At 46.5% G+C, this 1,073,821-nt stretch overlaps 15 protein-coding genes, 4 long non-coding RNA genes, 1 other non-coding gene and 2 pseudogenes across 39 annotated transcripts; 6 read left to right on the top strand and 16 right to left on the bottom strand.

Moving 5' to 3' along the window:
• Positions 1 to 15,124: 15,124 nt before the first annotated feature.
• Positions 15,125 to 26,384, bottom strand: HERPUD1 (homocysteine inducible ER protein with ubiquitin like domain 1). Of its 4 annotated transcripts, none has more exons than XM_002711534.5 (8): positions 25,557 to 26,384; positions 22,137 to 22,214; positions 21,976 to 22,050; positions 20,990 to 21,120; positions 18,237 to 18,359; positions 17,347 to 17,697; positions 16,974 to 17,079; positions 15,125 to 15,894 (listed from the first exon to the last, which is right to left on the bottom strand). In XM_002711534.5, exons 1-8 carry the CDS (start codon positions 25,983 to 25,985, stop codon positions 15,730 to 15,732), a joined length of 1,458 nt encoding a protein of 485 aa, XP_002711580.5. In that variant the 5' UTR covers positions 25,986 to 26,384; the 3' UTR covers positions 15,125 to 15,729. The 4 variants fall into 4 exon arrangements, with proteins under 4 accessions (XP_002711580.5, XP_008255543.4, XP_069918046.1 ...); XM_008257321.4 differs by having other exon boundaries at positions 21,976 to 22,047; XM_070061945.1 differs by lacking the exon at positions 15,125 to 15,894 and adding an exon at positions 16,390 to 16,475 and having other exon boundaries at positions 16,937 to 17,079.
• Positions 26,385 to 43,193: 16,809 nt separating this feature from the next.
• SLC12A3 (solute carrier family 12 member 3) lies at positions 43,194 to 77,117 on the bottom strand. Of its 2 annotated transcripts, XM_051846612.2 has the most exons (27): positions 76,788 to 77,117; positions 75,360 to 75,500; positions 74,226 to 74,301; positions 73,470 to 73,565; positions 73,091 to 73,230; positions 72,599 to 72,709; positions 71,611 to 71,722; positions 71,327 to 71,457; positions 67,276 to 67,360; positions 66,286 to 66,440; positions 65,919 to 66,026; positions 65,442 to 65,565; positions 64,066 to 64,167; positions 62,808 to 62,963; positions 62,179 to 62,278; positions 61,058 to 61,169; positions 60,618 to 60,758; positions 59,387 to 59,493; positions 58,130 to 58,212; positions 56,716 to 56,793; positions 56,153 to 56,254; positions 54,830 to 54,941; positions 52,517 to 52,603; positions 51,788 to 51,923; positions 50,348 to 50,415; positions 50,026 to 50,158; positions 43,261 to 43,335 (listed from the first exon to the last, which is right to left on the bottom strand). In XM_051846612.2, the coding sequence occupies exons 1-26, from the start codon at positions 77,067 to 77,069 to the stop codon at positions 50,053 to 50,055; spliced, it is 3,051 nt and encodes a 1,016-aa protein (XP_051702572.2). In that variant the 5' UTR covers positions 77,070 to 77,117; the 3' UTR covers positions 43,261 to 43,335; positions 50,026 to 50,052.
• A 5,528-nt stretch (positions 77,118 to 82,645) lies between these two features.
• MIR138-2 (microRNA mir-138-2) lies at positions 82,646 to 82,713 on the bottom strand. The gene has a single exon (NR_162532.1). It is a non-coding gene; the product is annotated as a microRNA mir-138-2 (primary transcript).
• Positions 82,714 to 93,739: 11,026 nt separating this feature from the next.
• NUP93 (nucleoporin 93) lies at positions 93,740 to 214,577 on the bottom strand. Of its 2 annotated transcripts, XM_008257320.4 has the most exons (22): positions 214,437 to 214,577; positions 195,002 to 195,194; positions 180,782 to 180,899; positions 137,519 to 137,581; positions 130,588 to 130,716; positions 116,400 to 116,474; positions 113,475 to 113,564; positions 111,459 to 111,598; positions 108,370 to 108,502; positions 106,550 to 106,707; positions 104,404 to 104,569; positions 104,071 to 104,164; positions 103,194 to 103,385; positions 102,386 to 102,512; positions 102,197 to 102,269; positions 101,887 to 101,931; positions 100,249 to 100,365; positions 99,399 to 99,517; positions 98,480 to 98,597; positions 97,963 to 98,046; positions 95,975 to 96,103; positions 93,740 to 94,005 (listed from the first exon to the last, which is right to left on the bottom strand). In XM_008257320.4, exons 2-22 carry the CDS (start codon positions 195,178 to 195,180, stop codon positions 93,895 to 93,897), a joined length of 2,460 nt encoding a protein of 819 aa, XP_008255542.1. In that variant the 5' UTR covers positions 195,181 to 195,194; positions 214,437 to 214,577; the 3' UTR covers positions 93,740 to 93,894. The 2 variants fall into 2 exon arrangements, with proteins under 2 accessions (XP_008255542.1, XP_008255540.1); XM_008257318.4 differs by lacking the exons at positions 180,782 to 180,899; positions 195,002 to 195,194; positions 214,437 to 214,577 and adding an exon at positions 153,495 to 153,843.
• Positions 214,578 to 236,111: 21,534 nt separating this feature from the next.
• On the bottom strand, positions 236,112 to 237,033 carry LOC100356284 (probable rRNA-processing protein EBP2 pseudogene; annotated as a pseudogene).
• A 9,299-nt stretch (positions 237,034 to 246,332) lies between these two features.
• On the bottom strand, positions 246,333 to 248,022 carry LOC100343802 (metallothionein-1A). Its single transcript, XM_008257316.4, has 3 exons — positions 247,722 to 248,022; positions 247,188 to 247,253; positions 246,333 to 246,564 (listed from the first exon to the last, which is right to left on the bottom strand). Exons 1-3 carry the CDS (start codon positions 247,747 to 247,749, stop codon positions 246,473 to 246,475), a joined length of 186 nt encoding a protein of 61 aa, XP_008255538.1. The 5' UTR covers positions 247,750 to 248,022; the 3' UTR covers positions 246,333 to 246,472.
• A 5,889-nt stretch (positions 248,023 to 253,911) lies between these two features.
• LOC100343557 (metallothionein-2E) lies at positions 253,912 to 255,432 on the bottom strand. Its single transcript, XM_008257317.4, has 3 exons — positions 255,202 to 255,432; positions 254,622 to 254,687; positions 253,912 to 254,138 (listed from the first exon to the last, which is right to left on the bottom strand). Exons 1-3 carry the CDS (start codon positions 255,227 to 255,229, stop codon positions 254,047 to 254,049), a joined length of 186 nt encoding a protein of 61 aa, XP_008255539.2. The 5' UTR covers positions 255,230 to 255,432; the 3' UTR covers positions 253,912 to 254,046.
• Positions 255,433 to 275,316: 19,884 nt separating this feature from the next.
• LOC100343299 (Metallothionein-2A) lies at positions 275,317 to 276,239 on the bottom strand. The gene is made up of 3 exons (XM_017342233.3): positions 275,987 to 276,239; positions 275,683 to 275,748; positions 275,317 to 275,537 (listed from the first exon to the last, which is right to left on the bottom strand). Exons 1-3 carry the CDS (start codon positions 276,015 to 276,017, stop codon positions 275,446 to 275,448), a joined length of 189 nt encoding a protein of 62 aa, XP_017197722.1. The 5' UTR covers positions 276,018 to 276,239; the 3' UTR covers positions 275,317 to 275,445.
• A 13,707-nt stretch (positions 276,240 to 289,946) lies between these two features.
• On the bottom strand, positions 289,947 to 291,304 carry MT3 (metallothionein 3). The gene is given in 3 exon segments (NM_001082220.2): positions 289,947 to 290,180; positions 290,974 to 291,039; positions 291,227 to 291,304. Coding segments are annotated over 3 exon segments (201 nt in total). The 5' UTR covers positions 291,258 to 291,304; the 3' UTR covers positions 289,947 to 290,076.
• A 17,547-nt stretch (positions 291,305 to 308,851) lies between these two features.
• MT4 (metallothionein 4) lies at positions 308,852 to 310,897 on the bottom strand. Its single transcript, XM_051846787.2, has 3 exons — positions 310,747 to 310,897; positions 309,619 to 309,684; positions 308,852 to 309,107 (listed from the first exon to the last, which is right to left on the bottom strand). Exons 1-3 carry the CDS (start codon positions 310,775 to 310,777, stop codon positions 309,016 to 309,018), a joined length of 189 nt encoding a protein of 62 aa, XP_051702747.1. The 5' UTR covers positions 310,778 to 310,897; the 3' UTR covers positions 308,852 to 309,015.
• Positions 310,898 to 330,221: 19,324 nt separating this feature from the next.
• On the top strand, positions 330,222 to 331,589 carry LOC127491392 (uncharacterized). The gene is made up of 3 exons (XR_007920062.2): positions 330,222 to 330,593; positions 331,014 to 331,220; positions 331,307 to 331,589. It is a non-coding gene; the product is annotated as an uncharacterized lncRNA (long non-coding RNA).
• A 12,412-nt stretch (positions 331,590 to 344,001) lies between these two features.
• On the top strand, positions 344,002 to 372,506 carry BBS2 (Bardet-Biedl syndrome 2). Its single transcript, XM_002711528.5, has 17 exons — positions 344,002 to 344,343; positions 351,213 to 351,440; positions 354,513 to 354,638; positions 354,901 to 354,963; positions 355,704 to 355,781; positions 359,670 to 359,774; positions 359,858 to 359,944; positions 363,690 to 363,825; positions 364,677 to 364,816; positions 365,652 to 365,796; positions 365,879 to 366,050; positions 366,961 to 367,090; positions 368,254 to 368,385; positions 368,846 to 368,983; positions 369,605 to 369,717; positions 371,216 to 371,364; positions 372,012 to 372,506. Exons 1-17 carry the CDS (start codon positions 344,227 to 344,229, stop codon positions 372,116 to 372,118), a joined length of 2,166 nt encoding a protein of 721 aa, XP_002711574.2. The 5' UTR covers positions 344,002 to 344,226; the 3' UTR covers positions 372,119 to 372,506.
• Positions 365,944 to 368,216, bottom strand: LOC138846393 (uncharacterized). The gene is made up of 2 exons (XR_011383871.1): positions 366,662 to 368,216; positions 365,944 to 366,317 (listed from the first exon to the last, which is right to left on the bottom strand). It is a non-coding gene; the product is annotated as an uncharacterized lncRNA (long non-coding RNA).
• Positions 372,507 to 372,641: 135 nt separating the features above from the next.
• LOC138846392 (uncharacterized) lies at positions 372,642 to 375,885 on the bottom strand. Its single transcript, XR_011383870.1, has 2 exons — positions 375,526 to 375,885; positions 372,642 to 375,052 (listed from the first exon to the last, which is right to left on the bottom strand). It is a non-coding gene; the product is annotated as an uncharacterized lncRNA (long non-coding RNA).
• A 1,128-nt stretch (positions 375,886 to 377,013) lies between these two features.
• OGFOD1 (2-oxoglutarate and iron dependent oxygenase domain containing 1) lies at positions 377,014 to 402,727 on the bottom strand. The gene is made up of 13 exons (XM_051846784.2): positions 402,441 to 402,727; positions 400,972 to 401,117; positions 397,441 to 397,487; positions 393,655 to 393,755; positions 389,410 to 389,526; positions 388,712 to 388,803; positions 388,392 to 388,520; positions 387,978 to 388,091; positions 385,502 to 385,581; positions 384,581 to 384,891; positions 379,936 to 380,058; positions 379,338 to 379,396; positions 377,014 to 378,499 (listed from the first exon to the last, which is right to left on the bottom strand). Exons 1-13 carry the CDS (start codon positions 402,592 to 402,594, stop codon positions 378,338 to 378,340), a joined length of 1,635 nt encoding a protein of 544 aa, XP_051702744.2. The 5' UTR covers positions 402,595 to 402,727; the 3' UTR covers positions 377,014 to 378,337.
• Positions 402,728 to 402,819: 92 nt separating this feature from the next.
• On the top strand, positions 402,820 to 424,300 carry NUDT21 (nudix hydrolase 21). Of its 3 annotated transcripts, none has more exons than XM_002711527.5 (7): positions 402,820 to 403,124; positions 406,844 to 407,044; positions 407,862 to 407,925; positions 414,063 to 414,152; positions 420,325 to 420,400; positions 421,322 to 421,436; positions 423,976 to 424,300. In XM_002711527.5, the coding sequence occupies exons 1-7, from the start codon at positions 403,009 to 403,011 to the stop codon at positions 423,995 to 423,997; spliced, it is 684 nt and encodes a 227-aa protein (XP_002711573.1). In that variant the 5' UTR covers positions 402,820 to 403,008; the 3' UTR covers positions 423,998 to 424,300. The 3 variants fall into 3 exon arrangements, with proteins under 3 accessions (XP_002711573.1, XP_051702746.1, XP_069918045.1); XM_070061944.1 differs by having other exon boundaries at positions 402,878 to 404,495; positions 404,880 to 407,044; XM_051846786.2 differs by lacking the exon at positions 421,322 to 421,436.
• A 6,697-nt stretch (positions 424,301 to 430,997) lies between these two features.
• On the top strand, positions 430,998 to 475,254 carry AMFR (autocrine motility factor receptor). Of its 2 annotated transcripts, none has more exons than XM_002711526.5 (14): positions 430,998 to 431,463; positions 438,857 to 438,949; positions 444,577 to 444,741; positions 445,932 to 446,084; positions 449,624 to 449,664; positions 449,845 to 449,977; positions 451,898 to 452,031; positions 453,130 to 453,240; positions 458,361 to 458,551; positions 461,210 to 461,313; positions 465,632 to 465,766; positions 468,072 to 468,155; positions 472,838 to 473,022; positions 473,739 to 475,254. In XM_002711526.5, the coding sequence occupies exons 1-14, from the start codon at positions 431,209 to 431,211 to the stop codon at positions 473,884 to 473,886; spliced, it is 1,932 nt and encodes a 643-aa protein (XP_002711572.2). In that variant the 5' UTR covers positions 430,998 to 431,208; the 3' UTR covers positions 473,887 to 475,254. The 2 variants fall into 2 exon arrangements, with proteins under 2 accessions (XP_002711572.2, XP_051702743.2); XM_051846783.2 differs by lacking the exon at positions 430,998 to 431,463 and adding an exon at positions 438,641 to 438,662.
• A 2,587-nt stretch (positions 475,255 to 477,841) lies between these two features.
• GNAO1 (G protein subunit alpha o1) lies at positions 477,842 to 656,157 on the bottom strand. 4 transcript variants are annotated; one of them, XM_008257311.4, is made up of 9 exons: positions 655,264 to 656,141; positions 655,006 to 655,048; positions 562,853 to 562,994; positions 503,596 to 503,756; positions 497,145 to 497,273; positions 495,443 to 495,572; positions 482,638 to 482,791; positions 479,704 to 479,919; positions 477,842 to 478,978 (listed from the first exon to the last, which is right to left on the bottom strand). In XM_008257311.4, the coding sequence occupies exons 1-8, from the start codon at positions 655,379 to 655,381 to the stop codon at positions 479,732 to 479,734; spliced, it is 1,065 nt and encodes a 354-aa protein (XP_008255533.3). In that variant the 5' UTR covers positions 655,382 to 656,141; the 3' UTR covers positions 477,842 to 478,978; positions 479,704 to 479,731. The 4 variants fall into 4 exon arrangements, with proteins under 4 accessions (XP_008255533.3, XP_069918043.1, XP_051703118.1 ...); XM_051847158.2 differs by lacking the exons at positions 477,842 to 478,978; positions 479,704 to 479,919; positions 482,638 to 482,791 and adding exons at positions 485,561 to 489,456; positions 491,557 to 491,710 and having other exon boundaries at positions 655,264 to 656,157; XM_070061942.1 differs by lacking the exons at positions 562,853 to 562,994; positions 655,006 to 655,048; positions 655,264 to 656,141 and adding an exon at positions 507,009 to 507,573.
• On the bottom strand, positions 518,460 to 543,471 carry LOC138846391 (uncharacterized). The gene is made up of 2 exons (XR_011383869.1): positions 527,035 to 543,471; positions 518,460 to 526,548 (listed from the first exon to the last, which is right to left on the bottom strand). It is a non-coding gene; the product is annotated as an uncharacterized lncRNA (long non-coding RNA).
• Positions 653,111 to 1,025,746, top strand: CES5A (carboxylesterase 5A). 9 transcript variants are annotated; one of them, XM_070061935.1, is made up of 16 exons: positions 653,111 to 655,079; positions 657,935 to 658,039; positions 830,417 to 830,565; positions 943,061 to 943,125; positions 996,079 to 996,283; positions 998,374 to 998,512; positions 1,003,458 to 1,003,591; positions 1,006,200 to 1,006,353; positions 1,008,570 to 1,008,674; positions 1,010,841 to 1,010,945; positions 1,012,717 to 1,012,857; positions 1,016,645 to 1,016,713; positions 1,019,133 to 1,019,280; positions 1,022,154 to 1,022,303; positions 1,025,053 to 1,025,125; positions 1,025,230 to 1,025,746. In XM_070061935.1, the coding sequence occupies exons 5-16, from the start codon at positions 996,159 to 996,161 to the stop codon at positions 1,025,459 to 1,025,461; spliced, it is 1,575 nt and encodes a 524-aa protein (XP_069918036.1). In that variant the 5' UTR covers positions 653,111 to 655,079; positions 657,935 to 658,039; positions 830,417 to 830,565; positions 943,061 to 943,125; positions 996,079 to 996,158; the 3' UTR covers positions 1,025,462 to 1,025,746. The 9 variants fall into 9 exon arrangements, with proteins under 9 accessions (XP_069918036.1, XP_069918035.1, XP_069918038.1 ...); XM_070061934.1 differs by lacking the exon at positions 653,111 to 655,079 and adding an exon at positions 656,377 to 656,539; XM_070061937.1 differs by lacking the exons at positions 653,111 to 655,079; positions 830,417 to 830,565 and adding an exon at positions 656,377 to 656,539.
• LOC127491355 (chromatin target of PRMT1 protein pseudogene) lies at positions 747,510 to 748,226 on the bottom strand (annotated as a pseudogene).
• Positions 1,025,747 to 1,037,300: 11,554 nt separating the features above from the next.
• On the top strand, positions 1,037,301 to 1,072,872 carry LOC100341773 (liver carboxylesterase 1). The gene is made up of 14 exons (XM_017342231.3): positions 1,037,301 to 1,037,397; positions 1,039,486 to 1,039,690; positions 1,042,691 to 1,042,829; positions 1,045,763 to 1,045,896; positions 1,048,529 to 1,048,682; positions 1,050,522 to 1,050,626; positions 1,055,846 to 1,055,950; positions 1,059,603 to 1,059,641; positions 1,063,255 to 1,063,395; positions 1,066,323 to 1,066,403; positions 1,066,619 to 1,066,766; positions 1,069,987 to 1,070,118; positions 1,071,306 to 1,071,378; positions 1,071,657 to 1,072,872. Exons 1-14 carry the CDS (start codon positions 1,037,343 to 1,037,345, stop codon positions 1,071,820 to 1,071,822), a joined length of 1,677 nt encoding a protein of 558 aa, XP_017197720.3. The 5' UTR covers positions 1,037,301 to 1,037,342; the 3' UTR covers positions 1,071,823 to 1,072,872.
• Positions 1,072,873 to 1,073,821: the final 949 nt, after the last annotated feature.

The raw sequence follows: 1,073,821 nt of genomic DNA, 5'->3' as shown, positions 1-1,073,821 counted from the left end.
TTAGGAAAAGGGGGGAGGCTTTGGTGGGCTTTCAAGAGCCCTGATATCCTGTCCAAGGCATTCTGTGGAGATTCTCGCCCACTTCCCTCCCTGGGAGTCTCCACCTGCCTTGTCCACCCAAGCCTCCCCTGGGGGCACATCCCAGGCTCCTGTGCCAGCGCCCCTGCAAATTTGTTTTTTTAAAAAAGATTTATTTAGGCTGGTGCCACTGCTCACTAGGCTAATCCTCCGCCTGCAGCGCCGGTACTCCAGGTTCTAGTCCCGGTTGGGGTGCCGGTTCTGTCCTGGTTGCTCCTCTTCCAGTCCAGCTCTCTGCTGTGGCCCAGGAGGGAAGTGGAGGATGGCCCAAGTGCTTGGGCCCTGTACCCTCATGGGAGACCAGGAGGCAGCACCTGGCTCCTGGCTTTGGATCAGCGCAGCTCACCGGCCGTGGCAGCCATTTGGGGGGTGAACCAACAGAAAGAAGACCTTTCCCTCTGTCTCTCTCTCTCTCACTAACTCTGCCTGTCAAAAAAAAAAAAAGATTAAAAAATTTACTTATTTATTTGAAAGGCAGAGTTACGCAGAGAGAGGAGAGGTGGAAAGAGAGAGGTCTTCCATCTGCTGGTTCACTCCCAAATCGGCCACAATGGCCAGAGCTGCACCGATCCAAAGCCAGGAGCTAGGAGCTTCTTCCAGGTCTTCCCACATGGGTGCAGGGACCCAAGGACTTGGGCCTTCTTCCACTGCTTTCCCAGGCCATAGCAGGAGCTGGATTGGAAGTGGAGCAGCAGGGATTTGAACTGGTGCCTATACTGGATGCCAGCACTGCAGGCTGCGGCTTTACCCGCTATTCCAAAGTACCAACCCTGCAAGTTTTCTTAATTGTTACAGTTGCCAGGAGCCGGAATTTCCTGGGTGCCTGGACCATTCTGCCAGCCTGGGAGCTGGTGACAGGTGCACACCAAAGGAGGAGACAGACTCACCGGGCATGTCATAGGGGCCCCAGGGACACTTGGAGGGCTTAACGTGCCTCCTTAAACCCAATCCCAAGTGCACACAGAGAGACAGGAGCTGGGTTGGCTATGAGCATGACTCCCAGGCTAATCCAATGCCTACTGGCACTGGCATCTCATATGAATTCCGGTTTCAGTCCCATCTGCTCCACTTCTGATACAGCTCTCTGCTATTGCAGTAGAAGATGGCCAAGTCCTTGGGCCCCTGCACCCACGTGGGAAGACCTGGAGGAAGCTCCTGGCTCCGGGCTTTGGATTGGTGCAGCTCCGGCCGTTCTGGCCAATTGGGGAGTGAACCGGAGGATGGAAGACCTCTCTCTCTCTCTCTCTCTCTCTCTCTCTCTCCCCCCCTCTCCTTTCTCTCTGCTTCTCAAATAAATAAAAATAAATAAAATTTTTTTTAAAAGGAGCACCTGCACAGTGATGCATATTGCCCATCTAAGGCTGACCTCTGCGGCATGGGGCTGGGCAAGTCTTTGGTTCCCCATCACATTCACTCAATCCATGGATACTTAACCAAGCACCTACCAAGCGCCAGGCTGCCCCTCCTCTCCCAGGCCCAGTGCCGGGGCTCATTTGCAATGATCTCACCCCCTTCCTCCCAGGACCAGCAGTCTGGTTTGTGTTGCTATAGCAACACCAAAGCGGAATCCTTTGTCAAGAGGTTGATTTGTCTCATGACTCTGGTGGCTCCTGGCTGGGTCACAGCGTGGCAGAGAGACAGGGAACTGGCCACGTGCAGCAGGGACCAAGCCCACGGAGTGACCGTGCTTCATAACAGCCAGCTCTTGAGAGAACTCATTCCCGAGACCGGTATCAATCCTTCCCAAGGCCACTCCCCGCAACCCAATGATCTTGGCCTTGACCCCAGTCTTAAAGTTCCCACCACCACGCTGGGGACCAAGTTTCCAGCACGGGACCCCTTCCCACTTCCCAACCATAGAACCCACTGTTCATTGAGCTCTGGCCAGGACTCTTCCAGGCCATCAGCACCCCGGGCCAGACTCACGGCTGTGCGTTGTATGCTCGCATTATAGGTGCTTCGTAGCACGTAGTAGTTGCATGGCAGATGCTTGCTGGATGGAGTAGGCAATGCCAGGCACTGTGTCAAGCTCTTCTCATGACCTCCCCCTAAGCAGCTACTGCCTCTGATCTCTGCTTCTCAGCAAGGGGTCTGGGCTGAGATGAGCCACTCTCTGAGATGAGCAGCTATCTCTGGGTGACACAGGTGATGGGCATCAGGGCCAGCCTTAAACTCTGCAGTGACCTATATGGCATTATAAATAGCAGCCCCAGCCCTCTTTTCCGAAGAGCAGCCCATCAGACCAGAAGGATTACAAACATGGCGTTAGCACTAAAGACAGGAGTCGCACAGCTGTCCTATCCTTCGCCCTGGCTGTGGCCCTGGCAAGCGCCCAGCGGCCATCCACAGTCACATTCCCTTTAGCACAGGATTTCACAGGTCCCTGAACCCAGGCAGAGCGGGCTGGGGCCCTGGGCTGGGAGTCAGCTAGGGTGGGCCCTCGCTGGTCACACGCTCTCTCGGAGTCTGTTTCCCCCTGTTGACCCCTGCCCTCTGCATCCACAGAGAGGAAGGGGGTGGACCCATAAAGACTCCTATATACGCATACAGACTTTGCTGAATGTGCACAAAACAGCTCTGAGTGCCCACCAAGCCTTGGAGGACCTTGGCAGCCTCCTGGAGGACCTGGGGCTCTGGGGAAAGGGCCGGGGCCTTCTGTGGCTTTGGAATGCTGAGTCGTGGGCTGTGTGATCTTTCCCAAAGGTACAGCATAGAGAAGGTTATCCACCACTGGAGTCCCAGTGCCTCTGCGGCAGCCGTGAGCAAATGGCCAACGAGCCCCTGGGGAGGGAGGCAGGGCGCAGGAGTGCAGCAGGAGGCAGGTGGGGTGGGCTCCCTGAGCCCTCTCTCCGAGTGACCCCAGCCCTGGGCTTGTTCCTGCTCGGAGCCCAAAATGGCTCCTGGGCCCCCAGTCCCAAGGGTTCAGACCCACAGTCACCACGGGCGCCCCTCGGCTGCATGAGCTCCTGCCCACCGGCCTCGCCAGGGAGCAGGCTGCAGGAGAGCCACTTAGCCCTGGCCGGCCCGGCGCCCCCAGCTGCCTGGAGAGTTTTGCTGACTATGCAGAAAACACCTCTGCGGGTTCACGGGGACTTCCTGCTGGCCATTGTCCTGCTGGTCATTGTTTGTGTTCCTTTCATGGGGCTTGGAGGGCAGTGACCGAGGGTGCCCCTGGCTAGGGTACTAGCGGTCACCGGTCACCACTGTGCAGAGGGGAGGGAGGCAGGCCCTGGCTCCTGGGGCAGCCCGGGAGCCAGCACCTGGCACCTGAGGTGGGAGAGGCCTGAGGGAGATTGAATTGAAAAATCAGCAAAGCAATCAAACCCAAAGCCCAAGCCAGAAGAGCTCATTAGCACCCTGTGTCATGGACTCTTACAAACTTCATCATCGTCATCATTTTCAAAAGAATTCTCTCCTTTAGCCCTTTTCCTTTTGGTGGAATTAAAGTTACCACTTCATTTAAAATTCACCATTCACTGTGGTGCAGTGAGTTAATGCCCTGGCCTGAAGCGCCAGCATCCCATATAGGCACCCGTTTGAGACCTGGCTGCTCCCGTCCAGCTCTCTGCTATGGCCTGGGGAAGCAGTAGAAGATGGCCCAAGTCCTTGAGTCCCTGCACCTGCATGGGAGACCTGGAAGAAGCTCCTGGCTTCAGATCAGCGCAGCTCTGGCCATTGTAGCCAACTGGGGAGTAAACCAGTGGATGGAAACCTATCTCTCTCTCTTTCTCTCTCTCTCTGCCTCTCCTTCTCTCTATATATAACTCTGGCTTTCAAATAAATAAATAAATCTTTAAAAAAAAATTCACCATTTTAAAGCGTGTGACTCGGTGGTGTTTAGTACATTCAGGATGTTGTGCAACCATCCACCTAGTTCCAGAACATTCCTGCCACCTTGAAAAGAAACCCTGGACCCAATACCACTTGATCCCTTCCCACCTTCCCACGCCCCAGCCCCGTGCCTCACTGCCTGTCAGCTTCCTGTCTTGAGGATTCTGGTTTCTGGGCCTCTCACACCGGTGGAGTCAGGTGAAGCATGGGCTTCCGTGCCTGGCTTCTTGCACCAGCTCCGTTCCTTTGCCGGGCTGAATAATTTTCCACGGAGCGGCGGCGTCCGCCTCTTGGGCTCCTTCCTCCATCCGTGGTCCCTGTCTCATTTCATCTGCACCCTCCCTGTACCGGCACAGCCCCTGCTTCTCAGACCAAACAGAGAGGCAGCACCTTCCAGGTCACACACCGAGGCACAGCCAGGACTTGAACTCCACGTTGGCAGTTCTGTGCCTCGATCCCAGCCTCCGAGGGTAACAAAGTCGGAGGACAAGGACCTTGGAACACAGCAGCCCCTCTGTCACATGGGAGACGTGGCGCCCTGGTAAGGGAAGGGACAGGGCTGGGCCACAGGATAACCTGGCACACACCCCCTCCTCCACATCGCTTTATTTAATGAACTAATTAATTAACTTGAGAGGCGGGGGAGGGGAGGGCACTGTCATCCACTGCTTCACTCCCCTAATGCCAGCGACGGCTGAAGCCTGGAGCTAGGAACTCAGGGTGAGTCTCCACGTGGGTGGCAGGATCCGCACCACCCCAGGGTCCCGGGGGGAGTGAGCGTGGGGCTGGGACCGGACCATGGTGCCGTAACCTGGGCCTGACTGCCCCGTACCTGATAGGGTGTCTTTCAGGTGGCGCCCGTGGCGCTTTGGCACCGCCCCTTCCAGGTGTGCTCGGTTCTCGTTTGTGAAGTTTTAAGGATAAGATGGGAGACAACTCAGGACACCTGCCCCTTGCTGTGACAGGTTCAGGCCACTCCTCAAACCAGAGCCGGGACTAGGGAGAGCGAGAGCGCTCACCTGCCGCACGGAGTTTAAGGGATGCCAGGAAAACTCAGAGGTCAATGAAATATTTGTAAAAATAAAAATGAAGGGGGCGGGCATTTGGCGCAGTGGTTAAGATGCTGCTTGGGACTCCCGCCGCTGGTATCTGAGTGCCTAGGGTTCAAGTCCGGAATCTGCTTCTGATTCCAGCTTCCTGGAAGGCAGCAGGTGGTGGGTCAAGTCCTTGGGCCCCTGCCACCCACAGCGGAGGCCCAGGTGGAGTTCCAGGCTCCTGGCTTCAGCCTGGCTCAGTTCCTGCTCTTGTGGGCATTTGGAGGTGAACCATCAGACAGGAGACACCAGTCCCCACTCCCTGCCTTTTAAGAGTGTAACATTTAGTAAACAGGCAGACACAGATGTATGCACACAGACGCTCCTAGCAGCATTGTTCACGGCAGCCAGAAGGCAGGAACGGCCAGAGAGTCCATCAGCAAAAGAGTGGATAGACACAGTGTGGACAGACTCGGCGCGGGGCGTGGGGCATGGGGCATGGGGCGTGGGGCGTGGGGCGGGATTGGTCCTCAAAGGAAGGACACTCTGAAGCCCACCACCTGCCGGGAGACCTTGAGGACTTCTGCTGGGTGATGTCAGCTATGTGGACCCCCACTCACCTGTGGTCCAGATTCGAGAGGTGGGAGATGGAATGGGGGCGGCCAGAGCTGGCACGGGGAGGGGACCGCCGTCTTGGGGACAGAGTTTTGTTAGGCACAGCCACATGGATGTACTTAACGCCACAAAACTGCACACTTGAAAACGGCTGCCCGTAGGTCTGTGCCTAAGACGGAGCTCCTGGCTCCTAGCTTCAGGTCAGCGAAGCTCCAGCTGCTCTGGCCATTCGAGGGTTGAACCAGTGGATGGAAGACCTTTCTCTCTGTCTCTCCCTCTCTCTATCTGTAATTCTACCTCTCAAACAAATAAATAAATCTTTTAAAAAAAGAAAAGGAAAGGGAGTGAGACCAGAACACGTGGGGAGCGTATGCACAATGCACACGCGTGTGCTCCCAGTCCCTGGCCATGTACGGCCCGGGGCTTCCTTCAGACTCTGCCAGCGAGTGGGCCATTGCCACAGGTGGCCCCTGACCTTGGCCCACAGTGATGAGCCAGGACGAAGCTCTTGCCTCTCACCTCCCACCCCCACCGTCTGTGGAGTGATGTCATTAGCACAGAGAGCAGATGACTGCTGGCCTCAGGGCCCACGAGAGGCAGGATGAGGGGCAGCCAGCTGGATGGCACACGGAGACCTCACCCTGGCCTGGCACTGAGGGCCGAGGGAGGCCCCAGCATCACAGGGGCAGATCAGTGACCTGAGCTTGCGGCGCTCCAAGGGGCAGCTGCACGCCGGGGGAGGAGGGCAGAGGGGCCTGGTTAAACTTTCAGGACTTTGCACGTTAGTTCTTAAATGTAGCGGCTGTTAGAAATGAACACGAATGAATCACCGTGGGACAAGCTGCACGCAAAGTGAAGTTGACATGGAGACTCACCGCCTCTGCCTTCCATCTCTCCAGCTGGCTGTTTCAGATGCTCTTGAGGTTGCAACCCCCCGCACCACAGCACCGGCCCCCTCCCTTGCCACTTCTAACAGCACCTCTTCTGGGAAGCTTTCTCTAATTCTCGGCCCAGACTTCTAAAACTGTCTCACTTCTGTCTATATTTATACAGTTGATCTTGTATTTTAGTCTGCCTTTCCCTGCCTCTTTGAAAAATCTTTTCTTTCATTATACTTTTAAAAATCTATTACAAGGGGCCGGTGCTGTGGCACAGCAGGTTAAGCCACAGCCTGCAGCTCCAGCATCCCATATGGACACCGGTTTAGGTCCCGGCTGCTCCACTTCTGATCCAGCTCCCTGCTAATGCGCTTGGGAAAGCAGCAGAAGATGGCCTAGAAGATGGCCCAAATGCTTAGGCCCCTGCACCCATGTGGGAGACCTGGAGGAGGTCCCTGGCTCCTGACTTTGGCCTGGCCTAGCCCGGTTATTGTGGCCATCTGGGGAATGAACCAGCGGATGGAAAATGTCTCTCCTTCTCTCTGTAACTTTGCCTTTCAAATAAATAAATAAATAAATCTTTTTAAAAATTTATTACGGATATAATTCACGCTCAGCAGAGAAAAGAATTCAGTCAAGCAAAGAAAAAATTCATAATCCAGTGATCCCGCCCACCTCTCTCATGATGACTGCTGTTCCCACCTTGGTTTGTGGCCCTTTAAACACTTGACCTAGCGGCTGGTATGTGGTGCAGCAGGTTAAGCCCCGCTTGCTACGCCGGCATCCCATATGAGCCACGGGTTCAAGTCCAGGCTGCTCTGCTTCCAGCCAGCTCCCTGCTAAAGCACCTGGGAAAGCAGCAGAAGATGGCCCAAGTCCTTGGGCCCCTGCACTCATGTGGGAGACCTGGTTAGCCTGGCCCAACCCTGGCCATTGTGGTCACTTGGGGAATGAACCCATGGATGTATGTGTCTCTCCTCTCTCTGTAACTCTCATTTTCAAATAAATAAATAAATAAATAATTTTTTAAAAAAGAAGCATTTTCATAAAAAAAAAAAACGAAACAGCACTTTGCTCCTCTGTGATGGAGACTATGTTTAATTAATTAGTTAATTAGAAAGGCTGTGTTAAAGAAACAGAGAGAGAGAGAGAGATCTTCCATCCACCAGTTTACTCTCCAATTGGCCACAGTAGCTGGGGCTGGCCTAAGCTGAAGCCAGGAGCCAGGAACCCCATCCAGGTTCCCCATGTGAGTGCAGGGGCCCAAGCACTTGGGTCATCATCTGCTGCCTTCCCTGGTGTATTAACAGGGAGCTGGATCATAAGTGGAGCAGCCGGAACTCGAACTGGTACCCATATGGAATGCCGGCATCACAGGTGGTGGCTTAACCTGCTGTGCCACAGCCCAGGGCCCTGAGACTACTTTTAAGTGGGGTCATATTTACAAATCTTTTCTGAGTAGATACTGTACACAGCTTCCTTGGCTGTGTGACTTGGGTGAGAGCCTCAGTGTATCCAACTGTAAATGCAGGAGCCGTGCCCACTCCCAGTGTGGCTGTGAGAATTACAGAAGCACCGCTCCTGCCCAAAGTCACCGCCTTAGCCACATCCTCTTCAGGTTGGGAGGAAGCCGCTGCCCATGCCTGCCATCTGTAGCCATGAGGAATGGTCCTCCAAGGCCGGCAGTGGAGGGTGTGGCCCGTCTCGCAGAGGCGAGTTCCTGGCACACAGTGGGACTTCGGTGAGGGTGTGTGCATAGGAGGAGTGCCAGCAGGTGTTCAACCAGCCCTGCTCCCACCGCTGGGCTGGTCCTGGGCTGCTGCTCCCCTGTCGCTCCCCCTCTTCGTGGAGGAACGACACTAAGCCCTGCCTAGGCTTCATATCCGAGTCACGGCACCATTATGTCGCTCCCCCTCTTCATGGAGGAACGACACAGGACCCTGCGCTGTTCTTTTGTCTGCTCGGCCCTCCCCGGGTTTGCTGCTGGTTCTTCCCGGGTTGGCTACCGTCCCTTCCACCTCCGTGGAAGGGCGGTTCCCCCTGCCACGTTCCCCACTTCCACGGGGGAGCAGCACACCGCCGGCCGGCTCTCTCGGGGGCTGCACAGGTGTTCCCCTTAGATGTTCCTGGTGCATGTTGTCTCTCTCCTCCTTTATAGTCCTCTTCCACCAATCCCAACTCTGCTACCCACATGCCGAGTACGCTGCTCTCCTCCAATCAGGAGCAGGTCCCACAGTTTATTGGTTGAACTGGAGGCAGCTGTGTAGAAGCTGTTTCCCTTCTCAGCGCCATATTGTGGGAGAGCAGATGCATAGAATAAGTCTTAATTCCAGTAACTTAGTCTAGTCCGAGTTGCTCCCAGTTGCTCCCCACACTCCCCGTCTGTGCTGGTCGGAGGCAGGTGGTGGTCCTGGATGTGGGGACACCTGAGGCCCTGGGATGCCTGCCTTGGGGACCCCCAAGGACTCACTCTCTTTGATGGGGGGATGATCCTGGGGGACTGGCAGTGTTCAGAACAGACCTAGAGCTTCCCATCCAGGTCCCTACTAATGCACCTTGAAAAACAGCAGAAGATGGCCCAAGTATTTGGGCCCCTGCCACCCACGTGGGAGACCAGGATGGGGTTCCTGGCTCCTGGCTTCAGTCTGGCCCAGCGCAGGCCTTTGTGACCATCTGGGGAAGTGAATCAGCACTTGGAAGTGAGCTCTCGCTCTCTCCTCTCTCCATCTCTCTGTAATTCTTCCTTTCAAATAAATGAAAATTAAATCATTAAAAAAGTTAAAAATAAAGTGGCTTGCCTTTTCACTCAACTGTACTTAAAAAGGGACTCTTACATCATCCCTTTGAATGGAAAAATGCATTTATCTAATACATTTAAAAATATCACGTTTGCTAAAACACAGCTCTTCCATCTGGCTTGGTCTGGCACTGCCATCTCTGGGTGGTCTTTGGAAAACCCACAGTTATTTCCTGGTGACCAATGTGGGCGGCTGAGCCGGTTTCACGTCCCAGGCGTCTTTGTCATAGACGAGGGGGCAGGAGCTTGGTGACGTAACTTCCCCAGGGCCCACGCCTCCACCGCCCTTCCCTGCTGCAGACCTTCTGGGTTTTGGGGACCAACTGCCCCCCACCCCGCCCCCAGACAAACCCAGCGGGAGGGTTGCCATCAGAACAAAACCGGGGGCCTGCCTGCCTCCAGCACCACCACAAGGTGGCGCCTTCCCAGACAGCCCGGACCAGAGCCTCCCCTGCTGGGTATACCACAGAGGGGTTTGTGTAAGGTGCTCACAATAAAATCAGAGACGCATTTCTCATTTCTGAAGCCAGCTGCGTGGTTGTAGCCAGTATTCGTAACCACCCTTTTCCACTGCCTAATCCGTATTCCTCTCGCCCTCAGCACACATCTCAGGTGGGGTCCTCAGGTGGGTCTTTACCTGGTGGCATGACCCAAACCTTCATTGCCAATGCCATTGGGCCACTGTGGTTGAGTCACAGGGCACTGTGGTACAGACAAACACCCAGGGGACCACTGTATTCCAGACACCTCGCCCCTGCCTGCATCGTGGTGGGTACCCGGCTTCCTCCTTCGACAGCCGGGGCAGTCCCGCCAGCCTCCCTCCTTTGCCTGTTCATTCCAAGCACCAGGAGCTCAAAGCAGCCAGGAGGCAGTCTCCACCTCCAGCCAGGGGGAATTACTGCTGTGTCTTTTGCTGCAAGTGTTCCTCCTTGTTGTGGGGTGAGCTTGTGTCTCCCTACCCTGTTCGTGCCCACCCAGAACCCCAGAATTGGCCTTACTGGGGAGTTAGGTCCTTGCATGTAAATCAAATAAGAAAGCCATGTGAAGGCAGAGACCCAGAAGGCGAGGGAAGAGGGTCCAGGGCAGATGGAGGTGTAGACTGCAGTGACGCAGCTCCGAACCAAGGAGCATCCAGGATGGCTGCCAAGCGCCGCGAGCTGGGGATGGGGCACAGGCAGACGCTGCCATGGAGCCCCCAGGAGGCCACCCTGCCAACACCTTGAGTTCAGATCTCCAGCCTCCAGAACTGGGGGAGAATCAGTCGCTGCTGTTTGAAGCCACCCCATTTGTGGAACTGTCTTATGGAAGTCTGGGAAAAAGAATACACTCCACTGTGAGCACAGACCTCTGGACCGGCAGAGCTAGTGGGTCCCTAGGGGTAGTGGTGAGGGGCACCGCTCCCATTTCACCCCTTGGTTCCTGGACCTGTGAGTCCCGGGAGAGGCAGAACATGGATGACCAGGATGACGTAGAGTGTGCGCAGAGCCCCAGGCCTGCAAGGTCTGTGCTTGGTGAGCACTGGCCCTGTCTTCAGGGGGCTGCTCCACGGTGCCGCCGAGCCGGCTGCCTCAGGATAACAGGTCTGTTAGGTTCTCTGGGCTTCCAGAACCCATGATCGCGAACGAGGTGGCTGATACAACACACGTCTGCTTTCCCCCAGTTCTGGGGCTTGGGAGTTACAGATCCAAGCATCACTCGTTCTCCTTCTAGGACAGAAGAACGCGTGTTGGCTCTGTGGCTTCTCACGGCTGCTGGCGGTCCTGGCAGTGCTCGGCCTGTGGCAGTACAACCCCCGTCTCTGCTCTGTCTTCCCACTGTGTGTGTGTCTGTGTCCAAATTTTCCTCGTTTTGCAGGCCAGTATGACCTCATCTTAACTTGATTATATCTGCAAACACTGTTTCCAAATAAGGTCATGCTCCTGGATTTCAGGGGAATGTAAATTTTGGTAGACACTGTTCAACCTGGTACAACGGGAACCATGATAAACCAGCAGACACTATATTCAAGGGCCCGCTGCCACGCTTCACTTGCTGTGAATAAGCTCCCTGGCTAGAAGCGATGCTGTGTGCGATACCATGATGACGGACAAGGTGTGTTGTTGATGGACAAGGTGTGATACTGCAAGCAGGGAAGGCCAATCCACGTCAAGCGTCCATCACAACAAAAACAAAGCCCTTCTCCTCCTATGATGGAGACAGTCTGGTGTAATAAACCTTCCACCAAGCGGCTGGCTGACCTCCCTCAGATTTGAGTGGTGCCAGGTCAGGGATCAGCCTCGGTCTCAGCTCCTCGTACACGGGGCACTCAGCAGTGGCTGCAGCCGAGGTGGCTTCGGTGAGTGGATGTCCAAGGTGCTGGGCCCAGGCATCACCTGTCTGCTGCCAGGCAGGAGTGGCTGGGCAAAGAGCCTGTCTGGTATCCACCCAACACGGTCATCCTCTTCCCTTGCTTCTTTATTTATTTATTTATTTTTTGGACAGGCAGAGTGGACAGTGAGAGAGAGAGAGACAAAGGTCTTCCTTTACCATTGGTTCACCCTCCAATGGCTGCCGTGGTGCACTGCACTGATCCAAAGGCAGGAGCCAGGTGCTTCTCCTGGTCTCCCATGCGGGTGCAGGGCCCAAGCACTTGGGCCATCCTCCACTGCACTCCCGGGCCACAGCAGAGAGCTGGCCTGGAAGAGGAGCAACCAGGACAGAATCCAGTGCCCCAACGGGGACTAGAACCCGGTGTGCCAGTGCCACAGGCAGAGGATTAGCCTATTGAGCCGCGGCGCCGGCCCTTCCCTTGCTTCTTAAAATCTCCTTCTGCTGCCACTTTAGCAGGCATTCACATGGGACCTAAATGTCTTCATGTCCTTTGCCTGTTCAGAGAAGTCTGTTTATACACCTCTTTCCCAGCCTCCAATTTTCTTTTTCTTTTTTAATTAATTTATTTATTTGAAAGAGTTACACAGAGCGAGAAGGAGAGGCAGAGAGAGAGGTCTTCCATCCGCTGGTTCACTCCCCAATTGGATGCAACAGCCGGAGCTGGGCCAATCTGAAGCCTGGAGCCAGGAGCTTCTGCCAGGTCTCCCACACGGGTGCAGGGGCCCAAGGACTTGGGCCATCTTCTACTGCTTCCCCAGGCCATAGCAGAGAGCTGTATTGGAAGTGGAGCAGCCGGGTCTCGAACTGGCACCCATATGTGATGCCGGCACTTCAGGCCAGGGCATTAACCCACTGTGCCACAGCACTGGCCCCCCAGCCTCCAATTTTCTAATCATGCTCCTTCCAAGTCCCTGACTGCCCAGCCAGGCCACACACAGCCATGATTCAGCATCCACTTGCACCTCTGGCTATTTCTCCGTCCAGCCATGGTGGACAGCCACATGCACCTCTCAGAGTTCTGCTAGCCCAGAAAGGAGCTGCAGCTGTCCACTCTTGGGTGATGCCTGCATGTCACGCAGAACCATCGGAGAACCAGACCCGAGTCTTCTCCTCCCCTGTCAACCGTGCGGGACATTCTCCATGAGGCCTTGGGTGCAGCCTGGGAAAGGGGAGGTGGTGGAGCGGGGTGGGGACCATGGGCATCTGCGGTATTTTTTCATGTGACTTGGTCTTCATAGCCCACTGGGGCCCTATCCCATCTACGCCGCTTCATCTGATGACAGCGCTGCTGTGCCTACCCAACTTTACGACCAGCTCACGATGGGCACTTCAGGTCACATACTTATACTTGTTTTTAGTAAAGCAATTAGAGATGGACACACACACACACACACAGGGGGAGAGAGATATCTTCCATTCACTGGTTCACTCCTGAGAGACAGAGGGAGGAGAGAGACAGGTCGGTCCTCCATCTGCTGGTTCACTCCCCAGATGGCTGCAGCAGCCAGGGCTGGGTCAGACCAGTCAGGAGCCAGGAGCTTCAACAGGGCCTCCCACGTAGGTGCAGGCTCCCAAGCACTGGGGCCACCCTCAGCTGCTTTCCAGGAGCATTAGCAGGGATCTGGATGGGAAGTGGAGTAGCTGGGACTTGAATCGGTGCCCATATGGGATTCCAGCCCTGCAGGCAGTGGGCAGGCAGCAGCTTAGCCCACTATGCCACAAGTCGGCCCCGATTCTTTCTAAGTTGAAAGGCCTAAAGCCTTAGAGCAGAGTGATTTTCCTGAGGAGGTAGAAATTAAGCCTGGGACTGCAGTAGCCACTCCTGCCCAGCTGCCCCACGATTTCACACCTGCCTAGTTAACCCCTATGATGTGACATCAGTGTTTCTTGCTCTGTTTTCTCTGGCAGAACTGTGACTGAAACAGATTTTGGTGCCAAGAATGGTTCTTGGAGGAACAGAACTTAAGGGACCGTTTTCATGTAGCCACACTGGTTCCTCCGCAGTCGTCCATGGCACGATGTGGGAATAGCAATATACACAATATCACTATTAGCTGCCCCTAATCAAGCCTTTATAAAGGACACAGTTCAGGGTGGCACATATTTGACACCTTAGGACACTGAAGTCAAACTAAGGCATTTGGAACCGGGTGGCACTGTTTGGGGCCTGCAGAATAGTTTAGGGACAAGGCTCGGCTCCTTTAGAACCATGAGGTGGGAACCACCAGCCACCCCTCGCCATGGTGACGGCCTCACCTCTGAAGAGCGAGTCTTTTCCACCCCAAACTTTAGGAACTCTTCCTGATTGCTTTCATAACCCACTCAGACCTCACTCTCAAACACGCTGAGAATCAGCTGTGGGCAGGAGCTCCCGCTGGGACCCCCCCCTTCCGGTTCCCTATTGTTTCACACCCATTTCCTGGCCTGCTACACTGAACTCCAGTCCCAGGCCATTCTGTCATGAAGCAAGTCTGCCTTTACAATCTGCCAGTCACGCTGACTGCTGACGGTGGTTGGTCTGCAGGCATGCAAGTGTTGGAAGCCTTTGCAATTTAACTCCTGGCGTCATCACCATTGCTAGCTTTTGTAAGCGCAACCATATGTAAAACACCGTCTACCCAGTGTCTTGATATAAAATTGCCAAAGGGATGTTTATTTAATGTAAAGGAAAGGTTAATTGGAATAATCACAACTATGACACAGAAGGCCAATTCACTTTCTGAAAAAGAACACTGACCAAGCCTTTGCTATTCTCTCATAGTATTACTCGTCTGAAAATATACTAAACTTTGCGTCTCAGGGTCAATGTTGTAGTGCAACAGGTTAAGCCGCCACCTGCTACACCAGCATCCCACAGCGCCGGTTTGCGTCCTAGCCACTCCTCTTCTGATTCAGCTCCCTGCTAATGTGCCTGGGAAAGCAGTGGAAGATGGCCTGAATACTTGGGCCCCTGTTACCCTTGTCGAAGACCAGTATGGAGTTCTAGGTTCTGGCTTCATCCTGGTCTAGCCCTAGCCATTGTGTCCACTTAGGAAGTGAAACAGCAGATGAAAGATCTCTCTCTCTGTGTAACCCTGGCTTTCAAATAAATGAATCTTAAAAAAAAAAAAAAAAAAAAAAAAAAAAGCATGTACAGTGAGGATTTAAAAAAATGTCAAAATTCATACTTAAAGGAAAGAAAAAAAATCATTCAGATCAGCTCGGTTTACAAAATCGTGATATTTGAGTGTAAAACTCCTGTAGAATTGCCAAGGTGGAAGAAACTAAATACCAAGGATTTTAAATTTGGGGAATTTAACTTCCATGTGTTTCTATACAAGCCAGTAATGCTTAAATCTGCAAACGGGGACAAACATAGGTATATTCTTGGTAAATTAAACTTTCATGACCTCACTTTGTCATCCTTCAATGGCACAAACAGCCCTTTTACAAAGAGCACTGAGGCCGCCTTTTAAATCAGCAAGTCCAGTCTGACCACCCGGTGACAACAGACACAAAGCAAGGGGCCAGGACACCATGAGTCTCTGCCAGGATCATTCATAGTAAAACTTTATTGAACAGAAAACCCAGCAAAGGTTTCCACCTCTGCAAAGTTCCCCCTGGTTTAAAGTAAAGCACTGCATTTTAAAAAGCAATTATACATAAGTCTTTCCTAGAAAAGTCCTGCTAAAACATGTCTAGCAATTTCACTGATTAGATAAAGTAGTACACTTAGTGTAATTTAAACATTCCAACAGGAATCAAATCGTACCAGCAGAACCATTTCTGCATCTATGACGTCTATGTACAAACACACATGCAGACACACACATCTGGAAAAGTTCCTCAGGCACAAACATGCAACACCTAATGCCTTCTACTTACAATGCCTATCAAACTACATACAGTGTATATTAAAGCTCTTCAGAACACAGACACGGAAAACCCTGGACATTCTTTGTTCATCCATTTCCACCAGGGCTTCACGCCTTACTCTCTGCTTTTGCTTGATCACAAAAGCGTATCATCAGCCTGTGGGGTTGGGGAGCTCTGTGCCACTGTCCTGTCCGGGTGAGGAGACCCAGCTGGAGTCAGATGATCCAGTCCATGCCTGTCAAAGCCTCCAGCAGGGAGGGTGCAAACAGCATCAGTTTGCTATGGCTGGGGGGCCCTCCGGAAGAAGAGAGGCAAAGAAAGTCTTGAAGACGAGCCAGGCTGTGCTCACGAAGGAAGGGCTGGTCTGCTCGTCGCCGAGCACGCCCCTGCCTGGAGGGGCGTGGTTGGGGTCTTCACTTTCAGCATCGGCGCCTTCCTACAGGTAACGACACAGAAGGGAAAGCAATTAGGGCTCTGAGGACTACCGGACAGCGCTAGGCAAGAGTGGGCAGAAATCCCTGCACCCGAGGCCCAGCAGCCAGGCAGGCGGGACGCAGGGAAGGGCTTCCTCACACTCCCACAGCACACCTGTGCTGGCAGAAAGTGTCCGCCCAGAGTAACCTGGTAATCTAGACATGAACTAGTTCTTAAATGTGAATAATCTTATTTTGGCTGTCTTGTAAGAAGTCAGAAATGGAAACCCACAGTTCCAAAAACACACTAAGGAGACAATCTGTATTATGAAAATATCCTTGGGGCCGGCACCGTGGCTGATCCTTCACCTGTGGCGCCAGCATCCCATAAGCACACTGGTTCTAGTACCAGCTGCTCCTCTTCCAGTCCAGCTCTCTGCTGTGGCCTGGGAAAGCAGTAGAGGATGGCCCAAGTGCTTGGGCCCCTGCACCCACACAGGAGACCCGGGAAGAATCACCTGGCTCCTGGCTTCAGATCAGTGCAGCTCCGGCCATTGCAGCCATTTGGGGAATGAACCAACGGAAGGAACACCTTTCTCTCTACCTCTCAAATAAATAAAATCTTGAAAAAAAAAAAAAGAAAGAAAGAAAGAAAGAAAGAAAGAAAGAAAGAAAGAAAATATCCTTAAGGATCCTGCATGAATCCACCTTGCAGAAATTCTACTTCTGCGGACTTATTATGCTATTTTCCAGGGAACCTAGTGACAGGCTGCTTCTCCAGCTCCCACTTAGAATACCTAGCTAGCATCAGCTTCACAGGTGCAACACATTGTGACAGACCACTGAACACTCAGATTATGGGTTTAAAAATCATTTACATATGCAAAAATGCCAACTGCCACATGACAGAAATAGCTGGATTTATGACACCTTCAATGTTTTAAAAACAGCTGCTGTTCTAAGAATAATTTAAAAAAAAAAAGAAAGAAAGAAAGAAAGAAATGTTTAGTCTAATGAAAGCCACAGGCTGGACTCCCAGTGTGTGAGGACTTGAGCCTGGCACACTGCGCCCGGCTCACTTGGGCCCCAGCAGACTCCATACCTGTAAGTTGTTGTTGGGGTCCTGGTTCACGGCCTCCTGAGGAAGATCATTGGGGGGGAAGTTCTGAACCGGCCTTTGTCTAAATGGAAACCACCCAACATGATGCCTGCAAAGGAAGCACATCAAAGGCGGCCTTAGCTTCACAGTGAGATTTACTCTAGAACCTCCGGGCCCCTCCTCTAGCCACAGTGGCAGCCTGTGTGGCAGCCCACAGCCAGGCACTGAAAGTCCCAGAATGACACGCCATTTTAACACATTTCCTTTGACTACAGGAGAGACTGCTCAGAAAAGAGCGAAATCTATACTTGATCTGAGTCACAATATAGTGCAATTTGTAGTAAAAGAGGGAAAAGGCAAAAGAAACTCTGCTTACAGGTACATGACAACGGTGGCCCCCATGACCATGAGGAATCTGCTCAGGGAGGAGTAGAAGTAGAGGATACTGAGAAAAACGGAAAATGTAGCTGCAGAATAGGTCCAATCCAACCAGTCTCGGTTTATCTCATCATCCTCTTCCACAATAGGGCCACCTTGTGCATTCATTCGCAAATTTTGATTGGCTCCAGGATTAACCACCACTTGAGGAGCTGCATTCTGATTGGCTGGCTGGTTTTCAGCCGGAAACTGGTTGTGAATAGGAGCTGGAGCAGGTGCAGAAACCACAGGTATCTCTTGTGCACTTGGTGGTGGGACAAAGGCCCCTGACGCAGCACTGGCAGCCAAACTAAAATAAAAATAACAGAAGCAGATACTGTTGAGAGCAAAGCACTGTGAAGACTGTGGTTCTTACAGCCTTATTTATAAAGTGGTCTTTTTACTACTAAGAACTATACATAGGTACAGGCATGCTTGAGTTTTCTTTAACTTAGTGAAGAAATTCTAACACTCCTTATCCATAAATGTATTTTCTAAGAGAAACTACATGGTAAATTTCACGTGGAATTAAACATGAAGGCCACTACAAAATTAGGGTGTAGCAGCAAATTGAGTTTCACAAAACTTTAAAGATATCACCAATTGGAAAGACCTTTCTAAATGATGTCATTCGCAATGTATCACACAAACAGCCTGCATCAGTTCACAGACGCGGCAGCAGCTGTCAATCACAGTCCATCCCACCCACAGAACCAGACGGAGCAGGGCTCTGCAGAAACAGATGAAAAGCCACTCCTCCCTTCATTCTGAACTTCACAGGTATCATGCATGGGGTCACCCACAATCCCCAGAGTCACGACCACATGCAGTCTAGTGGGAAGGACTCACTATTGCATGTAGTACTGCCGGGCGTAGATCTGCTGGAACCAGGACAGCTGCAACCACCCATATGTCGTGTAGCCAGAGAAACCAGGCCCCAGGCCTTGGAACGCCTGCTGGACAGCTTCAGGCCTGAATGCAGATTTAAAACAAAACCAAAAAACAACTCACTGGTTGAATATGAATAAATGAAAACTAAGTTTATTCCCAGGAATTCCAATCAGACAGCCAAATGAACGGGCTTCCTGGTGGCCATGTGGCAGATGGCTGTGTTAATGCAACACAGAGAGTGCCGAGGGGCAGAGCCCTCTACAGGTTCTAGAGCCCCCAGGAAAACCAGCTCCCTCGCCCAGCACTAGGCGCCCATCATGTCACCAACAGGGGGCGGCTGCTCGTCTTGTGCACGGAAGTACCAACAAGCTGACCCTTCTCTGGCAAGGTAGAGCCCCACTCACTGGCTGAGTCTCACTGCAGATCTAAACCCACTGTGCACCCTTCAGAGAGCAGCTCAAAAGCCACATTTCTCCCAAAGTCTTTCCGGAAGTACTTCTGTCTTCCTGGGAGATGTGTCCTGGGGCAGTTTCCTGTGCAGGGGACATCACTTGTGCTTGCTTACTGACCACCTAGCAGCCTGCCCAGGTCACTGGATCCCCAGTAACCATGTGGGGAAGGACTGCACTCCCATTTTACAGAAGGGAGCCCAAGCACAGCTCAGAGAATACAAGGGATTTTCACAAGGTCGCTGAGCTAGTAGCAGGCCTGGATTTGAGACTTATTTTGTTTGACGTCAAACTCATGCTTTTCCAATCGTGTAACACAGCTCCAGCTGCTTAGGGCAGGGGAGGTGGGACTCTCTTCTTTGGCCTTGTGCTTCCTACACAGTGAACTCCCTCCCTTTCACAAACTGAAACTATAACAGAATTGCAGGAAAATCAGGAGCATGTTACGTGTTCATTCCTGCTGGTCAACTTGTATCTGTAAGCAAAGGTATATGCACTGCCTATTCAATAAACATATTTTAAATGAAATCAACAAGTCTAAATATGGTAAAATTCAAGCAATCAGATAAGCTTCAATTCTCATGCTAAACAGCCAGAATGAGAGAGGCCACTTTAAATCGTCTATCCAACAAGGTATCCAGTTTATATGCTGACAGTCTTTTACTGAACCCCATATCCAGAGAATTTCTAAAACAGAAGGTCTTAGTTTGACACTTTTTGATCATTAAAAAAGTTCTAATGCATGAAAATTAGATGAGGTCCTTTTCAAAATTTTGTAAGATCTAATCATGATGGCATTGCAAATATGTAAGGAAACTAAATGGTTCTTTTTATAGATAACAAGGTTTATTTAAGAATAATCTTTTATGTATGCTGAACTTACATACATATAAAACTCAACTAACGCCAGCAATTTTTCTTTTCTCCTGCTAAATTTTTTTAAGGTGAACAACATTCATGCATTTCACATATACAGATTTAGGGATACAGTGATACTTCCCACCCAACTAAATGTTTCGTACAGCTATTTACTGAAGTATATAGGGACAGAATGACAGGATGTCCAGGAATTACTTCTAATGCATGAAGAAAAAAAGGGAAAGGAGCAACACTGGGGCCTGGGTGATGGTTATGTGGGGTCCTTATGTAATTCCCTCTACTTTTGTATATTCCAAATTCTCATTAAGAAAAAAAAGCCATGGGGACAGCACTGTGGCGCAGTGGGTTAACGCCCTGGCCTGAAGCGCCAGCATCCCATATGGGCACTGGTTCGAGACCGCCTGCTCCACTTTTAATCCAGCTCTCTGCTATGGCCTGGGGAAGCAGTAGAAGATGGCCCAAGTCCTCGGGCCCCTGTACCCACGTGGGAGACCTGGAGGAAGCTCCTGGCTTTGGATAGGCACAGCTCTGGCCGTTGCAGCCAATTGGAGAGTGAACAAATGGATGGAAGACCTCTCTCTCTCTCTCTGCCTCTCCTCTCTCTGTGCAACTCTGACTTTCAAAAAAATAAATAAATCTTAAAGGAAAAAAAGTCCGATTCCTCAAACATCTGCCTTTATCAAAAACTGAGGATAAAAACTACTAGGAAGAGGAGGTGGGAGAACTAGAGAATTAAAGAATTTTAACTTGTAGTCAACAATATTATTTTTCCCACAGGTACTTTATGAGGTATTCCAACAGCTGTCAAATCTAAACCTCAGAGCGGCCAGTCACTTCTGATCTCTGCTCTACAGCAAAGCTCTAATTGTTCTAAAAATATGGGGGCCGACAATGATAAGACCGTCACCCGTGTGGGAGGCCAGGGTGGAGTTCCAGGCTCCTGGCCAGTCCTGACCACTGCAGCCACTTGGGGAATGAGCCAGCAGATGGAAGATCTCTCTTCCTCTCTCTCTCTGTGCCTTTCAAATAAATAAATCTTTTAAAAAATAGTAATAACCTCTTTTCTAAGCATCCTGGCAGGACGCTTCTCAGCGCCTTCACCGTTGCCCTCGTTGTTACGATACACAAAGCGCAGGGCTCTCAGCAAGCAGCCGCACAGTGTTCTATCCCAAGGGCAACACCAGGAAACACACCCATGACGGCGAGGAAAATGCCTACGCTCTCTGGACAGGCATGTCCTGCCTTTTCAGATGTTCCCTAAATGGCTGTGTACAAAGAAAAGCTAAATAAGGTATCTTTAAAATGAAATCCTCTGCAAGGCCAAATTTTGTTCTCTGACCACACAGGTGCAAACACATCTTATTCTTCAATGAGAACACTCACCTGGAGATGTTCTCCCAGCTGGAGGGAGAAAGGTTCCGAAGAACTTCCCTTTGCCTTAGGCCATCACTTGCGGAATCCCCAGGATGCTGGCCCTGATTAGGACCAGGGGGCTGCTCTGTGGACTCAGCAACCTGCGTAAGTAAGGTGCTGGTCAGAACAAAGGCCGTGATGCAACCATCCTGCAATCACTCTGCTGTGAATGGCCCCGCCCCCACCTCTAAACCAGACAAAATTAAACAGGCAATGTCATGTAAAAAATATTCCGAAATTCATTCAACCCAATTTTAAATACATGGATCCTTAAAAATCCATACTTTCTTTCCCCAGAGTAATTACACTGCAGTTTCACTAAAGCCTTCCAATGAGGTTATCACTGCTGAGAAAACTTCCTGATGAGTTAGTAAGTTCAGCATCATAAGATGTAACTTAAGACACTAAATTTGACTAGGATTTATAAATACAATGCAGCCAGAAAATGAAAGGAAAGAGAATTTCCTATACTCTATTCATAAATTTTAAAAATAGTTGTAATACAAACTTAAGAGTACATGATTAGAATATCGATACTGTATATTCCGATAAACATTGTGAAATGAAAAACAAACACTTCTATCAAATAAAAATAAATCTTCACAGATCACGTGACAAAGACTGTGGCCTTTTTCTATCCAAATAAATAGTCACAATGAGAATTTCCAAAGGAAATATACTCAGATTTTTATTCTTTATAGTACTAACGATTCCCTAGAAGAAACTTGTGGGCACAATTTTTACCACCTTCATTTCAAGTGCCTTGCTGATTCAGTGATCTGGACACACAGTACCCAGAGGTCGGGTCACACTCCTGACTCCCACACTTCCACCTCGGCTCTGGCCCACTCTCCAGCACATGCTCTAAAATCTCTCTTAAAAGTGTTCTCCAAGTTCCTGCATTTCTCCCTTCAGAGTTGAAAACAAATTGTTGCAATCAGAGAAAGCCGACCTACCTTTGTGCTGGCTTCAGGCATTTTTGAAGGACTCTTCACGTTGCACACCAGGTGCAAAACATGCCGTTTCTCCTGCTAAAAATCATGAGGAGGTACTTTAGGACTGCGCTCAGGCTGCTGGCGCCTAAAAGCATTCCAAAGTTACAGTGTAAGGGACGCACCTTTGGAAGCAAGTCCCTGAGACACTGGTGATCCAGCAACAGCTTCCCAGAATAAATCAACCTCTGGTCCTCTGGACGCTGAGCGTGGAGAGAAAAGGGGTCAGAGGTCAGCATTTAGCTCCTGCACCGCTCCAGCACAGAGTCAACTGTTTCATACCATGACCCCAGTGTGCACACTTCCCCCAGCCTCACAGGAAAACACCTTGCAAAGGCCCCACATTCACAACTTTTATTCAGAAAGTGCTTAAATTTAAACTGATCTCAAATATGCAAATAAATTTAGGATGACAAATTATCTGCAGCCCACGAAACCCAAGGCAGCACACTTGACATCCTACCTACCAGGGAAATGGGTTTGCACCACGAAAACCAGAAATTTTATTTGGGGCTCCTATAGCAACTAACTTCAAAACTAGGCTTGGTCTCAGAGAGAACTCAGAGTACTCCCAAGGTCAGCCTTCGTCAAAACCACCTACCATCGCCCCAACACAACAGGAAGCAATGCTAAGCACAAGCCCCTCACAGAAGATTTCTCCATTACAGAGATGCTGTGTGGGTAACATGACATACCACACCTTGTGGGACCTCCTGCCCCTACTTTAGGGGGCAAAGTCTGAGAAACTGGCCCAGGTCACCACTGCTAAAGAGTCAACGGTCCAACCCTCTCTTCTCTACGCCAGTGAATCTACAGCTGTGGGGACTCCACACGCTTCATACACCTCACTTTAAAAAAAATTTTTTTTTTTTGACAGGCAGAGTGGACAGTGAGAGAGAGAGACAGAGAGAAAGGTCTTCCTTTGCCGTTGGTTCACCCTCCAATGGCCGCCGCGGCCTGCTCATCGCACTGATCCGAAGGCAGGAGCCAGGTGCTTCTCCTGGTCTCCCATGGGGTGCAGGGGCCAAGGACTTGGGCCATCCTCCACTGCACTCCCTGGCCACAGCAGAGAGCTGGCCTGGAAGAGGGGCAACCGGGACAGAATCCGGCACCCCAACCGGGACTAGAACCTGGTGTGCTGGCACCGCAAGGCGGAGGATTAGCCTATTGAGCCGCGGCGCCAGTCTAAAATTTTTAACTCCATTTAAATTATACTTAAAAACAATGGCCTCAAATAACACAGCAGTCAGTACACTGGAGGTCTCCAACTCCTCCACCTACTCTTGCCAGAATAATGCAAGATTTTGAATGAAGCTGTTCTTGTTCAAAAGCCTAGAATTATAAAGCAAGCTGCTTAAAATCACACCGGAAAAAATAGCACCTTCTTATCTACGTGCATCAGGACTTCTTTTAACAAAGAAATCTGATGGACGCTGTGTTCATCATTGTTCTGGCTGATGTCAGAGGCAAATGCTATATATGTGCATTTGTAAACTACTACTGTATTATGTGGAGCCTTGCATTTTATTTAAGAGTTCAACCGTGGCGCCAGCGCTGTGGCATAGTGAGTAAAGCCACCACCTGCAGTGCTGGCATCCCATATGGGCGCCGGTTTGAGTCCCAGCTTCTCCACATCCGATCCAGTTCTCTGCTATGGGAAAGCAGCAGAAGATGGCCCAAGTCTTTGGGCCCCTGCACCTGTGTGGGAGACTCAGAAGGGCTCCTGGCTCCAGATCAGCGCAGCTCCGGCCGTTACGGCCAATTCAGGAGTGAACCAGCGGTGGAAGACCTCTCTCTCTTTCTCTACCTCTTCTTCTCTCTGTGTAACTCTTTTTTTTTTTTTTTTAATGTATTTATTTGAAAGAGTTCAACCACTAGAGAAGATGTCAAAACTACAGCTGCTTGTGGATTTGAATTGTTCCCCACCCCTTTTTCGAGGCCTGAATCAACAAAAAAGAAAAAGAACTGACTTAAGGGGCCTGTGACACTGGCATCCCATATGAGCACTGGTTCCAGTCCCAGCTGCTCCACTTCCCATCCAGCTCCCTGCTAAAGCACCTAGAAAAAGCAGTGGAAGATGGCCCAAGTGCTTGAGCCCCCGACACCCAGGGGAGACCCGGATGAAGCTCCTGGCTTTGGCCTGGCCCAGCCCAGGCTGTGGGGGCCAACTGGGGAGTGAAGCAGCAGATGGAAGATCTTTGTTTCTTCCCCCTTCTCTCTATAACTTTTTCAAACAGTATTAAAAAAATAAAATAAAAGCTAACAAAAAAGTTAAATGTTAACTATTCTAAAGTCGGAAGTCTCACATTATACCATTTTATACTACAGAAAACAAATGCTGAGCATGCTCCAGCAGTAATTTGTAAATACCAATGTGTTCACATGACAGATCTTTCTGAGGTCGTCACACTCAGGGGAGTGATGCTCCGCACCTGCCCCTCGCCTATCTGTGCACCTCGAGGCCACCTCATTTCCTGGAAGCAGCTCCCAAGAAATTGGAGAGGCAAGCGGTGAATTGCAAAGGCCACGGGAACGGGAGGTGACGGGATACACAGGCCAAAAAACCACAGGTCCGAGGGGCAGTCCACGTCCACGTTCCCAACCAGGAAGGAAAAGGCGCCGAGGACACGCGCGCTCCCACGGGTCGGCCCTCCTCCTGCCCCACGGAGGATCACAGGGTGGTGGGCAGCGAGCAACCCGGCCGACGCTTACGCAACATCCGAGTGCAAAGTAAATACAGGAAGGTCCGGCTCGCGGCGGCCTCGCGTCACGTGGCGGGGCGCGAGGGCGGCGCTAAGGGCGATGTTGACAGATGCGTCAACCAAAACAAAGCAAGGAGAGCTCCCCAAACGGGGTGGGGTGGGGGGGCCCGGGTCTGAAAACCAGCCTCGGGCCGACTCCTCCCGCCTGGCTCCCGGCTCCATCGCCCAGTGCCCGCGGCTCCTCCCTGCGCCACCAGCGGGGAGCCCCGCGCGACGGGGAGGAGCCGCGGGCCAGCGGGCGGAAGGTGGGCAGCGAGGGAAGAGCCACGTCCTCTTCTGGGCGTGGGACCTCAAGCGCACGGCGCCCGGGCGCTGCCCGGGTCTCTGGGTAGGGCCCCGGGCTGGCACCTGCACGGTCCCCTCCCCGCTAAGACGCCGCGCGCAGCACGGATTCCTGCTTGGATGCCGAGGGCGCAGGCCTGGTTAGGAACACTTAGTCGCCTGGGTCTTTTGGGGCAAAGGACGGACTGGAGGGTGACGTAGCTCAGCCAAGGTCAAACTGCTGTTTTCGGCGGCCTGGCTCGGGTGGGGGGAGCCAGGCCTGGGGAGGTGGGTTTGGGGACGTGGGGGAGGCGGAGTGAGTGACAAGCCAGCAGCCCGTCAGAAAGGCGGGGTGAAGACGGCCCAGACCCTGTGGGTGACAGCTCCCGGGCAAGGAGAGGGGCGCCCGCGGCGGGAGGGGACCTCGGCCCTGGGGGAAGTGCCCAGGAGGGGACCCGCCGTCGTGGGGGGAGCTGCCGCACGGAGGGACTCCCGGAAAGGGGGAGGCGGGGCCCCTCTTACCGGGCGCTCGGGGTAGACGCGACTCAGGTGGGCCTTGAGGTGGCCGACGCTCCAGCTGCGGTCTCCGCTCAGCTCCAAGTCGCGGTGGCGCTGGTTGGGGCTCTTCACCAGCAGCGTGACGGGCTCGGGCTCCGGCTCGGGCTCCATGGCGGCGGAGCTGTAGGCTCGGCGGCGCTCCCAGATGCCAGGTAGGCGGCGGCGCACCGGCAAGATCCGCAACGACTGTTCAACTCTCTGGGCCGCGCGCCCCCGCCTCAGGCGCCTTTTATAGGCGGCCCGCGCCCGGGCTCTGCGGACAGACTCTTCTGTGGCTGTCGCCCATTGGCTGAGACGGGGGTCACTGCCCAACGTGGCCCAATCGGCGTCCGGATCCGGGGGGCAGCGGGGCGGGCCAAACCCGCGGGCACGGCTGATGCAACCAGCGGCCATTGCGTCACCCGGAGTCGCGGCTGCAGCCCTGGAGCCTGGGTTCGGCGGCCATGTTGGGGTGCGCTGCGCCCGGATGGAGGCTCGGCCCTGAGGAGACAAGGGGCTCCCCAGCTCGGGCTGCTTAAGGTCCCTGAGGACTGGAGTGAGGCGGGGGCAGCACAAGCCTGGCCAACTCCCAGTTTGGCAGTGTCTGCAAATTGTTTCCTCATAAAGCAACACCCCCGCCCTTTTCACCCCCAAGCACCAAGTCCCACTTCCCCTTTCCCTTCTCCTGGGGGCCCCCAGCAGCCTGTGCTGCGGGGGCCTGGGCCCACAGAACTGCTGATGAACCCGTTTCGGAGAACACCTGGCTGCCCAGGAGAAACAGAGCCCACGCTTCCTTGGGTTGAGAACATGGGGGCATCCGGGCATCTTGCAAATTTGCCTCTGGCCCTGAACTTGCCTGTTCCACCCGTGAAGACCATTGCCCTTATTGTGACAGCTGACACTGGGAGAAGAGTCGCTTTATGGGATACTCAGCACATGTTTTACATTGGGGCTGAGAGGGGAACAGGTTCCTAGAACGTGACCACAGAGGCCTCCCGTTTGTCTGTGGAGGAGGAAAAAATTCTTGGAAAACAAGACTGATATTGCCGTGGCCCTATCCCTGCCCCAGTCCTATTGGGATTTCTGTTTTTCCAGATGTGTAGGAGCCTGCAGGGCTGGAGAGTAGTGGGAAGAGCCTTCAGCTGGGGGGTAGGGGACATATTGGCCAGCTGGGGCTGCTCCAACAAAGTACTACAAAATGGGTGGCCTACACGACGGCGATTTTTTGTCTCCCAGTTCTGGGAGCTGCAAACTTGAAATCGAGGTGGTAGGCAGTGTCGGAACCTTCTTTCTTTCTTTTTTTTCTTTTTTTTGGACAGGCAGAGTGGACAGTGAGAGAGGGAGAGAGAAAGAGAAAGGTCTTCCTGTACTGTTGGTTCACCCTCCAATGGCGCACTGCGCTGATCCGAAGCCAGGAGCCAGGTGCTTCCTCCTGGTCTCCCATGGGGTGCAGGGCCCAAGCACTTGGGCCACCCTCCACTGCCCTCTCGGGCCACAGCAGAGAGCTGGCCTGGAAGAGGAGCAACTGGGACAGAATCCGATGCCCCTACTGGGACTAGAACCCGGGGTGCCAGCACCGCAGGCGGAGGATTAGCCTATTGAGCCGAGGCGCCGGCCCGGAGCCTTCTGATGTCTGAGAGAACCTGCTCCGGGCTGCTCTCCAGCCTCTGGAGTTTGCTGGCTGGCAGGCCTTGGCATTCCTTGCCTGGTGGGTGCCTCGTCCCCATCGCTGGCTTCCTGTTTGTTCACATCGGATCCTCCTGTGTTGTGTGTGTGCGTTTCATGCCCTCTTCCCTCACTGTGTGTCTGTTCAAATTTCCCCTTTTCATGAGGACACCAGTCACCACTCTGGTGACGTCATCTTAATTTGATCATCAACAGAGACCCTATTTCCAGCGCATAGGCACTGGGGGTCAGAATGTCAGCACTGTTTTGGAGGAAATGGTTTGTCCCCTATCTGTGGGCCTCTGCCCTTGCGTAGGAGACCTGGATGGTGTTCCTGGCTGCTGGCTTCTGCCCGGCGCAGCCCTGGGCATTGCAGCCATTTATGGAGTGAACCAGCTCTGCCTCTGTGTCCTCCCTCCCACTCCTTCTCCCCTCTCCCTCTCTAGCTCTGCTCTTAAGATGAGTAAAATAGATCTTTACAAAAATTATTATTATTTTTAAGCATCTATTTATTTGTTTGAAAGTCAGAATTAAAGAGAGAGAGAGAGAGAGAGTTCTTCCACGTGCTGGTTCACTCCCCAGATGGCCACAACGGCCAGGAGTCAGGAGGCTCTTCCAGGTCTCCTGTGTGTGTAGCAGGGGCACAAATACCCGGACCAACTTCCGCTGCTTTCCCAAGGGCATTAGCAGGAAACTAGATAAGAAGTGGAGCAGCTGGGACACAGATGGGCACCCATATGAGATGCCGGCATTGCTGGCAGCAGCTCTACCCACTATACCATAGTACTGGCCCCACCATCTTAAAATTCTTAACCCGTTTTACACACAAACCCTCTATTTTCATTTTGTACCAGGCCCCACAAATTATGTAGCTTTCCATCCCTTGAGAAGGGCGAGAATTACTGAGTATGACCTGGAAGTCTTGTTATTACCTGGAAGCTACCTAATGGGGCAAAACCAGACAAAATAAGCAGAGGCCTTGGAGGAGGCAGCCAGGCAGAAGATAATAGCTTCATTGGGAAATTAAGTGTGCATGTTATCGAGGTCTCCCCTAGCCTGGAGTGACAAGCCTCTGGGCCCTCCAATGCTCATCCATTCGCACTCAGTTGCAAGAAAGTAAAGGCACTGCCTTCAGTGCCAGCATCCCATATGGACACCGGTTCTAGTCCCAGCTGCTCCTCTTCCGATCCAGCTCTCTGCTATGGACTGGGAAAGCAATAGAAGATGGTCCAAGTCCTTGGGACCCTGCACCCGCGTGAGAGACCTGGAAGAAGCTCCTGGTGCCTGGCTTCAGATTGCCCAGCTCCGGCCATTGTGGATAGACGACCTCTCTCTGTGTCTCTCCTTTCTGTCTATAACTCTGCCTTACAACTAAATTCTAAAAATTAAAAAAAAAAAAGAAAGTAAAAGGCTATGTTTTTCTCTAGGGACAAGAGTACCCAATTCCCCAAGAGTTCCTCTTGAGCTGTTGCTCCCTGAGGTAACTTGTTTAAAGGACTTTGTGATTCTATTTCTAGCACAGTTAGGAAAACATTAAATGCAAGTCAACAAAGGTGCCAGGAGTAGGAGATAAGCCCGTATGCCTGTGCTGCAGCAGCCCTGCAGGTGTCCTGGAGGTGAGAACAGAAAGACCATCTGAGGGACTTGGGATTTCACACCCAGGGATCAGGAGAGGTGAGGAAATCCGAGGAAACTTGATGGAGGAGGTGGGGTTTGAGCTGAAGTCTGGTCTGGGATTTGAATAAAATAATCACAGCAGCAATTACTGAGAAAGCCCAATGGGATTCCAGGAACTTTGTCTATGGAGTCTACGGAGTCGCTAAGGGCAGGTGAAACTGTGTGTTTAAGCTGTTTTTTTTTTTTTTTTTTTTTTTTTTTTACAGGCAGAGTGGACAGTGAGAGAGAGAGACAGAGAGAGAAAGGTCTTCCTTTGCCGCTGGTTCACCCTCCAATGGCCGCCGCTGCAGCCGGCGCACCGCGCTGATCCTGGCAGGAGCCAGGAGCCAGGTGCTTTTCCTGGTCTCCCATGGGGTGCAGGGCCCAAGCACCTGGGCCATCCTCCACTGCACTCCCTGGCCATAGCAGAGAGCTGGCCTGGAAGAGGGGCAACCGGGACAGAATCCGGCGCCCCAACCGGGACTAGAACCCGGTGTGCCGGCGCCGCAAGGTGGAGGATTAGCCTATTGAGCCACGGCGCCGGCTGTTTAAGCTGTTTTTAAACCCAACTTTTGTCACTTACCAGCTGTGTGACCATAGGCAAGTTACTTAACCTCTGTGTACCTCATTTTTCTCCTCTGTAAAATAAGAACTATAAGCAGAACGTATCTGTTTCATAGAGCCACTTAAAGGGTGTAAGCCTTACAGGGTGGCACATTGCTAAAGCTTTTGGAACAGACCCAGATATTTAGTAAGTGCTTTATAAATGTTAGCCATTGACATTTAGAGAGCTGCCATCAGTCTGTTCTGGTTTCCTGAACCTGGCTCTACAACGGAGTCACTCAAGGAACTCCTTATTTCAAAGTGCAGACTCCTGTAACTGAACAGCCGGGTGAGGACATGGGGCAGTGGGAACTTGCCCCTGACTGGTAGGAGTTCAGATGGTACCCTCTATGGGGCTTGGTCTGGGGTTTCTCATAGAGTGAAACACACCCTACTTATAACCTGGCCACGGCGCTGGCAGGGATTTGCCCCAAAGAAAAGAAAACATACGTGTGTATGAACTTGCACAAGAAGGCTCCTGGCAGCTGTATTCCGGACAGCAGCAAGCACTGGGAATGGCCCACATGTCCATCCACAAGAAGTTGGCTACCAAATCATCGTATTCCCGCAGAATGGCATACTGCTCAGCGACAAAAAGAAAGGAACTGGGCGTGCATCAGCAACAGGCTCACTCTCAGAGCCATGTTGAGCACAAGAATGAGACAAGGCAAGTTTGCCTGTGTTTTATGATTCTAATCATATGAAATGCTAGCATGAGAGAAATGGATGCTCCTCTGGCACTGCTCATCCAGTGACAGAAGACAGAGGAGTGTTGCCTGGGGGTGTGGTGGCCCCAGCTGGCCTGGGAGGGGAGTGGCAGTGGTGGGCTGAAGCTGGCTCCCACTGGTTCACAGAAACGGATTCTGAGTCTCTCCCCAGGTCCACTGTCATTGATATCACATTGAGAGCTTGCACTTGGCCGTGGGGAGGATTTACTCCTGGGAGACCACCAAACACTACAAATTACAGCTTTTTTTGTGCCTGGGGAGCCAGTGTTAAACTTTTTTCAGCATACCATTGGGCCTGAAGGCTACTCCTGGGGTGTTGGAATGTTCTGTGTCCTCACAGGGCTGTGGGTGACGCAGGCAGAGGTTATTTATCAAAACTGATCAAGGTGTACACTGCTTTACCTGGCAGTACATTGCACCTCGATTTGAAAGTGTGTGGGGGCAGAGGGGAGGGAGGATGGACACTGGTGTTCCATTTGAGACCCAACAGTGCAGCCTGATGTGTCCATTTGGGTACTGGTTTAAGGGCTAGGTTTGGGAACCACTGTTCAAATTTGATCATAACTACAAGGCTTATTTTAAAATAAAAACAAGGTCAATGTCAGTGAAACTAGAAGGAGCCTTGGGAGCAGCTCAGGAAAGACTTTGAATGTTGACCCTTGGAAGCCTGGGCCTTGTTTTGTGTGTAATGGAAGTTTGGGGGAACTAGAAGGGACATGAACAGGATTAGACTGGAGGAGAGACTTGGGGCCAGGAAACCCTGACTGATGGTTTCAAGAGGAAATGTAGGTCAACACTAGGATGGGGCCCCAGGACTTGGGCCATCTTCCACTGCTTTCCCAGGCACAATAGCAGGGAGATGGATTGGAAGTGGAGCTTCTGGGACTCAAACCAGTGCCCGTGTGGGATGCCGGCATCGCAGGTGGCAGCTTTATCCACTATGCCACAATGCCGGCTCCTATTAGGATTTTCATCTAGAGAATCTGAGGCACAGAGAGTTTAACTTGCAGAAGAACTAGTAACTCTTGTTGAAATTATTGTTTCATTAACAGGTACTGAGATGTAATTTACATGCAGTAAAATACGAAGATGTTCAGTGTGTAAGTTCGAAGAGTTGGCAAGTGTACTCATTCGCCTGTGTAACCCACACTTCCACCAAGATACAGAGTATCCCCTCCCCCCCAAGCAGTTCTCTACTGCCTCTTCCTAGTGAAACCCCTTTGGCCCATCCCTCCCGGTCCCAGGCCTTGCTGATCTGCTCTCTGATACTTCGGTTTGATTGTGTATGAGGGAGTCATTCAGTCTGTGTTCCTCTGTGTCTCCAAAGATACACCTGCAAGAAGGTCAGGCAAAGAAAGACCATGAGCTGAGAGACTTTCAGGAACTGGAAATAAAGAGTCTGTGGCACTTTGTGACTTGACCATAACATGATATATATTATGACTTGACGCATAATGATGTGACATCCCTGCTGTGACCATTCTGAAAGTGAGAATGGGACAAAGACACCAGCCTCATCTTATTTTTCAGCCAGGCCTTCAGACTCTGGGAGGGGCCTCTGCCAAACAGGTGTTAGCAAAAGGTGATTGACAGTACCCGTGTTTTATCTGAAACAAGCCTGTGGCTAGAGCCCTGCTGAACTTCTGTGTTTTGTCTTGGAGCTCCTATTTTTATTAGATTTCTAAAGCTCCCCCAAATAATTCCAACTCCCAGGGCTGGCACTGTGGTGCAGTGGGTTAAAGCCCTGGCCTGCAGTGCCAGCATCCCACATGGGCACCGGTTCTAGTCCCAGCTGCTTCACTTTTGATCCAGCTGTCTGCTATGGACTGAGAAAGCAGTAGAAGATGGCCCAAGTCCTTGGGCCTGTGCACCTACATGGGAGACTGGGAAGAAGCTCCTGGCTCCTGGCTTCAGATCCGCGCAGCTCCAGCCATTGCAGCCATCTGGGGAGTGAACCAGTGGACGGAAGACCTCTCTCTCTGTCTCTACCTCTCTCTGTAACTCTGTCTTTCAAATAAATAAAATAAGTCTTTAAAAAAATAATTCCAACTCCCGCCAGAAACGTCGCCTTCTGAGGTCATTTCTGATGTCTTGATTTGGCCATGTACTTTAGCCATCTTCTCCAGCGCAGGAAGTGGGCATCCTGCTCTGCATCACCAGGCCCATCCCCCTACAGTGCCTGCCCACGCTAAGCCAGAAGCACTTTCTTCCCTTACCAGAAGCAGCCCCGAGGCAAATCCTGCCTTACTCTCTGTCCAGTGATAAGGAAGTGTTTCGGCTTAATAAACAAAGGAGGAATCTCCGCTGGCTGTGGTTCTCAGCCTTTGAGGACTTGTGACAACCACTTCCCTATTATTTTATGATCATGCTACTTGTCTCTTAAAAGTGCTTGCTACATACACTTTTTTAAAGATTGATTTATTTATTTGAAAGGCAGAGTTAGAGAGAGTGGGAGAGGGAGAGGGAGAAGGAGATAGAGAAGTCTTCCATCAACTGGTTCACTCCCCAGATGGCTGACAGCTGCACTTATCTGAAGCCAGGGGCCAAGAGCTTCCTCTGATCTCCCGCGAGGGTACAGAGACACAAAGACTTGGGCCATCTTCTACTGCTTTCTCAGGCCATAGCAGAGAGCTTGGATCAAAAGTGGAGCAGCTGGGACTTGAACCAATACCCACATGGGATGCCGGCATTGTAGGCGGTGATTTTACCTGCTAGGACACATCACTGGTCCCCATACATTTTTTTAAAAATAGAAGAAAATTTAAACTGTTTTTTAAAAAAGACTTATTTATTTTTATTTATTTATTTGAAAGTCAGAGTTACACAGAGGAAAGGCAGAGAGAGAAAGGTCTTCCAAGTAAATAAATAAATAAAAACAAAAATAAATAAATAATTTTTAAAAAATTTATTTGACAAGTAGAGTTATAGACAGTGAGAGAGAGAGACAGAAAGGTCTTCCTTCTGTTGGTTCACTCCCGTTGGTTCACTCCCCAAATGGTCGCAATGGCCGGAGCTGCGATGATCTGAAGCCAGGAGCCAGGAGCCAGGGAGCTTTTTCGGGTGTACCATGCGGGTGCGTGGGCCCAAGGACTTGGGCCATCTTCCACTGCTTTCCCAGGCCACAGTAGAGAGCTGGATTGGAAGTGGAGCAGCCAGGTCTGGAACCAGCACCCATATGGGATGCCAGCACTTTACGTCAGGGCATTAACCCGCTGCGCCACAGCGCTGGCCCTTGAATTTTTTTTTTTTTTTTTTTTGACAGCAGAGTGGACAGTGAGAGAGAGAGACAGAGAGAAAGGTCTTCCTTTTTCCGTTGGTTCACTCCCCAAATGGCCACTACGGCCGGCACACTGCGCCGATCCGAAGCCAGGAGCCAGGCACTTCCTCCTGGTCTCCCATGCGGGTGCAGGGCCCAAGCACTTGGGCCATCCTCCACTGCACTCCCGGGCCACAGCAGAGAGCTGGCCTGGAAGAGGAGCAGCCGGGACAGAATCCGGCGCCCCAACCGGGACTAGAACCCTGGGTGCCAGCACTGCAGGCAATGGATTAGCCAAGTGAGCTGCGGCGCTGGCCTACCTGAACAGGTTTTTGAGAATCCCTGAGTGTGTCTCGAATGGGAGATATCAAGCTGCATGGTGCATGTTTAAACTCAGTCCCTACAAAGTTTAAACGTGGACCCAGTGTTGTTTGATAAGTCAAACAAAATTATCATATGACCAAGCAATTCCACACCTGGGTATAGATCAAAAGAACTGAAAACAGGAGTTTAGACAAAAGCTGGTGCACTAGTATTGCCTGCGGTGTTATTCACAAGAGCCCTCAAAGTGGAAACAACTCAAGCGTCCATCCACTGGCGAATGGATGAGCGACATGTGCCGGACCCACACCGCGCCATATGTTCAGCCATCCAGGGAAACGAATCACTGATCCCTGTGACCACGTGGATGATCCTGAGGCCACTGTGCTAAGTGAAAGCAGCCAGACACAAAAGGCCACATACACGACCTATTTGAAGCTTCCAGAATAGGCAAGCCCACACTGATGGAAAACAGATTAGTGCTGGGCTGGGACTGCTTAATGGATCCAAGGTTTCCTTTCGGGGTGGTGAAAATGTTTAGGACTGGTAGTGGTGGTGGTTGCACAGCATGGAGAGGACACTAATTCCAGTGAGCCACAGGCTTTTAAACAGAATTATGAATTTCATGTGATGACTCTCAGCACGATGGAAACAAAACAGGCGACTCGGCCTGCTCCGTGCTGTTGGAAGCTATTCCCCACCCTTTCCTCCAGTGCAGGGAGGCACCCCGATATCATAGCTGTCTATCATAGTTGTCTATCGTAGTTGTCTCCATGCAACAGGATCCTTGCTGATTTCCTCCAAAACAGACGTAAACCCTGGCCAGGGTGGCTGGGTGGCACCTACGGGACTTGTTCACCTGTCACACAGTGAATGTTTGCCTTCTCTCTGGGTCTCCCTGGATCCTGCTCCAGAGTTATGGCTCTCCCCAACCGCCTGGATCTGGTTCCAGGGCAAACAAGAGACAGGTGGACACTTCCCTCCAGGACTGCACCCAGAGTAAAGGTCACGACTGAACTCCGAGGCCTCAGGTAACCTCAGAAGCCCACATTCTTTTCCCCATCGCAGCTTCCTGGCCAGACCTCATCTAAATATTCTACTGCAGTCCAGCGTTTAACTTAAAAAATTATTTATTTTTGTTTTTATTTATATTTACTTTAAAAGACTTATTTATTTATTTATTTGAAATGCAGAGTTATAGAAAGAGGGAGAGACAGAAAGAGAGGTCTTCCATCCATTGGTTCACACCCAAAATGGCCACAACGGCCAGAGCTGGGCCAGCCTGAAGCCAGGAACCAGAAGCCAGGAGCTTCCTCAGGGTCTCCTACATGGGTGCTGGGGCCCAAGCACTTGGGCCAACCTCCTAATAATAGCTGCTTTCACAGGCTATTAGCAGAGAGCTGGATCAGAAATGGAGCAGCTGGGACATGAACCTGTGCCCAAATGGGATGCCGGCACTGCAGGTGGAGGCTTAACCTACTACGCCACAGCACTGGCCCCCTAAAATTTTATTTTAAATTGCATGTGCCTTTTTCATGCTCACAGAACGCTTCTTGTCTCCTAGGTGGAATTTTGAGGGTGTCTGAGTTTTTCCTTCTTTCCCCAGCCCCAGCAACTCCCCTACCTCACCACAGACTGCTTTCAGACTTGATTTGGCACCGCAGCAAAGCTGCACACGACTACGGAAATGGCTACGAGGGCAGCGTGCTGGTGACAATGCCCAAACTTAGCAGTTCTCCTCCAGGAATGCATTTCTGCTTGCTCAGCCCTCCCATATTCCCTGCCCTTTTCCTCTGCCTTTTCTAGCCTGTGCAAGCCTGTCCGCTCCTTCCTCCGGTTCTCTTATCTCTGAGCTGATCAGGTCGGCCTGTCCTGCCCCAAGCTTACGTCCATCTCTGGGTGTGTAGGAACGAGCCCTGGAGTCCGGTTCTTTGTGACCCCAAGGCTGCCTCCCAAAACCTCGCTGAGTGCCTACCTGGCTCCCAGCTGTCTTTCTCCCCTTGCCCTGCCGGCTCTGGCTCGCGGCTCACACTCACTCTCACATGCTCAGCTCCGCTTACCGCCATCTCCGCCATCTTTTCCCCACTCAGCTCCCACTGCCCACTGCCATGACCTCATCATTATTCATTCATCCATTCACTCAGCAATCATTTATCATTGCCTGTGAGCCGTCTTCATAAAATTCATGGAAATTGCGTATTAGGAAAAAAGCACATGAATTTCAAAATTTTTTCTTTCGCCAAAAGAAATGTATGTTTTCATCCCATTTTCCCTGAACTTGTTGAAGTGCCCTGGTACTCGGAGCCAAGCCCTGTGCCGGGTCGCAGGCTGTGAGGACGAGTCAGACGTGGTCGGCCTCGGGGCTGGTGTGCAGTCACTCAGCTTCTGCAGCAGCTAAGATGTCACGTACCCCTGCACCCGCTGGTCCACAGCCACCCACTTGTGTACCCTGCAGCTGCCCTGGGCTCTCCTTTGGGATGTCTGAGTCTCCCCACCACCCAACAATTAAGAGGTTCACCCCCACACCACCTTCATGGAGCTCATGGCCACGGGGTGGACTGCTTAGGGTTTGACAGTGCTCAACACCATTAACTCCCCCAGAACGTTCGGCTGTGAAATGTGTGTACACACTGGTCACAACCGCCCCTGCTCGTCCCCATCTCCCTGCTGCCCACGCCCGTGCACATTCTTCCCCGCATGCTACCAGTCCTGCGAGTCTTCTCAATACCTACAGCTCATTTCTGCTTCTGCAGGCAGCTGTGCAGCTTGTGGCCATTCCACATACTTTTTTTTTTTTTCGACAGGCAGAGTGGACAGTGAGAAAGAGAGAGACAGAGAGAAAGGTCTTCCTTTGCCATTGGTTCACCCTCCAATGGCCACCGCGGCCGGCGCACCGCGCTGATCCCAAGGCAGGAGCCAGGTGCTTCTCCTGGTCTCCCATGCGGGTGCAGGGCCCAAGGACCTGGGCCATCCTCCACTGCACTCCCTGGCCAAGCAGAGAGCTGGCCTGGAAGAGGGGCAACCGGGACAGAATCCGGCGCCCCGACCAGGACTAGAACCCGGTGTGCCGGCGCTGCAAGGCGGATGATTAGCCTAGTGAGCCGCGGCGCCGGACTCCACATACTCTTGAAGGGGAGAGAGAGAGAGAGAGAGAGAGCGAGCTGCTAACTGCTGATTCACTCCCCAGATGTCCACAATGGTTAAGCCTGTGCCAGGTTGAAACCAGGAGCCAGGAATTCAATCCTGGTCTCCTTCATGGGTGGCAGGAACCTAAATACTTGCGCCATTACCTGCTGCCTCCTCGGGTGTGCATTAGCAGGGAGCTGGATTGGAAGCGGAGCCAGGACTCAAACCGAGGCACTTGGATGTGGGATACAGGCATACCAGGCAACGTCTGATGTCCACCTCAGACTTCCACATAGTTTTGCCACCCTCTTTGAATCCGTCATGCCTTGCGCTTCCATTCTTCTTGCTTGGCTGGTCCCGTCTCTGAGAACCTGTCCCCTGCCTCCTTCTCCTTTGCTTCCTGACCTGGTGCTTGGGAGTCCCCCCACCCCGACATGGCCCAGGGATATTAATTTCACTCCCGACTCTTGTCTTGCACCCAGACAAGCATTCTAAGTGCAGACACATATAAGGTGCAAAAAGTGATAACAAATTTATCTAAAAAGTGAGAAAGTGAACACAAATACACTCATGAGTGTGGGTTGCCCCATGCCTGTCATGAGTGGGCAGTGGGCCCAAGATTGCCCAAGAGGAGGAGGGGTGGGAGAAGAGAGAGAAAGGGCACCTGTGCGGCACCTCCAGCCCTGGTCTTCAGTAGAAGAGAGAGCCCAGTTGTTGGCGTCTCTTAGGAAGTAGGCAGTGGTGCCCCTCCAGGCACGAAGCAACCCCAGAATTATACGGCACCTCCGCAGTTCTATGTGGAGCTCGACATGGCATCCCTAGTCCTTGGGTCCCAGATGAAGGAGGTGCATGCTGGGAATGGGGACATTTTGATTGACAAGTAGGAGGCTTGCGGCCTGCAGCTTGACAGACTAAACTAGCAACTGCCTATCCCACACCACCACCAGCAAGGGTCACGAGAGCAAGCGTCCTGAGATTTCGGTGCCCATGGGCGACCCGACCTCACCTGTGCCTTTCCTGCTGCTTGGCAAAAGTTTCCCCACAGCTTGGTGGTCCAGCACCATTTCCTCTCCCTCGAGTCACCTTCCCACCCCTCTGATACTCTTCCCCGTGCATCTGAAGGCGCTCCTTTCTGACCTGTAAATACGCTCTTCTCTGCCGCTCACCTCCACCTGGGAACAGAGACGTTCCTTGCTCGGTGAATATGCAGCCGATCCCCCTACCCTTGCAGTAGAGGGAGCCGTGTGACTCCTTTGGCTCATGGGCTTTGGGAAGCACATCCCTCTGGGCTGGCTTGCTCCTTCTGCTCTCTCCCCTTCTCCTAGAAGCTGGAAGTTAAGCCTGAGGGGGTAGCCTCGCAGATGGGGTAGTTTTTGTGCGGTGAAGAGAAGAGCTAAGGCCATCACAGGCATATTTGTAAAAGGCCTGTAAGCCACTAACATTTAGAGGCTCAGTGCCATCTGGGTTTCCCTCCACTTGAAAGGTGAGAGAGAGGGAAGGGGGAGGGAGAGAGACAAAGACAGAGAGAGAGAGAGGTTGATTCCATCTGCTGGTTCACTCTCCAGGTGGCCGCAATGGCCAGTAATGAGCCAGGCAGAAGCCAGGAGCCAGAAGCTTCTTCTGGGTCTCCCATATGGGTGCAGGGGCCCAAGCACTTGGGCCATCTTCTGCTTCTTTCCCAGGTGCATTAGCAGGGAGCTGGATCAAAGTGGAGCAGCCAGGAGATGAGCCATTGCCAGTATGGGATGCTGGCGAGGCAGGCATCGGCTTAACCTGCTAAAGCAGTGCCGGCTCCTGACGCTCCTTAAGGCTGTTTCCTGAATGCCCCTTCTTCCTCCTGGCCCTGAATAGAGCCCCTCCCATTCCCTGTACTTCCCGTCTCCATGCCACCTAAGCTATGGCTTGGAAATCCCTGAGCACGAGGGTGACTCCCAAGCCTATTCATGGTCACTGTTCTGAAAGGGCTTCGGGCTAATAACGGAACATGCTGAGCTGTTCCCAAGCTCCAGACCCACACTTCCGGACACCTCGCACTTAGAGTACTGTGGGGCAGGAAGGTGGAAATCAGCCTGTGTGTGTGAGGGGCCTAAGGAACATGAAGCACCTGGGAAAGGAATGTAGCAGAGCCTCCAGCATCTCTGGGTTTCACAGGACAAAGTGCAGCCTGTACCCCGTAACCTTACAGGTGGTCCCAGCCTTTCCCCCAAGAAAAGCACCCCGGGAGAATCTTCTCTGTCCAGAGCCAAGAGGGCTAACCGGTCTGGTTGGGTAATAAAACCTTGGGAGGAGCTGTACCTATTTCACACCAGGAAACCCTTTGTCCAGGAGAAGGGGGTAGGGGGAAGGAGGGGCAGCGGGGAGACCTGGACCCCGTTCCCTTATAGGCCCGGCCTGGGTACAGACTGTGAGCTCCGCTCTGAGTTCTCAGCTCCCAGGTTTTGTTATGAGGTGCCCACCTGGCCTGTCGGGTGTATTCTTTCCTGTAAACTTTGTAAGCTTGCTCGCCGCAGTCTGAGCGACCGGGCCCTGTGAGATCCCATCCGGAGAGGCACCATCCACCCGATCCCACTCCACCTTGGGGCCTTGCTTGCCGCTCCTCTGCGCCTCCTGCTTGAATTCTTTCTTGCGCCAGGACAAGAACCTCTGGGCGGCCATCTCCACTAACAGCAGCAAACCCGGACCTCCAGTGGCTCTCTTTCCTTCCAGGGTGGGCCTGGGACCCTGTCTGTTGTGTTACAGTTTCTCTGTGCTCCTCACTGCGGGCTCAACTTCTGGGCCCCTAATTCCACTCATCCAACCTTCCAGGCAATTCCCAGCTCTGGAAGATTCTGCTCCTTCCCCCTCTCCTTGGCATTTCCCCTCTCGGGCGCTGAGCTTTGCTCCCTGGGGCTGAAGCTCTGCACAGCCCCTTCCCCGGGGCCCCGCCTTTTCTCTTCCAGCCTCCGCCATGTCCTGTCCAGCCATGCATCCTAAAGTGTGGGTCTGCCCCTGCAGCGCCGGTGAATTGGTTGGGAGCCACTCAGCCTAATGGCCTTCGTGTCACAGCTTTGCCAGTCTCATCTTCCCATGGATGTGTCCCTCATACTCCAGGAACACTGGTTTGCTTCTTGTCCTCCACGTTCACGAAGGCAACTGCAACTCAGCCCCAACTCTGGCCCCTGCAGTTCGTGCCACTGGAAGGCCTTCTCCCAGGCCCCGCTCTCACTTCCGTCTTCCTGTTGACTTCAACCAACGTGTCAAGCCCAGTTCAGCTGCCATCTTCCCTATAGAGACTTTCCCATCATTTTGGCCTGTGGCCTGTGTGTTTGCTCCCTCTTTGCAACTGTCTTAGGAATTAGAATGAAAAACACTTGTCCCTTCTTGCCCCGGTCTTTTCTGTCCCTAGGACGGTCTGCTCCGTGGCCTCCCAGCCAGGTGTCTCTTCCCCAGGTATTTTTAGAAACAGAGTTTGTTATGGTTCAGTGTTGGTTCCCTTTCAGGAAGCGGGTGCTGGGTTGTCCCTTGCTGCAGGTGGGGGATTACCAGCGAAGCCACTGGCCGGGCTTTCCTGGCCCTATTTCCGGGAACACTCTTGAAGTTAGCAGCAATTTTTTTTTTTTGTGGCATCTTGAGCTATACACAGTCACAAGCGAAACCTGACTGCTTCGCATGTGCTCGGGGGCCTCCCAGCCAGGTGGTTCTTCCAGCGAATCTCATTCTGTAAAACCCACCACACTCCAGAGGCCAGGCAGGTGCCTGGTAGGGAACTGAGTCCTAACTGGGACTCTCCATGGGCTGAGGAGGCCCACAACTTTCTGCCCGGGTGCACGGAGCGCCGTAAACCCTCCGGCAAGAAATGGGCGGTCCTGTGCTTCTTTCAAAGCCGTGACAGGTCTGGACAGGAACTGAGGGAGAACATGAAATCTGGAGGCTGGAGTGCCGAGGGGAGATGGGGGAGGGGGGGTTGGGGGTTGGAGATCCCAGGGAGAGGGGTGAAGAGCCCCTGTTGGAGTGGCCAGTGTGCCTGGAGGCTGGGCCTGATGACCACCTCTCTGGGGGCAGGTTTCCATGCTTCAGGAATGTGGGTGCAGCACGGATGGAAATCTCATACCTGCCCCTTGCCCAGGAGGCCAAATGATAACCCAGAGAGGCTTCAAGGTCCCCTCATCCAAAGGCTCACACAGCAGGGCAGTGGGAAGTGGTGGACAGGGAGGGGTTGGGGGGTAACTGAAGAATGTGTGCCCTTCCCCCAAGGTCCCCTTCCCCTGCTGCATCCGCACCTGTGGGCAATCAGGCTGTGCCACCCACAGTCATTAGTCGGCCAAATGGCAGGTGACACCTATTCTGGCCCATGCTTAAAAAATATTTATTTGGGGGTCAACACTGTGGCGCAGTGGGTTAACGCCCTGGCCTGAAGCACCAGCATCCCATATGGGTGCTGGTTCTAGTCCCGGCTGCTTCTCTTCTGATCCAGCTCTCTGCTATGGCCTGGGAAAGCAGGAGAAGATGGCCCAAGTCCTTGGGCCCCTGCACCTGCGTGGGAGATCTGGAAGAAGCTCCTGGCTCCTGGCTTCAGATCAGCACAGCTCCGGCTGTTGCGGCCACCTGGGGAGGAAACTCTGTCTTTCAAATAAATTTTTAAAAATGTATTCGTTTGTTTCTGTTTATTGAGTTTGACAAGCAGGAGGGAGGGTGCAGCCATCACTGGCTAACTCTCCAGCTGGTGCTGGGCCAGTCCATAGTCCAGAGCTGGGAGCTCCACACAGGGTTCCCACATGGGACTCAATGGTTGAGCCCCCACCTGCTGCCGCCCAGGTGCACATTAGGAGAGGAGTGAGGACTTGAACCCAGGCACCCGACACAGGATGCTGGTGACCGGAGTGGTGTCTGAACCACCAGGCCAGATGCCTGCTTCTCTCATTTCACAGACTGAGGCCCAGAGAGGTCAAAGGGCACATCTGAGGCCACACAGCCAATGTGTGGGTGCAGTAGAGACTCAAAGATGGCACAGGAAGCTGGTGCTGTCACCAAACAACTCCGCCCTAGACTGCTGGGTTATGTCTAGGGGCGAATGCCCTTTCCATCCGCCTTCCTGCTGGCGTGTCGTGCCCTTCACATGCATTGCACTCTTGCGTGCTAGATGGAAGGGGGCAAACTCCCTGGGCAGGTGCAGCTCCTTGCCCTGCCCGCCTCTTCCCCTGCTTCTCTCCCGCTCCAACCCATCCCACGTGCACTCCCCCAACCTGCCCCTGCCACTGGCTCTCTTCCCCTCCCCATCCTTCCACCCAGCCCGGAGCCACGATGGGACCCACTCGGATCCTCTGCCATCTTCCAGCCCTCTCTGGCTCCCCGGTTCTGACACTGTTGTCCTTCATCCTTAACCTGGAGTTCAGCTCCTGCCACCAGGCTCCTTAGGTCCTGCCCGTCCTTGGCCACTCCTTCATGACCCTCCCGCTGTGCTTGTCTGTTCCCTTTCCTGGCTTGCCAGGTGCCCGGAAGTGACCTTTTCCGCAGTCAGCTGGCCTCCCTGGGTGTGGACAAATGCAAGGCACAGAGAAAAGTCCGGACTGCATTTTCCCCGTGCCTTCGTGGGGCCAAAAATTATTTCAGTGGATTGCAACGAGCATTCAAAAGAGTAAAAGACATAGAATCAAAAACATTTGCATTAAGGGGCATCGGCAATGCCAGGACAAGTACTGTCTGTGACACTTCGGCTTCCGTTGTCCCAAGTCTCCGTGTAAAGCGTATTTCTTATGGTGGGCTGCAGCCAAGAAAGTGTGAAAGTGAGAGGAGGGAGGGAAGGGTACAGGGATCTGAAATATGGTGGAGGCCCAACTGGCCCTGAGCCCTGGAGCTCCTACAAGCCCTGCGGGCGGGGCTCCCACCCTCCCCACTGTGGAGGGAAGGGGCGTGGCTCGGGAACCCACGGCAGGGACGGTCTGTAGAAGCTTCCAAGACTCACCCCCAGCACCCTCAAGCCTGCTACAAATCAAAGGCTGAAAGCTTAATCAGTAGTAATCAAGAGGAAACGTTTAAAAGGGCTATGATCCTCCAGAAAATTTTCCATGCAATTCCACCTGTGACTTCTCCAGCCCATAGAGCGAAGCCCAGAGGACCCATGGCAGGGGGGTGGCGCCAAAGCTGGGAAATCCACCGTCTTCAGTTGGACCATCGGATGCCACCGCTGAGCATGGCCAGATATGAGCCTCATGCCCGTGGCCTGGAGCCGGGTGAGCTGCCACGCGTCCCGCCAGCCTCAGCTTTGGGCAGGGACAGCCGCACCCAGAGTCACTGGCAGTAGAAGGTGAGCACGTTCTCCTGGTTGCCTCGGATCAGGATGACAGGGGGTCTGAGGTCCTGGGACAGGGTCTCCAGCCAGGCCATGTACAGGGTGCTCGGGCACTTCCCCTTCCTGCCTATGGGCAGGGTGCTGCGGGAGAAGAGGATTCGTTACCCAGGGACCTCCTGTACAGCCCAGCCGAGGCCCAGTTTCTGAGCAGCGGGTCTGTTTATTGCCCCCCACCCCCACCCCCACCCCGAAAGGATGCCCTTCCTGCTTTCCTTCAAAGCGTTACTCAAAATGCACCTGCAGCCAGGAGGATTGTGAACAAAGCCATCACCTGCAAGGCCTACAAGATCTGGTCCCCACCAGGCCCACAACCCCACCTGGTACCATGCTTGGCCTTACACACATCCCTACAGTTACAATGGTTTCCTTTCCAGTCCTTAAAAAGGGGGGCCAAGCTTACCTCAGCCTCAGGGCCTTTGCGAGTGATGCTCTCACCTCCTGGAAGGCAGTGCCCCCAGCTCATTGCCTGGTTGGCTCACTCAGGTCTCAAGCTGCCTAAATTCATCTTCTTCCGTGATGGCTCTCCCCCGAAGCAGGCCACCTGTGTCTGTCCTCACACCACCCAGCAGAGCTCTCTGCAATCTCACAGGCATCTTCAATGTATCTGTGATCCGTCTCCCCCACTGGCAGGTGCACTTGGCCCATGAGTGGTCTGTCTCGTCCCTCCCCCACCACCCGGCTTTGTCCTGTGCCTGCAACAGCTTCCAGTACGATTGGGCTCAGTGTAATCTAAGTGAGTGATCCCCCTCCCCCACCGGCCACATTAGGCCGGGCTTCCTTCTCCACGTTGTGGCCTGGACAACGTGCTGTGTTCACATGATCCAGCTGAGTGTCCTTGGCCTGCCTCCCACTCTGTGTGCACGGCGCTGGGAGCAGGGCTCCACCGCGGCCTTGGGAGGGCCCCTTGTCCTAATTGTGCAATGCTGTGCGAAGAACAAGCTGCCCTGGGAACGCTGTCTTCCTAGGGATTTCAGGAAGGAACTTTTCCTACCATCTCGAGAATTCCAAAAATGTACCGGGTTGGTTGCAGCTGCCGGCCCTTGGCTCCCAGGAAGGGCAGCATCTCTCGGGCCCAGCTGGCGCTGTGTGAAGTTGAAGCCCCAGCATCTAACACAGAAGTGCACTTGACAGTTGATTTGTTTCCCCAAAGGGCGGCCACAGCTGTGATTTCATCAAAACCTCAAAGCAGCCCTGGGGAATGGGCGGGGCCAGCAGCTCCACCCTCCTTCCCAGCCTGGGGAGCCCAGGGCTGGGGTCAGAGAAGCTGCCCCGGGGGTCCTGGCTTTGGCAAAGTCCCTCACCGCCTGGTGCCCCTCAGAGGTGAGCGAGCTCTAAAGCAGACCACCCAGGACACAGCGCCATGGAGGGGGGGCGGGGCACACTGCAAGCCCAGCAGGAGGTGAGCAAGCCTGGGCAGAGCCTGGACTCCAGCCACGCAGGGATCCTCTGCTCCCTGCCACCGCCCCCGCCCTCTGGGAAGGGTCATCGGATCCCTACACAGCTGCCTCTCCCGAAAGTCCATCCAGCCGCTGGCTTTCCTGTACACAGCAAGGTCCTGAGGACCGAGGGGGCGGGAGAACCAAGGCCTCTTGTTAGGCCTCTGTCCTGGCACCAGTGCATCCAAGGGAAAGGGAAGAGGGAATATTGAAACCAAACTCCTGATTCATCGTCACGCCAGAGGGTGAGAATGCCTTGCAGGGATTACGAAGGGACTTTAAAAGTTCCACGCAGGGGCCAGTGCCATGGCTTAGTGGATAAAGCCACCACCGGCAGTGCTGGCATCCCATGTGGGTGCCGGTTTGAGTCCTGGCTGCTCCATTTCCAATCCAGCTCTCTGCTATGGCCCGGGAAAGCAGTGGGAGATGACCCAAGTGCTTGGGCCCCTGCACCCACGTGGGAGACACGAGGAGGCTCCTGTCTCGCGTCTTCAGATCAGTGTAGCTCTGGCCGCTGCAGCCATTTGGGGAGTGAACCAGTGCATGGAAGACCTCTCTTTCTCTCTGCCTCTCTGTAACTCTGCCTTTCAAATAAATAATCTTTTTTAAAAAATAAGTTTTATGCAAAGTTCACATTATCTTTTCATTCATGTTTCTGTGAATTTAAAATTTAAAAAAAAATTTATTTGCAATTTATCTGAAAGGCAGAAGGAGACTGCTGGTTCACTCTCATATTTGCAAAAGCCAGGGCTGGACCAGGCCAAAGCCAGGAGAACAGAACTCAACCCAGGTCCTCTGAAGCGGGTGACAAGGACCCAAATACAAGTCAGCTGCTGCTCCCCAGGGTGAGTATTAGCAGGAAGCCCGAAAGCTGCATGGGGACTCGAACCCAGGTTCCGATATGGAACGCAGGCATTGCAAGCAGCATCTCAATTGCTGGGCCAAATTCTCGCTCCTCTGTGAACTTTGTGAGGACCCCTGCACCCCATTATTTTCTGGGACTGGATACAGAGACTTCAAAGGTCACCTGGGGAGCAGGTGTCTGCCTGGTCGGGGACCCGGGGACACCTGTCACCACCCATGCGGTGTGTACTTGCTCGCTTCAGCGTGATGTTCCCTCCTGCGCCCAGAGCCGACCAGGGCACAGCTGCCAATCATTGACGCGCCCTAATCCTGCTCGCAGGATGTGCATGACTGAGGTGCTAATCTTTAGGACTGAAGCCACTCCAGAACAATGGCATTTTTTGCTCAGAATTGGGTCTCTTAGCCACAAAGAAAGGCAGCCTTAGAGCGAACCAGTGCCTGCGTTGGGAGCACGGTCCCAGGCTTGGGAGCCCAACCCCACCTGCCATCTCGGAGATCCTGGGCAAGTTGTTTAACTCCACAGAGGCTGTTCCTTCATCCCTAAAATGGTTAAAATACAGTTCTGAAAATTAACAATATCCGATGCCTCAAGTACCATAGAGGCCCAGGCTATGAAGTGCAATGTTGATGACAGTCACTTGGCTTTGAGACAGGACTCTCCTAAAAAAAAAAAAAAAAAAAAAAAAAAAAAAAAAAAAAAAAAAAAAAAGGTTGGGCCAGCGTTGAGATGCAGTGGGCAAAGCCGCCGCCTACAGCACAGCATCCCATAGGAGCACTGGTTTGAGTCCCGGCTGCTCTGCTTCCCATGCAGCTCCCTGCTGATGCACTTGGGAAGGCAGCAGAGGATGGCCCAAGGACCTGGGTCCCTGCCACCCACCTGGGAGACCAGGATGAAGTTCCAGACTCCTGGCTTTGGCCTGGCCCAGCCCAGGCTGTTGTGGCCATTTGGGGAATGAACCAGTGGATGAAAGATCTTTCCTTCTCTGCCTTTCAAATCAATTTTTAAAAAGATGGCCAGCGCCGTGGCTCACTAGGCTAATCCTCTGCCTGTGGCGCCAGCACCCCAGGTTCTAGTCCCGGTTGGGGCGCCGGATTCTGTCCCGGTTGCTCCTCTTCCAGTCCAGCTCTCTGCTGTGGCCCGGGAGTGCAGTGTAGGATGGCCCAAGTTCTTGGGCCCTGCACCCACATGGGAGACCAGGAGGAAGCGCCTGGCTCCTGGCTTCGGATCGGCGCAGCGTTCCGGCCGTAGCGGCCATTTGGGGGGTGAAGCAACAGAAGGAAGACCTTTCTCTCTGTCTCTCTGTCTAACTCTGCCTGTCAAAAAAAAGGGGGGGGCAGAGAGAAGGAGGAGGGAGAGGAGAAGGAGAAAAGAGGTGTCTGATCCAGCAGGAAGGTTGTCAGGCCGGCCAGAGACTGCTGGGCTGTGTGCACAGCCCATCTCACACACGGCAGTGATAGTCACGGTAGTCGCCAAACAGCCATGTGCTACTCAAGCCGGCTCTAGCAAACGGCCCCAGAGGCTAGCCAGAGTGATCCTATCCTTTGACGGATGCTGGGAGGCTGTTTGCTCTCCCCAGCTCCCAGGGAGTGCAGGTTCCTGGGCGCCACTGCGGTCCAGGATCTAGAAGGAACTGAGGAATCCGAATTTTCCCCTGGTTCTGATGAGGCTGACCCCCCAGTGAGCTTTCAGAAACCCTGGCCGAGCCTCCAAGTTGGAGATGAACGGTGCAAAGAGGTGACTGCTCCGTGCTCCCAGGGGTGGGGGGGTCCCTTTGGGCAGCAGCTGCGGCTGCCGATGTTGGGCGGGGCGGGCACAGGCATCTGCTCCCATGTGCTCTTTTATTTGTATCAGCTAATCCCACAGGGGCGGTGGGCAGGAGGAGGGAGCTGGAAGGGACAGGTGTGAGCAGATGGTCACCTCCTGGGATCACATTCCTCACTTTCAGGACAAGGATCACAGCGTGAGAGAGGGTCTTAGAAATGATTCCTCTGAACTCCCTTGTTACACTTAGAGACACCGAGGCGGCAGACAGGAGCCGACTTCCCCTCCCACAGAGGACTAAATGTCAGATGTATTGCAACGCAGCTTCCCCGGGCGGAGCCGGCCCTCCTGAGGCTTGGGGTTGGCACATCCGTGCACCCTGGGTGGCACCCACACCATGGACTCCGCCCAAGGAAAAGTCTGTGGAGCCATCCAGGCTGAAGCCGTTGCCACTGTCATGGACTCTGACCCAGACCCGCCCTGGGTGAGCCTGGTCTTGCAAACATTCTCTGCGAGGTGCTGGCCAGACAGTATGGAAGCCTTGCATGGAAGCCCAGCCCCTTTCTTTATCTTGGTTCTCAATAGGCTTCCCTTGTAGGAAAAAACCTTCCCTCCCCCCAGCCCCTGGGAGCGTGGTTGTGCACAGCCAGCGTCCTGGGTGTGCAGCCAGTGCACGGCCTGCACCTCTGGGCTCCCGAGGGCTCTGTGCTTGGCTTTCTGCTCTGCTGTCACCAGGCCGACTCTGCTTCTCTTCAATGCCTTAAGTCCCACAGGAAAGTGTTGCAAGCGAGAGCTCCACCCAGCTGGGAATGAAATCGCTGGCTGAGAAGGGCTGCGAGCCCCTCGTCCTGCTGGGGACGCGCACGCTGGCCTCGGTGGCCTCTGGGGCCTGGGCAGAGCTCAGTGCCAGGGAGGGATGAGCAATGGCCAGCGTCGGGCCCCTGTGCTGTGACGCCATCTGCTGGCCAGAACCATGTCCACGAGACGGGGTGTTAGGGATCATTAAGAATTCTGTCCGTCCCCCCCCCCCCCCCCCCGCTGGTGCATACAAAGTGGCTGGATGGGACCAAAAGTTAGTAGGACTGCTACTGCGGAGTACTTGGGTCCCCCCAAGTCCCAGGGTGACATCTGTACCCCCAGGTGGTGGCATCAGGAGGTGGCGTCCTAGGGTGATTAGGTCCTGAGGGTGGAGCCCTCAGAATGGAATTCGTGCTTTTACACTGGAGGCCCCAGAATGTCCCCCGGCAGGCACCTCCCACCACAGAAAGGCCCCGGGGGAGGCCCAGGAAGCTGGCCCTACCCAGACACGGAAACTTCCCAGCCTCCAGAACTGAGCTCGACAGCTGTCTGGTGTCTGGTGGCTGCCCAGGGAGCGCCGCCCAGAAGGCTTCCGCTGATTCTCCAGCCCTGACGCAGGGCCTGGGGCACGGTTTGAGCATCAGCTAAGCACACCTGTTGCCGACGGCACTCTGCGCCTTGGCGGACACAGATACGTTACCGCCGTCTCGGCAGCGTGGAGCAACCACGGCCGAGTCCTCTGAATGCTCGTGGGGTCTGCAGGCCTCCCACGCTCTGGCTGGCTGCTTAGCTCCTGCCGCGGGCAGTAGCCAGGAAGCTGGAAATCAGCCAGGGGCGGGGTGGGGGTGGGGGTGGGGGGCTGAGGAAAACAAGGCCCAGGCGGGAAGGAAGGCAGCAGCGTGGGAAGCCGCCCAGGATTTCACAGTACAAAGTCCTGCCTGTACCCCAGTGACTTACAGCTGGTCCCAGCCTGCCCCACAGGGAGGCTCCCCATGAGAGTCCTCCCTGCTCCGCACCAAGTGGGTTCTTTAGCCTGATAGCGCTGGGCGGTAAAACCTTCACAGCCTTCCCTGAGGCCGGCACCCTGCCCGGAGCCCAGCTGACAGCGATGAGCAGGGAAACCGGGGGGGTGGGGGTGGGGGGGGGTGGGGGGTGGGGGGGTGGGGGGGTGGGGGTGGGGGGTTACCTAATGCACGCTCAGCAAACCCTCTGTCCTGGAGAGGAGGGAGGAGGAGGAGGAGAAACAGCAGGAAGAACTGGTCTCTTCCCTTATAAGCCCCAAGCTGAATACAGACCCAGGCTTGGCTCTCAGCTCTTTCCTGCACCGCCCGCCTGCTGCCAGGTGTGGTCTCTGCATCAGCCCTGGGAACCTTGCTTTCCCAGTCTGACTGAGTAGGCAAACTCTGAGATCCCATCTGGAGAGGCGCCGGCTGTTCTGACGGATGCCCCGCCCCTTACACCTCGATACCTTGCTTCCCGCCCCGTCTCTGTCTCAGTCTCAAACCTGAATTCTTTCTTGTGCAAAGAATCTGTTCCTCTGATCTCCACTAGCACATCCTCTCTCCAGACCACCTGCTGGCATTCTTAGCACCTGTTGACAGTCCTAGGCCCTGGAAGCTGTGCAGCCTGTCCTGGCTCGGGGGTACGGACAAACAGGTCCAGCAGGTCCTCCGCTGTCCTGTGGAATTCCCAGTTACCAGTCTCTCCCTCTGCACTGCCGACTCCAGGAGCTTGGATGGCCGTATTCTCCTTCCTACTGGCCTCAGAGAGAGCAGGGCCAGCCGAGACCCTCTCTGGACCACCGTCACCTTCCACCTCATCCTCCACTCACTCAGCCCTGGCTCACACACACCACCGGCAGCTCCGGACTGGACACAGGTTCAGTAGGACCAGGGGCTGGGGCAGGCCTACTATTTCAGGAGGAGATGGCCGATGGCCTCAGAGGGCGGGGCGTTCCCCAAACAATCTGGAATCAATTTCCTTCTGGAATGAGCTGGAACCACCCCCTTTGCCAAGCAGAGTTAGGCAGGAACAGGTGGCAAACCTGGGAAAAGCAGTGAGGAGAGGCGGCCAGTGATGCCCTGGACATGGGAGGCCCCAGACCCCTGCCAGCTGGCGCCCAGGCCAGGGGCGTGGGGCGGATGCAGACCTGGCCGTGTGCTGAGAATCCACCCAGCCAGGGCCCCTCATCAGAGCTGGCCTGCCAGCCGGCCCTCTACCGCGTTCTACTCACATGACAACCAGAGCGGCATCCCGGGAGTAATCCAGCAGAATCTCATTCAGCCTCACCTGCCGAAGGGACTGGGGCGGGGAAGGCAGGCGGTCACTGCCACGGCCCCGGGGAGCAGCCAACCCCCGCCTCTGTTTCCCCCTCATTAGTTTAGATTCTCCTGCTTCCAGGGAGGAAAGGGACCCCAGAGTGATTGCACACCAAGCGCGCCTCCTGCAGGAGGCCTTCCGTGGTTTCCCCTTGCCTGACTTTATTATCACGCCAGGAGTGACAGCGGGATGGGAGAGCCCCTCCTGGGTTCAAATCACAGCCTAGGGATTTCCTGGCAGAGAGAGCGCCTCAGCAGGTGTTGGTGCTCCCCTGAACATCCTGTCTTCATCTATACAATGGGTGTGACAATGACCTTGCAGGGGTCTCTGGGGAGGCTCAAATGAGATCCCCTATGCAGAGCAGTGTGGAGACACGGTGGGGGGGGGGGCAGGACATTGTCCTCCTGCGTAATAGACGACGGACAGCTTCTCTTGGACCCTACACTCCAGCGTTTGCCAAAAAGCCAGGTGGTTTCACAAGCTCTTTGGGACAGGATCCCAGGGCACCAGATGAGGGAGTTCCCCAAAGCCTGCATGGGGCCGGCTTGGGGCACGCTTCTTCTAACCACAAGGCCTGTCTCCAGATGGTTCAGAAACGATGCTGGCCGCTTCGCTTTAGAGTGGAGAGTTCCTGGCTGTGGAGCTGTGCTGTACTGTGCAGGGAGCTGGGCAGCACCCAGGCCTCTGCCGGTGACATAGCAGCCCCTAGGCTGACAGTAGTCAGCCAAATAGTCCCCATCCCGGGGGTGGGGGCAGCAAAATCGCCCCCAGTGGAGAACACTCAGGGAACAGACTGACCCCAGCCCGGCCCCAGCTGGTCCAGCATTCACCAAGCCCTAAAAGGCCACAGCAGCTGGTTTTTAGAAGTCCCCACCCCCTCTCTCAGCCCTCAGCAGAGTCCTGAAGGTGATGCCTAAGAAGGAGGTGGCCTTGGCCTTGGGCTGCATCTGTAGGGTAAGGGGGGAGGTCAGCTGGCATGGCTGGCCCAAGGGACAAATCTGACTCTTACACTGATCCCAGGAGTGCCTCCCACCAGGCATAGAGGAACAGGGGAGGAGGAGGGAAGGACTGGGGGCAGCCCCCGCTTTCTGTCAGGGCCACCCCAAACCAGCAGAAGGACACGTGTCCCCTGCCAAGGCTGGACGGCAGGGAGCTCCACAGCCAGGTGTCCCTTGGCCCAGGCGTCTGTGGCTTGAGGACGCCTCAGGGGCTGGCAGGGCACAGCAGGTTCCAGGTCGAGGGGAGAGAGGGTTTCGGAAGCTTAGGACACGAGGACTCATGGCCCTGGGGGTCTGGGGCCGCACCGTGACCCCCAGCGCCCCTGCCCCCAGCAGGCTCCTTCCCGCTCCTGCACCTTGATTCTGTTCTTGTTGATCTCCTCATCTGAGATCTTCCAGGGGCAGTCCCGCCTCATCTCGGCCACGGTGGCCTCGTCCTTGAAGCCGTCATTGAGGCGGAAAGGCGCGATCATGTCCTCAAACCTCTTGGTGCTAGGGACAAGAGAGGGCGGGAGGCTGGGCAGGAGGCTGGGCGGGAGGGCCCCGTGTCTGGGGGAACCAGGTCCCTGCAGGGAGTTGGAGGTGGGGCACACGGCTCAGGCTGTAAGCCGTCTGCCATTGTCATTACACTGCGGTGGCGTCCGTGTGGGGTTCAGCCTGACCATTAGATCTGGCATCCATGCAGACGTCCACGAGGCGCTCCAACGACCGAGCTGGATGGCCCCACTACCCTCTCCACTCAGCAGCTCTTTTCTGAAGCCCAACTCCTGCCAACAGTGAGCCAATTACATTACGTTCCCCATCCTCACAGGGCTCGTGGTCTTTGGTAGAAGCAGTAATCGTGAAGCAGAAGTTTGACAAAGGTACAAGTGGGGCTGGGGAGGGCCATTCTGGGACCTGAAGGAAGTTCATCCTTGCAAAGCCAGCTGGGCGCAGGGCAGGGGGCACAGGAGCCATGGGACTGGATATGCAAAGGCCCTGAGGCAGAGCCTGGCGGGTGGGCCTATGTGAAGAGCAGCAAAGGAGACACTGCAGGGCACACAGCTGGCTTTTTGGTACCCAGAATGCCCACACAGAACACTCACTGCTCAGCCCGGGGCTTCTGGTTGATGTCAGGAAGCACATGAACTTCGTGGAATCCCAGTCGAAATTTGCTCAGCAGAGAAACCATCCTGGAGGCCACAAAGATTTTTTTTTTTTAAATACACTCATTCATTCAACCAGTTTCACTGAGCACCTGCCATCTACAGCAGCCAGCAAGACAGATCAAACCTTGCCCTCACCAAGCCGACATCCTAACTCGGAGGTAGAGGAAGACAAGACTCGGCTCCCGGGATGGCCCAGGCTGCACTAGGGCCGCTCACACCGGAATGCATCTCCACACCTGCTGGGCTCTCCCGGCATGCCGGCTGGGGCCTGGGACTCTGCATTTCTAGCCAACTCCCAGCGCACACAGTGCTGCTGGTTCACGGCCCACACTCTGAGCAGGAAGGGAAGGGGGACTGAACAGCGGAAATGATAAGAGTGGTCACAGAAACGGAGGTAACACGAGAACTGCAAACAGAACCGGCAGGAGCCAGCCCTGAGTGTGGCTTGGACTTTGTATCCATCAAGGAGAAGCCTAGCTGTGATGTGAGGCAGTCAGGGAAGCCTTCACAGAGGAGGTGGCACTCTGGCTGGCTGGTGCACGCGGGTAAGATCGTTAGAGGGCAAAGGGGCAGGAGAGCACCCGCGTTGGAATCACTCAAGGAGCCTTGAGAAACTGCAGCTGCCTGGGCCCTGGCCCAGCCATTGAGTCAGAAGCTCCAGACCGGGCATGGGTGGGTGACCACCTCCAGATGATTCCGGGGCGCCTGCCTGGGAAGGAATCCAAGTGAGCAGGGTAGGGGGTCAGGGGTAGCTGGACAGGGCAGGGGAGGGAGGCAGCAGGGGCAGACAAGGCTGCGTGGCCAGGCAGAGGGCCAGCAGGTGCCACTGCTGGTTCTTCCACTGGGGCCGTGGAGTTTTGAAAGCAAAGCTGCAAGCAGGGGCTGGCTGGCTTGGGGCAGGCAGCTGCAGAGAGCAGACATGGCAGCGTGTTCGTAACCTTCACATTGAAGGCCACTGTTACTGAACGGCGCCCCGGCCTTGAGCTGAGCTAACCCCACTGACCCAGCTGCCACCCAGAGTGGGACGGGACGCTGGGACTGGGATGCCACCTTCGTGGTCTGGGGACGTGTGGGAGCTTCCGAGGTCATAGGCTGCTTTCCCCACACAACACTGTCTTTGGCCTTGCTCCAAAGGGGTCTATAGATGAAAAAGTTCTTAGCAGGGTGGGAGAAGCAAGATATGGGATGGCTGGGTTTCCCTGAACTTGTGAGGCAGTGGCCCGAGCAGGGCGTCCAGGTACACATGGAGCTGCAATCTCAGCACAGGATGAGGGTGGCGGAGGCCAGGGGTCCCTCCCGTCCTAACCTGGGTGTCATGGCCAAGGTCACTGCCAGAGCACTAGACACTGGGCAGGGACTCCTGTCTTCAGCTACGGATTGCATGACGGGGAGCAAACCTCCCCATCGACCTGCACCTTCCTGTGGCCTCCAGCTGCACCTGCAACCTCCCCTGACCTCGCCCAACTCCACCTGCCCAGCTCCTGCCTCCTGCACACCTGCGTGCCACCTGCCTACTGTTTACTCTCTCTCCTGTTTCAATTAGCTCCCATTCTGGCTTAGAGATATTTTGAAAGGAAGTTTTATATCACAATTTAAAACACAATTTATATCACAATTGAAAAAAGCCAGCATCTCTTGCCAGAAAGAGGAGACCATTAAAAACCCTTGTGGATAAACTAGCGTCTCTTAATTCCGGCCAGGTGTCGCTGCCCGCCAGCCCCTGCGCCCAGGCCTGCTTGGCAGGGTGGGAGTTAGCTCTGGCTACAGCAGAAGCACAGGCCAGGCCCGAAGCCATCAGCCCCAGCAGGGAAGGAGAAGGAACAGCCACTTATCTCCAAAGGCTACCGTGCTGCTGCCTGCCCTGTTTCTAGTCTACATCCCACACCTCGGGGACACTCCTAGGAGGATTTGAATCTGCACATCATTTCTGGGGCTGGGGAGGCCCACTCCAGGCTTTGTTTCACACCGGTTTCTCCTTGGAGAGATTTGCCGTTTGAAAACTTACCAGCCCTGCCCATCATAGCAAAGACCAAGGTGCCTGTGTCTTATCAGAGGGGGCTGGGAAGCCACAACACTGTCTGCGATGGAGAGGAAATTGCTCTGCCCAGAGCCCTGTCCAGCTCCGCCTGGCCTGGACAGACCCGGCCCTGGGCCTTGGGACGGGTGCCCCAGAGATGGTGGTCAGGAGTTGGTGGGGAGACAGCAGGGAGCAGCCTGGGGTGGGGCACCAGGGCCGCCCTCCCCACTTACGCCTTTCTCTCCTGGTCCATCCTGTTGATCTGGCCCCCGACAAACACGCGGATCTTGCACCTGCTCCACCTCTTCTTGCGGCCGAGAAGGTAGGGGATGAGGAGGGTGAGGCCTGGTAGAGAGGATCCCCGGGAGCCAAGAGAAGGCCACTCTCAGGATAGAGCACTGTGGCGGCTCTCACCCCATGCTGCTGCTAGCAAACCCCTTCCCTGGTCTGGACCTCAGTTGGCCCACCTGCACAATGGGCACACCCAACTAAACCCCAGGGGCCCGTGGTGCTGCTTGGGACAGAGTTCATGGCCTGCGTGATGTTCTTTAAAAGTTGAATGACTTGGTGGGGGGGGGGGATTGCACATGGAAATCTAGGCTATGGACAGGTCTCCAAACTTGAAAATTTGACCAGTGGAGGTGACAGCCCTATTGTCTTCCCAGACGACACCAAGGACCAGCTGTGACCATCACCATGGACTCTCCCATGCCTCGGTTTCCTTAATTGTAGAGAGGGGTTGGTAATAATGATCCCTGCCTGGGGACTACATTAGGTTAGCCCATGTACAGCACGGGGTGGCTGGGGTCCGCAGAGTGAGTGTCCAGCTTTTGTCAGCTGTCACTGAGAGAGCGTGGCGTCATCCCTAGGTATCCAAGGGGAACTGGATCCAAGACCGCCCCATGGATTCCAAGATCCAAGGATGCGTAAGCAGCTTATATAAAATCAAGTATTTCCATATACCCTTCCCACATCCTCCCATGGACTTTAAATAATCTCTAGGTTACGCATAACACCCAGTATGATGACAACGCCGTGGGAATAGTTGTTACACCGTAGGGCATAATAGCAAGCAAAAAGGCAGACGCATGTTCCACACAGATGAAAATGTCCCCCCCAGTACTCTCAACCTGCAGCTGGTGGCGTGCAAGGGTACAGCAGCCACAGACACATAGGGTGTACCGCGTTCTCTGGGGCTAAGATCTTGCACTACGGCTCTAAAACAGGCAGGCGCATTTTCAGAACAGGAGAGGGGTGTCCCTTTGTGAGTGAAGACTATGCCCCAGCCCGTCTACCCCACTGACGTCACGTGCCTGTGGCCCATGAAGATTCTGTCTTACGTTCACCCCAGCTCCTTCCTTAAGTTTCCCCATTGTATAGCAGAGAAGCTGGAGGCCAGGAACAGGGCCCAGCCAGGCTGGCCCCGGGGTCCTCGTCCCTCTGTGCTGGACTCTGGGTCCCACTGGAGGCCTTGACCCAAGGCTGTCAGGGAGAACTGGCCGAGAGACGCGGAGGTGCAGAGCGGTGGTGGCCACGGGGAGTGCGGGGACCCTGACCTCCGTCGTCGAAGAGCCAGTAGATGTCGATGGTCTTCTTGCCCTGCTCCAGCTGGAAGACAGTGCTAGCCTGCTCCTCCCGCGCCAGCGTCTCAGGCTCCGCTGCGGGACAGGGGCAGGTCAGAGCAGAACAGGGCACAGGCGAATGCCTCAGCCGCCTGCCAACAGGCCTGCGGCCCCGGGAGGTGGGCAGGCGTCCATCACCCGGGGTGTGCACCTGCGTCTGGGCAGGCCTGGCCGGAGCACTGTGCAGGCTGTTTCTGAAGCTGACCATGAGATTCTCAGGCCAGGCCTGGGGCCTGAAGCACTCCAGCGCGCCCTCTGTGCTCTCAGCTTCTCCCTTCCAGGATTTGGGTGGGCACTGGGGGGAGGGGAGGGGAGTCCCAGTACCTCCTGGGGCAGTGCATTGGCAGAAGCACATAGTCTGTGTGTGCTCTTGCACCTGCTATGGGTTCCCTCCTCCTGGGGCTCCAGTGAAAACTGCCTGCCCTTGACCAGGCCCCCAGGGGGCCTGCCATGAGCTGTCTCCCAGGGGAGAGTGCCCAAGTCTCAGAGTGGCTGACCTGCGCCAGAGACGGCTGGCCTGGCCCCACCGGTGCTGGCTGCCTTGCCGTCCTCCGCTGGGTCGAATGTGGGGTTAACTGCAACAGAGGGGGACAGCCCTGCTCAAGGCTCTCCTCCCCGGGGACATTTCAGGGTCCCCAACACAAGCAGGAAAGTCCTGCCCCTCACCCGGTCCCTGCCTTCCGCCCTGGCTCTGCACTCTCCACCACATCAGGCTTCCTCCTGCTCCTTCACAGGTCAAGCTCATGCCCACCTCAGGGCTGTGGCTGGAGGAGCAGGCTCCTGAGCTGAGAGCCCCCTTCCTCCCAGCCCTGCCCCTCACAGCAAAAGAGGGGCCCCTGGTGACCTTGGCACCCTGCCCATGCCACCGGGGCTTCCTCAGGAGTCTGCTTGTTGAGCATCTTCAAGGGCAGACAGATTTAGGGTCCCTGCTGTACCCCGAGAGCCTGCAGCAGCGTCAGTCTGAGCTCAGTGACTGCGCTGCAAAGTGGCTGCGTGCAGGTGACTGACAGCGGCTGGGGGCGAGGCCAGACCCAGCCCTGTCTGCAAAACCCCCAGTGCCTCCTTCCTGCCACTTCTAGCGCCGCTCTCCGCTTGTTTCCATGTCTTTCATCTCTTCCAAACCTCAGAGCCTCAGGACTTCCGAATGTAAAACACAGCCCGCCCGTGCCCCAGCACTGCTCTTTGAGCCCCAGTGCCAAGTCTCTGTGGCCTTCAGCCAGGCAGGCTCCTCTGCTCTCTGTTTCTCTCTGCATGACCTGCTTCATGCAACCTGGTTATGAAAGCACTGAGCGTGAGTCGGGGTGGGGGGGACTCTGAGTTCCACTCCTGGGTCTGCCCCCAGGCCCCACCGGCCCCACCGGAAGCTGGTCACTCCCCCTTTCTGGGCCTTGCTTTCTGCATTTGGAAACCTGCTGGGCTCTGAGGAACCATCAAGGGCTGGCTTTCTAGAAATCTGCCACTGTGGCTTCCTTACTAATTGTTCCCTCTTCTCTCCACGTAAAAAAAGCAAAAGGTTCTAGAACTTTCTGAGGTCTGTTCCAGTTGTTGGTTTACATTTTACTTATTCATCTAAGAGACAGAAAGACAGACACAGACAGGGCTCCCGCCTGTTGGTTCACACCCCAAATGCCTGCAACAACGGGGCTAGGCCAGGTTGAAGCTAAAGCCAAGCACTCCATCCAGGTCTCCCACGTGGTAGCAGGAACCCAGGCACTTGAGCCCTCCCACTGCCTCCAGGGTCTCCATTAGCAGGAAACCGTACTCAGGCGCTGGGGCAGGAAACGGACCCAGACACCCCGATATGAGACGCAGGCATCCTAACGGGCATCTTAACCAGTCGGCCAAACGGGCGCCCTCTTTCTGTTTTTGCTGGGGGCTCTGAGCAGGCGCGGCGCGTCCTTGCGTACTCACTGTGCGCCTGCATCACCTCCGAGACGTTGAGCCCCTCCCGCATCCGCAGGACACACACGCCGTAGCTGAGGTCAAAGGCATCGCTGCAGAGAGGGGAGGGGGGCTCAGGCTTCTCTCGGCCCGGCCCCCCCAGGCAGGCGACCTGGCTCCAGGAGACCAGACACCCGGAGTCGGTCCTTCCTCCTCCCCTCCCTTCCTCAGGGCCTCAGTTTCCCCATCGGTAGAATGTGTGGGCAGAACGGGAGAGCCCCCAGGATCCCTGGAGCTCTGCAGCCTGTGGCCCCGTGGAGCCCGCAGGCCTTCTCCTGCTACACTCAGGCAATCCTCCAAGGTCACTGTCCCCACTCCACAGGTGCAACTGCTGACTGCTGGGGAGTCACTTGCCAGTGACCCTCCACGCGAGGGCAGGACCGCCTAGGATCAGGATGATCCAGCTGAGATTACAAACCAGAGGTCAGGCATGCGCACAGACGTGGCCTCGCCCCTGCAGTAAACTGTCTACACGGGATGCCTACAAGGTCTCTGGAAAGTGTGCCCTGCCTGGCCCGCCATCTGGGTTTGCTCCAGCAGCTTAAGCAGTGTCCTCACCAGTCATGGGGACTGGGACGGGCAGGTGCCTGTCTTGGAATGTGTTGGTAGGGGAGTGGGAGTGAGAGGAGCGTGGGGATGAGCAGACGGCAGCCGAGGCAGCAGACACGGGTGCTCCCCACCTGCGGCTGGGCAGCAGCAGCAGATCTGGAGGTGGGCTCCAGCGCCCCTGCCCCCAGCCTCGGGTGCCCTAACCAGACTGCACACTGCCTCCCTGGGCAGCCTCAACGCAGAAAGGCAGCACCTCCTGCCTGGCATTCCTGGCACCGTGTCCCACAAGAGCTGAAGGTGACCAGGTCGGGAGTCATCCTGGGGTCACTGTCCTGCCCCAGAGGCTTCCGAAGCTCCCAGGGCCCTCAGCGTCCTTACCCTCAAAGTCTACGTTTTCAGCGACAGAGCAGGTGACCCTGAGCCCACATTTCTGTCTGGGCACAATCGGCCCAGCCAAGCAGCTGTGCCCTCCCCAGCAGGCCACACTCCCCACTGCTCCCTGCTGGCCCACTTCACCCTTGGGGTGGCTTGCCTAAGCCCTGCCGCCTGTGGTGTCCATGACACCCCCAACCTGCTTCTTCCCCAGCTTTGAGCAAGTGAGCGCAGCTCCCCAGGCACAGGAAGGGTCCAAGGCCCAAATCAGCAGAATGCAGGTCCCCCCGCCCCACCCTCACTCACTGCAGGATGCCGATGTAGTCTTCCACCGTGGCCGGGTGAGCCGCCTGCCAGTTCTTCTTGAATCCGACCACCAGGATGTTGGGCTTCATTCTCCCGAGCCCTGAGGCCTGCAGGGTTGGGGTGATGTGGGGGATTAGCGGGGCTCCCTCCTGAGGCAGCCAGGGCCCTCCCAGCCCCAGCTGTGCCCCGGGTCATGCCACAGGGGCTCAGGAGTGAATCCCCCACCCTCACTCCCATTTAGGGCCATCTCTGCCTGGACACATCTGCGAGAGAGGAGGGCCAAGGCTTGGGACGTCCCATTCATTGTGGATTATCCCAGCTCCTGCTTGTCTAACAAATTATTTCTCATAACAAGAACCTTGACCTTGGCTGTCAAGCCTAGAGTTTGCCTGGGTCATTGAATCCATTCATCTTTCCTATTTCTCTCTCTTTTGAATGTTTAAAATTTTTAACAGGTTTGAGGTGAAATTTACATAACCAAATTGATGGCTTTAAAGTGGCATTCACAATACCCTCCCCTGTATTTTTATAACCCCAAAAAGAGAAACCCCTATGCTTTTTTTAAATTGGGGAAAATATTCAAAGTATCGAAAAGCACTGTCATTTGTTGGCTCAGGAATGAACACTGTTATTTTATTCCCACATCTCATTTTACACGAGCATAGAGAACAGTGAAGTGAATTTCCCAGCAGAACATTCTAGATCTGGATCTGAGCGGTGGTGTTTACGTATACAAACTTAACGTGTGTCAATTATGTCTTTAAAAAATTAAAGCAGGGTGGGTTTTTGGCACAGCAGTTAAGACTCCGGGGCACTCACATTCCATGAGTACCTGCTCTGAGTCCCGGCTCCACTTCTGAGTCCAGCTTCCTGCTAGTGTGCACCCTGGGAGGTGGCAGGTGATGGCTCAAGTGCTTGGCTCCCTGGCACCCACATGGGGGAGTCTGGGACAGAGTTTCTGTCTCCCAGTTTGGCCTGGCCCAGCCCTGGCTGTTGAGAGCATTTAAGGGGTGAACCAAGGGTGGGAGATCTCTCTGTCCTTCTGTCTGACTCGATCTCTCTCTCTCTTTGACTTTCAGATGAATAACATGCATTGTAAAAAATTCTTTGTTAAGAAAATCAAAGCTCGGCAGTTGCGGGGGCCCAGCATCAGCGCACCCAGAGACACAACACAGGCGCGTCTTCCACGCAGGCCCAGCTGTGCTGAGCAGCGAGCCGTCCCAGACAGCACCTGCATGAGGCTCTGCACGCCGCTGCGCAGGTCCTCGGCGGCGACGTCCGAGTAGAAGGCCTTGATCTTCCTCTTGTTCAACCACTTGGTGTGACCACTGGTGATGAGCCGCAGCTCTGGCATCCTCTGCTTGCGTGGGCCCTGTGGGTGATGTCATGAGGGGCTGCCTCCGCCCCCCAGCCTACATCAGCCCCTCTCCTGCCCTGGAGGCTGCCCCAAGGGCTCCACGGCACCCAGACCTTGCCTCCCAGGTTCCTTTACAGAGCTGGGGTGACAGGACCTGGGGAGGGGGTGGGCATGGGGATACAGAGACAGGCAGCAGGCGACAGGCACATTGGGGAAGAAGCCTGAGAGGGCCTGGAAAGGGGAGAGACTGGGGAGCAGAGGAGCCCATGGAGCTCTGCTTGCTGCACCCCCACCCCTAGCCCGGGGGCACTCACGATGAGCACGTGGCCACAGATCATGAGGCTAAGGTTCTGGGTGAAGGTGCCCACGAAGTCCACCAGGGCCGGGCGGAAGTTCGGGGGCCCTGTGAGCACCAGGCACTGGGGGCTGAAGAGGGGAAGGGAGAGGAGCAGGAGCCATCAGGAGAGCCCCACCCCCACCCCAGGATCTGGATGTCCCAGGGTGCCCCAGGGCTTCCACCGCCTCCCAGGTCTCCCCTGAGCCACGGGTGGCCTCAAACAAGGCTCTGCAGGCTTGGGGTTGTTTGGCTGTGACTCCAGGGTGACTTCCGGGGCCTCTGCAGCAATTTTGATGGCCATCTCCCACCAAGGGGCATCCCTTGTCCTTTCTGCTCAGACCACCGGTGCTCTTGCCCAGGCCAGTCGCCTGCAAACTCACCATGTAACCTGAGCAGGGGATCGAGCCTCTGCATGGGGAGGCAGCAGAGGGTCATGGCCAAGGGCCTCTGCAGAGTGCAGCAGCCATTCACCGGCTGTATGACCAGGCTCTGCACTCTCGGGGCCTCGCTGTCCCTGTCTGTGACCAGGTCAGTATCATCGCGAGCCTGGGGGTGGGGGTTACCAGGAGGCCGTGCAGGGCACGATGCGAGGTACCTGGCTCACGGTAAGTGTGACAAACCCAAGGGGACTCAAAAACGTTTGTGGGAAAGTAGAAAACAAGCTTATTTTGGCTCGAAGGCAAAGAAAAAGTCACGCCCAGCTTTGTCATAGAACACGGTTTCCAGGAACTTTTTGAAGTCCCCGCAGAGAGCCTGCAGGGGACACGGCCGGGAGTGGCAGGTGCGTGATCACCCTTGTCAAGGAGCAGAGCTGCTATTGAAGAGGGCCTGAGGAGCCGGGTAACCCCCAGCCTTCTGGGATGGCCGTGCTGGAAATTCCAAGTCACCCCATGGTAGTGCACGTCCTGCTGCGGATGCTGAGGGACAGCGGTCCCTCCACTGGCTCAGCACCCCCCCACTCAGGCCTGCGGGCCGAATGGCTCTCCCCCACCTCTGGCCCGTCCCCGAGTGGGGCCAGGCCCACCCTGGCTCTGCCTAGGTCAGGCGGCAGGTTGAGGCCTGGGGTCTCGGGGGCGGTGCCCCAGAAGCTCTGCTCACCGGTAGTTCTTGATGTGGTCCTCCACCTCATTGAGGCCCACGGCGTAGCTCAGGGCCAGGTTGTAGGAGCCAGCCTGCACTGAGGAGCCCCAGTTAACCTCTGGGGGAGGGAGGGTGAGAGGAAGGTGTGAAACGGCCAGGAGAAGCCAGCCACATGGAGGAAGGGGGTGGGGAGGACTGTCAGCCTTCTTCAGCCCTGGACACCTGTGGGAGTGGGCGCACCTGGCAGGTAGACACCTGTGGGAGCGGGCGCACCTGGCAGGTGGACACCAGTGGGAGCGATGTCCAGGAACCCTGCTTGCTGCACGGAGACCCCTGCCCCATGTCCAAGCTTCGTCCTTTCAAACAGCCACCGCTTGGTCACCCCCCGAGCCCTGGGTGAGCACACCAGCAGGTGACCACTCATGGGAGGCTGGCCCTGGGGAAGGGGCTTGTGCAGCCCTGGGGGCACCCTGGCCAGAGAACTGTTTGGTCCCGGGAGCTGGGGTGGCCGAGCAGCACAGGTGTGGGCTCTGCACAGGTGGGTCTCTTGGGCTGCTCGCCCGGTGGGGAGGCACGGATGAGAGGGAGCCATGGCGGGCGCAGAGCTGGCGCATGGCAACCTCCAGGAGGGAGAGGTGGGCACCCACCTGGCTTCTTGTAGATCACGTAGAGCAGGAGGAAGAGGATGACGCCGATGGCGATGAGGGCCGCCCACCAGGTGAGGAGGAACATGATGACGACAGAGACCACTGCCCCAAACAGCGCCGACCACTTGCTGTAGTATCGGAAGGAGGGTCTCCACCCTGGGCGGGGGGCACAGGTCAGTGGGGATGCCCCCTACCTCTGGAGATGCCTCCTGCCAGAGTTGCTGGCCTGGGGCTGGGCGACAGTGTCCCCGGTGCCCAGACCTGGGTCCAGCCTGTGCCCCCCAGCCGTGGGCATAAAGGGCCCCATCCACTCTGCCTCTTGGGACTGGTCCTCCGGGGAGGACCACATGCCCCCCCCCCCGGGCTGGCATTTCACCATATGCACAGGCTACACCACACAGCAAAGGCTCAGCTCTGGCCAGGCAGGGCCACAGGATGTCTAAGATGGAGGGAAAGGGACACTCTGCCCCAGCCCACACCATCGGCCAACCCAGGCTGCCACCAGCCACAGCCGCCTTGTGGCACCACGCACACCGTGGCCTAAGTAAAGCCTGGCCTGGTAACGGGCCCACTGGCCATTGGGAGCTCATTGGTGCCTTGTTGGGCAGAAGCTCAGTTACTTCCTCACGTTTTATCGCAGTGTGGCGAATGCAGTTAATACCAGAACCTTGCACATTTCCAAATCGCCAAAGGTCCTCACCACAAAGAACGTTAAGTATCCGAGGCGACAGAGATGTTAACTGCTTTCTAACCATTCCACCTTGTATGCATAAATTATATCACCTTTTACTCCACAAATGTATACAACCAGAAATCATCAGTCTAGCATTTATAAGGACTCTTTGCTGCCAGAAGAGTTTCATCATAAACATACAAATCTATGAAATCTATGAGCAACGCCCCCTAGAGCTATGCAGTGTGCAGCCTGCAGCACTGTGTGAGACAGCCCCATCTGGGATTTGGGGCAATTCTCTTCCCTCTCTGGGGAATCAGACTCCTGATTGGTGAGAGAAGAGACTAGAAAACCCTCTGCAGACTGTAGATGCCGATCGACTCCCCGCACCGTGCCCACGGGGCACGCAGCACACGGCACAGCCGCTGTTATTACTGTCTCCCGGTGGATGTTCTCTGTAATGGGGGTCAGGTTGAGAGGTGGCCTGGAGCTGCCCACCTCCGCCCCTGCCTTCCATCCCACCCCATCCCCCCAGGACGCCCGCCCCTAGGAGCCGTCTCCGTGCAGGGTGATGGGCGCACTTACCGGGGGAGTTGGTGATGGAGGCGTGGAAGCAGCTGAAGTTGATGAGGGCATAGGAGCACAGGAAGAAGTTGGAGATGATGGGGGCGATGGTATTGAGCTCGGCTTCAGGGACCCAGGGAAAGAGAGGGCAGCCTGTGGGACAACTCCCCGGCACCTTCTCCCACAAGGTGGGGGGCCCCAGACAGGCCGCCAAGGCTCAGTTAGTCTCAACCTTCTCATCTGTGAACTGGGCCCATCATTTTTTGAAGCACAAAAGGATGCTGTCTTGTAAACTGTGAGCTGCTGGCTTTTAGAAGGGTGGAGGGCAAGGTGCGAGTGGACCCCATGGAGCTAGGGAAGGCCCAGGGCAGGGGCTGTCACACGTTTGTTTAAAAAAAATTATTTATTTATTTATTTATTTGAAAGGCAGAGTGACAGAGAGAAAACCTTTCATCCGCTGGTTCACTCCCCCAAATACCCACAAACAGCCAGGGCTGGGCCAGGATGAAGCAGGGAGCCTGGAACTCCATCCGGGTCTCCCAGGTGGGCGGGAAGGACACCAGTACTTCAACCACCATCTGCTGCCTTCCGTGAGCATAGCAGGGGGCTGGATGGGCAGTGGCAGAGCCACATTACGCAGGCGCTATGGCGCAGCGGGTGGAGCTGCCACTCAGTGTGCCCGCGTCCCACACGAGAGGGCCCTGCTTGGGCCCTGGGTCCTCTGCTTCTGACCGGCTTCCTGCTAACGCACACCCTGGAAGGAGGTGGCAATGGCTCAGGTATTCCATCCCTGCCCGCCGTGTGGGAGACCAGATGGAGTTTTGCGCTCCTGGCCCAGGCCTGGCCCAAGCCTGGCCGTTGTGGGCATTTGGGGAGTGAATCGAGTCACAGATAGAAAATGTCTCTCTGTCTCTCTGCCTTTCAAATAAAATGAAAATAAACAAACAGGAATTTTAGAAAGGCAATCTGTTAACTGGGCTTTCTCCTAAGGCACACCCCCCCCCCCCCCTTAAGCCCAAGAGGTCTAGAAATGCAAGGTCCCAGAGGCTAAGCTGCTCTCACGGAGACACCCGCCAGGACGCCCACCCTGCTCTCGAAGAGCCGTCAGTCTGTGCTCCAAAGGAGTCCTGGGGTTCATTTCGACCTGGGAGTGGGGGCGGAGGGGAGCCCCGCTGAGTCACCTGGGGGCCAAACCAGGGAAAGCAAGTGACGTCCCTTCCCCCTTCCACTTGCCTGGCAGGGCTGGCGCCCCGGGGGAAGGGGCGGGGCCTTCCAGGTGGGGCCACGCCCCTCAGGAGTTACCCCGAGGCCTGGCTGGTGCGGGGCCTGAGGGGAGGGGGAGGGGGTGGAGCCAGGGCGAAAGGAGCGGAACCCGCCGTCTCCCCGCAGCCTCTTACCGATGATGATGAAGGCCACGGCGATGGCGTAGGCCAGCAGGTAGCCGCGCACGGGCTCGTTGTTCTTGCCGTAGCCCTTGCCGAAGAAGCCGATCAGCGGGTACAGCTGGTCCTCGCACAGGCACTGGGGGCACAGACGCCGCGCTCACCCCGGCAGCCGCTGGCCGCGGTGCTGCCCCGTCCCGCCCCGCCCCGCCCCGGGATCCCCGGGCTGCCGCGGCCTCCGCAGGGCGCGCACCCCATCTGGCTCCCGATTTCTGTTTCTGTGAGGTCCGTGCTCTCCCCACAGCCCGAGGGAGACGGAATGGGGACAAACAAGAGGGGTGAACCGCATGGGGGGAAACTTGACAAGAGCAGACAGGCTGCAGGAGGCGAGGCCCGGAGCCTGGCGGGAAACGCGGTCACAGGACACCTCCGAGGATTCGCCACAGTCCCCGGGGACCCACCACCCCCGCGCAGCCCCTCCGCGGGCCCCACCTGGAAGACTTTGGCTGCGGAGACGAGGCAGGCCAGGGCAGAGGAGAGGGTGGCCCCGAAGATGCCAGCCGTGATCAGGGGTGCGAAGCCGGACACCATGCTCATGGTCTGCAGGGACGGGGTTCAGGGGCACGCACAGTGGGGGGCTGAGCTGGCAGCGCTGCCTGTGGCGCCCTGGTCCCTGTTGCGGGCAGGAGCTGGGTCCCTGAGCCCTCATCTGAGCTCAGACCCTCGCCTGGGGATACCAGCGCCCACCCCCAGATGGGCAAGATGCAGGAGTGGCACCTGCGCTCTGACCCGCTCTCCTGCAAGCCTGGGGCCCAGCCCCCCAGCTACATCGGCACAGGCCTGGCCCGAGGCCCTGTACCTGGTAGTAGTTGATGAGGCCGTAGCGGCAGCTGTGGCGTTGGGCACACTCAGTGAAGTTCCAGCCGTAGCCGCAAGCCAGGCCCTCGCAGGCACCCAAGCCAGGGGTCACCGTGTCGTTCAGGTTCCCAGATGCATCGCGTACCACACAGGCGCCTGAGGGGAGGGAGGAGGGGGTGGGGAGGACTCCTTGTGTCCTCCCTCTGCCCACCCAGCAGCGCCAGCCACGTCCTAGGAGGGCGAGGCACTGCGGGAGGCTCAGCTCCCCTCATCTTGATACAGCGAGGCTGATACTAGCCCCGCGCCATCCTGTTGTCGGCCCAGCTTACAGAGGCACAGGGACCCGCCCAAGGTCACAGTGTCCTTAGAGACCTGGGCCTCCAGACCTGAGTGGAGGGAGCGGGGCCAAGTTTCTCAGCCATCCTGGAACAGCGCGCCTCCAAGGGAGCACGTGTACCTGGCAGGCTCAGTGCAGAGCAGGCACTAACCGTGCAGTCTCTCTGAGCCCCCACTTTGAGGGCCTTGACAATGCCTGGGTTGAATGTGATAAGGGCTGTGGAGGACTGGGCAGAGGTAAGGCAGGGGCTAGCATCGTCGTCCTCACCCCCATCAACATTATCATTGTCATCATCACCACCATTACCGTCATCACCGTCTTTCCTGTGGTGCAGCTGTGATCTGTTTGGCAAGATCCTCATATCTCTGAATCTGGAAACTCAAGGTCTGAAGGACCGGAGAAGCCTGGTCTGGCTCCCTGCTCCCACCAACCACAAACTGCCCCCCTCCATGGAGATGCTCAGGCCATGGCCAAGGTGACCGAGAGGCTCAGAGCTCCACTTGCAGGAGTCGCCATGTCCTGCCAGCCAGCTCTCCCTGGGAGAGTCAAACCTTCCCCTTCCGGCTCCAGCCAGTGGTCAGAGCCCCTTGGACACTGCAAAGGGGGGAGGGGCTGGTTCCAGTCCCTCCTTGAGCAGTGGGGCTGACTACTCACCGATGGTGGCCGAGATGGCCAGGTAGGAGACTGTGGTCCAGAAGATGGCCATGAGTGTCCCCTTGGGGATGGCCACAGCAGGGTCCTGTGGAGTGAAGGATGAGGGGGAGTGGCCATTGGGAAGCCTCTGGGATTCCTTCCAGACTCCCGAACTTTGTAGAAGCTGAGGGGGGGACAGCACTCCTGACCTTGGCCCCTCAGAGTCCCCTCCAGTACGGAGAGGGAGGACATAGAAGAGGACAGACACGAGATCACAGGGCCAAGACCCCATCCGGAGCCCGAGGTGGGGGAGAACACCCCACTCCCCACACCTGGCCGCTGCAGGCACTTGGAGGGGAGGGGAGGGTGGGGACAGGATGGCAGGGTGCGGGGCCAGCCTGCTTAGCGGCAGCTCCAGGTGGCCCTCTGGGCCGTGCTCCCAGCCCCAGCCCCCATCTGTAAGCGGGGTGACACAAAACAACTGCCAGGGATGTTGGGGCCAGGAGTTGATCCAGGCTGCTGGACCCAGACCCAGCTCACCGCCAGCCCGCACGACGTGGGAAACGTTAGCCCTCAGCGATTTGTCTGTCCCACAGCAGCACACACACAGGAGCGGAGGACGAGCCTCCACCTCCGTCCTTCCAATCCGCGAGAGGACGCTGTTGCTTTCCTAACCGCAATACAAACCTTCACGCACACACGCCACGTGGTCCCCTCCCTGGGCTCTTTCTCAAACATCATCTCCCCACTTGGCTGGTGGGGAGACTGAGGCAGTGCGCCGTGAGGAGGACCTGGCTCTCGTCCTGACCTCAACCAGGTCCACAGCCCCTGGGCTACGGGCCTTGATCCTGGTGTCGCCACGCAGGCTGGGATTTTTACAGCAAGTTCAAGACCCGATCCTCTCCCCCAGCACAGACCCAAAACCGGAACAGAAGGCCACGCCTTCCATAGAACTCGGTCTGTAAATCGCCCCAGCTTTCCCCGGGCTGTTCTGCCCACAACCCAGGCTTCAGGTGGAACCACAGATTAGAGACAAGGCCGGGAGTGGGGCAGCCAGGGGAGGTGCCATGGAGGGCAGGCCAGAGAGAGGTGGGGCAGGGACACCTGGCTGGAGGGAGGCTGGAGTCTGGGGGCCCTGAGGTCTGCCAGGGCCTCTGCTTTGGGGGCCCTGCAGCCATGACTCTGCCAGCCCTGCCCCGTGTGCCAGGATGGCTTCACTGGGTTGTGCTCACGGAGTCCCTGGCCCCAAGGCCAACAGACCAGGCCAGCCTCCCACCCTACCCCCAGCGGGTTGAAGAGGACTTGCATCGGCTCAGATGCTCCAAATGGATTTTTTTTTTTTTTTGACAGGCAGAGTGGACAGTGAGAGAGAGAGACAGAGAGAAAGGTCTTCCTTTGCTGTTGGTTCACCCTCCAATGGCCGCTGCGGCCGGCACACCGTGCTAATCCGAAACCAGGAACCAGGTGCTTCTCCTGGTCTCCCATGAGGGTGCAGGGCCCAAGGACTTGGGCCATCCTCCACTGCACTCCCGAGTCATAGCAGAGAGCTGGACTGGAAGAGGAGCAACCGGGACAGAATCCGGTGCCCTGACCGGGACTAGAACCCGGGGTGCCGGCGCCGCAGACGGAGGATTAGCCTAGTGAGCCGCAGCGCCGGCCCCAAATGGATCTTATTTGGAAATAGGGTCTCTGCAGATGTCATTAGCGACGACGGCATCAGGGTGGGCCTTAGAGGTAACAACAGGTGTCCTTATGGGAACCAGGACTCTCGGAGAGACAGAGAGGGAAGAAGGCCACAGGAGGACAGAGGCCCAGACTTCAGGCAGGGACGCCACTATGGGGAGCCACCGGAAGCTGCCTTCTCCCCGGCTCCTGCCAACATGGTGGGCTTCTGGCCTCCAGGGCTGTGAAGAAGGAATTTCTGCTGTTTTAAGTCGCCAGTCGGCGGAGATTTCTGACAGCAGCCACAGGAACCAGAAACACCAGCCCTCGACCTCCATCCTGACACCCACACCTTGGTCTGGCTCTCAGAGGCCGGCTCACACGGCAGGTGTACCGCGGTCCACATGCCAGCCCTTCTCTTCCTAGCTCTGTGCCCTGAGAGAAGCCCCTTAACGTCTCTGAGCCTGTCTCCCCATCTGTGCCAGCAGTAAGCACCCATTAGCAGGAGTTAATAGGGGCTGGAAGAGGGCCCTGCACATGGACACAGTTGGATGACAAAGTGGCTATGCTGCAGCTGAGGGCTCTTGGTTGTGGAAACCGGCCCAGGGCTGGCCTCGGCCTCTGAGTCTCTCTGAGCTTGGCCTCCTTCTCTGTGTCATGTAAACATGACCAGGATCACAACAAACTCAGCACTTCCGGTGTGCCGGGCGCTGTTCTAAGCACTTTACATGAACTGAGCTCCTTGAATCCTCACCAGCACCCTGCACAGCCTGGGCTGTATTGCCCCATTTTACAGATAGAGCACCTGAGGCCCAGGGTCTGGAAGTGAGGGCTCCACGATTGGGAGCCGCTCCGCTGCCGAGGACACGGTTCCACTGGATGGGCCAAGGACCACGTCCAAGAGCCAAGGTCCCAGGCCTGAGTGTGCTTAGGACAGAGCAAAAGTGCCCGCTTTACCCAGTTCTGAGATGGCTGCCTGGCCCTGGTGCCTGCACACTGGGCCCATTGGCAGTGGAGGAAGCTTGAGGAAGCATTGGATTCCCGGGTATCGCTCTCGCCTGGGGCTCAGAGGGGAGCTGGGGTGTCTGAGCACAGCCCCAGCCCCTGCAGAAACCCCGGGGGCAGTCACACCAGGCCCCAGCCAGCCCCTCCCTGGGGACATCTGGAGTGGACCAACGCTCCAGTCCCCAGGCCAGACAGAGCCAGGCCAGCATCAAAACCATGTCCTATGCACAATTCTCCATTCATGTAAGAAAAGGCAGCAAGAAGCTCCTTCCGAAGGGGCCTGGAGGTGGGGGGGAGGGTCGGCCGTGATTCCCAGCCCAGTCCTGGGTTCCTTGCCCCACCCCTCACCCCTGATTCTCCCGCCTGTCAAAGCCCAGCTCCTCCTCCGGCGCTGTGGCTCACTTGGTTAATCCTCCGCCTGCGGCACCGACATCCCATATGGGCAGCCGGGTTCTAGTCCCGGCTGCTCCTCTTTCAGTCCAGCTCTCTGCTGTGGCCCAGGAGTGCAGTGGAGGATGGCCCAAGTGCTTGGGTGCTTGCACCCGCATGGGAGACCAGGAGGAAGCACCTGGCTCCCGGCTTCGGATCGGCGCAGCGCCGGCCATGGCGGCTATTTAGGGGGTGAACCAACGGAAGGAAGACCTTTCTGTCCCTCTCTCTCACTATCTATAGCTCTACCTGTCAAAAAAAAAAAAAAAAAAAAAAAAAAAAAAAAAAAAAAAAAGCCCAGCTCCAGCCCCAGTGCTACCTAAAGTCTCTGTGGAGCCTCTGTGGCCACCAGTCTGTCCTCTTCCCCTGGTGCAGCACCGCGTGCGTCTGCTCATTTCAGCACTGCTCAGTCCCCAAGCAGGGACGGAGCCCCTAGTACGTCACACGCTAAGCCGGGCACAGAGCTTAGAGCCAGAAGGATGTCCAGTGGCTCTGGGAGAGATGCTGGGGGTAGTGTCTGGAGGGGGAACACCACGTCTGGAGGGAAAGAAGCGAGCGTGGGGAGTCCCAAGCACAGCACAGGGACCGGGCAGCACATACTAAGCACAGCTCCAGGGATCCCTGGACGGGCAGACTGCAGCCTGCCACCGTGGAGGCGGTGAGAACCCCAGGGCAGAGGTGGGTGTGACAGGGCTGAGTTCTGGAAAGGCCCAGCTGGGCCAGTCTCCCCTGGAGGCTGAGTCCCAGCACTGGAGGGAGGACCAGCCCAGCGCAGGGTGCCCCTGGAGCCTGGGGCTTGGCCGGCATTAGTCAACGGGCTTGGGGCACCTGGGTTTGGATCGCACTGCATTGGGCTGAATTGGACTGGACTGGAGTCTGGAAGCTCTGCCCCGGTCCCAGTCCCAGCCAGACCCTGCGAGGACAGGGAGCCAAATTCTGCTCACGGGACACAGGAGAGGGCGGGGACTCTGCTCACCTTGAGGTCCCCAGAGATGTTGGCCCCGGCCAGGATGCCCGTGGCCGAGGGGAAGAAGATGGAGAACATTCCGAAGAAGCTGCCATCGACGCCCCGCCAATCGGGAACCAAGTTCTGGACGAAAATGTCCCCTGGAACAGCAAGGCCTGAGTCGGGGCCACCTGGAGGCTGGGCCTTCCCCACCCCCCGGCTGCTCCCCGGCAGCCCCCGGCCAGGGCAGTGCGGGGTCCCACCCTCCTGAGGCACACACAGTCTGTCCCTGTCCCAGAGACACGGCCACCTACCCCGGTAGCTGAAGAAGCCTTTGGAGGCCTTGTCCTCCGAGGGGGGGATCAGCGTCCCCACCAAGTAGTTGGTGAAGGAGACCATGATGACCAGGAAGAAGAGCACCTGGGCCTGCGAGGGAAGACCCCAGGGTCAGGCTCGTGCCTCCTCTGCTGGGAGTCCCCCTCCCCCACTCCCACCCCACAGAAGAGCTGGCACTGGCCCCTCATTCTGTTAATTCACTCGCTCACTCTTGTATTCATTCATCACCCATGAAGGCAGCTGGCTCATTCAAGGATCAACAGATACGGAAGTGAACTAAGGCCTTTTTCTCTTTTAGAGATTTATTTCAGATCAGAGTTACAGAGAGAGAGAGAGATCTTCCATCTGCTGATTCACTCCCCAAATGGCCAAAACAGTCAGGGCCAGGTCAGGCTGAAGCCAGGAGCCAGGAACTCAGTCCTGGTCTCCCAGGTGGGTGGCAGGGGCCCAAGTACACCTGCCATCTTCTACTGCCTTCCCAGGTGAACTAGCAGGAAGCTGGCCTGAAAGTGGAGCAGCCGGGACTCGGATAGCGCTCTGGCTTAACCCACTGTGCCACAGAGCTGGCCCCAGTACCCAACTTCTGCCTTCAGGCTGGAAACATGGCTCAAAGAAAGTTTGCACTTCCCAGACTCCCTTGCAGCTAAGCGTGGCTGTGAGATGGAGCTCAGTTCAGTGGACATGAGCCAGAGGGACCTGTGCAACTTCCACGGCCTTCCACTCCACCCTCCCATGGACATGGTGGTGGTAGCCTTCGTGGGCCAGGCGGAGAAGGGCCACACCCTGGGATGGAGGGGCCATGGGTACCCAACCCCCGGAGCCCACTGCTCAGGCAGACCTGCGCCTGGACTGCTGGGTGCGAGAGAAACGAAGTTCCACAGGCTCCCTTTGTCACAGCAGCAGGACCTCGGGCCTGGCTGGCTCATGGAAGCTTCTCCCCACGAGCCCCCTCCCCCTGCCCCCTACCTTGGATTCCCACTCCATGCCGGCCAGGGAGATGGCCAGCAGCACGGTGACGGTGACCACGCCGATGATGCGGATGTCATTAATGGGGTCCACGATGGGTGTGCCGTACTCCTGGCGGGGAAACAGGCCAGGCTGGGTGCCCCCTGGGAGCTGGGTGCCCCCTGGGAGCCCCCGCCCCCGCAGACCCCACCCTCGGAACACCTAAGGTCTGGAGTGCCCTCTGGTGGGAAACCGCACACTCCAGTGCCTTCCCTACTTTCGGGTCCCCCCGTAGAGCGGCTGCACAGGCCCGGACCCTGGCCCTAAAGGCCACGTGCACCCCTGAAGGGGCTTGTGGGACCTGGCTTTATTTGATGAGATTGTCACTGTCATTCACAGAAATCAGACGTCCCTGATGCAAGGGGTCAGGCAGGAGGGCCCTACCAGATGGGGCAGAAAGGACAGGGAGGGCTGCCCAGGCTCGCTCTGCCCGGGGCCCAGCCCCCGCCTCACCTGGAGCAGGTCCCGCACAGTCTCTGCAAAGCCCACTGTGTGCATGGCCACGCCCACAGCATTGGCAAAGGAGAAAATGAGGCCAATGGAGCCCCCCAGCTCGGGGCCCAAACTCCGGGAGATGAGGAAGTAGGTGCCACCTGCCAGGGCCAGAGCCGTGAGAGCAGAGGGGTCAGCTGGAGGCGGCGGGCTTGGGGCAGGGAGAGGCTGAGGATCGGGAGGTAACCGAAGCCGCTGAGGTGTGGAAGGCAGCTGGGGCCCTCACCCGGAGCCACAGGAGCAGCCAGGTGTCCCATAGGGCAGGGGGTGGTCCAGAGACCCAGTCCCAGGGTGAAGCCCGGGTGCCTACAGGAGGAACACACTGGAGGGCGGGGCCTACCTGACTTGACCTTGCCATTGGTGGAGATGGCCGAGATGGACAGGCCGGTGATGGACGTCACCAGGACCGAGAGCAGGATGATGACCCAGGTCAGCACTGTGAGGGATGGGACGTGAGCACCCCCGGCCTCAGCCAGGCATGTCCCCACTGAGGGGCCACACGAGGGGCTGGAGTCTGCCTGCTAATTCACCGTATGCCGGAAGCCATTTCCCTTCCCCATGCCTCACTTTTCTCATCTGAAAAATGGGTCTCTGTCCAGGCGCTCAGGAGCCAGCAGGTAAAGAATTGAGGGTGAGGGTTAAAAAGGAAAGTGCGCTCCTTTCGTAATCCAGAATGAAGCAATAGCCCCCGCTGAGCATCCTGGGTTCCGAACGCTGAGCTGTGCTCGCCTGCACCCTGGAAACCCAACCATGGTGGCGCCTCTTATCTTCCTGATGAGAAATCCGAGGCCCAGAGAGGTTAGGAAACATGCCCAGGGCACATAGCATGGAACAGAGCTGGCATCTGAACCCGTGTCTGGCCAGAGCACTGCTTCCTGGCTCACGAAATTGGCTCCAAGAAGCAAAGTGGCTTTCTTGGGGCAACACGCCCAGCACCTGACCGCCGTCTGCGAGGCCCGAGGTCGCACCAGGGAGGAGTGGGCCTGGCCTGTGGTCTGCAGCCCCACTTCAGGCCTGCTCCTGAGGGTCTCGGGGGCGGGGAACCGGGACTCAGCGTGCCTCCCTGCCTCTGCCCTGCCCCAGGCGGGGCACTTACCAATGCCCGCCTGGGCCGTGATCCAGGGCAGCCGCAGGTAGAGGATCACACCCCAGATGTTGAGCATGCACCGGATCTGCGGGGACAGGGGCGTCAGAGGCGACCCGAAGGCCGACAAAGCCCATCCCTGGGCAGGGCATGGCGGTGGGCACCACAGCCTAAGGGATACCTTTGCTTTGTGGTATCCACGTCTGCAGGCTCTGATCTCTGGCTCTGTTGGGGCAGGGGAGTGAGGGGCACCCAGGGACCCACTTGGACCCTCACACCCTTCAAGTCCAGGGGATCGGTGCAAGTGCAATCACTGCTTGGCTCTTCCAAGCCCAGGGTCCAGCCCCAGCCGTGACCCCAGTGAGTGGCCAGCTGTTGGCCCGGGGCCCGGCATTTAGAGGGAGCTCGGCTGAGCCGGTGCCCCACACACAAGCAGAAATCGGAGCTCCAGTGGCTGGAACCTCCGTGTCCAGATTTAAGGCCAAGCTGGAGGCGGAGGGAGGGGCTGCTGTGGTCTTCGGCCCCAGCTGAGGTTAGAGGGACGGGCATGTGGGTATTTCCAAGGCACTCCCTGGGATGCTAAATGGACCATGCCAGGCCCTGGGCCACCTGCCCCAGAGCAGCACTGGAGGTTTCTTCTACATCCCATGTGGTCCCCTCCATAAACTCCCATCACGGCTCCCAAAGCCAAGGCCACTTGACTCTGCTGTCCCGGCACTTGCTGGTTCTCTTCCCTACAGCAAACCCTTCCTTCCCTTCCATCAGGAAGAGGAAAACACCGCTTGCAGATTCGGGTGTTTCGTGCTGCCCCCTGGTGTCTGTGGAGAGAAGCACAGTTTCCTGGACTGTGCCTCTATTAACTCGTGGAATGCTCCTTTCACAGACGAGGAAACTGAGGCACACAGAGGTTAAGTCACTTTCCCAAGGCCACACAACGAGTGAATGGCCAAGCAGACATCTGCCCTGTGCTGGGTCTCAGGTTAAGGGATAAAAATTAGGGTCAGGAAGTGCAAAGCAGAGAAAATCTGAGGTTGCTGGGCAGAAGGGGAAACTGAGGCCTGTGTTGGACTGTGACCCTGCCCTGGGCAGCTTGCCAGAGTGAGAACTGAGTGCAGGGTCTCCCCCACCCTCCCGTGCCCCACTCACCATCACCCCCTTGACCCAGCCGAAGCGCACCGGCTCCCCAGGCTTCTCGCCGCCTGCGCCCGCCTCGTCCTCCACCAGCCCGTCAGTCATCTCGTGGCTGGGCCGGCTGTCGAGGGCCAGCACGTGCAGGGGGCTGCCTTCCTGTGGGAGCCCGGCCGGGGACCACGAGTCAGCCACGCAGGCAGGCAGGCAGGGCTGCGCAGCCAGCCGGAGATCCGCATCCAGCCCCTGCCTGCGTCACCGCGCACCACAGACCACAGCCCCGGACTCCTTGCCTCGCTAGCTATGGAGTTGCATGGGGATTTTATTTTTATTTTTTAAAAGGCTTATTTATTTATTTGAAAGTCAGAATTGGGGGAGGGGAGAGGTGGAGGGTGAGAGGGAGAGGGAGAGGGAGAGGGAGAGAGAGAGAGAGAGAGAGAGAGAGAGAGAGAGAGAGATGTTCCACCCGTTGGTTTGCTCCCCACATGGCCCGCAATGGCCAGGGCTGGGCCAGCCTGAAGCCAAGAGCCTGGAACTCCACCTGGACTTATAAAAAGCTCCATATTGGCAAGGGATGAGACACCATGGGAACAGGGGTCTGGCTGTCCCCTGGCCCCCAGGGCCATGGCCTTGGCGCTGACCAGGCAGCTGCGGTCTGAGACAGGGGTGTGGGGTAGGGTGAGTACCAGCCTGGAGAAGTGAAGCAGCTTGTTCAAGGCCACACAGGGGGTCCCTGGCAAGGCCCCTGCTCCGGGGCGTCGGGGCGTCGCTGAGTTCGTGTGCAGAGCGCCTGCAGCCCTCCCCAGGGGCTTTCTCCCTGGCACCCCCATCTCAGCAGCCCTGGATGGCCTTGCGGGGGCCACAGTGAAGGTTTGCTCGGGGATGGGGAGGAGTCATGTGCCTTTTCTGTGTCTCAGCCCCAGACCCAAGAACGATGGTACCCAGTTGTCAGGTGGGAAAACCGAGGCGGGACACAGGCGATGAGTCTAGCTCCCAGCTCTCCACCTTTCACCATCCAACCTCCCAGGCAGCAAACTCAGAGAGCCTGCACCCCGGGGTTGACCTCACGGCCCCCTTGTCTCTGTCTCCATCACAGTGTGTGTTGTGTGTGTGTGTGTGTGTGGTGTGGTGTATGTGTGTGTGATGTGTGTGTGTGGTGTGTATGTACATGTGTGGTGTGTGTATACACGTGTGGTTGTGTGTATGTGTGCATGCCTTCACTGACGGGCAACTCATCACCTCTCCCGGCAGCCCATGCTCCTTGTGGGCTACCAGTCCCTGGGCGGCAAACACCACAGCACCAGCCCAGAGCCCCGCAGCTGCTGCTCCCACTTCTCCCTGGGAACAGCTCGCCCGTGGGGAAGCGCCTTGTCCACCTCCACAGTGGCGCAGAGAGGCCGGGGAGCTGGGTGGAGGTCGCGTGGCAGGGAGGTGGGTGGCGCTCACCTTGAGGAAGGAGTGCAGGTCGGCCAAGGTGGGCCGGAGTTTTCGGGGCTCCCCGGGCAGGGTGCTGTTGGCATAGTGCTCGTAGGCGGGCACCACGTCGATGGTGTTGTAGCCAAAGGTGCGCATGTAGAGGCTGCTGCCCAGGGTCACGTGGCTGGCGTGGCTGCCGTCGTAGGCGGCCGAGGGCGGGGGCTCGTCGCCCACCAGCAACGTGCTGATGGTGAAGCGCCCACTGCACAGAGCCGGGTCCCCGGGGGTCTCCGACGCAGGCAGCTCTGCCATGGTGGCTCTGGGTGTCAAGGGAGGGGGCCAGGGCCAGCCAGGACGCCCGGGGTGGCTTTATAGGCTGGGCCCGCAGCAGGGAGGTTGGCCCAAACCGCCCATGGCTGGTGAGCAGGGTCCCCAGATAGGCTGGGGGGGAGAGCACGTGCCTGCTGCTGCCCTGCCCACCAGCGGATCATTGAGAGAGAGATGGAGGGGGGAGGGGGGGAGTGGGATGGAGGGAGGGAGGGAAGGAGCTGGGAGAGGAGAGAGAGACAGAGAGAGACAGAGAGAGACAGAGAGACAGAGAGGACCTGGGTCCCGGGACAGGCTTTTTCCTGTCCCAGAGGAGCCCCTTCTGAGTGATCCCCAGCTGGGACCCAGGCGGGACCCAGGCGGGAGCGGCCAGCAGGGAGGGCCCCAAGGAAGGCGAAGGGGGACACTAGAGATGTCTGGTGGCCTGAGGACCTCCCGGGGTCCCCACCCTGAGCAGGGTCCCCCCGCATGCCTCGTTTGTTTACTTAGAAGTTCCGAACACGTCGGTGTAAAGTGAGCCTCCCCCACCTCTGCCTCCCCGCGTCTCCCGCTGTCTCCTGGAGACGGCTCAGTGCCCGCAAGCCGCCCCATCCACAGCTCGGCCGCTCCTGGCTGTGACCCGTGGCCACCAGCGGGCTGGCAAGTCCCTGGGGCTGTGGCGGGGCAAGTAGCCATGGCCCTGGGCTCTGCCTGCAGGGCTGCAGGGTTCTAGACCCAGGGTCCCGGCTCTCCCCCTCCCCAGCAGCTCGCACAGATGGTGGTCCCACCCCGCGCCGGGCCAGTGCCCACTTGCCGGTGCCCTGCGGCCCTGCCGTGGGTGCTCAGGGGCACGGGGAGCGGCACCCCAGCTGCCCCGGGCCCCCAGGCCGCTGCAGGGAGCAGTGGTTGAGGGGCAAGTTGTGAGCGATGAAAGCAGGGGCGAGGGTCTGGGGGATGAGCGAGTGAGTGGGCGGCCGCTCCGGGCACCCCTTCAGTGAAGGCCACACACACAGCACACGCACCAGATACACCCCGGACACGCCACACACGTACACACACACCACACACATACACACACACCACATACGTACACATGCCAGTCACACAGCACACACACCACACACATACACACACCGGACATGCCACACACTTACACACACACCACACACATACACACACACCACACACGTACACACACACCACACACGTACACATGCCAGACATTCACACAGCACACACAGCACACACATACACACACCAGACACGCCACACACGTACACACACACCACACACATACACACACACCACACACGTACACATGGCAGACATTCACACAGCACACACACCACACACATACACACACCGGACATGCCACACACACACCACACATGTACATACACACCACACATGTACACATACCAAGCATGCCATACACCACATAGCACACATGCCACACACCTCACACATACACCACACACATACACACACACCACACACGTACACATGGCAGACATTCACACAGCACACACACCACACACATACACACACCGGACATACCACACACACACCACACACACACCACACACATACACACCACACATATACACACACCACACATACATACACACACCACACACATACACACATCAGACACACCACACACCCCCCACACACTCCCCACACACCACACACACATTACACACACCCCACACCATACCCCACACACACCACAGACACATTACACACATCACATACATATACACACACACCACACACATACACACATCAGACACGCCACACCCCACACACACCAGACACACCAGACACATTACACACACATCACACACACATACACACACACCACACACACGCACTACACACCCCACACACCCCACACACACCACACACACACTACACCCCCCACACACACACTACACACCCCACACACTACACACACCACACACACACACCACACACACACACAATACACACCCCACACACCCCACACACACACCACACACCACACACTACACCCCCCCACACACACTACACACCCCACACACCCCACACACACACCACACCCCACACTACACACCCCACACCCCCCCACACACACTACACACCCCACACACTCCACACACCACACACACACCACACACACTACACACCCCACACACACACTATACACCCCACACACCACACACACACACACTACACACACACCCCCACACACACACTACACACCCCACACACCACACACACACACCACACACAGCACACACACACAGCACACACACACATACACATTACACACCACACACACACACATGCTGCTGCGAGGGCTCTCAGCCTCAGTCCCCATGGCGATGGTTTCATCCCGGCCACCTCTTCTCCAAGGGCAGCCATGGAGGACACCAGATGTGAGGGGCCACCCCAGCCCCAGCGCGCCCCTGGGCCATCTGAAGCATCCAGTCTCCACCTAAGCCCACGTCTCCCACCGCCCAGTCCTGCCTCTTCCCTTCTGCCCACAGGTGCTGACCCCAAGAGGCTCCCTAAGGCACATCAGCCCCTCGGACTCTGCTTCCGGGTGTGGGATGGCCTGGTGCTGACCTGTCACTCTGCTGACTTTTCCAAAATCTTTCAGCCACTTATCAAACCTTTCCCGACCACCACCACACTGGGTAGAGCAGGAGCCAGGGCCACAGACGGTGGCACTTGCGCTCACACTGAGTGAGGGGAGGTGAACGTGGAACCATCACCCTGCTGTGGTGAGGATGCGCAGATAGCCAAGGAAGGCTTCCTGGAGGAGGGGACCTCTGCTCCTTCTGGAAGCCAGGGATAGACAGAGGCCAGAAAGCCACTGCCAGCTCTGGGCATGTGAGCAGGGCGTATGCTGGGGTTTCCAATGTCCCATCACCCTCGGAGGGGGGGGACATGGAGGGACACATTTCCTCTCTCTCCCTCACCCTGCCTCTCAGGCTCAGGACTCGGGGCTCACCGGGTCACCAGAGGACCTCAAGGCTCTGTAAGCTCCCCCAGGGAGCCAGCACAGGTTTCGGGAACACTGCCTGCCCCCTGCTCCCTGTCTGGAGGGTCCCGGTCCTGGGGACGGGTAGAAGAGGGTGGGCGGGAACGCCCTCTGTGTCACTGCGGCGAGTTCTGTTGGGAGGAGGGGCCCGGAGCCCCACACAACCACGGACACGCTTTCACACCTCAGTGTCACCCACTTTCTAGAATGGAAGCCCAGAGGCGCAGGGGCAATCCCAGGCAAGGGCAGGAGCCAGAGCAGGTGCTCCGGGGACGCTGAGGCTGGACACGGGACAACGCGAGGCGCCGCTCCACAGGGGCCCCTCCCCCCGCCCGGATTGGACGTCACGAGGGGAGCTGAGGAGAACCAGACCTCCGTGGCCACCCCAAAAGGTCGTGATCCCTGTGAACGGTTTTTGGCCAACTTGATTTACCATGTGCAATTAGCTTTGTACAAGAGACCCCTCAGGGCTCTTCATGACGGGGGAGGGGGGCCATGCCGGGCGCCCCACAGGGTGCCGACCCCGGCCCTGGCCCACTCTCCACCTTCCGGGCAGGCTCCCCGCTGCCGTGCTTGCTCATTCCCTCCGCAGATCTTATCGCTCCGCCTGGCAAATGGCCACCCCAACACCTTCCTACTGCGTGGCCCCGGGCGGCCGTGGAAAATTCCTGATTAAGATCTGATGAAAGGAGGGGGCCGGAAGGGGCCAGTGCTGGCTTCCCGCAGCCTGGGGGCTGGGGGTAGAGTTGGGGCTCAGGATGTGCTGCGTGACCTTGGCAGTCACTTCCTCCTCTCCCTGAGCCCCACCCGTGCCTGCCTGTGTCGGCCCTCCGGGTGTGGCGCGGGGTGCTGGAGGGGCCCGTCACACCCTTGTCCGGGGCGCAAACCCCCAGGAAGGAGCTTCTCGCGTTTGGGTGGAGTCTGATGCCTTGAGAAAGGCTCACAGCGGTGCTCTTCTTGATGGGGGCATGGTGCTGGGTCACACAGAGTCCCTGCCTTCTGGGAGTGCCCCAAGCTAAGCCCTCGGGGTGGGCATGGCCTCCGGGAGTCTCAGTTCTGCAGAGACTGGGCAAGCTCAGCAGCGGAGGCAGCAAAGCCGAGAAGACACTCCGGGCGGAGGTCCGGGGTGGGTGGGGTGAGGGGGCAGCTCTTGCATACCCAAGGGGGGGCCCCTGGCTCTCAGGAGCAGGGACAACAGGGGCAGCACAGGAACCCAGAGAGACCCGGGGGCCTGGTTTTCCCCAGGAGTGGAAACCCAGACGCAGGGGTGGTCATGGAGGGGCCGGGAGGGGCTGTCTGCCATCGAGGCTAGTCCGTCTGCATTCATTGTGGGCCCCTCCCGTGGGCCCAGCGCTGCACCTGGCGCAGATGTCCTTGTGACAGACCAGCAGGGGGTCGGGCATCTGGCCAGCACCAGAGGAGCAGGGAGGGGGGATGGGTGGGAAAGGATGGGGGTGCGAAGGAAGGTGCTGAAAAGGCCGTGGTCAAGTGCAAGGGCAGGGGTGGGTGGGGCTGGATGCTGTGGCATGGGGGCAGGAGGGAAGAAATTGTGGGAGATGAGGCTGAAAGGGGTCTGTTTTCTCAGTCCACCACATTTATTGAGCGCCTACTGCATGCCACGGAGGCACCGCAGGGAACACGAGCAGGGCCCTGCCCTCCTGGAGCTCACATTCTAGCGGGAGAGACAGAGCGTACGTAACCGAGCACTAGTCAGGACACGCCGAGGCCTTCAAGAACACAAGGCTTCCCCTAGGCCGGGCATCGGGCCTCCTACAGTGAGGAAATGGAGCTGAGCACCAACCACGAGAAGCAGCCGCCACGTGTGAGCAGCTGTGGGTCGTGGGTTCCAGACAGAGGGGAGCGGATGTGCAGTGGCCCTGTGACAGGAGTGTGGCTTGGGCTTCAAGACCAGCACAGGGGCCCCTTTGGCTGGAGCAGAGGGACCGAAGAGAAGGGGTTCAGGACAAGGAGAGGGAACCGGCTCCCAGGCCGGGATGAGAAGCTCTTTGTTCTATCATGGGACAGGGAGATTCCTGTTTTTTTTTTTTTTTCAAGGATTTCCTGGCCATAGAGGCAAGGGTCAGGCAGGACCACTCGGAGGCCACCCCGGGGTGCTGGTGGCGGCAGGCTGGTGGGAAGGGCAGCCCGTGGATCCGTGTGGGACAGGGGTTCGGAGGAAGGAGGGGGCAGGGAGGATTCTGGGGGGGTACGGCGGCCAGGTTTATGAGCAGGGAACCCTGAAGGAAGGGCCTTGAATGCCGCACCTTGACGGGGACCAGCAGGAAGGCTGGTGGGTGCAGTGGATGAGGCAGAGAGAAGTGAGGGGGCCGGGCGAGGGGCAGGAACAGACGACCACCTCAGCTCTGAGCATCACATGGGCGCCCGTCACAGATGCCTGTTCCAAGCCCCGGCCCCGGGGGCAGAGGGCCGAGGGCAGGAGATCGGGAGGAGTGGGCCCCGAGGACCTCTCCCAGGCCCACTCGCCAGCCCGCCGCCCGCGCGTGGTGTGGCGCCGCTCCCGCGAGGCTCGCCTGGAGAGGATGGGTATGATGCAACCCTGGTGTCGTGAAATAGCCGGGTAAGAGGATGCGCTGCTCGTCGGCCTGATTCACAACACCAGCTGCAGCAACCATACCAGACAACGCCGGCGCCTCCTCTGCGCTGGGCTCCTCCGCTTCCGAGACCGGGACGCGCCCCTGCAAGCAGCTTCGCGCCCTCCGGCCAGCCTGCCCCGGGGCCGGGGGCTGCGAGACAGACGGAGGCTGGGTCCCTGCCCGCGACGGGCTCACAGGCTTGATGAGAGCGAGGGAGAGGGGAGCAGACACAGGGGGATCAGAGCCGCAGTGGGGTCCCAGGCACCCAGGAGGCCTGGGAAGCCAGGGACTGGGCTGCAACCTCTCCAGCGAAAAACCCCGAGACACTGGGCCTTGTGGAGCTCACAGGCCTGTCCATCCCCATCCCGGCCCGCCCACAGGGACCCAGAATTCACTGCGATGCTCCTGGCTGCTAATGTAAACAGGGAAGCAGGCCATGGTGAGTTCAGCCATTTGCATGGAGGAAGGAAGCACTCCTGTGTTTTTCTTCTTGCACAGATTTTTTTTAACCTATTTAGCTGACATCCATCCCACAAATCATAAGATTTTACTAACGTATTAGATTTCCCCCGTGGCTGTTTTGGAGGATACACAGGACAAAGCATGACACCGTGGGTACCGACAATGGCCACAACCCAAGACACAAAGGCCTGAATCTCTGGTTAAGATGCTGCCTGGGTTCAGGGAGGGGCTGACTTCCTCTGACTGGCACAATGGGGGAGCCGGGTATGTGAAGTAGCAGTTAAAGCAAATAAAGCCAAAAAGATGAGCATTATTGAAGATGGAGAGCCCCCAGTGTTAGCTTGGAGCTTCCTGGCAGTCAAGGCAAAAAGTGCAGTAGTCACCCTCTGATTCAGAGTGGGGTTTCCTTTTTTTCCCTCTTTCTCTTCTCATAAAGAAAACCAATCTCCATCAACCCTTCGGCCCTCCACCCAGGCTCAGGAGACTTCCCACGTGGGGCGGTCTGAGCTCAGTCCTGCTGCCTCCACACACACCAAGGCAGGACAGTGTCAGGACACCTGTTCCTCCACCTGATGGCTCTCCCGAGAGTCTGAGGAGTCGAACCCATGTTCCCTCTCCCCCAGCCTTTCAATTCCAATACTCTTAGCTCTCCCAGCTTTCTTGGAGACCCCTGGTATTATCTTGAAAGCAGCAGGGACCGCATGGTTCCTCTGCCCAAGTCCAGATCACACGGGTGCGTTTCTAGCCAGAACACTCTCTAATGGACCCTTTTTGGAGCCTTGGGAGTCCCTGGCCTGCTCCTGCGGCAGGGACCAGAGGGCCTGGAATCTCAGAGCTGCTCTCCGAGGCCCCCAGGCTGGGCCCAGTCCACAGGGAGCGGAAAGGGTGCGGGCCTAAGGCAGCCTGGCGGCCTGCTCTCCTCATCTGTCACATGTGGACAGTTCTACCCAGTTAGTGGGGGCTTGATGGCCAAGAGAGGGGACTTGGGGAGGAAGCATTTTGGACAATAGTGCTCTGAAAAAAAAAAATATATATATATATATATGCCTTAAACACCAACTCTTCGGCTGCCGGAAAGGAAAGCTAAGGCAGAGCCAAGTCTCCCTTGTCTAGTTTAAGGCAGTGCCTTCTGGTAAGGGCAGCTGCTAAAACTCGACTATTTAAAACCTTTTAACACTTGATTTATTTGAGAGGCAGAGAGAGTGAGCAAGCCAGCAGCTGGTTCATTCCCTAACTGCCTGCAGCAGCCAAGGCCGGGCTGAGAGCGAGGCTGGGAGCTGGGAACTGTATTCAGGCTTCCCATGTGGGTGGGGGACTCCACAATTTGAGCCATCGCTGCTGCCTCCCGGGGTCTGCATGGGGAGGAAGCCGGAGTCGGGAATCTAACCCAGGCACTCCGGCGTGGGACGTGGGCGTCCTAACTGCTGGGCTAATCGCCTGCTCCATAAGAACTATTAAAAAACATTTTTTTAAAAAGCTAGGAGCTGGGAGGAAGTGGTGCTCAGGCCACAAAGTGGAAACCCGGAGAGAGCTGGCTTTCGTTGTTTGCAGCCATCACAGAAGCTGTGCGTAGAAGCATAAAACGCTCAATCTTAGAAGCTCTGAGCCCAGGCCTCTCCCACATCCCCTGGTTAGCCCCAGATACTTGAAGCAAACGGTTGATCTCCTTAACAACCAAAGCAGAATCTCCAGGCTCTGGCCCAGCAGCCCAGGGTTCAATGGCCAGGTGACACTCATTCCCGCTGCGGAGGGGAGATGGGGAGGCTCCCGGAGAGGGGTCTCCGCTCCAGGCGGCTTCCACAGGGTGCCTTCAAGCTCCAGCTGGGTGCGGGCCCCACAGGGTAAGGAACCCGGCAGCAGGGAGTTGGAGAGGCCGCGTGAGGAGCAGTTCAGGGCCTCGCCCGCAAGGGCTTGCAGTCTGCAGCATGCGGTGCACATATTTGCCATCGGTGGGCATGGGCGGGTGGACACTAAGAAAGTGCATCTTTGATCAGAGGTCAGGGGTTCAACGAGGGTTGTCAGGTGCGGGTTCACTTGTGGTCGCCTGGAAAATGTGGCCCCAAGACCCCTCCCCCAAAACAAGGATGCTCTACATCTGATGCCATCTCTGCTGACCAAGCACCCAACAGGAACGACCTTGTCGGACAGCTGGCCTTGGCCTTGGCGGGGACGTGGTGGACCAGCTGCCCCCATGTGCCTAGGTGGTTTTGTTCTGCCCAGGTAGTGTTCACCTTCTTACTCCGTCCCTCTCAGCCATCTCAGGAACATCCGTGTTGGGGAGGGGGTGGGCTTCCACATTCAGAGAGGCCCACACGTCTACCCCATCCCTGCTTTCGGACAGAGCGAGGATTCCTGACCGTGGCAGGGCATCGGGATCATGTGGGGGTTGAGGCTTTTAAAAACCATGAATCGGTGCCTAGGTCCTCCCAGGCCAATTAAGACAGAATCCCTGGGGGCAGGGGCTTCGCTGGTTTTAAGAGTCCCAGCGGCTCTAAGATGTTGCCTGTGGAGCTGGACTCTGAGCAGGAGGGAAGCAGATGTGCTGCCTTGGCCTGTGCAGCCCAGGAACACAGCTACAGCTGTATCACTTTTAAAATGCTCCTTCGTGACCGGCGCCGCGGCTCACTAGGCTAATCCTCTGCCTGTGGCGCTGGTACCCGGGGTTCTGCTCCCGGTTGGGGCGCCGGATTCTGTCCCGGTTGCTCCTCTTTCAGTCCAGCTCTCTGCTGTGGCCCAGGAAGGCAGTGGAGGATGGCCCAAGTGCTTGGGCCCTGCACCCGCATGGGAGACCAGAAGCACCTGGCTCCTGGCTTCGGATTGGTGCAGCGCGCCGGCTGTAGCGGTCATTTTGGGGGTGAACCAATGGAAGGAAGACCTTTCTCTCTGTCTCTCTCACTGTCTAACTCTACCTGTCAAAAAAAAAATGCTCCTTTGTGTTGGGGAAGGCCTCTTGGCTAGGTGACTGAACACATCGGCCAGCCACCACCCTTCAGGCTGCATCCATTGCCCCCAGGTGACAAGGGGAGTCTGAGCCCAGTAACACCACCCCTGAATCCCCTCTGCCTCATGGGCCACACTCCCCCACCAGCTGCCCCAACCCCCACATACTCACCCCTTGAACAAGGTGCACGCTGAGTTAGGCTTCTGCTTGGCAGGGGAAGGGCTGGACAGGAGGCCTGGGACACCTGGCAGGCCTCTGGACTCACCTGGGTCGTGCAGTGTCTCCTGCTTCAAGGTTGAAGAAGGATTAAGAGAGCCACACACTCCGCTGAGGTGGGAGACACAGGCCAGCTGGGACCCGCCAAAGGGACCTGGGCTTGCTGCATCCCACACATGGCTCTCCCATCTCTGCAACTTGGTCTGGATCCCAGTCACTTGTAGGTGGCCCCTATACCTTGAGACACTGAACTTCCTCTTTCTGTGCCCCTTTCTTGTGGCATTTCTCAAGGCCTCCTCCTTTATTACCTGTGTGTGTGTGTGTGTGTGTGTGTGCATGTTCAGGTACGCCTGCTTCTCTCTTCCCCTGATCGCACGTAGGCCTCAGTAGGCAGGGCTCCGCACTACTGCAGGCTCAGAAATCAGGCCCAGCTCCTAGTCCCCAGGCCCCTGGTGGGCTGAGGGGCTGAGTGAGCCTGGAGGGAGAGACCCATTTCATTGGAAGAGGCCCCTTCCTGTCACTCACCCTAGCTACCTGTCCGCTGCCATTCACTCACTACAGGGTCTGGCACATGGTTAAGTCCTCACACAGTTGTCAGCGCATTCTCCATTTAGCAGCCACTGGGTAGACAGGAACGGCAAGTTAAACACAATGGATCACTGTCTCCTGATAGCAAATTTCTGGCTTATCAACTTTGGCCTAATTTTGTCTCTTGTAAAAAAAAAGGAACTAAAATGAAACTGCCCTCCCTAAGGTGGGAAAGCTGACTCCATCTGCACCCATGGGAGACCTGCTGTGACGGCAGAAGCCCGAGAGATGCAGAGGACCCGCCTCTTGTCCTAGAGCCTTCTCTTACGGAGGCTGGGGCAGGCGGCCCAAATGAACCTATACTGATTGAGGGCCCACTGTGTGACTGCCAGTAATAGACACGGGATTTACAGAAATGCACCTGAGCTTCCCAACAGCCCGGCATCCCCGCTTTCTCCAAGAGCAAACTGGTGCGGCAGCCCAAGGACTTGCCCCCCGCCCACGATGCCTGCGGACTGCACAAGGGACTCGGGCCCACTTCTCCCACGGCTGGCTCGGACTTGCACCTGCCGTGCAGGGCTGGGTCTTGACAGTCTTCCATTTTGGGGCCATTTCTCCATGATTCCTCACTTTCCCCCTGCCCACCCTCCCGTGGTCGTGGAGCTCCTTACTTTCAGAATTGAGTTTTCCAAGTGGTTTCTGAAAAGCCTTCCTGGGCAAGTTGGAGCTTTTGCACGCTAAGGCTGCCGTTGGCCACTAGAGGGCCACATTGCAAATGTCTGATTTTGAGGAAACAAAGCATCCTTTCTGCTTTAAGTTTACCCAAAATTCCACGCCAGCTTGTCTGTCAGGCTGGTCCGGAGGGTCAGTGGGGGCCCTGCTTGGGCAGAGACATTTAGGGTCACTCAGGGGAAGGCGTTCCCAGCAGCCTCCCAGGTGAAAACGCCACTGCCCGGCTAGTGCGAAGCCTTTCCAGGGCTGGGGCCTCCCATGTGTCTAGGGCTGCTTGCTCCCTGGGGCTTCCACCTGGCCATTGGCAGGGACAGCTAAGGTGCGACTCACACTGGAACGGCCAGTGGCGCTACCTCTGCTTTCTTCTCCTGCCACCTGGGTCTGGGTGGCGCCTTCATGGTTTCAGCTGAGGTCTCAGGCTCGTCACCCCACTGAGCTCTAACTGCAGCTCTGGGAAAGCTTGACAAACGGGGCCACACCTAACCCCAGGAGCCCTCTCCATCTGCCCCCCACCCAGCTCAACAGTGTCCCCTCGACACTCACAGGTTTTCCCAGGAGGCCCCGCCCCACAAGGCGCTGTGCTCTCAGACACCACCAAACCCTGTGATGAGGTGAGGGGTTTTGCATGAAGCCCACGTCCCAGGGGATTCATCTGGAAATGGCCACCCAGAGGCCAAGCCAAGTTGAGGGCCCCCACACAAAGGAAATGGGTTGAAATTCTTCCAGGTGGACACAGCACGGGCCACTGGGCAGCCGAGGCCGCATCACTTCAGGGCTCCTCACTAGGACAAGGTCCCCGGGTGGAGAGAGATGAGTACCTTCCCCTGCTCCTCACCCTTTGCTTGTCCCCAAGCACAAGCCCATGTCCCAGGACCTAAAGATGCTTCTCCTGGTTAAAAAAGTAAACAAAACAAAACAAACAAACAAAACCCCACAGGCAGATCTTATCCAAGAGGGCAGGGACCATCTTTCCAATGGACAGGCCCAAGCCTCTCCCACCATCCAACTGAAACAGAGACCCCCTAAGCCTGCCTCCCCTTCCCCCAGGCCAGGAGCTGGCGCCCAACTCTTTTAAAATGTTTCCCACTGAGGTCCAAAATGAAGGGCTGCAGACATAACGCTCCCAGCCCTGGAGCGCCCGCCACTCGCCCAGTTTGTCACCGCAACACTTTGACCTTCCCAGCAGCCCTCTGGCCATACTCGGACCTTCCGCAGACCTCAGTGAGGGCACAGGTCCTGAGGCCGGGCGAGGAAGAGCAGGACTTTGGAGCTGGCACAGGAGCCCTGTACTTACAGAACCTCTGGGCACTCTGCAGACCCAGGGATCGGCTCATGCACCCAGAGGCCAGGAAGAGACTTCTGCTGCCTTCTGAGAGCCCTCCCGGCCGGGCCTCAGCTAAGAACATTCCCAGGGGAGGAGGCCCGAGAGGTTTCCGTTCCACTGAAGGGACTGGACAAAGGGAGCTGTGGCACTTTGGAAGAATGTTCCAGAAAAGGACTGGTTATAAACAGGGGTGGTGGTGAAGGAGCCGTCCTAGACAGAGCAAAGGCAGAAGTTACTGTGCATGAAGGAGCAGGCAGTGCACACACACACGCTGACTCCACCCGCTCCTCTCCCCACAAACCCCACCCTGGGGACAAGGTCCACAAAGCAGACACAAGAAAGGAAAATCATCTGCCAACTGAATGAAGCAGGGACTTCTCCCGGCCGCGTTCCTAACACAAGTCCGGGATCAGGTGAGAAAAAGCTGTCTCTGCTTCCTCCCCCTCGCTGTAATAAACACCCACATTTGAAATTCTTAATGGAAAAATACCCAGATGATAGCCACTGAGGTTAACGGGACCGTAATTACGCCACTCAGCCCACCTGGCTGGCTCTTCAAAACTGAATTCCAGTTCCTGCCTTCTCTCAAGTGACTTCGTAGCTCACTGTCATTTCCGCTGCCCAGGGAAGCGGGAAGAGCACAAGAAATTAGGGTGATCCGATCTAGCTGGCGAGCTCCTGGCAGCCTGTGCAGGTCTGAGGGCCTGCAGGCGGCAAGTGCCAGCAGAGACCAATTGGGAGAGGGCAGCTAGATCGCACCAGGACCAGGAAGGTCTTCCTAGTCTGTCTGAAACTCAAATTGAATTGAGTGTCCCTTGTTTTCATGTGCTAAATCTGGCCCAGATGGACTTATCTGCAGGACATGCATCCCTGGAGGCCAGCTGAGAGCCGGGGGCCAGGTCTGCAGTGGCCACAAAAAGGGGCCGTAGCAGCTAATGCAGCTCAGGCCAGAACCCTTGTCTGGGAGGATTGGCCTCCCACTCCCAGCTCAGACAGAAGTCAACGTCTGAGGCAAACTTTTCCATCCTCCCTGTCCCCTATGGGATGAAGAGCAGAGTCCACTTTGTTGGACTTAGGGTAACTCTGGGATGGGGATAGTGCTGGAATTACCTGGGATATCCCCAGCTACCCGGCCGGCCCATCACAGCAGGGCCTTCGTGCTCGTCTGAATTTAGCTACAGTGGAAACATAAATGCACGTACTGGGTTAGCCAGTCCCAGGAGCTACATTCTCAACGAGGCAAGAAGCCCAGATCACGGGCAACGTCTCTCCCTCCAGAACACTTTGGTTCACAGTTCTAAGCTTGTTTCCCACAACCTTTTCAGTTAGAGACCAACGGTAGGAAGACGGGTTTGCTTCCCGCATCCCTGCCCTGAGGATACTAAAAAGCATGAGGCTGTCAGAGGATGGGCTGGAGGTGCTGTGACTTCTGAATTCACCAGACTTAAGAATGGAAAACCTTTAGAACCCTGAAAACCACCTCATTTCCCTCCAGACAATTCTTAAGCTGCTTGCTGACTTCTCCTGGATACTCTTAAAATACAAGAGCATGGGGCCAGCACCGTGGCATAGAGAGTAAAGCTGCTGCCTGCAATGGTGGCATCCCATATGGGTGATGGTTCAAGCCCTGGCTGCTCCACTTCCGATCCAGCTCTCTGCTATGGCCTGGGAAAGCAGAAGATGGCCCAAGTCCTTGGGCCCCATGCACCCGCATGGGAGACCTGGAAGAAGCTCCTGGTTTCTGGCTTCAGATTGGCACAGCTCTGGCTGCTGTGGCCATCTGGGGAGTGAACAAGTGGATGGAAGCCCTCTCTCTTTCTGCCTGTGCCTCTCTGTAACTCTGCCTTTCAAATAAATAAGTATGTCTTTTTTTGGACAGGCAGAGTTAGACAGTGAGAGAGAGAGAGAGAGAGAGAGAGAGAGAGAGAGAGAGAGAGAGAAAGGTCTTCCTTTTTCCGTTGATTCACCCCCCAAGTAGCCGCTATGGCTGGTGTGTTGCGCCAATCTGAAGCCAGGAGCCAGGTGCTTCCTCCTGGTCTCCCATGCAGGTGCAGGGCCCAGGGATCTGGGCCATCCTCCACTGCAGTCCCGGGCCACAGCAGAGAGCTGAACTGGAAGAGGAGCAACCAGGGCAGAATGCGGCGCCCCCACTGGGACTAGAACCCGGGGTGCCGGCGCCGCAGGTGGAGGATTAGCCTAATGAGCCACGGCACCGGCTAATAAATATATCTTTAAAAAAAAAATGATAGAAGCCAAAGCTCTCTAAGGTGATTACAAAGTGACAACAGCCTGGTGCTAACCCAAGGCTGTATTCTCTACTTAGCACTCAGCTTGCCCACTGCACTTCATGAGTGGCACGGTGGAAAATGTGGTGGAGTAGACAAGGTCCTGAGACCTAATGAAAAAGAAAGCTTGTGGAGATCCAGTCTAATTGCTAAGTTTAATGGTAAGGGCTTTGGTCTGCAGCCTACACTCCAACAGCAGGCAAGGGTGAAAGTTCAAAGAGAGAACGTCCAGTTAAACACACACACACAAAATCAGCAAATACTGGGCACCGCAGGAAGCTCTAATTTTTTTTTTTTTTTTCATGAAGTAACCTAAACTCTAGGATTTAAATGATGCATCACACCTCCCTGATGAGATTGTAAGTTCTCAGAGGGCAGGAGCTGGTTCTACTCTCTGGCCCCAGCCGGGAGCAGACTCTGCCTGTCCTTTGCTCACAAAACCAAAGGGCTTGCTTCAGGACAGCTCACTAGTTCTGCTTCAGTTTTCCCTTTGAGGTTCAACAGCCACAGTTGATAGAAAGAGAGAGAAAGAGAGAGATAGAGACAGAGAGAGAGAAAGAGAGGGAGAGAGAAAGAGAGAGGAAGAGGAAGAGGAAGAGGAAAGGAAAGATCGATCAAAGGAACAGAACCAGAAGTCCACTCTCCAGGCCTCTGAAAAGGATCCAGCTCCTAGGAGGACTATCCTCCGAGTGCCTCGAGGAGCTCCCTGAGGGCCACTATGAGCCAGGCACCAACTCTGCCAGCTTTAAGATGCCCTTGATTTCACATTACAAAGATTGGAATCTTATCCCTGGCAGACAAGAGAGACTCCCAGTGCCACCTTGGTTTCTCTGGGTAAACAGTGAAACCCCAGAAAAACTTCTAGGGGAAGGCCTTATTCTCTGATGACTTATGAAGCCAATAACCTCTCACAGAATCGTGATTTCTGGCCACAAACCACCGACAGTTTCCTTGCAAACCCAGCCTGTTTCTCCTGTGCTCTGCACTACCCAGCAGGCTCACGTGACCACACAGTCAGCCCGAAGGACAAGCAGTGGGATCTGCTCCAGGCCTCGCCCTTCTAAGTGCATGATGCAAGGGAAGACAAATTTATGATGCGTTCTCAGGGGATGATAAACTGAAGTGAGCCAGGAGCAAATACGCATTTGAGCTTCTTTCATTTATGGCATCATTATATTTCTATCTGCAAGTAATAGCTTATCTTAAAAACACAAAACACTAGGGCATACTTCATGAAAAGTCCACAGACTGCTTTTACAGCACTGTTCACAAGTCACTTGATTTGCTGAAATCACATACAAGCAGGGCACAGCACAACTTGCTCAGTCAAGTGCCGTGCAGAGCTCATCTCCTGGGATTCGCCAGGGAAGCTCAGTGGAAGGTGGTTCTTCAGGGTGACAGGATTTGGCCAGAGGGCAAGCGACAGCCCAGCTGGCCCTCAGGCTTGCCAGCACTCAGGCAAGCCAACCCCCAGCAGCAGATGGTTCCATCAGCTACAGATCAGCCCTCTCCCAAAAGAAAAGCTGGCAATTACTTTCACAACTGCAGGGTGGTGAGGGGGACCACACCCTGTGTTGAGATCTCTTCTTAGGAGCAAGAGCACCTCTGGGGACTCTTCGGGGATCTTAACGCCCTCCTGAGCGAGAACTCACTTCAGGACCAGGCCATCAGGCCAGCAGAGCGGACCGCTGCTATGTCTCATGGACCCAGCTGCCCCATTCAGGGACAAATGCTTGTCCTCATTTCCTCTCTCTTTTAGTCCAGGGCTTTGGAACTGGTGGTGAGAGAAACAGAACCAGTGCCGGTGACACTGCTGCCGGGGACAGATACTCACACTGTTGGTGCCACATGATGTCTGGATTCTACACTGGACACTCCGAAAGGAACCCATGAGCTTGCCTGGCCAATCATCTTCAGGAGAGGGGATGTCCACGCAAGAGGCACTGACCACCAGACAAGGGAAAAGCTGTTGATAAGAGGGGCACACACAAGCCCGGGTGGGGGACTCTCAGTAAAGCAGCTACAGGGGAGTACCGCGGGAGGCCTGGCCTCCTCAAGCGTGAGTGCAGGCACCTGCGACCTTCTTTCCTAAGTAGTTCACTCTGGGCTCACGTCCTTCTCGCCACACTGGTGGACTTCAATAGAACAGCAAGCTAATGCATCCTGGATCGAGAGCAGATGGCGTGGGGAACGGTCTTAGACCACCACGCTCCGAGGCAGCCAGAGAAGAGGGAGGCCACAGAGTGCTTGTTACCTTGCCCAGAAATTTGAAATCACCTAAGGCGGACGTTGGCTTTCACACCCAAACTTGAAAATGAAGTGTGGCTCTGCTCTGTGGAAGACCGTATCTAAATAAAAGTAACTGCCAAAGGCTTCGTGTCCTTGCTCACTGGGGTATGCTTTTAATCATTTAAGTCACAGACATCTACATATAGCCTCTCATTCTCTGGCCTAGGAACTAGTGATGGCATTTCCCCCCAGTACACAAATAAAAATTAAAACAAAATTTCAAAGCAAAAAAAAAAAAAAAGTAAACAATAAAAAAGAAAAGAATGTTGAAAAGAAATACAAATCAAAGAAATTTATTGGTATTGACAAAAATACACAATACAAAAAACGAAACAAACAAAACACAATGGAAACAAAGCCAGAAACCCCACCCAGCGGGCCCATGTGCCTGATGTACTGACAGTGCCATCCCCGACACCCCTACGCAGGGCACTAATTCATGAGGACCTCCATCTGCACCAGCCTCGCGTTGGTGTCCCCAGATGTCCGGTAGGGAATCATCCCGGCAAAGGTAATCAGGGCCCGGGCTTGACTTCGGAGTTGCTGAGAGAAAGGAGGAGGAAGAGAAGAAAGCTGGTTAGCTCGCGAGTTTGGGTACAATCCTGGGAACCACCACCATGCTCTTTCCTTTCCTGCCTGCGGTATCAGGAACAGATCGCTGGTGGGTGGATGCCAGTGCTGCCCTCCCCTGTCACATTCCTTCAGCATGCACTAGCAAAACTTGTCCACAGGGCCCCTGTTCCAGCAGGTGTCAAGGCCTAAGGTTTGCCAGGCAAGCTGCCTAACCACCGCACATCTGTCTAGCTCCTGACACAGCCCTAAGCTTCAGAGCTGCCTGCTCCAGTCCTCCCCTCACCTCTCTCTTCCTCCCTCTTTCCTTTAAACCACTTCTGGGGCAGGCAACTTTGACCCACCCCATCCCTACCGTTCAGAGAAAGAAGCAGAGTGGTGGGGGAGGAAGATAGGAGAAGGGCTTTACCCCTGATGTGTAAAATTAAGTGTCCAACAAAGACTGAAACACACAAGATGCCCCAGAGACAGTCCCTTCCAATGTGGAAAGGGCCTGTGGGCCACCAGCTCCTCTCAGTGGGACAGAATACCAGCAGTGGCCACCATTTCAATACTCACACCCACCAACAGCACTGCACTGGGTCCCTCTCATCATAAACAGACTCTCACTCTGAGGCAAGTGCAGTGAGCTCACCCCACCAACAACAGGTGTCCACCATGGGCAGGTAGCAGAGCATGGTCCCACATGCGTGGGCTTAAGGCCTCAGTGGGTGACTTCTGAGAACTGTCACCCCATTCCCAAAAGTGACTAGGGTGGCCTTCAGTTACTGCTACTCAACAGAGTTCAGTCAACAACCATGCCTGTGAGGGTCACAGTGGGCATAGCCCACAGACATCCTTGGAGGTAGACGACAGTATTTTGAGACTCCTTGACTGCCAGCATCAGGCCTGGGAGATAGACACTGTCCTGACAGTCTCATCAAAAAGTATGTGAAGGGGCCAGTGCTGTGGAGTAGTAGGTTAAGCCTCCACCTGTGGCGCCAGCACTCCAAATGGGTGCCTCCACTTCCAATCCAGCTCCCTACTAATGGGCCTGGGAAAACAACAGAAGATGGCCCAAGTGCCAGGGCCCCTGCAACCATGTGGGAGACCCAGAAGAAGCTCCTGGATCCTGGCTTTGGCTTGGTCCAGCTCTACCGTTGCGGCCACTTGGGGAATGAACCAGCAGATGGAAGACCTTTCTCTCTTGTCTCTCCTCTCAAATAAATAAATCTTTAAAAATATATATATGAAAAAGCTGAGGGAAAAGTAATTTTTAAAAATACCACCAGACTGACCAGCCTTCTGGTTTAACTGGGCCACATATCTTTGTGCTTTTGCTAAATCAATCAGATCGCATAAGTGGCTTGAGTCCCAGAGTTCTTATCGAGGTGTACTTAGCCTGAGCCATGTACACTGCTGGCAGCAGAAGGGGCGCAGGCTCAGGTATGGGACAGACCTGGCTCTCAGGCCTGGGCCCTCCACCTACCCTGCCGAGGGGCTCACAACCACAAGCTGCGCCCCAGCTTCACACCTGTTCCCTCAGCTGTAGGAAGTGGACAATTACGTTGCCCCAGCGACCTCTTAAGGGTGTTTGTGGGCCTCAGAGGAGAGCAGAAACAAGGGCTTGTATGATCCATGCACTGGTCACAAATAAAGTATGATTTTGATGAATGCAGAGACTCACAAAATCACCTCACAAAATATTTCTAAATTAGCAGGAAATCTTTGTGAAATCAACCACAAATCAGCGCTCTGTTTGATTTTTAAAAGGTATTTGCAGATGTAGCACTTATTTTTTAAGCATGCAAACAGCAGCAATCCCATTAACACTTTCCTTGGGAGAGCTGCCAGGTCACCAGGGACAGAGCAGTGTCAGGTCGTGGGGTCTCCTAAGAGCACAACAGATTCCACGCCAGGAAGGGGCTCGCAGCAGCATTCTTCACGCATGCTGGGGTCTTACAGAGTCACGGTCCTCGATGACTCGCTGGGGCCTGGATGCTGACGATGGACTGGTCCCCTTGAGCCTCTTAAACTGTGTGAACAAGATGTTCATGGTGGCGAGAAGCACTTCTGAAAGGTTGTGCCTGATCTGTACAGAAACAAACACATGGAGTCAGGAAAAAACCAACTCTCAGGGCCGGCTACACCTGAAGGGTGGGTGGCTGCTCCAGGAGGCCTGGTCACACCACACCCCACACCCGCCAGTGGAGAGCTACAAGGTCACCAAGAAGGAGCTGAGAGCTGATGGCACTGACATCAAGTGTCAGAGCAGCCCCCTGGCAACTTCCAATCCAGCTCCCTGCTAATGCACCTGGAAAAGCAGAGGATGATGGCCCCTACCACGCAAATGTGAGAGCTGGAGTTCCAAGTTCCTGGCTTGGCCTGGCTAAGCCTCAGCTGTTGCAGCCATCTGGGGAGTGAACCAGTGGGTGGAAGATCTCTGTCTCTCCCTAACCCTGACTTTCAAATAAATGAGTAAGTCTTGGGAAAAAAAAAAAAAAGAACTTGGGGTTGCATATCAGCAGGTGAGGGTATGCACCCTAGTTCTCCACAGTCCACAGCACCCACACAGCTTACACAGTCTCAGAACCACTGCTGTCTCCACTAGACCGGCACAGCCCTGCCAGAGTTCTGGGAAGCACCTGCAAAGACAGGCTTCGGTGCTCTACTTTATTGTCGCCCTCGAGGCAGTGAATGCTGCAATCAGGGGAAGGCAACATGGCTAAGGGCAGAGAGAACCTGCAGCAGGCGCGAAAGGGTCAGCGAGAAGCAAGATCTCGTGAACTACGTGTATCACAGTAGCCAGAGCCCCTCAAAGTTGGCCTTATCTCCTCCCCTCAAACAAAAACGAGCATTTACAAGGCATTTGCTTAAAGAGGAGCCACTAACGTGGAACTGCACTATTGACATCCCAGCACCAGACAGCCGTTTCAGGGTCTGGCATCTGTGGTTCTAGAGAGCTTTACACAACTGCACACAGGAATGCCCAGGGGAGTCCAGGCCACAGCCCAGTCCAGGGCACAGCCCAATCTTCGGCGGTAGGGCCTGGGCATGAAGAGTTCTTCAGTTCTCCTAGATTCCAGCGAGCAGCCCAGCTGAGCACCCCCAGGCTAGACAGAGGCAACATGCTTTTAAAAACTCTACAGTGGCTCCAGGGCCCACAGGCACAGTCACTGCACTGGCTTCTTCAGAAACAACACAGCTCAGGAGGGAAGGGATGGCAGTGGACCCATAACTACTGGAAGAAGATCAGAGTTCGGCACTGAACCACCCTCTAAGACAAGTGAATAACAAAAGACTTAAACCAGACTCCAGAGGATCTGGTTTAAACCAGAAACCCATTGTTCCCGAAGTAACTGTATATTCTGAAGCAGGAATTCAGACAATAGCCTGAAGGGGATGTAGACACTTGTGGAAAAACCAGGTCTGAAAACTGGACCTGCCTCTAAAAACCCAGTCTCATGTTACTTTTAATTTTTGTTTCTCATTTGCCATCCTGTATTCACCTTTTAATATATATATATTTTTAAATGTATTTATTTATTTGAAAGTCAGAGTTACACACAGAGAGAAAGAGAGGCAGAGAGAGAGAGGTTTTCCATCTGCTGGTTCACTCCCCAATTGGCCGCAACAGCCGGAGCTGCACCAATCCAAAGCCAGAAGTCAGGAGCTTCCTCCAGGTCTGCCCACATGGCTACAGGGGCCCAGGGACTTGGGCCATCTTCTACTGCTTTCCCAGGTCATAGCAGAGAGCTGGACCAGAAGTGGAGCAGCCGAGACTGGAACCGGCGCTCATATGGGATGCTGGCACTGCAGGCGCCGGCTTTACCCGCTACGCCGCAGCGCCGGCCTCAAGTAGAACTCTTTTAAAGCTATTATACATTAAGACTAAAAGGTCTCTGAAGAAGTGGGGAGAAATGAATCCCATCACTCAGGAAGAGAACTCACTTCATCACTGAAGTTTCTGAAGGCCGCCACTCTCTCTTCCACACTTTCCTGATTCAAGGGCACCAACTTCAGGCGATCAATTATCTGTTTAAAACAAACAACCCCAGCCACATATGTCATAGCTCTCTCAGTCATTTCATCTCCTACACAAACAGCACATAGCATGTTCAAAAAGTGCTTCTGAACAGAAAACTCTTCTCCCTCACACACAGACAGGCTTTGATGCCAACTTGCTAATTTGATTCTTATCCTCATTTTCTGGCATAATTCTAAAATTCACAGATTTAGACTTCTTTGAGAAACCTCTTGGTTTTCAGATTAAAGGAGAGAGGAACAGAAAGAAGAACAAAAAAGCAACAGAGAAAATCCCTTTAAGTTCCTAGGATCACACTTGTCCTTCTTCATTTAATACACGTATAAGTGACATTTCCTTTGTTTTAAATGTACTCCATGAAGCATTTTGAATTTTCAAGGGCAGACATTAGCCTGTACTTCAAACACCCCTCCTGAAACTTACATCAAAGGCTCTGTCAATATGACCACTGTGATACTCGTCAAAAAAGGTGATCAAATCCAACAGAAGGTAGAATGTGGAGTCCACAAATTTATTTGCACTTATTCCCTGAGCCCTGTATCTGAAAGACAAAAAATAAGTGGGCATGGGGACTGGTGTCTTAACGAACTTGCAACACGATTTAAAATGCATCAAGCCTCTGGACCTGAGGGGACCAAGGAGCAGGAAACAGTGTTCACTGGAAATGGCCATGCACTGATGGGAGATCTGGCACAGAACCATCAGCAAATACTGTTCACGCAGCACGGTTTCCTAGCCTTGACCATCATCCCAGCATCCATGCGTCCAGGAAGAGGAGCTCCTGATGCGCAAAACGCCTGGTGCCATCTCTGGGGAATGTCTGCTCCGTGGAGAGAAGCCATGCTCCTTTGTACGACCCCAAAGCTAGTTCCCAGCAGTGTCACCTTAGGAGGGGCAACTGTAGGGTACAAAAAGCAGGATCCTGGCCTGGGCCTGGGAGTTAAATCAGCAGAGTTTGAGAACTGAGTTGACTCAAGGGGAGGAGGTGGGTTCTGAGGAATGGCCCTGACTCTAATAAGAAAACCCCCATCCAGCCATCACTGGTGTTGTTCCTCAATGCTCTGAGATGGTCACAGTATGCACGACAGCCTTTAGAGCTCTGTAACGCCTGGAATTACGGCTAATGTGCACGTTAGAATGTCAGCATACCCCTTCACACCGCCCTCTGTGGTAAAAACATTAAAAGACTTCTGACAGTACCCAGTGTGGGTTCTGATGTGGGGACATGGCGCTCTCACAGCAGGACAGGAGGCACACAGCTAGAAGAGCTTCGGAGAGCTGCTTTCTATGACTTTTTGGGTGGGCACCCTCAGGGCCCCACGGCGCCAGCTCGCAGCCTTACCGCTCGGCAATGGAGAGGGCCATGTTCTTGAGCCTCTCCTTGTTGGACTGAGGTGCACTGATCTGGGGGACGACAGGGCTCAGCAGTTTGTTCATCAGCTCCAGCACCTTATCAGCGTTCTGTTCACGTTTTAAGATCAAAGAGATAACCAATGAAGGGAAAAACTACATAATCAAAACAAAACAGACAATTTTCGGAGGCAATGGAGGAAAATGTTCTACATCTGGGAGCTGGTTACATAGACAACATACCTATGCAAAACCCACTGAGCTGTACACCCTGAACACTGGCATATTTTTCTCTTAGTTATACCTCAGTCAAAATGTTTATATAAATTAAAAAATCATGATTGATAACCCTCTTTTTGCCTCCTCTTAGGTGAATGGGGTGAATGCGATCACATAATCGTGAGCAGCCATCGTGTGTTCTGAGGTGCTCACGTCACTCCCAGCCGCCCGAGAAGGCCCAGCTGAAGCACTACTCCCCAGCACGCTCTAGTCAGCAGAGTGTCTCGGAACTGCCCACAAGTCAGGCGCGATGGCATTTTTACTGCAGCTTCACCATCGGAATGTGAGGGATGCTTATTCAGAGGCTGAGTGAGACAACAATTCAATGCCTGCAGGACAACCTCTCAGTATGCTGCTTTTATTTGGCCAGAAATGCCTTATGGGCAAAAATAATTCTGTAAAATGGGAATTTCACCCTGGATCATTAAGTGCCTAACTGCTGGGAGAAAATGCCTCAACAGGGAGATTGCTACAGCAATGGCATTGCTGAAATATTTGTGTATTGAATGGCAAAAGGCCAACAGATCAATCAAGTGCAGAAGAAGGAAAAGGGCACATTTTACCTTGGCAAGGTCATAAAGCTTTGCTGCTTCTTCAAACAGTCCTTTATTTTCTGCCACGGAAGCAACTTTGTTGATAATAGGCTTTGTGTCACTAGTGAACTTATCTATGACTCCAGGCTGACAAGACAAATTACGGAGGGGGAGGAAGAGAGAGAAATGGATGCACAGAGCTATTATTTTAAGCACTGAGAAGTAACTGCGAGCCAAAAAATACTTTAACTGAAAACGCTTGCCCTGAGCAGTGCATGTTCATCAGTTAGACCTGGCTTTCCTGAGGATACAAGGTCCTCTTGGAACTACAAAAGGGACCAATGAAACCACACACAAAGAGCAGACTCGCTGGACACAGAGGAGTCAGAAATCTGACACCCATGCTTTCTAATTTTCAAAAACGACCCAGTAGATGAAATTATCAGTGATGTTAGGTTTGCCGAGGAGCAGGAACCAGAGAGAAAAACCCAGAGGCCTGGAGAAAATATCTGCAAGACTCAGGATTTGCTCTCTACAACAGACAGCAAAAGAACTCAGGGGAAAAACAAAATGCATGGCAATGGTATCAGGACATCCAAAAAAAACCCACAAAAATCCACTCCCTTACCACTCAACAGCAACCAAATGGTCAGAAGAGAAGGGAGGCCCTAGGAACCATGGGAGAGCAGAGGTGGACTGAGTGACATCCCTGACTCTCCATCAGTGCTGGACCAAGTCAGGCTGACCTGTCCTGGCCATTCTGGAGGCAGCTGGGAGATCAGGGAGGAGCAGAGGCTCTTGGGGCTGAAGGACGGGGTTCCGACTCCAGTCCCCTTCTTACTACCTGTGTGATCTGAGAGTAACCTCCCTGTCTCCATCTCTTCAAGTGGAAAACACAGATAATTACAGTTTCCTCCCTACTGGGTTATTGTGGCAATTAAATAAGGAGCTACATGCAAAGTCTTCAGCTCGGTGCCCGGCTACTGTCACCACCCAAGAAGCATGGGAGATGGCCCCTCTTCTGAGCCACACAGTAGGAGCAGTACTTCTTCTGGAGACCACTGGGCCAGCCACTCGTTTTTACAAATGAGAAGAGTGAGCAGCCAAGGGGGCAAGGGTTTCTCAAGGCCACAGGGAGAGTTGGGGTCAGTACTGGCTGCTGACAAGAGGATCTCTTCGCCTTCTCCTGTGACACCCAGTAAGCATCACAAGGCTCAGGAACTGGCTGAGGCTCCCTTACGGAGCCACATTCCCAGGGTCGGTATTGAGTTCTGGGCACTCAGAAATGGCCTTCCCAGGGAGACCAAGACCATTTCTGACTTCTCCATCTGGGCAGAGTAGGCATAATAATCAATTTCTTCTTCTTTTTTTTTCAAATCTTCTGACCCAAAGAATGGCAGAAATGTAACCTTCTCAGCCTGCAAAATGGCAGGCATGAACCAATGAGTAATCTGAACATAAAAAACTATGGAATTGCAGATTTATGTACATGTGTATAAAATCAAAGTCATCAAGTAGGTCTACAACTTTCATTCTCCATTTGTTTCTTAAATTACATAACTTCATTCAGCTTTGGAGCTTCAGTTTCCTGGCTCCTAAAACCCAACCCAACTATACTCTCTGCCCTGCCTGCAATGCGAGCTATCCCTCCTCTAACATCTGACTCACCTTCCGACTGCCATCATTCTCCAGTTTCCCAAGGATCATATCAAACTGGGGAGGGAAAACAAAGTTTATTCAATTTATTGGGTAAGGATATAAACATAACCAAGAATTCTCCAGAGACTACAGGGGAAGAAAACAGAGGGATGGGAGAAGCCTTACGTTAACTAAGAAACATGAGACTGAAATCAGTATTTTCATTGTTAGACACCAAGGAAACCTTCATAACCACCCCCACTCAGGCGGAACCACACTGAGGTAAATGAGCCTGCATTCCCATGAGACAGGCATGGGGAACCAGGGGCAGCTGACCTACCTCTCGGCTTTCTATCACCAGCTCGCTCACACAGCGCAGAAACATGTTTTCTCCTTGACTATCTTTCTCGTCCCTGTACAGGGATAACAGCAACTCAGTCTCGGGTATGGACTGGCGGTCTCTACCAGTCTTTCTCAGAATGGCAGAAATCAACACTGGCTGAAGTAAGTGGTCAAAAGCAAACTTCACCTGAGGAAGTAAAAGTACTGGAGGGCTTCCCTTGGGTCCGTGGACTCAAACTTCCGGGTGTAGAGCATAAGTAGCCGCACAAAGTTCAATCGCCGCATGCAGGGAGGGTCCCCAGGCTCATGGCTGACTGCGTCGTGGGGGAAAGAACGTGTCACAACCACACTGTCCCTCTGACCCATGCAACCCAACAATCATGGAAGCTAAATCCGTAGACCCAGCAGCATCTACTCCTGCAGCCTAGACAACGCTTGCCAGTGCCAGCTTTGCTCAATTCTCTCTACCACCCTGTCCTCAATTTCTCACCAAGGATGCAGCACAGGAAACAGACCTTTGTAGTAAATTTCCGGTCCACTGGTCTTAAAATGAAAAAAATAGTACAATTGACCAATATAGCATGTACTCCGAGAGGATTTCACTGTGCTAAGAAGGAATCCGAATGCATCCATTCATTGCTCTCTCACCACACGGCGGAATGTACAGAAGATGGCTGGCTGGGGTTGCTGGTGTCATAAGGCCAGAGCCCTAACGGGATCCAGAAGCGCCACTCTAAGGACTGCTTCTCCTGCATCACCCTCCGGACACGACGCTAGCACTTCGAGAGCACACCAGGGAGAATGACCGGGGTGGCAGGAGGTGGGGTAACACAAGAAACACAACACTAATCCTCCAGAAAGCTCAACTATTTGCAATGCTCAGAAATTACTGGTAGTGTCTGCCCAAATCCTATTGGTTACAGTTCTACGGCCACTGCCCCTGATGGGCGATGTTCTGTGATAACACCACCGCTAACCCAGCCAGGAATACTCACGGAGCTGAGCGCTCTGTCCCGAGGATTTTAAAAGCAGCTTCAGCTCAAATAGCACCAGTGCCACGTGGACGGCATGGCAGCGCAGCCGCTCCATGCGGAAGAGGAAGGCAATTGCTGCTTCGAACTGCGCTGTCAGGAACAGAACTTGGAAGTAGAGGAAGGGCTGCTGGTTCACCGTGAAGTGGGACTCGCCTGGGGGAAGAGATGAAGGGGACTCAGAAGCGTGCTGCCCACCTCGGGCTCTGGGCAGCAGTCCTGCGTGCCTCTAGGCCTTGCCTTTTGGGAAGGAAGCTCCTGCACAAGCCCGAGTTAACGAAGGGGCCCCGGACACAGAGAAGTCCATGGAAAATGTGACCTGGTTCTTCCACCCTAACCTCCCCACAAGATTGGCAAGTAAGAGCTGTGCTGTGAAACCCAAACTGCTTGCATCAGCTGAGAGAGAAACAGAGATAAGGACTTGAAAATGGACTAACAGGGACTATTCATGTCCTGTTTCCTGAGAAGAGTCATTCAGTAAGGGGAGAAGAGAAAACACGAAAGAAGCTTCCATTCACGTACAGTCACAGAAATCTGGACTGCTGACCACAAGTTAGAATCTCTTCTTTGCAAAATTTTTAAACAATGAGCAGAAAGAAGTATTTTTCTCTCCTTTATGCTCAGTTACTGGCAACACATACCAGGAAGCAACAGCTAAATCCTCTTTATGTCTCTTCCTGTGCAAACCTCCACTACAGAACACAATGGATCAGAGAACACAGTTCACTGTGCATAACCACGTACGCTGTAAGTCACACGCAGCTGTGTGGTGTTCTGCCTGAGACAGTTCAGAGAAGAAGGATTTTCCCCAGAGAAGAAGTAGGAGTGTCTAGGGTCTTACCATAGTCTTCCAACAGCTGCTTCTGGAACTGAGAGAGAGTGAGCCTGTCTTGCGGGGAACTGGTACCATCGTCATCGAAACACACTTGGTTCAACTAAATCCCCAGAAGAAACACACGCGTCAGTGCAAACTACATCCTGAGCCCTAAGTGCAGAGCTGCAGCTGCTCAGTGCTGAAGGCGGTGGTTATTAACTGGGGAACACAATAAAAAATGGCACCAGGAGACAGAATGCACCGCTCCATCACCCAGTCATACATTAGCAGGGAAATCTGCGTGGGGAGTGTGAGCAGAGGGAAGGGGGAAAGCCTGCTGGGCAGAGAAGTGGCACCTGCCTTCAGCCACAGGTAGTCCTCAGTTTTGTCTGCCACTTCACTCTGGTTGTCGGTGATGTCGCATCTGCCAATGATACAGTACACAGCTCGCTTGTAGGGATCCGTGTTGTTCCTGAGGGCTCTGCGGTAGTGAAGTCGGAGCTTGTTTTCCGTGGCTGGGGACAATCTGAAGAAATAAGGGAATAGGCGGACACAGTATAAACTCTCAAGGGCACATGAAAGCACTCTAGGTCCCAAGGACATAACAAAACTAGGAAGCCTTCCTTCATCCAAGGTACATACGCTGTCCCGGCCCTGCCCCTCAGAATCACTGCTCAATGTGACTTCTAAGCACCACCACCTGCATGCCTTTGCCTCTGGCCTTGCTCAGCTGTGGAGAGCTGCAGAAGCAGGTCAGAAATGTGAGACACTCCAGCTTCCAGCAGCCCTCAAGCAGGGTGGGCCAGGAGTCCTTCCCTTAACCACTGCAGCCGCTCCCTGGCCTCTAATGCATATGGGGCTGCCTCCCAGATGAACTACTTGCACGCAAATCCTTTTCCTGGGGGGTCCTTCTGGAGGAACCCTAAGATATTAAACTTGAAAATGACCAAGACAGGGGCTTGTAGTCTGACCTCTTGACATGGCATTTTCAACACAACCAAGAAAAGGACCCCTAGTGTTGCACAGATACACATGGAGTAGTCACCACTATTACTTCTACACATATATGTATTTATGAGAGTACTTCAAAAAGTTTATAAGGACTAGAATTAAATTGTAAGTTTATTTCAGTGTCAAAAATTTTGAAATACATGTATAGCAGCGGTCTTTTTTTAAAAAGTTCATGGAGGCTGGCGCTGTGGCTTACTAGGCTAATCCTCCACCTAGCGGTGCCAGCACACCGGGTTCTAGTCCTGGTCAGGGCGCCGGATTCTTTCCCGGTTGCCCTTCCTCCAGGCCAGCTCTCTGCTGTGGCCTGGGAAGGCAGTGGAGGATGGCCCAAGTGCTTGGGCCCTGCACCCCATGGGAGACCAGGAGAAGCACCTGGCTCCTGCCATCGGATCAGTGCGGTGCACCGGCCGCAGCGCACCAGCTGTGGCGGCCATTGGAGGGTGAACCAACGGCAAAAGGAAGACCTTTCTCTTTGTCTCTCTCTCTCACTATCCACTCTGCCTGTCAAAAAAAAAAAAAAAAAAAAAGTTCATGGAAAGGTTGGGCATTTGGCATAGTCATTAAGATGCCACTGGGGAAAACTATTCTATATCAGCGCGCCTGTGTTGGACTCCTGGCTCTGCTTCTGAGCCCAGCTTCCCGTTAATGCACACTCTGAGAGGCAGCAGGTGAGGGCTCAAGTAGTTGGGTCCCTGACACCTACATGAGAGACTCAGACTGAGCTCCAGGCTCCTGGCTCCAGCCTGGCCCAGCCCCAGCTGTTGTAGGCGTCTGGAGAATGAACCACTGGACAGAAGATACCTCTGTCTCTCAGATACAAAACTGAAAATGAGTAAGTAAAAAGAAAGTTCATGGAAATTATGTATTATGCAAAAAATATGAATCTCAAAAATATGTACACCAAAAGAACCATCTTCTAATCCCATTTTCCATGAACTTTTTGAAGTAGTCTCAAATACAAACTGGGTTTAAACAGGAATTTAAGTCCAATTATGTTAGCAAAGTCCAAAGAAAAACTCAACACAAGAGAACTTAAGGGAAAAAGCTCAGTAAATTAATCCAGTTATTATATTTCAAGATTATTAATTCCTAATTCTAGCCTTTGAATTATGAACTTTGTGACAACATATTTCCATACAGGGCTGTCCAGAAATAGCACTGAGTATTAAAAAGTGTAATTAAAAAATGCCCGATTTTATAAAGCGTCCTTGTCGAGCTTCAGATCTGCAGAATCAGTGAAATCCACTCCCAGCCCAGTGCTTCTCACTGTCACTGAACACTGCCCAGGCACAGCCACATGCATGTCCACACGTCAGCTGCAGCCTCTGCATGCTCACGCGCTATTCCTGAGAGCTCTACTTGCTTTCTAAACCTCGTTTTTGCCCTAGCAGAAGCGTACTAGGAGCATGTGCAGGGAAAAGAGAACAGCACCAGTGGAGGCCACCCCTCTAACTGCACACGGCTCCTTCTGGCTACGCCATCTCATTCACCGAACCTTCTGTCCTTGCTGTTCATGTACTCCTGGAACCAAGTTTTAAACTCTCCCAGCTGGTGCTGCGCTCGATTAACCACTTGTGAAGCGGCAAGCAGGTCTCCACAGCGCATGCAGTAATAAATTAGTGCCCACACAGGATGGCCTTCCACTTCGCCGTCCTGAAAGAGGAAAGACACATTCAAGAGAAATGAACAGAAGCTAACTGATTGTTTTTGACATACCAACACCCACTAAGCCCCTATCCCTGTACTAAGTCACCTAACCTTCACAACCCCACCAGGCAAGAACTGTTGACAGCCTCCTCCTCCTCTCTGTCCAAAGAAGCTGAGGCACAGGGAGGTTAGGTCATTTGTCCAAGGTAAGCTGGTAAGTGGCAGCGGCTCAGCTCTAAATACCTTACTTGCTGCACAGCCAGCCCTGTGGCTTCCCCAGGGAACCTCAGTGGTCTGCAGTGCCCAGGTGACATGTTCTGTGGTAACTGACAGACACGCACTCCCACAACCCCTACAAAGTCAGGGCTAAAGGTGTCCAGGAAGAGACTATCATATGGTAATACCTGAGTTTACATAATATTAACTACACCACGAGCCAACTGCGGACTCTGCCAGGCACCAGGGATCTGAAAGGCAGCTCTGTTCTACTCTCCTGTCTGCTCTGGTCATCTGCCTGTGCAGCAGACCTATGCATGCCTGTCTCTGTCTCTCCCCACTCCTATTCGGAATAGTGAACCACAGACATCCTTTCCTGGCCCTTGCTCTGTGGCAGACTCTTTCTAAAGCCCAAATTTATCATGTCACTTGCTCACCCAAACTCCTCTGAGCTGAGAAGTCTGAAGTGCTTAGCCTGGCATTCAAGGCCTTCATACTCCTGACACTGACACTCCAGATCCTCTTTCCAGCTCCCAGGTTTTTGTTCCTGGTGTTTTCCCCTCCTGAAATTCCCCTTTCCTAGACTGCAGTCTGGTGAACACTTATTTTTTAAAAGCAAGCGAGACTTGAGGCTGGCGCTGTGGCATAGTAGGTTAATCTTCTGCCTGCAGTGCCGGCATCCAATATGGACGCTGGTTCTAGTCCTGGCTGCTCCTCTTCCAGTCCAGCTCTCTGCTATGGCTTGGGAAAGCACTGGACGATGGCCCATGTGCTTGGGCCCCTGCACCCACGTGGGAGACTCAGAGGAAGCTCCTGGCTCCTGGCTTCGGATAGACCCAGCTCTGCCCATTGTGGCCATTTGGGGAGTGAACCAGCAGATCAAAGACCTTTCTCTTTGTCTCTTCCTCTGTCTTTAATTCTCTCAAATAAATAAATAAAAATCTTTTAAAAAAAAAAGCAAGACTCTCATCTGCTTTATGAAGCCAGCCTCCCTTTATCTAATTATCTTAGTCTCATACCTGGATAAGATAATTCCCTCAGCTGGATTGTGAGCTGGATTGTGAGCTGGGAAGAGGGTACACGCCCTAAAAATCATACCCAACTCCAATCTTGCAGCTGTTCTGGTAAAAATCTCAGAAGTCATCCCTGACTCTGCCTTCATAGCCCCATCCAAGGTCATCAGCAAGTCCTCACAGCTCAACTTGCCTGACACATTTAGAACTGGAGGATACCTTCCACCTCCCTGCTCCTTCACCGCGGGCTGAGCAGCCACCACCACTCATCTGGGCTCTTTACTACCACCAGCCCAAGAGGCATTCAGCTCCCCACCCCCCCTTCCTTGGTCTCTTTTCCATACGGCAGTTTCCCTATATATCCTGCCTTTAACTGAAAATGCAATCTGAGAGCAACTGCTCTGGGTATAACTGATATCACAGAGAATGGTGTCTATACCTGAAGTCCAGGCAAGGGAGCTGGAAGTTTAATGTTCAGGAAACTCCGAACCAACTGGTAAGTTCCAGGCACGCCACCCAACTGGGCCTGATGCAAATTTCCAAAGACAGTCACAAGGGTGTAATTCTTGTAACTGGAAAAACACAAAAAGGAAAACAAACAATGAGGAGGTTGAAAATATCTATTGCACACATCTATGTCCGCATCTGTGACGCTGGGCTCTGAACGCTACAGGGCAGGCCCTGGACTTAAACCTAACACAAAAGAGAAAGTTGCATATGCTTAATTAAACAAACTACACTGCTTAGTCAGTGGGCAGCAGATCAATGTAAAGACTTTGCCTCACTGTGGACACTCAAAAGAATCCCCAGAGGAGCACAATTCAAGTGCAGTAAGGGCTGATGTGCAGATGAACTGTTCCTGCTCAGAACCTAATGCTTGTTACACTTCTACATTTTGAAAAATTTCAAACCTGCAAAATTAAAAGGATAGTTTAACCAATACTTATATATTCCTTTACTGAGCTTCAACTGTTAGTAACATTTATGTGCACGTCTCTCTTTCTATCCACACAAGAAATGTGCTTATACTTTTTCTGAATCATTTGAAGATATGTTCTAGAAAGCAGGGGCTAACTCATCTGTAAATTCTTTATCATGTAGCTCATAGGAACTAGGATGTTCTCTTAAATAACTCCAAAATCACTGACATCAAGAAGTCTAACACTAAAACTGTCCTCTAAAATTTCTTAAAAAGGTCCTTTATAGTTTGTTATCTTTTAAAATCCAGGATCTAGTAAAGGAATTCACAACAATCATTTGGCACCCCTTTCATTTCCTTTAATGTAAGATAATTCTACCACTTTTTTTTGTCTTGCAAGATACTGATATCTTTTAAAATAACACACCCCTCTAACTGCACACACAGACCAGGCCAGTGCCGTGGCTCACTAGGCTAATCCTCCACCTGTGGCACTGGTACCCTGGGTTCTACTCCCGGCTGGGACGCCAGATTCTGTCCCGGTTGCTCCTCTTCCAGTCCAGCTCTCTGCTGTGGCCCAGGAAGGCAGTGGAGGATGGCCCAAGTCATTGGGCCCTGTACCCGCATGGGAGACCAGGAGGAAGCACCTGGCTCCTGGCTTCAGATCGGCATAGCACGCCGGCTGTAGCAGCCATTTGGGGGGTGAACCAAAGGAAGGAAGACCTTTCTCTCTGTCTCTCTCACTGTCTAACTCTGCCTGTAAAAAAAAAAAAAAATACAGACCAGGTGACAGGGAGAATGTCCCACAAGTAGGGTCATTTCCTCATGATCAGATTCAGGCTCCACTTTGTTGCTGATAGCCTTACACAGCTCATGCTGGTACTTCCCACTGAGACCCACAAAGAGAGGTGGCAAGTAAGCTGTTTCCTTCACGACTGGTAACACTAGATCTGATCCATTTGGTTAACAGCAGTTGTCTCTCATATTTCCCATTGTAATTTAGTATTATTCCTTTGTAAAGAATAAGTCATCTGCTGGGTAATTCTTGGGAAGTCATGTGAATATTCTGCTCCTTTCTTTAGCTTTTAGTTGGTTTTAGTTTCCACTGATGGTCTCTAACAACACAATTACTACACTGCTGGTTGTGAAATGATAATTTTCTCTTCATTTATTTGCAAGTATAGGTCTTAAAATCCTCTACAGAGTTCTTAAGTGCTTCCTATACAAGATAAAATGGACCAGGTTACAGATATCTAAATATGAAGACACTTCAAAAAAGTTCATGCAAAATGGAATTTAAAGTTTATCTGAGCTGGTGCTGTGGCACAGTAGGTTAATCATCTGCCTGCAGTGCTGGCATCCCATATGAGTGCTGGTTCATGTCCCAGCTGCTTTTTTTCTGATCCAGCTCTCTGCTAATGGTCTGGGAAAGTAGTGGAAGATGACCGAAGTGCTTGGGCCCCTGAACTTGCATGCGAGACCCAGAAGAATCTCCTGGCTCCTGATTGACTCAGCTCTGGCCATTGGGGCTACTTTGGGGGTGAACCAGCATATGGAAGACTGTCTGTCTCTCCCTCTGTCTGTAACTCTACCTCTCAAATAAATAAAATCTTAAGAAAAAAAAAACTGCTTAAAATTTCAGACTTTCCTTAACAAAGGAGCAGAGGCTGAGTGTAATATGCCTAATGGTATTCATTTAATGTAGCTATTAAATAATTAATGTAGTATTTAGTATAAAAACCCATTCTTTGCTGTACTGAGTCTGAATTACTTCAGTTACATCCAAGGAAATCTATGACTTCCTAATGAAGTATTATTTTGCTGACAAAGGGCAACCACACTCCAAGACTACTGCTGGCAGGTGCAGAGGCTCCGTGGCAAAGGGCTATAATTTAGTAAGTATGTTCAACTTGGCCTTGTTTTCCAGTCAGCAGGAACAGCCTTGGCACCCTGTCTCTGAAACAGAGCCTGTTGCATACTCAACAGCCCCTGCTGGTTCATTCAGTGGTAGAAGTATCCAAAGGGAGGGGTGAATTGCACTGGCCTGTTCGCAAAGGTGATAATAGTTAGGGCACCAGGGCATAGTCATAAACCCCTCAGCGACTAACTCCAATCAGTGAGGAGGTAGCAAAGAAACCCAGGACAAATCACAGGCACTGGTAGCTGGGAAGGGCCCTGCCCCACGGGGATTAAATGAATAAAGCTACAAGGCAAGTAAGGTTAAGGTTTGAACGTCGTAGTATCGCTAAGAATAAAAAGAAAACTGCTGAGAGAAAACACAAGAGCCTAAGGTAATAGCTAAACTATATTAGGAAATAGAATTATGATCTAAGGTATTATGGCCTACTACTCATCATTGAGGGGCAGAAGGGCAAAGAGAAATCTAACAGTGCTCCAACTACCATGACTTAACATTTGTGATTCTATTATCATCACAGAAACATGTCCTGGGAACACGGTTCTGAAAACAGGATTGACTTGTAGCCATCTTCAGTCTTGCTTAAATTATCCTAGCTACAGTGCACATGGCCTGGGACTACTTAGGAAGTGAGGAACGCTAGACTTCAGGGGACTTGAAAGCCAGTCCCACTGTGCAATTGCTGCCTTACCTCTGCTCAAGGTATCGCAAGGCCTGCCTGACAAACTCCATGCGCACTTCCACACTGCTGCGGCTCTTCAGGGTGTCCGTGGCTGGTGCCAACAACACATCTGTCATTTGTTTTACCATGGTCCACATGTCAGAAATGCTCTGTGGATGAAGGAGACTGTGCGTGACAATACTGCAGGGCTGGAAAAATTATCTGGCTCTTTGTGGCACTCAGACTTCAAAGGCAGGCAGGGCCAGGAGGGTGTGAATCCAGTGTCTTCTGTTGAGACCCCCAGGCTCAAGCTCAGCATCAGTGTGCCTCTGCCAGCCAGCTGCCACAGTTCTGTCCACAGATGAGCCCCCCGGCCCCTCCTTTAAGCTGTTTTCAGATCAGTTACTACTCTAAATCTGACGTAACCACCTAGATAATTAAGATCACATAAAAGTAACAAGAACACTGAATCTCAATGGGTTATTCCTTAAGAGACAGCGAATACATTTGTAATTGCCCAAGGCTCTAGGAATTTAAACTCAAGTGCTGCACTTCAGTCTTTACAAGGTTTTTTGAGTTTCCTAAGGCTCAAAATAAGAGTTAAACCTAAATAATGCAGGTTTTGTCCTCCTGGAGCCTTCCCAGTGGCCACCGCTCTTACCCCATTTTGTGAGCACCACAGTCTCCCATTTCCCTTCCCACTCACCCCCTTCAGAAGATGCCTCTCAGGGAAGGAGCTGGTGTTCTTTCCGCTGTGCTGCTACCACACAGCTGGGACTCCCTTATCCTACCCCCACCTGCCCTGAATCCTCCTGGCTATAAATCTCTCCTTATGTTCCCTGACACCCTAGCAATATTCGAAAGTAAGGAAGGTCGCACAATTGGAGAGAAGTAGCTTTATCCTTTTTCCAAAGCAAAAGACAAAGGCCTGTTATCATGGTCTTTCTCAAAAATCGAAACTGTAGACTATCCAGCTACCTATCCCTTGGTGGTGGGATGACTAGTGAATTCTTCCTTTCTTCTTTAGATCTGTTGGTATTTCCTTATATCTTATGTAAAAAAATCACATCAAAATTAGATGCCATTTGAAAAAAACAAAGATCTGTGTGTATCAGTGTTTGCTTCCAGAATACCCTTCTCTTTTCCTCCCTCCTGGTTCCACACCAACCCACCCACCCATTCATCCACTGCTTTTGTCCTCACCACCCCCCACTTCTCAGGGCAGATACATAGGGTTGAGCTGAGGAAAGAAAACAATTATCTGGGGAGGTGGGGGCCACAGAGAGGAATGCCAGCGAAGACTCCATCTGAGTCAAGTTCAAGGGGCTTGCAAGAATGAAACAAGCATCCTCTTTCCAATTCAGCTCTGTTAAAGAGATCACAGGTCTGTCTGAGGAGGGAAACAGGTGAGCAGGGAGCCAGAGCCTGAGAGGACTTCAAGTAAAAACACCCAGAGGGCCGGCGCCGCGGCTCACTAGGCTAATCCTCCGCCTAGCGGCGCCGGCACACCGGGTTCTAGTCCCGGTCGGGGTGCCAGATTCTGTCCCAGTTGCCCCTCTTCCAGGCCAGCCCTCTGCTGTGGCCAGGGAGTGCAGTGGAGGATGGCCCAGGTGCTTGGGCCCTGCACCCCATGGGAGACCAGGAAAAGCACCTGGCTCCTGGCTCCTGCCATCGGATCAGCGCGGTGCGCCGGCTGCAGCGCGCCGGCCGCGGCGGCCATTGGAGGGTGAACCAATGGCAAAGGAAGACCTTTCTCTCTGTCTCTCTCTCTCACTGTCCACTCTGCCTGTCAAAAAAAAAAAAAAAAAAAAAACACCCAGAGGACTGTGACCATTGATCCTGGCTAGGCCTTCTGCACCTACATTAAACAATCATCATCACCAAAACCACTCCACAATTACTGCAATGAAAACTCTGAAGAACAGTTAACATCTTATTCCACGGAATGGCAGATCCCCACAGGCACAGTTCAGCCCAGTCAGCAAGCTGCCAAGCCCACCCCAACGCTGGGCTCCACAACCCCACTGGCTTAGCTGGGCGTGCTACCTTATCATCCAGCTCTGCGACCGAAGCACACAGGTCTACAAGGTTAGGCTGCAGATGGCCATTTACAATCTTCTCATTATAGATATAAATCTGAAATGATGAAAAGCAAAAAGTCAGTGGCACAATTTCTATTCCAAGTTTTTGCAAAACTCCCTGGAGCAGTTCTGAAGCCAGCAAACAGTCAGGAGAAGCTTCCACCAAGCTTCTGTGGGCAACACACCAGTGCTGACTGCTATCCCGGCCTTCCAGATCCCTGAAGAATGGGAGCAGAATGGTCTCAGGGAAGGGCTGCAACATGCAGTTCTGTGGTGCTGTGTCCCAGCAGCAAGGAACACAGAGAAAGATGGAAGATGGGACAAAGGAAAGGCTCTACCTGCTACTAAGAAAAGCCGCTAAAATTCTGGCCAAAGAACTGAATGGCTCCAGGCCCAAAGCTCACAGACTGAAAGGGGAATGTCAGGTGGCATCCCCTGCTTCCCATGTGCCAGACCAGCAGTCGCTGCAGGGGCAGCATATCCATTTCTCACGGAAAGGGTCTCTGCTCTTTAGGTGGGATTTTCTGTTATTTTTCTTTTTACAATTTATTTGAAAGGCAGAGCTACACGGAGAGATGGAGAGACAGAGCTCTCCATTCACTGGTTTACTCCTCCAAATGGATACATTGGCCAGTGTTGAAGCAGGCTGAAGCCAAGAGTCTGGAACTCCACCTGGGTCTTCAACATCAGTGGCAGGGGCCCAATACTCAGGCCATTCTCTGCTGCTTTCCCAGGCACATTAGCAGGAAGATAAATCAGAAGTGGAGCAGCCAAGATTCCCACTAGTGCTCATCTGGGATGCCAGTGTCACAGGCAGTGGCTATATCTGCTGCTCTACAGCACCAGCAGAGGTAGAATTTTCTCAAGGAAAATGAATGGCATGATGTTATGGCATGGGAAAGCCACTGTTATTCTGGATTTTATTTTAGAAGAACTAAAATAACAATGTTTAAAAACTAGCAAGTTCTACTCCTGTGAAAGATTTTATTTTATACTTAAAGTTCCTGCTCTACCAAGGACTAAACAAGGCTGTGATATTAGGAAAGTCAACTTTAGTTCCCCCTACTTTAAATGAGAGACAACAATGTCCTTTGGCTTTCAGGGTTGTTATAAAGATCAAGTAACCGGGGCCAGCGCTGTGAAGCAGTGGGTTAAAGTGCCAGCCTGCAGCGCTGGCATCCCATATGGGCTCCAGTTTGAGTCACGGCTGCTCAACTTCTGATCCAGCTCTCTGCTATGGCCTGGGAAAGCAGTGGAAGACAGCCCAAATCCTTGGGTCCCTGCACCCCCATGGGAGACCCTAAAAAAGCTCCTGGCTCCTGGCTTTGGATCAGCTCAGCTCTGGCTGTTGCAGTCATCTGGGAGTGAACCAGCAGATGGAAGACCTCTCTCTCTCTCTGGCTCTACATTTCTCAAATAAATAAAATAAATCTTAAAAAAAAAAAAATCAAGTAACAGTTTTAAATTGAGGGGATGTTTATTCATTCAACAAACTTTTATTAGGAGTCTTTCCTCTGCAAAGTACCACGTTCAATATGGGACAGAAAGATTTCCTCTCCACAGGACAACTATGGAAACAGCTGTCCTGTGATGTATGTACATTAACAAGTGCTATAAAATGTTAGCTTAATGAAGCTTAGTCTTTCATATACAGAAGACACGCCTGAACTCCAGGTGGTAGCTTTGGCAATGGAGGGAATTGGCCATAATGAGGGTGAAATGTAAAGGATGGGTATGTGCAGGGGGAGTAAAAGAGAGATCTAAAAATTGAGCATAATGAAATAGAGGCCAGTAGTCATATATGAGAGATCTGGGAGGAGGGGAGCTGGTCTATGTAAAGTGGATGGAACTAGCCTCAGCTGCCTAGAGGCTGAGCAGCAGTGGCACATTGAAGGAGAGAGACTTTTTTTAAAAACTTAAATCTCTCTGATTGAGGGGTAAAAACAGGGATTTCTGACAATACGTAATCAGCCAACAGCATAATTCAGTTAACGCAGGGTTCCACTGGCTGATCAACAGCAGCTGAAAGCACAAGGTCTATTTCTCATTGTCCCTTGCTGCAGGTGGGAGAGTAGAAAGGGAAAAAGGGAGTACGGATACCACAAGTGGCATTGATATTTCCATCTCAGAGAATCATGGGAGCTGGTACTGGCTGAGCAGATGTCCCCTGGCTACCACTGGTACAAGATGACCTCAGGGTGATGGTTCAGCACAACTCTCTCAATTCAAGAAACAGGAATGGTTTCCCTTCTTGATACTGTGCATGTGGCAAATTACAGTGAAACACAGTCAGTTGGCACTGCTTTCCTCAAAGTCAATTCCAGGGATGCATACAGTGCTTACTGTCCTGTGGTTAGGTGCAGTCCAATAGAGGGCTTGGTTCCCACAAGGCATCTCATTGCACACCTATACTCCTGCATGGTCATGACCTACAGCCAGAAGCATGATCCTCACAACATCAGGAGCTTCTCTAAGACAATGATATTATTAAGCAGCATTGAGTATACTATGCTTTCCAAGGTAGAAAAACATTTAGAATACCGTCAGTCTACCAGGTAGATTCAGTTAAAACACAACTCCATTTGCTAGGCAATGCAGTTACTCAAGGCTTTATTGTAGCAACAGCTATTTGCCAAACCTGCAAAATGAGATGCCTTGGTCAGGGTAAAGGGCAGATTTCAATTCTTTCAGTCAAATCCAAGCCTTTCTATTACCCTATTTGATAGAATTCTCCAGTAGCCTAGATGGTAAAGTATTAACCAGTCATTTAAACAAAAACCCAACTAGTTTTCAGGGTTTGACTTTTACATGAGGCCTTTGTTCTTTTTCTCTCCCCTAGAGGCTCGCAGAGAATTTTCCAGGATTAAACCTTTTGTGAGAGCATGCTCACCTGCCGGGCATAGGCCATCTCGATGCTATCCAGAGAGCTTCGTCCAGGGGGTCCCACATCGCTGATGTAACTTGGCTGTAAATACATTCAGAATTGGTTAAAAATGGTAGTCATGAGAAGAAACAAAAATCACATAAACATATCCTCGTGTTTAACAGTTGTGAGAGGTCTGTTTCCTAGCTAAGACTTCAGAAAAATGACAATTTTAGGGGTTGCGATAAAATGCAACTCTGTTACACCATGAACGTATGAGAACAGAGCAAGAATGGGACTGGACTAACCAAAAAAATAAGAGAGAGCTGGATAAACCCTACAGAAATCTCAATAACTATTTCTCGAACCACATATCCTTCCAACATTTGGTTTCAATTCCAACCCCCTCCCATGTCTCTTTTCTCCCCATGTCTTCACACCAGCAACACCATCATTTTTATCAGTGGGCCACAGGTTTCCATCAATCATATCAAGCAGCTGACAGCAGAGAGTCTGTAGAACCATATCACCAGATGCAGACATTTCCATTCTAGAGTTCACACCAAGACAACTGCTGATTAATTTTCCATATCTGAAAATGTGAGGCCAGTCTATATGGGGTATTCATTCATTCAGTAAAAATCTGCTAAGCACCTGCATAGCTGTGTGTATGTCCATCCCCATAGGGATGAAAAGAAGCCAGTTGATAGAGTCTGTCCCCAAAAACCTTACCATCTATTAAAAAAAGTATAATGGGCCGGCACTGTGGCGTAGCAGGTAAAGCTGTCGGCTGCAGAGCCAGCATCCCATATGGGCGCGGGTTCGAGTCCCAGCTGCTCCACTTCCGATCCAGCTCTCTGCTATGGCCTGAGAAAGCAGTAGAAGATGGCCCAAGCCCTTGGGCCCCTGCATCCATGTGGGAGACCCAGAGGAAGCTCTTGGCTCCTGGCTTTGGATCGGCACAGCTCCGGCATTTGTGGCCAAATGGGGAGTGAACCAGCAGATGCAAGACCCCTCTCTCTCTGCCTCTCCTTCTCTCTCTGTGTAACTCTTTCAAAAATAAATAAATAAATCTTTTTTTTTTAAAGTATATTGGTCTCTGCTTTAGAAAGGCTCAACTTTAGCTCAGCTATTCCTTACTGTAAATAAATATGGATCAAATTTCTTCTACTGGCTTTACCCGCTATGCCACAGCGCCAGCCCCAAGATTTATTTATTTATTTGAAAGACTTGAGAGAGAGAGGGAATCTTTCACCCACTGGTTCATTCTCTAGATGGTCACAATGAGCCAGGACTAGGCCAAGCCAAAGCTAGGAGCCAGGGGCTTTACCAAGGTCTCCCATGTGGGTGGCAGGGGCCCAAGCACTTGGGCCATCTCCTGCTGCTTTCTCCAGGCCATTAACATGTAGCTGGATCAGAAGTGGAGCAAATGGGACATGAATCTGGTAGCCACATGAGATGTTGGACGGGCCCCAACTTTATCTAATTTTAACAAAAAGAATCCAGGGGCCGGTGCTGTGGCATAGTGGGCTAAGTCTCCACCTACATTGCTGGCATCCCATATGGGCACAGGTTCTAGTCTTGGCTGCTCCTCTTCCCATCCAGCTCTCTGCTATGGCTTGGGAAAGCAGAAGACGGCCCAAGTCCTTGGGCCCCTAAAACCCACGTGGGACACCTGGAAGAGGCTCCTGGCTTTGGATGGGCCCAGCTTTGCCTGTTGCAGCCATTTGGGGAGTGAACCAGCAGATGGAAGACTTTTCTCTTTGTCTCTCCTTTTCTCTGTCTGTACCTCTACTTCTCAAATAAATAAATAAAATCTTAAAACAAAATCCAAAGCTCTATTCTCTAAAATCTAAAGCAGAACAGTTTAAAGTAGGCTTACTAGGAGTGGGCATCTTACCAAATGGTAAAGATGACAGTTAGGATGCCCATATCCCACAAGGCAGTGCCTGGGTTTTATTCCTAGCTCCAGCTCCCTGCTAACACAGGGAGGCAGTGACAACAGCTCAAATAACTGGGTTCCTGCTACCCAAGAGACAGGTTGTGTTAAGCTCCTGGCTTAAGCTCCCCAGCTGCTGAGGGCAAATGGGGAGTGAACTAGTGGATGGGAGTTCTCTCTCTCTCTCTCTCTCTCTCTCTCTCTCTCTCTCTCTCTGATAGACAAAAACTAAAATAAGTAAAGGAAGTAAGCTTCCTGGGAAATCAATGGAAGACAGCAAACTCCCATTACTAGGAAAGCTGGTAAGAGGAATAATACTAAAATTAGCATGCGCTTGAAGCAGGGTAGAAGAGAGACACAAGCGGCACAAAGAAGAGTTTTAAATCTCGGTTCTAGAGAATGTACGTGGGACTGTCAAGCACACCTGGGTTCCAGGAAGGCCATTTCACTCTTTGGCTTTGGGGTCTGGAGCAAAGCACATTCACCCAGAACCTAGGGTTGCCACCAATCAATGAAAGGGTCATCTTATACAACCTCAACAGGTCCCCCTCAGCTCTGATCTCCAGAGCTCACTGGCATTAAATGATCTTAAACACTTTACTTGATCTTGGTAGATGCTACTGGGTGGCCAACCCCATGATCATTCCCAATCCTCTTACTTCTACTCCCTGCCACCTTTCAGGTTGCCATATAGAGCTAAATATACCCAGTGGTAGCCTGGTAAATGTTTAATAATCAGCTCGTGGGGAAGGGAACTTGATGTTTAGCAATTGCTGATTTCTGTGGTATAAATACTCCAACCACGGCAGATCTCAACTAATCCAGGATTAAAATTTTCTGAAAGTTTCACAGAAGGCCCTTGTGAGCTGACCACTATACACTATTGACCTAGTCTCTACTACAGCTAGAAATGGCCACGTGCCCTAGTTCTACCAAGGAGATGAACACACAAGTCTTCTGGTACATTTGGGAACAACTTCTGCTTTTCCTGCTAAAGCCTGGCATGGCCTTTCTGTTTTCCCAGTTTTTTCTACCTTAGATACAAATGCAATGTCTAGAGCTACAGCTGCCTTCAATAGCTAAAGTAAGTGGAAGAATGCTAGGGACGGTGGTGCACAAAGCCAGGAAGGGAATGGGCCTCAGATGGCACTGTGGAACAACACTCCCCACACTTCAGACTGAGGAAAACAAACCACTATTCAAGTCACTGAAGCTCCAGTTTTCTGTTGCTCATAGCAGAAAGCATTCCTACTGAACAGAGAGCAGTGGTTAGAAATCCCTGCTTACCAGCTTTGTGCCTGTGAGAGAAGAGAGACAGAGAGAAAAGTCTTCCTTTGCCGTTGGTTCACCCTCCAATGGCCACCACAGCCGGCGCACCGCGCTGATCTGATGGCAGGAGCCAGGTGCTTCTCCTGGTCTCCCATGGGGTGCAGGGCCCAAGCACTTGGGCCATCCTCCACTGCACTCCCTTGCCACAGCAGAGAGCTGGCCTGGAAGAGGGGCAACCGGGACAGAATCCGGCGCCCCGACCAGGACTAGAACCCGGTGTGCCGGCGCCGCAAGGTGGAGGATTAGCCTAGTGAGCCGCGGCGCCGGCCCAACTGCTTCTTTTAAATCTCAGTTTCTTTAGTGGTAAAATAGGGGGACTAATGGTACCCAACACACAGCTTTGAGATGATTAAATGGGGACAAAATAATGTTCACATCACAGTACAGTTTTGAGAAATAAGTAGACAGAGCTCAGCACAGTGCCAATAAATGCCAACTGTTATTACTTTACCAGCACAAAGTAAGCCACTGTAATGAATACAGAACAATCCTTTACAAAACAATGAATAGCTATGCACACTGCAGAAACAGGACCTAAAATATTTCACTTGGTGCAGCCTGGAAAATCTCATCTCATTTCCCCACGATGCACAAACACCCCCAGCACTTTCAGTGTTTTCTGTCACACTATGCTGAGGACTGTTCTGTAAGACAGCCACCTTTCTGGAACTCTGAAAGCTGCAGATCCCACGGTCTTTTTTAAAGAACACAGCACTGAGCCTGTTAATTCTGGCAACCTAGTTGGGGGGAATAAACTGGGAGACGAAAAGGAGACCAGTTCTAAGCACAACAGCAAAGACACAGCTGTTTGAGTTAAATACACGCAAACAGCCTTGAGAAATATTTTCCAGTACTAAAAACCTTATTTTTTAAACCATCCATTTAAAAGTAGTTGGTTTCAGACTTCAAATTTCCATTTAAATTAATTTTGCCTAATGCTCTTGTTTTCAAAAGTGCCTCTCCTTCAGCTGCCCTTGGCCAAGCTGCTACTCGGCCACATGGAAAGTCAATTATCCCGGGCCAGGATGTGTGCATGCACATTCCTGAGCAGAAGATTGGCCAATGTTCAGCTGGAAGTCCACAGCCAGAGCTGCCTGAGGGCTAGGAAAGTGGGTGCCTGGATGCTATGTGGGAATAATGTTCCAAACACCTCTGACCTCTGCGTTTCTCTGCATTGAGGCTTGATTGAGCCACAGTGGGGACAAAAGGAGCAGGCAATCAGAAAGCAGAAAGGCCAGATGCTCCCAGGAATCTGAAGCTACTTAAAGACAGCCTCTGGGAGCAAAGACCGAGAAGGGGCTTCTCAGAGTAGAGGGTGTTCCCAAAACAGTCATTCTGGGACAGGCAGGATACGGCTAGAGTACAGCAGGAGGAAGCTGCAAACCTTCATTAAAGAGCCTACTATGTACAAAATGTATCCCGGGATACACAAAACTCCTGTGGAGGGCACATTTCAATTAAGGGGAAAGGACTGTAACCAACACTCCTAGCAAAATAAGTGCAGAGTAAAAAGAAAGTATCATACTACAGATGGAAGAAAGTATAAACTTCTAAGCAAAATGTTTTGACTTTATACAAGCAAACCAGAACTAAAGTGATTGATTTATAAGAGCTGGCTATATAATATGGATATGAAAGCCCTGTAAGTACCAAGAAAAAAATACCAACTGGAGACTAGAAGACCTGGGTTCTAATTTCAACCCAACTAGAGAATGCATGATCGTGGATAAAATGAGAACATTTGGACCCTTCAGGTGATAGAACATTTTTAGAATTACTAAAAAATGACATGGACCTACCTGTATTAACATAGAAAAAGTTACAAAACCAATAGAACAGCAGCAACAAAATATAGTGCTAAATTGCAGAAACTAACATATGAAAGGACATCCTTTAAAGCTGGTGAGATAGACACACATGCAAATGTGTACATATGAACCTGAGAGGGAACTGCAAAGATGTGCACCACTGACAGAGCTCACGTTTCAGGAAGGGGTAGCAGGCAGAGAAAAGTGGGCAGTGTTTCTCCAAGTGGGTGAATATAAAAACTGTGGGGAGCAACCCGGACTAGACTAAGTTACTGGAATTAAGACTTATTCTATGCATCTGCTCTCCCACAATATGGCGCTGGGAGAGGAGAAAACAGCTTCTACACAGCTGCCTCCAGTTCAGCCAATAAACTGTAGGACTTGCTCCTGATTGGAGGAGAGCAGCGTACTCGGTGTGTGGGCAGCCGAGTTGGGATTGGCAGAGGAGGACTATAAAGGAGGAGAGAGACGGCATGCACCGGGAATATCTAAGGGGAACATCTATCTGAAGGAACACCTGTGCAGCCCCCGAGAGAGCCGGCCGGCGGTGTGCCGCTCCCCCGCGGAAGTGGGGAAAGTGGCAGGGGGAACCGCCCTTCCACGGAGGTGGAAGGGTCGGTAGCCAACCCGGGAAGAACCAGCAGCAAACCCGGGGAGGGCCGAGCAGATGAAAGAACAACGCAGGGTCCTGTGTCGTTCCTTCACGAAGAGGGGGAGCGACAAAAACTCCATCAGAACAGTCCATAAGATCAGAAAGTCATCATACACGATACCTCACCACAATACAATGAAAGGCCTATTGAGCAACAGAGCACCTTTTATGTTTGAAATCCCAAAATGTGAGCAGGTCCAGCCCTAGGAAACTGCCAGGCAGTCACACAATGAAGCTTAGAATCATCTAGATTGGTGTTTTCAAATTCAAACTCTGTCGGTCTCTATTTTAGTATATTTCATTAAATCTAACAGACCCTCTCCTATAAGACATAATGGTATTTCATGTGCTGCTAGGAAAGAAAAAAATGCTGTCAAACTATGACACACTACTGGATTTAAGACATGCCCTGATTTGAGAGATACTAAAATGTAGGGAAGACATGGGACTGGGAATTGATGGAATATGGTATTCTCAGTCATCAAAATTAGAGACTACACTCAAAATACATTGTTCACATACCACAGTGTGCAGTGGTACCATTATAATTCACAATTATTAGGCTATATAGCTTAGTTTCTCTAGTGAGCCTGTGGCTCACCAAGCTGAGTCATTTTCCAGATGATACACTAAAAGGACTGCTCAATACAAACATAGCCACTAGGCTGCACTAAGGTTGGATAAATTTACCTAATGGCTAACACACATCAAGGATTCCTCAAACTGTCCAAACTCCCTGTGCGGTCACGCAGGCTGCACAGCACCTGGGCATTCTTTCTCACACTGACCACATACAAGAAAGGGGCATGGGTTTCACAGCCACCAGTTCCTTCCTTGTTTCAAAGCGCATCATCTTTATTCAGGCAGTAACTTGAAAAGTTATTAGCAGTCTTTTAATTCCAACCTTACTTTACAAGTTAAACCTCTTTCTTCAATAATATCCTAAGGAAATTAATTTCCCAAATTGGCTTTATATTACTGAAGTATCATTTCCTTTATTAAAACTTGCCTGAAACAGATATTACCAGTGTCTTCTTGCTTTTCCGTTATTAGAAGGCTTCTGGGGGGGGAAATTAGCCTTTTTGCTTTAAAAATAAATAAATAAACCTATTCTTAAAACTAAGGTGCACAGGAAAGAATACTGTAAATATCAAATCATATTTCCTTAATTATTTCTCCCATTTATGACTGAGGTTTTTTTTTTTTAATTTTTTATATATATTTTTTGAAGGGCAGAGAAAGTGAAAGTTCCCTTCCACTGGTTCATTCCCCAAAGGCCCTCAATGGTTGGTACTGAGCCCAGCTGAAACAGGGCTGGGAACTCAATCCAAGTCTTCCACATGGGTTGCAAGAACCCAACTACTTGAGCCATCACTGCTGCTTCTTAGGGTCTGAATTAGAAGGAAACTAGAGTCAGGAATTGGAGCCAAGTATCAAACACAGGTATTCTGACTGGGGATGTGGGATCTGAAACACAAGGCTACACCTGAAATATATATAAATATACATTTATATAACATATATTTATTAAATATAAAAAATATGAATATATAAAATACTATAAATCAAGGAAAACACTTAAAAGAGATAGATCCATGTTAAAGTGGTTAAATACAACTTAGTAATATGGAGGAAACTTCAGAAGGTCACTGAAAATGAAATTAAAATTTATTTTGGTACAAAATTTCTGAGATCCATGTAGATCTTTTTTTTTTTTTTCTTTTTTTTTTTTTACAGGCAGAGTGGACAGTGAGAGAGACAGAGAGAAAGGTCTTCCTTTGCCATTGGTTCACCCTCCAATGGCCACCACGGCCGGCACACCGCGCTGATCCAATGGCAGGAGCCAGGTGCTTCTCCTGGTCTCCCATGGGGTGCAGGGCCCAAGCACCTGGGCCATCCTCCACTGCACTCCCTGGCCACAGCAGAGAGCTGGCCTGGAAGAGGGGCAACCAGGACAGAATCCGGCGCCCCGACCGGGACTAGAACCCGGTGTGCCGGCGCCGCAAGGTGGAGGATTAGCCTAGTGAGCCGCGGCGCCGGCCTTTTCTTTTCTTTCATGTAGATCTTTTTCATAACATGCATCTTGGAAGCCTGCTTGTTGCAGCGATACATGATTTCATCAACACATGACATTTTATAACTAGGAGACCTGGGCTCAAGACCCAAAGCCTGCTGAATTCCCAAACCTACTTTTGCCCTACACACTGTGTGGGCCGCTAGAAAAGAAGGTGGACAAAAAGCTTGCCAGTGGAGATAATCTCACCCTGCCGAAATTTAGAATAAAATTATAGGGTAAACACCTACAGAAGCATATACAGAAAAACACAGCCACTAGAGTGGTTAAATTAAAGACAGAAAACACCAGGTGTGGCAATGGAATTACCACATAATGCTAATTGGAGGGTATACTGATACACCAATTTGGAAAACTGTTTGGCAGTATCTACTAAAGTAGCTTACTCCCTGACCCAGCAATTCCCTCGTAGATATATCCAACAGAGATGCAAACATGGTCGCCAAGACACATACAAGAATGCTCACAATAATACTACCTATAAAAGCCAAGAAATGAACACTACCCGTATGTCCATCAACACTAGAAGGGATAAACCACTCGCAGTAATACTGTTCAACCATGAAAATGAACGGCTAACAACTACATGCAACAATACACAGAACGTTATGTTAAAGAAGCCAGGAACAAAAGTACATACTGTATGATTGTACTTACATAAAATTAGATTAAAGCAAAATTAATCTGTGATGTCAGAAGTCAAGACCGTGACTCCATCTTTGTTGGTTGTGGATAGTGGCCAGGAACTGGCATGAGGGACTACTGGAGTGCTGGTAATGTTCTGTTTCTTTGTCTAGGTGTGTTCTCCGCATGCTTATTCATTATATTCACTATTTGTGCATTTTTGGGTATACAGGTTATACTAAGGGAAAGAAAGCCCAAAACAAAGACAACAAAACCCACAAGGTTCCAGGAAATGGCAATTCTGGGGTAAAGGCCTGCAGAGACCTGTCTGCTTTACTTCCCAGATTTTACAGCAAAGCTTCCATTCCACCAGGTGTCACAATAGAGACTAACAAAAGCATTGGCAATTCCCTTCCGACAGGACTGAAGGTCAAGCAAGAAGAGTCTACTAAATAAGTCTATTTTTAAGAGAAGAACAATCAAGACAGAATATCTCATTAGTAATTTATAATTACTTCCAAATCCCAACACAGAACACAACCTATTAACACCATTTTAAAAAATGAAGTTCATCAAATTAGCTGGTCTAGTTATGCATCCAGATTTACAAAGAATTAAGAAAGAAAAATCTGGCTGGCTAAGGATATTCTACATTAATTCTCTTTTGCAAAGGCTGATTTGAGTCGGAAGTTTTTTTAAAATAGGTTTCTGCTAGGAATCTCATGTAACAATTTGAAGCTTTTTCTTTTTTTTTTGTATTGGGTCCATCTGTCTGTCCTTGTTCTTCTAGGCTATTTTTTATTTTTATATTTTTAAGATTTATTTATTTATTTGAAAGGCAGAGCTATGTAGAAACACAGAGAGATCTTCCATCTGATGGCCCACTTCCTAGATGGCCACTGGCTTTATCTGGGTCTTCCATGAGGGTGGGATGGGCCCAAGCATTTGGGACATCCTCTGCTGCTTTCCCAGGCACATTAACAGGAAGCTGGTTTGGAAGTGGAGCAGCTGGGACTCGAATCGGCACCTATATGGGATGCTGGCGCCACAGACAGCAGATTTACATGCTATGCCATGAGTGCTAGCCTGAGTCTGAAGACTTTCAATCTAAGAAATATATGATATGATCCCCAAAGGGCAATTTTCCCAAGACAGAAGACTATGATACGTATTTATTTAGAGGCTAGTTTAATAGGAAAACTGGTTTCTAAATTAGGAACTTACGTATAGATGCACAATTGTGAAGTCACTCTGCAGGCACAATAAACTGCCAAACTGCCCATTCTTGGCCTAAACTTCAATGGTGATCCAGAAGCCAGCAGTCCTGGATCTCACCAGCTTATTTACACATCTCCCTCTGAGTCAAGAATTCTACAAATATTGGTAGTGCTACCTAAAAATGTCTAACATTACCATTTCTGAGACATTAGAATTTCATTGATTGACTGATTCATTAGAGAGGGAGAGGAGTGAGAGAGAAAGCTCCCTCAACTACTGGTTCACTCCCCAAAAGCTGGCAACTGTCAGGGATGGGGCTGGCTGCACCCAGGAGCCAGGAACTCAATCTGGCTCTCATGTAGGCAGCAGGAATCCAATTACCTGAGCTATCACTGCTGCCTCCCAAGGTCTGCATTAGCAGGAAACTTCAGTCAGAAGCCTAAACCAGGTACTGAACCAGGCATTCCAATATGGGACGTGAGAATTTTCACCAACATCATGACCACTAGGGTTAAATACTCACCCCATGACTTTATAATTTCTAAGCACCTCCAAGTTACCTAAAATGACTTTTTAAGAAAACAGAATGGAATGGCCATTATGGGACAGCTGTTTTACATTATCACTAATCTGCCCTAATAATGCCATTTTACCACTGAAGACACTGAAGATCTGCAGGGTTAAATTAACTTAGACAAGGCAGAACTAGTCACTGCTGAAGCCATGATTTGAAGCCCAGAGCTGTCTCCTCCCTAACACAGGATGGTAAATGTGGGGCAAGCCATGGCTCCCCTGGGACAGGGGCAGACATCATTCATCAAAATAGTCTCCTGCTGATCCCAGTTGCAGCTTCAAAATCCCTCACAGGAGAGATGTCTGAAATACACTAAAAAGAAAACAAATAACAATAACAAAAAACATCAAGATGCCAAGCAGAGCAGCTAACTTTTGCTAACTTAAGCTAACTTTTGCGTAAGAAGGAGTGGGCTCATACACTTACACTTGCATAAAGAAACCCTGGAAATATAAACAACAAAGTAGTAATAATGATTACCTATGGGCAAGGCAAAGGGGAAGGGAATTGGTATTTGAGGTCTAGAGGCTTTAATTCTTTTTTTTTTTTTTTTTTTTTTTTGACAGGCAGAGTGGACAGTGAGAGAGAGAGAGACAGAGAGAAAGGTCTTCCTTTTGCCGTTGGTTCACCCTCCAATGGCCGGCGCACCGCGCTGATCCGATGGCAGGAGCCAGGAGCCAGGTGCTTTTCCTGGTCTCCCATGGGGTGCAGGGCCCAAGCACCTGGGCCATCCTCCACTGCACTCCCTGGCCACAACAGAGAGCTGGCCTGGAAGAGGGGCAACCGGGACAGAATCCGGCGCCCCAACCAGGACTAGAACCCGGTGTGCTGGCGCCACAAGGCGGAGGATTAGCCTAGTGAGCCGCGGCGCCGGCCTAGAGGCTTTAATTCTTAATTTATATACTTTCATTGCCTATATATCTTTTAATTAAAATTTTTAAAAAATATTTACTATTGGGGCCAGCAATGTGGCATAGTAGGTTAAACCTCCACTTGTGATGCCAGCATCCCATATGGGTGCGGGTTCCGGTCTCAGCTGCTCCACTTTGAATCCGGCTCCCTACTGATGAGCCTGGGAAAGCAGTAGAAGACGGCACAAGTCCTTGGGCCCCTGCACACATGTGGAAGACTTGAAGAAGCTCCAGACTCCTGGCTCCAGCCTGGCCCAGACCCACTTGTAGCAGCCATTTGGGAAGTGAACCAACGGATGGAAGATCTCTCTCTCTCTCTCTGTCTCTGTCTCTCCTCCTCTCTAATTCTGCCTTTCAAGTAAAAAAAAAAAAAAAAAAAAAGATGTATTTATTTATTTGAGAGGCAGGGCTACAGAGAGAGAGGGAGAGACAGAGAGATCTTCAATCTGCTGGTTCACTTCCCAAAATGGCCACAACAGCTGGGCTGGTCTGAAGCTAGGAGCCAAGAGCTTCTTCCAATCTCCCACATGGGTGCAGGGGCTCAAAGACTTGGACCATCCTCTTGCTTTCCCAGGCACATTAGCAGGGAGCTGGATTGAAGTGGAGCAGCCAGGACTCAAACTGGCACTCATATGGGATGCTGGTGCCACAGCTGCCAGCTTTACCTGCTACCCACAGCACCAGCCCCTTAAATTAAATTTTAAAAGAGTAGAAAACCCTCAACTTGGCACTACTACCAATCAAGAAACACTGGCAGTTATGATGAATGCTATTTAACACATGCATCCTAAATCCTCACTGCTTCAATATATCCCTAATACTTCAGTGAGTACAAAGTTAGCTAGAACTAAAAGTTTCATTCAACAAATATTTACTGAGCATCTACTATGTTTCAGGAAGCTCTTACAGGGACTAGAGATATAGGAATAAACAAAACAAAAATCCTTACTTTTATGGTGCTTTCTGAGAGGAATCGACAATACACAACATAAAATATATACTACGGTACATTAAGAGGAAGTACAAAAAATACAGCAAGAAAATGATATACAGTTAGTACTGAACAGGAAGGGATTGGTTTGGATTCCAGATATCAAGACTTTGGAAGACCTCATTGATATGGCATTGATGTGGCATCACTGAAGGAAAGGAGGAGGGAGAGAGCTATGCAGTTAATGCAGAAAGAGCATGCTAGGCACAAACATGAAGCATGGAGGATCTTAGGCAGGAACAAGCCAGGCTTGTGCCAAGAACCTGTAAGGAGCCTGCCTGCAGGGAACAGCAAAAGCAGTGGGGAGAGCAGGGTCAGACGAGCTTGGGGGGTATAAGACGTGGTCATGCAGGGACTTACCAATCATAGTGAAGACTTTGGCTTTCATTCTGATGAAGTAAGTGTCACTAGAAGGTTCTGAGTGGCAAAGTAACACAAATCTATCTTCCACCAATACCACACTGGCTAGTGTGTTGAGAAAAGACTATATGGAAGCACAGGGGCAAAAGGAAGGAGACCATTGTGGTTGGTGACCTAGACTGTTAGATGGCCCCATGTGGTATTCATGCCCTTCTATAATCCTCTCCCAGAGTACAAGCTGGATTTAGTGACTCACTTCTAGCCAACAGAAAGGATGGCATATTACTTCCTAAGATTACATTACACAAAGACTGTGGATTCTGTCTGGGGGGCTTCTTAGCTCTCCCTTGGGTCCCGTGCTCCTGCTCTAGGGGAAGCAAGCTATCGTGTTGTGAGCAGCTCAGTGGAGAGACCCATATGACAAGCCACTGATGTCTGTAGCCAAGAGCCAGGGGGGAACTAAGGCTTGAAAACAGTCACACAAATGACCTTGGGAATGGATCCTTGCTGAATCGAATCTCAAGATAAGTACAGCCTCAAGAGACCCTGAGCCAGAAATACTCGGGCAAGCAAAATGCTTATTTTCAGCCACAGCCACTAAGGGTTTTTTTTTGTTTGTTTGTTTTTGTTTTTTTTTTTTTTTTGACAGGCAGAGTGGACAGTGAGAGAGAGACAGAGAGAAAGGTCTTCCTTTGCCGTTGGTTCACCCTCCAATGGCCGCCGTGGCCGGCACACTGCGGCCGGCGCACTGCGCTGATCCGAAGGCAGGAGCCAGGTGCTTCTCCTGGTCTCCCATGGGGTGCAGGGCCCAAGCACTTGGGCCATCCTCCACTGCACTCCCGGGCCACAGCAGAGAGCTGGCCTGGAAGAGGGGCAACCGGGACAGAATCCGGCGCCCCAACCGGGACTAGAACCCGGTATGCCGGCGCCGCTAGGCGGAGGATTAGCCTATTGAGCCACGGCGCGGGCCAGCCCCTAAGGTTTAAAGTAACTTATTGCATAGCAATAGATCAATAAGTTAGGAGGCTAGCTCACTGATCTGAGCAAGAGATGATATTGTTTTGGACCACAGTTTTAGCAATGGAGGTGGTGTGAAGTGGTTGGTTGGATTCTAGATATATTTTAAGGTGGGATTAACTGGATTCACCAACATGTGAGAAAGAGTGGTTGTGAAATGGGTGAGGTGACAAAAATGAATCTGAGGTTTCTGATCTAAGTAAGTGAAAAACAGGAACTGCCATTTATAAAGATGGAAAACTGTGTGAGAATAGAAGAGCAGGGGGTTGCTGCTATTATGACTTCATTCTGGACATACTTAGCCTGACATGGCTAGGAGATATCCAAATTATAGTCAAGAAGGCACCTAGATGAAAGAGTGTGAGGTTCAGAGTCACAGATACGAATTTGAGAGTCTTTGGCATGTAGGTGACATCTAAAGCCAGAAGCTCAGATGAAACCAACATGACAGTGATTGAGAGAGAACAATAAACAGTCAAGAATGGAGCCCCACGACACCCTAACACTGAGAGGTCAGTGAGTCTGAGAAAGACTCAAAGGAGCCTGAGCCAAAGCAGCCATGCTGGAGAAAATTCAGGAAATGTGGCATTCAGGAAGCCAAGTGAAGGAAGTGTTTCAAGAGTGACTAAGAATGTGTCAAGAACATCACCAGTCAGGTAGACAAGCATTGCTTGACTTCATACTTTTATTAGCAGAGGTTTATTTTTTGGATTCGTACCTCACTTTCTTGAGTAAAGTCAAGGGCATCTTCTCCTGACGCGAGCAGGGTGTGCAGAATTCGCTGTTTCACTTGTTCCCACTCGACCAGCATTGACTCTCGATGGTATTCCTCAGCCATGCCAAAGGTCTGATGGAGAGGAGTGGAGCAGACAGCCATGACCAAAATGAAAAACAAAAAACACAGTTTTCTTTAAAGCCCAACAGAACTGCAAAGCAATCTACTTCAGAAATTATCCTTAAAGATTTTACTGACAGCTCTTTGCAAACTACCCTATTTCACTGATTCTAAGACACTGAAAAATACATTTTAATCATGTTCATATACACATAGCAAAATTTACTATCTTAAAAAGTTTTAACCATGATAAAATTCACATAACATAAAATTTATTATCTTAGCCATTTTTTAAAAGATTTATAGGGGTCAGTATTATGGCATAGCTGCCTGCAGTGTCGGCACCCCATATGGATGCCGGTTTGAGTCCCGGTTGTTCCATTTTTGACACAGCTCTCTACTATGGCCAAGAAAAGCAGTAGAAGGCCCAAATTCTTGGGCCCCTGCATCCATGTGTGGGAGACCCAGAAGAAGCTCCTGGTTTCAGATTGGCCATTTGGGGAGTGAACCAGTGGATGGAAGTCCTCTCTCTCTCTCTGCCTCTCTGAGACTCTGCCTTTCAAACACATATATCTTTTTTTAAATACATAAAAAGATGTATGTATTTATTTGAAAAGCAGAGTCTCAGAGAAAGAGTGAGAGACAGAGAGACAAAGAGATCTTCCATCTGCTGGTTCACTCCCCAATGGCCACAATGGTCAGGGCTGGGCCAGGCCAAATCCAGGAGCTTCATCCAGGTCTCCCACAAGGGTGCAGGAGTCCAAACACTTGGGCCATCTTCTGCTGCTTTCCAAGGCACATCAGCAGGGAGTTGGATCAGAAGTAGAACAGGGGCTGGGGCTGTGGTACAGTGGGTAAAGCCTCCACCTGCCATGCTGGCATCCCATATGGGTGCTGATTAGAGTCTCGGTTGCTCCACTTCCAATCCAGCTCTCTGCTATGGCCTAAGAAAGCAGAAGAAGATGGCCCAAGTCCTTGGGTCTCTGCACCCACGTAGGAGACCCAGAGGAAGCTCCTGGCTCCTGGCTTCAGATGGGCGCAGCTCCAGCCATTGCAGCCATCTGGGGAGTGAACCAGTGGATGAAAGACCTTTCTCTCTGCCTAAGCCTCTCTGTAACTCTGCTTTTCAAATAAAATAAAATAAATAAATCTTAAAAAAAAAAAAAGTGGGGCAGCTGGGACACAAACCCGTACCCACGTGAGATGCTTGCATCACAGGCAGCAGTTTAACCTGGTTCACCACAATGTGAACCCTATTAACCATTAAGATATTCAATGTTGCGGCTTTACATACATTCACACTGATGTGTAGCTATCACTACCATTCATCTTTTCATCTTGCAAAACTGAAACTCTGTACTCACTATTAACAATAACTTCCGATTTTCCTCCTTCCCTAGTCCCTGGCAGTCACCATTCTACTTTCTGTCTCTGAGGAACTTACTGTATTGGGTGCTTCACATAAGTAGAAGACTGAAGTATTTATATTTTTGTAACTGGCTTATTTCACTTAGCACAATCTCAAGTTTTACCTACGTTTAAGAGGTGTCACAATTTCCTTCCTTTCTAAGGATGAAAACAGCCCACTGTATGCCTATCCCATGTTTAGCTTATCTATTCATTTACGGATAGATACCTAGGTTGTTTCCAGCCCTTGGCCACTGTGAATAATGCTGCCATGAATAAGGGTGTACAAGTACCTCTTCAAGTCCCTGCTTTTAGTTTTCCTGGGTATATATTCATAGGCAGAACTGTTAGGAGTAAATGGTAATTCTGTTTTTAGTTTTTTTGAGGAACCTCCATAATGTTTCCATAGAGGCATACCATTTTACATTCCTACAAAGTGCACAAGGGTTCCAGTTTCTCTACATCCTCACCAACCCTTAACCATTTTCTGTTTATTTGTTCCGGGAGCAGCCAGTGAGGTAAGTATCTCACTGTGGTTCTGATTTCCATTTCCCTAATGACTGGTGATGTTGAGCATCTTTCCATGTGCTTAACTATTATTAGGGCAACATCTCTTAAGGACCCCTGAAATTAGGTTGTATATTACAACTGATAGCCTATCGTAGCAGCATTTTGCTTTTTATTACATAATATACTGACTGATTATAAAACCAATGGTATGTTAGTAAGCATTTAAGATAGGACAAAAGACTCTGCCAGTGATTTTATTCATTTTCTAAAAAAAAAAAAAACCAAAAAAACCCAAAAAAACCCAAAAATTAGTAATACCTTCATAGAACAAGCAAACCAGTAAAAGAAAGGCAGCCTTTGGGGAATACATTTACCAAAATCACTGAAACACTCTGCAAACTTCACTACTGTCTGTCTACTCTGCAGGCAGTTGCCAAAGCAAAGGCACTCAAAAAGAAAAGATAAAAGAGAAAGCAAGAGGTTGGAGGGAGAAAATAGGTAAGGATGGAAGAAGGAAAGGAGAAGGGGGGGCGGAGACAAAAAATAAACAAAAAACAACTCTGAGGAGGAAATTAACAACTCACAGAGAGAATAAACTATAACCATTCTCATTCTGTTCTTTAATTGGCAGACCAGGTTTCTCATCAGCTTAAGCCCACTTTTCAAAAAGCCATTTCGTTTACAATCAGACTGGCATCTAATTAAGTAGCACCAAGGGAGTGAATATTAGTAATGCTTTATTTTTGGCAATGCAGATAATTTATATCAATAATATCCATATATATGACCTTTGTGGAACTTATCCCCAAGGAAAAATCATATATACTCTTCCTACAAATGGGATGTTTGAGTTTGAAACAATATTTATTAAAATTTGAGTGCCGTAAACACACACACAATTAGGAAGAAGGTTGGCACTTTGGACCCTTTTCTAATATTAACTTTAAAGGCACAATCTTTCTGGTTTTGTCCTTCTCACTGAGAGTCAGGCAAAACAGATCATTCCAATTAGCCTGAGCTGAAAGGTATCTGGAGAAAAATTCCTTGCCTATTGTTTAGATGGAACATGGAAGCTATGCATTTTTAAGAGACATCTGATAGAACAGAAATGCAACCTGTTGTGGCTGGCATTGTGGCGCAATGGGTTAAGCACTGCCTGTGATACTGGAATCCCAGCCTACCACTGTGGCCACCTGGGGAGTGAACCAGCAGATGGAAGATCTCTGTCTCTTCCTCTCTCTCTGTAATTCTGCCTTCCAAACAAATGAAATAAATCTTAAAAAATAAATAAAACTACTCTTCACAAAAAAAAGTGGCATGCAGGGCTAGGGAAGAGATAATTTCCCCAGAAGTCATCCAGAAAAGTACACAAGTGAGCTACAATCTCTCCCCAAATCTCTTCCTACTTAGGCAAGAGCCTCAGCCAATTCCCAGAAGGGGAAATGGAGGGCCATGTGGCATCCGGAGCAGGGCAAGTAGGAACAGGGAGCTGGAGGAAGGCCGGTATCTTACACAGCTTTCTGAGCTTAAAACATGAAGTGAGGCACAGACTGCCACTAGGTGTGGCAGCGACCCAGGATGCCACAAGGGGTCACAGGAGGCTTTCTAAAGACAAGTCCTCTGGCTAATACAGACCAGCAGTGTAGTGAGGGCAACAGAAGACAGACAATATACCACCCACAGAAATTGTTAATGAGGACAGCTGGGGCAGACTCCCAGCATTAGGTAAGGGTCAGAATGACAACTGTGGGAATTAACCACCCCCTGTTAATTAGGCTTCCCACTTATGTGCCAAGAACTCCTGCTTAGTACTTGGAAGTACACTGAACACTGGCAGCTTTCTGGGCTCAAATCCTCAGATATCTGTGAAGAGTATGCCAGGCCACTCATTTAGAAACAGCAGTACAACCTGAATGAACAGCACTGTGGTTCCATTCATCATTAGTGTAATAAGGAGCTTTGAATAAAAATAAATGGCCAACATGAAAACTCTCCTCCCTTGACCATACTGCCCCTCCCCCAGCTCCTCCTAATTACATTGAAGATAATGGAACTTCAGATTTGTGGGTTAACCAGGGGTGGTATGCGGTGGCCCATCTGCTCTGTTCCAGCCTATTCAGGTCTGAAGCACTGGATGAGGTGCAGAGTGCTAGCTACAGGATCTGATAAGAAAGAATCAGGTGAAGGTGAGGATAGGGACTAGTGGGAACAAGAAGGAAAAGACTCCAGGGAAGAAAAAGGGATGAAAAGGGAAGGGTATGCAGAGATTTAAAAAGTAAAAGACAAAACAAACCACAGAAAATGACAAAGCAGTGGAGAAACTATTATAAATTAAATCTGAACCTTTCAAGATACTGTTATGCACAAAAAATATTTTCCTTTGAACGTGGCAAAGAAAGGAAGGCAGAGAGAGAACTGGGCAATTGAATTAAGAACAGGTGGGAAGCACTGGAACCCCATTTTTATAAAGGGAAGAGGGCAATATGCTTTGACTTCCCACCCGTTTATTACTGAGCTGTTGCTGGCTTTTAGAAACACTACATATGTTCTGATAATGTTGTTCTGTTTTTTGCTGGGATGCACCAAACGGGAAAAGATAGGACACATTTGTAGGTCTGTGGCTTGTTTTCTTGGCATTTCAGCAGGACATTGGCAAGTTATTCAAACATGAAATTGCAACAAAAATGCCAGGAAGCTGATGATTTTCAAATCATTGTTGTCTGAAAAAACAATTTTGTTCAGCAACAGTCTCCTGGTGTCCAGACAGGTCCTAGGTCTCCCCCTAGGCCAGCTTCAACACCAGAATATTTCCCTCACAAACACACATGCATGCATTTTGCACTATGGTATGTCACCTAAATGTTTTGGCTGGCTGCACATTTAGTCTCAGTATGGCAGAATGTTCAGAGACTGCCAATTCCAGAAACATATTCTTCGGGTAAATGGATTAATACGACGTGGTGGCATTCGACAATCCTAATTTATTTCATTGGTCCTTTGCAGTAGAAGAATCAATGTTGGTGAGAAACAAGTGTGAACAACAATAACAACAACAAAAAACCTTCAAATCTGAATCAAGTGAATTTCTCCCTTTCTAAGTACTACTACCAACAATGTAATTAATGTAATTTCAGGGACTTTTGATAATCAGACATTATCAGTCATATAAATGATCACTCTGGAACATTTCTTTGTAAATTAGAACCAGCAAGCCCTCCTGCCGCCCTGTCTCATATCAGTCCTATTGAGATTCACCTTCACAGAACATTTTAATAAAACACATTGAGAAGCAGCAATGTTTTTCACTTTATTATTTTTAAAACTATATAAATATATTACATTTGACAAAAGGCTTCAAAAAGTAAAAGGAAAACAGGTTTCCCTTCACCCCTCTCCCAAAACCACAGCTGGCAAACGGGCATGGATTCTGCCAGCACGCTTCCTGGGGAAAGCTGCACTTTAGAATCAACTCTATGATCCTGCAGGGGAAGCAGGACACACAGCAGACTCATAGAATGGCAAATGTCCAAAACAGCACTCCTGCCTCAGAATCAACCCTTGGGACATTCGGATCTGGCTAAAAGGTCCATGAGAGTCTCACAGGCATGGGAAGCCATGACACGGTGGCAAAAAACAATCTAAATGAAAGATCCTGGTGAACAAGACCCCAGCAGAAGGAACAGGCCATCAAGGAGGGAGGCGCCTTTCTCTGAAAGCAGGAAGGAACCTCCACTGTGATACGGCCTTGACTAAATGAGTTCAGAGTTGGTGAACTCAAGCGGCTTCCATAGCCTAGACAGCTCATAGCAAGAGTCTTGGGTGATTCCTGATGTCATAAATAAGAGTGCCAATTGTTAAGTCAACAACGGGAGTCACTGAGTACAGGCTCCCCACGTAGGATCTCTGTCCTTGTGTTTTACTATGAAACTTAAAAACAACACTACTAGTCGAACAATGCCCTATACCTTGTGTGGTTGTGTGAGTGCAGCCTGTTGAAATCCTTGCTTAGTGTATACTAAGGGGATCTTCTGTATACGAAGGTGATTGAAAAATGAAACTCAATGAAGAGCGGAATGGGAGAGGGAGTGGGAGAGGGGAGGGCTGCGGGAGGGAGGGAGGTTGGGGGGGGGGGAGCCACAACAATACAAAAGTTGTACTTTGTAAATCCACATTTATTAAATACAAAGAAAGAAAAAAAAAAAAGAATCAACTCTCCTTCACAGCTCATCTTGCTCCTCCCTTCCCAAAGACCTAGTGGTCTGAAACTCTCTTACCCTGAGGGATGTTCTGTTAAAATGCTCTGTCAGAAACAAAAGGGGAGAACTCATGTGTTAGTAAAGATCTTTGAGTATCTTGCAGGAATATTTATTGCAAAAAACATTTCTGCACATAAAACAGTGCTCGGAGTGACTTCTTCATCCTTTCAAACACTGGGCTAGTTTTTTTGGTTGGTTGGTTTTCTAACAGCTTGGAGAAATCATAATAGAAAGGGTGATACAGTCATATTTGATAAAAGGAAAAGAAATTGAGAGAAATTATCAGTGATCATAGCTGCTTTTCTGAACTGCTGATTAAACAGAAAGTAAAACACAACATTGCTTATACAATAACATCGAAACCAAAGAACTTTCTGACCCTTTCATGTTAAGATTAATTCAGTAATTAATTGTGTGGGCCAGTATCTCAGATGTACTACAGTCACTAAATACATGGAGCAGCACAAGTGCAGTATAGTCCTCAAAAAAGGTTTCTGCAGAACTCCCTCTGGTAAACTCACTGTTCTAAGTAAGAGACAGCTGGGCCTGGGACACACACTCCAGCTTCCAGAACGTGCATGCTTCTGGTATATGCTGCAGCCCTCAGAACTACAAACATTCACGTTTTGGTGCTTCCTTACCCTCTTCCGGGATTCCTCGATGGCAGACAACAAGGCATTGTCCTTCTCATTCTTCAGGAAGCCCTATGCAAGGAGGAAAAAAAACTTGTTAGAATCAATCCTTAAAAAATCAAAAATAGACTTTTTCGAAACATAATTACTACGGCCCTTCAATACAGACATACACTGGAATATTATTCAGGCATAAAAAGAAATCAAATACTAATACACACTAAAACATGGATAAAAAAATCAAAAATAAACTGTAGGACAATTTATTAAAATTAAATTTATTAAAGTACCATAAAGATATCTGCTATCTTGGGGTCTGTGCTATGGCATAGTGGGTTCAGGTGCCATCTGTAGCGCTGGCATCCCATATGGGCACTGGTTTGAGTCCCCATTCCTCCAGTTCCAATCCAGTTCCCTGCTAATGTGCCTGAGAAAGCAGCAGCAGATGACCCAAGTCCTTGGGCCCTAGCAACCCATGTGGGAGACCTGAAGGAAGCTCCTGAATAGTAGCTTTGGCCTGGCCCAGCCCTGGCCATCATGGCGTTTGGGAAGTAAACCAGCAGATGGAAGCTCGCTTGCTCGCTCTCTCTAACTCTGCCTTTCAATAAATAAATAAATCTTTAAGAAAGAGAGAGATATCTTTCATCTGCTGGTTCACTCCCCAAGTGGGGCATAGCCAGGGTTGGTCCAAGCCGAAGCCAAGAGCCCAGAACTCTATCCAGGTCTCCCATAAGGGTGACAGGGACCCAAGCACTTGGGCCATCTTTCACTGCCTTCATAGGCACATGAGCAGGAAGCTGGATCAGAAGTGGTATAGCTGGGACTTGAAACAGCACTCCAGTACAGGATGCTGGAGTTGAAAGCATCAGTTTAACCCTCTGAATCACAACGCCAGCCCTAAAATAGATGGTTTGTAAACAGATGTTTCATTCTGGGAACATATGATGATTCTTAGAGGGTAGTGTCCCCATGAAACAACAGCGCAGAGTTCCATGTCCCATACAAATGTACAGACAGTCAAGACTATCCTTCCTAATACCAAATTCCTAAGTGTCAGATACTGTTAATACAGCTTTGGCTACAGAGCCAATCACAGTTCTTCTAACTGTTCTTTGGTTTATATTTCTCTGCTGCTTCAATTAATTCTTCAATTTCTTCCTAACGCTGAAGAAGTCATCACCACCCACTTGACTGAGTGGTTTCACTTGTTTGTCAATGGTTAGGAAATCCTAAAAATCAATGATTCATACATTTTAGGGTTTTGCTATTTCACTCTCTATTTCAGGTCTGATGACATCCACTGCTTATTTAATATAAGAGCAATGAAGCCGGCGCCGTGGCTCAATAGGCTAATCCTCCACCTTGCGGCGCCGGCACACCGGGTTCTAGTCCCGGTTGGGGCGCCGGATTCTGTCCCGGTTGCCCCTCTTCCAGGCCAGCTCTCTGCTATGGCCAGGGAGTACAGTGGAGGATGGCCCAGGTGCTTGGCCCCTGCACCCCATGGGAGACCAGGAAAAGCACCTGGATCCTGGCTCCTGCCATCGGATCAGCGCGGTGCGCCGGCTGCAGCGGCGGCCATTGGAGGGTGAACCAACGGCAAAGGAAGACCTTTCTCTCTCTGTCTCTCTCTCTCACTGTCCCCTCTGCCTGTCAAAAATTAAAAAAAAAAAAAAAAAAAAAGAGCAATGAAGAAGAGACAGTCTCCAAGTCTAGTAAATGATGCACAGATTAAATGGTTGCAAAACACAACTGCACAATAACATGATGGCTGGGAGGACAAGCTTTGGGGTGTGACAATTTCCACGGTTTCAAAGTCTGGCATCTCCATTTACTAATGGCAGGACTTCAGCCAAGTCATTCAAACTCTCGGAGCCTCAGTCCACTCATGTGTAAAAATGAGATAATCAAGTTCTTGGCCCAGTACTTGATACACATAGCTCAGTTGTTAGAACTGATTAGATTTACGTCTGTCGGAAACACCGAAGAAAAAAGAGCCCAGGGTAACCTCCTTGTTGCTGTTCCTGGCTCTTATTTGCTTGAGTGGCAGTCTGGTGTGGGAGAGAAAGGGACACTACCCCAAAAACCATAGTTACAGAGTAGGCTTAATGCCAACACCTTGCCCTGCACACAAAGGTGAAGCTGCTTTTCCACAGCTTGGGAAGTGGGGGTGAAGTAGGAACAAGGAAGATGATCCATCAACTAATATGGAAGAATTCAAGTTACCGTACACATCAGACCCACCTATACTCTACAATGCAAGGCACATGCATATTGAACATATTGCTAGTGCATTTTAAAAAAAAGATTTATTTATTTTAAAGGCAGAGAGAGAGAGAGAGAGAGCGCGCAACTGACCTTATACTGGATGGTTTACTCCCATCCATAACACCAAGATGGCCCAACCTGAAGCCAGGAACTCCATCTAGGTCTTTAACATGGGTGGCAGGAGTCCAACTACTTGGGCCTTATCTGTTGCCTTCCCACACCCATCAGCAGGAATCTGGATTGGAAGTGGAACAACTGGTCCTTGAACCAGCAATCCAATATGAAATACCACAGTCACAAGTGGCAGTTTAATCCACTGCTTCATGATGCTGCCCCTCACTACTAATAATACGTTTATACATGTCTAAATTGATCCATTTTTTTTTTCAGAATCATGTTTTCCTTTTTTTTAAGGAACTTAGGAAAACACAACACAAAGTAGAATTAAGTAAAAGCTTTTAAATAATAAGCTAAATTAAAACATATTTGAATTTTCTTACATTTGAAATTTACTATGATGATTAGTTTTAGATCACTTACATTTTAGCGACTACAATGTTTTACAATACTTTGTTCAATGTTAGATATGAGATTGCTAATTCTTAAGTAGTATGGGCAGGATAAACTGAGGATATAAATTTGAATAAAACATCACAAATATTCATAGATTCCCCAGATCCTTTATGTATTGGCCCATGATTCCCCACACCTGCTGTCACACCCCAACTTTGACAGTGCACTGGAAATGGTCAGAGACAATGGCCAGAAGCCCACAGCGCCCTCATGAAGATTCCTCTCAGGCAGTCCCTGAGACAGCTCTGAGTGCACAACATGAAGACTGCTCCAAATGTCTATACTGATACTTAGGCTGAGGGTGTGAAAAGGCACTGGTTACTTGCCTAATAGTGTGAAGGCCTCAAATAACCTGGAGTACACAAAGCCAGGAACACTCGTGGTCCATTGGGAAGGTGCAGCTGGTCACAGCGTGCCTCCTCTGGCCGTCACAATGGCCAACAGTTTTGGTGGCCTCGTTTGTACTCTTTATGGCAAATGATTATGTCAAGTCAATAAACCTTAATTATGAATTCCCTTTCACAAGCGTTCTTCAAAGTCTAAAACTAAGGGCTTTAATGTCAGTTTATAAACAAAGCTATGCAACTGTTGTTAACAACTGGTGTTCCCTAACAAAGAGCAGGTGTAGCCTGTGCTCTCTCTACCACTATGGCTGTTGCTATGGGAAGCTTACTGCCTAAACAAGACACTTGAGAGTAGGAGTGGTCAATGTCTGACAAGGCCTAATCTAAATTCCATCCCACCCCTTCTCGTGGCTTCCTCTGCACTTCCTGTCAATGACCAGCATATCCCACCCTTTTAACTGTACCCCTCCACATATCTCTCTCCTACATACACAATTAAAACACAAAGGCAAAGCAATGATTAGACACATTTTTAAATAGCATTATGACATTCTGTAAGAAACACAGCCTCGAAATCTCTAAAAGGTGAAATTTCAAGTAGTGGTTAAGAAAGAAAAAATGACATTTTTGCTTTAGTGCATATTACTTTATTCTTTAAAATATTTACTATAGGGGCTGGTGCTGTGGTGTAGTGGGTTAAGCTGCCTCCTGCAATGCCAGCATCCCATATAGGCACCAGTTTGAGTCCCGACTGCTCTACTTCTGATCCAACTCCCTGCTAATGCGCCTGGGAAGGCAGCAGAGGATAGCCCAAATGCTTTTGCCACCGTTACCCACACGGGACACCCAGATTAAACTCCTGGCTTTGGCCTTGCTCAGCCCTGGCCAACTAGTGGCCATTCGGGGAGTGAACCAGCAGATGGAGATCTGTGTGTGTGTGTGTGTGTGTGTGTGTGTGTGTGTCTCCTCCTCTCTCTATAAATGCATTTCAAATAAAAAAAATTCTTTAAATAATTTTACTATAAAGCTACTTTTGAAAAAATCTAAATAAATTCCATGAAGCATTTGTGCATAAGAGTCAAATTTTAAATACTACCCACACAAGATCAAAAGACCATCAACTATATGTACCACAAAAGCTGGACTTTCAAATTAAACCCACAAAACATAGAGTTTGAATTTTAATTTTTGATACTTTACTCTTTTTTTAAAATGAAACATTAAAATAGGTTACATATTTTTATTTTTAAAAACAACACACTAGTGGGCTATCTTTTGAAAAGAATCTTAATACCAATTTGTGCAGTTAGAATTGTGCCGTGGCCTGTATGCCATCTAGTGGCAGTTAAGTTTCTTTCACAAAACAAACACCCCAAGGAAAAATAACAGCTCAATGAGAAGAGCGAGAGCGCTGGGCAGAAGCACACCTGCCTGGGCCCAGGTTTCCCACAGGTTTCCTTGACTTTTCTTTTTTCATGTGTATGCTTCTTTTCCTTCCAACTCCTCCTCCTCTGAGGCACCTCTCATGTCCGCACCCACGGGACATGCTTTTAGAGCTTATCAGAAAAAGAATTCTTTGGAGAGGAGGGTTGCGAAATGAGGGGAAAATTGCCCGACACTCTGAAGTCCCCTGGACACAGAGACAGCGCACTCAGAGATGCCAGTGTCTATGACCCTCAGCTCCCATCATAGGAGCTCACAGTCCCCCAAAAACTCTAGAAGGCTGACCCATTCAATAAACAACACTCCATAAACACCTTCCCTGCACGCCTGCTAGGTGAGGTGACCACTCCTTACTTCACCACCTGTATACAATGCCTCACTGCCACAGTCCTGGACACAGAGCCTCTTCTGATTATTTGAATGCGCTTTGATGTCTAATTTTCTCTAACACATCAGTTCCCACTCAGGAAGCAATTAAAGGTCAGACACCTCTCCAGGCAATTCAAAGACATGACCGCTAATCCTCTAACGATATGAAGAACAGACATGATCACCCCACTCTCCTTGGCCCCATTTTACAGGTAACATACATTTAACTCACTTGACCAAAGATTCTCAACCAAGAAGAGGCCAAGCAAAGGCTGAAATTTAGTTCTGATTCTCAGAACCAAGTGTTTCTGAGACATTTAGGGGGCAATAAACCTCTAAATTGAGAAAATAAAGAATTTCTTTTTCTAAAAGCATGGAGCCCAGGAGGGAAGCAAAATATTTCTTAACGATTGTTTTCTCCATCACATATAGTCCCATTTACAGATGACAAATTTAACGCAGTGCAGGCTGAACATCCCTTGTCTAAAATGTTTGGGACCAGAGGTGTTTCTGATTTTGGATTTTGGAACACATGTAGATTTCCTACGGGATATCTTGGGTATAGTATCCAAGTCTAAACATAAAGTTCGTTTGTTTCATATGCATGTTATACACACAGCCTGAGCTAATCTTATACAATATTTTCATGGACTGCATTCAACCATGACCTCTCACATGAGGTCAGGTATGGAATTTTCCACTTGTAGTGTCATGTCAGCACTCAAAGTTTTGGTTTGGGAGCATTTTAGATGTTGGATTTTTGGGTTAGGGATGCTCTCTACTAATAAAAGCTAACATTTAAATGGCAATTACTTTGTGCCAGGTGCAAGTGTGTTTTATTTATATATATATATATATATATATATCCAGTTCTAGCCCTCATTTTTAACCCCATGCTAAACTGTCTTTCGATACTACTCTGCTGCACTTCATTTAATTTTAAAAAGTGGTGGATGGGGCTGGTATTGTGGTGCAGAGGATAAAGCTGTTGCCTGCAATGATGGCATTCCATATGGGTGATGGTTCAAGTCTCGGCTGCTCCACTTCCAATCCCGCTCCCTATTAATGTGCCTGGGAAAAAAGCGGAGGATGGCCCAAGTGCTTGGGCCCTGGCACCCACGTGGGAGACCCAGAAGAAGCTCTTGGCTCCTGGTTTTGGTCCAGCCCAGCTCCAGCTGTTGCAGCCATTTGGGTAGTGAATCAGCAGATGGAAAATCTCTGTCTCCTCCCCTCTTTCTGTAATTCTGCATTTCAAACACATGAATTAATTTTAAGGGAAAAAAAGTACTGATTGATTTCATGCCCCAAATATAAGTTCTGATTATATTTTGAAAACCATTATTCTAAAAGAATGCCAAAACACTGATATTGGTTATCTCATTTCTCCCCTGTCTAAGGTATGGGGAAAAGCAATAAATATGCAAGCACAAAATACTCTTTATCTCACCTGATTTGCTGCAATCAGAGACAGCAGGGAGGGTGGAAGACAATATAAATGAGGAGTCAGAACATTTGGGTTCTAGGTCTTAGACCTGCTCATTATGAACCTGGTGATGCTAACATGGAACTCTGCAGCATTCTGGAGCTGGTAAAAAATAAAATAAAATACCCCAGAAACTATCTCATAAAGTTCACTCAACTCTTATTTTATTATTTTATTTTAAAAGATTTATTTAGGGCCAGCACCGTGGCACAGTAGGTTAATCCTCCACCTGCAGTGCCGGCATCCTTTATGGGTGCCAGTTTTAGTCCTGGCTGCTCTACTTCCAATCTAGCTCTCTGCTATGGCCTGGGAAAGCAGTAGAAGATGGCCCAAGTCCTTGGGGCCCTGCACCCACGTGGGAGACCAGGAAGAAGCTCCTGGCTCCTGGCTTTGGACTGGTGCAGCTCCAGCCGTGGCAGCCATTTGGGGAGTGAACCAACGGAAGGAAGACCTTTCTCTCTGTCTCTCTCCCTCTCACTATCTGTAACTCTCCCTCTCAAATAAAATAAATTAAAAAAAAAAAAAAGATTTATTTATTTGAAAGGCAGTCATAGAGAGGGGTACACACACACACACACACACAGATATCCTCCATACACTGTTTACTCTTCAGATGGCAGCAATGGCCAGGACTGGGCTAGGTTGGGCCAGGCTGAAGCCAGGAGCCGGGAGCTTCTTCCAGGTCTTCCACTTGGGTGGCAGGGGTCCAAAAACTTGAACCATCTTCCGCAGCTTTTCTCAGGCGATTAGCATGTAGCTGAATTGGAAGTGGAACAGTTGGGACACGGATTGGTGTCACTGGCAGTGGCTTTACCCACTAAGTCACAACGATAGCCCCAAAACTACCTTATTGTAAATTACCATGCAGATGCTGGGATTCAGAACACAGTGAAAGCTAATTCCTACTATAGAAGAAGATGTTTGCTTTTGAAAATGGTCAAATTCTTAGTTTATTTGCTTTCTAACATGAAAACAGCATGAAATGAGTCTCTGTTCACAGTTCTTTGCTTCCCATGTACAATAAGTGATCTGCTGTACAGCGAAGACCATCTAAAAGTTCTGCAAGTAAATAAATACATGAACTAAACAGAGTCAAGAATGGTCCCACTAAGCAACAGCCCTATTGTACATGGCTCTCAACACACAAGAGGGCACTTACTTACTGCATGTCTTTCTTCTTCAACAGACCAACCAGCAACCCACTTGTCAAAATTTAAAGTGAAGTACCTACAGTGGACTGAACATTTACTAGAAGGCATCTGACAAAAATACATGACAGGTGCTAGAAAAATCTTAAATCAGCTTTCACTGAATACAAACAATGTTCATAACAGGAAATCTGTTTTTGACACTCCAAATCAAAACGGTATTAACACAGTGTGAGCAGCAACAATAAGAATGGTTAGGGTGGTTGAAAAATACTGGCAAGACACTACCAATAACTACGGTGGCACAATGAGCAAAGTAAGAAGGAAAGAAAAATAAATGGATAAAAAACTAAACTTTAAAAAGAAAAAGATCAATAAAGGATCTGCTTGTCCCCAGATGAAACAAGAACTCCAGGAAGTACTTTGAATATTCACTGGGACTTTAATGAGTGCCACTGGAGAAGGGTCCACATCCTATAGAAACAGGAGTGTGAGTTGTACCCAGTATTGTACCTCAGCTCATTCTGAGTAAAATATCTACTCCCTTGACCTTTGCCAAACTTTCTTCTCCAATTTCTAAGCGTGTGAACTCTTCTGAAACCTTCTCTTTATTGAAATTTCAAGAAAGGTATAACTTCTACTTATGGAGAAAACACAAAAGGATGAAGGAAAGACACTGTTTTCACAGGTGATCCACAGACAGCCTGCCAACACTCAGAGAGCCTCCAGGCTTCTCTGATGGTGTAGACACTCTTCTCATTCGCTCCCTTTTGTGGTGCCTACACTGAGAATGCCTCAAGGACTTTTCCAAGAGCAAAGAGATGTTCATTACTGATAAAGCCCAGAAAATGAACAGAGAAATTTAAATTTTTTTCTCAAGAGTTGGAGAACTTCAATGGGACCTGAGCATGATTAATTATTAGATCACTGTGACTGCAACAAAGTAAGAATACACACAGTGTCAGTTTACAAGGCCTAAGAGACTGACTCTCCTTCTGCAAGTCCGCCCTTTATTCTTTACTCAGATAGTCACAGGAAGTCCCACTGCTGGTTTTCTACAAAATTTTAATACTTTAAATCATCTACTCACAGATCTCATACATAGCTTCAAAAATACCCTGGCAGACAGCATGCTTAGCAGGCAGAGCTGACATCCACCAATTGTGATATATTTTTAATGTTGTTGCAGGATGTCTTGCTGTGCATTTATGCAAAAGCCTCGCCGCTCTCATTCAGCAGGTGGCAGCAGACGCTGTGACAGTGGCGGTGGATTTCCACCATTTGCCTGTCAGCTGATCCATCAGCACTGCAGGCAGTGCTGGAGCCACAGGTGGCAGACCTTGGCGAAATAACATGGTGCAGTGTGGGCACCAGGCCATCTGTCAGGCGACTGGGTGTCATTTCAAACATGGTTTCTGCAACTGGGCTTTAAAAAGGGTTACACAATTATGTGATAGATTTCGGTCCATTAAGGCAAAATAAATTACTTGCTCCTATGATTCAAACTGGCTTTCAGGGTGGTATACAACTTCTCACAGGTTGAAGAAAACTCAATGTGCACAGAAAATTCTAAACCCAAGAATACATAGCACTAGGCAGTGCTCCTTCCTGCACCCAAAACAGGCCTTTCTGACGTCTGCCTCGCATGCTTGGTCTCTTCAAGGGTGTGTCAATACAGCTGTGATATCACCCTGTCCTTTCTCCTTCTGGGAAAGCCACAAGCATAAGTCAACATAACAGCCTTCAGCAGATCTCTGTCACCAATCCCTTGCTCCCCTGAAAAAGAAAAAGAAAAAAAAAAAAAAAAAGAAAGAGAAGGAGAAAGAGAGAGAGAGAGAGAAAGAAATTACCATGGAACAAAAACCAAAGTTCCAAGATTCAGCACTGAGTAAAGAAAGAAAACTCAAGGTAGAAGTCACCATTTTCCTGACGGGAAAGCTGTAGTGGGGAGAGAGGCAGGGGACTCACCATTACTGTGCAGGAGAGAGGGTACAGAGGAGCACTGCACACTTCCTTGTTAGCACAACGCAGGTGCATACCCACTAACTGTCTCTTCCTAATTCTACACCAAGGCATAGAACCAGGGGCTACTTAGCATACATAGTTCTTCTCCTGAACTAGAAGATGACCCTGGTTAAGGTATGCATCCCTGGGAGGGCCACTTAAAGCCAGCTCCACACCTTTTAGGGGCTTCACAGTGTTCTTGTTACTTGCTACCCCTCTCTCAGGCCATACCAGAAAGAAAAATAATTCATCCAGCTCAGTTATTGAAAGGTTCTGAAGACTTCCCACAGAGAGGATAATATAAAGGAGTAAAATAATAAATGATGGCATCTGGGTAGTAGTGTGGGAGGAAAAATTCTTTTCAGTTAGAAGCCCCTTTCCTCCCATGGTCACAAGAGGGCTGGGAGATGAACATAACTTGCTCAGTGCTATTATCTCACCACTCCCAGGAAACAAACAAACAAACAAACAAGCCAGAGCACACATGCTAGCAAAAAAGGCCATGATGCAGCAGGATGTGCCCCATGTGCCCCGATGCGGTTGCAGGGCCCCTGCTGGTCATCCTCTCTCTCCAGGATGGGGCAGGGAAGAGGGCAGGGCAGCCAGCCAACTGCTCTCAGACTGCTGAGGTGTCCCCAGGAGAAAAAGCAAGGACAATTCAGCATTTTATTTCCCGCCCCTACCTACCCCCCAAAAGCCCAGCTCACTTGCTAGAGCTAAACTCTGGAGACCCAAGAATGAGAAAACTTGCAATCTAGGTTTACAACTGGACCACTGACAGTGTGCCAAGTATATCTGATCTCCAGGAATAGCAAGCAGAGCCTTCTCCTCACCCAAAAGTACGAATAGATAAAGCAGTATTAATCGCACAGTCATTCTTAGGGGATGAAAAGATAAGAAGGTTTTATTAAGGAATGATAAAAATGTTTCTATGTGACTCTGGGGAACCAATTTCCATTGTGGAAATGGATTTGTCCATATCCAAAGAACTTTGGGTATGAAAACCGCATTGCAGTATAAAAAGGGAAGGCATCAATAATGACCTATCATGATCATGGCCATTATTCTCAAACCCCCCACCCCCAAAGAATCCACACAAGTATTCCTGTATTATTTAAGGACATGTCACACACATACACACACCCTCATTTTTGTCAGACCCACTGTCTTTTTCCCTTTGGAAAAAGGAAACAAAAGCAAGACTTAGGCGCTGAGAGGAAAAAGGACAGCAGAGGGCAGGTCTCAGAGCTGGTTAGGTATGAGCCGAGTGACTTTTGCCAGAATGATTTGGTTTCTACAGTACTTGCTTGGGATTAAGCCTTGAGTTCTACTTAGCAAGCACAAGGAGTGCTGTTAGGACACCGTTTGGGAGCCATATCCCCTATTCATTCCCTGCTGGTACACGGTGTCAGTCATTTCCCCTGCAGCTCTCCTGCTATGCAGCAGCGCTTATGCTGAGGGACCCGAGCACAACTATCACGGCTGTCACTGAAAAGGAAGCTCTGGCTTTGCTGCAGTTTCTTCTCACTCAACAAATATTTTTTCCAAAATCTGGAGAACACTAAAAGAGACCTTCCCTTTTATAACTTTACATTGTCCTCAATGGAATTTGTCAAACCACTCCTTTGCTAACAGTGGCTGTGATTTCAGACCTTCCCTAAAACCTTAATTAATTCTGGCAACATTTTGACTTTGCCCTGTCAGAGCTGAGGAATACCACACCACTCACCATTGTCACTTCAGGTATGGAAATCAAGAAGCATGGCTAAGCTGGAGTGGGAAATACAAGCAACAGAAAGAGAGAGGGCAAGACCATCTTTCAAATACAAACAGCCCCAAACTGACAAGAAGTGTAAACCTCTCAGCCAGCCCATTCTTAGTGGGGAAAGAGGGACAACCATGTGCTGTGGGCCCCTCTGCTGAGAGGACACGTCAGAATGCGCAGTTCCATCCCCATTCACAGGAGAATGAATGTCAACAACCTTGCCTGCCCATCCTGGGAGAAGAGCACTTCGCCCTTCACGCTGAGCCAACATGATACACCTAAAAGCTCAACTTGCAGATTCAACCTCATTTTTAAATGCTTGTTTTAAAAAATGACAAATTTGTGTGTATCATCTTCAACACGGGCCTAAGAAAAGCCCAATGACAGTTCAGTAAGTCATTTCTGCAAAGGCACATCTCTAAGCTAGGCTGCTGAGGCAAAGACAGACTCTGCTGAAAGCTCAGTTTATTAGATGCAAGTCACTGGCGAGTCCGCAAAGAGAGAAACGAAGTCAGATGCGGACAGAGACGCATTACAGCACAGATGAGGAGTCAGGTGGTCTGGATTTAGGACAAAACTGACCACCTTCCAGATGTATGACCTTGAGAAAGTTATTTAACTGCAGTGAACTCTGCATTACTTAACCATAAGATGAGCTGACTGTACTTCATAAATTCTAGAGCCAGCTCCAGAAATTCTAACTTCATAAGACGTGGGAATAAGTGAGAAATTGGGAGTATCTTTAGCATTATAACTATAGTTCAATTGCAAAATAATCCATACCTTGAGCCACAAAAGAATACAAGCTTTGTTTTGAAGGATGCTAACATATATATTTTATATACAGCATGACCACAACTCACAAAGAACTAGACTGAAAACCAGAGAGCAGTAACATTATTTTCAAAGGACTGCTAGTTTCACCTTGACATAAAGCAGTAGAATACTGTCCTTCAATTCCTAACAATACATCCTGTATCAGGAGTAAGTGTCCATACAAAGCAAAGAATCTTAGAAGTAGGAACACAAAATATCCACTTTAGTTTTATTTTAACCATATTTGTCATCAATCTCTTTTAAAAACAGCATTCAAAGCCAACTAGGTGAGTGCTAATTGCGTCTTCAGGAAAAAAAATCTCAAAATTTCTACCTTTTAATCTTAAAAAAGTAACTGTAAATCAGCAAGGCAGTGATACTAAAGATGTCTTCAAATTTGATTGAAAGGAAATAATTCGTGCGGTCCACCTCTTATCACAGGGTTCCTGTTGACGCCATTTTACTCCTTCCTCACTGCCATCTTAGTGCCATGGAATGTTTCCTAGAGGGCTGGCTCACATGCCGGCTTATCTATAGAACAATCAAAGGTTTGATATGAATTTTTTTGTAGTAAAAAATCCCAATTTCTGACACTTCAGAAGAGCCTCCAGACTGAAGTGATTCAGAACCCCCTGCAAGTATTGGGAAGGGGAGACCAGCAGCCAACTTGAGTAGATCACGGTGGGGCAAAGAAATAGGAACCAACTGGGTCTCTGCTACCTCCCAAGAGGACCTAAAAATGTACTCAGTAGACATCGAATTAAAAACTCAGCAAAAGGAAATGACACCAGAATCTTCAACCAAGTTGTATTTCGAAAATTTCAGTGGAAGGCTTTCTGACTCCTCACGCCATCCAACCAAACATTTTATGTGAGCAAAGCTGTAGTCAAAATGGAGTTCCAATATCCTGCCTTAAAACTGTTATTTCAAGGTGCAAGCAGTACAAAAATCAGGAGAAGAATCCCTTTGCATTCGACCACATATCTAAAACAATATATTGAATGCTGATGCCCTCACCCAAGATTAAAAATTATTTTAAGATCTAGGCTCTTAGGCTGCAAGCTAATATTATTAGTATCACAGATTTACGGAATCTTTCTAAGAATCCAACCAGAGCTTACAGCAACTGAATCCTCCGATGTCAATGAAAGGGCTGATGTGAAGAAATCATTCTCTCCCTAGCTCTAAATGTCTATTAATCAGAGAAAACAGCATTCAGTGACTAGGATGAACAGCAGCAGCTAGTGCAAGGAGACCTAGAAGAACAGCTGGCTTTATAAATCTGCTATCAAGTTAGAAGTATTCTCAGACACCCAATTCCGTGAAGATTCAACTCTTAACTACTAAAGCATTTTGAGCAAATTCTTCATGGTATAGTTTACTGTAAAATACACTTACTATAAATTCCTCAGGGGTTAAAAGACAGAAATTTGTCAGCCTTTAAAAGATAAGCACACAAATCAAAGTTAACATCTGCTTGTTTCTTCTTAATAACAGCAGAAAGGAACAAAGAAATAAGCCGAGTCAAATCCAACTAATTTTAAGAATCAAGATTTGTAAGCTAAAAACTACAAATAAGAGTTTTATACAAGTAGCTTTGAAGTCACAACTAATAATGAAGCAGAAAGCACTAAAAATTACCCCCATGAGTTAAAGTAAAAGCCTCAATCTGCTAATCTTTGAGGACAAAATCTTGTTTTGTCAAAACATTTTTTTCTAATGTATTTTAATCAATTATTATAGATCATTAACATGGACTCCCCCCCCCCTTAAAAAACAATAGCAACAAAATCACTAAAATCCAGCAATTCTTCTCAGGAATGGAAAACACTATTTTAACAAGACAGTGAAAAGAAGCCTGAACTCTTTTAAAATTAGCATATTCAGATTTCTTTTTTCTCTCAAGTGTCATTTTCATCTGTGACCAGTGATAAATTCATACTTCTCATTAACTTAAATTACTAATGAATAATTAATTAAAATTATTTGCTAAAATTACTCATATGACCATAATTCAAGTATATATATCATACTTGGTTTTTAGCTCACACATAAAAAAAATTCATCTGAGAACCTGTATTACACTTTTCATATTTGCAGCATTCTTTAAAAGTCTATCTTGCCCTTTCAACCACAGACAAATTGTCAACCTCTGGCCGCTATTATGAGAAATACTCACTGTAGACAAAAGGATTCCATTTTCTTCCTGGGAACATTCTCCACCCTCCTAGAGAACTCTTGTGTACAGTGTGCAAATTCATTTGCTGAGTTTTACAGCAACAAAGCTCCCGTGCCATAGGACCTCATGTAAATGAAATGGCCCTGCAGCTGCCTTCAGAATCCAGTTCACCTCAACCATGATACAGCTAATTGTTAAAAATGGAGGCTGAGACATTTTCCATACATTAAATTAAGGAGCCCTGATGAAGCGCTGGCATCCACCCACTTCAGACAAAGGAAAATAATTTGCAACTGTACCAAGGCACGGATAATTGAGTCATCTCCCAAACAGGGTCAGTGTAAGAGGTTTCCTCCATCTTTACTAAATGCAAACCACAGCTCATTGTCTCATCTCAGAAATCAATTCTTTGCAATGCTGCACTGGGTCAGAGTTTTAAAGGAATCTTAGTAGTGGGTAAATCCAGACTCCAATGTCAAGGGGAGCCAATCCTCACAGTTCTTCTCCCTTCCCTAAGCAGTTCTCCTCCATTTCCCACTTAACAGCTTCTCAAGCCTTCCTATTGTTAAGAGTGAAGAAAGTCCTACATCTCAGAAGGGAACTAAATCTCTCAACTAGGTGAGCAATTTCCAAGTCTGCTTCAGAAAAAAAAAGGTTCGTATCCTACAGGTCCCACAGTACAGACACATTCCTTGGGATAAAAATTAAACACACTAAACATACCTTTTCTTGTTGTTTTTAAGGGAAGACAACAAACAAGATGTTTTTAATGCCGAATTGAGAGCATTTTCTCAAGATTTATCATTTTGTCAGCCTCTAAAAAAAAGGCTTCCACGACTTAGGAAGTTTTCATTTCACTTAACAAATCACATTCTCCACACCAAAAAATGGAAATATACTTGAAAGACTCATCTCATACCCTTTTGAGGCTGAATTTAACAAATAAGTGAAGTATCTTAATTTAACTTACCAGCATTTGATAATACTTAAGAACCCACATCTTTGGTGCTACTGTTTAATTCTTCTATACTAAAACATTTCCTGTGAGATAACCCCAAATATCTCTAACAGTACTTTTCCCCTAATCACCAAAGATAAATGACTGAATTCCTTAGTAAGGCACCCCTCCCCACAGTCATTCACACACACACACACACACACACACACTCACCTACAATCTCAAAAAATCTGGTTTTAGTAGAGAAAAGGAATTCTATTTTCATATTTCACACAAGAATTCTATACTTCACATGTATCTCTTAAAAATCCTAAAGCCCACACTACTTGCTAATTAAAGATAAAAGCCTGCAAAAATCCTATATAATCAGTTATTTAAGTCTTGAAGCAAATATCTCTCTGCCCCACCCAACAGATTTTTTTTAAAGAAAAATATTAGAATGGCAAGGCACAAATCTGAACAATTCTTAGAAGAATCAAAGTACTTTTTCTATCAAAGGAGTTAACTGAACCAAATTTATCTGCAATTTTTAAACAAACCAAGACCTTGCCTCTCAGAGGTATGGAAACAACATGGTTTCACTCTATTTACCAGGGTGCATTATTCATCACTTTTTTATAAAACACAGGCAATCCTACCTGCAGCTCCCAAATTAAGGAGTTTCAGACCGGCTGATGCTGCAGCTCTTCCATACCTTCTGTGTGGGATGAGCTCTGTCAGAATCAGAGCTCAAGTTTTTCCCACCCCAAACTGCCTGAATTGCAGGGTGGGGGTGGGAGGAGGGAGAGGAGGACAGAAGGAAGAAAAGAGGAAGACAGAGAAAGAAGAAAAAGGAAAAGAACAAGCCTTTTCCAAGTGCTGTTATGACTGAAGCACTAAAGAGTCCAACTAGACAATGAGGTCGCAGAGTCCCCTTTAAAAGGGTGCACTGCAGCCCCCAGAACGGAGCACCACCATCCATGGTGCTCTACATAAATTCAGAGAAGTCAGCCATCAGTTTGAAAGCACAAACTGATGGGAGTAACAGTTTATAGGTTACCGAAGGGTATTTTATTGTTAACGGACTGTACCAAGTTAAGATTTAAGAGGGGGAGAGACAACATGTAGGCAAGGAATGCTATGATACTTCTTTTTCCCCTCGACCCAAGCCTCTGCAATTACTCTGATGTGAATTTTTGATGACTTCCGACATCTTGCATGGTTAATAATCGCTTCAGCTGTCATGTTTGGTTAATGTGGAAAATGCATTTGCTGCATTGTGATGCAGTGCTGTGGCCACAGATTGAGACACCAGTTGTGAAGCTGGTCCCTTAACTGAGCAGCAGGAATTTGCACATGCCACGATGCTAAAATAAATGATAGTTAAAAGATTTTCTACAGCAGCAGTCAGATTCTGCCATTTTAGTCTACAGAACATGTAGCTCCGATGTATGAAGCAGCTCAGATCATTGTGCCCTTGTCAACTGGACTGTCCTTCAAACAGAACAGTAAATTCACCATCTTAAATATCTTGCTTCTTAGTAGTTAAAAGATTCTGATACTGTTGAAAATAACTATTCAGATTAATTATAGCTTTGAACAGAACAGGGGTTTATTTGCATTTCAGGAATATACAGCCAATGAAACTGTCAGTGATACAGGAAAATGCAGACCTTTTATTAACATATGCTCGGCTCAACTGTCACTTCTTTGTACAACATTTAGGGGAAAATATATGATGTGTAAGTAATGAATATTCCCATTCTAACACAAAGTGCTCCTCAGAAAGAGATTTTTTCCCTCCATGTTTCAATGTATAACTTGAAAATTAAAGACTACATTACATACTAATATGTGTTTTTCATTGTCACAAAAGGAATTCAATGCAGCAAACAACTGTGCAATTACAGGAAAGCTGAGAAAAAAAGCAAAGATGAAATCGCACTAAGACCCAGGCACCAGATGATTAAAGTCAGGCCAGGCAGGTAGTGGGCCATCATTATGGTGCAGATTGCAAAAGAAAAATTGAGAGGAAAAAACATTCTGTCTTCTCAAACAAAAACCATAATCCCTAACTCTGCAAACCGTGGGTTGCAATACCAACACCTACACTGCAGAACCTTAAAGACACATGATATTTGCCAATTTCCGTTTTTTCCTTTTATAAATATGTACTATTTAGTATCTAGAATTTGCTTACTTAAGGTTGTTATTCATCTACCTTCATCATTTTTAAGAAGAATCAAGGTACAGACTTTGTTGCTTTAAAAGAAAAGCAACTAATATAATTATCTGCTATTTCTTACATCAGAACTTTTGCTAATAAATGCCCAGAGTCAAGATGCTCCAGACACCTCTACATCTCTGCCTTATAAAAACAAACAACCCAGCCGGTGCCACAGCTCACTAGGTTAGTCCTCCGCCTGCAGCGCTGGTACCCCGGGTTCTAGTCCCGGTTGGGGCGCTGGATTCTGTCCCGGTTGTTCCTCTTCCAGTCCAGCTCTCTGCTGTGGCCCAGGAAGGCAGTGGAGGATGGCCCAAGTGCTTGGCCCTGCACTCACATGGGAGACCAGGAGGAAGCACCTGGCTCCTGGCTCGGATCGGCGCAGTGCACTGGCTGTAGTGGCCATCTGGGGGGTGAACCAATGGAAGGAAGACCTTTCTCTCTGTCTCTCTCTCTCTCTCACTGTCTAACTCTGCCTGTCAAAAACAAACAAACAACCCAACCAAACTAAAAACAATGAACACAGAAAAAACATACTGATATCTGAACAGTGAAGAACGATGCAAGAACTCATGTCACTAACATAAAAATCAACCCATGATTTCCTTTGTTTTATTCATTGTGATAGTACCATGCATACTTTGGAGGTACATATGTTAACAAGTACCATGAAACTGAAGACCTTTCTAGTTTTGTTTCTTACCCTAACTTAAAATTAACTGCACCAACAGTGCTATTCAAAGCCATAATAGATGTCGCAGTAGTCATAGCTAACATTCAAGAATTCAAGTTTTTGTTCTAGACCCAAATACAAGGTACCACTAACAGCTCACAAAGTGCACCAGGAAGGTAGGGAAAGGAAAGCGTGTACTCGGGGTAGCTTTGAAATTAACCAGGCTCAGTTTATGCTCCAATTACTGAACAAAAGACAATCCTGGGGGATCTCTCTCTGAACCAGTACAAGAAGCAAACTCTTTTGTTTCTGATCAAATAAATAGTGTATTGGAGCACAGTGGATATGCAGCATAGAAGCCTCCACCTGGGGATGGAAAGGGCAAGAAAAAAAGAACCTAAAGACTCAAATGTGGTTAAAGTCAAACCATTTTACCAATGTAAAACCTATTCCTGAGGGAGACTTCTGAGGTTCACCACAGGGGAGTGGGAAAACCCTCTTTATTTACTTACAAAAAATAAAAGAGCTCCACTGAGTCACTGTGAAGACATTTTCCCTCTTTTGTGCTGCCAACAAGTAAATTTCCTTATGACAGAATAAAGCCTACTCCCCTCCCCCCTCCTACTTTTCCCTCAACCTAGGACTATTCCAAGGAAGCCAGAGGAGAGGGCTTGGAGCTGCAGTACATCGTGGCTGTGATGGATCTCAGAGCAGAGGGACTGAGCAGTGCTACTAGTCTGCCTTTAGACGTGGGATGCTGGAATATGCATGGGGAGGTAATAAAAACACTGGAAAGAAGCCACCTTACAAAGGAGGTTTTTCTCTACTTGTTCTGTCACTAACTGAACATGAGGGTACCCAATCCTAAGTGTCTGGTAGCCCACTGTTTAATTTTGTGTTTGGGCTTTTATATAGCACTAGGTACCAAAAATGAAAGCAGAGAAAATGGCCGAAAATTCATTCCGGCATTTACTAATATAAGGCATAAAAGCGGGCTTCCATACACAAACCCCAAGATTACAGAATAGAAAAAGGAAGTCATTGCAGTCACTGGTTCAGGTAGAACTGAGATAACTGCCAGGTAAAATCATATCCAAGTGAGCGATGGGAGATTCTCTGGAACACTGACCATATGGAGGTCTTCACCCCAGAAGCTCTGTGGTGGTCTCTGCTCTATCTCCTGCCAGGTTCACTGGGTTACTGGGAAGAACAAGTCATACTGCTGGTGGCTCAGTGCTTTTGAGAGTAAAGAATGAGAGGACACATGAGGCTGTGCCACTACTCCCCACAACCTTGAACCCCACAGCTTTCTGACACACAGCTGGGCCCTGGTCCCCTTCCCAGCCCACTCCCACCAACATCCTCCTGGCTCCTCTCTCACTGGGATTTGGCAGTCTGCCTCATGCAGTACATTTCCCCTTCCATAACATTCATTTCTACTGCCACACTCGTACCTCTTAGGCCAGCGGCTCTGCAAGTGTTTGGAGCTCTCTTCTGAGCAGCACCGTTTACCCTATCTCTCATGCTTCTGGGGCATTTGCACAGCGTTTCTTGCCGGATCCTTAGAAACTGAAACGAAACCTCAACTTTCTATCTAGTTAATCTTCCTAAATTCTCAGCCTCAACTAAAAGCACCAGTCCTCCTCCTTGCTCCACGCCTTGCATTATTTCTCAACATTCTTAAGCCCATGAGGCACCAAGTGTGGCAGCTGTTTTATTCCCTTTTCTCACCTTCCACCCTAGTTCTGTGGGACTGCTGCAGCTGCCTCTGAATAGCATCTCCGCAGGTATTTACTCTACCACTGGCCCAGCTTCTGTAAGCGTCATCATACCCTCCCTCTTTTCTTCCCAACATTCCCTGCTCCAAACTTGCAACAGCACCTGTCACTTAGACTCCACTACTTAGCAGCCACTCCTTCCACATCTGATCACCATCCCTGAAAGATTTTACTTCCTAGCATGTAACTTCTACTCCCCCCCCCCCCCAGATATCTGTTAAGGTTATTATAGTTAGTCTCATATCCTCTTCTTTCACTTCCTGCAAGCAAAACCCACTTCATCTTTCAAGGTCCACTTGGGTCCCATCTGTTCCAGGGGGTCTTCCCCCAACTACCCCGCCCCCAATTCAGTCATCATTACCCCTTTTGTCTCTTCTGAATTCCCACAGTATTTAGAATTGCCTGACACTCGGCCGGCACAGTGGCTCACTTGGATAATCCTTCGCCTGCGGTGCCAGCATCCCATATGGGCACTGGGTTCTAGTCCCAGTTGCTCCTCTTCCAGTCCAGCTCTCTGCTGTGGCCCAGGAAGGCAGTAGAGGATGGCCCAAGTGCTTGGGCCCCTGCACCCACGTGGGAGACCAGGAAGAGGCACCTGGCTCCTGGCTTCGGATCAGCACAGTGCCAGCCATAGCAGCCATTTGGGGAGTGAACCAACGGAAGGAAGACCTTTCTCTCTGTCTCTCTCTCTCTCACTGCCTATAACTCTACCTGTAAAAAAAAAAAAAAATGCCTGACACTCCTGACTTAGCCTGTCACTTTTCACTGTCTTAGACATGTTGATGTTGATTCTGCTGCAGTTAGTCTTTGCTCTCCAGGCAATGACGAGGAGTTTCCCCGAGGGCAGTATCTAGAATTTATATTATTCTAATTATCTTCAGTGTCTAGCACAGTGCTGTCCGTAATGGGCACTCAACAAAACCACTTCACTGATTTTCATTAGCATTCACCAGGCCCCACCCAGGTAAATGCAGGCAATTATTTGAAGGGGAGCTAAATAATACTTTTGCTTGTTGTTTGTTCTTTCACAGCTCTTTGGCTTCCTGAGATTAATTCTAACCTTAGATACTAAGACAGAAGCTTAGGTGGTTCTTGGTCAATATGCAGAGGCCCCAAACTCTTCTTTGTGACTAACCTTCCTTATCAACAATATCCAGTTCCCAAAGTCAGTCTCCTTCTCAAATGTATATAGAGCCAATAGTTTCAGGGAAAATGTGAAGATCTTAGCCCAAAGTCAGGGGGTGTGACATAGTCAGCTCATCTGTCCTTATATCACAACAGCTGAGAATGAAAAAGGAGGCTTCTCATTTATTGTGTGCATTTTATCTTGAACACTGTTTCAAGTGAGGAACACTAGAATTAGGTCAGTAAAAAAAAAAAAAAAAAAAAAAAAGAGATTTCTGCATGTCTTTATTAAACAGTGAAACAAATTAAGGCTCACTTTCTCTTGCTCTTACTCAGACTAGTCTGCCCAGAGGTCAAGAAGGAACAGGGAAAAGAAAGCTCTCCTTGACTCAAGAAGCCACCCCAGGGAGGCTTTGCTGTGACTACAAGCCAAAAAGGGTGGATGGAAAATCAATTCACCTGGTAAAAGGGACTCTACTTTACCTTAACATGTTTGCAACAAGCAGTTCCCCAGGAAAAGCAGTTATGAACATGAGCAGATCAAAATGGGGGGAGAGGAGGCGTGCGGAAGCATGCTCCTCAAATAGACCTCTGGGACGATTCACTGCAGGTAAGGTAGCCTCTCGGGCTGCAGAAACTCGGAATGAGGGTTCTCTTCCTGATAGCTAGTCTGTCTTTCTCTCATGCACGCATGCGCGTGCACGCACAAATACACACACACACTCCCAATATCTACTGAACCTTTGTACTGAAAAAGGACACAAATGACACTTTCAGCAAGAACTGTCAGAATATGTCAAGTAGTTCAACGACAATAAAAACCAATGAAATAATAAAGACCCATCAGATTCAGAACCATAAAACTTTAAGGGCATTTCCCATGTGGCACACAGACTAACAAAATAAAGTGCAGAGAAACTCAGCTTATGGTTGAGGTCAGACAGTGACTTTAGCGCCAGGATCTGGCTCTCTGGCTTCTGCACAGAGCTCTTTGCACAGCACTGTGCAACACCATCCTGTGAAAAACTGTCTGAATGTGTGCTGGAGCTCTGGATCTTAAGGAATGTTAAGTTAGTACACGGGGATGATGATGGTTGCAAACGAATGACTTCTGGCTTGCTAACTCTTGTTACTCATGTACTTTACACAACAGATGTATTTCTTGCCAGGTTTAGTGTAAATAGAATTCTTTTAAACAACGTATTTTAAATTCAGCAGGGACATTGTGATTTGAAGAACTACTAAATCATCCCAAAATTTCTTTTGTAAATCCAGATATTCAAAGTTTGGATTTTCTTATTAAAACAGTGTCCTTCATATTGCTACTGTTATCTTCACTGACATACACAAATTTTTTTTTTTTTTGTTTTCTTTCTTTTCTGTCTCTAATTTTAAAGGTAGAGAGGCAGAGAGTGACAGAGACAGATATCTCCTATCCACTGGTTCACTCCTCTAATGTCCATAATTGTTAGGGCTCGGCCAGGCTGAACCCAGGAGCCAAGAACTACATCTGGTCCCACCTGGGTGGCAGGGACCCAAGAACATGTGCCAACACCTGCTGCCTCCCAGGCGTATTAGCAGAGAGCTGGATCAGAAGAGGAGGCTGGACTTAGTCCCAGGCACTTCCACACACAATATGGGACGTGAGCTTCTCAAGTGGTGGCTTAAACCCGCTGTACCTAATACTCATCTCCCCAAAACAGTGTTTTGATTGCTCTGCTAAATGCCAGTCTAGAAATTTTTCCATGCAGGAAAACTGCAGGCAGGACTCTATTTTTTCTTTAATCCCTACTATAAAATTGAATACAGCATTCTTCAAAGTGATAAATAAAATCTGGCACCAAGAGGTAATAAAATTATATTCAAGGATACAAACCTTAAGAAGAAACTATAGAAAATAATCAAAGCGAACATTAAATGAGAAATAACAACACTCAGCCAAATTAGCTTACACAGAAAACACTGTGAAATAGAAAACACTGTGATGACCAGTGGGATGCTGGTCCTTCATGAAGGGAGAGGAGGGGAGAGGGGCCTCTGCTTTTCCTCCCCCATCACTTCAGGGCCGCACAAACAACCTCAACAGCCTTGGGTAGACACCAGGAATTTACAATGCCCTATAAAATACCATGTTAGGGGCCAGCGCTGTGGTGTAGCAGGTAAAGCCACTGCCTGCAGTGCCGGCATCCCATATGGGCACCGGTGAGAGTCCTGGTTGTTCCACTTCCCATCCAGCTCTCTGCTATGGCCTGGGAATGCAGTAGAAGATGGTCCTTGGGCCCCCACACCCACGTGGGAGACCCAGAAGAAACTCTTGACTTCTGGCTTCAGATTGGCGCAGCTCCGACCACTGTGGCCATCTGGGGCGTGAACCAGCAGATGGAAGACCTCTCTGTCTCTGCCTCTCTCTAACTCTGCCTTCCAAATAAATAAATAAATAAATCTTTAAAAAATAAAATACCATGTTAAGTTTTGGTTTTTATCCCTGTAACTGTGTTCTTCTCATCTCTAAAATAGGGACACAGGGATCTGCAATTCTAAAGGTTTTTTTTTTTCCTGGAAAAAATAGGCTGACTTAAAAATCTGCTCTCCCTACCAGTCTTCCAACAAGGACATGGTGGAAATGGTTTTAAAAACAATGATCCAGTTTGATTAACATACTTCTAAAAATATTTATTTAATTTGAGAGGCACAGAAGGAGAGAGACATCAAGGGAAAGAGACAATCAGGAGAGGGCTCCCATTTACTGGTTCACTACCCCAAGTGCCTGCAGCAGATGAGGCTGAGCCAGGCCAAAGCCAGGATCTGGGAATTCAGTTCCACATGGGTGATAGGGACCCAACTACCTGCGCCATTGCCTCTCAGGGTACACATTACCAGGAAGTTAGAGTCAGAGAAGAGCCAGAACCAGAACTCGAATACCATAAGCCGGCGTCCTAAGCAGTCTTTACCACTAGGGCAAATGCCTGCCTCTATTAACACACTTCTTAACACCAAGTCCTCCAGCAACTGTTGAAGAGACAAAAATGTTTCCAGTCCTACTGTACTTTGCCATCTCACAGCCTTAAGTCCATATTGCAACATTTCAAGTAACCAAATCTACCTTGCCCCCACCAACCCCAGTAAAACTAAAACCTACAATATAATAATAATAATGAGGACTACACTGTACCCATTCAGGATGTTCAACATATCACACATGGGAACCTATATGCTGTTCAGGGTTGAAATTCAGAAGTTCTAGAAATGTCTACCCAACTATTGACTGTCAACAGCCTTTTCTAGCTTCGGTGCTTCTGGGCAAACTTTCATTTAGAATTTAACTGGTGACATGTTCCTCATGTCTGGAAAAGTACCCACACAGTTCCCCAGTGGTAAGAGAGTCTCAATGGAAAGCATCCGGAAGTCGGAGTCAAAACAACTGGGTTCTAGGTAATGAAAGACAAGTCACTCACCTCATGGCTCAGTTTCCCACTATGTGAGATGGAAAACACTACCAGAGTAGTATGAAGTAATACCATGGCTATCCTCAACTGCCTATACCAATAAGATTATTCTTCAAAGCAAAGAGAAGCCATTTCACATGATTTCTAAAACAGACTGAAAATTTGTACATTTTAATATTTTTCAAACATGCAGACTGATTTAGACATTTCCAAGGAAATAGTTATTCTGCCTTTCTGCTTTCTCTCATGACATCTGCTGTCACTAGCAGTTAAAGAAAAGTAAAACCTAATGTCATTAACAGTAGACCCAAGATCCCCAGCACCCACTTAAAGAGGGAGGGCACTTAGAAAGAAAAGATACAAATGTAAAGGTATACAAAATGAGAATAAGAGGAGCTGGGGAGAAAGGCCGAAGAAATCAGGTTAATGAATAAAAACAGCAAGTCCATCTTTCATCTCTCCTGGCTCCTGCAGATGGCAGACAGTGTATTTTATCTGCTGAGACACCAGATTTAAGGCCTTCTTTTGGCATCGTCCATCCATGAATTATTAACATTTGCAGAAGCAATAGCACATCCGCTCACAGCAATCAGAGAGGATAATGATGATTAACCAAGATGGGATTATTAATCCCCCACTACTTCCTTTTCTTGTATCTCCCTCTCGTCTTCATTCTCCTCTGGGCTTTGACTCTTTGTCAGGCAGTGTACTCTGAGCTACTGTCCCACTATCACATTCAATACCTCCGTGGTGAAAAAAATTATCATTGACAAGTTATATGTCCTAAGTTTTTAAACATATCTAAGTTTATTTTAATTAATTTATTTATTTGAAAGGCAAAGTTACAGAGGAAGAGACACAGAAACAGAGATCTTCATCTGCTGGTTCACTCTCCAAATGGCCACAATGGCTGGGACTTGGCCAGCTTAGCTGCTTTCCTAGGTATGTTAGCAGGAAGCTGGGTAGGAAGCAGAATAGTCAGGACTCGAACTGAGGCCATATGGGATGCAGGTTTCACAGGAAGTGGCTTAACCTGCTACGCCACAACACCAGCCCCTACTATACGTTAAGTTTTAATCATTCATTTTATTGGCTACTATGTCCTTGATAAAGCAAAGAGAAAACAAAGGAGGCTACAAATGTATTAGGACTCAAACATTTATAAGATCAACTGCTTAGCAGGCTGGTGCTATAGCTGTCTGGTGATGTTCATCCACAGGTGGACAGACTGTGAGTCGGCACAGATGCCCAGAAAAGCAGGGTTTACCTACACTGGATCTAGCAGATCTCAAATTGGAGGGCTTGCAAGAGATGGGCAGGGCCCCATCCCTAGGGATTTGGATTCAGTCCTTCTGAGGTACAGTCTGAGACTTCACATTTCTCACAAATGCTGATGGTCTGGGCACACTTTAGACCACTGGACAAAAGATTTCTTCTCGCTGTCAATGGCAGAGATAAAGAGGAATGGAGAAGGAGAAAGGAGTGAGTCTGAGGCCCAAAGTTAATAAAATATAAAGAGGAGCTCTGTGGTTCCCGACTGTCTTCCCTCCCCTGTGGAGAACCCAGATACCTAGATGTCTGCAGGGCTCTGTAGTGCGTTTGCTGCTCCAAGACAGGTCTATTTCATAACACTGCCCACCCTCCAAAAGAGAGAGCAGGATAAACAATTAACAAATGGTGAAGAGTACATACATATAAGACTGGGACGCAGACTGATTTATGACGTCATTCCTAAACCAGGAAACTCTTTCTTTGGTCATTTTCTTCCCTATCTTCCCATCAACTAAGGACTTGGTAATGTAATCAATCCTCAAAAAACAACAGAAATGTAACTGTCAGTTTACTATGTTACTACAATAACAGAATACTCACATAGACCCTCAATACCAATCTGAACCAGACACTAAAAATCACAAGTAAAAAAAATAGCAGAAGTAGTTGGTGAGGGCCCAAAACAAGGAAATGCACTTCAGGGTACCAATTAAAAGAGCAAAACATAAGTAAGTTAGCTAGATGATAAATTAAGTTCCAGTTATTTGGGTTTTGCAGACACAGAAAATACAACAATGAAAGTATGTGCAGCAGTGGGGAACTGAGGAAGCCCATTGGCGGTGCCCAGCAAAGACCATCTCCCACCAAGCTAGTCTCCCCACTGGCCCACCTCAACCTCACACCCAGCAGGGCTTAATCCAGAGAGACAGCCTCGGTGGGTCCACACTGCCAAGCTTCACAAGCCAGTCTAGCAGCCATGACTTCACAGTTGACAGTTGATCAGAGAAAGGAATTAAACCCTACCCAACAATGTTCCCTATCCTTCCTCTGCCCAAGTATCTCTGAGGGATCAGGTACATTCCCCTTCACAATGATAGCTCTTGATCATATCAGGGGCTGAGGCAGCAGGTGAAAAAGAGAGGGAAGCAAAGGGCAGAAGGAAAGCCAGAATTAAAAAACTAAAGGAGAAAAGACAAGCAAAAAAAAGAAGAGAAAAGAGGGAAGGTGGGGACAAGGAAGAAAGGATTGATTTAGGGTAAAATAATAGACAAAAAAGTAGCAAAAACAAAACACAAAAACCTTTCCCCTAATCTGCTCTAAACCCTGACTTCTAGTACCTCAAGTTCCAAAACGTGGCATTTGTTCCAGTTTGCCACTCAGCATTTGTTTGGCAGCAATGACCAAAAAACAGCAGAAACCCAGCTGATGGCCTCCAGTGTCCCGGATCCCAAGAAGCCCAGGCCCCTTCACATAAAGAGAGACAGCAGTAAATTGTATCAGCAGCAATGACAAACATCTGCATCTCTGTTCCAGACACCTCAGATGGAAAAAGAGGTTTGTCATCACTCAGAGCAGAGAAGCCAATAAGGCCTAATCATTCTCTAAAGCAGCACTGTCAGCCCTACAATGGATTTACATACATAGAAAGGAATGGAGATGTCGCTCCAGAGAAAACAGGTAAGAAAAGGTCTGAGGGGTATAAAGCATTAAGAAACTCAAGGAGCAGTGAGAGAATATGGAATTCACCCAACCGGTTTACCACTTGATACCTTCCTCAGCAAGGGATGAAAATAAGAGAGGGCATGGTTTTAAGAATTATCTGGGTCCAACCTCCACCTCTGAAGAACTAATCAGTCTTAGTCTTAATTTCTTTCCCTTCTATGTAAATGAAGATGATGCTAACACAGGCCTCCACGCTGCAGCAGCCAGGAACAAGAGGGCGATAAACAAAGCTCACTGGAGAGTACTATGCACAGGATTATGATGATGCGCCCCTCGAGGCACACACAAAATTCCTGGCCTGTTACTTTCCCCTAAATCCTCCAAATTAGGACAAAGTCATAGAATTTCTCAATAGCCAGCCTTCCAAATGGTTTGAGGGGCGTAATGAAATAAGGTAATGAAATCTGAAATGTCTCAGGTCCCTTTCCACACATTAGGAATCTTCTCCATGGTAGAATCAAGGAAAAGTTGGCATCTACCTTTACAGGAATTGACCGAATCTGAGCAACAAGGGCCATTTTATAACCTACTCCTAATACGTGCTGCATGTACTACTCCTTCACTTCTCTGCTGAAACATCAATTTTCCTTGTCATTTCAAACAAGATGATCCAAAGTTTCAAATATACAGTGCAAACACAGCTCAACACTCCCCTAACGGTGGCTATCTAACAACTTGAAGGGCAGCATAGCAGTCAAATAACTCTACCAGGGAGCTACTTTTCAATTTTTTTTTTTAATGAAGTATGCCTTATTTTTATGATGAAGGGAGTACATACTCTCAAAATTTCAGATTTAATGTCTCTTTTGTCATCTCATTCTCTTAGCCTTAACTCTTTCAGTTAAGATGTGTCCATGCTTTGAAAGAGAATGAAAAAAAAAATTTTGTAACCAATAATTACTTTTCTCCAACTCTGAGCTACAACCCTGCTCTTTCTAGATTAGCTAGATTCTAATTTCAACTCCATGTAAGGAAGCTGGTACCAGGCAAATGCTGAGGGCCGCTTACACGAAGGAGTGCTGACCTGTGACCTGCTCTTACATCCCTACCACTACCCTTTTTCAGTTCCCTCCTTAGTCTTCTTCACAGTTCTGTTACGCTAGTCTGCATTTGTTTTTAAGAATCAGTTAAGGGCTGGCTTAGCAAGTAAAGCTGCACCTGCAGTGCTGGCATCCCATATGGGCTCCAGTTCCAGTCCCGGCTGCTCCACTTCCAATCCAGCTCTCTGCTATGGCCTGGGAATGCAGCAGAAGATGGCTCCAAGTCCTTGGGCCCCTGCACCTGCGTGGGAGACCCGGAAGAAGCTCCTGGCTCCTGGCTTTGGATCAGCGCAGCTCCAGCCATTGAAGCCAATTGGGGAGTGAACCAGTGGATGGAAGACCTCTCCTTCTGCCTCTCCTCTCTCTGTGTAATTTTCAAATAAATAAATCTTAAAAAAAAAAAAAAAAAAGAATCAGTTGGACCAAAGAACAGCCATTTGATGCTGTCAGGCATTAATGTTCCACTGAATGTCAGCTATTCACTTTTATGCTGTCTCCTAGAAGTCAGTACTTTTGCTGCAGAGAAATCCTTCCTGGATTCTGGAGTATATACACAAAGCCGAGGGCTTTGTCTATGTCTTAAAACCAAATACTTATAATACCCTTAGACAGGCAAATCATATTATGTGATACAAGATTTCAACATTCCGGCACACTGCCAGAGCTTAATGGCCAGTCAGACGCTAAGTAAGGAAATGGGTCTGCATTAAACCTACAAATAAGTCAACAATCAATAGTTCAGTATTACAGTAAAAATGATATGTCCTTTAAATTGCTTCTAGCATCATCCTTCTAACCCTAGCTCAGCTTCAAAAACAAAACAAAACAAAACAAAAGATGATCGAGCAAGAAGCTGAACACAACCTATTTTCACAAGCACAAAGCCTGAGCATTTCAAAACTAAAAACTGCTCCAGGATTTCACAGAAATCCTGTACCATGTACCTGTAGGGCAGCAAACCTGAAAAATAACAGGCTGAGCTTTACAGAGTGAATTAAACTGACAGCTCAGCAAGTAGAAAACTACGGCAAAAAAGCTAGCACCTAGAGATAAACGAATGAAACAGGTCTGGCCTTCCTGCAACACTCCATAGCAGCAGGCATTTGGATCTAGGTTTAGACAGATGCACCAGCTACTAAGCTTATGTCAATGTGAGTAATGCCTATTACATCCATTCAAAAGATTGCACATCTTCCTCCAGCACTGTGGGCTTTCTACTCTTTGTCCTCTAAATGAACAATCAATTATACTCTATTTTATGCTTCCACTAGCCTTGCTCCTTCAAATACATCCTGAAAATTCACTCCTTTACTATAGAAATCTTAGTTTACAAGTGAAAATAAAAACCCAGAGGAGGTAGACATTGGTGCACTGGTGCAGACACCCACCTGCATCCCCTACAGGATCGAGTGCTGGGGTTCATGTCTGGCCCTGCTACTGATTCTAGCTTTCTGCTAATGTATACCCTAGGAGGCAGTAGGCGATGGCTCTAATAGTTAGGTCTCCTGACACCCATATGGAAGACCAGATTAAGTTCCTGTCTCCACTTTTGTCCTCACCCAGCCCCAGATGTTGTAGGCATTTGGGTAGTAAACCAATAGATAGAAGATCTCTATCTGCCTTTTAAATGAACAAAATAAATAATACATTTAAAAATCTTAAGACTGAAGGGGCTAAGAACATAGTATTGAACTTAAACCAAGCAAAAGGTGTCCATGTCTGACATACCTATCCTCTGGTTCCTTCTCTCAGAAATAGGGTCAACAACAAGTACCTGCAGAAGGTTGCTGGGAAGATTGTATCAGGAAGCCAGAAAGTCCTTAGTATAGATAATGCCTTGGGCATCATAAGTGTTCAATAAACCTTAGCTTTGCTTCCCTGATGTTAGCTGAAATAAAATGGTTGATAGGAATGTAAACTTTTATTCAACTGTGTTTCACTGCACTTAAGCAGGAAACACTTAAACAAGAAAGGGAAGGAAGGAAAAAAAGAGAGGAGGAGAGGGAGAGAAAAACAAAACTATTTAACATTGCACTACTCAAAGTACAGTCACAGAAGTACTAGTTCACAAATGGTTTCTTCCTAGTGTGCAGCAGGTAACTGTTAAGAAGAGAGAATAAATATTTAGAAATCTTCAATGCAATCTGAGTCTATTGAACCTAATTTTAAAAATTAGGGCTTATTACTTAATGTCTTTTATTTCATTTTTAAAAAAAAATATTTATTTATTTATTAGAAAAGCAGAGTTGGGGACGGGGTGAGAGATCTTCCATCTGCCGGTTTACTCCCCAAAAGGCTGTAATGACCTGGCCTGGGCCAAGCTGAACTTAGAAGCCTAGAACTCCATTATGGTCTCCCACACGGGTGTCAGGAGCCCAAGCACTAAGGCCATCGTACATTGCTTTCTGAGGCATATTAGCAGGGAGCTGGATTGGAAGTGGAGCAGGTGGGACGTGAACCGGTGCTCATGTGAGAAGACAGCATTGCAGGCTGCAGCCTAACCTGCTGAACCTCAATGTCAGCCCCTTTTTATTTTTATTTTATTTTTAATGTGTTTTATAAAAAGTGTTCCTTAGTCTGAGATGAATTTGGGGGGGAAAACTGGTTTGAGGAGCACTGATTCATTAAAAGCACCTTCTGAACGAGTGATATTCACTACCAGATTGCATCAACACTAAAATACCTGGGGCAGTTTTGTACCTCATCATAAGAATCTAATTGTACTGTGACAGAAGAATCCAGCAGGCCCTGCTTATTTAGGAGACTGGTCCTGCTGAGACAGATTGATATACACTGTATCAGTGCATATCAGAGACCCTTACAGAAAAAGAGAGAATACTCCCAGAGACTAGCACACCAGTGTATTTTGGTACCATGAGCATATCAAGCATATCATAACCTTCCATACGTGTTTCTACCTGTCCCTAAGATAGCAACACACTTTATTTTTTTTTTCAAAGGAAAAGGAAGAATAAATTCCCATACATCCTTTTGCTCATGACATTCAAAGAAATAAACCAAATCAGGCAATAATAATACAAATCAGCCAGCAAATCCACACTCCCATTTACAATCTGCTGACCCATTACTCCCCTTTGTTTTGTAAATTAAACAAATAACCTAGTCTGTAGACGTATTTTATAAGAATTCTTTCAGAACACGCCCAGCCCTGCTCAGCAGATTCTGCTGCAGTGCCTCCAGGCTCGCGTTTTCTGAAGAGCACCGGCAGGATTCTGCTGATGGCATCTCAGCCTCACAGCCACTCCAGCAAGAAGCAGGGACTGGCCCGTCTGTCCTCCAGGATAATTAAAGTGGCACGTGCACCGCTGCTGATTTTGTGATTGCTGCAGCCAGCGGCTGTCAGAATCGAGCCTGCAGACCAGGCTGGCTGTCAGCAACAGCAACCTGGGCTTCGGGAACGCATTCAACCACTCCATATTAGAAGTGCAACATGGAAGCTGAGCATTTCTGAAACAGGAAAAAATGCTTTAAAACAAAGCAATATACACTAAGTACACGTCTTGTTTGGTAGAGGATACTGCTCTCTCTACCACCTAGCTTCTTTGCCTGGTCCACATGAAACAAAAACACACAAAAAAGGTAAAATCAAATCTGTAGTATCTGAGCCTTTTTCTCGGTTTCTTCAGAGAATGCGGTTTTGCAGTGGAGGCGCTCCTAACTGGGACCCCAAAGTTTTGTAAATGAGGAAGCCACACTGCAACCACCACCAATCGAAGGAGTCACATCAGGCTTCAGGCCTGAAACGCTTTGGATCAAACATTCCAAAACTGAAATAAGAGTTCACAATGTGCTGTGGCTAGCAGATCAAATTGGTGCATCAGGTCAAGGCTGCCAACTGAGAACGCCAGACTGGTTCACTGTGATGCATTCAAAACCCAGTGAGGCTTTAACCACCACTGAATTCACATCCACTCCAGTATCAAACAGTTCAACAGATAAAAACAGGTGTCCATTTTTGGCTCCTAAAATCAGGTAATTGAAAGATGCCAGACTCAAGGTGACAATATACATTCCTTACTCTCAGAGTGCTGGGGCACCAACAGGCATCGGCAGGTGAAGAGACAGCGAAGGAGGGAGGGGATGATTCCACTCCAGTTCAAAGGCACCGGAGCCTGGCCAAGATTTGAAGTGCTCTGTTTAAATGTCAGATAAATATTTTAGCCATGGGCTTGCTCCAAATTACTCTTACAGAACCATTCCAACTTCCTTCTTCTTCAAGTTGGTAACTGATATTCTTCTGCTCACTACAGGATAGAAGAAAGCTCTGAGAAGACAAAAAGCCTGCCATTTCCTGCTTGCTCAGAATGCATTCAGCATCCAGTTACTTGCTTGTTCTGAAAGCCCTGCATTCAGGAGCGAGTGTGAATGGATAAATAAAAGGGCTGAAATCCTATATCCCTGGCTCATATAAAAGCAGTTTTTCACATTTTCCACAGACCCATTTTTATTCCAAAGTTACCATTTTTAATTCCATTCAGAGAATACTTAAATGTAATTGCATACTTTGTCACCATACCACAATGCCTACCTTTTCCCTTATCACAAACAGGCAGAAAAATTAAATAATTTCCATCCTCACCGCAGTAATAAACATCAGGCTACCTAATTATAAACATAAAACAAGATGGCACATAGCTTGCCTGTCTGCACAGGCACGATTTTCTTTTTTATAGGTTTACTGGTTTTTACCAGCTCTGAGATTTATTCTGGTTCAGGGTTTAATGACAAGATTTATTATATTTATAATATATTTATATTTATTATTATATACTTATAATATTAAGAGGTGGTGATGTGGACACTGCTGTGTTCACACAGGGGAGAAAGCCTGGCACAACTATGGTCCCTGAACCAGAATAGGGCATAGTGGGATGTGCATTCTCTACATGCAGCTCAGCCACTACACCTCAATCTTGGCCTAAAATGTACCTGGTGTTCCAGGGAAGGACTTCTCTTTGACTCATAGACTCTGAACCCAGTGATAATCAGAATCATTTGCTAGTGAGTCTATGAGCATTAACTATAGGTTGTGTTAAGTCCAGGAGAGGTAGCTGTTATAAGCTGGGAAAGGGCAAAATTCAAATATTCATTAAAGTCCTCTACAAGCTCACCAGGAAGATTACCATGAACTTTCCACTGACTCTCTTAAGAGCAAGAATATAATAAAGGCGATCAATAAACACAAAGGCTTAACTAAATCTTCATACTATTAGATAACTTTCACACTATTAGATTCCATAGAATAATCTCTTACATTTTTATGTTATGTGAAAACATTTAGAAAGCAAAGTCTTGTTCCTGTGGAGTCCACAGTCCATCAATTCAAAATTTATGATTATTCAATTTAGGCTAGAGCACCACTTTGTGCAGAAGAGCCTGCTACAAAGAGCAGAAACAAGATGGAAGACAGGTATGCTCTGCCCACTTAAGCCATTTCTCAGAATTATTATGCAAATAGATGCAAATCTTATGAATGAACCTCATTTCTTCCTGAGATTTACTAAAGCAGCTCAGTAAGACCTCTTCTTAATACAGAAATTTAGCAGTTTCCATTTCTAGGAAAAGATGAAAATTGTAACTGAATTTCTCTAACTGCACTTTCTTTGAACTGACGAAGTGAGGAAAATTTTACTGTACTTCTTTCTCAATATTAATAATTTGCCAGTGGGGTGGGCATTTGGCTCAGCAGTTAAGATGCTGCTTGGGATACCCTCATCCCATACTGCAGTGCCTAAGTTCTAGTTCTAACTCCACTTCCGATCCCAGCTTCCTGCCAATGAGCAACCTGGGAGCAGCAGATGACAGAACAAGTACTTGGGTCCCTGCCACCCACATGCAAAACTTGGATTCAGTTCTGGGATCCTGGTTTTGGTTTGGCCCAGCTCTATTATGTTGTGAGCATTTAGGGGAGTGAAATCAGTGGATGGAATATCTCTATCTTTCTGTCTCTCTACTGTTCTACCTTTCAAAATAAATAGATTTAAAAAAAATAATAACTTGCTAATAATATTACTGAGGAGTTATTAGCACATTAAAAATTGCAGGCAAGTCTGATCCTCTTTCCAAAAACTGCCATGGGATTTCTGTAACCCATTCCCAGCTAACTACTTGCCAGTATCACAAACACACAATTAGTGAGCAACACAATCACTATTCCTCTTCACTGTTATTTATATCTCCACTTATGTAGCAATATTTCAATTCTGAAGATAGAAAATCAAGATAAACTATGAAAACAACAATTTTAGGAGATAAGGGCATCGCTGACTCATTTTCATACTTATTAAAGACATTTAGTTTCTTCTCACTATTTAACATAAATTAAGGGGCCAATACTGTGGCACAGCAGCAGACAATGGGTATGTGTGACAGTTCAAGACCTGGCTGCTCCACTTGTGATCCAGTTCTCTGCTAATGCATATGGGAAGGCAGCAGAAGATGGCCCAATTCTTGGGCCCCTGCTACCCACATGGGAAAACTAGATGAATTTCCTGGCTCCTGGCTTTGGCCTGGAGCAGCCCCAGTTGTTATAGCTATTTGGCATTTGCGGAGTGAACCAGTGGATGGAAGATTCTCTCTGTGTCTCCCTTTTTCTGTCATTTTGCCTTTAAAATAAAATCTAAAAGGAGAGAGAGAGAAAAAGAAAGAGAAACGAAGAGTGATTTGAGCATATACTACATTTCCAAGGACAGAAAAAGGAAGGGGGCCAGCGCTGTGGTATAGTGAGTTAAGCCTCTGCCTGTGGCACCAGCATCCCATATGGATGCCAGTTTGAGTCCCAGCTGTTCCACTTCCAATCCAGCTCCCTACTAATGTGCCTGTGAAAGCAGTGGAAGATGAACCAAGTACTTGGACCCACGTGGGAGACCCAGAGGAAGCTCCTGGCTACTGGCTTTGGATCAATTCAGCTTCGGCTGTTGTGGCCATCTGTATAGTGAACCTTCGGATGGAAGACCTGTCTCTCCCTCTCTCTGTCTATAACTCTGTTTCTTAAATAAGTAAAAATAAGTTAAAATTTAAAAAAAAAGAAAAAGGCAATAACAAATATTTTAATACAGATACAGTGTGGTAAACAAAGTAAGTTTTTAACAATTATCACTGCACCATAATTAAGCCTCACATGTGATGGATCAGTTTTGCTGACTCTAATTTTTTAGGATTATTTTATCCCCTGTTGAAGACTTATTTTTCTCTTATACAGGACAGATTTCCATCTGGAGATTTAGGCAGATTATGAAGACCTTCAAAATAGTTTCTCTCTGGTAGAGAAGGGGATGAAATTTCACTTATCTAAGATTAGAATTGGCTGCTAAGTCAAGTCCATCAACATAATCTACATTTCTATTTACTTTGTAAAGGAAACTCTTGTCTCTTCCTAAGCAGTAAATCTGACATACTATATTTGGAGGCTGTGGAGAAGTGATCCTAGAAGACTACAGAAGAGGTGACATCTATGGAAACCCTTAGAGCCTTAAACTGAAATTAGAGCTTGGATATTCCAGAGGTGCTACTCTAGGCTGTGGTGCGCAAAAGCCTAAAGACTAAGGCAAAGGACAACCTAGTTGGCTGATGCACAGAGTACACATATACAAGGCAACTCCTTTTACCTCAGCAAAGTGTCACAACTTAATTCAACCTACACTTACCTTAAAAACTACTTTAAAAAGCAGACTATCTGGGGCCAACATTGTAGCATAGTAGGTTAAGCCTCACCTCAGGCACAAGTATCCCATTTGGGCACCCATTCAAGTCCCAGCTGCTCCACTTTCAACTTCCTTGCTGATGACCTGGGAAAGCCCTGGAAGATGGACCAAGTGCTTGGGCCCCTGCACCGCTGTGGGAGACCCAGAGGAAGCTCTTAGCTCCTGGCTTCGGATTGGCCAAGCTCCAGCCACAGTGGCCGTTTGGGGAGTGAACCAGCGGATGGAAGATCTCTGTCTGTAACTCTGTAAATCTCTTAAAAAAAAAGGGGGGGGGGGGGAGGCAGACTATTTCTAGTTGAAAAATGTCTCTATAGAAATCTCTCGAATACACTACAGACTGTTAGCCTAGAAGAGAAAGTAACTACTATAGAAACCTAGAATCAGACATGGGGATTCAGTCTCACTTCCCAAAGACCTGAAAGTTTGTTGAGGACAAGGTCAGATAGTTGGTTGCAGCTTACATTCGCTGGAACATCTGGCAATAGATACTTTAGCCCTATATTCCATACTCTACAGGGCTATGAAAGGGAGTTGGATTTAAAGATGCTTCATTACTTACAGTCAGTTTTTAAAATATTTCTGGCACTACAAGGTGCAATAGATTGAAGTATATCTTCCAACAAAGGCATCTCTAAGTTCTAAAACCTAGTACTTGGCTTTTTAGCTTTTCTTTTCAATACTTCATTTTTTTTAAAAAAATTCTTTTATTTAGTTGAAAGGCAGAGTTACAGGGCGAGAGGGAGAGACAGGGAGAGAGTGAGATCTTCCATCTGCTGGTTCACTACCCAAGTGGCCAGGACCTAGCCAGGCCAAATCAAGAGTCTGAAACTCCATCTGGGTCTCCCACATGGGTGTAGGGGTCCAGGGAATTGGGCTATCTTCCATTGCTTCCCCAAGAGCCTTAGCAAGGAGCTGGATCAGAAGTGGAGCAGTTGAGATTCAAACTACTGCCCATATGGGATGCAGGCAGCTGCTTAACCCACTGAGCCACAAAGCCGACTCCACACCTGGTACTTGTAAATGTGATCTTACTTGAAAATAGGGGGGCCAGTGCTGCAGTGTAAAGGGTAAAGTCGCCACCTGCAATCAGTGCTGGCATCCCACATGGGCACTAGTTTGAATCCTGGCTGCTCCACTTCCGATCCAACTCTCTGCTATAGCCTGGGAAAGCAATAGAAGATGGCCCAGGTCCTTGGGCCCATGCACCCACGTGGGAGACCCGGAAGAAGCTCCTGGATCCTGGCTCCTGGCTTCAGATCAGCCCAGCTCTGGCAGTTGCAGCTATTTGGGGAGTGAACCAGTGGATGGAAGACTTCCTTCCTCCCTCCCTCCTTGCCTCTGTCTCTCTCTGTAACTCTGCCTTTCAAATAAATAAATAAATCTTAAAAAAAAAAAAGAAAGAAAGAAAGAAAGAAAAGAAATAGGGCCTTTACAAACTAATTAAGTGAAAGGATCTCCAAATGAGATCATCCTGAATTTAAGATGGGCCTTAAATCCATTATCTTTGTATGAAAAAGAACAGGCAGATTTGACATACACAAGGAAGAACCTGTGAACATGGAGGAACAGGTTGGAGTTATGCTGCCACAAGCCAAGAAATGCTAGAAGCCACCAAAAACTGGAAGAGGAAGGATTCTCCCCTAGAGCTGTGAAGAGAGTATGGTGCTGCCATAGTAGATTCCAGAACTATGAAAGAATAAATTTGTTTAGGCCACCAAATTTGCCGTAAGTTCCTGTAGCATCACTAAGAATACAATACAGTGACTTCAGCAATAACATTGCTTTGGTCTGATGCCATTTGGAAAAACTATAGCTTAATGCTGAGAAACTGCAGCTCCCATTTTTATGGCCTGCTCAGGCTATTTCTGCACAGCTTTCTTGAAAATACATGCAATCTAGTGAAAAAGCCCAGAATATAACTAAGCTATGTAAATGTGCTCTTTATTGTTACATAATACACTTCATCCATGGTACATTAGACCTGTTCAGATCACATTAAAACAGTGCTATCTGCCTCAGTCATTTTTCTCTCCAAAGTCAGAAGTGAGCAAGTATATCTCTGTGAGAAGACTTGTACTTCCAAGTACCACAAAGTCACTTAGAATAGATCAGTACAGTCATTTGAGCAGTCATTTGCCCTGTTAGGTTATTGCTCTTCATCTTTATTACACAAATTTGTAGGCCTTCTTTATGACCATTTCCAAAAAATAAAATCAATAAACATTAAAAAAATTTTACTAGTATCATCCATACATACATTTAAGTGGGTTTTTAAAATCTATTACTATTGCTGGGCACAGCAATTTTTTAAAAAGGCATTCTCAACGTATGCCAGCATCATTGATTATGACAAACAATAAACAGCAACAACAAAAATTCAAATTAACTTCAAGCTCCATTAGAAACAGAAGGAAATATAATCAATGTCTACCAAATGCAAGATGACAATCTATACATGGGAAAATGCCTTTGCAAGCTTAGAAGTAATGCAAACAATGGACAGTACAACATCCTGGACAATATCTATCAAACGATGCATCAGCAGTTCCTTTAATGAACAGTACTTTAAGGTTCTTATAAATTGACATAATAATTTCATGCTGACTGATACTTGGCACATGGTATTAGGGTACACACTTATCTCAAAAAAAAAGTGCAATGGTTGAAAAACAAAAGCTCATATACAAAAAGACCATCAGATTTATGGCATATGAATTCTATCTCCATAAAACTATTTAAATAAATGGGAAAAAAAGACCATCAGATAGTACATCTGGCTTTTCTACAAATAACTGAAAGAGTTCTTCTTGGATAACCAATATATTACAAAAAGAATAAAAATGAAGGCCACTCCATACTTTTTTTTTTTGGACAGGTAAAGTTAGAGAGAGAGAGACAGAGAAAAAGGTCTTCCTTCCATTGGTTCAATACCCAAATGGCCGCTACGGCCGGTGCGCTGCGCTGATCCAAAGCTAGGAGCCAGGTGCTTCCCCATGGTCTCCAATGTGGTTGCAGGGCCCAAGCAATTGGGGTATCCTCCACTTCCTTCCCGGGCCACAGCAGAGAGCTGGACTGGAAGAGAAGCAACCAGGACAGAATCTGGCGCCCCAACTGGGTCTAGAACCCGGGGTGCCAGCACCACAGGCAGAGGATTAGCCAAGTGAGCCGCAGCACCGGCTCGATTTTATTTCTTTATTTGAAAGGCAGAGAGAGGCAGAGTTACAGACAGAGAGAAAGGTCTTCTATCCTCTGGTTCACTCCCCAAATGGCCGCAATGGCCAGGCCTGGGCCAATTCGAAGCCAGAAGTCAGGTGCTTCCTCTGGTCTCCCTCGTGTGTGCAGAGGCCCAAGCACTTGGGCCATCTTCCACCGCTTTCCCAGGCCATAAGCAGAGAGCTGGTTTGGAAGACGAGCAACCAGCACATGAACTGGCGCCCATATGGGATGCTGGCGCTGCAGGCACAGGCTTAGCCTACTGCACCACAGTGTCGCACCCCCCCCCCTTTAAGATTTATTTATTTTACTATTTGAAAGGCTACATTACAGAGAAAGAGGAAGAGACAAATAGAATGATCTTCCATTCACTGGTTCATTTTCCTCAAATGGCCCTAACAAGACAGGGCTGGACCAGGCTTACTCAAGGAGCCTAGAGCTCTATCCAGGTCTCTTATGTGAGTAGCAGAGGTCCAAACACTTGGGCTATTGTCTGCTGCTTTCCCTAGTGCATTAGCAGGACGCTGGATTGGAAGTGGAGTGACCAAGACTCAAAATATGAGTCTTGGTCATATTTTGAGATGCCAGTGTCACAAGCAGTGGCTTAATCCAGCTGCTCCACTTTTTTTTTTTTTTTTTTTTTTGACAGGCAGAGTGGACAGTGAGAGAGAGAGTCAGAGAGAAAGGTCTTCCTTTTGTCGCTGGTTCACCCTCCAATGGCCGCCACGGCTGGTGCACTGCGGCCGGCGCACCGCGCTGATCCGATGGCAGGAGCCAGGTACTTCTCCTGGTCTCCCATGGGGTGCAGGGCCCAAGCACTTGGGCCATCCTCCACTGCATTCCCTGGCCACAGCAGGGAGCTGGCCTGGAAGAGGGGCAACCGGGACAGAATCCGGCGCCCCAACCGGACTAGAACCCGGGGTGCTGGCGCTGCAAGGCGGAGGATTAGCCTAGTGAGCCGCGGTGCCAGCCATGCTCCACTTCCAATCCAGCTCTCTGCTAATGTGCCTGGGAGAGCAGTGGAAGACAGCCCAAGTGCTTTAGCCCCTATACCCACATGGAAGACCCAGAGGAAGCGCTGGACTCCTGGCTTTAGCATGGCCCAGCCTCAGACATTGTGACCATTTGGGGAGTGAACCAGAAGATGGAAGATCCCTTTCTGTCTATCCTCCTCTAACTCTGCCTTTCAAGTAAAATAAAAAATAAAAATAAAAAAAAAAACTTTAAAAACTTATCTTTGATGTAACTGGACATGCATTGCTAGAAAATTATCTAATAGGGGTATTCAAAGAAGGATGTTTTTGCATTAAATAGAATGTTAGAAGGAATGATCATTATGAATCAATACATTTATAAATGTTGATATCTCAAGGTAAAAAATGGAATATCACATCAGTGGAAATGCATGAAGTACATTAACTGATGTTGCTGAGTTCTCCAATCAGGAATTCTTGTAAAAATGCCAGAAAAAAATTACAAAGCCATTAAGTTTTTCAAATAAAGAACCTCTTTGGTATTTTCAACATTAAAAGCACACAAACTTTTAACCAGTGCCATTTGTTTTCACACTATTAGATTAAGCATGCTCCCAAAATATATGGTGATTATTTAAATTAGTGGAGCTCCATCTCATCCCTGTTTTAAGTATTTATTTATAAAGTATCAAGCACACAATGGAAGATGTGGCTGAAACTTAGCAAAAAAAAAAAAAAGTTAAGCATGCATGCGATTTTAAGATTACATGGATGGGGCTGGCACTGTGGTGTAGTGAGCTAAGCCTCCTCCTACAGCACCAGCATCTCATATGTAAGTGCTGGTTCATGTCCCAGCTGCTCCTCTTCCGATCCAACTCTCTGCTATGACCTAGGAAAGCAGCAGCAGATGGCCCAAGAGCTTGGACCCCTGCGTCTGCGTGGGAGACCCAGAAGTTCCTGGCTCCTGGCTTCAGATATGCCCAGCTTTGGCCACTGTAGCCATTTGGGAGTGAACCTGTGGATGGAAGACCTCTCTCTCTCTGTCCCTCCCTGTCTGTAACTCTGCCTCTCAAATAAATAAATAAAATTTTAAAAAAACGGGGGGGGGGGGGGGGGAACCAGCACTATGGCATAGTGGGTAAGACCGCCGCCTGCAGTGCCCCAACTGCTCCATTTCTGATCAAGCGCTCTGCTATGGCCTGGGAAAGTAGCAGCAGATGGCCCAAGTGCTTGGGCCTCTGCACCCATGTGGGAGATCCAGAGGAAGCTCCTGGCTCCTGGCTCCTGGCTTCAGATCAGCCCAGTTCTTGGCCATTGCAGCCATGTGGGGAGTGAACCAGCAGATGGAATCTCTTTCTCTCTCTGCCTCTGCTTCTCTATAGCTCTGCCTTTCAAATAAATGAATAAATCTTTAAAAAAAATTACATGGAAATGAAAATGCATCTATAGAGGTTGGCACTGTGGCATAGTGGGTAAAGTCGCTGCCTGCAGTGACAGCATCCCATATGGGTACTGGTTCGAGTCCTGGATGCTCCACTTCCAATCCAGCTCTCGCTATGGCCTGGGAAAGTAGTAGAAGATGGCCCAAGTCCTTGGGCCCCTGCACCTGTGTGGGAGACCTGGAAGAAACTCCTGGCTCCTGGTTTTGGACAAGTGCAACTCCCGCCGTTGTGGGCAACTAGGGAATGAACCAGTGAATGGAAGACCTCTCTCTCTCTCTCTCTCTTTCTCTCTGCCTCTCCTTCTCTCTGTGTGTAACTATGACTTTCAAATAAATAAATAAGTCTTTAAAAAAAAAAGAAAATGCATCTATAAGTTGATACACAAATATGATTTAGCAATATAGCTACAAAAAAGCTAGTATATTCCATACTTTTAAAACATATCAATGACAGAAAAAGCTATGAATATCTATAGTTATTTTCTTAATTGGAATAAATGAGTAGAAATGTAGCAAATTAGATGGCCTGAAACAGTTCCTGCGAAGGGTAATGGGGTAGCAAATAACAACACAATTATTGCCTGTTTTTACTAGGATTTGCCTCTACAAGATCTGCATCTTTCATTTGGAAGGTAAATCAATGATAAAAATGGTGCCCGCCACTCTCCCTCCATTCTGACGCAAATGCAGTGTTCTAATTGCTCAAAACTAAATGGACCACAAGTTTTATCTTAACAATTTTATGTGAGCCTCTGATTAGATTAAAGTGGTTCTCAGTTGCTGGCAGCATGTTTGGTTAAATGAAGTGCTCTATTAGACCACTTTCTCACGCCACTAACGCAGCCAAACACTTCCTGGAAATCACTGAGTAATTTTCAGTAACTGGAACGTAAAGCTTTCCCCAGATCTTTGCCAACCAACACAAGCAAGATATAGAAAAAAAATGTCGAAGATGAATAGCAAAATTATTTTTGACCTAGTAAAGAAAGCAAGAGAAACTTTACAACTAATGTCTCTGTGTCTTGGATTAAGCCCAAGGAAGGAAGAGAAACCAGTTCTTGTAATTACAATAATCTAAAATGGAATGCCTTCTTAAATACAACCATGCAAAGCACTCAAAATAACCTAATGTTCCCCTACTACACTTCCCAAGCTGAGTCTCCCACTCTCTTAATATCTGAGCAAGACGAAAATTCATGAGGAAAATGAAACTAACAAGGACAACTGGGATTCCTAAATCAGCTATCAATGAAGGGCCAGGGCCTTCGGCCTGGGCTCCTGCCCAGGCTTCCGCCTGTACCTGAAAGCCCCTACCTGAATGTCTGTGTCCTTCACAGGTTCAAGAGGCTCAAAAGTCGTGGCCGCACTCAGACTCTCCAATCGCTGGGAGATGTGAGATATGTCAAGTCCCCGAGACCCAAGAAGAACTGACCTATATGAGAAAGAAGAGCAGGGAGACAAAAGTGAGGGGAAAAAGCAGCATTAGGACATCTAATATGCTGGTCAGTATTTTTTATTCAAAACTTTCTATTTGCTGTCCACTTTTATATGGGAACAAATATGGCACTGCATTTGGTAGTAGGAGAAATCCGAGTTCTTATCATGCCTTTACTAGAGTGGGGGCCTTGTCTAGGATAAAATGGTAATGATATCACAGGCTAGACTGACGCAAACACTTCCAAGAAAGCTATGAGGCAGATGCTATCATTCATCCCCATATCACAGACAGGGGAATGACAGCACCAAAAAGTGTCACTCAGGTCAACTAGTTATAGGTCAAAAACTCTTAACCATGCTATGCTTAAAGTTTCTGTAAAGACAGATACAGTAAACCACAACATTTTAGAAGTTTCAGGAATAACTCAGTCCAAACTTCATTCATTTATCCAGGAAACTGAAGGTCCAGGGTGAACACTGATTTACAAGGGCAATGAAACCAGAATTCAAGGTCAGTTCTCCATAATCTCTCTTCAAAGCCAAATGTCATGCCCAATACATGTTCAAGAACCTTCTCTGCTACTCACTCCAGTAATATAAAAGGCTGTTATCTGGCTGATAAATGTTTTTGAAGAAAAATGGGAATAAGTTTATTACCTCTCGTCTGGGGCAACAGAACATTGGCAGAGAAAAAAATAGATTTTTATTAATACCCAGAACATTCTCTCTAAGAAAAAACCTGGGAGAATTAGATTATCTTTTTAGATTGTTGGTTTTTTTTAATCGTGATTTAGTATCAAAAAATTCCACTGACAGTGTATGTTCACACTGCCTGGCTTAGAAGAAACTAGAGCATTAGGCAGCACATGTAACTCCAATACCCGTGGGTGTATTTTCAATCCTGAACAGACTTACAGAAGAGAAAGGATTTCCTGTATTCTATTCTAATAAATACAACAGCAGTAAGGAGTGTTCACCCAGAGGGTTTCTCCCTCCCATAGATATTTGTCTCCTTCAGGTCAACTATGATGCCAGCCTTGGGGTTACTATAACAGATAGAGACAGACCATCTTGCATCTCTTTTCTATCAACCATTAACAGCAGGGGCCAGCACTGTGGCGTTAGCGGGTAAAGCCGCCACCTGCAGTGGGGGCATCCCATATGGAAGCCGGTTCGAGACCCAGCTGCTCCACTTCCAATCCAGCTCCCTGCTATGGCCTGGGAATGCAGAAGAAGATGGCCCAAGTCCTTTGGCCCCTGCACCTGCGTGGGAGACCCGGAAGAAGCTCCTGGCTCCTGGCTTTGGATCGGTGCAGCTCCAGCCATTGTGGCCATCTAGGGAGTGAACCAGCGGATGGAAGACCTCGCTCTCTCTCTCACTCTCTCTCTCTGCCTCTCCTTCTCTCTCTGTGTGTAATTCTTTCAAGTAAATAAATACATCTTTAAAAAAAAAAACACACACACACTAACAGCAAATTGTCTAACACAATGGGTTTCAATCCTGGCTGCACATTAGAATCACCAATGCAGCTTTCTTCTCAATAATTCTGATTAGTCTCAAGTAAAGCCTGGGGCATGGGTGACAGTATAGTGCCCTCCCTCCTTCTCTCACAACAGCTAACACATTAATGAACACACTATGAAACTCACCATTTAATGTGCATGGTTCAGTGATTTTTGTGTATTCACAGAGGTGTAAAACTACCACCACAATCAATTTTAGGATATTTTCATCTGCCCAGAAAGAAACCCTTGGCCATGAGTAGTGATTCCCCATTTCATCTTGCCCCACCCCCCCACAACCTAGCAACCACTAATCTACTGTCTGTACATTAGCCTATTTTAGATATTGCATATAAATGGAATCACACGTTATACAGTGTTTTGTGACCGGTTTCTTTCATTTAGCATAATGCTTTCAAGTTCATCCATGTCTGACGATGTATTAATACTTCACTCCTTCTTATTGACAATAGTATTCCACTATATGGACAAAGCACATTTTATTTATCCATTCACCAGTTCATGAACTTTTGGGCTGTTTCAACTTTCTGGCTATTATATTTTCATCTCTTGAGTATATACGTAAGAGCAGAACTGCTGGATCATATGGTAACTCTACATTAAATATTTGAGAAACTGCTGTCTGTTTTCAAAAGCAGCTATACCCTTTAACATTCCCACCATTCCTAGCAAAGTACAAGGACTCCCCATTTTTTCCATGTCCTTGGCAATACTTGTTATCTTTTTAATTATAGCTATATTAGTGGAGCTCCTCTTTTTACATTATTGCAGAAGAAAATTTCAAATGCAAAGTTAAAATGGGCCTCCTTTGGAAGAAGCTCCTGGCTCCTGGCTTCAGATTGGCGCAGTTCCAGCCATTGCGGCCAATTGGGGAGTGAACCAGCGGATGGAAGACCTCTCTCTCTCTCTCCTTCTCTCCCCCTCTCTCTGCCTCTCCTCTCTCTGTGTAACTCTGACTTTCAAATAAATAAATAAATCTTTTTTAAAAAAATGGGTCTCCTTGTACCCATCAACCAGCTTCAGCAATTCCAATGTCATACCCTGCTTCATCTACACCCCTACCTATTTTCTTGTATCACCCATAGTGTTTTATTTTAAAGATTCATTTATTTGAAAGGCAGAACAACAGACAAGGAGGGACACACAGCTCCTCTGGTTCACACCCCAAATGGCCACAACAGCCAAGGATGAGCCAGGCCAAAGCCAGGAGACTGGACTTCCATCCAGGCCTCCATGTGGATGGCAGGAGGCAAAGGATTTGGGTCATCTTCCGCTGCTTTTTAGGCGCATTATCAGGGAGCTGGATCAGAAGCACAGCAGCTAGGACTCGAACCAGCGCTCGGATATGGGATGCCAGTGGTGCAGGCAGCAGTTTAATCCATGGCACCATAATGCCGGATCCCAACCCAGATTATTTAAAACATATCCAAGATATTCTAGGGCTGGTGCTGTGGCACAGCAGGTTAAGTCTCAGTCTGCAGTGCCAGGTCTGCAGCACTGGCATCCCTTATGGACATCGGTTCAAGTCCCAGTTGCTCTGCTTCCAATTCAGCTCCCTACTAATGTGCCTGGGAAAGCAGTGGAAGATGGGCCAAGTATATGGGCCACTATACTACCGTGGGAGACTCAGATGAAGTTCCTGGCTCCTGGCTTTGGCCTGGCCCAGCCCTGGCATTGTAGCCATCTGGGAAGTGAACTAATGGATGGAAGGATGTTTCTCCTTCTCTCTCTGTGACTCTGCCTTTCAAAAAAAATAAAAATAAATAAGCCTCTTTAAAAAAAAAAAGAGAGAGATTCCCAACTATTTCATAATTTTAAAATTTGTGTTTGAATGGGATCCAAATAACGTCTTTACTTGTGAACAACTGATATGCCTCATAAAGCTGTTTTAGTCCATAGGTTGCCCCTCTATCTTACTTTTTTTTCTTATCATTTTTTGTAAAGATTCTGGTTTGTCTTATAGAGCAGTGTTACTCAAACTTTAAATGTGCCTATGAATCACCCCCAGAAGCTTGTTAAAATGCAGATTCTGACTCACTTGTCTGGGATGGAGCCTGAGATTCCCCATTTCTGAAAAGCTCAGCTGCTGCTGCTGCTACTGCTGTTAATCCACAGACCACACTCAAAGTAGCAAGGATGAAACTTTCCACAGAACAGGTCCTATTGACTGAATGCCTATGATGTCATTTAACACATTCATGTATCCTGTGTTTTTTCTGTAAATCAAAAGTAAACTCTAACAACGCCCCATGACAGCAGAGTACCTAATCACCCCATGTCAACAGGAAGTAGCTCTAAAGACAGATCATAGTCCCTCTACCCTTCTTGGACTTTTGGGGCTAATGTAATCCCATACAACTCTTGTTTTATAAAAAACAAAAGGGGGGAATGTTAGTAAAACAGTGGAGTCTTATCTATGGCACGATCTACACCCGACACCATCCTAGGCTCTAGCCCCTGCAGCCATTGCTGGAAGCCAGGTGACCCCATGGCCCAACCACTGGTGTCAGCCCCACCCCCATCCTAATGATTCTCTGCTCCTACTTCCCTGCCCGCCCCCAACCCCAGCAAAGTTTTACGAGGGCATGTTCCTGAATATGTGGCTCTCTTTCTCTCTATCTCTTGATATCTCTCTCTCTCTCTCTCTCTCTTATGCTCTCCTTCTCCCTCTTTTCCTTTTTTGCCCCTTCCCTCCGGTCTGTTGGGTTTCCCCCGACAAACCCTTTCCCTTAAAAAAAAAAAATTAAACTTTAGGGGCTGGCACTATGATGTAGTGGGTTAGGCCACTACTTGTGCTACCAGCATCCCATATGGGTGCTGGAGTCCCAGTTGCTCCACTACAGATCCAGCTCCCTGCTGATGCACCTGAGAAAGCAACAGAAAATGGCCCAAGTACTCAGGCCCCTGCCAGTATTCCCTCCCAGATGGAGACCTGGATTCGGCATGGCATAGCCCTGGTTGTTGCAGCCATATGGATAGTGAACCAGCAGACAGAAGATCTCTCTTTCTCTCTGCCTTTCAAATAAATAAAATAACTTTTTTTAAATAAATACTAAATATCTGATTAATGTTAGCCTACTTCATGCTTTCAGCAAGAAAGAATTCTATTTGGAATGCCTGTAGACATTAACAGTCACTGCACAGACCTATATTAATTCCTTAGAGGTTGCAAAATGGTAGCATTCCATCTTTATCAGCTAGAATACTTCCATTCAGAGAAACTCCTTTCATCAGCTACATGACGACCTTGAATAATAAGATGATTTGTGGCCAGTGCTGTGGCGTAGTGGGTAAAGCCAATGTCTGCAGTGCCGGCATCCCATATGGGCGATGGTTCAGCCCCAGCTGTTCCTCTTCCGATCCAGCTCTCTGCTATGACCTAGAAAAGCAGTGGAAGATGGCCCAAGTCCTTGGGCCCCTGCACCCGCATGGGAGACCAGGAGGAGGCTCCTGGCTCCTGGCTTTGGATCAGCGCAGCTCCGGCAGTTGCAGCCATCTGGGGCATGAACCAGCGGATGGAAGACCTCTCTCTCTCTCTCTCTCTCTCTCTGCCTAATAATAAATAAATAAATATTTTTAAAAAATATGGTTCTCTAATATCCTCCAAAGGTGATGCTATAAACTCATGCATTGAAACCCATGTTTCAATCTACTGTAGTTATTATCCTTATTGATGCTCCAATCATCTCATCTGTTGCCAGCAGAACCTTCTGAGTTTGAGTTCTTCTGACCATGAGTCAACTAGACCTTAATAACTGCTTTGCTGTTTGTTATGAAGATAGTTCATGCTCATCTTACACAGTCCCCTCGCTTACTCCGTTTCCTGATTAATGCCAGCACCATCCCTGCATGGTGTGCCACATCTCCTTGTTTCTAGGGAATCTGTGAGTAAAAATTTCTTCTTTCATAATAGTCACTTCTTCGTCTGCATGCCTTACTATGTATGATTAAAACAAATCAGATAATTTAGTAACCCCACCTCTCAACTGCAGCTTTGCTTTCTGTGGTTTCAATTATCCAATGGTCAACTTAGGTCCAAAAATATTACATAGAAAATTCCAGAAAAAAAGCAATTTTTTTTCTGTTTTAAAGGTGGGGGGGGAGGGCTTCCATCCACTGGTTCACTCCCCAAATGGCCACAATGGCCAGAGTTGTGCCAATCCAAAGTCATGAACCAGGAGCAGCTTCCTGGTCTCCCACATGGGTGCAAGGACCCAAGGACTTGGGTCATCCTCCACTGCTTTCCCAGGCCATAGCAGAGAGCTGGATCAGAAGTAGAGCAGCCAGGACTCAAACTGGCACCCATATGGGATGCCAGTATTGCAGGGGTCAGTTTTACCCAGAGTGCTGGCCCCACAACTTATAAATCTTAAATAACTTGTATTATAGTACACTGCTATAATCATTCTATTTTATTATTAGTTATTGTTGTTAACCTTTCATTGTGCCTAATTTATAAATTAAACTTCACCACAGGTATATATGTATAGAAAAAAGCATGGTATATATAGAGTTTGGTACTAGCTGTAGTTTCACATATCTATTGGGGGTCTTGGAATATACTCCCCATGAATAAGTAGGGGCACTACATATTTTCCTTTTTTTATCAGCAAATATGTAAGTAGATATCAATATTTTAAAAGGTGGGTTTCTTTTTGTTTTGGTTTTTTGTTTGTTTTATGAAAAGCAGAGTGACAGAGAACTCTTGCAGCTCATGGTTTACTCCCCAAATGCCCACAACAGCTGGAGCTGGGTGAGGTCAAAGCGAGGAGCCAGGAACTCCCTCTAGGTTTCCCATGTGGGTTGCAGGGACCCAAGAACCTGAGTTATAATCTGCTACCCCCCAGGTGCACATTACCAGGAAGTTGGACTAGAAGCAGGACTTGAACCCAGGTACTCTGAGAAGGATGCACCTGTCCCAAGTGATGGCTTTACTGCTGAGCCACAACACCCAGCTCCCCACCCAGCCTTTTAAAAATAGCTTTATTGAGATGTAATTTGCATACTATATAATTCACCCTTTTAAAGGATATAATTTTTAGTACAGTCACAGAGTGGTACAACATTACTACAATCAATTTCAGAAATTTTTCCTCATCCCAACAAGAAAGTCCCTACCCATCAGCAGTCACATCCTGTGTCCCTCCATTCACTCATCCCCAGCCCTTAGCAACTCTATTAGATCTGCCTACTGCAGACAATGCACATAAAAAGAAACATACAATATGTAACCTTTTGTGCCTAGCTTCTTTCATTTAGTGTACTGTTAGGCATGGATGAGTACTTCATTCCTTTTATTGCCTCTGCATGGCTATGCCACATTTTATGTACCCATTCATCAGTTTATAGATTATTCGGGTTGTTTCCACTTTTCAGCTATTACAAGAAATACCTCCATAAATATTCATGTACAAGTTTTCGTATGGACAAATGTTTTATCTCTTGGGTAAATATCTAGGAAATGAAACTGTTGGATCATATGGTAACTATGTTTAATCTTCTAAAGAACTGTTGGACTGTTTTCCAAAGTGGCTGAACCACTTCAAATTCCTTCCAACAGTGTAAAAGGATTTTGATTTTTTCAATCTTGACAATATTTTCATAGCTATCCTAGTAGGTATGAAATGGAACCTTATCATGTTTCTGACTTGTATTCCTCTGAAAGCTAATGATGTTGAGTACATTCTCATTTGCTCATAAAGATTTTTTGCTCAATTTTTCATCAGGTTATTTACCTTATTGAGTCCTGAGAATTTTTTTTAGGTATTCTGAATACAAGTCTCTTAGCAGATATATAACTTACAAATATTTTCCCTATATGTAAGTTGTTTTTTATTTTCATTTTTATTTTTAATTTAAACGCAGAGAGAGAGAGAGAGAGAGAGAGAGAGAGAAGAAACAGAGAGGGATCTTCCATCCACTGGTTCACTCCCCAAATGTCTACAACAGCCAGGGTTGAGCAGGGAACACAATCCAGGTCTCTGATTTGGATGGCAGGGACCCAACTACTTGAGCCATTACCTGCTGCTTCCCAGAGTTCACATCAGCAGGAGTCAGGACTTACAAGCAGGAATTCTGATTTGGCATGCAGGCATCCCCAACTGCATCTTAACTGCCTGCCAAACACTTGCCCCTCATTTTTTTTTTTTTTTTTTTTTTTTTTGACAGGCAGAGTGGACAGTGAGAGAGACAGAGAGAAAGGTCTTCCTTTGCCGTTGGTTTACCCTCCAATGGCCGCCGCGGCCGGAGCGCTGCGGCTGGCGTACCGCACTGATCCGAAGACAGGAGCCAGGTGCTTCTCCTGGTCTCCCATGCGGGTGCAGGTCCCAAGTACTTGGGCATCCTCCACTGCACTCCCGGGCCACAGCAGAGAGCTGGCCTGGAAGAGGGGCAACCGGGACAGAATCCGGCGCCCCGACCGGGACTAGAACCCGATGTGCCGGCGCCACAGGCGGAGGATTAGCCTAGTGAGCCGCGGCGCAGGCCCCCTCATTTCTTGATAGTGTTCTTTAAACCACAAAAGTTTTTCATCTTGATGCAGTTCAAATGACCTATTTTGGATTCTCTCACTAGTGCTTTGGGTGTCACATCTAAGAAAATTCTAGCAAACCTAAGACCAAGAAGATTCATGCCTGTATTTTCTTCAGAGTTTTATATTTTCTCTCTTACATTTAGGCTTATATCCCATTTGGAGATAAATTTTGCTTATGGTTTAAGGTAGGTATCCAACTTCATTCTTTTGTATGTTGGCATTTAGTTGTCCCATTGTCTTCTGTTGAAAAGACTATTCTTGGGGCCGGCGCCATGGCGTAGTGGGTAAAGCCGCCGCCTGCAGTGGCTGGCAGCCCAAATGGGTGCCGATTCGAGTCCCACCTGCTCCACTTCCAATCCAGCTCCTCTATGGCCTGGGAAAGCAGCAGAAGATGGCCCAAGTCCTTGGGCCCCTACACCTATGTGGGAGACCCAGAAGAAGCCCTTGGCTCCTGGCTTTGGATTGGCTCAGCTCCAGCTGTTGCAGCCCATTAGGGAGTGAACCAGAGGGTGGAAGACCTCTTTCTCTCTCTCTCTCTCTCTCTCTGCCTCTGCCTCTGCCTCTGCCTCTCCTTCTCTCTCTGTGTAACTCTGACTTTCAAATAAATCTTTAAAAAAAAAAAAGAAAAGAAAAGAAAAGATTACTCATGGGGCTGGCACTGTGGCATAGCAGGTAAAGCTGCTGCCTGCAGTGCCAACTTCCCATATGAGCCCCAGTTTGATTTCTGGCTGCTCCACTTTGATCCAGCTCTCTGCTATGGCCTGGGAAACCAGCGGAGGATGGCCCAAGTTCTTGGGCCCCTGCACCTGCATGGGAGACCCGGAAGAAGCTCCTGGCTCCAGATCAACTCAGCTTCAGCAATGGCGGCCATTTGGGGAGTGAATCAGCAGATGGAAGACCTCTCTCTCTCTACCTCTGCCTCTCTGTAACTCTGCCTTTCAAATAAATAAACCTTTAATAAATAAATAAATAAATAAATAAAGTAAAAAAGACAAAACTACTCTTTCCTCATGGAATGATCTTAGCACCCTGTTTGGAAATCAATTATAAACATAATTCTATTTCATCCATCTATACATCTACTCTCAAGCCAGTATCCCACCATCTTGCTTGCTGTAGATTTATGGTAAGTTTTAAAATTGGAAGTGTGTATTTTCCAATTTTATTCACTTTTTAAAGATTGTTTTAGCTATTCTAGGTGCCCTGAATTTCCACATGGATTTTAAGCCTGCAAAATAGGCCAGTTGGGATTTTGATAGAGAGTATATTGAGTCTGTAGATCAATTTGGGGAGTATCATCATCCTAATATCGCGTCTTTGGATCTATGAACATGGGATGTCTTTCATCTGCCTTAATATTATACTCTTCCTCCACCTTGCATCTCTTTATGATAGCATGTACTCTCATTCCTTTGTACTACTGAAAAGCATTCCTTTATATAGACATACCACATTTATTCAACCAGTCCCTTACTAATGGATATTTGCTGTTTCCTATTTTTGCTATTACAATAATGCTGCAATGAATATCCTTAAACAGTCTTTTCACATTTTTGCTGGTACATCTTTGAAATAGATCCCTAGAAATGACACTGCTATGATTGCTAGTTTGCTAGCTATTCTCAAATTCTGTCCACCAGTGATATCTGAGAATGTTATCTACTGCCCAGGTGATTTTAATGTGTGCTAGTATCAGGAATTTCAAAATTTTCAAATCAGCTATTAAAGTCACCGTAAGAGCAAGGCCAACCAAGTGGGTGGTACCTGAAAGAACTGTACAATGCACTGCTACACTCTGCACATATAGAAACTCTGATAGGGGAGGGGGAGGGAGCAATGATGAAGGAGAGAGGGAATCTCAGGCAGGGATTACATAAATAAAAGCTGTACCAGAACTTCCAGTTTCCAGGGATGGGAAAATTTGAAAGTTCTCTGCCAACTTCCATAAGCCAGGCAGCTCCCACCTCAAGCTGAAAGCCAAATAGGCTGGACTCAAAAACTCTAGTCCCAGGACAGTAGGGGCACAAAGGCTGTTCCCAGTATATATGGGGAGCAAAAAAAGTTAGGAGGCCTGGATTCAAATATCACCTGTCATTTACAGGCTGAAATATCTCAGAGACATTCCTTTCTCAAGTTTCAGTTTTCTCAAGATTCTGTAAATACAGAGAATAATCCTTGTCTCTTTCAACTCTCAGGCTTTGGAGACCAGTCAAGAGAATGCGTATGGTAATCTTTTCAGAACTGAAAGGTACCATGCAAGTGTGGGGGGTTCTTACTAACCAAGCTGGATTTGAATTCTAGCTTGACCACTTACTATATGATCATCTTCAATCATAAAATGGAGGCCGGCGCCGCGGCTCACTAGGCTAATCCTCCACCTTGAGGCGCCGGCACACTGGGTTCTAGTCCCGGTCGGGGCGCCGGATTCTGTCCTGGTTGCCCCTCTTCCAGGCCAGCTCTCTGCTGTGGCCCGGGAAGACAGTGGAGGATGGCCCAAGTGCTTGGGCCCTGCACCCCATGGGAGACCAGGATAAGTACCTGGCTCCTGCCATCGGATCAGTGCGGTGCGCTGGCTGCGGTGCGCTGGCTGCAGCGCGCCAGCTGCGGCGGCCATTGGAGGGTGAACCAACGGCAAAGGAAGACCTTTCTCTCTGTCTCTCTCACTGTCCACTCTGCCTGTCAAAAAAAGGAAAAAAAAAGGAGACAATGCTTATCAAAGGATTATTTTTAAAATTGTGTAATGCATGTTAAATGCATGGTATAGTGTCTCATCAATATTAAGTTCTTAAAAGATAGCTTAGAAGATGTACATTTAGCCTAATGATTAAGACATTTACATCTCACATTGGTGCCAGGGTTCAATGCCTGACTCTGGCTTCCGACTCCAGCTTTCTGCCAATGCAGACCTTGGGAAGCAGTGGTGATGGCTCAAATAATTGGATTCCTGCCACCCACATGGGAGACCTGGCTTCTGCTGGGGTAGTTACAGGTATTTGGGGAGTGAATCAGGGGACTGGGAATACTCTTACTCACTCTGTTTCTCTTGGGGTGGGGTGGGGGGAACGACTCAGTAGTATTATCATAAATAAAGTTACAATTTGCTATATAACTCTGGGCAAATAAATGTTTGTACATAATCTTTTTGAGCATGAAGAAAAATGCAAACAAATAAGCAAATTAATAACACCAGTTACCTTGAAGAAAAAGTTATGGATAGACTTTTTTTTTTTTTTTTTTTTAATTTTTGACAGGCAGAGTGGACAGTGAGAGAGAGAAACAGAGAGAAAGGTCTTCCTTTGCCGTTGGTTCACCCTCCAATGGCCGCCATGGCCGGCGCACCGCGCTGATCCGATGGCAGGAGCCAGGTACTTATCCTGGTCTCCCATGGGGTGCAGGGCCCAAGCACTTGGGCCACCCTCCACTGCATTCCCGGGCCACAGCAGAGAGCTGGCCTGGAAGAGGGGCAACCGGGACAGAATCTGGCGCCCCAACCGGGACTAGAACCCGGTGTGCCGGCGCCGCAAGGTGGAGGATTAGCCTGTTGAGCCACGGCGCCGGCCTGGATAGACTGATTAATACCTCTTTCTTTGTACATCCCTAGGTTGTTTGGATTCAGAGTCTGAAAAAAATCCAGTGAATCATCTGTGATAGGAAAAGACGAGTACATACAACAAGGGTATCCAAGGTACTGATAATAACCTATAACTTAACTATATAATGTTATTATTTACACCAGTAGTACATACATTTTTTTCTGTTAGATGCAAACAGTAAATATTTAGACTTTTCAGCTTGCAACTACTCAGCTTCGCTACTGCAGCACAAATGCAACACCAATGATACATAAACAAATAAGCCAACCTATGTTCCAATAATACTTTGAGAAGAATGAATACAGCTCACAGGCCACAATCTGAAGACTCCTGAGTTACATCCTTATATATGTGATGTATACTTTCCATGTGTTAAAAAAAAAAACTGAACAACTTAAAAAGCTCAAACATGCACATAAGAAAGTATCAAATCCATCTCTAAAACAAAAAACTCAACACAATATAATTCAACTAATCAACAAATTCAGCACAAAATAATTTAATCTGAAATCAGAAATCTAAACTAAATTTTAAAGATGGAATTTTCTTTCACAACATATTTCACATAAGAAAATTTTTCCTGCTCACTTCTCTCTTCTACCCTCACCCTGTGTGTACTAAAATACTTGTATTACACTTTATGTTTCTGCATATCAAGAAGATGGAAAAACACAATCATCAGCCTTTGGTTTCTTTTTAAGCACCTGCCCCACCCTATACCCATTCTTTCAATGTTCCAACTTCTTCCTCCCTAAAATAATGAATTTAAAGTAGAAAGAGATGAGGCAGAATGGAAACTTACAAGAGAGAGAGCCTGGCTAATAATTATTACCAAGAAAACATTTTCCTTTTGGCTCTTAATAAGCTGTAAAGCTGATGCAATTAAATTATAACTACAGCAGCTCAGCTGGTATCGAAGGCCTTTCGCTCCAGCACATCCTTGCACACAAGCACGGAACCTGCATGCTAAAGATCAGTGGTAGCTGCAGGCAGCCAGGAGCAGGAGTCAAAGAGCTTGCAGGGAGGCCAAGGTTAGCACAACTGTCTGTAGGCCGGCTGAGGTGCTAGCAAACAGTGTGGAGCAGCTGCCTGCCTTTAGGTGTGAGGCCAGGTGGTTAAAAAACAAAAACACCTTGTCAAGGTCCCTCTGTCTTACATTTACTAATGCCAACAGAACCAAAACCAACACATATTTTTAAAAAACAACACTCTGGGGAGGCCTACACGAATTTCCACAACATCCTTGCTGACTCAACAATGCAACCAAAACATTCAGCTCTCAAGTGTAATTAGAAAAAGAATGTAATCCTTATATTCACTCCTGTGTACTTTATCAAGTACTTCAACAATGCCACGTCACTCTTTCTCAAGCTCAAAGAATGAATATTGAGGCAATGACTGACAATTTCTCACATCTCCTGCCCATCCCCACCAAAAGCACAAGTAGAAGCTCCCCTTCCAGGCTTCCATGGTCTCCCATTAGGACTACGGAAGCACGCACTCAGGAGTCAGCCTCGCTAGGGTTGAATACTGACTCACCACTCACCAGCTATGTGATCCGACAGATTTACTTGCCCTCTCTCAGTCTTTGTTGCTCAAATGTACTATGAGAATCAGAGTTCCAATGTTGGTAGTGAGGATTAAGCAAAATCTTAAGCCTAACCAAGTTTCTGACACCCAGTAAGAAACCAGTAAATCACATTTCTTATGGAAAGCAGTATTTTTAAAATTCTGCCCTCCCCTCTGAATTACACACTCCTGGAGGGCAAGGACTATGTCTAAATCACGTTATGGCCCCAGGGATGGTACAAGCCTGGTCCAGAGGGGACCCTAAACACACATCTATGGAATCAACAGCCCAATCTACACTGTGTGGCAGCTGTAGCTGCCAGCCCCATCAGTCAGCACTTCCCTTCGGGGAAGTCTCTCCGGGCTCACCCTCTTTCCTGTTCTACACTCAGCAAGGAGGCACTGTATTTCCAAGGCCTTTTAGAGGTAGCCTCTGGGGTCACTGATAATAAGCAAAAAGAATCACTCCCCATTTACTTAGACGCTTTCTCATCCCTGACTGCTCACCAATTTCTTCCAACTGCTCTTAAAAACTTGCTTATCACTGAGTGTACTCTGGCTTTGAGGGTGGCATTTATCTGTGTGGTTCACGTTTACTAACAGAAGATCCAACGGTGAACCCACGCAGGAACTACTCTGACCAGTTTCTGCAAGACAAGGCTGTTCTCTGCCAGTGATATGGGCAAACAGGCTGGAAAACCAGAAAGGCAGCAAGATAAAGTAAGGCTCCTGACCGGTTTACAGGCCCTCTCTGAGTGCCTAAGAATCTAGCTGGTGACTGTAATTCACAGACTATATCTGAATTCAAGGCAAGAAAGAAGAAACAGATGCTGCCCCCGAACCACCGAGTACCAACGCTGCCTCCCCACCAGTACTCACGCCTTGACATCTGCTGTCTCCTGGGATGTGCGTGTGAGGGTGCGGGAACGCAGGCGCTCGCCTGCCTGCTGGATCTCCTGTAGGTTCCGTTCCACATGAGGAAGCTCTGAGATGCCCTCAGTCTCAGCAGCAAGCTGTTCAGCCTGCTGAAGGAGCTCGCCGAACCCCTCAGTATCCATCGGAGATGCAGGTCCTAGATGGGGGAGGAAAATGGAGAGACCTAAATCAAGGAGAGATAGGTTTTAAATGCCAACTGAATCTGTTATAAGCTTAAGGAAACACTAAGACTTTTGTAAACAGACAAGGAGACAGCTCATCAACAAGCAGGAGTCATTCCTGAACACGGCCCAAGAACATGCCTGACAGAGAAAATGAGTCAGACTATGATAAAACAGATCATTTCTATGCATATTGACAGCCCCAAGATTGATTTCTGCCACCAGAACAAATGGAAAAACACGAAGCCATGGACTAGAATGCCTGCCGTCTTCCACAGATGCAAAGCGATAAGAAGATGGAAGCCACCGGGGCAGCTCCGGGAGGCTTAACGAACAATCACCATGCATCTCCTGCTCCTCCACCTGAAGCGGGCCAGGCAATGTATAAGGTCTCGTCTCATATGATCCTCATGGCAACTCCGTGAGGCTCCTGAGTAGGCAGAAGCAATGCCAGTCCACAGAACTGTGAAGTGCAGAGAATACTCTCTGCTGAGCTCTGGCCACGCAGAGACCAAGGGAACACAAGTCTCATAACCAACCCCATCCCCTCATACTCCTGCTCCTTCACCAACATAAAAGACAAGCTTTGCTCATTCCTGACGAGGTGTCAATCCACACATTCTTTAGCTTACAAGGTTACTATGCACAGAGATCCCTGGCCACTTGTTACACACATTCAGGACATCTATACCTACCACTTTTAGAAATCCCATTACTAATAATCACATGAGTAACAATAGAAGCTAGCTTCTAGAACATGAGAATTAGTAAGATCACCTGTTTTCCAATAAGGGCTCTAGAAGATTCCTACAAAGAGTGTTGACATTTAAGTTAGTACACATTTATGAATTTTATATAGCCTGGATCATCCTTGTATTAGGAGGATGTTTTATAACTCCTATTGCTATTTAAATCAGCAGATTAAAAGTATTACCATCATTAAAAATATTTATATCACCAAAAGTTTAAGAACAACAAAAAAAGGGGCCGACACTGTGGCAAAGCAGGTTAAGCTGCCTTCTGTAGTGCTGGCATCCCATATGGACACCGGTTCGAGTCCTGGCTGTTCCACTTTCAATTCAGCTCCCTACTAAGAAAGCATCGGAGAATGGCCCAAGTGCTTGGGCCCATGCAAGTGGGAGACCCAGATGAAGCTCCTGATCCTGGCTTTCACCTGGGCCAGCGCTGGTTGTTGCAGCCATTTGGGGAGTAAACCAGCAGATGGAAGATCTCTTGCCTCTCTTTCTGTCTCTCCCTCTCTCACTGTAACGCTCAAATAATTGAAAAAATCTTTTAAAAAATTATTTATTTAAAAAGGAACAACATTTGTTAAACAGTAGCTCTTATTGATTACATTCTTGTTTTAACTCCATGACTTCAATTGCACATGCAAAATCCCATTGGCCTAGAATTGTAGTTATAATGTTAATATAATACATAATTACATCTAAGCTACAAAGCACAGGTTAATGTTAAAAGGGCACTATTACTGGCATAAATCCACAGCAGGAGAATAAGAACTTTCTAAAATGAGCATTAAAGGACATTAACTTGAAAGGCAAGGGTACAAGGTTAAAACCAAAATAGCTCAGCTGGAGTAAACATGAAAGAAACACGTCGGCATTCTTTATGAAGTTCCAAGCTGACTAATCTTTAACAAAAAACTTGTGTACACAGTAACTCTTAAAGACCTAAAGTTTCCAGAAAATCGATGTAATGTTTTGTCCCAATGCAATCAGGCTGCACAGGTGATCTTTACTTAAGAGAAAATGGGGGCAGCAGACCAGTGAGGGATTCCTCAGCGCCTGCCACCTGCAGTCTATTCTCAACCCAGTACCAAGTACCCTGTTAAAGTCGGTAAGATCGCATCCCCCCTTACTTACACCTCTAATTCAAAATGGGGCCCCACTCCCTTACCTCAGCCCCACCCCTACTCCTTCCCTGGGCTCTGGCCACTCTGGGGCCTCCTTGCTGGTCCCCAGTGAGGATAAGACAAATACCAGCCTGAGGGCCTGTGTACTCCATTTCCTCTGCTGGGATGCTCTTCCCCCAGACGGGCTCACTGCTGATTCTCAGCTTCCGATCAACCTTTGCAGATGACCTAGAACAGCTGCCCCCACCCTCAGCCCTCTTCCATCTTCTTTAACATCCATCACCTCTGCTAGAATGTAAGCTGCACGAGGACAGTATTTTATTCACTGGTGTACCCCAAGGTCCTGCAACAGTGCCCGTATACAGCAGGTACTCATTTGTTGAATGAATAGGAGGGGTTTTATTCTTCCATTTAGAGAGTCTGTCCTTCCCAGAAGCTTCTGGCATCCCCCTGCCAAGTCGGCACCCACCGGCAAGAAGAGACCTGAGAAAAACATTCCCTTCCCACTACCAACTGATAGTTACAATTTCTGAGGGTGTACAGCATACGGCAATGACAGTATAAATGGCAGGAATTCAGATCATACTTGGTCCAGTCTAGTTCTAACCAAAGAATAGATACATAAAGAATTTTGCTATCTAACTTCAAGGTAGGAACAAAGAAAATAAATTTGTCTCATGTCTTCCTGGATACATTTGTTAATACCATATTTGGGGAAAAACAGGATTTATCCTGTACTATAACTCAATCAGTGGAAATTAACTTTACAAAAGTTTTTTGTCAGTTTCCAAATCTATACTCTGATGTAGTCATCATTCCATTCTCATTAAAATTTTTCAATTTATGGTTTATTTAATAAATGTAAGGATAATTTTTATTTCCTCTATAAAATAGCAATTTAGTCACACAGAAGTTAAACCACTAAAACAATTTTGACAGATAATACTGAAAACCTTACAAAAGCCTCACTAGCGTTGTCCAACTGAACTTAAATGATCTGGGAGGAAAAACTGAAATACAAACTTAGGAGTTAGGAAAATGTAGCCATGCAAAAACAGGAAACCAGTTGCAAGCTAGAGGAGCTACGGAGCAGGGAGCTAGGAAGAAGACACACAGAGAAGCCACAGAAGACAGCACCTGGAATAGTCAATGCAGCAAAACCAGGGCTGGACCAAAAAGGCCAGACCAACAGACTAAGAGCACTAGCGCTCCCCTGGATCAGCAACCACTGAGCTTCAGAAAGTGACTGACAGAGTGCTTTGACATTCACTGACAGGCGCTCCAGAGAGCATGGAAGGGTACCAGGGTCCTAAGAAACAAATTGCTCCCCCTGAGCACTCGGCAGATGTCCTCCTGAACCTCCACAGAACTCTCCAACTGCCTGGGCAACTGAGAGCCTTAGAATGAAGCATACTGGGGCCGGAGCAGCGGTGCAGCGGATTAAAGCCCTGGCCTGAGGCGCAAGCATCCCATATGGGTGCTGGTTCCAGTCCCAGCTGCTCCTCTTCCAATCTGGCTCTCTGTTATGGCCTGGGATGGCAGTGGAGGATGGCCCAAGTCCTTGGGCCCCTGCACCCACATGGGAGACCTGGAAGAAGCTCCTGGCTCCTGGCTTTGGATCAGCATAGCTCCGGCCTTTGCGGCCATCTGGGGAGTGAGCCAGCAGATGGAAGACCTCTCTCTGTCTCCACCTCTCCCTGTAACTCTTTCAAATAAAAAAAAATCTTAAAAATAAAAAAAAAATGAAGCATAGTTGGTCATCCTTTGTGGGAGGAGAAGCTGAGGGGATATGAGGGAAGCTTCTTATGGGGATGGCAATTTTTAGTTTATTTTTAATCTGAGTGCAGGTTAACAGTGTATTTACTTGGAGAAAATTCACCTATCTAGACTCATAATTTGTGTACTTTCTGGATTACGCATTATATTTCAATTTTAAAAGTCCCCTCAAATCAAAAGACAATGACCTATTATTTTTCAGAGGCTGTAGCAGACACCACACCATGCTAAAAATGAGGAATGCTCATAGTGGGAAGTTCCCACGACCCAGATCTTTTCATCACACCTAAAGGCTGCAAAGCTAACCAACTAAAGGAAAAAAGTAAAGCCCATAGCTTTAGAGACAGTTCCTACCTAGAGCTGAATTACGGGATGGCCACACTTCATTTCCATGTACTGTTCTGCACTCCTGTTACTCAGTATCCAAAAAACATACCCCTTCAGGGCATATCAATGTTCTTAAATGAGAAAAAAAAAATCCCCAAACTGCACAAAAGATAAAATGAACTAAATATAAATGCAGAGAAAAAATGTACCAAATGATTTCAGTTCACTTGCTATTAAAATGTGAGTCTTAATTATGAAAAATATGGCCATTTCCACATTTTCAATATAACTATGTTAAATAATTAATCAAGCCAGAAAAGTAGTAGATGCTTAAATATTCAAACTGTGGAGCACTTGCAAACCACTTTAAATTGGTATTGTCAAAGAGTGGCCCATTCAGGATTGGAGAAGGGGGGCAAAATCTTGCTCTCCTATAGTATTTACGTATATTATGTAAAATGTCCACCTATCTGTTTTCTCATACTAATTATTAGGTCATTAGTTCCCTTTTTAAAGCATCAGCCACAAGTAGAACAATTCCCATTTATCTGAGCTTCGTGGACTCTCAAACTGGACCATCACTGAGTTCTTTATTTTTTTTTTAAAGATTTTATTTTATTTGAAAGACAGAGTTACAGAGAGAGGCAGAGACAAAGACAGAGGTCTTCCATTCGCTGGCCTCTCCCCAAATGGCTGCAATGACTGGAGCTACACCGATCTGAAGCCAGGAGCCAGGAGCTTCTTCAGAAGAGGAGCAGCCAGGACTAGAACCAGCACCCATACGGGATTCTGGCCAGGGCTTTAACCCACTGCGCCACAGCGCCGGCCCCCATCACTGAGTTCTTTAAAGACCACTGGGTCACCCCAGAAATAGCCATCCCTCGGTAGTTCTCTGACGCCTATGTAACCTCCACAATATATTCCAGAAGATTAGAGCCTCTGGAGCCTCAATGCTGATAGGAAACAAAAGGAAACATGAAAGAGCTTCAGAGCCCTCCATCCCAGACCCATCACCCAAATGCCTGCCTAGTTTCTAGTCTCCTAGGGCATAGATTAGCAAATTTTTTCTGTAAAGGGGCAGATGGTGAATATTTAGGTTCTGTGGGCCAATTCCTATTGCAACTACTCAACTCTTGCCATTGTAACTTGAGAAGAGCCACAAGATAGCATGTAAAAAAATCCAGTAAAACTTTAATCATGGACACTAAAATTTGAATTTCATATAATTTCACGTCATGAAATATTCTTCTTTGTATCCCCACCCCCAACAATTTAAAGAAATAAAAAACATTCTTAGTTTATTTGACCCCACGGGGCCTAGCTTTTCAACCCTTGACTTCTATTTTCTGAGCTAAACCTGATAAATAAATCCTGGTTCAGTGCTTATCAGCTTTGTGCCCCTGGCAAAGCCATCCCAGACTACAGCCCAGCAAGGAAAACAGTTACAAAGCTGAAATGAGTCATACAATAGGCTTGTATCTATTCCCTTTCCATCTTTAGCTACTTTATTTGCAGAGTATATTTAGGAAGAAAACTGTTTTATAAACAATTAAATCTGTCCTGTAAATGTTCTTCTGACCCAAAACTCAAGATGGTAGAGGGACCCTGCTGCCCTTTTTCAGTATAATGCAACATATTAAATACACGTGAACTTCCCTTCTCCTTACCACTCTCAATTCAAACAGCCCAGTTACCCAAGAAGAACAAAGGGTTAAGACAGGAATGGATAACGGCAAGGTCTCTATCTTTTCTTCAGTGTTAACCACTACTAACCTGCAGAGGGAAATGACACCAACTACTACTTTCCCTGCAGAATTTTAAAGCAGACAGTTCCAGACTTATTATGGTCTGACTGATGATTTTCAACTTTACAATGATTCAAAAGCAATGTGCATTTAGTAGACGCTATACTTAAAATTTTGAATTCTGATTTTTTTTTTTTTTTTTGGAAAGTCAGAGTTGGGGCCTGGCACTATGGTGTAGTGGGTAAAGCCACCACCTGCAACACTGGCATCCCATACAGGTGGGTTCAAGTCCTGGCTACTCCTCTTCTGATCCAGCTCCCTGCTAATGTGCCTGGGAAAGCAGTAGTAGATGATGGCCCAAGTATTTGGGTTCCTGCACCCACCTGGGAGACCTGGAAGAAACTCTTGGTTCTTGGCTTCAGCCTGGCCCAGCCTTGGTTGTTGAGGCCATTTGGGGAGTGAACCCGTGGATGGAAGATCTCTCTGTCTCTCCCCTTCTCTCTAACTCTGACTTCCAAATAAATAAACAAATATTTTAAAAAAAAAAAAAGGAAGGAAAAGAAAAGAAAAGAAAAGAAAAGAAAAGAAAAGGAAAAGGAAAAGGAAAAGGAAAAGGAAAAGGAAAAGGAAAAGGGAAAGGAAAGGAAAGGAAAGGAAAGGAAAGGAAAGGAAAGGAAAGGAAAGGAAAAGAGCAACATACAGCAGGATATGCTCTTGAGAAGTTGGACAGTGGCAGGAGGCGGCTCACAGATCAAGTGACACTGAGTCTACAGTGTGCTATGCTTCTAAGCCAGGGAGCTCAGGAGTTTGAGTGTACTTAATGCTTTCTAAATTTACAATATTTTCAACGTATGATGGGTTTAATAGTGATGGAATCCCACTTGAAGTCAAGGAACATCTGTATAATCAAACACTTATGACCGACCACTCACAGAAGAACTCTAATTTTAATGCTTAACGAAAAAGCATCTCTTTCCACCACAAAGATCCTACGACCTAGAAAACACAGTTAGCACTGCTATATTTTTTTTGGCTGTTGTCAAAGGGGGAGATTTTATATACATGAAGAGAAGTAACTGATGTTATTTGCTATTTGTATCATTTTTCTTCAACATAAACAACTAGCAATTTTCTTCCCTTTTTCAGTTATTTTTAAATTTCAATGACAATAAACTAAAATATACATATATTTTAAACACAATAAGTAGATGACTGGACTTTGAAGCCAAATATCTGGTTCAGATCCATATATTCATTTACTAGCAGAAGGGAGATCAACCTATATTGGAGAAAAAAAAAAAAACAAATCTCTCCATGTCAATTTCTTCATCTAAAAAAGGTGCCAATCCCTGCCTACTTCAAGGGGCTAGTGATACACAGAAAGCATTTTATAAACTCTGGGTGGCCGGCACTGTGGCATAGCAGATAAAGCCACCACTTGAGATGCTGGTATCCCACAGGGGCACCGGTTCAAGTTCTGACTGCTCCACTTCTGATCCAGCTCCCTGCTAATGGCCTGGGAGGAGCTGTGGAAGATGGCCCAAGTGTTTGGGCCCCTGCCACCCATGTGGGAGAATTGGATGAAGCTCCTAGCTCCTGAGCCTGGCCCAGCTCTGGTAGTTGTGGCCATCTGGGGAGTGAACTAGTGGGTGGAAGAGCTCTCTCTTGATTTCTCTCTCTCCCTCTCTCTGTGATTCTTATTTTCCAATAAATAAATAAAAATCTTAAAAAAAAAAAAAAAACTCTGATTGGTATCATTGTAAAATACTACTTCAGCTTTTTTCCAAAGTTGCCCATCTGGCAATACTTCATCATTTAATTATAAACACCTGCTTCAAAAACTCATCCAGTAAATATCTGACATAAACTATGACTTGGGGTGAGCACCAGGAATAGCAGTCAAAAGGCTCCTGGGATTTCTACATCTCCTTTTGGAGTGCCTGATTCCATCTCAGGTCTGCTCCCAATTCCTCTTCTTACAAATCTGCACTCTAGGAAGGCAGCAGGTGATGGCTGTTACTTGGGCTCCTGCCACCCACAGGGATATTCTCTCTGATTGAATTCCTGGCTCCTGATTTTAGCCTCGCCCAGCCCATTGTTAGGTGTTTAGAGGAGTGAACTGGCAGGTAAGAGATCCCTCTATGTCACTGTGTGTGTGATTATGTGTGTGTGCCTTTCAAATTAAATAAATAAATTTATAACTTCCTTAATCATAACTCTGTACCATGCAGAAAGAACCTATGGAAGATAGTCACAGTTTTAAAATGTATGCTATTCTGCCCACTTCCAAATATAGTTTTTACTTATAAATCCAAACTTCCACAATGATGATGTAATTCAAAAGAAATTTTAACATTTAAACTAAAGCAGAAATCCTGTCCTCAAATCGTAATTAATCAAATTAATTAATCCTGTAACAGGATTAAAACACAAAAGAGTGTTCAACATTCAGCACCAAAGATTAATGAAGAAAACCTCACTTGAAGTAACAAAAGTTTAATACTGGTTCTGCTCTCCTCTTCTCTCCTGAATATATAAACTCTGCCTAGGTGGCAATTTCACTCCACTTTTTACTGCATCCACCAGCTGTCAATTACAACCACTATCAAAAAGAAAATTACAACTTGACAGATAGTATTGATTCAGACACCTCTGGAAGAAGGGAAAAGATGATAACAAATTTGTTGTCAGGTAATTCTTTACAGTCCTGTGAGACTAAATAAAAGAGAATTAGGCCTCAACATTACTCAGAAGGTAGAGTTCTAGAGAAAACAAAGAACTAAAATAAATTAGCCCAGACAGAAGATAAAGACCTGGGTGGTTTAGGAGCAGAACTGCTCTAGATGACTCAGTGTTTGCAAGGTCCCTGTCAGCTTCCCTGATATGTAAAATAATCAGGTGTGCTATTTCACCCTCGGTGAGCAAGGGAGTATCCTGGCATCACCTAGAAACATAAATTATCCACAAAGGGAACTTTCTGATAAACTGTTAGCTGTATGGTCTAGCAGGCCAGAGAAGGAAGAGCTATGGACTCCAGGCTGGCCCCACCCTACAGCAGCCCTCTGGTTCCAGGACTGGATCCTCTCTGGATCCCACTTTCATACTACTGAGAGAAGCGGGTTGCTCTGGCAACTTCTTAGCGCTGGCTCACCATGAAGAATCTATAAATGCATGAAATTTTCATCCCATATTACGCTACTTAATGCTTCCTTAGAAGGAATAGCCCCACTTCGTGGTTCCAGAAATTACCTGTACACAGAACCTTAGGAACAACACTGGCCCATCTTATAACCAGCACAAACAGCGACAGAGAAGCAAATCGGCTCTCAACGTCCTTTGGTTCTGGAGCTTCTCTCCAAACCAGCAGCTCTCAGGTGAGGTTGACTTTGACCCTCAGAGGACATTTAGCAATAACTGGAGACATATTTGGTTGTCAGAACATGGGGGAAGGAAGTACACACTACTGACATCTAGAGGTAGAGACCAAGGATACTGCTAAACATCCTGCAATGCACAGCACAGCCTACAACTAAGAATCATTTGACCCAAAACCTCAAAGGTGTTTTATTTATGAGAGAGACATCTCTTATGCTCTGATTCACTCCCCAAATGCCCACAGCGCTGGGGCTGGAATAGAGCTGGAGCCAGGAGCCAGGAGCACAACCCAGGCATCCCCAAGGGGATGTCAGGAACATGATTACTTGAGCCATAACCACTGTCCTCCAGGGTTTGCAGTGGTAGGAGCCAGGAGCCAGAGCCAGGAGCCGAATACAGGCACTTCAATGTGGGATGCAGGCATCTTAACTAGGCTGAACTCCTACTCCCTGTCCACTCTCAGGTTCTAACAAAAGTCTTTCCCCGCCTCCCCCAAATAATTTTAAGACCACTGTCTATACAGAATTATCTCATCTGAGATTTTTGTGGTAGTATAGTATACCTTGGCATACCACACAGAATGGAAAAGATAGAACAACACCTACAAGGAACAACATGGATAAATTCTGCAGTCATAATGAACTAAAGAAGCCAGATACAAAAAACAAAAAACAAACAAACAAAAAGACACACTGTGTGACTCTGTTTATACATAGATTTTAACAGGAAAAAACTAATGCATAGTGCTAGAAGTCAGAATACTGGTATCCTTGAAGGTGTGGAGGAAGTACTGAAGGAGAGGGAGCACAACAGAACTTTTCAGGACTGAACTGGACTGAATTGTGTCCCCCCCCAAAGGCCGTATGCTGAAATCCTAATCCTAACATTTGAAGATGGGGCCTTTGGGATAATTAGATTTAGATGGTGGGGACAGGGTCCTTTGAATAGGATTAGTGCCCTTGTAAGAAAAGAAACCAGAGAATGTGCTTCCCATCTTCCCAAACACACCACCTCTCTGGCCACCAGCTTTGGGTACACACCCTGAAGAAAGGCTATATGAGAACCAAGTGAGCAGCAAGATGGCAGCCCTCTGCAAGGGCAAGCCAAAAAGACAGCCCTCACCAGAACCCAACCATGCTGGCACCAAGGCGTCAGATCTCCAGCCTCTAAAACTGTGAGAAATGAATTTCTGTTGTTTAAACAACCCAATTGATGGTACTTTATAGTAGCCTGAGCTAAGACATCAGGGTAGTGGAAATAGTCTGTACCTCCATATGGACAGTGGTCATATGAGAGAATACATACATAAAAACCCATTGAGCTTGGCCGGCGCCACGGCTCACTAGGCTAATCCTCCGCCTGCGGTGCCGGCACCCTGGGTTCTAGTCCCGGTCGGGGCACCGGATTCTGTCCCGGTTGCTCCTCTTCCAGTCCAGCTCTCTGCTGTGGCCTGGGAAGGCAGTGGAGGATGGCCCAACTGCTTGGGCCCTGCACCTGCATGGGAGACCAGGAAGAAGCACCTGGATCCTGGATTCGGATCGGTGCGGCGCACCAGCCGCAGTACACAGACCATAATGGCCATTTGGGGGGTGAACCAATGGAAGGAAGACCTTTCTCTCTGTCTCTCTCTCTCTTTCACTAACTCTGCCTGTCCAAAAAAAAGAAAAAATCCACTGAGCTACACACATAAGGTTTGTTCACAGATAGTTTTTAGAAGGAATAGCAAGGAACAACACAAACATAGAAAGAAACTTAACAGCATTACCTCTACAGAGCAAAGCTGAGTGTTGGGAGACTTTTACTTTTCATTTTACTTCTTTATTTTTATTTTATTTGAAAGGCAGAGAGACAGATGGATAGAAATCACCTATCAGCTGGTTCACTCCCAAATGCCCACAATACTGAGGCCAGGAGACAGAAACCCAATCCAGGTCTCCCACGTGGGTGGCAGGGACCTAAGTACTTGAGCCATCACCTGCTGCCTTCCCAGGGTGCTCCTCAGCAGGAAGATGAAATTGGAAGCAGACCAGGATCTGAGCCTAGCACTCTGACATATGAAGCAGATGTCCCAAAGCAGTACCTTAACAGTTACACCAAACACCTGCACCTACTTTTCATTTTATACATATGTCATCTGAATCTGTTTCCATGAGAACATGTGGAATATATAATTATATCTTATGTAATTCTAATAATTTGCTCATTTTTAAACTGCTCAACATTCCTCATTTCAGACTGCTGTCTCAACTCCTCGATGACAATGACTGTAAAATCCACTCCCATTCCCCTGCACTCAAATTCCAGCCTGGAGTTTCCAAGTCTCGCCTGTGCATTTCCTCTCAAGCACATATCTGTCACATCCACACCTACTGTGTGTCAAAATGCACTTATCCACCGCCAACTACCACCACCACTACTGGCTGTCTCCCCATCTCCTCCACCTCCGCTCCCTGGCTTCCCTCTCTCAGGATATAGTCTAGCCTTCTCCTCTGCATCTGTGTGTGACTTCAGATCATTTACTTACAGGTGCACCCCCACTCTCCAGACACAGAAACCAAACACATGTAGAGACAGCTCTTGAGGGCAAGCAGGTAGGTATTCCTCTTTATTCCTATTGCTACTCTGTAACAAAAACTGAGGAAACAAAATATACAGTATAGATTCAGACAATACCCAACGATCCCTCACTCTCCAAAGTCACTATTCAAAATCTCTTTACATAAACAGATAACAAGGGATACTAACTGCAATGTCCTCTAATTGCTGCTTCCATCCTTCATAACACAGGGGCACACTTTCATTTCTTTAAGCCCAAGTCCTTGTTAGATGCTTGAACACGGTCTCTCTTTCTAGCCCTTCCCACCCCATGTTCCACTACTTTCTGAGACCACTTTAAGCTTTCTGACATCATTTTCCTACTGTTGTTCCTCCTCTAAAGTCCTCACTGGCTCCCACTCACAAGAATCCTGATGAGGCACTGCTTTTGACTCCCTAAAGCCTGTGCACAAGTCCCCTGTTCTGTGCCTACCATCCTTCTCCTGCTTGGCCCTTGCTCATTATTTTTCCCAAACTAGACCTACCCAACCCTCCAAGGCACCTGAGCTCTAGCCAGCTGGGTGACCTGGAGCAAGATAATTCCTTCCTTTCAGCTTCATCTGTAAAATAAAAAAAATAAAAATTACATGCCCCCCTTACCAGCCACATAGGAACTATTCAATAAGCACTAACTACTATTATTTTTCTTTTTTACTTGAGAGTCAGAGTTACACAAAGAGAGGAGAGGCAGAGAGAGAGGTCTTCCATTCGATGGTTCACTCCCCATTGGCCACAATGGCCAGAACTGCGCCGATCTGAAGCCAGGAGCCAGGAGCTTCTTCTGGGTCTCCCACGCGGGTGCAGGGGCCCAAGGACTTGGGCCATCTTCTACTGCTATCCCAGGCCAAGCTATTATTATTAACATCAGCTCAAGCCCTGCCTGCTGCAATGGTTTGGATATGGTTTGAGTGTGTTCCCTAAAAGGTCATGTGTTAGAAGCTTGGTCCTCAGTGTGCCAGTGTTAGGGTGATGGGAGCTTGTCACCTGCCCTTTCCCACTCTTAGTGTCTGATCTCGCCCTCTGGCAAGCACTCCCACCAAGCCACCATCCATCATGTGTTCCTCATCAAAGGAACCAATCTTTGGGGCTCTCTGATCTTGTACTTTCAGCTTCCAAAGCTGTGAGCTAAATAAAGCTATTTTCATTTATAAGTACCCAGCCTCAGTATGTCATTGTAGGAATGGAAAACAGATGAATACAAGGGCCAAATGGTTTTCCTCAACATCCATCCTACAGAAATTTCCCCTAAATTCCTTTCTACTCCATATATTTATTTGCTGACAATGGAAGAGTTCCTATCAGTGGCAACAGGAATAACAAAAGCCCTGTTTCTTAAGCTCTGGCTGTGCATGTGTCCCCACAGGGTGCATTAACCATCTGAGTTAACATAAACATCTGACCTAATGCCAGCCTCATGACAGTCCTCTAGGAGGCGAATCCACTCCTTTCCTGTCTTTCTCATGTAAGAAAATGGCACCTTCCTGCTCAGAGTTGCTCAGGCCTAAACTCAGCATTGTTCTTGACTTCTTTCCTACTCTCACATGTCTACACTAAATTTTATTCTTAAAACAAATATAGGGGCCGGCACTGTGGTATAGTGGGTAAAGCCATCACCTGCGGTGCTGGCATTCCATATGGGTGCCCATTCGGGTCCTGGCTGCTCCACTTCCGACCCAGCTCTCTGCTATGGCCTGGGATAGCAGTAGAAGATGGCCCAAGTCCTTGGGCCCCTGCATCTGTGTGGAAGATCTGGAAGAAGCTCCTGGCTCCTGGCTTCAGATCAGCGCAGCTCTGGCCGATGCGGCCGACTGGGAAGTGATTCTCTCTCTCTCTCTCTGCCTCTCCTCTCTCTGTGTAATGACTTTCAAATAAAGGAATAAATCTAATATATTTAATATTATATATTATATATGTTTAATCTATATATTTAATATATAATATTATATATTACATATTATATATACATTTTATATATATATATATATATATATATGAGTTACAACCACTTTTTGTTCTTCCATCATGATCACTCTAGTCCAAGCCACTCTCGTGCACCACTCTGAGTGATCCGGTCTCTGGCTGGTCTCTCTGTTCTTACCTTGTTCCCTACCACTCCCCAATCTGTTATCCACATAACAGAGAGCATCAGCCTTTCAAAAAGCTCAACCAAAGGCCATCATTGTGGCACAGTAAGTTAAGCTGTGACTTGCAATGCTGGCATCCCAGGTCTGAGTGCCAGCTACTTCACTTCTGATCCAGCTCCCTGCTAATGTGCCCTGGGAAAGCAGTGGAAGTTGGCCCAAGTTTTTGGACCCCTGCTACCCACGTGGGAGACCTGGATGAAGTTCCTGGCTCTTGGTTTTGGCCTGGCCCAGCCTTGGCCATTGTGACCATTTGCAGAGTGAGAGTTGATAGAAGATCTTTATGTCTCTCCTTTCAAATCTCTTTGTCTTTGCTTTTCAAACAAATAAAATAAAAATCAAAAGCTCAGCCCTCCAAGAGCTCCCACTCCACAGAATAAAACCCAAAGTCCCTTCCTTGTGCTGTGAAGCCTACAGGCTCAGTCCCCTGCCACAATCCCTTCTGCAATCACTCTTGCCTTGATCCTGCTAAAAACATGGCTGCCTCGGGGCTCTGGCGGTCAGTGATTCCTCTGCGGCTGCAGGAACCTTCCTCCCTGAACAGCTCATCCCCTTTCTTCACGCAGGTTTCTACTCAAAGGTCTCCCTTCTAAAGAAACTGTCCACTCTACCACATTTTCCTTTTCTTTTTTTTTTAATCTCCTTGATAGCATTTAGCAATACCTGGCATCATCTGGCTATCTGCTCACTTACTGTCTGTTTCGTAACAGGCGTAAGCTTCCTAAGCCTGGGAAGCTTGTTCTGTTTGCCCACAATCTCCACCTCCAGTTCACTGGACAACGGGTACCTCGCACAATGGAGAGACTCAATATTGTCGATTAAATGTAAGAAGCAAGGAAGATGGGACTATAACGCCAGTGGATCTTACAGACCAACATAAAAAGTTAGAAAATAAGGAGTCACTTGACATTTTTGGCAAGGTTGGAGAAGATTATTCTCTCAATCAGCAACTGCGTGTTGATGACGGAGTTACTGTTTGAGAGCACTCTTGGGGCAGTGGGGAAAAAAAAAACTGTAAACTACAAAGCACTTCAAGCTTTGAGCTATTCTGGGGAGAAGGAACACAGGTATTAATAGACAATAATATAAGTCAAATAAATAAGCTAAGAGGACTCTAACCTATGAAATAGAAGTGACTCCCATATCTCTATGTCTGACCCAACTCATTTCCCAGGCCAATATTTCCAACTCTCTACCTGCCATTTACATCTGTAAACTACCCACGATCCAAACCAAACTCATCACTTCTGTCTCAGACACAGCAGCCACCGCCACTGCTTTCTCCTCCTGGGTCCCACTCAATTAGCACCCCGCAAGTCAGCCAGAAACCACTTTCCAGTCACCTCAGGCTCTGCTTCCCCCTCCTGAACATCCAGCGAATCTCCAAGTCTGCCTCTCAAACCTTTCACAAATTTATACCCCATCTCGTGCCCTGCTCTAACCCTCCTGCTTTTTCCTGAGTACCTCAACAGTCTAGGCCTTCTCATTCCTCCAACCTACCCTCCCCACAGCCCAGGCAGTCTTTCTGAAATGCTCTCCTGGGGCAGGTGTTCAGGGCAGCATCACGACACCACTTGGAAGGCCTGCATCTTCCATTGTAGTGACTGAGCTGGAGTCCTGGCTCCACTCCTGCTTCCGGCTCACTGCTAGTGCACACCCTAGAAGGCGGCCAATGATGCCTAAAGTTCTTGTGTCCTGTCACCCACACAGGAGAGAGCAGGAATGAGTTCCAGGTTCCTGACTTTGATCTGGTCCATCCTCAGCTGTTGTGGGCATTTAGGGAGTGAAAACAGTGGATGGAAAAATCTCTCTGTGTCTCTGACTCTCCGTTTAAAATTAAAAATAAATAAATTTTCTAAAAAGACTGAAATGGTCCCCTGCATTAAGTCCATCAGGAATGCCTTCCAGTTCCCCCAGGACAAAGTGATCATGCTTTGACACAGCTATACTGGGTACCTACCAGCCACTGCCACCTGCTATGGTCTGAATGGGATATGGCTTCCAAACTCATGCAAGACTTTAGACTTACATGAGTGGTAAGGTAATGGTACAGGGGCTGGCTTTGTGGCACAGCAGGTAAAGACGCCTCCTGCAATGCTGGCATCCCATAATGGGTGCCGGTTCGAGTCCTGGCTACTCCACTTCCGATCCAGCTCCCTGCAAATGGCCTGGGAAAGTAGCCCAAGTGCTTGGGCTCCTGCACACACATGGGAAACCCAGATGAAGCTTCCGGCTCCTGGCTTCAGCCTGGCCCAGCTCTGATCGTTGTGGCCATTTGGGGAGTGGACCAGCAGATGGAAGACTGACCTCTCTGTCTCTCTCCTAGTCTGCCTTTCAAATAATTAAATCTTAAAAAGAAAAAAAAAAAAAGCTGATGGTACAAGGAGCACAGAAACTTAATCCAATTATGGTGATTGGAGGTGGGGCTTGGGTCACTGGGGGCATGCCCTCAGAAGGCGGCTGTCCCACAGGAGTGCTTAACAGCTGACTTGGGCCCAGCCTCCACTCTGCTACCTGGCTCGCCAAGTGATCCATGATCTGCCTGTGCTCCCTCTTGCCATGTGATGCTTGCACACCTCAGGACTCTGCCAGTAAGAACGCCACCACCAACTGACAAACCAGCGGGATGCCCAGCCTTGAACTGTGAGCACCTTCCTTCATAAAAGTAGCTTGCCTCAGGTATTTCATTGTAGCAACAAAACGATGACTAATAGTACACCACTCTTACCACCTTTGCCAACCGAACCCTAGCAATTCTATGTTCCCTGGGGGACCTCATGCTGTTTCCTTCCTTCATGCCAGAGGCACAGATCTCCATCCCCAGCTTGTCACACGGGGAATTCCTACATATACTAGCAAGTCAGCTGGCCCAGGCAGACCCACCCCAACTCCCTCCCACACCAATGGGAACCTTCTGTAGTGTTTCCTGTGATTATTTCTTCCGCTGTACCTCTCCCTCTCAAGATGGCAAATCCTGTAAGAAAGGTCCACAGACACTCAGCTCTGACTCATCAGCAGCCAAGTCTGGCACAGCACAGGTACCAGACATATGTTTGCAGAATTAAAGTGACCTATTCCCAGAGCACACCTTGGCCCTCTCACCTCCAGATCTTTGCTCTGACCCCTCCCCATCCCTGGCACATCTTTCCCTCTGCCTTACACACTTCAGTCCACTGAGAAGCAGGTTCAGGTGTTCAAGCTCACATCTCCGACTCTTCACACCTCAAGGTCTTTGCACTTGCGATTCCACTGCCAGGAAGACTCTTGAATATTCCCATGACTTGCTCTCTCATTTCAATCAGGTGTATGTTAAAATATCCCTGTCCTCCTTTTAAAAAACAATCCCGCTTCCAAGTCCCAGTCTTACTGATGGTGTCCTTCGTAAACATCAGCACGACGAGGGCCAGCCTGTCTCACTCACCACCGTATCCACCGTATCCATGAGCTTCTAACAGCGGCAGACGCACTCATTTATTTCACACATACAGAGCACCTGTGCCAGGTCTAGGTGCTGGAGATGCATCAGGGAACAAACTGGAGAAAAATCTCCTCACTGACATTGTAGAGGAAAAGGTAAACAATAGACAAGACGCATGATCCAAACGTAAGCACTAAGAACAACTAAGGCAGTGAAGGCAGTCAGTGGGGAAAGCTACACTAGTAACCCCTCGCAGAGACTTGCATGTGAGAGCAGGCCACGTGGAGACTGACCCACAGGCACAAAGGACCCTGACGCCAAAGCGTATCTGACATATGGAAGGGGAGGGAAACAGAAAACTGGAAAGTAACAGCATGAAGTTACACAAGGCCTGACAGCTCACTGTAAGGAGTCTGTTAGAGACATGGGGACCCCTCAGATAATTTTTTAAGTATAGGGGTGACCTGCTCTGATGATCTGTGTTGTAAAAGGATCCCTTTTAAAACCACCATAATGAAAACAGGGGCCAGAGCAGAAGAAGGGGGATCAAACAGGAAGCTCTTCGAGGTGAGAGGAGGTGGTGACAAGCACTGGGCGGGGAAAAGGAGTAGCCATGGGGCATGTGTTTGGTACAGGGGTTAGGATACCACCTGGGATGCCCACATTCCATACCGGAGTGCCTGATTTAAGTGCTGGTACCTCTGCCTTCCATCCAGCCTCCTGCCAATGCGCACCCTAGGAGGCAGCAGATTAGGCTCAAACAGTTGGGCCTGCCACCAACATGAGATCTGGTTGAGTTCTGGGTTTCTGGCTTTGGCCTGGCCCGGCCCTGGTTGTTGCAGGCATGGGGGGGGGGGGGGGGTACCAGTGTGTCTGGCTGTGTGTGTGTCTCTCTCTCTCTCTGCATTCCAATAAAATGAATGTAAATAAAATTTTTAAAAGAGAGAGAGAGCAATCAAGGATGAATCAAAGGACAGAAGAGGGGAAGATGGCAGAGAGAGGGGAGCTCACCCAGCCTTTCCTTGGCATGCAAATTTGAGTCCTTTATCATCCCTCTCAGTGGAAACAGAAAGAGGGCAGCTGGACAGAGGTCAGAGCAAGGCCGGGGCTAGAGACATAAATATGGGCTCTACCAGCCTAATATGTAGATATTTCAAGTTGGACAGGATCACCCTGCATGAAAAGTGAGAATTTCACACACGCAGATGCACAATGGAGAAAGACAGACAAGAAAGGGGGAGGGAAGGAAAAAGCTAGGATGCTGCAGGATGGATGCCCTCTCAGACCCTGCCCCACCCACCCCGGGCACCATACAAAAAGTAACCGTTGCTTGTGCTGCAAGACACCTCCGCCAAACAAGAAAAAACAGAGGGGCAAACGGCTCTATCAAGGGATCGTCCAAACTCTGACCAAGGACCAGAGGGGCCGCGGAGAGCCGCCCGAGAAAGGTCAGCCACTCCCGGTTCCAATCATTGGCATCCCCTCGGACGCCAGCACAGCAAACAAACTCAATGCTTGGAGAGGCTCACGGGGTCGTCTCTCAGGCCCCAAAAGCCCCTCCCCACGCCTCCCCGCCGCACCGTCGGAGAGTAGCGAGCAAGCCAGTAGGGAGCAGCTGTCAGGACCGCAGTCGGGCCGGGTGGCCCGGCGGGGCCGGGTGGGGGTGGCGCGGGGGCGTGGCGCCGCGGCAGAGCGCCGAGGTGGGGCCGGAAGGTCAGAGGCCAAGGCTCTGCACCCGCCGAGAGGGCACACAAAAGGCACTCCCGGGGCGCAGTCCCACGCTACACCTAGCGGGTGGCCCCACGAGCCGCTGTGTGGCGGGCGTCAGGCGTGCCGGCTGCCATGCGGAGAACGGGAAGTGTGAGCAGCATGGCTTCGGGCGTGCAGACGGGACTCCGCCCAGCTTCCAAGTCCCGGTTTCAAGGACAAACAGCGCGTCGGCGGGACGCGACCAGACACACGCTCACCTGGCCCCACAGCCGTGTCCACCGCTCGAGTCCGGGCTGGAGAACGCGGCCGCCGCTTCTCGCGCCGCTCGGCCGCGCTTCCTGATTGGCCGAGGCTGGCCGCTCCCAGAAGCCTCCGCGCGGCGGCCAAATGAACTTTATAGAAACCCGTGGGGACGGACAAGGACACAGGCGGGGCTGGGGGCGGGGCCTGCAGCCGAACCGTCCGTCACTCCGGGCACCCCGGAGGCCACCGCCTGCACCCTTCCAGCGTGCGGAGTCGACTCCTCGGGGAGAAAGCGATTCCGCAATTCCCTGTGCTGGGGACGCAGTGGCAACCACGATGGACAAGATCGCTGCCCTCATGAAGTTCCCAGGCTGGTGGTGGAGACAAAAATATAGTAATAAATAACTGCAGTGAGTCAAGAGGGCTATGGAGATGCTGTGAGAGAGAATGGTTGGGTGGCCGGGGTAGGTCTCTCGCTAAGGAGGTAACATCCGGGGCTCCGCTGTGACTCAGAGCGTCGAAAGCAGAGTGGGCAAGAGTGAAGGCTCCAGGGAAAACCAGCTTGGTGCTTGGAGAATAGACTGCGAGCTAGGTCAGAGGGGCGGGGGCACCACGCACAGAGAACAGGGCCGGACTTGGCAGGTCCTTACAGCCACAGTAAGAAAGTTGGGGTTTATTCTTCGTGCCAATGGAAAGCCGCAGAAGGGTTTGAGGCAGGGGTGTGGCTTGAGCTGGCTGACCTCTGTCAGAGAGCGCTCCAGCCGTCTAGGTGGAGAACGGGCGGAAGACCACAGCGGTGTGCGGCGTGTTCAGACGATGGGACCAGGCCACTCCTGCAGAACACGCGTGTGCGAACAGTGTGCCCAAAGTGGGTAAGGCCCAGACCTCCTGAGCCAGTGGGGAAACAAGCACATAAACAAATTGGCTTTCAACTTAAGGTGGCAAGGGCACGGCACAGCGATGCAGGGATGCTAGGGGAGCTTAAGCTGGTCTGGCAGGCTGGAAGTCAGAGAGGCCTTCCTGGAGGAAGTGACACATTCCCCAAGCCATAATGTTGCATAGTGTTCAGGCTAAGAAAAAACCAATGATCCAGAGGAAGGAGTAAGTAATGGCAGAGAGGAGAGACTCGGGGCTTTCTGCACCCTCTCTTCATCCCACCTCTTGTCTCTGATACAGATTCTCTCCATGGCCAAAAAGTGGGAGCTGTGCTTCGGACAGAGGGGAAAGTGCTGGGAGGTTTGCAGCCATGGGGTGACCTGAGCTGACTCTGCTTTGTAAAAGACCCCTCTGCCTCTCTGGTCAAACTCTAGACAGGCTTCTCTGAGGCCTCTTGTCAATTAGGCCCCAAACTTGGCCTATAAAGACTTGAACAAAACACCAGGCTTTTCTAACAGCTAAGGCAGAGTTAGAGAGGGAGTGAGAGAGAGAGAGAGGGAATGCTTCCATCCTCTGGTTCACTCCCCAAATGGTCACAATGCCAGGGCTGGGCCAGGCCAAAGCCAGGAGCCAGGAGCTTCATCCAGGTCTCCTATGTGGATGCAGGGCATATTAGCAGGGAGCTGGATTGGAAGTGGAGCAGCCAGGACACAAACTGGCACCCATATGGGATGCTGGCATCATGGGCAGTGGCTTAACCCACCATGCCACAGTGCCGGCTCCAAAGCTTTGTTTATTTTTAATAGCTCACAGCAGCATATTGTAGGTTCTCTGTAGATGATTGGTGCTGATTGACAATCTGTGTGAATGTGGCTTCACCCTGGAGCTATTACATGTGTATCTGATCCTGCTGTGGTCAGAGAGTAGTCACAAAAGTAATCGCATCTCAGGGCTGGCACTGTGGCACAGTGAGTTAAAGCCCTGACCTGAAGCGCCGGCATCCCATATGGGTGCTGGTTCTAGTCCTGGCTGCTTCTCTTCTGATCCAGCTCTCTGCTATGGCCTGGAAAGCAGTGGAAGATGGCCCAAGTCCTTGGGCCGCTGCACCTGTGTGGGAGACCCGGAGGAAGCTCCTGGCTCCTGGCTTTGGATCGGCACAGCTCAGGCCATTGTGGCCATTTGGGGAGTGAACCAGCAGATGGAAGACCTCACTCCCTGTCTCGACCTCTCTCTGTAACTCTGTCCTTCAAATTAATAAAATAAATATTTAAAAAAGTAATTGCATCTAAATAGTGTTTTATATTTTTATCTTGCTTTATGTAAAGAAAACATTGCAGTAACATACACAAGCACTCATTAAACATTGCCAGAAGAAAGATCACATTTACCTTCCAAAGCTGACTACTTCCATATTGTAAAACCCAGTAAACCTGGGACCTACAATGTGGCATAGCAGGTTAGGCCGCTGCCTACAACGCTGGCATCCCAGAGGGGCACTGGTTTGAGTCCCAGCCACTCCACTTTGATCCAGCTCCCTGTTGGTGTGCCCGGGAGGGCAGTGGAGGATGGCTAAGGTACTTGGTCCCCTGCTGCCCAAGTGGGAGACCTAGATGGAGTTCTTGGTTCTTGACTTCGGCGAGGCTCAGCCCCAGCTGTGGTGCCCATTTCAGGAGTGAACCAGCAGATGGAAGATCTCTCTCTCTCTCTCTCTCTCTCTCTCTCTCTCTGCCTCTCCCTCTCTGTAATTCTGCCTTTCAAATGAATAAATAAATCTTTCTAAAAAAAGTAATTCTGCCCTAGATACATGCCCAAGAGAAACTTGTAATACGTGAGCACTGGGACACAGGAGGAAGAAATTCCACAGATGTGTGGTCCATAGGAGCAAAAAGCTGGAAAGAAGCTAGGGATCCATTCGCAATGCAGCATGGGGCCAGCATGTGGTGCAGCAGGTCAAAAGCCCAGCATTCCCTATGGGCACCAGCTGGAGTCCCGGCTGCTCCACTTACCCTCCAGCTCCCTGGAAATGTGCCTGGGAAAGCAGTGGGAGATGGCCCGAGTCGTTGAGCCCTTGCTCCTATGTGGGAGACGCAGAAGAAGTTCCTGGCCCAGCCCCAGCCATTGCAGCCATTTAGGGAGTGAACCAGCAGCTAGAAGAGCTCTCTCTCCTTCCTTCTCCCCCACTCTCTCTGTATCTCTACCTTTCAAATAAATAAATATTTTTAAAAATACAACAGCAACAAGATAAACCAATTGTAGGATAGTGTGCAATGAAACATCACGCAGAAATAACGAGAGTGCTGCAGCTACAAACACAGCTAGGATGCATCTCGGACACATGGTGTTAAATGGGAAGCACAAGTACCCGAAGACTGTAGGAGCCCAAAAATCCTCAGAAAGTTTAAAAACTCAAGTGTATTGGTTGGTGTGTCATTACTATAACTGAGTACCTGAGGTAACTTACTTAGGAGACAAGGAGGTTTATTTGGAGGTTCCCAGTGCAAGGATGGGTGGGCCTTCCTGGCTGAGTTCTTTGGCGAGGCTGGAAGTGGACAGTGGCCGAGCAGTGTGGAGGAACCACCACGTGCAATCCAGGAATCCAGAGGGGCTGCCTTGCAAGCAGCAGCATCACGTGCTGCCCCACAGGCTGGCAATACAATTTTCATAAAAAGAAAGTTCTTGTAAACTACGCAATTAATGGAACAGAAACATCTCCAGAAATGTCCCTGATATAGACCTTGTCATCAGGAGAAAGGAATTCCTGTCTTTGTGGCATATGGACAAGCAGAGCGTTCAAGGAATGGCATTGGAAGTGAGTTCAGAATCCACAGAGGAAATGATTTGGACTCTATCTGGGCAAACGCTGGGAAGTTGAAGTTTGTTCCACCTCTGTGCAAAGGAAATAAAATGACGAAAGCATGTTTCAGGTTTTTCTGAGGATGGGAGTTGTGCATGGTGCCAGGAGAGGCACTGTCCCCACTTTGTCAGTTCCTTTCTCTCTCTCTCTCCATGTGTTTGCAGCATGATTGAAATTAGATAGTGTTTGGCCGGCGCCACGCCTCAATAGGCTAATCCTCCACTTAGCGGCGCCGGCACTCCAGGTTCTAGTCCCGGTCGGGGCGCCGGATTCTGTCCCAGTTGCCCCTCTTCCAGGCCAGCTCTCTGCTGTGGCCCAGGAAGGCAGTGGAGGATGGCCCAAGTACTTGGGCCCTGCACCCCATGGGAGACCAGGAGAAGCACCTGGCTCCTGCCTTCGGATCAGCGCAGTGCGCCGGCCGCAGTGTGCCGGCAGCGGCGGCCATTGGAGGGTGAACCAATGGCAAAAGGAAGACCTTTCTCTCTGTCTCTCTCTCTCACTATCCACTCTGCCTGTCCAAAAAAAAATTAGATAGTGCTTTACTTTTTCTCTCTTCATGGATATTTTTTCCTTATTATTGAAAAAGAATATTTGGCATATACAAAGTATTATATGTAATAATGAATGCTTGTCGACAACTACCCAACCCAAGCACTAGTCTTAGCTACTCTGCTTTGGATCCAGCTTCCTGCTAATGCACCTGGAAAGGCAGTGGAAGATGGCCTAAGTGCTTGAGTCCTTGCCACCCATGTGGGAGACCAGGACGGAGTTCCCAGCTTCTGGCTTCCATCTTGGCAAAACCTGACTGTTACAGCCATTTGGGGATTGAACCAGCAGATGGAAGACTTCCCTCTGTCTCTCTCTGTCTCTTCCTTCCTCTCTCTCTCTGTCACTCTGCCTTTCAAATAAATAAAGCTTTTTAAAATTTATTTACTTATTTGACGGACTGAGGGAGAGAGTGAGACAGAGAAAGCTCTCATCCTCTGACTCTTTCCTGAATTGCCCACAATGGCTGAGGTTGGGCAGGAAGCACAATTCAGGGCTCCCGTGTGGGTGGCAGGGACCCATGGACTTGAGCTATCACCTGCTACATCCCAGGCTGTGCATTGGCAGGAAACTGGAACCATGAAACCAGAAGCAGAGCAAGGACTAAACCTGGAACCTCCAATACGGGATGCAGGCATCACAAATGGCATCTTTTTAAAACATATTTATTTATTTATTTGAAAGGAAGAGAGTTACAGAGAGGCAGAGGCAGAGAGAAAGAGAGAGATCGATCTTCCATCCACTGGTTCATTCCCCAGATGGCTCCAAGGGCTGGAGCAGGGCCGATCTGAAGCCAGGAACCAGGAGCTTCTTCCAGGTCCCCCACACAGGTACAGTGGCCCAAGCACTTGAGCCATCTTCTACTGCTTTCCCAGGCCATAGCAGAGAGCTTGATTGGAAGTGGAGCAGCCGGGACTTGAACTGGTGCCCTTATGGGATGCTGGCACTGCAGGCTGCAGCTTTACCCACCACACCAAGCACCGGTCCCACAAATGGCTTCTTAACAGCCATGCCAAATGCATATTTTTCATTGTGGTTTTAATTTTTATTTCCTTGACAACGAATTGATGTTGAGAAAAAATATCCATATTTAAAAACTAACAAAATATTGTGGGACTATCATATATTGCTGAAGGGTTGTAAATAGGAACAATCACTTCAAAAAATGGGCAAAATATATGAAAGCCAAATACCCATGAACTCCACGATCCAGAAAATCACTGTCAGTCAATGTATCTATCTGTCTATCTATTCATCCATTCATAAAGGTATCTCTCTCCAGCATAAATGTATACATATTTTAACCAAAATCTGTGGACAAAAATGTTCCTAGCACCACTACTTGCACTAATCTGAAAGTGGAAACAACCCAAAAGTCCATTAGCAGAAGATAAATAATAAATAAATTATGCTGTGGGCCTTTGACAAAAAGAATGTGGCAACAAAAAGAATGAGCTACATCCACAGAATGACAAGCAAAAGAAGGCAGACACAAGAGTATAGTTCCATTTATAGAGAGTTCAAATCAGGCAAGACTAATCGATGGTGACAGATGTCCGAATCGTGGATCTGTGGAAGCGGGGAGCAACTGTTGACTGAGAAGGAGAAGGAAGGAACCTTCTGCGGGCTGCCAGTGTTCTGTTTCTTAGTCTGGACGCTGAGTACATGGGTGGGTTCACTTTTTAAAAATTCATTGGGCTGCACATTTAAGATTTGTGCACTTTACCACACATCTATTATTCATTATACTACAATAAAGTGTAGAAAAATGAAAATGTCCCCCACACTGTGGAATATTGAAGATTTTTTGCGACGACCCAGAATCCATTTCACTTCCCCTCCCTCAATTGCTTACAGCCTGAAACCTTGTTTTACTTCTGTATTCTCCCACAATGCCCAGCAGGTGGAACACAGAAGGAAAGCAAGACATAATTCCTAAATAACAGACAGGATCCAGCTCCACTGATCGCCCCCTGTCTTGAGCTGCAGCTGCCAGGGATGGTTTCTTAGTGGGTGGCAGAAAATCACATAAAGGCCGGCGCCGCGGCTCAATAGGCTAATCCTCCGCCTAGCGGCACCGGCAGACCGGGTTCTAGTCCCGGTCGGGGCGCCGGATTCTGTCCCGGTTGCCCCTCTTCCAGGCCAGCCCTCTGCTGTGGCCAGGGAGTGCAGTGGAGGATGGCCCAGGTGCTTGGGCCCTGCACCCCATGGGAGACCAGGAAAAGCACCTGGCTCCTGGCTCCTGCCATCGGATCAGCGTGGTGCGCCGGCCGCAGCGCGCCGGCCGCGGCGGCCATTGGAGGGTGAACCAACGGCAAAGGAAGACCTTTCTCTCTGTCTCTCTCTCTCACTGTCCACTCTGCCTGTCAAAAAAAAAAAAAAAAAAAAGAAAATCACATAAAGCTTTGTGATCTGTGGCTGAAGGATCAGCAATATTCTTCAGCAGTCATTGGAAGCTTAAAAGGGAAGCGTCTTACTTGGCCCTTCAGGTGGGTGTCATTTCAGCAGCACAGACGGTGACTTGTCTTTATCAAGGGTAGCAAATAGACTTTAAAAAAATCTTATTTATTTGAGAAGTAGAGTTACAGACAGAGAGAGGGAGAGAGAGCTCTTCCCTCTGCTGGCCCACTCCCCAGTTGGCTGCAATGACCAGAGCTGAGCTAATCAGAAGCCAGGAGCCAGGAGCTTCATCCGGGTCTCCCACGTGGGTGCAGGGACCCAAGGACTTGGGCCATCCTCTACTGCTTTTCCAGGCCATAGCAGAGAGGTGGATGGGAAGTGGAGCTGCCAGGATGTGAACATGGCATTGCAGGTGGAGGTTAAGCCCACTGTGCCACAGCGCAGGCCTGGCAAGCAGACTTCTTCTAGAACACCAGCCCCTGGCAATCCGTTTGCTCTGCTGGAAGCCCAGTGTTAAGGATCAAGTCAAGGCTCAGTAGAGGAGTGTGTGAGTCAGGAGGCTTGCGGTGTACATAGCCAAAAGCAGAGGGCCCAAGAAACAGGGAAATGGAGAAGCTAGCCTCATTAGAAGTCCGGCAGTAAGGTGAGCCTCAGATTGGTTGAGTCAGCAGCTCCCCAAGTGCTCAGGGATTTCCGTCTGTCTGCTCAGGTCTTTCTGTCTGTCTGTGGCCTCCATCTTGGAGAACTGGCCAAAGAAGGTAGACAGCTCCTACCCTGTAAAATGGATCACAATCTTCCGGTTCCTCCAGCACCCCTGACAGATGGATGTCACTCAAAGAAACTTTCTAGGAGCTGGTGCTGTGCTGCCCTGAGTTAAGCCGCCACCTGTAATATTGGAATCCCATATGGGCTCATGTCCTGCTCATGTCCTGGCTGCTCCACTTCGATCCAGTTCCCTACTTATAGTCTGGGAAAAGCAGCAGAGCATGGCCCACGTACTTGAGTCCCTGCCACCTAAGTGGGAGACCTGCAAGAAGCTTCTGGCTCCTGGCTTCGGACTGGCCCAGCTCTGGCCATTGTGGCCATTTGGGGAGTGAACAAGTGGATGGAGGACCTCTCTGTTTCTGTAACTTTGCATTTCAAATAAATAAAGTGAGACAAAAATTGAGATTGGAATGAATCCCACACTCATTAATCGGCTGTGGCTGACTGTCAGATGACATTGTGAAGGTGGTAGGTTTTTTAAACATCTGGTTGTTTTATTTGTTATTAAACATACTGACTATTAAGTGGGGAGAAACCATCCTACACATCCCTCCGTTGCGGCTGTTTAAAAACAGCTCTGCTGACATCTATCAACTTTGTTTATGTCAAATTGGGCAATTTGTCACCAATGCTGAATTTGCCAAAAGAAAAGTGGATTTGACTGACAAGGCCCCAGGGCGTCTCTCTCTTCTTTTTCAGCATTCCAGATGTTTAAAAAAAAAAAAAAGTTGGATCTTCACCCAGGAAAGCTCATCTGTGGGAAAAAAAAAGTGCCCAAGAAACTCAGGATATGGCTTTGGTTTTTGCAGACACTTTGTCTCCAGGAGACCCCTGACTTCCTGTTTGGTTCAAATTACCCTCCATTTTCTATCACTGCCTTTCAGTGCAGCCACCTGTTTCAAGGCCCATCTGCTAAGGGCTCTGTTGTGGTTGATTATTAAATGTATTTGCAGCTGGAGTTTCAAGGGAAAAAAAAGACACAAATTACAAAAGTGTCCCTAAGAGTAAAAGTGAAAAAACAGAAACAGACTTGTAGCTATTGCCACTCCTAGAAACTGCAGTGCTCAGTTCTTCTCTGCAAACCTAGGAAGAAATACCAGTGACCAACTATGGGAACTGGAGTGAACATGGGTGACTTTGGGGCTTCCCCATGTCATTCTCCCTTCTTCGGTGACTGTATTAGTTAGCTCGTCATCAGCATAACTAAAATACCCCAGAGAAGCTAGTTATGAAGAAAAATTTATTTTGGCTCATGGTTTTGGAGGTTCACAGGCCAAGATCAGGTGGCTCTGTTGGCTTGGTGTCTGATGGGGGCAGTGGAGGGCAGAGAATGTGCAAAGGGGAGATCCCATGATAAACCAGGAAGCAGAAGACAGTGAACCAGGAAGCAGAAGACAGGGAACACACTCAGCCTTCCTGTTGCTGTGTCTCTCTTTATAAAACCACCAGGAGTCCATCAGGGGAGGCCCCACGTCAGTCACTTAATCTAATCCAATACTTTCCAAAGATCCCACCACAGTCCGATTAAATCTCTACCCTTAATCCATTAACCATCAATGTGAATCCTCTTATCATTACCATAAGACTTTGGATCCAAGCCCCTAACACATGCTCCTTTGGGGGACACCCAAGCTAGTACCTACACTATAGCAGTGAGCTATACTTGAGAACAATCCTTCTAGCCCCTGGCAACGTTGGGGAAATTACCTCTTTCCCATTGTGCTTATTTTTAGAGGGGTGATGAATTATTAATCCATTTTCTGTTGCTAATAGCACAATACCCTCATTCTGGGTAAGTTACAAAGAACAAATGCAAGGATGAGGGGTCACATCTGGTGACAGTATTCTTGCTGGCAGAGTCCCAAGATGGCACAGGACATCATGTAGCAAGAGCCACAGCAGAGCCTAAACTTCTAAATCAGGACTGGCACCTCTGGCATTTGACCCAAAGTGTACGGTATCAGAAGTCTGCTCTTCAGTGAACACTGGAAGGTGTGAGGGGAGAGCTTTTGTCCCACATGGTCCTGACTTTTTAAGTCATCAATTTCTCCCATTTTGTTTTATTATATACTTAATAATTTATTTATTTGAGAGGCAGAGGCACACATAGAGAGTTCCTAGCTGCTGTTTCACTTTCCAAATGCCCACAAAGGCTCCTGACTAGGGCCTGAAGCTGGGGGTCAGGAACTCAATCCAGTTCCCTATGTGCATGGCAGGCAATCAAGTGATTGATTGATCACCACTGCCTCCCAGGGTTTGTACCAGCAGGAAACTAGAGTTAGAAGTCCAGAGCCAGGCATCAAACCCAGGGGATAGGGGGTGCAGGTGTCTTTAAAAGCATCTTTTTTTTTTTAAATGTTTATTTGAGAGGAAGAGTTACAGATATAGAGGGAGAAACAGAGAGAAAGGTCTTCCATTTGCTGGTTCACTCCCCAAATGGCTGCAATGGCTGGAGCAAGACCACTCTGAAGCCAGGAGCCAGGAGCTTCTTCTGTGTCTCTCATGCAGGTGCAGGGGCCCAAGGACTTGGACCGTCTTCCACTGTTTTCCCAGGCTATGGCAGAGAGCTGGATCGGAAGAGGAGAAGCTGGGACCCCAATCGAGGAGGCTTAGCCTACTACACCACAGTACTGGCACCCTAAGCAGCATCTTAACCACCAGGATAACAACTCTCCCTGCTTTAATGTTTGTTCTTTTTAATCCACCCTAGTAAGAACCAACTTTTCTACAGTAGTCCCCTCTCATCCACAGGGGATCTAGTCTAAGACCTCCAGTGGGTGCCTGAAACCATGGCTAGTAACCCCATAAAGTCGACCCCCTGCCTCAGAGTCAATCAACCACAGACCAAAAATATTCAGAAAAATAAAAAGAATTGCTTCTACCCTGAACATATACAGACTTCTGTTTCTTGACATCATTCGCTCAGCAAAACAGTATGATAACGGTTTCTAAGGCATGTATGTGGTGTCAGGTATCGAGAGTAATCTAGAGGTGACTAAAGCTTGTGGAAGGGCAGTCCTAGATTGGGTGCAAAGTCTATACCCTTCATTCCAGTCTGGCTGAAAAGCCCACGAGAGCATTTCAGGCATGGAATGCCAAGACACTGTGCAAAAAATGTCCTACATGTGAGATCTCAGTGGGTGAGACCCCAGTGGAAAGAAGTGGTCATCAAAGAATGAGGTACTTTTCTCTGAAGGGAGGAGAGAACTTCCACTTTACTTATGGCCTTGTCTAAATACTGACGGAGTTTGTGGACTCAACAGGCTTCCATTGTCTTGGCAGCTCATGTCAACAGCCTCGGGAATCACTGACATCATACCTAAGAGTGTTAATTGTTAAATTAACAACAGGGGTCATTATGCACTAACTTCCCATGCAGGACCTCTGTCCTCAGAGAGTTGTATTATAATTATGTCTAAGTGCTTGCGAAAGATGTATCATTCATTCTTGGGTGCTTCTTTAAAGACAATTAAGTTTCTAAAAAAAAAAAAAAAAAGAAGTGAAGTGAACTTCAAGATGCAATCACTTGAGGAAAAGTCTTTTGTATTGTTTTTTGATTTTTTGTTTTTTTTTTTTCCATGCAAAATGTTGAACTCTTTGCTTAGTATAAAGTTGCTCTTCTGTGTATAAAGTTAATCAAAAATGAATCTTAGTGGAGAATGGGACTGGGAGTGGGAGAGGGAGGAAGAGGAGGGTGGGTGGGAGGGCGGGTCTGGTGGGAAGAATCACTATACTCCTGATGTTGTACTTATGAAATGCATCAAGTCTGTATTACTTAAATAAAAGGTTTCTTTGGGGGGGGGATAAATTTAAAGACATTCTATGCCCATTCACGCAGGACTTGAGCATCCTTAGATTGTTGTGGTCTAATGGGCAGGTTGGAGGTCCTGGAACCCATCCTCCACGGAGACCCTGGGCCAGCTGGATGCCATGTTTGTCCCTATACACACATGTCTGTGATGAAGTTTACTTTCTAAAAAAAGATTGAAATCCTGTCATTTGCAGCAACATGATGGAATTGGAGGACATTATGTTAAGCGAAATAAGTCAGGCACAGAAAGACAAACACCATATGTTCTCTCTTCTGCATGGAAGCTAAAACATTGCTCTCAAGGAAGCAGAGAACAGGGTGGCAGTCACCAGCGCTCTGGGAAGGGTGGGTGTGGGCGTGGGAGGGAGAGAGGATGGCTGGGGCGGGGGGTGCAGTCAGACAGGAGGAATAACTTCCCATGTTCTATAGCACAGTAGGACAACTATGGTTGTCAACAACTGGTTGAATATTTTTATTGATTTGTATTAATTTATTTGAAAAGGGGAGAGAAAGAGAGGAAGAATGCTCCCATCTGCTAGTCATTCCCCAAGTGCCTGTGATAGCCAAAGGCAGGAGTTTGGATCCCAATCTAGCTCTCTCACGTGGGTGGCAGGGACCCAACTACTACTTGAGTCATCTCTGCTGCCTCCCAGGGTGGGCGTTAACAGGAAGCAGAGCCGGCACCTGAGCCCAAGCTCTCTGATGTGGGATGCAGAGATCCCATGGGACATCTTGACTGCTAGGCCAAATTCCTGCCCCAGTTGAGTATTTCACAGTAGCCATGGAGAGGATTTGAATTGTCCCAACAAAGAAGAGACGTCTGTCCGAGGGGGTAGATGTGCCGGCTGCCTGGTCTGCTCACTGCACATTGCTCATGTAGTGAAACATCACACTGGACCCCATAAACACGTATGACTGCTATGTGTCAATTTGTGAGAATTTAGTTTATAAAGTAGACACAATATGAGATTGACAATAGCAATATAAGAGAGCAATTATAATAATATACGACAATTAAAGTTATGACTAGTTTATTTCTGGAAGTTTCCACTTAATATTTTCAGACTATGGTTGACCACAGGTAACTGAAGCTGCAGAAGCAAAACCACAGCTAAGGAAGATTGTAATATTTGATTTTTCCTAAAATTAATTACTTCAAAAGAAAAAAACCGTCATTTCAAGGAAAGCCATGTATAGAATAAGTACTTAGTGTGTGCGAAGAATGAAAGAAATGTAATAATAATACCCTGAGAAAATGGGCCTGCGTTGTGGTGCAGTGGGTTAAGCCACCGCCCGCAATGCTGGCATCCTATATGGGCTTCAGGTCGAGTCCCGCTGCTCCACTTCTGATACAGTTCCTTGCTAATGTGCCTGGGAAGGCACCAGAGGATGGGCCACATGCTTGGACCCCTGAACCCACGTGGGAGATCTGGAGGAAGCTCCTGGCTAGTGGTTTTGGCCTTGCCATTTGGGGAGTGAAGCAGCAGATGGAAGATCTCTCTCTCTCTCTCTCTCTCCCCCCTCCCACTTTCTCTGTAATTCTACCTCCCAAATAAATAAAAAATAATAACCTGAGAAGAGCAGAAATAACTTCCACGTGGGTTTGACCAGACTTGATTTAGCCAGCTGGCTTATGAGACCTGCTAATGATAACACCTGTGAGCAAGCTATTGCATCTGATGTTGGCTACGAGGGCTCTTAGCTCCCCGCGGTTCTTTCCAGCAAGTCTAGAGCATGGAGTTTGTGCCCCCAGGGCTGCTCTCTACCAGAGAGCAGGGTTGGAATGACCATCTCTGTCTAGCGAATAATCTTAGCATCACCCTTTACTCCCAGGACTGTGTAATTAGAAGATGCTGAATTAATGTCATTTCTGGCTTCTGAAAGGCAGCGAACAATAGAGAATCCTATTATAGCAAAAGGAGAACTCGAGGGAAGGAGCTCCACGTGCCAGGCCCTTTATTTGTGCTGCTGGATCTAATCCTCCCAAGTCCTTCCAAGTAGCTCCATTTTTTTCAGAGAGGAAAGGAAGCTCTATTGAGGAAGTTGCCCAAGGTCGCGCAGCTAAGGACAAGATAGGCTTTTTTTTTTTTTAAGATTTATTTATATTTATCTGAAAGTCAGAGTTACAGAGAGAGAGAGAAAGAGAGAGAGAGAGAGGTCTTCCATCCGCTGGTTTACTCCCCAGTTGGCCGCAATGGCCAGAGTTGTGCTGATCCGAAGCCATGAGCCAGGAACTTCTTCTGGGTCTCCCATGTGGGTGCAGGGGGCCAAGGACTTGGGCCCTCTTCTACTGCTTTCCCAGGCCGTAGCAGAGAGCTGGATCAGAAGTGGAGCAGCTGGGACTCAAGCCGGTGCCCATTTGGGGTGCCAGCACTTCAGGCTAGGGTGTTAACCCACTGTGCCACAGCACCAACCCCATAAAATAGGCTTTTTAAAAGCTCAGCTTTTGGGTGGCATTGTGGCATAGTGGTTAAAGCTGCCACCGGCAGTACCGGCATCCCATGCAGGTGCTGGTTCGTGTCCCTTCTGCTCCACTTCAAATCCAGCTCTCGGCTAATGGCCTGGCAAAAGCAGCAGAAGATGGCCCAAGTGATGGGGCCCCTGAAACCCACATGGGAGACCCAGATGAAGCTCCTGGCTCCGGGCTGTGGCCAGGCCCAGCCCTAGTCATTGTGGCCATCTGGGGAGTGAACCAGAAGGTAGCAGATTTCTTTCTCTGTCTCCCCTCTCTCAACTCTTTCAAATAAATAAAACAATCTTTTTTTTAAAAAAAAGTTGTCTTTTTAAAATTTTTATTCATTTAGTTTCATTTTATTTGAAAGGCAGAGAGACAGAGAGAAGACTTGTTTACTCTCCAAATGCCTGCAACAGCCGGGGCTAGGCCTGACCAAAGCCAGGAGACTGGAACTCCATCTGGGTCACTTATGTGGGGGTCAAGGACTCACGCACTTGAGCCATCAGCTGCCACCTCCCAGAGTGTGCACAGGAGGGGAGGTGGATCAGCAGAGGGTAACTGGGAATCACACAAGGCACCTGGACATGGGATGCAGGCATCCCGGGTGATATCTTAGCCACCATGCCAAGTGCCTGTCCCCAACACAGGATTTGAACCAGGCCGGTCTACAGCCCCCACAACACCCTCCTTTGAGAACCAATACTGGGGAGTGAGAGGCTGCTGTTGAGAGAGGACTGAGCTGCACACGCCCAGCGGGGAGCAGGGTGAGACAAGGGAGGCACTGAGGTGTCACGGTTAAGGCAACGCTCACTCACAGGGTACATGCACGGCCAGCCTGAGAGGGGGCACCCCCTTCAGTATTGTGCCCGAAGCGAGTGGCTTATCTGGTCCTGGGCCCGACGCTGGCACCCTGCACTGTGATGGGGGCACAGGATGTACCTTTCCTCCCTGGGATGCTCCATCCCCGGGCCTCCCTGGACCATTGTGGGTCCCAGGCAAGCAGCCAGGGGCTCCTCCCTCTGCCTGTGGCTTGGCTAGACTCTGGCCAAGTCATTCAGCTCCCACCCACATCCGGCGGCGTCAGCAACCCCCATCCAACCTACCCTCCAGGACACAAGGAAGCTCTGTGGACAGGTGCAGACATACTCTACAAATCCCAGAGGCGACGGCAACGTTCCGAATTCCTAAACTTCTTTCCAGATGAGGTGTGACAGGGCGAGTTTCTGGGGCATGAATTAGCGATTTGCTTCTGAGGGGGGAGGTGGAAAGAGGGTCCTGGTCTATGCTCACAGACCAGTCTGGCTCGTGGAGGGCCGTGGTCAGTGGTGAGGGCAGCTGGGAGAGCCCCTCCACGGCCTGCCGACAGCAGCCGTCACCGACGGCACACAGGAGCACGGCCCCAGGAGCGGCCCTGAGCAGCAGGAAGCCTCGTGACTCACGACCAGGGCCAGCAATCACTGACTGTTTCGTGAGAGCTAAGACTTTCAGAGGCATTTATTCATTCATTACCCCCATTTTATAAATGAGAGACCGGAGACACCAGGGGATCGAGCCACTTGCCAAGCTCACGTGACCGGTGCTAGAGGAAGGATTTGAACCCAGACAGCCCCGTTCCAGGGCTGTGTCCTCACCCTCTGCGCTGGTCTCCCCCTTTCACTGCCCAGCCTGTCCCCACTTTCCTGAACTTTACACCAGTTGCCATAGCTGGATAGAGAGGGGCCTCAAAAATGACTGAGAAAAAAGCAAAGATATGATTGGTGTGGAACTTCTCAGAGGGTTTGTACTTCTCTCTCACACACACTACACCACACACACATACACACAAATGCACACTACACCACACACACTATACCACACACACAACACCACACACATGCACGCACACTACACCACACACACACACACACACACACGCACACGCATGCACACACACCCGCAGATCCAGCAAGGCCTTGGAATTGAGTGAAGGGGAGGGGTGGAGACTGTGGCCCCGCCCCTTAAAGGGAGCTGCCATTGCTGAGCCGGTTCGGGGTGCTGTGCGGGAGCAGCAGCTCTGTGCTCCTGGAGACCCAGACAAGGGTTGGATCCTCCTGGCCAGTGCTGCAGAGTCGTGAAGCCCAGGGCCGCAGACTGCACTGCCCGCTCCCCTCTCCCGGCTGTGTGTGTCACGGCCAGTGCCCGTCAGAAGGTCAGACCGGGATGTCCTGCCCCATCATCCTTGCAGGTGGAACCTGACTCTCCTGAGGCTGCCCTCCCACCCGGTGCATCCACCCTTCCCAGCCCTAACCCGGCCTCCTCAGCGTAGCCTTGGCTCTTTCAAACTGCGCCCCTCACAGACCCCGTTCCCCCCACCCAACCCCGTCTGCCAAGGCTCAGGACAGGCTCCCCTCTACTGCCTCTTTGTCTCTCGTCGCCTGTCTCCTGTTCTGTTGTTGATTTCTCTGTAAAATTCAACTGGGCCATCTGTGGCCCCATCCTTCCTCTTGTGCCCTGTCTCACTGCAGCCTCAGCCCGAGCTTGGGCCCTTGTGTGGTTTGCAGCCAGAGAGCGCAAGAAGAGAGATTCATTTCCTGCCTCTGCAGCTCCACAACTTCGGGTTTAATGCAAGAGCTCAGAAGAGCTCCCTTCCCCTCGCAGAGGCTGCTACGAAACCTCACGAAACCTCACTCCCGAAGGCGTGCCAGCAAGGATCGCACCAGCGCGCCTCCCCAGGGCTGTCAGTGTCCCCGGCTGCTTCCCCCAGGACGATGGGCAGGTTATCCCCTGCCCTGCACCCCTCCCTGCACCCAAGTCTGCCAGGGACTGCCAGGCAGGACAGAAGTGCGCCCACTGCCTCCAGGCAGGACTCACTGTGGTTTGAGCTGGCCTCCCTAGCCTGCCAGGTGGCTCAGCCCCAGGGCAGTGTTTGCCTCTCCCTCCTTAGGGAGGTCACACACACTTGATTCCCAGGCTCCTGCTGTGCACCTGAGAAACCGGATGTAAGACAAACCCCTGCCACGCTGAGCTGGGAGAGGGGGCGGCTGGATAGAAGTGGGCAGTGCTGGGCTCAGCAGGGAGCAGGGCTCAACCTCAAAACTGAACAGCAGGGGCCGGTGCTGTGGTGTAGCAGGCAAAGCAGCTGCCAGCAGGGCCGGCATCCCACATGGACGCCGGTTCAAGTCCCAGCTGCTCCACTTCCAATCCAGCTCTCTGCTAAGGCCTGGGAAAGCAGTTGAAATGGCCCAAATCCTCAGGCCCCTGCACCCATGTGGGAGACCTGGATGGAATTCTTGGCTCCTGGCTTCAGGCTGGCCCATTCCTGGTGATTGCAGTCATTTGGGGAGTGAACTAGTAATGAAAGGTCTCTCTCTCCCTCTCTCTTTCTCTGTGTAGCTCTGCCTTTCAAATAAATCATTTTAAAAATAAAAAGAAAATACACTATGTTGCTAAGAGGCAAAATAGGATAAAAACTAGTAACCAAAGTACATAAAGCAATAAGTCTGTGTGTGGATTCCAAAATTTTAAGAACTTGAAATGCACATTCCCATGAGCCCAGCAATTCCACTCCTGCTACACAAAGCGCACGGAAAAAAAAAAGGCCCTCAGCCTAAAAGCCACTCAGCAGGAAAATGGCTTTTTAATTTTCAAAAATTTTTATAAGATTTATTTTATTTATTTGGAAGGCAGAGTTACAGAGAGAGAGATGGAGAGACAGAGAGAGAGGTCATTTCCCCAAACGGCCACAAAGGCCAGGGTTGGACCAGGCCGAAGTCAGGAGCCAGGAACTTCATCCACGTCTCCCCCAGGCACTTAGGCCATCCTCTCGCTGCTTTCCCATGGGCATCAGCAGGGAGCAGGATCGGAAGTACAGCAGCCGGGTCTCAAACTGGCACCCATATAGGATGCCAGCATCCAAGGCTGTGGCTTTACCCACCACACCACAGCGCCGGCCTTGGGAAAATGGCTTTTAAGACTGTTTTAAGCTCCCAGAGCCATCACTGAATAAATGCTTGTTTTATGAGACCCACAGCCACAGTCAAGGTTCATTTTTTTAAAAATATTTATTTGAAAATATATATTCAGTCTTTAGGCAGCAGATCAAAAAGAAAGTTACTAGTTACCACTTAAGTGCAGGTACCTTTCTAAATGCCTTAGACACATTTGCAGAATTGTGCTTGTGTGAAGTAGGTGCTAGTTTTAAATCACTTTATAAAGAACAGACAAGTTAAGAAACTTCCCTAAACTCATGGGGCTAGAGGGTCCAGGGTGTGGACCCAGGCTGTGGTCAGTCTTGCTAGGATCAGACACTCGAAATATTATGTTCCTTCCCCACCACCAGTGAGAGTCTCTGTGAACACTGGCAAAACCACCAAACCTAACATTGTATTTTAAAAGATTTATCTATTATCTTTTTTGAAAGGCAGAGTGACAGAGAGAGAGAGACAGAAAGAGAGAGAGAGAGAGAGAGAGAGAGAGACTTTCCATCAAACTGATTCACTCCCCAGATGGCTACAACTGCAAGGGCTGGGCTAGGTCGAAGCCAGGAACTTCTTTCAGGAGCTGGATTGGAAATGGAGCAGCCAGGACCCCAACTAGTGCCCATATGGGATGCCGGCATTGCAGGCAGTGGCTTAATCTGCTATGCCACAACGGCAGCTCCCAGGCCTAACATTTCAAAAAATGTATTTGCTTATTTATTTTGAAAGACGGAGGAGAGGGGGAGAGAGAGAGAAAGAGAGAGAGAGAGAGAGAGAAACAGAGGCCTTCCATGCATTGGTTCACTCTCCAAATGCCCACAGCTGGGAGCCTGGAACTGGATCTAGGTCTCACATGGGCAGTAGGGACCCTGCTGACTCCTAGGGTACCCATTAGCAGGAAGCTGGAATCGGAGTGGAGCCAGGACTTGAACCTGGGCACTGTGGCATAGGATGTAGGCATCCCAAGCAGTGTCGTAACCGCTGCACCAAATGCCGCCCCCAGAGCTGACACGTCGGCGTGCAGCAGGCACTGCGTAGAGCAGTTGATGGATATGATCTCATTCGGTCCTCAGGGCCGCCTTCTGAGGAAGGGAGACACTCACTTCTGAAAGTGACAAAGGACACAAATGCAGCACAGAGGGCTGGAGTAGCCTGCCCAGGTCACAGGGCCAGGAGGTGGAGAGACAGGCTTCAGACCTCCGTCATCGGCTCCAGAATCCGCACTCTCAACCCCTTTGCCCCAAGCTGAGACATCGCGTGAGTTGCACATCCGCAGGAACAGTGCAGCTCAAACACGGGTTTAAGATCACGAACACGTATTTTGTCATATTTTCTACAGATGCCTACAAGGAAAAGTACTAACCTGTGAATGGTAGAATGCCAGCACGGAGCTGAATCTGCAATTCTGACGAGTAAGGGAAGGTCTGTGCACCTCCTTAGCACAGAGAACAGTCTGGAATGATATTTATTCCCCGGGTGAGGAGGTCATCAGCGAGGCCATGGCTGGAGGGAAGGACTGGCTGTCCAAGGGGAACAGAGATCCACCTGGGACGTTTTCATTTTTTTTAACCACGACTCTATATTCATATATTATGCATAATTTAAAAATAATAATACTCAAAATAGACTACATGGATACACACTAAAATGCCAGCAAGGATTATCTCTGGAAGGCGAGATGTTCTTAGTTCTTTTCTGTAATTTACAAACTTTCTGCCAACAGCATTTATGACCTCAGCAAGCACTGCTGGGGGAAGGAGGAAGGGAAAAGAAAGCAACGAAGAATGGCATGATTGTCCTGAGATCTGCACTCTCCCACCCCAGCCTGGTGGTGTCCCGCTCCCTTCCCCAGGCCCCCAGCACCTGCCTGCAGGGCCAGGCTGCTCCCACCCTGGCACTCTCTGAGTGAGACATCCGTAGGGACACAGCCTGTGTCAGTCCATGTTGATGATGTGCCCTTGTCCTGTTCTTGGCCATGAACTTCTGCAGGGCAGGTCCTGCAGATGGGCCTCTGTGCCTGCTCCAGCCCCCTCCCTCCACCCTGGCCCTGGCCCTGGCTCATGGGCCTCAGTAACTGGTGGGATTCACCCTGTTCCAAGTCCTTTGGAAGAGCAGAGGAGGGGTCCTTCCCATGCACCTTTCCCTCCCTCCTGACCCAGGACTCCCTCTGCCCCCGCCCCCAGCCCCCAGTGGTGCATTGCCAACCCCAGTTTCTTCGCAGTCACACTGAGCACCTGCTGTGTGCCAGGCACTGTTCTGGCCCCGGTGCCATGTGCAGTCAACAGCAATAGAGACAGGGCTTGACCCAGGCTTCAGGTGTCACATCCAACTCGACCCTTGGAGACTTGGCCCTCAGAACCTTAGCTCCCAGAGCCATCACTGAATAAATGCTTGTTTTATGAGACCCACAGCCACAGTCAAGGTTCATTTTTTTTTTTTAATATTTATTTGAAAATCAGAGTTACAGAAAGAAAGAGAAAAGACAAAGAGATCTTCCATCTGCTGGATCACTCCCCAAATGGCCTCAATGCTGGGGCTGGGCCAGGTGAAAGCCAGGAGCCAGGAGCTTCTTCGGGGTCTCCCATGCTGGTGCAGGGGCCCAAGCACTTGGGCCATTTTCTTCTGCTTTCTCAGATGCACTAGCAAGGAGCTTGATCAGATGTGGAGCAACCAGGATTCGAACCGGCACCTATATGGAATGCCGACACGGCAGAGGGCAGTTTAACCTGCGGGCCACAGGTTTATTTCTTGGCATCCGGTCCCAGTTTAACTACCCTGAAGGCCATGGCAGTTACTGCATGTTTGCCCTTTGCTGTTCTGATTTCCTCCGTGACTGAATAAACCCTTAAGGGGCCAAGCAGGGGAAATGTGGGTCGGATGAGATTATTACATTGCTTCATATGCCATGGCAAAGGGATCGGGCTTTTTTTTTTTTTTTTTACCATAAATATAAAGCATCTTTTATAATAATCATGGACATTTTTTGGATCACAGGAAATTTTATTATAATTCATCTAGCTATAAAGGGATTGATAGTGCTATAACTATTTCAAAGAGTGAGGTAGAAACGAGGAAGGGTTCAAGTTAAAGCTTCATCTATCATAAAAGAAAGGCAATTTAGACTAAATTATCATCAATAAATAGCAATACTTACAACATATATTATAAGCAATTTCAAAACCTTCTAGTCCTGAGTTGTTTTGTGGTTTTTTTTTTTTTTTTTTTTTTTTTTTTTTTTTTAAGATTTATTTATCTGAAAGGCAAAGTGACAGAGAAAGACCTTCCATCCACTGGTTCACTCCCCAAATGGCCACAACAGCCAGGTCTATGCCAGGCCAAATCCAGGAGCCAGGAACTCCATCCAGGTCTCCCACGTGGGTGGCAGGGGCCCAAGTACTTGGACCATTATCTGCGGCCTTCCCCACTGCATTAGCAGGAAGCTGGACCAGAAGCAGAGTGGCTGGAACTCGAACCGGCACTCCAATATGGGATCCTGACATGGCAAACAGCCCCCTTAACTCACTGCACCACAGTGCCAGCCTCCTGGTCCTGAGGCTTTAGTCAAGGGTATATGTGTCTTTAATAATTTTTCTTTAGTTTATTAAAGGTATTTTTTTTTTTTGACAGGCAGAGTAGACAGTGAGAGAGAGAGAGAGAGAGAGAGAAAGGTCTTCCTTTGCTGTTGGTTCACCCTCCAATGACCGCCGAGCCGGCGCGCTGCGGCCGGTGCACCACGCTGATCCGATGGCAGGAGCCAGGTACTTATCCTGGTCTCCCATGGGGTGCAGGGCCCAAGGACTTGGGCCATCCTCCACTGCACTCCCTGGCCACAGCAGAGAGCTGGCCTGGAAGAGGGGCAACCGGGACAGAATCCGGCGCCCCGACCGGGACTAGAGCCCGGTGTGCCGGCGCCGCAAGGCGGAGGATTAGCCTAGTGAGCCGCGGCGCTGGCCTATTAAAGGTATTTTTAACAAAAATAAAATAAAATGAACAGAAGGGACCCAGCTGGATCAAGAAAATAAGCCTTCACCCCTTTTTCTTGGTTCCCTGCACAGAAAGTGCTGCTTGGCGCGTTCTGCTCTTCATCTTGCGTGTTCTCCTTCCGGGTCTTTTATTTGACCCTTTCCTTCCAGGCCTCCTGAGGCCCTCGCGTGAGCTGTTTTGGCCCGGAAGCTGGATCCTCATCGTAGCTCTCACGAGTGTTCCACTTGGACCCTTTCTTCTTCCCACCAAAACCAAACTTCTGGTTTTTACGTCGTCGCTTAGCACTAGGCCCCTTCTTCATCTGCTGGCCTTTGGCTCCTGCCTGTGCGCCCTTGGCAGCAGGTGTCTGATCTCCTTCAAGGAAATCCAGCTTATCCAAGGAGCCTTTCTGATATTCCTTAGCGGCACTCATCCTATGTCCCTTCTCCCTCTCTTGAGGAACCTCTGTCTGTGCCTTCTTCCCGTATTTCCGAAGCGCTCGCAGTTGCCCAGCCTTTTCACACTCCTCCACGGTGGCCTGTGTAGTCTGCAGCTTCTGTCGAATCTTTTGCATCTGCTGATGAGACGTGGCCATTTCTGCAAAGGAGTCAGTGAGGCTCTTGGTGGAGGCGGGGTGACACTGCACGCACTGCAGCCTGGGCCTGGCCTCACCTCCCGCTGGAAGTCACCTTCCGGATTCACAGCTCCCTGGGCCTGGCTCTGAGGCACTGCCTGCGGTGCGCGGGCTTCCGGCACTGGGCACGGGGTCACGTCAAGCCTCTCCACCTACTCCAGGTGCCACTTGAAATCGGCCAAACGCTGTTTCAGGCCATTCACGTTGTTGACGGCCTTCTTCGGCCCGTCCAGCACAACATGGAGGCCTGGCTTCCAGAGCCCCTGGGATAACACATCCTGCAACTCCCGGTCTGTGACCAGGGACTCCAGAATCCAAGTCCAACCCTGAGAGTGGGGCTGGGGTATCCATCCTGCAGCGCGCACGCCTTACGCAGACCAAAGAAGCAGGGTGCCTGAGGCCCACGTGACCGGCTGAGGGCAACACGCATCCCTACTGCTGCTGCTGCTGCTGCCGCTCGGCGTCACACCAATAACCATGTACTTTTTTTTGGAAGGTTTTTTTCAAGTGCTATCCTATTTCCAAATAAAGTTGTTTTTTTAATTTAAAGATTTTATTTATTTATTTGAAAGGCAGAATGACAGAAAAGGAGGGAGAGACTGAGAGATCTTCCATCCTCTGGTTCACTTCCCAAATGGCCACACCAGCAGGAGTTGAGCCGGGCCAAAGCCAGGAGCCGAGAATTACATCTGCATCTCCTACGTGGGTGCAGAGGCCCAGGCACTTGGGCCACCTTCTGCTGCTGTCTCAGGCCATCAGCAAGGAGCTGGATCAGAAACGGAGCAGCGGGGACTGAAACTGATGCTCACACGGGATGCCGGCGCTCCAGGCGGCGGCTTTTACCCGCTGTGCCACAACACTGGCCCCAAACAGGGGGATCTTTAATTTGCACGTTTGCCCTGACTTACTAAATATGTATACACCCTGCCGTTCAATGTCTGCAAGAAGAAATTTTTCATTAAAAAAAAAAAAAATGTCTAGCTACGAGGGTGTTTGGTGCAGTGGTTAAGTTGTATCTCGGGAACTTGCATGCCGAATCGGAGTCCCAGCTCTGCTTCCAGTCCCCCTTCTTGCTAACATGCATTTGGGAGGCAGCAGCTGATGATGGCTCAAGAACTCGGGTCCCTGCCACCTGCGTGGGAGGCCTGGAGGGAGCTCCTGGCTCCTAGATTTGGCCTGGCCCAGCCCAGCTCTTGAAAGCATTTATAGAAATGGAAGACCTCTCTCTCTGTCCCTGTCTGTTTATCTTTCCGTCTCTCACGTTCTTTCTGCCTTTCAAATAAAATGAAAAAAAGTGAATAAAAAAACTTTAAATGCCGATCTTCACGAACTGTGCATTCTGATGGAGAAGGTAGACAAGGCATCAAATAAAAACATGGGAGGTCGGATACCAACGGGTGCCCAGGGTGAGTGCAGTGGAAGTGGACGGGTGGGTTTCTAAGGAGGGAGGGGCTGGGGGAGACCCGGGGAGGGAGGGAGTCCTGGCCGAGGAGCCCAGACCTAGGGGTGCACAGCTTCTGGGGCAGGACATGGTTGTGATCTTGAGGGTGAGCCAGAGGGCGTCGCGAGGGGCCTTCTGGGCCGCCGTAAGGATCTGATTCCTGCTCCAAGAGAAGAGGTTGGTGACAGAGGAGGACAGATTCTTTCAGGGTGCCTGGGGCTGCCGGCCGAGAACAGACCGACATTCTGCCCGCACCTGCCCGAGCGAGCTCCAAGCCGCTGGAAACTCGGCCGTTATTAGCACTCAGCACCCACAGGAACAGCCGCTGTGCACCTCGGCTTCTGCCCAGGTCGGAGCCCGGAATAACTTCTCTCTGGACCCAGATGGACAGGGAGCCGGCCTCAGCCTCAAGGCCCACCAGCCACGGTCACCATAGCGACAGCTCAGCCAGCCCCTGCCGCAGTTCCCCGACAGTCCACTGGAGGGCTCCACCTTAGGCTGACTGCGTTCATTGGTGTGTTTGTTGTGCTGAGACCGCTTTGGAAAACACTGCTTTACGACAAGAAGTCCTGGCCGGCGCCACGGCTCACTGGGCTAATGCGGCGCCGGCACTCCGGGTTCTGGTCCCGGTTGCTCCTCTTCCAGTCCAGCTCTCTGCTGTGGCCGGGGAAGGCGGTGGAGGATGGCCCAAGTGCTTGGGCCCTACGCCTGCATGGGAGACCAGGAGGAAGCACCTGGCTCCCGGCTTCAGATCAGCGCAGCGTTTGGAGGGTGAACCAAGGGAGGGAGGACCTTTCTCTCTGTCTCTCTCTCTCTCACTGTCTAGCTCTGCCTGTCAAAAAAAAAAAAAAAAAAAAAAAAAAAAAAAAAAAAAAAGTCCTGGGGCCAGCGCTGTGGCATAGTTAAGCCACCTCCTGCAGTGCCGGCACCCCATATGGGCTACCCCACTTCAATCCAACTCGCCGCTAATGCACCTGGGAAAGCAGCTGGGGATGGTCCAAGTCCTTTGGCCCCTGCACCCACACAGAAGGTCGGAATGAAGCTCCTGGCTCCTGGCTTTGGATCAGCCCAGTTCTGGCTGTCCCAGCCATTTGGGGAGTGAACTAGCGGATGGAAGATCTCTTTCTCAGTCTCTTCCCCCCCCATCTCTTTGTAACTCTGCCTTTCAAATAAATAAATAAATAAATAAATCTTTAAAAAGTCTCCAATTTGTCCCCAAGTATGTTACGAATTCCCTAAGTGTACTACAAAATTCTCAAAAATATTCGCATGAAACAAATTCAATGCACTTGATCATAAAGTATAAATGCATTCCCAAGCACCTGTCTGTTCACCTGTCACACCGTGTACAGACTCCTAGCTAACTAAGCACCGCAGATCTGTTTTCTAGCATCTGAGGAAAGCAAATTTTGAAGTGCTGGGTGATGGACAAAGATCGGGAACTAGTTCTCTTTGCTTGCAATGAAGAAAAATCACCACCAGGTGGCAACAAGCGTTCAGTATTATTTAATTAAGCTCTGGATTTGACCAGAGCTGCTGGGTTCAGTAACCACAGGTAACCTACGTTGCTTAATGCAGCTAGCTTCCAACCTGTCTAGGGATCCCCGCACGCCTTTAACCAGCATCTTGATTTTAAGAAAGTACTTACTTGATAAACTAAGTAATGAACGAAACCCGTTCTCAACTGGAGGTTTTGTTGCCTCCCAAGAGACACTTGGAAATGTATCTGGAAACATTTTTGGTTGTTGCAGCCATTGGAGTGCTGCTGGCATATAGTCGGTTGCCACAGTGCACAGGCAGCCTACAACAAAGAATTACCTGACTCCAAATGCCAAGGTAGCCAGCTTGAGTCCCAGCTGCTCTGCTTCCAACACGGCCCCCTGCTAATGCTCCTGCGAAGACAGTGGAAGATGGCCCGAGTGCTTGGGGCCCTGCCACCCACACAGGAGGCCTGGATGGAGTTCCAGGCTCCTGACTTCAGCCTGCAGCTCTGTGGGGGCTGAACTAGCAGATGGAAGCCCTCTATCTACCTCTATACCTTTCTGTAACTCTTCCTTTCAAATAAATAAAATATTAAAAAAAATGTTGGGGCCGGCACCATGACTCAGTAGGTTAATCCTCCACCTGGGGCGCTGGCATCCCACATGGGCTCTGGTTCTAGTCCTGACTGCCCCTCTTTGGATCCAGCTCTCTGCGGTGGCCTGGGAAAGCAGAAGAAGATGGCCCAAGTCCTTGGGTCCCTGCACCCATGTGGGAGACCCAGAAGAAGCACCAGGCTCCTGGCTTCGGATTGGCGCAGTTCCGGCCGTTGCGACCATCTGGAGAGTGAACCAACGGAAGGAAGACCTTTCTCTCTCTCTCTCCCTCTCACTGTCTGTAACTCTGCCTCTCAAATAAAATGTCAATGGTGTCAAGGTTGAGACATGCTGGATTAAACAAGAAGGAGTCAGAGATCACAGAGCAAGCGTTTGACCCAGTGGCTAAGGTGCCGCCTTCCATGTAGGAGGGCCTGGGTTTGAGTCTTGGCTCTGCTTCCAATCCCAGCTTCCTGTGATGCACACTGAGGGAGACAGCAGGTGAGGGCTCTAATACTTGGGTCCCTGCTAACCAAGTGGGAGATTCGGATTGAGTTCTGAGTTCCTGGCCTCAGCCTGGCTCAGCTCCAGCTGCTGTTGGCATCTGGGGAGTGACCCATCAGATGGGAGATCTCTCTCTCTCTTTCACTTTACTTCTCAAATTAATAACAATCCATTCCAGATGGATGAAGGATTTAAATGTCAGAAACAAACAAAACTTCAGAAAACATATTTTGGATAGTCTCAGTTATTCAACTATCTTTTAGACCTTGGAATAGCAAAATGTTTCTTTAAAAAATCCCACAAAAGAACTGATTATATAATAAAATTTGATCAACTAGACTGTTTTAAACGTAACCTTTCTTCTACCAAGAGACTCAAAGATTAAAATTCAAGAGTGCATACAGAATTCCCATGACTCAATAGGAATACAAACAACCCACCGAAACGTGGGCACCAATAGAGAGTGATGAAGCGCTGAAAAAGGGAAAGATCTTTCACAGTGATGGGGTGTGGCCAAGTGGCTCGGGACGCGGGCAAACATCTCCCAGGGGCCAAAGCCGGAGTAACATGAGCAACAACATGAAGTAGCACTGGATTATAACGCAAAGAGGAAAATGAGCATGTGTGGGTCCACCCGCCTATGAACACCTGCTGGAGTACACGGGGTGGAGGGAGGCGCTCTGGGATAGCAGCATTTCAACAGGTCCCCTGCATCCCTGTCCTCCCGCAGCCTGCCCTGGGGCCGGCGCTGGCGACTTCCTGCAGAGAAGCGCCTCCCAGTGGAGACACCTGGCCAGGTGGCCGAGGTCAACCCCAGCCACTGTGGTCACAGCCCTTCTCCCAGAAGCCCTCAGCCCCAGTCTCCCAGTGAGGAGGACGCTGGACAAATTCCCACAGGGGAGTATCCCATGGGACACGTGGCCAGCAGCCCTCAAAACCGTCCAGGGGCCTAAACAAGGAAGGCCCGGCAACTCTGTCACCGGTCTGAGAGGAGCCCGGGCCACGCGGTGAGCTGACGCGGTGGACTGCGGGAGATGGCGTGGGGCGAAACAGCGTCCCTGGGGCTCCTGATATAGACGGGTGCTTCCCGCAAAGAAAGCACGCGGCCCCGCGCCTGAGATGCTGCAAACTCAAGTCACAGCGAGACGCCATTCTGCACCCCTGCCTGGCAGAAACGCCAGGTGGCGATGGATCAGACGCTGCGTGGCAGCCCTGACAACCGCGGTGAAGACTGACTCGGGTGGCGCGAGCTGGAGCCCAGCGGAGGGTTTCGGGCTGACGGGAGAGACCAGGAGGGGCGGAGGGGGCCCTGGACTTGGTGGGAAGTGACAGGAGCTGGCTCGCCGCCCCCTCCCCTCTGCCGCCTTCATTCCCTCTATTTGTGTGCTTGATGTGTACTGTGTCGCAGGCCCGGCACAGTGGAAGCCGTTGGGAGCAAATACACGCAGAGCCCCAACCACAGGGCTCTCTTGCCCCTTAACTCTCTGTGGCTCCCTATCATTATTATTATTTTTTAAAGAGTTATTTATTTATTTATTTATTTGAGAGGCAGAGTTACAGAGAGAGACAGACAGACAGACAGAGACAGAGGTCTTCCATCCTCTGGTTCACTCCCCAGATGGCCACGACTGCTGGAAATGGGCTGATCCAAAGCCAGAAGCCAGAGTTTCTTCTAGGTCTCCCACGTGGGTGCACTTGGGACATCTTCCACTGCTTTCCCAGGCCATTAGCAGGGAGCTGGATCAGAAGTAGAGCAGCTGGGACATGAACCTGTGCCCATATGGGATTCCAGTGTTGCAGGCTGGGGCTTTTAACCCACTTCACCACAGCACCGGCCCCCCGGGGTGGGAGCACTTCTGACAGGCACACACTTTGAATTCCTGCCAGGAAAGTAAATTTTCCCAGACATGAGAGTACCAGGCGCCGCGGGCAGGAAACTTCTACCTGCCTGCACAGAACCTTGCCCATGGGCGTGCTCACAAGCCCAGGCAAGAAGGACGGGGCGACATCCGGTCCCCTGGGCCAGCTCCATCCTCAGAGGGGCAAGTCCAGGACTCGGCTGAGAACAGTCTTGGCCAAGTGGGTGGTCTCATGCTGCCGTGGGGAAGTCCCCAAGCCCTAGCAACACCTCCGGCCCGTGGGGGGGATGCCCGTCCAGACTCCGACCACAGCCATAAAGTTCAGCTGCAGGTCACGTGGAGAAGAGGAGAGTGGAGCAGGGCTGTGGGACTAGTCCTTCCCAGGGGACAGGAAGGAAGGAAGTGCCTGAGAGCTGGGACCCGGACCCCAGAGGCCTTGTCTTGAGGCCCGGAAAATCTGGCGGGGCCTCTACCCATGACGAGTGCCCCTTGAGACTCGTCCCAACCTGCAAGTCACAGTTCCTGAGCGCAGCATCCGGGCAGCCCAGGCTCCCTGGAGAGCAAGGGCCTGGCCCTCCAGCTTCTATAGCCACAGCCAGAGCCTGGGCTCCGCCCTCCTGCCAAGGCTGTGGCCAATGGGGGCGGGAGGATGGATGCCGGGTCGTCACATTTGATAAATGCCCACTCCCCACTCTGTCCTGAGTCCACCCCAGAGGGTCAGCCCCTGCCCTTGGTGAGGCATGGGCGCAGACTGGAGGCACAGGTGTTGGTTCTGGCCTGGTTTTGCTCAGGGCTGGGTTGGGGGGAGGACCCCCCTCTCCGCCCTGTCCCAAGAATGGAAAGGATGCATAGGGCAGGCCAGGGTGGCTGGGCTTGGGGCCCAGATCCTGCCCCTCAGCTCTGTGGGGTCCTGGCTGGGCTGCCCAGGCCTTGACGACCACACCAGCTTCCCCCTGTCTTGCTTGGCTTCCTCCCAGGAGGACGGAGCATGGCCAAGTCTGTCCAGGCAGAGGCAGCGGCTCAGAGCAGGGAGCACACCACAGGCCGCAGCCTCCTGCTCCCCTGTCAGAGCAGGGGCACCACACCTGCAGGGAAGGGAGAGGGGCCACTGTGGAGGGAGGGCCAGGAAGAAGCCGGGTGGGGGATTGCTGGGGGGAGGGCACCAGCATCCAGCCTTGCTCACTTTACAGCTTCACCTGGGGTAGAAGATGTTGGGTGGGGCCTCCAGCCAGCCAGGGGTGGCCACGGGGGTCACCCTTTGCAATGCACCCCATGGGGACACACAGGCTTGAGGCTCAGCTGCTGCTCCCCCCCCCACTCCCTCGTGGGACCTGCTCAGCCACACCTGCCCAACACTGCTCTGCCTCTTCCTGCTGGCCCCTCCCCTTGCTATTGCAGGCCTTCCAGCCCCGCCCCTCCAACACTGAGCCAAGCTCACCCTTCGATTAGCCAGCCTTTGCCGATGGGGACCCAGCCTGTTTGTGGGGTGTGCTGACCCAGCCAGGGAGAGAGTGGGAGCTGGGGGGACAGCATGCCGATGGGATCAGCCCTGGCAGGAGCCGGGAGAGGGAGGAGGTGCCAGGCTGTGTGACAACTGGAAGGTCGCGCCTGCTGCTGGGCCGCCCTCTGCTCCAGCTGCACCTCTGGGTCACCGTGGTGCCAGGCCGGGGCCTCCTCATCGCTCCCACTTGCCTCCAGCTGCCTCTGGAAGCAGCAAAAGCATCACCCCCAAATTCAGTGAGGGTGTGCACGGGATCCCCTGCAAAAGGCTCGGGTCTCATTTATGCACTACCTTCCCTCTCTGCGCCAGCACAATGACTTATACACAGTAGGGTATTCACCAAGCGCCCATCGACTTAGGTTCGGAGCACTGATGGTCAGACACGAGGCCTGGCCCAGAGGGACACGGCGCTCGCTGAGCCCTTGCTGTGTGCCAGGGACGGTGCTAGGTACATCCAATCTCCCTACGAGCCTGTGGCCGGGCACCATCATCATCCCCACTCACAGAAGAGACATGTATGAGGCCATGTAGCTCGCCCGAGATGCGCAGCTGTGGTTCTCGGCGGGCAGCCCGGCCGGCCCCAGAGCTGACACTGTTAGCCGCTTTGCCAGGCTGTTTCACAATGGGGAACTTGGCACCGACACCTCTGGAATTAAACAAGGCATGCCAGTAACAGCCACATCAAATTTCGTTAAAAGTTATGAGTTAATCCCTCCAACAGGCATCCCATGATGGTCACGCCCCACCCACCCCCAGGGGAAAGGGGGTAGAGAGGGGTGGAGGTGAACACACGGCTTGGCAGACAGAAAGCTGCAAGGTGAGTGATCCTGTTTGTCAGGCCTGGTAAGGACATCGGGTTCCCATGCCCCGAGAGGTTTAGCAGCTGCCGTCCCCGACACGGAGTTGGGAAAGAACCATGGCTGGGGACCAGGTCGCCAATGAACAGGGCAGTACCCGTGCCCTGAGGGGTCTGTGCCAGACTCTCTCAGCAGGAAACAGCAGCCCAGACGCTGGGGTGCGCCTCCCTGGTGTGAGCCCCCATCAGGCCCTGGGCCTGTCCTCGGGCCTAGGAGGGTCTCCACGAGGACACTTGTCATACGTGGGTAGTGAGCCCTGCCCGCCTCTCCCTCAGCAGCCTTGTAGGAGCTGGACTTCCGCTGGGCACCTCCCGGGCCCCCTCAGACACCAGACCTGTGGCCACACATCAGGGCGTTGCCTGGGCTGGAGAGCACGGAGGACCCCACAGGTTCCATGGGAGCTTCCCCAGGGCCCCTGGGCCCATTGTACACCTAAGAAGCCATGGAGGGTGCTGGGAAGGAGGCCTGGGGTGCTGGTCTGAGCTTGTTTAAACCCCACAAGTGATTGCACTGAGCAACCCGGTGGGGAGACTTTCTGATGAACGAGACACGTGGCCCCCGGCAAAGGGACCGGGAGCTGCTCCCACCCCCTGGGATCACGGCCACCCCTTCTTCCCATTTCCCGAATGCACCCAACTCTTCCCCAGGCCCAGGACCCTCCTGGAGGTCTCCATTTAAAGGGCTGCTCATCCAGGCTCACTCCACAGCCTTCTGTCATAGCACTGCTACTTTTTGTACAAAACTTCCCATTTCTTTTTTGAATATGTTTTAAAAATTTTTTATTTGAAAGGCAGAGAGCCAGAGACAAAGACGGATCTTCCATCCTCTAGGTCACTCCCCAAATGTCCTCCAGTAGCCATGGCTGGGCCAGGCTGAAGCCAGGAACTCAGAAGTCAGTCCAGGTCTCCCACTTGGGTAACAGGGTCCCAATTACTTGAGCCATCATGTGCTGCCTGCCAGGGTGCATGTTGGGAGGAAGCTGGATCAGAAGTAGAGAGCCCGGCACTTGGATATGGGACACAGGCATCCCAAATGGCATTTTAATCACAGCACCAAACGCCTATCCCAGGATCCTAGTCTTCAGTTATCTGTATCTGCCCTGCCCCCTGCGCCCATACCACTGAGAACCTTATACCTAACTGTGTAAACAGTGGGTACACCCTGGGCAGCTCTAAGTACAGGCAGACACTCAAAAACCAAGTGACATCTGTCAGCTGTCTCTGAGTGGCAGAGAGAATTCCCCACCACAGCCCACAAAGGACAGCCCAGGCTAGACCAGGCTGCAGCACACCTAGAACACCTTGTACCCGGACCCCCACTCCCAGTGTCACCTCCCCCACAACCTGACTTCTTCTACATCCCGACTAGAACCAAGTCCCATGTTCCCACACACCAAAGGCACCTGGAGCCACAGAAAGTCTGAATGGGTTTATTGTCATCCACATCTCTCATAGAAAAAGGAATGTAGCAAATGAGGCTCGTATGAAAAAAAAAAAAAATCCAGGTTTGTACACAGTGCACTATTTACATCCGGGAGCCGGGCTCTGCGGGCGTCAGGCGCAGCAGCTGCACTTGTCCGATGCCCCTTTGCAGATGCAGCCCTGGGCACACTTGGTGCAGCCGGCGGGGCAGCAGGAGCAGCAGCCTGGGAAGAGGAGAGAGAGAGGGAAGAGGTCAGAGCTGACTTGACTGGCCCCTCCCTGGCACAGGCTCGGCCCCCAGCCCGGCAGGAGCCCTAGTTCTAGCTGGCATGCCCGGTCAGCACACAGCTGGTGGATGCTTGGGTTGGGAGTCACACAGAGGGGCAGCAACAGGACCTCTGGGAGCAATGGAGCCACCAAACTGTCCAGGGATGTGAGGAGTTCCTCAGGATGAGACAGGGGTCTACCCCCTCCAAAGCAGCCCTGGGAGCCTACATAGGAAAAGGTCGACCCTGCAGCTCAGAAGCCACACGTGGTCCCCAAGGTCAAGTGCATCCAGTGCTTCAGACCTGGGTGGGTTGGAAGGCTCCATCAGGACACAGGAGACAAAGGTTCAAGTTCTGGCTCTGCCCCTGACAACAGTGGCTGTCCCCTCTGGGCCGTCTATCTTGGGAAGTTGGGACACACTCTTCTCCATGGCCTTTGGAGCTCTGACCCCAAATCAGGGGCTGAGGGGAAGCTGGGCACCGGCCAGTTCCTGCCTGCTCAGCCCCCGACTCCTTCACCTTCACTGGCCTTGGGTCCGCCCGCCCCCAGCCCGGTCTCCCAGGGAAAGCCCCACACTCACTCTTCTTGCAGGAGGTGCATTTGCATTCTTTGCATTTGCAGGAGCTGGCACAGGTGCAGGAGTTGCCTGGGAGGAGGAGAAAGGCCAGCAATGAGCGATGGGTGTGATGCAGATCAGACCCGAGAGTTCCTGTCCCGCTCAGGGAAAAGAAAGAGAAACCTCACTCTGTCCCCTCACTCCGGGAAGAGCACGGGTCCTCCTGGTCTTATCCCAGCCCAGTCCAGGAATACTGGGACCAGGGGCAAGGACCTTATGTCCTGAACTCAGAAAAGGCAAGGTTCTCTGCTTCCCAGCCAGCCGGGGTCCTCGGAGGCCTGCACGAAGCGCGGGGTCACAGCCACCAGCCCCCACCCCCTCGCCCCGACCTGCTGGATGACGTCAGGCGGGCCAGCCCGGAGCCCCGGGACCTCGGCTCTGGCGAAGAAACCAGAAGCCCCGGGAAGCTGGAACCGCTCTCAGCTCAGCGACCTGAACGTGGCCTCTTCCCCCCACCCAGGGCTATCGCATCCCAAGCCCACAGCCAGCGTCCCTTACCTGTGGCGCAGGAGCAGTTGGGGTCCATTTCGAGCGAGGTGAGGTCCGACGTTCAAAGTGAGAGGCGAAGACTCCGCAAGGCTCGTGGAAGGCGCGCTGGAGCCCAGGCGGCGCCGGCTCCTTTTAACTGCCGCGGGAGGGAGCCCGGGCGCAAAGGCGCCGCCCCGGCCCTTGCACCCGCCCCAGCTCTGGCGCACGGCCCGCAGTCCGTGCCGTGCTGAGCTCACCGCGCGGGCCGGGCGCACGACTCCCGGAGCGCCGCTCGGTGCGCACGGCGGGGGAGGCTCTTTGGCGCCGGATCGCTCGAGCGAGGCTGTGCGCCCGGCTGTATTGGACTTCCCTGTAGCCTTCCCGCCCCCTCTCCAATTCCCGGCACTTCCCCGTGCCCCCTCGCACCGTTGACCGCAGCTTCACCTTTCCCGGAGTGCGTGTGCAACCCCAGCCCTCTGCTCACGGCCCGGGATGGGGTGCTGGCCGTGGAGCGCAGCGAGGGAGTTGTGTGCAGAGGTCTGGCCATGAACATGACCCCTGCGTCCCCCGCTGTGCCTGTCCTTGTTCCCATGCCAGTCCTTGGCCCCGTTTCTCTCGTACACAGCAGGAAAGCAGATCCGGGGCTCTGCCTCCCTCCCCCCAATTCCCTGAGCCTGAGGGGTGGCTGGGCACATTTGTCTGGGTCCTCCTATCTGGAAGACTCTCCAGGGGCTCCCCTCAGCCTAGCCACCCCACCTACTCCAGGATGCCCCCAGGGGAAAGCTCATTTTAAAGTCTTGTCCTTAGGCAGTATACAGAGCCTGTGTTACCTTAAAAAGCAGAAAAGTGATGGTTTCTCTTTCAGGATCTTTAGCTATTATATAGCCTGTAGACCGTGCCAAGCTCTGTTTATCATCCTTTTCTTTCTTTCATTTTTTTTTAAAGATTTATTTATTTGAAAGTCAGAGTTACACGGAGAGAGAAGGAAAGGCAGAGAGAGGGAGAGAGAGAGAGAGAGAGGTCTTCTATCTGTTGGTCCATTCCCCAACTGGCTGCAACGGCTGGAGCTGCACTGATCCGAAGCCAGGAGCTTCTTCAGGGTCTCCCACGTGGGTGCAGGGGCCCAAGGACCTGGGCCATCTTCTACTGCTTTCCCAGGCCACAGCAGAGAGCTGGATTGGAAGTGGAGCAGCCAGGACTTGAACTGGCGCCCATATGGGATGCTGGCACTGCAGGCCAGGGCTTTAACCTGCCTCACCACAGCGCCAGCCCCTATCATCCTTTTCTGCGAATCTTCCCAGCAGTGCTTTTAAAAAAATTATTTATTTATTTGAAAGTCAGAGTTACAGAGAGAGAGAGAGAGGAGAGGAAGAGAGAGAGAGGAGAGGAAGAGAGAGAGAGGAGAGGCAGAGAGAGAGAGAGAGAGAGAGAGAGAGAGAGAGAGATCCTTCATCCAATGGCTCATTCTCCAATTGGCCCCAACAGCCTGAGCTGTGCTAATCCAAAGCCAGGAGCTTCCTCTGTTTCCCCCACACAGGTGCAGGGGCCCAAGGACTTGAGCCATCTCCTACTGTTTTCCCAGGCCATAGCAGAGAGCTGAATTGGAAGTGGAGCAGACAGGTTTTGAACCAGCGCCCATATGGGACGCCAGCACTTCAGACCAGGGCGTTAACCCTCTGCGCCACAATGCCAGCCCTCCCAGCAGTGCTTTTTATGAGCCCGTTTTACTAAGCGCACACCTACAACCTGAGTCATATGAGTAACTATCCGGTTGACATAGGGCTAGGAAGTGCTGTATCTGATCAGCTTTCCAAGGGCAAGCGGTCCATGAGAAAGCTTCCCTTTGGCCTAGGTATATCTTCAAAACCTCTCTACTGATTGAAATCTTGAAAGCAAAAACAAGATCAATTTCGGGGGCAGCAAACAAAAGAGATACGAAAGGGAGATACACACACACATAAATTGTATGGCTACAGGGTATGCCAAAAAAGTTCAAAGGAAAATGGAAATTAAGAGACCGGTTGATTTTGGTTCAAAAAATTTTGAAAACATTGCATATGAGAGGTTTTCTGAAAGTTTTTGGAACATGTGTGCTATGAAAATAACTATGCAAAGATTTAAAAAAAGATTTTGCACCAAAGCAAAGGTATCTTTAAAAATCTTTGTTTATATCACAGGGCCAGGCAGAGAGAAACTGGAGATGTTCCATCCACTAGTTTATTCCCCAAATGCACACCACCACTGGGGCTGAAGCCATAGCCAGGTGTCTCACGTGGGTGGTAGGGACCCAAGTATTTGACTTACCTCTGCTTCCCAGGGTGCACAGTAGCCTGGGACCAGAAGCAGAGCTGGGACTTGAACCCTGGCACTTTGATATGGGATGCAGGCATCCTAACAGCAGTAACAAATGCTCACCCTTAAACAGATCTTTTAATTCCATTTTCCACGAGTGTTTTGAAGTAACTGCATATGTGGAAGGGGAATGGATTCTCACTTTCAGTACTGGTTGAGTTGCTTTTCATATAAACATGCATAAAGTAATATAACTGGCTGGCGCCGTGGCTCACTAGGCTAATCCTCAGCCTTGCAGCACCGGCACACCGGGTTCTAGTCCAGGTCGGGGCGCCAGATTCTATCCCGGTTGCCCCTCTTCCAGGCCAGCTCTCTGCTGTGGCCAGGGAGTGCAGTGGAGGATGGCCCAGGTCCTTGGGCCCTGCACCCGCATGGGAGACCAGGAGAAGCACCTGGCTCCTAGCTTCGGATCAGTGCGGCGCCAGCCGCAGTGGCCATTGGAGGGTGAACCAACGGCAAAAGGAAGACCTTTCTCTCTGTCTCTCTCTCTCTCACTCTCCACTCTGCCTGTCAAAAAAAAAAAAAAAAAAAGTAATATAATGGCTTCAAAGGAAAATAGTAAGTGAAATAACGGTGCAGGTGGTAGCAGAAATGGAATTCATTCTATTGTATCAGTGACGAGAACACAGGCTCTTGTTCATGACTGAAGGGCTGATATCCTCCATGTGGATCCCCCAACCCCTTTTATTTAAAGAGACAGAAAGCACTTATATCTGCTCTCATTCATTTCCTACTTGCCTGCACCGGCCAGCAGACTGGGGCTGGGAACCAGGAACTCAGTCCAGGTCCCCCTACAGTGGTGGCAGGAACTCAACTACTAGACCCATCACCACTGCCTTGGTGCCTTCTGGAGCTGGAATCAAATCCACGCACTCTGGTGTGAGATGCAGGCGTCCTAACCACGAAGCCAAATGTCTGCCCCAACCCACTTTTTTTGTGGAAGAGTGGAGGACCTGCCTGGGTCACAGGTCACATACTCATGTGGTTGATATAGCCAGCGTAAGATACTCAGGGAGACCTGTCAGGCCTGGCTTATACATCTAGAGGTAGAAAAGTGGCCTCTACGGACTGGACAAATTGGAAAATTCAAAAGTGGAACATTGATTTTGAGCCCAAGTGATATCAAGAAAATAAATTCTTCAAGAGTAATGAAATAAAGTACTTAGATGAGAAGAGGGATGGCAGTTAGCCACTGTGCTGACCTGGACCCTTGCAAGACTTCTAGACTATTTTAGTTCATGTTTCAAAGACTGCTTTCTCCTACTAGGGGAAAAAAAGCCAAACAGAACTAACATTTCTAGTTGCTGAAGTGTCTGTTTTAAGGCGCTGAACAACTGGACCAAGCGCAGCAGGAGTGTGAAGTGAACCCACTGAGAAACATTGGAATATTCTCCAGCAAGTTTCACTTTCGTTTCTTGTTCATTGATGTTTGCTACATGTGATTGAAATAAGATTTTTCATAATGCTACTGTTTTGAAAATATTAGTAATTAGCATTAAATTGTCTTATAACATTTAAAAAAAGTGGCCTCTGTGCTATGAAAAAGAGAATAAAATAATAGCTGTTATTTTAGACCTCGCACTGCTTGCCAGACACCACTGGAGCTGCCTTCCATGGACTTGCTCGCTCCCACAAGCCAGGCCCTGATATTCTGCCCCTCGGACCCTGGAGGAGGCTGCAGAGTGAGTGTCTGCCCCGGCCCCGGGTGACATGGTCACGGGGTAGGTGAGAAGGATGCAGGAGACCCAGGCGAGCACAGCAGGCCTGGCTGCTTCGTCCCCAGGCAGTGCAGAAGGATGGGAAAGCAGCAGCTACTACCAGACGGCTCTCTCCACGGACCACACCACGTTCCCAGCGCCTTCCCTGCAGCAGGTCATCAGATGCTGTCAGGCAGGTGCCAGGATCATGCCCCTTTCACAGGTGACGAGGATGAGCCGCACAGAGGTTCTGTCACACTGCTGTAGGTGGCACAGGCTAGCTGTCAACACCATCGTGCCCTCGCCTACTGCTCCTGCCTCCATGTCACCTATGAGACAAGGTCACTGAAAGCTGGCACAGCGGCAGCACTGAGAAGGACCCGGAGTCGGCACTCGGCTCCCTCTGCTTAGCTCTGTGGCCTCTGGGGCCTCCGTTTCCCTTGTCTCCAGGTAACAGCACAGTCGGTCCCTCCCAGAGGACCCTTCCAGCTCTGAACAGAAATAGGCAGGGTGTAGCGCCCCTAACATCATCCTCCGCTCACTGTGGTCAGGGTGAGAGGCCAGCCGTAGTAGAAGCCCATTCAGAACTCTCTCGCTCTGTGGGACACTGGGCAGGTGGCTCAGCTACCGTGGTAGGCGGTACCATCACTGCAGCCCCATGCATCATCGCCGGTGCCACGGTCCTGAGGTTTGTCACTCTCGTCCACTATATTGTGAGAAGGTCAAGTGATCTGAAAGGTGGGAAAGGCTTCACGTCTGCACAGACGCCGGGCAGCATCTTAACTCAGAGGGCTCTGCAGGAGGCGCACACACTCCTGGCACTGGGTCAGCTGGGTTGCCATGGCAATCGCAGCATCCAACCCACAGCAATGCTTCCACACCTAACGGCCTTCTCCCAGGAACCTGTGGGATTTAACAGGATTCACTCTCCAAGAAAATCGGTGTGAGCAGGATGATCATCATTGCCACTGTTTATCAAGCCCCAGCCAGGAGCCGGGCCACTATCACATTTAATCCCTATAAATAGTTCTCTTTTTACAAATGAGGAAAGGACATTCAGAGAGGTCAAGTGACTTGCCCAGGCCACACAGCCAGTAAGTGGTGAACTGGGCCGTGTCCCAGGGCTGCCTGACATCAACCCATGCACTCGGTGCAGGCTGCCCTCCCTCACACAGGGAGCTCCTGACTTCAGGCCAGGAGACTCATCTTCTCCTTGACTACACATCAAATAGCAAGCCCTAACAAACAGCCAGGGGCACTAACTGTTAGCTCTAATTAGAAGGCACCAGGGCCTCACTTCTAATGAACACCACGCCCTTCCAACTGCAGAATCCACCATCCCTCTGGCATGGGCTCAAAGGGAGTCCTGCATGTGGTGCCAAGGTTCTCTCCATGTTGCCAGGACAGCCAGGCAACTTCCTCCAAACACCGCGCCACTTTGCTAGGTTGAAGTAGCCAAGGGCTGGCATTTGCAAGAGAGGCAGATCCAGCCCGACTCGGAGGAACTCCCAGCTGCAGACCCACAGCACAGCAGGGAGCCATCCAGGGTCAGCAACAGCCAACCAGTGGCAACTGGTTGGGTGGTCTGGGCCGGCGCTGCCCAGGGTGCGAGGTCCACACACTGAGGCTGGGCTCTGAACTCTTTCCAGTGTGCCATGTGCTTCATCGGTAGGCAGCAGCAATTCGCCTGTTCTTTCTCCGCATAGTTTTACAATTTTCCTGTTGAATCAAACAACCCCGCTGTTTTCCCTGATTTCATTGTGTTCATAATTAGTGTCATGTTATTTACCAAGACTTGGGCTTGCAATGGACAGGAAATAAAAATGGTTCCATTACCCCGGCATTCCAAAAGCCCAGGTGGGATTCAGCAAGTGGAGAGTTGGACTCCACCCCATCTCTCTTTCAAGCCTAAAATTGGAATTGAAATGGGTAGGGTAGTCAGAGAATAAAAATGAGGGATGGAGGAGTTTCTGTGGCACTAACCCTTGACCCGAACAGGGAGGCGCCATCTGCCCCTGACACACCCTAAGGCGCTGGGAGCTCAGAGAGGAGCCCTGGGCTGCCTGAAGGGGCCAACACTTCCTTCCAGAGCCCAGGGCTCCGCACAGCCAGGTCAGTTCTCCAACCCAGTCTCTCATTCCCAAACCACACAGAAAAAAACAGAGTCAGCATGAAGTCAACAACTTTTATTATCATTCACACATTTCACACAAGGAATGGAGCAAAGGGGTCGGACTGCATGGGGGAGAAAATCCAGGTTTGTACACATTGCGCTATTTACATCTGGGAGCTGGGCTCTGCGGGTGTCAGGCGCAGCAGCTGCACTTGTCCAATGCCCCTTTGCAGATGCAGCCCTGGGCACACTTGGTGCAGCCCGCAGGGCAGCAGGAGCAGCAGCCTGGGGAGAGGAGAGAGAGAGGGAAGAGGTCAGAGCTGACTTGACTGGCCCCTCCCCGCTCCCACAGCGGGTCTGGCACAGGCTCGGGCCCCCAGCTCTGCAGGATTCTTTGTTCAGGTTCACAAGCAATGGCATAAGACAAGCAGTGGAGGGTTTTCCCATCAGAGAATTGCCTGGCCCTACCTGAGCCCGGGGCAGGGCAGAAAGACTGGGGCTAAGGATGGAGGTAGACCAGTCTTGCAGAACGTCAGGGAGGAATGCCCCAAGTACTAGGTCTGTCTTGACTGGCTGTTGCAGTCTCTGGCCCTCAGTTTCTACATGCTAACAGAGGCTGGGAATCAACCATCTCTATACTCTATGACTGATCCTGAATCAGGTGCCGGGATGTAGGCAAGCTGCGCACTGCCCTGCTCCTGCCTGCTCTGCAGTCCATCCCCGCCTCTGCTGACCCCCCAAGATGCCCAGGGAAAGCCCCACACTCACTCTTCTTGCAGGAGGTGCATTTGCATTCTTTGCATTTGCAGGAGCTGGCACAGGCGCAGGAGTCACCTGGAGGGAGGAGGACGACAGGCAGTGAGCAATGGGTGTGATGCAGAAGAACCAGGAGTCGGTCAGCCGGCTCCCTGCTCAGGACACCGCAGCCAGGTAGCTCTGTGTCCCCATAGCTTGTCTCCCCATAGGCTGGGAGGGGCATGTTACCCTTCTGATTTTACACCCCCCCCAGAGCCTTCTGTTGACAGTCCTGATAGGCGATGTCCCTGTCACCTCCTAGCCCGGGCAGCACAAGTATTGCTTAGGGCACAAGGTGCTGGTCAGCAGTCCTCGACCTCCTGAGCTGGGGAGTTTCCACCTTACATCCTCCCGCTCTTGAAACGGGAGGCACTAGGATGATGGGAAAGTTCTAAAAGATGCTGAAGGCATTTGACCGGCAGAAAGCACCAGAATTGCAAAGTAAAGGAGTCCACTTCGGCCAGCACTCCCAGTGAGCCCTCTTCCCGCCCCAGAAACCTTTTCTCTGGCTGAGAAAAGGAGACCCTAAGCCTGGAAACCCTGCATCACTTACGGGTGGCGCAGGAGCAGTTGAGGTCCATTTCGAGCTCTGGTGAAGCTGGAGACGCGAAGTGAAAGGTGAAGAGTTAGCTGGGCGCTTGAGAGGCGCGTTGGTACCTAGGAGCCATCCCCAGCTCACTTTATAGTCGGAAGAGAGGGCCCGGGCGCAAAGGCCCCGCCCCGGCCCTTGCACCCGCCCCGGCCGGGGCGCACGGCCCGCCGCCCTGGACCCGGCTGTGCGCACTCCGGGCCGGGTGCAGGATTCCCGGAGCGCCGCTCTGCGCGCACCGCGGGGGCGGTGCCTTGGAGGCAGGCTGGCGTGGGTGAGACTGCGTGCCGGGCCCAACGCCCAGTGTTTCCCGCCGCCCTTCCCCGCTGTTGTGCTCCGAGGGCGCTCCGGGAATCCAGTCCATGCCGTACTCCTGCCCTCTCCCCCAGCCCTGCTGAGTGTTCCCAGCCTCGCGGTTCCCGAAACTCGTGTGCAGTCCCAGCCTCGCGCTCACGTCCCGTGATCGGCGCGAGCTGGGAGCAAGCACAGCGAGGGTGTTGTGTGCAGAGGGCTGGCGGTGGGTGTGACCTTCGCCTGCCCTGTGGCTCTCCCTGTCCCCACGTAGGTTCTGGGACACGTTTCTCTTGTGCACAGCGACATGGTGGACTCAGGGGTGTGCGGGCACATTTGCCCCAGTTCTTTTACTTAAGCGTCCTCGCTCCTCCCTTAGCCTAGGGCGCCCGCCGTCTGTAATGGAAAGGTTCCAAGGGAGGCTCCCAAGAGGGCGATCTTGTAGCTGTGCAGATCTAACACTGGACAAAAAGAGTGGTTGTTTTTCTTTTAGCATGCCCGTTACCGGAGGGCGGGCGCCCGCGGCTTAAGCGCCGCTTGTGACTCCGGTATTCCGGGGATCGAGGTCGGTGTCCTGGCTTCTTTTCTTCCCGCCCAGCTCCTTGCGAATGCGCACAGGAGAGCAGCAGAAGATGCTTGGGCCCCTGCCACCCACGTGGGAGACCCAGACGGAGTTTGGCTCCTGGCTTTGGAGACCAGGTTGCTGCCATTTGAGTAGTGAATCAGCAGAATATACGATTCTCTCTCTCTCTCTCTCTCTCTCTCTCTCTCTCTCTCTCTCTTCCTCCCTCCCTCCCTCCCTCCCTCCCTCTCTCATCTTCTCCCTTTCAAATAAATAAATGATAAACTATTTCCATTACATGGCATTAATCTACGCCACCCCCTGTTTTATCACTTTCCATCTTTGAACCTTCACAACCCCAAAGGGACATACTAGGTAGAAATTCTTAGAAACTGGACATCTACAGCAGGACTTTGAGCAGCTAGTCCAGGCACAGAGCTAGAAAGCAGCCCTGCTGCTCCTGAATCCGGTCTGTTTCACAGGCTAGAAGAAGGCCTCTCACCTCCCTCTGTCTGCACCACCTCCCTACCACTGGAACCTTTAAAAACAGGAGCAATCCTGGAGGCCTATCAGGAGCAACAAGAGTGACACAGAAGGGATAGATGCATTTGCTACTTTCTATATCTGGAATACCCAAACCCTAACCCTAACCCTAACCCTAGATGGATCCTTATGTGCAGTGGTGACAAAGAGTTTGCTTTTTGTGTGAAGGTCTTTAAGGAAATAGGAATCTTCACAAAAAAATTAAATAATAGTGCATTTTTAAAATTGACCACCAGGCTTGCTTTCTTTATTTTTAGTTATTTTTCTATTTCAAAGGCAGAGAGACACAGAGAGATAGAAATGGAGATGGAGACGGAGACAGAGATAGACAGAAAGAGATCTTCTGTCCACTAGTTCACTCCCCAAATGCCCACAACATGCAGGGCTGGGCCAGGCAGAAGCCAGAAGCCAGAAGCCTTGAACTCTATGTGACTTTCCCACATGGATAGCAGGAAGCTGGAATCAGAAGTGGAGCTGAGACTTGCACCCAGGTACTCTGATATGGGACGCAGGCATCCTGGGGCATCTTAACCAAATGCCTGTGCTAACGGCACGTTTTATAACAGAAGTGGCCGGCACCCCCGGAATCTGTCAGAACATGAACTGTCTTGCTCATCCCTTTATCATGCAACCTGGATCCCTGTGTAGAGGCTCCTGTCTGGGCCACAGATCACATACTCACCTGGTTGACAACAAGGACATCAGACACTCAGTGAAAACACCAGATCTGCCTTATTTCTCTGAAGTAAAAACATCTCCTATGCTATGAAGAAAGACAATAAAATAATATCAAAATATAATAGATCTCTTGGAACAATGCCAGCTGTCGCTCCCCGTCTTCGTGGAGGAACGACACTAAGCCCTGCGCTGTTCTTTCGTCTGCTCGGCCCTCCCCGGGTTTGCTGCTGGTTCTTCCCGGGTTGGCTACTATCCCTTCCACCTCCGTGGAAGGGCAGTTCCCCCTGGCCGCATTCCCCACTTCCGCAGGGGAGCGGCACACCGCCGGCCGGCTCTTCTCGGGGGCTGCACGGGTTCCCTTAGATGTTCCCCATAGATGTTCCTGGTGCATGCCGTCTCTCTCCTCCTTTATAGTCCTCCTCCGCCAATCCTAACTCGGCTGCCCACACGCCGAGTACGCTGCTCTCCTCCAATCAGGAGCAAGTCCTACAGTTTATTAGTTGAACTGGAGGCAGCTGTGCGGAAGCTGTTTACTTCTCTCCCAACGCCACATTGTGGGAGAGCAGATGCATAGAATAAGTCTTAATTCGAGTAACTTAGTCTAGTCCGGATTGCTCCCCACAGCCAGCGACAATGCCAGCATTCCATATGAGCACCGATTTGAGGCCCGGCTGCTCCACTTCCGATCCAGTTCCCTGCTAGTGTAGCCGGGAAGGCGGCAGAGGGTGTCTCGGGTGCTTGAGTCCCTGCCACCCTCGTGGGAGATAAGGATGGAGTTCCTGCCTCCCGGCTTTGGCCTCGCTCAGGCTCTGCCATTCCGGCCATTTAGGGAGTGACCAGTGGATGGAAGATCTCTCTGTGTGTCTCTTTTTGTAACTCTGCTTTTCAAACAATAAATAAATAAATCTTTAAAAGATATATAATAGATGCCTTATCACTTGACAGGAGCCAGTCTCAGTTCGTTACATCTATCAACACTCGTAGTCCTTAAGCAGACTCTATTATGATACCCCTTTTGTGGGAGGAGATGGAGCCAGGCATGACACTGCTAAGATTAGTGACTGCAGCGTCACGCCCTCACCCTTCACCCCACATCACCCTATCATGGGAAAGTCCTTGACCTTGAACAGGAAGAAGACCACTGAGCCAGCAGGCAGGTATCTCCGCAGAGCTCTGTGACCTCGTTGGGCTTCCGTGTGCCATCTCTCAAGTCAGGGACACAGTAGGACTAACAAACCAAGGGCCCTTCTGGCTCTGAACTGGGAGAGGCAGGGCTGGGCATCCAGCGATATCAGGATCTACAGCTGAGGTCAGCACAGGAGGACAGTTGTAGCGTAAGTTCATTCACACTTTCACTTCCAAGCTGTGTGTCACAGGCTGGTTGCTTAACTCCTCTGGAAGATGGCATCATCTCACCGCCCCATGCACATTCATTGTCTCACTGTTTCCTGTGAAGATCAAGTGTCAGGAAGTTGTGGGGAAGGCGTATTGTCAGTCCAAATGCTGGGGCAGCGTCTTGTGTTACAGGGTTTGGTCATGAGATCACCCACAGGCTCTTAGAACCAGATCAGCAGAGTCCTAATCCCCTCCCCAGCTTCCAATCCGTAGCAGTGTTTCCCACAGAGGGGCCTTTCCAAGGGGCTTGATGGGAGCTAACAGAACTCTGCCATGAAAAAGTCCATGTGAACCCAAAGCCACAACCACCACTGCTTATTCAGCCTTAGCCAGGAGCTGGGCCACTGCCACATTTACCCACGACCTAGAGACATAATCTCTGTTCTACAAATGAGGAACCGGAAGCTCAGAGAGGGTGAGTAAGCCGTCTTCATCACACAGCGTGAAGTGGTGAACTGTGCCGTGAACCAGGGCTGTGTGCCTGCCATAGCCATGCACTTGGCACTGCCTGCCTTCTGAAACCCTCTTTTTACACAGGGCACCTGCAGGCCAAAGTGGCTCTGACTCCTTGGCCTGAGACACCATCCTCTTTAACATCAAATATCAATTCCTTGACTATGTAAGCCGAGAAGCTACCTGCTGCTGTTAATTACCAGGCGCCTGTGGCTTCTGGCTTTGCTCCTTCCTGGCAGACCCACCGCACCCTTCACAACGCATCTGAAGAAACAAAGCACTTCATCTGGAACCAATATTTATCTACACGTTATCTTGCGGAGATAAGACTAGGTAATTCCCCTCACATCCCCCATCACCTGCTGGTTTGCGGTACAACAAGGGCTTGAATTTGAAGGACTGAGCTGATCGAGGCCTGACCATGGGGGGAACTTCCAAAGATTCAGAGGCAGATAACAACACGGGCCGCTCATGCATTGTGACCTGTCCATCACAAGAAACTAAGACACATGGTTCCTTGGGGGACCCCAGACCAGTGCTGCTCAGTGGGTGTGGTCCACACCCTGGAGCAGGTCTGCACACTTCGTTTGCCATGCACACCCTAGCACAAGTGTGTAGTGCTTTTGCAATTCCACATTTGCTACATCACGTTGTTCTTAATTTTACTGAAACGCGCCTGTGTAGTCTAAAGTTTTGTCGTAGGTAATGTATTGTATCTTATCAAAATGTAGTACTGTGACACGGAAATAAAAGCTGTTCCATTGCTGCTGGGTGTTTACACAGCAGACAGGGGTTGGGATTCCATCCTGAGCCTCTTAAAAGCCTAACATCTTGGGGCCGGAGCTGTGGCACCAGTTTGAGTCCCTGCTGCTCCTCTTCCGATCCAGCTCCTGCTAATGTGTCTGGGAAAGCAGCAGAGGATGGCCCAAGTACCTGGGCCCTTGCACCCATGTGGGAGACCCAGAACTTCCTGGCTCCTGGCTTCAGATGGGCCCCTTGTGGCCATTTGTGGCCATTTGGGGAGTGAACCAGCAGATGGAAGATCTCTGTCTCCCCCTCTCTCTAACTCTTTCAAATAAATAAATCTAAAAAAAAAAAAAAAAAGCCTAACATCCAACAGGGACTGGCATGTGGCAGGGCACCTGGAGGAAGAGAATGAGACTGAGAAATTTCTCTGCTATGAACATGTGAGTGAGAACCCAGGGGCACCTATGTCTGCCTGTCCCTGTCCCCTTCAAATCATTAGGAAACAGAAGCTCAGGCAGGTAATCTGGCCGGCCTCGGGCACTCAGTGTGAAGGGGGCTCAGGTGTGGCTCCAGCAGTCTGGTCCTTGGGCTCCCAGTCTAATCCCTACTCCTGCTGTTGGACATGGCTCCCCTTATGTCTAAGGCATACAAAGGAAATCAGAGGCAGAATAAAATTCACAACTTTTATTTTCATGTTACATGGCAGGGAAAAAGGAGTATGTAAAAAGGGTCAGGATTGTATGATCTTAAAAAAATAAAACAAACCAACAGGTTTGTGCCCCACACCCTGATCTGGGGCCATCAGGCACAGCAGCTACATGTTTCTGATGTCCTTAGCAGATGCAGCCCTGGGCACACTTGGCATAGCCAGAGGGGCAGCAGCAGCACTCTGGGGGAAAAGGGGAGAGGGAGAGATCAGAACTGACTGCACTGGCACCTCCCTGCCCCAAGAGCAGGCCTGGTAGAGGCTGCACCCAGCGCTGGGGACCCTGACTTCTGGTTGGCAGGCTGTGCCAGGAGACAGCTGGTGGGTCTTTGGGGTGGGGGTTTTCCTATGAAAAAGCTGTCCAGCCCTGCCTGAGCCAAGGTCAGGGCAAAAAGACCAGAGAGGCAGCGACAGGGCCTGGTGGCCACATAGGGAGGCTCTGGCACCATACATCAAGTGTGGACATTTCTCAAGTATCAGCTTGACTGGCTGGAGCATTCACTGGGCCTCAGTTTCCCCATCCTGGAAATGAGGTTGGCAACCAAGCATCTCAAAGCTCCTGCTGCTCTTGTGCTTAATCAGGTCGGGGTGGGGTAGGGGATGTGCACAGGCTGTCAGCTGCAGCACCCCTGCTCTGGCCCTGGGATGGCTTTTCCCCGCCCCTTGGCTAGTCGGCCGCTCCCCAGGGAAGGCCCCACAGTCACTCTTCCTGCAGGAAGTGAATCTGCCGTCATTGCATGTGCAGGTACAGGGGCAGGAGTCACCTGTGCTCTGAGGAGAAGACATTGAGCAAGGGGCGTGGCACAGGGGACCGTGCGGCGGGTCAGTGCCCTCCCTGCCCCGGCCAATGCTGCAGCCAGGGCAGAAGGCACTCACTCCACTCTGCCTCCCACCAAAGGCCACGGAGGGCTGCATGTCTTTAATCCCGAAGGGGCACGGTCCCCTGCAACGTTGGACACAGCACCGGGGCTGAGGGCTCAGCCTGGCGGCCCCCAACCACCTAGCTGACATGGACCGGGGCGGGGGGCTGGTTATGGGCCTGAACACCCTCAACTCTGACCTGGGAGGCACCGGGAGGGCGGAGGCAAGAGGAAAAGCACTAGAACTACCACCTAGGGGAGTCGGCTCAGCCGGAACTCTCTAAACCATCTCCCCTCCTACGGCCGCGAAACGGGGATCGTAAGGAGCAGAAGCATGACGTCCTTTATCAGCGGCACAGGAGCAGTTCGGGTGCATTTCGAACATAAGTGAGCCTAGAACCTAAACCGAGAGGCGAAGCGCTCCTCAGACTGCAGGACCGTGCGCCTGGTCACTTCAGAACGGCCAGGAAGGCCGGCTGCACACACCCCGCTCCGGCCCCGGCCCGACTGCACAGCCCCGCCCCCGGCCCCGCCCCGGCCGCACACGCCCCGCCCCGGCCCCGCCCCAGCTGCACACGCCCCGCCCCGGCCCCCTCGCTGCGCTCAGCCCCGCTGGGAGCGCTCGAGGGCCGAGCGCACAGCGTGCCGCGCGCAGCTCGAGGGGGCGGGGCTCTGCGCCCGGCCCGTACGTGCTGTCCCTGGCGCCCTTTCCAAATTCCAGCAAGGTTACGGGCCATCCCCGTCCGCGAGTGTTCCGGGAACCTCGTCCTGAAAGGCTTCCCCTCCCTGTCCTCGGCTTCGCCATTCCCGGCGTTCGTGTGCACCCCCAGCCTTGGGCTCGCGTTCCCGGACCTGAGCGAGCAGGGAGACTGCTGGTGTGACCTTTGCCTCCCCGTACCTGGCTGTCCCTGTCCCCTGCTCTGGGCCATGCTCCTCCCGGTGTGCCTCGTTCTCTTCCGTCTGTTCTCCACGCTGAGGGATGCATGGGCACATCTAGGACATTCCCCCGGGGCTCCCCGCGCCTTGGCTGGCCCCCTCGCTCAGAGATCCGTGTATCCTGCATTCACTAACAACCTTGGGATATTCACTTTCCGGAGGCAGGAGCTCACAAAACTTTCATTTTTGCACCCTAAAGGGAAGCACTGTTTCTGAGCCTGTTTGCTAATCGCACACCTACAACCCAAGTTCCAGTAACTTGCTCCGTGTGGTCACAGCAGGGCCTGCCCTTGCGGCCGGCGCCTGGGACGCTGCTCCTGGGCGTCTGCAAGGAGGGTAAGGCCCTTGAAGATGTAACTCTGTAACTCTACCCTTCAGATAAATATTTTTTTAAAAATAGGCAACGACAGGAAATTATGGGAAAGCAGACTTCAGACAGATCTTGAGGAACCCTCAAAGGTTCAGAGCCAAGTCATTTTCTGGTGTGATAATTATAAGATCTGTATCTGTGTCAATTTAGCTATTGATTTTTTTTTATATGTCCTGGGTTCCTGGTTCAGAAATCTCTCTCAGGCAGGCCATAGAAAGTAGCATTTCTCCTTCCCCAGGCTGACAGTGGCCTAAGTCACTCCCTGTGCTGCCTTGGCTGACGCTGGGTCACGAGAGCCCTATCGGAGAAGGGGGGAGTAGTGAGGAACCTGGACAGAGAGGCCTTGCTGCATGCGCCTTCCCGGTCTAGGAACCGGCTGCTCTGCAGTGATGTCTCCATGGAACCCAAAAGCACAGGGTGGAGGTGAGAGCCTCAGGGGGCAGAACACATGGAAGAGTCTGGAACTTGTGCGACAGGAGAGGGCAGCCAAGCTCCGCCCTTCTCCCACGCGGCCGGTGTTCTTTCCAACAGCCTTTGAATGATTGCAGCCCCACACCCGTAACTACCTTGTCCCTAAGTCCCGAGAGCCACTCCAGCAAGTGACTCAAGCAAGGAGGGGCTATGGGAACCCCAGCTTCTAGTTGATGGGGCAGAGGCACAGGTGAAACACCCTGGGGCTGTGGCGGGGAAGCTGGGAGGGAGGACAGGGCGGGGCCTGAGCCCTAACCTATGAGTGCTGACACCTGTTGCCAGGTAGCGCTACGTTCAGTGCTACAATTCAGGTGCTGTCCCCTGCTATAAAACTAATTGCTGCACGTATGCAAAATGTCCCTGCACATCCTGTGTCGCAGGTGGCCCGAGCTGAGTGTGCGGGAGGAGGAACTGAGTGGAATTTCTCCTTGGGTTCCTAAGGGTGCACTGCTCCCTGGGGCTGGGCTGCCTGCTGTTGTGAGTTTGTGATGAAGACCTTGATGAACTCAGGTGAAGTTTGCAAATCTTTAATTCTTAGCTTCCTCATTTATTTTTGAAACTTCCCTGTTGAGTCTTTGAAAATGGATTTTGTATGTTTTTCTTTGGTTCCATTACCTCTGTAGTTAAATTATTTTATTGACCAAAGTTTAGGCTTAGGATGGATAGGAAAACAGACTCCTCCTTCAGAAGTGAGAAACCCCTGATACGAATCAACAAAGTGAGGAGTGGGATTCCACCCCTGTGGTCACTTTCCTGCCAGAGACCTGATGAAGATCTGACATTGGGCAGGGGGTCAATGAGGGCCTGGCAAGTGTCTATGCCATCAACACGGGAGGACAGAGGTGGCCCCATCCCCACCCCAGCACACCACACACGAGGTCTGGCACAGAGGACCAAGCTCAGTGAGGCCACTTGCCTGCCTGGAGGCACTCTGTCAGTCCACAGCCCAGGGGTCTGCACGCCCAGTGCCCCCCTCCACCCAACTCCTTTTCCAACCTCACAAAGGAAACCAGAGTCAGAATCAAGTCAATGCATTTTATTAACAGTCATGTGTTTCACAGAAAAAGGGGCACAACAAGGGGGCATGGCTGCCAGCAGGGGGCTGGGCTTTCTCGATGGGATCAGCAGCCTGGGGGAGAAAGGGGACAGTGAGAATCAGCAGACCTAACAGGCACCTTCCCGCCCCGACGCAGGCCCTGCCACCAGCCCCACAGCACCCTAGATAGGACCGCAGGGCTCTGGTCTGAGACAGTGCATGAGACTTTTGAGTTATGTGTCCCAAAAGAGAAAGGCCACGCCGCCCACCTCAGCTAGATCAGGCAGAGATCCAGAGAGGGAATGACACAGACTCTGCTGGGAAGGGAGGCCCTTTCCCCTGCAGCAGGCGCTCGGAGTGCATTCTGGGCCCTGCTCCCCTGAGCCAAGGCCCAGCTCTCCAGAGAGGGCGCCACACGCCCCTCACTCGCAGCAAGTGCACTGGCACTCCTTGCATTTGCAGTCACCAGCACAGGTGCAGGAGTTACCACCTGCAGGGAAGAGAAAGTCCTCTGTCCCCATTGCTGGGCAGGCCCCACCCTGGGGCTCCTGTCCCACTCAGAGCAGGTGGAGCGTGGCTCCACCTTCTCCTCCCACCTGCTGGGAAGCTCATGCCCACCCTGTGTGGTTTCCCACAGGGAAGGAAGCTCCCAGCTCCAGCTCCAGTTCATGGATGGTGGCCTGGGGCTGGGATATTATGTCAGGGGCCCAGAAGCTGCAGTCACCCCATCTCTCCCCCAGCTCAGGAAATTCAAAGGCACAGAGTACTGCGCTGGGCCCAGCAGCCCTGGTGGTGGGGTGAGGAGATGAGCAGCAGGAGGCCTGGAGCCTCTCTCCTCCCACCTTGAAGTGGGAGCTGTTGGGGCATGGGAATGCCTAAGGCTGATTCGGAGTGTGGGCAGGGGGAAAGAATGAAAAGCAGTAAGGTGGTGCCTTCCAGTAGAACTCTGTGCGCTCCCTTCTGCATGCCCAGGGACAACTGTCCTGCAGCTGAGAGACGCACAGCCCGAGGCTCAGAAAGCCGGTCCCTTCCTGGGCGTAGGTGCATTCGGGGTCCATCTCGGGCGAGGTGAGGTCTGAGGTTCAAGGTGAGAGATCCAGAGACAGCTGGGCTGGTGGAAAGTGCCCTGGAGCCCGGGAGGCATCTGCTCCGTTAGTAGTAAGTGGAGGGGGCCCGGGTACAAATGCCCTTGTACCCACCACGCTCAGGCAGTGCTGCCTATGTCTCCTGACTGGGCCGTGCGCATTCTGTGGGCCAGGTGCTCCATGCTCACGGGGACGGCGGGCTGTGCACTGAGCGAGGCTGTGGCAAAGCTGACTAGGTTGTCTGCCGTCCCCGCCCCATGGAGTTCCAGAACTCATCCCAGGGTCCTGCTCCCCCTACCCCCCCCCCCCAGAATTTCAGTGTTGCTTTTTATTTTTAAAGATTTATTTTTATCTATTTGAAGAGGAAAGAGAGAGAGAGAAAGAAACGAGCTCTTCCACCCACCAGTTCCCTCCCCACATGGCCAAAACCGCCAGCGTGGTGCCAGACTGAAAGCAGGAGCCAGGAGTTCCTCCAGGTCTCCGGTGTGGGAGCCTGGGCCCATTGGCAGCGAGCGGGATCTGCAGACCTCACGTTAACTGTAAAAGAGAGAAGCGGTGGTTTTTCTTTCATTATTGCGGACTATTGATTGCACGACACTTAGTGGGAGCCAGGCCCTGTTTAATCTCTCGTTCTCTGAGCCCTCACAAGGATCCTAATAGGATGCCCTAATTGGACAAGTCCAAGGCAAGGGTCAAGCACTGTGCTCAAAGCCTGAGACCTGGGAGGCTGTGCAGTGGCTGAAAGCCGGGCGGCCTCCGTGTGGCTGCTGTGTCTTCCAGGGGGCTCTAGAACTCTCTGACAAGAGCAAGCTCCAGGCTCCACGCTGGGGAGGGGCCAAAGTGCCCTGTAAGTGTAGTCATTGAGGGGACTTGAAAATGTGTATGTAAATTGGGTAAAACATCAGTTTATTTTGGTGCAAGAAATTTTTGTAATCTCTGCATACAAGTGGTCTTCAAAAAGCTCATGGAGAATTAAAGAATTGCATGGATTAGAAATAATTTGGACCAACACAATTCATATTTTAATTCTGTGTTTTACATGAATGTGTATTTATGTAGACGAGTATATATGCACACACATACATTTCTGATGTTCTGGCTATCTTCTATGTCTGGAATAAGACCGATGTCTGTTTTCATTGGTGGTGAAAAGCATTCTATTCATATAAATGTATTTAAGAAGATATGAATTGTTTCAGCATTCAGTGTTAAGTCCTACATGGTGATGTGGTAGCAGACAGGGGAGTCAGTGTTCTGCGCTCATCAATGTGTCCCTGGTGTGGATCAGTTATGGGGGGAGAGTGAGTGACTCATTTAGACTACGGGGGACAAGGTCATGGATGGATGAAAACTACATAGGAGACGCAGCTGAGCACAGTAGGCCTGGCGGCTTAGTCTGTGTGTAAATAACTATCTCGCAGGCTCTGCAGAATGTAAAAGATGCAACAGCTGATACTACAGAGCTCTGACCACTGATCGAACTCCATTCTAAATTCCTTCCATGCAGTAAGTAGTTAAATCCACCAGCCTGATGCTATGATCATGCTCCCCTGCCAATTTTTCTTGAGAGCTATGAGAAGTGGATACACACACACGAATGCACACACAGATATACAAATTTCCCTTTTACATGTTCACTCCCCAAATTCAGGTAACAGGGAGGTGGGGCCCAAGCTGAAGACAGGAGCTGAGAACTCACTCCTGGCCTCCCCACAAGGCAGCACAGCCCCAGCGATGTGCGTTATCACCTGTTGCAGTCAGGGTGCGTGTTCGCAAGAAGCTGGAAACAAGAGGGCCGGGATTCGAATCCAGACACTCTGATGTGGGCTGTAGACGACCTTAGCGGTGTTCTGTAAACTGGGCCAAACTCTCACCTCATGCCCCTTTAAAGTTGAGGAGGCGGCTGCACAGAGCGGGTTTGTCACCCAGGCTTAAGTGAGTCAGATGGGTTTGCACAGGTACATGCTGACTGGAGCGTCACGCCCTCACTCCTGCCCCTCGGCCACCTGGAAGACACTGAACTCTGGCGGGGGCAGTAGTGGGACGAGGCCTGAGGGGGCCGTCAGCTCCCTCTGCACACTGGGGGACACCTCCGGCTCCAGTTCCCGTCAGTTAGCCAGGGGAGCATTTGGTGCCCCCCCCCCCCAGAGGCACCGCCAGCCTGAGCTGAGAGAGCCGGGATTGAGTGATGTCATTGCCTGCCAGCTGAGGTTAGGGTTAGAGCCCAGCAGTAGCAGGGTTCAGACTCTGACTCCTAGGCTGTGTGACCTGGGGCAGGTGGCTTAGTCACTCTGGGAGAGGACACAGTTATCACTCTCACTAGGCCATGTGGAAGTACAACTGATAGGGAAAACTGCAAAAGCTTTTGTGTTTGTCAGATGCCCTGGCATCGTCGTGGCATAGTCTTGTCACAGGGGGCTTCCTGTTGGAGGTCATCCCACTCCCATCCCCAGCTCCTGTCCCAGACAGGTCTTTGCCTAAGGGCTTGTGAGACAGGATCGTTTCTCTGAAAGTCCATGTAGAAAGTATGAGCCTCACCACCACTGTTAAGCCCTCTCTGGGAGCAGCCCACTCTCATTTAATCCCTAGGGAGAGGTAGGCTCTTTCCACAGAGCAGGAAATGAGGGTCAGGTCACACACAGTAAGTGGTGGGCTGGGCCGTGAACCAGGGCTGCCTGACACCAAACCCATGCGCTTGGCCCGGGCTGCCCTCTGAAGTCAGTCTTCACACTGGGACCAGGACCTGGCTAGAAGTGTGCTCCTGACTGTCTTCCCCTTGTAAATGACAGGGAGCAGAGCCGACGCCACGGCTCAACACACTAATCTTCCGCCTGCGGCGCTGGCACCCTGGATCCTAGTCCCAATCAGGGCGCCGGATTCTGTCCCGGTTGCCCCTCTTCCAGGCCAGCTCTCTGCTGTGGCCCGGGAGTGCAGTGGAGGATGGCCCAAGTGCTTGGGCCCTGCACCCCATGGGAGACCAGGAGAAGCACCTGGCTCCTGCCATCGGATCAGCGCTGTGCGCCGGCCGCAGCGCACCGGCAGTGGCGGCCATTGCGGGGTGAACCAACGGCTAAAGGAAGACCTTTTTGTCTGTCTCTCTCACTGTCCACTCTGCCTGTTAAAAAAAAAATGACCGGGAGCAGATCGCTAACCAACACCCGGGGGCTTCAATCCCCAGGCACCCTCACTGCAGAGGCCTCATTTCCCCCTGAAGGAGCAGATGCCAGTCCTCTGTCTGGAACCAGTGATCGCATGTCCACTGCCGCCTGCCAGGAAAATGCTGGGCAAGTCCCTCCAAATCCCCGCCGACTGTGGAGCAGCCGTCACATGAAATTGTGGGAAAGACAGATTTCAGTCTGACCTTGAGTGGAACCCTTACATACTCAGAGCTCAGCGGCTTTGGTTGTGTTGCGTTAAATACAGGAAGATTGATAGATCAACACACGTATTTGCTGGCTCTAAAGCTCTCCCTGAGGCAGGTAGTAGAAACTGACATTTTTTCTTCCCACTGTAGACAGAAGCCAGAGAGCCACTCCCCGTGCTGCCTCGTCTGATGCCAGGAGGGATGGGAACAGACAAGCCTGGCTGGGTTTCCCTCTCCTCTGAGCCATGGAGCTGTGCAGTGACTTCCCCCCACACACAAAAGGACTGGGTGGGGGGAGCCTCAGGAGAGCTGGAACGTGGAGAGTCCTGGAGGGCTGTGGGCCCGGAGAGGACAGTCAGGCTCTGCTCTTCTCCCATGCCTCACCTCTGCCCGCCTCACCTGTGCTGTTGATAACAGTCTTAGCACCATCTACACACGTACATAGGTGTGTCCTGATGCCCGAGAGCCGCTCCAACAACCGCATCAAACACCAGGAGGCGGGCATGGGAACCCTGATTTACAGCTGCACGGGAGGGGGTGTCAGAAGCACAGGTGAACAACCTGGGACTTGTGAGTGGCATTTAATTTGGGAGGGAGGCTGCCAGCATTGTGGCACAAAGGGTTAAGCCACTGCCTGTGATGCCAGTGTCCCATAGCAAAGTGCTAGTTCAAGTCCTGGCTACTCTGCTTCTGTTCCCGTTCCCTGCTAATGTGCCTGGGAAGGCAGGGAAGATGGTCCAAGAACTTAGGGCCTCTGCCACCCACATAGGAGACCCAGATGGAGCTCCTGGCTCCTGGCTACGGCTTGGCTCAGCCCTGGCCATTGTGTTCATTTGGAGAGTGAGCCAGTAGATGGAAGACCTTTCTCTCTTTCAAATAAATAAATAAATAAATCTTAAAATAAGACAGAAGAAGGAAGGAAGGAGGGAGGGAGTGAGGGAGTGAGGGGAGGAAGGAAGGAGGGAAGGAGGGAGGGAGGCAGGGAGGGAAGGAAGGAAGGAAGGAAGGAAGGAAGGAAGGAAGGAAGGAAGGAAGGAAGGAAGGAAGGAAGGAAGGAGAGAGGGGAGGAGGGAAGGATGGAAGGAGGAAGGGTTTTGGGATCTGAGTCCTAACCTGTGGGTGCCGACAAGTTCTCCCTGCATCAGAATTCAGTTGAAGTAGAGGAGACCCAGGTGGTGTTCATTGCTACAAAATCCATGGGCTGCTAGGCAGGCAGAACCCTAGGCATCCTGTGTCACTGCTGGCCTGTGCTGCGGTACAGGAGAAGCTGAGTCTGAGTGGGTCTCTCCTCCGCAGCTAGGGCTGCTCTACTCACTGGGGCTCGTGTCTCAGGTGTCAGGAGTCTGAGACGCAGCTCGCTGATGAACACAGGTGAACTGTGTCAACCTTCACTTTCCTGTGTCTTTAATTTATTGACACTTTCCTGGTGAGTCTTTGAAAAAGGATTTCTTATGGTGTTTTTCTTTGCTTTCATTATCTCCATGGTTAAGATTATTTTATTAACTAAAGTTTAAGCTTGTGATGATAGGAAAGAAAATCTGTTCCTTTAATGGCCTGAGAGCCCTGGTGTGAATCCGTAATGTGAGGAGTGGGACTCCACCTCTGTAGTCTGTAGTGCATTCTGGGCCCTGCTCCCCTGAGCCAAGGCCCAGCTCTCCAGAGAGGGCGCCACACGCCCCTCACTCGCAGCAGGTGCACTGGCACTCCTTGCATTTGCAGTCACCTGCACAGGTGCAGGAGTTACCACCTGCAGGGAAGACAAAGTCCTCTGTCCCCATCGCTGGGCAGGCCCCACCCTGGGACTCCTGTCCCACACAGAACAGGTGGAGCGTGGCTCCGCCTTCTCCTCCCACCTGCTGGGAAGCTCATGCCCACCCTGTGTGGTTTCCCACAGGGAAGGAAGCTCCTAGCTCCAGCTCCAGTTCATGGATGGTGGCCTGGGGCTGGGATATTATGTCAGGGGCCCAGAAGCTGCAGTCACCCCATCTCTCCCCCAGCTCAGGAAATTCAGAGGCACAGAGCACCGGGACTGGGCCCAGCAGCCCTGGCGGTGGGGTGAGGAGATGAGGAGCAGGAGGCCTGGAGCCTCCCTCCTCCCACCTTGAAGTGGGAGCCGCTGGGGCATGTGAATGCCTAAGGCTGATTCGGGGTGTGGGCAGGGGGTAAGAAGGAAAAATAACAGTGGGGTGAGCTTCCTCCGGTGAGCTTCTTTTGGCAAGCCCAGGGACAACTGTCCTGCTGCTGAGAAACGCAGAGCCCAGGGCCCAGAAAGCAGGTCCCTTAGCTGTGTTGCAAGTGCATAGGGGTCCATTTGTAGTGAGGTGAGGTCTGAGGTTCAAGGTGAGAGGCAAAAAGACAACTGGGCTGGGGGAAGGTGGCTTAGAACCCAGGAGGTGTCGGCTCCCTTTACAGTCAGTGGAGGAGGTGGGGGGGCGGGGGAGGGAGGGCGGTGGGGGGTGTGGGGGGAAGCCCCTTCCAGCCACCTTCCCACCCCTTGCCACCAGAGTTCCAGAACTCATCAGGGGATCCTGGCCTCCTCCAACCTCCGACTCCCCACCCCACTCCTCTACGCTGTCTTTAGCTTCCCCTTCCTGGAGTCCGGTGCAACCCCAGCCTGGGGCTCAGGTCCCTGCATGGCGTGAGCAGAGCACAGCTAGGAAGTCGTGTGCGGAGGACGGGGCCCCTGTGACTCCTCTGCCTCCCTCGCAGTGCCTGTCCAGGCTCCCAGTTCAGTCCTCCGGCCTCTGTCTTCCCGCACACAGCGTCCTGAGGCTGCTCCTCCAACCCGGCCTGACTGGATGAATGGGCTCATGTACATGGATTCTCTGTTAATGAAATTCTCCAGAGGCTCCTAAAACCTCGCTGTGTACCCTCCCCTGCGTGTATGTGTGTGCATGTGTGTGTGTGTCCGTGTTTATTTGAGAGGCACAGAAACACAGGGTGACGGAGGACATGGGCGCAGGAGGGGCTGTGTGACGGGCATGTGCTGATTGACTCTCCAAGTGCCTCTCTGGGTCCAGCCAAAGCTGGAAGCCCCAGAACTCGATCTAAGAGTCCCACGGGGGCGGCAGCGACCCAACTGCTTGAGCTATCCCTCCTGGATGCCCAGCTCCGTTATAACAGGAAACCGAAGTCGGGAGCTGGGACCAGCCCCCCTGGCACTGCTGTCTGGGAGGCTGGCGTCAGAATGCATGTCTCCAGTGACAGGCTGCACGTCTGCCCCCCGCAGGGCAGTTTTGCCAGTGCGAGTGCTCCCCCAGCATGGGTCACTTCTGTGGTTTGCGGACCTCTTCTGAGAAGCCAGGAGAGGTTGGAATTTCCCTTTCGATGTTCCTGGCTGTTGCAGGGCAGTTGGTCTCCAGGTGCCCTCTCATTTGGGCGCCCTCACAAGAATCTTTAAGGGAAATACTGTGGGGCCAGTGCTGTGGCGCAGTGGGTTAACGCCCTGGCCTAAAGCGCCAGCATCCCATATGGGCTCTGGTTTGAGACCCGGCTGCTCCACTTCCAATCCAGCTCTCTGCTATGGCCTGGGAAAACAGTAGAAGATGGCCCAAGTCCTTGGGCCCCTGCATCAGCGTGGGAGATCTGGAGGAATCTCCTGACTCCTGGCTTCGGATTGGTGCAGCTCTGGCCGTTGCAGCCCTCTGAGGAGCGAACCAGCAGATGGAAGACCTCTCTCTCTCTCTGCCTCTCCTCTCTCTGTGTAACTCTGACTTTCAAATAAATCTTTTTTTTTTTTTTTAAAGAAAGACTGTTATGAACCCATTTTCCCAAGGGGAGAGGTAAGGAGTAGTTTAAGTACGTTGCCCAGCGTTGTGGCCTGGCAAGTGGTGCCACTGGGTGTGAATCTACTCAGCTTCCTCCCTTGTGGAAGGAAAAGGTTAAGGATAAAGATTTCCTTTGGTCTAGGGCTGTCCTCAACACCACTGCATTACTGGAAATATATAAAGGCACCACCAGCTCTGAGCTGTGAGAGATAGGATTGAGTGACGTCACCATCTGGCAGCTGCAGTTAAGGCTAGAGCCCAGCTGTAGCGGGGGTTCAGACTCCGACTCCTAGGCCGTGTGACCTTGGCTTGTTAATCACTCTGGAAGAGGACACGATTTATCCACCCCCTGCCTATGCCATGTGAAGTTCAAATGATATGAAGAACTGCAAAGGCTTTTGTATCTGTCCATTGCTATGGCATCATCTTATCACAGAGGGCTTCCTGGAGGAGGTCGCCCCTACTGCCTCGGGTACATGATAAGCCAGGCCCCAGTGCCTTCCCTGCCTCATTCCACAGTCATTCTTCACAGAGAGGTCTTTCCCTAAGAGCCTGTGGGCCAGATTCTTTCTCCAAAAGTCTGTGTGAACAGAATGATCCTAATCACCGCTGATTTTGTGTTTTAAAGATTTATTTAATTATTTGGAAGTAAGGGTTACAGGGAGAGAGGGAGAAAGAGATCTTCCATCTGCTGGTTTTACTCCCCAAGCGGCCACAACAGCCAGGGCGGAGTCAAGCCGAAGCCAGGAACTTCACCACGTGGGAGGCAGGATCCCACATATTTGGGCCATCTGCTGCTGCTCTGCCCGGGCCATTAGCAGGGAGCTGGATCAGAAGTGGAGCAGTGGGGCCTTGGTGCCCCATGGGATGCCAGCCCTGCAGGCAGCGGCTTTACCCACTATGCCACAGCGCCTGTCCCTACCAGGATGAATAAGTGCTGGCCAGGAGAGAGGCCACTTCTCATTTAACCTCTGCATGCAGATGGGATCTTTCTACAAACCAGAAAAGGAGGCTCAGAGAGTTTGAGCGGCTTGCCCGGGTCACACAGCAAGTAGGTGCTGGACTGAGTTGTGTGCACCATGGCTGCTTGACATCCGCCCCGTGCCTCTGGCACAGACGCTTTCTGCACTGGAGGGTGAGTGTGGTCCTGACTTCTGGGCCAAGACATTTGTCTTCTTTGATTGAACATCAAATAACACCTCCCCAACAAATAACCAGGGACGCCCTAAGCAGTGCTGTTAATTACAAGGCACCCAGGGCGTCACTTCTTCCTCAGGAACACACCACGCCCTCCAGACTGCAGGATCCACCGTCAGCCCTGCACGAGCAGACGTGAGGCCTTTCATCTGGACCCAGTAACCACACATACACTTCATCTAGGAGAAGCCTGGGCGATTCCCTCCAAATCCCTGGCCATGTTGGTATTTTGAGACAGCAAAGGAATGGATTTTGAAAAAGGTCAGCTTTCACCTTGACCTTGGGGAGAGCTCCCAAAAATCCAGTGCCAAGCAGGGAGCTCTGAGGGCTCGGCGATTTTCCTGCCCATGGCTTTGGATAATCCAACTGCTGGCTTCCTGTGGGGTATGTGGGCCAGATAGGTGTGGGACCGAATTTCCAACCTGCAGTGTACACCCGAGCACTGATGTGCAGTGTTTATATTTCTTTTATTTTTCCTATCATTTTCTGTATCATGTGCTTATTGAAATTTTCCTGTCGAATCTAAAGAAATGAATTTTTTAAAAGATTTATTTATTTAATTGACAGGCAGAATTACAGAGAGGCAGAGACAGAGAGAGAGGTCTTCCATCTGCTGATTCACTCCCCAGATGGCTGCAATGACAGGAGCTGTGTATCGATCAGAAGCCAGAAGTCAGGAGCCAAGAGCCCTGCACCCACTTGGGTGCAGGGGCCCAAGGACTTGGGGGATCTTCCACTGCTTTCCCAGGCACATTAACAGGGAGCTGGATCGGAAGTGGAGCAGCTGGCACACAAACTGGCACCCATTTGGGATGCTGCTGATGCAGGCCGAGGCTTAACCTACTACACCACAGTTCCAGCCCCGGGGAAAAAAAAAGAATTTTGTATTGTTTTCCCTTGATTTTATTATCTCTGTGATCAAAATTATTTTATATACTTTTTTAGGTTTTAGGGTTGCAATGGAGAGAAAACAGAAAGTTTTCTTCACTGTCGAGTTTGAGAAGCCCCAGGCAAATTCAAACGACCAAGGAGTGGGCCCCACCCCCTGTAGTCACTTTCCAGTCCAAATCCAATAAGGAAATGAAGTTGGGCAGGAGAGTCAGAGGATGAAAATGAGGGACTGAGGAATTTCTGTGCCGGGCAGGTGCTGTGTGCAGCCTATTAAGCCACCGCTTGCAATGCTGGCATCCCCTATCTGAGCACTGGTTGGAGTCCAGGCTGTTGCATTTCCAAACCAGCTCCCTCCTAAGGCACCTGGGAAAGCCGTGGAAGATGGCCCAAGTCCTTAGGCCCCTGCATCCACATGGGGGACTTGGATGGAGTTCCTGGCTCCTGGCTTCCACCAGGTCCAGTCTCTCTACCTCTCTGCCATTTTACAAAGTTTCTGTACCATTAGCACTAGATTCTGCGTGTGTCCTCCCACCCCCACCTCACCCCAGCCTGCTGGTCTTGCTTTGTAGGGCAGACAAACTCAGTAAGGTGACCAACCTGAAGGCCAGCTAACGTTCAAGTCTTCAGCCCAGGTCTCTGCACTCAAAACCCAATTCCCACCACAGCCCAGAAGAGCACTAAGTCCCTTAGTTCCAACCAAGACATACAGAGGACACCAGAGTCAGAATAAAGTTAATGACTTTTATTGTCATTCACATATTTTATACCAAAAGGAATGTTGCAAACAGGTCAGGATTGCAGGTGGTGGGTTGTCCACGTTGGGCTATTTACATCCGGGAGCCGGGCTCTGGGGGCGTCAGGCGCAGCAGCTGCACTTGTCCGATGCCCCTTTGCAGATGCAGCCCTGGGCACACTTGGCGCAGCCCGGCGGGCAGCAGGAGCAGCAGCCTGGGGAAGGAGAGGAAGCAGCAGAGATGAGCGCTGGGGAAATGAGAACTTCAGGAGCACAGCTCCCCGAGCTCTGATGGTGCAGAAGACTAGGGACGGGGTGGGGGCAGTCGGGGGGGGGGGAGAGATGAGACGATCCACTTACTCTTCTTGCAGGAGGTGCATTTGCACGCCTTGCACGTGCAGGAGTTGGCGCAGGTGCAGGAGTCACCTGCAGAGAAAGGCAGAGGTGAGAGTGGTCCCGAAATCCTGGGTTCCCCAACCGAGTCGTGGGAAACTTGAGCAAGCCACTAACTCAGGTCTCCTCATTTGTACAAGGAGGTTTCGAGTAATCTAAAGTAGAAAGAGAACACCGAAACGCTAGGGGAAGGGGCGATTAGTACTCTGAGTGATTAGAAAAAGAGGCGTCAGAAATTGCTGCGTCCGCGGCGCCGGCCCAGGCCCCTTACCCGCGGCGGCGCAGGAGCAGTTGGGATCCATCGCGAGCCGAAGCGGTGGGCAGAGTCGGAAAGCAGCCGCTGAAGAGATCGCTAGGACCTGCAGGAGGCGTGGTGGAGAAGAGCGCGCTGTTCGCTGCTTTTATAGCGGCAAAGAGCCCGGCGAGTGCAAAAGCCCCTCCTGGGCCGGGCGCCGCCTGCACACGCCCCGCACTGAGTCACTCGCGGCCCCCGCGCCGTGCGCACCGGGCAGTGCACACGGGCCGCCCCTCGTGTGCCCCCCAGGCCGTCTTGTACCCAGGCGGGGTGCAGAGGAGGACACAGCAGAGCGGGGCCGTGCGCCAAACACCGATGCCCCCTGCCCTGGCCAGGTGCCCAGCTCCCCTGCTGGGTGACCTGTACCTGAACCCGAGTGTTTCCCAGCCGGTGAAAGGGGTTCTTAGGGATCTAGTTTGCACGAAAAATCTTTAGGAAGTGTGGCCAGGTTATAACAAATCCTTTGTACCTATCAAAGCTTAATTGGGTGGCATCATATTTAACAATGGGCGTTTACTTATGGTGTCTGCATTGTGTATTGACATAGCCATTGTACCTATTAACGACATAGCCACTGGATGTAACCAATATATGCTGTAATAAGCATGTTATGTACCAGATATCATTTAATCCTGTAACAAACAGATAAGGACTATCCATTATTAATTATTTTTTATTTTATTTATCTTATATATGTATTTTAAAAAGATTTATTTATTTATTTGAAAGTCAGAGTTACACAGAGGGAGGAGAGGCAGAGAGCGAGAGAGAGGTCTTCCATCCACTGTTTCACTCCCAAAATGCCGCAATAGCCGTAGCTGAGCCAATCCGAAGCCAGGAGCCAGGAGCCTTTTCCAGGTCTCCCATGCAGGTGCAGGGGCCCAAGGACTTGGGCCATCCTCCACTGCTTTCCCAGGCCACAGCAGAGAGCTGGATCAGAAGTGGAACAGCCAGGTCTTGAACTGGCGCCATATGGGATGCCAGTGCCCCAGGCCAGGGTGTTAACCCGCTGTGCTATAGCGCCGGCCCCTATTTTTAATTATTTAATTTCATAAAGGATGTCTTCTTTAAAAAAATTGTTTGTTCTAAAGGCAAAATGACAAAAAGAGGGAGACACACACACACACACACACAATCTGCCACTCACTGGTTCACTCCCTAAATAGCCACTACAGCAGGGCCAGGCCAGGATGAAGCCAGGCGCCTGGAACTCCATCAGGGTCTCCTACTTGGGTGGCAGGAGTGCCATCATCTGCTGCTTTCCCAGGCGCATGAGCAGAGAGCTGGATCGGAAGCGGAGCAGCCAGGACTTAAACTGGCACTCCAATGAGGGATGCTGGCATCAAGTGGCAGCCTAACCCTCTATGCCTTAATGCCAGCCCCCATTATTCATATTTTAAAGGAGACGGAATAGAGTCCAGAGATAACTTATCCAAGGCCACAGAGCTAGTAAGAGATTGAAATCAGAGGCCCCAGCAGATGGGAATGCCGTCTAAAGGTAGCCATCACCAGCCAGGGAGAAGAAAGATTAGAAAGACTCCAGGTGACATTCCTGGGGGCTGCCCCTCTGCTGAACGGGGAGAAAACACAGGACGGATGGAAGGTGACCTCAGGGAGGAAGAGACCCAGTCTGGAGTTTGGGAGCCGTGACCTTGGGCCTGAGAGTGAGGTGTTTGCCAGGCAGGGGGAGGAGGGAGGAGCCGGCTGGGAAACCGGCACTGTTCTGGAACATTTGAAAGAGAAAACCCCTCCGGAGGTTTCTTCCCCAGTGGATGGGGAGGGGAAGAGTCCAGGTGGTGTCCAGAGTTCTGGGGGGGGGGGCACATCCCGCTTCCTGGCCTGTGTGTGTAATACACTGAGCTCACCCTTGGAATGCCCAGTGTGTCATCCGAGGAGTCAGGACAGGCTTACCGGAAGCTTCCCGGTGGTGGGGGTCAGTGAAGTGGTGGGCAGGGGCAGCACTTCCTGTAAGACCCGGTGGAAAGGACTTCCTAGTCAGTGCCAGGGTCACTTCCTCCAGGGAGCCTGTCCTGACCCGGGAGGATGCCCATGGAACATCTAGTACACATTCCGTGCTGATCCTTCCCAGAACTCCCCATGGCTGTGACACGCATGAACTTGTGTGAGTTTTGGGCTCCTCCTTCCTTACTGCGGGGAGCGGTTGTCACCCTCCCCCGTTACACACAAACTGAGCCTCCAGCCCTCAGCACAGGGCCAAGTTTGCAGTCGGCACTTACTAAATATTTGTGCAATGAATTCATGAGCACTGCTCCCCTCTTCCCCAGCCCTCAACCTTGTGTTTGGGCTGATTACAAAATGAAAGTAAAAAACTGTGTCACCACCCTGAAATTTCTGTGCTCACTCAAGTTAGAAATGCCAAGTGGGGCGGGGAGGTGAACTGTCAGAAGGGCTCAGTTCTAGTGGTCACTGCAGCGTGCACTCGCCGAGTGTCCCCCGGGGCGGTTGGCTGAGTCCCCAGGCCTCTCCCAGCCTGTTTGTCCATCCGTCAAATGGAATTCAAGGGTCACGGTCAAGCGTTCTCTGAGTTTAGAGCCGAGATCTCCTGCGTCTGGCAGTGCGGTGGACTGGGAGCCGGAGGGGAAGCGTGAAGATTTTTGTCTGGTGGTTGTTGTGTAAGTGTGCAGCACGCCAGAGACCAAACCCCTGGCTGCTTTTTAAAAAATATTTTCATTTTCTTTTTTTTTTTTTTAAATTTTTTTTTAAATTTTTTTTTTTTTTTTTTTTTGGACAGGCAGAGTGGACAGAGAGAGAGACAGAGAGAGAAAGGTCTTCCTTTGCCGTTGGTTCACCCTCCAATGGCTGCCGCTGCAGCCGGCGCACCGCGCTGATCCGATGGCAGGAGCCAGGATCCAGGTGCTTTTCCTGGTCTCCCATGGGGTGCAGGGCCCAAGCACCTGGGCCATCCTCCACTGCACTCCCGGGCCACAGCAGAGGGCTGGCCTGGAAGAGGGGCAACCGGGACAGAATCCAGCGCCCCGACTGGGACTAGAACCCGGTGTGCCGGCGCCGCAAGGTGGAGGATTAGCCTATTGAGCCACGGCGCCGGCCTATTTTCATTTTCTAAAAAGATTTTTTTTAATTTACTTATTTGGAAGGCACAGTCAGAGAGAGAAACAGAGAGACAGAGGGAGACAGATATCGTTCATCCATTGGTTCACTCTTGAAAAGGCTACAACGGCTAGGGCTGGACAAGACTAAAGCCAGGAGGCAGGAGCTCCACGTGGATAGCAAGGGCTGAACTTGGGCCAGCTCCTGCTGCCTTCCCAGGTGCATTAGCAAGGAGTTGGATCTGAGGCAGAGCAGCCAGGACTCAAACCAGGGCTCCTCTATGGGAATCTGCCATTGCAAGCGGCGGCTTAACTTGCAGAACCACAACTCAGGCCCTGGATTTACCAAGGCTTGTATAGGATGCCGGCATCACAGGCGGTGGCTTAGCCCACTGTGCCACAATGCTGGCCCTCCCATTTTTTTTTTTCTAAAGAAAAACCTTTCTTGTAATTAGAGCTGGTCACAAGTGAAAAGACCCCCTGGGGAGATGGTTTCCTGTGAGCCACAGCTCTAGAGACCACCTGCTGGCATTGGGGGATAGGAAGCTGGTAGGTGCCACCTTCCCCAGGAAACCTGATCCGCGGTCCCCTGTGCCATCTGTCCAATCTCAGTTCTTTTTTGTTTTAAAGATTTTTTTATTTATTTGAAGGCAGAGTTACAAAGAGGCAGAGCCAGAAACAGAGAGAGGGAGAGAGAGAGAGAGAGAGAGAGGTTTTCCATCTGCTGGCTCACTTTCCAGATGGCTGCAACAGCCGGAGCTGTGCCTATCTGAAGCCAGGAGCCAGGAGCTCCTCCCACACGGATTCTTTCCCAGGCCATAGCAGAGAGCTGGATCAGAAGTGAAGCAGCCGGGACTCAAACCAGTGCTCACATGGGAGGCTGGCACTGCAGGCAACAGCTTTACCCACTACACCACAGCACCAGCTACTAATCTCAGTTCTTTCTTCTACCGACCCTGCCTTCATTATGGGTGTAGCATTATCTATTGCTGCCTGACCAGTTAGTTACCTGACAGCTTAGTTGAAGACAACACATGTACATTATCTCATTGTTTGTGTGGGTCGTGAGTCAGACGAGGCTTAGCTGGGCCCTTTTGCTCAGTTTGTCCCCCAGGATGCAAACAAGCGGTCAGCTCAAGGGCGGACAGGCGCCTGACTGATCTGCCTCCAGGCTCCCTTGCATGGCCATTGGCAGGATTTAGCTCCTTGTAGGCAATTGTCTTGAGATTCAGTTTCTCATAAGCTGTTGACTGCAGGCCTGCCATGGGCCTCCCCTAGACCATCTCAAGGCAGAGGCCAGAGGGAGCCAACAAAAGGGCAAAGGTCAGGCGTGTGCCACAGGGGGTACGTCACCACATGGGGTAAGCATGTCCCCCCATCATCTCATCTCAGAGTGCCTGGTTGGAGTCTCCGCTGCCTCCCTTCTGATCTGCTTTTCTGCTAATGCGCACAGACGATGGTTCAAGTACTTGGATCCGTGTCATCCACGAGGGAGACCCAATGAAGTTCCAGGATCCTGGTTTTGGCTAGGCCCAGCACTGTGGTTTTGGAGCTCTAGGGAGTGAACCAGTGGGTGGAAGAGATCTCTCTCTCTCTCTGCCTTTCAAATAAAAAGTGGAAATACATAAATTTAAAAAATACTTGTAAAAGAACATAAACAGGACAGAAACTACAGTCTTTTATTCCTTCGTTCTTTTTTGATTTTTATTTATTTATTTATTTATTTATTTATTTATTTTGACAGGCAGAGTGGATAGTGAGAGAGAGAGACAGAGAGAAAGGTCTTCCTTTTGCCGTTGGTTCACCCTCCAATGGCCGCCGCGGTGATCCGAAGCCAGGAGCCAGGTGCTTCTCCTGGTCTCCCATGGGGTGCAGGGCCCAAGCACTTGGACCATCCTCCACTGCACTCCCTGGCCACAGCAGAGAGCTGGCCTGGAAGAGGGGCAACCGGGACAGAATCCGGCGCCCTGACCGGGACTAGAACCCGGTGTGCCGGCACCGCAAGGCGGAGGATTAGCCTAGTGAGCCGCGGCGCTGGCCTCCTTCGTTCTTAATGATAATACTTCATTTATTTGAGAGGTTTCCAAGATTTGAGACTCTATTGCATGGTCCCCAGATGGGAAAAATAACAGCTCAGGGCAGAATGCATTCCTTTCCTCTGCCCTGCCACAGAGGGACTGGAACAGAACGGGGAATTTTCATCTTAAAACATAAGAAAGATTCCACTATTGCTAACCTACAGTTAACACGGATGAAGATTTTGATTCTAGAAGATTGTTTGTATATAGACGAAATCCTCTGGGTAAGTCTTCATTCTTCCAGTTCTCTTACGTTGTCCCACAAGGCAGACTTCCTCCCATCTTCATTCCATTATTGCGGTGCTATTAGGAGTTTTGTGGTGCTAATAGGAATTTTGAGGAGCTATTAGGAATTTAAGGGCTTGGTGCCCCAGGTGTAGAACTGCTGGACGTGAGATGATTGTTCACCAATAACCCAACACCAGTTCTACTTAGAGGAATCGTGTCGACTTCTTCTAGCCTGAATATGTGAATTCTTTCAAGTCAGGAAAGACCAGAAAAGGAAGCTGAAAGACTGTAACAGGCTCAGTAATATTGGAACACAGAGGAAGCAGCAGGTTGTCATTTGTTTTGCTGAATCTGATCAGCTTGCTATAATAGAACCTGAAATGATGGCTGATGGGAAAAAGAAAATACTTAGGACTTGCTGTAAGCTGTAGAGACTTATTTTCTTTATGAAAGTATTCTTATAAGAAAACATATATTTCTAAAAGGGCTTCCTGTGTCAAGTATTAATGCAATCAGAGCTGACACTTATAAACTGTTCTAATATCTCATGGTTTTGAAAGATGTATATAATGAGTTCTGGATCTATGAGCAATAAAACTGATGAAACAAAAGCAAAAGAAAATTCTTCTTTTTCCAAATTCTTTGAAAAGAAACTTTTCTTTTTAAAAACTTTCATTTGGCGGCACCGCGGCTCACTTGGCTAATCCTCTGCCTGCGGCACCGGCACACTGGGTTCTAGTGCCGGTTCTGTCCCGGTTGCTCCTCTTCCAGCCCAGCTCTTTGCTGTGACCCGGGAAGGCAGTGGAGGATGGCCCAAGTGCTTGGGCCCTGCACCTACATGGGAGACCAGGAAGAAGCACCTGGCTCCTGGCTTGGGATCAGCGCGATGCGCCGGCCATGGCGGCCATTTGGAGGGTGAACTAACAGAAGGAAGACCTTTCTCTCTGTCTCTCTCTCTAACTCTGCCTGTCAAAAACAAACAACACTTTCATTTATTTTTATTCACTTGAAAGGCATACAGAGAGACAGAGACACAGAGATCTTCCATTTATTAGTTCATTCCCCCAAATGCCCACAACAGCCAAGGCTGGGCCAAGCTAAAGCTGGGGACCATAACTCCATTTGGGTTTCCTACTTGAGTGCCAGGGACCCAACTATCCGACCCATCTCCTGCTGCCTCGTGTGGTGAGCACTAGCAGATATTTGGAACTGGGAGTGGAGCCAGGATTTGAACCCAGGCACTCTGATAAGGAACACAGGTGTCTTAACCCTAGCACCAAATACCTGCCCCCATCTTCAATTTTTAATTTTAATTTTTAGTTAATTTTTGACAGATTCAATAGGGTTTGCAGATAAAAATTCTAAGAATATGATGACGTTCCCTTCCTCCTTCTCTCCCTCCCACCCTCCATCCACCTTCCCTCCCTCCCTCCCTCCCTCCCTCCTTCCTTCCTTCCTTCCTTCCTTCCCTCCTTCCCTCCTTCCCTCCTTCCCTCCCTCCCTCCCTCCCTCCCTCCTTTTGTTTCCTTCTTTCTTTCTCTTCTGTCTGTCTTTCATTTTTGAGATAACATTTTAAATTTTCGTTATGGTCAAGGACCTTTTTTCAGTTGAGAAGTCACAGCCATGGTGCCGTGACCACAGGTGACACCTGTCGCTGGTGGGAGTCACTGGGCCAGCCCACACTCCAGGGGCACCAGGGCATCCCTGGGGCTGGGGACGACCAGCCTTCTGCAGAGCCTGCCTGGCGTGGGGGCGAAGCCCAAGCACGTCGTCTGTCTTCTTGCACGCGCTGCTCAACCATGTCTGGAATATTCTTTCTGCTCTTCTCTGCCCTTCACCTACTGGGTCTCAGTTTTGAGGCCATTTCTTCAGAAAGGCCTTCCTGAACCCCCAGACTGGCTGAGTCCTTTTGTCACCAGCGAATGCACTATGTCCCATTCTCTATAGCACATATTCCATCATGGTTACAGATGCACTGCAAGCCGCCAGCTCCGACCTCAGCCCCCAGCTCGGGCCAGGTGCACACAACCCTTCCGGCAGCCCTAAAGACGGGACTGTTATTGTCCACACTCCACAGAGGGGAGACACTGACACTCCTTGTAAAGGGCCAGACGGGGCGTGGAGCTCAGAGCCCATGTACTTAGCCCCTCGGTCCCACGGCCTTTCCCAGCAGCTGCTGCTGGTGGGGATTTGCTGAGTCCGTGTCTCCCTGCGGGGCCATGCCTACATCCATTGCACCTGCTTTCCTGGCCTGGGCAGGTGCTTGATAACACAGACGAATGGGGAAAACCGAATCCTGCGCACAGCCGGGGCGGAGCCTCCCTGAAGGGCCAGGCCTGCCTTTTGGGGAGTTGGCTTGGACAGCCTGGATTCAGGGAGACACTAAACCACCCCCCAGCCACACCCATCTGGCCTCAACTTCCCTTCTCTGTCTTACCTGTCCCCAAGTCCTGACCTCTGCCCTAGAACCAGACTGACATCTCACACCTTTCTCCAAACACACATTCCAAGTGTTTGCTCCCTCTTACAATCTCCCAAACCCAATTCAGATGCCTCCTCCTCCAAGAAGCCTTCCCTGAGCTGATGGAGTCTTTCTCTTCTGAAAGCCACCGACTCTGATCTGTACCTTCCCGCCCTCCCTGAGCCTTGGTCTCCCCTTCTGTTGAGCGAGGAGCGCCTGGGTACCGCGGTCTGTTAGCCTCCTCCTGTGCAGCAGCATCCGCTGGGAGGTTCTTGCCGCGGGCTCATCCTCCCTGCTGGTCTGTGAGCTCCTTGGAGAGCAGACACCACTTCTTTCCCTGCGCCTCCTGGCACCAGTACTTGGGCCACTGTACCTGTGTGGGAGACCTGGAAGAAGCTCCTGGTTCCTGGCTTCAGATCAGCCCAGCTCCAGTTGCGACCAATTGGGAAGTGAGTCAATGGAGGGAAGACCTCTCTCTCTTCCTCTGCCTCTCTGTAACTTCTTTCATAGCAGTTGCTAGACCTTGATCTAACAGGCAGATCTCCAAGACAGACTGCTGAGTGAAGAAAAGGTACGTCGTAGCGTTCACTCACAGAAAAGTAAAAGCCAGTGAAACAGGAATTGTAAAACTTGGACATGTCTTCTCTGTATCTGTCCCTGTATCTCTGTGGGGTTATACCTCTTCTACATAGTTAGCCTTATACTCTACGTACTGTGCCACAGCGTGAATCCTGTTCACTCAATGACAAGTTGCAGAGGTCTTTCCATTGCAGGCCCACAGCCTTACTGCACGCATTGAAAAGTGCTCGTCAGGATTTTGAAACGACTTCCCTGCTGAGGATATCCAACTTGTCTCAAGTCTTGTGCTCACACAGAGCCTGCTACACTGACCCTCCTGGGTTGAAGGTATGCGTATGCTAAACTCTGGTAACTGCTGTTAAAGTGCCCTCCAAGGTGCTGTACCGCTTTAGCAGGGCATGTTCCCCTGCCCTTCACTTTTAATTTAAAAACAACCACGATCTTGGGGCCAGCGCTGTGGCTTAATGGGTTAAGCAACCACCTGTGACACCATTATCCCATATATGGGCACCGGTTCATGTCCCAGCTGCTCCACTTCTGATCAAGCTCCCTCCCTGCCAATGGCCTGGAAAAGCAGCAGAGTCCAGTGCTTGGGCCCCTGCACCCACGTGGGAGACCATGAAGAAGCTCCTGGCTCCTGGCTTTGGCCTGGCACGGCCTAGGCTGTTGCAGCCATTTGGGGAGTAAACCAGTGGCTGAAAGACCTTTCTCTCTCTCTCTCTCTGCTTCTCCCTCTCTTTATGTAACTCTGCCTTTCAAATAAATAAATAGATCAATCTTTGAAAACAACACACTCTTTTACGCTTTTGCTGAATGGATGAGGAAATGTTTTAATTTTGCATTTCCTTGCTAGAAATGAGATTGACCATTATTTTGCTTGTTCTTTGGTCTTTCAAGTTTATTTTCCCATGCATTTCTTATTTATATCTTTTGTATAATTTTTGAGTTGTCCATTTCTTATTGATTTGTGGGAATTCATTTTGGGAATTTTTTTAAAATTTTTTTTGACAGGCAGAGTGGACAGTGAGAGAGAGAGAGAGACAGAGAGAAAGGTCTTCCTTTGCCGTTGGTTCACCCTCCAGTGGCCGCCGCGGCCGGTGTGCTGCGGCCGGCGCACCGCGCTGATCCAAAGCCAGGAGCCAGGTGCTTCTCCTGGTCTCCCATGGGGTGCAGGGCCCAAGCACTTGGGCCATCCTCCACTGCACTCCCTGGCCACAGCAGAGAGCTGGCCTGGAAGAGGGGCAACCGGGACAGAATCTGGCGCCCTGACCAGGACTAGAACCCTGTGTGCCGGCGCCGCAAGGCGGAGGATTAGCCTAGTGAGCCGCAGTGCTGGCCCATTTTGGGAAATTTTTACTGAGTTTCCTTTGATCTGAAAGGCAGAGAGAGAGAGAGAGAGAGAGAGAGAGAGAGAGGAATCTTCTATCTGCTGTTTCATTCCCCAAATGGCCACAACAGCCAGGGCTGGGCCAGGCCAAAGCCAGGAGCCAGAAACTCTGTCCAGGTCTCCCCTGTGGGTGGCAGGGACCCCAGGATGCGGGACATCACCTGCTACCTCCCAGGTGCGCATCAGCAGGAAGCTGGATCAGAAGCAGAGCTGGGACTGAAACCCGGCAGTGCAGTAAGGGTGTGGGTATTCCAGGTGGTCGTGCCACACGCCTGCCCCGGGGGTTGGGGCTGGGACCCAAGCCTGTGGTGGCTAGGAGATGTCCCAAGCAGCAACTCACCACTGTGCCAGACTCCTGCCTCGGAATTCTTATATTACAGACACTGACCCTATGTCATCTGTGTTGGGGTGGGTGAGTCCCCATAACAGAAATCATACAAGGGTCTTTGGACAACAGAAATTAATTTTCTCGCAGTTCTGGAGGCTGGAAGTCCATGAGGAGGTGCTGGAAGCTCAGTTTCTGGAGAGAGCTCCGCGCCTGGCTCGAGCCCAGGCTGCGTTCTTGTGAACTCCGTGGTCCCCTCTTGAGCACATATGGAAAGAGGGTGAGCGCTCTGGTGTTGCTTACAAGGAAACAAACCCCATCTTATCAGAACCCCACTCTTACGATCTCATTTAACCTTAATTAAGTCATCATAGGTCTCATCTCTGAATCACATTCAAGGTTAAGGCTTCGGCGGAACACAATTCAGTCCATAGCAAACACCTCTAGCAACTATTTTCAATTGGTATTTAGCTTTATTTTCTAAATTGTAGTAAAAGTCACATAACACAAAATTTGGCATCTTTTAAAAAATTTTACCATAAAAATTATACCTATTTATGAGATACCCTGTGATGTTTGATGGATGTGTACACTGTGGTGTCCAGTCAGGGTGAACATATCCATCTCCTGAAACACTGAACATTTGATTATGGGGAAAACATTCAAGAGCCATCTCCTGAGTTTTCTCTTTTTTTAGAGAGAAATACACAGTACATTTGTAGCTATGGTCGCCCTACTGAACAATAGAACCCCAGAACTTCCTACTCCTAACTATAACTTAGTACCTGATAATCAATGAATTTACCATCTTAACCACATCAGCAATGTTAATACACTCAGATTGCTGTGTGATCAGTCTCCAGAACTCTTTCCCCCTTGCAAAATGGAAACTCTTTTGCCATTACACAACTCCCTGCTTCCCCTCTGCCCCAGCCCTGGTAACCCCCATTCTAATCATTGTCTATCTCTATAAATATGACTACTCTAGGTACCTCGTATAAACAATCACATGGTGTTGGTCTTTTTTGACTGGTTTCTTTTACTTAGTAGAGTGTTCTCAAGTTTCACCCATGTTGCGTATGTCAACACATCATTGCTTTTAAAGGTAGACTAATATTCTATCATACATATAGCCCACCTGTTGTTTATCCACTCATCTGTCAATGGACACTTGGGTTGCTCCCACCTTTTGCCTATTGTGAATGCTGCTATAAACCTGAATATTCAAAAACCTCTTGGAGACCATGTTTTCAATTCTCTTGGGTATCCACTAGAAGTTGAATTGCTGGATGATATTTTCTTTCGAGGAACCAACATATTGTTGTCCACAGCAGCTGTACCATTTTACATTCCTACCAGAAATACACGAGAGCTCCAATTTTCCCATATCCTTGACAACACTCCCTACTTTCTGTCCTTTTGGTACCAGCCATTCTAATGGTTGTGAGGTTTTCTTTGGATGTTTATTAAATGCAAGGAGAATCTGAAATGAGAAAACTCACATGGTTAAGTTTAAGTTGAGTCAGACAGCTAGTGACTCGCGTACATTCTAGCTGTGTGACCTCACACAAATTACCCTAAACCCTGCTGCCAATCTGTAGAATGCCTATCATAGTCACACCAATCTCCTGGAGTTGTAGGTCTCAAGTTCAATGTGTACTTAAAAGGACAGAATACAGGCCGGCGCCGCGACTCACTAGGCTAATCCTCCGCCTTGCGGCGCCGGCACACCGGGTTCTAGTCCCGGTCGGGGCGCCGGATTCTGTCCCGGTTGTCCCTCTTCCAGGCCAGCTCTCTGCTGTGGCCAGGGAGTGTAGTGGAGGATGGCCCAAGTGCTTGGGCCCTGCACCCCATAGGAGACCAGGAGAAGCACCTGGCTCCTGGCTTCGGATCAGCGCGGTGCACCAGCTGCAGCGCGCCGGCCGCGGCGGCCATTGGAGGGTGAACCAACGGCAAAGGAAGACCTTTCTCTCTGTCTCTCTCTCTCACTGTCCACTCTGCCTGTCAAAAAAAAGAAAAGAAAAAAGAAAAAAAAAAAAGACAGAATACAAGGTAATCTCAGATATACCAATCTTTGATTTCCACCCCAAAGTACTACACATTTTCCTGTTTTCCATCTTCCAAGTTCCTTTCTAGCTTGGATTTTACTCCTCATCTTAAGTCCATTGGAGTTTACTTGTTGGGTCTGGCACTGTGGTGTAGCCGGTTAAGCCTCCACCTGAAGCACTGGTATCCCATATGGGCACCAGTTCGATTCCCGGCTGCTCCACTTCTAATTCAGCTCCCTGTAATGTGACTGGGACAGCAGTGGAAGACGGCTCAAGTGCTTGGGCCCTGCACCTGTGTGGGAGACCCAGAAGAAGCTCCTGGTTTCTGGTTTTGGCCTGGCCCAGCTCCAGCTGTTGCAGCCATCTGGGGAGTGAACTAGGGGATGGAGGATCTCTCTGTTTGCCCCCTCCCCCACCCCGTAACTCTGACTTTCAAGTAATAAATAAATCTTTAAAAATTATTTTTACATCATTTGTGAAGGGGTGGCCAACTGTTGTAACACCTTTTCTGACAAGTGTGTCTCCCCCGTTGATTTGATCATTTCTTCCAGCTCCACAGGGCCTGGGTTTTGGCGTCTCCCCTGTGCCCAGTGGAACTCTTCCTGTGCCTGTACCACCTCCCGGAGTTCTGGAGTAAGCAGTGCTAGCAGATTGGAGCAGGCCCCTTTTGTTGTCCGTTTCAAAAGTGGTTTGGCTTTCCTAACACTCCCTCTTCTAAATTCAGACTGTTAGCTTAAAAAAAACAAAAAAAACAAAAAAACAAAAAAAAAACGTGGTGAGCTTTTGAATGTCTTGAAAAGCTGACCTGGATGGAAGCTGACGTGTTTACAGCCTGCGTCCATCCTCTTCCTGGGAAACATTCTCCCGGGATTCTATTTCTCCCTTCTCAGCTGTCCCAGGTAGGTCCGAGAGCTCCCTTTCATCAGGAATTGGCCACAGCCACCGCGGATAAAGACTCTGATTACCCTACTTCCTCTTGAAGAAAGGGCTGGAGAGAAAGGGCCAAATGAGAAGATATGAAAAGCGGCTATTCAGGGAGGTGGCCTTGGAAACGCAGCCGGCGGTTTGCCAAGACAAGCCCTGGGCCCCTCCACTCTCCTCCCATGCTTCCCCAAAACGGGCAGCTTTGTAGGGACAATTAGAAAATTCCAGACATCACAAGCCCTTAGGGTTAGGGTCCGGTATTCAGTCCCCCTAACCCTACTGTCCAGATGAATAAAGTTAGGCTAGGAGATTGGGGAGCCCAACCTACACTGGGCCGGCCTCCCTTCCTCCCCCCCCCCCCCGAGATCTGAGCTTGATGTAGCAGGAGGATCAAGTGCTGTCTGCCAGTGGGGAGAATGTACTCTGTCCCCCGCCTCCACTGGAGCCCCAAGCAAGCCAGTGGCCAAGACTCAGGGTTTCGAGCAGACTCCCCATCCCTCCACATCCTTCCCCTCCTTAACAAGAGACCAGGGTTGGTGTCTGGTACAGCAGACACAGTGTGTGACACCCACAGCCCATATCAGAGAGCCTGGGTTTGAGTCCCTGGGCTGCTCCCCATTCCAGCTTCCTGCTACTGCAGCTCCTGGGAGGCAGCAGGTGCTTCAAGTAGTTGGGCCCCTGCCACCCAAGTGGGAGATGGATTGAGTTCCAGGCTCCCGCTATCGTGGGGGCATTTGGAGGGTGAACCAGCCAATGGGAGCTTACTCACTCTTTCTCTGTTTCTCTTTCCGCATTTCAGTATTAAAAATAAACAAAAAAGAAGAGACCAGTCCTTGGCTCATGTGGTTTACGGGATTTATTGTCACTTGCCAGGGGCCAGCAGGGCCGGGGGACACAGAGCCATGCCTCGCCACAGGCCGAGGGGGCATGGGCACTATTTCCCCACGCCCCTTGCCAGGGGCATGTCCTCACTGGCAGCAGCTGCACTTCTCAGCCTCAGCCCCCTCTCCACCTTTGCACACACAGTCCTTGGCGCATTTCTCACACTCCGCAGGGCAGCAAGAGCAGCAGCCTGCAGATAGAATGGGAGGTGCCCAGTCTGATACCCCCCATCTGTCCCCATCAAAGGGGAGGAGAAGGAGGGAGGGGGTTTCATGGCTAGGAGGGCGTCATCCTGGTTCTGCCAGGGGTAGAGGCTGCCCCCTTGTGTGCTCACCCAGGGTTTGACTCAGCATCTGGTGTGACAGCTGCATGCTGGGTTAGCAGGGGGTGAGGGGTAGCCTGGAACTAGCCCACAGCCCCTTTGGTGAGTGTCAGGGATGGTGAACTTGGGCTCAGCTGGGAGAGTGCTAGGCCTTCAGGAGAAAGTATCCTGGAGTAAACGGCCTTGAAAGGGAAACTTGGAGGGGGGCCCAGGACACTCAAGGGGAAGTGCCTAGCCTTAGAAAAGGAAAAACACAGTGCTCCTTTCACTTCCTGCCCTGTGTATGTTACACTGCTGCCTGATGGGGAGGTTTAGGGGAGGCCAAACTGAGAGGACCCCCCAGGGCTAAAGAGGAGAGAGGACCAAAAGTCCCGAACTGACTCCCAGCTTCACTGATGGCTCCCTGGAGGTTTTAAAGGGATGGGGTTGGGCCCCAGCTGCTGGCAATTTCCACAGACATCTCTCTCCATGCCTACTGTATCCATCTCTGGGCCTGGGGCTCAGTCATCTGCATTTTAAGCTCTGCCCAGGGGTGGGGTTGTGTCCCAGCGGGATCCCCAAGCAATGGGATAGGGGCTCTAGGGGGTCCCTGAGTTTTCTGGGTGGCAAGACTCGGCCGCGAGAGCAGCGGGGGGCTGGGGGGCAGGTTCCCCATACTCACTTTTCTTGCAAGAGGTGCATTTGCATCCCTGGCACTTGCAGGAGTCTTCGCAGGTGCAGGAACCACCTAGTGCAGGAGACAGTACCGGAAGGGTTAATGCTGCAAGACTCAGAGGAGGGGGCTGCGACGCGGGCGTGCGCAACCTTGGTGAGGACAGAAATCCGGAGACAAGGGGCCCCTCCCCCAAGCGTCCTTGAGCGAAGGCGTAGGGCGTGGGGTTCCTGGCGAGGAGAGGGGTGCGGTCGGGACTCACCGGTAGGGCAGGGGCAGCTCTCAGGGTCCATGGCGAGGCCCACAGCCGCTGGAGGCGCTGAGTTGGCTTCTCCAGGCAACTGGACGCACTGCGTGGCGGTGGCAGCAGGTGGAGAGGCTTTTATAGCCCCAGGCGGGGGCGCGCATGCCAAGCCCGCTGGGCGCCCGCCCTGCGCACTGCGGCAGCGGTGTCCCCTCCCGCCGCCGTGTGCGCGCGCCACCAGCCACCGCCCCGCCAAGGGGACCCCCGGGGACGCGCGCTGGCACCGGCTCTGCGCGGGGAGGGAGGCTGGGAGTTGTGCGTCCTTCCCAGCCCCTCCCTGTCTTTCTTTGCTGCATCATTCTTGGGGCGCAGGCGTTAGATGCGCCCACATCGGGTGCTGAGCTGCGGGCTGCAAGAGCGCTCAACTTTGAGCCTGGAGCTGCCTGGGTTCCCGAGCGGGATCCAGGTCTAGAAGTGGAAACTGGAGAGACTGGGACTGGGCCGGGAGGCGTGAGAGGGCTTCTTCCCCATCGCCCTGCGTGGCCCATCACACATCCAGGAAGGGGCATATCAAAATCAGGAGGGAGATGAGGTTTTTCTCCTTATAAAAGAGATCCTAGATAGAATGAGATTGGAAAGTGCTCACAGAGGGATGGGGATGTGAAACCGAAGGAAGTCTAGATTGTTTTTGAGAGCGCCCTGAGCAGCCATTATCTTCCACCTGCGCCCAGGCCGGCTCCAGCCCCCAGGCAGGAAGTCCCACAGTCAGGTCCCAGGGAGGATGCCGGGATAGGGGCTGCGGTGTGCCTCCTCTTTTGCTTGTCCAGGGCTCCTGCCAGGGTGGACTCACCCCTTGCCCGCCCCCTGCCCCCACCCCCATGGAAGTTCCTCCATAAGTTGTCCCAAAGCGCTCTGAACCCCTCACTCATCCCAACTTCTCCTGCCTTGTAAGAGACAACCCCCGGGGAACCTTATCTCCCCGTCTTTGGAGATGGTCCTGGGGCTGCCCCCTTCCCCACAGCTGGTCTGGTGAGCCTCCAGAGTTTGGTTTTGTTGAGAGAAGGTACTGGAGCCTCCCGGAGAGGCAGCACGCACAGCTGAGTCTCTGTTCTAAACCTGAGCCAGCAAAGGGTGGCCTCAGAGGAGGCGTTCATGGAGGGGTGGGCATTTGGTGCCCTGTGGGAGTCCGGCATTCCATGCTGGAGTGTCTGCCTGGCTTTGCGTCCTGGCTGTGCTCCAGCCTTCTGTGAGCGCAGACCTTGGAAGGCAGCAGGTGATGGCTTGGGTCCCTGCCATCCATGTGGGAGACACTGATTGAATTCTGGTCTCCTGGTTTTGGGGCTGGAGCAGGCATTTGGAGAGTGATCCAGGAGGTGGACAGACTCTTTCTCACTCTTTTTCAAAAGCAAATGAAGGTAAATACTAAAAGCTCATGAAGAATATGCTGATCTTTGAACTCCATTTAACTTTTTGAAGTACCGGTCACAGGCCAGAGTTGTGGGCAGTGAAAGAATTCACCAGAACATACCATGAACAGGTCTAGATTTAGTAAACACACTGCGAGGGAGCAGCAGGGAAGCAGACCAGGTGGGGGCTACAGGTGCTGTAACACCGGCCGGAATCTGAGGGGTGCAGCGGGGGTCCCTTCTTAGCTGGAGTTATGCTTGCTAGGGAGCAGACAGCAGGGCAGGTAAGTGATTTGCATCTGGGGCGGGGCTGGGGAGCTTACATCCCCTTTATTTTAGGGGACTCCACCCAATGACCACCCTCCACCATACCCTTGTACTTTTTTTTTTAAAGATGTATTTATTTATTTGAAAGTCAGAGTTACACAGAGAGAGGAGAGGCAGAGAAAGAGAGAGAGAGAGAGAGAGAGAGAGAGGGAGAGAGACAGGTCTTCTGTCTGATGGTTCACTCCCCAGATGGCTGCAACGGCCAGAGCTGCGCCGATCTGAAGCCAGGAGCCAGGAGTTTCTTTCAGGTCTCCCACTTGGGTGCAGGGGCCCAGGTATTTGGGCCATCTTCCACTGCTTTTCCAGGCCATAGTGAGAGCTGGATTGGAAGAGGAGCAGCCGGGACTAGAACCGGCGCCCATATGGGATGCCGGCACTTCAGGCCAGGGCATTAACCCACTGCGCCACAGCGCCAGCCCCCATACCCTTGTAGTTGATTGGAAACCTCTCTCTCCCAAAATATTAGCTACCCAGGGCCCTCCAAATGGCCTCACCCGAGGGCACAAGCGGGGTGGCTTTTCCAGGCCTTTCTTTGTAGGCCTGCCATGTGTTGATCTGTGAGTCTAGGTTTCAGCAAAATTGAAGAAAGAGGAAAAGTGAGGAGGAGGAGGAGGGTATAGAGGTGTCAGTGAAGAGATGGTATGGTCTCCTGTCTCCTGGGTTTGACTTGGACCCAAGTTGGATATCAGCAGTTGGAAGGATTTCAGATTTCTGAACTCAGCAACTCTCCCACCAGGTTTTGTTTGGGGTGTGTGTGTGTGTGTGTGTGTGTGTCTTTGTTTTTGCCATAGGACACGTTGACCCCATATTGCTCTGCCCTGGGCCTTGAATCCCAAGGCCAGTATTCTCGGGGCTTCTATCTGGGCTGCCCCCCTCACCCCGTGCGCCCCCTCGGGCTCTCAGATTCCCCTGGGATTGATGCCTCGGAGTGGATGGCAACTTCCTTCCTCCCCCAGGGTGGCCAGGATATTGAGGGGTCTGAAAACTCCACATCTTTCTGAGACACCCTGGCCTCACTGGTCAAATGGCTGGGCAGCCACCTTGTCCTCAGTTTCTGCCTCCAGGACCCCAGAGGAGCACTGGAGGTGGGGGTGTCACCCCAGGGAGTCCCCTTCACTCGCCTCAGTTCCCCTCACTGCTTGATAAATCTCACAGCCTGAGGGTTACAAGCCCTGTCTGCGCCCTTGTCTCTGGCTCTCCACCCACAGATGTTGGCACAGCTCTTGGGCTCATGTCTTTCTCTCCCCTAAGCCTTTGCTCCAACCTTGTTTTCATTGTGAAGCCCACTGTGGTCACCCTCATTAAACTGCAGCCCACACCCCAACACCCCAAAACTCTTGATCCCCCTTGCCTTGCTTTATCTCTCCTTTGTGAAAAACTAGCATTTACCACCTTCTAACAGACCACCTTCACATATTTGTTATGCTCAGGTGTGCACCGGAGGGCAGGCCATATTGTTTTTGCTCACTGATGTATCCATAACATATTTAAAGATTTATTTACTTATTTGAGAGGCAAAGTTAGAGGGAGAGAGACACACACAGACTGTAACTTGGGAGCCTAAAGAACACAATTTCTGAATGAATAAGTGACTCTGAAGTCTTGCTGCTGGGTTTACAGTGTGCAAATTACTTAACCTTTCTGTGCCTTGAGTCACTCAAGGATAAAATGGCACTAATAGCTCTTAGCTCATTGAATTGGCAGAGACTTAAAGGGGATGCTGGGAGCACGGGACCTCATTCTCGGTCTCAGCTCCGAGCTTCCTGAAATGCATTGGCCTCCCATTGATGCAGGACTGCAGGCGTCAGCTTGGACCAGCTGAGTCACAGATGTCAGTCCTCACCTGGAGCCCAACCCTGGTTCTTCCTGGCCAAAGGGAGTTCATAGACACTCTTATCTGTTCACTTAGATTGGCAGGACCGTGGGGATGGAGCTCATACAGGGTCACTCCCACTAAGGGCTGGAAAATGCCCGGATGACCTCAGGACAAAGCGAGGAGCACAGTAAGTCCCACGCCCTGGTTGAAGTTGGTCCAGTGCAGGGTTAAGACTGCTGCATTGTTCTCGAAGAATTTCCCAATGTAGTGTCCTGGAACTGAACAACTGGCTAGGGTTTTTGAAGGCTGAATGAACAATGGTATACAAAAAGGATTTGCAAATATGCTTATCCACAAGTAAAGCTACTTCTTGAAGAGATCTGGGTTTCTTAGCAGATTGAATGTTGCATGACTAGGTTTTCTTTTCTTTCTTTCTTTCTTTCTTTCTTTCTTTTTTTTTTTTTTTTTTTTTTTGACAGGCAGAGTGGACAGTGAGAGAGAGAGAGAGAGAGACAGAGAGAAAGGTCTTCCTTTGCCGTTGGTTTACCCTCCAATGGCCGCCACGGCTGGCACGCTGCGGCCGGCGCGCTGCGCTGATCTGAAGGCAGGAGCCAGGTGCTTCTCCTGGTCTCCCATGGGGTGCAGGGCCCAAGCACTTGGGCCATCCTCCACTGCACTCCCGGGCCACAGCAGAGAGCTGGCCTGGAAGAGGGGCAACCGGGACAGAATCCGGCGCCCCGACCGGGACTAGAACCTGGTGTGCCGGCGCCGCAAGGCGGAGGATTAGCCTAGTGAGCCGCGGCGCCGGCTTAGGTTTTCTTTTTTTTTAAAGATTTATTTACTTGAAAATCAGACGTACACAGAGAGAGAAGGAGAGGCAGAGAGAGAGAGAGAGAGAGGTCTTCCAGTTGCTGGTTCACTCCCCAGATGGCTGCAACGGCCAGATCTGCGCCGATCCAAAGCCAGGAGCCAGGAGCTTCCTCCAGGTCTCCCACTTGGGGGCAGGGGCCCAAGGACTTGGACCATCTTCTACTGCTTTCCCAGGCCATAGAAGAGAGCTAGATCAAAGTGGAGCAGCCGAGACTCGAACTGGTGCCCACATGGGATGCTGGCAAATGCAAGCGGCAGTTTTATCCGCTATGCCACAGCACCAGCCCCTAGGTTTTATTTTCTTTTAAAGATTTATCTACTTATTTGAGAGGCAAAGTTAGAGAGAGGGAGAGAGACACACACAGACAGATCTTCAGTCCACTGGTTCACTCCTCAAATGGCTGCAACAGCCAGGGGTAGGCCAAGTCGAAGCCAGGAGACAGGAGCTTCTTCCAGGTCTCCCATGTGGGTAGCAAGGGCCCAAGCACTTGGGCCATCCTCTGCTGCCTTCCCAGGTCATTAGCAGGGAGTTGGATTGGAAGTGCAGCAGCTGGGACACAAACCGGAATCCATATGGGGTGCTGGCGTCACAGGCAGCGGCTCAGTCCATTAAGCCACAGCACCAGCTCCAACATGACTAGTTTTGTCCACAGGGCAGCTGAAGCTGGAGCTGGGCAATGTTCCCGCTGTCATGGTCTAGGAGCTCTGTGACTCTTGTTCCAGCTCTGTCCTATAAGTGGCTTTGGGAACTTGAGGAAGCCTCTTCCCAGTCTGTGCCCCAGTTTTCATGTGGGCTGATCTGATGACTGCTAGTGGCTTCTATGGGTAACGTTTTCCACTTGCTGGGAGCTTGCCATTCACCAGGCACCATACTGGACACCATGCTAGTTCATCAGCTACTTCCGGGCACTGGTAGGGTAGGCATTGATAATCCTGCTTTGTAGATCAGGAAACAGGCTGAGAGAAATAAAGGGATTTGTTTTGGAGGCAGACCCAGGACTTGTATCTAAGTGCATTGCTACTTGGCCTGCAGTTCACCATGACTCCCAGTTATTAGGCCTGCTCTGAGCCTGGTTCCCGGATGGCTGATAATGCTTTGATACCCAAGGGAACTTCATGTAACTGAGGAATTTCCAGAGAATAATTTTTTAAAAATCCTTTGTTCTTTCTTCTCCCACAAGGCAGGCCCCTCTGTGACCTGCAGGAGCCCTGAGTCAACATGCAGCCTGGCCACAACCCCACCTCTGGAATCTGACCTCAAACTGCACTTCAAGGAGAGCTCCCATCTACAGGAAATGAAGTTTCTGAGCCTGGAGCCATCATTGTGAGCTGCAAATGCTGGACTCTGGGCATTTAAATTCTGCTCTTTTGTTCTCACTGAATTATTATTATTATTTTTTGAAGATTTATTTATCTATCTGAAACTCAGAGTTATACAGAGAAAGAGAGGCAGAGAGAGAGGTCTTCCAGCCACTGGTTCACTCCCCAGTTGACCGCAATGGCCAGAGCTGAGCCAATCTGAAGCCGGGAGCCAGGAACTTCCTCCGGGTCTCCCACGTGTGTGCAGGGGCCCAAGGACTTGGGCCACATTCTGCTGCTTTCCCAGGCCATAGCAGAGAGATGGATCGGAAGTGGAGCAGCTGGGACTCAAACCAGCACCCATGTGGGATGCTGGCACTGCAGGCTGCAGCTTTAATCACTATGCCACAGCGCCGGCCCCGCCACTGAATTATTATTGTAAAATCTTTTTATTTCCTTTTTTTCTCCCCACTATATTTGAAAGGCAGAGAAAAAGAGAGAGAGAGAGAGAGAGAGAGAGAAAGCGAGAGAGAGATCTTCCATCCATTGGTTTACTTCCCACATGCCTACAATAGCCAGGGCTGGGCTGAACCAAAACCTGGAACTCAGCGTAGGTCTCCCACTTTGGTGGGAGGTACTTGAGATACCACCAGCTACCTCCCAAGGTGTGTGTTAGCAGGAAGCTGGATCAGAAGCAGAGGAGCTGGGACTTGAACCCCAGCACTCAGGTATGGGATGTGGGCATTTCGAGCGGTGTCTTTACCACTGCGGCAAGTGCTCACCCCTGTCGCTGAATTACTGATGTTTCTGGGGTCTTGCTACCACTCCCCTCCCTGTTCCACCTTTGCACTGCTCACCCCAGGGTGAGACTCCCCTGAAAACTCACTCCTTATTTTAACAAACGAGGAGACTAGAGACAGCACAGGTCTTATCCAAAGCCACACAGCAAGGTCGTAAGGAAGCCAGGACTGGAATGTGTTGAACATCTTTGACTCCAAGTCTGATCCATTGCTTGATTCACCTTTCCAAAGCGAGATGATTTTCTAACATAATCTCAAATCACACAATCCCCAGGTTGTTCCTCTTTGACTTCTCCAGATGCCTTCAGCGCGTCTTCCCTGCTGGCCCAGCTCCCCTGTGATCACAGAGACGGCAGCAGAGTCAGAGAAAGGACAGGGGAGCGCGCCCCGGCGGGCTGCAGCGCCTAGCTCGGAACTCAACAACTTCGCTTTCTTTTCTCTCTAGTTATCTCCGTAATCACCTCTCCTTAATGCGAGTGATTCAGTGTCTCTCCTACAGTAATGACACATGACTTCCTCTTAAAATAAATTTTGGGATAATAATAGACTGGCTGATCTGTGATTACAACCGAAATTACACGGGTGGTTCTAGAGGACGTTGCCCTCGCCAGGCTGATGCGCTGAACGCTCAAATCCACCCTGGCTGCTGGTTCTGCCTCCACTGTAGCCAGGAACCTTTGTGTGGGCTGGAAAGGCACCAAGGGCGGTGAGGCCAGCCAGTGGGGCTGGGAGTCGGATGTAGGTAGAACGTCCTTCGAAAGCAGCTGTGGCTGGAAAGCTTGTCTCCAGACCAACTGGTATCTCCCCCACTAACAGCTTCTTGTGCTTCGTGTGTGACCTTGTGGCCTTAAATCACACCTGTGTGTGTGTGTGTGTGTGTGTGCAGTCTTTCACTCACAGCTGGCAGGGGAAGCGGCTGAGCCCTGGGGAGAGTCAGACTTGCTCCAAGAGCCCCGGCTATCCCGTGTGACCTTGCCGTTTTAAATCATGCCTTCAAGATAGTTGCGATCTTCCACCCAGAGCTAGCAGAGGAGGGGGCTGAGCCCCTAAGGAGACGGACAGTCTCCAGAGCCCCCTCCAATCTCCATAAGTCCCAAGTCAATTAACATACGTATGTGAAACCCCTTATCCAAGGGGAACCTCCACTAGGATAACCCAATGAACAGATAGTGATGCCTTAAAAACCTAGGACACTTCCTCAAAGCCAGTGTCCCGCTCAGACACTGCCTGGTCTCCTCTCAGATTAGACACTTTCTCTATTGTTTGCAAATCAAATAAAAGTTTCTGCCTCTTTGCAAGTTGTTTCCCAGCTTTTTTTTATTTTTAATTTTATTATTATTATTTTTTTATTTATTTGACAGGTAGAGCTATAGATAGTGAGAGACAGAAAGAAAGGTCTTCCTTCCGTTGGTTCACTCCCCAAATGGCCGCTACGGCTGGTGCTGCGCTGATCCGAAGCCAGGAGCCAGGAGCTTCTTCCTGGTCTCCCACGTGGGTACAGGGGCCCAAGCACTTGGGCCATCCTCCACTGCCTTCCTGGGCCACAGCAGAGAGCTGGACTGGAAGAGGAGCAACTGGGACTAGAACCCGGCGCCCATATGGGATGTCGGCGCCGCAGGTGGAGGATTAACCAAGTGAGCCATGGCGCCGGCCCCCCAGCCTTTTATTTCTATACTAAGCTGAGGAAATGAACCCACGAGACTCCGGCAACCGCCCTCCCCTTCATGACTGGTGACAGACAGTGTGCTTGTTAATCTGTCTTTCGTTACAGGAGTCTGTCCTGACAGTGAGCTTAGGAGGGGTAGGAGTGAAAATTCTGTTTCCTCCCCTTCTGAAGCCAGGTTGATCCCAGCAACCGCATCAATATCTTGGCTCCCAGGGCTGGCTCTTGGTCTAAGAACTGTAAACCAATGTGCTTCCTAAGCGACGAACCTCCTGGTGCACGGATGGAGGCCCCACCTCTCCTATCAGCGAGGGCTTAGAGTAGCACCAGCTACTATTTATTTATTTATTTGAAAGTCAGAGTTACACAGAAAGAGAAGGAAAGGCAGAAAAAGAGAGAAAGAGAGAGAGAGAGAGAAGTCTTCCATCTGCTGGTTCACTCCCCAAGTGCCCGCGATGGCTGGAGCTGCGCGGATTGGAAGCCAGGAGCCAGGAGCTTCTTCTGGGTCTCCCACGTGGGTGCAGGGCCCAAGGATTTGGGCCATCCTCTACTACTATCCCAGGCCATAGCAGAGAGCAGGATCGGAAGTGGAGCAGCCAGGACTAGAACCGGATCCCATATGGGATGCCAGCATGCAGGCGGCAGTTTACGCACTACACCACAGCACCGGCCCCTCCTAGATAGTTTTAACATCACCTACTCTGCCCTTTCCTTGTCTTCGAAAGTTAACTGGACAATTCTGGCCATCCATGCTTTCAGTGAAAAAATGCCTGGGTCTAACTTCCCACCTGGACCTGGTTCCTCTTCTCCTCTTCCTCCTTCCTTGTTATTGCAGTAAATTTGTGGACCGAGTGAAAACTAGGGGCTGGTGCTGTGGTGTAGCCATTGCCTGCAATGCCAGCAGTCCACATGGGTGCTGATTTGAGTCCCAGCTACTCCACTTCCAACCTGGCTCCCTGCTAATGCACCGGGAAAAGCAGATACTCCTAGCTCCTGTCTTCGGCCTGGCCTGTCCCTGGCCATTGTGGCCATTCTGGGGAGTGAACCAATGGGTGGAAATTATCCCTCTCTTTCCCTCTCTCTTTCTGCCTCTCCCTCTCTCTGTAGTTCTGCCTTTCAAATAAATAAAAATAAATCTTTAAAAAAAGTAAAAAAAGGACTACATGTGAAGAGTCTTCAAAATGTTCATGGAAAATGGAATCCAAAGATAGCTTTATTTTGGTGCAAAAATTTTAAATCCATGCTTAGTGCATATGTGTGCTTTCCATGAAGTTTTTTAAACAATTTTTTAATAATTTTTTTGAGAGGTATAGTTATAGACAGTGAGAAGGAGAAGGAAAGACAGAGGGAAAGGTCTTCCATCTGCTAGTTCACTCCTCAAATGGCTGCAAATGGCTGGAACTGGGCCGATCCGAAGCCAGGAGCCAAGAGCTTCTTCCAGGTCTTCCATTCGGGTGCAGGGCCTCAAGGACTTGGGCCATCTTCTACTGCTTTCCCAGGCCATAGCAGAGAGCTGGATCAGAAGAGGAACAGCCAGGATTAGAACCAGCGTTCATGGATTCTGGTGCCACAGGCAGAGGATTAAGCTACTGCACCACAGCGCCGGCCCCTCCATGAAGTTTTTGAAGGACCCTTTCAATATGTAATCTCAAATATAAAAGTGAGAGTTCAGGGTGAGTGCTCAGCCTGGACACTAAGACTGTGGTAAAGGTGCCCATGGCTCAGGTTGGAGTGCCTGGACTCGATCCTGGCTCCAGCTCCGGACTCTAACCTCCTGCTAGTGCAGACCCTGGAGACAACAGTGATGGCTCAAGTCAGTGGTTTCACGCCACCCTCATGGGAGACCTGGACTGCATTCCAAGTTCCCGACATCCACCTCACCCACTCCCAGCCCCAGCATCTGGGGACTGAACGAGGGGGTGGGAGCTGTTTCTCTCTGTGTCTCTGTCTCACTGCCTCTCAGATAAAAGCAGCCTATGGACACACACTGATTTCTAAGTGACTTTCTCTTGCTCATCAGTAGGTTATGAACATCTATCCACGACATCAATTCTAATCCTACAATTTTACATCAACAGATTCATCACATGATTTATTAAACCAATCCTCTACTTCAAGACATTTTTATCCTTTCTCAATCATCCCTACTATAAAGCTATGATAAATATTTGGTGGCATTTGTGTGTGTACACTCATAATTTTTTTTCTCCTTAGGATACAACATTCCTTGAAGTGGAATTTCTTTTTTTTTTTTAAGATTTATTTTATTTATTTGAAAGACAGAGTTACAGAGAGAGGTAGAGACAGAGAGGGAGGTCTTCCATCTGCTGGTTCACTCCCGAGATGGGCGCAACAGAACCAGGTCTCCCACTTGGATGCAGGAGCCCAAGGACTTGGGCCATCTTCTACTGCTTTCCCAGGCCATAGCAGAGAGCTGGATTGGAAGAGGAGCAGGAGGGACTCGAACCGGCACCCATATGGGATGCTGACGCTTCAGGCCAGAGCATTAACCCGCTGTGCCACACAGTGGAATTCCACAGTGGAATTTCTGACTCAAAGCATACCCACTTTTCCCCTTTTCAAATGAATCCCTTGATTTTGAAACCTTGATTTTGAAACGTGCTACTTCTGTGATTTGAGGAAATTCTGAAAAAACGAAGGACATTGTGCTGCACAACTCATCGTTTGGGAGTTTTACCATAGCCATTCCTGTGGCTTTGCGGTGTTAGCAGCTATAGCATATCTGTGATGAGCAAGGGCCCCAGCTGACCTGAACGTCTAGCATAGACTCTGTGCTGCTTCCACTCCTCCACAACTCTGACTTTTCTTTTTCCTTAGAATAGATGACTAGAAGTACAATTACAGGGTCAGACAGATAGAGGATTGTCAGTTTAGTTTTGAAACTTTACGCCCTTAGGGTCGTTGGACATTTGTTAAGTTTTTTTTTTTTGTTTTTTTTTTTTTTTTTGACAGGCAGAGTGGACAGTGATAGAGACAGACAGAAAGGTCTTCCAGGTGCTTCTCCTGGTCTCCCATGGGGTGCAGGGCCCAAGCACTTGGGCCATCCTCCACTGCACCCTGGGGCCACAGCAGAGAGCTGGCCTTGGAAGAGGGGCAACCGGGACAGAATCCGTTGCCCCGACCGGGACTAGAACCCGGTGTACCGGCGCCGCAAGGCGGAGGATTAGCCTAGTGAGCCACGGCCACGGCGCCGGCCTGTTAAGATCTTTAAAAGCTGTGGCCTTAAATTGGCCCCTAGAGAGCCTGCTCTGATTTCTCCTCTCAGCACCTGATTTCCAAGGCTCCCAAGTTCCCAGGCTCTTTCCGAGGCCCCAAGCCCAGACACACGGAGGTGGGAACTGTGCCCTCAACCCTGCGCAACTTCCCGGAGGTCATTCCCCAGCAGCTGCCTCTGAGCCTGCAGCGCCCCCTGCAGCCCGTGTGAGAATCTTTCCTCCCCAGCCGGCGCCCTGGGCTCCACCCTCGCCCCGCCACACCCTTCTCTGGCCTCTGCCCCAAGCATGGGCACCCTCTGTCACAGCCCCTCAGAAGCCATGATGGTCCCTTAGGCAGCTGAGGAACAAGTCCATGATCCTGACACGGCACTTCCCTGCTGCAGGCAGCCCAGCGCTGAGACAGCTCCTCTCCTTGACGGAAAGTCGGTTTCCTTGGCATTTTGCTCACAGTGTAAATGCTAGCCCCAGGGTCACGTGTGACCACTCAGCTTCCCTGCCTCCTTTACTCCAGCTCATCTTCCTTCACGGTCCCCAAACTCCTCCATCGGCTACTCCTGCCTGAGTTGGTAGGGGGTGGAGATAACAACGCCTATCTGGGCAGATGCTTGGTGCCGATGTCCACTTCCCATATGGGGGTATCTGGGTTCAAGTCCAGGCTCTGCTCCCCATTCCAGCTTCTTGCTAATGCACCCTCCGGGAGGCAGCAAGTGATGGCTCAAATACTTGGATCCCTGCCACCGTGTGGTAGATCACAATGGAGTTCCTGGCTCCTGGCTTCAGCCTAGCCCAGTCTTGGCTGTTGCAGACACTTGGGGAGTGAACCAGCTCTGTCTTTCAAATAAAATGGAAAAAAATTAAAATACAAATATCCTGCAAAGTCGTTGCAATGATTAAAAATAGGAACCAACTCTCTCTTTCTCTCTTCTCTCTGTGTAACTCTGACTTTCAAAAAAAATAAATACATCTTTTAAAAAAAGATAGGAACCAGTAAGAATCCTAGCTCAGACCTTTGGCTCACCATGGCGACCTAAGCACGTAGCTTTTCCTCTCCTTCCTCCGGAACATCCGTGGAAAGAAACTGAAGAAGGAGGAAGAGAAAAAGAACTAATGGAAGAGCTGTGTGGGTGTACGGGGCGGGCAGGGAGGGGGGCATGGCTGGGACCGGCCGCCGGAATGGGTCACATCACACGTGGGTGAACACGAGCAGCTCAGCTCCGCTGTGAGGGACTTGGCTGAGCTCAGGCTGCGAGAGCAGGAGAGGAAGAAGGGGCAGAAGCCGGCAGGGAGCGGTCGGTAGAGCTGCTCCGTGGCCACCAGGCAGGCTTCCGCACGCCCGCGTGGGCAGCTCCATCATTCCCCTAGGCTGAGGCAGCGGGATCATCTTTGAAGAAATGGCGTCACCCAGCTTAGGAAGGACCCACAGAGGACCGCCCTTCTTGCGCTGACCCCGAGGAGTGGCCAGACCTGCCTGCCAGTCAACAAGCCCCGCCCTCGCTACACCCACAGAGCCTTCATTCAAGAAACAAAGATAACATTTAACGTTAAAATTAAGACCCCTGGGGTTTATGCAGTGGAGCACTAGGTTAATCCTCTGCCTGGGCGCCGGCTTCCCATATGGGCGCCGGTTCTAGTCCCAGTTGCTCCTCTTCCAGTCCAGCTCTCTGATGTGGCCTGGGATAGCAGTGGAGGATGGCCCAAGTGCTTGGGCCCCTGTACCCGCATGGGAGACCTGGAAGAAGCTTCTGGCTTTAGATAGGCCCAGCTCCGGCAGTTGCAGCCATTTGGGGGACCTTTCTCTCTGTCTCTCCTTCTCAGTCTGTAACTGCCTCTCAAATAAATACTTTTATTTTATTTTATTTTTTTTTTAGAGAGAGAGAGAGAGAGAGAGGTCTTCCAGTTGCTGGTTCACTCCCCCGATTGCTGCAACAGCTGGAGCTGCGCTGATCCGAAGCCAGGAGCCAGGAGCCAGGAGCCTCTTCCGGGTCTCCTACGTGGGTGCAGGGGCCCAAGGACTTGAGCCATCTTCTACTGCTTTCCCAGGCCACAGCAGAATACAAATCTTAAAAAAAAAAAAAACTTATTACACTTTGTTAAATATCTTCATAAAAACAGCTGTGATTGTTCTAGAACACAATGTCCATCTAGTACAAAACTTAAAAGAGGAGCTCTCTATGTCTACCTCCTTACCTTTCTGTTTCAGTTCAGGTTGCCCTAGCAGACTCTGGGTGGCTTCAGCAATAGAAATTTCTTTCTGACAGTTCTGACGGTTGGCAAGTCTGAGATGAAGGCACCCACAGATCCTGTCTGGTGAGGGCCTGTTTGCGGAGGATCATTTTCTGGTTGAGTCTCCACCAGGCTGTGAGAGAGACAGAGCTGCCTCTTGTGTCTCTTCCTATAAAGCAGCTAATCCCATTCTTGAGGACTCCACCCTGGTGACCTAATTACCTCCCAAAGGCCCCAACTCCCTGGGGATTTAGGCTTCAGCATATGAATTTGAGTAGATGAAAATAAATAAACATTAAAAAACACAAGTTAGAGTCAGCATTGTGGTGCAGTGGGTTAAGCCATTGCCTGCCAAGCTGGCATCCCATATCAGAGCACTGGTTCATGTCCTGGCTGCTCTGCTTCCGATCGAGCTCCCTGCCAATGTGCTTGGACCCCTGCCACCTATGTGGGAGACCTGGAAATAAATCAATACATCTTTTAAAAAATATATGAGTTGGAAGGGCATACAAACACTCATCTATAGCATACACATCCCCACAGACAAATTTAAGAATAATGTAAATTTATATGAGTAATATGAATTGCTTAACATTACAAAATATTCTTCAGTTGCCTTGTGCAACTTCTGTAGTTAGCAAAAAATTATGAGATATAAATTGGAACACAATGAAAGGGGGGGGGGAAGGATGTGCTACACTAATGACACAACCCTGAGAATCTATCACATTCGTGTTTTTTTTGAAAGAAAGGATCTGATGAGTTAGTTAATTTGTATTTTCTTTCACTTCCACTCCTCCGATCTCCCCTGCACTTTGAAAACTGTGTCCATCTCTGACGCTGGCATCCGCACAGTCCGTGACGCCTCTTGGTCATCTAATATAATCACTTTGTGGGAGGCCAGAGGCCTGGGGATGGAGCCGTGTTTCCCTGGTGCCTGAACAGTGTCGGTAACAAGAGCCGACGGTTAGGATTGCTTGATCCCGATGCCAGACAAATACCAGGTCCTGCGTTACAGGGGCTCCAATGTCTTCTTCAATTAATTTACGCTCTGTGTGTCTGTGACACATGGGCTCTCTGAGGCATGACTCCCACGGCAGTGACCCTTCGCTCTTGGGTCTGGGGCAGTTACTGGCTTCCTCCTTCTCTTGGTCCTATCCGAATAACACAGGCAAGAGTTAGCCTCTGAGACAGGCAGACCTGAATTCAGGTCCCAGTCCTGTCCCCTAGAAGCCGCGTGATTTTTGGTCAAGACACTGAGACCCCAAGCCTGAGTTTCCCCATCTGTAAAGTGGGGGCACTTAGTGGGGTTATAGTACCGGAGCAGCCTTATCCTCCCCCAGTCTCACGAGCAGCCATCGGATGCAGGAATGGGTAAGAACGGAGCCTTCTCCAAGGGCTGGCCTGTGGGGCTGAGCTCAAAAGTAGGATTCCCTGAGTGCTTTTGGCACTGCAAATTTTCATAACTCACACCATCACTATCCCCACTTGGAAATCAGCTGGGCCGTCCCTGGAAGGTTTTCACCCTCAGCCTACAAGTTCTGCTTTAAACTCGGATCGCACTCCACAGCAGGTGGTTATAGAAGGTTCTAACCCTTTAGGGTGATGGTGCAGGCCTGGCCCTATCATCAGCAAAAATGGAGCACTCGCTGCTGTTCGTCCACTTCTCTCCCCACCCTGGCTGGTGCCACCCTGTGTAGTCACCAAGACTCCCATGTCCAACGCCTCCCCCATGTTCCCCACCCCTGGATATGGTTGTCCTTGGCCATCCTCAGGCCTAGGAGCACACAGACTGATGGCACAGTCCATGTTCAGGGAAGACAGACCCTGGAAAGAGGCCTAACCCCCTGGAACTGGGCTCTGGGCTCCCAGGTTCACAAAGCGTGAGACGTGGCATGTGGGGAGGCAAGCAGGTACGAATTACAAGTGGACACACACATTCCTGTGGACTCTTCAACCGCAGGGAGGAGGAGCAGGGGGCCCAGAGCAGGGCCCTCACTGTCCAACTCCGAGGTGGCCCTGACTGAGCAGAGTCTGGGAGAAAATGTGCATAAGCTGCTTGGTGCACATGAAGTGTTCCATACATCTGACTTACCTGTATTGCTGGTATCAGTATGAGAATCTGAGGGCTGATGCTCCCTTCCAAGGATGCGCTAGGCATCAGGGAGATTGTTCAGGTGCATCTGCCCTCCAGGCGTTTGGATGGGCTGCACTGGCCTCCCTACAGAAAGCGAGGCTGCGGTTGCAGCGAGAGTGGCCGGTCTGCTTGCTGGAGACACAGGGGACTGCTCAGCCCCCTGGAAGGTGTAGTGGCCAACCTCAGGTCCTTCCCAGGGTGCCCGAGAGCTGTGCAGTTACAGGGGGTGGCTTGGCAGGGGTCTGCTCAGGAGCTGAACAAACTGGAGCCTAAGAGCCGCTGTAGCCTTCCTAAAAACCCCGTTTATGGGCACCTACTATGTGCATGGCTGCGATGCTGCAGCTCCTCCCTGAATTTTACAGTGGAGGAAGCTTAGCCTCAAGAGGTTCAAATACCTGGCTGAGGTCACACAGCCAGAGAGAGGCGAAAGACCAAGCGCTTTCCTTGGTATGGTGATGCTGAGTCTAAAGTGCAAATTGTGCATGGAAGGGACACCCCAGCTGACGGAACAGTACTCAGCACACAGTTAATCCTACTCCTCCTCCTGCCAGCCAAGCCCAGCTCCCCGGGGCACCACGGAGCAGCCCTGTGACTTGGAGAAAGCCCCCTTCTCACCCACTCCTGTATCTGATGGTTGCTTAATAAAGACTGCTGGGCTGCTTGGCCCTTGGTGGGTCCAGGCTCGGGCCATTGGCTGCACGAATGAGCACCATCTCAGAGCCCGGGTCCGCCTTCTGCTCTGTTGAGAGCCGCCGTGTAAGAGGCAGAGACCAGGGACTTTGATCTTCTTGGTGTCTGTCTAGGAAGTTGTTTCATAGGATTCTGCACCTCTGTCCTGGTGCCTGTCTTCCTTGGTCACCTGGTCCTGAGAGTCGGCCCAGAAAACCAAACCAAGGCAGCTCACGCCCCTACGTCTTGGCCTTGGGGACTTCCTTTTGATCCACGCAGACTCTGCTCCTATCTGATTCGGTGCTCCCACCCATCAAACACAAGGAGGCATCAGACCAACACTATGCCAGAAAAACCTGGCAAAGATTGGGTTACCCACAAAGTAGACCCTGTACACCTAGTTTTTTGGATGGGGTTCCCAGGAAGCACTGATGGGGGATGCAGAAATTGAGGCCCAGAGGGAAGGAAGCCAGTTTATTTTTCTTTAAAAAGATTTATTTATTTATGTGAAAGTCAGAGTTACACAGAGACGGAGAGGCAGAGAGCGAGAGCGAGAGCATCTTCCATATGTTGGTTCACTCCCCAATTGGCCGCAACGGCTGGAACTGCTCTGATCTGAAGCCAAGAGCCAGAAGCCAGGAGTTTCTTCCAGGTCTTCCACATGGGTGCAAGGACCCAAGAGCTTGGGCCATCTTCTACTGCTTTCCAGGCCATAGCAGAGTGCTGGATCAGAAGTGGAGCAGCCAGGTCTCGAACCGGCGCCCATATGGGATGCCAGCACTGTAGGCGGCGGCTTTACCTGCTACACCACAGCGCCGGTCCCAGAAGCCAGTTTATTAATGAGCAAGTTGCACTTGCTGCAAATGCTGCTGCAGACCTCTGGGAGACAGCGGGCAGCAAGTCTCAGACTTGTCCCATCTGAAGGGTGAAGATGTTGGGGTATTTATCCTCTGATTCCCACTTGCTGCTGGCCAAGGGCTCTTCCTAGAGGTGTGTAGTCTCCAGTCCTCCCAGCCTGCCTTGTACATGGGTCAAGCTTGCTCGTGCAGCAGGAGAAAGCCTTGGGCAGAGCTGCAGCGTCCTGTAGGATGCAGCCACCTGCAGAAGGCATGTGGCTGGGTACCTGCAGGATCTGCAACAGAGCCAGCTCTTCTCCATCCTGCTGGGCTGGGGGAAAACAGTGCTCCGAGCCACCACTCAATCACCAGTGAAAACTTTATTGCTGTAAGCAATGGATGTCACCAACACCACTTGGGGGCAAACATATAAAAAGCACAACCTATGGTACAATCATTCCAACTTCTCAACTCCTGCACTGTACAGATGCTTCCCAGGCCTCTCTCCCAGCCTGGGAATGGGGCTCAGGCGCAGCAGCTGCACTTGTCTGAGCCCCCTTTGCAGATGCAGCCCCGGGCACACTTGGCACAGCCCGGGGGGCAGCAGGGACAGCAACCTGAAAAGGTCAGGAGACGGACACATCAGCTTTGGGTCAACACTCCCCTCCTGCCTTTGCCCTCACCACCACGACTAAGAGGAAGTAGGAAAAGAAGAGGGTGTGCACAAGGCCTCGATGCATTTTAGCAGAAAACCTGGCGAGGGGAAGCTGTGTCATGTTAGGCTGGAAGGGAACGTAGGGGACATCAAGAGTCCACCAGAGGCCCAGGGAAGGATGGGGGTTACCAAGGTCACTGGACAGTGGCAGATTAAAGACTAGAACTCAGGGCTGGTGACTCCAGGCCAGTGCTCCCTCCCCTTCTCCCCCGGGAAGGATAGAACCTCCCCTTCCTCTTCCAGACAACACAGACATCCTCCTCTCAGGAGCCCCGCCCCTGCTCTCTGCTGGGCTCTCATTCCAGATCTTCCCCAAAGGGAAACAGCACCCAGAACCCGCTCCCTCCCGCCGCGGCTGGGGAACTGGGGCTGGGGCGTCGGATCCTCCTCGCCCCGGCCGTCACCATACTCACTTTTCCGACATGTTTTACAGGAACAAGTTGTGCATTTGCAGTTGTCCCCACAGATGCAGATTCCTCCTGGAAGAGAGGACAGCGCCACCACAAGTGTGAGGGCCGAGATGGAGGGGGAACACCCAGCCCGCAACTGACCGCCCCAGCGACCCAGTGCAGGCACCGTCTTTGGGAGCAGCTGCACCAGCGTCACTCCGTCAGTCCTAGCTGGGAAGCTTATTAAACATGCAGCTCCTGGGCCCAGCCCTTGATGTAGTCTGCTTCGCAAGTCCGGGTGAGGGAAAGAAATCAGTATTGTGTGAAAGCCACCCAGAGGGCTGTGACGGCCATCAGGCTGGGGAGCAGGGGAATAGGCCGACTCCAGCAAATCCAAGGTCCCTCGGGCAGCTCTGGAAGCCTTTGAGCCCCCCCCCCCCCACCTTCCAAAGGCAAGAAGCACACTGGCAATGGGTAGGCAGAGAGGCAAGGGGCACATGCAGGCCCCAAGGGACAGCCAGAGCTAGTCTTCGTCTCGAGCAAACCATCTGTCCACACTTTTTTAAAAAAAGTTGTCCCAGCCACCATTTTAAGTTTCCAAATGCTGGAAGCCTCTGTCTTGTGTGCAAGTTTGCACACAGACACGAGGAGGCTTGTAAGGCTTCCGAGGTACCATTTCCCGAGGCTGCAAGGGCCCGGAGTGGCTTGGAACCTGTCGTCTGTCCTTCCAGCCAACACCCTTCCCTGGAATTAAGCGGTCGCAGACCAGAGCAGGGTAGGGGGCTGGGAGGGGGTCCATACACCTCTGACAACTCCCCTGCAAGTAGCCATTAGCAGCTTCTCAGCACCCTGGGATGAGGGCATGCGCATCCTCAGTTTCTAGGCAAGGACACTGTGGACCAGAAATAATCAAGTGTCGCAGAACGAGCAGCAGAGAGGGACCCAAACCCTCACCAAGAGCACTTTTCTACCCGCACTGCTGGCTGCTCCCAGGTGCCTGAGGCAGGAAGGGCCAAGTTATCAGGTTCCCCCCACCCCAGCCCTTCCCTGAGCCTGGATTCCAGCAAATTGGAAGTTTTGATGAGAGTCCTGCGGGCTCCCTGCAGGAAGCTGGTGCGAGGTCCCGGGGCTCTAGGGCGGCTGCTCCCTCACCAGACATGCAGGTGCATTCTCCGGGGTCCATGGTCCAAGTGCAAAGTGAGTGGTTCTGGTGGCTCTGGTGATGTCACGGCTGGAGCAGGGAGGCTGAGGCAGCAGCCACGGGAGGCTCCCTATTTATAGCCGTGTAGGTGTGGACTGTGGCTCACCCCACCTCTCCCTGGGGCCAGACGCCCTGCACACGGCCCAGCAAGACGCCGCGGGCTGGGGGTTGGGGAGAGCAGGCAGAAGGAGGGCAGGGGAGAGGCCAAGCAGTACAGTCATTGGGGTGCTTTTCACAAGGGGTGCAGGTGGCTGCTTGCAGCCCATCCTCCCACCTGCCAATGTCACTCACTGGGCTCAGATTGGCAGCTGCTTCCAGCCAGTCTCCAAGCGCTCGGCATTCTATTTATCTGTGATTCCTGGACCCTCCTTCACAGGGTTTGCCTCTACCCAGGCCCAGGGCCCTATCCCCTCTCCCGTGGTGGACTGTAAAAGCCCTTATCATGGGCAGGAGGGGGTCTCCATCCTCAGCTCCACCAAGAACCTCCCCTGGTTGCCCCTCTCCCCAGGGGTGAAAAGTTAGAAAATCCGGGGCGTGAGCCCACTTCTAGACCACTGAAGGAGAGGACTTGGGGGAGAATTAGCCACCCCCAGCCTCTATCCTAACCCCATTCTTTTATCTAAGCAGCCGACTGCTTCTCCGTCTTAGTGAAGTGCTCTGTGACGTAGCTTTGGGCTCTCCACCACGTGCTCCCACAACCCAAGCTGACATCTCCACTCCCACCCTCTCAAAGAAAGCCTGGGGATGCTGCTGCCGACACTTCCTCCGGGAAGCCACCTCTGATCTCCCTCTCTGTATTGGCACATTTCTCATGCCATTTGCTCCTTTCTCTTCTGCTGTGATTATTTGTGTCCCCGGTCCCAACTCCCTCGCCCCAATCTGGGGGCTCTCAATATCTGAAGCTTTTCCCTATCTGCTCAGTGCTCTGCAGTGTTTTCTGTGTTGAATGAGTGAAGGAGGGAAGGAGTCAGATGAACATTCGGGTGACTGGAGACCCGAGTGAGAGAGTGAGTCTGTGAGTGATCAAATGAAAGAACAGGTGATGGATGGACAAGAGCATGCGTCCCCTGTGCATGGCTATCCTGAGGACCCCTGCTGAAAAACGCAGTCACCATTCAGCAAGGCCTGGGCCTTGGGCCTGGGCCAGTGCAGACAGCTCCTTCCAGCTCCCAGCTTAGTGGGGTCTCCATCACTCACCCATAAGGACCTCCTGCGCCTCCGTCTGACCATGGAGCCACTCATCTGATTGGGAACTTCCAACAAAGAGAAAGGGATAAGCTCTCTGGTCGTCAGAAGGGTATTGTGGCAAGCACTGGGTAGCAATGATACAAAATGCTCCCTGCCCTAAGGGGGGTCCACAGCCCAAAAGGGGACATTCATGTGTGGGTCACCTTCTGAGGGCCAGGAGCGGTGCTGGCCGCTGGGAGTCAACAGTGAGCAGATACATAGCACGTGGTTGAGAAGACTGGGTGGCTGCTCTCAGGCTCAGGGGCCAGGTCCATCCTCCTGGGCCTGCACACCCAGCCCAGTCCCAGGCCGCCTTGTGTGGCGGCCCAGCTTCCCCCTACTTTTTGGATGTGTCCCATAGCAGCCATGAGGGTGCTGAGGGGCCTGGCCTAACCAGGTGAGCCCAGAGAAGGGAATGGAATTTTCCTTCATCCTCACCTAAGCCACCCATGCCAGCACTGCTTCTTCCTTGGATGATTAACAGTGAACTTGCTTAAGGCCCCAGTTGAATGATAATTTCAAAACCTAGTCTCTAACATGAATATATTTCCCAATTTCTGGGCCTTGGAGATAGGCACAATCCCGCCCGCGGGGAACTGCGCCCAGACTGGTCCAGCTCCCTTTTCTTTTTCAAAGACTGATTTATTACGAAAGGTAGAACAATATATAGGGAGAGGGAGAGATGGAGAGATAGAGATCTTCCATCCACATCCATGTGGGTAGCAGAGACCCAAGTACCTGGGCCATCTTCTGCTGCTTTCCCAGGCGTGTCAGCAGGGAGCTGGATCAGAAGCAGAGCAGGCGGGCTGCAAACAAGAGCTCTAATATGAGGTTCCGATATCATAAACAACTGATTTAAGTCACTGAGCCACAATGTTTTTTTAAAGTTATTTTATTTTTTATTTATTTTACGCTTATTTTTATGTTTTGAAGGAGTTCCCACAGGCCCATCTGGCCACTCCAGCCATCATCTGCATCTCCACTCTAGCAGGAAAACAAGAACACGCACACGGCACACCCCAAGGACCTGAACTGGCTGGCAGGTGGAGCTGAACCGCACACCGAGAAAGCAAGTACTTCTTTAGCCTTCTTGGGAGAGTCAGGGAGCTCTTCCAAAGTCTGGTGGAGAGGCAGGTGTGGGGTGCAGCTGCCAGGATGCATCCCCTGTCTGCGTCCCTGATTCAAATCCCAGCTCCTCTGCTTCCAATCCGGCTCCTGTTAATGCGCACTGGGAGCTAGCAGGCGATGACTGAAGCACCTGGCTCCCTGCCAGCCGCGTGGTGGCCCTAGATTGAGTTCTGGGCTCCTGGCTTTGGCCTGGCCCAGCTCTGGCTGTTGTGGGCATTTGGGGAATGAACCAGTGGAGGATAGAAGATGCTCATTCTCCCTCTCTCTCTCTTTCTCAAATAAAATGAATATATACATATATTTAGATTTTATGAAAATTCTGGATGCTCTCCGCAGGAAGAAGAGCACAGCATTTTCTGCACAAGCTTAGGGGGTTGTAGATCTCGGCGGGGCAAACGCTGGGGGGTCCCGAGTTCAGACGCCTCTGCCAGGAAGCCCTGCCACTTGGAGCGCCTCTTTCCTTATCACACAGCTGAGCTGTTTGTTTCTCAGTGGCCCATACATATGCACTGAGCACCTACTGAATGGCCGCATGCCGGGAAGAGGAGATGACCACTGCTATGGCCCCGAGTCTCACACATCTCCTCAAGGTCTGGTCTCTGCTTAACGCACGCGAACATTTAAGTGGTTTTCTCAGAACCACAAAACGGGTAGTCCTACAAGAGCACCTGGTGCTGCACCTCTCACCCAACATAGACCACGGGATTCGGCTCTCCCCCTGTCCCGTAAAGGTGAACACCCGCTACTGTCTGCACCTGCTACTGTCTGCACCTGCTACTGTCTGCACCTGCTACTCTCTGCCCAGCAGTTTCTATGAGAAAGAAGCTTCTGGAGCTCATGGCCTGGGAATGGGAGTTCAGCGATAGAGTGACTGCAGAGAAAGGTCCCTTGCCGTGACTCCACCCTCCAGCCTGTACTTTGCTTTTGAGACCCCCACGTCCCCATACAGGACCCCCTAGACACCTGGAACTTCCCAGAAGTCCGCTGGAGCCGTCGGTTTTACTACACTGGCTTATTAACCCGTTTCTCCAGGCCATAGGGTTCTCAGAGCGGAGGCTGTCAGGTGCTCCTCTCCACACCTCTGTGGCCAAGCACACTGCGTGCTGCCCCATAGCAGGTGATCCATAAACGCTTACGGGCCATTGATGATCTCCCGGAGTGCTACTCAGTTGTCTCCTTTGGCTCTTTTTTTGTTTGTTTGTTTTAAAGATTTATTTATTTGAAAGGCAGAACTACAGAGAGAGAGAGAGATTGAGAGACAGAGAGATCTTCCATCAGCTGGTTCACTTCTCAAACGGCTGCAACAGCCAGGGCTGGGCTAGGCTGAAGTCAGGAGCCAGGAACTTCTTCTGGGTCTCCCATGTGGATCAAAGGGACCCAGGGACTTGAGCCATCTTCCGCTGCTTTCCCAGGTGCATCAGCAGGGAGCTGGATTGGAGGCAGAACAGCTGGGACTTGAACCGGTGCCCATGTGGGGATGCCGGCAATGCAGGTGGAGGCTTAGCCTTCTACGTCACAGCACCAGGCCCTCTCCTTTGGCTCTTGTTGCAGAGATTTGGAGAGCCCTGTTGCTCTGAGCCGCCGAGCCTGAGCTCCGGAGCCGCACGCCCTGGGCCCTGCTCCCAGCTCTGCTCCCTCTGTTGCATGATCTGGGGCCCAGGGCTTGCCATCTCTGAGCCTCAGCTTCCTCGTCTGCAAGGTCTGGCTTATGCCAGTGATAACCCTGCAGAACTGTCGTGCGGAGAGAATGCACACCAAGCACTTTATTCAGACCCGGGCACAATGTTATCATTCATATTATGGTTATTCATAGTACCATCACTACCCGGGCCTAATGCAACTTGTCAGCTTGGTTCAGTCACCCACCGGCTTGTTCAAGCTCACGGAGCAACTGGTCCCGGGGTCCTGGGCAGGATGCACTCAGCAGCAGCAAACATGGTGGAATTTTGGTCCCTGGGCCCCCTCTCTGTAAGCTTAGCCTAATCCCTTTCGGATCCCAGGGCTGGGGGGCTGGAGGGCACTGTCCTCTCTGACTCTTCTTGCTGCAATTCCCTTCTGTTTGGAGACAAAACTGACCTTGTCCCCATAGGGCCTGCGTGTGGGGTATTCCTGGGTCATGAGACATTGGGGCAAAATCAGGGTAGACTGCCTGGCCACACTGGGAAGAGCCAGGGGCTGCTGCTCGCTGTCTAAATGTGGAAGCAGGAACCCAGGGAGACGGGGCCAACCCCTGGTCACGGAGCTCAGGTGGGCGGCAGGGCCACTTGAACTTGTCACCATGCGTTAGATCTGAAGCCCTCATGACAGAATTGTTTAGCAGCTTGCCGCCTTTGTGGCTTTATAAATTGTTTATTAATTAATTTTTATTAGAGAAAAGTTCAAAGGTGCAAAGAATAGGATTCATAGGATTCCAAACACCACTCTACTTATCACCCAGAATTAACAGATGTCAACATTGTCATGTTTGCTTCAGCTCTTTTAATTATGAGAAATTAAAAAAATTAACAGGCTCCTGGCTTTAAACACCACCTAGGCCAGTGACTCCCCACGTGCACTTCCAGCCTGGGCCCTGCTTGTGAACTCTGCTGTTTCCGGCTGCCACTCAACCTCTCCCCATGAATGTCAGACAACATCTCAAAGTCCCGTGGTCCCATCTGGGCTCCTGCTCCCGGCCTCACCTCCTGCCAGTGCCTCCTGCGGCTGGTCTGCCTCCACAGCTGCCACCTGAGTTAAGCCTCCATCACCCCCCCACCTGTGTCTCAGATGGGCCCTTGTCCTCTTTCCCTGCCGGTGACCCTCCATTTGCCACAATAACACTCAGAGTGATCCATTAAAATAGGAGTTGCTTCCTGTCACTCAGGAACTTCTAGGAGGTTCTGTCTCACTGAGTGAGCAGCAGTGCTCTGAGTCAGCCCCTGATCCCTCTCTGCCTTTTTTTTTTTTTTTTTTTTTTTTTTGACAGGCAGAGTGGACAGTGAGAGAGAGAGACAGAGAGAAAGGTCTTCCTTTTGCTGTTGGTTCACCCTCCAATGGCCGCCGGTGGCCGGCGCACGGCGCTAATCCGATGGCAGGAGCCAGGTACTTATCCTGGTCTCCCATGGGGTGCAGGGCCCAAGCACTTGGGCCATCCTCCACTGCACTCCCGGGCCACAGCAGAGAGCTGGCCTGGAAGAGGGGCAACCGGGACAGAATCCAGCGCCCCGACCGGGACTAGAACCCGGTGTGCCGGCGCTACAAGGCAGAGGATTAGCCTAGTGAGCCGCAGCGCCAGCCTGCCTCTGCCTCTTATTGCTCCCCCCAAGCTCACTGCATCCAGCTTGCCTGCCTCTTCACTACCTGAGCTCACCAGCAGGTGCATTTCAACCCCAGGGCCTCTGCATGTCTCTCAAAGATCTCTCCCCAGCAGTCGACTCAGCAAGTTCTGCCTCCTCCCTTACTTTTTTTGCTTTCTTTTTCCTCCTTGGTATTCATCACCACCAACCGTACTGAATATTTTGCTTGCTCAGCTTGCTTATTATCTGCCTCCTTATCTAAAATGTGAGCTCCGTGTGCACAGATCTGGATCTGTTTTGTTCCCTGTTGTATGCTCAGTATCTGGAAAAGCATCTGGCACATAGCATGCGGGCTGTGAATTAAGAAATTCAGTTCACGGGGCCAGCACTGTGGTGTAGTAGGCTAAGTCGCTGGCATCCCTTATGGGCACTGGTTTGTGTCCTGGCTTTTCCTCTTCCAATCTAGCTCCCTGTAATGGACTGGGAAAGCATTGGAAGATGGCCCTAGTGCTTGGGCCCCTCTGCACCCATGTAGGAGACCCAGAAGAAACTCCTGACTTCTGGCTTCAGATTGGCTCAGCTCCAGCCATTGTGGCCATTTGGGGAGTGAACCAGCAGATGGAAGACCCTTTCTCTCTCTCTCTCTCTCTCTCTTTCTCTCTCTCTCTCTCTCTCCTTCTCTCTGTGTGTAACTCTGACTTTCAAATAAATAAATAAATCTTAAAAACAATTTATCTCCCTTTTTTATCCCTCCCCAGTCCTTTCCTCCGCTAAGGAAGTTGATTACAAAGTCCGTGTGTCCACCCCATACCTGTTTTTACACTTTAAAAATGTATTAACTTCATTTCATTTGCAAGGCAGAGAGGCAGAGATCTTTCATCTGCTAGATCACTGCCCAAATGCCAACAGCAGCCAGGGCTGGGCCCCGCCGAAGTCAGGAGCTGGAAGCTTTATCGGGGTCTCCCATATGGGCAGCAGGGACTTAAGAGCTTGGGCTATTTCCCACTGCCTCCAAGGGTCCACATCAGCGGGAGCCGGAACTGAGATTCAAGCCAGGATTCAAACCCTGGCACTTCAATAAGAATGCAGGCAGCCCCAGTGGTATCTTGACTGTTGCACCAAATGCCTGCCCCTTGTTTTTATACTTTTTTGTGGGTGTGCAGACATAGATAATGTTTATATGGAATTGCTTTGTGTGTTTGCTTATTTATTTGTTTGAAAATCAGATTACACAGAAAGAGAAGGAGAGGCGGTGGAGGGGCCTTCCACCCACTGGTTCACTCCCTAGTTGACCACAGGGCCAGAGCTGGGCCAATCTGAAGCCAGGAGCCAGGAGCTTCTTCTGGGTTTCCCATGCGGGTGCTGGGGCCCAAGGACTTGGGCCATCTTCTACTGCTTTCCCAGGCCATAGCAGAGAGCTGGGTCGGAAGTAGAGCACCTGGACTCAAATCAGCGTCGATATGGGATGCCAACACTGCAGGCAGTGGCTTTACCCACTACGCCACAGCACCAGCGTCAGTTTTGTGTGTTTCTAAAAAGTATATAAGTGATACCATGACATACAAGTGTTGTTCTCTTACTGCTGCCTATGCCCACTGTTTTTTTCCCCCCCAAAGATTTTTTATTTGGAAGGCAGAGTTACAGAGACAGAGGGAGAGATAGAGATAGTTAGAGATAGAGTAGGAGAGGGAGAGGGAGAAGGACAGGGAGAGAGAGAGAGAGGAGCTTTCATCTGCTCATGTACTTCCCAAATGACCGCAACAGCCAGGGCTGGACCAGACTGAAGCCAGGAACCAGGAGCTTCACCCAGATCTCCCATGTGGGAGAAGAGGCCCAAGCACTTAGGCCATCTTCTGCTGCTTTTCCAGGCACAATAACAAGGAGCTGGATTGGAAGCAGAGTAGCCAGGACTCAAATCTGTGCCCAAAATAGATGCCAGCATCAACGTTGGCAGCTTAACCTGCTACGTCACAATGCCGGCCCCGTGTTTTTGAGATCTCTCCATGTTCATGCGTGGCTTCCCTATGACATCACATTGGACGGAAATAAGTGTGTCACGTGTTACTTACCCATCCCTCCACTGACAGATATTTAGGTTGCTTTCATGGTTTCTCTGTTATAAAAAGGTGTGGGAAACATCTCCATTCATACCGTGTAGATGAGTTCACGGAGTTCATTCATTCCTAGAAGGAGGACGGCTAGGCTGTGAGAGGCAATTGCTTCCCAAAGATCCTACGCCGATTTCCACTCCTAGCAACTTCTGAGAGTGCCCCTGCCCCACCGCCTCCTCTGATACTTCCCGATTCTGCCTTTGAAATGTTTGCCCAGCTGATAAGGGAGGAGAGCACTGGGATCTCCGTGAGGTGTAATTTGCATGTCTCGGCCGCCCAGTGTCGTCAGAAGGTGAGTTGGGGTCCAGTCTTCCTCGCACTGGTTGTACGTCTCGTCAGCTGTTCACACCCTAGCAAGAGAGAGCATTGTGAAGACTGGGAGCTGTGGTCCTTCAGACTTGTTTCCCACAGTGGTTCCTCCATCTGTTTGCTGTGCAGCCTCCGACAAGCTGTCTGATCTCTGTGAACTCACCTACAGGAAAGGCCTGCTCATGGAGTCACGGTCAAGATTAAGAGAAAAGTGATGGCTGGCGCCGGGGCTCACTAGGCTAATCCTCCGCCTAGCGGCGCCGGCACACTGGGTTCTAGTCCCGGTCGGGGCGCCGGATTCTGTCCCGGTTGCCCCTCTTCCAGGCCAGCTCTCTGCTGTGGCCAGGGAGTGCAGTGGAGGATGGCCCAAGTACTTGGGCCCTGCACCCCATGGGAGACCAGGAGAAGCACCTGGCTCCTGCCATCGGATCAGCGTGGTGCGCTGGCCGCAGAGCGCCGGCCGTGGCGACCATTGGAGGGTGAACCAACGGCAAAGGAAGACCTTTCTCTCTGTCTCTCTCTCTCTCACTGTCCACTCTGCCTGTCAAAAAAAAAAAAAAAAAAAAAAAAAGTGAGGATTGGGCGTTCACACCGAGAGCTCAAGGAATGACAGGTGATATTAAGGCGGACACTACTGAGGGTTCACGTGGGTAATTGAGTGGTCTCGTGTCAGATAAGCCTGGGGCTTAATCTCAGTGCTTTGATAAGTCATGTCACTGCTCCAGACATCTGCTTGTCTTATTTATTTCCTTATTCAAAAGGGGGGGGGGATAGATGCAGAGAGAGCCCATCACTAGCTCATTCCCCAAATGACTGCAGTGGCTGGGGCTGGGTGGGGGCTGGAGCAGGGAGCCAGGAATCTGGACTCAGAAGTGGAGACAGGACTCAAACTCAGACGCTCTGACGGGATGCAGGCATCCTAACCACTGTGCTGAACACCTGCCTGCCCCTTTGCCATCTTTGAAAGCGAGATGGCAGAAGTAGGAAGAGCAGGCAGCAGGTAGGAAGCTCAAGGGAATAGCAGGAAGGCGTGACCTTATTGGTCACAGATCTGGCCCCAGCCAGTCCCAGCAGGTGATGTAGGAAACCCCGGAAGCTCAGAGGGACTGGAGGCTGGCTGAGGGGAGCCAGGGCAGCGCCGCCCCCCTGCCCCCCACCCCACGCACCCTGTGCTCCTCCCCTGCTGGACATACCAGATGCTTCCTCTGCTGTCCTACTTCTGAAGATCTGGTCTTTATTTTATCATCAGTAAGAGGTTCTGTTGATCTTGACCTTGATCTTCACATTGCCTTTAACTACATTCTTTTTCTAGAGATGTTTTCCTTCAGCTAAGGCAACTCACAGTGCTTGTACATGCGTGTGTGTGTGTGTGTGTGTCCATGGGGGAGGGCAGAGCCAGTTGGGCACCTGGGGCAGACTGCGCACATCTCTAAGTGTTCATGTGTCTGTGTGCATTGTGTACATCCCTGTTTGAGTCTGTGCGTCTTTGGTTTGTGGATTACTATGTTAGTGTGTCACTGTATTTGTGATTTTGTGTGCCTGTGTGTGTGTGTGTGTGTGTGTGTATGAGACAGCTTCTGAGAGAGACAGAGACTGAAAGACTTGCACAAGCCAGGGCAGCCAAGCTGTTCTTGGAGTATTTTGAAGAAACCTTCTATCCCCAACCAACATATTTACAAAGACATCGCAAAAAACTCATGGAAGATGGAATTAAAAAAAGAAGTTAAGGGTGAGTGTTTGATGCAGCGGGTAAGTCACTTTTTGGGGCACCTGCATCCTATTTTGGAGTACCTGGGTTCAAGTCATGCCTCTGCTTCTGATGCCGCTTCCTGCCAGTGTGCAGCCTGGGAAGCAGGAGATGACCCAAGTACTTGGGTACCTGATGCCCACCTTGGAGGCCTGCTTTGAGTTCCTGGCTCCTGGCTTTGGCTTGGCCAAGCCCTGGTGATATGGGCATTTGGAGAGTGAAGTAGTAGTTGCAAGCTCATTCTCTGTCCATCTCTGTCTCTCTGTGTGTCTTTCTGTCTTTGAATTAAAATTGGAAAAAAAATTCCAATTTAAAAAAAGTTTATTCTGGTGCAAAAAATTTGAAATCCACTCACTGTTTTTTCATAATACACATTTTTTCAATGAACTTTTTGAAGACTCTACATACAACACCCAAGCACACTCAAAATGCTGTCCCTCCAGCCCCCAATTCCACCCACAGAGCCCCACAGCCGGTGTGTAACCAGCTGGGATGAGGTGGCTCCCAGCGCTGCAGATTGTAAAAATCAGGCCAAGGCTAATTAGGAGCCACCTTGCTCGGTGCCCAAACCACCTGTGCACTCTGCCAGCTTCACAGACTCTCCAGGGCCTCGCGGCTGACGCTTAATTACCTGGGACTTGGCTCCCCAGCCATAATTCAGTACCCACTGGGCAAGTGAAACTCGCTGCTTTGCACACGGCCGGCGGGGGGCGGAAGGAGGAGTGAGGCAAGACCCACAATTACCCTCACTCATCGCCCCCAGCAGCCAAGTGGCCGCTCCGGGTTGGCAGGTGGCCCGGACGAGGGCTCCATCTACCCTTTGCTCCTTCCTGTCTTTCTTTGGTTCTTTCTTTCCTTCCATCCTTCCGTAATCACTCAGCAAATATCCTTAGGGCCTGACAGGTGCCAGGTTTTGGGTGGGGCCTCTGGAGGGGTGCGTGTGCCCAGCACACTGTTTGGTCTTTTCCAGCCCACTTCCCAGCAGGGGCGATGGGCACATCCAGGGCTATCCAAAATGAGCCACTGGGGTTTCAGCGGGGGCCCTCAGGGCAGGGAAGCACTTGAGTGACCTTGGTGGTGAGCACAGCCTTAAAATTCGTGCCTCGGGGGCCTCTCTGGGATCACTTCACCTTAGCTCTTCAGCTCTCTGGGTGCAGCTGGTGTCTAGGGTCCTGGAGAACACTGGGCCCGCACTAGAGGGCTTTCAATTGTGCATGTTCAGAGTCCTGGGGGTTAGTGCAGGGGCTGGGGTAGGTGGGTAGGCGGGCTGCTAGGTCCCAGCTATCTCCGACTTTCCCTATTGAGATAAGTAGCTCCTTTCAAAAATCTGCTTTATCTGTGCTCCCTCCTACCCCCTCGTACCCATCCTGCTTTTATGGGGGAGAAGGGCGGCAGGCAAGAACCGGCTGGAAAACTGCTGAGCGCAAGCCCTGCCTAGCAGGGTTAGGGCACTTGCCCAAGACCGAGTAGGGAACCTGGGGCAGATGGGCACCACAAGCCCAAATGCATGGTGCTGGTGGCCTGATGCTGGTCCTTGTTTCCCTTCTTAGATGATCATTATTATTATTTTATTTTTGACTATTTTTTTGAATCAGCTAAGAACAGAGAATCAAATAAAGAATCTTCCAGCGTGATTGAACGTAAAGTCCTATTGATTTCAACATTGGAACCAAACCATCAAAGGGAGTGGAAAGACCTGTGGCGTCTTGCCGGCTCTCAGTCCTACCCCACCAGCCAGCTGGGGAAGCAGCTCCGTGAATTGAGGGTTTCTCGGGCTCAGGCGTGTAACCTGCTTTTACTGCACATGGATGTCTCTATAAAATGATTACATGGCCTTGTTTTACAGGTTTATAAACCTTATATAAATGACATCATCCTCTCCATCTTCTTAGATTTTTCTGCTCAGCATTTTGAAATTTGCCTGTGATTTTAACTGCCTGATGGTATTCTACTTTATGACTGTTTTGGTCATATTTTTCCCTGTTGATGGGCATTTAGCATTTTTCTGCATTTTCATTATGACGCACCTGCTGCAACGAATATCCATATATACATACTTCCATAGGTGCCATGAGTTGGAGTTTCTCCAGGGGGCTCTCCCGGAGGTGGGCTTGCTGGTAGGAAGGGAACATGGCTATTCTACCTCACTGAATAGTCCCAGAGTGCTCACTATAGAGGTTACACTCTCACAAGCAATGAACTCAAGGACCCATTTTTCCATGTCCTTGTCAACACTTATATTGTCAGACTTTTAAATATTTGCCAGTGAAACTCTGTGTTAGGTTTTGGGTTTGCCTTCTGGATGGAACCGGGGTGAAATGGCATTTCCTTGGTTGTTGGTTTGTTTTTCCCTGATTTCTACTGAGGCTGGCATACTGTCTACTGTAAGACTGGGGCCATTCATGTCCTCTCTTGGTGGTCCCGCGTCCCCTCTAACTTGTCCCCTCTGACTGCTCACTGGGAAACAACACTAACCAGTCCCACTTTCCCAGACGTACTGCATGTCTGTTTTCCCGCATTCCTGGTTTTGGATGACTTCCCTGTTTAGGAGGCTCAGCCATGACCTTGGGAGACTAAGAACATGAGCATCCTGATGTATCCCCAGGAAGGTCGTTCAAGGTGGGCTGAGGAGTGGAGCGGGCAGCCTGGAGCAGCGTCCCCGGCCTTCAAGGCCTCCCAAAGCAGTGACCAAACCCAAAGACAGGGCCAGGTCAGCCACGTTCATCCTAGGCTCCTGCACTTTATCCCCCACTCCTTGAGAGCCCTCTCTTCCTATTTGTGACTAATTCCCAGCAAGGCCTTCTGGGCATGCTCAGTAGTGCCTCTCAAGAATTCTCGAGGGCCCCCATTGTGCCACAGCAGGTGAAGCCTCTGCTTGTGGCACCGGCTGGTTCAGGTCCTGGCTGTTCCACTTCCGATCCAGCTCCCTGCTAATGCATCCCGGGAGGCAGCAAACGATGTTCAAGTGCTTGGGCCTCTGCCACCCACATGGGAGAGCAGGACAGAGTTCCTGGCTCCTGGATTTGGCCAGGCCCAGCCCTGGTTGTTGCAGGCATTTGAAGAATGAACCAGCAGATAAAAGATCTCTCTGTCTCTCTTCTCTGTCTCTCTCTCTCTCTCTCTCTCTGCCTTTCATGTAGATGAAAACAAATAAATAAACATCTTAAAAAATTATTGAGCAAGAAAATAATTCTTGAAATGAACATAATTCTAGAATGATGTTTCCCAAACCTTCTCCTCTTCCCAGCCCCATTTACAGATTGGGAGCCTGAGGCCCCAACAGGGGAAGTGCCAGGCCTATATCATTCTGCTCCCAGTGCGAATCAGCTGAGCGCGGTGGCGATTTCGGGAGGAAAACCTCCCGGTGCCTTTGAAACCTCTTGGGCAACTGTAGAGCATGGCCATGCGCAGAACCCCAGGCCTGGATTAAGCAACCGCCGAGGACCCCACACGGCGCCACACGCCTCACCCAGGGGTACAAAGCAGAAGGTTTTATGATGTAATTGGGGAGCTGAGACACCCAGAGAAGAAACCACCAGCCAGCGTCACAAGCTGTGAGCCTGGGCAGTGAGATCAGCGGAGTTGTGTCCATGCACGTGTCTCGCCTCTGTTCTCCGTCCTCCTCCTCCTCCTCCTGCTTCCTCCCCTCCCTTTTCTCTTTGCTCCTATATCTTCTCGCCTCTCCCTTTTTTCTTGCTTTTTCCTTTCTCTCTGTTTCAGGACGGGGCCTGGGAGCCAGCGCCTCTGCTTCCTGTGCACCTGCCCACTGGAATCTCGCACTCCCAGTTCACTCCCCTGCCGCGGGCCTCAGCTCCCCTGAGCTACACAGGTGTCTGGGTGACGCTCAGGTCCTTCCCAGCTCTGTTTCTGGGGCATCGCAGGAAGGAGAACACTACTTGGAGGGTGTCTGTCTCTCACATGTCCTGAGGAACGATGTACCCCCCAGTCAGTTTGCATCTGGGGCATCAGGATCAAGGCCTCTTTGGTGAGAACTCTCACTGTTAGTCGTCCACAGGCGTCTCTCGACGGTGCCTGTCCTGCGGCGATGGGGAGAGTGGATTCGGCAGCTCAGGCCCTGCAGCGCTTGCACTGGGTTCACCACACGTGGCCTCATCAGACGCCACGAGTCCAGCCATTCAGAAAGCCCAGGTCTGTGGGCTTGGGTTTGAACTTGGCAGAGTGACCAAGGCTCAGACCCACAGAGCCCTCACCCACCCATCAGGGATCCTTCTAATACCCTGGATCCATGGTGCCCTGGTGGTTTGTCAATTTCTCCAGTATACTTCGTCCCTGATTAATGCCAGAGAGAAGAAACAAAGACGACAGTTGGACGGTGGTGTAGAAGGAGCATAATTATTGCCTGTACTCACTTCCTGCGCTATAAAGAGGCTGATGACAGAGCGTGTTCTCCCCCCAGTGCCTGCGGGCTGGCTGACCTCACGTCTTCATGCCTGCCGGGTCTCGGAAGTCCAGTGTGAGGCCCCGGGGTGGAGGGGTGGCCACGACCAACCCCTGCTCGGCCTGGAAACCTGAATGTGCTAGAACTCCTGGGCCAGACACAGGGCTCAGAGAGCCCCGGTGGACCCCGATTTGTTTTGCCACTTCTTTGATTCCATCTCTCTCTCTCTGTGGCTTTGGGCAAGCCATTCTCTTGACCTCAGTTTCCCTGCCAATAAAATGGGGATAATAACACACCCCTCCAAGGCTGCCTGTTAAGAATAATTGGCCGGTTTTTGCAGGGCACTTTGAAGAAAATTGCTGTGAGGATGTCCTGTTGGATCTGGAATTTTCCTTGTGCATTTATCAAACAGACGAGGACAGACTAGGCCCTGACTCTGGCACTCCCAACCGAACCATTTTGCCCAGTTCAGTTGCAAGCGGAGAGGGGGAGGGGTGGTGATCACAGCCTGGACCTGCCTGGAATATTAAAGACACAGCCCTGCCTTTGATGGCTGCCTGCAACGCTTGTTAACTTTAATAGGAAGTGAGCAGAGGCGGGAAAGCAGAAAACAGGTCAAGGCCGGGGAGGATTCATGCCAACTAAATTGGGATCTCATGTGGCTTTGGAGTCTTTGGCTCCGTTCTGGAGTTACAGGACAGCTCTAAGATGTCAGCAGATGGGAAGCAGGGGGCCCAGGAAATCGTGGACCTGAGGTCTCACAGTTCGCAGCTTAGCCGGCAACAGATGGTCCCTGTCTCCATGTAGGGATCACCTCGGAGTCAAGCAGCTCCTGAGCTGGTGAATTCTGGGGGAAATGCTGAGTGAGGGTCTCGAGCTCCAGTGCACTCAGGGGTTAGGACGTCAACGTGTAAGACTGCAGTGGGTGATTGTGGGTAGCAGGGAGTGGTGGGGACTGTGGTAAATTGTCCAGGCTCCACCTGAATATCGGAATCTGAAAATAAGGGTCCAATATTTCCAGCTTTCTGATTTTAGATAAAAACAAAAACAAAAACAAAAACAAAAACAAAAACAAAACCAAGAATTTGGGTTTTGTGTAGGGGGTGGGGTTATTTCCACTTTTACACATTGATTAAAGTTGTTTATGTATTTTTAAATTTTATTTTTTATTTTATTTTAAAGATTTATTAATTTGAAAGGCAGAGCAACAGAAAGAGGAAGAGAGAGAGAGAGAGAGAGAGGAAAAGAGTACACATGCATGAGAGAGAGAGAGAGAGAGAGAGATCTGCCATCCGCTGTTTCACTCCCCAAATGGCTGCAATGGCTAGGACTGGGCCAGGCCAGAGCCAGGAGCACTTGGGCCACTTGGGTCACTGCCTTTCCAAGCACATTAGCAGGGAGCTGGATGGGAAACGGGACAGCTGGGGTTCAAACCAGTGCTCCAATATGGTAAGCAGGAGTTGCAAGCAGTGGCTTAACCCCTTGTGCCACAACACCAGCCCTCTCCATGGTTTTTAATCCTTTTTGGGTCATAAACCCTTAAAGAAGGTAAAGAAAGTTGTGAACAATTTCCTTAGGGAGAAGAGAGATGCTTATCTAGACAAAGATTTTGCGTGTAATGTCAGGTGGTTTGAGTACCTTCCCTGTGGAGTCCCCAAGAACCTTGGCTAGGCCTGATGCTAGAATTCTGTCTACAAGAGCCGTGACCATGGTCTCTGGCGGTCTCACTTCTACTCCTCCAGTACAGGAGCTCAGTACCTTGGAGCACAGACCATGCCACTTCTTCTCCAGTCCTTCCCACTGGCTGCTCTCTCCACCATCCCCAGCTTTCACTCGTAAGTCCCATAGTGCTGCCCTTCTAAGCTCTTGTTCCAGGAGGCCAGAAGCTAGAGGTGGCCAATGACAGGAGCAGGTTTTTGTGTTTTGAGAGCTAGAGAGCATGAGCCAGAGAGAGAGAGAGAGAGATCCCATCTACTGCAATGACTGGAGTCCGAAATACAGCCCAGGTCCCCCATGCGAGTGGCAGCTATCCCAACTAGTGGAGCCTTCGCTGCCAACTTCCAGGGTCTGCATTAGCAGGGAATTGAAGCCAGGTATCAAAAGCAGGTACTCTGTGCGGGCTGCAGGTGTCCTGGCTTAGCTTAACTGCAAGGTCACGCACCTGCCCCAGGGAGCAGCTCCTTGGCCAGCTCCTGGCAGTGCCTATCGTGCCACTTATTCATTTGACCAATCAGAGACCCCTCCACCCATGCAGTATGAAATGCCAAACCTGTGCATTTGCTTCTACTTCAGCTTCTGCATCCTAGCCCCGGAAGATGAACCATTTCAACGTGGGTCAGGCTCAGTTTGACCTTTGAATCTGTTTAGTCCAGCCCCCTTGCTCTGACTGGGACTGTGGGAACCTAGAGGACAGGACTGCTGTTTCCTATGACCCTTGTGCCATCACTCACTCACTGAACACCCAAGGACACTGACCATGCTGTTACAATTGGGCCTCAAGTCCACTTCCTATCAGCAGCCTCAGATCTGTCACTTTGGAATTTGAAGACTTTAAGCTTTTTTTTTCTCCAATATTTATTTTTAAGGCAGAGTTACAGAGAGAGAGAGAGAGAGAGAGAGAGAGAGAGAGAGAGAGAGAGAAAGAGATCTTCCATCCACTGGTTCACTCCCCAAATAGCTGGTCCGAAACCAGAATCCCGGAGCTTCTTCTGGGTCTCCCACGTGGGTGCAGGGGCCCAATGACTTGGGCCATCTTCCACTGCTTTCCCAGGCCATAGCAGGAGCTGGATCGGAAGTGGAGCAGCCGGGATTCGAACCGGCCCCCATATGGGATGCTGGAGTTATAGGCAGCAGCTTTATCCACAATGCTGCCACCTTCCCTTTTTTTTTTTTTTTAATATTTCTTTCTTTCTTTTGAAAGAGTTACAGGGAGAGAGGGAGAAGCAGAGATCTTCCAACAACTATTTCACTACCCAGATGGCTGCAATGCCTGGGTTAGGGCTGGGGCTGGGCGAGACCAAAGCCAGGAGCCTGGAACTCCATCTGGGTCTCTCATGTGGGTGGCAGAGACCCAAGTACTTGGCCCATCCTCCACTGCCTCCCCAGGCACATTAACAGGGAGCTGGATCAGAAGAGAAACAGCCAGGACTTGAACTGGGGCTCATATGGGATGCTGGTGATCCAGGAAGCAGCTTAACCCGCTGTGCCATGACGCTGGCCCAGCCTGGATCTCTTTTAAATGTTAGGGAAGGTCCTTTCATCTTCTGAGAGTCGGGGTTGGGTGGCCAGCATCCACGTCGGGACTTCATAGGTTTAAGTCAAGCCAAGCCTCCTTTTCTCCACGAGGAAGGGTCCTCCTCTCACAGCTCTGCCGTCTCACCAGCGCTTTGATCACCACAGTCATCTGTAGTCGGCTCCCAGGTTTGAATGCAAATGGTTTATGAGTCCTCCCCCTCCTTTGATCCACGGATTGCTGGGAAAGGCGAAGACCTGTGCCCTCACCCATGGACCTGATTAAATCCCCCAGGAAGGCTGGGACACTGGCATCCTCTCCCCAAACCCACAGGCAGACAGCGACGATGGCGTTGTCGCTGAAGGGGGCCACCGGGCCTGGCAGAGAATCCCTTGTGCTCATTCGTGTATTCAGTCTACAAATGTTTGCCAAGCTCCTAAGATGTTCCTGGCTGCATGCTGTGGGCCGCAGGTACAGGTGCAGCGATCAGCACAGCCAAGCAAAGCCTTGCCCTCCTGGAGTTCATGGTCTAACAGAGGAGAGAAGACAAACGTCCCAACCAGGACAACTTGCCATGTGTCACATGCGCCTACAGGTGTAGGTTGGGGAACCTAATTCAGACAAAGGAGACGTCCCTTCAGCTGAGACTTGAGAAGGGAAGAGTGTCGTCTAGAAAGAACTTGACATTTTTTTTTTAGATGTATTTGTTTATTTAAAAGCAAGAGTTACAGAGAGAGAATGAGAGAGAGAGAGAGATCTTCCACCTGCTGGTCACTCCTCAGATGGCTGCAAGGGCCAGGGCTGGGCCAGGCTGAAACAGGAGCCAGGAACTTCATCCGGGTCTCCCACATTGGTGGCAGGGGCCCACACACTTGGGCCATCTTCCACTGCTTACCCAGGCCATTAGCAGGGAGCTGGATCAGAAGTGGAGCAGCTGGGACACGAACCAGCGCCCAATATGGGCTGTCTCAGGCAGCAGCTTTACCCACTACAGTACAACGCTGGGCCCTGGCTTTTTTGAGAAACAGAGAGGCTGATAACTAAGAGGAAAGGAGTGCTTCGGGAGCTGTAAATCAAATGCCCACAGCAGTGAGCACATTTCACAAATGAGTGAAGTGAGCCAGTCAGAGATGAAAGGGAGCGGCGCCCGGCGGCGTGGAGGAAGCCCGCTGTGTGCAGAGGGCAGCTACCGCTCACCTCCAGCCGGTCCTGCGTTGCCGGGGCCTCTGTTTTTCAAGAGAATTCCCCAGTGTAGATGTTTATACAAAAACTCTGGTTAAAAAACAATGACAACAAAAACTAGGGACGGCGTTGTGGTGCAATAGGTTAAGTCGTGGCCTGTGATACCGACATCCCATATAGGAATGCCTGCTTCTGAACCAGCTACTCGCTCATGCACCTGGGAAAGCAGCGGAAGATGGGCTAAGTCTTTGAGGCCCAGCACCCACGTGGGAGATCTGGATGGAGTTCTTGGCTCTTTGCTCTGTCTGGCCCAGCCTTGTTTGTTGCAGCCATTTGGGGAATGAACCAGTGGATGAAAGATACCTCCCCTTCTCTTTCTCTCTCTCTCTCTCTCTCTCTCTGTCTCTCTCTCTTTCTATCAAATAAATAAATGAATCTTAAAAAAAAAATAGAACACTGAGATCTTCATAATGTACTAATGGCCAGGGCGCCCCTGCTTTGCAGCCCCTGAGCTGAGTGAACCCCCATAGTACCAAGGACTAGCGCAGTAGGGAGGGTCTCTTGGGAAGGCAAACGTAGGCCCAAGTGTCCTCGGCTTCCGGCTCTTGCACCGTGCAAGGAACCTTCCGGGCTGGTGTGTTCTCTTTGGGTCCCACACGCTTTTAACCGTGGGGCTGAGTTTCCTAATTGGCAGGTTGGAGCACTGAAGCCTTGGCGGCCGCCGGGGGCTACAGTGTGTGGGGTAATTAGGGTTTGAAAATGACTTTGAAGCCTCTCAAAGCACAGGTGCTGAAAGCACAGGGCGAAGCTGGGAGGGGATTTCAAAGGGCTTGCTCCTTAAAGTGCCACCGCTGGCTATGCCCTGTTCTCGTCCCTGGGCCTGGGGGCCTTAGCCTGAGGGCATGAACAGGGGCTACCCTCCACTGTGGGAATGCATCAGACAGCCATGCCCCTGCCCGCACCAGCCTGTCCTGTCTTTCCTCCCTCTGTCCCCTGTCCTTTCTCAGCTGGACTCTCAGCGAGCCCGTCTGTGGGCTGGTCACAGTGTCAACTGTAATGCTAGCTCCATGTGCAGCTTGCAGCCCAGCAAGGACAACAGACAGGGGTTTGGAGTTACCCGTGCAGCCTGCGTTACAAGATGGAGCTCGCAGACAAGCCCCCAGGGGTCAGGAGCCAGCCCCCTCGACCAGAGTAAGTGATGCTCAGTCTGCAACCTGGGAGTTGAGGAGTCAGCTAGATAGGAGGGATGGGGTGGGGGAGAATATTCCAGGTACAGGGAGCTTCGGGGATTACAGGGTGGTGAGATCGAGGGAACTGTGAGTGTGCGCAGACTTGAGAGATGTCCACACTCTTGAATGACCCCAGCGCCCAAAGCAGCATGGCAGGTTGGCAGTTAGGAGGCGAATAATGGCCAAATCAGAGACACAGGAGCCACAGCAAGGATTTGATTCTTTGTCTTCTCCTCCTTTTCCTCTTCTTTTGCACCTTGAGGACAGTAAGTTTCTGAGTTTCAACACAAAAGGAAAAGTTCGGGGGGGGGGGGTGCTAGGGGGTGACCTTGTGGCGCAGCAGATTAACCTGCCGCTCTATGACACCTGCATCCCACATCAGAGCACAGGCTCACGTCCCGGCTGCTCTGCTTCTGATCCAGCTCCCTGCTAATGCACCTGGGAAAGCAGCAGAAGATGGCCCAAGTATTTGGGCCCCTGCCACCTATAAAGGAGACCCGGGTGGAGGATCCTGGCTTCAGCCTGGTCCAGCCCTGGATGTTTCAGCCATTTGAAAAGTGAACCAGGGGCTGGCACTGTGGCGTAGCAGGTAAGGCCATTGCCTGCAGTGCCAGCATCCCTATGGGTGCCGGTTCAAGACCTGGGTGCTCCATGTCTGATCCCACCCTCTGCTAGGGCCTGGGAAAGCAGTGGAGGACAGCCCAGGTCCTTGGGCCCCTGCACCTGCATAGGAGACCCGGAAGAAGCTCCTGCCTCCTGGCTTCGGATCAGCACAGCTCTGGCCGTTGCAGCCAATTGGGGAGTGAACCAGCGGATTCTCTCTGCCTCTCCTTCTCTCTCTGTGTAACTCTGACTTTTGAATAAATAAATATTTAAAAAAAAGTGAACAAGCAGATGGAAAAAAAATCTCTCTATCGCTTTGTCAAATAAATAAATCAAATTTTTTTAAAAAGGGAAATGTTAAGACTTGACTGTACTTTTTTCAGAGCTCAGTAATTACTTCCTTGCATTCATCTCATAGAGGAAATCTGGTCAACACACACCTCTAATTCTGCTCTTCTGTGACCATCAAATCACTTTTGGAGCTTTTTTGAATCTTAAGACAGCAGCACCTCACCTGCAAAGTAGGTACTATTGTTAAGTCCGAATTTGGGGTAAGTACACTGGCTCTGAGAGGTCACTGCCCAAGGTCACCCAACCAGGAAGGTGCAGAGGAAGGATTTGAACCTGTCCATCTGGCAGCGAAGCCGAAGCACATTGCAGTGTGGTCAAGGTCACGGCTGACACCTGGGAGATGGCCTGTCCCAGACACAGCCCTAAGGAGAAAAATCCTCTATCTGTGCAGTGCTCCTTGAAGATGCTGGAGGGAAAGCAATTCCCACCTCTGAAATCGGTGTGTGCTCTGAGCTGGGCTGACATCCCACAGAGCGGGGCGGAGGGGCGAGCCCTGCTCTGCGTGTGTCTGCCTACTAATGAGGCAGGGATGCCCGCGTCCCCAGCAAGGGCCTGACCTCCGGGTTCTTCGGATGCCAGCTTTTGTCTGAGGCTTTTTCTCTTTGAGACAGCATTGAACTTGTTCTTGGAATGGCTGCAGAGTAAAAGGGCCTTCCAGGGCCTCTGTTGAATGAAGTGCTCTGTTCCCATGTAAGCTTTGAAAGATGTGAGGAGCAAACAAATGCGGAGTGACTGAGACATTCTGCCGGCGGCGTGGGTGTCCGGTCCACTGGCTAAGATGCCTGCATCCCACACTGCAGAGCCTGGGTTCAATACCTGCCTTTGGCTCCTGATGCCAGCAGACCCAGGAAGGCAGCAGCAATGGCTCAAGCAGTTGGGTTCCTGCCACCCACATGGAGATCTGGATTGAGTTCTCAGCTCCTGGTGATGGCTTGGCCCAGCCCCAGCCCTTGTGGGCATTTGGGGAGTGAACCAGCAAATGGGAGTTTGCTCTCTCCTGCTCCCCCAAAAAAGCTCTGCTTCTCAGGGTGAGCAAGCAGGCAGGTGGCAAAGTCCAAGTGTAGGCTGCCGTGGGACAGGGAGGCCTGGGCCTGGCCCATGTCACACACCCAAGCACCTGTGTTATCACCCTTGGGTTTATCAGCAGAAAACCAAAAGGAGACGCAAGTCATTGGATATGACAATCATACGGTGGTCTGAGTGCACCAGAAAAAACGTAGCCTTTTCTTTTCTTTTCTATTCTTTTCTTTGGTAAACATTTATTTACTTATTTATTTGAAAGGCAGAGTTACAGAGAGAGAGAGAGCTCCATCTTCCATCTACTGGTTCATTCCCCAATGGTTGCAATGGCCAGGGCTGTGCCAGACCAGAGCTAGGAGCCAGGAGCTTCTTTTTGGTCTCCCCTGTGGATGCAGGGGCCCAAGTACTTGGGCCATCTTCTGCTGCTTTTCCAGGTGCGTTAGCAGGGAGCTGGATCAGAACAGAGCAACTGGGACTTGAACCAGCATCCATATAGGATTCTGGCACCGAAGATGGAAGCTTAACCCACTGCACCACGGCCCCCACCTAGACAGCATCTCCTTTTCAGCACTCAGAAGGATGCAGAGAGGCCTCGGGCTGGGTTAGCACTGTGGGTCTCCCGAGCTGGGGGCTGGGTCTGTGGTAGGAAACTTAGACCATTCATGGAAGAGTAGGAAGAGACAATAACAACACAAATGATAAGATACTCATCTACACTTCACATCATAGGAACGCAAATGAAGACCAGACAGCACTTCAAATACCTGTGTGATTGACAGAGGCCCCCAGAGTCGGGAGGCTTTCCCAAAGCAACTCCGCTTGTGAGAAATGACCCACACGGTGCTGTGAGGGGAAGTGAGTGGCTTTCACTGCAACCTTTGCAAGAGATTTGAAAAGACCCAAACGTTCCTGACCATGGGAATGGGTTTACTGATTAGTGAGAGGCCAATGCAGTGGGATTCTAGGCTGTGCTGTAGGGCCCTGGAAGGAAGGCCCATGAAGGCCCAGTGTTAACCAAGGAAGCGGGGTGCAGACTGCTGCGCGTCAGGATGCCGCCACCACTTGTAGGGGGCAGAGCGGGGAGAGGCAAGCCCACCACACCTGTCTGTGTATGAACAGCGTGCACCTGCCAGGAGACACGAGCACCAGGTGGAGGTGGTGACTGCTGGCAGACCTGGGATGCGCAGGACCACTCAGCCAGGAGGGAGATTTACAGTCGATAACTTTTCTCACCATTTGCATTATATTTTAACCATACACTTATGCTACTTTTTCAAAAGAAAAGTAATGAAAAAAGAGGACCAAAAGAAAGATACTAAGAAGAGCAAAAGGAAACTTAATGACAATCCTTGGACTTAGAAGAAAGCACTAATCATATTTGACTTCTATTTTTCCCAATCCGTAAAATGCGGGCAGTTACTATCACCTATGTCGTCAAGTTGCTGTAAGGGGTAAATAAGTTAATATGCATGAAGCTGAGAGTGTTAGGTGCACAGGACAGCATCCCGCAAACGCCTTTCCCAAAGTGTGTTATGTGGGACTGAAAAGACTGCGATCCAACCTCATCCTCTCCTCATGCATACACACACTTAGCAGGGTTCTGAAATTCTACCATTCCTCACTCACTCTTTGGAGCTGACACATTATTCCTTAATAAAATGCGATTTTGTCATCTTTGAGTATCAGTCGAGCTCTCCCAAGTCACAGGCTTTGTGCAGGAGTGCTCCTATGTGGCTGTACAACATGAGGATGCTTTTCAAACCATATTAAACGAAAAAAGCAAAATATAAAGCCATGATTCTGTTAGGCTAATATGGAGGTACACAAAAATGGGGGAGCAGGAGGGATGTAGAGGAAGAGAGGACTTCCCTGATAACCCAGGACTCTCAGAACTGGTTTCAGAGCAGTCTCCTCTCATTGTAGATGCTGTCTTAGAAAATGTGTTTTCATATTATGGCAAAATATACAACACAAAAGTTTACTGATTTACTTATTATTATTATTATTTTTTTTTTTGGACAGGCAGAGTGGACAGTGAGAGAGAGAGACAGAGAGAAAGGTCTTCCTTTTTCTGTTGGTTCACCCCCCAATGGCTGCCGCGGCCGGTGTGCTGCGGCTGGTGCACCGCGTTGATCCAAAGCCAGGAGCCAGGTGCTTCCTCTGGTTTCCCATGCGGGTGCAGGGCCCAAGGACTTGGGCCATCCTCCACTGCACTCCCGCGCCACAGCAGAGAGCTGGACTGGAAGAGGAGCAACCGGGACAGAATCCAGCGCCCCGACCAGGACTAGAACCCAGGGTTCCGGCACCGCAGGCAGAGGATTAGCCTAGTGAGCCATGGTGCCGGCCTGATTTACTTATTTTGAAGTATCCAATTCAGTGGCATTAAGCCACAGAGGTGTGTAACCATCAACACGTTTTCCAGAATTTATTCATTATTCCCAAACAAACTATTCCCATCAAACAATGGTCCCCTGTTTCCTCCTCTCCCTAGATCTTGGAAGCTTCTATTCTACTTTCTGTCTTTCTGAATCTGAGTACTCTAGGTACCTCGGGTAAGTGCAGCCACACAGTTTTTATCCTTTCGTGGTTGATTTTTTTTTGTTTGTTTAGCATAATGTCTTCAAGGTTCATCTGTGTTCTAGCGTGTGTCAGAACTTCATTCCTGGGGCAGCTGTGTAGCTTGGTTGTGAGGGTGCTGGTTAGGATGCCTGCCTGCCTCCTCTATCAGACTGCTCGGGTTTGATGCCCAACTCTGGCTCCTGACTCCAGCTTCCTGCTAATGTGGACCCTAGGAAGTAGTGATGATGGCTCAAGTGATTGGGTTCCTGCCACCCACGTGGGAGACCTGGATTTAGTCCCTGGCTCCTGGCTTTGGCCTGACCCAGACTTAGCTGTTGACATTTGGGAAGTGAACCAATGAATGAGTGTGCCTTTCTCTCTCTCTCTCTCTCTCCCCGCCAAATGAATGAAAAATTTAAAAAGTTCTTCATTCTTTTTTGACCAAATACTATTCCATTGTATGGATATATCACATTTCATTTCTCCATTCATCTGATGATGGACTCTTGGGTTGCTACTACTTTTTGGAAAGGAGAGTAATGCGGTCGTGAGTACTGGTTCAGTATCTGTTTGAGTCTCCGTTTCCAGTTCTTTTGGGTATATGCCTAGAAGTATAACTGTGGATTGAGTGGTGATTGTGTTTAATTTTTTTTAAAGATTTATTTATTTGAAAGGCAGAGTTACAGAGGCAGAGAGAGAGGCTGAGGCAGAAAGAGAGAGGTCTTCTGGTTCACTCCCTAGGTGGCCGCAACCACTGGAGCTCAGCCACCAAAGCCAGGAGCCAGGAGCTTCTTCAGGGTCTCCCACAGGGATGCAGGGGCCCAAGCACTTGGATCATCTTCCACTGCTTTCCCAGGCCATATGCAGAGAGCTGATCAGAAGTAGAGCAGCCGGGACTCAAACTAGCTCCCATATGGGATGCTGGCACTGCAGGTGGTGGCTTTACCCGCTACACCACAGTGCCGGGCCCATCTGTTTAACTTTTTAAAAAAGATTAATTTATTTATTTGAAAGAATGAGTGATGAGAGAGAGAGAGAGAGCCCTTACATCTGCTGGTTCACTCCATAATGATTACAACATCCAGGGCTGACCAAGCCAAAGTCAGGAGCCAGGAAGCCAGGAACTCTATCCAGGTCTCCCATGTGAGTGGCAGGACCCCAAGTATTTGGACCATCTTTTGCTGCTTCCCCAGGTGCATTAGCAGGAAGCTGGATCAGAAGGTGAGCAGCTGGCACTCAAATTGGCACTCTGGCATCAGAGGTGGCTGCTTAACCCACTGCACCATGATAACCACCCCTATGTTTAATTTTTTGAGGATTTTCTCTAAAGTTTTCTACAGTGGCTGCAACACACTACAGCACCTCCTGTCCCACCCCACCCCGTCATCCCAGCAATGTATAAGGGTTCCAACTGCTTCACACCCTCAAGTATATATTTTATACCTTTTAATTTGGCATGTCAAAATATCACCAACTCAAATAATAAGTTAAGTTAAATATTTCAAGAAGGCACTGTGTTAAAGAGGCTAGGATGGGTTGCTGGAGGGAGAGAGATAACAATGATAAACCATAAAGCAACCCTGACACTCACAAGAGCACATGACTGGGAGTCAAGAGAGCTGAATGTTGTTCTTTTCCCCCCACTTTATTCAAAAGACAGAGAGACACAGCATCAGGGACAGAGATCTTCCATCCACTGGTTCTATCCCAAATGCTGCAACAGCCAAGCCTGAGCCAGGCCCAGAAGCCAGGAACCCAGAACTCAATCCAGGTCTCCCATGTGGGTGGAAAGGGCTCAACCAATTGATCCATCACTGCTGCCTTCCCATGGTGTGCATCAGAAGGAAGCTAGAGTGGAAAGTGGAGCCAGAACTGGAACCCAAGCACTCCATGGATGCCGGCGTCCCAAGTGCTGTCTTAATCGCCGTGCCAAATGCCCATCCCTGGATTTCAGTCTCGACTCTGCATGTGCTTGGCTGTATTGTCTTGTCTCTTTCCAGGACTCAGTTTCCCTGGGGGCCAATGAGAGTGTTGGATCAAGCGCTCCTGAGCTCCCTTCCTGCTTGTAAGAGAAATGTGGCCTGTGGCCCCCTCCAGGTGCATATTCTCTGTTTGCATCACCCACCTCTCTTGGCTGCTGGCTTCCAGTGGGCCCAGGCAAGGCAGGGTCTGAGGGGTGGGAGGGGAGAGAGGTCAAGGTCTTCATTGCCTGGCTTTCTCCTTGTATGCACCTCTGTGAATACAGCTCCAGCCAGACGTGCCCCTCACTGGGCTCCTGATGCCAAGGTTCCCTCCCTTGTGCTCTTAGGCCTACGGCTGTTGTGTTGGTTTGTCAGGACTCCCAGAACAAAGTCCCACAAACTACATGGCCTAAACCACAGAAGTTTATTCTCTTACAGTTCTGGAGGCTACAAGTCCAAGATCAAAGTGTTGGCAGCACTGGTGCCTTCCGAGGGCTGTGAGAAAGGATCTGCTCTGCGCCTCTCCCTCAGCTCCTGGTAGTTGCTGGCACTCTTGGGCATTCCTTGGCTTGTAGAAGCATCACCCAGCTCCCTGCTTTCATCTTCACATGGCCTCCTCCCTGTATGTGTCTGTGTCCAAATTTCCCCCTTTTACAAGGACACTAGTCATTCTGGATTCTGGATTAGATTACGATGCCCTAATGACCTTTTTACATTTGAGTATCTCTGCAAAGACACTATTTCCAAACATGCTCATATTCTGAGGTCTGGGGGTCATGACTTCAACATCTTTTTTTTTTGGAGGGGGGTGGGTAGGGAGCATACAGTTCGGTCCACTGCAGGTTTCACTGTGGCCTGCGTGTCTCACATTGGTTTCCCAAGTACTTCCCTTTTCTTGGTCTCTGCACTGTCCCAGGTGAGCCTGCTTCTGTGTCCCACAGCAGCTCATCTGGCCCTGGCACCTCTGCCCACTGGCTCTTATCTGCCTTCCAGAAAGGAGCTTTTTTCTTGGTCTTTTTTCCTTTCTGTCCTTGGCTTCCAAGTTCCATGGTGGCGCCAGACCCTTGCTCTCTGTGGACCACAGCTGTGGTCCTCTCCACCTTATACCTACAGGGCTTGAGACAGCTGTAGGGAAAGCAATTGTGTATGTGTGTGTGTTGAGGGGGTCATCATATGTCCACATCTCCTTTAGATTTCTGTTCCTTCCAGAACAGGCCTTGAGGAATGAAGGAATGACAAAATGGGCTCATGTTGGTAACAAAACTAGGGATCCCATCTCCTTGGGAACCCTTGAGGGGCCACTTGAGAGTATTCAACATAAAGGAGCCTTGTGGGGCAAGAGGGAAGAGTGATGAAGTTGACCTATTTCTACAGAGAGTGGCTCTCAAACGCGTTAAGAGATCTCTGAGAAGTGTGTTTAAATGTAATGGCCTGAGTGTGAATTGTGAACCAGGCAGTCACAGGAAGTATTCAAGCCTGGGCTGGATGGTGATTCTGGTTCCCAATCTGAAATGCTCTAAGTATAGAAATGCAACTTGGAATTTCCTTTAACTTTCTGGGTCCTCTGGAAATATATACAATGCTCAGATCCACAATGCTTTTTGCTACAGGAGTTGAGACCAATGTTTAATAATTCAAACCTTGAAGAGCAGGTGCCTCAGAGGTTGACTTTCCATCCAAACAGGTAGTTCCTAAAGCTGAGTCAAGCCTTAGCCAGCGTCTGATGCTGGCCACACCCAGGGATAGCTCCAGGGGGCCTATAAAGAGCACACTCCTTGGAAACTGGAACAAAATCCAGCTATTGGCTTTGATCTGAATCCGGGAGGGTGGGATGGGCCATAAGCCGGTTCCTCTGTTCCTTGGCTGTTGGGCTGGCCACATCCCGAAGTGGCAATTTCAAAACCATTGGAAGACTCTTCCTTGCCCTGGGAAACCAACTTGTCATTGTCAGCACCTTCTGGTCACACCTTTCCATCAATACCATGGACTCAGCAGGTGGAGATTAGAGTGGAAGGCATTTCTCATCGACCAGAACAAATGGATTAAGGCACGTAGATTTTCAGACTTAAAAAACTTCACAACTTATGTATGTTACATAAGTGTTTCAAAATCAGAAGCTTATACTAATGTTAGAGAAAGTGAGGAAGAGTAACTAAAAAATGAATCAAAATTTGTTTTCTTTGAATCAGTTGACAAAACTATGATCATTTTGGAATCTTGAGAAATCAATTCTTCTCTGTTTTCCTAAAGAGTATTCAAAAGTAATTCACTGAATAAGTCTTTGAATAACTGTGTGATGTACCTCATTACTTTACTGTGCTTCTAAAAAATTATGTGCTAGTCCTTAAATATGTGCAAATGGTAATCACTCTCCTATGGCTCCCTCTCTTCATTCTGGAAGTCTCTGACTCACTCATGTTGCCCAGACCTTTTTTTTTTTTTTTTTTTTTTTTGACAGGCAGAGTGGACAGTGAGAGAGAGAGACAGAGAGAAAGGTCTTCCTTTTTTGCCGTTGGTTCACCCTCCAATGGCTGCCGCGGCCGGTGCACTGCGGCCGGCACACCACGCTGATCCGATGGCAGGAGCCAGGTACTTCTCCCATGGGGTGCAGGGCCCAAGCACTTGGGCCATCCTCCACTGCACTCCCTGGCCACAGCAGAGAGCTGGCCTGGAAGAGGGGCAACCGGGACAGAATCCGGCGCCCCGACCAGGACTAGAACCCGGGGGCTGGCGCCTCAAGGCGGAGGATTAGCCTAGTGAGCCGCGGCGCCGGCCATGTTGCCCAGACTTTTAAGCATGGTTTTGCAGGTGTCACGTCACTTATCACAGAAGTGGTCAATGTGCAAAGTGAAGAACAAAAAAGGCACCACTTATTAATGCTCATTAATGTAAAACCATACAATCGATGTTGCAATTTTCAATGGGAGAAGTTATGTAGGTCAATCCAACAGGCTGGGATTGATAAAGCAGGGTGATTGGAAGACAGATAAGGTACAAGGTAGGCCTCCACAAGGACAGAAGGGTTGAGCTGACACCTGATTGACAGTTAGGAGCCAGGCTTGAAATACTGGCAGAGCATTCCTGGAGGAGAGAACTGTAAGGTGGCATTACCAGTCCTGTTAAGCAAGTTATTCAAGATATAACCACTGGTTTATTTGAGTAGACAATCATCCTTCACAAGATATTTAAGAGCACCCACTATGTGCCAGGAAATGTTGGTAATGCTCTGATTATGATGTAGCATATGAGCCACAAGTGACAGAAGATATTCCACTGAATAACAGTTCTGTTATATGGTGACACACACACATGCCTGCAGCAGGGGCAGGTGTCTGGCCTCAAGGTTGGGATGCCAGTTACAAGGTCCATATCCCACATCAGAATTCTTGGGTTTGTGTCCCATCTCTGCTCCCGATTCCAGCTTCCCGCTGATGTGAACCCTGGGAGGCAGCAGTGATTGCTCATACTTGGGTCCCTGGGAGACGAAGATGGAGTTCCCTACTCCTGCCTTCAGCCTGACCCAGCTTCAGCTGTAGCTGGCATTTGGGAATTGAACCCTGTTATCTAAATTTTGAGATGCCGGTTTGGGATACTTACAAAGCTGACTATCACCTAAGTACCGGAATTGTGACCATTCTTCCTCCTTTGCCAGCATGATGGTTTCATTGTCATGATTTCTTCATAGCACCTTTCATGCAGCTCCCTGATCCTCCTCGGTTCTTACCTTTGGATTCTAACCTTTAACCTTATTTTGAATAGTTGTAGATTCACACGACAGGGTCTTGGCTTAGCAGGAAGCTGGAATCAGGACCTGGAATTATATAGAACCTAGGAACTTCAATGTGAGACATGGGTATCTTAACTGCATTCTAACCACTAGGTCAAACACTCACCCCAGAAAGTTTTTCTTACACTTGCTTCTTCTCAATTGCTTTCAGCTCAAAACAGTCCTCATGCTAAAGTGGCACACAAGGTATGTCCAAAGGCTCATGGGAAAATGGAACTAACAGATAAACTTATGGTGTTACAAAATACTTTGAAACCCATGCATAATTTTGTCATGATGCACATTCTCCATGAATTTTCTGAGGCACCCTTATATTTAGGTGGAATATTCTGCTACCCTCAACAGGAGGAGAGTTTAATGAAGGGCAGGATTAAGAGCAACATGGGAGGGGTGATGAGGCATCTGGAGACTAGTGCAGGGGGCAGCTGTTGCCACCCCAGGCTTGAAGGAATGAGAGAAGGACAGTGGTGTTACCAGAGCTCAGGGGAAGCTGCTGTTGAAGTCAAGGAGCTTCCTTATGGAAGCTGGGCTCGTGGGTGATGGAACACGGCCACTGCCATAATTATACCCAGCAGGAGGCAGGAATCAATATTTGACCTCTCTCTCCTCCCATTGACTCCCTGGCAGCGCGAGGAACTCTGCCGAGGTCAGCCTCTGCAGGTCATGAGGTCAGGAGGGAGGAGGGGGAGCTTAGAAACAATTCCCGGACCCACAGCAATGAAGTTGAGACTCAGCAATGCGATTTTAACATGCACCTCAGTAATCTAGCTGCCAGTTTCTCTTCCTGATACCATTCACATACTTAACCTAGAAACATCTAGGGATCATCACGGAGCCTGGCCTCACCTGGGGATGTGGCAAGAGGCCTCAGGGGAGGGACGCATGATGGTTTGCAGGATATGGGGCCTCAGTGGCTGGGATGTGTGGTCTCTCCAGAAAATGACACTAGGAACACGGACAAGGGTATTGGTAGCAACCACAAGAGACTGAAGATTAAGAACGTCTACCCCTTTTCTGGACGCTGGGCCTCCCTGGTTCTGATGGGTCTCTGAGGTGGAGGCTGGGGTACTTGACCATGACTTTGACTTTTCCTGTACAATGACTGGAAAGAGGCTGTTTTTGCTTTCACACTGCTACGCAACTTGGAGCAGAAGATTCTCATTTGCTGATTTCTCACACATGCTAAGACAGGCTGCCAGAGAACGCCAACTGGACAGCCTCACCCTACAGCTACAGTGGATACATCGCTGAGCTGCTGGGAGTTCTAGAAAGGGAAGCTGAGGGTGGGATGCCCAGGAGGGCTGCCCCTGAAGAGAAGCCAGGGCAAACGTCCTCCCAAAGCCAGGCCCTGGGTGGCTTGCTTCGTGCCGGTGGTCTCTGGCCCTTGGTCCTCCATGGGTTGGGGAAGGGTCCTAAAAGCCTCTTTTTAATCCTTAAAGAATTGGAGGAAACCTAAGATTGCAGGTTCTGAGGCAATAGGATTGGGGAGAGGCTATGGATCTGGATCCCAGAAGTAACACACCGGCTACTTGCAGCCTCACTCTACTTTACTGTAAAATCATTATTTTTATTTTTACAAAAGCAAAACAATTTTCTCTAAAACGGCAAAATCTACAGTCACAAAGACACAGGCAGAAGTTCTTTTTCAGCTGGTGTTTCTGGCCTAGGCCACTGCTGCCAAGTGAGCCCTGCACCTGTGGGAGCATCTTGTCCTGGCACCACCTCCTCCCAGGCCTTGAATCCCAGTCCTCAGGTATGCGGACTTGCAATTTTTACACCTGGGCACCCTCTAGTGGGGCTGCTCTGCCAACTCAGGATAAGGAATGATGGAGCCTTTATTAAGTGGCAGGCATTGCTCTAAACACTTTATATCAATGCATCCAATTCTCAGAAGTACACTGTTAATACTTGTCTGATCCCGACAAGGACCCTGGTACTTTAGGAAATTCGCTGCAGGAGACAGTAAAGGTGTGGTGGTCAGGGGCTTAGGCTCTGGAGCCCAAACACCTGGGATTGCCAGCCTGGCTCTGCCACTGCCAGCTCCACAACTCTGGAATTATGCTAGGGAGCCTCCTATGACTCAGCGTCCTCTGCTGAAAAACGAGGTGACAGTGTCTCCCCTCAGGGTGGCTGAGGATGAAATGAGGTAGTGGGGGCAGAGAAGGTTCTCAGTAGATGGGAGCGTTAGGATTAAATATTGAGCTCAAATCTCTACCAGTGACAGCCGGGGGAGGAACCTGAACTCCGCTCTGCAGGCTGTGGCGGCTCAAGGGCTTACCTACCATGCAGTGCTGCCTCCCTAAAACTCACCAGCTCCCAAGCCCTCTTGCCCCCTCCCCAAGTCCTAGATCCTTGGGAGCTCCAGTTCCCACTGATGTGAAGATGACAAGTGTATCCTCTGAAGAGCCACTGATTATTCCAGACCCTTCTTTCATAACACACCTGTTGTTACTTTCCTCTTCTTGGCAACCTTCTCTTTGCCAGGCTTCCACAACACTATATTCTCCTGGTTCTGCTCCTCACATCATTCACGTCTAAATGTCTACTTCCAAAAGGCAGCCAGGGCAAGCCTTCAGGGCCTGAGCCTCCTCTGCGGAGCCTTCTCGCGGCTGGCTCCCCCACCTCCTTCAGGTCCCTGCCTCAATGTTATTTCTCAGCGAGGTCTCTTCCCTATCACTGATTAAAACCGCATTCCCTCCAATCACTATTCCGTCTTCCTTAATTTTCAGTTTAGTGCTTACCACCAAAGCCATACTACGTATCTTCCTGGTCTGGTCCTTGTTTCCCGACTAGTATCGGTTCCAGGAGCGCAGAAGTTTGCCATGAATCTCTAAAAGTGTATGTTGAATGGCTACTTTTCAACTTCGCATGTTTGCATTTTTAGGGAGTTTCACAATGGGCCCTGGATTAAACCTGAGCGTCTAAAGCATATTTTTTTCCTTAGAGGATTGGTATTTGAGTTCATCTGCCTTCGGGATGCGGCAGCAGTGTGCGGTGTCCATAACCGAGAGAAAACCAACTAAAGCCTAGGCAGCGCACGGACGCTCCATTGCGCAGCCGCATAGGAGCTGGGCGGGGCCTACGCAGCCGCAGAAGGGAATGCGCGGGACTACGCAGCCGTGGATGCCTGGGCGTGTCCGCGCAGCCGCAGAGAGCTGGCGGGACTGAAGCAAATCCTGTCGGTGCATCCCTCCAAAGGCATCAGAGGCCGGGCGGGTTTTGTCCTGGCGCCCCTCGGCGGGGCGGATGAGGCCAACGGTGCTGCTGCGGCGGCGGCTTCGGGCACAGCTCTCGTTCCTTGAGCCGTCGGCACCATGCTGCTGCCCGTGTTCACCCTGAAACTGCGCCACAAAATCAGCCCCCGCATGGTGGCCATAGGGCGCTACGACGGGACTCACCCGTGCCTGGCAGCCGCCACCCAAGCGGGCAAGGTAACCGCTCCCACCTGCACCGCCCCTGTCGTCCGCCCTGCACCCTTTCTGGAGGCAGCCCCAGCCCGGGTTGCCGGGCAACCATGGGCGGACGCCCTGTCGTGGTGCTCCACCCTGCCCGGGGTGATGGGGTCCTGCAGGAACAGCTTTGCTGAGCTGTTGATGTTGTCTTAGGGTCGGGCTCTTGGATAGGGTGGAGTCACTGCGCAGATAAGGAGCTTACAGAAGCAGTGTGGCCAGGCTTAGCCGGAATAGCAGGTCCCAGATTCGAGCCCGGGGCCTCTGCCTGCCTCTTGGGGTTCTGTGCACGCTCACCCAGTTATAGTGGGGAAGGAAAAGGAGTACAAGGACTCCGAAATGAATGGCATCCAGTTGCAGTTTGAGCCATTGTCGGTGGTCTTTGCCCATAACTTACAAGTGTGTGTTAGGTGCTTACTGCGTGCCAGGTACTGAGCGAGGTGTCTCAGACCTGTATTAAGCCTTCCACAGACTTCTACCGAACACCTCCATTATACTAGATACAGAGGATTCAGAATTAGGTTGGGGTCCCTACTTTGAGAAATCTTAAGTTCTAGAAGGACAACAAAGAAGGCGCATCAAGGCCCTGTGTACTGAAGGAGGCGTATCTAAATTGCGTGGAATACGGTGACACCTAGCGTAATAACTTCTAGCCGTACACAGCCTTATTATGTTAATTGTCTTTGCATCTTGTTAACAAGGCCATGGGCGGTAGCATAGCACAGGTGAGAGGCAGATCTTAGCTCCAGTTTTCACTAATTTCCTGACCTTGGGCAAGGTGTTTAATAACTGTACCTATCACAGCGTGAGGATTAAATAAGCTAATACATGCAAAGTGCTTGGCATATAAGAAGCGCTCACTAATTGTTGGCCGTTGTTTTCTTTTTGTGACCCCCACCCCACCCCCACCATCCCTTTGTGGATGAGGAATAGTTCAGAGAGGCTGAAAGCTGCGCCTGGGTCACTCTCCTGGAAAGTGGTGGAAATGAGATTAGCGCGTATGTTCTCTGAGCCCATGAAGGTTAAATAAGCTTAGCATTTGGGTAGTGATTGGTAGTTTTCAAGAAACTTCCACCTATGTTGTATGTTATTACTTCATTTGCTATGGCTTGGGATACTTAATAAGAAAAGATATGATTCGTTTTTATTAAGCAGTGCAATGGAGTAAAGTAGTTAGCACCAGGCCTGGACATGATAATGTTATTTTTAGGAAACACTGACAGATGCCAAAACAGGGATTCATATTGGTTCTGCCATTGGCTCACAGTAGCTATATAAATGGGCCGAAAATACCCATATTAACTCAGTCCCTAATTTGAGAGCTTGCTATATGCTGGGTCCTGGTCTTAGTGCTGCAAGTGTATTACTGAAAGTGACAGACATTTTGCCCCTTTGGAGCTTACGTTTGGGAGTGGAGCCAGGCAATTAATATAATGAATGTAAATAGTTCCATAAGAGAAAAGACAAAGTACAGTGATGGGGATATTAGGAACTTGCTACTTTAGGTTGATCAGATGGACCTCTGAAAAACAGCCATCAGTGGTTTCGAGGAAATGAAACTTATCTGCACATAAGTGGGTTAAGTGCCCTGCAGTCAAAGGAATCAGCAAGTGCAGAAGCCTAGAGCTGGAGACATGCTCCTGTGTTCCCAGCCCACAGAGAGGCTACTAGGGCTGGAAGGGAATGAGGGAGGCCAGGAGGTAGCTATAGGTCAAGTCATATGGGGCTCTGCAGGCCATGGTAAAGACCTTAGTTGTTTGGAGTTTTTTTTTTTTTATATATATATATAAATTATTTATTTTATTTGAAAGGCAGAAAGAAAGTCTGCTGGTTCACTCCCCAAATGCGCACAATAGCCAGGGAAGGGCCAGATTGAAGCCAGGAGCTGGAACTCATTGCAGGTCTTCCATGTGTGTGGCCAGGACCTGTGCCGTCACCTGCTGCCTCCCAGGGTGCACATCAGCAGGAAGCTAGAATTGAGAGAGGGACCGTGACTCAAGCTCAGGCGCTCCGGTGCGGGATGAGTGTGTCCCGAGAGGTGCCTCACCGCTTCACCAAACGCTTACCCCGAGGCCTTGATTTTTCCACTGAGTATGATAGGAAGGTAAAGTAAGTGATGAGATTTGGTTTGTTTTAGAGGAGTAACTGGCTGGTATGTGGAGGACACACGGCAGCAGGAGGCAGTTGGGTGAGTGTAGGAGTGAAAGTTGGGAAATTAGGGGGAGTTGCAGAGTGGGAGGATGGAACACTTTATTCTAGGGCTCTTTCTGAAGACTTAAAATAAAAAGCAATGTACTTTGTGTTTGTAATTTAGAAGTTTTGAAAAATTCTGATGTGGTTGTATTGAGACTTAAAATTTTTTTTAATTGAGGAAGGGACCTAAAATCTTTCCTGACCACTGCCCCCACTGTCTACCCACTGAAAATGGTTTTTAGAAGCTTTTTTAAAAATATATTTAATTTTTATTATTTGGAAAGCAGAGGCAGAGAGACATCTTAGTTCTGTTGGTTCACTTTCCAAATGCCCATGATAGTCAGGGGTGGGCCAGGTGGAAGCCAGGAGCTTGCAACTCAGTTTGAGTCTCCAGTGGCAGTGGCAGGGGCCCGAGTCCTTGAGCCATCATCTGCTACTTCCGAGGGAACACAGTGTTTGGAAGCTGAATCAGGACTGGAGCCAGGACTCAAACCCAGGCACACTGATATGGGTTGCTGGCATCCCAAGCGGCACTTTAACTTCTATGCCAGACGCCTGCCCTTAATTTCAGACTTTAAAAACAGATTGATAGGGGCCAGCACTGTGGCTTAGCAGGTAAAGTTACTCCCGTAAGGGAGTCCCTGGCTGCTCCACTTCTGATCCCTGCTGATGCATTTGGGAAATCAGTAGAAGGTGGTCCCCTTCACCCACATGGGAGACCTGAAAGAAGTTCCTGGCTCCTGGCTTTGGATTAGCCCAACTATGGCCGTTTGTGGAGCAAGCCAGTTGCTGGAAGATCTCTGCCTGTCTCTCGCTAACTCTGTCTTTCAAATAAATAAATAAATCTTAAGAAAATTGATAATCATTTGGAGCCAGTGCTGTGGCGCAGCGGGTTAAGGTCCCGGGCTGCAGTGCCGGCATCCCATATGGGTGCTGGTTGAGTCCCAGCTGCTCCTCTTCCGATCCAGCTCTCTGCTATGGCCTGGGAAAGCAGTAGAAGATGACCCAAGGACTTGGTTCCCTGCATCTGTGTGGGAGACCCTGGGAAGCTCCTGGCTCCTGGCTTAGATCAGCTCAGCTCTGGCCATTGCAGTCATTTGGGGATTGAATCAGCGGAATGGAAGACCTCTGTAACTCTTCCAAATAAATAAAATAAATCTTTTAAAAAATGATAATATTTTATGATCTTAGTAACTCATGAATGTATTTTTCTTTAAAAACAAGCATTCTAGGTAGGGTTAAAGCCAACTGTTTCACTCTGGGGCCTGACTCTCTAGAAACAGGACTGACTGAATTATTATATCTGGGACTCTTGTGAACATGGACCTGCCAATGGGCCTGGGGAAAAGGTTTCTATTTTCATATTATTTGAAAGGTGGAGACACAGAGAGAACTTCCATCTGCTGTTTGCTCCCCAAATGCCTGCAACAGCCAGGGCTGAGCCAGGCTGAAGCCAGGGACATGAAAGCATCCGTTGTGTAGGTGGCAGGGACACAGTACTTGGGCTGTCATCGCCTGCCTCCCCAGGTGTGCATTAGCAGGAGCCGGATTGCAGGTGGTATAGCATGTATCTAGGACCCACACCAGGCTCTGATATGGGCTATGGGCATTCCAGGTGGCGCTGATTTGAGAGGTAGGCATCCTAAGCTGCAGTTTAACCGCTGCACCAAATGCCTGCCCTTCGGAAGGGTCTTCTTGCAGTGTGAACGTGAGTGTTTTCCTCTGGGGACATGCTTTCTCTCACCGTGCAGCTGAGGGTCAGCAGAACAAATGACTGGGTGAACCTCAGCCAGTCCTTTGGAAAGAGTCTAGAAAATGGGCCCTGGGAGTGGTCCATTTTTCAAGCGAATGAGAATGCTATTTCCTTGCCAAAAAGGGACAGGTAGGAGTCCCATGGGACTGAATTTCTGTGTACCCAGAACAGCAGGAGGGGAACCCTGAGAAGTCTGATTCTTGATACTCCTTTTGCTTTTGGCAGAAATCTTTCCATTGCAGTAACAATGAACATGGTACCCATAACTTATTGCTTCTCTGGTTCTTTCTCAGCATGCCTAACTGGTAGAAGTTCCGAAACGTCTTCATTCAGAACTGTTACAAAACAAAGTGTGATATGGTGGCAGCTTCCAGAGCTTAGGGTCTGTGAGCACACCAAGCTTCATGTTTAGCCCCGTAGAGGTCTCAAGACCTTAGGAAAGGAATTTCAATCTCCTGACCTCATCTGGTAAAGCAGAAGTTAAGGAGTGAGGATGAAGTGCAGTTAATTATCAAAGCATGCTGTAAAGAGTCACACAAATGAGAACATGAAGGCAGTATTCCGTAGCTGCACATGTTTTCTATTTTTCTAGTCCATTCTTTGGAGAATCATTTTTTTATTAAATAGACTAGCTCGTGTAGGTAATTCTTTAATTGTTTGTATTATATCAAAGGGATGGAATACTCCTTTGAAAGTAGCAAACTTGGGGCTGGTGCTGTGGCGCAATAGGTTAATCCTCCACCTGTGGTTCCAGCATCCCATATGGGTGCCGGGATCTAGTCCCGGTTGCTCCTCTTCCAGTCCAGTTCTCTGCTGTGGCCCAGGAGGGCAGTGGAGGATGGTCCAGGTGCTTGGGCCCTGCACCCACGTGGGAAACCAGGAAAGAAGCTCCTGGCTTCGGATCGGCATAGCTCTGGCCATGACGGCCATTTGGGGAGTGAACCAATGGAAGGAAAACCTTTCTCTCTTTCTCTCTCTCTCTCACTGTCTGTAACTCTACCTGTCAAACAAACAAAAAAAGCAAACTTTATCATTAGAAGGGGCTTAAGGGATCTCTAGTCCAGTGTTTTCCTTTCTCTATATCTGTATATATGTATATCGTGTATGTTTATATATCTACATATATAGAGAGAGATAGAATAGATAAATATTTGCCTTCATGGAGCTTTTTTTAGACAATGAAAATTTCTCCAATAAAATTTTTAAAAATTATTTTAAAGGCAGAGAGAACAGAGCGAAAGAGAGAGAGAGAAAGATCTTCCATTCTTTAGTTCACTCCCCAAATGCCTACAGTGGCCAGGCCTGGGCTGGGTCAGGCCAAAGACAAACCCAGAACTCCATCCAGGTTTCCATGTGATGGAGTACATTTTTTACAGAAAATATATGTTTTCACACTATCAGAAAAATAAGAAGTTGAACCATTGTAAGTTAGAGTCTGTCAATACTGAATATATCTTGTTATACTGTGGCCATTTACTCATTCTGGTATATAAGGTTTGCCTCCCCCCCACTCCAATCCCAAACCCAGTTGCCCATCTTGAGACCAGCATCACCCTCCTTGAGAATGCATTTCCTGGCTCAAACCTTTTCACAGAGGAAGCCCAAGGAAGTTGAATTACTTATGCAAACAGTCATACGGCTATATTATGAAGATTCAGGTTGCTGAATTTATTATCTTTGGGCCAAGTATTTAATCCCCCACCTTACTAGTATAGACTTTAAAAAAGCCTGTATTAAAGCCTATATTTAAAAAACCCATGTAGGTTTGTGTGACTGAATTTAAGTTTATAAACAGATTTACTAACTACCACACTGTTAGAAAGGTTAGGAAGTGAATTTGTTAGGTTCTTGGATGAAAGATACTGAAGGAAGTATTAATATTTTTTTGAACACGTGCTAATCATTTTTTTTAATTTTTAAAGACTTGTTTAATTATTTAAAAGTTAGAGTTATAGAGGGAGAGAGAGACAAAGAGATCCTCCATCTGCTGGTTTACTCTCCAAATGGCCACAATGTCTGGAGCTGGGTGAATCTGAAGCTAGGAGCCAGGAGCCTCCTCCAGGTCTCTCATGCTGGAGCAGGGGCCCAAGCACTTGGACCATCCTCCACTGCTTTCCCAGGCCACAAAGTAGAGAGCTGGATCAGAAGAGGAGCAGCCAGGATGTGAACTGGTGCCTATATGGGGTGCTGGTGTTGTGGGCAGCAGCTTAACCCTCTATGCCACAATGCCGGCTCTGGCAGTGTTAATCCTGTTTATTTATTTTTTTTTTTAAAGATTTTTATTTATTTGAGAGGTAGAGTTACAGACAGTGAGAGGGCGAGACAGAGAGAAAGGTCTTCCTTCCATTGGTTCACCTCCCAGATGGCCGCAACAGCCAGAACTGCGCCAATCTGAAGCCGGGAGCCTCTTCCTGGTCTCCCACATGGGTGCAGGGGCCCAAGGACTTGGGCCATCTTCCACTGCTTTCCCAGGCCATGGCGAAGAGCTGGATTGGAAGAGGAGCAGCCGGGACTAGAACTGCCCCAATCTTGTTTTCTATAATCTTGGTGTCTAGCAATCACAGTGAAGCTGGTAGCAGCTCCCTGTAGTTTAGTCAGGGAAGTCTGGTTTGTAAAAGTGCTTGCACATCCTGCTGGGGGTAGTATATAGGTTGCCCTGGTAAGTGACAACTAGGTCTTGTTCATTACCTTGTTTTTACAAGGCTGAGAACCACTGGATTTCTTTAATTTGTAGCAGCTGAAAGTTGGCCATACCTAGAACTGTGTATGAGTGTTTGAAGTTTTATAGGTGATTAAAGTGACTTCTTGCTAGTGTTAATATCTGTTAATGAAATTCTTTTTGTTGTTAAAGTATGATGCTAATTTTACATATTTAAGGGAGTATAATTAACTATTTTTGTTTTAGGTTTTTATTCACAATCCTCATACCCGGAGCCAGCATTTCAGTGCGCCCAGGGTCTTCCAGAGCCCTCTGGAATCAGATGTTTCTCTTCTCAACATTAACCAGGCAGTGAGCTGCCTGACTGCAGGAGTATTGAACCCGGAGCTTGGCTATGATACTCTTTTAGTGGGGACGCAGACCAATCTTTTGGCTTATGATGTCTACAATAACTCAGATTTGTTCTACAGAGAGGCAAGTACAATCCTTTGTACCATAAAATTCCCATTACCTCATTAATGTCCACTTTTTTTTTTATGCTTGAAAGAGATCAGACAATGTTTTTGGTCTGTTTAATGTGACTTTTACAGTGTAACCAATATGGAGATTTTGCCATTTAAAGCTGCTTCATGTTCTTGGAACCTCTTTATTTGTTCATGGAGGGTCATTGGTGACCCCCCAGCCTATCTCTATGAGGTCCGTCCATGATACTGTCACCTGTCAAGATCTCCCACTGGGAATTCAGCCAAGAGCTGAGAAGCCAGCAGAGAGGTCTCCTGGTGACTGTGCATTGATGTTTAAAGTACAAGTTTGTAGGAGAAGCCCTTATTATAGCCTGCCATCTACAGGCTGCTGCAACCTTAATACCCAAGTAATTAATGGTCTTACAGAAAAGACAGAGAAACAAAAACAAAAAGTTACCCATAATTTCTTCATCCGGAAATAAGATTTAACTCTTAAATTTATTTATCTGGATTTTTTGCTAAATATATGAGTAAAATTATTTTACAAAATAAGATAATACCATATACATGTAGCCTTTTACTTTTTCTTTCTAATAACAGGATTATTATAATTAACATACCATGCAGTTTACCCACTTTTTAATAAGTATTTGATTTTTTAAAGTTTGTTTAAATTTATTTGAAAGACAGAATGACAAGGGGAGAGAGAGAGAAAGAGGGATAGAGAGAGAGAGAGAGATTCCATCTGCTGGTTCACTCCCCAACTGCCTGCAACAGTCAGAGCTGGGTCAGGCTGAAACCAGGAGCTTGGAATCCCACCTGGGTCTCTAACTTGGATGGCAGGGACTCAAGTAGTTGAGCTGCCATCTGCTGCCTGCCAGGGTGTGCATTAGCAGGAAGCTGGAAGGGAGGCAGAAGCAGGACTTGATCCTAGGCACTCTGATATGGAATGCCTGCCCTGAAGTTACCTATTTAAAGTATGCTATTCAGGGCCCAGCATTGTGGCACAGCAGGTTAAAGACCTGGCCTACAGCACCAGAATCCCATATGGGCGCCGGTTCGAGTCCTGGCTGCTCCACTTCTGATCCAACTCCCTGCTAATGGATCTGGGAAAGCAGTGGAAGATGGCCTGAGTCCTTGGGCCCCTGCACCCCTGTGGGAGACCTGGAAGAAGCTCCTGGCTCCTGGCTTTGGGTTGGCTCAGCTCCTGCCATTGCAGCCATTTGGGGAGTGAACCAGCGATGTAAGACCTCTCTTTCTCTTACCTCTCCTTCTAACTCTATCTTTCAAATAAATAAAATAAATCTTAAAAAAAATAAAGTATACAATTCAGTGGCTTTTAATTCATTTACAGTTGCGTAACATCACTACAGTCAATTTCAGACATCTTAATTATCCCAAAAAGAAGCTTCATGCCCATTTTAGGAGTCACTCTCATTTTCTTTTTTTTAAAGAGCTACAAGCTCTTCCTCTTCTTCTTTTCATCTAAATTTTTATTTATTTGAAGGGGAGAGAGATGGAATGGGAGAGAGCGAGAGGAGAGATCAGGCTCGAGAGATCTTTCATCTCCTGATTTACTTCTCAAATGCCTGCAACAGCTGGGGATGTGCCAGGCGAAAGCCAGCAGCCCAGAACTCAATCCAAGTCTCCCACGTGGTGTCAGGGACCCAACTACTTGAGTTGTCATCTGCTCTCCCCAGAGTGCACATTGGCAGGAAACGAATCAGAAGCAGATCCAGAACTTGAACCTGGGCACTTCCATGTGGAATATAGGCATCCTAACTGGCATTTTAACTGCTATACCAGGTGCCTGCCCCACACTCTCCTTTTCCTTAGCCTCCTAACCTTAGGCAGCCTGTAATCTACTTTCTGGCTCTATATGTTTGCCTATGATAAACATTTCATGAATAAGTAATCATATAATACCTTACATATTCTGTGACTTATTTTTTAGCATAGTATTTTGCAGGTTGATCCATGTTGTAGCATGTATCAGTACTTCATTCCTTTTTATGACTGAAAAATATTCCTTTGCATGTATATACCATATTTTACTTATCTATTCATGAGTTAATGGACATCCTGCTCCCTAGCTATTACATATAGCCTTTCCATTCCTTAATATATTGTAACTGAGTCTTATATGGAGTTACTGTATATTTATTTATCATTCTTATTTGTTCTGTGATATTTCATAGTTTGTTTCATCAATTCAGTATTATCAAACATTTATGTTTTTTCCACTCTTTCTCAATTATAGTTGATACAGTGATAATCTTTGCCCACTTCTCTGATTATTTCCTAAGAATAAATTTCTGGAAATACTAGTACATTTTGTTTACATTTTTTTATTGAGTTAAAATATACCTACTGTGAAATGCACAAACCTTAATTGTACAATTTGGTGAGTTTTGCTCTTGTAACCAACACCTCCAATAAGAATATAGAACATTTCTGTCACTTCAGAAAGTATTACTGTGCCCCATTCCAATAAATTCTTACTTCACACAGGGAATCACTGTTCTGACTTCTGTCAGCATACATTAGCTTGCTCTGTTCTTGATTTCATACAAATTCAGAATGTATTCTTTGTTGTATGTCTTCTTTCACTCAGTAGTATCTGAGGTATTTATTAATTCTGAATGGTAAAACCGTGAGGGTGTTTGTTTTATTGTTCTTTGTAATTCTTAGTAACTTTTAAATTTAAAAGAATAGTAGTAAGAGAACTGGGTAATAGTATTAAAAGCCTTTCCGTCCAAGATGGTGTCTGTAAATCACGAAGTTTGGGTGTTTACACCATGTCTTGATTTTTTGGAGAGTTTGCCTTCTAGAACCCTGAGGTCCTGAGCCTTGGATTGTCCTAACAGCTAGGTGCGAGGACAGAGCTGTGCGTTTACCCTGTGTCTGTGCTCCCTGTGGTGGGTGTTGGTGGATAGCCGTGGCTGCCTCTTGGGAGATCACGTGGCTTCACACAAATGATGGTAGAGGAATTTGGGTATCCAAATAAAGACATGGATATACTTGACCTCCAGTGTGCCCATAGGTCATTATACCTGAGATTGTGTGTCTTTTTTTCTTCTAGGTAACAGATGGGGCAAATGCAATTGTGCTGGGGACGTTGGGAGATATTTCCTCTCCTCTTGCAATCATTGGTGGAAATTGTGCTCTTCAGGGTTTTGATCATGAAGGAAATGATCTCTTTTGGACGGTATGGAGAAGAAAACATTCTGTTTGATACTTTTAAACATTTTTACTTGTAATGTTTTTCAGGTTTTTTTTTTTTTTTTGTTAACCACTGACTGTTGAATAATAACAAATGAAATAGTCTTGTAATTCTATACACTAAAAAAGAATATGAATAATTTGAATAGCATCCATTGGTGTATTGCAATCTTCTTCCTCATAAAGCTGATTGATTTGTATTAAGTGAAAAAAGATGGTATAGTAATGATTTTTGGTTTTATTTTCAGGTTACTGGAGACAATGTTCATTCCTTGGCCTTGTGTGACTTTGATGGTGATGGGAAGAAAGAGGTATGGAGAAAATACCTCTGGTGTGTTTAACTTAATACATTTTTCTATGAGAGTGGCAGTATGGAGAAAAATCTTCACTTGTCATGGCTCATTTTGGTGTCCTGGTGCCTGAGTGATGAGCTAACTGACTGACTGTCTTTCTCCACTCTTTTGTGCATTTACTCACTTGTATTTGTCTAATTCAAAAGTCGAGGCCATGATGTTTTGAAGACAGAAGAGAGAGCCGAACAGTTGATGGGAACTGAGTCATATTCAGTCTTAGACATTGCTCTGGCGCCATCTTAATTAAGTAGCTTCCAGTTTTGGCTAGCTTGTTCAGAAATGTTAAAGTTTCAGAGATTGGCTCTTGGCCTTTGAAATCATTCCTCCGGTCACTGTGGAAGTTGGCTTCTCGAGCAGCCAGAGGCTGGGAGGTGCTGTGCTGAGCGCTGCTTGCCCTGTCTTGTCCTTGGGTGTTTGAACCAGGAAGCATTTTCAGGTGCTCAGTGAAAAGCTGTGTTCTGGCCAGATGTGCACCCACAGGGCAGATGAAATCTGTAGCGGCCAGTTTTCTTTACTCACTGGATCTGTTGACCCTCCATTAGCGGGAACCTCTGAGCATCTGCGTACTGGGGCGCTGGAACTCTTGGGTGGCAGTAAGAGCATAAGCAGTACTCTGACAGTCTTTGGTTTCACTTAGGAAATTTTCCTGCATTCACTTACTAAACTAAATGTGGCTGATTTCTATTTTAACCCCGAAGCTTCTCGTTGGTTCTGAGGATTTTGACATCCGAGTTTTTAAAGAAGACGAGATTGTGGCAGAAATGACAGAAACAGAGGTAAGACATAACTGCTTCGGAATTGTGGTAGCCCTGGGGGCAGTGGGTCAACAACGTTCAATATTACATGAAATTAGAGTGCCAGGACATCTTCACACAACCCAGATGGCTTTAGGAATAAAACTGTGGTGGTCACCCAGAGCCACATGCTCAAGAGAAAGAAGCATTTAAAAACCCTGTATTAAGATATATTTTGAGGGACAGGCTTTTGCCCGAGTGGTTAAGATGCTGGCTTGGGATGTTGTATTCTGTGTTTTAGTGCCTGGGCTTGAGTCCCAGCTGCTCTCCCTGCTGATGTGCACTGTGGGGAGGCACCAGGTGATGGCTCAAGTAATTGGGTCTCTGCCACCCATGTGGAAGACTGGGATTGAGTTCCCGGCCCCTAGTTTCGGCCTCACCTAGCCCTGGCTGTTGTAAGCATTTGGGGAGTGGATCAGCAAATGGAAATTCTCTGTTTATCCATCTATGCCTCTCTCTCTCTGGCTTTTAATAAATGAAATAAATGAATAAATAAAAATAAAAAATAATAAAATGAAAACAGCATGAGAGGTAAAAGTAGAAAACATGAACCAACGGAAAAGGAAGACCTTTCTGTCTCTCTCTCACTGTCCACTCTGCCTGTCAAAAAAAAAAGATATATTTTAAAAAGACTGATTAGAGAAAAATTAAGTATAGTTGAATACATAATGATTAGTTAATCCATGTAATAATAATAATTATAATAATAATGGAAATCATTTATTATGTACCTATTATATAGCAGGTACTATTTTAAATGCTTTATATGAAGTAACTCATTGAATCCTTACAACTCTAATAGGAAGGTATTAATATTATTTCCAAAAATTAGAAAAGTTAAATGTTACATTGAGTTTTTGTATAAGTCCCCTCCCCTCCAAAAAAAAATCCTAGCTCAAGAATCACTGGCCTGGCCGGCGCCGCGGCTCACTAGGCTAATCCTCCGCCTTGCGGCGCTGGCACACCGGGTTCTAGTTCCGGTCGGGGCGCCAGATTCTGTCCCAGTTGCCCCTCTTCCAGGCCAGCTCTCTGCTATGGCCAGGGAGTGCAGTGGAGGATGGCTCAAGTGTTTGGGCTCTGCACCCGCATGGGAGACCAGGAGAAGCACCTGGCTCCTGGCTTCGGATCAGCGCGGTGTGCTGGCCGCGGCGGCCATTGGAGGGTGAACCAGCGGCAAAGGAAGACCTTTCTCTCTGTCTGTCTCTCTCACTGTCCACTCTGCCTGTCAAAAAAAAAAAAAAAGATAAAAAAAAAAATAAAAAGAATCACTGGCCTGTAGGTCCTACATTATTGTATCTCTTTCATTCTTTTTTTTTTTTTTAAGATTTATTTATTTATTATCTTAAAGGCAGAGTTACAGAGAGTCAGAGACACAGAGAGAGAGAGAGGTCTTCCATCCGCTAGTTCATTCCCCAAATGGGCGCAATGGCTGGAGCTGGGCCTATCCGAAGCCAGGAGCCAGGAGCTTCCTCTGGGTTTCCCACGTGGATGCAGGGGCCCAAGGACTTGGGTCATCTTCTGTTGCTTTCCCAGGCCACAGCAGAGAGCTGGATTGGAAGTAGAACAGCTGGGACTCGAACCAGCGCCCATATGGGATGCCAGCACTGCAAGTGGCAGCTTTACCAGATATGCCACAGCGCTGGACCCATCTCTTTCATTCTAATTTGTATTATACTTTTTCATTTGGTGGGACTTATTCAGCTTTTCTTGGATTTTTGTTTATTGTCAGCCCTGGATATGAGGAAAGAATGTTTTTGAGACGTTTTTCCTAAATCCTGGAAGAGGAGAAGAGAACATGTAGCAGAGCAGGGGTTTGAGGGGATCTGTTGGTTGTCTAGTCCACATCAAAAAGAAAGGAAAAGAAACAGGGAACTAAGGCAGCACAAATGGAGTGGGGGACCTGTAGCTAAATTTTTGAAATTACTGTCTTTATAACATTCTTTATTGCAGGACCGTTTTCCTGTCCCCTTAGTTTGGTATAGCTCCTAGCAGAGTCATAATTCTTGTGGCAGTTGAACAGTACTGCCTGGAGCTAGATAATTCTGAAATCCTACACAGCACTTTGTATTTAGAGTTAAATGAAGTGGGTGGTTTTGTAGAAAGGCTGTAGGTGTAAAGGAAATTACGTAACTGTTCTCTGCTTTATACAACTCATTTCTTAATACCTCTTGTATTAGGGTCAGAGTTAGAAAGTAGATCTTCAGGATCATAAATGTTATAAAGCTTTGTTTTTAACTTTAAAGGATAATTTTGCTCAGTATCTAAAAAGAGTTTTTTTATTTGACAGGTAGAGTTGTAGACAGTGAGAGAGAGACAAAGAGAAAGGTCTTCCTTCCGCTGGTTCACTCCCCAAATGGCCGCTACGGCTGGCGCTGTGCTGATCCGAAGCCAGGAGCCAGGTGCTTCTTCCTGGTTTCCCACGTGGGTGCAGGAGCTCAAGCACTTGGGCCATCTTCCACTGCCCTCCTGGCCATAGCAGAGAGCTAGACTGGAAGAAGAGCAACCAGGACTAGAACCTGGCGCCCATATGGGATGCTGGCGCCGCAGGTGGAGGATTAACCAAGTGAGCCACGGCGCCGGCCCCAGTATTTTAAAATTTTATCCTTTGGGGCATGTTCAGTCCCTGAACAGTTCTGTAAATATTTTGTATAATATATGCATTATGTATATTGTTTTATACCACACAGATCCATAAGCCTGGGTTTTCAGTTTTCACAGGCTTATGTTTCCTTTTTTACCTCTGGCAAACAATAAATTATGTCACAGAAAAATATGTACATGGAAAGTTAGATATTCAATTGTAGATTACAAATCTTTTAAAAATTTAGAACGTAGGGTATTATAAGTTAGGAAACTGGATCAGTCCTTAAAATCTTTTGTGAATAACATCTGTTATGTGTATTCTAGATCTTGTGTACTTGGCTTATTTCCCTCTTTACTTCAGTTTTACGGTGCTTAAAAAAATACTTTTCTGGGGTCGGCACTGTGGCGTAGCAGGTAAAGCCACTGCCTGCAGTGCTAGCATCCCATATCGGTGCCGGTTCGAGTCCCAGCTGTTCCACTTCCAATCCAGCTCTCTGCTGTAGCCTAGGAAAGTAGTAGAGGATGGCCCAAGTCCTTGGGCCCCTGCACATGTGCGGGGTTCCCAGACGAAGCTCCTGGCTCATGCTATTGTGGCCAACTGTGGAGTGAACCAGCCGATGGAAGACCTTTTTCTCTCTCTGCCTCTCCTTATCTCTCTGTTTAACTCCAACTTTCAAATAAATAAATCTTAAAAAAATAATTTTCTGAAACTTGCCACATAAACCTGATCTAAAACACCAAACTCCATGAGTTCATTTAAACCTGATTATACAACAGTGAAATAGATGACATGGATCTTGAGAAGAGGAGTGCATTCCCCTCTAATGGGTTGGGAGCACATTTAAATATAATTTTAAAAAACTTAATAATTTATTTGAAAGGCAGAGTGACAGCGAGGAGGGAGAGACAGAGAAGTATTGTCTATCTGCTGGTTTCCTCCCTAATTGGCTGCAAGGCCTGGGGCTGGTCCAGGCTAAAGCCAGGAGCCCAGAAATCCATCTGGGTCTTCCATGTGGGTGACAGGAACTCAGGTACGTGGGCCATCTCTTTCTGCCTTCTCAGGAGCATCAACAAGGAGCCAGATCAGAAGTGGAGAGCCAGGACTTGAACTGGCACTCTGATATGGGATGCCGGCATTATTAGTAGTGGCTTAACCTGCTGCACCACACTGCCAGCCCCTTGGATCTGATTTTAACACAGTTGTAGCAAGGCATGCAGTTTTATAACACCTTGCTTCACATGAAATCAAGCCTTTGTGGGAAGATGCATTTGTATTTTGTTTTTCAGATCATCACCTCTCTGTGCCCCATGTATGGCAGTCGGTTTGGTTATGCCCTTTCCAATGGCACAGTTGGAGTTTACGACAAAACAGCCCGGTACTGGAGAATTAAAGTTCGTATCATTCAGCCTCTGATACTGTAGTACTTGAGACTTATTGAGAGACTTCACTACTAATTATTGGAATTCTTTTTCAGTCCAAAAATCATGCCATGAGCATTCATGCTTTTGACCTTAACTCTGATGGAGTGTGTGAACTGATAACTGGTTGGTCTAACGGGAAGGTGAGTTTAAATAGCAGAGTTGGGGTATGATCCATAGCAGTAATGGTCTGACGTCTTGGCTGTGTGACTTGGAACTGTACCGTGGTGATACAAACCGAGTCCTTGGCTGTGTCTTCTAATTTAACCTCACAGTCTTCCCGCTGTGGTTTTCAGCCCTACAGAGTGACTGAGGATTCTTGCAGTTTGGTAACTGAAGGAGACTCTCCAGGGAGATCCATTCTGCAGCTCTTCCTTGAAGGAATGGGGATGCATTAAGCAGGTTGACTGCAAGCGTGGGCCAGTAACAAAAGGAATTTTAATAACTTAACAATGAACAGTGTGGATAGCTCTTTTCTAATAGATCTTTAAAACTGGAAATTAGTGGAAAGAATCATGTTAGTATATTGCTAACATCAAGCAGCTATAACTTCAAAATAAAATCCTCTTGCTTTTTTTTCTATTTATAACTTCAAATCACAATTTTCTAGTCATTTGGCAAGTCAGGATTGTCTTGTTAGAAACTGCCTCCGGAGCTGCCACGTCTCCATGGAGACCATTTGCCCTAGCTTTCTTGTCTGTAGGTGTTGAATTGCCTGAAGGGGATCAGCTGATTCCTGTCTTTCCTGCTTTGATTTTTCGTTACTTTTCCCCAGCACCTGTAGTCTTCCTGCAGCTTTCTTTAGAGCCCGAGTTACTTGAAGGACAATTAGGTTGGTTCCTGCTTCTCTGCTAAGTTTTGTCTTTGGTATAGGTATTCAGGTTATAAGGGAAGTCTGTGTACTTGCTTGTTAATGGATTTGAAAGTCCACAGATGGATGACTTAGTCCATTTGGGCTGTTAGAGCAAAATACTATAGGCAAAGTAGTTTATAAAATACCAGGTTTGTTTTACACTGGAGGCTGGAAAGCCCAGACTCAGTATCTGGTGAGAGCTCACTGTGCTCTCCCTGTAACTGCACGTGGCACGAGGGGCAAGGGATCCCTCAGGGGCCTCTTAAATGGGCTCTAATGCTGTTTACAGAGGCCCTGCCCTCCTTACTCAGTCACCTGCCCCCCAGTTCCACCGCATGCTACTATCACTTTAGGGGTTGGGATTTCTACATTATAAACTTTTGGAGAAAGCAAATATTGAGACCATAGCAGTGGACCATATTTTGGGGAAATATAAATCATTATGGTTGAGTCAAGAATTAGAAAAGTAGGAGACAAGAAATTATCAGAGGTTACCCCCAGGTATGACTCTGGACTTAGATTCTTTATATTAAATGCTTTCAAAACTTTGAAGAATTTCTGTTATATAATCTATTCTAGAGGGGAAAAATTCACAATCATTATGGAAGTGGAAAAACTGATTACTCTTAACAAATACACTAAAAGTGGGAAATACACAGATCCAGCTTGTGAATGTAGGTGTAGATACTAATAAGACCAGCCAGCAGGTGGCATTAAGGACATTTGTCTGATCTTGTGGCAAATGGATGGAGGTGGTTTTCAGTTTCTTTAGCTCCACCTCCGACAAGAAGTCCCACCTGGAGCACAGGAATTCTGGAGGCAGCAGGTCCAGAACCTGGACCAGACTTAGCTTGATGGCTTCCAGTCCTGTCTTCCCTATTGTCCACCTGGCATTGCAGCTGGGGGAAAATTCTGGCCGGAGATAAATTTGCATGGGAATTCCATTTCAGCCTTCCCAGAATAAAACAAACAAAAAAAGTGCCAGCCAGTTAGCTTTGTCTTCAGAAAGTCGTTGATTGACTTGAAAGGTCATCTGCCTCTCCTTCCAGCTAGACCTCCATGTTGGATCCGCAAAAGAGAGGAATGTCTACAGAAATACTAATCTGTAGTCGTGCTGCTTAATTAGCAGATGAGCCATCTTGTTTGTTAAATATTGTGGAAATGCAGTGTGGGAAGCTGTGAAGTAGCAAGGCTTAGCTAGGAAGCAGCAATGTGAGTTCAGCTTGAGTTAGAGAGTTATGCTGATACACCAAGAGCTTTGGTAAAGTACAGACCATTCACTACTTCACAGGGTTTAGCATTTGTAATTTTCAGGCTTTTATGATGCTATTGTTGAAAACATGGATACTTGAAAGTGATACACTCGCAAACAAGGAATAATCTGTGACTTGAATTATTTTTTGGTTTTAAAATTTGGCAAAGTTTGGCCTCAGAAGGGTGTTTATGAAAAGATAGAATTAGTGAGTAGCACTGTCTTTGAGGTGATTACTAGATTTTTCTGTAGTTATCCCTTTGTTGATGGATACCAGTGTCCTTCCTTGGAATAAAAATCATAATTTTAAATGATTGTCCTTCATAATTGTTTTTGAGATGCACTTGTTTCTGATCAGAACTAGCTACTGGGAAGAAGAAACTCAAAAGGTAGGAGAGCTTTCTAATGTATCTGAATAGTGTCTCTGTGGAAGAGGGTTGTTTTAAAAGGTTACATGGTGGAAAATTGGGCCAACTAGCCATTTTTCAAACTTTACATATGTGAAGGAGCTTCAAAACATTCGTGGACAAAGTGAAATTAAAAAATAATGAGGGGCAGGCATTTGGCTTAAGCTGTCAGTTAGGACACCCAGGCACCACCCTGGGGCACCTGAGTTTGGCTCCCAGCTCCAGCTTCTGATTCTAGCTTCCTGCTAACATAGGCCCTGACAGGCAGTGGTGATGGCTGACACAGCTGGCTCCTGCCATCCACAGGGGAGATCTGGATTGCGTTCTTGGCTCCTGACTTCAGTTCTGGCATTGAGAGCTTTTGGGGAGTGAATCAGGAAGTAGGGGAGTGTGCACTCAAGTGTGCTCCCTTTTGTCTTTCTCTGTCTCTCAAGTAAATCGAAATGTAAAAGATACTGTACATTTTTCCATGGACTCTTTGGCTCCCCCTTGAATGTATTTTTCACATTTGTATATAATAAAGACATTCATTCTTACATAGCGCTAACACACTGCGTACCTCCATGTGCTAGGCTCTGTCCTAAGTACATTCCGTGGGTTAACTCCTTTGGGCCTCTTTACAGCTCTGAAGTGTGCATACTTTCATTTGGCCCGTGTTCTGGCTGTCGATCCCCAGATGAGAAACTCAAGCACAGGACGATTAAGGAGCTTGCCCACGATCCCGTCACTGGTAGTGACAGAGCTGGGATACGAACGGGCATTTCGGCCGAGGAGCTCATGCCCCTTGCGTTATGCTGTATGAAGCGCTGTGTGAAGGCCACGTAAGACAGCTTCTGCTGAAAAAGAACAACGTGTCCTGGTTGAGGCCCCGCACAGTCTCCCAGTGGCCTTGAGTGTCTCCACAGGAGACACAGGGCTTCATGGAGTCTTTTTTTTTTTTTTTTTTTTTTTTTACAATTTATTTATTCATTTGAAAGAGTTAGAGGGAGAGAAAGAGAGAAGTCTTCCATCTGCTGGTTCACTCCCCATATGGTCGCAGTGTCCAGAACTGGGCTGGTGCAAAGCCAGGAGTTTCCTCTGCGTCTCCTTCATGGGTGCCCGGGCCCAAGCACTTGGGCCGTCTTCTACTGCTTTCCCAGGTCATAGCAGAGAGCTGGATTGGAAGTGCAGCAGCTAGGACTCCTGGCGCCCATGTAGGATGCCAGTGCCAAAGGCGGCGGCTTTGCCTGTTTCGCTGCAGCGCCTGGCCACCATGAAGTGTTCTTGAAAGCCGCAATATTAAATGACTTGTAAAGCTGAGTTTTATCTTAACATATTGAGATTTTTAAAAATAATTGTGGCACAAGCAACTTTTAAAGTTCTTGTTTCCTTCTTAGGTTGATGCTCGAAGCGACCGCACTGGAGAAGTCATCTTTAAAGATAACTTTCCTGCAGCCATTGCTGGTGTGGTAGAGGGAGATTACCGGATGGACGGCCAAGTGCAGCTGGTCTGCTGCTCAGTGGATGGGGAGAGTAAGTTAGGAAGAAAGCCAGTTTGGTTCGGTCCAAATGTGAGGCCGTCCCACTGTAAAGAACTGGTATTCAGATCTTCTTGTTCTGATAGACTCACTTAAATTAGACAAGAATTCAGTGTTTGGGATTTTATAAAAAATTATATTTACTTACTGAGTACCAGAGAGAGAAAGAAAGAGAGAGAGAAAACTGCCATTCTCTTGTTTACTCCCCCAAAGTCTGCCATGCTCAGGGCTGGGCCACACTGAACCCAGGAGCAGGGAACTTAATCCAAGTCTTCCATGTGGGTGGCAGGAACCCAATTACTTGAGCCATGACCTGCTGCTTCCCGGGGTGTGCATTAGCAGGAAGCTGGAATCGGGAGTGGAGCTGGGACTCAAACTCAGGCACTTTGATAGGGATACTGCCGTTGTAACTACTGGGCCAAACGCCTTTCTTCATTTTTAGTTTTTAGCAACAGGTACGGGGGGCTGGCACTGATGTAGTGGGCTAAGCCTCTGCCTGTGGCACCAGCATCCCATATGGGTGCTGGTTCAAGTCCTGGCTGTACCACTTCCGGTCCAGCTCTCTGCTACGGCCTGGGAAAACAGTAGAAGATGGTCCGAGTTCTTGAGTCCCTGCACCCACATGAGAGGCCCGGAAGAAGCTCCTGGCTCCTGGCTTTGGGTCTACTCAGCTCTGGCCATTGCAGCCAGCTGGGAAGTGAACCAGCGGATGGAAGACCTCTCTCTCTGCCTCTCTGTAACTCTGCCTTTCAATTAAAAAAAAAAAAAAGTAATTGATGACCTAAACATAGACCTGGCTGTGCATGGATGTTCCTCAGTGTCGTGAGTGCTTTTCCTTCTGCTCAGTCCGAGGCTACCTGCCGGGCACAGCTGAGATGAGGGGGAACCTCATGGACACCAGTGTAGAGCAGGACCTGATCCGAGAGCTGAGTCAGAAAAAGCAGCATTTGTTGCTGGAACTCCGCAACTATGAGGAAAATGCCAAGGTGGGTCCTGGCGTGAAGGGGAAATGGAGCCAGTGTGGGGCTGACGGTGAGTGGCGAATGTGGCTGAGGAGTGAGTGCATTGTGGGCTCCCCCTGCCCACTGGCAGAGGTGCCGGTGGCTTCAGCCTTTCGGTGACTGTCAGAAGTACGAGAGCATGTGTGTATCTTTTGATCTAGAAATACCACTTCCAGGCTGCTAAACTCTAGATAGTTGCATGAATGTTCGAAGATCCTTGTTGCAGCACTGTTTGTACTGATGAACAGCTGCAAGTAACTGCAGTATTCATCAGTGATGGGGTGCGTGTGCCAGGGTATATTAAGCAGCTCAGAAGAGTGAAGAGCATACACTGTGGCTGACAGGGTATCTGTGGTATTAGTAAGTGGAAGGAAAGCAAGGACAATACGTATACAGCATCTTTCAACTTTCTCAAAATCAAATAATGCAGAAATTGACAGTTCTGTTGTGTGTGCTTACGTCTGTGTGTGTATGTAGCTGGAAGATGAGCTGAGGTGTGGGACTTTAATTTGTCCTGTCCTATGTTATGGTATTTGAATTTGCCATACCAAGTAAAACTTCATTATTTTAAAAGAACAACACAAAAAATAGAAAAGACATCCTGGGGACAGTGGGCTCTAACCAGGGAAAGGGCCACGGGTGTTTGCCACAGGGCCAGGGAGAGCAGAGACACTGGGGAGGGAAGTGCTCAGAATTTTCAGGGTTACTGTAATAAGCTGATGGGGCATCTATGTTTTGAAGTTGATGTGCTGTATTATTTTACGGAAAATTCGTTTACTACTTGGGCGACTGAGCTGAATGTGGGCGGGGTGTTTTGCAGGCTGAATCGAGCAGTCCACTGAGTGAGGCCGACGGGCATCGGGGCATAATCCCAGCCAATACCAAACTCCACACTGCCCTCTCCGTCAACCTGGGGAATGAAAACCAAGCTGCTCACGTAGAACTGCGCGTTTCCACGTCCAATGGTACGACCGTGCAGCTGGCGTCTCGGGGCACCCACCCTTCCTGGAGTGGTTCTCCAACCGCTGTTCTCCCTCTTCCCTGCAGATACCATCATCCGAGCAGTGCTGATTTTTGCAGAGGGGATCTTTATAGGTGAAAGTCACGTGGTACACCCCAGCATTCACAACCTCTCCAGTTCCATCCGGGTTCCAATTACTCCTCCTAAAGATGTTCCTGTGGATCTGCACTTGAAAGCCTTCGTGGGTTACAGAAGCAGGTGACCCCTGACAAGCCACGCTTCATTCCCACACAGCACAGATCTTCTATTGTGCATGGCTTCCGTGAGCCCAAGAATCCATCTGGCGGTCTGTCTACCCGTCAGGTTGCCCGTTACCTTTTAATTCCCTAATTTAAAATCTTAAAAAAAAAAAAACAAGATGTAAGTTTAAGATAATTGTTTTGTTTTTAATCATATAAGATTAATTCATGATTTGTTACCTCTCAGCCTACTAAGAATATAAGGGTTATAGGGGCCAGGCTGTACCTTTGTTTTTTTTTTTTTTTTTTATTTTTTGACAGGCAGAGTGGACAGTAAGAGAGAGAGACAGAGAGAAAGGTCTTCCTTTGCCGTTGGTTCACCCTCCAATGGCCGCTGCGGCCAGCGCACTGATCCAATGGCAGGAGCCAGGTGCTTCTCCTGGTCTCCCATGGGGTGCAGGGCCTAAGGACTTGGGCCATCCTCCACTGCACCCCCAGGCCACAGCAGAGAGCTGGCCTGGAAGAGGGGCAACCGGGACAGAATCCGGCGCCCCAACCGGGACTAGAACCCGGTATAGCGGCACCACAAGGCAGAGGATTAGCCTAGTGAGCCACGGCGCCGGCCTGTACCTTTGTTTTATAGTCCTCACCTCAGCTAATGATAAACAGCTCTTGGATTAGTGGGAGTTAAAATCCTTTTCACGTACCTTGTAGTGTGTTTTAAACCCTCGCATGCATGTATATGTGTAGACTTGTGTTATCTGTAAGTTCCAGATCCAGTTATTGTAGCACCCCAGCCCTCAAGTGTTTTGAGGGTACTGTCCTCAGCATCAAGTGATGGCCTGGTAGACACTTTGTTTTCTGATTCTTGCGCTTTGAAACAACGTTCCATAAAACACAACCCTCTTGTGTTCTGTTGGATGCCGCAGCACCCAGTTCCACGTATTTGAATTGACCAGACAGCTCCCCCGATTCTCCATGTATGCGCTGACCAGCCCGGCCCCTGCCAGTGAGCCTGTCAGTTATGTGAACTTCATCATTGCAGAGCGGGCACACAGGGTGAGTGGCTTGCCTTTTTCTTTCAATAATGTAGCGCTTTGGAATCCTTTAGATGTTGTTTCATATGAAGGGGGAAATTGCATGAATGTCTTATGTTGGTAAATATGATATGGAAGAATTACATCACTTGGAGTTGGCTTCTAACCCTTCTGTAAACATATTGCTGGGATATTTTCTCTCACTTTGAAAGATACACACATTACATTATTTACCTGCTCAGCCCTTACTTACAGGTAAATTCTTAGCAGCTTTTAATTCTTCCCTTTCTTTTGTTCTGGTCTTGGTGTGGTTGTCCTGGCCTGGTGTTTCAAAGGGAATCTACATCAAGATGGAAAGACAGTGGGACTGGGAGTTGGAAGCATTTTGGGGTTCAAGTGCTACTTTCACTAACTAAATTCTTAGTGATCTTGGGGAACTCAAATTTCTTCAGCAGTTTGAGCCCCCTCCTTATCTGTAGGTGAGGATAGTGTGTCCACCTTGTAGGGAGCCCCGAGGATTAAGTGATTGGTGTGACAACACCTCATGAAGTTGGAAGGACTAATGCCAGTAGATTTTAACCTTGGCTGGGCTTCAGAATGCTTGGTGAGGCTTTTTAATCATGTAGATTCCTGGCCTGCAGAACCAGAAACTCTGCAGCTAGAGCCTGCCAAAGGCTTCACCAAGAACAGGCAGTTCTCAAGTTCTCATAACTGTGTTCTAAACCACTGTCCTGTGTTACAGTTACTAGCATTAAAACTTGTGGGGTGAATGCATCTTTGTCTCTGTGGTGTGTGTGCATGTATATTTCATTTAAAAATTATTTTTTAAGAATAGACTAGTTTGAAGCAGCCTATATTGTCCCAGGATGCATTCACCAAATAGCTGTCAAGTAAACAGAATTAGCATCAAACCTGACTCATTCATACATTGCGTGTAGGAGTATATCCACATAGAAAGTACTGTAACCCCTGCCTGCTGCGGGCCAGCCACAGTTATGAACGTGACACTTGAGGAAGGAAAGGGGATGGTAAGATTAGTGTTCCCCTGGTGGGGTGGGGTGAAGTGTAGCTCAGTCTTTTTTTTTTTTTTTTTTTTAACAAACCAGTAAAACTAGAAAGAACTCATCCTTCAAGAATGGCTGTACTGTAAGAATGGAAGTTGTCATCATTCTGTTCATTTTTAAGGTTGTTGTGTGGCTCAGCCAGAACTTCCTGCTACTAGAAGACACTGCCATTCAGAACGCTCCGTTTCAAGTGTGTTTCACATCCTTGCGGAATGACGGCCAGCTGTGTATAAAAGTAAAACCCAGTGGCGAGGTAACGTGGCATATCATGGGGCGTGGGCTTCTCATGTGGTTACCATTCAGAGCCAAGTGAGGTGCAGGACCAAAATCTCAAGGTCATAAAACCAAACGGTCCAGCTCAGTTAGTGTTACCATCATAGACACTAGGATGTCATCTAGAACCATGATTTTCTGTCCCCTTCACTCCTTTCCCTTCCCCCTTCCTTGTGTCATTTGGAAAAGATTAGGAATACAGAGGTGAACCAAAACACTTGGATTGAATGATTTTATAAGGCTGGGGAGCTGAACTTTTAGCCAGCTGCAGCACATAATTATATGGTTTATAATTTCCTGGAGGGCTAATATTACCTTATTCATCCCTGCATGTGAGCATATGATCAATAATTGTGTTGAATATTGGGGCATTCTAGTACTGTTTCAGCTAAGTTTGTCTAGCATCTGAGGATACTAAACTTCTGTTTTTTCCTGGATAGATCACTATAAATACTGATGATATTGATTTGGCTGGTGATGTCATCCAGTCGATGGCATCATTTTTTGCTATTGAAGACCTTCAGGTAGAAGCAGACTTTCCTGTCTACTTTGAGGAATTACGAAAGGTGTTGGTTAAGGTGAGGGTGTGGTGGTCTAACACTTGGAAATATTTCTCTTAGATTAATGAGACAACAGATATACATATGATAGTCAACTTTTAATAATTGCTGCAGAAGATTGAATTAGTATTAGAGAATTCGCTAGTTCAAGGCTTTCTTCTGTAGAAGTGTTTTAGGGGGATATGTACCTATTACCCTATCCCCTTTGGTTTAGGGAGATATTTAAAAAAAATTGTCACATTAGCATTTTCATCTACTAGCCCTTCATTTCATTCGTGCACCACTTTTGTCTGTTTTGTATAAGATGTTCCAAAAACCCAAATTGGGAATAACAAAGAAAGATGAGGAGGGATGTGAATGGCTCCAGCGTGTAACAACGCTGTCTCTGCAAAGCCCAAAGTGTTGATGCACAAGCTGCTTCAGTGCTACGGCACAGGAAGTGGGTATCCCTGCATGGAGCGTCACGACGGGGGAGTGTGTACGACAGTGGTTTTCCTGGGGAGGAGCTGTGCTAGTAGGAGGGAGCTAGGATGCTGGCAGTGAGCAGGGCACAGAACAGGGCCCGGATGTGGTAGACGGTGTCTTCTGTCTGTCTGGTTTCCCAGATGTTTTTGTTTCCCGACTGTTCATGGTCTCCAGGTGGACGAATATCATTCAGTGCATCAGAAGCTCAGTGCCGACATGGCTGATAATTCTAACCTGATCCGGAGTTTGCTGGTCCGAGCCGAGGACGCACGTCTGATGAGGGACATGTGAGTACCTTGGCTAGGGCAGGTGCAAGATTAAACACATCAGTAATGTGGAACAGCAACTCTAGGTGCTACTTGTAGGAGTGTAAATTGGTACAATGACTTTGGAAAATAACTTGGAATTATCATTAAAGTTGAAAATATGTATACCCTACGACCCAGTAATTCTCCTCCGGGTATACAAATTCAGCCTGAAGAAATTTGTGCACATACAAACCAGGATTCATTTAAAAAAGTTAGTAAAGGTGTTGTTTATGAGAATTCCAAAGTGAAAGTAATCCAAACCAGCATTAACTGTATAATGGATAAGTCATGCTAAGTTATAACAAATGCCAAATCAGCTTCTCAAGTAGCTGTAACATTTTGTTTTACCATCAGCAATGTATGAGAGTTTCAGTTGTGTCTTTGCCAGCATTTGTATTTTTAGTCATTTTCATTGTTGTATAGTAATCTCATTGTGGTTTTAGTTTATACCTTTGTTTTTAAAACCTTGATAAAGTATGAAGCTGAATCTGTTGTCAAAACATTTTCTTAAGAATAAGTCACTTTCATCTCGTGAATATTAATCTGAAATGTGAACGATACCCATACCCCCTAACACAGGGGGCTTGATGATTCTTAAATTCCTAAATCCAAAGAAGACACAGATTAATTACAAAGGAAGGCCATTTGCCTTTATTTAGAAGACATAGACTATTTTGATGAGAACTTCTCAATATTTTTAAAGTAAACATCAGCAGTTGCTTTTTTTTAAAATAAAAATATAATTAAGAATAGTCTTTTTTTTTTTTTTTTTGACAGGCAGAGTGGACAGTGAGAGAGTCAGAGAGAAAGGTCTTCCTTTTTCCGTGGTTCATCCCCCAATGGCCGCTGCGGCCGGCGCACCGTGCTGATCCGAAGCCAGGAGCCAGGTGCTTCTCCTGGTCTCCCATGTGGGTGCAGGGCCCAAGCACTTGGGCCATCCTCCACTACACTCCCGGGCCACAGCAGAGAGCTGGCCTGGAAGAGGGGCAACCGGGACAGAATCCAGCGCCCTGACCAGGACTAGAACCCGGTGTGCCGGCACCGCAGGCGGAGGATTAGCCTATTGAGCTGCGGTGCTGGTCCCCCCTTTTTTTTAAACTGTTTTTTATTTATAAGTCAGAATTAGATCTATTTTCCATCCGCTGGTTCTCTCCCCAAATGGCTGTGATGGCTGGGGCTGGGCCAGACCAAGGCCAGGAGCCAGGAATGTTTTCCAGGTCTCCCACGTGGGTGCAGGGGCCCAGGGTCATGGGCCATCCTCTGCTGCTTTCCCAGAGCTGGATCGAAGTGGAGCAGCTGGGACTCAAACCAGCGTACATATGAGATTGTGGTGTTGTAGACGGTGGCTTAACCCGCTGTGCTACAGCGCAGCGCCGGCCCTGTGCCATCCTTTTTAATGTGTCTAAGAAATCTGCAAGTTTTTCTTGTTTCTTAACATATTGATACAGTGATGTTAAATTGCTATTGATTGACACAGGAAAACAATGAAGAGGCGCTATATGGAACTCTATGACCTTAATAAAGACTTGCTAAATGAATATAAAATCCGCTGTAATAATCACACAGAGCTGTTAGGAAACCTTAAAGCAGTAAATCAAGCGATTCAGAGAGCAGGTCGTCTGCGAGGTGAGTCTCCTCTCATAGAACCTGTCTGTAATGTTTCGGGTGGGAGTCACTGAACATGGTGGTAAACGGTAGTTCCTAGCAAGGGCCTTCAGTACCCTGGAGCGGCCCCAGTCACCTGGCTGCATTTAGTCAGAGTATTGTTTGGCTTCCGTCCTCAGACTTCTCAGGGAAAGAAAACCTTTAGCTCCTTTTCCCAGATCTTGCTGCATCCTCTGAAGAAAACCTAGTAGAAAAAGCACAAAGGACCCCCGTAGGAAAGACAGATGGAAGATTATTGTTGGTATCCAACTTGAAAGTTTAGAAGTAGAATAGAATATACCAAAGGAAGCAGAAACCCAGTTCAGAATTTATACCCAAGTTTTACTGTTGAGTCCATGCTATCACCTCTCTTAGAAATAATCTTCCCAAGTGGGTATGAGCATTAATCCCTTCCTGTATAACCTTTGGTTTCTAGGTTTGAGATTGTTTTTGCGATAAATTCTTTTACCAAGTTAACTTTTTCAGGGAGTGGTAAAATAAATGAGTTAACTAAATTTGCGTATTTAACTATCCCGAGTTTTATGTTGTTTAAAAACTGGCCTCTAATTTATAATTTCAGTTTTAATAATCTTTTGGGTCATACTGACTCGAGATTTCTTTTCCTACAGTTGGAAAACCCAAGAACCAGGTGATCACTGCTTGTCGCGATGCAATTCGGAGCAACAACATCAATACACTGTTCAGAATCATGCGGGTGGGGACGGCTTCCTCCTAGGCAAGCAGAGAATGGGCACTGTGCTGTGCTGTGTGTGAAGACAGCTTCAGCGAGCTGTATAAACTGAGGACCAAGCGTTACTTAGGAACAATGGATTCACTTTCTATTTTTAAATCAGTAGTACTGTTGTGATATAAAACTAGATTTATATACAGAACAATACTTTTGAAATGTTAGGGCTTCACAGTCTAAATTTTTGTTTATGTAAAGTCAGTGTATAAATATCTTTTTCTTGAAATGAATTAAATTTGTAATTTTCAAATAGATCATCTGCTTTTTCATTAAAATTTAAAGGTGTCAGACTTTGTGTGGATGACTTGTAAAATCACCACCTATCAGAACTGCATAAGCTATTTGTATTTTGTGGAGTAAAACAAGAACGCGGCTATTCTGTGTGCGTGCCTTCTTTTTATTCACTGAGAAGTGAGTGTAAACAGCAGATTTATATGAAGGAGGAGCCAGCGTAGAGCGATGAGTCATTAGTTGGGCTAATGTTAGTTGCTGTAATAAATAGGCCTCAAAATTTGTGGCTCATTTCTCATTTATTACACAGAGATTTCTTGCTTTTCTCAACCCAAGTTCTCTAAATAAAGAAGCCCAAGGACGATTTCCTCCTTTTAAAAGCTGTGGTCTGGAAGTAGCCCACCATGATCTCGCTCACCTTTCACCGGGCACCACACCACACCTGCAGGGGAGGCCACGAGATGCTATCTGGCCGTGCCAACAGGCAGCAGTCTCTTCTCTGGGAGGTAGAATTCTGTGCCGAGGTGGATTTGAAAGCTGGCTTCATGACTGGCACTTTGCCCATCTTCTAAGGCTTCATAAGCAGTTGGGGGTACGGGGCCCTCCCCTTGAGGCTAGTATGAACTAACTTTCCAGGAGCTTCCATTCAGCTACTTAGGATTCCCCTCTCCTTTATCTGAAACGTAAGCTTTGTGAAGTCTGAATTTTTATGAGAATACGCCCTATATCTTTGTTTTGCATTTTCAATTTATAAGCTCACATCTGCTGTGTTATTTTCAATATTCTTTAAGTACTAAAGTTTTGTTCCTGCTTTAAAAGGAAGCTGAAGAGCAGAGATTAATTAATGGCAAAATTATTCAAGTCCCAGTGTTGAATCTTTTTTCCCTGTTAACCATATTCTAACTTAATCTTTTGAAATTAAAATCTTTAGTTGGTGCTGGTTTTAACTTGTTTGGCACCATTCTTTTTTTTTTTTTTAAGATTTATTTTATTTGAAAGAGTTACAGAGAGAGGTAGAGACAGAGAGCGAAGTCTTCCATCCACTGGTTCACTCCCCAGAAAGCCGCAATGGCCAGAGCTGAGCCGATCTGAAGCCGGGAGCCAGGAGCCTCCTCTGGGTCTCCCACGTGGGTGCAGGGGCCCAAGGACTTGGGCCATATTCTGCTGCTTTCCCAGGCCAGAGCAGAGAGCTGGATCGGAGGAGCAGCAGCTTGGGACTGGCGCCCATATGGGACACCAGCGCCTCCGGCCAGGGCTTTAACCTGCTGCGCCAAAGCGCCAGCCCTGGCACCATTCTTTTTTAGTAAATCTAATAGAATATTCTCATCAAAAAAGTCATTCTGTTGTCCTGCGGCCAGAAAACTTCCTGAGACCTAAAGATGGTCATGGCAGAGCTTAAAAGGGGTTGACCTGCAGCAAGGCATCTTTAACCAGTCCTCACTGATAAGCTCCCAATAGCTTCCTTTCACAGCAATGTGGTGTCAGCGTTTCAGATGAGGCCTCTGAGCTGGGGAAGGCAGAGTGTCCTGTACGGGCGGGGCCCACAGTAAGTGGGGGGATGAAGGAGGTTTCGGAACCAAGTAGTCATGGCCCTTCTGCTCCTTCAGACTGTTCCCAAGCCAGTCAGGACTGGATTACATGGAAACACGCATGGAGAGGGATTATCCGCTCTCTTAGAAGATACCGTGTTCAGTTTAGGGATGAGAAGAACCATTCTGATGTCGAGGAATGAGTTCGTAGGTTGCTTCTCTACTTTCTTGCCACATTTTTTTCTATCCTGGTATATGCAAGTGCCTTCTCCAGCCAGTCTTAGTTTACTGCTGGATTTTATTGAAGCTTGAAGTAAAGTGCTCTGCTTTCATTTAAAAGCAGATTTTTGTGGATTATGGCTGTTTAGGAGATTTTTAGTCATTTTGTGAGCATCTTTTAAAAATTCAGGCCTTGTAATTCAGTATGTTACCAAGAAGGTATAGTTTCTATTATTTCTCACCATGTCTGTCTCTCCAGTACATTGGGGCTCTGCTCCCATTTTGAGAACTCTCCTCTCTCCATGTGTTTTCCTTAGCCCTCATTACATCCTGTTTACAGAAACCCTAAGCTGTTCAGTTAGAGCAGGGCCTGCGCCTTCATCAGCTTCCTCCTCTCCAGGGCTGTCCCCGTGCCTCCAGTTTGGAAAGCATCCGCTCTCCGTGGGATTGTCTGTCCTCAGCACGCCTGGCAGCAGCTTCAGAAATCCAAGAACCAGGAACTTGACAACTATTACGCAACCCCAGGAGGGCTTTGCAGAAATGATTTTCGGCATTTACTAACGTTTTAAGTCTTGTAATTAGCAGTTACAAATCTGCCACTGCAGACTCCTGTGATCACAGAACTCAATTATCTCCAATTTCTCTTTGTGTGGTGCAGAACTCTGCCTTCCCTAAAGATGATGCCATGTGGACGGTCCCCAACACGTTCTTCAGTTCTCTGAGTGGACTGACAGCACCCGGGGGGAGCCTGTTCCAGTGGGGGTGTCCCATTCCCTGAAGGCTGCAGGCCTCCCTCCGGCATCACACCAGGTCATCTCTCGCAAGGGCCCTTTTACTGGAGTTTGTATTTTCTCATTCAGTTTTAGTAGTGGGAAGTAGAGAATGGAATTGAAGCTTCTTGCCTAGGAGAGGCAGCCCAAGCTATGATTTTCTTCAGTATTCTCTGAGGAAGAAACCACATCCAGTGGAGTTTCAGAGGCAATATATATATATATATAAAATATATACTATATTATATTTAAACTTTACTTGAGAGATTTCTCCATTGCCCTCAACAGCTGAGCAGGACCAAGCAGAAGTCAGGAACCAGAAACTTAATCTGGGTCTCCCACATGGGTGGCAGGGACCCAAGTACCTGAGCCCTCCCCTTCTGCCTCCCGGTGTGCATTAGCAGGAAGCTGGGACTGGAACACAGGCACTCGGACATGGGCTGTGGGTATCCCACATGGCCATCTTCACCACTGTGCTGAACACCCACCCCCAGAGGCAAGCCTTACAATGTAGACAAGCCGTGTTCAAAACAAGTCTTTTTCCTTCTAGGCTTCATTTTCCACATCCTTAAAAGGAGGGACTGAAATTATGGATTCTTCCTTAAACCTCTTATTCTTCTATTAGAGGGAATGCATATATACTTACAAATGAGCTTTAAAAACTTCCTAATTTCCATGACAGTCAACATCAACAGGCAGTCTCAGTGAGCGATGAGTCCCATGCGAGAGCCCGAAGCTCCAGGAAGGATGTTAAGCTGGGGACAAGGTGGAAGCCACAGGCGTGAGCTGGAGCCGGAGGCCACGCGGGAACTCGTCAGTTCTTGCTGCCTCAGACCTTGATGGTGCGGGCGTGCAGCAGACACTGAGCCCTTTCATCCGAGCAGCTGCAGGCCAAGGTGAGCAACCACATGCGAGCCACTGCACGCCTGCTTTGTTCTGCCCTCCAGATCTTGCGTAAGAATTTGTGGCTACCCTAACTGGAAACGCGGCAGTTCTGGGACAGTTCAGTCCAGCCAAGTTGGGAACATGACAAAGCGTCCAGTGGTTGGCAGGCGTGGCAGGACTTCAGCTGACTGTTAACTTTCTTTCACGTGTTGTTTTCGTTCCTCACAATAAGCATGTGCTGTTTATAGAATCCCATGCATTGTTTACATAACCTAGAAAAGACACAAAGCTATTCTCTCTGGGGGGTGGGGGAGGAATTAAGCTTCTTTTACTGAAGGGAGCTGTACAGGTTGGAGGCTCACTATTAAGAGCGGGGTGCCATAATCACGCAGGCGAGCATCACAGCTTTCTCCTGAGAGGCAAAACGAAGATATGCATGTTTTCATTCTTCTGCCACTTACATGTCCACACTGGCCGCAGGAGCCCAGAGCAAGGCTGACGTCCCACGGGCAAGCGGCTTCTCAGGCACTTGTGTCTTCCGTGCGGAAATGCAACCTGCAGATTTCATCAGCCAACTGACAGCAGCATCGGAGTTGGGTTCTTAGGGGTTCTCCTCCCCCAGACGCTGGATCCTTTTGTAGTGAGCACATTATAACCCTTGTGTAGTAGGCCAAGATTTGGACTTAGCTCTCTGGAACTAGGGATGATGGGTGGCCTTAAAGGGTGCTGACAGCAGTGAGTTTCAGACTGTTTTCCGAACGTGGTGCCTGCGTCCACTGACCCACCACCTTGCCCTGGGTCTGCCTGAGGTTCTGCCACTGTTTGAGGTTAAGGGTAACCTCACCCCTCTATCTCCCTCTTGAAGAGACATCAGGAAGCAACTGAGTAACAGTAGTGTTAGAGAGATGAGCTTCAATCTGCAGGTCTTTAGAGAAGGCAAGCCTTGAAATTAACCTTTGGTAACCAAGTATTTGCAATTCCATCTGAATGTCACCACACTGTGGTTAAAAAATTGTCTCCAAAATGGTATGCATGTAACACAGCCCATTACCATATGGGTGTGGGAAACAATATGAGAACTAGCTTGGGATGTTGTTACCTCGTTTAAAGGCTAGTGTTTGTTTTATAACTATCATTATATGTGTAACCTTTACAAGTATCCATAAAATGAACACACATGCTAAAACACTTTTTACTGACTGAGGTACATAATCCAAAACCATTTTTGAGATCATCAACTTAAAAGATGGAGGGTGAAACTCACTCTGTTTATTTAAATACAAACCTCAGGAGAAAAAAATTAGTATTCAGAGTTTTCTGAGATGAAAGAGAAGAGTGGTTAAGAAATTTAAAGGCCCAATGCTTTTCCAATTAACTAGTGAAACATACACTAAAGATTACTGCAGTAGCTAGAAAAATGTAGAAAGAGAAAGCAAACAGGGAGATAATATGCGGATGGGATGAGAACATTCATCCATCCCTGCATAGTCCCACAGACAGGTGGTCAGGATACAACTTCCCAGAAGAGTTCAGAGAAAAAAAACACAGCAGATGGACAGCCTCTTGGCATTGAGATGTGGCTTTTTAGCTTTTGCTCTTTTTCATTTAAAAAAGGCAAGCAGTTCTATAGCCGAGCCTACAATATTTAGGAAAATGAAAGCCACAGGTGAGGCAGGAATTAATTATACAGAAGCCACAGCTTCAGTATACAAAAGTCAGTGGGCACCTGGGGACTGTGCTCGGCTAAAAGCAGCGAGTCTTCTTTACCAAGCAGAGGCTTCTTGAGGCCATGGAGTATTAAGCCAGACCTCTTCCCAGGGAATAGTACTACACATCGTCTAAATCCACACTTCCTGTGAGGGTCACTGGGGAACACAGCCATAGGCAGTGTAATGACTTAAAAACCGTGTCAGAACCCTAAGGCCCAGCATGAACAGGATTTAAGTTTCTGTAATTTTCTAAACCAGAATTATGAAGAATAGAATCTGCAGTCATTGATGAGAAAAAAAATTAGTGGCCATAATGGATGAACCTTGAAGACCTTATACTAAGTGAAACACACCAATCACAAAAAGATACATACTGTATGATTCTAGTTATGAAGAAAAATGAGTACTCAAATTAATAGAAATAGCAGTGGTTGCAAGGGGCTGGGGTAGAAGAGAGCAGGGAGTTTCAGTTTGGCAAGATGGAAAAGTTCTGGACATGGGTGGTTATGACAACTGTACAACAGTGAATGTACTCAACACCACTGAACTACACATTTAGAAATGGCTAAATTTTATGTGATGCCTATCTTACCACAATAAAGAAAACAGAAAATACTGAAGTTAAATTAAAAAAGTCTAAGAAGTCAACAGAAGTCAATACTGGAAAACAACTTAATGTTAAAAAATATACATATATTTTTTAAATCAAGAGATAAGTACAGCTCCAAGCTCATGGTCTAGATTGACAATCATACGAATCTGTAAAAGGATACCAGTGTTGAGAATGCTGTCGGACAGAACACCATTCACTCCCAGCCCAGCTCTTTCAGATTTCCCAGTATGGGTTAGCTTCGTCTAGTTCTGTCATTCATAGTAGACAAATGCAAAGTCCCAGAAACCTGTTCTATTTGGGAAGGTTTTCTTTTGTTCTAGGCTTCGGTGGTTAATATGCTTGACAAACTTTAGAGTCTCTCTATCTCTGTAGACCAATGCCAAAGAATTGTTTTCTGGATTCACCGTTAGCAGCTGAAACAGGCAAACGTAATGACACATCAGAACACAATTCATTTCAACTCATCAACGATTCACCAGGGAACAGGTGGCTTCCATGTCAAGAACTTAACCTTGGGACGAGTCCTTTGGGAGATCCTTCACTAGAGGAAGAGCCTTTGGCTGGCTGGCAAGACGTTTTCCAATGACCCTATTCCAGCACATGCTCAGAAGGGTTTTACTTAATGTACTTTTATCTTACTAAACTGAAAGATTTGTGGGAATGCACCACCTGGCCCTTAACTAGGCATTTCTCAGTAACGTCAAATAAATGTTTGTTTGTTTATTTATTTTTTGACAGGCAGAGTGGACAGTGAGAGAGAGAGACAGAGAGAAAGGTCATCCTTCCGTTGGTTCACCCCCTAATGGCCGCTGCGGTTGGTGCACTGCGGCCGGCGCACCGCGCTGATCCGAAGCTAGGAGCCAGTTGCTTCTCCTGGTCTCCCACGTGGGTGCAGGGCCCAAGGACCTGGGCCATCCTCCACTGCACTCCCGGGCCACAGCAGAGAGCTGGACTGGAAGAGGAGCAAACGGGACAGAACCGGCGCCCTAACTGGGACTAGAACCCAGGGTGCCAGCACCGCAGGCAGAGGATTAACCTAGTGAGCCGTGGTGCTGGCCTCAAATAAATGTTTAGTGAGTTATCCTTTAACACCTTTAACCCAGAATGAATGTTTCTTGCTATAAATTAGAACCACTGCTAGCAGACCAATATGGACTGATGAGCTACAGACACTGGCAGATGATTATGAAAATTGGGTCTCTGAAGATTGAAAAGAACTTAGAATGAGAATTTGTATGAAAACCAACTGACCTCTTCATCTTCACCTTTGGCAATGTAGGAGGTAAAGCCACCAAACTCTGGCTCCCAGCCTTACAAGGGGAAAACAGACAGCATTCAGAAAACTCTCATTGCAAGATTTACATCATCACTTAACTCACCAATCCCATGGGTTTTAAAAGTGAGCCATCTGGGAGTTCAGCACTCACCAATCTGATCTGTGAACATGAACTACCACGGAGCTTATCATGGGCTTCCTTCCTCCCAAATACTTAATTTCCTAAGACAGCTATACTAGAAGGCAGGCTTATTCAATCAACTTTGAATAAGAAAGTTAAGCGAGAATTAAATGTACTCCAAAAGGACAAATACACGAAAGCAGTATTTCTAGGGGGAGGACTTGAGGGAAATAATGGTAGGGCCCGCCCCCTTTTCTTAGTCACAGATAAATTCTTGGAGTTGGAAGACAAATTCATGACCTGTGCCTTGAAAGAGCCCTTCCAACTTCGAGATCCTTGTGACCTGAGAGCCTGGCCAATGCAAATTACTTCTAAATTAGTTCAGCTTGAGGGGGTCACCAGAGGACTGCACCTTTTAAGGAAATGAAGCACTGCTTTCCTTTTTCTCTTACCTTCACAGCCGCAGTAGAGAAGCAAGTCCAGCGCAAATTCAGTCTGGCTGTTGTCATGGATTAAAGTGTAGTGACCAGTATTCCAATGCCTCAGTTCTCCTTGGCATGTGGGAACACTTGATTCTAAGGAAAAAACAACAGAAAGGTCAGAAAAAAATTTATTTTTCAATTTATTTATTTATTTGAAAGGCAGAGTGACAGAGAGACAGAGACCTTCCATCTGCTGGTTCACTCTGCAAATGGCTGCATCAGCCAAGTCTGGGCCAGGCTGAAGCCAAGAAAGAACTCCAGCCTGGTCTCCCATGTGGGTAGCAGGGGTGCAAGTACTTGGGCCATCCTCTGCTGCTTTCCCAAACATATTAGCAGAAAGCTGGACTGGAAGTGGAGTAGCTGGTACTCAAGTTGGCACTCTGGTATGAGATGCTGGTGTTGCAGGGGGAGCATCTGAACCCTTTGCACCACAGTGCCAACCCCGGGCTGGAAAAAATTTTTTTTTCCTTCAAGATTTATTTATTTATTTGAAGGCAGTTGTAGAGAGAGGGAGAGATCTTCCATCACTGGCACAACTCCCCAAATGGCCACATCGGCCAGGACTAGGCCAGGCTGAAGCCTAGAGCTTCATCAGGGTCTACCAATCTGGGTGCAGGGGCCCAAGGACTTGGGTCCTCTTCTACTGCTTTCCCAGGCACATTAGCAGGGAGTGGGATTGGAAGTGGAGCAGCCAGGACTTGAACTGGTGCCCAAATGGGATGCAGCACTGTAGGCAGTAGCTTAACCCGATGCACCACAGTGCCAGTCCCCAGAAAAATTTCTAAATAACCTTGATACAACTGCTAGATTGCAAAGGAATGGCAATTAGGAAATGATGGGAAACCACTGCCATACATTGTCAGCTGACTTGCTGCTCCATCAATCTGGCCTTATAAGAGATGGTCAGAAATGATCAGGTCTGACAATTTTGTTGGAAAATATCTGAATTTCTATAATTTTTCTATAATAAATTTCAAGCAGTAGATATTTATCTGCAAAAAAATATAAAACAAACAAATTAAAAGCTGAATTTTAAAAAATCTAATCTTAGGGTAGGAAAGAGACACCTTAGCATTTCACTACCCCTATGAAAGACAAGGACGGACCTGACAACTGAAAACTGGCTGAACGAGATTCATAAGCAAACCACTGCAACATGTAGGGCAGAAGGTAAGTATGTGTACACACAACATTTTCAACAGTAGATAAGAAAATGAGAAAACACCCGGAAGAAAAATATGCAGAGGTCATGACAGGTAATTCATTAAAGAAAATCAAAGGATCAATATACAGGGGAAAATGTACAACCGTGAATCTTAATCAATGAGAGACAAATGCTACTTTCACCTACAGAATAAATAAACTAAGAAAATACAATAAGTAGTTTGCCAGGAAGAAGGAAAACATCATGTACCGGGGGCTGGCATGTGGTGTAGGTTAAAACTCTGCCTGCAGCACTGGCATCCCACATGGGCGCTGGGTCAAGTCCCAGCTGCTCCATTTCTGATTCAGCTCCCTGCTTATGGCCTGGAAAAGCAGTGGAGGATGGGCAAGTGCTTGGGCCCCAGCACCCATGTGGGAGACCTGGAAGAAGCTCCTGGCTCCTGGTTTCCGATCAACCCATCTCCAGCTATTGTGGCCATTTGGGGAGTGAACCAGCTGATGGAAGACCTCTCTGTCTCTCTTTCTCTATTTATTAAAACTCTGTCTTTCAAGTAAATATGTAAGTAAATCTTTAAAAAAAAATCATGTACCAAAGCTATATCTAAAAAATACCAGTTTTTTTGGAAGGCAATTTAGTAATTGCCTTCAAATTCTGAGCAGTCTTTGATGTAGCACTTGTACTTCTAAGAAGCTAGTCCAAGGAACAAAGATAGTGAGAAACTGCAAACCATGTAAATCCCTTACACAGACAGGGCTGGTTAAGATAATTCTTGAAATACCTAGTAGTCATTAAACATTATACTACAGCTTACAAAAACTTTTCTCTGTAAAATATATTCTTAGAGCTTCTAAAAGTGCAATGTTGGAAAGCAGATACACACATGAAACTGTTTTGATTGGGTAAGGCAAGCGCATTGTGAGAGGGTTGTGCAGAGCTGTTACACTGCTATATAAAGGAAGTAAAATGACAAGATTTATGAAACATTAAGTGGATAAAAGTTACAAAACAATATATGTTTAAAAATCTCATTAAAATTGACCGGTGCCACGGCTCACTAGGCTAATCCTCCGCCTGAGGCGCTGGCACCCCGGGTTCTAGTCCCAGTTGGGGCGCCGGATTCTGTCCCGGTTGCTCCTCTTCCAGTCCAGCTCTCTGCTGTGGCCCGGGAGTGCAGTGGAGGATGGCCCAAGTGCTTGGGCTCTGCACCCGCATGGAAGACCAGGAAGAAACACCTGGCTGCTGGCTTTGCACCAGCGCGGTGCACCGGCCGCAGCGCGCTGGCCGTAGTGGCCATTAGGGGGGTGAACCAACGGAAAGGAAGACCTTTCTCTCTGTCTCTCTCTCACTGTCTAACTCTGCCTGTCAAGAAAAAAAAAAATCTCATTAAAAATGTGACACAGAGATATGTGTATAATACATAGCAAAAAGATCAAGGGATTATAAATGCTAAAGGTAGCTACCTGTAGGGAATTATTATTTTCCTTGTAGTTACTGAAATTGATGTATTTTTATTAATTAAAATCAACCTTAAAACAGCCAGGTCTATAGCGCGTCTGGTTATCTCACTAGACATATCGTAGCTACAACAACATTTGACACTAATATTATATGCTTAGCCATTTTATAGTTTTTATTAAACTGAAAAATCTTTATAGTGTTCTTCAAGATAGTAAACTTTGTAAACTGTGATCTTTTTCATGCAATTTTGTATTCTTCACTCTGTTTTGGCCTAGGGTCTTACATTCAATGGATGCTCACTAACAAGCAAGGCATTTTTTGGTACCCACATAGGTTTTTTTCCCAAGTTGCTCATTCCCATAAAATAAAAAACCAAAAAGGAAAAGAGGTGGACAGATACAGGATTTTTAAGTCCTTGATCTTTTAAAAGCCTACTGGTCTTCACTCCAATTCCATTTAGAGTCTAGGCACAGATGCCATTATCAATTATCAAGGAAAACTAATCTTTCAAAGGCTGACCTGTGTATCGAACAGCATAGACAAAGTGTTGGATTTTCCTAGTCTATTCCCAAGAACGAGTTATGTTGCGTCTGGTCAGCATCTTACAGCGCTGGCTTCGTTTCCACAGGAATCTACCCCTTGCCCTTGGTCTGCTACTCCACAGGCTCCTTCTCCAGGACCTCAAGTGGAAGCAGAGGACGCGAAACTGAGGAGAGGAGCAGGTGACAGGGTCTCTAGCCCACGGGCGGGTGCTGAGACACCACAGAGCATGTGCCACAGCTCAGCTGACAGTGCCAACTTTCTCAGAAGTGCTACCTCTTAACTTTCTTGTATTTTCTCTCTTCCCTCTTATTGCAGATAATAAAATTTCTTTACTTATAATAATTTCCTTCTGTTTGCTTGTCAAAATTTAGGCAATTTTCTTAGGCTGTTATTGGTACTTAGCAGAAATAAACTGCTAACCTTTCTCTCCTTTATGGCCTTGTGTTTTAGACAAATTTTAGCCAGGGCTAGCCATATTTGTCTCCAATATTTGTGCTTTTTTTTTTTTTTTTTTTTTTTTTTTTTTTTTTTGAGAGGCAGCGTTACAGATAGAGAGAGGGAGAGACAGACAGAAAGGTCTTCCATCCAATGGTTCGCTCCCCAAGTGGCCGCAACGGGCAGAGCTGGGCTGATCCGAAGCTAGGAGCTTCAACAGGGTCTACCAATGTGGGTCTAGGGTCCCAAGGACGTGGGCCATCTTTCACTGCTTTCTCAGGCTGTAGCAGAGAACTGATCCAGCTTCCTGCTAATGCACCTGGGAAAGCAGCAGAAGATGGCCCAACTGTTTGGGCCCCTGGACCCACATGGGAGACCTGGAAGAAGTTTCTGGCACCTGGCTTTAGATCAGCTTCAGCTCCAGCCATTGCAGCCATTTGGGGAGTAAACCAGAGGATGGAAGACCTTTCTCTCTGTCTCTCCCTGATGCTGCCTGCAACTTTGCCTCTCAAATAAATACATTAAAAAAAAAAAAAAAAAAAAAGGAAGCAGGGAGCTGGATTGGAAGAGGAGCAGCCAGGACTAGAACTGGAGCCCATATGGGATGCTGACACTGTAGGTGGAGGCTTAGCCCACTACGCCACAGCACCAGCCCCTACTTGTGCTACTCTTAGCCTAACAGGAGGTATCAGCTGTGCCTCCTCCCTAGAATGCTCTTCCCACGAATCCTCCCTGTCACTCAGATCTCAGCTGAAATGACAGCTCCTCAGAGAGGTTTTTCCAGATCATCCATCTGCTCAGCCATGCCTTTTTACACTTTATTTCAATGTTCTGTATGGCACTTAGCGTCATCTGATGTTTTCCTGTTGTTCATGTATACTGTGAACCCGTCCTCTCCTGCCCTTGTGTTTTGTTCTCCAGCTTAGTCTAACAGTAGTCACTCAAGAACCATTTGTCCAGCGAACATGTCACTCACCGGTGAGTGGTTAAGGAGGAATCCTAACAACAGCATACCTTTTTTTGCTTCCTTTTCCTCTGACTGTGATTCTATTTGGCCATCAGTCTGCTGGCTGTTGTTGCTGATGGCTGCCTCATTTTCAGGCTCAGAGGAGCTCTGGCTGGTCCCTTCTTCCGAGTTATTTGCAACAGAGGCTGCTTCTCCCTCCTTTTTGTCGTCAGTCTCATCTTCCTCTGAAGGGGCCAAGAAGTGAAGCTTCAGGCCTGTGAAGTTGGAGAGCAGCAAGAACATTGCCTCGGAGCGAAATAACTCCATGCAGAGCTTCAGGATATCAGGAAGTGTACTTTCATCAGCTTTCTCATAAAACCTGAAAGCAAGCAATGCTGACTTGTTCATCAAAGCCATAAATTACTCATGGAATACAAGCCGATCATGAGGGGCTGGCATTGTGGTGCAGTGGGTTGACTCGCTACCTACTATACCAGCATCCCACATGAGCACCAGTTCAAGTATTGGCCGCTGCATTTCTGATCCAGCTACCTCCTAATGTACCTGGGAAAGCAGTGGAAGATGGCCTGAGTGCTTGAGCCTCTGCCATCTACATGGGAGAGCTAGGTGGAGTTCCAGGTTCCTGGCTTTAGCCTGGCCCAGCCGTGGCTATTTTAGCCATTTGGGGAGTGAACCAGTGGATGGAAGATGTCTCTCCTTTCTCTGTAACTCTGCCTTTCAAGTAAGTAAAATAAATCTTAAAAAAAAAAAGAAAGAAAGCTGATCATAGTTTTGTATCTGTCTTGTGAAATTTTGGCATACCTTTCAAAAGCACAAGTTGTTACAAGAGTGAGATTTTGTTAGGGCCTGCTACTGGATGTCCTTGGGAACAAAACCTCATTAGGGCAAATGTCCTTTTACTGGAGATGAATCTTGGAGACAAAAAGGTATTGAACACAGAAGCGAATGTCTTGGACGCTAGGTTCTACCTTTTGTTAGGAGGACCTCGACTGCTCCATTTCACATCTTCTTTCTCTAAGGCCTCACAGACCTTTGCAAATTTCTCAGGCTGGACAATGGGAAAATAAAGAAGTAATTAGTAAATCTTAAGATCCCATACTGGTTTGGCAGATGTTAGCAGCTTGGTAGAGCATCAGTCTGGCTGACCCCTAAAAGGTCCAGTTGATTGTCATCCTTTTCACATGAGATCCCCTGCTCCTGCTGTGTGAAGCCAGGGCAAAGACTAGATAAATCAGCTTGCTTTAGCTAAGAGACCTAAGGGCCAGTTTGGTTCACTCCCTTAAGTAATACTACATCTCATGTCAAAACGCTAAACCTTCAAGTTCCTGTATTTACAAAATAGTCATAATTCTTTATAACTAAACTGTATTGGAGTCCATGTCATTATAATAAAAATTTTTGTGTAGCAATACAGGTTCTTAGGAGTGGGCATTTAGCCTAGCAGGACCACAGAATTGCTGGTTTTGATTCCTGATTTCAGCTGTTGACTGCAGCTTCCTGCTTACACAGCCCCTGGAGGCAATGGTGATGCCGCAATGATATTGCTCCTCCCACTCTTGTGGGACACTTGAGTTGTGTTTTTGGTCCCGGCTGTTGTGGACATTTGCGGAGTGAGCCAATGGATGGGAATTCTATTTATCACTCTCTGCTTCTCAAATAAATACAGTAAAGTAAAAATAGATTCTTAGGTTCAGTTTGATCCTTCATTTACTAAGCATTCTAAACCTGAGAAGTCACTACAAGAAGCTGGTGAATGTATTGAAATACTCCACAAGAGGCTTTACATTTATGTATTCCATGTAGTTCCACGTGGTTTCCTAAGGAGTCCTGTCAGCTGCAAATAAGTGAAAAAGGAAGGTTCCCATACCATGGAGGAAACTCAGTTAAACAGTGTTAAACAAGCTTATTTACTACATTTGTCAACTTCTATAATATGCTAATGTCAGCTACAAACATTCCAAGACAGTGAGATAATAGGTAGATTTCTCAACCCTTTTTCATGGAGGAACAGCTTTTGAGATCATGATTACCTGGGACCCAAGGTCAACTGATTCACCCTATCAGCATGTGTCACTTCATTTGGCCCCCAGAACAACTCTGCAAGGAAGGCAAGGAAGGTCTGATTGTATAATTAGATTCAGTGATTTGCTCAGGTTATTAAGACCACAGACAGGACATGAATAGAGACTGTCTGACTTCTGATTTCCTTCCGTGATAATAAGTTATCTCATCATTGTCAAATATTCATTAATAGTCTATTATTAAAAGCAAAAATGGGGCAAGGGTAGTGACAAAGTAGCATTCCATTTGGAGTGCTGGTTTGAGTTCTGGCTATTCTTCTGATACAGCTTCCTTCTCATGCATCCTGGGAGGCAGCAGATAACTCACGTGCTTGGACCCTTGGCACCCAAGTGGGAGACCCAGATGAAGTTGTAAGCTTCTGGCTTTGGTCTGGCCTACCCTAGCTGATAGGAATCGGGCTGGTAGATACAAAGTCTCTATTATTCTGCCTTTTAAATAAACATTAAAAGAAAAACAGTAGTAAGGAGTATTTGGTGCAATGGTTAAGTTGCTGCTTGGTTTGCCCACACCCCACATTAGAGTGCTGGGTTTGAGTCCTGGCTCCTCCACTTCTAATCTACCTTCCTGATAATACATGCCCTGAGAGGCAGCAGATGATGGCTCAAGTTTGGGTTCCTGCTACCCATGTAGGAGACTCATAGTGAGTTCTGGGTCCCTGGTTTCGGTCTTGACTATTTGAGGGAATTTGGGGAATAAACCACCAGATGGAAGATTTCTATCTTTGTGTTATTCAAATAAAATGAAGACAAATTAATAAAAATATTTTTAAGTATGGGCTAGCACTGTCGCATAGAAGGTTAAGCCTCCACCTGCAGTGTTGGCAGCCCATATGGGTGCTGGTTTGAATCCCGGCTGCCCCACTTCTGATCCAGCTCCCTGCTGATGAGCCTGAGAAAGCAGTGGCAGAGGGCCTGAGGACTTGAGGCCCTGTATCCATGTGGGAGACCCAGAAGAAGCTCCTGGTTCCTGGCTTCAGCCTGGGTCATTGCAGCCCTCCTTCCCTCTCTCTGCCTTTCAAATAAATAAATCTTAAAAAATTTTTTTAAGTAATAATAAGCACTACATTTATCAAATGAATAGAAAGATAACTATACATAATTCCCTTTTAGGGTGGAAGCTTCTACGTGTGTGTGTGTGTGTGTGTGTCTGTGTGTGTGTGTGTGTATGTGTGTACAGGTACTGGCGAGACTCTAAAGACTAATGGAATACCCAGGGGACTTTTACCTCACTAATCATACAACTGATAACCAGAGTTAGCTATTATCATTTCTATATTTTCAAAACAAAAGCTTTTGATGATGCCTCTTTACCCATTCAGGAAGCAAGACCGCCAAACAAGATGAACAGGAAATGCTGCCCTACCTTAAGAAACTCCTTCAGGAGAATTTCAGAACTTTCTTCAAACTCTTCTTGAATTTGAGCTTGGTAATCCATGTCCAGATAAGTAGGATTGATCCAATCATACAAAATTTCATGCTTACAAAGAATCAGATTTAAAAGATGTATTAACTTCCTATAGCTTTTGTTCTTACATCATTTCACAATAGTGAGATACATGCAAGTCTTCACTTTATAAGTTTTTCCTATCAAACATAAAGTACTAGAAAACTGCCTGGGAAAGACACTATCAAAAGTCTATCAAAGTCTATCCATGGCAAGTGGAAGGGGCAAGCTCAAAGTCCAGTTTCATCATTGGGAATAGCTAACTTTTAAAATGAGAAAAATGAATGATATGCTACAGCTCCTAAGATAAAGAATCCAAATAATTTTCCTTACATCTTGTGGGATGTGAGGGTTCCGAGGAATGAGGGGTTCAAAGTAGGTGGGAGGCCTGGTTAACGAAGGACCATGAAACCAGCCACTTATAGACAAGCGCGACTTCTCCTCAGAGAGGACTTCAGCCACCTGAAAGGACAAGGCCAGCAGGAAGGTCAGCAACACGGAATGAGGAGGTTGCCAACCAATGCGCACGGACTTCAGGATCCTCCATGCTGGGTATGGAAACAAGCCCCACAAGAAACTACCACATTTGGATTATGGGTGTCTCAAAACCACGATCTTTAGTACTCCATACATTTGTGGCTTACAGTCTTTACCTGGTGAAAGGATACTGGAGACACTTCAAAGAAAACCAGTTTGTTCCACGAAGGGACAAGAGACTTGACAATCTGCTTCGGCTGAAAGTGTTCTGCACCAGGAGAGAACACATCCGTAAATGTGGTTCATTGTCATTAACCACTTGCAGGCTGCTCATTTCACTCTTGACAATTCTCAAATTTCTGAGGGTACCAAGATGTACTCTTCAGACTCTACGAAACCACAAAATTCCATCTCTTTCATGCATACTTGCTTTTCTGCTAGGTGGTATCAGTTCTTTATATCATCCATCTATTATTGATGAGGGCCAGAGTGAGTGCTCAAAGTTTCCTGGAGATACCTTGTGGTGTCAGTCATTAAACAAAATCCTGACTTCTTGTCAAACAGACTGGTCCTGGCAGATGCTTAGTTACAGCTACCTTTGTAATGTGTTCCGCCTTTCCATGGTCAGCACTCAGAAGCAGGATCCTATCTCAAACTGATTTTAATTTATCACTGGGTAAGGACTATGTTAAGTACAACTTAACAAGGTGGCTGGTTGCCTAACTGACATTATTCCTCCTAAGGCAGCCACTATTACAAATAGCTTTCACTTCCTCAGAGGAGCACAGATATTATATAGGAGCATGGTGATATTAAATCAACTTGGTTCTAATTCAGAAGTGGTCACTGGGGGTGACGAGCATGACTGCCTTACCATCAGTGTTGTACAGGTCCAGGGTGCCCCCTAAGCTCCTGTCCCAAAGAGGTACGAGGTACAGAATGAAGGCAATCCGGCGTCCTTCCAGCTCATCATCATGGCATAATAGGGCATCTGCAATGGTTTAATGCACACCTTAGACCCCTGCACAGACAACAGCAGCTGCCACCCGATTCTGCATTTATTATTAGTTTATCTGATAGTCATATTAAATGTCATGTTAAAATGACACTTCTTTTTCCTTTTCTAAGTGAAAAAATAAAATTCAATAAAGAAATCTTAAAAACAGAAAAACACAAATATAAATAGCAGCTACTAACTATTTTTGCATGTAGTATCTTTCCTATATATGTGTATTTGCTTTGTAAAATATGGCATCCTACAGTGGCTCAGTGGTTGTTTGTGGCCTGTTTTGTTTAATTACACAGCAAATGTCTTTCCATATCAATACACACTTGACAGCATTTAAAAATATAAAACAATTTTATTTATGGGAGGGTGACAGAGGGAGAGAGACAGATACAGCATGCACTCCTATCCACTAATTCACTCCCCAAATGCCAACAATGGATGGGGCTGGGCTAGGGCTGGAGCCAGGAGCACAATCTAGGTCTCCCACGTGGGTGGCACTGCTGCCTCCCAGGGACTATACTGAAAGAAGTTGAAGTCAGGAGCCAGAGCCAAGACTCGAACCCAGGAACTTTGAAGTGGAATGCAGGCATCTTAACTGCTGGGCTAAATGTTTGCTCCCTTGACATCACTTTAAATGGTTGTACAGCTATTCTACTATATAGATTATGAATTTACCTCCCTCCCTTATTTAATCAATTTCCTATTTGTTAACTGGTTCTTTTTCTTGGCTATTATAAAGAACATTATAATGAATATTATGTATATAGATACTTTTATACTTGTTCCTATTAATTTTTTTTTAACTTAACCTTCTAGAAGCCATTAGGAGGGGCTGAGCATGGTAGCCATCCATGCAAGGTGAAAGGAGAGGGGAAGGCTACAGTGAACTGAGACCACTTAGACAGGGAGGGATTCCCCCTCCCCCAAATAAATGTATACATAGGGGATGATGCAGTCAGGTCTTTTCACTGTTGAAGAAGGGAATTACAAATATAGAAAAGGAGAAGTCTATCATTAATTCTGTGGTGGTCAACTGGAACTGAAGGAATCAATGTGAATCTAGTTTCCTGTATAGATATAGAGGTTTAAAAATATATGTAAGTTGGCCGGCGCCGTGGCTCAATAGGCTAATCCTCCGCCTTGCGGCGCTGGCACACTGGTTTCTAGTCCCGGTTGGGGCACTGGATTTTGTCCCGGTTGCCCCTCTTCCAGGCCAGCTCTCTGCTGTGGCCAGGGAGTGCAGTGGAGGTTGGCCCAAGTGCGGCGGCCATTGGAGGGTGAACCAACGGCAATGGAAGACCTTTCTCTCTGTCTCTCTCTCTCTCCCTGTCCACTCTGCCTGTAAAATATATATATATATATGTAAGTGTAAATATATATATATGTAAGTGTAAATATGTGTATGTATCCACATGTGCATGTAAAATGTAAATGCATACATACGTTTGCTACCTCTTTTCACTGCAAGGATATGGGAGCAGTGACCCCCTAATAGCAAACGCAGCTACAGTCCAGATAATGATTTTTTAAAAATTTTATCTGATTTTTTATTTATATGAAAGGCAAACTGACAGAATAGAAGAGAGAGAGAGGAACTCCATGCCAAGGATTTAAGCCAGCTGCTTTCCCAGGTGTATTATCAGGGAGCTGGACTAGAAGCAGAGTAGCTGGGACTTGAACTGGCAGTCTGACATGGGATGCTGGTGTTGCAAGCAGTGGGTTAGCTCCCAAATCTCATTTTTAAGTATCATTTATTTTCCACTAAAAAAAATCAGGATCCTTTGAAAAATGGCCCAACTCCAGGTCATTGAGAACCTGAACATGGAAAACACAATATAAACTTGGTATATCTTCCTTTACACAAAACAAAAAATGAAAGAATGATGGGGACATAACAAAAGCACACACAAATCAGAGGGGGTTTTCCTTGATTAAACTGGCAACAACATAAATACTGATATAGTGGTAATACCTGATAATAGCCATTTCATAAATAGTAAACCAAAAATTAATACAAATATAAATAAATGAATGAATGTATAATGGGTAGAAAGAAAGATTTTCTTTCCAGTGGAATGACAACTATAAAATCATCATTTGGCAATCTTCATAGTTATAATTTAGCCAGTGACATCACTGGATGCTAAAAGAAGTGAATCAAAATTTGGTGAGAAATGGACATTTACATAAAATATCTCCCCCAAAATACATAATAACTGATGGAGAAAATGAACAGTATAAAAACTGATGTCAGTCAACCCCTTAATCAAATGATCAAAGTTAATATCACTAATAATGGACACAGAGAACCCTTGTACCACCTAAAAGGATGCAATGAAAAGAACCCAGCATTGGGGCCGGAGTTGTGGTGCATCCCATAACATCGGTTCAAGTCCCAGCTGTTCCACTTCAGATCCAGCTCCCTGCTAAGGAACCTGGGAAAGCAACAGAAGATGGCCCAAGTACTTGGATCCCTGGCACCCATGTGGGAGACCTGGATAAATCTCTGGGCTCCTGGCTTCAGCTCCGGCCACTGCAGAGTAAATCAGTAGATGGAAGATCTTTCTTTCTCTCTCTCTGTCACTCTGCCTTTCAAATAAATAAATCTTAGGAAGGAAGGAAGGAAGGAAGGAAGGAACGAAGGAAGAAGGAAAAGAATACAGCATTAATTCTGTAATTATTCCTGCAGAGAACTGCATATCTTGAATCTAACAATGAGGAAACATCAGACAAACCCAGCCTGAGGCAGATTACATAGTATCTGTAAGTCCTTCAGAAGCAGCAAGATCATGAAAGGCTGGGAAAGACTGGGGAATTGCTACAGACTGAGAGGCCTCATAAGTAATAATAAATAAATGTAATGTTCTGGGTCCTTTTGCTTTTATAAAGGACTAAATAATGAAACTGGAATGGGGCTTGTGGATGCGATGGGAGTAACACATCAATGCTAGTTTCCTGACATAGATGGTTTGTAACTATCACGTGGGAGAATGTCCTTGTCACAGGAATTACTCAAGTACTCAGGGATCACACAACAGCACGACAGCAACTTAATCTCAAGTAAAAGAGGAAGAAAAATTTTTTTTTTTTTTTTGACAGGCAGAGTGGACAGTGAGAGAGAGAGACAGAGAGAAAGGTCTTCCTTTGCCGTTGGTTCACCCTCCAATGGCCGCCGCTGCAGCCGGCGCACCGCGCTGATCCGATGGCAGGAGCCAGGATCCAGGTGCTTTTCCTGGTCTCCCATGGGGTGCAGGGCCCAAGCACCTGGGCCATCCTCCACTGCACTCCCTGGCCATAGCAGAGAGCTGGCCTGGAAGAGGGGCAACCGGGACAGAATCCGGCGCCCCAACCGGGACTAGAACCCGGTGTGCCGGCGCCGCAAGGTGGAGGATTAGCCTATTGAGCCACGGCGCCGGCTAAGAGGAAGAAAATTACTTGGACTCTCTTGACACTTTTCTGTAATCTGAAATTACTTTAAATTAAAATATATATATATAGTTGAATAACATATATAACATAACTTTTCCATATGTATCACCAAGTTATCCTTTAAAATCAAAAACATACTTTCCCTTCTAAGTGAAAAATGATACTTGTTTTCAAAATGCCATTTATGCACTGCAAAAGAGAAGTGGAAGGATGTCACCAAACTGGTGACAAAGGACACCAATGAAGAGAAAAGGGGCAGGGAGGTAAAGGAGCTGAGGACAGTTCACACTGTGTGCTTCTCCAATGTTTGACTTTTCTCCTTTAAGAATGTTGTCACTTACTACTTTCAAAATAAAAGATCTGGAAAAATAGCATTGAGAACCATGATTCCCAAGAAAGGACTTCCTAAGAAAAGGAAGTCGAAGACAAGTTTCTAATATCACCCCTGAATTTCCTGATATTATATCAAAAGCTGGTATGTAGGTAAACTACAAGCATCTTGTCAACAGTTCTCAAAAAGAGCCTTCCAATATGTTGGGTATCTTTTGTATGTCTATATAAGGCAGATCCTTATTAGGGAAATCCTATGCTACACGGGGACATTCAGGCTAGTATTTTGGTACCATCTTTCCATCGGTGTTAGCGAAGCCTTTAAGTCTTACAGAGCCTTATGTTCCTTACCAGTGAATTCATATTTAGCACAGGACATGTCAATAGTTGGCTCCAGGTCAATCTTAGAAATGTCAGAAAGCCAGGCTCGGAAATCTTCAAACAGAAGTTTCCTAGAAACATAATGGAAGATAATTTGTTATGCCACAGCGTGGGCTCTATTTGGATCTATGCCATAGCAATTCTTTCCTGGAGGTCACACTTTATTCAAGAGATTTCGTCATTCTCAGATTTCATTCAAGAGATCCTGACAGATGTTGTCAGTTTAAACTTGGATAGTTTAAGACTGGTGGTCCCAGATGAATAAATGTAAATATCTACCTACTATAGCACAATTTTGCTTAGTATTTCCTTTTCTCAGTACTTTCTTCCCCTTAAACTTAAGGTATGCCCTCTGCCCCAGCAGTTTGATCTCTGTTCTAACAATTTACCATATCAGTGTTCCATTCCAAATTACTAATGTTTAGATATACATTTCAGCACTAAAATGGAAAGCTCAACTGTTTTTGTTTGCACAGTTCACTTTCAACAAAGAGTAGTTCCTTCCCACACTGACTGATCCTTTGCCATGAGAACAAACTGCTCCTATAAAAACCTGCAAAGCATTCAACAGAAACACACAGGGAGACCTGTCTGAGGAGGTAGGGGCAGCGTTGTTAATCCTTGGGTGATCTGCACATTGTTTCAGCTTAGCCATCTGGAGCAACCTTGTGCCGGGCTTCACCCTTCACCTGTACTGTCCTTATCTATTCCCAGAAATGTCCTTTCTCAATTAATTGGCAGTCTTCTATTCAGCATACCCTGCCTCTAAAGAATGTTTGGGACTAATCTGAAATTACTTTAAATGACTAATTATGCTCTAAAAACGGTAATCTTCAACCTGTAAGAAACTTGCCCTCCCCCCACCCCCCTTACCTAGAGACTGCCTTTTTGGCTCCAGCTGATGTATGCTCACTGTGTAATGATGCATGAACATTAACTGTCATGGAATTTAGAAATTCTGACGAGAATTTGATGACTTCTGGTCACTTCCCAAGTCATTCAAAGTTGTTGGACTTGTGTCTTCCAGGCCCAGGTCACTCCTATTCTTCCCTGAGTAAACCTGTTAATGTTTGCATACAGCCTGTTTCTCTTGGTTGACAAGACACCAGGTGGGTATCCTACAGTTTAATTCAGCTCTGACACTAGCTTCCAGGGCTAGCACAGGTTAGGCGCTCAGTCCCATAGGACTGCCCCTCCAACTTCTGACACCAATCACAAGTGCAGGCTGACATGTTTTCATTGGACTAGCTATAAATCAGAGGTTCCCACAACCCCTGCCTCCGATGTGATCATCTGCTAGACAGTTTACTTAGTAGATTATAACACAAGGATACAATTCAGGGATATTCACATGTAAAACATGCTTCAAGCAAAGTATTGGAATAGGGCCACGTTCATGCCACTTGCACTACCTTCCGGTACTCAGTACTTAGCAAATGTTATGGAGGCTTTAATACACAGGCATGATGGATTAAACTATTGGCCACTGGTGATTAATTTAACCAGCCATCAGCACCTCTTCCCTTGTGGAGGTGGAGGTTTCAGTGGTTTGGACTGAAGTTCTAGCCATCTAGCTAGCCATGGCTGGCTCCCCTAACAACCAGCACCTCCCTCATTCTTTGGGCTTTGCAAAATTCACCTCATGAATAGAAGCACAGTGTTATTACAAGGGATTTGTTTATGAATAACAAAAGACGCTCCATTCACCTTCATTGATTTCACTTGGGAAAATGCAGTGGTTTCAGAAGCTGTGTCAGGAAGGGAGACTAAGACCAAACATATTTATTTCTTATAAATCACAATATCACGAGCACTCATACTAGCACTACTATTTAATGAACAGCTGGGTGGCACTGTTGTAGAAGATTTCAATTACTTTATATTGCAGTAACAGTAAACTAACTGCACAAGAGCACGATCTTTCACAGACATTCTGATGCTAACAGGACAGCGATAAAAGGCAGTGAACAATTCTATTTAACAGCTTAACTGGCTTTCTGTAGCAATCTGAGTTCATAACTCACACTCAGCCAATCAACCATGAGAAGACTGTTAACTATGATGAATTAAAAACATTTTAAAATATTTACATTAGTTCACATTATGCACATGAATCTACTTAATATTTTATAAGTCATCCTAGAACCAAGCCCCTGTAAAGTGCCTTTGATGCAGAGCTGGATATCATCAGGTCCTGGTCTCTCTCAGTCTATTTCCTGTAAAGTTTCCTCGTCCTGCTTTTATGAATGGAAATCAACCTCTCACTGAAACGAGGGCATGGTACGGGTGGCCCTCCAGGGGCCTGAACACAAGACTCATGAGGTCACTGATCTCCCCGATGGACAACATCCTGACGTTCAGTCTTGACTTGAGGGGTTCCTTTTCCAGGAACCCCAGGTCCTGAGCAAGAAGTGACTACCATCTGGCTGACTGGGCCTACTGTCACCAATAAAATTCCCCAAAGGACATGACCAACCAGGGACCTGGACATGAACTGAGTGCACCTGTCAATCCTAACTTCAGTCTGTAAGTAGCTTTGCCGCTCACTCCTTGAGGAGTCTTGCAATAATGCAGTCACTGCCCAGCTCCTTGCTCTGAGCTTTGTCCCCCAGGGCAGTTGTTCACTCCTCTCTGCTACTACCCCAGTGTAATTGGCTTACTGTGCCCTGGGCTGGTGAACCCAGTTTTGAAGGTTCTACAGCAATTCCTCCAACCAACTTTGAGTGTGTTGTATGACAATCCTAGGGCAAACCACCTAACTATAATACCCAAGCATTTGGAAAATGCTTGTGTGTAATTTTTCGTCGTTATACACAACACTGTAACAATCCCATATGGAATGTTTGAGCATATCCTCAAGTACTTTATCAGAACTCTACAAGAAGACATTCATAGTTTTAGGGATTTTCATTTGTCTTTCAAAACTATCTAAGAAAGACTGCAGTAGTATATAAGCGATTTTAAAAGTTTATAAAAAACTTATGCATAGATTTCAAAAAACTTTTTGCATATAAATAAACTTATCTTTGAATACCAGTTATCCATGAACTTTCTGAAGTACCCTTGAGGTATCTATACTCTGTCAACATGAAGTTTTCATTTTTAATACTGGCTAATCCACCATGTAAAAGTGGTATCTCCATTTAAAAAAAGGTATTGCCGGTGTTAATCTGTGTTTCCTTGATTACTAACAAAGTTGAATGTTTTACCATTGAGAACTTCGGCCTTGGAAACAGACTTGGCTTTGAATCTTAGCTCCCTTAATTTTAGTGAGGTAAAAGAGATTATTTACTGAGTCTGTTTCTTCCTCTATAAAATGGGATAATAATGTTAACAAAGTTTACAGGACATAATATTTAAAGAATTTCCTGGGGGCCGGCGCCGTGGCTCACTAAGTTAATCCTCCACCTGCAGTGCCAGCATCCCATATGGGCACTGGTTCTAGTTCCAGCTGCTCTTCTTCCAATCCAGCTCTCTGCTATGGCCTGGGAAAGCAGTGGAAGATTGCCTAAGTGCTTGGGCCCCTACACCCGCATGGGAGACTGGGAAGAAGCTCCTGGCTTCAGATTGGTGCAGCTCTGGCTGTTGCGGCCGTTGGAGAGTGAACCAACAGAAGGGAGACCTTTTTCTCTGTCTCTCCCTCTCACTGTCTGTAACTCTACCTCTCAAATGAATAAAATAAATCTTTAAAAAAAATAAAGAACTTCCTTCTCTGCCTGGCACTTATTAGGCACCCAACAAATATGATAACTTTACCTTAAAGCAGAAATATGAGGCTCTCTTCTCTTCTTCAAATCATCAGACTTGACCATGAAAAAAGAAAAAGAGAATTTATTTTATGGAGAAAAAGAGAGTAGTTTACTGAGTGTTGTGGCAACATAGTGTTGTGGTTAGGAGTCTAGACTCTAAGGTCAGATGGCCGAGGCTTGATACAGGGCTCTTCCATCTGGAAGCTCTGTGTCGCAGGCAAGTTACTTGGGCTCTCTGTGCCTTATTCATTCTACAAAGACTTAAGTAGTTATTACAGAGAAGTTTATGTTTGCTTTCAGAAATAGACAATGAACTGAAAACAGATTAGCAGCATATAGAAGGTGATTAGCATGTAGGAAAAAAGCCACCAGAAGGGGGACAGGGAGTGTTTACAGTGGGGAGGAGTATGCAATTTTGTAAGTAGGGTGGCCAGAGTGGGCTTCAGAGAGGTGGTGCGAAGATCTGAAGGAGGCCAGGAAGTGTGCCAAGGGACTACCTGGGCAAAGAGCATTCTAGGCCCTCAGCATGAAACATGTCTGGCCTATTCAAGAAACCACAGGAAGAGTGAGTAGCAGAGTGTGAGCGGGTGGCAGCAGCATAAAATGAGGCCAGAGGTAATGGGGGCTATGGCCATTTTAAGTATGTTGGCTTGTATTCAAAGAAATGAGGAATCACTGGAAATTTTGAGTAAAGGTGAAATATGATTCATTTACATATTTTTATTGAGATAAAATGTATATAATAGAATATTTACCATTTTAGCCATTTGAGAGTGTGTAATTCAGATAATGATAGAAAATGTTGGGCAACCATCAACACTATCTAATTCTAGAACCTTTTATCACCTCCAAAAGAAACACTGCACCCTTAAGCAGTTACTTCCTATTCTCTACTTCCCCAACTTCTGGAAGCCACTGATCCACTTCCTGTAGTTGCCTAGTCTAGAACAGAACCTATAAATGCAATCATACAACATGTAGTCATCTTGTGTCTAGGTTTTTTTTTTTTTTTTAGATTTATTTATTTATTTGGCAGGGGCCCAAACACTTGGGCCATCCTCTGCTGCTTTCCCAGGGGATTAGCAGGGAGCTGGATCAGAAGAGAAGGAGCTAGGACATGAACCAGCACCCATAAGGGATGCTGGCATCATAGACAGTGGCTTTACCCACTATGCCACAATGCCAGCCCCCCATTCTTTATTATTTTTAATCACTTTTTACTATTTTGCCTTTTACTCATTTCACAGAAGTATTTTTATCTGCTATATTTCATTAAGTAAAAACCACTCTGATGTCTCAATTTTAGTAACCAGAGTTGCATATGGTATTAAATCAATAAGAAGCCTAGTGTTATCCAAGTCGGTACAATTCAAAGGCAGATAACTTTTGAATTTGCATATGCAACTTTACAATGGATAAAAGTTTAATTTTCTTTGTTCTGTCTCTTTAACTCTTTCATATAAGTAAATAAGTCTAAAAAAAGGGGCCAGTGTTGAGGCACAGGGAATAAAGCTACTGCCCACGATATCGGCAGCCTACATGGGTGTTGGTTTGTGTCTCTGCTGTTCTGCTTCTGATCCAGCTCCCTGCTAATGGCTGGGAAAAGGAGTAGAAGATGACCCAAGGGTTTGGGGCCTTGCCACCATATGGGAGACCTGGAACAAGCTCCTGGCCTTGTCCAGGCTCAGCCCTGGCTGTTGGGGCCATCTGGGGAGTGAACCAGCAAACAGAAGATCCCTTTCTCTGTAACTCTTTCAAATAAATATATGAATCTTGGAGTTAGTGCTGTGGCATAGAAGGTTAAGCCTTCGCCTCAGTGCCAGCAATCCATACAGGCACTGGTTTGAGTCCCAGATGCTTTACTTCTAATTCAACTTCCTGCTAATGCACCTGGGAAAGCAGAAGAAGATGGCATAAGTATTTGGCCCTGACACCCAGCTGGGAGACCTGGGAGAAGCTCCTGGCTTCAACCTGGCCCAGCCCAGGCCTTTATGGCCATTTGGGGAGTGAACCAGCAGATGGAAGATCTCTCTGTATCTCTGCCTTTCAAATATGTAAATTAAGAAAAATAAATGACTTTTTAAGAAATTTTTTTCTTAGATTTTCTGAATTATCAAGATTCATATAATTTATGTATGTAATCTGGTTAATTAAATCACATATACAGTGGGGCAGGGTTGTCACCCACCGACCAGACTATTAGCTCTGGTGTAACAGAACAAAACAAAGAGAAATTTGTTAGATATTCTCTCATTCCAGGTGAAATCGAAAGGAAAATGCAAAGAAAGCAATATGACTTTTTCATCTTTATTTTACTTTTTGGAATCTTAAGTGTTTATGTCCTTGAGTTTTTTTTTTTTGTTTTGTTTTGTTTTTTAAGATTTATCTGAAGCCAGGAGCTTCCTCTGGGTCTCCCATGTGGGTGCAGGGGCCCAAGGACTTGGGCCATCCTCTGCCGCTTTCCCAGGCACATTAGCAGGGAGCTGGATCAGAAGTGGAGCAGCTAGGACTTGAACTGGTGCCCATATGGGATGTTGGTACTGCAGGCCTGGGCTTTAACCAGCGGTGCCACAGAGCCAGCCCCATCCTTGAGGTTTTCTAAGGGCTTTCCAAGAGTGATGTATTTCATGGGCTGAAAAATATACCCCTAAACTGGGGAAACCAAAGATCTATATTTCTATACCGAGAACCTGCCATGTAGTAAAATCAGCCTTCATCCTGAAAGACTTTTCTGCCTAATTAAAATTTTCCACTAAAACAACAACAACAACAACAACAACAAAAAGAATGGATTTAATGGTGCAGACATATTGCAATGCAGAACCTACTGGAATCCAAACCACCTAAAACACAGACAGGAACTCAGGTTCTAAATGGCTGGGGCTGACACTGTGGCATGTGGGTTAAGCTGCTGCTTGCATGCTGGCATCTCATATCAGAATGCTGATTTGAGTCCTAGTGGCTCCACTTTCGAACAAGTTCCCTGCTAATGCACCCAGGAAAGCAGCGGATGATGGCCCAAGTGCTTAGGCCCAGCTACCTATGTGGAAGAACCAGAGTTCCTGGCTGTTGCAGCTATTTGTGAGGTAAACTGACAGATGGAAGATCTCCCTCTTTGTCTGATGCTCTGCCTTTTAAAGAAATAAGAAAACTTTAACACTTTTAAAAAGATTGTTATCTCTCAATGTATGCCTCTGTTCACCATACCACTCCCCAAAATGGACTTCACCCCCTTGCTTATAATGTACTTATTTATTAGCTTAATCTATTTCTTGACTATTTCTGTCATATCACTATCAACCTTATTATTTTAGAATTTAAAGTCTTACAGGAAAGAACTGTCAGTCTCTCATATAATAATTACAGCAATTAGCACATAGTTGATACTTGGTAAACTTCTGTTAAATGAAGAATGTTTTTAACAATGCCAACATGAGGACCTTCTAAGGCAAACTCAGTCTGAAATGTACATAAGTCTTTTATAGATAATAAGTTTCTGAGGGAGAAGAGCAAAAATTCAAGTTGAACACAAAAATACCTGTTGGAACTTATATAAATCATTATACTTCTCGTGGAAGTCCAAGTTCAAAAGTTCCTTCTGAAGCCTTTCCAAGAAGTCTTGGCTTTGGATGAAGTTTGGGATCACACAGTGAAGAAAGGGGTCCACATCCATGACAATGGCTTCTGTTGGAAGGAAAACACCATATATGGCTTTTTTAACACAGTAGAGGGAATACAAAAGACGATGGTCATGAAGTTTTGGGAACCTAACACCTAAATTCTAAGATTTAGAGGAAGAATCGCTAAGTTCAGCTTTTCTTTATCTACTCAATGCTATTTTTAAAAAAATATAATATTTAAAAATACTTGTCCTTAAGATAAGTACAGGTGATGTCGGCCAACCAAGGATTCTGTCCTTTTTCTGAGTTTCAATTACTTACTGAATTGAATGTATGTTAGATTTTTAATTCACTTCCCCCAATATTAAAATAGCAGTAGCTAATAAGAGTAGCAACACTGGCTGGCAGTTCCTCTTTAGCCCTGCTTTATTTTTCCTCCAGTTATTGTCAAGGAAGTCCTTACACAGGAGTCCTCCCCACCTCCCTCCCCCACCAGGTAAGGCATAACCTCCTCTAGTTCCTTAATTTCTATCCCAGCATTTTACCCACTGCCTCCGCCGGGCTGGACTGTGAATGGCCCCTTAATCACCACCACTCAGCTACTACAAGCCAGACCCACGTGGTTTAGGTGTATTATCTCATTTAATCTCAGCAACTCAGTAGGCGTTATCCCTATACCCATCTTCTAGACGAGGAAACTGAGACGCCTGAGCGTTCGGAGCTCGCACAAAACACTCAGCTATCACCATCCAGTGCAGCCAGGGCACCCCACACGCCTCTTCAAAGCACTTAACAAGGAAAACAGAAACCACGGTCAACTCTCCCAGGGAGCACGTGACAGTCAGCAGGGTTCTAGGCTCTAAGGCGACGTCTGAAGCTGAGACTGCAATCTTCCTTCCTGTGTATTTTCCTAGGTCAGGCAGCAAACCACGTTAAAATGGGTTAAGCGCAGGCGCCTGCTCTCTCGGCAGCCCCCCACAAATGCCCAGGCTGGAACCCCAAGGGGCCGCCGCGCTCACCCGGGCCACCCGAGCAGGTGTTGGAATGTTTACCGAAGAAGTAAGTGCCTGGTTTTACTAATTCCATTCGGCATCTCTCCGAGGTAAACGCGATTAGCCCCTTTTACATAAGAAGGAATTCAAGTTTAAAAAAGTTGAATCCATAATCGCCGACTCGCAGGCCCTCTACTTTCCCAAACTCTCCGGCCTACGTTTCCTCCTCTTTCGCGTTTCTAAATCCAAACTGAATCTAGAATGAAAAGGAGTGGCAGCCGAGGGAGGAGGGTCGGAGGCGGCCAAAGTTCTCCCGGTTCCTCGTGGCCCCGGCTGCCCAGGGCTTTGCTTCAGACCCCCCGCTCGGCGCCTCAGCCGTCATAACCCCCAGTTACCGTGACTGAACGGCGCCCTGCGACTCCAGGCTTCAGCCACCTGCTTTTTCAAGGTTTCCTCCGTGACAGCTTCCGAAAACTCCGCCATCACCTCCTTCTTTCCCTTTTTCCCCACGCGGCCCGGGCCGGGCTCAGCAGGCCGTTTCCCATTCATCTCCTAACAAGATACAGTCTCACGCCACACTGACCAAGCACCTACTTCCCCACGGCGACTACAATTCCCAGAATGCCTCAGTTCCCGTGTTCTCCAGCACTACCCATCGGGAAGAACCCAATCTAAAGGAGGCGGAACCTATCCCTGACTTACCAATGGGAGCGCTGTATATTGCGGCCATCTCACTAGCGATTGGCCCAGTAGCGCTTGGCCAGGCAGGCCTCCGCCTCTCAACTTCCTGCCGCCAGAGGCCCAGGATTCACTTCCGGCGTGCGTACGCCTCCTCTTGCGCTCTCATGTTAATGGCGGGCGGCGGCTACTGAGCGGGTCGCAGATAACCGCTGCCCGCACGGGGGGAAAAAATTTCCCTCACCTCCCGATTTCTGCTCACCACCAGAGTCAGAGGTTGCCAGCATGTCGGTGGTACCGCCCAATCGCTCGCAGACCGGCTGGCCCCGCGGGGTCAATCAGTTCGGCAACAAGTACATCCAGCAGACCAAGCCCCTCACCCTGGAGCGCACCATCAACCTGTAAGTGCGGCCTGGCCTTCGCGCGCAGCCTGGGCTCGCCCCGGTCAGTGCTGCTAAAGGCTCTTCTTCCGGCGCGCCCCGGGTCGGCGGGCCCCTAGCCCCGCGAGCCTTGCTCATCCCCACAGGTCCCTGGCGCGTCTTCCAGTCCCAAGGGGTTAGAACCTTGCTTGGAAGGATTTTTCACTTCTGGCAGGGAGACTTGTTCTCATCCGCTTATGGCCAGTTATTGGTAAAAGCAAAGTTCGCTTTAATTCCTTTCCTCACCTCTCCAGAGGTAACGAATTAAAAGTGTGCTTTTCCCCCCTTCCGGTCCAGTGTTTATGCTTGGTTCGCACCTAGGCTTTCGAGATCTAGCTCGGACCTTTAAGTGTCGTATGGTATTTCGGTGTGTGAATACACCACATTTCTAGTCATCTGCTCAGAGCTAGCTCACCTGCCCTATGCGTTCACATGCCTTCTCTGCCATAGCGTCCCAGACACCGAGGGCTCCAGCTTGGGAGTGTGGATGCCGTGTGTGGGTTTTTAGACCGTGAGAGAACCAGAGTTACGCCCCCGAGAACCCGTTGTGGGCTGTGCTTTATTTTTGAGCACTTCAGAGTCCTCAGAAGCAGTCTCGCTGTAGTAGGTCATTGGCGTTTGTGATCTTGATCAAGAAATTGGCATTGTGCTGAGAGAGAGTGAGGCAGCGTGGTGCTGACAGTGGTCAGGCAAGTGGCCAGTTCGAGCTGGTCAGTATTTATGTATAGGTACAAATTTTCAAAATACTTAGAGTGCAAGGATTTGCCAAGACTGATGTTTATGGGGGAAACACTTTAAATGTTTCTCTGTTTTATAGTCAAATAAATGAATTTCCCCCTCAAAAGCAAAAGCGAATTGGAATTAGATGGTTCTATCATTGTTTTATTTGGCTTGAGATGTAGATAATAGAAATGTGAGGTTTATAGAATTTGGAATTAGTTGATAGCTGTGTGCATACAAACTATCCTTGCAACTGTTACATTCAAGTACATACTAGTTAGTAATTTCGTTTCAGTTCCCTTATAAGAGTCCCAGGAAGTTGAGAAGACAAGTGTTCTTTAGAGTGGGAAAGCACAGCTTCTACGTTGCTTTCAGTGGTGATCAGAACTAGGATCCCACAGTTTTTCTGGATTTGCTTTGATTACCGGATCAGTTTGCATGAAGCCATTATGTAGAATTAACTTGGTGAGATGATGGTGCTTTCAATGAGATGTTTTACTCTTCACTTCATTAAAGTTGTGAGTTGATTTACAGTACTTTTGTTCTGTATAAATGCTGTATTCAGAAATAATCATTGTGTCGTGAACTTCAGTTCACCTGGGTGAGGCATTATATAGAAAACAAATCTCTCAAGCCGGCGCCGTGGCTCAATAGGCTAATCCTCCACCTTGCGGCGCCGGCACACCGGGTTCTAGTCCCGGTTGGGGCGCCGGATTCTGTCCCGGTTGCCCCTCTTCCAGGCCAGCTCTCTGCTATGGCCAGGGAGTGCAGTGGAGGATGGCCCAGGTGCTTGGGCCCTGCACCCCATGGGAGACCAGGAAAAGCACCTGGCTCCTGGCTCCTGCCAGGATCAGCGCGGTGCGCCGGCTGCAGCAGCGGCCATTGGAGGGTGAACCAACGGCAAAGGAAGACCTTTCTCTCTCTGTCTCTCTCTCACTATCCACTCTGCCTGTCAAAAAAAAAAAAAAAAAAAAAAAAAAAAAAAAAAAAAAAGAAAACAAATCTCTCTTCCCCTAGTATATCTTCATTTAGGAAACACTGCATGAACACCTACTTGATAACGAGTCCTGTGCATAGCACTGGGTATGTGAACATGAGGAAAGTCACGGTGTTAGGAGTCTGGGGTGGTAGATTTTCATCTCACAGCTGAAGATTCAAGCATTTCATCTTGATGGCATCTTACTGATGTGGGAGCTGGCTGTTGGACTAGGAGTATGTTATCACTGTCCTTATTAGTTCTTTCTGACTCCAGTTGTGAGAACTAAGTGAATAGACTTGCCTGGCAGATAATGCTAGATTTCATTTCACTTACAAGCGTGAGGTACCTGTGAGGTAACTGCTGCTGCTACCGAGGACTCTGTTAGATTCAGCCTTGGGTCTGCTGGGGAAGGTTCTTTATTTTCAACTTTTGTTTATTTGTTTCAAAGAGAGAGAGTGAGATTGATCTTCAATCCATTGGTTCACTCCTCAAGTGGCTGCAATAGCTAGGTCTGAGCCAGGAACTTCATTCTGTTCTCCGACATGGGTGGCAAAGGCCCAAGTACTTGGACCATCTTTCACTGGTTTCCTGGGCATATTAGCAGGAAGCTGGATAGGAAGTGGAGCAGGAATCACAAGTGGCAACCTAACCTGTGCCACAGTGCTGTCCCCTGCCCTCCACCCTGGAGTTCTCTTGAGTTGGCAACTTTGACTTATTTACCCTTCAAGAGGAGGTGAGTAGATTAGGTATGTGAGCAGACTAGGTATGTAGTGGTTGACTATTAATATCAAGGGCTCCCCCCCCGCCTCCGTTTGAAAAGCAGAGTTACACAGAGAGAGGAGAGGCAGAGACAGAGAGGTCTTCCATCTGCTGGTTCACTCCCCAGATGGCCACCACGGTCGGAGCTGCACTGATCTAAAGCCAGGAGCCATAGAGCTTCCTCTGGGTCTCCCACGAGGGTACAAAGACACAGTGACCTGGGCCATCCTCTACTGCTTTCCCAGGCCACAGCAGAGAGCTAGATCAGAAGTGGAGCAGCTGGGACTCAAACCGGTGGCCACATGGGATACGGGCACTGGAGACAGCAGCTTTATCCACTATGCCGCAGTGCTGGTCCCTATCAAGGGCTTTTAATAGAGAAGATAACCTTGCAAATAGCAAGTGTGGCCCAGGTGTTATTACTCAAGTTCACAATCAAAGGCTCATCATTAAGGGGTTATAAGTTGGTAAGTGTGATACAGTATAAATGTGGGATTTTTTGAAACTATCTTTAAGGAAGAATTTGATCTTTACTAGGTAGGGTGCAAACCCTTCAACAGAATGAACCATATTTTGAATTGATAAAAGACATTCAGATTAGATGTGGTGGGTAGATTTGGATGAGTAGAAGGGAAGAAAAAGGGTACTAAATAGAATAAAAGCAGGAGGCTAAAAGGCTTCTTAGTAGGTTTAGAGAGAGAAAAGAGTATAGGAAAGTTGGTTTGAAAAGGAAACGTTTGTGGCAGAAAAATCTTAGGCTGGTTTACTGGGAGAAACAAAATCACTGGGAAACATCAGTGGAAAGTGGGGGCTCAGCTTATAGAAAAAAAGATTAGCCGTTAGCGCCCATAAATAATAACACATGGCTAGGTTAGTAGTCAGAGGCACTCAAGGAGACATTAGTCAGTTTTTAATGTAGGTATAGCATCTAGGATCCAAAGCCAGAGCACTACTGATACCTAGATAACCACTTCTCTAAGCATTTAAGGCCGGTAAGGATGGTGTTGTCTATGCTGAGTTCAGGTCTCGGGTACCAGCTTCATCGAGCATTGGGTTGGCCTTTAATAGTTTAGAGAGAGGAAGAAAGGATTCTAATCTCCGCTGTCTCAGTACTGTTCATGTTACTTTGGACAAATCCTTATTTGAGTACATTAAATGCACTTTTGACCGTGGTTTCTTTGAATATGACTGGTGTCTTGTATGGTCTTCACTTCTTATGTTAGATGTTTGTCTTTGATCACAGTTATCCTCTTACCAATTATACTTTTGGTACAAAAGAGCCTCTCTATGAGAAGGACAGTTCTGTTGCAGCCAGATTTCAGCGCATGCGGGAAGAATTTGATAAAATTGGAATGAGGAGGACTGTAGAAGGGGTTCTGATTGTACACGAGCACCGGCTACCCCATGTGTTACTGCTACAACTGGGAACAACTTTCTTCAAATTGTAAGTGTTGCTGGAAGGTTGCTGTTTTATGCAGCTTTTGAATATAATTTTAGCCCTTAGTCATTTATTTCAACAAACATTGCTGTTAATAGAGTCTTTTGAAAGAGAAAATTATGAGTAATTTCTCTCCAGTGCAGTGCTCATTTATTTTTCCTAACTTAAAAGCTACTTGTTTCTGTGTATTGATGTTAATGATTGAGCTTGGTACAACTTACCCTTGGAATAGATTAGTCTAAACTCAATTTCTAGATGTAATTGTAGCACTAGTAGAGCAGTTGATATTATCTTAGGATGAATGTGTTTCATTTTCTTAAAATGATTTATGATTTATAGATAACAGTTTAGTTTTACTATTTAAGCTCTTAAGTCTTTCAGTAAACATTTGATCCATAGCTATTTGACTGGAATATACCAAAAAGGAAAGTCTCAAAAATTCAGATTGAAATTCTTGAAAATTGTCCCATTCTTCAGACCTAAAGAATGTGATCCAGTACTCTCTAGGCATTTCTACATCCCATTATCACCATAGTTCCAGAAGAGATTGGGATGAGCTGGTGCCAGCAGTTGCTTTCATGTTTATGCTATCTTATATATTTTGTTTAAAACTAAAGTTTGTGTACTGTTAGTATGGTGAATTAACATTACCAATTCAACTTTCAGGCATATTTTACCCTCTCCCTTTGACATTTGTTTTTGATGGTCTTACCTGACACTGAAATTTGTGTTGTTTAGTTACCTGATAGAATTATCATTGTGCTCTTTCTGTTATCTCCAAATTGTATTAAGTTGAAAGCTGAAATTTTTTACCTTTATACAGACCTGGTGGTGAACTTAACCCAGGAGAAGATGAAGTTGAAGGACTAAAACGCTTAATGACAGAGGTATTTTTCTATTTAACCACTTCCACAGTTTTATGGTCCATCTGAATGCCATCTGCTTAATAGATAATTTGACTTTTTATGGCTTGTGAAAAGAATAGAATTGAATATTTTTCAATAAATGCAAATTAAATATGAGTGGTAATATAATGTTTATTTTCTGCAGATTGAATTTATAATTAGTTAATCTTAATATTTTTAAGATTAAAATGTTGATGTAGCAGTAATGGTTTAAAAAAGCACATTTGATGTGCTAGATAAAGTTCTGAGTGCTTTATATACAATAACTCAGTCGTCACAACAGCCTGGAAAGTAGGTTTGATTAATCCCATTTTACAGATAAGGAAATGGGGCATGGACAGTTTTTCAGTAACCTCCTTGATGGTTATAAAGCTAGTGAGTCACAGAGCCAGAGATTTGAATGTAGGTGGTTTTGTTCCAAATTAGGCTTCTATGGAGTTTGACAAGAGAGTCTTATATACCTGTTTGCATTTTTGCATGTATTGTTAAGACTTTGTCCAAATAGTATCACTTTTAAAAAATCATTTAATTATCTGCTTCTGAAGATTTGGGGCCAAGTGCATGGATGCTGGAGGCTTTGAGATTGTAGAAAACATGTAACCCCTCATCCATTACAAAACTAATCCATACTTGATGCAAAAACCTTGGCAAACAAAAACAAAAGAGAAACAAACAAAACTAAAGTCACCTGTAATTCTGTTGATTTGTCTTATAAAATGCATTATAACTCAGCTGGCGCTGCGACTCAATAGGCTAATCCTCCGCCTGCGGCGCCGGCACACCGGGTTTTAGTCCTAGTCGGGGCGCTGGATTCTGTCCCAGTTGCTCCTCTTCTAGTCCAGCTCTCTGCTATGGCCCGGAAAGGCAGTGGAGGATGGCCCGAGTGCTTGGGCCCTGCACCTGCATGGGAGACCAGGAGAAGCACCTGGGTCCTGGCTTTGGATCAGCGCGGTGCGCCGGCTGCAGCAGCCACTGGGGGGTGAACCAACAGAAAAAGGAAGACCTTTCTGTCTCTCTCTCTCTCTCACTGTCCACTCTGCTTGTCAAAAAAAAAAAAAAAAAAAAAAGCATTATAACTCTTAAATACTATGCTGTGCTTGGACTTCATTTATGTAGTTTAGTTTGAACTTAGTTACCTCCACTTTTTTCTTTTCAAAATCTCACCAAAAAGGCAATAAAAGGAATATTTTTTAAAAGATACAATTGGGAGTGCTGGTATTGTGCCTTTCAAGTCCTGGCTGTTCCACTTCTGATCCAGCTCCCTGCTAAGGGCCTGGGAAAGCAGCAGAAGATGGCCTACACACTTGGCCCTTATACCCATGTGGGAGACCTGAATGAAGTTCCAGACTCCTGGCTTTGTCCTGGCCCAGACCATGCCATTATGGCCATCTGGGTCTTGAACCAGCGGATGGAGGACCCTCTCTCACTCCCTCCCAACTCTGACTTTCAAATAAATAAATAAATCTTTAAAGAAAAAAAAAGATATAAATTGGAATGAGGGAGGGAAAAATTTTAAAATAGCAAGATAAATACTGGGGGAATCTGGAAAGCAGATGAGTAAATCATAAGTGATTTAGCAGAAACCTTAGTCCAGAATCCAGCCCTGTGGGCACCAGGAAGGCTGAGGATTGAAGGAACTAGAAGCCCAGGGAAGTGGAGCATGTGTGGCTGAAAACTGGATTGTTTGGAGTCTGTATTTATATACCTAGGGTGCGTGTCCTTTTCTGTATAGTGAGGCAGACTGGCTAGGTATTGATTTGTGTAGCAATTAAATCACAAAACAGCCAGCAGTAAAGAGATTTTAGATGGGAAGAGTAATGCATGTTTCCATCTGAAAACTTGGCTGTAGATTGACGGAGTGTCAGCAGTTAGGGTTACATACCCCAGGCAGAAGGTTGGAAGTTTTTGTTGGAAGAGAAAGTGACCAGTCCAGGAAAAACTCCAGATGAAGTTATTTGAGAATGTCTTCCTATAGAAGTACCAAAGTCCTGTCACTCATGCACACGGAGGTGACCATTAAGCATCTTACTGCTTTCTCTTTAGTAGGGAGTGGATAACCAAGTATCACTGGGCTTTTGGACAAAGTTTAACAAGAAGTCAAAAAACAAAATAATTTGATAAAACAGAGAATTCCACAGTTGACCAAAGTATGGATAATCCTTGATGTGAGAAGATGTTACATCTGTGAAACAAAGACTTTTTAGCCAACAACCAAAGTAACTCATGAGTATTTAAAAAAAAAAAAAAAGCTTGTGGAAATGAACTCAATAGAGGATTAAAAATTTCAGGGCCAGCATTGTGGCAGAGCACGAGATCCACCCCTTGGCCATGTGGGCTGGTTTCAAATCCCTGCTACTCTGCTTTGGATCCAGTTTCCTGGTAATGTGCTTGGGAAGATAGTGTGAAACGACCATAATACCTGGTCCCCTGTTCCCTTGTGGGAGACCAGGATGGAATTTGGTCTGGCCCAACACTGGCTGTTGTAGCTATTTGGACAGTAAGCCAACTCTCTCCCTCGGCCTCTGTCACTCTGCTTTTCAAATGAATAAATTGTTTCTAAAAGGGGTAGGGTAGGATTTTATTCTACCAGAAAGTACAATGAAAAAGATAAAATTAATGGAGCATTCTAGAAGGATCAGTATAAACTCTAGATGAACAGAGGAAAAGGAGTAATTAGCAAAGCTTGATGTAACAACATTCTCAGAAGCCAAAGGCATGCTTTTTTTTTTTTTTTTTTTTTGGACAGGCAGAGTGGACAGTGAGAGAGAGACAGAGAGAAAGGTCTTCCTTTGCCGTTGGTTCACCCTCCAATGGCCGCCACCGCCGGCGTGCTGTGGCCGGCGCACCATGCTGATCCGAAAGCAGGAGCCAGGTGCTTCTCCTGGTCTCCCATGGGGTGCAGGGCCCAAGGGCTTGGGCCATCTTCCACTGCACTCCCTGGCCACAGCAGAGAGCTGGCCTGGAAGAGGGGCAACCGGGACAGAATCTGGCGCCCCGACCGGGACTAGAACCCGGTGTGCCGGCGCTGCAAGGCGGAGGATTAGCCTAGTGAGCTGCGGCGCCGGTCGCCAAAGGCGTTTTTTTGAAATTGAAAAGACTGACTGGCCTGCCCTTTTTTTTAAATTTTGACAGGCAGAGTTAGACAGTGAGAGAGAGAGACAGAGAGACAGGTCTTCCTTCCGTTGGTTCACCCCTCAGATGGACGCTACGGCCGGTGCACTATGCCAATCCGAAGCCAGGAGCCAGGTGCTTCCTCCTGGTCTCCCACGCGGGTGCAGGGGCCCAAGCACTTGGGCCATCCTCCACTGCCTTCCTGGGCAACAGCAGAGAGCTGGACTGGAAGAGGAGCAACCGGGACCAGAACCCAGTGCCCATATGGGATGTTGGCACCGCATGCGGAGGAGTAACCAAGCGAGCCAGGGCGCTGGCCCCTGGCCTGCCCTATATAATAGATCCACGTGAGGGCATATCATGAAATATTAGATCAGTGGGGATAAAGGGAGGATCCTTAAAGCTTCCAAAGCGGGGGGGAGGTGGGGGTGCTGGCAGGAAGACAGGTTAAATAGGAGCATCCAAGTCAGAAATACAGTGTCAGACTGCCTGGAAGTAACTGGCCGCTGAAAGTCTGTGGAGCATGCCTTCGTAATTCTAACGGAATATGATTTTCATGTTCGTCTTTTCTATCTAACTAAACTATAAATCTGTGATTAGTTATTTCCAAGCATCGTGTTCCCAAATCTGTATATATTAAATGCATGAAGTTGTATTCTTTAAGCAAAATAAAAAAGTTAATTTTCAGATACAAAGTTTGAAAAATTGTAATATATTTGGGACCTTTACTCAGGAAGCTAGTAGAATATTTACCACCAAAGTGAAGGAATAAACTAATACAAAAGATAAAAGGATTCAGAATTTTAGAGAGGAAATGGTGCCCCCATCATGGTATAGCAGGTAAAGCCTCTGCCTGTGATACTGGCATCCTGGATGGGTGCCAGTTTGAGTCCCTGCTGTTCCACTTCCAATCCAGTTCCCTGCTAATGAGCCTGGGAAAGCAGGTACTTGGGCTCCTGCCATCCAAGTGGGAGACCCAAAAGAAGCTCCTGGCTTCAGCCTGCCCAGCCCCAGATGTGGCCATTTGTGGAGTGAACCATTCGATGGAAGATCTCTCCTCTGTATCTACTTCTCTCCCTGTAACTCTGCCTTTCAAATAAATAAATAAATCTTTAAAAAATGTTAGCGATTCCTAACAATGTAGGAAAGAGACCAAGGGAAGTCCTAGGAGTCCAGCTGTGAAGCAGGATTGAGAGCATGTAGTAGATTGGAGCAGGACAGTAGAAAAATTTCTTAGGAAAAAAATGAAATTGATGAATTTGTGTTTGAATTGGAAGTATACGCTTTTGGAGAATGTAGAACTGAATTTAGTGATAGTAAATGAAATGAAGCAGTCATGAACTCTATAAAGAAATGGATAGTTGTGCAAATACAGAAATGTAATTATAGTTTACTAATCACTGTTGTAACTGATTTACCTAGCAACCTTATCTCAAACACTGAATAATGACTTAATCAAATATTGATAATGGGAGGATGGCAGAAGAAAAAGTTTTGGTAATTAAATTCTCGTCCATAACAGAGGGCAGTAATGGGAGTTTTTAGACTTTTAAAAATGAAAAGCAATCAAGAAATGATTGTAAAAGAATTTTTTAAAAATGTAACTTTACATTGACAGGTGACCTCAGGCAGGTGATCAATGTTAACATTAGTGGTAAGTCACTTTGATGGGATGGCAGGTACTCTTGATAGGGTGTGATGAGAATGGCACTTCACACCTGTGGTCTTCCTCCCCAAATCCATAACCTCAATGAAATTGAGGGACATTTTACAGCATATCTGCCCCGTAGTCCTCAGAACTGTCAAGATCGTAAAAAATAAGGCAAGTCTGAGAAACACAGTGTAGGGGAGCCTCGGGAGAAATGATGACTCAACCTAAGGTAGTACTTACTGAGACCCAGGGACTGAGAAAAAGGACAGAAGGATGTCTGAGTAAAGTGCGAGCTTCAGTTATAGTTCTGCGTCTGTGTAGGACGTGTGTCTGTGTCTGTGTCGTGCCGTGCCGTGCCAGTAAGGGTGTCAGCAGTCAGGGAAGCTGGCTGCAGTGTGTGGAAGGAATGTCTCTGTATCATCTTGTTTCTGTAAATCCAAAACTATTCTAAAATAAATGGTTTGTTTAAAACCAAAAAGAATAGTTTTAAAAGTGGAGGCAAATATCAAGGGGAAAACCAAGAGTTCTGAACATTGTAGCCAGTGGGAAGGGGCAGGTGAAGTGAGACAGGAGCTGCTCTTTCCATTGTGATCCTTGAACCATTTTTGATCAGTTTAAGTGGGTAGAGTTTAACTTTAATTAAAATAAGTTTAATGTTATGCTGCTGAACAAACTTATAAAAATTAAAATTTTTAGGGTTTTTTTTTTTGACAGGTAGAGTTATAGACAGTGAGAGAAAGAGACAGGTCTTCCTTCCGTTGGTTCACTCCCCAAATGGCCGCCACGGCCGGTGCTGTGCCGATCCAAAGCCAGGAGCCAGGAGCTTCCTCCTGGTCTCCTATGTGGGTGCAGAGGCCCAAGGACTTGGGCCATCCTCCACTGCCCTCCTGGGCCACAGCAGAGAGCTGGACTGGAAGAGGAGCAGCTGGGACTAGAACCTGGTGCCCATATGGGATGCCGGTGCCGCATGCGGAGGATTAACCAAGTGAGCCACGGTGCCAGGCACCAAAATTTTTTAGTTTTAAACATTTTTATGACAAGTAGGTGATTTTCAGTGCTATAGTTGATTCTAGGAAAACTGTTGGATGCTATTGGCTGATGTAGGTAGTTCTATGCATAGTCAGAGCCCAGCAACAGGGTTGTTGGTTCTATATAGTTATGTTGATACCAGATTACCAATTTTGAAAGAATAGTGTATGTCTTATATAGGGCGACATAGATAATAATAAACAGTATAATACAGAGAGGAAATAATATTAGCTGTGTGTCTGTATTAGGAGTGCTGCCAAAAATATTCTCTTCAACAGAGAGCTGTGTGTTTATCTGTAAATTGGCTATATTATTTCTTTTTTGACAGATACTAGGCCGCCAAGATGGAGTTCTGCAAGACTGGGTCATTGATGACTGCATTGGTAACTGGTGGAGACCAAATTTTGAACCTCCTCAGGTCAGTGTTCAGTTATATTTGCTAAGCATTTGGGGAAGTAGAAAGCTGACTTAATTCTAGCCATTTAAAAAAATTATCAAAGTAAATTGGCTTGAGGCCGGCGACGTGGCTCAATGGACTAATCCTCCGCCTAGCGGCGCCGGCACACCAGGTTCTAGTCCTGGTCAGGGCGCCGGATTCTGTCCCGGTTGCCCCTCTTCCAGGCCAGCTCTCTGCTGTGGCCCGGGAGGGCAGTGGAGGATGGCCCAAGTCCTTGGGCCCTGCACTCCATGGGAGACCAGGATAAGCACCTGGCTCCTGCCATTGGATCAGTGCAGTGCGCCGGCCATTGGAGGGTGAACCAACGACAAAAAGAAGACCTTTCTCTCTGTCTCTCTCTCTCACTGTCCACTCTGCCTGTCAAAAAAAAAAAAAAATAATCCTCCAAAAAAAAAAAGTAAATTGGCTTGAAATTTCCTTTTCTCCCTCCCTTAATTTAGATAAAAAATTACAATTGAGTATTTTTTCTTCCAAAGGAAACGTTTCAAAAATATGTAAGTAAATAGTGTTAAATGAGTTCCATTACATGTCATCTGCCTTTTTTTGTTTTTTAAGATTTATTTTATTTATTTGAAAGAGTGACACAGAGAGAGAAGGAGAGGTAGAGAGAGAGGTCTCCTATCCACTGGCTTTTTATTTTTCTTTTAATTGTTAAAGCATTAAAATTTTTATTTTTTAAAAACAGCTATTGAACATATTATGGAGTACAGTGTGACATTTCATTACATGTATACAGTGTGTATTGATCAAATCAGGGTAATCAACATTTCCCCCAGTTCATCATGACTTTTTGTTTAGAGCAATTTTGTGAATTTAATTAATTAATTTATTTGAAAGGCAGAACATGAGAGAGAGGGAGAGACAGAGAGCAAGAGAGATTCTGTCTGCTGGTTCACTTCCTAAATGGTTTCAGCAGCCAGGCTGGGCCAGGCTAAAGTCAGGACTCAGAAACTCCATCTGGAACTCTCACATGGGTGGCAGGGACTCAAGTATTTGGATCGTCATCTCATCATCTGCCGCCTTCCCAGGCACATCAGCAGGAGCTGGATTGGAAATGAAGGAGCTGGGACTTGAACTGGCCCTCTGATACAGGGTGCCCACATCAGAAGCAGTGGTTTAACTTGCTGAGTTGCAGTGCTGGCCCCTAGATCAATTTTGTATTTGCCTGCATTAGGATAGTCTCTCTCTCTTTCTCTCTCTCTCTCTCTCTCTTTTTTTTTTTTTTTTTTTTTAATTTATTTGAAAGCATTGCAGAGAGAGAGAGACAGAGATCTTCCATCTACTGATTCACTCCTCAAATGGCCGCAACGGCTGGAGCTGTGCTGACATGAAGCCAGGAGCCAGAAACTCTAACCAGTCTCCCACGTGGGTGCAGGGGTTCGAGACTTGGGCCATCCTCTGCTGCTTTTGCAGGCGCATCTGCAGAGAGCTGCATCAGAAGTGGAGTGGGCAGGACTTGAACTGGCTCCCGTGGGATGCTGGCACTGCAGACAGTGTTGTAACCCACTGCACCATCATGCTGGTCCCTAAGATAGTCTCTTAAGTCTCTTACATGTACAGGTTGGCTAGCTATCTCTCTTTTCTCCTTGTAATTTAAAGTCTTCCTTGCTTAATAGCATACCCTGTTGCCATTGAACATTTGACCTGTAAGTTCTGTAAATTGATAATTAAATTGAGCTTGGATTCAGGCTCATTTATGTGGGGACGATGGGGCAGGGTAAGCATGACTTGTCAGTGGTATTTATTGCTGCATAAAAATTACAGGTTGTGCATCCTTACCCCCAAATTCAAAATGCTCCAAATTCCATATTATGCCCCAAATGCTTCAGATTTTGTGAGCATTTGGAATTTGAGATTTTGAATTAGGAATGCTTAACTGGTGAAGTCTATTCAAGTATTCCAGATGCCAAAACACTCTGAAATCTGAAACCCTTTGGTCCCAGCATTTTGGATAAGGGATCCTCAATCTGTGCTTAAAATGTAGCCATCTAAAACAGGAGACATTTATAATCTCTTGGTTTCTCAGGATCAGGCATCTGGGAGCGGCTTAGCAGGTTGAGTATTGGCTCAGATGATAGGATAACAGCTGGGATGGTATCATCAGTCTGAACTGGGGCTAACAGATCGACCCTAAGCTCACATGCATCTTGGTTAGCAGACCTCTCAGTTCTTTCCGGGCTGGTGGACCGAAGCCTTCATATTTTGTTGGCTGTTGACCTGAGGCCTCCCTTGGTTCTTTTGCGTGAGAGCATCTTCAAAGGACACAGTCAGTCAGGTAGCGGGCTTCCTCCAGAGCATGTGATTCAAGAGATAGAAAACGAGGGTGCCCAAGTAGGAAGCTACAGTCTTCCAATCTCGTCTTGGCAGTGGTATCTCATCACTCCCGTATGCAGCTGGACACACCCTATTTGTTACTCTGAGGTGTGTAGTTTGTATAGGAAAGGATAGATGCTTTGCCCCCTTTAGTCACCAGCTTTCAGAAGAATGAGTTAATTCCTTAGTGTCCTCTAAAGACTAGACTTTATTCAAAAGAGAGAATAACACAGAAGACTTGGGTACAAAGTGTTTGGGAACTGATTCTGGGAAGCCCCAAAGTATGGGGAAAAGGAGACCAGAAACACCAGAAGTCAAAGAGACAGAGTGTGTTATTGGGCTTTTTAGAGCTGTGAGGAACCGTGTGCTGTGCAGTTCAGAGTGCATCTCAGAAAGATGGAAGGCGGGGACTCCTGTCCCTCATTAGATAGGGGTTGCCTTAACTCCGCTGCATTTCATGTTGAGTCTGAGCATGAGTTGAGAGGCCTTTCAGGCCTTGGAAAGGATTGCAGGCTGAAAAGTCTAGAGCAGGACAGTTCAAACACAGCTGCCTTGGAATATGAGGGGGGAGGAGGAGGTACTGTGCTGCAGGGCTCAAATGGCATGCATCAGTGATCTTTAAAGTGTCCGTGTGAATTCATGGAAGTTCATTGTAATGACTGATAATGTTACCAGTGCTCAAATTTTCCTTTTTGGCTAGTGAGTGCAACTTTAAAATTGGATACTGAATTCTTTTGGAAAATTGAAAGCCCAATGACTTTCTTTTCATGACAAGATGTTGCAGGTGAAGCAGTTCTGTGTTCTTCCTCCTGACTCCTTCGGCCAGCAGAGGGATAGGAAAACACAGAAGCAAGTGCTTACTACCTGAGAATTACCATGAGCATATGCTGTGTCATGGCTTTTAAGAAATATAGTTTCGGGGCTGGTGCTGTAGTGTATCGAGTAAAACCGACGCCTGTAGTGCTGGCATCCCATATGGGCGCCGGTTCATGTCCTGGCTGCTCCACTTCTGATCCAGCTCTCTGCTGTGGCCTGGGAAAGCAGTGGAAGATGGCCCAAGTATGTAGGTTCCTGCACCCACATGGGAGACCTGGAAGAAGCTCCTGGCTTTGGATTAGTGAAGCTCTGGCTGTTGCAGACATCTGGGGAGTGAACCAGTGGATGAAAGATCTCTCTCTTTGCCTCTGCCACTCTGAAACTCTGCCTTTCAAATAAAATAAATAAATAAGTAAATATTTTAAACCAAAAAAAGTATAGCTTCATAGGGAATTAGTGAGGTTCCTGTGTCAAAGATACATAAAAATTTTTTTCTACTCTTTTGGGTTTCTTCAGCATTATTTGATATAGTTGGAAAATTTTCAGCAATAATCCAGAAGTTTTCCAGGCTACTTCTCAAATTCCCTTATTCATATTCCCTGCTGTGAAGGAAACCAACTTCCCTTCCTGGTTCAGGAAGTATCAGAACATCAGGGTTTTATGTTTATTTCCTAATCCTAGAGTATTAGTTAGATGCCAGTGGGAAAAGGCTACTATGTGACCTCCCTATCTCAATATTTTGTATTGTATAGTCAGCTTAGACTATAAGACCAGGAGAAAAGCTTTAAAAAGGAATGGGTGGAGGTTGGCACTGTGGCGTAGCAGGTAAAAGCTGCCGCCTGCAGTGCCAGCATCCCATATGGGCGCTGGTTCGAGTCCCGGCTGCTCCAGGACTCTCCGATCCAGCTCTCTGCTATGGCCTGGGAAAACAGTAGAATATGGCCCAAGTTCTTGGGCCCCTGTACCTGGGTGGGAGACCCAGAGGAAGATCCTGGCTCCTGGCTTCAGCTCAGCTCAGCTCTGGCCATTGCAGCCAAGTGGGGAGTGAACCAGTGGATGGAAGACCCTCTCTCTGCCTCCTTCTCTCTCTGTGTAACTCTTTCAAGTAAATAAATCTTAAAAAAAAAAAAAAAAAAAAAAAGAATGGGTAGGGGCTGGCACAGTGGTGCAATAGTTCTGTTGTGTCGGCATCCCATATGGGCACTGGTTCTAGTTCAGGCTGCTCCTCTTCCAATCCAGCTCTCTGCTATGGCCTGGGAAAGCAGTGGAAGATGGACCAAGTCCTTGGGCCCCTGCGCTCACGTGTGAGATCCAGAAGAAACTCCTGGCTTCTGATTGGCCTAGCTCTGGCTGTTGCAGCCAGTTGGGGAGTGAACCAGCAGATGGAAGACCTCTCTGTCTCTCCCTCTCTCTGTCTATAACTCTGCCTCTCAAATAAAATCTTTATGGGTAGCCTCAAGTAGAAGAAAATTAGGGTATTGCCACTCAGTTTTGGTTTAGTCCTGGTTTGGGAACTCTCCCTGTATGTGAACCATAGGTTTCCTTTAGCCTGTGCTATTCAGACCACTTCTCATACTGCTACTAAGTGTACCGGAATTTTATGATAATGTAGGGTTTCCCAAAGCCTGAAACAATTGTCTCAATTCTCTGTACCCTAGGGATGGTTCTGGTATATAATTATCCTAACTGGAATACTGGTTAGGTGCCAGTGAGTAACAGTGGAAAATAACACAGGCTTTTATAATTAGATAAGGATTGACTAGATGCAGTTGAGTCTTGGCTTCCTACTTTGCTGAGGAATCTTCAGAAAGATACTAGCCTCTTTTAATACCCCGCTCTCTCCTTATATCTATTTCTAGTATTTAAAAATTCCCTTGCCTTAAAATTTGCAACTCTGAAAGGAAAATTAGATTCCTCAATTTATTATAGGGCGGATGTAGGAGAGGTTCTCATAACTTGCACATAGAATTTTTTAAAAAGGCTTATTTTAGATTTTTTTTTGTTCTCCTTGCCAAATTATTCAACCTTGGGTAGCAACTTCTCTAATTCTCTTCGTCTCTTTAAATTCTCTATAAAATATTTCCCCTGATTTCCAAGCAGTTTTGCTTTGCCTGCCTGGCAGAACTCCTCTTAGACTGCTCCTCTGGTGCTCTTAAAATACTTGGAGAGGAGAAGGGAAGGTTGTCGTAGGAAGGAGCAGAGAGCATCCTGTCAGCTACCTCACAGACTATATTTAAACTTATGGTGTGGTAAACATATCCCCATCAGGATTGTGGAGTGTTTAACTTACTAATGATGTTTAAAAAATAAACAATGACTTACTAAAAACACTAATTAAAATAACACTTTGTTGCGTTATAAACTTCACAGGCTATAATCCTGTGACTGCTTTTTTTTTTTAATGTGACAGAGAAACAGTTTCCAAACGCCTGCAGTAGCTGGGGCAGGGGCCAGGGCTGAAGCCAGGAGCCGGGCACTTGACCTACTTGACGTGTAGGTGTCAGGAGCTCAATCACGTGAGCCATCACGGCTGCCTTCCTGCATCTGCAGGGTGCTGAGTTAAGGAGCCAGTGGGTGTGGAATGAACTTAAGCACTCTGATACAATATGGGATGTAGGTGTCTTACTGCTAGGCCTAATGCCTGCTGCCACCCCCAAATCCTGTCCCCTGCCATAATTATGTATTTTGCCTTGAATAATTAACTGGTTCACTACTTATTATTTCACATGGCTTGAAAACATTTATGTTTAGTGCATCTGTTAGGTAGTAGGTCATGGTAATGGGAAGACTAGAAAGTTGTATACTTCTAGCAGTTTTGGGAAGTAAACAGCAAGCTGTGGGATATATGTTAAAATAAAATTGTATTTGGGATATGAGGAACTTGGTCTCAGAAGGGTTGATGGTTGAGCTTACTGTCTGAAATGGGAAAAGTTGATAACGAAAGGCATGGGGGTTTAAGGAATGGTGAGTCTTGAAAACTGATTATTCCCATTTGTTATTTTAGTATCCATATATTCCTGCACATATTACAAAGCCTAAGGAACATAAGAAGTTGTTTCTGGTTCAACTTCAAGAGAAAGGTAGGTTGTGTTTGAAATTACTTGTAGACTAATTTCAAGGTTACTTCTGTGTTTTAAACCACAAGCTTTGAATTTTTGGATTTATTGTAAAAACTAAAAGGACATTCTATGTTTATACAGAATTGCTTGCTTTCTCTTAGCTGTGCCAGTCCTGGTATGGAGGGAAATTAAAATTTAATCATGGCCTAAAATACCACTTCACATGTGAAATAAATTAGTGAAAAATTTAAGAAACTGATTTTTTTTTCATGCCATGTTTAGGACTGTTGCATGTTTTCACAGGTACTTATCCTGTTTCTTGTAATTTTTTTTAAAGATTTATTTATTTGAAAGAGTCACACAGAGAAGGAGAGGCAGAGAGAAAGAGAGAGAAAAAAAAGTCTTCCATCTGCCGGTTCACTCCCCGGTTGGCCGCAATGGCCAGAGCTGCGACAATCTGAAGCCAGGAGCTTCTTCTGGATCACTCACATGGGTGCAGGGGCCCAAGGACTGAACCTTCCTCTGCTGCTCTCTCAGGCCATAGCAGAGATCTATATCGAAAGTAGAACAGCCAGGATTCGAACCGGCACCCATATGGAATGCCGGCACTGCAGGCTTTACCCACCATGCCAGAACGCCAGCCCCCTCCTATAGTTTTATTATGGAATCCAAAATATAAACCCAGGGCTGTTCTCTTCTCTCCTTTCTTCCAGGGCCAACACTTAGAAGGTGCTAGTGGTAATAACATGGATCAGTTAGCTAACTAGTCAGTTTCATATGTCACTAAGAACACTAGCTTTACAGACAACCAAAATGTATTAATGAGAAGTATATTTCTTTACAACTTTTTTTTAGATCAAACTAATGATTAGCTTAAAATGAGACGGAGGTGGTGGTTGTATGTGAAATTGTAGAAAATGAACACTGTTTTGTTTGTTTTAGCCTTGTTTGCAGTCCCTAAAAATTACAAGCTGGTAGCTGCACCATTGTTTGAATTGTATGACAATGCACCAGGATATGGACCCATCATTTCTAGTCTCCCTCAGCTGTTGAGCAGGTATGGAAAGTTGAACATTTTGTGGTTCATCCATATAAGCTGTCAGATTGAAAATATTTTGAGCCACTTGAAAAGGGATACTTTGTGAATTTTGGTTCTTAAGGAAACTAAGATAAGCTAAGACTCTTGGGTCATGTGCAATACATAGATTAAATGTGACTGATTTAGAAGTATCCTCAGACTCTAAGCCATGGCTTGACATTCTATTATTTGTGTTACTGTTCTTCTACATCTGTTATTTTCTACAGTTAAGTTTGAAGTCTATTCAAAGAAGAGATGGTAACGTTATTCACAGCAGTGCGTAAAATATGAAGGGAGTTGTCTATATCAAAATGTGTAGAATTTTTTTTTAATATTTATTTATTTGAAAGGCAGAATTACAGAGATGTAGAGGCAGAGAGAGATCTTCCATCTGCTGTTTCACTTCCCAAATGGCCTCAACAGCTGGAGCTGGGCCAATCCAAAGCCAGGAGCCAGGAGCTTCTTCTGGGTCTCCCACATAGGTGCAGCGGCCCAAGCACTTGGGCCATCTTTCTTCCACTGCTTTCCCAGGCCATAGCAGGGAGCTAGATCAGAATTGGAGTAGCCAGGTCTCGAACAGGTGCCCATATGGGATGCTGGCACTGCAAGCTGTGGCTTTACCCTTTATGCCATGCCACCAGCCCCTAGAATTGAATGCCTTTGTATAATTTGGGCCTAAATTGGGGTGTCTGGGATAGGTCTTGGATTTTATATGGGATTTGAATTTTTAGGCAGATAGAATAATAAAAAATACATATTTTAAAAACTTTATATTTTGGGCTGGCTCCATGGCTCACTTGGCTAATCCTCTGCCTTTGGCGCCGGAATCCCATATGGGCGCCGGGTTCTAGTTCCAGTTGCTCCTCTTCCAGTCCAGCTCTCCGCTGTGGCCTGGGAAGGCAGTGGAAGATGGCCCAAGTGCTTGGGCCCCTGCACCCGCGTGGGAGACCAGGAAGAAGCACCTGGCTCCTGGCTTCGGATCGGCATACGCACTGGCTGTAGCGGCCATTTTGGGGGTGAACCAACGGAAGGAAAACCTTTCTCTCTGTCTCTCCCTCACTGTCTGTAACTCTACCTGTCAAATAAATAAATAAAAAATCTTTAAAAAAAAAGACTTTATTTTTTATTTATTTGAAAGGCAGAGTTGGAGAGAGAGGAGAGACAGGGAGATCTTCCATATGCTGGTTCACTTCCCAAATGGCTACAGTAGCTGGGATTGTGCCAGGCTGAACCCAGGAGCCTAGATCCTCTTCTGGGTCTCCCACATGGATCCAGGGTGCAAGCACTTGGGCCATCTTCTGCTGCTTTCTCAGGTGCATTAGCAGGGAGCAGGATTAGAAGTGGTGCATCTAGGACCTTAACTGGTGCCCATATGGGATACTGGTGTTGCAGGTGGTAGGTTAATTTGTTCTGCCACAATGTTGGCCCCAGAAACATTTTCTTAGAACATTGATTTGTATTCGTTGCCATCATTAGAGCCAACTGTGGGTAAGAATTGCAACCTAACACAGTGATTAAGAATGTAATTTCTGGGTTCAGTGTTTGAATTTGAATCCTTAAATACTTGTTGGTACTGTGACCTTGGACAGACTTATACTTGTTTCTTTATCTGTAAGTGGAGATTGTAGTGAGTTCATAAGATTGTGAGTTGAATAATGCATGTAAAGTACTTGGAACAGTGCCAGACATCTGCCAAGTACTTAATAAATGTTAGTTTAAAAGCCGTCCCAAGGGCTGGCACTGTGGTGTAGTGGGCTAAGCCTCTGTCTATAATGCCAGCATCCCATATGCTGGTTCTAGTCCCAGCTGCTCCTCTTCCCATCCAGCTCTTTGCTATGGCTTGGGAAAGCAGTAGAAAATGGCCCAAGTCCTGGGACCCTGCACCCGCATGGGAGAACCGGAGGAAGCTCCAGGCTCCTGGCTTCAGATTGGCCCAGCTCCTGCCATTGTAGCCATTTGGGGAGTAAACCAGCAAATCAAAGACCTTTCTCTCTGTCTCTTCCTCTTTCTGTGGCTCTTGCAAATAGATAAGTAAAATCTTTTAAAAAAAAATTCCAGTAATGATTTTGAGTTTCTGTGAAGACGTGGAGAATATGAAATTGGTCTTCTTACTTTGTCACTAATCTTTTGCTCCTCTGCTTAGACCTCTTAATAAGTTACACAAGTAAAGTATGGTATGTGAAAATAGGTCATATTATTGGTTTATTTGAGCATCTGCTTGTCAGCTGTTGTAACTTTGTAGTAATCAGAATTGAATCTAAAAAATTTTTCCTGCCTTTTTATCTGAACTTATCAATGGATAATGACTTACTCAAATTTGTGCTTTTAAAAAAATTTATTATAATATTCAGCGGCACTATTATTTACTGCAGTGGGTGAGACTGGTGAGAGAAACTTGTTTGTTGGTGTAGAAAATGTCTACATGGAAGGGAGGGTGGAAACATCCATTTTTCCTATCTAAGGTGGAAACAATGTTAATACTTTTTTTAATAAACATTTTGTTCTTTTTAAAATTCAGGTTCAATTTTATATACAACTGAATTATGCACAGTGGAAAAGTAAAAGAAGCCGTCTCTGTGAGCACAGCTGTACACGGTGTAGAAGAATAAATGTGGTAGAAGAGGTTTTTGGTTTTATCTTTTTCCCATTCCCTAAGTTGCCACTTAACTTTCTATTGTTTGAATAGTAAAGTTAATATGAAGAACTAGATAGTGGTGTAAACAAATGTGATAATGTTTATTTACTTTTGGTTCTACTCATTTTTTTTTGTACAACATTAAAGCAAATGAACTTCTTTCTATTTGTATTTTTTTTAATTTCTCATTAAACTTTAAAAAATGTTACAGGTGAGGATTGTTTTTTTTTTTCCCCCTCTCCAGAGACTGGTGAATATTAAGACACAGCGACAAATAAGTAATTTCAGGCAGTTAATTAAGTGTTATGGGACCCTTCCCCCATACCATTCTTGGATACATACTCTAAGACCAAGTTGTACTCTTTGTGATGACAATCTGTTACTTTTGGGAACTGAATTTGGATTGAGTTCAAGATCCAACTCATATAAATTTTACACTTTAATAAATTGTATTACAGGGAATTCTCAGGTTACCTTTTGAGTACATCTTAAAGTCATCTAGGCCTTAGTTCACAGACTTTAAACATATGGGAGACTACTAATATTGGCTAGGTCAGCAAAGTCATGGGAATTGATACAAAAAATGACCCTCCTGTTGCTCATTTAGAGTTTTAGAATGGGGTATTCTTTATGCTGCTGGGTAACTCTCAACAGTGTAATTCTCAGAACCATGGTAACAAAAAAATGCCCTGTGTGTATTGTGTTTAGGGACAGTGGAGAGGGTAGATTTTGTCAGCCTAAGAGAAGTATATCGTATTTTTAAAAACTTTTAAAACCTTGCCAAATTAGGATCAAATTTCGGAGAATATTAGAATTTTAAGGTAAAGGAGTTTGCTGTTTATGTTATTGCTTAACTGTCAAAGCTTATGTTGTATTACTGACTGCACTGTGGATGCAGTGTTTAAAAAAACTTTGCAAGCTGCAAAAACAGATTGATAGTTAAGTTTTTAGTAGATGAAAAAGAACTTATTAGTCCTTACATTTTTATGGTCTTGTTCACAGAGCTGTTCTCCTGAATGTTGGGTGATGTTACAGTACGTCATATGAGGGTGCTCAAAAAGTTGCGTGGAAAAATGAAATTAAAAGATGAGGTTACTTTGCAATACATTTTTGAGATCCATGCATAGTATTTTCATTTAATATACATGAACTTTTTGAAGACCTTTTGTATATTCTTCCATAATTATACTTGAGAAAATTAGGCCAAGAGTGGCTGAGCAATGATATTTTTAAGTATCCAGGTTTGTTTAGTTGGGGTCAGACCTTCACATGATTGTAACTAGTGACTGTAAATCTGCCCATGTGTAGTAGAAGTGAGCACCAGTCTCCATGACCAAAAATTGTCAGTGATTTTCTTTGAAAAAGCCCCAGTCTTTCTTTCAAGGGCTAACAGTCCTACCCCTTGGGTTTACATATTTCTAATTTAGAGTAGTTTTACTGGTAAACTCTGATTCCTGAATCCTTCAGTTAATCCTTCAGATGGAGAAGGTTGAGATGGGGGCAAGTTGATCAGCCCACCCTACTTGATTGCTCCTGCTACCCCAGTGAGAAGCTACAGCAATCACCCTTTAGATGTTAACTCTTGGAACCTGGCAAGGGTGGAGAGACATGGACTTTTTTTTTGGTGTGATTTATAAAGTGTTGTCAGTAAGGAGTGTTTCAGTCATCTTATTTAAGGCCACACATGTCCTTTGTAACTTAAGCTTTGACCTAGAAATTCTTTCATGGTCACTTCTTCCCAATATAAGTCGTGAGTCATTCATCCATATGTGGGGCTTAGGTGAGAAGAATCTTTTGAGGCTGACCGAACCTTAAATCTCATTTTGGGATGTAAGAAATCTGTCTTTGAATGCGGTATGTGAAATTAATAAAATTTTAAAACTTTTTGTCTTGTCAGTTACAAGTGGATCCTAATACTGTGTTTTACATTTCTTGATGGAAATAGAACTAGGGGGGTTCAAAACAGCTGTGTTCTTACATCGTTAGAAGAGAGAACAAGGGCCGTGTTTCACACTAAGCTCTTGATGGTAAATTCTTGTCACACTTCAAGAACTAACAGTCTTAAGTTGTGCATTCCAGTTATGCTGAATAGTTTTAAAATGAACCCTTGATTAACTGACCTGTATTTTTGAGTGCCTGCTATGCCCTAGGTTTGTCAACAAATGGAAGCCCTCTTTTGCATTCTATAGCTATAAGATTTGCCGGGTTCCTTTCCCTGAGTAACCCCAAGTAGTGCACATTCGATGTAAAACTTAATAGCACTGGGAGAGAAGCTGAAGAGTTTTACTAAATTGTTAGAAGTCATATTTAGGATAGACTTAGCCCTTTGGGGAAGAGTAAATTTTTTCCCCTAAAGGTGACACAGAACTTTATGATTTTTTTTAAAAAGGTAGATAAAGGGCATGATAATTCTGTATGTTCACTTGTACTATTAACAGCATATTTAAAGCTTTTTTTGCTTTTATCATTGTCTTAGTTTGTAACTAGCATTCGGTTGCTTCCGATATTTAAGGGCTCCATTAAGTTAGCATTGTATTTGGACAAAATGGAACCAAATCAGCTATCTGTTCTCCTACATGTTCAGTTAGAAGGAGAGGCAGAGGTCCTTCACATTTAGCAGTTAGCCAGCAGTCAGCCCACAATGCCCTTTCTAAAGTACCTGTTCTGTGTTGACTTATTCAGATTTAACGTTTTTCCTAGTTCAAGGTGTTTGGAACAGTGTGTGCTGATTGCTAAGTCTGCTGCTTCAGAGAGTTTGTAGGTTTCCATGTTGCATTGCTAAAGAAAGCTTAGTGGTGTTTATATATCATATACATTTGTAGCATATATATACCATTTTAGTTTTTAATTCCATTTTCTGTGAACTTTTTTTTTTGAGAGGCAGAGAGACACCAAGAGATAGAGCGCCTGTCTGCTGAGTCACTCCTCAAAACGCCTGCAAAAGCCAGGGAAGGAGGGGGTTGTGTAAAGCTGGGAGCCAGAACTCAACCCAAGTTTCAAGTGAGTGGCAGGACCCACTTATTTTACCATTGCTACTTCCCAGTGTCTGCTTCAGTAGGAAGCTGGCATTAGGAGATACAGCCCAGCTGCTTCTAGATGTAAGATGTAGGTATCTTTTTTCAAAGATTTATTTTATTTATTTGAAAGGCAGAGTTGGGGTTTGAGGGGGAGAGATGGAGCTTCCATTTGCTGGTTCACTCCCCGAGTGGCTGCAATGGTCAGGGCTGTGCCAGGCTGAAGCCAGGAGCTTCTTCGTGGGTACAGGGGCCTAGGAGTTGGACCATCTTCCAGTGCTGTCCTAGGTTGCATTAGCAGGGAGCTGGATCTGAAATGGAGCAGCTGAAACTCGTACCCACACCCATATGGGCTGCTGGTGTCGCAGGTGTAGCCTTTAGTTGCTATACTACAACGCCAGCTCCAAAGATGGTGCATATCAACAGGAATGAAACCTCTAGACAAAATGCCTTCCCCGGCTTAGTGGTATTTGACTATAGTGCAAGTCAGTTTCTGTAGCATACGATTTGGCTTTCCCTTATTTCATTCCCTTTGTTTTATGTCATTTATTTGGGCTGAACTGGACTCATTTCAAGCAGTATGCCTTTGTGTATGTGATGAGAAACATTACTGCATTTTGACTTTTGAGCCATAAAACACAACTTAATAGTAGCTCATGTTAAGCTTATTCTATGAAAAACTAAAACCTAGGTAAGTCTAAATTAAGCTAGTTTAGGTTATTTTGTATTTTAGTGATGGGATGTATCATAAGAATAGAGATATGCTGCTATGTTGAGAAAAACGTCAATGTATTTGAAAACAAACTTTGGGCTACTACATTCACGTGAGTGTACCAGCATCCTTTGTAGTTTGGATTGAGAACTCTGGTATTAAGTTTAAATAGGCAATGTGTAAAAGAAACAGAAGTCTTGGTTATATTTTTATATTTGTAAAGTAAAAGTTTGATTAAAATGGTCCCTGTTCTTCATTTTATTGTCATTTCAATAAAAATATTTAAACAAGAATGACTGTTGTGGGGTGGTCCTGAGTGTGGATGCTAAGGTTGATGTGCCAAGAGAAATCCTTGGTTCTTTCTTGGTGTCAGTAGTGGCCACTGGGGAAGAGCGTGGCACAGTTACTTGAGACTGGGCCACCCGTGCTACATTCCCCTGTGCTCCCCCATTGTGTGTTGGCTGTGTTCTTAGCTGATTCTGCTTTCTGCCATGTGAAGGGGTCACTGGATTTGGAACACGAAGACTGGGATTTAGAAGTTGCCACTCAGTATGTGTTCATGTCATTGGAGACTTCGCTTTGCTTGTCTACAAAGAGTATGATTCCTTTAGTTTTTTTTGTTTCAAACTTGCAGGGAAGTCAGTGTTTTGTTAAACATACCATCTTGCTGCCTCTGTAGTGCTATGTAATGCAATTTCAGTATCTTAAGTGAAGTTTACCCAAAGTACAGGGATATATGTGTAATACAGCCATAGCCTTTTCAACCATTACATCTGAATAAGTCAAATGAAATCTGATAAAACTATTGCAAGGATTTCCTGAAAATTATAGTGCCTGCATATTTTACAGCAGGCACCAAAAATCTATGAAAAGTAATTAGAAAGAAAAGCTAAAGCTTGAGAATATATGCATTAACTTAGTTTTTTCCTCTACAGACTTGAAGAGTTGGTTTCCCGCCCTCTGCTAGACTTAGTAGCTATGATTGTTTTGTCTGAAATGAAACATTTTCTTTCAATCAAACCAAATCGGTCACCATCCCCAAAAGATAATGAGCAGTTCATTCTGTCATTACCAGAGTGAAAGGCAATCAGTATGGGGGTGTGGAGGGTAGCTTTCCTCATGGACTCCTCTGATACTTTTCTTGTCCAAGCAGAACCAGCCTTCCCCGGGCACACCTCAGCATTCCTCCCTTCTGTCCCTTCTGTGTGCCCTACCTCCACCCTACCCCTGGGCCCTCCCACAGAGTAAGTTGTAGAATGGGATGTGTTGGTCCCTGACACAAGAAGTCCTGGAGAAGGATGTGCAGAGTATCTTGGAGTGGGGGAAAACAAAAGAAAAACTAGTTATTCTAGTAAAATACTTGGGCACAAAGCTTTACGTTCTATTACAATGCAGATAAAAATAACCTTATATAGTAGGGTTAATTTCACTTGTTCACATGTTAAATTTTTGGCAAGTGCAAGCTTCTAAGCGCTGAAGATCATTAAGGACAGGTGTGAATGGCCCCTTTCTAATAGCGGAGGGCCACTTTGGTATGTAATGTGAGCGTACTTCAAAACGTTTGGAAACGTGGAAGTAAGATGTTTATTTTGCTGCAAAAAAGTTTGAAACTCATGAATAGTGTTTTTATAATCTACACTTTCCACGAACTTTTTGAAGACTCCTATCACTGTTGGGGCTTGGATTGAATGTGGATTGCCAGCGTGGTTTAAAAATGACGGTGGCTACAGTGGTGACCTGCAAAGTGGAGCACTTCCTGGGAAATTATTATCCTTCCCAAATAGAGCTTTCCTTTATTTATTTTGCCAGTAAAGTTTAGCATGTTAGTGAAATGTCTGTGGATGGAAAGCCAAACTGAGTCCAGGCTATGTGTGAAAAAGCTTCGCCAGCAAAGGTGTAAACTCCTTGCACCCCTGTAGAGCCAGACTTGTTTCATGGAGACCTGGAACAAGGTGTTTGAAAAATTCCAAAGTGGGTGGGAACCTTGAGAATGTTTTTCCTAATGAACAGACTTTTAGAATACATGCAAGAAAAAGACCATAAAGCATAATTCAGTCCTCTAGAGAGTTCCTTAGATTTGACAGATATTTAACAGCATCCACTCTGGGCTGGGCACTACTTAAGGTAGTTTTTTCCTTTATACATTTGGAGGGGTAGTAAGCAGCTATAAAGACATATAAGTCACATATTAAGATGTAATTCACTGTTCAAGGTGTATACTGATTTTTAGTCTATTCAGAGTTGGCTTGCCATCATAATTTTAAAACATTACACCCCTTCAAAAAGAAATCATTACCCTTTGGCTATCAGCCTCCTATCAGGAAGCAACTATTAGCCTACTTTTGTGTCTATGCATTTTCCTATTCTGGACATTGCTATCAATGGAATCACAGTATTTGGACTTCAGTGTCACTGCTCTGATTTCGAATGCTTTCAAGATTTGTGCATATTGTAGCCTATATCAATTTTCATTTTCATCTTTGAATAATATTCCACTGTGTTGATTTCTCACATTTATCCATTCATTGTTTGATGGAGATTCCGGGTTCCCACATTTGGGTTACCGGGAGTATGGTGCTGTTATTTGTATGAGTTTTGTATGGATACAAGGTTTTCATTTCTCGGAATTGCTAGGTCAAATGGCCACTCTGATTTTTAACTTTGAGGAAGCGAGGAGACTTTTTTTCCAAAGTAGTTGCACCATGTCAGTATTCTCACTTGCACATTTTTATTTCCTGCCGAATCAGGTTGTTTCTAGAGTCTACTAGTAAACACTTAAGACTGTTTAACATTCCTTCTTTTGGGGGGATCTTTTACACCCCAAACACCACCTCCCTATTTGGACACCAGTTAAACTGCTAGGCCCACAGTGGTGCTCAGGGCTAACTACAGGGCAAGTGGCCGGTCCGCGGGCACTGTGGCCTGGCCAGGACTGCACGCCACTAGCGGCGGGCCTGAGCCTTGCCGGGGCTCCGGCTGGAGCAGATTCCCTCTGCGTCTGCCGGCCCGGCCCAGCGGGGCTGTCGGTGCAGGACGCGGGGAGCCAGTCCCCAGGGCCTGAAGCCCGGGCCTACCCCCACGAGGCGGCGGCGCGAGCGCTGGAGGCAGGGGGTGGGGGGACGAAGGCCGCGCCCCCGCGCCCGGCCCGCCCGCGTCCCGCTGGGGGCGGCGGCCCGCCCCGAGCCCGCCGAGGCTCTTCCGCGCCGGCAGGGGCAGCAGCGGGAGCGGCGCTGGGCGGAGCGGCGCCAGCAGCCAGGAGCGGCCCGGCCCGGCCCGGCGGTGGCAGCGGCAGCAGCGACGCCAGAGCCCGTGGGCGCCGTTTGTGAGGCTGCCACAGGCGCCTGGCCACAGCGCGGGGAGGCCTGGGGTCCGGAGGCCGCCGCTGCCGCCATGCCGCTGCTCTTCCTCGAGCGCTTCCCCTGGCCCAGCCTCCGCACCTACACGGGCCTCAGCGGCCTGGCCCTGCTCGGCACCATCGTCAGCGCCTACCGCGCCCTCAGCCAGCCCGAGGCCGGGCCCGGCGAGCAGGAGCCGCTAACGGCCTCGCTGCAGCCCAAGGCGCCCGCGCCCGCGGGGCCTGGCCCCGAGGGACCCCGGGCCCGCGACGTGGCCCAGTACCTGCTTTCGGACAGCCTCTTCGTGTGGGTAAGCGACGCTGCCCGGGCCCGCGGGGCAGGAGCGGCCTGGGGGTGGGGGTGGGGGCCGCCATGTCACCCATTATTCGTGGGGGGCGTGACGGCGCTTAGGGGTCCCCTGACTCCCGCGCCGCCGTGTGCGGGCCCGGGGGGTGGGTGGGGGGCGGGGCCGGGCGGCGGGGGGCTCCCTGGAAGGAGAAGGGTGAGGTTTGAGGGTTGGCCCGCGGGTGTGGAGGTGATGGGCTCCCCGGGGCAAGGCCGAGTTTGGGGGTTCGAGGAAGGGGGCTGGGGAGGCGGAGGGGCGGTGCTGAGAAGCATGGCTGGCCCGGGGAGGAGGACGGGGGGCCGAGGGCTGAGGTGCCGGCGTCCGGAAGGGGTGGAAGGAAACGCCGACTGGTAGGGTCGGGGTTTCTGAGGGGCCCTGAGGGGTACCCGGAGGCCTAGAAGGGCAGGTTCAAGGGGAGCCGGAGCCGGGCGCGCGGCTCCCCGCCCGCGTGCTGGGCGGTGCGGGGAAGTTGAAGCGCCGTTCCCTCCTCGCGTGGCGGTGCTCGAGCGGGAGGGCAGGGACGGGGAAGGGGGACGCCGAGCGCAGGGCGTGTTTGTGCATTCCCGTCGGGAGAGAGGCGCTCCTCAAAACTTTTTGTGCCTTTAGTGTTTTGCTTGTCCTCTTTGGGCGCTGTTTGATGTAACAAACCTCAGACAAACGGTGCTTCCTGTCCTGCTGCTCGTACCTGACGATTCGTGACGGTTTCCTTTGATGTCCGAAGGCAGCAAACATTCAGAGTGAAGAGGCACGCCGCTCATTCTCACTCAGAAGTTCTCTTTTTGGGGGCTCCATTTTAAAGCAAGGTTTCCAGTTCGTCTGCCCCTGCAAGATAAGCAGCATTTCAAGGTGTCCATGCTGGTTTCGGTTACGAGAACGATGACTTCAGACTGCTAGAGCAACAGTTCTGTTGTTTTGGCTAAAGAATTTTGCTTTCGCCTTGGTCTTGAATACCTCTTCTTGTAAACCCCACAGTAAGGAGGAAAGTTGCTCCAGGATTTAGTCTGTCGCTTGGATTTAGTATGGTGTCTTGAGTCTTGTTTGCCTCTGCAGATCTCTCATTTGGGGGAAAGAGTAGGCTGGAAACGAGGGAGAGATTAATATTCCAAGTTTGTAGAGTGATATGCAACTCATTGGTTCTAATTATTCCCACTGTGCTTCATCAGGAAGCAGTGGGATTTGTGAACTCTGGGGGCTGTGAATTAAGCAGAGTTTAATAGAAGGCAGTGAAGGGTGAAGTTCTGGGTGAAGCTCAGTCATACCGACCATAGAGGGAGAAGAGAACTCACATCTCTTAATTTCGAGCCTGGTTTTGCATTTGAGTTAGCAGGTAAACAGCTAAGCGATGTGAAGAGTGCTTTTGCCAGCTGTTAAGATTATGATGTAGTCTTTGATATATTTTTTCATTCTACGATATAAGTAAGCCTTTGAGAAGGAACCACCATTGTATTTAAACAACTGCAAGTATTGTTTAATGACTTTTCCCCCCAGAAGTTTCTTCTTACCATACCAGGGTTCAACTTTCAAGGTTAATATCTCTTCATAAAACATTACAGAAAGCCTTTTGCTTTTTCTGTGGAAATTATTTTTCCTAGAGGTATTAATTTATGCAGATTTGCCACTTTTTCCTCCCTCTGGGTAGTATTTCCAGTTCTCAGTGGATCCTCATTCTGATTTTCTCCCATCTTTCCTGTGGGATTTTCCTGTGTCCTTGTGTGCCTCCTTGCCTTCTCAACCCTTCACGTGTGCACTAGGAGTGCTCTCCATCGCTCATTGCCTGTCCCTGTGCAGCTGAGTGGAAGGTAGGGTCTCAGAAGCCTTCCCCATTGTTACCCAACAGATACCAGTATTGAGGAAACGTGGGCGGCTTTTGTCAGCAAGGATGCTCCTGGGCCCTGCTCATAGGCATTCAGATGAAATTTTTCTAAAACACAGCCAAGGCCAAGGAAGACAAAACAAAACCTGATCCTTCTGCCAGTTAGCAAATCCTGCTAGCTCTTATTTAGAATATTGCAACCTCTAAAACTTATTTTTTGTTGGAATACAAGTTAGAATAATATGGGCCTGAGCATTTCAGGAGGTTTTTGATTAACAAATTCAATTCAGAACCTTTCAGAAGGGCCCTTCTGGGTACTCTGGAGGGCATAGGTTTCCCCTACTGTCAAAATGCTACAAATAACAAGACAAAATTTCGTGATAATAGATGCATAAACAAAACATGATGGAGTTTGGAGGAAAGAGAAATTCTGCCTAGGAAAGACCTCAAGGAAAGTCTTTGAATGAAGGATGTTTGAATCCAGCCGTGGCAGATGGAAGGGCCTCCAGCAGTGGGGAGTGTTCAGGTGCAGACAACAGCATGTGAAGTTCAGCTGGCGTGGGGAGAACCGTGGCTGGCTTCTGCAGAGCAGGGCAATGAAATTAAAAATCCTTGGACTCTTCCTTCTGATGTAAAAGGGAGGTTGAAGGTGAAGGGGGGACCAGAGGTGACCAGAGATGGAGGAAGTGGTCCTGCTGTGAGAAGAAAGGGGGTGAGCAACCCCCTGGAGGGTTATTCTAACTCCACAGTGACTTAGGTCATCAAGCTTTGGTTTGTGTCAGTCTTTGATCATATGGTGAGAAAAATCATGTGGAGTTTCAGAACTGGACATATTATCAGATTCCAAACTTCAGGAAAGTTCATTTAAAAGGTGATGGGTATTCATCATATGAAAGTCAGAGTCCAAAGTCATAGCCATTGAGAAGTACGTATCTCTCCTCCCTGCTACCCGCTCCCTTCTACCAGAAATGGTCTTTACCAGTTTCTTATAGTTAGTGCTGGTGTTAAGTAGAAGACTAAGAAATACACAGATTGATCATTGGCACAGTTCACATCTACATGTTATACAAACATGTATGTCTACATACTCTTCCTTTTTCACACAGGACAGCATAGTAATCAGATTTCTGCACCTTGTTGTTTCTCAGTGATCTTAGAGTTATCTTGAACTTCTGTTATCTTAAAGTTCTTTTTTTTTTTTTTTTAAGAAACATTTTGTTTATTTGCGAGAGCACTCCCAACACTGGTTTATTACTCCCTGCATGCCGGCAGTGGCCCCAAGGTGGGGCTGAGGCCAGGTGCAGGCAGTTCAGTCCAGGTGTTCCACACAAGTGGCAGGAGCCCAATAACTTGAGCCATTACCACTGCCTCCTAGGGTATGCATTAGTAGGAATCCAGAGTCAGTAGCCAAAATCAAGACTCTCATATGGGACACAGACGTCGAACAGCTAAGCTACACACTTGCCCTTTGAAGTTATCTTGAATTGAAGTGATCTTGATTTTTCAGTTATTTGAAGGTTCCATGAAACTGCTGAGTTGGTTCTACTGACTTCATTTGTATTCCACTGAATAGATATTTTATAGTTTATTCAACTAAGTGTCCCTGATGGACATTTGTTTTTCATTTTTCTGCTGTTATAAACAGTGCTCCAGTGAATGCTTTATTTCCGCCTACAATGAAAATTAGCTGTATAGTGAAGGTAGTAATTTGACTTTTTCCTCTGTGAATACAGTGGTGGTTTAGATCAGACTTGCTGGAAGTGAGCTTTGATAGGATTGTTGAAGGTGAGGTTTGTCCTACAGTTCCTTGGCGCTGTCTGGGCTAACGTGTTTACTTGGAAGACTATTACTGATACTGAGAGGGATCTGCTTTGGACTTACTTTTATTTATTTATCTTTGGTTTAAAAAATCATGTCTTGTTTGAAAGGGGTGGAGGGGAGAGGGGGGGGGGGAAGAGGGAGCGGGAAAAGAGGGGAGAGAGAGAGGGAGAGAGATATTTCTAACCCACTGGTTCGTCCCCAGATGCCCCACAACACCTAGGGTCTGGGCCAAGCAGAGCCAGGAGCCCAGTCTGGGTTTCCCAGGTGTATGGCAGGGATCCATATACTTGAGCCATCATCTGCTGATTGCCAGGGTACACATTAGCAGGATGTTTGTTGGGTTGGAAACTCAGCTGGGATTTGAACTCATGCATTCTGATATGGGGTGTAGATGTCCAAGCAGCACCTTAACTACTGTACCAAATGCCTGCCCCTGGATTTGCTTTTAAATGAGTGAGGTTAAGATTGAGTTTCTCTCTGTATTTGCAATTTTTCAAGCCTTTGTCAACAGAGGTAGGGAAGTTATTGCATAGTTATTGGAATGACACAGTATTTGTGAAATTAGTACATTTTTCTTTTCTTTTCTTTTCTTTTCTTTTCTTTCTTTCTTTTTTTTTTTTTTTTTCTTTTGGACAGGCAGAGTGGACAGTGAGAGAGAGACAGAGAGAAAGGTCTTCCTTTGCCGTTGGTTCACCCTCCAATGGCCGCCTCGGCCGGCGTGCTGCAGCCGGCGCACCGCGCTGATCTGATGGCAGGAGCCAGGTGCTTCTCCTGGTCTCCCATGGGGTGCAGGGCCCAAGTACTTGGGCCATCCTCCACTGCACTCCCTGGCCACAGCAGAGAGCTGGCCTGGAAGAGGGGCAGCCGGGACAGAATCCGGCGCCCCGACCGGGACTAGAACCCGGTGTGCCGGCGCTGCAAGGCGGAGGATTAGCCTAGTGAGCCGTGGTGCCGGCTAGTACATTTTTCTACAAATAGAATCAATAGTAATCAACAGTTTTGAGATTTTTTTTTTTTTTTAAATTCATTGTTCACAATCTTGAAGTAAGTTTTAGTTGCTTCCAGCCCTTTGTAGCTTTGGCTTTCATAGAAAGTTCAGGAAAGGTTACCACTTTGTTTTTACATAAATTAACTTTTCTAGTATCAGTATATTTTCTCAAACCTTTTTTTTCCTTAGCCATGCTAATTGCTAAATGTTTATGGTAAGATAGGAAATGTTTATGGGTGATGGAATTAGGAGAGGTTTTCACTTTTTGGTAGGAAAATTAAAGGTATAAACTTCGCATGTTTTATTTTAGAACTTAAAAGCTTGTTTAAAAGTATTTAACTTAACAAAAACTATGTATTATTTATAATTTCTTTCTGACCCATGATTTGTGAGAATGCTGTTTTGGGTACAGTTGAGTGATCCTGCATTTTATTTCTTAGTTATTTGCCTAGCAACCCCTCTGGGTGTCTGTGGGCTCACTTGCCAGATTTTGTATCTTTCAGATTCTGAAAGGTCTTTGAGTTCAAGGTCCAGATCTCATTTTTGTAACCTCCCAGGTGCCTTGGGCAAATGCTAAATGTGTTGCATATATTTTAAAAATCTGTTTGCCATTGGAGGGTGAACCAACGGCAAAGGAAGACCTTTCTCTCTGTCTCTCTCTCTCTCACTGTCCACTCTGCCTGTCAAAAAAAAAAAAAAATCTATTTGCCTAGATGCAAAAATGGGAATAATTTTCTTTAGAACTTATGTCTTAATTAAGCTGAGGGCTGTTTGGTTGATTTAAAATATCCTGTTTGGCTGGGGGATGTGGCATGAGGGGTTGTGGTTTTGTCTCCTGACATTTCATTAACATGGCTGACGTGATTGGCAGGTTTAGAGTGCACTGAAGATGAGCCTTTTTGATACCTATTTCATCACCTTAAAAATTAGAATTCTCAGTTATCTGGAACTGATTGAATAAAGCGAGTCTCACATAAGATGTATAGGATGTTTTGGATAATTAGTTTGGGCTTTTTTTCCCTGTCATTTGAAAGCTTTAAGAAGCAAAACAGTTTCTTTTTTCAGCAGAATTATTTTTGTTTCAACCTTTTAAAAATGTATTGTATATTTTCTTATCCCGTTAGGTAGGCAGAGTAGAAGTAAACAAATTCATCTTTTTGTGTTGAATCAGGACTGCCCTTATGTGTTCTACGAAGGGGTGGATGGTATAAGTCACTAAGGGGAGCTTGAAGAGATCTTAGGGAGCTTGCTTTCTTCAATTCTTCTCTTTGGTCACTTTCTTTTTAAAAGTTATTTGCTTTGGGAAGAGGAATTGGTCAATTTCCTCTGAATCACAGTTTGAAGTAGCCTTGACATTGAGTTGGTTTTCATTTGCTTTCAATAAAAGTCATTTTGACTGTTGTGTATCAAGGTCCTTTGGGCCTTTTTGAGTCACTGGCGGTTTCCAGAATCATTTCTGCATCAGCAATATTACGTGATATGCCATGCGGACCGCTTGCTCAGGAGCAGCCTTCTCTCCTGTTTTTCTAAGTATTGAGATTCGTTTTTCAGGTGTGAGGATATTGGTCTTTCAAACACTTCAGTAAGGGAAGTTTTCCTACCAACTGTTAAGGAAAGTCTTGGTTTTGCATGGGTGTTCCAGGGTTACCTTTCATTTCTCAGCTCTTGTGGTTTTGTCCTTTTTCCTGTTTTCCCCAGAACCTTGCTGACACCAGGCATGGAGAATGTTTATTGTCTGGTTGGCAGATTGTCCCTTGGCAATACATGCTTATATATAATATAAATATAACACATACAATATAAGTGTTAGATGTTTTAAATGCTGTCTTAAATATTTATAAACATTATCTATATGTGTATACACACACACAGAAAATAGCAATTCTTCATGGTCTTGTGACTGTTTTTTGGACATCAACCTTTCCACCTGTACCTCTACCTCCTAATTGTTTGGCAGGGGAGGATGTTTGCATGTTAGATTCTACTGTTCATGATAACTTCAGTTCCTAAAATGATTTCTTCAAGGCTATCAGAATTTTTAAAAAATATTTATTTATTTGAAAGGCAGAGTTACAGAGAGAGAAGGAGAGGGAGGGAGGGAGGGAAGAAGGGAGAGAGAGAGAGAGAGAGAGAGAGAGAGAGAGAGAGAGAGAGAGAGAGAGAGAGGTCGGTCTTCCATTCTCTGGTTCACTCCCCAAATGGCCACAATGGCTGGGGCTGGGCTAGGCCAAAGCCAGGAGCCTGGAACTCCATTATGGTCTGCTACGTGGGTACAAGGGCCTCAGTACTCTGGCTGTCTTCTGCTGCTTTCCCAGGCACATTAGGGAGTAGAAGAGCTGACACTCAATCCAGCACCCACATGGGAGGCAGGTATCACAGGGAGCAGCTTAACCTGCTGTGCCACAGCGCTGGCCCCAAGGTTATCAGAATCTTAATGTAGGAGGTGATGTACCTGGAAAGTAGCTGCAGTTCAGTTAAGACTAAAAGGTAGAGTGGGCTTCTGGAGGGTACATACTGGGACAAGGAGCTGTGGATTAACTGGTAAGTTGGTGTTTTTCTCCCCATTCCGCGTTCCCGCCACCTCCAGTATGGAAGCGTGCCCCTTTGACTGTTACCTTGCACTGGTTGAAGGTCTCAGTCATTGGAAATGACGGCTGACTTCCTAGTAGGGGAGTTTTGGGGTGCTTTTGTTTTCCTGTGTGAGGAAATAAACTTCCTTCCTTTGATGTGTGCAGGTTCTGGTGAATACTGCTTGCTGTGTTTTGATGTTGGTGGCTAAACTCATCCAGTGCATTGTGTTTGGCCCTCTTCGAGTGAGTGAGAGACAGGTAAGTGCAGAGGGCAAGAACAGATTCTTGTGATCAGATTTTTTAAAAAAATCTCTGTTAGAGTTTCAAACTTAGAGACAAGCTCTGTGAATCCAGATTCAACAGTTGTTAATGTTTTGTCCCATTTGCTTTAGTATTCACTTTCTGTTTATATATACATCTTTGAAAGTAAGTTGTGGACATTATAAGCCCTTTCTGCTAAGTACTTCAGTGTACTATATTTCCCAAAAGCAAGAACATTTTCCTATATAACTACAGTGCAATGACCAAAATTTTCTGCTCTATAATACATATTCAGTGCAGCCAAGCTTCCCTCAATATTGTCATTTATAGCTACTTTTCCCATGATTTTTTAAAATTAATTTGAAAGGCAGAGTGACAGAGAGAGAGATCTTTCATCCCGTTTCACTTCTAGAAAGGCCACAAAAGCCAAGCCTGGGCTAGGCTGAAGCCAGGAGCCAGAAACCAGGAACTCCATTCTAGTCTCCCACGTGGGTGGCAGAGGCCCAGGTATTTGGACCATCACCTGCCACCTTCTAGGTGTGTTAGCAGGAAGCATGATTGGGATTGCAGAGTAACGAACCCAGACTGGCACTCCAGTATGGAGTGCTGGAATTGCAAGTGGCAGCTTAACCTGCTTTGCCACAATGCCAGCTCTCTCCCCATGACTTTTTAAAAATGTTCTTTTATTAATTAATTAATTTGAGAAACACACACAGAAACAGAGAGAGAGCTAATGTTCCCTGGATCACTCTCAAAATATGCGCAACAGCCAAGGCTGGACCAAGCCAAAGCTTGGAACTCAATCCAGGTCTCCCATGTAGGCGGCAGGAACCCAACTACTTGAGCCCAACTACTGCTGCTTCCCAGGGTCTGCTTTGCAGGAACTGGAATTCAGAGCTGAGCTAAGACTCAAATCCTGGCACTCTAATAGACGATGAATGTTTCCCAACCCAGTGCCTTAATGGCTAGGCCAGGATGTACTTTTTAAAGACACATGGATTTAAGTTTGAAGGGTCATAAATATCACACTTTACAATATGGGTTCTTTCCTAACGGAATTTGCTGAAACATTTTTCCCTGTGGAAGCATAAATGAAGATGCATTGTTCTACAAGTAAAACATTAGGTATCTTACTCTTATTTTAGGTGAGATTTCTTACATTTGAACATGGCTCTCAGAATGTGTATATGCGTAAAGGATGCTTTCAACAAAGAATTATGCCATAAGTATATTATGGATTGACACTTCCCCAAGGATGTTAGTGGGTAGAGTGTAGTGTGGTGTGTTTTAAAATAAGAATTTAGAACTGGCCTTCAAAACCACAAAACTGTGTTTTAATGAACCATAAGAACAAAACTGTATTTTACTTTATTTCCACCTAACAGTAAGACACAGTATTCTACTATGTTAAAAGTACAACAGTATCTGCTCTATGTTTTCAAAGCATAGTGTTTTAGTCTTATCTACCCTTTTCAACTCAAATACCCATTTAAAAATCGGCTTAGGCCCTGTTTAGAGCTGGGACTGTGGTTACTCTGTGGTTGAGCCCTTGAATGCTGTCATGAGCAGGACTATTTTGTTTTCCCAGAGGTTTTTTTTTTTTTTTTTTTTTTTTTTTTTTTTTTTTGTTAGTGAATATTCAGCACTTTCTCTAATATATCAACCTCAGAGGTCTCCCAGATGGGTTCAGTGGAACATAGAGTTCTTTTGCAGATACGAAAGCTCCTTTTTTTTTTTTTTTTTTTTTTAAAGGCAGAGACAGAGAAAGAGAACTCCTCTCCTTAGATGTTTGCAGCAGCCCCTGGCTGGACTAGGCTGAAGCCAGAAGCCAGTAACTCAATCTGTGTTTCCTGCTTAGGTGACAGGGACTCAACTGCTTGAGCCATCATCTGCCACCTCCCAAAGTGCCCATTAAGGGGAAGCTAGAATTGGGAGCTAGAGTGAAAATTTAAATCCAGGCGCTGTGGTCTGAGACGTGGGAGTCCCTAGTAGTGTTAACAGCTAGACCGAATGCTTGCCCCAAGAGCTCCTTTCATACTTCTTAAAATGTTCTTCTTTCTCTTCAAATTTTTGATTTGTGGGCCAGGAATTGGTCAGCCTAGAGGCAGACCATCTAATTGTGTGTGGATTGATCTAGTACCAGATCAATATATTTTATTTTCCCTAATATGTTAGCTATTAGGTTAAAGTGAACAGAAAAGGTAACCTTGGAGTTTTTCTGTGATTTTTACTTTATTTAGAGGTAATCATATTGGACTTACTTGTTACTCAACCCTACTTTGAGTTTTCTGGGTATAGATCATATTTTTTCATGCTGCTCTGTGTTGGCTTATATTATGATTCATGTTACAAGTAGCATTTGTTAAGAACCATTTAATTGAGAACTCTTTAGCATTGACATGGGTTTGCTTTGTAAGTTTAAGAAATAGAGTAATGCTAGAGGCAGACAGTGAATACCTGAAATGAAGCATATATTAAAACCTTAAATGGAGTTTTAGAATGAAGGTTTTTTAATTTGTTAAAACACTTGATCCCTACTATGGCACTTGTCTAAGCATTACATATATTAACCTATTTAACTTCCCCCCACGTTCTCCGAGATGCGTGCTTGTTTTATAACCCAACTTATAGATGGGGAAACCAGAGCACCAGAATGTTAAGTGACTTTCCCAGCGTCAGAGCAGCTGGGTGGTACAATCATGATTCAAAGCAATGGAGCAAAATGTTCTTAGTTCACCTTGTACTGTCCCCGCCCCTGGTCTAGGAACAGACATTCACCAAGAATTCCTGGTGGATTTTGTTGAAGAGTGATCAGAGCTAAGATCTACATTAGCTCTCTGTGCTCATTGCTACTGGTGTGCCATTGCCCTTTTGGTATGCAGAGTTAGGGAATACTCTGATTTTCCTTTCCAGTTCATTTTGTTCTCTATATACAGATTATACAGTCAGAGTATGGTGTGTGTGTTTAACTTCTCAAAGCAAGTATTTGAGCAGTCATGTTGTAGATCTATAGTATAGTCTCGATTATTTCAGATTTAAAAAAAATTCATTTATTTAGAAATCTTTTTTCTTCTGGTTCACTCTCCAGATACCCACAATAGCTGGGGCTGAGCCAGGCTGAAGTCAGGAACCCGGAATTCAATCCGGGTCTTCCACGTGCTGGCAAGGACCCAATACTTGAGTCATCTGCTGACTCCCGGGGTGCACATTAGTAGGAAACTGGAATCCGAGCGGAGTTGGAACTCTTAACTAGGCACTCTGACCTGCGTCATGGTGTCTTAAGTGCTATGTCAAATGCCTACCTCCATTTGCTTTTTTAAATTTATATAAGCCATCATTTAAAATTTTTATTTATTTATTTTACTTACTAGAGAGAGACAGAGACAGAGAAAGTTTGTGAGAGAGCTTCCGAATGCCTGCAAGAGCCAGGGCTGGGCCAGACCAAAGCTGTGGAGCCAGGAACTCAAATCCAGGCCTCCCGCAGGAGTGTCAAGGACCCAGTTATCTGAGATGTCACCTGCTGCTTTCAAAGGTGCAGATCAGCAAGGAACTGGGATCGGGAATGGAGCTGGATTTGAGCCCCGGCACTCCAGTGCAGAATGCAGGTGTCCCAGCTGGTGTCTCAACTTCTGGACCAGATGCCACCTGCAGTTACTTCTGTTTCATTTGGTGGTTTCAGTTTTAATTTTACTTTTTTGAATTTTTGAAATGTTCACATGATTCAAAAGTATATATAAAACTCTACTTAGAAATCATGCTTCCAGGAGCTGGTGTTGGGGTGTAGCGGGTAAAGCTGTCACCTGAGGCGCTGGCTTCCCATATGGGCACTGGTTCTTGTCCCATGTGTTCCACTTTTTTTTTTTTTTGCCAGGCAGAGTTAGAGAGAGAAAAAGGTCTTCCTTCCGTTGGTTCACTCCCCTAATGGCCGCTACGGCCGGCGCTGCGCCAATCCGAAGCCAGGAGCCGGGTACTTCCTCCCGGTCTCCCATGCGGGTGCAGGGGCCCAAGCACTTGGGCCATCCTCCACTGCCTTCCCGGGCCACAGCAGAGAGCTGGACTGGAAGAGGAGCAACCAGGACTAGTACCCGGCGCCCCATCCGGGACTAGAACCCGGGGTGGCCAGTGCCACAGGCGGAGGATTAGCCAAGTGAGCCACGGCGCCGGCCCCCCTGTGTTCCACTTTCAATCCAGTTCCCTGCTAATGTGCCTGGGAAAGCAGCAGAAGATGGCCCAAGTCCCTGGGCCCCTGCCACCCACCTATGAGACCTGGAAGAAGCTCCTGGTTTCTGGCTTCAGTCGGGCCCAGCACTGGCAGTTGGGGCCATCTAGGAATGAACCAATGGATGCAAGATCTCTGTCTCTGTTTCTTTGTCTCTCTGTAACTCTTTCAAATAAATATTTTAAATAAATAAATAAACCATGCTTCCATTTTTATATTCTACCTGGTTCCACCCACCCTCATAGACATCCTGATAATAGAATATATCTTGATATCTGGTAGAGATAGAATCTCTTTGCCGCCGCTGTTCCCCCAGGGTAGTAAAGATTTTTAAAACTGCAAGTGCACAGTTTAGAAAAGGAGTTCAGGGGCCGGCCCTGTGGCATAGTGAGTAAAGCCACTGCCTGCAGTGCTGGCATCCCATATGGGCACTGGCTCAAGACTCGGCTGCTCCACTTCTGATTCAGCTCTCTGCTATGGCCTGGGAAAGCAGTAGAAGATGGCCCAAGTCCTTGGGCCCCCACACCCGCATGGGAGACCCGGAAGAAGCTTCTGGCTTTGGATCGGCCCAGCTCCCACGTTGCAGCCATTTGGGGAGTGAACCAGCTCTGCAAGATCTTTCTCTCTCTCTCTGCCCCTGCCTCTGTGTAATTCCGCCTTTCAAATATATAAATAAATCTTTTAAAAAAGAGAGAGAGAAAAAGATTTCAGTGAGCAGTGCTCACACTGCCAAGTGTTTATCTTTGATTTGATAATGCTGAATAGAAAATCATACAGTAATTATATCTATTACATTGTTTTCTGAATGATGATCAGTGAAAGTCTCCCTCTCCATCTGTAGCCATTACAGTGGTATAGTGATATGTTCAGAGAATGTTCACTGATAATGGCAAGTTTCTCACAGTATGGTGAGGTGGAAGACAGTGTACAAAAATTGTGTATTTTGTATATAGTAGGCAAGAAAAATGCATACAGATGTTAAGGCATGATTTTTATGGTCATTTTTGTTTAAATAATGTTTTACAAAATAGAGTGTAATCTTTTCTATTAATTAAGAATCCAGAAAGCAGAAATATTAAACAATACTAATAGTTTTTAGCATTCTTTGTGTATGAAATATTAAGTGTTTGTAATTTGTTAATACATAAGGTACCAAGATCACTACCCCTTTAATGGCTAAAATTCCATAGCTGATCCAGGGTTAGGATCCAAAGTTTGCAGATTACTTCTGAGTGTCTCACTTGTCTTCAGAGGACTTCTTTTCTTCACTTCCTGTTTTCTTGTGGACAGTGTTAGAAGCTAAGCAGAGAATATTTCTTCCATAGAAGCTAGACTTTATTATGGTAACTTTCTTCAGTGGGTTAGGGCTGATGGTACTCACCTTTGTAAACATTTTTCTCTTTAGCACCTCAAGGACAAGTTTTGGAATTTTATTTTCTACAAGTTCATTTTCATTTTTGGTGTGCTGAATGTTCAGACAGTGGAAGAAGTGGTCATGTGGTGCCTCTGGTTTGCTGGACTTGTATTTCTGCATCTGATGGTTCAGCTCTGCAAGGACCGATTTGAATATGTGAGTTTTTAGTCAAGCTCTTTGCTTTACATATGCATTGCCAGGTTTGCATTGTGTAATGTGAATGAGCCACAGCAACATGGTCCCAGGGAGAGACTTCTGGATCAGGTCCCTGTTCCCTGTTCCTGTGGAACTTCCTGCCGCAGTGGAGGGCTGCAGAATCGGTCTGGGGAAGTTTCCTCCCTGCCCTGTGTGTTCCAGTGCAGCCACAGGGACTCCGTTCAAGCTGCTGTGGTTAGTGTGAGGAAACCTTGATATGTAAACTGAGTAACCTCTGCGCTGGTCCATTTCCATCCCCACTCCACCACCCACCCAGACCCTGCCCTTCACCCTGATTCTTAGAGGTCTTCTCTCTGAATAGGTCATCCTGTTTTCTGCCCCTGAGGCAGGGCTGCATTAGCTCTCCCAGCTTCTTTGTAAATCCTTTGTCTGGGAACAGATCTGCCTCTTGGCCTTAGGCCAGAGCTGTGCAGGGGAACCTTCCCTCCTCAGTGCTTCTGCACAGTCTCCTGGTAAATGGACACAAGAGCTCTGCCTGTCGGTTAAGCCCACCACAGGGCCTTGGTTTTCCATCGTTACCCAGTCTTCGTGGACCAGATGGCCCTTCACCTCTTTGTGAATTCATCTCGCTCTCAAAGGCTTTGTTTCCTTCACAGTTGAACCCCGTTCCTGGGCACAGACAGACAGACCTCCCAAACTGGTTTGTTATCTACACCAACTACCTCAGGAGTCAGAGCTGTAGGCTGCCTTTTCAGGCTGTTGCTTCTTCTAACATGATACTAGCATAGCATGTACTGGCAGTAAATCTGCACCTGATGACATTTCATTGTTGTCATTCCTGAGAGACGAGTAATATCCTGCAGCTGAATTTTGGGATGGAGGGGTAGAGCGAGATTGAGACAGAAATACCACAGAACATAGCAGTATCTTGAGTCCTGTTGACTATTAGAATCATATACTTTGAAAAATTGCTTCTAGAGGCATGTCATCCAAGAGGTAATAGGGTCCCTAGGAATACGAGATGAAAATATAATGTACATTGTAATATTTAGTAAATGATGAGGATCTCTTAAATACGAGCTCTAGATCGTATCTGGATCACTGGGGATTTTTAACCATGCGGTAATGGGGTGGTTTCCTGTGCTCACAGACCCTAAGAATGAGCAGCTTTCCCATCTTGTCCATTTCAGCTTTCCTTTTCTCCTACCACCCCGATGAGTAGCCATGGCCGAGTCCTGTCCCTGTTGATTGCTATGCTGCTTTCCTGCTGTGGGTTAGCTGTTGTCTGCTGTGTCACTGGCTACACCCATGGGATGCACACCTTGGCTTTCATGGCTGCAGAGGTAAGGTGCTGGACACAGGGTGTGCTCTGTGTATTTTCGAAGAAGCTAGAGGACTATGGACAGATTGTTTTCACCCATGAAGCGATGGGTGGTTATTTGGTCTTTCCCTTTAACAAGCATTTGTTGGGTGCCTTTTATTATGCTCGGTACTAATGCTGAATACTTTCATGTAATCCTTGCTACAACTTAATAAAGAATACTGATTTTCCCCAACATTTATGCAATACTTACTTTACGCCAGGCGTTATCTTTTTTAAAGATTTATTTATTTATTTATTTGAAAGAGTTACAGAGAGAGAGAGGAGAGGCAGAGAAAGAGGGAGAGAGAAGTCGAGGGAGAGAGAGAGAGAGAGATCTTCCATCTTCTGGTTCACTCCCCAGACAGCTGCAATGGCTGGAGCTGCACCAGGAGCCAGGAGCTTCTTCCAGGTCTCCCATGCAGGTGAAGGGGCCCAAGGACTTGGACCATCTTCTGATGCTTTCCCAGGCCATAGCAGAGAGCTGGATCAGAATGAAGCAGACGTGTCTTAAACCGGCGCCCATATGGGACGCCGGCACTGCAGGCGGCAGCTTTACCCGCTATGCCACAGTGCCAATCCCAAGAATAATTTGTTTAAAACGTTATACTGGCTTGTTTTCTTTGGATGTTTTATTATGTACTTATAAATGACACGTTTCCCTCTTTTGGTTCTCTTAACTTTTTTTTTTTTTTTTTTTTTTTTTTTTTAGATTTATTTATTTATTTGAAAGGCAGAGTTACAGAGAGGCAGAGGCAGACAGAGACAGGTCTTCCATCTGGTGGTTCACTCCCCAAATGGCCGCCATGGTTGGGGCTGGGCTGATTTGAAGCCAGGAGCCAGGAACTTCTTCCAGGTCTACTACATGAATGCAGGGGCCCAAGGACTTGGGCCGTCTTCCACTGCCTTATCGGGCAATAGCAGAGAGCTGGATAGGAAGTGGAGCAGCTGGGCCTTGAACTGGCGCCCCTGTGGGATGCTGGCACTGTAGGTGGCAGCTTTACCTGCTATGCCACAGTACTGGCCCCTCTCAACTTTCAATTACTATTTTGCCAACCTTTGAAAAGATGCACCTAAAAAGTCATTTAAACTATACCTATAGCACATACTATTGTACATACTTTTATTTTAGCTTGATACTGTTTAATCTCTTTATTATGTTACAGATCTGATCTTTTCAACTAAATTATATTCCTTATATTGCTATTCCTCATGAAATATTTTGTTTATAAGTAATCGCAAACATTAATGTAACCATTGTATTCTGGTAGACTATGAAAATTTTTCTTTTTTTAAATTAATTCATTTAATTTGAAGGGCAGTTAGGGGAGATACAGAGATCTTTCATCTGCTGGTTCACTCCCCCAGATGGCCACAGTGACCAGGGCTGGGCCAGACCATAGCCAGGAGCATGGAACTCCATCTGGGTTCTCCCAGGTGGGTGGCGGAGGCCCAAGCACTTGAGCTGTCCTCTGCATTAGCAAACAGGTAGATCAGAAGCTGAGCAGGTGGGAATAGAACCTGCATCCATATGAGATGCCAGCATCGTGGGCAACAGCTTAACCTGCTGTGCCGCAATGCCGGCCCCAAGAAAGTCTGTCTGTCTGTCTGTCTTTCTTTCTTTCTTTCTTTCTTTTTTTCCTTTCCTCTCCTTTCTTTCCTTTCTTTCCTTTTCTTTCCTTTTCTTTCCTTTTCTTTCTTTCTTTCTTCCTTTCTTCCTTCCTTTCTTCCTTTCTTCCTTTCTTTCTTCCTTCCTTTCTTTCTTTCTTTCTTCTGCAGAGTTAGAAAGTGAGAGACAGAGGCAGAGAGAAAGGTCTTCCTTCCGTTCGTTCACCCCCCAAATGGCTGCTATGGCCGCTGCGCAACGCTGATCTGAAGCCAGGAGCCAGGTGCTTCTGCCATCCTCCACTGCTTTTCCGGGCCACAGCAGAGAGCTGGACTAGAAGAGGAGCAACTGGGACAGAATCCGGTGCCCCAACCAGGACTAGAACCCGGGGTGCCAGCGCTGCAGGCGGAGGATTAGCCTAGTGAACCATGGCACTGGCCAGAAAGGTTTTTTTGTTGTTTTTTTTTTGACAGGCAGGGTGGACAGTGAGAGAGAGAGAGAGAGAAAGGTCTTCCATTTGCCGTTGGTTCACCCTCCAATGGCCGCCACGGCCGGCGCGCTACGGCCGGCGCGCTGCAGCCGGCACACCGCGCTGATCCGAAGGCAGGAGCCAGGTGCTTCTCCTGGTCTCCCATGGGGTGCAGGGCCCAAGGACCTGGGACATCCCCCACTGCACTCCCTGGCCACAGCAGAGAGCTGGTCTGGAAGAGGGGCAACCGGGACAGAATCCGGCGCCCCAACCAGGACTAGAACCCGGTGTGCCGGCGCCACAAGGCGGAGGATTAGCCTAGTGAGCCGCGGTGCCGGCCCAGAAAGTTTTTCTTAATATTGGTTTCTATGATAAAAACTTCCTAAGAGCCTTTTTTTGTTTGTTTGCTTTTGTTTTTTTGTTTGTTAATGTTCTTCATTCCATTTTCTGGTGGACAAAGGGAGAGAGCAGGTATTCTGATCTAGACAATAGTACCTGAACTATATATCCTTATGCATATATTTTTAAATTTTTATTTTATTTGAAAGACAGAGATCTTCCTTCTACTGGTTCACTCAGCAAATTCCCACAACAGCCAGGGCTAGGCCAGGCAGAAGCCAGTAGCCTGGAACTCAGTCTGAGTCTCACATGTGACTGGCAGGGCCCCAAACATTTGAGCCATCACTGCTGCCTCCCAGGGTACAGATTAACAGGAAGCTGGTTCAGAAGCGGAGAAGCCAGGACTTGAAGAGGCACTCTGTCACGGGATGTCAGCATTCCAAATGGCGACTTAACTGCTGCACCAAATAATAACTCGCTTAACTGTATTTTGAGTTAAGTAGTCAGAAACCCTTTTACATAGTTGGTTTTGGTTGTCTAATGCTATATAAATAGAAATGACTTTTTTAAGATTTTTTTTTTTTTATTTGACAGGTAGAGTTAGAGACAGGGACAGAGAGAAAGGTCTTCCTTCCGTTGGTTTACTCCCCAAATGGCCGCTATGGCTGGCGCTGCACTGATCCAAAGCCAGGATCCAGGTGTTTCCTACCGGTCTCCCATGTGGGTGAAGGGGCCAAAGCACTTGGGCCATCCTCCACTGTCCTCCTGGACCACAGCAGAGAGCTGGACTGGAAGAGGAGCAACTGGGACAGAATCCGGTGCCTGTATGGGATGCTGGTGCCGCAGGCGGAGGATTAAACCAAATGAGCTATGGCACTGGTCCCAGAAATGACTTTCAAACTACTAGACTGAACCGCGGGATTGTAGAAGACATCCCCTGGAGATGGACAGGTGGAATTAGTTGTTACCTCTTGATAGGAAAAGGCTCAGTAAAAGGTTGTGGATTATGAAATTATTCCATGAAAATATGAAGCGGAGGAAATAAAATGGTTGGTAAACTTGAACAATCTGCTTTTAAAATGAACTGAGAAATATTTGTCTCTTGCAGTCTCTTCTTGTGACGGTGAGGACTGCTCATGTGATTTTACGGTGAGTAGAAATCTGGGAGAAAAGTGACAGAGGTATAGTCAAACAGATGATTATTAGATGTAACAGGTATAAAATGTGTGAAAATGTGACTAAGCTCTCATGTGTTTAAACCAAATCCAGATGTAAGAGTAAATTGTTATGATCCCTTCTCTCCCTCTTTCTGTTGTCTCTGTGTTGCAGATATGTCATTCATCTCTGGGACCTCAACCACGAGGGGACCTGGGAAGGCAAGGGGACGTACGTGTATTACACAGATTTTGTCATGGAGCTCACACTCTTGTCCCTCGACCTCATGCACCACATTCACATGTTGGTGAGTTCCTCAGCGGGGCCCTCACAGGGTTAGGAACTCTGGTTTGCATGTCACAAAAGGAAACCTTCCAGATATGATGTGGGTGAACTCTCGGATTCTTTTATAAAAGTGGACGCAGCTGTGCTTGCTCCCCCCTTTTTGCCCCTGGGTGTAAAGCAGTGTGGTGGGGCTTTGGCTGCTGGCTTGCTCAGGAGGCATTTGCTCTCCTAGGAGACCTAGTGAACTCTGCTAACCACAACAACAGTGATTCTTGAGCAGGAGATTAACGGGTCTTCTCTCCCCATAACAGTTACTTTGTAGGTGGCAATGGGAATTCTTGTTACCAACTTCCTGGTTGCATAAAATTTCCATCTTTGTAATTAAAGATGAAGTCCTTAAACTTAATTCTTACTACTTTTGTTGTTTCCATTTTACTTTGATATGTCAGAAATTGCAGTGTTGTAAGTCTGCTTCCTTAGTTAGTACTTTTAAAATGGTGAGAGTCAACATGGTAGGTGAGCAATGTATTTTAATTATAAGCCTATCAAAATAGTATTTAGGGGTGGGCATTTGGTTCAGTGGTCAAGATGCTGCTTGTGGTGTCTCTGTCCTATAACTGAGTGCTTGGGTTTGCCAGCTTCCTGCTAATGATCCAGATCATGGTTCAAGTAGTTATGCCATCCACATGGGAAACCTGGATTGAATTCTGGGCTCCTGGATTCTGCCTGGTCAGCCAGTAGGATGGCAGATCTTTTTCTCTCTTTCTTGCTTTGCTTTTCAAATAAAATGAAAATAAATAAATATTTATAAGAATACCATTTAAAAACTGCTGGGTTAGACACAACACATTTTTAAGTTTTGACAGTAACTTTGAAAACATAACTTTTTAAAAAAGTATGTAATTCTTCCTACCACCCCTCCAAAAAAAAAGGAGAGAAAATGCTCAGAGATAATACATTGTGTATTTATTGCTGCTTTCTGTGTTCAGGTACATACGCATAAAGTGAGATTGTGTTTTGGACATAGTTTAGTGATTTTTTTAAAACTAAGATATTTAATATGAACATTTTCTGATGTGAGCAATAATTCTTCTAAACTATTTTAATACCTTCAGGATGAAAATTTCTTCATATAGATATATAATGATTTAATTAACTAAAACCCATAATGAGCTATTTAGATATATTTGCTATTTTGTATCTTTACATTTTTTAAGGATTTATTTATTTGAAAATTAGTTAGAGGGAGATAGAGATCTTCTGTCTGCTGGTTCACCCCCCTACCACATGACAGCAACGGCCAAGACTGGACCAGGCAGGAGTCAGAAGCTTCTTCTGGGTCTCCCACTGTGGGTGCAGGGGCCCAAACACTTGGGCCATCTTCTACTGATTTTCCCAGGCCATTATCAGGGAGCTGGATCAGAAGTGGAGGAGCAGCTGGGACACAAACCAGCACTCACATGGGATGCTGGTGTCATGGGTAATAGCATAACCTGCTATGCCCCAATGCTAGCTGCTATATAATTTTTTTTAAAAGATTTATTTTATTTATTTGAAAAACAGAGTTATGGAGGAAACTAGAGAGAGAGGTCTTCCATCTGCTGGTTCAGTCCCCAAATGGCTGCAATGGCTGGAGCTGAGCTGATTTGAAGCCAGGAGCCAGGAGCTTCCCTTGATAAAGCTTTTAATTTCAAATTACTTTTTTTTTTTTAAAGATTTTTAAAAATGTATTTGAAAGGCAGAGTTACAGAGAGAAAGAAAAATTGAGCTGCATGTGCACTGTTTAATGTGATGAGATAAAATGATACATTTACCTTCTGAAAGATTATTCCAGTTCATCTTTACCAACAATTGAGAGGTGCTGTGACACACAGTACTGCCATCACTGGCAAGTTCACATTCACTTTTGTTGTGTGTTTTATTCTCTTCCTCCCTGTTTAAGTTATTTGGCAACATCTGGTTGTCCATGGCCAGCCTGGTCATCTTCATGCAGCTGCGTTACCTGTTCCACGAGGTTCAGCGTCGAATTCGTCGGCACAAGAATTACCTGCGGGTCGTTGGAAACATGGAAGCCAGGTAAGTAAGCACATGGGGATGGGACCCAAGTTAACCCTTTTTTATTTTTAAAGATTTTATATATTTACCTGAGAGGTAGAGTTAGAGAGAGGGAGAGCAGAGAGAAAGGTCTTCCATCTGCTGGTTCACTCTCCAAATGGCCAAAATTGCTGGAGCTGGGCCGATCTGAAGATAGGATCCTGGAGCTTTTTCAGGGTCCCCTACACAGGTGCGGGGCCCCAAGTACCTGAGCCAGCTTCCACTGCTTTCCCAGGCCTCAGCAGAGAGCTGGGTTGGAAGAACAGCCAGGACACGAATTGGCACCCATATCGGATGTTGGTGCTGCAGAGGCATACCACATCATGCCACAGTGCTGGCCCCCAAGTTAACTCATTTTAGATCTTTGGTAATAACAAATACCAAATTCTATCAGAACCTACTTTTGTAAACTGTTAACAGAATGGTGAAGGGTATTAGTTCTGAAGTTAGACTGGTTATGAATCTCTACTTAGTTGCTGTGTGATTTGGGGCAGTGGATTAATTTCCTGTTCCCTATTGGGAAGATCCTGTGAGATAATAACCTGTACTTAGAGTTGTTGGGGTGTGCACTTAGTGCTGAGTACTAGGTTTTTATTTTTATGCCATTATTTTATCAACATCATTCTCAAATGGAGGCTTCCTTGAGCTTTTGCTTTTTATTTTGTGAAGGTGGGTCCCAGGTATTTTTGGTATATATGTGTTTATACGTGTGTGTGCACACTCATACCCATAAACACAAACCACACATTATTGAAGGAGGCTCCTGCTTGCCAGGCTGAAGGTAAACCAATCCTGAGGATGCACAGGTTTAGACCTCTGGGGTGTCATTCCTCTGGTTCGCCCAGAAGCATTCCCTAGAGTTGCCACTAACAGGAGCTGTTATTAAGGTAAAGCTGTTTTCTGTGTAAGTCTCGTGCTTGCTCTTTGATTGGGTAGAAAGAGAAACCAGGTTTTTTGTTTTTGATTATCAACATTATTTTTAACTGAGCGCAGTTTCTCTGAAACTTCAGTGTTCTAAAGGTGAGGTCTGCACAGTGTGATGTCTGGGTACGTGGAGTGAACATGGTTTGTTTCTTACAGGTTTGCAGTTGCAACTCCTGAGGAGTTGGCTGTCAACAATGACGACTGCGCCATCTGCTGGGACTCCATGCAGGCTGCCCGGAAACTGCCCTGTGGACACCTTTTCCACAAGTAGGAGCTTCTTGAAGGGCCATGTGGGACTGGTGGTGTATTCAGGGCATGTGGGTACTTTTGTGGCTGTGCTCAAGGCTAATCCTAGCAAAGGAATGGGGCTGTAAGCTGAGAGTGGCCTTGTTGTTGAAACTGTTACGGAAAACCTCAGGGAGTTCTTTATATTTTAGGCTTTTCTCTATGCCACAGGATTGTTCCTGCCTGTGGTTTGCCATATTAATTTCTAGGTGTGTTTGCTATCTTCATATTTGTTCTGTGTTCAAACTCTGAGCTATAGCAAATATGCTTGTGAAATTTAAAAGAAAGTATTTTGGGGAATTCTTGTTCTTAAACAACTTACTACCTAGCCCAGGAGAGAGAATATACGTAGTGTTGCATTTTGCACCTGCCCCAAAGCAGCATGGAAACATGTACTAGAGAATTGGGCTGAGATGGAGATTAGAGCAGAGCAGTGCAGAGGAGTGGAAACTGTTACCAAGAATGCCAAGACAGGCTCTACTGTTAATCTTCAAGATTCATGTAGGTAGTCTCTTAGAGCCTCTGTTTAAATCCTTCTGTATATAGATTTGATGTTTTGATACTGAAGGGCTTGAGGTGTCTTTTGCTTTTTGCATCTGTGGCCAATTTTACATATTGAGAAAGTTGATGTTTACATCTTTACTCTTTCTTATTTTATATTCCCAGGTAGTTTTTCTTCTCTCTCTCTCTCTCTCTTTTTTTTTTTTTTTTTTTTTTTTTTTTTTTTTTGGACAGGCAGAGTTAGAGAAAGAGAGACAGAGAGAAAGGTCTTCCTTCCATTCATTGGTTCACCTCCCAAATGGCCACTACAGCTGGCGCGATGTGCCGATCTGAAGCCAGGAGCTAGGCGCTTCCTCCTGGTCTCCCATGCGGGTGCAGGGCCCAAGCACTTGGGCCAAGCTCCACTGCCTTCCCAGGCCACAGCAGAGAGCTGGACTGGAAGAGGAGCATCTGGAACAGAATCTGGCACCCCAAATGGGACTAGAACCCAGGGTGGCCGGGGCTGCAGGCAGAGTATTAGCCTAGTGAGCCATGGCGCCGGCCATCTTCTCCTTTTTGATATTAGAAAGCCTTTGGAGCTGGAGCATCCCACTCCGCAAATTGATTTGTAGACTTTTATGTGCTGGAGGCTGTGTTGGACTCGGGAGAAAATGAAAATGAGAGGGTCTTTGTGTTTGTGGTGCTTATAGTCTAGTGAGAGAGACAGGCATGAACTAAGCTGGCCCATTGTGAGTGTGTAAGTACAAACTGAGATGTGTACTCTGAAGAAAAGGACGCTTTGAACACTTTGAAAAGCAATGACCTGAACAGACCTTGTCATGACTATTGAGGAACAGTTTTATTTTTCCTTTCCTTTCTTTTCTTTTTTTTTTTCTGAATACCATAATTAATCATTAATAAAGTCAATTGAAAAATAGATCTCGGGAAAAAATAAGAATGGGAATAAGAGATGGAGAAGGAAGTTCATATCTGTAAAGCTCTATAGTTCTGTGTACATGCCTACAGACTTACTTCTAAGTGTACAGTTTAAAAACTTCCCATGGGACCCCAAATCCCATTAAGCTGAGTGATAAAAATGCCATCTCAATTGTTAAAGTGACCAAATTAAGTATTAGTGATTATATAGAAAGGACTAAGTGTTAAATGAATTATATAAACATGATCTAGTGTCCACTAATAAGAATAGACAGAAATAAAAGGAGTGAAGGCTCCAGCATGGGAAGCAGTCCACACAGCAGACTCATAGAATGACAATCACTTTAAATAGCACTCTGACCTCAGAATCAGCCCTTAAGGCATTCTGGTCTGGCTGAAAAGCCCGTGAGAGCATATCAGACGTGGAAAGCCAAGACACTGCAGCAAAAAAAAAAAAAAAAAAAAAAAAAAAAAAAAGTCCTACATGGAGGATCTCTTTGAGTGAGACCCCAGTGGAAAGAAGGGGCCTTCAAAGAAGGAGGTACTTTTTTCTGAAGGGAGGAGAGAACTTCTACTTTGCCTTTGGCCTTGCTTAAATACTGATGGAGACTGTGGTCTTAGAAGGCTTCCATAGCCTGGGCAGCTCATGTCAAGAGCATCGAGTGGTCACTGACGGCATACATGAGTGCTAATTGTTAAATTAACAGCAGGAGTCACTGTGTGCTTACTCCCCATGCAGGACCTCTGTCCTAAATGAATTGTACTATAAGATTTAACTGTAAAACTTGTTCTCAAACAGTTTTTTATATTTAGTGTCTGCGTGTGTGAAAATAATTGAAATCTTTACTTAGTATAGAGTTGGTCTTCTGTGTGTAAGGTTAATTAAAAATGAATCTTAATGGAGAAAGGGACTGGGAATGGGAGAGGAAGGAGGAAGGGGAAGGGATTAGGGGTGGGAGGGCAGGTGTGGTGGGACTAATCAATATATTCCCTAAAGATATACTTGTGAAATTTATACTCATTAAATAAAAGGTTACCAGAAAAAAGGGTTTGTCACAAAGAAATTAATTGAAACTTGGAGAAAGTGACTTTTGATGAGTAGGAGTCAAGTCAGCAAAAGGAGGAACTAGACGGGAGAGTGTTTGAGACAGAGAGCATCTCTGTGGCAGGAGGGAATGTGGTGTGATGAGGGGCCTGGAAGAGAACCCCTGGGAGTGGCACTTGGAGTGAAAGAGAGATGTCTGCTGAGGAAGGAGAAGCAGGGTCCAGAGGACAAAGAAGGGTGAGAGCCTTTGGAGGCTTTTAAAAAGTGGGGTTTGGCTGGTGTGACTTGTGGCTTGAAAAGATCAGGGGAACAAGTTAGTAACTGCCCTGTGGGTCCATGGTGCTCTGAGAGCAGCTTGAATGACGGTGGTGGAAGTGGAGTTGGAAAGAAGTGGGCACACTTGAGGAAGATGAGAAGAATGTGGTACGTGGGCTGTGGCAAAGTGAAGAATAAGAGAGACGTTAGGAGTTCTGATTTCGTAGTTCATGCAAGTGGATATACAGTAGTGCTGTATGTAGAGGTCGGGAAGGGCAGAGAATCTGCACTTAGTTCTCAAAAAACCTTCAACTCTGTCAGAGTGCCTGGGGGCTAGTTAGGGAGAATGAGAGTGTATTTTAACCCAGAAAATAGCTTCAAGTGTATGATTAGATTAATTTTAGGGCTTGGTTTTATTGTTAAGGCAGAATTCAGATAACATGCAATTAACCATTTAAAGTATACAGTTGAGTACCTTTATTGTATTCACAGTGTTGTGCACTTACCACTTCTTTGCTTTCCAAGTGTTTTATTTCATCACCCCAGAGACCCACCCCATACTCACTGAGTAATCACCAATCCTTGTTCTCCTCTTCCTTCTTACCCTGCAACCTGCCTCTGTGGGTTTGTCCACTGTGGACAGTTCATATAAAAGGAGTCATATGATGTTGTACGCTTTTGGAACTGACTTCTTTCACTTAGCTACTGCACATGTCATACTGCATTTCTTTTTTGGTGGAATTTAACGAATTGTGTGATAGATACTTTCCTGTGATGACAGGACACTGGGTTGTTTGTTGAGAATAATGCTGCTGTGAACAAAATGTCAGCAGCTGTCTGTTGAGTGCCTATTTTTGTAAACACCTGGGAGTGGGGTTGCTGGGTCCTAGGGTTACTGTGTGGTAAACTGAGGAACCACCGTACTGCTTTCCACCCAGCTGCACCACTTCATCTACACTCCGTAGTAGTGGATGAGGGTTCCAGTTACTTCCCATTCGCACGAATACTTGGGATTTCCTGTCCCCCCCCCCCTTTTTTTTGGTTAAGATTTATTTATTTATTTGAAAGGCAGAGTTTACAGAGAGGGAGAGCGAGCAGGAGAGAGGGATCAATCTTCCTTCTGTTGGCTCACTCCCCTAATGGCTATGATGACCAGAACTGGGCCAGTCCAAAGCCAGGATCTTTTTCCGAGTCTCCCACATAGTTGGAAGGAGCCCAAGTACTTGAACCATCTTCCCCTGCTTTCCTAGGCGTGCTAGCAGGAAGCTAGATGTGAAGTGGAGCAGCTGGGACATGAACTGATGCCCATATGGGATGCCAGCATCGCAAACAGCGGCTTTACCAGCTACGCCTCAGAGCTGGCTCTGTTCTAACCATTTTTATGTTTACAGTTCAGTGGCATTAAAGTATGATCACACTGGGGTGCAACCTTCACCACCATGTGTCTCCAGGACTTTATATCTTCCCTCCTGAAATCATGGACCCATTCTGTAATAGGTCCTCATTCCATTCTTCCCATGGTCTTCAGCATCCATGGTTCTATATACTGTCTCCCAGCACTTTGGTTGCTGTAGGTAAATCTGTTGGTTCTGGGATTAGTTTACTCAGTGGTTAATTTGAGAGCTTTATTTTTAAAAATTTTTGGCTATAAATTTGGCTCTAAGCATCGATTTCTCTGTGTCCCAAGAGTTTTTTTCTGTTCTGTTTTTGTTTTAATTGTCTTGAAGTATTTTCTAATTTCCCATTGGTTTAAGAGTTAAGAATTAATTTTTCTAAAAGATTTTTTAATTTATTTGACAGAGTTACAGACAGTGTGAGAGGGAGAGACAGAGAGAGAAAGGTCTTCCTTCTGTTGGTTCATTCCCCAAGTGGCCACAATGGTCGGAGCTGTGCTGATCCGAAGCCAGGAGCTAGGTGCTTCCTCCTGGTCTCCCACGCGGGTGCAGGGGCTCAAGCACTTGGGCCATCCTACACTGCCCTCCCGGGCCACAGCGGAGAGCTGGACTGGAAGAGGAGCAACCAAGACTAGTACCTGGCGCCCCAACTAGGACTAGAACCTGGGATGCTGGCGCGGCAGGTGGAGGATTAGCCGAGTGAGCCATGGCGCTGGCCGAGCCATGCATTTTGAAATGGGGTTGTGACCTGGATCTGGGTAGATAACTGCAGATGGGGAAGAGTGTTCACACCAGAGTGTGCTGGGAATATCTGAGTGTTAAGAGTCAGGATGGCAGGAAGTAAAGTCTCAACACTTAACTGTCACTGGTGGCAAATAAAAAGTAAAATTGGAACACATTTGATACATTCAGAGTACTTTGGTGAATTGTCACAAAACCTGCTATGGAACAATTGAGAATGTTCATGTATCTTATTTTGGACTTTTTGTTAGTTCCTGTCTTCGTTCCTGGCTAGAACAAGATACCTCATGTCCAACATGCAGAATGTCTCTCAACATCGCTGACAGTAATCGTGTCAGGGAGGACCATCAAGCAGAGAACTTGGATGAGAATTTGGTTCCGGTAGCAGCTGCTGAAGGCAGACCTCGCTTAAACCAGCACAACCACTTCTTCCACTTCGATGGTTAGTTGGGTTTAACTTCAAAACTGTGCTCAAGAGGTTTTCTCCTCCAAGGGATGCTGTTTTCCTTATAAACACCCTGTCCAGACCAGTTTAATATTATATTTCTGTTTCATTGGAGGAGTACAGGATGAATGAGGAGATAGATACGTAGGTAGTTAGGTGGGTAGACGGAAGAACTGAGGGGTTACTCTGTGCCAGACATTTTGTTAAATTCGGTGTCAATATGGGAGAAGTAGGAGCAGGGAGGTACCTTCAAGGAGCATATTCAATCAGTTTAACAGTTAACCTTGGCTAATCATTTATTGCACTGCCGTAGTATCAAGCATATAAAAAACGATCATTGAGTAGCAGATGCAGAATCAGAGAGATGCTTTGTCCATAAAATATAAATATTCTGCCACCCAGTATTGGTGAAAGGAGTTGTAGTCAAAAGCATATTTAAAATTCTGATCCTTCCCTTTCCTTAATTAATTACATCGAGCTGTTACTGATTTTCATCAGTTTCAATACCACTGAATTCTGTGAGTTTATGATTCTAATTAACTACTGTGAAACAGGCTTCCCTGGAATTTTGTTGGGAGGAAGTGCCGATGAGATCTCTGATGGCGTTTCTGAAGGTGGAGTGTGGTAGGAATGGTAGCCTGCTGGTGGAGTCCCTGAGAGCACTGAGGGAGTAGGTGAAGTCTCCCAGGTAGTAGAAGAGAGACCGCCTGGCCAGCCGGGCCCAGGATGCTGGTGGTGTACAGGGACTGGTTTCTTGACTGTTAATTAAGGCCTCTACTAGGTTAAACTTCCGAAAAGTACTAATAGGTCTTGAAAGTAGAACCTAGCTATGCAGTGTTACTTTATGACTGATTATTGCTAAAAACTTAGTCAACTTTATTTCTCCCAATTAAGTACATGCAGTATACATTTTTAAAAAAATGGGTACATTTTGGTTGACAAGGTCTTTGAGATGGCCATTTGCTCACTTTTCTCTTTGCCTCAGTTCTCCTTTGTGAAGGAGTGAAAAATGTGCTTGCAACCAGCTTATTGGTGCCTTAGTCCAAAAGCCAATGTTGTTGAATGCTTTGACAATAATTTTGAATCATAAAACCAAGATATTTTTTATTTAATGTTTATTTATTTTAATTTACTTGAAGGTATAGTGACAGGGAGAGAGAGAGAGAGAAAGGTCTTTCATCTGCTGGTTCACTCCCCAAATGCCCACAGCAGCCAGGGCTGGGCCAAGCTGAAGCCAGGAACCTGGAACTTATTCTGGGTCTCCCATTTGGGTGGCAGGGGCCCAAGCATCTGAGCCATCATCTACTGCCTACCAGGATGCATTAGCAGGAACCTGGATGAGAAATGGAGTAGCCAGGACTCTAACCTGACACTCCAAAATGGGATATGGGTATCCCAAGCAGTGGCTAAATTCACTCTGCCAAATACCTGCCCCCAAGCCAAGGATTTTAAGTCATATTCTTTTATTTATTTATTTATTTATTTATTTTTTGACAGGCAGAGTGGACAGTGAGAGAGAGAGAAAGGTCTTCCTTTGTCGTTGATTCACCCTCCAATGGCCGCCTCGGCCGGCGCGCTGTGGCCGGCGCACTGCGCTGATCCGATGGCAGGAGCCAGGTACTTATCCTGGTCTCCCATGGGGTGCAGGGCCCAAGCACCTGGGCCATCCTCCACTGCACTCCCTGGCCACAGCAGAGAGCTGGCCTGGAAGAGGGGCAACCGGGACAGAATCCGGCGCCCCTACCGGGACTAGAACCCGGTGTGCCGGCGCCGCTAGGCGGAGGATTAACCTGTTGAGCCACAGCACCGGCCTTAAGTCATATTCTTAAGGAGAAAATACATCATAAAAATAATTGTGAAAAAGAATAATAGTTTCTGGATCATGAATGAAAGGAGCAGAAACTCATCTGTTGTGGCAGCTGTTGAGGCATGGAAGTCTAGGTGGAGAGTGAGTTGGGAGTTGAGTGGATCAAGAGCCCCTGCAAAGGAGGAACAAGTGATAAAATGGTCTCATACCCGACTCTCTGCATCCTGGCTATCGTAATTAAACTTGATCTTAGGCAAGTTAACATGGTTATCTAGTTACTGGTGTGAGCCAAAGACCATGGAGGCGAGGGCCATAATTTATTTTTTTTTTAAAGATTTATTTATTTATTTGAAAGTCAGAGTTAGAGGAGAGGAGGGGGGGGAGGTCTTCCATCTGCTGGTTCACTCCCCAGATGACTGCAATGGCCAGAGCTGTGCCGATCAGGAGCCAGGAGCTCCCTCCGGGTCTCCCATGTGGGTGCAGGGGCCCAATGATTTGGGCCGTCTTCTACTGCTTTCCCAGGCCACAGCAGAGAGCTAGATCAGAAGAGAAGCAGCCGGACTAGAACCGGCACCCATATGGGATGCTGATGCTTCAGGCCAGGGCTTTAACCCGCTGTGGCACAGCGCCGGAGGGCCATATTTCTAAGGATAAAATGAGGGCGATGGCAGAAGGTGCCATGTAGGGTGGCCTCTAATCCCTGTGAGACACGTGTGCCATGTGGGACACAAAAGGCCTGGCATAAAGCCAGCCCTCTGAATACTAGCTGCTGTTGGAGTGGCTGGCTCTGGATGTCATAGGAGAGTGTCAGGGCTCTAAAACATGTGCCCTCTTCTCTTTTGCTTTAGGGTCCCGGATTGCGAGCTGGTTGCCGAGTTTTTCCGTTGAAGTGATGCACACCACCAACATCCTTGGCATTACACAGGCAAGCAACTCGCAGCTTAATGCGATGGTAAGGACCCCTGACTGCTTTCAGAAGACGACTAGTGGTTCGGAGGGAATGAAGAGTGGCAGATGTGGGTAGTGTATGTGAACCCTGTTGGTTTTACTCTTCTTTGGCAGAATAGCAGGACATTCGAGGGTCTTTAAAAAATACACTGGGGCCCTTACATTTCTGTGTTTAAAATTTGGAACCAGTTCGGAAGCCAGCCTTTATTTTTCGTCTGTGGCAGGTAGTCTGACCTTTCCTGAGAACCACTAGGCTCATTCTGTTCTGCTCCAGGCTACTGGAGACTCTTAGCTTTTAGCCAAAATGTTTTTGGGGAATTACTGGCAGGAGTGAACCATGTACCTTTTATTAAAAATTACATGAGGCTTACCAGTTGTGGTTTTTGGTTCCTTGTCCCCGCTTTCCTCTCAAAAATATGAGTGTGGGTGTGCGTGTGTGTTTGCACGTGTGCATGTATGCGTACCTTGAGATTTTTAGGTATGTTTGTTGATTCAAGGATATTGTATTTTTCCAAAGGTTTGTGTGTGTTTGTTTTCACAATGATGGAGAAACTTGTTTCACCATTGTTGGAATCTAGAGTTTATTGTTGTAATAAATACAGAAGTCTGAAAATACAAACTGCCTTAATCCTACTTGAGCTGGGGCCTCTGGCCGACCTGGACTAACCTGGCTGATACTTCAGAAGCTCATTTCATTCATTTGTTCGTTAATTAACTTTGTTTATTGAGCAGATTTATGTGAAATTCTGTCCCTGAGCATAGCCCCTCAATGTCACAAGGTAGACAGGAGTCCTACTCTCTAGGAGGGCAGATTCTAGTTGGGGAGGCAGATTAAAATAAACACAAACAGGTGAAATAACAGCTGGTGGCGACAGGGACTCGGTGTGTAGGGTGTGTGGGTAAAGGCTAGTGTAGAGGAGGAATCGTTTCTTGATCACAAGCGTGATGTGCTGTGTAAAAGCACTGTGGTGAACAGGCCATTAGCAATGTGGGGCTGCACTGTCCAGGGAGGGGAAGCATCCTGCAGCCCCGTGATTGGGTCTCAGTCCTTGCTGAGCCTGTGCCCCTGGACTGCGAGTCTCCAGTGCTTCTGGGTCTCCTCTGGCGGGACAGGATGTCTTCTCCCACCCTGAAGCGACAGTTAGCTGGAGTGGGCTGTTGCTTCGCCCAGGTCAGAGAAGCTTGCTCACACCCTGGAAGAGTGGGTTTGATGAACTAGTTTTTCCTGGGGGCTGACTCTTGTTAAGCTGGAGGCTTGACGGGATTGTCCTCAGATGTGTACTGGAGGCACCTGGTGGAGCTCCTGGGCCGCTGTGAGTTTTTAACTTCCAGATTCGTCTACACTGTTCCTGTAGCCATTTGACAGTCACAACCCAAGTCTTCTCCAGGAGTCCGAAGGCTGTTCGGAATGAGGTGGGAATGGTCTCTGGAAAGCAGATCAGTGGTTCAGAACAAACAGAAAAGTTGACAGAAGGAAGAAGTCCTTGTGATGGGAGATGGGGCTGGGAGCTGCAGCAGGGGAGAGGGGTTTGCTGTTGGCGGGAGCGGGTGGATGTGGCTACAAGGCTCATCTTCTGAGGCTTGGCTTAAAAGGAGGGCACGTCTCTTAGTAGCCGTGAAGGGAAAAAACCAAAGGTGACTGACTAAAGAAAATGTGGCATGCACAGTCAGTGGAATATTACCCAGTCTTCAAGAGGGAACCCCTATCACAGGCTAAATCATGGTGAGCCTTGAGGACACTGCCTAGTGAAATGAGCCAGTCACGCAAAGACAAATGCTGCATGATTCCGTGCTTACGAGACACCTGACAAGACAAACAGAAAGTAGAATGGTGGCTGCCCAAGGCTAGGACCAGCCGGAAAGGGATAGTTGTTCTTTAGTGGATTCTTGATTTTGCAAGATGAAAAGGTTCTAAAGATCTCACAGCAGTGTGCATCTAGTTAATACACTTTGCCCTAAAGGTAGTTCAGATGTAAATCTTACTGGCTTTTGACCACCATAGAAAAGGAAACAACAGCAGAAGTCATGGCTCCTGCTTCCTCTGTGATGTCCCCAGCCTGGTCATCAGCAGAAAGTGAGAGTGGCTTCGCGGTGGCACAGGTGTCCTTGAAGTGCAGCAGTCAGCATGGCCGTTGCCGGCTCCTGGCAGCTTCTGTGTGTACTGTGGGTCAGGCAGCTGTCGCAGCTCTGCAGGTGGCCACCTCCTCCTTCAAGGATCAGACGTCCTGGGCATGCAACCTTTCTGGGAGCTGGTGTGTTTTGAGTTCTCTGGCAGGCCCTGTACTTCCTCCTGTACTGCAGTGATGTGGAGCAGACTATTTTTAACACAACTAATGTACTGGAACCGTGCTCTTTTTTTTAAGATCCACTATTTAAGTTACTGGAGTTTTTGGTAGAGAAGTGCTGGTCTGGTAAAATGAATCTTACACTTTTTTTTTTTTTTTTTTTTTTGAGAAACGGTGGAGAGGCTGTTTAAGAATAGAGAGAGGAAGTGATTTTACTTGACTGTGGTAGTGCTGATGCACTCTTCCCCAGGTAGCTTTGATTTGACCTGGGGGAAAAATTTTCAGCACAGGGACCCTGGGAGGTGGGGGTCCTGGGACCTTCTGGGCTCTGCTTGTCTAGCTGGTGCCCGTCCCAGGCAGCTCCCAGCAGAGCTCTGTGCCAGCTGCGTGACTGCACAGGCCGTGATGCGGAGACGCATTCCACCTCTTTGCGTTGTGTGAGGAGATGCTCCTTGGGAGCTAGCAGCCCAGTAGTTGACTTGTGTGTGTCTCACTTTCGTATTTCAATCATTGGGACTTTTCCACACATAAACCTGGAAGTAAGAAGTTGTAACATAAATATGTTTGTGAAAAACAGAGACCGTCTGGAGCTGCTTAGAAGGAAGTCTGAACAGTGGTATGCCCGATGCGACGCCTGCCCCCTTAGACACACGTCCGCCTCAGAGCTTGAAAGCTGCGGCTCCAGGGGAGGGAAGTGTTAGGGATTTGTATTCCTTACATCTTTGTTTTTTTTTTTTTTTTCTTCAGATTGAGACAGTTTGCATGCAGTAAAAATACACTCTCTAGAGTATCCAGTTCAACTCAGACATAATCAATATATCCCCCTCACCATAATCAACACCTAGAACAATTCCATTCCCCAGTCCCTCAAGTCCCATGGGGCCTTTTTTTGTTTTTTAAGATTTATTTATTTATTTATTTGAAAGTCAGAATTACACAGAGAAGGAGAGACAGGGAGAGAAGTCTTCCATCCGCTGGTTCACTCCTCAGTTGGCTGCAGTGGTTGGAGTTGTGCCAATCTGAACCCAGAAGCCAGGAGTTTCTTCCCATCTCTCACACAGGTGCAGGGGCCCAAGGACTTTGGCTATCTTCTGCTTTTCCAGGCCAGAGCAGAGAGCCGAATTGGAAGTGGAGCAGCTGGGACTCGAACCAGCACCCATATGGGATGCCAGCAATGCAGGCAGCAGCTTTACTGGCTTTACAGCGCCGGCCCCATGGGACCTCTTATTGGTCACCTCCTTTCCCCCAGCCCTAGCCCCTGGTAACCACTTATCTCAGAGTTTGCCTGTTCCAGGATGTTGTAGTCAGGCTTCTCTCACTTAATATTATGTATTTGAATTTTGTCCTTGTGTATATATTTCAAGTTTTTCCTTTTAAGAATTGTATCTTTAAGGAGAACACATTTGTTAGGTTTAGAATAGCTCGGGGTTCTGGCTTTTTGTACCCCCAGGGATGAGACAGAAAGGAGAAAGAACTGACCTCAGCAGAGACAGGTTGCTTTATTGAAGCAAAGAGGTGGTGACAGTCTCTGAAGAGACTGTGCGCAGGGCGCACATAAGGCTGGGTTTTTATCTGGTTGCCGAGGGAGCTTGGCGCTAGGGGCTCTCCAGAAGCCTTGGAGGCCTTTCGCTATCTGGTTCTCGTTTTGTAGGTGGAGAGAGGGAGAGACCACGAGCAGATCTCCCATGGTGGAGATCTTCTCTCCTCAGAGAAGGGACAACATGCCTTTTAACATTTATATACCCAGGGTAAAATGAATACTTTTCAAAACTAAAGTATCTACTTGATCCTACCTTGGGATGCAGCTGGCTTTCTGCATTCTGTTTGCTTTGGGATACATGCTGTCCCCAGCTGCCTGTTTGGCATCCTGGAAAAATACTGATGGGATTGTATTTGAAGGTGATCTGCAGAGCAGGGTGGCCTCCTCACCTGTGTTTGTGGCATTGTGCCACATCAGCCGCCCAAGGGCTGCCATGCATTCAGACCTCAGTGAGTAACCGTTGCGAGTGAGTGTTTCTGTGTTTGGTATTCCTACAGGCTCATCAGATTCAAGAGATGTTTCCCCAGGTGCCATACCACCTGGTGCTGCAGGACCTCCAGCTCACACGCTCCGTGGAAATAACGACCGACAACATTTTAGAAGGACGGATTCAAGTACCTTTTCCTACACAGGTGAAACTGGGGTTTCAAGCATAACAAATGGATTCTGTCTCCACAAGGCTTAATCCTCTCAATTAACCTTCTTAATTACTCAACTGATACCATTTGTGATTTGATGTAGAAAAACTCTCTGTCCCTAGTTTATAAATGAGGGCAGGCACACCAAAGATGAGGACAGAGGTATTTGACTTTTTGTACAGATGTAATCCCCAGATCAGCCTGCACCAGCTACTGTCACACAGGGGTTGAAGGTGTTTTTCTGTAAAGGGCAGATAGTAAATATTTTAGGCTTTGTCAGCCACACAGTCTGTTGCAACTAAAGCAGCCATGGCTAATATGTGGACGCTTCAGAAAGTTCATGGAAAAGCAAAATTAAAAGATCAGTTTGCTTGGGTGGAAAATATTTTGAAATCTGTTTAGCTTTTTCATAACATATTTTTCATGAACTTTTTGAAGATCCCAGGTGTGTGAATGAATGAGCAAGACTGTGTTTCAATAAACCTTTATTTGCAGAAACAGGAGGAGGGGTGCATTTGACAGCAGGGCTGCCATCCCAGGCCCCTGCTCTGGGAAGTGACGCCATCTGTGCCTGGTTGACTTTGCATGTTGGTGTGATCTTCCGTTAGGTACAGTTCACGTCGATCTGTGGCATTTTTGACTTCCTACTAAAAGTTTAGAACTCCTGGCCCATTCTGTACCTCTTTTAATTTTTAGAAATGTGTTCGAGATGCAGGGAGAGAGATCTTCCATCCATTAGTTCACTCCTCAAATGCCCTTAGTAGTTGGGATTAGGCCAGGTCAAACCTGGGAACTGGGAACTCAGTCTAGGAATCGACATGAGTGATGAGGATTCAGACTTAGTCCATTGCTGCTGCCCGCCAGGCTACACGTTAGCCAGAGCTGGAATCAGGACCCTGGCGGGACTCAAACCCAGGCGCTCTGACAGGCGGGGAAGCGTCCCAAGTGGTGTCTGAACTGCTAAGCCAAGTGTCTGCCTCCTGTCTTTTTGATGAATACGAGAGTTATTAGCATAGACAAGTTTTCCAGCAGGACTAAGGAATTCATATATACTATCAGGGATAATCTACCAGATATTTTGATTTCAGTATGCAAAAATATTAGGAAATCTCTTCACAAAACTAAAGGATTTGATAGTCTGAAGAGAGAAAGATGCAGCTCATGCTGTGGTGCAGCAGATTAAACTATGGCCTGCAGTGATGGCATCCCATATGGGTGCCATTTGAGTCCTGGCTGCTCCACTTGTGATCCAGCTCCCTGCTAATGCACCTGGGAAAGCAGTGGAAGGCGGTCCCAAGTCCCTGGGACCCTGTACCCACATGGGAGACCTGGAAGAAGCTCCTGGCTCTTGGTTCCTGGCTTCAGGCTGGACTAGCCCTGGTCTTTGCGGCTATTTTGGCAGTGAACCAGTGGATGGTAGATCTCTCTCTCTCCTGCTCCTCTCTCTGTAACCCTGCCTTTCAAATAAATAACATAAATCTTAGAAAGAGAAATAATATGCTCTTTGAAATCCCATGGGCTAAGGTAGGAGATACAGTTCCTGGGTCTCCGATATTTGACCTGGCTTTTGACTGTGAATTCCCTTGAAGCAGGCCCTGAGACAAGGATTTGACAGCAAGTAGTTGATTTGGAAGTGATCCCAGGAAACACTGGTATCAGGTGGGGATGTGAAATGGGGCAGGGAAGGCATTTGTTATCAAGCATGCTACTGCTTTGACTTAAGCTCCATCCCACGTGGCACCTCTGGGACCCAGTGGGAAACGTATTATCCCTCCCCCAAGGTGGTTCACTGGCCAACGGCTGCCTCTACCTCATGTGGCCAAACAAAGTCCTCAGGCAAAGAGAGATACGAGCCAGCAAATGTAGAGGTCGGGGGACCAAAAGGGACAGGGGCAGCTCCCCAGAGCATCAACAGTGTTGGTCATGACCTTAAACTGCCTAAAAGTGAGTGTGACAGCAAGACCTGTTTCACAGGATGTGAAGAAGGTAGATGAGCTGACTGCCACGGGTTTCCCAGGGGCCACGCACAAAGCTAAGTGGCCAGCAGTGTTGTCTGCTGCTGTTTCACTCTTTCTGAAAATCACTGTTGTTAACACAGAGCCAGTGGCTCACTCCCAGCTTGGAGGGCTGCTGGAGGCCGCAGGCTTCTTTGTCTTGCCTTTGATCTTGGTAGCATTTTAATTTCTTTGATGCTGTACCAAATTTGTAGTCTGTGCAGGGGACCGCAGTTCCCTCTGTCCTTGGGGTTTCCCTGTGCCTGTGAGTGACTGCACTGTGGGTGGTCCTGTGTTTCTTTCAGCGGTCAGACAGCGTGAGGCCTGCGTTGACCAGTCCTGTGGAAAGGCCAAGCAGTGACCAGGACGAGAACGAAGTTTCTCCTCAGGTAAGCGCTGCACACTGGGGAGAGAACACGGGGGTTGTGGAGGAGGAGTTTGGTGCTTGGCATTGATTGTCTTCAGTCCTGACGTTTGTGGGACGTGGATGGGAGTCCAGAAGACCAGGGGCTGGGGTTGTCTCCATAGTTCTATTGTTTGTTTAAATTTTTATTTATTAGAAACAAGTATCTCCTGTCCATTGGGTCACTCCTAGATGCTTCAACAGCCAGAGCTGGGCCAGACCAGAGCCAGGAACCTGGAACTCCCATTAGGGTCTCCCATGTGGGTGGCAGGGACCCAGGCACCTGTGCCTCCCAGGCTGTTCCTTGGCAGGAAGTTGGAATGGAGAGTGGAACCAGGACTTGAACCAGGCACTTTTGTATGGGGTACAGATTTCTCAAGTGGTGGCTTAACTTGCTGTGCCACATGACCATCCCTGTCTCCTTAAAGGCTAACTAACTAAGCTGTGCTCACGCTGTGGCCTGCAGCCAGCTCCCTGGTGCCCGCCCCCCTGTCCTGGAGAGAAAGGCCTTGCGCTCCCGTAGGCCAACTCTGCCACCATGAGCTCGAGTGGGCCACAGGGAGTGTGGAAGGAAGCTGGGCCCAGGACTCAGAGGGTGACTGGGCCCATCAAAACCTGGAAGGGGAAGCCTCTGAGCCAGCGCTCCAGGCCACTGAGTTACTCTCCTCTGTCCTCACTAATGAGGAGTTCAGGTGTTTCCATACCTTTAGCAAAACCAAGCCGTCCTGTGCTGGGTAAGGGTGGGTGCAGCCTGCCTGTCTCGGGAACCTGACCTGTCTGGACATCCGTTGTGGGTGACTTGCTTGGCTGCCCTGAAGCGAAAGCAGCTCCTGTGCCTTCTGCTGTGCCCCCAGCCCTGCACCCTGTGCTCTCGAGTGCCCCAGTTCCTGCCCCTTCTCTGAACTTCCTGTTTGCTTTATTGAGTGCCGTACTTTCAAATCCTGTTTTTAATAGGCCAAAAATAAAAGCAAGCAGTGCTGTGTGGATGTGTGTGTGTGTGTGTGTGTGTGATGTACAGGGCTTCCCGCAGGCGTGGCCTGCCTGCCCCTGTGGCCAGGGTGGCAGTGGCTGTCGTCAGTGGCAGGCAGGCTGCTTTCCCTGCTTGTGTTTTTCTCTGCAGAGAGGGAAAGGTAGAAGCTGTTAGTTTTTCAAGTCAGTTTCTGGTTTAAATTTTCATATCCAAATCCATAACTGGATTTGTATCATTTAAAAAGTTTGTGGCTTCTGAAGAGGGGTGCATTTCTTTTTTGTGTCTTAGCTGAGATATGGACACTGGACTGGCTTGGGGTTATCTGTGGATACAGAACGTTCTGTTTCTTTGTTGATCTCCAGCTCTTTGTCAGAGTTAATACAGAGATTTCGGAGTCTCTTTAATATAATGGAGGAAAGTGTTTACAAGGATGCTTGCTGTGAAAACATTTAAAGTCCTTGGATAACCATCACTGAGTAAAACCTCAGTGTAGCCCAGTGGTTGGGTCACCTTGGCTCCTCCTGCTGTTCAGCCTGCCGCACCCAGCTCAGGCCTTCAGGCAGGCCCAGCAGCCTCCACAGAGCCACTGGTCAGGGGTCTTTCTTCCGTCTCCCTCCCCAACCCACACACACATTAGCACACCCAGGTGAGGCTTGGGCCAGAGAGTTAGGATGGGGGTGACGTGACCCCAGTCTGTGCGTGTGTGTGTGCAGTGTGTGTAGATGTTACCTGTCTCCTTGCTCCACTTAGCTCCAGAAATCTCAGACTCCCTTTGAACTTGGGCTGGCTGTTTTTGACCACTGTACCTCCCCAGGGTGTCCCTCCCTCCTCCAGGAGGTCTTTTTGGGCAGAGTTATTTGCATCAACCTTAGACTGATGCCCTCCTGCAGGACACACCGTGTCTCCTCCCACCCGTAGACAAGGAACTTGCTCCATCGTAGCCCTGCCTCCCTCTTGTATGCTACAGCCAGTTTCTTTCTTTCAGGTTGCTCAGGTGATACGGCCCCTGGCCACGTATCCCTAGGCTGTAGATACAATTCCAGCTCTCCACATGCACTTTAAAAAAAAAATTGTATTATTGTTTAATTTATGTTTTAAGGAATACAAATTTCAGATGTACAACTTTAGGAATATAGTGATCCTTCCCAGCATACCTGCCCTGCCCCACTCCCTCCCTGCCTCCCTCTCCCCTTGCCAGTCCCATTCTCTGTTCAGATTCATTTTCAGGTAACTTTGTGCACAGAAGACCAACTCTATACTCAGATTTCAACAATTTGCACACACACACAAATTGTTTGAGAACTAGTTTTAGAGTTAACTCTCATGCGGCTCATTGAGGATAGAGGTGCTGCATGAGGAGTTAGTGCACAGTGACCCCTGTTGTTAATTTAACAGTCAACACTCTCATGTATGATGACAGTGACCACCCGAGGCTCTTTTTTTTTTTTTTTAAAGATTTATTATTTGAAAGTCAGAGTTAGAGAGAGAAGGAGAGGCAGAGAGAGAGAGCGCGGTCTTCCATCCACTGGTTCACTCCCTAATTGGCTTTAACGGCCGGAGCAGTGCCGATCCGAAGCCAGTAGCTTCTCTGAGTCTCCCACACGGGTGCAGGGGCCCAAGCGTTTGGGCCATCTTTTTTTTTTTTTTTTTTTTTGACAGGCAGAGTTAGAGAGAGAGAGAGGAGAGAAAGATCTTCCCTCCATTGGCTCACCCCCCAAATGGCCGCCACGGTTGGCGAGCTACACCAATCCAAAGCCAGGAGCCGGGTACCTCCTCCCAGTCTCCCATGCAGGTGCAGAGCCCAAGCACTCGGGCCATCCTCCACTGCCTTCCCAGGCCACAGCAGAGAGCTGGAATGGAAGAGGAGCAACCGGGACAGAATCCGGCGCCCCAACTGGGACTAGAACCAGGGTGCCAGCGCCGCAGGTGGAGGATTAGCCTAGAGAGCCGCGGCGCTGGCCATGCTTGAGCCATCTACTGCTTTCCCAGGCCACATCTGAGAGCTGGATCTGAAGTAGAGCAGCCGGGACTCAAACCAGCACCCATATGGGATGCTGGCACTGCAAGCGGCAGCTTTACCCACTGCGCCACAGTGCCGGCCTCACACCTGAGGCTCTTGACATGAGCCTAGGCTATGGAAGCCTTTTGAGTCCACAAACTCTGTCAGCATTTGGACAAGGCTGTCAGCAAAGCGGAAGTTCTCTCCTCCCTTCAGAGAAAAGTACATCCTTCTTTGATGGCCCCTTCTTTCCACTGGGGTCTCACTCACAGAGATCCTTCATGTAGGACATTTTTTTCCACAGTGTCTTGGTGTTCCATGCCTGAAGCTCTCTTAAAGCCTCTTCCCAGGCTTGGGTGAAGGCAAAAAGAGGTGAAAGTGGGTGACAGCGAATGTCACACACCAGGAGCTCTAAGTAAAGTCGCCTGCCTCTCGGCCGCTCCCCACAAAGCCCGATGAAGCCAGAGTGGGTAGTAAGCTGACCTGCCCCTGGGGGTGTGAGCGGCACAGCTGATTGGGCACCTGCTTAAGGGTGTGGAGCATCTAGGTGGTGTTGTCTCCCTCAGGGCTTTAGCCAAAACCAATAAAGCATCCTATTTTAAAGTCTTATTATGCAAGGAAACATGTGTTCTGTTTTTTAAAAAGATCCTTAGTATTTACCCTTTTTACCTGTTTTCAGAGACCAGTTGTGCAGTAGGGGCTGGCGTCATGGCAGAGTGGGTGAAGCTACCACATGCAGTGCCGGCGTCCCACGTGGGCACTTGTTCATGTCCCAGCTGCTCCGCTCCCAGTCCAGCTTCTTGCTTAACGGCCTAAGGAAAGAAGATGGCCCATGTGCTTGGGCCCCTGCCACCCACATAGGAGACCCAAATGGAGTTCTTGGCTCTTGGGTTTGACCTGGCCCAGCTGCAGCCATTGTGGCAGTCTGGGGAAAGAATCGGCAGTTGCTAGGTCTCACTGTCTCTCCCCTCTCTCTCTGTATCTCTAACTTTTAAATAAATAAGTCTAAAAACAAGCAAACAAACCAACAGCTTGTTTACATTTTTGAGCCAGCGCAGGCATTTGGCACAGCAGTTAATACACCTCTTGGGGGGCCGGCGTTGTAGCACTGTGGGATACCTGCATCCCATGTCAGAGTACCTGGGTTTGAGTCCTGGCTCCACTTTAATTCCAGCTTCCTGCACCCTGGTGGGCAGCAGGTGACAGCTCAGGTACTTGGGCCCCTGGCACCCAAGGGGGAGACCGGATTGAGTTCTGGGTTCCTGGCATTAGCCTGGCCAAGGCCCAGCTGTTGCAAATATTTGGGGAGTGAACCAGTAGATGGAGAATTTGTCTCTTTTCGTCTCTCTGCCTTTCAAATAAGTAAAAATAGAGAAAATTTTTAATGTGCTAATGTCCAGCCATATAAAAAATTTTTTTAGCATTTAGTAGAATTGAAAGAAAATTCCCAGAATGCAAAGCCGCAGTTAGTTTGGTTTTACCAAGAATACGTTCAGTTTGGAGATGCTGATGTGTTTCAGACTGGTCCTGAGTTACTTCCTGCACTAACACGGAAGGTCTCACGGGGTCGGGCTCTGCTAGGAGTGATCCCTGGGGCACGTACGGCAACCTGTCCCCCAGGAGCGCCGTGTGCTCAGGGTGTTCTGCCAGGTAGAGGGGGCCTGTGCCCACAGCTGCTTCTGGTTTCTCCCGTGTCCAGGCGGAACGCATGCCACTGGACCTCAGTCCCCGCCTGGAGGAGCCCGTGGACTTCAGCGAGTTGGAAGCAGAGCCCGGCGAGGTGGAGGACTTTGAGGCGCGGGGCAGCCGCTTCTCCAAGTCTGCTGACGAGAGACAGCGCATGCTGCTACAGCGCAAGGACGACCTCCTGCAGCAGGCTCGGAAGTGAGTGGCTTCCCCAGCCCCGGTGGGCATACATCCAGGTCTGAGACCTGTGGCGGGGTCATCAGCGTGTTAGGCCCACTTCCACTTTAACTAAAGATGCGACATCAGGCAACCGTTACATGGCGCTTAAAAACTCAGGCTTCAAGCCTCCCTCGGGAGGAGTCCGGCCCCGCTGAGCCCGACTGGTAACTTGTGGTGGGCTTCGGTGCCCCTGTGGGCATCTTCAGACGCACTCGCACGGACAGCGCTTGCGTGCCAGCGGGTCCTTTCATGAATAACTCTTCAAACGACTCTAAGGGGGAGCATTGTTAGAATCATTTGACAGACTTACAGCTGAAGAAGCTGAGGCTTAGAGAGGTTCACGCTGGCCTGGGCCTGACGGCTGGCTCCGGGGTCCTCCCTCTTGACCACTCTGCCTTGTAGCTAACATAGAGGTGAGCACAGAGCGCACATCTGGGGCCACACCTGCCCTGTGGCTGCGGCTGGAGCCGTGGGTGTCGAGGTTTATGTCAGTGGCTGGGTTTTGTGGCCTGAGCGTGGGGACTTGGGTGGGGTGGGCAGGGAGAGGGGAGAGGGGCGCGGAGCGGTCACTTGTCCCGCCCGCCCCAGTGCAGGGAACTCAGGCTCCACTCAGGGTCAGGGTCCGCGTCTTTTTCATGAAGTTGCCCGGGAGACGGGGAGCTGCGCGTGCTCCAGAGCGTCTCATCCCTCCGCAGGCGTTTCTTGAACAAAAGCTCCGAAGAGGACGCGGCCGCCGAGAGCTTGCTCCCGCCCGCGGGCCCGTCCCCCGACCCCGTGGCGCTGCGGCGGCGGATGCTGGCGGCCGCCGCCGAGCGCAGACTGCAGAAGCAGCAGACGTCCTAGCGCCGCCGCCCCTCCTCGGCCGCCGCCGCCGCCTGAGCCCCGCGCCCTGCGCCCAGCCGGAAGAGGCTGCCCAGTGCTGCTGCCGTGTGACGCCGCGGGCCCGACTCGTTGCCGCTGTACAGAGCATGTGGTCTTCTAGTGTGTGGACGGCTGACAGATTTAATTCTTCTCTGTAATACTTTCTATGTGATATTCTCTTCCCCTTAAAAGCACTGCACATTTTCACTGTAGGCGTTGACTTGTTGGGGTGGGGAGCGATCAGGAGGAAGTGGGCAGGCGCCCGCCAGCGGCAGATACTGCGTCCTTAGCGCCACATCTGGCAGGAGGCTGTGTGCTCTGGGAGGGCGCATCGCCAGCAGCGAGCAGAGGCACCGCCGAGCCTGGCTCCGCACCGCCGCCACCGCCGCCACCTGCTGTCACACCTGAGGAGGCAGAGGAGGTGTCAGAGGCCAGACTAGGGGGCTCCCGGACCCTCGGGGCCAGCAGGGCATCTTGGGAAAGGCCGTGGTCTGCTGCCCGGAGCAGAGGAGGGGCAAGCTTGGGGCTGCAGAGTGTGAGAAGGCGACGCCCTTCCCTCCCGCCACATCGGGACTGTGTGAGCCCCAGGTCACGGCTGGCTTTATTTCCGTTAACTCTGGTGCTCCTGCAGGTCCTGAGTGTACCCGTGTCCCCCGTCCCCTCCGCGTTCCCTGGCCCTGTGGACACGGGGAAGGGGGTGGCAGCCAGCTTTGGTTTATGGTTTTAACCCCTCGGTCAGGCCCATCGGGCAGTGCCAAAGCCTGTGGGTTTGGTCTTCGGAAAAGAGGTGGGCCGAGCCAGGTGGGGGAGTGGGGAGTGCACTGGGCAGGGCTTTAGGGAAGAACTGAGAGATAGATACCTTGTGTGTATCCCCGGCCGTGGCTGTCCGCCAGACCTAGGAAGCTAACAGGTTGAATCCACATGCCTTGGAGCAGACCCAGGTCCTGAGTCTTCAAATTCCTCACGCAGTTAACTTTTGGGATTTGAAACACGCAATCATAGGTTACATAGTTCAGTTTTATGTCCCATTGGATTAATTTTTTTTAATGTTTGAAACATAGTTTTATGGTAGTCCTTTTGGGAAGAATCCCAGTATTATCTAAAATTATTGGCAAAGTTAAATGTATTTTACATAACTGGAAGTTTTTAGAATGTTGACAAGTAATTGAAAAAAGGGTGGTAGACAAATATTTAGGCAGAAGTAATTTATTTCAATAAATCTTTGAAAAGCCTTACTTTGAAATGCTGTTAGTAAACCTCTGTGATTTTTAAAATTTGTTTTGTTTTGCTGAGAGCATAGCTATTTGTTTTCATTGTAAAACAATAATAATAATAAAAAGCAAACTTTTAGTGTGTTGTGTATCGCTGGGAGTTGAGGCAGCTGCTTTCAGGGGGGTGGACATTAACTCTGATTTTGTGGGGACCATTTTGGCTGGGGGGGTTTTGCTTTCTCCAGTATGTTGGAGAAGGCAGACAGGATTTTTCTTCTCCTCATACTAGTATTTCATTTAAAAAAAATTTATTTATTTGAGAGGCAGAGTTACAGGGAGAGACAGGTCTTCCATCTGCTGGTTTACTCCCCAAATGGCCACGGGCTGGGCTAGGTCAAAGCTGGAGCCAGCACTAGGCTAATCCTCTGCCTTGTGGCACCGGCACACCAGGTTCTAGTCCCGGTCGGGGTGCCGGATTCTGTCCCGGTTGCCCCTCTTCCAGGCCAGCTCTCTGCTGTGGCCAGGGAGTGCAGTGGAGGATGGCCCAAGTGCTTGGGCCCTGCACCCCATGGGAGACCAGGAGAAGCACCTGGCTCCTGCCTTTGGATCAGCGCGGTGCGCCGGCCGCGGTGGCCATTGGAGGGTGAACCAACAGCAAAGGAAGACCTTTCTCTCTGTCTGTCTCTCTCACTGTCCACTCTGCCTGTCAAAAAAAAAAAAAAAAAAAAGGCTGGAGCCAGGAGCTTCCTCCGGGTCTCCCACACGAGTGTGGGGGCTGAAACATTTGGGCCATCTTCCACTGCTTTCCCAGGCCATAGCAGAGAGCTGAATCAGAAGTGGAGCAGCTGGGACTCGAACCAGTGCCCATGTGGGATGCCGGCACTGCAGGAGTAGGCTTTGCCCACCACACCACAGCGCCGGCCCCACATTTATTTATTTATTTTCAAGGTAAGTATGGAGGAGGCGGCTACTTTGCTTTCTCCGAGTCTGTTTTACTTTGCAGGTTGCATACCCATTAGAGATGACACTAACTCCAGTTTCTCAGGTTTATGAAGTGGAAAGAGGAAATTGATAGAGGGCCTGGGATCACTGGACTATCACAGCGTGGCAGTGACCAGAGCAGGGAGAATGCTTTACTTAGCCTACAGTGACCGACAAGCCCCAAGTTCACCCCTAAATTGTGCATCTAGACAGTTAAAGATTCTAGCTGCTACCACCGGCCCCTGGCTTTTGTCATTTGGAGGCCCCTGGGATAGGTGCTGAGGGCAGAGAGTGGGTGGGCTTCCCGGCCCAGTCCCCCTTGGCCATCTCCGCTGCTGCAAGGGTGGGCAGCTTGCTTTTGTGCCCGATGTTGCCATGGAACACAGGCTGTACCGCTGGGCCGTGGCACGTGGGCTTTCTGTGCCCTTGCCCTGCCTGGCCGTGGGAGCGGCTGTTACTCCCTCTGACCTCTTGGGTTCTCAGCCACTTGCTTGAGTTTTGTGTTTTTAACAAATGTGGAGGCTTTTATGGGTCAGGGAGAATGATGGCCCACGTGGATGGCTTACTTGGTGTGTTCAGGCAGGCTCTTGGAGCTGTAGACTGCTCTCACTGCAGCCCGCAGACCATCTGCCCGGGAAAGGACGCGGGGTGTGCATGCAGAAGGGAGTCGGAAGCTTGCGGAGCTGGCCAAGAACGCCGCCCCTACAAGGCTGCGTCACTGCAGTCTCTGGGATACTCGGCTCCTGCTCTCAGCCTAGAAGTGAGTGGTTCTGGCCCCGGCTGCACTGTGGAGTGGAGTCCCGGGCGCTCTGTCCCCTCTCCGTGATCTAGTTTAGTTGGTCTTTTCCCTTCATCCGTTAAAAATGCTGACCTCCTTTTAAGAAAGATAAGAAGGCAAGAACTCTCGGTTTTATTGACAAAACTAATTTGAGAGTTGGGCGAGAGCCCAGTTTGGCTCCTCTTTAGGGAATTTGGACAGGCCACGGATGGCCAATGTCATGGTGCCCCTCATCCTCCCGGTGGGCCTTGGTTTGTCCCCCACGACCCCTGTTAGGAAGTCGACCTGGGGGCCGGAGAGGCACTGGTATCCTAGGTCAGCCCCCACCACCACTCCCCGATGAAAAGGCCACCGGAACTCGCCTCAGCAGTGATGGCCAGGACTGGCTGCAGACTCGTGTCCTCGCCCAGGGCTGGTTCTTCAGCGTTGCTTTCTGGGCAGATCACTGGCATGTGCGGGGTGTGGAGAGGATTCCGGTGGGCAGCCCCCTGGGAGACTGTCCCTCAAGATGGAACAGTGGGCTGCAGAGTGCAGCTACGTGGGAGCGAGAGGGTGAGACTGGCTGCCCAGAGACGGCTCAGACTCCGTGTGCCATCTGTCCTCGTCTGTCCTCACACTGGGCCTGCTCGGTGCAGCAGGAAGCAAAGCCAAAGGATCGCTTCCTGGCCGGCTCGCAGGTGTGGCCCCTGTGTGCACGGGGCCCAGGCAATGTGCTCCCATCCTCGGGATCGCCGTTTCCCACGGTGGCACCCCTGGGCCCAGATGCAGCGGGATCGGATCCTGTATTGGCAGGAGATTGGGGATGCCTGCCACGCCCCCCCCCCCCCCCATTCTGCCTTTCTCATCTTGAGCCCTGCTCTACCCAAGGTGAGGCGGAGCTGGGAGCCCCTGCCTGCCCCTCTCCCCCCCCCCCCCGGGGCAGCCCTCCCCCCTCAGCCCACCATGTGAAGGCAGAGGGGACACAGGGTACAGACAAACATTCTCTTTATTGAGCGACACAGGGGTTTCCATTGTCAGAGAAGTAGACTGGCAGTGTGGCAGATAATCACAGAAACCTCACCGGGCGGGAATAGAAAGGCTTAGAAAGACCCGTGGGCTGGTTGTTATTTTTTTTTTTCTTTTTTCCTTTTTTTTCAAGTTTTTTTTTCCTGTATTTTTAATTTTTGTGTGTGTTTTGTCTTCGTGCCTCCTCTTTATTTGAAATGGCTGTGACTGGTCTTCAGCAAAGATGGAGTCTTACAAGTGGAACTGTGAGAGGGGTGGGTCTGACAGGGGCTGCTCGGGGAGGTGGTGCTTCCGTGTAGACGCTACATTCCATCTTGGTTTTGTTTTTGTGTGTAAATTTATTTTTGGGGTTTTCTTTCCATCTGGTGGTCTTTAAAGATGATCTTTTTGTTCTTTGTTATCTGCAGCACAGACATGCCCACGTGAGAAAGCGGCCGCGGCTCACCGAGCCGAGGGGAGGGCAGGGGCAGGGGCAGGGGCTGGGGCTGGGGCAGGGGGCGGTCGCCGAGGGACAGCCGCGCCGAGGCCGATGGGCGCCCGTGCGGGACAGAAACGAAAACGAAGCCCCCGAGGGGCTCTGCGGGGAAGGGCGTTTCCCACAGGGCTGTCCTCTCCGTGCGCCACGCCACGGGGATGCTTTTTGGCAGCTACTGGCCAGTGAGAGCTGTGCTTTTTCTATCAGACCTGGAGCGGTGTGGGGCAGCGGGGCCTGCGGCCGGACGTGCGCGGGGGCGCCCCTCGGCGGGGGCGCGGGGACCCTGCCTCGAGGAGGGCCGGGGGTGGGGGGGCCGTGGGGGCAGATGTGGATGCTGATGTGAAACGACAAAGAAATTGGATGAAATGGTGAGTTTTCCTTTTCGTCTTTTTTTTTTTTTAACGCTACAAAGCACATGAGAAATGTTTTTTTCCTTTCAAATTCTAAATGTAAAGACTCAACTAAAACCGGATTCTACAGCATTCTACAGAAATACACAGCCGTCAGTCACTCTGGGGTCGGAGGTTAGACAGGGGCTTGGTACAGAAAGGCTGTGTCTTACAAAGGCCAAAAGGTCATGCTACCAGGAGGTCAACGTCAACAGCAAAGAGTCCGTGAAGCAGTCTGTGGAGAGAGAGACAAGGGGGCCCGTCTGACCGTGCTGTCCGTGAAGACCACCAACCAAAACGGCGGCCAGGCCGGGCCGGGCCGGGCCGGGGCGGCGCCGCGAGCATCCGGGGCCCGGCGACCCCCGACCCCCGACCCCCGACCCCGGCGCCGCGCACTGCAGGCCTGGCCCTCCCCTCGGCCCCGCACCCGCAGAGCGCGCGGACGAGGACGAGGCGGAGCGCCGCTCCCCCAGAGAGACGTGTCCTCGCGCTGCGCTGGGGCTGGGGACAGCGGGCGGGCGGAGAGGGTTTTGGAGTTCGCACAAGAGCCGGACAGAACGGACAGCACGCAGCCTGCGGTTTGGGGGAGGGGGCGGTGGCCCGCGGAGCCCCTTCCCCCCACCCCGCTCGGTCACGGAAGTGGGTGTTAGCGGGGAGCCCCCCACCCCGAGCCGCCCGCTGCAGGCTCCCGTCACGACGCGCGTGTGTGAGTGTGAGCGTGAGTGTGGCCCTGGAAGACCTCCAGGGGCTGGGGGAAGGTGGTCAGTTCTGTCCGCGGCTCTTTCTAGAACAAACTGAAAAGCTTTTGAATATATACTCGTCTATATATACATATATAAGGTTTTGTGTCGCCTCTGGAACGTTTATTTACCAACTTGCATTTGTCAGTGGGGGGTGTGTGTGCGTGTGAGTGTGTGTGAGTGCGCACGCAAGCGTTTCTGTGAGTGCTGGGATCATTACCAAATAGGTTGCTATACAGGACAAGAGGTCAGTACAAGCCGCAGCCCCGGAGGTTGTTGGCAATGATGATGTCGGTGACGGCGTCGAATACCACCTGGATATTATTCGTGTCCGTGGCACAAGTCATGTGACAGTAGATCTCTTTGTTGGGCGAGCGGTTTTTGCTTTCAAATTGTGCTTGGATGTAGGCAGCTGCATCTTCATAGGTATTGGGGCCTGAAACAAGACACAGAAGAACGGGTCGGGCCCTGGTGAGAGCTGAGGGCGGGGGGTCTGAGGACCGACGGGAGAGGGGTAGGCGGTGGCCTGTCCTGTCGGGGACAGTGCGGCTTGCTGGGCATTCGCTGTCCACCGTGTGGCCGCGTTCTCAGCGGAAGGGGCCGGCGTTGTGGCGCAGCAGGTTGGGCTGCTGCCTGTGACGCTGGCCTCCCCTGTGGGCACTGGTACACATTCTGGTTGCTCCAGTTCCCATCTGGCTCCCTGCTGGCGCCTGGGCCCCTGCCACCCACATGGAAGACCCAGACGAAGCTCCTGGCTCCTGGCTTCAGCCTAGCCCAGCCCTGGCCAGTATGGCCATCTGGGGAGTGAACTACCTGATGGGCGATTTCTCTCTCTCTCTTCCTGTCTTTAACTCTTTCAAATAAATAAATCTTAAAAAGACAAAGAAAGAAAGGAAAAGGAAAACTGCTGAAGTCCTAGCATTTGCCTGGTTTGCCTTCTCATTCCCTGGGCTTCCGCGAGCCATCTTCCCGGGAGCCTTGGAAGCCAGCGGCCACAGACCCTGCCTCTTGCTTTCTGGGTGAGTTAACTGAGGCGCCTCCCTGTGGTCCAGTCCAATCCTGCTGATTCTAAGGAACCAAGACAATAAAACCTCATGGGAAGCTGCCTGGCAGGGGGTGAGCACGCATGGGCCCCGGGCTCCTTCCTCAGTGCGTTCTTCCAACCACAGGGCACTTGCTGAGGTCGGCGGCATCTCTAAGCAGCCCCAGTTCTTGGGTGAGTGGCCGGGATGTGGAATGTTGGGGCTATTGGTGTGTATGATGCCATCTGGGCTCCCCACAGCCCCTGGCAGCTCTGTGGGTGGCCCGTCAGCTACAACCCGAAGCCTTGTGGCTCTGCACAGCTTTCATGGAAAGACCACAGGGCACGGGCTACGGCTGGAGCGCAGGACGGTGCACTGCCCGGAAGATGCCCCCTGGACCTCTGCACTGCCAGGACTTCGCCCAGGAATTAAATGATGCGAAGTGACTGCAGGGGTGGGGCCGCCCCTCCCCCACCCCGCCCAGCCCCGTGGGCCCAGGGACAGTGGCGCTTGGCCGCTGGAAGGCGCCTGCACGTCCCTTTCCTCTGCAGGAGGGTGAGGAGAGGGGTGCGACACCCCTGGTCACTGAGCCTTGGCCCAGCTGTCAGCGGCTGGACAGTGATGGAGGCAGACCCTATCTGGAGAGAGCCAAGGAAGAAGAGCGAGGTGCCCACAGGGACTCTAGCTGGATGGCCCTGCGCCCTGCCCCAGCCCTGCTGCGGCCACCGAGCCTCCTCCCCCACAGGCCTGCACCCCTGGCCACAGGCAAAGGTGACCCTGTGCCACCCATCATGCAGTCTGAATCAACCGGGACCCTCGGCAGGCCCTGGAGAGCTCCGACGTTCCGAGTCAGCAGGACGGGCCCTGGGGGCACCTGCTGGGAGCCTCTGGGGGCCTCACTGCTCGGGCCACGTCCCAGATCAGGCCTCGCTGCCACAGCTTTCAGGACTGGGGATTGGAAGGCCTTGGCTGAGGTGGGAAAGGGAAGCAGGGGCTGCCAAGGGGGTGGGGGGCTGCAGCCTGGCACTGCCTGCAGTAGGGGGTGGGGGGCTGCAGCCTGGCACCGCCTGCCGTGCCCTCCTGCACCTGCTGTGCCCTGCAGAGGGCGCCTCCTCCATGCCCAGGTCCCCCTTTCTAGGTCTCCACTGCGCCCAGCACTCACCTCTCAACTCCAGGCTACCCCGTGGGAGCAGAGGGCACAGGCCCCGGCCCCACTTCCCCCCTGCACGGTGGGATGGGCGGCATGGCATGCCAGGGAGGACAGGGCCTGGCTCTGTGAGGGACCTTCTTCACGGGACTCTTCCCAGCAGTGGAGAAGGCTTGTGCTGGAATCGGGTGTCTTCTGGTTGGGTTCAGGGATGTGTGTGGCCCTGGGACCTGAGCCCCTGCTCTAGTCTTGCTTGGGACAACGACGGGTTTCTGACTGAACCAACCTTACCTTCACCTGGAGGCAGGGCGGGGCACGACCCCTCCACTGCAGGGTGCTGGCCCTCTTCTCAGCATGCAAAGGGACCTCCACCCAGGGCCCCTAGAGCTCCCCAATGCCCAGAGGCTCAGGGCTGTGGCCTCCCGGAGTTCCGTCCCACAGCAGCTCTGATGGGGGAGGGCTGCTGGGCCAGGGCCAGGTTGTTGCACACAGAGGCGCAGTGTGCGCAGTGCATGCAGGCAGGTGGCAGAGCGGGCAGGTGTAGCCTGCACAGCAGCCCGGGCCCCACATGCCGGCCACGTCCCCACATTTTCCTCTGCATGCAGAGTGGTTCAATGACAGACTTGGGGGGAGGCAGTGGGAAGCCACTGGTGAGGTTTGGGGAGGTGCCCCTGCTGGGTCCCGGCACCTCTTGTAGAAGGTGACCAGGAAGAAAGAGAAAGGGACTCCTGGGGGCCTGTCCTGCCCATGGTCCCTGCCATGCCACTCCTGGGTAAATGGCTCAGGTGCAGCCACTGCCCACCCCACTCAGGGCCATGTCCTAGGAAGGGCTGCACCCTTGCCAGGCGCCTGCGCTGGCCCAGGCAGTGGTGGCCCAGCTCCTGAGGCCACAGGCTGTGGGATTCCAGTTTGCATCGTCTGGGGGAAACCCGGTTTTTTTTTTTTGGAGGGGCCCCCCACTGCACGGGGCCACCGTGACACCCACCTGTGTATTCAGGAAAGCAGATGGTCAAAGGTGACTTCTTGATCTTCTCGCCAAAGAGATCTTTCTTGTTGAGGAAGAGGATGATGGAGGTATCGATGAAGAACTTGTTGTTGCAGATGGAGTCGAAGAGCATGAGGGACTCGTGCATGCGGTTCTGCAGCCCCAGGCAGGGAGGAGAGAGAGCAAGACAGACAGCAGGGGGAGAGACACGGGGACAGGGAAAGAGAAGAAGAGAGTTAGGTTCGAGACAGAGGGACTGGGCTACTTGGCAGCTCAAGAGGGGCTCCTGTGCCCCGGGCTCCTCAAGAGGCTGATGGCCGGAGCCTGCCGTGCGGGACGCACCACGGAGCAACTTGTCCAAAGCAGGTCCGTGCCAGAGCCCCCAGCGTCTCGGGACCAACAGCAGAGGCCGAGCTAGGAACCGAGCGTGGCTTCCCAGGTGAGGCTGGGGACAGGGTGACCTGGCCTCTCCTTACTCAGCTGTGCAAGGGGCTCCTGGGCTGTGGTGTGTGTGTGTGTGTGTACAGGGGTGGTGCGTGCGAGTGCCTGTACATCCGTGCAGGGCATGGCAGTGGTGGCGCTGGACCGGAGCCAGACAGCTGAGCTGGGCTTCGGGCTCTTCCTGTCTGGACCCTTTCTCCTGGGCCCAGCTGGTGGGCTGGGGAGTGCCTGCGGCCTGAGGGAAGTCACGCCAGGCCTGCCAATATCCTCAGGGGCTACCACTCAGCGCTGACGCTCCTGCCTAAGGCCCTGGCCACACCTCCTCTGGCTTGGTCCAGCTCAGCTCTGTCTGACCCTGTGAGGGGTGTTAAGCCGGGCGCATGTGTGTGGAGCACGGTTTTGCACACAGAAGTTTGTTTAAATGCATGAATGCGATGGGCACCCCCAATGACGTCAAGTCCAAGGCGGACGGCCTTCTGCCCTGGACAAAGGCTGACTTGTGCTGCTCCGGGGGGCAAATGCATTCGCTTGCCATCTGTTCCTAGCTCCAGAAGGCCAGATTTCTCTGGGAACTCACTGCCTCAGGAGGTGGGAGAAGGGACGGACAGTCACTCTTATTTTCCCCAAGAACCCTGCCCTGGCTCTGGGCACCTGTCGGAAGCCCAGGCCCAGAGCTAGCCCAGGGTAAGAAGACGGAAACAAGTAGGGGAAGAGGGGAGGCCTGATGTGGACGTAACTGGGCCTTATTTCCTGGGAGACGTACTGGTTCCCCCAGGGACGAGCAGCCCGCAGGAGCTGAGTAAAATGCTGCTGAGGGTGCCACGCCCTCTCCTTCAGTCCTAAGGAAGACGATAAGGTGACCACTAGCTGGGCCAGCGCTGAGCCCGGCTCTTCACCTGGATGCTGTCACTTAACTCCACTGGCCCTGGGGAAACACCAAAGTGACCCCAAGAAGGACCCTAAAGAGCAGAGACTTGCACCTGCCTCTGGGTCAGATCCAGAACTTAGGCAGTGGGTTTCCCCAGGGAACGTCAGCAGCCTGTGGCCTCTCAACGACTCCACTGCTGCACCAGCCCCACACCCGGGTGCTCACTGGCTGCAGGCAGAGAGGGGAAGGGACAGTCTGAGTGCAGACTATGCTGCTGCTGCCCCCTCTGCCTGCGCAGCAAATGGCAGCCTTTAATTCCACGCAGCAGATTCAGTGAACTCTCGTGATCTCCTTACCCTCCTGGCCTCAACCAGTAAACCTCCTTCTCAAGTCCTCAAAAGAGTCTCCCTGTCCTGGGCACCATCCCACGCAGGGAGAAGCACGTCTCGTTTGTCCTGGGCCACCTTGACAGGGCATGCTCGGAAAAGGGCCGGTGGAGGCCCCTTGGAGGACCGCGCTCAGGACCTGGCACTGTGGGCACCCAGGCTCACTGGGCCACCAGGCAGGGCCCGGCAATGAGGCCCCAAGGAGTCCATGGGAAAAGGCCTCCCCGTTCCACAGAGGCCCTGCAGACTACGGCTGCTCGACAAGGAGCTCAAAGCGGCCGGTCGCAGAAGCTCTGGACAGCACTGCACCTGTCCCCTGTCCCCGGCACTGCTGTGGTCCAGACCCCAGGAGATGCGGCGGAACACATGGCCCTGGCACTCTGGGTGACACCAGGGTGTCCCTTCGGCAAACGGGCTGGGCTGATGGAGAAATCCCGGCCAGTTCACTGGCGTGGCTCAGCCCTCCGCAGCCTGGCACGGCACACACATGCACACCCTGCCTCCTCGCGCGCGCTCCTGCTTCCGGCCCTCCATGAGCTCACAGTGCATGGGGGAAACACACATCAACGGCTCTGCGCTCCCAGTCACAGTACAGAGCGCAGGAGGGACCTGGGGAGCGGAGGACACACTGTCAGACCTGGTTTTGTGGGGTCAGGACCTCGGAGTAGGCCTGGAAAGCACAGATCCCGGAGACTTGGGGGAGGGCAGCAAGGAGGGAGCTGCTGTGGGGTGTGTGTGGGGGGCCGGCCCTGGCACCCAGACCCCCCGCACACCTCTGAGGCCTGCCTGCCATCCCACTGCACAGCCTGGAACCCATCAACAAGGAGCCGAGAGCACAGCCTGTCCCTCCCAAGCTTCCCAGGAGAAAACACAACAAAGTACAACAAAGACGGCGAAGTCAGCATTGGAAAGATGGCAGGGGTCGCAGGCGGCCAGCAGCTGCCCACAGAGCCACTGAGAACTGCCCGGGGCCATCTCCCCCAGGTCTTCCACCTGCCCAGGCTGCGGCGGTGCCAGCACACTGCCCAGAGCATGTCAAGGCTATGAGCAAGCGTGCTGGGACAGACCTGCCTCCTGCCTCCTGCCTCTCCAAGGCTGAGAGGTGGGCAGGGCGGCTGGTCGCCAGCAGGACTATGCCCATCCCCCAGACCGCCCCCAGGCACCGGGCATGAGGGTGCTCCTGGTGCACTCCCCTTGGGCACTGACACAACACATCACACTCACGCTAGAAATAGCTGGCACTTTTTATTAATAGTAGGTGACTAATAAACACATTATGGCAGCCAATAAATTATTACAATTACTAGAGATTTATTAAACCAACAAGTCACTCTCTTAGAAAATTACAGTTAATAGGGGGTGGGCAGAGGCAGCAGGGGAGGGAAGTGAGGCCACTGGGCCTAAGAGAAGGTTTGCTAGGGAGACAGTGGGGTGCCTGAGCCCACCTGTGCTTGGGACTGGGAAGGGAAGCAGAGGGGCCACAGGAAAGTAGTGGGGGAGGGGCACGGGGCAGGTCAGAAGCAGCAGGGGCAGAGCAGACCAAGAGGTGACAGGAAAGGTGGGGGTGGAGGTGAGGGTGGGCTGCTGGCCTTGGTGCACGGGGCCTAGGGGTGAGCATTTCCCTCCCACGCACAGCCCCTCTCTGTCAGGGTCCACAGCGGTGTGTCTGCTATGCGCAAGCTCCCCACTGGGCAGGGTGGCATCAGAACTCTTTTCATTGAACCCGCCCTCCTGGCAGCAGCTCCTGCCTGGACCCTGTTCCCTGGGCTGCCGGGACTCTCCCTTCGGCAGGCCTTGGCCTCACACAGGGGCCTGCCTGAAGGCGCTTGCCTTTGGCACTCAGCTGGAATCCCCGGTGGCCATGGAGGAGAACTGCCAGGCTGTGCCTGAAGGCCTGAGAAGAACAGATTAGGCTGGAAGAGGCCGTGCACCTCAGACTTGCCTGGAGAGCGGGCAGCGGGCAGGGGACTAATCTGGAGGAAAGGCGGGGCTGCGGTGAGCTCCCTTGCCAAGGGGGTTGAGGAGCAGTGGGAGGCGGGATGCCGGCTGGAGAGAATCAGCCACAAGGCAGGAGCTGGGTTCCCTCCCTGCTGCAGGACTCAGGCTGGCAGACGGGAAGGGCTTGGGTGACTCTGGGGCCTTCCTGGCTATCAATCTGCAGCTGGCCCACGTGTGGGGTCGGGGAGGGGCCTGATGCTAACTGATGCCCAGAGCAGAGCACGCAGGGCGGGACGGTTCCGACTCCCACCAGCGGTGTGAGCCTGGATGGACAGAGGGGACTGGGAGACAGAGCTGCCTCTTGGCGTCGGATTCGGTGGAGGGCTCCCACCTGGGCTCTGCCCAGCACCCTGTGGCTCTGCTGGGGCCGAGGGGAGAGGAAGGACCAGGGCACTGGGCACCGCAGGTTTCCACGCAAGGCGCTCAAGGAGCCCACAGCGCCCAGGCGACTGGCGAGGGACCTGTGTCATACTTTCCGCTGGGGGCTGGGCAGACCCCATGTTCTCCGCAGCCCAGACTCCCACAAAGCCCTCTTTGGCTCTCTGAGCCCCTCCACCCCTCTCCGGTCGGGCCAGAGAGCTTGAGAGACCTTGATCAGTACCGGCGCAAGGCACAGAACTCGCCCACAGGCACCTCCGTGGCAGGCACAGTTTTCACGAGTTTGGCAAAGCTGCCCTTCCTAGGAGGCACTTTCCCTTGGCCTACTAAATCAGAGCCACCCCGAGTTCCCCTCAGGTCCCAGGGGCACACACAGGGCCTCCGGATAAGACACCCAATCACGTCTGGCCACTTACAACGTCGCCCCCACCCCACATGCACGGCGGAGCCAAAACACGTCTGTCCCCCTCGGCGGTCCCGCCCCGGGTGGAGCCGCCTGACAACGTGGATGGGAGACGGTTGCCCCTGGGAATCCCTCTCCCTGAGGACTTACACTGGGTGCTCAAGGAATTGCCACCCCCCCCCCCCCAAACAGCAGCTCCAGCGAGAAGGTTGAGAGCAGCACGAGGAACTGAGCAGGAAATGGCAGCCGGGGGCGGGGGGGGACAGCAGGGCGGGAAGCCCCTGCTTTGCCACCCCTAATTCTGCAGGACAGGAAGGCCTGGCTTTGGGGTTCTGCCTCCAGCCTGGTACTCCAGCCAGTGTGGTGCTGTGGTTTGATGAAGAGCCCTGGGCGGCAGGGCCAATGGCTTCCCCCTCCGGGATGATGGCCTTGCGGGTGGGGCTTGGTCAGCGCCCGCCTCTTGCCAGCTGCTTTTGAGTCTGTGGCACTGTATATGGCCAGATTTGGGGCACAGCTGGCCATACCCAGGGTCTGAAGCTGGGAACCACCTGCTGTCTTCAATACTGGGCAACCTGGCTTAACTGGTCCTAGCTAGCCACACATCACAGTGCTGGCCTCATGTCCCTGCATCTGGTGCAAGGTCTAGAACGTGACAGAGGTGAACCAAGTGGAAGTGGGCCTGGGCTGCTGGGGGGCTCCCACAGCCAAGCCGGGGTGGCACTGCCCCTGCAGGCGTCTGGCACCAGGGAAGGCCCCAGGTCTCCCTGCACCACTCAGAGCTTTGGGTCTGTGGAAACCAAAAGCACAGTGGGCCTGGGGCTCTTTTCAGACTCAGGGCATGTGGCAGCCCAGGGCACCTGCCTGGCTCAGGACAGAGCAGCACCCAGAGTGCAGGCCAGGAGGACAGAGGGAGGCGGGGGCCTCTCAAGGCGTAGCCTTCTCCCCTCCCACGGGCATGTCTGGGTCCCCAGGCCCAGCCTGTCACAGCAGCTCACACGGCCTGCCTCAGGGTTTGGCATTAGCTGACTGGAGGTGCTAGGACTGGGAAACGGGTGTAGATGGCCCAAGGCCACAGGGCTTGGCTCACCAGGAAAGCCACCCTGCCTCCTTCTGCTAAGGGATCTGTGTGGAGAGGCCCTCTCCAAGGGGTCCTGGGACTCCCCCGGGTAGGGTGTGGGATGTGTTGGGGCCCTCCTCTGCCCCTGGGCATAGGGAGACAGCAAGGGCTCTTTGACTTGCTCGCTTCCAGCCAGAGTGGAACAGGGACACTGGCCACAGGGGTCCCCTTAACATCAGAACCCCCAGGCCTTGGCCTCTGTTTGCTCCTGCTAGTCTGAGTTGGAGGCACTGCCAATGGGAGAAGGAAAAGCTTTACCTGGTAGCAGGGCAGCCAGGGGCCACTGGAGAAACACAGGCACTCCCAGGTCCCCGCCCAGTCCACGCACAAGCTTGGCCTCAGCCTCCCTCCCCTCCCCAGCTTCTGTCCAGGTGTGCAATTTGGCCTCTCACCATCTGTCTTTGCAATATGTCTATGCAATATGCAAAGTGTTTCCGGGCCTAGGAAGGGTTGGGGTGGGGGGTACCTTGAAAGGGCTGAGATCACGGGAGGGGAGCAGGCACTCCCAAGGCCTGAGCCCTCCGAGAGCCCCAAGGACCCTCCCCAGGTTGGTCTGGCCCCACCCTGGCTTTTGGTGATGGAGCTGCCCTTGCCCAGGGATCCCAGGCAGAGCTGAGAGATGGCTCCCACCATCTGCCTCCCATCTGCCAGCACCCTGCCACAGGGCCATCCTCACCCCCTGCATAGCCCGGACAGCAGGAGGAGCCCCCAAGACTGTGAGTGTAAGTCATCGAGTGCAAGGCATGGCTGCCGCCCCCACCCCCACCCCGACCCCCACCACAAGATCCAATACTTTGAGATGGAGCAGAGGCCAGTGTGGGCACAGGCATGTCCCCTGCCTGGGGTGTGGTGCTCGGCGCCCCGGCCCAGCCCCTGTTACCACACTGCGATGCTGTTGGAGAGTGGGGGTGGGGGTGGCCCTTCCTCCGGTGGGCCACTGGAGGGGTCTTCTTCCTCCGTGCACAGAGCGGTCTGAGAGGTGACAAGAGGAAGGCTCCGGGGCAGGGGTGGGGTGCTGGGCCGGGCAGGGCGGCCGGGGCTCAGTAGAGTCCACAGCCCCGCAGGTTTTTGGCGATGATGACGTCCGTCACAGCGTCAAAGACAAACTGGATGTTGTTGGTGTCCGTGGCGCAGGTGACGTGGGTGTAGATCTCCTTGTGTGCTGACTTGTTCTTGCTCTCGTACTGGGCCTGGATGTAAGCCACGGCTTCCGTGAAGGCGCTGGGGCCTGCGGGAGCAAACAGGCAGGAAGCGGGTGAGGTGAGGCACTGCAGGGCCTGGCCAGAGTGTCCTCCAGGCCTGGCGCCAAGGAGCAGACGTCTGGGGCCTCTCCCAGACAGCAGCATGGGCGGGGCAGCCTGAGCACACAGCTCCGCCAGCCGCGGGCCATGAAGTGCAGCGAGTGGGACCGCGAGAGGAATGAGGCCTCTGGTCTCTCAGCCCCGCGCCTGCAGGAAGCTTCGTGTCTATACATGCCCACTGACCGTAGCCGCAGGCTTCTACCTGGCCACGCGGCGTGGGCAAAGATGTCTACAAGCACTGGCCTCACACAAGGTGTCCCTCTCCAGTCTGTGAGCTGTAGAGCTGGCCATGCATGGGAGGACGGGTCTGTGGTCTGGCTGGCTTCTGTGAGCACCCCCGCCTCCTCCCTGCTTCTCCTCACCCCACCCCTTTGCCCTGGTTGTGCTCACTCTCCGTGGAGTGAGACCCCTGGCTCACCTATTCGCTGCCTTCCTGTGTACCATATGGATCTGTTCCCACGTGACCCCCCAGGGAGAGGGGCAGCCCAGAGAGACACGGAGCAGGACCCTGACTGCACTGAAGCCCCCATGGCTTCCACAAGGTGGGCTGTGGGACCACTGAGAGAGGGGTAGGCAGGGGCCCTGGAGCTTGGAGCCATAGCGCTAAGCCGAGGTGGGAGGCCCTACAGAGAGCCTGGGGGTGGCATGCTCAGGGGCATGCCCCCAGGACTGGCCTCGAGGGCTGGAGCTGAGGGAAGCAGCCCCGGGCCACAGTGAGCTCCGCAGACTCCCTCTCCTTCCCTGCTCCAGCCACACTGGCCTTGGTGACTTACCCACCCCGCCGGTTTCACCTGCCCTCAGGCTACAGGTCACCTCACAGCGTGGCATCCACAAGGAAGCTGGCTGTTCCTGGGGTGCTGGCCTCCTGGGGCAATCAACTGACCTTGGGGAAGGGAGGGGTGGCATGGAAAGGCAGGGGAGAGTTGTGCCACTTGCCCAGCCCCAAGTCCACCCTGGGGGAGGAGGGTTCAGGATGTCCCGGTGGCCCGCAGGGTGCTACTGCCTTATGCTCTCTGGGCTCACAGGCCGGCCAGGCTGAGTCCCCTGCCTCTCCTTCCAGCACCTCTCTGGTCAGGCCCTGGACACCTGGGAGGATTTACAAGCACTCAGAACATCCCAGGGCCCTGCTCTCAGCCTGCTGCCGCACGGCCACCCCTGCAGCGCCTCGGCTCCTTCCTCGCTGCCCGTCCGTCCCACAGTCAGGTAAGTCGGCGGCAGCACTGACAGCCTCACCGACTCGTGCAGGTGGCCAGGACCCTGCTGCCTGCAAGGCTCTGTCACACCCGACAGGCCACCTGTGAGGCAGGCAGTGGTAGGACGCCTGCCTGCCATGGCCGTGACGGCCACAGTTAAGGGCAAACACAGGGTGAGGCCGGCGCCGCGGCTCACTAGGCTAATCCTCCGCCTAGCGGCGCCGGCACACCGGGTTCTAGTCCCGGTCGGGGCGCCGGATTCTGTCCCGGTTGCCCCTCTTCCAGGCCAGCCCTCTGCTGTGGCCAAGGAGTGCAGTGGAGGATGGCCCAAGTGCTTGGGCCCTGCACCCCATGGGAGACCAGGAAAAGCACCTGGCTCCTGGCTCCTGCCATCGGATCAGCGCGGTGCGCCGGCCGCAGCGCGCTGGCCACGGCGGCCATTGGAGGGTGAACCAACGGCAAAGGAAGACCTTTCTCTCTGTCTCTCTCTCTCACTGTCCACTCTGCCTGTCAAAAAAAAAAAAAAAAAAAAAAACACAGGGTGAGCTCGTGCTCATCGCCCCTCCGTCGCCTTGGCACCCCACTTCACAGACAATCTCAAGTGTGCGGAGGACGGGGCTAGTGAGCAGCAGAGCCCAGATTCCGGCCTGGCATGCCCTGACCGGGAAGCCCCCATGGCCGCCCCCGACCTCTCACTGCAGCGTATCCCAGGGTGGGGAGGGCGTCCTGCTTTGAGCTAGATTCTCAGGGCAAAGTGGCGTGGGCTTTGGAAAGGGGGCCTGCTCCCTCGGCAAGTCCTGAGCGGGCCCCTGCTGTCCTGGGCAGGGTCTCTACCTGTGTACTCAGGAAAGCAGATGGTGAGCGGGGACTTCTTGATCTTCTCTTCGAATATGTCCTTCTTGTTCAGAAACAGGATGATGGACGTGTCCGTGAACCATTTGTTGTTGCAGATGCTGTCGAAAAGCTTCAGAGATTCGTGCATGCGGTTCTGCAACAGAGCGGAGAGGCGGGTGAGGGGCGGCGGCGCCCAGGGCCCTGACCCACCGCGGCCGTGACACAGCGGGACAAGCAAAGGAAAGGTCTACCAATGCGGCTGAACGCACCACCGGGGATGGAGACGGAAGGACCCACAAGGACAGACAGGAGGTGGACCCTGCTTCATTGCACACGCAGGCAGGGTGGGGTGGAGCGGGGCCAGGCGGGTCGCAGGGTTGCTGCCCCCTTCCAAAGAGAGCTGTCCGAGGGTGGGGCGGTGAGGTCGCTGGAGGGGCTCCAGCTCCTGCAGAGGACATGCACCATGCACGCAGAGGGCAGGGCCGCAACCACCATCGACATGTCTACACAGAACTGTGGTCATGCAGATCTCGCTACCGGGGTCTCATTCGGTTTCGCCAGCGAGGTTGGGAGGGTGCACGCATTCAGTTTTGGGAAACATTAACCGAGGACCAGGAGATCCTCGAATTAATCCAGAGTTGGAAGCAGACACCAGGGGGACAGCATCTCGGGGGTGATCTTGCTGTGGCCTTGGTACGGCTGTGTGGTTTGAGTGGGCAATGGCTCCAGCTCGGGCAGGCTCTGGGGGCACTTGTTGTCAAGGCTGGTTTCTCAGTAGAGGGGCTGGAAGAACCCCAGATGAAACACAGCCAAACTGATTAACGTAGAGAACATGAGAGAAACAGAGAGAAAAAAAACCCTGAGAAACGGGTTCAAGCCATCTTGGGCCAGGGAGTCCAGGTCTGCCCATGCGGAGGGGCCTGTGCAGGCTCATGGAGGCCAAGGCTATCCTGGGACTGAGGCTGTGTGGCCAGAGAGGGGAGGCCAGGGTGGACTGTATAGACCCAAGCCAGGGGGCTGGGGAGGAGTGCAGGTGAGGGGCGGGCCGGGCAGGCAGTCACAGCAAAGTCACCCAGCATGCCCTGAGAACCGGCTGCTTTCAACTCGTAGCTGGTGGTTTCGGCTGGAGGGAGATGCTTCATACCTGCCGGGCTTGGAGGGTCTCTCAGAATCTGCTCATGCTTTGGGCCTTGGTTTGGCAAGATTAGGCCCTGCAGGCGGTGGTGGCGGCAGTGGTGGTGGAGAAGTTGTGGCCGCCCGCGGCCTAGCTGGGCGGCGCTGAGAGCAGGTACGAGGACTGGATGAGGTCTTGGGGTCCGGTAGGCAGCAGCCACTTAGCCCTGGGACCCTCCTGGCCTAGCTCCAGGAGCTGCCTCCACACACTTCTGTCTTGAGCAACCCCAACTCTCCCCTAGGCCAGGGAGGGAAGGCAAGAGCTGGGTCACTGCTGCCTACTGCTGGCCTCCCTGGGCAGAGCGTCCAGGTCCCGCAACCTGTCCTCAAGCCCGGGCATCTGGACGCGGAGCAGCAGATGTGCCTGCCCGTGGCTCGTAGCTCCGAGGCCCTCACAACCACCCCGAGGCCAGTCTGCCATCGCTACCATTAGAGAGGAGGAAGAGGAGGCCCAGGGAAGGTGAGGTGAGTGCCACGGTCACACAGCTGGCAGGGGAGGCAGACACCAGGGGACAGTGTCTTGGGGTGATTGGCGCGAGACCCCAGACCAGTCCAGATCTGAGCCCTGAGGTGTCCAACTCTGCGCGCAAGCCCTGGGCACAGACGATGCTTGGTTCTACTGCGACGGTGCGGTTCCTGTGGCTAACACGGCAATGAGCTGCTCCCGTGGGCTGTGTGTAACCCAGTCCCCCTCCCTGCAGGGGCTTTGAGGAGGGAGGCTCAGGAAGAGCCATCCATACACTTTTGCTTCCCCTACAGCTCTATGTTCCAGCAGAGGGTGGTGAGGGGAGCAGGAAGGGGAGGGGGGCCAAGGAGGCGGGAGGGGAAGTGCCCATCTGCGGTGGCAGCCAGCCTGGACTTGAAGGGCAGGAGAAAGCTGCACCAGTGTGAGGTCTGGCACTTCCTTCAGACCCATCCTCCCTGGACTGACTGCCACCCAGAAGTCCTTCTGCATCTCTGCTGTGCTCCAGAGGGAAGCAATAGCCCAGCCCCATGGCTGACAGGCCTGGAACCTGGGTCCAAGTTGTCTGTGAACCTGGCACAGCAGGTCCAGGGAGAGGCCGTACTCCAGTGACAAGGGCCTCCCAGCCCTGCCCCCTCCAGCTCCTCCACCGACTATGAAGCCCATGGCAGGAGGCACCATCACCGGCAGACCCTAGGCTGGCTGTGGGACAGTGAGCCGGGTCTCCACCGAGCAGGGCGTGCCGGGGCTGGTTGCTGTGCACTGCTGGGAGCCCAGCCTGGCTTTCAGCGGCCAGTGTCCCACCCTGGCTCCACCCTCAAGGGCGGGGACTAGGCTGGGTCCTCTGACACCACCACTAGCCGTGGACGCTGTGAATGGGGACAGCCAAGACCCCACTCAGGACGAGCCAGTGCATGGTGTGGGTCCGAGTCACCAACCCGGCTGGCAGCCAGGCCCCCACCTGCCAAACGCCTCATCACCCTGTGTAGCCCTTCAGGGCGGCGGCTCCGTCTCCCCACGGCACTGCACGCTGCAGCCCACACCCCAAAGCCCAACCCATTTTCGCGGCAGCTCTGTGGGATGAGCAGGGGTAGGGCCGATAAGGAAATTCCGAGTCCGAGAGAAGACAGCCCCTGCTCAAGGCCCAGCGTGACGGCAAGCACCTTCCACCACCCTCAGTGCCCACCCTTGGAGGCTGGGAGCACAGGGTCTAGGCGTGCCACAGACAGAAAGGAAAGACAGGCGCCAGGGCACAGCCCCATGGGATGCGAGCTCTGCCTTCGCTCCAGCGACACTGTGGGTGCCCTCGTGGACTCTGTGGGCAGCCCCAGGTAGATGCAGTTCAATAGACCCACCCACTCAAGGCAGTCTCCGGCGACAAAACTACCACCAATGGCACTGCTGTGCCAGAAACGGTACCAAGTACTGAAGTACTGTGTGTGGATTATCTCATTCCATTGCCAACAGCATCTCCGCTCCCCACAACACACACACACACACACACACACACACACGGCGAGAACTATGATTACCCCCATTTACAGGTGATCATGATGGAGGCACAAGGGGTGCTGCCCACATTTGACAGCAAAGCCAGCGAGAGGCAGAGGCAGGGCTAGGCTCAGAGGCGCCACCCTCTCTCTCTCCAGAGGAGCGCCCCCTCTGAAGCTGGTCTGGCAGTCCCAACACCAAAGTGAGAGGCCCCAGGCTGAATGCGACGCGTGGATGGAAGCTGGGAGCCCGGTCTGGCACCCTGCAAAGGAGCCCAGGGCCAAGATGGCTGCTGAGCGGCAGGCCTCTGCCCACTGCCCCTCCCAGCGCACTAGCTCTGGCTGGCGCCCCAGGGAGGGCTCTCAAGGCAGAGTCGGCCACTTCGGCTGTACGCACATTCGTGTTGGGCTGCACCCTGCCTTCGTCTCAGAATTGGCTTTATTTGTTCCTGCCTCTGTGATCAGCACACTTACTGCCCGAGACCCACGTTCTGCAGAGGTGCTGGCGGTCAGTGTGCACGCAGCCTGGGCTGCACGGCCCCGGCCCCCTTTGCTGCACTGGCACCATGAGGAGCGAGCTGGCGTGGCTACTCGTCCACAGTGGAACCCCAGCCACAGTTTGGGCCCCAGAGCCGCTGTGGGCAACCGAGGCCCACGTGCGTGTAGGGGCTGGCCTGCACTGCAGGAACCCCATGCTGCCTTGGGCTGGGCTGCCAGCCCCTTCTTGCTGCCCCTGCCCAGCGGGCTCAGGGCCACTCACCGTGGTTTCATCTTCGTGGAGCACCTGGTCGTAGCCGCTGAGCGCGACGCAGAAGATGATGGCCGTGACGTCCTCGAAGCAGTGGATCCACTTCTTGCGTTCAGATCGCTGGCCCCCGACGTCAAACAGCCTGCCGGGAAGACAGGGATGCTGGTGGGTGGCAGGGTCCATGCAGGAGCAGGGAAGCCTGGTCGTCAAGCTGTGTGGCCTGAGCGGGGGTCAAGGAGGGCACCATGCTCTCTGCTTCATGAGGAGACCTGGCTCCAAGTGCTGTCAGACTGACTGATGGACTGACTGATGGACTGGCCGTCCTGGGCTCGGGGCAGCTCTCACTGCTCTGGGGCCTCCCCGGGACCAGGCTACAGTCACGTGTCATGACTCCAAGACCTGTCTTTGCAGATGAACAGTTATACTAAGGGGTACACCCCCGTAACGCCTCTAAGAACTCCTCTCATGGGCACAGTTACACTCTATTCTTCTGCACGCATGCTCTGGAGAGGGAGGCAGGCAGGCAGGAGCTGTCACTTGTCACATTTGGATGGGAAAAGGGGCCAGGGATGTGCCCGAGCTCCCCAAGAGAGCTAACGTGGTGGAACTCGGGTCTGAGCCAGCCCTGCCGGCCCAGAAGGCTGGTGCTCACCTTTCCTCCCCGTTCAGCCCCTCTCTGGCGGATGGAAGCCTGGCCCCTTGCCCCTCTCAGATTCCATCCCCCAGGGGCCCAGGCTGGAGGATGACTGAGGGCAGGTGGGACTTATATCCTGGAAACAACAGGTCAGTCTCATATGCTAATCTCCTGAGCCCAGGGCCCTGCAACCCTGGACCCGGGGAGCCTGTTGGTACACCGCTGCTGCAGTGGGCTGGCCTCTCTGACTCTGTGTGCACGGGACAGTCGGCAGAGATCACACTGGCCTTGGAGCAAGGAAACAGGCCTGCTGGCCTTGGAGCAAGGAAAAGGCTGCCTGCTGGCCCAGGAACCTAGATAACAGAGTCCCAGCTACTTAATCTGCACAGGAGTGGCCAGGGGCCGGAGACACGGGGAGGCAAGGAATCCTAATTCCAGCCCTCCCAGGCTGGGCAGGGGCCAGGGACTGGGGCCTGTGCACCTGTTGGCTGGTCTGAGGTCCTTGCTCGCCCTTTCCCCCAGCCTCTCTTTCCGCTCCACTCACACCCAGAAAACTCACCTGGAAGGCAGCACAGGGCATGGAGGTTACCCTCAAGCAGAGGCCAAGAAATCCAGCCTTCCGCCTGTCCTGAGGCACCCCGCGCCTGGGCCCAGCTGTGTTCTGTGTCTGGGGAAAGCCTCGCTCTGCTCAGGCTTCAGCCTTCCCACATGTACCAGGAGCAGATGGGTTAGCCGTCCCTAAGCATCTTGCAGCTATGAGCCTGGGTGGATCCTCGAGGGCTCACAGATATTGTGGGGCTACCTGGGTGACCCCCACTTCTTCCTCCTCAGATTCTGCCTCAAGGGCTGGCCTCTCCTCCTTTTCCACCCAGACCCCACCCCCCACCGCCCTACCCCAGCTCCTCACAGCCCCACTGCAAGCCCTGAACTTGGCAGAAAGTGAACACCCAGACTCTGTTGGAGTTTAACTGCCCGTCCTGGTCTGGTAGCTCCCAAGGCAGGCGCTGTTGGGCTGCTTCAGATGAGCTGGGGCTGAGAGGCTGGGGTCTCCCCTCTCTTGGCTGCCTCACTGGGCCTCACCTGAAGTGAAGGTTCTTGAATGTGAAGTGGGTTTCTACGATGCCAGTGGTTTTGACCCTGGTTCGGAGGATGTCCTGCTCGGTGGGCTGGTAGTCGGCGGCCCCAATCCGGTCCAGGCTGTCCAGGTAGCTGGGGATGGTAACACACAAGGGATCATGAATCTGGCAGTAGGCATTGCTCAGGGCTCGCCGGGCCAGCTACTGTCCAAGTCTTGTCTTGACCAGGGACCCTTGAAGGCTGACTTGGGGTGGCAGGAAAGGGGGAGGTCAGTGGTGGTAGTGGTGGGGGCTGGGGACGGCTGAGGAAAAGGAACTTACGATCCTGGCTTCTTGTTCTCAGGGTCTCTAATTCAGACCCTGATGGGCTGTGTTCAAGGCTCCAGGCACGCTCAGACAAGGTCAAGCTTTTAAATGAGACCGTCATGCTTATAACTGTACTGGGCAGGCGCTGGGCACAGTGGCTGAAGTCCTGCCTGTGATGCCCACAGCCCGTGTCACAGTGCCTGGGTTTGTGCCCGGCTCTGCTCCCAGTTCTAGCTTCCTACTAACGTCACTCAGGCAGCAGGTGACGGCACAAATAGTTGGTTCCTGTCACCCACACAGGAGACCTGGATTGACTTTCCAGCTCCCAGTGTTGGCCTGGCCCAGCCCCAGCTACAGTGGGCACTGGGGGAATGAACCAGTGCACGGGAGTTTTCTGTTGCACTGCCTCTCAAATCAAACAAAAATAAAAGCCAACAGGTAGGCTGTGTGACCATGCTCTAACCTTCAGTCCCCCAAGACTAGAAACGGGGGCGCAGCGCAGACAAGGCACCTTCTGGACAGCTGGCTCCAGAGCGCTGTGCTCAGGTGCCCGACGCTGAGCCAGGTCCCCGAGCACCGCCCGCTGTGTTGTGCCTCCTCCTTGCAGAGGGGCCTGTGTGCACCTTCGCGCTGGATGCTCTGGGGAGGGGTCACACAGGCAGGCAGTGGCGGGGCCTCCATGGGGCCCAGGTCTTTGGAATCAGGGCTCTTTTCCTAACACTCCTCTCCCGAGCCTGACCAGGCCTTCCGTGGAAGGGCGTGGGGCTGCAGAGCAGACCTGTGAATTCCAGCTGCCCCCCAGTCTCCTTGCTAGGCTGTGGGTATCTGGGCAGGCTTTGGTCTCAGTCTCTCCAGCAGGCCCCACGGCCTCTGCTGTGTTGGTCCTTTAGAAGATAACCTTGCTTGTCATCAACATTGTCATCTCCAGCTAGACACCAGGCCTGGGAGCCACTGGTCCTGCCCCTCCTGCCCCAGATGGGCAAATCTGTTAGCAGATCCTCTGATCTTCTGGTCTCGCGCCACGCTGGCCAAGGCTCATAGGAGGAGATGGCCATGGGAGCGGAGGGGAGGTTAAAGCTACTTAATCTGAATGTGTACTCCCTGCACATCCTACCTACCTGCTTCTCTGGGAGCTGGGGATGGGGCAGTGGCCAAGACCAAGACCCATGTGGCTCCCACCTTCCCAGCGGGGGTGCATGTGCCTGTGTGCACCTGTGTGATAACTAACAGGGAAGAGCTGTCTTACGTCAGTGGCAGAGGAAAGAACTGGGCAAGTGGTCCAGGGGCTGCTGTCTGCTACAGGGTGGTTGGAGAAAGCTTCCCAGATGCAGAGTGGGAGGCAGCTGGAGAGTGAGCCCTGAGAGGCCCAGCAGAGGCAGCAGTGGGCACGGAGCGCTGCTGGAGCCTGGCAGGCAGGCCTGCAGGGGTGCAAGGCTGGAAGCAGGGAGGCGGGAAGCACATTTGGTGGAGGCAGGTAGGGGTGAGACTGGGCTGAGACAGGAGCAGGGGCCAGAAGTGAAATCGGGGAGGGGGCAGCAGGCCCTTGAGGACTTGGCTTTTTACTCTGAGCGACTTGGGAGCCCCTGGGAGGCTGTAGAAACAGGGGCTCTGCAGCCGCAGTGACAGCGGAGCAGGGGGGCTTGCAGGGGGGTGGCTCTGCCTGCACGAGGGAGGGGATGGCAGCGGGCGCCAGGGCGGCAGGTGCGGGGGAATGGGAGGCGGTGACGATGGTAGATGTCTCTGCAAAGGGAGCTGTGTTTGCTGGTGGCTTGGAGGTGGGAGAAGAGAGGAAGAAGCGAGTTAGACACCTCGGGGGTGGGGGGGAGAACGGAGATGCCTGTAGAGAGAGGGAAGAGCCAGGCAGAGCGGCTTCTGCGGGGATGGTGGGGAGTGGGCATTCTACCAGCATGCTTTGGCTATGTTCAGGTGCCCAAACGGGCAGACAGAAGTCAGGAGGAGGGGCTGGAGCTGTGGCGCAGTGGGTCAAGGCACGGCCTGCAGTGCTGGCATCCCACATGGGTGCCAGTTTGAGTTCTGGCTGCTCCACTTCTGATCCAGCTCTCTGCTAGTGGCTTGGGAAAGCAGTGGAAGATTGCCCAATTCCTTGGGCACCTGCACCCACGTGGGAGACCTGGAGGAAGCTCCTGGCTCCTGGCTTTGGCGTGGCCCAGCCCTGGCTTATGTGGCCATTTGGGGAGTGAACCAAATCTTCCAGTAGATGGAAGATCTCTCTCTCTGTCTCTTCTCTCTTGGTTAACTGTGCCTTTCAAATGAACTAATTAAAAATAAAAAAAAAGGAAGTCAGGAGGAGGGGCAGAGTGGGGGATGGCAGTTTGAGAGACATCTGGGTGTAGGAGGAATTAAAACCCGTGTGAGGTTGGAGAGGGTCACTCAGGCCTCAGGTGCTCACAGGGAGAGGCTGAGGCCACAGGCGCAGTGGGGCACTCTGAGCGGCTGAGGCCGGGTGGAAAGGTGCCGAGGGAGAAGGCCTGGGGCCCGAGTGGGAGCACACAGGAGGCGGTGACCGCGCAGCTGGCTGGGTGTCTCCACAGGACCGGGAGTAAGAGGCTGCCCACAGGGGCACAGGAGAGCGCATGAGGGGAGGAAACGTGGACTGCCTGCACAGACAATGCAGCGGGGAGCTGGTTCAGGAAAACCGAAGCTCACCAAGCCAGGGAACTCACTTGCGTGGCCCCTGGTGGGATCTGCCCAGAGTGGCAGAGCCAGCCCCGTTCACTGAGGCTTGAGGCACACTTGAGCACAAGTGAGAGCCTGGCCACGCCAGGCATTGTCCCTTTTCCCTCTGAGTCCTGGGTCCTCACCTGTAAAGGACAGGGCTGCAGCCATGGTGACTGGGGGGCTGTAGGATGCACACAGCGCCCCCTGTAAGTGTGCAGTGTGACTGCACTGCCGGGCCTGCCTCCTTTCTACCCCAACCCATACACATCTGTTTTTACCTGTTTTATGTACTGGGTCCGAGATGAGGCTAAACTGCTAAAATAGTTACCACAATGCAGCCCTGGACCAGACCGCATTTAAGATACATTTGACAGGGCTGGCACCGTGGTGCAGTGGGCTGGGCTGCCAGCATCCCACATGGGAGTGGCAGTTTGGGTCCCTGCTACTCCACTTCTGATCCAGATCCCTGCTGACGCACCTGGGAAAACAGCGGACGATGGCCCAAGTGCTTAGGCCCCTGCCACTCACATGGAGTTCCAGGCTCCTGGCTTCAGCTCAGCCCAGCCCTGGCTGTTGTGGCCAACTGGGGCATGAAGCGGTGGGTGGAAGGTACTGCTCCCTCTCTGGCATTCTTTTTCACTCTCTCATTGAACATTTCAAATAAATCAATAAATCTTAAAAAAAAAAAAAAAAAGATACTCCTGACTCTGACTGTCGGGTACCCCTGTCTTCCCTGCCATGGACCTCTCTCCTGGAGGTGGAACATGGATGACCAAACCGTGGAAGGCAGGAGAGAACTGTGAAACCTTGGCAGGGCAGCACTTGGCAGGATGCTGAGCCGAGAGGGAAGGCGGGTGAATTTCCTCAGCTTAGTGGGGACAGAGTTGACAAATACCAACTCAAGAGCCTTACTGAAAGTTATAATGGTGACCAGCAGGACTAAAAATAATCCTGCAACCAGGAGTCACTGTGCACTTACTCCTCATGTAGGATCTCTGTCCTTAATGTGCTGTACACTGAGGCTTAATGCTATAACGAGTACTCAAACAGTATATTTCACTTTGTGTTTCTATGGGGGTGCAAACGATTGAAATCTTTACTTAATGTACACTAAACTGATCTTCTGTAAAAAAAAAAATTATCAATTCCCAACTTGACTCTCACTGGGATTAAACATGACAATAGGTCTGATCTGATTTCATCATCATTTAAAAAAAATCATCTATTATTTTTCACTTTATGTTTCTGTGTGGGAGCAAGCTGTTGAAATCCTTACTTAAGGTATACTAAGCTGATCTTCTATATATTAAGATAATCGAAAATGAATCTTGATGTGAATGGAAGGGGAGAGGGAGTAAGAAAGGGGAGGGTTGTGGGTGGGAGGGACGGTATGGGGGGGGAAGCCATTGTAACCCATGAGTCGTACTTTGGAAATTTATATTCATTAAATAAAAGTTAAAAAAAAAATAATCCTGCAACCAGCAAAGAACTGGAGGTAGTAGTGGAGAGGGGTGGGAGGGAGGGGAGCTGACCCCCCGGCTTCACGGTGGGAGTCTGGAAACACTGCACAGCTGGAGGCCCACTCTGTCTGGACACCACTGGGACGCGGCAGTGGAAACCGCTCTGCGGTGGAGGGACGAGACCTAGAGGGGCAGGAGACCACTTTTCATTTTATACACCTCGCTATTGTTTAAAAAATTTTTTTTTGCAATGGATTCATTTGATGATTAATGAAATAGGTCAAAATGTAAGTGGAGAACACCATTTGATGAATCACCGGGAGACAAACTCAGGCCAGCTGCCCCTGGGAGACCTGGAGGCTCCCGCTGGCAGCTGGGGAGGAGGTCTGGGACTTGGGCCTGGCAGTAGGAGGGAAGGAGCTGCCAGCCCTGCTGTCCTCCGGGGGTCCCCTTCAGAGAGCCAGCCAGAGATCATCCTCTCAGCCTGGCTTGGGCTTGTGAAGGAAGCGTGCAGGGGCCCGTGGGCAGGAAGGCTCTGGGCTCTCTCCTGCTCCCAGGGCGTCCCTGGGGCTCCTCAGTACCTGGGACCCTGGGTGGCCACCAGCTGAGGCTCCCAGGACCCACTTAGGCCTCTGCCTTGTGGACAACCAGGTGTGCAGAATAGGAAGCTCTTGGCCTGCTTCAAGTCCAGGTTTGTTGGCTGCCATCGTGGCCACTGGAAGCAGGCACGTGTCCATCAGCAAGTCTGTCTCGCTGGCCCTGGGCTCTGCCACGCTGGCACTGTGCGGATCAGGGTCTCCTGATCCCCATGCGGCTGGTGTTTTGGCCTGGATAATGCTTTGCTGTGAGGTTTGTCCTGGGTACTGTACGGTGCTGAGTAGCATCCCTGGCCTTTAGCCACTGCCTGCCGGGGGCACTAGCCTAGTCGTGGCATTTAAAAGTGTCCCCTGCCATTGCTGAGTGTCCCCTGGACTGAGAGAGACACGGGTGGGGCTGGGGAGACTGTGTCTGTCCTCGGAGCGGGTTAGGCCGGGGCCCCTGGGGACCACACTGTCCAAGCGGGATGTGTTTCTGGAAAGCCCAGGTATAGGCCCTGATCTTCAGAGCAGAAGATGCCCCCGGCCCACGCCCACCTTCCCAGGGCTTCACAGCCTCGGCCTGGGAGCCAAGGGCAGGTGTCCAGTGAGGGCACCATTGAAGATGCTAAGGGACAAACGGTCAGGGGCACACAGGTGACCCCACGGTCCCCTGTGGAGGCCTGCAGCACATTCTCTGCTGGCCCCCTTTCTGACCACCCTGGCTTTTCCCACTTCTCTACTCTTCATCATTTTACATTTTAAACATAGAGAAATGGAAAGTTTACCATTATCTCTAAAATACAGAATGGCAGCATTTAAAGAATTTTCTGCCCACATGGCTCTCTTGCCCTGTGCTTCTGGAGTCAGGGGCTCTTGAGGAAAGAAAACCAACCAACCAAACCAAAGCTGCGGCACCGAGAACCTTCCTCCAGGGCTGCCAGGCACTCTCAGGTCTACGTGTCCCTGTCCCCGCTTTCCCTGGCCTCTTCCTTGTCCTGGGGGCAGAAGAGAGGCCCCTCTCACGCCTCCTGCCACCAGCACCAGTGGAAGAATCCCTCACAGCAGGTTCTGCCTCAGCTCTGACCTCAGCCCCATGCACCCCTCCCCGCCTGGGCAGCCCCTGGCCCGGGACACTCACTGTGCTGTGACCTCGGCCCCTCGCACCCCTCCCTGCCTGGGCAGCCCCTGGCCTGGGACACTCACTATGCTGTGACCTCGGCCCCACGCATCTCTCCCCGCCTGGGCAGCCGCTGGCCCGGGACACTCACTATGCTCTGACCTCGGCCCGTTGCACCCCTCCCTGCCTGGGCAGCCCCTGGCCCAGGACACTCACTATGCTGTGACCTCGGCCCCACGCACCCCTCCCCGCCTGGGCAGCCCCTGGCCCCTCGCACCCCACCCTGCCCTGGCAGTCCCTGACCGGGACACTCACTATTTGGCAGAGTCATTGAGCTGATACTCCCGAGACCGGTTGAAGCACTCCTGGATCCCTGAGTCACCCCAGAGTCGCATCATGGCGGACAGCAGTTCTGCAGAGAAGGGCTCGGTGTCTTCCATCCGGCTCACCACGTCACACACCATCTTGGCGTCGGCCTGGGAGGGGACACGGAGATGGTTTGGAGGCCTTGGCGGTGACAGGAAACCCCTGGCCAGCCAAGGGCCCCACCTGGCTGGGACGGGGCGGGGGCTGGGTTTATGACAAGGCCCCCACCAGCACAGCAGCAGGCTACCCAGGAGAGGCAGGAGCTCTGGTCTCCGAGGGCCTTGTGGAGCCTCCTCCGTGTGGAAGCCCTGGCGCAGGGGGCCCAGACCACTGCCCTTGGAGTCCGAGGGTGTGCGTGAGCGGAAAGGGAGGCCGGCGGGCTTGTGTCTCCACCCTCTCAACCACCATCGCTCAGCTCTCGCCTACTCTCGTAACTGGGTCTCTGCACGCTACTTTTGCTTGGGGGAAAAATTAAAAATCAATATCCTTGGCTAGAGTTACAATTTCCTACACTTCTTACCCAAGGTGGCGCAAAAGCCCCAGAACTGGGCTACACTGGGGGAAAGAGGAGGTTTCTGGTTATTTGAGAGCTAAAGTTAACTGAGGGTCACAGTAGCCCGGGACCTCAGGGTGGGCGGGGCAGAGGGCTCAGCGGTCAAGCCAGCACACCTGGTGAAAAGCCCTCAGGTCACCTTCAAACCTCAAGGGGCTGGTGTCTGGTGCAGCTTCAATGCAGCAGGTTAAGCTGAGACAGTTGCATTTCTCATGGGAGTGCCGGGGGTTGGGGTCCTGCCTGTGCTTCCCCGCCAGCCTCCTGCTAATGTGCACCCTGGGAGGGGGGAGACGATGATTGAAGTATTTGGACCCCTACCGCTTATGTGGGAGACCCAGACTGAGTTCCTGGTTCCTGACTCCACCCTAGCTCAGCTCTGGCTGTTGTGGGCATTTAAGGAGTGAGTCAGTGGATGGAAGATCTTTCTCCTTCTCTGTGCCTCTGTTACTCTGCCTTTTAAAATAATAACAATAGAGCTCTACAAGGTACCAGGATGCACTTTGCACCAAAGCCATACCACATGTGTGTGTGAGTGTGTATGTGTGTGTGTGTGTATGTGTGTACATAATAAAACGACTGGATGAATTCCTACTGACTCCTCTGTGACCTGTGGCCCACCCTCTGGGAGGGGCTGTAGCAGAACTGCTTTAGGTACACTGTGCAGGCAAGGACAGCACTGGGCCTGCAGGAAAGGCTCTGCATAATCCACGGGCTTCTTCTCCCTTCCCCTCATGTTTTCAGCGGCTGTAAGTAAACCTGCTGGAGACTCACAAGGCTCTGGGGGAAGTCACACAGCTGCCATCTCTGGCACTTGCACACACACACGGCACTTCACGGTTCAAAAAGGGCTTCTGGGCACAAACATTCTGCTTCCTTTTTTAAATTTGAAAGAGTTAAAGGGAGAGGGGGAGGGAGGGAGGGAGAGACAGAGAGAGATATCGTCCATCTACTGGTTCACTCCCCAGATGGCCACAACAGCCAGGACCTTCTTCCGGGTCTCCCACGTGGGTGGCAAGGAGCCCAAGCTCTTGGGCCATCTTCCACTGCTTTTCCCAGGCCATTAGCAGGGAGCTGGGTGGGAAGTGGAGCAGCCCACATGGGACGCCGGCCTCACAGGCGGTAGCCTTCCTGGCTGTGCCACAGCGCCAGCCCCACATTCCGCTTCCTCACTAGGGAGCTGGCAGCTGCAGCAATGGGCATGTTTCTTCAGCCCTCTCTGAATCTCTGCAGGTGCACTCCCTAGAGGCAGAGGGTGTTCCCATCTCCTTGACTCTGAGGATAGTCACAGGCCTTGCCGTGGCCCACGGAACGGCGTGGGGGCAGCAGCTTGTCCCTAAGGCAGCCCTGGGGTCTCCGTGTACTCGGGGCCTATATCATCATTGTGAACCTGCCCAGCCTTCCCCATTCACCCCAGAAAGAGGAGCTGGGGTGCATGGCACAGAGCTGAACCCACCCTGGGTCTTTGATCCTCAGCTGAATCAGTGACTCAGTTTGGGGAGGCCTGTTAGCATTGCCGCAGCAGTGCCAAGCACTCTAAGTACGTAATCCCCATTTGATAGGTGGGGAGCCTCGGAGCTCCAGAGAGGAAGGCACTCGGCTAAGGCCACGGTGCGACTGGCAGAGCTGGCACTCGAGACTCAGAGCCTTCTGCCTCCACGGCCGCCGCTGGGGGCAGAGCTATGCGTGCTGAGAGCAGTCAGGGCCCACACCTCTGATGGCAATGACACCTGATGGAGGAGCTGGGAGTGGGGCGGCAGGCCCTCTGGGGTGGAGGTGTTGTCCTCGGGCTGGGTGCAGTGGTTATCACTGGACGATTGGTCCACTGCGAGCCCGCCGATGAAGGCCGAGGAGAGGCAGACTACACGGCCCAGGACACGAGTGGGAGGTACTGAAAACCCACAGGCCTTTTTTGAGGGCGGGAGAGACACAAAGGGAGGGAAGTCAGCAGGCGTGTGGTCAGCAGGTTTCCGTATCGAAGGGGTGGGGCAAAGCCCTCTAGGCCTGCTGGCCACACAGCCACTCAGGTGGAGGGTCTGTCCACGGCACAGGGTCAGTGGAAGGGTTGTGGCAGTGGTGCCCCTGCCTGCCCAGGGAAGGAAGTTGCCCCTGGCCTGGAGGCTGGCCAGACACGCCAACCCTGCTCACTCAAATCCGGTTCCCTGGGGACAGCGTCCTGAATGCCCAGCCCTTGGGTTCCCAAGTCACCCCCAGCTGACAATGCGGGGCTGCCCAACGAGACAGCCTGGCTCCCCAGGGTCAGCACTGGGCTGCTGAGTGCCTGCCCTGGCGGTGGTGACCTGAAAGGTGGCCGTGGGGCCTGGGCTCTGGGTGCCTCAGGGAGGCAGTGGTGACTCAGGGAGGCGTGGGCTGGAGAGCAGGGGTGGGGCCTGCACCTGGGGCTAGGAACAGAGCGAGGCCTGTGAGTCAGGGCACTGCCCCCACCCTGCCCCCCGGTGCCTGGCTGACCTCGGGCAGTCTGGTGCTGTCCCAGGCCAGAGACTCGGCCAAGTCTTCCAAGCTTCCTCCTGGGGCCCCGCTGTCAGGGTCTCGGGCAGCCCAGTTAGAAGGCGGCAGCATCCAAGTGCCAGGGGAGAAACACCCCCCGCTGGGCACCCCAGAGCCATGGTGCTACGGGGGCAGTGTGGTTCTCTCTTCAACTCTGTGCTTTCTGCTCCTGGGCTCGCTCCTTGAGGGGCGACTGGAATGGATGCCCTCCACGGTGGGGGGGGGGGGGCGGGGGGAGCTGCATTTGATGATTCCTGGACTCTGCCGCCCAGCCCGTGGGCCAGAGCCCTCCTCCCTGCCTCACCTCCTCATTGCCCTGTGCAGGGGCCGGGGCGTGGTCCTGTGCGGCAGCACCCTTCGGCTTCCTGTTTTGCTCCTCATCTGGCGGCACCGCTACGGGCCCAGCTTCTGGAACCCATAGGCCTGGAGCCCTGCCGGACCGATCCGCCTTGAAGCCTCCCAGGTCCGGGGTGTGGTGCCTCCGTCCTGCCTCTCTTCTGTTTCCCGCCAGGCCAGAGGCTGTCGGTTTCCTCCTAACATCAACTCTCCCCTTCTCCTTCCGGACAAGAAGCCCAAGAAGGAAACACACTGATGGCCACAGACTACATTTCCCGTTTTGCAGCGGGGCGTCCTTGGGACTGGTTCTGTGCAATGAGATGTACGCTGAAAGGCAGCGACGGGTTTTAAAGGGAAGGGGCACCCTATTTCTCTTACTTCCTCCTCCTAACGCCCAGAACTTGGGTGTGATGGCTGGAGCTCTCCAGCCGACTTGCATCATGAAGACAAGGTCCGATCCTAGGGAGAGTGGGACAAGGATCTCCAACCAGCCTGGCTGGAGGAGGTGCGGCACTATCTGGAGTCAGACCGGCATTATTTTAACGGTTTTTCTTTTGTCCACTTAAATTTCTATCTTCAGCTCTCTGCTGTGGCCAGGGAGTGCAGTGGAGGATGGCCCAAGTGGTTGGGCCCTGTACCCCATGGGAGACCAGGAGAAGCACCTGGCTCCTGCCTTCGGATCAGCGCGGTGTGCCGGCCGCAGCGCGCTGGCCATGGCGGCCATTGGAGGGTGAACCAACGGCAAAGGAAGACCTTTCTCTCTGTCTCTCTCTCTCACTGTCCACTCTGCCTGTCAAAAAAAAAAATTCTATCTTCTCAAAGCCGCTATTTTCAGGGTCTCTGGTTCACTGTCAAACCTAACCCTCATGGGTACAGTAATACTCCTGCTTAAATTCTTCCGATAGGTTCCCATCATTCCTAACTCGCAAACTCCTCACTGAGGCCTTACGAAGTCCCTGCCTCTTTCTGTGTCCTAAAACCCTCTCAGAGCTCCGGTCCTTCTTCCGCTCCCCAAACGAGCCGGGGCAGCCCCAGCCCACCTCCCTCTCAGCGTCCCCTTCTCAGCGAAGCCCTCCCCTGGCCCCAGGCCAAGCTGCTCCACAGGGTGCACCCATTCCTGTCCCAGCTGCTGCTGCTTGCACCTGTCCTCAGGGCAGGGACTGTGTCCCGACCTCACGTGGCACCTTGGGCCTTGCAGTGCTTTGTGCATGGCCAGGGCAAACAGATCTCCTGCACTGTAAGGCCAGGCACGCCCCACTTTCTGACTCCGCCGCCCCCATCTGTCCACTGCCTCTTCTTATCTTGTCGGTCTGGACAAAGCTGGCATCTCACTTCAACATCGCAGCCGCCCTACTGGGGTGGGCACCCTGTGTGCGTGGGTGACTCGCTCAGGGTCACACAGCTAGTCAACAGGAGGGCCTGGACTCAAAGTCCACCTTCTCCCCGGCATCCCGAGCCACAGCCCTGGGCTTGTGTCTCAGACAAGGCCTGGTCACCCGAGGCCAGCACTGAGGCCTCCCTGGCGCTCAGCCCAGCCCCTTGAGCAAGGGGGAGGGAGGCTTGGAAGGGAAGGGGGGCTTTAGTGCCCAGCCTAACAAGCAATGGACAGAACCAGAGGAGGCCTTCGTCCCCCCCCCCCTATCTGCATGCCTCGGGGCCAGGGCTCCTGCTGAGCTCGGCCTTCCCATCCCGAGCGCCTCCTGGGCCAATAGCAGGGGGTGTTTCCCAGCATCCTCCCTGCTACAGCCCCTGTGCACCGCTGTGCACTCCCCCTGAGGCAGAGCACACCTGCTGTCCAGGCATCTGAGCTATGACTAAAGACAGGAGTGCGGCCAGGGCAGACTCGCTGGGTGCTGGGGTCTGAGTGTGTCCCCCAGGAATTCATACCTTGCGACCCTAACCCCAGTGAGGAGGCGGGCAGGTCACAGGGTGGAGCCCCCGCGGGTGGGATGTGTGCCCTCGGGAGAGGCACCAGAGGGAGCCCTGCTGCTGCCCCCACCGGAGGCCCCAGGGCGCTGCCCCTCCCCAGACCCAAGCATGCCCACACCTTGGCCTTGAACTTCCCAACCTCCAGAATGAGGGGGGGTCGTGTTGTTTCTAAGCCCCCCAGGCTGTGGTAGTTCGTTGGAGCAGCCCTAATGGACAGACTCCAGATGTGACCCACGGGAGCTGCACCCGTGCCCTCTCGGGCAGCCCTGCGTGCTCTCCACCAGGCAGTGCTGCAGGGGGCGGGCAGGGAGCAGCCTCGAGGCGGCGCCCAGGACTCGCCCCTGCCGACACCCTTTCTGCCAGGCACTGGTTCTCCATCCCCCTGAAGCCTGAGCCTCTCGGAAGGGAAGCACCTGACTCCAAACCAAACTTCCCTAAGCAGCTCGGCTGGGGCGGCCCGAGTTCCCTGATCCCAGGTGTGGATGCATGCTCCAGGCCCGGCCGATCCACCTGCTGGCCTCTGAGCAGTAGGATCCCACGTTTGTCGGATTAGGTGAATAACTGCCCGCACCTGGACACCTGCAGGAACTGTCAGCAAAGAGAGACTCTCCGAGGGAGGGAGGGACCGCTTGAGCGTGCAGCCGGCGCTGAGAGGGCCGAGCTGAGGGAGGGAGCGCATCGATGCCAGGATGCAGCTGTGCCTGCAGCCTGACGCTGCTGGGGCTTTCTAGTTACCTGAGTCAGCCAAGTCGGTGACTTCTGAGGTCCAGTCAAGGGTATGCCGTTTGTTTGGCATTTGCACCTCCAACAGCCCTGTTTTGCCTTCTGCTTTGCTAAGGCTGGTGATGACTCCACTCGCTGGGAAGACCCCGCCCCCGCTACACCTCTCATGGTCATTCTGGTGCCGGGGTCCCCGCCCCCCAGACACATCCTGGGCAAACGCCCATGTGCTGGACTTGAGTTTCCTGTGTATGAGGTGCCCTCTCGCTCCCACAGGACTGGCGTGGCACGCGTCCTGGGCTCTGGCCATGTGCTGGCTATGAGGTGGTTGGGTGGGATTCAGGAGACAGTCTTGTGAGCAGTACACAGGCCTTCCTGTGGCCCCCTGTGTCACCGCTGCCCCCTGCTGGCCTGAGTGCACCTGCCCAGAGGAAGTAGGGGGGTGTCTCCTGTGTGTGCCGAGAGCACGGCCGTATGCCCTGACGTCCAGGCCTGGGTGGGATGCGCTGCTTGGTGAGTGCCCAGATACGCCTGCCGTCCTCTGTCTGCTGGGAGTGCCCCTGTGCTCATGCCACCCCACAGCCTCTGAGGAGCCTTCTCCCACTTCCTTTGGTCCTTCCCTCCTTGGGCTTCCCAGTCCTGCTCCCGCAGCCTTCTGGGGGCTTTGGGCCTGGCCTCCAGTCTAGTGTCCCAGCTGGAGCAAGCGCCTTAACCTTTCCAAGGCCCAGGGCCTCACCTGCAAAATCACTGTCCACTTTCCTCACAGGGCGGTCATGAGCTACTGGAACACTGAGAACAGTGTGAGCACCCCAAGGTGGGCTGTGCTGGGGCGTAGCCAGTGAGGGGGTGTACCCCGCCCCCACCCCTGTGAGCTGCCCTCAGGACGACCAGGGGCAAGGGGGGTGGCGGGACCCTGTATTTGTCAATGTTAACAGCAGGCAAGATGCTGTGCTTCTGGGTTTAAGACCAGGAGGCTGGGAGAGGTTGTACCTTCTCATGGTTGCCTAAGGATCTTACGGCATCAATGATGGGAAAACAACCAGTATTACCTTTTTTTTTTCCATAACCAATATAGCTTTTCTGGTTAAGTGATAGCTTATCATAATGGTGACACACAAAGGGCCTCAAAGTGCCTTGAACTGGGGTCAGGCACTGTGGGGACCCCGGACTCCTCAAGCAGCAGGAGGAGGGCTGGGCAGGCAGAGGAGGAGCCATGTGGAGGCCAGACTCAGGGGCCACCTCCAGTGCTGGCGCAAGATGCCCCCCAGAAGTGAGGCACAGGGTGGCCCGGGGATGCTCTGAGCTGGCAGCCCAGAGGCTTCCTGCCACAAACACATGCTGCGAATGTGTGGAAAGCAGCACAGGGCCAGGCGACCATCGATGGGACAGCCCGTTGGCACCCAGAACGCGCTCACCGGGAAACGGGCCTGTCCCTGGCACTGGCCCCTGTGCTGGGAAGACGTGTGTAGGCTCCCATGGCCCACTGTGGTGCCACCTGCCTGGCGTCTCAGGCAAGGAGCTGACACCTGTCTATGCTGTGCCACAGGAGAAGTTGGCATCTGTTCACCTGAGCCAGCAGAAAAGGGCACCATGTGTTCTGCACGGTTGTGCCAGACACAGCTGGGAGCCGGGAGTGCCCAGGTGCATCTACCGTGCGCCGACGGGAGGGTCTGCACATTTAACACTTGGGCCTTCTCCTCTACTTCTCAGTAGACACCAGGGCAACAAAGGCCTGGAGTGCCACTATTGCAAGACACCCGGACTTTCTCTCGCAGGAGATGAGATGCAAAGGCGTGGCAGGGAAACGAACAGGGATTCCCCTTCGGGGGTCCCAGGTTCAAGTCCTGGATCTGCGCCTTTGCAGCCGTGGGCCCTGGCTAGGGCACCTGACCTTCCTGAGCCTCCGTGCTCTCCTGAGTTCCCCAGCACGGGGCTGTCTGTGCCGATGACACGGGCTGGGGGGCGGTGGGGCGGTGACACGGCTCTGCATCACGGACGAGCCCTGCAGATGCAGGCGACGATAGCAGAGATGAAGTGCCTCGGATGCAAACAACAGCTGACAGAGAGTCAGCCTGCTTTGTGCAGACTTCCCAGGCAAGCTCGATAGTCTTGATAACAATAATCACAGTAATTATAATAATATCCCCCGAGGAGCTGCTCTGCATCTTTCAGAGTTTGCCTCCATCTCGAATCTTCTGGGCCAAGTGAAGGGTGAGCGGGTACACACACACACACGCACACGCACACGCACACGCACCAGTTCTCCGGGTGTAGAGAGAAAAGCCTCATTGGCCCCACCCTGCCTCGTGTGCTGTAGTTGTCCTTGCATCCACTAGGGGGCAGGAGTGCACAGGCCGATGGAAGTGTCGCACGCTGAGCCAGAGACCAGGCCGGGCTGGACCAGGCCCACTGCGCATCGCTGCCTTTCTTGGGCTGCCATCCAACTCCTGGAAGCCCCCCAAGGGGAACGGCAAGAGAGCCTCCTGCTGGAGGCCCAGTCTGGGCACTGCAGTTCCAGCAGCGGGTGCATCTTGGTACTTACTAACTGCCAGGCACATCCTGCGGAGACCTGCACCTCTAAGGAAATAAATCACGAGTTCCAGCACGCTCAAGAGGGGCCTGCCTCCCTTCCTCCCTGCAGCTGAACTCTGAACAGTGGGGGCAGTGGTGGGAAAAGGAGTCCACTTCCTTGTATCTTGGCAGATGCTTTCCTATCCCTGGCCAGCAGATGGCGCCCTACATGTGACTTTCAGCATGGAAGTGGCACTAAACACCAACCCAGGTGGCACTGTAGACATCTGTGACATGTCTTTGGCTGTGGCTATAATAGAAGCGCTATGGATGCTTAGTGGCTTGGGGCCAGGCATGCTTGGGGCCCTCTCCTGGACTGGGCAAGGCCTGTACCCCCAGCCTGCTGTCAATCACAGGGTCTTGGCCTATAGCACCTTGTGGGCCTACCGTTTGCCTTAGGGAGGAGGATATTCCTGGCTCCCTGGGAAGCTTCTACAGTTGAACTGTGGATTCGCTGCTATTTCTAATCAGCCTGCCTTCTCCAGTTGGAATGATGAGCTGCCTACACCCTCCTTGCAAATCCACCCACCCCTTCTGTAGCCAGCGTTGACACATCCCTGTCCCACAGAGCTGGGACAGCTACCCCTCCGCCCTGGTGCCACCACCACTGCAGGACCTCCTCTGCCCACCAGCCACCCCTGTTCCCCCATTCGCAGGCTGACATTCCCAGCCTCTCCCAGAGCACCTGGCCCTGCATTACTCTTCATCCGCTGCCCACTCCTGCTCCCACTTTCTCACCCCTCCCCCCACCTGCTCATCCTTCCACCGCGCGCCTCTCATGTGGCAGACGTCAGCTGGGGTCTGGGCCTTACGCACTTTCCTGCTTCGCATGAAGGGAGCACACTGTCTGAGTCTCCGCAGTCTACCAGCTGGTGCCTCCGCCACACCATGGCCAAAGAACCTGCTATCTTTTTAGGGGTCTGTGGCCTTGTTGAAGAAGGATTTGCTGAGGTCTCCAGCTGGATTCAGAAGGCAAACGAATGCAAACTTCCAGGGTTCCTTGCCCTCCGAGAGCCTTCCCGGCCCCTGTGTTGGTTTTCCACCCTAACTTCCTTAAGGGTCACATCTTTTTCAGCCTCCGGGTCCCTGGATCTTCCAACTGCCTGGAAGAGTTCCTTCCTGGAGAAGTCGGCTTATGACGCGGTCTCAAGAACTGGGGTGAGGAGAGTGCTGTGGCCTGAGTTCTCCGAGGCCCTGTCCCTGACACCTCGAAGTTTTCACTTAGAGACCCCGTCGGTCCGTGCGGTTGGTGTGGTCTCCCACCACCAGCCCTGAGCCAGGGTAAGCAGAAGGAGCCAGGGCTAAGTGTTGGCGAGGATACAGAGGCGAGGGAGTCATTGCACACCGCAGGTGCGACAAAAATCAGTGCAGCCACTGTGGAAAACAGCGTGGAGGTTCCTCAGAAAACAAAAAGCAGCGGCGGGTGCTGTGGCTCAGCAGGCTGTGCCGCTGCCTGGGGCTTCGGCATCCCCTACCGGAGTGCCTGAGACGAGTCCTGCCTCTGCTCCCCGTCCGGCTCCCTGCTGGTGCACCTGGAGGGCAGCAGATCATGGCTTAAGTGCTTGTGTTCCTGCCACCCATGTGGGACACCCGCACAGGATTCCCGGCTCCAGACTTCGGCCTGGCCCGGCCCTGGCTGTTGCAGGCATTTAGGGAGAAAATACATGTGTGGAATATCTATTTCCCTCCCTCCCCACTCCCTGTCTCAAAGAAAAAAAAATCTGAAAAGAAAAACCCTCAAAAATAGAACTACCACATGCTCCAACAATTCCACTACTAGGTATACGCCCAAGGGAAATGAAATTACTCCGTGGAAGAGACACCTGCGCTCCCCTGTTTACTGCAGCACTGTACACAACTGCCAAGAACGGGAGCAGTCTAAGTGTCCATACACTGACGAACGGACAATGTGCACACACACAGTGGAGCACTACGCAGCCCTAGACAGGGTGAAACGCCGACATCAGTGACAGTATAGATGGACGTAAGCTAGCACAGAAGGTCAGATACTGCAGGGTCTCATCCACATGAGCAATCTGAAAAAAATTCAACTCCCAGAAGTTGGGAAGTAGAATGGCTGTTACCACAGGTCGGGTAGAGTAGCAGGGGAGAGGGCTGGACAAAGGGTTATTGACAGGTACTCAGTTATGGTTAGACAGGAGGAAGAAGCTCTGATGGCCCACTGTATGGCAGGTGACTGCAAATAACAGTAAGTATTGTACAAATATTTCTACAGGGGCCGGCACTGTGGCACAGGGGGTAAAGCCGCTGTCTGCAGTGCCGGCATCTCATATAGGCAACTAGTTCAAGTCCCGGCTGCTCCACTTCCGATCCAGCACTCTGCTGTGGCCTGGGAGAGCAGTAGAAGATCACCCAGGTCCTTGGGCCCCTGCACCCATGTGGGAGACCCAGAGGAAGCTCCTGGCCCTTGGCTTTGGATCAGCACAGCTCAGGCTGTTGCAGCCAATTGGGGAGTGAACCAGCGGATGGAAGACCTCTCTCCCTCTCTCTCTGCCTCTCCTCTCTCTGTGTAACTCTGACTTTCAAATAATAAATAAATCTTTTAAAAAAAGCACAAATATTTCTACAAAGCTGCTTAAGCTTGTTTCCCTGGGTGGGGGGCAGAAATCAGATACATCAACCACAGCCTGGAGTCAGGGACAGCTGCTCCCAGGAGGCCACCACAGAACAAGGTGTGGGACTCAAGGGCAAATGGGTGCGTGGGAGGGAGGCCAGAGGGGCTACGTCTGAGACACGGCAGTCGCGGGTCAGCTGAAGCCACGGCACAGTCCAGACACTGGTCTTCGCTGGGAGCTCTCGAAAAGGTGAGGAAGGAATTGAAGGGGGATGAGCAGAGACGCAAGGCGACGTTGAGGGTCTTGTCATACAGCAGCAGATCTTGGAGGGCACCAACGTCCTTGCAGCTGTCAGGCCTGAGGCTTGGAAGCCCAGCTGCCTTAGGTATTATATCACGGACAGCTCTTAGATCCATGTGCAGGTGGCCCAGGGGCTCCCACACATTCTGTCCACTATGCTCTGGTCTTAAGTGGGCGTTGTGTGCTGCCCCCACCAGGTGGCCTGACGCTTCCCTGGAAACCCCCCAAGGAGCCTGCCAGGGCAAACACCAATCGTGCTGAGTGCCATGGGCATCTGCTCTCCCTCCGCTTCCCAGGGATGCTCAGCTGCATTCCGTGGACACAGGGGCACTGTCCGTCCACAGCTCCGATCCTGCAGCGTCCATGTAGAATGGCCTGGAGGGGCTGTGAGGAGGTGTGGGCATGGGCCCAGAGGCCTGCCAGAGAGCAGTGCGGTGCCCCCACGTGATGCCAGCAGGGTTGGGGACGCAGGGTAGGAGTCAGCAACGTTAGGCCATCCCTGGCCCTCAGGGACAGTGGTGTCTTCCACCTGGTGTGTAGTGGGGGTGCCGTGTGTCCGAGCTCAGCCACCACCTCCTGTAAACAGCCTCCCTTCCTCTGGGCGCCCCTTCCCCCTTGGAGGGTGCAGATCTGCCAGTCACACCCTGGGTGTCTCTCCTAGAAGGGGTTCTGTGGACAGTGAGCCAGCAGGCAGGCGCTGTGCAGTCACAAATAAGCCTTAAGGTGAATGGGACAGAAATTTCCAAACCCATGGTGCTCCTCCACCCTGCTCCTCCCCGCCTCCTTTCTCCTGAGCTCAATGTTCTAAGATGGGAAAAAAGGACTAAAATTGGATGGGCTAAATTTCCCAGAAATGAACAAGGGCAGCATGAAATTACCCACACAGAGCACAGTCAGAAGGAAAGAAAAGTGGTAATGGCCAACTTCATCTCTGCAGAATGCAAAGTGACGGCGGTGAATAGTTTAATTAGCACTGCCTCGGCGGGGAGATGCTAGCAACACAATTATGGAAGAGGAACCATGGATGCGGGAACGCGACACGCACGGTGGGGGCTGGGGACAGGCGAGTCCGCGAGACGACAGGTTCGGCGGAAGGTGGTCTCCCCAGTCCCTGTCACTGGCCCCCTTGCTGTCTCTTCATCCCCGCAACACTCATCAGCATCCAGACACTGGTTTTTTGTCTGAAAAGGACTGTGTCACTTGCCTTCGAGGGTCTCAGAAGACTGGGGCTGCTTCTGCCAGGCTCGGGGACTCTGGGTCTCAGGACCCCAACTGGACCAGGACGGGGTTAGCCAGATCCTTGGGTATCACAGGGTGCTCTGCAGACTCTGGGGGTCTCTGAGGCCCTTTCAGAGGAGCCCATGGGACCTAAACTGTTTCCATGACAATACTACAATGTCCTTTGTCTTTCCAACAGTATTAACATTTGCACTGATGGAGCAAAAGCAACAGGTTACACCACAGTCCCCCCAGCAGGAAGCGACGCAATGCAACCAACTGAACCAGTTTCCATTGTATTCCTCACAACCATGCATTCACAGTCAAACAAATGCCAGCTTTACTCAGCAATGTCCTTGAGGCAACAGCAAAAATTAGGAGCTAAAAAAACACTCTGCCCTTCAGTACACTTCTTTTCATTTGGTGTGATCACAAGGCAAGTACGCATAAAACACTGGTACTCCAAACTGACGGTGGCTGGCTGAGGAAAGCCACTTCTTGTGAGACTGAGTCAGGCCCGGTGCTGTGGTGCAGCAGCTCACCCCGCTGCCTGCAATGCCGGCATCCTTTCGGCTGCCCTTTGCAGTCCCTGCCCTTTGCAGTCCCTGCTCCACTTCTGATCCAGCTCCCTGCAAAGATGGGAGTGTGCCTGGGAAGATGGCCCAAGTGCTTGGGAGACCTGGAAGAAGCTCCTGGCTTCTACCAGGTCCAGCCTGGCTATTGTCGCCATTTGGGAACTGAACCAGCAGATGGAAGATCCCCTTTCCCCTCAGACCCCCACCCCCATAACTATGCCTTTCAAATAAATAGACATTTTTTTTTCTTTAAAGCCCAAGTCCTCAGCCAAACTTGTCCCTGTCCTCCACAGGACAACACTTTCACTTGAAAGGACACAGACACACAATGGGGGTTCAGACTTGGGGCTCTGGCAGACATTTTCTCAAAAATGAACCATGTGAACCTATCATTTCAAGGAGAATAACTGATATGTCACCAAAATGATAGAATCCCAGCTTCCGAGGGAAGAACCAGAATTTTGGAAGACTTGCATTTACCCCCATTAGCTTGAAAACTCCCCAGTACCCCAAGACTTTTCTGACAAAACCAGTGTTGATATAAATAGGCCTAAGTTTTCCATACTACATGCTCACATGTGTGAACATGTGAAGGACCAGAGGACCAAAACAGTGTTACAAAAGCATGCATGGGTAAGAGACCCAGTCAAGAGCCGTGGGTTTCAGGACAGGGTCACGGATAAAGTCTCAAATTCCAGATGGCCAATATTATTGAGGAGATTACCCTGGTCCCGTTGGGTGAGTTTCAAAGAATAACCGTCTGGATATGTCAGTACAGTACATTTTCCTTTTTCAATTGCCTGTTTACACAGGACTGTCGCTCCCCGTCTTCATGGGGGAACGACACTAAACCCTGCCTAGGCTTCATATCCGAGTCACGGCACCATTATGTCGCTCCCCCTCTTCGTGGGGGAACGACACTGAACCCTGCGCTGTTCTTTCGTCTGCTCGGCCCTCCCCGGGTTTGCTGCTGGTTCTTCCCGGGTTGGCTACTATCCCTTCCACCTCCGTGGAAGGGCAGTTCCCCCTGGCCGCATTCCCCACTTCCGCAGGGGAGCGGCACACCGCCGGCCGGTTCTCTCGGGGGCTGCACGGGTTCCCTTAGATGTTCCCCATAGATGTTCCCGGTGCATGCCGTTTCTCTCCTCCTTTATAGTCCTCCTCCGCCAATCCTAACTCGGCTGCCCACACGCCGAGTACGCTGCTCTCCTCCAATCAGGAGCAAGTCCTACAGTTTATTAGTTGAACTGGAGGCAGCTGTGTGGAAGCTGTTTACTTCTCTCCCAGCGCCATATTGTGGGAGAGCAGATGCATAGAATAAGTCTTAATTCCAGTAACTTAGTCTAGTCTGGTTGCTCCCCACACAGGACCAAGTTTTTCTTCAACCCAGACAACACATCACAGCAGACTGAACGCAGAAACGCAAGGGAAAAGTGAACCATCTTCTATTAGGCCAGACATTTGAGAGATTCGTAAAATGTCAGACAATGACACACTTGTTTTGGAAAATACAGCAAGTTTTAAGAAAAATTTATTTATGTTAATATGTAATGAATTTATTATAGTTATGTTTTAAATGAATACACATTTTACATTTTCTGTGGTTTTTATTTCTAATGCAATAAAATTGGACAGATTTAACCTACATAAAGAGATTGTTTACTGGGGTCCTCGATGACTTCCAGAAGTGTAACCTGCCAAGTCTGAAAACTGCTAGAGCATTTATCCAACCCAGATGTCATTCCCTAATCCTTCACAACTTCTGCCCAAGTCCTGCATCAGCTGCTGACTAATACTTACTATTTTTCTTAGACACATCTTTGTGCTTTATAAAAGTCATATCCTCATGGCAAATGAAAAAACTTGTATAAGGTATTTTAAATAGAAGACACTCATGAGAATGGCGAAAATGAAAACAGAGCACTATTTTTACACTCGCAGGATCCAGTGGCCTGTGGCAGACTCTCGGCCGAGGCCCCTCGCTCGTTACTGGGGATACGCTCAGCTACTGAGAATGCACTAGTGTCACCCTGAGACTTTCTCCTTGAGGTCCTTGGAAGAGCTGAAAGGCAGGAGAGAGTCACAGCCTGGCCTGGTGAGCCCACAGCACTGCACGTTGTGGTCCTGCCCACTGGAGTCGCTCGTGGCCTGCAGCCGGGATGGCAGGGCCAGCTGGGGAGGCCTCCACCTGCACAGGAGTGACGGATCCAGGGGCTGAGAGGTGGGGCTTGAAGCTGCAGCCCGTACTTCCCAGAGAAGCAAGAATTCTGCATTCCCACCAAAGGTTAGTGGTGGTGGGAAGGATCTGGATTGGAATTAAGGAAGGACCTCTGGGTTCAGGAGTCAGGGCAGACTAGGCAAAGCAGCTCAGGGGGCCAGCAAGCTTAGCTGGGGCTTTCTCAGGGTCTACTGTGAGTCTTGAAGCTGGCAACACACATACAGGTCTGGTGGTCAAGAAAGATCTTGAAGAGATAACAGCAGCTAGTATTTAGTGAGCATTTATCTTGGGCTTTCTTTCACTGGATGTTCATGATTATTATAATTTCCCTCATTTCATAATCAGAGAAACCAGAGCTCTGATGGGTTACCAGACTTGCCTAAGGTCACTCAGCCAGTAGGTGGGAGAGTTGGGTTTGACCTCCAGCTCCCTGGTTCCAGAGCCGACCCCACAGTGATCATGTGGCCTGCTTCTCCTCTGGAGTTTCATCACCTCCCTTTCAGGCCCGGGTAAAGGAACAGGGTGTTGTCTCAGACCTCCAGCGAGCTGGGGGCACTGCTGTGCTGGAGCCCCCCAGCCCTCCGTTTCCTTACAGGCAGGGAAATGCTGGCACTTGGGCTGCTCTCCTACCGCTATCACCTGCTCCCAGCCCTGCTGCTGAGGGCACGGAGCTCCCAGAGGACCTGGCTGGCACCCACCCTGGGGAGCCAGCATGGGCCTGTTGATGACGGCAGTGTTTACTCGAGGCAGGTGAGATGGCGACAGGTGTAAAAAACAAGAGACAAATACTCTCGTCAACCACAACACAGCAGAGGGAGAGTGGTGCATGTGGCTGTGTAGCAGCTGGGCCGGGCAGAGAGGTCCCCTTGGGCCACCCTGGGTGGGGCCAGGAGGGGGAAGACACAGGAGAGCCTGGGCTGGATGCCAGTTCCCTCGATTCCTAGTGCCTGGCCACAAGAGAGGAGCACGAGGTTCAGAGGACTGTGGTGCTGAGAAAGCCTCTGGGAGCATGGCCCCCATCCCCATGTCATCGTCATCCTGACACCGACACTGGGTGGGGAGGGGTGGGCAGAGATGGAAGTGTCAACTCTGCCTCTGCTGCAGAAGAGAGGCCAGCAATGCAACTGCCTACTGTGTGTGTGTGTGTGTGTGCACCCCTTGGCTCAAGGCTGGCACTAACTCCCTGAAACTGCAGGGCTACCAAGGAGGCCACCAGGTACCACCTTGGCTCTAGCTCCACTCCCCTTCAGGGCACCTTTTGCTTTCTCCTTGTTCCTCTCTTACTTTCTGGCCATACCTCTCTCCCTGATCCCCAGCCCCTACTCCGGCCGTGCCCAGGACCGGAAGCCAGCCTATGTAGCTACTCTGCTGGAGCTAGTAAACAGGAGTTCCTTCCTCTGAGCTGCCTGGCTTAGCAAGGGGGAGGCAGCCTGGATTTCAGCCCTCACACAGTCTGTCGGCTGGGATCTCTTCTGCAGGCCACAGACTGCCATGTCACTGAGCTGACGACCTTGGAATGTGAACGTGAAGTGCATCGTGGCTCTTAAGACGTAAGTACATATGTCCCCTGAATTCAGATGATGACAAAGTCCTAGGGGGTGGTGGTGCCACAAGACGGAAGGAGCTGGTCCTTGAGGCACTATGTAGAGGACAGACACCAACCCACCAAGAACTCCTGCCCCAGACAATTAAGTAAGCAAGAAACAACCTACTGCATTAGGGTCATGAAGCGTTTTGGGCGTTTTTGTTACAGCAGCTAGTGGTAGCCTTACTGATACATCCTGCCCATGCCATTCCTCTGCTGGTTTCTGTTTCCTGTGTCACATCTGGCCTCTGTTTAGCCCTAGATTATGGCTTGTCAACTAGCAACACTCTTCTATTGCTTCAGGGAGCACAGACTGCCCTTTCAATAAGATTGTGAGGTGAGGCTGGCGCTGTGGCGCAGCGGGTAAAGCCGCCACCTGCAGTGCTGGCATTCCAGTGGGTGCCAGTTTGAGTCCCGGCTGCTCCACTTCCAATCCAGCTCTCTGCTATGGCCTGGGAAAGCAGTAGAAGATGGCCCAAGTGCTTGGGCCCTGCACCCATGTGGGAGACCCGGAAGAAGCTCCTGGCTCCTAGCTCCTGGCATTGGATTGGCGCAGCTCTGGCCATTGTAGCCATTTGGGGAGTGAACCAGTGGGTGGAAGACCTCTCCCTCTCTCTGCCCCTCCTTCTCTCTCTGTGTAACTCTTTCAAATAAATAAATAAATAAATAAGTCTTTAAAAAAAGATTGTGAGGTGGCAGAGGGCAGAGAGGCATGTTTTCTGGAGTTCCAAAGAATCTGCACCATGCCATCTCCTTTCCTCCACGACAGGGAAGATTCCCGCCCCATACGGTCTCCCAAGCTGCAGCCACTCACAGCTCTTCCACTGCACCAAATCTCTCACTGCATCTACAGGTTTTGGCATCAAACATGGTAAGTGCTCCATAAGTGACTGTTGGTTGTTTGCTGTTTCCTGAGTACACCTATAGTTTAATTTATCTTTAAAAAAAAAGATTTATTTATTTATTTATTTGAAAGTCAGAGTTATTCAGAGAGAAGGAGAGGCAGAGAGAGAGAGAGAGAGAGAAAGAGACAGAGAGAGAGGTCATCCATCCGATGGTTCACTCCCCAGATGGCCGCAATGGCAGGAGCTGTGCCAATCTGAAGCCAGGAGCCAGGAGTTTCTTCCGGATCTCCCACACGGGTGCAGGGGCCCAAGCACTTGCACCATCTTCTACTGCTTTCCCAGGCCATAGCAGAGAGCTGGATTGGAAGTGGAATAGCCAGGACTTGAACCAGTGCCCATATAGGATGCCGGCACTTCAGGCCAGGGCGTTAACCCGCTGTGCCACAGCGCTGGCCCCTAATTTATCTTTTTCTTTAGACTTTTTTTCTACCTAAATGTATTTCAAGCAAAAGGCAGTATCTGTGAAAGGATGTCTGAAGCACTAAGGAGCAGGATATGCACAGGGGCAATCCTCCAGCCCGCCCCCTGCTGCCGGCCTTTGCACAGCCCACTTCACCTCCCACTTGGTGACTTCGCTCCTCCCAGCAGCAGGACTAGGCCTGAGAACGACTCTGATTGGCTGTGAATGTACAGTACTCAACGGTGGGCAGCAGAGGGACTGGAGGAGGCACTGACTCCTCGCTCCATCCCGTTTCCTTCCATTCTTGCATCCTTCCTTGGTTCCTAGGTCTTAGGTCAGGTCAAGATGCATTCATTCACTGATGATACTGCCTCCTAAGAAGGGTGTGGCATCTCATGGGGGCTGGCAATTGTGAGGCCAACCCTATTCCCTCCTATCCCCTCCCCTTTCCCAGCAGCCAACAGGAGCCTCATCTTTGTTGTGAGATCACCCCAGATTGCTTACAGGGAGATGAAGGGGACCCAGGGGCTCTGGCTGTTAAGGAACTTTGTTGTCATGGTGACTGCTGGTTTCTTGGGTATCACCATCCTCTAAAAGGCGTCTGGGAAGGAGCAGGGAAGTTGCCTGCCCATCCCCAGCAGCCCTGGGGTTGAGGCTCCCCAGATGGAGTGAGGCAGCTGCCGCCCTGCAGGACAGAGGGTCCGCAGGGAAGCGCAGAAACCAAGTGCAGGAAGCCTCAGAGGTCCCTCCCATCCCAGTCACCAAGTGAACTCCAGCAAAATCCTCTAGAGGAAACTGTCCCACACCCCAGGGTAGACTTGACCTGCTAGAGAGGTGGGGGCAGGGCGCTGGCCAGGGCATCCTAAACCTTTCCAGGAAGCCATCATCCTCCCCGCCTCCTCCTTTTGTCCTGCTGTGCTCTCAGAGCCCTCTCCAGGGCAGCTCACTCCTCCTCTTCACGCTGGGCGTCTGGTCCCAGGGGCATTGCTCCCTGGCAGAGGCCTCTCCTCTGGCTCACTTTAGTTTGCTGCCAGCTCCCCATCTCCCTTTCAGACCCCTGCCTTCCCCTCCACGTTGGGGTGCTGACGATCCCTAGGTCTCCCCTTTCTTTCTCGAGCCACCTTTTCCCTGGGCCAGCTCGGACCACTCTTCTACAAAGGACGTCTGTGAGCGATGGCCTCCACCGAGCCCTGCCCCAACCCCTTGGTCACTGGCTCCCTGGATTCAATTCTCTCCGGTCCCAGTTAGATCCCTCCCTCCTGGCATTCCTTCCTGCCCTTCCGGTTTCCTGCTGTGTCAGCATACCACCGCTCCTGTTGACCTAATATTTTTTAAAATGACGTTAGACTGACTCAAAAAAAAATCAGCTATACTAAGCTATAATAATCACAAAATCAGAGGTATGTGTGCTGATTTTTCAACATATACGAAAATACTACAACTATTAAAATAAAAAGATATTGGTCCGTAGGAGGCACTAGTCATTTGCATGTCCTCAAGAACACCCACACCACTCTTTGGGGACCACAGCCCCTTCCCAATGGCAGTTCTGTGCTTCTCATCACACAGGCTGGGGACTCCAAGGTCTGCCCTGTTCTCTCCCCTTCCTCCAGCCCAGCAGCAGGCTGATTCCCAGCACTGTCATTTGCCCCTGGGAAGGTCTGAACTCTGTCCCTTCCTCTCATCCTCCAAAGCCACCCCCTGCCTGGATGATGGCAGGGCTCCAAGCCACTTTCCTGGCCTCTACCTGAAGACAGGACTTCAATCAGGCCACAAGGAAACCCTCCCTGGCTCCCTACTGCCTGCCAAGAAACCAAGGCCACCTCTCCCACCACCTCCTACAATTCAGCCCATCTGTCAGCCCATGTCTTTTCGCCACCTCCCCACCCTGCCTCCTGTCCCATGGAGTGGGGAACAGACTTCCGCTGAGCGGGGGATATGGTGGTTAGAGGGAAGGAACGGGACAGAGACCTCTGTGGCTGCTCAGGGGCCAGGTGGGCAGGGAAAGTCAAGTGCAAGTGGACAGCAGTGACACCAAAATGACGGGATTTTGCCTTAAAAGATTTGGGAGGTCGTTTCAGCCCTGTGACTCAGTTTCCTCAGCTGCAAGTGGTGGTATCTACGCCATGCTCTCCTCCCAGGGCCTGGATGAATGTGCTCCCTGGATTGTGACACACTTCAGGCATGTGTGTGTGCATGTGTGTGTGCACCTGGGCACACAGAGATCAGTGTCAGAAGTCTGCATAACATCAACAGTACCAAGTGCCACGCGAGGGCTGAGGGTTAGAGGACCAGGCTGAGTTTCCAAGGGCAGATGGCTGCCCACCTCATGCAGGACTACTTGTCCTGCACTGTCCAGAGAGCAGTGTAGTGGGATCTTGAGCCCTGGGCATCTGTTAAGCCAGCCCCCCTCCATGCCAACTCAGAGCTGCATCTGCCTGCCTTCCAAGTGGAAGTGAACTGGAGCTGCCTGAGCCAGGATTCCAGGAAACAGGGCACAGGCTTTCTCCACCTGCTGGGAAGCCCCTGCAGGGAGGAGCCCCTCCCCAAGGCAGCACTGGGCGCAGTTACACACCAGCCAGGCCCATGTCTACAGTATTTGGGGGAATGCCTGGGACCAGCCCAGGCCAGAGCTCTGCCAAGTGAGTACCCCAAGATGCCAGGCTGGACTGAGGCTCGGTCTTCAAGGGCAAGGCCACTGCCTCAATTAGCTCTCCTCGGAGGAGCGGCTCCACTGATCCCCTTAAAGGCACAGCAGGCACCAGGGCCCGGCCCCCTGCTGCCGGCCTTTGCAGGGCTGCAGCAGCCTTATTGTGCCTGGAGGCCCCATGCTGCTCTTTTCACTCCCAGTGCCTGGCCGGAGGTGGGCGGCGCCTTTGAAGTCCGGTTTTCTGTTCCAATTGGAATTTTGTTTGGAACCGAAACTAGAGAGGCTGCACAATCCGCTTGCAATTGAAAATGCCATCCGGGCCCTCCCCCCACCCTTCCTTTTAAAATGTCATCTTAATTAGATGGAGCCTGGCTTCATGTTTTCTGAATTTCAAGGTAATTTCTCTAGGACATTTCCCTCCTTGTAGTTATTTTTATCGTCAGCGTGAGGCAGAGGGAGTGACAGACACCTCAGTCCTGACACCTCGGCTGGTGACAGTCACTCTCTGGCTCGGCAGCTTGGTCCTTCTGAGTTTTCCAGTGATCCCCCAGAGGCGGCTTTCCCTGACAGCATCTCCCCCCCACCCCTCCAATCTAAGGCACCTATTGTCCTATTGTTCTCATCCCAACGTGGTTTGCTTTTCTCAACAGCCTGGTTTGACTTCCTTCCCTAGGAGGAGGTGAGCTCTGTGGGGGCAGGGCCCTCCTTTGCTTTGCTGACTCTTTTGTTGGTTTAACAAGGTGCTGCCCTAAGCTGACGTGGGTCCCAGGTTACATCTCCTTGTCCTAGGGAGACCTGGAAGCACCCGGATGAGCTGAAGGTGGGCACTGGAAGCAGAGGAGGAGGTGCTGTTCCCAAGGTCTCTGCTCACTTCACCAGGAAACGAAACGCAGGAATATGGGGCCAAAGAGCCAAGAGAGGAACTGAACTGCCCGGGACAGCAGGAGTGTGATGCTGGCTGTCTTGGAGGCTGCCAGAACAGCTGGAGAAACCAGTGCTGGCTGTGTTCCAGGGCAGGTGGGCCGTGCTCCCCGGGCACCTGCCTGTCAGCTGACGGCTGACACAGCCACACAGTACAGCTTGCAGGTGCAGGCACAGGCTAGGTCACCACCCTCAGCCAGCCCCAGGTGGGTGGGCACTGAAGCTCCAACCTGGGTCACGCATGGCAAAGGGCTGTTTGCAAGGGTGCAGCTGTTTGTTTCATTATCTAGATTCATATTCCTAAGCAGTTGTGTGGTTTGGAATATTGCAAAAGAAAACCGGAGGGAGAACTTAAGCTACACAGAAAAGTGGAGACTGCTTGCCTACATTAAAATGAGGAGTTTGTAAAATGGCCTTTGAGCCCAATTGTGTGATTCTATCCACAGGGGCCACTTTCCCCTCAGGGACGGTGAGGAACCAGTCTTCTCTTAGTATGGGTGACAGACACAAAAGCCAGCTCCCAAAAAAGCTAAAATGCCAATGATGAGTTCAGTGCCATCTAATAAATACCTTGTTCTGCACAACAAAGAAATAATTTTCATTTACAGACACTGAAAAATGGCGAACACTTTGAAAGCAGCTTAGAGAAAGGCCAGGGATCTGTGGCCTGAGACGGCCACAGGTGCTGATCACCCCAGAGACAAGACTGGAATTCAGGTAGGGAGTCAAGAGGGCACAGGCATCCAGCTCCACAGGCAAAGCCCATGAGAGTTAAGTAAAGACAAGAGGCCCTCTGGCGTCCAGAGCTGTGGGCAATCCTGTGCCTGGCTGGGAGACTGCCCGCCTAGCCCATGCAGGAGGTTAAAAGGGCATGGCACACTGTGGCCCTGGGGAAAAACCCTGGTCCAGGGATCAGCACACTAAGATCCCCACATAGGACCTTGTCGCTCCCCCTCTTCATGGAGGAACGACACTAAACCCTGCGCTGTTCTTTCATCTGCTCGGCCCTTCCCGGGTTTGCTGCTGGTTCTTCCCGGGTTGGCTACTGTCCCTTCCACCTCCGTGGAAGGGCGGTTCCCCCTGCCACTTTCCCCACTTCCGCGGGGGAGCGGCACACCGCCGGCCGGCTCTCTCGGGGGCTGCACAGGTGTTCCTTCAGATAGATGTTCCCCCTAGATGTTCCTGGTGCATGTTGTCTCTCTCCTCCTTTATAGTCCTCTTCCACCAATCCCAACTCTGCTACCCACACGCCGAGTACGCTGCTCTCCTCCAATCAGGAGCAGGTCCTACAGTTTATTGGTTGAACTGGAGGCAGCTGTGTAAAAGCTGTTTCTCCCTTCTCAGCGCCATATCGTGGGAGAGCAGATGCATAGAATAAGTCTTAATTCCAGTAACTTAGTCTAGTCCGAGTTGCTCCCCACAGGACCTGACTGCTGGCAGGCAGCAGAGGCCCCAGGCACATTTCCCTCATCCCCACTTCCTGTTGAGGGGCCTTGTAATTGTCAATTAGGTAAACAGCTCCCATTGGACCATCTGGAAGGTTACGTGACCTTCAAGCTGATTGGAAAAGCATAGAGGCGCCAGTATCTGATCTATCCTATAGAATTAGTGTTGCTACCCTGAGCTAGCTACTCCCCTTTGCTTGCCCTATAAAAGCTCATGCCCGCTGTTTATAAACAGACATGTTCACCGACACTGTCTCTGGTGCTTCTTGTTGAAGAAGGCCGTCGCTCCACCATCCCGACAGTGTGGGCCTCACAGGATGAGCCCACACTCACCCATCTGCAGCCTGGGTTCACAGTCTCTCCCTTGGATCCTGGCTTCCTAGGCCAGGCCCCCTCTTGTATCCTGGGTCTGCCAATGTGCTGGACACATAGTAGGTACTCAGTAACTATTGTTGAATGAACAAACTTAATAGAGATCCCAAAAAAGGCAGTGAGGGGCTGGCGCTATGGCAAAATGGGTAAAGCCACCGCCTGCAGTCCACTTCCAATCCAGCTCTCTGCTATGGCCTGGGAAAGCAGTAGAGCATAGCCCAAGTCCTTGGATTCCTGCACCCTTGTGGGAGACCCAGAAGAAGCTCCTGGCTCCATGCTTTGGATTGGCGCAGCTCTGGCCATTGCGGCCAATTGGGGAGTGAACCAGTGGATGGAAGACCTCTCTCCCTCTCTCTCTCTGCCTCTCCTCTGTGTAACTCTGACTTTCAAATAAATAAATAAATCTTTAAAAAATTAAAAAAAAAGCAGTGAACCAGAAGTCCAGAAAACTTGGAGCACAACACAGGTGTTCTGCCCTCTGTGGCCTTTCATGTCCCTTCCCCATCCCAGACCCTAAGATGACAGAGCCACAGTGGATAGATCAGAGATGGTCTCACTTTGAGTCAACTCTGATCAACTCCGATCAGCTGGTGGTGGCTGCCTGGGGCACTGTTTTTTTTTTTTTTTTTTTTTTTTGACAGGCAGAGTGGACAGTGAGAGAGAGAGAGAGAAAGAGAAAGGTCTTCCTTTTCTGTTGGTTCACCCCTCAGTGGCCGCTGCGGCTGGCATGCTGCAGCTGGAGCACTGTGCTGATCCGAAGCCAGGAGCCAGGTACTTCTCCTGGTCTCCCATGGGGTGCAGGGCCCAAGCACTTGGGCCATTCTCCACTGCCTTCCCGGGCCACAGCAGAGAGCTGACCTGGAAGAGGGGCAGCCGGGACAGAATCCGGCACCCCGACCAGGACTAGAACCCAGGGTGCCGGCGCCGCAGGCAGAGGATTAGCCTAGTGAGCTGCGGCGCCTGCCCTGGAACACTGGTTTTACTGAGAGGATTGAGGCCAAGTTCAACAATGTGACTGACAAACGCAGACCGCCAGGACAAGCAGTGGTGAGCACTGGTAGTATGCAAGCCACACCTGGGCCACTCTTGAATGTGTAAGGTTGCTCTGCTGCAGTAAGCCCACAGGCACTCCAGCAGCCTGACAGTCCCCGTGGCCTCTGGGGCGCCATCTCTAACCAAAGTCTCGCTGCCTAAGTTGCAGCTCGGGCTCTGCCTTCCAACCTTGGCCACGTCAGGGGTCGAGACACACAGACAACAACACCATCTGCAGAGCACCCTGCAGTCAACACAGGGAGACAACTCCTAGGGCCTATCCGTAACCATTCTGTGTCCCAGGCACGCTGGTGCAGAATCTCACCCCTGAATTCTACCACCTGGCTGATGAATGGGCTTCCGTTGTGAAGGTCTTGAAAACAAAGCTGATGGCTCTGGGGCCAGGAGCTGAGTTTTCCCCTGAAACACCCCACTCCAGGCATGGGGTGGTGCACAGAGCTGGGCACCCACAGGTGGTGGTGACATCATGAGAAACTGGCCTGAAGTGGGTAGGATTAGCCGTAAGAGGCTGCACAGGGATCCTGTGGCCCATCTCCCCTGGCCCTGCCTTGACTGAATTGGAGGTCCTGTTTCAGATTAGGGATGTTCCAGAGATGGCTGAGACGTCCATGAGCCCAGGCAGAGGAGAACAATCCCATGCACCGGGTGTGTGCTGGCTGCCTGTCACAGCACTGCATCCTCCCAGAAACTTTTAGGTGGAATTATTTATAGACAGAAAAAATGTGTTTTCCCATGATTCATTCAATTAATTATAAAGCAGCTGTTTTTAATAATTTGGAACATGTAAGAAAAGGGAACTGTCAGGGCAAGCCATAAATATAAAGTTGAGGATGCAAGGTTGGGCGGGAATCCACACACACACACACACATGAGAATTACCAGTTGCCTGGGTCCTAACAGCCAGTACGAGGGGGTGGGGCGCTGGGTGTGTTGAAAGTAGCTTCCGGGCAGCAGTCAGCACACAGGCCCGGATCATGGAGGCTCTGGCTGTCGGCCACAGGAGGGAGTCTGCGAGGGACACTGTAGTAAAGCTCACGCTGGCTGCTGTGAGTAAGTCCAACCAAACAGGCCACTGTTTGATGATGATGATGACAATGATGATGGTGGTTTGGAGAATGTGGGGCCGGAAGAGCCTGCAGAAGCGATGCTGTCTATGTTCCCTCAGGCCACAGGTGGCAAACTGAGAAACAGAGAGGTGGTGGCTAGCTCAAGGTTCCAGGGTTGCTGGTGGCTTGGCTGGCAGCTTTAAGCAAGCAGATGGGAACAAGCTTGGGCTGGCTGGGAAGCAGGGGCTGGGCAGGAGAAGAGGCAGGTGGTAGAAGAAAACACTTAGGGAGAGGCCAGTGTTCTGAACCAAGGTGTAAGGGCCTAGGGAACCTTGGTGTGCTGGGCTGGCACTGGGGTCCCTGGGCACTGACCACTTGCGGGTGAGGAAGGGTTGTCAGAGAGGCTAGGAGTGGGTTCTCAGGGAAGATCAGAGGAGACTGTTCCCAGTCATATGAGACAGGATGACTCAGCAGGAGGACCTGTGCTGGGGCACACAGAGCTCAGGACTTTCTACCCACATTGTGAGCAGTAGTAACTGGGCTTTGGCACCAGGCCTACTAGCCTCTGGGAGTCTTAGCGTCTTCCCCTGTACAATGGGGATGGTAACAGCGTGTACCTCACGGGATGGCTGGGCGATTTAGATGAGTGAGTGCAGTCAAGGGCTCAGTGTACCAAGTGACTCGTAGTAAGAATTCAACACAATGGCCACTGTGGCTTTTATGGCTGAACCCCTCAAGCAAGCAGAATGGCTCCACTGTGTTCCCCTTGGAAGAAAAGCACAGTGAAACATGAACAAGGTGGCTGGGGGAGGGAGTGGCTAAAAATAACTCACCCAAAAAACAACAGAGCACGTAACCAAAAAGCGAAAAACCCGATCTCCCTTCATACACATGCATCTCATAATAATAATGAAAAACATTACCAGCTTCTGTGATAACTGCTTAGAGCAGGGACGGGAACCTTTTTTTCTGCCAAGGGCCATTTAGATATTTATAACATCATTTGCAAGCCATACAAAATTATCAACTTAAAAATTAGCCTGCAACAGATTCATTGAATTTTGAAACCTACCTGTCTATGGTTACCTTGGCAGGGCCAGACCAAGCAATTCTGCATGGTCCATGGGCCAGATGTTCCCCACCCTGGCTTTGAGGGTCGAGAGAGAGAGTCCTATCTCCTATAACCTCTTTATCCTCTGAGTAATGGATTGAGAGCAAGGCAGAGGAAAGGCAAGGTCTGCAGGGGCAGAGCTGGAAGCTTCAGCTGGGTTTGAGCCTGGCCCCTTCGGATCCCACAGTCCATGTTTCTGCCCCCCTCCCAGCTTTGACCCTTGAAAGCAAATCAGAGCCACTGCGGTGGACTTGCTGAGATGCATTACATGGTCTGTTTAATATAATGGTGGTGGTGGGGCTTGAAACAGAAAAGGGTCATGACCCAGCTCAACTAAAGTAAGCCCAGGCTCCATTGTCTTGACCACCTTGGTTGTCTGCCATTTCCACTGTTCATCAGTGGCCACTGTCAACACCAGCTGGCCTGAATTCACCATGGCCATGCAGGCCAATATCAGGGCTCTCAGGAACCTAAGGGACCATGGTCTTGCACTGGGCTGAGAGAGCTGTGGCCACTCAGTGGAAGGTGAGCTGGTGAGAACCACCAGTCAGGGAATCATTAGTGGTGAGGGTCTGGCTTCTGGAGCTAAGACTGTTTGCTGGAACGTTGAGTCAGAGACAAGTCAAACTCTCTAATTTGTAAAATTCAGTTAAGGCCAAATCCCTCTCACTGGTGGTTCAACTGGCAGCCCTGAAAGAGACCAAGAAAACTTGGGCCCTGACATGCTAGCAGCTCCATCATTCAGGAGCCTTGGGCCCAGTGGGAGCAGGAGTCTTATTTTCAGATCTATTTGTATTAAAGTTTATATTTTTAAGAATATTCTGATTTGCTTTTCAGGGATAACCCAAACAGGAATCAACTCATTTTATAGTTGAGAAAAATCAGGTTTGGTGAGGGAAGAATTTTACCCAGCGAGGCATCTGGAGGTGGGAAACCCTAGACTTTGGTCCTGACTCTGTTTCTGTTTGCGTAACCTCAGCAAATCTTGGCTTTTCAGTCTGTCAGATAGTCCCAGCTTCTCATGTGCCATGAGGATGAAAGGGATGCATATGTGCCACTTAGCAGAGCCTGCAGCACACGGAGCAGGCAGGGGATGCCAACTGTTACTACCATGCACGGGGCCAGGAGTGAGCCGAGGCTGGGAGCCAGGCAGTTACCACCTCAACCTGGAGTAGTCCCCTCACCATTATTTAAACTCCCTGCCCTGTATACCACCGTCTGGTGCTTTTGTTATCTGCCTGTTTCTTTCCTCTCAGTTCTGTGGGAATCCCTTGCCTTGGAGGCCCTGGCTAAGTGCTCACACGGTGCCTGGCAAACAGCAGGTAGTTGGTGTAAGCCTTTTAGTACTATAGAGGGCTCTCTGGAGATGGGACAGAACAATCTATCTTCTTGGAGAAGGCGCATGTCAGACACACAAACCCACACAGAGGAACTACACATCCAGCGACACATGTATGCATGAAATACACACACGAACACACATCAGTCTGACTTTTATTCCTGGAATTGCAGCCCTAGCACCACAGGTTAGGGACACACAGGCATTGAAATGGACTCTAAGGCACAGAGTCTGTTCTGACTGTCTGGGTCCGTGGTGTGCGCTCTGCTGATTTCTCCGGGTGGAGGCACAGACTGGGCCACGTTGCTTGTGGAAGTATTTCTACCCTGCTGAAGATGCCCTCTCCTCACCCTCTTTCTTGTGTGCAAGCAGCTACTCTGTGCGCTCCCCATGCAAATTTCATAATGTTCTGAAATCTTGCCCCACATAAATAGAAATCGTTCAGTGAGGTATAGAATACACTGAGTCCATAGCTTATTGGAAAAAGTGATTCAGAGATGAGAGAGAGAGAGGAAGGGAGGGAGGGAGGAAGAAAGAGGAAGGGCTGGGAGAGACCAGGGAGGCAAGGACAGGGAGAAGCAGAAGGCCCTCTGGGGCCGGGTGGGGCAGGGGCAGGGGCAGGGGCAGGGGCAGGGGCAGGAGGCACCGCGCATCCTTGGCAGTCACAGCTCTGCCAGTCACATGCAGCATCACACCAGGCCCTCTCTGAAAGGGCTTTTATTTCCGAGAACTGGACACAGCAGATCAGAGGGAGCAGGCCCCGGGACTGCTCCCCCTCTTTTTGGTGGGGTTCACTGCAGAGCCTTTTCTCTAGCCAACCTGACACCAGGACTGGAGGCCTCACCCGGAGAGTGAAGTGGAGAATATTTGCTAGAGCTTTCTGAGACAAGGGTAACCCCATATGGCTCATATGGATAAGGCAAGCTCTTCCTCACTGCAGGCCTCTCTGTTCTGTTTTTAAACCCTGGGACACTCCTGCCCTTACATTTATACTGTGTTTCATTTACTAACTCACTTTTTGAAAAGTGAAACCTTGACTTTGGCCTTATTCTAACACACAAGTAATTGTGAGCTACATGGGCTACATGCTTATTTTTCTGCATTTATATTGAAACATACAAATCACCATTAAAATGCAGCTTGTCAGCTAGGGGAATGGCAGAAACACCAGAGTGCCTGGCACAGGGCCTGGTGTGCATGCATCTCGATGCATGTGGGCAGGAGGTGTGGGCTGGAGGCAAGGTGCCCATGGGCTGCCAGGGCAGATGCCAGTTCAAGAACCCTTCCCCCGTGTGGTGTTTCAATCCCCTTCCTACCAAAACCTGGATCCACTGTGGCCCAGGTGTGTCCTTTACCTGTCTCCTCCCCACCTTTCTTACACTACCTTCTGTCTACACGCTGAGAAGCATCCTACACACAGACAACTATTTTCTCATCGTTTCATCCCACACAAAGGAGGGAATACACTGTCCTCGGCCCAGCCCAGCCGCAGACATCTTTCCCATCTTCACAACTCCCTCCCACCCAATTTGGTGAAACCCAAGTTTCCAAGGAGGGAAAAAGCACTCCATCCAGCACTGCCTAGTTATTTTCAATTCTGTCTAGCTGACTAACCCAGAATTTCCTAATTACAACTCCACCAGGAAGCTGTAAGTTTCATCAAAAACAAAAAAGAAAAAAAAAAAACAAATTCAAATCTTACTGCACACCCTCACCTTGTAAAACAAACAAACAAACAAACAAGCAAATCCAGCAAGGCTGGTGCACTGTGTCCCTGACATCATGCAGCTGGAGGCTGTGTGCTTAAAGGAAGCAGGCTTGGGTTTGGATTCAGAAATCCTGGGCCCAAGTCCAGACTCTGCATTCACAGCTGTGTGAGGTTGGGTGAGGTCCTTGAGCTCTGTGAGCTTCAACTGCCTCCTCTCCAGCTGGGGCTCAAGGTGGTGCTGCACGCTGGTGCGGCTGTGTGTGGATGGGGCCGGGGCAGGCTGCTTAGTGAGGTATGAAGCAGCACGCGGAAGTGAGAGGTCACATTAGGGCCTGGCCCTGAAGGAGCTGGGCGGGGAGGTGGAGTTTATGTGACTGCCCCTGGGTCTGGGGACTCCTACTTGGACAGGGCTGTTTTCTCTATTAGCTGGTGGACAGTCCTCACTGGGAGATGCTCCCTCTTCCAGGAGTATTAGCACTTTGACCAGGATTCGTAGACACTTGAAAGCCCAATTTAATGCCCAAAGGGTTCTACTTCCAATTGGAGAATTTTACATATGGGGGAGGCATTTTGAGTGAGGCCCCATTATCTCTCTTAGCTAACGCACCAGGTAGGAAGAGTTCTGGGATGGTTACAGCTTCTAGAGAACTGGGGTCCTCTCACTTCGTTCCTAGGGAATCATCTTGGGTCCTTGGAACCAACTCAGTCTCTGGGAGCCCCAGCCTGCTCCCATCATAGACTCTGCTGAGCTCCCAGAAAGCAAGGTGCTCTGACTAGAGACAGAGTTGCTTTCCACTCTTCACCTGCCTTCGACCCTTGCTGCGAGGCCCCACAGGTTGTCGCCGGTTGAAAGCCAGCTCTGCAGGTGCTGGGCAGAGACACCCCCATGAGCCTTGATCCTTGGCCTCAGCATCTGTGTGTTCTGCTGGGTAGGCGCTAGGGACAGTGAGAGCCCAGTCACTCTGCTGAAGATACTCCAGCGAGACCAGTGAGCCACTTCTGCAGCCCTGTTCACGTGAGTGTCCTTGAATGCAGCCTTGTGGAGGCTGCTACAGCTAAGCCCTGCATGGGAAACAAACGCTTCTCCCTTCAGAGCTAGAGGACTTTGTTTGGCTGAGCTCAATTCTGGAGCCTGTTGCCCAGGCAACGGGTCTTTGGGGATTTACATCTTGTGTATCACAAACGGAACAGCCATTCAGCAAGGAAGAGGGGTAAGAAACCCCGCAGCACAAAACCGGTGTGCCCCCTCTGCCCCAAGAGCGCTGCCTCAAAACAAAAACCAGAATCAACCACAAACATTTCCCACAAGCCCATTTGGCCCTGGCTGGCAATCAGCCAAAGAGGAATTCAAACTTAATCAAACTTTCATTTCTCCCTTGTAAAGCTCAGGAAATCAGTAATTGGTTTTGTAATTGAATTTTCTGATCACGTATCAAAGGAATGGGTCCTGCCAAAGGCCAGGAATGGTCTGTCTCCAGTGAGGACAGCCAAGGTCCCTAATGGAGGCTCTGGAAGGTAGTGGAGGAGAATGAACTGCTGGTTGACTAAGAATAGAGCCAGTTATTTATAACCCGCGAGAAGCCAGCGACAGCACAGCCTGGTCCTTACAAAGTGGTCTCCCCCAACACCCACCCCAGGAGACCCGGGTCTGATTCAGAAAGCAAGGTGCGGGCAGTTGCGGCAGTGGCATGCAGGGTAGAAAACAGAGAGGCAGCGGCAGGGCAGCTCTCTGGTAAGGAGCTATTCCAGGAGCACTGTGGGGAGGTAAGGCTGCCCAAGCAACGCAGTGGCCTGGGCAGAGAGCAGCAGGGCTGATTCAAGAGCCATCCTGGAGCAGTGAGGGGCACATGGGAGCACAAGGAGGAGTCCAGGGTTTCAGCTTGCATCAGAAGGCAAGCTGAAGGAGCCTGTTTGTGTGGCCTGGTTTTACATGGGGCGGGCTTGGGGAGCTGATGGGCCTTTGCAACAAGGCTGCTAAGAGGGACAGACAGCTCAGCTCTTGTGTTCCCTTGCTGAGTGCTGGGCCCTGAGCCTGAGAATGCTTTAGGATCGCCATCTCATTTGATCTTTACAACAGCCCAGAAAAGCAAGACTCAGCAGAGGTGCAGGTCCTGCCCACTATGAGCTGTGGAGCTGGGACTCGGACCCAGGACTGTCTGACCCTGGTGTCCACAAGTTCCATCCCCAGTGCCATGCCACTTCTGTACCTTCAGATGAAGATATCTCACAGCCAAAGAGAAACACTTAGAAAAGGCTCCCCAGTACTCAAAAGGGAGTGGGTGGAAGCTTGAAAGTAGACAAATCAGCATTCATTAATTAATCCATTTAAATATGTAATGGTAAAGGCAAGCCTCAGACTGAGACAACACAGTACATATTCTGACAAAGAACTTGTATCAAGGATATTAAAAAACCCTTCCTACAACTCATTAAAAAGAAGACAACCAGCAAAAGGTGAGAAATGAAAGATCTGAGCAGTACTTTATAAAAGAAGATATACAAATGGCCAAAAGAGCATACTTTTAAGGTGCTCAATATCATTAGTTATCAAGATAATGCACATTAAAAGCACGGTGAAATATCACTACGTACAAACTAAAAGACCTAAAACTAAAAGGACTGGCAATCTAATTGTCAATGAGAACACAAATAGGACAAAAGGAACTCTAACCTATTGCTGGTGGAGTTTTAAACAATACAACCACTTTGGGAGGCAGTGTGAGAGTTTCTTATATACTTTTTTTTTTTTTTGAAGATTTATTTATTTACTTGAAAGGCAGAGTTACAGACAGGTAGAGGAAGACAGAGAGAGAGAGAGAGAGAGAGAGAGAGAGTCTTCTACCTGTTGGTTCACTCCCCGAATGGCTGCAAGGGCTGGAGCTGGGCCAATCTGAAGCCAGAATCCAGGAGCTTCTTTCAGGTCACCCATGTGGGTGCAGGGACCCAGGGACTTGGGCCATCTTCTACTGCTTTCCCAGGCCAAAGCAGAGATGGATCAGAAGTGGAGCAGCTGGGACTTGAACCAGCGTCCATATGGGATGCCGTCACTGCAGGCAGCGGCTTTACCTGCTGTGCCACAATGCTAGCTCCTTCTTATGCACTTAACAGACCCTTATCGTATGACCTAATATTCCATTCTATATATCCACACAAAAACATGTACATAAATATTCTAGCAGTATTATTCATAGTAGCCCCAGAATGGTGACAACTCAAATAAATGCTCATTAACAAGATGAACAGATAAACAAATGATGGTCTACACTTGGTGGGAGTTTGAAGCTTTGTTATAATGAAGCACCTGGGTGTTACGGAGCCAGGCAGAGGGTCCGGTAGGAGCATTACTAGTAGATACCTGGATTCCATGCAGCGTCCTTCAAATGAAACAAAAAAGCCAAGGCTTCTGCTGTGGTTGGCTGCCTCCTTCCTCAACCCATAGGAAGCTCAAGGTTTACAGAGGCCTCTTCTCAAGTTAGTGCCAGAACCAGGACTGCAACTGGACTGCTCTTGAAGGGCCTGGCCTGGAGGTCAGGTACACCTGGAGTCTAAGCAGACGTGCAAACGACTTAACCTTTCTTTGCTCATCTGCAAAGTGTCAATATCACACCTATTACAGTAATGTTGGCACAGTTAAATGACATTATGTGTTATTTCCTAATAACATTAGTATCTGACACTTAGTGAGCATAGACTATGGGCCACGCACTGTGGTTAACCATTTTAAATGCCAAACGTCCTATCTTCTGTATACATTATGGGGATGTGCTATAGAGGAGGACAGTAGGAACGGAGGTCACACAGCTAGCAAGCACTGGAAGCACAGTTCAGACAAGGTGCTCTGCCACCTGAGCCTTCTCACCCGTACAAGGGTCTCAAACTCAGTCATTCAAGTATTCCTCTCTGCCTCCCACCCCCATGTCAGCACAGCCCTGAAACTAGCCTCTGCTTAAACAATGTTGTGACATAAGAGTTCTTTGGTTTGCTTTCAAATATGTACAAAAACAGGTATACAACTCTAAAGGCAGAATAGGGCCAGTGTTGTGGTGCAGGGGGTTAAGCAGCTGCTTACACAGCAGGCATCCCGTATCACATGCCTGCTTTGAGTCTGGAGCACTCCGCTTCCAGCCCAGCTTTTGCTAATGTGCTTGGGAAGTCAGTGGATAAACCCAATTGCTTGGGCCCCTGCTACCTATTGGAGACCTCAATGGGGTTCCTGGCTGCTGACTTCAGTCTGGCTCAACCCTGGCTGTTGGGGTCAGTTGGGGAGTGAACCAGCAGATGGAAGCTCTGTCTCCCAGTCTGTCTTTCAAATAAGCAAAATCAGTCCTAAAAGAAATAAAAGTAGAAATAAAGGATTTATTCACATGCCATTCAATCTCATATTCTACCAAAGTGCAAGTTCCATAACGGATGAATATGGACATAACACAAGCAAGTCCCAGAGTACTGCCTGGCACGTGGCACACGGCAGCAAGGCTCCAGAGCTGCTGCGCATGTCGGCATCAGAAGGGCTGGGGTATAGGAGGGAGGGTGAGGAGAGGGGACGTTTCATAGCCATCCCTGACAAGTGACCATGCAGCCTTGCCCCTTCATGGCACCGAGGAGCAATGCACTTTAACTGCTCTGCCCCGACAACTCATCCGGGTCCAAGTGAGGAGCAGACAAGAGACAAAGAAGCCAAGGCAATGGATCTCTCACCACATTAGCGGCACCGCTTCTACGAGCTGGCAGCCATCTGGCTAAAATTCACGCCCGAGCACTGGGCCAGCGACTGTGCTCCCTGTTGAGAAAAGCATTGTGTCTTTTCTTCCTGAGGTCACAGGCCTTTTCTGGATCCTCCTGCAGTTAAGAGTGACCACGGAACCAACTTCTGGCCAATGAAATGCAGCTGGGCCCCCAAAACTTCCCCTGTAACCTTCCATGTGCTCTCCTTTCCCTGGCCACTGGCCTGATGTCCCAGCAGATGACCCCAAGCTGAGGCTGAGGGGGACAGTGAAGCCACAGGACCACAGGGAAGGACAGAGTAGCTCCCCACTACTTTCACATTAGACTGGGATGCAGGCAAGAGCGAATCCTTGATTGTGCAAAGCCACTGAGATCCTGGGGATGTTTGGCAGAACAGGCTGACGTTTTCTAGAGTGTCTAGGAACTTCCACTGCTACCATGCTGGGGCTTACGCCTGGGAGGTATCAGCATGTTTTCTCGTATTGTGCGTCAACAGTAACCAAATTGGGCAGCAGAGGTAAACTTATGGCTCATGAACCACGTATGTGCTGTGTGGTCAGACACACTGGTTGGCTCTATTTTAAATTCCAGACTCAAATTCTGGCTCCATTTTATCCACAGAGTAGAAAGACATGAATGTCTTTTGAGACTGTTCTGGGGATGCAGTGGGCTAGTATGTGCGAACATCTAGGACACAGTGGGCACTTATGAATGGTGGGTGCTCCCCTCTTGACATACTCATCACATTCAGGGGGTGGGGCTTGGCAGAGCTCCTCATATGGCCTCAGGACTCGCAAACCCAGGGATGACTGTGGTCTGGGTAGAGATCAGATTGTCTGGTGGGCAGGAACCTGCTGAGGGACACTGGGAGAGCATGCTGTCTGTGCAGCAGGAAGGTACGCAAGAAAGGCCACTTCCTGTAGCCCTGGAAGCACACAGGCTCCAAAGACACAGCAAGAGAGGTGGTGCTATGGTCTGAATGTGTGCGTTCTTCCAAAACACTAATGTTGAAAACCTAATACCATTGTGTGATGGTATTAGGAGGAGTCTTTACGGCCAGCTCCGTGGCTCATTAGGCTAATCCTCCGCCTAGCGGCGCCGGCACACCAGATTCTAGTCCCGGTCGGGGAGCCGGATTCTGTCCCGGTTGCCCCTCTTCCAGGCCAGCTCTCTGCTGTGGCCAGGGAGTGCAGTGGAGGATGGCCCAGGTGCTTGGGCCCTGCACCCCATGGGAGACCAGGATAAGTACCTGGCTCCTGCCATCGGATCAGCGCGGTGTGCTGGCCACAGCGCGCCGGCCACAGCGGCCATTGGAGGGTGAACCAATGGCAAAGGAAGACCTTTCTCTCTGTCTCTCTCTCTCACTGTCTAAATCTGCCTGTCAAAAAATAAATAAATAAATAAATAAATAAATAAATAAAGGAGGAGTCTTTACGAGGTGATTGCGTCACCAGGGCTCTGTCATCATGAACTGGATTAGTGCCCTTACAAGAAGACTTGAAGAAGCCTAGTCACCCCTTCAGCCTCATAAGGGTGTGCACTAGTAAGCACCATCTAGGAAGCAGAGAGCGAGCCCCGATGGAACACCGAGTCTCCTGGTGACCTGGTCCTCCACATCCCCACCTCTAACACATTTCTGCTGTTTACACATTACTAGTCCAAGATATTTTATTACAGCAGCCTGAACAGAGACAAACGAGTAGGCCCAGAAAAAAGGAAGCCTAGGCAAGGGAGCAGGGGCAGGGGCAGAACAGGGATGGACATCAAAGGAGACGTCAACAAAAAAGTGGAAAGGCGACTCACAGCACACAATGCTTCTGTGAGTCGTATCTGTGATAAGGGACTTGTATCTAGAGTATATAAAGAACTCTGACAACTCAACAATGAACGAAATGATCCAACTAAAAATTAGGCAAAGGTTTTGAATAGACGTTTCTCCAAACAAGATGTGCAAATGGCTAAATACACATAAAAAGATGCTCAACATCTTAGTCAATAGGGAAATGCAAATTAGAACCACACTAAATTACCATTTCACACCCACTAGGACGGCTATTATAAAAGCAAGTGAACGCAGAGAAACTGGAACCTTCATACATTAAAGATGGGAATGCAAAATGGCGCAGCCACCTCAGAAAGCAGGTTGACAGTTCCTCAGGAAGTTAAACATAGAATCACCACATAACCCATCTGCTCCACTCCTAGTTACACACCCGAGAGAAATGAACACGGGTCCACTCAGAACTTCTCCCTGAATGTTCACAGCAGCATTGTTCATAGCAGCCCCAAAGTGGACACAACCCGGACATCCATCAGCTGAAGAATGGGTGGACAAAATCTGATAGAGCCCTACTGTGGACTATCACTCAGTGGCATCTTGGATAAACCTTGAAAACATCATGTGAAGTCAAAGAAGCCAGACACAAGGGATCACACGTTGTATGACTCCACTTCTATGACGTGTCCAGAATAGACAAATCCCTAGAGACTGAAAACAGACTGCCGGTTGCCGGGGACTGCGGGTGGGGGAAAGAAGAACTGCTAACGGGGATGGGGTTTCTTTCTGGTGTGCCTGACCTCTGTGCCCTGCCTGAAGAGGAACTCAGCCTCAGAGGAAGACGCAGTCAGCTTTCAGTGGGCATCGTCTCTCACGCGTGTCCCGTGTATGACCTGTTCTCTCTCCTGCACTGTGCTTGGTCGGGGGCGACGTTTCTATTCAGTAGTTGAAGAAATTGTGATCTGGGCTGGCACTGTGGTGCTGCAGGGAAGGCCACTGCTTGGGACACCTGTATTGGAGTGCTTGGTTCAAGTTCCAGCTACTCTGTGCTTCTTTCTGATCTAGTTTCCTGCTAATGCATGCTGGGAAGCAGCAGATGATGGTGTAAGTATGTGGGTTCCTGCTACTCACATGGGAAACCCAGATGGAGCTCCTGGCTTCTGGATTTTTCCTGGCCCAGCCCTGGATGTTGTGGTTATTTGGGGAGTGAACCAGAGGATGGAGTATTTTTCTCTCCCTCTCTTTCACTCTGCCTTTTAAATAAGTAAACCATTGTGGTACAGTGAGTTAAGCTGCTGCTGTGACACCAGCATCCCATATAGGTGCCAGTTCAAGTCCTGGCAGTTCCACTGTGTATCCAGCTCCTGCTAATGTGCTTGAGAAAGTGGTGGAAGATGGTCCAACACCTCGAGTCCCCGCACTCACGTGGGAGACCCAGATGGAGTTCCAGGTTCCTGGCTTTGGCCTGGCCCGCCACGGCCATTGTGGCCATTTGCAGAGTGAATGAACCAGCAGCTAGAGATATTCTCTCTCTCTCTGCCTTTCAAACAAATAAATAAACCTTAGAAAGAAAGAAACTAAGGCCTGCAGGAAGGCCTATGAGCACTCTGACTTTAGAAGTCATGTTCCAAACTCATTCTGGTTCTCTACATCCTGATTTTCACTCACTTTCCTGCTCTGATTTTGCAGGAAATCACACAGGAAGCAGGAAGCGATGGTCCAGGTGTCCAAACATCTGAGTTCAAGAACAGTTCTGCCACTGATGAGCTGCCTGACTGCTGGCAAGTCACTCGACTTCTCTGAGCCTCAGCTCCCTTATTTGTCAACACCAGTGACACCTGCTCCACAGATGGGAAATCCAGAGCTCATGCTACATGGTGGAAGTGAAAGGCTTTTGTGCCAGGTCCAGGGCTCATAAAAAGGAAATAAAGGGTTCCCTCCCACAGGTGCTCACTGCAGAGCTGTGTTACTGGCAAAGGCCTATGCCCATGCCAGGTAAGTTACTTTCAAGGATCAAACTTGGGTAGTACATCAAAAAGGCTACATTATTTTCTTTTCCTTTTAAGATTTACTTATTTATTTGAAAGGCAGAGTTAGAGAGAGAGAAAAAAAGAGAGACAGAGAGAGACCAAGACAGAGATGGAGAGAGATACATCTTCCATCTGCTGGTTCACTCTCTGAGAGGGCCGCAATGGCCAGGCCTGGGCCAGAGCAGAAGCCAGGAGCCTGAAACTCCATCCAGGTCTCCTGTGTGGTGGCTGGGGCCCAAGTACTTGGGTCATCTTCTACTGCTTTTCTATGTGCATTAACAGGCAGCTGGATTGGAAGTGGAGCAGCTGGGTCTTGAACTGGCATGCACAGGGGATAACAGCACTGTAGGTAGCTTAACTCACTGTACCATAACACTGGCATCAAGGCTACATCTTCTTAGTAAGAGTATGATGGACTATGGCCAGTGTTGTGGTGCAGTGGGTAAAGCCACTTCCTGAGATGCAGGCATCCCACGTTGGATTGCAAATGCTTATTGAGGCTGTGCTGCTTCCCAATCCAGCTCTTTGCTAATGTGCCTAGGAAAGCAGTGGATGATAGCCTAAGCACCTGGGGGCCCTGCTGTTCTTGTGAGAGACCCAGATGGAGTTACTTGGCCCAGCCCCAATAGTAGTGGCCATCTGGGAGAGTCTGGGGGAGTGAACTAGGGAATGGCAGCTCTTCCTCTATGTATCTCCCCCTCTGTCATTCTGCATTTCATATAAATAAATATTTAAAAAAGTAAGAGTATGATGGTCCCAGTGTCTCCCCAAATTCATATTTTGAAGCTCTGATGACCAGTCTTGGCTCTATTTGGAGTAAAGTTATATAAGGTCATAGGGATGGGGCTCTGACAGGATTAGTGGCCTCATAAGAAGAGACAGGAGGGGGCCAGTGCCGCGGCTCACTAGGCTAATCCTCCACCTTGCGGCGCCGGCACACCGGGTTCTAGTCCCGGTCGGGGAGGGAACAGGATTCTGTCCCGGTTGCCCCCTTCCAGGCCAGCTCTCTGCTATGGCCCGGGAGTGCAGTGGAGGATGGCCCAAGTGCTTGAGCCCTGCACCCCATGGGAGACCAGGAGAAGCACCTGGCTCCTGCCATCGGATCAGCGCAGTGTGCCGGCTGCAGCGTGCCGGCTATGGCGGCCATTGGAGGGTGAACCAATGGCAAAAGGAAGACCTTTCTCTGTCTCTCTCTCTCACTGTCCACTCTGCCTGTCAAAAAAAAAAAAAAAAAAAAAAAAAAAAAAAAAAAGAAGAGACAGGAGGGACGACTTACACATTTTCATGCCCAGTCCAACAAGAGTCCTCACCAGAAACCTCATCAGCTGGAAGCCTGATCTTGAACCAGAACCCTGAGACATAAACGTCTGTGGTATAAGCTACCCAGGTCTGTGGCACCTTGCTACAGTGGCTGGAGCGTCCTAGTATAATGAGCTTGCATGTAGCAATGTGCTGGACACTCTTCAAGCCCTCTGCATTGTTCCAGGCACCAGGCAGATCCCATTCCTATCTCCATTTTACAGTGAAGGAAAGGAAGCGCAGAGCAAGCAGCAGCACTGGGCTGAGTGTGTGATCCTCAGCCTCTGCACAGGGCTGGGAAGAGGAAACTCTGAGCTCCCTGTGTGCAAAGGGTCTCACCTGCTGCTGGGCCGGCACTTACCAGGGGCTCCATAAACATCAGAGGAATGTCTAGGCCCAGAGCAACCACAATCAGAGAGTTCCATAGCGGCTAGTCCTTTCTGGCTCCCCCTACACACATCACCATCTCTGCCTTCTTACCCTATACCTCGAGGGTTCTTTAAACCACAGACTCAGGGCCTGCAATGTACTGCGGGGAACCCAGGCCAGCCGACTGCATGTGTTTTTAAGCTATTCTGGCTGGTTCTTCCAGTGATTCTCAGCTACACACACGGAAGCCATCTCCCTGAACACCTGTGGCCCCTTGAATCTCAAGAGCTGCATAGCCAGCTGGCCAGAAGAGCCAGTGCAGCATGTATTCTTGGGTTTTCAAAAGACCACACAGCTAGCTGCTGGCAAGGCTAGGTCTGAAATGCAGAAGTGCATCAATGGGCTCTTGTCAGGCCAAGGTTTGAGGATGAGGAATGGATCCAGCTGCATGTCCCAGACCTTGACTCTGCCACACGTGTAGGCCTCGCATGCATAGGAGTCTGTAGGGATGCTCATGTCCATCATGGCTGCTTCTGGAGGTGGAAGCACCTGAATCACAGCCAGATCCATGGCCAAGAGGGCTGAGCATGGTAAGGCACACCCCGCCAGTGGCTGTTTCCTGGGCTCAACTGGATAGTGGTCGAAGGGACCTCCCTGTTTTGGAAGGTGGACCAGAGAAATGTGCATTCTCACCCTAGGGGACCATTCAGCACCCTACTGGCAGTGACTCCACCCCTAGAACAGCTTTATCTTTTTTTTTTTTTTAAGATTTATTTATTTATTTGAAAGGCAGAGTTACAGAGAGGTGGAGGCAGAGAGAGAGAGAGTGGTCTTCCGTCCACTGGTTCACTCTCCAAATAGCCACAATGGCTGGAGCTAGGCTGATCTGAAGCCAGAAGCCAGGAGCTTCCTCTGGGTCTCCCACATGGATGCAGGGGCCAAAGGACTTGGGCCATCTTCTACTGCTTTCCCAGGCCATAGCAGATAGCGGGATTGGAAGTGGTGCAGCCAGGACTTGAACCAGCACCCATATGGGATGCTGGCACTGCACGTGGTGGCTTTACCCACTACACCACAGCGCCAGCCCCCAGAAGAGCTTTAATAGAGCAGCCGCCCACTCCAGGCCAGGCTCTGGGAGCTATATTCCTGCTGGAGTCATATAGGCCCTGTCCCTGTCCCTTATAGCCAGGACACTAATCAGATATATTCTCTCTCTCTCTCTCTCTCTCTCTCTCACACACACACACACACACACACACACACTTCTGGACTGCGAGCAGGCCCCAAAGGAGCGCCCAAGGCTCTGAGAGTCAGGACTAGGGGTCTGGCCTGTCTGGAGAGCCAGGGAAGGCTGCCGGAGAAGGTGACAGCACGGCCTGGGTGTGCGGGAGTGAAGAATGGCCTCTGCAGAGGAGAGAGCTCACATGGAAGCTCTGGGGCCAGGAGGTTGCAGCATTTAAAGAGAATCAACAGCAGAGCCCGTGGCAGCAGCTGCAGGAGATAAGGCAGTGCTTTATCCTGGGAGCAAAGGACACCACTGAGGGCTTTTAAGCAGGGGATTAGCTAAGCATTTTTAAAAGCTCACTTTGGTGGCAGATTTTGGGGTCGGGGAGGAGTGGCAGTGGGGAAGAGATGACCAGGGCAGGCATGCTCAGCAGCAGCAGCCGCTGCTCTGAGCCCCAGGTGCTCTGATGGTGCCATAGGACACTTGCCTATGTGCTCTGGGTTTGGGCCATGGGCCAGTCGATGGAACATGTGCAAAATGCTTCTGACAGTGCCCTCGCCCAGCTGCCCAAAGGCCTGCCTGGCCTTCACACTCCCACCCTGAGCCTGCTCCGTCTGCTCTGCCATCTCAGTTTTGCAGAGCTGTAGCTCCTGAAATCCACCCTCCCTCCCCCGCCACCCCGGAGCCTTCCAGGCTGATCAGACTGCAACTGACAGCTTTGCCTGGCCGTTCATCTCCTCCTGCATCCCCGAGACATGGTTACCCTTGACACAGATGCAGCAATGGTAGCACTTGACAGTGTTTTTCTGCCTGATTTAGTGGCTTCATCCCGATGGCTCAGTGGCCTCTGTGTGCTGGTCCACACTGGTGCTCCCACTGGACAGGGACCGCCCCCATATCTGCGATTGTCCATCCCAGGCCTCATTCCCAAGCTGCAGGTGCTGGGTGCACACGAAGGACTCCCTCTCCTGCTGGGCGGCTTTGCTGCTAAGGCTCTGGCAGCTGTCAGAATATCAGCTCCCTCCTTGGGAGAGAGTCAATCTTCAACGGCAAACACGTGTCTCCTGCCTATGACACTCTGGGCTTTCTTTCTCTTTTGGATACAAAGGAAGAGCCTTGTACATGGCAATCACCTAAACTTAGCAATTAAGTTCTGTCACGGGAATTTATAGAACTTTTTAGAATTTATAGAACTGAAGTGGGGGTGGGTGGGGATGAGAGATCTGAGATCTTGTTCTTCAGGTTGCCTGGATGAGAACAGCGAGACCTGTAGGGCAAAGGACTTGCCTGAGGCCACACAGTCAGCCCAGGCAGGGCGGGCAGGAGCCTGGCCTTCCTGTGAAGGGACAGCATTCTCCGTGCTGCTCCTGGAGCTAAGGCCTGGTACGCCTCTGGTTCACTGACAAAAACCCCAGCCCCTTCCTCCTGAGTTCCTCCGGCCCTCACCCTGCCTGGGCTCCTGACCCTCCTGCCAGATGCCAGAAAGCCACCCTGAGGGACGAAGGGCCCCACACTGGCCACTCTCACCCCAGGGGCCGGGTGGCTGAGTCTCCTCCCCTGGCTCTCCAGATTGTCCTCTCTCCACACAGCCTGGAGGCTGCAAAGACCTAGAGCCCAAGGAAGTGCTCTGGGCTGCTGCCTGGCCCGGATGGGGCGCTTGAAGCAGTCTCTCCAGCCTCTCTTCCTGGTGGCTGGCAAGGCCCCAGGAGCCAGCGGGGTGGCAGAGTCAGCCTCTGGTGGAGCAGGCGAGGCTTTCGTTGCTGTTGGCATCTCCGCTTCATCTGCCGGAAGGCTGGGGTGACCATGGCACGAACGGCCAGCTGGGGGCACAGCTGACGTCAGAGTGGCTCTGATGCTGGCTCATGCTGGCCTCTTCTAGTTCCTCAGCACTTGCTGGTTACTGACTACACGCACGGCTCTGTGCCTCGTCCGAGACTGTGGCTGCCAATGATTTTCTAGGTGGGATAGCTGGGTCTGAACTGGGTCCGGTACTGACAGGTGGTATAGCCTGGGGCTGACACCCTCTCTCAGCTGCAGCTTTCTCCCTTGTAGAAGCATGATAGTCACAGAACATAAACATCAACCAGGGACTCTAGGGGTGGCACCCAAGGGTGTGCTCTGGGACACACGGCGCCCAGGGCTGCCCTTTGCTGCTACTCCTGGAGGCAAGCAGAGTGCAGGTGATGGTGAGTCTTAGAGTGGCAACCTTGAACCACTCTCAGTGATGGATGGCAAAGAAGGTCACTGGCCCCAGCCTGAGCGCTTTATTCTTAGCCACGGGCCATTCCGGCCCCCCGAGCCTACCTCCCCTAGGGCCTGAATGTGGTGTGGGCAGTGGTGATGGTGGTGCCGAGGGCAGCAGATAGCAGCGACTGTGTGCGGAGAGCAGATGTGAAGGGGCACACGGCACAGGGATTGTGGAGCAGGGAGGGCAGACTTACAGGATTACTGGGAACTGCGAGTGCACCTTTGCTTCCCATGGGGACTGGCAAGAGGCACACAGGCGGGAGAATTCCTAGCCTAGGAAAAGGTGGCCTGATTCTCATCCAGCTGCAGTTACCTGGAGGCACAATCTTGGGCCAATGCCTCAGTGTCTCCTCTGTGCAAGGAAGGACCTGGGTGACAGCAGCGTGTCCCCCAGGGAATGGTTACATAACTCAATAGGACTATTAGGGGAAAAGTGTGGGAAACACTGGGGCGAGACGCGTGTCCACAGGCTTCCTGACTATAGGCTCTTGAGTGCCTTCGAGACTGTAACATGAACCCCAGATCCCCAAGAGGGGGTACTGTCCGTGTTCCCAAAGTTCAAGAAGGAAAGAGAGGTTTGCTTGGTCGTACTCTGGGCTCATCGTGCGAGGAATCTAGGGTTAGGAGAGCACAGCACAAAGCGGCCTGTTGCTAGCAGAGTGCCCCAGAGAGCTCATGTGATGGGGTGCACAATGAAGGTGCACAATGAAGGTGCACAATGAAGGGCAGAGTCACGAGGCCCAGGCAGTCCCCAAGGGGGAGTGGAGCAAGAGAAAGGGTCTCTGATGATCTGCTGCAGAGAGGTGCGGGCCCACTCCACGGGGCCAGACACAGAGGGATCCCTGTCCTGCCGGGGGAGGCTGGCCCCTGATGGCTGGGGCAAGGAGGCGTCTGAGGTTCTGATGCTCTGGGCCTTGGATAAAAGCAAATCTGAAGTAAACTGATTCTGATGCAACTAGTTCCAGCGAGACTTCCGACCACCCCACTGGCCATGCCATCCCTGTGGAACAACCCTCGTCCCGGGCTCTTCCCCCAGCTCAGACACCTCATGGCCACACCATAGAGACTACACTCCTCAGCCCAACACTCAAGGCCTTCTACAACCAAAGCCACTCCCTACAAAAGACACTTTCTCAGTTCCCTCTCTGCTTTTGCCACTGGCAAGAAGGGGCAGCTGTAGCAGCCTTGTAGATCTGCACTGGAGACAGAGGCCCTGGGTGAGACACAGCAAGGAGACAGAGAGCCCAGCCCTGTGTCACCTCTGGGCTGCTCAGACAAGACAGAAAAGCGTTCCTGTCTTGGTGATGTCAGTGTTATTTTGGGGGTCTTTTTTACAGCAGGTGAGCGTGTTTCCGGGCTGATGTCTTCATTTCCAGGAAGACAAAGAGATTCAGAGAAGTTAAGACTCTGATCTGAGGTCCCAAAGCTGAAAGGGGGGGCACCTTTTGCTCCTGGGCCTACCTGACTGCTGAGCCTGTGCTCCTGGCCCACCAGCCACAGAGCTTCCCTTCAAGGATGCACCCTGGGGGTCTCACCGAGAAGTCATTAGCTGGTGCCCCTGCCACCAGGCTTCCTGCTACAGAGCTCAACTCTGGGCTCCTGGGAAGGAAATGACTAGCAGTCAAGGGCTCCCTCACTAGGCCCACAAATACAGACTCTGAGAATAGTGATGGAGACCCCAGTCTGGCCCCAGTTCCCAAAAGACTCCCTGCAGGACTGTGCTGGAGAGCTGCCCTGGGCTGGGGGAGCCACCCTTCCTCATGTTGACCCCAGGCAGGGAGTGGGTCTGCCGTGGGAAGTGCGGAGGGAGAAGGGAGAAGGAAGAAGGAAGGCAGAAGGCTGGGAAAGAAGTGGCAGAGTCCCCACTGAGCTGGAAAAAGCTGGACCTAATTCGTCAGTGAGCTATTTCAGGACTGTGCCCTGGGGACCTTAGACCAGAGATACTGGGGGAAGTGAGTTTGGCTGTGCAAATGCTCCTAATCCACAGCTCCTCACAAAGCCATCAGTCGCTCTGTGTTGGCTCGGAGGAAGGAGGGAGAACTGGCACCTGCCAGCCTTGTGCTGGGTGATGCAAGCTTCATGTCTGGGCCGGAAAGACTGTGGGTGCCAGTGTAGTGACTAGTTCATGCTGTTTTCAGTTGGGCATGCTGCATTGCAAGAGCTCCCCATTCATGGTTATCAGGTCATGGTAAGATAGAATTTATCCCTCTTTTTTATCCTCTTTAAAAAAAAAATCCCTTTTCAGGGGTTGGGGGAGGGGAGGGTGGCTCTCTGGATGCACACTCTCTGGAGTGGCTTCCCCCGGGGACAGCCAGTGCAGAAAGGCCAGGGCTGCCCTTGTGCTCAGGTCTGGGGACCCGTCTGCCGTGGACAAGGGCGGTGAACTCTTATCCGATCACCCAACAGAAAGACATCTACAGGGTTCCACACGCTATGCCAGGTAGTGTGCCCAGAGGAGTCCTTGGCCCAGCAGGAACATGGAACAGGGGCTCCAGGTCAGGTGGACAACGGGCAGGCCCAGAGCCAGGCCCAGTTCACACTCTGCACACCTGCAGCAGCCTCTCAGCGCCTTTCCCTGTTGCCATTGTCTCTGGCCATCCATCTATTCTCCACACAGTCACCGTGAGCCCTCCAAAGACACGCTGTAATTGGCCTTGTCTAGAACATGCAGTAGCTCCCTGCTGAGAGGAACAAAGCCAGAATTCCTTCCATGCCTACAAGCTCTTCTCATGTGTCTGGCCCCTGCCTCATGTAGACCCCAGGCGGGGAGTGGGACCTTCAGGCTGCGGCCACACTGCCTTTCTTAAGACCTTTACCCTCGGTCATGACTCCCTACCTTTAAAACATCACTCCCCACCTTTCCAACATCCTCTCCCCTTATCTCCCCCTCTCATGGGCCTCTTTAAGGCCAGTACCTTGTGCTCTTTATCAGACACTGTGTCCTTGCACAGGCCAGGCTAGGCCTCAGTCAGGACATCTCTTGCTCTCCAGCTGAGCTCCGGTTTGGCAGTGCACCTGCTTGCTTTTGTTCACCATAGTGTATCCAGCACTCACCGCACCGCTGGCATGGAGAAGGCCACAACATGTGCTTCTTCAATGAGTGAATGAATGAACGGAGACAGTGCCTTGCTTGCACTGTGGGCATGCAGGAGAGGGAGCAGACATGGTACACTGGAGGGACTGGGGAGCCTTAGGTAGCCCTCATCACAATGAACAAAGCAGCACCACTCCAGGCATTGTGCTCGGGGCCCCACTGACACAGGGACACCAGCAGGATGGCCCTGCTCATTGACGGAGCACCGTCTCTAGTGCTTCCCAGGCCACGCCGCCTTGTCTGCCTTCCTGCCTACCTTCCTTCCTCTGGGTTCCCTTGCTTCTCTCTGCGACCTCTCTGTTTCTTTCAGGCCTCACTGAGCCCTACTTGAGAAGCAACTTCCCTCAGCTCCTCTCCTGCAGCCAGCAGGAGGGCAGGCGATGAGAGGTACCCTGTCCCTCGGCCTGCAGGGGACGATGCCACTTCTTTGACCTGCAGCAGCTCAGAGGCCTTGGTGATGATCCGTCAGCGGGTTTTGAAACAACTGCTACACCTAGGCTTCTAGTCCCGGCCCTTCACTGGACAGGTAGCAAGGTGTGGGTAAGCAGAGGGCAGAAATAGGAGCACCCATTAGGTGCTGGGCAGTTTGCCTAGTTCTTCTCATGCTGGCTCTTCTCTTCCTGTGAGTACGTCCTACTATCCCCATTTTTCAGATGAGGGATATGAGGTTTAGTGATTCAAGTGATGCCTGATGTCCCCTGGCTGGTAGGTGGCAAGACCAGGGTTCAAAGTCATGTCCCTCTGACTCCAGAATGGTCTGAGCTCCTTGGGCACAGGCCTCAGATGCTTAGCTTCCCTAACTCTAAAGTAGGGCCTGACAGGCTCTTCTCCAAGGTCCTTCCGGCTCAGGCAGGCTGGGAAAGACCTGAATCTTCTTGCAGAGACCTCCCCAGGCACCAGCCGTCTCCATTCTTCATCTCCTGCTCTTCCAGCACTGCCCCAGGGGAAAGGTGAGCCCAGCTGGGCGAAAGACAGCTGAGGGCTGCATGTCGATGGTGCCCTGCTGGTTGGAATTCTGGGGGCCCTGTTGCCCATGGTGGGAGAGGCCACCACAGGAACAGTAGCACTGGCCCCAGGCCAGCTTGGTTATTTCATTGTCCTGTGGTGCTGGAAGCAGCCTGGTTGGCCCTAGACTGCTGCAATGGGGACCATCTCCTCCACAAGGTGGGTACAGCTGCTGCAGCCAACATCACAGGGAAGTTTGTAGACTTGTGGTGGCCTCACATGCTGTAGCCACTTTCCTGCCCAGCAGAAAAGTGATTTTGTGGAATCTGAGGGTGCAGACCCACAGTGGGACAGGGTGGAGAGATGGAGGGAAGCCAGGAACATCACCTAAGCTGCCTCAACTACAGCTGTATCTCAGGACTTAGTCACTGGCTGGCCAACTGGTCTCCATTTGCTTTTGTTTGTTCTAATTTGTGTTGTCTATCATTTGCAACCCTGAAGTTTCCTCATGGACCCAGAGTGAGGTCTTTGGCAGTGATACAAGACCACTGCTGGTCACCTTGCAAATAAAGGAGAATCAGGAAGGGAGCTGGGTAAAGCAGAAGTGATCAATGTGCAGCTCTGGGGGTGGGGGGAGGCTGGACAGAGTATCTAGTTTTCTTAGAGAAGCCAGCCCCACCCTATATGTGTGGAGCTGCAACCCCCTACACACACAGCAGGGCCTCCAAGCTGGGGAGGCACATTGACACCACCCTGGCCATCACGACAGCACCCAGGGCTGTGACTCACATTCTCACCGACATCGTGCCACTGCCTCTGAACATAACCCCTTTTCTAGTCTCTGGTACCGACGGTCTGCCTTTTGGTCCCCTAGGCTACTCCACAGTGTTATCTGATGGCTAGGAAGAGACTGTACCTTCGCAAATACAGAGCCTGGACCAAAGGATGTACTGGGTATAGTTGGGCAAAGATCTCTCTGAGTGATAGGCAGCAGTGCTCACCCCCAGGCTCTTACCTGTGTCCCAGCATGACACATGTGTGCAGCATGACACAGCTGACACGGCACTGTCGCTGCTTTTGTAAATTCCGCCATTATTTTTAGGGAGCACAACTGTATTCCATTGCATTTGTGGTGGGTCTAACTTAATAATTTGTCAAGTATGTGCAATTAAAATATACTATAATTTTGTAACCTTGTTTTGCAAGTTCTTTTCTTTTCAGTATTGCAGGAGCCTTGCAATAAGGCATAGCCAGGCAGGCATCTCTTGGCTGTTCTCTGTGTCGTCTAAGGCCGGGAGGTCTGCCTGGCAGCCTCTCTGCTGCCTTCAAACAATCACTCTGAGCCCCAGGGATGTACTCACACTGACCCTTCTGCAAAGAAGAGGCTCTCACTTTCCCCTGCAGGAGTGGGGGAGAGGGAAGGCTACAATGGGGAGGGCCTCCAAGACACCCAACGAAAGGGCCATTAGTGGGGACCCAGCCCCTTCCTGATGCTCACAATGTTTATTCATGTAGTTGTACAGGACCTGACGTGGGTCCTTGGAGAGGAGGACGGAGAGGCTCAGTGTGACCCTCCATCAAGAAGGGAACGCCCTGGTGTGTTCTCAGCACTCGACTTACTAAGCCAGGGCACAGTGCAGCATTTTATAGAGATTCAGAAAGTTACAAGTCAGACAAAGAATTCTACTCAGCTCTAGGTACAGTCCAAATCTCAGGTGACGAGTACTCTTCCCCTCAATAACACCTCATCATTCAATGCCAATCATACGAGGAGTGGGTTTGTCCAGACCTGTTTCAGTCTTCCTACCATTTCTCTAGGATGCACAACTGACAATAGAACAGGACCCAAGTAAAAACAGTGCTCTTCCTGCATGCTGTCAGGCCCTCATATACCTCTGTTTAACTCACGTGGTCCTCTACAACACATCCAACCAACATTCTAAACCTAGCAGGTTCAGGCCCCATGATGTTAACACTGGCTAATGTTTCTGAGTACCTGCTATGAACTAAGCCCTTCTCTAAGGGCTTGCTCCTGAGTCATCTGTCTTCAGACAATACATTGAAGTAGGATACTATCACTATTTCTTCATCATCACCCAACTGTACAATTGAGGAAGGCAAAGCATAAGGACCACCCAGTGTCTCACACCATGAAGTGCAGGAGCAAGTACTGGACTTGGGCAGCTCAGCTCCCAGAGCCTGTGCTCTCACGACTGCCTCATGTGCTGCCCAGGGCTTCCACACATGTACCTTCATGAAAACAAAAGATATGGTTTACTGACATGACTGCTCCCCTGGTTTGTATACTTCAGGGGCTGGGATGAATGCATGAATGGAAGAATGAATGGTTCGATGCAGGAGGGAGCTTCAATCACCTGGCTCAGGCTATTGATTAAGAAGGCATGGAAAGAAGGATATTTTGCTTCCTTTACTCCTTTCTCCATGGAAGCCTCCTTTCTACAAGAGACTGCATCTGTACTGTTCCCAGGTTATCCCTAGCATCTTGTCCAGAGCCCGGGCTGGATGAATGGAATCACATATGGACTCACTGGCTCACTGACCCTGCTAGGCACTGGGTATGCTTATACAGGCAACTCACAGATGAATAAGACTGCCCTGTCGTTTCTGACTTCCATTCTGAACAAGAAGTGGGATAACCACGAAAGTGAGGGCTGGAAGCAGCTGGCAGTAGGGCTTGAGAATGATGGGGTACAGTGTGGGGAGGAGCAATTTTCAGCTGCTGAAACCCAAGATCCAAGGAGGAGGGGCATCTAAGAGACATCTCAAGAATCTGAGACTTTACTCCCTTCTCTTCCTTCTCCACCTTGAAAATGGCTGTTCTTTTGAGTTGATTGTTCCTCCCAGAGGAGAGCCAGCAAGAGACACTGGTGCTGTGACCCTGGGCCTCAGTACCAGTAGCGAGGTCTGGGGCTCCTTATGGCAAGGCTTAAATCATGCATGCCCCTCCCCAAACCAGGAGGTTGGGGCCTGACCACAGGGAGCAGGCTGACGTGGCTGCACTGTCCTGGAAGACTGGTACATCAGAGCTGGCAGATGCTCGGGGAAGCTGGGAGTCCACCTTTTCATTCTAGAGATGCTCTCAGTACAAGGTCTGGGTCTCTGCACCCATCTCTGCCACCGTGTGCACAGTGCCCCAGGAAGCAAGTATTTGTGGAGTAATTAACTGATGTACCAAATGAAACAACGCCAGGTTCCACGTTGGCTGGGTGATTTGAGTTGTCTGGTGAGACAGAAAGAGTAGTAACACCCAGAGATTCAGGAAACCTAAAGTTCTAGTCCTGGGTCTGCCACATATTCCCTTGAGTAAGTCTCTTCCCTGTTTGGGCCAGAAGGGGCCTATTGTGTCCCATCTGCAAAATGGAGCAACGGAATGAGACGGCTTGAATGGAGGACTTTCAAGCTCTATTGACCTGGGCAGGGGTAGGGCTGTGGGGCTGGGTTAGCTGGAAAGCCTCAGTACCCTGCACGTGGCAGGCCGATATGCCTTGTCTTGGCCTGAGGTTTGGGGTACGGAAGGATGGACCTTCCCCCATCAGAACTGACAACTGCCAGGGAAATACCTCCAGGCTGAGAGAACACAGGCAGATACAAACCAGGTAGTGTTCTTGTTTCAGAATTCATGCAAACCACAAGGCAACAGCACTGTGGAGATGGCACCACAATATTTCCACAATGAAAAAAAAAGATCATGTTCTCAGCTCCACTGTGTGACTCAAATGCCGTATTTCTTTCACCAGAGGGGATCCAATGACATTCTGGAAACTAAGTGTGAAATCAGATTCTGCCATTAGCTTTTGGTGGTGGCAGCGGGGGAGTGGGGGGCCGTCCTAGTGCAGCCCCTTGGTGGAGCAGAATGCAGCAGGCAGCAGTTCCAGCTGATCCTTGGTCCTGCTTGGGCCCGTGACCTCAGGCAGCTAATTAAGTGCCTTGCTCCCCAATTTTTCCCTCAAAAATGAAATTAAAACCTTGTGCATTCCTTACTAGATTGCTGTGAGGATAACCCATCAATACTTTACCAATAATAACACGAATACTAAACAAACAAGGAAAAGAACAATCGGGCCCACGTGCTGGAAACCTGCTATGTGTCAAACACTGTCCCACACACTTCACATGTATTATTTCATTTATTCTTCCAGCAGATGAATGAGTACGCCATTAGGATCATGACTGTTTTACAGACAGAAACACAGAGGCTTTGGAGAGGTTAAAAAATTTACCCAGGGCCACATTGCTGGGGGTAGAACTGGGATTTGAATCCAGGAACCACTACTTCTTATCTTAGGCATTGTGCTAGATGAAAAAGATCTATATTATGTTCTCAAAGAATTTATAATTGAGAGAACAGGCATACGTACAGAAAGTTAAAAAAAAATAAGTTTGAGAGTGTTTTCAGCTAAGTACAGCCTCATACAAGTTCAAGGTATTACTAGACTACTGTAGGGGCAGAAAGGGATGATACTTTCCCTCATAAGAGGTCAAGACCAACACTCTGATAACAAAAGATAGGTTAACAAGGAAAAAGCATGCTAGGGTTATCGACCCTATAGTTGTACATGACGCAGGAGTCCTCAGAATGGAGGCCCAAAGACCTGTGGAAAATGGCTGTTTATGCTTAGGTTCAATGAAGAGTGGACCGTGTGTTGAAGTGTGCCTCAAGTGGGGAAACTCACAAGCCCTGCCTGTCCAGACACTTCTTGGCCTCTCTGCAGCAGGGCCCCTTCTGGAAGAGGGTCTTGGGATCTCCATCACACAAGGCAGGGCAGAGAACTTCCCTCACACAGAGAGGTGGGTGAAGGCTAGAGTTACAGTCCTAGTTCCTGTGCTTCTCCTTGGGGAACAAGTCTCCTGGTTTCTATGACTAAGGGCAGGACGAGAGGAGGGAGACAGGAGGCCAGAGATTGGAAATTTTTTTTCTGAGACCTTCTAATGTCTTTCAAAGTATTTAGCATGTCCAAATCGCCATGCTCCGGGATATCAAGTGCTGAGCCCCAACACTGCTGTCCCATTCGTTACAATATATTATGCAAGGACATAGGAGTTTACACACGTAAGTTTTATGTATGCATAAACATACATTTATGTATGTGATACAACTTACTAACATGGAATTGCTCAAACTTTCCCCACCCCTCACTGGTCAAAGTGAAGCCTCCTATCTTGTCATTGTCCAGTTTCCGCTTCCTCTCCTCCAGAGTCTCGGCCTAGGCTGGGCCTGCCAGACAAGCCCCTCTGCGTTTGTGATGTGGATGCAGGCCCAGGGCTAAGGGCAGAGGGAGGAGAAAAACTTGAGAGACTGACAATTTGCACAATGATGAATGGAAGTGGGAGGGGAAGTGGTCTGAGAAGGAGGGAGGTGGGGAGAAAGAAAGAAGAATGAAGAGAAAAAAAGGGAGAGATGGAGGGAGAAAGAAAGTGAGGAAGGTTGAAGAAGAGAGCAAGGGAGAGACAGAGAGGGAATCCCTCACGGGCAGAGAAGGAAAGGAGTGAGGGGAGGTGCGAGAGCAGGAAAGCCGTGGAGGCTGGGGGTGGCAGAGAGGGTCTCTGGAGAATGTGGGGAGACCAGCAGGTCCTGGGATGAGGTGAGAGTGTCAGGAGGAACAGCAAAGACCCTGTGAGGAGAGCGGCCCTTTCCAGGTCCTCACAGAGACTTAGTGAAGAATGGGATTCTTTTAAGGATTTGATTTGCCTCATTGTCCTGTCCTATTTATACGGGACTCTGCTCTGGACCCCAACCACAAGTTTGATTACATTCCCATCTATATACTACTACATATATATTTCTTACTGCTTGACCCTGGGCAAGCCACTTGGCCTCTTGGCGTCTCATTTTTTTTCACCATAAAATGGGGACAACAGCGCCCGCTTCACAGGTAGTTGTTAAGACTAAATAGTTTAGACATTAAATAATGCTTCTTAGTATTAGGGGCCAGCATTGTGACACAGTTGGTTAAGCTGCTGCTTGTGATACTAGTATCCCATGTCAGAGTGCTGGTTTAAGTCCTGGCTGTTCTACTTCTGAGCCGGCTCCCTGCTCACACACCTGGGAAAGCAGTGGAATTATGGTCCAAGCACTTGGGCCCTGGCTGCCCATGCTGGAGACCTGGATGGATTTCCTGGCTTCTGGCACTGGCCTGCTCCAGTCCTGGTCACTGCAGTCATTTGGGGAGTGAACAGGCAGATAGAAGAGCTCTGTCTTTTAAATAAATAAATCTTTTTTAAAAAGTCTATTAAATTATAATGTAAACTGTGTAAAATTGGCCGGGACACACAAAAACTGAAAGTCACCATCATTCTGGGACCCCTGCTTCTTGGAGCTTCAGTTCGCTGACTCCGTCTACTTGCTGCTCACTCCCACCTGGAAATCCGTGAGGTCTGAATGCAGACTCAGACCAGCCCTATGCCCTGACCATCTGCTTGAGGTTTCACCTTGTTCCCACTCCTCCAGGCGAAAACCTGGAGTCTCAGTTTCTTGATCTTTATCCTTTTGCCTCAACAAGCAGTTAATCACCAGGCCCATTCATACCTGCCTACAGCCTTTCCTCTCCAGCCCCGTAAGTGTCATCTATTGCTGCAGCTTCCTCACCCGCTTCCCCCTCTTCAGCCTCTTCCCCCACTAGTCCTTACTGCACATCACAGTCATTTCCTAAAATCTCACTTTTACTCCCGTCCTCCCTGGCTCAAAATCTACCCATGGTTTCTACTGCCTAAAGGGTAAAACTCAAAACTGCCTGTCAGAGCTTCCAAATCCTACCAAATCTGGTCCTAACTGTATCTTCCAACGCCCGCACAGCTTGTTCACATCCAACCCTCTGCTCTGGCCATGGCCTCCTGCACTAATCAAATCTTCAGTTGTTACCAACCACTGCCTTTACGCAAGCTGCTTCCCTGGGTCAAGTGATTTCCCCACCCATACTTGCACCTGTGCTTCAAGGACAAGTCCAGACTCACTTCCTTGTGCAAAAGTGGTGCTCGTTCCGCTTGTGGGCCCCATCTCACACGCCTCTGAATCTTTACACAGAGCTTAGCACAAAGCCTACAGTCAGTAGATACTGAACATTCAACATCTGTTCGCGTAGTGATGAAATTACAGGTACTTTTCCTTTCTTCTCTGAGAACTAAGAAAACTGGAAATGGCATTCTACTCAAAGAATGTGTTTTGGAGACCTGTTTAATGTGCTGAGCACTGTGATGGCTGTTGGGGTGAGGAAGGGACTCAAAGATGAATGGCACAAGGCTTTGATCAGAGTCCCATGAAATTCAGAAGAGACTCTGATTCTAGGCTACGTTGGTAGACTTTAAGGGGCCCAGGACCCTCTGAAATTGTATGCACATTGTCCTAGATAGGAGGTGAATGTGGCCTTGCTGTGCAGAGAAGGCTCACAGCTTTCACTGCTGCTCAAATGGGTTGTAACCACCTAAAATGCAAGGTCCAGTGCCCCGAGGAAAGAGAGATAGTCACACGGGCAACCCGTCTTCACGCAGCGCATGGGTAAGCGCTCAGTGGAGAGAAAACACGGATCGGTGTTTCTGTCAGGGGAAAGGGAGGGGGAGTGGAGGTGGGAGAGATGGAGCCGAGCTGGTCCTTACTGCGTGGGAGCAGCTCCTCGAGGAAAAGGGAAGAGGAGCAGCAGAGACAAGAGCATGGTCTGAGCAAAGGCCTGGATGCCTGAACGTGTGTGCTATCTTTGGGAAGGGGTCTGTAGTCTGGGGGCTGGGGCCTAGGATGTGGGAGCCGCAGACTGACAGAAAGGAGTCCCTGTGGTTTGCTCCAAAGCTGTGTGGCAGCTCCATCAGGATGGGGCTTGTGCACATTCTTGTGGCCTCAAGTGAGTCCACACCACAGGGAGGTGGAGGGAGAAACAGTCAGTCCCTCTTCCCATGGGGAGCCAGGGCAGGTGAGTCAGGGACATCTGTTCTAGTGGCCAAGGCTGAGAGAAGCTGTATGGGGAATGTAAAGCTGGCCCAAGCAGGTGCAGGGTGTGGGCTGTCTTTCTTCAGATGTTCCATGATAAGTGCAGAGGAGGGGGGAGTGGGAGCGATGGAGAAGGCAAGGGAGGGAAAGAAGGCTTTCTTCAGAGACCAAAACATCAGCTTGGGCCTGCATTGTGGCAGGCGGCTCTCCCAACAACCAAATGGCAGATCTCTTACATGGGTAGCACACGGGGCTTTGGGAGAGGAAAGAATGTGGAGACCCAGCCGTGAGGTCAGGACATCCAGGTGTCCAGGACTGATTGGCTGCGGGCAGCTCAGGCTGAACAGAGCTTTACCCTCCTCCCAACTTGTGCCAGGCTCACTCCTCCTCGGGGCCTTGGTGCTTGTTTGGAACCTTCCATCTACCCTCAACCCTTCCGTGGCTACCCCCAAATCTGAAGCTGTGCCCTCTGCCCCCAAATCAGTCTCTCTCATCTCACCCTGTTTCATTTTCCTCCTAGCCCTTCCCATCATCTGAGATTATGCAGTCACCTACTAGTTGCCTGGGTTGCTGTCTGCACCCCTGCAGAGGAAGCTCTGTGAGAACAGGAAAGGGAAGGACCTGGGCTTCACACCACGGGGCACTGCAGCCCCTCCAGGCCGTGTGTGTCCACCCATCAAGAGAAGGGCACTGATTGCTACTGTCTTCTGCCCAGCTCCAAAGAATGCAAGTCCACTCTCAGGAATTGCTTTCTGCTGCTGCTAGCTCACACTGGCCCGAGTCTTTCCTGCTGTTCGGAGGTGTAAGAAAGAACACAGGGAGCAGGGGCCCGTGTGTCTGGGAGGCCTGCGCCAGCCAGGAAGATCATGCCTCATAAGCCTGTGCTGCCCTAGAGATGGGCCAGGTGGCCTCCATGGTGCCACCTTAGAGAAGAGGCCTGGGCTCGGACCCTGCTGTGTCCAGGGGGCTCTCCAGGGAGTCCCAACGTGGCTCTCAGACTCTTTCCACTGGAGCTTTCCCCTCCCTCCTCCTAGAGGAGAAGCAGACAGAGAAGGGCCCCTGTTTCCCAGGAGCCCTGCAGTCCAGTCCTTCAGCTCCACATTCCCAGCAATCGCCTCTCTATTAAGGACAATAAAATGGAAAAAGAAGTCCCACGGGATCACTTAATATTTTCCAAAATGGAAAGAGAAAAGTCCTCCAATGTCACACTGACTTCCTTGGATTGCACTCAGGACTGGAGATCACGGGGAAGGAAAAGATGGCCGCGAGGTGAGTGTGGTGGTGAACACACACACTCCTGGAAGGTGTTGCATGCTGTATGTGTGGGGAGTGCTCTGCACTGCTGGCCATCCGGTTAAAGATGGTCCAAGTGACTGGGCCCCTGCACCCACGTGGGAAGCCCGGAAAATGCTCCTGGCTTCTGGCTTCGCATGGGCCCAGTCCCAACCATTGTGGCCATTTCAGGAGTGAGCCAGCAGATGGAAAACCTCATTTTCCTCTAACCCCCTCCCCCTACTCTGTAACTCTGCCTTTCAAATAAATAAATCTTAAAAAAAAAAAAAAAAAAAAAAAGAGAGAGAGCAAGCGAGCCAGAGAGACCAAAGCCCTGCAGTCTATACCTCGTCTGAGGATTAGGCCAGGCACTACCTGCTCTGGAGCTTTTATGTTTTTAAAGATTTACTTATTTATTTATTTGAAAGGCAGAGTTACAAAGAGAGAGGAGAGACAGAGAGAGATTTCCATTTGTTGGTTCACTTCCCAAATGGCTGCAACCATCGCCAGGGCTTGGGCCAGGCTGAAGCCAGGAGCCAAGAGCCTCCTCCAGGTCTTCCACGTGGGTACAGGGACCCAAGTACTTGGGCCATCCTTTGCTGCTTTCCCAGGCGCATCAGTAGGGAGCTGGATCAGAAGTAGAGCATCTGGGACTCAAATTGGCATCCATATGATTGCTGGTACTGCAGGCCACAGCCTAGCCTGCTGTGCCACAGTGCCAGCCCCCTGCTCTGGACTTTAATGCCTGTGCTAATTAAAATGAGTAAACACATACAGTGCTTAGCACAGTGCCTATCAGTGAGTAGATGCTCATCAAAAGTCATGCACTTTTATTTCCACTACTGACATTAACATGAACAGAGCACTATGCCCCCCAGGCTAACTCTGATGATCCGAGAAGGTATTTTGGAGTTGTCTGTTTTTTCTGCCGTGCCATTCCCATGATCCCAACACCTTGCACACCTGCAACACCTTGCAACACCTGGCACAGTAGAAGTCCTTTGTGAATGTTTCGTGGAAACAGCATGGAATAACTAATGGTGCTCCTCTCTTCTCTGGCTCTGTGACCAAAACCAAAGCTGGGCTTGTGGGCAAGTGCTTCCTCTGTGCAGCACGCAGCAAGCCGGCCTCTGGGACGAGCAACAGATGCTTAGGTCCCCTGCCAGCCCCCACTTTTCTACCCCAGGCTAGTCTTGGACACCGTCTCGGCCACCAAATTCCCCAGCACCTGGGGGAACCAATGCCTGAGCTGGGACAAATCTGCCCCATGGAATTAGGATTTTGTGCACAAAATATTAAATTTTACATCTAAAGCTGTTTGTCACAGATGCCTTATCAGGCCTGAGAAGGCCAGAGTGGTTTTCCTCGGTGAAGGAGATGAGTTTTAGCAAAGACAGACTGTGTGTATAACACACAGCTGAGTCACACGGCAGCCAGATTAATGCTGTCCATCCAGAGGCTCCAACGCGGGGCCTGGGATCCTACGGCCTCTACCTGCTCCCCTTTCCCAGACCTCAGGACCCAGGGAACCCAACAGGAGACAAAGAGCCATTGCTGGATGGAATTCTCTGAGACAACTTTCTTCTCCCCCTTCCTCCTTTTATTCAGCGCTGCCAGTACAGCTGTAGAGAGCTCAGTCTCAGAGCTAATGCAAATGTTTGCAAATAAGAGGCTTTTGTATACTCATCCCATCTACCACTTATCAGAGGCCTGGAAACGCCACAGAAAACAGCCTTTGTCCTAGGACGCTGGCCTCCTGCAGGAAGGACGGCTCCCAAGGTCCTCAGACTTGCCCAGGAGAGCAGAAAACAGCCTCTCGTTTAAAGGAGGAAAGGGAGTCCGTCCAGTGGCTGCCCCCTACCCGCACAAGGCCAGGAAAGTTCCAGGGAGGCAAGGTGGAAGCCAGCCAGGCCTCATTTTGTTCAATAACCTTTTTCTTCTGTTCAAGTTAATTGCCCAAGGGCAGGTCCTTGTACAGTAGTGTGGTAGCTCCAACTGGGAAAAGTCGTCACCTTTTTTCTCATCTGTACAATAAACCCTGGATCCTATGGCTGTTGCTCTGGGTGGTGACTGCTGTGGAAGACCCTAGGTCTGCCAGGTGTATTGGAATGAGGGGTTAGGTTGGCATTTGCCACCACATGTCTCTATGTACAGCACAGGTTCCTCTGGTTCCTTTAAAGTACAACAGAGAGGAGGCCATAGGGTAACAGAGGCCCTCTCTTCACTGTGTCCTGTGGGGTCAGGGGCCTACCTTTCTCTCCTTGTCACCATATTCGATGCCCAAAGTGTCCATGGCCCGGACAATGGCTGCCAGGGACTGGATGGTGTTGCTGTAGACAACAGGCTTGTACTGTTTCACGTCTTCCCCAGAGAAGCCATCTTCGTGGATGATCCTGGAGAAAAACCACACACACCACACCTGATGAATGCGCTGTCCTCGCCCAACACACAGCAGCAGGCACATGCAGTCCCGGGCCACCCTCTGGCTTTGGGGGAAGGGAGGTGGGTGAGGTCCAACAGGGATGATGGATTACTGAATCGCTGCATTCATGGCAGAAAATCTGAGGGAAAAACCTACCTGAATTCCTAAAAAATAATCTGAAAAACAAAATTTTGGAAAAAAGAAATGCGGCCTTTCCATAGTCCCTACATACAGTGAAAGAGTTACCAGTCAACACAGTAACACTCTAAGGCACTTAAAATAGGAAGGACTTACAAGCAGCATTCAATTGAGGTAAGTTATTGGTATTTTAAGCCATGCTCAGTCTTACGTAGCTGTCCCTCAGTGTCCACAGGGGACTGGCTCCAGGACCCCTTACAGATACCAAAATCCACGGATGCTCAAGTTCCTTACAGAAAATGGTGGAGGGGCGGCACTACGGCATAGTGAGTAAAGCACTGTCTGCAGTGCCGGCAACCCATATGGGTGCCGATTCGAGACCCGGCTGCTCTGTTTCCGATCCAGCTTCCTGCTATGGCCTGGGAAAGCAGTAGAAGATGGCCCAAGTGCTTGGGCCCCTGTACCCGTGTGGGAGATCTGGAAGAAGCTCCTGGCTCTTGGCTTTGCATTGGCCCAGCTCTGGCCATTGTAGCTACTTGGGAAGTGAACTAGCAGATGGAAGATCTCTCTCTCTCTCTCTCTGTCTCTCTGCCTTTCAAATAAATAAATCAATCTTAAAAAAAAAAAAAAAGAAAGAAAGAAAATGATGGAGTATCTGCATATAACTAACACATACTGCCTAATCTCTAGATCTCTAGATTACATATAAGACCTAATAAAGGGGCCGGTGCTGTGGTGTAGTGTGCTAAGCTTCCGCCTGCAGCACCAGCATCCTATATGGGCACCAGTTCTAGTCCCAGCTGCTCCTCTTCCAATCCAGTTCTCTGTTATGGCCTGGGAAAGCAGTGGAAGATGGCCAAGTGCTTGGGTTCCCGCACCCATGCGGTAGACCCGGAAGAAGCTCCTGACTCTTGGCTTTGATCAGCCCAGCTTCAGACACTGTGGACATTTGGGGAATGAACCAGTGGATGGAAGACCTTTCTCTCTGTCTCTCCCTCTCTCTGTCTTTAACTCTACCTCTCAAATAAATAAATAAAATATTAAAAAAAACCCTAACACAATGCAAATGTTATCTAAATAGTGTTAGACTGTATTGTTTAGGGACTAATGACATGGGAAAAAGTTCATACAAGTTTAGCATGGACTATTTTTTCCTGGATATTTTTAAAAAATCAATTTTTATTTATTTATTTGAGAGGCAGAGACAGCTGGAGCTGAGCCAGGCTGAAGTGTGGAGCTGAGAATTAATTCAACACAGGTCTCCCATGTGAGTGGCAGGGACTTGAGCCATTATCTGCTGCCTTCCAGAGTGCACGCACATTAGCAGGAAAAGAGTTCAAACCCAGGCATCCCAACCAGGGCTTAACCACTAGGCTAAACACTCCACACTACGCCTCCTACCCTCTACCACCTTTCCCAGGTATTTTTAATCTGCCATTGGCTGAATCCATGCATGTGGAACCCGTGGATATGGAGGGCCAACTGTATACACTCAGAGCTATACTGCTGAAAATCCTATTAGGAGTCAACAAATGAATAATGCATCTTGATTTCACAGAAAGTTCACAGTGCTTTTAATGAAGATAGGATGACTCACTTAAAAAGGACAAATAACCATCTTCATCTTGGACAACAGAAAAGCAAACAGAAGGAGTTTGCCTACTCTTCCAACCTTGGCTGGGATTTCATTACTGTGGCACGCTCATTCTGGTGATCTGAGCAGTGACACAGAGGACGTAAAGGGAGCATCCCAGTTCTCAGAGGCTATGTGACACTCCCCGGTCAATACATGCTCATTGCCAACAAGGATCTGGACAGGAGGGAAAGCTTCTAGGGGGATCACACCAAAACTGTGCAGGAATCCTCTAATAACTGAAGAAATCCCGAAAAAGCAAGTGAATTTTAAGAAAAACTTCCAACATCAATTATCCCACAATAAATTGTTCTAATTCTTCTTGGGTCACATCTTTTTAGTTCAGGATTAGACACTACCTTATAACATGAACATGCACCAATATGACAGCTGGGGCCTCCATCCCACTGCACCATAGCCTCATTCAATACAGTCATTACCTTTAATACGGGGGGGGGGGAGTGTTCTTTCTTTCTTTTTTTTTTTTTAACAGTTTTATAAGATGTAATTCAAAGGGGCTGGCATTGTGGCATACTGCATTGCCTGCGATGCCAGCATCCCATGTGGGCACCGGTTTGAGTCCTGGCTGCTCCACTTCTGATCCCACACCCTGCTAATGGTCTGGGAAAAGCAGCGGAAGAAGGCCCAGATATTGGGCACCTGCCACCCATGTGGGAGACCTGGAAGAAGCTCCTAGCTCCTGGCTTTGGCTTGGCCCAGCCCTGGCCATTGTGGCCATCTGCAGAGTGAACCAGCAGATGGACAATCGCTATCTCTCTCTGTATCTCTGACTTTAAGAAAGATGTAATTCACAAAGCACACAATCTACCCATTTTATTTAAAAATATTTATTTATTCAAGGTAGAGGACACACACACCCAGTGAAAGATCTTCCACCCAGTGGTTCACTCCCCAGATGAGTACAACAGCTGGGGCTGAGCCAGTCTGAAACCAGGAACCAGAAACCCAGTCCAGGTCTCCTACGTGAGTGACAGGGACCTAAGTAGAGAACCCGTCAGTTGCTATGTGCATGGGCACACCTTAGCAGGAAGTTGGACGGGAAGCAGAGCCAGGACTAGAACCCAGGGCTCTAATATGGAATGTGAGGATCCCAGTCAGTGACTTAATCACTGCCTAATGTCTGCCTTACTCTATCCATTTAAAGTACACAATTCAGTGTTTTCTGCTATACCCACAAGGTTGGGCAACCAATACCACAGCCCAATTTTAGAACTTCTTTATTCCCCTCAAAGGAACCTGTACTCATTAACATTCACTTTCCTCCCTTAACCCCAACTGTAAGCAGCCACTAATCTATATCCTGTTTCTATAAATTTGTCTATTCTGGAGAGCACATATAAATGGTGTACATTTATATGCACAGTTTTGTGACTGATTTCTTTCAGTTAGTATATTTCAAGATTAATCCTTGTTGCACGTCTCAGCAGCTCACTCCTTCTTATTACTGAATAACATTCCATTTCATGTATATACCACATTGATTTGGTGCCATGAGTGACAGCAAATGACTTCTGTTGCAAAATTCCACCTGGTGCTAGGTTGTGGGTCTTCATCCTGAATTATTTCATATTCAGTAATATAACGTTCTCCAAGAAGCAGATCAAGATGCTCCTATCCACTTCCTGTTGACTTGTGATAGCCTTAAGTCTACTTCTGTAAAACTCTTTTGAGGGAGCAGGTAACAGTCCAGATCACCTGTGCACAATGCCAGACAGCTCTCAAAAGGAACTGCTAGCTCCCACTATAAACAACTAGAAAATTGGATAAAATACGTGAAACAAGTGTGTCCAGATGCTGTGATGCAGGCAGTCCAAGAGGGTGACCCGGGTAGGACGGAAGCAAGGAGGCAAGCCTTGTGATTGTCTGGGCTTTCTGCCTGGAGGTGCTCATCAGACCACAGCGCAGGAAGGGAGAGCCGGAGCAGAACACAGCCGCCTCACCGTGCTGCAGAAGGTAGAGGTCAGAGTTCAGAAGGCAGGGGCAGCTGAAACACGAAGGACACAGGCCCAGAGAAGAAAGAAAGAGCTGCACTGGCATGGATGAGCCCCTGCTGGGCAGGGGGAGACTGCGCATGCTGGGCAGGTCTCAGGGGCTTACTGCCCCATCACTAGTGCTCCCCAAGGCTGGAGGAGTTCTAGTTCTCACCGATGAGATCAGAATGTCTTCTTCTTCTTCTTTTTTTTTGACAGGCAGAGTGGACAGTGAGAGAGAGAGAGAGAGAGAGACAGAGAGAAAGGTCTTCCTTTTGCCGGCGGTTCACCCTCTAATGGCCGCCGCGGCCGGCCGCACCGCGCTGATCTGATGGCAGAAGCCAGGTACTTATCCTGGTCTCCCATGGGGTGCAGGGCCCAAGCACTTGGGCCATCCTCCACTGCACTCCCTGGCCACAGCAGAGAGCTGGCCTGGAAGAGGGGCAACCGGGACAGAATCCGGCGCCCCAACCGGGACTAGAACCCGGTGTGCCGGCGCCACAAGGCCTAATGACCCACGGCGCTGGCCTTCGTTTTTTTTTTAAAGACTCATTTATTTATTTGGAAGTCAGAGTTACACAGAGAGAAGGAGAGGCAGAGAGACACAGAGAAAGAGAAAGAGAGAGAGAGAGATAGTCCATCCACTGGCTCTCTCCCCAATTGGCCGCAGCGGCTGGAGCTGAGCTGATCCGAAGCCAGGAGCCAGGATCTTCCCCTGTGTCTCCCACGCGGGTGCAGGGGCCCAAGGAGCTGGGTCATCCTCCACTGTTTTCCTAGGCCATAGCAGAGAGCTGGATGGGAAGTAGAGCAGCCAGGACTCGAACCAGTGCCTATATGGGATGCCAGCACTGCAGGCGGTGGCTTTCCCCGCTACGCCACAGCTGGCCCCATCAGAATATCTTTGTGGAGCCTTTAGCAGAGATCCCAGAAGGCTCATGCATCGTCATAGGGCTACACTAGACCTACAGTAAAGGCCACCTTAGACCTGCCCTGACAGACCTTAAAAGCCAGCCTGGAAAAACGTCAACCTGTAAAAAACATAAAATTAAAAAAAAAAAAATCAGGCTGGTTCACAAGTAACTTAACTGCCTTATAGATAAAGTCCAACACTCTTTAAGTGGGGAAAAGAAAACCCAGAATTTCAACAGTATAATACGTGTAACACCTGCATCTAATTAAAAATCCCTCCATATGCAAAGACGCAGGAACAGTGAGTGACATGGGAGAAACGTTAGTCAACAGGAGCAGACTCAGAGGTGACAGAGATAATGGAATTGACAAATAAGGATTTAAAAACAGCTACTTTAAATATTTTCAAGAAATTAAAGGAAACCATGTACATAACGAGAGAAACTGAAGATGTTAAATAAAGAATGGGATGGAATATCTAGATATGAAGATAGAGTATCTGAAATACAAATTTCACTGGATGAAATTAACAGCAGATTAGACACACAGATTAGTGGACTTGAGGATACAATAAAGAAACTCTCTGGAGGGTTAGACAAAGAAAGCAGGCCTCTTGACTGGGGCTGGAGGTGGAGCCCAGGGGAATTCAGTCCTACGTGATGGCCCAGGTCTGAGTCTTGCAGGTGACACCAGGATACGAAAGCAGGATGTAGGCTCCGTGAGACACCTCAGCCAAAGGCATCTCAAACTGCAGCAGCCCGGGGTGAGCTGCTCTTCATTTGCATGGCTGAGCTGGCAAAGTGCAGAATCAAGCCCCAGAGACGCCACGTGAGCCACTGGATTCTGCCATGCCTGAAGCCAACTCCATCTCTCCACTTCTAAGTGACATGAGCAAATAATTCCCTCTTGTTTTTGCGTAAGTTAATTTGACTTGGGTTTCTGTCAGTCAAAACCAACAGTCATGATTGAAATATTGTTTCTACCTTGATACTGACAATAATCAGAGATCATTTCCCAGAAGGTTTGTTTTATTAAGATTTTGTCTTTACCACCAGCCTATCAGCTTTTGGCAACTCATCTCCCTCATTTCTACTCCCCCTTCCCTGGGTAGTGCTCAGAGAATGAGGGACATAAATACATGAGCCAGGAGTACACGGTTGCACCAGACCTGCCCCTCTCCACAGAACCCTCGAGGGGACAGAGGCAGACAGGACTATGTGGGCAGGTGCCTCAGGGTATGGAGCCACCGCGTTTCTTATCTCTGCAAAGCAGGGCAGCAAAGGGAGGTCATGCTAGGTTCTGCACTGGTGCACATCCAGAACTCAGGGACTCTGAGGGGGTTCCAGGTCACCAAATCAGCTGGGCCACAAGGAACAAGAACAGGCAGGGTCTGACTCTGCAGCCCGAGTATTCAACTTTGGACAGAAGCCATCAGCCAGACTCTGGAAACCTGGCAACGGTGCTGAGAGGGGAGATCTCACATGGAAAAGGGGAGAGAGGGAGGGTGGCCGCTAAGCCCATCTGGCTGGTCTGCACTTTCTGGTAAGAGGCCGCCTTGGAGGAACCCCCAACCCTCCCCAACACTCCACTCCTCTCTTTGCTGCCCTGGGGACCCTGCGGGGGGTAGGGGGAGCTGGACTCAGGCTCCTTTGCCCTCTGCTTCCCCTCCCACAGTGGTGGATTCTGCACTTAGCTGCACTGAGACTCCCCAGGCACCACGGCCTTATATGGTCACAGAACCCTGGGCCTGGGAGCTGGAAGGGACCTTTGAGGATCCTCTGGCCCAGCAGCCTCTCTCCTTCTCTGAATCACAGACCCTCTGAGATAATGGCAAGAGCACCAACACGCATGCCCCCCCCCCCCCCCCAACACCCCGCTGCGCACTTCTGAAGGTCCTGGAGCTCACAGGCCACAAGCTGCTGATTTTTTCTACTCCATCTCCAGGTGGGGTTAAAAGCCTCTCCTCTGCTTGCCTTTATCAGCACCCTATCCCCTGCACTGGGACAGTCCCTCGGTCCTCCACCCACTACAACCCCTTTAATAATCTGGAGCCACTCTATAGCTGCGTGACTGGGAGATTTCCTTAACTTCTTGGTGCCTCAGTTCCTTCCAGCGTCCCCTAGAGTTGGGCATGGTAACAGCAGCTACCCACCGGGCTGTGCTTAGGAGTAAGAGTGAATGCGTGCCAAGGAGAGCGCTTGGCACCGACACCACTCCATCAGAGATACTATTATCATTATCGTTGTTATAGTTGGTACAGGAGGTGGGGAGAGAAAGTGCAGTTGGTTGGGTAGCCTGGGTCTGTCCTTTTAAAGATGTGAAGTGGGTCTACAGGCAGGGAGGCTGGGAGGACCACTGCTTGCCAGGAGGAGGAGGAGTTAACATCCTGAGTAGGGTGGCAGAGGGGCACTCTTTGGACTGGAGCAGAGACTGCTCATCTACCAAGTGGACATCCTGGAGAGGGTTGTGGATTGAGAAGCTGAATTCCGGCCGGTGCCGCGGCTCAATAGGCTAATCCTCCGCCTTGCGGCTGTGGCCCTGGAGCCAGCCCTCTCCACTTACCTCTTGCCTCAAAGAGGAGGTAGGGGTGGACCAGCCCGCCTCACAGGAAACAGCTTTAGTTGGCCAGTTAACAGAAAGATGCGAGTGACAGGTAAGATGCCAGTGAGTTAACGAGCCACAGGCCAGCAAATTAGGGGCCCTTTAGAACCTATCAAAACATTACACCTGGCGGAACTGCAAAACCAAAGTGTTGGTTACAGTATAACATATGGCCTGTGCAGTCATTTTACAAAAGTATGTGGGGCCGGCGCCGCGGCTCACTAGGCTAATCCTCCACCTAGCGGCGCCTGCACACCGGGTTCTAGTCCTGGTCGGGGCGCCGGATTCTGTTCCGGTTGCCCCTCTTCCAGGCCAGCTTTCTGCTGTGGCCAAGGAGTGCAGTGGAGGATGGCCCAAGTGCTTGGGCCCTGCACCCCATGGGAGACCAGGAGAAGTACCTGGCTCCTGCCACCGGATCAGCGCGGTGCGCCGGCCATGGCCATTGGAGGGTGAACCAACGGCAAAGGAAGACCTTTCTCTCTCTCTCTCTCTTACTGTCCACTCTGCCTGTGAAAAAAATAAAAAATAAAAAACAAAAGTACGTTTGTGTGTGATTCTGTGCATGTGGGTGGGGGAGGGGGAGGGAGCCAGAAGATGATATGGGAGGATGCACCACAATATATATGTATATCACATTATATCACTGATGACTTTTAAGTGGTGATATTCAGTGATTTTTTTACTTCCTTTCTTATATATTTGTTCAATTTTTTTAAAGATGTGCCTTTGTTATATTAAAGAATAACAGATCACTGAAGTGGGAGACAGAGTCTCCCCGTCGACACGGGGGCATTCTGTCAGCAGAGAAGGCTGGAGGGAAAGGGGTCAAGTCACTCATCAGGAGCAACCTCCTTCAGGCCATTCAAGTCCAGCCTGGCTGTAAGGGCTCCCCGGACGCAGAAGTCGGGCCTGGGCCCCGCCCTCCAGTGTGCGAGAAAACTAGTGCTGAGAGCACGCAGCTCAACAATGTGAAGTGACATCTGCCGAGGGCCGACGGAAGGGTGCTTGTGTTATGTGTGTTAGCTACCACCCAACAGCCATTCTCTTCTCACCATGAGTGTGGGGAGCAACTCGGACTAGACTGTTACTGGAATTAAGACTTATTCTATGCATCTGCTCTCCTACAATATGGCGCTGGGAGAGGAGGAAACAGCTTCTACACAGCTGCCTCCAGTTCAACCAATAAACAGCAGGAGCTGCTCCTGATTGGAGGAGAGCAGCGTACTCGGCATGTGGGTAGCAGAGTTGGGATTGGTGGAAGAGGACTATAAAGGAGGAGAGAGACGGCATGCACCAGGAACATCTAAGGGGAACATCTATCTGAAGGAACACCTGTGCAGCCCCCGAGAGAGCCGGCTGGTGGTGTGCCGCTCCCCCGCGGAAGTGGGGAAAGTGGCAGGGGGAACCGCCCTTCCACGGAGGTGGAAGGGATAGTAGCCAACCCGGGAAGAACCAGCAGCAAACCCAGGGAGGGCCGAGCAGACGAAAGAACAGCGCAGGGTCCTGTGTCGTTCCTCCACGAAGAGGGGGAGCGACATAATGGTGCCGTGACTCGGATATGAAGCCTAGGCAGGGTTTAGTGTCGTCCCTCCATGAAGAGGGGGAGCGACAATGAGGAGTTCCTTGCCCATCCTCCCTTGCAGCTAGGAGTTACCTACTTCAAGCCAATCAGATTGAAGGGGAGATGACCAGAAATGCCTCTGGGAAAGTTACTCTTCCTGGCAGAAAGAGAAAACCCATTCAGGACAGCTCTTCTGCCCCCTCTTCCATGATGCTCCCCTCTCCCTCCGCCTACCAGCCATCCCCTGGCCTCCTGCCTTCATATGTAGCTGTGTGGAGAAGTAAATGCTGGAGCCATGGCAGCTACTTTGTGACCAAGAGAGTGGACGTCATCACCCTTAGCATGGCAGATCAAATGGGTGCATGAAGTTTCTGGTCACACTGCTGAGTGGGCAGACCAGCCCTGAGACTGTATGAAACCACAGCATCCCCTTCCCTACCACCTAGGCCAGGTGTGTGACTGTGACTTAGAGAGAAGAGATACAACTACAGGCTCATAGTTTATGGCAGAGCGAGGACAGAACCTCCAGAGCCCCTTCCTGATCTTCCATCTCCCGTGGTGTTCCCCAGAGGTAGGAGAGGTGAGGGGTGATACCAGCTGAGACAAACATCTAGCAGAGAGCAAAACAGAAATACCTTTAGCCGTCTGTTTCAAAAGCTTTAAATTTCAAATTATTGGGGGCTTCTTGGTGGTGGCGGTGGTGGGGCTATTCTTCAAGCATCTTTATTCATTCCCTAATTTTTCATATATTATGTGGGTACCTTCTGTGTCCCAGGAACTTACCAAATACTGGGGACGTAAGAGTGACCCGACAGATAATCCTGCCCTGAAGCATTGACAGACATTGAATAAGTAATTTCAAAAATGGCCATTTACACTATAATGGTGCTAAGAGCAAAAATACAATCTGAAGGATTACACGAGAGGGACACTTATAGCGCAGGACCAACCTGTCAGATAACAGCAATCAAAACGGAGCCTGAGTTGGCTGGACAGACGAGCAAGGGGAAGAGCACGTGCAAAAGGGGCGCCCTGGAGGGCCGCTCCTGTGGACTCCTCCACCTCGCACGCCCCAGCTGGGCAGCTGGGAGAAAGGCCTGTTGAGTGAATGGGGATGGGAGCTTGAGTTGCAGTCGGTGGGGGGGGGGGCTGCTCCCCGGCAAAGGGCTGATGCTCTCTCCTGAGCGGTTTCCATTAAATCTCAAGGAGAGGGGCCAGTGCTGTGGTGCAGCAGGTTAAAGCCCTGGCCTGAAGCGGCAGCATCCCATATGGGCGCCGGTTCTAGTCCTGGCTGCTCCTCTTCCCGTCCAGCTCTCTGCTATGGCCTGGGAAGGCAGTGGAGAATGGCCCAAGTCCTTGGGCCCCTGCACCCGCATGGGAGACCCAGAAGAAGCTCCTGGCTTCGAATCAGCACAGCTCCAGCCGTTGCGGCCATCTGGGGAGTGAACCAGCAGATGGAAGACCTCTCTCTACCTCTCTCTGTAACTTTGTCTTTCAGATAAATAAAATAAATCTTTAAAAAAAAATCTCAAGGAGAAGGTGGAAATGGCAAGCTGATTCAATGGAGAAAATGTGACAAACATCAGGCCAAAGGAGCTGGAAGGAAACAGCTGAGCAGCTTGGCGGGGGCACAGCACAGGAGAGGCTCCCAAGGAGGAGGGAAGGGAGTGCCCTGCCCAAAACGCCTTCCCTCTGCTCCCTGCTGGAGGCTCCCTTTGCCTCTGTTCAGGTATCTCCTTTCCCTTGAGTGAAGTCTGGTGGCCAATGGGGTTTGACCTGCAGAAGAGATGTGGCTCCCCAGTTGGTGGATGCCACCAAGCAGAGAAAGAAACCAACAGTGGTCCAGGGGGGCACGGAGTGTGGGCAGGGGCCTGCGATAGGCGAGTGAGAGGAGTTTCTAGGAACTCCTGAGTCCCCTAGAGGATACCATTCATTCATTCTTCCACTCATTCATTTCACAAATGTGCATCAGGCACCTGTCAAGAGCTGGGCACACCTTGACTCTCATCTTCACTAAAGTGTGAACTATGGGCAGGTTCTCGGCCATTCTGGGTCCACGACTCTCCTGCGTAAAATGAAAACGACTTTGTACCTTACAGGACCACTGACACGGTGGGGAGGGCCTGGCATACCGTTGCAGTCACAGCTGAATCAGTGCCAAAGTGGGGCAGACTACTAGTCTTGTTTCCTGAGCTGTGGGCTTCCTTTCTGCCCAGTGCGGTAGTGCCTGGACCCAGCTCAATAAGGTGCTGGGACCCACTTTTGAATCACTGGCTGATTAGAGGTAACATATGTGTGTTTTGCAAAGCAGTTATGCTGGGGCCTTAGTTTTTGATGTTTCAGAATTCCAAGGGAGCAGGGCACTAAGAACTGAAAGCCCCCGATGGGAGTCAGAGCCTGCTCTTTTCCAAGTATTCAGGCTGGTTCTTTGACTGGCAGACTGGGCTCTCTTCCAAGATGACCTGCCCCTTCAATCCTCCTCCAGTGGCTTTCTCCTCTGCTCATCCAGCAGGACTAAGTACCATGCAGCAGGTGCAGTTTCCACAGCACCCAGGACAGTGGTGACCAGGAGAGACACATCCCCTGCTTCAGAGCACTCACAGTTTAATAAGAGAGGAAACACAGAACAAAGTGAACAACAGACAAGTATTATTGAGTAATAACCACAAAATAAGTAGTTGGATTGAGGTGGCAGGTGGGTTTCGGAGCCAAGAGGTGACACGTGAAGTTGAGGCCTGAATGACGAGTGGGCTTTAAACAGATACGAGGATGAATATTTCAGGCAGTGAGGACAGCAAGTGCAAATGTACTGAGGCATGTAGATGTTAGAGGAATGCTGAGAAGCCAGTCGGCAAGACTGGAATGGAGTGAGTGACAGGGAGAATGAGGGGATGAGGTCAGAGAGGACAGTAGGGAGCCCCATTATGTGTGACTAATGTGCTACTGACGTTTTTTCTTAACTACACATTGAAATAAATGCTCTCCCATTAAAATGAAAAAAGTTCATCCATGCACCTCCCCAAACCATCTTGACTCTCACCAGTGGTTCTGCTCTAAATGTGGATCACCTTGGAGTGGCAGCCTTCCTTAACTTCTCTAGCCTCACTGAAAGGCCTATTCTTGGAACGTTTGTGGATTCTACCCCACAGAGCTAGGCAAAAGAGAAGAACAAAAACAAAACACCAGCCATCACTGCACCAGCTGGAGGGAAGCACCGTCCACCTGTGTGTGCATCTCAGGCCTCTTACCTGGGAGTCTGTTTATGTGCATATTGTTTGTCCTAAAATGGAATCACACTGAGATTATTTTGTTACACTGAACTGATATTCACTTTAACAACTGTTCAACTGCTTCTTCTTCTTCTTCTTCTTTTTTTTTTTGACAGGCAGTTAGTGAGAAAAAGAGAGGCACAGAAAAGGTCTTCCTTTTTCCGTTGGTTCACCCCCCAAGTGGCCACTACGGGCTGGCATGCTGCAGCTGGTGCACTGCACCGATCTGAAGCCAGGAGCCAGGTGCTTTTCCTGGTCTCCCATGCGGGTGCAGGGCCGGAGCACTTGGGCCATCCTCCACTGCCTTCCCGGGCCACAGCAGAGAACTGGACTGGAAGAGGAGCAACCGGGACAGAATCTGGCACCCCAACCGGGACTAGAACCTGGGGTGCTAGCGCCACAGGCAGAGGATTAGCCTATTGAGCCGCGGAACCAGCCAACAATTGTTTCTTAAGTGCCTCCTTCACACTAGGCACTGGGCACAGAGCAGTGAATTCAATCCACGGGGCTGAACCTGCCTTCAGGAGCCACTGTCTCTTATGGGAACTGGAGGAGCATGGAAGACAGACACAAAACTCATTATAGCTTGGACAGAGAAGACTTCAACAAGAAGTCAAGTCTTCACTGGCTGCTTGGTATCCCATCATCTGAGTGGTCATGTTTTATTCAATCAGTGGATATCTGGGTTGCTCCTGCAGGGGAGCTCTTCCCAGCTTCACATTTGGCTGCTAGGAGGCAGAGGTGGGGGCTGTTGACCGTGGTCCTGTTACTTCTAAGGGAGGCAGAAAGCTACACAATCTGGATGTGTCGAATCAGAGGCTGGGTGACCTTTGGGCCTTAAAGTTGGAGGCCATGTGAAGTGTGTGGGCACACATGGAATCCCCTGGCTATCTGGAGAAAAAGAGAAGATAGACACAATTTACAAGCCAGCTGTGTGTAATTATGGGGTGAAGTTGTACGGCAGAAGAAAAATTACTTAAAAAATAAGATCCCTTAGTGATAAATACTATGTTTAAAAACTGATATTCTAATATTAGAATAATAATAGAAGGATATTCTGAACAGTTCCAAAGTAACAGCAACAGGCAAATAGATCCCCCAAGGGAATGATTAGTACAAAATAAGGGGTATGTTCTGTTGACAGTGACTTGCAGAAATCCATTATAAAGATGCCATCTTTAATAAGAAGTCCTCTGGCCAGAAGCAAAGATGTCAGCTGCCAACTGTCACCAGACAGAGCCAGGGGCAAGGCCAGGACTTGTGATTCCAGTACACAGCTTGTGCTGACGTTATCTGAAAAACAACACGGACCCTGCCCTTTCCCAAGGCTCCCAGTGCTGGTGATGCGAATGGGGGCTGTGCACAGGCCAGCTTTCCTCCCATGGCAGCGTCATGCACAGAGCAGTGCCCTCTAGAGAGCCAGTCCTTTTCCCGTTTTGGTGGTATGGCTTTAGCTTTGGACTGGGGACACTGTGCCTTGGACTTGGAAGCACAACCCAGCTTCCTATGCAGACTGGTCATTTACTAGCATTGCAACCCTGGGTGAAGAGGGCAGAAGCAGCCCTTCTAGGGCCAGCATCATTGGCTGTGGCCTGGGCTCCACCCTGAGACCTAAGAGGAAATCCTTTGAAGCAACTTTGCTAGCTTCCTCTCAGGACACCTCTGGCCTCCTGAGCCACCCTCAGGTTCCAACCAGTGTCCTTCCCCTTGCCTGTGCTTACTGGCACTCACTGTGGCAGCTGACATGCCAATTTTGTCACTCAGGGGACCTAGGGTCTAGTCTTGATCCTACCCCTGACTAGCTGGCACAACCTTGGATAGCCTCATTTCCTGTGTATTGTCCAGCCCTTTGGACAGGTCAAGCACCAGCTTTTGGGCTGGGTTGTGTCAACTCCCTATGGCTGCCCTACTTCTCAGACGGACCGAGCTCATGGTCATGTTTATGTCTACGTCTCTGCCAATTGCAGCCTTCTGGGACCTAACAGCTAACAAAACATGCAGACTCACAGGGAAGAGAGTCCAGGGGGATCTGGTGGACCAATGGCCGCTGTGGCCTGCAGAGAGGCCTGCACCTCTTGCCGCACTCAGGACTCTGCTCCAAAGTCACCTCCCCAGACCCTCTGGCTGAGGCCCTTGCGCCCCTGTTTCCAGTCTTTATGCTTCTTTATTTTCCTTCATAAAATGAATTACCGTCTAGTATCCATATTCATTTGTATCCTATCCACCCCCTGCCATTGATGTGTGCTCCACGAGGGCAGGCACCTCGTCTGTCCCACTCATTCAGCATAGCGCCCTGAGCAGAGCCTGGCACATAGTCAGTCACCAACCAGTGGCTGAATTAAATAGGCAGTTGTTGGGCCGGCGCCGTGGCTCAATAGGCTAATCCTCCACCTTGCGGCGCCGGCACACCGGGTTCTAGTCCCGGTCGGGGCGCCGGATTCTGTCCCGGTTGCCCCTCTTCCAGGCCAGCTCTCTGCTGTGGCCAGGGAGTGCAGTGGAGGATGGCCCAGGTGCTTGGGCCCTGCACCCCATGGGAGACCAGGAAAAGCACCTGGCTCCTGGCTCCTGCCATCGGATCAGCGCGGTGCGCCGGCTGCAGCGGCGGCCATTGGAGGGTGAACCAACGGCAAAAGGAAGACCTTTCTCTCTCTGTCTCTCTCTCACTGTCCACTCTGCCTGTCAAAAAAAAAAAAAAAAAAATAGGCAGTTGTTTAGGCTCTCCTCGGCTCCCTGGGGATGATGTCACCCACAAGGCCTTCTGGGAAGGTGGGCAGCCTAGGGTGAACGTGGAGCTCCTCACCGCCCTTCACCTGACACCCGGCTGCCAACCCCATCTTCACCCTCTGGGCCCTTTTCTTAGTGGTAGTAACGAGAATCACTCCCTCATTCACTGGCAGGGCTTCATCCCCCATTTAGCCCTCCCTAACATCTTGGTTCTCAGAGGGTTTTTCAGGGTCAGGGCAGATATCTCCCTTACGTCATGCTCTCCATCTTACTTCTTGGAAAATCCCAAACTGTTCTTTGAAAACCAACTGTTAAATTCATTGGTTATGTTGCAAAGACATGACGGCGAGCTTTATGGCTTCTGAGCCATTTTTACAATGCCTTATGTAAAGACATGAGCTTTCGTTAAACACAGTAAAAGCAAGTGAATGAGGCAAATTGGCTCAATGTGATTTTACTGCCTAGATCTAAGTAACATTTCTGGTTTCCTATTTGCCTTGTTAGGGCAGCTGCTACAATGCCCTTTCATCTTCTGCCGATACAATGAAACCAGGTATCCTTATTAGTAGGTTATGTTTAATCTATGAACACTGTGCTATGTTGGGGGACAGTTGCCATAGGATTTTTATTATATTTTGTGGAGAATGCACAAGTGAGGCTGTAAGGGCTTTGTTCGTCTTGTTCGGTCTTTGGGAAAAAGCCTTCCTGTCTACAGTATGTCAGCTCATTACTTACGTGCCCTGCTCATTAGCTTCGTGAGCCCCAGGAAAGACAGAGAAGACGGCTAGAGCCTGCCGTCTTTGGCAGAAGGTTCACAGACCCGAGTCCCCTAAGGTATCCCCCTTGCTGATGTCGAACCAACCGGTCCTGAGGGCTTTTGCCACGCAGGTGGACCAGGTGGGACTCTGTGTGGGAGGCTCCTCCTGGCTCCCTCACAACTCCCTGTGGGATGTGCTGGTGACTCATTGAAGGATATGCCTCTGAGCAAGGATGAATTTTGCAAGCGGCGGATAAGGGCTTTAGTGGAGAACAGCCATTTTGCCTGCCCAGCTTCTATCCTCCTTTCCTTTGGAGATAGAACCTCAACTTTCCTTGGGGGAACCTGGCACTCTGGGGGCTCTACCTACTCTTAGCTTGAGCTCAGGGATGAAACTCCTGACTGACAGCTGGTCAGTCAGTGACACACCTGGAACCTGGAACCAGCCATGCCTGGAGCCTCCCCACCCCTCCCCAGGCCACTCAGGGACAGGACAGGAGCCCATTTGTAGCAGCCACCCTGGGGGCAGGTTTCTGTTCTCAGCAACCAGGAGTCTTGATGGTTGCAGCGAAGTGGCATAGTCCTTAGCATTCTGTTGGGAAAGAAGGCAGCAGGGCACTGGACTAGCTCATCTGAAAGGGTGTGCACAACTCCTGAGGGCTCTGAGGGCCTCATCCCCACAGGATGACATCCGTTCCACTGCCAGCTGACAGCGGCCCACCCAGGCTGGCAGTAACTCCCTTCCAGGCCTTCCAGGAATCAGCTGCTCCCAAAGTACTGTTGGCTCCTTGCCACACTCCGCCAACCCCCCAAAACATCAGGAACTTCTCTCCCCTGTTTCTCTTCTAGATTAAGCCCCAGGCCAGTGTGGAAATATTTTGTGTAGGTTCTTGGTTTTTCCCTCCTTGTTCTTTTTAAATGAAGGTTTTTTCTTCTTCTTACCACATGATTCGCCAGGGAAGGACACCAAACCACCACCACTCCAACCTGCAGAGATAAGGGGCCATGAACCGAAGCCCCTGCTGTCTGGCTCAGGCTGCTTGGCAGGCATGTAGGGGATAGCGTTGAGATCTGCCACAGAGCCTTCTAAGCACTGGCCCAGAAGTACACCCTTTTCGGTGAGTGTTTGTTCTGAAACAAAGAAGCAAACACAAAGCACCCTTCCTAACGCCCTGCTGGGAGAGTCCAAGGCAAAAGGTACCGATCATCCCAAACGGGTTTCTCAAGGAAACCACGAGTTCTCAGGCGCTCTGGGAGAGGTATGTGGGTCAGGTATGTCAAAAGCAAGTCTGAGAGCACTTTCCTCTCCACGGTAATTCATGTCGCCCCCAAACCAAACAGCGCCTGCCAGTGGCCATGCCAGCAGGTGCACTGGGTCAGGCTCACAGACATGAGCCACATTGTCCCGGTTCTCTTTGCTGGGCCTTTGAGAGAGCATGAAGGAGAGTTCCAGGTAAGGGCATGTCTTTACAGACCAAGAGAAATATGGTCACAGAGAGACACAGTGACACCCAGCATGGCCAGTCTTCCTTCCCTGGCGGTGGATGTGGCCCAGAGAGGATGCCGGTCTCTGTGTGAGGGATTTAAAGAGCTCCGCTGTGGCCTCCTGGGTTTCCCATCCCAGCATTTCTGAGGCAGATGGAAGCTCCTCATTAATAACCATGACAGTGTGGTCATAACCCTTCCAAAAAGAGTCCACAGAAATCACTTTGTGGGCTTCCGCATTGATTCTCCTCTCCAGGGATGTTCAGGTGGGGCAGTGCATTCTGGCTCTCAAGGCCAAGAGCATGCACTCTGGCTGCTGGTGTATCAGACCTGTAAGAAGCCCGGGTGTGCCCTCAGGTCTGTCCACAGGGAATCTGGGCTCCGTTGATGGCTCTGTTGCCTGTGTGTGAGGCCAACAGAAAGGCAGATAGTTCCTCATCCCTCATGGTTGCTGGGCTGCAAGCCTGAAATGGGCTCATGCTGAAGACAAGCAGGCGAGGACAGGCCCCTCGGGCTGCCATCGTCAGTCTGCCCATTCTGTCAGACTCCCTGCATTTGGGTTCAGGTAGAAACAAAAGGAAAAATATGCACACTGCCTACTGGCCAAGTGTTCTCTAGTCCACACCACCTGGCCACCCCTGAGCAGTGAGAGCTGGCTCCTGGGGAGTCAGGGTCACAGTCAGCACCTGCTGAACCCTCAGGGCAGGCCTGGGGCCACTGCTTCATGGGCATTCCTGTATTTAGCCCCCTGAAGGTGGTTTGTCTGAACCTCACTTCCTAGCACCAGCCTCTAGAAAAGGTACCTGAGCGTTGGTGCTATCTCCGCTCTAAAGATGAGGGCATTGGTGAACAGAGAAGTTAAGGAGCTTTCCCATGGTGACACAGGCAGTAAATGTGGGTTTTTTCAAGAGACTCACTCCTGATCCAGTGTTGCAGCATAGTGGGTTATGCTACTGCCTGTGATGCCGGCATCCCATATGAGTGCCATTTTGAGTCCTGGCTGCTCCACTTCCCATCAAGCTCCTTGCTAATGTACCTGGGAAAGCATCCGAAGATGAGTCCTGCTGTGCTCCTGGCCCCCTACATGGGATACCTGAATCTTGGCTTTGGCCTGGCCCAGTTCTGGCCTTTGTGGCTATTTGGAGAGTGAACCAATGGATGGAAGATTTCTCTCTGTGTATCTCCCTCTCTCTCTCTCTGTAATTCTGCCTTTCAAATAAATAAAAATAAATCTGAGAGAAAGAGAGAGAAAGAGAGAGAGAGAGAGAGAGAGAGAGAGAGAGATACTGATGCCTGCAAGCACACTCAGGGGAAGGAGACCGTCTGGTGAGGGCTGAGACTTCTGATGGGGAAAGATGTTTTTAAAATGTCCACATTATGAAGGGATCCTCGAAATCAGATTTTAATTGCCAAATGGGCCCCTTAATTATACATTGTTACCGCCAGTAGACACCTTCCCAGTTCCGGAGCCTGTCCCTGGCCCTCTGTGGCAGCACCGCCTGCCTCACAGAGCCCTGGACAGCAGCACTGGGAGGATGTGTGAAGACTGCTGGGGGGCTCCATCAGGCACACACGCACTTGCTAACACCATGGCCAGCCCTGCTGGACTGCTGGCCTAAGATACTTCTGCAGGTACTGAGCTTCGTGTCCAAGCTTCCTGTTGGCCGGGACGGTAAGGAACAGGGATGGGTAGGGACTGAGAAGGTTGGTAAGAGTGGGTAGAGGGGCCACTGCCTGAGACGCTAGCATCTCATGAGGGCACCGGTTTGAGATACAGATGTCCCACTTCTGACCCAGCTCTCTGCTAATGTGCCTGGGAAACGAGCAGAAGATGGCCCAAGTGCTGGGGCTCCTGCACCCATGTAGGAGATGCCAAAGAGGTGTCTGATTCCTGGCTTTAGCCTGGGCTGTTGCAGCCATGTGGGGAGTAAATCGGTGGATCAAAGATCTCTCTCTCTCTCTCTCTCTCTCCCCCTCTTCCTCTCTCTGTGTAACTTTCAAATAAATAAATAAATAAATCTTAACAACAACAAGACAGTGGGTAGAGAATACACACAATTTCCTAAGCATTGGGTGTGGCACAAACAGGGCTCTCAAGAATGGAATTCATTTACCCAAATCTCCTAAGCAGAAGGCACGGCATTTGTCCCTGACTGGTGCGGTTTCCAGTCCCTGATGAGGAGACGGCGCTCACACAGCAGCGTGTGAGGTGGAAGGGGCACTCGGTCCTATTTCAGCTGTGTTGCTCCAGTCCTGATGGACTTCTGGAAGTGGTACTGCCATGCCCTCCTGCACTGGCTCCTGCATTTCCCTGAAGTGCTCCCCAGTTTCAACCCAGACTTGCTGACTCCTACTGATCACAAAACATCTCATGGGCTCTGCAGCTGGCTGTGCCAGAGTGCAAGAAAACCACATGGGTTCTGTTGGCTCAAGCCTGTTGCCATACTCCAGGGCTCAGATCGGGCACCACCTGCACCCAGGCCTACAGCACTTTCCATAGAAAACAGGGAGGAGCAGCCCAGACTGCAGTGTCCACGTCAAAATGGGAGCACCACCAGGACGCCTGAGGGTGAGCTGCTCGGGCTCCCTTGCCCAGGATTTCATTCTAAAATGTCTGTCTCCTGGACCCTTAACCACAAGTCACAGTCTGCCCAATGCCCTGTGGCTCACAAAGCAGGAGAGGGAATTTTCCCTCTGTGTCCTCAGTGCTCTTGGTCCCAGGAGAGACTCTGGGTCACACAGGGGCTGCCCAGAGCCTGCAGGTGTATCAGGCCAACGTGTGGGAGAGCAGTTAGGCCCGCCTCTGACACCTACCCTCAGGGAAGAGACTGGGGGACTCGGCGGTCCCTGGCATCTCAGGAGTACTTCCACTATTTCCATGTTCACCAATAAACACAAGGAGGCTGAGTGTGGCCATTGGCAGCCCACTCGCACTGCTCCCAGCACCGTGGAAACACAGCCAGGGGCCTTCTGATGGGGCTGGTGTGCCATGAGCCACAACAGTGACAAATACCCAACATTGCCTTGTAGGATTTCCTAGCATTTTCATGTGTTAACAACTGACCACATGCCAGCTTTGTGCTAGACGTGTGAGTCTGTTTTCTCATTTCATCCTCACGGTGGACCTCAGGAGTAAGTAACACAGTTATCTCACACATAAGGAAACTGAGGCTTAGGAAGGTTACCTGATTCCCTGGCCAGTATCTCAAAGCCAATAAGCAGCAGAGTCCTAGAAGTGATGGGAAGCAGATGCCCCACCCCCACTCCCACCCCCAGAACTCTGTTTTATACTGATGGGGGAGGCGTAAGTGGGCTGTCACTGAGCAGAGGCCTCAAGGCAGTCTGCACTGTGGTTTTGGGCCAGAGATATATATTTTGTTTGGCCTACAGTAGCTTTTAGTTTTTTTTTTTAAAGCAAACATTTATAAACCAGGATAAATTTTATAAACAGATGCTGATTTCTGGTTTGTCCTAAAAAGCTGGACACACTGACCATCCTTTGTGGCTGGGATCTGAGTTTGGTGCCTGCTGTGGACAAGACCAATGCTCTCTGGTGATCTACAGGCACCACCGGACCATAGCCGTTGGTCTGACAATCGCAGGCCCTGTTGGCATTATGACCCCTTCACAGAGCCAGTGAATGGCATTAGTCACATGTACCTGGTAGAATAAACATTTCTAGAATGTTGGGGAAAAGGAACAGTGCTAAACTAACAGTAGATTGTTCTGTCTTCCTAATAAATACAGGCAGCAGCTATGAATCTGGAATCTTCAGGGTGAACCATGCTCACACTTGTGAACCAGGCCATTTGATTCCGTCTTTTTATGTAGTCATGCTGGAGGATACTGCATCCCCCAAAGATCCTGCAAGACGCATGGCCAACCAGAAGCCTCCGCACAGCTGTAATCTTGGCCACGGTCCATGTTTGCACTTAAGTGCTGCTCGGTCAGATACATGGAACACTAATGACAATCACGTGGCCTTGACTGCCGAGAAGTAGCCTCGAAGTGATGGGAAGCAAGTCTCTCGAGCTGGCCAGTGCAAAGGCACTTAACTAGCACGTGGGAAAGGTCCCCTCTGCATGGGTGGGCGATGAGGGAGGAATCTAATTTCTAAACACTGGAGTGCTCTAGGGCTCAGATCTTGGATTGCTAACTCAACATTTCCATCCAGATAGGCCCCGGGCACTGCAGAATAAATGGGTTCCTCACTGACTACTGACTTCCCCTCCAGACCAGTTCCCCTTGTCAACCTTCGCCGCCACAGCAAAGGCTGCTGCCTACCAAAGACTCTGAGCACGACACTTGCTCCCTTTCTTTGTTAAAAGGAAGCTTAAGTGTTAAAGAGGTGTCAAAGACACAGTAACACCAAACTCAAAACCTTCTGTCTGTTACCATCAGAAGGACTGAAAGATAACTGAAGAAACAAATTCCCTTCCATGGGAGTCAACATTATTGAGCATGGTGTCTTTGCATCACTGCAAATCATCTTGGGGGTCATCAGTGGTGCCCGGCCCACTGTGTGAAGGTCCCTGGAGGATATGACTCAGGAATCTAGTACCACGTCTAACATGATTCAAGCACACTAAGAGTGCTCTGGGCTGGGGATGGGAGGTGGGTATTAGCAGCCCCTGGTTACCAGCCATAGATACAATCTGCTGGGGTTGGTGGGGGGAAGGGGAGAGAGAGAGAGAGAGAGAGACAGAGACAGAGACAGAGACAGAAAGACAGAGTCCTCCAGTCTCAATTGATCCATTAGTAACAGGAGTGACAGGGATTCTAAAAACACAGCCACCTGAGGGAGATTATCACCTCTAATCTATCTGTTCATCATGAGTCAGAACCGCTGAGGCCTTAGGGCAGATAGAGGTCTCTGTGGTAAATAAGGCTGAACAACAGGTGTGTGGATCTCTCCTGTGTACATGCAGACCAGCTTCAGAGAGCTGTGCAGCAAAGATCAAAAGCCATAGACACTGGGAACAGCTTGGCCAAGAAAGACCTGTAGACTCTTAAAGAGTCGGGGCAGTCTGTAGATAAAGGGAGGGGAGATAGAGACTGTGCCTGACTGGACCAGGTCTCCCTGGACCCCAGGAGGCCGAGAAAGAGCTGAAAACGCGGGCTACCACTCCACGTCCCTGGGGCTGAAGGAGAACTGAAAGGCTAGAGAGTAAAGATTCCTCCAGATGGCCCTGCAGCAGGCTGGTGGTTCGCCTCAACAGCGCGGGCCCAGAGTGCATTGGCAGTTCCACCCCCACCAGTTGGGCAGCGCCGCTGCTCTGACTCCACAGCCAGCCTCAGGTACCAACAGAGAACAAAGAACACTCACAGCGTACTTGTGCTTCCAAGTCCCAGCAGACGAACGGCCAGAAGAGGCAGTACACACGTCTGGTGAAGGAGAGTTGCTCCAGGAGACAAACAACTCAAACAGAGGTCACAGGAGTCCTTGAGCAGTTCAGGGCAGACTTGAAACACTTTTTATATATTAAAAAAAGAAAAACAAAACAAAACAGGACAAAACAGAGTCTCCTAACTGGAGTAGGTAAGTCCCTGTTGTGATGTAGACTGGTGGGGTTGGAAGACTGAGTAGAAAAACTATCTCAACGTATACAGCAAGCATTTTATATTTTATATTTATTGTAGTGTTAGAAGTTACAAGGAAGAAGAAAGAAAAAAGGTAAAGGAATTTATAAAAAGAAAGATAAAAGATCTAACATGAGAATTTGGGAAGTTCTAGAAGAGGAAAAAAGAACTGATGGAGGACTGCCAATAATTAAATAACAAGCAGAAGACCTGAGTCTGCAGATTGAAAAGGCTCACAGGGTTCCAGGAAGGATGACAAGAAAAGCCTTACACATAGGTTGTCCTGGTACAATTCCTCAACTTGAGGATGAACACAAAAGCTTAAAAGTGTCCAGACAGAAAGAACATATTACTATTAAGGGACACAAAGAAATGAGACTGACATTGGACTTCTCATCTGAAATGCTACGTGCTGAAAGGAAGTAGAATATCATTCACAGACTCAGGAAAGAAAACCAAAGACCCCCACATGGCTTGCCTATCATTTTTCAGGGCAGATGTTAAGAGTTCACTACCCATATAGCCCATCTTTGGAAAGTGCTTAAAGCAAAAAACACCAAATGTACCAGCATGGAAATCTCAACAAGGGGCAACATGAACAGGCTGGGAAACCATAATGAGTAAGGAAGCTTGCTTACGCATCCGTTCCCTCCCTTCTAAATCCATGTGGAAAACAGTGGGCACTCCGGGACTGCAGCAGGTACACAAGGACTCAGCACCCACAAAGGACACACTTCAAGGGAAATGCCAACTACATCCTAAAACTAAAATTAGTAAATGACCCTAACGAAACCAGGAGTTGATGAAGGAGGGGGCAAATGTATTCCAAAGTCTCATCTTAAGCAAAGGACAGGGCAATAATTCTAAAGCTCTCATTGAAGCCACTGAAGTAGGGAAGAGTAGGGGGAAAATGGAGCATCTTGGAGGGAGAAATAGCTGTTCTGTGTTATCTTGTTTTCAAATAACAGGAGAGCAGTATGTCTTTGATTATGAGCTAACGAGAAAAGAATGTAACCTTCAATGAAATGGAAAAGCAGAGAACTTTCAAGTTAACATCAGGAAGAAAAGAAATGCGACATGACTACATCAAGCCAGCACAAACAGTGGAAAAGAAATAGTGATGGAAGGATTTATAAACATCCTGTAAGACGGAAGGAATAAAATCAAGTACATCAGTTAATGGATTAAATTGATCACTAAGAACAGAAGATGTCAGATGTGGTTGAAAAAGTTAAAACAAAAACCAAACCCCAGGTACATGATGTTTGTACAGAAACTAATTAAAATAAAGGTATACAGAAATGTTGAAAATAAATGGAAAGGCAAACAGATACCAAGCAAACACATATACAAGGAGAAGTGTCAAAATTAATTGGATAAGGGAGTATTTTAATTAAAGACTGCAGAGTCTAGAGATATTTGTAATGATTAAATTGTAATGAACACTCATGAAGAAGTTACAATCATCAGAGACCTGAAAGTATTAAACTAGAAGTTAAATATATAAACTATAAGTTATTAGAAATTGAATAAACAAAATTTTAGTGTGACAGTTCAGATTTCTACTTCAGAAAAGGATATATCTTTAAAAATTAAAATAATTTATTTCCATTTTACTTGAAAGTTAGAAACATAGGAGGGGAGAGAGAAACAGGTTTTCTAGTTTTCTGGTTCAAATGCCTGCAACAGTCATGGCTGGGCCAGGCCAAAGCCAGGAGCTTGGAACTCAATCCAGGTCTCCCACATGGGTGGCAGGAACCCAATAAGCCACACTGCTGCTTCCGCCCCAGGTTATGGACCAGTAAGAAGCTGGATTGGAAGTGGAGGCGGGACTCAAACTCAGGTGCTTTGATACGAGATGTGAGTATCCCAAGCAATTCCTCAACTGCTGTGCTAAATGCTGCTGTACCTTGCAGACAAAATTTAATTAAGATAACAGAGAAGATGAATAACACAATGGTTTGAATGCTGGATATATATAGGGCCTTATGTTCCCCTGCATACAGAATGGACTATTTTTAGGGACCTGGATCATTTATAAAAATTGATCATGTATTGAGTCACAGAGATAACCCTTAACAAATTTTCCAAAGAAAAGCTTTTACAGACCACAATCTCTGATCAAAATCAATAAAATTAGAAACTTAAAAAGGTGAGAAGAAAAATATTGACTTATAAATCAGGAAATTCATTTTGATATGAGCCTAGGATTAAAGAGAAAATGAAAGGAGAAATTATAAACTATCTAGAATTAGTTAGAGAGAATTTTATACTAATTCCCATGAGACAGAGTAAAAGTCTGCTCACAGAAAATTCAAAGCATCTATGATTAAAGGGGAAATATGAAAAATAAGAGGACTTAGCCCTCTCAGGAAATTACAAAAAGAGCAAACCAAAAGAACCTATGATTGTAAATTAATAAAATTAAAAGCTGAAATTAATAAGATTAAAATTAGGAGAGTAGAAGGTAAACATAAATGCAAAAAAGGAAAAATGAAATAAACCTTAATAAGCCTGGTTAAGAGAAAAAGAGCAAATATACAAAGGCCATAAATAAGAAATGAGATCTAACCACAGCTGCAGACGAGATAAATAAAATCATAAAAGAACACTACATGGAGCGCTATAGTCACAAACCTAAAAATCTGATAATTCTAAAACCAAAAATAAATTACCAAAAGTGATTCAATAAATCATTTGGACATTCAAATTACCATAGAAAAATTTTGCAAAATGATTGAAACTCTACCATTGAAAACGGCATGAAGACCAGACTGAGTGCATTTTATCTAACTTAAAAAAAAAAAAAACTATTTATTAGGAAGGTGGAGAGGGAAAAGGGAGCAGGAGAGGGAGAGAGAGAAATGCTGTTTCATTCCTCAAATGCTTACAACTGGAGCTGGGCCAGGTTGGAGCCAGGTGCCTGGAATTCAATTTGGGTCTCCCACGTGGGTGACCTGAACACAAGAGTGCATTAGCAGGAAGCTGGAACTGGAGGCAGGGCCAAGACTTGAACCCAGGCACTCTGATTTGAGACATGATGTCCCAAGGGGTGTCTGAACTGCTATACCAAACTAATTTTTAGATGATGGAAAATTTCCACATTATTTAAAAGATTCTAGGTCATACTAAAGGGTAGAGAGTTTCCTAACTGATGCTCTAAAGCTACTATAACTTCTATTATTACAATTGGTGGAGACAGTATAAGAAACTCATTTTCAGTTATTAACACTGATGGACAGATCCTGGGAGGCAGCAGTGATGACTCAGGTAGTTGTGTTCTGCCACCCCTGTAGACCTGGATTTGGTTCCCAGATCCTGGCTTCTGCCTCAGCTCAGCCCTGGCCTAGCCCTGGACTTTGCGGGCATTTAGGGAGGGAGAATTGCTTTGTCTACCTGTTTCATTCTCTCTGTGAGTCCCTTTCTGTCTGTCTGTCTGTTTGTCCCTCTCTGCCTCTCAAATAAATAATCAAATTGAATCTAGTCAAGTATCAAAAGAAAAGAACATGCTATGACCAAGCCTGTTCATTAGCCACTACACTGGTTCACAGCAGGATTGTGAAACAGTCTAACAGCATTATCCATGACAACCACAGAGTGAGGCAGGAAAGCCACCAGATCACATCAACAGGTGTTAAAAGGCACTGGGTAATATTTAGATCATTCCTCCCTAAAAACCAACACCAGAAGCTAATTATCTATACAAAACAAAAAAGTATCAAAATCCAACTACAAATTGTGTAAATAGTGATGTTCTAAGACAATTTCAATTAAAATCTAGAGTTAGAAAAGGATAATAGTAATTATTATTTATCATGATCTAAAACTAATGTTGTAAAGCAAGAAATGGTATCAATGTTATAAAATAGTCCTTTTGAGGGTATTTGTATATATAGAAAACCTAAAAGACTTAGGTTTTACTGTAAAATTTTTTTTATCATACTAGTAAGTAAATTAACACAGCGGCTGGGCCCAGAAAATTACTCACAAGTTGATATCTTTCCCCCAGCAATAAGAATTCAAAAAGAGGCGTTAATGGGTTCAATTTATCCATTCCACATTTCAAAACATAATGTTGTACATGATAAATCTATGACTATTTTTATCAATTAAAAGACAATTAATTTTTAGAAGAAAATTTCCCATCTACAATAGTAAGATCCAGCTCTCTGTTGTGGCCTGGGAAAGCAGTAGAGGATGGCTCAAGTCCTTGGGCCCCTGCACCTGTGTGGGAGACCTGGAAGAAGCTCCTGGCTCCTGGCTTCGGATCGGCACAGCTCCGACTATTGTGGCCAATTGGGGAGTGAACCAGCAGATGGAAGACCTTTCTCTCTCTCTGCCTCTCCTTCTCTCTCTGTGTATCTGGGTAACTCTGACTTCCAAATAAATAAATAAAAATCTTTAAAAAAATAAGTTTAACAAATAAAAAGCAAAACGACCCTAGTTTAGTGGGAATATAGACAACTATAAACAATAATTAAAATGGAAAATGACCATTTCACCCATATACACTAAAGTTTAAAGTAATCACAGATCATTAAAACTATAGTAGTATAACACTCTTGTTTTTTTAAAAAAATATTTATTTGGAAGTCAGAGTTACACAGAGCGAGGAGAGGCAGAGAGAGAGAGAGAGATCCTCCATCCAATGGTTCACTGCCCAGTTGGCCGCAACAGCCGGAGCTGTGCCAATCCAAAGCCAGGAGCTTCTTCCAGGTCTCCCACACGGGTGCAGAGGCCCAACAACTTGGGCCATTCTCCGTTGCTTTCCTAGGTCACAGCAGAGAGCTGGATCGGAGGTGGAGCAGCCGGGTCTTGAACCGGCGCCCACATGGGATGCCGGTGCTTCAGGTCAGGGTGTTAACCTGCTGTGCCACAACGCTGGCCCTAATATAACACTCTTAACCATTGGTTTCACAAAGGTATAAAACATAGGTTTACAAAACTAGATTTTCAGCAATACTGATGCACACATTTTCTTTTTTTTAAAAAAAAATTTTTTTTAAACTTAAGCTCCCACATATAACAGGGGAATACAGTATTTGTCTTTCTGGGTCTTGCTTATTTCATTCAACATTATGTCCTCCAGCTGCATCCATTTTGCTGGAAATGGTATAATTTGATTCTTTTTTTATAGCCAAATAATATTCCATTGTTTATCTCATTCTTGATATATAAGTTGAAAATCCTCTGTACTTTGTTCCCCCAATAGTCTGCCATCTGTTTATTTAATCATTCAATTACAGCATACATGTATGATGGGTTCAGAATTGTTAACATGCACCCCCATACCAACATGGAAATCAACTTTACTATAGTAGAATATTAAGTACTGTGGCTGGTGCCGCGGCTCAACAGGCTAATCCTCCACCTGCGGCGCCGGCACACCGGGTTCTAGTCCCAGTCAGGACACCGGATTCTGTCCCGGTTGCCCCTCTTCCAGGCCAGCTCTCTGCTGTGGCCCGGGAAGGCAGTGGAGGATGGCCCAAGTCCTTGGGCCCTGCACCCCATGGGAGACCAGGAGAAGCACCTGGCTCCTGGCTTTGGATCAGCGTGGTGCGCCAGCCGCAGTGGCCATTGGAGGGTGAACCAACAGCAAAAGGAAGACCTTTCTCTCTCTTTCTCTCTCTCTCACTGTCCACTCTACCTGTCAAAAAAATTTTTTTAAAAAAAGTACTGTTTCTGTTGCCTTTGTCTTACAGATTAGACTTATTTCCAGAATTATTTAAGTTTGTCTCTTATTGCCCTATTCTTCAATGAAACTGTGTTGCGTTTTAATTGGCAGCTCAACTCTACAAAGAGGTGGCATTTTCCTCCTGTCCCCAAGCTGGGGAACAGCAGGCCCAAGTCTAGCTCTTTTATGTCATGCAGCCACCTACATATCCCCAACTCTGCTTCCACAAGATACAGGAGCATGTAACCCCTAAGGTCATAGCCTGACCTTGCAGGTCTGCATAGATCCTAGAGGGGTGTGGGGGCTGGATCTGAGAAGGGCCTAGCAGGGCAACACATAGCTCAGGCTTGACACCACAGGGCAGTCCAGTGAGAGTGACTTCTTTCACCTCCCAAAACCAATGGATGAAAGCAGTGGCCAACAACCCCTCCCACCCCCTCCTCCCTCACTGGGATATAAAAAAATGCTTTCAAATTCAGCTCTGGTTTGCGTTAGAAGCTTCTCAAGCTTTAATCTTCTTACATATCCCAATCTTTCAGGCAAAACCTCAGAAGTTTGGAAAGCACGTGACTTGCTCAAGGTCATAAGCCAGCAAGCAGCTGTGCTGGGGCTCCACCCAGGTCTTCTGACTCCATATCCCAGGCTTCCTCCCTGCTAATCTTTGTGATAAGACAAAGTGGCAGGACGAGTCACATGCTGCTGCAGGTGAGATGGAGAAAGGATGGGGGTGACGGGTCCTGGCACAGGATCCAGGACCTCTCAAGTGTCTCTCTGATCAGCTGGAACCTGGGGCAAGCTAGATAGGGCTAAGGGAGGGACAAGACTGTTCCCTTCTCAAACACTTGGCCCCAGAGATGGCTGCTGCTGCTGCTATCTACTCCGACACCCAGAGGTCAGGCAGGAGCAGCTCACTAGCAGAACTCCTGGCAGGAGGCAAGAGTGTGGGTCCAACAGCCCCACGTTCCACTGCAGCCTCAGAATCTGGCCGCAGCATGGCACCTCCTCAGAGTGACATGGACTCTATCTCTAGTCTGACCCTGTGAGTGGTGGAAGGGCAGGCCAGTACACAGCAGGGCAGCAGGGCATCTCTGCTGCCCGAGGACATGGCTCACCCAACTGCCCATGTGATGGGATAGCTGGATTGGGCTGGGGCTAGGAGAGGATGTGGAGGGGATCTGTGAACCCATTTGATTATTCCTGAGGAGGGTATGTAGATGAGCTACTCCTGGTCACAACTCAGTGAGGCTACGGATCCTCAGAGAGAGTTTGCTACCCAAGGCAATCCTCCTGAGATGCCGGGGTGGTGGCGGAGAGGATCAGATTTCTGAGGCAGGATGGAAGAGGCAGACAGCCTCAATATGTGCACAGAGCTAGAAGTTACTGTGCCAGCTGCCACGCTCAGTGGCTTATAAACACCATCTCACTGCATCATCACAGTCACCTTTTTTTTTTTTTTTTTTTTTTTTTTTGACAGGTAGAGTTACAGACAGGGAGAGAGAGACAGAGAGAAAAGTCTTTTTTCCATCGGTTCATCCCCAAATGGCCGCCATGGCCGGAGCTATGCCATCTGAAGCCAGGAGCCTCCTCCTGGTCTCCCACGTGGGTGCAGGGGCCCGAGCACTTGGGCCATCCTCCACTGCCCTCCCAGGCCACAGCAGAGAGCTGGACTGGAAGAGGAGCAACTGGGACTAGAACCAGAGCCTGTATGGGATGCCAGTGCTGCAGGCAGAGGATTAACCAAGTGAGCCACGGCCCCCGCAATAACCTTTTGAGGAAAGAACTGTCCAACAGGAGAAGATGGAGGCTGAGAGATGAACTCACTGAATCAAGGTCACCCAGGTAGTAGGTGGCAGAGCCAGTGCAGCACAGTCCTCACTGCTTTCCTTACCCTGTCTGAGAGGGTCCTGGCATCTAGGAGGCCAGCTTAGGAACCCATAATTAGGAGACCTGGATACACAGAGGCCGTCCCACCTTTTATGGTGGCTGCTGTGCCAATCAGAGAATAACCAAAAGGAACACAGCAAGTACCTCAATTTACTGTGCACCTGTATGTGTGTTCTCCATGAGTCATGAACGCCAGCTTCCAGCCTGATCAGCTCACCTGATGCAGAATCTCCTGTACACCTCCTGGTGTGGCCCTACTTTAAGGGAGGGAGAATGCCCCTTCCTTCTCCAGGAAGGGACAAGTCTAACTTGTTGTCCACACGACAGGGCCTCAGAGGATTAGAGACAGCAGCTGATGCCCTGCCTGGGCTCCAGAAAAGGCACTTAACACACCCAGAAACCAAACAGGGCTGCTTTAGGGCCCACTCTGCAGCCACCTGTTTATTAGAGAAAATGGCAGCCGGGGTGACCAACCGGAGTTGAGAGTTCAGGCTGATAGGGAGGGGGGAGCTGGGGACTGCAAGGGGAAAGAAGTTAAGTAGCCCAGCACAATCAGCAGGACTATTATCTGACAAAGGTGCGGGTGTTGGCAGGGGGAGGGTGAGGCTGGGGAGTGTGGGGAGACTCCCTCACAGGCAAGCTCCTGCTTATAAAGGAGGCTGTTAGGAAAAGCCAACTGGTACTTGCCCACCTGCGGATCTATACTACAATCCCTCTTCTTAGGACCCATTTCAGCAGAAGAGAAAACATTTGCTGTTTTGTAAAAGTTAATTAACTGCTATTAAAACACACCCTTGAGCTTAATGATATTTTGTATTTTACCACATATATATTATAAGCCTTTAAGCAATAGTAACTCTTTGAGCTGGCTCTTCAACTTGATTTAATTTAAGAACTTCTTCCATCAAATACACATGCAGACTCACAGTGAGTTACCAATGTAGTGGGTAGTTTTATTGGCAAAGTAGCCAAGGACACTTGACTTGGGAGTCAGAAGTCCTGGGCCTAAAGGCCAGATCTGCCAAGTTCCATATGGATGACCCTGCATAAATCATTTAATTTCTCTGAGCCACAGTTTCCTCATCTACTACTAGAATATCTCCAACTCAGCTTCCTTTATAGGGATATTACGAGGATTAATTGAGATGTCTAGGCTAACCAGTCACTGATTGTAAAAGACATGAAGGGATGCTGAAATAAAACATGTGAGCTGCTTCTTCGATTCAGAGGTAGAATCTTACAAAGGGCATTTGTGGCTTGGAAATACCTTGTGTACATTCTTTCAATTTTGCCAGCATCAGGTATCTGGAGAACCATTCCCCCCCAACTCTTGATCAATGTCATTAAGGCGGGGTCTAAGTCAACATATCGCAGTTCCCAAAGCCACATTCCTTGACTCAGGAATGGAAATGGAAGCCAATCAGTATCAGAAGCCAGAAGACTTTTCCTGGGATATTCAGTAAGGAAACTTATACTCTGCAGGGATTTGAAGCTGAGTTCATGTGTGAGGCCGCCACACGTGGCCCTGAGGGGTGAGCCCATCTGAGACTCAGGCTAACACAGAAGAAAGCAGCCCCCAAGAAGGAGAGACACCAGGTGTTCTGATGACAACTTTGGTGTCTTGGGAGCCAGACTTTCAGTAATAGGTTTTGATAAATTTCTTTGTTTAATGTAAGTCAGTATGGACAGGATTTCTTTCATTTTGAGTGGAAAGATTCTGACACAAAATCTTAATGAAAGCAAGGGTAATCAAAACTTAGCATCCAAAGGCAAGCTCTGCCTTGTGTGTTCTGCTTCCTACTTGAGAGTCACACAACTGAATCTGGCCATCAGCACAGGGCCTCAGCTGAGGACATTCCATTTCCCCCACATGTGCAACTGCTTACGGGAATATTTACAGTGGTCTTTACTGGTCTAATTGGCCAGGCCTCAGAGTTCCTCAGAAATTCCTTCCTTGAGATGGACTGGTTTAGATCTGTTTTTTAAGGATTGGTCTGAAGATCTTTGATTACCCATGAAGGTCACGAAGAAAGCTTGGTGGTTATGGTTTCTTTCTAGCCTGTATGTTCTGCCACGCTGTACACAACTCATCAACCCAACCAACTCTGTCTGATGGACATACCTTGACTCTTCCTGCTTCTCTGTCTTTGCTCAAGCTTTTACTCCACCTAGAATTCCTCGCCTTTCTGCTCCTCAGGGCCAGTTCATCACCATGGTTCAGAGTTGGGAAAGGTATTATTGGTGGTCAGGTCATCCACCACGTTCTTTCTCTTCCTTGCTGGCATCTACAACTCCTCCTATTAGTCTAAACTCATCATGTACTTCCATTAACAAATAAAAAGCAAACCGACCCTAGTTTAGTGGGAATATAGACAACTATAAACAATAATTAAAATGGAAAATGACCATTTCACCCATATACACTAAAGTTTAAGTAATCACAGATCATTAAAACTATAGTAGTACAACACTCTTGTTTTTTTTAAAAAAATTATTTATTTGGAAGTCAGAGTTACACAGAGCGAGGAGAGGCAGGCAGAGAGACAGAGAGAGAGAGAGAGAGAGAGAGAGAGAGAGAGAGATCCTCCATCCAATGGTTCACTGCCCAGTTGGCAGCAACAGCCGGAGCTGCGCTGATCCAAAGCCAGGAGCCCTAACCACCAACTGGCTTAGGAATGGACACATGACCCAAATGTGCTCAATGAGATGTGTGGCCAAATCTACCAATGGGGCTTCTGAAATTAGCAGGGGTTAGAGGCCATAATGCCACTGGGCTTAGGTATGTGAAACCACGGTGACTACAGTTGCCAAGGTGAAGAGGCAGCTGTTTTCCTGAGGCTCACAGAATACATGAGGGAGAGATTTGGGTCAACCCTAGAACTGCTTAATTTCCAATTTCTAGATTTGTTTCTTTTTTAAAAAATTCTTTGTTTAGCTGAAATGCAGAGCAACAGGGAGAGAGAGAAAGAGAGATTGAGAGAATATCTTTGACCAGCTGGCTTACTCTTCAAATGGCCAAGAGCCAGGGCTGGGGCAGGCTGAAGGCAGAAGTTCTCCCACATAAGTGGCAGGGGCCTAAGTACTTGAGCCATCTTCCATTGCTTTCCCAGGAGCATTACTAGCAGAAAGCTGGATTGGAAGTGGAACTGCTGGGACTTGAACAGCACTCCAATATGAGATGTTGGCTTTGCAAGTCAGATTTCTTTGGTATGTAAATGAATAATTCCTTGTATTGTTAAAGCCATTTTAAGTTGGGTTTTTCTGCCACCTGCAGCCAGTAGCTACCTAACTGCTACAAAAACTCAGTTCAAGGCTCTTTGGAGCTTTCTCCAGTCATGTCAGTCCATAGCAGTACCCTCTTCCCCAACCCTGCCTCCCTAATGTACACCCATGAAATTTTCTGTCAGTGGTAGGAAAATAAAATAGCTTTCACTCCGAGAGTGTGTTTCTGAGGCACAGTATTGAGGACATATTGAGGCGACATTTGGGCTCACCAGGGAAGAGTGCTATGGCAGTATCTGCCACGAACTTAGGAGGATGTAACTCCAGCTTCAGGAATCCAAGCAAAACTCTTGACTTTGCTGCCCAAATTGCTCTCCTATTCTATGGCTCAGTGAGCCTCATCTTCATTTTATCAGTGTCTCAGTCCCAGAATTTTTGGTTCCCCCTTGATTCCTCTTTCTCTCACACTTACATTCAATAATATGAAAAGAAATACTGCTGGCTTTACCTTCAAAACATATCCAGGACATGATTGCTCCACCACCTTTCTAAATCACTATCACTCTGATCCAGGCCAACACAGTCCCTCTCCAGAATAACTTCAACAGTCTCTAATGATTTCCTTGTTTCTTCTTGTCCCTAGGCTGTTCCTAATAGTACGACTGATATTTCCTGTAGGATCCTACTGTACTCAGGATGAAAGCCCAAGTCCTCATCACAGTCTCCAAAGTGGCTCAACCTTGGCCTCCTGCTCCCTCTCTGACTTTGTATTTCTCCATGCCACCCCAGGTCTAGGCCACACAGGCCTCTGACTGTTTATTAAACACATCAAAACCACTCATATCTTAGGGCCTTTGCACTTTCTGCCTAGAACACTCTCCCATCCCAACACTTCTTTCAGATCTCTGTGTAAATGTTACCTTGGAGAGGATATCTCTGACCACCCATAAAATAGCAGCTCTTTCTAACTTCCTTCTTTGCTTTCCTTTTCTTCATAGCCTACAGCGTCTTGACATCCTACTTTTCTGTTTCATATCTGCCTCCCCATCCTGAAAGCTGGGAGGATCTGTCATAGCCACTGCTGTCACATGCAGACCAGAACGGCCCAGGCACAGTGCATCTGCTTAGTAAGTTCTCATTCAGTGAACTAACTCTCTTTTTATATCTCCTGTTGTTCTCAACACAAAGCTTTGCACACAATAGGTGCTCACAAACTTTGTCTATTGGTTTGATGTTTCTGGTAAGATAATATTGGCACTTTGGTTTCATTTCTGGCAGAAATGAAAGTTTTTTTGATACATAAGGACAAGGACTAAAAGGTAGCACAGAAAAATTAAAATGACAGTTAAAGGTAGTGGAAATTTTTGTATATTAATTTTTCTAAATGTTATGACAGTCAGTGCAATGAAAGGCACAAATTTATTTCAAAGCTAAAAAAATGTGGAAAAGAATTATGAATGTTTTTCTTAGTGCCATTTAGAGTAAAGCAGTTTGTATTTTACTAAAGGCTCTGACAATTGAACTTGGAGAGGCAAAATCTCTCTCAGATCTCTCTTTGGGGAATGAGACCCACAGTGAAACTTTAACTCTTTACAATGTCTGAGAACTGTGATCTTCAACGGGTATGTGTGAAAAACCCACATTCAAGGTCATAATTGCTTTACCATTATGTGACACCTAGTTTGCAATTCCTAGTATCACGATATGGGGGTTATTTAGCAAGAAGTGATACAGGTTAAACAGCTGTCTGCCTCAGAAAGCATTGAGCCCAACCTTCTCTCCTGGGCACACCATTTGCAAATACTCACTCATTGAGCCAGTACTAATCATTCATCAAATGTACTCCAGCCCAAGGAGAATCAGACCTCAGAGCGGGGACAGAAAGGTGTCTAGCTTCACGGGCTTTCAGGGAAGAAGATAGGAGTTGGGCTTTGGAGGAGGACTATTCACCTTAATCCAATTATTAATTGAGCATCTAGTATGCACAAAGTACTCTATGAAGTCCTACAAATTCAATGATATGAAGCTGTCCAAAAGAAGCTTATAATCCAATATGTGAGATAAGATCTGCAGATAACTTTACCCCAATAAAAGGCAGCAAAATGTCAGAAATGTGGCGAGAGAAAAGGATAACCACCCGTGTTTTGAAGAGACTCAGAGAAGGAAGAAGTACAGCTGACTGGAAAAATCAGGTGCAGCTTCCAGAAAACCATGACACTTGCGGCCTTGCAGAAAGGGTGGGTGTGACAGGCAGCGATGTGGGACATGTGGGTGGGGTTGTTCCAGGTAAAGGAAGCAGGGAGATAGCAGGCAGCAGGGTACAGCCTGCCTGGAACGGACAGCCTCAGCCTGCAGGGTCTGCTGACAGCCTGCACTGAGTTCAGGAAGGAGAAACTGCAGCTGAGGGGAGCTGAGCTCGGCAGAGATGGCTGCAGCAGGCATGTGGATGCTGGGTTGGACTAGAAAGAGAAGAGGAAAAATGGCCAGTTAAAGAGGCTGTTACTGTGGGGGAGGGCCATAGAGGAGAATTAACTAGGCAAAGTGGGCATGTTATTCTAAATATCTTAATTTTGCTGTAATAAATTATTTTATGTGTATATATTTTAAAATTAATTTTAATAATTATTTTTACTATTACATAATAAAAGGCCTACTTTGCGAATTCTGTTAGTCAACAAACATAAATGAAACAGTTGCTCTCGAAAAAAATCATTTTGAGGAGAACGACGTGCCAAGGAGAGAGATGGATGAGAAGCCTGCTCTAGAGCAAGGGCTATAGGGAAGAAAGAAGGGTCAAGTGGGAGAGAAGTGAGAGCAGCAGATTTCCAAGAGAGATGGATGACAGCAGGGCCAGGTGTAACTGCAATAGGACCCTGTTCACTTGTATAGGGCTCTGCTGTTCCAGGTTGTGACCCGGACATGTTACCATGAACACATGTTACAGGAACACAGACATCCTGGAGAAGTTTTCTCACTGATGCCCTTTGTGGATACAGCTGTCAGGAATCACTATGAAGACAGCATCACAACGGTTGCAGGAGGGCCTGAATCTTCCAAGCCCTGAGCAGCTGGATGGAAGGGAGGACCTGGGTGTCAGGGTGTCTCTGCAGGAGCCAGCCACATTTTCCCACCAGTCAAGCAGACAAGTCTATGCCCTGCATAGTTTCCCAAGTGGCAGGTAAGCTGTGAGGAGAGGAGGCTGACCCAGGGGGTGAGGGGACCTGACTTCCGCCCTTTCCTCACCCAGGGCCCTGCACAGGTCTCAGCTGGGAGCAGGCAGGCAGTTGTTACAATGACATCTGAGTTTGAATCCCGATGCCTCTTACCCCCAAGATACCCAACCTCAAAATATCCGATGTTTGCAGATGACATGATGTTGTACATGGAAAAATCTGACCACTCCACCAAAAAGCTGTTAGAACTGACAAACCAATTCAGTAAAGTTGCAGGTAACAAAGCAGACATACAAAAAGCAGAAGCTTTTTAATATGCCAATGATGAACTCATTGAATGGGAAATCAAGAAAGAAATTCCATTCACAATAGTCACACGGAAAGAATCAAATATTAGAAATAAATTTAACCAAAGCAGTGAAAGAACTCTACAATGAAAATTATAAAACATTGATGAAAGAAATCAGCAAGGACACATACACAAAATGGAAAGATATTCCTTGCTCATGGAAGAATCAGTGTCATTTAAATGTCTATACTACCTAAAGCAATCTACATTTTAAACTCAATCCCTATCAAAATACCAATGACATTCCTTATCAAATTAGAAAAAACACTCTGAAAATTCATATAGAATCACAAAATACCCAGAATAGCCACAGCTTAGTAAAACAAAACAAGACAAAAAAAAAAAAAAAAAAAACCCAACCTGGAGGCATCACAATACTAGACTTCAAAGCATACTACAAAGGTACAGTAATTAAAATAGCATGGTACTGGAATAAAAACTGACATACAGATCAATGGAACAGAATAGACAGCCCAGAAATTAATCCACATACATACAGCCAACTGATTTTTTAAAAGATTTATTTATTTGAAGGAGAGAGAGAGAGAGAGAAAGAGAGAGAGAGAGAGAGAGAGAGAGAGAGAGAGATGTCTTCCATCCACTGGTTCACTCCCCAAACGGCTGCAAGGGTTGCAGCTGGGCCTGTCTGAAGCCAGGGGCCAGGAGTTTCTTCCTGGTCTCCCACACAGGTGCAGGGACCCAGGGACTTGAACCATCCTCTACCATCTTCCCAGGCCATAGCAGAGAGCTGGATCAGAAGTGGAACAGCCAGGACTCAAACTGGAACCCATAGGGGTTTCCAGCACTGCAGATGGCAACTTTACCCTCTATGCCACAGTGCTGGCCCTGAGCCAACTGATTTTTGAAAAAAGTGTTCAGATCATACATTGGGGTAAGGATAATCTCTTCAACAAATGGTGTTTGCAAAACCGGATGTATATATGTAGAAGAATGAAATTAGATCCATACCTCTTACCTTATACAAAAAAATCAACTCAAGATAGATCAAAGACCTAAATTTAAGACCTGACACTATGAAGTTGCTAGAAAAAATATGTAGGAGAAACACTCCAGGATGATGGTGTAGGTGACAACTTCTTGGATAAGACCCTCAAAGCCATAAGCAACAAAAGCAAATGGGATTAAATCAAACTCAGAAGCTTGTGGACAGCAAATGAAATATCAATAGAATGAAAAGACAGCCAACAGAATAGGAAAAAGTATCTGCAAGCTACCTGACACAGGATTAATATCCAGAATACATCAGCAATTTAAAAACTCAACAGTAAAAGCAAAAACAAAAACAAAAACAACCAATCCAGTTAAGAAATGGACAAAGGACCTCAACAGACCATTCCCAAAAGAAATACAAATGACCAACAAATACATGAAAAATTGCTAAGCATCACCAGCCATTTGGGAAATGTAAATCAAAACTACAATGAGATATCTCCTCCACCCTGTCAGAATGGCTAAAATCCAAAAGACGGAAAGTAAAAAACGCTGGCAAGAACATGGAGAAAGGGGAACACTTATACACTACTGGTGGGAATGTAAAGTAGTGTAGCCACGATGCATGATTTCTTAAAAAACTAGAAATAGACTTGCCATGTGATTCAGCAATCCTACTTTTGGGTATAACTCCAAAAGACACGAACATGCTCTATCAAAGAGATGCCTGAACCATCAATTACAGCAGCACTGTTCACAACAGCTAAATTATAGAATCAACAAAAGTGTCCATCAACAGACAAGTAGATAAATAAAATGTGGTATATATACACAATGCAATATTATTCAGGTATAAAGTGGATGAAATTCTACCATTTGTATCAAAATGGATGTAACTGTAGGACATCATGTTGAATGAAATAAGCTCTAGACAGAAAGACAGATGCTGCATCTTCTCCCTTATATGTTTGATCTAAAATTAAAAAAGAAAAAGAAATTTAAAAAACACACACAGAAAATGCCTGTGTTTCAGTATTGCTGAAAATATATTTTTGTCAAACTTTGTTTCTTTTTTTTAACTTTTATTTAATGAATATAAATTTCCAAAGTACAGCTTATGGATTACAATGGCTTTCCCCCACCATAACTTCCCTCCCACCCGCAACCCTCCCCTTTCCCGCTCCCTCTCCCCTTCCATTCACATCAAGATTCATTTTCATTTCTCTTATTACAGAAGATCAGTTTAGTATATATTAAGTAAAGATTTCAACAGTTTGCACCCACATAGAAACACAAAGTGAAAACTTTGTTTCACACCTTGTCAAACCTATGCTTAAGAATGTTATACTACTATAGTTTTAATGTTCTGTAATTACTTTAAAATTAACTGTATACGGGTGAAATGGTCATCCTTTCATTTAACTATTGTTTATAGTCCTTATCTATATTCCCAGATCTTTTTGCTTTTTACTGATCGAATTCTGAAATGTAAATTAAAAATGTCATCTCAAAAGCTAAAAAGAAAGAGAAGGAGGGAAAGAAGGGAAAATCATTATGTTCTTATAATTGTATCTATGAACTATATTGAATGTTAAAAACTAAAAATAATAAAATAGAAATATGGTAAGTGCAAAAACATTTATAAACCTCCCATTAGTCTCTCTTTACAATGCCTGCAGTTTTCTTTCCTCACAAATTATGCTAAGATTATTGCAAAGTTCAAACTCTAGACTTGGTATGTCTTTTGCTTTGTTTTTTGTTCTCAGTGGGCAATGTTTTGACAGAGAAAGTACATCATATCAGTTCCCAAATCTTACCAATTCCTCAGGGGCCAGCTCAAATGCCAGAAAACCTTTGGGGCTTCCAGCACCCCATCCCAGCTCTTTCCATCCAGGGGCCCCAGCCCTCTACCTGGCCCAGGCACTTTCTGCCTCTGCATTAGGATAAACTGGTGCACATGTTTACAAAACTTTTACCTTCCTAGGTACACCTAACTGCTCCCTTCTGGGTGAGGAACACATTCGCATCAGCTCCTTTTTTTCACTCCCCGAATATCTGGTGAATGCCTGGTCTGTTTGTGGGTTAACAAATGAGTCAATGAACATGATTTTCTGATTGCCCTAGGTCACCATCACCCTTTAACTGGCCAGGGCTGTGAACTTTTCTACATACGATCTGCACATCACCCTAGCCAATCAGAATCAAATGAAATCTTAAGGCTGGGATTTCAAGACAAATCCACAAAGATGGAATTTAGCAGGTGCACAGAGAGGAAGTGTCACTCACCCAATTTCTATCACTGGATAAATGATTCTGATTATCAGCTTGGCTGCAACAACCTACAGGAGGCTACATCTCCATGGGTGCTGTCGATGAAGCATCTTTTGAACAAACCTGCAGACTTTGCTTGTCCATAAAAAACATACATGTTGTTCAGGGCTTTTTCCTGGCTCAGCTCTCCCAAGACCCCAATGTAGGCTGACCCTAGTGGTACTGTTTTACTCAATGGAACATGTTGTAGTAAAACATTTTTGGAAAATGAGTCCCAGAGAAAACAAGAAACACCAGTGCCACCTGTGCCCTGGTTATTCTCAATCTGGCTCACTTCAGAGCTCTTCAGGGACGAAGCGGTGATGGTTCTGAGTACTGAGGGCCCTGTCCCTCTTCAGGACAATGTAGGTGCTTGCCCACCACCCACCCACTATCCACCTTGGCTTGGGGCTTGCTGCGGGGAACTCCTGGACAATGAAGAAAGGCTTCCTTAGCTGAGTAACCAGAGGAAGCCAGAGTCTGAGGGCAGGCAAGTCCTGTGGGGTCAAATGACCTTGGAGAATCAGTCTGATAAAGGGGAGGAGGGCCCCTGGTCTGAAGCTGGCCTTCTCAACCAGTGGCCCAGAACACAGGCTGTGAAGGATTGTTCCCCCAACTCAAGCAACAAAGCATCCAATTTCTTATTCCCATTAAGAGAGTCTGAGATGGACCTGCTAATCAGAGCTTCTCATTGGCTGAGGTAACCAGGGTTACTGCTGGAGTTGGATGGAATTCCAGTCAGAAGCAAGTAGGGTGGTGTGCGGAACCTCAGGGCAGGGCCGTCTTGGATCACAGATAGTATTAGGGTCGTGTGGGGAACCTCAGGGCAGGGCCGTCTTGGATCACAGATAGTATTAGGGTCGTGTGTGGAACCTCAGGGCAGGGCCGTCTTGGATCACAGATAGTATTAGGGTCGTGTGGGGAACCTCAGGGCAGGGCCGTCTTGGATCACAGATAGTATTAGGGTCGTGTGTGGAACCTCAGGGCAGGGCCGTCTTGGATCACAGATAGTATTAGGGTCGTGTGGGGAACCTCAGGGCAGGGCTGTCTTGCACCTAGCCAAAGACATGATTTGAAAGAGGAAACTGAAGCCCAGGAACACTGTACGCTGACCAAGGTTGCCGAGTAAGTTAGTGTGGACGGCCATCCAGTCAGTGTTTCCCAGGCTGCTTTCTCTTTCACCTACATGCATTTAGGCAGATTATGACCACTCGAGAATAGGACATTTTCCGTGGCCTGTAGCATAGCACAGCCTGGAATCAGACTGCAATTCTGCCCATGCTGTGCACGAGTTGAGTGGCCACAGATAGAACTCTAAAGTCTGTGCCTCTCTTTCCTGTGCCAACAGGGGATAATAATAGTGCCTCCATTTCCTCAGACACAAACCGGGGATACTCATGTAACAGGGTATACTACCTCATTGGGTGACTTGTGAAAATAAAACAAGATAGGTGTACAGCATTGTTCCTGGTGTTCAGTAAATTTACATAGCTTTATTAAGATATAATTCATATACCATACAATTCGCCATTTAAGTATGTAATTTAGGGGCAGGCATCTGGTGTAATGGTTAAGATGCTGTTCGGGATGCCTGAATCTCATATCACAGTGCTTGGGTTCAAGTCGTGTTAATGCAAATGCTGGAAGATAGCAGGTGGTAGTTCAAGTCCCTGCCACTCACATAGGGGAACAGGATTGAGTTCCAGGTTCCTGCTTCAGCCTGGGCCAGTCTAGGCTGTTGTGGGCATTTGGGAAGTAAACCAGCAGATGGAAGATCTTTTGTTTCTTTCTCCCTCTCTGACTTTCAAATAAATAAAACTAAGAAATAAAGTACATAACTCAACAGTGTTTGTTATATTCATAGATACTAAAATCCTTCCAAAAGTTTGTGGAAATTGGAATTAAAAGGTGAGTTTATTTTGGTACAAATTTTTTTTGAAATCCATGCATTTTCTCTTAATACGCATTTTCATAAATGTTTTGAAGACCCCTGTATGCATGGATTTCAAAATTTTTTTCTCTAATACAAACATATTTTAGTTCCACATTTCCACAGATCTTTCACAACACCCTTGTATGGGCAACCGGCGATGTAGTCAATTCTGGAACATGCATCTTCTCAAAAGGAGAGATCTTTGATCCACTGGTTCACTCCTCAAATACCTGCAACAGTCAGGTCTGTGCCAGGCCAAGGCCAGGAGCCAGGAATTCAGTTTGGATCTCTCATGTGGGTGTAGGGACCCAACTATCTGAGTCATCACCTGCTGCCTTCTAGGGCACACATTAGTAGGAAGCTGGTATTGGAAGCAGATTCAAGCCCAGGTACTCCAATACGAGATGCGAGCATCTCAAGTGGCTCTTAAGCACTCAGCCTAATTCTCACCCCATTTTGAGTTAATTTTTATGAAAGGTGTGAGTTAAGGGTACAACTTCAATCCTTGACATGTGGCAATCCAACTGGCACAGAACAACTATGGGAAAGACCACTCTTTCCTAAACAAATGGTCTTATCATCCTTATCAAGAATCAGCTGAATACAGATGGGTGAGTTTATTTCTGGATTCTCACTTCTATTTCATTGATTTATATCTGCCTATCTTTATGCCAGAATCACACAGTCTTGATTACCTCTGCTTTTGTGCTAAGTTTTAAGATGGGAGCTGCAAGTTGTACTTCCTTTTTGTATCATTTTGATTATTCTGGGTCCCTTGAAATTCCATATGAATTTTAAAATCAGACTGCCAATTTCTACAAAGAAGTCACCTGGGATTCTGAGAGGATCTGTAATGAATCCATAGACCATTTCAGGGGGAGTGCTCAATAAATATTTTTTTTTGACAGGCAGAGTTAGATAGTGAGAGAGACAGAGAGAAAGGTCTTCCTTCCATTGGTTCATCCCCTAAATGGTGGCTACGGCCAGCGTGCTGCGCTGATATGAAGCCAGGAGCCAAGTGCTTCCTCCTGGTCTCCCATGCAGGTACAGGGCCCAAGCACTTGAGCCATCCTCCACTGCCTTCTCGGGCCACAGCAGAGAGCTGGACTGTAAGAGGAGCAACCGGGACAGAATCTGGTACCCCAAATGGGACTAGAATCTAGGGTGCCGGTGCCGCAGGTGGAGGATTAACCAAGTGAGCAGCGGCGCCGGCCTCAAAAAATATTAACAATCTTTCCCCTATCTTCTTTCCCTCCCTTCTTCTATTCTTTTACTACTATTATTACCTTTTGACATTAAGAAAAATACGTAGGATGATCCATGTGTAGTACCAGCATCTAGTAAAAGTTCAAGGCACGCTTGTTCTCTATTTTCTCCATTATTGCTGTGTTCCATAGGCTGTCCTGGGATGGCAAGGAAGTGGGCTGAGTAACAAACACAGTGTCCCTTAACTCTGGCATTGACCACGCTGGAACATAGCCCATTTACAGATAATGGTACAGGAACTCCCATGTCCAGGGCTTTTCATCTTCCCAAGAATGGCTTCACTTTGAGGCTAAAATCAGGGACTCTGTGAGTGGACAGCAAGCCCCTGCTCAACTGTTTCCACAGCACCATAATAGGGAGCTCACCATGAGTGATATCAATCAAAACACCTTCTCAGCTTCCTTAGCAGGAATGAACACTGGCCTGATGGGTAAGCAAAGGTACAGAGCTGCTTCAGCATTTCTCAAACTTGAGTCACTCAAGGACTACCCTCATGATTCTGGCCATAGCCATGTACTGCCAAACTTGATTTACTCACTGTCTTGAACAGAAAACCAGTATCTCATGTTTTATTTATATAGGCGATTACCACCAAGGCAAATATAATGGAAAGAGAACATACAATAAAAGGCTCTTTGTTTTAAAAGATTAGTAAGCCTTAGGGGCATGTGAAGGTATCCTAATGCCCAACTGTCTCCTCAACTTGGTCAGAAGGACTGAGGACAGAAAAGGGTTCCACTTCCCCTTACTTAGTGCCTGTGTGGTGTGCTACATACAGCTCCTCTCAGACCATCAGCACTGCGCTTGAGGCTGTCTGCTCATTCACACTGGTCTTCCCTATCTGATAGTGGTGGGAATCACAACACAGGCTCCCGGCACTGGTGCTCACCCAAAGTGTCCTGAGCACTGTACGCAGGGTCTGAGAGTCCTCCATGGTCTTCTTTGGCCTGTAGCAGCAGGACTGCTTTGTTCTCCAGGTCTACCTCCATTCCACAAAGCAGTGAGCAAGGCCTGGGCTACCAAGTACACAAAGATCCAGAGTATGGAGCCCCAGAAACAGTTGGATGGTGCCAGTGTCACCTGCTAGAAGGAGCACTGTTCCCCTGGAGAACCCCTGGCCTTGGTTGTCATTCCTCAGCTTCCACCTGCCTTCTTCCCCAGCAGATTGGCGGGCTTCCTCAGCTGAGAAAAACCAAACCACAGCGCATGGAAAAGCTGTCATTTTACCCTCTTCCAATTACCCTTCCCACATGTGGGCTTTGATGGATGGCCCTGCACCAGGAGAACACCCTGGCCTGCTTCACAGTCACAACCTAGTTACCCTTAGCACTTGGCCATGAGTAGGCCTAAGCCTTGAGATGGAGGGAAATCATAATCTACAGCCAATCAATTAAACCAAGATCAAGTTAGGAACTCCTGTTAGGATCCTGTGTAAGTATTCCATGGAGGAGTTAACAAAGGTCAACAGAATGTCAAAAATTAGGATTTGATGAGATTCAATAAGACAATAGGAAAAAATGCTCAAATGTATACACATATTAGGTCCATTACCCAATAAAGGCATTAAATGGAGTGACGATGATTTGGCGAGATAAGACAGATCATTTTAGAGAAGTGGCTAAAAAGCTGTTGCCCACTAGGGTACAGAGAGACTGGTGTTCACATCTGCCTCCCCCACCAGACACTGGAGACAAAGAACCAGAGGAGTACCTACTGACAGTTTGCTAAACTTGAGTTTGGATATGCCAAGGCAACACAATGACTTCCATGAAGATGGACACACCAGGAGAATGGCATCCACAGCAGTCTGCCCGGACCACTCTTGATCCCTGCACATGCTGAGGGCACATCCCTGAGGCTCCTGGAGTGGCTTTCATTACTTGAGGCAGAGGTCCCCTCTCTACTGTAAAATTATATCAGCGGCTGGTTGGGGCCCTGTCCTGAATCTCTTGTGTGTTATATGAAGCCTCCTGATGCTGCTTCACTTTCCAGGGCACCCACTCATTCATCTCCTGTAGCCCCAAGGCACAAGTACAAGCTGTTCTCCTGACTCAAGAGTCACCTAAGAGGGCCTTGTGAAGACAGGAAGATAGGATTTCTTTCTGAATGACTCAAGGACAGCTGCTGAGATCTGCACCCCTGCATTCCAAGGCCCTGCCACAGTCTTTATCTAGCCACCCAGCCTAAGAGATGCTGTATACTATCTGCTCCTATCTTTAGTGATTAAATGGCAATCCTATTCATCCACCTTGGAAAAGAGGTCCATGGCAGAAGGCTCCAGTGATAATGAACAGTATCTACAAGGATCCAGCCTCTGGATTATATGCCATAGTTGCCACATTTGCCAATATGCTCTAGATGCAGAAATTGTTAACTGTTTTCCCAGAATAGTTAGCATTCAGGAATGATCTCACGAACTCAGCTCTGAAATAAATGCTTCATTAAATGCTTATTAATAAATAAATAAATTAAATAAATTCTTCATTAAATGCTGAAAAACTGATGCCTCAGTGCCACTTGATGTGGGCTCCAAAAGGGATAGATGTCCTTATCTGGTGGTGCCTTGCTAGTTCCTGTGGGCTTAGCAGCTGGGGACAGGGACTGTCCAGGAAGTCCCTACAACCATCTCTGTTCCTCAATGATTTTTTTCCCAATTGCAAGAAGCCTATGATGGAAGAGAAATGCTGACCTTTTTTTTTTTTTTTAAAGCACTTTATTATCAAAGGTAGTTTTATTAAAATACAATTTCTTCTTCTCTGTTGTGACAGCCCACTTAGTGTTTCTGAGTGGCACCAAGGTAATTCCCATGGTTTCCCTGCCGTTAAAGTTGGTGGTGCATTTTACAGCACCGGCCTCCACCTCAGCAATGCATTGGCTGATGGACTGGGCAGACTGATAATTACAGCTCAAAGCAGGAAGGGTCTCAGGCAGTGTCTGGGACAGGCCCATACAAACTTTCCAAAGTCCCCAAGATGTGAGTCTATGATGCAATGGTAAAATGTGTTTTCTATTGTCCCTGTCTCTGGTGGCAGAGAGAGAGAAACAAAAGGAAAATCCTTCCAGGAGATCGGCAGAGATGTCTGCAGGGCATACTAAGTGGCATGCAATTACATCTGCTGATGTGGGAAAATGTGCGGAGTGTATTCTGAGTATAAAGAGGGGCTACAACATTATGTGTTCAGTTCGATACGAGTTTTTGTTTAAAATCACATAAACATGATGCATCGAAAGAAGTCTAGAAAAACATGAAAACTCTAACCATCATTTCCTTTGAGTACTGGGAACACAGGTTATATTCTCTTCCATTTTAAAATGGTGTACCCTAAATTAACTAATGAATAAACATCAACTACATACAAAAATATTAAAAATGTGGGTGTGGGAAGGGAATGCTCTGCTAGTGGGTCTCAGACTGTTGCTGTCTGTCTTCATACTCTGTGTGGAAACATCAGAAAAAGAAGTAGACTTGGGGGTAACGATTGCTCCCTCAGCTTTGGTTTCCAAAAGAGCCTTTTCAACAAAACAAATTTTACAGCTACATTGATGTTACACGAACAAAACAATGTCCACACACTGAGACAGTGGTCATGTGCTTGTCCCCTACTCTACTCAGGCTAGAAGGGTTACACTTGGCAGGGGCTCTGTGGGGAAGGCTGGACTGCAATCAAGACAGGGAGGAATGCACCTTTGCAGATTAAGAGACCTGAGAACAAGCCTTGCTCAAATCCCAGGCCCTGTTGGTACCTCACAGGCTGTCACAGAAGTGGGAAAAGCCTGGTTCTCTTAGTCCTATCTTTAGAAGGACTTGTGGCCAGATATCAACGTGTGTTGAGAAGAGGCGTCCTCAAAAAGAGTGTGTGGTATCTGTGATGGGATTAATAATGGAGACCCCCTGTTATATGAGCCTCAGCCCATGCATTAATTTCACCTTTACTTCCTTAGGATGCAATAAAGTGTATGGAGCAATGCTTCTGGCCCAAAGCTTTGGGATCAATGGGGGAAAGATGGTTTCTGACGGCCAATTGTGGATTCTACGCATGAGACTCAGCTACCTAGACACTAACTTGGCTTTCTTATCCATTGCCAGCTGCCCTTGCAATGCACAGCTGCTAAATAAACAAAAAAAGGAGGATTCATCTTTTCATCTTTTAATTCAGATGATTTTGTGCTTCATAATGTGTCCATTTTTTTTTCCTGGAGCCAGAGTGTTTGTTATTTCTTTGCAATTTCAGAAGTTATGAAATGATTCATGGTTTTTGTTGGAGCTGAAGTCAACCAAAACCATTCATAATTGTGAACAATCTCTGTTATTGTTAGAGGGAAAACGCCAAGGCATCTGTGCTTCCCAAAAACACACAGGGGGAGAATTCCAGCTTGGAAATGGAACGGCTGTGTTTTTTCCCCCTACAGTTAAATTTAAACAGACCGATTTCCAGGGAGATGACTGTGTTCTGCTGGTTGAGTGGTGGGGTGGCCACCAGAATGTATGGTTTCTCTTCTTTCCTATTCCCTCAGAAGCAGGGTATCCATGTACTAATACTCTACACATGAATAATTACCCATTTCATGCCTGTCTCCCTGCAAGAGGGTGGGCACTAATGAAATAAGAGCACAGCTGTCTTATTCACTCCAATATGCAGCTCCATGTCTGGCATATAGTAGGCACATAATAAATCTTTACTGAATGACTACATAAACCCCATAAGCCCATCACTGTTTAGTCCTTTGATTTTTCCTATTCTTGGCATTGGCTGATAACATCTACAACTGTAAGAGTCACTAACTCAAATATAAAATAAAAAGATAATAATGATGGTGGCAAATATTTTGTGTGCTTATTGTGTGCTAAGCAATGTGCTAGGAGTTTTATGTACATCACTCTACTTAATCCTCACAACAGTATTATGGATTAGGTCCTGTTAATTACTCTCATCTTATAGACAAGGTAACTATGGCACAGTTAAATTAAGTACTCTTTACCCAAACTCAACCACAAATACACAAATGCACAAACCCACATACTCCAGCAACACCACCATTGGCTACGGTACATCTGGACTGCCTTTTTCAGAACATACTTAGATTCTGAAAATATTTAATGATGGTAAAACTTTATTGTCTATTGGTGAGTCTACCTTTGTAAAATGATCAAAAGTCATTCAAAGCTATGAGGTGATTACAGAGGATTATTTTGTTTGGGGACAAAACTACTGATGTAACCCTACTAACATGAGGCCAGTCTTCTGTGGTAAGTCACAGACCAGTGTGGAAAGGTAACTCCAGAAGAGAGGTAACAAGGTATACGGTGAAACAGAGCACTGGACTGGGAGTCGGGAGTTTTGTCTGCAAGGTGACCAGGGACTGGTATTTCATCTCTTTGACCTTGGCCAATATAAACTGACCAGGCTGGCCTGAAATAGTGAGGTTCAGAGCTATTTGAAAGTTATATCTGGAAAATTCTAAGGCCCCAAGAAGTGCACCTCCCCTCTCTTTTCTTTTCTTCCAGTCTGGCTCTGATGGTTAATTCTATGGATTTAATTAGAATGATGTTTCTGTATGTAAGTCATAAGGGAAATAAAAAAAATATAAAATTTAGCCAGTGTTCTCCAATACATCCTACTTTGAAAATCCTACTTTGAAAGTCACCCTTCAGGTTTGATTCTGCAGTTTAAACTACAGATAGAATTATCCATACGGGACATTCTTTTACCGAAAGTAGATCAATGTGGATTTGCCAGCAAAGGTCAACCAGTTCAACAGCTTCTGGGAAGATCTGGGCAGCAATGATGGAAGAACACCATTTTATCCTTACTTAAGAAATGAAATCAAGAATGACAGACTGACTCAGGAGAAAACCTGGACTGACAAAGAACTTCCCCTAAGACTGAAGCCTAGTTTCCGCATGTCCAAGAGTCTCAGGTGAACACAGGAGAACCTTGGACCTTTGTGATGAATTCAAATGACAAAGGTCCAGGTCATGTATATAAAATGTTCCTATTTTACCAACTATCTCCACTCCATTTCCTTCCCTTTTCTACACAGAGCCCTGAGAGTCACACAGCTCAAACCACCATGATAAATGTCTTATCTCCTGCCAGAGTAACTATATTTTCATCTTAACCCAGCAGGCAAGTGGCTAGCTACAAGGCTAGGTTACTCTCTTAGCCCCAGCTAAGAGAGTCCAGCTGGTGACAATGGCAGAGGTTGCAGCCCCCACAGCAGGGGAGACAAGAAAGATTGTCCTGGGAGGCCTGGCAAGGGAAGAAAATACTTCACACTTTCATCAAAGTTCCTGGGTAAATCGAGGGTTCTTTCCCGGCAAGCATGTTACCATGAGCACCACCTTTAGGTTTTAGGTTTGTGTGTGCTGTAAGAGGAGAGTTGGTCAGGCAACTTCCAGGAGCCAAAGGGAAATGATGGATGGGCAGAGGCTGCAACAGTGGAAACCATTTACCTGGAAAGCCTAGTGTCCAGCTGCCTCCAATTTCTCTAACTTCACCCATGTCCTTGTCTCTGCGGGTATCAGCTTCCTCACCTGTAAATAAGCTGAGCTCTAAATCTGTATCAAGTTTCTGGATGATCTCAGTGGACTGTGCCACCCACAATCATAGGGAAGTCCTGGAATTTCTGAGGGAACCAAATGCAGGAAGAAAAAACCTGTCTCAATCTTTAGGACCCCAGGGAACACCAACTTTATTCCTTCCCTCTTCTTCTTACTATGAGCTATGGCTACACATTTTTGCCTGCTCAGAGGATAAGTGTTTGCAGGCACCAGATTGAAACAGTTGGAGGAGCTGTGGTGCGAGACAGACAGGAACAATATTTTCACAGGAAGCTGATGGCTAAACATTAACTAGCCAGGTGCAATGTACCTGCAGATGGCCTTCCACTGTCTACCACTAAGTGAAATAGGCTCTCTGACCCAGACAGATGACCAAGACGAGACAGACAGATTTCCTTCACTTTTTGGGCTAGAATGTATTCTTTTGGAGAGTCATTGAGTTGGAAAGGGCTTCCTGTATGCCCAGTGACGCCCAGTGTAGTCACTGGAACAGGGGCACAAAAAGAAAGGAATAATGGGATGGTCTCATTCTGAACCATACTCCTTCAAGAATTCCCTTAGCTTCACAGAAGGTTCCCTGGATATCAGTAAGAGTAAGCCAACTGGGGATTGGGGTAAATGGAGACAGAGGCTGAGAAGATGGGTCAGCTTTGAAATAGCTCACATCTTCGGCCAGGCATTCAATGAAATCTCAGACGGCTACCAGATGTGCTGTAGGCCTGGCTGAATCACAGCTAACCCTTCTCCCAGCTACACTTCCTGAAACAGAGTATTCAGCTCCAGGCCTGGAGCATTGTTATTGCCCCCCTCCCCAGAGATCAGTCTGTTGTATCAAGCCCCACCAATCATGAGCATCTAGGCTTAGGACACTCTAGGTCACAGGGCCAACACAATGAGCCTGGCTGGTTGCACACGTTTTTACTCATGTCTTCACCACTCCCTAGACTAGGTGCTGTTGGGTTTTCCATCCAGAAGGGGTGAGACAGGCAGACCCTAACTCTCCCCAGACCAGGAGGGCTGGGCCCCTAGGGCTACTCATGGTCCTTAAATGTACCTAAGTCTCACTAAGCACTGGCTCTTTTAGGAACATGAGCAATGTGGATTTGGGTGTTGGGTGAACACACTGCCATAGAAAGGAGCAGACAGCCTCCCAGCATAGGGGAGCTTAGGTTACTGAAGGCAAAGAGAGGCTGGGGGCAAGTCAATATCACGCTTCCCAGCAGAGCTGGGTCAGGCCAGCATTGGGACTGCTTATTTTGGTCCAGTGCCTTGATTATGTTTCCTGAAGAGAGGGTAAAGTCAACATCAACAGGTCAAGGGTTGGCATGCCATTCTGTAGTGCCAACCCACAAAAGAGGGAGAGTGGAGCCTTTGGGGGCCATGAACACCATGGTGGCCAAGGGGTTCTTGGTTCCCTGTAGATAGTGAGAGGCATTCCTCTTCAGAAACAGCCTCATGTGCAGCACATTCCCTGTGAGATACCACAAATACATGGGGCTCATGCTGGCCACGGCGGCCGAGGCAGACACAAGATTTGCGTGTAACTAGGACTAGAAATGCACAGGCTTGCAACCAGGAGGCCTGAAATGTTTGGATGACACTGTCACCTTTCAGGAAGTGGCCTCATGCTCTGTTTTGGAGTTCCACACCGTGACTGCCTGCTCTTGGGAACCAGCTTCTCATTCAGATAAAGAGAGGATAGAGCAGAGGAAGCAAAGCCTTGAGGGAACAGCTTACTTTGAAACTGGTGCCCACTCTGTTGGAATCTGACTCTCAGAAAATATGCCTTGCTCTCCACCCAGAGAGACCCCTCCCACTGCCCCATTTGTTTTGTCACTCCCTCAAACATTCAACCAATAATTACCAAGCATCACTCTGTGCTGGTTCCTTTTCTAGACACTCAGGGCACAGCAAACAATGGGGCTTCCTACATAGAGCTGTCATTCTAGTGATGACAATGGTAATTGGTAAGTGCTCCTAAATATTGGCTTTGCAAGGGACACCATTCTAAGTGCTAAACACGGATCTCATATAATCCTCAAAAAGACCTTAGGCAGCTACTGGGAGCACCCCATTTTATAGGTGAGGAGACCCAGCTAGATTAAGTAATGCTCCCTGGTGACAGCAGAACTCAAATCCACTTAGGGCAAAGACAGCCTCACAGGCTACGTGAGCGGCACTGATGCAATTTCCTAATGGTGCGTTCTTTTTGGCCTGCCTGGAAAGCCATTTGTGTAGAGAATGCGTTTTTGCTGTACTCACAGAATGGAAAGCGCCTGTGGGCTTTCTTAGAAAAATTTAAAAAATGGCATTACGAGGACATAAAGAAGGACAGATGTCTTCACGAAGCTATCTTTCTTTTTGTCTTTTTGGTTACAAGAAGGCTGACTGTGGACAGCAGTTCATCCCCACCCCTTCTGAGAAGTCTCTTAATCATATTGTGTTCTCATATGTTTTACTATTAAAACAGAGAAAAGCAAAGAACGATACTTATACAAAATAGCAAGAAAAATAGTGTCCACTGGTGTGAGTGATCTGCCTGGTCTGCAGTGGGATGCCAGAGGTGTTTCATGCAAAAACAGTTCTGAGATCAAACAAGCGAGGGAAACTCTGAATTACACAAAAGGAGCTGCTGGAGTTTTTCTTAACTACAGGACTTCTCAGAGCCTTTATTACACTAAGGTCTACTGTGTCTCTCCAACAGTGTTCACAGCATGCTACCTGCGATCTCCACACACTTGACCTCACAGCTTTTTGAGGCAAGGTATAGAATACATGTTAGAAGCTCACAAAACCAGAATTCCAAGGAATATGAACCAGGGAATGTCTGACTCACCAGAGTCGCTCTCTCTCTAGCCAGAAACACTATTTGCCTTTCTGGACACATTTTTTGAAGGTAAGAAGATTTCTCCAGCAACTACCTTGGCACTACGAGGCTTCAGAGGGTCAGTCATAATAGGGTGATCACTAGGAGGACCTTGCCAAGCTTTGGGGGAGCTTTTTAAATTTTTTTTACTTTTTATTCTTTTGTTTTCCTTTTCCTTTTTTTTTTTTTTAAGTGGTAAAGGCTAAAGAAGGGTCAGAACATCAAGAGATCAGCAACTGAAAAGGAAAATTTTACAAGCAGGAATGGGAAATGCCTTGCAGCATGTTTTTAAGTAGGTCCTTTACTCTCTTTGGGCATCAGTTCCCACTTGCCCATCTGCAATGAGTGGGAATGGACCAGAAGGTCAGGGGAGGGACTCTCCAACTCCCACATTCTCTCTATGATATGCCAACCAGATGGGGAAAGTATAGGCAGGCAGCTATGGGAATGGCACTGTAACAGATACACCTTCTCCTGGGACCAGGATCCAACTTGCCAAGGACATTGTCCTGCTGGGTAGGGAGGATGCTGAGCCTCAAAGGAACAGAGGACCCTTGGGAAATACAGACTGGATAACCAGGGAACTGAAAACTCTTGATTCAGATGAGCCACGTGAAGTACTTCTATTCAAACACAGTGTGCACTCCTATTTAATCAAGTGGTTCAGAAAGGAGTGTTCACTTGCTTCCTCGTCCCAGAGACCTCCCAGTTTATCCCCTAAGTCCCTATCCAGTCCCTATACAGGGACTACCTATCCAGTCACTGCTCACAGAGAACCAGGTACTTTTCTAGGTGCTGGGATACAGTGTGGACTTGGCTCTCAGGGAATGAATATTCTAGAAAGAGAAAATAGAAAATGAACAAGAAAATACGTGAGAGACAGAGATAAACAGAGAAGAACTAAGCAGAATATGGGGACAGCAAGCTTGCTACTTTATACTACTTTAGACAGGGTTTAATGGAAGGGGAAGAGGTGATATTTGGGCAGAGACCTGAATGAAGCAGGTCTTTTCCATGGGTAAAAATGAGTCTTTTCTAGCCCACCTCCCAATGGCTTTCAAAGACTCCCATTCAGATGGCAGAGTTGTCAGCCAAAGGCCTGCCCTGACCATTGAGAAGGCTGGGCTAGGTCTGAACATGGGCCAATATGTTTGCTTTCACAAAGAGAATAAGCCAAACAGCCAGGTAATGGTGGCATGCTGGTTCTTGACTTGAACATCTCTGTTCCTTTGGGTCCTGATGTACGTGTGATGTATCTGCAGGTCTAAGTGACTAAACAGATGAGAAAAACTGAGAAAAGTTAAAGAGAGCCTCTGCTGCTTCCTGACAGATGTCCAGGGCACCCACTGCATAGCCCTGGCCTGTGAGGTTGCATATTGACACACTACATTCCCTTTCTGCCGCTGGGCCTCAGTTTCCCACTGGGAAATGGGGGCACTGACCATTTGTAAGCTCCTTTCCAGTTTTAAATTACTCCTATGACTCTGGACATGCAGGGACTGAGGTTCTAGGAACAGGCAAGAAAAACCAAAAAAATAAAGAAACCTAATCTAAGAGTCAATGGAAATTTGAGAGCGTTTATTCCTATATTAGAGAGGATGCTCGAAGACTCAGTCACTGAGGCATTAACCTGAAAAGAGGCACCAGAGTCTCGTGGGCTGAGTCCCAGGGGTCCATTCTACACAACACATGGAACCATAAAGGTGTTCCCACCGCTCCAGACATATTTCATATTCTCTGCGCCTCCCTCTCCCTGCCCACTCTCTGATTGAGGATGAGGGCAGAGCTGTAACATCTGCTTGAGAGGTAACCCCTTATCAGGGGACCTGTCAGGGCACTGTTTGCTGAAGGCCCCATTCATCCAGGTGCAGCCATCACCCAGAAACAACAGATGGTCAGGGCTTGGAAGTGAACACCCTGTCTCCTCTGGAGAAGCTGTGTTTGCACAGGGATAAGGGGCATGGGATCCCACTGCAGGGCATGGAAGAAACCAGGCCCTGCACCAGCCTCCACTGTGGCCTTTGCACACTGGCTAGATGGGTGCTGGGCACACAATGCTCACATGAGGAACAAGCACCCCTGAGGGAAATGCGGGACATCAGCTTATTGGAATTTTTTTTAAGTTATGTAACCTAAGTGTCTAACTAATCAAAAGCATCATTTTTATAGTAAAACAAAATTCCTTCTTTTACTATATGGAGGAGTCATTTACATAAATTTTAAAAATCAAAAGCGAGATGTTAAAGAAACTCCGGGCTTGAGGTGGACTGTCTCAGGTGATGTGCTTTGACCTGCCTGGGCACACACTTGTGAGCCTCTCCCATGAGGGCTCCTGGCGACACAGTTTAAGAAACGCCAGCTTCTCAAGTATAAACAGCGTTGAGAGCTGGGGCTCCTTCATTCCACTGGGTACCTTCCACATGCCAGCCACGGTTTTTGGCACTTTGGGATTAGATACAAAAGAGTTTCTGGGTCTCAACTTTCCTTTTTTTTTTTTTTTAACTTTAAAATGGAGATAATTAAATTTACCTTATTGTGTGCTATCTTCTGTTAATTTTCTGTTATCTCTCTTTTATTTATCCATCTGTCAATCATCTGTCTATCTACCTATCTATCCATCCATCCATCTATCCTCCTATCTATTCTTTCTTTCTATCCATCCATCCATCCATCCATCCTCCTATCTATCTATATTACAGCAGTGCTTGGTGTGAGCGGAGAGCCAATTACTTATAGTTTCTGGCTCCCAACAAAGCAGATATTCCTCAAAATGATTCCACCTCCACAATCTAAGTCTTTCGTTCAAGCATTAAAGTAATTTTTCATTTCTCCTCCATTACAAAAGTTTACTAAGTGGCATTAGGTTATATAAAGAGAAAATTCATCCATTCAGCAACTATTCACTGAATTCCTACTATATGCCAGGCATACAACAGAGAAGAGCAGACAACCCTCGCTCGCCTGGAGCATATGCAGGGAAAGATAGCTAACAAACAAATGTATGTGTGTGCATAAAGTGTGTGGACATGTCAGGTAGCACTTACATAAAGCACAGTGATTTAAGGGGGCTATACCAGCAGGCTGCTAGTTTACATAGGCTAAATTTTCAGACTTAACAATCTCATTTCTGTTGACCTGAAGGAAGTGAGGCAATGAGGTGAGATGTGCCCACAGCATACTGTGAATCAGTTAGCAGATCTGTGACTTGGAATAAGTTTTCTGACTGCCTGCTGCTCTCCCACTGCAATGGAACTCTAGGCTAGCAGGCTCAAAGTGGGGGAGGGAGTGGCACTGGGCAGCCTGCTATATGCCACCATGATGCAAAGGGCATAAAAGAAAATGTCATATTTCTAGTTACAATAATTTCCAGTTAGATCACTTGGATGTTTTCTATTTGTCCTTATACATTTTAATATGTATAGTGTAAGATATATGTATGTGTATACTTACATGGGGGTATGTGTTCAAACATCATCACTAAGTAAAGAGGTACATGAAGGGAAATATCTGACGAGCTTGCTGCTTCCTAGGCGTGTCTCTTCTTAGCCCAGTCCAGTCTGGGCCTGGGGAAGCCTTCCTCACTGGTTGCACTTGGAACACATGAACTGTCCAGACGGAGGCAGATGGGCCTCCCTCCCTGGCTCTGGAAAGTACCATCAGCCCTGGAGCAGTGCCCAGGCCGCCTGAACATGCCAGCTCTGGATGAGACCTTCCTGTCAATTCTGCTAAGCCATTTTCAGGCAACTAAGCCCAGCACTGTCCAGGCCGACATAGACATACCAGAGGGCTGTGCGCTCCTCTCAGACTACCTGCTGGCAGCATTTCACCCAGCTCCAGTCACACCAGGTGATGCTAAGTGCACCATTACACTGATCATATCACCAGAAAGAAGACCAAGCTACATCATATTAGCAACATAATAGTCAAGGAAAGAAGTGGGATAGTTTCGGCATTGATTGAGGCAGATCTTACCTCTGGCATACAGTGATGCCTTCAGTAGCTGGTGTCAGTCAGGAAGAGAGCAGTGGCAGACTCAGGCCTGCAGGCAGTGGTAGGGGCCATGTGCCTACTCCCTCGGGTGAAAGAACCAGAACAAGAACCAGCCTACAGAGGTCACTCTACCAGTAGAGCAAGTGCCACTGCAATGTCTCCCACGCTACGCAAGCAACAGGGTACATGGGCAGGTAGTCAGCAAAGAAAGGAGAAGAGTGGGAGTGGATGCTGGAAAATATGTTTTCCTCCACAATTTCCTTCCTTCCTTCTCCCCTCCCTCCCTCCCTCTTTCTTTCCTTCCTTCCCTTCCTTCTCTCTCCTTCCCTTCCTTTTCTTTTCCAAAACACTAGACAAACCAATAAAACAAACTGAAACAAACAACGAAGGTCTCTAGCCTCCCTCCTTCTCCACATCTCTAAAAAAAGAAGGAAAAAAAAAAAAGCCCACACAGGATTATGGCCTCTGGGCAATCACTCTATAGGTTCTGCTTCCTAATGACTCATTTCTCAAATATCTACTTCAAAAATCCCAAAAATGTACCACAGAGCTAAGGATGTGATGACTTCTCGGGGGTGGTGGGTGCAATGCTCACGCTCAGGGGGAGCATCCAACCCGACTTCAAACTCAGCTCTGTCATTTACGGGGCTGTATAACCCCGGTCACATTCCTTGGCTCCTTTACCCTCATTTATTATTCTGTAAGTGGAGAAGAAACCATTAAACTCAGTTACTGGATGATAGAGATAGAATATGCAAGTACCTAGAACTTAGAAAATGAACAAAAATGAACATGGCTAGAACAGAACCACTTTTTCCCACCACTGCCTCATTCTCTTCCTCTCACCTCTAGCGGATGACATCAGTGATGCCCAGACTAAAGACCTTGGAACCCATTTCAGTTCTTCTTGCTTCCTCTCCCTCCACAGTCTGACCCCAGTGATATGCTGGGGCTGGTTCATGAGAGCTAATGGTATGCAGGCTCACTGGTCAGAGTAGAAGCTTAAAACCAGCACGGTGGGAATACTGTACCACAGAAACTGGCAAACTCTACCAACAAGGGCTTCCTCCCACTGTCCTAATCATGTTCTAATCACACCTGCCAAATATGGCCTGATTCCAGTCATTCCTCACAGTCCACTGCCATAAACCTGGTCCCAGTAACCATCATCTCTCACCCAACTGGAAGACCATCATGACTTCCTTTCTGGTCTCCCTTCTTTCTTGCCCCACCCATAGCTCTCTCTCCATAGTTCACTCAGCAGCCAGAGTGAACTTTCAAGGTATAAACAAGATCATATTCATCTCCTAATTAACTCCTTCCAATGGCTGTCCAACACACTCAGAAAAAATTCTTGAAGACCCTTCTCACACATCAGCTCCACTTAAGAGTGGTCTTTTGCCTCCAGGTCATCACAAATTTACCACTGTCTCTGTCTTTGCATTCTTGTTCCTCTTATTTGAAAAATTCTTTCCCAGATATTTCGTTATGTGGCTACCCCTTTAGATTTCATTGGAGTCTGGGTTCAGATCACCTGACCACCTCAAGTAGCTCCCCAGTTACCCCCCATCACATTCCTCTATTTTATTCTCTTCATGACATTTAGTACTTGCAATGATTCCTGAAACTAGAATAAAAGCTCTCTGGGGAAGTGCCTAGAATGGGACACAGAGCAGACACTTATTAAGAACTTATTGTCTTACTGGTAAATGGTGCTATCATTATTATTCCACTGTCTTACTCTTTCCCTATCTACTACAATGAACTCCATCTCCCATCAGAAGGCAAGAGATGGCTCCAGTCCCATCAGATCTGTACAGACCGCACACATCCCAGATGTTGACCTATCAACCAAACCAAGCGCAGATTTAACTGGTCATAGCCCAAGCAATTCCTGCTAATACTCTCTGGGTATCCAGAGAGAGTCATACTTCCCAACCTCCATTTCCTCATCTGTAAGACTGGGCAAATCATGTCTGCCTCTAGGGATCAGTATCAATCAAAGTAAGCAGTGCGTAAAAGTGTCAAGCTCTGGGGCTGGTACTCAGTAGGAACACACATTAGTTCCCCCTTTCCAAGTATCACCTATATATTCCATTCCTCCAAGAATTAACAACGCTCCTAGAATTGTGACACTTGACATTTCCTGCTTTCCTTGCCAAGAAAGAGCTGGTTCAGATTTTGCCCAATCTTCCTCAAACAAAAAGATACAACAGTAAAGCCCTAATTCCAACGAGACAGCATAAATGCCACATCCTGTTCTACAGAGACATAATGGCTTTTCCTGTGGCTGCCTGTGTCAGGGGTGGCCTGGCACAGCTACAGGGCCCAGAGACACTGGGCACCACCCTGTCCCGCCTTAGCTGGCTTCCATGGAGATGTGAGACACTACCAGCTGCCCAGAAAGATCTCACTGGCTGCCAAGCTGTGTTCAGCATCAGCAGAGCCAGGGAGCCTAGGGATAACAGCACATTTCTTTCCCCAAGGCTGATACGAATGTTGTCAAACCAGCCCTCTGAAAATGACCTGCAACCCGGCATCACCACTTAGGAGCCTGAAGGTGTCCAAATGGATTTCAAATGGGGAAAATGAGTCCCAGTGGGCTAACTGGCCCTAAACCCCAGAAAACTACAAGTTTACATGGGCAGACTAAGACCCAAGTCCCCTGACTGTGCCACGCAGAATCTTCCGTCAAAGCGGAGGGAGATTAATGCAGGGGTGGGAGGGCAGCAGACACCTGACTGGGGAGCTGTCCCGTGAGGTCTCGAGAAGCCTGAGAAGCTTCAGATGAGTCTTGAGACAGGCTGCCTCCAGGACGAGAGAGCAGGCTCTCATTCTTCTACCTTAGCTCCTCTCCAGGACGGCCCCAGGGGCAGGGCCAGAGTCAACACCTCTCCCACCTACTGGTCTCTGGCTTGGTTTAAGCACAGGGTCTAAAGATCTCCACAGCCGCGAACGTAGCCTAGCATAGAGGAAGACACGCTGGCCAGGAAAGCACTGGCTATGTTTTAGGGCTCTGTCACCAGAGGTGAGTCTCTTCTCACTGAACCTCAGATTCCCAAGTATAAGACAAGAAGTTTAAACTGGTGACCTCTAAGAGTTCCTCCATCTCTGAATCAAATGGCACTCACACACATTTTCCTGCTTCTCAATATAACATTAATTTACTGACATCTTTTCTGGGCCAGGCACGGTGATAGGTACTGTGGAAGATTAAAGAGATGAATAAAATGCAGACCTAAGTTTTGAATCTTGTTCCTTGGGCAAGTTAATTAACATCGCCAAGTCTCAGTTTCCTCAACCATAAAATAGGTTTGATAACAGCTAATGTCACTGAAATATTTACCAGAGGAGCAATGCCAGGGGGCTTCCCAATCAATCTTCACAACCCACAGATGGGCACCATCACCTCCTCAACTTCCCAAAACTGAGAAATCAAGCAATTTTCCTAGGTCACTGTGATGAACAGAATAACAGTTCTACACCCTAATCCCTGGAACTTTACATGACGACAGGGACTTTGATGTCATTAAGGTTATGAGATACAGGGCTTATCCTGGATTATCCTGGCAGACCTAATCTAATCACACAAGTCCTTAAAAACAGAGACCTTTTCCTAGCTGGGGGGATACAGGGAGAGAGAGAAAGAGAGAAGCAAGAAAAGCAAAAGGCTCAGAGAGGTGCAAGTGAGAAGGACCTGATGCCACTGCTGCCTTTCAAAATGGAGGAAAGGGGCTGCAAGCCAAGGAATGCTTCAGCCTCTACAAACAGCCCTGGGTTTACAGTCAGGAAGAAAACGGGGGCGCCCACAACTACAGGAAGCTGCTTCTCCCCCTGAAGACTCTAGAAAGGAAAGTAGCCTGTAGACACCTTGACTTCAGTAACTTAAGATCTATCCAGGACTTCTGGCAGAATTAAAAGATGATAAATTTGTGTTGTTCTAAACCATAAAATTGGTGACACTTTGGAACAGCTGCAATAGGAAATTAACAGAGTTGCACCTAGAAGGCCTCACAGCTGCATGCAGGAGCTTGGAAAATAACATGGCCATGCACAGTTATGCCATGACATGTTGTGCTCATGTCACAGGGAATACCTGAGATGATATCAAATCACTGTGTCAAGCAGATATGTTAGCATCGCCCTCCTCTGCAATTCTTACCCCACGTGTCAAGTGAAAGAATTGGACTACATGCATTCTGAGGATCTCTGTCTTCTGGGTTTCTCCTTGGTTCCACTGCACTTCCACATTTCCTTTCTCACAAACACCCATGGAACAAACTTGTGCTCTCAGGTAAGCCTCAAGCCTTCAGTGTGGCTGAGCGAATTTCCTGTACCTGGTGAGCACACACAACATGGAAATAGATTCTATGCTCTTTTCAGAGGATGTGACCAATCCTGAGGACCACAGGGCTCCAGAGTTTGGGGAGGGGGAGGCATTCTAATCTCAAAAATATCATCACTCTGGCTATAGAGGGAGAAACTCTGCATCCATCCAGTATGCATTTTAAGGATACCTTTGGACAGGCTGACACTAACCACCTCCTGCTTTAGGAACCCTAGTGTTCTACAGTTTTTAGGGAGCAGGGGAGTTCTCTACCAACCTCATGGGTCTGCTGCAGAAATAACGAAAAATGACTGCAAGGAACTTTGCAAATCAACGAGGCTGCCTCACTTGCCCTCCAGAGCTGTGAACACTCAGCTACTCCTTCCCTCCCTCCCACTGACATGCTCTGTTCTTAATAAGGCTCCCATAAAGATCTCTCCTGCGAGATAATCATAGACTCTCAGGGGCATGCCACTCTTAGCTGTCAGCATCACTTAGGAAGACCTTATAAAGGCTTTCTAAACCTTCTGTTCATCTTGAAGTTGAGCTCTCTGTTAAATCCCATTGCAAAACTTCTGTGCTTCACTCCCAGCTCTTCCCCTAAGTTTTCCCAATATTCCTCTTGGCCCCTTGTTATCCCCTGACTTGGGTTCAGTGGCTACATTCTCTCCAAGCACCATGGCTAGCTCTGGCGGAGGCCACTCCCTCTCTGCCTGTGTTTCCTCCTCCACAATGATGCTTGTGTAACTCTGACCGCTGAAACAATGACAATGACCACAAAAATCATACCCATGCTGCTCTCAAAGAATGAGACTATAATCTCCTCATCTTGTCCAGGGTTTCTTAACCTGCAATCCAAGAACATTTGTGACAGGTCCTCAGACTGTGAACCTCTATCTTAGTCTATTTGTGCTGCCATAACAAAATATCTGAGATTGGGTAATTTTTTTTAAGGTAAAACTCTCTCTCTCTCTCTCTCTCTCTCTCTCTTGCTCTCTCTCTCCCTCTCTCTCTCTCTTTCAAGATCTCTTTATTTATTTGAAAGGCAGAGTTACAGAGAGGCAGAGGCAGAGACAGAGAGAGAGAGAGAGAGAGAGAGGTCTTCCATCCACTGGTTCACTCCCCAGATGGCTGCAATGGCCGGAGCTAAGCCGATCCGAAGCCAGGAGCCTCTTCCGGGTCTCCCATGCAGGGGCAGAGGCCCAAGGACTTGGGCCATCTTTTACTGCTTTCCCAGGCCATAGCAGAGAGCTGGATCAGAAGTGGAGCAGCTGGAACTCGAACCGGCACCCATATGGGATGCTATACTATAGGCGGCAGCTTTACCTGCTATGCCACAGCGCCTGCCACTAGATTGGCTAATTTATAATGAACAAATATTTATTTTCTCATGGTTCTGGAGGTTGGGAAGTGGCATAGCAAAGTGCTGCTATTTGGGTCTGGCCTTCTTCCTGAATCCTTCCGCAACAGAAGGCAGGAGGGCAAAAAGGGACAGAAGGGATGAGCTTGCCCCCTCAAGCCATTTTATTAAAAGCGCTAATCCCATCCCCAGGGTGAGCCCTCCCAGTCTAAATCACCTCCTAAAGGCCCCGCCTCTTAATACTCTTGCATTGGGGATTAAATTTCCACACAAAATTTAGAGGGGACAGGAACACTCAAATCATAGCAATCTCCACATAAAAATATCTGCTTTTCCAATCCAAAAATATTGTAGTGTTTTCCTAAAGAGATTCTTTATAACTTTTGTCAGTTTTTCAAAGGGATTTGTGACACAAAAGACATGAAGAACCACTGTTTCAGGCCCTAACCTTCTCCAGGAGGCTGTGAATGCTTGCAGGATTAAAGTCCACACGCCATTCTGCTCTAAAGTCTGGAACTTCTCAAGGAGCCTGGTCATAGCTAGATCCCTAGCTGGGACTCTCAGGCTTGGGTCCCTGTCCTGTGTCTGCCTCCAAACTCCAAACTCTTAGGCCTGCAAAAAGAAGTCAAAGATGTGTGTCTGCATAGCTGTCCAAGGAGTGGGGGAGGCTCCACAAAAACATCAGGTGTGGAGGAGCTCTGTCAGCTGTCTCTGTCTGCTGCTCCTTCTGGTGTGGCTTTGGGCTACCTTTCTACTCCTTCCTCAGCAGCAGGCCGATGTTTCTTAATGTCCCTCCGCTTTCTTCCACATGTGGACTAACCAGGGTTTTCTCTAGTTCCAGGAATTCAAATTCTCTACCCTGGAGAGCCCAAGGAACCAGGACCTATCCTATTGACGGGAGCCACCTGGTGAGATCTCCACTGCTCTGGGAGAGGACACATTTAGCACACACCTCCAGAGGCTTCTCTCAGACGGCTTCGTGATACGAACTCCAGTCTTGAATTCAAGTCTTCTTTCTATCTTGTGGGATGAGCGCTTCAGAGTTCTCCCAGGGACAGGGATTGTGGCATAGTGGGTTACGCTGCCTCTTGGCACAACTACATACTTTACGTCCCAGCTACACTGCTTCCAATACAACTTCCTGCTAATGCTTCCTGGGAGGCAGCAGATGATGGCTAAAGTACTTGGGTCCACCCATGTGGGAGACCCAGATGGAGTTCTGGCTCCTGGCTTTGGCTTGGCCCAGCCCTGGCTATTGATGGGCATTTGGGGAGTGAACTAGTGGAGAGATCTCTCTCTGTTTCTGTCTCTCTCTTTCTCTCCTTGTCATTCTGCTGTTCAAGCAGATGAAGGTAAGTAAATAAACATTAAAAAATTCTTTCAGGGAATGGGGGGAGGTCAGAGCAAAACATATCAGTGGACAAGGGCCAAGAGATAGGAATTCAGGTCTTGACTCTTGTTTGCTGTGTGGCCTAGGAAAAGTCAAGTTTCCTTTTTGTGTATCTTTTACTTTATTGGAGAATGAGGCATCTGCTAGGAGAATGACATATCTCCTAATAGCTGACACACAGCAAGGTCTTTAAAGAAACTCAAGCTTTCTGAAAGGCAAATAGTCATGATAATGTGATTAAACCAAGAAGCCCCCAAGGAAGCCTTCTGTCATGAGAAAGTGAATGCAAGAGCAGATACAATGGGGAGCCTCAGCTTTCAGGCCTGGCATACATCTTTTTATTTTTATTTATTTATTGGAAAAGCAGAATTACAGAGAGATGGGAAGAGGTATGCCAGGGTAGGGGGGTGGAATCTTTTTTTAATTTATTTTTTATTTATTTAATTTTTTTATTTTTTGACAGGCAGAATGGACAGTGAGAGAGAGAGAGACAGAGAGAAAGGTCTTCCTTTGCCGTTGGTTCACCCTCCAATGGCCGCCGCGGCCGGCGCACTGCGCTGATCCAGTGGCAGGAGCGAGGAGCCAGGTGCTTTTCTTGGTCTCCCATGGGGTGCAGGGCCCAAGCACCTGGGCCATCCTCCACTGCACTCCCTGGCCACAGCAGAGAGCTGGCCTGGAAGAGGGGCAACCGGGACAGAATCCGGCGCCCCAACCGGGACTAGAACCTGGTGTGCCAGCACCGCTAGGCAGAGGATTAGCCTAGTGAGCCGCGGCGCTGGCCGGAGGGGGGTGGAATCTTGTATCTGCTGGTTCACTCTCCAAATGGCCCCAAGGACCAGGGCTGAGCCAGGGTAGAAGCCTGGAGCTTAATCCAGGTTTCCACATGAGTGCAAGGGCCCAAGGACTTGGGCCATCTTTTGCTGCTTTTCCCATGTGCATCAGCAGGGAGTTAGATTGGAAGTAACGCAGCCGGGACTTGAACCAGTGCCCACGTGGGATGCGGGCATTGCAGCTAGTAGCAGCTTAACCTGTTACACCACAGCGCTGCCCCCGGCATGCATTTTAACCACACAGGACTTCATCTCGGAGCTAGGGTCTTACCAGAGAAGGGAGGGCTGGGGAGCACTCACTGCCAGAAGGTCTCTGGAGCTCCAGGAAGGCAAGGGAACAGGAAGGGCTAACATGAGCAGACCAAACCCAGTATCTGTTTCAACCCAAGACTGAATGGAATGGACAGGTATGATAACCTGGCACTAGCACACTCCCCAAGTGCACCAGCATCTCCATCAGCAATGTCCTTGATGTAGGTGGTCATGCACCATGGCATTCCTAGGTTCAGCAGTCTCTCTCTGCAATGGATCAGCTCAGGGGTATAGTTGGAAAGGCAGAGGCAGGAACTGCTCCAACAGAGCACACTCCCTCAAAGTGATATCTTTCACATTTTAAAAGAATGTGTGGGAGCATGCCCCAGATGAAAAGATAACAGGAGGGCCAGTGTAGAGTAAGGGTTGGTTTGTTCAATGTGAAATTGAAACACCAGTGGTCCACGGGTTCACAGAAGGCTTCCATGAAGTGACATATGCACCAAGCCTAGACTATAAGTAGAATTTGGCCAGGCAAAAAGCAGGTATAAGGTACAGCACGGATAAAAGCCTGGAAATGAATAAGAGGGTACATAGTACAAATACATTACAGAAACTGAAGGAGTATCCACATGGTTCCAGCACAGCAGGAGGCAAGGCAACTGGCAAGAGGCTGGAGAGAGATACAGAAGACAGCTCATGCAGGGTCTTGAGGCTGTCTGAGAAGTAGGGAGTCAACAAGTCGCTATCTAGGTCTCACGGGAGCAGAGCAAATGCCTTCTCAAGAGCTGGCCCATGAAGCCAGGTATTATGATAGATGTTGCGATAGGGCTCTCGGCTCACCAGGTTGGTCTCATCATCTCTTGCAGAATTAATCTCTGAAATTCTCCCTCTCCAAGCCTACTGCAGCAGAACATTAACGATCCACTTTTGTTTTCTCCACTGACATTGCCAGCTCATCTACTTCCTCCCTATAACACCCCTCAAGGAACCAAAAGACTAGGGGTGGGGATCGTTCCCCTTTCCCAGGAAAGGCACTTGAGACCCAGCTATGAATTAGTTGTTTGTTCAGCAGGGTATGAACCAGCTGGGCATGAAGCTTAGGGAGTGAGGAGCAAAGGGTACTAAAGGACACTTTCAACCTTCTGCAAAGAGCAGGGAGAGGGCCAGCACAGTGGCATAGCTGGCTAAGCTGCCGTCTACAATGCTGGCATCCCAAATGGGTACCTGGTTGAGTTCTGGCTGCTCTACTTCCAATGCAACTCCCTGATAATGTGTCTGAGAAAGCAGGGTTGGGGGGTGGGATGATCCAAGTGCTTGGGCCCCTGCACCCATGTGGGAGACCGAATGAAGTTCCTGGCTCTTAGCTTTTGGAGTCCAACTCTAGCCACTCTGGTCATTTGGGAAGTGAACCAACAGATGGAAGATCAATCTCCCTCTCTCTGTAACTTTGCCTCTTAAATAAAATAAAGAGATCTTAAAAAAAGAAAAAGAAAGAAAAAGAGTGGGAGAAAATAAAAAAAGGTGCCATGGTAGGACATTTCAGAGAATATCCTGGCCCACTTGAGGCTGGCACATCTTCATAATTATTTTTGTCAACTTCTAGAATATCAAAATGCAAAGCCCAACAGAACTGCTTTCAGATTATAAATGGTCTGACAACCTCCCTGTCTCCATGTGAATATATGCCTCTTTCCTCATAGGAACACACACACAATATGCTTTCTGTCCCTTAAGGGACTTTACCATGTATTATTGCTAATTTACTTCTATATCTTATCTCCCCTAATTTTTATGTATTTATTTATTTGAAAGAGAGAGAAAGAAAGAGAAAGAGAGAGAAAGAGAGAGAAAGAGAGAGAGAGAGATCTTCTATCTACTAGTTTACTCCACAAATGTCCCAATCAGGGCTTGGCCAGGCTGAAGTCAGGAGCCAGAATTCAATCCAGGTTTCTCAAATTGATGGCAGAGACCCAAGGACTTGGGTTGTCATCTGCTGCCTCTCAGAGTGTGCATTAACAGAAAGCTTGGGGGGGGGGGGCGCGGCACTGTGGCTCACTTGGTTAATCCTCCGCCTGTGGTGCCGGCATCCCATATGGGCACCAGTTCTAGTCCCCGTTGTTCCTCTTCCAGTCCAGCTCTCTGCTGTGGCCTGGGAGGGCAGTGGAGGATGGCCCAAGTGCTTGGGCCCCTGCACCCACATGGGAAACCAGGAGGAAGCACCTGGCTTCTGGCTTCGGATTGGTGTAGCTCCAGCCGTAGTGGCCATTTGGGGATGAACCAACAGAAGGAAGACCTTTCTCTCTATCTCTCTCTCTGTCTATAACTCTACCTGTCAAATAAATTAAAAAAAAAATAGGAAGTTTGGAGAACTGTAGTTGGTCTTATTTAGGAAACTAGAAATTGGCAATGGTTTAAAAAAAATAACAGAAAGCTGGAATCAGAAACTGAGTTGGGACTCAAACTCCGGCACTTCAATATGGGATATGGGTGTCCCGAGCAATGTCTTAACCCCTGTGCCAAACATCCACCCCACTCCTGATAAATTTTAAGCTCTTCTGGAATAAGATCCTCAGTGGTGCCATTCATATATGAAACAATAGGAATGGTAATCCTAGAATAGTGCAACATAGGTTCCTACAAAAGCTCTCGGGATCACATTTGGCTCTACTCAAAGAAAGTAAACTTAGACAACTGACTTAACTTCTCTAGTATTAGTTTGCTCATCTGTAAAAAGGGAGTCATGGTATAAGGTCTAATGATTAAATCCTCTTAGCACATCTATAACACCTGCCGTTTGGCAGCCCTTCAAGCCCCTTATCCTTTCTGTGCACCCTCCTACAGAGTCCAGCTCAGAGTTTCACATTCAAAAAATTAAATGACGGATGGAAGTTTGGCTTAGTGGTTTGCACACGGGTCAAGACACCCAAATCTCACAACAGAGTACCTGGGTTTCACACCTGGCTCTGGCTCCTGCCTCCACTTCCTGCTCATGCAGACCCTATGAGGTAGCAATGATGGCTCAAGTAATTGGGTTTCTGGAACCCATGTGGAAACCTGGATTGAGTTCCTGGCTCCCAGCTTTGGCCCCAGATGGGGTCGGGTGGAGGCATTTGAGGGGTGAACCAGTGGATGGCAGGTCTCTGGGTGTCTCTGTCTCTCTAATAAACAAATGTACTTAAAAAAAAAAAAGTTAGATGAAGACAGAGTCACCACTTGACTCTAATGACAAGGGTCTCTTGTCCTTCTCAGCAGCACAGAAGCCACTATGTCAGCTCTCTGAGTTTTTAGAACCATGACTCATAATAGAAAGATGCAGAGGCTCAATATGCACACATAACCAGCGTCCTGAATTTAATATGCACACCACCTCACTGCAAGCTTTTAGCTAAATCTGGTGTCCTGTTAAAAATGACTATGCAGCAATCACCTTGAATTGAACAAGAATACCCAGTCTGTCACTTTTTTGCTGAATTGTAAATCAGAGAGCTCACAATTGATGCTGCAGCAAAACTCCGAAGGCAAGGACATGTCACAGTGGGCCTTTATTTATTAGGCAATCAAAAGATTAAAGGTTTCAGAACAGAATTTACAAAAAAAAAATCACACACAACCAGCAAACAATCAATCTCAAACACTCAGAATAATTAAGAATATAGCTTGGACATGAACAGTTACATTCAAATGAGATTCGTTCTGTTTTCTTCTCTTTCTGCCCAGTAAAGACATGCTTCCAACCTAGCAGAGAGCCTTGCCTATGGCAAAGTTAGCAGCACAACTGAGTACTGAGCTAAGTGCTTTACCTGGATTTAACTCAATCCTATGGGATAAGCACCATCACTATTGCCATTTTACAACTGGGTAAACTGAGGCACTAGGTGATAAGCAGCTGGCCAAGGCCATACAGCTAGTGAGTGGTAGGGCCAGGATGAATGAACCCAGGCAATTTGCCTCTGGAGCCTGCATGATGAGCCACTAGGCTTTACTGCCCCTTCAAGCCTTGTAGCCCTCAGATATTGGTGGAGTTAAGCTGGAGGTGGAGGTGTACTTTGTTGACAGCTTATATTTTATGATCTTGTAAGACTTTCACATCCATTATCTCATTTGATATTCCTAGCAACCACATGAGGCTGAAAAAGCAGGCCTTATCACCAATTTAGAGTGGGTGAAAAACCTGAGGTTGCAAAGATAGGGCCTGAACCCCTGTGCTTCACTATGGCGGGCAGGTTTGTGCTCAAGAATAGGTTGTGGCTGTTAACTCACATGCTGTGCAGTTCAGGGCATCTATTCCCAGGTCCTCTCTCCCAGGGGAAAATGTGAAGGGGAAAGGAGACTCACAGATGGTCAATGCCTAGCAGTTGAGTATGGAAAACTCGGCTGGCTAAAGGTCCAAACAGCTCTCTTCACAAAGTGTCCCTCTTTGCTTTCTGCAGAATTACACTCTCCTGTAGCTGGTGGATTCAGAGGGGGGCCTTGCTGTACTTTTGGGGCCTTCCTTGGTTAACAAAAAGCAATTATTACTTTTTCAAATATTGAGATACAATTTACACACAGAAAAACATACAGATCTTGAGTGAGTGTGCTGAGTTCAATGGGTTTTTACATGTATATGACCCATGTATGACCACCGCCTACATCAAGGTGGTCTTTGTGTGTGTAAGATTTGTTGTTCCAACAATAGAAATAAGCAAAAGGAAGAGCCAGTTTAATATTACGGCCCCACCATAAATTCCTCTACTGTTTAGACCTGCCTCTAGCACCTGCTGGAATCAGTCAAAACCTCCAAGATCTATAGTGAAAGGGAGCAGAGGTACAGTGCAGCCTATGGGGAAAGGAAATGGGTGGTCAGAGACGGATGCCCCCTCACCAGGAGAAGGAGTGTGTCCTGCCCTCTCCCTGCATGCAGTGAGCACTCAATAAAGAGCTGTGGTTTGATAGGATCAACAATTCTTAACCCACTGGGGATCCAAATACACAAATAACACATAGCATATATGTATAATGAAATTTTATATTAGCTTGCAGAAGCTTCTATGTCTAATAGCCAATTTACGAGAAAACTCACAACAGTGTAAGGGGCTGCTCTACTTCTGATGCTAATTTACTACTGTGCATACTCACGGCACACCATGGACCTCTTTGGCTTACACGGTAGAAAAAGAGTACAAATTGGAATTCCTTCCACAGAAAGTTTACAGCCTAGATGAGAAAAAATATCCTATATATGTCAATGTTTTCCAACTGGTGAATGATAACAACCCTAATCATGAATTCTTATGTTCCCAGTACTGGGCTAAATACTTTCTACACTGCTTCATATTATCCTCAAAACTACTTGCCAAAGGTCACAAAGCAAAATGAGGCACAGCCAGGATTCAAAGCAGGCAGGACTGACAGCAGCTCTGGCACACTTCACCATTATGCTGAAACTGCTTTTTTTCAAACAGCTGCTATGCAGAGCTCTCTGCTAGACCTACGGTTAGAAAGACCATCCTGTTATGAGGCAATCCTGTAATGACAATAGTGCTTGTGTGCATGTTCATGCATCTATGACAACCAGGTAGAGAAAAGGATTGTCTCTGTGGGACCTTGACAGCATATATAAAACCCCAATGGTGTAGTGCAGATATCAGAGTGAGTGAGTGTCCAGAGGAAAGCCCATGGAGCAGAAGAGAACTGAGTTGGCTCTTGGAGGCCAGATCTGCAGATGAGGAGGAGAGAGAAAGCACGCCTTGCTTGGCATCCAGTGGTACGGAGGCAGGGTGTGTGGGCAGATGCCAGGGAGAAGGCATTCGGTAGAGTAGGAGATAGCTCAGGATAAACGTGGCAGGCTGAACTAATAGGTATGTCCTCAAAGTCTAGGAGAGTTCTAGACCCACGGCAGAGGGTGAAAGGAAACCACGTGAAGTAGCCGAGTGGGGCAGTGAAGGGCAGAAATGGCATCTATGGAAGACAGTTGAGGAGACTGTATGCACTGGACTCAGAGAAAGGCCAAGCAGGAGATGGCAGTGAGGGGGTCTAGAACAGGCACAGGCAAGGGGACACACACCCAATAGGCAAGTGTTAGGGAGAAGTGGGAGTTATGAGGGCAGCTCATGGAACTAGGGTTGGGACAGAGACAGCTCCTCCGTCCCCATGACGACAGAAATGGATCTCTTCTATAGTACTCCTTTCAACCCCAGGGAGTCAAGAATCACTGGTCAGAAATTAGTGCTCCCATATAGAGGGCAGACTTGAGGTTAGCACTCTGGTGCCACCTGCATCATTTTTATTGCCTTTAAAAATGTAACTTTGGGGCCAGCACTGTGGGGCAGTGGGTTAATGCCCTGGCCTGAAGCACTGGTATCCCATATGGGCACCGGTTTGAGACCCGGCTGCTCTAATTCCAATCCAGCTCTCACTATGGCCTGGCAAAATGGTAGAGGATGCCCCAAGTCCTTGGGCCCCTGCACCCACGTGGGAGACCCGGAAGAATTTCCTGGCTCTTGGCTTCAGATTGGCGCAGCTCTGGCCATTGCGGCCAATTGGGGAGTGAACCAGTGGATAGAAGACCTCTCTCTCTGCCTTTCCTCTCTCTGGGTAACTCTGATTTTCAAATAGCAAATAAATCTTGAAAAATTAAAAAATGTAACTTCATCCGAAGCAATAATTATCTGTAAAACCATGGTTTTCATATATTAGGGGCATGTTGTCCTGAAATGCGTAACATATTAACAGAAGTGTTCACATGTAGACTATTAAACTTTTGGCTCCTTTAGGGAAAGCTGTCCCATAGCTGTGACTGCTAATGATCTATTCCTAGACCCAAAGATTGCTTGGTATGCACATCCAAAGGGGAGGCCACTCTTGGGACAGCAACCCTGAATGAGGGCTCGAAGACAATTTTCTTATCCCTGTGCAAGTCCCAGAGCTTATGCTCTGGTTACTGTGATATGGGTGAACAGGGGGCAGAGCCAGGGCCAATGGGAAACTCCAGTAACAAGAGCCTCCTTCATTATGAGACTGACAGGAGAAGGGAGCCCAACACTCTCTAGCACACTGACCACAAGTGACCACTCAATCCTGCCTAGGTTACACCAGAATTAGCCCACGCTGTTCATGGAAGGGATCCACTGTCAGTATACACGCACACACACATACCAAATGTCCTCCCCAAGCCACAGGCCTCGCAGGGAAGTAACACGGCCCCACTGCACTCAGGACAAAGGTCTGTGCGAGTCTGCAATGGGGCTTTCTTTCTGACTCCTGCTTGTAGCTAAGACCATCACCCACGTAACTGCTCACCCCACTAGGTGCCCCCTTTTCTAGTCCATCTGCTAATTTTTGCCACATGTAGCTCCTGTGGTTCCTCCCACACAGCAGGCATACTTCTGACTTGGAGTCAAGAACACTCTTCCTCCACGTGTCCATGGCTGGCTCCCCCACCTCTACCAGGTCTTTTTTTTTCAATTTCTTCTTCTCACTGACCGCTTTTAAAAACTATCATATCTTCTCCCCATTCCTGTCCCCATTCCTTGCTTTAGTTTTCTCCACTGCATTTATCACCAGCTGATATGCTACATATTTCACCTTTTTTTTAAATATGCACCCTCATCCCTGCCCTGGACAATACCAGAATATAAGAACTCTCCATACAGACAGAGATCCTGTGTGTTTTACTCAGTTCCAAACATCTAAGATAGCACTTGGCAAACACAAAGAGTTCAATAAACATCTGTTGAGGGAAAAATTGAGTGAACGATATTGGTGAAAAGCATTTAACCAAATAGGTTCAGACGCTTTTGTGTGAGGGCTACAAACATCTGAAAATAGCCACATGTGTATTTCCTCTTCTCTGGAAGAATTTTAGTGCAGATCTTGACCAAAAAGTAGTAACTGAGTCTAACCTGGCTTAGGTGTGTGTCTTTAAGCTCTCCCCAAGGTGAACAGATGTCTATGGTGCTGGCTGCTGGGGCCCTCCTGGGCATGTCTCTGGCTATCAGATGGGCTCATGCTGTGTGTGCCTGTGTCACTGTACAGAAAGGGCCACAGAGTACTTGTGCCCTACAGATCCCTCTTACCAGCCTCTTTGCTGCTAAAGCCAGCCCAGCATCTTTTGTACTAAATGACAGTACATCACTCTTATCTGGAAGCCACTTGGCCAGCCATTCCTGTGAATTGAAACCCTGCCGGGAGCCAGGAAGGACAATGAACTCTCAGCAGCCAGAAAGTACAGCAGCAACCTTGTTACCACCAATCACATTTGTATAAGCACTTCTGAGTCCTCAATTCATTTTTAAATACTTAATCTCATGTCATAAGCAAACAGAAACACAGAGAAGTCTGGACACTGACGCATCCACCCTCTTCTTCTTCAGGTTCCACTTACATCTTATTTATTCTTGCTCTACACACTGATGTAACAAACCTGGTCATTTAGTTTTCTGGGTCATTGCAGATGAAGAGCAGAATAATGCTTGAGTTGGGAACAGTGAAAGCAGCAAGACATGACAGAAGACAGCAAAGTTTCAGGAAGCTTATCAAAGTAGACTTGATTGTGTTCCAGGACCACTTGGGGTTGGGGAGAAGGAGGACAAATAACCTGTGCATCACTTGCTCTTACAGCACAAAGCAGTAATAAAACAGCAATGACTTGGGCCATCAGGACAAAGGTTAAACATCATATATGGCATACAATTACTTTCAGTAACACCACGTGACTGCTTTCATTTGTAAATGTCCCTCCTAGTGTCTAAAACTCTCCATGCATTGATAAACAGAGTTTGAAAAGAACATTTACATTTTTTTAAACAGTCAAGCCCACTCTCACAAGCAGCACAGTGCCAGGACTTCCTGGCTTTTCTCAGTTGTTAAAGACCTTCCTCCGTCAGTGGCCAAGTAGCCTGTGTCTGCACACTCACATTTCAGATCCAGGCTGAAAACCACATTGTACCCCTTCCTTTCCCCCAGTCCCCTTATTGTTTAGCTCTGGAGTTGCATAATTTAGTCACCCTGTGAAGAGCCTGTGTTCCAGAGTAGGAAGCTGTCACGCTGAATAGAGCACTGCTGGGCCGTATTCACAAACAGCGCAGACTCCACGCCTCCACGCAGCCAGCAGCAGCGACCTCCTCCCTGTGTGCTGGCAGGGGAGGGGAGATGGGAGAACTGCCACCATAAATTCCCTCCAGGCCACTGTATAACAAAGCAGGATCGTAAAACCCCAACTATATTTTCAAGTCAGAACTGAAACAACATTTCCAAGGCAACTCCTAATTTGGTTCCTAGAACCCAGCAAGTTGTTAACTAATTCCTCCATTGGAAGGGAAATATTGTAGGGGGGTAGGGGAGGGGCAGGAACTTGGAGTAGGAACTCAACCAAGAGCTGACAGTAAACAGGCCTGCGTGAATCTGGAGATGTTAGTATAGTTTTCCTACAGAAAGCCTTAGACCTGCACAGGGCTGGGGCCCTGAGAGACAGCATCATCAAGGGTGGGAAGCCCAGGAGTTCTGCAGGTGCCTGAACTTGAATTCAAAAGACATGAGGTCTACTGTATGCGTGACAGAGTAACAGGACTCCTCCAACCCTGGAATGCTCTTTCAGCAAACAGTCAAGGTATGACACTGGACAAGTGTTTTTGAATAACCTCTCTGAATCTCACTTTTCTCATTATAATACAGGAGAATTGGTAATCTGCTTCCAACAAGAGTTAAGCTGATCACATGTCTTAAGCGTCTTAAATAACAGGTGTTCAATGAATGTCATTTCTTTCTGCCCAACTGGTTTCCCCCAACCCATTCCTGAATATTTTCCCTTTGGAAGTCAGGAGAAATAGAAACACATTCATTATTGCTCGCTACTAGGCATCCATGGGAACCTAGACAGATTGCTCCCCTCACTGGAGCCTAGGATCTACAAATTAACTATTAGAATTTATACAAAAATCAAGGTTGAGAAATTTAAAAATATACAAAAAATCATATTTATATATACTAGCAACAGATACAAAATGGAATTCAAAAAAGAAGCAGAAAACAAGAGAATGAGAAGACAAGCCATAGGATAGGAGAAAATAGTTTGCAAAAATACACCCAAGAAAGGACTGTAATCCAAAATATACAAAGGACTCTTAGAATTTAACAACAAAAACACAAACAACCTGATTCGAAAGTGGGTCAAAGCACTGAAGAGAGAACTGACCAAGGAAGATGTACAGATGGCAAATAACCACACAAAAAGATGCTCCAGATCATATATCATTAGGTAAGTATAAACCAACAACAATGAGCTACCACTACACATATCAGAATGACCAAAATCCAGAACACTGACAACACCAAATGCTGGTAAGGATGTGCAGCCACAGGAACACCCATTCGTTGCTTGTGGGAATGCAAAACGGTACAGCCATGTTGGAAACCAGCTTGGTGGTTTCTTACAAAACCAAACATATGCTTACCATAGAATCCAGCAATCATACTTCTTGGCATATCTCCAGAGGAGCTGAAACCCTAAGTTCACACAAAAATTTGCACATGGATATTTATAGCAGCTTTATTCATAATTGTTAAAACCTGGAAGCAACCAAGATGTCATTCAGTAGGCGGATGTATAAGAACTATGGTACAGAAAGACAACGGAATACTCAACACTAAAAGAAATGAGATGTCAAACTATGAAAAGATAAAGAGGAATCTTAAATGGATATTACTAATGATTCCAATTTATGACATTCTAGAAAAGGAAAAGCTATAGAAACAGTAAAAAGCAGGAGCTTTGGGAAAGGGTATGAATAGGTGTGGCACAGGGAATGTTTAGGGCAGTGAAAATACTCAATATGACACTATAATGATGGATACATGTTATTGTACATTTGTCCAAACTCAGAATGTACAACACCAAGGACAGACCTTAAGGTAAACTGCCTACTTTGGGTGATTATGCTTTATCAGTGTAGGATTATCAATGGTAACAAATGTACCCCTAGTGAGAGTTGTTGATGATGGGGGAGACTGTGCATATGTGGGGAAAGGGGTATATGAGAAATTCCTGTACCTTTCTTTCAATCCTGCAGTGACCCTAAAACTTCTCTTTAAAGAGAAAGCAATTTATGAAAGCAAATATTACATAAAAGTTAACAAAAAGTATAGAAGATTCCTATGGGAAAAATTAAAATTTTTCTTAAGAAAAATTAAGGTAACCTAATGAAACATAACATGCTCATCAATCAGAAACATTCACGATTTAAAGATGTCAGTTTTGGGGCCAGCATTGACATGCAATGGGTTAAGCCATCATTTTATTTTATTTTTTTTTTTTAAGATTTATTTATTTATTTGAAAGTCAGAGTTACACAGAGGAGAGGCAGAGAGAGAGAGAGGCAGAGAGGTCTTCTATCCACTGGTTCACTCCCTAACTGGCTGCAATGGCTGGAGCTGCGCCGATCCAAAGCCAGGAGCCAGGAGCTTCTTCCAGGTCTCTCATGTGGGTGTAGGGGCCCAAGGATATGGGCCATCATCTACTGCTTTCCCAGGCCACAGCAGAGAGCTGGATTGGAAGTGGAGCAGCTGGGTCTCAACTTGGTGCCCATATGGGATGCTGGCGCTTCAGGCCAGGGCGTTAACCTGCTGCACCACAACGCCAGCCCCAAGCCATCACTTGTGACACTGGCATCCCATATTGGAATATGGGACACAGCTTTGCTGTGTCTTATTCCAGTTCTCTGTCTTCCTGCTAACACACACTCTGGGAGGTAACAGGAAATGACTCAAGTACTTGGGTCCCTACTACCCATGTGAGAGATCCAGATTGAGTTTATGGCAGACATTTGTGGGAGAGAATCAGCGGATGGGAGACATGTTCCTGCCCGTCTTTCAAATAAATAAGATACAAAGATGTAAATAAAAATCCAGGATAAAAACAAAAACTGATACTAATATTTACATCTAAGTACAAAGGCTGAGACCAGCCAAGACACTCACGAGGATGACCAAAGTGAAAGGGATTTGCAAAAGCAAATATCAAGATTTTGTGAATGCTAAGGAAAAAATTTAGAAATATTTATAAAATGAGTACCAGGCAATACTATATGACAATGAAAATAAACTACAGCTATATACAACAACTTGGATGCATATTACAAACCCAGTGTTGAAGGAGAAATAAAAGATCTGCTATATAATGGTGTGATTTTAGACAAAGCTAGAGTATATGAATAGAAGCTACAGACATGGAGATAAATTCTGCAGAAAAGCAAGGAATCACCATGAAGGTTAAGGTGATAGGGGGTGAGGAAGGGAGCTGTGCTCAAGAAAGGATATTTAGACACATTCTTGGCTGCTTGCAATGCCCTTTTTAACTAGTGATAGTTACCCAAGTGCTTGCTGTTTTAAATGTTTTCTTTTTTTTTTTTTTTTTAAGATTTTATTTGTTTATTTACAGGTAGAGTTACAGACAGTGAGAGGGAGAGACAGAGAAAGGTCTTCCATCTGTTGGTTCACTCCCCAAATGGCTGCAACAGCCAGAGCTGGGCTGATTAGAAGCTAGGAGCCAGGAGCTTCTTCCAGGTCTCCCACACGGGTGCAGGGGCCCAAGGACTTGGCCATCTTCTACTGCTTTTTCAGGCCATAGCAGAGAGCTGGATAGGAAGAAGAATAACCGGGACTAGAACCAGCGCTCATACAGGATGCCAGCACTGTAGGTGGAGGACTAACCCACTGAGCCACAGTGCCAGCCCCAAATGTTTTTAAAATATTTAAGACTAGTGCACATTTCATATGTATATTGATCCATGTCACAATAAAAATGTGCTTTTAAAAAGACAGTTTCAATAGTACCTCCTCTGGGAAGTCCCCCCAGCCCTACACTACCCTCCATTGCCCACCAGGCTCTAATGTGTATTAATGCCTATTCTGACTCACCAGTATATCCTGTTTCCACACAGTGTTGAGCACAAGGTGAGAGCCCAATAAATATTTGTGGAATAATAAATAGCATTTAAACATGTGAGTTGGGAAAAAGCAGTTATCTTTGGACCAATCAATTGATAACAAGCAAAAATGCACTGAGGGACATGATGGAAGGAGAGACACTCAGAATAAGAAAAACTGGGATCCAGTTTCATTATGCACTGACCACGTCACCTTTAATAAATAATTTCTTTCTTTGTCAGTAAAAACGATAAAAGAGCTACCACTCAGTGAAGTTCAGCTACCTCATTCAGTCCTCACAATGTGTTTGTAATACGTTACTGCTTTGGTCTCTTATTAATAATCAGGACACTGAGGTTTAAGAGATTGAGTAAAATTTCCCACATCAATAGACAATAAACAGCAAAGTCAATGTCTCCAGAGTTCATTCTTCTCTAACACTGCTACACTAATTTTCACCTCAGTTTCTTCATCTATAAAATGGGGACATAGTAATATCTCCAACAAAAGACTGTTGTAAGGCTCAAGGGGGATAATGAATATAGAAGCAGCTTGTATAATTTGAAGCATTACTCCAATGCAAGGAAAATAATACATAATAGGTGTCTCCCAAGGACCCACACAGATGAAACAGATGGTTTCTATTCTCATAGATTTTTCAAACCAGTTGTGAAGGAAAGCTATATAAACAGGAAAACTAGGAACACACATATATAAACTGACTTAAGGAAGCCACAAGGAACAGCAGGTAATACAGGCACAACGCAGGCTACATTGAGAGAGCAGCACTGAGTAGATGCACTGCCTTAACTGTGCCATGGGCCTCTGCCTCCATGCCGGCTCCTTGTCACCCAACTTCTACACAGCAGCCAGAGGGATTTTGTTAAGACAAACTGCAATTCTTTCTTTGATCTGAAAATGCATATTTTGTAAGTCAGGTTTTTAAAGTATAATTTACTTAGAGTAAAATTCACCTTTTTTAGGATTATAGTTTAATGAGTTCTAATAAACATAAACAGTTGTATAAGCACCACAGTTAAGAGGGAGAATATTTTCATCACGTGCCCTAAGCTCCCCTGCATTGCTGTGTAGTCAATCCCTCCCCACCAATCTCTGGAAACCAGGGCTATAATGTCTGTCCTTGTAGTTTTGTCTTTTCCAGAATGCATAAGGATCTTTCAAATACAGGAGACAGGTCAAGATGTCATGTTCCAACCCCCCATGGTATTCAAAATAAAACTCAAATGCCTATCCATGGCCATCAGCCCATTGGCCCCTCTCTGCTTCTTTAACCTCATTTTTGCATTGTTTTCCTTTCCTCATGGGCCAGCCTCACTGGTCTTCTTTTTGCTCATTTTGGCCTCAGGGCCTTTGTATCTGCTGTGCCCTCTTCAGATCTTTCCTGACTTTTTTTTTTTTTTTTTTTTTTTTAGATTTATTTTACTTGAAAGTCAGTTACACGGTGGGGGGGGGGGTGTCTTCCATCCACTGGTTCACTCCACAGATGGCTGCAATGGCTGGAGCTAAGCCGATCTGAAGCCAGGAGCTTCTTCCGGGTCTCCCATGTGGGTGCAGGGGCCCAAGGACTTGGGCCATCTTCCACTGCTTTCCCAGGCCATAGCAGAGAGCTGGATCAGAAGTGGAGCAGAGCCAGTACCGTGGCTCACTTGGTTAATCCTCTGCCTTGTGGCGCCAGCATCCCATATGGGCGCTGGGTTCTAGTGCTGGTTGCTCCTCTTCCAGTCCAGCTCTCTGCTGTGGCCTGGGAAGGCAGTGGAGGATGGCCCAAGTGTTTGGGCCCCTGTACCAGCATGGGAGACCAGGAGGAAGCACCTGGCTCCTGGCTTCAGATTGGCGCAGCGCCGGCCATAGCGGCCATTTGGGGGGTGAACCAATGGAAGGAAGACCTTTCTCTCTTTCTCTCTCTCACTATCTAATTCTATCTATCAAATACAAAAAAAAAAAAAAAAAAGTGGCACAGCCGGGTCTCGAACCAGCGCCCACATGGGATGCTGGCACTACAGGCAGTGGCCTTACCTGCTATGCCACAGTGCCGGCCCCCTGACTTGTTTTCTTATCCCTCATCTCCCCCAACCACTTTCCATTATTTAATACTGATTCCTCCCTTTAGAACACTCAACCACTATTATGAAATGTCCTTGCTGACATTTATTTGTTTACTAGCTCTCTTCTCTAAAAGTGTAAGGTCTTTGAGGGCAGGAAGCTTTTTTATCTTATTAAGGGCCTTATTCCTGCATGGCTGCTCTTCCACTGGTGTTTGTAGAATGAATAAACCTAAGTCACGGAAGTTAGGGAATGGTGATGTCCATGTGGTTGAAATACTAAGATTCAAGAAAGAAACAGGTATTATACTGCACATGGAAGAATAAAAGGGTAGGAGGAACAGCAACACTCAGAACTAGGTTCTCCCCACTACTATTCTATCATCCCTTCTCCCAACTCCCCCACTGATGAGGCCACAGAGTGCCCTTGTGCACCGGTGCTCTTAGGCATGGTTCCCTGCCCACCCCCTAGCTCTTCTTTGCCTGTCGTGGCTGGAGCTCTCCCACATAGGCAGCTCAGACTCACAAGCCTTCCTTTTCTCTATACACTTGCATCCAGAGGGAGCACCCCAGGGGTTGTTTCGTCTTTGTATTCTAGAACCTTCTCTAGTGCCCCTCTCCATGGAAGAACAGCACACAGTCCTGGCCTTTAACCTTCAGTATTATGGGACACAGCCCTATTTTACAGGGCTCCAACTCTCAGTGGAGAGAACACGTGGACACAACACACACTGGTTGTGTCCCTAAGCTGATGTTCTAGTTTTCTTTCTCAATTAGCACTAGAGTTCTGAAAGCTTAGTTTTGCTGTAATTTGTTATGTCAGTTGGGGGTGGCTAAGGGAGAAGGAGGGGAGTTCCACAAGAACATCTGTTTTATTGTACAGCAAGATTTAAACTATGACCTCAAGATTGGAGCAGAAACTTATAGATCACTCAGTCCAGTTCCCTAATTTTAGGAACCTGAGTCTTAGAGAAGTTAAGGAACTTGACTGGGGCCACCAAGCCAAATAGGGACAGAGCTGGCATGAGAAAGTTTCTTGACTCCCAGCCCAGCCTTATTTCTACTGTAAGATTTTATTGAGTCTAGTTACTATCCCTCTCTTTCCACAGACACTGCTCTTTCAAAGGCCAATGCACACAACTTTTCCCAGTCCTTATCTAACTTGGAAATGCCACGAAATAAACACTTTTGGTCACCCAGTGCTTCCTGCAGCACATTCCCTCACTGTGGCAGGGAGCTCTGGGTTTCCTCCCACTCCTCCTACCTGTGGGTCCCAACAGTGGGCTTCTTCTCCAGGCCCTCCCTCTCCTGTCTGTCTGTATACCTACCCCGTGGACATCACATCCACACTCATGGCTCTATCACAAAGGGCAGCTGAGCTCAATTCTCCTTTTAGCCCAGAAATCCCCTCTAATCAACAGACCTATTGTCCAAGAAAATTGTAGACTTCCAGAAAGTCATCCTGTAAGGACCTGAAATGCATGCTTGTGGTATGATCTGCCATCTTCCTTCTGTTCTCTCTCCTGAGTCTTTTTCCTATCTTGCTGGCATAACTAAACTCACCCAAGTTTAAAACTGGGAGGATTTCTCTCTCATCTACTCTCTTCTCCCCATGTTCAACTAAACACCAGGTCTCATCTTTTCTGTCTCCAAAATTACTCTCTCACCCAACTCCTCATTGCTTTTCCTACCAACGCCCCAGTTCAGATTACAAAAACCTCTCTCTGTACTTAAGCCTCATCTTTGGTCTTTGGTCTTTGTTTGTCAGAATCTCCCAATTTGGCACCAGACTATGTTCAAAGTATATACGTCTTAGTAAAATTAGCAGGGACCCTACCATCCAGCCCCACTTGTCCTTTTCAATTATTTCTTTTTCATATTCCTACAAACCTCCAACCCGCTACCCCAAGAGTTCCTTGCATGGCTGAGTCCTGCTTTTGTGCGTTAGCTCAAACTAACAAGTATTTGTTTTTCCTGTATGGTCTTGCCATTTTTGTTTAAACCAGAATGATTTTGGTTGTGAGGCACAGAATCCCAGCTCTAATTAGTTTGTGTAAAACAAGGGATTTATTGGTTCGCATAACTGTCAGATCAGAGATTTCAATAGTATTATCAGATGTCTTTCTGACTCTTTCTCTATTTCTCTATTTCCCCCATTCCCTTCCCTGTACCTAAAGCTCTGAAAGTCTCAGTCTCATGTTAAGCTAACTTCCTTCGACTATAAAATGCCAGCAAGGACTGTGATTGGCCTGCTTGAGTCATATGCATATAGCCAGACCAATCGCTGGGACCAACAGAGCAAGATATTGTGAATGGCCAGACTGAGTCAAGTACCCACATCTATCTCCAAGCTGGAGAGGGCAATGACAGATAGCCTCACTGGAAAATCTTGGAATGAGTGAAGCTGGGCAAAGTCAAACAGCAAGTGTCCACTGAACTCCCATTTCTCCACCTTCCTGCCTCCCAGCATAATCCTGAGCCCCTGTCATCATCTCCTGGGAACTCACATGGCCCCAGTTTGTCTCCAACTGATTCAAGTCTCTGAAGCAGGAACTGGATCCCTTTGTGTTCAGTAGAAGGCCTCCCCCAAAGGTGTAACTCCAGTAAAACTTTAACAGTCTGCAAATACTGAATCCAGGTGTTTGGTTATGAGGTTATTGCCTGATTCCCATGAGACTAGACTAGCTTATCACTGAACCTACAAGAACAGTGCCTAACACGTATTAGGTGCTAAACCAATACTGGATCAATAAATGAGTGAGCAGTTTGAATAAAGTTTACCAGGAGCTGATATTCTAGTAAATGAACAAAAATGTTTTTAATTATTCTTTTCACTTCAGAGAAAAAAAATAAATGCTAAGGATAGGTGTTCCTTCAACTTCCTGTCCCCACTATTTTACTCCTGAGTTTCTCTACATATTCCCCTTCCCTACTGCCCTCCTATCAGTCTCAGGGAAGGAGAGGCGTACTCATGCCAAGATCAAGCTGCCCCTCCTCCCGGGAACTCTGCTCTTTCCACTACTTCTCCCTGCATCAGGGATTGCGCTTTACAGCTTATCAGCAAAGCAAGCCCCTCCATGTTAGCTAAATACATGGCCCCCTGTCTTTCTTCCACCCTACCTCCCCTTCCTTCTATAGCCCTGGGTTCTTTTTGAGGGTAGAGGTTTGGGGTGGGTTTCTATTTATGGCCTCCATGTACTTCCTCAATCCTGGACACTTCTTAATTCCCATTTTCTCTCAGTATTCCATTGAAACAACTCTCGTCCAGGTCACCAATAACTTGCCAGACCCAATGGACACCTGTCCTTCTTTTTCTTAACTGACTATTGCAATATTTGACTCAACTAACCAGTTCCTCTCCTTGAAATTTTTCCCTTTCTTTTTATGATGTCACTTATTCTCAGTTTTTCTCACAGCTTTTCGTCCCAAATTATTCTCATTTCCTGTTGCTAATATCTTTGGGGGTGGGGGGGGTGGGGCGGAGGTAAGACTGCATCCTCTGCCTTCCCTCCCCCTCTCAGTCAGCCTAGTGACGTTACCAACTTCCACAGCTCTCACTATCCACAAGCACCACTAAATTCCAAATTGACCCTTTTCCCCAGGTATGTCTTATCTCCTGATACACATATCCAACTGCCTACCAGGGATCTCCACTAGGATGATCCATGAGAATTATCAAAATGATCAAATGAAGCCATCATTTTCTTTCCCAATTCTTCCTTCTTCCTCCTGCATTATTTCATCTTGGGGAATGGTACTAGCAGCCCACTGGTGGCCAAACAAGCAAATGTGTCTCATTCCCGTCTGCTCTCTAAAACTTATCTCTTTCTCAATGCCCTTCCAACTGATCATCAAGTAAGTTCAATTACTCCATTGCCCAAGTATCCCTTGGATCTATCTCCTTCTCCCACCCCATGCTACTACTGCTTTAATTTAGTTCTTAATCTTTCTTCACCCTGATCACAGAAATAACTTCCCAACTGACTTCTCCGAACCTCTTCTCCTTATCTGGAAGATGGAGTTGATAACTTCTTTTCCTCACAGGTTAATGTGAAACAAACAAACAACAACAACAACAACAAAAAACAAATGAAGATGCTACTACAGACTGAAAATGATTATCACAATCCATAGCCATCAAAATTTTTCAACATATTTTTTAGGCTTATGTAGAATAATAAGCGCTTTTTTGTGTACCTTGTTTCTTTCTCTTTTCCTTAATATTTATTAAGTACCTCCTTGACACTTGACATTGGTCTCATGCTGTATTATCAGCAAAAATAAGTCATCCTCTCTACCTTAGGGAGCCCTAGTGGAGAAGAGGCACCAGACTAGCAAGCAACAAAGCCATATAAACACCTAATTAACTTAGAATGTATAATATGCATTAATGATCTGAGACCCCATTGGACAAAGGAGACAGTGACTCAGGGTCAGTTTTAAGGCTAAGTTCCACAGATAAACTTGTATCTTAGCTGTTGGCTAAGACATAGGCAGAGAATTCAAAATAAATTCTTGGCCATGAGGTCCAACTCTTACACATGATCCTCCTCCTCTCTTTTCTCCATTGCATTTCCTTCTAAGATGGTTGGCAAATCAAGGGAGTAAAGGGACAAATTCAGGGCACTGACTATTAGCCTTGCAGAATTTTATTTTACTTAAATTCTATGGTGCTATGAAAAGCACAATGTTTTTCCTCTTCTCTGTAAAGAAAATTAGAACTAAAGATGGCTCAGCAGATAAAAACTGTGGGTGGTAAATACTCCCACTATTCCCCACTGCATTTCAGGCTTCTAGGTTTCTCTATGCATTTACTGTATCTCAGAACTGGAAACCCCAAAGAGGCCTAAGACATTTTGTAGTGAAAGCGCATATCCCACCTGATGGACAAATGAACTGAGGCCCAGAGTGGCTAAATGATCTGCCCAAAGTCAAATCACACAGTAGGTAAAAATTGAAACACAGTTCTGTTTCTTTCCTTTTACTAGTCTGCAAATCTCCCAAGTTCCTGGATCTTAAGAGTCCTTAGTCTAGGGAAGTCCCTTCACACGTAGCCATCCCTGGTGGGGGCCAGGGCTCTCTGCATTTCTGAGTATCCTGAAAGCCACAGGCAAACAAACCACTTCTCTAACATGTCATTGACTCTTTTCCCAGAAACATCCCGTTTCTTTCCAACAGATACTTTCAGATCCTCCTCTTTTGTTTGAGAACCATGTCTGCATAAAAAGTTTGGCTGCAGGTGGTTTTCTCAAAATGCTCCCAGAACTACAGCTTTTGTGGTGGCTGACAAAGTTTTGTGGGTGAGATTGTTCTTCTGCAATTATCTTGGCCTTAAAAGAACTTTCATGGTTACCTCACACCCACCATGCATAGAACCAAAATTGGTTCTTTTATATTTAGAAGTTCAAGACCTTGAAAACAGAGGGAATCCCCAATTCCACTGACCTTTTAGAATAGGAAAGGAGCTTGGAGTACCCCTGGTCCAACTCTTTCAGAAGACTGAGCCCTTACAAGGGCTGAGACAGAGCCTCTGGTGTAGACTCCTGGTTCAGTGCTCTTTCCCAGTCTTTGTAGTATCACCCCAGCCTCTTGGGCTGAAGCAGCTATACTTTTAAAAACATCACATCAGTTATGACAACACAGTTTGTTATATAACTGGTGCTGCAGAGCAGGCAAGGGGAAGAAGCCATGAACGTGAACCATGGTGCCCCACCCCCACCCCCTTATGGCTTGCAGGGTGGCTAAGTCCCACATACTTGACAAGTGAACTCCATATGGGAAGGGAACACCCACTGATCAATAAAAGGTATTAAAGACCAGAGTTAACACTGGTGTAATGATTTCCATTTTCCAGATCCTTTTATAATGTACATTTCATACAGCAACTCATTTCATGCTCACAACAACCCTGTTTGGGAGTTATGTTTATTATTTTTCCTATTTTACAAGCAAGGAAGTGGAGGCACCAAAAGTTAAGTGACTTGTCTGAGTCACACATCCAGAGGCCAGATTTGAAGCCAGGCAGTCTGGTTGCAGAGCTCATGCTCTTAAGCACTCTCAATTGTAGAGAAGCATGCTAAACTGCTTCTCTAATAAGAAACTACCTATTTTTCCAAATCAGTTAACAGGCCACTGCTCTTTCCTCTCCTTCCTCCGTGCTAATCACTGATTTAACAGTTTCCTTTATACCAAATTGTGTGTGAATGGGAGGGATGAACAAAACAAGAATGTGATACAAATTTGAGCAAATTCTTAGAATGGAAGTCATCTGAGCACCTTCAAGCTTTTTATGTAATGCAATCAATAATAACAAAGTGTCCTGCTTATGGCATGGGGTGTTTTTTCCTTATTTTTTTCCAGAGAGAGAGAAAGAAATTGAAATCTTTCATCTTCTGGTTCATTCCCCAAATGCCTGCAATATCCACTGCTGGGCCAGGCTGAAGTCAGGAGCTGGGAACTAAATCTGGGTCTCTCATGTGGGTGGCAGGAACCCAACTACTTGAGTCATCACTGCCTCATAAGGTTTGCATTAGCAGGAAGCTGGGATCAGCAGCAAGACAGGGGCCCAAACCCAGACACTCCCATATGGGATGCAGGTGTCCCAAGTGGCATCTGAACCCATACACCAAATGCCAGCTCCATCATCTGCTATTTTTAAATCCATGTAGTATGTGCGTGTATACTCAAAAACATCTTTTTCTTCTGTTTATCAAAATTCAAAGTTGTTCTTTGCTAGTGTCAATTTTGGGATTAGCCCTTTTCAAAAATGCTTCTTCAGTCTGAAATCATTCCCTTTACCAGCTTGGCTGTTGTCTTTCTGATCAAGATGTGCTCCTGTGATAATGATCTGGTTTCATAAGAAATGAGGATGAAAATACCCTGGGAGACGGCGAATCAAGTCCCTGCATCCAACAGGCTGAGCACATGTCAGAAAAATAGGACCTTATTCGATTCTTATTAAATCTCCAGCGTTAACAAAGCTAGGGTACGTGAACTATCTTTAGCAGATGTGGCATGCTAAGGAGACAATATAATCTGAGTGCTCCACATGCTAAAGGAAACAAGAGAGCACTCAGGTAATGGGCACTGCAAATCTAGTGCAGCCCCACGGAGACAGAAGATCTGGATTCCTTTCCAACCATGTCAACTTGCTTCATGTGGCTTCATCCATTGATCTCTAACTGGCAACAACCCTTTCAAAAGGTATACAGGCTGCATTTCAGAAATGAACAAGTAATGGAGGTTCAAGAACTCCACAGCCAATTCCTGAGAAGACTGGGTGGACTGTTGTTTGCTACCCTTCTGGCAGGAAGGTCTGCTGGTATTTACAGCTCAGTGAACAGTAAGGAAGGAGAGAGCACCATCCATCAGCAAAAGAGAACTCATCTGCTACGTGATCTGACATTCTGTTCGCGCTCACGCTGTCTCCGGTGAGCAAGGTGCATCCATTTGGATAAACATGGGAGATGGGGGAAGGGAGGGAGGCAAAGCAGCCACAGAGCAGGATGACTGCAGAAACAAGTCCACAAATCTTGCAGAGTAGCTCTCAATGAAATGTTAGCTTAACACATGACCCACCAGGCATATTGGGGAAAAGCCCTTTCACGAGGCTGCAAGTTACCAGTTGTCTTCACTAAAGCTGGCCACTTAGTAGATGCTGAATAGAGGTATGCTCAAAGAATGCAGATTTACCCTGAACCCAGACCAAACTGTTATTACCCTAACTACAAGGCCAGGGTCAGCTAGGAGAAGAAACCACCTGTTTTTTCTTTCTTTTGACAGCAAATGATCTTTAAGACTGCCTTTTCTGACCGAGTAGGGTCTGCCTTCAGAATCACACCCCACTTCTAAGGGCTGGAAAACTTTGTACATGCATTGATATCTTCATCAGGCAAATGTTAAAATTTGCTTTAAAACAGCACTGAACTGGTACCTTGGGAATGAATGCATAGCCAAAGTCCTCCATGTTCTGTGTCTATCTATGTATAGCTATGTAAAGCCTAACATCTAGCAAGAAATACCTCATTATCACCTTTGAATAATAATAAAAAAAAAAGCCCGCTTAATGCTCCAGAGAGAAAGAGCCAGAACCTGATATCACATAAAACTCAACAACTCAAATAAGGCCACACCACGACGCCCAGAACAACCCCACAGTTCATTTGACACTGTGATCAGGTACATGGCCAAGGTAGCTGACACTATTTATTCAGAACTGAAAGCCACTTAAATATTCTATTGATTCTATGCCTCATAAAATATAATTCTTTAAGCGATTTCTTTGTAAGGGCTTGGTAATTAGCAAAATTGATGCTTCCTTTAAACTTTCTGATTAGTCTGAATAACTAAGAGCCACACTGATTGACTGCAAAATGATGAGGCTGAATAACAGGTGAAGTCACAAGCCCCCAACAAGTACAATTATTCAAAATGCCAGGCACAAAAAAAGAGTTACTGATTACTCACAGTATGTGGAAAATTATATTTGTACTGTCTCAATTATCACTGTTTATTTCTCAGTACTGAAATGCTGTGGATTGTTTGACACAGTGTTCGCAAATACTAGTTCAAAGTCACATTCACAAATCCCAGAAAGCTATGTCCAAATGACAATTTAATACAAGTATTGGGAATCACGCTTTGAAAAAATGACAATTTTCAAATTTTCTACATCTCTTCAGCAGAAACAAGTTTCCTCGTACAACACGCATGGAACAGAAGAACTTCAAAGGTCAGTCTCTGCAATGTTCCCAGGCTGATGAGGGTGTTGTTCTGAGCAGCATCTGCCAGCCAGCCCTTCTCCTTTTAAGTTCAGTTATCACAGGCATATATGGAAGCCTATCCTTCTAGCCAGCACACCACAACATGGATGAGAACACAGGCTGAATGGAACAGCTCTTTCTCTTCTGGAAACGTTGAATAAAAGGGGCCTGGTAATCTCTGAGTATCAGTATTCTTCCCTCAGTCCAACAGGCTGAGCTACTAAACCCCAATCCCCACTGGTAAACCACTGGGTTCTCATAGGGCACCATCCATGGAGGACTCTACTCTTCTAATTTCATCTGCCCAGGTATATTCACACTGCATCCTAATTAACTCAGACACGTGGCCTGATAGGTCGGTCACCAATCATATGGTACAAGGAAGGCTCTCTGTAAATGCCTCTTAGATTTCGGGCTGGGCCCCACCCACAGCACAGTTCTCCTGACTCCAGGTGACTCTCAGTCAAGTGGTGATCTTGAAAAACCATTTCTGCAAGCGAGAACTCAAAAGAATGTGTCACTAGGATACAGTGACATCAATTCCACATTTTGTGGTTAATAAAACAAGTCCTGTATCCAGCTTGGCACCAGGCCCTGATATGATTGATTTCAAGCCAAGCGGGAGGGCTCACGAAAAAGCTGCCATTCATGACTGCTCCAGGACAGGATGCCAGGATCCCTTGTGGCAAAACTTACATGGGCCAGAAACCTTTCTGACTGAGCTTCGGCGCAAACCTAGCCTACTCCCCAAGGTGAGGTAGTGTATTATGCCTTTTCAAAAATACTAATTGTTTCAGCTACAAAATACATTTTTCCAGACATTTTCCTCCCAAAAGCTGTCCCATGGGACTCAGGACAGAACTGCAGGAAAAAGAGGAGAAATACTCTGATTTCTCATTTAACTGTCTCAAACATCAAACACTTCATCCTCTCCCCCTCCCCACCCCAACACACACACACTGTAACCCGAATATAAAGACACAGCACTTTCCTGGAGAACTCTACATACAGCCTTCATTTAAAATTTTTCTGCTCCAGTACATAATTAGGAATTTTCGTTCTAAAGTGGCACACCTATCTCCTCAGAGAGCTCAGCTCTCTTTGAATAAAAAAGGCAAGGTACCCTTTGGGGGACTCAGTATATATTTTTAAACTTCTTATTAAATCAACCTAATTTATGGTGCATGTTCAGGAAAAGCAGGTAACGAACTGCTTTGGCAGGTGCAAAGTTAATTTGCAGACTCCCACTTGTCCCCTCCTTGCTTCCCCACCGCTCCTCTCCCGCGAGGATTTCCGAGTGCCTTCGGCCTCCTCCGAAGTGCCTCGGCCGTCTCCGTCAGAGCCCCGACTCGGCTCCGAACGCTGCCGAGTCCCTCCGAGCCCTGTGCCCAGGCCGCGACGAGCTGAGCCGAGTGCGGCCGAGTTGAGCCCCATCCACTTTTCCGGTATCGGCTGGGCGCTGTCCACCACTCGCAACGCCTGAAACCTCACCCTGCTCCGGTGGCCGGGGCTTCTACCAGGCTCCGAGCCCGCACTACTGCAGATTACAGACTTCTGAACTTTTGAGACATCCCCGCTCGGGAAGAAGGGGTGGCGCGGCTTGCATTTACCGACCCGCAAGGGATCCAGGCAGATGCAACATGCACCTTGTTGCAAAGAGCAATTCCCCAAGCTCCGCCTCCCCATCCATTTGGGCCGCACAAGCCCCAGGCCAAATTACTCGTGGCTCAGAAGGGTGCGGCGGCGAGCCGAGGGGGCCTCTAGGAAGCAAGCCCCAGGGAGCCCTCGAATAAAAATAAGAACGTGTCAAGCAGATGGGGGAAAGTGCCTCTGAGTCGCTACTCCCTACCATCATGGCGCCGCCTGGAACCCGCTTGTCATGCCTGTTACACATGCAAGATTTTTTGCCTCTTGGTTCTGAAACCGCGAGCATGCTTCGTCTCCCACCCACCTTCCCATGAAAGGGGTTTTTATTTTCCATTGTTTTCCTACGGGATGCAATTACTTCGGCTATTCTGTCAAGTTGAAAAATAATCATTTTTGTTTACTGCACAGCAACCCCTAATTAGGAGCCGTGTGTGCACGAAGGTGTCACAGCAAAGCGACATGGAATCCTCGCTAAACGGTCTTAACGAACTCCTCCCGCCCTCCCCCTCCCCTCCCCGCAACTGCCAGGCCAACCGAAGCAGCCGGGCCAGGAGGCCCGGGCGTGCACCCCTCCGCGGCCCGCCGCCCCCTCCCCAAGCGAAGCTGCCCGTGGGCTCGCGAGGAACTGCTGAGTGGATGGGGCGAGGAGCGAGCGTGCCAGGGGGAAGGAGGGGCGAGGCTCCGTATTGAGGAAGAGTGGAAGGGAAGGAATATCCCATTTTGTTTTAATTTTCAACCATCACTCAAATCCACCTCCAGCTAATTAGGAGGGGAAACTGATAGCTGAGGCAGAGGGGGGCGGCGGCAAAATCCGCATTGTGGGTAGATTCCACAGAACAGGGCCTATGCAGAGTGTGAACAGATACATTGATAAATGCCACGGAGTGAAGGGAAACTGCCTGTCAGGACAGCCAACAGTGGCAAGCAGGGTGGGGGGAAGGGAGAGCCGGGCAGCAAGGCGCGGGCATTCGGCCTCACAGCCACAGTTCCTCTTCTACCTCTGCCAGGATACATCTGTGCCAGCCACATCCATCCGCTTGGAAACCCACCCTTCTCCAACACACGCCCCCTCCCCTAACCCTCGCCCTCCTTTGGGTGGGGGTGGGTGGAAACCACAGCCTCCAATTCAGCACCAAATCCATGAACAGCAGACACTTGATCCTGCACACCCCAGTCTAGGGCTGGGTCCCCTTCCAAGTTCAAAATCACTGCTCCAGAAGACCAGGGAGAAGTAAGAATGTGGATGCTCCGGGTAGGGGCCCAGAGGGAGGGGGAGAGAGGAGCAGAAATGGAGGCAGTGAGACACCCGAAGCACTCCCCGGGCAAAAGTAACGATAATCATGCCAACAGTGTGATGTTCTGATCAATATGGCGGACACTGTCATTCATACAACTACAGGCGCTCCCCCCCAAAACACCCACCCGGGGAGTTGGGGTGGAGGACCCAGAACCAACGTAAGGAGAGGGGGAGGGTGTCAAACGCTGGTCTGTGTGTGTGTGTGTGTGTGTGTGTGCGAATTAAAAACCAGGCCTGGAGTGCAATGTGGAGTGCATTTAAAAACGGTTTTAAAAATTATTCTTAATAAAAGTACAGATCTCCACAGCACAGGGACTTACTTCATCTGCTTCACAATGGTGCTTTTTCCCGATTCTCCAGCCCCTGTTGAAACACAGACAGGGGGGGAACACCGGTGAGTGTCCGCTTAGAAGAGCAGGGGAGGGGGCGACGAAGGCATGCGAGGGGTGGGCGCCCCCGTGCATAAGGTGGGGCCCACTCGGGGACCAGGGCTCCCGGGGGGCGGGGGAGGGGGGCTGGCGGCAGGGGGTCCCGAGCAGCCGGGGTCGGGGGACGGGGGTGGCAGTCTCGGTCCTTACCCAGCAGGAGTAATTTCACGTCTTTGGCGGCGCTGATGCCATCCTCTTTGAGGTTTTTCTCAATCGCCTTGCTCCGCTCGAGGGCGGCTCTCTCCTCTGCGCTCAGAGTACATCCCATGGTGGCCCCTTCCCTGCCACAGCCCGCACGACTCGGCTGGCACGGCTCCCCTGCTCGGCGCGCCCCCCACCCCCCCAGAGAGCAGAGCCTGGACTCAAAGGGGGAAGGAAAAAAAAAAAAAAGCACGATATCCTCTCCTGGGCTGGAAACAAAAATGTCGGGAAACCAGCACCCCCCAAACAGATCCCAGCAGCAGCAGAGGCTCGCGGCACCTGGCCGGGGTCTGGGGTTTCGGAACCGAGCGAGGCGGCGCCCGCGGGCCGAGGGGGCGCTGGGTGCAGGCACGGAGGCTTGTGCACGACCCCCCAAAAATAAAATAGTCAACGCTGGATCCGCAGCCGGAGCCCGCGGAGGGTGGGGTGGGGGGCAGGGTGGGTCCTTCTGCCGCGGCTGCCGGCGGAGGAGGCGGCGGCGGCGGCGGCGGCGGTGGAGGCGGCGGTGGCGGCGCGGGGTGTGGAGGGAGTGAGTTAGGGGGTGCTGCTAGTGCATGTGCATCGCCGGTCCCGAGCCGTCGGTGCGTCCGCGGCGCCTTCGCCGACCCCCGCGCGCTGGGCAGGGCTGGGCAGGGGGCCGGGCCGGGGGGCAGGTCTCTAGCGGGAGGCGGCGTCGCTGTCTCCCAGCGCTCGCATCGCTCGGTGGAGCCTACCGGAGAGAGGGGGAGAGCGCGAGGGAGCCGCAGCCAGCCGGGAGCTCGAGGGAGAGGTTGAGAGAGAGAGAGAGAGAGGCAGGGAGGGAGGGGGGGAAATGAAGAGAGAGCAAGCGCGGGAGCGCGCGCGCGCGGCAGAGCCCGGGCGGGGGAGGGGGCGAGCACAGCGCGCGAGTGCGGCCCTGCGCACCCGGCTCTGCGAGCCGCCCGCTGACGTCAGCAGGGTCGCGCGCCGGGACTCGGGGAGCAGGGGGCGGGAGCCGGGGAAGGCGCGCGCGCGCGCCGGGGCTCGCGTCAGCTGGCAGCGGCGCGCAGGCGCGCGCGCGGCTCGGCCTCCCCTCCCCCCCGCGTCCGCCGGGCCCGCGGCTCCCTCAGGGTGGGCGCGTGCGGGCCTAGCGAGGGCGGGGCCTGGGGCCGGGAGCGCGCTGGGCGCCCCACCCCGCCCCTGCCCCGCGCGCCGGCTGCGCGGGCCTTCTGGTCAATGAGAGCGCCTGGCTGGGCGAGGCTGTCAGGTGGGGACTTCGGCCGACGTCCAGCGCGGCCTCTTTCCCCCTCCGGCTTGCTCTCCATCTTGTCTCCAGCAGCTAGGGCCGGAGCGGCGGAGGCCCGGTTACCTCAGCAGACGTGAGGAGATAGAGGGCCCGAAGAGACCTGCGCACCCCTGATTGGCCTCTGGGGCCCCGGGGCAGATTTGTGTTTTTCGCTCCCTGCAGCCTCATTTATTGAGCACCTAGTATGTGAGAGAGGAGGCTATGACGAGAGGAGCCCATCAGGCTGAGGCGGAATCCGGGCCCGTTCTCTGTGAGCTTCTGCCGAGAGGGCCGTGGCCTCTGCTCCGGGGTTCGGGCCCGGCTCGGGGTGCTGGAGGATGACTCCCATCCCGGGGAGGCTTTGGCGCGATCCGGGGCTGCTCGCTTGCTTCCCAAACAGTTCCAACACTCCGCAAATGTTGGACAGTTTAGCTTGCTTGAGGACTTGGCTCTGAATTCTTGTGGCCTGCCCCATCCAAAACACATAGAATGAATTCTGAATAGTTTTTTTTTTTTTTTTTTTTTAGAGAGAAGAGAGTGTTTCTTTTCTTTTTTTTTAACCTTTTAGAACATTTTTTTCTCCGTATCTCAAAGATCCAGAAACTCGGGTCAGTTACTTGGTGTACAGCTGACCAAATACTGAAGAAATCAGTAGACTTTTGCCAAAGAACGGGCATGTTCTGGGTGGTCTCTGAGTTTTGGCGGAAACTAATTCTTACTGCACAAAATAGTTTTACAATCAGTTCCACCAGACAGCCCCAGGGGCCTCCCAGAGAAAGGGGCCAAGAGACAAGGTTGCATGGGAATAAGACCGGCAAACGTTCTTGTTTCTAATAGTTGCGCATTTCTGTGGATCTGGCTTGTTTGTTTCATTTCAACAATAGAAAAAAACAACCACTCCTGTTTTGGAAATGTTATCCAGCATAAAAATACATTTGCAATGGGGGAAAAATAAGGCAGTTTAGGGCCACCCAGAAGAAAATATTTTTCCCCTGAGTTCTTAAAATTTGGTATTTCCCTGTATGGGTTTGCCTCATTCTACAAATGGCTGTGTCAAAATGTGTATGTACTGTAATTTGAATATTTAAATTTGCATCACATTTTTATGTATTCTAGGAAACTAACAAAGGAATGTCATAGAGAATTGTTTTATAAAGTTAATAACCACTTCCCTACTTTCCCACCAATCCCCTTCTGTGTGTGTGTGTGTGTGTGTGAGAGAGAGAGAGAGAGAGAGTGTTTGGGGGAGGTGGTGATGTTAGAAGATAAATCTGGTTTGCCTTAAATTCAAGGTGTCTGTAAAAATCAGCCTTCCAGACCTAAGCACAGAGCACTGAAGTCCCCAACATTCTATAGATTTTGTTATTTCCTGTACAGGTTGCTAGAACAATTATGCAGATCCACCAGATGCAGGGGAAAAAACTGAGCAACCTCACCCAGGTTCTGCTCTCCGATTAAGAGCGCGTTTGGAAGGCTGAGGAGGTAAGAATAAAACATTTCATTGCAGATGATGGGTCACGTTTTACATTTTAAATCAAGCCATCAGGTACTTTCATATTAAGTAATTCTTAATGTAAGATCTTGGGCTCTTGGGGGCATTCTGGTTTGTATGATAAAATGAAACTAACTTTGACTTTAGGTATATTTAATCCTTCCCATCAGAGCTAGCGTGGTTGAAACACAAAATTGTGATGTATGTTTTTCTTTACTTACTCTGATTTATTAAATGCCTAGCTGGCGTTATAGATACTATATTTCAGGTTTGTCTACCCTGTTTTCTTTTTCTGGGTCATTTTGCATCTTTATAGCTGGGTTTCATAAAAGACTAATAATAATCCTCTTCATCTGTATAGTGCTTTTCAGCTTACAGAGCACTTTTACAAAAATTATCTCATGTGATCCTGCTACATAAACCCGAGTTCCCTGCAGTAGTGTTGGAGACAGTCATGGCTGAGTGGAAGGAGCCTAGACCATGAATACAGATCAGTCAGGGTACCCTTTTCACAGCTGAGGAAGCTGAGTCTGTGAAGGGCTAAATAACTTCAGTCTTGCACTTACTTAAGGTCACAGAGTCCTGCAGTAGTCAGTAAGTGCTCCTTTGACAGATTTGTGGACTCTATGAGAACTAGCTTCCCAGACTCACAAGAAAGCATACGGTCCCAGCTCCCACTAGTATTCTGGTTTCCCTAAAGGAAGTAAGGGTGAGAATATCTCAGTTCTGTGTGAATTATTAATAATTAGATAACTCCACAAGTATTTAATTTGTCCACAATTAATTCCTGTGAGAATGAGGAAATGACAATCCTAACCTCAGGGGTGGAGAATACTTAGACCAAGGACAGATTCCATTTGGTTTGGTTTTGTATAATCCTTGAAATTATATTTTTCTGATTATTACTGTTGGACAGAGAATAACTCTCACCCCACACTTAGACAACCATCCCCCTTGCTACATACATACTGTTCAGTATATTTTTAATTTCAAAAGTAGGTAATTAGAACGTTGTGTATACTCTCTAAAAGGAACAGCAGCAAGGCTTTTTTACTACATGTGTCTCCCAGTTCTGGATATAAACAAAAGCTCCCAGCTCTGACATATAGAATGTGGGTTCTGATGAAGTGAAATGAATTTCCCTATACATTCCCTTATGTGATTACTTTATTTAAATATGCATATATTATCAATCTGTTATTAATATATTGATGTTAGGCTTGAAGGGAGGTTCAGATGCAAGAGTTTAGAATCTTGAAATCTTGAAACTCCTGGAACATTTTTCTTAAAACCATTCATATTGGGTCAGTGGGATGTTTGTTGGGTAGAATTATGAGAAAGAATGAGTGGAGGGGGATCTTCCATCTGTGGGTTCACTTTCCAAATGCCCACAATGGACAGGGCTGGACCATCTTGTAGTCAGGATCCAGGAACTCCATACAAGTCTCCCCTAAGGATGGTAGGAACCCAAGTACTTGGGCCATAACCTGCTGCCTCCCAGATGCATTAGTAGGAAGCTGGATCAGAGTGGAGGCATTCTGATAAGGATGAGGCACCCCAGGTGGCAGCTTAGCCCACTGGGCCACAATGCCAGCCCAAGTTATCCATCTTCTACCAAGTCAGTCTCTTTTGAAGTTTGCATTGATAGCTACTCTGCAGGTGATTTCTGTATACACGGGTTTGTGCCAACTGATTCTGCTAGGAGCTTATTTTCTCAAAGTCCAGTTACATATTTCTGAATTCAGCTCTTTCTTGTGTTTACTAGTTTTTTTGTGTGTGTTTCTGTCAAAGGAAAAGAATTATGAAAAATGCCATTTCTAATAACATTGCTGTCATGGGAAGAAAATAAGCTAAAATAATGTGGTTCATTGAGCTACATTAAACTAAATGACAACTGAATCAGACATTTTCAGGAGAATGGTAGATACTCCAAATGCTGGGGTTCTAAGTGTTTCTGTTATCAAATGATAGTTCACAACACAACTTAGTGGGAAATGTAATTGGAAGATTGTCTGATGTGGGTTAAGCCAAGAGATTACTTCTTTTTTTCTTTTCTGATAAATACAAGTATCTGGGTTAATGAGGGAAGAAGATGCTGATCAAGTTGTGTATGTGTGTGTGCCTACAAACAAGCTCTCTCCTCAGCATTTCCCTGAGTGATACATCTTTTAGACCTATAAGAGCTGAGGGTCTTGGCCAGTGCCGCGGCTCACTTTGCTAATCCTCCACCTGCAGCGCCGGTACCTGAGTTCTATTCCCGGTTGGGGCTCTGGGTTCTGTCCCTGGTTGCTCCTCTTCCAGTCCAGCTCTCTGCTGTGGCCTGGGAAGACAGTGGAGAATGCCCCAAGTGCTTGGGCCCTGCACCTGCATGGGAGACCAGGAAGAAGCTCCTGGCTTTGGATCGGCGCAGCACCAGCCGTAGCGGCCATTTGGGGGGTGAACCAATGGAAGGAAGACCTTTCTCTCTGTCTCTCTCTCTCTCACTATCTAACTGTGCCTTTCAAAAAAAAAAAAAAAAAAAAAAAAAAAAAAAAAAAAAAAAGAGCTGTGGGTCTTAAACATTATTGTGATTATTGTGCATAGAATTTTAAAATGCAGATTCCTGGACCCTGTCTCTAGAATTTCTGAATCAGTCAGTCTATGGTAGAGTCTGGAAATATTCATTTTTAAAATCATAACTTCTTCCCCAAGTAATTGTTGATGTACTCTGGGGAACATATTATTGGACTATAAAATGTCCACAGGGTATCAGTTTTAATATTTGTTAACTAAACTTACCTGTCTGTAGGCAAAGGCTAAGTAAGATAATATATCAAAGATCGTTCCACCTCTGAAATTTTTTGATTTTTCTAACAGAAATTTTATTACTTGATTACTCTAAAAAATGTTTAAGATTAGGTGAGTTCGACTCTGAAGGGAGGAGAGAACCTCCACTTTGACTATGACCGTGTCTAAACAAGATAAGAGTCGGAGAACTCAAGGGGCTTCCATAGCCTTGGAAACTCATAACTGGTGCATAGGGAGATTACTGATGCCATAAACAGGAGTGTCAATTGGTAAAGTCAACAACAGGAGTCACTGTGCACTTACTCCTCATGTAGGATCTCTGTCCTTAACGTGCTGTACACTGAGGCTTAATGCTATAACGAGTACTCAAACAGTATATTTCACTTTGTGTTTCTATGGGGGTGCAAACGACTGAAATCTTTACTTAATGTACACTAAACTGATCTTCTGTAAAAAAAAAAAAAAAAAAAAAAAGAAATTATCAATTCCCAACTTGACTCTCACTGGGATTAAACATGACAATAGGTCAGATCTGATTTCATCATCATTTAAAAAAAAATCATCTATTAGTTTTCACTTTATGTTTCTGTGTGGGAGCAAACTGTTGAAATACTTACTTAAGGTATACTAAGCTGATCTTCTGTATATTAAGATAATCGAAAATGAATCTTGATGTGAATGGAAGGGGAGAGGGAGTGGGAAAGGGGAGGGTTGTGGGTGGGAGGGACGGTATGGGGGGGGAAGCCATTGTAACACATGAGTCGTACTTTGGAAATTTATATTCATTAAATAAAAGATTAAAAAAAAAAAAGATTAGGTGAGTTCGAATAAGTAATGCGAAAAGGCATTTATCCTAGTGGTAGGATGCTCTTGGAAAGCCCACATATCAAAGTATGGGTTCAAGTTCTAGCCCTCCTCCTGATTCCAACTTTCTGCTAACGCAGACCCTGGGAAGCAGTAGATTATGGCTTAAATATTTGGGATTATACCACCCAGGTGGAAGACCCGGATAGAGATCCTGGCTTCAGTCTCAACCTAGTCCTGGTTTTTAAGGTCATTGAGTGAATAGTGAATAGGAGCTTTCTCTCTTTCTCTCTGCCTCTCAAATTAAACAAACACATAAATAAATAAAAATAAATTTTAAAAGGATAGTTGTTTGGATATTCATGTCCCACTTTGGAATACCTGGGTTTGTTTCCCAACTCCAACTCTTGGTTCCAGCTTCCTGCTGATGCAATTCCTGAGAAGCAATGGCATTGGCTGAAATAATTGGGTTCCTGCCACCCATATGGGAGGCGGATTGAGTTCCTGGGTGCTGGCTTCCATTTCTCCTAGCCCAGCATAGCCCTGGCCATTGCAGGCGTTTGGCGAATGAACCAGCAGATGGGAACTTTGTCTCTCAAAATATAAAAAAAGATTAAAAAAAAATAAAGTGTCTTTAAGTGAGGTTTTGAAAAATGTAATGATACTGATTTCAATCAAACAAATGAGAGATTTATTTGCCTATAGGCATGTTTTAGAAGAGTATATACCAAATTTTTGTTTTCTCATCGGAAAATTATTTGCTATATTTTTGGTCCTGTTTGTTATTTTGTAGAGTTCATAAAAATTAGTTATCTCATTTATACTTGTTAGGGATAAAAGCTATCATGGGAAGAGATAAAGATTTGTGTGCTTTTACATGAAGGATTGCATGAAGGAGAGGATTAAAGCTTGTAGGTAATTGAATTGAGCTCTTATGTTTTTGAAGTCCATTATGTGTTCACTGTTGACAATATCATTTGTTTAATGTACTTTGGTAGTTCAAAAACTCCTAGAGGGTGTGCTTTGTGATTTTTCTCAATTTAGGATAGCAAGAAAGTCCCATGGATGCATTTGGTTTCACAGAGTTGGAGGGGTTCATGACTAGTGCTTTCATGTTCATAATAAGATTGATAATGAGCCGAAATTGAAGCTGGAAGCTTGGCTTAATATGAAGATGTTACCTAACAGTCATAGTTCCCTGTTGGAACATTCTTGGAAAATTCATTAGAAAGATTCTTCTTTGTTGTGATGACAGTAATAGTACTTTTCAACTGACCTGGACTGAAGTTGACAGATAAGATTAGCAGGTCTATATTTGTAAAATATTTATTTAAAACTTATATGTCCTCCAAGAGACAGGAGATTATTTGACACAGGATTTCTTACATCATTTATCAGATTTTTTATCTCCACAGAGCCTTTCATACATAGAGCACAAACACATTTTAGACATTATCTCATTAGTCTTCTGAAAGCTTCAAGGTCCAAAGTCTTACCTCACTGATGAGCTCTTTAAAGAGATAACTTTTTTTTGCTTGTTTCTGTCAGTTATGTGTTTGCAAATAAAACAGGTGAATTTAATATGAACCCAGTAGGAAGAGGCTACTAATTAGGTTAGATTATTATTATTATTTTTTTATTTTTTTTTTTTTGACAGGCAGAGTGGACAGTGAGAGAGAGAGACAGAGAGAAAGGTCTTCCTTTGCCGTTGGTTCACCCTCCAATGGCCGCCGCGGCCGGCGCGCTGTGGCCGGCGCACCGCGCTGATCCGATGGCAGGAGCCAGGAGCCAGGTGCTTTTCCTGGTCTCCCATGGGGTGCAGGGCCCAAGCACCTGGGCCATCCTCCACTGCACTCCCTGGCCACAGCAGAGGGCTGGCCTGGAAGAGGGGCAACCGGGACAGAATCCGGTGCCCCGACCGGGACTAGAACCCGGTGTGCCGGCGCCGCTAGGCGGAGGATTAGCCTAGTGAGCCGCGGCGCCGGCCTAATTAGGTTAGATTAAAAGTGGGGGTTGAGGCTGTTTGGTTAGACTAGACTGATTTAATTTCGTGACCCATCTGCTTTCTTTAAAGTACATGTGGTTTGAGGTGTTTCCAAAGCCTTCCTAGTACCAAGAACTTAGTGCTCCAGTGGGATAACATGGTTCTAAGTTGAGCTGAAGTTTAGGTGTGTTATCTGTTCTCCAAAGGCCTACAAAACCTTGACCTCTGTGGCAAAGAAAAACATCTTTATGAAATTCCTATGTGTGTGATGGAATACATCTATAAAATTGAAAAAAGGACAATTCAGAGAGACACATTTTCAACCAGACACCTATCCCATAGGACTTGTGGCTAGAATAGTTCAGAGCTTGAAGTGAAAATAAAAGAACTGCAGTCCCTTTAGTCCATTGTCTTTCCCTCAGGCCACACTAGCCTTTATGGAGAGGGCTAAGAGAAGGGGAAAGCAGGGCATTGAATTAGTTAAATTATATAAATGAAAAACAGCAATGTAACTAATGACCCAAGAGAGGACATATACAAATTTCTATAAAAATACTGAATGTAATGGCTTAATGATGAGTCTGAGATTAATGAGGTAGATGCCCAAAGGCAATCTCTTAAAAAAAAATCGATGAAATTAAGATGGTAGGTGAATGGGGCAGTGAAAGAAAAAAGGCTGATTTGGGAATTGGTTACTTTGATGATCTTTCTTTGATTCTACTACTTCTGCTTCTGTTCAAGGAACAGAATGTTACCAATCATGTTTTCCTTCTTTTTCACATCCTACCTCTGCTCTACTCATATATTTGGCTTTATCCTCCAATAAACATTTCCCTAACAAGAAAATAATGGAAATATATTTTCCTTATAATTATCCTCATTTAATGAATTTAATATTTATTGTGTGCTTATCATGTGCCAAAGACTGTATTAGATGGTGGGAATACACTGTTGAATTGACCTGTAAATGATAGCAATCACTCATACATTATTTGATTTGAACTCTGTAACAGTTCTTTGAAATTGCCAGAATTTCTGTTTTCATTTCATGCATTTTAATTCTTCAGTTCTCTGCCTACTTACTGAAAGGGTGTCAGTGAGGCAATAAAGGAATTCAGCATGATGTTGCTACAACCTTAGATATACCAGTGATAGAAGCATGAAATAATCAAGTTGGACTTAGAGGTTTACCCAATAGTGAGTTAGAAATTAAGGTTTTTAAAAGTTCTAGAAGGTATATTGTGGTGTATTTTATGTTTTTTTTTTTTTTTTGGTGTATTTTATGTTAAGACGTTGTAACTCCAATCAGAGAACTTAATATCAAAGAAAACATCTTTGCTCTATATCATATGTCTGGTTCATGAATGTACACTTGTATGTTTTAGGTTAAAATAAAAATGTTTTAATATAGCATAACAAAAATTTGAAGTTTTTCTTTCACTGAAAAACAAACTGCCATTTTAATGACAAACAGAATTACACAGAGAATACCTGGGTTCTCTACCTTAGATTGACTAAATTGTGACATTTCAGTGTTTCCTAAGGGTGAAGACAGTTTGCTACTGGCTCTGGAATTCAACTGCCCTCTGCTTCTTCCAGGGAGCTACTGTATTTGAGAAAATGTTTCACTTCTAGCTGCCATCATTGTAATTACTGGGGAAAATCACCAAAATCTCTGTGACAGCATCCTAAGACTTAAATCTGAAGCAGAAGTCAGATAGGGGATAGTGAGTCAGGGTGAATAAGTCTTTTCCAGTTCTTTTCATGGGTCCACTTAGCTCCCTAGGCAGACTAACCCTTGTCAGAGGAAAATTTGTACCTATAAATGCCTATATTTTAAAAAGATGAACAATTTTAAAGTCTCTATTATGCAAACTAAATCTAAATCTAAATCAGGAAAATGAAGGAAGAGAAGAAATAAATGAAATAAATAAAAAATCAATAGAAAAATATCAGTGAAGCTAAAAGTTCATTCTATGAAAAGATCAGCAAAATAGACAAATCTTTAGCTAGACTGACCAAAGAGAGAGAGAGAGAGAGAGAGAATCCGCCACCTGCAAATATGGCATCCCCTACAAGCATTGGTTCAAATCCTAGCTCCCCGCTAATGGCCTGAGAAAAGGAGCAGAATATGGCCCAAATATTTGAGCTGCTGCCACCAGATAAAGCTCCTGGCTTCTGGTCCAACCCTGGCTGTTATGGCCATCTAGGGAGTGAACCAGTGGATGGAAGATCTCTTTCTCTGTCTTTGTCTCTTCCTTACACTCTCTCTGTAACTCTTTCAAATAAATAAATAAATATTTGAAAAAATATTCAGATTATTAATATCAGAAGTAAAAGAGGGGATATTACTACCAACCTTAGAGAAATTTTAAAAATTACAAATGAATACTATGAATAATTGTATGCCAATAATTTCAATAACTAAGATGAAATGGACAAACTATTAAAGCCAATTCAAAAAGAAGTAAAAGATCTGAATAGTCCTATAATATAGAGAAATTGAATTAAAATTTTTAAATTCCCCATAGAGAAACTGAGGCTGAAAATGGCCTCACTGGTAAATTCTGCTAAACATGTAAACAGTAACAGACTTACTGTCCTGAATGTGTCAATACAACCTAAAGAGAGATACAGATACAGTGAAATCACTTTTCAAATCCCAATGGCAATTTTTATAGAAATTGAAAAACCTATCCTAAAATTTAAATAGAATCTCAAAACCATCTTGAAAAAGAACAAAAAAACTGGAAGACCCATACTTTCTGATTTCAAAACTTAGTACAAATCTGTAGTAATAAAAACAATATGGTATTGGCATAAAAACAGACATATAAAACAAAGGAATAGAATAGAGATCATTTAGTGAGGGAAGGAAAAGTCTTTTCAACAAATAGTGCTAAAAAAGTGGACATTTACATGCAAAATTGAAGTTGGACCCTTACCAATACCATATTAAAAACTCAAAATTGATCAAAGACATAGATGTAAGAAAACTTAGAGCTAACCTTCACAATATTGGATTTAGCAGCGATTTCTTGGATATGACACCAATGGCATGGCAACAAAAGAAAAAAATGACAAATTTAACTTCATTAAGTTATTGAAAAGTTGTGCATCATAGGATATTATCAACACAATGAAAAAGTAACCCACAAAATTGGAAAATATTTGCAAATCATATATCTGATAAGAGATTAATATCAGGGTGGGCATTTGGCTCAGTGGCTAAGTCATTGCTTGAAACTCCTGTATCCTGTATAGGAATGACTTGCTTAAATTCTAGTTCCTGTACTTCAGATCCAGATTCCTGATGATGTGCATCCTGGGAGGCAGCAGATGATGGCTTAAGAAGTACCCAAATCTCTGCTACCCAGATGGAGTTCTTGACTCCTGCCTTTGCCCATCCTTAGCCCTGGCTTTTGCGGGCATTTGTGGAGTGAACTAGTAAAAAATTTCTCTCTCTCTCTCCCTCTCCCCTCCCCCTTTCAAATAAAATGAAAATCAATTAAAAACAATTTTAAAGAGAGAGATTAATATCCTGGATATTTGGACAACTCCTAAAACTTACCAGCAAAAACAAATAGAGCTTTAAAAATGTGCAAAATATTTTTTTCCATTTTCAGTTAACTTTATACACAGAAGACCAACTCTATACTAAGTAAAGAGTTCAATAATTTGCACGAAAAAAACCAACCAACCAACCAACCAAAAAAACTGTTTCTTAATGGTGGAGACAAGGGCTGTTCAAAGTCATTGCATCTTGAAGTTAATGTCACTTTTTTTTTTTTTAGAATCTTAATTAAATTTAAAGAAGCACCCAAGAATGATATCTCTTATGCTAAGACTTAGACATAATTATAATACAACTCTTTGAGGACAGAGGTTCTGCATTGGAAGTTAGTGCACAGTGACTCCTGTTGCTAATTTAACAATTAACACTCTTATGTATGATGTCAGTGATCACCTGAAGCTGTTGACATGAGCTGCCTAGACTATGGAAGCCATTTGAATCCACAAACTCCGTCAGTATTTAGACAAGGCCATAAGTAAAGTGGAAGTTCTCTCCTCCCTTCAAAGAGGACAAAAGATTTAGATAAACATTTCTCCAAAGAAGATATACAAGTGACCAATACACACATGAAAAGATGTTCAACATCACTACTCATTAGGGATATGAAAATAAAACTACAATTAAGTACCACCTCACACCCTTAAGGATGGCTACCTTTAAAATAAAAACAAAAAACAGGTGTTGGTTTGAATGTAGAATAATTGGAACTCCTGAGCACTGTTTTTGGGGAATGTAAAATGATAGAACTGCTGTGGAAAACAGTATGTCAGTTCCTCAGAAATTAACATATAGAATTAGCATATGATTTAGCAATTCTGTTTCTCAGTATATACTCAAAAGAATTAAAAAGGGTGTAAAGATATATTGCAAACCTAAACATACTGCTTAAACCCAAGAATACTGTCCAAAGCAGTATTAAAATACCTGAAACATGGAAGAAACCAAGTATCCATTTAATAGATGAGTGGCTAAGCAAAATATGACCTTCCAAAAGTTTGTGAGAAAATGGAATTTAAAGTTAAATTTATTTTAGTATAATAAATTTTGAACTCTATGCATAGGTTTCTCATAATATATATTTTCTAAGAACTTATTGAAGATCCCTTATACATTCAATGGAATATAATTCAGTTTTAACAGGAATTAAATTCTAACATATTCTACAGCGTGAATGAAACTTGAAGACATAATACTAAGCAAAATCAGCCAATCACTAAGGAACAAATACTATATGATTCCACTTATATGAGGTATTTAGAGTGGTCTCAGTTCTAGAAGCAGAATGTAGAATGGTGCTTGCCAGGAGCTAGGGAATGGAGAGTTACTGTTTAATGGGAAGAATTTCAGTTTTACAAGATGAAAAAGTTCTCAAATGGATGATGATGGTTGTTCAAGATTATGAATGTAGTTATACCACTGAACTGAATGCTTAAAAATAATGATTAAGATGGTTAATTTTATGTGTATTTTACCACAATAAAATATTAAGAAAATAATTCCAATCTTTCTCAGACTGAGAAAATAGAAGAGGAAGAAATACTTCCCAATTTAATCTATGACAATAGTATAAACCTGATAAATAAAACCAAAGATGTCACAATAAATTTTTAAATATCCTGTATGAATAAAGATGCAAAAATCCTCAACAAAATTCTAGAAAACCAAATCCAGCAGTGTATAAAAGGACTATATCACAGGGTTTTGATCAATTGATGCAGAACAGGCCTTTGACAAAATCCAGTAATGCATTTTTCATCATCAGTTGAGAAGAGCAAATAGTTTTTGTCCTTTATTCTGTTAAGATAGCATGTTATTTTAAAATATTAAACCAGCTTCATTCTTGGGATAAATCCCACTGGGTCTTTGTGTATCACTTTTCTATATCTAGATCTGATATACAAATGGTGACAGTAGTTACTAATATATTTTATGCTTGAAAATTGTTGAGGGTAAATGTTAAGTGTTCTCACCCCACCCAAGAAGTAAGGAAATGTCTATACCAATTCTTTCAAGTTAGGCCTTTCACAATGTATACATATTTCAAAACATGCTGTCCACTGTAAATACTGTAATTTTATTTGTAAATATTAAGAAGTAATTAAAAAGTAGGAGCACAAGATTTGAAGATTGAAAACTAAAAACTATTATTAAATGAAGTGAAAGAAGATCCAAGTAAGTGGAAAGCCTGTCTATGTTCATGGATTGAGAGACAAATATTATTAAGAAGGCAGTATTCCCCAAATTGATCTACATATTCAGTGTAATTCTTATAAAATCTCAGCTGGTTTTTCTTTTTTATTTTTTTTAAGAAATTGTCAAGTTGTTTCTAAAATTCATGTGGAAGTGCAGTGGACCTGGAATAGCCAAAACAATCCTGACAAAGATCAAAACTGGAAGATTTACACTTCCTAATTTTAAAATGTACTACAAAGCTACAATAATTGAGAGTGTATAACTGGCACAAAGATAGGCATATACAGATTAATGAAATAGAATTAACCAATCCAAAAGTAAGCCTTTACATTTTTCACAAAGGTACCAAGAAAATAAAAAGGGAAAGAAATAGTTTTTACCTTTACATCACACTAAACACAGAAATTATATCAAAATTTGAAATAGGCATATATGCTATAAGTTACATAACAAAATATTATTATCTGGTTTCCAACAGTCAATTATCTTTTAAAGAGATTTAACTAATAAGAAAAAAATTAATATATTTCTCCATGTGCTGTTTTATATATACATATACATGTATTATATACAGAGCAACAAAGATAAAGATTAAATCTGAGTTATTTTTAAAAAGAAAAATGCTGCAAATCTAGAATTCTATACCAGGAGAAAACATCTCTAAAAAATGGAGGGAAAAATAATCATTTTTTGGAAATACAAAAGCTGGAAATATTTATCAGCAGCAGACACACACTACTAGAAATTCTAGAGGAAATCATTTAGACAGAAAATGTCACCAGTAGGAAAAAAAATCAACAGAAAGGAATAAAGAACACCATAAATATAGGTATATGTGTATATATATGTATAAATATATGTAAATAGAAAGATGATAGCTTTAACCTTACTAATAATTGCCTAAGTAATAACCTAAATAAGCTTAACCTTACTAATAATGACCTTAAATACACAGGTCTAAGTACTCTAACCCATGCACAGAGACAGACTTATTTTATTATTTTTTAAAAAGATTTATTTGAAAGAGTTATACAGAGAGAAAAGGAGAGGCAGAGAGAGAGAGAGAGAGAGATCCTCCATCCACTGGTTCACTCCCCAGTGCCGCAGTGGCTGAAGCTGTGCAGATCTGAAGCCAGGAGCTTCTTCCATGTCTTCCACACAAGTGCAGGGGCCCAAGGATTTGGATCATCTTCTACTGCTTTCCCAGGCCACAGCAGAGAGTTGGATCAGAAGTAGAGCAGTTGAGACTTGAACTGTGCCCATATGGGATGCTGGCACAGTAGGTCGTGGCTATAGCCACCATACCACAGCGGCCCCTCTACTAAACTTTTAAGGAAGAAATAATATTGATTATTCTTCCAGAAATTTGTGAAAGAGTACTTCATAACTTATTCTCTGATACCAGAACAAATGACACTGCAATAAAAGAAAATTACAGATCAAGATCCCTCATGAACACCAATGAAAAATTTCTAAAGAAAAAGGAACTAATTTTACTTTGCTAAAAGCAAAACCAATGTCTCTGTTAATTCAGCTGAGGTTTTTGTAGAAAGCCAAATGCACTTATTTCTAATAAAGTATATACTATAGATGTACAATTTAGTGTTTGGTGTGTTTCCTGAGAAACGGATTCAGTGTGAGGAAGCTCTAGCACATAAAAAAGCCACAAACAGAAATGGTTTTTCCCCAGGAAGCTTTATAGCCACCTTCACTTTGTAAAGACAGAAGAATGGGCCACCTCTGCTTAGATATCATGTAATTTATTTGATAATCTGGATGGGATTTAAAGTGAGATCAATTTTTGTGTCATTTGGCAATCACTTTCAATTCTTAAAATCAGAAATTATTTGTGGGGCTGGCGCTGTGGTGCAATAGATTAATCCTCTGACTGTGGCACTGGCATCCCATATGGGCGCCAGTTCTAGTCCCGGCTGCTCCTCTTCCAATCCAGCTCTCTCCTGTGGCCTGGCAAAGCAGTAGAAGATGGCCCAAGTCCTTGGGCCCCTGCACCCACGTGGGAGACCTGGAAGAAGCTCCTGGCTCCTGGCTTCATATTGGTGCAGCTCTGGCCGTTACAGCCATTTGGGGAGTGAACCAACGGAAGGAAGACCTCTCTCTCTCTCTCTCTCTCTCTCTCTCTCTCTCACTGTCTGTAACCAAACTTGGTTCTAAGATTTTAAAATTCCTTCTATGACTTATTCTTATCTATCTATATTTATTTATTTGAAAGGCAGAGTGATAGAGAGAGAGGGAGAGACACACAGTTTCCACTCACTCCCCAGATGGCCAAAACAGCTGGAGCTAGACCAGGCCACAGGAGGAGTCAGGAGTTCCATCTGGGTCTCCTAAATGAGTAGCAGGGATCCAAGCACTTGAGCTGTCATCTGTTGCTTCTCAGGTGTGTTAGTAGGTAGTTGGATAGGAAGCAGAGTAGCGGGGACTTGAACCAGTCACTCTTGATATGGCATGTGGGCATCCCAAGCAGTGACTTAACCTGTTGTGCCAGACTTGCTATTTTTTAAATTTATGATATGTTGACCCTATTTCATCTATCTTTGTCTTATTTCTCTTGAACTTTGTTGGGGTTTGTACTAATGAAAATAAATATACTATATCTACATCTAAAAGATGATTTGATTTTTTTTAGGACCCAGTATGTTGAAGAAACAATGCTTTAGATTTGTTATATGTATCTTTTCATGATGGTCGTAATAGATGACTATCTATTGCTAGAATTATGAGCCAAATATATTTTATTCATATACTATTTTACTAGAAATATTTTAACTTTTGAATTTATGCCAATCTCCTATAAATCTTCAATTAGTTGTGTTATTTAAAGAGGGCACACAGTACTATCTTTGATCCACAGAGGCATATCTGGTTTTACTTTGTTATTTTCCAGCCTTCATGGTTGTTTGAACTCTTCTCCTTAACTATATAACATGCTTTTTATATTCTTTACATTTACTTATTTATTTTCTTTTTTACTTGAAAGACTGAGAGACATACACGCACACACAGAAACACACACATACACATGCATTCAGAGAGAGAAAGAGAGAGAGAGAGAGAGAGAGAAAGGAATTTTCATTACACCCCAAATGCCTACAATAGCTGGGCTGGGCCAGGCTGAACTCATTCCAGTTTTCCCATGTGGGTAGCAAGGACCCAAGTATTTGAGGCATCACTTGCTGCCTTTTAGTGCCCATTAGTAGGAAGCAGAGCTGAGTTTTGAACCCAGAAACTTTAATATGGGGTGTGGAATCCTAAGCAACATCTTAACTGCTGTGCTAAACACCCACCCCTAATGTACATTTTAAAAATTTAACAACATTATTATATTTCCTGTTGTCTTATTATCAGTACTTTTATTTTACATAAATTTTACATTAAATTACAAAATTGTATGAATTGTGAAAAATACATTGCAATTTATTGATGCACAGTAATCAACACAGTAATAATTTAAGTAAGAATATGTTTTGACAAAACTATGTGTCATTTAAGAGCAAAACAAAAAGCTATTTGTTGAGATGCTGATAATTTTATTGTGATAATTCACAGGACCTTGATTATTCATGGAGACAATAAATTTAATTAAGGATTATCTCTAATATTAGGTTGGAAGGTTGGAAACATTCATGGGCATGCCTGAGCCCTACTCCATAATTCATATAGGCTATATAGAGTGGACTGACTACTACAGAACCACCTACTTCAGTCTCAAACGAAGTCCAAAAATCAGTAAAATCATGGTTTTAATATGATGGGTATATATATTTTTTTCTGATACACATTAAAATAAACATATAGCCATTAAGAAAGTCTTGTCTGTGTAGCACCTAAAATAATTTCATGTCTTTCAGTTGTCTACATACCATATTTGGGCAGAATATTGGACTAGAGAAGATGTCACATTATCTTCTGCTGTTTAGAATGGTGCTTTTGTTTGTTTTTCTTTAAAGTTATGTCTTTTACATGTATAACATCTCCCTTCAGAATGCATATCTAGAGGAAGGAAGGGACCTTCTGGACTGTATTTTTAGCTTATATTTTGAGCCAACATGAACATAAAACATTTATGATGTGGTCCCATTTTGCAGAGTTGATCATGTCTTTCTCTTTTAGTCCATATCATTTCTCTGGAGACTCCCTTGTAGCTCTGGACAAAAATAGGCTGCAGACTAATGCCTCCTAAGTTGGAATATCTTTTACTCTTCAAAGGATCAAATAAGATCTTTCATTTTTACTTCCTTTTGTTAATTTTTATAGATTAAATACATGAGGCCAGGCCATGTCTTTTTCATTTACTACTAGCTCTACAGCACCATGCCAGTATGTAGCACAGAGTAGAAGCTCAATGAATAAATGTTTGTTGAATAAATGAAATTTAAAAAAAAAAATATATATATATATTGTTCTCTTAAACCCACTCATGTCTTATGGATGTTAAAGGAAAATTTTAAAGAGAGACAAACTACTTTTGTGGATGATTGTTGTTTGAAACACAGTGGAGGGAGAATATGAGGGAATAGAGTGTGCAGATTTAAGTGTTGTAAATATCTTAGAAGTAACTGAATGCATTAAGAATAATTTGATGATTAAATGTCAATGAATGCTATCAACTAGCTTATAGACATTTTTGTCCTTGTTATAAAGACATGATTAATGAATTTCTTATTAACACTGGAAAATGCTTGTGAGATCTGTATTTTGGTACACACAGTGCACCAAAACATTTATTTCTATTTACCTTGTAAAAAAGCCCCTTCAGAGATAGCATGTAGAGAGTAGCCATCTGTTCAGGATTACACTTCTGAATTGCTGTTTCTTTGAACTCGCCTGACTCTGCATATGTTAATTTAAAAAATAAAGACTGTTTTCCTCCTTTATCAAGTTAATTTGTCAACTCCATCACAAGGATGCTTTTATATTCTAATATGCAACTGTTAATTGGCTATTGAATAACAAATTAAACTGAGAATCCTGGAGTCTCTGAATTCAGTTGCTGTTTTTACTCTGCTATCAAACTTTGGAACAAGTGAATAATTGTGTCTCACCTTTCCCCAAAATAGCTTTGACTGTTCATGAAATTAGTGGCAACTAAGATGCTGTTTATCTGGTTAGTACTGCAGCAGTGCTAGGCTGAGGTACAGCAGAAGGTAGAAGAAAGTTCAGTTGGCTCTCTAGATCTATGGGTTCCATAGCCACAGATTCTACCAACCATGGATGTTAAAAAACAATGTGGCTGTACTGAACATGAACAGACCTTTTTTTTTCTTCTTGAATTCCCTAAGCAATGCAGTGTAAACTATTTATATATCATTTACATTGTATTATGTATTATAACTAATCTGGAGATAATTTAGTATATGTGGAGGGTTGCACTGGTTATATGCAAACACTGCACTATTTTATACAAGGAACTTGAATATCTCTGGATTTTGGTATCTTGGCTGGTGGTGGGAGGGGGAACTAATCCCCTGGAAAAGACACCAGGGAATGACTGGATGTGTGGTGGTGGTTTTAACTCCTAGACCCACTACTACAATTTAACTTCTAAACTCTGATAACATTCAGATGGAGATACACGCAACTATTTCCAGGTACACATCTATTCTGGGTGAAACTATATTGCCTTATGATAGAGTTTTAAAAGGCTATCTTCATGTACATAATCTCATGCAGACCTCATTTCAACCATAGAGGACAATAAGGAAACTTTTATTACCTTCATTTTACTGGTGACAAAATTGAGACTCACATTGGCCAGGTGATTTGATTAAGATACCACAATTATTGGCTGGTAGATCTGGGACCTGGATTCATCCATTCTGATCCTTCTTTGTATTATTTTTATTCTTTGATTTATTTGGGAAAAGACATGATGAGGGTTAAAGGAAGATGTACTTGTATATTTCATTTGTAGTTGGTGGAGTGTCAGCTTCTTACAGGATTTGTTTGTCTTGAAGTAAGATCTTTTTGCTTTAGCAAAAGGACACAAAACCAAATTATCCTTAAAGTATATAACATACATATCAAGGCCTACAATCATGGCTAGAAGAAGAGATATTGTGCTTTATTACAGAGCAATTTTACAGAGCAAATAGAAATGATTATGAGCTGGCTAAAAGGTTTTTCCTGTTACCTTTTTGATGACGTTTCCTTCCCAAACCTCCAAAGTTGTCTTCATATAAAGAAAGCAGAGTGACATCTGGATTTCAAAGAAAATTAATCACTTATTTTTAAAAATATTTATTTATTTATTTGAAAGGCAGAGTTAGAAAGGCAGAAGCAGAGAGAGAAAGAGAGGTCTTCCATTCGCTGGTTCACCACTCAAATGGCCGCAAAGGCCAGAGCTGGGCTGATCTGAAGCCAGGATCCAGGAGCTTCCTAGGGGTCTCCCAAGTGGGTGCAGGGGCCCAAGGACTTGAAGCATCTTCTACTGCTTTCCCAGGCCATAGCAGAGAGCTGGATGGAAACGGAGCAGCTGGGACTTGAACTGACTCCCATATTGGATACCAGCACTGCAGGTGGTGGCTTTATCCGCTATGCCACAGTGTTGGCCCCAATTACTTCTTCTTAGAGCTGTCCAATTACTCTGTTAGAAGATATTTTTAAGAAATTAAAATGGAAGTTATAGTGCTTCCTCCTAAGATTCAATCATAGTAAAAATCCTTCTGGATTCTGTTTGAGAGTGTGGTTTGTATAACCCTGAACACACTTTTTAACCTTTTCTTAAATCATCTAAAACATATCTTATAGAGTCTTTAAATATTTATTTATTTGAAAGGCAGAATGATGGAGGGGAAAAGAGAGGAAAATAGAGAAGGGGAGGGAGAGAAGAGGAGAGAAAGAAAGAGAGCAAGAGAGCAAGCAAGCTCGATTTTCCATGTGCTGATTCACCTCCCTCTTCAATAGTTGTAACAGCCAGGTGCTAGACTGAGGTGAGGAGCCAGGAACTCCATCCAGATCTCCCACATGGGTGGCAGGGACCCAGGTACTTGCTGCCTCCCAGGCGCATTAGCAGGAAACTGGATCAGAAGTGCAGAGCAGCCAGGACTCGAATTGGCATTGTAAGCAGACTCAACCCATTGCCCCAACAGCAGTCCCTCATAGAGTTTTGAGTTTAGAAATACTTGGGGCTGCTGCTGTGGTGCAGGTTAATCCTCCACCTGTGGCACTAGCATCCCATATGGGTGCCGATTCTAGTCCTGGCTGTTCCTCTTATCTAGCTCTCTCCTTAGGGCCTAGTTAAGCAGTGGGAGATGTCCCAAGCTTTTGAGCCCCTGCACCTGTGTGGGAGACCAGCAAGAAGCACCTGGTTCCTGGCTTTGGTTCGGCCCAGCTCTGGCCATTACGGTAGTTTGGGGGAGTGAACCAGCATATAGAAGGCTTTCTCTCTGTCTTTCCTTCTATCTGTAACTCTACCTCTCAAATAAATCAATAATAATATTTATTATAAAAATTTGACATTTTTTGGATTAAGTGGTGAGGTCAATGGAAATGCTATCTTTTAGAAAACTTTTATTTAATAAATATAAATTTTGAAAGTGCAACTTTTGGATTATAGCAGTTTTTTCCCCCATAACCACCCTCCTACCTGCAAACCATCCCATCTTCTACTCCCTCTCCCATCCCATTCTTCATTAAGATTCATTTTTAATTATCTTTATATACAGAAGATCAAATCTATACTAAGTATAGATTTCAATAGTTTGCACCCATACAGACACACAAAGTATAAAGTACTGTTTGAAGACTAGTTTTACCGTTAACTCTCATAGTACAACATATTAAGGACAGAGATCCTACATGGGGAGTAAGTGCACAGTGACTCCTGTTGTTGATTTAAAAATTGACACTCTTATTTGTGGCTTCAGTAATCACCTGAGGCTCTTGTCAAGAGCTGCCAAGGCTATGGAAGCCTCTTGGGTTCACAAACTCCAACCTTATTTAGACAAGGCCATAATCAAAGTGGAAGTTCTCTCCTCCCTTCAGAGAAAGGTACCTTCTTCTCTGATGGCCCGTTTGGAAATGCTGTTTTTTTTTTTTTTTTTTTTTTTTACAGGCAGAGTTAGACAGTGAGAGAGACAGAGAGAAAGGTCTTCCTTCGGTTGGTTCACCCCCAAATGGCTGCTATGGCTGGCGCTGCGCCGATCCAAAGCCAGGAGCCAGGTGCTTCCTCCTGGTCTCCCATGCGGGTGCAGGGCCCAAACACTTGGGCCACAGCAGAGAGCTGCACTGGAAGAGGAGCAACCGGGATAGAATCCGGCGCCCCAACCGGGACTAGAACCCAGGATGCCGGCGCTACAGGCAGATGATTAGCCAAGTGAGCCGCGGCACCAGCCTGGAAATGCTATTCTTAAAGAAGCTTGGAGGGGCTGGAGCTGTGGTGTAGTGGGCAAAACTGCTGCCTGCAGTGCCAGCATCCCTTATGGGTACTGGTTCAAGTCCTGGCTGCTCCACTTCTGATCCAGCTCTTTGCTATGGCCTGGGAAAGCTGTAGAAGATGGCCCAAGTCCTCGGGCCCCTGCACCTGTGTGGGAGACCCGGAAGAAGCTCCTGGCTCCTGGCTTCGAATCGGCAGAGTACCAGCCGTTGTGGCTAAGGGGAGTGAATCAGCGGATGGAAGACCTCTCTCTCTCTCTCTCTCTCTCTCTCTCTCTCTGTGTGTGTGTGTAACTCTGACTTTCAAATAAATAAATAAATCTTAAAAAAAAAAAAGCCTGGAAGCTGATGAAATTATTTTATTGTTCTTTTCAAGTTTCTTCTGAGGAGGGTCAGCGAGCACTTTTTCTTAGATGATTTACTTTATCCAAAGCACTTATTGAATAACCTGTACCAGACCATGACCAGCAGCATCTTCTGCTTCCCTGGTGCTGAGCCATCAGGTAATGCTTCAGAGGATACTACAAAAGACTCTCATCTCCATTACAGAATGGGTGTACAGTGTCTATTTACAAGGGCTTCTGTCCTATAGAGAGTAAGGAATAGAACTTCCTGTCTGCCAGTAGATGATTGGTATTTAGCAATATAATTGCCTTATTACTACACCGTTCCATAAACATTTGCTATTAGAAAGTTAGTTCCTTGAAGGAGGAAACCATGGTTTATTTCTCCTGTTTCTCTACTCAGTTCAAGGCAGTAGTGATGATTCTTTATCAGAAAGTCCATAGATGAGGGGCTTCAGAAGACTTTGTGAACTCTCTGAAGTTTTAAGAAAAATAATTCTTTGTACATGCAGTTTTCTGTGAAGAGGGCTCATCATTTTCATTTGATTCTTAAAGGGGTCTAAGACTCATTCATTGTTCAGTCACTACAGATTAACCACTCTAATGGGCCTATGATGAATATTTGAATGGTAGAAACTCTAGGAAAACAGATATGACCTTGATACTTAAGGATGGATCTCAGTCCCCCATCACTAGTGATATTAAGCTAATAACTATATAATTCATCTGTGATAATGTCACTGAGATGTTGATATACTCTTTCTATTCTGTGATTATATGATAATATAAATCTATACAAGGGAATACTTGAGTTCTTTACATACTCCCCCTTCATCCATTTTTGTATAACTCATTCTGTGAACTATTTATACCTCCAAAGAATCTTTTTGACAGATAACAAGAGTCCTAAAAATCAGGTTGTGAGAACCATGGCCCTAGGGATATATGTGAAATACTGAATAGCAGGCAGAGAACTTAATATAAACTTTTGAGAAAAAAGATAGCATAATTTTTGAGTTGAGGTTAGATGAATCAGAAGATAGTAGTTGCAAGTCAGTTGACACAGTTGCCAATGGATTAAACAAAATAAGATTTAACTGGGTACTCAGTTGGGCGAGGTACCTTTAAATTTGGGCCTCTAAGCAATTTTAGTTTGTGCTGCAGTTTAGCTACTTTCCTTCAAATAAATTAGGACAATGCAACTCAGAGATGAGTTTCACAAGTGCCAAGCTATAAAGCTGTATTCATTTTCAAGTATGTAGGTATACCGATTTGTACATGAATATGTGATACATTATGCAAACATGTTCATACCTTGATACTCATGGAGGTATGGACCTATCCACATGAATGTGTTCATTCTCACATTTACCAATTATAAGAAAGATTAAATATTGTACTTAACAGAAAATTTTCACCTTCAAAGAAATACAGTACCTCAAAAACAGTTGAATATTCAATGGATGAAAAGAAAATTTTAGGAGATAGACTAGTGCTTCTTTTAGGGTTAATATCACAAAGCTTCACAGGATATAAAAGGAGCTTAGTCCAGGCAGAAACCAAGCTGACAGTATCATTTTGAGGTACAGAATAAGCAAGAGAAGTCTGAAAGATCTTCACTAGAATCTAAAGGATATTGGCCATTTTATATGATCTAGTTTTCCTTGGAAAAATATGTTTGTTAAAATCATCATCACCAACATCTCCAGTTTGTTTGTTAGGCCGAGGGTCCTTTAATTAAATGCTTCCTTAAAATCTTTTCTGGTAATCTTCTGAGCTGGCTCTTTATTTACTGTTTAGCATTCTGCAAATTCTCACTTAGCATCTTTTAACTTGTGTGCATTTTTGATGAGTATGGTGCTGCTATTTTTATGTGGATTTTGTAAACTCCTTTGAGGAATGCAGAGGTACAATGGAAAGAAGAAGATGGTGAGCTTCTTCCTTTATTTAATCCATCTTTTCCCCAATCTCACAGAGACCAGTATAAAGCTGTACCTATAAAAGCCAACTTATTTGCCAAGTGTTTTTGCTCTGAAGGGACATCACTTATTTTTAGTAACAAAGAAGTGTTAGGAAGGGGAGGGAGGCATACCTCAGAAGGACAGATCTGAAATGAAGCCCAGAATACTGAAGAGATTGGAGCAGAGAAGAAAAAGTGTCTGGCAAAAGGTCGCTAAAACGGAAGTGCGGATCTAAGGTTCTGGATGGTTGTTGAAAGGCTCCATAAAGAGTTCTGTTAATTGAGAATTTAGGAGATGCTATTGAAAAGTTATTTTAGACAATCTGCTAATGGAAATCAAGACATAGTGAACTGGCCTAGTTGTTTAATATGTTCAGTAATCTGTATTTTTTTTATCTTGAGATAAGCAGTCAATACATTTTTTGAGTAATTATACTTGTGCAAAGCATCATACTTGGAAATATGTGTGAAGGGTGGAAGGATGTTACTTAAATATAAGGTAGGGTACATGATGTCCAAAAACATATAAGACATTGTGTGTTGGTAACTCTGTTGGGTGCTTTCTGTAAATTACCCTATTTAATATTTATTCTAACTTTATTTATTTATTTTTGATTGCTATAGCTTTCTAATAACTCTTTTAAAATTTTATTTCAAATTTCATGTATTTCCTATATACAAATTTAGGAAAATAGTGTTATTTTTGACCTTACCCTACCTCCCACTCATGCTTCCACCCTTCTCCCTCCTCCTTCTTCTATTCTCATAAATTTTTATTTATTTGAAAAATAGAGAGATAAAAACAGAAAGAGAGAAAAACAGAGAGATAGAGACAGACAGAGATCTCTCATATGTTGGTTTATGCCCACATCAGTTGGGGCTGGGCCAAAGCTAGGAGCCAGGAACTTGATCTAGGTCTCCTATTGCAGGGGCAGGGATCTAAGTATTTGGTCCATTACATTTTACCTCCAAGGGTATGAATTTGCAAGAATCTGGAATTGGGGGCAGAGCTGGGTATCAAACCCAGGCATTCCTGTGTGGGATGCTAATGTTCCAAGCAGCATCTTAACTGCTGTGCCAAACACATACCCCTACTATCTAATCTTTAAAACAATTATTAAAGTAAAGTTATACTGATTTTACAAATGTATAGCCTAAAAGAGGAGTTAAGTTATTTCATTTCTCCCTCTCTCCCTCCTTCCCTTCTTTCCCACCTTCTCTCTTTCCTTCCTCATTCCTTCTCTCTTTCAACATGGTTAGACTCAAAAGCTAATAGGACATATCACATTTCTTCCAAGGTTTCACTTTTTCTAAAGATAGAAGAATTATATATATCATGGTAGAGATATGAACCCAGTATTGGGGGAGCTCAAAGGAAGACACACCCAATCCCACTTGATGTCAGAGAAGGCATCCTGGAAAAAGTAAAACCTGAGTTGAAACTTGATGGATGAGAAGGAGTCTGCTTAGTATACAATAACAGTGTGGCAGATATTGCTGGCTATCCACCCAACACCCATTACCTTCTTTCTGGCAGACTTGAGATTTTTCTGATAGTGCCTCCTCTATATGATTAAAGGAGAGTACTCCTATGCATACCTTTTGAAGAAAGTGTTGATTGGTTTAAGCCAACTGTGATGTGCCTCCTCTTTATTTGATTAGCTTAAGGGTTAGCATATTAACAAGTTATGGCAATAAAATGTAAGAGAAATATTTTTAGGGAGCTCCAGGAAAAGTTAATGGGCCTTATAAAGGAAATACTAGAAGTCATAGCCCGCTCCCCTCTTCTTTTATAAAGTTATTGCTGTACTTGGATGCTATCCTTATAACTACCATATCCATCTTATGACTACCGAGACAACCAACCTAAGGACAAATCACATTTTCTGAGGATGGCAAAGTAGTGAGATAAAAACACCCTGGGTTCTTGATGACATTGTTAAGTTGCTGAATAACTCTCCTTACTTTTCACATTCCTATTATATGATGTTATAATCTCCCTTGTTGTAACACCCAGTGTGAATTGAAGTCTTCTATAATAGTACCCTCACTGATACTAGGACATGTGCAGAAACACAGGACTCAGAGAGGTCACAGGGCACTTAGAAATTACCAATAATACAGCTAGACTGAAATGCTGGATATTGTGGGTTGGAGTATGAAGTGACAGTTAGAGATAAAGTAAAATAGCAGACAAGGCTCAGGCTATGAAGGCCTTCATATGTTATGATCAGGCATTTGGACCTTGTTTTTAAAATAATGGGCATCATTGGAAAGTATTAAACAAGGTAATTGGAGATTCTGATTTAGCAGATCTGGAATAGGGCCCTGGAGGAATGTTTAGTAGGGCTCTTCTAGACATTTAATGTTGGTGGTCTTTGTTGCTATAGACCATGGGGGTCCTATAGTGAGAGTTCTGTTACTCTGGAGAGGAAAATTGGAGATAATAATGTCTACCCTACTTACCTTTGGTGGGTTGAAGGGAGAAAATAGAGAAGCAAGGATTTGCAAACTGTAAGTTACAATTTAAACCATTACAGATTAATTTGGGAAGAAAGGGAGGTCTGATTAGGTAGACATTTAATAATAACAGCAGTGTGGTTGAAATCTAATTTTTATCTATTTCAGCCACCTAAAATGTTGAGCTACTTGTCTTCCTTAAGTATGCAAGTGACCCATAGGACAAAGGCGTGGTTCAACTCCTTGAATTACAGATAAGCTAACTGAAGCTGGAAGAAGAAACATGACTGGTTCAAGGTCATAGAACTAGTAATTAAGAGAATGAGATTAGAACCCACTTTTGCAAGCTTCATCCCCAGTATCCTTTCTGCTGCCAGGTGATCACTGGATGCCATATTCAGAGTCTCAGACCTTCCATATGGGCTCTGGACAAAGGGAAAAGACATCTGACTTATTGAGGAGTATGCAGGAGTTTCCTTACCTAAGTTCTACTGACAGGTTTGCTTTTGTCCCACTGTGCTCTACAATAACTCAGCTTAGACTTCTGCTAGAGAAAAAGCGATCATTCTGAAGAGGAAAATGGCCCTTTGTAGCTAGTCTTCCATCATGCTCAGCTTCTACATTGCAGCTATGTCAGCAGTATGTCATCAGGACTGCAGAATGCTGACGGACAAATCAGGCACATCTCCCCGCGGTGGCTCAGCTTAACTGTTCTACCATAAAATATATTGCTTGTAACTATGCTATTCCTAGATAGTGTGTAACCCAAGGCTAATTTTGGGAGGAATAAAAACCAAGGCATATCACTCATGTTTTTCCCACCTCTAGTGTAGATGGGCACTGTTAGTTGCCCAAGCCCCTGTATATTACCTCCTGTCCCTTAGCCATCTTCCAGCTGCCACACCATATCCTATCTTTTGGTAAATAAGACATAAGGATTAATTTTGTGGTGAGGCTGTGGAAAAGCTTTGCTTTCTCTAATAATGAGAGTTGTTGCAGCCACCTGAAGAGGATGAATTTAAGACCCTGAGAATTAAAGCAACATCCTAAAAAGTTGGAGTTTCTCCATAGCTACTGTTGTGCATACCTCTTCCTAACTCTACCTTCAATGATATCACCATGGTTATAATGTATGGAAGTTGGAAAATGCTACAGATCATTCAAACCCCCACCCCCTACTGTTTCAACCACATCCTCCTAGTGAGACAGTTTTTATTTTTTCATTTATTTTATTTTTTAAAATGCCCTTTTATTTTGCATGTGCATAACACATGAGGCAGCATTTCTATTCCAAGCTTGTGTTCAGTCACTGTCAATATACCCTTTTTGTTATTTTCATATAGAGCCCTAACCTGAAGAATTCTTGGTAATTCTTGATGTGCACACTGGATTGGATGGGTCCAGGTTCCCAGAATTTAGGACATCAACTCTGGGTTGGATGAGGCCCATTTTTGCATGGAACAGAGTATGTGACATGGGACTAGGTGGAAGAGAGAGGCCATGAACAAGGAGAGCAGATGACTAGAGAGGGACCAGGAACACAGGCAGTGAGATTGGAGTCACAAAGGAGTTAATGTTCTGGCAATACCCATCAACTGATGTAAAATGTAATTAATATGATGTAATGTATAAAGATGTAATTAATTGTTTTTTTTTTAAAGATTTATTTGAGAGGCAGAATTACAGACAGATAGAGGAAGAGACAGAGAGAGGTCTTCCATATACTGGTTCACTCCCCAAGTGGCTACAACAGCTGGAGTTGGGCCATACTGAAGCCAGGAGCCAGGAGCTTCTTCTGGGTCTCCAAGATGGCTGCAGGAGTCCAAGCACTTGGGCCATCTTTAACTGCTTTCCAGGCCATTAGCAGGGAGCTGGATGGGAAGTGGAATAGCCAGGACTCAAACTGGTGCCCATATGGGCTGATGGCATCACAGGCAGAGGCTTAACCTACTATGCCACAGTGCTGGCCCCTAAAATGTAATTAAAATCAACCTTAAAAGTTAACCATTTACCTCCTCGTAGAATGTTTGCTTTGTTTTTACTATTTTTGGAGACATAATACAGAAGAATGCATAAAACTACCTTCATTAAGCAAATATCCATGTGACCTAAATATGTATTTTGTATAAAGGGAGAGTCTACTTCTTGATCAGATAAAGCTTACAGGGCAGATAGGGCAGATAGTGGAGAAGTATTGCTAGAATGGGCAAATGTGCAGTGACATGGGGTTGAGGTGAACAAAGAGGAGTATGATTACTTTGGGGTGTCCATCTTCAAGGGCCTTAACAGATGTTCAGCTGCAAGGCCCAATGCCAGCAGCAATAGCAGTATTTTGTATCAGGACAGAAAGTTAGTGGGAATTTAGGGCTTTCATGATCTCCCTAAGAAGCTTATCATCTGGAATTGCCCACTGCCAGATAACTCCTTACGTGCTTAGCCAGTGCTAGTACAGTCTTCTATTATTTGCAGATGAATGTATTCCTAATTATTACAATTGGTCAGAGAAAGGAAGAAGGGAAGAATGCATTCTGTTTACTTTGCCTTGTTAGTCTGATGAAATTAGGTGCGGGAGATTTAGGTTTGGGCCTTAAGTGTATCTTAAAACAGTACTCAAAGTACTTAGCATCATCAGTACTGTCTGGGAACTTGTTAGAAAGGCAAACTCTCAAACTCTACCCCAAACTTGTTAAATAAGAAATTCTTGGGGTGTGGTCTCATAATCTGGGTTTTAACAAGCCCACTAGGCACTTCTCATGCACCCTAAGGCTTGAGAACCACAGTGTAGAAACTTTTCACTATGTAGGCATGTTCTTCATGGTCCTTAAAATAATGGCCAGTTCCCAGCCTCTCCCTTTGCTTCCTTACCCATAACCCTGAGTCCTGGATGATCATCTCAGTTTGAGAGGGCTTTGTGAGTAATACAGCCATTTTTGAATAATTGCAGACCTGTTTGGATGCAAACTGTGTACAGAAATAGACTGACAGGGCAAGAGCAGTCCTATCACTGCATTCAATCCTTCTGTGAATGATTTGAAAACCCCATGCTCAAAGGCAGAGAACTGTTACAAGGAAACATGACCTATGACTGTGGACCAGAGTCGCAAATGAAATGAAGCACGCCATTTTGCTGAACTATAAACCAAATCCCTGGTGCTAATTAGCAGTTTGCAATCCACTGCAAGATGGATGTACAGAAATGTTATCCTCTTTGTTTCTCCAGCTGAACTTGATTTGCACACTAGCCCGTATTTCTGCATTTATAACTCTCCATTTGTGATAGCACAGTTGCTTCTGGATTAAAGCTACTTCTTCCAAATTAACTCAGACTCCTTGGAAGAGGAACTCTTTCTATCTCTCCTCTCCTTCAGTCTCCCTGAGTCCTTGGGGTAATTTTTGTTCCTTAATGGCTGTTAGTGGTTTGGGCTACTGGGGAAGGATGGCTGGTTCTTGTACTCTGACCCCAGTTGCAGTGAAGCAGTGCAGCTGGCCTCTATTCTGCCTTTGGACGTTGTGTGTTGGCATCTGCCAAGTGTGACTGGGATCCCCAGTCATTAGTATCATGCAGTGACATCCCTGCTGTGGGATGCCCTTCTTATCCTGATTAACAGTTCTCTTCAGACCCATTGTCCTCTCAGCACTGTTGTATGGCAGCTTCCAGGGCTGTGCTCTAAGAAATGGAGCACAAGCATGCCCATCCTATTTCCGAGGCCTGTCTGTGAGTCTCTGTCATCTCCTAAGGCTTTGAATTCCAAGATGTTAAGGTAGGAAGTAGACTCTTAATGAGTCTCTACACTCTTGCTGCTATATTTTTTCCCTATATGCCCTCTTTCAGCTCAGAAAATACTTTCTCTTTTACATCACAAATTGCATCCCCTCTACTGTATGACTTATAGTAAAGGCCCTTTACTCTGAATATGCCAAGGTTTGGACCTACAAATTTTTTTTATTTTATTTTTTAACTTTTATTTAATGAATATAAATTTCCAAAGTACAGCTTATGGATTACAATGGCTCCCCCCCCATAACTTCCCTCCCACCCGCAACCCTCCCCTCTCCCGCTCCCTTTCCCCTTCCATTTACATCAAGATTCATTTTCAATTATCTTTATATACAGAAGATCAATTTAGTATATATTAAGTAAAGAATTTCAACAGTTTGCACCCACACAGAAACACAAAGTGAAAAATACTGTTTGAGTACTAGTTATAGCATTAAATCACAATGTACAGCACACTAAGGACAGAGATCCTACATGAGGAGTAAGTGCACAGTGACTCCTGTTGTTGACTTTACCAATTGACACTCTTGTTTATGGTGTCAGAAATCACCCTAGGCTCTTGTCATGAGTTTCCAAGGCTATGGAAGCCTTTTGAGTTTGCCGACTCTGATCATATTTAGACAAGGTCATAATCAAAGTGGAAGTTCTCTCCTCCCTTCAGAGAAAGGTACCTCCTTCTTTGATGAGCTGTTCTTTCTACTGGGATCTCACTAGCAGATATCATTCATTTAGGGTTGGTTTTTTTTTTTTTTTTTTTTCCTTGCCAGAGTGTCTTGGCTTTCCATGCCTGAAATACTCTCATGGGATTTTCAGCTGGATCCAAATGCCTTAAGGGCTGATTCTGAGGCCAGAGTGCTGTTTAGGACATCTGCCATTCTATGAGTCTGTTGTGTATCCCGCTTCCCATGTTGAATCGTTCTCTCCCTTTTTATAATTCTATCGGTTAGTATTTTCAGACACTAATCTTGTTTGTGTGATCCCTTTGACTCTTAGTCCTATCATTATGATCAATTGTGAACAGCAATTGATCACTTGGACTAGTGAGATGGCATTGGTACATGCCACCTTGATGGGATTGAATTGGAATCCCCTGGTGTCGCTCCCCCATTCGTAGAGGAATGACACAGGACCCTGTGCTGTTCTTTTGTCTGCTCGGCCCTCCCCAGGTTTGCTGCTGGTTCTTCCCGGGTTGGCTGCCGACCCTTCCACCTCCATGGAAGGGCGGCTCCCCCTGCCACTTTCCCCACTTACGCGGGGGAGCGGCACACCGCCAGCCGGCTCTCTCGGGGGCTGCTCAGATGTTATCCGGATGTTCCCCTTAGATGTTCCTGGTGCATGTTGTCTCTCTCCTCCTTTATAGTCCTCTTCCACCAATCCCAACTCTGCTGCCCACACGCCGAGCATGCTGCTTTCCTCCAATCAGGAGCAGGATCAGCTCCTGCAGCTCATCAAATTGGCGAGAGGCAGCTGTGTAGAAGTTGTTTACTCCTCTCCCAGTGCCATATTGTGGGAGAGCAGATGCATAGAATAAGTCTTAATTCCAGTAACTTAGTCTAGTCCAAGTTGCTCCCCACACCCTGGTATGTTTCTAACTCTACCATTTGAGGCAAGTCCAATTGAGCATGTCTCAAATTGTACATCTCTTCCCTCTCTTATTCCCACTCTTATATTTAACAGGTATCACTTTTCAGTTAAGTTTCAACACTTAAGAATAACTGTGTATTAATTATAGAATTCAACCAATAGTATTAAGTAGAACAACCAAAAAAAATACTAAGAGGGATAAAGTATTAAGTTGTTCATCAACAGTCAGGGCAAGGGCTGATCAAGTCACCATTTCTCATAGTGTCCATTTCACTTTAACAGTGGACCTACAAATTTATTTTCCTACAACAAAATCTAGCTCTTGCAAAGGAAATAAATCTTTAGCTTTAACAGTTACTTTCTTTGAAATAATTTTTATTTAATAGTCTATTATAAATGTCAGCAGTTAAAAACTGAGCAAGAAGAACAGAGAGTGAGAGGCCTGGCCAATAACAAGGGATTTAAGTTAAAATGTACATTTTGAATGTTGAGACCCCTAACTTCCTTTCTCATCCATTTGTCTTAGGAAGCTACAGGAGTATGCTCTCCAACACAGTAAGGGACTAAACTGATTAAGAGGAGGCATGGGATTTAAGAAGCAAGAGACATATAGGGAATTTTCAGAATTATGTGAAAGGAAACCCCTAGGATGAGAGCCATACATGAGATCTGGAGAGCAACTAATCTAGACTGGAAGGGAGGACGGAGGGTTCCTGAAGAAAAAAAATGACCTTCTGATTGGTTTTACTGTGTAGAAATTTGAACTGAATTGCTATTAGACAGTATGGAAAGACCTAGCTACTGGGACAATGCAACAGCAACAATCTCAGCAAAAATCCTCTAAGGAGGAACAATTATTGGTTAAAAAAAGGGAGTTGCTCAAAAATGAGCATTCATTAATGAATGACATTGAAAAGTCTAATGAGGGGCCAGCGCCGTGGCTCAGTAGGTTGATCCTCTGCCTGTGGCGCCGGCATCCCATGTGGGCGACAGTTCTAGTCCAGGCTGCTCCTCTTCCAATCCAGCTCTCTGTTATAGCCTGGGAAAAGCAGTAGAAGATGGCCCAAGTGCTTGGGCCCTTACACCCATGTGGGAGACCTGGAAGAAGCTCCTGGCTTCAGATTGGCACAGGCACAGCTCTGACCGTTGTGGCCATTTGGGGAGTGAACCAACGGAAGGAAGACCTTTCTCTTGTCTCTTCCTCTCACTGTCTTTAACTCTAACTTTCAAATAAATAAATAAATAAATCTATCTTAAAAAAAGAAAAAGAAACCTCTGTACATGCCCGGGTCCCCATCCCTTGAGGGTTGTGGACAAGAGGAAGCTCCAGGCCTACTTGCTGCGGGCAGGGGGGCCTCATTAGAAAAAAAAAGTCCAGTTAATATAAACTCTGAATATTACTTTAATTAAAAAAGAAAGTATAGGTTATGTTTATGTTATAAAAATGAGAGAGGAAGATGGATGTATATGAGCTAAATTCTCACTTACTAAAGTAGTATGGAAAATTAATAACTAGTGTTCAGATTCAATGAATCAAGATATAGCAGTTTAAGCACATTACTTAGAAATACGAAGATACCTAAGAGAAAAACAGCTAAAATGTTAGAATGTTTGGTGAGTAGAATGTAACTAATTTTTTTGTGTGTGTGTGGTGTTTTTGAATAGCACTCTTCCTCTAACAAAAACAAAAACTGTAATGTACCTCATAGATCACTTTGTTTAGAAAGAAATGTGGATATATACTTAAGAGCTTAGAGAAGGGCATTTGGCGCAGCAGATATAGTCACTGCTTGAGACATCTGCACCCCATATTGGAATACTTGGGTTCAAGTCACAACTCCGTTCTCCATTCCAGTTTCCTGCTAAAGAGAAGTAGCTGATGGCTTGGATCCTTGCCACCTATATGGCAGTCCTGCGTTGAGTTCCCATCTCCTGACTTTGGCTTGGTCCAGTGCTTGCTGCTGTGAGCATGCGGGGAGTGAACCTGAGGATGGGAGATTCATTCTCACTCTCTCTCTTTCTCCCACCCTCCCTGCCTTCCTCCTTCCCTCCCCTCTCCTTGGCATTTTAAACTAAATGCTTAAACTAAACACAAAAGCAAAGAAAAGCATTTCAAACTTCATTTAAAGAGCATCACTTGTTTCAAGGCCTCTCTCATTTGCCTCATCAAATCTTTTTTTTTTTAAATTTTTTTAATTTGATAGGTAGAACTACAGACAATGAGAGGGAGAGACAGAGAGAAAGGTCTTCCTTCCGTTGGCCCCCAAATGGCCACTACTGCTGGCGCTGCACCGATCCAAAGCCAGGAGCCAGGTGCTTCCTCCTGGTCTCCCATGTGGGTGCAGGGGCCCAAGCACTTGGGCCATCCTCCACTGCCTTCCCAGGCCACAGCAGAGAGCTGGACTGGAAGAGGAGCAAATGGGACTAGAACCTGGCACCCATATGGGATGCCGGTGCCGCAGGTGGAGGATTAACCAAGTGAGCCACGGCGCCGGCCCTATTTATTTATTTTTAAAAATTTATTTATTTATTTAAAAGGCAGAGTTAGAGAGAGGGAGAGGCAGAGAGAGATAGAGAGAGAGAGAGAGAGAGAATATCTTCCATCTGCTGGTTCACTCCCCAAATGACTGCAATGGCCAGGGTTAAGCCAGGCCAAAGCCAGGAGCCAGGAACATCATCTGTGTCTCTCACATGGATGCAGGAGCCCAAGCACTTGGACCATCTTCCACTGCTTTCCCAGGGCGTTAGCAAGGAGCTGATATTGGAAGTGGAGCAGCTGGGAGTCGAACTAGTGCCCATATGGATGTCGGTGTTGGAGGCAGTGGCTTAACCCATTACAAAGCAGAGACAGAGGCAGATGGGGATGTGGGGAGGGAGATTGAAGGGGTAGAGGGAGAGAGAGAGAGAGAGAGAGAGAGAGAGAGAGATTCTGTTCACTTGTTCAATCCCCATATGCATGCAACAGCTCCTAGCCAGGGCTAAAGCAGGAAGCTGGAGGTAGGAGCTGAACCAGGTGGTGAATCCAGGTACTCTGATGTGGGACACAGGCATCCTAATGGATGTCTTAACTGCCAGGCACACCCACTCCCCCTAGTCTTTGTGAGCTCTTCTCTGATCTTACTAACATTTTCCCTACAATTTCTCAGAATTCTTAACACTTCAACAATTTTTGCTTTCTTCAAAGATTTTAAATATTTGAGTGGGTAGCTAAATATTAGCAATACATGAATGTTTGACACACAGAAAATTAGTGAAAATACTTTGTGTGCTCTATGGGTATTAAGTTAATTTAGAATGACAAATTTTAATGTTACCTAGTAGACATTCTGAGCTTATTTTTAAGATTAAGAAAAAAAAACCTATAGACAAATACAATTATTACAGTTACTATTCACTTGTCCCTGTTTGTCAATGTAGTGTTTATATATTGGCAGTCATGGATTTCCACATGAATACTGAGTGCTGGCACAGTCTGGAATCAGCATATGAAACCATTTCATATGATTATCTGAGCTTAGAAGGAAGGAAAAATGTTGTATATACAGAAGCAAATAAATAGATATGTTAGTCTCAGATTTGGATTCTCTGTCCCCAATGCCTATTTTTAAGATTTATTTTTAGGGCCTGCATTAGGGCATAGCAGGTAAAACTGCCACCTGCAGTGCCAACATCCCATATGGGTGCCAGTTCAAGTCCTGCCTTCTTCATTTAAAAAAAAAAAGATTTATTTATTTATTTGGAAGGCAGAGTTACAGAGAGGCAGAGGCAAAGAGAGAGAGGTCTTCCATCCACTGGTTCACTCCCTAGATGACTGCAATGGCTGGAGCTGTGCTAATCCAAAGCCAGGAGCCGGGAGCTTCTTACGGGTCTCCCAGGAGGGTGCAGGGGTCCAAGGACTTGGGCCATTTTCTACTGCTTTCCTAGACCATAGTGGAGAGCTGGATTGCAAGTGGAGTAGCCGGGACTCGAACCAATACCCATATGGGATGCTGGCACTGCAGGCAGTGGCTTTACCTGCTACACCACAGCACTGGCCCCTCTCCACTTTTTATCCAGCTCCCTGCTAATGTGCCTGGGAAAGCAGAAGAAGATGGCCCAAGTGTTTGGACACCTGCCACCCATGTGGGAGACCTGGGTTGCGGTTATATGGGGAGCGAACCAACAGATGGAAAATCTCCCCTCTCCCTCCCCCTCCATCTCCTCCTCCCTCTTCCTCTGTCCCTCTCCCTCTTTACCTCTTTCAAATAAATAAATAAATCTTAAAGATCTTAGCAATCCTGGGGCCACCGCTGTGGCGCAGTGAGTTAACGCCCAGTCCTGAAGCGACGGGATCCCATATGGGCACCAGTTCAAGACCCGGCTACTCCATTTCCGATCCAGCTCTCTGCTATGGCCTGAGAAAGCAGTAGAAGATTGCCCAAGTCCTTGGGCCCCTGCACCTGCATAGGAGACCTGGAAGAAGCTCCTGGCTCCTGGCTTTGGATCGGTGCAGCTCCAGCCATTGTGGCCAATTTAGGAGTGAACCAATGGATGGAAGACCTCTCTCTCTCTTTCTGCCTCTCCTCCCTCTGTGTAACTCTGACTTTCAAATAAATAAATAGATCTTAAAAAAAGATCTTGCCAATCCTATGGAGGGAGAGGGAGAGAATGAGAAAGAGACCTTCTATACACTGGTTCACTCCCCAAATGGCTGCAATGGCCATGGCTGGGTCAGGCCAAAGCCAGGAGCCAGGAGCTTCTCACTGGTCTTCTGTGTGGATGCAGGGAACCAAGCACTTGGGCCATCTTTTCTTTCCCAGGTACATCAGCAGGGAGATGGCTCAAAAGTGGAGCAACCTGGACACAAACTGGGGACTATGTGGGATGCCAGTGTCAAGGCAGCGTCTTAACCCATTATGCCACAATGCTGACCCCTAATTAAAGCGTTTTTTTCACTCTTGGACTTTATTGGCATCATTCCTCATCCAAATGCTCAAAGCATTCTTGAGTTACCCCTCCAGTGATGCAGACATTTAGCAAAATATTTAAGTTTAGCTGAAATATTTTATAGATGGGGTACTTGAGGAAAATAGACTATTTGGATGTGGGAACTTAGATATAGGTTGAAAAATAAATATTTATTTTATGAAATGATTTACTGAGACTCCTTATTCAAGGAACATTAGATCTCATGTAATATGCAAGACAAGCTAATCTGTGTATGTGTTATTTCTGTAGTTTTTATTCCAGATTGATAAATTTTATCCTTCCTAAACTGATGACTTCCAGCAGTTCCAGGGCTCAAGTTGACTACAAACTGGATCTCCAAATAAATATTTATGGAAGTGTTTGATATAGTATTTTACCTTTGATTATGGACAGAGTCTGGTCTGTCTGGCAGTATTTCTCTGGAAATGAAATATTGCAACATTACTGGATGTTTTATATAACTGTTTTATCCACTACATTTTCAAGTCACAGTGAATTTTAAAAACAAACATGTATTTTACTATTTAACCATGCATTTTAAAATGTGAAATAAAATACAGGGAAATAGCCATAAGCAGTGACCCCATCACCCAGATTTAATAAATATTAAGGCGGTGCCATTTTTGTCTTATAAATGTCAAAGGATGCCGCCCCAAACAGTTTTCTTCTCTTCCTCCTCAGGAGCAACCACTGTCCTGAAATTGGTGTGTGTGGTTATGTAGATCTATCATTCAGCTTAAAAAAGAATTTGAGTTCTTTAATTGTTGGATGCAGTAATCTATATAATTATCGTCTTTGCATCATTTCTGTTAATTGTGTTATCAAATCATTTATAGCCTCACTTATTTTTGGTCTTTTGATCTATCCATCACCGAGGGAGGCATGTTCAAATCTTTTATGGTTGTGAATCTTACCCTTTATTATTACAATTTTGTTTTCCTTGCATGTATTTTGAGGCTATGCTTCTAGGTTTGTATAAATTCAAAGTTAATGTATCTTTTGGTGATTTTTTTATCATTATATATTCTTTTTTTTTTTTTTTTTGACAGGCAGAGTGGACAGTGAGAGAGAGAGACAGAGAGAAAGGTCTTCCTTTGCCGTTGGTTCACCCTCCAATGGCCGCCGCGGCTGGTGCGCTGCGGCCGGTGCACCGCACTGATCCGATGGCAGGAGCCAGGTACTTATCCTAGTCTCCCATGGGGTGCAGGGCCCAAGCACTTGGGCCATCCTCCACTGCACTCCCTGGCCACAGCAGAGAGCTGGCCTGGAAGAGGGGCAACCGGGACAGAATCCAGCGCCCTGACCGGGACTAGAACCCGGTGTGCCGGCGCCGCAAGGTGGAGGATTAGCCTAGTGAGCCGCGGCGCCAGCTCATTATATATTCTTAATGATACTGATTTTTTCTATAGGGTAATTTTGGGTTTGATGTTAATATAAATTTCCTTTGCTTAGCATTTATCTGATATATAATTTCTTGTCATTTGTTCTTTTTTTGTGAAAGATTTATTTATTTATTTGAAAGGCAGAGTTACAGGGGCGGGAGGAGAGACAGAGTAATTTCCATCCACTGGTTCACTTCCCATGTGGCTGCAACAGCCAAAGCTGTGCAAGGCTGAAGCCAGGAGCTGGAAGCCAGGAGCTTCATCTGTGTCTCCCATGTGAGTGGCAGGGGCCCAAATACTTGGGTCATCTTCTGCTGTTTTTTCCAAGGCCATTATCAGAGAGCTGGATTGGAAGTGGAGCAGCTGGGACACAAACCAGCACCCGTATAGGATGCCAGTGTTGCGGGTGATGCCTTTACCTGTATGTCACAGTGCCGACCCCACTGTCATTTATTCTTAAACTTGCTGGGTCATTAAGCTTTTTTTTTTTTTTTTAAAGAAAGGGGATTTTTTTTTATTTGACAGGTAGAGTTATAGACAATGAGGGAGAGACAGAGAGAAAGGTCTTCCTTCTGTTGGTTCACTCCCCAAATGGCCGCTACAGCCAGCGCTGTGCCGATCTGAAGCCAGGAGCCAGGTACTTCCTTCTGGTCTCCCATGCGAGTGCAGGGCCCAAGCACATGGGCCATACTCCACTGCTTTCCCAGGCCACAGCAGAGAGCTGGACTGAAAGAGGAGCAACCGGGACTAGAACCTGGCACCTATACGGGATGCCGGCGCCACAGGTGGAGGATTAATCAAGTGAGCCATGGCACCGACCCCGTCATTAAGCTTTAATTGTGAATCTGCATACACTCATAGCTGAGTTTCTTTCTTTCTTTTTCTCTTTTTTCGTAGCTAAGTTTTATTTTGAAATCCAACCCAAGAGTGTCACACACATGTTCAGTATTGCAGTTCTTTGTTTTAATATCCATGAAATAAGAGATTATCATTTTTGGTGCTGATATTTTTACATTTCTAACTGCCTCATTGTTTCTTTTCTTTTCTTTCTTTAAAAATTTATTTGAAAGGCTGAGTTACAGAGAGGCAGAGGCAGAGAGAGAGAGAGAGAGAGAGAGAGAGAAAGTCTTCCATCCACTGGTTCACTCTTCAAATGGCTGTAATGGCTGGGGCTGGACAGATCTGAAGCCAGGAGCCAGGAGCTTCTTCCAGGTTTCTCATGTGGGTGCAAGGGCCCAAGGACTTGGGCCATCTTCTGTTGCTTTCCCAGGCCATAGCAGAGAACTGGATTGGAAGTGGAGTAGCCAGGACTCGAACTGGTGTCCACATGGGATGCTGGAACTGCAGGTGATGGTTTGACCCACCACAGCACTGGCCCCACATTCTTTCTTATACTTCATTTGTTCCTTTGGGTTCAATTTCCTTTTTTTCTGAAGTAAATCCTTAAGTAGTTCTTTCAGACAGGGAATCTGAATGATTTGCTATCTCACAGGAGAATGTTCTCTATTCAGTGTTTCAGTCAGATAACAATTGCCTTACTGCTTTGCTGAGATGGTGGGTGGGGTTTTCCTAGTGGACAATAATTGGCACAGTCTGAGAAGCCTTTTAAGGACCTTCTCTTTATGTGCAAGTCTCACAATTCAAGCTCCTTTCCTCTTTCTAGCCTAAAGTAGTATTTTTTTTTTTTTTATTTTACCTTGTATGACAGCTGTGGAATCCCAGCTTTCTAGGTTTCATACTACCTCCTCACACTCTTCCTTTGGTGCTTTGGCTCGATGTTCCCAATGTATCCCTATCATTTGGGGGAATTCTCATATGCTTTTAAGCTTGGCTATATGTTAAAAATTTTTAACCAGGTGTTGTGTGTTTGGAATAAGAAACAATTACATATCTGTTTACAGCACCATGTCCACAGTTGAAATCCTAAACTTCTTTTCTAAGCACATTTGTTTTCTCTCTCTACTATGATTTCCAGTTGCACTATACCTTTGGCCATATTTAGGAAATTGGGTGCTGTTATTTTGTAACTCTATGCTGTGATTTGAATATTGTTCCCAAACTCATGCAGACGTTTAAACTGTAGTCATGAATGAATGAGTTATGTTTAAATTTATGTTTATGACTAGCTTAAATTCTAGTTCTGAATGAATAGCACTAACAGAGTGAAAGCTTAATCCAGTTATGATGTTTTGGAGGTGGACTTGGTAGGAGGTCCTTAGATCATTGGAGGCATGCCCTTGGAAGGTAGGTCTCACCAGAAGGATAGGTACAAAAGCTTTATATTGGACCTGATCACTCTCTCTGTTTTCCATATTGCCATGTGATCATTCCTCTGCACATGCTCCATCATTTACCATCCCCTGGCTTTACCAGGCAGCCAAAAAAAAAATTCCCACCCAATCTTGGACTGTGAACCCTCAAAACTGTGAGTCAAGGCCGGCACTGCGGCTCACTAGGCTAATCCTCTGCCCGCGGCTCTGGCACTCCGGGTTCTAGTCCCAGTTGGGGTGCTGGTTCTGTCCCGGTTGCCCCTCTTCCAGGCAAGCTCTCTGCTGTGGCCCGGGAGTGCGGTGGAGGATGGCCCAAGTGCTTGGGCCCTGCACCCGCATGAGAGACCAGGAGGAAGTACCTGGCTCCTGGCTACGGGTCAGCGCAGCACATCGGCCATAGTGGCCTCTTGGGGGGTGATCCAATGGAAAAAGGAAGACCTTCCTCTCTGTCTCTCTCTCACTGTCTAACTCTGCCTGTCAAAAAACAAACAAACAAACAAACAAACAAAAAAAAACAAAACAAAAACAAAAAACCTGTGAGTCAAAATAAACCTCCTTACTTCATAAATGTGTTACTTAGGTGTCTCATTCTAATAACACATATGACTAACACACTTCTAATAACAAATATGACTAACACACTTTTTGAAAGTTAAATAGAATTTTAATGTACAGATATTGATCCGTTTTTGCTAAAGATCTAGCATTCTCCCCTTCCTCCACCCACCCCAATGAGCCTTCCTGTCCTATCTTTCCGCTACCTTCTTATAATATAAATTGTGTTTAATTCCTCAATTTCTCACACTGCATGGTGATAAGTTTGCCATAGAATTTAATGACTGAAACTTGCCTGAAAAAAATCACTCTTTCTAAAATGTTTGTATTACAATAGGGGACTGGGAAAAGAATGGGTAGACTTGTGGCATCTAAGAAAGTCATTATGAAAGATATTTGGGGGCCAATAGTCCAGTCTTCTCTGGTGCCAATTGATGACATTATCTCAGAAACTGCCATTCTGGCTGATTCTATTTACATGTATCTGCATCCTCTGAAGAACTGGGTCAACTCTTAAAGTCTTTGATGGGACTGAAAACTCAAAAGGAAAGTGATTGCTTTACTAAAAGGAAATCTCTCTTCTTTGGATCTTGTCACAAAAGACGAAAGCAACAAGACAGAACAAAACAAATCCATAGTACCACAAAAATATCTTAAACAAGTAACTTTTGCTCTCTATGCATTGCAATATGGTGAGAATTTTAGCCCAAATGGAGAATATTATCTGGTCTAGTTTTCATCCTAACACTATTATGAAGCCTGTTTCAAGGGGAATGAAGTAAAGGAAGTTGCATTTTAATGTGTGAAAGGTTAGGTAGAATTACATGGGCTCTGTCATATTTGTGCATCTAAATCTAGTGGGAAATTAAGTACCTCTGGCTGCACACTGTCAACCCCAGGAATCTTCATATGAAGGAATGAAGATGTTCAAAAGAAAACCTTCAGGCTCATGACAGAAGGTGTTCCCAGCTGTGTAAATGCCTAATTCAACTACTATCCTTAGAAATTAAGCAGCTCATTGAAAATTCAGGCTCTAGCCACATGCTATGTCCGGACTCAGATGTTGAAATCAGTCTTTCCTGCTGATCAAGCTGTGACACAGTCAAAGCTATAGGCCTGGCTTCTCATTTAATTCTCAGTGAGCCCTTCCTTTCCCCTCTGTAGTCATGTAGCATTTAAAATATAACTCAATCATGTACACTGTTAACTGTGCCTTCTCAGGACAGATGCAAGGAAGAAAGCTACCTATTTCAGTCTATAAAATTATATTTAGAGCATTAGGTAACTAGAGTACTAGTAAAGTCAGCAGAGGACGGCCAAGTTACTTGGAATAATAATTGACGTGTAAGGAATAAGGGTAGGTAATGGATAAGACTTGCAGGGCAGTTGTAGACAATGATTTATTCTCACATACCTCCAGTAATATTCCTTACTGCTATATATTGTAGCACTATTATAGTAGTAAGAAGTTGATATTAATAAATGAGTAACAAATAATTTCATATTAGCACATTTATCATTTAGAAGTAATATTTGTATAACAATGGTTCAGTCTCAATCCTTAGAGGAAACTACTGTTAACAGCTGTGTGTCTTTTCAGAAGCTTCTAATGAATATATAAACACATATATTTTATATTTTTTTACATAAAGAGGTCATACAACTTGTACCACAAACATTTTTCCCTATTAGGTTATATGGAGCATTTTTGTTCTTTTAAACAAATTCAGAATGTTTTTAGGAAGCACTTAAATCATTTAACTAGTCTCGTAATGGTGGACATTTAGGTGGTTTATAATTTCCAATCTTTCACAGAGCCTGCTGCAACAAATAATATTATTCATGTGATGTTTTGTATCATTGCGAGAATATATATTGGTTAAATTTCTAGAAAGTGAAATTGCTGGTTAAAAGTTGTGTACATTTAAATCTTGATAGATATTTCTATCCAAAGGAGAAAATCTTTGGAGTAGAATTGCTTGTTTGAGTGGTGTATGCATTTCACTTTTCAGACATGTATTAATTTAAATTCCTTGGCAATAAGGCAAACTAAATAATCTGAAAGCACTCCCCCAAAAGACATCTAAAATATTAAACAATATCTGACAAATATGTAGTGGTAAGTTTTCAAAAAAGTAAAGAAAATCCCCAGGCATGAAAAATGAGTAAGAAGCTGAAAACCAAGGTGAGAAGCAGCTATTGAAACTGTAGATATCCGGGACATTTGTGGTTCCAGGTAACCAAGATGTTTGATATTTAACAGCTAAGTGAAGAAAAGATCTGAGGTCTAACAAAGTGGAGAAGGGAACCAAGACTCTGGCATAAAATTGCAGCTGGATACACTACATCTGCTTTGAAAAGATGGGCTAGGAAAAAAAAACAGCCAAAGTATACAATAAGGCAAATTGTCTGGCATGGCTTGGACATCCATTGTGAAGAAATTATCTCCTGAGAATTTATAACCAGGGCAAGCCCTCAAGAGGTTAGGAGTTCCACCACGTACTACCCTGGAGGGCCCTGTGTGACTCACACACAAATGCAAATCCTCTCCAAAAGCTCATGTGTTCAACCCAGCTTGCTTAAATTTTCCTTGGATATAGGTTGGATTGAATATAAATTCATAATCAAAAATTGCATGATAAAGAAAGAAATAGATTTCCATTCTTGAATGTAAGCAGAAAAATGTAGCAGTGTTAGACTTCTGATACTTAGATATTCAGATAATTGATCAATCAAATAGAATATGAGTTTTATAATTTTAGAAAAGTTGAGAAAATGATAATGAGGCATAGGATATAACAAAGAAATACGCATAAACACAATATGTTTTAAAAAATAAAATAGATCACTTCTCAGCCTTTTGTCTAAAATCAAGTGTAAAAAATAAAGTAGAACTCCAAACAAAAATATGCCAATAAAATTTTAGAAGGGAATAGAAGGGTTAAGGAAACAGATTAGATTCAGTTATAAAAAGAATGAGCAAATTGGAAAGATTTGAAAGAAGTACCCATAGTGCAGCACAAAGTTACAAGGTTGGAAAGTATAAATAACATTGAATACCAGCGTGAGAAGGACATTGTACTGAAATTCTAGATGGAGAAAGAGAAATGGGCGGGGGGTTGGGGAAAGAGTTAAAGAGATAATTAGAATTTTCTAGCACAGAGAAAAAATATGAATCCTTGGATTCAGAGGCACAATTTTCCCATTGCATTTTTAGTATCCATTTATTTATTTATTTGAAAGAGTTACAGGGGAGTGGGTGGTGGTGGTGGTGGTGGTGGTGGAGATCTTCCATCTTCTGGTTCACTCTCAAATGACTGCAATGGCCAGGTGGAAGCCAAGAACCCAGAAGCTTTGTCTGGGTCTCCCTTGTGGATGCAGGGGCCCAAATATTCAGACCATCTTTGACTGCTTTCCCAGGTGCATTAGCAGGGAGCTGGATTGGAAGTAGAGCATCCAGGATTCAAACCAGCACCCATGTGGGATGCTGGTGCTGTAGACGGCAGCTTAAACCACCATGCTACAGAGCTGCCCCCCCTAGAATACATATTTTAGGAAATACAACTGTAATAAAAAAGTGAAAAAAAGTGGTAATTGTTTTCATTTTTGCAAGTCCATTTAGTGTCTATGGCTTAATAGAATACAGCTGGATTCTCCTTTCTGCTTCTACATTCAACCTGTTTCAATATGATGTTTTATAGGCTCTGAAAAAACTCCAACTTGCAATTGAATGAGAATGGAAAAGATAAATTATGTCTAAATTTTATTACAAATATAGTTTTGACCTTGTGGGACTCCCCACAAATCCTACAGGTTCCTCATAGACCTAGACCATGCTTTGAGAACTGCTATTTTAGAGTAAGTTTCCTATTAAGAGTCACGATTGGTAGTTTGGGTGTTATAAACAAATATTTTGCAGACACTCCATATATGTATTACATAGATCATCATATTTTTTCAGGGAATTAGAATAAAATACCGTACACTTGGATTTGAAACAAGACACAAGGGGTTGATGTCTTCTGTCTCCCATGAATCAGAGGGCACTTTAGGGTCCTGCAATGCCATCTTATGAGCATCAAATACATTATGTCAGTTTGTGCAGAAGTCTTGAGTCGTACCAGATATTTTTGTTTAAAAAATGGTAGGTAAACTACTTGCTATAGTATGGTAAGTAAGAAATGAACAGGGTTCTATCCAACAAATGGCAAACTGTCTCTGAAATGGAAGACAAAAATCATCTGCCAAGAGACTAACACATTGGATTTTATTTTCTGATGTGCATATAGAACAAACATATTTCAGAATCATAGAAAAATGATGCAACAATTGATGCAGAACACTGACTCTGGAGACCAACTGAAGAGAATTGGAGGTTTTTTAATTGCTTGGGGAAAGTCTCATTGACATAGCCTGAGTTAAATTTTGCTACCAAATTTGTCTTTAATTGGCATCTAATGCTCTCATTTCTGATTTTATGTCATTAAAAAAATGGGGGCCATCTCCTTTTGCAGGGGTGGGGAACTGTTTTCTGCCAAGAACTATTTGAATATTTGTAACATCATTCACAGGCCATACAAAATTTTCAACTTAAAAATTAGCCTGCTATAGATTTTATTGAGTTTTGAGTCCCACCTGCAGTTGCCTTGGCAGGACCAGACTGAATGATTTTGCAGGCCTTACATGGCCGTGGGCTAGACATTCCCCACCTCTGCAAGAGGTTAGATTCTTATTCTCTGTCAGTCTCAGCCACATTGAACAAATATGACCCATAGTTTTTCTCTTATTTATTTCCTTCTATAAAAATCAAAGATACATGACATTATTTTAGTAGGGCCTGGGAGGACATTTGTAATAACCCATTAGATCGCGGAAGACTAACATTCTCTCCAGAGAATTACTTGAATCCACAATGCTTAATGCTGTAGAAGATTAGCTGGCCAATTTTTTAAAAAAGATTTTATTGTATTTGAAAGAATGATGGTGGTGGGGGGAGGGAGAGAGAGAGAAGAAAGAGAGAGAGATAGTTTCCATCTGTTGTTTACTTCCTGAATGGCCACAATAGCCGATGCTGGACCAGGCCAAAGCCAGCAGCCAGGAATCTAGGCACTTGAGCCATAATCTACTGCTTTCCCAGGCCCATCAGCAGGAAGTTAGATCAGAAGCAGAGTAATTAGGAGAGTCAACCCATTGCTCCAATATGAGATGCTGGCATCACAAGTGTGGCTTAATCTGATGTGCCACAATGCCAGCCTCCTAGCTAGGCCTTTGTTATCACACACACTAGATGCAGGCAGTTCCAAGGGTGGGGGATGGTCTGGGAAATGTCTAAACCTTGAGGGATGGAGAAAGATGGGAAGTGAGATGACCCCAAAAGTTTCCCATCACTCATAAGTTCCTTCCAGGGTATGAGAGGGAGTATAGAGGTTTTACTTCCCTAAGTATAAGAGGTACACACTGGAAAAGCCTGCCAGCTAGTAGAGGTGACAGTGACATAATCTGACAAAGGAACTGGACAGGATAGAAAATTTAACATAGCTCCTGGAAGATTCCCATCTATTTGGCACTCACAGATAATCTCCACAAGGGTGATGAAATACATAAGGTTCAGTTTTTGGCTCATGGCTTCTTCACAAAGATTCCTTTCATGAAAGTATTCTCATGAGAGTTCTTTTATGGTCAACAAGCAAAAAGCTCCAGCTAAGTGCTTTCCCACACTGACCACACTCCTAAGCCTTTCTCTAGCATGACCTTTATGGTGCTGAATGAGACTGAAGCTTTGGTTGAAGGCATTCTTGGGTCTCCTGTACTTAGAGGGCTCTATTTTGGTGTGACTGTTCTTAGAAAGGTTAGAGCTGTAATGGAAAGCTTGTCTGCATTTGTTGCACTCCCAAGGCTTTTCTCCAGTGTGAACTCTGGTGCTGAAAATGGAGCTTTCACTGAAGGATTTCCCACACCGGCTGCACTCATAAGGCCTTTGTCCAGTGTGAGCATTCTGGTGCTGAACAGGTTTGGAACTATAGCTGAAGGCTTTCCCACATTCACTGAATTCAGGTGGTCTTTCTCTAGTGTGAAATTTCTGGTGTTGAATGAGGGCAAAGCTTTAACTTAAGGCATTCCTACATTCTGAGCATTCATAAGGCTTTTCTGCAGGAAGCTGGCAACACAAAAAGGCCATAGGACAGTGCTGGCAAGTCTTTAGTTGTATTTCCAACTTTGTTGAGCACCAGAATATACACACTGGAGAAAGGCCTCATGCATGCAGTAAGTGTGAGTAGGTCTTCATTAACAGCTCTCATCTTGTTCGGTACCAGAAAGTTCATAACACAAACAGGCCTTTTGAGTGCAAAGAATGTGGGAAAGCCTTCCTGCAAACATGCAAACTTGTTCTGCATCAAAGGAGCCATACTATATAAGGTTGCCAATTTTTAACATGGGATGGAATGTAACATGCAAAACAGATAAGCAAAAAATGATATGAGATAAAAAATCATTTGTTCTAGTAGGATTGCAGTTACTATGCAAACATATATGGAGTACTTCATGGATATTAGGCACTCTAATAGGCCCTGTGTGTGTGTTTTAAAAGATTTATTTATTTATTTGAAAGTCAGAGTTACATAGAGAAGGAGAGGCAGAGAGAGAGAGAGGGAGAGGGAAAGGGAGAGAGAGAGAGGTCTGCCATCCACTGGTTCACTCCCCAATTGGCTGCAATGGTTAGAGCTGTGCCCATCCAAAGCCAGGAGCCAGTAGTTTCTTCCAGGTCTCCCACGTGGGTGCAGGGGCTCAAGCACTTGTGCCATCTTCTAGTGCTTTCTCAGGCCATAGCAAAGAGCTGGATCAGAAGCGAAGCAGCTGGGACTTGAATCGCCTATATGGGATGCTGGTTCACCATAGCGCAGGCCCCATAGGCTCTGTGTTACAAAGAGAAATTATAAGGAATCCTTGCTTCCATAGCCCAGTAGAGGAAATAGACTGTGGACAAAAATTAATATTGTGTATTATAAGGCTTGTAAAAAAGATACACGTATTTATAGAGTATATTTATGGCAACAAAGGTGTGATTCATTCTCTTATGGAATTGGAAAGGCTTTGCCTTTGAGCTACTCTTGAGGAGTAAGTTGGAGTTTTCTCTGCTGTCATGAGGGTAAGCGTATTCTGGGAAGAAAGAACTGTGCATGCAAAGCCGTGGGATGTCAAAGCAGATAATTCAGTTTGGCAAGACTTGGAGTAAAGGGTGAAGATGGAGAGCAGTTGGAGATCATGTAAGAGTATAGCTGAAAATCAGTTTCTGAAGGATCTGTAGCTCATGCTAGAAAGCTTAAACTTTATTACATAGATCTCTAGGGTGTCTTGGGTGTTGGTAGCGTGTGATCATGGCAAGCAGGCAGGGTTCTTCTATCACTACTTCAATAGTAACTGCTCAGCTGTGTATGTTTTAAATTGGACTTCAGTGTAAGATTTCATTTTACTTAATTATCCATTATTTATTTATTTATTTATTTACTTTTTTTGACAGTTAGATAGTGAGAGAGATAGAGAGAAAGGTCTTCCCTTTTCCTTTGGTTCATCCCCCAAGTGGCTGCTATGGCCGGCGCATTGTGGCCGGTGGGTTGTGGCTGGCACGCTGCACCAATCTGAAGCCAGGAGCCAGGTGCTTCCTCCTGGTCTCCCATGTGGGTGCAGGACCCAAGGACCTGGGCCATCTTCCACTGCTTTCCTGGGCCACAGCAGAGAGCTGGACTGGAAGAGGAGCAACAGGGACAGAATCCGACTCCCCAACCGGGACTAGAACCCGGGGTGCCAGCGCCGCAGGCAGAGGACTAGCCTAGTGAGCTGCGGCGCCAACCTTAATTATCCATTGAACATACACTAGGTTCTAGCATTATACTTACACACCCAATTCATAGCCTGTACAAAACTTTCTTCCTAGTGCAGAAGGTATGGCTTTTGAAGAAGTTAGAAATCAAAAACTCACAGGCAGGGGTTTGATGCAGTAGTTAAGATGCTGCCTGGGATGCCTGCATCTCATGTCAGAGTGCCTGGATTGGAGACTTGACTCTGATCCTGATTCTAGCTACCTGCTACTGTGAACCCTGGGTGGTAGCAGCTGAAGACTCAACTACTTGAGTCTCTGCCACCCATGTGGGAGACCTAGATTGAGTTCTTGGCTCCTAGATTTTGCCTGGCAAGTTCTAGCTGTTAAATGCTTTTCAGTAGTGAACCAGTAGAAGGGAGATCTCCCTCTTTTCATCTCTCTGTCTCTCTGCCTTTCAAAAGAGGAAAACAAGAAAGAAATCCACAGCTATAGACAGCAAGAAACCACAGTAGAGCAGCAAGCAAAAGAGTGATCTGATTATATTTGCTTCTTAGAAATCTCACTCTGGTTGCAGTTTGAATGGTATATTAGAGAGCAGGGAGGATAGGCAGAAAAGGAAAGCATAAAATTAATAGGAGTTGTGGTACATTGGAAGTAAAGATGAAGATGATATTGTATTAGGTTAAGTCCTAGGCTTCTGGCTTAGATGAATGTATCTACTGTAAAGAATCTAGAAGGAAGTGTAGGGAGATAAGGAAGAATTACTGAACTTTAAACATTTAGGGAGGTATTGGAATAGGAAGAGGTTGGAGATAGATATAGATATAGATATAGGTATAGATATAGATATAATCAATCGATCTTGAGGGCAGAGTTTCAAGAAAGCAGAGATCAGTAGTGTTCAGTGATACTGGGAGATACTATAAAACAGACTAAGAAGTCTTCATTTGATTTAGTTTGCCAGTGTAGAGGCTTGAGTGATTTTAGCAGGATCAGTTTCAGTGGAAGCCAGATTGCAGTGGGCTGATAAGTGATTAAGAGGCGAGGAAGTATAGATGGTGAGAATAGACACCGCCTTTAGGAGAATGGCTGTGAAGGCAGAAGGAGAGAGCATAATTGCTGAAGAAAATGCTGGAGTGGGAGGCATGAGTTTATCAATATGTGCTAGAGAGGAATCCAGAAAGATGGAAAAATAAAGATAATGACGTGTATGTGTGTATGTGTGTGTATATGTGTGTGTAATTGCTAAGGGAGATCCCTGAGAAGGTGGGAGGGGTCTAGTTTTTAGCACAGATCTTCACTGTGAAATGCTATTTATGTAAGAATTTAGTATTTAGCACAAGCATATACGCATACTGTGTCTGCATATACACACACTTTGGATATTTTGGGGCAAACAAATTTATTGCAAAAGTTTTGAAAATTAATTTTTTTATCAGGATACTAGAGGACTGGGGTATCAACCAATTGTGGAATATAAATCATGTCTTTTTAATTATTAATTTTCTCTATTTAGGACATTAGGATTTCTGAATAGCAAAGCTGCCCTTGTTAGAATCTGATTGATACCTTAATAATCTGCTCTGGAGAGTTCAGAAAATGGAGAGTCCCTAAGAAATTCTTTCATTTTTCAACTTTTTAATCTCTTTATCCTCATGGTTTTAAGTTTTCCATGAAGCTCTGTGCTCCAGGTTTTCCATGAGTGTAAAAAGTACCTGACAGCATTCAACAGTAATTTTTCATCTACCAACAAGTATCCACTTCTTAGAAGAGATATTATTTTCTATTCCTCAGTTGGATTCTATTAGAGATGCTAGTGAACTTTGAGGCAAACCAGATCTGTGAAGTTATTACCCTTTGGGATGAGAAATGGTATCATATTCTCTGAATAGTTGTTGTTGGTGTTTTAAAAACATCATAGGTTTATAATAATCTTATCTGTTGCATGTTATTATTCTACCTGGAGAGCTGGTGGTGAGGGCAAGAGATGGGAAGATTTGGTTGACATATAGCTCTTTATTGGGAACTAAAGGCTTGTATTTATACTTAAATTTGCCAGTAATTGCCAATGTGGAGTTTGAGAAATATATTAAATTCTATGTATCAGTTTTTCATTCTGCAGAAACAAGTGATATGGCATCCATAGGTGGTTCATAGGGGAATACACCCCCATTTAGCAATTAAGAGGACGTTCAGCCTAATACCATACATTGTTCCTGACAGTTGGGTTAAAAAAGTATGAAATAGCCCCAGGGGAAGGCTTCCCTTGGCACAAATCCCTGACTATAGTATTTATTAGTGATTATGAGAGTCAGGTTGAGTCTTCCAGACAAGGACAAGCTTGGCTCCTATGATGTTTAATAGGTTTTGACTTTGATTTTGGGCTCAAGACATGTAAATCTCTGGTGGTTATCTTCTCCCCACTGTAATTTACCAAGAGAAACATGTTCCTGATTTATTTAGCAGTCTAGTTCTCTCCACCTCTGGGAATTCTCTCTGAACATTTGTTATTACAATTTCCAGTCTATATTCACTGATGTTTATGTTGCCAATAGCTGCTGGCTTATCTCCTACTGCTAGGCCACCTTTCTTGTTACCTGATTTTGGTTTTAATTTTCCCCTAAACATCAGAATATATTTTCTCTAAACAGTACCTAAATCCTAGATTGTCAAAAGGAAGTTGACAAGAGTATGCTGTGCTACATACTGTGAAAGGAGCTAATCAAATCAGCTTTTTAATTGCTATAGTAATGATTTAGATGTGCAAAAAAATACTCAAGTTAAATTTGCATGACTAATTAATTAAGCAAGGCTCACAATTGGCAAACATAATTAGCACATCCAAAATTGAAACCACATCCTGGTCTTAATTTGGAGCCAAAAAAGACAACATAAAGTGCTCAAAACCTCCTTCGTTCCACTATCTCTGGATCTCATTGTCAATTTGCATATTCAGATTTTTATACGTGGAGCATAGCTAATTGTAAAACATTCCTGAAAATCTTATTTAAACAGAGAATTCTCATGAGTGTTGGCATATTTGTTCAATTCTTTAGTAGCTAATTTTTATCTAATAGAGTGGAAATCTCAAGAGATCTATCTATCATCTATCTTTCACCTATTCATCTACTTTTCTATAAATTGTTAGATCAGTTTTTGTGGTACATATGTATTTTATGTGGGAAAGTGATCTGATCTGGAGACATGGAAATCTATATAATGTTAGGTCAAGTTGCTGGGGAGCTCTGTTGATAGAGATGCATATACCTTCTTCTGGTAAGTCCTTAGGATACCAGAGTAATTCGGATTCTCCTGGAGACCTTGCTCAGCCAAAGCCATGCTGGATCTGAGGACATAGGGAAAATATCTTTCCTCCAACTCTCTCCTGCTCATCCAGCTTGTGACATGCTTCAACACTGGCTACCAATGTAGAATTGCTGTGATCTGTGTAATAACATAAGGAAAAGCCACTTCTCCTGTAGCCTAAATGTCTTTTCTGTTTTCAGAGAGCAAAGACCTCAGTTGGACCAAAGATTTATATCTGGGTCAGGTACCTTATTCTGTTCCCCAAGACCAGTTTCAACCCTTCAATATACCTGCAAACCAAGTTCTCAGTGTTAAGCAATCATAGCATTAGTAGCAAATCTCCCTTCATGCAAGTGGATTCTTGAAGGTCCCACTCACTAGCGCAACAACTTCATGCATTCAGTGACTCAAGTGCTTGCTTTGTACAAGTACTGATCAAGTGCTTGCTATATGCAAGATACCCTTCTAGAACCAGGCCATTGCATGTCTGATACTGGACTGAGCATCTGTTACACATGAACTTCCAAGTGTGGGTGCACACACTGATCATTCATGTGTAGAACTTTACGTCCTTCAAGTTTGCTTTTCATGGCACATATTCTTATTCTACGTAGTGAGTGAGAATTTTTCATCCAGGTTACATATATAGGAAGAAGCATTATTTAATCACATCATGAAAACTTGTAAAGATACAGAAAACTAGGGACAATACTATATAATACCTATATAGACATCCAGCAGAATTTCCAAATTACATTTGTTATGTTTGATTCAGATTTTATTTAAGATCAAAGGAGTTGGCTTCAGATCGGTGCAGCTCCAGCCGTTGTGGCCAATTAGGGAGTAAGCCATTGGAAGGAAGATCTCTGTGTAACTCTGACTTTCAAATAAATAAATAAATCTTTATAAAAAAAGATCAAAGGAGTAATGCTTTGCTGATAAATTTTTTTAAAAGATTTTATTTATTTTATTTGAGAGGTAGAGTTACAGACAGCGAGAGAGAGAGAGAGAGAGAGAGAGAGAAAGGTCTTCCTTCCATTGGTTCACTCCCTAAATGGCTGCAACATCTGGAGCTGCGCCAATCCGAAGGCCAGTAGCCAGGCGCTTCTTCCCGGTCTCCCACATGAGTGCAGGACCCAAGCACCTAGGCCATCTTCTGCTTTCCCAGGCCATAGCAGAGAGCTGGATTGGAAGTGGAGCAGCTGGAACTAGAACCGGCACCCATATGGGAGGCGGGAGCCACAGGTGGAGGATTAGCCTACTGCACCACGGCAACGGCCCCGCTGATAAATACTTGATTCCTTCCTTTCTCATTCTCACTTTTCCTCTATTATGTTCTAGAGGCATAGTTTTGCTGTGTAACCATCCCCTTTTTTATAATTTTACTGGATACAGAATGTTCCTAAAACATGTAAAGTACTGTTTTTATACATTTTGTAAATTCTATATAAATGTTATCACACTACACACATTGTTCTATTATTGTTTTTGAGTTTGTTCACATTTAGTGTGTATGCATTTACTTCATTTTTTTAACTACTCTATATTATTTCCTTATGTGAATATACCTCCATTTATTTCTTACTCTACTTATGGGCATTTAGAATGTTTCTTTAAAATTTTTTCCCAACTCTGTCTTTTGAATGGATAAGTAAGTAAATCTTAAAAAAGAAGACATTCTTGAAAAAAAATATTTATACTCTTGAGGGATAGATTTCCTAAGGTATAATATCTAGAAGTGGAATTATTAGAATGAATATTATCCATATTTTCAAATTTCTTGGATATTATTCTCCAAGTGGTAGGGTGCTTCTACCAGCAATGTTTAAGAACCTTACATATCCTTACCAATACCTGGCATTTGAAGACTTACAAGTTTTTGCCAACCTGATGAATTTCTGATTACATACGAATTTCAGCACTTTTTTAATATATGTCTATTAGGCACCTGCAATGGAGCTAGTCTTGATTTGTGCTGTAAAAGCAAAATACACCCAGATTTTCAAGATTTAATATAAAAAGAATGTACAGTATCACATTAATAATTTTAGTATTGATGAAGTATGGTGATGATAATTTGGATATATTACATTAGATAATAATATACTATTAAAATTAATTTCTCCTAGTACATTTTACTTTTTAGAATGTGCATATTACATGGAAAGCCAAGACACTCTGGCAAAAAAAAAAAAAGGACCTAAATGAAAGATCTCTATGAGTGAGATCCCAGTAGAAAGAATGGGCCATCAAAGAAGGAGGTACCTTTCTCTGAAGGGAGGAGAGAACCTCCACTTTGACTATGACCTTGTCTAAATAAGATTGAAGTCGGCGAACTCAAAAGGCCTCCATAGCCTTGGCAACTCATGACTAGAGCCTAGGGAGATTACTGATGCCATAAACAAGAGTGTCAATTTGTTAAGTCAACAACAGGAGTCACTGTGCACTTACTCCTCATGTAGAATCTCTGTCCTTAATGTGTTGTCCAATGTGAATTAATGCTATAACTAGTACTCAAACAGTATTTTACACTTTATGTTCTATGTGGGTGCAAACTGATGAAATCTTTACTTAATATATACTAAGTTGATCTTCTGTATATAAAGATAATTGAAAATGAATCTTGATGTGAATGGAATGGGAGAGGGAGCAGGAGATGGGAGGGTTGCGGGTAGGAGGGAAGTTATGGGGGGGGAAGCCATTGTAATCCATAAACTGTACTTTGGAAATTTATATTTACTAAATAAAAGTTAAAAAAAATGTGCCTATTAGACTATTTTAAAGTGCATATGCAGCTCTCAATACATTTACATTGGATAACACTGGAATAATAACACCATTGTAATGTTCAGTAATCTTGATGAAGTAGACTTCCATTTTTTTTTTTAGTTCAGGGGACTCCTTCTAAAGATTGGTCTTTATTTCTGATGCTTGCACATGGTGCTTTGCAGTTATGCTATTAGATTAAGGGGATTGTCTTCACCTCCTACTTTGCTCAGAGTAATTGTAATAAATGAAGATTAAAATTTACCACCTTTGACTTTATCTGTTGGGAAGACAATGTTATTCTTCCTTTAATCTTTTACTATAATCAACAACATTGATTGATTTTTCTTTCTTTTCTTTTTTTATATGAAGTTACCATGGCATGCTGGGATAAACCTAGTTGGCCCTTTTGCAGTTCTTGATACCCTACTAGATTTCATTTATTTGACTTTTCTTTCACTTAAGAATTTGCCATTTACATTCTCAGAAGAGATTGTTCTATAATATTGAGTTTTTGTACTCTCATTATTGGCATCAAGTTCACACTACAACTGCTGCTTCTAATAGTCAGCATTTATTGGATACTTACTAGAGCCAGGGGCTTTGCAGGGAGTCTCTCATTGACTTTCCACAATAATCTTAAAAGGTAAATTCTGTTCTTATCCTCGTTTTACCTATATAGAGGAGGAAACTAAGGCATATATAGATAATTTGCTTAAGGGTAACATTCCAATTTAGACATAGTGGTAAACTAGATATCCTAAGGAATCATCCCCAAACAAAAACTCTAAAGTGATGAATGAAACATTTTTTAAAAATCTAAACTGTGTACCTGGAAAGAAATAGGGGAAAGCCTCAGATAGCCTTGTTATTTTTATTCTTTGAACTTCAATTTTAATAGACACTTAATGGGCAGCGAGACAAAACTAGAGTCCCAAACAAAGTGGGATATTGGATCAGAGACTTCCAGGATGAATCCAGGACCATAACTAGTAACCCATTCAATAATGAAATTGGAAAAAAACACTCTACTATCCCTCCCATATTTTCAAGGTAGGTAGAAAGGAAATCTGCCTCTTAACCTTGGTTTCAAGTGAATGGATTGGAGGGGACATGTGAAGGGAAGGGCCAGGGTTTGTATTATCACATCTTGTAAGTTTTTTTTTTTTTTTTTTTGACAGGCAGAGTGGACAGTGAGAGAGAGAGAGAGAGAGACCAAGAGAAAGGTCTTCCTTTACCGTTGGTTTACCCTCCAATGGCTGCCGTGGCTGGCACACGCGCTAATCAGTAGCCAGGAGTCAGGTGCTTCTCCTGGTCTCCCATGGGGTGCAGGGCCCAAGCACTTGGGCCATCCTCCACTGCACTCCCTGGCCACAGCAGAGAGCTGGCCTGGAAGGGGGGGCAACCGGGACAGAATCTGGCGCCCCGACCGGGACTAGAACCTGGTGTGCCGGCGCCGCAGGCAGAGGATTAGCCTATTGAGCAGCGGCGCTGGCCACATCTTGTAAGTTTTGAAAGAACACTTTCATAAGGATTTTCATTGTTATTCAGTTCCAAATATTTTATAATTTCCGTTGCAGTTTCCTCTTTAGCTTTTAGTCATATAAAAGTGCAATTTTCGTTTTCAAGTGTGATAGTGTTTTTATTTTTCTTTTCCTGTTGAACTTACTTTAATAGCATTGTGTTCAGAGTACACAAACTGTATGTAGTTGATTTTTAAAAATTTTGTTGAGACTTTCTTTGTGACTTGATTAATTTTTGTAAATATACCATGTGTACATGAAAAATTATATTCTCTAATTGGGGATATTGTATTCTCTTAATGTATATGTCCAATAGATCGTGTTTAATTATGTTGTCTGATTTATTTATCAGTATCTGAGAGAGTTGTGTTAAAATCTCCCACTATAAATATGGATCTATCCAATTTTCTTTGTAATTATATTGTTTTTTTCATTATATATGTCTAAACTGTATTAGGAAATGCATACAATAACATTATATTTTCTTGTAGACTTTCAAGAAATCAATTTAAAGTTAGGCTTTTTATCTCTGTTAGTGCTTTTAGCTTTAAATTTCATTTTGCCTGCTATTAGTGCTACTCACTAGAATTCTTTTGGTTAGTATTTGCCTACTCTGATGTTGGGTTTTATACACAGTTACAGTCGTTTTCTTGGTTAACTAGATTTTTCTTTTGATTGTGATTAATGTTATATAGCTGGATTAAATTCTACTGTCTCATTATTTCCTACTTACCAATTTTTTTCTTTCTTTACAATGACATACTTTCAGTTCATTTCATAATCAAAAGATTAACCCTCCACTAAAGAAAGACTTCAAAAAAAAATAAGAAAAAAAACACGACTGTTCTACAACAGTAGAGACAAGGGCTATAAACAATCAATTCTCAAAATGTAAATTTCACTGATATGTATTATATTTTTTGTACTCTATTAGTTAACACAGATGAGGGAAAACATATTGTTTTTGTCTTTTTGGGACTTGGTGATTTCACTAGGTATAATTGTTTCCAGTTGCATCTACTTTGTTGTGAAAGACAAAATTTCATTCTTTTTATGGGTGAGTAATATTTCGCAGTGTATTTATACCACATTTTCTTTATCCAGTCATCAGCTGATGGGCATCTGGGTTGATTCCATATCCAAGCTATTGTGAATTGAGCTGCAATAAACATGAGGTTACAGATAACTGTTTCATATGCTGATTTCGTTTCATTTGGGTGAATTCCCAAGTCGGATGGCTGGGTCATATGGTAGGTCTGTTTTCAGCTTTCTGAGGAATCTCTATACTGTCTTCCATAATGGCTGTACTAGCTTGTATTCCTACCAACAGTGGATTAGGGAGCCTTTTTCCCTACATCCTTGCCAGCATTTATTATTTGTTGATTTCTGTTGAGAGCCATTCTAGCTGGGGTGAGGTGAAACCTCATTGTGGTTTTGATTTGCATTTCCCTGAAAGCTAGTGAGTTGAGCATTTTCTCTTGTGTCGGTTGGCCATTTGAATTTCCAGTTTTGAAAAATGCATGTTCAATTCCTTTGACCATTTCTTAACTGGATTATTTGTTTTGTTGGTGATGAGTTTCTTGGGCTCTTTATAGATTCTAGATAATAACCTTTTATCAGTTGCATAGGTTGCAAAGGTTTTCTCACATTCTGTGGGTTGCCTCTTCATTTGTTAAGTGTTTCCTTTGCAGTGCAGAAGCTCCTTAGCTTATAATCCCATTTGTGAATTTTTATTTTGATTGCTTGTACTTCTGGGGTCTTTTCCAAGACATATTTGCCTATGCCAATGTCTTACAGAGGTTCCCCAACATTCTCCTCTAGTGATTTTATGGTATCAGGTCTTAGAATAGATCCTTGATCCATTTTAAGTTGATTTTTGTATAAGGTGTAAGGTAGGGGTCTTGTTTTACACTTCTATGCACAGAGACCCAGTTTTCCCAGCACCATTTGTTGAAGAAACTGTCCTTTCCTAGGGATTGATTTTAGATCCTTTGTCAAAGATTAGTTGGTTGTAGATGTGTGGATTTATTTCTGGAGATTCTATTCCATTCCAATGGTCTACATGTCTATTTTAGTGCCAGTACAGGCTGTTCTGATTATATCTGCCCTGTAGTACCTCTTGAAATCTGGTATTGTGATGCCTCTGGCTTTACTTTTGTTGTTTAAGATTTCTTTAGTTATTCAGGACCTCTTGTGTTCCCATATGAATTTTAGCATGATTTTTTCCCTAGATCTAAGAAGAATGTCATTGATATTTTAATTGTGATCACATTGAATTTGTAAATTGATTTGAGTAGTATGGACATTTTGATGATATTAATTCTTCCAACCCATGGACATGGAACTTTTTTCCATTTTTTGTGTATTCTTCTATTTCTTTAATGTTTTGTAATTTTATTATAATGATCTGTCACCTCCTTGGTTTAATTTATTCCAAGATATTTAAAATTTTTTTGTAGTGGGGGCAGTTCTGTGGCACAGTGGGTAAAGCTGGCACCTGCATATGGGCGCTGATTTGAATCCATTCTGCTCCACTTCTGATCCAGCTCTCTGCTATGACCTGGGAAGGCAGCAAAGGATGGCCCGAGTTCTTGGGCCCCTGCATCTGTGTGGGAGACCTAGAGGAAGTTCCTGGCTCCTGGCTTCAGAATGGCACAGTTCTGGCCATTGCAGCCATCTGGGGAATGAACCAGTGGATGGAAGACCCCCGCCCCCCGCCTCTTCCTCTCTGTAACTATGCCTTACAAATAAATAAAACAAATCTTTAAAAAAATTTTTGTACCTATTGTGAATGGGACTGAACTTACAAGTTCTTTCTCAGCCATGACATTGTCTGTGTATACAAAGGCTTTTGATTTTTGTGCGTTGATTTTATATCCTGCAACTTTACCAAACTCTCTTATGAGTTCCAAAAGTCTCTTAGTGGAGTCATTTGGTTCCCCTGTACATAGAATCATGTTATCTGTAAACAGGGAAAATTTGACTTCTTCCTTTCCAATTTGTATCACTTTGATTTTTTTTCTTGCTTCATGGCTCTGGCTAAAACTTCTTGGACTATATTGAATAGCAGTGGTACAAGTGGGCATCCTTGTCTGGTTCTGGTTCTTAGTGGAAATGTCTCCAACCTTCCCCCATTCAATATGATGCTGGCTGTGGGTCTGTCATATATTGCCTTGATTGTGTTGAGGAGTGATCCTTCTATACCTGTTGCGGTAGATTTCTTCTGAGAGGATTTGTTCTGAAAGGAGGAGGGTAGAGGGGGCAAGAGGCGCAGAGTCACCACACAGACCCCGGGAGTTGGGTGAAAGCAGGCCTGCGGCGAGCAGCCCACAGACTCGTTTATTTAAGTTGCTGTAGCTGCTTATATAGCCAAGGCAGCCAGTCCGGTCAAGGGGTGGTCTATGCCCTAACCAATCGCAGCCTGTTGCCAGGCAGTTTCCAAAGTCATCCAATCACTGCCTGTTGTCAGTTAGGCTCTGTTGTCATGTGGTTTCTGAAGCCATCCAATCACGGCCTGTTGCCAGCGGCCATCTTGGCATGACCTTCTCACCTCAGCGGCCATCTTGGCACGACCTTTTCACCTCAGCGACCATCTTGACATGACCTTTTCACCTTCTCATTCCACCACATATACCCAGTTTACTTAAGATTATTATCATGAAATGATGTTTTTTATCAAAGTCTTTCTCTACATCTATTTAGATAACCATACGGTTTTTATTCTTAAATTTTTTAATGTGACATATCACATTTATTGATTTGCAAATGTTGAACCATCACTGCATACCAGAGAGAAATCCCAGTTGGTATGGGTGAATGATCTTTCTGATGTGTTGTTGGATTTGATTAGCTGATATTTTGTTGAGAACTTTTGCATTGATGTTCATCAGTGATAATGGTCTGTAGTTTTCTTTCTTTGTTGTATTTTTTCCCCTAGTTTTGGAATTTAGGTGATGCTGGCCTCATAGAAGGAGTTTGGGGGGATTCCCTCCCTTTCAGTTGTTTTAAATAGTTTGAGAAGAATTGGAGTTAGTTTTCCTTTAAAAGTCTGGTGGAATTCAGCAGTGAAGCCAGCCAGTCATAGAATCGGAGGATCTTTATTACTGATTCAATTTCCATCTTGGTAATTGGTCTGTTTAGGTTTTCTATTTCTTCATGTCTCAGTTTTGATAGATTCTATGTGTCCAGAAATCTTCATTTCTTCTATATTTTCCAATTTGTTGGCATGTAGCTGTTTGTAGTAATTCCTGGTGATTCTTTTTATTTCTGTGGTAACTATTGTTACATCTCCTTTTTCATCTCTGATTTTATTGATTAGGGTCTTCTCTCTCTTTGTTTTGGTTAGTTGGGCCAATGGAATATCAAGTTTGTTTACTTAAAAAAAAAACCAGCTCTTCATTTCACTTATCTTTTGTGTTTTTTTTTTTGTTTGTTTCAGTTTTGCTTATTTGTTTTCTAATTTTAATTATTTCTTTCCTCCTACTATTTTTGGGTTTTGTTTGGTGTTGTTTTTCTAGGTCCTTAAGATGCATTGCTAGCTTATTTATTTGATGCCTTTCCAATTTCTTCATGTAGGCACTGATTGCCATAAATTTCCCTCTTAACACTGCTTTTGCTCTATCCCATAATTTGTTTTGTCACCTTCATCCATTTCCAGGAATTTTTTATTTCCCTTTTGATTTCTTCTGTGACCCACTGTTCATTCAGGAACATGTTGTTCACTCTCCATGTGTTTGTATATTTTCTATATATTATTAGGTTGTTGATTTCCAGCTTAATTCCATTGTGATCAGAAAAGATAAATGGTATGATTTTAATTTTTTTGAATTTACTGAGACATGCTTTATGGCCTAACTTATGGCCTATCCTAGAAAAGGTTCCATGTGTTCTCTGCACTGGTAAGAAGAATGTGCATTCTCCAACTGTGGGATGAAACATTCTGTAGATATCACTTAGGTCCATTTGGTCCATAATGTCAATTAACTCTATTGTTTCTTTGTTGATTTTCTGTCTAGTTGATCTGTCCATTGATGAAAGTGGGGTGTTGGAAAACCCCCTTTACTACTGTATTGGAGTCTATGTCTCCCTTTAGGTCCATATGTTGGGTCATTTTATAGTATCCCATAAATCTCAAACACTTTTTAATTTTTCTAATTTCTTCTTCTTTTTTGGTCTGATATATTTCTGGAGATTTGTCTTCTAGCTCAGATATTCTTTCTTCTGCCTCACCAAGTCTGTTGTTAAGGCTTTTCACTGTATTTTTTACTTGACATATTGAACTCTTCATTTCTAATATTTCAGTTTGATTTCTCTTCAAAATCTCTGTCTCATGGGACAATTTTTCATCCATGTCATTTATAGATTTCTAAACTCATGAATTTGCTTCTCATTGTTTCTGAACAATGCTATGATCATTCTTTGAATTACTTCTCAGGCATTTCATCAATTTCTTTGTCTTCACATTCTAATATTGAAGTGTTGTTGTGTTCATTTGTGGGAGACATGTTGTATTCCTTGTTCTTTTTTCTTGTATTTCTGTGTTTATTTTTAGGCATTTGTGGAAACACACGTTGATTTTCTCCACTGATGGGTTTTGTCTTTGAACTATTCCTCTGCAGCTTAGTGGAGTGTCTGTTTCTTCAGTGAATACCCAGAGGCATGTGCTGGGTGGGATCAGGGAGTTCTGGTCAATGCTCAAGGGTGGCAAGAATCCAGGGTGACATACGAGTTAGGCATGATAGAGCTCCTCTGTCATCAGCAGGAGGGAGGGTTTAATCACACCTGTAGGCATAATCATTTGCCAATCACCTCCTTTCTTCCAAGGTGATGACTTTTTGGGGTTAACCCACAGTGGCTACAGCCTTCACCCATGCTGGTGCATGAACCACACGGAGGATCTGTGCAGTCCTCAGTGTGAGCATGGAACCCTATGCAATGACTCACCCCAGGCAGTCAGGAAGCTCTGAGCCTCTGAAGCCAGACAGTGATTGCCCAGAGACCCAACTACACTCCATTCTCTATTGTGCAGTCACAGGATTCCCACAGTCACAGTGTGTAAGGCTCCCACAGTCACAGGGTACAGAGGATCTCATCTTTGCTCCATGAGCCTGCCCTGTCCATTGAGAAAGTAGAGTTGTTTCCACAGCTAGCTGCCTGCAGGTGCTCTGGCTTGGCAGTTTGAGCCCCAGAGCCTGTGATAGGTTGAGAGAATGGGAGCACATCACAATCCCAACTGGGTGCCTAGTGCCCTGTCAACCTTCCCAGCCAGACTCAAAGTCAGTGGAAAAAAGTGGATTTTCCCCTCTAGTAAAATCCCCCGTTTGCATACTCAAGAGCCAGTTCAGCCTCTACTGGTGTTGAGATGGAGCTTTCTTCCTGCTGGTTGCTGGGTGCTGGTTGTAGGGGGATAGGGAGAAAGAAATGTGCTCTTCATTTGCTGGATTAGATGTGTACTCTAGCCCCCTGCTAAGGCTCCAGGCCAGACTCAAAGTCAGTGTGGTCTGCAAGGATCTTCCTCATGCAATACCACAAGTGGCACAAGACACTGCCGTCTCCCTTAACCTAGCTCCCAGAAGCTGGTGTCTCCTCTAGCCTCCAGCTGTGGGAGTTGTGTGTGGTTTCTGTGCTTGCTGCTGCGCTTCTGCTCTTTCTACACTGCTCTACAGTGTCCCTCTTCTTTCTGTAAAATTTCCACTGCAAGTTTCTCTCCAACTCTCCCCGGGAATACACTTCTTCTGCTTTTCTTTGGCTACCTCCCCCTAGTCAAAATCAGCACATCTTTTCCCTATTCAGTCATCTTGGAATCCCCCAACCATGTTTTTTACCTGCATTTTAAACAAATTTTTGGGTTTTATTTTGGATTAATATGTTTTTATTATTCTTTACCCCACTTCTGCCTCAGTGTTTTGAAAATTTTAGATTCTATTTTTTTTTCAAAATTTGCTGACATTGTTCATATTTCCACTAAGCTTTTTACTTAGTCTATTGCTTCCCAGATTCTTTATTCTCCTTCTGAACAAGGCCAGGGATTTACCACACTTTACCCACAAAGTAGCTTCTTCAATCTGCCACTTTTCTGTTAAACAGAATTTAGCTTTACTCATTTTGAAAGGCACAAAGTCAGTTTTCTTACTAGCATCTGATACTTCAAATAGGTCTTTTAATGTTTTGTTAATTTCTTTGCTAATTAGGCTCTTATATCCTACTTCTTCCTTTTGCATTCATTTTTCTTCTTTCTGAAATATATCCTTTCATGACCTACTGCAGTAGGAAAAACACTGGTTTTGCTCCATATACAATTTTCATTATTTTCTGTTATCACTTGGAAGCTATTTCCCCACTGTTTGCTGGCATCAGTTCACCAATGAGAAGCTCGCTTTCAGTATAATGTCTGCTTCTTTGTTGGTGATCTGTCTTCTCTCCTGGTAGCATTTAGGATTGTCTCTTTATCCATGCTGTTCTGAATTTTCACTATGGTATGCTTAGATGTGGATTTATTTTTGTTTTCCTCTCTCAGCAACTGATATAAACATTCTGTCTAAGGGCTCATGTCTTCTCTCAGCCTGGAAAATTCTTATCCATTCCCAGCCATTATTTCTGCTAATGGTGTTTCTCTGTCCCTTCTTCTGGTCTCTGCTTACAGAAGATATATTTTGAGCTTCTCCCACTCCTTCACATTTTCTAGCCCTTTATATTTAATTTATGTTCTAAAATAATTATTATCTTATTAAAATGATAAATAAAATAATTATAATCTTTTAATTTTGAAATGATCTCAAATTTATGTGTGCAAGATAATTGTAATACCTTCTTTTTCCTAATTTGAGAATTTGCTGATGTGATGCCCTGTTACCTAAGAATACTTCAGTGGATAGTTCCTACCCATGATGTTCTCCTATTTCAGGAAATTAACATCAATATCCACTATGTAATCCTCAGACCCCATACAGTTTGCTGATTGTCTAGTAATGTCCTTTACAAAGAACTGATCTAGATCAGAATATATGCTAGACTTAGTTGTTAAGGCTCTTTTTTTTAACTTTTATTTAATGAATATAAATTTCCAAAGTACGATTTATGGATTACAATGGCTTCCCCCAGATACCGTCCCTCCCACCCACTACCCTCCCCTTTCCCACTCCCTCTCCCCTTCCATTCACATCAAGATTCATTTTCAATTATCTTAATATACAGAAGATCAGCTTAGTATACATTAAGTAAGGATTTCAACAGTTTGCTCCCACACAGAAACATAAAGTGAAAAATAATAGATGATTTTTTTTAAATGATGATGAAATCAGATCAGACCTATTGTCATGTTTAATCCCAGTGAGAGTCAAGTTGGGAGTTGATAATTTCTTTTTTTTTTTTTTTTTTTTTTTTACAGAGGATCAGTTTAGTATACATTAAGTAAAGATTTCAACAGTTTGCACCCCCATAGAAACACAAAGTGAAATATATTGTTTGAGTACTCGTTATAGCATTAAAACTCAATACACAGCACATTAAGGACAGAGATCCTACATGAGGAGTAAGTGCACAGTGACTCCTGTTGTTGACTTTACCAATTGACACTCCTGTCTATGGCATCAGTAGTCTCCCTATGCTCCAGTCATGAGTTTCCAAGGCTATGGAAGCCCTCTGAGTTCTCCGATTCTTATCTTGTTTAGACAAGGTCATAGTCAAAGTGGAGGTTCTCTCCTCCCTTCAGAGAAAGGTACCTCCTTCTTTGAAGACCTGTTCTTTCCACTGGGATCTCACTCGCAGAGATCTTTTGCCAGAGTGTCTTGGCTTTCCATGCCTGAAATACTCTCATGGGCTTTTCAGCCAGATCCGAATGCCTTTAGGGCTGATTCTGAGGCCAGAGTGCTATTTAGGACATCTGCCATTCTATGAGTCTGCTGAGTATCTCACTTCCCATGTTGGATCACTCTCCCCTTTATTTATTCCATCGGTTAGTGTTAGCAGGTACTAGACTTGTTTATGTGCTCCCTTTGACTCTTAGTCCTTTCATTATGATCAATTGTGAACTGAAATTGATCACTTGGAATAGTGAGATGGCATTGGTACATGCCACCCTGATGGGATTGAATTGGAATCCCCTGGTATGTTTTTAACTCTACCATTTGGGGCAAGTCAGCTTGAGCATGTCCCAAATTATACATCTCTTCCCTCTCTTATTCCCACTCTTATGTTTAACAGGGATCACATTTCAGTTAATTTTTAACACTTAAGAGTAACTGTGTATTAATTACAGAATTAAACCAGTCATATTAAGTAGAACAGACAAAAAAACTACTAAGAGGGATAATGTATTAAGTTGTTCGTTAACAGTCAGGGCTATGCTGATCAAGTCACCGTTTCCCATAGTGTCCATTTCACTTCAGGAGGTTTCCTTTTTGGTGTTCAGTCAGTTGTCACCGATCAGGGAGAACATATGGTATTTGTCCCTTTGGGACTGGCTTATTTCACTCAGCATGATGTGTTCCAGATTCCTCCATTTTGTTGCAATTCACTGGATTTCGTTGTTTCTTACTGCGGTATAGTATTCTAAAGAGTACATATCCCATAATTTCTTTATCCATTCTACCGTTGATGGGCATTTAGGTCGGTTCCAGGTCTTAGCTATTGTGAATTGAGCTGCAATAAACATTAGGCTGCAGACCGCTTTTTTGTTTGCCAATTTAAATTCCTTTGGGTAAATTCCAAGGAGTGGGATGGCTGGGTCGAACGGTAGGGTTATCTTCAGGTTTCTGAGGGATCTCCAGACTGACTTCCACAGTGGCTTGACCAGTTTGCATTCCCACCAACAGTGGGTTAGTGTCCCTTTTTCCCCACATCCTCGCCAGCATCTGTTGTTGGTAGATTTCTGAATGTGAGCCATTCTAACCGGGGTGAGGTGAAACCTCATGGTGGTTTTGATTTGCATTTCCCTGATTGCTAATGACCTTGAACATTTTTTCATGTGCCTGTTGGCCATTTGGATTTCCTCTTTTGAAAAATGTCTATTGAGGTCCTTGGCCCATCTCTTAATTGGGTTGTTGGTTTTGTTTTTGTGGAGTTTCTTGATCTCTTTGTAGATTCTGGTTATTAACCCTTTATCTGTTGCATAGTTTGCAAATGTATTTTCCCATTCTGTCGGTTGTCTCTTCACTCTCCTGACTGTTTCTTTTGCAGTACAGAAACTTCTCAATTTGATGCAATCCCAATAGTTAATTTTGGCTTTGACTGCCTGTGCCTCCCGGGTCTTTTCCAGAAACTCTTTGCCTGTGCCAATATCTTGAAGGGTTTCTCCAATGTTCTCTAGTAACTTGATGGTGTCAGGTCATAGATTTAGGTCTTTAATCCATGTTGAGTGGATTTTTGTGTAAGGTGTAAGGTAGGGGTCTTGCTTCATGATTCTGCACGTGGAAATCCAATTTTCCCAGCACCATTTATTGAATAGACTGTCCTTGCTTCAGGAATTAGTTTTAGATCCTTGATCAAATATAAGTTGGCTGTAGATGTTTGGGTTGATTTCTGGTGTTTCAATTCTGTTCCATTGGTCTATCCATCTGGTTCTGTACCAGTACCATGCTGTTTTGATAGCAACTGCCCTGTAGTATGTCCTGAAATCTGGTATTGTGATGCCTCCGGCTTTGTTTTTGTTGTACAAGATTGCTTTAGCTATTCGAGGTCTCTTGTGCCTCCATATAAATTTCAGCACCAATTTTTCCAGATCTGAGAAGAAGGTCTTCAGTATCTTGATTGGTATTGCATTGAATTTATAAATTGCTTTTGGGAGAATGGACATTTTGATGATATTGATTCTTCCAATCCATGAGCATGGAAGATTTTTCCATTTCTTGGTATCCTCTTCTATTTCTTTCTTTAAGGTTTTGTAATTTTCATCGTAGAGATCTTTAACGTCCTTGGTTAAGTTTATTCCAAGGTATTTGATTGTTTTTGTAGCTATTGTGAATGGGATTGATCTTAGAAGTTCTTCCTCAGCCATGGCATTGTCTGTGTATACAAAGGCTGTTGATTTTTGTGCATTGATTTTATACCCTGCTACTTTGCCAAACTCTTCTATGAGTTCCAATAGTCTCTTAGTAGAGTTCTTTGGGTCCCCTAAATAAAGAATCATGTCATCTGCAAAGAGGGATAGTTTGAGTTCTTCCTTCCCAATTTGTATCCCTTTAATTTCTTTTTCTTGCCTAATAGCTCTGGCTAGAACCTCCAGAACTATATTGAATAGCAGTGGTGAGAGTGGACATCCCTGTCTGGTCCCAGATCTCAGTGGAAATGCTTCCAACTTTTCCCCATTCAATAGGATGTTGGCTGTGGGTTTTTCATAGATTGCTTTGATTGTATTGAGGAATGTTCCTTCCAAACCCAGTTTGCTTAGAGTTTTCATCATGAACAGGTGTTGTATTTTATCAAATGCTTTCTTGGCATCTATTGAGATAATCATATGGTTTTTCTTCTGCAGTCTGTTAATGTGGTGTATCACATTGATTGTCTTGCGCACATTAAACCATCCCTGCATACCAGGGATAAATCCCACTTGGTCTGGGTGGATGATCTTTCTGATGTGTTGTTGCATTCTATTGGCGAGAATTTTATTGAGGATTTTTGCATCTATGTTCATCAGGGATATTGGTCTGTAATTCTCTTTCAGTGCTGCATCTTTTTCCGGCTTAGGAATTAAGGTGATGCTGGCTTCATAGAAAGAATTTGGGAGGATTCCCTCTTCTTCGATTGTTCTGAATAGTTTGAGAAGAATTGGAGTTAGTTCTTCTTTAAATGTCTGGTAGAATTCAGCAGTGAATCCATCTGGTCCTGGGCTTTTCTTTGTTGGGAGGGCCTTTATTACTGTTTCAATTTCTGTCTCAGTTATGGGTCTGTTTAGGTTTTCTATGTCTTCCTGGTTCAATTTAGGTAGGTTGCATGTGTCCAGGAATCTATCCATTTCTGATAGGTTTCCCTGTTTGCTGGCATACAAGTCCTTGTAGTAATTTCTGATGATTCTTTTTATTTCTGTGGTGTCTGTTGTTACGTTTCCTTTTTCATCTCTGATTTTATTGATTTGGGTCTTTTCTCTTCTTTTTTTAGTTAGTTGGGCCAATGGGGTGTCAAGTTTGTTTATTTTTTCAAAAAACCAGCTCCTCGTTTGGCTGATTTTTTGTAATGTTTTTCTTGATTCAATCCTGTTAATTTCTTCTCTGATTTTAATTATTTCTCTTCTCTTACTAGATTTGGGTCTGGTTTGCTGTAGGTTTTCTAGATCCTTGAGGTGATTTGAAAGCTCATCTATTTGGTGCCTTTCCAATTTCTTGATGTAGGCACCTATTGAGATAAACTTCCCTCTTAACACTGCTTTTGCTGTATCCCATAAGTTTTGGTATGTTGTGCTGTTATCCTCATTTACTTCCAGAAAGTTTTTGATTTCTCTTTTGATTTCTTCTATGACCCATTGTTCATTCAGGAGCATGTTGTTCAATCTCCATGTGTTTGCGTATGCTCTAGGGATTCCTGAGTTGCTAATTTCCAACTTCATTCCTTTATGGTCTGAGAAGCTGCATGGTATGATTCTAATTCTTTTGAATTTGCTGAGACTTGCTTTATGGCCTAGTATGTGGTCAATCCTAGAGAAGGTTCCATGTACTGCTGAGAAGAATGTAAAATCTTTAGCTGTAGGATTGAAAGTTCTGTATATATCTGTTAGATCCATTTGGGCTATAGTGTCGTTTAAATCTACTGTATCCTTGTTGATCTTCTGTCCTATTGATCTGTCTATTTCTGAGAGTGGAGTATTGAAGTCCCCCAGTACTATTGTATTGGGGTCTAAGTCTCCCTTTAAGTCCGTTAACAAATCTTTTAGATAAACCGGTGCCCTGTAGTTAGGTGCATATACATTGACAATTGTTATATCTTCCTGTTGAATTGATCCCTTAATCATTATGTAGTGTCCCTCTTTGTCTCTCTTAACGGTTTTTGTGGTAAAGTTTATGGTGTCTGATATTAAGATGGCTACGCCCGCTCTTTTTTCATTTCTGTTGGCATGGTATATCTTTTTCCAGCCTTTCACTTTCAGTCTGTATGGATCTTTGTTGGAAAGATGTGTTTCTTGTAAGCAGCAAATAGATGGGTTTTGTTCCTTAACCCAATCAGCCAATCGGTGTCTTTTAACTGGACAGTTCAGGCCATTCACGTTCAATGTGACTAATGATAAGTGGTAACTTTGCCCTGCCATTTGCCAAAGATAAGTTCTAATATATGCTTTGAATTCCCTGTGATCTTTTGCTGTGAGCTTTCCTTCCTTGGTTTCCTTCCTTTACCTTCTTTCATATTGATGACCGTGTTTCTGTGTTTCTGTGTGTAACACATCTTTAAGCATCTTTTGCAGGGCTGGACGAGTGGCAACAAATTCTTTCAATTTCTGTTTGTTATGAAAAGTCTTTATTTCACCTTCATTCACAAATGATAGCTTTGCAGGATATAATATTCTGGGCTGGCAGTTGTTCTCTCTTGGTACCTGGGCTATATCTCGCCATTCCCTCCTAGCTTGTAGAGTTTCTGATGAGAAGTCAGCTGTGAGTCTGATTGGAGATCCTCTGAGAGTAATCTGACGTTTCTCTCTTGCACATTTTAGGATCTTTTCTTTATGTTTCACTGTGGAGAGTTTAATTACAATGTGTCGTGGTGAGGATCTCTTTTGGTCGTGTTTATTAGGGGTTCTGTGAGCTTCCTGTACTAGGATGTCTCTGTCCTTCTCCAAACCTGGGAAATTTTCTGCTAATATCTCACTAAAAAGGCCTTCTAATCCTTTCTCCCTCTCCATGACTTCAGGAACTCCTAGAACCCAAATGTTGGGTTTTTTAATAGTATCCTGAAGATTCCCGACAATATGTTTTAGATTTCTAATTTCCTCTTCTTTTCTTTGGTTTGACTGTATCCTTTCCTGTTCTCTGTCTTCTACGTCCGATATTCTCTCTTCTGCTTCGCCCATTCTGTTTGTAAGGCTCTCTATTGTGTTTTTCATTTGATCTATTGAATTCTTCACTTCAGTCACTATCCCAGTTTCCTGTTGTACTAGTTGTTTCGTTTCATTTTGATTCCTCCTTAATATTTCATTTTCACGAGAGAGATTTTCTATCTTGTCCATTAAGGATTTCTGTAGTTCAAGAATTTGTTTTTGAGAACTTCTTAATGTTCTTATCAATTTTTTGAGATCTGCTTCTTGCATTTCTTCTATGTCATCATCCTCATAATCTTGAATTGGGGTGTCTTTTTCATTTGAGGGCTTCATAGTGACTTCCTTGTTTTTATTACCTTGGTTTTTGCATTTGTTATTTGGCATATTGGAGATATTTGGTTTCTTCACTGTGGTGCTTTTTCTTGTTATACTATGACTCTAGATTAAGTGGACTATCTGTTTTTGATGGAGCCTTAGGGCTTGAGATGGGTGTGGCCTGAGAGCTCTGTTTGGTGTGCCAAAGGTGACACTCCCAGGTTAGGCATGGTAAACCTCTCTCTCTCTCTCTCTCTCTTTTTTGATTCAAAAGGGAAGTTATTCTGCACAGCTGAACGAAGTTGGAGGTAGTTAGCAGGCAAATGATATACCCGCAGGAGCCAGAGATAGGAAGCTCTTTCCCAAGGACCACACAGGGAATCTGTTCGGCCCTCAGAGTGGGCTCAAATTCTCCTTCAGTCTCCCACTGGGTTGCCAAAGTTACGGATTTGTAGCGTCTCTGGAGAGTGCTCACGTGAATTCCGTGAGTTCTCTCCCCCACCATCACTTTTTTCACAGTCTCAGATCAGTAGCACCACAAATTTACTAGGTCCTAATCTCCTGCTAATTCGCCCCGCCCAGAGTCAGGTTTTTCTGCTAGGCTCAGGGCCGGTGCAGACCTGAGGTCGCTCTGCTTATGACGTATGTCCAAGATGGCGCCTGCTCTTTGTCTTGCTCGCCCTTGAGAGGTGAGCGGAGAGAGAGAAACCCGTGTCCGTACCAGTCACCTTTTTTTTTCCTTCTCTCTCTCTTCCAGGTAGCCTGGTGAAGTCCCCCCCCCCCCCCCGGGGGTCGTTCCCTCTAGTCTCCTCTCTCTGCTTGCCTGCCGGTGTCTCGGGCTATTGAGGTTCGGCTCACCTCGCGTTCCAGCGCTGGTGTGTTGAGTCTGCCGCTGGTGTCCCGAACTGTGGGCTCCCACGCTCTCCACGCAGGTCCGCTCCCCTTCCAGCGCCGATGTGTGGACTCGGAGCCCTGGACGTCCCAAGTCTCCCCGCTGTTGTCTGTGTGGCACGCACTCCCCTTCGAGCACTGGCGCGCAGAGCCTGCAGCTTGCGCAGCTCGGTCCCGCGGCTCGGTCCCGCGGCTGGGCTTCCGCGCGGTGGGCGACCTTGTTCTCCCAGTAGGTCCTCTGATTCACGGCCACTGGATCCAGAAGAGTTTCCTCTGCAATATTTTCCTGGTTCTTTTTTCTGAGGCTACCGTAACTCCCCTTTTATTAAACTAAATTTTCCCGGACTATCGGTGCGCGCCCTCACTATTCCGCCATCTATGTTTAGGCTCTTTAATATCCTTCAGGATGAGCATTTGCTCAGTGGTTCCTTGACTTTAATGATCTTGATATTTCTGAAGATTTATAGACCAGTTATTTTAGTAGAATGTTGCCCAGTGTTTGAAATGTTTCTTATGATTATTTTAGGTCATGTATTTTCGCATTATCTGTAGTGTCAATGTGTTACTGTTGGTATTGTTAACTTTGATCATATAGCTAGGTGTTTGCAAAGTTTCTCCATGAAAAAGTTTTGGTTTCTCCCTTTGTACTTACTTTGGGGGAGATACTTTGAGATGATGCAAATATCTCATTTCTCATCCTACTTTTTCCCCATCATTTTTTTTATAGAAAGCTTTTATTTAATAAATATAAATTTCATAGGTACAACTTTTGGATTATAGCAGTTCTTCCTTCCATACCCATCCTCCCACCCCCAAAGTGTCCCACTTCCTACTCCCTCTCCCATCCCTTTCTTTCTTTCTTTCTTTCTTTCTTTCTTTCTTTCTTTCTTTCTTTCTTTCTTTGACAGGCAGAGTGGACAGTGAGAGAGACAGAAAGGTCTTCCTTTGCCGTTGGTTCACCCTCCAATGGCTACGGCGGCTGGCACCACGCTGATCCAAAGACAGGAGCCAGGTGCTTCTCCTGGTCTCCCATGGGGTGCAGGGCCCAAGCACTTGGGCCATCCTCCACTGCACTCCCGGGCCACAGCAGAGAGCTGGCCTGGAAGAGGGGCAACCGGGACAGAATCTGGCGCCCCGACCGGGACTAGAACCCGGTGTGCTGGCGCTGCAAGTTGGAGGATTAGCCTATTGAGCTACGGCGCCGGCCCCCTTTCTTTATTAAGATTCATGTTTAATTATCTTTATATACAGAAGATCAAATCTATACTAAGTAAAGATTTCAACAGTTTGCACCCACACAGGCACACAAACTATAAAATACTGTTTGAAGACTAGTTTTATTATTAACTCTCATAATACAACATATTAAGGACAGAGTCCTACATGGGGAGCAAGTGCACAGTGACTCCTGTTGTTGATTTAACAATTGACTCTCTTATTTATGATGTCAGTAATCACCCGAGGCTCTTGTCAAGAGCTTCCAAGGCTATGGAAGCCTCTTGGGTTCACAAACTCCGACATTATTTAAATTCCCATCATTTTAACATCCAAGCAAGTAGTATGTTAGTGCTTGCCTACTGGAGGTTTTTGTATTTTCCCTTCTCCTTATGCATTTCTTAGTTGGAATTTTACTCTAAGGAAGAGCTGGGTCTTCCCTTCTGTTTTTTTTTTTTTTGTTTGTTTTGTTTTGGTTTTTTTTTGACAGGCAGAGTGGATTGTGAGAGAGAGAGAGAAAGGTCTTCCTTTTTTGCCGTTGGTTCACCCTCCAATGGCCGCCACGGCTGGTGCACTGTGGCCGGCGCACTGCGCTGATCCGAAGCCAGGAGCCAGGTGCTTCTCCTGGTCTCCCATGCGGGTGCAGGGCCCAAGCACTTGGGCCATCCTCCACTGCCTTCCCGGGCCACAGCAGAGAGCTGGCCTGGAAGAGGGGCAACCGGGGAAGAATCCGGTGCCCCGACCGGGACTAGAACCCTGTGTGCTGGTGCCGCAAGGTGGAGGATTAGCCTATTGAGCCATGGCGCCAGCCTGTTTATTGTTATTTTAAGGTACTTTTATAATTTTATTGAGGTAAAATATATATAACATAAAACTTACCATTATAACCATTTTTAAGTGTATAGGTCAGTGGTGTTGAGATATTCACACTGTTGTACAACCATCACTACTATTCATTTCCAGAACTTTTTCTGCTTCCCTATCTGAAACTCTGCATCCACCCATTAAACATTAACTCTTTTCCCCCTCCTCAATCTCTGGCAACTACCATGCTGCTTTTTGTCTCTCTGAATTTGGCTACTTTATGTTTCTTATTTAAGAGGGGTTTTGTGACTGACTTACTCTCTATTTAATTATTTATATAGATCAACATAGACTTATGGATATTTATTATATTTTTCTATAGATTTTAATTTATTATTATTATTATCTTTGTATTACTCATATTGTCAGCTTTGGCCACTGGAAGCTTTAGCTATGGGAAACTCCTTCAAATTGACTTCTGTGTCCTTTCAACAGGTCTATCATTGTTCTGAACACTTCTTTACCTTGTGGCATGTCAAGGCTCATCTTGTGCTTTTCTTGTGTCAGCTCCAGATCCAACTACTTCTCCAAGGTGCCCTGGTTCCTTTTATTGGAGAATGTTGGAAATCAGAATCTGGTTTCTAAGTATTTTGATTGCTACTGGTTGTCATTTTTTTCTAGCTTTCTTTTTTTTTTTTTTAATTTTTTTTGACAGGCAGAGTGGATAGTGAGAGAGAGAGAGACAGAGAGAAAGGTCTTCCTTTTGCCGTTGGTTCACCCTCCAATGGCCACTGCGGCTGGCGCACTGCACTGATCCGATGGCAGGAGCCAGGTACTTATCCTGGTCTCCCATGGGGTGCAGGGCCCAAGCACTTGGGCCATCCTCCACTGCACTCCCTGGCCACAGCAGAGAGCTGGCCTGGACGAGGGGCAACTGGGACAGAATCTGGCGCCCCGACCGGGACTAGAACCCGGTGTGCCGGCACCACAAGGTGGAGGATTAGCCTAGTGAGCTGCGGCGCCGGCCGTTTTCTAGCTTTCTTAAGTGGACTGAACTGGAAGTATGTGTATGTATTCAAACACATGTGTATGCACTTTAAAAAAGTCTCTGAAGGTGGGTGCTTAGCTTAGCAGTTAAATGTTGTGTCCTACATCAGAGTGTCTGGGTTCAAATCCTGACTCTGACTCCTGACTCCATGTTCCTGCTAATGCACACCCTGGGAAACAGTGGTGATGGCTCAAGTAATTGTGTCCCTGCCACCCACATGGCAGATTTAGGTTGTGTTTCTAGCTTCCAGATTTGGCCTGGCCCATCCCAGCCCTGGCTATTGCAGATTTTTGGGGAATGAAGCACAGTTGGGAGCTCCTTCTCTCTGTCTGTATTTCTGTCTTCCTGTCTCTGCCTCTCAATTACGTACTGTAAAAAATTTTAAATTGTGTATCTGTCAGTGTGTGTGTGTGTGTGTGTGTGTAAATCCATGAATTAGTATGATGTCTTTGATTCCAATTTAATACCACAGGGTTTGCTCTGGGCTTTCTCCTTTCCTAATTTGTAACTACTTTTCTCTGACAATGGGAAACCAGGTTCTTATCATCTACAAACTTTGTTATCATGTAACTTTACCTCTCTCTGTAACTCTACCTCTTTTTTTAAATTTATTTTTTATTTATTTGACAGATAGAGTTAGACAGTGAGAAAGAGAGACAGAAAGAAAGGTCTTCCTTCTGTTGGTTCCCTCCCCAAATGGCCGCTAGGGCCAGCACTGCGCAGATCTGAAGCCAGGAGCCAGGTGCTTCTTCCTGGTCTCCCATGCCGGTGCAGGGGCCCAAGCACTTGGGCCATCCTCCACTGCCTTCCCGGGACACAGCAGAGAGCTGGACTAGAAGAGGAGCAGCCAGGACTAGAACTGGCGCCCATATGGGATGCTGGCGCCCCAGGTGGAGGATTAACCAAGTGAGCCATGCCGCCGGCCCCTGTAACTCTACTTCTTAAGTAATATTTTATTATATTATAATATAATAATATATAACAATATATATTATATATTATAATGTATATATGCACACACACACAAAAAAAGGTGTATTCAGATAAATGTGTTTCCTGTTCTCTTTACTACTCTTTCTCATTAACCCCACCACCCATTCTCATCTGCAACTAGGAAGTGACCATGCTACTACTAGTTACTACTCTTTCTTTTGCACAAATGATCAGGCATATATTTTATTATATTTGTCTCTTACTTAATAAAGGTAACATACTATAGCTAGTGTTTTTCAGCTTCCCCTTAATAATAATTCTGGAAATTACTCTGTATCAGTTTGTAGAGCTCTTCCTCATTTTTTTTTGCATTTACGTGGAAGGCAGTATTCTACTGTGTCAATGTATAATAGTTAATTCAACTGTTCTCTTATGTATGAGCATATGGAATGCCTTCAGTATTTTGTGATTATAATACTCCAATGAATAATTTTGAAAAATATCTTTTTAGTATATTTTGGAGATGCATGTTCAGGTTACATTCCTGAAAGTGAGATTGCTGATTCAAAAGGTATGTTCCTATGTGACTTGTTAGATATGGTCAAATTCTCCTCCTAGACATTTCTATCAGGATGCCTTTGCACAAGTGATGTATAAAAGTGCTTGTTCAGTCTTGCCAAGACAGTAAGTCACCAATCTCTCAAATTTTTACCAAATAAATGGGAAATAGTACCTCAGTGTTTTAAATTGTATTCTTTTCATTATGAGTGAGATTGACCACTTTCCATATATGTTTAAGGGCTACTTTAGATTGTATATGTGTGTGTTATTGTCTGTTCATGTTGTTTTCCTATTATCCCATTGGGCTTTTGGTCTTCTCTCTCTTTGATGTTTAAAAGTCTTTAATATATTAGAGATATTAGCCTTTTGTCTGTGGTATATGTTGGAAATATTTTTCCCTAGTTTGTAAAAATCTTTCAACTTTGTTGTGGATATTTTTTTCTTTTCCCGTATACATTTTTTTTTTTACATTTTATAGTTAAATTTGTTAATCTTTCATTACAACCTTTTTTTTTTAAGGGAAAGGGTTTATTGGGGAACACCCTACAGACTGGAGTGAAAGGGGCGGCAAAGGAAAAAGAGAAGGAGAATACAAGAGAGAGAGACAGAGAGGAGGGAGAAGAGAGATGAGAGGAGAGAAGCCAAGAGAGGCCAAGAGAGCGCAGGAGAGAAGGATCAAGAGAGCACGTGTTGGCCGGTGCCGCGGCTCACTAGGCTAATCCTGCGCCTTGCAGCACTGGCACACAGGGTTCTAGTCCCGGTCGGGGCGCCGGATTCTGTCTCAGTTGCCCCTCTTCCAGGCCAGCTCTCTGCTATTTGGCCCGGGAGTGCCCTGGAGAATGGCCCAAGTGCTTGGGCCCTGCACCCCATGGGAGACCAGGAGAAGCACCTGGCTCCCGGCTTCTGCTCAGCACGATGCGCCAGCCGTAGCACGCCGGCCGCGGCGGCCATTGGAGGGTGAACCAATGGCAAAGAGGAAGACCTTTCTCTCTGTCTCTCTCACTGTCCGCTCTGCCTCTAAAAAAAAAAAAAGAAAGAGAGAGAGAGAGAGAGAGAGCGAGAGAGCGAGAGAGCGAGCGAGCTTGTGTTCAGGAACAGGCCCTTTTAAAACTTTGCCTGTGGGCAGGCAGGGAAGCAGAAGCATCCAATCCCATTAGGATGGGGGTGGAGCCTGGCTCAGGTAGCTGGGCCATGCTGCCACCTGGCTAAAACTGCACCAGTTTCCTACAACTGGGTTTTGAATCAGAGTTAAAAGCCTTTATCTAGCCTGTTGGTTAAATACAAATTTATAGGCTTCCCTACTCCACCATTGTAATTTCTCCTTTTCAATATTTTTTCTAGCTATTCTTTCTTGCTTTATTTTGCATATGAAATTTGGTTTCAACTTGCCTAATTCCATGGAAAATTTGTTGGTATTCTTGTTGAGATTGAGTTAAATATATCAATCAACTTAGAAAAAGCCAACATAATTATGATGGTGAATCATCCTATCCAAGAATAGAGGATATTATTCCATGTGTTCACGTCTACCTTGTGTCTTTGAGGAATATATAGGTAACATAGTATTTTATTTTATTGCTGTATCAATTACTGCTGTATTTTATTATTTAATGGCCTCTTGTTACTGGTATCCACCTTTCTACTTATTTTAATCCTTATTTATATTTCTTAGTAAGCTATGTTCCCCTATGTCATTTATGAGTCTGTAGTTGATACTTGAATTTCTCTCCCCTTGCTCTTCATGGTAATCTACATAAAAAGTGACCTGGAAAGGAGTCTTGTTAATGGGGACCTGGCTGGGTTGGGGAATCCTGAGAAGGAGCTATAATCTCCATGGGCAGGGCCTGGATAGAATTAGAGTGGTCTTAAGTGGAAGGCTGATCAGTTACTCAGGAATGAGAAGATATTAGCACAGACAAGGCTTGCCTTCAAGCTGACTCATAACAGAATCCAATTGGTGACAACTTGAGATATAAGAAAAATGGTGGTATAAGACTAGAAAAATAGGCAAAAATCCTGGGGTTAATGTGATGAAATAATGTAGTAGCATGAGCCTGGACTCTGGAGTCAGACTTTCTGGGTGTGAAGTCTGATCTGCTGTTTCCTGGCAGGTTAATCCTTGGTTTCTCATATGTGAAAGATATTATTAACAGTACCTATGTCAACTTTGCTGTAATGATTAGAGATAATGCACATAAAACACTTAATATCTGTTAGATGTAGATATGGATGGTCAGCTCTCTATAGGGGATTCCACATTTACAGATTCAACTAATTGCAGATTGAAACTATTTGAAAAATGCTTTTATCTGGACTGAAAATGTATAAACTTTCTTTTCTTGCCATTATTCCCTAAACAATTGAGTATAACAATTGTTTACTTAGTATTTACATTGTATTAGGTATTGTGAGTAACCTAAGGTTGATTTAAGGAATACAGAAGGATGTGCATAGGTTATATACAACTACTATGCCACTTTATATGATGGAATTGAGGAATTTATAGAATTTGGCATCCACAGGGGATCCTGAAACCAATCCCCTGTGGATACTGAGGGTTAACCATAGATATATATGTATGTGAGTCATAAAATGATATAAAACATCACATCACACAGCCCAGACTAGAAAAGACTATGCTGTAATAAAATATAAGCCTGTAAGCTGTACCTGGAATTCTAATCTTTCCTCATTATCCCAGAACTGTGGTGCACCTTTTAGTCTTTGGTGGAGTGGGAGGTGAACAGCTTGTCATTATCCTTCAGTTTGGGTCTGTGTCTAGGAGCCTGTAGTTTCTAATGTTGTACAGAAGATTACACGCTTAATAAGGGTTTTGGTGCCCCCACAGAGCTAATGGAAGATTAATCCTATGAGTTTTGGGGGCTTATTCATGGGCATATTCTTCCCTGGGGACTCTTTCTCCCTGTGGTCTGAGATTTTGATTAAATCCTTGACATTCTGAGCTGCAGGAAACTGTTGTGACTTTGGTGAACAACCAATGGAGAGGAAGGAAGTACAGAAGAAAGTAATGCTTTGATTTATATCCTATTGGCAAGGATGTTGTCATTTACAAAAGAACATAGTAAGTGTGGGGTTAGAGGAGAGCTGTGTGGATATGTAATGGGTCACCTTAAACAGTTACTTCAGTACTAAAACAGTAAGATTTCAGGTAGGAGTTTAAGGACAATGAAATTGTTAGATGGGCCTAGGGCTGCATTTCAGCCTCTCATGTAGTAGCATATGGTGCTGGGATATCTAACTTGGCAAAACTAGCAGAGTTAAAAGTCTACTGGGAGGGGCTGGTGCTGTGGTGTAATGGGTAAAGCTGCCACCTGCAGTGCCGGCATCCCATATGGGCTCCAGTTAAGTCCCAGCTGCTCCACTTCCAATCCAGCTCTCTGCTATGGCCTGGGAAAGCAGTAGAAGATGGCCCAAGTCCTTGAGCCCCTGCACCACCACATGGGAGACCCGGAAAAAGCTCCTGGCTCCTGGCTTTGGATTGGCTCAGCTCTAGCTGTTGCGGCCATCTGCGGAGTGAACCAGTGGATGCAAGATCTCTCTCTCTGCCTTTCCTCTCTCTGTGTAACTCTGACTTTCAAATAAATAAATAAATCTTTTAAATAAAAAAGTCTACTGAGAAAGTCTGGAAATCCTGAGGATTTCTTTTCACAGGCAGAAATAAAAGGACTATCATTTAGGGAATAAATGTAATTGCTATGAATAGGAGAAAGGAAAAAGGGAAGGAAAGCCAAGGGAAGAACTGAGGGACAAATTTAATCAACAAAATGAAACAACAAAAAGGTCAAAAATCAAAGTCAAGTTCTATCTTACTTAATTCAAGATATCTGATCAGCTTGTCATCATAGAGAGGGAGGGAGCATTCTGAATAAATCAAATAAATAGAGAACTCCAATATTCAGGTTAACTATTCATTTCATCTGTTTCCTCTATCCCATAATTTTTGCAAATTTGTTTGAATGACAGAGTGATGGGAGAAGAGAGAGAGAGAGAGAGAGAGAGAGAGAGAAACTGTCTGCAGTTTCATTCCCCAAATGGCTACAGCAGCCAGGTCTGCACCAAGCTGAAGTCAGAAGCAAAGAACTCCATTCAAGTCTCTCACATGGGTGACAGAGACCCAAGTACTTGGGCTGTTTTCTACTGCCCAAGTAGAAGTTAGTAGGAAGTTCCTGCATAAGCAGGAAGTTGAATTGGAAACAGAGCAGCTGGGACTCGAAGAGCATTCTTACATAGAATGCCAGTGTTATATGTGGAAGCTTAACTTGCTGCTCCGCAATGCCTGAACCTATCCCATAATTTTTAGTAGCCCATGTGAGAAGTTGAGCTTTGTTGATTTGAGTTTACTCTTCTTTCATTTCCTTTGTCCTGAGTATCAAAAGGCCAGTGAACCTTAAAATAGCCAAATGGCAGAAAACCAAGGGAATAGGGACAAGCTTAAGTGCCTGGCCTAGATAATTAGTCTTTGAATAATCAAGTATGGGGTGCATTATAACCTTCATATGGACACAGTAATTAGATTTAGAAGTTTTGAACTATGATGTTGTAATTTGTATGTGTAGGTGTGAAGTTGGATAGTTTGGGGACAATTTAATTTCAATTTTAGCAACATAAGACTTGATCTTGTGTTTTCTAAACCCGACCATCTTGGTCTGTATTTCTGGGAACTCCAGAAGGATGAAACAAATGCTTGAACACAATGCAGGAATGACCACAGGTGCAATTCCTTGCTTTGCTTCACCCTTATTATTTTGCATGCATGTAGTGTGTCCTCTCCAGAGAAGCTTTCATACTCACTGTTTTGAGACACAGCTGACTCCCAATTATAAACTAAAAGCAATTATTTGGATTCTCACCATGCATTTAAGATTATAGTTTTATGTTTATTTATAAAAGATACCACAGACCAGGCAAACAACTTACTTAACATGCAGCATGTGCTCAAACTGATTTAAAGCAATAACAACAGGCAGATCCCTAGTGATTCTCCAAAACATTCTCTTTCTTCCTCTGCAGTTGGAATCCAGATGTCTAGCTTTGAAGTTGATGTGTTTTCTAAGTGTTGCACCTTTCTGGATTTTGTATGTATTATAGATGAAGAGAAAGAGAGAACATTAAGAATCCTAAACTATGACATTTCAAAGCTCAAGTTTAGGAGTTACTTGGATTAACAATTAAGCTTTCTATTTTCTATTTTGTTTCAATTGGAGTTGAAAGTTCAGTTGTTAACGGAGACATTGACAAAATGGAATTTCTGATTTTCCAGAAAAACATTTTTATCCATTTATTAAGCGCAGAATATGTTTGTAATTCTGTAGCTCCAACTCTAGATTTCAGAGAACCCAGAGAAAGTAATACTCAACTCAAGTACCCTTAAAAGAAATCCCTTGAATTTTGATTTGAACAAAACATAATTAATTGAAGCCCTCTTTAAAAACAATCATATTCAAGGCTTATCTGGGGGAGTTTGTATTTTAAAAATGTCATGCTATATTTAGAATAAAGTATAAAATTGAAAATACCAAAGCATAACACAAAACTGAAACTCTTAGCAGTCTACCATGCCTTACAAAGTGATTCTAACCGAAATGTGGAAATTTTTGAAGACTTAGTGACTTTCCAGCAGTACCAAATCCTTTGAAATAAAATATAAGATTTATACTCATTATTTTTCATCCCTTAACCTCTTTGGACTTAGCAGACATCTTGGTACTCTTCTGATATTTCATTTTTAATCTATGTATATTTCAAAACTTCCCAACTATATTAGATGGTTCTGAAGATGGGAGTTAACTGAAAAGTGATCGCTGTTAAATATAAGAGTGGGAATAAGAGAGGGAAGAGATGTGCAATTCGGGACATGCTCAAGTTGACTTACCTCAAACGGTAGAGTTAGAAATATACCAGGGGATTCCAATTCAATCCCATCAAGGTGGCATGTACCAATGCCATCTCACTAGCCCCGTGATCAATTTCTGTTCATAATTGATCTTAATGATAGGACTAAGAGTCAAAGGGAGCACATAAACAAGACTAGTGTCTGCAAATACTAGCTGATAGAATCAAAAAGGGAGAGAACGATCCAACATGGGAAGCAAGATACACAGCAGACCCATAGAATGGCAGATGTCCTAAACAGCACTCTGGCCTCAGAATCAGCCCTTAAGGCATGCGGATCTGGCTGAAAAGCCCATGAGAGTATTTCAGGCATGGAAAGCCAAAACACTCTGGCAAAAAACAAACAAACAAACAAACAAACAAACAAAAAAAAAACCCTAAATGAAAGATCTCCGCAAGTGAGATCCCAGTGAAAAGAACAGGTCATCAAAGAAGGAGGTACCTTTCTCTGAAGGGAGGAGAGACCTTCCACTTTGACTATGACCTTGTCTAAATATGATCAGAGTTGGTGAACTCAAAAGGCTTCCATAGCCTTGGCGACTCATGACAAGAGCCTAGGGTGATTACTGATACCATAAATAAGAGTGTCAATTTGTTAAGTCAACAACAGGAGTCACTGTGCACTTACTCCTCATGTAGGATCTCTGTCCTTAATGTGCTGTACATTGTGATTTAATGCTATAACGAGTACTCAAACTGTATTTTTCACTTTGTGTTTCTATGTGGGTGCAAACTGTTGAAATCTTTACTTAATATATGCTAAACTGATCTTCTGTATATAAAGAGAATTGAAAATGAATCTTGATGTGAATGGAAGGGGGAGGGAGAGGGAAAGGGGAGGGTTGCGGGTGGGAGGGAAGTTATGGGGGGGGAGAAGCCATTATAATCCATAAGCTGTACTTTGGAAATTTATATTCATTAAATAAAAGTTAAAAAAAATAAAGAAAAAAAGATGGGAGTTATATCTTAAGTTGTTTTTAATGTTTGTACAACATCTAGCAACCTACCTTGTTACATTAAAAGTCCAATAGATACTTCTTTTTTTATTATTTAATAAATGTGAATTTACAAAATGCAACTTTTGTATTGTTGTGGTCCCCCCCCCAACCTCCCTCCCTCCCGCGGCCCTCCCCTCTCCCACTCCCTCTCCCATCCCACCCTTCATCGAGTTTCATTTTCAATTACCTTCATATACAGAAGATCAACTTAGTATACACTAAGCAAGGATTTCAACAGACTGCACCCACACAACCGCACAAAGTATAGGGTATTGTTTGACTAGTAATGTTGTTTTTAAGTTTCATAGTAAAACACATGAAGGACAGAGATCCTATGTGGGGAGCCTGTACCAAGTGACTCTCGTTGTTGATTTAACAATTGGCACTCTTATTTTTGATGTGAGCAATCACCCGAGACTCTTGCTATGAGCTGTCTAGGCTATGGAAGCCCCTTGAGTTCACCAACTCTGAACTTGTTTAGTCAAGGCCATATCACAGTGGAGGTTTCTTCCTCCCTTCGGAGAAAGGCGCCTCTCTCCTTGATGGCCTGTTTCTTCCGCTGGGGTCTTGTTCACCAGGATCTTTCATTTAGATTGTTTTTGCCACCGTGTTGTGGCTTTCCATGCCTGTGAGACTCTCATGGGCCTTTTAGACAGATCCGAATGAACCAAGGGTTGATTCTGAGGCCGGAGTGCTGTTTTGGGCGTTTACCATTCTATGAGTCTGCTGTGTGTCCTGCTTCCCCCGCAGGATCATTCTCTCCCTTTTAATTCTATCCTTCATTATTTGCTTACACTGGTCTTGTTTGTAAAATCTCTTCATCACTTACCCTATCTTTTTTGATCGGTTGTGTACTTATACTTATCACTTTACCAAGTGTGCTGGCATTGGTACATGCCTCCTTGAGAAGATTGAGTTGAAATCCCCTGGCACATTTCTAGTTCCACCATTGGAGGTAAGTCCGAGTGAGCCTGTGCCAAGCGATTTATCTCCTCCCTCTATTATTCCTACTCCTATGCTTAACAGAGATCACTTTTCTGTTAATTTTTAAACGCCTAAGAATGATTGTGTATTGATTACAGAGTTCAACCAGTGGTATTAAGTAGAACAAACCGAGCAACAACAACAACAACAAAAATACTAAAAGAAATAAAATAGTAAGTTGTTCCTCAACAGTCTAGACAAGGGCTGATCATGTCATTGTCTCTCATAGTGTCCATTTCACTTCAATGGGTATCATTTTAGATGTTCATTTAGTTGCCATCGATCAGGGAGAACATATGATATTTATCCCTTTTGGACTAGCTTATTTCACTCAGCATGATATTTTCCAGCTTCCTCCATTTTGTTGTAAATGCCTGGATTTCATTGTTTTTTACTGCTGTATAGTGTTCCATAGAGTACATATCCCATAGTTTCTTTATTCAGTCATCCGCTGATGGACATTTAGGTTGATTCCATGTCTTAGCTATTGTGACTTGAGCTGCAACAAATATTGAGGCTCTTTTTTTCTCCCCTTTAATTCCATTTGGGTAAATTCCAAGGAGTGAGATGGCTGGGTCCTGTGGTAGTGCTACATTCAGGTTTCTGAGGACTCTCTAAACTGTCTTCCATAGTGGCTTTACCAGTTTGCATTCCCACCAACAGTGGATTAGTGTCCCTTTTTCCCCACATCCTTGCCAGCATCTGTTGTTGGTTGATTTCTGTATGTAAGCCAATCTAACCAGAGTGAGGTGAAACCTCATTGTGGTTTTGATCTGCATTTCCCTGATGGCTAGGTGATCCTGAGCATTTTTTCATGTGTTTGTTAGCCATTTGGATTTCCTCTTTTGAAAAATGTCTGTTAAGCTCCTTGGCCCATCTTTTTATTGGGTTGTTTGTTTTGATTCTGTGGTGTTTATAGATTCTAGTTGTTAATCCTTTATCTGAAATTAAAGGGATACAAATGGGAAAGGAGGAAGTTAAACTATCCCTATTTGCAGATGACATGATACTATATATAGGTGACCCAATAAATTCCTAAAAGAGACTATTGGAACTCATAGAAGAGTTTGGTAAAGTAGCAGGATACAAAGTCAATGCTCAGAAATCAACAGCCTTTGTATACACAGATAATGCCGTGGCCGAGGAAGAACTACTAAGATCAATCCCATTCACAATAGCCACAAAAACAATAAAGTACCTTGGAATAAATTTAACCAAGGGTGTCAAAGACCTCTATGATGAAAATTACAAAACCTTAAAGAAAGAAATAGAAGAGGATACCAAGAAATGGAAAAATCTTCCATGCTCATGGATTGGAAGAATCAATATCATCAAAATATCCATTCTCCCAAAAGCAATTTACAAGTTTAATGCAATTCCAATCAAAATACCAAAGTCATTCTTCAAAGACCTAGAAAAAATGATGCTGAAATTCATATGGAGAAACAGGAGACCAAGAACAGCTAAAGCAATCCTTTATAATAAAAACAAAGCTGGAGGCATCACAATTCCAGACTTCAAGACATACTACAGGGCAGTTATAATCAAAACAGCCTGGTACTGGTACAAAAACAGATGGATAGACCAATGGAACAGAATAGAAACACCGAAGATCAATCCAAACATCTATAACCAACTCATATTCGACAAAGGACCTAAAACCAAGCCCTGGAACAGCCTCTTCAACAAATGGTGCTGGCAAAACTGGATGTCCACATGTAGAAGTAAGAAGCAAGACCCCTACCTTACACCTTATACAAAAATCCACTTAACATGGATCAAAGAACTAGAGATGTGCCACGATACCATGAAACTAATTGAGAGCATAGGGGAAACCCTCCAAGATATTGGAACAGGTGAAGAATTCCTGGAGAAGACCCCAGAGGCATGGGTAATCAAAGATAAACAAATGGGATTACCTCAAATTGAAAAGTTTCTTTACAGCAAAGGAAACAGTCAGGAAAGTGAAGAGGCAACCAACAGAATGGGAGATGTTATTCGCAAACTACACAACCAATAGATACTTCTTCATTGATTTAATTGCTGATATTTAAAATTGTTTCATATAATTGTCTTAGTTTTCTTTAAATATATGATCTCCAGATGTTTTCCCATTCTGAAATATGATTTCATTACATTTGGAAACTCAATTCCCTGCTAAATGCATTCTGGTAAATGAGAGACACCTGTATAAATATGCTCCTCTCATAACCAACATATACAGAGGCAAAAGTAAATGTAATCGAGGAGAATGGGGCAAGCCTATATCTTATTTACATTAATTAAAGAGGTTTCAGGGACCAGCACCTGGCTGCAGTCTGGCCTAACTCTGGCCGTTGCAGCCATCTGGGGAGTGAACTAGCAGATGGAAGATATCTTTGTCTCTCCTCTCTCTGTTTCTCTGCCTTTCAAGTCAATCAATCAATCAATCAATCAATCAGTCTTTAAAAATTAAAATGAAGAGGTTTCAGGAAGAGTTGGGTATTGATAATTGCTAAAGTAGCTAATAAAATAAACTTGTTTTTCGTGTTAGTGCATACACTGATAAAAGAGTAAAAGGGATTTGTATTTTAAGTAGCAAGATTAAAACTTTGTCTAGGGAGTGGTATTGTGGTGCACCAGGTTAAGCTACCACCTGCGATGCTGGCATCTCATAAGAGTGCTGGGTCGAGTTCTGGCTGCTCTACTTCCAATCATCCTTGCTAATGCACCTTGGATAGCAGCAGCAGATGACCCAAATAGCTGGGCTCCTGCCACCAACATGGGAGACCTGGATGGAGTTCCAGGCTCCTGGCTTTGGCCTGGCCCAACAACTGCCATTGTGGCTATTTGGGGAGTGAACCAACAGATGGAAGAGCTCTCTCTCTTTCTCTCTCTCTGTAACTCAAATAAATAATTAAATCTTTAAAGAAAAAAACTTTGTCTATACCTGGTTTCCTTGGAGTACATCTAGTTTAGAGGATATGAAAATTTCACACTCATAAAGACATTTGTCTCTAAAGTCCTACAGCTGTACTACTGACTTCTCCTTTGAACTCTGATTATGTGGGTTGAGAGGTCTGGCATTTCTGCAAGCAGAATTAATCTCCTAAATAAATCCAAGGTGTACCTTCTGGAGTTGAATAGGGAAGAGAAGGATGGTGTTATTGGAATTAAAATAGTAAATGGATTTTGTAAGCTGACTTGGGAGGAGATGGGATGCCAGCTATTTCATCCTAAGAATGAGCCTGGGTTTTATTCCTTTTAGAACATGGCTTTTGCACCTTGCAACAGTTGCAGCGTAAACCAAGTGCTTTTGGACAAAGGCAGTAGAAATGATAGCAGATCTCATTCAGAAGCCACGTAAACTCTCTCTTCTACCTTCCTCCATTAGAAAAAAGTCTGTCATCTTAAAATCCATTGTTGACAAAAGCCCCAGAGTTCAGCCCTCTTCAGAAACTTCCCATCTTGTTGCTGTATGACCTGCTGATCAATATCAGCTGCTGGCTCTGGGCATTAATGGAGTTGTCAGTTATTAAAGCCACAATGATCACCATCCAGGTTAAACCTTCAAATGAATGAAATTAATAAAAATAGATCTTACACATTTGATTTATTGACAATAATATCCTTTAAATATGTGTAGGATGACCCCAAAACACATCATATAGTGGTTCTTATTACTTTGAGCTCAGTGTACCTACCTCCATTTTATTGAGATTGCTCCCAGTTATTAGAATGACGCCTTGTATTTAGCAGGTTTGCGATAATCACTCCTTAAATGACTGAACAAAGTGGAATTTGTTGCTGATATTTAAGCCCGAGTGCCATGTTCAAAATACTATAATGAGTCTGGTGTACAAATAGGAGATGTGTGAAAATGCCAGCAGGTTCTGCTTTCTATTTCTTTGTGTGCAGCAAAGAACCACATGGCATTTCAGAAGTGGATGTGGTTGAGAGGGCTGAAGAATGGTGTTTTTTTTTTCCTCTTTTGCTTTCAGTGTCCTAAGTGATGATACTCCAACTTTTCTGCTCTAATAGCCTAACAAGAACCACATTGTAACTCCAGGAGCCATTTTTTTTTTTCGTTCTAACTGGTAGTTCATTCTTTTACAAGGAAGATTGTTCTATTCCAAATACACTTATATCACATCAACCATTCTCCTTCTCACTCCTGCTATGAATGGTTCTTGCTGCCTTGGCATTAAACTACCCAGAAGCACTTAGGGTTGTCTACATGGGAGATGCATTGCTTACTTGTTCTCTGAGATCATTTATGAATGCTAAATCATGTCAGTGCTCACATTCACTTCTTACAGACTTCACACTAATAATTATTAATCTCAACAAGCCTTGGTTTGTTCTTATTAATCTTCCCCTTAGAGGTCAGATTTAAAGAGACAGAAAGCTCAGAAAAGTGTAACTTGTATCGCCCATTTCAGAAAACTCTATTCCTCTGATTTACACTTGCTTTTCTTTTGCTAGAAAAGAGACCTGCATTCTACAAAAAATCCAACCAGAGCAGGGTTAGTTGTCTGGGATTTTCAGTAATCTAATAGAACAAGTTTAATGACTCAAGAGAGGCCTGCTAGATATTGTAGCTCACGGCTTATGAAAAGATATACTATGTTAATTTTCTGAACTGGGTCTCTTAGGCTGAACCACATTATTTTGGTAATACCTCTCTTGAATTAACTGCAATTATTCAAGTATCCAGCATCTGCAACTCAACAAGGGAAAGGAATCCTTGGATGCTGGAGAGTTATTGAATTCCAATGGGACCTTATCCTCTGTAGAGGAAACTGGCTAGTAGATACAGAGCCTTAATGGTCTGGGGTAAAATAAATATTTTTTATGCAAGAAACATACTTCTCCTCTACTGGCAAATGTGGATAATGAGCAGCTTACACTTTTAGAAGACCTCAGTGCTCCTCATTTTTACAGGATGATGAATTCCATACCCTTCCATGCAGTATAGAGATCATTTTGCCCTCTGGTTCCCATCTTCCATCCTAGCCTCTGCTCACCACCTCCTCCCATCCTTCCTTCCAGTTGTACTGAACTGTTTTCAAGCCATATTCTTGTCCCCTTATCTTTATACAGGTTTTCTGCCTGGAATATTATCTGTTTTCCTCACATCTGCCTCACTATTAATAATGGCAATAATTTTGTGCTTTGGCTTTGAGCTAAGCAGGACTTCATGGATTCTCCCATTGAATATTTATAACAACCCACGAGTACTATAATTATTCTCATATCACAGATAAGGAAACTGAGACTTAGCAAGTTTAAGAGCCTCACCAAGGCTCACACAACTATTAAGGGGTAACATCAGGAGTTATAGCTCAGTAATGTTACTCCAGAGCCTGTTCTAGTCTGCACTGCCTCTTAGCATGTGAGCTAAGCATGGTTATGTAGCTAATTCCTACTCATTATTTAGACATCACTTGCTCCAAAATATTTCCTAGTGGATTATGTGCCCTTCTTGTGTTGGCTTCTATTACACCTCCTATTTCTCCCCTTATAGCACTTATCATATAGCTACTCTGTAATTGCCTGTTTATTTGTCTGTATCACCTCCTCCCCCATGCTTCTGAGGCCAATAAGGCAGCATCCTGCCTGCTCCTGTTGCCACTCCTATTATCCCAGTAGCCACTGGGAAGTTTGGCATTCAGCAGGAGCTCAGTAAATGTTTGTGGAGTAAGTGATCCTTTGACAGAACTTAGCTCCTCTAAAAACCCTGGACAATTGTTTTTGCAAGAAGAGGTTAATCCCAATCTTACTGATTTCATATTTTAATATAGGAAATGGTCAGCAGCTTCTCCTTTTTCTGGGACTCCAGAATTATATGACTAGATTGAGGTTTTCTTATGGTGAACAGGGCCTAGTCATGAGTCAAAGCCATCACTCAATTTGGCTTTTGCTCATTCCAGCTACCCCTTTTCCCCATTAAATTATTGTTAGAAAAGAGATAAATGAGGAATTGGCTTGTTGCTTTACAGAAAGATTCACCAAAGGATCCTCATTTCTCATTTGACTTATTAACTAATATCAGATAATATTGCTGGAAAAGACACTGGACTATAACTCACTCAACATTTTTTAATCAAGAGAAAAGATTGAAGCCTACAGAGGCTCAAATTCATCTGCTAGTTAGTAGCCACCAGAGCTATCATCCACATCTTTTGATGATGCACTTGAAATATGAATATTGTACAAAACCTCTTTTAACTTTCACATTTATAGGGATAGATGTGTTGTCTCTATAACTATTTTTATAATTCATATGAGATCAGCAGTACAGAAACAAGAGATGGTTTTAAAACTTTTTATTGAAGTCAGATGTACATTCAGAAAATTTATACTACATGATGAACTTTCATCAAATGAATATATGCATGTAACCAGTACCCTGATTCGTGGTAATTAATATACAGAGTACAAAAAATGTAATGTATATGAGTGAGATTGACATTTTGAGATTTGATTATTATTTATAAACCTTGTCTATTCACTTGAGGAACAGTGGTTTTTCTGCTTCCTACTTGATGAATTCTTTATTTTGTAGAGGGTTAAACTTGTGGTTATAAAACTGGAAGTATGTCATTGTAAAAATTAAAAGAAAAATAAGAAAAGGAGAAGGGACGGTAGGAGTGAGGGAGAGAAGGCACGGTGGGAAGTATCATTATGCCCTTAAAACTGTATATATGGGAGTTGGTGTCATAATATAGCAGTTTGGGCCATCGCTTGCAATGACAGCATTCCGTATGGGCACTGGTTCAAGTCCCAGCTGCTCTACTTCTGATCAGGCTCCCTGCTAATGCACCTGGGAGAACAGGAGAAGATGGCCCCAGTCCTTGGACCATTGCACCCCTGTGGGCGACCTCAAAGAAACTCCAGGTTCCTGTCTTCTGTTTGGCCCAGTCCTGTCTGTTGCAGCCATTTGGGGAGTGAAACAATGTATGGAAGATCTCTCTCTGACTCTCCCTCTCTCTCTTGTAACTCTGCCTTTCAAATAAATAAATCTTTTAAAAACACCTGTCCTGCATATATGAAATATATGAAATTTGTTCCCTTTATATAAATTAAAAAGTAAAAAAAAAGAAATGGACGTGAACAATGGAAGATTTTTAGTACAAATTATATATACCATTGTCATAGTATATTATCACCTACATACGTTTTAGAATATGTATTACAGGCTTATTTTGCAAAGACAAAAAGGGTTTCATAAAACACAGTATCAAAAAGTAAAAAGAACACACTAAATATACAACTGGTAGCAGGTAAGTCTGCAGCCTATCGGTGATAGGTCCTTCCAGAATCAATAAGGTTTCTTTTCAACTGTTATCTCAGTTATTTATAGATGTACTGGCTTTTAATAAGAGTCTCATAGGCTGGTGGGCAGGCTTCAGTCACTAGTTTCAGGATCTGAGTCATGTTGGCATCTAGCTCAGCATCCAGGTGTCCTTTACCTTTTGACATGTAGGCATCCAACTGGTTGTCTAGCTCCTCATTGGCCCACACAGGGTAAGTAAGGGCACCTCTCCCTTGTCCACAGCCTCTGCCTCCAAGGCCTCCTCTTCCTTGACCTGTCATACTCCAGCCTCTACCACTAATTCCACCATGACCCATAGCTGAATGCCCTAGGCTCCCTCTCCTAGGACCTCCACAACTTTGAACATCACCTCTTCTTGAGCCCATTTGGGGAGCCACAGATCATCCACCTTGGAGCACAATCCTGCCTCTAGGTAGGGTTCTGGTAGCACATCCGCATGTAGTCCATCTCTGGGAAGCCTCTCTGAATTATGGGCAGGGCTTTAGCTCCAATTGCTCCCCTGGCCAGGGCTCCTATGAGTTGACCTAACCGTGCCTGGATGTTACCGTCACCCAGACACTACTTTAAACTCTGCTAAAATTTTAATGCTGCCTGGACAGAGGGTCTATTCTCCATCTGCTGGGCCAGTCTTCTGTTTCTGGCACAGGCTAGCTGCTGCTCTTGCTGCAATGAAGCCCAAATATTCCCTGGCATCAGCTGTTTGTTCTTCAGTATGTTAGTAAAGTGCTCATTTAGAGAAATCTTGGTGGTATTTTATAGCACAACTTTCAGCACTGACTGTACAGCCATCTTCAAATCCAAAGAATCAAAGGAAACAGATGTCAGTTCCCCTTCTGGGGCTGCCACCATGGCTGTGGCAGGCAGACTGGGGACTGGAAGAACCTCAGTTGGTAATGGTGGAGGAGCTCCAGTTAGCTAGCTGGGCAGTTGGGTCATAAGTGGTAGACTATGATGTTGGTCCCTGGTTTGCTGGCTGCCTTGTTGGCCAGCCAGACTGCTCTTCCCTGCCTGTTGTCTGTGCCACCACAGCTGCAGCCTCTGACTCCCTCTCACTCTCCAAAACCATTACAGGTTTGTATTGAGAGGTAAGTGGGGAGGAGAAGTATCTTAATCTGTTTTGTGTTGCTATAACAGAATACCATTGATTGGTTAATTTATAAGGAAAAGAAATTTGTTTCTCACATTTCTCAAGGCTGGAAAGGTCAGCATTGAGGTGCCAGAATCTGGAAAGAGTGTCCTTGCCGTGTCATCCCATGGTGGAAGGTAGAAGGGCAGAAAAACATGTGTGAAAGACCCAGAGAGCAAAAGGAGTCCCTTTCATCACAAATCTACTGTCACAAAAACTAACCTACTGCCAAGATAACATTAATCTATTCATGAGAGCAGAGCCCTCAGGAACTAAACATGACTTGATATACCCCAGCTCCCAATCACTGTTGCACTGGGGATTAAGTTTCCAATATATGAACTTTTGGGAGATACACTGAAAGCATAGCATGAAGGAACTTTTGGATGACAATTTTATTTTCATGTGAAACTCTCATAACCTCTTTTTTTAGGGTCACTTTCTTTTTTTTAATTTATTTTTAAGGAATACAAATTTAATAAGCACGATTTTAGGAATATAGTTATTCTTCCCACCATATCAGCTGTCCCTCCCACCTACACTTCCACCCCTCCTCCTCCTCCCTCTCCCCTTGCCAGTCCCATTCTCCATTAAGATTCATTTTCAATTAACTTTGTACACAGAAGACCAATTCTGTATGTAAAGATTTCAATAATTTACACACGTACATACACAAAAAAAACTGTTTGATGACTGGTTTTACAGTTAACTCTCAATACAACTTATTGAGGACAGATATCCTGCATAGGGAGTTGGTGCACAGTGACTCTTGTTGTTAACAATTAACACTCTTATGTATGACGTCAGTGACTACCTGAGGCTCTTGAAATGAGCTGCCTAGGTTGTGGAAGCCTTTTGAGTCCACAAACTCCATCAGTATTTGGACAACGCCATAAGAAAAGTAGAAGTTCTCTCCTCCCTTTAGAGAAAAGTACATCCTTCTTTGATGACCACTTCTTTCCACTGGAGTCTCACAGAGATCCTTCATGTAGAACATTTTTTTTTTTTTTTTTGCCACAGTGTCTTGGCTTTCCAAGTCTGAAATGCTCTCATGGGCCTTTCAGCCAGACCAGGAAGTCTTAAGGGCTGATTCTGAGATAATCTCTTAAGATAGTATTTAAAGTGTGTATTTACCTTTGCTTTCGGGTAATGATGTAGTTTACTATTTGAAAAACTGATATGTTATCAGACTGATATTGTAAAGTTATAAAGAGCAATACTTATGTGACTCTAGCTCATATTCTCAAGTATCTATTCAGAGCACTTTTTGAGCATTTATCACATGAAGTTTGTAAGCATAGGTGCATCTTCATTTTTTTAAAAGGAAGATGAAATCTCCAATCTGTTACCAGCTATGTGCATACTCTAAGCTGTGGTGGGTGTGCAGTGAGCTCTATATGTGTTTTTGCTCACTATTTTTGGCAAACTTGGCTATACTTCTGAGTGGATTGACTGTCATTAGGATGCCTGACTGTGAAGCCAACCTGATTCCATTCTCAGCCAGCTACCCTATGCATTGACCCAGTTCATTAACACCAGGCTTTAAATATCCAAGTAAGGAAAGACAAAAATTTCTATTCTCCTTGTCGGCTTTGCCCAAAATTTTGGAAAACTATTTAACCAGAAATTTTTCTTCATTCCAAGCCTTTTACATAGTAATAGTAAACATTTAGAAGGATGAAACTTCTGATTAAAATTGGATCAGAATGTTACACTCATTTGAAAAGCATATTTTCACTGTACAGTTCAATAAACAGAACAGTAACTGGACGATTTCTTGAAAAGCCCTCATGAACTCAGTTTCTTAGTTCAATAAATTTTTAGTAATACTTAACATCCTGAGAAGATTTTTTTTTCCTATTCCCTATCTCCAGTAAGGATAGAATTCATACCATTATTCAGAGCAATGGTTCAACTAACCTCAATTCAGAAAAAAATTCTTACCAGTTTTAAACTTTATCCCTGCTATCTAGAATAGCCACTTCAGTCGATAACATATTAATCTACTTAATTAACATGCACTGTGCCTTCTTCAAGGCTGAGCAGAGTCCAATTATGGGCCATAGCTAATTTTACCTTTTTCTTCTTTGTATCTAGTTCTGCTTTCCCTCTGCTCCCCCTAAGCCTTATCTGCTTACAAAAAAAGCTCAATAGGAGACAAGCAGTAGCATAACAAAATTAAATAGAAGCCATAAAAAGGCCTGGGAATTTGAAAGATGCCTCTTAACTTCAGCATGGAAGCAGTAAGACCTGGACCCTGTCCTTAGCTTGGACAATTTTGTGGCAAGTACATAAGAATTATTCTGTTTGTTTGCTATTTTGTCTGCTATTTTTCTTAACATGAAAGCTATGTCCAAGTGGGGTCACTATTGACATTACACATTCCCCAGTAAAGAGAAGGGTTGTCTCCCGGTGACAATTCAGAAACCTGTTAGAGACTGTTAATTTTGTTGTTCATTTAGGCATGCATGGTTACCACAGCAACAGCAATCTCATAGTTCCTTCAAGCCCTCTGTGCAGTGAGCATCTGCTGAGAGTCCTACAAAGGTGTCATAGTTTCTCTGCTTCCTGTCACAGACTGAACCGCTCCCTCGCTCTCCTTATGAACTACATATTTATTGAAAATCTCTAGAGAGAGAAGAGACTCTTTGCTGGAACTGGTGAAAGAAGAAATCTAAATGAAACAAAGGCTTTTGTTTTCTGTAGGCTGTTGCAGAAAATCTCAGAATGGTGGGTTTGGAAGTTGGATGATTATTAAAAATCTTTGTCAGCTGAAATGTGAATAAGTCCTTGGCAAAGTTCACAGCCAATCTTTTATGCAGGGTGGCCAGGACACTGAGTGTCCTGATTAAGCCAAAATTGTAAATTCCAGCCCAAACTCCCAGTGGTGTGCAGTAATGGGGTGCAATCTCTTGCCAACTATTTTTCATAATCCAAGACTTTCTCCTTAAGAACCATATAGGTTTCAGAAAATATGTTTCTTAAAGGGACACATTTCCTTTCTCTTTTTCATAACCATGGGTGCCGGAGAAAGCTTGTATGTTTTTGAAGGCTTCTGTTGATATTGATACACAATCATCCTCAAAGACTGTTTTCAATATAAATGCTTATCTTTGATTCCATTCTTTTTTTTTTTTCAGATGTGAAATGCTATCATTTCTTTTTTTTATTTATTTTTTATTTTTTAAAAACTTTTATTTAATGCATATAAATTTCCAAAGTACGACTTATGGATTACAATGGCTTCCCCCCCATACAGTCCCTCCCACACACAACCCTCCCCTTTCCCACTCCCTCTCCCCTTCCATTCACATCAAGATTCATTTTCGATTATCTTAATATACAGAAGATCAGCTTAGTATACATTAAGTATGGATTTCAACAGTTTGCTCCCACACAGAAACATAAAGTGAAAAATAATAGATGATTTTTTTAAATGATGATGAAATCAGAGCAGACCTATTGTCATGTTTAATCCCAGTGAGAGTCAAGTTGGGAATTGATAATTTCTTTTTTTTTTTTTTTTTTTTTTTTACAGAAGATCAGTTTAGTATGCATTAAGTAAAGATTTCAACAGTTTGCACCCCCATAGAAACACAAAGTGAAATATATTGTTTGAGTACTCATTATAGCATTAAATCTCAATGCACAGCACATTAAGGATAGAGATCCTACATGAGGAGTAAGTGCACAGTGACTCCTGTTGTTGACTTTACCAATTGACACTCCTGTCTATGGCATCAGTAATCTCCCCATGCTCCAGTCATGAGTTTCCAAGGCTATGGAAGCCCTCTGAGTTCTCCGACTCTTATCTTGTTTAGACAAGGTCATAGTCAAAGTGGAGGTTCTCTCCTCCCTTCAGAGAAAGGTACCTCCTTCTTTGATGACCTGTTCTTTCCACTGGGATCTCACTCGCAGAGATCTTTTGCCAGAGTGTCTTGGCTTTCCATGCCTGAAATACTCTCATGAGCTTTTCAGCCAGATCCGAATGCCTTTAGGGCTGATTCTGAGGCCAGAGTGCTATTTAGGACATCTGCCATTCTATGAGTCTGCTGAGTATCTCACTTCCCATGTTGGATCACTCTCCCCTTTATTTACTCCATCAGTTAGCGTTAGCAGGTACTAGACTTGTCTATGTGCTCCCTTTGACTCCCAGTCCCTTCACCATGACCAACTGTGAACTGAAACTGATCACCTGCAACAGTGAGATGGCATTGGTACATGCCACCTCGATGGGATTGAATTGGAATCCCCTGGTATGCTTCCAACTCCACCACTTGGGGCAAGTCAGCCTGAGCATGTCCCAAATTATACATCTCTTCCCTCTCCCATTCCCACCACCATGTTCAACAGGGATCACATTTCAGTTAATTTTCAACACTTAAGAATAACTGTGCATCAATTACAGATCTAAACCAGTCATATTAAGTAGAACAGATAAAAAAACTACTAAGAGGGATAATGTATTTAGTTGTTCATTAACAGTCAGGGCTATGCTGATCAAGCCACCATTTCCCATAGTGTCCACCTCACTCCAACAGGTTTCCCTCTTGGTGTTCAGTCAGTCGTCACCGATCGGTGATCATGCATTCACCAATCTATTAGAAAATTGTTCATTTATTTAGCAAACATTTGTTGAGCATGCGTTATGTGGATACTCACCCATAATGCCTGTCCCTGGAGTCCACTTCAGCCTACTGCCTTAATTTTGCCCTTGGCTAACATGACAAACTCCTATCAGAAGTCCACAATAAACTTGAGCATTTCCCTGGCCTGAACAATGTCACTGCTAGAAATCTACATTGCCAAAATAATCATACAGGTGCATTTAACAATAAATGTTAACTGAGGCATTATACATAATTGAAAAGCTGGAAAGAACCTTAGATTTTCATCAGTAGGAAGAAAGTTAAGTGAATATCCTAACAGTAGAATATACTGCCACCTAAACAAATAAGTTTGATGTATTCTGCAAATGCATCAAAATATCTTCAAGACATATGCTGTATGAAAAAGCAATTCATAAAACAGTACATAGTGTATGATTCTATTTATGCTAAAAATACCCACACAGGAATGAAACAAAATTACATCTATATATGTGAATATATTTGTATGAAAATTGTGATATCCCTATGTTACTAAGCTGCAGCATTGAGGTTAAGTAATAAGTTCAGTGATGACTGGCTTTTTAAAAAAAGATTTATTTATTTATTTGAAAGTCAGAGTTACACAGAGAGAGAAGAGAGGTAAAGAGAGAGAGATCTTCCATCTGCTGGTTCACTCCCCAGTTGGCTGCAATGACTAGAGCTGTGCCGATCTGAAGCCAGGAGCCATGAGCTTCTTCTGGGTCTCCCATGCGGGTGCAGGGGCCCAAGAACTTGGGCCATCTTCTACTGCTTTCTCAGGCCGTAGCAGAGAGCTGGATTGGAAGAGGAACAGCTGGTACTTGAACTGGTGCCCATATGGGATGCCGGCACTGCAGGTGGCAGCTTTACCCGCTATGCCACGGTGCAGGCCACAATGACTGGCTTTAAATCCTGGCACAACACTTATTTTATGTGAACAAATTCCTTAAAATTTCTGTGCTCTATTTCCATTTATCTAAAATAGTTCGACAATTTTGCCTAGATCAAATAATTTTAAATGTGTAGGAGAAAGTCTAGAAGGACACATTTGATTACTGTAAGAAGCTGGTTAGTGTCCAATGCTCTTGTGAAGTTAGACTATATTGCACTCTGGTTGTTTCAATTCTTTAATCTTATTTCCCACCTAGGCTGCAACTCTTGATTATGGAGACTCTATTACAGTTTTCCTGTGGCCTTTGCAGAAGCCAGTACAGTGCTATGCATATGGTTGCTACCAAATTTATATGCTTTAAAAGAATACGGACTTATTATATATAACAAAAAATAGCATTTTAACTTGAAATTTTTAATAACATGCATTCACCAATCTATTAGAAAATTGTTCATTTATTTAGCAAACATTTGTTGAGCATGCGTTATAAACCAATCATAGTAGATGTTAGTAGATATCATGATGAGGAAAGCCTTATGTAAGTAACTGATTAGGCTGAGTTCTCTCTACCTAAGGGTCTGAATTGGTACAAAGATTGACAGGTTGTCTTGAATAGATTTTATGCTGTTACTTATAATCCTTCCACTTTGAAGAACATTCTTCAATGACTTAGACGAAATCTAACAGAAGAAACCAGCAGGTCCTTGGAGAAGCTGATGGAACATGAAGTGCTACAGCTCATTCTGAAGGCCAGAGACACTAAGCCTCCTTTTCTATGATTGAGAAACCTGCATAAATGCTTCAGTTACCAGCAGCCCTGAGGGTTAAGACTCACTGCCTCATTGCCACACTGCCAGAGTTGGAAGCTCCACCTTACCATGTACCAGCTAGGCATCTTTGAACAAAACACATACTTTCTCAGCCTCAGTTTCCTCATCTGTTGAATAGAAATAATGATATAAGCACTTTGGGTTGTTTTATAGGTGAAAAGAGATGATACATTTAAAGTTTAGCATAGTGATTAGTCTAAATAAGATTTCAACAAATGGCAGCAACTATTATTATTATTTAAAAACTAATCAAACAACAGTTAACAAGAAATCGAGCTCTTGAAAATGGCTAACAGAGTAGATTTTAGGTGTTCTGACTACAAAAAAAGAAGGAAAGATTTGTGAGGTACACATTAAGAAACTTACTTTAGTCATTCTACAATGTCTTCATATTTCAAAACAACATGTTATACATAATAAATATATAAAATTGTTGTCAACTGAAAAGTAAACTTAAAGATGCAATTAATCTTACCAAGAAATAAAGCAGCCAATCTATTAGTATTCAGGCTCATGGGACCAGGTAAATGTAGAAAAGAGATGAGAGCAACAAATTTTAGGAGATAGGGAATGATGAGAACCAGAGTGCAACTGATAAAATGAATGAGAAACCTATGATTTTAGAGTTAAAACTCATTCATTTATTCATCTGACAATCTATTCTATTAATATTTCTTGGGCACTTACTATGTGCCAGGACTTTTTCTAGTTTCTGAGTTTATAATATCCCTGCTCTCATAGTGCTATTTCTAATGTGGGGTACCCTTTCTTATTACCAGATGGATTTTTTTTTGCACTAAATGCTGACCCTTTATCCTCTGTTTTTATGTCTAAGGAAAGTGCATTAGTAAACAGGAATAACCCATTCTTGGGCAATGGGGAATGCAAATTTCCTTTTAAAGTACATAATTGTGACACCATGCAATGGAAATAATACTGAATTCAGAACAAAGCTAATCTTCCATAGAACAGCATCAGAAGGATCTGAGAGGCTTGGAGAGGACTAGAAGAGTAGAGGAGAAAAACACCATCATTCAGGTATGTGAGCATCAAGAATACAACAAGACTTTTTTTTTTTTTTTAACAAAACTATGGGAAAACTCATAGCCTGTCAGGGCAGAGTCACAAAATGTAATGAAAAGGCTCCTGTCTCTACCCCAGAAAGGTCCACAGTGCTCTCATGTCTGCTCTCTGAGACCTATCTGTCCAGCTCTTTACCTACTGCATTCTATTTTGTGAAGCCGAAGCTGTGTCTGAGAAGGAGGCAAACCTTCCCTCTAGGGAGGTCACTGAAGATTGCAGTGCTTTGCTCCATGCAAACAGTCCCCTAGGGAAGGAGGCTTCACTCTCCCTGCTGTGTGAATAGATTGAGGAGCCCCCAAGACCTGGCAGCAGGTCAGTGCCAAGCTAACCTTCAGAACCAGACAGAGGTACAGCTTTTTTTTTTTTTAAGTAAGAGCTTGAATCCTGTTTTAGAAGAGCATCCCTGCTTCTTGTTATTTGAACTTAGTCTCCATGAATCAGAGTATTGTTCAGCAGATCCATCTAGCAAAATTCATCATTCAAAGGCTTCTAGTACTTGACCAATTCACAGAGAAGTTCAGTGGAGCCAATGACAGCAAGTCAAATAGTGAACCAAGATCAAGTGGCTAGTTGGTGAAGGTGTTGGACTAGAAACAAAGTTACCAGTCTTTGTTCAGGGTTCTTTTCTCTACAGGAACACCTTTTTATTAGCAATAGGGAAATCTACTTAAAAATTCCCTGGAGAGTTCCATAGGATGAATCCTCTTGGGTTTTATTCTATAGTAAAAATAATCTGGTGGTTTTGGTTTTTCTTGTCTTATGAGCTAGAGGAGTCAGCCAGTGTGGCACTGTCTCCTGCTTTTCTATGTGGTCATTATCTATACTCTATTCAGACCACATTTAAGACTACTGGATCTTAAATGATACCCCAGGGACTGTTCATGTGGTCATCTGTGGGGAGGGAAGTGGGGAGGTGAGCATGCAAGTCAGATTGATCAAAATATTTCTTCTGAAAGCTTGCATACTTCCAGTGTGAATTCACTCTGGAAGACTGCCATATTTTCTATTTTAAGCTTGCATGTCCCCTTTGTCGCTGAGCTGTTTCTTCTTATTCTATTGTGTAGTGTGGAAAGTAGAGATGAAGATAATAGATCCTGGAATTACACTGATTTAAAATCCTGGCTCTGCATTTACTAATTGTATGATGATGAGTAAATGACTTCATCATTCTGTGTTTGTTTCCTATCTGTAAAATGATTTGAAAATTTTATTTAACTCAAATGATGGATGTAAGAACTAACTAGATATAGTATAGACACATTAGAAATAGTACTTGGCCTGCAGTAGCCACTCAATGGATGTTGTTAGCTCTCACTGTTAACATCTGCTGCTCATGTAACCCAGCATTGTGAACACTAGATTGATGGGTCAGGAGACACAAGATCTGATCCAAGGTCTCACTTCTACACAGCTACTTGAACTTGGACAGTCACTTGGCCCCAAATCAAAGAATGCAAGATTTGGAATCTAGCATTTAGTCCAATCTCCTCATTTTACAAATGCATTCAGGACTCAAAGAAGAAGGGACTCATCTGAGGTCCCCAGGGAGCCCATGTCCAGGCAAGGATCAGCTACTGCTACTGTCTTCCCATCATTACTTTAGAGACAGAAGACATTTGTCCCTAAGACATTTGCTAAGACCTGGGGATTTAGAGGTTGACTTTGGGCTCTTAACATGCTGTCCTGGGGTTGTAGCCACCCCAGAGGCAGCAGCTGTTACAGTCTAATATTTGTATGTCATGACTGGTGTAAGTATCAGAAGCACAGTGGTGATGCTGCTGCATGAAACCCACTGCATTTGTGGAGGATACACAAACTCGTTCCAGGCCCAAAGGGCAAAGTCGAGCAGGTTCTTACAGTCCAGTGGTTTAATATTGACTCTTTTTCTTCTTTCCCTTTCTTGGCTCCTCCTGGAAAACCTGAATGCCATTATCTCTAAGGTTGTGGTGGTCTCCTCTTAAACTCTCATTACGGATCATTGCTACTCTCATTACGGATCATTGCTATCCCTTTCCTTCTCTGCTCTGACTCCCACTCAGATCCTGGGATTATATGTTGATCACAGGAGGTACTTCAAAAAGTTCATGGAACTTGAAATAAAAAGATGTTTATATTGGTGCAAACTATTTTTTATTCCATGTACAGTTTTTTTTCATAATAATCATTTTCCATGAACTTCTTGAAGACTCCTTGTATTATCTACTCTTGAGTATATAGCTTTAACCTGCAAGATCCCATTTCTGTTCTGCACCTTGGCTGCAGTAGATGCTCAAGAAAGAGAGTCTTCTGCTCATTATCCTAAATATATATGCTGGCTTCTAGCTCTGAGCCATTGATTGTGTTATTCTGCTCCATTGATTCTTGCTTAATCTTCACAGATTTGCTTCTACCATTTTATAGGGCCCACCATGGTTCCCCTACTCAGAAATGTTCCCCTGTTCCTTAGAACTTTCAAAGTCCATATTGACTATAAGATTGTCTGAAAAGGTCTTCCCTCCTTTAACAAGTTCCTTAAGAACCAGAAACTGAACATTTTTTTTATCCCCCAAAGCCTTCAGCAACGCTCTTTGCCTATTGCAGAAACTCGGTTAGAATAGCTGGAACTGTTGACTGGTTGGTGGGATTGTAGTAAGGAAATCAAGTCTTTTTTTTTTTTTTAAGATTTTATTTATTTGAGAGGCAGAGCTACAGAGTAGGAGACAGAGGGAAAGGTCTTCCATCTGCTAGTTCACTCCCCAAATGGCTGCAACAGCTGGAGCTGGGCCAGTCCGAAGCCAGGAGCTTCCTCCCAGTCTCCCATGTGGGCCCAGGGGCCCAAGCACTTGGGCCATCTCCCACTGCCTTTCCAGGCCATAGCAGAGAGATGGATCAGAAGAGGAACAGTTGGGACTGGAACCGGTGCCAATGTGGGATTTGCCAGTGCTGCAGGTGTAAGCTTAGCCTACTACGCCATAGTGCCGGCCCCCAGAGGTCAAGTCTTAATGAAAAGGTTCTTCCTTCATTATAAAAAGTGCTTTCACTGGGCCGGCACCGCGGCTTACTTGGCTAATCCTCCGCCTGTGGTGCCAGGACCCCAGGTTCTAGTCCTGGTTGAGGTGCCGGATTCTGTCCCAGGTGCTCCTCTTCCAGTCCAGCTCTCTGCTGTGGCCCAGGAAGGCAGTGAAGGATGGCCCAAGTGCTTGGGCCCTGCACCTGCATGGGAGACCGGGAGGAAGCACCTGGCTCCTGGCTTTGGATCAGCGCAGCTCCAGCCATAGCGGCCATTTGGGGGGTGAACCAACGGGAAAAGGAAGACCTTTCTCTCTGTCTCTGTCTCTCTCTCTCTAACTCTGCCTGTCAAAAAAAAAAAAAAAAAAAAAGTACTTTATCTCTGGGTAATATTGTGAGTCCCTGGAAAATCAGTCAGCCAAGCATCTTTTTCTGGTTACAGCCATTCTAAGGCTTCTTGAAAGTTTGGCAATGTCTAATCATTTTGAGAATTCTGTATTTTAGAAATCTGATGTGACACATTTTTGAAATTAAAGTCAATTAAAATTAATTTGCTCTTTTTTTCTGCTGGCACAAACTGATGATGCAAGATGGACAAGCAAAACAATGAACATACTTTTAAAATGCAAATAAATGTTTAAGGACATCAAAAAGCAGTGAGTGAAGGGAGCCCTGGAGTTGTTACTCACACTCTGTTCATTCACTTAATCAGTAAATATATTCATGCCGTTTGATTTTCTGTGTTTCAGGCAGAGACACACTTGTGTTATGTTGCTTATGCAAAATCCTGGAGAGCCTTTTAGTACAGCACTATGCCTCTGAAATTCTATTTGCTAAAATAGTGGTCAGAAGTAGTTTGTGTTCATAAATCAAACACAGTATTCTCTAAGATCAAATTCTGCATTACAAATTTTATCCACAAATTTGAGAAAAAAAATGAGAAGAATGCAGAGATTAATCCTTGGAGGCTCTTAAATAAGCCTCTCCTCCCCCATTTTCTGTTTGCTTTTTAAATATTGTATTCAGAGAATAATAGGTGCATCCTTCTGAAGCTAATTAAAACACATATAAATTGAAATTCTCAGACCAGTAATTAAGGCGATGTATTCTCTGGGTAATGTTTACCTTAGCTTCCAGATTATGAGTTCAGTTTGTCTTTGAGCTGCACACTTTTTTTTTCCAATCACAGAGATTAAAGCACCCTGAATTTACAATAGCATCTTTTGAAAGAAAAGGGAGGGGGGAAAGCTGCAGTGGTTTTAGTAAATAATGCACTTTGATGTCTTCCACTTGAAATCCATATTTTGAGAACCCTGCTGAATCTCAGTAGTTTTCGAATAGAATTTTAAGTTCCAAAGCTGGGGCCATTTGCAGAGAAAAATGCCCATGAAAAGTGAATGTTGACATTCATGTTGCACCTCTGTCTTATAATAAAGCTTTTTTACTCTTCCAGGTGAAGCTTTTGTGGTGGGGATGCCACATGACTGAGGTGTGTCTACTCTTTTGGCTGCTGTTTAGAGTGTTATTAATAGTTGTTAACCTTGGCTTGAGGCTTTGGGAAAATCATTTATTTTGAGTAAGAAATGGTAGGAGGAAAAGACTTTTGAAGAACACATTGTTTTCTATAAAACTATGGAACCATTTCAAGAGACCCTATTTTGACCCTCAGAAATACCTGTTAGATCTATGTCTTTAGGCTAGAATCTATTGATTTTATTAGTTAACTTTTAGGTACAGGTGCTGTAGTACTGTTTTAGAATTTCATGGACCTTTGATCGTATTCAGACTCTTGGGTTGCAAGAAGCTTTGAAATCCAATAAATACTGAAATACAAGAGTAGATTTCAAGGGTTACTTATGTGCTAAAATCTCAAGGCAAAATTCCTTATGTTCCTACCTTGAAGCCCCTTAGATCATACAGGACATTTGCATCAAATAGGAGTCTCAGGAGCTCTGATTTCTTCAGTTATCACATTGTGTTTGTGATGTAATGAGTAGTTACTATGGTAGTAATTAGGATGTAGGAGATGTATGAATTCAGGTGTGGATAAACTCAACAGTGAGAGATGGGTCTTTGAGAAAAAAAGAGACAAATTCCCTTTCATTCTAACTTTCTTAGTTACAAAAGGGTGAAGCAGGAAAATAAAAGAGGAATTGTAAATATGATAACTGAAAATTTGATTTTTATACTTTGCCAGACATGCTGGAAAATCTTCTATTTTTTTAAATTGTATTTTGATAACATATTGTAGTATGGTGTTAAAAATAATTTTTAAGATCTTCTTTGGGGAAAAGAAAATGCTTTGTGATAACAGAAGAGAATATTGTATTGTGAAGTCCAAGGAAAGCAGGCAAATCTTTTGAGTGATATACCAGGAAGCGAAAAGTTGATATGTTTTTGCCCAGTTGGAAAAGAAAAGGCTCTTGCAATCTGCAAAACACTACAAAAATAAGTTATGGCCAAGCTAACAGTGCAGCCAGACTGACTTTCTGCTGGCATTTGACAAGCTAGGGAAATGGATCTGCAAAAATTCACAGAGAATTCTTTACCTCTTCATGTTAATAAAGTACCTGATGTACATTTCTTTCTTGGGATTAGGATTGGTGGGGGTGAGGGTTAGGGTGGTGCTGAGCAAGTATTTTAAGGAAATTATCCCAAATCCCCTGCCTCTGGCTTGGAATAATCAATGTCATTACTGCTTGTTGGAAAGCTTTGTCTTTTCTTGGAAAGGAACCAGGGCTGGCAGACTTGAGCAGTCAGTAAAGTGATAGGTGGAAGAGGGACCATGCTGAGGCAAGTGCAAGGAGGCTGAATGCCCTTGAGCACTGCATCCTGAGTGACAGACTTGGGTTCAAGTCTCAGCTCTGCATCTTGGATTTTCTCTTTGACCTTTGCCAAGGTCCTTAACTACTTTGCTTTCTCATCCTGTTAATTAAATGACACCATTGTAACAATAAATACATTGGACATAATATATATAAATATGCATTGAAGCAGGCTATAAATGCAATAGATTAGACTATTATTTAGGATTTCATGTTGGAACAAAGATATTTAGTTGTTTGGTGGGTACTTTCTTTGCTGAGCATTGATACTGGCAGCCAATTGTCCATGCCACTAATTTGAGGAACAGACATTTATGTCCTTAGACAGTGCTCAGTTCTTGCAGGATCAAGTACAAAGTCCTTGGCTGGTGTTCTTGACTCCCTCACAAACCTCCCAATCTCACTTCTTTACTTCATCGATATACTCTCTGCCTTCGTAAAACCTGGTTTGTCACTGGATGTGCTACTTCCTTGTAATTGTTTCTTCTTCCCTTAGCTGACCAATTCTGCCCATTCCCTGGCTCCTCCATCCTTTACTGATACCTTTCTGTGAACAACATTCGTTACTAGTGTCACACACATATTTTGTAGACTGTTCATGGCACAAGGACATCTAGCCAGGGCAGGGGCATATGGACTGAAATATAAGCAAGTCATATGTCCTGTTGAGGGGCTGTATCTGATTGAGGAAAGGTACCTTTTCCTAGCTTGAGAAGTTTCTGGAGTGGTCAGGGGTAGTAGCTGTGTGTTGATAAAATTAACTTTTGAATCTATGTTTATTCTGTTTTCTTTTTACATTTTTAGTGATAATTTTCTCTTTTCTTTAAAGTTTATTTGTTTTTATTCATTTGAAAGGCAGCACAACAGAGAGAGAGTGTGCAAGCTGGGGCTGGGTCAGGCCAAGGCCAGGAGCCAGGAGCTAGGAATTCCATCTGGGCCTCATATGTGGGTGGCTGGGACCCAAGTACTTGAGCCATTATCAGCTGCTTCCCAGGGTGTGCAACAGCAGGAAGCTGGATTGGAAACAGAGGTGGGCTCAATTCCAGGCCCTCCCATGAGATATGGGTGTCTCAAGTGGCAGCTTGCCCTGCTACACCAAAATGCCTATCTCTGTTTTATGTTTTCTTGAGACTATAAGTTCTTTGAGGACTCAGGCTTTGTTTTCTTTGGTAGATACCTCACATGAAATAATGCACAACTTGTTCTAAATTACAGTGAGTGCACTGGGTCCTGAGTAAGATAACTAGAGCTCTTTTTTTTTTTTTTTTTTTAAGGGAAAGAGTTTATTGGGGGGAAATCCGACAGACTGGAGGGAAGGGGCAAAAAGGAAAAGAGGGAGGAGAGCATAAGAGAGACAGAGACAGAGTTCAGGAGACAGAGAGGAAGAGAGAGAGGGAGAGCAAAAGAGCCACGTATTTAGGAACAGGTCCTTTTAAAACTTTGCCAGGGGGCGGGCAGTAAAGTAGGAGCAGTGAATCCTATTAGGGTGGGGGTGGGGCTGACACCTGGCTTCCAACAATGGCAGCAGGGGCTAGAACCTAGGATGATGTCAGGGGTAGATCACACTATAGATAAGACTGCACCATTTTACTAACATTCCCCAATTTTGGTTTTTATAAAGCAGGAGTTGTATGGGATTACATTAGTCCCAAAATTCCAGGAGGGGTAGAAGGACAATGATCTGTCTTTAGAGCTACTTCCTGCTGACGTGGGGCGATGAGGTACTCTTCGCTGGCATGGGGCGATGTCTCAAGCTGCTGTCTCCTGGGTGGGGAGCTGAGTATATCCCTGTAGCAGCATTTGATTAACTGCCTGGTTGCTGAAGGCCTTGGTTCATTCCATTATCAACTCCTGTAAACACTTACACAGACACTGTAGTAGAAAAGACAGGGTGAGAATAACAACCAATGATCCTAACAGTGGCATTAACCAGGAAATGAGAGGATTTCATAGAGGAGAGGAAATGAGGGGGGGTCTCTGGACTTTTGTGAGGACTGTTTGATGGATGAGGTTTAAAACTGATCCCAACCAAGACCAGGAGAAAGACCACTCAACTTTTGCAGGTAGAGGAGTTTGTATATGAAGGAAATCCTGAACAATCATACAACATTAAGTGGGGGAGAGGACCATCAATTCACACAGTTTGGGAGTAGAGCCCTTGATGTTAGAGTAGAGGCTATGATTATAAAGGATGAGGCCCCAAGTGGGCTAGACAGGGTCTAGAACAAACGATAGATTCATTACTAGAGAACCTAAGAAAGGTGCTAAGCCATGAGTAAGTTTTCCAATTGAGAGGCAAATAGAAACTGACAGAAGTGGTCTAATAATGATCAGGCCTTGTAAGTTATGAGGCCCAGTCTTATTTATCTCTTCATATGGGGTACATCCTAAGGGAGGTGTGAACCTCCTTGGGGAAGGCACCCTGTTGACCTCCATCACCTAGCTGGCCTGGGATGAGAGCTGGACAGGTAGAGGCATCTCTGGTGGCATCTCTAACAGGAAATTCACAGTTCTGGCTGCAATGTCACTGACCCTGCTTGGCCATCCCCTCAGCAGCAGTGGTCATCTTGGAAGCTGTGCTGATTGAAAGGCTTTTCAGCTTGGAGCCAGCAAGGTCTGTGGCTCTGACCCGGGCATCCTTTGACTCCAGGGCAGTTCCATTTTCCAGTGATCCAACTCTTGGCTGGCAGAGCTGCCAGAGCTCTTCACTAGAAGCTCTTTGAAAGTAGAGCTTACTCATTTCTCTACTGGTCTGTGCATTTGTCTTTAACAAATGAGAAATACATCCTCAGTAAATACTGATTGCTCACTTACCTGTAGTAAGAATGAGAAAATATCAATACCATTCTTTTTTTTAAGTTCTTTGATACCTATCTTGGTTTCTTGGATATAGAAGCAACAAATAAATGGAACATTTTTCTCTCTGAGTGCTCTGAGACTGGGTTTTAGATGAGTTTTTTTTAGTATGGGCTGATGTTCCTACCTACTTCCAGAGCAACACTGCACTGGGACTTTATGGGGAGTCAGAAATGTGAGCTTATATCTTTCTGCCTACTGAAGGGTCAGAAGCTCTGCTCTGTGTACTGAGGACACCAGGGGACAGCCATGTGGCTCGTCCCCAAGGTGTCCCTAGATCATAACAGGGGAAGACAGATATGTAAACGAGTGGTCATGAAACCCTACAAGAGGCTCCATAGCAGCAGGAGCATGTACAGAGGCCTAAGGGGTTGCTAGGAAGCAACACAGAGACCTGCTTTGGCTGTGCAGGGTCAGGCACAGATGGAGCAACTGGAGAGAGAAGGTGATTTTAAGAGGTGACATAAAACACTCTTGTTCATGTACGTATCTTCCATTGAGATCTGTGTGCAGATGACTCTAGAAATGCCTGTCTCCACCCTAGACCATCTATCACTGTCATTTCTACTCAGAAGCCTCAGAGGCTCCCTAAACCCATTCTATTCCAAGCTGGTGTCAAGATCTTTTCATCCAAATCTTTTGGCTTTCTGGTGTTCCATCTCTCCAAGTGGCACTGCTCACCCATTTGGTTTGGTATTCTCTGATTTAGGAAATTCATTTGCTTGGCTTGCTTTCCACTCTGAGCTCCTAGTCCAAGTTTATATTCACATCCATTCACCTGGAATGGACTCAATTTCCTCCTCATTAGGTCCCTACATCTACGCTGGGCTCTCCAGCCCCTTCTCCTCACAGCAGCTGGAATGATCATTTCAAAATGCAAATCTGATCATCTCACACCCTCCCCAAACTATCCTTCCCTCCTTCTCTTATTATCCTCCTTCTAATTTCTCTTAAGCTAAAGACTAGGGTTTCTCAGCATGGCCTCTAAGGTCCCACCTGGTCTCTCCCTTGATGACTTCCCCACCTTCATCGTGGTCCAAACCCCCACTTCTATCCTGAGTTGAAACAACTTGCTCAAAGGCCCTAGGTTTTCCCTGTGTGGGTCGCCGTCCCAGAAGCTCTCAGAGTCTCTTCTGTGGCTGCCACTCACTTTCCCTTTGCTGAATTCATTCTTATTTTTCAAATATCAGCTCAAATATCACTTCTTAGGAAAGTCTTCCCTGACCCCGTAGACTCCTTCAGTCCTTCTGCCCTTTACTCTCAGAGTACATTTCTTTATCAAATACCATGTCCTGTTCAAGTAAATTACGTGTTTATTCTTGTGGTTATTTAACTGATATCTGTTTTCTCTGAGAGGTTATAGGCTCCAGGTTCCTGGCTGGGGTTGCCCTCTACCACATTTCCAATGCCCAGCACAGTACCTGATGCACCTAAATATTTTCAACCTACTTGACCTGAACCTTATCACTATACAGAGGAAGAATGAGAGGGGTTTGGAGTTGGTGGGGTAGTGGGCAGTGTGGCAGAGTCACAAACCATGGGTCTTTCTCTCCTGGCATATGTGGCCCATGGAAACTTGGGAGGAGTCTTAGTCCATTTGGGCTATTACAGCAAAGACTGTGGGGCTTCTAAACCACATCCACATATTTCTCACAGTTCTGGGGGCTGGAAGCAGTGCACGGTCAGGTTCTAGTGAGAACTCTCTTCCAGTTGCAGACCAACCCTCATTTTATTCTCATGTGGCAGAAAGAGAGTAAGCTCTCTAAAAACTCTTCTTCTAAGGGCACTAGTCTCATTCATGAGGCCTGCATCCTTATGACCTAGTTACCACCTCCAAACACCATCCCATTAGGTATGATATTTCAGCCTATGAGTTTAAAGGAGATACCAACATTCAGTCCATAGGGTGATGTTGAGATCTACTGCTCTGAGCTGATGGTGAATTGGTCCAGGAACTCCTTTTGGGATGGACTTTCTGGTCACTATCTTCTAATCCTAATCTGAATTGTTTATCATGGCAGTCTGTTTTTACTGGGACCTGTTGAACGTCTTATAATGAAGAGTGTTTTGAGAGCAAGACAGCATGGAGGTCAAAGTGGTATTGAGACTAGGGAGACTCATAGTGGATAATGAAGGATATCTGCCTCACCCTGGATTTGGGGGTCACATCTCTTATTTTACTGCTCTTTTCCATGTTCCTATAGTCTGAATCACAAAGTAACACTTGGGTTGAATTGGATAGAATGCAAATCTTGATGTTTCTAAATGTTATCATTTTGTAAATTTGCCAGTACATTAGTACTGTATTAATAGTTACTTCATTTGACATGTTGTAATTATAAGCAAGGCTTATGGCTCTGGCTGTATATGTTGTATGTTGCCCAGTTCTGGCTAGCAGAGTTCGAGTAGACTCTTGTGGGTGTGGCACACCCTGGAGTTGTGCAAGGTGGCAACCTGGCCTGTGAAGTATACAAAGCAGGCTCTAGCCCTTATTTTGCTGGCTCAGAATGATGAAGTGCCATGTTCTATATCATGTGACTGGTAAATGCTGGCTCTGAATCTAAATCTAGTCTTCAATGTACAGTACTTCACTATCTCCCAATCTCCTGGCTAATCAGTGATTGAGTAAATGAATGAATGGGTAAAGACAAGACCTCAGTCAGGAGCCTAGTGGCATACAAGATAGTGATTTGTTTTGAATGTGCCTGAATCTCATCAGCAGAACCAGCTCCTATAATCTGCACTCCATTTTCTGGGACCTCATGCACTCTCAGTGTAGACTCTGGCCTGTAGGCTGAATCCCAGATAACGTGGCCTTGGGTGTTTTCCTACCTCTCTTCCTAAACTCCATGGGTCCTCCTAACTACACCTTCCCTACCTGTCCTATTCCCTCAGGGTGTCACTTCCAGCACCTCTTCCAGAATGTTCATTAATAAAGTAGAAGATTATAATTTCAGTAGGGAACTACAAAAGGTAAACCAGCCTTTAAAACACAAAGGAATTAATCAATAAAGGTGGAATTCCTGGCTGAGTTGGAGAGTTATGAATCTGTGGGTCTTTCCATGGGAGAGCAAGAAAGGACCTTAAAAACCACAAAATGCAAGTGAGGACGTGGAGACCCCAAGAGATAACGGGATTGCTTGGGATTAGAGCTCAGGATTTCCTTGGGCCAGTTTAAGTGGAGGTACCATCTTTTTCACTTTACCTGATTGAGAATGGCCTTGCATTTGAACTGTTTATGCCTCATCAGTGTTTGGGGGAGATGGAGAGCAGAAGGAGAGAGGGAGTTTGGTCAGCAGTGTCCTGGGCCCTGGCATGACCCAGGATCCCTGCTTTTAAATGCCATTATGAAATGCAGTCTGTATGGAGCTCAGGGCCTCTTCCCATCAGACTAATGTAGCGCTGTGGAGGGGTGGGGTGGCTGCTGGCTGCCTAGCTATATCCTGGAGCCCTGAAAGGGATTATGCTTGCTCTCTGGCTCACTCAGTCGACCTCATCACCATAATAAAAGTGGGAGTTATGCTTATCGACTCATCAGGGCTGCCCATTTAGACGATTACCCCATTTCCAATCTCATTTCTAGAGAAAAGAGGATTGCCGGACACTTCCTCCCACCCCCACTCCCACTCCCAACCTAAGCAGTGCTGTGCTTCTGGAGAGGATGTGGTGGAGGTCGGCATACAGCAGGCTGAGAGCTTTGCCCTCTTTGTCTTCCAGAGCTGGCAGCCACAGCGGGATGGCCCTCCCCTGAGAGGGAGGAGGAGAAACAGCTCAGCAGGGGCTTGGAGCAGCTGGCTGGCGTCACTGATTTCCTGCAGGAGACTTTGCCGGCTGAGTCCACGTCACTCCTCCCTTGCTTCTCTGTGTTCTCCCAGGTGCTACTAAAATAAGCGAATGCAACCCTGGGGCTGTACTAAGCTAAATGCAGTTATTTAACCTCATCCCTGCAACTCAGGGATAAAGCAGCATCACCTGTTTAGAACGAGATAGGGAGGAATGAAGCCCAAAAGATCCCTGAGCAGCCACATTCCCAAGTGTTTTTTTGACCCTGAAGAGCCTTAGGGTTCCATGCTCAGAAACCACTGATTTACTTAACCCATAGGAGGCACTTCTAAAAGGAAAAATGAGATTAAAAGGTTTTTTGTGTGTGCAAAAATATTTTGAAAGCAATGCAAATTTTTTTGCATCAAAATAAACTTATCAGTTCCATCAACTTTTGGAAATATCTTCATAAACTTAATAGCTTGGTAAACTACTTTCTGACAACTGACCAAAATTGGAAGCAGAGAATTAAAGGTGAGGAAGGAGTTCTGTAACCTGGAGCCAAGAGTTAAAGGAGAGACTGAGCAGGTGAAATCCCCAGGAACAGCTATGAATGGAATTCTCAAAGGGGTACATTGGATGAATGGTTCCTAAGGTCCTTTCCAGTGTTTCGTTTCAGGGCTCTGAGCACCTGTGGATTGACTGTGATGGTAAGGACAGCGAGGGGATGCCCTGAGTTTTGGTGCTTGGGAGTGCTTGCCTGCTGTCATTGGATTCCTCAAAGCTCAACATTTCCTCTCAACTTTCCTTTACTCTTTACCAGTAAGAGCGAGTTCTTTTTTATTTCAATTTCAATTTTATTTCAAAGGGAGTGAGGGAGAGAGAGAGGAGAGAGAGAGAGAGAAAGAGAGAAAGAGAGAGAGATGTACTTGTTCACTCCCCAAATTCCTGTAATGGCTGGGACCAAAGCTCTGAGCCAGGAATTCAATCTAGTTCTCCCACATGGTGGCAGGTTCCCAGTTACTTGATCCATCACTGCTGCCTCTCAGAGTCTGCATTGGCAGGAAGGTAGGCTCAGGAGCTAAAGCTAGGTATCAAACCCAGCTATTCTGATGTTGCATGTGATTTTAACCACTAGGCTAAATGCCTGCATCAAAAGTGAATTCTTATCCATGTTTCTAGAAAGAGTTCTGTGAGATATAGGTGTGCAATAGATAGACATGAGCCTGGGGTAAAACAGGCCTGTGTTCAGACACTGGCTCTCCTGTAAGCCAGTTGGGCAAGTCTGATAAAATCACCAAGCCTCTGTTTCCTCACCCATAAACCTGTTGTAGAAGCTGTGCTCACACACCTTCCTGGCTATGACTCTCTAGCAGCTCCTCACTGCCCTCCTTACTGTTCTCAGGGTGAACTCCTTTCCAAGCAGAATTGCCAGTGTGCCCAGTAAAATTGGTGTTTGAGATAAACCGTGAAACATTTTTCAGTATGTTTTGGTAACTATGGTCCAAATATTTCCTGGGCTATACTTATCCTAACTGGGAAATGTTGTATTTTAAAATCATTTTAAGTTTACAGAAAAATTATGATGATAGTATAGTTATCATATACTATGCACCCAAGTTCTCCTATTATGAATACATTATGTCACTATAATACATTTGTCACAATTAATGAGATTTTACTAAAGTTCATTCCTTATTAGACTTCCTTAGTTTTCCCTTAATGTCCTTTCCTTTTCTAGGATCCCATCATTACACTTAGTTGTCCTGCTTCCTTAAACTCCTTTGGTGACAGTGTCTCACACTTGCCTTGTTTTTCATGACCTTGACAATTTTGAGTAGTACTGCTCAGCTGCGTTGTGGTCCCTCAGGTTGGGTCTGTTTGATTCTTTTCTCAGGAGGCTGTGGTAATGTGTTTCTCGAGGAAGGCCACTGAAATAAAGTCTCATTCCCGTCACATCTTGATAATGGTGTGTACTATCCATGTGACCTATCACTGCTTTTTTTTTTTTTTTTAAAGATTTTATTTATTTACTTGAGAGGTAGAGTTGTCAGGTAGGAATTCAGAAATGAGCTTATGTGTGTGTGACAAAGGCCTAAGGAGTTGACATCTAGGTCCAGCAGCTGCTTCTCAAAGTCATCCTGGTAACCTTCCAGGTGCAGCCCAGTATCTGTACTTCAAACGCCCTGCCCCTTCTTCCGATAACCATCCTTCCTCTAAGGCTCCTCTAAGGCGGGGCGATGCCAGCCAGGCTTCCCCTGTCTGATAACTTCAGGGGGAAAACTCAGATAGGAATTTTTCATATTTACATCCAAAAAGTCCTTTGTTCCAGGAGGAGCAGAGGTGGGGAGGCAAGATCCCCTCTAAACACCCCTGGCCTCAACCCTCTGCCTCTCTGCTGAGCTGCCTGCCTGGCCTGCTCAGGTGTATTCTCTCCATTTAAGCATGTAACCTTGCTCTCCCCCAGTCTGAGTGACTGGGCACGCTTGCTCAGGTTCTGTCTGGAGAGGTGCCCATCTGTTCTTACGGATGTCCCTACCCTAATAAACCTTGCTATTTTGCTTTCCACTACTCTCTGTCTCACGCCTGAATTCTTTCTTGCATGAAGACAAGAACCCTGCTTTCTCCAGTCACAGAGTTACAGACAGTGAGATGGAAATACAGAGAGAGAGGTCTTACCCCTGTTGGTTCACTCCACATATGGCCGCAATGGCCGGAGCTGCACTGATCTGAAGCCCAGAGCCAGGTGCTTCTTCCTGGTCTCTCACATGGGTGCAGGGACCCAAGGACTTGGGCCATCTTCCACTGCTTACCCAGGCCATAGCAGAGAGCTGGATTGGAAGAGGGGCAGCCAGGACTAGAACCAGCACCCATATCAATGCCGGCACAGCCGGCAGAAGATTAACCTACTGCGCCATGGTGCCGGCCCCGACCTATCACTGTTTATGTTGACTTTGATAACCTGACTGAGATAGCATTCATCTGTTTTAGCAAGCTGTATTTTTTTTTTTTTTTGACAGGCAGAGTGGACAGTGAGAGAGAGAGAGAGAGAGAGAAAGGTCTTCCCTTGCCATTGGTTCACCCTCCAATGGCCGCCACGGCCGGTGCACTGTGCTGATCCGAAGCCAGGCGCTTCTCCTCGTCTCCCATGGGGTGCAGGGCCCAAGCACTTGGGCCATCCTCCACTGCACTCCCAGGCCACAGCAGAGAGCTGTCCTGGAAGAGGGGCAACCGGGACAGAATCTGGCACCCCTACCGGGACTAGAACTTGGTGTGCCGGTGCCGCAAGGCGGAGGATTAGCCTATTGAGCCACGGTGCCGGCAGCAAGCTATATTTTTTTAAAAAGATTTATTTATTTTAAAGGCAGAATGATAGAGAAAGAAGGAGAAACAGATTTTCCATCTCCTAGTTCACTCCCCAAGTGCTTGCAACAGCCATGGCAGGGCCAAGCTGAAGCCAGGAACCAGGAACTCCATCTGGACTACCCAACTTCCATGTGAGTAGCAGGACCCCAAATACTCAGGCCATCATCTGCTTGCCCATTGTTATTTAGTGAAAGGATTCACCTTCTCTTTCTGTGGGCCACATGCAGCACTGTATTAATCATATTTATACCTACTGATCTTGTCCTTGACGAGTAATATACTCGTGTGTTTATGTTTGTGTTAATTTTTTTCTTTTCACTCATACAGTATTGTTGTGACCCCTCCCCCCAAAACCAAAAGAGAAGAGAAAATAGAATTAAAAGCTAACTGTATTTTAGTGCATACATTTTTGAAATCCATGCATTTGAGGGGGTCTTCAAGTTCATGAAAAATATATAACATAGATTTCAAAATTTGTGCTCCAAGTTATACTTAACTTTTAATTAAATTTTCCAAGAACTTTTTAAAAAATGATTTATTTATTTGCAAGTCAGAGTTACACAGAGAGAGGAGAGGCAGAGAGGGGGAGAGAGAGAGAGAGAGAGAGAGAGAGAGAGAGAGACACGTCTTCCATCTGATGGTACACTCCCTAACTGACTGCAACGGCCGGAGCTGCGCCAATCTGAAGCCAGGAGCCAGGAGCCTCTTCCGGGTCTCCCACGTGGTTGAAGGGGCCCAAGGACTTGGGCCATCTACTGCTATACCAGGCCATAGCAGAGAGCTGGATCGGAAGTGGTGCAGCCGTGTCTCAAACCAGCGCTCATATGGGATGTTTGCGCTTCAGGCCATGGTGTTAACCCGCTGCGCCACAGCACCGGCCCCCAAGAACTTTTTGAAGTACGCTTTGTGGGCCCAGGAATCTCTGATGAGTCTTAAAACTATTTATAGCATCTGTCATTTACTATCTCTCCTGTGCCAGGTGTCTTACCTACTACACCTCTAATCCACCCAATAAACTTTCAAGTTAGGGATTATTATTACTATATTACAAGTGAGCAAACTAAAGTTTGGATATTTAACAAATTTGTCTACTTTTTTTTTTTCTTTTCCTTTCTGATGTAAGAGCCAGGCTTGGAGGTGAGCCTGCGGGCTTCAGAATCTGAACTTCACACAATGGTCTTGGCTGTGGCTGCCCATAGTTCACATTGGAGAGCTTTCTCTCCATGGCTTATACTCATTAGAATGGTTCTTTTCTTTCTTTTCTTTTTCTTTTTCTTTTTTTTTAAAGATTCATCTGTCTATTTAAAAGGCAGAGGTACAGAGAGAGAGGAGAGATGGAGAGATCCTCCATCTGCTGGTCCACTCCCCAAATGGCTGTAATGACTGGGGCTGGTCCAGGCTGAAGCCAGTACCCAGGAGCTTCTTCTGGGTTTCTGACATGGATAGCTTGGGCCCTCTTTTCCTGCCTTCCCAGGAAGGAGCACCCAGGACATAAACCAGCACCTACATGGGATGCTGGCACTGCAGAAGGTGGCTTAACCTGCTGTGCCACATGCCGTCCCCCTAGAATGATTCTTGAGTCCACTCTTCTCTTTAGGTCATGTCATGAGAGCAGGAAATTGCTATTCTAGGTCTACATACCTGGAAGAATCTTTCTCCTGGATTTATAGCCATACATTCTCCATTCAAGCCAGATCACTCTTGTTCTGCCATTGCCTTAGGCAAGACTCATAATAATGCCCATTTCCAGCCATATATATTCCTGCCTTTTTCTAAGACTCTACCTATTCCTTGTTCCAAATCTACCTTCATCTAAATTAGCCACGCCAGCCTTTGTTCTGGTTCCCGTACAGGTCATGGACTTTTCCACTTCAGTATGCTGAATCCTTCCTCGGAAATTCCAAGCCTTCTCTTCAAACCTCAGATTCCCCATTTTCACTGACTAGTCCCTCACCTACATTTCTGTCTTCAGATCTTCATGGCACATGGGTATAAATGAGTGCAGAATGCCCTCTTGGCTCGTGTGAGACCACAGGGTTTACCCTGTGCTTCACCTGGTTTCCCCATCTGGCTTGCAGCCTCCTGAGGGACAAAACCTGCTGAGATGTACTCCACACATATTAAGGAGCACCAGCTCTAAGTGTCTAGTTTGCTAACTTGACTAATTAATATACCCATGTATTCACTACTTGAACATCTTCATCACTCCAGAAGTGATCCTTTATAGTCATTTTCCCAACGTCTTGACCCAGGAAACTACTTGTTGGATTTCTCTCTCTTTTTTTTTTTTTTTTTTGACAGGCAGAGTGGACAGTGAGAGAGAGAGAGAGACAGAGAGAAAGGTCTTCCTTTTGCCATTGGTTCACCCTCCAATGGCCGCCGCGGCTGGCGCGCTGCGGCCGGCGCACCATGCTGATCCGATGGCAGGAGCCAGGTGCTTCTCCTGGTCTCCCATGGGGTGCAGGGCCCAAGCATTTGGGCCATCCTCCACTGCACTCCCTGGCCACAGCAGAGAGCTGGCCTGGAAGGGGGGCAACCGGGACAGAATCTGGCTCCCCGACCGGGACTAGAACCTGGTGTGCCGGTGCTGCTAGGTGGAGGATTAGCCTATTAAGCCGTGGTGCCGGCCGGATTTCTCTTTCTATAGACTAGTTTTGCCTGTTCTTGAACTCCGTAATCATAAAGAGTTTAGATTTTGTGTCAGATTCCTTTTGCTCAGCACAGTGTTTTAGAGATTCCTCCTTTTTGTGTGAATCAATAGTTTTTTTATTTTTTGTTGCTAAATAGTAACCCATTATATAGCTATACCACAACTGTTTATATATTCACCTGTTAACAGGCTTTGGAGTTGCTTTCAATTGTGAATGAAGCATTTATAAATGTTCATGCAAGGATTTCTATGAACATGTTTTCATTATTCATTGGAATGTAATTAGGAGGGAAATTTCTAGATCATGTAGTAAATGAGTGAGTATACTTCAAAAAGTGCATGGAAAGGTAAAATTATAATTTATTTTGGCACAAAATTTTTTTGAAATCCATTCATATAAGGATCTTCAAAAAGGCTATGGAGAATGTGTATCATAAAAATTATATCTGTGTATGAGGCAGCACTGTGGCATAGCAGGTTAAGCTACTGCCTGCAGTGTCGGCATCCCATATGGACGTCCTGGCTTCCCAGAACCCCATTAAGGCCTCCTTTGTGGGTGGCAGGGACACAAGCACTTGGGTCATCTGCTGCCTTCCTAGTTTCATTAGCAGGAAGCTAGATCAGAAGCAGCGGAGCTAGGATTCAGACTGGCACTTATATGGAATGAGGGTGTCCTATGTGAAAGCTTAACTCACTACACTGTAATGCCTATCCCTTGATTGTCTACTTAATTATTAAATTATTAGTTCTTTCTCTATTTTTATAAATCCTGTCAGGTTTTTATATATAAGCATATATCTATAATTTTCTCAAAAATTTGCCTTTTTATTGTTTTATATATATAAAATATATTAATATATAGATATATATCTCAAAATATGTAATTTCCTCAAAAATTTGCCTTTTTACCATTTTATATATAAACTATATATTTACATATAGATATATATCTTAAAAATTTGCCTTTTTAAAAGATTTATTTATTTATTTGAAAGCCAGAGTTACACAGAGAGGAGAGGCATAGAGAGAGAGAGAGAGAGAGAGAGAAGTCTTCCATCCGCTGGTTCACTCTCCAATTGGCCGCTACGGCCAGAGCTGTGCCAATACAAAGCCAGGATCCAGAAGCTTCTTCTGGGTATCCCACGTGGGTGCAGGGGCCCAAGGACTTGGGCCATCTTCCACTGCTTTCCTAGGCCATAGCAGAGAGCTGGATCGGAAGTGGAGCAGCCGGGTCTTGAACTGGCACTCATATGGGATGCTGGGGCTTCAGTCCAGGGCTTTAACCTGCTGCGCCACAGTGCTGGCCCCCTTTTTATTGTTTTAATTATGTGTTCAAAGATGAGATTTTTTTTATTACTTATAAAATTTTTTAGTTATTTGAGAGAAAGAATTGCCATCTGTTGGTTCACTTCTGAGATACCTGCAGTGGCCCCTGACTGAGTCCAAGCCAGGAATCAAAAACATGCTCTAGGTCTCCCACATGAGTGGCAGAAACCCAATCAGGTGAGCCTTCATTGCTGCCTTCCAATGTCTGCATTGGCACGAAGCTAGAGTCTGGAGTGGAGCAGATATTGAAGCCAGGTGCTCTGATAAGGGAGGCACGTCTCAACCATTAGCCAAACCCCACACCAGGAATTTTTAATGTTGATTAAATCTATTTTATTAATTTAAATTATTTTTAATGGTTAGCATCTTTTCTTGTCCTGTATAAAATTGTTAACTTCCCCAATATTGTGAAGATTTTCTCTTAAGTTTTCATCTAGAAGCTTTATAGTTTTGGTTTTTACATTTAGCCTAGCATATGGTCTATCTTGTTGAATGTTCCATGTGTACCTGAAAAGAATGTGTATTTTGTTCCTGGTGAATGAATGCCAGTTAAGTCAGGTTAGTTGACAGTGATGTTAAAGCCATCTATATTTTTTATTGATTTTCTGTCTACTTGTCCTGTGAATTATTGTAAGAAGAGTGTTGAAAACTTGAACTATAATTTAAATGTGTCTGTTTCTTTTTTCATTTCTGTCAATCTTTGTTTCATGTATTTTAAAACTCTGTTATTAGGAAAATACCTATTTAGATTTGTTTTAACGTTTTTCCTTGTTAAAATGACCTCCTTATTTTTATGAAATGTCTCCCTTTACCTCCAATAATATCCCTTGCCTAGAAGTCTGCATTGTCTGATGTGAATACAGCTCCTCTGTCTATACTATTTGCATGGTGTATCATTTCCACATACTTTTGCCTTTAAATTCTGTATGTTTTTCTATATAAAATGAATTTCTTGAAGAATATAGCATGCTCTCACTTTTTGTCCAATCTGGCAATTTCTGCATTATTCCCATATTTAGTCCATTTACTTGAAATGCAATTATTGAAATAGTTAAGTATAAGGTCATTGTCTTGCTATTTGTCTCATTAATATTTTATTCTTTTTCTCCATTTCCCTGTTGAATTTATTGAATATTTTTGTGTTCCATTTTATTTTTATTTTATCATTTTTAATTTGATTTCTTCTTTTTCTGTGCATGTGATTGTTTTAAGGATTATAACACATGTCTTTAACTACCAAGTCTATCTTCCAAAGATACTACTTCATATATAATGTCATACCCCTTGGGACCAGTACTGTGGCACAGAGAGTTAAGCTGTGGCCCACAGTGCCGGCATCCCATATGGATGCTGGTTCGAATCCTAGCTGTTCCTCTGATCCAGCTCCCTGCTAATGAGCGTGGAAAAGCAGCGGAGGATAGCCTGAGTCCCTGGGCCCCTGTGCCATGTGGGAGACTGAGAAGAAGCTTCTGGCTCTTGGCTTAAGCCTGGCACAGCCCTAGCCATTGTGGCTGTTTGGGGCATGAACCAGTGGATGGAAGATTCTCTCTGTCTCTCCTTCTCTCATTCTGTAACTCGACTTTTTTTTTTTTTTTTTTTTTTTTTTGACAGGCAGAGTGGACAGTGAGAGAGAAAGACAGAGAGAAAGGTCTTCCTTTGCCGTTGGTTCACCTTCCAATGGCTGCCGCGGCCGGCGCACCTCGCTGGTTCGAAGGCAGGAGCCAGGTACTTATCCTCGTCTCCCATGGGGTGCAGGGCCCAAGGACCTGGGCCATCCTCCACTGCACTCCCTGGCCACAGCAGAGAGCTGGCCTGGAAGAGGGGCAACTGGGACAGAATCCGGCGCCCCGACCGGGACTAGAACCTGGTGTCCAGGCGCTGCAAGGTGGAGGATTAGCCTATTGAGCCATGGCGCCAGTGCTGTAACTCTACTTTTCAAACAAATAAATCTTTTTAAGAAACCCATAAAATGTAAGACCCTTAATGCACTGTGTATTTCCATTCTCTCTTGCTCTATATAATTACATATTTCCCTCTATGCTCTGTGAATTATACATTTCATTTTTACATATATTATAAATGCCACAATACATTTTTGCTTTAAACAGTTATCTTTAAAGGGAATTTTTACATGAGAAAAATAGTTTGTGTTTACTCATATATTTGTCGTTTCCCGTATTCTTAATTGTTTTGCATAGAGCTGAATTTTTGTTTGGAATCATTTTCCTCCAGTCAGAAAGCAATCATTTAGCATGTGTGACATGCAGTGCTGGTCTGCTAGTAAAGGATTCTTTTGGAATTTTATTCTTCATTTTTGAAGGATATTTTTGCTGGCCATAGAAACCATATTGTCACTTTTTATTTCAACATTTAAAAAATAATTTTGTTCTCTTCTCTTCTGCATTATTATAATAAGATAAAAGCGATAATTTTCATCTTTCACCCCATATGCAATGTGTCTTCTTTTTCTGCTGCTTTTGAAAATTTCCCCTTTATGATTAGTTTCCAGAAATTCAGTTATGTTGTGTAGTGGTGTGATTTTCTTTGTGTTTATCCTGTTTGATGTCCATTGAGCTAGGATTTGTGGGTAGATAGTTCTCATCAAGTTAGTAAAATTTTCATTCACTATTTCTTCAAGAATTTATCTTTCTCCCTCTTATTTCCTTCTAGGACTCCGATTACACATGCATTAGACTGTTTGGCATTGTCCCACAGGCTGTGCATGATGTCTTCATATTTTCATCTTCCCTTTCTACTTCCAACTGCCTATTGGTCAGATTTAATACTTTTTGCTGTCTTGCCTTCAGAATTTACTGATCTTTTCTTCTTTAATGTCTAATCTAATTTTAGTCCCATCTAGTTAATTTTTTTTAAAACAGTTTACTTATTCAAAAGACAGAGAAAGATCTATATCTATATCTATATCTATATCTATATCTATAGCTATAGCTATAGCTATAGCTATAGCTATATATTTATAAAGGTTTAGAGGACATGTGAGAGAAAGATATATCTCTCTATCTCTATCTCTATCTCTATCTATCTATCTATCTACCCAGAGAGAGACGGAGAGAAATATGAATCTTCCATCTACTGGTTCATTCCTCAGATTACCACAATGGCTAGGGCTGGGACAGGCTTAAGCCAAGGGCCTAGAAATTGATCTGGATCTTCCATGTGGGGACTGTGATCTGCTGCTTCTCCCAGGTACATTAGGAAGGAGCTGGATAGGCAGCACAGCATGTGGGACTGGAACCCATGCTCTGATATGGGATGTTGGAGTTCTAAGTGGTGGCTTAACCCACGGTGTCACAACCCCTTTACTCCCCAATTCAGTTTTTTTTATTGAAGATACTGTATTTTGAGTGTTAAAAGTTCTATTTGGATTTATAAAAATAACTGGATTTTTCCATTTATCTTCTCATTTGGTTCATGTTTTCCTTTAATTCCTTGAAAACATTATAGCTACATTCAATGCCTTGTCTGCTAACTCCAACATCTCTGTCATTTCTGGTCTGTTTCTCAATACTGATTTTTCTGATTCTTTTCATGTCTAATAATTTTTAACTGAATAATCAAATTAATTCAGGAATAGTAGTTTTTAATTGAATGTAGAACATTGATAAGTTGTTGATTGGATTTGTTGTGCTTGTTCTAGAAGAATGTTGAGTGTTGTCTTGGCAAGCAGTTAATTCACTATTATTGGGTGAATACCAATTTAGATTTGTTCATACTTCTGTTTTAACACTACTTCTAAGGTGTGGGTTTTCTAGGGTCCCCAATGAATTCTCTGAATGTTTAGCATGTTTTCTTCATTTAGTTGGAACTTGAATGCTTTTTAGCCATGTTTAAGTTTTGATAGTTGTTCTGCTTACAACTCCCTGGTAATTTTTATTTTTTTTCACTGGTAGTTGTTGCTTGATATTTATACACTCAAGGTCACCCAGGAAAGATATTTGGAGCTCTTGGGGCCGGCGCTGTGGTGCAGTGGGTTAAAGCCCTGGCCTGAAGCGCTGGCATCCCATATGGGCACCGGTTCTAGTCCCGGCTGCTCCTCTTCTGATCCAGCTCTCTGCTATGGCCTGGGAAAGCAGCAGAAGATGGCCCAAGTCCTTGGGCCTCTGCACCCATGTGGGAGACCCAGAGAAAGCTCCTGGCTCCTGGCTTCAGATCGGCACAGCTCCGGCTGTTGTGGCCAAATGGGGAGTGAACCAGCGGATGGAAGATCTCTCTTTGTCTCTACCTCTCTATGTAACTCTGTATTTCAAATAAATGAAATTAATCTTTAAATAAAAAGATATTTGGAGCTCTTTCTCCTTGTGACCTACTTGTCTGGTATTCCCTTCCTCAAGTTCCATCCACCGCAACCTCCCTTTGATCCCTGTTTCTTCATCTCAGGTAGGCTGCAATCCTCTGCATGGGATCATCGTTTCTGTCCTGGGGGTTTGGTAAAATCCTATAGTCTGAAAGCTAGGGACTCATGTCAATTGTTTCCCTACTCTCAGGCATTAACAAATCTGTGATGCCCATTGTTTAGTATCTGAAAATTGTTATTTCAAACATTTTGTCTACTATTATAAATGTTTGTGATGCAAGGTTAGTTGGTGTAGTAATTCAATCATAACAAGAAGCAGAGATCTAGGAACCATTGTATAAACTTCTCCTCTAGTTGCCACAGTGTTAAATAAGTGCTAAGCACAAAGGTTTGGAGAGATCCCATGGGTTTGCCCATCTCTTGCTTTCTTGGTGTTCTAGAACAGAACATGATATTGGGACAGGAGCTCCTTGAATGATCAAAGCCCTGGAGACATTGGACTTCTTCCTTTGGGAACTGAATGTAATAGCTGTAAGGTTTTGGAGCTAATTGTTTCTTTTCTCTCTGAGCTCCCAGGCCACAGACCCAGTCATTGTGTTCAGGAACCATCATAGTCAGTTCATACAAGGCCAAATTTATGGGGAATCCAGTCACTGCCATGTAGCTGTCTGTCCTCAAGAGTGAGTGGTGATTATGTAGCCTCTGAATTTATTCTGTCTACAGGTCACAAATGATTCAGCAGTCCTAGAGAAAGGTTGGCTAAGAGAGTTTCATAGAGCCAATATGCTAACAAGAATGAAATATATTGATTTGCAAAGATAAGGGCAAAGGAGGGAGATGACTGCCAAACCCAGGAAAGTCAGCTGAAAAGTCAGAGAAAAGGAGGAGGAGACAGGGCAATACCATTATGATTTCTCTTATGTGCAGGAAAATGAGGAAAATCTCTCAGGTTTAGAGGACATGCGAGAGAAAGAAGGGGAGAATAACAGTGATTTATTCATTAAATATTTTGAATGCCTATGGTATACCAGGCACTGGCACTGATGATTTCCAGTGCGTTTGGTGAAAGATAGTGTTGAGAAACAAACATTTCTCTGTGATCAGGGAAGGAAACAGACAGGCAGTATCTCCTGTTATGCATCCCATTCTCTCTCTGCACTTTGGTGAGTTTCATTTTCTCATTCTCATTCTGCTCTGAAGATCTGAATGAACATCTGGAGTTCCACTTTGCCTCTCTAGAAAGAGAGAGAATATATTCAGGGTTGATTAGGGGAGAAGTTGGGTTGAATCAGGGAAGGAATTACAGGAGCTCAGTTAGGCTATTTCTATTTAACTGGTAGTGAAAATTACTGTTCTTAAGATACTTGTTGTTGCCTTTTTGGGAAGGATCTCTGGTGTCCAATAACATTATGATATATATAGGGAGGATTTTCAAGAATCAAGCAGAGTTAGATGTGACACAGTAGAAAACCCATGGGCTTGGGAGCCTCGCAGGCTTTCCTGTTTTCCAGTCCTCACTGAGCTGCTCCATAGCTGTAACAGATAACTTACTTTTTTTATAGAAAGCTTTTATTTAATAAATAAAAATTTCATAAGTACAACTTTTGGATTATAGCAGTTCTTCCCCTATACCCACCCTCCCACCTCAAACCATCCCACCTCCTACTCCCTCTCCCCATCCCATTCTTCATTAAGATTCATTTTAATTATCTTTATATAATTAAATCTATACTAAGTAAAGATTTCAACAGTTTGCACCCACACAGACACACAAAGTATAAAATGCTGTTTGAAGACTAGCTTTACTGATAATTCTCATGGTACAACACAGTAAGGACAGAGGTCCTACATGGGGAGCAAGTGCACAGTGACTCCTGTTGTTGATTTAACAATTGACAGTCTTATTAATGACGTCAGTGATCATCCAAGGCCTCTTGTCATGAGCTGCCAAGGCTATGGAAGCCTCTTGAGTCCACAAACAATGGATGACTTACTTTACCTCATCAGGCCCCAGATTCCTCACCTATAAAGGGTGGATATTTTACTTCTTAGAGTTTTTGAGGTCAAAAGAAGAATGTAAATAGGATCAGTTGCTGAATGCAGAATCTGTAGACAGCTATGAGCTCTTTCCTCTTACGGCTTTGTTCTCTTATCCTTAACCCACACAAGAAAGATGATTCTTGGTAGTGGTAAGAATATTAGTAATATCTGTGCAGTCCCCAGTTTCTCAGTCCCTCTCAAGTAAGGCAGTGAATCAGGAAAAGTGGTACTCGCTAGAAACTTGTTTTCACCCATTAGCAGGCTTTGGGGGAAACTTAAGCCAAGGGAGTTTGGTAATTTTCCCCTTCTGTCTTTAGAGCTCTGACTTTAAAAAGCACTATGTCTTCTTCCATCTTGGGCCTGCTAAAGCAAGGAGATAGGTAATGACTTCTTTTTGGCTAAACGAGGAAATTGAAAATGTGGTGGCTTGTCTATGATTACCAGGTCCTGCACCTTAGAGCTGTCTCATACCTGCATCAGTGGTTGGTCCACTGCCAGCCTGCTTTCAGGAAGCTGCTTCTTGGGGGAGGGGAGGTCTGGACCTTAAAGGTCAGGTGGCTATGGTCTAAGCTGATACCCCAAGAGCTGGGTCCTTCTCCTTGTCTTGTTTTGAGGTCCTGGGGTTCAGATGTTTGGGAGTCCTTTGATAAATTTAATGTAGTTTTCACCCTCCTATGATCCTGCATTCTGGCTGCTATGTGGTGACTGTAGATCCAATGTGACACAATTCCTTGGCAAGAGTATGGCTCACAGAATATTCAAGTTGGGATGGAGGCTATTTTATATTTACCTACCAATGGCCAACCCTCAGTGGTTAATATTTGCTTCTCTGTAAGGATGTAAACTCCTTTGTATTCTTAGTCTGTCCCATGAATGGGCTGGCCTGCTCCTGTCACCAGAGACTTTCCTTGGAAAGAAAGACACCAAATGTTTGAAGTAGGAAGCTGTCGTCAAGTATTGGGGACTAATGGTGATCTCCAAGGTGGGACACAGCATTTACTGCAACCTCTAATCTAATTATTAAGTTAATATGAATGTGTCACTCTTTTCTGTCACTGTTTTACTTGATGTTTTATAAAAAATTATTTAATTGTCATTTATTTGAAATAAAGAGAGTGGGGGAGAGACAGAGTATTTTCCATCTCCTGGTTCATTCCTCAAATGCTCAGAACATCTGAGATTGGGCTAAACTGAAGCAGAAGGCAGGAACTCAATCCAAATCTCCCAAGTGGGTGGCAGGGACCCAAATACTTGAGTGATTACCTGCTACCTTTCAAAGTACACATTAGCAAAAAAGCTGGAATTAAAGCAGAACTGGGGCTTAAAACCAGGCACTCTGTTATGGGATGTGGGTTTTCTAAGCGCTGTCTTAACTGCTGTGTCGAACACTTGCCCCATATTTTATCTTTGATAAGTATTTATTGAGGATCTACTGTATGCTAGGTGCTATAACAGAAGTACTGGGGATCCAGTCACCAACAAGACAAGCCAGTCCCAGTTCTCAAGGAACATATAATAATAATAGCTCATGTGTTATTAATGTGCAGATAGATAATAACATAACAGCAATGACAAATGCCAGAACACTTTTTTTAAAAAGCTTTTATTAATGAATGTATTTTTCATAGGTGCAACTTTAGGAATATAGTTGTTCTTTTTTTTTTTTTTTTTTTTTGACAGGCAGAGTTAGTGAGAGAGACAGAGACAGAGAGAAAGGTCTTCCTTCCATTGTTTCACCCCCCAAACGGCCGCTACGGCTGGCGCACTGTGCCGATTCGAAGCCAGGAGCCAGGTGCTTCCTCCTGGTCTCTCATGTGGGTACAGGGTCCAAGGACCTGGGCCATCCTCCACTGCACTCCCGGGCCACAGCAGAGAGCTGGACTGGAAGAGGAGCAACTGGGACAGAATCCGCCATCCCAACTAGAACTCGGGGTGCCGGCACCGCAGGCAGAGGATTAGCCTAGTGAGCCACGGCGCAGGCCAGGAATATAGTTGTTCTTTCCCCCATCCCATTCTTCATTATGGTTCTTTTTTGGTTTAACTTTATATACAGAGGACCAACTCTATGTTAAGTAAAGATTTCAGCAGTTTGCACCCACACACATACAACATATAAAGTACAGTTTGAGAACAAGTTTTGTAGTTAATTTTCGTAGTACAACTCATTAAGGACATTGGTCCTACATGAGGAGTAAGTGCACAGTGACTTCTGTTTTCATTTAACAATGAAAACTCTTATTTATGACATTAGTGATCACCCGAGGCTCTTGCCCTGAGCTGCCAAGGCTATGGAAGCCTTTTTTTGACCACAGATTCCATCAGTATTTGGACAAGGCCATAAGCAAAGGGAAAGTTTTCTCCTCCCTTCAGAGAAAAGAACATCCTTCTTTGATGGCCCCTTTGTTCCACTTGGTCTCACTCACAGAGATCCTTCTTGTAGCATATTTTTTGCCACAGATTCTTGGCTTTCCATGCCTGAAATGCAGAGCACTTTTACTAGGCCAGAAGCACAGCCCCACAATCTTATAATTTCCCTAAACTGTCTCAAACTTTGTCCACAATCATCCAATCCCCACTTCACCCACCAATCCTGCTGAACTCCACTCCTGCCTGTCGACCTTGCATTACCACTTAGCTGTTCCTAGATCCCTTAGACATGCAAGTTTCCCAAAGCACCTTTTTATTTTTTAAATTTTAAAAATATTTATTAATTTGAAAGGCAGAGTTACAGAGAAAGAGTAACAAACACGCAGAGATCTTCCATTCGCTGGTTTACCCCACAATTCACAGCAATGTCCCCAAGGCCCCTTCTGTTCTTGTGTTCCCTCTATCAGAAAATTGCCCTGATTCAAGTTTTCATCTTTGTTTTCACCCCCATCCAAATAGCTATCAACAATGACATATGTTGTGGCCGGCGCTGTGGTGTAGAGGGTAAACTCACCACCTGCAATGCCAACATCCAATATGGGCGCCAGTTCAAAGCCTGGCTGCTCCACTTCCAATCCAGCTCTCTGTTATGGCCTGGGAAAGCAGTAGAAGATGGCCCAAGTCCTTGGGTCCCTGCACCTATGTGGGAGACCCAGAAGAAGCTCCTGGCTCCTGGCTTCTGATCGGCCCAACTTCAGCCATTGCGGCCATTTGGGGAGTGAACCAGTGGACCTCTTTCTCTCTCTGCCTATGCCTCTCTGTAACTCCTCCTTTCAAATAAGTAAATAAATTTTTTTTTTTTTTTTTTTTTTTTTTTTTTTTTTGCCAGGCAGAGTGGACAGTGAGAGAGAGAGACAGAGAGAAAGGTCTTCCTTTGCCGTTGGTTCACCCTCCAATGGCCGCCGCGGCCGGCGCTCTGCGGCCGGCGCACCGCACTGATCCCAAGGCAGGAGCCAGGTGCTTCTCCTGGTCTCCCATGGGATGTAGGGCCCAAGCACTTGGGCCATCCTCCACTGCACTCCCAGGCCACAGCAGAGAGCTGGCCTGGAAGAGGGGCAACTGGGACAGAATCCGGCGCCCCGACCGGGACTAGAACCCAGTGTGCCAGCGCCGCAAGGCGGAGGATTAGCCTAGTGAGCCGCGGTGCCAGCCTGATAAATATTTAATATATATATATATATGTATGTATGTATCTGTGTGTGTATACATACATATATACATATATATATACTAATATATATATATATATATATATACTGATTTAGAACAAAAAGACATATGTTCTGAGCACTAGTATATCCCAGGGTCTTTGCAGGTATTATCTCATCTAATCTTACACTCTCACTGTCCCTATTTTACTGATAAGGAGAGAGGATATGGTAGCTACTGTTACACAGCCAGTCCATGGTAGAACCAGGATTGAACCAATCAGCTTCTCTTTAGAGCTTGCTCTTAGTCATGACCACAGCACCTCCCAGTCCAATGGGAAAGACAGGCACATTAAACTAAAAATTTTGAAAATAATTATTAATTTAATTATTAATATGTTAAATTCTGGGAAGTAAAAATGCAAGAAGCTTTGTCTAAGATGGCAGCGAAACTGCTGGGGAGGGGATATGTTTCCCTCAAGATGTGTCCTTTACACTGAGCCTGATTGGGGGGCCTGCTGAAGACATCAGCAAGAGGAGGACACTCTGTGGAGTGATCTTCAAGGAAGTCAGGCTGTCTCCATGGCCTCCACAACCCCAAAGGGAAAACCTCTTGTTCTTCTTTGTGTGCAATGGGACCCAGTCCCCTTTAACTTAATTCTTTCCATCATGTTGACTGACAGGAGATTGTTCTGATTGCCCTCCTATGCTTTAGGGCAACTGTTGACATAATTTTTCTGTATATGACAAGGAAGTAAATATTTTAGGCTGTGTGGGCCTGGTGTCTGTCATAACTCTTCAACTCTGCTGTCGTAGCATAAGAGCAACCAACAATATGCAAAGGAATGAGTTCTATTGGCTGGGTTCCAATAAAACTTTATTTATGGATGGCAAATTTCATATACTTTATATATATCATGGAGTATTATTCTTGTTTTGATTTTACCCAACCGTTTAAAAATGTAAAAATCTTTCTTGGCTTGTAAGCTGGCCATCCAAAAGCAGGTGGTGAGCTGGACTTGACCCATGGCTATAGTTGGCTGATATTCCCCTGAATCTGTATTGCCAACTGCTCTATAGGTATCTCTCTTCCCTTGCCTGCTCCACAAGCCTCTGAAAGAAATACCTCCACATCAAGCTCACCATCCAATGAAATCAACTCTTGCTCCTGATATTCTGATGTCTAGTGGCCTCGGTTTTCTATCCATTAGGAGATGTTGGGGTGGACAAAAAGCACACTAGAACTGCTATTCCAGCCTTGCCAGGTTATTGTCGCTTTTCACATATGCCTGGTATATTCTTTTGTTTGCTGAGTGCCTACCCCACATCTCTGCTCTTCTTCACCATTAAACTTTTACTAGGACTTGTTTCTACTCCCTGTCTTTATTTCATCACCTCCCACTTGCTACAGCCTCCAATCTGGCTTCCACTCATCGCTCCACAAAAACAGATCCCACAAAGGTCACTGATGACCTCAGTGTTGCTGAGCCCAAATGACATTCCTCAGTTCTCATCTTACTTGCAATTGACACCATTGACCCCTTTCTCCTTGAAACATTCCTCTGACTTTGCTCATCATTTCTTTGTGCACTTTCCCTCCACTGCCTGGCCCTGATGTGTTGGAATGCTCAACGGCTGAATCCAGGACTCTCCTTAGGTGATGACACATCAGTAGCTTCCATCCCCTCTTCTCCTGAGCTGCTGCCCATGTGTCTAGCTTTTTGCCTGGCATCTTCTCTTAGATGTCTTAAAGCATTTCTCTCTATCTCTTTTTAAGTTTTTGTTTTTTAATTTATTTATTTAAGAGAGTTATAGAGAGAAGTAGAAACAGAGAGAAAGGTCTTCCATCTGCTGGTTCACTCCCCAGACGGCTGCAATGGCTGATGCTGAGCCGATATGAAGCCAGGGGCCAGGAGCTTCTTTTGGGTCTCTCATGTGGGTGTAGAGGCCCAAGTACTTGGGTCATCTTCCGCTGTTTTCCCAGGACATAGCAAATAGCTGGATCAGAAGAGGAGCAGCCAAGACTTGAACAGGCACCCATAAGGAATTTTTAGTGCTGCAGGTGGAGGCTTAGCCCACCATGCTTAAAAGCATGCCCTTAAAGCATCTCAAACTGTGCATGTCTTAAATCAGAAGCATTCAGTTATCCAATTAACAAGGAGTATCTAAGCACTTCCAGTTTGCCATAAATTGTACTAGTTCCTGAGAACATAATTTTGAGTAAAAAGATGGAGTCCCTGCTCCTGGGGAGCTTATTGTCTACTGGGGGAGACATAATATTAACCAAATCTTCACATTGCTAACCCCCACAGCTTATTTGTTTTGACTATAATGGCCCTTTTCCACTGTCTTTATGTAGAGTATTTGCACAATCTGGCCATGAAAGCCAGAGGTAACCTTAACACTTATCTCTCCCATACCAAACCTCCACCATCTACCTTGTAGTCTCAAGCCTCAAGTATCTTTTGACATCATTTCTCCCAGTCCTGCTACTGCCCTCCTAGCCCTGACCACCACCCTGTCTCTTGCTGGATTATGGGTTCACCCACTCTTGTCTGCATCCCATCTGCACACTTCAGTAAGATCATCTTTCCAAAGTAAAGCCCTCACCTTGTCATGGGATACCTCCCCGCCTCACAATGACAACAACTCATATATACAAGACTTTTCATTGTTTTTAGAATAAAGGGCAAGGGCTTTCCTTCAAGACCCCACAGGCCCTACTGGGCCTGCAAACTTGTTTCCCACACATTGCTACTCATTCTCCATGCAACAGCCTTCCTCCTCTGTTTCAGCTCCTTGTTCTCATTATGCTTCTGTTTCCACCTTGAAACCTTCATATTCACCTTCAGTCAGGAATCCTGCAATCTCTTCTGGTGGTCTGCAAGTAACCTTTAGGATCTCGATTCCACCATCACTTTCTCAGTAAGGCCTTGTGTGACTTCTCTACTGGGTCAGATGTCCCTGTTAGAGCCTTGGGCAGAATTTAGAGCCATGGCGTTGGCCACACTGACATTTACCTCTGTAGGTTTGATGTTTTGGTTCATATTTGCATCTCCAGTAGCTTTCCAAGGGCAGGGACTATGTCTCTTTTTACCCAAACTTCTGTTGTCATCTACTAGCACAGAGCCTGACAGAAAGTAAGTACCCAATGACTATCTATTTATTGGATGGGTAGTTGGATGGATAGGTAGATGGATGGATGGATGGTTGGACTGATGGATGGATGGATGGATGGAAGGAAGAATGAAGTCCATTTCCTTGACTGAAACACTTTTCCTATGCTTGTTCCTATCTCTTTGAGGTCAGTCTTCTCTGATCCTCTTGGTGGAAATCCACCCCCCTCCTCTGTACTTGTTCTCTGTGTGTGACTCTACCCAAGCATGAATCACTTTTTCCTTGCATTACTGTGTTCATAGCTGATGTCCCTATAGTCCAGATGTTTCCTGAAATTGGAGACCAGGTTTTTTTTTTTTTAATCTTTGTTTCTCCTACTTCACTTGTTGCTTTTGACATGTGAGAAGCTCAATAAATTCTTGCAAAATTGATTTCTTTATATAATCCAGGCCATTCTGATCCTGATGTTGATCTATCCTCTAAACATGATATTGTAACCATTGATGAGGGCCAAGCAAGGGATACTCTCTGCTGCTTCTACCTTTGTCACTTCACTGCACCTCTTTCTTTGGAAGTTACTCAGCCACCCAAAAAGTTTCCCTCTCCCAAGCTCACTGTAATACTTAATTCAAAATTTCCTGATCTTTACATGCTATTAATTTCCTCAATTGTTAGTGTTTCTGCAAGTATATGAACAAATTTCTTCACTGCCTAGGGACCTTTCATTCTACCTAGTGATTTGTTACATTTAATTTTTCTAAGAATTCCCTTACCTGTGTTTTTATCAACAGCTGTATTTACAAGGCCTTAATTACTTCCTAATTGTATATATTCACTCTCCCCCATTTTTCTTGCTAAATTCTGTTGAGTAAAACAAGAACATAGTAACTCAGTTTCCTTTCCTCCTCATTGCAATGCAAAGGGTTTTCAAAAAAAATTAAAATAACTCTTACAGTATACTTGTTCTCAAAGTAATAATTTCATTTATAAAATTTACGTGATTTTATTTTAGCACCACTGGTGTTTTGCAATGCTAATTAAATTCAATTATGTCAGTTCACTACTTTATTTTTTAAATGACTTATTGATTTGAAAGGCAGAGAGAGAAAGATAGATAAATAGGGAGAGAGGGAGAGGAAAATGGAGAGGCAGAGAGAGAGAGAGAACTCTAACCCACTGATTCACTCCCTAAATGCTCACAATGACTGGCTTGGGCTGGCCTGAAGCTAGGAGCTGGGAATGCAATCCATGTCTTCCATTTGGATAGCAGAAACCCAATTACTTGAACCAGAGTCTGCATTAGTAGGAAACATTAGCAGGAACTGGGGCCAGGAAGCAAACCATGTATTCCAATGTTGGATGTGGGTGTCCTAACCACTTGGCTACTTTGTTTCAATTCCCTTCAGCACTTTCATTTTTCACTGTGAGCTCCAATCTATTTGGCATGTTTGAAGAGTAGAACATTCTATTTAATTGAATATTCTGGTTAGCTGAGTTACCATAATTGATGTCCATGGCTCCTGGTTTTCATTAGCTTAAAAAAAATCATGATTTCCTCCACTGTATTGCTAAGCTAATTGTTTCAAACACTAATGATACTTTCTGCATGCCAGGTGCTGTCTCCAGGGTTAACACGTTTCTTTCTTTAACCCTCACAGAAAGCCTACGAATTGGTTTGTATGAGGAAACCAGAGCACAAAGAGGCTAAGTAACCTATATAAGACCACAGAGGTTTCAAGTGGTTGAATAAAGATCCTTGGCTCCAAAGCTTTCAACTGTCATGATGGAATTCTTAGTTTACTTTTCTCTTATGATCTGCCCTCTCCTCTACCCCTACCCCCCACAAGGTTTCCTTAGTTCCTCCAGGTACCTTCAAGGACACCATTTATCATTGTCCTATGGTCCATAGATGGTATAAGGGCTTTTGTTGATTTTCAAGCTCTTCTTCCTGCCTTCTGGTCTTCATAGGGGCTTTGAAATACATCCATTATAAACAGGTTTGGAGATTCTGGACTCAAGGGATTGTGGGAATTAAGAGGTAGGTGATAGAGAGTTGGTTTTAAGTCTTAGTTCAAATCCCTTGACAAAAATCTAAGAAACTCAGGCTACACCTCATATGGAAGACCCAGATCAATCAGTCCATCAACAAATCTTTATTAAGTGCCACTAAAAGCAAAACAGCCTGCTCAGTGCTTTGGGCAGTGATTTGAGTAGCTCTGGTTTTTACAGTAGAATCGTGATTTGCAGCTTCTGATGAAAAGGACTATTTATGGCATTCCAGAGCTTATGGGGCTTACTGCTATTAAGTCTGTTTAAGCCTGAAACTGAGATTGAGGCTTTTTCTTAAAGGAAGAAGAAAACAAAACTGAGTGCCCATCTCTGTGTTTGGAAGTATGTAAGTTGAGCCCTTGTATTATGAAACAGTGGGAACTGAACTGAAATTGGCTTCCCTGGGAAAAACAATCAAAAGGAGGTCATTTGAGCTCACCACTTCCACAAGGAGGCTAAGAATGAGATGGAAAAAAAAGACCCCAAATTTTCATGATATGTCTCAAGAGTGTGTATTTTTCTTTTAAATGACTCTGAACTTATCTTGCCATTTAGAAATGTTAACTTTGGAAAGGGCAATTAGCACAGGAACATGTGGACTGGCTGAGAATGTGAGGATTGTGGGATGGAGAGGAGAAAGAGGCAATGATTGTCAAAATTCACTGGACTGGGAACATGGTATCAAATATGCAGACCAAATTTCAAAGGGCAATAGGTAGGAATGAGGGTGTGCACGTGCAAAGAGGTCTGGATGACACAGAGGGACATTTCACTTATGTGCCTACTGAAGGTGTACAAAGCTGCTGCTATGACTAGTATCAGAGTGCCGCTATTGGGGAAACTAGTACGTTTTGGGACTTTTTCCCCCTGAACCTGTGAGTGTATGCTATAGATTGAATGTTTGTGTCCCTCTGAAATTCATATGTTAAACCCTGATATCCAATATGATAATACTTGGAGGTGGAACCTCACAGAACTCAGTAGCATGTGATGGCAGATCCCTCATGAATAGGAAAGGAGCCCTTAAAAAAGAGGCCTGAGAGAACTCCCTTGTTCTTTTCATCCTATGAGGACACAATAAGAAGACATCATTTATGAACTAGGAAGCAGGTCTTCAGTAGACATCAAATCTGCCTGCATCTGGATCCTGGACTTCCCAGTTTCCAGAAAATTTATGAGAGTGTAGGTTTTTAAAAGATTTACTTATTTATTTGAAAGGTAGAGTTTACAGACACACACACACACACACACACACACAGAGAGAGAGAGAGAGAGAGAGAGAGAGAGACTGCTGTCTCCGATCCCATTTGGTCCATCTACTGGTTCACTTCTCCAAATGGCTGCAATGTCCGGAGCTGGTCCAGTCTAAAGCCAGGAACCAGGAGCTTCTTCAAGGTCTCCTGTGTGGGTGCTGGGGCCCAAGAATTTGGGCCATCTTCACTGCTTTTCCAACACCACTAGCAGGGAGCTAGATTGGAAGTGTAGTAACGGGGACTCAAACTGGCACCATATGGGAGGCTGGTATTGCAGGCAGTTGCTTTACCTGCTTTGTCACAATGCTGGCCCCAGTTTATGAGATTCATAAGTCACTTAGCTTATGATATTTTGTTATAGAAGCCCCCAAAGACTACGATGAAAATTGATATTAGGAGTAGGGTGCTAGTGCAACAAAATACCTAAAAATGTGGAAGAATATTTAGAACTGGGTAAAACGTAGCTGCTGAAAGAATTTTTCTGTGTATGCTAGAAAAATCCTTCATTTCTGGAATAGACTATTTAGAGTTCAACTTTAGTGTGAGCTTAGAAAGGAAAGGGGAGAGCTTTAGGGGAGCAATTCTGTTTTTAAGAAAATACCAAAATAATCCTCAGCAAAATGGTGGTGGAAATATGGTAAGGAATGGTAAAGGCCATGCTATAATGTCTCAGATTGGAATGAAGAACAATGGAGGAATTTATCCTTGTTATAAATTGGCAAAGAACGTGGCTGGACTGTGTTCATTTCCTAATGTTTTGTGCAACTTGTGAGCAATGAAATTGGGTATTTGTATGAAGAAATTTCTAAGCAAAGTTTTGAAGGAGGAGCCTGACTTCTGCTTGTTTATTGTGAGATGTGAGAAGAGATAGTGATTTAAAGTTGGAAATGTTAATCCAAAGAAAAGCCGAACTTAAAGACTTGGAAAATTCTTAGCCTATCTATATTGAGAAGATGAGAAAGTGTGGTCAGAAGATCATACTAAGTGTGTGGCCAAGTGACTGTTTGATAAGGAGATATATCAACCACCTCAACAAGATACAGGAGTTATTGTTGGAGACAATGGAACTATTGGTCAAGTTCATTCTTGAACAAACATTTGTTCAAAACAAAGATGATTTAGAGATCATCAGGGATACCTTTTCCACCACAGACACAAAGTGTAAGGGACCTAGGAGCAGACAGTTAAAAAGGAGAGGCCACCAATGCCTGCAGGATCCACTTTCTCCAGGAAGCAGGCCTACATCAGATGTTAAATCTAGATTTTGGGCTTCCTGACTTTCAGCACTGTGAGAAATAAATTTTTTTTAAAGATTTATTTATTTATTTGAAAGTAAGAGTTACACAGAGAGAAAAGGAAAGGCAGAGAGAGAGAGAGGTCTTCCATCCGCTGGTTCACTCCCCATTTGGCCACAACAGCTGGAGCTGCGCCGATCTGAAGCTAGGAGCTAGGAGCTTCTTCCAAGTCTCCCACGCGGGTGTAGGAGTCCAAGGACTTGGGCCATCTTCTACTGCTTTCCTAGGTCATAGCTTAACTAAGCTATGACTATTCATAGTCTAATGGTATATTACAGTATGGGATCTAAGCTGTGGCCTCTGGAAACAGATGGCTTAAATTCTAATCCTACTAGTTATGTGACCTGAAGGAAGTTACTCAATCTCTTGTGTTTCAGTCTCTTCATCTGTAAAATGAGGATATTACTATAACTACCTCAAGGTTATTTTAGGAGAATTAAATGAGATAATAAATGAAAACTTCTTAGAACAGTACACAGTAAGTGCTTAAAGAAGTGAATTGTTATTGATATTATCAGTTTTTATTGCAAACTACTGTGTGGCTGTGAGGTACAGATTTAGGAGATCAAGGCTAAGCAGGATTTGAAACTTTTACTAGGAAAGGACTGATCAAAATGGTACAAAGGCTCACTGTGACCATGGAGAGATTATTATTTTTATTCTCACTTGCCCTTTGGAGAAGAGTCATCATTATCTTTGATCATGAAAGACAACGATATACAACACTATATTTATACATAGAGAATTCAAAAAGAAAAACAAAGAGATTTCAACTTCCAGCAGAATGGTCTAAATATAGGTAATTTAAAGTACTTATTTCAAAGTGCTTTTATCTTCACAAAAACAAAAATAGGGAATGAAAATGAAATACCATAGATAGCATTGCCGGAGATTTATTACAACTAAGAAGAATAGAGGTTGAATTTTGAAAGGTTTCTATTAGAATGCCCCAAACCCACATGTCTTAGTATGTTTCAGACTAGGATATGCTATATAATGCACTGTCAATGTAAATAAGTGTATTTATTTATTTATTTATTTATGAGGGAGAAAGGGAAAGAATGAGAGCAGGAGAGAGAGAGAGAGCTCCTATATGCTGGTTTACTCCTCAAATGGTTGCAATGGCTGGACCAAAGCTGAGAGCCAGGAATTAATCCAGATCTCCAATGTGGGTAGCAGAAACCTGATTAATTGAGCCATCACCACTTCTCTCCCAGGTTCTGTATTAGCAGGAAGCTGGAGTCAGGAGTCAGAGCCAGAAATTGAACCTGGACACTCTAATATGGGATGCAAGCATGTTTATTTGTATCTGAACCACTTGCCCCTATTTAGATGTTTTATTACATCTTCATGAAGTATGTTGGGTTTATGAGTCTTCAGTGTTCATAAAACTTCTTTGTGTTCAATGGATAGGTTTGAAGAGCAGTGTGGATAGTCTGTTACTGTGTGGAGCACAGATCATTTTTAACTGAAGACAAATTTCCTATACCTTTGCTAAAAAGGTCTGGTCATAATACCAGGCAGGACAAAGTTAGTCTGTGAATTAAACTATGCAGCCCAAAGTGCTGGGTGATGGGGTGTGTAGAGAAGAACTCTGAGGAGATTCCAGGATCTTCCTCCAGGATCTTCTGAGTCCAGGCATGGGCAGCTGCCCCACCTGGAACTGGTATCAGCTAGACAGCCATCTCAGAGAAGCCAGAGAACTGTGTTACACTCAGAGGAGAAAGCCATGTCTTCCATGGGAGGTTATAATGTACTCTAGGCAGATCAGGAAGGAAAACATTGGATTCTGGCCAGGATGCCTCCAGAGATGCTAGGGGAAGCTTCCTGCCTCAGGAAGAAATAGAAACAAGCCTGCTAGAAGACTCTGTAGAATTCACAGTGCCAGTAGAACCTGATCTGGAAGGACGGTTAATTAGAAACCCAGAGGGTGGAACTTTAGACTGTAGTTAGACTGTAGTTAGTGCCAACATCAATTGGTGTGGTCTCTTCATAAAGAAGTTTTACTGGTGCTTTGCGGCCACAGCATGTGGAAATGAGAAAGTCCTGGGATATTCATTTATGATTGTAGCCAAAGATGTAATGATGCTCTGTATACAACCTATTCATCCTTACATGGCAGCCCTGGTCTTGTGCAAGGGGTTCTTTTTATATATTGGGTGGAGGTTTAATATATTAAATCTAAATTTAGAAATAAGCATAATAGCTATCATTTTCTCTCAATCTTCTGCCTTCTGCTCACAATTGTGAACTGTTTGTGTAGTTTGTATTTAGGGTGAATTTCTTGGGTGGGGAAATTTTTATACTCATTTATCCTATACTTAATATCTCAAATGATACATTACTCCTACAAAAGTATCCATTTCTGGTTGCTGCTCTGTCTACAGTGTTCAGTGACATCCCATGGCTTGGCAGATTCTAGTATTTTCTCCATTTGGACTTCTCTGTTATAGGACATAGCAGCTGCAGACTAATCCTGATGTGACAGGTTGTGATCAAGCAATTCATGTGACCATTCTCTATGGCAGCATGGCCAGTTCTACTGAATTGTGCTCCACCTGTGTAGTGGTAGGTCTGTAAGCACAGACTAGATTTGGCCAGTGCTGGACACCTTATGAGTAGAGCATGAAGCTGTGCTAGGATATTTGCTTTTTCAGTATCAGACCTTAGGCTATTATTTGTAAAATTACTGTCAGACCAAGCTCACCCCTGGTTTTTCTTTACATCTTGGAAAACAGCCCTACCATTACAATATCAATTATGAAAAATCATCAGATTCCTGGCAAATTGGAGATACTATTTTATTCTTTTGCAACAAGAGCCATGTTGGGGCTCAGTCTGTCTGTCTGTTCTTCACCCGGTCTATCTTTCTTCTTCCTCTTCTTCCTCTTTCCCCTCCCCTTCATCTCCTCCTTCTCCTCCTCATTTATTTATTTGAAAGACAGAGTTACAAAGAGGCAGAGGCAGAGAGAGAGGCAGCAGAGAACCATCTGCTGGTTCACTCCCCAAATGGCTGAAACGGCCGAAGCTGGGCTGAAGCCAGGAGCCAGGAGCTTCTTACGGGTCTCCCATGTGGGTGCAAGGGCCCAAGTACTTGAACTATCTTCTACTGCTTTCCCAGGCCATAGCAGAGAGCTGGATTTCTTCTCTTAAACCCCAGCATTAGGGGGAGACTGAGGAGGACTGCATGAGCACACATGGGATCAGTGACTTGAAGCTGCTTGGTCATTCAGTGGTGGGGACTGCCTGCCACAGAGCTTTGGAAGAAATCTTCCTTCCCCTCCTGGCTCCAGTTTTTGAAGTGTACTTAGTTCAAGTCTATCCAGGGATCCATGTTTTCATGTCTTTAAATAACAGCTCAGCTGCCATGGGCTTGCTGAACAGGGCCAACCAAGACATTTGTATCTTGTGCCTTTGCTTTCTTTTGTGAAATGAAAGGGAAAGAAAAGAGCTTTGATGCTCTTGGAAGAAAAAAGTACTGTAAAAACACAATTCTTTCTCCCACTTTCAGGAAATATGTACATTTACCCAAGATTCACATTATTTCAGATACTTGCATTCTTTTTTTTTTTTTTGTAGCAAGGAAATATGTCAGGATTCTATTTTGTCTATCTCAAATTAATCTCATCAAAAATTAATTTCTACCCCTTTTTATTTTCTACAGGGTGTTGTAGAGAGCAGAGTATACCAGGCCACCCTGCAGGAGATTGTGTTTGAATACAAAAAACCAGGTAGCCATTCAGGGGACACACAAATGCCCCAAAAGGATATCTTGTCCACAGAATAACAGCTACAGGAACAATATATAAAAGGAAGGGAATTTTGTTCTACTGAAGTTAGATCAGTACCTTGGGGGAGCAATTGTGAGGAGGATATAAAGTGGAGTCAGATGTATACTCAAGGTTGGTAGAGAAGTGAGGGATTTATCTCTCTGTTCCCTCAGTCTAGGTGGTCTGCCTGAGGCAGGTGGGCATTCCCAACTCCATCTGAAAATTGTCATTTTAGCTACTGGATTTCGTTCCTTCCTTGTCATCTTGCTGTTCAGCTTTGTAGTTTCAGGTTAATCATTGTTGGGTGTGGGAACTGGCATTCCAGTTCCCTGGCTAGCAGCCAAGGCTCCAGATAGCTATTTCCCTGCTGTCAGGTCATATTGCACCAACACTAAGTTGTATGTAAAGGCCCATTAAGTATCAATAAAAGGCTGGTGACATATTTTTATTATTCTTTGAGCTAAAGCAAGAAACTGGGAGATACAAGACATGTGAATAAACCTGGCAGGTTGAGTATGCCCTGTAATCTCTGCCCCTTCCCCACAATCCTGCTAAAATAATGAAAAGAAAAGATACAAAGCTACAAGGCAAAGAAAAATGGAAAATAGAGAAAAATGACATCAGACAATAAAGATCCAAAAATCTTCAGAAAGTGGAAAGTTGAGAGCTTTGATAGAAGGGAAAACTCAGAAGGGGCAAGCCAGCTTATATTCAAGAACCACAGTAAAGGCTGGCGCTGCGGCTCACTAGGCTAATCCTCCGCCTTGCGGCGCTGGGACACTGGGTTCTAGTCCAGGTCGGGGCACCGGATTCTGTCCTGGTTGCCCCTCTTCCAGGCCAGCTCTCTGCTGTGGCCCGGGAGTGCAGTGGAGGATGGCCCAAGTGCTTGGGCCCTGCACCCCATGGGAGACCAGGATAAGTACCTGGCTCCTGCCATCGGATCAGCGCGGTGTGCCGGCCGCGGTGTCCATTGGAGGGTAAACCAACGGCAAAGGAAGACCTTTCTCTCTGTCTCTCTCTCTCTCTCACTGTCCACTCTGCCTGTCAAAAAAAAAAAAAAAAAAAAAACCCACAGTACCACAGTAAAGCCCAAGAACTGGGGCACCAATCAATGCTAAAAGTTGGAGAGGGTAGGGCAGAGCATAGGTAAACGGGCTGAAGAACTGTCTCAGGAGATCTTTTTGCCCACTTGAAGCATCTGACAGGCATTCCTCCCTGATCCAACAAGAGATAGGAGACTTAGTCCCCAGGTAATCGAACCAGAGAATTCGTACCGAGGGAATAGCAGGAACAGTGTTGAGCTGAATGGGGAAAAAGAGAAAAGGTCTGAGTCTCTCCTGTAGAGTGGTACCTAGGATGCTGATCTGTAGATTCCCTACTCCCAAGCAGGGGATTAGTGGATTCCTCCCTGGAGACATACATAGACTTCCCTAAGAGAAAAGACCCATAGATGCTGACATGTGGGGGTGCCACATGACATTGGTGGTCCCTACTTGATAATCCCATTCTGAAGCCACCAGACAACAATCCCCGCACTTGGATTTAGAGATCCCATTACTTTGATTGTGATTGTGCCTCCTTCAACATGCAAACAGCGCAATATGAGCAGGAATAAACCACACTCTTGACTTGATAGCCTAAGAGAGATGAGAAAATAGGGCAGCTATGGAATAAGACCAGGATGTTATTAAAGGGAACATGGCAGAAATAAATGTCAGAGTCAGAAGATATAATTAAGGAAATTATGCAGAGAGTAGAACAAAAAGACAGAAAATAGAAAAAATGATTTGAAAACTAGAAGATTATAGAAAGGAGTCCAACAATTGACATTCAGGTACAACAAGGGTCCTAAGTCTGCTTTGTACCATAGATCCCCTCTGAATCCTACCAATCCCTTCTCAGAATAATGTTGTTTATAGACTTTATTTTTAGCACATTTTTAAGGTATATAAAGCAGGGAAGGAGGAAGGGGGGTGAAAACAGAATAATATTTTAAAGCATATAAAATGCAACAGAATGTAAAAGAGGCAATTAAATTGAAACACAGTTGTCAAGAAGTTAGAAAACAAAATAGTGATGCAGTAATGTATATGGTTTTTGTGGGGAGCAACCCGGACTGGACTAAGTTACTGGAATTAAGACTTATTCTATGCATCTGCTCTCCCACAATATGGCGCTGAGAAGGGAGTAACAGCTTCTACACAGCTGCCTCCAGTTCAACCAATAAACAGCAGGACCTGCTCCTGATTGGAGGAGAGCAGTGTACTCGGCGTGTGGGTAGCAGAGTTGGGATTGGCGGAAGAGGACTATAAAGGAGGAGAGAGACAACATGCACCAGGAACATCTAACGGGAACATTATCTGAAGGAACACCTGTGCAGCTCCCAAGAGAGCTGGCCGGCAGTGTGCCACTCCCCCGCAGAAGTGGGGAAAGTGGCAGGGGGAACCGCCCTTCCACGGAGGTGGAAGGGACAGTAGCCAACCTGGGAAGAACCAGCAGCAAACCCAGGGAGGGCCGAGCAGACAAAAGAACAGCGCAGGGTCCTGTGTCGTTCCTCCACGAAGAGGGGGAGCGACAGTTTTTAAATGATCAGATTAAATAGTAAGATCTAGAGATGGATATAATGTGATTTTGAAGTAATGATGAGTATAAACAATATTTTAAGATATCTGCATCAGTGTGAAATGAGCTGAACATATCTGGGGTTTCTATAGGTGACTAAGAGACTACTGTTTTAATCATATATGCGTTAAACCATGTGAAAAGCATAATTTTCTTTCTCTTTCTCCCTCTCTCTCTCCCTCTCTCCCTTGCTTCCTTCCTTCCTTTTCTGGGGTTTTGGTTCCTGGAACTTTTCCTTCTATTTTATGAACCACTTCAATATCTTTCCCACCAGAAAGCCAACAATTCCCTTCTTTCTTAAGCCATTTTGAGTTGATTTTCCATTGCTTGCAACCGAAGGAGGCCTGCTGGTATTGTCAGATGTCAGGGTTTGCTCAAGGAACCTTTCCTTCTTCCTAGTAAGGCTTCTACTACCCCAGAGCACGCAGCATTCTTAGGCATCTTCCAAGCTCCCAGCACCCTCTGGGCCTCTTCAGGAACACTTTCCATAGAACTATACCTGGACCTTCTCCTCTGATTCCAAATTGTCAGTCGTTCATTTATTCAGAAAATGTTTATGGAATATAAATATGGGAGAAATACATCAACTAAAAGAGTGGGAATGAAGAAATGTCTAACTATAAATCAATGTAGCAATTAATTAATTTCTTAAAATAAATGAAAACTTTTCATAAGTCAGAGGAAGGAGTGACTTTTGTGGGTGAGTTCCGGACCATGCTGGATTCTCCATGGGTATTGCAGAAGGGTGAAGAGGGTGGGATTTGGACAACTGAGTAAAAGGAGCTCAGTGGTTGGTGTGGTGACTCCTAGAGAGAGAGAGGTCCAGACAATCACAGCAGAAGGCCAGACTTGCAAAGAGCTCTTACAAGGTGCTAGAGTGTTTCATCCAGCTAGGCCATCTGAAAATCTACTTTCAGCTCAAATGGTAAGGCTTGGAGGAGGGCTTGACACATTTGTATCTGAATCATATGAGGGCATTTCCATTCTCAATCCAAGGGGCTGATTACAGAATAGTTTTAGGCCTGGGAAGGGGGATTCACATGAGAAACTGGGAGACCTGCCACCACCACCATGCATAGGCTCAAGGCACAGTGCTCCTTCCACACCATGGCTGTGCTTGGTTGGCTCTGGGTGAGGGCAGAGAGGAACCATTTGCTGGACAGGTGATTGCCAGTGTGCTTGCCTTCCTGGGAGACTTTTGTGCTACTTGCTGCAGAAATCTATTCTATGCCCCACCGTGTCCTTCAACTGGAATTTTCCATGTTTAAATGGAAGCACAGATACTCCCAGATGCTTCTTGGTACCAATTCAGTGGACTGAGATGGCCTGGTTTCCCATGAGATAAGGAAGAGAATTGTGTTCTTAGCTAGTTCTGAAGAAGAAAGATTCAACCTGTACATTGTATGTCTTCCAAGGGTTTTTCTCTAAAATAATTTAATTCAGGTAGATCACTTTACCAACATCTCTTGAAACAAAACTATCCTGAACAAATGGATTTGAGATTCTTTGTTATTTTTTAAAACTCTGCTATACTTTGTGAATTTAGAAGATAATCAGATCAGATTTAACTTGAATAATTGAAACTTGTTTCTTTGGTCCTGTCTAGAAACTATAGTGAACACAAATCCATCAAGTATTCCCTAACCCAGCTAGATTTCCATTCCTGGAAACTGGTGGTTGTATATCCTTGCCTGTAAAACTAGAGACACTTGAAGGCATTAAATGTAAAAGGAAAGTCTCTGAGACCCAGCAGAAGGTCCAGTCCCTCGAGAAAGCCTCTAGGTCTTGCCAGCTTTCCCTCATTTTTTATTGTAAATCCAGTAGAGTGATGATATGAGAAGGAGGAGGATAAAGATTGTGGGGAGCAACTCGGACTAGACTGTTACTGGAATTAAGACTTATTCTATGCATCTGCTCTCCCACAATATGGCGCTGAGAAGGGAGTAACAGCTTCTACACAGCTGCCTCCAGTTCAACCAATAAACTGTAGGACCTGCTCCTGAGTGGAGGAGAGCAGCGTACTCGGCGTGTGGGTAGCAGAGTTGGGATTGGCGGAAGAGGACTATAAAGGAGGAGAGAGACAACATGCACCAGGAACATCTATCTGAAGGAACACCTGTGCAGCCCCCGAGAGAGCCAGCCGGCAGTGTGCCGCTCCCCCGCGGAAGTGGGGAAAGTGGCAGGGGGAACCGCCCTTCCACGGAGGTGGAAGGGACAGTAGCCAACCTGGGAAGAACCAGCAGCAAACCCGGGGAGGGCCGAGCAGACAAAAGAACAACGCAGGGTCCTGTGTCGTTCCTCCACAAACAGGGGGAGCGACAAAAGATGATAAATATTATCAACTGACAGCCCAGGTTCCATTGGGTCTCTTTAGTTTATCTTCTTGGAGTCCTTGCAAAGGCTCCATAGTGCAGCAGTAATAATAGTAATAACTATGGTGATAGTGATGATGACGATGATGATGATGATGAAGATAAAACCAGAAGCAAATTTATTATGAAACTAAAAAGCTGAAGTTTTAAGTTTCAGGATCCCTCACTTTCATGGTCTTCATTCAAGGACTTAGAAAGGGTCCTTACATTGTGTTTACGTGGCTATATGTTTTGTAAAATTTGAAAAAGAAAGATCTTTCAATTATTATCAAAAGACAGATTGCTCTTATCATGACAGAGTTCTTCTGTCATTGTCCACTTGTATTAAATGGTTTGTAGTGGCTATGGATATCTTTAGGGCACTCTAAGAGGAAGTTGAGTTAGGGATGCATTTGTTTGGGGTTACTCAATTGGCTTTTGTCACTTTTCATAATCTCATAAATTGCAGCATCTGGGAATAGCTTCCACTGTCCTTTACACCAAATGACCTGGTGTAAAAGAAACAAGGACACTAACAAATGATGAATGTGTGCTGTCCTTTCAAAGTATATTTAAGATTAGTCACATCATGAGTAAATCTGAAATGCCATGAAATCTTAGATCATATGTAGAAGAGATTGCTTAGAAGTTTTTCCATATTTGAACATAGTCCTAAGAATTGACATATCACTATAAAAATGAATTATAAAGCTGAAACAAAGTTTTTCTGAACTATCAAAAATAAAATCAAATTTGATGAACCATAGTAAAGAAAAGGATGAATTACCTTTTTATTCACTTGATAGAAAGTATCACAAAATTATAGTTATATTAGGGGACTATTGAAAAGTGTGACAAATGTAAGAAAAACATTATGAAGTATTATAAAGTTTTCTATTCAGGCAGTTAGTTAACAAAAGCATTACATTCTAGACTTTGCAATGATTTGATATCTGTCAGCTTTTTACAATTCTACAACATGTGATATAATTCTTTTTTTAACTTTTATTTAATGAATATAAATTTCCAAAGTACAGCTTATGGATTACAATGGCTCCCCCCCCATAACGTCCCACCCACCCAAAACCCTCCCCTTTCCCTCTCCCTCCCCCCTTCCATTCACATCAAGATTCATTTTCAATTCTCTTTATATACAGAAGATCAGTTTAGCATATATTAAGTAAAGATTTCAACAGTTTGCACCCGCATAGAAACACAAAGTGAAAAATACTGTTTGAGTACTCGTTATAGCATTAAATCACAATGTACAGCACATTAAGGACAGAGATCCTACATGAGGAGTAAGTGCACAGTGACTCCTGTTGTTGACTTAACAAATTGACACTCTTGTTTATGGCATCAGTAATCACCCTAGGCTCTTGTCATGAGTCGCCAAGGCTATGGAAGCCTTTTGAATTCACTGACTCTGATCGTATTTAGACAAGGTCGTAGTCAAAGTGGAAGTTCTCTCCTCCCTTCAGAGAAAGGTACCTCCTTCTTTGATGACCAGTTCTTTCCACTGGGATCTCACTCGCAGAGATCTTTCATTTAGTTGTTTTTTTTTTTTTTTTTTTTTTTTTTTTTTTTTTTTTGCCAGAGTGTTTTGGCTTTCCATGCCTGTAATACTGTCATGGGCTTTTCAGCCAGATCCGCGTGCTTTAAGGGCTGATTCTGAGGCCAGAGTGCTGTTTAGGACATCTGCCATTCTATGGGTCTGCTGTGTATCTCTCTTCCCATGTTGGATCGTTCTCTCCCTTTTTGATTCTATCAGCTAGTATTTGCAGACACTAGTCTTGTTTATGTGCTCCCTTTGGCTCTTAGTCCTATCATTATGATCAATTGTGAACAGAAATTGATCACTGGGACTAGTGAGATGGCATTGGTACATGCCACCTTGATGGGATTGAATTGGAATCCCCTGGTATGTTTCTAACTCTACCATTTGGGGCAAGTCAGCTTGAGCATGTCCCGAATTGCACATCTCTTTCCTCTCTTATTCCCACTCTTATAGTTAACAGTGATCACTTTTCAGTTAAGTTTCAACACTTGAGAATAACTGTGTATTGATTACAGTATTCAACCAAAAGTATTAGGTAGAACAAACAAACAAAAAAAAAATACTAAGAGGGATAACGTATTAAGTTGTTCATCAACAGTCAGGGCAAGGGTTTATCAAGTCACCGTTTCTCATAGTGTTCATTTCACTTTAACAGGTTTCCTTTTTGGTGCTCAGTTAGTTGTCACTGATCAGGGAGAACATATGATATTTGTCCCTTTGGGACTGGCTTATTTCACTCAGCATAATGCTTTCCAAATTCTTAACAGGGATCACTTTTCAGTTAAAATTTAAACACCTAAGAATAATTGTGTGTTAATTACAGAGTTCAACCAATAGTACTAGAACAAAAAAATACTAACATGGATAAAGTATTACATTGTACAACATGTGATGTAATTCTAAAAGTGAATAAGCCTTTTCCTTTGTTTTTTTTTTTTTTTTTTAAAGATTTATTTATTTGAAAGGCAGAGTTACAGAGAAGCAGAGGCTGAGAGAGAGAAAGAGAGAGAGAGGCAGGGTTGGGGTGGGGGGAAGAGGTCTTCCATCCACTGGTTCACTCTTCAAATAGTTGCAATGGCCAGAGCTGTGCTGATCAGGAACCAGGAGATTCTTCTGGGTCTCCCATGTGGGTGCAGGGGTCCAAGGACTTGGGCCATCTTCCACTGCATTCCCAGGCCATATCAGAGAGCTGAATCAGAAGTGGAGGATAAGCCGGCGCCGTGGCTCAATAGGCTAATCCTCCGCCTTGCCGTGCCGGCACACCGGGTTCTAGTCCTGGTAGAGGCGCCGGATTCTGTCCCGGTTGCCCCTCTTCCAGGACAGCTCTCTGCTATTGCCTGGGAGTGCAGTGGAGGATGGCCCAAGTCCTTGGGCCCTGCACCCACATGGGAGACCAGGAAAAGCACCTGGCTCCTGGCTTCAGATCAGTGTGGTGGGCCAGCCGCAGCGCGCCAGCCGCGGCGGCCATTGGAGGGTGAACCAACGGCAAAAGGAAGACCTTTCTCTCTGTCTCTCTCACTGTTCACTCTGCCTGTCAAAAATTTAAAAAAAAAAAAAAAAAAAAAAAAAAAAGGAAGTGGAGCAGCCAGGATTCGAACCAGCGTCCATATGAGGTGCCAGCACTCCAGGCAGTGGTTTTACCCACTATGTCACAGCTCCGGGCCTTAAGCATTTTCATACCTAAGTCTTATTCATAATTCTGCATTTGTTTTCTTAAACCCTGGAACTCTATATGCATCAGGCCCCAGACAGTTTGGATTCAGCTTTGAAGGAAACTGGATTTGAAGGGAAGTCAGAGGATGTGGGATTTCCCTCTCTTTTTTCCTCAAATATGTTTTGTCCTTTATCAATGGTGATGGAATGGATGTTAAGATTTACTGGTCATTAATATCTATTACTCTCACTGGTGAACCCATTTACAATTTCAGTAGTTCTGGAAATATTGGTGGGTGTGTGAAGGGGATAGAAGGGAATATAAAATGCTTACTTCAGTTTCCCTCAAGTCACTTGTTTTTTGGGCTCAAGGTCAGGCGCTGGCCAGAACTATCCCATGACTGTAAGAAGAACAAACCATTTTCCCTGGATTGATGTTCTCAAGGTTTCAACGGGAGAAAAAATCCTTCATGGATCATTAACAGAGGGAAATCACTTCAGACCCTTTGGGAAGGAAGAACATCCTTATGTTCTCAGGATCTGTCTACTAATGTAAACAGGGCTGGTTGCGCACATAGAGCATAAAATTAAGAGGAAATAGAACAATTTATCCCAAAATTCTCCTTTACTGCCAGTCACTGAATATCCTTACCCTCATTGGATTTCTTGGTTTTTAAGTAAACTTTCTTAAAATGCTGTTAAGCCTTGGATATTGGTTTGAGTGTTTCCCAAAGGCCCAGGCATTAAAGCATTGGCCCCAAAGACTTATGTTAATGGATTAATGTTAATAGTTGATAAAATGAGGATGAATACCTGATTAAATTATGCTATCTGGGAGGTGGGTCTTATGGGAATTCCTTAGGTCACTAGGTGTTTCCTTGGAAGGCAACTTTCATGACAGAGTTTTTTTTTTTTTATAAAAGCTGAATTCAACCTCACCTTTCTCTCTGCTTCTTGACTTACCATGTAGTCCTCCTTTTGCATGCATTCCACCATCCACCACCCTCATCAGAGGCCAGACCAGTGGGACTATGCCTAATCTTAGTCTGTGAACCTCCAAAACCATTCGTCAATACCAACCTGTTTCCCTTATATGTAGCTTCTCTTAAGCATTTTAGTTTTGGTGATAGAAAGCTCACCAATATACATGGGAATGCCTCTAAAGTGGAATCTACTCAGGTTATCAGGTGAAATAATCCTTTCCAAGGTTTCTCAAGGTTGTCCCTCAGCTAAATAATCTTCTTCCTTCAATTCAGAGAAAAGATGAAATCAAATATAAAATTTTTACTGTTCCCCTGATTCCTCTTATAAGTGTGGCAGTGGCACATGATGAAATGTTAAGGGAGAAAAAAATGGGAATTGGAGATTTTTACCTACATGTAAATTTTACCATCATGTAATTTTTAGTGGCACCTCTTGTGACACTCTAACCCACAGGAATCACAGTCTACTTCTCCATGAAATATGAAAAAGATAAATTTTTACATCAGTTCTGTCTCGCCCTAATCCTAGGTTAGTATTGTTGGTAACTAAATGGCTCTTTTTTTATCTTTATGATTAAAGGCATGAATGATTATAGGTATATGTGTATTTATGCTGAATTGTTTAGAATTATCAGCCCATATTAAATGAAAATACAGAATCCCCTGAATGAACAAATTTCAGTTGGACCAATCTCCCCTCTTCATCTAAATGTTTTTGTAATCAATTGGGCCTACTTAGATGAAGGGTACATTATATAGGAATGCCATGTATATGAAGAATTCCTTTTCCTCTCCATAGGGGATATTATAAAGTGATTAATAACATGGACATTTAACATGATAGTGTTTGTTTTAAGAAAATTTTCTGTGCCTCAGTTTTCTCTTCTATGAAATGGGTATGGTAATACCCATTTCTATGAAATGGGTATGGTCAATTGCTGATTTGCTCTGAGATTTATTCCTGTACTTCCTGTATTCTCCTCTGTATCACAATGGAACTTGTTTCCCAGGATCCTTTGTCCTCTGGTCTCCATGCAGGTTCAGCCAATAGGAGGCCTGACAAAAGATATGGAGGATGCAGAGAGAAGGCAGGGAATTCCTCTCTGTTTCTCTCTTTGCTTCCTGTGGTGTGCTGAAAGTAGTCCCCGTAACAGCTTCAATGCCCACCAGATAGTCCTCCATGGTCTTAGCTCTTCGATAGTCTTTTTTTTATAATTCTAGCTCCAGCTACTTGGTCCCAGATTTGGGGCAATGGAAACATGACTTCTTCTGATTATCTCTCCAGCCCCAGGATTAACAGTAGCTTTTATTTTTTGTTACTCTTTGAATTGTCTCACAGTCTCCTGATTGGATTCTCAGCTCTTCTTTTACCTGCATAACTAATTCCCTGTGTTGAATTCTTTCTATTCAAAAGACCTAGAGTGGTTTCCATTTCAATGGCTGTATCCTGATCATTACACATATCAAACTCACAGGGCTACAAGTGCTATACTCACAAGGCTATAAGTGAGATAAGACATATAATTGTTTAGTATATATCCTGGAACACAGCAAGTGCTCAATAAATTGTAGCTATCACTATTGACCTCAGCAATGGTTTTGAGAGTACAGTACATGGATTAATATTACTTTTCTTTTAATCCTAGTGGTTAAAAACATGACATCACTTAAAGAAGAGAAATCCAAAATGGACACATCTGCCAGGAAAAAACTATTGAGTATCTCTAGCTCCTGTGCAGTCTTCAGTTTCCATGGAAACCAAGCAAAGAAAATTTGCTAAAGGAAGCCTAGAAAATGAGTAGATTCAGATCCATATGATTATGTTCCAAACCCTTTAGTACACAAGCAGGCTATTATTACTATTATCTTATTGTCTTTTTAATATCTTTTTTCTTGTAAGATGCCATAGACTTGATTCTTTTTCTATGCAGAGGATGACACAAAATAAAGGATTTCTTTGCCATAACACATTACCTATCATATTCCCAATAGCAGTGCTTGCAAGGATATTGTTACTGTGTTTATCTGCCAAATTGCTGGATAAACCCAGCTCTTGTCATTCTGTGGCTATTCAGAGATTTTTTGTTGTCTACCGTTAAGATACAGGAGCAAGGAACCAAGCATATTAGTTTAAAAAAAATCCTAGAATGAGGAGAGACCTACTGAAATCATAATTAAATGGTAATGGGACTTCACTTGGAATGATAATAATAAATTCTCCTGCATGAGGTGAGGGAGGTGGCAGGAGGAATTCTTGGGTCTTTTGGTTACAATACAACTCATTGGAATCTCTCCTTAGCCAACAGAATTGGTAGCAGTAACAAATGAGACAGCTCTGAGTCAGACATGACAGAATTTGAATCAATAACCAGGCAATCTTATTTCAATTTCCTAGCAATTTTAAATCTTTAAAAAAAATGCCTTTGAGAAGGGAGGAATTGAGAAGATGGGGAGGAAATACAAGCCTCCAGAATACCACAGTGAATGTCACCACTTTTCTGTGCTAAAGAAGTGTTGCAGAGGTCCCCTCAAGTCTCAGGATGCTGGGGAAACTGAATTGCTCCTGGCAGTCTGTGGAGCCCCCTGCACAGCATCCTCTCTTGAATGGTTGACTTTTGCTAAGTGCTTATTTGACTTAGCTGCTTAAATCTCAGAAAACAAAACAAAACAAAAAACCACTGGTAGGCAATAATTCTCCTTCAGGGCTTGTGATTAGATTGCAGTATCACTATGAAAGACAGGATGGCAGAGTAGTAGTTCTGGGCTTAGTGTTTGATGCTCTGAAGCCATCTTGGTTCTCCCACATTCAAACTGTGTGCTACTGAGAATAGCTCTTCATCCATTCATCAAGTTTTCAATGCACAGCATTGGCAAAAATCAAAAAAGCATGCTCTTAATAAGCACACGATGCACACATAAATACACCAGAACATCAATCAGCATTTTATTAAATACCTACTCTGAAATCAGTATTGCTATGATAATGACACTGAAAACAACCCAGTGAACCTTTTTCATATGGACTGGCTGTGGAAGTGGATGAAAGAAAGCGAATGAGAACTCCAGTTTGGAACTCAAAATTAGTGTCTATTATATGGCCTCTTTATAGCCTCCATTTGCTAGAGTCTCTCTGGGCCACTTCTGATTGTTCTTCTAAGGGTGAATCTTCCATGAAAGACTTCTGTGGTCACAGAGAAGAGTGTTGCTTCTTGTTAGAGTTCCTAAAAGCATCCAACATTTTCACCCTTTTCCTGCTTCCCACCAGGAAGTAAAAAGTCAAATGTTTTCTCACTGCATCTTTGCATTTTAAAAAGAAAGGCAAGATTTTACCTTATGGTTGAATTAAAGAATGAAATGCACAGGGGGTATAGAGATGAAGGTCTTAGTTTCCATGGTGTCCAGATGACCATTTGAGTCAAGTCACTCCAAGGAGTCATCCCAAAGGGGACAAATTGACTCTCAAATGTGTTACCATTTTTTGTCCCTTCATCGCAAAGTTCTTCACAATCCTCAGTGAGCTAATTCTCCCAACAGGGCTGATGAAGCAGATCAATACTATTATCCCCTTTAGTGAGCAATATTATTATCCACTTTAGGGCTCATTATCTTATCAGCCAATCATTCCTTCTTTAAGCTCTCACCAGCGTCTCATAGCAACACCCTATTTTGTGACTGTGAGTTTGTGTTACCTGTGAAACATCAGTTCTGCTCTTTCAGGAGATGTCAGAACTAGAGTAGGTAGTACAAGAGATGTTGTAGAGCTGGGTCAGCCTTCAGGATCACTGAAATGTGAGGACCCTCAGAATCAGACACCAGGCAATAATCCATGAACAGGACTACCTGCTCACTTGCTGGGTAACCTTGGGAAAGTCACTTCTTTCTGGGATTCTGTTTGTGCATCTGTAGAATGAGGATCATAATATTTTCCTCTTCACTTTTTTGTTTTACAGAGTTGTTAGGAGAAAATAAGACCATAAATTAATATCATTTGGAAAGAAATGAAGTAGAAAAATGTAAAAGGTAATAATGATGGTGTGTATCAAGGCAATGATATAAACCAGTTTGTTTTTTGTAAATATTTGTGCTTGATAGTATGTCGAGCTGGATGGTTTTAATATGATGAAGGTCTGCCCATGTTATACATAGGAAAATTGAGATTTGCTTGAAGTCACCCAGTGGGGAAATTGGCAGTGCAGACAAGGCGGAATCAAAAGTCTCTTTGCAGTGTTACCAACTCATTCCTGTTTTCTTAGGGCTTTCCTGGGAAAATAGGATAACTGCTCATTCACTTCTGAGGCTGAAGCTTCATGTCTGCATCCTCCCTGTGCTCAGTAAATCCAGGCAAACTGTGTCTAGCTTATTCAGGCCTAGTTCACTGAAAGGTGGAACAAAAGATTCTTTGTCAACATCTGGTGGGTGATGTCTGAATGTTTGAATCCTTGGTGATCCCCAAGAAGGTCATTTGTTTACTCTGCAGAAAGACCCTGAAAGAATTTCATAGCTTCTATGCAGAGACTTCCTGCAGAATTAGGGGTCCAGAAGATCACCATTAACAATGACATGCCTTCCTCAGGTTGTCAGTCTCTGCTTGCAAATACCTTCTTCAGGGATCTGACCCCATCAGCAGCCTTATTATATCTACAGTGGCTCTGGAAATCCACCTGGGCTACATACATATGGTTACATCAGTATATTTCCCCAGTAGGAAAGTTTAGATACTTATGAAAAGAAAAATAAATAGGATCTTAATCACATTGCCAATTTGAGTGTGGTGTGCAATTATTGATGTCCTCCATATTTGTTCTGGTAGCTTTCATATGTATATGCCTTAGCACAAGTCATGTGACCATTTGAAGGTAGTACCTTAACTTCTCCAATATTCTCAAGTGAGAATTTTAGATCTAACACCCATATCATAAATGGAGGGAACTTAGAGGTCATAAATGTGGCCCTCTGATACAAAATATATATCTTATTTTTGTCATGTGTGCAGAGACTGTATATTTGACATTCTTAAAAAGTGATATTCTTGTTAGAAAGGAAGGTAGAGAAAGGGCAAGAGGGTCTTCTTGGGATATCAGTCTCTATTGGAATTATCACCCCACCCCACTTCATCCTGGAGGTGAGATTCCAGAGTCTCCTGGGCCCCAATGTCCATGCCCTCCTGAGAATGGCTGGGTTAAGAGTGAGCAGTTCACAGTGCAGGACACTAAGCACGTGGCAAAGGCACTATTACCTGGCACCACTGGGAGCCCTGGTGGGAGTGGGAGAAAAATAAATGGCACTGATGATTCCAAGTGTCAAGTGATCACAAGGGGTCAGGAAGGTAACAAAAGGTTTTACGTTTGGAGGAGAGCCCTCCATTCACAGTGAATAGCTGGAATGCAGGGAGGTAGTTCCAGCCCTTTGTACGTGAGAACTGGCCAGAGTTGATGGAGGGTGGTGGAGTTGAGAAGACTGAAGAGGATTATTCTTCTCCTAGAGCTGAAAATTTTACTTGTGCTGTGAACTTTCTGACAGTTTGGGGCAGCTAATGAATCACTTCTCAGAGTAATGTTTTAAATGCCAAAACTTTTCAAGGTATGCAGTGCATTGAAGGACAGATAGAACCTCAGGCAACATCACCTTTTTCAATTCCTCTTCCTCTGAGGGTTATGTGGCAGGGGATATATACAAAGAGAATGTGCCAGATGGTCTTTGCCATTCAATGTCTCTTTCCTGATCCCTTCACTCTATTTCCACCACTCAAAAGAATGGACCCTGGGTGGCCATGTGTGACCTTGTGTCACAGTTAATTAGGCTGAGCTTGGCCAACCAGAAATTCTCTCCTTCAGAAGTTGGGTTGGGATTGGCCAACAAAGTCATGCCTGGTAGATTTCTTGATGTAAGAACATGCACATGTGTAAGTGGCAGGAAAACATGTCTGCCCAAATGCTCAGAGGGACAAAATAAAATTAATCTTTAGACAATAAATAAAGCAGCTGTGCAGGCAAGGACCTTGACTACCAGGTCCTGGAGAGATGCAGAGAATAATTCAGGCCCCTACTGGCCTTCCACCCTTTTCATTGTTCTTTGTGAGCTTGCCTGGTATTTGACATGCCTTTGAGTTTGGTAAGATAGATCCCCTATGCACTTCTCATAAGCTGTCATATTTTCTTGATGTAGACTGAGTGGATTCCACTCCTATGCAAACAAAGAGCTTTTATTGAGAAAGAGAAATTGGAGGATTGGCACTAAGGAGAGTTTGAAGAAACAAAGATTAACTGGAGACTCTGAACTGGCTCTCAAAGGCGATGCATAGATTTTTTGTTTTGTTGCTGTTTAACTCAGAACTTGGTCTTTGAGTTAATCACTTTTCTCAATTTATCACCCTTTTATTTCCAATCCATACTTCCATACTTCCCCATCCTCTTGTCATTCCAGGGAACCACACTAATGTGGATATACCATATCCTTGAAAACACACATCATTGCCGGCGCCGCGGCTCACTAGGCTAATCCTCCGCCTAGCGGCGCCGGCACACCGGGTTCTAGTCCCGGTTGGGGCGCCGGATTCTGTCCCGGTTGCCCCTCTTCCAGGCCAGCTCTCTGCTGTGGCCAGGGAGTGCAGTGGAGGATGGCCCAGGTGCTTGGGCCCTGCACCCCATGGGAGACCAGGATAAGCACCTGGCTCCTGGCTCCTGCCATCGGATCAGCGCAGCGCGCTGGCCGCGGCGGCCATTGGAGGGTGAACCAACGGCAAAGGAAGACCTTTCTCTCTGTCTCTCTCTCTCACTGTCCACTCTGCCTGTCAAAAAAAAAAAAAAAAAAAAAAAAAAAAGAAAGAAAGAAAACACACATCATTGTTTTATTTATAAATATGTTTTTATTTCCACAAGTGGGTTATAAATCTCATTCTGTGTTGACTGTGTTTCACAAAACATTATAATTTAGAGTCTCTGTTGTTGTATATACATTCAGATCATGCCTAACTCTGAACTATCTGATTCCATGATATGCATCTATCACATTTTTATCTACTTCCCTTGTGAGGGCACCCAGTTGCCTCTAACTACCTGTTATCACAGTGCTGCAAATAGACTGCCATACATTCTCCATGTGTGGTCTTTGTGTAAGTTTCCTGGGGAATACATGCAAGAATGAGATTTCTGGGTTCAAGAGTACAAATCTACTTAATCCCATTCATTGTTGTCAGATTTTTACTGGGAAGACTTAACACTTGTCAGTGGTACTCATCTTAGCCAATACTTGGTATTGCATGGATCTCTCAGTTTTGCAGTCTTGATGAATATAAAGGAGCTATCTCAATGTTGTTTTTAAAATTTTTTATTAATATGAAGAGAATACATAGGTACAATTCTAAGAAGATAATCATATTTATTTCCCTCCTTCTTCCCAAACCTTCTCCTTTCTTCATTTATTTTTTGTTTTTTAGATTTTTAGAAAAATGTAATTTCAATGTAGTCTATAGTCATATAGTCACAAGCTTAATGTACCACTAATTACAGTATTCAACAAGGAAAAAGTAGAAACACCACAGGTCCACAGGCATATAAACAAGAGCTAAAAACAACAATCAAATCACAAGATGTTTGTTTTTTTCCTACACTGTATTTTTTTATTCTATATTAACTATTACACATCAGAGACTGGCTTATTTCACCCAGCATAATGGTTTCTAGTTGCATCCATTTTGTTACAAAAGATAGGATTTCATTCTTTTTTTCTGGTTGAGTAGTATTCCATAATGTATATATACCACATTTTCCTTTTCCAGTCGTTAGTTGATGGGCATCTGGGGTGATTCCTATCTTAGCTATTGTCTCACTGTTATTTTAATTTGTGTTTATTTAATTACATTATTAGTAGTAAGGCCAAACATTTCTTTATATTATAGTTTCTCCTACTCTCTGGTGACCAATTGTATATCCTGGTTTGTCTGGGAAAGTCCAGGTTTTTGCCCATTGCCCTGGTGTAGTTAATTCAGTTCTCCCTTTACTCTTCAAGTGTCCTGGTTTGCTTGATGTGACTACTCACATCCTTTGTAATCTTTTCTATTGTAATTTCCTATCTTTTTCTTTTTCTTTTTTGTAGGGCTCCAATATATGGATATCTACAGTGAAGATATTAATTTGTTTAGATGATGAAAAGTCTTCTTTCAATTTTCCACCTTCCTGTGGGGTTGTTAGTTGAACATTCTTTGATGTGGTCAGATTCATCAAATTATAGATGTTTTATGATTTGGAGATCTTGTTCAGCAGTCCTTTCCCACTCTAATGCCACAGAGGGATTCCCTACATTTCTTTTATTCCTTTAATAATTTTAATTTTCACATTGCGATCCTTAATTTCATATGTGGTTCAAGTCAGGCTTTTCTCCTTAGAGTCTGCTTTCTTATCCCATCTTTTTCTCACTGATTTGTGATGCTTCCCTACTTTATATCATTTTTTCAGATCTCCGTACATTGATTTGTTTCTCTGCTTTTGTGTCAAGATTAGATCCCTTTATAAAAAATAGTTTGATTTATATAATATCCTTTTTTAAAGATTTATTTATTTATTTGAAAGTCATAGTTACACACCCAGAGAAGGAGAGTCAGAGAGAGAGAGAGAGAGCGAGAGCGAGGTTTTCCATCTACTGGTTCATTCCCCAGTTGACCGCAATGGCTGGAGCTGTGCAGATCTGAAGCCAGGAGCCAGGAGCTTCTTCTGGGTTACCCACATGGGTGCAGGGGCCCAAGGACTTAGGCCATCTTCTACTGCTTTCCCACACCATAGCAGAGAGCTATATTGGAAATGGAGCAGCCGGGACTTGAACTGGTGCCCATATGGGATGTCAACACTACAGGCGGCAGCTTTACCCCCTATTCCACAGCACCGGCCCCCATAGTATATCATAATATAATGTAGAACAGATGCTTCTTCCCTTCATTCAAAATTGATTTTGCTATTCCTGCACCATTATTCTACCATATAAACTTTATAGTTGTTAACTTGCTCAAAATGTTCTGCTGGAATTTTTATTTGAATTGCATTGAATTTATAGGTTAATGTAGTGAGAATTGATATTTCTTATCTAATAGCATGACACATCTTTTTAATTTTTTCATCTTCTTTAATGCTTTTTAATTGTTTTAATTTTTGAATACATAAAATTCTATGTATTTTATGTATTCTGTGTAAGATTAGTTTGAGATATTTATAGTTTTGTTGCTATATTGGCTAATATATTACTTTGTATAATATTTTCCAGGTGAGTATTTCCTATAGTAGGAGCAGTAGAGCAGTCTGTACCCTCCTTCATATTGTTCTCTTGGTGACCAAAGACGTGTTGACAATATCAGTAGATGAGATACAGGTGGTCTTAGCAAAGCAGAAAAAATGTGGCTAGCTTCTATGGAACCCTCATGTGCAGATATTTAATGAGACAGTTCACCAGCTGAACTGTAGCTATGGATGCCATGGATCTGTAAATCTATCAAAAGAATACAGTGCTCCAGCAGTGAATGTTTGGCATAGCAGTTAGAACACTGCTTGGGATGCCACATCCCATATTGAAGTGCCTGGTTCAAGTCCTGGATCTTTCTTTCTTTCTTTCTTTCTTTCTTTCTTTCTTTCTTTCTTTCTTTCTTTCTTTCTTTCTTTCTTTCTTTCTTTCTTTCTTTCTTTCTTTCTTTCTTTCACAGGCAGAGTGGACCATGAGAGAGAGAGAGAGAGAGAGAGAGAGAAAGGTCTTCCTTTATTGTTGGTTCACCCTCCAATGGCCGCTGCGGCCGGTGCACTGCGGCGGGCGCACTGCGCTGATACAAAGCCAGGAGCCAGGTGCTTCTTCTGGTCTCCCATGCAGGTGCAGGGCTCAAGGACTTGGGCCATCCTCCACTGCCCTCCCGGGCCACAGCAGAGAGCTGGATTGGAAGAGGAGCAATCAGGACAGAATCCGGCGCCCCGACCGGGACTAGAACCCGCGGTGCCGGCGCCGCAGGCAGAGGATTAGCCTATTGAGCCATGGTGCTGGCCAAGGATCCTCTGTTTCTAATCCAACTTCCTGATAATGCATACTCTGGAGGGCACAGGTGATGGCTCAAGTGCTTGGGTTCTTGCCACCCATATGGGAAGCCTGGATTGTGTTCCTGGATCTGGGTTTCTGCCTGTCCTAGCCCTGGCTGTTGCAGGCATTTAGGACAGTGAACCAGTGGATGACAGATCTCTCATCTCTGTGTATCTCTATCTACCTTTCAAATAAAATGAAAATAAATTAATTTAAAAAGATACAGAATAAGAGAGGGAAGAGATGTATAATTTGGGACATGCTCAAGCTGACTTGCCCCAAATGGTAGAGTTAGAAACATACCAGGGGATTCCAATTCAATCCCATCAAGGTAGCATGTACCAATGCCATCTCACTAGTCCAAGTGATCAATTTCAGTTCACAATTGATCATAATGAAAGGACTAAGAGTCAAAGGGAGCACATAAACAAGTCTAGTACCTGCTAACACTAACCGATAGAATAAATAAAGGGGAGAGTGATCCAACATGGGAAGTGAGATACTCAGCAGACTCATAGAATGGCAGATGTCCTAAATAGCACTCTGGCCTCAGAATCAGCCCTAAAGGCATTCGGATCTGGCTGAAAAGCCCATGAGAGTATTTCAGGCATGGAAAGCCAAGACACGCTGGCAAAAGATCTCTGTGAGTGAGATCCCAGTGGAAAGAACAGGTCTTCAAAGAAGGAGGTACCTTTCTCTGAAGGGAGGAGAGAACCTCCACTTTGACTATGACCTTGTCTAAACAAGATAAGAATCGGAGAACTCAGAGGGCTTCCATAGCCTTGGAAACTCATGACTGGAGCATAGGGAGATTACTGATGCCATAGACAGGAGTGTCAATTGGTAAAGTCAACAACAGGAGTCACTGTGCACTTACTCCTCATGTAGGATCACTGTCCTTAATGTGCTGTGCATTGAGATTTAATGCTATAACGAGTACTCAAACAATATATTTCACTTTGTGTTTCTATGGGGGTGCAAACTGTTGAAATCTTTACTTAATGTATACTAAACTGATCCTCTGTTAAAAAAAAAAAAAAAGAAATTATCAACTCCCAACTTGACTCTCACTGGGATTAAACATGACAATAGGTCTGATCTGATTTCATCATCATTTAAAAAAAATCATCTATTATTTTTCACTTTATGTTTCTGTGTGGGAGCAAACTGCTGAAATCCTTACTTAATGTATACTAAGCTGATCTTCTGTATATTAAGATAATTGAAAATGAATCTTGATGTGAATGGAAGGGGAGAGGGAGTGGGAAAGGGGAGGGTTGTGGGTGGGAGGGACGGTATGGGGGGGAAGCCATTGTAATCCATAAATCGTACTTTGGAAATTTATATTCATTAAATAAAAGTTAAAAAAAAAAAGATACGGAGTTGTGGAGCTGGAATGGCCTTAAGAGTCATCAAGTTCATCCACTTCAGGATTTTGTCCTCTCTGTGGTACATTGATTCAGTGACTGGCTGGCCAGCTGATGCTTGACCACCACAATGACAGGAAATCCTTTACTTTGTGAAGCATCATAGTCCACATCTGTACAACTCTGTTGGCTTTTTCACCTTCTACAGGAGCAACAGTGTTCTGTCTATCATGTTTCTTCATCATGCCCCATCGTAGCTTGTGTGCACATCTGCATAGCGCCTATCATTCCATGTTACAGTAATCTGTTCACACGTCTATTGCATCTGTAGGACTTCAGTGCTTTTGGAGAAGCAGCATGATTTGGTGGCATTGCTTGCTTGCTTGATTGTTCTTAGGCTCTAACAAATGCTTGGTACTTAGTAGGCACCAAAGGATATTAAAGATACCTGTATAGAACACCTCTTGTATACCTTTTCTTTTTAAAACATTTTACAAATTTATTTGAGAGAGAGGGAGAAAAAGAGAAGGAAAAAGAGAGAAAGAGGGAGAGAATTCTGATTCTGGTTCTCAACTTATAAAGAAGGTTGCTTTTTTTTTTTTTTTTTGACAGGCAGAGTGGACAGTGAGAGAGAGAGAGAGAGAGAGAGAGAGAAAGGTCTTCCTTTATTGTTGGTTCACCCTACAATGGCTGCCGCGGCCCGCGTGCTGCGACCGGCGCACCTTGCTGATCCGAAGGCAGGAGCCAGGTGCTTATCCTGGTCTCCCATGGGGTGCAGGGCCAAGCACTTGGGCCATCCTCCACTGCACTCCTGGGCCATAGCAGAGAGCTGGCCTGGAAGAGGGGCAACCGGGACAGAATCTGGCACCCTGACCGGGACTAGAACCTGGTGTGCCGGCGCCGCTAGGTGGAGGATTAGCCTAGTGAGCCACGGTGCCAGCCAAGAAGGTTGCTATAAAGAAAAAATAATATAATCAGGTTCAGTACAAGCCATGATTTTTTCCATCTGTTAAAGGAGGATGACTATATACTGCAGTGAGCCTAGACTCGATTAGCTATGTTAAGATCTTCTTGATGATAGTCATTATGATTGGATTTAAAGGGTAAATTGGGAGATAAAGTTTGTACATTTCCTGAAAAACTTTTGTAATGTGCCTGTGCATAGTATTATTTATAAAATATTTACATCTTATTTATTTTACTTAACCCCAGCAACCACAGGAAGATGCAAATTGTCATCATATCTATTTTACACAGTGAACAATGAGTTCTATGATGTTCAGGGACTTCAGTATCTGATTTTTGATAATGTAAATGGTGTGGTTAGGATTTGAACCTGCCCCAAACTTTCTGTTCCTTCTGTGACAAAAAATTTATCCCAATACTTTTAGAATGATATAAGAAATTAAGAAGGTATACATCTCTTAATTTTACATGTCTCTTGTGCCACCAAAGAATAGGTAGTGAATTAAACACCTGGCCTCTGAAACACTAAGGCTGTCTGACTGTATTCCCAGGGAGAACGGCACTAGTCTATTGTTGTTTCTATAAGACACTGCATTCTGGCTACTGAATCTAGTTCCCAACAATTGCATCTAGATAGGAGATATTAGTAAATAACACTTGACCTTATGATACAGGCGTGATAACTGGCAAAAAAGACAAAGCAAGGCATTCTCATTGTACTTTTACTGTGTATCCAACCAGAGACATTGGAGTGTGTCTAACTGAGAAACCCAACTTACTTGGTGAGATTGTTTATGTACACAACAGTGAAAGAATATAGAAGAATATGATGAGTGCCATAGGATGGCTGAGACTGTAAATGATACAGTGACTGTGATACTTGTGTGGGAAAGCTATCAAGGAAGAAGCAAATGAATTGAGTCATGCCCTCTGACTCCAGCAAGTAGCTCTGCTGTGATTCATGCTGTGTAGCCATCCCGGGCCCCTGTTCATCCATCAGATTTTTTTTCTAGCAAAAATCATCCTGCCTTGAATCAAGGATAGATGATAAATAGTCTTCTCTTTTAATCTGATGAAGAAATGTTAGGAATTGATAGCCCAACATAGCTCAATCAATATCACAGAGCAATATCCATTATTGGGTTTTCATTGAGTTATTTTTCAGACTCTCAATGAAGAAGTAGTCAAGACTTTTGTTTTTACCTACTTTGGTCAACCCCCTTTTCATTGCCTGAATGAATTATAGATAGCCCTTAACTTATAATGGTTTATTTGTGATTTTTCTTTTGACTTGATGGTGGTGTGATAGTGACACATTGAGTAGAAACTGTACATTGAATGTTGAGCTTTCTCTGGGCACTAATATGCAGTCTATTACTCTTGTGATGCTGGGCAGTGGCAGTGACCTGCAGCTTGCAGTCAGCTTTGCAATCAGGAGGAGAAGCAATGGAGAATCTAGTGTGCTACGTTGCTATAATAGGATATTCGGTAGTGTAGGTGTATTAAATGTATTTTCAACTTAAGATATTTTCAATTTATGATTTACTGGGGGGATGTAATGGCATTATAAGTTGAAGAGCATTTTTATAACCATATCCAAACTAGTTTCTCAACATATACTTCACTCTTTATAATGTTGACAGCATTATCCTTTTAAAGACACAATTTAGCGTGAAAGATTGCATTATTGTCCCCAACTTTCACTCTTCCTATCATCTACACCCTTTGCCTTAAATTTTGCAGCTCCTACCAAAAAAGGGAGGACAATATTTCATATCCCTTTATTTTTTTGTTTATTCATTAACAAGTTTTATTTGAAAGGCAGAAAGAGAGAGAGAGAGAAATATTTTCTACCTGTTGGTTCACTCACCAGATCTCCACAGTTGCTGGGGCTGGGCCAGGTAAGAAGATATGAACAAGAACTACTGGGTCTCCACATGGGTGTCAGGAATTCTAGTACTTGAGCCATCACCTGCTGCCTCCCAGGTGCAATATCAGGAAGCTTGATCGGAAGGTGGAGGTGGGACTTGATACTGGTCACTCCCATATGGAATACAGGTATCTAAGTGGAGGCTTAACCTGTGCCACAATACCCGCCCCCAACCCTTAGATTTTGAGTTTGGCCATGTGACTTGTTTCAGACAATTGAATGGGGTAAAAGTAGAGATGTGCTAGTTCCCAGCTGAAAGCAGTTCCTGGAAGCCCTGAGCATTTCCTCTTGCTTACGTGTGCTTTTGCCACTGCTGGGACATGGAGATGTCTTGGCTAGCCCACTGGTTCCAGAAAAAGATGAGAGACATGGAACAGCACCTCCCTAAGATATCTAAAGTCTGGCCTACAACAGTGCTTCAACTAACCTGCAGATGTGTGGGTGTGCCAAGCTGTGATCAATTCAGCAAATGTAACCAAGAGAAGATCAACAGATGATTTGCAGAATAAAGTTTATTAAATTATTTTCTCCCTAAGCTACTGAGATTTAGATGTGGTTAGTTATGAAGTGTGATGGTTTGAATGTGATCTCTAGAAGGTTATGTATTAAAAACTTAATCCTCAAATTTATATGATAAAGTATTTACAAGTGGGGCTTTTGGGAGATAATTAGGATTAGATAAGATCATAAGTGTGGGTCCCCCATATTGTTATTAGTGGCTTTGTAAAAACTAAGGAGAGACTGGAGCTACCACTCTTGCTCTGTCTCACCATGTGATGCCCTCTACCATTTTATGATACAGCAAGAAGGCCCTCATCAGGTGCTTAGCAGATGTCAGCTCCATGCTCTTGAATTTCCCAGTCTCCAGAATGGCAAATAAACTTCTATTCCTTATAAATTACCTGATCTCTTATAATTTGTTATATCAGCATAAAGTGGACTAAGACAATAATAACTGATACATTTACCATCTCATGAACTTACTTAAAAATATAGTCTAAGATTCTATAGCAAATAGAGGACAAAGCTAAAACTTTAAAGATATAAATTTTTTGGTATAGACCCAGCCCAAATTGTATTTGAGTTGGTTTTTGTGGCAGACAAGCTAGTTGCCTTCCCAAATATGTATCCCTTCCTATCTTTCTTTAAACCACATATCCTCATTTTGTTCAATGTGGCAATGTTCCCCGCTAGTCCTGAATTATCCCTCTGTTTTTCAGGGTTGTGTTGCATGCAGAAGAATGCAATTCTGATTAATGTAATTGTTGTCACTTCTGCCTCTTCCAAAAGGCATAGCTTTCATCAGGTCTAGAGACTAAATCCTAATCACTTATATATCTTTAACACTTGGCAAGGTAGTGGACACACACAGCAGCAGATCTTGATAAAACCTTATTGGATTGAGGTGAGATTCACAGGATCTGAGAGCCAAAGGTTTGGGGGTTCTAACTCTTGGTTTCATTCTTTTACCAGAAATCCTAGAAAAACTACCCACTTCTTCCAAACTCACCTCTTTTTTATCTTTACCTCAAGCATCCTGAGAGAATTGCAAAAGGTGAGCATGGCTGACAAATGCATCAGAATGCTTAAAGATCAGTATTTTACCATATACAAAAACTAGGAGCCAAGGCTAGCAAGCTTCTCTACCTGTTAATGAGTTAACACCTCATTAGTAATGGAATAATGTCAAGATGATTATGAGCATAACTCTTACTTTCCTTATCCCTATTGCCACCTGAAAAATGTTTCTTGAAAAAAAAAAAAAAGCCTGCAAACTTTAGGGAAATGTCTAACTGCCCCAGCAGGATGCAGTCCCCCTACTCTCCTTAGGGGACAGCTAAAGAGGGGAGGGATGGTCTCAAGACTGACCCTGGAGCCGTATTCTTAGCCACCTTCCTAATCCTGAGGACAATTAGCCAAACCAAAGACACTTTTGCAAGTAGCAGTTCATAAGTAGCACCCGTTCTCCAGCCTTTCTAAATTTTCCCTTTGATATTTTCTTTTTCTCTTTCAAATACTCATATGATCAAATTTTTCTTCTCTAAAGCAAAACAAAACCCCATCTCCATCTTTTTTCTAACCTATCACTCTTCTGAATGGCATTCCTTTATATTCCCCACACACATCTGCCATGATTATTTTACTGGGGCTCCAATTCTCACCCTTCCAATTTCTCTCAACTTGTGGAAACCTGGCTCCAACCCCACTGCTCTACTGTAACTGCCCTGCATAAAGTTTCCACAGATTTCCCTCTTGCCAAACCTAGTGCATTCTTTTAAGTCTTCCTCCAGCTTATGCCTCCTCCACTCCCACTTGACTGAAAAATGGATAACCCACTATTTCAGTAAGGCTTTCCTGACTACATCACACTGAACAACTATCCCAGCAGAAAGCACTGAACACTATACTCACTGCTTTGTGTGGGTATATGTTTATTTTGTTAAATCACTATAGATTTTGAGGAATAGAGATCAGGCATTGGGGAAGTTAGTCTCCCTGGAGATGAAGACCCTAGCTCAAATGTGAACTTATAAGGGATGCTTAAATACAAGTCTAATGGAGTATTTTCATCCCTGTTGACCAGCAGGATGTTTTCTTTTTCTCTTCTTGATCAAATTCTATTCATGTTTAAATTTACCTATTCTCTTCTCCTCAAGTCATCATTCCTGGTCAAAGTTGACTTATCCCTCTCTAGACCACTGATGCTAATGAGGACAATAGTAGGCTGAATAATGTCCTCTAGAAGTATCCATGTCCTAATCTCCCAAACCTGTGAACATTATATTACATGGCAAGGGACTTTGTAAATGTGATTTAGTTAAGGACCACGAGATGATGAGATTATCCTGGATTATCTGAGTGTGCCCTAAATGTAATCACAAATGTCCTTATAAAAAGTGGGCAGAAGGTGATTTGACTACAACTAGAAAAAGAGAAGGCCATATGACCAGGGAAGCAGAGAATTGAATGAGGCCACAATCAACCAAGGAAGACTAGTGACCTCCAGAAACTCCCCTAAAAGTTACAGAAGGAACCTCTCCTACCAATTCCTTCACTGTAGCTTGGTGAAACATAAATTGGACTTCTGTCCTCCAGAACTGTTAGAACAAATGTATATTATTTTTTTTTCAAAGGTTTTTTTTTATTTTTTTATTTTTTGACAGGCAGAGTGGACAGTGAGAGAGAGAGACAGAGAGAAAGGTCTTCCTTTGCCATTGGTTCACCCTCCAATGGCCGCCGCGGCCGGCGCACCGTGCTGATCCGATGGCAGGAGCCAGGAGCCAGGAGCCAGGTGCTTTTCCTGGTCTCCCATGGGGTGCAGGGCCCAAGCACCTGGGCCATCCTCCACTGCACTCCCTGGTCACAGCAGAGAGCTGGCCTGGAAGAGGGGCAACCGGGACAGAATCCGGCGCCCCAACCGGGACTAGAACCCGGTGTGCCGGCGCCGCTAGGCGGAGGATTAGCCTAGTGAGCCGCGGCGCCGGCCACAAATGTATATTATTTTAAGCCACCAAGTTTGTAGTAATTTGTTACAACAACCATATGAATCTAGTATAAGAAGTCTATATATCTTCTGGTGTTTGGCTTAAATACTACCTTGAATTGTCTTCTGATACACTCAGGTATGATAATTTTTCCAACCAGGTAGAAAGCTCCAAGAAGACATGACATCTATCCACAATTTCTAGCCAAAATCTGAACAAAAGATTTATTGGGTTGAAGTTATTTGACTCCCAGATGTGTCTGCCAGGATCAGCCTCTAAAGAGAAAAATGTTTTTTAAATTGATCAGAACACAAAGTCAATGGCTTTTACCCTGAATTACTTGTCATGACAGCTGTGGAGAACATTCAAACGCCAGCAATGGTTTCTACTATCTAGATACTTCCTAAGTTCATCTTCATTTTAATATTATTGGATTCTAAGAGAGTATGGTCTTCTAAATACTGTTGGATCTTCTCTACATTGCAGAAGTGTGGCTTCTATAAGATCACAATTCTATAAGATTCTCAGGCCTGAATGTTATTATGCTACTGCCAATGCGACCATTGTTTCAAGTGGAGATTAGTTACAATAAGCTTTCACATGTGAAAAGTATTCTATAGTCTTCAAAGGATTTCCCATCCCTATTTCATTTAATTCTCCTTCTGAGAAGTTGAGCTCCATTAAAGTAAAGCAGCATGCTTAAGATCATCCAGCAGGGTTTGATAGCACCAGTGACACCAAACAGTCCTGCAATCTGAAAGCAATCCTGTCAAGAAATGCAGTCGGGGGAGAAGGAACACAAAGGCACTATCTGAGATTCTTCCATGTCCCCAGCATTGTCCCTATCAGAAGCTCAGGGTAGCAAGTCAAACATTTTGTCCCTGCCTCAGAAAAGGGAACTGAAGAGAGAATCCTGAAGCTCAACTTATCTCCTAGCAGGCAAAAATTCAACAACACAAGATAGAAGATAATCTTCTGTTTTCTGCTGTTTTTGGGGGAGTGAACCTTCTAGAGCTGGCTTAAATTTCTACTTTAGGGGAAAGAATTTGGCACAATGGTTAAGACACATGCATCCCATATGGCGATGCCTGAGTTTGAGTACTGCCTACACTTCCAATCCAGCTTCTTTCTAATGTGCATTTTGGGAGTCAGAAAGTAACACCTCAAGTATTGGGTCTTTTCCACCCACTTGGGAGACTTGGATGGAGTTCAGGATCCTGACTTTGGCCTGGCTCAGTCCTCACTATGCAGGCTTTTGAGGAGTAAACTTATGGATGAAAGATCTCTCTCTCTCTCTCGTTCTCTCTCTCTTTCTCTCTCTCTGCCTTTCAAATAAAATGCAAATAAATAAGTAAATATTGAAAATTTTTATTTTATTATATGTCAAAAATAAAAGATACTATAATATATTCAAATTTCATCATAATTGCTTTTGGCTAAATCATTATCTCCCACTTTTTTTCAACTCTTTCCATAGTGAGAAAAGGAAGAAGGAAGTAACTGAAGCTTCACTTACATTTTCTCTTAGACTATGTAAGGATGTAACCCATTTAAATACCCTGTAAATTTTATTGCATTCATTTTAGGATTCTATGGTTTGAATGTGTTCCCCAAAATTTATATGTTAGAACTTAATCCTGGGAGGTGGAGCATACTAAGTGTTGATTAGGTCATGAGGGCTCATGAAGAGTTCAATGTTGTTATTGCAAGAGTTGTTAGTTTTAGCAAGAGTGGATTTGTTATAAAAATGAGTTGGGCTGTCTCTTCCTGTCTCTCTCTCTCACCTTTCCACCTTCCATCATGTGATGATGAGACATAAAAGCTCTTGCCACTAGCTGGATTATGCTCTTGAACTTCCCAGCCTCTAAAACCATGACTCTGGTCAATCTCTGTTCTTTATAAATAAACAACCTCATCTCATATTTTCTGTTATGGCAGGAACAAACAGACTAAGACACACCACATAATTAAATAAATACTATATTTAAAATAGCTTTGTTAGATATGATTCATATATCATATGATATACCCATTTAAAATATCTGATTCAGGGGCCAGCACTGTGGTGTCATAGGTTAACCCTCCACCTGTGGCGCCGGCATCCTATGTGGGCACTGGTTCTAGTCCTGGCTACTCCTCTTCCCATCCAGCTCTCTGCTGTGGCCTGGAAAGACGGTGGAGGATGGCCCAGGTCCTTGGGCCCCTGCACCCACTTAGGAGACCCGTGGGAGGCTCCTGGCTCCTGGCTTCTGATTGGCGCAGCTCCAGCCGTTGCAGCCATTTGGGGAGTGGACCAGCAGATGGAAGACCTTTCTCTCTGTCTCTCCCTCTCACTGTCTGTAGCTCTACCTCTGAAATAAATAAATAAAAATCTTAAAAAAAAATAAAATATATGATTCAATGTGGGTTTTTTGTTCTTTTAAATTTTATTTATTTATTGGGAGTGAGAGATGGAGAGAGGGAGAGAAGGAGAGAGAGAGAGAGAGGGAAAGGGAGGGAGGAGAGAAGGAGAGAGAGAGAGAGAGAGAGAAAGGGAGAGAGAGAGAGAGAGAAGAGAGAGAGAGACTTATATATCTTTCATCCACTGGTCATTCCCTAAATGCCTGCAGTAGCCAGTTGGAAGCCAGGAGCTCAGAACTTAATCTAGATCTTCCACATAGATGGCAGGGAACCAAGTACTTTAGTCATCATTTGCTAATTCCCAGAGCATTAGAAGAAAGTTGAAATCCAAAGTGAGCTGGGACTTGAACCCAGGCACTCTGCCAATATGGAAAGTGGTTATCCTGAGCAATGTCTTAACCTCATGACAAATGCCTATCCCAAGTCAGTGTTTTATTATTATTAAATTCATGAGATTGTACAACCACTATCACAATCTAATTTTAGAACATCTTTCTGTCCTTGAAATCTTGTATAGTCACTTTCTACATCCTATCCTAACTCTAAGCAACCACTAATCTACTTTTTGGTCTCCATAATCAGTGTGTTCCTTGTGTTTCATAAAAATAGGTTCACACAATAAATAGTCTTTTGGAACTAGCTTTTTTTATTTGCCATAATGTTTTCTAGGTTCATCAATGTTGTAGCACATATCAGTATTTCAATCCTTTGTATCCATTGCACAAATTTATCACATTTTGTTATTCATCCATTGGTGAACACTTGGGATGGTTCCAGTTTTGACCCATTATAATGGACTAATGCTGCCATGAACATTCATACAGTTTCTGTGGGCATATATTTTCAGTTGTCTTGGGTATGCATACACCTAAGAGTAGAAATCTGGGTCAGCACTATGCTTACATTTGTGAGGAACTGATAGACTATTTCTAATATATTTGTTTTAAAGAAATATATGATAGCTTTTTTTTAGGGGTGGGGAGAGAGAAGGAGAGAAAAGGGGAGAGAGGAAGGTCATGGTGGTGGTGCCTCTGGGAGCTATAGAGAATGCTCAGCCAAGAGAATTGGGTCCTAGGCTGATTACTGTTACAGGAACAGATCCAAGTTAATCTACAGAAGTGCCACACATTGCAAAAGGTGTTGGCTGTGCTTTGCCAAGCCCAAAGAGTGGCCTAGAATCAGATCTTTCGACTGGGATAGATAGAACAGGAGGTTCATTTTTGACCTTGGAGCAAGATGGAGACATCAACACATTTTGTTTTAAGCTGAGGCAATTGCTGTAAACAAGGGACTCGTTGCCAAGGCTCTCCTCATACCAACTCACTCCACTCAGTGGCAGGCCTGGCTGGAGTAATGTTTTCTGGCCATCTTTGTCCTTTCATCTGCTTAAGCTAGTTATACTGTCACTTTGAGCTTTGGCTCTGCTCTCTCTGGCTCTGATTCCTCTGGAAGGGCTGCTGTCCAGATGTTTAGGTATTTAGTAAATGCACTTTTCTGATACCTTGGCAGGGTTGCTTTTAGATGGGGATGAATATTTGATGCTGTTGGCTGTTGGGAACATGTACGCTGAAATGACCAGCAAAGTCCTTTCCTCAAGCTCCCTGTTGCATCTGATTCCTTTTGTCTGGATAGTGGATATATAGTTTAAAGGAAAATTCATTGACGAGAAGAGAGTAAGCCATGCCTGTGTTTCACTCTGGGCCCTCTGTCATGATTTGTAAGTAAGCTTCCTAGATTATGGAGAAGAATGCTTTATGTGGGTCCCCCCAGATTACAGAGGACAAAACTGCTATTTCAACCTTTTTAGGGGACTCTTCCCTTCTTTGAACCTGCATCTCATTTACAGAAACTCCTATCTACCGTCCATGGCTCTGTTTTTTATTCTTTTTGAGCTAAGATTGTCTCAGTAAATGTTTAGAACATCCTCATATCTTAGAGAGAGGAAAACATGCTCTCAAGGATGCTGGTGGGTCAATGTGGGATTCACCTTCCACCACCATCCCACTGCCTCCCTGGCCTCAAATTTAACCCTTCCCCATCCTGGAACTCTGCAATTCTATCCCCTATTTTATCCAAAAATATCTAATTCATCTTGGGGCATGTGTTCTGGAGCCCTGCTGTCTAAGTTTGAAGGCTATTTCTAATAGGTTTATATTGGTGTACTAGTGCTTTAGCCAACTGTGTCTTGGTTTCTTTTTCTACAAAATGTAGCTAAGGAGTGGGTATTGTGCAGTAGTGGTAGTGGGCTGAGCTGCGACCTGGGATACTGGATCCCAGATCAGAATGCCTGTTCAGGTCCCTGCTGCTCTGTTTCCAATCTGGCTTCCTGCTAATGCACCTGGGAGGCTGCAGATGCTCCCCAAAGTGCTTGGGTTCCTGCTGCCCATGTGAGAGATTCAGATGGAATTCCTGGCTCCTGGATTTGGCCTGGTCAAGCCCTGGCTGTTGCAGGTATTTGAGGAGTGAACCAGTAAATGCAAGATCTCTCTTTTTGTCTGGCACTACCCCCTCCCTCTCTGTTTGTCACTCTTTCTTTTTTATACATATGCACATGCATCCTAAAATATAGTTAATGGAGGTGGACATTTAGCCTAGCAGTTAAGATGCTGGTTAAGACTCACATGTTTCATATCAGAAAGCTTGGGTTTGATATCTGGCTCAGGCTCCTGATTACAGCTTCTGGCTAATGCAGACTCTTGCTGGCAACAGGGATGGTTCAAGAAGTTGAGTCCCTGGGACTCACATGGGAGATCTGGGTTGAGTTCATTCCTGTCTTTGGCTCAAGCTGGGGCTTCTGTGAACAACTGGTTCATTTGGGGAATGAATTAGCAGATGGAAACACATTCTGTTCCCCCTGCTTATACACACACACACACACACACACACACACACACACACTTCTGTCTTCCTTCCAGATTAACTAATTTGGTTAATGTAGCAAATTATGGCACATAACTTAAAGGATTCTTGAGTGAAGTAAGTGAAATAATACATTTAAAGTGATTGAAAGTGTGCTTTTCATTAGATAGGGCTCAATAAATGTTGGTTCTTATCATTATAATTTATTAAATGAATGAATGAGGTCTATGCTAATCCCCTCATGGGTCAGGTCACTGTCCTCTACTCTATTACTCCCTTCTCTCAAGAACCATCTCCTAATTTGGGACTGGGAGGTTAGGCTAAGAAGGGAAGACCTATTAGTCTATTGCTTTGGATTGGAGTCCTTTTGGGTGTAGTCATTCCCTCTTGACTGTTAGTCTAGCCCTCTCTGCTTTCATGAGGATTTTGTGGAGATTTGAAAGCATAAACATAATTGTAATCTGGATGCAATTATTTGCTTTTATTTTTCTCTAATCTGTTGTATCATAGATCTTACTTATCTCAACCACTTCATTCATGCAAAAGGCTTTGGACATTGAATATAATTTTGTGAAGATTTCCACCTCCTTTGGGCTTTGGTTAGGAACGTGGCAAACAAAGTTCTGAACAACTCAAAGGGAGGCTTAAGCTGATAAAAATGTGAATTGTAGAACAATTTGAACTTTGCTGACCATTTCACTTCTGGGTATGCAGAACACCATCACTGAGAAACCACTTATGTCCTTCATGGCCAGTGGCCTGGCTGTATTGTGCTGGGGGACCTGGAGGTCCATGAGAGAAGGTGTGTGGATTGTCTACGTCATGGCCACCACTCCTGAAAAGCAGCTCATATATGTGACCTATCCAGGTCTAGGCAGGGCAAAGGAGTGCTCAGAGGAGCCTGATACTTTCCTGCCTCTTTTGGCATCACCTACACATCCCTCCTCCAATTTGGTGAATTCAGGGATGCCTCAGATAAGAGATTACATGAAGTCATTGGTCTCCCCAACAGATATTCCAATGGAGGATGCCATGGGGAAATGAATGACTCCTGAATATTGACACTTCAGATGTGAGCCTTGTGTCATGAAGATGCATGGAAGAACAGTGAGCCTTCTTGAGATCTCTCAACTTATAAAGTGTAACAGCTACCTGTGATGTGTGAGTATGAATCAGAGGTCTGACAAAAGTAGATTGGTTTATAGACTTATTTGGGAAGCTTTTGAAATATCAATTCCTTGGGCCCTAAAGTTTATGATTTAGTAAATCTAGAGTGTAGCATAGGAATCTGATTTAGTAAATCTAGAGTATAGCATAGTCAGGTCTGTGGATGTCTTAATCAGGGATTCCATTCTTGGTTGCACATTTGCTTCATTACCTAGGGAGTTTTAAAATGTGCCCACACCTGGCCTGTACTTCTGGAGACTCAGATTACATTTATTTGACCTGAGTATTCTGTGGATCAATAATCTGTGAAAATTGCCATGTGAATCAAGGAGCAGCTTTATCTGAAGACCACTGAAACATTGGCAATGCACTACTCTTTTTCTTAGGGTGGTGATGGACCACTGCAGGTACCACAGCCAGACACAGTGAGAATGTGAGCTTGAAGGGAGCTTAGAAAGCATTCAGCCTAGTAGTTCCAAGTCCTTCACATTTTGCACACCAGTATAATTCAAAAGATAATTCGAAGAATGATAGAGTTAACTGTTTTTTTCAACTTTTATTTTGCCAACGTAAGATAATAAAAACAAAACAAACATCAACTATAATTTTTGCAGTATTGTTAAATTTTTAAAAATGAAAATAAAGTTTCAATATTACCTATAGTAAAAGACCTGATATCAAGATAAAAGATGATTCTTAAGACTGACATAGTCTTTAAGAAGTCATGGGGGTGGCATTGTGGGACAGCAAGGTAACCACTGCTTGGAACTCTAGCATCCCTTGTCAGAGCACCAGCTCCAGCTGTGGCTGCTCCACTTCTGATCCAACTTTTTGCTAATGTGACTGAGCAGGCAGCAAATGATGGCCCAAGCACTTGGGTCCCTGCCACCAATATGGGAGTCCAAATGAACTAAATATTGTGGGCATTTGGGATGTGAACCAGAGGATCGGAGATCTCTCTCCCTCTCTGACACTCTGCCTTTCAAATTAATTAATCAATCTTAAAAAAAAAAAACCCCTCACTACATAGCCCCCAGGTTTCCTTAATTCAGCAAGACCTTAAAGGTCTACAGACCAGGATTGTTTCAAGAGCGTCCACTTCAAGCCAAGGTCATAATTTTATAAATGAAAAAATTCAGAGCTGGAGAGGGAAAGTACTTGGCTCTGGTCCCAGCAGAGGCAGCAGCAGGGTTGGAACTAGAATTGCTCTCCTGATGTCTGGTGCACCCTTTGTATGGAACACTGATGAAAAGCTTGGCATTCCAGGTTCTTCCCGTTAACATGCATGGGGTAGAGCCAGTCCTCCTGGCCACACCTAAGGATACTTAAAGCGGTGACCTGGAAATGATCAAGGACACGAACTGTGTAAACAAAGTACCACCCTCAAACTTCCATCAGTAGTGCCGCCGCCGCGGCTCACTAGGCTAATCCTCCGATTTGCGGCGCCGGCACACCGGGTTCTAGTCCTGGTCGGGGCGCCGGATTCTGTCCCGGTTGCCCCTCTTCCAGGCCAGCTCTCTGCTATGGCCAGGGAGTGCAGTGGAGGATGGCCCAAGTCCTTGGGCCCTGCACCCCATAGGATAAGTACCTGGCTCCTGCCATCAGATCAGCGTGGTGCGCTGGCCGTGGCGGCCATTGGAGGGTGAACCAATGGCAAAAGGAAGACCTTTCTCTCTGTCTCTCTCTCTCACTGTCCACTCTGCCTGTCAAAACAAACAAACAACAACAACAAAAACAAAACAAAACAAAACAAAAAAAAACTTCCATCAGTGAAGGAGTAAGATTATGTGGTTCTTTTGGGTGACAAGGGAAACTTCCGTGGTTTCCATTGTGAAACAGAGGAGCACATTATTGCTCTGTCACACTAGGGTACTGTGCTTTGAAAGTTAAAATCCTGTGAAGAATTCATTGCCTCCTACGGTGTCCAAACCATCTCTTCCCTTATTATACTATTATTTTTAATAAGTCAACAAATTGGCAAATTCTCTTGGAAATGCTTTGATTTTTAAGAAATGGTCATTTTACACATTTTACACAATTCTTCTGGAGAAGAAAGAAAACAGATTTCAAAATGCATTATCAAGAAATAGGACATTTGAACCCAGTGATCGGAAATGGAGGAGACATGGTGAGCTCCTAGGCTCAGATGTTCAATTCAATATGTGAAGATGATGGAGAATGGACATTGGCAGGACGCTCGCTTCTCCTGGATTACTGCTGGATTGTTGAAGGGCAGGCAGAAAGCCAACTTGGATCTCAAGTCCACCTGAAGTGGTGAAGTTCACTGCCTTGAGCTGTCAGAGAATGAAGGCAGAAAGGGACACACTCAAGAGTCCCCTATGTAACTGACCTTGTGGGTAGGGACATATCCTATTTTGTCTCCTAGCATAGTTCTGGCCCCTAATACCTATTTTGTTGAAATTCAGTAGCTTTTAGAAGCCCAAAGGCATTTCCCTTCATTGAAATCAGGTGACATCTAGAGACCTAGACATAACCAGGGCAATTTTGTGGGGGTGGGAAGAGTGAGGCTGGGAGCAGTCAGGAGGGAGTTGGGTCTGTCACAAAGCCATTAGATGGCTTCCCTGAAAATGGGTCACGAAGGTGCCCTCAATGGGAGGGAGGAAGCCAGAACAGAAATGTCACTGACCTCATAATTTTGCTGAAATCTGACCTTGCTTCCCAAGCCCATCCTTCTAAAACCTATTTCCTAGAGCAAAAAAGCCACAGGTTTTAACACCCCAGCTCCAAATCCCTCCAGAAACTCCTATGGGATCCCACCTACACAAGGTGAGAGACAAAATGAATTCAGTTCCATTTAAAATCGCCGTCTGACTTTCTTTTTGACCTCTTTCCTGATTTCTAATTTAGTCAAATAAACCCATATACCTTAAAGCCATGCCCTGCATCCCACTGGTACCTAAACTCATTTTAAGTACTGACAGGAGGGGGGAAGGGAGCTCCCCTAGCTCAGCTGGCTTCCTGCACTTGAGCTCCTTTGTTGTTTCTCGGAGACAAGCAGGGAGTCAGGACCTTGGCCCTATTGGCTATTAAGAGGATGAAGGAAGCAGGGACGCACGGAGCCAGGGACATTAGCGCATATGCTGAATGTTGACACCAATGTCCTTATTTCACATTGGAGGCTATTAGAGCATGGGGACATCAGGGACATGCCTTAGGTCACATCAAACAGTGGCAGATCTGGGAATCCAACTGGGTGCTTTGAATCCTGACAGCAGCACCCTAGTCACTAGATCACACCCATTGCTGTTGCCTGGTGAAATTAATTTGTCTCTTCCCTTAGTTAAAAGAAAATTCCAGGCTTCCCAACATTTGGCAATAATCCTTTTCTTTTCTTTCTTTCTTTTGTTCATTGTAGGTGTTAAATGGCTTACACCACAGAAGTTTGTAGGGGTTAATTTGGAAAACTGCTGTATGTATGTGTGTATGTGCATGCATGTGTGTGGTTGTGTATGTGTATATCTGTGTCCCTGTGCCTGTGTGTGAGTATTTTGGCTTGGGGGGTTGGTCACTGGGATTGGGAAAGACGAAGATTGGCAGAACTAATCCAGGTGTCAGAGGGCCCAACCCATGCCCTGTATACACATCCAGAAAGACCAGTCCCTCTAGACTGGGATTGGGTGTGGACCAAGATGAGGGCACCACTGCCCTCTGCTGTACTGAGAGATGAATGCTATCGATATGCCTGCTGCACCTTGTCCTCGGCTGGGGCAGGGATGCTGAGGTGGGATAAAAGGCTATGCTTCAGCATGGGGCTCAACTGACCCACTCCTCCTGAGATTGTTCTTAGCTACAGGTGGTGGAGCAAAAGTATCTTGTGCTTGATTAGGGGTGCTTGATTAGGGGTTGAGTTAGTTACTACTCCAAGGCCTCCCCAGGCAGGGTCTGAAAATTCTGAAGTAGCTCTAATGAAACTTGCATTAAATTTCATATTTTCCTGGTCTTGTTGAGGTCAACATTCAGAATTCTTCCAGTACCACCAAGATTGAACAGTTTTTAAGGCAAGTCCTCTGTTAGCCTTTGATCAATCCTCTCATCTCTGCAAACACAGCACCTTGGGGCAAAAAGCCTAAAATACTACTTCCAAATGAGAATACCCCACATTTGCACCATACACTATAATTTGTCAGTTGTGTTCTCATTAACTATCTCAGATGATCTTTAGAAACCTGCAAATTAAAAGGAAACAGCAATTATTATTCTCATTTATCAGATGGGGAAACTGAGGCCCAGAGCTTTGGTAGTCTGTGATTGATGTGGAGGTGATTAGCTAAGATGTAAAAATGTACTTCTAGCTAGAATTAAATTCATCAAGCTTTAGATTAAAATACACTGAACTTCAAGACAAGAGCCAAGCAAAACATCCAGTAATCAACTGGACGTTACAAGGACAAAACACACAGCCACACTGGCCAGCCACTTTCTAACAACTCCAAGGACTCAGCTTACACTTTAGCTCCTGATTTCTGGAGTGTGTTTATAACAAGGTCACCAGAGTTTCATGGTTGGTAGCTGTTTAACAAGTATGTTTCTTTTTTGATAATAAAACTGTTTATAGCTTTTCAGTCTTAACATTTTAAAATAATATATCATGTTTAATAATCCTACTGTGTTTAATAATCCTACTGCAAGGACAATCATTACTATTGCTCCCAAGTGTTGCAACAACTAAGGTTGGAAGAACTTTCATACCTTTGGCAACCAGTGTTTTCTTTGGTGTTCAGTTTGTGCCAGGCAATCTGCTAGTCCAGAGTATATAACAGTAGACAAGACAGACCTGGTCGTGGCTCTCATGGAACTCATTAAATGAGGGAGCACCTACTCAGTTAATGAATTTACACTGTAATAAGTGCTATGAACTTGAATCTGGTGCTGTCAGTGTTAATGGACCTCAACTGATTGAAGCTGAAGTCAGATTCCCTGGAGTCTATAGACTAAGTGGGGTTGACTCAGCATGTGGGGTTGAAACTCTGCTTGGAGAGTGGTCAAAAGACAGAGACATTGGCAGTGTGAAGGTCCTGAAGAAGAAAGTCCCTTAGAACATCCAAGATACTGAAAGAAAGCCAACATAGCTGGAACACAGAGAATAGAGGGGAAGAGGTCCACAGTGGGGTTGGTGAGAACTGTAGAGTAGAGATTAATCTTTTATCCTGGTTGCACAACTAGATTTAGGTGAAGTGGACCCTTTGTTCTGTGAATCTTTAATCTCTATGTTACTTTCCTCCCCTACTTGTTCTTCTACTCTAGCTAAACTCAATTCATTTAATTTCTAAGACATAGCTTCTCCTACCTCTGTCTCATTGCTCCTGTGATTTCTCTATCTATCTCATAGCTACCTCATAGCTCTGCATGTCAGAAATTCTTTTTACCCTTTAAGCCAATGATTGTAAATACAAATTTGTCAGAAAGTTAAGTTAATAAGTGACATGGCTTAATATATTATCAAGTTCTGGGGAACTGACAAACTGGAGCATATCTGCTCCCATTATACTATTATGCTGAAGCCCAGTTCTGTACAACAGTACTTTTCTTCAATGATGGAAATGTTCTGTATTTGCAATGTTTAATACATGTACTAGTCATATATGGCTGCAGTGGCTGGGGAATTGAAAATTTCATTGAATTTAAAAAAAAATTTATTTATTTATTTGAAAGGCAGAGGGGGAGAGAGAGAGAGAGAGAGAGAGAGAGAGAGAGAGAGATGGTTGCTCCACTTCTGATCCAGCTCTCTGCTATGGCCTGGGAAAGCAGCAGAAGATGGCCCAAGTCCTTGGGTCCCTGCACCCACATAGGAGACCCAGAGGACTCCTGGATCATGGATCTTGGCTTAGGATCGGCCCAGCTCCAGCTGTCGTGGCCATTTCTGGAGTGAACCAGCAAAGGAAGCTCTCTCTCTCTCTCTCTCTCTGCCTCTGCTCTCTGTAACTCTGCCTTTCAAATAAATAAATATTTTTAAAAGATTGTGATGTAGATATTCTGCTTGTGTTTCCAGCCTGATGATGGTAACATTAACCCTAACCTGAGTTTTTCAGCCTGCTACTAGTCTGCCCTATGGATTTCTGACCTTCCTGTCCCCACAACAGCATTAAATGACTACTTAAAATAAATTCCTGTATATTTGTTATAATAAAATCTGTGTGAAATTAAAAAAAAAGAGAGAGGGAGAGGGAGAGAGAGAGAGAGAGAGTGTGTGTGTGTCTTCTATCCACTGGTTTACTCCCAGATGGCCACAACAGCTGGAGCTGGGCTGATCTGAAGTCAGAAGCCAAGAATTTCCTCTGGGTCTCCCATGCAGGTTCAGGGGCCCAAGGACTTGAGCCATCCTCTACCACTTTCCCAGGCCATAGTAGAGAGCTGGATCAGAAGTGGAGCAGCCAGGTCTCTAACCAGTGCCCATATGGGATGCTGGCACTGCAGGTGGTGGCTTTATCTGTTAAGCCACAGCGCTGGCCCCCATTTAGTTTTTTTAATTTTTTTAAATTTTTTTTTATTTTTTGACAGGCAGAGTGGACAGTGAAAGAGAGAGACAGAGAAAGGTCTTCCTTCTGTTGGTTCACCCCCAGTGGCCACCACGGCAGGCATGCTGTGGCCGGTGCACTGCGCTGATCCGAAGCCAAGAACCAGGTGCTTCTCCTGGTTTCCCATGCGGGTGCAGGGCCCAAGCACTTGGGCCATCCTCCACTGCACTCCCGGGCCACAGCAGAGAACTGGACAGGAAGAGGAGCGACCGGGCCAGAATCTGGCACCCCGACCAGGACTAGAACCCGGAGTGCTGGCGCTGCAGGCGGAGGATTAGCCTATTAAGTCGTGGTGCCGGCCTCCCATTTAGTTTTAATTTAAACTTATATAGCTATGTGTGACCAGTGGGCTACCACATTAGAAAATGAAACTGCCATTTGTTTTCATTTTGAACTGAGAGAACAATATTTCCAGAGATTTCAGTTTTTTCAAGAGAAGTAAGATCTTTGGATTCTCATTTGAAATATTCTGATTTTAAATATTGGTGACAAATTCAGATTTTAAAGGCATACTGTTAGTGATTCATATCTCTGGGAAGATGGAGTAGATGTACTTTATAAAAACATGGACATTATACATAACACAAGCAGAAAAAGATTCTGAAAAGCGGAAATGATTTGGGCAAGGAGTGTATTAATTTTACTTCAGACCCTTTCCATTAAAGATGAATTTTTTGGGTTTTCTTTTTATATCATATATCCTAGACTTGGAATTGAAGGAGTTAGCAACCCAGAAACACAGAGAAACTAAACCCTAATAAAAACTTGCTCTCTCTGACCAACGTTCTGGGAAAAGGAATAGCATTGCAACACAGAAAATTGAGATAGTAACTATTTTACTGTAGCTGAATGCTACTGGAGAAGCTTGTTCCTTCACTACCAGCACCAACAGAGACTGAGAGGGAGCCTTGACTTCCACGCTCTTGAACCTGTAATAGAGCATCCAACATCCCTGGGGCAGTGTCAGATAAAGTCAAATAGAGAACTGGAACTTACATTCCCATGAGCTCACAAGTAGCTCCTTTTCTTTATCCCTCTTGTAACTGTAGAGTCAACTGAGCCCACTTGTGGAATCTGGGGGCTTAAACTTCTACCTCTACCTAGACTAAGTGAGATTTTATCTTCCTGCTGATGTGATGTTAAAGAAGGTCTAGTGGAGAATTAGTACTTTCAAATGACAATACTGTTAGACTCTGACATGTTGTGTACATGTAAGGTAATATTTAAAATAGCTACTAAGTGTAAAGCTATACCAAAAAAGTATACACAAAAGCATTATGGATAAATGACAATGGAATTCTGAAATTTATTTAAGGATGGAAAGAAGACAGGAAGGAAGTTAGGCAAAAGAAAAGAAGGCAGGAAGAAGAAAACAGAGAACCAGAAAATAGAACATAACAAAAAACAAAATGTCAGACTCAAGTCATGATATATGAAAAATCACATTAAATGTAAATGGTCTAAAATAGCTGAGATAAAAGGAAGAGATTAATAGAGTGGATTAAAAATTTATCCTAACTATTGTTATCTACAAGAAGGTCATTTTAAATATGATGATATAGGAAGATTGAAATTAAAATAATGGAAAAACATGTGTCATGCAAACAAAATCAAATAAAAACAGGAGTGGCTATATTAATTTCAAGTAAAATAGACAGGAACATTATATAATCTTGAAAAGGTCAAACCTCCAAGAAATAAGTCAAAGCAATCCTAAATACACATGCATCAAATAAAGGAGCTGTAAAGTAAGTGAAGCAAAAACTGGCAAAATTGAAAAGAGGAATAGATAAACCCACAATTACAATGGGTGTCTTAATCATCAGTCTGTCAATAATTTATGGAACAACCAGGCAAAAAATAAGCAAGGATTTAGGAGAGTTTAATAACAGCATCAACCAACAGGACCTAATCAACATTTGCAGACTCTTCCATCCAAAAATAGCAGAATATGCATTGATTCTAAGGATCCATAAACACAAGCCATAATACACATCATCCTGGATCATAAAACAAACTTCAACAAATGTGAATGAAGTGAAATTGTACTAAGTATATCCTCTGCTCACAGTGAAACCAAACTAAAAACCAGTAACAGAAAAATTACAGGAAAACCTTTGAACACTTGAACACTAAACAGCACACTTCTGTATAATCCATGTGTAAAAGACATAATCAAAAAGGAATTTTTTTAAGATTTATTTATTTGAAAGGCAGAATTACAAAGAGGCAGAAGCAAAGAGAGAGAGAGAAGTCTTCCATCTACTGCCTCACTCTCCCAAATGGCCACAATGGCTGGAACTGAGCTGATCTGAAGCCAGGAGCCAGGAGCTTCTTCCAGGTCTCCCCTGCAGGTGCAGGGGCCCAAGCAGTTGGGCCATCTTCTACTGCTTTCCCAGGCCATAGCAGAGAGCTGGATCAGAAGTGGAGCAGCCGAGTGTTGAACTGGCACCCACATGGGATGCCGGCACTGCAGGTGGCGGCTCTACCCATTACCCACAATGCTGGCCCCAGGAAAATTTTAAAATTTAATAAGCTACATGAAAACTGAAATGCAATATATGAAAATCTGTGAGAAACAACTAAAGCAATGCTGAGAAAGAAATGTATACCACTAAATACATACACTAGAAAAGATGAAAATCTTAAATAATATAAACACCTCAGTATCCTAAAATAAGAAAAGGAAAATAAACCTAAATCAAACAAGAAGAAAGAAATAATAAAGATAAAAGATAATATCAATGGACTAAAAAATAGAGAAAATCAATGAAACAACTGGTTCTTTGCACAAATCAATATGATTAACAAACTTCTAGCAGAGTGAAAGAGAAAAAAGGGAGAAAATACAAATGGTCAACATCATGAACGAAATAGCGTACTACTACAGACTCTGCTGATATAAAAACAATAATAAGAGAATCCTACATACAATTTTACATGTTAAAAGTTAACAACTGAGATGGTATGGGTCAATTCCTTGAAAAACATAAATTAGCACTACATATCTAATCCTTTTTTTTTAAAAAAGATTTATTTATTTTATTTGAAAGTCAGAGTTACAGAGAGAGAGGAGAGGCAGAGAGAAAGAAAGACAGATCTTCCATCTGATGGTTCACTTCCCAAATGGCCGCAAGGGCCGGAGCTCCGCCAATCCAAAGCCAGGAGCCAGGAGCGTCTTCTGGGTCTCCCACCTGGGTACAGGGGCCCAAAGACTTGGGCCATCTTCCACTGTTTTCCCGGGCCATAGCAGAGAGCTGGATTGAAAGTGGAGCAGCTGGGTCTGGAACCAACACCCATATGGGATGCCGGCGCTTCAGGCCAGGTCATTAACCCACTGCGCCACAGTGCTGGCCCCACATATCTAATCCTAAATAGACCATTTGAATAGTCTTCTAACTATTGAGACAATTAATTATATAATTTTTAACTCTCCCCAAAAAAGTCTTTATATTTAGATGGTTTCATTGGAGAATTAATCAGCATCTCATTAAAGAATTTATCAAATGTTTAAAAAAGAAAAAAAAGTTTAAAAAAATTAATACTAATTCTATAAATCTTTCCTAGACAACAGAAGAGGAGATAATACTTCGTATTTCATTTTATAAAATTAAGATTAACTTGACAAGCAAATCAAATAGAGAGTACACAACAATAAAACTATAGGTTAATATCTCTCATATAGGTATATATGTATAAATTTCCTAACACAGATTAGCAGATAAAATTCAACTCTATATAAAAATAACTATACATTATGACCATGAGGGATTTAGTAAAAGAATGAAAGTCTAGTTCAGTATCTGAAAATCAGTATCATCTACCATTTTAGCAGTCTAAAGAAGAAATTAGGCAATTTCAAAATTGACAATTACAAAATAGTATTAATAAAGAAAAAATATTTGGCGAAATTCATGTTAAAAATCCTCAGCAAACCAGAACTACAGGGGAATTTGAACTTGATAAATAGCATCTATCAAAATGTTGTAGCTGAAATTATATTTAATGATGAACGACTGAATTTTTTTCTCCCTAAGACTGGGGATGAAGTAAGGATGTCCAAACTTGTCCCCATTTATTATGGAGCTGGAAACTTGTACAAATGCAATAAGTCATGTAGAGAAAACAAAAGGAGACATATCAGGAAGGAACATATGAAAGTGACTTTATTGGCAGATGATGTGATTGTCAACATGGACAATCTTAAGCAATCTACAGAAAATAAAACAAAAAACAAAACTCCTAGAACTAATACGTGATCTAAGCAATATTATAAGGGATGATAAACAGCCGGCGCCGTGGCTCACTAGGCTAATCCTCCGCCTTGCGGCGCCGGCACCCTGGGTTCTAGTCCTGGTTGGGGCGCCGGATTCTGTCCCGGTTGCCCCTCTTCCAGGCCAGCTCTCTGCTGTGGCCAGGGAGTGCAGTGGAGGATGGCCCAAGTGCTTGGGCCCTGCACCCCATGGGAGACCAGGAGAAGCACCTGGCTCCTGCCATCGGATCAGCGCAGTGTGCCGGCTGTGGCGGCCGTTGGAGGGTAAACCAACGGCAAAAGGAAGACCTTTCTCTCTGTCTCTCTCTCACTGTCCACTCTGCCTATCAAAAAAAAAAAAAAGAAAAGATGATAAACATAAAAATCAGTTAAATTTTTCTATTCTAGAAATGTACACATGGACATAGAAATTAGAAATACAAACAATTTACAATCACTCAGAAAACAAAATACTTTAGTAAAAATGTAACAAAACATGTACAGTACTTTTATTCTGAGCGTTATAAAATACTGAATATACAAAACACTGATGCAGAATCAAGTGTGGGGAACATTTTTTTTTTTTTCTGCCAAGAGCTATTTGGATATTTATACCATCATTTGTGGGCCATACAAAATGATCAACTTAAAAACTAGCCTGCTGACCGGCGCCACAGCTCACTTGGCTAATCCTCTGCCTGTGGCGCCAGCACTCCGGGTTCTAGTCCTGGTTGGGGCGCCGGATTCTGTCCCGGTTCCTCCTCTTCCAGTCCAGCTCTCTGCTGTGGCCTGAGAAGGCAGTGGAGGATGGCCCAAGTACTTGGGCCCTGCACCTGCATGGGAGGCCAGGAGGAAGCACCTGGCTCCTGGCTTCGGATTGGTGCAGTGCGCCGGCTGCAGCAGCCATCTGGGGGGTGAACCAATGGAAGGAAGACCTTTCTCTCTGTCTCTCTATCTCTCACTGTCTAACTCTGCCTGTCAAAAAAAAAAAAAAATTAGTCTGCTATAGATTTTTTTTTTTTTTTGTATTTTTATTTTTTTTTTATCTTTTATTTAATGAATATAAATTTCCAAAGTACGTCTCATGGGTTACAATGGCTTTCCCCCCAATACCGTCCCTCCCACCCACCACCCTCCCCTTTCCCACTCCCTCTCCCCTTCCATTCACATCAAGATTCATTTTCGATTATCTTAGTATACAGAAGATCAGCTTAGTATACCTTAAGTAAGGATTTCAACAGTTTGTTCCCACACAGAAACATAAAGTGAAAAATAATAGATGATTTTTTTTTTAAATGATGATGAAATCAGATCAGACCTATTGTCATGTTTAATCCCAGTGAGAGTCAAGTTGGGAATTGATAGTTTCTTTTCTTTTTTTTTTTTTTTTAACAGAAGATCAGTTTAGTGTACATTAAGTAAAGATTTCAACAGTTTGCACCCCCATAGAAACACAAAGTGAAATATACTGTTTGAGTACTCGTTATAGCATTAAGCCTCAGTGTACAGCACATTAAGGACAGAGATCCTACATGAGGAGTAAGTGCACAGTGACTCCTGTTGTTGACTTTACAAATTGACACTCCTGTTTATGGCATCAGTAATCTCCCTATGCACCAGTCATGAGTTTCCAAGGCTATGGAAGCCCCTTGAGTTCTCCGACTCTTATCTTGTTTAGACAAGGTCATAGTCAAAGTGGAGGTTCTCTCCTCCCTTCAGAGAAAGGCACCTCCCTCTTTGAAGACCTGTTCTTTCCACTGGGATCTCACAGAGATCTTTTTGCCAGAGTGTCTTGGCTTTCCATGCCTGAAATACTCTCATGGGCTTTTCAGCCAGATCCGAGTGCCTTTAGGGCTGATTCTGAGGCCAGAGTGCTATTTAGGACATCTGCCATTCTATGAGTCTGCTGAGTATCTCACTTCCCATGTTGGATCACTCTCCCCTTTATTTATTCTATCGGTTAGTGTTAGCACATACTAGACTTGTTTATGTGCTCCCTTTGACTCTTAGTCCTTTCATTATGATCAATTGTTGAATTTCAAGTCCCACCTGAGGTTGCCTTGACACGACCAGGCCAAGTGATTTTGTGGGCATTCTATGGTCTGCAGGCCAGATGTTCTCCACCCCTGAATGAATGTAGAAGGATATATTCATGGATTGAAAAACCCAACATAAACAAGATATCATTGCTCTCCGAGTGGATATACAGGCTTAACAAAATTCCTGTCAATGTCTCTGAAGGATTTTTTTTTAAGATTTATTTATTTATTTGAAAGGTAGACTTATAGAGAGAGAACAGGAGAGGGAGAGGGAGAGAGAGAGAGAGAGAGAGAGATTTTCTATCTGCTGGTTCACTACCCGGATGGCCACAAAGGCCAGGGCTGGGCCAGGTTGAAGCCAGAAGCCAGGAGCTTCTTCTGAGTCTCCCACTGGAGTGCAGGAGTCCAAGCCCTTGGGCCAACCTCTGCTACTTTCCCAGGCATGTTAACAGGGAGCTGGATCAGAACTGGGGTGGCTGGGACTTGAGCTGGCACCCAGGCCATGGCCTAACCTGCTGCACCACAGTGCCTGACCCTCTCTGAAGGGTTTTTGTAGAGACAGACAAGCATATTCCAAACTATGTATGAAAAGGAAAAGGAATGATGAGAGCTAAAACAATCTTGAAAAGGAAAAGTAAAGCAGGAGGAACTAGTTGACTCAATTTCAAAACTTGTAATATAGCTATAGTAATTAAGATTGCATCTTAATTATGTTGGCAGAGGGATAAACACATAGATCTGCAGAGCAGAATAGAAAACCCAGAAATAGAACTGCACACATATGCCCAACTCATTTTTGGCAAAGGTGCAAAAACAACTCAGTAGAGAAAAGGTAGCTTTTTTTTTTTTTTTTTTTGACAAAGGGAACTGGAACAATTTAAATATCAATAGGAAGGGGCGGACTTTGGCATAGGCTTTAAGTTGCTACTTGGGATGCCTGCATCCCATATAAGCCTGGTTCAAGTCCTGGCTGCTCTGCTTTGGATCTAGTTTCCTGCTAAAGCATACCCTGGAAGACATCAGGTGAAGATTCAAATACTTGGGTCCCTGCCACCCATTTGGGAGACTCAGATGAAATTCAGGTCTCTTGGCTTTGACCCGGCCCAGCCCTGTTATCTATTGATATCTCTCTTCTCTGTCTCTCTGTCTCTCTGCCTTTCAGCTAAAATGAAAAACAATATCAATAGATTAAGAAAAAAGAACCTTGCTTTAAGTCTCATATCTTATATAAAAATTAACCTGATGTGGATAATGAACTCAGATATACAATGTAAAACTATAATATTTTCAGAATAAAACATGAGAAAATTTTCAGGAAGCTAGTTAGGCAGAGTTCTTAGACAAAAGCATAATTCATAAAAATACTGGTAAATTAGATAATTAACATTAAAAATTCTAAGAGAGTCTTTCAAGAAGATGAATAGAAAGTAATTGCAACCACAAATTCAAAACAGAATTAGTATCTAGAATATACTATACAGGGACTTTCGAAACTCAACATCAAAGAGACAGTCCAGGGCAGGTGTTTGGACTACCAGATAAGGTGCTGCTGGGAATAGCAGCATCTCATATCTGATTGTCTGGGTTGAACTCCCAGCTCTACTCCTGATTCCAGCTTCCTGCTAATGCCACCCTGAGACAGGACAGGTAATGGTTCAAGTACTTGGGACTCTGCCACTTACTTGGATTGAGTTCCAAGTTCCTGGCTTTGGTCTTGCCTAGCTCAGACTTTTGTGGATATTTGGAGGAGTAAACTAGTGAATGGAAGCACTGTCTCTCACTGTCTCTTAAGTAAAATAAATAAAAACTTTGAAAGACAACTCAGTTGAAATTGTACAAAAGATATAAGCAGATGTTTCACTAAAGAGGATATACACATGACAAATAAGCACCTGCAAAGATTTCAACATAATTAGCCACTAGGGGAAAATGAAAATGAAAATCACAGAGTATTACTACACAACTATTTGAATGGCTAAATCACTATGTTCCTAAAGTGTGCTTATGAAATGCATGAAGTTTGTATACCTTAAATCAAAGTTTTCTGGTAAAAAAATAAAAATAAATGACAATACCAAATGCTGTTGAGGATATAAAGAAACCAAATCACTCATACATTGCAAAAGGGAATGTAAAGTGGTGCAGCATTTCACAAGATTGTTTGGCAGTTTGTTAAAATTTAGTACATGAAATTACCATATGGCCCAGTAATTGTACTTCTGAGCATTTGTATTACACAAGTGAAAAATGTGTTCACACAAAAACTTGGAAACAAATGTTGATAGCCACCTGTTCATAATGGCCTCCAAGTGGAAATAACCTAGATGTCTTTCAGTGGATTAATGGTTAAGCAAACTATGATACATCTATATATTGGACTGCTATTCAGCAACAAAAAAGAGATGAACTATTGATATATGTAATGTGGATAATTTTCCAGGCAATTATGTTGAATGAAAAATTAATTCCATTATTCATATTATATGATATAATTTCTGTACAGTCTTGAAATGACAAAGTTGCAAACATAGAGAACGGATTAGTGGTTGCTGGAAGTTAAGAAGGGGATAAAGGCAGACAGAAGTTGATGTGGCTATAAAAGATGAGCAAGAAACCTCATGTTATAGTGATGGAGGTGTTGGATATTTTGATGGCATACATGCTAATATTCTGCCTATGATATTGTGCTGTAGTTTATAAGATATTACAATTGAGAGAAACTTGATAAAAAGTATGGGGCATATCTCCACATTATTTCTTTTTTAAAATTTGTTTATTTTATTTATTTGAGAGGCAAGTGATAGATAGAGGGAAAGAGAGAAAAAGAGATCTTCCATTTGGTTCACTCCCTAGATGGCCTCAATGGCCAAAGTTAGAAGCCTGGAACTCATCTGGGTCTCCCCTAATAGTGGCAGGGGCCCAGGCATTTGGGCCATCTTCTGCTACTTTCCCAGGTGCATTAGCAGCAAGCTGGATCAGAAGCAAAACAGCCAGCATTCAAACTAGTGTGCTCTGATATGGGATGCTGGTGTTGCCAGCAACAGCTTAACATACTATGGTGCCACAATGCCAGGCCTTCCACATTACTTATTACGACAGCACATGAGTCTGCAATTATCTCAGAATAAAAAGTTTGTCGAAATATATTGTGAAGGCCAAATAAAAATACACTTTCTCAAAAAATATAAGCCACTGTTTAAGATTCATGCCTTAAAATGTATTTCAAATTTATCTCCTTTATTGTCTTTTCTAGTCCTTCCTTTCATAGGTTATTGCTCCCTTCCTTTGTGATTTGGAGCACACTGTGATTTTTTTTATTGGCCCTACCATTTTTCCTGATTGCAGAATTTTTCATGGATGAATTGTATCAACCTGCTTCTTTAGGAGCTCCTGCTATATTTTCTGTTGAAATTCCATTTGATGATTTTTCAAATCTGCTTGGTCCCCTTTATCTCATATTATCAATTTCCTTTTGTTTCTTTGATAATTGAAAAGATAGAAATTTTATTGTGTCTTTTTTTTAAAAGATTATTTTTTTGAGAGGCAGAGTTACAGAGAGAAAGAGGGGGAGAGAGAGAGAGAGAGACAAAGAGAGAGAGAGATCTTCCATCTGCCGGTTCACTCCCCAAATCGTTGCAATGGCTGGAGCTGGGCTGATCCCAAGCCAGGAGCCAGGTGCTTCTTCCAGGTCTCCCACGTGAGTGCAGGAGTCCAAGCACTTGAGCTGGTTTCCACTGCTTTCCCAGACCATTAGCAGGGAACTGGATTGGAAATGGAGCAGGCACCCATATGGAATGCTGGTGTCTCAGGCATCCACAGTGCCGGATGCCATAGCACCGGCCCCTCTTTTATCATTTAATAAACTAATTTTTTTGTGGCATCTGGTGTAATACTGGGAAAAGGCTGAAATCCAGTATATGCTCTCACAACATAGACCATGTCTGTGATCCCAAAATGTGCAGGGATTTCTTCCTACCAGCAAGCAAACCATCAATTCTGTGGTGGACACCAGCTTGGTGTCTTCTCATTTGGTTCAATTTCGGGATCATTGATCTGGAGATAGTGTCAGGTCCCACAGGTTAAGAGATCAGTCTCCTGGGCTGTTCCCCAGTTTAGATACAGTGACAAGTCTGGGCCTCCAGAATTTCTGCCTGGCTGACTGTAAACTTTGTGTTTCTATGACCTCCTCTGTGATTCAGTTAATTTGTTGGAGTGGCTCACAGAACTTAGGGAAACACTATGCTTTTATTAACCGGTTTATTAAAAAGGATGTTTTAAAGGGCACAAATAAGCAGCGAGATGAAAATAATACAGGATGAGATCTGGAGAAGTCCTAAATCCAGGGACTTCTACCCTGTGGAGTTGGAGTGCACCACCCTCCTGGCAAATGTGTATGTTCTTGTTCATCTTCCTGCAAACTTCCATGTGGTTAGCTGTCTAGGAGCTCTCTGAACTCTGTCTTTTTTTTTTTTTTTTTTTTTTTTTTTTGTGGAGACACCATTGGATGAGCATGACTGAAGTATGGACAACTGTGTTGAAATGTGATTAGACCTAAAGGGTATGATCTGATGCTAATAGGCTAAATGGGGGAGCCCGGTAAAACATATTGGTCCTGTTTGTACAGATTCTTGTTGACCTCTCTGTGCAGCAGTTCTTCCTCTCTCTAATGTGGTAGGACTTCTTCTGAAATGAAGATCTTACCATCTACTATCAGACAAGGTAGATCAGAAAATTTCTTTATGGTCAGCTCTAAGACAGAAAGTCGGTGGAAGATTAGAATGTATTTTTAGTTTCTATGACTCACCTTGGGAAAAAGAAATTCTGGTAGTTATGGCCTGCCTTGGAGAGAAAGTGGATCACATCAAAGGAGGACAAGAGAAGGTGTGTGTGTGTGTGTGTGTGTGTGTGTGTGTGAGAGAGAGAGAGAGAGAGATTTTGCTTCCTGAGTCCTAAAATATTCCAATATTTTAACAACAGAAAATCTTTTACCTTTATCACTGTGAAACTGTTCCATAGCTGATTCAGGAACAAAGGACAAAAGACCAAATTCTTTCACTATATTGCTCTAGTCATTTAGGAAATAGGGCTATAGGAATTATTACCCAGGAACCATGAAGGAAAAGCAAAAAACACATATCATAATAACAAAGTCTAATCCTACATTTTATTATACATTTTTTTAAAGATTTATGTATTCAAAAGGCAGAGTTACAGAGAGGCAGAGGCGGAGAGAGAGAAAGAGAGAGAAGTCTTCCATCTACTGGTTCACTCCCCAGATGACTGCAATGGCTGGAGCTGTGCCAATCCAAAGCCAGGAGTCAGGAGCTTCTTCGAGGTCTCCCATGTGGGTGCAGGAGCCCAACCATTTTCCACGGCTTTACCAGGCCAAAGCTGAGAGCTGGATCAGATGTGGAGCATCTAGGACTTGAACCGGCGCCCATATGGGATGCCGGCACTGCAAGCAGTGGCTTTTACCCACTAAGCCCAGTGTTGGCCCCTAATTCTTTTTTCTCACTTATGGTAGATTATTTCTTCCTGTGTTACATTTTGAATTGTGAGCTTATCTTTATTGAGACTTTATCTGTAGGATCCTGGGAAATCTGTGCTGAGAGTGTTCTCTCTAAATGCAGTGCTTTTGCATTGATTTCTTCCAGGTACTCCAGGAGCAGTACCAACCAAGGATCATTTATAATGCTAGTTTGTTAGCTTGGGGATTATTACACTGAATGACAATATAAGTGTGAATCCCAATATAGTTTGTTATTGTCATGGAAGTTTCCTTATTTTCTTTCTACCCAGAACTTTGGTTGACTTTTATTTTCTCCTTACATTTTGTTTTCTTCCTTTTCAATTTTTGGCACATTTTAACAATTAACTTTTTAGATTTTATTTTTCTTAGTGTTTTTGAGTGTGCATTTTATTTTATTATTTTTAAAATATTTACTAATTTATTTGAAAGGTAGAGTTTCAGAGAGAGAGAGAGAGAGAGAGAGAGAGAGAGAGATCTTCCATCAACTGATTTTCTCCCCAAATATCTGCAATGGCTGGAGTTGTGGCAGTCCAAAGTGAGGACCCAGGAGCTTCTTCTGGATCTCCCACATGGGTACAGGGGCCCAAGCACTTGGGCCATCCTCTGCTAACTTCCCAGGCACCTTACAGGGAGCTGGATCAGAAATAGAACAACAGGGATTTGAACCGGTGCCGATATGGGATGCCAGTATGGTAGGTGGCAGCTTTATCCACTATGCCACAACAGTGGTCTGAGTGTGCATTTTATAAAGTTTTGGTAGTGCTTATTCTGGTTACTAGAATATACCTGTTACACATATCCCCATCTCCTGCTATCAGTATCATCACTTTCAGTGAAGCATGAAAACATTTCTTCCTTTTAGATCCCTTTATCATATCAATATTAAATGTTAGTTTTTGAGTATCAGAAGGTGCTATAATTTTTGTTTGATTCATCAATTTTTGTCAGAATAATCAGAAATGTACTCTATTGTGTGTACCCATACATATTTTTTCCTGAAAATTTCAAGTTTCTTTCTTTTATTATATCCTCTCTGTTTTAAGAAATTCCCTTAACAATTATTTTATTTTTATTTTTAAAAGAGATTTATTTATTTATTTGAAAGGCACAGCTACAGAGAGAGGAAGAAACAGAAAAGGAGAGATATTCCATCTGCTGGATTTACTCTCCAAATGGCCACAATGATGGGGGATGGACCAGGCTGAAGCTGGGACCCCGGAACTCTATTTGGTCACCCACTTAGGTGGCAGGGGCCCAAGTACCTGGGTTGCTTTGCACTACTTTCCAGGAGAATTAGCAGGGAGCTGAACTGGAAGTGAATTTCCCTTTTATGATTTTCGTTTGAGAAAGAGACCTCCATCTGCTAGTTCACTCCCCAAATCCCCACAATAACTAAGTCTAGACCAGGCCAAAGTTAGGAGCTGGGAACTCAGTACAGATCTCCCAGTTGGGTGGTAGAGACCCAAGTACTATATCCATCATTTGCTATCTCCCATGGTGCACATTCGCAGGAAGCTAGAATCAGGAGCAGAGCTGAGACTTGAACACTGATATGGGATGTGGTGACCCACTGTCTTGCCTATGTGTTAGATGCCTATACCTAAACATTATTAAGAGAAATTCCTTGACTGCCTCTTACATTATATTTGGGTTTATAGTTATGCTTATCAGGGAGGAGTAGGAAGAAACCATGTCCACACAATTTTGTCCAGGCTCTGGACAAGTAGTGCTCTACTTATTCATTTTTAAAATTTGGAATTTAAAGTTCCCATGATTATATTACCTAATCAAATCAATGTTTTTATATATGTAATGTTTTATATTAGATTTTACCATGCACAAATTATAGATAGATTTTATGCTACATTTTCAGTTTATGTTTTATTGTAAATATTTTTATATTGTTCTTATTTTGTCTATTTTATTAATTTATAATGAAATTATTTTTGAAAGTGATTTGAAGAATTTGTGAACAGTTTTGTTTCTTTTATTTAAAAGATTTATTTATTTGAAATGCAGAGTGACAGAGAAAGAGAGCGAGAGCGAGAGAGAGAGAGAGGTATCTACCATCTACTGGTTCACTTCCTAAATGCTCAGAACAGCCAGAGCCAGGCCAGGCCAAAACCAGGTCTCCCATAAACGTGGGAGGAGTCCAAGTGCTTGGGGACATCATTTGCTGCTGTCCACATTAGCAGCAAGTGGGATTGAGAGTGAAAGTGTCAGCACTTGAACAAGCATTCCATTATGGGATGCAGACATCACACACGGTGGCTTAACCTGCTGTGCCACAATACCCACCTTGAACAGCTATGTTTTGAGAAACTGAGGACCTTTCTCACTTTCTAAAATTATCTCAAGAAGATTACTTCTCGGCTTCTATTTGGTTCATTCACTTGTAAAACAAAGTAGTTAGGCCAGATAAGCTATAGAATCCAGTTAAGCTTTGAAATGTATCCTGTCTAAAAATTAGGATTACCCCTGGCCAGTCTGAAAGAGTAGATGGAGATTTTGAAGGATGTTATCAGCAGCAGACAAACTTCTGCTAATATTTTCCGTCCCAGATCACAGAGTAGAAACAAGAGCTGTCCATGCTATCCAAGGTCAGTGAGTAAGTGAGTAGCATGTTCTAACTCTGCCACTGAATTGAGGAAATCCCAAATGTTGGAAGTCCTCTGGAAGGTGTTAACAGAAAAAATATCTAGGAGTTCCTTAAGCAGCTAAAATTGATTTCCTTAGAACATTTGTTGAGGGGTAAGGAAAAGTCTGAAAATTTGAAAATGTAGCTTTAGGAGGAAAAATTGGAGGCAAGTAGGGTTAGGCCATGCTTTAAAAATGGTTTAGTGGGAGAAAGTATCTAATGATCTTCTTCAAGGACACCTTGAGACATTTTATATTTTAGAATATAATAATCAAAAGAATCTTTCCCTGGTATAAGTGTGATTTTTTCCCTACTTCTCTTAAAAAGCAGTAATTTTCTTTTAGTAGAATACCTGAAGGCTAAGAGAAGCACAGAATGATGAAGTGCTCTGCCTTAGGTACTGCTGACAGTGGTGGAGTGAAGATTGGAATTCATCTGCTCACCTTTAACCTGCTGCTCTTTCTATTACCAATGGAGTCACCATGTTTCAGCTCCTCAGAGAACAGAATCAATAGAAACAAGCTTAGTGTATGGCCAGGTAGGCTTAAATTAGACAAGATATTTCCTATAAGTGACAGTTGTGAGAGAATGAACTTAGCTGGACCACTTCTCTAAATCTTTAATATTGGGGCTCCCTAAAACCAGCATTGTGGTATGGCAGGTAAAGCCACCACCTGTGACCCTGGCATCCCATATGGATATTTGTTCGAGTCCTGGCTGCTCCACTTCTGATCCAGCTCCCTGCTAATGTGTAAGTCTCCAAGTCCCTTTCCTCTTTATGTTCTTGGGCTAGACTACATGATATCATATAACCTTTAAGGACACTTCCAGGTCTAGAATCCTGTAAGACCGTAATATATAGTCTATGTTCTCAAGTAGCCTATGATCTCATGGGAAGGTAATGCTCAAATTCACACACACACACTCACTCACTCACACTGCCTTTCCTTTCTATTCTTCTCATTTATCTCTGGAACCCTTCAGTTTGATGAGATTATCTATACACCATATCCTTAAAGTATTAATAATGCCAACCCACAGAATATGAAACATGCTTGTAAAGCTAGATCCAAAGTTAAAGAAAATTGGTTCTTTTTTTTTAAAGACTTATTTATTTATTTGAAAGTCAGAGTTGCAGAGAGAGAGAAGGAGAGGCAGAGAGAGAGTCTTCCATCTGCTGGTTCACTCTCCAACTGGCCACAATGGCCAGAGCTGTGCCGATCAGAAGCCAGGAGACAGGAGCCCCTTCCTGGTCTCCCACTTGGGTTCAGGGGCCCAAGGAGTTGGGTTATCTTGTATTGCTTTCCCAGGCCACAGCAGAGAGCTGGATCTGAAGTGGAGCAGCCGGGACTTGAATCAGTGCCCATATGGGATGCTGGCACTGAAGGTGGTGGCTTTACCCGCTATGCCACAGTGCTGACCTCAAATTGATCCTTTTGACTACTACATCCCCCCTTGTTAAAAATGCCAATGTCAAGTCCGAATAATTCTTCAGTAGTAGACAAAGTCTCCATATTCCAGAATAATTAGGGGAAAAATATAACATTTTGTTAAAAGAGGGCTGTCATATACTGAAATTACTTCAAAAAGTTCATGAAAATGGAATTAAAAGATAAGTTTATTATTTTAAAGTATTTTTTAAAATTTATTTGACAGGCAGAGATGTAGACAGTGGTGGAGAGACAGAAAGAAAGGTCTTCCTTCCATTGGTTCACTCCCCAATTGGCCGCCACGGCTGGCGCTGCGCTGATCCGAAGCCAGGAGCCAGGTGCTTCTTCCTGGTCTACCATGGGGGTGCAGGGGCCCAAGCACTTGGGCCATCCTCCACTGCCCTCCTGGGCCACAGCAGAGAGCTGGACTGGAAGAGGAGCAACTGGGACTAGAACCCAGCCCATATATGGGATGCCGGCACCACAGGCAGAAGGATAACCAAGTGAGCCATGGCACTGGTCCCAAAAGATAAGTTTATTTTAATGCATAAAATTTTGAAATCCATGCATATGAATGGTCTCCAAAAATCCATGGAAAATATGTATTATATCAAAAGTTTGTGAGGACTTCAATTTTTATTTTGCACCAAAATGAACTTTTAATTCAATTTCCACAAATTGTTTTCAAGTATCCCTATAACACACATAGATTACTAATGTTGAAGTAAGTTTACTATAGTGAAATCTACCATATAAAAGCTGGAGCAGTACTTGTGGTGATTTAGAAAGTCCTGTCATGGTCTCTGAGGGTTTTTATATCATTATGAGCAAATCTCATTATTTAGGACACCAACTGGGCCAATATAGGAGACTGAGCTGAACTTCTGCTGATACATGGACTCCCAGGTGAAAATTTGTATATAATCTGTCTGATGTATGTTTGATTTCTTTGACGCTTATCTCTTTCATAAAAGTACAAGGCTGAGAAAAATGTTTATTTTAGCTTGACTTTTGTTTGGGTTATCAGAAACAGAGGACTTTTAGTCCTAGTTTCTTACCATTTTCCCAATTAGTTTTCTCATCTATGGTTTCATCCACTGTTCTGGCATTCCTGTGGTTAGGAAGAGACAATGCTCATGAATAGGAGTCACTGTGCACTTACTCCTCATGTAGGATCTCTGTCCTTAATGTGTTGTACATTGTGAATTAATGCTATAACTAGTACTCAAACAGTATTTTACACTTTATATTCTGTGTGGGTGCAAACTGTTGAAATCTTTACTTAATATATGCTAAATTGATCTTCTGTATATAAAGATAATTGAAAATGAATCTGGATGTGAATGGAATGGGAGAGGGAGCGGGAGATGGGAGGGTTGCAGGTGGGAGGGAAGTTATGGGGGGAAAAAGCCACTGTAATCCATAAGCTGTACTTTGGAAGTTTATATTTATTAAATAAAAGTTAAAAAAATTAAAAAAATAAAAAAAGGAAGAGACAATGCCAGCACCATACTCATCCTATGGATGGGCAGGCAGAACTCCTAGTCATCAGTGAATTAGTTTCCCAGGGCCTCTGCCCGGACATCCAGGCTGGTCCTCCTCTGTATCCTCATGTATTGCTCTGCATCAAGAGCAGAGTGGAACAGAGATTTCTTCTCTTCTTCAGACCACATGCCCTGACCCTCTGCCGGTTGGATGAAGGCTTTGCAGTCTCGAGAGCTCTTTTCTAAAGAGATGGAGGAAGAGAAGCTTTAAGCCAGGAGTTGGGGGATTAAGATTCACATTCTAGCTTCACCTGAAACTTCTCAGCCTTTACCAAGAACAAACATTACAGATTCCCCAAGTCTCAGTTTCTCTATCTGTAGTCCTTCTGCCCTTCCAAACTTGTGAAATCTGGTGAGGAGCAGATGAGGTAACTGGCAGGGAAGCCTATGCAGAGCCACCTGGATGAGAGGTTTGTTTTGTTGCTGTCTTTTGCTTCCTGTTTCTGTAGATTCAGTGCCAGATCCTGGAAAGGAGGTGTTTCATGCTTGATCTGAAGTTTAGAATCTTGCATGGTTGTGGCTGCAAGTCAGAGTGATGCAGCACCTGTGAAGAATTCTCTCCCGGGAGCTGATGTTGTGGCACAACAGGTTAAGCTGCAACCTGTATTGCTGGCATCCCCTATCAGAGTGCCTGAATTCAAGTCCCTGCTCCACTTCCTATCTAACTTCCCATTAAAGTGCATTGGGCCCCTGCCTACCCACGTAGGAAACCAGGATGGAGTTCCTAGCTCTTGGTTTTGTCCTGGCCCAGCCCTAGCTGTTGCAGCCATTTGAGTATTGAACCAGCAGATGAAAGATCTTTTGTCTCTCTGTCTCTCCCTCTCTCTTTGTCACTCTACCTTGCAAATAAATGAGCAAATCTTAAGACTAATAATTCTCTTCTAGCTGAGGTTTAAGTTAATCTCTAGAAGGTCAGTTAAGTTCTGAGAGACTGACTTGAGCCTCCTCCCACTTGTCTACTCACCCACTCTGGCTCTGCAGGTGGCAGGCCTCACCTATAAACGCAGCAGCTAGAAGACCAAGAGGGGTAACTTCAGATCCTTTGGTGCCTGCACTTGCAATTATTCTCTGTCCTAGGAGGAGTCTTCCAAAAGGTCATGGACAATAAATATTACGAAAAAACTATGTGTGGACATAAACATTTTTTGCATCAAAATAAACTGTCTTCTTTTTTTAAAGATTAAGTGCCCAGGGTTATACAGCTGATCAGTGTTTTTTTCTATTTTTTATAAGATTTTATTTATTTATTTGAAAGGCAGAGTTACAGAGAGGCAGAGGCAGAGAGGGAGTCTTCCATCTGCTGGTTCACTCCCCAAATGGCCTCAATGGATGGAACTGGGCTGATCCAGAGCCAGGAGCCTGGAGCTTTTTCCAGGTATCCCATGATGGTGCAGGGGCCCAAGTACTTGGCCCATCTTCCACTGCTTTGCTAGGCACATTAGCAGGAAGCTAGATCAGAAGTGGAGCACTGGGACTGGTGCCCATATGGCACCATATGGCATATGGGTTGCTGGCACTGCAAGTGTTAGATTTACCCACTATGACGCAGTGCTGGCCTCCAAAATAAACTTTCAATTCCATTTTTACATGAACTTTTTGAAGTACTCACGTATCTGAACTCCATCATCAACATGAATATTGTCCTTGAGAACTTTCTGTTAGTTCTGTAACTGTGCTGTGTAATACAGCGAACACTAGTCACACATAGCTATTGTTAAATACACAGACACGGCCGGCACTGCGGCTCACTAGGCTAATCCTCCGCCTTGCGGCGCCGGCACACCGGGTTCTAGTCCCAGTCGGGGCTCCGGATTCTGTCCCGGTTGCCCCTCTTCCAGGCCAGCTCTCTGCTGTGGCCAGGGAGTGCAGTGGAGGATGGCCCAAGTACTTGGGCCCTGCACCCCATGGGAGACCAGGAGAAGTACCTGGCTCCTGCCATCGGATCAGCACGGTGCGCCAGCTGCAGCGGCCATTGGAGGGTGAACCAACAGCAAAGGAAGACCTTTCTCTCTGTCTCTCTCTCTCACTGTCCACTCTGCCTTTCAAAAAATAAAAATAAATAAATAAATACACACACACACACACACACAAATGCATATAGAGAGAGAGTCAGAGGCAGAGATCTCCATCCACTGGTTTACTCCCCAAATGCCTGCAACAGCTGAGACCAGGCCAGGGTGAAACCAAGAACCATGAGGCTCAGTGACCCAACTACCTGAACTATCACCTCTTGCCTCCCACGGTGTTCACTAGCAGGGAACAGGAATTGGAAGTGAGCTGGGACTCAAATCTAGGTGCTCTAATATGGAATGTGGGCATCCCAAGTGGTATCTTAACTGCTGGGCCATTGACTGCCTCCAAATGTAGTTTTTGAGTTTTTGAAAGGTTACCGATGTGACAGAGAAACTGAATTTTATTTTAATTTGAATGAGTTTGAATGGCCACATGTGGGCATATAGATGAAAGTGTTTCTCCTTTTCATTAAGTGTCCAGAAAACCTCTATTAAAATGCTTATGTATTATTATTATTTTAAAATGAGGCCATATGGCTAAAGATGAGGCTTTGGCATGTGTGGGGATAGGGGACAGGAGAGGAGAGGAGAGTTGCCAGAAAGGCCAGCTTGTTGGCTCCCAGAAGGCCTCCAATGGAACATCTGGCTTGCAGTCTTACAGGCTCAGAAACTAAATTTGTCAGGACATGGGGAATCAAATTGATCTTCAGGGGTTGGGAGCCCTTTAATCAAGTTCCGCAGACTGCGGTACTCAATCAGAAACCCAGCACATCAAAGTTCAGGGGAGATTGTAGCCTCCCTCTGAATGGGATGACTTTGGGACTGGTCATTTTCTACATGAAAACAGTCTGAAGTTGGCGGTGTTTGAGTGAGCATGCACTAAGAGCTATTAGTGATTCAAACAGTTGATGGCAATGTACTTACTGCAAGGTGAATCTCATCTGTCTTAGGAATGGTTTGGCTATGTTTCTGACCACAGCCCTTTCTTCCTGAATGGTGCTTCGGTGGCTTTAAGCAGCTTTTATTTCCTAAAGGCTTATTTATTTTTATTTGAAAGGCAGAGAAGGGGAGGGAGAGGGAAAGAAAGAGGGGGTGGAGGGAGGGAGGGAGAGAAAGAGAGAGAATCATTCTTCCATGCCTACTGCTACTGTGCCAGACCAAAGCCAGGAGTCCAGAACTCCATCTGGGTCTCCCATATGGGTGGCAGGGACTCAAGTACTTGAGCCATCATCTGATGCCTCCAAGGAGTACATTAGCAGGAAGCTGGACTGGAAGCTAAATAGCCTGAATTAGAACCAGGCACTCTGATATAGGATGCAGGTGTCCCAAGCAGCAGCTCATCCCATTGCACTACAAAACTCATCCCTAGTTTTTGCTTCTGACTCTACTTCATTTCCCAAGCTTTTTAATGATTGACCAGACTCACACCCATTATCTTAGTCTACTGCAGCTGTTATAACAGAATACCACAGACTGAGTGGCCTGTAAGCAGTTCTGGAAGCTGAGATGTCCAAACCATGGACCAAGATTCAGAATCTACTGAGTATCTCATTTCTTGCTTACAGCTGTCCTTTCACTGTGTTCTTATTTGACAGGAGGGGTGAGGGAGCCCTTAGGAGCCTTGATAGTAGTGGCATGAGGGCTCCACCCTTATCTAATTATGTCACATACCTACCTCCTAGGAGGGAGAGAGAGAGAGAGCACTCATCTACTGGTTCAGTCCCCAGACGCCCTCAAAACTAGGAGCCTGGCATTCAATCTAGGTCTCTCCTGTGGGTGGCAGGAGCCTAATTAGTTTACTGTCAACACTGTTTCCAAGGGTCTGTGTTAGCAGAAAGCTAGAGAGTTAGGAAGCAGAGGCTGCACTTGAATCCAGGCACTGTGACATCAGGTGCAGCTGTCTTAACTGCTAATCCAAATGCCCACCCTGGGATCTCCCAATTTAAAGAAGTTAAACATCTGAATATTAATGTGAAACCTCCCATTTTTTCCCCAAGCATAAAACTAATTGAGTTAAAACTCAACACTGGATGCAAGCCTAACAAATTGGATTAGCCCATGTCCTCTGGTTTGTGGTTTCTAGGTATCATAGGAGGCCCTGGCATGGGAGTCTGTGATTTGGAGCTCTAGAGTAGCCATGCCTCTACAGCAGTATGACAATTCTGGGAAGGCACATCCCTCTGGCTGCTCAGACTGCTCCTCTGAGTCTGAGATTTCCTGTTACTTAGTGCTAGTGCTCTACGGGTGATGTAACAAAATACCACATACTGGGGAATTTAAATAATAAAACTTGATTTCTCACAAATCTTGAAGCTGAAGTCTAAGATCAAGGTGTTGACAGGTTTGGTTTTTCCTGTGACCTCTCTCTTTAGTTTATAGATGGCAACTCCCTTTCTGTGTCCTCATGTGGCCTTTTCTCTGTGCATACACAGAGACACATATCTGGTGACCCTTTTTATAAGGATACCAGTCCTATTGGATTAAGACCTCACCCTTATGACCTAATTTCACCTTAGTGACCTCCCTATTGGCTCTATTTCCAAAAACAGTCACAGTAGAGGTTAGGACTTCCTCATATGAATTTGGACAGGAGTGGCACTAGGGTAGGGACACAGTTCAGTCCATCACTTGATGTGAGAATCTGTATTTCATTGACAGGGTCACTGAGGCTAGGCTGTGACCTGGCTGTTTTCCTTTTGGGTTCACGCTCTTGCCCCTCTGAGTCCACCCTCCATCCTGTTTCACCCTGCCCTGTCCTGGGGAGGCTGACCTCTCTAAATGACATCAATGGACATCCTTGCCCTCTGTCTTTGGATAAATTTAGCCAACAGGATGTCTAAGTAGAAATTAAGAGGAAGAGAGGAAACATAGGCTAGGAGAAACTCAACAGCAGCCATAGGCTGCTTGTACCGCTCTGTTAAAGGTCACTACGGATTCTCTGTCTCACTCTCTCCATACCAGCCCCCACTCAGCCATAGTACACCCACCCACCATGGCTTTCCTATCTCCTACTACACCCTTGAGAAGAGTCCCATTATGATACTTTTCTCAAGTCAGCCAACTTGTGTGTGCAGGGAACCTGACAGATACAGCCAAGGCATACACGAACTCTATTAGGGGACCATCCTGTGGAGCCCCTCCTTTTGCATTTCCACTCTTTTAACTTTAGTTTTCAGACAGCTCTGTCATAGCCAGAGGCTTGGCTGGCTTCCTTCAAGCCACATGCATTTTTTCCTGAAGTGAACCACACCATGATTCTTGCTCTCAATGAGTTTGCTATCATGCAATCACAGTCCCTTTGGAAAGGATGGGAGAAAGAGAGAATCAGTAAATGCAGTCCCCTGCAGCCAGGCTCTGGGCTCCACATGGCAGCAGTGTTGCTAACTCCTTGATCCCCTGCTTCATGCAAATAAGAGTTTCTCCAATAGCTGTAGAATGTGTTTAGAATGAGGCTTTTTCTGTTCCTTCTCATGGGCATAGAACTCTTGAGAGCAGAGTGGATTCCCTTCTTTTTCCCACAATATCCACACTAACATCTCCCTTCTCTCCAGTGAGATTCTCCTTGCTAAAGTGTCAGACACTGCACTGATTTAGGGTGTAAATGAATATACATGGATAGAGTAAAGGTAGTAACTCAGTCTGCAGAGTGAGGAAAGCAAGATGTATCCATGGATGATAATTACAATACAAGATGGCAATGGAGTGAAGCAAGAACTGTAAGAGTCACACAGAGGATAGGGTGCTGAGTGTAACAACACGGGCGAGTAATTTAAAGGGAAGACCTGGACTCATACTGCCTGTGCTCAGGTCCTGCTTCACTGTTTCATAGCTCTAACAGCGTGGGCAAGAAATTAACTCACTGAGCTTTGGTTTCCTCATCTGTAAAATTCAGTCATATATCAAATAATGACATTTAAGTCAATGACAAATAACATACAACAGTGGTCCCATTGGGTTCCAACAGAGTTGGAAATTACCTATTCCCTGGTGACATTGTTGTCATAGTAGAATTCATTACTCACATGTTTGTAGTAATGCTGATGTAAACAAACTATTTGCACTGTCAGTTGTATAAAAGGATGAGGGGATTTTAAAATTTTTTGGGAAAATGGAATTAAAAGATAAATTGATTTTGAGGCCAAAATGTTTTGAAGACAATGCACAGTGTTTTCATAATACACATAGTTTTCCAAAAATTTTTTGATGACTGTGTACAATTATGTATATTAGATTTTTCCATAATAGTAACAATGAATGACTATGCTACTGGCTCATGCACTTAAAATATTATACTTCTAATTGTTATTTTAGAGTGTCTTCTACTCACAAAAAAAGTGTATAGTAAAACATGTGCCACCATTACAAACCAGCAGCCTCATATATCTCATGTTTACCATGTCTCTTGATTGCATCATTTTCTCTTGTGCTTGATTTAATCTCATGTTGTTTTGCTCAGCATGGCCCTTCACCCATTGCTAATGCTGCCAGTAATAGGCCATGTGGAGCAATTGACCTGGAAACAAAATTAAAAGTGATGACGGATTACAAAGGTGGAAAATCAGTGCTGGTTATTGCTCACCAAATATGCCCCATTCCACAATGGCTACAATCTTGAAAAATAAGAACAGAAGAAACTGTGAAAAGATTTGTTTCATTGGAGGCAATGAGCCCAGCAAAAATTCAAGAAGGGCTTATATCAGAGCTGGAGAAACCTCTAATGAGTTGGCTTGAAGACCAGATACAGAAGCACATCTTCAGCACCAACACAAAGAGTTCATGAGATTAAAAGAAAAGCTTGGATCAGACCATGATGTTGAATTTTCTGCTAGCTCTGGATGGCTGAAATTATTCAAGAACAGTTATTCATCATGTAAGGTAAAAGTAAGTGGTGGGTCTGTGAGTGCTAATGTCAAGATAGCTGAAGCATTTTTGGAAACTTGAGATAAGCTGATTATGGAGGAAAAGTATTTGCTAGAGCATATCTTCAAGAAGGACAAAACCTGTTTGTGCAACAATGAAATCAACTAATGATGTCTTTCTCAGAATGTATCTCTGTTGTTAAGACATTCATGACTGTATAGCAGATAGATAATGCATATAATGTCTGTAGGGTGCTTAGCTCAGTGTCTGACATATCCTAAGTGCTTAATGAACATTAGCTTTTATTGCTACTTAGCAAAGATTGTGCAGAGGGATGGTGCTTATGGTGGCCTTGAAGAATGCAAAGATTTTATGAGAAAAAGATGATTATTCCAGAAGGACGGAGAAGCATGGATAAAGGCACAAAGATAAACATGCTTAGGGATTATTAATCAGTCCAGCTGGTACATGGAGACTCTTGATTAGGAAACAGAGCAGGAAAAGTTACTTGAAGCCACATCAAGAAGGGCATTGAATACCAAGATGAGGAGTCTGCTTTTAATTTTGTAGGAAGTGAAGAGTCCGTTAAACAAGGATTTTAGGCAGGATTATGTATGCTTAGATAGTTCTTAGGAAAAATTAATCTTGAAGCTCTTTGTAAACTGAGTCAACATGTAGAAAAATAAGGTGAATAAAGAAGGCATGAGGTTACTACTATGCCTATGGAAATAGTAACAAGACATGTCTTAAGGGTAAGTTAATAAATAATAATCAAATACCTAACATTTAATCCTAATGTCAATCAATGATAAGGTAACACTGTATAAAATTCTGATTTTTTTTTGACAGGCAGAGTGGACAGTGAGAGAGAGAGAGACAGAGAGAAAGGTCTTCCTTTGCCGTTGGTTCACCTTCCAATGGCCGCCGTGGCTGGCATGCTGCGGCTGGCGCACCGCGCTGATCCGATGGCAGGAGCCAGGTACTTATCCTGGTCTTCCATGGGGTGCAGGGCCCAAGTACTTGGGCCATCCTCTACTGCACTCCCTGGTCACAGCAGAGAGCTGGCCTGGAAGAGGGGCAACCGGGACAGAATCCGGTGCCCCGACCGTGACTAGAATCTGGTGTGCCAGCGCCGCTAGGCAGAGGATTAGCCTAGTGAGCCGCGGCACCGGCAAAATTCTGATTTTTAAAAAATATTTTTTATTTGGAAGGCAGTGTTACAGACAGACATGCACACACACACACACACACACAGAGGGAGAGAGAGAGAGAGAGAGAGAGATGGAGGAAGGGAGGGAGGGAAGGAGGGATGAAGAGAGGGAGAGAGAGAGAGAGAGAGAGAGAGAGAGAGATTTTCCATCCACTGGTTCATCCCCCAAATGGCTGCAAAGGCCAAGGCTAACCAGGCCAAAAAGGGCTAAGAACTTTTCCAGGTCTCGTATGTGTTATCAGGGTCCCAAACACCTGAGCTACCTTCACCTGCTTTCCCAGGCACATTAGCAACAAGCTGGATCAGAGGAGCAGCTGGGACATGAATGGTGCCCACATGAGATGCTAGTGTTGCAAGTGGCCACTTAATCCACTGTGCCACAATGTTGGTCCCTATAAAATTCTACTTTTAATATCATTCAGGAACAAAACTATAGAGCCTATCTGTATTGACACATGCAGTGCTGGAACTGAGGAGTCAAGAACCTTATCTTGGAGATGGGATTGAGGAATGGGACATGGATTAACTTGTTCTAATGCAAGAAGCTGAACAGAGTGGCATGTGACAGGAAGTCAAGGAGCTAATGACTGTCATCCAAGAGCACATCTATATGTTTGTTCAGTTCCACTCACAGCTCCTGCCCCATTCTGACGAAAAAGCCTGCTAACATTTAGCCAGTGTTTTATTTAGAAAGACAGTGCCTTGGCTGGTATTTGCATTTGCAGGAGCTGTCAGTCTTAAGTGTAGTTGGCAAATGCCCTGAAACCTACACACTGGGCCAAAGAAGGTACAGAATTGGGAGATTATTCCCCTTGGGAGATACTGTAACTGAAGGTTACAGTAAGTAGGGGCAGAGTTAGAGTTACAAAGAGCCCTGAGCTCCCTGTCCTTACCACCAAGGAAGAAGGATTTGTAAACAGCAGTCAGATAGGGCTTAGCTAGAGGACACTAAAGGGAAATCCAAGTTTCTAATTCAGAAAGGTCTCTGAGAACTTAGATTCCTTTTATTAGTCTTGTGTCAGTGGGCTACACCTTCACATGGAAATGAAAAAGAGGATGATTTCCCTGACACAGAAAAGCAAGAGATGGTCCATGTTCTTTTCAGAACCAGAAAGTCCTCTACAGAGCAAGGTCACCTGGTAAGTCAGCTTTCAGCTAGGAGTATAGGAAATCCTACCATCTACAACCTGGCTGGCCACATGGAGCTGTCCATGGTGCTGCAATTGCCCTTGCTTGATCCCACTTAGAAGGCTTCTGTTAGCTACTGTATGGCCAGGGCTGGGCTGGGCTGGGTATTTTACACACTTTTCATTCTTTAATATTCACAGCAACCCTACAAAGTTAGTATTTCTGTCAGTAGCCTTGTTTAAATGGATGAGGAAACTAATTCTTGAAGCTTCACTTTCTGTCTTACTCTATTTGGTGTGTGAATGACATCTTCAGACATCAGATTTGAGAACTTCATATTTATTTTATTTTCTTCTTTTTTTTTTTTTGACAGGCAGAGTGGACAGTGAGAGAGAGAGACAGAGAGAAAGGTCTTCCTTCGCCGTTGGTTCACCCTCCAATGGCCGCCGCGGCCGGTGCGCTGCGGCCGGCGCACCGCGCTGATCCGATGGCAGGAGCCAGGAGCCAGGTGCTTTTCCTGGTCTCCCATGGGGTGCAGGGCCCAAGCACCTGGGCCATCCTCCACTGCACTCCCTGGCCACAGCAGAGAGCTGGCCTGGAAGAGGGGCAACCGGGACAGAATCCGGCGCCCCGACCGGGACTAGAACCCGGTGTGCCGGCGCCGCAAGGCGGAGGATTAGCCTAGTGAGCCGCAGCACCGGCCCGAACTTCATATTTATTTAGCACCCCTTCTCTGGCCCATAAATGCATGGGGTTCCTTCTGGAGTTGGGGGTGATGGGAATTTACACCAAAGGCACCTGAATTTAAGCTGCAAGCAAGCCTTTAATGAGAAAGATTAGGCATGTTCAGCCATACTTCAGATTGCTGATTTGACAAGTGTGTGGAAAATTCAAATATGTCAAATGACAAAAAGTGAACCCCTAATAATTGGAGAAAAACAAATTATGAATTTTTGTGAAGATAGAAAAGCCCTATTTACTGTTGAGTACTTTTCTTTTTTCAGTAAGATGAAAAAAATTTCCAAGACAGTGAAGGTGGAGGGAAAATAAAAACCCATCCTTCATTAAATTAAGAGAAATCTTTGCTAGGTCAGGTATAGAGTCGTAATAAAGGAAAAATCACACGAGCTTTTGATGCCATACCTTAGTAAATCTTGGGATCTAAAATGCCATTGGGCTGGGGAAGAAACTTTGCTCAAAATCTAATGTTACAAAATCTGGAGGGAGAAAAACTTAGTATTAAGATAGGGCCAAAAACTTCCACTTTGACTATGACCTTGTCTAAATAAGATCGAAGTCAGCGAACTCAAGAGGCCTTGGAAACTCATGACTAGAACCTAGGGAGATTTCTGATGCCACAAACAAGAGTCTCAAATTGTTAAGTCAACAACAGGAGTCACTATGTACTTACTCCTCATGTGGGATCTCTGTCCTTAATGTGTTGTCCCATGTGAATTAATGCTATAACTAGTACTCAAACAGTATTTTACACTTTATGTTCTGTGTGGGTGCAAACTGTTGAAATCTTTACTTAATATATACTAAATCCATCTTCTGTATATAAAGATAATTGAAAACGAATCTTGATGTGAATGGAATGGGAGAGGGAGTGAGAGATGGGAGGAGTGTGGGTAGGAGGGAAGTTATGGGGGGGAAAAAGCCATTGTAATCCATAAACTGTACTTTGGAAATTATATTTACTGAATAAAAGTTTAAAAAAATAAAATAAAAAAAGATAGGGATAACCAAATCAAGGGTTCTTAATCTGGGTCTGTAGATCCTTAGAAGTGGAGGGGAGGAGAGAATGGATGGATGCTGGGGAATCTGTGCTTAAATTCAAAGTGTAGGCAAAATGTTGTTTATAGATGTATTTTTAAGTAGAGGTGTTGGTAACTTTTAAGAGATTTCTAAAAAGCTAGGAACTTCTAGAATGTAAAGAACCACTGGTTCCAACTGTCACTCTAGAAGGTGAAGTCTCAGAGGGCAACACATCTAATGATATTTACATATTTATATTTCTGGGTTTGAAATGAGCAGCCCATTAAAGTATGGCACTTATCATCATTCAAATTAATGCTTATACTTATATATTTTAGTAAAGAGTTTTAGTTTTCTAAGAAAAGCACCTAATTAAGTAGAAACTGTGTTGTTCATTTCAATTGGGTTTATTCCTCAAGGGAGACTCTAAAAGCAGTCAGGAAACATTTAAGGAAAGCTCACCATGTGGGAAGACACATGTGGGAAGACCTGCTTAAAATTCAATAATATTCTGTATGTAAGACGTTAGCTTCATAATACAGATGCTGATGGTCACTCAGTATCCCTGTCTATCATCATGTGGCCCATTAACAAGAATTGCTCAGACAAGAGAGTGGGAGAAGCACCAAGCCAGGGTTACTCTCCTTTTTGTTCACTTGACAAAGTTTCTTGCTGAACTCTGGTAGCCAAATATTTTATTTGGCTCGATAAAGGAAAGAATCAGGGCTAAGCTCAATTTTAAAAAAGTTTGAGGGGCTGGTGCTGTGGTGTAGCCGGTAAAAGCCACTGCCTGCAGTGCTGGCATCCCGTAAGGGCGCCAGTTCAAGTCCTGGCTGCTCCACTTCTGATCTAGCTCTCTGTTATGGCCTGAGAAAACAGTAGAAGATGGCCCAAGTCCTTGGGCCCCTGCACCTCTGTGGGAGACCTGGAAGAAGCTCCTGGCTCCTGGCTTCGGACTGGCCTAGCTCTGGCCATTGCAGCCATTTGGAGAGTGAACCAGCAGATGGAAGACCTCTCTCTTCCTCTCTCTCTCTCTCTCTCTCTCTGCCTCTCTGCAAGTGCCTTTCAAATAAATTAATAAATAAATATTTTTAAAAATAAAAAATAAAAAAGTTTACTTGAAAGGTAGAGTAACAGAGAGAGAGACACACACACATACACAGAGAAACAGAACATCTCCCCTCTGCCAGTTCAATCCTAAAATGCCAATAACAGCTATGCCTGGGACAGACCTAAGGCCAGAAGCCAGGAACTCCAACCAGGTCTCCACAAGGGAGTCAGAAACCCAAGTACTTGACCCATCATCTGCTTCCTCCCAGGATGTGCATTAGAAGGAAGCTGGATCAGAAGTAGAGTGGGGACTTGAACCCAGGCACTTCAGTGTGGGACAGGGGCATCCCAAGAGATGTCTTAGCTACTGAGCCACAGTGCCCACCCCTAAAATTTTTTTAAAGCACACAGATTAAAACTGGAGACAGAATGGATGAAGGCATATAAAATTCTCTTCTTGGAGCACTACAAATCCTCTAGGTGTTTTTCTTAATATGCAATGATTGAGAGTGTGTGTGTGTGTGTGTGTGTGCAATGTGTTGCCACAACATCCATGAAGAACATTTGATTTTCCTCAAGTATATTTGACAGCTCATTGAGCTGACATAACCCAGAAAACATACACTGTTATTTTGGTAAGGGCAGAAGAGCAAGAATACTTTTGTTATCTCAGTTTTCCACTGAAAAAAGCTACAAAAAGGCAAAAAGGATGTGATCAATAAGTTGTGATCTGTAGGGTCTCAGGAGCTTCCCAGTACCCATGAATTGTGAAGGGTATGACACACCACTCCAGCTCCTTCTTTTTATCTCAGGACAGAGACAGTTATGAACTAGAGACAGCTGTGACCTGGGATGAAACCAACTCTGTGAAACAAAGCAGATATGAGGCTATAGGTGCAGACAAGTTAGGATGATGGCAAAGTAGGATACTTCGAGGGGCAACTGTGGTGGTCAGTGACTTGTTTCCCATGAATGGGGTGTTGGACACTGGTTCTGTGCCCCAGTGTGTTGAAAGCTTAGAATAGGGAGAGACCATAGAGGCCATCCAGGACAGCCTCCACAGGGATCAAACATAACCCAAGCCAGAACTGGGGCTGGACCCAGAGATGTTCACCATCTGAAAAGAACATTTTTTCATCACTTCCCTACATGACTTGGTCCTATTCCTTACTCCCCTACTTAATACTCCCTTTGCTGACTCAGGGGGAGTGAGTTTAGAAACTGTTCATGATTTGTTGGCCGGTGCCGTGGCTCACTAGGCTAATCCTCCGCCTTGCGGCGCTGGCACACCGGGTTCTAGTCCCGGTCGGGGCACTGGATTCTGTCCCGGTTGCCCCTCTTCCAGGCCAGCTCTCTGCTGTGGCCAGGGAGTGCAGTGGAGAATGGCTCAAGTGCTTGGGCCCTGCACCCCATGGGAGACCAGGAGAAGTACCTGGCTCCAGCCATCAGATCAGCGCGGTGCGCCGGCCACGGCGGCCATTGGAAGGTGAACCAACAGCAAAGGAAGACCTTTCTCTCTGTCTCTCTGTCTCTCTCTGTCCACTCTGCCTGTCAAAAAAAAAAAAAAAAAAAGAAACTGTTCATGATTTGTGTAGTTCCTGGAAAAGTTGTTCTTTTACTTTTTAAAAAGGTTCATTTATTTATTTGGAAGAGTTACAGAGAGAGAGAGAGAGAGAGACAGAGATTTCATCCCCTGATTCACTCCCCAAATGGCCACAGTGTCCAGGGCTGGGCCAGGCTGAAGCCAGGAGTCAGGAGTTTCATCCAGAAGTCCCACAGGGCTGCAGGAGCTTAAGTACCTAAGCCATTTTCCATTGCTTTTCCTGGCACATTAGCAGAAATCTGGCTTGGAAGTGGAGCAGCCAGGACATGAACAGGCACCCATATGGGATGCCAGAGTCACAGGAGATAGCTTAAACTGCTATGTCATAATGTTGCCCCCTCAAAGTTAATCATTTTTAAAAGATTTTTTATTTATTTATTTGATAAGCAGAGTTCTAGACAGTGAGAGAGAGACAGAGAGAAAGATATCTTCCATCCGATGGTTCACCCCCAAAATGGCTGCAACGGCCTTAGCTATGCCAATCTGAAGCCAGAAGCCAGGTGCCTCTTCCTGGTCTCCCATGCGGGTGCAGGGGCCCAAGCACTTGGGCCATCCTCCACTGCTTTCCTGGGCCACAGCAGAGAGCAGGACTGGAAGAGGTTGCAACCAGACTAGAACTGGCGCCCACATGGAATCTGGCGCCGCAGGTGGAGGATTAACCTAGTGCGCCATGGTGCTGGCCCCCCAAAGTTAGTCTTTTAAAAATTTATTTATTTATTTATTTATTTATTGTAAGGGTGGAAGGAGAGAGAGAGAGAGTGAGCTCCCATCCCCTGGTTCACTCTTTACAGTCCTGACAATGGCCAGGACTGGACCCTGGTCAAAGCTGAGAGCCATGATCTCAATCCAGGTGTCCTCGTGGGTGGCAGGAACCCTACTAGAGCCATCATTGCTACTTCCCAGCGTCTGTATGAGCAGGAAGTTGGAGTCAGCAGCTGGAGCCTGGAATCAAAACCAAGCAAAACACATTGATTTGGGATGTGAGAGTCCTAAGCAGGGTCTTAGTCACTAGGCCAAAGTCCTGCCCCCACCAAGTTGTTTTTTTCCTTTGCTTGGTTACAGTTTACTACTGGGAGGACAGCAGAGGCAAAACTACCTCAATTTGAGGAGATCTTAGTAACTACAGAAACCTTTGCAGCAACTAAGTAGCAAACAGAGAAAGTGCCAAGAAGCCTGTTGTCATTTAATCATCTCGACATCCTCTTGCACTGCTACTGTCCCTATTTTAGAAGAAGGAAGCTATGAAGAGAGAGGTTGAATAATTTGCCTAACATCGCACAAACACAGTCAGGATCTAGGGTCTAGGCTATTCACCTCTGTGTTATGCTGCCTTTTGACTCCTGGAACAAAGTGTCAGGCTGTTCTTCTACATAGGTGTCTTTCCCACAAACTAAGTTTTGCCCTTGCAAACCCAAACTCTCTCCAGGTCAAAGGAGAAGGGAAGAGAATGCCTTTGGTGCACATCAAGATGTACCTCAAAGGGAGGAATCCTATTTCCTTACCCCTTCTGCAAGTCAGAAATGATTAGGAATGATGGAATGATGAGAGTGCTAGGGACAGCTTTCATTTTCTCCTATGCACCCTCCCGTGTTGCTCAAATGAGAAAAGTGGTTCATGGTGCTGTTTTAACTGATAGCTATGAGGACTGAAAACACAGGAGATGGGGTGGACATCATTTGTGACGTGGCATGGGCTGACCACATCCTAGTGGTAGAAAATAGTTCTCCTCTTTCCATCACTTCTGAGCCTGGGAAGCCTTGTGAGTGTCTAGGAAAGCGCATCTCAGCACTCAGCCCTGGGATATCAGGGCCTGTGTTACTGTGAAGTTTCATGTGACCCTAAATAAAACAGCAACCATTTCCTCAAATTAAAGAACTGAGAGCACTCAGCTCATAAGTCAGTGAGCTGGTAATCCATTTTATTGTGAGCTTCATGGCTTCTTGCTTGGAGTAAAATACAAGCTTTTAACGAGTTATTTAAATATTAATGAGAAGTAGAGCATTGTTTCTCCAATTCACTGAACCACATTTATGATGCAGTGAAATGAAGTTACATTACATTCCCAAGAAGGGAGAGAAGAAATTTTGATGCTGAGTATTTCCCTTTTCCAAAAGAATTCAAACAGTGTTTTTATTCAAGAGGCTAAATCTATATGTAGTCATTTGGGCAGGCAATAATCAAGTTTGACCTCAAGAATGAATTTCACATGGAGTAACACGAGGTCATGGTTTCCAGATGTTCTGGGGGAAAAGTCATCTGTTTGGGGGTCCCAAATTTGATCTATATTCTCAGATAAACATTAAGTAATGGATAGTGTCAATTAAACATACATCATTTGGACCTGTTTGGAACTCCATGCCTGTGTTTGAAGTTGATGGCAGATGTGTGAGAATAAGCTCTCACTTTACTCCTTTCTTCTCTTTCACTTAATCTACCTCTACCTTACAGAATCATGGACATCAGAGTTTAAAGCATCCTCAAAAAACCTCTACATTGTGCAGAAGGAGATACAGGGGCTCAGAGAGGGACAATGACTTAACCCAAGTTCACACCACCAGTTACCAATAGAACTAGGAACCCGGGTCAGCTAATATTGTGGGGATAATACCTGTGACCCTTGTCCAGCTCCAACTGCAGTCTTTCCCTAGAGGTTGAAATGGGATTGATTCTTTCATCAATTAACTCTGAGGAATGATCATGCACTCCCAACCTAATAGTGCCTTCATGGGCCCATCAATATTAATGGGTGGTGAATGTGTGGCCTCTGCTACAGTTAACAAATGAAATGGGGGCTGTACTCTTTGCACAGAAGGATGTATAGTTTGAAATCCTTGGAGATTTATTTAGGCCTAATTTGTGAATTCTTTATTCTCTTGGCAAAGCAGTGAGCTTGCTACCGGGAATGATTGGTGACCAATCTGTGGCAAGGGAAAGTAGATCACATAGAACTTTGCATTTAGGACATTTTGACAGTGCAGCTCAGAGGACAGCAACGAATGTGAGTGGCTGCAGAGCCTGGTACCAACTTACCACGCCCAAGTGCTCTCATTCTCTTTGACAATTCTTACTTCCTCATCAAATTAGAGAGCCTATTGCTTTCCCAGTGGACTACCTGCTATTTTGCATTATTGGCCTAGACCACACTATTCTCAGTTTTTTTTTCAGTGATCTTGTACCTAAATATGCATATACTCAAATTCCACCCACATTCAAATAATCATACTGTTTTTATGTAACATAATCATGCCTTTGATGAAATACAGTTTTTGCATGAGCTAGTCCCAATCCACTTTGCTATGCCCCTTGGCATCTGCCACAGTGCCTTCCAAGGAGATGTTCCTCATTATGTCTAAGATGGATGAGTGAATGTATAATGATTGAACAGAAAATCAATCCTTTCAAGAAACCCAATCAAGGACCTCAGAGTCCTTGCTCGCAAGCATGGTCACTCCACTTTTTAAAGCGTATTTAAATATGTTTCCCTTGTCTGTTGCTACATTATAAGCTACCCCAACATGTAGTGCCTTAAAACATCAATTGATTATCTCTCTTTGTCTTGTGGACTGACTTAGGTCAGCTGGATGTTTTTTGTTTGGGGTCTCTCACACAGCTGTAGGCCTATGGAGGCTGGGGCTGCAGTTATCAGATGGTTTGACTGGACTGGATGCCCAGATGGCTCACTCATGTGAATGGTGATTTATGCCAACTGTTGGACCACCTACACATGGCCTGTCTGTGTGCTTTCTCACCAAATGCTAGATTCTTCCAGCATTGCAACTGGTCCAAAGGGAGCATCCTAATAGGCAGTTACAAGTCTTCTCATGTCTCAGCCTTGGAAGCCATAGAAATCACTTCCACTGCATCTTACTGGTCAAGCATGTCACGAAATCCAGCCAAGATATAGGAGAGGGAGTGGCTTATGTGAACAGGGAGAAGCCCCTGATAGTAGCTTTCTTTGGAAACTATCCAGCTGTAAGTCCCCACCTGGTACTCTGTAGGCCATCCACCTTTCCAAATACCTCCCTTCACCAGGTTAGCTACTGCACTGCTGAGCCCTAGGAACAGCTTCAGTACTAGGAGCTATCTGGGGGAGGTAAGTAGTAGAAAGAAGGAAGGAGAGAAGTCTTAATTGCTGTGTCAAACACTAGCCCCTCCTGTGTATATTTCATGTCTCCATCATCATCCTGTGTTGGGCATGGGTTCTGTGCATTTCACCTGTACTCATTGCAAATTTGTCCCAATGTTAGCTGTTTTCTTTGGCTACATCATTTTACAGCCCACATCCCATTCCAGCGGAGGGAGATCTTTTATAGACAAATGAGCTAAGCATGATGAGTGAGGGTGACTTAGGTATCTTGCTGTTCCATCACCCATTGATAAATTGGTAAGGCTCTGGGGAAGCTGGACCTGGCTCCTCCCACACTTGGGAGTTGCCTCTGTCCTGGCTGCCCTGCTTCATGAATGTTTAAAGCCGCTAGCAAGAAACATTATTCCTTAAGCATGAAGACAAGCCCAGTCTTTCCCTCATTCTCTCTTCAACCTTTCAAGGAGCTTTTTTGATTTCTTAAAACTGTTAAGCTGGAGCACAAAGGTTCAGATTTCTCAACTCTTACAAGCATTTTCACTTCTTCCTGGCAGGGAGATTTAATTTTACTGCTGTAGCAGTTTTTCACAAGAATCTGCTTACTTCTTTCCCTGATACTGAGATGCTAGGCTTGGCATCTTGGTTCTGAGCAGGTGGAGGGCATCCCCCATCTCTGCAGTGTCCCCTGATGTCTGTTCATTTAAATATGACCTCCTTTTCAAAGCCCACTTCACATCATTCTGTGTCCTCTTTACAGCTATCCTTAGCCTTTTTCACCCATACTAGAGCTTTGACATCTTAAAACATTGGCATTTACTCATCATTCTGTTCTCTGAGAAGGTAGCATAGTCATAAACAGACTCTGGACTTCAGATCTTGGCTCATGGTAACCATCTATGTGACCTAGGTAAGTCATTGTTTTTCCTGGGCTTTGGCTTCTCCAGTTTTAAAGTGAGGGACTAATCTCTGCTGTTCCTTCATGCTATGAATCTGTGACCTGATTCTTTGACTTCTGAGATCACCCTTGCACATCACTCCGAACACAGTTCACATTCATGGACATCGAGCCTTATTCCCTTATAAGACATCATCCAGGCAGCATGGAAGTGTGCATTGTATGAAAATATGGATTGAGTTTCTTCTACAACCTTACTCCTGTCTTACCCCAGCCAATCTCCTTTTCTTTCATAAGGAGATTTCAGGCTCTGTTCTTTCTTGTGGTTGATGCTCTGAGTCTCTGACTGTGATAAAACATGGCAAAGGGAAGCCTGCCTTCTGAAGGCTGTGCTTCAAACAGTTGATTAATGTACCACACCACATCCTAAACCCATTGGGATGTCCACAGACCAATATGGTTCTCCTTTGATGGGGCAGAGATGCAAGGCATAATTGCTCCTTTTAGGGGGAAGGGTGATTAGCTGGAGGGCAGCTGAGTCCCTGCTATCTACATTGCCAGAATATGACAGCCCAACACAAGGACAAGTTGCCTAACCTGTCCTACAAAGTGATATGCTCTGAAGGAGCTATCATTGTGGTTAACCAGGGACCATCAGAGGATAGAACCCCATAATCAGTTGGTACCCAGTTAAAACCCCTGCCTCCCTTCAAGACTCATTTCTACTACTTTCCCTCCTCCCTCCACCTTTGGCTCACCCTCTATGCTTCCCTTACTCTGCCTCCTCATGCTATTTCCTTGGCTTGGGATGCACTGGCTCACGTTAACATTCTACTCCCCTTTGGGTCAAAAAGGAGCTTCAGTGATGCCTCTACTATGGGCTTTGGAATCTGAAAGACTTGGGTTTAAATCCAGGCTTTTCTACTTCTAGGCTAGTTATTAATTTCTCTAGTAGCTACACTTATCTCATTTGTAAAATGGAGTTAATACTCCCTGAAACTTTATCAGGGCTGTACTAGGATTATATGAGGTGGTGGAAGGCTTGAAGCATTGAACACAGTGCCTGGCATGTGGCAGGGGTGCAGTGAATGGTATTTACAGTTGTTTCCCTTCTACATACATTCTGTGGTAATACAGTATTAGATTTATGTATGTATGTGTGTATGTGTGTGTGTGTGTGTGTGTGTGTATAAAACTTATCTCACTGCTAGATAGAAAGCTTTTTGGGGATAGAATTTATTTGACATGCCTGTTTAACACTTTCAACACTAAGCACAGAGCTTTGCATAGCAAATTCTTAAGACCTTTTGCTCAGAATCATAAAAAAATGATTCTCATTTTACCTGCTTTTTCATCCTGATTATGCCCAATAAATCCACGAGGAAGTCAATTTTGAAAAAAAAAAAAACAGAACAAGAAATAATTTCCTCCTATGTTTTTAGGCCATACTTTATCAAGAGTGCAGCTTTGGGGTCTTGCCTCTTAAACTGTAAGTTCCTGGGTTCAGGGAGGAGATTGAGACGATGACCTTTTATGAGTGCTTCCAGTATTTAGCACTCTGTGGGGGCACTTGCTGAACATTTAAGTGTGTTGCTATTCATGATAAAAGCTTGCAGAATGACAGGTCTGGGAGCATAAAGGCAACTTGGTAATGGATTTCATCTCAGACAAATGCAAGAGTAAGATTCCTGAAGGGTTATAATTGCCCTAGCTGCTCCAGCTTCATCCTGAAATTCTGTTCTCCTCTCAAAAATGCATCTGGAGAGTGTTTGGGATTCTTTTCTGGGCCTTACGCCTGGCAGTGTGTGGAGAATTCTGGTGGTTGGGCAGCCCTGCTCCTGGCTTGCCAGAGTAATATCCTTTTGATATGGGGAAAATAGGCAAGGAGTTAGATAGGTGAACTGGAATTTTTGTGAGCCCTGCATTATAACCCTATCCCTTTATTTGTCATCATGATATGCCAACTGTCCCAGATGGCACCTGTGTCTTATCCAGGAACAGGAAGGAGGAGATGCCATGATGACCATATGGAAGTCAAACTTCATGTAGAGGTGCCATAAAAAACTTAAGAAAGCTTCTCGCATGTTATGACCTCACTCCATTTGCTTATTAAATTAAGGCACCATCCCCTACCTCATAAAAAAGACTGGTGATGGGGGAGCGCCTGTCTTTTGCCCTTGACCATGCTTGGTGGCCCTTCTTGGGCTTTCTGTCTATATATCTCTCTTCATAGGCAACTCTCTGGCCCATGTACTGATGAATGTATGTTCACTCTCTTACTCTTAAGTAAATCCTGCTCTCAGTTGTTCACTATATCATACCTCTGCTATTAATTCTTATCTCTGTGGGCTCAAGAACCTGGAATAAAGATTAAGATAAGATACCACTTGGGCAATAATTCTCTGCACTGTGCTGAGTAGCGGTTCAACATTTGAGGACTGACATAAAGCTCTGTGCTGGAGACAGTAGTAAGAAAAATAGAGCCTAAGTCAGCAGAGACAGCCTGACACAGACTCAGACTACCTGGGTTTATAGTCCAATTCCACCCCTGCTTTGTTTGTGTCCTGGGCAAATTACTCAATTTTATTGAGCCTCAGTTTCCTTCTCTGTTAAGACAGGAATGCCTACTTCATATATTTATTATGAAAATCAAAATATAAACTGCCCAGAAATGTGCCTGGCAAGTATTACATGCTGTGTAGTCATTGCCTGTCATGATTTTAGAGCAGGAAGAGCTATTTTCCCAAGCTGTATGAAATGCTACATATTTTGTGTTTCTTCCATGCCTCTTCTTGGCTGATTTTCAAACCTGTTCAGTGAGCTGAGCCCCTAGGGTAGAAAGGGGAAAATTCTGCAGTGATCCAGGCAGGAGATGAAGGTGGATGTGGCAACATGGTTGGAATAGAAGAGAAAGATTTTGGAGACGAATAGGAGGAGTTCATGAAAGTTACAGAGGAAAAGGGAAGATCCAGGGATGGGCTCTGCGGGTGGTGAAGCCATAAATGAGACAAGGGACACTATGGGAAGATAGGTTCTTATGGGGAAATGAAGCTTGAGAAGAAGCCTGTGGAATGTTGATATAGGAAATGATGTTGAAAAAGTGCTGGAATTGCAATTTTGGAGCTCTGGAAAGAGGTCCAAATAGAACTGCAGATTTAGGAGTCACTGATATTCACAGTAAACACCACAAGACCCAGTAATGTTCTCTAGAAGATGCCCATTGTCTAGTGTGAGTCCAGAAAGTGAATATTTTAGGCTTTGTGGGCAAGGGGTCTCTGTTATCTTGGTTTGAATGAAGCCATAGACCATATGGAAATGAAGGGGTGTGGCTGTGTTTCAATAAAAACTGATTTACAAAAGGAGTAAAAGGTTCACTGACTTCTGTTCCAGACCAAGCATCTTGCATTTACTAAAGGTGTAGGATGAACATCTGTTGGATTAATATTAGCCCCAGAAATTTTCAAAAGTCCATGTCAATTGAATTAAAATCTTAGATGCTCAAACTTTTGTTAATTACACGCAAAAATATCTACAAAAACCAGTTCGAGAAAGAATATTTGGATTTCTGCTGCCATATTTAAAATAATCACCATGAATTATAGACAGACTGTTGGGTGCAAAGTATGCAACTGAAAACCTTTTCTGAACTGAGCCCTTGGTCAAGTATGATCCATCAGACTGGTGACCTCATGAGAGAAACCTTTGATTTTAAATCCCCTGAGGGCCAAGGCTGGTGAGTGAGGTAAGAGACCTTGGCTTCCAGGAGAGCACTCTTAGAGCCCTCCAGGAGCCTGGCTGGCACTCCCATTATGTCTGGGAAATTGACTGCAAATGTGTTACACAATTAACAAACTGCCCATATGCATTTGTAGCTTCCACTGCATCCAAGTGGTGGTGTTGTTGGCGGGGGAAGAGATAAGAGCAAATCAAATAGTGGATGAGGGAGTGGCGTTTTTTGTGGTCAAGAGGCTAGGCATCCAAAATGAGAGAGAGAGAGACTGACTTCCAAACAGTAGGGCGATCTAGCAGATTATAGGTAGTAATGGGTGAAACAGTTGACACAAGGACTGAAATGGTTGTAGAACCACCCTGAGGATGTTTCCCCTTCCTTTATGTCTTAGGCTTTTTGTCGGTGGATCAAACACCCAAAGTGTATCTTTTATTTTTTAAGTCTGAAAATGTGCAGCTCAATGCCTTGGCCATCTTCCTGAGACAATTCCAACATCTTAGATGTCAAGTCCTTGGAGAAAATCTAGAGAGCAGGCTTATATTTAACCACAGTTAAACCACAGCTGGGCCCCTAACACCCAAGTGGGATACCTGAAAGAAGCTCCTGGCTCTACGCTCCTGGCTTTAAGCTCTGGCTTAGGTCTGGCCCAGTCCTGGTTTTTGCAGCCATTTGGGGAGTGAACCAGAGGTTGGAAGATCTCTTTCTCTGTCTCTGCCTCTCTCTCTCTGTAACTGTGCCTTTCAAATAAATAGAATAAATATTTTAAAAAAGAAAATAAAGATTTTTAAAAGATTTAAAATTATGTATTTCTTGGCCCACTGTTTAAATATGGCAAGGTGCTGAGTAGGGGCACTTGATACCTCTTTTTTTTTTAACTTTTATTTAATGAATATAAATTTCCAAAGTACAGCTTATGGATTACAATGGCTTCCCCCCCCCCATAACTTCCCTCCCACCTCCAACCCTCCCCTTTCCCTCTCCCTCTCCCCTTCCATTCACATCCAGATTCATTTTCAATTCTCTTTATATACAGAAGATCAGTTTAGCATATATTAAGTAAAGATTTCAACAGTTTGCACCCACATAGAAACACAAAGTGAAAAATACTGTTTCAGTACTAGTTTTAGCACATTAAGGACAGAGATCCTACATGAGGAGTAAGTGCACAATGACTCCTGTTGTTGACTTAACAAATTGACACTCTTGTTTATGGCATCAGTAATCACCCTAGGCTCTTGTCATGAGTCGCCAAGGCTATGGAAGCCTTTTGAGTTCACCAACTCTGATCATATTTAGACAAGGTTGTGGGGAGCAACTCGGACTAGACTAAGTTACTGGAATTAAGACTTATTCTATGCATCTGCTCTCCCACAATATGGCGCTGGGAGAGGAGGAAACAGCTTCTACGCAGCTGCCTCTTGCCAACTTGAGTGATGACCTCCAGGAGCTGATCCTGCTCCTGATTGAAGGAGAACAGCATACTCGGCGTGTGGGCAGCAGAGTTGGGATTGGTGGAAGAGGACTATAAAGGAGGAGAGAGAAACATGCACCAGGAACATCTGAGGAACATCTAAGGGGAACATCTATCTGAAGGAACACCTGTGCAGCCCCCGAGAGAGCCGGCCGGCGGTGTGCCGCTCCCCTGCGGAAGTGGGGAAAGTGGCCAGGGGGAACCGCCCTTCCACGGAGGTGGAAGGGACGGTAGCCAACCCAGGAAGAACCAGCAGCAAACCCGGGAAGGGCCGAGCAGACGAAAGAACAGCGCAGGGTCCTGTGTCGTTCCTCCACGAAGAGGGGGAGCGACAAAGGTCGTAGTCAAATTGGAAGTTCTCTCCTCCCTTCAGAGAAAGGTACCTCCTTCTTTGATGACCTGTTCTTTCCACTGGGATCTCACTCGCAGAGATCTTTCATTTAGTTTTTTTTTTTTTTTCCAGAGTGTTTTGGCTTTCCATGCCTGTAATACTGTCATGGGCTTTTCAGCCAGATCCGCGTGCCTTAAGGGCTGATTCTGAGGCCAGAGTGCTGTTTAGGACATCTGCCATTCTATGGGTCTGCTGTGTATCTCGGCTTCCCATGTTGGATCGTTCCCTCCCTTTTTTATTCTATCAGCTAGTATTTGCAGACACTAGTCTTGTTTATGTGCTCCCTTTGGCTCTTAGTCCTATCATTTGATCAATTGTGAACAGAAATTGATCACTGGGACCAGTGAGATGATATTGGTACATGCCACCTTGATGGGATTGAATTGGAATCCTCTGGTATGTTTCTAACTCTGCCGTTTGGGGCAAGTCAGCTTGAGCATGTCCCGAATTGCACATCTCTTTCCTCTCTTATCCCACTCTTATAGTTAACAGCGATCACTTTTCAGTTAAGTTTCAACACTTGAGAATAACTGTGTATTGATTACAGTATTCAACCAAAAGTATTAAGTAGAACAAACAAACAAAAATACTAAGAGGGATAACGTATTAAGTTGTTCATCAACAGTCAGGGCAAGGGCTGATCAAGTCACTGTTTCTCATAGTGTTCATTTCACTTTAACAGGTTCCCTTTTTGGTGCTCAGTTAGTTGTCACCGATCAGGGAGAACATATGATATTTGTCCCTTTGGGACTGGCTTATTTCACTCAGCATAATGCTTTCCAGATTCCTAACAGGGATCACTTTTCAGTTAAAATTTAAACACCTAAGAATAATTGTGTGTTAATTACAGAGTTCAACCAATAGTACTAGAACAAAAAAAAATACTAAAATGGATAAAGTATTACATTGTACATCAACAGTCAGGACAAGAGCTGATCAAGTAACTGTTTCTCATAGTGTCCATTTCACTTCAACAAGTTTCCCCTTTGGTGCTCAGTTAATTGTTGCCAATCAGGGAGTACATATGAGATTTCCAATCAGGGAGAACATATGATATTTGTCCCTTTGGGACTGGCTTAATTCACTCAGCATGATGTTTTCCAGATTCCTCCATCTTGTTGCAAATGACCAGGTTTCATTGTTTTTGACTGCTGTATAGTATTCTATAGAGTACATGTCCCATAATTTCTTTATCCAGTCTACTGTTGATGGGCATTTGGGCTGGTTCCAGGTCTTAGCTATTGTGAATTGAGCTGCAATAAACATTATGGTGCAGACAGCTTTTTTGTTTGCCAATTTAATTTCCTTTGGGTAAATTCCAAGGAGTGGGATGGCTGGGTTGAATGGTAGGGTTATATTCAGGTTTCTGAGGAATCTCCAGACTGACTTCCATAGTGGCTTAACCAGTTTGCATTCCTACCAACAGTGGGTTAGTGTCCCTTTTTCCCCACATCCTCTCCAGCATCTATTGTTGGTACATTTCTGCATGTGAGCCATTCTAACCGGGGTGAGGTGAAACCTCATTGTGGTTTTGATTTGCATTTCCCTGATTGCTACTGATCTTGAACATTTTTTCATGTGTCTGTTGGCCATTTGGATTTCCTCTTTTGAAAAATGTCCATTGAGGTCCTTGGCCCATCTCTTAAGTGGGTTTTTTGTTTTGATGTTGTGGAGTTTCTTGATTTCTTTGTAGATTCTGGTTATCAACCCTTTATCCGTTGCATAGTTTGAAAATATTTTTTCCCATTCTGTCGGTTACCTCTTCACTTTCCTGTTTCTTTTGAAGTACAGAAACTTCTCAATTTGATGCACTCCCAAATGTTAATTTTGGTTTTGACTGCCTGTGCTTCTGGGGTATTTTCCGAGAAGTCTTTGCCGGTACCTATACCTTGCAGGGTTTTTCCAATGTTCTCTAATAATTTGATGGTGTCAGGTCGTAGATTTAAGTTTTTAATCCATGTTGAGTGAATTTTTGTGTAAGGTGAAAGGTAGGGGTCTTGCTTCATGATTCTGCACGTGGAAATCCAGTTTTCCCAGCACCATTTATTGAATAGACTGTCCTTACTCCAGGGATTGGTTTTGTATCCTTGATCAAATATAAGTTGGCTGTAGATGTTTGGATTGATTTCTGGTGTTTCCATTCTGTTCCAATGGTCTATCCATCTGTTTCTGTACCAGTACCATGCTGTTTTGATAGCAACTGCCCTGTAGTATGTCCTGAAATCTGGTATTGTGATGCCTCCGGCTTTGTTTTTGTTGTACAAGATTGCTTTAGCTATTTGAGGTCTCCTGTGTCTCCATATGAATTTCAGCATCATTTTTTCCAGATCTGAGAAGAAGGTCTTCGGTATCTTGATTGGTATCACATTGTATTGTGGGGAACAATCCGGACTAGACTGAGTTACTGGAATTAAGACTTATTCTATGCATCTGCTCTCCCACAATATGGCGCTGGGAGAAGAAAACAGCTTCTACACAGGTGCCTCCAGTTCAGCCAATAAACTGAAGGACCTACTCCTGATTGGAGGAGAGCAGCGTACTCGGCGTGTGGGCAGCCGAGTTGGGATTGGCGGAGGAGGACTATAAAGGAGGAGAGAGACGGCATGCACGGGGAACATCTAAGGGGAACACCTGAGCAGCCCCCGAGAAGCCCCCGAGAGAGCCGGCCGGCGGTGTGCCGCTCCCCTGCGGAAGTGGGGAATGTGGCCAGGGGGAACTGCCCTTCCACGGAGGTGGAAGGGATAGTAGCCAACCCGGGAAGAACCAGCAGCAAACCCGGGGAGGGCCGAGCAGACGAAAGAACAGCGCAGGGTCCTGTGTCGTTCCTCCACGAAGAGGGGGAGCGACATAATAGTGCCGTGACTCGGATAGCAAACCTAGGACGGATAGGAAACTTAGGAGGAAAGAAATGGGAAAATACCGGAGAGAGAGACTAGCAAAGAGCCTAGGTGCCGGAAGAAGCTATTGAAAGCCTAGGCATAGACTCGGATATGGACTGTGGGAAAGAAGTTAGGATTGAAAGCGAAAGTGAAAGCTTTCATAGACTCGGATGCGGACTATGGTGGGGAAGCTAGGAGATTGAAAGCGAAAGTGAAACCTGGAGGAGGCTTGGACTCGGATACGGACTGTGGGGAGTAGCCAGGAGAAATGAGAGGAATATTGTTGGAAGAAAACTTAAGGAAACATACTGGGTAGAGAAAAATGTTAGGGAGGATGAAGCCGCGAGTGCAGGCCGAGGTGGAGATATAAGCCACCTTGGAATTCTTCAAGTCACCCCGGGGAGCAAGAGGCGAAGATCTGGAACCAGAGGCAGAGACGTGGGCCGCCAGGTTGAAATTCGCCAGGTTAGTCCGGGGAACTTGGACTGAATGCTGGTGGTGGCGGAAACATTCGCGGAAGCCGCCGCGTGCAGAGAGAGCACGGGGCGTGAATAGATAGGGAACGCGGGGCTGGCGCGAGGCCGTGGTCCAGACGCGAAGGGGCGTGGAGACCGCGGAGTGTGCACGCGAAGCCGAGCCGCGCAGAGCCGGGAGCCCGCCGGCGGGGCGAGGCGCCGGGAAGCCGCGCAGAGCCGTGAAGCTGCCGCGGGGCGAGGTGCCGAGAAGCAGCCTCGGGGCGAGCGCCGCCGGGAAGCCGCGGGGATAAGAGAAACAGAAGTTTAGAAGTAAAATGAGAGAAATAGGAATGCTGGAAGATAGAAGTAAAATGGGAGAAATAGGAATGCCCGGAGATAGAGAAATAGAGAAATAGAAAGGCCTCCCTACAACACTGCAATGTGAGAGCTTGGATTCGGTCTGCCTGATTAAGTGAGGCGATGAGCACCTGCGGGCGGCTAGCAGCTTATGCGCCGCAGGTCACCGAAGACAGGCACGAATTAACATCAGTAAGGCCTCCCCACAATACAGCAATTAGGAGGCTTGGATTCGGTCTGCCTGATTAAGGCGGTAAGCACCAGCAAGCAGCTCGACCAGAGTATGAGCTGCAGGTCACCGAAGATAGGCACGAACCAACACTAATAAGTCTCCCCCACAAAAAGGCAATGAGAAGGCTTGGATTCGGTTTGCCTGATTGTTAGGGCTTGTAAGCCCCTGCAGGCAGAGCAGAGCATGCGCTGCAGGGCACCGAACACAGGCACGCATCAGCGCCTAAAAACCTCCTCACAACATGGCGAAGAGAGGACCCGGATTCGGTTTGCCTGACTGATAGGACTTGTAAGAACCTGTGGCAACTCTAGCAAGCAGAGCAGAGTGTGTGCCGCGGGACACTGAAGACAGGCGCGTATCAACGCCAAAAAAATAAAAAGAAAGGGGGATCTGTGGGGAACAATCCGGACTAGACTGAGTTACTGGAATTAAGACTTATTCTATGCATCTGCTCTCCCACAATATGGCGCTGGGAGAAGAAAACAGCTTCTACACAGGTGCCTCCAGTTCAGCCAATAAACTGAAGGACCTACTCCTGATTGGAGGAGAGCAGTGTACTCGGTGTGTGGGCAGCCGAGTTGGGATTGGCGGAGGAGGACTATAAAGGAGGAGAGAGACGGCATGCACGGGGAACATCTAAGGGGAACACCTGAGCAGCCCCCGAGAAGCCCCCGAGAGAGCCGGCCGGCGGTGTGCCGCTCCCCTGCGGAAGTGGGGAATGTGGCCAGGGGGAACTGCCCTTCCACGGAGGTGGAAGGGATAGTAGCCAACCCGGGAAGAACCAGCAGCAAACCCGGGGAGGGCCGAGCAGACGAAAGAACAGCGCAGGGTCCTGTGTCGTTCCTCCACGAAGAGGGGGAGCGACATTGTATCTGTAAATTGCTTTTGGGAGAATGGACATTTTGATGATATTGATTCTTCCGATCCATGAGCATGGAAGATTTTTCTATTTTTTGGTATCCTCTTCTATTTCTTTCTTTAAGGTTTTGTAATTTTCATCATAGAGATCTTTAACGTCCTTGGTTAAGTTTATTCCAAGGTATTTGATTGTTTTTGTAGCTATTATGAATGGGATTGATCTTAGAAGTTCTTTCTCAGCCGTGGTATTGCCCGTGTATACAAAGGCTGTTGATTTTTGTGCATTGATTTTATATCCTGCTACTTTGCCAAACTCTTCTATGAGTTCCAATAGTCTCTTAGTAGAGTTCTTTGGGTCCCCTAAATAAAGAATCATGTCATCTGCAAAGAGGGATAGTTTGAGTTCTTCCTTCCCAATTTGTATCCCTTTAATTTCTTTTTCTTGCCTAATAGCTCTGGCTAGAATTTCCAGAACTATATTGAATAGCAGTGGTGAGAGTGGACATCCCTGTCTGGTCCCAGATCTCAGTGGAAATGCTTCCAACTTTTCCCCATTCAATAGGATGTTGGCTGTGGGTTTTTCATAAATTGCTTTGATTGTATTGAGGAATGTTCCTTCCATACCCAGTTTTCTTAGAGTTTTCATCATGAATGGGTGTTGTATTTTATCAAATGCTTTCTCTGCATCTATTGAGATAATCATATGGTTTTTCTTCTGCAGTCTGTTAATGTGGTGTATCACATTGATTGATTTGTGAATGTTGAACCATCCCTGCATACCAGGGATAAATCCCACTTGGTCTGGACGGATGATTTTTCTGATGTGTTGTTGCATTCTATTGGCTAAAATTTTATTGAGGATTTTTACATCTATGTTCATCAGGGATATTGGTCTGTAATTCTCTTTCAATGCTGCATCTTTTTCTGGCTTAGGAATTAAGGTGATGCTGGCTTCATAGAAAGAATTTGGGAGTATTCCCTCTTTTTTGATTGTTTTGAATAGTTCGAGAAGAATTGGAGTTAGTTCTTCTTTAAATGTCTGGTAGAATTCAGCAGTGAATCCGTCTGGTCCTGGGCTTTTCTTTGTTGGGAGGGCCTTTATTACTGTTTCAATTTCTGTCTCAGTTATGGGTCTGTTTAGGTTTTCTATGTCTTCCTGGTTCAATTTAGGTAGGTTGCATGTGTCCAGGAATCTATCCATTTCTGATAGGTTTTCCTGTTTGCTGGCATACAGGTCCTTGTAGTAATTTCTGATGATTCTTTTTATTTCTGTGGTGTCTGTTGTTACATTTCCTTTTTCATCTCTGATTTTATTGATTTGGGTCTTTTCTCTTCTTTTTTTTAGTTAGTTGGGCCAATGGGGTGTCAATTTTGTTTATTTTTTCAAAAAACCAGCTCCTCGTTTGGCTGATTTTTTGTAATGTTTTTTTGGATTCAATCCTGTTGATTTCTTCTCTGATTTTAATTATTTCTCTTCTCTACTAGATTTGGGTCTGGTTTGCTGCAGATTTTCTAGATCCTTGAGATGCAGTGAAAGCTCATCTATTTGCTGCCTTTCCAATTTCTTGATGTAGGCACCTATTGAGATAAACTTTGCTCTTAACACTGCTTTTGCTGTATCCCATAAGTTTTGGTATGTTGTGCTGTTATCCTCATTTACTTCCAGAAAATTTTTGATTTCTCTTTTAATTTCTTCTATGACCCATTGTTCATTCAGGAGCATGTTGTTCAATCTCCATGCATTTGCATATGCTTTAGGGATTCCTGAGTTGCTAATTTCCAACTTCATTCCTTTATGGTCTGAGAAGCTACATGGTATGATTCTAATTCTTTTGAATTTGCTGAGACTTGCTTTATGGCCTAGTATGTGGTCAATCCTAGAGAAGGTTCCATGTACTGCTGAGAAGAATGTAAATGCTTTCTGTGTAGGATGAAAAGTTCTGTAGATATCTGTTAGATCCATTTGGGCTATAGTGTTGTTTAAATCTACTGTATCCTTGTTGATCTTCTGTCCTGTTGATCTGTCTATTTCTGAGAGTGGGGTATTGAAGTACCTCAGTACTATTGTATTGGGGTCTAAGTCTCCCTTTAAGTCCCTTAACAAATCTTTTAAATAAACTGGTGCCCTGTAATTAGGTGCATATACATTGATAATCGTTATATCTTCCTGTTGAATTGATCCCTTAATCATTATATAGTGCCCCTCTTTGTCTCTCCTAACAGTTTTTGTGGTAAAGTTTATGTTGTCCGATATTAAGATGGCTATGCCCACTCTTTATTCATTTCTGTTGGCATGGTATATCTTTTTCCAGCCTTTCACTTTCAGTCTGTATGGATCTTTGTTGGAAAGATGTGTTTCTTGTAAGCAGCAAATAGATGGGTTTTGTTCCTTTACCCAGTCAGCCAATTGGTGTCTTTTAACTGGACATTTCAGGCCATTAACATTCAATGTGACTATTGATAAGTAGTAGCTTTGCCCTGCCATTTGCCAAAGATATTTTCTGATATATATTTTGAACTTCCTGTGATCTTTTGGTGTGAGATTTCCTTCATTTACCTTCTTTCATATTGATGACTGTGTTTCTGTATTTCTGTGTGTAACATATCTTTAAGCATCTTTTGCAGGGCTGGACGAGTGGCGACAAGTTCTTTCAATTTCTGTTTGTTGTGAAAGGTCTTTATTTCACCTTCATTCACAAATGAGAGCTTAGCAGGATATAATATTCTGGGCTGGCAGTTTTTCTCTCTTGGTACCTGGGCTATATCTCGCCATTCCCTCCTAGCTTGTAGTGTTTCTGATGAGAAGTCAGCTGTGAGTCTGATTGGAGATCCTCTGAAAGTAATCTGACGTTTCTCTCTTGCACATTTTAGGATCTTTTCTTTATGTGTCACTGTGGTGAGTTTAATTACAACGTGTCATGGTGAGGATCTCTTTTGGTCATGTTTATTAGGGGTTCTATGAGCTTCCTGTACTAGGATGTCTCTGTCCTTCTCCAAACCTGGGAAATTTTCTGCTAATATCTCACTAAAAAGGCCTTCTAATCTTTTCTCCCTCTCCATGCCTTCAGGAACTCCTAGAACCCGAATGTTGGGTTTTTTAATAGTATCCTGAAGATTCCCTACAATATTTTTTAGATTTCTAATTTCTTCTTCTTTTCTTTGGTTTGATTGTATATTTTCCTGTGCTCTGTCTTCTAAGTCTGATATTCTCTCTTCTGCTTCACCCATTCTGTTCTTAAGGCTCTCTAATGTGTTTGTCATTTGATCTATTGAATTCTTCATTTCATTATGATTTCTCATCACTATCACAGTTTCATGTTCTACTAGTTGTTTCATTTCATTTTGATTCCTCCTTAATATTTCATTTTCACCAGAGAGATTTTCTATCTTGTCCATTAAGGATTTCTGTAGTACGAGAATTTGTTTTTGAGAACTTCTTAATGTTCTTATCAATTTTTTGAGATCTGCTTCTTGCATTTCTTCTATCTCATCATCTTCATAATCTTGAATTGGGGTGTCTATTTCATTTGGGGGGCATCATAGTGTCTTCCTTGTTCTTGTTACCTCGGCTTTTGCGTTTGTTTGGCATATTGGAAATATTCTTTGTTTTTTCTCATTATACTGTGACTCTAGATTAAGAGAACTGTCTGCTTTTGATGGATCCTTAGAGGCTGTGATGGGTGTGGCCAGAGAGCTCTGGTTCTACAGGGTTAAGGGTGTGCCAAAGGTGATTCACCCTGATTGTTTTCTTTCTCTCTCTCTCTTTTTTTTTTTTTTCTTTGACTCAGTTGGGAAGTAATTCCACACAGCTGAGTGGAATTGAGAGTAGTTGATGTATGAAATCTGGCCCCTGTGGGTATTCGTTTGCTTACCAGAGTCAGGTTTTTCTGCTTGGCTAATGAGGGGCACCCGCTTTACATATGCAAAATGGCGTGCACTGCTTTACTTACGTAAAATGGCGCCTGCCCTTTGTCTTGCTCAGCTTTGTAAGGTGAGTGGAGAGAGAGGCTAAATGTCCGTGCCGGTTCCCCTTATTTATTCAATTTTTTTCTCTCCTCCAGCCAGCCTGGTGAACTTTCCCCAATGGGGTTTCAGGCCTCGTTCTCTGCAGGCTTTTTCTGTCTTTCCCGGCCAATGTCGCGGGTTACTGAGAGGTTTTTAGCTCACCTCCCCTTCCAGCGCTGGTGTGCAGACTCTGCGGCTCCGGTGGGTCCGGCGGGTCCGGCGGGTCCAGCGGCCCCAGCGGCTCCCACATCTCAGCTTCCACACGGTGGGCGACCTTGCTCTCCCCATAGGTCCTCCGAGTCCAGTTTTTACATCTTGATACCTCTTCTTATTCACCTGCACCATCCCGTTTATGTGGACCCACCTAGTCTGCTTCTCTGGTTGTAGCACTTGCTTGTTCTGAAAGTGTCTTTAGCTCCTTGGCCTCCATGTTCAAGCCCATCTTTTCCACTTTGCCACCCAATTGTTCTTTGTAGAGCTTACAATCAATCAGGTCTTATCTTGCTTAGGGGCTCCTAATCTTTAAAAGGAAAGTCTAAAATCTCTTGCCTGATAATTGGCTTTCAGTCACTCACTACAACCTCCTCCTTCACTTTCACTTCTCAACATTTCCTGACACATTCTCCACAATCTAAGAAACCCAACCATTTGATTGTTTTGAGAAATACCCTTTTCTATTATCAGACCATTGCATATTGCATATGCATTTTCCACCAACTCAGACACCTGGTGTATTTCTACCTATGCTATAAGACCCAGCTATTTTGGGAACTTTTGTGTGACAGCTTGCCTGATATCCACTCTTTCCCTCACCATGTTCCTACAGTAGTCTACAGATGCTACCTTAGTGTGACACATATTACCTGTACTATAATTGTCTGATTATGGGTTTGGGATTATATCAGCATTGAGTCCTAGGTCTTCTGCTTTCTAGCTGTTTGACTTGTGACAAGGTACTTTACTTCTTTTGGGCTTCAGTCTTACAATGTGTAAAGTGTTGATGTTCAAAAGACTTACTCATAAAGAGCTTGGGAGGTCTCCATGCAATTACATGCATCAGTGGATTTACTGAGGTATTCTGCCCAGTATACAGTAAGTAGTAAATATAACTAAATAAATTATAGCTTTTATTCTTTTTCTTTTCCACTTGACCTTGGTTTTGTAGAAGTCAGGGACATGACTCAAATATCCTGGCAACCCCCATGCCTGTTCTATTACTAGTACATGGTGATTCCAGTTTTATGTTGTAACTGATGAAGACATAATCCAGTGGGAAATAGGAAACAAGTATCTATTGGGTTGTATGCTGTGGTGGGTTGAATGTTTGCTCCAAAGTGTCCACTCTCTGTAGTATACACCATACCTTTATCTCAGCCTTGTTATAGGGAGAGTGGACTTCTCCTTTCCTTGACTTTGAGATGGGCTATGTAACTTGCTTTGACCAATGGAATATTAGGGAATATGATTTAAGCAGAAGCTTTGTAATAAGACTGTGTTTACTCTTTTGTGTATCTGCCAATACCATAAGAATGACATGCTCTGGCTGCTGGTCCCAGAAGAACAAAAACTGTGTGAAGCAAACCTGAGTCTAACCCATAGCTTAAAGTCAAACCTAGTTGAGTCCAGTCTTGACTAGTCAAACTCTAGCTGATCCCTAACCAATTAAATTATTACACACAAGAAGCTGTTACATACTTATATTAAGAGGAAAAGAACCCATTACCACAATTTATTGTTGTGCTTTTGCTTTAAGAACTAATCATATAAAAATATGAAACAACAGTAAATAGTACCCAGTGGGAAAAAGAGTAGCATTGCTGAAAGATAGGAGTCAAGTAGATAATAAAAATAAGTTATTGACATTCAAGTAAAATGAGGAGTGATGGCTGAGCCTCATTTCTTATTTCCAGATCCAAGTGAAAAGAAATCCTTTAACAGTTGGAGTGATGATGAATCCTCTTGGGTCTGCCCATTTCAAATGAGAGCTCTCAGAATCTTACCCCTGGAAGAGAATTTCAGAGGTCACTGGGCCCAGCTTCTTGGCTCATGCAAAATTCTGCAGCATTCCTGACATAAGCAGGCCCAAATGTAGTTATTTACCTGCTGTGTGATCTTGGATAAGTGCAAAGACTGAGATTTTGGAACCACAGATTCACTTTATGGTCTTAAGAATTCACTCATCTCTGGATCTCTCATTTCTGCCAAAAGGTAAAAATAATTAAAAATGCCTGCCTCATAGAATTATTGGTTGGGGGACTTACTAGATAACAAAGAGACATATCTGGTGCAGTGCTTTGCACCAACTGTAATTGCTCTATATCCTCTTTGGAGTAGCACAGAGCACGCTACCTCTACTATGGGAAAGCCAGTTAGATGACACTGTATAGAGGGAGTGGGGGAACCCAGCTGAGCTCCAACTGGGACCCTTTCATGTCCAGCCCAGATGCTGAGCCTGCTGGCCTGAATAAACTCTCTCCTTTCTAGCTCAATTGATTGAGCATTTCAGTTCTAAATTGTCAATCTTCAGCACATTTAAATGTCCTCGCACTAGGAAAACATCAGAGGGAATTATTGACTGCTTTATTGATTTAATCAGATAGTTTTGTACAAATTATGGTCCATAAAATTATAGGCTCCCTGTAGTCTTCCATGAGGCAGAGTTTCAGTGCAGCTGAAAATGGAAACTACCATCACTCCTCTCAGGCAGGATCTACAAGAACAGAGACAGATTAGTGTGAACCAAGAGGGATGCAAATAAATAAATAAATAAATAAATAAATAAATAAAATTAGAGGGAGAAGTTGTCCCGAGAATAGAGAACAATTTCTTTTTTTTTCTTCTTCTTCTTTTTTTTTTTTTTTTTTTGACAGGCAGAGTGGACAGTGAGAGAGAGAGACAGAGAGAAAGGTATTCCTTTGCCGTTGGTTCACCCTCCAATGGCCGCCGCGGCTGGTGCGCTGCGGCCGGTGCACCGCACTGATCCGATGGCAGGAGCCAGGTGCTTCTCCTGGTCTCCCATGGGGTGCAGGGCCCAAGTACTCGGGCCATCCTCCACTGCACTCCCTGGCCACAGCAGAGAGCTGGCCTGGAAGAGGAGCAACCGGGACTAGAACCTGGTGTGCCGGCGCTGCAAGGCAAAGGATTAGCCTAGTGAGCCGCGGCGCCAGCATGAGAACAATTTCTAAGCGAACTGGACTACAGGGAGAAGAAAGAGAGGCTTGGGGCAGGTAGGGAAGACCTTAAATAACATTTGAGGTTTTAGATTTTGTGGGCAATGGGGAATCATTATGCCTTCTTGAGCAGGAAACTGGCATGGTCAGAGCTTTGCTTCAGTGAGGAAACTCTGGCAATCAGGTGAGAATGAATTGCTTTGGTAAGGGGCAGGACAAGTAGAGACTGGAGAATACTTAGGGAGTCTATTGCATTTGTCTGGACAAGAGGTGATAAAGTTTGTACTTGGACACTAGAAAAGAGAACAAACAGGAGACATATTGTAGGGTAAATTCTACAGGAACTTATTGATTGACAAGGAAAAGTCAAAGAAGGAAGAATGACTCAGATTTTCAGCCTAGGGTAAGTGTCTTAGTTGTCTGATTCAACAAACAGATTGCAAAGCGTATCTATGGTCTCCAAATCTTATTCATTTATTCTTATTGTGTGTACATATATATATATATGTGTGTGTGTGTGTGTGTGTGTGTGTGAACACAGGTATGCATGGTATAGCTCTACGTGCATATGGAATAATGCACAGAAATCAATAACTTAATTATAAAACAACTATTTCTAATTCAAATCTTTATTTACCTTAAGTGCATATAATTGTTGGTATGGTGAAATGAGAGTATGAGGCTCTCTGACTTTATTTGAGAAACTGCAGTTTCATACTCACAATGCAAGGTTTATATGAGGATTTTGAAAATATATAAGCTAGTCCTACTGACAATGGTAGCTACAATTGACTGAATGCTTGAGTGCCAATGCTTTTCACACATTACCTCATTGTCCTCACAACAATCTATAAGATGGACATTGTTAAGGGCCCCTTCTCCAGCCTTCCCATCTCCTTTCCCCTTGCTTCCCACCAAAACAAAAACAAAAACAAAAAACTGCCTCCTTTGTACTGGGGGTGGTCATAGAACTCTGGTCTGGACAGTGAGAACATAAATGACATCTGCTTAGAGTTCTAGATATAAGATTGGATTTCTGACAGAAAGGAATGGTGTGACAGAGACAATGGGGGCTTTCTCTGTTCCCTCTTTACTGGCTTGACTTTGTTGGATATGTTTAAAGTTCTGACAGTCATTGGCAACCACAGATTACAAACATGGAAACAAAAATCCAGTGACTCTGAATGATAGAACATGGGATAGAAAGAGTATGTGACCTCAGTGACAATGTTTAGCCACTTAGTGAGGATGTCTGGATCTCTTGATAACTGTTCAAACCACCATTAGTTTGTTATTTTACTTGCAGAAAACTATAGCCTGATGTTCAGTTACTTGCCCAGGACCAAACCAGAAAATGGTGGAGGTGAGATTCAAGCCCAGGACTTTGTGACTATAAAATAATGCTCAAAGTTACTTGTGATATAACAAAAGATATATTTGCCCTTTATCTCTGGTTCCTGGAACAGTGCTCCTAAAATCCTTGGAGTTTCCTGAGTGGTAAGTGTGATAGGAGCATCTTTGGTTCTAATGAAGAAACTCTTTGTGGTTCCTTGGATAGTTTCAGGGTGGAGACTGGTCATTAGAAAACAAAGCCTTGATTATAAGCTTAGAATTTTCAGTTCCACCTCCAAGCTCCAAGGAGGTGAAAAGGGGTGAAAATTGAATTTATCGCTAATGGCCACTGATAACTGGTGATATAATCAATTGTACCTATAATGAAATCTTCAAAATCTTGCGTGGGAGTTTCTGATGTGTCACATCCCAATTTCACAGAGACAGAAGCTCTTATGCTTGGGACCTTTCCAGACCTTACCCTATGACCTCTTCATCTAACTATTTGTATGCCTTATAATAAACTGGGAAATATAAGTTGAGTACCTTCCTGAGCCAATCTAACAAATTATGTAATCTTAGGAGGGGATTGTGAGAACCTTCAATTTATATCCAGTTGTCAGAGGTACAGGTGGCCCAGGACTTGTAGTTGGTATCTGAAGTAGGGGAAGTCTTGTGGGACTGAGCTCTTTAACTTGTAGGAATTGCTGGTAATTAACTCCAGGTAGACAGTGACAGAATTGATATAAATTGTTCAACACTCAGTTGGTGTCAGTGGGTTGGTGCCAGTGGTGTGAAGAAAACCCTACCTATTTGGTGTCAGAAATGTTCTTAGGAAGGAAAATATCTACTCCCACACATTCTCCCTTCCAAGAGTTACACCTAACAATGGGAAGGGTTTCTTGTGTTGTGTGTGACGGAAACATCTGCTGTTCATTCCATGGGGTCCTTCTCTCACCTCTTCCTCCACAGTTTTGGATGCCCCCAAGGTGTCTGGCACTGAAGGAAGCCAGAGGAGGAAGTAAGATGGTTATGGCTGTTGCAGCCCTGCCCTCAAGTTGTCTATCATGTTGAGAAGGGGTTGGCAAACTATGTTGGCTAACTGCCATTTTTTTATATGACTCATAATCTAAGAAGACTTTTCACATTTTCTTATAGTTGAAAGAAAAATCAAAAGAATATTCTTTCAGAACCAGTAAAAATTACTTGAAGCTCAAATTCAAATTTCGGTGTTCATAAGTACAATTACTTTAGAATACAGCCATGCCTGTTGTTTTATGCATTGTCTTTGTAAATTTCGCACTATAGTAGTGGAGTTAAATGTTTACAGCAGAGATCTCAACCATTCAATATTTACTACCCTCTTTACAGAAAAAGTTCACTGACCTCTGGTGGATTTGGGGAGGGATTAGTCAAATGGACAACTCATTCTAGGTGAGAGAAAGAGAGTTGTCTAATCAGGATATATAGAAAAAATTTCCCTAAAAACCTATAGGAGAATTCAGAGCTCTGAATCTAATATTTGGACTCTTTCCCTATGAAAGAGATGCATGGAGAAAGAGGTGGTCTGGGATATTAAGTTGAGTTACCTTTCCATTTCACTGTCCTTTTTTTTTTTTTTTTTTTTTTTTTGACAGGCAGAGTTAGACAGTGAGAGAGAGAGAGAGAGAGAGAGAGAAAGGTCTTCCTTTTCCGTTGGTTCACCTCCCCAAATGGCCGCTATGGCCGGCGCTGCACTGATCCGAATGCAGGAGCCAGGTGCTTCCTCCTGGTCTCCCATGCGGGTGCAGGGCCCAAGCACTTGGGCCATCCTCCACTGCCTTCCCGGGCCACAGCAGAGAGCTGGACTGGAAGAGGAGCAACAGGGACAGAACCGGTGTCCCAACTGGGACTAGAAACCAGAGTGCTGGCGCCGCAGGTGGAGGATTAGCCTAGTGAGCCACGGTGCCGGCCTCACTGTCTTTCATTACTTGTTGTTCCTTGGACACAAAACTGTGTGCTTTAGTAAGTTTGAACTCCACCCAAACAGAGAGAACAAACCATGAATCCTTTAAATGCACACTGTAAAATTCTGAGTTGCATAATTTTACCTTGGAAAAAATTGATTGACCTTTTAATTAAGATCCTCAGAGCTTCCCACATATGGCTGTCACCTGAAACTCTTGTGTGCTTGGAGATTCTGTGAGCATAGGAGACATCCTGCTCAGACCTTGGCTCCCATCAAGAAAGTCCCTGGGAGGAACTGATTTTTCTAAAAAAATCAAGAGAATTATTTCATTAACTCTTTTTCCTCTTTCCAAAATAAAGTAAGCCCTAGGTGGTCTCCTTTGAAAATAATGGTACTATTGTTTTCACTGTATCAAACAACTCAGAAAGCACTTTCTGCCGAATGTTTTCAAGCAGGAGTGGTGGCTGATTCTAGCAAACCAGTTTGGGATATCCAGGCAGATGAGGGGAAAAAAACTTCATTTTTTTGGACATTGTGGGACATGGACATTGTGTGTGCATTGTATCATGCTTTGTCTTTAGGAAAGAACAGTCAATCAATGTTTATTGACAATCACTGGTGGCCTAATCTCTGAGCAAAGTGGGAGAACAAACATGATGGGTGAAGGAAGAGAAAATATAACTATTCTGTGATAGCTTATCATAAGAAATTAGGAAATAGAGAGATAACACTATTAAAATAATAGTATGAGGTAGGCATTTGGTCTAGCATTTAAGATGCTTGTTAAGACATCTGCATTCCATGTCAGAGTGCCTGAGTTCAATCCCCAATTCTACTCCCAATTCTACCTTACCAACAGTGCAGACCCTGGGAGGCAGAGGGAGTTAAATTCCTGCCGCCCATGTGGGACACCTGGATAGAGTTTTTGGTTCTTGGTTTAGCCCCCCTCCTTGCCCAACCATTTCAGGCGTTTCAGAAATAAACCAGCAGGTAGAAGCTGTTGGTCTTTTTCTGTCTCTGTCTCTTTGTCTCTTTCTCTATTTCTTAAATTAAAAAATGTTTTAAAATAATGTATTTCAAAAAGTTACAATTAGAGGGGCTGGCATTGTGGAATAGTGGGTAAAGCTGCCACCAATGACACTGGCATCCTATATGGGTGCTGGTTCATATCCTGGCTGCTCCACCTCCATCTAGCTTGCTACTAATGCACCTGGGAAAAACAGTGGAAAATGGTCTAAGTGTTTGGGCCCCTGTCACCCACAGGGGAGACACAGATGAACCTCCTTTTTCCTGGCCTCAGTCTGGCTCAAATAAAATAAATGATTCTTTTAAAAAAGCAACAATTAGAACAAAACAAACCTTTATATATATGCATATATATATATGTCAGAATAACTATAAACAAAAAAACTATTGGCTACAGTCTCAGTTTAGACTTCTATATTTACAGAATACCATAGACTTGGTCACTTGCAAACAGCAGAAATTTCTTGCAGCTCTGAAAGCTGAAAGCCCGAGATCAGAGTGCCAGCATGATGGGGTTCTGGTGAGGGCTCTCTTCCAGGTTGCAGACTGTTGACTTCTCACTGTATCCTTACATGGTGGGAAGAAAAAGAGAACTCACTGAGGTCTCTTTTTATACAGGTACTAATCCCATCCATGAGGGCTCCTCTTTCATGATCAAATTATTTCTCAAAGTCCCCATATGCTAAAATCATAACATTGGGAATGTGGATTTTAAAATATAAATCTGGAGGCCGGCACCATGGCTCACTTGGCTAATCCTCCGCCTGTGGCGCTGGCACTACGGGGTTCTAGTCCCGGTTGGGGTGCTGGTTCTGTCCCGGTTGCTCCTCTTCCAGTCCAGCTCTCTGCTATGGCCCGGGAAGGCAGTGGAGGATGGCCCAAGTGCTTGGGCCCTGCACCTGCATGGGAGACCAGGAGGAAACACCTGGCTCCTGGCTTTGGATCGGCGCAGCGGGCTGGCCGTAGCAGCCATTTGGGGAGGTGAACCAACGGAAAAGGAAGACCTTTCTCTCTCTCTCTCACTGTCTAACTCTGCCTGTCAAAAAAAAAAATATATATATATATATAAAAATTTGGAGAGCACTGCAAGTATTGCATAACACCTAAACAATGAAAGATTAAGAAAATAGAACTACTCCAGAGGAACATATTGCCAACAATATGATAGAACGAAGACCAAACATTACTAACTTATTAATAAAGTTAATCTTTTATTAAGACAAAACGATTTTCAAAAGGGATCAGAAAGCAAATCTAACTGTATGCTGTGTGTAAGGGATACATCCAGGAAAAAAAGATTTGGAAAACTTGAGAATTAAACATATGCTGGGAAATACAAACACAAAGAAATCGGGGGTGAATATATTAATATCGCATAATGTTAAATTCAAGACAAAGATCATAAAATGAGGAAATAAGGGTGTATTATTTTGTAAGGAGCATAAGTAATTGAAGGTAACTTTATAAATATCTATATACCAAATAATATGGCATCTACATTTATACAGTGGAAGTTACAAGAGACACACAAAACAGCAGATACATACTAGTAGAAGCGTAATTTCATTCATTTTCTCAGTCTGTCATTGACCAAGAGGACAAAAGTAAATCATGATATAGAATAAATAATTAATTAATGAGACAGATCTGATTAAACCATGTAACCAAAGAGTTAAAAAGAAGTGTCTTATTTTTTCAAAAGCTGTGAGAACATTCATAGAAACTGATCATATATTAACCTATAAAAAATCTTTAATAAATTCCAAAAAGTAGGGGCTGTCACCTGCAGTAGCTGCATCCCGTATGAGCGCCAGTTGAAGACCTGGCTGCTCCACTTCCGTTCCAGCTCTCTGCTATTGCCTGAGAAAGCAGTACAAGATGGCCCAAGTCCTTGGGCCTCTGTACCTGCGTGGGAGACCCCGAGGAAACTCCTGGCTCCTGGCTTTGGATTGGCCTAGCTCCAGCTGTTGTGGCCATTTGGGGAGTTAACCAGCAGATAGAAGACCTCTGTCTCTCTCTGCCTCTGCCTCTGTGCCTCTGTCTTTCAAACAAATAAGTATATCTTTAAAAATAAACAAATAAATAAATTTCAAGAAGTAAAGTATGGATAATATTATATAAATATAATTCATTATAACTAAACACTAATAAGTCAGAAAGCAAAAACTGGAAATATCAAAGTCTCTCTTCAGCAACTCTTAGAGAGGAAATAAAAATTAAAATAAAAAACTATTTTTGGAGACAAAAATAATGAAAGTACACTTCATCAGAATTTGTAGAATACACTGTTATGGGTTGAATTGTGTTTCCAACCCCAAATTTTATGCTGATGTCCTAACTCTTGTTATTTCAGAATGTGACTTTATTTAGAGATAGGATCTTTACAAGGTAATCAATTTGAAATGAGATCATTAGGGAGAGCTGTAATCCAGTATTACTGGTATTTGTAGAAAAAGGAGAAATTTGGACACACACACACAACATTGTATGAAGAAGAAGGCAAACAATGGGGTAATGCTTCTACAAGCAAAGGAATGTCAAAGATTGCCAGCAAACCACTAAAAGACAGGAAAGAGGCATGGAACAAATTCTCCTTCACAGCCCTCAGAGTGAATCCAAGCTGCTGATACTTTGATCTTGGACTTCTAGCCAGCAGAACTGTAAAACAATTGGGCTGGCATTGTGGTTTTGCAAGTTAAGCCACTGCCTGTGACGCCAGCATCCCTTATGAGTGCTGATTTGAGTTGCGGCTGCTCTACTTCTGATCCAACTCCTTGCTAATATGCCTGGGAAGGCAGCAGAAGATGGCCCAAGTCCTTGGGCCCCTGAGCCCATATAGGGACCTTGATGGAGTTCCAGTCTCCCACTTTGCCTGGCACAACCCTGAGTGTTGCAGCCATTTGGAAAGTGAATCAGTAGATAGAAGATCTCTGCCCCCCGCCCTGCTTTTCTCTCCCTCTGTAACTCTTTCTAATGAATATAACAAATCCTTTTTTTTAAATTAACTGCAAGACAATAAATTTCTGCAGATAAAACAATGTATAGCAGAAAAATCATAGCCTTAGGTAACAAAAGAAAAATTAAAAACAAATGATTAAGTATTGTGTTCAGTTAGAAAAAGTATACCAAAATGAATTGAAGAACATGAAGGAATTCATTAGTAATGGCGAAAGTAGGAATTAATTAATTAGAACACAGATTAACCACACTAACAAATTTCCAACATAGTCCTTAGAATAATAAAATAAATCATTAGATAACAAAATCAAGAAAGAGGAATCAAAATGCAAATGCACAGATGAGAACCTGAAAAGGCAAGATAACAAAGAACAAAAGGATATTAAAAATAAAATTACAAGAAGCTACTTGTTTCAACTTTTAGTAGATAAATGTAAAAATTGAGACAACATGGATATTTTTCCTAGGAAAATAGAGTTTATTAATGTTAACTTTAGAAGTGGTAGATTATCTAAGTAAACTGAATTCTGAAGAATTGAACAAAGGGATCAAAGTGCTGTCTTCCCAAGAACCTCATCTCTGAATGGTATCAAGGATAATCTCTACAAAGTTTTGAAAAATCAGGTAGTTTTAACTTTGATTTTAAAAAAATCACTTAATAAAATGGAAATCAATGAGTACTTAATGTTATAAAAATATATCTATCTCAACCTAAAAGACAAATAATTCTTTACTGCTGAAATTGGGACATTAAAATTAGAGACAAGAGCAAGACAAAATGCCCATTATTATTGAAAGTTATACTGGAGGAACTATCCAATTCAATAGATAAAAAAAGAAATTGACAGTAAAAGTATTTGTATAGCAGAGAGCAAGACTATAATTATACATAGATGACATGACTATATCTCCGGAAAACTCAAGAGAATGAACTGAAAAAAAAAGCTATTACAAATAATAAAATAGTTTAGCATGATAAGATAATTCAAAACTAACATATAAATCAATACCTTGCTGTATGCAAATAGCAGCCAGTTAAAAAATATAATGAGATAAGCCATCCTATTTCCTATTACAGTAGACACACAAATACCAAAACACAATGCCCAGGAATAAACAATAAAAATGTATAATATATACACGAAAATAAAGTTTTACATATCAAAGGATACAAAAGAAGAATTGAACAAATGGAATAACTTAGCATGTTTTTAGATAGGGAAAAGTACCATAATAAATGGTCAATTCTTCCTAACCTAATTTTTTTTACATTTAAAATGATCTTAATGAGATATATAACATTTTGTTTTTAATCCTGTGATTTTATTCCAAAGTTCACTTGAAAAAATAAACAAATTAGGATGGTAATAAACACATTGACAAAGAGAAGAAATAACTGGCCTTACCAGATATCAAAAACATGATAACATCTCTATAATTAAAGCAAGGTAGTTGTAGTGAATAAATAGATATGACAGGGGACAAAATAGAAAATCCAGAATTAGCTTCAAATGCTATAATAATTCAGAATATTATAAAGAAAATATTTTGAACTATGGTAAAACCCAGTAAATGATACTAGAATTGTATAGCATTCAGAAATATTTCAAAATTATCAAAGGTTTGAATGCTAAATATGAAGTCACAAAATAATACAAAGAAGACATGGATGAATTTCTTTATGACACTGGAGAAACCTACCATGAGATATCATTTTACACTAAGTAGAATTACAATAACCAAAAAAGACAGACAACAACAAGTGTTGATCAGGACATGAAAACATTGGAACCCTCACACAGTACTGATGGGAATGTAAAATGGGTCAGCCACGTGGAAGTTCCTCAAAAAGCAGGAGCAATGTAGATGCAAGCCCAGGAATGCCATATTGTAATGCTGATTAGATCCCAGGATGTCCCTGTTCAGGACCAGCATCCTGCTAATAACACATCCTGAGAGGCAGTAGATGAAGGCTTAAGTGCTTGGGCCTCTGCTGCTACCCATGTGGGAAACCTGGATGGTGTTCTAGGTTCCTCGCTTCAGCCTTGCCCAATCCTGACTGTTGTGGGCATTTGAGGAGTGAACCAGCAGATGAAAGATCGCCCTCTCCCTCTCCCTCTCCCTCTCCCTCTCCCTCTCCCTCTCCCTCTCCCTCTCCCTCTCCCTCTCCCTCTCCCTCTCCCTCTCCCTCTCCCTCTCCCTCTCCCTTTTTCCTCTCTCTTTTTCCTCTACTCTGCTTTTCAAGGAGACGAAAAAATAAATAGGCATTAAACAAAGAAAATGAGATACAGGCATTGTGGTACAGCAGGTTAAGCTGCCTGTGAAGTCAGCGTCTAAAATGAGTGCCAGTTTGAGTCCCAGCTGCTCCACTTCTGATCCAGCTCCCTGCTAATGTGCCCGGTAAAGCAGCAGAAGATGGCCTAGGTTCTTGGGCCCCTACTACCCAAGTGTGAGACCCAGATAGAGTTCCAGGTGCCTGACTTCAGCTTGGCCCAGCCCCAGCCGTTGTGCACATTTGGAGAGTGAACCAGTGGATAGAAGAGCTCTCTCTCTTTTTCTCCTTCCCTCTCTCCATAACTCTGCCTTTAAAATAAATAAATAAATAAATCTTAAAAAAGAAGAAAGTGAGTATTCAAAAAGATAGGCAAAGCAAAATAATACAAAATATGCAAAATACTTGAACAGGCACATCACAAAAGAGGATATTCAAATGGCCAATGAACTCATGGCAAGGTACTTGGTTTCATGGTCACCAGGAAAAGGCTATTCTTCACTCATCAACATGTCTTAGATTAAAAAAAAGATAAACATAAAAAATCAAGTCCTGTTGAGGATGCAGAGCAAATTAACATTCACATACTTTTGATTTGGGAATAGATTAGAACAATAACTTTGGGAAATTATTGTGAATGGTCACTTCTCTTTGTCCCAGGATTCCTTCTTCACTTATATATACAAGAAAATCTACACACATTTCCTTAAATACATGTAAAGAGATGTTCTGAGCAGTATTATTCCTGTTGGTTTCAAAGTGAGAATAATTTACATGTCCATCAACAGTGGAATGGATAAATTAAGGTGTTATCAGATAATGGAGTATTACAGAATGATAAAAATGAATGAGATGTTGCTACACAGAACAGCATGACTGAACTTGATCAACAGAGTGCTTAAAGAAGTTAGATACAGAAGGTATATATTGTATGATTTATATATTTAGTATCAAGCACAGGCAAATTTATTCTGTAGTGTTAGAATATGGAAATGGTTACTTTGGGGAAGGAAAGGACAATAGTGAGAGGCAGCATGTGGGACTTCTGAGGCGCTGATAATCTCATTATTGATCTGAGTGCCAGAAGTATAAGTGTATTTACTCAGGAAAAAAATCATCAAGCACTTTTTGGTGGTGCATGCTATTTACTTTAATGAAAATTTCTTCAAACAAAATAAAAAGAATAAATCCTAGGCATTTTTTCCTCTCATCATATCTCTTGAGATTATTTGGAAAATAAATTAACTTGGGAATGTAAAAAGTTAACACAGTATATTTTGAATTACACACTTGTAACATGCATCCAAGTTATTTAGGTGCATGGTTATGTTTGTGTAAATTATTTGCAAAGCATGATTAATAACATTTGTAGAACACTTGCAATTTCCTGTTCATTTTCTTTTACTTAAAAACGCTTTTTTTGAGAGAAAGAGAAAGAACACTTTTACCTGCTGACTTGTACCTCAAATGCCTGTGATGACTCCAGACTTGGAGCTGAAGCCAGGAACCAGGAACCCAATCACTTGAGCCAACACAGCTGCCTCCCAGGGTTTGAATTAGCAGGAAGCTGTAATCAGGAGCTAGAGCCGGATTTCAAACCCAGGTACTCTTGGTATCAGCCATGGGTATCTCAACATCTAGGATAAGTGCCTGCCCCCAAACCTCATTCATTTTCTTATTTAATTCTTACACAAAAATGGCATAGCAGGCAGGCCAGATATTATCTCAATTTTATAGATGAGAAAATTAAGACCCAATGAGGTTGAGGGACATGTCCAAGTAACACAACTAATATTTAATTTGTAAAAGAAGTGTAGATATGTGACTGTGGTGTATAATCCTCTGTATGCATTTTTATCTTGGTTTACAATTCAGAAATCCCACGTGGAAGTAAGGTAAAAGCTAAGATCTTGAGAACTTGAGTGTTGCTCTAGTTCTCCTTCCTGAGCATGGCCACATCACACCATCTTTCTGTGCTGTGGTTGCTACCCACTAATAGACTCTGGCTGGAACATGACATTTATCTCCTTCTCATTTGTAGCACACAATGAAGTTAAAATAATGGCACTTTGTTGGCACTGAGGGAAGCCAGTTCCAAAGTGTCCCACTTTTTTCTCTGCTATTTAGCGTTCAGAGTTGATGCAAAATAGCAAATACTCTGGCCCAGTTTGAAACCCAGCCTGGCTGTGTAGCAAAGGCCTGGACTGGCCCTTCTACTGAGTGCTTTGTCACAGGGTCTCCCATTCTTCCTATGTGGACCAACCAAGTCCCAGCCCCTGAGGAGAGTCCTGGAGTACTCATCTCTTAGAGTGGAGTAAGAACAAGCAGACTAAGCTAGTGATTTTGCAAAAGCTCCCTGTGACATGCAGGGGGGGTGTGGTGGGAAAGAGTTTGGACCAGAAGTTAGAAGATCCTGGTGTGCACTGTGAAAAAAACCCTCAACTTCAAGTCAGATAAACTCAGGTGCTGATTGACTTGGCCTTTCACCAGCTATGTGACCTTTTTTGTACTGCATCACCTTTCCTGAACTTCATTTTCCTTTTTGTAAACCAAAGGGGCTCTGTGGCTGCCCTTGAAGGAGTCCTTTCCCGCTAGTTCCTATTAGGATCCCTAAGGAGCCATGTGCCCATCTGTCAAGTGCAGAGAGGGTTTCCTGCCAGTTTCTCTCCCAGGCTTTTTGGGAGAGGTGTTGGGATCAGGTAGCAGTCAGTGCCTGCGAGGTTTTCTTAGTATTAAATGTACTGGGCTTGGGAGCGGCTCTCTAGATGTTCAGCAGCATAACCATTAACCATTAACCCCACTTTCTTTTATGGTCCCTTTCATGGGCTGCATTTGTTGGAACCATTATCCTACATTAGCTGGCTTTTTAAGGTCTGTTTGTCCCCCTGTGAAGAGGCAATTCAGATTAATCACATGGAACAGGCAAGGCAGCATTCCTCCAGCTGCTGGAATGTTCTGATTCTACCCACTGTCTCACCCTTTCCCTGCTGTTCCATCTTAGACAGAAACAGTACACACACACACACACACACACATACACACACCGGGGGGTGGGGTGGGGGAATTGTTGCATCCCTTCTAGGGTTTCCTGGGGTGTTTATGGAGACAGGATAGAATGAAGCCACATCTGATAGGGTGGGGCCAGGATCCCCCTTGCAGGGACTGGCTATAGCATCCAGGGAGTGGGGAGCACAGATGTTGGCTTCAGTGATGTCCATCTTCTGGCTTCAAGTCCCTGCCCTGTAGAGATGACCAGGAGCAAGGCAAGACCCTCACTTTGAACTTAAGAGAACCATTAGACTGTCTGCCTACTTGTAACTCTGTGTGTATGTGTGTGTGTGTGTGCACGCACGCGCGTGTGTGTGATAAAGAAGGAGAGAGAAAGATTTTTAAGGAGGCACAGCGTACCCCTGAGATCAGTTTGTTAGTGGCAGAAGAGACCCAGAGCCTCAGCAGAGAGCTTAGGCTGTGAGGTCCAGCCATGTTCCTACATGGAGAGTGCTCCACTGGAATCCTTGGAGGCTGTGCTGAGTTCATTACTGTCAAACTTTATGTTCACTGAGATCCTGAATGTGACCTTGTTTGGAAATTGTATCTTTGCAGATGCAATTAGTTTAGTTAAGATGATGTCGTTCTGGCTACTTCTATGATTGGTGTCCCCTTATAAACAGAGGGGAATTTGGACAGAGAAACACAGACAAACAGGGAAGAAGGACACATAAAGACAGAGGCAGAGAAGGGAGTGATGTAGCTGCAAGCCAAGGAATACCAAGGTTTGCTAGCAACACCACAGCTATGAAAATACAAGGAAGGATCATTCCCTGGATATGTTAGAGGGCATATAACCCCGCTGACACTTTAATTTCAGACTTAGAGCCTCCAGAACTGTGAAAGAATAAGTTTCTGTTTTGAGCAATGCAGTTTGTGGTACTTTGTGATGACAATGCTAGGAAACCATGGGATTCTTCTTGTGACTTTGCCTTTAGTATCCCCAACTTCTTTCACTCTGTGCTGAACTCTAATTCAATGTACCAGTAACTCAGCCTCAGTTGTAAAAGGAGGAGAAAGGTACCTAGCTGAGTATATACCACCCAACACCACATCCCTTCCTGGGTCCTTGGACATAAATGAGAAAAAGAGACTGTCTTTTCTCTCCTCGGCTCCCTGTTTTGTCCTTATTTGTACAGTCCTAAGTAGAACTCAGGGTTCATATAGACCTTAAAGATTCTTGGCCCCCAGGGAATGCTTGATTCTTTGGGCAGTGTCCCTAGCAAGAGGTCATCTTGCCTCCTGCTTAGATCCTTCTGGAGTCTTAGTAATGTCTTATATCCTCCTTCCTTCTCCCTGCTTCCTTTCCATAAATATTTGTTGACTTCCTATTGTGTGCCAAGCTCCATGCAGTGAGTACTCAGATGCTCCCTGCCCTCCTGGACTTCACATTCCAGTAGAGACTTAATGCTGGAAATCTCTTTCTTTGTTGGTCCCTGATCTGCCACCAAAGCAAGCTATGCCTGTTCTTGGTGGGGATTGTGGTGGTGAAATTGTCATCGCTTCTTTTGAGGTTGGATCCATACTGCTCTCACCCATAGGACTAATGCTAGAATCAGGATAGGCAAAGACTGTTGAAATGGCATCTTCCTCCCCTCCAGTCTGGATTGTAGTAAATGGCCCTCAAATACATTTTACAAGGCAACTGGTGTTTAAAACAGTGTAACCATGAGAGAATTGGCAACTTCCATGTTTATTTATCTCTAAATCAAATTATGTATCAGATATGTGGACTGGAAGGAATCATTGCTTTTATTATGTAGAGTACACATTGTCATATAATGTTGAAGTATGTTACCACACGTCTATCTGAAAAAGGCAGTGTATGTAAATTAATATGAGCTACTGATTAAAATAATATTGATAATATAATGTATATTTTGTTACATAAGAAATAGAATATTTGACTCGTAATTTCAGCATTCTCAAGTGGGATTATTTATTTTCTCTTTGATTCTTACCCTGCAGGATGTTGTTCACGTTGTTAGAAGATTACATGAACAAAAACCTTTTTGTAAACAATTAAGAAATAAGAACAAGAAAAGGAAGGTTCTCTTTTGTTTATCTCATCATTACCCTGGTTTCTCAGAAATAATCTATCACATGCTAACACGATAGTGATGAAAATGTTTATAAGATACAACCTCAGTGAACCAAAAGAAAACTAACCAGAGTTAACCACTCAAACACAGTCTTTCAAGACAATCGAGATGGGAGGAAAAGTATTCATGTGAACTTCCCTTTTTGTTCTTCCTTTAACTACTGAAGATTTCAGTCCCAAATCTCATAAACCTCCTTATTTACAGAGATCAGTGGGACCAGTGGTGTTCACAGCAATGGTTTTGCACCAACTCATGTTCTCCATCATCAGACCCAGATTCCTTCATAATCCCTGAGCTCTACTAAGTGAGACAGAGAGGGTATTTTGACTTTCCTGAAGAGTTTCAGCGAAGCTTGGGACCTAAGGCGTTTTAGGTTGAGCAGATTATATCATTTATCCATAATTCTGTCTTCTCTTCCTTCCCTGGCCATGGCTTCTCCATGCAGCTAATATACTTGTCAGCCCAGCTGATTTTGGGCTCAGTCATGTGGCTTTCCATGGCCAATGAGATTCGGGAGTTGGGTGGGAGGTATGTGATGTTGTGTAAATTCCAAGCTGAGACTTTAAGGAACTTGGTGAGTTTCTGCCAGGCCTCTTAGGGCTTCTGCTCTACATCATGAGAATAACACATCCCAGCCCTGAGGGAGAACACACAGAACAGATTGGAAACATCTCCAAGTTTGATACCTGTTTAGTTTTTTATTGAGCCCAACTAAGTCTTGCAGAGAATAGCCAAACTCAGTTTATCCATGAGTATGAAATAAATACATTATAAGCTATTAAGATTTGTGGATTGTTGGTTTCACAGCATTGTTGTAGTAAAATGTGACTCATACATTTTCTACATTGATAATAACTTTTTAATCACATCAGCCTGTTTTCCAGCCATTTTGATTCTTTGGGGGTTACTCTAAGCTATCTGGGGGAGTTGCTCACGCTTCTATTTGCTCTCTTCTTTTTTATGATTTATTTATTTATTTGAAAGTCAGAGTTACACAGAGAGGTAGAAAGAGAGAGAGAGAGAGAGAGAGAGAGAGAGAGAGGTCTTCCATCATCTGGTTCACTCCCCAGTTGGCTGCAATGGCTTGATTTACGCCGATCTGAAGCCATGAGCCAGGAACTTCTTCTGGGTCTCCCATGCATGTGCAGGGGTCCAAGAAGTTGGATCATCTTCCACTGCTTTCTCAGGTCATAGCAGAGAGCTGGATCAGAAGTGGAGCAGCCAGGACTCGAACTGGTGCCCATATGGGATGCCAGAACTTCAGACAGTGGCTTTACCCGCCATGCCACAGTGCCGGCCCCTGCTCTCTTCTTTTTTACATTACTTGTTCACATAAGTGAATACCAGGTAGAACAGTTTTAAAAAGCAGACTTCATGCATATACCCAGGACAGTGCCTTACCCAGAATCAGGCCCCAATTGATATCTGATGAAACTGTTAGAATTAAAATGGCCAATGGCAACTTTGTGAGAGGTAAGGCCAGAACCATGCACTGTGGCTCTAAACAAGAAATACGTAAAGGTAATCCAATATAGACAAGGTCACAGAAAAATTATCTGCAATTGCAATGTTACCTTCATATTGAAGAGTGATACATATCAGAACTTTTGAGATGTGGTAAATCAGGAAATAAGTTTCCTCTTGTCAGCAATTGCCATCACCTAGGTTTAGCAAACAAGATCTGAATCTCCAGTCCTTATATATTTAGCCATGCCTACTTGATGGATAGATGAATGACCTTCAGGAGATCCTAAAAGCTTCCACAGCACTAATAGAGCAAGGAGAATGTAATGTGAGAACCCAATGGTATCAGAGGTCACTGGACCAGTCACCTTGACACTCTCTGGCTTCCAGTATGTCTGTATGTCTGAACCATAAACTCTGGATCTCAGGGCTGGAAGGAGTTCAGGATCAACTGTCTTCTCCCTGTTCTAATTCTTAAAGGTTCTGAAAACATCTCAAAGAAGTATGTGTCTATCTACAGACACCTCCAGTGAGAGAAAATGATCCCTTTTAAGGCAACATATTTCATCTTTGGAGAACTCTGTGCTACCTACTGGATATATTCCCCCAAAATTCATATGTTGAAATCCCAACCTCCAATTTGAAGCTACTTAGAGGTGGAGTCTTTGAGAGGTTTGGATGAGGTCATGAGGGTGGAGTCCATGATGGGATTAGTGCTCCCGTAAGTAGAGACACAGGAGAGCTTGCTTTCTCTCTCTGCTGTGTGAGGCTCCAATGAGAAGACAGCCATCTGCAAACCAGGAAGCAGGCCTTCACCAGACCCAGAGTCTTCTTGGGCTTCCCTGCCTTAGAACTGTGGGAATATAAATTTCTGTTGTTTGCAAAGCACCTGGTTTAAGGTATTGTGTTATAGCATCCAGAGCTAAGACACTCCATGTGTTCAGCAGTTTTCTCTTCTCTCAAGTATATCTACCTCTCTCTTTCTCTCTGCCCATATTTCTCATTCTCACTCTTTCCTAGCCCCTCTTCACATATTTTTATTTATTTAATTATTTTTAGAGATTTATTTGAAAGGCAATATGACAAACAAAAGGAGACAGAAAAAGATCTACTACTCTATGGTTCACTCCTGAATGGCCACAGAGGCAAGGGCCAGGCCAAAGCTGGGAGCCAGCAACTCCATCCTGGTCTCCTACATGAGTAGCAGGGACCCACACACTTGGGCCATCTTAGCTGCTTTCTCAGCTGCATTAATAAGGAGCTGGATCTGAAGTGGAGCAGCCGGGACTCAAACTGACACTCTAATATGGGAAGCCAGCATTACAAGTGGGGACTTAACCCATTATACAGTGACACTGGCCCTTTCACATATTTTAAATGTTTACAACATAGCTTGACAAAAATTTTCCATCAGGGTTCTAATAATAAAGATTTTGGACTTTGAAGGCTATTTGGTCTCAGTGGCAACTACTCAACTTTGCCATTGTAGCACAAGAATGCAGCCATGGACAATATGTGAATGAATGAGTTTAGCTATACAATTTTCACTCATCATAAAATTTTCCTTTGATTTTTTTCCAACTGTTTAAAAATGTAAAAACATTATTAGTTTATGGTTTGTACAAAAACAGGTGGGGCCTGGCTTGGCCCACAGGCTATATTTTGTGTGCCCCTGTCATAGTTTTTGTTTTCTTCATGATAGTCTTTCAATAATGAGTCAGTTTTAGACTTTCCTGGACACTTATTAAACAGTATTGAACATCCATTATAGGCCAGGGAAAAAGTTTGTGTAAGGTGCTGGGAATATGAATCTGAAAATGCTGGTTCTTGCCCCAAGGAGCCTGGACAGAGGTGTTGCTATTTTTGAGGGCCCTTCACTCTTTCAAAATTCCTCTGTAGCCTTTAAAGTTGGAGAGGTGTCTTCTTCCACGTAAGCCTTTCTTGAGTCCATTTATTTTGCTCTTGCTGAATGATCAGTGCACAGTGGAATAGGAAACCAAGTTTAGCATGTTTCTTTTGATTACCTACCAGCCTTTGTCATTTATGCATCTACTTTTTTTTTTTTTAATTTTTTGATAGGCAGAGTGGACAGTGAGAGAGAGAGAGACAGAGAGAAAGGTCTTCCTTTGCCGTTGGTTCACCCTCCAATGGCCGCCACGGCCGGCGCGCTGCGGCCGGCGCACTGCACTGATCCGATGGCAGGAGCCAGGAGCCAGGTGCTTTTCCTGGTCTCCCATGGTGTGCAGGGCCCAAGCACCTGGGCCATCCTCCACTGCACTCCCTGGCCACAGCAGAGAGCTGGCCTGGAAGAGGGGCAACCGGGACAGAATCCGGCACCCCGACCGGGACTAGAACCCGGTGTGCCGGCGCCGCTAGGCGGAGGATTAGCCTATTGAGCCGCGGCGCCGGCCTATGCATCTACTTTTTAATGATTTATTTATTTGAAAGAGTTACAGAGAGAGGTAGAGACAGAGGGAGAGACCAGGAGCCAGGAGCCTCCTCTGGGTTTCCCACATGGGTGCAGGGGCCCATGGACCTGAGCCATCCTCCGCTGCTTTCCCAGGTGCATTATCAGGGAGCTGGACTGGAAGTGGAGCAGCTGGGACATGAACCAGCACCCATATGGGATGCCAGAGCTGCAGGCCAGGGCTTTAACGTGCTGTGCCACAGCGCCAGTCCACTACGCATCTATTTTATGCCCTGTAACCCTCTGTTCTTCTAAAGGAAAAGACAAGAAGTCAGACCCTCCCCCAACTTTTCAAACCCTGCTTCCAAGAACTCTGGAGAAAATTTCTTGGTCCAGATGTAGTCAGAGAGTTTTTTCCAGCAGAAACCTCTAGCCTGTGTGCTACCTTCTCTTCCAAAAGGGCCCCATGCTGAGCAGTGCTGGTTGTCCTGAGATGAGAGGATCCCTCCTCTTTGTCATGGGGCTCCCATGTATAGTTCCCTCAAGGACATCATGGCTCCATCCAAGTAAAAGTAATAAAATTTGTAAGATTCTGAAATTCAACAAAAATGTTCTGGCATGAATTATTCTTTCATTTATCCTGTGAATATTATGTATATATTTATTTGAAAGGCAGAGAAACACACACATACACATAATGCATAATGAGAGAGAGGGAGAGAGAAGGAGAGAGAGAGAGAGAGAGAAAAGGAGAGCTCTTCTATCCACTGATTTACCCTCCAAATGACTGTAACAGTCAAGTCTGGGCCAGGCAGAAGCTAGAAGCCAGGCAGAAACCAGAAGCCAGGAACAAAAGTTGTGGTTTAATACCTAGTGAACATTATTGAAAGACTACTTGTTTCTAGAATTCACAAGGGACTCACAAGGGACACACAAGGAGCAGGTGTTTTGATGCTACAGGTTAATATGCTGCTTGTGATGCTGGCATACCATATCGGAGTGCCAGTTCAAGTCCCAGATCTCCGATTCTGGTCCAGCTCCCTGCTAATGAACCTGGGAAGGCAGCAAAAGATGACTCAAGTACTTTAATGCCTACATGGGAGACCACGGTGGAGTTCCTGGCTCCTGATTTTATCCTAGCCCAGAGCTGTTGCAACCATTTGGAGAGTGAACCAGTAGATGGAAGATCTCTCTTTCTGTCACTTTGCCTTTCATAGATGAAAAGGCCTGATGGTAAAATAAGAAGGTTCTGGTCTTTTGCTACTTAAAATGTGGTTACCAGACCAGCAGCATTGACATGAAACAGGTGTATGACCTCAAGTTCCTTCCAGGCATGGCACTTTTGCTTGGGTGCCTGGACCATCCTGAGCCTAATTTGTTCATTATGCACATGTACCTCAGCCTGCAGAGGGAGTTCACAGCGGAGCTGTGATCCAAGTACAGGAGCCATCATCACTGTTTTCCAAGGTGTGCATTAACAGGAAGTTGGATTGGGAACTGATCATCCAGGACTTGAACCAGGCACTGCCATATGCGATATGGGCTTCCCAAAAAAGAAGCTTAATCCACTAAGCTACAACACCTTCCTCTCCAGTAAAGGATTCCTTCTCTCCAGGCTGGAGGCACCCGTTGGTGGTGAGCAGACACATCACCAGATTATAAGCTAAGCTTCAAAAGCCCCTGAGACTACAGTCATCTGGCAGTGGTAGAAGAAAGCAGAAACACATTTAACATTTCTTTATCAGTTGTGCCACGTACATGATGTGCAAAAGGACTGGATCTCTTTGTCAAGGCCATTTAGGACCCTGAGATGTTGTGTGAGGATCAAGGGTAAGTCTTGGTCCCTCCTTGCTCTGCTGTTCTCTAGGCCTTGGTCCAGAGATGCGGTTTCCATTAGGCTGCCACTGTGTGGATCCCAGGCCCCAACCCACTGGAACGAGAAGGAGCAGTGTTAGAGCAGATGCCAGTCTCCCCACTTGACTTGAGCTCTCTGAGTCAGCCACCTCCATAGGCTGGAGGGCAGCCTGACTCCTAGGAGAATCAGGGAGCTGGAATAAGGGCAGGCTTGGTGCAAGATCTGAAGTTGAGCTTGGACCCCGCCCTAACTCGCAGAGGCCATCCTGTCATCTCCTTTCCTCCACACCATATGTGGCGACTTAATGGCAGTAAAATTTATTGTGGGTAATGGAGTGTCAAACTCCTTATTGCTAATGGATGATTTCAAATGTGGAGAAAGATTTATTAAATAAGTCAAGCATACGCCTCCGAGAGAAGATTACTGTGAGTGAAAACAATTACAGAGTTAAACACGGAGGAAAGGAAATTTAAATGCATCTTTAAAGTTCTTCAAATCAGTTTAAATGCATGATTTTAAAAGGTTGGGGGGATTCATTTCAGCAAATTACTCATCAAGTTTTTTTTTCCCCCTGAATTCAACAGGAAATCAGTTCTATTTGAATGCAGTTTTAAAAAGTTACTGACTGGGGTTTGGAGGAAGGTAATACAAGGAAATGAGCTTGGTGACTGACCTCTGGCAGTTCCCAGGTTCTGGTTTGCTTGTTGTTTAACTTGGGTTCTTCCTGGAGTGGCAGGAAGAATCAGGGAAGCAGAAGTGGGAACTGCCATTCAGAGAGGAGCCTCAGGGGCATCTTAGAGCAGGCAAAGGGTGTGGAGGACGTTTGGCCAATCTCATTGTATACATGAAGAGTATACGTAGAGAAGCTGAGACCCAGAGAAGAAAAGATTCTTTCCCGAGGTCTCACAGGTTGCAGGCCTAAAAACGTCTTGCCCATTGCTCCATGACTTGGAAATAATGTTGACCTCATAGAAGTTTCACAAAAGGTTAAGGAACTAGGAAGGAAAGAGCTTTGGAAAATATCTGAGGGTATTTCAAAAAGTTTGTGGAGGGGTGGACATTAGATGCAGTGGTTAAGAAGTAGCTTGGGACAGCCAAATCTGATATTGGAGGGCATGGGTTTGAGGCTCTGCTGTGCTTCCAATTCCACCTTCCTGCTAAGGCGCACCCAGGGAAGCAGTAGTGAATCCCTGCCTCACCTACGGAAGACCCAGATTGAATTCATAGCTCCCAGCTTTGGCCTGGTCCAACCCCTGCTGTTGTGGGCAAGTTTGGGAAGTGAACCAGCTGGTGGAAGATCTCTGTCTCTTTGCCTTTCAAATAAATAAAACAAATAAATAACAATTAAAGAAACCCCCAAAGGTTTGCATAAAATAAAATTAGGGGGCCGGCGCCGTGGCTCAAATTGGTTAATCCTCCACTTGCGGCACCAGCATCCTAAATGGGCACTGGGTTCTAGTCCCGGTTGTTCCTCTTCCAGTCCAGCTGTCTGCTGTGGCCTGGGATAGCAATGGAGGATGGCCCATTGGGCCCCTGTACCCTCATGGGAGACCAAGAAGAAGCACCTGGCTCCTGGCTTCGGATCGGCATAGCTCTGGCCGTTGCGGCCATTTGGAGAGTGAACCAATGGAAGGAGGACCTTTCTGTCTCTCTCTCTCTCTCTCTCTCTCACTGTCTGTAATTCTACCTGTCAAAAAAAAAAAAAAGAATAAAAAAAGAACTTAGAAGATAAATTTATTTTAACACAAAAAGTTAAAATCCATGCTATTTTTCCCTAATGCACATTTTTTCATGAACTTTTTGGAGACACCTCATATGAATGGATTTAAAGATTTTCTGGGCTGACAAATATTGTGGCACCAGCATCCCATTAGGGTGCCAGTTCGAGTCCTAGCTACTCCACTCCCTGATAATGCAGCTGGAAAAGCAGTGGAGGATAGCCTGAGTCCATGGGCCCCTATACCCACATGGGAGACCTGGAGGAAGCTCCTAGCTCCTGGCTTTGGCCTGGCCCAGCCCTGGATTTGCAACTATTTGGGGAGTGAACCACAGAATAGAAGATCTCTCTCTCTCTCTCTCTCTTTTTCTCTGTAATTCTGACTTTCAAATAAATAAATAAATCTTTTAAAAATTTTTTAAAAAAAGATTTTCTGCAGCAAAATAAACTTAGTCTTTTAATTCCATTTTCTGCAAACATTTTGAAATTCCCTTGCATATGTTTAGTCTCTGGGAGGCGATAGTGTAGTGGAAAGACTGGTCTTGAGCTTCTATGGTGGGTTCAGTTTTAAGGAGCCCATCTCTTTGGCTGCCTCACCAGTTGTGCAGCGGGACCACAGCTGGCAGAGGTTCCTGGGCCCCTGTCTCCCTGCTGAGCTCAGGAGAGCCATGGGCAGCCACAAGCCTCTGACATTTTCCTCAAGTCGATGACAGCTGGTAGGACTTTAGACTAAAGGAAGAAAGAGCAAGCAGGCAAAAAAAAAGTTGCTGTTAAACATGGTTTAAAAATGTGCTGTGCCATCTGTTTGGCCACCAAGGATTTTGGGACATGCGTGGGGAGAGAGACCTCTCATTTCCCACTCCTGGGTCTCAGTCCGTCAGGGCCAACAGAAACCTTACCCAGTCTGCTCGTTTTATTTTTTATTTCTCCCGGTCTTTTTTTCTGCTCCCCTCTGTCCCACCATGCTTGTCCCCAGTTTGCTTCCTTGAAAAGATATTTTCTCAATTTTGACAATTGCTAATGAAATCCTAAATCTGCAAAGCCCAGCATATTTGACTCAAAAGGCCAGGTTCTTTGTTTTGACCTTTTCTGTCTGAGAATGGTCCTACTCTAAGAGGAATGGGACTTTAGAAGGTGGATATTTAAACTCTGCTCCACTGAACAATATTGTAATCTTTATATTTATTATTCAGACTTGCCTTCACATTTTAAAACTACACATTTCTTTTGCTGATATTTCTTAGTAAGTTTGGGGATTTTTCAGACTTGTTTTTCCTTTGGTGAATAGGGAAAATACACATTGCTGTGTTACATGGAAGCTATTAATTGTATCTGTTGATTATGTGCCTGTCCCATTTCTCTAATGCAAGGACAGCTTACAGTAGACTTATGGACCAACCAAGGATATGGTAAAAGACCTAAATGTTAACAACAGAAGGCAATTATCTTCACCGCCAAAACTGATGGCAAAGGGGAGGAAAAGTATGACCAAGATCTGATGAGAGCTACAACCTCCAAGGAAGACCCACCCAAGGAAAACTACAGTCAGGACAGTGTTAGTGGGAGACACCACAACCACAGCCAAGACCCTGAAGCAGGAGTGCCCCCTCTTAACACTGCTTCCTCCCAATGCTGCTGGGTGGTGGAATTCATTTGGGAACCACATGGGTCAGTCTTCTGGGGCTGTCTCTATTCAGTACAAAAACACCAAATAACAGATGTGTGCACTTTGTGGTCACCTGGACGAACTCATTGGATTATAATAGTCTTTTAGTTCTTGGGGATTTTTAAGATAGATGGTTATACCGACTGCAAACACTAGCAGTTTGACTCTCTTCAATGTTAAATTTCTTATTTCTTTCTCTTTCTCCAAGGTAAAGCCCTCAGTACAATGCTATAAAGTAGTTATTATGGGCATCTTTGCCTTGGTCTTGATTGTAATGGTATTGTTTCTGATATTTTACTATGAAATGATGTGTGCTGTGGGTCTGAGGTGGAAAAACATCCCAGTCTTCCACATAAGTGTTAGGTGCTCAAGCACTTGAGCCATCATCTGCTGCTTCCCAGGACGCATTAGCAGGAAGCTGGATCAGAAACAAAGGAGCTAGGCTTGAACTGGTACATTAAAGTGGGATGTGGGTATTCCAAGTAGCAGTTTAACCCACTGTGTCACAAGGCCTGTCCCCAGATCTTCTTATGCTTTGTATAGAATTTTCATTTATTTATTTATTTATTTATTTGACAGGCAAAGTGGACAGTGAGACAGAGACAGAGAGAAAAGTCTTCCTTTACTGTTGGTTCACCCCCAATGGCTGCTGTGGCTGGTACACTGCGGCTGACGCACTGCGCTGATCTGAAGCCAGGAGCCAGGTGTTTCTCCTGGTCTCCCATGCAGGTGCAGGGCCTAAGGACTTGGGCCATCCTCCACTGCACTCCCGGGCCACAGCAGAGAGCTGGCCTGGAAGAGGGGCAACCGGGCCAGAATCCGGCACCCCGACCGGGACTAGAACCTGGTGTGCCGGCGCCGCAGGTGGAGGATTAGCCTATTGAGCCACGGCGCTGGCCTATATAGAATTTTTGTATCTTTGTTTCATGAATGGTATTGGTATGCGTTTTTTCTTTTAATCTATATTTTCTCATCCAGTTTTGGCATTGGATTATATTAGTAATACAACTTCTACTTACTATACACTGCTGTAATATATTGTATGGAATTATAGATTTCTTAAATATTGCATAAAACTTGGCTGTAAATTTTCTCACCTTGGTGCACTTTGGGTGGGGTGAAGGAGTGGGTAGATCTTTAGTTAGCATTTTGATTTCTCCTATGATTATTGGTCTTTCATGAGTTTCTTTATTTTTGAGCCAATTTTTGTGATTTATTGTTTCCCAAAAGATTATCCAATTCATCTAGACTTCAAAGGTTTTGAAATAAATTATCACATATACTTACTTTCCTTTTTTTAAAAAAGATTTATTTATTTATTTGAAAGTCAGAGTTACACAGAGAGAGAAGGAGAGGCAGAGAGAGAGAGAGGTCTTCTATCCACTGGTTACTCCCCAAATGTCTGCAATGGCTGAAGCTATGCCAATCCTAAGCCAGGAGCCAGGAGCCAGGAGCCAGGAGCTATCTCCAGGTTTCCCATGTGGGTGCAGGGGCCCAAGTACTTGGGCCATCTTCTACTGCTTTCCCAGGCCACAGCAGAGAGATGGACTGGAAGAGGAGCAACCAGGACTCAAATCGGCCCCCATATGTGATGCCAGCACTGCAGGCAGTGGTTTTCCCGCTATGCCACAGTGCCAGCCTCACATGCTTTCTTTTAAATTTAAAATATAGCTTGTCAATTTTGTCTCTCTTTTTCAGTCTTCATATAATTTATTTTTGCCCCCTTCCCCACCTAAGCGCATGCTCCCTCTTTCTCTCTCTCTCTCTCTCTGTCTCTCCCTCTCTTTCTGTCTGTCTTTACATAGGCTGTTCTAGTTTATTGATATTTTCCAGGATCAGCTTTTCATTTTATTGACCTATGTTATCCATTTTTTTTTGGTTTCCCAGTTAATGTTTGCATTTTATCTTAGCACCTTTCCTTAATTTCATTGGCTTTATTATATTTTTCTAAATCCTTTTTAAAGTTTTATTTAAGGTATACAAATTTTATGTATTTCATGTATACAGATTTAGGAAAAAAATGACACTTCCCACCCTACCCTCCCTCCAGCCCTGGTTCCCACCTTTCTTCCTCTTTCCTCTCCTATTCCCTCTCTTAATATTTACAATGATCTACTTTCAGTTTACTTTATGCTCATAAAATTAACCCTACACCAAGTAATGAGTTCAATAAATAGTATGAAGAAAAAACACTGTTCTTCAACATTAGAGACAAGGTCTATAAACAATCATCAAAGCTCAAAATGTCAATTTCACTCCTATAGATTACATTTGGTACTCTATTAGTTAGCATAGATCAGGGAAAACATATGGTATTTGTCTTTTTTTTTTTTTTTTTTTGACAGGCAGAGTTAGACAGTGAAAGAGAGAGACAGAGAGAAAGGTCTACCTTTTTCATTGGTTCACCCCCCAAATGGCCGACACAGCCGGTGCACTGCACTGATCTGAAGCCAGGAGCCAGGTGCTTCCTCCTGGTCTCCCATGCGGGTGCAGGGCCCAAGGACCTGGGCCTTCCTCCACTGCACTCCCGGGCCATAGCAGAGAGCTGGACTAGAAGAGGAGCAACCGGGACAGAATCCGGCGCCCCAACCAGGACTAGAACCTGGGGTGCTGGTGCCGCAGGCGGAGGATTAGCCAAGTGAGTCATGGCGCTGGCCCGTATTTGTCTTTTTGGTACTGGCTTATTTCACTAAGTATAATGGTTTTCAGTTGCATCCATTTTGTTACAAAAGACTGGATTTTGTTTTTTTTTTTATGGCTGATCAGTATTTCATATTGTATATATACCATAATTTCTTTATCCAGATATCAGTTGATGGACATCTGGGTTGATTCCATATCTTAATATTGTGAATTGAACTGAAATAAACATGAGGGTACAGATAGCTCTTTCATTTGCTGATTTCATTTCCCTTGGGTAAATTCCCAGGAATGAGATTGCTGAGTCATGTGGTATATCTATTTCTTTCTAACTATTTGAGTTGAAAGAATTAAGTACTTTGTTTTTAATTATTTTCAGTTTCCAAAAAATTTTATGTAAGTCTATAAATTTTCTTTCTTCCTTTTTTTTTGACAGGCAGAGTTTAGATAGTGAGAGAGAGAGAGAGAGAGAGAGAGAGAGAGAGAGAGAAAGGTCTTCCTTCCATTGGTTCACTCCCCAAATGGCCGCTATGACTGGTGTTCTGTGGCTGGTGTGCTGTGGCTGGCACGCTGTGCTGATCTGAAGCCAGCAGCCAGGTGCTTCCTCCTGGTCTCCATGCAGGTGCAGGGCCCAAGCACTTGGGACATCCTCCACTGCACTCCTGGGCCACAGCAGAGAGCTGGACTGGAAGAGGAGCGACCGGGACAGAACCAGCTCCCCAACCGGGACTAGAACCCGGTGTGCCGGCGCCGCAGGCAGAGGGTTAGCCTATTGAGCCACAGCGCCAGCCATCTTTATTAGTAATTTTAAATTCTATTGCATTTCATCCATAGGTAAGCTGTCTAATTTCTTTCTTAGGGGATTTGTTGAAGTTTCCTTCCTTCCTTCCTTCCTTCCTTCCTTCCTTCCTTCCTTCCTTCCTTCCTTCCTTCCTTCCTTCCTCCCTTCCTTCCTTCCTCCCTTCCTCCCTCCCTCCCTCCCTCCCTCCCTCCCTTCCTTTTCCTTTTCTTTATTTATTTATTTTTAATTTTTTATTTTTTTTGACAGGCAGACTAAGACAGTGAGAGAGACAGAGAGAAAGGTCTACCTTTTTCCATTGGTTCACCCCCAAAAGTGACCACTACGGCCAGTGCGTTGTGGCCGGTGGGCTGCGCCGATCTGAAGCCAGGAGCCAGGTGCTTCTTCCTGGTCTCCCATGTGGGTGCAGGGCCCAAGGACCTGAGCCATCCTCCACTTCACTCCCGGGGTATAGCAGAGAGCTGGACTGGAAGAGGAGCAACTGGGACAGAATCTGGTGCCCCCTTCCTAACTTTTTAAAACTGTTCCAGTAACTGAAAGATTTCCTTTATTAATGTTTGTATCAATGATATCACACTTTTAAAGTATAATATATATGTTATTTTTTAAAAAGATTTTATTCATTATTTTGAGAGGCAGAGCTTCAGAGAGAGGGAGAGACAGTGAAACAGGTCCTCCATCCACTGGTTCACTCCCCAAATGACTGCAACAGCCCGAGCTGGGCCAATCTGAAGCCAAGAGCCAGGAGCCTCCTCGAGGTCTCCCACACTGGTGTAGGGACCCAAGGACTTGGGCAATCTTCCACTGCTTTCTTGGGCCACAAGCAGAGAACTGGATTGGAAGTGGAGCAGCCAGGACACGAACCGATGTCCATATGTAATGCTGTGCCGCAGGTGGAGGCTCAGCCCACAATGCCAGGGCGTCAGCCCCTATATGTTATTTGATCCTCTCTTACCATACCTTATCAATAGCTACTTGATCTGGTAGTTTCTGAGAACTGAATAACAAAATATCTTACCAGGATTGTAAAATATCACTTTCCCCTTAAATATTTTTCAGGTTTTGCTTTATGTGTTGAGGCTGTATTATTAGTATATAAAAGTTCATGGGTGCGATATCTTCTCAAAAGAATCTTATCAAAAGAATATTCCCTCCCCTTAGTTCTTTCATTATTCTTGCCTTGAGTTCTATTTTGCTTAAGAGTATTACAACTTTCCCAACTTTGTTTTTATTAAAATATGTGTGACATCACTCTTTCCATTCCTTAGTTTTAACTGAGGTTGTCATTGTACTTTAGGTGTATCTTACAAGCATCATATACATTGATTTTAGTTTTTAAATCTATCTTAGAAATTTCTAAGATTTCATAGTTTTTTAAACGTTTATTTAATAAATATAAATTTCCCAAAGTACAAATTTCGAATTATAGCGGCTTTCCCCCCCATAACCTCCCTTCCAACCGCAAACCATCCCCTCTCCACTCCCTCTCCCATCCCAGTCTTCATCAAAATTCATTTTCAATTATCTTTATATACAGAAGATCAACTTAGTATATAAAAATAAATAAAGATTTCAACAGACTGTACCCACAAAGACACACAAAGTATAAAGTACTGTTTGAATATTAGTTTTACTGTTAATTCACATAGTACAACACATTAAGGACAGAGATCCTATATGAGGAGCAGGTGCACAGTGACTCCCATTGTTGATTTAACAATTGGCACTCTTATTTTTGACATCAGTAATCACCTGAGGCTCTTGTCATGAGCTGCCAAGGCTATGGAAGCCTCTTGAGTTCACCATCTCTGACCTTATGTAGACAAGGCCATAATCAAAGTGGAAGTTCCCTCCCTTCAGAGAAAGGTACCTCCTTCTTTGATGGCCCATTCTTCCTGCTGGGATCTAACTTACAGAGATCTTTCAATCTTTCATTTAGGTTTTTTTTTTTTTTTTTTTTTGCCAGAGTGTCTTGGCTTTCCAGGCCTCCAAAACTCTGATGGCTTTTTAGCCAGATCCAAATGCCTTAAGGGCTGATTTTGAGGCCAGAGTTCTGTTTAGGGCATTTGCCATTCTATGAGTCTGCTGCGTATCCTGCTTCCCTTGAAGGATCATTCTCTCCTTTTTAATTCTATCAATTATTATTTGCAGACACTGGTCTTAATTATGTAATCCCTTTTACACTTAATCCTGTCTTTTTGATCAGTTATGAACTTAAACTGATCACCTTACAAGTAAGATGTCATTGGTACATGCCACCTTGATGGGATTGAATTAGAATCCCCTGGCACATTTCTAGCTCTACCATTAGGGGTAAGTCCGAGTGAGCATGTGCTGAACTGTACATCTCTTCTCTTTCTTATTCCCACTCTTATATTTAACAGGAATCACTTTTCAGTTAAATTTAAATGACTAAGGATAATTGTGTGTTAATTAAAGAGTTCAACCAATGGTATTAAGTGGAACAAGAAAATTACTAAAAGGAATAAAATAATAAGTTATTCCTTGACAGTCAGGGCAAGGTCTGATCAAGACATTGTTTCTCAATGTCCATTTCACTTCAACAGGTTTCCTTTTAGGTGCTCAGTTAGTTGTCACCAAACAGGGAGAACGTATGATATTTGTCCCTTTGGGACTGGCTTATTTCACTCAGCATGATGTTTTCCAGATTCCTCCATTTTGTTGCAAATGACTGGATTTCATTGTTTTTGACTGCTGTATAGTATTCTATAGAGTACATGTCCCATAATTTCTTTATCCACTCTACTGTTGATGGGCATTTAGGTTGATTCCATGTTTTAGCTATTGTGAATTGAGCTGCAATAAACATTGAGGTGCAGACGGTTCTTGTATTTGCCAATTTGCCAATTTAATTTCCTTTGGGTAAATTCCAAGGAGTGGGATGGCTGGGTTGTATGGTAGGGTTATATTCAGGTTTCTGAGCAATCTCCCAAACTGACTTCCATAGTGGCTTTACCAGTTTGCATTTCCACCAACAGTGGATTAGTATCCCTTTTTCCCCACATCCTTGATTTCATAGTTTTTTTTTAAATTTATTTATTTTTTTGAAAGGCAGAGTTCAGAGAGGCAGAGAGAGGTCTTCCATATGCTGGTTCACTCCCCAGATGGCCTCAAAGGCTGGTGCTGTGCTAATCTGAAGCCAGGAGCCAGGAGCTTCTTCCGGGTCTCCCACCTGGGTTCAGGGACCCAAGGACTTGGGCCATCTTCCACTGCTTTCCCAGGCCATAGCAGAGAGCTGGATTGGAAGTAGAGCAGCTGGGACTCACACTGGCACCCATATGGGACACCAGCACTGTAGGCGGCAACTTTACCAGATACGTCACAGCTCTGGTCTCTCATAGAGATTTTAAATCAGTCATATTTATTGAGATTATTCATATACATTGGTTTACTTACTCCCATAATTTCTTTGGGCTTTTATTTATCACAAATTCTTGTCCTGCTTCTTATCTCTCTGATCTTTGTTGGACTTATTGAATGACTTTTCATTTAATTTTTTCCTTTTCTAATGGCTTGAAGCTACATATCCTATTTTTGTACTTTGACCCTTGTAATAGACTGATGGATTGATGCAATTTTGTGAGATTTATTGATATCTAGAATCAGTCACTACCTAGAACATTCCAGTGTACAATCATAGAACTTTTTACTTTTTTTTATTGCTTACTTCTTCTATGACTCCTTCTTCTCTCCAGTTGAACACTAATCTTGTATATATAAAGGCAGTTACAAAATATTAATGATTTTGTTTCAATATCAACATGTAGTAAAATTTCTTAGTATCTTTGAGTCCCTTTGCTTTGCTTAACATGGTTTCTATTAATTAATTATTTTGTCAGAGTGAGAACCTCTTCTCCAGTAGTTCACTATTCAAATGCCCAAAATGGTCAGGGCTGGACCAGGCAGAAGCTGGGAGCCAGGAACTCAATCCAGGTCTTCCTCATGAGGGGAAAGGACTCAACTACTTGAACCATCACTTGCTGCCTCCCAGTGCCTGCATTATCAGGAACTGGAATTGGGAGTACAACATCCCAATTTTATATTTTTTAATCCCAACTAGGACTCAAATCCAAGCACTACAATATGGGATGTGTGAACCTTTTTTTTTTTTAATTACAATGCTTATTATCTATTTCTAAATGTTTAGTTTTTTTTTAAATTTTTTTGGTAGGCAGATTTAGACAGTGAGAAAGAGAGAGAGAGAGAGAGAGAGAGAGAGAGAGAGAGAGAGAGAGAGAAGGTCTTCCTTTTCCGTTGGTTCACTCCCCAAATGGCCACTACGACCGGTGCTGCACCGATCCGAAGCCAGGAGCCAGGTGCTTCTTCCTGGTCTCCCATGCGGGTGCAGGGCCCAAGCACTTGGGCCATCCTCCACTGCACTTCCGGGCCACAGCATAGAGCTGGCCTGGAAGAGGAGCAACCAGGACAGAATTTGGCGCCCCAGCAGGGACTAGAACCCGGTGTGCCGGTGCCGCAGGCGGAGGATTAACCAAGTGAGCCATGGCACCGGCCCTAAATGTTTATTTTTTTAAAAAAATTATTTTATTGGCAAAGCAGAAAAACTCAAAGAGGGACAGAAAGAGAGAGAGAGATATCTTCCTTCTGCTTGTTCACTCCCCAGATGGTCTCAACAGCCAGGTCTGGGCCAGGCTGAAGCCAGGAGCCAAGAACTCCATCTTGGTCTCCAACATGGGTAACGGGGCCCTAACCCCTTGAGCCAACCTCCGCTGTCTTCCCTGGCACATTAACAGGGAGCTGGATCAGAAGAGGAATGGCAGGGACTTGAACCAGCACTCTTATATGGGTTGCCGTCATTGCAGGTAGCAGCTTCACCATTGCACCACAATGCCAGCCCTGATGTGGGCATCTTAACCAGTACCTTAGCCACAGACTAAAAACCCACCCCAACATGGCATCCCTCCCTCTCTCCTTCCTTCCTTCCTTCCTTCCTTCCTTCCTTCCTTCCTTCCTTCCTTCCTTCCTTCCTTCCTTCCTTTCTTCCTTTCTTTTCTCTCTCTCTTTCTTTTCTCTCTCTCTCTTTCTTTTTCTCTTTCTTTCTCTTTCTCTCTTTTCTCTCTCTTTCATTTCATCATGGCTCTATTCTGTCTAAGAAATTCTTTCTTACATGTTTGGAGTTATCTTTTATATCCCCTCTTACTTCAAAGATAGTTTTACTGGAGACTGAATTCCAGGCTTTAAAATAAATTCTCTCACAAGTCTGAGGTTATTATTGTTCTATTTCCTGTTGCTGCGTTCAATGATGCCAGTGAAAATTCTTTGTCACTTGATTCTCATTGCTTTGCAAGGTGCTATGAAGAGGACTGTGCCTCTTCACACATTATGAAGCCCTGTCAACCAACATAATGGTATTTGGAGATGGAGCCTTTGGAGATAAGTCAGCTTAGTTGAAGTCAGGAAGGTGAGAAGAGACACCGAAGAGCTTGCCACCTGAAGACATAATTAGAAAGTGACTGTCTAAGCCATGAAGAGAGCACTCACAGGAACCTGATCATGCTGGCACCCTGATCTTGGATGTCCAGCTTCCAGAACTCTGGGAACACAAATTGTTTAAGCCAGTTTATGGTATTTTGTTACAGCAGCCCAAATGAAGAATACACAAGGGGTTAGTTTTACCTGTTGGAAGCATTTCCCTTTTTTCCTTGTAAATTTTTCACCTGGTAAACTATTAGAGTTTGAAGAGGATTTGGCTTCCCAACTAATGCTAACATTTAAGTCACGGCCATGTATTGATGGCCACAAGAGAAATGTGTCCTGCCTAGCTCACAGGTCCAGGAGGAATTGAGGCCTACTTGGAACATATCTGAATCAAACCCAAGGCCAGAATCAAGCTCAGCTGAGGCCAGGTGAGATCAATGGAGCTGTCCCAGCCAACCCACATGTGCATGAGTGAGGATAAGTGGGTGCTATAGGTCACTGAGTTTTGGGGTGGTTTCTTGAGTGGTGCTGCTATGGTGAGAGCTAATACGTTGGTCTTCCAGAACCCTGTCCAGGGTACTCCATCTTCCAGGAAACATTCTTTTAGAGCGTGGAATAACAGTAAGAATTTTTGATCTATTCCAGGTTAGTGGAGTCAGTGGTTTGCAGAAACTCAGATAGGGACTTCAGCAGAAAATGAGAGAAACACATAGCCAGTATTGCTCAATTATACAATTTGATGACTGCAAACTGGGAAAATAAGTATAGAAAGGATTTCCAGTCAGAGCCAGTAGGATAGAGCGGGGGCTGGCTTTGTATCTTGGGGTTTCTTCTCCATCTTTCCCAAGAGACCTCTTACCCTACCCTGCATCTAAAATACGGTCTGACGTAGGGCTCTTGGATACAGTGGATGGGAACAACAGAGTTCTGACATCCTGACAATGGAAATTATGCCTTCCACAGGGACACTGGGGAAAATTTAGAATTAAGGCACATCAAAATACACTGATTTGCATATTAGGAAAGTAAGGGAAATTACTTTTCTTCCTTCTTCTCCAGTGCAAAGATGATTTTTAAGGAGCCTTTACTGCGAACTAGTTTCTATTGCTTAAGTGAATTCCAAAAGCTACTGTAAATTCCATTCATTATTTAAATAGCTTCTGCTCCCTTGAGAACCTAAGTGCCTTACAGGGAGGAAAGAGCTATCAAATCCATGCTGGTGGGCAGATAGGTGCTCAGGGGCTGAGGTCCTAGGGTCTGTAGTATTCATGATGAGTCCTTAAGAGGTGGATAAAGAGCCTGACTGGGTGGGAGTAAGATCAGTAGAAACAGAGGTGGGAAAGTGTCTGTGATCATCTGGGCCTGGGATGTTTTCTTAACTTCCCTGGCCCTAAGAATCATCTGAATCACTTGTTAAAAATAGATCTCCAGCCCCTCCCCTAGACATTCTATTTTTTAAATCTGAAGTGGGGTTCAAAACTCCATGCTTTTAAGAACCCTGGGTGACTTGGCAACTAGGCACATGTGCAAAATACTGACCTATCATGCTGCCTGTTTCATAGGTGAACAAATTGAGGCTCAAGGAGGGGATCTTGCACCAGATTGCAAGACCCCAGTTAGTGCTGGTGCTAAATCCAGGACAGGATCCCTGAGACCAGAATGGTGTGTTCTAAGATGGCCAGTTTCCTGCCACCCTGGGACTGACAGTGTGGGCTGCATGTTTGCTATTCCCTGGGGACTTTGCTTTTGGTTGCTCAGGTTTTCTAAAACTAAAAGCAGGGGACCTGATTCAAATCTTCCCTTTTCTTCTGATTCAACAATGCAGAGATAACTTATTTTTTTAAAGATTTATTTATTTATATAAAAGAGTTACACAGAGAGAGAGGTGAGGCAGAGGAGAAAGAGAGAGGCTTACATCCACTGGTTCACTCCTCAACTGACCGTAACGGCTGGAGCTGTGCCAATTTGAAGCCAGGAGCCAGAAGCTTCTTCCCAGTCTCCCATGTGGATGCAGGGGCCCAAGGACTTGGGCCATCTTCTCTGTTGCTTTTCCAGGCCATAGCAGAGAGCTGGATTGAAAGTGGAACAGCTGGGACTCGAACTGGTGCCCATATGGGATGCTGGTACTGCAGATGGTGGCTTTAGCTGCTACGCCACAGTACCAGCCCCTAACTTAACTTTTATGAGTCATGGATATGAGCATTAAATTAAATAGTGCATTTACACCTGGTAGGTGCTCAGTAAATAATTATTGCATATGAAGTGTGAGACCTCATTATAATCATGGAACTGGCTGGTATGAGCTCATTTAATAAACAAAACAAACCTATTAATTCCATTTTAAAATTAAAGTAAGTGAAGAAGAGAACATTCGAATGACTGGTTCAACGTCACGCATTCAGCTAGTGAGGGGCAGAGATAGATTTGCCCCTAAGCCATCTGTAGGCCTGTTCTTTCCCTTGAGGGTAGTACTTGGTTTCTCATCCAAGTAGGGCCCCTGGTAGAGGCTCTTGCACACAAGTAGACATCAATAAGTGCTTTATAAATGGAATTGAGATTTCAAGATATGACAAGAGATGCACTCCAACCGTGGCCAAGGTGGGGCATTAGCTTGGGACAACTGGAGAGAAGGGGAAGTGGCCTTGGGGAGAGAGGCTGTACAGAGGGAAGGAAAGGCAGTGCTTGCAGGACCAGTCTCTGGGAATTAAAGACTAATTCCAGGTCAAACAATTAGCAGTGAAATGTGCAGGAGCCAGGAAGCTTCCTTGCATTGTCGCCTGCAACAATGAAAAATCCAGACTGAACTGGCTGCTTCCATTAGAAGTGATGTAACGATTCAGCTTTGGCCTAGTTTTCTTAAAGCAGGCCCATCCCTTGGCGCTCACACACCCTTATTTTTGAATCGGCGAGTGACAGCTACCGCCATCTAGTGGTCTGAGTGACACTACACAGGCATGGAGGAAAAAGGTTTACTACAGAAACTAGAAGATGGTTCTGGCTTCCCTATTGCAAAGATAAAAGCCCCTGAGGGCGGACAACAGTTCATTATGTTCAGAGCATGTCCTCCTCTTTCAGATTGTTAGATCTTCTTTACAGTCCAGGGTGATAATCAAGGGCCATTAACTCAATTTTTTTTTGGTGAAGCATCAGGTCCCTAAAGGGGAAGGTCTTGTTCCAGAGTTGCACTCAGTTGTTGATGCAGCTACCACTGGGATCCACATCATCATGGCCCACATGTGTCTGCAGAGAGATTTCCAGGTCCCTAGGACAAGGGAATGGGAAGAGATTTATCCTGGAGATCTTGGGACAGTTTTCTACATTGAAGCAGATCTCTTTAACTCAATGTCTGTTGAGATCTTTCTCTGTAATGAGAATCCTCAGGTGATAATTCTGGGCTGATATTTTGCATATGAAGGGTTGCAGAAGATGAATACTGCCCCTCCAATACTAGACTTTCTATTATAGGATGCTTAGTTAAAACTTATCTGGTCCAGGTCTCTTGTGCTTTGAGATTCCAAGATGGGGAATGACTCCCAGAGACTGACATCACACAGTGGCAGACCGTAGATAAAGGCATTCCTTCCCAGCCTCTCTCTACACACTCAGGTGTAACAGCTGGTGCCTGGAGGCTGCACTGTTTTAGGCAGAAATAGCTGTTTTTGACCCAGAGTAAAAATCAGACTCTGATGTATTGCAAGTCATGCCACAAAGGGTGCAAATGAAGAGAGATATCTTTGAATGTTTATGTTTGCTTTAGCATCTGTAACATCAGTAATTCTCAAAATTTTCAATGAAATCTTAGGCAGAGCTTGAAGAGATAAAAGAGAGATGAATGGTGAGAATTGAGGAAGAAAACATTTTACTGTGACCCCAAGGGTATCTGCAATGCCTGAGAGTTGAGGGAACCAAAACATTGTGTAAAGAGCACTGAATGTAGAGTCCCAACATCTAGGTTTCAGTCCCTGCTCTGACAAGAGCTTGCTGTGTGGCCTTGGGAGTCGTTCCCTCTCTTCCAGTTTCCCCATTCAAAACATAATCCCCCTCTTCCTACTGCTCAGAGATGTTAAGATCAAAGGGAATAGGGGAATGGATGTGAAATGTTTTGTAGAAAGCAAAGTGCTATATTTATAAATGACTTTTTTAATTGAATTGAAGTAAAATTTATGTACAGTAGAAAGTCACATCTTGAGGCCAGCTCTATGGCATAGCTGGTAAAGCTGCCGTCTGCAGTGCCAGCATCCCATATGGGTGCTGGTTCGAGTTCTGGCTGCTCCACTTTCAATCCAGCTTCTTTTTTTTTTTTTTTTTTTTTTTTTGACAGGCAGAGTAGACAGAGAGACAGAGACAGAGACAGAGAGAAAGGTCTTCCTTTGCCATTGGTTCACCCTCCAATGGCCGCCCAAGAACTTGGCCATCCTCCACTGCACTCCTGGGCCACAGCAGAGAGCTGGCCTGGAAGAGGGGCAACCGGGACAGAATCCGGCGCCCTGACCGGGACTAGAACCCGGTGTGCCGGCGCTGCAGGCAGAGGATTAGCCTATTGAGTCATGGCGCCGGCCTCAATACAGCTTTCTGCTATGGCCTGGGAAAGCAGTAGAAGATGGCCCAAGTCCTTGGGCCCCTGCACCCACATGGGAGACTAGGAAGAAGCTCCTGGCTCCTGGCTTTGGATTGGTGCAGCTCTGGCCATTGCGGCCAATTGGGGAGTGAACCAGTAGATGGAAGACCTCTCTCTCTCTCTCTCTCTCTCTCTCTCCCCTTCTCTCTCTGTGTAACTCTTTCAAAATAAATAAATAAATCTTAAAAAAAAAAAAGTCACATCTCTAACATATTCAATTCACTGAGTTTGGACAGTTGTAATAAGCTGTGAAACCATCACCCAAAATAAGAGAGAGCACTTTCATCACTCCAGATAATTCCCTTGCACTTGCTTCTAGTCAGTTTTCCCACCTCTTAGGCAATTACTGTTTTGATTTCTATCATCTTAGCTAAGTTTTGCCTGTTCTAGAGATTTACAAAAACAAAATGACAAAAATGGACGCTTTTGTGCCTGGTTTATTTTGCTTTTTTTTTTTTACCTACTATAATATTTCTGAGATTCATCCAGGTTGCTTTTTTTTTTTTTTACAGTTGAATAGTATCCCATTGTATGAGCATACTGTATTATATTATCTATTATGCTATACCACATTTATTATCTATTTTCCTGTAAAAACATTTACTTCTGGTTTTTGGATATTATGATTATGGCTGCAATAAATATTTTAGTACATATTTATAACATATGAACACATTTCTATTGAATGGGAGTGGAATATTGGAGCATATGATAGATGTTTGTTTAACTTCAGTAGAAACTGCCCAACAGGTATACAAAATGGTTTAACAATTTTCCATTCCTAACAGCAATGCAAAAGAGTCTTGTCTTGTCAGTCTTGTTTATGATAGTTGCTCCAGTGGTCATAAAGCTACATCTCTTAGTTAGCATTTGCCCTGGTGTTGAGAACTGATTCATGGCCTATTCGTCATATGCCTACTTTTCTTTGTGAAGTAAATTTCATTATTATTTGCTCATTTAAAAAAGTTAACGTCATTTTATTGTTGATTTGTAGGAGTTCTTTATATATCCTATTCAAGTTCTTTGTCATAATGTATGGATTGCAAAGTATTCCCTCTTGTTTATGTTTAAGATTTATTTATTTATTTGAAAGTCCAAGTTACACATGGAAAAGGAGAGACAGAGAGAGAGAAAAATATCTTCCATCCCTGGCTCACTCCCCAGATGGCCACAATGGCTGAGGTTAGGTCAGGCTGAAAGCAGGAGCCAGGAGCTTCTTCCGGGTCTTCCATGTGTGCGGCAGGGACCCAAAATCTTAGACCATCTTCTGCTACTCTTCTGCTGATTTCCCAGACACATCAGCAAGGAACTGAATTGGAAGTGGAGCAACTGGGACACAAACTGGCTCCCATGTGTTATTCCAGCATTGCAGGCTGTGGCTTTCCCTGCTACGCCACAATGCTGCCCCCCTCCCCATTCAGTTTTTTTTTTTAAGAAAAATTTTATTTAGTAAATATAAATTTCAAAAGTACAACTTTTGGATTATAGTGTTTTTCCCCCCATAGCCATCCTCCCACCCGCAAACTATCCCATCTCCTACTCCCTCTCCCATCCCGTTCTTCATTAAGATTCATTTTTAATTATCTTTATATACAGAAGATAAACTTAGTATATACTAAGTAAAGATTTCAACAGATTGCACCCACACATACACACAAAGTATAGAGTACTGTTTGAATACTAGTTTTACCGTTAATTCGCATAGTACAACACATTAAGGACAGAGATTGAATTTTAATGGGTGTATTTTTATAAGCATGAATTTTAAATTTTAAGTCCAATGTACCCATTGTTTTCACTATGCTTATTGATTGTTTTGTCTTAGAAATCACTACCAACCCTAAGATTATAAATATATTCCTGTGGTCTTTATTCTAGACATCTTATGGTTTTCACTTTTTTGATTTGGTCTAGGATCTGTCTTAAATTATTTTTGTATATGCAGTGAGTATGGGGTTAAAATTTGTCTTTTTCACATAGATAACAAATAATTCCTGTACTGTTTGTTAAAAGCATTTTCCTTTCCCTGTTGAACTGATCTAATACCTAGAAAGGTTAGTTTTTTAGTTAAGTCAATTAAAAAGTAATTTTATTTCAAATTATAGTATTATTGAATTTTTGGGGAGATGTACAGTTCTAACTCATATATGGATTTGTGTAGCCATTACCACAATCAGATATAGAATAGTTTAAGCACCTCAGGAAATTTCCTCATATTGTCTATTTGTCTTTCCTCTTACTGAATCATGGTGTCTAGATTGATAAAGATTTAAAGTAACTGAAAATCAGTGTGAGTGCTTTGACTTTGTAGTAGTTCTTTATAAAAATCCTTTTAACAGGCTGGTGCTGCGGCTCAATAGGCTAATCCTCTGCCTGTGGCTCCGGCACCCTGGGTTCTAGTCCCGGTCCGGGCGCCGGATTTTGTCCCGGTTGCTCCTCTTCCTGTCCAGCTCTCTGCTGTGACCCGGGAGTTCAGAGGAGGATGGCCCAGGTGCTTGGGCCTTGCACCCGCATGGGAGTCCAGGAGAAGCACCTGGCTCCTGGCTTTGGATCAGCCACAGCAGCCTTTGGGGGGTGAACCAACGGCAAAGGGAGACCTTTCTCTCTGTCTCTCTCTCTCATTATCCACTCCGCCTAAAAAAAAAATCCTTTTAACTATTTTAGTTCCTTTCCATTTCTGTATAAATTTGAGTCAGCTTTTCAATATTGAAAAAAAAAAAACCTCCTAAAAATGTGATTAGAGGGGCCAACACTGTGGCGCAACAGGTTAATGCCCTGGCCTGAGGCACCAGCATCCTGGTTCTAGTCTCGGCTGCTCCACTTCTAATCCAGCTCTCTGCTATGGCCTGGGAAAGCATTACAAGATGGCCCAAGTCCTTGGGCCCCTGCACCTGTGTGAGAGACCCGGAAGAGGCTCCTGGCTCCTGGCTTCAGATTGATGCAGCTCTGACCGTTGCGGCCAATTGAGGAGTGAACCAGCAGATGGAAGACCTCTCTCTCTCTGCCTCTCCTCTCTCTGTGTAACTCTTACTTTCAAATAAAAGTAAATAAATCTTAAAAAAAAGAAATTTTATTAGAGTTGTGTTTTATCTTTAGATAATTTTGGGAAGAACTGTCATCTTAACTAATACTGAGTTTTGCATTCTATTAACATAGTCTTTTCTCTCTGTTTATTTAGGTCTTCTTTGATTTCATTCATTGGCATTTTGTAGCTTTCAGTATACAGATCTTTTATATGTGTTTCTGTTTTTGGAGATGTGCTATGAATAGTATTGTTCTTCAATTTTGTTTTCCAAATGCATCTAGAAATACAATTGCTTTTGGTATACACAGCAGACTCATAGAATGCCAGATGCCCTATAGAGCATTCTGGCCTCAGAATCAGGTATTCGGATCCAGCTAAAAAGCCCATGAGAGTTTCTCAGGCATGGAAAGCAAAAAAAAAAAAATGACCTAAATGAAAGATCTCTGTAAGTGAGATCCCAGTGGAAAGAACAGGCCATCAAAGAAGGAGGTACCTTTCTCTGAAGGGAGGAGAGAACTTCCACTTTGATTATGGCCTTGTCTACATAAGGTCAGAGTTGGTGAACTCAAGAGGCTTCCATAGCCTTGGCAGCTCATGACAAGAGCCTCAGGTGATTACCGATGTCATAAATAAGAGTGTCAATTGTTAAATCAGCAATGAAAGTCACTGTGCATCTGCTCTCCATGTAGAGAGGATCTCTGTCCTTAATGTGTTGTACTATGTGAATTAACAGTAAAACTAGTACTCAAACAGTAATTTATACTTTGTCTATCTGTATGGGTGCAAACTGTTGAAATCTTAGTATATACTAAGTTGACCTTTGGTTTATAAAGATAATTGAAAATGAATCTTGATGAAGACTGGGATGGGAGAGGGAGTGGGAAATGGGATGGTTTGCAGGTGGGAGGGAGGTTATGGTGGGAAAAGCTGCTATAATCCAAAAGTTGTACTTTTGAAATTTATATTTGTTAAATAAAAGTCTTTTAAAAAAGAAATACAATTGCTTTTGTATATTGTATCCTGCATTCTTATCATAATAATTAGTTTTAGGAACTTACATAGATTCATTGGTATTTACCACATAAACTGTAATGTCTTCTTTTCTAGTCTATATGTTTTTTGTTTGATTACTTTTCCTATCTTATTGCAATTGACTGGGACTTCATATACAACATTGAAAAGAAGTGCTGAGAGCACACATCCTTGCTTTGTTCCTGATCTTATGAGAAAAGGCTCCATTCTTAAACATTAATTAAAAGGTTAGCTGTAGGCTTTTTATAGGTATCCTTTATTAAGTTGAGGAAGTTCTCTTCTATTTCAGGTTTATTAAGAGGTTTTATTATATATTGGTGTTAAATTATGTCAAATTCTTTTTGTGGATTAACTGATATGGTCATTTTTGTCTTTTTTAAAGCTATTATATAATAGAGTACCTTGATTTATTTTAAAATATTAAACCCAGCTTGTATTCCTAATATCTCAATTAATTGTGTATTTTATTCTTTTTAAAAATATACTTTGTTATGATTGGTTGCTATAATTTTGTTGAGAAATTTTGCTTCTATGTTCATTAAGAATATTAATATATAGTTTTGTAGTTATTACTCTATTTGTATATTTCCAGCATCAGGGTAATACTGGCTGAGTGGCAAGATGGCCCCTTAACTTTGATTTTCCTGGACATAATTATGTAAAATTTGTGTTATTCTTTATTTAAATATTTTTAAAGAATTTTCCAGGGTCTGGTGCAGTGGCACACTAGGTTAATCCTCTACCTGCAGCGCCAGCATCCCATATGGGCACCAGTTCTAGTCCCGGTTGCTCCTCTTCCAGTCCAGCTCTCTGCTGTGGCCTGGGAAAGCAGTGGAGGATGACCCAAGTGCTTGGGACCCTGAACCCGCATGGGAGACAGGAGGAAGCACCTGGCTCCTGGCTTCGGATCGGTGCAGCTCCAGCCATTGTGGCAACTTGGGGAGTGAACCAACGGAAGTAAGACCTTTCTCTCCGTCTCTCTCTCTCTCTCACTGTCTGTAACTCTGCCTGTCAAATAAATTAAAAAAAAAGAATTTTCCAGTAAAACCAGTGCACTCAGAAATTTCTTTTTTGGGAGATCTTTAACTACAAATTCAATTAAAATATTTATATTATAATTTAGGCTATTTATTTAATCTGTGGGGAGTTTAGCTTGGTTTTGGCTTCCCATCACTCTGCAATTTTATTTAAGTTTTTGAGCTTATATGTATTGTCATGTTTACAGTGTTTAAGATTTTTTTAATCACTGTAAGATCCCTCATTGTATTTTCTCTTTCATTCTGGATATTAATAACTTGTGTCTTCTCTTTTTTTCCTTACTAGTCTTGCTAGATACATCTCAATTTTTTCAATAAAAAAGCCCACCATTTGGCTTGAATAGTTTACTATTGTTTTTCTATTTGCAATTTCTTTGATTCTGTCCTGCTTTTATTGCCTTTTTTTTTCTCCTGATTGTTTTTATTTAATTTTTTTTTCACTACAATTTCTTGCGGTGGAAGATTAAACTACTGACTCGGGACTTTTTTTCTTTATGTAAGAATTAATACTACAAATTTCCCTTTAACCACTGCATTAACATCACTGTGCACTTACTTAGGATCTCTGTCCTTAATGTGTTGTACTATGCGAATTAACAGTAAAACTAGTATTCAAACAGTACTCTATACTTTATGTGTCTGTGTGGGTGCAATCTGTTGAACTCTTTGTACATACTAAGATGATCTTCTGTATATAAAGATAATTAGAAATGAATCTTAATGAAGAATGGGATGGGAGAAGGAGTAGGAGATGGGATGGTTTGTGGGTAGGAGGGTGGTTATGGGGGGAAAACTGCTATAATTCAAAAGTTGTACTTTTGAAATTTATATTTTTAAATAGAAATGTTCTTAAAAATAGATGCATCTCATGCATTTTGGTAAATTTTATTTTTTATTCAGTTCAACTATTTTATAATTTAGTTTGAAGCTTCTTTTTTTACCCATGAATTATTTAGGTGTGTGTTTAATCTGCTAATGTTTAGAGATTTTCTTCTTTTTTTCTCTTATTGATTTCCAGTTTAATTCCATTATAATGTGGAGACACACTTTGTATTTTAAAATAGGTTAAAATTTATTTTTATGATTAAGGATCATAGTTTATCTTGGTGAATATTTAATGTACTCTGGAAAAGAATGCACATGCTGCTTTTGTTGGGGAGAGTGTTCTAAATATGTCAGTGAGATCTACTTTGTTGATGGCGTTGCTTGGCTCATCTGTTTCTGAGAACAGGAGTTGCCTTTCCTACTCCTTGATCCACAAGTACAGAGCTTCTCTCAGAGCTTTCTGTTCATGCCAGTTAATGTGCGCTTCAGGGTTTCAGGCTGTGCTGTGTTCAGGGAAAATAAAGGGGGAAAAGGATCACATACAAGTAACTCAGTGGTACTTTGAAATCTGGCCCTTTCCTCTATATACCTGTCATTATTGCTTTATAGTGCCTTTGGAATGCACCTCATATTCTGCTAGGTTTTAAAGTTGATTTTTCCTTAGAGAATTACCCTTTCATATGCTCAATTTGTTAGGTTTGAGATGGAGTTGACCTCAACCCCAGTCCCATTTGCCCTACTCTGGCAAGTTAATGTCTTCTACCCCAAGGCTACAAGGATGTGTTGTGGAATGAACACGTGACTCAATTTGCACAACAAAAAATTATTTCTGAGACTTTTGTGGGAGCCAGTGGGGACAGAATGTCTTTTCACTGAGGTTGTTTACCTGCTGGGATTAAAATCTTGTCATAGCTTGCCTGAGAATTAAAGGGTACATTGAGCAAAGTGAACTAGAGGAGGAGAAAAGCAAACTCATTAGGAGTTAACACCTAGATCCAGCCATTCCTGAGGCTGGTAAGCAGCTCCCACATTGTTGAATCTTCAGATACCTGAGCAAAACAAAACAAAATAATAGCAACAAAACTACCTTCTCTGAATCAGGCATTATCAGTTGATGTTTATGTGATTTAATACTAGGAGTCACAATACCTATATACATATCTTAAATCTCCTTTCAAACTCCTTCAATTCCTTGGTCAGGAATATGGAGACCCATTGCCCCCCTTAAGCCCTAGGATAGTATCCTCTTCCTTTAGATAGCAAATAACTGATTTTATGGTCCTCCAAACAGAAATGGTTGCCCCTAGGGAATCTCAGCATGAGCACTGTGCAGAGAAACTGGGTCTCAGCATGGAGCCAGAGAGTGTTTGCAAGTCTGCATCTGTTGGCAAGATTAATGTGCAAGGCAGGCTGTGTGCCAGGGTTTATTTTTAATAACCAGAAGTCCATCTTGCTTTTGAAGTGTGCTGCAGCTTCCTGTGACGAAAGGGAAAAGATAGTTCATCCTTCCTTTCCCTCACTCATGGAATCTACATTTCTGGGAACTGGGAGATTACAGCCTATTCACCCCTGGGACTCAACATTCAAGATGGAAAAAATGGGTAGGGTGGAAAAAAAAGACAGGTTTTATAGAAATGAGATATCTGTTCCTCTGTTGTGTTTTGCTTCTTTTGTTAAAATACATGAAAACCTCAAACTATGGAGTAGATCACATTTTCGTACATATAGATGAGGCTTGTGTCCAGCATCGGTGTCAGGATCATGGAACATCATGCCTTCTCTTGAAGAGATCAGTCTTGATCTCATTTCTGTTGATAAAACTGAACACTACAGACTGGGCAAGTGTAAAGACTTCAACTCACAGTTCTAGAGATTGAGAGGTACAGGATCAAGAGGCCACAGTCTTGATGAGGTTCTTCTTGCTTATGGGAACTCTCTGCAGAGTCCCAAGGCAGCACAGGGCATCACTTGGTGAGACAGAACAATTTTAATAACTTGGGTCTCTCTTCCTTTTCTTATAAATGAAATCATGACCTGCATTGACCTGCTCTCAGACCTCATTGAATCCATTACCTACCAAGGGCTCCACCTCCAAATACAATTTACATATGTCTTGGGAGATTAAGTTTCAATACACTACAGCAGCATCCCTTCCTTGAATTAGCAAATTCTCTGATCTGTGCTGGTATCACTCAGTGATTACTGAGATTAAAGGAGTACCTACAAGTAAAATCAGGGAGGCACAAAAGATGACTCAAGACTGGCCTGAAGAGCCAGCTAAGGGAACACAGTATATGTTTGGATTCAGTCATGAAGAGACATCATAGAATAACCCCATTTTCTAGCATGTAGTGCTTTGACATGGAAAACATCATTGCCAGTAAAGTGTGGATGGGAATTGTCTGATTGGGCAGAGACTTCCCAAAGGAGTCTCAAATGGATTTGTAAGCAAGTTTTCAAAAAAACAAAAACAAAAACAAAAAACAAAACAAAAAAAAACACAGCAAGAAACCAAAGATGTTGGCCTACAGAGCTGTAAAGATGGCATTGTGAAAAGCAAATGCCAGGTCTCTCCTTTCTTTAATTCGTGGAGGCATGGTTAGTAGATTTTCAAATATCATGAAGAGTCAGGCATGCTGCTGAGGACAGTCTAGAAATAACAACACAGATACTGAGGTCGTGGGAAGACTGGAGGTGACAGAGGCTTTAAGGAGGTGCTGGAGGAAAGTGTTACATCAGAGAATGCTGAGCTGCAGTGAGGAGGAAAGAAGAGCTGAAAATATGGGCTCTCCACCTCGCTGACTTGAAGGATCCATCTACAGATAGGAATTTTGGCAGCTTGGTGATTTTAACATTGTTTTGTCATCTTTCTGACTCAATGTTTTTATATGTTGCTTCTTGTTTATTAAATTTTATTCCTGATGACTTTAAAATGAAAGAATTGGCAGACATACTTGTCTCATAGTTCATATGGTCCCAGCAGAACTAGTGATTTTGTATGAGAAAGAGGTTATGAAAAAAAACAGGCCATTAATCAATGAAACAGATCACCAGCAGAGTTCACAGAAAAATGCAATGACAAAGAAGTTACACATCTACCCTAAGAGACTCTCAGGTCACCTACTTAAAAAGTAAATATATGCAAAAAGACAAACAATAACAAGTGCTGATTATGTGGAGAAAGGGAAACTTAGTACAGCCATTATGCACTTAGAAGGATTATAAATGAAACTGCCATATGATCTAGAAGTCCCCCTACTGAGGAATATCCAGAAGAAGGGAAATCAGTTTGTTGAAGAGATATGTACACTCATATGGTTATTGCAGAGCTATTCACAATAACCAAGATATGGAATCAACCAAGATATTCATTCATGGATGAATTGATAAAGAAAATGTGAAATGTGGTAACTATACATGATAGGATATTAGTCAGTCATAAAAAGATGGAAGTTCTGTCATTTGCAGTAAACTGAATGGAACTAGAGGACATTATGTTAAGTGAAATAAGTCAGACATAGAAAGACAAATGCCATATGATCTCACTTATATTCATATGTGAAGCTAAAAAATTGATCTCATAGAAGTAGAGAGTAGAATAGTTGCTACCAGAATATGGGAAGGATTTGGGGAAGGAAACACTGAAGAGAGGAAGGTTAATGAGTGTAAAGTTACAGTTGTATAGGAGGAGTAACTTTTAATATTCTATATAACAGTAGGATACCCATGTCTGACAATCATTAATTGTGTATTTCAAAATAGCTAGAAGAGATGGGTTTGAATGTTCCCAATAAAATAAATGATAAATGTTTGAGGGGATGGATATTCCAATTAGCCTGATCTGATCATATGAAATGTTGCATTGGACCAGACAAGTATGTACAATTATTACATGCCAATTAGAAATCAAAAATGGGGGCCGGTGCCATGGCTCAATAGGCTAATCCTCCACCTGCAGCGCTGGCACACCAGGTTCTAGTCCCGGTCGGGGCGCCGGATTCTGTCCCGGTTGCTCCTCTTCCAGGCCAGCTCTCTGCTATGGCCCGGGAGTGCAGTGGAGGATGGCCCAAGTGCTTGGGCCCTGCACCCACATGGGAGACCAGGAGAAGCACCTGGCTCCTGGCTTCGGATCAGCGTGGTGCACTGGCCTCAGCACACTGGCTACAGTGGCCATTGGGGGGTGAACCAATAATAAACGAAGACCTTTCACTCTGTCTCTCTCTCTCACTGTCCACTCTGCCTGTCCAAAAAAAGAAATAAAAGAAAAAAAAAGAAAAAATGTATTAAAAACAAAATAAAATACACTCATGTGTTGCTTAACAGTGGGGATATATTCAAGGAATTGCATAACTGGCCAATATTGCCATTGTGTCATGTGATCTTAGGAGACCACTATTGTATATGTGACTCATCATTGACTGAAACATCATTATGTAGTGCATGATCATAAATTTAAAAACTGGTATAGAGTTCAGAGCTAGGAGAAAATGAGATGAAACACTTCTAGAAAGAAGTGTTTCTTGATGGGCCTTGAAGATGGCTGTACTTTAGATATGTGAGAGGAGAAGAGATGTCTACTTTAAATGTCAACTTGATTGCGCCACAGGGTGCCCAGATATTTGGTCAAGCATTATGCTAGGTGTGTTGTGGAGATCTTTTTTGATGAGAATAACATTTGAATCAATGGCTGGAATAAAGCAGATTGTTCTGGAAAACCCAAATAGAATAAGAAGGCTGATCCTCCACAAATAGCAGGCACCTCTTCCTGTTTATTCTGAGATGTCTATATACAGAGAGAGAGCACACACAAGTAGTTCCTTTTTTAAAAGATTTATTTATTTTACTTGAAAGTTGGAGTTACACACAGAGAGAAGGAGAGGTGGAGAGAGAGAGAAAGGTCTTCCATCCACTATAAGCAGCTCTTGAGTCACTCCTCAAATGCCTATAATGGCTGGGGCTAGGCTTGGAGCCATAGCCAGGGCCAGGAAATCAATCTAGGTCCCCCATGTGAGTGGCAGGGACCCAACTACTTGATTCATCATTTGCTTCCTCTCAGGATTTGCACTGGTAGAAAGCTAGAGTAGGGAGCCAGAGCTGGGAATTGGACCCAGGAACTCTAATATGAGATGTGGGCTGGCAGACTAAGTGTCCACCCTGGGACGATGCTTGTATCTGGCATTTAGACTCAAACTGAAGCATCAGCTTTTCTTGGTTATCCAGCTTGCCTGACAGCTTTCAGAATGGAACTTATACTAACAGTTTCTCCCGTTTCTCAGGCCTTCAGACTGAGACTTGTACTGGAACTGTATGTTGTATCTCCTGGGTCTCCAGATTGCTGACTGCAGCTTTTAGTAATCATATGATTATCTTCCATAAACACATGAGCTAATCTCTCTCTCTCTCTCTTTCTCTTTACACACACACACACACCCTCATACACACACACACACACACACACACACACCCTTACTGGTTCTTACTGGTTTTACTCCTCTGAAAAACTCTGACTCATACTAGAGGGGGAAACATAACTTCTGAAGCAAAGTTGTAGAAAATGAACACTCACTGAGAATCTACTTTGGGTCAAGCACTGTTCATGGTACTTTGTACATGATCTCATTTAATCCCTAGGCTTGTGCTATGGGACACATTGCTGAGTCTAGCCTGTGGATCAGTATTGTACTGTTACTTAATTAACAAATATTTATTGAGCACCCACTCAATAAACCTATGGGCCAGAGTGTTCTGCATTCTGTGTGATGATGCATTTTACATATTCATTTTTTCCTTTTTTGTATTTATTTAACAGATAGAGTTAGACAGTGAGAGCGAGAGAGAGAGAGACAGAGAGAAAGGTCTTCCTTCCTTTGGTTCAAGCCCAAAATGGCCGCTATGGCTGGAGCTACACCGATCCGAAGCCAGGAGCCAGGTGCTTCCTCCTGGTCTCCCATGTGGGTGCAGGGGCCCAAGCATTTGGGCCATCCTCCACTGCCTTTCCCGGGACACAGCAGAGAGCTGGACTGGAAGAGGAGCAACCGGGACTAGAACCCGGTGCCCGTATGGGATGCCGGTGCCGCAGGCAGAGGATTAACCAAGTGAGCCATGGTGCCGGCCCCTACATAATCCTTTGTTCAGTCAGCATATACTTACTGAGTGTCTGCTTAGAATGTATCAATGAACTGAATAATGATCAATATTCTCTTGAATTTTACATTTTAGTTGGGGGAATGCATAACAATAAAAGACAAATGTAACTAATAACTTATTTACACATATGTTAGGAGGTGATAAATGATAGAAAATATTGAGTAGAGTAAAAGGCTTTAAACTTGCTGGGGTTGATGTTGGGTTTTATAGTTAGGAATACCTCACTATGAAGGCAAAATTTAAACAAAGAATTGGGAAGCAGGTGAGTGAACAGATCAGGCAGAGACACTGAAAGTGCAAAGGATGGGGTGAGAACATGTCTGGTGCATTTGAGAAATGGCAGAGGCCAGTGTTACTAGATGGACATGAATAAATGGATGGGAGCCACAGAGGAGGTAAATGATAAAAAGGGAGTTGTCAGAGCTTTAAGGCTTTGTGGACCATTGTAAAGAATGTGGCTGTAATTCCAAGACAGTTCTTGCAGTGTTTTTTATTAGTGGAGGAATAATATAATCTGCTTTCTGTTTTAACAATGGCACTCTGGCTGCTATGTGTGGTGACTTGGACCAGGGTAGTGCCAGTAGAGGTAGTAGGCAGAGGGAACAGCATATGGGCATCAGAGTAAGAAAGAGAAGGCCAGTGGGGCTTTAGCAGAGTGAGCAAGAGGGAACCTAGGGTATGATGAGGCTGGATAGGAGATAATTGAAAATATTTTTTGAGCAGGATCTGGGGACCCTCAGTTGGCCAAGAACTGGTCTCTTGGTTGCTGGAATGCAGAGAGTTCTGACAGGGTTCTGAGGGGAAGAGTCAGGGTGACATGGAAGACTTGGGTAGTGATGCTCAGGATCAGTACTTTAACAGCTATTACAGCCCTATGGATTGTTCCAGCTGATCACCAGTAATTAGGGTGGAGAGGCGAGCAGAGACCCAACTGCAAAGACTTAGTGGGTTCAGGGAGACTTGTCAGTATCCTGAAGATATTGGGGGAGCAACTGGTAGGCTGAGGAGGGTGGGTAACAGAATCACAGTTGGGTTTTACAGAACCAGGACTAAATCAAGGAGAGTGAGGGCTGGTCTGAGTCACTGAATTTAAGTAGAGACCAAAAATAATTAATTACGATAATTACTATTTTCATGAAATATTTAAGAAATTTAAAAGTAATGCAGGAGCAGGTATTTGGCATAGTGGTTAAATGCCACTTCGGATACCTGCATCTCACATCAGAGTGCCTGAGTTGATGTCCTGGCTTTGCTTTTGATTCCAGCTTCCTGGTAATGCACACACTAGGAGGCCCCAGGGGATGGTTTAAATACTTGAGTCTCTGCTACCCACACAAAGGTGACCCAGATTAAATTCCTGGCTTTTGGATTTAACTTGACCTAGCCCTGGTTGTTGTGGGCATTTGGGGAGTGAATGGGTGGATGAGAGATCTCTTTTGTCTGTTTCCATGTCTATGTCTCTCTGCCTTTCAAATGAATAAATGAACAGAAAAATAAAAATTTAAAATAAGACAAAAATATTCATTGTGAACAAAATACCAGTATTTTCAGTAAAAGTATTTGCATGAGTAGGCCTTGCTGGTCTCAGTATAATACCCACCCTATTGGATGCTGTTTTCATATAAATTATGATAAAAATTTGTTCATTAGGGATATTTTACATTAATTTTGATTTTTAAAAGAATGTGTGAAGATATTCTTTACCAAATTTCTGAGTATTTTGACATTCTGGGCATCCCCTGCCTCACTCTAGTTTGTGGAGTGCCTGGTTTTAAAGTAATACTTGGGTTTGCAGGGCATGGAGGCCCAGAGAGTTTGGACTGGATGCATGGAGACTTTGGGAGTGAGGTACACATGAGCGATGCAGCCAGACTGTCTGAATGCAGGCGGGAGGGGATGTGCAGACAGGCCTGCTGCTGGCTCCCCCTTTGGAGTATTCTAAGGGGCAAGAGAAGGATGCTGTCAGCAGCCCATCTGTGCTGCATGTCTGCCAACCAGGCCCATGAGCCAAGCACCCACTTTCCTCAGCAGGGCTGCTGGGGAGCCGTTTTCCCACGAGTGATGAGAAGCACCTGGGAACCTGAGTCAGCTGTGCCTTGGGGTAGATCCAGGGTACTTCCCAGAAGCCCATGGGCTTGTAGCTACTCCCATCTGGGGTCCATTCTGACCCACTCACCTCCTCAGTGACTGCTCGGGTGAGCCCTGGTTCTAACATATTAGATGTGTGCAGAGTACACAAGCCTCATGCTTTTATCCACCTACTTATTCACTGAGAGTCTTGAATCTGCATAGTGGCATGGACATTGTTAGTCAACTCAGACTTCAAGGACATCTTGGTAGGTGAAGGGTGATGAAAGCACATGGAACCTCCCCATATTAGAGATAGTAGTAACAGCTACTCCTGGCTGACTCAGTTGTCCTTTCCAGCCTGGATGTCAGTTCACCAGCCTGGGCTTCATTTGGTCCAGATCATTCCTCTGTGTCTCCATCTTTCTGGCAGCCTTTGTATCACTATGCATCATTTGAAAACAAAGCCAACATGAAGCAGTTAGGAGAGGACAGGTCCAGATACATCAGCAGAGCCCCCAGATGCTGCCATGCCTGAAGCCAGGACTTTTCAATTACTTGAGTCAATACATTCTGTTTTTGCTTTAAATGAAACTTGAATTTGGTTTTACATCACTTTCAGTAGCAAGAATGGGCCATGTTTCTTACAAGAGCTTACCTACATAGGATGGAGAGGATGGTGGGTGCTTCTCAGGGGCTGTGGGTAGACAGCCTCACTACTCAGTTTGTTCTTTGGACCAGCAGCCCAAGCATCACTGAAGATGGGATGGCATTGAGGTGCTGGAACCTTTAAGAGGCAAGACCTTATGGAAGGTAGTTAGGTCAGTGGTGGCACAATGCTTGTGAAATTAATGTAGTTCTTGTGAGATTTGGGCTCATTCCTACAATCCTGGCTCCTCTGCATGTCTTACCATGTGATTACTTTTGCAGGTGCTCCTGCTATTGTGATATCATTCGGCACAAGGCTTGGTCTTGAATTTGTGACCTCTAAAACTGTGAGTTAAATAAACCTTTTTCTTTTATTTATAAAGTACCTGGCCTCAGGTATTTTGTTGTAGCAAAATAAAATGGACTAATACAAGAAGCATTTGTATTGAGGAGCAGGACAAGTCTTTTGAGCTCTGTGGACTGTCTTACATGGTTGGGTAGTTCAGCAGTTAACTGGTTTGAGGTCCAGGGCTCATATCAAGGCTTTAGCTACTAATTGGCTAAAGAGCAGCAAACAGAAATAAAGATATTTGTTTTTAAATATCTCTGAGCTTTAGGCATATCTTCTGGAGAATGGGGGGTAGTCACAGTCTCTATTAGGGCTTTTGAAAGGACTCAGTGTATTGAACTCAGAGAAAGTGCATGACACAATGCTGAGCAACGAGGAAGAGCTCATAAGGGCTCAGTTATAGGCTGGCGCTGCGGCTCAATAGGCTAATCCTCCGCCTGCAGTGCCGGCACACCGGGTTCTAGTCCCGGTCGGGGTACCAGATTCTGTCCCGGTTGCTCCTCTTCCAGTCCAGCTCTCTGCTGTGGCCCGGGAGTGCAGTGGAGGATGGCCCAAGTGCTTGGGCCCTGTACCCGCATGGGAGACCAGGAGAAGCACCTGGCTCCTGGCTTCGGATCACCGTGGTGCGCTGGCCACAGCGGCCATTGGGGGTGAACCAATGGAAAAAGGAAGACCTTTCTCTCTGTCTCTCTCTCTCACTGTCCACACTGCCTATCAAAAAAGAAAAAAAAAAGAGCTCAGCTATACTGCTTTCCACAAGTCTACAGTGGGGTTGCTTTATGTTCAACCTGCCTAATCACTTCTGATAGACCAAATGGGACAACAGATGGAAAAACGTTTTTTTTGGAATGTGTAAATTGATGGAAAAGTAGTGATTTTTCTAAATCTTGAATGAAAATCATTCAGGAAGGTGGAAGGTAGTTTCATCTATATGTGATAATAGTTGGTTGGACTTGACATATGATATATGACATATGACATTGAACAAGGATAGGAACAAGGAAAAGAGATGAGGAGAGGTGACCAGTAGGAAGCAGGACTCTGAGCTGAGAGTCAAAGGGGGCAAAAGAGCCCAAGTCTTCTGGGGAGAGAGTGGAGCAGAGCACTTGGAAAGACAGTTCTGGCTGAAGACAGACTCCAGAGAATCCCAGGCAGCAGGGAAAGACCTCGAGCTTTAACCAACAAGCAATGAAGATGAAACTAATCATGGCCATACTCAACTGAAACTGGCCCTTCTAGAGCCCTCTGACCCGCTGGATAACAAATCTGTCTCTCTGCGTGGCTTCACAGCTTGCACAAATAGAACAATTCCAAGTGGGGCTTGGAGGCCTGACCCACCCCAGCCTGATTGTAAGAGGAAACACAGGGTACACTTACCTAGCAGCCAGTTGAGGCCTGAGGGAAGGGTGACTTCCCTGGAGTGACTCAGATTCTACTGAGAAACCTCTCCCAGTGGAAGGCTTGGAGGCCAGACTTGGGCCTTTTGTGGTTAATCAACATGCATATGGTTGAGAGTTGGGTGCCAGCCTGAGATCATCAGTGAGGTGGGAGTGGGGTAGGAAGGGGCTCCTGCCAGGCACTGCCAAAGCTACAGACTGAAATCTGCCACAAATTATTGAAGGCACATGGATCTTCTGCTCCATCCTTGATTTCACTCTGGGCAAACCCGGGCTGGAGATACTGATTCTAACTAAATATCATAAAACGTCACTATTGGCCAGCACCGCGGCTCACTAGGCTAATCATCCGCCTTGTGGCGCCAGCACACTGGGTTCTAGTCCTGGTTGCCCCTCTTCCAGGCCAGCTCTCTGCTTGCTGTGGCCAGGGAGTGCAGTGGAGGATGGCCCAAGTACTTGAGCCCTGCACCCCATGGGAGACCAGGATAAGTACCTGGCTCCTGCCTTCGGATCAGCGCGGTGCGCCGGCCGCAGCGCACTGGCCGCGGCGGCCATTGGAGGGTGAACCAATGGCAAAGGAAGACCTTTCTCTCTGTCTCTCTCTCTCACTGTCCACTCTGCCTGTCAAAAAAAAAAATTAAAAAAAAAACATGTCACTATCAATCTTTAAGACACCTGCAGCTTACAAATGAAAACATTGAGAGCAAGAGGTTGAGAAACTCTCCCAACCCAGCTTTAGACATGTGGAAATGTCATAATATGATGAAGAGAATGGACTAGAAGTCAGACAGAATTGGGTTTCAGACTTTACTTTCCATGAGATCCTGTACCAATAGCTCCACTTTTTGTGCCTTCATTTCCCCATTAAAAGTAAAGATTAAAGGAATCAGATATATGGTACACAGGGTTTTGTCACTGCCTGAGATGTTTGCATATATGAATGTGGTTCTTTAAGTCCTGGTGGCAGCTGCTGCTACTATTGCTGATGTTGCTGCTGCTGCTGCTGCTGCTGCTGCTACTACTACTACTACTACAACAACAACTACTCTTCCTCCTCATCTTTCTGCTCCTCCTCTTCCTCCTTCTCTTCCTCATCCTCCTCCTCTTCTTTCGCATCCTCCCCCTCATCCACCTCCTGCTTCTTCTCCTCTTATTCAAAATTTATTTATTTATTTGAAAGGTGGAGGGTGGGAGAGGAAGGGAGAGGGAAGAAAGGAGAGGAAGGGGAGAGAGAGAGAGAGAGAGAACCCCAACTACTCTGCTTATGACCCAGCTCCCTGATAATGTGCTTGGGAAAGCTGCAGAATTCAGCAGCGGTGATAGAGTGTCACTTCTGAGATTAGGTTAAAAGAAAGTCCATGGCTTCTGTCTGGGTTGTTCTTTTTGTTCTTGTTCTCCCTTGCTTGGAGGCAAGCCAGATGCCCATTTGTTGGTTGCCTACTGAAAGCCCACATGACAGGGAACTGAGGGAGAACTCTAGTCAAAGACCCCCTGGTCCAGTGATCTGCCAGGAAGTGAATCCTGCCAAAAACCACGTGGTGGGTAGGGAAGCAAATTTTCCTTCATTCAAATCTTAACATGAGACCACAGCTTCAACCAGCAACTCGAATCTAACCTCATGAAAGAACTTGAGACAGAGGCACCCAGGCAGGTGGCACCCAGATTCCTGACTCACAAAAAATGTGAGATGATACTTATTGTTTTAAACCAGTATATTTAACTTTTGGTTGAATACTGTAATCAATACACAGTTATTCTTAAGTGTTGAAACTTAACTGAAACGTGATCACTGTTAAATATAAGAGTGGGAATAAGAGAGGGAAGAGATGTGCAATTCGGGACATGCTCAAGCTGACTTGCCCCAAACGGTAGAGTTAGAAACATACCAGGGGATTCCAATTCAATCCCATCAAGGTGGCATGTACCAATGCCATCTCACTAGTCCAAGTGATCAATTGCTGTTCACAATTGATCATAATGATAGGACTAAGAACCAAAGGGATCACATAAACAAGACTAGTATCTGCAAATACTAACTGATAGAATAAAAAAGGGAGAGAATGATCCAACATGGGAAGCGAGATACACAGCAGACTCATAGAATGGCAGATGTCCTAAACAGCACTCTAGCCTCAGAATCAGCCCTTAAGGCATGCGGATCTGGCTGAAAAGCCCATGAGAGTATTTCAGGCATGGAAAGCCAAAACACTCTGGCAAAAAAAAAAAAAAAAAAAAAAAAAAAAAAAAAAAAAAAAAAAAAAAACCTAAATGAAAGATCTCCGCGAGTGAGATCCCAGTGGAAAGAACAGGTCATCAAAGAAGGAGGTACCTTTCTCTGAAGGGAGGAGAGAACTTCCACTCTATGACCTTGTCTAAATATGATCAGAGTTGGTGAACTCAAAAGGCTTCCATAGCCTTGGCAACTCATGACAAGAGCCTAGGGTGATTACTGATGCCATAAACAAGAGTGTCAATTTGTTAAGTCAACAACAGGAGTCACTGTGCACTTACTCCTCATGTAGGATCTCTGTCCTTAATGGGCTGTACATTGTGATTTAATGCTATAACTAGTACTGAAACAGTATTTTTCACTTTGTGTTTCTATGTGGGTGCAAACTGTTGAAATCTTTACTTAATATATGCTAAACTGATCTTCTGTATATAAAGAGAATTGAAAATGCATCTGGATGTGAATGGAAGGGGAGAGGGAGCGGGAGATGGGAGGGTTGCGGGTGGGAGGGAAGTTATGGGGGGGGGGGAGCCATTGTACTCCATAAGCTGTACTTTGGAAATTTATATTCATTAAATAAAAGTTAAAAAAATAAACCAGTATATTTAAACTAACATATAAAATATTTGTGCTTAGAACTTAAAGCAGATGACAAGTGGAAGAAATATGTTTGGGAACTTCTAGTATGTGATGGCACTCAACATCATGGAACTGGATAAGATTACTGAAGTAGAAACAGTGGTCAAGGTAGGGCAGAGGTCTGAGGAGTGAGCTTGGGGTCCTTAGTAGTCAAGGGTTGGCCAAAGGAGGGAGATCCAACAAAGCAGATAGACATGAAATAGTTAAGGCAGGAGGAAAAAGCAAAAAGGTGTGTCAGGGGTCAAGAGAAGGTCAGTTAAGGAGAAGACAGAGATGTGCCCACTGGCCATGGTCACATGGAGTGGCTTGGCAACCTGCACCAGAAACTTTTGAGTGCGGGTAAAGCCCAACTGGACAGGACTGATGACAGCAGGGAGTGGGAAGGTGGCTGTGTGCCTTACTATGTAGCAGAAGGCCTGCCCAAAGCAATACAGACTTTCTCTTCCAGTTCCAGCACAGTTGCATTTGCTTTCCTTTGTGATTCTTGGGAGAGGTGGAGGGTTGGAGGGGAAGGGGAGACAAGATGGAGAGTTTGCAGCACAGCTGAGGATGGCATTGTGGAACAGAACACAGCTGGAGCAAGTCTGATGGTAGAGCCAGGGAGCTCAAGTGCAAAAGTTTATCCTATTTAGGTTAATAGGTGAAGATCGTTTCTTTGTATGATCTGAACTGGATATCTACCCTTCAGCCTACACTATGTGTGGGGACTCTGCCAGGCAGTGGCGGTCTGTCATTCAGTCAGACATCTTTTTTAAAGGGATTCATATGAGTAGTCAAAGTGTACTACGTACATCCTGGTGTGCTATAAGAGAAAGGGCAGGGGCCTGAGCTTGACTGCAGGGGTGGTGGTGGTGGTGAATGAATGCAGGTTTTCTAGAGGAGGTGGCCTTGGAGCAGATCTGAAAGGGTGAATGTCTAGCACCATGTTGGGAAGGTAATTCCAGGTGCCTTCTACCCTCCTCCAATCCTGCCTGCTTTCCCTCCTTTAACAACTCTTCCTTCCCATCTTCCCCATTCTCCCCTCTCCCAAATTTCTTCTCTCCTTTCTCCTCCTCCCCCCCTCCTCTTTTCCACTCTTCTTCCTACTGCAGCCCCCTCTGCTCCCCTTGCCTATGCTCCCCTTCCCCTCCTCCTTCCCTGGCCCCTGATCAAAGGCCCTCCACAGCTTCCCAGCCGATGAATTATGCATGCCCTTCAGCGGGTGTGCTTGGCATCCAATTAGGGCTCTGGCCAGGTTGATAACACAGACAGATTAAAATGTAATTCATTGGGGTTGACATTTAAGCCCCAGTGTGAATGGCAGGGAAGGGAAGCAATGCTCTTGCTGCACTTAGTGTGTATATGTGGTGGGGGCTCCCTGCTGCCTGTACTTGTTTAACTCATGGGTTGAGTCAGCCTACAGACAGATTGCATCATGGAACTGGAACTGGGGGGAAAGGCCCAAGGCAGGCACTGAACTGAAGCAGTTTTTTTTTAACTTTTTATTTGGAAATAATTTGAGATTTACACAAGAGTAGTGATGAGAGTACAGAGTGTTCCCATATAACCTTCACTGAGCTTTCCGTAATGTTAACGTCTTACATAATAACCATGGTACAATGATCAAAAGTAAGAAATTAACATCAGTACAATACCATTTACGAAGCTACTGATGTTTTTCAGATTTCACCCAATTTCCCACTAATGTCTTTTCTCTGCTCCAGAATCCAGGCCAGAATCCTACATCCCAAAGCAGGCTTTTGTGCTTATGCCTCTCCTGGGACAACAATTCCTCCTCACATCTCAGGCCAGTGGTTCTCAAACTTGAGAGTCCAGAGAGTTACCAGGGATTTTGTTAAAAGGGCATGTCCTTTCCCAGACGCTGTGATGTAGTAAGTCATGGATAGAACCCTGGCACCAATGTTTTTAATGAGTGCTCCCATCCATGGAGAATTGCTGACAGAAATCCACATTTCAAGCAAAGTCTTGTTGGTTTCTAGTGCTTTGTCAGGGAAGTTGTCAACTTGTAGATTTTTCTAGCTAAGCCTTAGAACAAAGCAAAGTTTCCTCACCCATCGCCTACTCCTAGACACAGCTGGGAAGGATAGGGGCTAACGTGCTTTTCTCTTCTACTCTTCTGATGGACCATGGTAGCTGGTCAGGGAAAAATCCCAAGGAAGTCCTGTTTGGAGAGGAAAATGACACGTATCTGCCTGTCACTGATGCACACACATACACACAGAAACACACACACAGATTCTGATTTAATCCACAGAAGAAGCCCTGCAAGTAGGTCTCATCCTTTTTTCTCCATTTTATAGATAAGAAAACTGAACAAAAGTGCTGTGAAGTACAGGTTGCATGACTTTGCAACTAAAAATACAGTGGCCCAGATACATTTGAATATCAGATAATGCAATATTGGGGATGTACTTATATTTTATTGTGAATATTTTTATTAATTTATTTGAGAGGTAGAGTTTCAGACAGAAAGAGGGAGAGACAGAGAGAAACGTCTTCCATTTGCTGGTTCACTTCCAAAGTGGCTGCAATGGCCAGAGCTGTGCCGATCCAAAGCCAGGAGCCAGGAGCTTCTTCCGGTTCTCCAACATAGATGCAGGGGCCCAAGCACCTGGGCCATCTTCTACTGCTTTCCCAGGCCATAAGCAGAGAGCTGGATCAGAAGAAGAGCAGCTAGAACACCAACTGGTGCCCATATGTGATGCTAGTGCCACAGATGGAGCTTAGCCCACTATGCTAGCCCCTGTACTTACATTTTAAAAAGCTGCTGTTTGGGCCAGCACTGTGGCATAGAAGGTAAAGCTGCTGCCTGCGATGCTGACATCCCATATAGACACCGGTTTGAGACCTGGCTGCTCCACTTCCAATCCAGCTCCCTGCTAATGTGCCTGGGAAAGCAGCAGAGGATGGCCCAAGTTCTTGGGCCCTTGCAGTGACATGGAAAACCTGGAGAAAGCACTTGGCTCCTGGCTTCGGATCAGGAGCTTCGGATCAGGCCACTGTTGTGGCCATTTGGGAAGTGAATCAGAAGATAGAAGATTCTCTCTCTCTTTCTCTGTAACTCTGCCTTTCAAATACATAAATATTTTTAAAAAGTTGTTTTTCATTTGAAGTGCAAATGAAACTGGGTCTCCTGTATTTTCTCCTGCCACCCTAATTAAGTGATGTTTGCAGAGCGAGTAAGTATACTGAGACATGGGTCTGACTCTGATGCCTATAGCATGGGATACCCTTGTGCTGACTTGCTCAATGCCTGCCTCACCTGGAGGGCCACAAACAACATGAGATGGGGACCGTGGGTATGTGTTCCCTGATGTATCTACAGGGGTTGGCACAACAGGGCTGTGAGTACTTAATAGAGATTCCTTGGGCAAATGAATGGCTAAATGTGTGCTTGAATGAACTCACAGTTCTCATTGTGCCAAGAAAGGCTGCAGGAGATGGTGATTAAACAGATAGGCCAAGCTGGTGAGGTGCTGTGTGCGAAACCTGCTGACAGAGCGCAAGAGGTATGGCAGGTCCGAGGCCTCTGTTCACCTGTGGGACTTAGCCTTTGCACCCTGAACAGGGGCAAAGTCAACTCTTCTCTCTTAACCTCTTATGGCCTCTACTTTCTGTGAAATATGATGGGACTGCATCTCTTCCAGTCTTAAGCTTCTTTAATTCTATTGTGTTTCTTCCTTCACCTCACCCTCCTGAATAGATTTTAAAAAATACAGCCATAATAGAGGCTTCTCTGCCAATGACTAGATATTTACCTCACAGATTCTTTTTAAATCCAGGATCCAGACCTGGGTTCCATCCTGACTTTGCCTTCTTACTGCCCATGTGTGACTTAAGACTAGACACTGAATGGGGCCGGCGCTGTGGCATAGCTGGTAAAGCTGCCACCTGCAGTGCCAGCATCACGTATGGGCGCCGGTTTAAGTCCCAGCTACTCCACTTCCTATCCAGCTCTCTGCTATGGCCTAGAAAAGCAGTGGAAGGTGGCCCAAGTCCTTGGGCCCCTGCGCCTACGTGGGAGACCCGGAGGAAGCTCCTAGCTTCTAGCTCCTAGCTTTGGATCGGGACAGCTCCAGCTGTTGCAGCCAACTGGGGAGTAAACCAGTGGATGGAAGACCTCTCTTTCTATTTTTGCCTCTCCTTCTCTCTCTGTGTAACTCTGACTTTCAAATAAATAAATAAATTTAAAAAAAAAGAATAGACACTGAAATTCTCAATGCCCCAGTTTTTAATCCTGTTCTATCTTGATGACAGTCTTTCCTGAGCAGCCCCCTGGTGCCTGGGCTTGTGTTTTCTTTCCTCGAGTGCTCCCTTTCACCTTCTCAGGTGAAATCAGAAAGGCAGAAAGATCCAGCACAGCACAGTTCCTCGCAGACAAGGAGAGACGACGGGAGCACATTGCATCTTTTAAAATAGACCTGTTGTCGTCGGAATGTATTTTTAGCTGTGGGAAGAGATTGGCATGCTCTCCATGCCACCATCTGCCAAAGGCGGTTGCTAGGCAACTGACACTGACGACAGTGAGGGGATGACTTCATGGAGGATCTGGGGACCCTGGTGGCCCAGTCCCTCACCACTGTCTAATTCCTACATGAGCATCCAGGCCCCGGAGAAGAAATGTTCCTCTCTTGTGGAGAGGCTAGGGAGTTGATTTAAGGCTTCTGCTTTGAGCAGAGGATGCTGCCCAGAGAACAAGGGACACTGCCACTGCCATTTTGATTGGTGAGGTTTTTATTTAGGAACATTAGATGCTCAGATGGAGTGAGGCTGTGCTCTGGACTCAGTGAGCCTGAAGAATGCACATCCGTCCCTCTCCTGGCAGCCCCGAAGCCACCGATGTTCAGTGGAGGCAGCAGCTGTTCTGATGTAGTCGTCCAGAGAAGGCTTCATGAACGAAGCAGCAGACAGGTGACCAGCAGCCCTGGGTTCTGGCCTGATTCTGTCTTTTTCTCTCTGTGGGAAGTGCTGCTGCCTTTGTCTTGCCCCCAAGTTTGTCACCTTCACAGAAAGGGTATTGAATCAGATGAAATGCATTTATAGACTTAAGATGCAGGTTAACCACAGAGTAGAAAAATCCATGACCATATCTGGCTACGATCCTGACTTTGCCCCTCACTGCCCAGGTGCGACGGCATATTAGACACTGAACTTCCCAGTACCTCAGTATCTTTATCTGTCACCATGGTAGTAGCACTGTCATTGTGTTGTGAGGATCCAACCAAGCAGTCCATGGAAGGCATGTACCTTTATTTGGGCATATTTTGGAGTACAATGAGGGGCAGGTCTCATTCCAGTTCTGTAGCAGAGGCTGTATACTGTTCTCCATGTCATTTCTCCTACACCTTATTTTCAGACTTTAAGTTAGGTATGTTCCCAGCCTCCCTTACCGCTGAATTCTCACCAAAAATAAACAAAGGGAAGGGATGAATGTCCCTTCTCCTCCCTCATGGGAGACTTGGTATCCTGGATGTTTCCTCTCTTTTTCTTCCTGTATGCCAAGGTGTAGACAGGCCTGGGATACCACTTTGGCCATGGACAGCAGGTAGACATGCTGAGGGTGGGGGTGGCAGTGTCAGAGCAATATCCTCACTTTGAAGATGATAAAATTGAGGGACAGACAAAGGCAGGAGCGATTCTCATGGGGAGAAAAAGACAGAATCAGGCCAGAATGCAGGGCCATTGGCCACCCTCCTGCTGCCTCCTGCATGAAACCACCCTTGGGCTGACTACACAGAAACTGCTGCCTCCAGTCAGTTCGATGCCTTTAGCATGCAAGGGAGAAGGAGTTGTATCTTTCAGGCTTATTGAAGCCAGAGCCCAACCTCACATCACTTTAGCTTCTAAAGTTTCTAAATAGGAAATCTATCAATCAAGGTGACAGCAATGGCTCAGGGTCCTTTGTTTTCATGCTTAGCTCATAGTCCTGGAATCAAGGAGCCTAAGGCTGTCCTGTCTTAGCATAGTTCCCCATACTAAGAAGAGAACTAAGTGAATGGGAGAGTGTGAGCACTAGCAGGTGGGTGGGGAGGTGACAAAGGGAAGAGAATGCATCCAATGAAGGGTATTGTATCAAGCCAGCCACCACAGTGGATGACCACAGCTTAACTTCACAGGACACTCTAGGAAATAGAGTAAAACACAGTCTTCAAAGCTGGCCAAGTGGCCGGCTACCCGGGAAGTTCTACTCCGTGTTTTATGTCCTAACAAAGTACTAGAATCTGGGTAATTTATAAAGAAAAGAGGGTTAGGGGACAGGTGTTTGGTCTAGAAGTTAAGAAGCTGCTTGAGATCCCTGTGTTCCATGTCAGAGTGCCTGGATTTATTTCTGGGCTCTTGATTCCAGCTGTCTGCTAATGCAGATCCTGGGAGACAGTGGTAATGGCTCAAGTCATTGGGTCTTTGTCACTCACGTGGGAGCTCCCAGCTCCCAGCTTTAGCCTGGGCCCAGTCATGCCTGTGGTAGGCATCCGGGGAGTGAACCAGCAAATAGGTGCTCCCTCTTCGTCTCTCTGCCTCTCAAATAAATAAATAAAAATTAAAAACAAAAAGTAAATGGGTTTATTTTGGCTCATGGTTCTGAAGCCTAGAAAGTTCAAGATCAGTTAATCACATCGTCTGAGCTTCTGGTGAGGACTACATGCCACTCCACACATGGTGGAAAAGCAGGAAAGGGAAAGCAAGTATGTGTGGAGGGACCAGTTGTGCAAGAGAAGGTAAGGGGAGGTTCCAGGCTCACTTTTTTAACAACCCGCTCTCACAGTAACAAATCCAGCCCCAGACAGGCAGTTTCTGGCTACTGGAAGCCAGGCTGGTGGGCAGGGGACCACAAAGGGCTCTGAGGGCACAAGGGACTCAGCATCAGCAGCATCAGCCGTAGGTCTTCAGACAGGGAAATAAACTTCTGTTTCCTTCAAGCCACTGAGGATCCTCTGAAGCTTAACTTCTTCCCCTAAATAAGTTAATTTCCAAGTGCTATGCCTATGGGAGGTTTCAGTTTACTGAAGCCCTAAAGTTCCTGAACTCTGTGAGATAGTCACAGAGGTTACATTGTGATTGGGGAGACCTAAGAAGAAGGAGTATCTCAAGAGAACCACAATGGGATATTTTTAAAGGCATTTCTAGGACTCAGGTGGTAAGTGGTATAGACTCAGAGAAGAGGCAAATGAGTGTGGACCAGCAGAGTCAGAGAAGGCTTCCTAGAGGAGGTAGACTGAAGTTGGGCTTTATCCACTGGAGAGAACTTGGAGAGCTGGAGTGGAAAGCTTTCTGCGTCAGGCGTGAGGTAAGCAGGGCTTTGGCCCATTTGACTGCAGGGTGGTTTCAGTTGTTGCTGGATTTGGTTGCATTATGCATTTAGGCTGCAGGATGTCTCTCAGTTGGGGGTGATCTGGAGGAGGTGGTCCAACCACAGGGCACATCACATTTCTTCCTGTGATCTGGGGGTGGAAGGGCTATTGGCATTTACCCTTTGTCACATGTCTGATGCTGCCAGTGACCAGGTGGCGTGCCATGACTTTCTGAGGCTGAAGTTTGTGCAACAATCAGGGAGTAGAGGCAAGTGTTTAGTGGTGAACTGAGGGGCTGGAGGCTGGTTCAGGCTGTGCCTCAAGTGGCAGTGTGTTTAATAGTCACAGCATAGAGGAAGCCCTTGAACCCCCTGGGAGGGCAGAGTTGAGGGTATTTTAAGGTATCATTAGGTCCAGTCTCCTCATTTTGAGTTTACAGAGGCTTGCACAGAGGCAGCAGGGATAACCATATCCCAGACTTCCTGACTTCTACTGGTGGCCGGTATAGCTGACATGGAGACAGGTTGGGCAGCAGACTTCAGATCCACTGCCATCTACCTGTGGGCCATTTGCTACACCCATGAGCTCCTTTCGCTTACTCAAGCAAGATATCTCAGAACTAGAGGGACTGGTACCGTGGTGTAGTAGCAATCCTCCACCTGCAGCACTGGCATCCCATATAGGCATCGGTTTGTGTCCCAACTGCTCCTCTTTCAATACAGCTCCCTGCTAGTGTGTCTAGGAAAGCAGTGGAAGATGGACCAAATGCTTGTTCCCCGTACTTGCATGGGAGACCTGGAAGAAGTTCCTGGCTCCTGCTTCAGACCAGCTCAGCTCAGCTCTTGCCATTGTGGCCATTTAGGGAGTGAATCAGCAGATGGAAGACCTCTCTCTCTCTTTCTCTGCAACTCTGCCTCTCAAATAAATAAATAAAATCCTCAGGAAAAAAACAAGAAAGAATTAGAGCAAAACTCAAAAAATTAAAAGATCAAGTCTTTCCACTTTCAGGTGTGGGAGCAACTGAGTCCGTTTTATTGTCTCCAACACAAGAAAGAATTCAAGGATGAGATGTGGGTAAAGGTCAACAGGAAAGCAAATTTAATTGCATGCAAAGTGAAAGTACACACTCAAGAAGGAATAGGGGTGCATTTGAGAGAGAGCTGTGCTTAATGAGTTCAGAGCCAACACTTTACATGATCTGGAGGCATATGGGGGTAGTGTCTGGGGTGGAGCTTAGTAGAATATTCTTAAAGGATGGAGTTTGGGGGAAGGGCTTGAATATCACCCTGATTGTGCAGGTAGCAACGAGGGAAAAATCAGCCTCCACTATTGTACTTATGTAACCAAGAATGTGGGATTAATTAAAACAGGCCTCAGGATTGGGGACAGAGAATGTGAGACAGTGTATTCATCAGAGCTTGTTTTCCAGAGGATGTCCCAGGAAAGTTTGTCTTGCAGTTTCGTATTCAGAGAGGGACCAAACCAGCACAAACAAGGAAAGCTGCCAGGCCAGTGCAAGTCTGAGTTTTGGACCTAGGATGTATGAAGTGTGTGTTGCATGAGCAGTAAGTGCCCTCCTGCTCTCTTTTCTGCATCCTGGATTCTTCCCTACACTCACTAGAAAAGCTTTCTGGGGTAGGGGACAGCATTTCCTTAGGGAACTATACCTCCCCACTGTCTCCTTTACTTGTCCAAGTAAATAAAGCTTTCTTTTGAGCAACTCTCACTTGAGGCTGATTATTTGGTGACACCTCAGGTGAATGGAGTCCTTGTGTTTGATAACAGGATACTGCAGAGCAAGAAGTCTCCACTGGGATGCTGACAGATGGGCATAGGCAGGAAAGGGACCAGAGGCTCTGGGGTCCCGGGTGTGCATGCCCTGCAGAATGCGGAGGGGGCCCCCTGCTGTCAATGAGCAGGAACAAAACTTGAAAATTGGGCTAATTTCAGGGGTGTGTGGTTGGGAGCACCAGGAGGATCAATTGGTAAAGATAAAGAACCAATCAGAGCAGAGCAAAGAAGGGGCAGTCATCCAGTGCCAAGCTCAGATAGAAGCCTGGAAAAGTTTCATTGGACAGTGGAATTGATGTGAGCTGGTGGTTGCTAGAGAGGGGCTGAGGTTTGACAGTCCCAGCTGAACCTAGGTGGTGGTGCCGCCCGCTGCATGTCAGCAGCCGAGGCCAACTAGTGGTTTGACAGTTCCAGCTGGTCCTTGCAGAAACCCTGGCTTTCTGGCACAGCAGCATGGCCAGTCCTCACATGACAGCCTGGCCCAGCCCAGCCCACCTGACAACCCAGACTATACCACCAGGCCCGACTGCCCCATCCTTGCCTGCAGAGGTTGGGTACCTTTTGTCGGCAAAAGGCCATTTGGGTATTGATAGCATCATTTGAGGGCCATACAAAATTATCAGCTTAAAAATTATCCTGCTACAGATTTATTGAATTTTGAGTTCTGCCTATGGTTGTTCCGGCAGGGCCTGGCCAATTGATTTCATGGGCCTTCCATAGCCTGTGGGCCGGATGTTCTCCACTAGAAACCGTAAGTTCTGCAATGATGTGAGCTTAGAAACAAGCACCATCTGGAAATATCCAGTATGGCTGCAGGGTATGTCCCTGCAATGACCTTTAGGTAATAATGTCATTATAATAAAATGTCCATGACTGGCACGATGACTCCCATCATGCACCTGATGTCATGATATTTCTGAGATTTCCAAAAAAAGGGCATGGAATTGGACAACAGTCAACCCTCCCCAGACTCCACCTCCTTTGAATATTTGATCAGGCCCTACCCCAAGCACCACTGCCTATGCCTCATCATAAAAAGATGATCTGAACCTTGTTGGAGGGATTGTTTTGTGTCTTTAATTTCTTTGCTTGTTCATTCTCTCACAAGCTTGCCCAACTCTAGTTCTTCAGTGTGTACTTTGCCTTTGCTTTAAATAAACCCTGCTCTTTACATCTTTATGCTCTCACCTGGAATTCTTTCACACATGGAGAAAAGAACCCGAAATAAGCCCAGCTGGGGGCCCCGGTGCCCACAACAGAATTTTCATCTCTTATTATTTGGGAAATGGGCGTGTGGATTCGGGGGATCCAGTAAGCGGTGCAGAAAGAGGGAAATGTGGATAGGTCTGTGTGGTGCCTCAAATTCCAGGAGCTCTGGAGATTCCTTCAAGAATCCCTTCAGCTCAGCAGGCACAGGAGGGAGGCAGCAGCAGGGGCTTGAGGGGGTCTTACCTGTTGAGCACATCCCTGCCCACCCTCCCTCAAGAAATCCTGGGATGAGTGGGTTGATGGGTCTCAGCTAACACATGGTGATGTCACCGACTTGAGGTTTCTTGGGAGTTTGACGGGGCAGCTGGAGGTTGCAGCAGAGCAAATGGATACATGCTTAGGTCAGGAGAGGCCTGATTTTGTGTGAAGTCCTGTTTCTGTCCTCTCTCAGCAGGACAGAGGCTGTGTCTGACTGAATTTCTGCTGTCCCTCAAGCATATCATGCTGCTCACGCCCCACAGCCTTCATCCAGGTTGTGCTCCCTCTCTACCTCAGTTTCTCATCTATGTGGTGAACAGCTACATGAGCTCTGGCCTCCCAGGCCTACATAAAAAATGCCTCTGCTGGGGAGTCCTCCCCAGCCCGCCGGGGAGCAGCTTTGTCAGGGCCTCAGTGCACCTTGATGATGGTGCCTGTCACATCAGTTGGCTGCTTTTCATTCATGTGCTTGTTATCTCCCAAAGGAAGAAACCACTCTTTTTGCACTTTCAAAATAAACATTTAGTTGGCATACAGGAACTACATTTTCAATGTCAAGTGCAATATATATTCATTGAATGTAGACATTTTTCTTACCCCAACTTGTTTACTTTACTGGCCACCCTGTTCCCAACTCTGCTGTGTGAGAGAATCCAGACATCTTGTACAGCTGCAGCTCAGTGTGGCCCATTCTGGCTGGAATTCAAGGAGCAATTACAGACAAATGAGTATTATTACAACCCACATCCATCAATGTCCGTCTCCTCAAATGCTCTCAGTAGGAAACAATGGCCATCTCACTAAGATGTTGTCTGGCTTAAACCTCAGGTGTGTCTTTCTAGGGGCCGAGTGGTGTGCTACTCGGGAGCACCAACACTGACCATCTGTAAAAGTGTGCAGAATGTACCTCATGCACAGTCTGGGTCTGCAGTTCCCTGGAAGCAGACAGGCTCCAACTCAAATCCTGGATGTCACTTTTTTCTCCCCATGAACTTGGATGAGGGGCTTAACTTCTCTGAGTTCAGTTGTTTTCATAGGCAAGGTGAGGACAATAGTACTTCCTGGGAGTATTGTTCCAGTGATGAAATGAGATATGTTTACAGCATCAAAATATTTCCTAGGTGATGAATAAGTAAAAATTCAATTTTCCTCCCATTTATCAATTAATCATTGTATTCTTTGTTCTCTGTTGGGGGTATGGTTTTGTAATGGGGGGAGGGGCTTTTCATCAGCAACTAGCAAATAAGTTTAGCCTTAACTACATTGCAGATCTTCTTGCAGAGCAGAGTTACTGGTAGACAGAAGCCTTCCTAGAGAAACTGGGCTCGAGAGGAAGAATGATTTTAACAGATTCACAGATCTTTTGTGTGGTGATTTGTTGTCCTGCAGAGAAAGAGAAAAACTGGAAATTAGAAGACACCTCAACCATGAAACTCCCCTTAGTTTATGATACTACCTTCGGAACCACCATGATTTGTCCATAGAGATGTTGCCTATGTGGTAGAGGTTTAGATACAGGGCCTCGGAGGAATCATGGATGGATGGTGAAGGCAAAACTTTGCTACTGTAGGAAGTTTGGACAAGAATAGTTTCTTGCCTTGCACCAACTGGCATATTTAGCAACCTGTTTGAACATAAAGTTTATAAAACTTGAGACTGAAGTGGCCAGATGCCTCGAGTATTGTTCTTGTCAATCTATTCAATTCAACTTCATAAAATATTCTAATTCCTTCTTTGGGTGAGACAGTATTAGGAGTTGGGGATCCAGGGAAGAACTAGACAAGTTGCTGCTCCCATGCCATTCATTGTCTTCTAGAACAATAGATGGGGAGGTCCAGACTAGAAACATGGGTGCTGACTCCTGCCAGGGGGTTAGGGGAGGCTTGACTTGAACTAGAGTGATGAGGACAGCTGCTGCCATTTGCTATGCCAAGTGATCCTGGATACCTCACTTATTTACTCTGTCACTTGTTAGCTGTGTTACTGTGGGCAAATCACTGAATTTTTCTGAGCCTCAGTTTCCTTTTCAGTATAATGATAAGAGTGATAACAAAAACCCTCCTGCTTGAACTTTTAGAAGACTGAGAAAGACAGTACACACTGCATCCTTACACAGTAGATCTGTGATCACCTAGTTGTAGTGACGTTAAAGATGATTTTGCCCCAAGAGGTCCAGAAGTGGGAGGGACACGGAATCTCATAGGGAGTTTATATTTGGTATTCTATTATCTGCTTTTTCTTAGCCTTTTCAAATTTTCTACAAAACCCATAATTTCTCTTTCCCTACTTCCATAGAGCACTGGCTTTACCACACTTGAGTTCAGTTCTGTCCCTATTCTGGAGCTTCTCACTGACAGATTTAGAAATAAAGAGATTTGCATAGCTCAAACACAAGCACACTACATTTAATTCTAGTTTGGGTTGTGCCCCCAAAACCCAATGACATCACAATAAGCTGGACTGGACCTCACTCATGATCAAGTCATGATCCTATATTTACACAGTGAAATTAAAGTCCAGAAACTCCTCTTTCCTTATGAATCCCAGACATGAGAAGTCTCTCTCTGGGATGTCCAGGTACAGTGTATGTTCCCAATTAAGCAGGTGCTGTGTTGCTCAAATCACCTCTATGTGCATATAGATTTTTCCATTTCTTCCGGTTATTGCTTTATATATTTTGAAGCTACATTGTTGTGTGCATGCAAGTTCATGATCCCTATAACTTCTTGCCTATAGCTTCTCTGTCTAGTTGTAAATGTTCTTCTTCTTTGCCACTTGCAACACAGGGCTCTATGCCTTGGAAAAGAGTTGCAGTCATATCTAAATCCCTCCCTACTAGGTAATTTTTTTGAATGCTCTCTGAATGCTCTGCTTTAAGCCAGTTAATTCTTCAGTTCATGTAATTTCTAATGTTTAAGGTTTGTTAGGAGGATCAGTGCTAGAAAGACCCCAGTAATATCTCAGAGAAGCTGGCCTGATGGCCCTGCTCACCTGTGCTTCTCCCTCCTTCCTCTTTCTCTTGTACTTTTCTTCATTAATCCCTGAAAGCTTCCGAGGCAGTTAGAATGTCATAATTTGCAGATAATCTAGGAAAATTATAACTCTCATCTTATAAAGGGAGAAACTAAAGACTGGAGAGATGTTATGAATTGCCTGGATCCCCCAGCTCAAAAGTACTCAAAATGGGGCAGGCCCTGTGGTGCAGCGGGTTAACGCCCTGGCCTGAAGTGCCAGCATCCCATATGGGCGCTGGTTTGAGATCCAGCTGCTCCACTTTCGATCCAGCTCTCTGCTATGGCCTGGGAAAGCAGAAGAAGGCCCAACTCCTTGGGCTCCTGCCCCCGTGTGGGAGACCAGGAGGAAGCTCCTGCCTCCTGGCTTTGGATTGGCGCAGTTCCAGCCATTGCGGCCAACTGGGGGGTGAACCATTGGATGTAAGACCTCTTTCTCTCCCTTTCTGCCTCTCCTTCTCTCTCTGTGTAACTCTGACTTTCAAATAAATAAATAAATCTTAAAAAAAGTACTCAAAATGGAAGGAACATGGCTGGAACTCAGACCTCTTGGCTCCAAATCATGGTATGGTGGAAAATTTCTTCACTTGTTTCCTTTGGCTAACTAGTCTATTAATGGGACAAATGTTAATTGAATTTATGTTCTGATTCCATGCATGGTGTTAGGCATATTAATTTCTAAGATATAGTTTCTGTCCTTTGAACCTTACAATCTGGTGTAAGGATGGTGTTGCCACCTGCAGACAGGTACACTTGTGTGCATACTACTTGCTAACACACCAGGGAGTATCCTGTTTCCCCTAACTCAAAGACAGTAACTTTGAACATAGGATCTTTCTCTCTCTCTCTCTCTCTCTCTCTCTCTCTCTCCCCTCCCTCCCTCCCTCCCTCCCTCCCTCCCTCCCTCCTTCTCCCTTTTTCTACATCCCTCTAAAATAAGTCCTGGTCCAGGGCTTTGTGATCAAGCACTCTCAATTCAGCCTGATGACTGGATAGAGCAGCTAGAGGTAGAGGGGTCTCTCATCCCCTGATCCTTTCTCTCCCCTGTTTCACCAGACCTGCAGTTCTTCCATACTGACCTAGATTCCCCTTATCTGATAAACCCATAGCCTCCTTTGGGGACCTTGGTCTTTACCAACCCAAGCCTTCCTTCTAGGCGTTTGTGTTGTAAAGGAGTCTCCAACAGTGGTGCTTCAGGCAACAAATGAGAGATGGAAATCTGGATGACACTGTCCTGATCTTTCCATAAATCGAGGGGTATAAGAATTCCAACAGGGACATACTTCTGTGTCTTCTTGTCCCCTTCAAACTTCCCTGGGCCCAGGACTCTCTTAGCTGCCAATGGAGCATCTGATTCTTCTATCTTGTAGTGAATATCTTCTTGGGAAGAATTTGAATTGGAATAAATGATGATTTCACAGGACATTGGTCAGGGCAGAGAGAAGAAATCAAAGTGGTCTCTCATGTCCTCTGTGGGCAGGTCCTTAGGACATCAGTCTTGATGGTCAGGAAGTAGTGTACCGTGGAGGCATCATGCTGTTTCTACCCACCTGAGGCTGGTGGATAGCCCAGGGCTTGACCAGACTGGATAAAAGATTCATGTATTTCTACTGCCCGTTCTGTGCTGCATGGGTCATTGCCCTGCCGAATGTACAGTCCCTGTTAGAGAGTGGATATTCACAGTTCCTAATCCCTGCCCCTGGCTGTTTGGGCTTGCCAGGTGATGAGGTTTCTGATTCACTCTAACTGGAACAGAGGACGTGGAAAATCTCCAGTGACTTTTGGTTGTGAAGGATCAAAGCAGTGCTCGGCAGTCAAATGCACAGTCAAAAAGGCTCAGATCAAAGGGGAGAGCTTTTATTTGAGGGTGAGCCCTCCTGTTCCTCATTACAGCCTTTCCATCATCCCCTGTTGAAAGGAACAAGCACAAGGAATTTTGGCTGCGTTGGCTGCTGAAGCCACGTGCTGACACATAGACCAGGGCAGCTGCAATGCAATTGCAAACCTCAAAATCAGAATAAATTTCATTGATATAACATATAAGAGGAAAAGAGGGACCGCAATAATGGGGTAAAAAAAAACCTATTTTCAGGAGTCCTTATGTTGACCTGAATCTTACATATAAAAAAAGGGTAAGTGTTTGCCTTGGAAGCTGTTGGTAGAGGGGTGCTGAGAGAATTTAGGTTTTGGCAAGTGATTATAGCCCTACAATGTTGCTGGCACCAAGTACACCATGGAAAATAAATGACACCCCCATAAACAGGAGAATGGAGAGACCAGAGCTGTCACTAAGGATGGGACTCTGCTTTCCAAATTGTATGGTCAAGTACTTTGTCTGTCTTGTGTCTGTGGGGGTTTGTTTTAGCTTTATCATGAGGCTTTAGAAATAAAACAAAAAACTTAATAGTGTCTCCACAAGGTATTTTCTTGCCAGATTTATTTCCCTTCCTGTTTGGGAAAGGACCTTAGCATGGGTATGGGAGAAGTGGGCAGCTCTTCCTCTGATTCAGGAAAACCCTCTTTGTTCCCCAATTTCCCCACTATACCATGACGATGTGAGAGTAGATGAGTACTTCCTCCATGCACTTTCTAGAAAAGTGTTTCAATAAAACTTGGGCGAGGAACTGAGTGGGTGGAATTTAAGTGTCCTGGTACTATGGTGATAGTGTGTGGGGCTGGTGTTGTGCTGCATTAGATTAATATCTGACTTAGGAAGCCAACATCCTATACTAGAGCACTAGTTTGAGTCTTGGCTGCTTGGTTTCCAACCCAGCTCCCTGCTGATGTGCCTGGGATAGCAGCAGCAGATGCCCAAGTCTTGGGACCCTGTCATCCATGTTAGAGACTTGGATGAATTTCCAGACTCCTGACTTAGGCCTGGCCCAGCCCTGGCTGTTGTGGCCATCTGAGGAGGAAACTAGCAGATGGAAGATCTCTCTCTCTCTCTCCTCCCCCCATCTCTGTGTCTCTATTTCTGACTTCCCCCACCCCCGTACTTCTTCCTTTCAAATAAATAAATAGAAATCTGAAAAATTTGATTGCATGCATATTAAATGTGGTTGGCAGGTAAACTGAAACCTGGCTCCCTGGCTTTTAGCTACAGAGAGGAGGCAAGCTTGCCTCTTGTTCCTCACCCTCAATGTGCTTAGCCTGCTTGCTTCTCCTCACTGGACCATTCCCATTTCTGGCAAGCAGAGCTGTGCTGTAGGCTGCAGATCCTCAGCTTGTAGCAGTCAGCGCTTGAGCATCACAATTTCTTTTCTCCTGGAAGGCAAGTTCCCCTCATCCCTTGCAGGCCCCTGCACAGCCTTTGTTGTGAGACAGCAGTGAGTGTAGTCTTTCAGCATGAAAGGCTGCTTGTCCATCAGAAGTAAAGTTATTATTCCTCGAAAGGAAAGCCTTGTCATTCCCAATGTGCTTCTCCTCTGCCTCTTCTCTCTCAATCAACGTGAGCGAATATTAATCTGGCTTAATTCCCTGCAGCTGGCCTCGCTTTGCATGGTTGGTTGGGGATAAGGTTCTTTTGTTCCTCTTTTCTTTTCTTTTTAAGCAAACAGATTTTCTTTTGAGTGCTAGATGAATGTCATCCCAAGTTTTCAGTGGGAAGCAACTTTCTTTGCAACTTCTGGGTAGGACATTAGAGCAGCAAGAAGGAAAGAACCATTTCCAGTGATTGGAGAAATTAGCTTGTGACAGAGGTCAGAATTCTATGTTGACAAGGAGGTGGCCTTTCTTCAGGTCTGGATCCACACTCATTGCTGTGTGACTATGGGAAAAACATTTTCCCTCTCTGGGCCACATGTTGCCATTTGGGCAAGAAGGGGTTTGGATTTGTTTAATGATTAGCAATTAAAAAATGTGTTGGAACCCTCTCTTCAATGGAAATCTATCAAAACCCAGGATGAATTGTATTGTGTGCAGTTGCTGCTTTTTACTGATCAGAAATATTGACAACATGTATGTTTAGCCCAGAGTTTCTCAACCTTGACAATAAGGCCCTGTAGGGTCAGATAATTGGGAGAGGCTTCCCTGTGGGATGATCAGCAGCATCCCTGGCCTCTACCTCTACTGGTAGATGCCAGTACCACTCCTCTAGTTGTGACAACCAAAACTGTCTTTGGCCATAGCCAAATGTCCCCTGGGAGGTAAAATCACCTGTTGATAGTCACGGTTTTAAAATTGTTAAAAGGTGAGATCCTTCCTTGAAGGGAGATGGAAGTGGCATGACCTGGGTCCCTTCTCTGGCACCTGAAGGTCTACTGACAAACCAGAGCTTTAGGAGACATGGTTCACAAACAGACGGGGTCAGACCTCTGAAGTTTCTCAGCTCAAAATGTCCCTATGGATTTTTTCAAAGGGGGAAATTCAGCAGCTTCTTCAGTGTTCCCAGCTCCCAGCTTGCAAGGAAGTGCAGCAGTGCAAGCTGCTTTTTGTAGCCATTCTCATCTGGAAACCTCCTCCAGGGAGCCTCTCAACTCCAGGGAAGCTATCAACTCCAATGGCTGTTCTAAAGGGCACCTGTCCATCTTATGCCACCAAACTGGGCAAAGTTGTTTACTTTATTTACTTCAATTATGCCTCCCTCAAATAAAAATAAGTATCTTTTTTCTGATTCTAAAAATAGTACATGCTCATTGTAAGCAAAGTTTGATATAATACAGAACTAAGTATGAAAAAAATAAAAATCACTCAAACCTCTGTGTCATAGGTCTATCCACTCATGATACCTTCTGTTCCTATTTCCTGTAACTCCGGCTGATCTTACATGCATAAGTTCAGGGAATGTCCAGTTTGCTGTTATTTTTTCATCGAAATATGACACCAATATACATGTAGAAAAGTACACAAGTCCATTGTCATCACACTGCAGAGATGAAAACTTAGAGCATTCTTAGCACCCCAGAAGCCTCACGGTCATTATCCATCCCACCAGGCGACCACTACTCCAACTTCCATTGCCAGAGATCAGCTGGACTCTTTTTGAACTTTACATTATGGAACTTACACAGTATATACACTTTTGGGTCTGGTGTTTGTAGTTTGGCATTGTCTGGAAGATTCACTCATTTCATGACATCTTCTAACAGGATCCATTGCATGGATAGATCACAATTTATTTGTTCCCCTAAGACATTTGATTTGGTTCCAGGTTTTGACTCTTAAAAATACATGATGTTGAAATAGATATATGTAATATATGTACGTATATATTACATGTACATTGTATATGTTTCTATGATTTTGTTTCAATATATCACATATATCTATTTCATAGTCCATTTTTATTTATCCCAAGAAAACAAAATAGTTTAAAATTAAGCAAATCAATTATTACAAATCATCACATTAAGATACTAAAGAAGAAAATTGTATGATCATATCACTGGATATAGAAAACGTGTCTGATAAAATTCAGCAATGACTCATGATAATCTAATTTTGTAAACCAAAGATACAAAGAAGTTTTCCTATTCATAGAAACCATACCCATCAATTATCATTTTAAATCATGGAAATTGAGAAGCATTAAAATTCAGTAACAAATAAAAAAATACATGATGTTGCTGTGAATGACTCATTTGTAAAGTTGGATGACGTGTGTCCACTGTAAGTGCCTGTTAAGCAAAAAGAAAATGTGCAAATATTTGTTCCCTCTTAGATCTTAGTCTCTCTGCTGTACATTAAGAGGCCTGGAGGAAATGTTCTCTGAGGTCCTTTGATCAGGAATCAGGAACATTATGGGATCCTGGTATCTCCATGTCCAGGTACTTGATTGGCCCTCTCATTTCCAAGGCAGGCTTCCATAGGGCTGATTGGTTTTTATGTAGACCAAAAAGACAGGCCAAGTATCACTTAAGAAGGGCAAGTCAAACCTTTGTCATGGTCCCCTTCCAGGACCCTGAGCCACTTAGCAGGCCTTTGGACCATTTCTTCCCCTTTTCCAAGAACTTCCACCCCCTAGTCCTGGAAGTATCTTGGCTTTCTGGTGAGATTAATGCACATCACTCATCCTGTATCCAGCTTCCTGCTGTTTTCTCCACACCTCTGCCAAATGCTTTGTTTCTCAAGAAGATAGCAGGAATGGTTCCCCAGCAGGACAGCAGCTGTTCAATGCTGTTCAACCCAGTGTTTGGTGCTCTTGGTTTAGGCTTCAGGCACGTTGAGCACTTAGCAGTCCTCTGGAGAAGAGTGGAGTGAGAGTTCTTCCCATAGGAGCAAGCAGGCCCAGAGGTGGGGCATGAGGGAACTAAGGGTATAAGAATGCTCCTTTGGTCCCCAACTGACAGCAAATCCAGCTTTGTGGTTGCATTCCCTGGGATAAGCACTACTCCATAACAGTGAAATGGGAGTTGAAAGCAGGCTTTGTAATAAGAGTTCTGCTTTCAAATGGTGACTCTACCATTTAGCATCTAGGACCTTGGGCAGTCTGATACTTACTATAAACCACATATTGGTCATATTTAAAATGAAGATAAACACTACTCTGCAGGGTTGTCATGAGGATTAATTGAAGCAGTCAATGTTACCCAGTATACAGTGCCTGGCAGGCTGCAAGGTGGGTGCCCTAGTGGAAGAAAGTGAGAAACGTCTACCACCTGTATAGAGAAGAGCACTGGTCAAGAGTCAGGAACCTGTGTGCTGGTCCCAGCCCCACTCCTCTAACCCTCAGTGTCCCTATCCATGTGATGACAAGGCTGGCTTTGGCCACCTCTAGCCTTGTCCTGGTTGTGATTCCCTTGGAGTCTATACAGCTATACCTGTTGCCTCCAAAGACACATTTGCAGTATAGGGTAGTGGGTAAAAGCCAAGGCTTGCAAGTGAGGAACTAAGTACTTAGTTCTCTTAAGCCTTAATTCTCTCATTTATAAAATGGGAATAATACCCACTTAATACAGTTGCATAAAAGTTAAATAACGTACTATATGTAAAGCACTAAGCACAATGGAATCCATGATAATAATGACAGAAGTAGATATTACATAATGGTGATATAATATTAGCATGATAATCCATAAATAATCAATTTCTTGCTGATGAAAGGAGTTGGACTTTCAGAGATTGACTCCCTTAAGGAGTGAGTAGTAATGTAACTGCTCAAAACTCAGTATTAGAACATAGTATTATTTATTCTTTATGATGCTCAATTAGGCTCCAGGACCCTCATTTTGGTGAGAAAACTTGGCTTCAGCTTTTAACTTTGGATTTTTCTGTCTTTTTTATTTTACAAAACTTAAAAAAAAATTTACTTAAATTTTTAGTTTACTTGACAATGAAGAGAGAGAGAGAGAGAGAGAGCGAGCAAGAGAGCACTCTACTATTTTCTGTTTGACTTCCCAAATGTCTGTAATGGCTGGGGCTGGGTCAGGGTTTGGGAACTCAATCCAGGTCTTCCATGTGGGTGGAAGGAACCCAATTACTTGAGCCATCACCACTGCCTCTGCCTCCCAGGGTCTGCATTAGCAGAAAATTGGAATCAAGAGCCAGAACCCGAAATCAAAACCCAAGGCACTCTGATGTGGGACTGGGCATCTTACTACAAGATCAAATGTATGCCCCAGCCATCACTTTTTTTGTTTTACCTGAGCATACACTTTCTCTATTTATTAACAGCAGCTACAAGCACACTAATGCTGCATTATTCTGTCTGGTGAATTTTACATACTTCTATATACCAATCTTTGTATCAGTTGCCTATGGCTGTGTGACAAGCCACCCCAGGACACATTTGGCTAGGGTTACTCACGCAGTTCTGCCAGTCTCAGCTAAGCTCACATATGCATCTGTGGTCAGTGCCAGTCACCCAGGAGACTGCATATGTAGACTTGATGCCTGACAGCTGGAGCCATAGGGACAACTAGGTCCTGGGACCATCATTATCCAGCAGGGCAGTGGGATTAGTTCACATGTGGTGGTTGCAGGGTCTCAAAAGGGCAGCAATAGATGGACAACCTCCAAACATAGCCACTTTTTGTGTCTCTGCTTGTGTCATATTTGCCATTGTTTCATTGTCAAAGCAAGTCACATGGCCAAGCTTATAGTCAGTGTAGAAAGGGACCACTCAAGGATGTGGATGTAGAAAGGTGTGGACAAATTTGAGTCTTTATTGCAACAATCCATTGGAATCCTTTCCCATCTGTTAAGCCTTCTTTGGATAGAGATTGAAATATACTTTCTCCCTTCATGGGATCCTGCAACACTCTGCATTTACATAACATCATTTGAGAGGGGACAGGGTTGAGGGGAGAGAAAGAGATTGAAAATACCTTCAGGATTATGGCAAGGACCAGGCTAGGGATGGGAGCCTTTTGTTGAGGAAGCCTGAAGTTACTGATCCAACATCTATGAGGACAAGGGTAAAAAATCAGTGGAGAACTTCTGGGTTGCTTTAGCTTAACTATCTCCTTTTTCTGCACCCCATATCTGTACAATTCTAAGTTGTACTTAAAATATGCTCTACCTTCTATTAGAGTTACCTGAATTTACATGTTAAATCCCTTACTTGGTAAGCTCTCTATGGCAAACTTTATGCCTTAGTTTCTTCTGAATCTCTCCCATCCTCTTGTTCATAATCTTATATATATTAATTATTCAGTGAAGTTAATGGGAGGTTCCAATACTCTCCAAGAATGGGTAGAAGGTTAATATTTTGGTACATAGTCAACTCTCCAAATCTAAAAGCATTCTATATCCACGTATTCAACCAACTGCCTATCAAAAATATTTTAAAAATTAAAAAACACATTTGTACTGAATGTGTACAGATTTTTCATCATCATTATTGTAAAAAATACAGAATAACACATATTTACATAGAATTTACATTGTATTAGATATTCTAAGTCATCTGGAGATGATTTAAAGTATACAGAGAGGAGATGGACATTGTGGCATAGTGGGTTAAGCCACTGCCTGGGATGCTGGCATCCCATATGGAAGTGCCAGTTCAAGTCCTGTCTACTCTGCTTCAGATCCAGCTCTGTGATAATATACCTGGGAAGCAACAGAAGATGGTTCAAGCACTCTCACCCATGTGGGCAACCCAGACAGAGTTCCTGGCTCCTGGCTTCTGCTTGACCCAACCCCAGCTGTTGCAATCATTTGGGGAATGAATTAGAAGATGGAAGTTCTCTCTCTCTCTCTCTCTCTCTCTCTCTCTCTCTCTCTCTCTTTCCCCCCTGTCACCTTTAAATAAAAGGATAGATAAGGTATACCAAAAGATGTACATAGGTTAAATGCAAATACTTAGCAGCTTTATATAAAGGACATAAACATTCCTGGATTTTGGTATCCACAGGGGTTCTGGAACCAATCCTCCACAGATACAGAAGATTATATTAATTTTCTTGCATTCTTTGTATCCACTTGACCCTTTATCCATTAAATTAGCTTGGCCATTTTACATTAATTACTCATAGAAAAACAGTATAGCATAAGGCAGCAAAAACAGGAATCAGTTTTGAACTTCTGAGGTTCAAAAGAGTCTTACGTAAAATGGAGAAGACTCAAGTTCCCCAAAGTTAGTAAGTTTGTGATTTCTGTTGTCAGTACTTGCCAGGAATCCATTTATGCCTTGATCTCTGCTCCAAATCTGTTGCAATGACAGACAGCACACAGTGGGAACATTGAGAATAATCTCTGCTGGAACTCAAGGCTAGAAATGGGACAGTAAGTGTGGATGGAGCCACAGGCTGGGTCTGAAAACAGGCATTAGTGGCAGGGAATTCAACTCTACAGAGTGTTGAAGGGTATTTATGTAGAAATTGAGTTAGAGGAAAGTAAGGCTATGTTTATGGTGCTCCTGAGTTTGTGAACTGGGATTCTCACACACTTCCTGTGTGCCGTCTGTGCAGCACTATCGCTCCTTTTGGCAAGCCTCGTCTTGATTTTTTTTTCATTGTGAATATTTGAGGTTTCATCTAGGGTGATGAATGAGTCTGTGCTGCTGGCAGAGTTGTGCTGTTTCTGGAATGGCCCAGTGTGATTTCAGGGATGTGGCCTGAGCTGGGATTTTGACCACTGGCTATGAGTGATGAAGAGGTGACCAAACCAAATAGTTGGCATTTGGAATACATCCAGAGGGGGCAGATGTCAGCAATTTTTGTGTCATATTTGACATATCAGAATACAAGCTGGAGCACTTGTGACCTAAGCTTGACACAGTGAATGAGCCCAGAAATGGCCCTGATGTTCAAAACCCTCGATGTGTTGGTTCCAGTGAAAAACCTTAGAAATGGGACCCTATTTATCTTCCAGGAGTTGTTGGAATATATTGACCTAGAGTGAAACAAACAAAGCTTGAGGGTTCACCTTCATACATCTTTTTTTTTAAACTTTTATTTAATAAATACAAATTTCGAAAGTACAACTTTTAGATTATAGTGGCTTTTCCTCCCATAACCTCCCTTCCACCTGCAACCATCACATCTCCCACTCCCTCTCCCATCCCATTCTTCATCAAAATTCATTTTCAATTATATTTATATACAGAAGATCAAGTTGGTATACACTAAGATTTCAAGTTTACACCCACACAGATACACAAAGTATAAAGTACTGAGTAGTAGTTTTACCGTTAATTCGCATTAAGGACGAAGATCCTACATGGGGAGCAAGTGTACAGTGACTCCTGATGTTGATTTAACAGTTGACACTCTTATTTATGACGTCAGTAATCACCCGAGGCTCTTGTCATGAGCTGTCAAGGCTATGGAAGCCTTTTGAGTTCACAAACTCTGACCTTATTTAGACAAGGCCATAATCAAAGTGGAAGTTCTCTCCTCCCTTCAGAGAAAGGTACAACCACCTTACAAAAGCCTAGGAGCCAACAGAGCAGGTGTCATTTTGGACATACGTAATAGCTGCACCAGCTCGGGGCCACGCCCGGCAACCAGCCAAACAGAAAAACCTGACTCTGGTGGGGAGTAATAACAGGAGACTAAGACCTAGTGAATGTGTGGAGCTTATGAATTGGGACTGTGGGGAAGGAAAAACAATTGAGAGTGTGTGTGGGAGAACTCACTATGTTGCTGAGACTTGAGTAGTCTCCATGGGAGATGCCAGAAACTTGGGTGGCCCTGGCTACCCAGTGAGAGACACTGCAGGGGAATCTGAGCTTAAATTGAGGACTGCACAGAGCCTTTGTTTGGTCCTTGGAACAGAGCAGACAAATATTATACCCACTGGGGCTAGCGCTCAGGCATTGATCACCATCGAGAAGTGCTCAGCTGAGTGGAATTGCTTCCCTTCTGATTAAAAAGAGAGAGAGAGAGAAAGAGAGAGAGAGAGAGAGAGAGAGATTTACCACATCAAACCTGGGTGTGTCACCTTAGGCACACCCTTAACCCTGAAGAACTGAACAGAGCTCTCTGGCCACACCCACCTTTATACATCTTTATATATGTTTAGACCCATGTAATCACACAACACGAAGTATTTGCATAACTCCCCTAAGTTTCCTGTGCCATGTTCTTCCCAGATGTAGCCACTATTCTGACTTCTATCACCTTAGACTATTTTTTTTCCATCAAGACAGTATCTCTGAGAGTCAACCATATTACTGATGTTCTCATCATTATTTTATGGCGACTGGTATTCAACTGTGTAAATGTACCACAATTTACTTATCCATTCTTTAGGAACATTCGTATGAATCCAGTTTAGGACTGTTATTAATAAAGCTGCTATGGACTTTCCTGTGCAAGTCATTTTGTGGATCTATGTGGTTATTTCTGCTGGTTATTTGCCTAGGAGTATAATTGTTCAGTAATGGGGTAGGTGAATGTTTAACTTTATTAGAAACTGTCAAACAATATTACAAAGAGGTTTAACCATTTTAACTCCTACCAGCAGTGTGACTCTTTATCATTGCCAATACTGGATTTAGTCAGTTTTTTTTTTAAATATTTCTAACTCTTTTGGTGGGTGGTTTTAATCACATTATTCTGATTACTCATAGAACCCTTAGTGTGCTTTTTAGCTGTTTGTATAACTTCTTTTGTAAAAATGCCTACTCAGCTGGCACCATGGCTCACTAGGCTAATCCTCTGCCTATGGCGCCGGCACCCTGGGTTCTAGTCCCAGTTGGGGTGCCGGATTCTGTCCCAGTTGCTCCTCTTCCAGTCCAGGTCTCTGCTGTGGCCCGCGAGTGCAGTGGAGGATGACCCAGGTCCTTGGGCCCTGCACCTGGATGGGAGACCAGGAGGAAGCACCTGGCTTCTTATTTGAATAAACCACTGACTGAGGTTTATTCCTGGTGTGCAAGGCTGGTTTAATGTTTGAAAATCAATGTGGTTTTACCACATTAGAAAATGCTCTTGCTTAACATAAAAAGAAACTGCTTAAAATAGCAGTCGTGATATTTGGCTTGCAATTAGGTCACAGAAGCTTGTTATAAATCTTTCTGTAACAGAAAAAAAGTGGATAAAGTTTTACAAATTATATTTTTCCCTTAAAGCCATCAAAAATTATGGACACACAGAAACTTGATTGAACTAAGTACCACAGGGGGAACAGACTGAGCCTAAATGAGTATAAATGAATATATCTGAGTACAGTCTGGGGAGAATTTACAAAGTTAGGGTCATAAATACATAGTTTAGTGAGCCCAACACTAGGTAGGTGAGATTTTCAGGGACAAGGACAAACCATTTAACCTTGCATATCAAATGCGGTCTGGTTTGGCAGATTGAAATCTGGAAAAGTGCCAAATACAGGCTTCTGCTCCCTGCCTGCTCTCCTCCATAGGAATTCAGCAGAGAAAGCAGTGGCACTGAGAAACTTCAGGGAAGCGTATTCACAGTACTTACATTCAGAGCCCTACAGAGTGGAGGGATTTCATTCCATCTCCAAGGTATATGAAACTCGAGGTCAACCATAAACAAAGGCCCAACCTTGACTCAGTTCAACTTCTGGTTGAATTGATCTGGCATAAAACAGAAATACAATCATGAAGAAACAAGAAAATCTAACCCATAAGCAAAAGAAAAATAAGGTCAATCTAAGTAGTTACCATAAATAACAAAAATGTTGGTACTAACAGACAAGAACTTTAAAATGACTTATATAAGTACATCAAATAATTTGGAAAGGAAATAAACAAAATGAATACAAAGGTGGAGAATTTCAGCAGAGAAAAGAAAGTCCTACATGAAACCAAGTTAAAATCCTAAAGCTGAAAAATACAACATATGAAGTAAGGAATTAATTGAATGGATTTACATTAGATTAGACAAAGCCAAAGCAGAGATTAATGTATTTAAAAACAGGGTAATAGCAAGTATCTAATATAAAGCACAACATGAAAAAAATGAAGAAAAGTAAAATAAAATTTTAATAAAATTAAAAAACATTTTAATAAAAAAAGAAAAATAAAATTATAATACATAATGGTCTAACATAGGTATAATTAGAATCCACAGGAGACAAGAAAATGAGTGAAAGTGAGAAAAGTGATCTCTGTTAAACATAGGAGTGGGAATAAGAGAGGGAGGAGATATATAGGTTGGCACATGCTCACTTGGACTTACCTCCAATGGTGAAACTAGGAATGTGCCAGGGGATTTCAACTCAATCTTACCAAGGAGGCAGGTACCAATGCCAACGCACTTAGTAAAGTGATAAGTATAAATACACAACCGATCAAAAAGATAGGGTATGTGTCGATGAGATTTCACAAATAAGACCAGTGTAAGCATCTAATGAAGTTTAGAATTAAAAGGGAGAGAATGATCCTGCGGGGGAAACAGGACACATAGCAGACTCATAGAATGGCAGCACTCCTGCCTCAGAATCAACCCTAGGGACATTCGGATCTGGCTAAAAGGTCCATGAGAGTCTCACAGGCATGGAAAGCCATGACACGGTGGCAAAAAAACAATCTAAATTAAAGATCCTGGTGAACAAGACCCCAGCAGAAGGAACAGGCCATCAAGGAGAGAGGTGCCTTTCTCTGAAGGGAGGAAGGAACCTCCACTGTGATACGGCCTTGACTAAACAAGTTCAGAGTCGGTGAACTCAAGGGGCTTCCATAGCCTAGACAGCTCATAGCAAGAGTCTCGGGTGATTGCTGACGTCATAAATAAGAGTGCCAATTGTTAAATCAACAACGGGAGTCACTGGGTACATGCTCCCCATGCAGGATCTCTGTCCTTAATGTGTTCTACTATGAAACTTAAAAAACAACACTACTAGTTGAACAATACCCTATACCTTGTGCGGTTGTGTGAGTGCAGCCTGTTGAAATCCTTGCTTAGTATATACTAAGTTGATCTTCAGTATATGAAGGTAGTTGAAAATGAAACTCGATGAAGGGCGGGATGGGAGAGGGAGTGGGAGAGGGGAGGGCCACGGGAGGGAGGGAGGTTGGAGGGGGAAGCCACAGCAATACAAAAGTTGCACTTTGTAAATTCACATTTATTGAATAAAAAAATAACTATATAACAAACAAAAAAAAGAAAAAGAAAAAAAAGAACTTAATACTTTACCCTTTTAGTATTTTTTATGTTCTACTTAAAACTATTGGTTGAACTCTGTAATTAATACACAATTACTCTTAGGTGTTTAATTAACGCTATAACTAGTACTCAAATAGTATTTTACACTTTGTGTTTCTGTGTGGGTGCAAACTGTTGAAATCTTTACTTAATATATGCTAAATTGATCTTCTGTATATAAAGACAATTGAAAATTAATCTTGATGTGAATGGAAAGGGAGAGGGAGTGGGAGAGGGGAGTGTTGTGGGTGGGAGGGAAGTTATGGGGGGGGGGAAGCTATTGTAATCCATAAGCTGTACTTTGGAAATTTATGTTCATTGAATAAAATAAAATATAAATATAAAAAAGATTTTAACTTAAAAAAAAAGAAAATGAGTGAAAGTGAAGAATAATTTGAAGAAGTATTGACTAAAGAAATGATGGAAATTATCAGCCCATGGAAAAACTTTACTCCTCCACATCTCATAATCAACTTCTGAAAACCTGGAATCCTGTCTTTTTCAACAAAATTAATGCAACTGGAGACCATTATAATAATCAGATGAACATTTAATCTAGAAAAAGATGGCTGACTTGGTAGGAAAATCTTGTGGCATTTTGGGCACCCCTAATTGCTAGTTCCATAGTAGTCTTGAAGGTGGAAGTATAGGTTCTTTGTGCCAGAAATAGCAAAATGGATTTCACTGTCAAAGATTTGTAATTATCCATTATTACCTCTCTGGTGGCTCACTGAGGATTAGCTCAAAAGACTTGCTTCTGTTTAGCCCAGTTTACAATTCTCCCAAGGTGGTGAGCAGAGTAACCAGAGGGATTTTGTTTAAACAAACAAACAACAACAAACAACTTGAAGATACCACCAGCTGGGGCAAGGGATAAACTGAGGCAAACAATAGATATACTAAAAATCCTGAGAGGGGCATGAGATAATTTGAAGGACAAGGGCTTTGGATGCTCCATCATGGTCCTTGGGATCGTATAGGGAGCACACTCAGAAAATACTCATAAAATGCCTAAGCTTCCACATTAACTGAACTTCAGGCTCTGCTTAAGCAGAAAGTAAAGGCAAAGACAGAGTTGTAAATTTCCATCTGAGTGCTGAAGGCATGCTTTAGCACATACACAAAGCACATCTGAAAATACTGATAGATTTTTGTTGTTGCCACTATTGTGGTTGTTTCAGGAAAGTAAAGAAATATCTGTCAATTTACTAGTTAACCACTGAGATAACAAAGAGGTCAGTGCTCACACGTGACAAAGAACAGAAATTTTACTGATGCCATAGACAGGAGTGTCAATTGGTAAAGTCAACAACAGGAGTCACTGTGCACTTACTCCTCATGTAGGATCTCTGTCCTTAATGTGCTGTGTATTGAGATTTAATGCTATAACGAGTACTCAAACAATATATTTCACTTTGTGTTTCTATGGGGGTGCAAACTGTTGAAATCTTTACTTAATGTATACTAAACTGATCCTCTGTAAAAAAAAAAAAAAAAAAAAAAGAAGAAGAAATTATCAATTCCCAACTTGACTCTCACTGGGATTAAACATGACAATAGGTCTGATTTCATCATCATTTAAAAAAAATCATCTATTATTTTTCACTTTATGTTTCTGTGTGGGAGCAAACTGTTGAAATCCTTACTTAATGTATACTAAGCTGATCTTCTGTATATTAAGATAATCGAAAATGAATCTTGATGTGAATGGAAGGGGAGAGGGAGTGGGAAAGGGGAGGGTAGTGGGTGGGAGGGACGGTATGTGGGGGAAGCCATTGTAATCCATAAATCGTACTTTGGAAATTTATATTCATTAAATAAAAGTTAAAAAAAATTAGTTTATGAGAGTCACTAAACAAAACCAACTATAAGGAGCAACAGCAAACCCTAGGGTGGAGGGTGAATACAATTTACAGAAATGCCACATTTTAAATATACATTTTTTCAGCAAAAACAAATTGTGGCGCACATAAACAAATAAGAAAGTATGTTCCACACACAGGTGGGTGGCGATTAATAAAAACTGAGGAAGTCTAGACATTACATTTTCTCGACAAAGACTTTAAATAGCCATTTTTAAACATGCCACAAGAGCTACAAAGAAACTAAATGCAACGAACTGAAGAAAACCATGAGAAATGTTTCTCATCATGAGTATAATATCAGCAAAGAGAAAGTAATTTTTAAAAGTAATCAAAAGGAAATTCAGGACTTTGAAAGTATAATCGCTGAAACTAAAAATTTTCTTGTGAAATTTTTAGAAGAAAATGTGAACTTGAAGATAAGTCAATTGAGATGACTCAATCAGAAAAATTGAAAGAAAAAAAAAAGAAAAATGAAGAAAGCCTAAGACTTGTGAGACACCATCAAGGATCACAACATACACACAATAAGAATCTTAGCAGTACAGAATAGAGATAAAGATAAATAAAAAAGAGTAGAAGAAACAGTGTCTGAAAATAGCCTAAATTTAATTAAAAAAAAAAAACACATGAATCTACACATCCAAGAAACTCAACAAACCCAAGAAGCATAAACTCAAAAAAATTCACAATAAAACATATTATCATCAAACTGTTTAAGGACTCAGATGTTGAAATAAATTTGAAAGCAATCAAAGCATCACAATAAGCTAATTTCAATGAGATTAATTGTTGATTTCATGTCAGAAACCATGATGTCAGAAGGTAGTGGGATGACATATTTGAAGACATTTCATTAAATGTAAAATGATTAAACTTTCTAATTAAAAGGCAGCAATTGACCAAAAGAATAAAAATATATGACCCAACTAACTACCTGCTGTCTACAAAAGACTCACTTTGTAACTACAGACAAAATATGTTGAAAGTAAAAGGATGGAAGAAGATATTCAATGCAACAGTAAGCACAACAGAGCTGTAGTGGTTATCCTACCTCAGACAGATAGACATTTATACAAAAGTTTGTGCAAGATACAGAATGACATGTAGAATGTTAAAAGAGTAAATGAATCCACCAAAGCATGTAGTAATTATAAATATGTATGCATCTTAGAACAGTCCCGAAGTATTTGAATCATAAATACATAGAGTCAAAGGGAGAAATAATTCTCTGAAAATAACTGGAGACTTCAATAACCCACTTGCAATGATGGATAGAACATATTGATAAAAATTTAAAACTTCAAAAAAAGTATAACCCAACCAGACCTCAAAATACATGAAGCCTGAACAAAAAGGGGAAATAAAGGACATTGTAATCCCATATAGAAATTTTAACCTATCTGCCCACAATTAACCAAATAAGCAGCAAAAAAATCAGTAAAGATATGGATTTTTAAATGTTTTATTGTATTTATTTGAGAAGCAGAGGGAAAGAAGGGGAGAAAAAGAGTAAGAGCGAGAGCGGGGGTGGGGGGAGAGAGAGAGAGAGATCAATTTACGGGTTCACTCCCAAAATGCCCACAATGGCCCCGCCCAGGCTGAGGCCTAAGTAAGAACAGGATCCAGATCTTCCACATGGGCAGCAGGAGCTCAATTACTAAAGCCACCACGGCTGCCTCCCAGGGTCTGCATTAGCAGGAAGTTGAGACAAGTGCCAGAGGAGGACATCAAACCTAGGCACTCCGTATGGGACACAAGTATCCTAACAGGCATCTTAACCACTAGCCAAATATCAGTTAAAGATTTTCAGTAAGGATACGGGTTTGAAAAGCATTGGTCAAACTGGTCTAACTGAAATACATAGACACCACATTAACAAGTGCAGATTACATTTTTTTTTTTTTTGACAGGCAGAGTGGACAGTGAGAGAGACAGAGAGAAAGGTCTTCCTTTGCCGTTGGTTCACCCTCCGATGGCCGCCGCGGCTGGTGCACTGCGGCCGGCGCACGGCACTGATCTGATGGCAGGAGCCAGGTGCTTCTCCTGGTCTCCCATGGGGTGCAGGGCCCAAGTACTTGGGCCATCCTCCACTGCACTCCCTGGCCACAGCAGAGAGCTGGCCTGGAAGAGGGGCAGCCGGGACAGAATCCGGCGCCCCGACCGGGACTAGAACCCGGTGTGCCGGCGCCGCAAGGTGGAGGATTAGCCTAGTGAGCCGTGGCGCTGGCCTACATGTTCTTTTCAAGTGCATATGGGATCTTCACCAGCACAGACTGTATGCTAGGTCCTAAAGCAAGTTTTAATAGATTGTAAAGTATTAAAATCATGCAGATGATATTCTCCAATTACAATGCAGAAAATGACAACAGAAAGAGAAATTGGTCCAAACATTTGAACATTAAGCAACACACTTCCAAATTATCAATGGCTCAAAGAAAAAAGATTACAAAAGAAATTATATAATGGAGTTCAGGGATGAATGGATTTTTTTAGATAACATAAGTGGTTTGATGCCATCTGTAAAGTATGGTTACAATGGTGAGACTTGTAGATTGGTTGGCACTCAGAGGTGCATTTTGTTGAGTTGGTTTTTCCCTAACTGGTGGATTTGCAGAAATAAAGGGCTAACAATGACTTGTTGATCTGCAAGAGTATATTGTCACTGAAGCAGGTTGTCAACTGATCAGTTGAACAAGTTTAAAAACCAGTTCAGATGGCTACTTATTATCCTGGCTACAAAAACAGTCTGTTACTATGTTTATGAGAATATGTTTATTTTCAATTATAAAAAGTCAGTTATTTTTTCTATTGATTAAGAATCCAAAGATGAAAATTTTAAAATGCTGAATTAAATAGCATAAAAAATAACGAATATTCAGAAATGTGTTTAGTGAAATTTAAAAGTCTTCTAACTTAAAACTACAAAACATTGCTAAGAGAAACTAAAAAAGAACTTAATAAGTTCAGAGGTAAATATGGTCATGGATTAAATGATTAAATATTATTTTAAAATGCCAGTTCTCATAAGATAATCTATAGAGTAAATCCAATCCAATGAAAATGCCAGCAGAATTTTTGTTGTTATTGTTTTTTTGGTAGAAACTGAAAAGATTACTTTAAAGTTTATATGGAAAATCAAAGGACCTTAAAAATTGTTGGAGGATTTATACTATCAGCTATTAAGACTCATTATAAGGATATTTTGATCCATGTCTCAGCATCTCCAAAAATTAATTTAAGATGAATCATAGACCTAAGTGTGAAAACTAAGCTATAAGTTTTCTAGAAGAAAACAGGAGAATATTTTCTTGATGGTTGGATAAGCAAACATTTCTAAGATAGGTTGCAAAAAGCACCAACCATAATTGGAATAAACTGATAAACTGTGCTTCATAAAAATTAAAAAAACTTATACTCACCAATAGACACCATTAAGAAAACGAAAACACAAGTCAGATATTGGGAAAAAAACATTCACAATGCACATATCTAACAAAGAAATCATAGGTGGAAGAGGTGGGGGTCCAGCATTGTGGCACTATGGGTTAATCTGCCTCTTATGATGCCAGCAACCTATATGAGTGCAGCTCAAGTCCCAACTGCTCCATTTCCAATCTAGCTCCTCTCCAGCATATCTGGAAAGGCAGCAGAGGAAGGCCCAAGTCTCTGGGCCCCTGCCACCCATGTGGAAGATTTGGATGGAGTTCCAGGCTCCTGGCTTTGGCCTTACCCAACCCTGGCCATTGAGGCCATTTGGGGAGTGAACCAGAAGACCTCTCTCCCTTTTTCTAACTCTAACCCTGCTTTCAAGTAAATAAAATAAATCTTAAAACTAATTTTTAAAAGAAATCAGATCTGGAAAACAAAAAAAAAAAAAAAAAGAAAGAAAAAAAAGGAAATCAGATCTGGGATATACAAGAATTCCCATTCCAAAATAATAAAAAATAAACAATCCAAGTTATAATGGACAAAAACCTTGAGTAGGCATTTTTATTTTATTTTATTTTTTTTGAAAGGCAGAGTTAGACAGTGAGAGAGAGACAGAGAGAAAGGTCTCCCTTTTTCCGTTGGTTCACCCCCCAAGTGGCCACTACAGCCAGCGTGTTACAGCCAGTGCGCTGCTCCTAGATTTGAATAACTAATAATTTAAAGAATTTATTCATAAAAATTATTTTACCATAAGTTATTAGTGTTTAATATTTAATTTTTATTTTATCATAAGATCCCTTGTGGGTTTTGGAATAAAGATTATGCAGGGCTCATTAAAGCAGTTGGAAATTATTCCTTCCTCTTTTATTCTCTGGAAGAGTTTCTGTAAGATTGTCATTAATTGATCTTTACATTGCTCACTCAGCATCCTCTTCCACATTTGCTTCCTTAATTCCATAAACAGGGGCCTGCAGTTGGCACAATCATGAAGACACTGTTTGGGATGCCCACATCTCATATTGGAACACCTGGATTCAAGTCCTGTCTCCATTCCTAATTCTAACTTCTGGTCAGTGTGCATCCTGGTACACAGCAGGTGATGGCTCAAGTAATTGGGTCCCTACCAACCCATGTGGGAGATCCACATTGACTTCTTGCTCCTGGATTCAGTCTAGCCCTGCACAAGTTGTTGTAGGCATTTGAGAAATGTGTCCCTTTTGCTGAGGTAATATTGCAAGTGAGCAAACTAGCCAAGAGCTCTCAGACAGTGGTGCTGGGACAGGCACTGCGAGAAGGAAATGTAAACCTGTAATCACATGTCATGAGTAGATGTCAGTTCTAGTAAGGATGAGTCACTGTCCTTCATGACAGAGTAGAAAGAGAATGGCAAAATCAACTTGTTTCAAATATATTTTGATACCACAGTTAAGGATATTGCCATGTTGAACATACTGAGTGTTCATATTAGTCTCTGCTGCTGACTCTTGGGCATTCAGCAGCAGCATTGTCTAGATCAGCCCTGGTGAATCAGACCCCATGTAGTTTTGTCTACCACCAAAGCTCTTTGTTTATGGCCTCATTGGGCAAGTACTGCAGGGCTGAAGAGAGAAACTGACTAATATGCCTCGGATGGGTTTTTTTCCATTTGTTTATAGAATCCCTTGTCTAAAGTGAATGCTCAGTGGTGGCATTAACGTGAGACACAAAGATCTGTACAGTTAGATCTATTCTTGTAGATGGATCTGCATGATTCTCCCTCAGACTTCCTTGTCATTGATTTTTTCCAATCTGTCTCTTTCCAGGTCCCTGAGCAGCCACCCAAGCATTCACCACTGTCCAGAAGTCATGCATATCTTTACCTCAGGTCACTTTTGTTCCCTTTTTGAAATGGGAAACCAAGTGTATCACTTGAAACCAGACACCTGAAGATTTACTACTTACTACCGTCCTTTTGGACCACCATCCCTGAGCATGGCTATTGTGTAACAGCTGAATCATAGACCATCTTTTAAGGCAGCCCATATGTGAAAAAGCCCTGTTTTCTTGCTCAGTCAATTATAGTGAACTTGCCAGGAGGAAGTAGATGTATGTAATTGAGGGGAGGCATTGGTATAATAGCAGTAGTTGACCTAGGGCAGCCACATGCATGTAACTTATTTGTGCTACCGAGAACTACTTAGTCACAATTTCTACATGGTACCAAATGTATTTGTCTGACTTTATTGTTGGATATGAAAATCCTCAGCTCACAATGGGCAGCTCTGGTTGCATACTCATTTGATATCTTATAGTATGATATAGTATAGCAACCATGAGAATGCACCTTGCAGACTTCCAACTATTGCTTCCAACAGTTGGCTGAGATCATCAACTTCTTACCTCTGAAATCTGTCACTACCTTAACACCCAGATCATGCTTCCCACAGGCTGCTTCCTGGGTTGAAGACTGAGTATGGTAGAGGTACAGTGGTAGACCAACTTCTGGGAGACTCAGGACTCCTTTGGTGATTGATCTAGGCTCACAGAATCCTTGATATATTTGCTGGGAATTTCTTAGTCTTCGTGGTAGCCTTTGTCCAACCTTCTTGTCCTCCTTCCTTGGCAGATTCTGTCATGATCTGGCAGCACCCCTGGCCTTTTCTGGCTCCTTTCCTATTTTCTATCCATAGTCATTTCCCCTATTGCATCTTTATTTAATCTTCTCATAATATCTGCTACTTGGAAGACCCAAACCAATATAGATGGTGTCAGGACTGACGTGGCTCTGGAATTGGATCAGCTATTGACAACAGGATAGAGAATGTCCTCTTAGTTTGTAGGTAGGGCACAGATAGTCCTTGGCACAAGGTGGTCACCCAGCTGCTAATGATTTTGTTTGTAGTGACTTGGAAAAATGTCCCAAATGGAGGGAGATTGCTGTAGTAGGTGCAATGCTGTAAGCATTTGGAAAATATGAGAAGTACAAAGCCTACAGAAACGGAGGGGTAGGTTAGGTTATACTAAATCTCATGCTGGGGTAGGGTAATTAGAGATAGCTGTTAACAAATGGCTACACGTGAGATTCAGAGAAACTTGGTGAGACCTCAGGACAGGCTATTAGTAGCAACAGCAAAGGGATGACACAGCTGAATGGCAGCTGAAGACCTCGCCACAAATTTGCATATGAGGGCGACACCAACATCATTAAGAAGATTAGTGGTGGCCTTATTCTACAGGCCAGAGGCCATGTACAGGTGACCACAGATCTGGTTTTATTAACAGATCTGGTTTTATTAACATCCACAGAGATGATGGAACCTGAAAGTAATAGAGACTGGGCGATGACTTTTGAGAAACCAGGAGACTGTAGTTGCTTTAATGATCACCAAGGTCAGGGGATCAGAAGAGGAAGATTGGCCTTTAGGGAATGGTGGAAATTATTAATGGAGCATGGTACATATAGAGGCAAAATAGACCATCCACAAGTTCTGCTTAAGACCTTGCACCATGGGTTGTGCTTAACATCCATAATAAAGGAAAAAAACAAAGTAGAGGGGCAGCAGAAGCTGAGGTTTCTAGCCCCAGTGAAAAGCCACAAATATTTACTCTGTTCCTATATTTGAGCAAGTTTTCAGATCTGGCAATCACTGAATGGAAAGTTGTCCAGATCCTTAGAAAGAAGGGCTCTGCAAAATTATACCAATTATACACAGTGACAGTTTTTACCAGTCTTTCCTAAGGAGACCTATGAATATTTACTTGGGTTACTTTTTACTGAGCAGATACATCCGGGACTATTGGACACAGAGTCTGAGTTGACATTTATATCCAGATATCCAAAGTGTGTCACGACTCTCCTGTTGGAGATGGGAAATATAAGGGCCAGACAATAAATGGAGCCATAATTAAATCTTGCTAACTTTGAGTTCACTGGGTCAATGACAAGTTCTAGTTCATTCTGTAGTAAGGTTGTGCCTGTTAGGGCAGAGAACTACCTCGTTTTGAGAATCTCATGTATTACTAGTCCCAGTAGAGGAGAAATATAATACTATGAACAAAAAATGACCATGCTTCTGAAAGTTTCTCTTAGGACCTAGACCCCTGACTACAAATCTTTTTCCAGGAGAATTGAGGAAGTGCTTATTTTTACATATTTGTATTGAAATTCGATACTTCTTTTTTTTAAGACGATCCTGCCTCATTCAATCAATGGGCTCAATACATTTGAGAAGTGATTTGGATCTGTAAAGATCTAGTAAAGGATGGTGATTTTTCATGAAACTTCTCACCAACTCTGACTTTTCTGGTTTTGCAAGTTAAACAGCATTCAGATATTGGCTGCTTGTCTATCCCACTTCTAGGAATGCCATTATCTATTAACTATTGATGTATATTTCTATGGGACAAAGTGTCCTGGTTGCCACCCTGTCTTTGCTGCCCATTAAGGTCATTATTTCTATTTTATCTCTGATGGTGAAGTAGCACTGCCTGACCTCTCTTATTCCAGATTCATTCATATTGATACTGGGGAGTCCATTTCCATGTTGAAATTGCCTGGTGTCAATTCTGACCTAACAAGTACTTTTACAACTGTACTCCTCAAAGAATTCCTTATTGTCCTAGTAAGAGACTCGCTGGGCACCCTGGAAAACAAGGTCAGATGGTGGTTCCATAGGAAATAAATTTGTTCTAACAGCCTTACATCTGTGAACCTTCTTGTCTCTTCAGTACTCTGCCATGGCAATTATAGAACCTTTGTCTCATTGCTAAAGCTATCATCATGTCCAGAGAGTTTCAAAAAGCCACTACTGACTATCAGGATAGCCCAAGTCAACTTGGGTTGATTTGGGTTCTTTCAGGACAACAAATCTTTTTTTAAAATTTTTATTTAATGAGTGCATTTTTCATAGGCACAACTTTAGGAATATAGTGGTTCTTTCCCCCATATCCATACTCCCACCCTGACTCCCATCCCACCTCCCTCTCTCTCTCCCATCCCCTTCTTCCTTATGGTTCATTTTTAGTTTGATTTTATATACAGAGGACCAACTCAATGTTAAGCACAGATTTCAACAGTTTACACCCACACAAACACACAACATATAGAGTACAATTTGAGAACAAGATTTGCAGTTGATTCTCATAGTACAACTCATAAAGGATGGAGGTCCTACATGGAGAGTAAGTACCCAGTGACTTCTGTTGTTCCTTTAACAATTAACACTCTTATGTATGACACAAGTGATCACCCGAGGCTCTTGCCATGGGCTACCAAGGCTATGGAAGCCTTTTGTGACCATAGACTCCATCTGTATTTGGACACAGCCATAAGCAAAGTCAAAGTTCTCTCCTCCCTTCAGACAAAAGTATATCGTCCTTTGATGGCCCTTTTGTTCCACTGAGGTCTCACAGGGATCCTTTGTATAGGATATTTTTTGCCACAGAGTCTTGACTTTCCATGCCTGAAATGCTCTCACAGGCCTTTGAGCCAGACTAGGAAGCCTGAAGGGTTGATTCTGAGGTCAGAGAGGACAAGAAGTCTTATTCCATGAGAATGTGCTACTGTGTTAATAAATTCTCTCCTAATTAGTCTCATCTTTTGCCCTGTCCTTCAGACTCACTATACTCAAGAACCACTCCCACATATATTTTCCTCAGTTCCTACCAGGACATAAGCTATATCATGCAATTCATTCAGTGAGAAAACTATTTCCTCCCAGGGAAGGGTTGATATGTGGTTCAGGCTATTCTGAAACCTGACAGCACAAATTTCCACTCCTAATGTCCTCATTGGCCTGGGGCTGTGAGTGGAATAAAACTATCTTGTGTAGGAAAATCTTTATTTTTTTAAGGCATTTGGATCTGACTGAAGAGCCCATGAGAGTATTTTAGCCATGGAAAGCCAAGACACTCTGGCAAAACAAACAAAACAAAACAAAACAAAACAAAACAAAAACACCTAAATGAAAGATCTCCATGAGTGAGATCCCAGTAGAAAGAACGGGCCATCAAAGGAGGAGGTACCTTTCTCTGAAGGGAGGAGAGAACTTCCACTTTGATTATGACCTTGTCTAAATAAGATCGAAGTCAGCGAACTCATAGCAATGGAAACTCATGACTAGAGCCTAGGGATATTTCTGACGCCATAAACAAGAGTGTCAATTTGTTAAGTCAACAACAGGAGTCACTGTGTACTTACTCTTCATGTGGGATCTCTGTCCTTAATGTGTTGTCCAATGTGAATTAATGCTATAACTAGTACTCAAACAGTATTTTACACTTTATGCTCTGTGTGGTTGCTAACTGATTAAATCTTTACTTAATATATACTAAATTGATCTTCTGTATATAAAGAGAATTGAAAATGAATCTTGATGTGAATGGAATGGGAGAGGGAGCGGGAGATGGGAGGGTTGCGGGTGGGAGGGAAGTTATGGGGGGGAAAAGCCATTGTAATCCATAAACTGTACTTTGGAAAATTATATTTACTAAATAAAAGTGTTTATAATAAAAAAATAAATTAGGTAATGCATACAGTATTTAGGTTAGTGCCTTGTACCTACAAGACAGCCCATAAAAGATAGCTAGTGTCATTGTTGCCTTACATATTGTATTTTCCGGAATGTAGGTCTTATGATATGGTACATAAAAAAGCTCATGGTAAAATAGAATTAAGAAATAAGTTTAGTTAGATGAGAAATTTCTTGAAATCCATGCATATGAAGTATCCTTAAACCAGTCAGGAAAAATTTGTATTATTAAAAGATTATGCATGGATTTCAAAAAATTTTTGCACCAAATTTTTTTATTTAATAAATGTAAATTTACAAAGTGCAACTTTTGCATTGTTGTGGCTTTTTCCCCCATAACCTCCCTCCCACCCGCAGCCATGCCATCTCCCACTCCCTCTCCCATCACACTCTTCATCAAGATTCATTTTCAATTACCTTTATATACAGAAGATCAACTTAGTATATACTAAACAGAGATTTCAACAGACTGCACCCAAACAACCGCACAAGATTTAGAGTACTGTTAGACTAGTAGTTTTACCATTAACTCTCATAATAAAACACATTAAGGACAGAGATCCTACGTGGGGAGCAGGTGCACAGTGACTCCCGTTGTTGATTTAACAATTGACACTATTATTTATGACGTCAGTAATCACCCGAGGCTCTTGCCATGAGCTGTCAAGGCTATGGAAGCCCCTTGAGTTCACCAACTCTGAACTTACTTAGTCAAGGCCATATCACAGTGGAGGTTCCTTCCTCCCTTCAGAGAAAGGTGCCTCCTTCTTTGATGGCCCGTTCTTTTTGTTGGGATCTTGTTCACCGAGGTCTTTCATTTAGGTTGTTTTTGCCACAGTGTCTTGGCTTTCCATGCTTGTGAGATTCTCATGGGCCTTTTAGCCAGATCCAAATGCCCCAAGGGTTGATTCTGAGGCCAGAGTTTTGCACCAAAAATTTTTTTAAATTCCATCTTTGATGACCTTTTTGAGTTATGCTCATATATTAGGGGTTATCTGACAGAATCAGAGGTTACACCTAGACAGAACAGCAAATACATGAAGAAGACATATAATTAGGAAGCCATTTCCTCCACAGTTCTTTCCACTCTGATTTCCTAAAAGAGATAGACTCAGTTTAGTGTCAGCATATCTTTTTTTAAAGATTTATTTTATTTATTTGAAAGACAGAGTTACAGAGAGAGGTAGAGACAGAGAGAGAGGTCTTCCATCCATTGGTTCACTCCCTAGATAGCCAAAACTGCCGGAGCTGTGCCGATTTGAAGCCAGGAGCCAGGAGCCAGGAGCCAGGAGCCAGGAGCTTCTTCCTGGTCTCCCACTTGGGTTCTGGGGCCCAAGGACTTGGGCCATCTTTTAACTGCTCTCCCAGGCCATAGCAGAGAGCTGGATCAGAAGAGGAGCAGCTGGGACTAGAACCGGCACCCATATGGGATGCTGGCTCTTCAGGCCAGGGCTTTAACCCGCTGCACCACAGTGCTGGCCCCAGCATATCTTTTGTAAATATCTAACACTTATTAGTTTTCCTTTTTAGCGAAGAGAGGATACCTTGCCCCACTGGTTAATGGTAGATAATTAATTTAACCTAATCTAGTAAATTCAGTCCTATTCAATTTTTTTTTTAGATTTATTTACTTATTTGAAAGTCAGAGTTATACAGAGAGAGGAGAGGGAGAGAAAGAGAGAGGGGGGGTCTTCCATCCAGTGGTTCACTCCCCGATTGGCCGCAATGGCCAGAGCTGCACCGATCTGAAGCTAGAAGCAAGGAGCTTATTCCAGGTCTCCCACATGGGTGCTGGGGCCCACGGACTTGGGCCATCTCTTGCTGCTTTCCTAGGCCACAGCAAAGAGCTGGATCAGAAGTGGAGCAGCTAGGTCTTGAACCAGCGCACATATGGGATGCCGGTGCTTCAGTCCGGGGAGTTAACCTGCTGTGCCACAGTGCCTGCCCCGCTATACAATATTTTAAACAATTTTTAAGTAACATTATCATTTTTCAAATAAATCCACAGCCTCTCATAGTTGCTCCACACTCTACCTATCCTCTTCAAGATGGTGTCTGGCTGCATAAGTTGGAGGAAGCTTATGTGACTACACAAATAATATGAGTAAAGGAAACTTGGCCCACTTGCAGAGGTCCTCCAATTGTCACAGTCTCCATAGCAACTTCTCCTTGCACTGAGTTCTTGGGAAGATGGTAAATTATACACTGGCCAGTCTGTGGTTCTTTTGTCTTGATCAATGCTGACCCTCCCCTGTTGACTCAGTGCAGCACCTTGATCCTGGTCGGCCATCACTACTGTGTTCCATGTCTGGTTGTGGTTCCATTCAGTTCTCAGTTCCAATTTTTTATATTTAAAGAAAAATATCAAGTAAATTCATGATCAAATTCGTAGTAAAAATGGGTACAAGTTGTGAAAACTGATGATTTGGTGACAAAAAACCAAGCACCAAAAAGGAAACCTGTTGAAGTGAAATGGACACTATGAGAAACAGTGACTTGATCAGCCCTTGTCCTGAATGTTGATGAACAACTTAATACTTTATCCCTTTTAGTATTTTTTTGTTCTACTTAATACTATTGGTTGAACTCTTTAATTAACACACAATTATTCTTAGGTGATTAAATGTAACTGAAAAGTGATCTCTGTTAAATATAAGAGTGGGAATAAGAGAGGGAGGAGATGTACAATCTGGGAAATGCTCAAGCTGACTTGCCCCAAATGGTAGAGTTAGAAACGTGCCGGGGGATTCCAATTCAATCCCATCAAGGTGGCATGTACCAATGCCATCTCACTAGTCCAAGTGAGCTATTTCAGTTCACAATTGATCATAATGATAGGATTAAGAGTCAAAGGGATCACATAAACAAGACTAGTGTCTGCTAAAACTAACTGATAGAATTAAAAAGGAGAGAACGATCCAACATGGGAAGCGGGATACACAGCAGACTCATAGAATGGCGGATGTCCTAAACAGCACTCTGGCCTCAGAATCAGCCCTTAAGGCATTTGGATCTGGCTCAAGAGCCCATGAGAGTATTATAGGCATGGAAAGCCAAGACACTATATGGCAAAAAAATTAATAAATAAATAAAACCCTAAATGAAAGATCTCCATGAATGAGATCCCAGTGGAAAGAACTGGTCCTCAAAGAAGGAGGTACCTTTCTCTGAAGGGAGGAGAGAACTTCCACTTTGATTATGACCTTGTCTAACTAAGATCGGAATTGGTGAACTCAAAAGGCTTCCATAGCCTTGGCAACTCATGACAACAGCCTATGGTGATTATTGACTCCATAAACAAGAGTGTCAATTTGTTAAGTCAACAACAGGAGTCACTGTGCACCTACTCCCCATGTAGGATCTCTGTCCTTAATGTGTTGTACAATGTGAATTAATGCTATAACTAGTACTCAAACAGTGCTTTACACTTTGTGTTTCTGTGTGGGTGCAAACTGATTAAATCTTTACTTAATATATACTAAATTGATCTTCTGTATATAAAGAGAATTGAAAATGAATCTTGATGTGAATGGAATGGGAGAGGGAGCGGGAGATGGGAGGGTTGCGGGTGGGAGGGAAGTTATGAGGGGGGGGGAAGCCACTGTAATCCATAAGCTGTACTTTGGAAAGTTATATTTGTTAAATAAAAGTTAAAAAAATTTAAAAAAGAATGATTAAAAAAACTGATTTTCTGGCACCTCAGCTCAATAGACTAATCCTCCACCTAGTGGCACCGGCACACCGGGTTTTAGTCCCGGTCGGAGCACTGGATTCTGTCCCGGTTGCCCCTCTTCCAGGCCAGCTCTCTGCTGTGGCCAGGGAGTGCAGTGGAGGATGGCCCAAGTGCTTGGGCCCTGCACCCTGTGGGAGACCAGGAGAAGCACCTGGCTCCTGCCTTCGGATTAGTGCGGTGTGCTGGCCGCAGCATGCCAGGCGCGGCGGCCATTGGAGGGTGAACCAACGGCAAAAGGAAGACCTTTCTCTCTGTCTCTCTCTCTCACTGTCCACTCTGCCTGTAAAAAAAAAAAAAAAAAAAAACCTGATGATCAATGGCTGTGTTCTGGGGAGCACCAGGGTGCACGTAAGAAGCTGTGTTGGATGCAGACACAGTACTCTCAAGGAGGAAGAGAGTCATGATCACAACTAATTAGAAACAAGAAAGGTTGGAAAAGCAAAGCACCAAGGAGTTAAAAATTCTGGGAAAGGTTCTTGGGAGAGGTGGCAGTTGAATTAGGCTTTAAAGGATAGGAGCTAGAGAAGAAAGACAACCAAATTGGGGGGATTGTGACATGAAAACAGAACATATGGAGATGCTTTAAAAACTATTGAATGAGTAACAGTGTAGAACATTGAGATTATTTATTTTTTAAAAAAGATTTATTTATTTACTTGAAAGGCAGAGAGAGAGAGAGAGAAAGAGAAAGAATCTATCCACAGTTTTATTCCCCAAATGGCTGCAATAGTTAGGGTTAGTCCAGGCCAAAGCCAGGAGCCAGGAACTCCATCCAGGTCTTCCACATGGGTGACAGGCAGTTTGACCATCCTTCACTGTCTTCCCAATGTATCTTGCAGGTACATAAGTGCAATAGCAGGGAGCTGGATCAGAACTGGAGTAGCCAGGACTCCAACTGGCACTCCAATATGGGATGCTGGTGTCCCAAGCAGTAGTATAACCTGCTGTGCCACATTGCTGGCACTGTTAGGATTTCTTTCTTCCTTCCTTCCTTCCTTCCTTCCTTCCTTCCTTCCTTCCTTCCTTTCTTTCTTTCTTTCTTTCTTTCTTTCTTTCTTTCTTTCTTTCTTTCTTTCTTTCTTTCTTTCTTTCTTTCTTTCCAGGCAGAGTGGACAGTAAGAGAGAGAGTTAGAGAGAAATGTCTTCCTTTTCCGTTGGTTCACCCCTCAATGGCCGCTGCGGATGGCGCCGCGGCTGGCACACCACGCTGATCCAAAGCCAGGAGCCAGGTGCTTCTTCTGGTCTCCCATGCGGTGCAGGACCCAAGGACTTGGACCATCCTCCACTGCACTCCCAGGCCACAGCAGAGAGCTGGACTGGAAGAGGAGCAACCGGGACAGAATACGGTGCGCTGGCGCTGCAGGTGGAGGATTAGCCTATTGAGCCATGGTGCCAGCCTGTTAGGATTTCTGATTGGATGGGAGGACAGAGTTTTGGGTCAGAGGGAATCTTTGTGTTGGCAGTTGGAGAGGGCCAGAGGGAGAAGATGGTTAAAAAAGCCTCAAAGTTGCCAAGGCAGAAAGGACTTGTCTCCCCAAAACTCATGTTGATGTTGAAGCTCTAATATCTTATGTTGAGGGTTGAGGGATTAAGGCAGAGACTTGATCTAATTATGGCATCTGAGAGAAGTGTCTGTGGGAGTATTTGGATAATTGGGGTACCCTCTTGAAGGGTGATTCTAACAGAAGCATTGACTATTTGAATTCAAATTCAGTCTAGGTTCTCTCTCCCTCTGCTTCCTTTCTCATCATGTGATCATTCCTCTGCACCCACCATGAGCAGACTGCATCAGACACTGGACTGTAGGGCTGTCTGATCCCGAGCTGTACCCTCCAAACTTTAAGTTGAAAGAAGCCTTTTCTTTCTTAAGAAGCTCCTCTAAGGTGCTTTAGTTAGGGTAACAAAAAGTGGAACAATACAATATATAAACCTATTTATAATTTATTCAAAAGAAAGACACACACACACACACACATGCACAAACACACAGGGATCATCCATCTTCTGTTTCATTCCCCAAGGCCTGCAACTCAATCCAGGTCTTCCAAGTGAGTGGCAGGACCAAACTTCTTGAACCACCACCTGTTGCCTCTTAGGGTGTGCATTAATAGGAAGCTGGATCAGAAGAAGAGGAAAGACTTGAACCTAAGGACTCATATATGGGATGCAGGCATCACAATTGGAATCTTTTTTTTAAAGATTTATTTATTTATTTGAAAGGCAGAGTTTGAGAGAGGCAGAGGGAGAGAGAAAGAGAGAGAGAGAGAGAGAGAGAGAGAGAGAGAGAGAGAGAGATTTTCCATCTGCTGCTCCACTCCCCAAATGGCCCCAACAGATGGAGCTGAGTCGATCCAAAGGCAGGAGCCAGGAGCTTATTCTGGGTCTTCCACACAGGTTCAGGGCCCAAGGACTTGGACCATCTTCTACTGCTTTCCCAGGCCATAGCAGAGAGCCGGATTGGAAGTGGAGCAGCTGGGACTTGAACTGGCACCCATATGGGATGCTGGCATCTCAGGTAGTGGCTTTACCCACTACACCACAATGCCAGCCCCACAAGTGAAATCTTAACTGCTGTGTAAATTGTATGTTCCTAATCTTCATTTCAGCAGTGCATCAGGAAAGGAGTTGGAGTTGGAGAAAAAAACGATTATATACTGGAGGACTTCAAATCCCTAAATGTTCATGGAGCACCTGCCTTTAGAAAAGTGCATTAGGCCATTCCTTGCTCTGACTTTGAGAAAAGTTTTCCTAACTTGTACAGAGTTCTGTACCTTGAAGGTACATAATATCAGCTTGTGGCCTTTCTTATAAGGCAAATGCTCACAAACCTACTACTGCTGTTATCAAATTCCAGAGCCCCCAAATATCAAGGGGGTGGGACAGAATGATGCATTTTCTTTTTTTTTATTTTGACAGGCAGAGTTAGACAGTGAGAGAGAGATAAAGGTCTTCCTTCCGTTGGTTCACCCACCAAATGGCCGCTATGGCCGGTGCGCTGTGCCAATCTGAAGCCAGGAGCCAGGTGCTTCCTCCTTGTCTCCCATGAGGGTGCAGGGCCCAAGCACTTGGGCCATCCTCCATTGCCTTCCCGGACCACAGCAGAGAGCTGGACTGGAAGAGGAGCAGCCAGGACTAGAACTCGGTGCCCATATGGGATGCTGGCACCGCAGGTAGAGGATTAAGCAAGTGAGCCACTGCGCTGGCCCAGAATAATGCATTTTCAACAAGTGCCCCAGAGAATTCTGTTGGCTTAGTCCCCAGCATTTGAGAAATCCCTTCCTGATTCCATCCTGAGACATGGAGCCAGCTGTGGAGGTGATGCTCCTGGATTCTGACCTGGATCTTCCATGACGCACATGCTGTTTCTGAGAACATAACATTATGATGGAAAGAGTCCTGCAATGAGAGCTCAGGATACTGAAGACTGGTCTCAGAAAGGTCACGAGTCCTAAGTGCACCTCCCTGGTCCTATCTCCTCATATTTACACTGGACAGCCTGGGTATGGATCAGAATCAGAGGCGTTGACCCATGACACACCTGAAGCCAGTAGGAATATCATGTTGGGCTCACATGGTGATTTTTGTAAACATTTGAAGACACTTTTAAAAATCAAGAGTATAAATATCTCATTTAGTTTACTTACATTGTCACAGCTAAATGTTTACTAGACCTGAGAAGTGTAGTAAACAGCACAAAGATGTGCTGTTTTCCCTCTGTTGTATCTCCTGGCCAGCTTTATTCATTACTGGTTAAGTGTCTTTCTAGCCCTACAAATATCTATGAGTTTGAGATCTCTGGCTTACCTGTTCTTGCATGTTCTTTCTATATCCAATGAGTTCAAAGCCTACTAAATGATCTTTAAAAAGTTAATCATTAGCTTCCTCTTATGTAAATCAGAACAGGAAAGTCTTGCTTGGTCAATTCCTCTGAAAGTATTGGTCTGCTGCTATCTTTCACTAGCTGCACATCCTGTGTCTGCCTGCTCTGCTATTGTCTCTCTCCTAAACGGAAGCTCTTTCTTGTCGCTGACAGAAGCTCTCTGAGGCCAGCGGAAGTCGTGGATATCCAGAGAGTTCAGGCAGGCCAGCCAGATGAGTGGGGATTGGGTGCGCCCAAGCCAGGCTCTAATCTGTGCTATTTGGGTCCTTGTAGCTGCCAGCAAGGGTGAGATGTGTTATGGGAAGATGGGATGGGGGAAGATTTTCCACTGAAGGAGTATAGTTATTTCTCAGAGGTCTTGGAGGGCCCATGGGCAGCCCTGTGGTACCTTGGGGTTCCAGTTTCCTGGAGCTGCTGAGAACCCAGACCACAACTTCTTTCTGGGATATAGAAAGAGCATGAAAGACTCCGGTCCTGCCCTTGGGCACTGGGGAGGGACATGGGATGGATGGAGTCCTGGCTGGGGAAACAGGACTTTGATGAATGAAATGATATCAGAACAATAGTGCCAAGACTCCTGGGTTCTTCTGGTTAAGTAGCTGGGCAGTTTTGCTCTCAAGGTTCCATGTTCTATGTGGAAACCGAGTTGCCCGCATGCCCAGTCTCCCCAAGTGCCATCTTCATGTCCCTGGAAGCGAATGAGCCAACTCAGTGGGCATCTGCATGAGAATTTCTAATATTTTCACTGATGTGTATTTATTTTGCTGTGTATGAAAAGCATACCCCTATTTCATCAAATCACAAGTTCCTTGATGTGATTGCTAAGGACTCCTCTAAGTTGAACTTTAAAAGGAGTTTATCTGTATTTAATTCTCAGAAAAATAAACAACTGGTAAGTGCACAGGTGGTGCACAGCAATTATGCTGGTGGGTGTGGAAATGATGGAGGTTGGGGAGCCTGGTGAAAACAATTTTGTGGAGTCTTGGTCATTGAGTCCCACAGAAAGGGAGGGATTCCACACAGCTGGAGAGAAGTGAGTTCATGGCTTGTTACTGGGCTCCAGTATTCTAATGGAAGTGGATTCATGGAGAGAGAACCCAGAGACTCGTGGCTTTTTAGCCTCTCAGCAGGGTAGAGTGTGATCTTTGGGGAGCTCCGCGTTGGATGGAGTTCCTGCCTCTTCCCACTTATGTCCTTGTTCTCCCCACGTTTCCCTCAGGGCCTGTGAATGAAGTGCCACAAAGAAACACCAGGCTGGGATGGGTCGAGGGAAAGCAAGTCACTGTGCAAGGAAGCCTCATGCCTGTCAACATGTTCCTCGGGGTCCCTTTTGCTGCACCCCCTCTGGGACCCCTGCGATTCACAGATCCGCAACCGGCAATGCCCTGGAATGGCTTTCGAGATGCCACCTCCTACCCTAAATTGTAAGACCAGGCTAGGTCTCATGGGTGGCCTGAGACTCAGAGTTGGGAGAGGGGTGGGCTCACTGAAAAGGAATGAAAGTTGTGAACGAAAACCTACCCAGGGGGAAACGGGAGGAGGTGCAGGCACTGCGGAGGAAGGCAGACCACTGCAGATCTTGGCAAGTCCTTCAGTCATCTCAGTGCTCCCAAACTTGCTGGTCAGCAGAATGGGAGAAGGCGTTGTTGGAACCATACAGATTCCTCAGGCTCCCTTCTGAATCAGAGTCCTCTGATCTGGGCCCAGGAAACTGTATTGTCTGAAAGCTCTCTAGAGATTCTGAGCACCAACCAGCACTGGGAAGCAAGTGAGGGGTTTCTAGAGTCTTGGGTCAGAAGGGACTGTCCAGGTGTTTCCACTCGACCTGTCTCCTGGGCATGGCCTCTATGGTGGCTTTAGAGGGAAGACCCACACCAGACTGTCAAAACTGAACCTAAGGTAATGCCTGGCCCACAGTGGGAACTATACAGACACCTGCACGTGAATACTGTATGACACAGGTGTCTTAGGAAGTAGGGAGCTGCCAGTCACTGAAGATTTTCAAGCTTGGGTGGGTTACTAGTTAGCAGATTAACTGGATAATTTATTACCAGGTAGAGGGGTGAAGGAGACTTGTGGGTAGGCAGTAAGACTTTCAAATTCCCAATAATCTTCTGATGTTTCAGATCCTATGTAGCCCTCAGGTTGGACCACATGGGTTCCTGGCACTGGGGTCCCAAGAAAAAAAGGAGTACCCTGGGGGCCAGGATGCTCCCTAGACCACAGAAGATGACCTACATGACCCAGGGACTGAGGACATTAAGCTGAAATTCATTGGTTGATCTGTTCATTCATTCATTCCATTAAAATTGAGAACTAATTCAGTAGTTGGCTCTCTGTTAGGACCTAGCAACACTATGGCAGAGGATTAATAGCTGCCTCAGGAGGACATAGACTGGTGGTGTTGGGGGAAGGACATGAGTAATGACTGACAATTAAAATAGAGAACAACAAAGGCACCATCAGGAGGTCAGAGAAGGGTGCCGGGGGGAACACAGAGAACCACTTAGCCCAGCCCCCCTGGGATGTCAGGGATGGCTTTGCTGAAATGAGCCAGGCCTGAATTTTTGCTAAACAACACACGAAGGGGCTGGGGACATCAAATGTCTGTCGGAGAGTGCGTTTGCAGCAGTGATTTCCCACTGCTAGTACTGTTCACTATTAAGAACACAATGAGCATTAACTGATCAAGTACTGTGATAGACATATCCACACATATGAGTAACTCTCAGTCTTCCCGTGTCTGGCTCTGGGATTGGAGCTAGGAGGTATTTGGAGCTTTTAGCTGCTCACAGTTGGGTTGGAAAGATGATAATTCTCATGCATACACTTATGACAAATTCTAGGCAAGAACACACACATGCAGGCATTTCCAAAGAAAAGCTGCAGTCTAACTGGAAAAGTCCCAGAAGGCTCCCTGCAGGAAGCAATACTGGACTAAATCTGAAAGAAAGGGAAGAATGTGAGCGGGCAGCTATGAGGGGAGAGTTGTCCAGAGCGAGGGGCTAACTTAAGAACCTGGTGGTCCAGAGCGAGGGGCTAACTTAAGAACCTGGATGCATAAATGTCCCTGGAAGTCTCCCTGCCTGGTTCTTGGTAGGGAGGCTTGGCTGTCTCTTTGCTCCTTGGACAGTGGAGAAGGGGCTGTGAGAGCAAAGTAATTGCTTTTCAACTCAGTGTCCTGCCCTTTGCAAGCTGGGGCCTCCTTGAGCCAGCTTTGTGTGTGTCTCTATTATGGTGGTGGGAGTGTGCTGATAGTTCTTGATACACTTCATCTGCACAGTGAGCTTTCCCCCTCGGCAAGTGTATCGAGGGGAATTAGAGTTAGTTTTCTCACTCTACTTGTTTTGGAAACCACGAGGAGCTGCTTAGGCTTTGTACCAGTAGCTCCCATATGCCTCTTCTGTTCAGATAGAGGTGGCCAGGCCTCTCTGCTGTCATAGCCGTTGACCCCCCCACCCCAGGCAAGTTTGCTGAAAGCAGTTCTGGGGACATTCTCTTTCCTTTCTCCAAGGTGCTTCCAGAACTCAGAGTGGCTGCTCTCAGATCAACACATGCTCCAGGTGCATTATCCCACATTTGAAGTGTCAGAAGACTGCCTGTACCTTAACATCTATGCGCCAGTCCCTGCTCAGGAGAACTCCAACCTCCCCGTAAGGCTGTCTGCTGCACTTGGGGCTCCATCTAGTGGGTTTGGGCCTGGGATTCAGCAAGGGTGGTAGGGTATCTGGAACTGAACCTCCCCTACTGTGGGTTAAAGAGAAATGAAATCACATCAATGACTTGTTTACAAAATCAGTAGAATGGTAGATTTACTTTGCTGACATTTTTTATTGCTTTACTGGCAGTGACTCTACCTTTCATCTTTATTTGTTTTACCCCCTCTTATTATATTTAAAGTTTTTTTGAGAGGTAGGGAGGGAGGGAGATGGGAGAAGGGAGAGGGGAGAGGGGAGAGGGGAGAGAGAGAGAGAGAGAGAGCAAGCTTTCATCAGGTGATTCACACTCCCTGAAGGCCTGCAATGGTCAGGGCTGGACTGGCACCAGAGTCAGGACTGGGAATTCAATCCTGGTCGCCTATGTTCCAAGCTGGTATCAAGAGCTGGAGCTGGGAACTGAAGCTAGGCACTTTGATGGAGGATGCAAGCATCTTAACTGCTAGGCCGAGCACTTGTCTTCTCCTCCTACTTCCTTGCCTCTTAATATTTAATAGCCTGTAAACTTTCAGAAAATATACTGCTTAGAAGAATTCTGGTTTTTTTTTTAAATAATTTGAGAAATTTTTCTCCTCCCCAAAGAAACCTTTTATTTAAGGAATACAAACTCCATGCATTTCATAAGTACAACTTTAGGAATGTACTGATTCTTCCCACCACACCCGCCCTTCCACCCACTCTCCCACCCCTCCTTCTCCTTCGCTCATTCTCAGTCCCATTCTCCACTAAGATCCATTTTCTATTAACTTTATATACAGAAGACCAACTCTATACTAAGTAAGTAGTTCAACAATTTGCAGGAAAAACTGCTAATCAACAGTCAAAACAAGGGCTGTTCAGAGTCATTGCATCTTGAAGTTAATTTCACTTTTTTTTTTTTTTTTAGAAACTTATCCTTAAAGAAGCACTCAAGAATGATACATCTTTTGCCAGCACTTAGACATAATTATAATACAACTCTTTGAGGACAGAGGTCCTGCATGGGAAGTTAGTGCACAGTGATTCCTGTTGTTAATTTAACAATTAACACTCTTATGTATGACATCAGTGATCATCCGAGGCTGTTGACATGAGCTGCCTAGGCTATGGAAGCCTTTTGAATCCACAAACTTTGTCAGTATTTAGACAAGGCCATAAGCAAAGTGGAAGTTCTCTCCTCCCTTCAGAGAAAACTACCTCCTTCTTTGATGACTACTTCTTTCCACTGGGGTCTCACCCACCAAGGTCCTTCATGTAGGGCATTTTTGCCACAGAATCTTGACTTTCCATGCCTGAAATGCTCTCATGGCCTTTTCAGCCAGAGCAGAATGTCTTAAGGGCAGATTCTGAGGTCAAAGTTCTATATAAAGCGATTGTCATTCTATGAGTCTGCTTCCCGTGTTGGAGAATTCACTCTTTATTAATTCTATTTATTATTATTACCAGATACTTAATCCTATCCATATGATCACTCTAATACTTAAGATGGCATTTTTACCACACAGCTTAATGGGATTTGGGGTCCCATAGCAAGTTTTTAAACTGTAAGTAAGTCTGTAGGAATGTATGCAGAACTATACAGCTTTACAGTTACAAACTTCGTACACTTCATAATTACAACTTGAGGAACATGGTGGTTTTTCCCAGTGCCCGACCTCCCATCCTATACTCCCACCCCTCTTCCTCCTCCTTCTCTTATTCTCACTGAGATCTATTTTCACTTGACATTATACACATATGTTTAACTCTATTAAGAGTTCAACAAATAGTATTAAATAAAATTGTTCCTCAACAGTCAAGGGCTGTTCAAGTCATTGCTTCTCAATGACTTCTTAAAGATGATATTTGCATCCTTCAGTTTTTTCAGTTTGTAGCTAACACAGGTAATACTATTAAATATTTTATTTAAGAATGTAGAAATGGGTTATATGACTATAGTTTTAATGATCTGTGCTTACTTTAAAATCTAGTGTATGAGTGAAATGTTCATTTTTCCATTCGATTATTATTTATAGCCTTTGTTTATATTCCCATTAAACTAAGATCTTTTTGCTTTTTACTTGTTAAACTTCTTATTTGGTGAAGTATTATGACTTTATTGTAATGTAAATTTAAAATATGTTATCTCAAAAACTAAAAAAAGAAAGAAAAGGAAGGAGGGTGGAAGAGAGAGAGGGAGAGGGAAGGAAGAAGGGAATGTTTTGATGTTCTTTATTTAAAGATCACATTGAAACTATTAAAAACTAATTGAAAACTAGTTGAAAATTAAGTCTAGTACCTGCTAACGCTAACCGATGGAGTAAATAAAGGGGAGAGTGATCCAACATGGGAAGTGAGATACTCAGCAGACTCATAGAATGGCAGATGTCCTAAATAGCACTCTGGCCTCAGAATCAGCCCTAAAGGCATTCGGAGCTGGCTGAAAAGCTCATGAGAGTATTTCAGGCATGGAAAGCCAAGACACTCTGGCAAAAGATCTTTGCGAGTGAGATCCCAGTGGAAAGAACAGGTCATCAAAGAAGGAGGTACCTTTCTCTGAAGGGAGGAGAGAACCTCCACTTTGACTATGACCTTGTCTAAACAAGATAAGAGTCGGAGAACTCAGAGGGCTTCCATAGCCTTGGAAACTCATGACTGGAGCATAGGGAGATTACTGATGCCATAGACAGGAGTGTCAATTGGTAAAGTCAACAACAGGAGTCACTGTGCACTTACTCCTCATGTAGGATCTCTATCCTTAATGTGCTGTACATTGAGATTTAATGCTATAACGAGTACTCAAACAATATATTTCACTTTGTGTTTCTATGGGGGTGCAAACTGTTGAAATCCTTACTTAATGCATACTAAACTGATCCTCTGTAAAAAAAAAAAAAAAAAAGAAATTATCAATTCCCAACTTGACTCTCACTGGGATTAAACATGACAATAGGTCTGCTCTGATTTCATCATCATTTAAAAAAATCATCTATTATTTTTCACTTTATGTTTCTGTGTGGGAGCAAACTGTTGAAATCCATGCTTAATGTATACTAAGCTGATCTTCTGTATATTAAGATAATCGAAAATGAATCATGATGTGAATGGAAGGGGAGAGGGAGTGGGAAAGGGGAGGGTTGTGGGTGGGAGGGACGGTATGGGGGGGAAGCCATTGTAATCCATAAGTCGTACTTTGGAAAATTATATGCATTAAATAAAAGTTTAAAAAAAAAAAAGAAAATTAAAAAAATAAAAAAATTTTAAAAATAATGTAAAAATAAGTGTTCAGCCTAGCAATTAATATACTCACACCCCACACTGGAGTACTTGGGTTTGATTCCCACCTGCAGCTCATGACTCCAGCTTGTTAGCAATACAGACCCTGAAAGGCAGTTCAAGTAACTGGGTTCCTGCCACTCATGTGGGAAACCTAAATTGCATTTTTGGCCCCTGGATTTGGCCCCAATCCAGCCTCAACTATTGCAAGCATTTGGGGAGTGAACCAGTGGATGGAGCAGTTTTCTCTCTCTCCAACTTTCTGTTTCTGTTTCTGCCTCTCAAATAAATTTTAAACAATGAAATTCAATGTGCAAAATTCTTGTAGAAGTGAATGTGTGAAAGATATATTCTATAATTTTCAGCCACACCCTCCCATCCTCCTTTCTCCTTGCCTCTACAATAGGCAACTCACTCCATTGTATCATTACAGTGATATCTATTGAGTATTTACTATACACCAGGCACAGGAAATTATTTCAAATTCTACAATAACCCAGTGAGTAAGGATGATTGGACCCAAGATGAGGCATAAGGAGGGCATAAGTGACTTCTCCTATGTTGTATGCAGTAAGTGCTAGGTCCTGGCACTAAAGCCAATGCTGTGTCCAGCTCTCCCTTTTCCTCAGTGGCTTTCTTCTTTCCCTGATATAGGAATTGTAGTTTTTAATATTATATAATACAATTATATATTAATATATTTTAATTATATATTAATGTTATATGATGCAATTACAATTATATAATACAAAAGAGAATGGAAGGTGTTTATTATTCAGTATGTGAATACTGATAGTGTCATTTCAAAAATGTTCTATGTTCTCTGGTCCTTGTTTTTCTAACTAATAAGGTTTGTACACTTCTCTTCCATTTTTTTCTTCTCTCAGAAGATAGAAGAAAACTTATATTCAAACATTTTTTTAATTTATTTATTTATTTTGAGAGAGAGAGAGAGGCCTTCCATTTACTGGTCCACTTCCCACATAGCCACAGCAGCCAGAGCTGGGCTAGGCCTAAGGCAGGAGTCTGGAACTCCATCTGGTTCTCCCATGTGGCTGGTGAGGGCCCAATCACTTGGCCCATCCTCCACTGCCTTCCCAGTTTTACTAGCAGTGAGTAGGATCAGAAGCAGAGTAGCTGGGACTTAAATTGGTGCTCATATAGGATGTTGGTGTCAAAACCAACATCCTAACCATGTTGACCACAAATTCAAACACCCTAAGTGGCTCTTGTTCTTATATGTGCTTACAATGATTTCTACTGTTCTCAGGGTCAAAAGCTTAATGACATCAAATAAATACCATGTGAGCACTTTCATGAACAAGCATTTCTCTGTGATTTTTAGATAGAGAATCTTGCCTAAATCTCAGATAACCTATTGAAATTTTATTATTTTTCACACCTTCCAGATGAGAAAATGAGCCTCAGAAGGGTTGAGTCATCTGTTCAAGGTCACACAGCTATTTCGTGGCAGAGCTAGAGCCCACATGCTTAACCTTGGACCTTCTCCAAAGACAAAACCTCTGATCATGCTTAGACTGGGAACTGAGACTGTTATATTTCCCTGAAGAAAGAATATGCCAGCATGCATGGGGAGGGGATATGAGCACCTGGTGGGCTGAAAGCATTGTTCTTCTCTCCTCTGTAGGTCATGGTGTGGTTCCCAGGGGGTGCCTTTGAGACTGGCTCAGCTTCCATCTTTGACGGGTCTGCACTGGCTGCCTATGAGAATGTGCTGGTTGTGACTGCTCAATACCGGCTTGGAATATTTGGGTTTTTCACGTGAGTCTCCCCAGGAGATTGACACTTTAGATCTCCAAGAGACAGCTGTGCAGTGGCCATATTCAGTGCTCATCAGCTTGAGAAAGTGAGCCTTCCTTGGCATTGAGCAGATTTGGTCCTAATTCATTAAATAATTTCAGCAGCTATAAAATTGAAACTTAAAACTTAAGTGAAGTGCAGTTGTGTGTTTCTGACTGACAGACATCCATCCACATGGTCAATCAGAGGCCTGGTCACCTTCCATCTTGTGGCTCTGATGTGGATCCTCTAAGACCCCAGATCTTCTGCATTTGGCCAGCAGATGGATCGCAAGAAGGAGGTTTTCCTGGGTTAACCTGGAGGGGGTGCTCATTCCTCTATTCACATACCATCAGCAGAACTGAGTTGCTTGACCACATCCAACTGCAAGGGACACAGGGAAATGTAGCCCAGGTGTATGCCTGGGAGTCAGGGACACAGGTTGTGTGAGTAGTTAGTGGACTCTGCCATAGGTCTCACCCAAGGCTCTTTAAAAGCTCACCTGCAAATAATCCCCCCCCCCCCCGGCCTGAGCTTCCCTCCCTCCAATAATACCTGCCATGCATTGGACACTCAGTGAACCAAGCATGGTATGTGCACTTGCCGTACATTACTTCAAAGCAGGTTCAAAATAATCCTAGAGTGAAGTTCTGTTGTTATTCCCATTTTACAGCTGAAAAATGGAGGCCCAGGAGGCTTAAGTAATTTCCAAGAAATCACAGAACAGATCTGAGTCTCTTGACCGTATCTATTGTCCTGCCTAAAACATAGCAGGATGAGTCTTGACCAGGTGCAGTTTGAACAAAGAATAATAGATGTGGGGCCACATGAGTGTTTGGAGGCCACTATCAGATCCTGTGTAGAAGGAAGCAGTTTTTCAAATATGGATCCTACTTGAAGAGGATCAAAAGCTAGTGGGGCAGATCATCCAGGACCATACATATCCACGTTACTGGGTAGGACATGGCAAATTCTCCAAGAGTGGGAAGCAATGGAAGTGGAGGACAGAGCTGCAGAGGACCAGGCAGCTTCTAGAGAGAGATGACATTTGAATTACACCTTGGGGATGTGCTTGATTTGGGGAAAGAGAGGCTGAGATCTTAACCATTCAGGTATAGGTTTCTCAGCATAAACAGAGATGGAAGAACAGAGTCTGATGTGGGTTCCATGATGGGATGGAGGTAAAATTGACCGAGCATGGGTCTTGATTGGATATGTGGGTCTAGGAGAGAGAATGTAGAGTCAGAACTAGCCCAGCAGTCATAGAGAAAGGGAATGAAGGGGAGGAGTAGTCTGGGGGAGTGGCATAAGGAGGGGAGTAGAAGGCAGTCCTAGAATTACTCTCACATGTGGTGTGCACTGCACGAATTCTCACGGTCTAGGTATTTATTTGGTTCTGTTTCATTTTCACTTGTTCCCCTGCTAATTGTCCACCTATCCTGGGAAATAGGCTGTTCTACAAGCACGGCAGCATGAGACATGGTTTATAGTTGGGAGCCTAGATTCTGGGGTCAGCCTTGTGAAATCTCAACTCTGCAGCTTTCTAGCTCTTTCTAGCAAGAGGATTTAAGTTCTCTGGGCCTGAATTTCCTAGTCTGTGAGAGGAAGCTGATGTATCCATTAGTGTCCTGATGGCATGTTCACAGATTTCTCTGACAGGAGGAGCTAGCATGAGTTGTGGCCATGGAGAAATACAGCCACTGTCCAGACTGCTTCCCAGCAGAGAGAGGGCATGGGATTGTGGGAGGGACATGCTGGTCTGGCTGTATTTCGCCTGCCAGTGCCCCTCATTTCCTGAACACAGCCAGCCTGGGCTATGCAGGCTCTAGAGGTCAGGCTTGTGGGAGCATGGCAGAACCCAGCACCACCTGCTTCACAGGCTGTGAGGACTCTGGAAGCATCAGCCAGAAAGCCCTTAGAATATTATCAGGCCCACCTTGTTGCTGCTGCTGCTGTTATTAATTTCGCCATTCTCTGAAACCTTTTGCTGCCTTAAAGACCCACTAGCAGCAGGAACCAGTATCTACAGATTCCAGGGTTATTTTTTTTAAGATTTATGTATTTATTTGAAAGGCAGAGTTAGAGAGAGAGAGAGAGGTCTTCTATCTGCTGATTCACTCTCCAGATGGCCACAATGGCTAGAGCTGCACCAATCTAAAGCTAGGAGCCAGGAGCTTCTTCTGGGTCTCCCATGTGGGTGCAGGGGCCCAAGGACTTGAGCCATCTTCTACTGCTTTCCCAGGCCATAGCAGAGAGCTGGATCAGAAGTGGAGCAGCCAAGTGTTGAACTGGCACCCATATGGGATGCCAGCACTGCAGGTGGTGGCTTTGCCCACTAAGCTAGAGCGTCAGCCCCAATTCCAGGGTTCTTAAGAATACTCTCAAATTGCATGCACAGTCATGTTCTGTGCATTTTTCTAGGGTGCATAGCTTTCATTAGATTCTCAAAAAAAGACAAATTCCCCCAAAAGAATGAGATCTAAGGCTAGTTTTCTCAGCTTTCCCAGGCTTCACTCAAGCCCCTCCCCAAATTCCTGGGCAGCAGGAGACAGTGACTGACTGAGATTTCTCACCCTTTTCCTGCCCCCAGCACTCAGGACCAGCATGCTTCTGGGAACTGGGCCTTCAAGGATCAGTTGGCTGCTCTCTCCTGGGTCCAGAAGAACATCAAGTTCTTTGGTGGAGACCCTGGCAGTGTGACCATCTTCGGCGAGTCAGCAGGAGGCATAAGTGTTTCCAGCCTTGTGAGTTCTCTGCTTTGTGACCTGAATGAGGCCCAGTTGGGGAGGAGGATGAATCAGTCACAGTTCGCTAATACTTTCATGTTGAGCGACACTAACAGACACACTGCCTCCTTTGAGCCCCCTAAGTATGGGGATACTTAAAAAGCCTTATGGGCCGGTGCCGCGGCTCACTAGGCTAATCCTCCTCCTTGCGGCGCCGGCACACCGGGTTCTAGTCCCGGTCAGGGCGCCGGATTCTGTCCCAGTTGCCCCTCTTCCAGGCCAGCTCTCTGCTGTGGTCAGGGAGTGCAGTGGAGGATGGCCCAAGTGCTTGGACCCTGCACCTGCATGGGAGACCAGGAGGAAGCACCTGGCTCCTGGTTTCAAATGGGCGCAGTACACCGGCCATAGCAGCCATTTTGGGGGGTGAACCAACGGAAGGAAGACCTTTCTCTCTGTCTCTCTCTCTCTCACTGTCTAACTCTGCCTGTCAAAAAAAAAAATTATTTATCTGAAAGACATAGAGACAGAGGGAAGAAGTAGATGCAGAGTGAAAGAGACAGGCTGAGAGCCCTCACCTGGTTGATTTTTGTATTGCCAGCAAAACCCAGGGATAGGCCAGGCTGAAGCCAGGAGCTGGGAACTGAATTTGGATCTCCCGCATGGGTAGCAGGAACACAACAATTTGAACCATCACCTGCTGCCAGGATGCACATTAGCAGGAAGCAGGAATTGGAAGTAGAGCCAAGACTTGAACCCAGACACTCCAGTAAACGCAGTATCTCAAGCAATATTTTACTTGTTATGCTGAATGCCTGTCCCGTAATTTTCTTTCTTTTTACACAAAGTTCATTGGTTCCCAAGATATTTCATTGAATATGTAATTGCAATAACAAGTGCAACTAACGAAACAAGTTTGGGAGCAAACGTACCTGATTCTTGGCAAGAAACTAGTGGACTAGAAAGGTACAGAGGTGCTAGAAAACAGCCCGTAGGCTCTGGGTGGTGAGCATTTCCTAGGCATCAGTCAGCATGCTAACTATGCTAATTACGGAAGTTACTTACGTGGCAGTGGGCTAAGAGAGCTTCTGCTGTGTAACTTTTGATAATATCCAAGGTATATTTGTCTTCAAAGTTAACTCAACTTTACAGTTATGATAACAGCTACTATTGCACGAATGAAATTTGACCAGCTAGTTTTCAAAGAGTTCATGTTCATTTCCTTTTTTTTTATTTTTTGACAGGCAGAGTGGACAGTGAGAGAGAGAGACAGAGAGAAAGGTCTTCCTTTTTCCGGTGCACCGCACTGATCCAAAGGCAGGAGCCAGGTGCTTCTCCTGGTCTCCCATGCGGGTGCAGGGTCCAAGCACTTGGGCCATCCTCCACTGCACTCCCTGGCCACAGCAGAGAGCTGGCCTGGAAGAGGGGCAACCGGGACAGAATCTGACGCCCCAACCGGGACTAGAACCCGGTGTGCCGGCGCCGCAAGGCGGAGGATTAGCCTATTGAGCTGCGGTGCCGGCCTCATGTTCATTTCCTTTTAAAACTTTTATTTATTTACTTTCATTTTATTTGAAATGGAATGAGGACGAGAGAGAGAGATTTCATCTGCTGGCTCATTTCCCAAATGTCCACAATGGTTAGGGCTGAGCCAGGCTGAAGTCAGAGCCTGGAACTCAATCCAGGTTTCTCACATGACAGGGACCCAAGTACTTGAATCATCATTGCTGCCTCCCAGTGTACTCCCAGGAAGCTGAATCAGGAGTGCAACTGCTGGGTCTTGAGCTAGGCACTCTGAAATGGGATGCTGATGTCCAGAGTGGTCACTTAACCACTGGCCAAACACCCACCCCTCATGTTAATGATTTCCCCTATTCTTCACAACAGTTCTGTGATTTGAGCTTAATGTTTCCTCCCATTTTGCAGGGGAGTAAATGGATGTTGAGAAATATTAAGCAACTTGCCTGAGGTAACTCATCTAGGAATTGAAGGAGCCAGAACCCAGGTGCCACAGTGTTTGATTTCACTTCAAAGTTTATGAGGAAACTGGGGCTCAGGGAGGTTAAGTAACTCACCCAAACTTTCACAGCTAATCCTCAAACCCCGAGACCAGGCTTTGTAAGGTTACAGCGCTTAAGGAGGCTTTCTGGGAAGTTTTCTTTGAAGGAGTGGATGGTACACATAAGGAGGAGTGTAATCTGGATAATTTCTCTTGGGTCTCTGTGTTCTCTCTCCAGGTTCTGTCCCCCATGGCCAGTGGCTTATTCCACAGAGCCATCATGGAGAGTGGAGTGGCCATCATTCCCTATCTGAAGTCCCCTGATGATGAGAGGAGTAAAGATGTAGGTATCTTGTTAATATCTCTCTAGCTTCCTCTTTTTGGTCAGGAGTCCATAGACCATCACCTCCTCCCTATGTGCTTGGCTTTCCTTATGGACCATGCTCCAGGAACTTGATGCTGGCCCAAAGTGAGCCTTATTCCTTCATAAAAGGTCTGACTCAACAGGCTATGGGTCAAGCTGTGAATGCAGCATTGTTGATGTGCATGAGTGTGTGTGCACATGTATGCTATAGTCCTTACATCTTACCTATTATTCTTTCTTGTGACATATAACTCAGTCTCTTGTATTATGTACAGCCCATTCCTGAATCTCCTCTATTCCACAGGGATTCACTACCTAGAGTACTGTGTTAAGAGATTCTGAGGCTATTTCTAGCCCAGTGGTAAATAGCACTCTGATTAATGGTGACTAGCATGAGATTTCAGGGGTGGGGGTTGGCATATATTTCTGATATTTGTCATCTGTTATTTTGTCTTAACTCTCTACCAGATAGTAAGGACCTGGAAACAAGGATCTCTTTTTGCTTCATACTCCCAGCATAATACCTGAGATATATTAGGAACCATAAATGTTTGCTGAATAAATGAATGAGTTAATGAACTAATTCATTCAATGTTTAAATTGAGCACTGGCCTGGGCAGTCATCTGGGTATTAATCTTTCTAGTGGTAAATCTTCTTAAATATATTATAAAAATAACAATGTTCTAAGAAAGTTGAGACAGAGCTGAAATTGTAAAAATACCCTCAGTATATTGATTTGTGGTATCATTATAGATATAGCTACTTTGAGTTTGTGCTTATATTTATTCACCCCCAGAACATTTATTGAGTGCCCATTGTTTTCTCAGCTCTATTAGGGCCTATTTTGTCAGTGGAGAATATATAACCTGAATTTGGAGGTATAGAATCTTTCTGTTTTTACCTGGAATTTATGGATAGGTTTGGGTGGATTTGTGAATACCCTCGATTGCATGCAGACTTGATGTGCTTGTGATTTTTTCATGGGAGAAGGAAGAGAGTGTGTAGTTTTCACTGGATTCTCAGAGCATCTATGCCTCCCAGAAAATTAGTGACTATCACTTTTAATGGACAAAGTCTACAAATATGGAAGGTCAATGATAGGGCAAGAAGGTATTTTTAAAATTTATTTTAAATTTTAAATAGAGTTATATTTTAAATTAATTAAATTAGTTAAATTTTAAATAGAGTTATAGACAGAGAGAGAGACAGCGAGAAAGGTCTTGCTTCCGTTGTTTCACTCCCCAAATGGCCGCCATGGCTGGCACTGCACCTATCCAAAACCAGGAGCCAGGTGCTTCTTCCTGATCTCCCATGCGGGTTCAGGGGCCCAAGCACTTGGGCCATCCTCCACTGCCCTCCTGGGCCACAGCAGAGAGCTGGACTGGAAGAGGAGCAACTGAGACTAGAACCGAGCCCCCTTATGGGATGCCGGCGCCGCAGACGGAGGATTAACCAAGTGAGCCATGGCTCTGGCCCTTGTGCAAGAAGGTATTTAGCAAATGGGCTAGGTAGGGAAGGTAAGGGTTCTCAGGATGACAGGAGATTAGATGAGAAAAGGGTTTAATGAAGGCTGTGGTGATCTGAAAGGACATTTCAAAGGAGGCAGAGTCTGGACCTTTAAAGGAAATTGCAGAATTGGTGTAGAAGAAGAAACTAATGTCTAGGGCGTGTTAGGCTGTGGTGGGGTGGGGGCTTGGATGGAGCAGACAAATTGATTATCTGAGCCAGAGCTGACAAATTGAGCATCTGGTGATTAGGAGCTTGCAAAACTACTCACCACTCTAGGGACTCCTAGCTTCATTTGGCACCCCAAGATTGGGTCACTGGGCTCCATGGGGCCTAGTGCCATGCAGCTAAGCTTGTAGGATTCTTCATGCCATTCTACAACCATAGGCTGACACAATGGCATCCCCAGCTCTGGCATTTGCTGAAGATGCCAGGAGGGCCAGGCAAGAGAGTAAGGACAGTGCAGTGCCAACCTATCTTCAGTGTGTTTGTTCCCTTACAGGGGCATGGGACTGGAAATGGCTGTGGCTTCATGTAGGAAGGACCAGCCTATGGCTGCTTGGAGGACACTTCCAGACTTTCATTTTCCATAGATGCTTTCAATATCATGCTCTGACCTGGTTCTTCTCTGGAAATAGTTGCAGGTTGTGGCACAAGCCTGTAATTGCAACGCATCAGACTCCCTGGCCCTGCTGAAGTGCCTGAGGGCAAAATCCTCCAAGGAGTTGCTGAGCCTCAACCAGGTGATGAGGGAGGGTAGAGTTCTGGGTCAGGGTTACCCTTCTTTTTGTAAGTTTGGGACTTGGAAAAGGGTAGGGTTGGGGACTTGTGTTAACAGCTATAAGAGAAAGTGGTATCTAGAACCCTCATGGGTAATTAAAGAAACTCTGGAGAAGGGGTATTGCTTAGCCTGGAGAAGCTCCAGAAAAAAATGCAAGAGTTGTCCCATAAGTCAGTGAAGGAATCTTACTGGGACCAGGGCCCACACTTGCTCCAGAGGCCCCTAGAAGCTGTAGTCAAGCCAAGAGCTGGAAGTTCTATGAATAGGCCATTTTGGGTGGGTAAAACTGAGAACTTTCTAACACCTCAGTTGCCTAGAAAAGGGCCAGGTGAACTGTCCAGCTCTACAGATAACTGAGGAAGGTCTAGCTGATCCTTTACAAACATTTTTAAGATTTTATTTATTATTTGAGAGTAAGAGTTACAGACTTTGAGAGGAAGAGACAAGAGAGGAAGGTCTTCCTTCCATTGGTTCACTCCCCAAATGGCCACAACGGCTGGAGCTGTGCTGATCTGAAGCCAGGAGCCAGGAGCTTCTTCCTCGTCTCCCATGTGGGTGCAGGGGCCAAAGACTTGGGCCATCTTCCACTGCTTTCTCAGGCCATAGCAGAGAGCTGGATTGGAAGAGGGGCAGCCGGGACTCGAACCAGCGCCCATATGGGATGCCGGCACTGCAGGTGGAGGATTAACCTACTGTGTCATGGCGCCGGCCCCGCTCCTTTACAAACTTTTAATCACTGGTGATTAGTTAGATCAGATGATTTTATATATGCCTTCTAACCTTGAGAGCCTTGGATCATCTTTTTAAAAATAATTAATTTTATTTGAAAGGCAAAATGAGATAGAGGATATAGAGACAGATGTAGAGAAATCTTTTGAAATACCTACAACAGTTGGGGCTGGACCAGACTGAAGCCCGAAGCCTGGAACTCAATCTGAGTCTCCCACATAGGTGGCAGGGATTCAAGTATTTGAGACATCATCTGCTGCCTTCCAGGGTGCACATTAGCAGGAAGTTGGATTAGAAATGGATTAACCAGGACTCTGATATGAGATGCAGGCATCATAAGCAGTGACTTTAACTGCTGTGCCAAACACCCACCCCCCCTTTTGTAGTCTGAAAGAGCAAGATCATCATATGTCAGAACCCAACATTAGTTATCTGGCATGTAATGAATATTTGATATGAGCTATGAGCACATGAAATGTGTAAGTTCTTGACTTAATGTGTGTTTAGCTCAGTCCTATGCTCCCTTCTACTGAACTCCCAAAACAGAAACCTTAAAAAAAACATGATGAGAGATAGGTGTTGCTTTCTGAGATCCAAGAAATATCCCGCAATGTCCAAGGCACAGTGCTCTGAGTAAGACATCTTAGGAAGATGCTCAGTTTGATTTCTGCTGTGGTGGCCATTCTGTCCTTCCCCATTTTGCCCATTGCATTTGTCCCACGTTTCTCAAACTTGAAAATGCATCAGAATGCCCTGGAAGACTTGCTACAAGAAATTTTCTGGGATGCACTCTTAGCGTTTCATAATCAACAGGCCTGGGGTGGGGCCTGAGAATCTGCATTTCTAACAAGTTCCCAAATAACACTAATTCTGCTGCTCCAGGAACCTTTCTAGATGCATTTTGACTAATGCTAGACTGGCTTGGCTTAGCTGAGCTAGGATTTGGGAATAGCAGTTCTGCAAACAGAAGCAGCTACTGAGTTTTCTTCTCTTCCTTATTGCAGAAAACAAAGTCTTTTACTCGAGTGGTTGATGGTCTTTTCTTTCCTGAAGATCCTATAGAACTATTGTCTCAAAAATCCTTCAAAGCAGTTCCTTCTATCATTGGAGTCAATAACCAAGAATGCGGCTACCTGCTGCCCATGGTAAGATTTGTGGCTGCCTGCCCTAGATACCTTCCCACCACCACCACCACCTGTGATGCAGCTATTTGCTTCAACAGCTGGGAGTTTCCCTAGAGGACCCCAAGTGTTATGAGAGCTGCAGCCCATCAGCCAACCACTCAGTGATAATCTCCCCTCTCTCTAGACGTGGAACCTTAGTATGTTTGTGTTACTATAACATAATGCTTCATATTTGCTAGTGTATAAAAAGGAGGTTTATTTGGCTCATATTTCTGGTGGCTGGCATGGGTTCCCTTGGCTGCACATGGTGCAGATATGGAAAGAGAACTGGCTGTGTGCAGAAGGGGCTAAGTATATGAAGTGGCCTTGTTTGATAACAATTGGCTCTTGTGAAAACTAACCCAGTCCGGACAAAACTATGTCCTTTCTGAGGGTGGTGCTCCCATAGCCTAATCACCTTCCTCCAGGCCCTACCCCTTAAAGATCCATCACCTTTCAATACTGTTCCATTGGGACCAAGCTTCCAGACTACAAGCCCTTGGGGGAGATCCAAACCGTAGCAGAGGGTAATTGAGGACTTGGGGGAGTCACCACAGTGTTTGCCTTGCCCCTCATACATGTTTATGGAGATGGAAAAAACAACTATAAAAATAAAAGAGACAATTAGATCTATTGGATCTTTTCTAAAAATGATAACATAATTATTTCAAGTAAAAGTAGTTACTTCAGAGATACACTCCAGTTTGGAAAACTTCAGCCCTTTAAACTTTTCATGATTCTGGCATTTTTGACTTCCAAGAATGCTTTGTAAGATTTTCAAGTTGAAGCATTATTAAATCATTTAATCCACTCAACAAGTATACGTAGAGCATTTACCACATGCTTATAAAAACTGAACATCCAATAGAGAACAAGTCACATGCTTTCAGCTTTTTCCAGCTTCCCCAAACCCCATAACATTTGGGGCTGGGCTAAGCTAAAACCAGGAGTTTTGAAGTCAACCTGCGTCTTCTATGTGGGCATCAGGGACCCAGGTACTTGATACCTACTGCCTTCCAGGGCACACATTAGCAGGAAGCTGGGCTGACAAGTGGAGCTGGTACTGGAACCCGGGTACTCCACTATGAGAAGTGGCTGTCCCAAGTGGCATCTTAGCTGCTGCGCCACCTGCCTGTCCCAAGCTTACATTCTTGAGGGAGAAGACAGATGAAATCCATGGTTCAAAAGACAGCTTCAGAAAGTGCTGAGTGTTCTGAGGACAGAAGTGGAGAGAGGTGGTGTCTCCAGGGAGGACAAAAGATCAAAGGTCAAGAGAGACTTTGAGGAGAGATCATTGAGCTAAGGCCTGGATGTGGAGAAGGAGCCTTGACTCTGACTTTTTTTTAAAAAAAGATTTATTTATTTTACTTGAAAGCCAGAGTTACACACACACACACACACACACACACACGGGGCGGGGTGGGTCTTTCATCCTCTGGTTCACACCCCAATTGGCCACAATGCCTGGAGCTGTGCCGATACAAAGCCAGGAGCCAGGAGCTTCTTCTGGGCCTCCCATACAGGTGCAGGGGCCCAAGGGCTTGGAGCATCTTCTACTGCTTTCCCAGGCCATAGCAGAGAGCTGGATAGGAAGTGGAGCATCTGGGACTTGAACCAGCGCCCATATGGGATACCGACACTGCAGATGGTAGCTTTACTCCTATGCTGCAGCGCCGACCCCAATTCTGTGATTTAAGAGATCCTTCCCATTGGAAATATACTTTCCATGTGTTCTCAGCAGATTGGGGGATTCAAATTCATCATACCGTCAAAGTCCATTTATGTAGTCCAACTCCTTGTTTTTATCTTTTTCTTTTTTTAAACTTTTATTTAATAAATATAAATTTCCAAAGTACAGCTTTTGGATTACAGTGGCTTTTCCCCACCATAACTTCCCTCCCACCCACAACCCTCCCATCTCCCACTCCCTCTCCTATTCCATTCACATCAAAGGTATTTGCCAAATTATAAAACTAGTTGGTGGGGGCCTAGAACCAGAATCCTGAGTTAGAGTTGTTGGAGTATGCTCGACCATTCTTAATTTGGTCTCCAGAGCAATCTTTCAGGGTCAGTGGGGTTGGGTATTTTTGTCCTCATGTTGTAAAGGTGGTGCCTGAGTCACAGACTGTGTGCCCTGGAAAGGGGGAAGGTGCTACTGATGATAGCTACCACTATAGCCATAATGACCAGTTCCCGAGTGCTCTCCATGTCCCATGTACATGCTATATCTGTGCAACAACTTGAAAACAGCTATTATTATCCCATTTAAAGAAACTGAGGCTCAGAGAAGTTAAAGTTATTTTCTTGTCTCCCAGCAGCTAGTAAGGAAACAGTGATATATAATTTTTATACATTTAGACTCTGCCTTAAATGCTGGGTTCTCTGCTTTTTGACTGAGCCTCTTCTGTTACCTGTGACAAAGGTCTAATGTTAGTGCCTGCTTCACTGATACACATCAAATACCCTGACATATGGTAAGTACTCAGTAGATGCTATGTATTGAAATTTTACAAGTGACAGGATGGAAATTGGTGCTCAGACCCTGTATCAGTGCTGATATTCCATGTGAACTTGGAGTTAGCCCCATTCCTGGTTGTTGGAGACCATAAGAAATCCTACAGACAACAACAAAAACAAAATGCCAGCTTCTTAACACACACAGAGGACTCTCAGTGTTTAAATTATACTCATGGATAACTTGAATGACTTTGGAGACTCTCTCGCATTCCAGAAGACAAATCCATTTAAGTATCTATGGCTAGTGATTCATTATGCCACGGTTTCCAGCAGAACATGGGCCAGCAAAATTCATTTGAGAAGTAAATAATATTTTTACCCCCTCATGTTTTTCCACTGTAAAATTTCTAGAAGATGATCATTTCACAAATAATTATATCAAGCTCTTAATAGGTAGCCAGCCCTGTTGTCAGTGATTTGCAAATATCACCTCTCTCAGGTGGGGACTGTTGCCATCTCTATCCTATAGGTGGGGAATCTGAGATATGAAAACGTGAGGCCCCTGCCAAGTTCACAGCTCGTGAACTGCAGGGCAGAGATCCGAGTTCAGGCCGTCCGGCTGCAGAGCTTGTGCTCTCAACCGCTGCCTCACTGCCTGACCCTCTACTGCTGGCTCCTCGGAGGCCCAGATTGCAAAGGCCTTGGAAGCAAAACAAACCACTAGTCTCAACATTTTCTGGCTTCCCTTTGAACTTGATGTCAAAGCCTGTATTAGTCAACTCAGGCTGTCATAACAGAATACCATGGACTGGACGGCTTAAACAACACACAGTTATTTTCTTATAGTTCTGGAGCCTAGAAGTCCAAGACCAAGTGTGGGTGGGTTTGGTTTCTCATTGGTTGGCAGATGGCCACCTTCTTGCTGTGTCCTCATATGGTCTATCCTCTATGTTCTTGATTCTTGGTGTCTGTTTGTGTGTCAATTTTCCCTTGTTAGGACATTATTAACCAGAATGGATGAGGGTCCACACTACATCATCCCCTCTTCAATGGACCTCTCTCCAAATGAAATCATACACAAAGATAATGGAGTTAGGATTTCAAAGTATGACATCAAGGGGTATACAGTTCATCAGATAATGGGGTCATTTCCTCTGGTTGGGGGTTAGCTGGGCTCCTGCATGTGGCTGCCTGGGGATGAAGGATTTCCTACTGTTTCCATCCTCTCCTTGGGAAGTCAAATGCCCAGGACCTCAGAAAGACTGGTTTCTGACCAGAAGACTCACAGAAGATGCCCTCCTTCTCTCCACAGAAGACAATCCCTAATATCCTTGATGGATCCAACAAGACTCTTGCCCTTCATGTGATACACACTATACTGGTAAGTGAACTTGGTTGACTGGGACTCGCCAAAGAGTCATCCACTTAACAAACATCTCTGGACTATTCTCAAGATAGGATCTGGGGGCATAGACATTTCTTATTCATTTACTCGTTCAACAGATCTATGCTACACATAGGCCTGTAGTCCTTCATTCACAGTCCAAAAACCTTAAGGACTTTTGAAACCAAGCTGGACTCCAAATCTGACCTTGACTGATTTGTGGCCATTAGCTTTTATTGTTTCTACATATTCATTCACTAATTTGTCCTACTGTTCAGATGTTGCTATGTAGATATGTTAATGTAGGTATTGAGGTGCTGCCCCCAACCCCAGAGGAATGTGGAGAGGTTGGCTGTACTCAGAGAGGCTGCTTGCAGTATTGCACACCATGGAAGGAGTAGAACCGTCATCCCAAGGATTGGAAATAGGAAGAAGAATGAAATAATTTGGCTTCCTCTTGGAAGGAACCCTCTGAGTACAATGTAGGCCATATTGGGAGTAGAGGATCCCTCAGTCCCTAAGGCTATGTGGAGGGATGTTGGATGACTCCTGGCATCTGTTGCTGAGAACTGGGACTAAGGTTTGAGAGACATTTAAAATATAAGTTGGATAGTAGACCACAAGGCTGGATTGGAGATGGGTGCATGGAAGAGGTGATCACAGGTCTGGACTTCAGTGTAGGGGAACTCTTGAGAAGGAGGGCATTTCAAGAGCAGAAGTTATCTTAAGCCAAGTCACAGTAGTAGGAAATAGATTATATGAGGAGGTACAAGAGGAATGGGAGGATATGTGGTCTCTCCTAGCCCTGGCAGCACACCAGGAGCTGCTTTGCACATGTTAAGTAGTTCTCTGATGCAGAATGCATGGCCTTGCTCCCAAACTTCAGGGGTGTGCACTGTCACTAGCCTATAAGGATCACCAGTGACTGAATAAGACTGTCTACCCATCTTGGATACCTCTAGCCCTATGGGGCCTACTGACCATATGATTCAAGTGCCAGGCCCTTGCACCCCAACCTGTACATGCTGCAGAGCCCACCCTTGCTCTGAGCCTGATTAAAAACTATAAGGCTTGTGAAGATCCAATAAATGGATCTGAGTATCATTCCCAGATGTGGCATCTGCTGCCATGCCTCAAAATTTCAAAGAAATCTACCAAGGGCTGTGTGTGGCAATGGTTTGAGGTATAGCAATTTGTCCAGCATCCCCTGGAGCACCAGATTCCATAAAAATATCATCATTGTGGTAGATCCTTGAATCCTCATAGAGTTTACCTTGCACCCTCCTCGTTTTGTTGGTGGAGCAAGTTAAGGGAGAAAACCTGAAGGCAGGTTTATGCTGAGTCAAAGAAGGCATCAAATGCCCCATTAAGGCACTCAGCAGCGGAACCAACAGAACCTACTCTGTACCAGCAGTGCTTTTCTCTTCATATCTCATGCAGCAACCTGTGTTCCCACAGATGAGCATATGAGGGTTCCAAGAGACCAACTGGGTTAGATAAAATAGCAAAGAACTGGAGGCAGTACCGAGACCTGGAGCAAAGCCAATTTCATGATGTGTGGCTCATGTAGTCAGAAGGATCCTACTTTTGGGTTGATGCTCTGCTGTGCCCATATTGAAATTCTTAATAGGTTTTAAAAATTTTACGTATTTATTTGAAAATCAGAGTTACAGAGAGTGGGAGAAAGAGAGGTATCTTCTATCTGCTAGTTCACTCCCCAAATGGCTGCAACAACCAGTGAAGCTAGGAGACTGGAACTCCATCCGGTCTCCCACATGGGTGGTAGGAGCCCAGGTACTTGGGCCATCTTCTTCTGCTTTCCCAGGCACATTAATATGGAGCTGAATGGGAAGTGGAGCATCCAGGACATGAAATGGCTTCCCCTATGAGTGCAGGGGCTCAAGGAGTTTGACCATTTTTTTGCTGCTTTCCCAGGTATACTAGCAGGGACCTGGAAAGGAAGTGGTGCAGTTGGGACTCAAATCGGTGCCCACTTTGGATGCTGGTGTTGAGGGTAGCATATTAATTTGATGCACCACAATACCAGTCCTGTTTCTTAATAATTTTTACAGAGGAGGCCCACATTTTCATTTTGCATTGAGCTCCGCAAATGGTGTAACCATATCTGGCCAGGAGTGACTCTTTCTGAAGCATGTTAGTGAGGTTTGTCACTGTGCTTAGAAGCATGATATTTGAATGCAAATAGACCCATTTGGACCAACCACTTACACTTTCTAAGCCTCATTTTCCTGACCTGTGGAATGGGGCTAATTTTGATACTTGCATCATGAAATTGCTGTATGGATTACCCAGGGCAATGCACATAACGTATTCAGAAGTATGCCTGCACAGGCAAGTGCCTAATATGCTGACCATTATGGTGATCTGAATCTCCTACGATTGTGATGTCTTGCAGAACATTCCTCCCCAGCTTTTGCATGTGGTGTCTAATGAATACTTTCGTGACAAGAACTCTTCAGTTGAGATCCGAGATAGTCTCCTGGACTTGCTTGGAGATGTGTTTTTTGTGGTCCCTGCGCTGATCACTGCTCGCTATCACAGAGGTGAGTCTCTGAGCAGCCCCAGGACCACAGCCCGGTGAGGCTTATGGCAGCAGGGATCTAACTTGTCTGTTGGCCAGCTGTCTGCTCCTCCTCTCTGCTCCTTCACTGAGAGGGATCCCCAGGTGTGTCTGAGACACAACTGTGCCATGTTGAGTTTGCAAGTTCCTTGCCTTTCAGAGTTTGAGAATGTTGGTCAATACTTGTTTCTGTCCCTTCCTGTTTTTCAGGACCATGTTAAACATTTCTACCTTCCCACAATTTTCTGTGGCCCATTCTCCAAGATATATATATATACATCTTTTCTCTTTGGAGATGTCTTCCAGAACATCCTAGCTATAAGGGGTATGGAACAATCAGGAAGGAAGATTACTTGTAGGGATGCAATCCTAATGCTTCTTTCTCTCCTTGGCTTCCTTCCTCCCATCCCTTCCCTTCTCTTTCCCTCCTTTCCTCTCTTCTTCCTCTGCCTTCCCCTCCCCCTTCCTCTCCACCTTTCCCTCCAACTCCCCTTTTCCCTTTCCTTTTAATGCATTTATCAAAGGTATGCTATGGCCGGTGCAGCGGCTCATTAGGCTAATCCTCCGCCTTGCAGCACCGGCACACCGGGTTTTAGTCCCGGTCGGGGCACTGGATTCTGTCCCGGTTGCCCCTCTTCCAGGCCAACTCTCTGCTGTGGCCCAGGAGGTCAGTGGAGGATGGCCCAAGTGCTTGGGCCCTGCACCCCATGGGAGACCAGGCTCCCTGGCACCTGGCTCCTGGCTTTGGATCAGCGTGGTGTGCTGGCCACAGCGCACCAGCTGCGGCGGCCATGGGAGGGTGAACTAACGGCAAAGGAAGACCTTTCTCTCTCTCTCTCTCACTGTCCACTCTGCCTGTCAAAAAAAAAAAAAAAAAAAAAAAAAAAGGTATGCTATGTGCCTGGAACTGTGAGCAAAAGAGAGACCATGGTGCCATTACACAAACATTCTAGTAGAGGAGACTGGTAACAGAAAAACAAGTAAATCTAGAATATCTCGGATGATAGTGCAATGGAGTAAAATCCGGCAGGGAAGGTTAGCAGTGACAGGGAGGTCACTGTTTTTAAAGTCTGCCAGGATGATACATGACAGATTAGATGAGGACTGAGTTTGGCAACATGGAGACCATGGATGACACTGAAAAGAAATATTGTGATGAAATGATGGGGGACTGAAAATTTTACTAAAATGGGTTCAAGGTAAAATGAGTAAACTGATCTCTAGACACAGTAGCATTCCAATATCAATCAAAATATTAGCAGTGGCTTTGGAGAAATACTTTTACTAATCCATATCCAGAATTGAGCTCTTATATTTCAGTAATAAAGACAATCTTTTTCAATAATGGATTAAAAAAACTTGAGAAGATACCTTATAAAAGAAGATATTTGGAAATTCCAAAGCCCACAAAAAAGTGCTCAACATTATTAGTTATCAGCAAAATGAAGTAACCATTTTCACCCACTGGAGTGGCTAAAATGAACGTGAATCATACCAGGAAATATTGACAAGGATGTGGAGTGTTCAGAATTCTCATGTACTGATGGTGGGAATGTAAAATGGTACAACCACTCTAGAAAACTGGCAGTTTCTTACGAACTTAAACACCTACCTACTCTATTATCTAACTATTCTACTCCTAGACAGTCACTGAAGAGAGATGAATGCATTTCCATACAAGAGACTTGTACACAGCAGCTTTAGTATCTCCAAACAACCCAAATTTCTATCATTAGATGAATGAATAAGCAAATTGTAAAACATTCATGCAGTAGTAAACTACTTGGTGATTAAAGAAAAATCTAGTAGGGGTGGGCATTGTGGAACAGTTTAAACTTCCATTTGGAACTCCCACATCCTATATCGCAGAGTGCCTGGGATGGAGTCCCACCTCTGCCTCCAATCCAGCTTTCCTCTAATGTGCCTGGGAAGCAGCATATGATGGAAAACAAGTACTTGGGAGACCCAGACGGAGGTCCTGGCTCCTGACTTTAGCTTGACCCAGGCCAAATTGTTGCAAACATTTAGGTAGTAAACTGGTAGATGGGAATTTCTCTCTCTCTTATAAATAAATAAATAAAAGCTTAAACAAAGACATTATAGAGTAAAGATTTTCAGAAGAGAAGCGAACGAATGTGGGGTGCACATGCATGGATTAATCATGGGAGCAGGAATGAGCCTTGCTCCATTTGTCTCCATACAGTTGAACCAGGGTAGATGAGAGGAAGTCACAACCAGGTAGATCTGTGTTCAGTATGAAGGACTTTCTTTCTAAAAAATTATTTATTTGAAAGGCAGAGTGACAGTGAGAGAGAGAGAGAGGTGTCTTCCACTGCTGGTTCACTCCCCAGATGGCCACAACAGCCAGGGCTGTCCAGACTAAAGCCAGAATCTTGGAACTCCATCTGAGTTTCCCACATAGGTGGCAGGAGCCCAAGCACTTGGGCCATCCTCCTCTATCTTCCCAGGTGCATTAACAGGGAACTCGATTACAAGTGAAGCAACTGGGACTCAAAGTAGCACTCTGACAGGGGATTCCTGGGGTCAGAAGCAGCAGCTATATCGGCTGCGCCACAGTCCTGTCCCCTGAAGGACTATTTCAAGGAGTAGAACTATTGCCTTCTCAGGCTTCCTGAGGGGTAGCTATCTCGTTGTCACTGGGAGTATTAGGGCTGTTGTAGCAGGAACTGCTGGTCTCAAAGGAGGAGGGGAGAAGTTAGGCTGATGTAGGCCACCTCTTGTCTCTGAGCTGTTCCACCTGTGGATCTGTAAATCCAGGACTTCAGAGCTAGAGATGCAGGGCTGGCCCCTGCTCCCCACTGTGTGCATGCCTGACCTTTCCTGACCTTTTCTCAGATGCTGGTGCACCCGTCTACTTCTACGAGTTTCAGCATCGACCCCAGTGCTTTGAAAACACGAAGCCTGCTTTTGTCAAAGCTGATCACTCAGATGAAATCCGCTTTGTATTTGGAGGTGCCTTCCTGACGGGCGACGTTGTCATGTTCGGTAAGGACCTGACTGCAGGGGGGCTCCTGCTTTTGCAGGTGGGGAGAAGATTCTGGGTCTCCACAGTTAGCATAGCTCCCTGCTCACCCCACTGCTCTGCAAGTCCACGGTGACTGGTGGGCTGGAATTAAATGACATCCATGGCTTAAAGACCAGCACATCCTTTCTTGGGAAAATGCCTGCACTTAACTTTAAGAAACCAGTACTAAAAAGAGCTACAAGCGTTTTCTCAGTGAGTATTGAATTTTATACCAAAGCCTGCAGGGTTAGGTATTTTGGGGCCCTCAGGCAATTTTTTGAAAAACAATTAGAATTATTTTCTTCTTTCTCATTGACTACTGATCTCCCTTCTCCCTGCCCTTCTCAGAAATCCCATGAAGCTACCACCCATGCATTAACAAGCAGGGACCATGTTTTTTCCATTATTCTAGCTCAAAATTGTCTGGATCCAAATGCCTTGTGAATTGGTATTAGTGATATTTGCTCATTTATTACTGAATTGATGACATGTTCTTTGCCTCAAATAATCAACAAATCAAATGAGATTATCAGTAGAAAACATTAAAGAAAAATTGCACATGTGGTTTTATCACTAAAATATTTAGCTAAGAACAATACAATGTACTAGTCAATGAAGACAGGATCTCCCTTAAAGGGGTGCTTGTTCACTGTGGTTTATTCATTATTTCATTTCTTCATCCTCATCTTATAACAAAGATAACAGCAGGACTACCTAATAGGTTGCCATCTAAGATTGAATGAAACAATTTCCATAGAGCACACAGTTGAGTGCTTAATAAATGATGTTATTACTCAGTAACCATTACTGGGCCCATTCTGTGTGATGGCACAGGGACTTTCCAAACTGGAAAAAATATGAACACTGAATGTATCCTTGATATTTAAAGAGCTACTAAAATCAATGAGAAAAGAACAACCTAATAAAAAATTTGGCAACAGATACAAACTGACATTTTATGGGGAAGGAAACCCAAGTGACTTTTAAATGTATGAAAATCCATTTTACCTCACTCACCACATAAGAACTGAAGACTAACTTTGACTGGAGAATCATTTTTCATCATTCAAGTTGGGAAGAACAATGCATTTTCAACAAAGGATTCAAGCAGGTGTGGGAAACAGACCATTCTATACATTATTAGAAGACTACCAACATTTAAAATCCGTGCAGTCTTGACCTTGGCAATTTTTCTTCCAGGATTTTTTGTGCAAATATACTTCCACATGTGCAAAAATATATGTGCACACTGAAGCATTGTTTTTGCCAGCAGAAGATTGGAAACAAAATGAACATCCATCAGTAGAATACTGGATACATGAGTTACAATATTATGTAACTGTATATATATATTTTATATATACATAATTTATGTCTAGGTATTTATAGAATTATAAATGGAAACTTTATAGGTGACAATGTCCTGGCTACAATTTTAGTAAAAAGAAAAAGATCTAGAATATGTGGCAAATAGACTCCCAAATGTGTGAAAAGAAAGAGCTTACTTATACCCTGGTGCATGTGGAACCTGCTTTCCTGTAAGTGCCTGAAAATTTGATCACACTGGTTGCCTCTGAGGTTGTAACTGAAGGGTCCAAAAGGAAGAGAAGGAAGGAAACTGATTTTCATTAGATGTTGGATTTTCTTACCATATTTTGGATTTTGGCCTTTGTACTTTGACTAAGTATTGCCTTTTTAAATGAAGAAATAGAATATAGTTGCCCCTCTCTATACTTGGGGGAAAATTGTATATGTACTAGACATTCATAGACTTTTTTTCTTGTCATTATTCCCTAAACAATACTGTATAACAGCTATTTAATTTACATGATATTAGATATTCTTTTGAAAAATAAAGTTATTGATTTTTATTTATTTGAAAGGTAGAGGGACAGAGAGAGGGAAGGAGGGAGGAAAGGAAAGGAAAGGAAAGGAAAGGAAAGGAAAGGAAAGGAAAGGAAAGGAAAGGAAAGGAAAGGAAAGGAAAGGAAAGGAAAGGAAAAGAGAGAGAGAGAGAGAATCATTTGTCTCTTGGTTCCCACCTAAAATGCCCACAAATAGCCAGGGCTGGACCATGCTAAAGCCAGGAGCCAGGAACTCCATCCCAGTCTCCCATATGAGTGGCAGGAAACCAAGTACTTGAGCCATCACTGCTGCCTCCCAGGTTGTGCGTTGACAGGTAGCCAGAAAGAAGCAGAGGTGGAACTTAACCCTAGACCCACCAATGTGGGATAGAGGCATCCTGAATGGAGGCTTAACCCACTGTGCTACAACCCCCACCCCTGTATTTGGTGTTCTAAGTAATCTAGAATTTGATATATAAGGATATATAAGGATTTTGGTATTTATGGCAGGTCCTGGAACCAAGCCCTTGAGGTATTAAAGGACAGCTGTAATTAATTGTTTATAAAATATGTGCATATGTGTGTGTGTGAGAGAGAGGTTGAGGGTCTGTCCTCAATGAAACTGTAGCCTCATAGAAATGGTTGGAAGTGCACAAGGGCGCAAGGTAGACTGGGAAGATGCACTGTTTGGAAGCCACCATTGCTTGTGCAAATCACAGGTGCTCTGAGCCTCAGTATCTGCATACATGGAATGGGTACAATGACTTGGCAGGCTTGTAAGGATCCAACGGGAAGAGAGATTTGAAAGGGATTCATGGAATGTGAGATGCCTTGTGCTTCTGAGGAATCACTGTGAGCAGCTGGATTTTGTGATTGTCTCCTGCAGAAGGAGCCACTGAGGAGGAGAAATTGCTGAGCAGGAAGATGATGAGATACTGGGGCAACTTTGCTCGGACTGGGTAAGTGAGTGTGTCATGTCCCCACTACTGGGTAATGAACCTGTTGTCTCCCTTAACATGATGTCAGAGGATGTCAGTCTCACTTCTGCTGCTCTCACTCTCAGGAATCCGAATGGGGACCACCTGCCTCTGTGGCCAGCCTACAACAAGAACGAGATGTATCTGAAGCTGGACTTGAACATAAGTCTTGGAGAGAGACTGAAGGAGCAGAGAGTGGTGTTTTGGACCAACACCTTTCCCATGATAATGTCCACTTCTGAAGCTCTCCCCAGTCCCCTGTCTTCCTTAATCTTATTTTCTCTGCTCTTGCCATTCCTTTCTTTTTCTGCTCCTTGAGCAGTTAGTTATCTTTGTATGGTTTTGACTTCCTTTCTCCTGCTGTAATTTCTCCCACAACCATGAACTTCATTCTGAGTTTAAGTGCTTTGTGCGGGGCTCTTTGTGGGGTAAGTGGCTTTGGTTGATGTTTTACAGACTTAGGGATGATTCTTCTGAAATTCTTTGTAACATCAAAAAATGCAATTTGTCTTAGATAAGATTTCTTCAGTAAATCTGGAGAAGGGCTGGCCTATTTTTGTAATAACAATCTTGTTAACTGCAATAAAATCAGAATGTAAAATATGTACAGGCAATAGAATTTAATTCTACTGATAGTTACTCTCCCTGCCAAACCCAAGATCAAACAGGCTTTCTATTAGAGAAGATATCTGTGTGTTTCCCAAAATGTGGGTCCCCCACCCCCAATTCAGGGGGCTTCTGCCATAAGCCAAGTTGGGATGTCCTGCACGTGGCTGGTTTGAGCTGGGTCTCTTTTCTGACTCAGTGGGATATGCAGAGGAGGGTTTTTTTTTTTAATCCTTTTTGTCCATGGTCAATGTCCCTAGCCAATTTGCTATAACTGAATTCCACATTCTGGGTAGTTTATAAAGAAAAGAGGTTTATTTAGCTCATGGCTCCAAATGTCCAAGAGCTGGAACCTACTGAGCATCTGATGAGGACCTTCCTTGTGCGTCACCACATGAGAGAGCATCACGTGGCAAGACAGAGCAAGCAAGGCAGAGACAGTCTGCTTTCATCATGAGCCACACCCATGACAGCCCATTAATCCACTAATCTGTTAATCTATAAATGGATTAATCCATTCCTGGGGACAAAGTCCTCATGACCCAACCACCTGCTAAGGGTCCCACCTGACCTCATCTCTTAATATATTTTTTAAAGATTTATTTATTTATTTGAAAGTCAGAGTTACACAGAGAGAAGAGAGGCAGAGAGAGAGAGAGAGAAAAAGAGAGAGAGAGAGAGGTCTTCCATCCAATGGTTCATATTGACCAATGGTTCAATGGCCAGAGCTACACCAATCCAAAGCCAGGAACCAGGAGCTTCCTCTGTGTCTCCCACATGGGTGCAGGGGCCCAAGGACTTGGACCATCTTCCACTGCTTTTCTAGGCCATAGCAGAGAGCTGGATTGGAAGTGGAGCAGCCAGGACTAGAACTGGCACCCATATGGGATGCTGGCGCTTCAGGCCAGGGCGTTAACCCACTGCACCACAGCACTGGCCCCATCTCTTAATATCTAATGGGAATCAAACTTCAACATGCACTTCAGTGGGGATGTTCGAATCATAGCCATGGAAACAAGACATCATCCAAGGTCAAGAACCTAAAGATCAAACATCCGGCAGCCAGTCAGATCAGGGACTCCGAGAGAAGAAGCTTCTCTGATGGGGATGAGACAAATCTACTACTCAAGAGGTCAACATTGGGTGCCAGACATATGCCCCTGGGCACATGGTGGTGAACAGAATCACGGCCTCTATCAAATAGTGAGAAGGCAGATGTTAAGCAAACATGCACACAGGTGGATATTTTAAGACTCGAATTTGATAACCACTACTCAAGAAAAGTAAGGTGTTTAAAGAAAGTATAACAGAGGGATTCCTAGATTGAAATCATAGGGGCTGTCTCTGGAGAACTAAAGTAACTTCAAGTTCATAGGAAAATAGAATTAAAGGTATGAGTTTATTTTGGTGGAAAAAGGTTGAAACTCATGCATAGTTTTTCATAATATATGCTTTCCATGTATTATGAAATAAATTTGCATCATCATTCAAAGAATATATTCACTTTTAAAAATAATTTTTAAAAAAATTTGAGGGGGAGATAGAGCACCCCCACCTGCGGTTTACCTTCAAATGCTGTCAACAGCCAGAGGTGGATGGGGGGCAAGAGCCAGAAGCTGAGAACTCAATCTAGGTATCCCAAGTAGGTGGCAGGGACCCAATTATTTGAGCTGTCACTGCTGCCTTCCAGGGTTCGCATTAGCAGGAAGCTGGAGTCAGGAGCTGGAGCCAGGAATTGAATCCAGGTACTTCAGTGGGAGATGCCAACTTCTTAACCACTAGGCTAAACATTTGCTCCAGCACATACTTGTAATATCATTTAATCCATATTTTTTCCACAATAATGCACCAGGGTGATTCATTTTTCTTTTTGATTGCTTCAAGATCATACATGAATTATACAGAATAGGGGAGTTTTTGAGACATGAGTACATTACAGTTCCTCTGGCTCAGAGATCGCCAACTCCCAGACTGAATCTGACCCCCAGAAGTGTTTTGTTGAGCTCACACAATTTTTAAAAACATTTTTTTTGACAGGCAGAGTGGACAGTGAGAGAAACAGAGAGAAAGGTCTTCCTTTTGCTGTTGGTTCACCCTCCAATGGCCGCCACGGCCAGCATGCTGTGGCTGTCGCACCGCGCTGATCCGATAGCAGGAGCCAGGTACTTATCCTGGTCTCCCATGGGGTGCAGGGCCCAAGGACTTGGGCCATCCTCCACTGCACTCTCTGGCCACAGCAGAGAGCTGGCCTGGAAGAGGGGCAACCGGGACAGAATCCGGCGCGCTGACCAGGACTAGAACCTGGTGTGCCGGCGCCGCAAGGCGGAGGATTAGCCTAGTGAGCCGCGGCGCCGGCCAGGCTGATTTCTATATCAATGTTTGGAACAACCACAGCCCCCAAACACTGCTCAACTCATTTTTCGAAATACTGTAGTATTAAATGACATCACATTCCTCATGCTTGCAGTCCGAGCATCCTTAAATATGGTTCTAGTTTTGACAGGTGTCTCTCTAAGGGGTGTACATTTCCAGATATAGGGTTCTCTTCCTCCTTCCTGTCCAAATGCCATTAGATGTGTTATGGGGGTAAAGCTGACATATGTATGTCACCTGGTATCTTTTTTTAAAAAAATTAATTGAGAGCTTGATATCAAGGATGTGAGAAGAATCATTTGGGGGACTGTCTCAAAACTCCAACAGCCAGGCCACTCCCCAGCCCAACTAAAGCAGAACCTTCTTGGATGGAAACTGGGAATCCGTGTTTTCCATCTCCAGGTGTTCTGACATGCACCTTGATTAAGCGCCACCAAGTCTGAATGGTGTGGTTTGTGTACTTTCCACGTTGCTGGGAGCACTCCCCACACAAAGTCTGCTCTAAGATCTGCCTGGTGTGGATATGTGACAACTTCTTTGCTTGTTCATCTGAACATGAACATTTATGGGCATAATTTGATGAGTAATTTTGGGAAGAGTCTTTATTTTTTAACATGACTTAAAAACATCCAGATTCGCAGAATATGGACTAGGTCAAAGGTCAGCCCTTTTAAAATGTCACCTCTTGTGTTCTACAATTCACTTTCCTAAAGAGCCACACTCTTTCATGCTCATCAGCAACACAGATGTATATCATATTTGAAACCACCTCTGCTTCTCCATCATTTAAAAACATAAAATATTTATTCTCTTTTTAATTGAAAAGTAAGCAATTTAATTTCTTTTTACAGAAATATTACTTCTTCCCTATTCCCCCCAGCACACACACACACACAGACATCAGATCAAACCAAAGCAAAGCTTTAGAGACAAACCTTGTCAGTCTTCACCCATGAGTTTCCCAGTATCCAGCAGAGGGCAGCATCACAACAGAAGAAAAATAGCTTGTTTCCACTCAGACTCCTGGGATGCTGGTGATTTGACATTGCACATCCATGGACGGAAAAGAAGCCAGCACTAGGAGATTAAATTATAAACCAGCAGCATATACCGTTCTCCTTTTTCTCTGTAACATTTGGAAGGGTAAAAGTATAATCCACCACTTGTAAAGATGACTGAAAGGACTAAGCTCAGACAGGATGGCAGTTGGGTCTGCAGTGTTTTTCTTTCCCGAAGTGTCCTGGGGGGTTGCCTCAGATGGGAATGAGGGAGTCCCTCCCACTTGGGCTGCCTGCTCCTTCTCCTCTTCCTTTGAGTGCCCTTTGGACTCCAATAGTTTTCTCAGTTCCAAAGCCCAATTCTCTCTCAACCTCTGGCCTGAGCAGCAGGTCACCCACTTGGGTTCCCCCTTGTACAGGAGTGTGGATAGAGTGGGAGATGTTTTCAGGCCCTGCACCTGGAAAGCTACCCTACCTTGTGCTGCCCCACCTCCCTCCCTTCCCACAGCTGGGATGGATGCCATTTAGGCCTAACTGTTGTGCTGCGCCAGAGGTTGTGGGAAGAGTGTGCCTCATTTTATTCTCTAGAAAGGGAACAGCTAGGGAGAGCAAAACCTGTCTTATTGTTTGATTGTATCCAAGTATAAGGGCATTAATTGGCAAAGAGCAGGCTGTGCTCCGTGGGAGGGCTGGAGTTCAAGTCAGGGCTTGAAGGATGGGTAGGAAGAGGAACAGCCTCCATTGGTATTCTGGAGTCAGGGCCATGAATGTGCAGTGGCTGAGAGGGGGCCGCCCAGCCGGTGGTATGGTTGGCATTGGCAAGGTTGGCCCTCATACTTTCACATTTAGAGAATAGATGTCTTCTTTTTGTTAAGATTTATTTTTATTTATTTAAAAGGCAGAGTGACAGAGAGACAGTGAGAGTCAGAGAAAGAAAGAGATCTTCCATTTGTTGGTTTACTCCCCAGATGGCCTCAACAGACAGGGCTGCTACAGGCCAAAATTGGATGTCTGGAGTTCAATACAAGTCTCCCCTATGGGTGGCAGAGGCTCAAATACTTTGGCCATCTTTGGCTACCTTCCCAGGTGCATTAGCAGGAGGCTGGATAGGGAGAGGAGCATCCAGGTCTCAAACCAGCACTCTCAAATGAGATGCCGCATCATAGGCAGAGACTTAACTCACTGTGCCACAGTGCTGGCCCTCAGACTTCTTTCTTTATGGGAGATGATGTGGTAAGAGGTGAATCTATCTATGTATCTATGTATCTATGTATCTATCTATCTATCTCTGTCTGTCCATATCATCCATCTATCTATATCACTTGTCATCTGTTCTTCTCCACCCCTTTATATAATAGTATTTGAAACTCTATTTACTTCTTGGATTTTTATTTATTAGAGTCAATTTATTCAATGTATTATTTACATAAATTTAAGTTGTATTTCTGTTTGCTCATGCAATAGAATCCTTCCTAAAATAGTTGCCATATTTGATCATTTATATTCTATTCTATTATTTATATGGTCTTAACCTTGATTCTTCCATTGGGTAACTTCTTAAAGGCTGGTCTACACTATTAAGTTTTAAACTAAATACAGCATATATCCAAGAAACTGTGTGTGTGTGTGTGTGTGTGTCTGTGTCTGTGTAGTTTGTATATAGTGTGAGTGTGTTTTCTAAAGATTCAAGTGCTAGAAACTTGGTAACCAATGTGCTGATGTGGAGAGGTCAAGGAATCTTCTAGAAGTGGGTTTAGTACAAGGTAGTTAGGTCCATAGGATACTTCCCTCAGAAGGGATTAAGGCGGGTTGTGTGGAGGGAGTTAGTTCTCATAAGAGTGATTTGTTATGAAAAGACCAAGCCTGGCTCCTGAATGTCTCTGATATCTTCCTCTCACATGCCGTCTGATCTCTTCCTCTCACATGCTCCTACATGATGCCAACTTCTGTGTTGTGATGTAGAAAAGGGAGCCTCTAGCATCTCCCCAGAGGCCAAATGAATAGGACCCCATGAGAGTTGACTTTTAGCCTCCCAAACTTGGAACTAAATCAGTCTCTTCTTTATAAACAGAATCAGGCATTCTGTTTCAGCAACAGAAAATGGACTAGTACAGAACACACATAATACACATAATACATAATATGGTCTTAATGAACTTTCACACATTGGTTGCACTTGTCTAATAAATACCCAGATTGAGAACCAGAATATTATTAGTATCCCAGAAGAAGCCACTTGAGCTCAGTTCCAGGCCCTGCATACTTCTTTGTCCTTCCTTGTTCATCTACTTACAGTTGTAACCACTGTTCTGATTTCTAGCAACACATGTTAGTTATTCCAGGTTTTGTTCTTTCTATACACAGAATAGTGAACTTGTGAATGCTTATACCTGGATTTCCTTTCTCAACATCATGTTTGTATATTTATTTGTATTGTTTTGCTCAATAGCACTGCTGTGTAGTCACTCATGGTATGGGTATGTCATGGAATCCATTCTACTCTTGCTGGCAATCTTAAATAGTGTATTAATCTGTTCAGGTTGACATAACACAACACCATACAGTAGGTGGCTTAAACAATAGAAAAATATTTTTGTACAGTTCTGGAAACTAGAAGTCCTGGATTAAAATATGGCTGAGTTGATTCCTGCTGAAGGCTCTCTTCCTTTCTTGTTAGATAGCTGCCTTCTCTGTCATTACATGATCATTCTTCTGTGTGCACCAACAGGGAGAGAGAGAGAACCCTGGTGTCTCTTCTTAAAGGGAAATCAGTTATACTTAACTCTCCAAACTTATGACTTAATTAACCTTAATTACTTCCAGAAATACTTGATATCTGAATAGAGCTGCACTGGGGTTTAGATTCAATATCAAAATTTGAGGAGTAGAGGGGAGATTATTCAGTTCATAACAGATAGTGTTTAGTTTGTGATTATTATTATGATGTTGTCATGACTATTCTAGAACTTATATTTTAATGCATTTATGCATGCCTTTATCTTGATTATACTCCACTGAGCAACTTTGCTGAGTCATAGAGGGTGTGTATGTCAACCACATAGACATTCCAAAAGTTTCCCAAAGTAATTCACTCATAGACAATCCTACCAGCAGTGACAAAGGGTCACCTCAGTTGTTAATACTAGCTATTTTCAGAAGGACTGGTACACTTGTGTGGTACACTTTTGTGCCTTGGTTAGTTTTAATGCATGGATCAGTTGATTTGTGAAACTATGCTCCTGTTAATAAATCACTGAGTGGGGTAAAGGGAACTACTGGCAATGGGTTAATATAAGGGCAGGGACAACCTATCTGATGCCATGGGCTCTAGTTGGGTGACCAGGGATTGAGATCAAGAGTTGTCATCACTGCAGCTGTTTCCTTGAGTATAAAGGAACTCCTTCCTTTTAACCCTCAGATTTCTGGATAGAGGTCACAGGATATTGAACCCTGCTGAGGCCCTTCTAGTTCTGGGCTGTAATCAGGTGGTCAGAGTCCATGGGGCTTATCCAGTTCTGGGATTGAAGAGGCAGAAAACTTTGGTCTCAGGGGTAAATCTCAATGGGGAGAGTTCCCCATGTGCATAAGTGAGGACACCTGCACCTGCTGCCTTTACAGATACAAACTGTCTCTAAATCCATAGAGTCCTGCTCTCTCTCCATTTTGCATGTCTTTGGGAGTGTCTCTTCACACACTGACTTTTTTTTCCCATTGATATACATATTTTGATCTATTTAGCCAATTTCTTTTTTTTTCCAAAGAAATATTTTATTTAATGAGTACAAATTTTCTAAGTACAACTTTAAGAATATAGTGATTCTTCTCACCAGACCCGCCCTCCCACCCCAATTCACACCCCACCTCCTCCTCCCTCCCCCATTCCCAGTCCCATTCTCCATTAAGATTCATTTTCAATTAACTTTATACACAGAAACCAACTCTATACTAAGTAAAGATTTCAACAATTTGCACACACACACTCAAAAACTGGGAATAAGTTTTACAGTTAATTTTCATAATACAACACATTGAGGACAGAGGTCTTTCATGAGGAGTAAGTGCACAGTGACTCTTGTTGTTAATTTAACAATTAACACCCTTACATATCATGTCAGTTATCACCTGAGGCTCTTGACATGAGCTGCCAAGGCTATGGAAGCCTTTTGAGTCCACAATTTCCATCAGTGTTTAGACAAGGCCATAAGTAAGGTGGAAGTTCTCTCCTCCCTTCAGAGAAAAGTACATCCTTTTTTGATGGCCCCTTCTTTCCACTGGGGTCTCTCTCACAAATATCCTTCATGTAGAACATTTTTTGCCACAGAGTCTTGGCTTTCCATGCCTGAAATGCTCTCATGGGCTTTTCAACAAAACCAGAATGCCTTAAGGGCTGAATCTAAGGTCAGAGTTCTGTTTAAAGCAGTTGTCATTCTATGAGCCTACTATGTGGATAGCCTCACACGTTGAAGCACTCTCTCCTTTTTAGTTATATCTATTTTTAATACCAGGCATTTGATCTTATTGATGTTTTCTTTAACACTTAATCTTATCTATATGATCATTTTAACACTTAGTATGGTCACTTTAACACTTAAGATAGCATTTTTACCACCCAGATTAATGGGATTTGGGGTCTTGTGGCAAGATTTTAAACTGTACCCTTAGAAGTAAGTCCATAGGAATATATGCAGAACTATACAGCTTTTTGCTTTCTGTGTTCCACAATGGTTCTCATTGCTCTGTGAACTTCCATCTTCCAAACTGGTCCCTCCCCATCTGTGTGTACATGTGGGTTTGTAGCTTTAAAGACCTTATTTTAGGCCTTTCAAAAGAACTTGGTGGGGGGAATATAAATTGCCTGGGTCTTCTTTCACAGGCAGTGGTGAACTGCTTTTTCTTACATAAATGTTTCAAAGCATTATTTTTCTACATTGCATCAAATGGTAGGAATATTAAATGGATTATTTAATCATTTACCGTTTGGGGGCATTCAAATTATTTTGTATATTTTGCTTTGTCAGATTCACTCAAGTGAATATTTGATATGTATATTTATGAGCTTTTTTGGAATTATTCCTAGAGAACAGTGTTATTATTTATGCATGGCAAACCAGCAAATGAGGGTAAGACTGCCATTGAGAAGACAGTTGGTTACAGATTCCTAGAGGAGGGGCCATTCCAGGCTGTAAGGAGTGGGAGCCACATGGAGAAGCACTAAGCTCAGTCAGAAGGTGTTGTTTGAGGAATCTAGGCAAGTACATTTATTGAAGTTTCCATGGCAAGGGAGAGGCAAGGTGGAGTAAGTGGTTTAGGATGGGGTATTCTGAATAACTGCATTGGACTCTGAGGCTATTCCATTCAGAACCTGGCCCTGGGGTGATTAAGGCAGGTGATTCTTAATCCATAGAGTGAGAGGCTGATAAGAAATGGTTAAGGGTATGGGTTCTGGATTTGTTGAGCTATATATGAAAGGCAAGTTCACAGTAAATGTTTTACTCTATCTAGGAACGAGCTAATCCTGGGTGGGGCAGTCCCTCCAGGGTCAGCAAAGCATCAGAATGGAGAAAATAAAGAGCATGGCCATAGAAATAGCCAGGACAGTGGGTTACCCCATTTAAGAGTTAGCATACATTTTGCCTTACTTCCCCTAAGAAAGCTTTTACTAATTTATCACCTCCATCAGTGATGGAAGTTCCTTGGTTTTCATACTTTTGATAATACTTGGCATTACCACTCAAAGAGAATTGGTGAAAATCCTTGCCAATTCCATTGGTACAATCTGAGTATCTGCTTTGAATCTGCATATCTTGCTGTGCACATTATGGGTCTGTAAAATTATATTTTTATGTGCGTTGCCTGAAAACACTGTAGGCCTGGTTGATGGGCTAGAGGGGAACTGTGAACTGAAGCATCCCACCCTCACCCAAGCTTGTACCCATCACTGATGTGCTCCTGGTCTTTTTCAATGGGAGGACAGTTAGAAACAGAATAGACCTACTTTCAGCTGCTGACAACCCATGAGGCATTCCAGAGATTTAATCCTCCCCTCCTCACCTCTACCATCAGTGACCTTCTAATGTGAGAATCAAATTTGGGGATCTCAAAAGGAATAGCACTGTGTGTCAGTTTCCAGCTAGCCCACGAGGTATCCTGGAGGTTTCATTCCCCCATGACCTGACATGAGAGCTGAGGGCCAGCATCAATAGCGCTTGGGGTTTAGGAAAACATTTGTGCTATGCAGCTTTATGAAGAATCTCATGCTGTTTATTCTTGCTGGGTCCTCTGTGAGCCAAAAGGCCACATATTCATGGATTGGAAGTGAATCAGCTAGGACATGAACTGACACCCATACAGATTGCTGGTGCCACAGACAGTAGCTTAACCCGCTATGCCACAACACTATCCCCTAATTACTCTTGCTACAACTTCCAATACTGTGTTAAATAAGAATGTTGAACATGGACATTCATATCTTCTTCTAGATCTCAGAGGAAACATCTTCAGGTTTTCTCTATCCAGTCTGATCTTGATTCCGAATTTGTCAATTGTAGCCTTTTCTGTTTAGGCATGTTTCTTCCATAATTATTTTGCTCAGTTTTTTTAAATGTTTATTTTCATCTACTTGAAACACACACACAGACATAGACACACACACATACATATACAGAGAGAGAGAGAGAGAGAGACGGACAGACACACACAGAGAGAGAGAGAGAGAGAGAGAGAGAGAGAGAGAGAGGGAGGGAAACAGAGAGAGAGGGAGGGAGGGAGAGAAATATTCCAACCACTGGTTCACTTCTCAAATAGCTGCAACAGCTGGGGCTGAACCAGGCTGAAGCCAGGAGCCTGGAATTCTATCTAGTCTCCCACATGGGTGGCAGGGGCCCAGGTATTTGGTCCATCTTCCACTGCTTTCCCAGGGGCATTATTAGGGAGCTAGATGGAAAGTGAGGCAGGCTAGACTTAAACCAGTGATCCTATGGGAAATGGCAATCATAGTAGCTTACCCCACTACACCACAATGTCAGCCCCTCTTCTTTTTAAAGTGTTTATTTTCTTCTACTTGCAAGGCAAAGTGATAAGCAGAGAGAGTTAAAGAGAGATCTAGGGAGATCTTCCAACCACTGGTCCATTCCTCCAATGTCCACAACAGCCAGGGCTGAACCACGCTGAAGCCTGGAGCCAGAAACTCCATCCAGGTTTTTTCATGTGAGCGTCAGGGGTCCAACTTCTTGGGTGATCATTTGCATGCTGCAGGAAGCTGAATCAGAATCATAGCAGCTATGATGTGAACCACACACTCTGATGTGGAATGTGGGCATAACAAGTGGGATTTAAATCATTGTTGGTGCCCCAATGCCCACCCCTCTGAGTTATTTTTTTTTTCTTTTATCATGAAGGGATGTTGGATTTCATTGTAGATTTTTTCTGTATATATTGAGATGATCATATGGTCTTCATTCTTCAGTCTACTGATGGGTTGTACTACATTTGTATATGTTGAGCCATTCTTACATTCCCAGGATAAATCTCATCTGACCACTGTATTTGATCTTGTTGATGTGCTGTTGAATTAAGTTTGCTGGTATTTTGTTGAGGATACTTGCATTCAGTGATATTGTAGTTTTCTTTTTCTGTTGTGTCATTGTCTGGTTATGGTTTCAGGGTAATATTGACCTCATAAAAAGAGTTTGGCTAGTTTACTTTTTATTTTTTAACAATAGATAAGAATTGTGGTCAATCCTTCTTTAAGTGCTTTATAGATTTTGACTGTAAAGCCATCCAGTCCCAGAGGTGTGGGTCAGGAGATTGGATCACTGGGCAGGAACATTATAACACTAATGTGGGGACTGGCTAAAACTTAACATGGCTTCCAAACTTTACAGTCCAGATTCTAGGAACTACAATCTGAGGGACGTTAAGAGATGTGTTCTAAGTCACCCAGCTGAGCAGCTACAGGACTGTGTGAATGGCTCTAAAAAATGTTCAAGCTTATTCTGAGGACTCCAAATCAAAGCTGCCCTTTGCCTGACTTTGGGAAGGTCACAGAGCCCCAAGTCAGAGATCTACAATGAGAAACCCTTCAGTATCAAGAGGTTTGACAAATGTGTGGCATCTGGCTCTGGGGGTGGAGACTCAGGGGCAAGGGTTGTGCTCTAGGTGCCTGGCTGAACTCCTATAAGAAGCAGGGAGAGCTTGCTGGTTCCAGCAGCTGAAATCCTTCCATGATGTGGCTCTGCGCTCTGGTTCTGGCCTCTCTTGCTGCTTCCACAGCTTGGGGTGAGTCCTCCTGAACCACAAATTTTGGGGGAGGATGCACACTTAGAAATCCTCTTCCTGGGTGAAGCTGAATGGAGGTGCACAGAGGGCAAAGGCCTGACAGGTCTGGTTCTGTATCAGTGTGCACCCTCTGGACTTGGGCTTTGACTTCAAGCAGGTGAGCCCAGGCAGCCATGGTGGTTCTGAGCAGAGTTGCAGGGGAGGAGCAAAACTCAGGGGTCACAGCCTGGACCATGCACAGGAGGACAATGAGCTTTCTCAAACCTCACACATGAGGAATTAAGAGAGCACAGCTTATTTTCTCTTTGGTTATGAGTCCTGATATGGCCGCATCATGCAGAATGACTTAGCAGACTATTAAAATTATCTCCTCTGGAGCCAGAGGGTGTGGGGCATGGGCTTGAATCTTCCTCAGCACTTCTTTCTGTGTGTCCTTAGGCAAGGTATTCAGCTGTCTGTGCCTCAGTTGTTGTGTCTATGAAGTAGGGATGTTGGTAGTCCATTCCTCAGTGGATGGTGGAGAGGCTGGAGGTGGGGTTTCCAAAGCACTTAGGATGGTGCCTGATGTAGAGGAGAGGACAAGGGATGGAGAGAGAACAGGGTTGTTGTAAAATGCAGTGTGCTTGTACTAACAGAAAATTGGAGTTACTGTCAAGCCAACTGACCAGAAGCCTATTGCAATAGAAAAAAAGGGAATTTTTACAGCTTTAGGGATTTTTGATCTTTTAGGATTTCGTCATTTCAGATTATGGCCCAGACTCAAGGGAAAGCACTAGGGTAGTAAGTAGGTGGGTGATGGTGACAAGAGACCTCACTCTGGTTTCCCCTGGAAGAGACAGGAGGGCAAGCAGGCTAAGCTTGTCTAGTGTGAGCCATTTCAGGGGACTCCTGACACAGAATTTGTCCTTATTTGTCTAGTGGCTGGCTCAGGGGTGATCAAGGTCATGGGGAGCAGAAGCCTGGAGTGTGAGAGCCTGCCTGGGGTGTGGACCCTGAATTGGTTGGGCCCTGGGACAGACAATTTCTCTAGAGTCAGCAAGATCAAAGCACCCAACACAGAGAATGGTGAGCACAGGGACGCAGTGAGCATCTCAACATGCACCTGTGCCCTTCTACAGTTTCTACAGGAGAAGCGGAGACTCGGAGAGGGAAAGGAACCTGCCCCAGGCCGCCTGGAACACCATGCCCTGGGCTATCTCTGCTTCCTGAATCCAGAGCCAGTGTTGTGGCCCTGAGTGCCCTGAGAGCCCAGACCCTGTCTGTGTTTTATCTTCTCTGGGGCAGTGAGACACTGCGAAAGACCTGGGTCTGAGTGTTAGAATGGAACATGTAAGAACCCAAATTTGGAGTGGAACTTTCCTTTGTTACTGGTTACTCACTGGCAATGCCTCCGCATTCCCATTTTAGAAATACAAATCAGTTTTTCATTTCTTTGTTTCCTCACCTGTAAAATGAGGATGAAAACGAACTAGCAAGGCTTTTTTCATGATTAATAGAAAAGAGTTGGAATGCATGTGTTGCCCCGAGTCAGTGCTCCCAGTGTACACCCTCCGTGTACCTAAGTGGTAAGTGCTGCTGTTACTATTCCTGCTTATGTCACTCACCTGCTTGCCCACTCTTTCCTGCTTGGGAATTTGGGTGCTGACCCGTCATCTCTGCTGAAGGTTCTCATCGAGCCAGTGCAGGCCACATGCAGTAGAATCCTTCACCCCTTTGCTGCACTCAACCTCCTGGACACCCTCTCCCCGTCCCTGGGCTTCCCGGATGTGGTAATATCCTCCCCCCATTTCTCGAGTGGAGGTTCCTAGTCTCACTGTCGCTGTCCCCGAGTTTTCTCATTGACTCTTTGTCTTGTGTCTCACACTGGAATCCTCCAGGAAGTCATGGACACCCGGGAGTGCACCTTCTCCTTCAGGTGCATGATCCTCTTTGCACCTCACCTGATGTCTTCCAGTCTTGAAGGGTCCATGTCCTGCAGCATCACCTTACACAGATAAAAGCCACCTGTACAACATGGAGAAACCTCCCTGGAGTTCAGGCCAAATCTTCCTCCTCTGACGTGTCCTCACTTCCTTTCCATGTCCCTAGGGCACCCATCCGCACCACCTGTGATAGACACCAAACATGGCAAAGTCCTGGGGAAGTTCGTCAGCTTAGAAGGAGTTGCACAGCCCGTGGCCGTCTTCCTGGGAATCCCTTTCGCCAAACCCCCTCTTGGATCCCTGAGGTTTGCGCCGCCACAGCCTGCAGAGCCATGGAGCTATGTGAAGAACACCACCTCCTACCCTCCCATGTAAGCTGTGCACGGGGCTGGCACTGGCATCTTTCAGGGGAGATGCTGCAGGAAGGAGTCAAGGCAACCCTCTGGTTGGCTTACACTTTGTTCTAGGGTCTCCAAGAATATTGTAGAACTTAAAAACAGTCCTAAATTCATACAGCACTCTAGACTCCTTTATTCAATGCACATTTATTGAGCACCTACTATGTGCTAGGCATGTTCTGGATTCTTGGAATCCATTGGTGAACAGAACAAAGAATATTACTTTCATAGAGCTTGCCTCTCAGCAGTGGGGGAGAGATAATAAACATTACACAAATTCAGTCATGAATTAGGTAATATGCTTGCACACAGTCTTTGGACAAAAGTTGAACAGATAAGAGAGATGAAAAGATATGATCTTAACTAATCGCCTATCTTCAAACCCAGGCATAGTTGAGGGAGTGGGTGTGTGAGGGTATGTGTGGGTGTGGGCATATTTGAGTTTTTACTTGTTAGGTTCATATTCCCAGGTGTGTCAAGAACCTAATTCTGAGTGTAGCAATGGTGGGCGTGCCCATGTTCCCATGGACAACTTAGTTAAAAGCCCTATTTTTACCATCAATATGTAAAAAGTCTCCACAGAACGCAAGATTCTTTTTTTAAGATTTTATTTATTTTATTTGAAAGTTAGCGTTACAGACAGTGAAAGGGAGAGACAGAGAGAAATGTCTTCCTTCCATTGGTTCACTCCCCAAATGTCTGCAACAGCAGGAGTTGTGCTGATCTGAAGCCAGGAGCCAGGTGCTTCTTCCTAGTCTCCCACGTGGGTGCAGGGGCCCAAGGACTTGGGCCATCTTCTACTGCTTTCCCAGGGTATAGCAGAGAGCTGGACTGGAAGAGGGGCAGCCAGGACTAGAAACTGCGCCCATTTGGGATGCTGGCACCACAGGCGAAGGATTAACCTACTGTGCCATGGCGCCAGCCCCCACAAGGTTTTTAAAAATGAATTTTGGCTATTAAATAGGCATAGCATAATAATAATAAATAATACAAATATTAAGTATAATTATAATTTTATTTGTATACTAGTGAAGTTGAAACCTGTTTATATTTTTTGCTATCTGGATTTCATTTTTAAAGAATATTATGCCCCGTTTGGGTCAAGTCAGCTTGAGCATGTCCCGAATTGCACATCTCTTCCCTCTCTTATTCCCACTCTTATAGTTAACAGCGATCACTTTTCAGTTAAGTTTCAACACTTAAGAATAACTGTGTATTGATTACAGTATTCAACCAAAAGTATTAAGTAGAACAAACAAAAAAATACTAAGAGGAATAATGTATTATGTTGTTCATCAACAGTCAGGGCAAGGGCTGATCAAGTCACCATTTCTCATAGTGTTCATTTCACTTTAACAGGTTTCCTTTTTGGTGCTCAGTTAGTTGTCAGTGATCAGGGAGAACATATATTTGTCCCTTTGGGACTGGCTTATTTCACTCAGCATAATGCTTTCCAAATTCCTAACAGGGATCACTTTTCAGTTAAAATTTAAACACCTAAGAATAATTGTGTGTTAATTACAGAGTTCAACCAATAGTACTAGAACAAAAAAAATATACTAAAATGGATAAAGTATTACATTGTACATCAACAGTCAGGACAAGAGCTGAACAAGTCACTGTTTCTCATAGTGTCCATTTCACTTCAACAAGTTTCCCCTTTGGTGCTTAGTTAGTTGTTGCCAATCAGGGAGAACATATATTTGTCCCTTTGGGACTGGCTTAATTCACTCAGCATGATGTTTTCCAGATTCCTCCATCTTGTTGCAAATGACCGGGTTTCATTGTTTTTGATTGCTGTATAGTATTCTATAGAGTACATGTCCCATAATTTCTTTATCCTGTCTACTGTTGATGGGCATTTGGGTTGGTTCCAGGTCTTAGCTATTGTGAATTGAGCTGCAATAAATATTAATGTGCAGACAGCTTTTTTGTTTGCCAATTTCATTTCCTTTGGGTAAATTCCAAGGAGTGGTATGGCTGGGTTGAATGATCTTGGTGACCTAGAGAAACAGTTCCCAGGATGGAAAACAGATGTCATCTTGGCTGCTGTCATTCTGGCCCCTGACAGCTGTGTCCTCCTTGTTTTTGGGGGCCTCAGTTATCCCAGCTGTGTTCTGAGGGCAGAGATGCCTGCCTTCTGGGTACCCAGAGATTAGGACATGGTGCTTATAATGTACTTGGATATGCAAGTACCACATAATATTGACCTTCCTGTCTATGTGACCTTGGGGATATTCTCTAAAAACAGGACCTGACACACTGAGAGTCCACAATCACTGTCACCAAGTGTAATCTGTAATCTGTAATCTGTGTTGATCTCTGAGATCTGTCATCAGGCAAATTACAGTCCTGGTCTGAGATGAAGTGATGATGGAATCTTAGCATCCACACCTTCATACCCTTAGAGAAGTCTCTCCCCTCATATAGACATGGCACATTCACTCTCACACGTGAAAGGAACTCACTCAAGGTCACCCAGAAAATCAGTGGCTAAGGCAAGACTTCTGTGCAGTTCTCCTGAGGTTGTCCCACAAAGACGTCATTGCTGACCTGATGCAGTCCCTAAATGTCTGCCACATTGGGGACTTCTCCTGGTTTACGGAGGCTTTCCATGGTCTAAAACATGGTCACCCTGCATTCCATGTAAAGGTGAGGCCAGATCCGGGGAGTGTAGGAAACGCCATGTTCCAGGCAGGGCAGTGTATAGGCAGCCTCCTCTCCTGGGTCAGGGCATCCAACAGCTCTTGGAAGAAGAATGGTGCTGAGGCATTCTCACCCTGCATGGTACTGGGAGACTTTATTGTGTTCTGGGCACCCATCTAGATTCCTCAGGTAATCCCCACCTGTTCCAGTGTCTTGAGTCTTGTGACAGTAAATCCATTTACAGCTTTGAGCCTCCCAGTCCAAGGTTCTGCCCCAGGAAACACTTTGGTCACATATGGTTCTACTCAGTGATACTGTCCTCCCCAGGTGCTCTCAAACCACAACTGAGGATTCTTCACTGATTCCAGGGCTCAATGTCCGGGAGAATGTATCTCTCAAAATTTCTGAAGACTGCCTTTACCTAAATGTTTACACTCCCAACTTGATGAAGAAAAGCAGGCTGCCGGTAAGCATGGGAACCCCTATGCATGCAAGTCCCAGCATCTGGGATCGTCTGGTGCAGACTGGAGGAGGATAAAGGCAGTGTGGGTTGGTGGCATCATGGGCTGTGTCTGTTTCAGGTGTCCCTGAGCATCCTCTGAACACAGGAAGCACCAGTTTTTCATGTCTCAGTTTTCCCCTGATGACACAGGACCTCTGAGGGGTTTGCAGTACATCTTTAATGCACATCTTAATTTTTCCTAATTCTTACATGCTACTAAAGGAACAAGAATGATTATTCTTCATTGCTAGTTTAAGAATCAGATGCTCACAGCAGCAAAGACATAATTTCCAATTAAGTTAGAGTTGACTCTCAGAGAAAAGTCAACAACACAACTTTTACTCTACAAATAGAGAAACTGAGGCCCAGATGGGGTAAGAGAGTTCCCACCATATGGTTGGCAGTACAAGAGCTCTGGACATCTGATCTTTAAATAGGCACCCTGACCTGGTCTAGAGAATCACGTCTGTGTATGACCTTCTTCACCTGCCAGGCTGCACAGAAAGATCCGTCTGTGACAACTTCTGCTGTCCCTTGACAGAGGTGTGGGAGACCGAGCATGGGGCAATTTCAAAAGCTCTTTCTTTTGCGTTTTGTAAATCATTCAGCATTTAATTGCAGCTAATTTGCCTCTCTAATTGTCTTTGGCACAGGCTGATGACTTAGTGAGTCAGCATTTCCCAAGTAAGTGAAGGGTCAGATACGAGGCAGGCTACCAGTTACAAATTCGAGAGGATGCAACCAAGGTCTGTGGGAAAAGGAGGCAGTCCCTGGGGTCAAAGAGGGAGGGACGTCAGCATGCAGTCAGTCTCTCAGAGACATTTCTGGCCTAGTGTCTGGGGTGAGAAAGGCCTATACTACACTAGAAGATGACCCATGGTGACCTATGGAGCGGTGGACAAAATTTCATTCACTCATTCATTCATTTATGCATCTATTGTATATTCAGTATCCCCCCCCCCCACACACACACCTGGAGAGAAAGGAAAGAGAAGACAGAGAGAGAGAGAGAGAGAGAGAGAGAGAGAGAGATTTGAGATTAGTGGAAAGGAGGAACATAAAACAATTATGATGCAACTTTTGCCTTCATGGACCTTGCCAACTGGGCTGCACAGAGACATGGTAACTTCTTCACCATATAATTGATGACTGGCTGTAGTCTCAGCCCATAATCAATTCCTGCCTTGGAGGCACGGATTAGAGGTAAAGGAGAAACAGGTGCTCACAATACCTCCTGGCAGGAAAATTTCTACTTAGGGCCACAAGACTTGAGAACTGCAGAGTCTGATTTCATTCTGGTTCTCCCTTTGACAAGCTAGAGATTTGGGCCATTTCTTAACTTCTTTCAGCCTGTTTCCTCAAACTGGAATAATTACACCTGAGTATTCAATGGTGACTAACAAGCGGTGTCTCAGCACCAGGCTAAGTCCATAAATCAAGCATTTGTGAGAGGTTAGCTAGAACCAGGAGGGAGGATCTTACTCCTGACCTAACAGCCAACTGACTGCACTGTGGCCATGGGCTGTAGTGAGCTGGACTACCCTGGTCCAAGTCCATCTTCAACCTCCTGTTAGATCTGAGACTTTGGGCAGACGAAGTGCCTCAGTTTTCCTGTCTGTCCAGTGTTACTACTTATTTCATGGATAGCTTATTTTGAATTGATTACAACAGTACTTGATACATAGTTCACGTTAGGAGTTCTTTTTGATTTTATTAACAATGTTCCTTTGATGCTGTCATTTTAACCAAATCTTGCTTTCCTGCTGTGTATGCATGTCAAATGCACACTCCATGAATCATGGATATAATATCCATTCTTGTCTTAAGTTTTTGTCACAATCCCTGACTCATACATAGTAGGTTCTCAGATAACAATGATTGAAGACTTTGTGTAGGAAGTGGCTTTCAGGCTGGCACTGGAATGTACACAGGATTTGGAAGGCTAAGGAGGCAGAGGAGAGACATATTAGGAAGGACTTCACTGGGGATGTGTGCTTCTACACACAAGTTTATTTTAAAATAGAAGAGTTTGCTGAGATGAAGCTGGAAAAATAGTACTTCAAAAAGTTCACGGAAATTGAGTTTAACAGATGTTTATTTGCATGTAAAAAATAAAAATCCATGCATAATTTTTTAAAGATTTATTTACTTATTTGAAAGTCAGAGTTACAAAGAGAGAAAGAGGCAGAGGCAGGGAGAAATCTTCCATTCGTTGGTTCTCTCTCCAGTTGGCTGCAATGGCTGGAGCTGCACCAATCCGAAGCCAGAAGCCAGGAGCTTCTTCCAGATCTCCCACATGGGTGCAGGGACCCAAGGACTTGGGCCATCTTCCACTGCTTTCCCAGGCCATAGCAGAGAGCTGGATCAGAAGTGGAGCAGCAGGGACTCGAACCAGCACCCATATGGGATGCCAGCACTGCAGGCAGCAGCTTTACCGGCTATGCCCCAGCGCAGGCTCCCCATGCATAATTTTTACATAATATGCATTGTCCATGAACTTCTTAAGACCGATAATAAAAGGACTCTCTCATGCGTATGTTGAGCTAGATGAACAGTGTCCGCATGAAGATGATGGGAGTGTTGGTGGGAACAGAAATCCTAGGCTTTTGCTGTTCCCATGATGATGTTCTCAGTTTGAAGAGCCTTGGGTGGAGATGGCCCTGGGGTTGGGGAGAAAGGAAATGGTAATCAGGATGCAGTGAGTCACATGTTTGCCTTGGCCCAACCTGGGAGAGCTAGAGGAGGAGAAAGACTGTTTTTTGCAACTTTGTTGGGCACTAGTAGACAATGGGGAACAGCCTTCCTGCCCAAGAGGTAGGTGACCAAATCAGACAACCTCTCAAGTCATTCCCTGCTCTGCTTCTTACAAAGAGTATGTTTTCCTCCTCCCTGTGCAGGTGATGGTGTGGATCCACGGAGGTGGTCTGTTGACGGGTGCGGCGTCCAACTGTGATGGCCTGGCCATCTCTGCCTATGAAAACGTGGTGGTGGTGACCATTCAGTACCGCTTGGGCATCTGGGGATTCTTCAGGTAAGTTATTGGACTTTACTCACTGCGCATTGGCCCCACAGAGAAAACTCGGAGCCAGCATTGGTCATGTGTGCCCTCAATAGGACATTTCTATGTTCCTTAATGAGGAAAGCAAATGCCTTCCTAATTGGGCCCTTTCTACCTTCACATTCCCTGGAAACATGTGTCCTTGAGTTTCTTCCTCTGCCTGGAATGTTTACTGTATCCCACAAATTTCCTGTTCATTTTGCAAGGCCCAGCCCACATGTTACCTCTTAAGTAAAACTCACCTCCATTCCACTTGTGGTGCCCTTGCACACTGCATTCTCCTGTGATGTCAGCACACAGCACAGCAGTTAAACATTCACACGTCTTCTCATGGGAGATGAAGCAGAGGGCAGGCTCTTGGAGGCAATTGCATGAAGCAATGGGAGGAGTATCTGACCTCATGAATAATACTCCCTAGAGGACTCTGTGTCGTTTGGAAGCTGGCACATGCAGGAGTCAAGGTTAGAACCTTCTACAGTAGGTCTCCAGGAGCACATGACTGGTTATCTGCAGAGCACAATTGCTGGGAACCTTTTCTGAGTGCCCCTGGCCCAGAACATCTGCCCCTGCCAGGTGACGAGTTAGTTGTGGGCAGAGGAGATGTTCACCAAGGGGAAGACCACAGAGCAGCAGGAGAGGCTCAGGTCTGCCTGTCACTTAGCCACCCCAGCCCAGTCACGACCCGGATCTATCATCTTTACTGAAGCTTCACAGCCCTTTCATGCATGGCTGGTGCCTCTGCTTCCCACTGGGGCAAAACTGCTATGACATCCTGGCCCACCACCTTCTTCCCTGTCTCTCCTATGCCCACCCCAGGCAGAATTGTCCATGTCACCTGACTCCTAGCGTCCATTTCACCAACGGCCTCCTTCAGCTTTCAGCCCACATTACGCCTTATTGGCACAGACACAGATGACCACTCATATCTCTTCGAGATGTTTCCTCTTCTGTTCCCTTGGCCACCTCCACCTCCTGGGCTGTTATTTCCCAATCCCTTCACTGATCTCTCTTCCTCTTTCCCAATGCACATGAGGCCTCTTGGTGTCTCCTTCTCCCTCTCTAGTAGTCCCATGAGTGGTCGCAGTGGTGCATCCAGAGCTCCCTTTTGAAACCCAGACACTTGTCATCAATGACCTCCTCCTTCCTCTACTGATGTCTATAGCTGTCTCTCTCATCACAAAAACACACTGAATCACTGCCTCCCATTGCTGCTTCCCCAACAAACTTGCCTTCCTTTTCTCAGGGCCTCCTGCATACTTGTGGCACCTCCATCCTTTACTTGCTCAGGATAAAGACCAGTGAGCAGCTTCGACTCTTCTCCCAGCCACATCCAGTTGGCCTGCAAACGATCTTGGCTTCACTTTTCAAATATATTAAGTTAGCATGTACCAATGCTATCTTACTGGTTAAAGTGATCAGTTTAAGTTCATACTTGATTATAAAGATAGAATTAAGTGTCAGAGGGATAACATAAATAAGACCAGTGTCTGCTAACAATAATTGATAGAATTAAATAGGAGAGAACGACCCAACATGGGAAGCGGGATACACAGCAGACTTATAGAATGACAAATACCCTAAACAGCACTCTGACCTCAGAATCAGCCCGTAAGGAATTTGGATCTGGCCAAAAAGCCCATGAGAGTTTCTCAGGCATGGAAAGCCAAGACACTGTGGCAAAAAATGACCTAAATGAAAGATCTCTGTGAGTGAGATCCCAGTGGAAAGAACGGGCCATCAAAGAAGGAGGTACCTTTCTCTAAAGAGAGGAGAGAACTGCCACTTTGATTATGGCCTTGTCTAAATAAGGTCAGAGTTTGTGAACTCAAGAGGCTTCCATAGCCTTGGCAGCTCATGACAAGTGCCTCGGGTGATTACTGACGTCATAAATAAGAGTGTCAATTGTTAAATCAACAACAGGAATGACTGTGCACTTACTCCCCATGTAGGATCTCTGTCCTTAATGTGCTGTACTATAAGAATATAAGATCGTTTGTTAAAAGGCTGAGTTGTGTTATGTCTCTGTACAAAACCCTGCAGTGGGATTCTTCATATTTGCAACAACATTAAATCCCTCACCAAGGCCCACAGCGCTCTCCAGCTGTATCTGCTACTCACACACTTCCATTCACTGGGCCCAGGCCCTCTGCTCTTGTTGCCTCTCCTGCTTGCAGGTCCTTCTGCATGATCCTTGTGCTCATCGTATTCAGCTCCCTACTCAAACACCACTGCCCCAGAGATGCCTCCCCAGTCATGTGACCTCCTGTGTCTGGTTTTATGCGTCCCCAAAGCAATATGTCATTATATTCTAGATTCATCTGTGCTGTGCAGCGTGAGCTCAGTGTCCTGTTTTGCCTGTGTTTTCTCAGACGCTGTCTAGGTTTTAGAGCACTGCTACACTCACTTCATAGCTGTCAGATGCGTGAATGCAGAGCTCTACACAAAACCATGCTGTGGAAATGGGAGGCAGGGGAAGACCCTGTGTTAGGCATGTAGAAAGTAGCCTTATTCTGGAAGGCTGACTGGAGTCCCCAGGCTACTGTGGTCCTGGGAGCTCTGCCATGACACCTGTGCTCCCCACTCCCACCTGTTTTCTCACTCACAGCACAGGAGATGAACATGGCCGAGGGAACTGGGGTCACTTGGACCAGGTGGCTGCACTGCGTTGGGTCCAGGACAACATTGCCAACTTTGGAGGGAACCCACACTCTGTGACCATCTTTGGAGAGTCAGCAGGAGGTCAAAGTGTCTCCGTTCTTGTAAGTGTTGCTGGCACCAGGTCCCATCCTCAAGCATGATGGCTACTGATGGGATCTGTTGGAGACCCATCAATCCAGCCTTGGGCACCTTTGCTTCCTGGGTTCAGGTCTGACCCTGTTCTCTGCACAGCATCAGATGGTAGAGAGCAAAGACCAAACTGTCCTTGTCACTCAGGAGGGTCAGGGAGTGTCACGTTCGGGTGATATCAGAACCTCCTGCAGCCCGTAGTAGGGTCGTTCTTCCTCTCCCGTGGTTCACTTCTCCCTTTCCTTTCTAATAACATTAAGACTCACCTCTCGGAAGGCAGGTATGAATAAGTAGAGATGAGAAGCAGAGTTGGATGAGATGTCATTGTCTCATCTGAAGGCTTGTCTATAAGACATGAACAACAGGAGCAGACAAGGGGCTTCCTCTAAGGAGGTCTGATGGCTTCCATGCCGCAGACAGAGGGCAACTATCTGTGGGAATGAGGTGGCCGGAGGAGGTGGGGAAAGGCAGCAGGGATGGCAGCTGGGCAGGGAGGAATGGGACAGGGGATGTGGGCCGGAGACACAACCTGGGAGCAGGACATGTTGCGGTGTGGAGAACGGGGCTGGGGAGACACCAAGAGAAGATAAAAGTTACCTCAGACTTGAGCAGAGGATCTGCCCTTTTACTGTAGTTTTCAAACATATGTTTATTTCAGAGTTGACTACTCAAGGAACATGTTTGTATATTTGTTAAGGTAGAAAATAGGAAGAACTTAGATAAGCCAAGTGAAGTGAAATGTCACCAATAATGCCAGTCTTAAGAATAGCTATGTAGATGTTTTTACACATTTCTGTGCAACTTTCAAATTTCTGTCTATCTATCTATCTCTATCATTTTAGCTATCTATCTGTAATCTATGTCTAGCATCTGTATCTATCTTCTGTTATATCATCTATAACTTTATACATCTATTTCTATCATCTATCTTTTTTGCACAATTTTTTTCTGCAGTTCTATCATGCATTTTTTTCCCCCAAACATTAAAGTACACATGCATTTTGTGGCCAATATGAAAAAAAACTATTTACCTGATCTCATAGAATTTGAACCTTGGGGTTTGTTTTTCTAATTTTTACCATGAATAACAGCATGAGCTTTCATAGATATCTCTCTGTGTCTCCATGATTATTATTCTTAGAATAAATTCTCGGGCCGGCGCTGAGGCTCAATAGGCTAATCCTCTGCCTTGCGGCGCCGGCACACCGGGTTCTAGTCCCGGTCAGGGCACCGGATTCTGTCCCGGTTGCCCCTCTTCCAGGCCAGCTCTCTGCTGTGGCCCCGGGAGTGCAGTGGAGGATGGCCCAAGTGCTTGGGCCCTGCACCCCATGGGAGACCAGGATGGGTGCCTGGCTCCTGCCATCGGATCGGCGCGGTGCGCTGGCCACTGCAGCCATTGGAGGGTGAACCAGCGGTGAGGGAGGACCTTTCTCTCTGTCTCTCTCTCTCACTGTCCACTCTGCCTGTAAAAAAAAAAAAAAAAAAGAATAAATTCTCCGTAATGGGAGTAGGGAATCAGAATTTGTGGCTAGGAGTTGCCAATCTGTGTTCTGGGTAGTTTTGATTGTCATAGTATGTCCCTTGCTCTCTGTTCTGACTTCATCATGCTCAGGTTCTTTTTGGGAAGCTAGGTCCAGGGGAAACCAGGACATAGGCCAGGCCAGGCAAGGAGCATTGTATCTGCTGATTCTCAGTGTCTCCAGGGAAATTGGCCAGGGCAGAGCAGTGAGTGGAGGAAGCCTTGAAAAGAAACATGTCAGTGACCCTCTCCCCATGAACATGACCTCTCCTCCTCTCCACTCCCCTCCCAGGTTTTATCTCCTCTGGCCAAGAACCTCTTCCATCGAGCCATTTCTGAGAGTGGTGTGGCCCTCACTCCTTGCCTCTTCAAGAAGGATGTCAAGCCCTTGGCAGAGGTAGGTCTCACCCTGGAAAACTCCTGTACCCTTTGCTCTGCTCTCTGGAATCCTCAGGGTTCTTCCTGGCTGGGGGAATCCATCTGAGATCCTTGAAGCATCACTGACATGAGAATAACTGAGCAGGAAGGGTAAGGAGACACCATCCCCAGCCTAATGATTCTACAACCAACCACTACAGCAGAGTTCAACAGCAATTTTCCAAGGTCATCAAGGGAGCAGGGCAGGCCTAGGACTCAAGCACATGACGCTGAGCTACCAGTGCAGTGCAGTGTCCACTGGCCACTCTCCTGTGAGTGTGCTGGGCAGGGTGCTGAGTGGACGTGAGCAGAGACTGTGATCATGTTCAGGGTCTGAGACATGGTGGATGTGCTACAGGATGTAGGCCTGGACTGCTTCTTCCCTGAGAGTCTTGTGATAGGGATCAGGTCCTGGGCCATTCACTCATTCATTCATTCAAGAAATACTCTTTTTTAAAAATTTTACCCCTAAAATTTATTAATTACAAAGGAACATAGAGTAGCTTTATTTACATGCTCTATTTTACTACACCCAGGCTTTGGCTGCATGCTGTATGGTTCTGTTTATATAATACTACACATCAAAGCATAAAAACAGTATAGAATAGGTTCAACTGTAAGGATGAAGAACAGATTGGCCGGCGCCACGGCTCAGTAGGCTAATCCTCCGCCTTGTGGCGCCGGCACAGCAGGTTCTAGTCCCGGTTGGGGTGCCGGATTCTGTCCCAGTTGCCCCTCTTCCAGGCCAGCTCTCTGCTGTGGCCAGGGAGTGCAGTGGAGGATGGCCCAAGTGCTTGGGCCCTGCACCCCGTGGGAGACCAGGATAAGCACCTGGCTCCTGCCTTCGGATAGGCACGGTGCGCCGGCCACAGCGCGCCAGCCGCGGCGGCCATTGGAGGGTGAACCAACGGCAAAGGAAGACCTTTCTCTCTGTCTCTCTCTCTCACTGTCCACTCTGCCTGTCAAAAAAAAAAAAAAAAAAAAAAAAAAAAAAGAAAGAACAGATCGGTGGCTGTTCAGTGTTGGGGCATAGCAAGGGTTTGATGACAAGGGGGTAACGTGAAGAATATTTTCTGGAGTGATGGGACTTTTTTTTTTTTTAAAGATTTATTTATTTCCTTGAAAGTCAGAATTACACACAGAGAGGAGAGGCAGAGAGAGAGAGAGAGAGAGAGAGAGAGAGAGAGGTCTTCCATCCACTGGTTTACTCCCCAATTGGCTGCAACGGCTGGAGTTGTATAAATCCAAAGCCAGGAGCCAGGAGCTTCTCCTCATGGGTGCAGGGGCCAAAGGACTTGTGCCATCTTCCACTGCTTTCCCGGGCCATAGCAGAGAACTGTATGGAAGTGGAGCAGCTAGGACTCAAACCAGCGCCCATATGGGATGCCAGCACTGCAAGTGTTGGTTTTACCCGCTACGCCACAGCACTGGCCACCAGACTCTTTTTATATTATATTTATACACTTGCTTTACATACTTAAAAAATTCAGTTGACTAAATAATTTATGAGTGATCTTTAAAATGTTTTTGGAAAATGGATATTATGAAATGACTATGCAAGAATCGCAACAAATAGTTTTGTACCAAAATAAACTTATCTTTTTTAAATCTCATTTTTTCATGAACATTTTAGGCAATCATCCCATTCTCTCTTGCCCTGTAAGGTTTCTGCTGAGAAACCTACTGTTAGGTAAAGGGGAATTGCTTATCTGTGACATGCTGCTTTTAGAATTCTCCCTTTGTCTTGTACTTTTGACACTTTAAGTACAGTATGCCTTAGATAAGACCTTTTTCATTCTAGTCTATTAAGGGTCTTTTGAACTTCCTGACTATGGTTTTCCATCTCTTTCTCAAGATCTGGAAAGTTTTCAGGTATTATTTAATTGAATAGGCTTTTCTCTTCTTGTCTACTTCTGGAACATGTATAATAAAAATATTCACTTGCTTAATGCTTTCTGATTTATTGAATTCTTTAACTCAAGACTTCTGTTTGTTTCATCTCCTCCCCTCTCTGCTGAATTTCTCAGATAATAATTTTTGTGATTTTATTGAATTTTTCATCTGTATTCTCTTACATCTTATTGCTTTAAATGTCACTCATTTGAGTTTCTTTCTTATAAAATTTACTGATTTCCTTTTTGTTGAGGGTACATTGCTACATTATTATTATTATATTCCCTAGGAGACATCATGTTAACTTGCTTTCTTTTGCTTCTTGTATCCATACATTGATATTTGTGCATTTGGGTGATAAGATGCTACACCAACTTTATAGGGTGGCTCTTGCAGTAAATGATCTCCTGGGAATTTGTTGAGTAGGTGTATGAATATGGTATCTGTATAGCATCTTCAGTTATAATCAGTCTTGGCCATGCCTGCAGCTGTCTCCATGGTCTAAGATGCAAGGGGTTAGGGATTGCTCTTCCAGCTAGGAGGCAGCCCTCTTGGTGGGAAAGGGGTGAGCTAGCCAGTAGGCCTGGATAGGATACCCAACAATATCTGAATGTTGCACATCTGCCTTTGGGGGCACTTGGGGTTGTTCTGTTCAGAGTGTTTTTCCCAGCTTTTCCCAGGGGTTGAGAATAGGTGGATAGGGTTGCCTGGCTACTTCCCAAGGCTAAGCTTTAGAGGGTAGGGCCATTATTCTGCTCCCTGAGATCTCTGTGGGCTGAGCTGGTTTGGGTGGGCTGCTCAGACACTTCACAGGGTGAGGGGGCTGTCCTACTACTTTGCAGGGTGGGATTCACTGAGTGGCTGCAGCTGGTGGCTCAGCTGCTTCAGAGGACTGTGGGTAGACAGCATCTGGAGATGCTGCTGTATGTAAGGCGGTGGGTGGATGAGGGCACAGTGTGGACTGAGATTTTTCTCTGGGGTAGTGCCTCAGATTTGATAACCCAGAAGCTCCCCAAATGGATTTGGAGCCCATGGGACCTACAGGCTTCCCCGGCAGTAAATGCTTTGGGGTCCATGATGCTAGTGGGGACTGCCAGGGGCTGCCACATTCCTAGTATACTCCTGCACTCTGCCCCAGATACTTCAGCTAATATTAAATGTTTTTATTTAGTTTTGTTTTCATCCTTTGTGGTCAGCCATTTTGCTGATGGCAGAGTTTCAACAATTATTTTGATATAACCATGCACCTGCCTCCTTACTTAAAGTTTTCATTCTAATAGAGAAGATAGACTAATTACATAATCATGCAAATTCTAAAATGTCATCTATACATTAAGTGACAAAAGCATTAAAGGAGTAGTGCCTGATCTAATAAAAACATCCAAAAGAGCTTAGTCCAGGTATAAGAATTTGACCAAGATTGAGTCAAGCAAAGGGGATTTTTGTTTTTAAAGGAAATAGAGGCCACAGGCATGAAACTCAGCTTCACGAACAAAAAGGAACAAGACTTTGCAAAGTGAAAGGGATCTGATAGTTTCTTAGCCTTCTTGTATGTTATCACTCTCTTCAAGCACTGATTCTGTACCAGATCCTGTAAGAGACTATCAGGTGGTGCATTCACTGTGGCCCCACCTTCCTTGAGTCCCCCTCTATCCTTCTGCATTTTCTCCTCTTTCTACACTTTACTGCCAGTCCATGCGACCACCCCATCTACCCCTGGATTTAAGAAATTCTCGTTGGCTCCACAGAGTAGACAGCCTTTGTTCTCTGCATAGAGAATGAGGCTTTCATGTGATCAGATCTCCACTCCAATTCTGTATCACTTAGGATGGAAACTCAGGGTTCCAATTTTGCTTAGATACCCCTGTGTTCGATCAAGGATGGCCTCTAAGAAAAGTCAGGGCAGGAGGTGTACTGAGAAAATTGATCTCAAGGATCTAAGACCAGGTGAAGAGAGCCTCTCCCTTAGCAGGGTTTCTATTTTGCACATTGTTGTTATTTGAGAGAGAGAGAGAGAGAGAGAGAGAGAGAGAGATCTTCATTTGCTGGTTCATGCCACAAGAGGCTGGGCCAAGCTGAAACCAGGTGCCCACAACTCCATCCTGCTCTCCTACATGTGTGGTAGGGCCCAAATCCTTGGGTCATCTTCTACTGTTTTTCAAAGTGCATTAACTGGATTGGAAGGAGAGCAGCTGGGACTTCAACTAACAATCTGAATAGGATTCCAGCACTGCAAGTGTTGGTTTAATCAACTGCAACACAATACCAGCCCTTTTATATATTTTTTAGAGAGAAAAAGATTCTGGACTCGGATAATTACAGTCCTAAGTGACTTGCCTTAGAACTATGGCCCATGACTAAATTTGTACCTATTTATATGACCTTTGAGTTAAGGATGTTTTTAGTTTTCATTTACAAATTACTGAATAAATCAGATAAGGATAATATTTCATGACTTGCATACTTATACTCAATTCTAATTTCAGTGTCCTAAACAAGATTTTATTATAACAGCAACACTCATTCATTTACATGCTGTTCATTTTTTGCTTTTCATTACAACAGCAGAGTGGAGTAGATGCAATAGAGACCATAGGGTCCATAAAGCCCCAAATATGTACTATTGGCCATTGATAAAGCCTTTGCTGACCCCCTACACTAGGGAGATGCTATTATTGCTTTAAGTTTGAAGGCATGAATTTGCAGGTGGAAACTCTTAGCTGTGCCACAAACACGTCACTCAACTGAAAAATACCAAGTATGCACTGAGATGTCCACTTTGATGCTTCCCTTAGGGATCACACTTTCATCACATCCCGTACTTCCTCAAGTGCTTTGTGTCAGTTATGCTATCTAGACCTGCTACAATTCTGCACGTTTTAGAGTGTGAGATACGTAGTGCCCTCTTAGGTATTTCTTGTGTACTAATCTGTCATAAAAGGGAGGGACAGTCACTATCCCCACCACATATGGTGGAGAAATTGAGACACAAGAGATGAAGTGGCATGCCTGACGCCAAATAGCCAGTAAGTGAAGGAGACAGGATTTGAAACAAGACTGGAATTCAGGAATCCATGCTCTTCGTGCCCTTAGGCATAATTGAGTTGTAGAGATTGTGTAATTGATTCAGGTCTCAATTCAAATGTATAAAAGGCAACACCATGTGGAACTCAGAACCCATACCTGCTGGTCTAGGGTATTTCTGCTGTCCTCAGAGGTTGGGCCTGGGACAGAACACCTCTTTGTATTCTCATGGAGGGAGGGGACATTGCTCTTGAACTCTGCTGTTCTCTATGATCTCTGCAGCAAATTGCTATCACCGCTGGTTGTGAAACCACCACCTCGGCTGTCATGATCCACTGCCTGCGCCAGAAGACAGAGAAAGAACTCTTGGAGGTAACACAGAAAATGGTACGTCTTCCCATGCAAGTGGCCCCCACCCTGTGTACTTGGCCCCACATTTCATTATTTCAGTTGTTCTCTTGCCCTTTAAAACTACCTGAGGAATTTTCTCAACTCCTAGGGGCAGTGTCAGCTTTTGGATCTGAATTAAGAATTTCATTTTTTTCCCTTTTTTTATTGTGAAATTGATCAAGTGTCTAAAACATCTAAAAATAACATGATAAAATTGTAATTATATAATAATCACAAACCAAACTTGTGAGATATTTTAAATGTCAAAAAAACAAAAATAATATGAAGAAAAATTGCACAATAATCCCTTACCTTTATAAAAACTTAGCATTTTGCCATTCTTGTTTACGGGTATATTTTAAATAAATTACTAGTTCCATATTCCAGAAGCAACGGCCATTCTTCATTTTGTGATGGAGTTGTTAGGTACATAGATTTTCAGAAAGTTGTCATAATTTATCTTGAATGATTAAGAAAATATCTAAATTATAACCCAATAGTGACTAGGTTTCTAGATGTTTTGATACAGCTTCAAGTGTGAATACAGAATAGCCATATTTATGGTTTGGATATGATTTGAGTGTTTCCCCAAGGGTGTACATGTTGGAAGTTGGGTCCCCAAGGTGGTGGTATTAAGAGACAGTGTGAGGCCAGCGCTGTGGCTCACTAGGCTAATCCTCCGCCTGTAGCACCGGCACCCCGGGTTCTAGTCCCAGCTGAGGCGCCGGATTCTGTCCCGTTGTTCCTCTTCCAGTCCAGCTCTCTGCTGTGGCCCGGGAAGGCAGTGGAGGATGGCCCAAGTTCTCGGGCCCTGCACCCGCATGGGAGACCGGGAGGAAGTACCTGGCTTCTGGCTTTGGATTGGCGCAGCGCACCAGTGGTAGCAGCCATCTGGGGGGTGAACCAAAGGAAGGAAGACCTTTCTCTCTGTCTCTCTCTCTAACTCTGCCTGTCAAAAGAGAGAGAGAGAGAGAGAGAGAGAGAGAGAGAAAGAGAGAAATCTCAAAGGGGCAGGGCCTGGTAAAATGTCTTTTTAGGCCAGTGGAGCAGCAGCCATCAGGATAATATCACTTGAGCGACACTTGAGCTCTTGCGAGAGCAAGTTGTTACAAGAGTGAGTCTGACCCATAAATTGCTCTCTGACTTCTCTTTAGGTGATATGATCCCTTGCTACAAACACATTCCCACTATTTGCTGTGTAGCCCTCAGAGTCAGTGCTGTACTATTTTAACTTTCAGTCTCAAAATGCAAGATCTTTACAAAGTTGGCCTCCTTCAGGTATTTGATTATAGTATCTAAAAACAGTAATGTACCATCCATAAGCATGTTTATTCCTTTTTCACCTATCCATCCATCCACCCATTCTTCCATGCAGCCAATAGTTATCTTCTGATTATCCATAGAAATCCCTCCATCAATCTAATATCAATTCTCCCAGGATTCATTCATCTATTTTCAGTCTAACCATCAGCCAGCCACCATATATCTGTATTCCATCATCCATTCTTCTAAAAGTAATGATCCACCCATCAATTATCTAATTGCTATCTTCCACATATCCATGTGATACATTTATATTCCACCTATTGAACAACTCCACCATTCATCCATCTCTCCACCCATTCATCAAAAGCATAATGAGGTTAGGGAGTTCCTGGGGCTCTAGTACAGTAATGAATTGAACATATGCCCTGTAAGCAAAGAACTGTGCACAAAGAAACACAGTCATAGACTTACTAGGTTAAATGTCTTGGGAATATATAGAGGACACATTCATTATGGCCAGCCAGGCTGCTCTTAGGGAGGCAACATTTACCGACTGATGGATTCTGAGCAGGACAAACACCCAGAGCATCCAGGGCCAATGGAGCTATTCTGTTAGGTGGGCTCAGGTTGAGCCTAAACTCTGTATTTAGGTGGATACCTGCAGATACTCCTTTACCCTCAGGACAGGCTCTATCACTGGGCTATGTCCATGGGTCGTGTCCAGTGTGGGCTCGGGCTTTAGCCACAGTTCACTAGACTCAAATAAGGTGACCAAAATGCTGAATAATTAAAACACAGCTTCTTTATAATACATTGAAAGAAGCAAATATTTCAGCAATTCTCCAAATGAAGCAAGAGGACCCAGCTTGTGAGGGAAATCTTGGTCACTTTGGGAAAATCTGGAGAATCAGACACTCTAAGACAACCTTCTGAGGTTTTCTGAGATCTTATTGAAATACTTCCATGATTTTTGATTCACACACACACACACGCACACACGCATGAGGGGCTACAATTCATAAAACAGGGGCCTTATTTGTGACTTCCTGCATACAGATCAGATTGCTGGCTGTAGTGTAACATTGCCATCACTGTAGTCTTGTTGAACACACACCCAAGAGAAGTTTGGGGTGAGATGTGCTTCAGGGAAGCTGTATATGTCAGGACTTTCTAATGCAATATGAGAAAAATCAACTCAAAATGACTTGAATAGAAAAGGGATGTGTTAGAATCTATAGGTAATACATGTCAAGGAATGGATGTTTCAGGCACGGCTGGATCCAGATGCTTACAGGATATTGTTAACTCTCGTAGAATATTAAGTCTCTATCTCTCATCTTTGTACTCCTGTGTGTTGCCTTCCATTGCAGATATATTTGTCCCCTGGGGAGATCAAACATAATAGCACTGTAGATATATCCTGTCTGGGTAGAAATCCTTTTCCCAATAATTCTAGTAACTGTTGGGGGTCAGCTCTGTTGGACTGACAAAATTATGTTACCATCCCTAAGGTAAATGTGTGCTTTCAGGGTCAGGAGCTCTTCAGGCATATGCAGATGCCTGAATTCCTGGAGCTAAAGATAAATTGGGAGGGGAAAACTCCTCTGGGGAAAACAGAGATGGTTGCCAAAGGGAACCAGGGAGAGAGGTGAAGGTGGGGTGGGTCTGCCCAGGAGACAGCCTCTCCGGGGCTCCAGTGGCCCCAGCACTGGCCCCAGGGCCTAGCCTGTTCTTTTTGGTGCCCATGCTCATGCCTGGAGGAGCCTGTGTCCTGCCCACTTCCTCTCAAGCAGACGGGGAAGCACCGGGAGGGAGCGCCTGACTCCTCAGTGTCGCTCCCCCTCTTTGCGGAGGAACGACACAGGACCCTGCGCTGTTCTTTTGTCTGCTCAGCCCTTCCCGGGTTTGCTGCTGGTTCTTCCCGGGTTGGCTGCCGTCCCTCCACCTCCGTGGAGGGGCGGGCCCCCTGCCACTTTTCCCACTTCCGCGGGGGAGTGGCACACCACCGGCCGGCTCTCTCGGGGGCTGCTCAGATGTTATCCGGGTGTTCCCCTTAGATGTTCCTGGTGCATGTTGTCTCTCTCCTCCTTTATAGTCCTCTTCCACCAATCCCAACTCTGCTACCCACACGCCGAGTACGCTGCTCTCCTCCAATCAGGAGCAGTATCAGCTCCTGCAGGTTACTGGTCGAACTGGAGGCAGCTGTGTAAAAGTTTACTCCTCTCCCAGCGCCATATTGTGGGAGAGCAGATGCATAGAATAAGTCTTAATTCCAGTAACTTAGTCTAGTCCGAGTTGCTCCCCACACTCAGGTGTGCAGCCCCTGGGGATCAGCTTTGCCCAGGAAACCTTCTCACTGCATCCTCTGCCTTTGTCTTCACAGAAATTTTTCACTCTTGATTTGGTTGGAGACCCCACACAGGTAAGGATCTTGGTTTCTTCATTACAAGTTTTGTGTCTTGTTATCCATAAGCTCTGATTATCCACAGTGGAAAGATTCTCCTTAGTAGAGTCAACATGCCTTGGCCGGCACCATGGCTCAATAGGCTAATCCTCAGCCTGTGGCGTTGGCACACCAGGTTCCAGTCTCAGTTGGGGCGCCGGATTCTGTCCCGGTTGCCCCTCTTCCAGGCCAGCTCTCTGCTGTGGCCCGGGAGTGCAGTGGAGGATGGCCCAAGTGCTTGGGCCCTGCACCCCATGGGAGACCAGGATAAGTACCTGGCTCCTGCCTTTGGATCAGCGTGGTGCGCCTGCTGCAGTGCGCCGGCCGCAGTGGCCATTGGAGGGTGAACTAACGGTAAAGGAGAACCTTTCTCTCTTTCTCTCTCTCTCTCTCACTATCCACTCTGCCTGTCAAACAAAAAAAAAAAAAAAGAAAAAGAAAAAAGTAGAGTCAACATGCCTTGTGTGTATATCACAGAGAGGGGTGGTGACTTGCCTGCATAACACAGCCAGGAAAACCAGTGATCGTGCTGGAACCAGTTTCCTTTACTCCCAGCCTAGCAACAACCCTGTGTCCCCTGGGCTGAGCGAACCTTCCCACCCAACACACACGTGGAACCCTAACATAGCTCTGTGTTGGATGCCAAAGTGGAACCTTCCACTGGGAAGAGGCAGAAATGCTGGATAAGAGGTTTCTTCAGGAGCCTTCATTGAGGAGGGTGGGTAGGAGGCGCAGGGTTGATGAGCTGTGCAGGCAGCCAGCCTTCAGAAATGCTCCGATTCCAGCTACTGCTCACGGCCCCATGGCTATGGCCTGCTCTAAGCCGCCAGCATCCGTACCTGGTTTAGTGCAGTGCAGGGGCCTCCCGGGTAATACTCAGTACAGTCTGTTTCCATGGAGCAGGCAGAGACTTTGGGAATCCTAAGATCGTGTTGCTCCTCCTAGCACCCTGGGAGCTACCACAGCATCCTCCTTGCCTCCTGCTTCATCCCTCCCTCGTGTCAGTGACTTTCCAGGCTCCGGTGACATTGACTGTACAACACTTTACATCGTACCATCCTGTCCTCTCTTATATCTCCTGGAGATCACAGCACTTCCCTTAAAAGTTTTTGTAAGGACTAAGTGAGATTCATTCAATCACTCAACAGAGGTGAACTAAGCACTTGCTGTGTGCCAGGATCTGATTTAGGAGCTGGGCAAATAACACTGAAATAGGTATGAATCTATGCCTTCTTGGAGCCTTCCATTTCCAAGGGTTGCGTATGAGAGAAAAATATAAAATATGTACTGTGTTTGATGATTGTCAAAGTAAAGGAGAAAAAGTGAGAAATGAGATAGAGTTTTTCCAGTGGTTTGAATTTAATCAGTAGGGTCAGTGGTTTAAATTTAATTAAGAGGTTACATTTGAGTCTAGATTGAGGGGAAAGAAGGAAGTCAGGAAAACTAGAGGAAGAGTATTCTAGACAGCAGGAACAGCAGGTGCTAAGGCCCTGAGGCTGGAAGCCACTGTGCTTACAGTAGAGGGAGTGAGCAGAGACAACAGACTGGAAGCTGAACAGGTAATAGGAGGTAGGAGGTGAGAGGTGGTCATTAAAGGAATTTTGATTATGATTTGGTATCAGATGGGATGTCTTCAGAGGGTTTTGTGCACAATAGCGATATGATCTTAGAATTACCATGGGGTGGGCATTATGGGGTAGCAAGTTAAACTGGTGCTTGCCATGACATCTTATGGTATTGGAGTGCCTGTTTTTAGTTCAGACCACTCTGCTTCTGATCCAGGTTCCTGCAAAAGGACCTGGGAAGGAGGCAGACAATGCCAAGTACTTGGGCCTGTGCCATATGGGAGACCTGACTGGAGTTCATGGCCCAGCCACATATGTTGTGGGCCATCTGGGGAGTGAAAGAAAATCACTCTCTGTCTCTCCCTCTTTTTTCTATTACTCTGCCTTCTAAATAAATAAATAAATCTTCTTTAAAAAAGAAAAGAATTTCCAAAGTTTCTTTGCCTGCTCTGTGGACACAGACCATGGAGAGGGGGCAGCTGGAGGGCCCCTGCACCGCACTAGTCCAGGCACGGGTGCTGCCATTTACACTAAGCCATGGCATTGGGTGGAGATCAGTGTTGGAGTCTGCGCACTTTTGAAGGAATAGCTGCTGGGGTTTGCTGAGGGACAGGACATGCGGTGTGTGAGAGAGAGAGGAGAAGGGATGCCCTGAGTTCCCCAACCCAAGCGAACCCATGCCATGACCCGCTCCGGGCGGCCACTGTAACCACTGAGTGGACGATGGCCAAAACTGCAGTTCTCATTACTGAAGTCACGGCCCCACTCAGCCCTCCCTGCCTCTGCCTCTACCATCTTCTCCTCCACTTGCCCTCCCACTCTCATGCCTCATGTGCTGTCAAACTTACCCCTAAATACAAAGTTAAAGCCTGTTACCCCCTCTTAAATGATGCTCTTTCTTGTTTCAAGACAAGTTCCCTTGCCTCTATTGAATTAGTTCTTGGTTAGCCCAGTGTTTGGCACAGTGGCCAAGAAATTACTTGGGACCCTTGCATTCCCTATCACAGTTTCTAGTTTCAAGTCCTAGTTCTGCTTCTGTTTCTGGCATTTTGGTAATGTGCACCCTGTAGGCAGCAGGTGGTGGTTCAAGTACTTGGATCCCCGCCACCAACTAGAAGACCTGGATTGACCTGATTTTGGCCTGGCCCAGCCCTGGATATTGTAAGCCTTTGAGTAGTGAACTATTGAATAGAAGATCTCTCTTTCTCTTTTTCTGAGTCTGTCTGCTTCTTTATCTCTACTTGTCTGCTCTTAAATTATACAAAAATAAAACATTGAAAAACCTTTTAGAAAATAAAATGAAATATAAGTCTATTTTGTTATGAAATATTTTAAAACTCATGCCAAGACTTTCAAATATATACTTTCCATGAACTTTGTGAAGACTCCTTGTATACATTCACACTTTAGAGTGAAATATGTACATATGGGTTGGCGTTATGGCACAATGGGTTAAGCCACTGCCTGCAATTCCATCATCCCAAATGAGCCCCAGTTTAAGTACTGGATGCGCCACTTCTGATCAACCTTCCTGCTAATGTACCTGGGAAAGCAGTGGAAGATTGCACAAGTACTTGAACAGCTTCTATCCACGTGGGAGACCCAGATGGAGTTCCTAGCTCCTGGTTTTGGTCCAGGCCATTTGGGGAGTAAACAGTGAATGGAAGATATCTCTATTTGTATTTCTCTCTCTGTGTAACTATGCTTTATAAATAAAATACATTAAAATATATGTATAGCATATAAATAAATATATAAGTAACTATATGTTTATATACACATACATGTAGGTATATATAAATATATATGTGTCCATATTTGAATGAAGGTTGCCCCCATCTATCACCTTACCGCTAATTGCCTCTAGTCAGCATTCTCTAGTGGGCACAGAGACTCCATCCTCTTTGGTAGGACCTGGAGCTTCAGGTCCATGGTGCTGGCCTCACTCACACAGAGGCAGAGAGGGGGAGGTGGGTGTTACCTGGGAAACAGGAATGACAGACATTGTGTTGCTCTCTCTTTCTCAGAGCTACCCCTTTCCACTCACTGTGGTTGATGGGGTGCTGTTGCCAAAGGCGCCTGAAGAGATTCTGGCAGACAAGAGATTCAACAGGGTCCCCTACATTGTGGGAATCAACAAGCAAGAGTTCGGCTGGCTCCTTCCAACGGTGAGAACTGAGAACGTGCGGACCTCCCACTCTCCACCCCTCCCCCCTCTGCTTATAGGAGCCCTCCTTCTCTAAGCTGCCCTTGAGTCCCGGGACACTGGGAAACTGCCCCCTTCTGACAAGTGGGTGTTTCTGTGGAAATCTCTGGGTTGGCTCAACTGTCCCCTGGGGTGCCTAATCCTAGGAACCCCTCTGCCCAAACATTGTTTGATTGTTCCCCAGTTGACTAATCCTGAAATGAGAGAAGGCTGGGAAGACCTGCAAAGATAATCACTCTGGGAAGGGCAAACTGAAGATGTGCAGGAGAGGGAAGGAGCTGGAGAGGGAGAGTGAGGCTTGGGGCCCGACGGCTTCTCACCTGGGCTGTATGCAGGGGTGCCCAGAAACCTCACACTTGCTCTTCCCACCTCGTTGGAAAGACTCAGAGAACTGTGCTTCTTCCTGAGTCAAAGTTGACTTCTAGAAGGCAAGGAGGTTTTTTTTTTTAAGATTTTTATTTATTTATTTGATGGGTAGAATTACACAGTGAGAGAGAGAGAGAGAGAGAGAGTGAGAAAGGTCTTTCTTCCGTTGGTTCACTCTCCAAATGGCCGCAACGGCTAGAGCTGCACTGATCCAAAGCCAGGAGCCAGGTGTTTCTTTCTGGTCTCCCATGCTGTGCAGGGGCCCAAGCACTTGGGCCATCCTTCACTGCTATCCTGGGCCACAGCAGAGAGCTGGACTGGAAGAGGAGCAACTGGGACTAGAACTGGTGCCCATATGGGATGCCGGCACTGCAGGTGGAGAATGAACCTAGTGTGCCATGGTGCCAGCCCCAAGGAGGGTTTTTTCCTGTAACAGAGACTTTTTAAAAGTCAGATAGTCATTAAAACATTAAGACAGTTTTTATTCACTAAATCACTGCACTGGCGAAAATAATCCAGGGCAAACTGGTCTCAAATCCTAGAGCAAGGCAAGGCTCGGCTGTGCTAAGGGGAAGACGCAGGGGATGTGAGGCAGGGTTTGTCCCTGTGTCTAGGCTGCTTAGGCTTGTTGATCCTCGCTATCCTGGGCAAAAAGAGACCTTTGACATTTATGGCAGGGTGCAATGGGGTAAACTGAATTAAGGTCTCAGGTGACGTTAGGCCTTTTTCTTTGCACAACCACCAAGAGGTCATGTCTTAGGAGATTAAGAGTGTTGGCATTTTAATAATTGGGCTGTCAGGTCCTGGAGGAAACAGTTCTGACTCAAAGCACAGAGAAAGGAAGTACAACTGGAAACTTTCTAAAGGAACTGCTCTAAGAGAGCATGCAGGAGCTGCCGTGGTGTGGATCATTCTGATCATGTGCCCAAACATTCATGTGTTGGAAGTGAGGACCTCCTCAGTGCGGTGATGCTGAGAAGCTGGGAAACATTTAAGATGCAGGGTGAAGGGCAAGGTGGTTATATCGCAGGCTGTGTTGCCGTTGGAAGGGATTCATGCACTTCTATGGGAGGCTGGTTTGTTCCTGAGAGAGAGGGAGATAGAAACACAGACCTGGTCCCTGAATATCTGTGGTTTCCTGACTTGCCATGGGATCTCACCCTCACTCACATGTTCTCATCATGATATCAACTGCCCTGATATGATTAGCTCAAAGCCCTCACCAGAGCAGAGCAGGTCCTGGTGCTGTGCCCTTGGCTGCCAGAACTGTGGGCTAAAGAAATCTCTTTTGTTTATAAAATATCCAGCCTCAGATACAGAGGCCTCTCTGTCTGTTATCAGGTTTAGTCAAGAGCAAACAGTAAGTTTGCCTGACAGCATTGAGTTTTCAGGCAGACATCTTTTAAAAACAACGTATTTATTTGAAAGTCAGAGTTATACAGAGACAATGAGAGACAGAGGGAGTTCTTCCATCTGCTAGTTTACTTCTGACAGGGACAGTGACAGTGAGGGCAGAGGCAAACTGAAGCCAGGAGCTTCTTCCGGGTCTCCCACATGGATGACAGGGATCCAAACACTTGCACCATCCTCCAGTGCTTGTCCTAGGCACATCAGCAGGGAGCTGGATCGAAAGTGGAGACGCCAGGACTTGAACCGGCACCATATTGAATGCCGGCTTTGCAGGTGGCAGCTTTGACCGCTATTCCACAAAGTCGGCCCCTCAGGCAGGCATCATAAAGGAGGCTAAGGTCATCCTGGGGCCATGGCTTTTAGCTTCTAGGAGCTGTATTAGAGTTGAGTGAAGTCTTTTTAAAAAAATTTATTTATTTATTTGAAAGTCAGAGTTACACACAGAGAGAAGGAGAGGCAGAGAGAGAGAGAGAGAGAGAGAGAGAGAGAGAGAGGTCTTGCATCTGCTGGTTCATTCCCCAACTGGCCGCAACAGCTGGAACTGGGCAGATCTGAAGTCAGGAGCCAGGAGCTTCTTTTAGGTCTTCCACGTGGGTGCAAGGGCCCAAGGACTTGGGCCATATTCTAATGCTTTCCCAGTCCATAGTAGAGAGCTGAATCGGATGTGGAGCGGCCGGGACTTGAACCAGTGCCCATATGGGAAGCCGACACGGCAGGAAGTGACTTTACCTGCTATGCCACAGAGCCGGCCCTGAGTGAAGTCTCTGAGTGTAGAGGCCCAGACAGAGTCATTGTGTACTGAGAGTTCTGTAGTTCTCTCTTCAGGATTTCTTCAGTTATGCTGTGGGACAAAGCCATAAAGACAGGGTTTTTGGCTTCACACACACACACACACACACACACAGCAAACATTGGCACAGATCCTGCTGAACTTATTTCCTAATCCAATTTGCTATCCGTTGACTTATTTGTGCCAAATTCATTAAAGATCCAGGCCCTTCAGTGTTCAACAGATCAGAGGACCTTCACAGTGCCTTGGTTTGGTTTGTTGCTCAGTTTGTTTCTGCCTGTCAATTCCTAGTGAATGACACTGCTTAACCATCTTTTTAACAGATGATGGGCTATCCACTCTCTGAAGGGAAGCTGGACCAGAAGACGGCCACAGAACTCTTGTGGAAATCCTACCCCATTGTTGTAAGAGTCTAGGGAAAAATGGGACTTTCAACTAAGGGACGGGAGCCTTCTTCAAATCACAGGTCAATTAAGTGGAAGGAGTGAGACTTTGAGGCTCTGCCTCTATTTGTCTCCCTCCCCCACAGCACCTCTGCGTGCACAGGGCTGTAGGGACTGACCATTGGCTGCTCACCAGAGGGGTGGGGTGGAGTGGTCACTCTTTTGGTCCATTTCAGAACATCTCTAAAGAACTGACTCCAGTGGCCATTGAGAAGTATTTAGGAGCAACAGATGACCCTGTTAAAAAGAAAGACTTGTTCCTGGACTTGATTGGAGATGTGTTATTTGGTGTCCCCTCTGTCATTGTGGCCCGTCACCACAGAGGTGAGTCCTAGAGGTCTTATTGGAGAGGGACATTGGCCCCTCTTGGCTAGCTGCCAGCATAGACAGATGTGGAAAATGGTGCAGGTGAGGCTTGAAAGGCCGAGTCCATATGACATGGAGTGGAGCGTTTTTTCCTGTTAGTTTCCGTCAGTAGCAGATTCTAGGGAAAGGGTCCCAAAGCCAGTAGTTTCTTTGAGAAAACACCAGTAGGGAGACAAGGAAGTGACACAGCAGGAAACAAATGGAAACTGATCAATATCAAGCAAATGTCCGTGGTGGACAACCGGAGCTAGGGGGTTTGGGAGGCAAACAGAAGACACATCTCATGGTCACCCCAGCCACATGGCAAGGGGGCTGAGGTATCAGCCACCATTTCCCTTGATAACTGGGTGAAGACTGTTCCAAATGGTGGAAGTTTCCTAGTGCTTTGCTCTTTTGCACACACAGGCAGCAGAGTGGTCTCTAGAGACCAGAGAAGCTCCTCAGGCAAAGAGCCACCATCACTGGAGGTGCAAATTAGCCCAACGTGCCCAGAAATAGAGGAATTTGGTGAAGCACCACCAGCATCTGCTACAGGAGCTCCTTACAATGGGGAGTGAGGGGGTAGAGGGCAAATATCAGAGGTTGGGCCTTGGAAGATTTCCTAGATCAGAGCTAATTGCAAACTGACTTGTTAACTACTGGAGGTAGAGGGAGAATGGAAGCCAAGCACAAGATTAGGAGAAATATCCAAGCCCAATAAGGTCAAAAGGAGAAGGCAGCAGCAGGTGTAGGCAAGAAGGGGCTGGAGAATGTCAGTGTCTGTGGCTGGCATTTGTTAATCCTGGTGTGTGCAGGTGTGGGCAAGCTGAGGGCCAGGACAGCGTCAACCATGCTACTTTCCACATTGACTCAAGCTGATGAGTGGGGTGTGAGTTTACAGATGCATGAGCTTAACTGCAGAGGAGGGTTCTCCATCTGAGTGGCAGTTGGGGACCCTCACAGGATGCTTCTTTTCTATCTGCTCTCATTCACCTACTCTCAAGGCATAGACTAGGTCCCTGATGCACACCTTTCTTTTCTGTACCTATGCTGGGAAGGTTTTTACATTCAAGACTTTGTAAATGTTAATTTAAAAAACTAACCAAAGCTGATCCAGTATGTACCATAATACCCCTCAGTACATTAGTCTATAGGCTCTAATCATTACTTCCCACTTCTGAAGTTTGGATAAAACCCTCTAGCCAAGGGCAGCCTGAGGTCAAATCTGTTCTATAAATTTTGTTTGTATTTCCTGCTACATGTCTGACCTATGGTGCCCCCAGCATCTCTTGCTGTTCCCACCATAAATGGACTTATGTTTCCATCTGGTATTTCATGATTCTGAGTTTAGAGTCTTTTTCCAGGAGTATGAGAATTTATAAACTTTCATTTTTTTGTTTCATTGTCTTTGATAAAAAAATCTTTGAGTATAATATTTATAAATTACCATTTTATAATGTTAAGATTTGGGTACATGTCGCTCCCCGTCTTCGTGGAGGAACGACACAGGACCCTGCGCTGTTCTTTCGTCTGCTCGGCCCTCCCCGGGTTTGCTGCTGGTTCTTCCCGGGTTGGCTACTATCCCTTCCACCTCCGTGGAAGGGCAGTTCCCCCTGGCCACATTCCCCACTTCCGCAGGGGAGCGGCACACCGCCGGCCGGCTCTCTCGGGGGCTGCACAGGTGTTCCCTCAGATGTTCCCCTTAGATGTTCCCGGTGCATGCCGTCTCTCTCCTCCTTTATAATCCTCCTCTGCCAATCCCAACTCGGCTGCCCACACGCCGAGTACGCTGCTCTCCTCCAATCAGGAGCAAGTCCCACAGTTTATTGGCTGAACTGGAGGCAGCTGTGCAGAAGCTGTTTTCTTCTCTCCCAGCGCCATATTGTGGGAGAGCAGATGCATAGAATAAGTCTTAATTCCAGTAACTTAGTCTAGTCCGAATTGCTCCCCACAGGTACACACAAAAAAGAAACCAGATGTTATTTGTATAGAGAAGTATATGCTACAATTTTTCTGTAATTTCTTGTGATGATTTCCCATGTCATATATAACTTAAAATCAATTTTACATTATGTTTTTGTTCATATAGCACTATGTTGTTGAGATTTCCTTAATATTAATGAAAATCCATCAAAATTATCCATTATTCCATAGATTAGTGCATTATAATTTAGTAATTCTTCCCTATTGGATATTTATGCTGGAAGCTGATTTTTTGATATTCTGAATAACATGGTGATCAGCCTTACTTGCATAAATCTTTAACCGTATCTTAGTCCGTTTTATGCTGTTATAACAGGAGACTACACACTTGGTAATTTATAAACAATAGAATTATATGTATATTTCTCTGGGTTCTTGGGTCTGGGAAGCCCAAGATCAGGGAGCTGGAATCAAGTGAGGGCCTTCTGCTGCCTCATTCCAGGTGGAAGGTGGAAGAGGCCAAAGAACCTAGGATGGAGTGAATGAGACAGTTGAATGAACAGTAGTTTGGTAGCAATGAAATACAACTGATATGAACTGGATATAAAGGTCTTTTCCAGGCCGGCGCCATGGCTCACTAGGCTAATCCTCTGCCTAGCGGTGCCGGCACAGCGGGTTCTAGTCCCGGTTGGGGTGCCGGATTCTATCCCGGTTTCCCCTCTTCCAGGCCAGCTCTCTGCTGTGGCCCGGGAGTGCAGTGGAGGATGGCCCAGGTGCTTGGGCCCTGCACCCCATGGGAGACCAGGAGAAGCACCTGGCTCCTGCCATCGGATCAGCGCGGTGCGCCGGCCGCAGCGCGCCGACCACGGCGGCCATTGGAGGGTGAACCAACGGCAAAGGAAGACCTTTCTCTCTGTCTCTCTCTCTCACTGTCCACTTTGCCTGTAAAAATAAATAAATAAATAAATAAATAAATGTCTTTTCCATTGTGTGACTGCATCAGGAGGCAAAGGGGTTTATATGAACTCAGGGTCCCTGCAATGAGAACCATATTAAATGGGTTGACTCATGTTTTCAATTTAATTCCTCTATTCAACATATATCTTGCTCAAATTCTCCTTCCACTTCAACCAGCTATGCAGCCTTAAGCAAGTCACTGGTCTTTCCGTTCTTTACTATGCGCTTAACCAGGGTTTTCCTGCAGAAATGGAGACTTAGGTACCTTTCAAGTGTATATCTGGTAACATGAACTGTGTGTGGATCTGTGTCTTCTCAGATGCTAGAGCCCCCACCTACATGTATGAGTTTCAGTATCATCCGAGCTTCTCATCAGATATGAAACCTGTGACGGTGATGGGAGATCATGGGGATGAGCTCTACTCTGTCTTTGGGATTCCACTTTTCACAGGTAAATACTCTTTTTTTTTGGCTATGAGCTTGGAGTTGAAGGTCTGGGTTCTAATCTTGGTATAGTGGTTCTGAGAAAGTCGTCCTTCTCTATTTCTCAGTTTTCTAATTTATTGTAACAGGGTTGGACCACACTGGGAAGTCCACAAGCTTTCCCCTTCTCACATGAAGGAGGATGTGTATTCATGTGCCCTTAGAATCATTCTCAGAGCCCAGGCCTTAGATATTAGTAAGGCTTATGATAGGTCTCCTATATGGCCTTGCTCTCTGGTGAGAATGCCTCTGTTTGATTTCCCACCCACAGGAGCATATCAGAATATGGATAAGAATAAGCATAGTATTGGCCAATAACCTTGAATCAGGTCTAATCAGTGTGGACACACACACACACATCTCTATCTCATAGATTTTTAAGTTTAAACTATTTAAAGTTAATAGTTTAAGTTAAACTATTTAAAGAAAATCTTTTAGAAATGAATCTTAATGAAGAATGGAATGGGAGAGGGAGTAGGAGATGGGATGGTTTGTGGGTGGGATGGTGGTTATGGGCGGGGGCGGGGGAGAACTGCCATAATCCAAAAGTTGTACTTTCAAATTTTTATATTTATTAAATAAAAGTTTTCTTAAAAACAAATACATAAATCTTTTTAAAAAATAAAATAAAATCTTTTAGAAATATCTTCCATACCTTAACTTTAAGCAGCAACAGGGGATTGTGACCCCTTATGGCTGTTCATGACACCCCAGTGCTGCCGGGCATCTCCTTGTTGGGTGACTCCTTTGCAATCTTGCAACCTTATTGATTTTCAGATTCTATGAAAATGTGAGTGTATGTAAGATATGGATAAAAGACCAAAGACAGAGTAACTCTTAGATGTGAAGATGCAATAGTGGCAACCCTAGGATGTGCTGTTGTGATTCTGTGGGGAGATTCAGGCAGGTGGGCGCAGAAACCAAAGGCAGCTGGGTTGTGTGGAGACTACATGCCCATTGCTGAGTCCTGGGTTAGCCATTCTCAAACTTAAAGTCCACATAAATTAACCAGGATCTTATGAAAATGCAGATGATGACACAGGAGGGGTGGAGTAAGAGCCAAGACTGTATTTCTAACAAGCTCCCAAGTAATGCTGCTGCTGATGTCCATGCTCCGCACTTTGAGTTACAAAGGATTTTTCTTCTTTGCCACAGAGGGTGTCTCAGAAGAGGAGATCCAACTGAGCAAGATGATGATGAAATTCTGGGCCAACTTTGCTCGGAATGGGTGAGGCTGGTGGAGTAGAGGCCTGGTTGGGGTAGAGCATATCTATTGGGAAGGGATAACTTCTAAAGCCTGAGTGATTGAAGTACAGTTACCATGACCATAGAACTCTAAAAAATAAGAGTTTGCTAAAACAGCAGTCTCAGTGGGTGGTGAAATTCTCCTTCCTGGAGATGTATGAGCCTCTTGTGAAAGATAACCCAGGATGGGCCTCTGTTATTCTCAGATGTCCATTGGGATTGCACATCATTTTGAGGGGATTTCTGTTTGATTGTTCCCAGAAACCCCAATGGAAAGGGGCTTCCTCACTGGCCAGCATACGACCACAAGGAAGGATACCTGCAGATTGGAGCTGCCTCCCAGGAAGCCCAGAAGCTGAAAGACAAGGAAGTGGCCTTCTGGACTGAGCTCAGCGCCAGTGAAGTCACAGCAGACAGAAAACACTGAGCTGTGAATGGGAGGAGCTGACATGAGGACCCTGGAGGAGCCGAGACAGGCATATTCTGCAGCAGGTGTCTGTAGGCCCAAGAGGCATTTACTGTGAAATCTGGGAAATTGTCTGGTGGGGGGTATGGAGAGGGCAGAAGCCAGGAAAGGGGACGCAGGTACTTTTGGTCTTAATTTGTGGAATAAAGGGGCTTTGGGAGATCGAATCAGTGTCTGCGTCTTCATCTGGAACTTAATCCATCTTCCTCAGAGACAGAAGGATGAAAAGAGGAACCATCATTAGGATTGTGCCCCTTCCACGGATGGCTAGGCCTCTGGGTGAAGAGTCTAGTATGCTGGGCTCTTGGGTGTCCTAAGGGGGATCCTGGAGCTGCCCCATATTTCTGGGTCCTGAAAACTTACAATAGGATCTAGTATGGTCAGAGTGGATTGTCCCTCACCTCAATTTGGAGCTTCCTTTGGAGAGGGAGGTGTCATAGGCTGGGAATGCACCTGGAAGGTGAAGAGGGAGAGGCTGCATGGTGATCCTGTGGCAATGTTGCATGGCTTCTGCTGACATAGGCCAGCTCTTCAATACCTTCCCCAATATCCACAGTGGCCTTCCAGGCCCCTCCCTTGGGCTGTCTCCCAACAGCTCTTCTGAATCCTTTCTGTAGCCTGAACCACCTCAGGTCCAGTTAATGACAATCTTGGAATGAATCTCTGAAGTGCCATTCCGTTTTTCAGAATCTCAAGGGTGGTTTCTAGATTCTGCTGATGTGAAAAGCTCTAACGTGTATCTTTCCCAACTTTATTACAAAGGAAAAGTGAATTATCCTCAAAATCATAACTTTTCCTATACCAGTCAACCACCTAGTTTGCAAGGCAAATGATGATCTGAATTCTAAGGGAAGTCATGCACTTTTGAGAGGAGGGAGTATGAGAGCATTGGCTTACCTTCCACTTACAGGTAGAACATGGGGCTATCACATACAGGAGTAGAATTACTTTAACAGTGAGATCAAGTGCGAAGGCCCAAATGTGGGCTAGTGTGGGAATAAAACATTCCTGGGAATCAGAGGCCCTAGAGGGAGTTTACACCGTGGCAGCCTCTTGTCCATGGACCTCTATCCTGTGCTCATGAGAAAGACTGTGGGCATATTCTAAGACCAGAGATAGCCTGCCTTCAAGGCAAGCATGAAGCCCTCCTCAGTTCCCTCTCCAGTGAACAAAGTCTAAGGATGTGGAAAGAGCACCAGCATTTGTCTCCCTCAGGGCACTGTTGAAGACTTGTTGAGCCTGAGGAAAAGTAACAATTTAAAATACTGCACCTGTGGGAGAGCCACATGGAACTGTCCTGGGGTAAGATAACTGGAAATCGTTTGATGCTTGGGAGGGTGAGAATCATGGAGAAATACCAACCTCCACCTCCGTAATGTTGAGACTGGCAAGGACAAGAGAAATCACTCTTGGATGACACCACTGAGTTAACAAAGTACTAGGTACCAGCACTCTGCATGATGAATGTGTGGACAAAGACTCTAACTGAAGGGCAGGTGCACAGGCCAGGCCTAAAGCAGAGAGTGGAAGAAGACATTGGGTAAACTTTTCAGAAAACCAAACTTCACAAAACATACTACACAAGGTAACACTAGAAGAATCTGTAACAGGTGGTCCCCTTAAGTTAACCTTTGGATGACAGTACCCAAACCCTGCTTGCCTCTTTCTAGATTGACCTGACTCACCCAACACAAACACACACAAACACACACACCCAACTCACACCCACACCCTACTGTCATTCTAGCAGATGAAAAGGCAAGGATCTACAGTGATAAATCCCATTTTCTTTAGTATCTACTTTCTTACACATGGAATCAACCACTGAATTCGAAATTGCAAGTGCACAAAAAAGCAAGACAGACCAATTAGTAAAAAAGAAAGCAATCATCAGAAGCAGATTCAGAGATAACTTACTTGTCAGAACTAACAGACTGAGAATTTAAAATAACTACATGGA

Source organism: Oryctolagus cuniculus, chromosome 18, assembly GCF_964237555.1.
Source record: "Oryctolagus cuniculus chromosome 18, mOryCun1.1, whole genome shotgun sequence".
NCBI classification, from domain to species: Eukaryota; Metazoa; Chordata; class Mammalia; order Lagomorpha; family Leporidae; genus Oryctolagus; species Oryctolagus cuniculus.
Note: the sequence above shows the minus strand (reverse complement) of the source record. Positions and strands in the feature narration are given on the sequence as shown.

Coding starts and splice junctions, on each gene's coding strand:
- HERPUD1 (XM_002711534.5), bottom strand. CDS start 25,985: ATGGCCGCTGGTTGCATCAGCCGTGCCCGCGGGTTTGGCCCGCCCCGC. Junction 21,121..21,975: donor TGCCTGAAGCCAGCACAAAG/GTAGGTCGGCTT, acceptor TTACTTACGCAG/GTTGCTGAGTCCACAGAGCA. Junction 17,080..17,346: donor GCCACCGTTGTCATGTACCT/GTAAGCAGAGTT, acceptor CTTCCTTTGCAG/GCATCATGTTGGGTGGTTTC.
- SLC12A3 (XM_051846612.2), bottom strand. CDS start 77,069: ATGGCAGAGCTGCCTGCGTCGGAGACCCCCGGGGACCCGGCTCTGTGC. Junction 71,723..72,598: donor GCATGGAGTGGGAATCCAAG/GTAGGGGGCAGG, acceptor CTTCCCTCGCAG/GCCCAGGTGCTCTTCTTCCT. Junction 65,566..65,918: donor CCGCAGCCAAAGTCTTCCAG/GTGGGGCCCGCG, acceptor CTGTGCCCCCAG/TGCCTGTGCGAGGACCAGCT.
- NUP93 (XM_008257320.4), bottom strand. CDS start 195,180: ATGGATACTGAGGGGTTCGGCGAGCTCCTTCAGCAGGCTGAACAGCTT. Junction 102,513..103,193: donor GGGACAGAGCGCTCAGCTCC/GTGAGTATTCCT, acceptor CCCACGACGCAG/TCAGCCATGAGCCTGGGGAC. Junction 98,047..98,479: donor ATATTGACAGAGCCTTTGAT/GTAAGTTTCAGG, acceptor TGTTTTAAACAG/ATAATTGATCGCCTGAAGTT.
- LOC100343802 (XM_008257316.4), bottom strand. CDS start 247,749: ATGGACCCCAACTGCTCCTGCGCCACAG. Junction 247,254..247,721: donor CAACTGCTCCTGCGCCACAG/GTAAGGGACGCT, acceptor TCCTCCTCCCAG/GCAACTCCTGCACCTGTGCC. Junction 246,565..247,187: donor ATGCACCTCCTGCAAGAAGA/GTGAGTGTGGGG, acceptor TCCTCTTCCCAG/GCTGCTGCTCCTGCTGCCCC.
- LOC100343557 (XM_008257317.4), bottom strand. CDS start 255,229: ATGGACCTCAACTGCTCCTGCGCCACCC. Junction 254,688..255,201: donor CAACTGCTCCTGCGCCACCC/GTAAGTGATGCA, acceptor TCCTCCCTCCAG/GTGACTCCTGCGCCTGTGCC. Junction 254,139..254,621: donor ATGCACCTCCTGCAAGAAGA/GTGAGTGTGGGG, acceptor TCCTCTCCCCAG/GCTGCTGCTCCTGCTGCCCT.
- LOC100343299 (XM_017342233.3), bottom strand. CDS start 276,017: ATGGATCCCAACTGCTCCTGCGCCGCCGCGG. Junction 275,749..275,986: donor CTGCTCCTGCGCCGCCGCGG/GTAAGGGGCCTG, acceptor CTTTCTCTGCAG/GTGACTCCTGCACCTGCGCC. Junction 275,538..275,682: donor ATGCACCTCCTGCAAGAAGA/GTAAGTGGATCG, acceptor CTCCTTCCCCAG/GCTGCTGCTCCTGCTGCCCG.
- MT4 (XM_051846787.2), bottom strand. CDS start 310,777: ATGGACCCCGGAGAATGCACCTGCATGTCTG. Junction 309,685..310,746: donor AGAATGCACCTGCATGTCTG/GTGAGGGAGCAG, acceptor CCTCTCTTCCAG/GAGGAATCTGCATCTGTGGG. Junction 309,108..309,618: donor CTGTAAAACATGTCGGAAAA/GTGAGTATGGTG, acceptor TGACCTTTTCAG/GTTGCTGTCCCTGCTGCCCC.
- BBS2 (XM_002711528.5), top strand. CDS start 344,227: ATGCTGCTGCCCGTGTTCACCCTGAAACTGCGCCACAAAATCAGCCCC. Junction 368,386..368,845: donor AAGTAAAACCCAGTGGCGAG/GTAACGTGGCAT, acceptor TTTCCTGGATAG/ATCACTATAAATACTGATGA. Junction 369,718..371,215: donor GCACGTCTGATGAGGGACAT/GTGAGTACCTTG, acceptor TGATTGACACAG/GAAAACAATGAAGAGGCGCT.
- OGFOD1 (XM_051846784.2), bottom strand. CDS start 402,594: ATGAATGGGAAACGGCCTGCTGAGCCCGGCCCGGGCCGCGTGGGGAAA. Junction 384,892..385,501: donor CGAGGTCCTCCTAACAAAAG/GTAGAACCTAGC, acceptor GCTTGCTTTCAG/GTTTTATGAGAAAGCTGATG. Junction 380,059..384,580: donor GGAAAAGGAAGCAAAAAAAG/GTATGCTGTTGT, acceptor TTTTTTCCTTAG/AATCAAGTGTTCCCACATGC.
- NUDT21 (XM_002711527.5), top strand. CDS start 403,009: ATGTCGGTGGTACCGCCCAATCGCTCGCAGACCGGCTGGCCCCGCGGG. Junction 407,926..414,062: donor TAAAACGCTTAATGACAGAG/GTATTTTTCTAT, acceptor CTTTTTTGACAG/ATACTAGGCCGCCAAGATGG. Junction 414,153..420,324: donor CAAATTTTGAACCTCCTCAG/GTCAGTGTTCAG, acceptor TTGTTATTTTAG/TATCCATATATTCCTGCACA.
- AMFR (XM_002711526.5), top strand. CDS start 431,209: ATGCCGCTGCTCTTCCTCGAGCGCTTCCCCTGGCCCAGCCTCCGCACC. Junction 431,464..438,856: donor CGGACAGCCTCTTCGTGTGG/GTAAGCGACGCT, acceptor TGATGTGTGCAG/GTTCTGGTGAATACTGCTTG. Junction 446,085..449,623: donor TGGCTTTCATGGCTGCAGAG/GTAAGGTGCTGG, acceptor TGTCTCTTGCAG/TCTCTTCTTGTGACGGTGAG.
- GNAO1 (XM_070061943.1), bottom strand. CDS start 507,482: ATGATGCAAGTCGGCTGGAGAGCTCCAGCCATCACACCCAAGTTCTGG. Junction 497,274..503,595: donor CTCAATGACTCTGCCAAATA/GTGAGTGTCCCG, acceptor TACCATCCCCAG/CTACCTGGACAGCCTGGACC. Junction 495,573..497,144: donor TTCAAGAACCTTCACTTCAG/GTGAGGCCCAGT, acceptor TCTTCCCGGCAG/GCTGTTTGACGTCGGGGGCC.
- CES5A (XM_002711571.4), top strand. CDS start 995,072: ATGAGTGGGGATTGGGTGCGCCCAAGCCAGGCTCTAATCTGTGCTATT. Junction 1,006,354..1,008,569: donor GCATAAGTGTTTCCAGCCTT/GTGAGTTCTCTG, acceptor TTCTCTCTCCAG/GTTCTGTCCCCCATGGCCAG. Junction 1,022,304..1,025,052: donor GGGCGACGTTGTCATGTTCG/GTAAGGACCTGA, acceptor TGTCTCCTGCAG/AAGGAGCCACTGAGGAGGAG.
- LOC100341773 (XM_017342231.3), top strand. CDS start 1,037,343: ATGATGTGGCTCTGCGCTCTGGTTCTGGCCTCTCTTGCTGCTTCCACA. Junction 1,042,830..1,045,762: donor TGAAGAAAAGCAGGCTGCCG/GTAAGCATGGGA, acceptor CTCCCTGTGCAG/GTGATGGTGTGGATCCACGG. Junction 1,066,404..1,066,618: donor GGAAATCCTACCCCATTGTT/GTAAGAGTCTAG, acceptor GGTCCATTTCAG/AACATCTCTAAAGAACTGAC.